General features: G+C 36.9%; 3 protein-coding genes, 2 long non-coding RNA genes, 1 other non-coding gene and 1 pseudogene across 20 annotated transcripts; 3 read left to right on the plus strand and 4 right to left on the minus strand.

The window, feature by feature from the left end:
• Nucleotides 1-14740: 14740 nt before the first annotated feature.
• LOC116667788 lies at nt 14741-233676 on the minus strand. Its single transcript, XR_004324864.1, has 6 exons — nt 233473-233676; nt 174401-174521; nt 173119-173188; nt 167629-167738; nt 52837-52918; nt 14741-15115 (listed from the first exon to the last, which is right to left on the minus strand). It is a non-coding gene; the product is annotated as an uncharacterized LOC116667788 (long non-coding RNA).
• Nucleotides 233677-361155: 127479 nt separating this feature from the next.
• Nucleotides 361156-842694, minus strand: TMTC2 (transmembrane O-mannosyltransferase targeting cadherins 2). Of its 3 annotated transcripts, none has more exons than XM_032493821.1 (12): nt 842672-842694; nt 569285-569855; nt 531827-532655; nt 512722-512836; nt 485062-485147; nt 484419-484603; nt 483244-483322; nt 468732-468853; nt 432799-432880; nt 419420-419534; nt 408052-408115; nt 361156-363760 (listed from the first exon to the last, which is right to left on the minus strand). In XM_032493821.1, the coding sequence occupies exons 2-12, from the start codon at nt 569573-569575 to the stop codon at nt 363581-363583; spliced, it is 2148 nt and encodes a 715-aa protein (XP_032349712.1). In that variant the 5' UTR covers nt 569576-569855; nt 842672-842694; the 3' UTR covers nt 361156-363580. The 3 variants fall into 3 exon arrangements, with proteins under 3 accessions (XP_032349712.1, XP_032349711.1, XP_006189339.1); XM_032493820.1 differs by lacking the exon at nt 842672-842694 and adding an exon at nt 829455-829562; XM_006189277.3 differs by lacking the exon at nt 842672-842694 and adding an exon at nt 717454-717680.
• On the minus strand, nt 440400-440504 carry LOC116667870. Its single transcript, XR_004324923.1, has one exon. It is a non-coding gene; the product is annotated as a U6 spliceosomal RNA (small nuclear RNA).
• METTL25 (methyltransferase like 25) lies at nt 569790-918638 on the minus strand. 8 transcript variants are annotated; one of them, XR_004324858.1, is made up of 16 exons: nt 918329-918608; nt 901549-901713; nt 900966-901072; nt 893754-894353; nt 891368-891515; nt 878449-878543; nt 876644-876673; nt 873163-873236; nt 871305-871398; nt 863364-863438; nt 862730-862801; nt 861118-861226; nt 721427-721451; nt 720609-720677; nt 718383-718475; nt 717963-717981 (listed from the first exon to the last, which is right to left on the minus strand). XR_004324858.1 is itself a non-coding variant. In XM_032493825.1 (14 exons), exons 1-12 carry the CDS (start codon nt 918606-918608, stop codon nt 861134-861136), a joined length of 1833 nt encoding a protein of 610 aa, XP_032349716.1. In that variant the 3' UTR covers nt 719523-720677; nt 721427-721451; nt 861118-861133. The 8 variants fall into 8 exon arrangements, 6 of the variants coding, with proteins under 6 accessions (XP_032349719.1, XP_032349716.1, XP_032349717.1 ...); XR_004324859.1 differs by lacking the exon at nt 721427-721451; XM_032493825.1 differs by lacking the exons at nt 717963-717981; nt 718383-718475 and having other exon boundaries at nt 719523-720677.
• Nucleotides 761173-771091, plus strand: LOC102508950 (annotated as a pseudogene).
• On the plus strand, nt 784642-805452 carry LOC116667787. Of its 2 annotated transcripts, none has more exons than XR_004324862.1 (5): nt 784642-784830; nt 785182-785282; nt 786767-787246; nt 800271-800373; nt 803409-805452. It is a non-coding gene; the product is annotated as an uncharacterized LOC116667787 (long non-coding RNA). The 2 variants fall into 2 exon arrangements; XR_004324863.1 differs by having other exon boundaries at nt 786767-786955.
• Nucleotides 918371-959384, plus strand: CCDC59 (coiled-coil domain containing 59). 5 transcript variants are annotated; one of them, XM_032493829.1, is made up of 5 exons: nt 918371-918495; nt 918771-918926; nt 919899-920235; nt 921234-921333; nt 942481-942861. In XM_032493829.1, exons 2-5 carry the CDS (start codon nt 918773-918775, stop codon nt 942694-942696), a joined length of 807 nt encoding a protein of 268 aa, XP_032349720.1. In that variant the 5' UTR covers nt 918371-918495; nt 918771-918772; the 3' UTR covers nt 942697-942861. The 5 variants fall into 5 exon arrangements, 3 of the variants coding, with proteins under 3 accessions (XP_032349720.1, XP_032349721.1, XP_032349722.1); XR_004324861.1 differs by lacking the exons at nt 918371-918495; nt 942481-942861 and adding exons at nt 957730-957911; nt 959002-959384 and having other exon boundaries at nt 918627-918926; XR_004324860.1 differs by lacking the exons at nt 918371-918495; nt 942481-942861 and adding exons at nt 957730-957836; nt 959002-959384 and having other exon boundaries at nt 918627-918926.
• The last annotated feature ends 5508 nt before the right edge of the window (nt 959385-964892 follow it).

The raw sequence follows: 964892 nt of genomic DNA on the forward strand, positions 1-964892 counted from the left end.
CCTAATTGGATTGTGGATCAGACTTTGAGCCATGCCTGCCCTATAGCTACAAACAAAACAAAACAAAAAACTTATTTGAGGTCACAGTGGAAATGTGCTCTCATTCTCTGATTTTTTGAGATGAAAGTTTAAAAGTCTGAGCTTCTTAGTCTTTTTTAAAGGTCTTCATGATTGTTAGAAGCAGCCAGCAAATATTTGGCATCTCAAAGCTTTCCCTTAAATTGGCATTTCATCTTACATAACTTAGTTGATACTGTGTGATAATACAGATAATCCCAGTGCATCTGCAAGCCATAGATAGCAGCATCACTTTTTCCTTTAGCAAAAAACTCTCCTGTGATCAGGCTCCAAGAGAAGAGCAATCCAATCCCAGAATCCCATGTTGAGAGTCTCTTTTGGAGAAACATTCTTGGTGCTTAGCCTCTAATAATAGTAAGGGTCTAATTAGCAAAAGAGCCCACCCTAATAGTCCAACAGAGTGAATTAATTACAAAGGGATAGAAGTTCTGGAAAGCCAAACAAAGGATGGTGAGGAAACCAGAAATTACTAACAGCAGAAGGCCATCATCACCTCTGGATGTGGAGAGAGCAAAGAGGAAGATGGTGTGACCAGAGTCAGGTCCAGTCAGCTGAACTTGGAACTGTGGTAGAGGCTGACTGACCAGAGCTGGGAAAATAGAGTCAAAGCAGAAAGTGCTGGTCATTTCCCTTCCTCAGATCCTCTAAACTCCTTATTTTGTTTTTACTGGCTGACCCAACTAGAATCCTCTTGACGAATGATCCTTGGAAAGACAATTTGAAGGATTCAGTGCCTATCAATGCAAATTAGATTGCGAGAAATTCAGGAAATGGATTGAGGGCAAATAGGGGGAAATGTGACAAGCACACTCATGGTCACTTTTCAAAGATTACAGGGTGGTGAGGTATTTGAGTTTGTAAGAGTGTCAAAATCTTTTATAATTTAATTTTTTAAAAATCATCTCATTCTGGAAGAAAGACTGCCTCACAACTTTCCTTGGTAATTAGTTACATAGTCTAATCTTGGCTCCTTGAATCAGGAGGTTCTTTCTTTCATTTCTGATCTCTGACCCTTTGAAACCAGTATCTATTACTTTTGTCAGTTAAGAAAAATGATTATGAAACACAACCATGTTCATTCTTTTTTTTTAATTTTTATCTTAATGTAGGTGCAGTAGTATTTTGCATGCTTATCTGATGTATGTGCCATATCTTAAAATAATCAACAAATATTCCGGAGGCTCTTATTTCCTAATGCTTTTCCTGTACTATTTCTGATTTCCTATTCTGATTCTAAATTACATTATCTGCCTTTATGAAAGAGACATCACAGGCGTGAAATTGTTCAAATGGTAGTTCCGGCTGGTTTGGCAACTTTGAAGCACAGCACAGCAGATTGACTAGAGCTCAACGTAAGCATACCCCACGACCAGCAATCCCACTCCTTGACAATGCTCATTAAAAGACTTGAGAAAGTTTATAACAGCGTGATCCGTAGTAGCTCAAAATTAGAAACTATCCAGATGCCCGTTAGTGATAAAATGGATTAGCAAGTTGACTTATCAACACAATTTATTATTGTACAACAGTCTGAATGGATTACCTGCAACGACACAGGTCATTACGGGTGAAGCTAGCTGAAAGAAGCTGAACATGAAAGGGCACATGATACAGCATCCCATTACTATAAAATACACGCGGAAAGTGTTGAATCTGTGTAAAAAGAAATCAGCACAGCTTTGCCTTGGTGGTACAGAGGTAGTGGCCAGAAGGGAACCCAAGAGGGGCTTCTGTGGTGCTGGCAATTGTGTGTGTGTGTGGAAATGCTACCAAACACACACGTTTTTAATGGGCTGAATAACGTCCTCTGTAAATTTATATTGTCGAAGCCCTATCCCCCCGTGCCTCAGAATGTGAGCGTATGTGGAGATAAGGCCTTTAAAGAGGTAGTGAAGTTAAAATGAGGCCTTAGGGTGGGCCCTGATCCAATCTGATGGCGGTTATTATAAGAGGAGATTAGGTCACGGACACCAGGGTGAACGTGCACAGATGAAAGGCCACGTCAGGGCACACTGAGAAGGTGGCCGCCTGCAAGCCAAGGACAGGTCTCAGGACGAACCAAGCCAGCCAGCACTTCGGTCTTGGCCTTCTAGCCTCCAGAGCTGCGTGAAACTGAGGTTGTTTAAGTCACCTAGTCCAGTGTTTTGTTATGACAACCCTAGCAAACTCACATGCATGTGTTACTCTTTACGTGCATTGTATATTTGTCAAACTTACTATGACATGTATACCACTTGCTACATGATACCCAGCAAAGTCTAGAGCAATCCTCTTTAACCACGTTAGCATATCTATGGCAAACCATATGGATGTTCACACTAAGTGGGCTAAATACAAATTATAATTTGCCTCATTTCCCTTTGTATCAGATTTAGCTGCTCAATGAGTCTTGGAATCAAAGTAACAATTTTTTTTTAATTAAAAAAAATTTCAAACCTTTTTAAAACTAAAAATCCTTTTTAAAACTAAAGGACTTTTAGTTATAAAAAGGTTTGTCAGTTTGGAAATGTGTATAAGTCATTGTGGATCCGGTCTATAGTAATTTTAAAATAAATGTGCAATAACGTCTATTTCTAACTGCCGTTCTCCACTGTAGTTCCGTCAGTTGCCTTCTCAGATAATCTCAGAAATTTTACATTGCCATTTGAACCACAGGAGTCTTAAAATGTTTTAGGCGCCTTGAATTAGAGCACAGTAAAGATAAATACGAAGCATTTGTGAAAAGACTAAGGATCTACTGTGAACCTCACAGTATAGTACAGCCAATATATTTAAAAGGCCAATAAAATAAGGCTGAAAGAATAAAATAACTTATGAAGTACCATGAAATATGCCCCTGGAAATTATACTCCTCTGAGTCCAAATTCAATTTCTAGTAAAACTATGGCATTAACATGGAATAGTATTGGGACTATTAAATAGGTTTAAAAATACCATGAGTAAAACTTGATAGTCTTTTACTAGAATTATAAAATGAAGCTGATAGAAAAATAACACTTTTATACTTTTTAGAAAGTCACTTGATGCTGTTTTAGGGCAAAGCCCTGATCTCATTTCAGGCCAAAGGAGGCATGCACCCTCCTAAGCACCAAGAATTCATAAACCTTCTGCTGGTTTTATTTTCATCTTAGCATGGTCAAAGTCATGTGATACTGGGAACAACTTTTACTTCTATTTGCTGGACTGTGTGGTTCCTGAATAGATAAAAATATTCCACAAATTAAATCGGCATTTAAATAAATTACCAAGTATCAGTGTGTGTCACTTACAAACTGTAGTTTGCTTTTCTTCTGGGAGGTGAGAAGGTGCTGAAAATACCTGTGAAGACTCCTCTAAAATAGAAGTTGTGTTTAGTATGGGAGGAGAATACTAGAAATCTAAGTTAAAGTTTCCAGAGAGCAAATGAAGGAAGAGAGAGATTATGACAGCTTGTCTCACTTCCTTCTGTTCTCTTCAATTCATGTTTGAGGCCACCATTTTTTTTTCAAACAGGCATCTTTTAATGGCAAAATCAGAGAGTATGTTCATAGCAACAAATCTGTGACTTCAAAAGTTCAGCTCCAGATGTAACACTAAAAATATTGGAAGAGTACATGATTTGGCAGAATCAGACCGCCCATTCTCCTCATATCTCTCAGTTTGGAATGGTGAAAACCTGGCAGGAACTGCCTTTAACACCCTAATTGATTGCAAATGACTGAGTTGCGAAGGCAAAGAGCATCCTCCACCTCACACTGTTGTGGGAGAGCAGACTCCATATCTATAATTGATCTAGTCACTCCTGTCTGATGTGTACTGTGAATTGTGGTGAACATTTATACAGTGTCTTTAATTTATAAAGCAGTGGAGGCTTAGAACACTTAAGCATCTTGCCCACATTTTCCTAGCATGCAACTGACAAATCTGGACTGTCAGCCTGGCTACTCTGTCTTTAAAACTCATGATAAGAATATATATGAGAGGAGAGGGGATATTTAAAAATGAACAGCAGTTTATGGGAGTTTGGAAAAGATGACTGTGGAGTCGATTCTAACAAAGAGAGCAAGAAGGAAAATTCAAGTTTAGAAAACTGAATGTCAGGGACACTTACTAACAGAAATCTTTTATCTTTAAGAATAAGTTGACTTTGAAAAATAAAGAGATAATTGGGATATTCTTGAGGGTAAGAATCATGTTTTGCTCTACTTTTTCTGATACCCTTTGGATGTTTCATGTGCTTGTGGAATGAATCGCCGGGCTGTGGGTATTTGCTTGGAATATTAGGCATTTATATATAAAGCTCTGTTTGGAGAAGCTGGATACTGGAAAGGGAATTTTAATATTTCTCTTCCTTGGGATAAAATATACTCTTAGTATTGTTAGAACATGTTCTTTAGTGGTTTGGTCCTGTGAGAAACATCGCAAACCCCCAGTTTCTATTTAAGCTTCTAATACCATTTATCTTAGCCTACTCTGTTAAGTGCCTTTTTCTTCTATGTTATACTTTTGTTATCAACTTGTTTATATTTACAATATCTAGAGAATACCTGCCATGTAGCAAATACTAAAAATGTCCAGAATATGTCTTCTGCTTTTTAAACTATGCTCCAATTTTTCTAGATGATAATATGCAGGGAGGGATTAACGAGCATCAATCTCTGATTTGAGATGCAAACATAGCTAGAAGAGGAAATGAATGAATTTGCTGGAGCCCTCACTTAGAAGGCTCTGACACAAAGAAGTACAAAACAGGAAGGGAAATTCTGATAGTGCTGCCAAGAGTGGGAACCCCACGTAGAGCCACAGAGAAGGTGGCATTGAGAATTATAAGATCACAGCACACGGCTTACTTCACAAATGAAGCAACCAGAGTTTAGAAAGTTGAAGTGTCTAGCTCAAGGTTGTTAATTAAAGAAAAGGTTCTCTTAAGCCCACATGGAACATTCTCCTGGAGAGATTATATGTTAGACCACAAAACAAGTCAATAAATTTAAGAAGATTGAAATTATATCCAGCATCTTTTCCGAACACATTGTTTTACATTCTTGCAAATATCTTGAATGTTCAGTTTAATAGAAAATGAAAGGAACTTCTTTCATATCTGCTTTCTCCATCCCTTGCAATATCACACATCATGTAGTCTCTAGAAAACTCCATGATACATTCATAGAAAATCAAAGATAAAAGAGCAAATGATATCTTAGTATTTTTGTGAAACGAGTTTTGCTTTTATAAAGGCTCTAAGGAAATCAGACTTCACTTTGATCTACTTCTGAAGCAGATATTTTAAATAATTTTCTGGCACTTTTCATTGCTTTTGGAGAAGGCTGTGGTCAGAATATTTTTTTTCTTTCTTTACCTCAGTCTTTTTACATATCTAAATGCTTGTAAGATTGTTTCTTTGTGCTTCAGTTCTAGTAACTTCACCAAGATATGCCTTGCTCTTTTTTGTTCTTCATCAGTTTATCGTTGGACTAAGCTCTGATCTTTAGACAACAATTGAAGGTCCTCTTTCATGCACGACAACTATTCCTTTAATTGAATGTATTATTCCGGTTCTGTTTGTACTTTTTTAGGAACACAATTATGTTTATGTCAGACCTTCTGTATATTTAATAGCTATTTAATCAAGAATTTCTGTTCATCTTTTACATTTTCTGTTGTGATATTTTCCCCAAGTCTGTAATCCAGAATTGACTTTGCAGGCAACCCATTTCTCTCTGCTTCTGGTGTGTACTCATTTTGGTAATGACAATGCCGTAATCTACAGTTTGATGAGCACTGCTCTCTGTTCTCACTTTTGATGTCATTGTGTTATCCTATTAACTCTTCTCTGAGCAATATTTTATGGAATCAAGGGATATCTTGTTCTCAGTAATTTTAAGAATTTAGAGTATTATTTGATTTTAAAATATCTTCTTTTCCTGGAACAACTTTTTTTTTTTTATTTACAATCTACCTTCTTTTACTATTAGTATATAGAAATAGATATCATGTTGAATCCTTGTGCTTATTACTCATATCAAATGGGAAAGGTTTTTAAACCACTTAATTGAGGTATGATTGACAGGTAAAAAGCTATTTATATTTAACATACAGAACTCAGTGAGTTTGGGTGTGAGGATACACCCATGAAACCATCACCAACAATAAGGCCATAAAACATTGATCACCTGCCAAAAGTTTGTCCTACTGCCTTTATTATCATCATCACCTTATTGTTTCTGTGTGGTAAGAACACAGGCTAAGATTTATCCTCTTAGAATGTTTTAAGCGTATGAAACATTATTACTAGCTGTAGGTGCAGTGCTTTACAGTAGCTCTCCAGAACCTATTTATCTTGCATACTGAAACTGTGTACCCTTTGATCATCACCTCACCATATCTCCCTCCCCTCAGCCTCTGGCAGAGGTCATTCTATTCTCTGCTTCTAGGAACTTGATTATTTTAGAGTCTACATGTAAGTAAGATGACAGTACCTTTCTTTATCTGATCATTTCACTTAGCATAATGTCCTCCAGGTTCATCCATGCTGTTGTAAATGGCAGGGTCCCCTTTCTTTTTAAGGTTGAATAATATTTCATCTTCCCTTTCTTTCTTTCTTCCTCTCCTCCTCATTATTATTACTATTATTATTATTATTATATTTCATTGTATTATGTACATCAACATAAAAAGGGCTATATATACAATAAGCCCACAGCTAGCACCGTCGTCAACAGTGAAAACCTAAAAGCTTTTCCTCCAAGACGAGGAACAAGACAAGGATACCCAGTCTGGCCACTTCGATTCAATGATTTAGTGTTTATATTGCTCTAATCAGCTGACTTGAATCAGCAGGTGGGAGGCTGACTACAAGTTCCTTTCTGTTCTGCACCTTTTTACCTTCAGCCTGCTTCTCATGAATAATAATTTGAAGAAGGAAAACAAATAGTGTATCTATAGCAGTCCCAGTTCCCCACTTGGAGGCAGTGATTTTAGCTGTTTCTCCGGTTACTTTTCTCCCATTTCTCTACTCCTTATATCTAAATTAAAAGGTGTCTTTAGATCTTTCAGAACTTAGTTTTATAAAAATTTCTAGCCTGCTAGAGATCAAAGTGAGTATATTATTTTTACATTGATGACATTAAATACATCGCATTTTGTGTTTGCAAAAACCACCTAACAGTACTGCATATGTCTTGAGGTTAGGAATTGTGGCTACAGACACTTGAAGTCTTCGAATACTACATTTATTACAGCAGTATTGTGTATAATGTGTTACCTAAGTTCGTTAACAGTGAGAAAACGAGCTATCGACAACAGGGATTAGAAAACTACAGCTCGTGGGCCAAATCCTGATCACGCCTTGTTTCTAGCTAAAAAAGGTTTTATTGGCACACAGAAGCATATTTATTTACATATTGTCTCGGGCTGCTTTTCTTTTTTTTTAGTTTTATTTATTTAATTTATTGAAGGACAGTCAATTACAATGTCAATTTCTGGTTTACAGCACAATGTCCCAGTTATATATATGCATACATATATTTGTCTTTTATAATATAAATATATAAATATAAATATATAAATATAAATTTATAATAGCCGAAATTAGTAATTGTGATAGACCCTATGGCCAGCAAAGCCTATAGTATCCATTATTTCGCCCTTGACAGAAAAAAAAAAAAAAGCTAACTCCTGATCTACAAGAAAAAGGTAAAATGAAAAGTGATTTAAATTGCACAAAGACTCTTCTAGTGGTCTATTGATCTCTAAAAAGGTGTATTTCTAAGAAAGAGGAGAGCCCTAGATTTCAGTAAAACTTTATTAAAAAAGGAAAAACTAATGGGTCTTTATAGGCGAAGACTGTAAGACTGCTGGGTAGAGATACATGTACATCGGTGCTAAATTTGAAAGAATTGTGCAAACATAACAGTATATGTAAAAATAACTGAAGTTTGCAAATGTATATAAGGTCAAAATGAATTCATGAGCTCTAAAACATTAATCACAAAATAATTCTCTGTATAAATAAAATGCACATCTCACAAATATGATGATGTATTAGAGACTTTCCTTAAACTGCTGGTATCTTTTTAACAAGAGCAAATCCTATTTCAGATAGAATATATTATTTTCCTGAAACAAATAATAGAATTATTTATAACCAAGAAGGAATTCAGTGGAAATGACAAAATAAGCTTACTGTTTAAGGAAGCAGAACATTTATTTCTGCTCTCTTTAGAGACTAAGTTTATGATTTATATTTTCTGCATGTAAAAAGAAGAAAGAAAAGAAGTAAAATTCCAGAACACTTAGAACTAGCAAGTCATGCACTATAAGCATAGTTTACTAAGAACAAAAAAAAATATATTCTTTAAAATCCCAATATGTGGGTATCAGAATTAAGCTTCTAACACTGAAAACAGAAGGTAACTTCAAGTTCATTGGAGAGCTTTTAAATGGCTGAGAACAAACTCTGAAAAGCTTAAACTGTAAATGTAGATTTGAGCATATTTAGCATAATTAACAATGCTATTATCACAAGTTGCAATTACAGAAAACTATTCCAATTGAATATACAATAATAACCATTTGTCTATGTGTTAGTCAGGATACATTGTTCTATTGTAAGTTACAGAAATCTGACTCAAACTGTTTTGAGCACATACACACGCAAGTTAATTCACTGACATGTAAATAAATAATCTGGGATACTGCTCGAAGTAATATGAAGTACTAGAATTTAGGTGATGTCATCAGAATTTAGATTTTGTGCAAACATGCCTCCTTTTTTCTCTGTGTTAGATTTATTTTACCTCCCATTGGAGACTCTGGCTACTACAGGCTTATACAACCTCCTAGCTCCGCAGCTTCCTTATAAAAGAGAACGTCTCGTTCTCAGGAGTTCCAGATGAGGTCCTTGCATTACTATAATTCTATCAAATTCCTGAAGTTTAAACAATTAAAGTTCTCACTACTGGCTAAACCCTGACAAGTTGCATCGTCTACAGGAATGAAAACTAGTAAAACCATTGCAGAGTAATCTGTCAGTTTCTGTTAGGGAGGCAGGATATTATGAGGAACAGGAATAAATTTTTTGAAGTTACATAGCGTCTCTAAACCTAAGACTCTTTGGCCAAAATAACCAATTTCTGGAATATAATGTAAAGAAATAATCAGAATAAAAAAACTTTATCAAAAAGTTAATCAAAAAGCCTTATTTATTATCAGATGAAAGAGCTTCAAGGGTGTTATTCCTGTTTTCCAGAGTCATAAATGGAAAAGGTTATAGCCATCTTGCCACATTGAAGATATGTTTAACTTGATAAAGAATAAATAAAATCCAAAATAAAAATGTTAATATTCTTTAAAGCTCACTTATAATTTCAAAAACTGGAAGCAAATTCAAAAATTGGAAACCAAGTATTCAATGGTATGAAAAGTTTAGAAAGTGGCAATGCTTACAGTAATTATAACACTTAATATTATGTATCCTATTTTTATTTTGCCATTTATCTAGATATAGAGATATAGATATCTTTTTTGTTATCTTTTCATCCAGTTCTGTAGTGTTATTTCCTTTATTATCCCCTTCCCTCTTGTGAATTTCTTCTTCTCTTTTCCTATTCTTTCCATATTCTTTTCTACTATGGAGTTTATCAAATGGTTTCAGAGATATTCTTTTCCTATTTAGCAGTAGCTTATATTTATTTATTTGTATTTTTATTTTATTTTTTTAATTGATGTATAGTCAGTTACAGTATGTCAATTTCTGCTGTACAGAGCAATGCCCCAGTCATGCATATACATGCATATATTTGTTTTCATATTCTTTTTCATTAAAGGTTATTACAAGATATTAAATATAGTTCCCTGTGCTATACAAAGAAAAATTATTTTTTAAATCTACTTTTATGTATAGTGGCTAACATTTGCAAATCTCAAACTCCCAAAGGTACTCCTTCCCACTCCCTTTCCCCTGGAAACCATTAGATTGTTTACTATGTCTGCAAGTCTGTTTCTGTTTTGCAGATGAGTTCATTAGTGTCCTCTTTTATCCTTTTATTAGATTCCACATATGAGTGATATCACATGGTATTTTTCTTTCTCTTTCTGGCTTACTTGACTTAGAATGACGATCTCTAGGTCCATCCTTGTTGCTGCAAATGGCATTATTTAATAGTATTCCATTGTGTAAATATACCACAACTTCTTTATCCAGTCATCTGTCAATGGACATTGAGGTTGTTTCCATGTCTTCGCTATCCTCGCTATGAACACTGGGATGCATGTATCTTTTCAAATTAGTTTCCTCCAGATATATACACAGGAGTGGGATTGCTGGCTCATATGGTAAGTCTACTTTTAGTTTTTTTGAGGAAACTCCCTACATTTTCCGTAATGACTGCACCAAACTACATTCCCACCAGCAGTCATCATCTGTCAAACTAAGAGCACTGGGTATCTTTCTATTCTTTTTCTTTTAATACATTTTTATTGAAGTATGGTCAGTTTACAATATTGTATAAGTTTCTGGTGTACAGCACAATGCTTCATTCATATAAGACCATACATATATTCATTTTCATATTCTTTTTAACCATAAGTTACTACAAGAAATTGAATATAGTTCCCTGTGCCTATATGGTATAAACTTGTTTATCTTTTTTATGTATATTTGCATCTGCAAATCTCAAAGTCCCAATTTATCCCTTCCCACCCACTTTCTCCTCTGGTAACCATAAGTTCCATTGTATAAATATATCAGAGCTTATTTATCCAGCCATCTGCTGATGGACATTTAGGCTGTTTCCATGTCTTGGCTGTTGTAAATAGTACTGCTATGAACATTGGGGTGCATGCATCTTTTTGAATTAAGGTTCCCTCTGGATATATGCCCAGGATTGGGACTGCTAGATTGTATGTTAAGTTTGTTTTTAGTCTTTTGAGGCATCTCCATACTTTTTTCCATAATGGCTGCACCAAACCACATTCCCACCAACAGTGTAGGAGGGTTCCTTTTTCTCCACACCCTTTCTAGCATTTATCGTTTGTGGACTTTTAGTGATGTTCATTCTGATTGATGTGAAGTGATAACCTCACTGTAGTTTTGAATTGCATTTCTGATAATTAGTGATACTGAGCATGTTTTCATGTGCCTATTGGCTATTTGCATGCCTTCATTAGAAAATCGCTTGTTTAGGTCTTCTGTCCAGTTCTGGATTGGGTTGTTTGTTTTTTTGTTATTAAGTTGTATGAACTGTTTATATATTCTGGAAATAAAACCTTTATCAGTTGCATCATTTGGAAATATTTTTTTCCCATTCCGGAGGTTGTCTTTTCGTTTTACTTATGGTTTCCTTTGCTGTGCAAAAGCTTTTAAGTTTGATTAGTTCCCATTTATTTATTTTTGCCTTTATTTTTATTGCGTGGGCAGACTGCCCTAGGAGAACATAACTAAGATTTATGTCAGAGAATGTTTTGCCTATGTTTTCTACCAGAAGGTTTATCATGTCTTGTCTCATATTTGTCTTTAAGACATTTTGAGTTTATTTTTGTGTATGGTGTGAGGGAGTTCTCTAACTTCATTGATTTAGATGCTGCTGTCTAGTTTTCCCAGCACCACTTGCTGAAGAGACTGTCTTTTCTCCATTGTCTATTCTTTCCTTCAAGATTAATTGACTGTAGAGCTGTGGGTTTATTTCTGAGCTTTCTATTCTGTTCCATTGATCCATCTGTCTGTTTGCTGTACCAGTACCATGCTGTTTTGATTACTGTAGCTCTGTAGTATTGTCTGAAGTCTGGGAGAGTTATTTCTCCAGCTTCATTCTTTTTCTTCAGTAATGCTTTGGCAATTCTGGGTCTTTTGTGATTCCATATAAATTTTAGAAATATTTGCTCTAGTTCTGTGAAAAATGTCCTGGGTAATTTGATAGGGGTCACATTAAATCTGTAGATTGCTTTGGGTAGTATGGCCATTTTAACAATAGTGATTCTTCCAATCCAAGAACATGGGCTATCTTTCCATTTCTTTAAGTCATCTTTAATTTCCTTAGTCAGTGTTTTGTAGTTCTCCGTGTATAAGTCTTTCACTTTCTTGGTCAGATTTATTCCTAAGTATTTTATTGCTTTGGATGCAATTTTAAAAAGGATTGTTTATCTACTCTCTTTTTCTGATATTTCATTGTTAGTGTAAAGAAATGCAACTGATTTCTAAATGTTAATCTTGTATCCTGATACCTTGCTGGATTCTTTTATCAGCTCTAGTAGTTTTTGTGTGGAGCTTTTAGGGTTTTCTGTATATAGGATCATGCCATCTGCGTATAGTTACTATTTTACCTCTTATATTCCAATTTGTATCCTTCTTATTTCTTTCTCTTGCCTGATTGTTGTGGCTCGGACTTCCAAGACTGTGATGAATAGAAGTGGTAAAAGCTGGCATCCTTGTCTTGTTCCAGATTTTAGTGGAAAAGCTTTCAGTTTTTCATTGTTGAGTGTTATGCTGGCTGTGAGTTTGTCATAAATAGCTTTTATTACATTGAGGTATGTTCCCTCTATACCCACTTTGGTAAGGGTTTTTTTTTTAATCATAAATGAGTGTTGAATTTTATCAAAAGCTTTTCCTGCGTGTGTTGAGATGATCGTGGTGCGCTATTGGGACAGCACTGTGTAGCGAGCACAGGTCTGCTGGAATCACCGCTCCTACACTCGCCCCCACTGTGCGAACTCCGCTCATTTGTCTTAGAGGCCTGCACTTACGGGCCCCCAGACCTGTAGTGATTGTGTCGTCAAGCTACTGGGTCAGTGCCATCCCCAGCGCCTCGTCTGCATAGGATGCACAGGTCCACTGAAGACGCTGCACTGGCCCTCACCCCCGCTGTGTGCCGGAACACTGCTCCTTGCTCATTTGACTTAGAGGTATGGGTCCACAAAGGTACCCAGGGAGCAAATCAGCCCCTTCTGCCTGGGCCTGTAAACAAATCTCAATCTCACCTATGAATTTGTATACCCCCTGGTATGGATTCAGGTTTCAACCTTACCTCTGTTTGGGAGCCGTCCGCCACTGAATATGGTGGCTATGGGTGAGACTCACCTCTCGTCTCCAGAGAATGATGCACCAGCGATGATGCCATGGTCCTGTGGAGACAGTGGCTACAGACCAGCTATGTTGCACTCCTCCCCTGCAACATGCAGTTGCAGTGTTTTGTTTTGTTTTGTTTTTTCCTTAAGGGGAGACCTAGGCTATTCTGTTCAGTGTACACTCCTAGCCACAGCCTACAGTACACTCTTGGCCCCTGAGGCTGCCTCTGTGCAGTCAGCCCCAGCCCTCCACTCGGCTCAGGGAGCCAGTCCTGGCCCACCCACTGCCAGGTCGCATCTAGGGCTGGGGGTCGCAGGGACACTTTGTGCCTATTCCTCTCAGTTCTGTCAGCCAAGTGGCGGCTGTGCACTCCTCCAAGCTTCCCCTCCATTGGACCTCTCCGTTGGAGATGGGGTGTCCCAGTGTAAGAGCACTATTCCTCTTTTGCTGCTCCCTCCCAGTGGAAAAGGTCCCACACTAATTTCCTTTTCTTTTTTTTTTTTTTCTCTCTCTCCCTACCAAATTTTGTAAGGAGTCTTGTCTTTTGAAGTGGGCGCTGTTCTGTCACAGTTCAGCAGGTGTTCTGAGTGAATGGGTGGGTCCGTGGAGGTCTCTCTTGATGTATTTGTGGGAGAGGGTGAGCTAAGAGCATCCTTCTACTCCACCATCTTGGCACCCCTAGCAGTATCTTATATTTAGAGGATTTTTTTCTTGTTAGTTTACTGAGTGTTTTATCTAACATATTCCTCACACGCATGGCACTTTTTGCTCATGGAGTCTATATTGTTTTGTGTTAATTTTCTCCTTACTCATCATCAGTCAAGACTTGGTGTTTGCCAAAGGAAAGAATGATAACGTTTTTTTCTTGATCTCAGCCTTAATTTGTATGGTGGTCTTTTTACATATCTACAATTGAACTACCTACTGGTCCATCCTGCCCTTTAGCAATTGACAGTTCAAACCAAGAAGTTTGTCTGTTTTTTGTTTTTGTTCTTATTTTTTAATTTGAAGACTCTGCCTGTATGCAGCAGTCATTGCCATGAGCCCTGAAAATAACAGTGTAAAGGGTACATCATCCTCTCCAAACAGTTATTGAGGGGTAGAAAGAAATACTTTGTGTCCCTAAGTCAGAAATTGATTCCCAACCTTGTGCGTTATGTCCAGGTAGTTTCTGTGCATTAATCTGCTTTTGCTGTGAAACAAAACCTCAGGATCTCAGCGACTTACAATAACATTTATCTCACTTACTCCTTCCTCTGTTGGTCAGCTGGGTGGCTCTGCCCCATGTGTCTCCCACTATCCTTGAGGAAGTGTCTTCCTCATGGGGACTGGTAGGAGTACAAGAGAAACATGTAGAAACAATATACTTCTTAAGATGTTGGTTTGGAAGTGGCAAACTGTCACATCTGTCTACATTTCACAGGCCAAGGCATGTTACATAGCCAAGTTCAAAATAAACAGGGCAGGAAAAAAATACTTCGGCCATTCTAGCGTGAGCTACCCACTGCAACATCAAATAGGAAAACGTATCAATCGTATCATAGAGAGGGAGTGTAGAGCTGGGAATGCAGTGGCAACACCTACTGCACTCTGCTTCATGAAACAGACCCGAAGTTTATCTTGTGTTAAAGCAGAAACAGATTTTATTGTTCATAAATTCAGCCTGCTTTATAATGTCTGTCAGTTACTTCCAGAGTCTCTCATTAAATTACCTGTCAATCTGAGCTTTTTTCCTGCAAGTTTTTATCTTATTCTGTGTCCAATGGTATGTTAGTGAGAAAATGAATGAGATCTTATTGGAGCTTGGTAGAAAGTCATGAGATTGAACTGCATGCTCTTCTGTTTTTTAAAACGAGTTGAACTGGACCTCTGTTTATGAAGGATATGAAAACAGTTTTCAAGTTATATGTGGTGAGATGTAACTTCTCCTTATTGATAGCACAAAGCAACTTTGTAAACTGGGATAAGCCTAGATCCTCTCTCAGCTAGTCTTACCTGTAAAGAAAAGAAAAATTAGAGTTATTGAAATCAAGCTTTGTGTAATGGCATAGTCTTCAGTAGTGTAGTATACAAAATATTTTTCTATTTTCCAATCACTTGTTTTAATCATGCACTATCAAACAAATGAACAAACGACACTTTCTTGTCTCTAAATTATATCTTTGAAAAATCTCATTTTCCAGATACTTTAGAATTTTAATTTTAGTGCATTTTAATAACTACTTTTATTTCTGATTTATCTCCTCTGACTGGGAAGGAGCTAGAGGGAACTCTCTGGGGTATGGAAGTATTCTATGTCTTGACAGAGATGTGGGTTACAGAGGTGTATGCATTTGTCAAAAATCAAAAAATGTACATTTAAAATTTGAACATTTCACTAGTATAAATTTTACCATAAAATACTACAAATAATTTTTGGTTAATTAGTAAGTTTGTTTTTCACAATAGCATGGGTTACTGATTCTCAGACTACTTTTTGTGTATTACATAGGTTTGAGCAACTAAGTAGATGCATTAAAAACAAGAGGATCCAGGGAGGACAGTGTTGAAGAATTCCTCAGCTTTGTCCACCAAGAGGGTAAAGCAATGACATACCAGAAGCAATGAGCACATTCCGAAGCCAGATCTTGGTTTCTAACAGCCATTTTCCAATAAAGAGAAACGGGGCTCTTGGGGGAAAAAAGACTAAATCTAAGTATAGAAAAAGTGAATCTTCCTCAGAACATCTTGTTAGGCCACAAATGAAGAAAGCATTCAAATAATGCTGGAAACACAGAAAAGTATATAAATGCCAGCTTGAAGGCACTCAAACTGTTCAATTTAGGATATTTTAAACACCAAAAGTAAGTAAGAATAACAATAAGGAATTAAGATCCATTGAATAGAGCAGGGATCCATGAAGGCAAGCAGATAGGAAGGAGGGAAGGGTTGTTCCTTGCAGTAGACTATCAACAAATATTAACAGAAGTGATGTAATTAGAAAATAATCAGTGAATGTTAAAATCAAACTTAGGTTCTCAATCATAAGAACACAGTTTCAAAGTATCTCTCCAGAAAGTATTTAATAATTATGAAGGGAAATATAGTGACTTCATAGTAGATAAACTTTGCAGATAACATTTAACCACATGATCAAATTAATATCGCATGCCTTTTGCATGGCGCCTTCTGTGACAGTCCTGCCAAAAGTGTAATAGCTGACACCAATCCTAAACAGGGGACAAATCCATACTGAGATATTCCACAAGCTACTGATCTATATTATATATACCCATATAAAAATAAAATATATATATAAGAGAGAGAAGAGAGATGTGTCTTTATCATATATGTAAGAAAATATTAAAGAGAAATATTTTGTTGATACAGTTGATGAAAAATTTTAATACAGACTGTGAATTAGATAATGTAAAATGTTAAATGTCCTGATTTTGATAATTACACAATCATTATGTAAGGGGGGTTTCTACTCTTAAGGCATACAGACTGAAGGATTTAGTGGTAAAAGAATGTTTCCAATTTACATGTATACAAATACACACACTTTATTTTGTTCTTCGTCTTAGGCAAGACCCATGGCTTAAGGAATTTGAAGTAAGAGCAGGAATATGATCTATACTTTCGTTCCTCCTTTTCTCTGCAACTGGCAAGGAATGGTCAGAATCGGGGGTGGGTAGTGTTTGGTTAATGGTTGAGTGGGGCAGGGCTCCCTGGACAACCTCTAAACAAATCCTGAAGAGTAGTTATGTCTCCAGTTGTTTGCTGCTCTCTTTAGAAGGTTGCTGTTTTCAGCTGGGGCCCTATCTGTTTATTAAGAAGGAACAAGAAATATCCTGTTATTCTGTGATATCAGCTTATGTCTCTAACATTCACAGTCTAGATGAAGTAATTACATCCCCACACAGTGTGGGTAAAGTACAGAATCTTTACAAGCTTGAACTCACTATATACCCTGACTATAATCTAAACATCATTCCACATTCCTGTATGTGGATGATCAAACTGTTATCCTTGGAACTCGAAATGTTTCATGACATCTAAGTTATTACAAGTATAAAACCAGTAAATCACATTAAAATTATTTAACTCTCCCTCTGTGTGTGTGTGTGTGTGTGTGTGTGTATATATGCTTTATTCTCTCTCTCCATCATATACTAGGCTTTATTTTTTAAATATACAACCCAGGTCTGAGAACTCTGAGTCAATTAACTTTGCTACTAGAAATCTTTATTCAGAAGGGTAGAAAGCAAAGTTTGTGCTGCTCCATAGACCAGCTGTTAAATTTCCCAGATACCCTCATGGTCCTTGGAGAGCCACTAGCAAAAAGTTTTACCAAGTAAGAAGACAGCTAAAGAAGTCACTGAAGCGTGGTGTCAGAGAGCTGTAGATAAACAAAGAAAACAAAGATTTATCAAGTAACTATGGAAAGAGAATACATGGGTGTGAAGAATGAAATTGCCTCCGGAGGTTTCACTGCAAATATATTGCCAACCGTTCTTCTGGAGAGGAAGTACAAAATTGCCTGATGACATTAAAATGAATGCAGACTGAAAGCAGCAAACATGTAGGAGACCAAAATGACCCCAAAATAAAACTTCACCCCCTACATAATATTTATATTTACAGAACTGCGAACCAGCAATCCACTTGCCAACTGTGTCTTCCTTTTGTAACCAGATGATGTATGTCATATAGATGTCAAATTGCACCCAGAATAAGGATATGTGACTTTACAATCAGACACTTAATATTTGGAGCAGAAGAGGTTATGTTTGTCTTATGTACAAAGAAATCTAAAGCAACGTTTCTCAGTAACAGTCAGGCTATGATTCAGTGTATAACATACAATGGCTGCTATGAAGAGAAATATACTAAACAAATAACCGTTCAACCAAGCAAAGTAATTGCTTTGGACTCAATCATTCAGAATTCCAAGATCATAGACAAATAACTTTTTGTGTCTCAGTATACTTACTTGTAAAGTAAGACAATGACAATTTTTTTGGTTATTTCTAACAATTGTCAAATTCTGATTCCAAATACTTCTAGAAAAATATCTTTTAGAGCCTCTTACTTTAGAGAGAAAATTAGTTTTAAATTCTGTATAATTGTGGACCAAATAGAGCTTTCTTTTCTAAGCCTACTGCAACAAAGAAACTGATTTGTTCAAAACTAACAATTAAATGCAAAGTCCTCAAGTAAGGCAGGAACCTTGAAAGATGATGCTTGGCATTCTCACAACCTTCCCTTTCCTCATTGTTTCTAGAATAACTAGGGCCAGGTCTCAGCATGGCCTCACTAAGGTAATACCGTGCCTAGGGAAGGGGGTGCATAATGTTTGTTTGCTTGTTTTTAACTTGCTCAGTCTGTTGAGAAGGTCTATAAACAATTATATACTAATAACGATGAGAACACCTAGAAGTCAAATGTTTTTTTCTAAATACAATTCCTTATAGAAAAACACTGATTTTTAGGAGTGAGGAAGGGAAGGCCCACATGAGACTAGAGCATTTTGTTATGCTAGAAAATAAAATGTTCTAAGAATGATGGAACAGGTCAAAAGACACAAGGATTATGTTGAGGGGCTCACACTGGTCACCTTAGGTACATCCAATAAATAATGATCACAGTAGATTTTAACTCATTGAAGAAACAATGGTCGGTAAGTCCATACTGATTTATATGCATGCATGGGTGTGTTTTTTATTGAAGTTCAGTGTCAAATAAAAAGTATAGAAAAAGCTGATGCTGTGAGAAAATCATCAGTGGGTATTTAAATAAGAGTAAAAGTTAAATGAAGAACAGGATAGTGGCATAAAATAAAAGTATCTCCCACACATTACTTAAGAACAAAGGGAAGAAAATGGAATTTTTATAGTGGAGAAACTGCCACAGGCAAACACCACATTAATCACATGATCAAATTGACCATTACCAATACTGGGGCAAAATGGTATCATGCATTTCCTGATAAAATGTCATGAGAAAGATTCCACCTCTCTTCTATCATATCCCTGCCCAAAACACATCTTCTAAGCCTAATCATGAGGAAACAGAAAAATCCAAACTGAAGGATATTCTACAAAATAATTGCCCTCCACTTTTCACAAAAGTCAAATTCAAAAAGACAAAGCCTGTGAAACTTTTTCAGATTAATGGAGACCAAGGAGAAAGGATACCTAAATGCAGTGTGTGTTCTTGAACTAGATCCTGGACTGGGAAATGGAACAGCTATGAAAAACACGATTAACCACATTATGGAGGTGAAATCTGAATGTGGTCTCTGGATTAAATAGCAAAATTATATTACTGTCCATTTTTATTTTGGTAGTTGTGCTATGGTTACTAAGAGAATGTCCTTGTTCCTAAGAAATAAACACTTAACATACCCTCTTTAACATATTTTATCTGCAGCTTACTCTCAAATAATTCAGAAGAAATATTCCCAGAGAGACAATAAAAATGCAGTTAGAACAAAATATAAATAATTGCTGAATCTGAGTAAGGGGTAAACAAGAGAGCCTTGTATTATCCTTGCAACTTTTTCTGAATTTTTGAAAGTATGTTGAAATTAAAAAAATAAAAATCAGGAATGTGGAAGCAGAGGGAGAATTTAGTTCACTACAGTGGAAATTAATGACACCCTCCCCTTGTCTTTACAGTTGTCTCAGTTCTCAATCTCAGAGCCAATCAATTACAGGGGTAGCTGGGTTCTCATGAGGAAGAACCCTACAACACCCTGCAAGTCTGTGCAGCGCTCCTTCACATTTCCCCAGAGTAACCGTCTCTATGGAAAGGAGAACAATCGGTTCATTCAGTGGTTACTGCTTACAAGAGTCTATAAGCTGACAGCAATTGTATATGTGTGTGCATAAATATATATAAATTTTTTAAAGGAAGAGAATGGGTAGTGGTGTACTGGTAGGCCAGCTCTCTGGGGGAAAAAATCCTGATTTATAGTGTTTGCTGATTTCTGTGGTGTAAATTCACCCAACACAGTCAATTTCAAGTTCTCAACAGTTTAACAACTGGTTCATAAATTCTTTTAAAATTTTTCTAATTTTTCATTTTCATTGAGATATTGACATAAACCATTATCTCAGTTTCAGGTGTCCAACATGATGAATCAGTATTTGTATATATTGCAAAATGATCCCCACGATAACTCTAGTTAACATCTGACCCCATACATGGTTACAATTTTTTGTGTGTGAAGAGGTCTTAGCAACTTTCATATATACAATACAGTATTATTAACTACAGTTGACCCCTGAACAACACAGGTTTGAACTGTGCACGTCCACTTATCCATAGGGTTTTTTCAACAGTAAATACCACAATACTGCACCATCCATGGTTGGCTGAATTCAAGGATGGGGAGCTGTGAATACAGGGAGCCACCAACATGAAGAGCTAGGTTACGTGTGGATTTTCATCTTCGTGGAGCTTCAGCACTCCTAACCGCATGTTGTTCAAGGATCATTTGTATAGTCACCATGCTATAACATAAAGATATATTTAAATATAAGTGGAAGTTTGTACCATTTGATTCCCTTTACCCATTTTGCCCAACCCCATGTCTCCAACTCTCTATATATGAGCTTTTTAAAAAATTCCTTATGTACATGAAATCAAATGGTATTTTTCTTTGACTTCACTTAGCATCACACTCTCAAGGTCTATCCATGTTGTCACAAATGGCAGGATAGCCTCTTTTATGTGACTGAATAGTATTCCATTATATATATACATTCCACATCTTTAATAATTCATCCATTGACGGACACTTAGATTATTTTTGTATCTTGGCTATTGAAAATAATGCTGCAATGAGTGGGGGTGGATACATCATTTTTAGTTTTTTGTTGTTGTTGTTTTGTTTTTTCAATTTTCTTTGGATAAATATCCAGAAGTGTAATTGCTGGGTTACTTGGTAGTTCTAGTTTTATCTTTTTTTGAAGAACTTCCATACTGTTTTCCACAGGGTCTGTACCAATTTAAATTCCCACCAACAGTGCACAAAGGTCCCCTTTTCTCCATATCATCACCACTACCTTTTATTTCTTGTCTTTTTGGTAACAGCCATCCTAACAAGTGTGAGGTAATATCTTCAGGTGGTTGTGATTTGAATTTTTCTGAGGATTAGTGATGCTGAGCATCTTTTTACATAACTGTTGGCCATCTGTATTTCTTCTTTGAAAAAATTATTCAAATTTTCTGCTTATTTTTTAATCAGAATGTTACTGTTGCTCTTGAGTTGTCTTGAGTTCTTCGGATGTTAACTCCTTATCAGATCTATGATTTGTGAATATTTTCTCCCAGTCAGTACGTTGCCTTTTCATTTGGCTGACAATTTCCTTTAGTGATATCATACTCCAGGTGTAGTGGAAGAGATTAGTGATGCTTTACACAGTGATAAAACTAAAGTATGCATGGGTGCTTGTCCCTATCACAATCCTTTTAATTTACTAGTGTAAACCCTGCAAAAGCCAGGGACAATGGTGGCAAAGGTGAATGTGTTAGATATTGACTGCTGCAAGACAAATCACTACAGAACATAGTGAATGAAAACAATACACATTTATTGTCCAAGGGTTCTGTAAGTGAGAAGTCTGAGCACAGTTTAGGTCTTCTGCCTTAGGGTCTCAAGAGACTATAAGCCACAGTAGGCTAGAGCTGCGGTTTCGTCAGAGGGTCAACTATGGAAACACCTGCTTCAGAGCTCCTTCAGTTTGTTGGCAATATTCCAGTGTTTGCAGGGCTGAGTTTCATGTTCCTACTGGAGATTGCTCTTGTACAAAGAGGCTACCCACTGTTCTTTGACACATGGGGTTTCTAGCATGGCTCTTGCTTCATGGCAGCTTGCTTCTTTAAGCCAACAAGGGGCATTTCTACCACACTGGCTTTAAGATGGAGTTTGCATATATCATAATTACAGTAGTGATATCCTGATACCTTTGCCATATTCCACTGATTAGAAGCAAGTAAAGGGAACAGAAGGGATAAAATTGGGAGTCTGAGATTTGCAGATACTATTATATATAAAATAGATAAATTTATATTGTATAGCACGGGGAACTATATTCAATATCTTGTAACCTATAATGAAAAAGAATATGAAAACAAACATATGTATGTATATGTATGACTGAACTATTATGCTGTACACCAGAAATTGACACAACATTGTAAACTGACTATATTTCAAATTAAAAAAATATTTTAAAAAAGATCATGTAGAGCAGTAGGCAGGAGTCATTGGGAGTTAGTTTAGTGTCTGTTCACTAGAGTGCACTTCTGTAAACTTTCTTAATCATAGCTGCTGTCTTACTAGATGTAGTATATTGATCTGAACAGAGGGATATTTCATAATGATAAAGGAATTCTCTCAGGAGGATATTATAATGCTAAATCTTTATGTACCTATAGCATAACTTAAAATTGAAGCCTATCAAAATGTCTATAAACAGAATGGGTTAAAAAAAAAACCAACTATGGCATAGTCACACAATGGAATATTACAATGCAATGAGATTGAACAAACTCCAATTGGTTTTTAGAAACATTTTGAGGTATAACTCATCTAAAATAGTTATGCATGTGTATTTTTACAGAAATGAGAGGACAAAAACACTGACTTCATATAATAAAACAAATCTAAACAAAAATTAAATGTAGCTTATTTTTATTGCCAAAAATATGAACTGTCATGAATATTATCTTTTGTGACACCAAACAGCTTTAAAACAACATCTGGAAGTGCACACAAAATAAGGCCAATTTAAATTGAGTAATTCTTAAACTTTGGGTTTAACAAATAAGAAAAAAAGATTTCTTCAAACTAACTTTAAAAGTGATTAATCCATCACCTTGGCAACATTAGATTATTCTGACTTGTACTATATATTTACCTTTACCATTCAGATTTATACTTTCATGTTTTTTAAACATTTTTTATTGAGTTATAGTCATTTTACAAGGTTGTGTCAAATTCCAGTGTAGAGCACAATTTTTCAGTTATACATGAACATACATACATTCATTGTCACATTCTCTTTCACTGTGAGCCACCACAAGATCCTGTATATATTTCCCTGTGCTACACAGTAAATTTTATCTATTCTACATTTTGAAATCCCAGTCCCTTCTCACTCCTCGTTCCCCTGGCAACCGCAAGTTTGTATTCTATGAGTCTATTTCTGTTTTGTATTTGTTTTTGTTTTAAGATTCCACATATAAGCGATCTCATATGGTATTTTTCTTTCTCTTTCTGGCTTACTTCACTTAGAATGACATTCTCCAGTTACATCCATGTTGCTGCAAATGGAGTTGTATTGTCGGTTTTTATGGCTGAAGAGTATTCCATTGTATAAATATACCACATCTTCTTTATCCAGTCATCTGTTGATGGACATTTAGGCTGTTTCCATGTCTTGGCTATTGTAAATAGTGCTGCTATGAACATTGGGGTGCAGGTATCTTTTTGAATGAGAGTTGCCTCCAGGTATATACCCAGGAGTAGGATTCCTGGGTCATACAGTAAGTCTATTCCTAGTCTTTTGAGGAATCTCCATACTGTTTTCCACAGTGGCTGTACCACACTGCATTCCCACCAGCAGTGTAGGAGGGTTCCCTTTTCTCCACAGCCTCTCCAGCATTTGTCATTTGTGGACTTTTGAATGATGGCCATTCTGACTGGTGCGAGGTGACACCTCATCATAGTTTTGATTTGCATTTCTCTAATAATTAGTGATATTGATCATTTTTTCACTTGCCTATTGATCATTTGTATTTCTTCCTTGGAGAATTGCTTGTTTAGGTCTTTTGCCCATTTTTGGATTGGGTTGTTTGTTTTTTACTTAAGTTGTATGAGCTGCTTATATATTCTGGAGATCAAGCCTTTATCGGTTTCATCTGCAAAAATTTTCTCCCATTCTGTAGGTTATCGTTTTGTTTTACTCATGGTTTGCTTTGCTGTGCAGAAGCTTGTAAGTTTCATTAGGTCCCATTTGTTTATTCTTGCTTTTATTTCTATTGCTTGGGTAGACTGCCCTTGGAGAACATTTTTGAGATGTATGTCGGATAATGTTTTGCCTATATTTTCTTCTAGGAGATTTATTGTATCTTGTCTTATGTTTAAGTCTTTGATCCATTTTGAGTTTATTTTTGTGTATGGTGTAAGAGAGTGTTCTAGTGTTCTAGCTTTACTGCTTTACATGCTGCTGTCCTGTTTTCCCAACACCATTTGCTGAAGAGACTGTCTTTTCTCCATTGTATATTCTTGCCTCCTTTGTTGAAGATTAGTTGACCAAAAGTTTGTGGGTTCATTTCTGGGCTCTCTCTTGGTTCCATTGGTCCATATGTCTGTTTTTGTACCAGTACCATGCTGTCTTGATGACTGTAGCTCTGTAGTATTGTCTGAAGTCTGGGAGAGTTATTTCTCCAGCTTCTTTCTTTTTCTTCAGTAATGCTTTGGCAATTCTAGGTCTTTGGGGTTCCATATAAATTTTATTATGATTTGTTCTAGTTCTGTGAACTCTCTCCTGGGTAATTTGATAGGGATTGCATTATATCTGTAGATTCCCTTGGGCAGTATGACCATTTTAACAATATTGATTCTTCCAATCCAGGAGCATAGGATATCTTTCCATTTTTTAAAGTCTTCTTTAATTTCCTTCATCAGTGTTTTATAGTTTTCTGTGTATAATTCTTTCACCTCCTTGGTTAGATTTATTCCCAGATATTTTATTACTTTGGGTGCTATTTTAAAGGGGATTGTTTCTTTACTTTCTTTTTCTGTTGATTCATCATTAGTGTAAAGAAATGCACCTGATTTTTGAATGTTAATCTTGTAACCTGCTATCTTGCTGAATTCTTCAATTAGTTCTAGTAGTTTTTGTATGGACCTCTTAGGATTTTCTATATATAGTATCATGTCATCTGTATAGAGTGACACTTTTACCTCTTCTTTTCCGATTTGGATCCCTTTTATTTCTCTCTCTTGCCTGATTGCTGTGGCTAGGACTTCTAAGACGATGTTGAATAGGAGTGGTGATACTGGGCAGACTTGTTCCAGATTTTAGCGGGAAGCTTTTGAGTTTTTCACTGTGAGTACTATGCTGGCTGTATGTTTGTCATATATACCTTTTATTATGTTGAGATATGTTCCCTCTATACCCACTTTGGTGAGAGTTTTTATCATAAATGGGTGTTGAATTTTATCAAAAGCTTTTTCTGCATCTATTGAGATGATCATGTGGTTTTTGTCCTTTCTCTTCTTGATGGGATGTATTACATTGATTGATTTGCATATGTTGAACCACCCTTGTGTCCCTGGGATGAACCCCACTTGATCATGATGTATAATCTTTTTTATGTGCTGTTGGATTCTATTTGCTAGTATTTTGGTAAGGATTTTGGCATCTATGTTCATCAGCGATATTGGTCTGTAATTCCAGTTTTTGGTGGTGTCTTTGCCTGGTTTTGGCATTGGGGTAATGGTGGCTTCATAGAATGAGTTTGGGAGTATTCCCTCTCTTTCAATCTTCTGGAAGAGTTTGTGGAGGACTGGTATGAGTTCTTTGTATGTTTGGTAGAATTCTCCGGTGAAGCCGTTCAGTCCTGGACTTTTATTTATAGGGAGGTTTTTTATTGCTAATTCGATTTCATTTCTAGTGATCAGTTTGTTCAAGTGGTCAGTTTCTTCTTGATTCAGTCTTGGTGGACTGTATGTTTCCAGAAACTTGTCCATCTCCTTTAGGTTATCCATTTTGGTTCCATATAGTTTTTCATAATATTCTCATATGATATTCTGTATTTCTATGTTATTTGTTGTAATTTCTCCATTTTCCTTTCTTATTTTGCTTATTTGTGCTCTTTTTTCTTCTTTGTGAGTCTGAACAGACACTTGTCGATTTTATTTACTCTTTCAAAAAACCAGCTTTTGGTTTGATGGATTTTTTTCCTATTGTTTTTTTAATCTCTATTTTATTTATTTGCTCCCTGATCTTTATTATTTCCTTCCTTCTGCTGACTTTTGGGTGTCTTTGCTCTTCTTTTTCTAGTTCTATGAGCTGGTGGGTTAGATTGTTTATTTGAGATTGTTCTTCTTTTTTGAGGAAGGCCTATATCACTATAAACTTCCCTCTTAGCACTGCCTTTGCTGCGTCCCATAAGTTTTGTGTGGTTGTGTTTTCATTTTCATTTGTCTCAAGTTATTTTTTAATTTCAGCTTTGATTTCATGATTGACCCATTGGTTTTTTAATAGCATGTTGTTTAATCTCCATGCTTTCCTTTTTTTCTCCTTTGTTTCTCTGTAGTTGATTTCTAGTTTCATGGCATTGTGGTCAGTAAAGATGCTTGACATAATTTCTATCTTCTTAAAATTGTTGAGGCTTCTTTTGTGCCCAAGTACATAATCAATCCTAGAAAATGTTCCATGTGCTCTTGAAAAGAACGTATATCTTTTCTTTGGGTGTAATGCTCCCAAATTTCACTTGGTGAAAATATCCACCAAGTCTAATTTTTCTATTGTATTATTTAATTTCTCGGTTGCCTTATTTATTTTCTGTCTGGAAGATCTGTCTAGTGATGTTAATGCAGTGTTAAAATCTCTGACAATGATTGTATTCCCATCAATTTCCCCCTTTACCTCTGTTAGTAGTTGTTTTAAGTACTTAGATGCTCCTATGTTGAGTGCATATATATTAACAATTGTAATATCCTCATCTTGTATCATTCCTTTAATCATTATAAAATGTCCTTTTTCTTTATGGCCCTTGTTTTAAAGTCTATTTTGTCTGAAATCAGTACTGCAACACCTGCTTTTTTGGCTTTTCCATTTGCATGGAATATCCTTTTCCATCCTTTCACTCTCAATCTATATGTGTCCTTCTCCCTAAAGTGGATCTCTTGTATGCAGCATATTGAAGGTTCTTGCTTTATTATCCAGTCTGCCACTCTATGTCTTTTGACTGGAGCATTTAGTCCATTAACATTTACAGTAATTAATGATAGATGTGTGTTTATTGCCATTTTGAACTTATTTTTGCAGTTGATTTGGTATTTCCTCTTTGTTCCTTTTTTCTTCCTTTTGTGGTTTGGTAATTTTCCTTTGTATTATCTTGGATTTTATTTAGTTTTTGTGACTCACTTGTTATACCTTCGTATGTTTTTATGTTACTAATTGGTGCTCTTTTGTTTCAGCTTAAAACAGTCCCCTTTAACATTTCTTGCAAAACCAGTCTAGTGGTAGTGAACTCCTTTACTTTTTGCCTATCTAGAAAACTCTTTACCTCTCCTTCAATTCCAGTGGACAGCCTTGCTGGGTATATTAATTCTTTGTTGTTTTGTTGTTGTTGTTGTTGTTGTTGTTGTTGTTGTTTTCTTTCAGCATTTTGAGTATATTGTACCACTCCCTTCTGGCATGCAAAGTTTCTGCTGAAAATTCTGCTGATAGTCTTATGGGGTCCCTTTGTACATACAAGTTGTTTTGCCCTTGTTGCTTTAATATTATGTGTGTCAGTGTGGGCCCCTTTGTGTCTCCCAGATCTGGATGCATGTTTCCTTGTTCTGGTTAGTGGATTTTACAATTGTAACATTTTCAGGATTCTACCTTTTTGATTGAAGTATAACTGACTATATTAGTTTCAAGCGTGCAACATAATGATTTGATACTCATATATATATTGTGAAATGATCACCACAATAAATCTAGTTAATGTCTGTCACCATAGTTACCGAAAATATATTTTTTTCTTGCAATGAGGACTTTTAAGATCTATTCTCTAAGGTTTCAAATATGTGATACAGTATTATTTACTATAGTCACCATGCTTTCTATTACATCCTCATAACTTATTTATTTTGTGACTGGAAGTTTGTACCTTTTTGACTACCTTCATACATTTTTTCCACTCCTCACCCCCCACCTCTGGCAACCACTAATCAGTTCTCTGTATCTATGAGCATGGTTTTGTTTGTTGTAGATACCACATTTAAGATCATACAGTATTTGTCTCCCTCTGTCTGACTTATTTCACTTAGCATAATGCCCTCAAGTACATCCATATTGCTGCAAATGGCAAAATTTTGTTCTTTTTAATGGCTGAGTAGTACTCCAGTGTGTGTCTGTATGTGTGCGCGCACGCGTGTGTGCATGTACCACATCTCCTTTATGCAGTTTTCTGTTGATGGACACTTAGGTTGCTTCCATATCTTGGCAATTGTAAATACTGCTGCAATGAACATTGGGGTGCACGTATCTTTTCAAATTGTTTGTATTTTCTTCAGAGAAATACCCAGAAATGGAATTGCTAGACCAGTATGGTAGTTTTTTTTTTTTTTTTTGAGGAAACTTACTGCTGTTTTTCATAGTGACTGCACCATTTATATCATCATCAACATTGCACAAGGGTTCCCTTTTTCTCCACATCCTTGTCAACATTTATTATTCGTGTTCTTTCTGATAGTAGCCATTCTGACAGGTTTGAGATGATATCTCATTGTGGTTTTGATTTGCATTTCCCTGATGATTTAGTGATGAGTGTTTTTTCATGTGCCTGTTGGCTATATGTCTTCTTTGGGAAAATGTATATTCAGCTCTTCTGCAAATTTTGTAGTTGGATTTTTATTGCTATTGAGTTATGAGAATTTTTAAAATTATATTTTAGATTTTAACCCCTTATCTGATAATTTGCAAAAATTGTCTCCCATTCAATTGGTTGCTTTTTCATTTTGTTAATAGTTTCCTTCAGTGTGTAAAAGGTACTCAGTTTGATGTAATCCCACTTATTTATTTTTGCTTTTGTTGCCTTTGCTTTTTGGAGTCAGATCAAAAACTAACTTGCTAAGACCAGTGTCAAGGTGCTTACCACCTATTTTTCTTTTAGGAGTTTTATGGTTTCAGGTCTTTACATTCAAGTCTTTAATCCATTTTGAGTTAAGTTTTGTGTATAATGGAAGGCAGTAGTCTAGTTTCATTTTTTTGCATGTGATTGTCCAGTTTTCCAAATATCACTTATTGGAAAGGCTGTCCTTTCCCCACTGTATATTCTTCACACTCTTTTGTTGTAAATTAATTGACTGTATATTTTGGACTCTATTCTGTTCCATTGATCTGTGTTTTTATGGCAGTCCAATACTGTTTGATTATTATAGCTCTATTGTGTGAAATCAGGGAGCATGGATTCTACTTTGTTTTCATCATAAGGTGTTTTCAAAATGCTCATTTTGAAATTCTCTTCTTCCATTGAAAGCAGAGTTTCCCTTTTGTCGTAATTTGTGTCTAAAAAATGTTGCTCATATCAAAAGTTCCCTACAGTGGCCATTATAATTCTGCATTATCTTTGGTGAGATCATCCCATTTAGAAAGTTAAGTACATGAATTTGGGATATATTAGAAATACTTGTAAGAAGCAGGAGTCCTTCCTGTAGGAAGAAGCATGAATTTAACTTTTGATTGACACAAATCCATGAGTGTTTAAGAACATTTGATCTTTTGACTGCCAATAGCTTGGCTCTTATATTAGCCATTGAGCTTTCTATTTTTAATTGGCTCCTCTATATAGTTTCAATTTCCTTTTCCAAGTATTCTCTGTCTCCATTCATATTCTCATTTCCTTCAGTGCTTTTATCATTCCCTTTCTGAAGTCATGATCTAGGAGACTGTTGGTCTATCTCATTGTTCATTCTTTTAGGGGACTTCTTTTGTTTGTTTAATTGGGAGTGCTTCCTCTGCTGCTTTTTATTTCTCTGGCTCTATGAGTTTAGGAGTATCAGTTATCTACTGTGGTCTTGAAGGGCTGTTGTTTTTTATGTTTGTTTGTTTTATTTAGTCCTGTGTAGACTATGTGCATCTAACAGTTTTGTTGCGATGGCTGTTCTTACTATGAATGGTTGCCACATCTTTCTTCCATGTGTGTTGGCTGTTATCCCTTTGACTGGGGGTGTGGTTGGTGGGGTGGTGATCAGAGCCTGCCCTGGTTGTTGTTGTTGAGAAGGGCCTCTTTTTTTTTTTTTTTTTCCTCCTGTGGTTGCCACGGCCTTGATAGGAGCCAAGTCTGCTCCTCTATTGCTGGAATAGAGGCTTCTGGACCACTTTCTGAGCTGTGGTGTGTGTAGGCAGGGCTGGAGCGTTTCAGCTGGGAAGAATCACGGAGTGGACCTCCACAGGAGCTGTCAACTGGGAGGTGCTGTCTGTCATTTGTCGTGCTGGGTTACAAAGTGCTCTTTGATACTGCCTTTGTCTCTGCCTTAGCTACAGGAATGTCAGCCACCAGCTCTAGTGTCCCCCAGGTTCTGGGTCCTAGGAACCACCAGTGCAGATCTGCCAATGTGAAACATTAGGACCCACCATGGGGAGCATACAGTCACACACCTGAATCTGTGGTGCACCACAGGGTCAGTGCAGACCCTAGCTCTGCCTCTGCGTATGGTATGGAAGGCAGCCTGTTGTAAATACCCTTACATGCCCCCACCATGTGCCAAAACTCCGCTCACTGCCTGTTCGTCCACAAGGCACAGGTCCATCAAGGATCCAGAGATAGCAAATACATCCTTTCTGCCTAGGGTTGTAAACAAATCTCAGTCCCGCCTGTGAAGTTTCAGGGCTGCTGGGTATGGATTCAGCTTTCAGCCCCCCCTCCATGCAGCAGTGATGGCTATGACCCAGCCCCACCTCTCTTCTCAGGAGAACACACCAACAATGGAGCCAAGGGGAGAAGGCAGCTATGGCGCAGCTGCATTGCGCCCCTCCCCGCCACGCACACCAGTAGTGGTGCTTTTATGGGGGGTCCCGGCTGTTCTGTTCTGCACACACCCTAAGTCAGAACTCACACTGCCCTCCAGTCCCCTGAGGCTGCCTCTGCCCGGTTCCTCACCGATCTCCAGCAGCCAGTCCCGGCTTGTCCCTGCTGGCTAGCGTCTAGGGCCAGGGATCACAGGGACCCTCCATGTCAGCTTCCCTTAGTTCTGTCTACCAAGCAGTTGCCACTTTCTCCTCCAAACATTGGAAGCTCCGCTTCTGTCCCCGCTGGCCTCCCGGTTGGACTGGGGGCATCCAGCATGAGGGTGCCTTCTCCCTGTGCTGCTCCCTCCCTGCAGGACGGGTCCTGCACCGATTTTTTGTTTTTTCGAGAATCCTCCTGTATTTCAAAGTGAGAGATACTCTGCCATAGTTCAGCAGGTGTTCTGTGCAATTCAGTGGGTTTGTAGATGTAATTCTGAGTGGATTTGTGGGAGAGGACAAGCTATGGTTCTCTCTCTACTCCACTATCTTGGCCAGTCTCCACAGCTGTAATTTTTAAAATGAGTTTTCTGCCCCATTCTCTCTCTCATCTCTCTAGGACCCCTATAATGCAAATGTTACTCCATTTGATGTTAGCTCATAAGTCCCTTAAGTTACCTTCTCTCTTTTTCCTTTTTGTTGCTCTGACTAGTATGTCCTGCTGCCCTATCCTCCAGTACATGATCCTTTTTTCTGCTTCATCTGCTCTGCTATTGAGCCCCTCTATAGTTATTCTTTAGCTCTGTGACTTTTATTGGAACTTATATCTTATATTTTCTGTTAAAAATTTAACATCATTCATTCTGCTGCAGAAGTTGGTTAGCATCTTTATGACCATTATGTTGAACTCTTTATAAGGTAAATCACTTATTTCTGTTTCATTAAGGTTTTTTTCTAAAAATTTTATTTTGTTCTATTCTGTGTGACTTTTTTGCATTAGATAAAAGAGCCATCTCTCCCAGTCATTAAGGAATAGTCTCATGTAGGATATGAACCTTATCACTCAGTACTGTCCTAGCTCTTGGTTGTCTCTCAGGCTTCTTGGAAAATTACAAGGTTTATTTTGTTTATAGTGACTCACAGAAGATGAGGGTGTGCCAAGACCTGTCAGTGTTGCAAAGGGAAGGATTCTCTTTATATGTTTTCAAACTCCTCATTATAAAACAAATACTAATTTCATTTTTAAAGTATTCTTTTAAGTATTTAGTCTTTTAAAAATATTCTTCCCATACACCATATAAACCATCCATCTGTTTTTCACATACATTTTCTGCAATATTAATCTCAGACTGCAAACAGTTATCCCTGTTTAACAGAGGTAATTTATTGACTCAAATACAGGCCTATTATAAATGACTAAAACAGCACCTAACTTCTTTAAGTAACATAATTTTTTATTAGAGCAAAATCAACAACAAAAAAGAATTAGGTCATACCAGAAACCCTTAAAAAAGATCTGATACTGTGTTACACAAATGAAAACATTTCACAGTAAGCATCACAAAACAAGTCTTTTTGACTTGAAATGAAAAGGGTGCATTTTAGCAGGTAATTTATAGAATAACTTATTCATACAGTTAATATTTCCTGCTCAAGATACATCGGTATCTTCAATTATTCTTTAAGTACTCATAATAAAAGTCCTTATCTATTTTATTTATTTGTTTGGTTACTATACTCACTGAGGAATTGCCCACAGAATGCCTTTTAAGTATTTAGCTAACAAGAAGAAAATCAGGGTAAGCCTCAAAATTTCACTCCTGATACAAAATTGTCAAGTCAGCAGGAGTAAATTTATGTCAACTAGAATGTGCTTTTATGCTTCTTCAGAGTAAGCTATGTGAAAGAGAAGAGAATGCTATTAGTGTTCCCTCTGACACACTGAGTGGTTGATTAGAGAGAAAAGGTCTGAGATCTCTAGCTGCATAAAAACTAAATGAATTAGTCAGGATGTTCTCTTGTTTCTAACACTACACACCCAAAGGTCTGACACAAACAGTATTTTAGTTAAATCAACTGCAAAAACTTTAATGGAAAAATCTGTAGCCTCTGTACTTTAAGGAAATATTACTTATTCTGGAGTAGATCAGATATGCTAGTCAAAGTAATAGTATTTATTATAGTAATATTTGAATGCCTACTATCTATCAGGCATAACTGTAAGTCTTACTATCTATTACCTGTTTAATAGAAGAGGAGGAGTAGGGGAAGAAATCAAGGTACGGGCACAGAGGTGTCATAGAACTTGCCCAAGGTCACACAGCTTCAAACCTGAGCAGATTGACTTCAGAGCTGAGACTGAAAATGGAAATCCTATAAGGAGACTTGGGTGTAGAATAATATGTTGATCTTTTATGCTTTTTTCTTCAATTATATGGATTTTTATATAGGGAAGTTGACATGACAGGGATAAAAGTTGGTTCCAACATATGGAAGATAATAGAGACCATGGAGGGCTTTCCAGCAGAGAAATAGCAAAATCAAAGTGGTGTCAGGGGAAGGTATAGGTCAGTGGTAGAGTGTATGCTACAGGTCCTGGGTTCAATCATGTGATGCCAAGGTTATACTTAACAGCAATTCAAAATTTAAATAAAGGCACCACTTAAGATATGGGAGCAGTGAGTTTGCTTTTGAGAGACAGCATTACTCCATGGCTCCACTCACAGACTTATGGTAATGGGTCACTTTTTGGCATCTGTTATGTGTTTCATGAATCTGGGACTGTATAAGTACTTGGATAGACTTCTTAGATAACAGATATAATGTGAATCCAAACTAATGTTAATAATACACTGATTTTTTTAATTTCTTAATTTAAAAAATTAAATATCCTTAAAGTCCCACCATTTTCCATTTCTATTGTGGCCAACCTTAATCAATCTGCTATAACCTCATGTACCAGAACATCAGCTTCCCTAATAGTCTGTTTCAGTCTCCCACCTTCTAATTTACTGTTTTGTCTCTGCAACTAGAATTACATGATTCTCCTCAGCGTTTCTCAGTGACTCTCAATAACTTACCAGCATAATTTCAGACTTCTCAATCTGCCATTTAAGACTTTCCAAAGGGTCCCTCAACCTGTCTATTGAGTGTCTCTCTTATTACTATATGTCATGGCCAGGTGATTCAGCAGGATGATTATCTTGCTTCCTCTCCCTGTGAAGAGACATGAAATGTGGGAATAGACATGCATTTGATTCTCAGTCATTTTGATCTCTTGAGCCACACTTTGCCATTCTGTTAAAATGGGTTTTTCATACTTCACTCATCTAGCTATTATAAGGATTAAAATAAGTCAAAATGAACTAAAATACATGCATTTTCTTCAACAAACATTACTGTGTTCCAGGATTGATACTAGGTACTGTGGCTACAATGACATTATTTTAGAAAACGATATATATTTTTAAAATTTGAGAGAGTTTAGTAAGTATGCCCATTTTCCCCTCCTAAACCAACTCAGTTACAGAAAGAAGCCAAAGTATCGATTCTGTTACTGATATAACTGTGCGAGAAGGTAGTTTAGTCTTAGAGGATGGTAGGACTGGCCTTTGGACTATGTCTGTATAGGAATAAACATCAAATGCCTATCCTATCTGAGGGATATTTTGCTCTGAAAAGGGGACATATTTGCCCAGGAAAGCTGTATTCCATTTATTGTGTGATGGACTTAGCCAGTCCTAGAGGGTACTATATACAATCTACATCTTTAGGCAGGGATATTTCATTAAGTTGTGTTTAAATTCCTGGCAGAATCCAGTAAAAAACATCTACTACCGTTTCTATTTCACTGTTGGACTAAGTAGTAACCTAATTAATTTGGCCTTGTGCTGACCTATTCTTTTGCTCCATCCCTAAACAGTCTGTTTATTTCCTTATCTTTACCCTCTCGTGTGGACCTTAATACAGTTCTATCATTTGCCTTATCTTTGATGGCTTCCATCACACATCTATTGAAATTTCCTGACATGCATCAAAAAATGTGGTGGAGAATAACAGTCACATCTACTATATAAATTGTTCCCAAATGCAGTTCTGAATTGCCGTATCTTTCAGGAGTGTAGACCAAAATTAGATTTAGCAAACAAAGTCCTTTCCCTAAGGACTTTCCCATTTATAAAAATTTCCCATTTCAGTCTCTGGCTGTCATGTAAGTCCTCTATAATTTTGTGATACCATATGACTTGTCTTCCAAAGAAGGACTCTTCTAAAGAGTAAGACATGGTTGTATTATTGGTCACACAATAACAAGACAGTCCCAGACAGGATACCTACTTTACCTAAAATTAACCATACACCTCTAAAGTCTCATGTGTCTTTTGTAATGGACAAACTGAGTCAATATATGATGCAGAAGCAAGACACATCAGTCCTTTTTTCTATATATCTATTTCAATTAGTGATTCTTAGAGTTCTTGGATAACAGGTATAATGTAAATATAATGTAAATGATTATACTATACAGTTTATGGTTCATGGGAACTGACCAACTACCTAAGTGCTGGATCTAGACGTGTATTTCTTTATATGGTATTCATCTAAAATCTCTCCTAACGTCCCAGGATTTAATCACTGTGGATGTACACAAGATGGGCATGGCATGATTCTACCTCTATCAATTTGGTTGTTGTGCAAATCTACAATGATTCTTAATTCAATTAGACTCCTGACAATTACTAGGCTCAGAGGACCTCACAAACCTACCTCCTCCACATTCAGATTTAAATGTACCTCTTTGACAGCCTGAGAATCCAGAACCTCTTCAATCTTTTAACCTTAGAAAGTTAAAAAAAACCCAGTATCAATAGTGAAGTCTCATGGATTTCACTTGTTTACAATCCCCCGAGTATAAGATGGCTACCCCAGGCTTAGTAAAGTGCCAGGACCATAGGTCTGGTCTGCTTTCTTTCTCAGTAGGAGGTTTATGTTATCCCCTTTAACAAGTTTTTAAAAAAAAAAATGTTAATTTTTCCTGAGAGTGAGGTAATTTATACTTACAGTGGACACTCAAACAACATGGGCCCACTGACATGTGGATTTTTTCCAGTACGTACTTACCATGGTACTACAGGATCCCTGGTTGGTTGAATCCACACATGAAAAACTAAATTTATACATGGATTTTCCACTGTGTTGAGGGTCAGTGTCCCTAACCTCCACATTGATGAAGGGTCAGCTGTAGAGCAGGTAATTCTACTGGCAACATTCATAGCTTTAGAATGTCAATAACCCCAGTCATTTACTCACACATAGTGCTCTGCCTTTATCCAAGCACTCACGTGTATCTTCAGTTTCCCAAGGCCTCTGAATTCTATCAACTTTATTCTATTTGTTCCCCCCTCCCCTGGAAGGAGTGCTCATCTTTTGGGTCCCTCTGATCAATATTCCTGCTCTCTATTTAGAAACTTGGACATGTTAGTATTCTTAATTTCTATTTATCAGTCCTTAAATTTATTATTTCAATATATGGCTTTTTTTTTGCCATATAGAGTTGGCAAAAGTAAGTGATTTAAAATTTATGAGTACTAATCATCTGGGAGTATTCATTTTGAGCAACATTAGAAGACTGACAATCCATTTCTGAATTAAGTTACTTTCCACTTGGGCAGACAATCCAAGCAGTGCACATCATACAAATAAAATGTGAGCATAACTCCCCAATGTGACCCCAGGTCCTTACAGAGACTGCGTAAAGTTGAATGGTAAATGTAAGCTGCTCTGAGTAAACAGCCAGATCCGAAGTATGAAGAACACAGAACACAACTACTTACACCGTTAGACTGGGTGATAGACCATTTCACATATAAAGTTTCTTTTGCATCTCATTTCGTGCATTAGGAGGCTAACACTGGGCCTGGCTATGAACTACCCCTTGTAATTCAAAAAGGTCTTACCTTTCCTGGGTAGTTATTCCATCTAGAGGAAATTCGCTCATTCCAAACTCTAATCCAGGACTTATTTCTACTAATTGTGGCCTTGCCTGTTTCCCCTTTAGTTTTACATCATGCTCCTATAACTTCTCTTACATTTCTAATTCCATAAATTTCTTGAACATTTTTCCTCAGGGCACAAGCAACCTCTGCATTTCAATAACTGAGTTACCTCAAAACTCACCCAATAATGCTTTCAGTATTTTAAGTTGTTCAAATGTTATGTATTCAAACAGTGGTTCTTTAATTGGCTTTCTTATGAGTCTTTTATCTGCAACTTGACACAGTAAATGTCAATGTGGGGGGAGTTTAGTGTTATTTGGGTTATTTATTCCAGGCTTCCCATGAGATCTCCTTTTTCTTACCTTATTGGATCTTTTTGAGTTATCACTGACTTCCCTAAATGAACAATTAAAATTTACTTCTTTCTAATGATAGGTCCATTAAGGAGTTAATATAAAAAACTATATAATAAACAGCTTATACAACTCAATATCAAAAAAAGCTGAAAACCCAATTGAAAATGCATAGAAGGCCTAAATAGACATTTTTCCAAAGAAGAAATACAGATGGCCAACAGGCACATGAAAATATGCTCAACATTGCTAATCAGAAAATGCAAATCAAAACCACAATGAGATATCATCAAAAGGACCACAAATAACAAATGTTGCCGAGGATGTAGGAAAAAGGGAACCCTTGTGCACTACTGGTGGGAATGAAAATTGGTGTAGCCACTATGGAAAACAGTACAGAGGGTCCTCAAAAAACTAAAAACAGAACTACCAGATGATCCAAACATTCCATTCCTAGGTATACGTCTGAAGAAAATGAAAACACTAATTTGAAAAGATACATGCACCCCAGTGTTCATAGCAGCATTATTTACAAAGCCAAGAAATGGAAGCAGTCTGTCAACAGATGAATATATGAAGAATATGCAGCATATGTGTATGTATATATATATATATATATACACACACATATATAAAAATAATGCATGGTAATACTGCTTAGTCATAAAAAAGAATGGAATTTTGCCATTTGCAGCACCATGGATGGACCTGGAGGGTATTATAATTAGTGAAATAAGTCAGAGAAAGACAAATACTGCATGTTATCCCTTACATGTGGAATCTGAAAAATGAACATAACAAAAAAAGAAACAGACACACAGATGTTCAGAACAAACTAGAGGTTGCCAGTAGGGAGAAGGAAGGAGGAGGGGGTGAGATATGGTTAGGGATGTAAGAAGTACAAAATACAAAAATACACTATACAGCACAGGAAATATAGCCAATATTTTATAATAGCTTTAAATAGGGTATAATCTATAAAAATTTTGAATCCCTGTATTCTACACCTGAAACTAATATAATATTGTAAATCAACTTTACGTCAAGAAAAAGCACCATAACAAAACAAAACAAAACAAAACAAAGTAGTTTACTACTTTCTAGCATTATTTTTAAAATAACATCTAGGTGTAATTTTTAAAGCATGTATCTTTTATTCTTTTAAACATAGGAGACTTGAAGTTTTAAAGCCAATCCTATTGAAGTTTATTTTTTTCTGTATGCCTCCTAAATGTATTCTTTACTATTTTCATAACAAAAGCTTTTTAAAAAATTACTGTAACCACCATTCTCTCTCATCAAAAGCAGTGGTCCTCAGCCTAGGGAGGTGACTGGAAACGTGGGAGACTCTTTGTGTTGTTACAATGACTGAGGGAATACTTGGCATTTGAGGGGTTGTCACCTATATTATCAGAAATAGGATTAGCCCTCACATTGGAACTCTATCCTGCCTGAAATGCCACAAAGTATGCATCCATGGAAAAACACTCATCTAAAAAAAAAAAATCAGCTTGTTTAATCTAAGTATTTTCATTCTTTGTATGATAGGCTAAATTCCCAAACTGAGGTACAACAGATACAGGCACATTTTACTGACTTGTTTTGCATTTTGGTTTGAGTGATTTATCTCTCTTTCTATCATTTTTCTAATAAGAAAATATTCTCAGTGATATAGGGTTCCAAGGTAGTTGTATCTGTGGTTAATAAAGCCCTGTGTATTTTTGCGGGTAAAGCCACAATCTAGTTTCCAAGTTTCACAACCACTATTTCTAAACAGTTAAGAGTAAAGTTTCAAAGGGAAGAGATAGCCTAGTCTGTAATTTCTATGTTAAAAGTCCATTGGTCTTAAAAGAAGATAATCATTTAATGGAAAAAAACATTTTGTAGTGTAAGAGACATGGGTGAAAAACACAACCACAGGAACCAAATGAGTCTATCAATGAATCTTAAGATACTCAGAAGCTAATTTTAATTGGTAAGACTCTTCTAAGAATGACAAAGTCAAAGAAACATCAGAAGAGGATTCTGGGAAGGTGGCAGAGTAGGTAGTACCAAGAATCTGTCTTCATATCTGGACCATTCCACTAGCAGAATCTATTTAATGTAGTCATTTGAAACTCTGGAGGCTGTTGAAGGCTTGTAACTTCTGGGGGAAGACTTGGGTGGTACTGGAAAAGCTATACATAGCTTGCTAGAGCCAGGATGGGCAAAAAAGGACCCTCTTCTCCTAATATTGGGGATCTTTACTATGATTGCTGCTTCTGATCACAGAGGAGCAGACAAAGAGGTAGACGGTATCTTTGTTGTTGCACTGTTTCCCATTGATGCAATCCCCTCTCCCTCCAGCTAAAGTGACTTCCAGGGGATTTAAAGTTACAGCACCCTTTTTCCCTCTTTTAGGAGGGAGACTAAAAAAAACATGGACATTCAAAAACAATTGCATATACCAAGAAAATTAGAAAGTGATTGTACATGCCCAGAAAAAGAATGATCAAAGACATAATGAGACCTTAAGTTAACATCTCAGGCTGATCCTCAGAGCAGAGACACTCTATAACAATCAAAATAACAAAGCCAATGACAACAACAGAAGTAAAACCTGGGGAAGGTAGAGAATCTGATTTCCAGAGTTACCACAATATTAGATTCAAATGTCCAGTGTCCAACAATAACAAAAAAAATCACAAGACGTGCAAAAATAGCCCAATCAAGGAAAACAAATAAATCACAAAACTACCCATGACAAAGACCTAATGGCAGATATATTAGACAAAGACTTTAAAACAACTACCTTTAAAACACTCAAAAACTAGAGACATGGAGAATATCAAGAAAATGACATGTGAACAAATTAGAAATATCAAAGGGATAGAAAACCTAAAAGGGAAAACCAAAAGTACATTCTGGACCTAAAAAGTACAATAACTAAAATAAGAAATACACTGGAGGGATTCAAAGGCAAATGTGAGCAGGCAGCAGAAAACCTGTAGAACAATGGAAATTATTGAATCTGAGGAACAGAAAGAAAAGTACACAGAACCTAAGGGACCTGCGGGATAGCCTTACGCAGACCACACACTCATCATGAGAGTCCCAGAAGGAGGAGAGAAAAATGGCACGGAGAGAATTTTTGAAAAATAACGGCTGAAAACTTACCAAATGTGACAAAAGATATAAATATCCAAGAAGCTAACAAACTTCAAGATGAAATCAAAGAGAACTATACCAAGGCACATTATAGTCAGATTTTCAAAAGCCAGAGAGAGAATCTTGAAAGCACTGAAGAGAAGCAATCTCATACAAGGGGATCTTCAACAGGATTACCAGCAGATTTCTCATCAGAAAATTTGAGGGTCAGAAGACAGTAAGCCAACAGGTTTTTATTTCTGCACTTTGAATATATCAACCAAGAGTCCTATATACAGCCAAATTGTCCTTCAAAAGTGACAGAAATTGTAACTGTCCCAGATACACAAAAGCTGACGGTGTTGTGACCACTAGACCTGCCCTGCAAGAAATGCTCGAGGGAGTCTTGCAAGGTGAAATGAAAGTATAATCATCTGAAGCCATATAGAAAAACAGGAGTCTCAATACAGGTAAATATGTGGGCAATTATAAAAGATATACTTTTGTAGTGATTGTAAATATGCTTTTCAAGAGACTGCTACACGTAACAGAAAAAACAGCAACTATTAGTGTAAAAGCTAATATTATTATAACTTTTGTTTATAACTCCAAACCTTGTTTTTTACATAAAGGGACTGATGCATTTAAAAGAATTATTAGTGCCTGAGGGCACATAGATAGAGATGCACTTCTGTGACACCAACAACCCAAAGGGGTGGGGAGAGAGCTGTAAAGCAGAATTTTTGTATGTTATTGAAGTTAAACTGGTATAAATTCAAATTAGAGTATTACAATTTTAGGATATTAGTTGTAATCTCCATGGAAAACACAAAAAATAGCTATAGAATATATACAAAAGGGTATGAGAAAGCAGTTTAAACATTTTACTACAAAAAACCAAACAAATGAAGGACAGTAATGCAGGAAATGAGACACTAAAATGCTGTAAATCATATAGAAAATAAGTCGCACAATGACAGATATGTCACTTATTTGAAATGACTTTATAAATAAACTCTCCTAGAATGGACAGAAACATGAGATCCAACTATATATGTTGTCTACCCTGAGATCCACTTAAGATCCACAGACACAAACAGTTTGAAAGTTAAATGATGGAAAAGGATATTATATATCAATAAAAGATTCAATATAGTAAGAATATATAACAACTATAAACTTTTATGAACCTAACAAACCATCATAATATATGAAGCAAAACAGAACTGAAGAGATAAACAGACACTTCTACAATAATAGTTGAGGACTTCAATAATGGCTAGAACAACCAGACAGAAAGTAAATAAGTAAATAAAGGCAAAGGACTTGAATAGAATTTTCTCCAAATAAGATGTATGAATGGCCAATAAGCACATAAAATGATGCTTGATGTCACTATTCATTAGAGAAATGCAAATCAAAACTATAACATACCACCTCACATCCATTAAGATGGCTACTATCATTAAAAAAACAGAACACAAATGTTGGTAGGGATGTGAAGGAAGTGGAAACCCTGTGTCCTTTTAGCAGGGGTGTAAAATAGTACAGCCACTCTGGAAAACAGTATGGTGGTATCTCAAAAAATTAAAAATGGAATGATCACATGATCCAGCAATTCCACTTCTGGGTAGATACCTAAGAGAACTGAAAATAATGTCTTAAAGTGATATGTGAACACCCATGGTTACAGCAGCATTACTCACAATGGCTTAAACAAGGAAGCAACATGAGCAGCCATGGACAGATGAATGGATAAGCAAAATGTGGCATATGCATAAAATAGAATATTATTCAGCCTTTAAAAAGGAAGGAGATTCTGCAAAATATCATGACATGGATGAACCCTAGGAACATTATGCTAAGCAAAATAAGTCACAAAAAGACAAATCATGTATGATTCCACTTATATGAGGTACTTAATTTAAGGTCAAAATCACAGAAAGTACAATGATGGTTATTAGGGGTTTGAGGGAGGAGAGCATTGGGACATTGTTTAATGGATATAGAGTTTCAGAAGAGTCATGGGGATGGGTGGTGGTGATGGTTGCACAATAATGTGAATGTGTTTAAAACTACTGAACTGTGTGCTTTAAAATGGTTAAGATGGTAAATTTTATGTTAAGTGCATTTTATTACTTACAATAAAAATAAAATAGAAAACAGTCTCATGCCAGGAGGATAGCACACCACATATTCTACAGGGACAAAGGTTCTGTGTTCAGGTCCTTTCTAGAACTTGTCTTACATCTCTTCATCTGGCTGTTTTTTTTTTTTATCTTTTAAAGTATCTTTTTATATAATAGTGAGCTAGTAGATAAAAAAATAAAAAATAGTATATCCAAATATACCCATCCATTTAAATTCACCTACTATAGCTCCAAACACAGCATCTATCTCTAGGTGCTATTCGGTCTCTCAGTTTTGTTCCTTGCCTATTTCTCAAATGTTACAGTAATATACCAAAATGTTAGAAATAAGTATTTTTTCAGAACCAACTGGGAGAGAAATATTAAAAATCAGTATTTTTTCTTTTTCACTATTAATTTGTTGGAGAACATGAACAGCATGAGATTAATATGGGTTAACTGGCTCTTGAAACTCTCATCAGTTTTAAGATAGCCACAGGAAATTTTATTTCCGTACAGCAAACACATATTCCGAGTAGCTGCTCACACTAGTCTGAGGTGGAAAGGGAAGTCAGAGACCAACTACATAATGCATGTATGTTTATACAGAGTATCTCCACCTAACTGAAAACTACGTACTGATGCTTGTCATTCCACGCTATGAAAGACACCCCTTCATGAGCGGTTCTGAGTGCTGTTCTGGTGAGGAGACCTTTTGCACAATATCAATGTTATGCTAAGTCTTTCTACCTTAAAAGCTGTAAAAGACCAATGCATATCACAAAATTGTAAGAAAATTGCAAATGATCCATTTTTCTTGAAGGAAAGCATGCCAGGGGAGGTTGTGAACATTTAAGAATTCCAAAGCACCAGCAGAAGTCTATCAGATGGACAGTGGAAGAGTTCTCACTGAGAGAAACTGACATATGCAAAGTATGGAAGCTCAAAAGAGCAGTGTGCATGTGGAGCAAGTAATTTGGCATGTCTGGTGAGTTAAGCACAAAATTAAAGGAAAGATTGGGCAGAAGTGCATTAAGACAGTCAGGAAGAGGCCAGATCATTTAAGGCTTTACATGCCAGCTGAAGAGTTTAAACATTATTACAAAGGCTATGGGGAACAACTGGCTTAAAAATCAGATTTTAATATTAGAAAAGTCATTTTAATTCCATTATGCATAAGGGATGGAAGTTTTGGGGGACTGGAGGTGTAGTAATGAAAGTTAGAAGAGGACCACCGAGGCCCAAAGGAGATGATGAAAGCCCGGACAAAACAGTGCTGATAAGAGTTAAATTCTGAGAGGTGACATAAGACTGGACCACCTGAACAGGGTAAGCAAGAGGAAGGAGTCTGGGCTGACTTCTAGATTTCATTATTTATTACTGATTTGAATGCTAATACCTATGGGCATTATCAGAAGAAATGGGAAAATGTGGGGAAAATACAATGAGTTTATGAATAAAAATGCCGGAAGACATTCAGTGCAGGTTTGAATATATCATTTTGGATCTCAGAAGACAGGACCCAGATTTGAGTTACCAGCATATGGGGTTTATGAAAGACAATGTGAAGGAAACATACAGAATGAAAAGAGAAGGTAAACAAGAAAATGTTATCATTTGAGAATGTGGTTAGAAACAAATAACAGAACACCCAATAGCTAGGAGTCTTTTACAAGGATTATTTTTCTCACTAGAAATGTAGAGGGAATCACTCCAGGGGTTTTGCAACTGTTTTAAGACCACCTTCAAGGAACCGGCTTGTTTCTCTGTTTCTACTATGAATCTGCCATGTGCTGACTTTCATGTTCACACTTGCTACTTGATGGATCTCAGATGGCACTGCCCCCTCTGTCTCATATCCACACTCTACACAGAATGAGCAAAAGAGAAAGAGGCACTTTTAATATAAAGAAAATATTTCTCAAAAAAACCTAAGATACACTGCATTAACCATAATAGTCCTATGTCTTCATCTAACTGAAAGGAAAGCATGTATTTTGATTTCAGCACATAGCTACTCCAAGCCAGTAAACTTCTATTAAGGTAAGGAGTTGGCGGGGGGAGGGTAGAGCTCACTGGCAGAGCACATGCTTAGTATGTACAAGGTCCTGAGTTCAGTCCCCAGTACCTCCATTAAAAATAAATAAACCTAATTGCCTCCTCTCTCCAAAAAAAGCAATACATTTTAAAAAAGGAAAGAAAGGAAGGAGTAGGCAGCACTGAGATAGGCCATTTACAATCTCCCAAAAACGTAGAACTTTGCTCCAGGAATTATCAGGAGAGGCAGTCCTTGTGACGTGTATTGAAAAGGAGTTAGCCCAAAGACCCTGAGATTCTTAGAATGATATAATTCAGATACATAGGAAGTGAGCAGCAGCGTGTATGTGTGGAGTTCATGTACATGAGAACTGATGAAAGCGTATGCTGAAAATGCTCTGAAACCAGTAGCTTCTTGTTGTCTGGATTGCTCTACTTAATTTGCCCGTGAACTGTCCTCCACTTTGAAAAACTGCTCTTTTATCTCTATCTTTTGAAATCCTGCATATTGATCTATCTATGATGATTTTCTTTAATGTGTTAGTGAGCTAGATATATTTAATTATGTGGGTCCCTAGAATTTCTTCTTATAATTTTAAAACATTTTGATAGTTTACTTGTTTCATTTGACCTTGAAAATAATAGCATAGCGGATACTGTACTAAAACACGTGTTCCTCCTGATGCTGAGCCGCTAACAGACCCAGGCAGACATTACCTTTGTCTAAAAAGTGCCTCTTCCACCAAGGGAACCTGCTTTCAGTGCTTGATGGGGGTTAGAAACACCCCCTATGCTGGCCCCAATTCTAGACGGCTCTACAATGCCAACTCAGCCACACAGCTCTTCTTGGAACCACAGACTGACTTCTCCCTTGACCTAATGCTGTTTTCTTCTCTTGGCTCACAGGAGTTTACCCTGAGAGTACTCTCCAATCAACTTCCTCACCATTCATCTCCACCTCAGACTCTGCTTCCTGGGAAACTGCTAAGTATTGAATAGTCTTGATATACTATTCACTGCTTGATTCCTTTCTTCCTTTATTCATGCAATACATACATGTGTGAAGCACTATTGTCTGTCAGGCACAGTTCATTTGTAGTAAAAAAAAAAAAAAAAAAGAATAAAACATGACATCTCTACCTCGTGATGCTTACATTTTAGTAAAGGAATATAGACAGACAGTAAAACTACATTTTATTTACTTATTATCTAGATTGTCAGATAATGAGAAGTGCTTTGGATGCCACTGCATGGATTGATATACCTATTAGATAGACATCCTAGTATAAAAGTTGTATAGGCAGTTAGATTTAAAAAAAATGGAATTCAGGGTGAGATCTTTATTGCAGATATGTATCTGGGAGTCACCCGCATACAAATGGTATTTAAAACCCAAAGAGTAAATACTAATAGAGATCTTAAGATTGAGTCTTGGGCCATTACCATAAACAGAGAACAGGGAGATGAAGAATCAGCAAAGGAGACTCACGAGTGACTAGTAAAATAAAAAAAAAAAAAAAACCAAAAACAAGAAAGGGTCTTGATGCAGAAGGCAATTAAAGATTTACAGGTGAGTGGAATATAAAACAGTATAGTGGAAAAAGAATGAGGAGTAAAATGGATTAAAAAGAATTCCTAAATTCTTATTCTGTGGCAGTAAGCAATTAGAGAAAGGGGAGAGTTAGTGGAAATGGAAAGATATAAGAAACATTGTGAGAAAAAAATTGATGTAGCTTAAATTTGGATTGGATTTTAGATAAAAGAGTGAGGAATAACAGTTATACCTTAATTTTCTTTGTGTCCTCATACTAAACACATTGCTTTGGCCAGCCTGGGTCCATGAATGGATACTTGTTGAAATTCTCTCTTCCAACAGCTCCACCTCTAATTTTCCCATTTTGCTTAATGATTTCTTTGTCACAAAACCCTCATTAAACAAAATGGGAGAACTGGAGGCAGGGCTGCTTGAAGAGAGAAATTCATGAAGTATTCATCATGTACCCAGGATAACCAAAACTATGTGCTAAGCACAAGAACACACAAGGGCAATTAAGGCATAACTTTTATTCTCATGAAGATCATAGCAGGTCAAAGATATGTCCTTACCATAAAATAAAATTGTCAATGCAGGATGGAACAAAACAAATGGCTTCAATAGAGGCATTTAAATTCAAAGACTGTTGAACATGGACAGTTTGTAAATCATTTTACTATGTCCTATGGATACCAAGATGAGTAAAGTACAGTCAACTACTATCAATAAATCCAATCCAGTTAGAAAAGAGGGAACACACTTTTATGATGATGGCCACCTTATGTGTAGTCACAGCCATTTGCTTTACAATGTACACATTTAGCCTCTGCTCTCACACATGGAATACAGAATTTCTGTCCTCACTTAATAGACAAAGAAGCAAGCCTAAAAGTAACTATTCAAGATTCTAAGTAATGATATGAAACTTGGAGCCAAATCTATGTGATCTCAACCCGTGTTTTTTCACTATGCTATATCCCTTTTTAATCAGAGTGTGCATCTGTGCATTTTCAAGAGGAAGAGATGGTGCTCAGATGTACCAGAAAGAAGTCATGAATTAAAGTGTGAGTTTCTGTTAAAAATATTTAAACAACTCATACGCTAAGCTTTAAAGAAACCTTGGAGATAACCTATTTGTGGCTTCTTAAACTTCTGCATTAAGATATTGAAATATCAGAAGAGTATAAGAAGATAAAACCAGGACCTCCCACAAGTATCAAACTTTTTTCAAGTCAATGTTTGGTCTTAAAAAATGCATGTAAGATTTTCATTTTACTCCATAATGCGTCTGTTTCTATAAGGATAGAATTTTGTTCTCAAAAAATACAGATATCTCTAGCAAGATGTATTCTGCCTTACCTTGGTTGTCTCACATGGCTTGCTTGCTCCCTCTTAATCCAAGAGTTACATTTTCCATAGTTAGAAGGAAACCCACTTGGGTTACCTGTCAGAGAGCCTTGCAAAGTTCATGGTGTTAGAATTTGATTACAATTCAAATGTACTTATCTGTCAGTAGCCATGAGTCCATTGTTGTCATCTGAATTGGGGCTGTATTATAATTTTCATTGGGAAGCAAACAAAGGTTCTCAGAAAATTATCCATACAATGTAGATAACGTGAATTATAAAAACTGAGCTGAAGTTTCAATGAAACATTTATCTGTGATATTTTTAGCTCTTTCTGTGTGGGGCAGGAAGCACCGCATACTTGTGTTTTATCCCCTTTTAGGCTCTGTTAAAATAAAAATTATCCTGGATGGGGGAAAGAAAAGATTTCAGCCAAAAGGAGTTTATTTTGTTTCTGTCTGAGTTTTGAGGGATATGTCTAGTTGTGTTTATTGTTTCTAAAATCTTGGCAGGACAAAGAAAAGCATTTTTTGCTTATAAAAACCAAAAACCATAGGGGAAAATTTTAAATTAATATAAAGAGAATAAGAGCAAGTTTAGGCCATTCCTTTGAAGCTGGCTAGGCAATTCAAAGTCACAGGGCAGGGCATCAAAGAACCGCTGCCTAGGAAGGCCTCTCTCCACCAAATCAAGCCTAAATATGCTGGGAATAAATTGTGTATCTAGTCCAACAGGCTTAAAATATTTTATTTCAAATTCTCTGGGATTGGAGTTATTGTCCTTCTCATTACTTCAACATTGTTTCTCTTTGTATCGTTTTCCTCCCTGGTTGATCTTTTCCAAGTCCCTTATATGTAAGTGTATCCTGCCCCAAACATCTTCCCTCTCATGTCTACCACTTCTGCCTTCTGAAATCATCAATGGCAGAAAAATATGTACACACTATCATACAGACAAACCTCCCCCACAAACACATTGATGTTGGTAAATTTGACACAGAGTTCCTATCTAAAAAAAGCAGGCAGAAAACCAACACAGTTTTGAGCTCTAAAAGATAGTGTGTTCAAGAAAACTTAATCTTTAAATCTGTGATCTGGAAGCATTTTATATTAAACAAGTCAATTGGACACTGAAAATTACAACAGAGGAAGGATTTCTCTTGACCTTCATTTCAGGTTCTAAGGCCCTTAATAGAGGGATTTGACATAAAGAGGTCAGAAAAACATTCCTAGAGGAAGTGACATGTGAACTCAAGAGTTGTAGACTGAATAGCAAATATCTAGTTAAGAGCAGAAAAAGGACTGTTCAAACCAAAAGGAGCAATATATATGAACAGGAAGGAGGACAGGAAGAAGGCCGGTGGGACGGGATGAGAAGCAGCAGAGGACGACTGGTACAAGATGAACCTAGGACAGCAGTAGAAGTCTCACGGCTCGGGGTCCTGACGGCCACGGTACGAACTCTACCCTTTATCCTGAAAGTCATACAGTTAATTGAAGGGCATTAAACGTGGGGGACACCATCATAAGGGAAGTGTTTTAGATACAGAAGGTGAGGAAGAATGCTGTGTGCAAGATGACTGCTACATTACTTGCTTTTAATAATAGAAGAATTGCAGTGCAATTCACAAAGATCAGGAAAGTTGAGAAAGGAATAGAACTGAGGGAGAAAATTATGAGTTTTTAAAAAAATATATATATCCTATATTTGAGGTGCTTTTGAGATTGCCAAGAAGGGGTATTAGAGAAAGGGCCTGTTATCTCTCTATAGCTAATAGTAGAAGTCATGAGGGTGAACGAAAATATAAGAGGGGAGAATAGGAGAGATTCTACCTCTAAGCTTAAGCAACTTCAATATGTAATGGCCTTCGGTGATAAGCCTGACAAAGATACAGTGAGGTAGGAAGAAAATTAAAGGGTATGGTTGCAAGGAATTCAAATCATAATGTCACAATCCAAGAAAGTGGAATATAGAGCTGAATGTTACTGAGAAGCAGACTAAGAAAGAAAAAATATTCCTTAGACTTAGAGACAGGAATGGGATTGCTGATCTTACCAAGAACTGTTTTGGTAGAGATGAGGTGTGTCTGATGCCAGGTCAGAATTTGAGGAGAAAAAGACAATAAATGAATGCAGCAATTATAAACATTTCTTTTGAGAAAACTGTGCTGGGATTTTGTTGCAACGACTCCAAAATTCATACTCATACCAAAAACGTGAGTGTTAATCTAGATTCATACTTCTGTTTTACCATTCTGCCCTCAGTTTGCTCTGAGATCTGCAAAGTTTTGTCCGTAAAGGCTTTCAGGGCAAGCAGCATCTTAGACTAGAAAGAAGTAAGCCACTCACAACTGTGAATCCCTGTACCTCTCAGTGACCAGCTGTAAAGCATGAGGAAGCTGCTTAGCCTCTCTAAGCCTGTTACCTCATCATAAATCATCATTAATAAACATCTGTCTTGTAGAACTTCTTAGAAACTAGATTGGTACTGCCATTGTGGAAAACAGTATGGAGATCACAAAAATTTAAAAATAGACTTACCATATGATCCAGCAATCCTACTCCTGGGTATATACCTGGAGGCAACTCTCATTCAAAAAGATACCTGCACCCCAATGTTCATAGCAGCACTATATACAATAGCAAAGACATGGAAACAGCCTAAATGTCCAATGACAGATGATGACTGGATAAAGAAGTTGTGACATATATATGGAATGGAATACATAGCCATAAAAATGAATAAAATAATTCCATTTGCAACAGCATGGATGGACCTAGGGATCATCATTCTAGGTGAAGTAAGCCAGAAAGAGAAAGAAAAATACCAAATGCTATCCCTCATATGTGGAAGCAAAAAAAAAAGAGGACACTAATGAACTTATCTGCAAAACAGAAAAACTCACATAGTAAACAATCTTATGGTTACTAGGGGAAAAAGGGTTGGTAAGGGATAAATTTGGGAGTTTGAGATTTGCAGATGTTAACCACTATATATAAAAAGTAGATTAAAAAAAACAAATTTCCTCTATATAGCACAGGGAACTATATTCAGTATCTTATAACCTTTAATGAAAAAGAAAATGGAAATGAATACATGTATGTATGTGCATGACTGGGACTGTGCTGAACGACAGACACACTGTAACTGACTATACTTCAATAAAAACAAATTAGAGAGATTTCTGTAAAATGCTTTTGAATGAAAGCCATTTTAAATACTAAAATTAGACATCCTTTTATCTTTGTTTCCTTTTCCTTCCCATATATCAATACCTATATTTGGGTTTTACCAACTTTTGCCCAGTTTATTCCAATTTTATCCTAACTAGCCTCTTCAATTCTCTTCCAGATCATTGCCAGGATGAACTTTCTAAAAGGCAAGCATGATCATATTGCAGCCTTGCGTAAAGCCCTTGGAATGTTTCAATTGTTCCCCCTAAGCTTCCAGAGTAAAGTTCAAATTTCTCAGATGATCAGCCAAGGTCCCTCATGACCTGATGCTTGCCCTCAAATCCTAGCTCTGTTTCCTGCCATTTTCACACGTGACCACTTCTAATCAACCCCACAGAACTTGCCATTCTCAGATACATAAACTTAATTCCTCTCCTTCCCAGTGTTCAGAGAGCTCTTCTTCCTGTCTGTTCTCCAAAACTAAACTTAGCCTCCACTGTAAAGATTTTCTTGAATCTGATTGATGTGGATTTTCTCCATGCTCCTATAGCATCCTGTGCATTTTTCTCCCTTGTATAGTGGGTTCAAGCACAGGCACTGCAGTATATATGCTGCCTGGGTTCAAATACTGGCTCTGATATTTATCACTTCTGTTCCTCTAAGCGGATTTACTCTCTCTGGGACTCACATTTCTTACCTGTAGAATGAAGATCACATTAAAGGTCACTTTTTAAATTGTTATAAGGAATTAAAAAGTGTTTACCACTCATATGTTAGATGTTAATATTGAGGACGTGTGACAGCTCTTAGCTGGTAACACAGTGATCACTATCACCTATACTGTCAGCTCCCTGGAATCAAAGGCCTTCCATTATTTGCTTTTATAGCACCAATATGTCACAACTGCTCCAGAGCCTACTGCTGTTCAGTAAATACTGAACAATGAAATAAGTGGATACATTGAATAAATTTCACCACACTGCATCTGGGATCTGAAAGCACCGATATGAAAAAAGGAATAATATGGACACTGAGAAAAATCTCTTGTTGTGTATTAATAAATTAAGGAAAAGTATCTAGGGTGACTGTGTGCTTACATCCCATTAGTTCCCATTTGCTGAAGAAATGAACTGCTGTAATAAGCAGTAATGAACATTCCTTGAAGAGCTATAAATTACATTTTATGGGAATTTTAATATAAATTGAAAATTCACTTATTAAAATTTTCTAGTATGCTTATACAAAATATTCAGGTGTTAACTGAACATATGATGAATAGCCCAAGATATGATGTGTATTGTGATGACTAAAAATATCAGTGTGCTTACTGTATAAGGAATAAATGGACTAAAAAATACGTTGGTTTAGCTTCCTCACTTATCTCGTATATTCTGAATTGGCCTCAGCCGTTCAGAGCACATTCTATAATTTCTAGTAAATCAATTTCAACAGTCTGTCATTTTGCACACTAAGGTCAATTCTTGGGAAGCTTAGAATTATTTGTTCCACAAATTACAAGAATATTTCATAAATGACCATCTTAGAAGATTTTGCTCTCTCCAAACAAATAAACTGGTAAGTGGCCATGAGCTAAGTTTCTGACTCAGTTTACTTCACGGAGTTTGGCACAGAGTGATCAAGCCAACTAACAATAACTTACCTGTGTGAAGCTTACTAAATACTTCAGTTCCTCTTTTATCATCATTGTCTGTCATTTTAGAAAAATTTGCAAAGGAAAAATGCAGTTCCAAAGTTTTAATTTGAGAAAACAGAGAGTAATCAAGCCAACTAATGGTAACTTACCTGTATGAAGCTTAGTAAATACTTCAGGTCCTATTTTATAATCATCTTCTGTCATTTTAGAAAATTTTGCAAAGGAAAAATGCAGTTCCAAAGTTTTAATTTGAGAAAACAGAATCATGATCCACAAAGTCAAAATAGCAACACAATCATTGTAAAAGAATGGTCACTTATAGTAGAGACTCTAAGGCTATCTATAACCTTTTGAAGATTCTTTTCCTCTAAATATTTTTTCTGTTCCCAACCTACCTATAACCTGGTTGCCATGGATCCTTGCTTCAAAATCAGAATCCAGTGGGAATGGTCTTGACCTCTTTGCCTTGAGCATGGCCAAGTCCCAGTGTTTTCCCTTATTCTTCCTTTGAGTCTGTGAACCTTCTGGTCAACTCGATTCCTTAACACTTGCTTCATATACTATCAGTTGCTCTATACTCACCTTTCATATCTTACATTAAACATTACTCCCGTGGTACTGAGCAAAATTCCCAGACTGACTTACCTTGCTCCTTGGGGCTATGCCTGCTGCGAGGAAACGTGGTTCACATTCATCTGGCAGCAAGAGTCCCAGCAGAACTCCAGCCCTAGGAATAAAGGTCAGATAATTTTTAAATAAAGGGAATAGAGAGTTTTGAGTATGCATACATTTCTAGACGCAAAGTATATTAAATTACTTTTCTCCAAGTTTGAAACACAGTGATTTAAGCATTAACTCCGAAAAGTTAAGATTTTAATATTCACCTTAAGTAGCAAAATACATGTTTTAAAAAATAACTTTGCAGGAGTTTGAAAAATTGAGAATAATTCTAATAGATATGATCTAAGACTACACAAATATGAAAAAAGTACTTCGACGTATTTGTTCATTAAATGCAGAACTTGAGCAAAGGCAGTATTAAACCTAACAAATGAGGTACAAAAAAGTTTTTAAAAGAGCATTCTAATCAATGTTTCAGCTGTGCTGAGCTGAGCAAGCTAGACCTAGCCTTTTATGGGTACTTCTTTTCAAATTATATTGCATAATTATCACCAACTACATTTCTGCATAGGGAAAAATGTTCACATGTCATTTCAAATTAAATATTCTTTACTAAGGAATAGAGGCTGTTTAAAGTAAAAGCATGTATGTCAACAGTATAATTCTGCTATAAAATATAAAATTATCCCTATTTTATCATAATAGATATAAGGTACAAAAACTTATCTTGCATTTCATCTTTTATAATAGTAACTTTTCATAACAGCAATGTCTGAAACAACTGTATTAGTAATAAAAACATTACTCACTTCTATCTTATATTTTTCTCCCAAGAAAATGCTACAGCATCTTATTACAGTATTTTGAACTTTACTCAAGCATCTATTGATTTTGGAAAATAGTCTAAATATGCCATGGACACCTACAACTGTGTCTTTGGTCAAAAAATGCTAAGAACTCACAGGAAACTTGGTTTAGGGAATGTGTTATTTCAGCCATTTTTTGAATTTAATAATAATGGATTTTTGTTTGAGTTAATCACATAATTATTACTATGAAGCATGTTCAATTGCTTCTCACTCAAAATCATCTATGAATTAGACAGAATCACCAAAACCTTTTGGTTGTTTTCCTGAATTACCTAAATTCTGACATCAGTAGTAAGCAAGACCACAGCCGCCACAATGGCTTGATGACCTGCTCATTTTTACAGACAGAACCAGATTTCTAGACAGAACCAGATTTCATTTTGGGGACAATGTGTTCTTTAAATTTGGTTACTGGACTGTATCTAAGAACCGGATTGCTTCCATAAAATATTATAGGCCAGTGTACATTTTTAACTTCTGTCAAGAAGCAGCTCTTTCTTTACGCATCTTTATGATGAAAAGAGCGGTGAGACTTCCTTAAGCAGAGACTTAACCACGATTTTCCTTTGTTCTTGAGCCTAATGCTTTAGACTAATTTATAGGCAAAGAAGGGAAGCGCCTGAGGACAAGAAAAGACAGACCAAGGAGAAATATATGTAATCACAGTGACTGAAATTGAAAACCAGTAAATACTGCAGCATAGGAAACGCAGAATAAAGTAACTCACCTCTAACTACAGACATTTTTATATAAAGAATTTAGTTGGAACAATATGGAATGTGCTCTGACTAGAATAAAGGAGGATATGATGAACCTGGTTCTCAGACCAACACAAGGTCTGTTATCAGTGCTGCCTATACTATGTCAGGCAGAGTATTAAATATTAATGAGTTCTAGTTCCTTTCATCTGACCTATAAGCATAAGGTTGCCTGAAGCATATGAGAGAAGATTAATGTGAAACTGCTGAACCTAAACCTGGTGCTAATACGGTACTTCACAATTGTGACGTTTTATCAGCAGTCATCCCTGGCTTACAGACCTTGGGCTTATTTTCATTTATTGCATCCTCTGTGTCAACTTCTTTCATAGCAGATACCACTTATATAGTCACAAGTCCACAAAGTCAGATGTGTCAAATACAACTTTGTTTACAACTGCAATTACTGTTATTGAGATTCCCAATTCCATGGATATCAAAAATGTTTAACTCTGCCAACTCATGGCAATTAAATTACTTCTGTTTTAAAAGTAAGTCTTGCAGAATTCCACCTCCCACACACACCACCATCACCAAGCACACACAAACATACACAGGCGTGGTTCTCCTTAACTTCTCACTGAGTCATCTAAGTCCTAGGGTGGAGTTATATATTATCCTGGCATTAGAAGGGAGACATCTGGTTCTCATGCCAGTTTCTGGCTTCTCTGGTCTGTGAGGAAATGTAGTTCACATTCATCTGGCCCTCACTATTCTATTGCCTTCACTGGCCCAATTCGTGGCTCTATACCACTGTTTCAATTGTCAGGACCATATAATCCACATCCTCTTTGTCCCAGATGTAAGTCCTCTGCTGGTACCTTGATCCTCCCCACAATTCTGAATCTTTGGCAGGGGTTGGTCGCTCAGGAACATTGGTTACACTCCCACACTACTCTGGAGTTTGTGACTGTGTGTGGTTGACTTCTTACCGATCTAAGAATCTCCTTCAGTCAACTGCTGCTCTGATCCTAGGTACCATTTGGATAGTGAGCTTTCTCAGAAGACGTGTGGCTTTCTCGGTTATACTGTGGGAAGCCCAGTGATTAGTCTTTTCTCCTCATATCTAGGGGTTTACTTCATCTCCTCCACTCACTGGGTCTTGGTCCAAAACACAGGAGATGGGCACTTCCCAGAGAACCATTGTTTCTAAGGTCACATTCCTTTGTGATCTCTCTTCCCATATAACAATCAGTCTAAACCTCACTTTCCTCCTCTAAGATATCAATTCTTGGCTCAAATTCCAACAAGCACTAGCTCTTCATATTTCAATGGAAGCTTCTGGCAGTGACAGAAAAATAAACAAACATTTCCTCCTCAAGCACAAATTTCTTGTAATTAAAAGACCAGTCATTTCAAAACATTGCCTCCACCATAAGTTTACAGACATTCAGAGATGAAGAATTTGATTCCTTCTTTTGTTTTTTCCCCTTTTGTTTTATTCTTATCATCTCTGCCCTGAAGACACAGTTCATAGAAACCCCTCCCTGCTGCCTTAGAGGCTGAGCCCATGAAAAAGGAATGGAAAAACATGGTTTAATGTCAAAACTTTGCCCAGTGCACTTGCCACTACCAAAGAGACTTAGACTGGACTCCAGAGCATGGGTGTTTAACAGCCTGTTCACATGGGCTTTTTGCCTCTGTAGTTGTTCACATGTTTCCCTCCTCAAATTCTTCCCTCCAAGTTTGTATATTCAAACCCAGGCTATCCTGAGCTCAGCTCAAATGCTGCCTCTTCCATGAAGCATCTCTATTCAACAGAAAGTCAAGATAAGTCTCTTCTTCACTAGACAATATGACAGTATCATTTCTGTACCACTGTCATGAACTAGGAAAAATTGTCATTTATAGTGGAATGTTTTTTGGTGTGTTTCTTTCTTTGGTAATATTTTAAGTTCCCTAAATGAATTTACTGTGAGTGCTGTATTAATCACCAGTGGTGACTGTATCTGAATGAGATAGTATATCAGTTTACTTCATAAATTGATCAAACCATTTAGCTTTTCCCAGGGCTTATTAAAATATATAATTCTATATTGGTTTCCTAAGGCTGCTACAACAAAATGCCACATACTAGATGTCTTAAAGAACAGAAATGTATTCTCTCAACAGTTCTGGAGACAAGAAGGCCAAAATCACACCAGCAGGGCCATGCTCCCTCTGAAACCTATAAGGGAGAAAGCTTTCTTTGCCTCCTAGTGTATGGTGGTGGCCACTGATCTATAGCACTGCTCCAACCTCTGCCTCTGTTGTCACAAGACTTTTTCCTTGTCTGTTGCTGTCTTCATGTGGCTGTCCTCCTTTCTATGTCTTTCTTTAAATTTCTCTCTTCTTATAAGGACACCAGTCCTATGGCATTAGGGCCCACCCTGATGACATCATCTTAACTTGATTATATCTGCAAAGACTCTGTTTCAAATAAGTCCACATCGATAGGTACCATGGATTTGGACATCAACCTATCTTTCCGGGGAGACTGTCAGTTACTAATGTTTGACACATAGTGTAAGTATTCAAAATGTATTTGAAAAGTGAAAAGAAAAGTTGGTCTACACATGAAGTGTTTTCATAACTTAACAGTACCTACTTTACACAGGCCAGCTTATCAGTGACACGTAGCCGCATGATCCCTGCATTAATCAAATGGTGCGTTTGAATTTAAACAAGTCTCCCTCTATATAACTGCCTAGGAGTCCCTTTCTCCCTAAGACCATCCTTCCTTTTTAATTTTAAAGCTTTTGATCTGAAGCTGACTGCCACTGTGACTTTCCTGTTAAAGGTTCATGTCAAATCCATTTAATCAGTAATGGAATTGGGCCCATTAATCTATTTCATTACACATCACAGAGAAAAATCAAACTGAAAAGAAATAAAAAATGATGCTGTACAATATATTCACTTGCCTCTCTTAACCCAAGCCCTTGGGTCAGCTGTTCAATTTCATTACAAATGATTTAAGATTAATTCATATTTATCAACCTTACATTGTGTCAAGATAGTTGCTGAAGCATCTCTACGGGATATGCCACTGTAGTGACACAGAAATATTAAAAACCTAGCTGTGAAAACTGAACAGCACTGCACCATGTAAATGGTATGTGTGGTTATTGCTAATGATGTAAGAATTCAAGGGTGAGTCATTAATATTGTGGATCAAATGATACCTGATTTGTGATTTCAATGAAAATTGCTTTCAACAAAGATGAATGATTAGAATATTATAACATTCCCACTGCCAAATGCTAAATCCCACAATACTAACTTCCTTCCAATCGCATCACTTATATTTGGCATTACTTTTAAAATACCATCCAAAATGCTTTATAGCCGTGGCAAGAGATCTGTAAAGACATTTACAACATAGCAACGTATGAGAAAGTAACACAGAGATAATGTTTGATATAAATAATTTCAAAAGCATTTCCATCTGCAAGTGTAATAAGTCTTTAAAAAACACAAAGTGTCTTGAAATTTCACATTAATGCTGTACCTTAGTGAGAAAATATATTGCTAAAGAGGGAAAAAAGAAGAATTACACATGAATGCATTTCACCACTATGAATTTTTTCATATCGCAACACAAAATAAATGACTACGTTTCTAACTATCTCATTTCATTTCACAAATTATATATTGTTATTCACCATCATAAGATTTGAAACCCAAACGGTAAAAACAACTGAGGTCTCTTGTTGCGTGAAGAAGCAACCTGCCTTGTTCTTCCTTCTTCGTGATCTTTAGCCCTTGCTTATCCCCTTCTGCCTAATCCATCACCTCTGGCACACTTGCCTCTGGGCTTAGTCTGTATAAATTATCACTTTTCATCAGCACGGCTTTTTGGCATTCTCACCTTATAAAATAAAAACCTCATCTGAAGTCAACCAGAGTATGGTGCGGTTGTGCGTCTGTGTGCGCGCGCGCGTGCATGCGTGTGTGGTTTGTTTCTTTTCCTAAGCAATACACTGCAATACTAATTGCTCAGATGTTTACTAACATTTTGACATCAGACAGTGTATCCTCTCCTGTTTGAGTCCTAAGTTACCTCATGTGTAAAATTAATCATTTGTGCACTCATGTTGAGATACTATAAACCAGTCTACCAAAGACTAGCATATAGCACATAATGAACAAACGACAGTCCCATTCTCAGCTGCATTTAGCTCAAAAAGCATTTCAAAGAAAATTGCCTAATTGTGTTGACTTGACTTCTACTCAAGATAAATTCTCTTCTCAGCCCAAATTGTTCCTGGGCACAGTCTTACTCATCCTTAGTTTGTACCCATTTTCTTTCCCACAATGAGCTTTCAATGTTTTGTCAACTCCCATACATTTTTCAACCCATCCTCAAATGATGTGTTCCTATCCTCTCTAACAAAACGAGGCATGTACATTCTACCTCAAAATTCTATCTATATTTTTGCCCATCGTCAACCTCTTTCCTCAATTATCAGAAGAGCAATTGGCTCTACTAGAATCTCTCTCCTCAGAATACACTGTATCGTAAAATCATAGTTAATCGTCACATCTCATTCAAATCTTTACTCAAATGTCATCTTTTCAAAGAGGTCTACTTGGATTCCCCTATTTAAAATTCAAACTCCTAACTCACAGTCTCCATGATTTTCTCTTAGCATCATACTGTTTTCGTTCCATACCAGGTTATTAGCCACTGGCTAACTAGTTTACTTATTCAATTGGTCTAATGGTAGTTGTTCGAGGAAAAGTGAGCTCCTTCACAGAACGGGAGTTCTTCTGCATTTGTTCAGTAAAGGTACTGGAAACAAGGTATAGATATTTAGCAAACATTCACTGGATAAATGAATGAATGTCTTCCTCTTAATCTACCAGCCAGTCTTTTTTCTAACCCTTGGAAAATGAAACATCTTTAAAATGTTTAGTTTAGAAAGACCTTAAAATAGAGAAAATATATTTTTTTAAAGTATGACAAAACTAATACAAATATATTTATCTTAAAAATGTAAATAAGCTGAATTGAACTCTTTAAAATCAGGAAGGAAAGGGAAGGAGAGAGGGAGATGTGGGTGGGTGGGGAGAGAGCATGACAGATTGAGATTTCAGCTTGGAGATTAAAAATGCAAATTCTAAGCTTATAAAAAGAAGACCTATAAACCTAGGTGATTCCAAGATTAAAAAGAAAATAAGTGCAGTATTTTATGATGTTATTTAAAACAAACAAATCAGGATAGGGAGTTATTAAAATAGTCAAATTCAAGCAAGTGGAGGGCCAGGAGGTTCCAATATTCATCTCCCCAACAAAAACAATTAAAGAAAAAAAAAACTACAAACAACTACAAACTGATGAAAACAGCTCTGGGAAAACTGAACTACAAAGCAGCAGCAACAGTAATCCTGTAAAAATTAACAAGCAAGAATAGCCACATAGAAAAGTAAAGGACATTTTTATGTGTGCTACTTCATTCTCTAGTCCAGAGCAGCTTGGTACCAAGAGGGATCCTCTCCAAGGGAGTTCACTCCGTAGGGAAAGGAGAGCAGGTGAACTCCAGCAAGCCTCACTGCCATGGACATTTGTAGCCTTTGCTACAGAGGAACCCCACAATCTTCAGCAACACTAAACCCAGCTGACAGAGCTTCCCAGACTCCTCAGGGCTGGAGCTGTCTTTTTTGTAGGGAGATCTGCCCACAGCTGCCCTAGCTGCTGCTGTGCCCGGCTCCTGCAAAATCAGGATGCCATAGTGCCTCACCAGCTATGGGACCACGGCTGCTGCTGCCCAGCCCCCAGGTCTCAAGTTGTGATTTCACTATTACCAGGTCTAAGATTCCACTGCTCTGAACCGCTCCCTTGGGTCTTAAGTCAGGGCTTTGACCCACCATCACCAGGCTGCGTTGGTGGAGCTCTTTGCCCCAGGCCCAGGGTTCTAACTGATGTCTACTGCATGCCATTACCAGGGTTGCACTGCTGCTCCTCTGTGCCCTGTCCCCTAGCATCACAGTTGGGACTTGGGCCCAGTATCCTCAGGATATGGGATATACTGCTCTTGAACCCTGCCCACTGGTTCCAAGTCACTGCTGCATGCTGTTATCCTAGAACCCATGATGCTACTGCCTCCTGCCCCTGGGGCCTGAATAACTGCAGCAAGCCCCACAGACCAAGAACCCAGGTCCACAGGAGATCTGCATACTCTCACACCTCTGACACTGAGTGTAGGGCATCTGTGCTCCAGGACCAAGGAACTTCCACGGTTCTACATGTGCCTGATCTCAGGACCCTGGCTCCACTGCTGCTCTGAGTGCTAGCATGCCATATCTACCACCAAGAAGGATCTACTCAGCTAAGATGTCTTCCCACAAGCAAAAAAGGAGAACATGAGGACCCCCCCCCCATAGCACCAGCCACTAATGCCAGCCCCAGACCCTCCCCAGTCTTGACCACAGAAGAGCCCACAGTCTTTGCTGATGTTGACCTCAGTAGAGCGAGCTGCAGAAACTTTACCACTGTGCCCTCCCAGGAATGCTCTGACTGCACTCCTCCCAGCTGGCACCCTCACAGCCACCTTCCCCACTAAAGCCAGGCTGAGAAGACTGAAAGAGGCAACTTCTCCTCAAATGCACAGATATCCAGGCAAAGCCATCAGAAACACGAAAAAGCAAGGAAACATGACACTACAAAGCAACAAAATTTTTCAGTAACTGAGCACCAAAAAACAGAGACCTTGAGTTACTGAAAAAGAATTCAAAATAATTGTGTTAAGGAAGCTCACTGAAATTCAGGAGAACACAGACAATTCAACAAACTCAGAAAAACAATGCATGAACAACATGAGAAGTTCAGCAAAGAGACAGATACCATAAAAAAGGAACAAAACAAATTTAGGACCTCAAGTATACAATGAATAAAATTAAAAATGCAATAGAGAGTTTCAACAGCAGGATCAATCAGACAAAAGAAAGAATCTGCAAAATTGAAGACAGATCTCCGGTCAAAGGAGAGAAAAAGTAATAGAAATGAAAAAGAGTGGTATTCTGATCAAGGCATTGACAGAAGAGGCTCCTGAAATCACCTTCCCCCATGACCACACTGCATGTACAGTTAAATATGCAACAATTACCTGTGAAATCCGAACTAGCTGAGCCTACTCCTACACATCAGGTGAATGAGAAAAAAAAAATCATATTGAAATGGGTAAGAGAGGTTGAGACACAATTGGGAAGGAAACTGTAACTTCCAGTTTCTCCCTGAGGGAAAGGTTTGGACTACAAATCTGACTTCCCAACTTTCAAGATTTCCCCGAGAGATAGGATCCCAAGACATCTAGCTCTGCAGGCCAACAGGGCTTGCATCCATGAGACAACAATGCTATAGTGAGCTAAGAAACAGTTTTTAAAAAGACTTGCAAGGACTCACCACAGTTTTCTCCCCAGGGTTCATTGAGAGGCATCCAACTGAAATGCCCAGTTTTTCTTTTGAAAGAAGCCTATTTACATGTCTTAAAAGCTGCAGCCTGAATAGCAGGCTTATGATTTAATATGTAAAGCTGACTGTACTTACTCTCCAGAGACAGACGCTAGCAGGTACCAACTTCATGCTCTTTCTCTGTCACACTCCAGACAGCCAGATAGAAGTTTGTGCACATGTCTGATGCTCCAGGGTGTGCATCCCTAGATCACCCAGCTCTGCTGACCAGTGGAGATAATACATATCTGAGTCCCATAGGAGTTTAACAAACCGAAACAGTTCCTAATTGGCTATTCCTCCCTCCCCTCGACCAGGTGCACAACACAGAGGCAGCACGCTGAAACGCCAAGACTTTCTGTAAAAGAAGCAGATTTGCAGGTCTTAAAAGCTGCATACTCAGGGCAGGCTTCTAAATTAACACACACCTAGGGGCTGACTGAAATCCTCCCTAGAGACCAAGAAGGCCAGCAGATGCCATCTTTGTGCTCTCCCTCTGCCCGCCCCAGGTTGCAGGTGTCTCTTTGAAAGGAGTCCGTGCATGTGTCTGGCACCCCAGCTTTTCTGGCTTCCACCCAGAGTACACAGACCTTGATTGTCTGGCTCTAGTGGCCAACAGGGCTTGTATTCATGGGTTCACTGGGATCATAGCAAACCAAAAAAACCAGTTCTTAACTGGCTTCCCCCTCAAGGCTCAGTATAAATGGTGCAGGCAGAAAAGCCAAGCTCCCAGTCTTCCCTTGAAAAAGGTACATTTGCATACTATAAAATCTGCTGCCTGAGGGTCTGGGTTCTGATAAGCCTACATCTAAGTGCTGACAGATGTTTCCCCTTGGGATATTGACAGGTCTTGGCACACAGTCAACTATAGGAACCACTAAGAAAAAAGAAGTCTGCTTGGATAATCAAAGGTTTGAGAGACAATCAAGAGCGAGGGCAGAATTCAATAATAAGGTCCATTTCCTACAAGGGCCACTCATTTAAGACTAGGGGAGATGACTATTTTATCTAATTCACAAAAAGTCAAGAAAAATGCAGAACCATAGGAATATGTTCCAAACAAAAGAACAAAATAAAACCCTAGGAAAAGATATTAATAAAAGCAATCTAAGTGATTTACCTGACAAAGAGTTCAAAATAATAGTTGTAAAGATGCTCACTGAGGTCAAGAGAACAATGCATGAAAAAAGTGAGAATTTCAACAGTCAGAAAATTTAAGAAAGTACCAAACAGAAATCACAGAATTGAAGAATAAAATAATTGATCTGAAAAATTCAACAGAGGGGTTCAAGAGTAGACTAAATGAAGTGGTAGAAAAAAAAATCAGTTAACTTGAAGACAGGGCAGTGGAATTCATGCAATAGAGGAGCAAAAAGACAAAGGAGTGAAAAAAAAGGGTGAAGATGGCTTAAAAGATTTAAGGGACAACATCAAGATAACCAATATTCACATTGTAGGGATCCAAGAAGGCAAAGAGAGAAAAGGGACAGAAAACTTCTTAGAGGAAATAATGGATGAAAACTCTCCTAGCCTGGGAGATACCCAGATCCAGGAAGCCCACAGGTTCCAAATAAGATGAATCCAAAGATCCCCAGACAAAGAAACATTATAAATAAAATCTCAAAAGTTGAGGACCAGAAGAGAATATTAAAAGCAGCAAGAGAAAAACAATTTATTAAGTATGAGGGAACCCCCATAAGACTATGAGCAGGTGTTTTCAGCAGAAATTTGCAGGCCAGAAGAGAGTGGCACAATATATTCAACTTGCTAAAAGGGAAAAAAGAAAAACAAAACAAAACAAACAAAAAAAAACTGCCAACCAAGAATACACTACTTGGCCAAGCTGTCATTCAGAATGAAGAAAAGATAATGAGTTTTTCATACAAGCAAAAGCTGAAGTTTTTCACCACTAGACCAGACTTACAAGAAATGTTAAAGGGATTTCTTTAAGCTGAAATGACAGGGTACTATTTAGTAACAGAAAGAAACATATGAAAGTATAAATGTCACTAGAAAAGGTAAATACATAGTTAAATTCAGAAAAATATAATGCTATCAAGGTGGTGGCTAATAATTTAGAAAATCTATTTGAAGGTTAAAAGGCAAAAGTAGTAAAAATAACTATAAATATAGTAGGTTATCAATGAACATACAAGAAGGAGATGCAAATTGTGATATCAAAAACATAAACAAGGGGGGAGTAAAAAGTGTATCTTCAGAATGTGTTTGAATGTAAGTTGTTATCAGCTTAAAATATGTTGTTATCACCTTAAGATGATGGTTTATGTGAGCCTTATGGTAACCACAAGGCAGACAGCTATAGGAGATATACACATTTAAAGAGAAAGGAATCTAAGCCTACCACTAAGGAAATCAATAAATCATTAAGAAAGAGAGTTAAAGAAGGAACAAAGTAATTACAAAACATCTAGGAAACAATTAACAAGATGGCAGTAAGTCTATACCTAACATTAATTAGTTAAAATGTAAATGGACTCAAGTCTCAAATAGGAGACACAGAATGGCTGAATAAACACATGAAAAACAAGATCCAACTATTTCTGCCTTCAAGAGACTCACTTCAAATGTAAGGACACACATAGACTGAAAATGAAGAAATAGAAAATGATAGTCTATGCAAATGGAAAGCAAAAGAAAGCTGGGGTAGTTATATCAGACAAAAGAGACTTAAAGAAAAATACCGTAATAAGAGACAAATAAGGCTATTATATAATGATAAAGGTGTCAATCCAACAAAAGGATATAATATTTGTAAATATTTATGCATCCAACATATAAGCACCTAAATATATAAAGCAAGTATTACAGGCCTTATAGGAGAAACAGACATCAGTACAATAATTGTAGGGGACTTTAATACCCCCACTTAATCAATGTATAATCACCCTGGCAGAAAAACAATAAGAAAACATTAGACTTAGACTACACGTTATACCAGATGGATTTAACAGACATTTACAAAACATTCCATCCAAAAGCAACAGAATACACATTCTTCTTAAGTGCCAATGGAATATTCTCCAGGATAAATCATATTCTGAGCCACAAAAAAGGTCATAAATTTAAGAAGATTGAATTCATATCAGACATCTTTTCCAATCACAGTGATATAAAACTGAAATCAATTATAAGAAGAAAACTGGAAAATTCAAATAGGTGGAGATTAAACAATATGCAACTGAGCAACCAACAGTCAAAGAAAAACAGAAGAGAAATAAAAAATATCTTGCACAAATGAAAATACAACATATCAAAACTTACAGAATGCAGTAAAAGCAGTTCTAAATGGAAACTTACAGCACTAAACACCTACAGTAACAAACAAGAAAGATCTCAAATAAAAAAACCTAGTTTTACATTCAAGGAACTAGAAAATGAAGAATAAACTAGGACCACAATTAGAAGGAGGAAGGAAATAAAAGAGTGGAAATAAGTGAAATAGAGACTGAAGACAATAGAAAAGACCAGTGAAACTAAGCTTTTGGGGGGGGGGGGAGAAACAAATTTGGCAAAACTTTAGCTAGATTCACCAAAAAGAAAGAGGGAGGACTCAATAAAATTAGAGAAGACATTACAACTTATGGCACATAAATACAAAAGAACTCAGTGGCTGCTATGAACAGCTATATGCCAACATTTTGGAACTGGATAAATTCCTAGAAATATACAACCTATGAAACTGAATCATGGGTGGGGGGGGATCTGAACAGATGAATTACTAGCAAGGAGACTGATTATTGAGTCAAAGTCCTCCCAACAAACAAAAACAAAAGTTCAAGACTAGATGGCTTCACTGGTGAATTCTACCAAGCTTTTAAAAAAGAGTATCAATTCATCTCAAATTCTTTCAATAGATAAAACAGGGACACTTCTATACTTATTTTATAAGGCTGCATTACACTGATACTGAAGGCAGATAAAGAAACCACAAGAAAAGAACATGAGAGGCCAGTATCTCTGATGAACACAGATGCAAAAATTGTTAACAAAATACTATTAAATTGAATTCAGGGGCACATTAAAATAATCATACACTATGATCAAGCAGGATATATCCCTTGGATGCAAGGATGGTTCAACACACACAAATCATTAAATGTTATTTACCACATTAACAGAATGATGGACAAAATACATATGATTATTTCAATAGATACAAAAATTGATAAAGTTCAACTTTTTCATAATAAAAACTCTCAACAAGTTAGGCATAGAAGAAAGGTACTTCAATATAATAAAGGTCATAATAAAGACTATAGCTAATATCATATGTAGTGGCGAGTTTTCGAGCCTTTCCTCTGAGATAAGTAGCAAGACAAGAATGCTTGCCCTCAGCATGTCAATAAACATAGTATTGCAATCTAGTTCCAACAATTAGGCAAGAAAAAGAAATAAAGAGCATCCATATAAAAAAGAAAGAAGTAAAATTATCTTTGTATCTGATATATTATATACAGAAAACCTTATAATATTCCATCAAAAACTTTTTAGAACCAATAAAAAATATGATCTAAGAAAAATTAAGAAAACAATCTCATTTACAATCACATTAAAAACAGTAAAACAATTAGGAATAAATTAACCAATGAGTTGAAAGACCTGTACACTGAAAACTGTAAGATATTGATAAAGGAAATTAAGGAAAACACAAATAAATGTAAAGGTATTGTCTGCACTTGAACTGGAAGAATTTAAATTGTTGACATTTCTATACTACCCAAAGTGATCTACAGAGTCAGTACAGTCCCTACCAAAATTCCAATGGCATTTTTCACAGAATCAGAGCAAACAATCCTAAAATTTGTGTGGAACAGCAAAAGACCTTGAATAGCCAAAGCAATCTTGAAAAAGAAGAACAAAGCTTGAGGCACCACACTTCCTGATTTCAAACTGTATTACAGACCTGTAGTATTCAAACAGGACAGTACTGGCCTATAACAGGCATGTAGACAAGTGGAACGGAATAGAGAGCCCAGAATCAAACCCACAAATACACAGTCAGCTAATTTTTGCCAGGGATATCAAGAACACACGACAGGTAAAGGACAGGCTCTTCAATAAATGATACTGGGGAAACCGGTTTTTCACAAGGCTGAGGGGATAGGGAAATTGGGAGATGTAAGTCATAGGGTACAAACGTCCAATTGTAGGAAGAGTAAGTTCTAAGGAGCTAATGTATACTTGAAAGTTGCTGAGAGCTGATCTTCTTAAGTGTTCTTATCATACATAGGAAAAAAGTTAACTGTATAAGGTGATGGATGCATTAATTACTTTGATCTTGATAATCAATCCATTGTGTGTGTGTATAAAATCGTCACACTGTACATTTTAATGATACAATATATTTGCCAGTTGTTTCTCAATAAATTTGGGGAAAACAGTTGACTTAATGTCAAAAAAGCATTATAAAAGGTTAAAAAGGGAATTTATGAGGTTAAAGAGGGTTGTTAGAGTATTTGCGGTCTAAGAATAACAAAGTCAGTATTATAAAAGAAAAACTGTGGAAGAAAAGGAATATTAGAAGATCCGTAGTATGAGGGAACTGAAGTCATTATTTAGTCTAGAAGGTAAGTGGATAAATAATACCAATGGGAATAATAATCAAAAGCAAAGACAGAAGGGCTAATAAACAAAATAAATGTGATAGGTCTCATTGAAACATTCTGAACTCTACATGTGGAAAGATACTCCCTACCTTCTCATAAAACATAAACATGATCAGAATACAAAAAGGCTCCACAGATCCCCAAATACAAATATTGTACCAATATTATTATCTGATTAAAGTAAAAGGAAACTAAAAAAATTTTAAATCAAAATCAGAGAACCAAAATACCCTATCAAATCAAAATTAATATATCTTTCTTTAAACAATCCTTTACCAAAGAAGCAAATAAAATCAAAAGTTTATAAAGTCTAGAAAATATTTAAATGAAGATAGTCTATGTTGAAACCTATATGGTACAACGAACACCATATTAAGATAATTCATAGCTACAAATTTTATGTCAATAAAAATAAATAATTACGACGATCTGATTCAAAACATTAGAAAACAAATTAAGCCAAAGAAAACCATAAGAAGTAATTTTTTTATGATAAAAGCAGAAATTATTTATAAACCTGAAAAGATATAACCAATAAAATTGAAAGCTATTTTTCAAAATAACCCCATCATCAACAAACTACTAACCAACCTAGTCATGAAAAAAGGTTAAAGAACAAATCCCCCAAATTTAAAAATATTGAATTAAAAAAAGAGATAAAAGTAGAAAAACCACAAAAATTCTTTGCTCATTAATAAAATAAATTGGAAATCCTGGATAAAACAAAAATTTTTCTAGAAAAATGGAAACTGACTGCATTTGCAATAAAACCCTAAATGTGGCAATTCTCACAGAAGAAATAATGTTGGTAAAATGAGATCTCCCTCTAAAAGCACTAGGAATAGATGGTTTTACATGAAAATATTATAAAATCCTTAAAAAGTAGACCATTTCAAAGCTAGTTAAACTCTTCACCATAGATTAAAAACGAAACACCCAAATTCTCTTTTTTCAAAGCAAGCCTAACACAGGTACCAAAACTTGCCAAGTACTCCATAACAATACTACAATCTATATCACGTATGAACTATAATGAGACATTCATTATAAAATATTTGTAAACAGAATTCATGAGATTATCATAAGAGTAATATATTGTTTCTAAGAGAATTCTATTCTAAACATAAGGATTGTTCAGAATTATACTAGCTATTAATATAATTTAACATATTAATAACCCTAAGGAGAAATGTCATACTGCCATAGATGTTAATGAAATATAAAAATACTTAATAAAATAGTAATTTATAGATACTTTCTTAAAATGGCAAAATATATTGATCTTAGCTCAAAAGGCTTAATGGAAAACCACTAAAAAATTTTCCTGGCAAAGTAAAGGACAAGATAAGGCTGTCCTCCATCACATTAGTATTTAACATTATACTTAAGCCATTGACCAAAATATTTTGATACAAGAAAAACTGGAGGTGTAAGATTTGAAATAAGGTGACCTTACTAATTTAAAGATGATATGATTGAATACCTGTAAAACAGAAGAGAATCAACAAATATTCTATAAGAAATAAAGTACCTTACAATAATACAGCATAAAATATTAATATGCATAAATAAGTAGCACTCAAATAAAATAGTTCGAACCATGCTGAACAATTGTTTTGCTCGTCAAAATCTGTAAAAATATCAGCAGTTCAATTAACCACTACCAACAGCAACCAGTAAAAAAGATGTAATAATAAAAAGTTATGAGAGAAGAAAAGACCACACTTAACAAGGGTACAAAAAAAGGCACAGTACCTACAAAAAACTTCACTAGAAATGAATACATAAGGTCTTTGACTAGAAACTTTAAAACATCCGTGAAGGAAGAAGACTCAAACAATTTAAAGTGTAATGTGATTGTCAACTAAAACAATTATTTTTTAAGACTAAACAGGTTATTCTTAGTATCAGATGGAAAATTAATATGAATAACCAGGAAAATTCTTTACAAAAAGGTCAATGAGGGCTACTAACCCACTAATATAAAATAAAATATAAAACTTTTATAATTAAAATAAGTACATTAATAGACATTGGAGTAGAAGAAAACACAGAAATACACACACACGCATATACATGATATTTTAATACATGAGAATGCTTGGATCTCCAATTAGGAAAGAAAAAACAGCTCATTCTATAAAAGGTTTTGGGAAAACTGGGTAACTATCAATACCAAAATATATTTGGAACTGTATTCATATCATAGATTAGAAAAAAACTCACAATGAATCAAACACTAAAATGTCAAAGCTTAACAATGGCATCTGGGATAGCTATGACATGAATGACCATAGCTTCTCTTATAAAACCAGAACGACCTAATTAGAGAATCCAATTTCCTAAGTCTTGATCCACTGGACACATCTGAACATTTTACAGCTGTTCATTTCCATTTGAAATCCTCCAGTCTCTGGCTTCAGGGACTTCAGGGTTCAATACAGACTCGGGCCAGGCAGACTGATACTTGTTCATGATGCCAATATAAGAACACCAAAATGTCAATGAGTAAGTGATGAGAAGAAAAATGAATTCCCGAGACATTTCCTAGGTATATTATTGATTAAACTGCTTGAGTCTGAGGGAAATTCTTCCTTGATTCACCTATAAACACTGTTTTATGAAGGTAGATCTTTTTTTTAACTTCAAGGTTTTTGTTTTGCTGAAGGTTACGCAAACTGAGGAATGCCTTTTTCCACCATCTCCCATGCAAGTGTTTAGCCTCTTCTCTGAATAAATGAGAAATAGCCAGTTACAGAGTGATGTTGGAATGGACACCCCAGCTATTGGCTTGTACTGCTGACACTAAATCTTCAGATCTCCCTGGTTCTTTAAAAGCTTCATCCCTGGGGTCTTTCATGTCCTTAAATATTATTGTTTATCCCACTCAGATCCTCCCCTTCAGAGATCTCATCTACTCTGCCAATTCAAAAATAAAATATATAATCTGATAACTCCAAAACCTATAAAAATTATATCTTTAGGCTAGAAAATCTTTGGCTCCAGACCATTATTATCAATTTCCTATAAATTGATGCCTCAAGTCAAGAGACAACCGCAAGAAGGCAGTCTAACCTAGTAGTTAAGAGCATTGGAGCCAGACTGCCTGGGTTCAAATCCCAAGTCAGCCAATTACTAGATACGCGATCCTGCAGAAGTTGCTCAGTATTCACTGTGGTCCCATTTCTCCAGATTGTTAAATTATTTAATATTTGTAAACCATGTAGTACAGGGTATAAGACAGAATAAGAGCTGTTTAAGTGTTAAATGAGTAAAAATAATAATAAATGAGGGAGATTTACAGTGGGGATGTTCCCAATAGGACATCCAGGGAACTTATCCATGTGCTTCATTAGAAAGCCAACATCCATCACTCAGGACTTTGATGACTTTTCAGCCTTAACTGGGAAACTAAGGCAGTTGACATAAAAGACAGTATGCTCACGCAAGCCCAATAAAGACACTCTTATCCCTTTACTCTGCATCTCTTCCTAGAGCAAGTAGAGGCATAAAAGCGTAAGATAGATGGTGGGGAGGTGTCCTAGAAAGACAGAGTATCACTTTCCATTTGACTCCCGGTGATAGTAAGGAAACTAGAGAGCAGACCACACTTCCTTCCCCACTCCAAGTTCTCTGGCCCCAAACCAGGCCTGCACAGTGATGGGAAGAGGATATGAGATTAGAGTTGTAAACTAGACTAGACTTTTTAATAAGTTACAGTAGAGAGAAGTTACAGAATCTGCCTGAGACGTCATTAAGAGATCTGCTACCCAGCAGGGAAGGAAGATCTAACATTGCACAGTTGGGAGCACTGATTAGAGAACGTATAAATCCTTTTCAAGTATGTACCCTACAAAGGTCAGAGTCTCCAGTAAACCAGTTATACTACATATAGCTATAAAGAGCTTTGACATGTGAGAGGCAGGCTGTGGCACTCGAATGGCTCTGGTTGGAAAAACTGCAAAATTTAAAATATTTATATCCAGTCAAAAAAAAATCAGTAACTTCTGACAGAAACCAGGAGTCACTTAAAATGGCTTATACTATAACTGATTTTATTGCCATTATGGTAAAAGTCTAATATTAAAAATGACTCTTTTCTTTCCAATGTAATTTCATTAAACTCAGGAATTTCTACAGACAATATGTCTTAACACACACAGTCATACACATATGTAGGCAAAAATCAGAAATTAAGTCATATTTTTAGCAGAGTAAAAATTATGTTCTGAAATATTCTCTTCGTTTATTGTTTCATATGAATTAGATGCATAAGGAGGATACAAATGAAAGTGATAAACAAGGTAGGCAATAAAGAAAGAGTGGAAAACCATCTCCACGGTGCTGTTTGAAGAATGCCGAAACATCTACAGCTGCAGAAGCATATTTTGCCCATTCCACTTACTGACTAATTAATTGACGTTCTCATCCTTCAATGTTGCTATTACCACCACCCTGGGATTACACTGATAAAGCTGGAGTGAGGGAGGCATTATTTCAAAAAGATAAATTAAATCAGGTTGTCACCATATAAAACACTTAGCACCGTAACAAACATTAGATATAGGTAGCAAACATTCAATATATGTAATTTTTGGGCTATTATTATAACCTCTGGGATGGGAGGAGCTTACACATTTCCATCAAAGTCCATTAGTTTAATAGTTTTGATAGTTGAGACTATTGCTTTCCTGAAGAACTATAAAAGAGAATGAAAACTCTCAATTTTAGATGAATGAAAGAGGAAAGAACAGAGAGCAGACTCGTGGGACAACACAAGGATGTTAACAACTAGATCACAAATGATCACCTGCAAAGATCAAGTCTTTGGGGGATCACAGCCAAAAGGAAAGGAAGATCCAGCTAGTTTTTTCTCCACTTAAGAGATTTTACCAAAGTAGCTTTGCTCTTCAACTTAATTTGATAACAACATCAATAGAAGACACAGAAACAACACAAGAAATGGATGATACAGGGAGAATGGCATGTGATGGCAGGGGCAGAGACTTGGATGATGCAATTGCAAACCAAGAGACGTCAGGGATTGCAGGCAACCTGGAAGTCAGGATCTAGAAGGGGGGGGGAGGAAGCCTCCCTGCAGAGGGCGTGGCCCTGCACCCTCCTTGATTTGGGGCTTCTAGCCTCTAGAACTATGATAAAATAAATTTCTGTTGTATTAGCCACCAACTTCACGGTACTTTATTGGGACAATCCTAGAAAAGTAATACAGATTTGGTTTTCAAGAATCTGCCTATTGTATAAAGGCCTCTAAACATAATGGAGATGGAAGATCTCTGCTTTGTGTGAGGTTTTTAGGTCTTTCTCATGCCCCCAGTACAGTTGACCCTTGACCAACATAAGTTGGAACTGTGTAGGTCCACTTTTGTCACTAAATATGTCACTACAGTTCTGCATATTCCAGGGTTGGTTGAATCAGCAAATGCAGAACCACGGATACAGAGGGCCTTCTGTAAATTTATGCGAGGATTTTTGCCTGCATGTGAGGTGGTGGATCAGCGCCCCTAATGCTCTCATTGTTCAAGGATCAACTGTAATTCTCTCTAAATCTGAATCCATAAATACCATAGAAAATTCAGTGTAAACACTAACTTTTCCAAATCAGTTTCAGCTGGTTCCTTCAGGTATTTCAGGCGTTCTGTATACTTTCACAATCTCTACATACGTCAGCAACCCAAATCCCGTCCCACTTCTCCTTTTCCTCCTCTTTCCTGTTCTCTCTGTGCACTAACTCCATTTTTATCTTTGTCTCTATTTCTCCCTCTTTTGTTATTGCCTCGTCTTTCTCATTCTGCCAACCTTTTAAGTTTGAAATCCTGCTGGAAAGTTCTTGAGGACACCTTCTCTGACAACTGCTCACTTCTCCAGCTAGTATACACAGCTAGGAGGGCCCTGGGTCCCACTCCTTAACCTGTTCTGTAGGAAACTTCCACCCCAGTTTCCCAAGGTCCCTTTGGAAGAAAGTCACAACAAAAGAAGATGGCCATCATGCAGACATTCCATAGGCCCATGGTTCTCAAACTGTGGTCCCCAGACTAGCAGGATCAGTGCTACTTGAGGGCTAGCTAGAAGTGCAAAATTTTTAGCCACACCCCAGACCTGCTAAATTTGAAACTCTGGGGTTGGGGTCCTACAGTCTTTGTTTTAATACGTGATTCTAAATGCACGTTGAAGTTTAAGAATTACCACTGTAGGTGTTGTTCACAAAGTAGCTCTCCACGTGGAAAAGCTGGTTAGTAACCTGAGTCAGAAGACTGAGCCAGAAATAAATCAACATGGTTCATTAAGAGAGAATCAGTGAAAAAGCTAGAGCTGTGTTCTGTAGTCCCTTTCCTAGTATTTCTTCAAATGGCTCACAGAGACAGAAGTAGACATTGTACTTTAGTCAGAATAAGTAAAAGGATCATTATCAACTAGTTATGATGAAAAGATCTACAGTTTAATTTATGGCTTGATTTAGTCATTTATTTATTCAGCAATCATTTCCTGAAACTTTTTTTTCTAAGCAATAAGGATGCTAAAGTCAAGAAGACAGAGATTGTACTTCATAAAGTTAAGTCCTAGTAGGTATAAGGAAAGAAAATCTCCTTGACCCTCTGAGTCTCTGGTGGGCCTAAGAATTTAACTGACGTAAGAAAGATTAACAGGAGAAAAGCATACATGTTTAGTCAAACTTTTACATATACATGGAAGCCTTTGCAAGAGAATGAAGACCTGAGGAAGTGACCAGAGCAAAAAGATTTTATACTTTTTAGGCAAAGAAACAATACATCCATGAAGAATTAACAAGATGAAGGAGTTTAGGCTGGGGCAGTAAATTGTGAAGGGGTGACCAGGACGATAAGGGTTAGTTTAATAAGGCGGATTAGTACAGATTTTTTTGGCTTCAATTCCCTGTCTCTGGTGATAACAATGTCTTCTTTGTGGTATAGTAAGGGTACCTTTCAAGAAGAGGAAGGAAGAGTCAGAGTAGTTTTCTTTGCCTGCTGTTTCTCAAGTGCCTTTAAACTTGAAATAATCAATATCCCAAAGCAGAATATTTTGGGGTGATATGCTCTGAGTTCCTACATAGGGAAGACAGAAAAACAAAAACTAAGTATTATTTAATTTTAGGTAGTGGTAAGATTGATAAGCAAAGGAAAACTTTGTAACAGATTAATAATGGTGGATACTAAATGATGGGTGAGCAAAAAAGATGAATATTTAAACAGAAAAAGAATGAAATTCGGGAAGACGACTTCAATTTGGAGATAATATATTCTGGCAGAGAGAAAAGAAAAATGCAAATACCTGGGGGTGAACTTCACTTGTACATTTCAGAAGAGCAGCAAGGTGGCCAGTGCAGCTGCAGCAGAGTCAGCAAAAGGAGGAAAGCGAAGGAGACTAGAAGCAAAGGGAAGGGCCAAGTCATGTAGGGCTTTGAGGACATCCCCAGGATGTCAGACTTTATTCCAAACTTAATGTGAACTCATTGGAAGTGGGAGCTCAAATTAAATGGGAGAACTGACATGATCTGCTCTACTGCTGTGTGAAGAGGTGTAAGCGGGGCAAGAGTAAGACCATTTAGAAGTCTAGTGTAGAGGTCAGAACACAAGTAGGTGAGAACAACGGATAGGATCAAAGGGATGGTCAGATTATGGATGTCCTTCAAAGGGGCAACTAAGAGCTTATGGATGGATTGGATGCGAAATGTGATAGACCAAGGATACAAAGACGACCTCTAGGTTTGGGGGCTGAAAAAGCACATATCTGAGACTGCCTTTTATTGAGCTAGGAACCGCAGTGGTGGCAGCAGGCTTGGAGGGGGATACAGAGGCCAGTTTGGGCAGGTTAAATTTGTCCATCCAGGAGAGATTTCAAGCAGAGAGCTGGATATATCATGCTGGTACTGAGGGGAAAGGTCAGACTGGTGAGAAAAACCAAGAGGAATTCATGATTTAAGAGAGTGAAGAGTTCTGAAGACAACACAACCCACAGGGGGAAAGGAGGGAAAGAGTTTGCTGGTAATCAGGGAAATACTGAACTGTTTTGGTGCAAGTCAATGCTCACCTAGAAACTAGATGGTAAGATTGGAGGTAGGCACGCAATAAGATATGCTGACGTCTGTTCACACGCATGACTGTTCTGGCTAGTTTGATAAATAACTAGATCAATAGGGCTCTAAATTTTCTTTCCATGATCATCTCTCAATGAGCTACAACAATTAAGAGATTTTTCTACCAGTGAATCAGGATGGGTAACATTAATACAAAGACAAAATAGGGAAGGAAAACGGCCTCAAGAGAAAAAATTGTCAAATTTTAAATGTGGTTTTTATTTTTGTGTAGAAAAGGGCTAGAAGGGACTATTTATAACAAATATACTATTATTCATAACAAAAAGCACTAAAAAACAGATCTACAGCCAAACTTTAATGATTTATTTAATGTATTTTATATTGTCAAGGAGACTTTAATAAATGTGTTCTATTGCCCATTAATGCAGTATGCAGAAACAAAATGATTTGATCTAATATATTTTCTTAAAATGTTTCTATATATCTTTTTGGCCAAGATATTAAAATAACTTGTAACTCTGAATATTTCTTCTGTTATAGCCTAAAGCGACAGAATCTATTTTTATAAACTTATTAATATGTACATATTAAATAACTCTAATATTTCTATTTTGAGAAAATTAATGAATGAATATTTGTCCTAAGTGTTATTTGAACATTATAATTTCAAACAGCTGACTTTTGCATCTAAGGTAGAAAAAATGTACAGTTACCACCCAGAAAACACAAAATAATAGCTGAATAACAAAGAAAAATCCTAATAGTAAGATAGTGAAAAATCTAATTAACATTATAGCTTTTACCACCAGGATTAGTGGAATATGTAAATCTTTTTTTTTTTTTTTTTAGAAACTGAAGAGGAAAAAGTTCTTTTGTAAACAATACGTTTTGGTTACAAATTCACAATAGTAATTTCACAGCAAATGTGTAACACGTGTACCACCAGGAAGACAGCACGTGCTGTAATCAGCCGGCTTTGTGAATTTACTATAACAAAATGATTAGACACTGGATTTAATCATGCCACGTCTGGGATTTGGCATTCTAACAACTGTAGCCCAGCTGCCAGTCCTGCCACAGTGGTAGAAACTTACCAGCCCTTTGTAATAAGCATGTCTAGAGCTATTCCTTTCATTATTTTCAAGACAGAGAGACAAAGAATTACATATATTGTCTTCATGTGCAGAGATGGCATGACTCATACGTGACTGGAGGGTTTTCTTACATGTCTTACTACCCAATAATATCCATATGAGTGATCACTGCCATGAACTCAGGAAATGAGTATTTGGGTAGCTTTCATGATGGTACTAATAAACTGTTCTAATGAATTCTGATGAGCATGAACTAATACAATAATTTCAAAGACTTCGAATTATATTATGCTGGATATAGAGTAGCTTGCTGTGGCCTTAGCTGCCTGCCTTTCCGAGTTCTGAAGTGATATATTGTAGTATAAGTACTATAGTAAGAAATCGGATTTTGATGCCATATCATATCTGCTAAAATTTAACAACTGAATGTATCAGGCATTTATAGAAGAGTTAATTCTCCTATGATCACGTTTTGAAATGACCCTGCTCTCAGTCTCATCCAAATCCCAAACTAGACAGGTTGCATCATATTTTCTTTTTTGACAACTAACTTCTAAAATGATGTTAACAGAAAAACCAGAAACGTTGCAAAGGAGAAATGGTTGGAAGGGAACATTAAGATTCTGTTTTGAGATCTTAGAATTTTAAATGACAGTATATTATACAAAGGAAAACTGGAGAGATAATTTGTGATTATCTTACTGGTATGCCTGAAACAAAGTAAATAATACCAGCTGCTGTAGTCACAAACCTGAAAATTTTAGCAACTTCCTATAGTGAGTGTATCCCTTGATTCAATGTACATATTCCTACTGGCAAGCGCTTCAGGTGATTATTCAGGAGGCAGACACTTCATATCTGGTTGCTCAGACTGTGTCCAGAATCTCCATTCATTTGGTGAATGAAGATTAGGAACGTCAAGTATTGTGTATGAAAGATTTTTGAAAGCTGGGTTTTGAAGTGGCATACATTAATCACCCTTGTCCATATTCCACTGTGTAAAACTCTAAGGATGCTGGAAAATATAGTCTGCTTGTGTGCCTCCGAGTAAAAGGTGATCACACAGAATCTCCACCACATTTTGTTTGGTTGAGAGGTGAGAAACTGTAATGTGAGTCTGAGCAGCAGAACAGAAGTGACCCTGAAAACTTGATTATGGGTATTTTGGAAAAGCGTGTGTACATGAAAAAGCCAAAGGTTAAGCAGCATCTTATAATGCTTTGGTACTTATGGGGAAAGATTACATATAATTTTTATAGTTATATTAGTATTAAGCTGATCTTTGCAAATAAGAGTCATATGAAGTAAGTATTTCTGCCAGTAAGATAAATGAAATCAACCCAATGAATTGGTTAAAGAGATCCAAATTCTTTAGTTTTATCCATTATTTAATGTGACTTCTAGGAAAACATTCAGGTTTTTTTTTTTAAAATTAATTTCTTCCAGCCTGAGTCTCTATGGAGATACAGCCTCATGTCAGACCTGCTCAGAAGGACTATTCATTTTAAATCCTACCTTCCACAATATTAAATACCTTTCCCACACTTTCTTCATAGATAATGTTGTAATTCATTGTGGGATTAAATTAAAATTGTGCAAAATAAGAGATGAGCCATATTGTTTGGCAAGGCACCCAAACAGAATCCATAAATAGATATATTCAGCATTTCAAATTGAATATCAAATATCACATCAAAGTAGCTTTGTCCATACAGTGTGGGGCAATACTCTACACATTTCACGGTATACATGGTTAACTGAGATTTATAGTTGAAATTTACCTCAAAGTCTTTTTTTTTTTTTAAATATCATCTTTTCCAGTAAATGAGTAGGTTTTTTAATTGGCACATTCTAATATCCTCAATGTTCATTTCAATTGTAGACATGTTACGCTGACAGATGTTTCCAAGTGAAATGTTTATTTCACTATTAGCAGAGAAACATCTGCTGTTGGAAGGAGATTGCCATTTTTATTTCTCCAGATCTTATACAGGCCAGTGGCTCATCACCAAAACCCTCTACCATCCATCTTAAACAAATATATTTATATTATTAGAAATGGATGACCATTTCCTTAATATTTCCTGGAACTCCAATTGTGTTCTGCTAAGATACATGAAAATGTTTTGCAACCCTATAATCTTTTTATTTGGCTATATCCATGCAACCCAAAACTAATAAAGCTAAGATAGACTTGTAACTTAGTTAAAAATTATTACAAATAGAGTAATGGAAAGAGAATATCTACAATGTAAAAGGTAATAAGACTTTTTACTCATCCATCTGAAAATAACTTCAGACCTGGAAGAGATTTTTCTCCTAATAAATTAAAGGTTAGAAATACAGCTGGTGTTTTCTTGAGTTCTGTGGTTGTACAGAGTTTTTTCTTGACCTGATTTTTATCTTCTAAAGAGTTTTAAAGAAAATGAAATTGCATAATCCACAGCATACACCTCTCCATTACTACTTTTTAGGAGAAAATCAAACTCGGTAAGCTTTCATTTAGTGAATACCTTATAATTAGCATTTTTAATATGTAAAACCTAATGTTCCAAATGTAAAGACTCTTAAATATGACTGTTAACTCTCTAATGAACCGTGACATAATACTAAGGAGAAAAAGTTTACCTTTATCATTGCTTCCAGCAACAGAATATCTGAACAGAACAGAAATAATAGCTGTATTGATCTGAGTCCATGTGTTTTTGTCTAAGCCAAATAAAAATTAATAACATCATTTTTTGAGGTAAAAATGGGTTTTTCCAAGCAAAGTAAATATGATGATTGTATCTCCTTACACAATGCATTCTTTCCCCTCAGAGTTACAACTAGTCCCCAAAAAGCCTGGAGGATAAAACTTATTTGGAACACTGAGGAAGAAACTAGCAGTTGGTTCAAGGACTTCACCTAGTTCACAGCCATGGCTGCTTTTACACAGGCGAAGCGAAGACCCCAGCAGGGGGGTTCACAGTTAAGAGCATTTGTCCTCCAGTCTATATACCTAAGTTCAAATCCCACCTCAACAGCTGTCTAGCTGTGTGACTTGGACAGATGACTGAACCTCTTTCTCCTTCAACTTTCTTATCTGTAAAATGGAAATAATGATAATACTTAATTTGTGGGGTTTAAGTACTAATTTTGTGAAATTCTTAGAATAGTACCTACCACACTGTAAACTATCATTGTTACTAATTTTCTGTTCAAGTAAGAGAAAAATAGACTATAGGAGAGACAAAAATGCGTAACCTGCTGTCATTCTTCTAGTTTAGGCTAAGGGGATTAAATACAAGACACAGGAATTTACTCATCCATTTAATTATTTTTTGATTTTTTTTTTTCAAATTGAAGTACAGTTGATGGTCAATGTTATATGAGATTTTGATGTACAGCAGAGTGATTCACAGTTTTTAAAGGTTATATTCCATTTATAGTTATTATAAAAATGTTGACTATGTTCTCTGTGTTGTACTGAATATTCTTATACCTTACTTACTATATACATAGTACTCTGTGTCTCTTAATTCCCTACCACTGTCCTGCCATGGTCTGACCTTTCCTCTCATTGGTAACTACTAGTTTGTTCTCAGTATCTGTGAATCAGTTTCTTTTTTATTATGTTCACTAGATTATTTTATTTTTAAGCTTCCACATGTAAGGATGTCATGCAGCATCTGCCTTTCTCTGTCTGCCACTGAGTAATACTGAGTAATATTTTTAAGTCGTCATCTGTATCAGGCTATTTACTAGGAGCTGAGATTGTAGCAACGAACAAGACGGAGGTGGCCTGGCCCTCTGACTGCACAGAGAACTCCACCACTAGACGGTATTATACAGTTGTACGCAATTCAGCAACTCCTTGAAGCAATTGCTCCGTGCTCTGTCTTTATATTTAATAACAATAGTGATACTAAATGTTAATTTTAATCAACAGTAATTTTATATTTGTTATCTCTAACTTCACAACAACCATACGGTACCTATTACATCCATGTGTTAAATAAGGGTCTTGAAATTGCACAGAATTTAATGGTTTCTCCCAGCCCACACAAGGTAGTAAAATGACAGGGCCAGAATTCACATTTCTGCCCTATTCACTCCATTAGCTATTACAAAGCAGAGGTCCCTTCTTAGAAATCCCTACTGTATGCTCTGCACAGTTTTTTGTTTTTTGTTTTCCTAAATGCTTTCTTCCCTCTTAGGGAACAATTCTCCATTTTTACCCAAATCAAAAAGCAAAATTTTAAACCAAGCTATTGGTTCTCAAACCTCCCTACCTATTGAATTAACACTTTTAAAATACTGATGTATTGTTCCTACCACCAGAGTATCATGATTCAACTGGTCTGAGATATTGCCTGGGTATTGAAAATTTAAAGCTCCCCAGGTGATTTTAGCATTTGTGAAGGCTGAGAACCAATGACCTAAAATATAAACCATGGCTTGAGTGATGCTTAAAACAGGAATCAGAGATGTAAATTAAGGGATTAAGTTTATAGGATTTGGAGAACATTGAAAAATAATACAAAAATTACAAATTCAATTTTATAGGACATTATTATGTAGTATTTCTTCTAAAGATTAGAAAGATAATTGATTTTAAAATGTATTATTGAAAGGCTTAACAAGGTATTTTTAAGACAAAAGTCTCCCCATATAACATGTATGTCCTATGATTAGATTTCCCACAAACTAGCTTCTGCCTTCACACATTTCAGACTTCGTGTTTCCTCTACCATACACGTACTTGGGTACTGAGAGCCACAGAATGAGTTTACATTTCGGTACCACCTCTGGCCCTGTCAGGATGCCCTGGTAGATTTGTATCATGAGTAGTAGAAATGTTCCTGAAAGCTATTCATAACTGGCACAGCCAGCAATGACTTGGCTGTACAACAAAGACACCATGAACCAACCATTCAGCTGCATCCTATGAAGCCCAAGGTATGTTTATCCCCAACTCAACTTCCCTTTAACTGGATTCCACTAAGCCTGGGGCTAACCCACAGGCATTATACTAGGGGAAGTGTGATGGAGGGGGAAGTCCTATAGTGAAGAGACAATGGTCTCAACTGACTGTTGTTATTACACTACTTTTGAAAATTTTACCAGAACTTCATGACCCTTAAAGGACCTATCCAAGTAAGGGATGCTGAAGATTAAGGTTTATGATATTCATGGCAAATCCATCTCTAAATATTAGCCATTATTGTTGTCAGTAGCATCTCCATAATTTCAAAAGCGGGTAATAATCTGGTTGGAACATGTAGATAAGTAACTAATATTAGCAAATGCCATTCTGAACATTTCACAGGTATTAATGTATTTAAGCCTCCCTGGAATCTTGTGTAAGTAATATTATGATCACCTTCTCTCAGATGAGGAAGGTGAGACCCACAGAGGCCAATGACCTTAACTTACAAAGCGAGTAAGTGGCAGGTATGATCTGAACACAGGCAGTCTGACTCTACAGGGCACATCAGGGATCTCTGGATCTCTGAGAAGTTCAGAGTCTTAGCTTATTCTTGAAGTTGAAAATGCATAGCCCTTTACCCTAGTATGAGGAATCATCAAATATTTATTTCAAATTAATGGAATAGGGATTGTGGGAGTTGATGAAAACTGTGTTGCTTGAAATGAAAGATAGGTGGGTCTAACCGGCCAGTCTGGGAGTCTGCCACATTCTTTTGAGGCAGCTCACATGATAAAGGGAAACTTTAAGGTGGGCCTGGCAAGTGAAAAGGGAACAACAGAAAGAAATGCCAAGCACAATGAAAATTGAGTCAATTTCCCATCGTGTGTCAAAGCAAAAGCCCCAAGCAAACGTGCATTTAAAGTGTGATTTACAAGCATACAGAGCATCAGCTAGCAAGACCAGCTCCACGTTTGCTAGGAGGATAGATACGTAATAATGTAAAGGGATTATGGGTCCAATCAAAGTGTTTACAAAGGATGGGATGCAGTGTCAATTATGGTTCACTCAATCAGAAATGAAAAAGTGGCGTGTGTTGCGGATAATTGTATCCATTCAACATAACATGCATAGTGATTATATTAACTACGTGGTGTGAGAAGGTAAGAGGTGAACTGGAAATAAACTGAGGATCAGTCTTAACTCTGAGAGAGAAACTCAGCAGACTAATTCCCATTCATCCTAATTCAGTTCAGAAGGCAGGAGACAAAATCAGATGCACCAAACCCTGACACACTGTATATTCTTTCTCTCCCCCCCCCCCCCAGAACTTATCAGAGCAGTTACCAAAATCATTTGTAACTGTTACTTATTTGCCTGTCTCCTCCAAAACATGGTGACCTCATGACGGGCAGGTCTTATCTGTTATTTCTGTGCTCTGGTCTGCTTATACTGGAAGTGTTCGGTAAATGACAGAATGATGAATGAACAAATGAATTGGGCGAGGGAAAAATGTAATGTCTCACATTCTGCTTACCATGCGTCGTGAGGTTTATGTTCAGCACCACTAAACACAGCACCAAGCAGCAGCCAGAAATGTGACTCACGAAGCTTTCCACAAGTATCACACACTCCTAACCTACCCTTTGAGCACTTGGAACACTTTTATTCTCCTGTGGTATTTATCATAGCCATTCATCCAATAAATAAACATATACAGAGAGTACCACTATGTGATAGACACCATTTCAGGCAATAGTGTAAAAGGGTTGAGCAAAATGGCTCTACTTTGTGTTCTATTTATGGAAGTATTGCTCCTGTCCTGTTCCTCTACTCAGTACTATCTCACCAATAATACCTAGCATTTCATCTAAAACAGAGTAAGTCCACATCTTAATTGCTAAGTGAATTTATACTGAATAAAAAGTAAAACCCTGTGTTCAAATCTTGCAAGCTAAATTCACAGTGAATGTATACAGTTAGGCCAGCAAGTGTCGCATGGGAAACTATTTCTTGACTGCAGAATAGCCTTTCCTGAGGAATATATGTGTGTGCATTGCTGCTACTGAATCAGAGCCTGTGATTAAACAAAAGATATGATCTTATAGAAACGCTCCTCTGAGACATCACCTCACAGATGCACAAGGGTCCAGGATCTGCAGATACTGAGGTAGCCAAGCACCAAACAATGGTATACTTTTTGAGCATCCCCTAGTGTGAACAACAGAGTCCTCACTAAATCTGAGAGAATCAGAATACATCATCTCCTGTTATTACTGGAATCTGAAATTCCGATTTTGCCCATCAATTTAAATAATTTATTCCTAGGCTATGAAATAATAGCCTGATTTTACTTTGAAAATCCTTTTTTGTTTCAATAGGTATTTTTTTTAAGAATTCTGAATTTTTTTATTTTAAAACATTACTATGTTTAGAATATGCACTTTCAAGCATTGAAACTCATAATCGATTTACGAGTGCCATCTCAATGTTCCTGTCATTCAAGTTCTGCCAAATGTTCTCTTGCTTGTTCTTTGAAAATGAATGCTATGTTCTCTAACGGTACCAAAACGTTTTCCTTTCATTGCTTTGATTTTACCTCCCCAAATTCATATATAGTTTTATCATTTGTATTTATGGTTTCATTTGTTTTTTGGGGGGAACAATACCTGGAAAAAACAAGGTCAAAAAAAAAAAAACACTAGATTTTAAAATTAAGTGAATATTACTAAGAATTCAGAAGACCTCGAAACATGAACTTTGAAACATTTTAATTCTTACCGTCCCTCTTATTTTGAAGAACCTATAGTACTGTGTGTAATTCTATTCAGAAAACTGTTGTCTCTGTGTGGTAAAACTCTTGACGTTAATTAATTCCTTACATAGCTATAGATAAAACTTCGGGTAACTTTCCTTTCCCGTAAAGGAAGTTAGCAAGTTGAGTCTAGTCTAAAGATAAGATGTTCTACAATACCTTATCTACTTCATATTGCTTATTAATTATTCTTTCTTGGAATATTTGCAAATTATTATTATTTTTAAGAGAAATAAATGGAGATATTTTAATGTTTAATTTTGGGTAAGTTGATTTTTCAAAGTCAAGCAATTAACTCAGTCTCTCATCTTCTCATCTTTCATTCCTACCTATGCTCCTACACATGCCTACAAATTCCACTGAGATTAAGGTGTAACCATTCATATCTGTTTGTCTCCATTAATTTCAGTATCTTTACCTAATAAAAGGACTAACTTAATAGTTTTGATAGTGCTAAAATCATAATTAATTTAGGCCATGGATAACATTGTGGAAATCAGAAGTGTCTGCTTTACTCATTGCCTGAAAAATGATTTAACAGTAGCAAGAGTGAAATTTATTTCTTCAAATATAGAAGAAATTCATATTCTGATGCCTGAATCAAACATGCTAATGGAATTCCTTAAGACGATTCTACAAGAAGACTTTTAGAATCTAGTACGTTATTTAATGTTGTGTGAAAAGAAAGAGCAGGAAAAAAAATAGCCCAAATTCAAGTGACATCCTAAAATGGTACCTTGGCGAAATCACTTGCCCTTTAATTATTTAAAAAGGTCTGTCTCATTCACAGCAAGCAAAAATTAATAACAAACTTCCATGCTGTGCTCAAGAACAGCTCAAAAAGTATTTCAATACAGTATATTACTATGATAAGTCAGTCTGGCATCCAGAGTTAACATGTGCCTTGTTTTCAAGCTAGAAGACACAAAAGCATACATGTAAAATTAAAATATTGTTTTACCGACTGCCTCAGTTAGCAAATTGTTTTGCTCCAAGGGAGAAAATAAAATGTAGGGGGTTTGTGTGTCCTTTCTTTCCAATGTCTTCTTAGTATCACTACTAAAATAATACCAAAATAATACTGCGAAAGTATTATTACTTTAGATTAAGATTTTGGAGTGACCAACCAAGTATATGGTCATTAACACCTTGAAAGCAAATGTAAACCCTCAGGCAGAAAAAAAGCAAGGTAGGGAAAGAGGTGAAAGGAGAAACTGGGGAACACTTATTTAAGGGTCGAACGAAACGACAGACAGAAAACAAGACAGAACTAAGGAGCTTGTGGAGAGGGCCAGAGAGTGGGAAGGTGTAGAGAAAAAAAGAAATCAACTGATGCAGGAATGCCTTGGAGATGGAAAGGAAAAGGTACTGGTCGTGGGAGCCAGAGGATAAATGAAGAAATGAACCAGGACTAGGAAAAATACCTCTGTTTGCACAAGGAACGTTTTAGTATGAATGAATTTGGATGTGGATACTGCCTTGCTAGAATGGCAGTGGAGGAATTCAGGGAAAAAAAACGGTCACATATATTATAATTTTGGTGATGTTTAGATTATTATCTATTTAAAATATTTACAGTACAAAATAAAAAGGGAGCTGTCTAGCAGCATGCAGAGGAATATAAGAGTGTGGAAGACAAGCCAATAAACAGGCTTCACTTGTCAAGCTATTTGAAGCGGAGAAACAGCCTGGAAATAGGAAAGGAGAGATGGGTTGATGTTTGTATTGATTCAGAAATTCAAGGACTTTTCTTTGTTGTTTGTCATCATCATCATTATTTTGTTGGTGGGGCATTTCAGACGGAATATTTAGAGCATGAAGAGATTTAGAATTTGTCAAAAAGGGTAGAGGCACAATTTCAGATACGCAGAATTTTTAAATAGGGTAACTTAGTGCATGACCTTCCACCATCCAGCCACAAGTACCTTGGAAAGAATGAAGATTGCTGTAGCCAAAATGAAAAGGAAAGGGAAAAGTTCATGAAGAGCCTTGCCTTTCAGATTGGCTTGTGAAGCTCATTTCATTGACAGACGTGTAACAGAAAAAAACGTTTCATTTGCAACAGGAGAGACTGTCAAGAAGAACAGAGGAGGATCAGGATCAAAAATCAAGTATCTTGTAGTAACCTATAATGAAAAAGAATATGAAAACGAACACGTGCGTGTGTATGGATGGCTGAAAGATTATGCTGTACACCAGAAATTGACACAACATCGAAAACTGGCAGTACTTCAATTAACAAAGAAGTAAATAAAATTAAAGCGCTGAAGGAATGTAGCATTATTTCATAAATACAGTTTTAAGAAGTAGGTGAAGAGCAATATTATATAGTTCTTATTTGACACTGTTAGTTCTGGCTGGAAGGTCAGGAAACCCCACAAGGCAGAAAAGGGAGGTCCTCCCCAACCTAGGGGGACCATTCTTGTTAGGGAATCCCCACCTCTTCCAAGAGCAAGTACTGTCTACATCACACTGATAAGAGGGAAGCATTGCCTGTGCTGAGGGGCTACTGAAGAAATCCTACACAGTGCAGACAGTGAGGGGAAGGCAGTCTCTAGGGACACCTGCATGACACTTGCCAATCTTCAGCAGGATAAATTCCCACCACCGTTATCCTCATTGGACAATCTGGTCTTTAATGTCCTAAGTCACTCACCTGCTCTCCTAATAGGACAAGGTCCTGGATAACCAGAGAGACACCTGAAGGTAGAAGGAAGGACAAAACTCCATACGCCCCTGAACTTGAATGCGGACAAGCCGAGCGAGTTCCAGGGTCCCCACACCCTCCAAACAGGGGTGGTGTTGAAGTCTATCCCAATTACACTTTAAAAACACAGTTGATGTAAAAAGATCTTAGAGGGACAATGCAATCAAGAGCAAAGAGACATGTAAGTCACACATGAAGAAGTGGGAATACTTCTTCAGAGATGGGACGGAATTAAGCAGAATTAAGATACAGAGAAGCATAGAAGAAAAGTGAGAGAACTGACTAGATTGTAACCATATTCACATAAATATAGGAGACTAGATAATTCATAAGAAGATGCTTCTGGGAGAATGCTGGGTCTGTTTTGGGGTTTGAGAAGTTTGGGGAGTCTTTGAAACAGATTTGTGGGTTATGTGACATTCTGTAAATAGGACATATTACAAAGGTCCAGCTGATACTAGGCAACATAAATTTGTAGTTTAAAATAACAATAAACTACCAAATCATAGCAACATTCACTATGGTTCAATTTATTTTGGTTTAATTTCTTTCCCTAGTAACAGATGTTCATGTTATTTGCTAGTTGCCAAATCACATAAGTCTGTTTTGATAATAATTGTGGAGCTTATTTAAAAATATGATTTGTTTTATTAGACATAAACTGAATATTTAAATGTCATGAAGTAAAATTAAAAAAAAATAAGGCTACCAAATTCCAGTGAAATTATTCACACTTCTCCCATCTGTTATGCAAAAAAAGTCCAGGCTTAAAAAATTTTAGCATGTATAAACACTTGATTTCCAGCATTTGCCTATATACTGTGATTTACTAAATTGTTACTTTAAATGAACAGAAAGAATAAAATGAAAATAGAACCAGCAGGAATAGACAAGTTTTATTAGCCCAGAGAGGCATTATACAGAAATGTCAAACTGACCACCCACGGAAAATGGCTGGAACCCTCACTTATTTCTAATGTCACCAACTGCTCAAAATAAACACTATGGATTGATCTACTAGCGGCCTTAAACGATGTTCTTTTAAAGTTATCCATATTTTATTCACTCTTTTTCCCTCTAAACTTCAAGTGACATTGCATTTCATCTTGGTTTTTCCCCAGCAAGTCATAAAACTCTTTTCCCTCGCAGAACTTCTGCTGAACCAGGCTACTTCAGCACACCCTTCCAATCCTCCCAGACTCACTCCAGCTCAACGTGAAAATGGGACGAGTTCTTAAGTCAGAAAACTCGAGTTTAGAATCTGCCCTTTGCTAGTTATGTGGGTCTTTAACAAGTCTCATTCTCTCTGGGCTACAGTTTCTTCCTCTGGAAAACTGAAGGATTCTAAGAGACCCGTCCTTCAACCTTTACCATACTGTGATTCAAATGCAGAGCCCATTAATACTGAGAAGTTCAAAGAAGCAGCAATAGTAAATTCTACGACCAAATTCAGATCAAAAAGGATGCCAAAGCTGTCATAGCAGGGAAACCTGGGTTCCTACATCAATACTTTCCCACCAAATTTCCCAGATTTCCTATTTGGGGTTCAAATTTTCATGTGAGTGAGACTATCATTGATAATGTCAGAAAGAAAAGATTTAACTTATTTATCTATCTGTATGTGTACATTAAATGTATATATATATTCTAGAAACCATCTTTCATTGACATCAAAAGGCATTCCAAAGTACTCGTTGGCAATGTTAAGATTTGCTTACTTGATAAATTATACCCACCATATGATTGCTAGGAAAAGCATCGTATAAAAACGCCAGATATGTTATTTATATAAAAAATATGCTTTAAAGCACAAGAACAAACTAGTGCCAAGAATTTGTTAAGATTCCCAAATATTTAAAATTATTTTGATGCAAGTGCCTGCTTTTTAGGAAATGACAATAACAGTGCAATGCTTTTTTTCAATAGCTGAAGTAAAACTAAGCTATTTTGTTTAGTATCAAGAGGAAATGTTTACAGTCTTTTTCCAAAATAACTAAGTTCAATGAATTTGCCATTGCAAAAAGTACTATTTATATGCTCATTTACATGTCTACATGTAGGTAAAATGAGGCAACACCATAATATTTTCATCAGACTCTTATAACTTCTTAATAGTTCATAAATGATTTAGTATTTCCATGTCCTGAGAATGTATTTTAGAGCAAAAATTCATAGTTACAGAAAATTTGTTTTAATGTACTGGTTTTGGAGCTTATAAGTGTGTAAAGGCTTTATGCAAGGCCAAAAGGCTAATTTATAAAGATCACTAGGATAAAATTAAGCAGGAGAAATCAAATTAATTTTAAGAATCATGTTGCACTAAGATACTGGCTAAACCACTGTTTCAAATTATAGAAACTTGTTAAATCATCTCTTACCGTATTGACTTCACGGGAGTCAATGTTTTGTGAGATTCTATATATAAAGACAACTTTGCACATTAAAATCACATTAATACAGAATATCTCAATGAAGAGCCATTTACACAAGAATATAGATTTGACCTTTCTCATTATTTTTAGAGTATATACATACCATCTCAAAAACAAGGTTCAATTTTTCCATTATTCAGCAGGTCACATGGTATGTGAATTGCACACCTGTCTTTTTAAATTATTAATATGAGAAAGAATGCTACCCCTCAGTGCAGGCAGTGGGAGGTCCAACTGCTTACGACTTAGTGACCTGTAACAGCTAAGTTAAAATCATCTTCTTCAAAGCTCTTCTGTCTTAGATAGCTTCAGACCTCTAAACACCAATTCCCATCCTTCCAGCTCACTTACTCTAATCATCAGTCCCACTCCAGTAACTCTGCAACTCACTGAGACCACAAAACCATTCTATCACTTTTCATTGGCAACCAGCCCCTCATTTTCTCATTTTTCAAATGTCCAGTTTAGAATTCCCAGTCCGCAACTCTCCTCTATTCTTTGAGTAAAGCTTGAGTTCCTGTACTTACTCCCTCATGTGCACCTACATGAAGAAAAGCAAAAACCCTCCACCGAATTAAGCCCCACTATCTCACCAGACCACGCCTGTCCCCAGGCTGCTCGCCATGACTGTAGGAGCACCCACAGCCACGTGAGCAAGTCCTACTTTACATCTGGGGCCACTGACCTGTATTGGAACTTCAGCAAGCACTGCTCCGTGATTCTAATCCGTACCCCCAGTGAGCTCACTCTCCCAGTCACAAAGATTATTTCACACCACCTTGGATCTCCTCATATTTTCAGCACCCACTTCTCCTTCCCATTCCCTGTTGATAACCACATTATTAGGTCACTGAACCCACTGAAGCAACCAAAATAGAACTTCTCCTCTTCCCATCTCATCTGCCATCATGCTTAGGTCCGTATCCTCAAGTTTCTCTCTGTGACAATGGATGAAAAGTCTCTACATCTACCTAAAGTCACCCCATTCAGTTACATGCATTTCATCCTTGTCTCCAGCTCAGGGACTTTGTTCCTTCAGTTATCACTTCTCTTTCAAATATAAATTACATTTCTTTTTCTGAGTATTGGACTGTTTCTATTTACATACAATCATTCTATAATAGCTTCCACTAAAGAAAAAAAGAAAACTATACCGTGTGTGCCCATTTAGTTGCTGCCCAAATTCTGTTGGCATTTTGGCAAAATTCCTCAAAGGGTTTATGTTTGCTGCCTCCATTTGATCTCTTAGGGCTCTGATCACAACCATTCCAGTGAAATTGTTTTACTCAAGGCTCATGACAGCCTCCATGTTGATAAGCTCTATGGTTGTATGGTCTACATTGAGTTTTAATTTTACTCATCTTCTCAGCATTATTTGACTAGACATCTCCTCATTTTTGAAACATTTTCTTCTCCTTAATTCCAATACACTACATACCCCTACTTTTTATTTTACTATTTCTTTTCAAACTCATTCTCTGCATTTTCTTCCTCTTCCTGACTTAAGGAAGCTTGACCTGGAGCTCAACCTTTGTCTCTCCTGTTTTCTCTATCCACCCCTGCTTCCTTGGTAAAGCCATCCAATCTTAAGGCTTTGGAAACCATCTATATATTTTGATAACTTCTAAGTTTATAACCTCATCTTAAAATGTCCCCCACTGTTTCCTGACTGTTTATCTAACTGCCCAATCTCTTTCCTTACTTGGATCTTTAATAGACATCTCACATTTAATGTTTCTAAAATAGAAACTTAATTATTTCTGTCCCTTCAAACCTGGCACCACCAGCTACTCTGGCCAAAACTTTGGAGTATTCTATTTTTTTTTTTTCTAACATTCAAAATCCAAATCCTAAATCCTAAGCAATTACATTGTGCTCAACCTTTAGAATATATCTGAACCTTACTACTTTTCTTCACCTCTATTTCTAACCCCTTATTCTAAGGTATTAACCTCCACAGTAGCTGGAGTGATTTTAATTTTTCAAAAATTTGATTATGAACATATCATATAAAAACTCTGAATCGTTTCCCCTCTGGTTCACCACAGGAACCTATCATCAAGGTCTCGTAGATTCTCCAAGATCTGTCTTACCTGTCCCTTCAACACCATCTCCTACTGCTCCTCCCCTGTTTTGTGAACTCAACATATTCATATTTATTATTTCCTCTTCCTTAAATTCTTTTCTCTGTGTATTGGGAGAATGTGTTCATTCACTTTATTCAGATCTTCTGTCAAATTTAGCTCCCCAGAGAATTCTTTCATGAACACCCTTTTCATCCTCTACTTTTAATCTGCTTTAGTTTTCTTCATAACACCTATCTCCAAGAAACAGTATAATAGTGTGTATGTGTATATATATATACACACATACATACATATATATACACATACCCACACACACACACACACATATATATATGTGTATCTGCTTATTTACTGACTGTCCCCACCAATAGACTATAAACTCATAAGGACATACTCTGTCCTGCAAATCCCTCTATCCCTAACACAGCAGTTGGCACACAGTGAGAACATAATTGTGTGTTGAATGAACACAAGGTGATAAAACAAATGAATTTAGGTAAGTCAAAGACAAATGTCAATAATTCAAGCTTCTCATTCTGTTGCAGATTCTATCACCTATTCTCATGTGTCATAAATAGTGCATTCTTGGTGGCTTGAGTTAAGTTGAAAATTCTTAAGTATTTTTATTATTAACTATGAATTTCAAATACAGGAGTTGTAGAGAATTTCTTTAGTCTCACTACTTTGGCATGATGTTCAAAGATGAATCCCATTCAAGTATATAATCACATTCATCCTAGGGTCTCACCTGCCTTTGTTCTAGAATAGTATTTCACTGTGGCTTTAAGTTAAACTGCTTGGCTTCCTATCCAGACTTCCCGCATTATTAGTTGTGTGACCTCAAACAGACGATTTAACCTCTCTGTGTCTCTGTTTCTTCATCTGTATAACAGAGGCAATTCCCATAATACAAGTAAGAGACATAATGCGTGTAAGGAACCTACCTATAGTGCCTGGTTTCCAACTTGCACTCAAAAAGTGTCAGGTGTCACTACACGTAAATTTCAGGAAGTCCTGACTGCTTTGGCCCTGACTTAACAAAAGGTAAAATATCTGGGGATGCTGACTTCCTTCTTGTTATTAATTATTTTGTGAACGTATCTGGTAGGCAAAGATTGAAAAAAATCAGGAGTTCTAGGATTAGAACTTGCCAGTGTTACCTGGTTATGATATTAGGTCCTGAATATCTGATCCTCAGAGTCTGAGTTCTGCTTACCTTTCTAGACTTTGGAGATCTTCAGTTTGTCTCCCAGGACTTGCCTACTTTCCTCTGGCTCCTAACTACTTACCTGACAGACATCACTGCCTACCATTTGCCAGATCTTTGTACTTCTTAAATCTAGCACCTTTATCTCTCTGCCACAAACTGTGTAAATTATATTTCTGGCTATGTTTCCTATTACAAGTTTGTGTATTTATTCCGATAGGTTAATATGACATACTTCTTAGCATAAATTTATATTATGCTCTTTGGAAAATTTAGTCAGAGATAGAATATTATCTAAATTCAAATGAATGTCAGCATCTATATTAATTTGTTCCTTCATCTACTTTACCCTTAGTTTTCAGAGGATTTTTTTCCTCCTTTACATGGCTCTGAAACTAAGGCTTTTTATTGAATACAGTGAATAATGTGTATGATTAAATCAAGAGGATTTTGCTATTAAAATGGATTTCATTTGTTTTTTCAAAAAATATTTTATGAGGGCAGTTATTCTCAAGCAACTAACTAGTTCCTCCTAAAATCTAGTATAAACTGTTATGTTGTACTATACTGCTTGATTTAAACTGTAAGCTAGAAGTAAAACAAATAAAATCGTTACAGGTTATTTACTAAATTAAAAATGCAATCTCCCAAAATATATTTCTATTGCCACTCTTAAAGTTCAACAACCCTATCTTATTGGATAGGTTTGAAACATTCAATCAGAACAGGGTAAGAAAGGAGCAATAAATGGGCTGACTTCTTTTTTTTTTCCTGTTTAAGTGAGCATATTACTTAAAAAAACATTTTTTTAAAGACTTTAGCTTCAGTGTATACACTGCCTACTCATGCTTGTCTCTAAATTTTAAATTGTTTACGTATTTATAAACTTGAAAGTGAAAAAAAGTAGCATAAGCTTTAAGAGCAAAAAGCAAGGATAAAAATCACCATATAGTTACGCTAAGATTGAATACCTTCACAGTGCTAAATTACAGTGTGAAAATGCAGGCACTCTGCACTTCAGCTGGGTTAACCAACAAGGTACGAGTAGACACCAGAAGTGAAGCTGAATGAATAGCAAAGACTCAAACAAATAATTAAGAAGAGTGAGGTGTTGTAAGTCTCCCAAAATGAAGCTGAAGCACTGAAGGTCATGCTAACTACATGCTAAATACATATAAGTCAACGGTGTGATTCCGCTATTAAAGCTTATGAGTTACTGAAGTGCTTCTGTAATAAAACAGCAGCGCAGATGGAACGTGAAGCCTTCTAAATTACCCAAGCAAAGAAGCACAAAGGTTAGGAAGGACTCAGGGGGAAGATCTAGAATAAGAGCTTGAAACACTAGGAAGGCGTCACAGTGCATCAGAGAAGAGCTGCCCGCAGCGTAGACTGCAGGTGAACAAGATGGAGGGTTCGGGGGGGCACAAGGTACTTAGTCGCACAGTGAAATATTTTGACAATAAGGATAGTTAAACGTGAGACCAACTTTTAAGGTGTGGAGTCTTTTACCAAGAGAGATTTTGGCCCAGACCAGGTCCTCATAGATGACAAAACTGGAACATAGGTCTTTCAAAAATGCTAAAATGTTGACCAGATTGCTGTGACTATCTCCCAAACATGATTATTAAAAGACAAACCAGACACTTTACTTGGCATTTAATAAAAACTGTTTTGCCTGGTAGCTTTTTTACATTATACTTGGCTGTTCTTAATGAGTTTAGAATATGTTTGTAATTAAAAAAAAACAAAAAAACAAAACTTGGAATTTAGAATCAGAAAGCCTGATTCTGAATTCCAGCTGAACCAGTGTTTTGTTTCACTCACCATGGCCACAGTAAAAAGGTTGTTTGTTAGTGAGAAGAACCCAGACATGCCCACCTATGTTAAGGAGAGAGAGACATGTACACCAGGAAGCCACAGCCATTCCCAATAATTAAAAAGTAAATGTACATAAATGTAAACATTTTTTAAAAAGGCTCCCAGCCTCTGTGACATGCAAATTGACAGGAAGGACACAAAGTCTTCTATATAAACCACAAATAATGTCTCATCATTTTATTAATGTGCTTTCAGTAAACACATAAGAATACTAAAAAATTTAAACACGATTATTAATAATGGATCAAATTCAAAAGCAGATCTCCCAGCTCAGAAAATCATAGTTGTGAGATTCAGAAGAGAAAAAGCAGAATTCAGAAGAGTAATCTCCATCATACCAGAAGAGGGACCAGTCCCTTAGTTCCAAGGGTAATAATTGTAAGTACTTTCCAGGGGAGAGGAAACTAACACTTGATAACAGAAAACGAGGCTAGAGATGCATAGTTGTTTATCATTATGCTTGAGTAGAAAACATGCTTATTTCTCATTCCCTAATGGGTTCAGTCATCGCCAACAAATCTTTTTGTAATCTTCAATAAATCCTAAATCTAAAATGTTAAAAAAACAAACACTCTCCAGGTTTTGCTATCCGAATCTCCATGAGTTAGATTATCTGTTCCCAAATACATCAATTTGAAGTAAAAATAATAACAACAACAACAATAATAATTAAAGGTAAATATTCTTTAAGACCATCTGAAGGAGACAATTTTGTTTGGATGATCCACAAATGACAAAATTAAGATCAGTAGTTCCTATATTTGGTAAGTGTCTGAAGAGTTTAGAAAGCTTAATGTAAAAAATACCTGCTTTCAGTATTTAGTACCAGAAATTAAAAAAACCCAAAATGGGAACAGCACAGTATTTTTTTTCATTTCCATATAGTATTAACTGTAAACCATACACATGACATGACGTTTACACACACATTCTCGGGAATCAGCCAGACCAGAGGTCAGCTTCCAGCACTTCCATTTACTGATCATTTTACCTCTAGTAAGTTAATCTCTACAAGCTGCAGATTCTTCAGGAGAACAATATGGATACTAACACATCATGAGACTGTAGATATTACACATCAATATAATCCGTGTAAATGGCATAGCACGGGACCCAGCACGCAGTGGCAACTGCTGCCAATGTTGTTGAAGTGCTTTTACAAGTATTACCTGAAACTACTCTAACCTCCAGAGGAGGCCGTGCTCGGCGAGACACAGTGCAGTGTTCCCCACAGCGTGGGGCCAGTACCCAGTGGCCGCACACCAGTTGATTTCAGGTGGCCCACAGGCCTGGTCTTAACACTGAGTCACATAGTAAGAAAATCGTCCTTTTTCAAAGCCTCTGATTACATTATAAAAGGTCTTAGTTGATGTCAGTATGTCTTCAGCCTCTTTCGATGACTTACTAATCTCCCTTTATAACAAAGAGCAAACTTTAGGCTCAGATCGTTTGCCAGGTTCTCTCGCTAGAATTTAATAACATTGATTTAGTTTGGGTTTTGTTCCGTGCATGTGCTCTCCAGACACCTCCCACTTACGGCCAGTGTTACTGATTATCCATCTGCAATAACTATATATAATTTTACTTTATACAAATTTATTTAGGTTAAAAAGGAGTCAATTAAAATACATTTAGGATATCATAGAATTCTTGGAACACAGACAAAAACCATGGTAATTTGCAGTGTCATTTGACTGAAGTTTGAGGGGATTAAAAAAAAAAAAACCTGATACAGTTGGGGAGGGGGAAGTGGTGAGGCAAAAACAACTATGTGAAATCTAAAATCTAGATTTTAGATGCAAATCCAAAACTTCTTGAGAGCGCTATTCAGGTAGGCTCAGTGGCTTAGGCAAGAAGATATCTCATCTATTTGAGCATCAGTTTTTTTACTTGTCAAATATGGATAATTCTATCTGAGCTGTTTTTCTCAGAGGGACATTATGAGAATCAAATGAGGCTTAGTCAATGTACTTCTTAGAAGCAAAATATCATACAATAGTACCATCATTACTATTGCCCCATTTTCAGGAAAAGAGACACAGACACTTTAAGTGATTTGCCTAACTTGGTATTTCTAATAGTGGCAGACACATGGACATGATGTCCTGAATGTCTGATGACAGTTGCATTTTGTTCATACCACACCTGCTCTAGTATTAAGTAGTTCCCAAAGTTCGTAAGTTTCTGTTTACAGAAAGCATAGAGAAGTAAGCAGGGCATGTGAGGTCGTACAACGCCAAGTGAAATGATATTTAACTGAGTGATATTCCTGCTCATAGCACACCTAGGAAGAGAAGTTACAAGCCTGTGAGCAGCAGCCGCTTATATATACTTAACAAAGAGGGATTGCCATTCAAGCCTGCGCTGATCATCAATTAGACGCCCTTAGGGGTCCCATCACTGTGATGTCAACTCCTAGGCAGGGGTCATTTTCTAAAATCAAAGCCTGAAGTGAAAGCCAAATGGAGGTAAAAATTACCCTGGAAAAAATTATCACCCACCACTTAACATACGTATTTTCTGTGTGTGCTCTTACAGAGTAATTCTTCTACACTAAAATTTGAGAAAGTCTAAGATAGCATTAAAAAAAGAAGTAGTATAGCAGCTAGAAATTCAAATATGTTTGATTTTTATATATTGGCCAGATTCCTAGTAGCAAATGAATGAGGTGTAAATTGATAACCATGAAATATCCCTGCTTGTTTCACTTTATTTTCAATGTTAAGCTTCTAAAATGTAATATATTCAATTAGTTTGTTATCATTTCATGAATTAGTGTGCTTACATATTGGAGGGTGGAGTGTGAAATGAAATGAATTCACGACAGAGGCTTTGCAATGATGCAGTCACATCACTGAGTTACAAAGACACTTTGGGCGGAATATGGTGATTCCTCCGTCTACAGTTCGCCTGTTACCTAGACTTCTCACCAGATGACTGAAACTTCTCTAGGAAATGCAAATTCTAAGCCTGAAACCACAGTTGTCATTATAGATAAAACAGAATTTTCCTCAAACACCCTCCCAATACATCAATCAGAGAACTTCAGAATCCAGACCCACTGGGAAGCTATGTATAGAATCTGCCCTGGGTTACATTAAAAAAATCTAAATCAAAGATCTAAAAGTCTTCTGAATTCTGAAACCCATCTGAGCCCAAAGATTTCAGGTAAGGAATGATGGACCCTTGCTATTTATTCAACTATACAACTGCATTTTTAAAATAGTGTTAATATTAGATTGATGAAACTACTATCTGTGTAGATCAAAATAGTCCAGCACCAGCACTGGTATATGTTTCAACCTGCTTGTTCCTCATTCCTCATACTTTGAGTTATTGGTGTAACAGGATATAGAATATACGTGGTTCTCTATGTTTCAACGGAAGCTCCGACAATGAGTGTGGCTTACAGTCACCTTACCTCACACACAAAGGGAATTCAGAATAGAAATGCAAGGGAACCTACTCCATGATCCTTGGGACCCCTGATCCAGATCAGAGATATTTATTAAAGAGAAGGGAGCACTGCTGAGAAGTCTTCGGAAATCCCACTTCTAACTTGTGGCATAGTAAGAGAAGATGGGGCTTCAACCCCCTTCTACCTAGGAAAATTATTTTTGAAATATGTTTGCTAATTGTTGGATACAGAGAGGGCTGGTGCTTGATTCAATTCTAAGAAATCTAAACTAATGATAGGACCTGGCTCCCGCCTATGACAGGCGCATTCCGTCTTTGTCTTTGCTTAGATGCTGAAGCCAGGAGAGTGCTCGTGTAGAAGCATCGGCCTGCCCTTCAGAGCGTGGCAGACCACGAGATCCAAAAACAGCATTTCCTGCAGACCTGTGAACGCCGTAACAGGACAAGAGCAGGCAAGGAGCCATCTTGGGTCCTTCCCTATAAGGCTGTTTGGAGGGCCCAAAGGCCTCTGGAGAAAGAGGCCAGAGATATAGCAGCAGACGTGCAGGGGCTGAAGAAATCATCTAAGAGAACTTTGTCAATAGAGATGCTTCCTCCCCAGGAAAGAGGGGCCAGGGACAAACCTGGGAGGAACCCCAAAACATGTCCCATCTTACAGATCACAGTGCCGGACGAAGCCTATCTCCTGACCATACTAACTGAAAGCTGTGCTTGTCCTGGCCCCTGACCAAACCTTCCCTCCCCTTATCGAGGTCAAAACAGCAAATGTTAGAAGAAGGAGAAACCTATCTCACTGTCCATCACTCTTGCCTTTTTCCTGAGAATTTCTAGCCTGAAACAGAACCCTGGAACTGGGGTTGGGGGGCAACGGTAGAAGAAGAAAGGATGTAATATCTGCAAATTCAGTGTTTAATTATAGGCATTTAACATACTAATATTTGAGTAGAGATTATATGCACTTAAGGTCTAAGCAGAAAACTCAGATTTAATGGAGTTTTCATCCAGAAGAAGGGAAGATTAGTGCACTGGAAAAAGACTATGGAAATAGTAGAAGGCAGAAACCATTCATTACATGATGTCTTGATTACATCACAAGGTGTGTTTCTTAAGCATACTAGTTTATATATACTAAACAAGGCATAAAATTAATTATAATAACCCTTTTGTGGACTAATAACATGAATATGTAGATACAATTTGATATTTTTCCTAAATAATATTTTCCTGTGCAGAAGAACCAGAAGGACATACAATGTAATTTCTGTGAATTCAAGAGAAACTCCCAGAAATGCTGCATTAAAATTATTTTAAACATTGTGTTCATTAGGGATAGAAATACATGCAATTAGAAATCTCAATCTCAATTTCATAAACTATCTTCAATATGACATTATCATAAAATATTGGTCATGAATCAAATGCTTTATATATGTCTTCTGGAAGATTTAGTAAGACTTTGTATCATAAAATAAACACAAGGTAATTCAGACTGGAAGCTCCACTTCCTGTTAAGCTATAAACTTCTATGAGAAACATAACCATGTATTTCAAGCCCACAGCTTGAGGATTTCCATCTAATATTTATCTAAACTCAGAGCTACTGTTTATGTATATAATCTTCTCAAATAATGTCTCACATTCATTAATTCACTCTACACATATTCTGAATACCTACTTACATTTCAGACATTACCAATGTATAGGTAAATAATAGTAAACTACACCTAAATGTTCACTGCCCTCAGGAAGCACGGCACAATTAATAACAAATATGACACGTGTCACAAAACGGTAGGAAGCATAAAAGTGCTTCAAGGATTAATGTGTAGTTCTATGGGGGAGTGAGGGAGGGTTAGACATCACTCATTTTTGTGCACAATTAGAAATGTGGTCACTGCAATAGATTTGCTTTGCTTTTAAAATGACAATCAAAACATAATAACTGTGGTACCAATAAAAAATATGTAACACTTATAGGGGACTAAATGAATGACTTCAAGTCTATTTTTGGCCTTATTTTCAAACAACATTTTCAAAGATGGCTCCGCTATATTTCAAAGCAGAAGTTCAGAAGAAATGCAGTGGACCCTCGAAAAACATGGCTTGTAGAACTACACGAGTCCACTCAGAAGTGCATCTTTTTCAATAGTACATACTGCAGTACCACACCACCCACAGCTGGCTGGCTCCATGGCTGCGGAGCCACGGACACGGAACAGCTGAGTGTATGGGGGCCAGCTATACGTTAGACTCGGATTTTCGATTGCGGGGAGAGTCAGAGTCCCTAACACCCAGCTTGTTCAAGGGTCAACTGTATTTGATTTTTCATTCTGTGTGGTGTCACAGGAATTTTACTGGGAGTAATGGACGCCTTTCTCTTACAACAGTTCACCCAGACTGTTATCCTAGTTGCTGAGCCAAATGTCCAGATGCTTCTGTGTGAGTTTTGTTTTGTTTTTTTCTTAAGCCTCCTAAACATATGACTATGATCAGCACAGCTTTTTCTGTCCATCTTAGTGACAGAGTCAGAAGAGAAATAAAGAACTGAACAACCAAATATGCATCCACTGAAAATATCTCAAAGGAGGGCATATTTTTAAAAGGCACCCCAAGGCACATGGGAAGTTAATTTTGGATTTGAAAATACAACTTCAGAAAAGCAATATTGTTTATTTGGAAGAAAAATGGAAGGAAAAAGAACAATGGGTCTAGGTGTAGAGCAAAACAATCTACTATAAAAATAGGCATCAAAGGAAAAAATAAAAATATGCCATGTGGAAATACATATTTCCCCAATGTGTTATGAAAAGCAACAAATTCTACTAAATCAAACTGAGGAAGAGACACTTCGTCATAATGATTTTCTACAGATGTCATCTGTGGCAGGCCACTAATTTATGTTTGGAGAAATAAATAAGAATAGGTTTTAGTTGAAAAATTTTTAGGTTTGGTGCTTAAGCTCTCTTGGAAGGATCACCGGCTCTTCTGTGTGCATAAAGGATACTTGGAAACACATATTCAAAGGAATCTTATTTGTGATATAAAAGCAGTAATGATCTACAAAAAAGGGCTTGCATCACTATCGTAATAAAAACAATCGTCGGTCCCTCTTCTCATCCTCTCTCACAGTCCCCACACCCAGTGGTTATTCATTTTCCTGTTCTGTTAGTGGTGTCACTATTTCCCCGCCTTTCAGCATTGAAAGCGGCTGTTAACATCAGGCTTGGAATTAGACAACCAGCTGATACCCAGCTCTGCCACCAGCTGTTTAACCTTGAGCCAAATACTTAACCCCATTCAGCCCCAGTTCTTTTCTCTACACAATAGGGATCACAGTGTCTTCCTCTCTCTGTTTCTGTAAAGGTCACAAGGATACATGCAGCCCTGAGTCAGCATCCATCACGTGAGCTGGCACCATCAGCACCAGGATCCCACCCACGCTCAGCATCACTCTGTTGTCTTGGTCTTCTTCTTTCTTATCCATCTTCACCGTCCCTGAGCCTGCTGACCCCCACTTCCTAACGTCTCAAACTCCATTTCCTAGCATTCTACGTTCTTGGTTGCAAACCCATGTTCTACTGTCCTCATAAACAAAACCAGAACAAAAAGAACAGTCCTCCTTTGTACACCCACTTTCTGCTCTCCATACCACCTGCCCCACCCCTCCCCTCCGCCTGCCAAGCCTACCCAAACGTGACACCCAGCTGCATGAAATCACAGGCTAATGGGCTCCCCAGCCCTAAATGTTCTCAGATGGGGAAGCCTGGAAATTACTACCCACTCTATCTGGTAAGCAGAGTCTCATTCCTTCTGAACAGGATTACTCTCCTACCTAAGGCATTTAACCTCTCTCAGTACCTTCCATCAGGGGTTCAGCTGACCTTCCCACATGGAAGCATGAGTGCTCACTGTAAAGAAGAGAACTTCAACAAAGAAAGGGTGAATTTCTCTTTCTCCATAGAGATCACAGTCTCAACATACAGGAACCTTCTGGTTCCTACCACAAGAGGTTGTGTTGAGTTTGGGTTTTTTTCCTTTCCCTTCTTCCCCTTTCCCTCCTCTCTGCCTCCTCCTCCTCTTTCCTCCCTCGTGCCCTCCACTCCTCCTCTTACATCTCTACCTTTCTCTTCTTTTTTATTATACCTAAGGGGCTGCTATTTTTTCAGTCCTATGTATGTTTGGGGACATCAAGGTGCATCTGGCCTGAGCGATGCTCAATCACCCAGTGCAGCATCCAGCACCTTCTGTTCCAGAGGGATGATGTAAGATAGAGCTAGGTAGAAATACTCAGCCTGATTGGATCAGTGGGATTTAACTCTTTGTGTTTTATTTCTGCTTTAACTGCCTTACAATGACTAAACCCATTCTAAGAGGAAGAAGGGAAAAGGTATATAGCCAGTCCCTACATCACTTGTCTTAGAATAATATGAAAATATTTCACTCACTTCTGGTGAATATTTGGACATTTAAAGGTTTGACTCCTTGCCCTAGAAAAGAACACTTGTTTTTGACATCTAATAGTTTGGGCTCTAGATTACTAGTTCATTAAAACCTATGATAAAAGACACATTGAGGCTAGGATCCGTGCAGACTGATAAAAAGGATCCTGGGAAACAGTGGAGACAGGAGGACCAGCAGGATGGCTCCTCCGTGGAATTCCAAATTTGTGGGAGCAAAGGGAAGGAATCTTAGAGGTAATTAATATAACCTCTTGGGCAGAGAATAATGCCTACACAGAAAGGCTCCTGAGCTGCAGTGTCACCAGGAGAGGTCCAGGAGGAAGAGTACTGCAGATACAGATGACGTAATATGCCAGGCAGAGCTGCTTCCTCGTGGTTTTCTGTGGCAAAATGTCAGTGTCACTTCTGACTATGATTATGATTGGCTTGAGACACTGCTCATGGTCTACTGGGAATCACGTGGCTCATGCTTGCCACAATACGCTTTCCCATGGGCCATCTCTTCCATTATCCCAAGGTCAAGCCCAGAGAACCAAGGGGACCACTAGATTCTATAAACATTTGAGTACCTGTGACCCGCCATTAAGCAACATTCTACTTCCACATCTTCCTTCGTCCTACCCATCTTCTCTCTCTTTTTAATCATTAATGCTTCTCTCTGTCTGGAATTATTTCCATCTGACAATCATTCTAAAGTATCTCCCTTATCAAAACAAAACAAAAACCTTCCTGTGATGTTCATATTCTCCTTCAGCTGACATCTAGTACCTGTGCTCCTCATTTAGCCAGAAGTATTGAAAACGTTTTTGTCATCTCTGCTCTACTTCTCTCATTCTCTCCTCAATCCACTCTGGCTTTCATCTTTGCTGGCCCACTGCAACAGTTATTGCCAAATCTGGCATGTATCTCCATTGGTGCTGAATGCTGCCGCATTGTTGGGCCATCCTCTTGTCTTAGCAGCAGCATGTGACACAGTTAATCACAGTCTTCTAATAATTCCCTGACTTAGCCCTCTGTGCTGCCACTCCCGCGGGGTTCAACTCTTCCTTCACTGGGAGTCTTCAACAGGTTACTCTGCCGGATTCTCCTTATCTTCTCAAATTCTAAATTTTGGAGTTCTCCTGGGTGTAATTCTTGTCTCATGATTTTTTTTTTTTTTTTTACCGTCTATATCCTGCTAATTCCTAAATTTATATCTACAGTCTAGTATTCCTCTACCACAAATTCATTTAATGAAATGAAGTATTATAAGCCCGTTTAAACTTTAAAAAACAATGTCCATCTAAGTTATTCCATTTCAACTTTGTAACAGCCCTAAAGTGTAGATATTGTTTTTAGTCCTAGGTGAATAAACTGCTCAGAGGAGTGAAATAACTTCACTTCAAAGTGTTTTAAAAGTGCTAAGAAACATAAAGGATTAAAAATTAGAAAACAGCTTTAATGTAATTGCTCATATACACCTAGGTATTACAATTTTTAGTGGCACAAATATAGTCCTACTTTTCAAAGTGACATTACTCTATTCAATATATAATAAATCTATCCTGTAAGAATATGCATTTTCCATAGAACTCACTAGAATAAAACTATATTAACTTTTAAAATGTATGTAACAAACATACATTTTTTTTCTGAAATGATCCTTCAGGGGGGAAAAAAGTGACCCCCAAAGAAACTAATGTTACTAATGAAACAGTGCCAGACCAACCCAGCAAGACAGACTACTCCAGCCATAATATTTAGTTCCCAATTAGTCTTTGGAGAAAACTTCTAGGGAAAATCATTAACTAAAAGAATTGATTTATTAGAACAATCAAGAAAATCGATGCTTTAAAACCTTAAAGTTCAAACAGGAGTTGAATTAATTTTTTATACTTTCAAACAAATATCGCCACGTCACAAAGCGATAGGCACAGCGAGTGCTGCAAGACGTCCTTGCTTTGTGAGTCTAATTTCACAAGGTTGCTCTAAAATATAAAAGCGGGTCAGCAGGGGACACGACTAATAAATGTGGATGAGATGAAAGCGAACTGTACAAACCCAATATTATTTTTGCAACCTAATGATATTTGAAAACTATTTGCTGGGTAATTATGATTAATCCAAAAGAAAATCTGGCATCCTGTGCTTTTAATTCAATTTATGAGTGATTAGGGCACTGAGAAGGTAAGATAATAGCTCCCTTAATGGGGCCGCTTTTAAGCACAAAATTACCTTTTGAATGCTTGAAGGAAAACATTTCAAGATTTAAAGAACCCTGCAGTGATTATTAAAACCTCTGACAAGTATTCTCTATGCTCTAATAATCAAACAAAATAGGAGTTCTTTGCCCGACTTAGCTTTCACCTTTCAATCCAGGTCAGCCAACCCCACCACGTTGTTGCATCCTGGCTCTCATCTTCATGATAAGCTCTGTAATCTCAAACTAATTTTCCCCTTTTGAGCACAACTTCTTGTCTTTCCCTTCTCCCAAAGCTTCAGTGTTGCAGAATCTGATCATTCACCTCAGCACGGTCCCCACTCCCTCTGGTTATTTTTATCATCAACTCTTTATTTCCCATAACTCTTTATTTCTTCAACCTCCCTACCAGAGACATATACTTCACTCATATCCTCACCATACCTCTGTTGAGAATCTACCAGAACTTGCATAGAGAGCATTCAGAGCCTCAAGGACAAGGCCCGAGATAACTGTCAAAAGGTCATTACGATTATAAAATAAGGAGAGATGAGCACAAATAACAGCAGGAAGGTAAAATACTGGGAAAGCAAAGAACCAGGACAACATGACCAAAAAACAGCAGAAGCAGCAGTTTAGCAGGAGAGAGATCTGGGTGAGTATCAGAGCCCTGCGGCATGTGTGGGAAAGCTGGCTACATGCCAACAGCCAGATCCTGTTTCCCACCTGTCCTTGGGTTCACCTGTTGGAAAGCTCTGGCATATGCTGGTGCATTTATCAGGCAGGCTGTGGTCTCTTGTGTTCATTTTTCTAATGCTTATGTCATACCAAACACATTAATGGAGTTACTTACAACTCCAATAGTTATAAATAGTTACTGGATAGTATTAATGGTACAGGATTGGATCTCATTTTATGGTACATGGTTCAGGGAACAATGGCAGTGTAGCCACCCCTGTTTCTTAAAGATATACGTAATACAGTGTTAACATTAGGTATGTTACAATAACAAGACAAAGTCTGACTGATATGGGCTCAAGATATAAACGGGGCCTTTCCTTTCCCCTAAGTGAAAATAACATACTCAACCAGTCAGGGCTGGTTTCAAATGTGTGACCTGGGCAATCATCCAGAGTCCCACGTCCTGAAGGAACCCAGCTTGGTTTAATGCTCTGTTGTTGCCTTCTTCAAATTTCTAATCATTTTATCTCTGAACTTGTGTTTTGTGAGTCAAGACTGAGGGGACAACGGAGCATGCATCTCAGAAAGGATATGTGCGACATGCCTGTCCATCGCCGTCCCTGGTCACCCCAGTAGCATGTAACATTTGCAATACTCCACAAGCACAGGGGTCTGGATATACAATGCGTGGGAGTTCACGAGACTCAAAGTTAGCCCAGGATTTCTGTGTTACATCTACAACTGAGTAAGCGGAGCACACTGGTCCTGAGAGGTCACACTTACCATTAGAACCAGAACTTCCTTCAAATGCAGACAAAAGACAATGGCATTCTACAAACCACGAACAAACCAGAAATCCTACTGTATCCTTTCATGTTTCTGTTACTTCTTGTATTAGCTGAACATTTACACTGAAAATGACAACATAGGAAAAAAAAGGGAAAGAGCAAACTATAGTTCTTTTTCCCTCCCTTACTCATCAGAGAGCTGAAGATAGCACATTGTTAGAATGTGTGAATACCAAAACACAAAGTAAGGACAAATTTTGTGCAGCATTTCCATATATATGAAATATGACTTGTATACTTTTGGTGGTTCTGCATATGAGTTAAATGTTCCTGTATTTGCATTATAAACACATATTGCATAATTTAAATATGAGCAGTAAAATCCATGCTAGTAATTTAAAAATTTAATTTTTCTTACTTATAATGACATTAAATAACCAACACAAAACACAATGGCAAGTCAAGAGAGAGACTGTGGAAGGAAAAGAAAAAGCTTTGTGTTCTACTACTTTTAAAGATATTTTTTCTCCTTTTTGAATATGGGGTCCTGCATTTTAATTTCGCATTGGACTCTACAAATTATATAGCCAGTCCTTCAACCAGTTTACAAACAGAGAGGGCTGATCATATTCAGTCGTGTGTGAAAGAGAAGAAAGGCAAAGAGAATGGCTAGGCTTACTTTGGTGGTAAACCCTACTTACTTACGTAGTATTTGGACATAGGAAGGTATGATGCACACAAAATGCTTATGTAGTTGCAGCATCTTAATATACATGCCCAGAAAGTTTTCAGTTTAGAGATGAAAGCTGTGGGATGAAGCAATAGTTTTCTTCTGTTCCCGTGCAACTTCCCCTCCTCCCACTTTTGAGAGTAAAATGAGTATTTATTATCATTTGTGGACATTTTAAGAGATGGTCAATTGTATTATTGAAAATCTAATCTGTTGTAAAGAAATGTGCTAGTTAACATTATACTCTCATCTGTAGGAGAAACACAATGATAAGGGTAGGTGGGTTACACAAAACAGCAGACAATTCTCTGTATTTCATTCCTTTCCAACTTGACTATTGGCTTGTTTCAGGTTTTCCCAGGCACAATACTTACTGTAATTACTTATCATAAATTGCTGCACCACTTAATAGCTTTCTGTAACAAGCACTCTAATCATATGGAAATTGTCCGAAGTTTAGTCATGTTGTCCAGTTTAGTTATGTTGTCCTTCATTCATCTCATCACCGTCACTCAACATTTAAGCTCGTCTTGATTTATTTGTTTTGACATCTCTTTCCTTTACTCAGCACAGATGGAAATAAGTGCTCTTAGAACCCTGAACAACATTTAATTCCTATTAACTAAGGAAAGAATACAGAGCATTGCCATTTCTATTACATTTAGAAACAGGAATAAACTATTTTAATTTTCAAATTTACTAGTTCCTTAAAGCAAGGATGCAGTACTTTTTTTTTTTCAAAGTAAGGTAATTTATTAGTGGAAATGGTTAACATTTGCACGCACCTTGTCCTCTCAAATTTCTCTTTTTTCTCTCATACATATCAGGTTGGTTCTGTCATTGTGCACCTGTGGAATACTTCAAACACTGCAGTATTTCAATAAGCCCCACCTTCCTTCTGATGATTACACAGAAGCTTTGGCTCAGAGGTCCCCTGCTGAAGGGTTTGCTTCTGAAGTTTTAGGTTCTTCGTATAACCATGTCAGGGTGTTTCTCTTCCCAGTAAAGAAACACTGACTTTGTTAGTAGTTAACATGTAATATCAATACCTTGCTTTCCCTGGAGATCTTCAGCTTTGCTAGTCAGTTTTCTTACAGATAATGGACTCAGACTTAACTTTTATAAGATAATAAACCTTCTTTGAGAAACAAGGCCAGTTTTTCCCTGTCTTTTGTTTCCTAAAAGATATGAGATAAAGTCCCCATCTTTCTATGGTTCTATAAAACACTTACATTTATCATATTTATTTTAAATGTTTCTTATTAAAAAAAATAGTTTGTCCTCCCTCAAAACTGGGAGCTTTGAGCAGAAGCAGGTAGGGTAGGATAAAGAGAAATTATTTCTCGTTCATTCTGCATTCTCAGGACTTACCTAGTTCTTTCATATACTAAGCACTCAATAAATGTTTGCTGAATAAACTAAATGGTTGAATTTTAATCTAGATTTCCCCAGGGAGATCGCATTCAGAGTTATAACCCCAGATGTCACTGGCTGGCTCTACTTACTCGCCTTACTGCAGGAATTCTAGCTTCCTGTCGTGGTGTGTGGTTACTTGTGGTGGGGACTTACCTGGGCTCACGGACAGTGTTGCCGCTGGCTTCTATAGAACAATGTGCGATGAAAGCCGCACACTACTGGAATGCTATGGGCCCCGTTCACAATGACAGTCTTCTTGCCTAGGGCATTAATTTCTCAAAGCTAAACCGTGAAGCTGCCAAGGAGGTACTGGGTTCCCTTCAGTCAGCACTGTTCAGGTGCTACACTGTTTTTCCATGTAAAGATGAGGACTCCTGTTCTCTCCAAATAAATGACAGACACTGTCATCATTAATTCATGTATCCAATTAACAAAGCTGTGCTGAATGTCTTCTATGTGCTAAGCACTGCTCAAGACACTGGAGATCAAACAATGAACAAGAGAGTAAAGAGAAAACAATGAACAAGACAGGAAAGGTACCTATTATTGTGGCATTTAAATACAAGTGAGACGAGAGATGATAAATACTTGACAGATCTATGGTTTCAGAGACGATACAGCACAGCCTGTGCTCCCTATCTCAATGCCCTATTTCTCTCAATCGGAGTCACAAGCTTCCTTCATATTTTATGGCTTCTGAAATCAAGATGTCTATTATACTGATGTGTAAATTTAATGTGGTGCATCCTTTTATGTTGTTTTCTGTGAACACTTGTTATTAATAGTGCTTTTGATGAAGGATGGCTCCCTAGGATGAAGGAAATATGGCAATGCCTTCTGAAGGCATCGTTTTTAAGTTCTGCCTGCTGCACCTCCCACTGAACACTGAAAACCAATTCATGGGGTTTTTGGGGGGGGGCGTCTTTGGTTTTGTTTTTGGTAAGTTGATCATTTTTTTTTTTTTTTTTACCATTTCAGAGACTACCCCTCAAAATCATCTACTCAAAGGAAATGCCGTATGCAACCTAGACCAGCTACTTCTTACACTTTCTCCTGAATTCCTCTCCTCAATATTATATAATTACATCCAAAAACCAGCTCATTCAACTGAGCCGAGAACTGGAGAGCACACTCACCACCGACTGTCTTTCCCCAAGGCCTCATATTCATTCTCCATGAAGACCCCCCCATTCCTCTTAATCAGCTCATGAGATACATTCTTGACGGGCCTGCATGACCTCTTCACTAAATGTATTCAGACTCGCCTCAGACTTAACCATAGGCTCTACTTAGGCTCAAGCTGTACAACAGTTTCATAGCTGAAAATTATCTTGTCCAATCATCTCCTTTTACAGATAAGAAAACCAAAACCTCAGAGGTTACATCAGATGTTCAAAGTCTACTCTAGCGTCAGGATTGGAGCTCCCGTATTCCCAACTTGGAATCCATTTATTTTTCCACAAGACTATGCTACCAACTTACTTTAAATACTTTTAAAATTCTTTCACCTTGCGTCCAGACAGGATTCTTCCTAGATAACACATATGAAATATTCAAAATTAAAATCTGCAAGATCTTGTAAGAAGCTTTGGAAGGTATCATTGGATGCCTCCTCGATAGTGGGGCCACGAGATATTTAAGAATGTGTAAGATGACGTCTCAGCCCTTGAAAAATCACAGTCTCATGGACAATGGAAGGCCAAACATTGCAACTTATGATCATCTTCAAACAATGCTTACTCAAGAAGGACATGTTAGTGTTATACTAACAACTTCTGTTTAATAATTTAAAATGATTGTCAGTTGCTGGTCATGCCTAGGTTGGAGCCTTTTACACACAAAGGACAGTATAAATTATGGGTGACCTATCAGTACAGGCTTCATGTTTCATGACAAAGAGGAAAAATTATATAATAAGGACCGCAGGAGTCTTTATCCCACTCTTTCTCTAAAATTCATCTTCAAGCAGGCAGTGGTAAAGCTAACAAAATTCTCACTTCCTGGAAAGGACAGGAGTCGTATCTCTTTTCTTTTTCCTAACAGGCTACATGCACCAAAGCATCCGTGGGAAATGATGATGGGAAATTTTGCTCAGATAAAAGATGGTTCCTTTTTCTGAGAGGGCTGTGAGAAAAAAAATTCTGTGAAAGACTTTGGACTTTGTGATTTACATGTTAGAGGCACTGGATATGAATAATGCAGTATTTTTATAATAAGTAGACAGATGACAGATACTTCATACTGTGTTTGGGAAGAATGCTTCACTCTTAACCACTTTTTAATCTTGATTTTAGAATCATGTGTTTCATCAAATATCACCCAAGTATTATCACAAGGAATTACACACATCATCAAGCAAATACTTGATAGGGAGCCTTGGAAAAGAAATCTATGCTTCCAGTCCACTTGTGCTGAATTTGGAATTCTGCTTTACACTCCTCCTGAAGACAGTGGTAAGAAGAAATGTGAGGGGAGCAGTAGCTGATGAAATGAGGTTGGGAAGTTCTGGACTTTTTCCTAAGGATTAATAAGCATATGAGAAGATATGTTCCCATACCAGAGCTGCTGTAGCAGAGTACCACGAGCTGGCTGTCTTCAAACAATGGAAACATATTGTCTCACAGTTCTGGGGGCAGAAAGTCTAAGACTGAGGTATCAGCAAGGCAATGACCCCTCTGGAGCTTCAGGGAAGGATCTGGTCCAGGCCTCTCTCCTAGCTTCTGGGAGTTTCTTGGTTTGTGGCAGCCCACCTGCAATCCTCAAAGGTGCCATCCCTGTGTACATGTCAGTGTCCAGATCTTCCCTTTTTTATAAAGACACCAGTCATATGGGATCAGGGGTCCCTCCTACTCCAGGATGACCTTTTTCAATTTTATTAATTACATCCACAATGACCCTGTTTCCAAATAGGTTCATGTTCTGAGGTGCTGGGGGCTAGGATGTCAACAAATACATTTTTAGGGAACACAATTCAACCCATAACAGTGTATTAAAAGAATAACATTTAATTTTGGCTTTATTTAAGAATGCCTTTTCTTCCTCTGTTTTTTGGTTGTTTGTTTGTTTTAGAATAGAACACTTTATTACTATGTTTTTGTCAGCATCTTATGAAACAGTATAAGAAAGAGGCAAAAGGGAAAACTAAGGCTCAAAATGTAAATACCTAAATTTAAGGTGGTGGTGATGTGAATGGGAAATGGAACTTGAAAAGGAAGTTGTGTAGATCATTGCTGAAAAGGTAGAAAGACAGAAGTGTAATGAATATGAAGGGAAGAAGAGACTGCAACACAAAGAAGATATTCAGTTGGTGGACTGCCTATATCAACTGGCTTTTGCTGCATAACAGGTCACCCCAAATCTCCATGGCTTAAAATAGTCAACATGTATTTCTCACTCCTGTGGAATTCAGCAGCTCTGTACTGAACTTGCCTGATCACTGCTCGTTCACTCACATGTCCCTCATTCTCCTCCTGGGATTAGTAGGCATGGCCAGCACATCCTCTTCAGGAAACGGCAGAGGTAAAGAGGGCAAGTGGAAATATCTAAGGCCTCTTGAGGCCTGGGCTTGGAAATGCACAACTTTGCTTCTACTTCATTCTATCGTCCAAAGCAAATTACATAGCTGAGCCCAGAATTAGAGTGAGAGGGCATCTTCACATCTGAAGCCACTTATCCACTGACCATCCCATCTGAGAGCTAAGGGCCAAAGGGAGCTTTCAGCCCTGTCTTGCCACCCAGAGATGCATCAACTGCAGGGTCTTCCCATGTGTAATTTCTCTCTTCAACCTGGAGTTCTTCCTTCCAAGAGCATTTATGGGCCTTGGTGATGCTACCTAAAGCCAGTGCCTAGGGAATCCAAAGGCTGCCCAAGGGAACGTCTGGTGCACGTGTTTGTGTTTAACAGGGACATAAATAAAGTGCATGTTGATGGGTACTGAGCTGCAGGATACGCAGGTACACATATACGTATCATACATACTCGCAAACACACGACACACACATTGGTTCTTTACAATGACAGACTAAAACTTCGGCCTCTTCAATGTAACCTCCCTCTTTATGCCCTGATTCTACCTTCTTAATTTAAGTACAGCCAGTGTCGTTCACCTCTTCCTGTTGGACCATATTTTTTCAATATTCAGTACACTGAGAAACAGTTCAATGACCTGAGATATAAAACCTGAGAATATCACTGGAGAGATATACAACACTTTTGAACACATGGCTAGGTTTGACTACATAAAAGTAGCAAATTTTACATGGGAATGTAAAATTCAATGCATAACGAGTTAGGATACCTATTCATTCACTTTATATATATATACATACAGTACACCTATACATATATACACACAGTACACCTACAGTACATCAAGAATTGTTCTAACTCTGGGGAGAAACTATCACTAAAATCATCTATGTCACAGGACTTTTTATTCTATCACATTAAATCAGCTCTGACATAAAAAATTCAGTACATGATACATTGGATACTCTTTGATTCATTTAATATTTATTGAGTGCCTATTATGTTTCCCCTCACTATTCTAGGCTCCAGAGATACTTTGAACTCAGCTTACATTTCAGCAGTAGTCATATATATTTATATATATAAAACAAATAGATATATAAGTAATGCCAGGTTCCTTAAGTGCTGTGCAGAAAAGCTAAAGCAGAATCAAAGGACAGACTGTGACGGGTAGGTGTTACTTTATATAGGGCTCAGCAGCATGATGTCTTTAACTAGCGGACACCTGAACAAAGTAAAAATTAAACAAGGAGAGAATAAGCCAAGAGAGTATCTGAGAGAGGACTCTACCAGGCAGCGATAAGAGCAGATACAGAAGCCTTGTGGCGGTATTTTGTCATATTCAAGAATAAAACAAAGGCCAGTGTGGCTACCAGAAAAGGAGCCAGCATCCAGATCTGGTGGGGCATCCATCAGAGACCCTGTCAAGATTTGGGACTTCATCCCAAGTGTTAGAAAAAGGCATCGGAGGGTTTTGAATAGGGGGTGTAGGAGGACAGTGAGTCACTATTTTTGTTAATAATGCATGCTTTTTCACTCTGTCCACCCAAGCTCTACAATCTGGAACCAATCAATCTACCTTACAGACTTATCTTACCCACATTATTCCATAAATCCTAAGTCTCTAGGAAGAGATCCTGTCATCATTTCCCATTACTTCTGTCAATGCTTATCAAAATCTACTCATCTTCCAAAACCCCCAAGGTTAAATGCCACCTCCTTTATAAAAGAACATTTCTGATTGGAATAATTTCTCCATCTTCCATCCTTTTGATCTCTCCATGAGGTTCTTATTTCTGTGTTATTTCCTAGAAGCCAAGTTAAGCAACACAACTGTCCAGTAATCAAATCACTGAAGAGGTCTGTAAAATGGGGAACTGTTAACATTCAGATGGTCACATATTTTATATTAAATTAAAAATGTAGTTGCACATTCATGAATATTTTAGTGCAGGGCCAAGACCTCTTCTTTGAGTGCAGATCTGTTGACTGGAGTTCTGCATAATGCTCTCTCCTAAACCACACTCATAATGCTTTGCCCACTGACCTCAATTTTAGTTAATACTGAGCAGCAACTTTAACTTGAATATAAATCTCAAGGTATAATTCCTGAATGTTTATTATTTTCCTGTCTTTTAGTATTTCCTAGAATCTTGCTGATCAAAGTCTAGTTCATGAACCAGAATTCTCATCATTATGCCTTGGAAATTGTTGGAGAGAGAATCTCAGGTTCTATAGCAGAATTAACATAAATCTGCACTTTTAACAAAATCTCCAAGTGATTCTTGCAAACATAAAAGTTGGATAAGTAATGGTCTAGCACTTACCTAATTCAACCGCAATTATTTTTTTAACTGCTTTTATCAAGTCTCTTCAAAATATTGAACTTACTTTTCATAGACACACAACTTTCTCTCTTGATCTCCCTCTCTGCACTCATACTTGATTAGTATGTGAATACGCAGAAAAGACTTAACATAGAAGGCAGGCCTGAGCCTGTTCTCTTTAGAAAGTCCTGCCTGCAAAGTTGGCCCTTGGCTGGTGTTAGGCAACTTGACAGGTAAACAGTTCCCTATGTTGGTATAAAGTTGTCTCTAAATAGTAAAAGCGACTCTCTGTGCCTAAACTGTTTGTGCAAACAAAGTAGTTTATGGTGAACAACTGAGAGTCTGGAATTTTGCTGTGTGTTAGGCAGAGGGTGCTGACGTGACGAGTCTAAAACCCCTGGACTCCTGGGCTCATGTGGGCTTCCCAGGCAGATAACACTTTACAAGGGTTGTCACAGCTACTTGCTAGAGGAATTAAGTGTATCCTGTGTGATTCCATTCCTCTTGAAATGTGTGCCAGGTCTCGTCCTAACTCTGCACCCGTCACCTTTTGTTTGCTGACTCTGCTTTGGAACCTTCCCTGTAATCAATCTTAGCTCTATTCAGAACCACACACAGAATCCTTCTAGCAAATCACCCAAGTGGCAAGCAATTTTAGGGATCCAAAACAATGCAATCCTAAATTAAATTACCATATTACTAAAGCAAATACAGCTGATTTTGGAACACACATAACTGATTTTTAGTAAGCATACAACTGAATTAACGGGAGCAAAAGTGCATGGATATTCAAGAGTCACCCAGGGCAATTAGTACATCCCAGACATAAATCAGCATATTTTCAGAGATGAGGTGCTGGTGGTTAATTCGCCAAGGAAATAAAGCTCTCCTTAAGGCAAGATCTAAGCTTAACAGATCTATTTTTCCCCCAAAAGAACACTGTGTCCTACACATAATAAGCTATCAGGGAATATTTGTAAAAAGAATTTTTTAACCATTTAAACATTCAACTGAATTATATTTTAAGTAAACTAAAAGAGTCATTAGGATATTTTTAAAGAAAGGAAACATAAATGACATGCACAGTAAATCTGTATTTGGCCTATAAATATTTTTAACAAAAGAAAAACATACTATGTTTCCAGTTTTTTATTATCAACTTAACAGGAAAAGATATCAGTAGCTTCTTCTCAACATGCAGCAAAGTATTTATTATGTTTTATTTTAGTAAATTTGGCTGCCTAACTATTTCAGGTTTTATGTTTTTTATTCTGGATCATTGAAGCCCTCTAAGGCAGAGAAAATCACAGGGGTATTCCTGCTCCAGAACAAATCTGACATTCCCCAAAGCCATCATTCTTCTTAACTTGTCAACAGATTCAGTTCAATTTGCCGTATTGCTATAAAAATTGAACTCTGAAAACTAAAGACCCCAGGAAGCTCTGATCCTTCTCTGCTAGTTTGAAGGGCTTTGCCATTTAGACAAGTAAATGACTTCATTTAGAAACTATTATGAAAATCAAGAACAATTGTTAAAATGTTGATTTATTATAATCTAGGTAAATTGCTTCACTTTGCTGCTAACCTGACTTCCCACAGCCTTTGGTCACCCAGAGAGGGTTGAATTTAAAAACATTAACTTGGAATCGTCTCTGATGTACATGTGCTAAAAATCATTTTATTATTTTTTCCCCTGATTTAGAACCCTTTGAATACCTAGACATCTGGTACCAAACAAGTCTATGTGATCATAATTTATCTGAATCCTCAAAATTACTGGTCAACTCCAGCATGTATTGGGATGACATTTGTAACCCTGTGGAATGGAGTACTGCTAGGTACAATTTTCCAACTATTCTGATGCATAATCTTTTGTACTCATTGTATATAAAGAACCGCAAAACAGTATCATGCTAAAGGCTTTTATAATTAATTTTCCTCGTCAATAAATGTTCTAAACTACAGACTCCATTTTTAAACTGACTTAAGCCATTATCTTCCTGTAAGATTTTCTCCTTGCCCTTAACTGTAGATTTCACAAAAATGTTAGCATGCTGAAGCAATTTGAGATTTATTTTTTAAAGGCAAGAAAAATGTTTTCTGTTATCTTAAGGGATAAAGAAAATGGATCTTATATTGAAAATTTTACAATTGCTCATTCGTATGCTAATAAGTTTAGAAAAATTTTTAAATTCCCTAATACCTGCATTTTAAATTTACCCGAGCACCATGCTGATATATATATTTTTATTCAGATGTGTAATCTAACATGCCAGTTCAGAGCCCAGTTGAGTACTTGATGCATAAAGGAACTAAATAAGTATCTTTTGAGTAAAGGGAAAAAATGAGGGCATTAACAAATAAAGGGTTGAATATGTGATTTAGTGAGAGATTTTTAGAGAAATAGATGCTGACCTCTCTGAAACCATAAAATTTACCAGGAGAAAAAGAAGAGGCATCTACAAACGGCACTTTTATGCCTCTAACATAACAGATATTGGGGATGTTGGAGAAAAAAAATCATGTTATTATAGTAATTCTTTGTGATGCATGACTTAGCCCTCACTTCTTAGTATCTAAGTCAAGGAAGAGGCTGCCATACTAACACAGGTGTTTCTAATCATAGGTTTATTTACCAACCTCTACCAATAAAACTAAATATTTGTAGGACAAGTAAGTGTATGCCAGAATTCCCAATTTTTTTAAATGCATTTTTGTAAATCCCTAGAAGGGTCTTAGTTAATCACTAGACTCACTTTTAAGATAGAAAAATTGGAGATGTGGTAATTATACGATTCATAAAAAGGTTTAAGTCAAGGAAGTAGACGATCATGCAATAAAATGATTTTACGCAGTAAAACCATACAATGTGATGCAGTATCTATTTCCATAGCCATCAATGCTAGAGTGAAATAACAGGTATAAAGTAGTTTTATAAATCTTGATTTTGGAATTCAAAAACATTTGGATTTTAATTCTACTGAAAAATTCAAAAGACGACCATCAATGTTAAACCACGCATAAGTTCTTTTGTCAAAGATAAAGCAAAATGTCAGTAGACTGCCTTTGAAAAATACAGTAGAACCCAAGGCCTGAAAATATGCAGATAATGAGTTGTGTTTCACTCTAATTTTCAGAGCCTGAGATCTGCACATAATACATTAGCTTCAATTTATTTCTATTCTTCGACTTCCTCAAGTATCCAGTAGCTAATCCTGATGTTTTCTCCCAAAATTAGCTTTTTGGAAGAAAGCATGTCCTTATATACCTTGTACAGGGGCTATTTCCACTATAATTATGGAATGTCTTTATATACCATATATAGAGGCTATTTCCTTATAATGTCCTTATACAGCTTGTGTAGGAGCTATTTCCACTATAATTGTTTCCTAGTGGAAGAGAACGATGTAATTCAGTCTGTGCCTTGCGATGATCCTTTGTCACTTGTCTTCCATTTTAGTATAAACCATGTTTTAAAATGTCCACTTTGGTGTCTGAACAGAAAATATGAAGCATATATATACATATATGAACTGAATATATGAAAAAAGATTGCAAATCATTTTGATAAAGGGAAGGATCATTCCTCAAACAATGCTGGACAAACAGAATTTGAAACATAAATATATATTTTTTAAATCTTTACTTTTTTAATCTGCATTTTTTTTTAAACTGAAGTGTAGTTGGTTTACAATGTGTCAATTTCTAGTATACAGCATAATGCTTCAGTTATACATATACATACATATATTCATTTTTATTATCTTTGCTAACCATAAGTTACTACAAGATATTGAATATAGTTCCCTGTGCTATACAGTATAAACTCGTTATCTATTTTATATACAGTAGTTAGTATCTGCAAATCTCAAACTCCCAATTTATCCCTTCTCACCCCCTTTCCCCACTGGTAACTATGTTACCAGTGTTTTGTTTGTTTTCTATGTCTGTGAGTCTGATATTCTTTTGTAGGTAAGTTCATTTGTTTTTGGTTTTTTTCCAGATTCCACATATGAATGGTATCATATGGTATTTTTCATTCTTTTTCTGACTTATTTCACTTAGAATGAAAATCTTCAGGACCATCCATTTTGCTGCAAATGACATTATTTTATTCTTTCTTATGGCTGAGTAGTATTCCATTGTATAAATATGATACAGCCTCCTTATCAAGTCATCTTTCAATGGACATTTTGGTGGTTTCCATGTCTTGGCTGTTGTAAGTAGCGCTGCTATGAACACTGGGGTGCGTGCATCTGTTCAAATTAAAGTCCTCTCTGGATATATGCCCAGGAGTGGGATTGCTGGATCATATGGTAAGTCTATTTTTAATTTCCAGAAATGTATAAACAGTAATAATAATAATAATAATAATAATAATAATAATAATAATAATAGCCAATCTAAAAATCAGCAGAAGACCTAAATAAGCAATTCTCCAGTGAGGACATACAAATGGCCAATAGGCATATGAATAAATGTTCAATATTGCTAATCATCAGAGAAATGCAAATCAAAACTACAATGAGGTTATCACCTCACACCAGTCAGAATGGACATCATTCAAAAGTCCACAAACAATAAATGCTGGAGAGGGTGTGGAGAAAAGGGAACCCTCCTGCACTGTTGGTGGGAATGTAGTTTGGTGCAGCCACTACAGAAAACAGTATGGAGATTCCTCAAAATTCCTTTACATGATATATGGCAAAAAAAATTTGTATGTAGTATGTGAATGGCTTGGCTGTGATGTCAGCAATATTGGATTGTTGGCAAGGCAGGAAGCCTAGGACAATTGTGCAGGCCTCACACCCTGGAACCATCAGGGCTGTCTCCTTGATTCTCATCTGTGCATTTCTTTGCATGTTGCCTTAATTCTCTCTTATGCTAAGATAGATCTGCTAGTCAGGGTCATGGCATCAACCTCTGGGCTCAAATTTTCACACCTCAGTGACAGAACTGGAAAAGCTCTTCCTCCATCAAAAGTTGGAAATCTCCCAGGGCAGGGGTTTGACCGGCTGGACCTGGGTTAGTGGATATTTATCAAATCACTGCTGTGACAGGAAGCAAGTGTCACAGACAATATGTCACTTCCCATTTGGACTGCAAGTTAAAACTAAGACGAAGTTACTTTGCTCAACAGAGGGGGAGACTGCAACATAAATGTCCAGGATTATTTACCTTAATTATTAGCCATAAAAATGTAAAATGAAATCCCTACAAACAAAACTAAAATATAGGGCTTAAATATAAATGCTCACACAATATGTGAACATTAGTTATTTTATTTGTCTCCTTTTCTAACTGCAAAATAGGATTCATAATTTTCCCTGAAAAGATTGTTCTGAAATTAAAATACAAAATATCTTTAAGGTAGCATGGGCTTAATTTGACATGAGAATCATGACTCAATTTGCTGCTATTATTCAAACTTTAAATGGTCAAATCTGTATTCACTTTGAAAGAATTCTGCTAATGTTGCTTAAATATTAGTTATAAAACAATATATTTCTGGGTTATTATTTTTGTTAATAATGCCACTAATTATTTTGATATTCTGGATTATATTAGCATATGCATCTGTAGAATATCAGCATAAATGAATACATGTATGGTATACAGATAACTCAAAACAACAGCTCAATAAAAAGAAAACTGTTATCTTTTACTACTGATACTCATTTCTTGCACCCAGGTCTACATTTGGAGTGGCACTTTTAGAAGTAATCGACTTTTGTAGTTTCTCTCCAGAGACTATCACCTAGGAGAAGCAATTGTACTTGAAAGAATTACTCCGTGGCAATATTGTGATTTTCCACATTAGCTGGGTGGAGTGAAGGTGAAGAACTTTGCCTTCCAGCCAATGAAACAAGCAAACCTTTCCACAGTTCAATATTACTGAAAAGGTCTCTGTGCATCTCAATTACCTGAGTACAAAGTTGTGATGTGTTTCAACATCTACAAAACCTAAGTCTGTATTTTCAAATTTTTTCTCTCTGTTTAACACTGCATTTCTTCAGTCTGCCTAACTTTCACCTATAGGATAACTCTTTCCCGAAGTTTAATTTGTTTTTTTTTTTTTTTGTATGTACATAATGACCAACCGTGTACCAATTACTTAACTGTTGTCTCAAGTCACACAAGCCCAAGAATTGACAGAATAATTCATTACCAGTAATAAGCCCCCTTCATTGTTTGCTACATTCACATGCCTAGGTGTAGCCCTCTCGTCTCCTCAAGCTTACTCTCCATGTAGAATTATGGCAAGTGCCCAAGAGGTAGCTGAGGCCATCTCACAAATTTAGGGGCTTTCTACTCATAATTTCTCTGGCTACACTGTAAATCCTACAGGTAGCACTGTTCTCACCAGCTATTATTAACCTGTTCTGCACACCACTATTTCCTTTGTATGCCTTAAAGTCCAGTGATCATCAAAGCCAGCTCTACTGCTGGTTCGTACTACCAACTGTAATAGGGAGGAACAAACGTGACACCATATTAGATCTGTTCCTTTAGCTCTAACCCTGTGCTCTGTTTCCTGTGCTTAGCCATGCTGGTTCTACACCTTTTGTAAAAGAATGTTGCCTATGGCCTGAAACACACAGGATAGCCCATTCTCAAGGCTCTGACCTTTAAGGATATAACACTTTTCCATTCATATAGAGATAAAAAGTTGCAGAACAGAGAATAATATTTGTTTTGTTGGAGGTTTACAGGAACATCATGACCTGACCTACGTGGACACCTGCAAGAACAAAGGATTCTACACCAAGAAATTTACAACAACCAACCATACCCTCTCCCCTTTTTAGTATAAAAGGAACCTGAATTCTGACTTGGGTAACATGGTTCTCTAGGATATTAGCTCCCCATCTTCTCGGTCTGCTGGCTTTCCAAATAAGGTCATTATGTCTTGCCCCAATGCCTCGTCTCCCAATATGGCTTGTCTTGTGGAAAGCAGAATGAGTTTGGACTTGGTAACACAATTACCCTGAGATACAGCTACTGCTTCCCATAGGCATTATCAGACCTATCAGGCACTATCTGTTCTAGGTATTGTGACTGACTGAAAAAAAAAGAGAATGTCCATTTGTGCTACCCTCTGAGGCAAGTTCTAAAGCAATGCTTAATAATAGGTATCACTAACTTAACACTCACAATGTGGTAGGCACTATGCTAAATCATCTCATCCAATGCTCATTACTTAAAAATTAAAATCTGAAGCTAAAATCATTCAGTAAAGTGTTGAAGTTCACTCAGTAGTTCAGCAATGCTGATTTCTACATCTATATTTGACTCCAAAACTCGGATTCTGAACCATGTTTCTAAACATATACAAAGGTTTCATGGAAATTTTCTTCCGGTGTTTACTTAAAGCCTTTCTTTACCGCTAGGATCTAGTGGTAAGACTATGAGCTGCTGAGCTGCTAAAAATCCAAATGAAAAGAACTATGTTCTATGCAAAATCATTCTACCCCAACAACCCTGACATTGCATTACAGAGCCAAGCCTGTTGTATCTGACTTTCTCTTTGGAACAAATTTCTTCCCAAGAAATGCTTAAACATTTTATGTAAATAGGTATCAGTTCTGTACCTGCCTGGAAATATCTTAGCCCAGAAATGGATAAAGCTTGGGCTAAAACTGGTATCCATGTACTCTGTGTCATGTGACCTAGAGCAGAAATTTTCTTTATGGTCTAAGGACTCCTGACACCCTTAAAAATGACCAAAGACCTCAAAGAACTTGGACTTGTGAGTTACGTCCATCTATGTTTACCACGTTAGACATTTTTAGTGCGTAGTACATGAAATACAGCCAAAAACTATTTGCAGTTCCTTCAAACAAGAGGTAGAGTCTATTTCCCAACTTTGAATTTTTGCTAGCTTTGTGATTTGCTTTGACCACAATAATGCAGCAGAAGTGACATTCTATGACTTCCAAGAGTAGGTCTTAAAACACTCTGTAGCTTCGGCTTTTGATGTTTTGGAATTCTAAAACCACCATACCATGAAGAAACCATATCTAGTTTATTGAATTAGAGGTCTTGTGGAGGAAAACTGAGATGCCCCAGCTTACAGGTAGCACCAACAGACTTACGAATTAGGACATCCTGCGCCTTGTAGTCCAGCAGACCCTTAGCTAAATGCAGCCTCATTATTGAACTTAGAGGAAATCAAGAGAGGAAATGCTCATTCATTATAAGTTATATGGAGAAACAGTAAGTTGCCATTGTTTTAAACCACTAAATTTGGAGTAGTTTTTTATGTAGAAATAGGTAACTGCCAAGGAAATCTTACGCAGTTTTATGGTAGTTTGGGGTACCTAAACATTGTAGAGTTTGAAACACACAAAGAAAATTACATTCTAGTTAATGAGAAAAATATAATTTACTTTAAATATAATTCATTTGCTCTTTTGATTTTCTGAAAACAAGTACTAGCTTTATTTACACAATAGTCCTTGGGAGGATTTTTAAAAAATTTCCCAATACTCTTCATATATTCCCCTCAAGCTCAGTGTGTGTGCACATATGCATGTCTGCATATGTATTTAATAATCAAAATTTTGGCAATTTCTACTGATGACTCCAATAGTTGAAACATTTTTAATGGCCCTTTTGTATATGTGGCAAGAGTTAGTATAATGGTGCCCATGATCCTTGATTACTGGATTAATATACTGGTCAAAGTGAAATGCACATATTCTTCGGCACTAAAGTTTCATAAAAATAGGTCTAAATTAAGTGTAGAGTTGAGACAATTATCTGGATAATCAATTACCGAGTCTACTATTAAGAAACAGCAGAGATTTGAGGTTTAACATTTTCAGATGCTGTCTACATTGATTGAGTCATCCAGCTTTCCAATTCATCCTTTTTTGCAAACATGATTCAATTCTGTTTGATTCAGAATAATACCTTTAAGTGCCTCTATATCCACGTAAGTAAATGGAGTGAAGTGGTTATCTGTTTAATTGGTCTGTTATCAGCAATTGTGTATTTATCTTTAAAATATATACAAAATTGCCTCCATTTAGCTTTTTACTTTGAAAAGATACCATTTTAGTGTGCTGTTACATAAATTCAATTTTAAAACAAACATTTGAAGGGGTTAAGGAGTTCCTAAAAATGATGATATAGGAACTAGAAGACACCGAGAATACTCGAAATCATATATTTGAACATGACCTATTTCTAACCTGTGAGTTACCTTCTAAGAAAGGAAAAATAATGGTTATAGCATTGACTTAATTATCTGTTGTTCTATTCTTACAGCACAATATTGGCTTTGCCATTAATTCTTTTGACATTAACTCATTAACTAACTTATTAACTCTCATGATATTCCAGGACGTAGATTTTCTTTTCTCCTAAAAGAGACTGTATAGAATGTGAAAAGTGAGAAAAAAAATCTGACAAATTTCCAATTAGTGTGATTGACACAGAAAGTCAAGCAACAAAAATCAGGAGCCAAATATAGCTTTTCTTATGAATGATTTACAAACTAATTTGATCAGTCTCGTATGTCACCAATGCCCCCATCATTTTCAAAATCCTTGATCACTCTTTGGTCTTCTTGTAACTGGAGCATACTTGTAGCAACTAATTATTAACCCATGTTTTTCCACTGGCTTTTCAATGACAAGTGCTCCATAATTGCTTATTTATTTATTGAAAGACAGGAAGTTTTATCTTGGCATCTCAGTATCATTTATTCCTCTTCAGTCAGAAAGAGAATAGGCCAATAGTGCTGTGATTTTCCTTGACTGCTTCCTTCTTCCTTTTCTCTCAACCAATTACTTAATTCTGTCCATCCCTTCCTTATTTATTTATCTTTAAAGAAAGGCTAGCTGTATCCTTGGCTTTATAACCACTCGCCTCTAACAGAAACAGTACTATTTAGCAAGCAGGGTGAGCTCTTGAGTTGGAGCCAACTTTGCCTGAACTTTCCTTGGTTTCCTCACTTATAAAACAGTAAACTATCCATCTAAGAAGGGAGTGGTAAGAGTACATCATAAAATTGTTCTTTATGAAAATATGAAAATGCATGTATTCTGATTTATATTACAAATAAAAGCTAGCTTAATTTGGGAGGAAAAAAGTATTTTTCCAGGATTAATTTCTGGAAATTAACCAATTTTAAGACTTTTTCAGGAATTCTGATTAAACTGTTAGTTTTACAACAAGCTTTTCAGATTTCTGAGAATTACAGAATATAAGGATTGGAAGGGATCCTAAAAATTAGAAGTGAGGGGGAGAGGGAAGAAAAGATAAAGGAATGGGGAAGGAAGGAAAAAAGGAAGATAAAAAGAGACAAATTAAGTACTATCATACCTAAAAAAAATTGTAGGGATAAACCTCACACTTAAATCCTAATAATTTAATGATAAAAGTTTACAGAATAAAGCCACATTATTTTTTAATATAAAAATGAAAAATAAACTTGAAAAAGGCACATAAGGGTGAATTCTCAAAGACTCATGAAGGATGACAGATACATAATGGCCTCGAGGATCAATCAGTACAGTTCCTTTATTACTTTTGAAATTTTGCATCGTATGTTATGCTTTGAGCATAATAAACTCTCAGAACACGTTTGTAGTCAAATAATACAAAGCCACCTTAGCTTGAGGGAAGGTTAACAATAAAAGAACCAATAGGAAAGTGGACTTCAACATTCTGATAGAGTATTATTTTAATATTATTTATTCAAATGGCCAAAACACATTTCCTTTATTCAGGTTCAACAACAAATAGCTACTGATCTATATAAACTATATATAAGACAATTTATAAAAAATAGTCACTGCTTCCCAAAGCATATAGAGTCACGCTGAGGAGAAAGAACTTTCATGTAGAAAGTTTTTTAAAATAAGGTGGGATTTATGCTTTTGACCAAGAAGTATCGGTGGATGGATTTATCCTTCTGTCTACAACTCCATGAAAAACAAGTAAAATACAGGAAATGGTGTTTTTAGAACATTGGACATCAAGTGACAAAGGACAATGTTGTAACCTCTGAGAGATGAGCAACAGACAAGGTGAGTCCCCGGATTGCACCCGCATACTATCTTTAGAGTCATTCCAGACCATGACACAGAAAGAGTAATCCAGATGGAGCCCAGCAGTCTCCCCTGAATTGAGGAAATGGAGCTGAGAGCCATCAGAACCAAAGTGGCTAGAATTCTCAGGGCAGCCAACTGGTGAGGAGAGAGTTGCAGAGAAAAAATACCCAAGAGATCTCCAGAGGCTCCTGTCTTAAATATTCAGCAGAGTACTGAGCAGTGCATGCACGTGAAGAAATTACTCAAAGCCAGGAAAGAATCACTCAAAAGGATTAGAGGACACAGTACTAAGAGCACACACAGGAACAGCATAATGTGCTTCCCTTAGCCAGAATGAAAACCGGTTAACTCACAGGACATTGGGGAGAATACTCAGAAAGAGCTTGCCTCAGTAGTGGGGAATAAGTAATTAGCCCTAGACTAACTACGGCTCAGGTTCTACCTAATAAGTCTCAGAAGCAAGACCTAGAAGTATCTGTTTTCCAAGTGACTCAACTATATCCCAGAAAAAAGCTCAAGAATACTTTTAGGAATATAAAAAAAATGACACTCAACAATGTGAAATTCGTAACATCTGCAACTAAACAATATACTGAAGAGCACTAGAAACACTACTTAGGTAAATACATATGATGTTTTTCATTTTGTAAATTTACTGAAAAGAAAAAAAAACCTGGATTTCTGCTTCGAGGAAGAGGTAATAGAAGTATTCTTCTTTATAGCTTTGCTAAGCCCAACTAAGAACTCTGAACATAATATAAAACACAAATTTAAAACGACTTTGAAAGGTAGAGAAAAGCCAGACTCACTAGGGAAATTGGGACCCAAGGGGTGACACCTTGATGAGTTCTCTGCATTTTCTCTTTGCCTTCTAATATCACAAACTTGGAGCTGCAGAAGCCAGCAATCCACAGAATAGGTAGAAAGTTACTATATTTGAAAAAGTAAGATGGGATTTATGTCTCTGACCAACATGGAGTATCAGGGACTGGATTTATCCTCCTGCCTGAAACCACAAGAAAAATGGGCAAAATACAGGAAACAGTGATTTTTAAAGACACTGGACATCAAGTGACAAAGATGCTTCAGTGTGCAAACACACACAGAGCTTCAAGGAAAGCCTGTGTGTTCTAATGACAGGACAGAGAAAAGGGGCAGCCTAGTCAGACAAAAAAATTTTAGACAATAACTCTTCTACTCCAGTCAAACATGAAAGAAAAAAACAAAACAAAACTGTGGTCACATATCACTGACTCCAGGAAAGGCTGAGTGCAGATCTAGACTTTTAACCTAGTCAGGATATAATGTCATCCCAGTACCCCATCCCTCCCAGGCTGGTGCCAGAGAAGCCCAGGTTGGAACCCAGGATTTTCATCCTTTTTAATATCTATTAAAAAGCTTCCACCCAAAGTGGTATCAATGAAAACCACCAGAGAAGCAGTAACAAGAAACCCCTGTCTCTCTCTAGCAAGGGTGATACCAATGGGGGCCCAGAGGGGAGCCAGTACTCCCATTTACATGCAACAAGAGCTAGGAAACATTTGTTTGTTCGTTTGTTTCTCAAGAGGCCATGGGGGAACCTTCACTTTGAGGTTCATCTCGCATAACAAAGTATTACCCTCTCCTTGCCTTATCTATAATGGTCCATGTTATGATCAAGGATTATAATTTGCAAGTAAAGAACTGAGACTTAATCTCAGACTGATCATAATTAACAAAATTGAGTAGAATCCATTTCCCAGCCTTATCTTGATGGAGGATCAACTTCTCTTTGTTCTCAGAACTGCTGTAGTAAGAGTGAATTAGCATGATGCAGGGAATCCAAAACCAGAACATTCAAAACAATTTTGCTATACTTTAAATGCCTATCCGCATCTTCTTCCATCCATTCCCAAGGTTCAAAAAGATCTGTAGGTCTTTGTTACAGTATATTCTTTCTTAGATACCACTGGACCTTCTTTTTATAACTGTGGTGTCAGTCATCGAATCGCTTAGTGTTCAAATTATAGTTTCAAAGCTCCCTTAGTAGCCACTAACCCCAAAAATGTTTGTAATATCTGTGATTAGTAGGTCAAGTTCAATTAGTTATGATATATAATTGTTCCTTTTTTATTGATATACATAATACACAATATTATATAAGTTACATGTGTAGAACAGTGATTCTCAAACTTTCTAAAGGTTATATTCCATTTATAGTTATAATAAAATATCGGCTATATTTCCAATGTTATACAATACATCCTTGTAGCTTATTTAGACATAATAGTTTGTACCTCTTAACTCCCTACCCCTATACTGCCCCTCCCCCATTCTCTCTCCCCACTGATGACCACCGTTTTGTTCTCTATGTGAGTCTATTTCCTTTTTGTTACAGTCATTGTTTATTTCCACATGTAAGTGATACCATACAGTATTTGTCTTTCTGTGTCTGACTTACTTCATTTAGCATGATACCCTCCAAGTCCATCCATGTTGTTGCAAATGGCAAAATTTAATTTTTGATGGCTGAGTAGTATTCCATTGTGTGTATATGAAACATCTTTATTCATTCATCATTTGATGGGCACTTAGGTTGCTTCCCTATCTGGGCAAGTATAAATAATGCTGCTACAAACATTGTGGTGGATGTATCTTTTCGAATTAGTTTTTTCTTTTCTTTTTTTCAGATGTATACCCAGGAGTGGGTATACAATTCCAGGAGTGGAATTGCTGAGTCATATGGTAGTTCTATTTTTAGTTTCTTGTGAAACCTCCATAATCTTTTCCACAATGGCTGCACCAGTTTACATTCTTATCTACACTGTATGAGGGTTCCCTTTTCTCCACATCCTCACCAACATTTGTTATTTCGGTCCTTTTTGATGATAGTCATTCTGACAAGTGTGAGGTGGTGTCTCATTGTAGTTTTAATTTACATTTCTCTGATGATTAATGATGTTGAGCATATTTTCCTGTGTCTGTTGGCCATCTGTATGTCTTCTTTGGAAAAATGTCTATTCAGGTCTTCAGCCCATTTGTTAATCAGGTTGTTTGGGGTTTTTTCAATCTTGATTTGTATGAGTTGTTTATGTATGTTGGGTTTTAAACTCTTATTGGTCATATCATCAGCAAATATTTTCTCCCATTCAATAGTTTGTCTTCCCATTTGCTGAGAGTTTCCTTTCCTATGCAAAAGCTTTTAAGTCCAGTTGGGTCCCATTTGTTTATGTTTGCTTTTATTTTTATTTCCTTTGCTTTAGGAGACAGTTCCAGAGAGATATTGCTTGTCAAAGAGTGTCCTGGCTATGTTTTCTTCTAGAAGTTTTATGGTTTCTTGTCATAAATCTAGGTCTTTAATTCATTTTGAGTTTATTTTTGTATATGGTAAGAGAAATTATTCTAATTTCATTCCTTTGCATGTAGCAAAATTAAAATACAGAATCTGTTGCATTTCTATATGCCAACAATGAACTATCAGAAGGAGAAATTAAGTAAACAATCTCATTTACCACTGCATCAAAAGGAATAAAGTACCTAGGAATAAATCTATCTAAGGAGGTAAAAGACATGTACTCAGAAAACTATAAGACACTAATGAAAGAAACTGAAAACGACACAAACAGAAAGATATACCATGTTCATGGACTGGAAGACTTAATATTGTTAAATGACCATACAACACAAGGCAATCTACAGATTTAATGCAATCTCTATCAAAATACCAAGGGTATTTTCCATAGGACTAGAACAAATAACTTAAAAATTTGTATGGAAACACAAATGATCCCCAATAGCCAAAACAATCTTGAGAAAGGAGGACAGAACTGAAGGAATAATGCTCCTAGACTTTAGACTATACTGTAAAGCTACAGTAATCAAGATAGTATGATACTGGTGCAAAAACAGACACATGGATCCATGGAACAGAATAGAGAGCCCAGAAATAAACCTACACACTTATGGTCAAGTAATCTATGACAAAAAAGGCAGGAATATTCAATGGAGAAAAGACATTCTGTTCAGTAAGTGGTGCTGGGAAACTGGTGTATATTTTTTTTAGAGTTGGTTCTCAATAAATACCTATGTATTAGCCATACCTATATCTAGAGACATCTTAAATCTATATATTATGAGGAAGCTAGCACCCATAACAGCTTTGTTGTACTTTTTAAGTATCATATTGAGAATATATTATTAAATAAATAGTAATTCCAAAAATTCATATCTCAAGATTAAGTTAATAAAATTTAGATTAATAAATTGTGAGGCAGCTGTGTTGGTGGTGGTAACGGAAGTTTTTGTTTTCTTGGTTGTCCTCACTAGCCATTGGGCACCTGCTAAAAATCACTTAAGTCCAGCATTCGCTACTGGTTCCCAAGTAAAGAGTTCAAGGCATCTTGAATTCAGGGTATGATGAGTTCATTCACTTTGCCTGAACTGTTTTGCCTGAATCTTTTTCCTGTACCACCGTCGATGGAGGTGTCACTGATAAACTGCAAATTTTCAATATGCATCTTCACCTTCTGGGTTCCAGATAATGCAATATATCCCTAGAGTTCTTCCCAGATTTCCTGGGTTTATTCAACTCTATCCTGTATTCTCTCATGAAAAAGAGAAGACATTTCTCCTGGCTTGGAGTTTCTTGCATAGATTTTCCTTCCACCCTGAATACTTAAGGGAGCTTCTAAAATCAGTTTAAGGTTTTATACAGGAAATACTCTAGGTACAACCTATGATGAGAGAGAATTAGGAAACAATGGCTAGTCTATCTGTTCTGCCTCTCTTGCATTTGTACACAGAATGTAGAAAGAAAAGGTATCCAGTTATTGGATGCCTTCCTGCTGGTGACAGAGTTGAGCCAGCACTTAAAAAATAATGTTGGAATTCAATGTAATCAGAACTGTCTACACTTCTGAACTCTTTCCAAGTCTGGGCATATAAGTGTGGCAGTATCTACCTACTGAATGCTGCTATTATCTGGCAAGGAAATTCCAATTAAATGGTATCATTACCTAGATATGGATAGGTTTCAGAATTTCAGCATAAAGAAAGAGAAAAAAGAAAACAAAATAAAGCCAAAATCTAAGCCTGGAGTTGTCTCTCATATTTTTCAAACATACTGCTATCTGAGACCACCAAATTTCTTCCCTCTCACCATACTGCTTCACTGCCTGGGTCCACAATAACCAGTCAAGGTAGTATACCTCACGTGTGTCCCTAAGCTCTCCGAAGACACGTAACAGTACTGTTGGAACTTATATGCGTTTTGATATATTCTCATCGACACTGGTAGGTTTGGATCTTGGCTAGTGTCATTTCCACATGCCCTTGTAGGGAATATTTTTTACCCTCTCAGCTTGCCTTCAGCTTCTGCCTCTTTCTTTCCTTGATCAGCCTTAATAACTAAAAAAGTTGTGGGGAGAAGGGGAGCAATCATTCTCTAATTACACTAAGATAGAACAATTTACTTGGAAAAGCTTGAGCCTGGAACCAATCCAAAAAACATTTGAACTCATATCCGGATTCCGCAGCCTTTCAGGTTGTAAAGAACTATTCTCGCCCAGCATTCTGGGAAGTTATTAAGAAATTAGCTAGAATTGCCCTCCAGCTCTCTATTCACTAAAATGCCCACCTGAAGGCATTTACACGTTCTGCCACAGTCACTGACTTGTTTGTTTTGATTTGTGTTGGTCTGTCCTGGCATTCAAGCACAGAGTTTTCTAACTCTGATACCTCTGTATCTAGCAACAACTCAGTAAGATACCCTGGGTCACAATTTTACAAGTCCCTGTCCTGATGCTAGGGTAGAACTTCCTGAAAATTCCAGCTTTTGATCACAGTTTCTTCCAGTAAGAGAGGAAATAAGTATCCTGATGCTGAGATACATTCACCAGTTTGACAAAGTGTTTTCTGCTCTCCAAAGACCTGCCTTAAGGCTCTCTCCCTTTTTAAAGGATGCATCGGGAAGAAAACTGACCACTTTTTATTGAATCCCTGACTAGCTTCCAACAAACTCTTTTTCAATAGGCTAGCACACAAGGTAGATAATTAACTGCACAGAAACTACTCCCTTCAGTACAGCCTTCCTAAGTATCCACGTCTAATATGATTTTAATGAAGTTTTCAACATCCCATAGATCCTATTCACAGTTGGTCATTATATCTAACACCAGAAATGTGAGTTTTCATCCCTATGCATTATTCCTACATGAACTTGGTACTAAAGAAGCAAGGGGATGTATTTAATTCTCACTTAGAAGTACTGTTATGCCTGTGAAGCAGTTCAGGTTTCACTCAAGATTTTTCTATATTGAAACGTGGGCAGATGTGTAAATCACCTAAGAAGAAGATGGAAAGAAACACCAAAAGAGACAGGGCTGACCGCTTTTATCTGGCTCATTGCAAGATTATATCTGTGTATGATGGAAGCATCCCTCCCTAAAATTAATGGGATGGTGCCAATTCCTCAAAGATTATATTCAGCTAACTCTGAAGTCAGGAAAAGGCTTTTATTATGTGCCTACATTGCAGGTGGATTTACTTTCTCTCCATGTTTTCTAAATAGTACATAAGGTAGAATGTAGTATCAAATCATCATTGCCCTGGGACAATGGGATCGCACATGCTCTGAGATCCCTGTAGAGTCGGCCCACATGCATCACCCCCTACTCTACCACCTGCATCTTGGTGCTCCTTTGTGACAATGTGATTCTCAAATCATCTTTTCCCAGTTGTTATATGAGAATTTCTAAGTCCATCCTGATTATCAGTTCTCATTCTAGTAGCCCACTGGGACTTACTTGCTTTTGTCAGGTTCCTGCTCTAATGGAAGGAAGTCTGCTTCTGAACCCTGGCCCAGGGCAATAACAATGTCACCTGAAGAAAACCTTCTCAGTTGATCACTATTAGTCTACCTGGATTTTAGGTATCGCCAGCGATATGTAGGTGTGATGGTTAACTGTATGTGTCAGCTGGGCTAGGGGGTGTCCGTATAACTGGTAAAATATTATTTCTGGGTGTTTTCTGTGATGGCGTTTTCAGAAGCAATCAGCATTTGAATTGGTCAACTGAATAAAAAAGATTACCCTTACCAATTTGGGGTGGGCAGAATTCAATTTGTAGAGAGCCTGAATAAAACAAAAAAGCAGAGGAAGGGTGGATTTGCTTCCTACTTGAACTGGGACATCATCATCTCCAGTCCTTGGGTTTGGCACTGCTGGTTCTCAGGCCTTTAGATTTTGACTAGAATTATACCACAGACTTGCACAGGCCTCCAGCTAGGAGAGGGCACAATGTAGAACTTCTCAGCCTCTGTAATCACATCATGGTTTGTGGTATGTATCAATTTCTGTAAATATTCCTACCATGGACATTTTAAAGCTACCAATATGTCATTATTGAATGCAGAGCTGTGCACTAGGGGCTAGCATGAGCAGATAACACTAGCTGCAGCCCACCTATCTAGATTACCCATGATTCTCTTCTTCATATTGGAACCTCTTTGTCAATTATTTTACTTGAACTATAAATGTGAATGGCTTGTAGATTTTGGAGTCCAACCCAATCCACCCCAAACAGAATGTCTGTGTGTAGGTAAATTTCCCTGTTCAAGTAGACCATCCACACACCAATTCTCACCATATGCTCAACCCAACACCCATAACTACAGGTTTAGTGCCAGACCCTAATCCTGAATATTCCACCAGTACATCACTAAAGAACCGTAAAAAATAACAGGACAAAATCAAGAATACTAGAGTATATTCAGAGCCTTTTTATTTTAGGTCAACTAACTTTAAAGTAAGTTGATTACCAAACTACCAATTAATTGTTCCATACTAATAGAGTGAAGACAAATGACTATGTTATTAAACTATCAGAAGTACTCATATGAGAGGTTACAGGGTTTCAAATATTTTGGCTACCACTTGTCATTGCGTAGGCTAGCAGGTGGTCGTATTTCTGAGCTTTGCAGTAAGTAGCCTAATTAAGGGCTCAGCTATTCTAGTGTAATTTGTCACTGACTCTTTCCAAGTATACTGAGTACTGAGTTGCTTTTCTCTGATATTATCTAAATTAAAAGTAAATCAACAAGGACAGAACATGTGAGCTGGCTAGCAAACAGGTTGAGTAGAACATTAAATCAACTAATTAAACAAATGGAATCCATCTGGTAAAACAAAAAGCGTAGTATAGAAAACTGGTTAAGATCTAGACTTGCTGAGCCACATATCTGTGTCTCAATCCTGATGCATCATCTGTACGACATTGAACAAGTTACCGAACATCTGTTGGCAGAGGGTGCCAGCTGATCATCACACCTACTTTTACTTCTCCTTTGTTCCTGGCTAGACCATCTCTCCCAACCTTTCTTGTAGATAATTGTGGCCATCTGACCAGTTCTTGCCAATGGAAAATGAATAGAAAAGCAACAGATGCTATTCTGGGGTTAAGGATTTTAAGAAGCCAGTATTCCTCTTCCATTCTCCTTTTTCAGTACAGATCAAAATACAGATTCAGATGACAATAAAGATGTTCAGGGATGGTGGAACAAACTGGACCAAGACTGGTTCCTGGAATCACCACAAGAAGAAGAGTCTCCTCAAGAGGAAGGCCATCACGCTGACTTTTCCTTGAGGGCACTGTCATTGTCTTTGAACTTCAAGGTATCTATCTGTGACATCAGTTCAGCCTACCCTAATGAATACATCATCTCTTTAAATGACAATACAATACCACTGCCTGACTTAATTAATATTCTCTTGATCAAGAGTGGCCAGACTCCACTGAAACTAGACTAAGCTAAATGAGTATTTTCCATAATGAAGTGGTAGTCCAGGAAAACAGCTGGGTCTCAAGAGGCAATGGACACAACCAGGAAAGCCATTTAAGATCTAAGAAGCCACTTTTTAAATCTCTCTCTTATCTCTGTATATCTTCATTATTCTACCTTCCCCATGTAAATGTCACTCCACAGTTCCTGATTTTACACATCCATGTTCAAGAAAGTACTATCTCTCAACAATTTCAAACTCTAGAGGATCGACTCTATTTGACCCATGTTGGGCCAAGTGTCCACCATCTGGCCACTTGAGACCAAAACAATGAGATCACAAAATAGTAACATCGTTGCCAAAGGCCCACTCCCATGTGCGAGTAAAGAGGGGCATTTCTTAAAGAAGTTTGGGCTAAACAGACATCTCAAAAAGGTGAAGCACACTATTTCATGAATTATCACAAAAATTAAATAAAATGCTCCTGAAATCTTTAGCAAAGTTCCTTACACACAGTAAGAACTCCATGTTACTTCTTACTCTTATAATTATTATTATTAGACACTGTACTAGTTTTCTGTTGCCATAACAAATTACCACAAACATAGCAACTTAAACAGCATCCATTTATCATCTCACGGTTTCCGTGGGTCAGAAGTCTGGGCCCAGTGTGGCTCAGCTGGTTTCTCTTGTCCAGGTCTCAGAAAAACCAAATCAAGATGTTGGCAGAATTGTGTTCCTTTCTAGAGGCAGATTCTTGGAGGCACTTCAAAGTTCTTTTAGTCTGTTGGCAGAATTCAGTTCCCTGCACTCATAGGATAAAGGGCCCTGTTTCCTTGAAGACTGCCAGCTATGGGCTGTCTATCTCCAGAGGCCTCACCCTGGTCCTTGCAGTTGGTCCCTGTGTCTCAGAACCAGCAATGGCGGTGCATTGACTCCTCCTCACTCGCACTCTCTGACTTCCCCTTCTACAGCATCTTTCCCGCCTTCTCTTCCACCCCATCTCTCTGTCTCCAGCCAGAGAAAATTATCTGCTTCTCAGGCTCATGTGATTAAGTTGGGCTCACCCAAATCATCCAGAATAATCTTCTTACTGTAATGTTTATAGTGCTAATTACACCTTAATTAAATTTGCAAAGTCCCTTTAACCTGAAACATAACACTCATAGGCTCCAGTAACTAGGGCATGAACATTTTCTGGGGGCCATTCTACCTACCCCAGAAAGACGTTAAATATTACTACTCTGCACTTCTCAAATTTAGAAACTATGATAAATATATATGACTCAACAACCATTTACTTTTGAATAGTTCCAAAGCATTCTTGAAACAAGTCATGATACAAACATGATTATATTATGCAAGCATACAATGTGTTTGCTTTTGTATAGAAATGAGTTTCTACACATATATTTTAAAATTTGTAATTATTCTCTTTGCTAAGTAACATACACCCTGATTTATATATTCATTTCACAATTTTTTTTTCATGTGTTCACAATCTTAGGTGATGGAGGTATGGTCCTAAACAGCACAGTTTAGAATCCCGTGCCATGGAGGCACCTACATACTAGTACTGAGAGACAGGCAATAAGCAAGTTACACTTCAAATCAAGGTAATTTCAGATGGTGATAAAATAGTTCTGTGATGGAGAGGGCCCAGGCGGCTAGGTAGGCAGAAGGCAGCTCTATTTCAGATTGGCTGGTCAGGGCAGGTCTCCCTGAGGAGGTAGGATTTGAGCCTTCCAGGTAGAAGGTTCAGTAGAAGAATGTATCTGTGGGTATGGGAACCAGTCAGAAGTGCTGCGGCAACGAACTCGGAAAAAAGTGACCAATGGGAGAAAGTTACTATGTGAATTCACAGAAGAGGGCAGAGGCCAGATTACGTGCCTAACACTTTTAAATTCTAATTGTCAATATAGGTACCTAAAAATTGCAATCTGATTTTAAAGCTATAAAATAGCACATAAATAATCAGCTCAAACTGAACTTCACCAGGTTGGTCTGTTTGAGCACAATATTTTAATCAAATATAAAACAGTGAAAAGAAAGTTACGATGGATAATTTCACTCCAACATTCGTTGAGACCACCTAGTCCTATAAAATCATTCTTCTCCTTCGAGTGTGAAGAGAACACACATTCTACACAAAAAGATGTTTATGCCCCGTCTCTAATGAGAGAACTAAGAATCCTTCATTTTCCTCACGACCTTTCCCAGGACCATCAGCTTATGTTTTTTCAAGCCAGTTTGCCCTAATTTATTGCTTCTGCCAAGTATTAATCTCACTTGTATCTGTCTTCTGACTGCTTTTTACTCCCTCTTTATTGAGAAAAAGAACCCATTTTCCTTAATTTTCTTCAAATGGACTCTCAATTCGCACCCCCCCCCCCCAACAATAGTGACATGTAATTGTAACAGACATTATTTCCAGGAAAGAAACAGGAGTAATATTGCAGCTACTTCAAACTTCATAATGGTCATCGCTGTTCCAAATGATATTGGCCATTCCTATCTCGGGGGTAGGGGCATTCATACTGTTCCCTTAACCTTTAACAGTGCTGCAGTCTGATTTCTTCTTTCCTCTTCTATTACCTTAGTCCCTTTCTCAGGATTGTCACAGGAAACGCCAAATCAACTCCCTCATAGCCACCATGTCACAAGAGTACCTCAAGATTTTTCCTTAAATGATATTTGTCTTTAAAGGAAATTCTGCTGTTTGATTAATTTTTTTCTCTTTGCCTTAAAAACTAAGAAGACATTTTTGAAAGATATAGCTAATTTATTTTTCCTTTAGGCACTGATTTTCTTCATTATGCCATACATCTCTCTCTGATACACACACACTGTGAAAACACGCTGTATAGATGCAAAGACAATGATAATCATTATTCATAGTTTCCTGTGATATACCAGAATTCATCTGTAAAATGATCACTGAGATGGAAAGAATGAGAGCTATTTAAAACCTTAGAAGGAAAAGGGATTTAGTTACAATGTGTAAAAGTCTTATTTTATTCAGCAACCCAACTTAAATATGGCATTGTTAAAAAGGCTGTATTCAAATTTTCAGTGAATAGAGATCTAAATTTAATTAATCTGTTGGCTTGAAACTTTTATAACTTTTTATCATTCTTACAGAGTCCTAAAATATGGTCTATAAGCAGACTTTGACTTTTTTGTACATTCAAACCATATGTCTCTTGTTCAGATTCCCACTTTTTTAACATTTAACATTAACATAGTCTAATGCCTTAAATACCTTGAAAAACCTCGGAATTCTGACTCATAAGTCAAATGATAAACACCTCAAGTTGTCAAATGATGGTTCTGTCTGCCAATCAACACAGTAATATAAATGCTGTGACCAGGTTTCAGAGAAATGCATGTTTAAATAATTTATGGAATTCCATCATCATTTTGATAAGGGACAGTATAAAATTAAGGCCCTGCTCTGTCTGGGTATTAATTCCGGTTCTGTCGTTTACTAGTAAGTTACTTCACTTTTTTTGTCCTTCAGTCCCCTCATCTGTTAAATGGTCAATAATTCATACAGTTGTGTAAGAGTTCAATGAATTAATATAGCTAAAGAAATTCTTAGGTCAATGTCTGGCATGCAATGGTATTTAAAAGGATTAGCTATTAAGATGTAAAATTATATTAAAATATAAAATGATTAAACTTCTTAAAAGTGGGGAAATGAAAAAATATTGCTGCTACTGAGAAAACATTAAATCCAATGAATTATCCAAAACTTTGCCCTCAGTCAAGTGCCAGTTTGATTAATCTTCTCAACTGAATGATCAAATTATGAAGGAAAAATGTATAAAGTGTTGAGAAGAGTTTATTGTGTCTAAATTATTTATAATCCTGTTAGCTCGCAGGAGACAGAATCAAACCACCACTCATATTATACAAATCTCTTAGTATCAAATAAAAATAACGTGTTACTTCCTTTCTTCTAATTCAACTGTTTTTCCAAATGCTTATTTAATCATCAGTACATTCTCTAAACCAAAATGGAGACTTTTTTTGCATGTTCAAATCAAAATGCATTAGCAAGATAGTCACGTACTTCACAATTTTTAGGCCATTTAGTTTTCTTTCTTCCTCCAGATAGTCCCAAGTGAACAATGTATTTTTCTTTCTTCCAGAGTAAAATAAATTTCATTATCTTTTTTTTTTTAAGTGACTTTGCCTTTCACAAGTCATAATCTAGAATACAATTCTGTTTTAAAGGTAAGCTATAATTTAAGAAATTCTGATGGTTGATTTGAGTTTAATTCTTAAATGTACACTGGCCTTTTTCTCAAATATCCATGATTGTCAGTAAAGATCTATAGACGTCAAAATCTTTAAAGGATGAGAGCTATCAGTGAGATAAGCAACCACGTCACTAAAGCTATGGAATTGCGTCATGGTAGCACAAATCAACCACACATTCTCCTGCCCACTGCCCACTCCCTGGTAAAGCACGACACAGGAGCGACACAGGAGTGCTAGCGAAGGGAGAGCATGTCGATCACCTCTGGTTCTCTTTTGTACAGGTGAGGGTCCCCCTGCTCGAAGAGACGATGTGCATAGCTCAAGGACACAAATAGTTTAGACTTTTTACAGCTGGAATTCACTTTACAAAACAGGAGGTCTGTTACTACTGTCTCTTGCCACTATAAACTTACACTTAATTTCTCTTACAAAAATCTCATCTGCCTTTATTATCAAAATGTAGTTACAAACCCTAAAGTATCTTTTCATAAGATGGTTCTGATGTCAGCTGTAAGTTCTGTTCTCTGTTTAAAACAAGAAGGAGGGAAGGAAGAGGGGGGGAAAAAAGTTCTGCAAGTTACTCTGAGCCTTGAATTGTGCCTTAATCATCTGTAGCAAATTGGAACAAGCCATCAGGACACTGCGAGTCTCCTCAGAAAGAGAATTAAAGTTTCAGAGATCAGCATGGTATGAATCATCTTGGAATGAGAAAAAGCAGTCTGCTTACATAGGAGGAATTATAAGGAATTCATAGCATCTTTAACTCAACAGTTTGAACAAGAAAAGATCAGAGTGTAATTTCCACCCACAGTATTTGAAACCTTAATTTTGGTTCATCTTTGGAAGGCAAATTTTGAACAAGGAATCTGAAACAGTTCTTCCTTTTATTTTACTACCACCCCTCTTGAAAAAATAGGACTTAACCAGAATCTTTTCTTCTCAGAATCTAAGTCCTTGTTTGTTTGGGTTTTTTTTTTTTTAATGTATAATAATTCATTTAAAATGAAGAAAAATCAGTATTTCAAATACTAGTGTGAGAACATTGTCTGGAATGCTAATTCCTCATTAATATTTGTGAGATTACTATGCAAAAAATTCATTATTGAAAATGTTTTAAGGTCACACGTGTCATGTGCTAGTCAACTCACTGTTTTCCCAAAGAATTCCCCTTTGGTTTTCCTTACTTAACAGACAGGAAAGCTCTTGATTTAATAGCTGGAGACTTCACAAATGGCTGATTTTGCATCACAAATTGTACTGTCTCTTCCAGTAAAAGAGAGCAGAACCTATATAATCCATCGCTGTTCTGACATTTCATGATTTATTACAATTTACTGCATTATTTACATGCATTTGGAATGTTATCAGTGTTTTACAACTTTAATTGTTATATGTAACACTCAGTTTTGTTTGGAATTACCTTACAAATTTCCACACTAACGTTTTAAGGTCCCCATATCAAATTCCGCAAGCCTCCACGACGCTGTTCCCATCGTCCAAATAAAAAACAACATATAACAAATTTGAGAGCTGGCACATTGGTTAAATGTTTCATTGCCAATTATGAAGTTCTAACTAAACAACTTTTCTTTTTTTAAGCCAAGACTTCATCATAATTAAAGATGTTATAGAAATCCGACTCAGCAAGCTTAGAAGCAATTTAGGAAAGCAAAATTAAAAAAAAAAAAACATAAATGAGCAATTTGCATGTTTTTCTCCTCTAGTTCACTGCCACAGTGGTGGGAAAATAGACAGTTTATGGATTATGGTGGTCTCATCATTTCTAGTAAATCAACCGATTGACCAAAGTCTCCAGAAACTTTCATGGTTCATGAAGTTTTAAATTACAAATTACAAATTCTCACATCATCCATCTTTCAATTTATAGCAGCTGGAGCAAAAATCTAGTTCTAAACAATTAGCTCAGAAAGTGCTGGCCCCTTTTTGTTTGATTCCATCAGTATCACTCTTCAATGTGGATCCTAAGTCTCTAAGCCAATTCCCTCGACCACTTCTCAAAAGAGTTGCAAATATTTGATCTCTTGGACTCATTATTCACTGACAGATATTTTGATAGCATTAGCTTACATTGATCACAAATGTTTCATAGCTTTTGTGTTTTTGTTTGTGTGTTGACTTTTTTTTTTTTTTTGAGAGGGAAAACATTACAGTGAATTACACGAGAAAGAAATGAAACATATCACATAATCATCAACTGGCTATGAAACAAATCAAAGCGTATGACTCAAGGGCATACCCTAATTTCCTGCTCATTGGTTTGTATTTTATGACCTGAAGGGTGAATATGAGATAGTTGCTGCTTAGGTATCAAAAACATATATAGATTATTATGTTCTCAGCTTATGTGATGTCTCAAAACTCATCTTAATGACCAATCCTGACTCCCCGAAATACTCCTTTATCTTATTTTCTGTAATATATTTTCTTAATTTTTTTTTTGTTTCTTTTTGGGTGCAGGGGTGGGGGTCTCCTTTATTGGTCATTCCTTCTCTACCATGTTCCATTGCTGAGTTTCTCTGTGTTTGGTGTTGACTCCTCTACCTGGAAGTTGTACCTGTTCCCATAGTTTGAAATATTTTTATGCTGACAACTCCAAAACTACCTCCTACAACTAACAGTTCTCCTTGGATTGCAGGCACTCCTATCCAATTTTCTATACAGTATATATTATATTTACATAGGATGTTTTGCAGCCATCTCAAATGAATTACATCCCAAACCAAATTCTTATCTCCCAGCCTTCTGCAAATTGTTCTCTCCCAGTCTTTTCTAAGCATATGGGAAACCATCACATGCCCAAATTACTGAAAGTGTTATCACACAGGTGATAATGCTAGAAAATTGGGAACAATCCTAAATTCCTTTCTCTTCCTCACCACTCACATTCAATCTGTCAGCATAGCCCATGATTTCTGCCTCAAAAATACATCTTGATAATATCCACTTTTCTTCAGATCATCTCCCACCATTACGGGAGAAGCCCCTTCCAGGGCTACTAAAGTAGCTTCCTTACTGGTGTCTCTGCTTTTCCTGTGGTCTTCTCCCAACCTACTGTTACACAACAGCCAATTAAACATAAACCAGATCAGGTCAGGCCTCTTTGTAAAATCCTTTAACATTTCCCTGTTGCACTTCAAATCAAATGTTCCAATGTCAGCCTACAAGTCTTGAAAAGTATGACTTTTGGTTATGTCTACAATTCTATATACCTTCTTAATTACTAACAGCATCATTTCATCTCCTAGAATATACCACTTCTTCCTACTTAGGGACATAATACATATTTTTCATTATACCTGAAATGCTACTATTCTCCAGGTTCTGAACATGTTGGCTCTGCCACATCCTTCAAGTCTCAATTTAAATGTCACCTCATCAGTGAGAACTTCCCTAAGCACCTTGTCCATGCCTTTACGCTCTCGACGTTCTCTAGTCAGATAAGCTTAAACATGAAGACTATGAACTCCAACCTAGCTCCTATCCCAGCCTTACAACTCTTCCTACCTACCGTAGAACACTGGACAACTCACTTGACCTTTTTGTGCCTCGGTTTCCTCACTTTCAGAGCGCAAATAACAATAGTACCTACCTCATAGGTCACTGAAAACATTAATGAGTCAACACAGAGAACTGATTCTGGCACAGTTCTGCCAATGTTCAATTCATGTCAGTTTCCTTCAGAGAATTTCACAATTTGCAATTGCTCATTTTTTGGTTTGCTTCATTTTGTTTTAGTTTCTAGTCAGTGTGCTCTAGAGGACTAAAAACTCTCTTAAGCAGGATCTATTTATATGTATTCTTTGTTATATCATTGTAAACTCAGTGACAAATATAATATCCAGCACACAGTAGATGTGCAGTAAACTCTTACTGAATCAAGAAATCATTTTTGAATGGGCTAGAAAACTCACATTTAAAGATACATCTGGTTTTGTTTTCCCTTTGACTATGGGGGAAAAATGTGATTGCTTTAACCGTATATTAATCATTCACTGATGATTAACATACATATACATGTAAAGAATTATAGTTTATTATATAACTATTGTTTTTAATACTAAATTCGCTCTTACAAAGTTTAAAGTGTTTTAGCCGTGAGTCACCAGATCCATTTGCACATCGTTTTCTATTTATTCTCTACTTTTGTCTTCAAATAAACCTTATCTTTTAATATCTAGCTTCTCTATTTTCTATAGCTTCAGGAGCTTTCACTATAGGTATTCGGACCACCTCTGATCTTTCAAAGACACCAATATTATGGTTTAAAGGCCTGCAAAACTGAAGCAAAAGTTCCATGTTACCATCGCTGTTACTGCTGAAATTGCAGCACTTTGTCTTGACCTCTGCATACTTGAGCTCTGCCAAACAATGTTTTAGGCTTTAGATCACAGGGTTTTTGTGACTCTTTGTTTTCTTCTATATTTACTTTGAAGTTTGTCTTTGACCATCTCCTATCCTGAGATAGGTCTCAGGGTTTCCCATCTTCAAAAGGACTGAACCCTCAGCCTTATGTTTATTGCGTGACCTGTCTTCCTCTGGGTTTCCTGAAAACACTGACTACACTCACCCCTGCCATGCCCTGAAAAACCTTCGTCAAGCCTCTCACTCACTCATCAAATCTGCTCTGACTGTACCACTGTACTGGTCTATTTTATCTTTAGTTTTCTTTACTTGATAAAGTAATACACCAGGAGGAGTTAGATGTCATGTTCAAAAACAAAAAAAAAAGTAGCCCTGGAAATAACTTACTTCCTTCTTATAATTCCTCTTGCTTCCTTCTTATAACCCCTGTCTCATCTGGATACCAAGATATAATCTTACCCTGGCATGCATAAAATTACCTTCAAGTTAAACAAAACTTAGATATATTTATTTTCAGCACTTCTATTATGTCATTTGTTTTGGTGCAGTTAAAAAAAACTATATATGAAGGGAGATCACAGTAAAGGAAACACACGATAAATAAGGGAAAAAACCTTGCTTGCCTGTAGCCATTATTAAAGAAACACCTATTGAGACAACAATGGGATTCCAATTTTTCACTTATTTGATGGGAAAGGATTATTAAGTTTGATGAAACCTACAATGGACACAAGTGCATCATTGGCTGGAGTATAAATTGAGGTTCTCATTTTGGAGAAAAATTTGGAAATAGCAGGAAAAGTTAAAATGCACATATACGTTTACCCAGCATTTGTACTTCTAATAATTTACCTAGCAAATAGCAAAATGCATAAGTTTACGAAGATATATGCACAAGGAACTAGCAAGAATTTTTTTCCTGTTCTGTTATTTCATTAGCGTTGATACCCCATACTGACAGCAGCATGTGACCCAAAATTGAACCATCAGAGAATCACTTTCCATGAACCCAGCAACTGGTTAAGGGAAATGCTTATGAACCAATCAGACCCAAAGAGAGTAATTCCTACCACTTGTGCTTAAGGTAACAGAAGAGAATATTTCTCTTTTCTGCAGGTTTCCTACAAGGCTCTAAGGCTGGAGCTACTGGCAGCCACTCTGCCATCTTAAAAGGAGAGCCAGCCTAATGAGAGAATCAACCCAGAGGGGAGGCGAGCCAAAAGATGCAGAGAAGCCAGTCACAGACGACATTACTTGAGGCATCACACTCAAAATCGGCTGTACTCCTGATCTTTTTGAGCTGTGATGGGAAACTTCCTTTTTTCTTTAAGCCAGTTTTAACTAGGTTTTTACAACATTTTATTACCAAAAGAAGCCCAATAAAAATATAGTATTTTAGCACACAGAGAATTTTAATGGTGACAATTATGACATACTTATATGGAATACTAAATAGCTATTAAAGAGAATAAGATACAGCTACAGATGTTCCTATAGACAGACATACATCCAGGATATGATAAAGTTCTAGAAACAAAGGTAGATCATAATGCCATTTAAAACATTTAAAAATCTATACATACATATATTTACATTGAAATAGTGAAAAGTGGTTATGATTTCTCATTTAATGGTATACTTTTTATTTTATACTCATCTGTACTGTTTATAAATATTTTACCATGAAGATGTACTTAAATTTATAATAAAGGTTATATTAAAATAATAAAGCATAGAAGCATCAAAACATGAAAGTACTATTTTTTTCTAGCCTCAGTCAAGGTGAAATCAATCTACCACAGAAGAGGGAGAAAGATCTAATACCATTTACTATTCTTTTCTCTGCTCAGAAATTAATAGTGTATTTATCATACAGTTGTAACAAACTGAAACAGAAAATGAAGAAAGATGTCAACGCATCAAGCCAAAATATTTTTATTTTTCTTTCTGTAGTCAATATTGTTGATATGGTGTGGACGACAGACATTAAGGTGGTCTCCATGATTCCATCCCTGGCAGTCTTTCCCTTGAGTATGACTTGCTTCTAACCAATAGAATGTGGCAAATGTGATGGACTGTCACTCCCACGATGAAGCTACCTTCCACAGGAGAAAGTGATGGAATGTCACTTTCATGATTATGTAAGACTCAGTCTTGCTAGTCAGCCCACTCTCAAGTCTCAGGAACTCCGTCTGTCTCAGTCACTGGTTTTGAAAATACAAGCTAACACGAATCCTATAGTCAGAAGGAAACGAATTTTACCAATAACTTAAGGTAATCTGGAAGCAGATCTTTTCTTAGTAGACCTTCCAAATGATAACCAGCTAAGGCATGCTGAAGCTTCTGACCCAGAGAAATTGTGGTAGTGAACATGTGCTGTCTTCAGTCACCACATCTGCAGTAATTGGTTACACAGCATAGAAAGCTAATACAGATAAATTAGACTTGAGTTCCAAATTTCATGAAAAAGTTTGACACTTCCTTATATTTTAAGATAAAAATATTCATTACATACCTGTTGGGAAACGTATCAATGTAATAAAGCTAAATATTTTTAAGTTGTTTATGAACTAAAAGGGGACAAATAGCAAAGAAAAACAGACACCAGGGATAAATTAAATTTTCTTTTCAGAATTTATAAAACCCAACTTTGCTATGCTAGTTTCTGGCATAAAACACCGGTCAACACTATTTTTCAAGCCTAAAACAAAATTTTGGTGCTTTCTACTTAAAAAAGCAAAAAGCAAAAACAAAAACAAAAAACAGAGTACATAACACCCAATTTTAAAAATGGAGTGACGAGGGAGGATAAATAAACACATACACACCAAAGGGAGATGTAGGAACAGTTTGGCTCACATAAAAATTATTTCATACAATTTAGATCCTTGGCTTATAAATAATGCAAATTTAATGAAATATTCTATCCTGAGATGCATAGGTAAAGCTCTCAGTAATTTCAGAGGGAATTGTGCTTGCATACATAAAGCCTAAATTTTCCCTCTAAAAAGCAACAACAAAAATATGCTTATGTTTATAGATACGTTTAGAATATGTTGTTTTCTCTAATAATTTAGTAAATTACATATACTTAAACTCTGATTCTAGAACGTAAAATAAGATCCTTTCTAATTCTGAATGGATTTTAATCAAGTCAGCCCTCATACAAAGTCTCACATAAACACGTATTTTATGCGAAATATTTTTCTCCAGTAGAGTTCACATAAATACAGCCTCTCAGACTTTTTAGGAACTGTGGCAGAAAAAGAAAAAAAAATGTTGATTGGGAATTTATTTTTCTTACAGCTTGTATATGTTTTCTTTTTCTTGGATTGTCTGCCCTGGTAGTTGAGGGATTTGAACAATTCTTTCCACAATGGTTAAAAGAGTCAGAGGTCAAAAGTTTCCAAGCATGGACTAAACCTAAATAGCAAGAAAAATATCAAAATGTATGCAAAAATAAACAGAAATGTTATTGATCTCATAAAAGCAAAACATACCAGAAATTTGCCTTAAGAAAATAAACCTTGCGTTGGTCTAACAAAACCTATGAAGAAGTATGTAATAATCACATAAACTGCCTTAAAAATCTTTTTTGTTTTTTAAGCCATACACATAGAATGAACAGTATCAGGCCCAGAAAAAATTTAATGTCCTGTTCAGAATGATAATAAAATGGAGGAACACAGACAGTACCCAGTCTCATTTAGAGAATGGAACACAACTTAGTGGAAAAACTGACAATTAAAAAAAAAAAAATCAAACCAAGGCTGTGTGTAAAAGTTTCCAGAATGAAGTGGAGAACTGAATTAATTTTCTGGATAATTAAAGCTTAAAAATGTAAATCTTTCTGCCCCATTGTTTAGGAATTTCAGGGAAATTTTTACTTGGAATTTTCACTTTATGTAACTGGGCAGTTATATTCCCTGAATTAGCATTTCTCCACACAGAGGCCGAGTAAAGACTTTACTCAAGGGTTGAGAGTAATTAAAGGGAACTACAACACAGACACAGAAATATCTTAAACTGCATACTTCACAGAACCTCACAGGTCTCTGGAAGCATTATAAGGAATTGAGGCTTGATTCTAAGGCTAAGAGAAGCCATCCATAGAATTATACTTGCGTCTGGGAAATTTTGCTCTGGCTGAAGTATGGAGAATTAGTCAGAACAAAGCTGGAGGGGCAATAATATAGACAGATGCCAAGGTGAGAGAACGAGTGTGCTACCGCTTTCTCTCTTCTGTGCTCCAACTAATTTGCTCTGCTTCCTTTTCTCTTCGTTCATATTTTCAGTTCAAGTGTCATCCTTTCTATGAAACAACTTCATAAAATTCCAGCTTGTTCTGTAAAGTTAACCATTCCTGCTTTTGTGCCCCAGTTAAACTCGGGATATGTTTCTACCCTGGTACACAAACCACTGAAATGCCCTGAGTTGTGTACGCACATTTGTCCTTCTCCTAGTCGATAAATTCTTAATGAAATTTATTTTCTGTTTCCAGGATCTAACACAATGTTTGGACTTGTGCTACTCAAGAAAGTTCTGATTGACACAGGAAACAATTAGTTTGCTACTATTTCCATACCCTCCCTAAAGACTATTCTTAAAAAGACATTTTGAAAATAGCCATTTGGGCAAATATGAATGAGCTATTTCAACAGCACAGTAATTTAAGTTGCTAAAGGAAGGTGTCTTGTGTGTTGTTCACACTGCGTCCGATGGACCTGGAACAATGTCTGGCATATGGTAGGCATTCAATCAATATTTGAAAAATAAATAAAAGAATGATTTTTTAAATTCAAGTACCAGCTTTTCCCTTCCTTTTGAGAGTGTCATCTACCACTTGTATACTTGGAAAACGTAATTCACATCTACTTTTAGGGTCTTCATTTATTTACCAGCTACAATATGGAGCCACTGACTAAGATATCCATCAGTAATTGTGCTTCTGCTTCTGAAGGGGTAGTGTAGAGTAAGACACGTTTTTCTCTCCTGCCACGAAACTACTATGCAGTCTTGAAAATGGAAAAATGGTAGATTACCTTGGTCTGAAGAAAAGGCATTCAAAAATATTAAACAAATGAGATCACTACTAGATTCTGTAACAATAATCAGCAGAAGTTTTAAAGCCATAGAATTAGCTTTTCTGAATTCAAAATGAGGCTAGTATCTTCTTACCCTGAAAGTCTGATGTTATATGCAGGTTATAACATATGTGGAAATTCCATAAGGTTTTCACATGGAGGCCAGTGCAAAACTCCCTGTTTTAATATATAACCCTTCTATCCCTTCTCTCTTAGTGGCTTCCACATAATTTTTAAAAATAGTTGCCCCTCTGTCTCTAACCACTGCCCAAAAGGAATTTTAGTAAAATGCATGGTTTTCCTTGGAAACATCAATTAAAACATGAATGATCAAATCTACAATATCCCTAGCTTCCTGCCCCACAAGCAGTCTGGATAAAATAGCTACTCAACTCACTCTTTTTACCTGTGCTAATTACAACACTGAGTTTCATAAATTTACTTATCAATATGTGAACGAAAAATACTGCAAACCGTAACAGTAAACAAAGAATGTTGAAAGCATCAAGTCACCAGCAGATGTCCCCCACACCCCCGTGAAGACAAGCCTGCAGCCCAGCCTCTGCAGCCACTCACAATGGTGCCCTCTGAGGGGACTCAGAATAAGAAAGGACAGGATACTGGCCCTAGACAGCTAGGTGCTTGTCAAAGGAATGAATTCAATGAGCCCAAATGTTTGCTTCTTCACATATATAGAAAAGCACTAAATTCTTTAACTTGAGATGACAGGTTTTCTTTAGCTAACAAGTAATTTTTTAATGTTCCAACTACCTGGTCTTTGTGTTAAAGTTCCTGTATATCCTAGCTCCTCCCCTACCTCTTTGGAGCAGTCCCTCAGAGCGATCGGAGAGGCTGTCATCCTGGATCGAGTCCTCCCGCCAAATAAAACATAACTCTCAACTTTTAGGCTGCTCATTTATTTCAGTCGACAAATATAAACACATTGTTTCCTCTCATTTCTTCCTAAACATCTTTTTCAAGCTAAATTCAGGTGCCCAGTGTAAAAGGTTATACTTTATAACGTTTATGGGTGGTGTTGATTTCCATCAGGTTATCCTCATCTATCTTCCCTCTTCTCTTTCCTTGATCATGTAAATTATTAATCTTAGACTCTGTGATTGCTTCCCTTAGGCAAAGAAAATGGAAACTCTCATCGTATGTTGGAGGAAATGGGGTCTATTAGAGATGACTGCAGACACCACTTCTCTGTTCCATTTCCATCACTCTCTCCGATGGTGCCACAGTCGCGGTGACCACACTGACTATTCTTATAAGGAAGAGTTCAAATCCCTTTCCAAAGTTATAGAGCTAGTTTGTGGCCTACTCTCTTATAAATGAATACAGAGTTGAGATGCTTTTCCCTTAATCTCACTCATAGGTAAAGTCTTATGAAGCTTGTCTCTATCCAGCCTGCCTCAGGATCTCTTTCTGCAGCTGGACACCCATTAAGAGGGTACTCTGTCGTCCAGAACGTCGGAGATCAGGAGTGTCTGTGGTGTTGCCATCTTCACAGATTAGGTTAAGTCAGTCTGGGCCCAGCAGCATCTGAAGAGGGCTCTGATTTATTCTTATCCTTATCGTGCCTGTTTGTCTTTGTTTTCCATCACTAAGCAAATTCCCTACCCATGACTAACAACCCCTCCCTGTACCCACCTCAATTTCACAGTAATTCACATTCTTAGAAAATAGCCTCTGATGAGGAACTTTGCCAAAATCTAAATGAAGTGTAAATAACACATATTCCCTAGCCTGCACTAATCCGTTACTTTAGTTACCCACTCAAAGATCTTTAATAGTCAAGGATGATTTCCTTTTACAAAAACCAGGTTCACTTCCTACCAGGTCATATTTATTTATAGTTTCAACATTCTTACCTTTTATCACAGATTCTACTGGCTTATTGATTCCAAACTTTACACTAGATAAAACATATCTAGTCCGAGAGAATTATTTACATTTAAAATGTCAACATAGACTTTAAAATTAGATTTATCTATCACTACTTCACATATCACTCACAGAAACCTTACAAAACAATACTTCAAGAAAAAGTAAAATCACCCCAGTTTCCTCAGTCAAAACCAAGGCATGAGAAAACGAAATAAAGAGAATGTTTGTGACAACATAGATTATTCAAAGACGTAATTCAAAGATAAGAGCTATCTCTACCCAGAATAAATTCCTCAAGACTAGAGATATTCAAGTACATAGTGCAGATAAACTCCAAGTGTCTGAGGTGTAGAAACTGGGAAGGAGAGAGAAAAAGAGCAAAAGAGTAGCAGACTATGTCAGATCACCTTTAGAATTCTGAGATTTTGTGATTCCATTCAATTGTCCCCTATTATCTTCACAGTCTCCTGCTTATTTCACAAGTGTAACATTCTCCAAAAAAAACAAAAATCAAAGGGAAGGGGGAACTATGGTTTGTTTGTTTTTTTTTTTTTTACATATTTCATGTAATAAGTACTTAATTCTTTTCTAGAAAACTAGATTTTATTCTGTTTCTTATCTAATAGCTTTGAACATAATGTTAGTACCCTAGGTTGTGTTTAAGAATAATGTTCTATCTATATAAAACATTGCATTTAACATCATCTCAAGAGTTGAAGTTGTTTCATGAGTCACAGCAATTCTTTCTAGGTCAAAACCTGGCAGACAATGGAACAAGTATCTCTTTCCCCTGTCATAATGAAATCTTTTTTGTGTGATTTTTCAATTATACATGCCCCGAAAAAGCCACCTGTAGCTTTTTGATTTGCACAAACACTCTAACATATTACTTTTCCAAACTACTTTGATAATTAACTAGCCAATTGCTCTGCCCAATTAGAATTCAGAAAGTCACATTTGCATTTGCCAATAATTTACCATTTCTTTCCTTCTAACTCTTTTTGCTATTTGAAATTAGCTTTTATTTCTTTGATTTTGGTTTGATGGTTATCACAGTGGCATTGTGGTTATCACATTGGTTTCATATGGCATTTTTTAAAAACACTCAATGTAAAGTGACAATAGAGTGTCTCTAATAACTGCCTGAGAGATTTAAATTCCCTTTCTTTTCCACTTTTATAAAGCCCATGCTAAATTAACGTTATTTTTCTTTCTGTTTCAGTTACCATTTTTCTTTCTGCATAATTATTCTTTTAGTTATACATAAATATAACTCTTATTAAAAAATGAAATGTTACAGAAAAAGCTAAAGTCTCCTTCATATCATTGTCAATTCCACTCCTCAGCTGTAACCACCATGTCTACATAGATACTCTATTGTACTTCTGTGCGTTTACACCAATATATGCACCCATAGAAAATGCAGTCCTGTTATGTAGGGTTATTTTTTTTTAATGCTACAATATCCGAGAGATCTATCACACCACCTCTTTCTTTTCAACTCTTACGTCACAATCCATAGAATGAATATATCATTATTTATCCATTCTCTTATTGGTGGACATTTAATTATTTTCAAAATGTTTATCAATAGTGTTTTAGTGAATATCCTCGTACCTGATTTCTTAAGTACATAGCACTTAATATTCTCCCCCTTTTCTTCTTTACCTGATTCAACTTCTGTCTAAATGTCATTCAAGGTATCTCAAATATTACTAATATCTGGAAATCTATATAATAGTATTTTTTTTTCTCCCTAGAATGAAAATGACTTCTTATTTGGACACAATATAGCCCAGTTTCTTTTATAGTTACTTATCTGGAATATCCCAAGGAGTAGACAATTTTCTTAATTTTTATTCACTAAGCAAATCTTTGCAAGCATGATCTATGTAACAAAGAACTGTTCTAGATACTAGAAATGCAACAAGAAACAAAACACCATAGGCTTTGCCAAAAGGAAAAAGGGCCATCTCGTATATCCTGATTCCCTTTCAGTGCTGAACATGTCATAATTGATATAAATGTTCAATAAATCTTTTGGGAAGGCTGACTTATGCTCATGATGTGATATAAATAAATGAGCCAGGATAACTATATACCTAGTGTGATAGTTAATTTTATATCAACTTATTTGAGCCATGGTGCCCTGCTGTGTGATCAAACATTATTCTGGATGTTTCTGTAATGATGTTTTCTGAAAAGATTAACATTTATATCAGTTGATTTTGAATAAAGCAAACTGTCCTCCATAATATGGGTGGGCCTCATCCAATCAGTTGAAAACCTGAATAGCACAAAAACCGACATCGCCTGAACAAAGACAAGATTCTGTCAGTAGACAGCCTTTGAACTTGAACTGCAACAGGTCCTCTCCTTTAGGTCTTCAGCCTGATGACCTCTGGACTAGAATAGCAGCTTTTAGACAAACCACACGCCAGCCTCCACAATAACATGAACCGACTCCTTAAAATAAAAACACATGCGCACGCACTCGCTTGCAGACACACACACCCTCTATTGGTTCTATTTCTCTGGAGAACCCTGACTAATACACAGAAGGGAGATAGCAAAATAGTTTAGTTCTTACTCAAGGACCATGGGGAGGCTCTGTAGTAACCTGTGTTACTGCTGCCCTTCCCTTTGTGAAGACTGCCAAAATTAGGCTTGGCTATGTACTAATGGGATCCCTGCCCATGGGAGAACTCTCCTTCCCCATTCTGTCAACAAAATAAAGCTTTCCACATGACTTACTTCAGTCAACAAATGAGTGAATGTAACCTATGCCACTTGCAAGTATACACTATTTTCCCTCCATCACACAAACAGCATGTCCTAGAGACTGCTCCCTCCTACTGAACACCAGACGAAAAGGCACAGAGACTACAGCTATGACTAATTTATAAGTGCTGAACATACATGTGAGTAAGAGAGAAACCTTGCTTGTTTTAATCATTTTGCAACTTCCATTACTATAGCAAAAATAGCCTTCTGCAGCTTCCATTGTTACAGCAAAAGTAGTACAGGTAAAGCTTGAACAGTGAAGTGGTTTGGTGCACCATCTCTTTGCATAGTCAAAAACCCACATATACTTTATTGTCAGCCCTTCATACATGTAGTCTCTCCATGTTTGCAGTTCCACATGCATGGATTCAACCAATCATGGACTATGTAGTACTATCGTATTTACTACTGAAGAAAAATATGCCTGTTGGCCACTCACATAACCTCTTTGGAAAAATGTCTACTCAGTTCCTCTGCCCATTTTCTAATTTTTTTATTTTTTGATGTTAAGAGCTATTTATATATTTTGGATATTAATCCTTTATCAATCATATCATTTCCAAATATCTTCTCCCATTCAGCAGACTTTTTATTTTGTCAGTAGTTTCCTTTGCTGTGCAAAAGCTTTTAAGTTTAATTAGGCCCCATTTGTTTATTTTTGCTTTTATTTCTTTTACCTTAGGAAACATATAGAAAAAGATACTGCTGCAATTTATGTCAAAGAGTATTCTGCCTATGTTTTCCTAGGAGTTTTATAGTATTCAGTCTTACATTTAGGTCTTTAATCCATTTTGAGTTTATCTGGGGCCAAAGGAGACTTCTGGGAATTTAAAGGAAATCCTGGAGATCTACATTACTAGGGAACTTTGAAAATCTCCAACAGGACATATTCTGGAGTTCTGAAAGAATGCACACATGTCAAGGAGACACCTAGGACAGAAGAAGGCTCCAATTGCTCACCTATAGTTAACATTAAGGCTTGCACAACCATTGTGAAAAGCTAAGACTGTCCTGTAAAATGTGAAAAGTCTGAGGTAAACCATCTTACACAGATCCCCTTGGCAAAGGGTGGAAAACAGACAAGGCATTTAAGAAAATATGATTGATCACTGACAGACCATTAAATTACACTTAAGCATGTGAGACCTCTAGAAAGCAGGGTTAAAAAAAACAAGCACTTAAAAACAAAAAGCTAGTAGTAGTAGAAATCTCAGTGTCCACATACCACAGGGAATACAGAAGCTACAGAATTAGTCAAAGGTTTCTAAACAATAAGCAGCAACAAGGGAAAAAAAGCAACAATAAATGCTAGAGAGTAGAGAAATTCCATACCAGAGGTGACAGATTTCTAAAATGTCCCATTTCAACCAAGAATTATGGAGAAATGAAAACAAAAAGGAAAGTATGCCACATGTACAAGGAGTGAGGGATTGGGGGAAGCAGCCAACAGAAAATGTCCCAGAGGAAAGCCCAGACATTGGAATTAGCAGGCATTACATTTCCTATAGAAAATGGATAAATTCATTGACATATAATTTTGTTCATAGTAGTCACTTATGATCCTTTTTATCTCTGTGGCATTAGTTGCAATGTCTCCTCTTTTATTTCTGATTGCAAATGTTCTTTTTTCCTTAATTTAGCTAATGGTTTGTCAATTTTGTTTCATTTTGAAAAAAAAAACAGTTTTCCTGATTTTTTTCTATTATTTTTCTATTTTGTTTATTTTGAGCTCATCTTTTTATGTTGTACTTTCATTTTGGTTTGCCTCAGGGTATTTACTAACTTCCTTTTTGATGTCTTCTTTGACCTAATGGCTGTTCAAGAGTGAGTTCTTAAGTTTCCACATATTTGTAAATTTCCCAGTTCCCTTTTGCTATTGATATCTTGTTTCACTCCACTGTCGTCAGAAAAGACACTTGGTATGATTTCAATCTTCTTAAATTAAATCTCCTTAAAATCTTAACTTTGTTAAGATTTGTTTTGTGACCTAATATGTAATCTATCCTGGAGAAAGTTCTGTATGCATTTAAGAATGTGTATTCTGCTACTGTTGGGTGAAATGTTCTGTATATGTCTATTGGGATCAATTTGTCAATTATATTAATGTTTTAAGTATCTTGTTTCCCTATTGATTTGTCTAATGTTCTAGTTTTCTGTTTTAACCAAAGAAAAGAGTATAATGTGCTGAATATTGTGTCTAGTATCTTAGAAAATTGTTTTTGGTAAAAGAAAAGACATTTTTTAAAGGAAAGCATAAAATAGTAAGCATCTTATAGAAGGAAATAAGACGAATTTTGACAGCGATTGGGATATATTCCATATGACTTGGTAAGAATCAGTTTTTGCTACCTTTTAAAAATAAACATATTATGTCCTGAAGAAAGAACACACGAATTTTATTTTTAGAATTTATCAAAAATACCTTGATCATTTTTGTAGCCTCAGAAAACACTTTAGTGATGCTTTAAAAAAAAAAAAAAACTAACCTATCCTGCTTCAGTTTTTGTGGCTGTTTATTTCTAGCTAATTACACATCCCAGAGACAAAGGTCTAGAATAGCTGAGAAGAATTGCTTATACTTGAAAATGCCACTTTTAGCAGTCAGTAATTTTTGTTCCCAAGGACTCTTCCATCGAGAAAAAAAAAATGCTTTTTTAAAAAAAATGACAGGGATGGAGGTGAGAATAAAGAGAAAAGTAAGTAAAAAGAAAGCTGTCCTTATATTCAAGGCCATACACTACTGTGTATCCGAATTCAGAGTATCTCAACAGACCAAAATATCCAATTTGTAAAAATCTTTTCATTTTGAAAAAAATATAAGAACATCCCTTACAGTATATTTGACTTCCGATTTCTCATTTTTGATGGAATCGTGTTTCCTATCCACAGCAGGAGCTCTCTTATAAGGTTCCAGCAAAATGTCAGCACCTCCCATGGAGATAGATGTCAACATTGTATCTTGAGCAGAGATACTGAGAGTGATTGGGTTATTTACTTTACGGCTTCATAATACTGTGAGGTAACATTCATACCACATATCGTACCTTAAGAATGGTTTTATTTATTCATATATTTGAACCTCTCTATAACCCTGTCCTTAGGTTCCTTGTTCTAAATCTCATTGCTGTATCTTTCTGACCTTTTAGTAGTTCATAAGGAATTCACCACATCCTCATTCTATACCATACTTGATACAGTAAATAAGACTGTTTTAATCCTAAAATATACTTTAAGATATACTTTTATTATGAAAAGAATTTCTTCTCTTGTGAAAGTTGGTGCTCTGCACAAAATAAACCACATTACTCACACATTGTCTGTTCATCCCTCTGGAATATGCTTATGTAGAAGAATTTTTCCATCAAAAAAGAGCCACAGATTTTGTTCTGAACTAAGGAATCCATTATACATTTAAGTAAATTTGACTCTGTTTAAATAGTCTCAATGCTTTGTAAAATTAAACTTGGCTGATTGTTTGTTTTCTAGGGTGATCATTAAAGGACAAAGCAGAATGTGAGAGCAAAGCATTATTGGCAAGCGTTACTTGTTTGCTTCTCTCTGTAAATGAGCAGCCAATGTAACTTCTGTGCTTATGACAGTGTTCCAAGCAACCCATTTCTCTCAATCTAACATCCATTTGGCCATGAAAGTCTTATTTATTATCAATTCATCCTCTACTCTTCACGACTATTGCAGCTGCCTTACCTCAGACCCTCATTTTTTTTTCTTTCTCTTAAAGTTAAATGTTTTGTATTTTAAAATAACCTCAAACATACAGAAAAGTAGCCAGAACTCCTATATCCCCTTCAATTTGAATACCCAGTTGTTAACATTTTACCACATTTGCCCCATTGTGTCCTCCTGCATACATACACACACAATGTGACTGTGTATATAATACACACATGTATGTACCTAAGTCCTTTTCAGAACTTTTTGAGAGCAAGCTGCAGATTTAATAACCCCATTTTCCTTAAATACCCCAAACACTCCAGTATGTACTTCTTTAAAACTCTACATCTATATAAACTACCATATAACCCTCCAAATCAGTTATTCAACACTGATACCACCACCTTCTCAGACTTTTTTCCAAATGTATTTGCTGTCCCACCGTGATAGATCAAAGATGGCTGCAATAACTTTGCTATTTGTCTCATCAAGATGTATCATCCAATATTACAGAGTTACAGTCATCAAAACAGCATGGTATTGGCATAAAAACAGACACATGGATCAATGGAACAGAACAGAGAGCCCAAAAATAAACCTGCAGACCTATGGTCAATTACTCTTTGACAAAGGAGGCAAGAATATACAATAGAGAAAAGACAGCCTCTTCAGCAAGTGGTGTTGGGAAAACTAGATAGCAACCAGTAAATTAATGAATTTAGAAAACTCCCTCACTCTATACACAAAAATTAACTCAAAATGGCTTGAAGATTTAAACGTAAGACATGATAAACCTCCTAGAAGAAAACATAGGCAAAACATTCTGACATAAATCTTAGCAATGCTCTCCTAGCGCAGTCTACCCAGGAAATGGAAACAAGTACAAAAATAAACAAATGGGACCTAATTAAACTCATAAGCTTTTGAACAGCAAAGGAAATCATAAGCAAAACAACAACCTACGGAATAGGAGAAAATATTTCCAAATCATGTGACTGACAAAGGCTTAATTTCCAGAATATATAAACAGCTCATACAACTTAACAAAAAAACAAACAACCCAATCCAAAGATGGGCAGAGGACCTAAACAAGCAATTCTCCAAGGAAGACATACAAATGATCAATAGGCACATGCAAAAATGCTCAATATCACTACTTATCAGAGAAATGCAAATCAAATCTGCAATGAGGTATCACCTCACACCAGTCAGAATGGCCATCATTCAAAAGTCCATGAATGATAAATGCTGGAGAAGGTGTGGAGAAAAGGGAACCTCCTGCACTGTTGATGGGAATATAGTTTGGTGCAGCCATTATAGAAAACAATAGGGAGATTCCTCAAAAAAACTAAAAATAGACTTACCATATGATCCAGCAATCCCACTCCTGGGTGTATATCAGGAGGGAACTCTAATTCAAAAAGATACATGCATCCCAATGTTCATAACAGCACTCAATAGCCAAGACATGGAAGCAACCTAAATGTCCATTAACAGATGACGAGATAAAGAAGTTGTGGTATATTTATACAATGGAGTATTACTCAGTCATAAAAAAGAATAAAATAATGCCATTTGTAGCAACATGGATGGACCTAGAAATCATCATTCTAAGTGAAATAAGCCAGAAAGAGAAAGAAAAATACCATAAGATATCACTCGTATGTGGAATCTTAAAAAAAAAAAAAAAAGAACACTATGAACTTATCTACAAAATAGAAACAGACTCGCAGACGTAGTAAACAATCTTATGGTTACTGGGGAAAGGAGGTAGGAAGAGATAAATTTGGGAGTTTGAGATTTACAAATGTTAGCCACTATATATAAAAATATATTTTTAAAAAATGTTTCTTTTGTATAGCACAGGGAACTATGTTTAATATCATGTAATACCATTTAATGAAAAAGAATATGAAAATGAATATATGTATGTATATACATGATGGGGACATTGTGCTGTACACCAGAAATAGACACATTGTGACTGACTACACTTCAATTAAAAAAAAAAAGTGTCATCTAATTCCTCTACCCTTAAATCAGGGCTGACATTAATGACTCTTACCAATACTATTCATGGGCTCCTGAGCTGCCATATAAAATGTTTCATTTCCTGAGACCACTATGCTGCAGTGGCCACAGGTAAGAAGTAACTCTGAAAGTCCCAGCTGAGCCCAGTCTTCCAACCATCCCTGCCAAGACTCTAGAAATGTGATTGAGGCTGTACTGGGCCCTCTATTCCTGCCCATCTGCCAACAGTCAATACCACATTACAAAGAATAATTGTTCAGGTAAGTCTGGCCTAAATTTCTGACCTAAAAAATCATGAGACATAATATAATGCCTATTTCTTTGTGTCACTAAGTTACGGGGAAATCTTTGCCCAGAAATAGATAAAACATCTCACAAAGTCTCATTTTTCTTTCTAGTCTAATACCCTAGAAATATGCTTACACTTGGTTATTGTGTATTACAGACTCCTTCAATCTGGAACTTTTTGAGTCCTTCTCAGTCTTTCATGTTATTATAGTTTTGAAGAGAACAGGTCTTGCAGTCTGTAGGGTGGCTTTCAGCCTGGACCCATCTAAAGAGTCTTCATGACCAGACTCACATTATGCATTTCTGGCAGGAAAACCACAGAAATGATGCTGTGCTCTTTGTGGTGCCTCACATCAGGTAAGGCATACAATGTCACTCTGTCCCAACACTAGTAATATCAGTGTTGATGATCTTGTCTTGGTGGTGATGTCTACTGGCTTTCTTCACCTTAAATTCACAAATTTTCTGTTTATAATTGATTAGTATTTAGTGGAGAGGTGTTCCAAAATTATACTACTACTCTGTTCCTCAAATTCTACCTGCCAGCCTTAGCACCCATGGGCAATTTTCAATGAAATCAACCTTATCCGACGGCTGTCAAAGGATGATTCTCTATTTCCAGCATTTACTGAAACTCTCTGAGGAATAGCTTTCCATTCTCTGCCATTTACCTATTTGCTTACTTATTAATGCATATTAGCATACATTAATAGATTTTATTATATCAATAATTAATTACTAGCAATATTTTGATACTGAAGTCCCCCTCTATTAATCCACTGAAATGCCTTCAAAATTATTATTTTATCATTTTACAACATCTTTATTATTTTTGAGGACTTTTTTTTTTTTTTCCCACAACATGTTTAAAGTCTATCTTGGACCTTCTCTGTCCCAACCTGTAATCAGCCATTTCCCCTTTAAGGGAAGATGATGTTTAGAAAACAAATTCTGGGCATTGGTGGCATTCATGGCTCCTGAGGCATTATTGTTTCTAAGCCCTCTCAGAACTAGGCAACATTTATATTACATCCGTATAATTACATCTATACAATGTTACTTAAGTGATACATATACATACTAGAAATTTGCACTGATGCCTCATATTACCATCTAAGATCAATTCTTTCAAGTCTTCTCCGTATCCCTGATTGTACTGTATCTCCTCCGGGTCTGAGAAACCTGACTCAAAGCTGACGCAAAATGTATCACTTGCTTAATGTACTGTTTGTCTGATGTAACCCGTCTTCCAACACATGAACCATCTCCTCCTGTTGCTGCGTCTGCAGCAGCCCTGCCTGGCCCCATGTCCTCTTTTTCCAGACCCGCCATCTCATGCCTCCATGGAGTTCCTCAACTCTGGACTGATTCTTCTTGCAGCTCCACAACCCTCCCTCCTTGCTCCATGTCTTTGGCTGCCATATTGACTGTGCCAGGAAGGTAGTGGATGACAGTAAAAGAAAAAAAGTGGGGGGGATGGGAAGGAAGGAGGAGCCCTTGTTCTTTCTTGTGACACTGAATACCTTCTTAACTGTTCTCCTTGCCCAGACTTGCCCCGCACCTCATGTCTTTCCAACCCGACATACTAGAGGCAGACTATTCCTAAAATATGTACTACAATATATAGTGATGAAAACAGGAAGCTGAAAATTAACAATCCAATCATGTATTCTTACTCTTTCACTTACTTGTGTTACTATGGACGTTTAGTTTATCTGAGACTCAGTTTCAAATAGGGAAATAATGCTTACTTAGAAGATGCATTGTAAAGATTCAGGGTGAATATATGGAATGCCAAGAACATAATTACAGCTGCTGTGGTAGTTGTTAAAACCCTCATGACAAACTCAAACTTGATTCTGAAACTCCTGCTAAAAATACTTCTACGTGAAATTCAATTTAAAAGTTTAAAACCTTCCACTACACCTCATGACCAACAGTATAAAATGTAAACTACTGTGTTATCTTTAGAGATGTTCTATGAGATGGCCTCAGCTCACATCCCCAGACTGACTTCCCAACTCTCCCCAGTTGTCACTTACACTGCGGCCAACCTAAAGGCCTTGCATTTCCTTCACTTTAGCATGTTGTCCTCTTTCTATGCTTTGCATGTACTGTTGCCCCAACTTAAAGCTGTTCTTTTCCTAAATATCCAACTACTGCTAAACCTTTACTTACCCTTTAAGATTAGGAAGAAGTTGATCTCCTCTGGAAGCCTCCCTTAACCATCTCCACAGCAAGTAGAATTAACTCTTCCATTTACTGGACCTCGACTGTGACTCTCTGGTGCCTTTATTATGTAACACTTGTAACATATGACAGCTATTTATACACACATCACTTGCCTTACCAGACTGTGAGCTCATTGAGGATAAAGACTACACCTTGCTCATTTTGATATTTCCAAGACATGCATTTTCTGGCCAGTTGTGCAGTCTCACCAATAATAAACTCTCAATAAATATTTGTTTAATAAGGAATCCTTAAAATGGTTAGAATAATCAATAATTATCAACCATATATTAACTACTAATTATTCCATACTATCCTAAGCACTGTCAATTTTTCTTATAAAAGAAACAGCATAAAACCCTGTTATGGTCATCCTAGAAGATCTCTATCCTATACATAAGAAAAATAAGGCTCAGAGGAGTCCCTGATTTGTGTAATTTGTAGCATCTAGTAAAACTGACATCAGGGCTTGAGCTATTACTATACCAGTAATGCAGAAAATACGCAGCATATACATGAATACCAAGGTAAATATAAAGAAAAATATCATCCTAAAATAGGCTTGTCACATTTACTATATATGAGTATATTTATTACATACATATATTTCATATATACACATACTATATATATATATATATATATATATATATATATATGAAAGTCTCTTCCCCTTGGCACAATAAATCATTAAACACAATAAAACTAAATATTAATGGCTTGTCTAAACTACTCTATAGTGTTGCTCTCCTGGCTCCATTTTGTGTGGCCAAGTAGCCTGCAGGGACCTTGAATTGACACCAGCCCCTCCCTGGAGCACATGCCCTAGAAAAGAGCCTGCAGAGCCACAAGCAAATGTAAATTCTTCGTAAGACTCCTGCAATGGCCCTTGTGATAAAGTTTCCCCACCTCCCAGGGCCTTCCCTTTTTGTGCTCCTTAGATAAGCTACTCAAGCTTATCAAATTCCTACTCTTTCTGGTTTGAATTTATTCATCTAGACTCAGCCTAGGAACCCCAAAGCACTCCAGCCATGGACCTTGATAAAGGCAAGTGTCCAGGTCCCACCATCTCCCTGCCCACATCTTGCCCTGACCTCCCCGTATGATTTCTTGAGGCATGCTGTGTACCTCCTCCAGGAGGTACTAGACTTCTATGTATCAATTTCCTCGTGGTCTTCAATGAAACAGAGGCTCACTGTCCAAGACCCCAGGGCTCTACTTTAAAAAGTAGATAATTTACCAAGGTTACAAGATAAACCATGTGCAAAGGGAATATGTGAAATATTTTATATGCGTTCAACTCCTTTAATGAGTCACAGATGAAAGACCTCAGGTTCAGAAAACGTGACTGCCACACAGCCACTAAACGGCCGAGTTCAAAATTCTCCATTCTATCTGCTTCAGAGTTTGTTTTGCTCAACCACCTTACAATCCCAGAATTTTCAAAATACAAAACACAGCCATCCTTTGTGTTCAAGACAAAACATATCATAGATTTGGGTGCAAAAAAATTAGACAGGAAATAAAATTTTAAAAGAGGAATAAATAATGAGCTAAGGCAGGGTTTGGCAAACTTCTCCCATAAAAGACCACGATAGTAAATATTTTAGGCTTTGTAGGCCATAAAGTCCCTGTCACAACTATTCAATTCTGTGGTTATAGCAATAAAGCAGCCAAGGAATACAGAAGTGAATGAGTGTGGCTGTTTCAATAAAACTTTATTTACAAAAACAAGTGGTACGCCATAGTTTGTGGACCCCCAGACTAAGGAATTGGATGTTCTTAACCATAAAGTATAATGAAAACTACTGATACTCACATTACACATTATACTTTAAGGCCTGCATGCCAAAGGAACAGTAGGAAGTGGTGTAGGGATAACATGATACAAAACTAGGAAAGAGTGAAAATGCAGTGAACCTCAAGGCAAAGGTGAGACCTGTTGGCTTTCCTGAAAACGCCAAAAAGGAAAACTGCCGTTGGGCAGGTAATGTGTAGGATATTGTATAAAGATATAAGCCTGATGGAAAGAGTCTTAGAAACATATGCTGACTGGTTTACAATCAATTGGAAGTCAGAAGAAACAAACAAAAATATGCTTTCTGTTTCTAGGTATATATCTGGGTAGAATTATTTTATTGTGAAATAATCTTTTAGCATCTAAGACATTTGTGAAAACTATTCTCATATGTAATGTTTCAGGTTAGAACAACTGATCTCAACTATTAGTGGATATTAAAATCACTTGAAATGGGTTTATTAATTATGTTGACTCCAGAGTCCCAACCCCAGAGATGCTGATTCAGTAAGTCTTGGGTAGAGCACCCCAAGTTATTTTCACAAGGATGATCCCAGAACCACACATGAGACATTCTCAATGAAAGCAAGAATTGCATGTATGGCATGTATTGTATCAAGCAGCCAGGAGCTTCTGAGAAGTAGAAGTAGATTCTCCTGCCTACTAGGGATAGTAAACAACCAGGAATAAGACTTAAAAAAAATAACACTGGTTACCTCCTAAGATGGAATTTGGCTCTCAAGAGATGCTTCTGGGAAGCTCCATGTTTAGGAATTGGATATTAAGAAGCTGCCCCCACCCAGTTTCATAGTAAACCAGGGACCTGATCACAGCGTACCACATCTATCTGCCTGCTGGACTTCCTCATGTGTTCATTTCCTACTGCTTCTCTAAAAAATTACAACAAGCTTACCAGCTTAAAATCTAACAACGTATAATCTTGTAGATCAAGAGTTTCAAAGTCTAAAGCAGGTTTCACTGGGCTAAACAACCAATGTCTTGAGAGGGCTGTGTTCCTTCTGGAGGCACTGAAGATAATCTTCTTGCCTTTCTTAGCTTCTATAGGTCACCTACACTTCTGTGGCCCCTTCAGCTAGCTTCAAAGCCAGCAGCAAAACACTTCCACATCTCTGACTCTCAGCTTTCTCTTCTGCCTCTCACTTCTGCTGTAAAGGGATCTTATGACTACATTGATCCCAGCCAAATAATTCATGATAATCTAATTTAAAAATCAACTGATGAACAGCTTTAACTTCATCATGTAATTTAATTCCCTATTGCCATGGAGCATGACATATCCACAGGTTCCTGGGATTAAGACCCAGACATCTTGGGGAGGAGGAAGTACGCATCATTCTTTCTACCACACCCATAGGGAAGCTTGCTCTCCAACCACCAGAAAACAGGGAGTAGAAAAAAGAAAAGAGATTCTATAAGAAATTGGGAGTAGGCTCCTAATAATGTGAAGGGTAGTAAAGGTGCCATCTAAAGCAGCACCTATATGTCTGGAGTGTGAGTTGCAGCCTGGTGCAATTCAGCAGTGGGAAAACCAGAGGGAAGAAAGCAACACACCACACGATGCCGCAGAGGGAAATTAGGTGGTCACAGACATGAAATCAAAGACCTACTATCTGAGAAAGGGAAATAAAAGGATGTTACAGACTCGAGGTTTGTGTCCCCCCTCAGCATTCATGTACTGCAGCTCTAATTCCCAATGTGGCTGTATTTAGAGATGGTACTTCTAAGGAAATACTTAGGTTAAATGAGGTCATAAAGGTGGGGCCCTGATCTAACAGGTTTAGTGTTCTTGCAAGAGACACCGGAGATCTTTTTCTCCATCCCAAAGCAAACAGACCAAGGAAGGGCCATGTGAAGACAGAGAGAAGCTGGTCCCCTGCAAGTCAGGCAGAGAGACTTCACCAGATATCAAATGAGCCAGAATCTTTATCTTCGACGTCTAGCCTCCAAAATTGTGAGAAAAAAAAGTTATCTATTTTTTTCATACCACCCAGTCTATGATATCTTATGACAGCCCGAGTAGACTAATACAGAAATAGAAGGGACAAAGGCAGGAGATAAAGAACTATGAGCTCAAGTTCAGGCCTCACAGATCTGAAAGGCTGGAAGAGGCATTCTCATTATTAAGCCACTAAGCCAAAACTTACACCAGGTCAAAAGTCAATTTATTCTTTTTAAAAAAATTGTTTAGAGATATCCCTTAGGAAACATTGTCTACATTAATAGATTAGTACTTTTTTTTGTTCCTGTAATAAAACTCATCTAGAAAAATACAAGTACTTCTCAAATTGTTTTTGTGTTTGTCTCTATTGGCTACCAATGTATAAAATATGTAAATAGGAATAAATCAATCTACTTAGATGCATTAACGTCACAGGTAATTGGAATGCATTTATTCCATAAGATCAAAAATTACTTTAATTTTCAAATTAAGAATTGAAGACTTACTGAAAAATAAAAAATTCTATTTGTCTTCACAGGTCAATTTTTGTATTCACCAGTCAAATCACTCTCAACTTTCGTTTGTTAAAAACTAAGTTTTTAATATGCATAGCACCTTTGACAATATATGAGGTCAAAGACTCACAGAACGTCAGAATCTGAAAATAATAATATATTGTGTTTTCCAAATCCTTCCATTTATTCCTAAAGAAATAAGCAAAAAGACAAAAATAGTCTTGTGGCCCTATAACCCTCTGTGTTCCTCCTTCCCTAGACTTTTGAAGTGTTTCCCTCTGGTTTTCGCCTTCCCTATAATTTTGTTTCATGCTAGAAATCATGGCAGCTATGTCAAAAACACCTGAATGGCTTGAGTAGGGACTTATTTAGAAAGGGTTTATTGGAAATGGGCTTACTGGAACTTGATATTCATTTAAGTTTAAACTATCTTGTAGGTATCAGTGAATCTAGCTCAAGCTCTAGCTGCACTTGAGCATGTCAGAGTTACGTAAAAGATGCTGCATAAAAGTTAGGTCCGTGGACATTGCCCATGTGTTGGACAGTCTTTTCATACAGTGTCTAGCAACTTATACCAAGAAGTTACCGTTACAGAGAATGAGATAGACTGGGTTCAAGGGACACACTGATTAAAGAAGGAACACTGGCCTACAATAGTGTACTCAGATATTCAAACACATCTGAAACAATGTAAATCCTAAAACCTTTACCTATTTCTATTTAAGGAGATGCAGCATAGTAGACTACCTTATAGATGAGAGGTTCCCTGCTTACGGCTGACTTTAAGAGGAGATTCTAAAAGGCTCAGTTGTGGAGTAAATTTGGCGGTACTATTTTTATCACTATCCTATTCCCTTACAAGACTAACAGCTCTGATTAAGAGTGACACGTGCCCCTTCAGAATATTCAAGATTTGGACAAAATGAGAATCAGGCCAATAATTGAGACTGTTCATACTGGTTAGTGCCAAAATTGGGGGGAGAGAAGAGAGGGGGGAGGGGGGAAGGCAGAGAGAAAGAAGAGCTAACAATTGATTTCCTTACTTCCCTTGGCAAACAAAAGGAAATTCCTAAATGCAGTAGTTCACGTATTCCTGAACATGCTACGTTCAAAGCTACTGAACTTTATACTCTGTGGCTTCATAGTTAGGTTTGACTACCAGGAAAACCTGTACAAACCAACCTTTTCTGAAATTTGCTTCTTTCTTTACCAACTAAATTGACAAGCCAATCAAACTAGTGAAACCATTTGCCAAAGTGGATGCCTCCCTATAAATACAATGAGAGCCCTGCCCGACTCGTGTCTCATTTGCTTCTCCTCTTGTTTCTCATCACACTTTAATAAGGTAAAGGGAGTAATGATCCACACTTAGGCAACCAGCTCATTCTTACCATTCGGAAAAAAAAAAAAATCAATAGAGATGTTTTAGTGAAAACACGAATGAATAATGAATCGATACTAATTTTTTTTTTAAAAGATGCAAAATTGAGAAGGAAAAGCAGAGGAAAGTCATGAGGAAGGCAGTGGTAAGACATCATGCATGGTTCACATATCACCAGCTTGATATCCAGCTATCACAATGATCAAAGCACATCCACACTAACCCCATCTCCTGAGACAATAAAAAGGATGTCGGCACAAGCTATTCTCTTAGTCGTCCTCTATTTCAAAATTACTACAGCACCGACTGAGAACCTTAAATACAAAAGCCCAAAATTTGGGCTCTAATTTTGTGTTTCAACAGAATGCTGAGTCATGGCTGCTTAATTTTCTTAGAATATTAAAAAAAAAATCATTACCAAACATGATTTGTGAAGACACATCAACTACAGTAACAGTTACAGAAGCTCTAACTTGGATAGGCTGCAAAGTTTCCCTCTACTGGGTGCAAAGAATAGAAAAAAAACCATTTAAGATGCTAAATCCTGAAGGACTGCATGAGGATATGGCACAGCTGTGGAGGGAGAGCGTTTAGGAGTTTGGAGAAGCTCAGGAAAAGCTTTACAGGGCTACAGTGTAGAGGATTATGCAGTTGTTTAAAGAAAGAGTAGAAGTTGGGCAAATTAAGGAATGAAATTCAAGCGTGACCCTCATGCAGCAGGAAGGTGGGTGTACAATGATTTAGAAACATGTCTGGTGAAGAACAAACACCCAGCCTCTCTACAGAAGAGAACGGAAGGAAAGAATTAGGTAAAAGGCAAACTAAAGGAGCTTAAATTTTACAGTCAGTATTTACAGGTTTTTTCTTTTTTCTTTTTTACCCATTTCCAAACTTAGTTCCAAAATCAACATGTAAATAATCTCAATTCCTTGCCACTGACGTGAGGGTGGGGGAGACAATCTGAGCATCAACTACAAGACCGAAGAGATAATAAAGGAGTAGGTTCACTCTCGAAAAATACATTATCTTCTTAGCTTATAGATCAAATAGCTAGGAAATACTTCTAAGTTTGGGAGCAACTGCAGGATTTTAAGCATATGACAATTTAAATGATGCATTAAAATTTTAAAACATTCATGTATGTTATTTCGTGTAATCACTCAGGAAAAAAGCGGTAGAAACAAAGCCGTTTAGGCTATTTTTAGGCCTATTACTTTGAACAAAATAAAAGACACTAACAAGATTTTAAAGGAAGAAATCTGCTACACTTGAAAGAAATTAAGACTTTTAAAGTTACCTTGAGATCTGGAGCACAAGCTCAGCAAAACTTAGGAGTGTGGTGGACCTGACGTTGCCTTCCTGAGGGCTGGATAAAGCTCATTCCTCCTGCTTAGCTTTCCACTGGTCCTGAAGATGAAAACATGAAGAAATTTCAAACCATGAGGTTCAGAAGCAGGTCCCTTCAGGTTTGAAGAGGAGAAAGCAGATACAACAGCCAAAGAAGCCAGTGGTTTTCAAGGCTACTCTATCAGCATCACCTGAGAACTGTTAAGCAGTCAGGCCACTGGGCCCGCCCCCTCATTTACTAAATCACTTACTCCTGGGGAAGAGCCCTCGCCTGCTGGTTTGGCAAGCTCTCCAGGTGATTCCAATGTGCGCTCAAGTTTAGAAGCCACTGGTATAGCTAGTGTTCTAGAAGCAACAGAAGCAATTATTTCAGCTCAAGTCCTGAGAGAGTGGCTTCATGATTAAAGAGCCCTGATCAAAAATCCTAGTCTGATAACTCCACGGGTAGCTAAGTATTTCAGTTTGCACATGCCCGAGCAACTCAGTCTTGTTAGAAATGACCCCCTGAAAAGACGTATAGGAAAATAAATCTATTACAAATATCAAAATCAGTAACATTTGTTAATAACACCAAATCCGTTTGATTTTTTCATTTCACTCTTTTTGGGATTACCCATCCCCAACGCTCCTCTCCCTAAACACAAAATCTGCTATGTTAAAATCGAAGAACTTTTATACACAAGGAAAGGAAGATATTAGATTGAGTTTTGTTCCATCATAACATATAGCAATACTTTCCTGCAGATGCATATTCAGCTGAAGAATATCCCTTATACCATTTCACTTAGTAATGTTTTATTATTACTATATTCAGAACTGCCCCTCTCCTGTTTTTGTTTTTTTTTTTTTTTTTAAAGTGCAGGCCAAGCCAATTGTTTCTAAACTACTTTGACAAATACAATCAAAATAAAAATAAAAATTCCATCTCATATTACCCTTGAATCTTTACTATAAGATACTCAATATTATATACCTGACTAAATATACGATTTTATTTTGAAGCACAGAGTGTTCTAGTTTCCCTGTAGAACATCAGTCTTTCCAAAAAAAAAAGAGAGAGAAAAACTAAAGTCATTAAAGCTTTGAACTCTTATTTCACTCAGTTTCAAAGTCAGGCTAGTTATAAAAGCTTTCGACATAGCATAATATGTTTTATTTCTGCACTATTAACTTTATTTTTATATAGAATTTAGGAATCATATCAAAGGAAATATTTTAAATCATTCCAGACTCTAGGTTAGTACGATGCAGCTTGTATTTATTTATGAAATTTCTCTTCCTGTAACTATCCAAGCTTTATTAAACTTGGTGATTTGAAAAAGGGCCAGTGACCAAACATACCCAAACTGTGAAGGTTTATATGAAAAAATGTATCTTTCTGCTCTGATCCACTTGTTTGGTTTATGGGGATCCCAATAAAATCAGTCGAAGAAAACTTGTGCTTCCAAGTAGTATATTCACGAGCTCTTCTGTCAGAAACAGAGATGCTCAGAAACCCCTCCATGAGAATCACCCTCCCCTTAGTAAGAAAATTCCTCCTCTTGTCAGTTCAAAGTCATTTATGCCGTATCTTGAGATTAGATCTTTCACCTTCTACAAAAAAACTGAGAAGCATCAACTATTGCCATTACAATTGTTTCCCCAAGTAGACACAAAAACTTACGAAGAAGAGACTTCAAATTGTGCAGAGATCACTAAAATGATATTAGTGCTTTCCTAATGGGATAGGGTTAGTTGAAATAGTTTTATATACAGACAGTTATAGTCTTTATTGGGTTTAATCATAAGCTTGTTATACACATAAATGATTCAGAACTTCACATTTCCATTGTGCACAGCCATACTGAGTCACCAAGTCTTGCTATTATACAAGTGATGGAGACATCGAAGGAACAGCCATATTTTTATTGAATTTCACACTCATAATTATCAAATTTATCTTTTCTCCCATTCTTATTCTGGAGGGAAAGTTATGAGTCCTAAAAAAGCATTGTTTCCAACATTTAAGAGTTACTATTTTTTGATCCTCCTTCCCTTCCAACAAAAGAAACTGAATTTTTCAAATTAGAAGTGCACACACACACACACACAGGAACAAGGACATATATCAATTTATATGATTTAAGTAAACAAGAATGCCAGATAATATTCAATGACATTGTGTTAAGTAAGAGATAAGTAACAGAAAAATCTCTGAATCATGTATAGCAAGACTCAATATTATCAAATATTTAATTCTCCCCATTATATTTTATAAATCCACCTAATTATAGTGAAAATCCAAAGGCGATTTGTCATGAAACTTAATAAGATGGTGCCAATACATATTTGTACCAGATACTGTGGGACAAAACCCCAGATATAAGAAGAGATAACAACTACATTTAAAAATTGGGAAAATTAAATAGAGAGGCTATTGGCAGAAAAAGAAATACACCAAAATCAGTATGTTTGAAGATACTCAAGACTTGCCAATGATCAGAGAACTGCAAATTGAAACATAAATGGAGTATCATTTTTCCATCCAACTGGTTCAAAAAAAAAAGACAATACCCAGTGCTGATCCTGGTAGGAGTACGGCGAAATAGGCTTAGGGTAACATTTCAAAGTAGCTGTCAAAATTTTAAATATTTACAACTTTTGACATAGCAAAATCATAACTAAGCATCTATCCTTCAGAAATATTTAAACAGAAAGAAAAATATAAAAGTAAATTTAATGCAGCATTACTTACAGCAAAGCATCAGAACTGTAAACCTCCAGGTTTGATACAGGATGAGAATGTGTCCATGACATATAACCTGTTTGTATTTTTATACTTCCAAAAAGAACTACTACATGCATATACATAAAGATATGCGTGCTATTAAAAATTTTATAAATGCATAGGGAACAATCTGAAAGGATGATAACACACTATAAATAGAATGATAAAAATAACTAATATTGAGTAATCACTGTATGCCAGGTACCGGGTATGTATTTCTTATAGATTATCTGTGAATCCTCCCATCAACCTTGTGACTAGGTGGGACTACTTAACAAATATGGAACCTGAAGATAAACATCAAAACTCTCACAATATTACACTGTGGATGAGGGTGAATACCCAAGTGAAGGTAGATTTAAAGTTTTCACTATTGTCTTGCTGGAGTTTTTAAGAAAGAGCACGCATATGGTAGTTTTCTAATTAAAAATAAAGAATCACTACCTAGCCACAGTCTCTTACCTCTCAGACTTCTCAGTAATACCAAAACAGCTATACTACAACACAGAACATGGTAAGTACTTTAGAGAGAGAAATTCTGACTAAGAAGATCATTTATAATGGAGGTAACATTTGAAATAGGCCCTGAAAAATGGGGAGGGCTTCAAAAGGTAGAGATGGGAGGGAAGGACTTAACAGAGCCGCATAAGTAATGACAAAAGGGTGAAAAAGTAAGTAGAAGATGAATCCAGGAAAGGCAAAGAACTGCTGAACGGGATCTGAAGTTGTATTTAGCAGAACAGTAAGAGAGAGGAGAGTTGAGCTGTAGGAGGGCTTAAGTGATTTTGATATATCCAAGAAATGACAAGGTAGAGTAGGAGATAAGGTTGAAGAAGCAAGAGGGCTTGAAGCACCATGATTTATTTAACGAATGACTAGAAAGTCAGCCCTTTGGATTAAACTATAATACCGATTCTTCAAAGAGGTGATTCCCAAACTATAGGCCATGCATCCTTGTAACTGGGCAAGTTTTTCCAAGAAGCTCACAAATCCATATACACAATTAAAAAAAAAATTAGTCTACAGTCTAAACATCTTAAATTTTTAAACTGGGCCTGCTTTCAGGCTGGATCCCACAATGGAAGAAACGATGTGGTCGATTTCTTATTTTCCATCGGAGGCTCTCATTTCTGCTTCCCCACTCCATGGGCTGTAGCTAAGTTTTTCAGGATTGAAATGGGAAAAAGAGGTGAAAGACAAGAAAGCTTCCCTTGACTGGCACAGATATAATTTGGTGTTGGTTTCCACTAGGCTTGCCAATGCAAAAAAATTTTTCTATTTACAGGAGCTTATTTATGAGTTCTTCAGCACACTTCCCTTGCTCTCACTAGCAGTAGCTTTAGCCAAGGCTCTTCATCCTGTGCGTGATTACCTTTTGTTTAGGAAACTCTATAAAGAAGGTTTTATTTTGGGGTCACATCATTCTGCTTGAACAAAAGCTTACATTTTTCCCCCTTGGGAAACAGGATCATCCTTGGCCTGGAATAACTCTGGGCTTACAAAGTATTCCCAAAGCTACTATGTCTTGCTGTTCTATTATGAGAGCCACTACCCAGTCACAAGTCTCTCACCTTTTGGAGTTCTCAGATATAGATATGAAACTATATTCTTTCAGCCAACAATTATTGGAGACATGGGCGAAGTTCTTGTTTGTCTCCTTGAAGCCCCTCTAAGCTTATGTAAGGAGGAAATAGCCTTTTCAAGGTGGAGGAAGGGGTCAACAACATTCTAGCAACTATTTCCATACAAATCCCACCCCCATGTTTGGACACTTCTATGCCAACTGTTTAATACACTTGATGTAGGTGAGGAGCTGAGGATTTTAAAACATATCTTGGATCACCCCTCCTTCCTCCTTTTCAAGTCCTGTGGAGATTCCACCCTTGCTTGGGGATGGGGAAATATTTGGCCAAAAATTGTCTTGGGTCTTCTACAAACAAATATTGAGCCCTAATTTAATATCCAGTTACAGAGCTAACTAAACCAGAAATCTCAAATGAAACCTAAAGAGGGCCCTCAGTAAGGTTTGAGGATGGACACAATATAACACAAAATTACATGACTGACTAGATGGGAAAAATATTCTTTAGAGTCAGTTGAAGATATAGCTACAAGAAAACAAGGAAAATCTGTAAGAGACAGTGACTCACATGTGTTCACTGTGATTGCTAACACATGAAATAGTTCTTCATTTCACAGTAAAGTTTCAACTGTCCTTAAATAATCTTTTTATACCCCTTTCTAAAAATCCAGAATTAAAGAGCTCCTGGAGTCATGTCAGCAACATAGATGAATAAAGCATCCTTCATTTTACTGCCAACAATAATTTGGCATCCATCCACAGATAAAAGTATCTTTGTGGGAGCTATGGGATTCAGCATCATATGCCAAGGGACCCAGGAGGACTCTTGCCCATCCATGCATTGGGTAACAGGCATACAGACCTCAGTCCTAGCTGTGGACCCTGCAGTGGCTTGTAAACTGTCACCAGCCCCTCTCAACCACAGCCCAGGAGCCCTTGGCAAACACTGCCTTAGACAGTCACCTACAGACAAAAGAGCCTTCGTGGAAGTATAACTCTCCACTGGAGAATTTCCAGAGGACTACTGCAGAAAAAAAAAAAATGCAAGTTTGGACACATTAGAGAGGGTGAGAGGAACAGTTTGACTTTACCTGATTACTCCCTCCCCTAACGTGGCACTTGCTCAATGCCAAGAAAGATCTTCTCACTCTGGGATTTCTCCTGCAGGGGAAAGTAAAAGTGTGTGAGTGAGCACCTGGCTTCCCCAGCTGTAGAGGATTCTGCCATAGAGGCCCATTTCTCTCTCACCCTATCCATGAGTTATATGACTGGAGAGTGAGAAGAGGCTGAGAGAGCAGCAGATAGCACCTTTGGAAGGTGTTAAAGCAGCGTGGATCCTCTTAATTACACTGAAACTCTATCAAGAACCCTGCCCATGAGCCACTGGGGATGCCCTGTTCATGGATCCCCTCCAATCAGCCAATGGGCACCTGTATTGGTCTACACATCTTATCCACATACACCCCTATCCTGTGGCCATTCCTTTTTTATGCTCCCAACAGCAAAGACAGCAGCTTTGACAAATAGCTAGTGAGTATTTGCAGAAAGCCAGACAGAATCTGTAGGCCAGGGAGAGACAACAAACTTGAGTTTTACCTCTGCCTTTTGGAAAGTAAAAAAGAGGCTGTCAGCACCTAGCCTGGTGCATTGCAGGATCAAGAAAAAGTATATAAGCTTAAGAATTCTGTCACAAGAGTGAGTAAGAAACATCAAGCAGGCATATCCACAGAAGGTCTGAGAAAGCCTCAGAAAATGTAGCAGGCTGATGGAAGGTATTTCTTTATTAAAGTGAGTTGATAAAAAAAGAGAGAGAGAGAGAGAGACAACTGCTACTTCAAATGTAAAAACAGCAACACAAGATTTCAAGAAAAGTGAAAAATCAAGGGAAAATTATACCACCAAAAGATCACAATAATATTCCAATTATTGTCCACAAAGACATGGAGATGGGCAGTTTACCCAATAAAGAACTCAAAATACCTGCTTTAAGGAAAGTCAATGAGCTACAAGAAAACATAAAAAGACAATTCAATGAAATCATAAAAACAATGCATGAAAAAAATGAGAAGTTTAATTAAGGGATAGAAATCACAAAAAAAAATCAAACAGAAATTCTGGAGATGAAGAATACAATAAATGAAGTAAGAAAAAAAGTAACAGACACCATTAAAAGTAGGATGAAACAGAAGAAAGAATCTGTGAATTAGAGGACAGAAACTTTGAAGTTATCTAGTCAGATGAGAACAAAGATAAAAGAACTTAAAAAGAATGAAGAAAGCTGACATGATCTATAGGATACCATCAAAAGAAACAATCTTCAAATTATCGCAGTTACAGAAGGAGAAGAGAGGGAGAAGGGGGAAGAGAACTTACTTTAAACAAATAATGGCTGAGAACTTTCCAAATTGCAGAGGGATTTGATATGCATCATCCCTGAAGCCCACAGGTCACCAAATTCAACTTAAGGAGATCTTCTCCAGGACACATTACAAAACTGTCAAAAATCAAAGAAAGTATCTTAAAAGCAGCAAGAGAAAAGTGACTTGTAACTAACAAAGGTAACCGCATAAGACTATAAGCATGTTTCTCAACAGAAACCTTACAGGCCAGGAGAGAGGGGGATGCTATATTTAATGTGTCAAAAGAAAAAAAACTACCAAACTGAATACCAGCAAAGTTCTTCTTCAGAAATGAAGGATAAATACTTTCCTAGATAAATAAAAGCTGATGGAGTTCATTACCATTAGATCTACTTTATAAAACATATTGAATGGAATTCTTCAAGGTGAAATTAATAGACACTAATCAGTAACATAAAACACATGAAAATGTATAACAAACCAGTAAAGATAAATTTATAGTCAAATTTAGAATACTCCAATAATGTAATACAGATATTAAACACATATTCTAGCATAAAAGCTCAAGGACAAAAGTATTAAAAATAACTGTAGTTACAATAATTTGTTAATGAATACACAATATAAAAAGAAGTAAAATGTGACATAAAAATATATAATTGCAGACTAAGTGGATGAACTTCTGCATGCATTCAAAGTTAAGCTGTTATCGGCATAAAAAGACTGTTATAATTATAAAATGTTCTATGTTAGCCTCATGGTAACCACAAAGCAAAAACCTACTGTAGCTACGCAAAGATAAAGGGAAGGGAATCAAAATGTATCACTACAGAAAAATCATCAATTCACAACGGAAAGCAGCAAGAGGAAGAAGGGAACAAAGGAATTACAAAACAGCAAGAACATATTGAGGTGACATTAGTAAGTCCTTACTTTAAAAAATGATTCTAAATGTATACAGATTAAAATTTCCAATCAAAAGGCAAAGTATAGCTATATACAATTTTTTTAAAAAGACCCAGCTATGTGCTGCCTACAAGAAACTCACTTCAGCTTTAAGAATACACATAGGCTCAAAGTGAAGGGATGTAAAAAGACATGCCATGCATGTAAAAACCAAAAGACAGGAGGGGTAGCTATAGTAACATCAGATAAAACAGACTTGAAGCCAAAAATTGTAACAAAAAATGTCACTATATAATAATAAAGGCATCAATTCATCAAGAGAATATAACAACTATAAATATATATACACAAACCATGAGAGTACCTAAAAATATTAAGCAAATACTAACAGATGTTGAAGGGAGAAATAGACAACACAATAACAGCAGGGGACTCTAATACCCCACTTTCACCAATGGGTACATCATACAGACAAAAAATCCGTATGTACTTGAACCACACTACAGACCTAATGAATCTAACAGACATGTACAGACAACATATTCCATCCTATAGCATATTCTTCTCAAGTACACACTGAACATTCTCTAGAGCTTATCATATGATAGGTCACAAAACAAGTCCTAGTAAATTTAAGAAGACTAGGATTATGCCAAATATCTTTTGCAATCACAGTACTATGAAATTGGAAATCATTAACAGGAGGAAACGTGAAAATTCACAGATATGTGGAAATCAAACATACACTTCTGAACAACCACTGAAACAAAGAAGGATGAAAAAGAAAAATTCAAAATATCTTCAGAAAAAATGAAAACATAACATACCAAAACTTACAGGTTGCAGCAACAGCAGTTCTAAGAGGAAAGTTTATAGGGAAAAATATCTACATTAAGACAAATAAAAATTTTAAATAAACAAACTAACTTAACCTGGAGGAACTGAAAAATGAAAAACAAATCAAGCCCAAAGTTAACAGAAGGAAGGAAACTGCAAATATCAGAGCAGAAATAAATGAAAATGAGAACAGAAAAATAATAGGTCAATGATCCTAAGAGCTGTTTCTTCAAAAGATAAACAAATTTGACAAACCTTTACCTAGAAATCTTTATAAATAAATAATAAATAGATACCAAGAGAAAAGGAGAAACAAATCAAATAAAATCAGAAATAAAAGGTATTATGACATACAAAAGAAATACAAAGGATGATAAGAGACTACTATAAACAATTATATGCCAATAAATTTGATAACCTAGAAGAAATAGATAAATTCCTAGAAACATACAACCTACAAAAACTAACCATGAAGAAACAGAAAATCTGAAGACACTATTAACAAGTAAGATTGAATCTGTAATCAAAAATCTCCCAACAAAGAAAAGCCCAGGACCAGATGGTTTGTTTGATGAATTCTATCAAACATTTAAAAATAATTAATGCTAATCCTTCACAAACTCTTACAAAAAACTAAAAAGGAGGGAATACTTCCAAACTCATTTTACAAGGCTAGCATTACCCTGATACCAAAGCCAGAAAAGAACACTATAATAAAAGAACTATGGGCCAAAATCCCTAAAGAATATAGATGTAAAAATTTTCAACAAAGTATCAGCAAAACAAATTCAACAGCACAGTAAAAGGGTTATTGACCATGATCAAGCATGATTTATCCCCTGAATATAAGGATGGTTCAACATACACGAATCAGTAAGTGTGATGCATCATATTAACAGAATGAAAGATTAAAAATCATATGATCAGGATTGAACTTGACAAAATTCAACATCCTTTGTTGATTAAGAATTCTCTACAAATTTGGTACCTCAACATTATAAAAGCCTTATATGGCAAGTCCATACCTAGTATTATACTCAATGGTGAAAAGTTTAAAGCTTTTGCTCTAAGATTAGGAACAAGACAAGAGTGCCCACTCTCACCACTACTATTCAATATAATACCTGGAAGTCTTTGCTGGAGAATTAGGCAAGAAAAAGAAATAAAATGAATATAAATTGGGAGTGAAGAAGTAACATTATTTGTTTGTGTATGATATAATTTTACATATATAAACTCCTAAAGAATCCAGAAAAAAGATGTTAGATTAATCAACAAATTCAGTAAAGTTGCAGGATACCAAATCAACATACAGAAATCATTTTCATTTCTATATACTAAAAACAAAATATTTGAAAAAAAAAACAATCCCATTCACAATAGCATTAAAAACAATAAAATACTTAGAAATAAATTTAACCAAGGAGTAGAAAGCTTTGTACAGTGAAAACTAAAAGATATTGATGAAAGAAACTGAAGCAGATAAAAATAAATGAAGATATCCCATATTCGTATACTAGAAAAATCAATATTGCTAAAATATCCATTCTACCCAAAGCCATCTACAGATTCAGCGTAATCCCTATCAAAATTCCAATGGTATTTTTTTCCCACAGAAATAGAAAAACAATCCTAAAATTTGTATAGAACCGCAAAAGATCCCAAATAGCCAAAGCAATCCTGATAAAGAACAAAGCTGGAGACTTTACAATTCCTAATTTTTTTTATAACTACAAAGTTACAATAATCATAATTGGTATTGGCATAAAAATAGAAATATAGATGATTGGAACCAAATCAACAGCCCAGAAATAAATCCTCCCACATATGGTCAACTTATCTTGACAAGGGAGCTAAGAATGTTCAATAGAGAAGGGATAACTCTCCAATAAATGCTGTTGGGCAAACTGGATAATCAAATGCAGAATAATGAACTGGACACCTACCTTACAGTATACATGAAAATGAACTCAAAATGAATTAAAGACAAACATAAAACCCAGATCCATAACACTCCTAGGAGGAAACAGAAAAAAAGTTTGATACAGATCTTGGTTATAATTTTTTTTAATATGACATCAAAAGTATGAACAACAAAAACAAAAATCAGTAAATGAAACTACCTAAAACTGAAAAGCTTCTGCACAGCAAAAGAAGCAAAAAACAAAATAAAAAAGCAACATACAGAATGGGAGAAAATATTGGCAAATCATGTATCTGATAAGGGGTTAATATCCAAAATATATAAAGAACTCATACACTTCATTAGCGAAAACAAACAAAAAAACCCCCCAAAATCCCACACAATCTGATTAAAAAATGGACATAGAAACTACAGAGACATTTTCCCAAAGAAGACATACAAGTGGTCGTTAACAGGTAAAAGGAAAGATTTCAACATTAATAATCATAAGGGAAATGTAAATCAAAACCACAGTGAGATATTACGTCATACCTGTTGGGGGGTTATTATCAAAAAAAAAGATAAAACGTACTGGAGAGGATATGAAGAAAAGGAAACTTTTGTGCACTATTGGTGCAGATACAAATTAGTATAGTTACTATGAAAAACAGTATGTAGGTTCCTAAAAAAGTTAAAAATAGAACTACCATATGATCCGTCAATCTACTTTTGGATATTTGGCCAAAATAATAGAAATCAGGAACTTGAAGAGATATCTGCACTTCCATGTTTACTGTAGCATTATTCACAGTAGCCAGTAGTTGGACTCTGAAGGCATTATGCAGTGAAATCAGACAGAGAAAAACTAATACTATATGATATCACTTATAAGTGAAATCTAAAACAAACAAACAAACAAAAACTCATATAAACAGAGAGTAGAATACTGGGTGCCAGGGATTAGGGGTAGGGGAATTGAGGAGATGTCAGTCAAAGGGTACAAACTTCCAGTTATAGGAAGAATATGAGTATGTTCTAGGAATCTAATATACAGCAATGGTGACTATACTTAACAATACTGTATCATAAACTTGAAAGTTGCTAAAAGAATAGCTTTTTAATGTTTTTACCAAAAAAAAAAAAAGAAGGAGAGAGAGAGAAAGAAATGGTAATTACATGAGGTGGTGGAGGTGCTAACTAACCCTACTATGGTCATCAAATTATCACATTGTATACTTCAAACCTACACAATGTTATATGTCAATTATAACTCAATAAATTTTGGGAAAAATTAATTAAAAATAATCTCCTAACAAATATACACTATGTATAAAATTTAAAAAACAAAGACTTAATTTATAGCACAGGGAACTGTAACAGTATCTTGTAATAACCTATAATGGAAAGAATCTGAAAAAGAATATATATATATAATTTTATTTTATATATATTCTCTCTCTATATATATATACTAATCACTTTGCTGGACATCTGAAACTAACACAACATTATAAATCAACTACACGTCAACTTTTTAAAAAATCCCCAAAGGTATTTGAGAAGATAATTAACTAAACTAAATACAAAAGTACTAAAATACTATTTTTGTTCAAATTTTGGTATACCATGTAAATATTCCATATCATCAAATATTAATTTTGAGGGATTTAGTTTGGCTTCCAAACTAGCACACGTTAGAGAATGTTATTCTTGGTCAATAGGGCACCGCTGTCATTCTGCAAATTTTGTATGTGCTTAAATAAGAATTTAAAGGCAATAGTTTCTTAACAGAAGGAGAATGCTACATGTTCTCCACCATACTAGTATTCCTGTCTCTTTTTTTTTGACTGCAGTTAAAATTGTACTTCTAAAACAGAGATCTTGAAGGTCATCTTCTCACTCGGTTGTAGTTAGTAACATACAGACCCTCCTAAAGTATCCTTAGGAACGAACCAAACAACCTAGTTCAGGTGGCAGAGAAGCCACCTCTGCAGGGTTGTTCCCTTCTGTGCCATTTTAATTGCTTTCTGACTTTCACAGAAAGCTGACATTTTCAATGAAGACATCAACACCAAGGCAGAGCCAACACTCATGGCTTTATACTGCCTCACATTTCAGGCTCTTACAAATATTTTTAGCTGGATCAAGTCCATAGTGCTGAATATGCTCTATTACGTCCATTCCCATGGAAACAGACACGATGTCACAAACACAGGATTACAAATTTCACTGCCTGATGGGGCAAAAGAAAGAAAAGAAAACCTTCTTTGGCTGAAAGAACATGAGCTTTTATTTGAACAAAAAATCCTGTAGCAGGAGCAAGGAAGACCTAGGACCAAAAAATTACCTTTTCTTTCAAAAAACTGAGTTTTCCCAGAACAGAAAACTGTAGTGTGAAAGCTGGAATGGACCTATTAGGCACACATTTAATGAGAAAATAATTTCTAGTGATGTCAGTTACTTAAGGCTGGAAGTTATTTTCAGGGCTAGTCATTCCATGTTTTTTTCACTGAGCAGCTGCTCGTATGGAAAACATACATAATACAGTAGCCCACGTATGGACTATGACACCAGACTTTTAACTCTACCCCTTTTAACCATGTTGCTCAGAACCCCTAATAAATCTCTTCTTTGGGCAAAATAACATGAAAACTCCTTCATCTGGCCTTCAAGCTTCTCCAGAGTCTGACTCCAAACCCACTTAGTAACCTTAACATTTAAGACCTTACTGTATGCCCACTGCTTGTACATTTCTGCCATCCATATTTTGCTCCTGTGTTTCCCTCTAAAGTAAAAGTTCTGATCTATTATCTCCACATTTTAAAATCTGACCTATCCTTTAAGTTGTGCATCAAATGTGACTTCCATTTGGAAGCCTTCCTTCATTGCCCTAGCCATGAAAAATTTCCCTCCTGTGATTCCTTATTTCTAACCTTCTTATAAACCTAAGACTCACTGCTTTGAATTAGCTTTCTTTCTTAGACATTTTGTTCCTTCATCACTAGACTATAAGACAAAACATTGAATTTGAAAAACACTTATACATAATGAATGCTTAGTAAATATTACTAAAAGTAACCAGTAAATTATGTTGAAATTTTCCATCTACATACAAATTTAATCTGATTGTATCAGGTCCAGGTAGAATTTAAACTGGAAAAAAAGGTACTTGTAAATTTCAGGGCTGTATTGAAGGGACTGGGGTAATAACTAATTTGAATAACATACTTGATTCAGAAGAACATGGTAAGTCATGGTGAGGAGGATTAATGCTTTAGCGTCTTCCTTTCATAAATGAGAAAATGTATATGCGGAGGCTGTATGGTTTACCCAAGTCACAGTGGAAATCAGAGCAAAAAGCTGGGATTAGAGCTGACAACATCCAAGCCGGTGGCTTCACCCACTCAGCCTTATCTCTAAGAAGCCATCTCTAAGCCTCCAACATAGTAGTTCTGAACTCTCTCATGAGAGTGAGTTGCTGTTGTTTTTTAACAACTCACATCTCTCAATATCCCCCCTGAAAATCAGTCCTAGGAAAAGTCAGAGAACACAGAGAACCAGGAAACTAATATTGGCACATGGCTTTATTTACTTATGAAATTAAAATATTTCCTTTGATAGTGGCTGGGAGGCTTATAGAACTCAAATATTCCATCTCACTTCTCTAATAGAGATGCACACTTTACTGGGAGTGAGTAAATACCAAGGAAGGGACACTTTTTTTTTAAATCTCTTTTAGCCAGAATTTTTGCCAGAATTGACTCTAGATCAGAGATGACGGATGGATGCCAGCATTACTTTCCTTCACAGATCAATCATTTATTTTGCTATAATTTGGATGGTCGAACGTGATTAAAAGAACAGGGCCAATTATTAAGATATTTGCCTGGGATCAGTTAAAAAGCCTCTAGGTACCTACAATTAGCCGTTTAAATCTTATACACTACTGAATTAAATAAAATCTATTTTCCAAACCTACTGCCTTCAGTAATTTGATGATTACTTCTCTTCTTATTGTAATTAATCTCTGTTTAACCTATGCAGTGCCTGATAAAAAGGAGATAAATATTTTTACTTGAGAAGGAATCATGTAGCTGAGATTTCAATTCAAGTGTACATAAACTGAGTCTATGAGTGGACATAGCTTCAAAAGTATTTGTCAATCATATGTCAAAGAGCTAAGATCTAGACAAAGTGAATTTAGGGAGTGTGGTGTGCAGTTGCAGGCATGGCTCCCAGTGATCCCTGCCTCTTGATATTCATGCCTTTGGGTAATACCCTCCCTGTGCAAAATTGCTGGACCTGGAGACTTGCTTCTAATAAATAGAATATGACAGAGATGCTGGAATGACACTTCTGTTATTAAGTTGCAAAAATCCTGTGACTTCCCTCTTGCTGTCATTCTTTATTGCCTCTTTGACTTGCAGCTTTGATCAAACAAGCTGTCATGCTGCAGAGGCCCATGTGGTGAGGAGTTGAGAGATGCCTATGGCCAAGAGCTAGTAAGGATCTGAGTCCTCCAGTCTTGCGCAAGGAACTGACTTCTACCAACAACCATACAAGTGAGCTTGGAAGCAGATAGTTTCCCAGCTGAGCTTTCCCAGTTGAGTGGGGAGTGGCAGAGTCCCCACTGATAACTGGATTCCAGCTTGTGAGAGGCCTTGAAACAGAGAACCCAGCTAAGACATGCCCATATTCCTGACTCACAGAGATTGTGAAAATTATAAATGTGGTTGTTTCAAGACACAAAGTTTTGGTATTTTTTTAATACAGCAATAGATCACAAATACGATATAAAGTAAGATTCTCAGGAAGTTGAGTCTATCAACAGAACCAGGGACACAGCTCATGACCCAGGCAAACTAATCAGTGTATTTCATATCTAAATGCACAGTGATTGGCTTAGATTAGACATGTGACCTAATTTGGACATTCATAGTGAATCTTAAGCCACTGCACAGAATGCTGATAGACACGCTCAAGGAATCATGTAGCCCCAGGAGCAGCTGATAGCTGTCTTGGAACCACAAAAGGAGACATCTTACAATGAATTTGAATCCAAGAAAGACAGTAACAGAAAGAAATTTGGTCCTCGATGACATTACTAGACCCTAGATCAAGTCTTACTTGAAGTAACCATGGCTCTGGGTTTTTCAGTTAAGTGAAATATTATTTAACCTAGGATGAAATGAGTTGTCTGATAATTCACAGCATTAAAATTACCCTAAATGTCATAACTCCCATATTCCTCATGTATTTGAATAATTAAAACTAAGAATTTTAAAAGGCATTAAAAAGCACCCAAAACCTTTTCCAATTAAGTGATAAAATATATCTCCCATAACAGTAACAGTCACAAAAAGCATATATTATAACTAAATATTAATATAGAATTGAACTAAAATGAAGTGCAATGAAAGTAGCAGATAAGCAATTCAAGAAAACATCAACACAATTTAATTGTATTTGTTCTGTAATAATTAAACATCAAAGTCAACACATATAAAAGGGTACTTCTGAGGCAGCAGCAGAAGTGTCTCAGAGCCAACTTTCTTTGAAGATAAGCTATGAATTCTATTAAATAGAAAAATAAAATTGCCCCCTGTGTTGAAGATTTGGAAACTGAAGAGAAGCTTAAATAGCTTTTGAACTATATCAACTGTGTGGGGGATTTTCTAGAAACTTCAGAGAGTTTTCAAACAATTCAATATTATACTTTCTCCCACCTAATTCCTCACTTTATTAATAAAAACTTCTATTAGACTTTATTATTTCAAAGAATGAAAAGAAAATTAAATCCTGAAAGTTACAAGAACCAAGAAAGGATATCCAGGCCCTTATTAGTGAGAAAATGGATCAGTTTCCCTTCTGTGGTGGGAAAAGATGTCCATGCAGCCACCAACCCAAGTAGCAGGGCCGTTTCCACAGGTCTGTCTTTTCGAATGGCCAGCTAAATAGATCATAAATAATCTGATCCAAAGTTTCCGCCCTGATTGCACAAACCAGCGAATTTTTGAAAGTTCTAGAAAACCCTCATATTTCCCCTGTGAACTGGCAAATGTCAAGTATTTTTATAGCAATGTAAAGGGTTCTATTGAGACAAATACCAGGCAAATTTGTTTCTTCCTAAAATCTGTTCAGCAAACTCCACTGCCAGGAGGTAAAGGAATGAAAATTTAATGAAAACCTAATATGTTCTAAGTACCATTTTAATATTAGTTATTTGAAAATAATGCCTGCGGCGTTGTACTTCTGTTATTACCTTTACACATTTTTCTACAACTAATGACATAAATGCACTCCCTCTCCCCTCAGCTATTCCCAAAGAAAACAAGGTTTCCTTCTCAGGACAAGTCTATAAATCAACTCATAATAAATCAGGACAGATGTATACCAAGTCGCCTTAAGAATTCTGAATGACTTCCAAGTCAGGAAGGCTATTAACGTATGTAACGCGGTCTGCCTGAATCAGAAGCAGAGTTGGTCAGCTATGGAATCACAGATCAACTAAGAAGCCAAGCGGCACTTCCAAGGACTACTCAGATCAGCATGTTCCCCTACTGGAGCAGGACTCTAACTTGCTGCTAATGGATCCCCAAGTAACTTTAGATTATCTAACTTGCTGATTTTAATTGATCTGGGTTGTGCCTAGGACATTGTAATGTTTTTTAAAGCTCCCCAGAGCTGCAACCTTATCTCCAAAACTATGATCTGACTTGCCCACGTATTGTAAGGATAAACCCATAGGTTATTGGGAGAGGTGAAGAATGCTTTTCCCTCTGTGTTTCATACTATAGAGGTATAGCATAGGATACCAAGTCATGCTGTGTTTCGAAAATGAAAAAATGAACAAGGTCACTGGAAAAGAAATGCTCTGAATCCTCTTAAGATACAAGGTGAAATTCGAAACAACAAATGCCTAAGGCATTTCCTCTACCCTCACCCTTTCTTGTGAATCTAATGGCTACTATGGAAGGAGGAAGAATAGAGAGGAGACTGAAAAAAAATCATGGTAATTTATTAAATGAAACTCTGCTTAAATTCTATATGGTGCCATACAAAACATGGCTATCATCGTCGTCATCATCCAACTTTCTTCCACCCAACTGGTCTTGCTTTCATTTACATTAACTTAAAACTCTAGGAGTCATAGCTACAGGGAGAATAAGTAATAAGACTGATGCATAAAATGGTAAATCATATTTGACAGTATATAAAAAGTTACTTTCTACATACCTAATACAAATAATAAATAAAATTATTCAATTAAAAAAATAAGAATCTAATCTAAAATAGTATCGGACTTGCTTCTTTGCAAATAGGCCAAAGCAATCTGAGCAATGAGGAAATTACATGGTGAGGTATATCAGAGTGTTACTGTCTGAGCATGCTTTGGACAGATCTCAGGCAAGCTACACAGTAAGTTAAATTAATAAGTGAAGCATATTTGTAATGAAAGAAGTCTAAGTCTGGCATAGTTATAAATGTAGTGTGCAACAGGTCTTCATAGAGGAACAGCAGAATATAGTATGCATTTGTTCTTATTTTAAGAAAGGCTGTTTCATGACTCTGCCATCCTCACCACAGATCACAGGCCCAGGGCTGGGGGTCAGACTACAAAGCTAGCAATCTATATAGATTACTCAAAAGCTGACTCAGAAGCTAGCAATTTTATATAGATTGATGTTGGTCAATGAGATCAATGAAATTCTCTTTCTCAGGGAGTTTGAATGTATGACTTAGAGAGAGAGAGCGCACTGGTTTTAGAAAAGACAGAAAGGCAAAAACAAAAATCATATAAAGAAAAAAGGAATAGAATTGTGGATCATGGCCAGCGAGCAATCAATTCACCATTCTGATGCAGGACTGGAGGGAGGGTGGAAGAGCGGAGGTGGTGGGGACAGGAACGCCGACACTTATTACTGAGTGCCAGCCACTGCTCTATGTGCTTAACATGTAGGAACTCATTTGACTAACACAACACTGTGAATCAACTATACTTCAATCAAAAAAAAAAAAAAAAAAAAAGCCTGAAAAAAATGTTAGCAAGATACCATTTTTATCTGCATTTTATAGAAACTGCAGCACCTGCCCAGCATCTTGGAGCTGAGGATGAGTTGAAGACACAAGCTCCGAGATTAACTGCTTAGGTTTGAATAGTGGCTATGTTGTTATGAGGACCAAATGAGTTAATATTTGTAAATGTGCTTAATATATTGCGTGGCACACAGTGATCAGTAAATAAATGTACAGCGATTACAAATATATGAACAAACATGTAAAAATGTGAAGCCAGGCAGTCCAAATCTATATTAGTCAGGGATCTCCAGAGAAACACAACCTATAGGATATACATAGATCTCTATAAGGGGAGATGTATTATAGGAACTGGTTTACATGCTTATGGAGGCTGGGAGGTTCCACAGTCTGTCTGCAAGACGAAGAAACAGGAGAGCTGGTGGTATAATTTAGTTTGAGTCCAAAGCCAGAGAACTAGAGGAGCAGATGGTGTAAATCCCAGAACAAGACTGAAAGCATGAGAACCAGAAAGGCTGCTGGTGCAAGTATCAGAGTCTGACGGCCCAAGAACCAAGAGCTCCGATGTCCAAGGGCTGGAGAAGATGGACACCCCAGCTCAAGAAGAGAGGAAGAGAAGTAACCCTTTCTCCACTTTTTTTGTCCTATTCGGGCCCTCAACAAATTGAATAATGCCCACTCACACTGGTGAGAGCAGATCTGCTTTACTCAGTCTGCTGATTCAAATGTTAATCTCTTTCAGAAACACCCATACGGACACATCCTGAAATAATGTTTTACGAGCAACCTGGGCATCCCTTAGCCCAGTCAAGTTGACACAAAAAATTAATCATCACGGATTCCATATCTATGCTCTCAGTCACAATGGCTACATTGTAGAGTGAGAGGAGAAACTGACAGCTGCAATTTTGACAAGAGACAACCAAGGTGTTAAATAAAATCCAGCCATTTTTATAGTCTTCTGGCTTTTTTAATGAGAGGAAAGGAGAAAGGCAGTTTGGCAATTTCTGTAACCTAATATCTTGGAGTGTTTCCCTAAGCCATCAAATCTGCTTTTGGCTTATTTTGCATCAATCTAATAGGAAGAAAAAAAAACTTCCCAGAATTTATTCCTACAAATGTATTTCTCCTTTACACTGGGTGTGTGGAGGATTCTCCAGGGTACCAGATTCCACTGTTTCATTATGTGGCAAATAATCAGTATTGGTAAATAAAATTTTCTTTTTAAATGCCTTGAAAATTATCAAAAAATTTACGCACATCATATAGGTTTGACAAGTGAAAAACAGAACCAGGATGTATATTACTTAATCAAGAACTATTCTAGAGGAATCATTTTAAGGAAAAAAGGTTTTAAATTAATTTGGGGGCAGGGACACAAATGAACTTATTTACAAAACAGAGACAGACTCACAGACATAGAGAACAAGTTTATGGTTACTTGGGGGAAAGGTGGTAGGGAGGGATAAATTGGGAGTTCAGGATCTGTAGATATTAACTACTATATATGAAAGAGATAAACAAGGTCCTACTGAATGAATAGCACAAGGAACTCAATATTCCAAACATTGTAATGGCCTATAATGAAAAAGACTATGAAAAGAAATATATGTATATATGTATGTATAAGTTAATCACTATCCTGTACACCAGAAATTAACACAACACTGTAAATTGACTATACATCAATAAAAAAATCAGTATATTCATTAAGCATTAATAATCAATAGAAGTACTTAAAAACAGAACTCAATCTTACAGTTTGTATTTAAAATTTTCTCAAGTTGAAATATTTATAAATTACTGAGGAAATATCTAACCATTTCATAATTTTAGTACAGAGATACTGGAAGCAGAAAAATTCTTAGGAACAAAAAGACCTGTTTTGTATATTTCTAAAGACAGTAAGTAGAGAAAACATGCTTAAAATTAATATTTAAAATAATTTCTTAAGTCTTTGTGAATACCAAAAAAAAAAAACCCCAAAAACTACAGGTTGGGTTTAAATACAGAGGTCAGCGTAATAGCCTCATTTTTCTCAATTATGTGAGTAATTAGGTAACAGAAAAGATTGTTATTGAATTGCCCAGACACTTGTGTCAAATTGGCCAAGATTAACAGTATTATGTTCATAGCAATTGGAAGACTTTCGTGACAGTACAGCCAAACTATTTTTCCTTCTATTTAAAAATCCATGTAGGTAGCTATTCATGCGTTCAACTGTAACAGATCTATAAACACAAGTCAGTAAGCCAGTGTGGGCAAAATTCAGCTAGACCCCAGTCTGGAGCTATGGAAAAAAGGAATTATTTCTCTGTTTCCTGACCCTACTAAGATAAGAGAGGGCTCAATTTCAATGACACTTAATTCCCATGTGTTTCTCAAAAGCTTAGAGCAGAATTAGATATTGTTTTATCTAATGCCAAATTTATGTATCCTTTCTTCTATACCAGCTGGTTGCTCAGGTTCAAAAATAAATCATCTTTTATATAATATGAAATTTAAAGAAAGATTATTTCTGTAGTTTCTTTTCTTTCCAATGATTTATTTTAAAACAAAACAAATGAAACGGTGCATACAATCAAGTCTTTGAGAAAACATCTTCAATAAGGAATGTTTTATAAACATCAGGAATTCTCTACAGGAATAGGAACATAATGAGATGTTATTTCTGAACTTAAATTGGAAGAGGACAAATTATAGGACAGTATTGTAAAGCTGCTGCTATCACTTTGCAAACCCTTAATTTTGCTCCCTGCGTGATTTAAATAAACCTGAAAAGTCAAGGCTATATTCGTCTCAAATCACTAAATTTATCTGGACTGAATAAAAATATAATCACCCTCACACAGTCCCATCAGATTTCACAAAAAAGTCCTGAATTAATCTGTAAACAAAAATTGTAAAATTATATGAAGTTTCAGGCTTACAATAATATAATTTAAGACACACTTATGTTTATTCCACCATCACAACAAAAACAAGTTGCCAAATTTTAACCTTCAAAATAACAAAGTCACAATTCCCAGATTTTGTTTGACATGTATTCCTTGAAGGGGCCTTCAGTTGTTATTTATAATCGACGTCAAAATCATTAAATTTTGTGGTAAATTTGGGGGTATGGTATTTATGAGCTGCTTAAAATAATCAGATTTTGGTCCTCAACCATTTTATCAGGTCTATACTGGCATTAACTCTCAAAAGTGAAAAAACAGTCTGCCAGTAGAATTGTTTGCCTAAAAACAAATACAATTGATAGCAACAGGAGGTTCTAAATAATTTGTTACTCAAATCTAGCTAAACTGAACCAGGAAGATAAGTCATTCATTATCATGTATTTCTGTGATGAAACATACGGCGCAGCAGTGTGTTTGGGCTGGCCCACACCAGATCACAATAACTCATAAATTATTTGATTTTCAGGAATTTTGCAAGCTGGTTGTTAAACACAACTATTATTAAAAATTAAATCATATGAATTTACAAGTCAGTAAATTTTATATGCATTAAATGCTCAAACCTCATCACTTCCTTATTGTTTTAGTATAGCTTACTTTTGGTATTATTTACCTTTCTTATTTCTCTACAGCAGAAAAATAAAGTGTGCCACTGCACACCGCTTCCTGATATCATGATCTTTGGTATCATGTCAGGAGCTTGAAGTCAGCTGTCGCAAGAATATTTACACCAGAGTAACTGGCAAACCAAGGCTTGATTGATTGCTTTACTAATTGTCCAGATTTGGGGGATGCAGAAAATGTTACTCTTGCAGAGTAAACTTAAAGTATATCATGGCTGTATCTGTTCTACTGCAAATAGCACACAATATTGAGGAAATAGCCTTCCAGTATTAGAAAACCATTATCCAATTCAGCAAAGAAGTTGGTCATGTTATTGGCAACTGAGTGACGTACCAATGTATATCTTTGTGGTTTCACTTTGTCTTATTCTTAATGCAAATGAAAATATCAACCAACTGTCATCTTGGAGATACAATCTCTACTTGTTGCAACTATAGCTTGTCTGTGGACACAACATATTTGGCAAAAACCAAAAAGAGCATTATGTAAGAATCAATCAAGTTACACGGAACTTACAATAAAGAGTATTATATACTTCACTATTTTTTGTAAACTGTCTGCCACACATCCTTTATATCTATACAATTTATAATAAACTTATACATATGCACTGTTTTGTTTTAGGAAAACCAGTTGTTGATTTTTTACCAGGACACCAGAGATTCTGTGCCACTATCTTGTCCTAACATAGGTGGTGAGTAGTGTTTTAAAGTATGTTCTGGACCTGCGTGGAGAAGCTGAATCTGTTCCAAGTGAGTGGCATCTGGCTTTTCTGTAACTGCCACCAGAAGTCCCTGTTTGCCTGCTAAGGGGAGGAGTCATCTGCTCTGTCATAGCTGTGCCCATGGCTGATTGCACAGGAAAATTTAAAATAAACTGAGGTAAACAAATGGTAGATAAGGCAATCATTCTGGTTGAATCATCTATCTCAATAGAAAGGGTTAAAATTTCAAAGGCTATTAACTGAAAATTGCAATTCACTCAAGTTCTTCCGTCTTTCTCTCCTGCCATTCTCATTATTTTGTTTTTTGTCTTTAAAATGGTTGATGCACCTCCCAGTCATCATCTCCTCACACTGAAATGTGCAACAGAGGAATAACACACACCTTTTCCCTACTTTGCTTTTCAAAGGCAAGAAAAACTCTCACAGCAAACTCCCGACAGACCTTCCCTCACTTGGCGCTGTATCGCTTACACGCTTCTAATTCAACCGCTGACGAGGGGACTGAATGGCCTCAAATGGTTCCCTTTCCGGGTCACACTCCCCTGAAACGCAAAGCATCCCAACACCTAGGCAAAACTGAAGTTAACAGGAGAAAGGGGGGTTTGTCACCAACAGTATCTACTTCAAGAACAGTCAAACTTCAAGAACACTGTTTCTGAGACTTTGCGTGGACGGTAGGGAGGGTTAAGGGGAAAAGAAACTTGAGCTTTGGTAAAAAGAACTCATTTAATAAATTATTTAACATCTGTATCAAATATTTTCTACCTATCATGCTCTTTACCAGATGCTGGGACTGCAAAGATAGAATTCCCTCTGAGAATTCAATCTTTTTTTTATTTAATGGACAAGTAAATTAAAAATTACGATGCATTGTGAGAAGAATTCTAATAGGTCCATCCTCAGCTGGGTCATCCCAACACTGTGAATTGAAACAAAAACAAAACCTGTGACGTCAGCAACCATAGATTTTAAAAATATCTTATGTGAGTACGGGCTTTCTGATGGGTGGGTCCGAAGATGTGAGAACTTCAAACTAGGTTGAGATTCCCAGTTCTTTCCATAACTTCACGTGTAACATTAAGCAAATTCTTCAACCGTTTGATTACTTAGTATCTTCATCTTTAAAAAGTGAATGTGTATTAAATCAAATTTAGAAGCAAGAGGAAAAACATAAATAATATACATGAAGTGATATCTTGTGGGACCACAATAAATGATAGCTATTTTTACAATAATGCAAGGGGTTTTAGCCTCCCCACCAAGAGAAAACATGCATAAATTTTAAAGTACAGGAATACGAAAAGTGTAGAAATATTTTCAGCTAAATTGGAATAGTTGTACTATATTAACTTAAAATTAGGGCTTTTGGTGGGGGTAGGTAGAGCACATGCTTAGCATGCACAAGGTTCTGGGTTCAATCCGTAGTACCTCCATAAATAAACAAATACATAAATAAATAAATTCATTTTTAAAAATAAGTACGTTATTAAAATGCTAATTTAAAAAAAACAGGACTCTTGGAGTAAGAAAAGTGTATATGGAAACTAAAAAGCAAGAATATGAGAGAAAATTTGTCAGGGAATGCTCCATGTTAGCATTAATATACTTTCAGTTTGCTAAGATTTCACTCGTTCAATTGAGAAGTATGTATTGTGTGAGATGCTTTTCAGATTATCTGCTGTCTTCTCTAGTCAAAGATCATGGCCCTGGAGAAAAAGAAAAGGAAATCTCCTAATAGTGTGTAACATGACTGAATGAGTTTAAGAGTGAATGAATGCACTCCTGCCACCTTATGGCTACAAGTCTAAATTACAGGATCAGCTTTTTAACATGAGCCAGACATTTCTTCTTTCTTGTTTGCTTTCTTCCTTTTTCCTTTTATCTACCACGTCTTAATTGCAGGCATCATGTGCAACACTGTGCTAGGTTCTAGGAATGGAAATAATTTTCACCATGTTCCTGTCAAAGAATTACTATCTAGTGAAAGAAAGAAATATACAACCCAATGCAACATACTAAATACTTCAATGGAGGCATGTGCATGATATAGGAGCCCACTGGAAGGCATATATAGTTTTTTAAAAGATATAAGATGACTGTTTGCAATAAATAAAATATTTATAAACTGATTATTTGCCTCTCTTAATTTAGAGAGAAGTAACTGTACTTATTTGAGTATACTATATCTGCTTCAATAAAATCGCTGAAACATAAATTAGAAAAACACCACACTTTCATCTCTTCAAAGGATTCATTATCAAGCATCACTTTCTAAATCATTCAAATCACAACTGTCTATTAAAATTTAGTGATTCCCTAGGGATTAAGAATTCACAACAACTTAACAACCCTCGGAAACCTATGTCAGTGTTTGACCTATCGTACTGGAAAAGACATCTTCTCTATGTGTGAATTCTTCTTTAATAACAAATAAAGTCCATTTTTTTCCTTCAGTCCACACCTGGGAAGATAAAGAACAGGTGAGCAAAAGAATGTCACCTTAAAATTTTTTTTGTATCCAAAGAGTGTTATTCATTCCCTTTTTAAAAATCTTTCTTATTTATCTTTCCAGAAGAAATAATGCCACCTCTTTAGATTATTAGCCTACAGTTTTCCCACCCCTCCAGTGATGTTAAATGCTCTGTAGCTTCTTTTCCCATTTCCTGAAATGAATGATTTTAAGTTGGACACAATATTCAAGTAAAGTTCTCTTTTGAAGATTTTGTTTTAAAAAATGTTGTTTTAGAAGGGAAAGCAGAATTACTATTTTTTGGAAATTAATAAAATAGATATAAATTTGGGGTGTTAAAATAACATTAATTATTTAAAAATCTAAGATGGAAAATCATTTTTTAAAGTATTCCTTTATTGTAAAAAACAAAAACAAAACATCCTAAAATCTCGAAGGCTATATGAGAGGTTATTTTACATTTCCAAGTGTTAATGTGTGGAAAATCACTATCACATACTAGCTTACTGAAAAATATAATTCTAAAAAAAAACCTTCTGTATGATTGGTTATATCAAGTTATAACTCCTTTGTGAGCGAATTTTGAAGTGTTGTACACTTCAGCTTTGATTCGGCAGACAAACTATCCTATCTTACTTTTTTGTTCAGAATTCTAATTGTTGGTCTGTCTCCAGCGAGTTTAATTTTCTGTGATAGACTTACTGGCTAAGAGCACCAAACCTCTGAAAAGTTTATAAAGAAGTTAGAAAGTTTTGACACACAACCTTTATTCATACATTCACTTATGCACAACTTCTACTCACACACATAAATTTGGGACACCTAACACAAGAAAATAAAAATAAAATTAAAGAATCAAAACCAAAGCACTATTAGAAGAGAAAGTCAACACGTAAAAAGAATTGCAGTAAACAAGCCATAGCAAAGTATATAAAATTGAGCTTCATTTTTGGATTTAAGCAACTTGATAATTAAAGTAGAAGGAGAAAAATGCGGTCACTTATGTAACTGTATATTTCAGAAAGGGTTTTTTTGTTGATAGGATAGAATTGTACAGAAGACGCTTTACGTACTGCTTTAAAGCCCACAACTTTTACAAACTGCTTATATGGCAACAACCTCAAACTATTCAAAAAGCAAAGACAGCAACAGAATTTCTTAAGACACCAGCTCTCATTAACACTAGAGCACAGCTCAGTGAATGTGCCCTGTGAATACAAGAGCCTGGCTTTCATACATGGGGCTGGTCACCTTGCATGAACAAGCACACACACAATTAATATTTGAAATGCTTAAATTTCTTAATAAATATAATTTTACTGAATGTCCTCTCACTTCTGACAATCTCTCATTTTTTCCTTAGTATTTTTGCAACTGGAAAAATAGGGATTTCTTTATCCTTTTAGGCTTATAGCAAGAGACCACAGTTTACCTTCGATCTTTTTCTTTATAGGAACACTGAGAAAAACTGCTGGATACCCGCATAACTAAAGATATTTCTTATCTGGGATAAGGTAAGAGACCAAGAGATAAAGCCCTCTGTCACTTTCAGCTTAAACGAGCTTTAAGCAAAAGCCCAGCCACATTAGAGAGCAGATAATACAGGTAGCCCTTATCATATTTTATGTTGCATAAATGCTAATAAAAACTAACACCTCTTACTTTTTGTTTGTTTGTTTGTTTCTAGAAAGTAAGTAATTCAATCAGAATGCTTGAAAGGTAATACACTTCAAAATAAATTAGGCAAGCAAAGAACCTCAGAACCTTTTCAAACCATCAATCCAGGATGACTTTGGTACCACTAGTTACAATGTTATCCAAGAAAATTGCTAATGTGATATCCTAGAAGTGAGTCTACTGATTTTCATTTATTCCAACTAAACTTGAAATATTTCTTTGTGAAGTTCGTTGCAGTGTAGCCTATGCCTTGTATGGACATACAATAAAGGCAGGGATTGTTTAATGCCCAAATGACTTTGCACCTTCATACACCTATATACATACTTTCATTATTGTTATCACTTCTGTCTTCCCATCTCCAAGAGACCCAAAAAATTTGGCATAATTCTACATATTCAGAACCAAAAAGCTTGCTATATTCTGTCTCTTGAATTTATATTCAATGTAATCTTGAATCTATATTCATTGTAAGGACAGATTTCAAAAACAATGAGGTAGGAGAGCTCTGATTTATTATGCACATTTTTTAGTGCTAAGGACTAGATTCCCTGCCCACATTTTAATAATTAAAAGTACCTAGGATCACCCAGAATGACCAACATAATATTAAAGAAGGAGAACAAAGTTGGAGTTCTAGTACCATCTGACTTCAAGACTTACTATAAAGCTACAGTAATCAAGAAAGGGCAGTATTGGCAAAAAAAAAAAAAAAAAAAAAAAAAGATTAATGGAATAAAATAGAGAACTCAAAAGTAGACCCCACAAATACAGTCAGCTAACTTTTAACAAAGGAGCAAAGGCAATATGATGAAGAAAAGATAGTCTTTTCAATATACAGTGCTGGACAACTGGAAAACCATAAGCAGAAAAAAGAAAAGAATGTAAACACAAACCTTACGCCCCCTTCATGAAAATTAATTCAAAATGGGTCATAGATCTAAATGTTAGATGCAAAATTTATAAAATTCCTATAATATAAGAAAATCTAGATGGCCTTGGGTTCAGCAGTGACTTTTAAGATACAACACCAAAGACATGATCCATGAAAGAAAAAGCCAGAAGTCATTAAAATTAAAAATTTCTGCTTTGTAAAAGACACTGAAGAAAATGAAAAGGCAAGCCACAGACTGAGAAAATATTTGCAAAAGACACATCTGTTAAAGGACTGCTATATATAAAGAACTCTTAAAACTCAACAATAAGAAAAAGAAGAACTGGTTTAAAAATGGGCCAAAGACCTCACCAAAGAAGAAGGACAGATTGCAAATAAACCTATGAAAAGATGCTCTGCATCATATGTCATCAGGGAAATGCAAATTAAAACAACAATGAGATATCACTACACACCTATTAGAATAACCAAAATCCAAAACTCTGACAACACTGGATGATGTGGAGCAACTAAAGCTGTCATTCACTGCTGGTTGGAATGCAAAATGGTACTAACACCTTGAAAGATAATTTGGCAGTTTCTTTCAAAACTGAATATACTCTTACCATAGAGTCCATCAAAAGTGCTTATTGGTATTTACCCACAGGAGTTGAAAACTTATGTCTACACAAAAACCTGCACACATATGCTCATAGCAGCTCTATTTGTAATTGCTAAAACTTGGAAGCAACTAAGATGTTCTTCAACAGGTGAACGGATAAACAAACTGTGGTACGTCCAGATAATGAAACATTACTCAGTGCTAAACAAACAAATAAAAAAAACAAACAACTGAGCTATCAAGCCATGAAAAGACACAGAGAAAACTTAAATTCATATTACCTAGGGAAAGAAACCAATCTGAGAAGACTATACACTATGTGATACCAACTATGTGACATTCTGGAAAAGGCAAAACTATGAAGACAATAAAAAAGATCAGAGATGGCCAGAGGTTAAGGAGGAAGGAGGGATGAAGAGAACAGAGGATTCGGGAAACAGGGAAACGAACTCTGGGTGATACTGTAATGATGGATAAATGTCATTACACATTTGTCCAAACCCATAAAAGGTACATTGTACTACTAAGACTGAATCCTAATGTAAACTATGGACTTTGAGTGATAATGATGTCAGTGTAGGTTCATCAGTTTAATATATGTACTATTCTGGTGAGGGATGTGGGGGTAGGTGGTATAGTAGAAATCTCTGTACCTTCTGATCAATTTTGCTGTGAATCTAATTTTGCTCTAAAAATGTATTTTTCAAAAATTACCTCAGATTTATCCCCAAGTAGTCAGGTTTTCTGGGAGGCTAAAGTAACATTATTGAGAAAAACCCTAAGATTGTATGACTGGAAATTTAAAGGAATAATGTGTATCACTTGATTAATAAAGTTTAATTCCATTATAAAAATCAAATTTCAGTTTATTATATATCGTATATGTTCTGATGGCAATGTTCTTGCTATATAATAACAGTGAAATAACTTTAATAATAATATGCTAACATGTTTGGATATTTACTATTTATTTGCCAAAGAGTCAGTGAATGTGAATATTGTACACATTGTTTCATTTAAATATTCACATTCACTGATAAATGTTACATATTAAAAATACCCAGGCAATGGAGTGAGAGGTTTGGGTGGGTTGATTTTAGATAGGATAACCAGGGAAGAACTTACTGAGAAGGCAATTTTTGAGTAAAGACCTTGAGGATGTGAAGGTGTGAGTCCTGGGCAAAGATTATTTCCGGAAGAGGAAACAGCAAGTGTAAAGGCTCAGAGGTAGGCCTTAAACGTCTGGCACATTTAAAGAAGAATGTGATCTTCAAAGATCTGAAAACTAATGAGGCACCGGATGATGTAGCCTTAGACTCCATCATAATACTTTTGTTTTTATTTTGAGTGAGGCAGGAAGGTGTTAAGAAAGGGCTCTTTAAAGAACCTGGATTAAGAGGTTTTTGTTTTTTGTTTTAATTAGGAAGAGATATTGGATCAACTTTAAAATGAAGTATTTTATTAAGAGAATTTGCACAAAAAGCTCAAGCATTTTCTACATCTATCTTAGGGTAAACACAAAAATGGAAGTCAAGTTTAAGTGGATTATTTCACCTAGACAAAGGGCAGTGCACTTTAGGGGAAATAACAGCGTATTCACCTTAAGGATTTATCATTGATTATCTTAACAAACTTACTTACTTATCTTGTTTATTCTCTGCCTTTTCCTCCAGGATCTCCAAGTGCACCTAGCCCATATTAGATGCTTAATAAATATTTCTGAGTAAATTACCTCAACAGAAGCCAATATTCTGCTTTAAAGTGAACAATTAAAAAACAAGAAAATGACACCTATTTTATCACCATGTAATATTGTTCCAGGAGTTCTATATATGCTATAAAACAAACAATGATATACAACAATTACAAAGAAGGTAAATTTGGTTTTTAGATGGTCATGATCATCTTTCTGTACAACCTACAGCTTTGTACAACAGACAAAAGTAGAATGAAAAAACCACTGAAGTTCATTAGGGATTTCAAGAAGATGACCAAGTATATGTAATAATTCATATCTTACTTATATTTGAGAATAAAATAAAAAGCTAGAAAACCAATAGACCTTAACATAACAGCATCCAAGATACAAAATATCTTAAGATAAAATTTAAAATAAATTATATGTCATATGAATAAAACTATGAAAACTTAGAAACAAAAGAAAGCACTAATAAACTGATGAGAAAATTCATTAGTAAGATGTCATTATATGCAAATTAGTTGCATATTAATTTTTGCCAGAGTAAGTTCCAGATCAATTACACCATGAAAAAAGATTAAACCACAAATAACTAGAGAAGATAGGAAAGTGACTGTCTCTCCAACATGAAAATGAAGATAGCTACTCTCAACATGAAAATAAAGGAAGAAACCATAAAGGCAAATTTTAATGTATTTAAACTATATTTTAAAACTTCTATTTAAAAATCATGTTAAGCAAATAGATACAAACAACTAACTAGGAAAAAATATTTGTAACATATGGGAAAACCAAAGGCTCTTATCCTCATAGTGGAAATTGTACTGAGAAAAAAATAAGAAAAATCTGTTAACCTCCTATGTCAAGGAAAACAGACATTCACAGAATAAATTAAAACAACCCTATAATATATAACAGTCCTTTTCCCTTACTAGGAACAAAGACATGTGCATAAAATACTGAGCACAGCTGAACCTACATTACAAAGGGAACATGTGCACTATTTGTGGGACTATAAAGCAAGACTGCTTTGGGGAGACAATCTGGCAAAGTGTTTCAAAACTTTCTAAGTGTTCATATGATCTACCCCATAGATGCACTTTGGAAATTGTGTTCAAGAAAATGATCATAAGAATATAAGAATATTTTTATTATCTTTATCTAGAATTGTGACAAGATGGAAACAACGTGAAACTTTGTATAAATAATGCTGTAAGCTTATATTCTGAAGACTCTGCAAGTGGAAAATTCTCATGATACAAAGTTAAAAGGAAAAGTGGACCTCAACATTGCACTCACTTATGAACTTAGTTTTACATAATGCAAATATGTATTAACTATTAGATGTACATAATATATGAACACCAAATGGAAATCATTATTTTAAATGCTTTGACATGCTATTTTCCTTGATAAGCATAAGCTTACTAATTTATTTTGTTTTTGAAATAGAAGTTTGCAAGTACATTTTACATGAGATGGGGTAGGGACAGATGGGAATAGAGTTGATGGTGTCTTTCCATCCTAAGAAATATGGTGTTAAGTGAAGCAAGTGAGAAGGGTGATTCAAGAGTCAAACTACCGGATTCAAACCCCAATAGCTTATCAGCTATTTGAACTTGGACAATCACTGAGAGTCTTCACCTCAGTTCTTTTACCTGTTAACTGGCGGTAGTAACCATAGTGAGCTCACTGAGTTGTGGAAGAACTGAAGTAGTTAATACATATAAAGCCCTTAAAACCGTCCTGGGACAAAGCAAGCACCACATAAGTGTTAGCTATTATTTCCCTGTTAGCACAACTCTACTGAACTGACTGAACCCTCAGGCAATCGTTCCAATCCCCAATGTCTAGTCTCAGTATTGCGCTTTGAATATTTTTATTTTAAGGAGTGAAAATGTGTTATGAACATTATGCTGCAATGGTGAATGGCAGTGTAAGTCAAGTCAGACCAAACCAGAAAGTAAATTTTATATGCTCTATGAAACCAAATTTGTCTCAGAGGAATAAATTTTTTAACAGATGCTTGAATACAATAGAAGGTGGATGGTGAACTATTATTTACTAGATTTCACAATATGTGGTTCAAAAGCTATGAACTTGCAGATGAAATCAGGATTATTGAAAGGCACGCTCATTTAGAAATATACACGTACTAGAACAGCCTCCACCTTCTCAATTGCCTGCTGAGGTCTCTCTGAATCAGACACAAAACCTCTGGATCGGAAATGACTGAACCAATGCACATTTCCCCCTGTGTGTGTGCCATTTCTTCTTTTGAACGTAGAATTGTAAACCAAACTATGGGTATTGATACAGTAAAAATTATGGATGGAATTTTCAAGCAAGGTGGCAAGGTAATTTATTGAGCTATTAATTTATATTCTGTTCTCACTGAATTTTTCCATCTCCACATTCCCATTAGGTAGTCAGATCTTTTTGCCCCATTATCTCAGAAGAGGCTTGCAGTTACCGGGCTCAAAGCATTAACTGCCTGCAGATTCCCTCTCTCAGTTTTTGTGTTGTGAAAACTAGATTTCAAGAATGAGAGGCTAATGATAGGGTCAAGACAAAGAATATTTTGACAAGGGTAGGGACAAGCAAAATTAAGAGGGAAAATGCTGAGAGTCCTGACAAATAAGGGTGATCGAAGTCACTGGACCCTGAGAATAGTTGGGAACACATGTCCTGTCCCTGGCAGCGCCCCATTATGTGGCAGGATTGCAGGACAGGCAGCATTTGGGGGAGCTGGATCTACCATCTGGAATTAGAGATTTGGAAAAGATGTTCATCCCCACATTTGAGATAAAAGCAACCAAGATGATTACCCCCAAGCTTCAACAAGCAGTGTATCAGCAGCTACGAAGATAGACTGAAGGCTAGATGACCATCTTCTGTTTGCCTGGTTTTTGTACAACACCAGGAAGTCAGGGAGCCTCTAATAATCAAATGACTGAAATTTTACTTCCCATAAATTCTGAGGCTGATTTGATTAAATCTGCTATCTATATATATATGTATGTATCTGTATATGCATGTATGTATGGTATTTCTTGCCCATCTGAATTTATAGACAATGACTCATAAGTTATAAAAATGTAATATAAATATCAATATTGTTGCATATGAGAAGTACATTTGTAACACATACTCAATGTTCCAAACTTCTATCTGTATGATTCCCAACTTGTTGTGAGACTGAATGAGAGTTTATGCTGTGTCTTTGGATCAAAAGTATAAGAGTAACAGTAAAAAAAAAAAAAAAAGTATATATATGTATATATATGACTGCATTCTATTTTCCACTATAAAGAAAATAATAGGTTTCTTTTCCAAGTCACAAGTTAAATTGCCACACTGATTTTTTTTTAAGGGAGCAGAGTTGAAGCTAAATCATACACTACTTGCTTATTTGATGAACTATCTAGTGAAAGGAGTCATAATACTGGAATTTAGCACCACTTTATTATCTAGTGAGAAAGTTAAGCTCTTTACAAAAGACTGCATGATAGCACTGTAGAGTAAGTAACAAATCATTATGATTTCCTCTGCTATCCTTTGAAGGAATGCTAATCATAATTAATGTGCACGTAATGTGTAATTTCTTAGGAGTGAGGCCATAAATTAGCATTAATTGTAAGATTTTCAATTCCTTCATCTATTAAAATGCTCAGCCATTCCCTTTAAGTCCCAGCTTTCAAAGAACCACTTGGTCATTTTCTTACTTTCAAGGTGAATCTAGGGTCTGCTGGGTCTTTCAATCAGTAAGAGATAAAGGGAAATGCAAATCGTTTTTTCCTAATCTCCCTGCTAGTCCTGCATCATATAGAGAAATGTTGCATAGCCTTCTTAATCTGGCACAATTTATTACCCTGCCTGAGGCAGAGAAATTTCTTACTCCAAACGTACGCACTTAATGGCTGGAAAAGAGTAAGGAAAAGACACTTGGTCTTCACGAAGTAACTTCTCCTGTGCTAAAAGCATCTCTTCAGGAGAACATGCCATTTAAAATCCTGACTCTTGAGTTTCCATAGTTAACTATTTTGATGCCTAAAATTTACTGCTGTAGTGTAGACTGACAACTGCGAGTATTACTGAAAATTATTAAGTTTTTTTGGTGAGAGATTTAAGATCGAGTTCAAATATATAAGTTAAGTTTACCTATAGCAGTCATAACACCTTTTTACCTTTGGAACAAGCCGTATCACAGTTCATAGTGATTCAGATGCTTAAGTCAGATTATTTTCTACCGTTGACAGTGTAAGAGCTATGCTTCAAGACAGCTTCTCACGTCCGAAGGCGTGATCTGCTGTGTCAGTAAAGCAGGAGCACTGTCGAAACACATTACAATGTCTGTGATATGTCTTCCTGACATCACAGTCTTTTGATTTACATGGACAGGACCTAAAATAAATGAGTGGAATATTCCCTAAGGCATATAATCAATTGCATCTGTTGCAATCCTGGTATTTCCTTTGCCCTGTTTATACCATTACTGCCTCTACTGAAGCAGTATTATCGTTAAGTGTTTCCATGAATATATCTTGGCATCAGCTCAGAGCACCACTACTACGCTACAAACACTTTCAGCCTCAAAGGACCACGGCGGGACTAGCATTACTCCAATACTGTATTGATTGTGATAAATGTTACAAGGGAAAAGAATATGCATTTCTTACTGCATTGCTTTGTATTTTTGTGTCTAGTGACACAAAAGCAAACGGTTGTGGGGACAAAAACATCTGTTAACAATGGTGAGGTAATCTTGCTGCACTGCAAAATAATGTAAAAATAAATTACTGGGTGTTTCTGAACAACATTCTCTGAAGTCTATAAAAATTGGAGGCATTTGACTGTGTTGTAGGAAGATTAGGAAATATCAGACAGGAAAATGTGCTTTGCATTTGCAACAACATATGGTGGAATCAGACAATATTTGCGCAACACAATGTATTCCTAGAAAATGACTGTATCTACATGTACATAGCTTAATTGATTTACCTTACTGATATGCTCTACTAATTTATATATCCTACATCTAGTTTTGGTATCCAAATAATGAAAAAAGTTAAGCTGAAAACAAGAGGGGTTAATATCAATAAGAAAAAAAAAAGATGAAAGAAAAGCTATTATTCTATAAAACTAAACAATGGAAGTGAAGTCTATTAACTTTCTAACTTTGCCTGGATGTTTGCTCTCATTTAAAAATAGTATCATATACCTTACAATATGTTTTAGTACATGCAATGGCTCATAAAGAAAGAAAGGTTTTCACAAAGAATTTTTTTCCTAATTAAAATAAGCCATTATTCAAACCTACATAAGATTTTCCTTGTAAAAATGAAAAAAACCTGGTAATGAAATGATTCCATTCATTGCAATCTAAGGATCCTCTGTATTAAATTTTATACAGAAATAAGATTTTGCTTTTCATGTTGGAAAATATATATTAAAGTTTTATTGCTCTACAGATTTTAAAATATATCCAGTAGCTTACGTTAGATTTAATATGCCTTTGTAAATGCTTACTAAGAAGTGAAGAAAGGAGTGGTTAGAATATTTTTCAAATAAAAGAAAAAAACTCCAGTCCTAAATGAATGTTTAATTTGTATCCTTAGTTTGAATACCATGGATGTAATGAAATATTTTCTTGAATTTCTGCTTGCATTTAAGGTGAAAAATTCTCTAAATCAATCAGATTGAATTACCTATCATTATAAACACCTTGTGCTAAAAACTTTCAAAAGTGAACCTAATAGTTATTAAATATTTAATATTTTAAAAAATTACACAATGCAACTTAGTGTTTTGTTTTAAAAATAAACCTTAGAGGTTTTTAGTTTTTGTTTTATCTTCTCATTTCCAAATCCCGAATGCATTCAAATATAAGCAAAATAGAAGTTCAAAAATATACACATTTATTAGTGGCAACCTAACAGATCCATTAAAATAAAATTCAAGTGTACAGAAATATATATCTGTCTATAATGCATTAGGGTTATTTATGGAAAGGGAAAATCTCTGATGTATTCATGTCATCAGTTTCACCACTGTCACATGACTTTATCATTATGACATGACTAAAATGATCCTGTAAAGTTTTGTCATTAATCAGCTTTACATTTTACCCAAAGGCACAACAGGATCATGGAAAGCAGAGACTGGGCAAAGAAGCACTGGAGAACCTGCTAATACAGGAGCCCTGACCATCTTATTACACGACTAGCAAGCTTAAGTCAGAGCCGCTCAAAACCCTCCGGTGGGTTTCCCATCCCTCACAATAAATGCCAAAATCCTTACAATAACCTCCAATATCCTAAGTGATCTGACCCCGTTAGTTTCTGACCTTGTACCCTAGACATGCCTCTTGCTTTCCCTACTGCAGTCTCTCTGGAATCCTAGAAGTTCTAAGAACTGGCCAAGTATGCTTCCGCCTCGGGACTGTGCCCTGGCTCTTCCCTCTTTCTGGAATGTTCTTGCCACAGGTATCACTAGAGCTCAGACTCTCACCTTCTTCAAGCCTTTGCTGAAGAGATTTTTTTTTTCATGGAGACCTCCCCTGCCACTAGCATCTCACCTAACAACCTCTGAGCACTCCTCCCCTCCTCTTCTGTTTATTTCTCTCTAACATACTGTACACCTTATAATTCACTACCTAGTTTCCTTAGGTTTTACCTTGTCTCCTCATTTCCCCACTGGAATGTCAGCTCTTTAATAATGGGGATTTAAAGTGGAGGGCATCTGTGTTTTACCCTCTCATACTCCCAGCACATTTGGCACAGAGAAGACACTCATAAAATATCCTGTAGGATGTTGAATTGAGAAGATTATGAAATACCAAATCAAATTTGAGAATCAAAAGGCATTTTATTTTCTTACTGATGGGCACACCAGAGGATGGCTTTTTATGAAGCATATCTGAAGATGCAGTATACTGATTTTCCTTTATTGTTACTTCCTAGATGACCAAATCTTGAGACCAAGTTGCTGTATTTTAAATGATGAAAATACTGTTACAACAAAGCCTGGGCTGTGAAATTCTGTGACTTCAGGTTTTACCCTTTATTCTGTCACTGGCAGAAAGTGGATTATACCTGAGATTATACCTTCCAGCCACTAAAGAATACTTTACCAAAATACTGATTTCTGAAAGCTGTTGTATAGGGATTTTTGTGATATACAAAGGGCTTACAGTCCAAAAGATAACCTACATACATGAGTACTTCCATTCAAGGTTACTGGACCATTCAGACACCAGATCATTGAAATAAATCATAAGTCAAAAGACAGGAGTATGTTATGGTATACACTACCAATTTAAAAGAAAAGGTGAAGTTCATTACACCTTAAGACCTGACTCTAGGATCGAAAAAGATAAGTTCTATAAATACAATCTTGGATGTTGGAAAAAGATCTAAGAGATCACTTGCCCTGATTCCTTCCTTTGATAAATGTCTAGCACATATGAGACAATAAAGAAATCTCTGAGGAATAAAATAAAGGAAATTGAAGCCAATGATGTGATTGGCCTTAATTCATAGTAAATGGCAGAAGCAGGAAAAGAACCAGACCTCCTGGATTTTCACTCATAGCAAACTAGCTCAGTAACTTGAAGTAGAAAGCTGATACGAGAATTGTGAGAATTAGTTAATTCTGAAGTATAGTCTTACTTTAAAAAAAAAAAAAAGACAATTTTGACAAAGAAGAAAACAGACTAGAACAATATTTCCAAAGTTACACAACTTTAAAAAAGTATAAATTCCCTGAAGTCCCATCGTGGACAAGGAAAATATGAAGAGCAACCTAGCTGAGTATTTTTAACATGTACGCCTGGTGATGGAAGGTAAGCTGGTCTGGAAAACAATAAACAATGGCCAGGTAGTTCCATTTCTTTTGGCCCCACAACCAATCAGTAATGATAATTAAAGGCCGCTTTTGCTATCAGATCTGTTATGAAGAGTGAAGAGCCAAAAACTGCAGGGTTTGCTTCTGGATGAATCCTCACCCACTAGTCCTGAGACAAACTGCCTTCTCACTGACATTTGAATATCTTATACTCAAGCCACAGAGGACACGTCTGTTTCTCCCTGCCCCTCAATCTTCCTTTTTCTAAGTTTCTTAGTTCAGAAAAAGTCCTCAGAATCTATAGATAGAAACAAAGTTTAATCTCAAAAAATCTAAGCTATCTGTAGTTAAGCTTGAGAGTATTAGGAATTCACATTTAGGTGCCAAAATTCAAATATGTAATATTTACTTTCTCAAATGTAGCATGCTTTTCAGCAGATGAGTGCTCATTCATAGAGCTATGCTAACTTTAGACTCAAGTTTTAATCTTGTAGAACCTGCATACCTTAATTCAAAGAAAAAAAGATAAAGACCTATTAAAACACAAACGGGTTCTAAACAATTTTTTAAAGTGTTGTCTTATAAACCGTTTCTTATGATGAGTATTTCAAGGTTTATTTATTTCTATTTGAAAGTTTCAAAAGCACTATTGGTTTGTCAAATTGTCATCCTTGATCTTTAGCTCTCCCTTCCTATAGACAAAAACTCCAGAAAAGAAGGGGGGAAAAGTGTCAGGCAAAATTTTACAATCATCAGCAATAGCATTATCACTGTTCAACACATCAGGTAAGGGGTTAGAATTAATTTCCCTTGATGCCAGGATGATCACAGCATAGAAGGACAGCATAGTATAGAAGAGAACATTCAAGAAGAAATTATGAACCAAATAGTAATTTCTTAAAGAAAGGGAGGGACTTTGGAAAAGCTTTTCTGAAAAGCATGCCAGAATGGACCTTCAGGCAAGTGTTGACAAACTTTAGGAAGTAGAGAGGGTTATGGTTTTACCATGGTTATGACTTTCCAACTTTATGGTGGTGCAAAACCGATATGCATTCATTCAGTAGAAACTGCATTTGAATTTCCAATTTCAGTCTTTTTCCAAGCTAGTGACACGTGGTACCATACACCCTCCTGCTGCTGGGTAGAGGCCACAGCTCCCAGACAGCCACGTGATCATGAGAGAAAACCACCGATACCCTTACAACCATTCTGTACGCATACAATTATTCTGTTTTTCACTTTTAGTACAGTATTCAGTGAATTTCATGAGATATTCAAAACCTTATTATAAAATAGGCTTTGCATTAGATCATTTTGCCAACTATAGACTAACGTAAGTGTTCTGAATACATTTAAGGTAGGCTAGGCTAAGCGATGATGTTTGGCAGGTCAGGTGGATTAAATCCATTTTTAAGGTATGATATTTTCAACTTAAGATGGGTTTATCAAGACGTAACCCCATCAGACGTCAAGGAAGATCTGTACAATAAAACCAATGGTCTTTTTCACGTGTGCAGATTCCAGAGTTTGGACTCCACTGATTCTGACTAAACAGATGGGCCATGTAATTCACAAATCTGTATCCTAACAAATACTTCCGTATTTGGACTAAAAGTTTGGACTTTTCCAACTATAATTTAGGCTGTTTAACTCATACGGGATCACTTTTGAAAATCACACAGCAGACTTAAGAAAACAGTGGTGTGCTTGGGTAAGTATATATTCCCAGCTGGGTCCCTCAGTGCCACAAACACTCTTTTCTGCTCAAATTCAGTCCCAAAGATAAATAGAAAATAAAACTATTCACTTTCTGTTCTTGATCCTAATACTAGCAAAATAACATTTGGCCTGGGCTGACACCTCCTCTTACTAAATCAGAAAAGGCAGTCTCAAAGAAAGATTTTTTAGAGTAATATTCTCTCTGGATCATCCAGTTCTGACTCCCAATAAAAATCAGAAAGCTTATCTCTTAAAATGCTGATTTCCATATTAGATGGCTTGTTTGTTGAACAGATTGGACCAAGAAAAAACCACTGTGGTCCAATTTGCTCATTTACAAAGATGCTACAAAAAAAGAATGTATTATGAGTAGCAAGCAAATATGGAGTTATTTTAAGAAAAGGTTTACAAGAAACTCCCTTCAACCTCCTCCTTTGAGGGTAAGCTCATTTCTTCAGTCTGCTCTTTTGCCTATGCTCATGAAACCAGTTAGAGCCATTTCCCTTCCTGAATAAATCCTAGCTCTTAAGATAGGTGTTTTACAAACATCAAGGGAGTTGGAACAAACGCTCCCTTTTAGCATGCCTTTCCTTTTCACAGCTGTGCTTCTCAGAAGAGATCAAGCTTTGCCAAAACTCAGGGGACTCATAAGGACTTTTCTTTTCCCTCAGGTCATACTAGATAGATATAAACCAAAACTGGTAATAAGAATCAAGGATTTCATCAGGTATGGTAAACATACCTTCACCATTCCCATCACAATGTAGACAATGCAACGTTTAAGCGACTGGAAGGAAGCTACTACAGAAACTCGATTTGCCTTTAAAAAGTGTGAATACATGACTTAATCTAATGCAAATAATGAAAAGTTCCAATTAAACCTTAATATGGTACTTATTTAAAATACAAGTAAACTTAAGAATAAGAACGCATCTGTGTTGAAATCTCTAGCCTTCAATTAAACATGAAAAAGAGGTTATGAGGAGAAGCAGGATGTTTTAATAGCCAGGGAACTATTTGTTCAGAATAGGAAGCTTTTACAAAACCACGGTAAAGAGACAGCTTCTAAGTTTTAACTTTTTGACTAACTAGCTTTGGGACCTGGAATCTCACTTACTTTCTTTAGACCTCACATTCCTTAACTTTAGTGACAGTCTATTACTGAAATCTCTAAGTACTTTAAGTTGAAGATCCTCTCCTTCTAGATTAATCAGAGAAGGGTTTTTACTGCCAGTTTCACTGAGCAGTTTATAGAAAGCAAAGCCTATTCTGGTGAGCAAGCAAGGAAAAGAAAATAGCTTATAAGAGACTCCTCAGAATCACTTCAGGGTCTTACTTCCTAAGCCAAGTGACTGGAAATACGTTACATTGGTTTAATTTTGACAAAAAAAAAATACTCTTCAGCAACTAATAGAAAGAAAATTTTAGTTGAAGGGATAAATTGGGAGTTCGAGATTTGCAAATATTAACCAACATATATAAAATAGATAAACAACAAGTTTTTTCTGTAGAGCACTGGGAACTATATTCAATATCTTACAGTAACCTATAATGAAAAATAATATGAAAATGAATATATGTATGTATATATATGACTGCAACTTTATGCTCTACACCAGAAATTGATACATTGAACTGACTATACTTCCATTTTTAAAAAAAATGTATTCAAAGAGCTCAAGAACTTCAAACAGTTCTTATAAATCATTTTACTGATTTTAAGGTACTTGATTCCAGCAGCTGGATTAAATTATATGAGTATAAACAGGTCAAATATTAAGCCAGTAAAGGCTTTAGGAAAAATAACTTAGGTTTTTGCATGCCCTCAGTTGTCTGTAATTGAATTATCTCCAAATGTGGAAAGGTTTTCCTGTCCCTTGTATATATTATGAAACATCAAAATATCAGATTTTTCTGTCCTTCTTCCCTTACTATCATTAAAATATTTAACTGAAAAAAAAAAAAACCCTCCTACAGATGAGAACCAAAAAGTCTCATGAATAATGTTTGACGGCTTTAAGAGTCATTCTAATTACGTAATGTTAGGTGAGTGAACACGTTAGAACCCACGTATCTGCGCTCTTCAATTTACAGACGATAAAAAATGAAGCACACTGAGGTCAAGTGACTTATCCAAAATCAAACAGATATTTAGTGACCAAGCACGGGTAAATTATGGGTCTACTTACAACTACAGCTCTTCTCTTTCTACTACTTGGTCATTTTCAAGGCTTTATAAATTGGGCAGGGAAAAACAGGTCCTAGTATCTGAAAAGTATGGAAAATACTGCATATTTATTCCTCTTCTCAGAAACTGACTAAGCTCTAGCAGAAGAAAAATTTTGCTCATCTGGTTTTGTTCAATTCAATGTCTTCACTCTTCCTCTGTTACACATTGTCACTGTGTCTACGTATATTGCTACTTAATATATTACTACATTTACCATGTGATCCTTAGAGTAGTTTGACTTAGCCTAGAGCCAAATTTTGTCCTAAAATTGATAAGCCAAAAGAGCAACATGATTTTACTAATATTCATCAGTAGACGCTTGGATAAAATATGTGGAAATGGATTTAAAAGATGCTAGACCAGGGAATGAAGAACATAAGTTTAGATTAGGCCAAAGTTATCTATGCAGTTATACCTATCAGGAATTCTAGACTGAATGTGTTAGAGCAACTGAGCATAGTCTGTTATTTGTTCAATTGATTGCATGAAACTTGAATTCAGTGATGGCCTACGCTTAGTAATTATGTTCTAGAACTTCTTTGGTAAAAAGTAGAGAAAAGGATTCAAAGATTTAGGAAGACAGGATTGCTGACACGGATTTCCCATATAAGACCTTGCTGTGTATCCCCTGAATGGCGCAGAACACTTCCCTTGTCAAAGCACTCAGAGATCACTGGGAAAAGAAGCACCAACATGCTTGAAAACTGCAGAGTTCAACGTCCTCTGTAGAACAATACTCTGTGTCATCAGACTCATCTTCCTACCTAGTAATTGAGAGATGGTCCATTCTGTCTGCATGGAGCAATCACAAAACAGACGTAACCGGTACTGATCTTTGGAGATGACTGATTCAACACAGGATTTGTGTCAGACAGACCCCTGGTGTTCATGACTTTGTGTCTTCCCCTTGAGTATGGATGGGGTCTATGACTTACTTTTAACCGATAGAAAATAGCAAAAGTAATGGACGACTCTTTGGTGACTATACATTTTATGGCTAAGTTGATGAGTGTTCACTCCCAAGAAATATACACTGTGTCTTGCTAGAAGATAGGCTACAGACTCTCTATATGGTCTTTGATGAAGAAAATGGTCAGATTGGAAAAGTCCATGAGTCAAAAAACTGCACGATTCCTCTACGAACCAAGGGCAGCCTCCATCTAACAGCCAGAAGAAAAAAAAATCTGAGACCCTCAATAACACACCTACAAGGAAATGAATTCTTCCAACAATTCCAATGAGTCTGGAAGTGCACTCTGCCTCAGGTAACCTCTAGATGAGAGTATAATCTGGCTGATACCTTTAGTGCAGCCCTGTGAGTCCCTGAGCAGCACAAGCAACTAAACCATGCTCCATCCCCAACCAATGGAAACTGTAAGACGATAGATGTGTCTTGTTTTAAATGGCTAAGTTTGTGGTAATCTGTTATGAAATAATGGAAAACTAAAACAGGATTCCTAAGACTGAAATGGATGGGTAGCATCTGAAAGGCAGGGAGGTGGAGAGGGCTGTATGATCTGAAGAAACAAACAGAAAGACAAGAAGTCTAGGTTGAAGAAAATGAGGTCTCATTTGATTTCACACAATGAAGAATCAAAGCCCTTTATATATCCATATATATATATACATATATACATATATATTCATATACACATATATACATAAGCATGTGTGTGTATATATAAAATCTTCAATGGACTCAAATATAGTGTCACCATGGATGAATTCAAAGATGCAGATGATTTGTAGCATATCCTTATTTAACTCACTTGTTTGTCTTGTCAGAGGATGACTGGATCTTTGAGAACTACAATCAATTTTCACAAACTTAACTATTTAGTGACTCCAATTTCAGCTGCTATTATTCCAGGTATAGTTTCTTTACTCAAAACAAAACATCCCTTGAAACCTGGTATGCAGTTACTTAACAGGAAAAAAAAAATTTTTTTTCCTATCTCCATAAACGTAGACGATCAGAATCAGTTTACTTTCACCTGTCAAGGACCACAGGTAACCTCCACCGTCCTGTCTCAGGACTATATCTCTGCTCTCTTAAACTTTGCCATAATTTAGTCCTCAGAGACCATTATCATCTTACTGATCAGCTGCATTGATAGTATCTTGCTCATTGGCTCTAGTGATCAGAAAGTACCCTAGGTATCATGGCAAAGTTGATATATTCCAGGCTTGGGAAAAACTCAAGAGAACATAGCAATTTGTCCTCAGTGAAATAGAAATGTCCCTAAGGATGCATTTGCCTAGCAGGACTGCCATGCTTTTTACCACCATCAATAACGGAGGACTTTATGAACACCTTAATCATCTCCATGGTATTCTATAAAACATTGCATCTGACTTTGCCACTTATTAAACAGCACAAAGTAAACCAACAGTCTGATGCCCTGAAGACTCACAGTGTTAGTATATACCTCAACATCCCAAAGTGGCTGGAATTCAAGGTCTCATTGATGAATCAGGTACAGCAACTGGGAGACAGCACCATGTGTAGCTGGGTGCTTTCCTACATGCTGCAATTTGCTCTGAACCAGTTATCAACTTATGATGAAATTATCGACATAATAAGAATATGTGGAACTTGGAATCAAGAGGTAGAAATAAAGATGTGGTATATTTATACAATGGAATACTACTCAGCCATAAAAACCAACAACATAACGCCATTTGCAGCAACATGGATGCTGCTGGAGAATGTCATTCTAAGTGAAGTAAGCCAGAAAGAGAAAGAAAAATACCATATGAGATCGCTCATATGTGGAATCTAAAAAACAAAAACAAAGCATAAATACAAGACAGAAATAGACTCATAGACATAGCATACAGACTTGTGGTTGCCAGGGGGGAAGAGAGTGGGAAGGGATAGACTGGGATTTCAAAATTGAAGAATAGATAAACAAGATTATACTGTATAGCACAGGGAAATATACACAAAATGTTATGGTACCTCACAGAGAAAAAAAATGTGACAATGAGTGTGTATATGTCCATGTATGACTGAAAAATTGTGCTGAACACTGGAATTTGACACAACATTGTAATGATTAAAAATCAATAAAAAATGTTTAAAAAAAAAAAGAGGTAGAAATAACAATACTACCTCTCACTATTGCACACAATAAGACTGGAAAACAATGTTGCTTCCTGGCCACAGAAAGCTGGTTAATTTTTAGGTTTTAGAACTCTGGCTAACCCCTGAAGACCCAGCAATTATTCCCCCGAACTGGAATCTGAGACTGTCACCTGGTCATGTTTGGATCCAAGCGCCAATGTACCAACAACCAAAAAAAAAAAAAAAAGATGACTGCAGTGTTTGGTGAATTTGACTCAATATCATTGTTGTCACAAATGAGGAGTGAGGGAAGGGCAGTTTATATCTGATGCTTCCTAAATTTGCCATAACAAGTAATTAAATGTTAACAGGAGACTACAGCAAACCAATACAGATGGAAAATCACTCTGATTCATGAGGAATGAAGACATGTGTCCCCACACCAGGAAAATAACCAGACTACCTAAAGTATTAGCTAAGTGATAAATGGTACATGGGATGAGTCATGGAGAAGAAAGTTATAGAACCCAACTATGGCCTCATGACCAGTTATAAAAATGAGGATGGAAGTAATTATCTATGTTTTCATTTATATAAAATGTTCTTCCATGTACATACACATTGTATTAGTTATGTTGATGATAGTTAACTTTAAATTTTACTCCTTTTATTAAGGACCTCAAGTTAAGGCAATAAACAAACCCCAAGGATAATGAACATTACTCACCCAGAGACAGAGTCAATGACTGGTGAGCTCTATAGGAAAGGTAAATGTATCTTCCTTTGTACAAGGGAGAGCTACGTAGTGCCAGCCAAAAGCAGCTGATTATTGCTTTTGCTGTTTGGAAGATTTAGGTCAGATAAAGAGGGGCAGATGGATGAATGCTGTGAAGTCAAAGGAACAGACTGTGCTGGATTTTGTCTGCTGGGCTGTGGTGTTTACCTAGCATACTTCCATTCCCACCACATGTCTTCTATGCTGCAGAAGTGACATTTTCACCTCTTCTTACAGCCTGGGATGCAGAGGTAAATTTGCTTCTGCCAATTAGACGTGCTCGGGGCACACTGAGAAAGCAGAAGTGAGGCAGGAAGCATCACCCTGCTGTGGGTTCTCCAGGAAGAAGGTAGCGGAGACAGCAGCACTCGGAGTGGTTTATGACGGTGCAGCACCAGCATCCTGATCCCTGAGCTGCAGACATTGCAGTGTGTTCTGGAACTCAGTCCCTCCAGAGGTAGCCCACTAAATCCAGTTCCTCCAGTACTTCCAGCAATTTGTAACACACAGTATTACTTAAGTATATTATTATAGTCGTTTCTGTTTAAAATATCTAGATTGTTCCAAGCTTAGGAAAAGAAAAAATTTTCTTAGTAGGGTAAACAACACTTACAAAAAGAAAAGAAAAAAAAAAACACTAAAAGAAACATATGCTCAATGGTGAAACATTGCAAACTTTCCCTTGAGAGTGGGAACTAGTCAAAATGCCAACCAATTTTATTTGCTATTAAACTAAAATTCCTAACCAGTGTAATAAGACAATAAAACAAATAAAAGACATAGGATCAGAAAGAAAGACAAAATGTCATTATTCACAGACAACATGATTCAAAAGAATCTACAGAAATCTGTATTTCAAAAAAGGTATACAGAATTAATAAGTGAATTTATCAAGATGTTTGTATACAAGGTCAAAATACAATACTCAACTATATTTCTATATTCTGACAATACACAAATGGAAAATGGAATTTCCCATGATACCTTTTTACCAGAGCATCGAAAATCAGCAAGAACCTAAGAATATCTAATAATACATGTACAAAACTTTAAAAGAAATTAAAGAAGCTATAAATAAAACCACTGCTCTTTTTTCTCTCCTATACATCTATAAGTTCCTTGAGAATAGAAACGAGTCATTCACACTTGTATTCCCTGAGGATCTGGCACTGTGCTTGGCATAAATTAGATGCTCAAACAGTTGAAACACATTTAAACAAAAAGAATTTTATATTACTTTAACCATTATTTCTCAATCCCTATAGGATGCGATATGTATATTGAAATCTGCCATCTCCTAACTTTTCATAATTTTCATTCAAAAGAACAACATTATGAGGAAAAACACGGAGCTAGTCAAGGAGAAAATAAAAGTGTCTTAAGACAAAGTCAATCCACAGCACCTGGAGAAATGAGATTGCGTTGGGGGAAGAACAAGTATCATCTCCATATCTTAAATTTAAATTTCTCACTGCTCTATGGGAAATAAATTGCACATTAAAAAACACCTTTTTTTTTAATGTAGGTTTTATGTAAATCACATCTATGTTTCCTAATTACTTTAGACTGCTACCTTTGATTAAATACAGTAGGTTTGGGCAATAATAAAACTTCTTGAATTGCTTTTCATCTTCAATTCACTGTCAAAAAGATTGCAAGCAGAACTGACTGACAACTTACGTGCTGAGTTATTATTCTGATCAGATATTTGGAACAAAAAGTTTCACACCTTCTGATGCATGAGTACCTATTGAGATGGTTTTGTGGAAAAAAAAAAGTGTTGGTTTTCTAAAAGTTTTAGATATTGGCACTGCCTAGAAATTGAAGAGCAGAGTTGTTGTGGTCCCCTTGGACAGAGGTACTTTCCTATATCTTCTAACAGCCATGAGGTCTGGTGTTAGCAACTTCTGACATAAATAATACCTTGAGCATATATCGTTGTATTTAATTCTGTGTCGTGTGTGTTAGTGACCCTAGTAAACAGTGTTCCCAATAGGGCTGTTATACAGCCTGGTATCTACGTTATTCTTTTTTGTATCAATGGCATCCAGAAGATAATAAAGTCTAAAATTCTTTTGACAAATGAGTAATGAATGAATGAAGAATGATGCTCTATCTTCATTTTTTAAGTATAAGTGAGAAAGCCAATAATATCCTATGGAATTAATATTTTCTCCAGTATATTACATTTTATATCGATGAAACATCCCAAAAGATATAAAAATCTATTTCTTTTTATCTAAATGTTATCTTAGCTGATAACCTCCCATTTCACCCGGTGTTAGAAAATGTCTTACAAATGCAAAAAACTCAGTCCCATTTGGTTTCAAACTCAGTTTTTCGAAGTTAATTCTCTGTCAGTTTAGGATCTCCCACTGCTTTTTCTTCTTGCATTTTCCCCAGGTGGCATCTAGAGTTACAGTAAGTCTGTGCATAATTTCATGCATCACGGGGGGAGTGCTTCATCATGGAAATCAATAAAGGACTGCCCAAAAAAGAGCAAGCACAGTCTATTTATTCAAGGCTTGCTATAGCAAGGGAGTCAGCCACTATCACTCACATGTGGCAGAGACTCAAAGGCAGACAGGGAACTGGAAAGCTTTACAGCAGGGAAGAGGGAAGCTTCAGGGGTGCTCTGATTGGGCGTTAATGGCATGGGAAAGGTGGAGGTGGGCTAAGTAGTACTGGAGCATCGAATGTGATTGGTGAGGGAAGCACTGGGGTGCAAAAACTGGGGGAGCTGGCAGTTATTAACCCCAGTCTTAATCTTTGGGGCCGACTGCTAGAGGATGTGGTTTGGCTTTCTGGACTGGTCGCCTCAGGGACTGTGGGTCAGAGTTCTATTTTTACATCTGGTTTAGCCACTGTCCATTTGTATATGCACTGACTTTACACTTAGCCCAGGATGGTTTTCCACCTTTTCTGGACTCTTTGTTACCCTATGTGTTGGGCTAAGTCATTTGCCCCAACTGAAAATAATTGTTTGCTGCAGCCCTGTAAGCTCCAGTCATCAGCCCTGTAAGCTCCAGTCATCAGCCCTGTAAGCTCCAGTCATCCTTCCTGGCATCCAGCCCCCCGAGCCATTTCTAGACCCCCCCTCAGGGGCAACAACAGGACAGGGAGTGGGACTCTGGGGTGCTGCTCCCAGACATGACGGATTCTGTCACGACCAGGTCACACCAAGCTTAGCCAGACAACAGCTTATGTGATAAGGAAGGTGGCTCCCCTAACTTCTCTGGTGTTTCCATTAAACTCTGTCATCCTGTTTTTCTCCAGAATTTACCATAGTAAATGGGACACTAGATCTTATCTTAAGCCAGTAAACTTCAGTTACTCGTCCTCTGATTCTTTTACCACTTTTTAATGGAAAAAAGGGGCTTGTAGATCCTTAAAAATTTTTTCCCATTCTACCATTTATGAAGTATGTTCTAAACTCTGGGTTCCTAGGATTTGGTATCGGAAGTTTAAAGCAAGTATTTTGGAATTAAAACCAGGGCAACAACCATATGCCTTAGTTTCCCCATCTGAACTTTAGGACTAATAGAAGTACCTACCTCATAGGTTTATTGTGATGATTAAATAAATGAAAAACATTTCAAGCACTTAGAACAGTGCCTAACACGTAACAGTCCATCATTGTGTCAGTATATTTTAAAATCTGGATTAATGTGCATGCCTTTTTTCCAATCAGAATATATGTTTCTTGAAGGTGGATATTATGTATTGTATGTCTGCGTTCTCCATATCTAACTCATTTCTATTTCTATATTAGCCAGGGAGATGTTTATTAAATTCTACGTTTTAAAATCAACTTTTCTGGCTTTAACATGTAATTGCTGTATCATAGTTAATAATTTGTTATTATATCAACAAACTATTTTCACATATATTATGAAGAAACATCCTGCTCATTCGATAAAATTATATGCTAAAGATTTTGTACCATAAAACATTCTTTTCTGGTATGAGCTAGACAATAACTTTTCCCCCCATTTAAAAAAAAAAGTAATTTCATTTTAAAAAGATTGGTAACACTTGTATGTGTTGAAAAAAGTTCAGAGGATATAAAAGGTCTTACAATGAAACATCAGCTTTCCTCCCATCCTGGTTTTCTATGTCTTAATTTCTTTCTTCTGACTATGCAACCAAAGTTACCTTCTGGAGATAATCCGTGTCTCACAGGAGTATAATGATAGTGACTGCAAGACACAGGCTTTTGCTTCCCTGACACAAACAGTGACCTGTTGACTTGAGAGGATAAACCACGTGTTCACGCATTCCGTTGATGACTCCTCCAAGGAGGAACAGCCAGACAGAGCACTAAGATCCCTTTTATGGTCTCATTCCTAGTGGTTCTGCTGCTCCCACTGACCCAAGCTGATGCAGCTCAGAATGAAACCAGACTTCTGACTAGCTTTAAAATCTGTACTTCAACAGGCCTCTCCATCTATCTTTGATGGATCAGACATTCCTGTGCTCCCTACTATGCCAGATTAAGGCATCTGGGGTCTTGCTCTGCTTTAAACACATGGAAAATTAAAAAACTAAAAATAACAACAAACAAAAACCACTCAACATTAAATTCAGCTGCTTTCTATGTGACCTTTCCAGTTAAATGACAGAGACAAATTTCCATAAGCTCTCAAAGAAGGAACTAAAAAATCTGAGATTTATCCATTTAGAATATTAGTAATTATGCACTGTCATTCAATTGTTTCTGTGCCATATGGTATGTGGATTTTAAAAAATCAGATTATGTCATTCCACTGCTGAAGACTATCGAGAGCAAATATTTGAGAAGAAAAGATAGGCATGAAGTGAGGGTGAAAAAGGACAACCTTGATTTCATGAGGATGAGCAAAGATGAGCCGAACAGCACAAAGGTGAGCTAAGCTGGAGGTGGCAACAGTACCTGTGTCCACACTGACCTCCCGGGCATAAAACAGCTGCTGCTTTACAGCCACCTTCCAAGTCTCAAACGAATTCTTTTGTGGCCAATGGTGGCCCAGAACCATGTAGGGAAAGGAATTCTGGGGGACACAGTTCCAACTTAGGTGACACAACACACCACTACTACAAAAGTATACTGGAAGCCACTGGATAGTCTTAAGCAGTGGAATAACATAATCTGATTTTTAAAAAGCATCATGACCATTGCACTGGTAATTAAACTGGAAAGGGAGTTCAGTCTAGCCAGTGGTAGTCTAGTAAAGGTTTAGCAACCTGCTAGGGGAAGAGGAAAAGAGTATTTGTATGTTTGGCAGTCTCCGTGGTCTAAAACCTCCCACCATGGCTATATGCGAGCTACCAGACGTTTAGCAACCAACTCACCAAATTCCTCAAAATGTAACAATTAGCTCTCACGAGCTGGTACCAGTCAGCTCCAGCACACAACTGAGTCTCATTGCGAGATGAAGACTAGCTGAAAGTAAGTTTCTGGTAGGTGAGACAGCTGATCTTACACTTACTATTGGTTCCTCTCTGTGCCCTGAGCGAGCTTGGGTACTTTGACTTTGTCTTTCTTGAGCATAAGATACCTTCCTGGGAGGTTTCTTCAGATTGTCTGCAAATAGATCCCTCATGTACAATTTCAACTTGCCTTTTAAATATTGTAAATTATACCAGTGTCAACTCAAGCAGGATCTCCCACTAGAGAGACAGATGAAATGAGGCATGGCCTATTATGTTTAGCCATTGCACACTGACTAGAATTTGGAAGGAAAAACGTCTGAATCTCCGTGTAACAGGCACAAATGAGCCTCCTCTCACATCTGGTTACCTACCTAGGTTTTGAACTATGGTTTGCAGTATTTTTCGTTCACAAAGCTAAAGCCCATCCCTTGGTCCAGAGAATCAAAATTGATCATCCATATTCAGGTGCAGCTTTTGAATTAGTAACTTAGGTAATACTGTCCTTGAGGACAGTATTACCTAACTAGGCTTTGCTCATATATCACCATCTTCTTGAAATGCACAGATCTCACAGCAAAGCAAGAAAATGCAGAGTTGTTCTGATCAACAGAGGGCGTCCTTAAGGAAGGAAGAGAAGGTTCCTATTCTACAAAGAGGAGCAAATACAAACCATAAATTACTGCTCAGGACACAGGAAGATGGTACAATAGCGACCGTCTCTTCATGAAATGGCATTCATCACTCTTTATTTTTATTTACTACCTAGAGAAAAATTTTGTGATTTTTACACTGTCACAGAACAAGCAGGAAAATGAGGTATGACTCGTAATTTATACAGTTGATTTAATGTATGGTTCCATCACATTTCTGAGAGTTACAGAAAATGTTTCTTTCACTCTGGGACAACAGGCAACAACCCAACAGGTGGCGTCCTTGGCTCCCCTCGCCCTCCTTCGGCACCGTTATGCTGATGGAGGCTACATTATTTTAGTGAGTTTTGCACAGGAAGAGGCCTATTTGGAGGCTCTCAGAGAAGACACGGCATTACTTTTATAAACTGATTTCTTGTTTGGAGTGAATCCTTGTTCTTTTAACAGAATGCTTCAAAACAAACCTCAAGGTTGGGGAAGTTATTAAAAGGACATTCACCACCCCAATCAAATACTTATCCTACCTCTGTAGTATTGCTACATACCTTTGAATATCTTTAAGGCAGAGCTACAAGCTAAATGCAGGTCTTCTGGTTCCTTACCATTTTTTTTTATTATTATTACAGGTGTCCATCTATGTGTCCTCCACTGCTTAACGGTGTCTTTCTCTCTCGTACATGTACATACATCATACAGATATGATTAACAAAGATATGAGTACAGGGGTGGTATCTTTAAAGCCCTAGGTATGTGGAATCCATCAAGGCTACACTACCTAGCCTTGTCTACTCAAGGTGAACATGCTCGTGGAAGTCAAGTAGTCACATCAAATGAACTGATTTATGAAGAGGTAAGAGTAAAGTAATTAAGATAATGGTCTTGGTAATTAGTCACCCAGCAATCCAGCATTAATAGACAGACAGCTAAGAACAACCGAAGGACTGTGAAGTTGCTGAAATTTCTAAGGTCTTTACTTTTGGATACCTCAGAGGTCAGTCTATTATAGAACTGGTCTATTGGTCTATGAATGGAAACAGGGTTTTTTAGTTACTATGGCTGCAAAACAATCCTCCCCACACTTAGTGGTGTAAATAACCATTGTATTATACGCACAGATTCTGTTGGTCAGGCTTTCAGAAAGAACACAGGCAGGACAGATTTGTTTTTTTTTTCTGGTTACCACCCCCAGCACCAAAATGCCTGGTGCTTTAGCTGGGAAAACTCAAAGGCTAGAGGTAACAAAACGTCTGGGAGCTGAAATCATCTGAAGGCTGATTAACTCATGTATCTGATAGGAAGTGAAAGCAGCCGCCTCCAACCGTGGCTAGGGCAATTTTGTTTGAATCCTAAGCGCATCAATCCCACGAGGACCAGATTTCCTGTCTTTTATAACGTAGACTCTGAAGACACATACGTAACTTCTGTTGTAATCCCAGCTCACCCAAATTCAATGGGAAGAGAACACAGATTCCCCCTACTTCTCACTGGGAGGAGTGTTAAGGACACATTTTAAGAAGAGCATGTGGGAGCGAAATATGTTCAAAACTAATTTTGAGAAATACAATTTCCCACTGTCAGCCTGCTAGCCCCCCCAAATTCATATATTCTCATGGAAAATGTGCTCTTGATTCCCTCTAAAATCCCCAAATCTAATCCAATTATAACATAAGCTTCAAGTTAAATGTCTTACTATCTAAATCAGGTCCAAATACATACTGGGCTCTTTAAATGTGATTACTTGGCTACAGCTCCTTCAGTACCATTTCTGTCAATCAGAAAAACTGAACTAAAGTTATCTGCCCTACACATACCCAAAAAGTGGTGGGATATTCATAGGGTAACGGCTACAGACTCTCCTATTTTAAAGGGATGGAAATAACAGACACGTGGCAAGCATTGTTCTACAGCAATTTTTAAATGCAGTGCATTCCTTGATCAAACTAAGTCCTACTACTTGAGAGCTGTTCTCTACGGCTCTTCGCCCTTCCCTCTAAGCTCCTGATTCTACCTTTTAGGATCTTGGCTTTGCCTTCTGAGTCTTCCTTCTTTTTCTGTAAGAATCGTCCATGTTAGCAGCTGAGAAGTCGTCTCAGCCTGCTTCCTTATACCACAGTGACCGAGTTTCAAGAGTGAGTGTCCCGAGAGGACCAAGTAGAAACTACATTGCCTTTTATAACCGAGTCCTATAAATCACACAGCATCATTTATGTTGTAGTCACAAGCTCTCCAGATTTTAGAACAGAGAATATCACAGACCCTCTATCTCAATAGAAGTTTTAAAGATAAATTTTAAGATGAACTTGTGGAATTATACAAAATGTTTCAGGCATTTTGAGAAAATACAATCAGCCGTTACTGGGGACTCTGTTTTCTGTTTGGCCATTTTAAACCGAAGAGTCTCGATTCAGTCTTCAGACTCCTAATCCAGTTTAGCTACTACTAGTAAGAAATAAAGGTATAGAGACAGTCTTACGTGGAGGCAGAGTGGTCAGTGACTTCCTGCGTGGGATACGAAGCCCTATTCAAAAAAATTAGCCCTTTCCCCTGGTATTAGTAAAGATAGGCTAGAATGAAGGAGGAAAAAACCCTCAAAAATATCTCTAAAAATAATCACCTATCTAAAAAAATAATCACCTACTCCAGGCTTTTTTAACAATTCAAAGTGATCTGGTTGATAGTTAGCTCTGCTCCTTTTTGTCAATCAAGGATCCATGGCTCTCGGATTAGCCTACCATCTTCAAGAGTTGAATTCCAAAGTATTCTTGCAGGGGCACCACCCAACACAGTGAGAAGTAGAAAAGAGAAGTAGAAACCAAAGTGGTTTTATAAGGTTTTTATGGGCCAGATCTGGAAGCAGTCTGAGTTCGCTCAGTTTCCATTGCCAGAACTCTGTAACATGGCACACCTAACTGCAAATCTATATATGCATGCATAGTTTGTGCCCAGGCTGAAGAGGCCATGTATTTTCCTGAAAAGTCACATCCAACTTTCCCCAAATACACTCTGCCAGCTCTTTATTAAAACCACCATCTTCCCACTGTTAGGGTGCAGCACATCTCCAACTTTCAGCATCACTTGTGCAGTTTAGTCTCTCTCTACACCCCCTGGAGATCCACAGTGCATCCTTCTCTGTTCTAGTCTGTGCCCTGACAGACTAATCTTAGGGCTGCATCCCCTAGGCTTGCTTGCCCGCTAGTTTCTGGATGGGTGTGGCCAGTGGGAGATGGAGAGAGAAAATCTAAAGGAGAAGGGAAGAGGTCAAGTGTACTGATTCCCTCCCCCTGGTTATCTAGCAGCAGCTTCATTCTAAGGCTGGAGATCCCAGAGGGTGGCCACTGGACTCCAGTAACACTTGCCCCTCCTGGCCCCTTTAGGTCTGTGGTGTTAACAGCTTCTCACTCAAGCTAATTTCCTAGTGTTTCTCTACTTTTTTGTTGGTTCTCACAGACTTTCCCACCCCTCTCTCTAAGTAGTTCCTTCATTAAATCGTTCTCAGTTAAACTCTCTGAGATGCCATCTGTTTCCCATCTTGCCCCTGACTGATACAAGCATTCTGCAGACCTCATTTGGTTCAACATATAATTATGAGGTGCCTATTTGTGCAAGTCTGGGATACATAAACTAGAAATAAAAGGGGACTGTCTCAGTTTTAGTCATCTATTGTATACAACAAATTATACCAAAATTCGGTGGCTAGAGAGAAAACATTAAGAATTTCTCAGTTTCTTTGGGGAAGGTATCTGGGTGCAACTTAGGTGGGTTCTTTGGCTCAGGGTGTCTCTCACAAGCTACCATCCAGGGGTCAACCAGGGTGCAGTCGTCTTCAGACTCGACTAAGAGAGGCTCTGCTTCCAAGCTCACTTACATGCCAGTCCGAGGCCACCTCAGCTTCACGTCACATGGACCTCTCCAGAGGGCAGCTCACACATAGCAGCTGGCAACAGCCAGAGAGAGCAAATGAGGAGAAAGGACAAGCATGACAGAAGTGGGATCTTCTTGCAGCTCAGTCTCTAAAGTGACATCACATTGTTTTTGCCATATTCTACTCACCAAAAGCAAGTTCTGAGGCCCCGCCCGCCGTCCAGGCGAGGGGATTACACGCGGACAGAAAGTCAGGAGGTAGGCCTCACTGGATGCACCTTAGAAGCTGCCTACTGTGTTCCCTAAGCTGCCCTGTGACCCTGCAGTGTCCCCGCGGCTTGCAAGAAATGCCAGGAGGAACTTTTGATTATAGCCTACAGTCTCTTCTATTTCCCCCTTTCCACAACAGAAGTCAACTTCCCTGCCCTTTTAATACACTCACTACAAAGATATACATACATCAATTAGAACGGCACTGCATCACTCTTAAATAAAAATCATTGCATGAAGAAAGGAAAGAGAATCTGGGTCTCTACAAAAATCTCAGTCAGTAATTTCTTGACATTAATTGCTAAGTAACCAATTCTATTCTACATTCTAATGGACTCTGTAACTGTCTACAGATCCTTGCTGTGTTCTGCGTACCCCGAGTCACAGCGGGCAAAAATGATAAACTCATTTGGGGATGGATTATTCAGTGGTCCCTACAGAGACTTAAACACAGAGTTAGAATAAAGTTACTTTTTTTTTTTCCCTTGTTATATCCTACCTTGGGCACGTCCATTTTCTAAAGCCATGCCATTTTTTCCTTGAAAATAATATTTATACAGTAGAAGGGATTTCTTGAGTAAAATTAGATTTTTCAAAGGGATCAGCAATAGAGGTAGACTTCAAAGTAATGTAATTTACACCGCCGAGCTTCTTTTGACCTGTAATTTACAACACGCCTGCTGTCACTTTCTTGCTCAATCATGGGAGATGCGGAGCATCAGTCCTTGAAAAAAGACAGATGACCTCACAACACACCAGGTCTCCAGAGATCCTCAACAACAGGGTACCAAAAGAAATTACATTTTGCTTTTTTGAAGTACTGGCCAATAAATGACTCTGTCTCTCCAAGTTCTTTTTTAATTCTCTTAAATCTCAAAACCAGCTAAAAGATCAGGACTTTTCCTAAGAAATAGTGTAATACTGAACAGATTATAAATTAACAGCCAGCAAATTTAACTGAGCCCACTTTAACCTGGTGAGCCTAAAGAGATATTTTTAAAGTATAAAGAAAAAAGAAGAAGAGGGGAAAAGTGTGCTCACTAGGCCAGCTTTTCTAACCTGTCTGGATTAAATGTGTCCTTTTAAAATAAGAAGTTTCTATTAGTTATTGCATATCAAATGATTAAAACATCACATTCAAAAGAGCTCATTTTTAGCACTGATTCTTATCTCCTGAGTTCTTAACAGAAAAATGAAACTCAACACACAGCAAACTGTACCCCTCATGTTACCTTAACATCACTGCCTATATTGGTTTCTTCCCTTTTTTTTCCTTAAATTCAAATCTCTCCTCTGTTTAAATATATACATTATTCTGAAAGTCTGACATATTTACTAACTTCCCTCTCACAGCCTTGACACCCTCCTTAAGCCACCATCTTCAATTTTAGCAGCACTTTGATCTAAACCAAATGGACTTTCCAATTTTGCCCCCAATTCCAGATCTCTTCTTTGCATTTGACTAGACTTCACCGTGTCTTACAATGTGTTACTTTCTCTCAGAGAGACCACCCTTCCCTTGAGTCATTTCTTGACCCTCTCTTGTATCAACTGCTGAGCCTTCCTGCATTTCCACACTGCAGTCATCATCATGGTCCAAGGTCCCGTTACTCTGTGTCCAGATTAAGTCAACAACCTCCCTGATGGTGTCCCTACCGTTTGCCCCTCCTGGTTGTGTGCTGGACTCAGTAACAGTTCATGAAAGCAGTTTGTTAAATTTTCAGGAATTGCCAGTTGGTTTTTGACAAAAAATTCACAATTAAAACGTATTAACCTACACAAATAAATTATATTTAAAATAACAGTGATAAATACACACATCTCACCCCTTCCTGCTTGGCTACATTTTACTATTTTCTATGGTCTGGAGTTGATTTACATCTATTACATCTGTAGAGTGGAAATATAATGTAACGAAGGACTATCGTAGATCTCTTTCCGATTCTTCATTAAATGATGTCTGGAATTGACCGTGGTGGGAGTATTTACAACATGGAAACTGGCAAATCCTACAAATCAGGACATTGGTTTTAGAGAGGAAGCTGTTGAACATTTTTCAGCACATTACTGTCATTGCACAGTGACACATCAGCCTCCTCTGCCTCTTCCTTGGTGAGGAGCCTACAGTGGGATATGGGCATTGTATTAGGCTTCTCTAGAGAAATGGAACCAACAGGATTGATCAGCCGATCAATTGATCTATCTATAATCTATCTATCTATAGTATAAATAGGATAGGCTATATAGATGGGATCTATCTATCTATAGATAGGATAACATCTCTAGATAGGATATATCTACATATAGGTCGATATAGAAATACAGATATAAGTATAGACATATAGAGATACACATGTAATATTTATTATAGGAATTGGTTCACACAATAATGGAGTCTGGAAAGTCCCAGGACCTGAAGTCTACAAGCTGCAGAACCAGCAAGCTGGTGATGTCAATTCATTCCACATCCAAGGGTCTGAGAAACAGGAGTGCTGATGTCCAAAGGCAGAAGATGGATGTTCCAGCTCAAGCAGAGGGCAACTTTGCCCTTCTTCTACCTTTTTGTTCTATTTGGGCCCTCAATGGATTAGATGATGCTTATCTGCATTAGGGAGAGCAATCTTTGCTCAGTCTACTGATTCATATGCTAATCTCCTCTGGAAACACCCTCACAGACACACCTAAAAATAAAGTTTTATCAGCTATCTGGGCATCCCTTAGCAGAAGTCAAGTTGACCCAAAAAATTAACCCTCACAGGTGCATCTGGTCGTCAGTCAGTGAAGATCTGCAGGTCCAATACCAGCAGAGAGGATGTAACTGTGGTTTCAGGTAAGACAGAGACACAGAGACAAGGGACGAGATGGAAGAGAACAGAGTATAAGCCTGTGAAGTCTGAGAACAGGGTCCAGTCAAGAAGCCCTGAGACAACTAAGTCGAGCTTTCCTAGTTCGAGTAACAACTCTATCTCTATCTCATCTAAACTGTCCTAAATGACCTCTCCTGCCTCCAAACAGAACAAAAACAAACAAAAAAGTAATAAATGGTCCTAAATGAGAAAAAATGATCTCTGTTTATTGGATAGAAGATAAATCACTGAGAATATCCATGCCCAATGACAGAAAAATCAGAAAACCTGTGCACTTAGCTGCAAAGGAAGTTAAAGATCTTTGCTTTTACTGCACACATTTTTCTAGCTGTTATGAAAAATTCTCCAGTCTTTTTTTCCACCCTCTCCTGTAGTTAACATTAAACAAAATCAAGCAGATAGCTTATAAGCTATGACTATAACTTAAATTAGAAGAAAGACTTTGTGGTTATATCTTCAAGTATAATCAGCAATTATGAACTGGAAAATTCCCATTCAAAAAGTGTGTTTCAATCTCTTTGATGTTTACGGTGTAATTTCTCTGTCTCAAATGCAAGATGGTTAGGACTTTCATCTTTCCTCCTTTCTTATTATTTGTGATTCATAGGTTTTTGGTTGAAAGTATTTTTAGCAGAAATTTTTAGAAAAGCTTTTTATATTGTACCATAATACCAGTTATTTGATAGTTATTTTATTATCCAAAATAATTTCAACAATTCTGAATTGTTATTATATGTTATGCTACACTAAATTTTTATAAATAAAATTGCTTTCCTAAAAACTATACAGATTAAATTCATCATTATTCTATAACTACTTTGAAATATCACTATATCAAAAAGATAACAAGTGGTTTATTAAAAATGTCTCATACATATCATTATTGTAAGCTACTATACGTCTTTCTTCATTTTAGTTTTCAAAATCTAATGAAAGTTACAATATTAACCATATTTCATAGCTGTGTTTTCTAAATGTTTCTATGTTGTCCAAATTTCAAGACTTCTACTCTAAAGTCAATTTTCCTTCTTCTAGCTGACCACACAGAGAAAGAATTTTCTATATATAAAGACAATACAGAAGTGAAAACCATTTGTAAGTAAAGAGTTGGAGCCAACAAAATAAGAAAAACTTCTCATTTCTCTATCTCCCTGACTTACTCAAATTTGTTATAACAAATATGAAAAAAAAAAAAAAAGGAATTGAGGTGACTGCTAAAAACAATAAATTCATTACATAAATAATTCTTTTTATAGTGTATTATTAAAGAATTAACATTAAACTGATGGCCTGATAACAAAACAAATTAGTATGCTATCTCTTTCAGCATGTCTTTCAAAACCTCAGCACCATTTTCTATTTGAGGAATTATAAAAGTCAAATTTTAGTCACCATTTATATGCACTTTAAATTTATTTGTCTTTCATGCTTTCTTTAATGAGAACTTGGTATTAGGAAGTCTAACATGATAGGGTCAATTTCCACTGAAGCTGTTTGCATTTGTGGCGAGAATCCTCCCAAGCTCTTGGGACCCAGTCATCTTACACATACATTTCAAAAATTAAGCACGGGACTCAGCAAGAGAGTGCAAGTGAACAAATCAACATCTACATACCTGTAATCTTGAAAAAAAAAAAAAGACACAAATCATGTGGCCTTTTGATGATGGTTCAGGAGCTGCTTATCATATTATGCAAATACAAAGAACACCATAAGGCAAGTAGGGTGAAAACTAACATTACTGAAGTCAGCAAACCTAGGTGTGCAACTTACATGGACAACTGGCAGCTTTATGTTTTCAAATGAGTGACTCAACTACTCTGCTTCTTGTTTTAAAAGTGCCATGAAGGGATACTGTGTACATTAATTCATAAAACATATAAAAAAAATCCCACCTTAATATTAACCATTAATTCCCACAAACTCTACGAATCTCTCTTACTTCATCCCGCAGAAGTTGTCCACAAGTGCCACCCTCAACGGGAACAAGCCTCTACCTTGATTTCAAGCATTTGTTTGTTTCACTAACAAATATTTTTACATCCTTACCAGTTTCTATCAAGTTAGAAAATAGAAGATGCTTGTCAGATCTTTAAGATAGAGATACCTTTCTCCTGATGAAGGTAATAAGCAGCAGTGGAAAGAACACTAGACTCAACATTCTGAAGACACTAAACCTAGCTGATGGTGACAACACTCTATGAACAGGTTGCATAATGTTTCCATTTCACCAAGTAATTTTCTGCACCCACTAGGGGCTAAGTTGTTCTGGCTGCTGGGGATACAATAATGAACAAGAAAAAATATTTCTGCATTTCTCTCGGCTCAGCATCGAATTTGAATAACAGACAACTAACCAAGTCATTATAGTTACATGTGACATTACAGAAGAAATAGGAGCTATAGTGGGAATGCCTAGCAGGGATGCCCAGAAGATATCAGAGCCGGGGTGCAAGAGAGATTTCATAAAGATTTCCTTCCATCCTCCCCTAGCTCACTGTTCAGCTCCACAGGTCTTTTTTTTAATTCCTTGATCACACAGTTCTTCCTTTATTGAAATGTTCTTATTTCAGTTCTGCAAGTAACTGGCTCCCCACTCATCTCTCAAATCTTCATTGATGTCCACTCCTCAGAGTGAACATTCTGAGTTTGTATCACAAGCAATCACTGACACATCGCCCTGTTTTATTCTCATCATTCCATGTATAGGTGATTAAAACAATCTTCACTTAGAATTGATTTAACCAGATGATATCTATTTCTGGAACTAGGACAGGAGTTCTAGGAAGGCGGAGCCTCTGTTTAATTTTAATCACTGTTGAGTGATCAGTGTTGAAAACACGATGGGTGATTAATAGTTATTTGTTGAATAAATGATGAATCTGCCTTGAGTACCTCACACAATGTTTAGAGAGTCAAATAAATAACAATTAACAACAACAGTGGCAGAAGCTTTGACACTTAAATGCTACTTTTTAGACTGCAGAATAATTTGATATACATCATTTCATTTGAATCACCTGTCCGATCTACGAAGGAAGTCTGGTATGATGGAAGAAGCAAAAGTTTGTGGAGGTCAAGTGATTTCTTTAAGGTCTCAAAGATAGTATATGAGTAATAGCAAAAGTGAAATGAAAATATAGATCCTCAATGAACAAACTGACTCACTGTACCACATGGAAATACAAACATTTTGCATACATAAATGGTAGACGTGCACAGGCAGAATCCTAAATAAACAAATTAGAAACTCATCAGCCACTTCCTAATGCAGTTTAACTAGCAAATAATCCCTAAATATTAATGATAAATCCATGCATTTGGCTCCCTTCCCCCAGGCAATATGTCATTATGTTCTGACAACAGTAGCACATTTTTTACCACAGAAATGTTCTTTAAACTGAATGAAAAGGTAATTATTCATTAGCTATTAGTCTGCACAATTTTGTAGCTGCTTGTTATATGTCAGATGCTGAGATGAGACTTGGCAGAGACACATGGAATTGAACAGAGAACCAAAAATGCAATATTCGTCAAATAACTTTGTGAAGGTAAGTAATGGCTCAGCAGCAAGGTGAACTGATAAAAGATCAACGCAAATGATTCCACGAAGAGAGGGCCCTCATCTCAACAGGTCTCAATCACAAGTAACATTTGGAACAAATTCATTAATAGGCACTCCAAAAATTCCCTAGGAAGACTCAAATTTAAAGCCATTTGGAAATCTAAAAATATAATGTACGTTAACGTTCCAAAAAGTAATGCAAACTTACAACTCCTGAGCTTTTTCCCAAGTAAGTATCTTCCTACTGTGAAGATTAAGAACTGGGGAAGGCAGATGGGGAGGGAGGCGAGCAAGTCCGTCTTTTAATCCATTATTCACTTAGGACAGGGATAAATCCTTAGAGAATATAAAACTTCTTGTAGACAAAAAAAGAAGAAAAGCCCTATCTTACTGTGCTAGATTAGCATTACCAGGGCAAGCATTTTCTCTGAATCACTGAAAGAAAATATTCCTTCTGGAATCATTGAAAAGTCAGACAGCCAGTGTGATTCCAGCAGAAACATGTGCAAAAATAAGTAAAATAAATTAAAAGTGCTTTATATGTATACATTTGGATCCAAGTTTTGAAATGTGCTATTTCTTAATATTTTCCAAGACCAATTTATGGAACTCTCATTATATTTTATGAACATCTCAGTAATCAACCTATACTGGTCATATTAAATATAAACATTTAACACTACTTATCGAATTCCATTGCTTATGACCAGTAACAAGGAGGCAATTACTGAGTAACTTTTGAGAAACTTTGTTTCTAACATGAAAAAATAAAAATTTACCAATAAATATTATGTCAGGATTAATTCAAAAGTAGACAGCTATGTACAAAATAGTTTTCTGATGTCACTATTTTTCAAAATTATTTAACAGTGTATCTTTAATAGAGTTCAACAAGTCTTCATAGAAAACAGACAACATGCCTGCAATTGTCCTTAGGATGCAAAGGATACAAAGATGAAGAGATGCTGATGCTGTTCTCAAACACAAAATTTCAGCCCACCTGTTATAATACATAAATTCCACACCCCCCCCCAAATACAATCCTGATGAAAAAGTTTTACTCGGTGAATTTAAATAAACAGAAAGAGTTCATTATAAAGCAAATGCAATCTTAAAATTCCAAAATTTCCTTGGGAGATTAATTTCCTGGTTAAGGTTGTCCAGAATAATCGTCTTCAAAATTAAATATAATTTTCCTAAACACATGCTGATCTGCCTAAAGCTATGTAGGTAACAGCACAAAGTAAAATCAGTGTTTATATGTCTATAAACACTTCACGTATTTTCTCTAATGCCGTGCACGGTTACCTCTGTTTCATAGTCCTTGAAGTCTTAAAAGTAAATACCTTATTAAAATATAGGCCTTTTCTAGAGGAATAATATTAAATCATTATCATCTCCTGATAAACTAGTGTAGATTAGTTTAGAAAAGGAAGGCACTTAGCAATTTGGCTACTTTCCAATTTCATCATTATTGATGTTCTTATTCAGATGTCTTAAAATTTTGATAAAGTATCAACATTTCACAGACACTGTAACATAAAGATTCCAAACTGGTTTTTTAAGATTTCTACATAAAATTGAATCCTACCTTCCAAAGAATGATTTTTTCTCCTTTTTCAGTTTTATTAGGTAGAATTATTACAGTTTGACTGCACATAAACATTATATTGAATGATTTAAACGCTTAAAATAAAACACACGCACACCCGTGTACAGACATATGCAAAATGCATAACTCTATACACATACACAGCTTTTGAGAACAAGAAATCCCAAATGCTATACACTGAGAAAGATACAAATGATCACTCTCTTGAATTCATTTAATTATCGTGACTGAGACTGAGTTTTGAGTGCACTTCCTTGTTTATTTGCTCATTCCTGAAGGAGAGTATGTATTCTCTAGCGCTCATTATCTTGAAAAAATACTCTCCTGGTATTAACTTCTAAAATGAATTTTGTCTCATGATTCCTTAAACAAATGACACTGAACACCTAATAGACCATGCATACTGACAAGTTTGCAGCATATTCAGGTCTATTCGTGGTTTTGTTTTATGTATTGTTTCTCAAAGAGAACTGAGCATCAAATACAATTCAGTGAAGATTTTACTTCAAGAAGATAGCTAATTAAGGGTTGGTTTATACAGTTCAGGTTTTATTAGCTTGGTAGGGACACAAGATAGACTTCCTATGTTAGATATGGAAACGGTCAGATCTTGGGCCACAGATAATCTGCATGCGTGATTTTTCTGGCCAGCACTTACAATGGAGAGAATTCACATAGCAGTAGTGATTCACAAATGCTCTTGAAACAGAAGATTCTACATCCCTGCATGTCCACCATCAGCTGGAGTTGAGTAAAGACTGCACCCTTTAGATACTACTTGGAGCTGTCCCTTTTTCTGTCACCTGACCCCTTTCACTCATCTTAATTACCTGCCTGGGCTTAATTTTGAGAGAATTAAAAGGCTCACACCTCTTTCAGACTGAAGTCATAGAAAGAAAGAGTGTGAGCTCAACAGCTATCCCCTGTTCAAGATTCATTTGTAGTTCAGAACACACTAGTTTTACACATTTACTTCTCCAGCATTTTGGTTGGAGGTAAATAACTGTTCTTAAATTTTCAGAATTTTTTTTAACTACTGTAAGACATATCATCTCTGAACATGTTGTATACACACATAAGAACAAATCAAAACATGGTGCTAAAATAAAATGGTAATTGCTTGTGAGTGGGCAGAGAAAAAAAAAAATCTCCTTCACAGGACTCCAATTCATGAGATCTTTCTTTGAGTACAATTGAAAAAAGTCCCATTTATTCATTTTTTTGGAAAAGCAATGAATGAGAAAATTCTGTTGATGGGATGGCAAAAATGGAATTGTCACACTTTTCAAAACTTAATGCCTTTAGCATAAATTTTTCTCTGTCGTGTTGAATTGAGCAAATATGTTTCTTTCCACTCTTGCTCGCCAATTTCTTAGAAGTTATTTTTGGGAGAATCAATTCCAGTTTGATTGTTACAAAGCAAAATTTTAGAGATTGTCACAATAGCTTTTAAAGTGCTTATAACGTTTTGGCTATTTTAAAATTACAGCTACATTTTAAGAGAGTTGAAATCTCTCCTGGCTTCTTTAACTGAGCAGAAATTCTAAGAGGGAACTGTGCTACATTTTCCCTTCCTTCTCAGGGTGTTCATATTTTTTTTGTTTCAAGGGTTCACACAGAAGACACTGATTTAAAAAAAAACAAAAACAAAAACCTTTTGTGATTAGCTGAGAAAATATCTTTAAAAAATCAACTTGGGGAAAGTTTTCTGTCCTCCAGCAAATGTCAACACTGAAAACTTGGCAGATGTCTAATTATTATTGCAGTTTTTCAAATAACTTTTTATGACTCACCAAGACTATGAAATCAGTTCCATTTAAAGACTTCTCCTATATTATTATGTCAGAATATCCTGATTTACATGCTATCTTCTGAGACTCACTGTGTTCAGTCTGCCTGTGCTGCAAACGTGGCAGTACATCTTGTTCTCATAACTCGCTCTTGCTCCCCTTCTTCCAGCCCTTCCTCCGTGCACTCATCAGGTCCTCTGAGGCAGTAAGTATCAGTTGTTCCCCTGAAGAGGTAAATAGAATAACCATATATCCAGGAACTCCCAGAACAGCTAATGTCACCACAGTCCATTTGTAATAAATGGATATTCAGCATTTTGATACTATAATGCCAAGTACAATGAGCGACGGAGTCTTTAGTCACTGATATCTGATTAAAATATCCAAAAGTTATCCAACTCTAATGCTCAGTTCAGCAATTTTCCAATGTCTGAGCATTGTTCTCTGAAAGAATATATGCTTTTCGAAATACAACTTATTAATGCAATTTAAATCTGCTTAAAATACACAAACTGTAAGGGTGACCAGTGGATTGTAAAACAGAGCTTGAATTTTCCTTCAAATATGTTATAATCAAGTGGGAAAACAGAAGCGTTTTAAAGTGCTCTGCTTAAGGGAATTTAGCGGAAAAGATAAGAACCATGAATCCAACTACACCATATACTTGGTTATAAACATCAGCGGAAGACTGTTCAGTTAGTTTAGGAAGTATTGAATCCACATGAGATCACTACCACAGAGGATCAGATTGTCAAATCTGACTTAAAGAATCAGAATTTTATCCATCCAAAATAATACCAAAAGGCTAAGAAGCAGCAACAAGAGAGTCAACACATTGAAAGCAGCTCCTTGGGTCCTTTCCTGTATCAGATCGGGTTTTGTTTTTGTCTTTGTTTTTTTTTTTTTTTTGGCCCGGAACATATGTGGTTGATAAGTGAGGTTCTTGGGTTTTTCACACAAGTAGAGGTGTTTCAGTTAGGTTTCAATTATGACACAGCTTCATTTTAGACCCCGGAGAAGTGCATGGCTTACTTGGCATTCTCCAGGGAGCAGTGCCTTCTAGATCCTGGGTTCTATTTCCTACAGGTAATTCTTTGCCAGAGATATCCTGCAAAGGCATTTCAGATACAAGGTTTCTTCTTCCTAGTAAATATTATCCGTCTGTTTACCCAGAGGGCCGGCTGACAAAACAATTAGACTAGGTCACCTGACTCCTTTTTTGTTCCTCTGGAGAAAAGAAGTAAATGTATAGCTGCCCAACTGTCTTAAAGTCCTTCTCCCAGGGATCCAGCCACGTACTACAGAGAGCCCAAATGCCCCAAATTAAATGATTTCTGAACATTCCCATCTCAACCCTGTGAGATTTAACTTCAGACTCACAGGAGCATATGAATTATGATGGTACATCATGTAAAGTTTCAAATGCCCAAATCCACATAGCATATTGTAAACTAAATTAATTCAAAATACAAATATAAGGCATATCCATACTTCCTGTAACAAACATTACTTTCCAAAGATGGTTACTTTCATTATTTAGTTTTGTATTGAACAAGTAAATCTAAGTACAGATTGCCTGAAACTGTATAAAACCTTGAATTTATAACAAAAAAAAATCCAAATGAGTTTCCTACCTTCATTAAGCTTATAATTTAAATGGCATAACTATAAACAAAAAATGTGGGAAAAAAACTGATGAGGGAAGCCTTCAGTGCTGTTGACAACCCACAGCAACAATGCTTAACTCAAATTTAATAACTGAGGGAAACTTTCACAAGGAAAAGTTTACCTAAATAATTTGTAAAAGGAAACTGAAGGTTAGAGAAATCACTGTTCAGTTTCAAGAAAACAAAGGATGAAGAGCCTGGAGTTCATAGAAACATGATGCATTTGAGAAACTGAAAGCACTTCAGTCTGGTACAAGACAAAGCTGGAGAACTGAGCGAGGGATTGATCAGGATGTTCTGTTAATACATTTGAATTTCAGTTTAAGCACAATTGGTTCCCACTGAATAATGCTATGGTATGATGCCTTTTGGAAATTCACAATCCAGAAAACAGGATGGGACAACATTAAAGTTTAAGAAACAAATGTGGATACTGCTGCAGGAATCCAGGTGAGAGACAGTGGTAGCCTGAGTATGAGCTGTAGCTATGAGAAAAAGTTGACTGGGTTGACTGATCTGCGGGAAACTCAAAGCCAAGACACAGAGATTGAATGGAAATGAAGGATGAAAAAGAGGGAAGTCAAGTATAATACTAAAGCTTATGACTGGGGAACTGAGTAAAGGATTTGCCACTGACTGAGGATGAAAGCACAGGGAGAAGAGAGAATTGCAGAGAAAAACGGTAAGTTAATTTTGTTGAATGTTAAATTTGAAAAGTCAAACTAACTACATGTAGTATTCTATAGGAAGTCGGATGACTAGACCTGATGCTAATGAGAAGTATCTCGTTGGAACTATGTATTTGGAAATCACTAGCATGGAGTTGGGAAATTAGAGTCATGAAGTTACATACAATTTTTTCGGGGGGATTTGCCCTCAACAGGGAGAAGAATGGAGCATAACACTGCACTATCAAGTGGAAGAACAGGTAAGGAAACAGGGTAAGAGCAAAGAAGAGAGAAAGAAACAAGTTAGTGTGGTGTCATGGAAGCCCAGAGTATAGAAGAGCTTCTTCAAGGGTATACTCAAGAACATTAAATGATGCCAAAAGGGGACTGAGAAATAGCTGTTGCATTTTCTAAAATGAATGTGGTATCTTTAACAACAGAAATATTCATGGAACACTGATGAACAGAAATTAGATGGCATTAAGAGAGAAATGCATTAGGAAGTTAACAAGCCAAGAAATTAAGTAGAGTAAACCAATAAAGAAATAAATTAAAAAAATAATAAGTAGACAACTCTTTGAAGAAAACTGAACACAAAGAGAATTAGGGAGGTGACAGAAGGTATGCAGTATGTCAAAGAATGTCATTTTATTTTGCTTAGTTTATTCAGTTGTATAATAAGAGAGACGGTCCTACTTACAGACTGATGCAAAGGAAAAAAGAAGCAGAGAAAGGAAAGAAAAAATAGAGTAAGGACTCCACAGAATATGGTTCCTAGGAAAACAAGTGGGTCGATTAGTCTTGGAAAGGAGAAGTGAAAATCAGAGAAGATGAGTGCGTTTGTCATTTAAATGGTGGAACAGAAAATTGCTATTTGATATATATATATCATCATGTTCTCATTAAAACAGGATATTATACAGCCATCGCCAAAATTGAAGAAGGGTTGGGGTTTGAGGAGAATGGAGAAAGTCTGACATCATATTTTGTGTAAATTAAGTAAAAAGACTGCTCACTTGAGAAACAAACAAATTTTGGAGACACTGAAGACGTGAAGTAGCCCACTGGTGGGATTAGGGAATACAGGGATTACTAATTCAAGAACAAGTCACTCCCTGGTGGGGTATTCCTCCCTGAAACCACAAAAAGTTTCATTATTATATTTAAAACCTTACCTTGGAATAGCCCATTTCAATCAATTAGATAGCTCAGGAATTGCAATAATTAAAATAAATGGCAAGCTAGAGTTTGCCAGAAATACTCCTTAGAATTCTCCTGCCACCACAGGACAAGTGATATCCCACCATGATTTCCCACCGTATCGGATAATTCTATCAGAAACGTAGGCAATTCTTTCCCTTCACAAATTCCTAATATTTACCATGACCTTCTACATTTTAATCTGTGCCTCTTATCTGTTTTTCACCCCCCAAATTCGGAAATATGTAAACTCTTAGGTATTAAATGGTATTTACTTTGTTAAAGTTAAATACAGACTTTGACTTCAAAATGCCTGAGTTCAGACCCAAGCTCTGCCCCAACCAGTGGCTGATTTAGGCAAGTTGCTGACCTCCTCAAAATCTTATCCTCTCACTGTCAAATGGGAAGAATAATCTCAGAGGATACTGCAGCATTTAATACATCGAAGGATCTTAAATCGTTGCATAATACACAGTCAACTCTCAGTAAATGTAAATTATTATTACTTGGCTGTATCTGGGGGATAGGACGGGGTTTTGTGTTACAGGCTGGCTTTCATCACTGTGTGCTCTTCTTCAGGGAATCTATTTTGATTTGGGGCACAGTTAGGTCCAGCCAATGTTCCACACTGTAATAAGAAACTGCCTTACCAGTTTAATAGGCTAAGACTTTGCAAAAAGGCTGATTATCAAGAAAACCAACAGTAAAAGTTCTGGAAAGTAGAGAAAGAAAAAAATTAATTTTTTTAATTTCCATCCCATTTTAAAAATTAGATCCACCACCTATCTTTCTCTGGGACCACTGTTTTTGGACCAAAGACTATTTTCATGGGTGGTTTAAATAGCAAGCAGACCTTACTGACTCTAAAGGCTGGCAGACCTGGTAACGACTTTCAGAACGAGGCTGTGGTGCCTACTTGTCTGAATAATTTTAAGGACTTGGCAGATAATTCTCAAGGACTTTTTAATTGTAGTCTTCAGAAAGCCAGAAGACAGGCTAACGACCTTTGAAGCTTTCTTTCATTCTTGACTCTGTAACAGCAAATTCTTAGTTTACCCTAATATGATATATTTTACCTATAACGTGAATATGATTCATTCTAATTGGACATAGCATTACTGCCAAGGATGGCTGTGGACAGCACTCCTTCCTGCCTTCCATTTAAGGCAGTGGCCCTGCCTGTTGTTTAAATTAGCCTTTCATGCAACCACTAACTCAAGTCCAGTGGTGATTCAAGCCAGAAACAGTAATTTTATTTATATGATGTCTTGCATAGAATGGAGGGCAAGCTAGTAAAAGAAAAACAAATCTGGGATGGACAATGAATTAAATCAAAGCTGCTCTGTACTCGGGACGTACTCCGCTGGGTCTATCTACAGAGGTTTATAACGACTCTGCCAATATTAATTATTCATCATGCAGCCTGCAATTTTCAGGGAACACGGGCTAATGCTAGTAAATGTGATTCTCAGGGTAATACCTTCCAGCTGAATGATACAGAGCACAGCAGCTTCAGCTGTCATGTCACTAGTTGAAAAAAAAAAGCATTTTTAAGGCAGTATTTCAGTGGATAGAGTAAGTTCAGACAGTTCAAAAGTTCATAATAAGCGTACCTCACAGCTCTGTTCGAAATGGTGAAGGAAGGCTTAGGGAGGGAAGTACTTAGTCTAATTCCATTGGGATGGCCCAATATACACAGTGGATTAAATACAATTAGCCCCTGTCTACTTTAAGCTTTTTTCTTTTGCCTTATACCTATAAATGATTTCACGGACTGAAACTGCATTTCATATCAGATGTAAAATAGCAGACTTGTTGGCTGGGTTGGCAAAAAAACATGTTGCCACTTATTGACAGGAAACGAAAAGCCTGTTTCTGTGAATGAAGTCATGAGTAATTTTGTTTGCTGGGAAGAAGTCAGTTTGAAAGTCGTATTAAAAAAGACTCAGGGTATTTGATGGATGTTAATAACAGCATGAGAAAAAGGCTCTTCCCAGTCATGTTTTATTTCTTTATTCTATCCTCAGGATCTTGCCTTTCAAAATGTGATACTATTGGTTTGAGCTGTGGAAAGGACTTTTCCCAAAGAGAAATGCCATGACAGCCTTGACTTTGTTCATTCAGTGAAATGCTATTTGGACTGACTGTGTGAATCTATCTTTAGATATAGCATTTCTACAATGGAAATAATAATAATAGTAATAATGCTTTGTTTTCCTAACACACCATTTTTTACAACTAATCATACTCAGGAGAGCTCTAAAGTATAAATAAGATGTTTTTGTTTTTAAATATCTCAAGTGACTGATGCTCTTCACTTAGGGTATTTCTGAAAATTGTTAAATTCTTGACTTTTTACATTATCTTACGATCACTCTCTTTATAGTTCGAGTAGCTGGCTGAAAATGTAAATGAAATTCATGTTATATTTCCTATAGATGGCCTCTCACTCACCTTAACTGGATTAACTTATCATCAGGGAGATTCTACTCTTTGAGTCAAATTTGATTAAAATTTGGGATGTGAGGGATGTTATCCTCAGCCAGGACTAAAAACCTATTTTTGTGTAAAATACATCCTTGCACTTAAAACAGACATAAAGCCTGATTCTCTGGCATTATTATATATTAGAAAGATGTACTACAAAATAAGGTTTTATCTAGAAGCTGGTGGTACGCATTAAGAAACATGAGTTAATAAGCTGAAAGGAATTTTTAAAGTTAATTAGAAATGTGTTCTTCATAATAAGATGGGAAGAAAGGAAACATTTGGGGGAGGAGCTTTAACTGTTTCTGAGTTTATTTCACAGAAAGACATAATTTTATAATCAGAACAGCCTTTAAAACTACTCCAATTAATCACTAAGACCTCTAAGTTAATCACAGAATTTTGGGACTGGAAATTTTCATATTGTCAAAAGATTTTTCAGAATTATTAAAGCTTGTGTTAAAGTAGATGTAGGAAAGGTAGATATGAATTGGCATCTTTTTTTAAAACTTTTTTTAAGATCAGCTTGCCCACTTCATAAGCACTTAAATATGAAGGAAAAAAGACTTCCCTGATAATTACACAGAAAATGTGACAAGAGTTCTTGACTCTACGACCATCCAGACTTTCATATTCTGTAAAATTTAAACATTTTGAAAATTCATATTCTTCATGTGTATGCAGATGGCTAAAAAGTTATGCAGAACAAAATGAAGAAACAGTCCATATTACAGGACTTGTGAAAATCACCGTTTGAGTTAAAGTATTTGACTTTGAATAATTTGAAACCTCCTACACTGACACGCCAGGTCAAAGTTATGATCAGGTAAGTGTTTCTCAATTACCATTGTATTTGACCCCAAATTCATTTTCCTTATCTTGTTTCCTAAGCTAATATGCTGTCACTTACCTAGACATGATGAATATATGCAAGTAAGGCTGATCACTGAAAGCCAACCGAGAAACATTTATCTCCAAGATCCTTCTAAATATGGCAAAGATTAAAAAATACTTGTAATGCAGTTAGAACACTGTCAGTCGCAACCCAGAGAGGCAGACAGGGGAAGAGGGTACTTGGCCAGCAATCATAAGAAGATGCTCCCTCTTCAGCCTCTTCTGACCTCATCCCATTCCTAACCCTTAGCTCCTACCTTATTCAATATGCTGAGGCCTGTTTGCTCTTGTACATAGAGACATGGGTAATGCAAATTGCTCAAGCTGACAGCCCACAAAAGAACAGACTGGTGTCCACTCTCCGTGAGGATCAGTGAGGTTAGCAAGTCATATTGTTCTCAGGTGAACAGTTGTTCTTCATATGTGTTGTGCTGCAAGTCCACTGCCAGAGGGGTATTGACACTGAATGCCGTGGAAATATTTTTTGAGACAAAGGGCTTTAGGTTATCTTTAAACATTGATAGAAAGAGAAAGAAATTTGAAAGTTTGTGTAGTGCTCCCAAAGAATGTCTCAGTCTTTAGTTTACTAACAGCTCAGGGGTATTCACTATAGCAAAAGAGGTGAATTACTGTGATTAACAACTACCTTAGTAATTCACATTTATTGAGTACTTAAAATTCCTTTCAGCTATTTCATACATATTATCCTCTTGCACATCACAGATTATTAACAAATAAGTGTGTACATCAACTAGACGCATAAAACTGTGTTAAATTAAATAGAGAGTGTATCAAAGTAGATCATATAATCTACTCCCAAGGAGCTTCCATCTTCTTAGGGAGACAACAAAATATACCCATGGGGAAAGTTAATTAGCAGTCATATGTTAATACTGATGAGTATAAATGTTATTTCTTGTTCGGTCTACATGTAAACTTAAGATATAACTACTTTGCAGATACTAAGGTAGTTATTAATATTATACCTATGGGAGATTTAACATGCAGAAAGTACTAGGATTTACGTCATTTGTTTCAAACAATTGCCCCAAACTTATTGTAGAAATTAGCAAGTAATTCTATTTTCTAAAAAGGGATATATATTTTTTCTGTCGCTCACTATCAGTGTTCAAGGATAATAATGCTATAATATACTACCTGCATGCATATTTATACCTGAAAAAAGCCATTAGACAATTCAAGGTATTTCTATTAATATAGCAATGCTTATCTCTGGGACTCCCCCATTAAAAAAAAAATACTGATTTCTTTCTTCATTAATTTTCAAGTTAACTCTTTGCAGGATTTTTTTCTTTCCCCCTTACCTCCCAAATAAATAAATCAAATTCTCATTTTTTTTTAATTGAAGCTCCTTCTGGGCTGCAGGCTTAGAGAGTACTATAGCTGATTTACTGGTTCCCAGACCCAACATACAACCTCTATCTGTTTTCTCCAACTACTTTTTCTCCAACTGATGTCTACAGAGCACCTTTCCTGGAACCACATTTTTAACAATCCTGCTCCAGTTCTGAACACCAAACTGCCTTTCTCTGAAAAATGTCTGAGGTCTGTACATGTAAGATAAGATAGTGGAAGATGACATAGTCTGTGCAATTTGTCCACAGAAATCTTTACCAAATGATCAATGACCACCTCTAATGGAAATATGGTTTCAATTCTCCCTTTGACAGATGGTCTAGCCTACATTCCCGAGAGATATGTTTTGTCCGTCAACATTTTTTTTAATGTATATGCTGGTGTTTGGGGCCAGTTAAACAACTATATTACCCTGTTGGTGCTATCCCAAAGTACCACATCTGCTTGTGTTTTTTCCTATAAAGTGATATATAGAGTCCCATACCGGAAAATATTTTCAACTCAGATTTCAATGTGGTAATTTCAAATCTAGAAAGAAAACATTAAAAAAAATTCAACATGCTTTTTTTTTTAACTACTAAGAGCCATTACACATCAACAGTTGTACAGAAAATTTAGTGTAAGTTGGCTTATTGTTTCAAAAGAACATAATGGCCCTATCTTTAACTTTGACGTAATTCAATCAAAAGGGATTTGGAGTCATCCATTATGCTGTCAAAAATCACTTTCCTCCTACTGCCTCTCAGACCACAACACTCAAGTACTCAACCTGACAATCAAACTAGCTAAATTAAGAATCAGATTCTGACTTAAGAGGATTCCAAAAATGCTACTGTCCTAGGATGGAAGGTAACAGTTACAAAGTATCTTCAAGTTATTGTTGCTGCCCTTCTAACTTTATCTTGCTTTATATTTCAGTGAATATAACTCGAAATATAGTCATTGAAATAGCTATGTATCACCTGCTTATCTGTCTGGAATTTTGATTTCTCTCCCAGTTCCCAGCTGTCTAGACTTGGAATCCGCTCTTTGGTCTATTTTTTGGCAGTGACTTTTCTCTTACCTGGGAAAAGTTCAGAACTGGAATTGGATTTTTGGAAATCAAAGTTAGATATGTGGTTTGCACTGTGCTCAATCATTATCAGATACAATGCAATTTCATTTAGGAAGCTAATTTAAAGGAGCAACATGGTAGTTTGTTATAAGTTATTTTGCTTCAGTGGTTCTCTGCATTTTTATTTAAACAGTGGATGGCGAACGGAATGGATGTGAAAAAAATGTGAACAGTTGAAGTAAATACAGTCTGGTGTTGATATAAAAAGAAAAATGAATATTTTTCAGAAAAAAACTTTGATGTAACCAAATGCTCTTTGTTCGATGATATGTAAATCTTCCATAATACACATATGTATTTAAACCAAAACTTGAGCCTACGATTTTCAAATTAACACCTTTTTCTGAGTAAAGCATTTTAAATATTATAAATCTATCTAGAGGAGGAACTTAATAAGCTTAATTTTTGCCTGTCCATGTGACTTTGGACCAGCAATTTATCTAAGCCTATATATACACATGTCTATGTATATCTTGGTTTAGCTTAGATATCAAAATTAAATCTCACAAATTTATTGCAATACTGACCCGATTCTTTAAGCCTGTCTTAACTCTCCTAGGATCAGCTCCTTGTCCTCAATGGTTCCCAGCCATGTAGTGAGAAACATATTAATTAATAAACTATAACAATGGTTTCCCAAGTCTGGCTTTACATAAAAATCACCTGATGGAGGTTCTTAAAAAGTATATTAAATGGTCAGTATCCACACCAAATGAGCTAAATCAGAATTTCTGCAAGGAAAAATCTAGATATCAATACTTTTAAGAGCTCTTTAGGCTTGAGAATCACTGGTCTATTCAATATACAGTTCTCGCAGGAAATATGATCTGCCCTCCAGGGCGTTATTAAATCCCTGAAAAGATAATACAGTTGAAAAAAAAAAAGTCAGTGGCCACTGGGAGACAATTTTGATAAAGCTGGCACTCTGGAGTAAAATAAATATGCATTCAATTTTGGGCTCTGCTGCTCACTAGATACGTGAGCAAGAGCAAGTAGCTGAACATCTCAGAGTCAACTGCTTCATCTGCAAAATGTTGATTTGACATCATAGTACTGCAAAAAGCTGTCATGAGAATTAAATGTCAGAAGGCATTAACCAGCAAATCAGAGACAGTGTAATGTCTATATTGTGAGTCAGCAAATAGTTGTAGTGAAAGGAAGATTTCAGGGAAGACTGTTAGGTGAATGGGGCGCTTAACAGGGATTAGGGAGTATGTGGAGAAATGTTATGTAAATTTAACTGTAGCTGTGCTAACAAAGAATTATGAATCAATAAGATTAACTGTAATGACCAATTAAGTGAAAGTACTTGCTATTTTAACAGAATTTACTCTCCTGGTTCAGGGTTTTATATATTGACTATGAAGCATATTTTTCTATGATTTTAATTGAGATATGTAAGTCTCCTTCTCGTACAAGGATAGAAATTCAGCCAAATGTTACTGAAAGGGTGACCAACCACCCTAAGGACTAAGGAGTTACCTAAGAAATGGGACTTCCAGTGCTAAAACCACAGTTATCCCGGGCAAACTGGGACTGTTACTCCAGATGCTTATAATCACACTACCTAACCTAATCTTACCTAACCCAGTTCTCTCTGTGTATGCAGCCCACTACCAGATCAGCTCTCTCCAGATCCTGGCTGTATATACTACCACTCAGTCACACCTGTTCCCTGCTGACTTCCTCAACTGGGTTTTCTAGACTTTATAGTGATTCTTTTTATGATTCTTTCCTTTCTAAATTAAGTTGAATTTGTTTCTGTTACTTGCAACTAAGAATCTTATTAAAACAGCCAAGGCAACAAGGAGAATTCTGAGACATTATAGTTGTTATGGATTTTCTCATCTTTTCCAGGACTGCAAGTATGTTTTATGCAGCAGTGATGTCCGATGGGGTCCTTGCACATAGTAGATGCTAAAAAAGCAGCTGTTCAATGACTAAGTAAATTCTCTCATTCAGGAAAGTTGATACCCACTAGCGAGTATGGGAACCAGTCTGTGATACAGCTTCATCATGGGGAAAATCAGGAACAGAGATCCTGGAAGCAGCTGGAGAAACTCATTATGTACTTAAATACTAGTTGGGGAAAAAAAAAATCTGAAGATTTAGAAATGGTCATGGAAGAAGGAAACAAAATGGCCCCGTAAGTAAAAAAGCTGTGTGTTTCCAGGTGTTAGAAAGATTACAGGAGTGAGGAATAGCTAAGAAAATCAATGCAGCAAAATTTTCAAGTCATGGTTCTATGATTAGTTAGAACACTCAGTAAATACATCTCTCCACCTCTGCAGAATATTATCTTATGGTCAGTGCCCACTGAAATACATTTAGCCCCAACTCATTATTTTTACCTTGGGGGAATCTTGCCTGGCCCTCCACACTGCTCTATCTTTTTCAAACTTATTTCTTCTCAGCCTATTCGTTTTTGTAATGTTACGGTCCAATGTCTAATCGAGGCTCGCATTTGTCAGGTCACTTTTATTTTTAAGCTCAACCTTTCAAAGTAAGAATGTCAGGGTATTTTCATTTTTAACTTCTTTCAAGGTTCACAAACTACTGGGAGTTTCTGGATTCTTTTCTCCTTGGAGAGTTTATTTTTAATTTACTCATCTTGTTTTAATTAAAAATGCTCATATTTTTTCAAAAAATTGGACAGCGTATCTCTCAGTAGTTAGCCCAATAAAATCAAGAAATCCAAGTATTCATTCCTTTCCCCTTCAAAGACTGAAAAACAGTACAAACAGCAAATGTGGAGTCCAAAGATGCAACTATTGGCATTAGAGAGGAGTGTTAGATTTTAAGGGACAGGCAGCCGAAAGTGTGCATATGGAAACTAAGAACATATTCTGTATGTTACTTTATCAATAAGATATCACAGTATTAATCCAATCCAATCACTGTATTACCCCAATGAATTATCATATATTTACCCTGGATTTAAAGTAATCTATATAGCCACTAGTTTGCTTATTCAAAATTAATAGTCTCCTTTCTTCTCTCCTTCTTTCTTTCCTTCCCTAACAACTCAGACAAAGAGCCATTAGGGAGTCCCGATCAAGGAAGGAGAAAAGCCTGACAGGGGTTGAGGCCATGGGAACTTCCAAGGGGAATACAGTCCACTGGGATTGGGATTGGAGAATTGAACAAATAAATTGAGTTTTCTCACTGAAAGAGAAAGAAGGCCTAAGTACAAAAAGAGGGAGCCCAAATGATACCTAGATGTGTATCACTGGCTCCGGAAAGTGCGAGGGTCTGGGAACAGTGAAACCCGCTAGCAATCAGCACACGTACCCCTAAGACCTGCTAGGGCTCCTTGGATTAAAGAACTAGGGCAAGAGAATTACAAAATAAGCCTGAAAAATGTTGCACCAGAAATTATGAAAATGCACAAAGAGTGATGGAATCAAGTCAGACAGACACAAAAGCTAGCTTGTCCCCATTCGCATAATCTGGGAGAATTTTGTATCAAAAGACCTACTGACAGTAACAAATTATATCCCACTGAATAAAATAAGAATCCATAAGTCCACACAGAAATAAACAGACAGATAGATGGATAGATAGATAGCAAAGTCTTCCACACAGTAAAATGGCATAGAAGAAATGATGAAACTTGAAAAATTACCATTTATCAACCATAATCATAGTAATTAATTTAGGCAAGAATCAATAAAACTAGTGGGTGAAAGCTGAATGAAGAATAGGCTATTTATGTAAAGAATCTCTACACAAAACACATACTAATTATAAAAGAGAAAAGAGTAGCTTTCCAGTGGAGAAATCTGGAAGACATCACCTTATTCAGGAGATCAAGGTTAAGGTCACCAGCGATGGGACAAACCACCCAAAGAGCCACCTGACAGATGGTACTGAAACAGGCACAGAATCACCACTATGACCTGAATCTAATGAAAGGAAACAGGAGACAACGCCAAAGTCTACAAAATACTTGGCCTGCAATCTTCAAATATCTTAAGGCCATGAAGGTCAAGGAAAGAATGAGGAACAGTCCCAGATAAGACAACTACATTCAACACGTGACCCTGGATTGGATCCTTTTGCTATAAAAGACTTTACTGTAACAGTTGGTGAAACTCTTTTATGAATAAGCATTTTATGGGAGTTTTCTTTACTGTTCTTAGAACTTTTTCTAAAAGTGTAAAATTATTGCAAAATACAAAGTCTAACTTCATCATGTTTTATGGACGAGGAAGTAAAGGCAAAATGTCTGCCAATGTCAAAAAGCAAGTTAGCATCCAAGCAGCCACTACAATTCCAAATTACCATTCCAGTATTCTCTTCACTCTTCCCTCCATCCTCAAGTAGAAAAAGAGTATCAACCCATAAGGTCAGGAGCTTCGTCGTCTGCTCTGCTGAATCTAAGTGCCTACAATCGTGGTAGGCTCCTATCTGATCAAAAATATCACTGTAGTTTGGAATACTCTGGACTATAAGCAATGCTTTTAATCCCCATTTCCAAATTGATATTCTGATTATAATCAAGCAATATGGAAAAATGCTCTCTGCTCTTCTCTGCCTATGAACCTCTGAAAACTAAGACATAAAAAAGGAATTTTTCAGGAAGCAGAAGTAGATCATGTAAACAGTAAAATGGCCTATTGAATTTTCTCTATTCTCACTCATACCTCTAAAAGCTGCACCAGTCCATTCAGGCACTCACAATAAATGTCACTCTTTGCCCTTTATAATCTGCTGTGACCTCCAAGAGTGCCTGTAGACAGGTTAGTTTTCTCATTCCTTATAGGAGAATAATATCTAACAACCACACAGTCTTACAAATGCTTTATGCTAACTCTCATACAATTATAAAACTAAAACAAACTCATCAATTAAGCATGCAAAACAGCAAATAACCATTAAAATTAAGTTGATAGTATCATTTAATGTCATAGATCATGTCGTATTCCTGACACGGTATCAGGAATTTTGAATTTTAAAGTAGAAAGGTGTACATATGAGTTGCATTGGTTGCCTGTCAACTTGATTCTTTAATTTGGGGCAAGAGAGACCGTCTATCCAAAATACCAATGCTGCCTAATGAAAATTTTTCTGGTGAGTATTTATGGCTCACGATGGTAATTTACTGCTCCATTCACTCATTTAACAAATATTTATTGAGTGTCAGTCACTCTCTTAATTAATGAAACTGTTGCCCAAAAAAGTACATACAGAAACGGAATGTGATAAGACAATTGCTGAAAAGCTGAGTAGGGCCAGCTCAGGGTCTTTTTGAGTAGGGAGCTTAGAGCATCCACCGCTTTTATCCAACTATTGCAGAAACTTTATTGACACAGTGCTTCTTAGTCAATTAGCTTCTTTTTTATTGGGATTTTTTTTTTGAGCCTACAAACAAAACAAATCCTTGGTTGCCATGACACTCAATTATATTTTAGACTTAATTATGGCATATATACGATATAAAATATAAATGCATCTTATTTATCCTTTAAGTTTTAGCATTTTAACACAGGACATAATATATTATTGATAATAAGCACTTATTGAATTAAATAATGGAATGAATAAATGTTTGTGTCTCCCCTAGAGCTCCAATTTTTTAATTAAAATAGTATATTTAACCAAGCAGAAAGGCTGTCATCATACGGCTGTTTTTGTTAATGCTTGCAAACATAAGTGAAGAATCACACTGCTGTGTGGTCACCACTCTTGTGACTCTGGAAAAGTTTTTAAGGATGCAGGAAATCTTAACGTTTTGCTAATTTATTGTAATTGGAGGAGGATTCCACATTGGATGGGACTGCTAATTTAGAAAGATCCCTTCCATGGTTTATCCAGCTTGTCTTTCCCTAGATGCCAAAAAAGCACAGAAAACAGTCAACTCAGAGGGAGCTGTGTGCCCAGAGTAAAAGGACTCATAAAATCTTGACACAATTTAAACTAAAAGGGAGACAGTAACAGATGATATTTTAAAGTCTAAAATAAATCATTGCCCACAGTATGGAGAAAACACAGTTTCAAATGTAATTATGTATTTTGCATCAATAAGTCAATTATCCATGTTATAGTAGTCATAAGACAAGAAAGAGATTCTTCTCCATCCAGATGACTCACTTCATTAAAAGGAAAACCTCTTTCAGAAGAGGTTAAGGTTTTGAAAAATAAGCGCACTTTAAGGCTTTGTCTGCACTTAGAGTGGAACCAGTAGCTACTCTTCAACGAATACTAATCAGATTTGTGTATAAACCGTGTGCACTCCAATTTCTGGCAGTTGGGTGATCAAACATGTTCCTGTAGATTCTACATTTCTTTGGAGTGTTGGGGTTGGGGCAGGGGAGGGTGGGAAGGGATGAAATGGCCACGGTGGAAAGATAAGGTTGCACTTTATCTACCCCAATGTGTTTTTGTAAGTATCACCTCCCATAATGCCATCCTGTAAGAGCTCAATTTATGTAGACACTGTATTTTGATGATCAAAGCACAGGATTTCTCCCTTCCTCCCCTATGTTGTTACAAGCGGTGAAGTTAGAGTAGGAGAGGAGTCACTTTTCATGGTTTGTTGTATTTGAAATGCCAATACGGACTCGAGTAAAATTTTTAGAAATCAAAGTCATGTTTATCTTTTCTCTTTGTGATATCTAAGTGTTAATCCAAGGATGGCTGTAAGTTAACCTCCTGAGTCACTGAACACTGATTATATATATACGGTAGTTAATTAAAACAGTTTCTTTTACTCACAGGAAGACAGAATAAGAGAATCAGCCCAGGCCTCCGACTTGTCACAGGAGCGTAACTAAACCAGCCAAGGCAGGTGGTTATACGTTTGCTTCCTTCTCGTGTTACCCTGGGCTTTTCCTTCTTTAATGTGAATTTTTACTGTCTTACTCTACTGTTACTCTCTTTTTTTTAGCTTTACTGAGGTATCACTGACAAATAAAATATTCTACTGTATTCTTACTGCAAACATACCCAAACAATTTCTAGAAGCAGATGAAATGTAAAAAATAAAATAAAGAATAGCTTTTAAGCTATCTTTTGGACAGTGCACTTACTTGTTTCTAAAAGTACCTTTATTAAGCTTCTACTTTGTGTCAGATACATTCCTGCATTTCTACTTCCTCTCTCAAAAAACAGGAAATCAGAGATTAAAATCAGTTTTTCATTTCACAAAATTTTGAAAAAAAGTTTAATTGGACTGTAAATTTTAATCAGAAAATTACATAAATATATAATCATGGTTTTTTTTACTACTACAGAGGAGAGTTATACACTACAAGATAGTTTAGTATCATACCAGTTATGTTAAAACTGGACAAGAGAAGAATAAAATGACATCAATATTTCCATTATCAGAATATTTTTGAGCACTGCTCATTCAACCAATGGCCAGACTAGGTAGCTTCTGTATCTTTTACATGTGTGATTTTAAGTCCAACCTCTCATTTACTTCAGTTTAGGTTCTTACCTGGATGAACACAATGGCTAACCTAAATGCCTTCGGACTGTTTCAAACCATTTCTATCGGAGTTACTATCATTAAAAAGCGTTACTTTCATAAAGTACAATTTTGATCATGACATCGAAGAAAAAATGGCAACGAGCTGACAATTTTTGAAGCTGAGTAATATGTAAATGGAAGTTCATTATCACATAATCAAAATTTGCATATATTAGACTTCTCATAAAAAAGAATTGTAAAACCACTTTACCTGATAACTACGGGATGAAACAGAAACAATTCTGTATTACACACAGTGTTTCTCAGATATGTACTGAGGCTAAAAGCTTTGCCTGGAATCAAACAGAACCAGCCATTTTATATCCTAATTTCAATTCCTAACAGCATCCTGATTACTCACATTAGTAAATCAAATTTCAACTTTTCCATAGAGAAAAATTAATCACTGAAGGGAAAACAGAAATAAGGAAGAACAGCAAAAGAAGAAGCCAAACAGAGTTTCTATTTCTCTTTCTATTTCAGTCCATGTGAATGTTGAGATGAATTATTTAAACTTTGAGAATGGTCTCCCCATGAATCAAATTATAGTTATCATTTATTCCAAATACCAGTGAAAATTCTTCCTACAGTGGTGCCATTAGGTAAGTGCAAGTTAAAGTTAAATAAAACAAAAGTGAAACAAGTTGGTAAAAGAAACTGAACAAAATCTTGCCAACTGGCACATGTTCAGAAGATGTCTAAAACATACTAAGAAGAACAAGTCAAAATTTTGATAATATGCTCAAATAGCACCAATCATCTGCCTACAAGAACATAAATATCGCTGACTCTTTGTCTTAACAAACCTTCAATGATCCTTCTTTAGCCTGGTTCTGATGACCTATAAATGACCTTGTAAGATTGCTAAAGATAGTCAACAATAATAATGGACCTTCATTTTTGCCTCCAGTCCCTCTTCTAATAATAACATCTCAAATTTCCTTTAAGAAGCAATCCCTCCTTGACTTTTAGCCCATCAAATTCAGGTGGGACTATTACTACCCTCTTCTTGATGTAAGTCTGACCAATCAGTGAATCCCACCCCACGGGCTCCACCAATCAGCTCAGGGACAACATTTATCACAGGTCATCCCAAGACTTGTGCAGCATCTATTGGGAAAGATAATGTTTCTTTCCATGGAGGTTAATAAGCTATAAGTGTGTGAGTCTGAAGCTACCAGAAGCCACTGTGGGAAAGGTTTGAGAGGTGGGAGTGTTGGGGATAAGCCACAGTGAGAAGGAATCCAACACAGGGACGCAAAGAGAAGAACGTATTATATAAGCTCTTTGAAGAACCTGAACTCAGCTGTCCTAGGTTGCACTCCCCTGAAACCCTCCTACTACATGAGCCTGTAAGTGTGTCAGTGAGTCTGGTTTCTGTACCTTATTAACAGAATCCTGATCACCAAATTGTTCTATGGCTCATTATGCCTTTGTTTTCTTATCTGCAAAATTAGTAAACTACTTCTTTTGAGAGAAGTAAATGAATGAATACATTTAAGGCCTTATTATAGTACTTGTGTACAGTAAGTACTTAATAATACTACATGTAATTATTATAGTTATTATTTTTAAAATATTTATATATTTTAAATATATATATAAATATTTTAAACTATATAAATATTTTAAATACAACAGACTCTAAATATAGATGAACGATGGCTTTGCCTGTTACAGCATCAGCTCTAGTGAGCCCTAAATATGCGTGCAGTGCAATCACTTCATATTTCGAACACACAGAGAAGCAGTCCCATGACTTCACCAAGTTTAAAACTTCGAATAATTGACTCCAGTAGAATTTCTGTTTATTGAGATTGAACAACTGCATTTCACAAAAATTAAAGAAAATCACTTCTGATGACCCTGGAAGTTACTTTTAACTTTATGAGCGACGTCTGTCTGTTCTTTGCCAGACTCCCTGCTATTGCCTTCAAGTGCAGTTCACTCTCTCACACTCCCAATCCCATCCCCATACCCTCTGTTATTTCTCTACCTACTGACGTGTAATAGATCATGTATTTATTTTTACATTAGCTTCCTGAGTGTAGGGATCTTTTCTTTTTTATTCACTCATGTATCTTCATTCCTAGAGTAGGTATACATTAGATAGTAAGCAAATATTCCTGAATAAATGAATTTTCTCCCTGCTGCTTCTCATATCTTCCAAAAGTCTCCTCTCAACACAGCAGCTAGGCAATAACCTCTAAATTTAATTCAGGTCATTAGCGCTCAAAACCTTCTAAGAACTTCTTTCTATAGTTAGACTAAAGTCCAAAATCCATGTGAGGCTCTAGATGACCTGGCCCTTTGCCACCATCTATAATTACCTTTTGCTTTTCCTCTTTCTCATTCCTCACCAGTCACAGGGGCTCCTGGCTGTTTTTTGAGCACACCCAGAATGTTTCACACCCATTCAGGGCCTTTGCACTTTCTCTTCCCTTAGCCCAGAATGCTCTTCCACAAAGATACTCACATGATTTTACTCGAGATTTTGCCCTAAGGTTCTCCTTGAAGAGGACTTGTCAATCCGACTACCTGTAATAGCACAACCTCCTGCCATCTTCTGGTCTTTACGACGGTTGTTTCTACTTGATTTTACTCACAGCACATCACTAATTGACACATGTATTTACATTTATTATGCGGCCTTCCTACCAGAACATAAATTCCTTGAGGGCAGAGACTTTTTCTGGTATTTAACAATAAACAGAGCAAGAAACACATTGAACATTTACTTGTATAGGCACCCTCATAAAGATCAGTCCAGTTGTCTTGGAAATAAAGTCTACCGGTAAGACTTAGACAGATTAGGTAGAATATAGCACCTGAGATATTATTTTTTCCTCTTTTGGTAAATTTTTCCCCATGTTAAGAACTATTAAAGCAAATATTTCAGTCTCTCCCCAAAAATACAACAAAGAGAAAACTTCATCTTTTTGAAACTTTGCTGTACCTTCTATATTAACTGAAGGAAGTAAATCTTAGAGCTATTGTGATAGAAATTAATAATCTTCCTTGTGACTCTAATTACCTAACACAATACAACACACAATTTAATGGCTAATGAGTCTGAATTTATTTCAGATCTCCATGATTTTAAAATATGAAAGGCATACAAGCATTCTTCACTCCCCCTTCCCCATTTTCCACGTAGTGGGGCTTTATCCTTACCCTTTATTCATTTTTCTGCAGGGAGGAGCAATCATTCATTTGGTAGGTTTAGCAGAAGTGGCCCATCGTGTTCTCCTCCCCCACCTTAAATGGAGGCAGTGGAGATTGAACCCAGCACCTCTTGCACACCAAGCATGCACTCTACCACTGAGCTACACCTGCCACCCTACTATGCTTCTTAATCTCTCTCTTCTCTTCCTGAAAGGCAGCTGTCTACAGGAAGCACATAATCACTGCTTTCCCTTCGCCTAAATTTTACACAATCAGGTGTCCAGAGAGGAGGTCAATGGCTTTTTAGCAATGTCTGTAACTTTGTAGGTAGGTTAAACTCACACATGAAATAACAGCGGGATTTCTTTGTTACAGGCCAAGCCACATTTTTCCAAACATGATTTCTAGGTGCAATTCTCATGTCTGTTTCTCAGGTGCTTCCAAATACAAGCAGAGAGGGATGTGTTATGCCTTGACCTACCAAGACACCAACAACCACATCAATCTCCTTTTCAATTTGATAAATGGTATGGCAGTTGAATTAAAAATATTTGCATGTATTTTTTTTTTTAGGAAAGTACTATAACCTTAAGATATTTAATTAATTTTTCCCTAATGTTCTGTTTTTTTTTCTTTTATAAAGGTTCAAAAGCATTTTAATACAATAATGAAAATTAGAATACATTTATATAATGAATCAAAGACAGGCTTTGGTATTGTAGAGTGTAGTCTCTTTAAAGACTGTCTTTCTTTTCTTTTGACTATTATGGGTTGTCAACCTCCATTCAGAAAAGAATAAAAAGCATTGCTCCCTTGAAATTCCCATCTCACCTTGCCTAACCTTGAAGTCTCACATCCCTCATAACCAATCAGTGTGATAAATGACACCCAGCCTAGCTGACTTTTACTAGAATTTCAATTAATCATAGCTTAAATTCTATGATTCTCTCAGTCCCTTCTCACCCCGTCTCCCAGAAAATTTGAGATACCTCGATAATGTTTAAAAGCTGAATTTTTTATGGGTATTTTCACAGTCATCTCAATAAGCCTGTCTACTATTTTCAAAGTAGAAGTGTGTCTGGAATTTACTGCTTATTGAAAGAAGAATCAACTCTATAAGGATTAATTATAAAATAAGTAATATATAACAAACCTTCCCCAAAAGGAGGGAAGGGAGGGGGAGTGGCCTGCAACGAATGACCTTGATAGCAGACTGACAGTAAAAGCTCTCAAGAAATTACAAAGCATCAAATTTCGAACTGTAACCAACTGAGCAGGACCCTCTGGGTCCTTCCTGAGACAGCCCCCTCCCCCATATGCTCTGCTGCAGCTCCTCTCTGATGTGCCCAGATAATAGTATCTCATGTCTATTTCCTGAGTTTTTCAGATGCTAAAAACCACAACCAAAGGGAAAAAATTAACTCCTTGATGATCAAGAGCTTGTGGCCCCCAGACCTTCTGGCCCCTAGGGGTTGATAGCATTGACCACTGTTCCCTCAACAACCAATCAGAGAATTGTGCATGAGCTGATCACACACCCTACCACCCCCTCCCTTAACTGACCTTTAAATATGCTTTGCTGAAACTCTTCTTCCAGGTGGTTTTCTAGGGCACGGGCCTCCCGGTCCTCCTTGCTCGGCCCTGTAATAAACCTTTCTCTGCTCCAAACTCCGATGTTTCAGTTTCTTTGTTCTCACGGTGCATTGGGCACACAAACTTGCATTAGGTAACAAATCCAAAATCTGTAAGAAATGGAACAGAAAACTAAATATACATATATATATATATAATGTCTTTTAGGGACTAGTACATATATGAATGTAATTTTAAAATGTATATTTTTTATGAAAGACTTTACTACTAGATTAAATTGTGAAACGACAGTTTGGTAGTAAGAACCAATAGGTTCTTACAAGAGAGTGGATGTATGGTATATATCTTGAGATTTTGCTCTTCTTACCAGAAAAATATTCAAATTTTGTATTGAGTTTGATTCCCCTCCTAACCCACCACCCATGAAAACCTTGATTTGCCAGAACCCAGGAGAGAATAAGTATTTCAAGATTCAATGTTATCTTAATGACAGTTCACATGTATCAGAATTCATGTGTACAAATGATTTACAAAATGATACAGATGTGAATAGATAAGAACAAAATTTTTTTTACTCAAAAATTTAGCAAAATTAAAACATGTAAAATCTAAAAATTATAGGGCAAACATCCATGCTTAATAAGTAGAAATAATTTTATGCTTGACAAATGAATAAATACTTGGAATACATAGAAACATGGATTGATGAATAAAGTAAATAAACTGCATTTAGTAACAGATTACTAAAAGCTGAAGAATTTTTTTTGTTACAATATTTTGTGCAGGGGGTTGTAGAGAGATAAAGAAATAGATATACAAAGCATATTTGATTATCTCTCTAAATACAAAAAAGTAACTTGAACTGCCCTAATAAAAATGGTACCCACAATTTATATGCCCATCATATATCTTACATATTTATCTACTTTATGAAAACTATCATGGTTTAATAAATTATTTTTTGCATAGTTGAAAGTTTTTCTCTAATGTGCATGATGTTCTACAGAAAAGATTCCAACTTTTAATTTTTAAATGTCTGTTCAAAATGCTGTGACCAGGATATATAGAACTTTCCACCCATATGAATCAGTCTCTCATAGAAATAGAAAAAAAGAATCATGTGTTAGTGCTTGCTTTATACTCACATAGCAACTGGAATAATTTACATTTTTCATATCATACACTGGCTTGCTCTCAAATTATTTTCCTCTCATGAACATATCTCAAAAGAGCATCATAAAAGTTTGTAAGATCTTATCCAAACATTTTCCTAATTTAATATTATAGATGTCATTGATACACTGGGTTATAAAATACAGACTTTCCCAAAGGAGTGAAGTTATTAATAATCAAAGAAAAAATAACCAAAACCAAATTATAAAAGCAGCATTTGAACCCGGGAAGATTATATCCAATAGCAATATTCATCACTATCAACTTAAAAAACTGGCTGCAAATGTTAACCGCAACTTCCACCCTTAAATGGGCGCCAATTTGCTATTTTAACCCTTCTCCTTGGTTTGCAGTGGATTATGAGGCTACAGATAAATTCAATGAATAAAGATGTATTAAACTAATGAAGCTTTAGATTTCTGTTTTACTATATTGAATTATTTCATAAAAGTATAAATTTATGCAAAATATGTAATAAAAAACTCATAGCATAGGTCAGAGGCAACATCTAGTTTTCCTGTCAAGGCCTATGCAGTGTATAAAAATTGCCTTTACCATGACAAACTATAAACTATCTGCCAGTTTCACTTTTTACGCTTGGTAGAGCCACTGTGAGTCTGATAGAAGCAATAAACTACTTTATACTGTTATTTAAAAAACACCTACTTGAAATTTAGTTTTTTCATAACTGCCTCAGACATTAGCTCATCCTGACCTCCCAAGGGCCCTGGAAAGTAAATAAGGTGTATGTTTTTATTCCAACATCAGAGGTTAGGAAACAAACCAACTTATAATAACTGTCTAGATGGGGCCATTTAGTCAAGTGTTCACACAAGGATGATAGCACTCCTCTGTATGTCTACATTCATTCTCAGTTCAAGAATTCCTGCGATTTTGTACTCTAGCTTTAAAAATGTCATACACATCAAGGGTCTGGAGTTAGGTTTAAATGTTTCTAGTCTGTTACTCTTTCTGGTCAGATATGACATATCTAGCCTGAAGTGCTGCTTTCTAATCTGTGTACCTCCTAGTATTTTAGGAAAGGCAGCCTTAAATACAGATATTTGCACGCCAGTATATGTTTTCTCTCAGTGAGTCACTGGGGTTTTGTGACCAAGAGACGAGCCCTGTCCCTCCTGACCCCGTCCTTTTGTCCCTCTTATGCCATGTTTGCATATATATATGACATAATATCTTATATCCTTTTGCCAAGCTGCTTTTTTCATTGAAAGTCAAATGCAACCACAATTTCCTCACTCTTTCCCTGTATATTCTACTTTCCTCCAAAATTACTCCCCTAGTACCCACCCAAATCCACACAGTAATGCATTATTCTTAAATTTCTCAGCCTATACATGGGCATGGGTTAGTAGCAGAGGAGAAAGAGCACTGGACCAAGAATCAGGCCCCCTAGTTCTGCCCCTAATTAGCACTGAGACACTTGCCAAGTGCCTCAGAGTCTCAGTTCCAGAGGGGATTCAGCCAGGTAAGCACTAGCACGTCTAGCGCTAACATTTTGTAATTATTCAAGATAAAAAGAAATTGCTTATAGAATATGTGTTATTTACTTAAAATACATAAAAATAAGATTAAGAAAAAGCAGAGTGCAGGGTGTTGGTAAAAATAAGATTCTCAGATCGAAAGTCTGTTTTTGCCACTCCATTTATCAATCAGAAGTTTCCATCAACATTTTATCAAACCTTAAGTATAATTCGAAACACATATCCTAAGTAGCTTTAAACTGATGGTTCTAACTGGAAAATTTTAACAAAGCAATAACATACACCCATTTGAAATAGATAATATTATCTATTTTAGTAGCTATCTCTACATCCACATCATTAATGAATAAAATTTATGTTTTGATTGTTGTTCTTTTACTTCACTACAACAAAGCTTGGGTAGATCTTCGACCAAGTTGAATTTTCAAAGTCTGAATATAATCTCTTTAGCATATGCAAAATTCTCTTGGGACATCTATGTGAGGCACCCTCAAATGATGGGCAGTCCTTCAGAGCACTTAGGTATGTCAAGGGTAGTACATACAAACTATCAGTCAATATGTACCATTCATACATTTTAAGTCAGAGAAAACAAGACAGTTTTAAATGAGAGAATCAAGTCAAAATTATAAGGGCATGAGACAGGCTGGGACCTGGGATCTGGGACCCTGGGCTGCAATGCCTGCACTGGGACAGAACAACAGAATACAATGAAAAATATAAGGAACTAAAAATAACTATGTGCATGCCAAGTTGGGGCAAGTTATGAACAATAAGATACAAAAAGACCAAACACCCAACTGTCACTTCTGAGGTGTCGGGAGCAAAAGCAGAATACTGGGAGCAGAAGCAGGAGACTGTTGTGCATGATCCCTGCACAGAGCAACACCAAGGGAGTGGGCAGGCCACCTAAGCCACCCCTCCGGCCCAGGCCCTGGACCCACCTTTACCCTCACCCCACGTAAGGGACCGGCTTGCCCTGCCTCAGCGAGAGAGCAAGGGCAAGTGTTACTGGATTTCACTCCCTCTTGCTACAGCATGAGTCTCAGTAAAGTCATGCCTGAGTTTCTCATCTGGCCTCTTATCAACTTCTATTGATTAAGGAGGCCAAGAACCCGGTCGGTCGGTAACAGGCAGACATTTGGAATTGGGAATAACTTGCAATCAAAGTCTTTTTTAAATGGGGAACTCTTGGTACCTGCTTAAAAGTTAATAGCAATAGAATTCTCTACACTCAGTTTATGATTCCCCTAAACAATGAGGAGACAGCTGGTGATCAAAATATTTATTAATTGTCCAGAGATGATATAAAGTTCACGTCTAAACACACGGGCTCTAGTTTATTCACTCACCAAAGAATTTTGCTTCTGGGAATAAAGTGAGACAAATTATGTTACAGAGTAAAATAAGATGCATGAATGCACTTATATTTTTATACAAAACTTTATCAGCTATGAATTTTATATCATACCAGAAACAAATGTGGAAATGAAGCAGATCAATCTGAAGACTTTTTGGTAAAGTAAGAGTATAAGGCACTAGGAATGCAAAACAATATAAACATGTCCCCTCAGGATATTTCATCATCTTGACAATATTGGTTGTGGGTTTAAAACCTGTTTAATCATCCGAACAAAATCTGAACTACACTCAGAAATTGGGTCACCTAAGTCAAAGTCATTTCCGAAATATTCTCAGTAACGACATAAAAACTAACGTTAATGCAAAACAATTACATCAAAAATTACAACTCTTTATTAGTCAGAATCAGCAAGAATAAATCAGATAAGCAGTGACCCAAAATCCCAGTGAGTTACAACAAAGGTCAGTTTTCACCCAAGCTATGTATTTGTCAAGGACTTTCGGCTCAGCTGCATGTTGTCTCTCTCCATGACTCAGGTCTCTATCTGGAATAGTGACGATCTTTGGCAGAGAGAAACAAAACATGGAACACAATGCGCAGGCCCTCAAAGTTTCTGCCTAGAATTTACACAGGTCATTTTCACCCGTATCTGGTTGGCTGGAGAAAGTTGCATGACCACTCCTGTATTCAGAAGGGCTGGAACAGAAAATTCTCCCACAGGAAGTGGACACCACAGAGAGGGAGCTCCACAGGAAGAAAAACTGAAACAGGAACATCCTATTCAATACCAACACATTGTGTTACAATGTTGTGTTGAGTTTTGAATAGGTAAACGTAAGTTTGCTGTTGACCAAAATACACTGTACACTCAATGAAGTTAATCATTCCAAATCAGAAGACCTCCTACAAGAAAAATATGAACTGGAGAGCAATTCATGCACCGTGCCTGGATTTAGTGAACAATATTCCAATCTAGCCCAAAGTTCTAAACATGTGTGCTTCATCTTACTTTTTTGTTTTACATTTTAGATTTACATTTTAAATTTTGTTACATTTTAGAAGTTAAAATGAGGTAATAATTGTATTGGTTAAAAGCACATTAGCTGGAACCAGACTTCAGCACTTCAGATACCTGCTCTGCTGCCTACTAGCTATAAAATCTTGGCCACATAACTTTTCTGTATTTCAGTTTTTCCATCTATCAGACAAGGATAGTAATATTATTTTCCTCATGGTATTGCTATAAAATTTAAATGAGATAGTACACATAAGCGCACTATGCCAGTACCAAACTGTTTTTATTTCAGTGGCTTTCAAGGACAGTTAAGCTGTAATCTAAAGTAAAGCTACCTACATCCATCCTTCTTTTCTGTTTCCTTCTGAATATTCTAGGCCATCTTTACTAAAAATCTCCAATGTTAAACTGAATATTTTTCTAGTTTTAAAAATAAACAAGTAAACAAATACACCTTCATTTTTATAACTGATACTGCATTAAATTAATATTAATTTGGGAGAGAATTGCTTTTTCTATTACATAACTTCTCATCTAAGAATATGTTATTTCTAATTGTTCAATGGTATGTCTCATCCTTCAATTAGATTTTATAGATTTTGTTTCACTTTTGCAAATCGAATATCTAGTATTTCCATTTCTAACTGTCTATTGCCATTAGGAATATATTTTGTTAATAGATATCCATCATCTTTATAATCTTATTAAATATAGCAGTTTTGCTAGAGACTCGGGAATATAGAAGAAGGAAGGATTTACTGAGGAAACTAACCTGAGCTTTGAGAGCATAAATGAAAGAGGATAGGAAGAGAACAAGAGGCAAAAATGAAGCGAGGCCTGCTTCACCTCCCAGGGATACTAATTCTGGTTTATTTTCTCGAGAGAATTGCGTTTCCTGACATGAGTTTAAACAAAGTTACATTGCTGAGTGATCATGCAGTTTATGGTAAAGAGCTAACCACACTTCCAGTTTGAGTAACTAAAGAAAATACTTGCTGGGACCAATTACTATTCTGTTAATGACACTAAGAAAATACAAAACAAAAACCAAAAAACAAAAACCTTCTGTCGTGCACTGCAGAAAATCACGGAAATGAAAATTTCTCCGGTTGGGTGTCAGAGGCTCACAGAACCAATAAAACTTCAGAAATCCATTTTGTATCAGAGCAAGACCCTGTGGGTCCTTCTTGGCACAGACCCTTCCCCCATATGCTCTGTTGCAGCTCTTCTCTGATGTGCCCGGATAATAGTATCTCATGTCTATTTCCTGAGTTTTTCAGATGCTAAAAACCACCACCAAAGGAAAGAAATTAACTACTTGATGACGGAAAGCAAGTAGCTCCCAAACCTTCTGGCGCCCAGGGGTTGACTGTGTTAACCACCTTGTTCCCTCCATATCCACCAGTCAGAGAATTGTGCACAAGCTGATCAAACACCTGCAACCCCTCCTCCCTTACCTGGCCTTTAAATGTGCTTTGCTGAAACCCTTTAGAGAGTTCCGGGTTTTCTTGGGCATGAGCCACCCCATCCTCCTTGCTCGGCCCTGCAATAAACCTTTCTCTGTTCCAAACTCCAGTGTTTCCGTTTGTTTGGCCTCATGGTGCAACAGGCACAAACTTTGCCTTTGGTAACAACCTCTGCTCTGTGATCAATTCATTGTCTATGACTGAGCCCTCGTTTCTGAGTCTAGACAATCCTGACTACCATAAAGAGAGCTGCTAACAACAGATGAGGCAATTTATGTAAAAAGCCCCGAGCATAATACTTAACAAATACAAATTTTCAACATACTGGTTTGCTTTGGGCTTCGTGATAAGTGTTCAAAATAATTTAAATATTCTAAAATTTTATGTTTCCTATAAACCACTTGGGCTATGCTCTATTCTATTTCCTTAGTAAACCAAATCCCGACTGATATGTCTGAGTTTTCTTTGGCATATAAAGTTCATTAATTTTATAGCAAACAGATTTCAGATGACAGTCTTTTAACCTCCAATTTTTTTGGACCAGGAATATATTCTGCTGAGCAAAAATAATAATGCCCCAAACTTGTTTATTCAGCAGTATCACTTCAAGAAACATTAATAGCCTTACCGACGAAAGTAAAAACCTGTTAGATTTTGCTTATGGAATCTGCTATCACAGCCTCTAGTTATTACTCTCTCAAGAGTCTGGGGAAAGGATTGCGCTATGTGATCATGATTTATCTTCCTCAGTGTGAACAGTTAGTGACAAAATAAAAAATACAAGCTTGAAAAAGAAGCTGAATTTTTAGCGGAAAGCTTAGCCTTGTTAAGCATGCAATTGGCATAATTTCAGATAAAGAACAGAACAATTTGTGTCTTTGCATACATAATTTAAGACTCAGTCACTATGGTTGCAGCCACAGTGAATGTAAATTGCTCTTTCTGCAGATTTAAAGTTCTCAGGCATCAATAACAGACTCTTCGACCATACAGATCTCACTTCCAGGCAACAGTTAGGAGATAAAGTTTCCAATTTAAATATCTCTTGTTTATTTCAAAGAATGGTTTTTAAACACTTGCTCTAAATGTTGATACTACAAGATCATTTGTTACATAAAAAGCTAGCATGGCAGCAAATTTACAGGGTCCTAGATGGGTTAATAAAATCAGATTTACATGGCTTCAGTACATCTATTGTCTATGTGGATATTCTTCCTTGATTTTTTTTTTCTGTTTTTATCTTTTCCCTTGAACAAGGAAGAGTGAAAATTAACTTTCTAGAAACCATAAACTTATGGGATAGACCAAGAAGTCAAGGTGAACAAATTCAATGTGAAACCAGTCTGTAAAATTTAATAGTACAAATCTTAAGTGTAGAAGGGAGTGTAATAATTTCCTTGACTTTATGGAGTTTTCCCTTTATCCTTTATATTCCTGTCATTCTGATAGAAAATAAAGTTCTAAGGTTTAAAATCTTTTTGATTCACACATGCGTGCATGTGTGCACAAGCATGCGTGCATGCACACACAAACACACACACCCTCTTGTATCAGATGAAGGATAGTCCTACCATTATCTCCAACCCCACTCCCACCCCCACCAGAGGAGCTCTTTGGCATCTTGTAAAGAGCTAAACTGTGGTACATAGAGTGGCCCTGGTCCCTACCCACTAACAGTATTGCTCCCTCCTTCAGTATGAGAACCAAACAACAATCTGACCAAACCCTCCTCCCCAAGAAGGGAGAGCAGTTATCACACCTGGTAACCAAGTTATTAACTACTGGACCTTGCCTTATGGAACACAGAATGTTAAAAATCTCCTAAATGGCCTTAGCTGTTATAATTGCCACTTTACTGAGTACTTTAAGGACAAGCAAAAGCAAGCATCTGTGGCTCTCAAATACACAAAGAGAAACAGATATTTATCCTCTCCCTGAATGCACCTTTTCAACAATCCCCCCGTTTCTTCTGAGTAGACATGCAGGTAGTTAGATAGTTGGGTCATTCCTTTCTTCTTCTTCCTGTATCTCTTATCCTCCTAATGATTGTCCTGAAGTTAACTCCTTTTGAACTATTTTTAATATTATTCAACAGTTCAGTCACTCAGAAGTGTAAGGAAAATATAACGAAGTCTCACCTACCCACCATTCAGCTTAGGAAATAAAACATTACAAATAAAATTGAAGTCACTATGTCCTCTGCCTCAACCCACTCCTCTGATTTTCCGGGTGGTGCTAACTACTAGCTTACATTTGTTGTCATTCTCATGTATTTTTAAACAGTTCTATTATATCTGTGATCAGTCTGTAAACAATAGCTGTTATTTTTGTACCTTTTTAAACCTAACGTAAATTGTATCATAATATATGTATCCTTTATAACTCCTTTTTCCATTCAGTATTGTTTGGAACATATACTCATGATTATATTCAGCTCTAGCTAATTTATTTTCAATAAATATATATTCTGTTTTTGAATATGTCAGAATACATTTATTTTCTTGATAATGAAACTTAGATGATTTCAACTTAGTCTCTCTATAGAGAGACTAAACTAGTGTCTGTCTGTCTCTCTCTCTCTATATATATTTCTCTCTTTATGCACCAAATTTATATACATATTATATACATATACAGCTCTTTATATATATAATATATATATGGATATAGAGAGAGACAGAGTGAGAGACTATCATAAAAATACAGAAAGACTAAGTAGAAATAAGTAAAGATAATCTAAAATTCATTATCAGAATTAATTACATACATGTGTATATAAATACATAACATGTATATGTTGCATACTGCAATGGCATTCTTAAGCATGTTTTCTTGAGCACACACCAGGCCACATTTAGGTAATATATCTAAAAGTAGAAATGCTTGATTGAAGAGTACATGAATCTTGAGGTATTGTAAGTATTGCCAAATTGCTTACCAGTTGATTTTGCCAATTTATATACTTTCATAAGTAGCGTAATAAGAATTTATGTCACTTTATATCTACAGAAACTCTTCAGACTTTTAAGTTGTTGCCAGTATAATGTGTGTGAAATGAGATGTCTGTTTAGTTTCATTTATAATTCCTAATCTGAAGAGGTCGAGCATCTTTTCAGATATGTGTTGCTCTTTTATGCTTCCTCTCTGGTGAAGTTCTTGTTCACGTATTTGGCAGAGCCTACTAGGTGACACCCAATAGCTGTCTCCTCTAGCAATAAAACTTGCTATTTGTAGTTAGGCACATGGCTACCCAAATTTGGCGTGGTCAAGGGTCAAGGTTCTGGCCAATGAGATGTTGGCAGGAATATGTTATGTAACTTCTAGCAAATGTCCATAAAGAAGGGAGCTTGCTCATCTTTTCTCCTCTTCCTCTTCCTGTGGGTTTAAATGTTGATGTGATTCCTGGCATATGAATGCCCGTCTTGGGCACCAGGAAGTCACACGTGGAGGATGGCAGAGCAATCTGTTAAAGGCACCATGAACTCCTAATGATAGTGGAATTACCAACCAGCTTTTGTATTACTGATAACCTTAACTGGTTACCTTTGCCACAGCTTTATGTAAGAAAAATAAATAAATTTCTGTCTACTATTTCGAGACTGTCTGGCACTTGTAGCCAAAAGTAATTCTCAACAATATAACTTCTGCCTATTTTTCAGGTTGTTTTCAGGTTGCTGTCACTTTCTTTTTTGTAACAGTGTTTTATATGTTCTTCACACAAAACTTTGTTGGCTGTGTATGTGTTCCATGTAACACATACCAGGAGAATAATGGTGGAGGCTGTCTGGCCAAGGCCCATAGAAAGTTGTGGTTTCATGCAGTTGAGTACGTCATGATTTAAGTTTTATAAGCTTCCAGTCTCATCTTTCTACTCTAGAATTCTACATGATAATAATTAAGGATATTTAAAGCATTAAAATCTGGCATATCTGGGTTTGAATCCAAACTCTGAAATCAGCTAGTGAATTCATGTTAAGCAGATTACCTAATTCTCTGAGCCTCAGTGTCCTTATCCGAAAAGTTGGAGTTACTATAACAATTTTATAGTATTTATAAGGACTGAAACAGCTAATAGATGCAAAACGCCTGCACTTAATAACTGGGAGCTTCCATTCTTTTTGGTGCTACTGCTTTTATCTATCTGAGGAAAAGTAAGCAAAGATCATTCTCTTTCATGTACATGGATTTTGATCCCTGGGATAGACCCCATCCCCTAGCTTTTCCATTGGCCGTTAAGAGTTCCCTATTCTAGTCCACATTTTAGGTTTTACAAAAAAGACAGAGAGAGGATGAAAAATTATATGAAAAGAGACCAAAGAAGGAAAATTCATAATCATCCATAACAATTATCAACAATATTCACAACATGACAGACGCTGTCCTTGGAACTTTATAAATACTGTACCCTTTAACCTCTGCAATACTCTGTGAGGTAGTTGCCATTCTACGCAAAGCCAAGACACTTCCTCAGAGTTACAGAGAAAGAAAATAGAAGAGAGAGCACTAAAACTTAGATTTGTTTGGCACCAAAATCCCTGCTCTTATTCAACGTACAACAGTTTGAGAAGACAGGATGGAAGCTCTGGAGCCATTTTCACTCCTTCAATAATGAAAGAACTATTAAAGGGAAAGCGGGCTTCAGTCTTTATATTCCCTAATGCCCATTTCGACCACTGGCTTTGATCCAGCCGCACCACCAGTTCAGTTAGAACAGTAGTCAAATGCAGCGGTAGGCTCCACCAATTACTTTTTATTTACTTTAGCAGATTTGTGGCAGGCAATGTTTGAGCGAAAGTCCTACAAAACATAGCAAACATAATTGTGCTTTTGGATTAGGAACCTTTTCACTGCGCTGGAAATGCGCAGCCTTATCTTAGTCACAAACACAGACATATGCAAAATAAAATAAAAACAGCTGCATGATAAATAGCCAGTCACTCAGCCTTCCTGAATCGGTTTTCTCGTGAGCAAAATGAGGATTTGGTAGGATGGTCTCAAGAGCTAAGATTCAGGGATACAAGAGAAGGAGAAAAAGAAAGCAAAAAACATTTTCAAGTTTTCTTGGAGGCAACCCTCCTAGAGAAGGTGGTAAAAAGCTAACATACTAAAATGCAATATATCTGTCATGTTTTCGGTGAGGCAAAAGGAAACATTTTGGTGAGTAGTGAGTACATATTTCACCTAAAGGACTGGAAATATGGTTTTTTGGGTCTTGTCTCCTATAAACACTCTCCAGGTAGGGCTTATCATTTGTTCAGCTCCCCTGGAGCCGTGGGTACTGCGTGCAAACTGAGTGGAAAAATAAATATCACAATAATAGGAGCTGTCAAACTCCCTTTTTAATTTGTTTCAAGTCAACATCGTTCTCCACTGGTTGACTTTGCCATTTTCAGAATGAAAAACAGAACATCCATTTATATACCCATTAAGAAGTTTATTTTTACCTCTATTTATATACCGCAGATTACAACAGTGAGATTTCCCATAGAACAAAAGAAAAAGCTTTCAGAACCCAGCAGTGACTTCAAAGAATGAACACGTGAGAATACAGCTCTGTACAGAGCCTCCTCCCCCAGGTCTGCATCTTGATCCACGGGTCACTTTCTTCCTTGCATTTTAGTGTCCCTAGATGCCACTAAGGAGTTAATAATCCTATAACTGATCTCCCTCAGGCAAGGTTCGGAGGCTAATCAGAAAGGACTATAAATTAGTGAGTTACTGAAAAGCATGCTTGGGAGATACAGATACTTTTAGAAATAAAGTGCACACAGCCTAGCACACACCCATAGCCCAGCCCGGCACTGTATTAGAGTGCGTGCCCCCCCAGTGATGCGGTACAGCGTCCCTGTGCACAGTAGTCATCAGCCTCCCACACACAGAAGTCTCTGTACTACCTCCAGCTGAATGAGAGCAGAAAGAACAGTTTGATCATTTATTTATTCTACTTTTTGTAAAGTTGTAAATTGCTGACCATAAAATCAAACCGCATAGTATGAAAACCAGGCCACCTGGGCTCATTCTGGCCAGTGGTTTCAACAGAGTTCAATGCAGCTGACATTCCAGCTCCTTGCACGTACACCTACATCCCAAAGGAGACGCACCCTGAACAGGTGAAGCCCTAGAGGGGAGGGCCGGTGACTGAAGGAACAGAGTTCACTCTGTTATTAAAGCACTGTGGTATACAAATAGAGAAAAAGAATAAGCTTCTTAGTAAGTATATAAATGAATGGACAGTCAAGGTCATGTTCCACATATTTACCACAGTGCACTACTTCCTGTGAAAATTCTCCTCTGTCTAAATCTCTCAAATGTCCAAATGATATTGTCCATAACATTTCCTGATCTAAATTTGCTCTTTCATAAATTTAAGGGAAAAATTCATTTAGGCTAAGATTCTTCCCTAAGTTAAAAGTCCCTGCCTATATGAAAAATTTTAAATCATGCTAATTTATACCCAAAAAGCTGGTGGTGTATTTCAGTGTAACTTTCCTTTGAACTGGATTCCTCTGTCTTGGGGGCTGGGCCAACTTTCTATCTCTATGTGCTCCAGCAGAGCTGTTCTGGTGCGTCTCCTCATCTTCTTATCCTTTTTACCGAATTTTTATATTCGCTTGAGATTTCAAGATTTTAAGCCAACAAATTATGACAAAGATTCAGCATGCTTTACTAGAATTCCTTTCAAAATTAGTAAACAAACAAACAAAAAAACTAATGTATGCTAAATTTGAGGAAGGTAGTTTCTATATTCAGAGCATTCATTTTGTCTAAAAACAAAGATTCAGATCTCCAGCTTTAGTGCCTCTTAATAGAACAGATAATAGAAACAAAGTGGGGGAAATGGTATTATCTACTCATGACAGATGTTTTAACATATTTTAACAACCTTGGTTGATACATCCTTTTGTGTTATTTTAAATAAATGAAAACACGACTGAATTACTATACTAAAATGCCTTATACCAACAGTTTTAAAAGGAAAAAGGTATCCTCTGTGGATGAAAGTAATAATTCCATTTAATCCAAAAACAGCTTGAGAGAATGTATCTAACCCTTCAGCACATGACTCCTTGTTTTCTATGTGAATGATGTATGTCTGTATTGCTGTTTTTTCCTCCCTAAGTAAAGTGTCTGTACTCTACCAGGGAACTCTGCTGGAACTGGTTCATCTCCTTAGCTGAGTGCACTGGGGCAAACCAAAAATTGGTGTTAACAACTTCACCATGAAGAAGTTGATGTACCACTGAAATGCCTCCAAGACTGGATATGAGCCTGGTCCCAATCAGAAGTGTTCGCTCTGAACCACCTTCCTTTCCCCAGTACACCCAATACCCTTCTCTCATCAGACTAAATGAAGTTTTTGCTTAGCTGACAAAATAGTTTGGTATCAAATGTTGTTTTATAAATATTTATTGTGTTGAATATAAACACAAGAATGCACTTTGGTTCCCAATTAGTCCCTTTATCAAGTCCTCATTAAATTTATGGGGTATCAATCAAATAATGTTAGGAATATTTTGCTATAATTATGTTACACATGTTTTCATCATGTGTTTTACGAATGTGTCACGCAGGAGAGAACCAGATCCCAGACGTCTGAATAATAGTCCACATGTAAACAACCTTAACTGATTTGTTGAAACAACACATCAGATATCAAGTTAATGATGGGTAACATGGTAAAAATATAATAATATTGGAGGGAAGATACCTTTGGAAAACTTTATCAGCTTTGTTAATTCTCATGAGAACAAGGATTTAAATGGTTTTATTATATGGTATGCTAAGTTATTCTTATCCCAGCTCTGTTATAGAAATTCTAGGAGCATAAATTCCCTATTAAATGGACTCTGGCATGAAACACCTGGAGCAAAACTAATCTGGAGATCATCACTCAAGCCAAGGAATGAGTTGAATGGAAGGGCCATACCATCATAACAAGACACTAGATGCCAGTAACAGATGATACTGTCTGTTTGTTGGTTTTCTCAACTATCTTTCTTTTATTCACTTATTCCTCAGCAGTGAGTGACATTTTTTGGTATTAAGTACTGAGCCTGGCACCAGGGTTTTAATTGTGAATAAATCTTGTGTTTGATCATGATTAGAATCTAGTGAGGAATACAGTCAAGGAAACCACATTTGACGCAGAAGCAATTATAGAGATATTGAAGATATTGGAGAATCTGATAATAATTATAGACTCCCTTCCAAGAAAGCGCATATTCTAATTATACCAAGATTTAGTATGCAGTTTCAGAGGCTTCCAGGACCCTCAAACATTCATCCACAAACCACTAAATACTACCATCGAGTAAGAACATCTGGTTTACAGAGTCTCCCTAATTTGTATTTGTGTCCAACTGTCCAACACAAAAACGTTTTCAGTGAAATGTGAACATTTTCTGTAGGTATAGTTTTCTGTGGATAAAAATATCCTTGCCATCAGCCAGCAGCCTTTGGTACAGAAGGAGTTCTGGAGACTCACCACAGCTAGTCTAAACTTCACCAATGCATGCCCTGTTGTGTTTACACAGTCATCTGTTTATAAAGAGCTGATTCAATGAGCATAAAGATGATTTTTATTTAACTTGTTCCCACACCCGGCCATCTACCAGAAGGATTAATTATAAGGTAAAAAGAAAAGGCCATCAAATAGAATTGGCCTGATAAAATATCTGTTTGTGGTAGAAATACTTCATTGATATTTCTGGTTTCATTCAAAGCTAAACCCAGACCTTTTTTTTTTTTTTTTTCCAGCTTAAATCTCCATGTTCAACCATTTTGAGGTTGCCAATGTAGAAGCTGCTAATTTTAAAAAGTAACTGAAAAATACTAAAATAACTTTTCAGTTGTCAACTGAAACCTCCCATGAATTTAGTTAGAAAAAAAGATTTTTCCCCTTTTTCTACAAATTAATAAAAAATATCCAATTGAAATGCACTTAAGTATAGATCTAGATACTCTGGAAAATTAGCTGAGTTTTTATCTAAAATAACAAGAAATAACTGATACAAGCAAATGTTTCTTTTGGAAGAAAACTGGTTGACTAAATAAAGTAGATGTATTTTTATAGAATGAGAAATTAAAGCTCAGATTCATCAAAGAGGAACCTGGTTCTACAGGGAAAATGACATAATCCTATAGACAACACTTTCCAACTCTTATCAGTATTACTATTTATACTAGCAAACGTTTTCGGTTTTAATTTTATTCAAATTCGATTCTATAGGCATAGACTTAGTCAAAGGAAAAACAACGCAAAACACTCTTCATTCATTTAACACACTATTCATTCATCCACTTAGCATGCATTTATTCATCCTTCCAATCAGTTAACTTAGTAAATATCTACTGAGTAACTTCCACTTGTTGTGGCCAAGGATTGGAAAGGAGACTGGACTGGAGCAGTGAACTAGGGAACTGGTATGAAGATGTGAGGTCAGAGATGTAGGCAGGAGCCCATCCAGAAGGCCTCAGTGGGGCAGAATAGAGTTCAGATTTTCTTACAAATGCAAGATGAACCCATTCAAATGTTTTAAATAAGCACTTGATAACAAACAGACCTATTTTAAATCCATCTACTCTTAAATTTGAACCTTCTGCTCTGGTAAAATTTGCTTTACAAGTTCTACCAAAACACATCTTGCACTTTTTTCCTTAGTGGCTGACTTCTTGCCATTTGGAAACCTGGACTTTTATAACAATTAGCCATTTAATGATATGAAAGTTTGAGGATCTAAAATACATGACCTTTGGAAATTAGGAAAAATATACTTGGAGGCACACTGAAGTCAGGAGATTTTAAGATCCGTCCAAACTGTTAGTTTCCATGACTAAGTGACTGTGAACATGCTGAGTCCACTCTACATTGACTCTAAGAGCCTATTGATTTGTGGCTATCTCTTCAAACTGGCTACAAAGCCATGCTTCTTTATTACATATAGATTGTCTTTCTCACACTTCTCTCAGGGTCACAGTACTGTCTTTCTTTGCCCTGCTGTTCCTTCATATCTCTTGTTACTAATGTCAGCAAATGTATCATGTAACCAAATTGATCAACAAACTTCTTTATACTAAACACTATGAAGGGTATCACAGGGGATACAAAATAGGAAACTCTCTTAAGGAAGAAACAGAAGAAGAAAAAAAATCACAGAATGTATTTTGGGCAAAGGGGCGAACAAGAAGAAAATAAAGGAAGTGAAAATCGTATTTACTGTGTGGCTACCACTGCCAGCAAATTTATAAGGCAAACATGCATTTACTGAACACCAAGTATGTGTTACAGCTATTAACAGCTAACCTCACCATATGATTATTAGGCACCAAGCAATGTGCTAAGCACTATGCATCTATTATCTCATGCAACACTCCCAGCAGCAATGTTAGTCAAATTTACAGGTATTATCATTATCCCACATTATAAAGGAGGAAATCGGGAGAATCTGGCTCCAGAGGTTGGACACTTCATCCAGAGTCTTCTCAAACTTCTGTTCAGGATAAGAATCACTTCTTACAAGGTTAAGAATCACTTGGAGCACTTATTTAGAAGACAGAAACATGAATGGTACCCTTTTTAGCAGGATGAGGCCAAGGAACATCAATTTTTACAAACTCATAAACCACCATCAAGCACTACCACCACCATTACCACCACCACCACTACCACCAAACCATCACCCTAATCCAAATGCAATGAGTCTGATATTGATGGTATTTCAACTACATTTGAAAAAACTTGTGCTATGATACACTACATCCTCCAGCACCATGTTAAATTTCATGTGCACATACTCATCTAGAAATAATGATAAAATTCATACTCTGATTCAGTGACCTAAGGTGGCCCTAAGATCCTGTATTCCTAACAAATTAGAGATGATGCCAGTGTGACCAGTCCGAGAATCACATTTTCAATAGCTAAGACCTAGTACAGTACCAGAAACTTTAATATTAAAGATATAAGAAATGTAATTCTGTTCCATAAGAGAATTTATAGTTTCCATCAACAAAATGAAAAGGCAGCCTACTGAATGGGAGGAAATATTTGCAAATCACGTATCAGACAAGGGATTGATAAAGAACTCATGCAACTATCAACAACAAAAAACAAGCCATATGATCAAAAAATGGGCAGAGGACCTGAATAGACATTTTTCCAAATAAGACACACAGATGGCCAGTAGGTACATGGAAAGATGTTCCACATCACTAATCACCAGGGAAATCAAAATCAAAATCACAATGAGATATTATTTCAGACCTGTTAAAATAGTTATTATAAAAAAGACAAGAAATAACAAATGTTGATGAAGATGTAGAGGAAACAGAATCCTGGTACACTATTGATGGGAATGTAAACTGATGCAGTCACTATAGAAAACAGTACAGAGGTTCCTCAAAAAATTAAAAATAGAACTATCATATGATCCAGTAATTCCACTCCTGAGTATTTATCCAAAGAAAACAAAAAAGGACTAATTAGACAAGAAATACCCACACCAGTGGTTCATTTCACTATTTTCAATAGCCAAATGGAAGCAACATATGTGTCCATCAATAAAGAAAATGGGATACATTTAAATACACACACATACACATACAACAGAATCTTACTCAGCCATAAAAAAAAGAATGAAATCTTGCAATATGCAACAACATGGATGGAGCTGGAGGGTATTATGCTAAGTGACATAAGTCAGAGAGAGAAAGACAGACACTGTATGATCTCATTTATATGTAGAATTTAAAAAAATATCCACTAAGCTCATAGATACAGAGAACAGATTGGTGGTTGCCAGCAGCAGGGGCTGAAAGATGGACAAATTGGCTGAAGGGGGTCAAAAGGTACAATCTTCCAGTTATGAAATAAGTAAGTCATGGGGATGTAATGTACAATATAGTGACTATAATTAATTACACTGTATTGCATATTTGAAAGGTGCTGAGAGAATAAATGTTCTTATGACAAGAAAAATTGTAACATGTACCTTAATATGTAGTGATGGATGCTCACTAGACTTATTATGGTGATCATTTTGCAATAGACACAAATATAGAATCCTTATGTTGTACACCTGAAACTAATATAATGTTATATGTCAATTTTAGCTCAATAAAATCAAGTGTGTATAGCCTAGAGAAGCAGATGGAGATATAACCAGATGCTTTGGGAACATGAGGCATATGAAGTTAGAAAAGCTTACTAGAAAAAGACCCTTAAGCTGAGATTTGAAGGAAACAATCTCAATCAGTTGCATGCTCTCCAGGAAGACAGTTAATATAAGAAGTGTGGCAAATACAAAAACAAATAAGTAATTTAAGACAAGTATTTCTATATACTCCAGTATATACAAATACTGGAGACCTTTAAAAAAAAGAGAGAGATTACTTCTGACTGTCTCCCCTGTAAATATCCCATACATTTACCAATGGTTTTATATCTCTTTACCAAGATGTCTTTCCCAGTAGACAGAGTTCCTGGGGAGCAGAAACCACCAGAATCATAGTGCCATCAGTATCCATCACTTTGGCTCATATACAACACACATTTTATAAATGTATGTTGAATAACCACTGCAGGCCTCAAGCAGAAGATATGTTTAAAATCCTTGTAAACTTTCTGAATATAAAAGTGCTTAAGGGACAATATTCTGAATTGGCAAAACAGTGCAAGATGCCATTACTACTCTGGTTCCAATACTTCTCATTTTGAGCACTTGTCAATATCACAGAATGAGACCATACTCTGTGTTAAGCCTCAGTCATAAAGCACCAAAGACACCACCACCAAATTTTACATAAAGAAAGGCCCAAGAAGATCCTGCCTTCTGTTTATTTGTAGTTCTTGTCAAAGACAACAGTAGCTTCGTTCTTCAGATTGTTCAGATTGCTTCACCCTTAAGGTTGTCAGTTCCATGAGAATCACAAGCGTATGTAAAAAAAAAAAAAAAAAAAAAAAAAAAAATTAACCTACCCAGAAAATCTCAATAAGGCTTGATTACACTGTACTGGACATTTGGAAATCAAGTTGAATGTGACATAGCCTTATCTGCACACAGCATTGAAAGATATACATATTAACAACTCATAATGCAGTGTGATTTGGTGAGTTCTGCTCTAAGGGCATGACTCAAGACTTATCTTTTCACTCCGCATTCAACTCGTCTGTCAAATACCCTTCTGCCAGAAATCCTGAAGCTTTGCTGCACTATGTATACTTCCCTTCTTGGCTATGGTTTTTTCATATCAAAGGCAGAGATCAGACCTAGAGGAGGCTAACCATTGACTAGCAAGCAGAGAGGGACTTTCTCACAAGAATAGGGACTAAGTGAAATAAACACAGAAAGAAGGGAACTGAGTGATGCCATCAGTAAAATGCTAGAATAATTAGTGCTGCTCCCCCAGAGTTACTGCTGTTATTCCCGGAGTTACACTGATTTCTTCCTTTCTTGGGAGTCTGTGACAATTAAACACAAGAATTTTTGAAGCAGACAACCTTGGTTTGAATCTGAGTTCTTTCACTTCCTAGCTGTGTGACAATAAACAAGTCACTACCTCTAAGGGCTAAGCTTCCCCTGTGGCAAATGACATGATACCATTGCAGTCTACCTTAAAGGACTGCTATGAGGGTTGAACGGTAGACAGTCTGTGGGGGACAGACTTCTAAAATGGTACTAAGTGACCATCATCTCCTATATTCACGTCCAGATGTAGTTCCTTCTCTTGCATGTGGACTGAACCTAGTGACTTTCTCCTAACAGAATATCACAAAGATAACAGGATGGTACTTCCTGATTAAGTTACAAAAGATTGTGATTTCTGACTTGCTATCAGACTTTCTTTTGCTGGCTTTGAAGAAGCAAGCTGCCATGCTGGAGAAGTCTGCTTGGCAAATGAACTGAGGGTTCCCTCCAGCCAACACCCAGCAAGAAATGAGGCCCTCAGTCCAACAGCCTTCAAAGCTGTTTATTAGGTGAAAAGTGCAAATCCTGAGCTGACATCTTAATTGCAGCTTTTTGAGAAACAATGAAGTAGAAGACCCAGTTAAGCCGTGCACAGCTTTCTGTTCCCACAGAAGTTGTGGTATAATAAATATGTATTGTTTTCAGCCACTAAATTTGGGGCTCATTTGTTACACAGCCATGGATTACTAATACAAATGTTTAATGTATGGGAAGAACATTTAATCTCTCTTCTCCATGAATCTCTCTCCATTTCATCTAATCTGTGTTTGTGTTACTTAAAAGCAAAATAGCCACAGGTGAGATATGGAGAAGGACAGGATTATTTCTTCCTGAGCACAAAAGCAGGGAAGTTTTTCACAAAGAAGAGGATACCTGTATTGTAATTTATAAGTGAGTAGAATTTTACCAGTCTAAGAAGGAAAGACAGTCACTGCAAGCAGAAGAAACAAAATGATCAAAAGCATAAAAGTAGTGAGCTTTTCAACATCTTATTCCTTGAATTATTATTCAAGAGGTGATGTATGACCCACAGTGGCAAGAATGGGGAAAAAAGCACCAGGAGAATACATTGAAAAGGTCAGGTAGAAATAGGATTTGAACAGCTTTGAGACAGGCTAAATGAGTTCAAGTATGTTTTTTATGGCAGTGAGAAACCGAACTAAAGATTTGGTAATAAGAATGGAAAGAGGAGGAGAGATCAGGAAAAAAAAAAATTCTGAAGTAGAATTAGGAGGGTCTGCTGTTGATTTGATATAGAGAGTTAGTAATGGGTGGAAGTGAAATTAGAAAGCAAAATGAGATGGAGGATGATGTGGAAACCTGGGAAGTACCAACAACCACAAATAAGACTCAAAATAGTATGTGGAAGATGCTGAGAATAAACTAACATGTGAAACAGGAGTAGCAACAGCCTGAGAGAAGTCATTGATATAAGTTCTGTACATGTCAAAAGCATACATTTTGAGAAAAAATCATTAGATGTTGTAACCGGAGCAGAGTTGTTGACCACCGAGAGCAATTTCAACAGAAAGTTCTATTCAGAATACTGTATGCTGAGGAATGACCAAGGGACTGAAGCAGGCAACAGCAATGGTGAATTTAATCTTTTTTAAGAGGTAAGTAGAAGGAAAGCAAACTCGTGAACAAATGGAGGTCCAGGGAATTTTTTTTTCTTTTGTAAAATTTATTTGGTGTGATTTTGTGTTACATGAGCAAGTCAGTGATGGTCAGAATCTGAAATGACAGAGTCAATACGAAGAAAATGGAAGACATTATGGAAAGAGTGGAGTCAACAACAGATCAAAGCCACAGACAAGATGGGAGTGGATGAAAAGACCATATTCTTCAGACTAATAGGAGTAAAAATTGGGAAAGGTGTAGTTTGGAGAAAATTTGAGCAAGCCCATTTTATTCAATCAAGACCAAAAGGTCATCTTTTGACAGTGAAGGCTCAAGGATGGATGGAAGAACTTAAGGAAAATGGTAATGGTTCGTGTCAGAAACAGGAAAGAGAATTGAAGAGGGATAAAGTTGCCAAGCAAAAGTGTCTTTAAAGGCCAAAAGAAGTGAGTAAAAGCATATCACTTTACCAGGTTTAGAAGGAAAGCTTATCTGACTTACAGTTGAAATTAGATTGATCCAAAAGAGCAGATACCTCTGAAATACGAGAATGTCAAAGAATCTTAAAAGCAATGTTTTCTCATTTCCCAAACACCCTCAATTGCAAGGCATATCATCAATTAAATGACAACTTTCAGGGATAAAAACAAAATTAACTGTATCTGGCAATATTCTTTTGTAATCCATGACTCATCCAAGTTCTAGAAATACTAAAATGTATTTGAGGAAACACATTCATCTCTTAAGGAGACAGGTCTTTTCTTTGAATCCCTTTGTATTCCCAGCAGACCCACAACACTCAGAGTAGGATCTCCCTAAGTTTATTTTGCTACCTAAGTTCTTGATGATTTTTAATTTTTCATTCCAAGGAGATAAAGTCTTGGTGGTAACTAACAATGAATAAAATGGAAAAGAAAAACTGTCTTCTCTCCTAATGTAGACTGACAGATGTTTCTAAGGAAGATTCACTTTGAACTCGTAACACAAGATTTGTGATCACGTAATTATAGCATTAAAAGAAGTTGATGTTTTGCAACACGTAGAAAAGGCTTAACTAACCAACAGCCGAAATTCAGTTGCAAGGAAAATATTTTACCTGAGTAGGCAAAAACTATTTTAAAGTATACTAGAAGCAATAAAGAATATGAAAACACATTATGTTCTAATTACAAATCTATGGTATTTATTCTTCAGACCATTCCTAAGGGGTCACTATTGGGCAATAACTTTGATGTCCTAAATTGAGATGCTACAATAAAGACTTACTTAAAAGTAATAAAACTATTTATACTTAGAGTTTTCTGTGATTGTGTATGCTGTTAATTTCAGAGTCTTTTCCCAAGGATTATTCTGCAATAATAATAAGCTCAGTTCTGTCTAGACGGCTCAGTGTTCTGAAAAAACCCCGCCCAGCCCCTGTTCCAGCTCCCCCATCTTATCATCCAACCCAAAGGCTCTCATGTCTGCCTGATAGCTCTGATATAGTCTTGTGACCTCATATCTAGATTCTGCCTTGTCCTTTTGGAATGATGCCTCATTGGACTCCCTGCCTCAAATCTCATTTCCAGATTTGTCCCCTCAAAGCTGCCTTTTAGATTCCACTAAATGTCATAGTCTAGAGTCTCGAAGCCAGCCCTGTGGTTCCGTCCTGCCTGCCTGAAGGCTCAGACAATGTCCCTGGGGCTCACTCAGACTCTGAGCTCCTTGAGAACAAACGCAGTGGTTGATGTATATGAGAAACTCCATTAATAATGAGTTAACAAATGAATCTAGCCCAGGCCCAGCACCCAGAGTATTGCTTCTCCAGGGAAGATGTTCAGACAAGTTCCTCTTTTCTAGACTACCTTACCCCCTGGTACAAAATCAGTGCTGCCTTCTGTATTTGCAAAATTATACAGCAATTAGATTAACACGATTTCCAGCTCATTTAGCCTCCAGAAAACTCTAGAAGAGATCTAAGGGTTTTGATGTCTCATGCTGATGAGCAAAAATGGCTGAATGCCACTTCCAAAGGGCAAGGATCTCAAGAATCCCTGAAAGATTAGAGCAGTTGGGTAGTCCCCCGCCCATGAAATCCGAAAGGTACATTTATGAGACATAAACCCTGTCAGCTTTTAGGTATTCATGTCCTGAATCACCAATTTAAGCCACAAGGGGAGACTTTGAAGCCTTTCCAACAGAAATTCCCTGGAATTTTTCAACGAATTCAGTTTAATTTAAGGCAGAATGTTAGCATCGTCAATGAACTTGAAGAAAAGGAGGAGGTCGTGTAAGTCAGTGCTCAGAAACTGATGAGTACTGTACTTCAAAGAAAATAAATCTCTTCTGATGAGTCTGACAGGAAGCATGATGATGGGAAATCTGTACCTGAAAATGTGGTTAGTGAGCAGAGTTCAACTGTATTTCTTCCCCGAATTGTATTCCTTCTCCATCTGGAGCCTAGAAACCTAAGCTCTTCGTGGAGAATATCTTTCTAAAGAGCACAACAATCAGGGTAAATGTCATCTTCATTAATCATCCCCTCATATAATAGAGTCAACTGTAAAATTGTATGAAGTCTAATTTCCTGGGGAGAAGAGGGGTTACAGCGACACGGAGCAACTATCAGACCTAAATGTTAACTAAAGCAAGCATCTCTCTTCATGTGCCTCCAACTGTTAACAGCTCCTGCAATTTTCTCTTTTTTCCCCCATTCTCCCCTGTCCCCACCACACTCTACGAAAAAAACACCATCAAGGAGAAAACTAAAAATGACCCTTAAATGAAAAGTTCATTTTAGAGAGAAAAGCGCACTCTGGGAATCCTCTATTTTATCAAATGGGACTGACTTTTCCATCTACCCAAAGTACTATAAATATCAAATTTAAAATAATCTGTGACAAATTATCACTGGCATGTTCTTCTCTGATGTTCACAAAAAGGAAATATTCTAAAGCAACCTCGTGGCGTGACATAGCACTTGGAAAGGGCTCTTCAATCCACTGACAGTGTTTTCATGGACAAAAATACAAGTTCTGTTGAAGCTCTTTCTGTCACCTGTGACAGCATCGGGAGTACTATCCTCTACTGGCTTTTAAGTGAAATGACAAGTTACCAGTTGTTTACCTAACTGAAATCAGTTGAAATATTAGCACGGAACAGAATAATGGATTGAAGAATGAACAAAACAAAGGTGTGATTTACTGTCAGAAAGACCAAATAGACACACATACACACACACACACAAACCCAAGAGCAATACCAACAACAAAAATCCTTATTATACTGCAATCAACAGAAATCTGTAACAGATTCAATAAAATGAGTATATACATCAAAGTGTATTTTTGTTTTACAAACTCTTTTTGTAAAAGGCCAAATAGTAAATATTTTGGATTTTATGGGCAATATGCTCTCTCACAACTAGTCAACTCTGCCCTGCAGTGTGAAAGCAGCTGTTGACAAATGCCACCAAAATGGCATGGCTACATTTCAAGATTTACCCACAAAAATAGGTGGCAGGCCACATTTAGCCAGGGGACCACGGTCTGCCTGTCTTTGATTTATACCAGCACATGTAACCTGTTGGGCAAGCAATACACACTGGCAAAATTTGAATGAATAAGTAGGTACACAGTGGATAGGACTTTTGAACACTTATATGCAAATACATCTGTTTTAACAGGAAAGAACTGTTTCACGGGGTCTAACTAAATAATAAAATCTTAATTTAGTACTGGAAGTGACCTTAAAATATCTAAATATCAACTCATTAATTTTATAGATGTCTTTCAAGTTCCTGTTAATATTGATATCTGACCCCTTCCCATGAATCAGGAATGTTCTTAATGGCATCTAGAATACTGAATACTTTCCAAAAGGTTTTCAATTTACTTTGCCAGATTCATCAAAGTCACTATCTGTAATAGCTATAGCCTTGCAAAATGTATTTCTTAAATAAAAAAATTTGAAAGTCAAAATTATTCCTTGGTCCATGGGCTACAATCAAAGGCACGAAAATACCAAGAATCTCATTGTACATTTCCCTCAGAGTTCTTGGGTGACTAGGTGCTTTGTCAATGAGCAGTTAATATTTTGAGGAAAAAAAATCTTTTTTTGTGAGCAGTAGTTCTCAATAACAGGCTTTAAATATTCAGTAAACCATGTTGTAAATAGATGTGCCCTCATCCTAAATGTATTGTTCCATTTAGGGAAAAATTCTTAAGGGTGCTAGGATTTGGGGAATAGCAAATGAGCACTGGCTTAAACTTAAAGTCACCAACTGAATTAGCTAGCCCCTAATAAGAGTCAGTCTGTCCTTTGAAGCCAGGCATTGACTTCTCCTCTGTAGCTATGAAAGTCCTAGATCGTATTTTCTTCCAATAGAAGACTTTTATCTACATTGAAAATCTGTTTTTTGTGCAGCCATCTTCATTAATGATCTTGGCTAGATATTCTGGATAACTTGCTGTTTCACCTTGAGCTTTGATGTTATGGAAACAGCTTCTTTCCTTAAATCTGATGAATCCACTTCTGCCTGCTTCAAACATTTCTACAGCTTCCTCACCTCTCTCAGCCTTCATAGAATTAAAGAGTGAAGACCTCGCTCTGAACTAGGCTTTGCCTTAAAGGAATGTTGTGGCTGTTTTGATTTTCTATTCAGACCACTAAAACTTTCTCCATATTGGCATCAGGCTGTTTAAACTTCTTATCATTCAACTCACTGGAGTAGCACTTTTAATTTCCTTTGAGAACGTTTCCTCTGCGTTCAAAAAACTTGGCTAACTGGCTGGTGCAGGAGGTCTAGCTCTTGGCCTGCCTCGGCTTTCAACGTGCCTTCCTCACTGAGCTGAATCCTTTCTAGCTTTATACTTAAAGTGAGAGACTATGACTCTTCCTTTCACTTGAACACTTAGAAGCCTTTGTAGGGTTATTAACTGGCCTAGTTTCAATATTGTGTCTCAGGGAATAGAGAGTCCTGAAGAGAGGAAGAGAGACTGGGAATGGTCAGTTGGTGAACACACACAACACTTAGCAATTAAGTTCATCATCTTATACGGGGCACAGTTCATGGTCACCCAAAACCGTTATGATAACATCAGAGATCAGTGGTTACAGATCACCATAACAAATATCATAATAATGAAAAAGTATGAAATCCTGCAAGAATCCAGCAACATGAATCGACCTAAAGTTTATCATATTAAGTGAAGAAATTCAGACAGAGAAAGACAGATATCATATAACATCACCTATACATGGAATCTAAAAAGAGACAGAGAGAGAGACAAATGGACATATCTACAAAATAAAAAAGATTCACAAAGAAAGCAAACTTATGGTTACCAAATGGGAAAGGTGGGGGGAGGGATAAATTAGGAGTGTGGGATTAGCAGGCACAAACTACTGTATGTAAAATAGATAAACAACAAAACCCTACAGTATCAGAAGGGGAACTATATTCAATAGCTTGTAATAACCTCAAATGAAAAAGTATTTGAAAAAGATTATGTATATATACTTACTATACTATACACCAGAAACTAACACAACATTGTAAATCAACTATACTTCAATTTAAAAAAATTAAAAATAAGAAATATTTCAAGAATCACCAAAATGTGACAGAGACACAAAGTGAGTAAATGCTATTGGAAAAAATGGTGCTGATAGACTTGCTTGATGCAGTGTTGCCACAAACCTTCAGTTTGTAACAAAACAAAACAAAACCCTAAATTATCTGTGAAGCACAGTAAAGCAAAATGCAATAAAATGAGGCATGCCCATATCTTCAAACCATAGATGGAAACCTATACCTACATAAAGTGGTAAACCCAGATGTTTCATAGCACCGAGGACCCTGAATCCCCAGGTATGTGGTCCCCAGGTCTCCCTGTTTCTGATCTTTGGGCTAAGCCACTCAGTTCCCTAATCCAAAGTCCTTGGATCTCAGTACCAGGATCTATGGCGCTAGAATCCACAGGTACTTCTCTCTTAAGGCTCCACAGCCAAGAGTTCCACAGAGGACAGCATACAGTGGCAGGGAGGCAGATGTTAGAAAGCAGCAGAGATGTGGCAGTAACAGCTAGTATCAAGTGCCTCCCTGTCTGGCACTGTGCCGCCCTTGTCACATGCAGTATTTCATGTCATCTGACAACTGCCCTGTGGAGAAGGTACTTGTACAAATTGGAAAGCTGAGGTTCAACGCAAGCTCAGTACTAGCTAGGCTTATTAATACAATTCAGTCTGATCTGAGCCCTCTGCTCTTTCAGAGTATTCCAGCAACACAAACAGACTTGGGAGGTGGGGAAACAAATCTGAAGAAATGCACGTATATGGCTGCTGTCCAGTGAGAGCAGGAACTGAGTCCCTGTTGCTGTTCCCAGCACCTCCCTAGGGACATGGTAGCCATTTCCTAGACATTGTTAAATACGTAATAGTTTACCAGCATATTCTTATTTCCACTTTCATGTGGTGCCTTTTACATTCATCATGGTCAAAAACCAACAAGTGAAATAAATATAAAAGTATATATGTATATGCAGAGTTCTACATTTATCACAATAAGAAATGCCAACCTTTACAAAAGTAGACCTAAGAAAATATGAGCTTCCATATTTTTAAATGAAAATTAATTGGCCTTGGCTTCAAAATTGTCAGAGAAGGACGATGCATAAATATACAAAGCAGCAAAAAGAATAAAGAGTTATTGCCAATTACCTTGGAAGATTTTATTCTTGGCTAATTTCACCAAAATCATGTACCAGCTGGATTTATCATATAGGTGATCTTTCTGCTTTAGAGAGGAATAACTACTAGAAAAAGGTGCTTATGATTTGCATTCTCTTCAAAAATGAATTTCCCTTATCATGCTGTAATGGGGCAAAGATTAGATTTAAAAATAGAAATTTGCACTACTGAGGTTGAGGATGATTGTCATTTTTCCACTGGGACTCCAAATTTCATTTTCAGAACTGAACAGAACATGTTCCAAGCCCCAATCTTTCTCATTCATGTATGCAGTAATATCGGTCTCTAAGCATAAACAGGAACTGAACAATGGAGAGCAAACAGTGGGTCTCTCCAACCTAAATAAAACACCACACAGCTGAATTATGTGTATGATCTCATTGCCAAGAATGAATAGGCTTAGGAGAAAGGGCGTGTGACAAGTAGAGATAAGTAAGGGGAAGAAAATAACTCCTCCACCCATATATTCAGCTGGGTCGGAGGACAGGAGAAACAGAAGATTCTCAGGCCTCTGTGAAATGACAGGGGTGCTGGCTAGTTCTGTGACATCCTTCTCGCCTCTTTCCCTGTCTTCATCATAGGAACTTTGTTCTGGATTCTGTGCAATATATTTAAGACAAAAACGAAAACCAAAAACCATGGGGTTTAGAGGTAATCAAACCTGGTTAATCCAGGCTCTATCTACCACAAATATAACTTGACCTGAGGAAAGTAATTTCTCCAAAATTCAATTTCTTCACCTCTAGACTGAAGTTAGTACTTGTTTACAGTTTGTTGGGGGGATCTGAAATAATGATGTCAAATGTCCAGCTTTGACATAGAGTAAGTAGATGTTCCTAAATTGAATGAAACTGTTGCTGTTCTTGTTATTAGTATTAAGAATATGGTACCAGTAGCAGCGTTAGTAGTAAACTATTTCGCTGGTAACATTAGAATGTACTATCCCTTTATTATGTAAAAATAAGACTGACAGAGCTGAATTAACCATGTTCCTCTCTTCCGCATTCCTGTATGAGAATTATGCAGTCAGAGCTTAGGGTTCATTCTTCTTAGACAATACCAATCCCTCAGTGTAGCTTGAAACTAACAGCTTAATCACGTAGTTCAAGATCACTTCTCATGACTCTGTTCCAGGTAATGTGGTGCTGAAGCCAGTTTTCTAGGGGCTGACAGATGGGCTACATCATGTTCAAACCCAGCCGGGGCCACGCCCCAGTAGTTCACTCCTCAGCTGATAGAATGATAGTGATTATGAGCAAAAATCTCAAATTCACTTTTAATTCATAGCTTTTCTTAGAGCAAGCCTCAATATTTAAATCTGCAGAAAATCATAGCCAAAAATAAATTTAGGCATTGACTACTGCCTATTAAGTCTCTCAGTCACTGTTACTGCAGCTAAAGACTGAAACATTGGAAAATAATATCTATATTGCATGAAAGAACCCCGTGGGAGGAACGATTTTGATTAGAACTCAACACTCAAGTTCAGAAAGTAACAGAATGAAAGAAAATTCCCAACACACGTTATTGCAAAAGGCAACTTTTTTGTTTTACCAGTTGGACAGCACATCAGGTCATTAAAAGTTTGTTCCTCACAAGACTGTAAGGCTTGTAGACTCTTACTAGCCCTCTGCCTTTGCAAAACTGTGATAGACAGCACTTCCCACTGAATTAGAAACAATCTGAACTGACAGAAACATAGTCTCCTACACAGTCTCCTATGTTTTTCTTTATAATCGTTTCTTTCTGAATTAAACGATCAGTTTGAAGGATCTCAAAAAGGCATCCCTTTACTTTCCAATGTGTGTGATCTTAACTTGAACTTTATGTCACTTGAGGCCATGCAGAGTATAGCCCTGTTCAGATACCAGGAAGATGACAGCCCAGCTTTGCAATCTTCCTACAGCCAGTACTGGCTTTCTGTGAAAGAAGGTGGATAGTTCCCTTGCAATGTCCTCTGTTTCTCATTTGAATGTATTATTTAGTTCTATGTGCTATTTATTTCTCTAGCTGCTTGATTCCTTTAAATGAGTCCTCAAACCAGGATCCCCAAACGTCTCACTTGGGGCTAGCTTTGCTACCCAGGTTTTACTTGACGATGTCTGGAGTTATTTTTGACTGTCACAACTAGGGGGTGCTACTGGCATCTACTGGGTGGAGCTCAGAAAAGCTGCTTAACATCCTACAATGCACAGGACAGTCCTCCACAATAAATAATTATCAGACCACATATACCAATAGTGCCATTATTGAGAAATCCCACAAAAAGGAAGCAATGGATATTTTAAATGTCAGGGAGAAAGAAACATTCCTCCACCTTTTTGAGTTCTTCTGGCTGGTCTATGAACTAATTTGACATGAGACAGATTAACAGGAGAAAAATCAAATAGAAGTTTTACTAATATGTTTACATGAGAGAGACCCAGGAAACCTGAGTAACTCACCAAAATGGCCAAGACCCTCACTTTAAATACCATCTTCTGCTACGGACAAAAGAAGATGTTAGGGGTAGTGGTCTGGAATTTTAAAAAGGAGGAAGGCAATTCACAGGGTGATGGAAAAGCAAGTATTTGGTAAGTATTTGTTTACCAAATATTTGCTGGGCTGTGCAGACACAATGGGACACAGAGTGAACTCTGATCTCTAGGTCCTGTCCGTTTTCCCTACCATCCCTAGCCCATATTCTTTGTAATATCTCTGCTGATAGCTCTATTCTGGGGACAAGGTCCCTTATTAAAATTCTTTTAAGCAGTTAAGGGGGAGGTACCAAGAAAAACTTTCTGAGTCCTCTGTTTCTTAAAAATAATCAGCCTAAATGAATCCTCATATCTAAGAGACAATTTTTAGGGTGACAAATTTTGCTCCCCTATATAAGCTATTTTTAGTAACATTTAAAAATTTAATATGTGCTTATCTAAGATCACAATGCACAAGCTAACCAGAATCTAATTTTTTGTTCAGTTTTCAGTTGAATTCTTAATAAATCAGAGCAATGTTGCTCCTTTCATGCTCATGAGAAGCTCTGATAGGCAGCTGATTTGTATTATTATAATGGGAAATCAGTTGTTAATAAATGCAAACTAGCAATTTTTTTCAATTTTGAAGGTCAATGGAGGAATGAACAGATGAGAGTCATACTGACTACTGATAAAGTCGATAATCACTGACATAGGTCTCAGTATCACAGAATATTTCATCTTACGTGAAAGGTAGTAATAGTTCTTTTGAAAAAAATTGATTTCCACAGTTCTTCTTTTATTCTGTCTTGAATTTCACGATAGTCCACATAGTAACAGTACAACCTGTAGTTTCAGTTTTCATTATTTATCTCCCTGCTCACTTGTTACTAAGTGTATGGGTCTCTGTATGGAACTTTCAAACTTTGAAAGCATGTTCTCAGTTGTAAGTAAGAAAATCATTCTCTTAACCCAACCATTCTACTCTCCCATCTCTCTCTCCCTTTCACTAAACTTTTCAAAGGAAAACTCTTCTCTCTACTCCTGTGGTTTGATTTGAATTCTGATCTAAAAGAACCACCCTGACCTATGTCAACAGCAATATTCCTCTGATGACTTATCAAGTTTACTTCCATCTCCACCTGCCCTGACATGTAAAGTAGGCAAAGAGAAGTGAGAATGGTGAGGACAGCTGAACCATTTTTTAACCCTCACACATGTCCAGCAGCATTATGCTGTTTCCAAGTTAGAATCTGGGCGATATCTTTTCATCCCCACAGCCTATCCTCACCCTATTCCTGCTTAGACTTTGCTAAGTCCCTTTACTTCCTGTGAGCCATGTTTTTGTAAAGTCCTGAAAAACATACTTCTTTTTTGACATCCTGTTCTCTAGACTCTATAAGCTTCTGCTGCCTCTTAGAAGAGCAGAGTGGCCACCCTGCTCTCCAAAGATGCCATTCTAGAAGGCCTGCAATTTGGAGAGGCTCCGAATCAGCAAAGAACAATTTTTCTGAAGAGATGACAAAATTACATCATGATCACTATCAAGAGTGCGGTTCCCAAAATACAAAGACCATGGGTTATAAATTTTCATTAAATTATTTGATCAACTGCACACAGTGTGCCAGGACCCAGGTGAGGTGCTAGTGAAATAGACATGATCCTCCCTCAAAGGGCTTATATTCTGTTAGAGGAAACCTATGGGTAAGCAAATGATTGCTAATACAATGTGACACATGGTGTGCCAGACGTATACAACGAATATTGAAATATAACACATGCAATAGAAGCATAAAGGGACAGTAGTCAACCCTAGAGGAGTAGGAGAGGGGAAAGCTGGGAGAAAGGGAAACTGAAGTTGGGTCTTGAAATACTTCAAGCAGCAGTTTATCAAGCAAAGGGAAGAAGCCTTTCATTTAAGCTTTCTCATTTCAAAAACTAGAAAACATTAAAACTAGAATACTTTTTTTCTCTTTCTTGCTAACAAAAGAGAAAAAGACTATGCTCATAACATCTTCCACCTAAAATTTTCTGTAATCCTACACTATTCCCTCAATCTCTGTGTAAGATACAATTTACTCCCTAAGTAGAAGCTACCAGTGTCTCTGATGTCTCGCTCTCTTTTTCCTTCAGCTTTTTATATCTGTCCCCATTTCCTCAACTGTATTTTCTCTGGACCCTTTCCTGACGACTACTCTTCAATTACCTAGAGACATCTTTCTCCATATCCAGCCATCTAACTGCTACCTCAGTAGCAAAATGCCTGATTGGGTACAACTTGATCTCCAGGGCACTTTTGCCCAGGGCACTTTGTCAGAAGAAATAAATTTAGTTTGAAGAGACTTTTATTCTTTAGGTATTAATTCTACTTTCCTTTTACTACAATTGGGTCCATAGAGAGGCCCAATTTTCCAGCTGGATATTTGGTCTCTGCCTCAATATTTGACATAGGAAATTTTCAGATAGAAGGAAGGCACAAAAACCTTAGTCAAGGCAAATTTTCACTCAGAAAATAAGATTTTATGGGAATAGCCCCGTTTAAACCTTGCTTTTATTTTATAAACATAATCAAAAGTCACTTGAGCTTCCTTTGAAACTTTCTAGAGCTAATCCTTTTTCAGAGTCCCTCTGGTGCTTAAGCAAATGGTTAGCACTAATTGTTTCCCACCTTGGGGAAAACATTTGTTGTGGAAGAATTAACTAAATCTACAAAGCAGCTACATTCTTATTTTGGACTCCTACCATCTCTAATCCCCACAACGTCCTGAGCCCGGTGCCCAGGCAGGTGTGGTATTTTTAGTATCCTTCCCCAAAATATCCTCTGAAAAGCAGTTTGTCTGATTTGGAAATAATGTATTTGTTAAGTCGATTTTAGCAATAATAATAATCTCTTACTTTAAGTATCATGTATTTATACTATACACACACACATAAACACAAATTTAAATTAAATGAGAGAAACATATAATAGCTTGCAAGGAAATTAAGAGAGTAATCTATCCTAGCCATGCTCTCATTTTATAGATAAAGCAACTGATTTCCAGAAACTCAAAAACTACTCAAAGTCATATAAGCTAGCTTGATGGCAGAACTAGATTGAACTGATACCAAGAACTCCTCATTTCTACTCCAAAGCCTTGTCCACATTCTGTATTTTATAATTAACTTGTGGGGTAGACAGAGTTAATTATGTTACCATCATTTTGCAGAGATGACAAAAACAAGTATGTGCTTTGAAGCTCTGGGAGACATCTGCAATGCAGGGATGATTAGATGAGAAAATGCTTATAAAGTACAGTGCCCCGAATACAACGTATTATCAGTAAATGTCAGCTTTTGTAGTTGCTACTCTCATAGCTGTTTTGCTGTTGAGGTAACAGTTTGTAGCGTTTATTGTCACTCACATGTCATAACTACTATAAAGATAGGTGCCAGAATTATTTATGATCAAATTATTTCATCCAGCATCTTGCGAGCCAGGGATTCTTAGCTTGGGGTCAATGAGCCTCAGGGTTTCATAAAATGTTTTAGGAAGTTTATAAATGCCCAGAGATGTGTAGTAAATTTTTTGTGTCTGTATGTTTGGAATTTTTTTTTCCCCTTGGGGAGAGAAGTGATAGTTTTCATCAATTCTCAAGGTTTATCCATATTGTTGAATGTATCAGTGTTTCATTCCTTTTAATTAGTGAATAATATTCCATTACAATTGACCTTTGAACAATGTGGGTTTGCACTACGTGCAATTTCAAGAATAGGCAAACCAGGTAGCCAGCTCCACAGAAGGTTATTACCTGTAAAGAGGGGTGAAGGCACCCACTTGTGTATGCAAAATGATCTATTAGAGTGTCAAAAATATTAGAACCCCTTCTTATTTTTTAATTTAAAAATGAGAAAAAAACAATATTTACTGGAATTTAACTATTAATATGATTTCATGTTGATGTCCTCACTCTGTCTATATCCAGATACATAATTCGGATAATTTCATGTCACATAGGATTGCTATCCCAAAGAAAGAGTAGAAGTTCCGTAACAGTGTGGCATGATGGTCACACTCATGCTTTTGCTTTCAACAGAGAATATCACATTTTAGTGGACAGGTAACCAAGCAGCAGATTTACGTATTACATTATCCAGTTTTAAGTAAATTAATCCTCATTAAAGGAGTACATAACTGTAGAATATTTTTGTAAAAAAATCATGGGCTAATGATATGGGAAGGAGGTAAAACTGAGCAATAGAGAATGGCAGAACTAATTCTCCTAATCTCTAGTACCAGCTCCTCATCAGCTACGTTGAAAGATAAATCATGATTCTAATCAGATCAGACAAGAAGCTGCCAAAAATATTAAAATTATCTAGAAGGCTTTTAAATGTGAATTTATATATTATTTACAATGAACATTTTTACAGAGTATTTGTGACTCTAACAATGAGTGAGAAAGTATTTGGTTTCCAAAACAACTTCATGCTATGAAGAGAACACTGTGGAGAAAAGGTTTTTGGAAATACCTGTCCTTATATGAAGTTACTGCAAAAATATGTGCATATCAATATTTAAAAAGAAAAGCTTATGTCTGTACACTTTCATTCAAAGAAATGGTTTTAGATATTTATGCCATTTGTGCAAAGTCTAGATTTTGTTTACAATTATAAATTTTTGACTCCCAGGGAAGATTAGAATTTGTAAGATGAATTCAGCCTACAAATCTTCGCAGAATGAACGGATGTAGTTTAAAAGTGAGTATCATGTTGCATTAGCTTTAGCGAACGAATTATTTCTTTCATTTTTCACATGTCTTTTTAAATCTTTTTCAAGCTTTGAGATATAATTGGCATACGTTATTGTATAAGCTTAAGGTGTACATCATGATGATTTGATACATAAATTGCAAAATGATTACCACAATAGGGTTAGTTAATACCTCCATCATTCACATAATTACCCTCTTGTGTTCATGTATGCATGTGGTGAAAACATTTAAAATCTACTCTCTTAGAGGCTTCTAAGTATATAATACAGTATTATTTACTACCGTCACTGTACTGTAGTTTAGATCCCTAGAACTTACTCATCTTATCACTGGAAGCTTGTACCCTGTGTTTCTCCCATTGAAAGGTCCTACTTCAGTGACAGCCATTAAAACCAAGAATCGAAATAAACTGAATTCAAAACCTGACTTTTAAATCACTTTGTCAAATGGTACCTAAACCAAGATGTTCAAAAATAAAGCACCTTAAAATATAATATATCTTCTGAAATTTTATTAATAATCTTGGGTAAAAACAAAAAATGAGGTTTGTACTAATAATAAAAATGAATGAAATTATTTTAAAGTGTTTTTACTCTTCACTACTCTTTATTCTTTTAAATCTCTATTGTGAAAATTATATATAGTACTTTAGCAAGTAACTTATCAATAAATAATTTTAGATGTATTAAGAATATTCTCAAAATTTCTCATTAGAGTGTACCACTAAAAAAGTTTGTGAATCACTGTCATAAAGAATGTTGCACAACATACATTTATTACTCTCTGAATGTGCTTTATGGTACACAATCATCTAATAAAGTGGAAATAGCCCAGCACTGAGTGACCTAGATTCTAATCCAATTTAAAAAGTTGTAAAACCCCAGGCAAGTCAACTTACCTCTCTGGGACATTTTTACCCACCTGCAAAATAAAATGGTTGGGCTAGCTGATCTCTAATGACCCATCTAACCCTCAAGTTCTACTTTCAAGATGTTCTTCCTATAAGACTGTGAATTTACAGCTATGTTTTTATTTAATGATAATTAAATGATAATGTATCATAGAACAAGTGACTAATGATGACAAAGGACAAACAAAAAAGCAAAAACTAATTTTTAGAAGATGAATAAAATTCATATTAAATGCCAGATCTCAAGAGTATGATCAATCTGATTGATCAGTTTACAAGCACTATTTCCTGCCAATTGTTAGACATAGTGTTCTGCTTTTGGAGAGACACAAATGATCAACGTAACGCTATCCCTCTCAATTACACTCTACATAATAATTTGTGAAGAAGTAATAGCAGCACTGATAGAAAGCTCCTATCATTGCTTCATTCTCATTTTACAATGGGGATTATGCTTTCTTTTTTTAAAGTAGAGTTACATCCTAATAAGCAAAGGGAAAGAAATAAAGCAACGCATTTAGATGACTCCAACTAAAATGCATTAGAGGGTATTCTTGTTCCCGGGTTAAATGTAAAAGAAGCTTCATATATTATTTATCTACAGTTTATTTCAAAATTTCTGTTAACATATATCACTTCCCAAATCATACCTTTGGTTACAAAGCACTAAATGTACTATTCTTTTGGCTTATTAATTTTTGCAGTCTTCCTACTGAGGGTGGTCAAAATAAGTAGATAGGACTACAGAAGTGTCAATCATAAAACACAATAAGCCTAATTTACTATAGTTCGTATTTATACATACTCTAAAGTAAACATTCACCCCAAAATGCATGTGCTTCTGAGATGGTTTTAGAGAAACAATCTTGTAGATGTGACTGAAAAACAGTTATTCTGATATACAATAATTTCTTGAGGAAAAAAATAACTCCCTCATTCACTGTAACTTCTTTAATCACCCATGAATAACAGATACTACCTAACACCCACTCTACATTGTGCATTGTTGTAAATTTGGGCATTTATTATGAACAAGATAAAACTTCTATTCTCCAAAAGTTTCCATTCTCAAGAGAGAAATAAAGTTATTTAGCAAACAAATAATATAAATAATATAATTCTCAATAGGGAAGCATGCTCTAAGGAAAACTATAGCAAGGTTTTAAGAGTTAGAGTGGCTATAATGTAATGATAAAGGCCAGATTCTGATGAGGTGTTTGGAAGATTTAGTTGTGGAATAGATTAGAGAAGGAAGTGTGGAAATTCAAATGTTGTGGAGTTCCAGATGATATGAAAATCTATGGTCTGATCATGTAATGAAGAATAATATAGAAAAATAGAGCTTCCATGGTTTGGAATGGAATAACAAAGTCTGAAGGCATCAGATGGGCTAGCAACAGGAACAGTGAGCCACGCAAAAGAGGATGAAAAGAGAGATTAAGACAAGTAGCCAAATTCTTCATGTGTACGGCAGAGTAATTTAAGTTAGAAAAGAGCCATGTTTAAAAGTAGGAGTGATGGCTGGACTCCATTAGACCAGAATAAAGAATGGGGTTTTCACAGAGAGAGAGAGAGAGAGAACAACAATAATCTTTCTATGATCACTCAAAAATATTTAAAACATGCTCAGCTGATCTAAAAATACAGTAAATCTAAAAAACATGGGCATGTAGGAGAATGAGCAGCATTTAAATGAGTGTATAGATCAAGTGTCTTCAATGGACAAAGAAAACTAAGTTGAGGAGGAGAAAGGATGTCAGAAGCACTCCGTGAAGAAGTGAAACACAAACTGGAGCAACAAAAAGGGCTGGGTGAAAAGTTAGCACTGGAAGGACAAATCTCGGGTAGAGGAAAGCATAGAGCAGAATAAGGATTAAAGTTCTTGGCAGGATAATTAATCAGAGGGACTTCTACTTCATTGTGTCCATGAGTGACATAAATAATTAAGGAAATACCAAAATATAAAGTCAGTTCAAATTATTAGACACAAGCAAACACACACATATAATATACAATGTGATATACAATGTAATACATATCAGACATACTCAGTGTTACGCATTTTTCTTCATAAGATGTTTAAGGCAGCTTCATTCACTCATTATTTCACGAACTGTACTATTTCAAGCATAATCAGCAATAGTCTGGCAAACATGAACACACAAAACTATCTGATAACCTCAGGTTTCAGGGCAATTGTGCTAAAAACAATGACATAATCTAAGCATACATGTTAAAATAATAAAATAATTTGAGTTACCTCCCTTCTATGATCTGGTTCCCTTTATTGCTTCCTGATTGATTTAGTGGTTGAAGAGGCCTGAGGGTGTGCATTCGTTCACAGAAATCTAACTAATACAACTTTTACTAAGTCCCAAAGTTTGGAGTCTTACACTTGTGGTAGCAGATGCAGGATTGGCATGAGACTTTATACTGTTAACCCTAGCACATTAGTTTTATAATCATTTTCCCATTTTTTTCTATCATCTTCTATGAGTTCACAAGAACCCTTTCTGAGGGTCTAAATGGTATACAAATATAAATAACTACCCCACAGCCCAGATTAGCCATCCTGTGACTAAAATATTTAACATGGTGCCTTCTACTTCCTGAGGCATTTATTATTTAGCAAGAGTCCATTATTAAGAAATTTCCATCTAAGTATTCATAGCTAATGTGTTTTAGTAATAGCAATCCTTTCCCCATCTCTGGTTATTAAGTTAAACCACATGACATGCTAAACCACTAGAGGTGAAAATCAGTTTGGAGCACTCTCAGAGGAACGAATAGATTCTCATCAGCAACCCACTCCACTAAAAATGCCATAAAAATGATCAGGATAAAATCTGACCTATACTGAGTAAGAAAAGAAAACAAAAGAAATGCAAACAAACTGTCAAACAACAGAAGAAATAAAATTGGTCATTTGGTCATTTCAGTCAAACACCACACAGTAAAACTGATAAACAGACTCAATTTGGGGGTAAAGTTTATCTTTCCAGTCACTGTGACTAGTCATTAATAATTTAAACCTGTATTTATGCTAATATTATCTATACAATATTGGTGATTGATATTACAACCACTCCAAAAAGAAATTTCCAGAGGTTTAATATTTCTGGCAGGGGGAGAAATAGACAATTTACCACCACAGATGTTTGCTTTGCACATACCCCAAGTAAATAGCTTAAAACTAGGTTAGTGTAACAAGATAATTTTTTTTCATTCTCTTTTCTACCACTCAGTTTTCACTGAAAAAACTTCACAAGACACTCTTCCAATAAATATCTAAATAGTATACGAGCTCTTCAATTCGACACTATCACGCAGGCCATATAGGCTGTGGGGTTGTAAAGGAAATTTTATATCTTAAAAGAATTCAGTGCTAATTAAATCAACATTGATGCTACACCCAGGAACAAAGATCGCAAAATGGGAGAAAGACATTTCCCAAGATCACTCCCTCCTCTCAAGCAGTTTCCACCACTCTGTTAGAAAATACATCATTCTTTTTGTTAACCACAGATAAATTCCTGGTCTTCCTCCTTGCTTGTTTTTCACCCTTTTATCCTATCTGGAGGGTTTGGTTTGTTTTTCCTGACAGCATTTGAGATTTCTAAGCTACTGTAGCGGTGCCAGCCCATACTGTGCACAGTAAATGAAGAAGAAACAATCTGGCTGTTGTTTTAACACTCTGCAATAGCAACTTGTTTCTTCTGCTTGATTTTTACCCCTGGACATCCAACAGAGCAATAATCAAGCCACCAAATGAAAGACAGTTTTCCCCTTCATCTTCCCCACATGTGAATTTGGCAATTTGAGATGGCTATTTACAATTCAAAGTAAAGTTTTGTTTTTTAATCATGCATTGGCGTTCTTTTACACAGTAAGAAAATGCTACCTTCCTCAGATTATTTTTCTTACTAAATTCTAGTAAGTCATTCCTTGGAATTTACGCCAACTGCAACACCAAAGAACAAGGCTTTTTTGTTTTTTTTTCTTAAAATGGGCCCAAATGATAAGACTCTTGATCAAATTAATCTACAGTGCTAAACTTTACAGCAACTATCAGAGGGTAAGAACATCATCTCATTGTGTGAGTGCAACAAAAATATTTACTAAAAAGAGTAATTATTAAGCTTGTATATGGGAGCAAAATGTACCATCCAAAAAAAATGTTTCTCCTCTGCATGAGAATTAATTTATGCTGATTATTTTTAAAAAAAAAAACAGAAGACTCAGGAAGTTTTTCTTGTTACCTCCCTCTTAACTGCCTAAAAGAATTCAGATAAAGGGCCTGTTCCCAGGACAGAGCTATCAGCAGAGTTATCTGCAAAGAATATGGACTAAGTGTGGTGGGGGCCACTTGGTAGGGCCCAAAGACCAGAGTCCACTCTGTGTCCCATTGTCTCTACATGGTCCAGCAAACATTTGTTTAGCAAACACTTGCTTTTCCACCTCCACATGAATTTCCTTCCTCCCTTGTAAAGTCCCGAGCTACTACCCACAAAATCCTCCTTTGCCTGTACCTGAAGGTAGTCTTTAAGGTGAGGGTTTGGGCCATTTTGGCAAGTTTCTCAGTTTTCCTGGCTCTCTCCCATGTAGGCATGTTATTAAACTTCCTTATTTTCTCCTGTTAATCTGTCTCATGTCAATTTAATTCTTTAATCATCCAGAAGAACTTAAAAACGTGGAGGAAATTTTCTTCCTTGATGACAGTTGGTGTAGTCAGCAGGATTCAACTTTACTGGCTGAACACCATTCGCCCCAAGGCTGCTATAGCTAAGAGATCTTGGGGCAACTGACAAAAGCCACAGAAGGTAAGAATTCTTACTATGTCAGTCAGTATCCTGGATCGCTGCCTGCAGATTCTGTTGGAAAGGAGGGTGATAAGACTCTTCTTTCCTTTTGCTAAAATTAGATCAGCAGGAAAACATAATTGTGGAGTTAGTTCCTCACTTAGCAACTCTGGCAAATTTAATATAGTATTTCATGGCTTTATTGATCATTTCCTCCCAGAGATGGTCACTATTTTCCTTATCTCTGCTGTGTTTTTTGTCTGGCTCTATATTCTGAGAGCTTGACTTCATGACCAGTGAGAATATTCTTTCTGGTCTCTGCCCGGATCTGGAAGGTACATGTACCGCTGTGCATTTGGTGGTCAGTGGAATAGACTGGGATCTGAGCAGCTGTAACCAGTTGATCAGAAGCAGGCAACAAAGTGACTGGTGTCTGTTAGTCTAGCCATGCCAGCTCTCAGGGGAGATTTTCATAGACGGTTTCAGTCCATTAAGGACCTTTGTCAACTCAACCTTTGTTTTTTGTTTGTTTGTTTGTTTTACCTTTGGATAGTCTGCTGAAAATCAGGAATTTAACGTTTTATCAAAATAATTTCCTGGGTTGTTTGCATCAGGTCTTTGATTACTTAACCTAAGCCTATTCAATACTGAGTTAAGGCTTTGTATTAGTATTAAATTTTCTCTTTTTGCCCTTGAAGTCTATGTTTAAACATATAACTAAGTGTTGTTTTTGCAGTGTCCTATGATCTTATTTGATTAAGTGTTTTAAGACCTTTTTGATATTTTTGACAAACTCCCCAAAACTAAATTCTAAATGAAGTCTTACTGACCTGGAAATAAATGAGATTTTCAAGACAGACCCAGAAATATCTCAAAAGATTCATTTTCTCTCCTTATGAAAGAGAGATACTAAATTAATTAAGCTTTTTGGTATGCTAAATTACATAGGAAGCATTGTAAAATGAATGCTGATAACCCTTCTTAGGTTATACTTTATGGCTAAATGTTATAAATATTCTAGAAATTATTTCTAAAATTCAAATAAAGTCCTGGTAAAATGTTATCAGTCATAATTCTACTTATGCTAAAATATTATCTGTCACAGAAATAACCAAATTTCCTTGTCCAATTACATTATAACAAATCAGATCTTAACCATCCCATTCTAAGTCTTTTGGCATTTATAGACAATTATTGTTTTACTTTGACATTTTCACAAACATGCTTCATCTTCAAGAAGATTTACAGAAGGATTTTTGACAAATATAAGTTTCTGATAACTTTCACTTTATATCACTGAACTTGGGGAAAAAATAGAGCACTCTAATGGAAAAACTGATTGCTTCACAAAACTGTTAGTAAGAGATCAAGATCAACAAGAACTAACTACATGGACTGAATGAACTGATGATATAAAATTTTCATGACTTTTTGTCTGAAATATTACTGCTTTTTAATCTCTGTGTTCCATATATAAAGAAACCTCTCCCCTTATGCTAACTATAACTTAACAGCAATTTGGTACATTATACTTTTACAAGCAGAATTAAAACATTTATCTTTTCTTCCCTAGCTTATCCCTCCAGAATTTGGCAACTTTTAGTATTCTTATTTTTGTGATAATATAGTTTTTTTTTTTTAACATAAGTCCACTAAGAATCTGTTCTCCTTATAACAGGACACAATTGGAAACATTGGTTATGTTACCAAAGCTTTGACCAGAATGTCATATTTGAGAATGTGCACTCCATCGCATATGACTAGACAGATTTAAGGAACTAAGGTTGACTTCCTGAAGCCTGGAAGTTTCTTGGTAAAATAGCCTGGTACATTGCTTACAGGGTGTAAGCAGCCTTACCAGGTGATTAAGGAAGGTCATTTCCTGCCAGGTACAGGAACCTCAGGAAATTCGAGGGAAACTCAAGAAAAGAATTCACCCAGATCCATAGGCATTACAGATAAGTCTGCTGTCAAGTGACTGACTCAGCTTCTTACCCTTAGGAGGCATTTAAAAGTCCAATCTGGTGATTCCTTATGAGAAGTTCCAGCCAAGCATTTTTTAAGTATCCTATATACTCAATCACTATTCTTAGTAACTTATGTAAATAATTGGTCCAAGTTAATTAAAACTATACTTGTTTTACAAACAACTTAGCCTTAATTTGGCTATCTTTGGTTAAAAATAAGGGCTATTTTAGAGAGAAAAAATGTGTCTCACTAGAAACTATAATACAAAATTATGGATATTAGATTCTAGTTCTGTAAATCACTTCTGAGGTTTTGTTTTTTCACCCATAACCTGGACTACATCCTGAATTCTCCTAATTTCCTCCAATATTTGGCTACAGCTCTCCAAACTAGTGTTTCCAGTTTTTCTTCCACATTTTACTTGAGTGAGAGTAAAAGCTGTCCTCTTCCTAAAGCCCTGCAAATGGAAGCCAAATAGTTTGATATAAACTTAAGAGATCACCACAGAAGTCCATGTTTAGACAATATTTGAGCCTGCTGCTATGTGAGCCCCTCAGAAAGTTTACCCAAACACTTGATGACATCATCAGAAACATTCAAACTACAAACCAGGAAAACCTATCAGATTGTCCACTGCTTGCCCTACTCCATCTGAAGATGCTTCAACCCTGACATATAGAATCTTCTCAACTGGCAGCTCTCAGGATTCAAACACTGGATTTACAATTTGTTCCAATCACTAACATTGTTTTTCTTTCACCTCCATAGAAATACATCTTATTAAAAACCTGATTGCTTGTATATTATAGGCCTAACTTTGAGAGCTCACCTACATCAACACCTCCTGAAATGAATTTAAGGACTGACCTATTGTCAGGACTAAGTGACTGACTCAATAAAATGCAGCAGTCTACCAACTCAGCTTCTGGACTGTGAAATTTCTTGGAGAAGTTTCAGAGATGGGACTGTAAAGGAGCAAAATTCGTCACCCCAAAATTTGTCTTTTGGGCATGAAGATTAATTTAGGCTGATTATTTTTAAGAAATAGGTAATTGAGGAGAGGTAGAATCAAAATGGCAGAGTAGGGCAGACTTTGAGTTCACGTCCTCACAGATACATCAAAACTACAGCTACATATAGAACAACTAAGAACAACATTTAGACAAGCAGGGCAGCTCTCCTACAACTGAGGATGTAAAGAAAAAACACACCAAGAGGGGGATACCACAAATTTGAAGAATTCCCCCAAGGAGCAAAGTGTTTGAGATCCACACTGGGCAATCCAGGCTTGGGGGTCAGCACCAGGAAAATGAGCACCTAACATCGGAGCACCTAAATATATAAAGCAAATATTAACATAAAGTGAGAAATTGACAGTAATACAATAATAATGGAAGAATTTAATACTCCAGTTAAATTATCCAGATAGAAAATCAATAAAGAAACATTGTCCTTAAATGAAAGATTATAACAGATGAACTTATTAGATATCTACAGAATAGTCCATCCCAAAACAGCAGAATACACATTTTTTTCAAGTGCACATTGAACATTTTCCAGGATAGATCACATACTAAGCCACAAAACAAGTCTCAATAAATTTAAGAAGACTGAAACTGTATCAAGCATCTTCAGCAATCACAGTGGTATGAAGTTAGAAGTCAATTAAAGGAAGAAAATGGAGAAAAACACAAACACATGGAAACTAAGTAACATACTACTAAAAATGAATGACTCAAAGAAATCAAAAAGGAAATTAAAAAATACTTTGAGACAAATGAAAACAAAAACACAACCTTCCAAAATCCACGGGGTGCCGCTAAAACAGTTCTAAGAGGGAAGTTTATGACAATACAGGCCTACTTCAAGAAACATGAAAAATCTCAACTTAACTTTATACCTAAAGGAATTGTAAAAAGAAGAAAAAACAAAGCACAAAGTTAGTAGAAGGAAGGAAATAATAATATAAGAGTGGAAATAAAATTGAGACCCAAAATAATAGAAAAGATCAATAAAACTAAAATCTAGAGTTTTTTTGAAAAGATAAATATTGATAAACCTTTAGTAAGAATCATCAAGAAAAAAAGGACCAAACAGGGAAAAAAATTAGAAATGAAAGAAGAAATTAGAACCACTATCACAGAAATACAATCATAAGAGCATACTATAAACAAATAAGCCAAGAAATTAGACAACCCAGAGTAAGTCGATAAATTCTTAGAAACAAACAACATACCAAGACTGAATCAGAAAAAAAAAAAAAAAAGAACAGAAAATCTGAACAGACTGATTACTGGTAATTAAATTGAATCAGTAATCTAAAACCACAACAAAGAAAAGTTCAAGACCAAATGTTTTCACAGTGGAATTCTACCCAATATTTAAAAAAAGAGTTAATAGCCATCCTTCTCATTTTGGTTTCCTTTTTTGCTTTTTTTTCTTTCTTTTTTTTTTCTTTCAAATAGAGGTACTGGGAATTAAACAAGTACCTTATGCATGCTCAGCATGCACTCTACCAACTGAGCTATACCCCCAACCCCAATAACTATCCTTCTCAAACTATACAAAAAATTAAAGATGAGGAAACAATTTCAAACTTACCCTATAAGGTCAGCATTGCCCCAATACAAAAACCAGACAAAGACACTAACAACAACAACAAAAAAATTCACAGGTCAATATCCCTGATGAACATAGATGCACAAATTCCTCAACACAGTATTAGCAAACCAATTTCAACAACACATTAAAGGGATCATACATCGTGATCAAGGAGGTTTCATTCCCAGGATGTGAGGATGGTTCGTACATGTCAATCAGTCAACATGATATACCCCATTAACAAAATGAAGAATAAATTCACATGTTCATCACAGTTGATGCAGAAAAAGCTTTTAATAAAATAAAACATCCATTCATGATAAAAAAAACTCTTCACAAAGTTGGTATAGAGAAAGTATACTTCCATATAATAAAGGCCATTTATGACAAATCCACAACCTCATATGCAATGAAAGCTTTTCCTTCTAAGACCAGGAACAAGACAAGAATGCTCACTCTCACCACTTTTATTCAAAATAGTATGGCAGTTTTAGCCATAGCAATCAGGTAAGAAGAAATAAAATAAATCCAAACTGGAAAGGGAGAGGTAAAACTGTTAGTTTGCAGATGACATGATACTATCTATAGAAAATCCTAAATATGCCACCAAAATACTACTAGAGCTCATCAATGAATTTGGTAATGTTGCAAGATACAAAATTAATATACAGAAATCTGTTGCATTTTTATACACTAACAATGAACTATCAGAAAGAGAACAAAAATAAACAAATGGGACTACACCAACCTGAAGAGATTTTGCACAGCAGGGGAAACTATTAACAAAATGAAAAGGCCATTTACTGAATGAGAGAAGATATTTGCAAACAATGTATCTGGTAAGGGATTACTATCCAAAATATACAAAGAGCTCATAGAACTCAATATCAGAAAAGCAAACAACCAATACGAAATGCACAGAGGATCTAAATAGACATTTTTCCAAAGAAGACATAGAGATGGCAAACAGGCACATGAAAAGATGCTCATCACCACTAATCATCAGGGAAATATAAATCAAAAACTCAATGAGTTGTCACCTCACACCTGTCAGAATGGCTACCATCAACAAGATAGGAAATAACAAGTGTTGGCAAGGATGTGGAGAAAAAGGAACACTCATGTACTGTTGGTGTATTGGTGGAAAGTAAATTGGTACAGACACTATGGAAAACAGTATAAAGATTTCTCAAAAAATTAGAAATAAAAGTACCAAAAGATTCAGCAATTCCACTTCTGGGTAATTAATGAGAGAAAATGAAAACACCAATTCAAAATGATATATGTACTCGAATATTCATAGCAGCCTTATTTACAAAGGCCAAGATATGGAAGCAACCTAAGTGTCCATGGACAGATGACTGGATACAGATGTTACATATATATAGAAATAGATATAGTTATAGATAGATACAGATATAGACACATAACACACACCTACACAGTGGGTAGGTGGAACACCATTCAGCCATAAAAAAGAATGAAATACCACAATTTGTAATAATATGAATGAGCCTATAGGGTATTATGCTAAGTCAGAGAGAGAAAGACAAATGTATAGACTTTAAATAAGTCACAGATGTAACGTACATCAAAGAGAATACAGTCAATAATATTAAAACTCTGTACGGTGTATAATCAATAAAATTATCAAATCACTATGTTGTACACCTGAAACTAGTATTATTGTAAGTCAACTATACTTCAACTTTAAAAATTTATACAATAAATAAATAAAAGATGAATCAGGAAGTTTTTGTTACATCCTTCTTAATTGCCTCAAAGAATTTAGATAAGGGCCTGTTCTGGAAGAGAGCTATTGCCAGAAATATCTGGAAAGAATATGGGCTAGGTGTGGTGGGACAACTCAGCAGGGCCTAGAATCCAAGTCCACCTGTGTCCCATTGTCTCTGCAGGGCCCAGCAAACAACTGTTTACCAAAAATTTGCTTTTCTATCTCAGTGTGAGGTACCTTTATCCCCTTTGAAGTCCCAAACCACTGCCCCCAATATCCTCTTTAGTCTTTAGCTGAAGATGGTATTTAAGGTGAGGATTTTGGTCATTTTTAGGGGTTACTCAGTTTTCTTGGGTTTCTCCCATGCATACATATTGTTAGATTTTTTTTTCTCCTATTAATATGTCTCATGTAAATTTAATTCTAAAACCAGACAGAAGAACTTAAAAAGAAAAAAAAAAAAAACGCCTTCCTCACCAACACTTAGACATTTATACACAGTAGAAGTTTAATAAGTGCTCAATAGTCTCTCTGATGGAAACTACTGATTTCCCCTGGTATCAGCTCTCTTTAAGTATCTTAGGTTATGGTTCTCAATATTTGGTGTGCAAATTAATCACCCGGTCTTATTTTAAATAGGTATCTTTGCCCAAATCCTGGAGATTTTATTTCAGAAAGTATGTGTAGGAAAAAAAAGCACATATGTAGAAGTCCTGAATGGGCATGGGGCCAGATGAGTTGAACAGAGGTGGCTCAGAAACTGGGTTCGAGGAACACTCCTTATTGGCTTATAGCTCACTATGAGACACAAGGTGTCACGAAAGGAACCGTTTCCCTCCCCTCCAATTTCATATATTGGAGTCCGAGCTCTCAGTATGGCTGTAGTTGGAAACGGAGTATCTAAGAAAGCAATTTAAGTTTAAGTGAGGGTCTTGCTCTGACAAGATTAATGTCTTTATAAGAAGAGCCACAGGAAAGGACCTCTCTCTCCATGCACACACCTAGGAAAGGCTATTTTGGGATATAGCAAGAAGGAGGCTGTCTGTAAGCCAGGAAGGAAGTCCTCAGCAAAAAACAGAATCAGGTGGAACCTTGATCTTGGACTTCCACCCTCCAGAACTGCGAGAAAATACCTTTTTTTTTTTTAAGCCGTCCAGTTTGCGGTGTTTCGTTGTGGCCATCTGAGCAGACTAGTGCACACTGTTCTCGTCAGACGATTATCCTGGACCTCTGAGAACCTCTCCAGCCTCCTTCTCTTAGCTCCTGTAGGCAAATAATCCCCCTCAGACAAGCCTTACTATTCTTCAGTGAACTCATTTATCTACCTATGGTATGTAATACATAGAATACAGTTTTATTTTATTTCACCTATGGTATGTAATACATAGAATACAGTTTTTAATACTTCATTTTATTTCACCTACTGGTATGTAATACATAGAATACAGTTTTTAATACTTCAACTCTGAATAATCAAAAGACACAAAGCTACAGAAATACACAGAAAATCAAGTGGCCGAATCATTCACTCTCATTGTAGTCTACCTTTTTCTAAGACTTTCCAATTTGATTCAATTGGTACTGAATTTTTATCATATATTAAGCAGAGCTTCTTAACCTGGGATCAATGCACAAATTTCAAGGACAGTCAAATATTGTTTGTAAAACATTGGGTATATAGACATTTCTCTGGTGAAAGAATCTCTAGGGCGTCCTCTGACAAGACTTCCCTTAAGACATAAAAATCTACCTACTTGAACTATAGGATGTGTTTCTCCGGATGTTAGAAGCATGAAGAGCAGTTCCCCTTGCCAACTTAACCTAGTAAAATACTCTTCCTACAAAATAAAAAAAGTTACCCATATGTTTGGAAGCTTAGGGCTTAACAAAGAGGGAAAAAAAAATAAGAAGAGTTTAATAGACTACTTCAAGTCCTGCTGCCTCCTCAGGTCTTTCCTGACCTCTCCAATTCGAGCGTTGTCATCCTTTTCTCACGTTCTCCATCATCCTCTGTCTGTGCTGCCCAGGTGACGCTTATGCTCTGTAACCAGCTACTGCCGACTTATCTTGCCTAAGCAGACATTCCCTCACCTTTGTAATACACTACGACATATAGGATGCAGGTTGGAAATCTCGCTAGAACTGTAAACAAAGTAAAAACAATCTTTGAGAGAAAACCTGCACAATGGCCACAGAAGAGGATTTCCTTTTTAACATAAACACTAAAAAGAAGCAACAAGCCCAACTTGGAGTCACTTCTGCTAAAACTCACCTAGACATAACATCTAACCTAAGTGCAGTTTCAGCCTCTCCCAGGAGTGGAATTTTAAATCAATCAGCCTGGAATTTCCGAGTCAGAGCTAGTGAGGTAATCTGGATGATAAGACTCCCCGTGCTTCCCCCTGAGGAAAGGTGACCCAGCCTGAAGCAATTCTTTTTTTCATTTTTGTTTTTGTTTGCTAATAACTTCCTTGTCCTGCCCCATTTCCAGGAGAGCCTTCCATTTTGTAACAGCTCCTCAGAGCACCTGTCTGTTTACTAGGTGGGTTGCTGCAGGATTCATGAATCACTGAATAAAGCCAATCACATCTTCAAATTTACTCTGTTGAATTTTGTTTTTTAACTAATACATGTTCTCTTTTAATTAGACTTAAAGGTACTATTTATAAACTGCAGTGTCTTATCCACACAACAATCTGTACTGTCACAGAGAGAGAGGAGTGAAACAAGGAATATTATCTGTCAAATTTAAAGACAGGAAGAAGTTTTCAGAACGATAATATTTAATAAGCAATATTTACCTTCTATAACCGAGCTGGCAATGTATTGGTGTACATGTCATGAATCTGACAATTTGAGGCTACAATAAGGTAAGCTCTAATCAATTAAATTCATAAAATCAACTGTTCTTAGTAATTGGAAGAAAAGTAAAACATTTAAAGGAAGCAGTATAGAAAAACAATTTTTTAACAGGGAATATCAGCCTGTTCATTTGAAAAGCTGAAAGATAATTTGAGAAAAACAGTTTGAAAAAGAAATTTTAAGTCTGCTTTACATAGTACTGATTACAGTGTTTAGCAAACATTTAGGGTGGAGTTCCCAAAGTCAGTTTCTAAGAACGAAAAAGAAAATTGGGCCTAAAGCAATTTTTTCACATTGAGATTCTTTTAGAAATATTATTGCTGCAGAGTAGGTACTTGTCCTGTTGCAGAAAGAATTCAGAGACAAGACATGGGGGTCAAGAAAGTAAAGTGAGGATTTATTAAGTGGTAGGACGCTCTTAAGGGAAAACTCAGGTGAGAAGCTGCCCTGAGTTTCTTTGGCAAGCTGGTTACATAGGATGCAAAATGAATGTGCAGAATATTCAACGGAGGGGAAGGGTCTGGGGTCATATTCCCAGATTTCTATTCCAGATCCACCCTCCCAAGGGGAGGGGGAATTTCTGTCCTTGTTTAGTCTTGATCAGAAGTACGACGGCATCCGTGCGTGATGGGTACCTCTTATCTGCAAGGCTTATTTTATTGTAATGAGGGCATAATGAGCAAAAGGTTAATTTGGATGCCAGAGATTCCCACCTTTTCTCACATTTCTTTGCCTCCAGGACATTTGTCACCCCAAAATGTGTGATTTCTTATCAGTCTGGAGGCTCCTGCTTTCCGCTATCTTCCCCTAGGACCCCCGTTGTTCACAAGACGTACGATTTCCTGATAATTTGGCTCGTGTCCCCCTTTCTCTGCTCATATCAGCTATCTGTCTGTTCTAACATTATAACAAAAAACAGAAGAGACTTTATCAAGACACTGAATTAATTAAAGCTAATTCCAATCCAAAATCCTAAATCAAGTTCATCTGATTTTGCCTCTTAAGGTTTGCAAAAATTTTCAAAAGTAATTTTAAACCATCTTTTGCAACAGAAATTTGTTTAACACTATATGGGAATATATAGCCCTGATTAATAACCACTGAATGTAAATAAAATCAACCATGCCACAGTAATCATTTTCTGAAGAAAATAAATTTTTACAAGTAATTAAACATTACATTTAAATTAGTTCATTATCTATAACTATGACAACAAAGTCATCTGGACTGAACCATTCATCTTAATTCTTAAGTCTTCAGTCTGTTTTTACTAAAGGGAGCTTTACTTAAATTTTTATTAAAAAGCAACTACTAATACTCTAAGTTCACTATTTGATGTCATTTATATTACTTAGATTTAATTGGAATGTGAGTGATTATGAATTTACAGCTGACCCTTGAACAATGTCGGGGTTACGGATGCTGACCCTCTGAACAATCTCAAATCTCATGTAATTTATGGTCAGCCCTTGGTATCCACAATTTCTAAGTATCTTTGATTCAACCAGCCTTGGGTCAGGCAGTACCACAGTATTTATTATGGGGGAAAAAAATCAGCATATACGTGGACCCATGCAGTTCAAACTCATGCTGTTCAAGGGTCAACTGCATCCTGTGTTATCAAATCAGTTTTTATTCCCTACAGATTAAATGTCCCTGAAGGACATCTTGAAAGAAAAAAATGAGAAAGATGACATAGGACTGATGTAAATGAAAGTTAGATAACACCAGCCTCTTGGAAACAATTCAGATAACTTGGTCTGGGAATCACTTGGATTCTCACATAAAATATAAAATTAAGAGAGACATATATGACTAGGAAGCAGCTGTCTGGCAGCCCTAACATTTCAGATGCTTTCAAGATAAGGAAACCACCCAGTTTCTCATTTTATGTAAGAAATCACAGTGTAGGGCTATCAGTTGGGGCCAGGGTAATCTCTCAAAAAAAAATGAGATTGACTTCCATTTTCAGCAGTATGTCAGAGTGGTTATGCTAAGAAATCCTCCCGGTACAGAATACCTAAGAGTAGTGCACAGAATGCTCATTAAACAAACAAACAAACAACCTTTTAAAAAATTTATTGATGAGCAGGCAGAAAATAAGGGAAATTCCCTGAAACCAGAATTATCAATAAAATAAAACCCATTAATCCCTGAAGCACTAGAACTGGCATTCCCAAGGATCTGATGTTAACTGAACAAAAGCCGCGTTTAGGAGAGCTTTAAAAAAGCTTAGGTCCCTGCAGGTTGGGAAGTCAGAAGGAGAACTCCACATAATGCTGGGCACCTGAAAGTCTTTCCACCTTGCAGGATGTGACCAGAAATGATACTGTAAGTTCATCCTAATCCTTCCTCTTCCTGGACACAAAGGAAGGCTGCACTTCCCAGGCTCCCTTGCAGCTGCAGTTTTTACAGGGGGTGTGTGACAGCATTCTGGCCAGCAGGATGTGGGTGGGAGTGATGTTCTCCATTTCTAGACCCGGCTCTCCTAAGGCCATGTATTCCACATAGTAAAGTTTACAAGTGGCAGGACAGCCCACTCCACATCAGATTTGGCATGAGGGAAATAAACCTTCATTCTCTTAAGCCATCGAAATTTGGGGGTTTATTTTTAACTACGCTTAAGTCTAATAATTTTGATTATTAAAATAATTGAACCGGGGGAAAAAAAACTTGCTCCAGGGAGAGAAATAATGGGAACAACTGCCTCAATAGGATACGGTGCTGAAATTAATACTCTCAGGTACTGTGAAGAAAAAAAAATGTCCAAGGGAAAAATTAGTTTAGAGTGGCCTCAAATTGTTAGACACCCCAGGTACATTGCAGATGAAATGCAAATTTTCCCTCTGCGGATGTTCAATCTAGGATCAAATATTCTCAAAGACAGAATGCCAGGATTATATTACAAATAAAAATAAGACACAGAAGGAGACAAGATACCATGCACAAGCAAGCAGAAGCAATCAACTGCAGAAGTAGAAATGCAAAAGCTACAAATATTAGAATTATCACAAGGATAACAAAGGTTTCTATTAACAAAATACTATATTAAAATTGTAATTAAACAGTAATGACGTTTCTAAATTTACCATGTAGATTTGGGAAGAATCAAATGCAATTTCTAGAAATACAACTGGAGTAACTTAATTTAGAAACTCCAGATTAGACACTAATTAAATTCTGAAGAGAGAATAAATAAATTGAAAGATATGAAAAAATTTTAGAATATTTAGAATGTAGCACAGCAAAATATATAAAATATAAAAGAAAGTTTAAGAAAGTCAGAGTCAGGCGTTCACATAACTGTGAAAGATTCAGAAAATGTCGTGAGGCAGTATAATAAACATTTCACTGGGCTTTCAGAAGAAGAGCTATAGAGAAGAAGGAGAAGGAATATTCAGACATAATACAAGTTTCCAGAATTGATAAAAGACTGCTATTCTAGATTCAGGAAGCAAAATGCAGCCTAAGGGCAATAAAAATAAATAAATCTACAGGCAGATCCATCCAAAGAAACTGAAAAACACCAAATATGAAAAGAAGATACTAAAAACCCAACAGAAAAACAGAACCACTTACAAAGGACTTACATTTAGGCCAACAAGATATTTCTCAACAATGGGGGGCAAGAGAGTCGGATTAAATCTTCGGGAGAAAACAACTTTCAGTGTGCACTCAATTTAACCATATTTCAAGAGCTGAGGTGAATGAAAGACATTTTTATACAAAGATTTACTAAGAGTATTACCACCAACAAATTCTCATTAAAGGAACTTCTAAAGAATGTACTCCAGAGGGAAAGGAATTCACCCCAGAAGAAAAGCTAAGTTGTAAAAATGACTTGTGAGGGATAGAAAATGGTAAACATACAAATAAATCATTAAAAGCTTGATTTTATCAAAGACTAATATCAAAAATGTACAACTGATGGAGTTAAAAACTAATGACAAGGGGGAGCTCTGTTTTAAAACAGGTCAGGACAGGAAAGCACTTCTGCTACAAAACTGGACAAAACCAGATAAATTATAAATATCGCATTTTTAAAGCATCAGAGAACTTTAGAAGCAGCAAGCAATTTTCCAGAAAGAAGAAAAACTCTTTTCTGTAAGGCTTTTTCTTTCTTTTCCCTGTGGGCATTTGCTGGTTCCAGGTGCTGGCGGTGTCTCTGGCTTGATCGGTCTGAGCCTCGGCTACAGAAAGGAGAAACTAGCGGAATCTGAGCGATTCTGCCGGATAAGCGCGACGGGCTGGAAGCTGGGAGGTTCCAGACACACAATGGCTCCTCCTCACAGAACATTTGCTAAGTTTTGGTGCGACACAGGAAGCGGGGGAACTAGGCTAAAGGCTTCCCTGAAAGCAAAGTGAAATCTCCCGAAGTCCTGGGGAAGTGACCTCAGATACACTGGTCTTACCTTCAAGGAATTTGCCGTATTTTGAAGCAATGCAAGCTGGAAGACTGGAGAGCTGGGCTGACATCTCTGAAAGACAGAGGAGAATTTTCTGCAGTCTTCCAAACTGGAGGAGACAGAGATCTACGCGACTTAGAATCAAACCCCACGCAGGCGGGCAGGGAGCACAGCAAACGTGAGCGGGGGGCGACGCAGAAGTAGGTGGGGTTTAAAATAGGCTGGGTTTCTTAAAATAGAAGAAACCCAGCCCCCACTTCAATTAATGTCTGATTGGATTCAGGTGCTTCAACCCTCACTCTGTTTACCAACAAAGATAACATTATGTAGAGCCTCCAGAGTTGTAGCACAATGTCCATTATGCATTAAGAAACTACTAGAAGTGTGGAGAGGGTAAAAATATGACCAACTCTCATGAGAAAAAGAGGAGAAGAGCCAGATACTGGAGTTAGCAAACAAGGACTTTGAAAAACCTGTGCTTAATGTTAAGAACAACGGAGAAAAAAAGAGAGACAAAATAGATCAAAGGATGGAGAATTAAAAAGAGAATTTAAATCTATAAAAGCGAATCAAAGGACATTCTGCAAATGAAAAAAGAAAATATCTGAAGCTAGGAAATTGATAGATGAATTGAGCAGCGGACTGAACGCAGCTGAAAATAATGAACTAGAACTAGGTTTTAGTTTTCTCAGCGAAGTAGAAATTAGGTTTAAAAAACTGAAGCAAAAAAAAAAAAATGAGAAAGCACACACCTATAAAAATGTAAAAGACTGTGGGACATTGTCTCTGTTCAGGGACCCCAGAAAAGCGACTTTGATGAAAAGATTTGCATTTTGGAGATTTATTAGGGAGAGCTCTCCAGAAAAACATGGTTAGGGAGCGAAGCGGGACTGAGCAGAGGGAGAAACTAACCTGAAATGCAATTGCAAGAGAGGCCTTAGTCCACCTGCAGAAGTTCTGGAACTGGGCTAGCTCTTCAGAGAAGCCCCAGGTTAAGGGAAGGAAGCTGGGCATTTTTGCCTCCACCTTTATCTGTCATGGATGCAGTTGCCTCTGGGAAAGAGCCGTAAACTTGGGCAAAGCGGCTCCCTTTGGTCGACGGCCATGCCAAGCAGGGCCTCAGCTGTAAGTTGTTAGCAGTCAACGTTCCTAGCAGCTGGATTCAGCACGGGCTGGCTCACCGCATTCTCCGCAACAGACAGCACTTTGTGTGCTTGAATCTACCTGCTTTTATCTAAGTTCACCCACCTGGAAATAACTCCTCCAGGATTCTGGTTTATCTCTTTTCCTCCGTAAATTTGCAAGAACAAAGTCAGTGGGTGTTTTACAGTCCTCATAATTGCAACAGTTCCTGGAGATAAAATTCATTGTCCCTCTCCCCTGCTGACCATTCCAGGCTGCCCTTGGCTAGCACATACACTGGTTTAGGTGTGGGGTAACAGACGCTCATTCTGGGCATCTGTTCACTAAGTCTTTCTCTGCCAGGGCTGCTGCCCTTATTCATTCACCATCAAAACTGGGCAAAGAAATGACAAAGGACATCCACCTGGGTCATTTGGGGGCTAAATATATTCATTATGTAACAGTAGTTCTAGCTTCTCCTTAGGATCAGAGTCAATTACCCTTGCCAATATAGCAACTCCTTTCCTTGTCTGCTGGTCTCTTGGAACTAGGAGCTCAAAGTAATTTGGTGGCCACCATATAAAATTTCACAGGAGTCTGTGTCCCCTGATAGAAGCATTCCCTCCCTGAGAACCAGGCTGTCTATAAACTTGAGTTGAAGATTCAGTAAATATAAAATCCCCAAGTGGATCATTGAGAGTGATATAGGTGAGAAACCCCTATTTCTAGTTCTAGGTACTGGTCCTTGCAGACCAACTCAGGACAGAGTGCTTTTTCATGGTTGCCAGTTAGGGTGTATGCTGTGTCCTGGAGGATGAGGCCCTCTCCTTACAGAGTACCATCTCTAAGGCAGCACTTAGGTTGCAACTTTAAAATCCATTCCATTGCTCTGTCAGGCCAGAAGTTTCCGGGTGGTTTGGTAGGTGAGAGAACCAGTGCATCTCAAGGCACGTACTCACTGCTACCACTCCTTTGCTTAGAGGGGATCTTGGTATGAGGCATGCTACATCACGTATCTTATCAGTGAGTCAAATAATTATAAACCCTCATAGAGGGATACTGGCTAAGGCTTTCTGCGGGCAAGTCAAACAAACAAATATATGGAATACATGTCAATTCCAGGCAAATCACTGACTTCCACAATGCAAGGAATTTAGTGTACTCACTGTCCTACCAATTAACTCTTTAGTCTCCTTGAAGGATGGGACCATACTGAGGTACAATATTGGTCTGTTCTGTTGGCAGGTAAAACACTCAACAGCGGTACCCTTGGTGAATGGGAGTCCTGACACCATTACTATTGCATGCCTGAGCCCACTGTGCTAGTAACAGAGTGGTGGCTGACAGAGGTTGACTGACATCAACTGACCAAGGCTTTCTATCTGTTTTGCTGTTTAATGTCTACTGTGTCCATTTTCAATTGATTGCCTCTCAGCTCTGAATGTCCCCTTCAATATATGCATTGTTCCAAATAACAGATTCCTTTAAGATTTCTCCTTTAAGGTGAGCTCGATGTTAAACTGTCTCAGTACAAGGTGCTAGAGAAGTCTTAGAGGAAGAAGGGAATTCTTGGAGTATCCAGTGTGGGCTGGGGGTCAGCAGTATGAGTGAAGGACATCCAGGAGAGCCTAGCCAAGTAATGGACCTGGTACATCTTCCCTGCATTGCCTCAAAGCTATTTCAATTGTCACATTCTCTACCTTAATCAGAACACAGGGTACCTAGGGAACTTGTTCACTTTCTCATCCCACAATGGTTCACTATGTTGTGGCCATCACACCAGTTGGATATGCTAAGCAGGCTGTAGCAAATACCTTAGGAGATGATCAGTATCAGAAGGAAATACAGTCTATAAAATTTCTGAAGCCCGGCATCTTAGTGAAGTTTCTAAGGGGGTCAATGGTGTAGAGAATGCTAGAAATCCCTTCAAAGGAAAACTGCTATACTCAGCACCACTTAGCACTGAAGAAGAGTCATAATGCCTAGTGGACAGTTTTGTATTTTGAAGGCCAATGTCATACTTGAGTGTCCTGTTCTGATCCATTAAACAAGGAACCATACGTCTGAGAGTTATGGGGCTTAAAGCAAAAGAAGACTCTACATCATGTCTGACCACAGTGAAATGTGTTTATCAATTAATTCGATTTTATGACCCAGAAAGTCCAATGATATCTAAACTGTCCAAGGCCAGGAGGGCACTATATAGAGCCTTTGGCCAGCCCCAAAAGGAGAATCATATTGCAAACCACCCAAGCAATAGAAGTAAAACCATATCCTCTTCTGCAAATAACTACTCTGCTCGCTGCTGGCCCCCGGAAAAGACTGAATATCTGACCAGAGAGCATCCAAAGACCATGAAACATGTCATGGACTGTTTTTCAACTGATCTACCAAGTTGGAGTCCAGTCACGCAAAGCAGCAATTCACAACCAAGTGGAAATGGTGTCAAAGATGTCAAGCTAAAGCGAGTCTTCAAAAGCACAAGTAAGTTAAATGAACAGACGGCTCAGATGTCTACAGCACCTGGTCCTGCTGCACTGCTCCCTCTGCCTTCACCCACTCTCACAGCCTTAAAAGGGTTCCTCATGATTAGCTGATGACAGAAAGCTCAGGCCAGGTTTACAAGAGGTATTAAGAAGATACTACAAGATATTACAGTAAAATGGTATATGTTCACACAACAGAATACTATTCAAGAATGAAAATGAATGAACAGTAACTATACGTCTAAAATACATTGATCATAAAACTGTAATTAGTGAAATATTTTATTGGATAAGAGTATATGTATTATAACACCATTTATAAAAGGGTCTAAGACCAGAACGCTAAACATAAAACATTTAGAGGCGCGTGATAGCAAAGCAAGGGATGATTGACACACAATGTACGATTTGGTTACTTTTGTGTATTTCAGGTGAGGAGTGGCGTTAATTCTATTAGAGAAACAGAGGCCTTCAAAGGAACTGGCAGTGTTATATTTCTTAAGCTTATGATGGGTATATGAGTGTTAAGCTTATTATCACTCTTTTTGCTAGTCGCTCTCAATCCAGGCTGCACGTTGGACTCATCTAAAGAGCTTAGAAAACCAAGAACAGAAACCAAAAACTGATGCCCTGGTACTGATTTATTTATCCTGAGCTGTCTGGGTTCAAATGTTTTCCAAGTGACTCTGACACAGAACTAGGCTTGCGGAGCACTGCTTTGTATATACTCTTTTGTATGTATTTTTATATATTTCATGATTTTTTTAGAAGCCCAAAGACACCAGAAATGAAGCAATTCTCCATCCAGCCTCGCAGTGATGTATTGACCCATTTTGCTCCGCGCTTCATGTCAACCAGGTCATGTGTGAGTTTATGGGCCTTTAGAGACCAGCCGTATAAATGTTCTCATGAGGTAATGACCATTCCCAGCCGAACTCAGTCAACCCTCTTTGCTCTTTCCCTTCATCACCACCTCCTCTGCAGACGAATTCTACCCTGGCCTAGCAAACTCCCTGCATCTGAACCACAGGCATTCTCCTTTGTGCTGTTTCCTCTCGGATTTTTTCTGTTTCTCTCTTCTCTCTTATTGTTTCACTTTTCTCTGCCTTCCTGCTTTCAGGCCCTGTCACCTTGGCTTTCTTCTTTCCTCCTTGACAATTTCATTGCGTGCTTTTCTTCCCACTGCTTTTCCTTCGTGGAAATGTCTACACGATGACTCAGTGTTTAGACTCTTTCTAAATGAAGGGGATTATTTTTGAACGAAAAAAAGAAATAAAATGCATTAACTAAGGACCTTGTCTCCTCAAGTGGTAAAAGTAAAAAAGAAAAAGAAATTGTCAAATGAGGATATTAATTCTGACAGCTCTCTCAGGTTTTTCTCTACTTTTATAAGTTCCTAAAAGTTATACAGGAGTGGAATCAATAGCCAAGGTTCTCTTTGTTGTTTAGTTTGTTTGTTTACTTTTTTTCTTTTCTTCTTCCCCTCTTAACAGAGGCACTGGGGGTTGAACCCAAGACCTCATGCACACCAAGCATGCATTCTACCACTGAGCAATACCTCCACCCATGCCAAGTTTTTAAATGTCACTTCTTCAGCACAGTACTTTAATATTTCTAAGAAACAGTATATTTTAAATATCCTTGAATCTGAATCAAAGATATCAAATGTGTAGAAATGAAAGTATGATCATTTAGGATGAAAGTCAAGGAACTGAGCCTAATAAAACAAATACTAGCTTTATTTTTATCATGTAAGCAAAGTGTGAAAATTCAAGCTAATAACACATTGGGGAAATTTAAGACATGAAACATTTCAAATTCCATTACCAAATGTGAGCTGTGTAAATGTTAATGGGATGCTGAGAATAATTACAATTTTTCACTAGCAAGTTAGAGAACTGCACTGGGACATTTCAAAGGTTTTTGTTATGCAAGATATTGCAAATGAAATATTTTCCTAACACCTTTGAAGGGCCAATTTGTTATCCTAAATAGTTAATACAAATAGAAAATAGAGTATTTCCTGAAAAAGGTCAAATTTTTCAGATTTTAATTTATTTTTGGACTGGAAGCATCTTGGAAAGAAGGAAAGGTATGAGGTTTATTCAAATGTTTATAACTTTTCCCAAAATATTTTCTCAAAATATTTAATAAAAACGAAGTTTAGCGATTATAGTTTCCCAAACATACTAGCAGAGAGACAGAAAAATACCAGTTGCCAAGAAATGAACATTAGGATTATTACGTAAAAGTAGTTAACCTTCGAGATAAGACTGATTCCTTTAAGTATATTTCAAAAGATTCCTAGCTCCCAGACAGGAAACTTATAGGTCAAAGTAGTCTTTTCAGGAAAGAAACTAAGATTAGGCAATTAACCTTTTAATCCACTTAACAGTTCAAACTCCCTTCATTTCAAAGTTACACAGGCAGCACAGAGATAATTGAGAGAGATTATGGTGTATGTGTGTGTGTACAGAGGAATTTGATCATTAAAGTAAAAAAGACAAAGCTAAGAGAGGACATGTTTATTCTACATAGTTTTTATGGAGGTTGAATTTAAAGTCATTATTTTTAAATCTCAATAATTTAAGGTGGTGATGAGTATTATATCCTGGATTTCAAATATTTACACATAAATAGTATATTTGGATAAACACAAATACCCACTTAACTTACATCGTAGAGTCCAGTAAGATATGTACAAAGATGATGTGGGGCAGAACCAAAACAAATAGCGTACTCGTGGAAGTGGATATGAGACGAAGGTGAATATTTCAAACAGTGTCGACAAAGAAGTGTTAGCATATTTATGCTTCCATCCAATTGGGGATGTTTGTTTTCAGTTTGAGTAGACTTCAAACAGGAAGTTTTTAAACTAGAAGAATTTTTAAATGTCCAACTTTTTCTGATAATACAGAGACTAAAATTAGGCTATTGATTATCTCACATAATATGGTATCCAGAGGAAAAGCAAACTCATTGGTTGATTCAACAGCCTGATTACATTTTTTCAAGAATCAGTTTGGGATTTATTTTTTTCTCAGTCTTTCTGTACTTCCATCCTTCATGCTGGGACTGGTAGTAAGATGGCTGTATAATTTTCAGATGTTTAATCCAGATCCAGCAATATGCCTACAAAGAAGGCTCTTTTAAGAGTAAGAATATTTTCCCTAGAATCCTCCAACACTTCTAATATTTCCTGTGACAGAATGGCCATATTCTTTTTGGAACACATCTCTGGCAAGGAGTAATTTAATGCCATGTGGCTGGACTATTCATTTAGGGTAGAATGGATGTTAGGGAGAAAACTCCAGTATTCATTACACAATATAATTTAGCACATAGGGCATTCATTATTTCACTTATTTAATAAGTACTTCTTATGTGTCTGCCATATGTCACTAGAGATGCAGTAGTAAACAGTGCAGCCATTGGTTTTGAGTTCATGTAGCTGACAGTCTGGCTAGAAAGATAGATAGTCCTTAAAATTTTGGAAATAATCAAGTGACTAAATTTTTAAAAAATATTATTGGATCTAACAAAATATTTACAAGATCTATATGAGAAAAACTATCAAACTACTGAAAAAACTCAAAGAACAAAATAAATGGAGAGATAACTCCATTTTCATGTATAGGAGTATCAAGATGTCAGTTCTTCCCAACTTGGTTATAGATGTGATGCAGTCTCAATCAAAGTATCAGCAAGTTCTTTTGTGAATATCCACAAATCAATTCTGAAGTTTATATGAAGAGGTAAAAAGATGTAAATAGCTGATATAATGTGAAAGAAGAAGAATAAACTTGGAGGACTGATACCACCTGAGATAAGACTTACTATAAACCTAAAGTAATCAAGATAAGATGGTAATAGTGAAAGAACAGACAAATAGGTCAGCAGAATAGAAATCTCAGAAATAGACCCACAGGTAGTCAAGTGATCTCTGACAAAAGAGCAAAGGCGATACAATGGAGCAAAGATAGTATCTCCAACAAATGTGCTAGAACTGGACATCCACATGAAAAAAATGAATTCAGGCACAGAACTTACACTCTGAAAATGGGTCCCTGACTGAATGTAAAGCACTAAACTATAAGACCTACAGAAGATAACATAGGAGAAAATCTAGATGATTCTGGGTATGGCAATGACTTCTAGATACAATACCAAAGGTATGATTGATGAAAGAAATAACTGACAGGCTGGACTTCATTTAAATTAAAAACTTCTGCTCTGCAAAATACTGTCAAGAGAATGAGCAGATAAGCCATAGACTGGGAAAAAAATTTGCAAAAGACATATTTGATAAAGGACTGTTCTACCAAATATATAAAGAATTCTTATACTCAAAAAGAAGAAGTCAAACATCCTATGTAAAAAATGGGCCAAAGACTTTAGCAAAGAAGATACACAGAGGCATATAAGCATTTGAAAAGATGCTCCACATCATATGTCATGAGGGAAATTCAAATTAACACAATTAGATACCACTACATACGTATTAGAATGGCTACAATCCAAAACACTGACAACAGATGAAGATGTGCAGCACTATGAACTGGAATGCAAAATGCAACAGCCACTTTAGAAGAGCGTTTGGCAGTTTCTTACAAAAGCTAAACATCTTACTGCAAAATGTAGCAATCATGCTGTTTGTTATTTAGGCAAATGAATTGACAATTGTCCACACAAAAACTTGCACACAGGCATTTATAGTAGCTTTATTAATAACTGCCAAAACTTGGAAGGAACCAAGATGTCCTTCAGTAGGTGAATAGATAAACAACAGTACATCTGAACAATGGAATATTATTCAGGGCTAAAATGAAATGAGCTATCAAGCCATGAAAAGACATGGAGAAACTTGACATACATATTAAAAAATGAAAGAAGTCAACCTGAAAAAGCTATATATGTTGTACGATTTCAACTATATGACATTCTGGGAAAGGCAAAATATGGAGACAGTAAATAAAAATTAGTAGTTCTAGGGGTTGTGGGAGAGGGAAGGATGAGTAGTCAGAGAACAGAAGATTTTTAAGGCAGTCTAATGACTTATTCTGTATGTTATGATGATGGATACATGTCATTATACATTTGTCAAAACCCATAGAATGTGCAACCCCAAGAGTGAACCCTAATTTAAACTATGAACTTTGGGTGATCATGATGTGTTGACAGGTTCATAGACGGTAACAAATGTACCACTCTGGTTGGAGATGTTGATTGTAGGGGAGGCTGTGTATGCGCTGGGGCAGGGAGTATGTGGGAACTCAGCACTCTCCACTCAATTTTTCTGTGAACTTGAAACTGCCCTAAAAAATTTAGTCTACTGAAAAAATACTATCGTACTCTTAATGAGGTAGTGGTATAGTAGTCAGGGGGTGACTCCTTATGCATGGGGAGTGGGCAGCACTCAGGGAAGGACTGCTTAAGGAAATGACCTCAGAGACATAAAGGTGTTTAAGAATTGCCAAGCAAAGAGGATGGGTGGACATGGGGTGGCAGCAGGAGAGAGAAGGCCAGTGTATCCCCTGGCTAATGCTTATATTGTTTCTCCATATCTATCTTCTGTTTCTTTTCAAATAGTAAGATTATATTTATATCCCAGGTGACAGATTCAGATACAATAACATGGGAAGGAAGAAGAAATGAACTTTAAAGAAAAACAGTTATTTAACCCAAATTTTTAGCTGGATGTATGCATTCAAAATAAAAACTACATTTCCCAGCTTTCCTTGCATCCAGGTGTGGCCGTTTATTTAAATTCTAATAAATGGTATGGATACAGAAATACATATGGCACCTTCTAGGAACATTGAGAGAGAGTACATAGACCCTTTGCCTCTTCTGTTTTGTCCCTTTTTCCATCCTGCTCCTAGGTCAGAGATGACACTATAGACAATGAAGTTGAAACCATACATGGTGGAACACCAAGATAGAAGGATCATGGGTCCCAGCCAACACACCCCTGTTAACTCTATGTGAACTTTTAAAAGAGAAATAAACTCTCTCATTTAAGCCAGGATTATTGGACTTTGTGTCACACAGCAGACCTTAATTCCAACTATCCTGATAAGCAATGACCTTGGGTAAAAGACTATGGCACATAGTAGGAGCTAAAGGGAGACCAACATGGCTGGTGTGGAATAGGCAGGAGACCGTGGAAGTGTTTCAAGGTGATGTAGGTGTCATGTTAAATAGAGCCCTCAAGGCTCTGTTCAAAAATCTGGACGTAATTCTAGGAGCAATGTGAAGAGACTGAAGAGTTTTAAGCACAGAAGGAACATGATAAAAAAAAATTATATTTTAAGTCCACAAACAATAAGTGCTGGAGAGGGTATGGAGAAAAGGGAACCTCCTACATTATCGGGTGGGAATGTAATTTGATGCAGCCATGCAGTATGGAGATTCCTTAAAAAACTACAAATAGACTTTCCCTATGATCTAGCAATCCTACTCTTGGGCAAATATCAGAGGAAATTGTAATTCAAAAAGACACATGCACCCCAATGTTCATAGCAGCACTATTTACAATAGCCAAGACACAGAAGCAACCTAATGTCCATCAGCAGATGACTGGATAAAGAAGATGTGGTATATTTATACAATGAAATACTACTCAGCCATAAAAAGAATAAAATAATGCCATTTGCTGTAACATGGATGGACCTGGAGATTGTCATACTAAGGGAATAAGTCAGAAAGAGAAAGAAAAATACCATATGTGGAACCTAAAAAATCATAATAATTAACTCATGGTTCTTTGAACACTGAACAAATTTACAGATGTAAAAAATTTAGAGCAGTACCTGACACCTAAGTGCTTGATAACTGTCAGCTGTTGTGACTTATTGTTAGTTATTATTATCAACAAAAATGAGAGACTCGTCCTATTATCACTTGAATTATCACTCAAATCTCCAAAGTGTGTTTCTCAGAACTCTCCTTCCAGAGGATAGTAACAGGGATTACATGAAAAAACAAACAAAAAAAACCAAAAAAAAAAAACCAAAAAAACCTCATAATAAAAAGAGATCTATAGATAATTATGTCAAGAAAACATCAGTTAAGCAAAGTTAAACAGATTTTTTTAGCAGAAATGTTACGTCTTTCTTATGTGAAACATATCTGATAAAGACAGGAAGCAAAGAATGCTGCATTTTTCTTATAATTAGTAAACTGAAAGTTGACCCAGGCTGCCTTTGGTTGACTAGGTGAGATAAACTGGCTTGAAATTGTGAAATTAGGGAGAAAGAGCCCTGTTTCTTAGTTTATATCTAAAAATCAGACATTACAATCAAGCTACAAAAAAAAAAAAAAAAAACCAGATTACCTTCATTTTTCCCCCTTATCAGAATTCAGTACTAAAATTCTACGTTTGTGAGAGTCTGAGAAACTACTGTTTAAATCCGAAGAACCTAATCTATCTTTGCTTTATCCTTAAGATCCTAATTTAATAGAAAATTAATATGTGGCTGTATCAAATGATCACCTCACTTTGAATATGAAAATTTATTTAATGAAACCACCACAGAATGGAATCTTGACCTTCCTGCATGTGAAAACCCATATATCTCAGTCAGTGATTTGAGTATATAAGATATTTCAATGAAAATTCTACTGTTTTCAAGAAAAATTTACTTTGTATCTGAACAGGCGTATTGTTGTTTACTGATGGTTTTTAACAATTGCCAGGTGGCCACAAGCTAGTTCAAAAATTTTTACACATACATATAAATATTTCACTTGCTCTGAAATTTCTTAAAAAAATAAAAAATAAAACCTGCCACAAGTTGGCCTTTATTTCACCCCATACTTTTAGAGCTAGAAAGAACCTTAGCCATCATCTAATCCAACTCTCTCTCTCATAATTGATGAAGACAGAAAATTGCATAACTTGTTTGGCCTAGAATGCGGATTCCCAGATGTCAGTCCCATTTTCCACATCGGTAATTTAGACTAATATGTCTTTTTTTTTTTTTTTCCAGTCCCCTGCTATCCACTACTGTGCTTAAGTTATTAAAGAAAGGGAAATAATGGGTGTTTGCTGAAACTTATAAAAGTTTGCAACTTATACATCACTATAAGCTCAGGGTCTTGTCCTCAGTTTTCAGGTTTAAACAGTCAGGGTTTTTGGACCACACAGGGGTCAACTAATCCACGAGAAAGTCCTTTTTCTCCTAATAAAAACCCTAACCCTTCCCTCAATAGCAATACCCACCCCCACGTCCCTCTTTGTCCTTTTCCCCCTACTTGATTTTTTTTCAGAGCATTTATCATGTATAAAATTTATTATTCAGAAGGCTATTTTGAGCATTTTTATGAATGTCTCTTGGTGTACATGTTCACAAGGTTCTCTAGTTAAGAAGCCTTAATATAAAGTATCATAATTATTGTTTTGTACAACATTTGTTTAGATTTCCTCACATGCTTTATCATGTTCTTCTTTCTCCAATCCTCTTTGCATATCAATGTTCCTTCCCAGGTTAGCTTCCTTATTCTTCAAATGCGTTCTATAGACATCCCTTTAGTGAGGATCTCTTATCAACAAAGCTTCTCACTCTGAAAACATCTATATTTCATCTTCCTTCTTCAAAATATATTCACTGGGAATAGAATTCCAGAATGAAAATTTTCTCTTAACATCTGCATGGCTTTCTCGATTCTAATATTGAGAAATTCTTTGTTGTTATTGAGAAATTACCTGTCAGTCTAATTGAAGTTCCCTCATAAGTAATCTCTCTCCCTATTTTTAAGATCTGTTCTTGGTCTCTGGCAGTCTGTATTTTCACTGTGTTAGTTCCAGGTACAGATTTCTTTTTTTTTTTTTTTTTTATCCTACTTGAGATTTGAGGGGGCAGGGTAGTGCTTCTTGAATCTAAGATCAGATATCTTTCATCAATTTGGCAAATTTTTAGCCATTTATCTTTTTAATTACAGCTCCTCTCATTGCTTCTTTTATCGTCTCCTAAAACTTCAATTAGTTTTACGGTGGAACATCTCTCTTCATTAAATTTTTCGGTTGCATCTTCTCAAATTTCTTCAGCTCCATCTCCTGTTTACCATGTCTTCCAGCTTTGTCTAATCAGTGTTTATTACAGCTCCACGTTTTATTTCTAATACAAATAAGTTTTTTTTTTTAATTCTGAAAGTTCTAGTTGGTTCTTTTTCCAATCAGACTTGTCAAACAGGACTATCAGAATTGATCATTTAAATAATGTTTCTTTCCTTCCTAAGCAATAACCATGTAAATTATGTAAACATGTAAACTATATAAATTTTTTAAATTCAGTAATAATTCAGAAAAAGATTATATTTAACAGTAAATATAAGTCTTTCCTTCCTTATAACTTCAAGGTACAATTTCAATGTATAATTTCAATGTAGCTCTGTTTTTCAGGTAGTAAATACTTCAAATTCTATGTGTGCTCTTTTCCCATATTGGCAGGTTTGGTAGTCTGATTCCATAGTTTGTTCCTAATGACTCTTATTGATGGTGTTTGTTTCCTTGTCTGTTTAGTGATTTTTGATGGTGATTTTCATATTCTCTGGAAATTTATCTGTAGAAATTCTTTAAAGAACATCCCTTCAGAGAGTATTTGCTTTTTTTCCACCAGTTTCCTTTACCCACAAGGTAAGACAGGCAAATACCCCTTATGACTACCTGAAAAATATTTAATTTCTCCACTGTGGGTGTCACTCTGAATTTCCTGTCTTTTTACAAGGTTGTCTGTGCCAAGTATCTGTCCTCTTTGCTCTAGGGTTTTTCTCTTGAACTTTGAATAAGTGGTCTTGTAAATCTAGGCTCTACAGGTTCCAGAACATGGGGAAACTCTACAAGATTAACCATCTGGTTTTTCCAACAAATAAATTGCAAGCAAAAGAGACTGAGATAATCCTTGTGGATTATAAAAGATTTATCAATTCAGTCACTGGCAATTTAAATCTTATTTGGGTTCTGATTTAAGTGGAAAAGAATTTAAAAAAGACAGACAAACAAAAAAGCCAAACCACTGGGGAAATTTGAACACTGACTATACATTTGTCGATACTGAGGAATTACGTTCATTTTTCAGGTGTGATAGTGGTAGTATGACTAAGTTGAAATAAAGAATGCTTATCTTTTAGAATAAAAAACTAAGACATTTACAGATCAAATAATATAATGTCTTGGATTTGCTTGCAAACAATCCCATGTAGGGAGGGGCATAGTGGACAGAGATATAAATGAAATCAAATGAGTCATGGGTTGGTAGTTGTTCAGCCTGGATGATGGTTTCACAGGGTTCATTAGACATTTATCTCAACTTTTGTATATGTTTGAATTTTTATTTAAAAGAAAAAAGAAAAAAAGGCCCCTGAAGAATTTCTTGACTTTCAAACCAGATCATCCATATGTTTAACAAAAATTTCTTATGTTGAATCCAGCACTTCAAAGTATGCTTTCCTGGGCAGCATCTCACTCATTAGCTGATCTGCCTTATTTCAGGAAAGAACTGTCTCAAAATACTTCTTGAAGGTGACCCTCTTCAGTTGCTCAACTAGAATCTTGACTCTCTCACCTGCTTCCTTCCATCAATAACTGTTTCCTGCAAATTCTACTTTCTAAATTTTTCACTTGTCTGTGCCCTTGAATCTCTCCATCTGCTCTGTCACTAGTCTGATCCACTGTCTTCTCACTTCTTTCACCCTGCAAGTCAGACTAATCTTATCTCATTCAGTCTTGTCTACTTTAATCCGTACTTTATATAGCAGCTCAATTCATCTTTTGATCCATGCAAGTTATATCGTATCAGTCCCCTGCTTGAACTCTATTATGCTTTATTGTGACCTGATTATAAATTCTAAAATCCTTAAACAACCCCTGAAGCTCTGCACAAACTCACCTCTAGCCAAAAACTCCAGTTTCACACTGGGCTACTTGCCCTATGTTTATTCTTTACGATCCAGTCAAATGAGCCTTGGTTTCATTCTGTGCTAAGCTCCTCCAGGGCTCCGAGCCCATGTGTATACTTTCTTCTGCCTGGAACTTCTTTCCTTTTCCCACAGCAACAAGCCACCACCTTACTCTTTTGGTCACAGCTTAATATCACTTCCTTAAAGGAAGATTTCCAAACACTACACTCTCACATGGGCAGTCCTGTATACATTTCTGCAGCCCTGGAGCCTTGTCTCAAGTAAAATTGCTTGATCAATATTTATCTTCCTCACTAGCCTGTAAGAATCAAGAAGGCAGGAACCACATTTTCTTGTTAACTATTCCATCTCTAGTGGCTAGGAAAATGATGACGTATAACACATGCTCAACGAAGGTTTAGAATGAATAAACGTCAAGCATTATGTTACTTGCTACAAATAGAATGATGACCAATGTAAACACAGTCCCTACTTTCAGGGGGCTTACAGTGGAGAAGATGAATAATAAAATAGGAAGTTAATCTACAATAAATGTGGCAAGCTATATGATAAAGAGAATATAGTGTGCAATGCTTTTTTTTTTCTTTTACTTTGTCATTTTTTCCCTGGGGCCAGTGAGGCAAGTGGTTCGCAGTTTGCATCATTCTATGAATTCACGGTTATGACTATTGTTACCACTGACCCCCAAATGTTTTAAGTGAACACTATTAAATCATTTGTTGCCCTTCCTATTTGAGATTGCTCTCACCTCCACACTCCATGCCAGGTTTTATATATAACATGCCAGCCATGCAACAGACTTACAATTAACCTGTGTCTCCATTGGTGACATCCAGGCAGTAACATTACTGACAGGGATATTACAGAGGCCAGTTATAGGAACTAAGATAAACCTGGGGTTGGTTTCTACATGGAAGATTAACATTCATTCAGTTTCTACTATCATTTTTATATTTTCAATTTGATTGAAAACTTGCTCACCTCACCACAACAGACACATATTAGGGGCCTGACACTTCTGGATACATGGACTGAAACACTATTGGTATCACATTATAAATACCTCCCAAGGCCAAGTGAATCGGAGTCAACGCTCTTCTGTTATTAAGCACTCCATCAATGAATAGTATACTGCCGGCAGAATTTGGCAAGTGCTTAATCCTACACTGTTGGCACAATACTTTGGCTGTGTTCCAGTACTGTGTTCCTCTGGCGAGCTTAAAATCAGTAATAGGAGGGTTAATTCTGGCATCTTCTCAGCCCTTAAACTCAAGGTGTCTGCTCTGTAATAAGAAAAGTCACCTTTGTCTATTTACTTATTTACCTTTCAGGAAACAATGCTCGAGTGTGTGTGTTTTATCTGTATAGTGTCTATAAAATTTACAGCCATCTTTGCACATGAACAACAGTTTCTTGTAGAGAGATTCAATTTTTTTTTTTCTTGTTTGTTTCTACAGAAAATCTGTTCCCCAGGCTCAGGACTTTTTTCTTTTTCCTTCCTTCAGGACATTGTTTAGAATACCGAGGATGTTAGCCACGGTAAGAGGATTCCAACAAGGACTTGTTATAAGCAAATGCATGTAATTTGGTTGAGTATGAGGTTGTGGGTGTGGATTTTGTCCTTGACACAATGTCTCTGCTAAATTACTGACAGTAATTTGCGGCTGTTCTGACTGTTCAGGAATCTCAAGCCCTGATACATATTATACTCTTCTTTTTGATGTCTGGAAGACCCACAGGAGACACAATATATACTTTCTAACTTATTCTTTCCCTTTCAGACTCATTTCTTGTCTCAAGTCATCTCTGTTATTTCCTTACTCATCTCTCTGTTTCTTATTCTCTACCTTAACTGAACTCCCTTTCGCAAAAGGAAAGACATTTATTTTCCCCTTTATGTATTTGGCTTCTGATTCCACAAAGGGCAAGCACTACGAGACACTGTTTTCCAAGAATAACCTGAGGATGATTCCGTGGCTAAACTGATTTGAACCAGGAGCTCCATTCTTCTTGTTTTCTACGTGAGTCCCAATGGAGAGTCTTCTTTCCTCTAGAAATCTCATGTATTTTCCTGACATTTTTCTTGAACTTCTTTGGTGTTAAAATGAAGATGCCTAATAATAATATAAGTAATAATGACAATTCATCTTTCATCTCTAATTTTAACATGAAGTATCCTTTAAAAATTTTTTTAATTGAAGTACAGTCAATTACAACGTATCAATGTCTGGTGTACAGCACAACGTCCCCGTCATTAGCATGAAGTATCTGACTTAAGGAAGTACATGGGCATAGATTTTTTGAAATGTGAAAGACAATTTATATCTTCCTTTGCTTTAATGTTAGGAGTAACTGGCCTTTTGAAAACATTTACAGAGCACTTTCCTAACTTGAGAATTAGTTTTCATATGATCTGCTAGACCAACGTTTATCAAACCTTAACATACCAATGAATCACCTGGGGGTCTTGTTACAGTACAGATTCTGACTCAGTAGGTCTGAGGAGGGCCTGAGATTCTGGATTTTTAACAAGCTTCTAGGGGATGCTGATGCGGTAGTACGCACCGTTCTTTCAATGCAAGTGCTACAGCAATCGCAACAAAGGAGAGAAGACCTTGACTTCGCTGCTCATCACTACACCTGTTTTATCTACTGTCGTGTCTATTACATGCTTGGTTTTCAGTAAATATTTATTAAGAGAAAAATGAACACCCTGAATAGTTCACATGGCACTGAGAGTCATGGCAGACATTATGTTCCAAAAAGAAAGACGTTTTTCCATTTTACAGACATTCCAAAAAGTAAAGTGTCTTGCCTGTAGGTTACACAGTAGCAGAACCACAGCTAGCCTGCTTGTCTAGTTGCTGTTAACGAAGGATAGAAACCACTCCACTTTCCAGTGCCTGCTCACTTATTTTGCCTTTGAAGATGCCAGAGGTTTCCAGTGATTCTGGTGTACATAACTCTGCATTTGACTTCTATGAGTTACAGATGAAGCTGTCTAGGAGGCAGCAAATTTATCTTTGAAGTGATTATATAGCCACTCATGTGGTCGTGTATAAAAGCTCTTGTAAAACTGCATGGATTTTCCCAGAGACCATTTGTGCCTGTTTCTCTTTGAATGGTAAAATTTGGGAATATCGTTTAGGAGGGAGGAAGATTTAAGATTCCAATTAAAAAAAAAAAAAAGGATTATTTAACATCACCATAACCCTCCTCCTAAAAAATTTCACAAAGTACAAAAATTCGAGGATATAATCACCGTGTTAAATTTGGAATTGCAAAAACAATGTGATCAGGAGGGAACATGAAGCCCTCCCGTCAAGACTGTGATTTAGGGGCTACTATTAGTAGCTTCTGAAGTCGTGGGAGTAAATCATTTTCAAATGTTGGAAGCCAATTAACTGTAATGAAATATAGTTGAATAACAATTAGTAATTCTACTTCAAAGTATAGTGATGGATGGAAAATAAACTTTCCAAAGAAGCACATTCATTGTGCAGTTCTTTAAAAAACCACTTTAATTGTCAGGTCTCTTTTGATTCAAGGTGTTCAAAACCACATTTTAGCAGGAATTGTGACAGCTGGGAAAAACCACCTGCTAAGTTACTACCTTTTAATTACCCAAAGAAGAACAAAGTAGAAAGCATGACAAACTTAAATAGAAGAAATGAATTTAAAGTTAAGAAAGATATTATTCATGCACTCTGAGGTTAACTTAGCTCTCCCACAGATGAGAGAAGAAAACCATGTCTCTTACTTACAACTCTTCCTGACTCCTTTCCCTGAACTCTCTCTAAGAAGATGACACCTTAGGGAAACTCCTTTGCCCTGCTGAATAGAGCAGCAGATAAAATAATTTTGGAGGATGCAGGGGAGGCAGGAGGCAGGAAGAGAAATAAACCATTGCTAAATTGTTCCAATAAGAAAAGGAAGTATGACTTATGAGAGGAAGGGTGGGGCAGACTGAAGACTGGAGTTGTGGAAACAGATGTGACAGCCGCCAAAGACGGAGAGCAGAGGTAATTAAAATGGACTTTTAAGGAAGTTTTATATGGTGATAGGTTTTGTAAGGTCCATCGATTCTCGGCCTTTTGGCTAAGATCAAGTGTAGGTTTTGTAAGATCCATAGCCATCCAGTCTAGGGTTTCTCAGCCTGAGCATCAAGACATTTGGGGCTGGATAGCTCCTCATTTGGGAAACATTCTTATGCATTCTGTTAAGTTTCAGAGCATGTGCTACCCACTAGAGACAACAGCACTCTTCCCCTACTTTGACACCCAAAAATGTCTCTAGACATGGCTAAATGTCTCCTGGGGGCAAAATCACCCGCACTTGTGAACCACTGATCTAATCTCAAATCTTCTGATAAAGGTCTACATTATTTATCCCCGCCTGAACGGTTTAGTAGGTGTACATGTGTAACATTTTAATTTATTTTAGTGTTCTCATTTGTTTGCTTTCCTCAATGTGCAGATGGGTCTCAGTGCAGCCACGGGAAAAGCAGTGGTTTCCAAGTGGGTCCAATTACATTCAGATGAACCCTTGAGGCTTTCTGTCTAGAATATTTTGCCCTAAAATGCAAGTACAGCTATAACTCAGCTTGAATTATCAACTTAGAATCAAGGCAAAAGGGCATTGCCATAATGACAGTGAAGGGCAAGTCAGTGGAGATCAAGCCAACAAGAGGTGTGATGACATCCAGTTTAGAGTAAGAGTGTAGAAACCCCCCCTCCTCCATCACTCTTTCAGTTTTTGACAGCTGAGAGAGTTAAGGAAGTATTCAAGAATGGCCATTTCCACTGAAAAGGCTGGTGGACACAATGCTATAAAATTTTATTCTAATAAAATAATCCAAGGGAATCCATGTGAAATTCTAGACTGAAAATGGCCATTTAACCCAAACTCTCCATACATGATATGTCTTAATAAGTCATATTTTCCCAAGGAAAAGAAAATCAAAGAAAGGTCAGGGATGAACAGATGTGTGCTGGCAAATGTTTTACCAAAAGCTATTGGGGAAAAAAAAAAAAAGCATTCACTTGGAACATAAATTTGCCCATGTCTATGGTGTAAATACTCCCACCACGGTCAGTTTTAACATTGATACTGTCATTAACATGATGTCACTGAACAGAGGGATAGAAATAATTGCACACAATTGGCTCTCTTGAACCCACGAGTGCAGGCTCTAACACACTACTAGGTGTGAGGCAGAAACGTTTGCGCTGGTTCAGAGCCTTGGTCTGCTTCACCTGCTCAAAATGATCCCTTGGAAAGAGAAATGCTTGTAGGCTCTGGGGTATATTATAAAGTAGGTTTTAAAAACACTGATTCACCAGCCTCTGTGCCATTTCAAAATCCTTCCCTTTGGTACCTCTTCTCTCATTTTATAGAATAATTTAGTCACCTTTATCACTGAAATCTCTTGAGATGTTATTATCTGGCACAGACTGATGAGAAACACTGGCACTCAGGTAAAAACTTATTTTCGGTATGTAACATGTTTACATTTGGTATGTCATATGGCTAAAGCACTGAAATCTGAAAATACACACATATGTGGGATGTTGCCTTCCAAGTCGTGATTAGAACATGCCTCTGAGTACTGTATTGTACATGAAGCCTCACAAGTACACAAGTAACAGAGATGACCTAGGAGTCTATAGGATTCCAGTACTGTAATGATATGAGAACTCAATGCCCCAAAGCTCTCTGTCTATAGAAGAACATTGCATTTCATTCAGAAGAGCTTAAGAAAAGATGGAGAGATGTGTGGGTTCTTATACTTGTAAGTATATGTAAACAGTAGAGAGAGATTTGCCTGGAATATTTATACAGAGTCAAAAGATTCTGGTAGCAAGGTCTGGAAGGTTATGGGGAGTGCAGTTTAAAGGACTGGAAACGCCTGCAACAAGGTAGCCAACGATGTATCAGCACGTGGGCACAAGGGACTGAAAAAGCTTAGGATTCCCAGAGCTGGTACGCTTTTACAGATTATTGCAACCAAGTTAGAAAGAACAGGGGGGAAAGCAGAAGGTGTTTACCCTGGAAGAATAAATAAGAAAATCATGTGAAGCCCCGAGCTGGTGTAGGTCTGCCTTGGAGAACTTGGAGACCCGAGGTTGGCTTCTTGACCACTAAGGCCCCCAGGAAGGAGGCTCAATTTCCAACTCCAGTCCAAAGGCTCCTGAGAGCCAGGCTGGGCCCTCAAATCTGCATCAAACGTGGTGACATATGATGTAAGCAAGGTCACCATGATCACACGGGCGCTGTTTGCTTAGAACTAGACCACGAGGCTGGCAGGAAAACTTTAAGATCACTCCACTCCTGGGAGATGGAGATCCTCCCAGATGTCACTGTCAGAAAGTAGCTCTGAACATCTGATCCCTTTTGAAGACATAGGTGGCACTAGGAGCTAGAGTGGACAGTTATTACACTCAGACCCGCTGAAGTTCTATCAGTGGACTTTCCTGAGTCCCAGGGTTGATCTGTGCCACAGAACAACATCCCAGGAGGTTTCAGTGATAACGTGGGGAGAGGCTGTCAGAGTAAATAGTGCAACTCAGTGTAAAAAAGATCAGGAAGTTGGGATTTTTTTGTTGCTGTTGTTTTGTTTTGTTTACTAAGAAGAATATGATGGAAAATATTTTGCTATATATCAAAAGTAAGAAATACATATTATAGCAACCTAGTAAACACACACACACAATTGTAGCAAAAGTCTTACAAAACAAAACGTACTTATTTCTGATCTACTATATTTCAATCAAAAACCACTGATCTTACCCTGTACACCGATTTCAGGATTCATTAATGGATAAATATCTATATTTTGGAAATGATGTTTTATAAAACTTCCTGTTTCAAGGTGAGCTGATCCTAAGGCTAAATTTTTCTACATAATAAAAGATCAGAGACACACAAAGAGGGGAAAGATTTTTAGAGGTCAAGGAGTTTGGTGGATCAATGCAAAAAATGGTGACAAAAAAAGCAGGAAAAACTGATTAGAGAGAGAGGAGAGGGGGTGGATGATGTAACATTGACAGGATTAAGAGGCACTTTGAGAAAAGAACACATATGATTACAATGGATTTAAAGAAAGACAAAAAAAAAAAAAATGGTTTCAGCACAAACTAGTTATGTGGCCTTGGCCATAATACCTGAGCTCTCCAGAGCTTGGGTTTTAAAGGATGAATAATAATAATATCTACTAAAAGGGAGTTATAAGAAAATATGCCTGAAGTATTCATAGTAAATTTAGCTATTATTAAAAGTTGTTGAATTTTTTAATGCTATTTTAACACATCTCAAAGCGCATAAAAGTATCTCTATCAAGAGGTCCAGCTGTTTTACCCGATGGGGAAAAAAACGCAAAGATACACATCACAAGAAATTGGTCACAGTGTGGTTCGCATTAACATAGAGTAGAAATAATTCAGGTATTAAAAAACAGGATCACAGTAAGTAAATTAAGATACAACTATAGATAGAATATTTTATAGTTATTAAAAAGTGCTGTGATAATTTTTATGGCACATTAAGTACAAACAACAAAACTTTATATTATGGTATGACCTTAACAAACTAAATACACCTAGAAAAAGACTAAAAGGAAATAGAGTGTGCCAAGATTATTAATAGTTGTTGTCTTTCCCTAAAAGCATAATGAGTGGAATATTTTTCCTATTTTTATGTCTTCCTACTCTCCAATATCTGTACAATGAATATAAATTCCTATAATGTTAAAACATTTTTTAAAAATTCTGTTACTTTCTTTTTCTGGTCTTTATATAAAAAGATACAGATATGCATACAGACATAGGTCTGTCTGTCTGTCTGTCCATCTATCTATCTATCTAATCTTATTTTTAGGAGGAAACTCAGATGTATAGACAAAATTCCAATGAAGGAAATTACACAGACTTCATGCCCTTCCAACATTTGAGACGGTAAGCTCTCCAAAGACAAGCAGTATTGCTTTAAAACCTATTATAACCCACCTAGAACTCAGCTCACTGAAATATACTGAGTGGTTGGTTGACTATATGAACTAAGTATGTGAATATGACTGAATGCATAAATAAATGAATACTTGTAGCATAGATCTGATAAAGTACTCCTGAAAATGATTCTTACTGCTTCATTTTTATTGTAAATTCTTTTGTACTTAGAACTTCATATCATGTGCATGTATTACTTACCCAAAAACGAAATAAACTTTAAATAACTAAAAATATTAGTGATTATCCTATTTTTATAATACAAAATAGAATTCAGATGTGTTTTGATCATTCATATGCCATAAAGCACTGTAAGACTTAACAACAATTTGGAGATATATTTCACTGCAGATCAACAAAATTTTATTAGACATCTATTATATGATGGACTGTTATATACTAAGAACTCTAGAGATGCAGTGGGTATTCAAAGGACTATGAATATTCCAGGAAATGAGAATACCACACAAAAAAGAGACAGTGTTGTATTAACAGAGCCTAAGCAGCATGCTGTATTATCTACTATGGAAAATACTTTATTATAAAATTTGAACTATCCATAGCCATATTTTTTTAAAATTTCATTTGTATCACTCATAAGTTTTTATTAATCTCAAATAGCTATATGAATAAAAGATACTTTATTATTTTTATATCTCCTTTCTCTTTACCAATTACTGATAAACATAAGATTTATCATCATGATGTGATATGTAGATTTTATGTAAAAATAAATAAGATCACAATGTAATAGGCAGGACCAAAACGTAACTAAGTTATTTCACACAAAAATTGATGGCAATTTACCAGCACATTATTGCTGAGGCTTTTATGAGTGAGAAATTAATCAGAAGGAATAACATTATTATTGTTTATGTTGTTAGGAGTACAAGAGTAAAAGTTGCATGGTGTGAAACATTGCTGGGCATTCATTAAGCACGTTACTAATTAAAGCTCTTCCACAACTTGCTGTATGAATAAGTAGCTAAACAGAATTGGACTTCATTCAATTAAGAATTTCTTTTTATGGTTCTTCACAGATGCATTGTTTTAAAGAATGAAGAAAGTGATAAGTTACCGATTGCAAGTTATTATTTTAATCATGCCAATCTTTGCACAATTGGTAACTGTTAAGACACGTCACTGATAAATGACTTTGGTCTCCATTTCCTCAATATTTCAGTATTATTGCAAAACAGGAGGTCATAATAATTGGACTGATTTTTTTTTCAAGTAATATTTATTGAGCTATACAATAAGGACTAGGCTAGATGCTAAGTGAATAAAACTTACAAATTTCTTGCCCGAATAGGGATGTCATTCCAGTGGGCAAGTTAAACATTAAATAAAGGAATAAAAATATAATCAAATTAAGTGTTGTTTTAAGTACTATGAAAAATAAGAGTGGGTGGCAATGAAGCAGAAGTGCAATCTATTTAGCTGGTAAGAGAAGTCCTCTCCCAGATGAGGATCTCTGAATGGAAACCTAGAGCATGAAAACTTGATACAGGATGGCTGAGCTTTATGACCAGGAGGTAAAGGGCCAGGGTGAGACTGGAGATGTAGGGAGAGGCAGATCATGCCAATTCCTAGATTTCGCTGGAGATACAACAGGAAGTCAATGGAGGGGTGACGTGACTGAATCCATATTTTTAATATGTGGCTGCTTTGGGGAGTAATTTGGAATGAGACAAGAATGGAAGTCGGGAGAGCAGTAAGGAGGCTCTTACGACGGTCCTGACAAAGTATGATGGTGGCTTGGACTAGAGTGGTAGCCATGGAAATTGAAAGCTTTGAACATGTTTTGATCTGGGTTTGCTGATGGATTAGATGCAAAGAAAATGAAGAAGAGGCAGTACCATCAGGCAAGATGCCTACATTTCTACTTGAGCAACAGTTGAATGGTGGTGTCACTTACAAAAATTAGGAGTAGGTTTTGAGCGTACAGAGTGGGATCAGTTGTTCAACCTGAGATGTGTAAAGTCTGAAGTGCCGTAAGCCAGGCAAGGGAGGTTAGATACACTAAGCGGAGAAGATTGAGATGTAGACATTATCGCAGGATCATTTATCATATTTATTCCAATAATCTACTGACGTATCTGCCTACCTTGATACAGTGTGAACCACCTGAGGACTTGTACATTTCCAGCTCATCACTGTTCCCCAAATTTCTGATGCTCACTACTGAGTAAAAGAATGTATGAATGAATAAAAGAATGTATGAATGAATGAATACTATGAACTTAATCTCCAAACTGGAACATGTACATTTTTAATTGTACCATATAAGAATTAATAACATTAACAATGTTTAGCCTTTTTTTTTCATGCTGCCAAACAGCTGTGTCAACTCCTAAAATTAAGATTAAGATCTGGAAAATATGTTAAGAATCACCTAATAAAACTCCTCTTTTCACAGGTCAAGAAACTGGAGCTCGGACGAAGAGTTACTCAAGACTATATTTGTTATTTGTTGGTGTCAGAGTTAGAAGTAGACCCCAAGTGTTCTTACTCCATAACTGGTGATCATTTCAGTATTCTGCAGCTTTCTGAGCAAAATCATGTAAAAATGGTTCAACCCATTGGCATGGCACAGATATAACTAAAAGTTTCACACAAGATCACAAACACTGTTTAAATTATAGACTTGCTTATGAAATAGATTCTCCTCAAAAGTAACAAAATGTGGAATACTAACACACCACTTTTTAATTTACTCGCTCAAAGAACTTCATAAATTAAAGAGAAAAACACCCACATACACATTAAATGACTAAATGTTCTTCAGTTTCCAAGGAATTCTCTCACTGGGCCTTACAGCAGAGACATTTATGATGGAAGATGAAGTCACTTTTGAAAAGAAAACATTGGTTCTTTTGACTATATGGAAAAGCAAATGTGTCTCAATATGTTGCTGACTCAAACGGACCACAGGAACCATATGAGAATACTCCACCATGTTCCCAGACTTCTGAATACCTATGACATTTTCCCATGTTAAGACTATGTCTAAATGACAACAACAGTAAAAATTTGTACAACATAAACATGGCCACACTGAAGAGGACACCACAGGTCCTGTATTTCCAGCACAGAGCTGGCGAAACCCGCATCACAGACTATATAAATTGTTCATGAAAAACGGAACTCTTTAGTCTCTCATTGTCATTTATAGAGAGCTTTAAAACACCCGATTCTTCCTTCAGGACTTAAGAACACAACAAATTTGGAAGTCCATGAATACTTATGACACACCGAGAAATAGCTAAGCCTTAGAACACTGTCACCGTATAGGGTTCTTTCAACTCTGTTAGATCTAGTTTAAGAAAACAACACTGGCTCCCCAAAACTGACATACGCTTTCTAATGACTGCAAATTCAGGCATGTGTTGGCACATCTGAAAGGGTAGTCTGTCTGTCGGAAGAAATGAGAAGACTCTTGTGAAAGAATTAATCCAAAGGGAATAGAGTGTAGACACACAAGTGTGATCCAAAGAGATGAATCGAAAATTTCCAACCTCAACTTGGAACTAAAAAGTGACAGAAATTCTATGCTGTTTCCTTATCCCGAATTCATTCCACCCCTCCAAACGACGACTCCAAACTCTGCTCTCCTGAAGCCGCTGCGTCCTAGCCCTCTCCCTTTCTCTCCACAGATGGTTTCACCTCCCCTCTGAGAAGGAATAGAAGCAACCAGGCTGGAAGACCCTCAGTTTACTACCAGAATCAGTAAACTTACTGACAACCCCAGCCACTCTTTTTAATGCTTTGCTGCTATTCAGGAGAAATGACATCCTTCTTCCTAGTCATTTATAAATGACTTCAACAATAAATCACTGTAGAAGGCTTTGAATTCCACCTTCTTTGGGGAAACTCACTCGCTGGTTATCTTCTCTTTTTCCTATATCTGTGGTCTCTCCCTTGTTACTGAACCTTTCCCCACAATTTAAACATATTCAGACTTTCCTCATCTTAAAGACATAAACATACAAAAACAAAAGTTATTCCTTTCACCAGAGCTTTCGAGTCCCCAGTTCTTACCTATGGTAGCCCTTTCCTTCTCAGACAAATGACCCTAACAAGATGTCTCTACCTCTTTCTTAGCTCCATTTCTACTCCTCCACTTACTTTCCAACCCACTCCAGATGGCTTTCAACCCAACGATTCTTCTGAATATATTCACTTTTATATTAACCTCTACAGAGCAAAATGCAACAGATATTTTCATCCCTTCTCTGGCTTAGAGTAGCATCAGCATTCAAAACTGATAGATGCCCCCTTTTTCTAAAAATAATTTGCTTCCTTGGTTCCCTGACTCCATATTCTCCTTCCACCTCTTCTACCCCCGTATTTCTATGGCCTCTTCCTCTCAGCCTCAGTAGACAGTGTGACATCCCTCAGGGTTCAGTCCTCGGCCATCTTTTCTCCTCCTGTGTACTCTATCTAATCAACTCCATCTACTCTTACAAATTTGATGACCTCCCACACAGTATATGCTGGTGATCTTCAAACTTTGTCTCCATCTTGGAATTCTCTATTGACCGTCAGACGTATTTTCCATATATCCCTGACTTCTGTAGTTGGGGAAAGCAACTCAAATTCATTTTTCAAAAACTGGATTTATTACCTCCACCCATTCCCAGAGCTGTCAACACAATCCTCGTTCTCCTCCATCAGTAAAGAGGAGCACCTGTGACCAAGTTACTCACGCCAGGAACTTGAGAGTCACTTGACTCCCTTCTCCTCTTCACACCCTCATAGCCAAACACATAACCCAACACTGCTACCTTCTAAATAGCTCTAGAATCTGTCTACGTTTCTCCCCAAAGTTCCAATAACTGCTCAACTGCACTACTGTAATAGCTTCATCATGATCTACCCGTGTGATTGCATTCTCAAAGTGTAGCCAGACTGAGCTTTAAAAACAGTCTCTACTGTACACCTCCCTGCTTAAAAGCCTTTAGTGATTTTTACATTTTTACTACAGAAATTTGCTTCCATAAATAATAGATAATGTTTATTGATGTATTTAAATGTTTTATACATGAATGATATCCTTGATATTCCTCTGGAATTAGCCTTTTTAACTAAACATTTTATTTTTTATTATCCTCAAAAATTCACAAGCTCCAAGGCACTTTTTTTTTTCAACTGATGAATAGGGTTCCATTCTATGACTAAACCATGGTTTCTTTATTCATCTCTCTACTGAGGGCTATTATGTTAGTCCTACTTTTTCATTGCAACAAACAATGCTGCGATTAAGTTTCTTGAAAACGTCTCTTGTGCATATATGTGAGATCTCTTGAAAATGAATACCTTGAAGACAAATGGCAAGGTCCCAGGGGTCACAGTTTCTGAGCTCCACCCATTGCATAGGGCTGATAAACTCCAACTTCGGGATAGCAGTTATCTGGGAAGAGAGGAAGGGAGGGAGAGGGCAAAAAGGGATTTTAGCTGAAATGAAACAGTTTATTTCTTTAAAACATGTTAGATTCAATGATAACTGTGAGGTGCACAATGTAATATTCCTTTTTACATTATTTTGTACTTTTATAATATTTTGTAATTTAAAGTATTTTTAATCAAGCTTTCAGTGTTTCTCATTATCTTAGAATAAAATTCAAGCCCTTTACTGTGACGTATATGGTCCCCCTTGATCTGGTTTCTGTTGGTCTTTCCAGCCTCACTGAAGAAAGCACACCACTCTTACCTGACCTCTTCAAATGGGGTTTGTGCTCTGAGAGGGCAGGGTCTTCTCACACTTTGCCTCTGTTTGAGGCACCATCGCTTTTCCTCCAGTTTTCCCCACAGCCATTGACTTATTTAATTCCTTCTGTGCTCTCAGATCTCAGCCTAGATGTTACTTGAGGAATCCTTCCCTGACCTCTAAGGTTATTTAATTTTCCTCATTAGACCTTTCCATAGCACTCTTTACTTCCCATTTGCAACAACCCTTACATGTGTCATTATTTCTTCCATATCTATCTTTAAACCATAATTGATTGATTTACTTGTTTGCATCTATCACCTCCATTAGACTCTAAGCCCCCTTAGCTCAGAAATTGTCTGTCTTGTCCAAAAAAATCTATTTCCAGCACCCAACCTGATGCCTAGCACACACGTGTTCAATCAGTAGTCTCTGGAGAATGAAGCTGTTGGAGGAACATTTGTGAACAGTGCTAGGCAGGGTATGTTGGACCTGCCAGATCAGCCCCCAACCCACAACCAAACTACAGAGATCTAAGGCAAGAAGCATGAAACTTAATAATAAAAGGAGAATCACATTGTCAAACATCCGTAAGACACTGAGAGCATAAGCAACAAGACCTTGTGGCCCATAGAAGGCTCAAGTTGATGTTAAGTCAACTTTCCGCTTAGGGTGTGACGGGTGGGGCAGGATAGAACAAGAATGGGCCACACAATGAGCCGCAAGCAAGCCGAGCCAGATCTGGAATCAAACACTAGACTTCTGACGGACAGGAGACATCACTGGGCTAATGGGAGAAGTGACCCAGTGGCAGGATACCATGGCTGAGTCAGGAGTCCCACAGGTATAAGCCCTTGGGAGGAGGTCCCACTTACCACAGAGTGGGTCGGGGCAGAATGGTAGAAACAAAGAACTGTTACTCTTATTGCTGCCCTATTGTGCAAACATTTGAGTATTTTGTCACTGGATCACAAAACGAAGACTAGGTAAGTGAAACCTTTTCATAATTCTACGTGACATGGCAGAGCTGGAAATCATAGGTATATACCATTAGTTTCATTTAAAACACAGAAATAAATGCTTTGTCAGATCTTTAAATAAGGGCCAACCTAAGGCAAAGAGAGTTCAAGTTTGCAAACAATCCATGGCTTTCAATAGAAACATCTGCTTTTAGCATTGTTCATACCTTATCAGTTGCTGTCAATTACCTACATCCTAAGAAAATACTTATTTATGTCACATATATGCACAGAGTGGAATAAAACACCTAGAAGTATCTTTCCCTTCAACAAATTATTTTTTCTAAATGGGCTATTTTGACTCCCTGGTCCTAAATCCCTGAATTGACTAAGTTCCCATATTTTAGCTGGCTGTTTTATTCTGTTAATTATTTCACTGCCAGAATATCATTTCTGTATATAAACCCAGCAGAGATCATGAAAACATACGCAGTCTGAAGAAGCAGCTCTTTAAATCCACCAACTTCCTCGCTTCTCTTGCTCTTATCCTGGTGCTGTTATAAAACATATTACTTTCCTGACCTCCTGAGACATTTCTTGGGGCCAGTATACTAGACCCCATAATTCACTCAAAAGCTAAAGTTATTGTCAAGGCAGCAGTTATATTCCCAAGAGTTGTGATAAATAATTCATCCAATGCATTCATTTCCAGAAGATCCACTAAGCTATGAACTTGGTTCATCTTCAAGAAAGTGCAAATACTGCCTCAAAATTGAAGAGCTGCTTCAGTGTGGACAAAATACCGGGAAAGCTGGGGTAGAAAGACACATTTTAGTACATAAACATTGAAGAAGACTGTAAATTGCTTGCAAATGTATTGCTGTCTTCCAGAGGCATTTGCAACCACAGGGTGGGAGAGGCAAGGGGAGAATCCTCAGACTCTACAGGCAGTTCCCAGCAGTGCCCTAGGGAAGAAGCAAAAACCCCACACGGCTGTGACCTCTAGAGAGACGAGGGAGGTCCAGAATCAGCTTTTCACCCATTTCCTCCTCTTCAGTTGATATGCATTCACGTTTCTCCAGATGGCCTCGCTGAAAGTGAAAATTAACAATCCTCGACGCCTGCCGTTTACACAAGCAGGAACTGTATTCAGTTTAACCCTTGTCATGTGAGGCATAGTGTGTCATTCAGCAAAAGTAATGGTCATTTGTGTGCCCCTACCATTTGGAAGGAAAAGAATTTCCAAGGCATTTTATTTTCTGTGAACTTGGAGCTACATGTAAATACAATTTTTTTTCCTCTTTTTTGATGAGATTCCCTATTATTGAGTAATATTTTTTTAATGTGATCCTGTGCTATGAAAATAGGTTCCCTGGTTGAAGAGCAGACATAGGCAACATTCCAGGGCAGGCAAGTCCAAAAAACATATTATTACTATTATAATTTTATTTAAGTAATGCTAGTTTGAGGCCACTAGTTTCATGGAAAATGTGTGTGGACCTGCACACGTATAGAAACACTGCCAGAAAATTGCAGAAACATTGACCATCCATTCAAGGACCAAAGAGGAAAGCTGCTGGACTCATTAATAACACATCTCTCAGGGTTCCCGCTACTTACCAGACCAACCATTTTAATTTTCTTACATTTCTCAGAAGCTAGGCTGAAGATTTTCTCACTTGCACAGAGGGAGGGACAATAAACAAGTAAGAAACAAAATCTATGTTACTACCAGGAAGAAGACAAACCAGGGATCTGAGGAGACGTGGTAAAAGGAAAATCTGGAAAGTTGGTAGTTTGATAGAATTTGACCATTTTTGCTAAAAGGAAGTCAGGATTTAAGGAAACATGAGGTTGCACTTTGACTTTCAGCACCCCTAGAGTTTCAGTACGCTGAAAAATCTGTTCTCCTAATTTGGATCTTCAAATTAGGAGACTGAAGGAGCCCCCGAGGACTTTGTTTTATGCATCAAGTTATCATCCCCTTTTGTATCAGGTCTGTTGTAAATGTTCATTATAATCACTGCTGCTTCCTTTGGCAGATGGTCGGAACTGAACAGTTCTTCTCAGAGGAATTAAATATGGTTATGTCATCTCCCAAGCTGACTTAAAAGAAGTAATCTGAGATCAAGCAATGTTTCAGCCTCACTATTAGTTCAGAACCATCACCATAGGTGTTTTCTTTCCTCCATTTCTATAATTTTGATTATCTGTGATGAATGTGCATGGACCTCCATTTTTTTTTTTTTTTTTGGCTTGATGTTCTTCAATAAAGAAATAAAGATGAATAAATCATTGTACCCTCATCCCATATTTTGCTACATGCTTCCTCAGGAGCCCCCATAGGGATTTTCCTATTATATTTGCACAGCACTGTTTCTCATCTGTTGTCAGCAAACCCAAGGTGGATAGAAATTATTTCTTACGCCAAACTGCTGGTACGTGTAAATTCCACTTCCCATGAATACCTTGCACTGCTCTCAGGATATCGGTGGTCAAATATAATTAGCACGAAACAGAGAGACTTCATCTAAAAAAATTCTCAGAATCTTCTACCTACTCAGAGTGTCATCTGTTTTTTGTTCAACGGATCTTCAATTGGCCAAGGGCTGTTTTAAGCAGGATGATTTATTTTCAAAGACAAGAATCTGAAAAGGGAGAGATTGTAGCTCCCGATCTGTCTCTAAGTAACAAGGTCCTTCTCCCCACCCCGGGGTCTCTTTCGAAAAGGCAATATTTCTAATCCAAGATTTCGCCATTCATAAAGGCTTATTCTTATGTGTTATTCAACCTTTCTGAACTTCCAATGTCTATGGTCTCTCAGCCTCCAACTCTTCCTGTTGGTTTTCACCTCAGACACCACAGGAAACAAAGGTGCGGGCTGGTATTTAAGGGTATGCATAGATGGCTGATACAGTCAGGGGAGCTCTTTACTATGCCTTGTGTTTTGTGTATAGAAGCTTTCTTCTGAGGAAGTAAAGGATCTTAATTTCAGATAGGAAGTCGGCTTTGCAATTCCCCTGTGAAACCAGCAGATTATACTAAAACAGACAGACATCTTCTAGCAAATGTTGGGACTGTAATAGAAAAGTAGTCAGGAGACCTGGGTTTGTGTTCGTGTCTGCCACCTGCTAGCGCTTTAGATTTCACATTTCTCTGTTTTAGTATCTTCTTCCTAACCACAAATTATGAAGAGGAATATAATAATGGGTATATATAATAATGTGTATCAATAATGGACACACATTATTATATATATTTTTATATCTTTTAATATATACCTATATATGTTACATATTAAATTATGCATATATACAAAGTAATGTATATATAAATAACATACATAAAATAATATGTATACATTCCATATATATGGAAGCTCTCTATGAATGATAAAAATCATGTTTGTATATAAGGTATTTTTAACATTATCATCACCAGGAACCTCTCCTCACTCTGCAGATAAGTTGCAAGAAAGGAGTGGTAAGATGCCGTCCACGGGCATCCTTGTGCCCTGCCTCAGGCTGTTTTCACGACCGCTGCTTCCTTCTCGGCAACCCCTGAAGGAGATAAAGGAACAGATGTACCCTCTGCCCTGTGCTTGGTCAGCTCCATGCTTTGTATCCCAATCATGAAGATGGCAGCTACTGTGCTGGTGATAAATAGCAGTCCAGCCTGGCTGGAATAGGTTTGCAGCTGGCTTCCCGAGAGAAACCGTCTCCCTGCCTGGCAGAGAGGAAACAGCGTACGTTTTATAGTCGGGGACAAACTCATTTTCTAATGATGGCTTATCTGCTTACCTATCACCGGTGGAATCCCAGGCAGTTACCCAATCCTTGTAATTCTTGTAATCTTGGTTCCCTCCTCCTAAATTAGAAAGAACCGGACTCCCCTTTCAGGAAGACTGTAAAGGTTAAGTGAGAAATCAGAAGGAAGCTTCTGGAGAGACGGGCCAAGATGGCGGAGTAGGAGGGCGCTCGTGGCTCACCCTCCCCTACGAGTACACCGAAGGGCCATACACGGACCCACCCGTTTGCTCAGAACACCTGCTGAACTTTGACAGAACACTGCCTTCTTCAAAAGACAAACTACACCACCAGTCTGGTAAGACAAAAGGAAAAAAGAAGGAAGAACAAGGAAAATAGTGCGGGACCAGTGCCGCGGGGAGGCAGCGGCAAAGGAGGGCAAGCGCTCGGTCGGGGGTCTCCCCTCTCCAGCTGGAGAGGCCAGCGGGACCGGAGCGGAGCCTGCGAGGCTCGGATCTGTGCGGCAGCAGCCCTTGGCCGACAGAACTAAGTTAAACGGGCACAGAGGGTCCCTGCGACACCCAGCCCAAGACGCGAACTGGGCCGGGAGAGAGGGGGTCAGGCTGCCTGAGCCCCCCCATAAAATACAAAAAAAAGCGCAAAGCAACACTGCTGGCGTGCCCTGGGGGGAAGGGCACCGTAGCCTTTGTCTCCTCAGACCCTCACGCTATTCATGGTGCTTCTCTGGAGAAGAGAGGCGGAGCGCAGCCACAGCCGCCACATCCTCCCAGGGTCTTCGCAACCTCATAGGCGGGACTGAGATTTGTTTATAGCCCTGCTGCCTCTGTGAACTCTTACCTCTAAGACAAAGGAACAAGGAGCAGAGCTCTGGCACAGAGCAGCGGCCAGGGCTGGTGCGGCCATTTTCTCCAAGCCCGCCTACGGGCCGCCAGGACACGCGTTGGGAGGGGGCGGGAACCGCCCGCCTACCTTGCGTGAGAGCGCGGAGCCTAGAAGCGGTGCTGGGAGGAGGCGAGACCCGCCCGCCTACTGGCATTCGGGGGCGGCACAGACTGCGAGCACGACCTGAGGGCCTCTGGCACCAGTGAGCGGAGTTCCCGCAGCAGGGTGAGGGCAGGAGCGGCGACAACCACGGGACAAAAAGGAGGCCCCACTCAGTAGCCAGGGCAGGCTCTGGTCACCAGAACACCGGCCACACCCCAAACTAAAAAACAGACAAAAGGCAGGGAAGGAAGACTTGGCAACCATCCATACTAAAGAAGGACCTCTCAGCAAAATTAAGGGCAGGCACACAGTCTCCATGAGAACACATTCACTTTTTTTTGTTTCCTTTTTTCTTTCTTTTTAAATGTTTAATTAAAAAAAAAATTTATATTTCTATTTTTAATCCCTTTTATCATTTTCTTTCAAAACATTTTTATGAATTTTTAAAAAATTTGTCTCGATTTGATTTTTTTAAATTTTATTTATGGAAATAACCTAAATGTCCATCAACAGATGACTAGACAAAGAAGTTGTGGTATACTTATACAATGGAATACTACTCAGCCATAAAAATGATAAAATAATGCCACTTGCAGCAACATGGATGGCCCTGGAGAATGTCATTCTAAGTGAAGTAAGCCAGAAAGAGAAAGAAAAATACCATATGGTATCACTCATATGTGGAATCTAAGGAAAACAAGAAAGGACAAGTGAACTTATATATAAAACAGAAACAGACTCAAGGACATTGAATATAGACTTGTGGTTACCAAGGGGAAGGTGGGTGGGAAGGGATAAACTGGGAGTTTGAGATTTGCAGCTACTGACTGGCATATATAAAATAGATAAACAAGTTTATACTGTATAGCACAGGGAAATATATTCAGTATCTTGTAGTAGCTTATGGTATGAAAGAATATGAAAATGAATATATGTATAATCATGCATGGCTGAGAAATTTTGCTGTACATCACAGATTGGCACAGCATTTTAAACTGACTAAACCTCAATTTAAAAATAAATGAAGCTTCTGCCACAGTTTTGATCACTTAGCAGGTCCTAAGACATGGTGTATCCTGTCCTTATACCATCCTCAATTCTTCTTTCTATTCTTTAAGTAGCAGACAAGAAGCTGTCAGGATCATTCACTGCAGACTCCTTCTCTCTAAACACATACTTCTCAGCCCACCCCCTCAAAACCAGTATCTCCCCTAGAAAAAGTCTTCTGTTTTCCTTCCCACAAACATCAGTGACATTCATTAGAAAAGTTATCCTTTTGTCATAATTTTGTGATCCAAAGTAGCTTTCCAATTAATTCTTTATTAGGATTATTACTGTATTCTACAAAACAGAGGATGGGAGAAAGCACGAGAGACCTCTTATGTTCTTTTCCTTTACACCATAGTATTTGGGTTTATAAGTTTTTGTCTCAAACTGAGCTTCATTTGAAACCAAGGCAAAGCTTTCCATCTGCAGCCCATTCTTTTATAAGGATTTGCAAGTTTTTATAGACAAAGTTTTGCTGTCACTTTGCATTTCTTTTACTTGAGTTTCCTAGTGGTTATGCCAGGAATACAATCAGTTGTGTGATTCAGAGGTAAATTCTTCTAGCAAACACTGATAAAAGAGTAATGGTTATTAAAATTTCATATGATAGAGTCAATTCAAAGAATCTGAATTTTGAACTATATGAGACCTTGAAGATCACTTGCTTCAATACTTTATTTTTAAACAGCTACCATTATAGAACATTTTCAAATGTCATGACATGTTCTACTAAATGTACCATGTGTACTGTTTAAATTCCACCTGATCACCATTTAACAGATGAAAAACTGAGGATCTGAAAAGTTGAATAAATTTTTCAAGGTCAAGAGGCAGAGAAAGATCTAGAAATTGCTGATTCTTAACTTTGGCTCTTTTTACTAAGCAATGATGTGTTGCTTTATTTATGTAAGAGGAAACACACATCAAGGGCTCTTAATTGGTTTGAAGAGGGTGACAGAGGTGGAATGAGACATCTCGGCTCCTGAACACCTGATTTAGTCTTCCTTTTGACCATATTACCCATTAAGATATTATTAGATGGGTGTTAAAAAGTCCACAAACAATATATGCTGGAGAAAAGGGAACTCCCCCACACTGTTGGTGGGAATGGAGCTTGGTGCAGCCATTATAGAAAACAATACGGAGTTTTCCTTAAAAAACTAAAAACAGACTTATGCTATGATCCAGTAATCCCACTCCTGGGCATATATCCAGAGGAAACTCTAATTCAAAAAGATACATGTGCCCCTATGTTCATAGCACCATTATTTACAATAGCCAAGACATGGAAGCAACCTAAATGCCCATCGACAGATGACTGGATAAAGTTGTGGTATATATATACAATGGAATACTACTCAGCCATAAAAAAGAATAAAATAACTCCACTTGCAGCAACATGGTTGAAACTGGAGGTCATCATACTAAGTAAGCCAGAAAGAGAAAGGAAAAAACTATATGATATTACTTTTATGTGGAATCTAAAAAACTGACACAAATGAACTTACTTACAAAACAGAAACAGACTCACAGACATAGAAAACAAACTTATGGTTATGAGTGAGGAAAAGGGGTGTGGAGAGAAAAACTGGGAGTTTGGGGTTTGCAGATACTAACTACTATATATAAAAAAGATAAACAATAAAGTCCTTCTGTATAGCACAGGGACCTATATCCAAGATCTTGTAATGGTCTGTAATAAAAAAGAGTATGAAAAAAATATATATATATAACTGAAACACTATGCTGTACACCAGAAATTAATACAATGTTGTAAATCAACCATACTTCAATAAAAAAAGAAAAAAGATATTATGAGATGGGCACCCATCATATTTTCTTGAGGGTTTTCACTTAATATTGAGGAATTAAACACAAACATGGTCCCCAGTCTTTTTACTTTGTCTCAGTTTTCCACTTTTATTCACATTTTCTTTTTCATAATTCTCTACTTCTAATTCCATTGTATTGTTTCTTTTCATTATGTAGGGCCTTTTAAACCTCCTCCATTCTTTATGAGCTAGGTAAGGAATGAATGAATGAAGGTATAAACAGTTCTATAGAGAAATGAAAAATGCACAATCAAATGAAACAGTTTAGGGCTATAAAAAGTGTGATATTTGGAACATCAGGTGGTACTTCTTGCCCTCTCTACCCTGTATTTTATTCTACTCTGTATAGTAAAGTAGCGCAGTCCACTGCATACCTGGAGAAGTACAGCCAGGCTGGGGCCCACAGAAGTAACCAGGAATTCTCCGGGAACTTTTACAGCAAGTGTGTCAGTCACCTTGATTTGCTCCAGCATATTTACCCATAGCTCGGCTGTATCCCAGTTCTGATTTAGAGCTTTAACCCTGGCTTTTGATTCTACCTCCAGGACTGGGACTTGATAGCTGAGCAAGGCTGGCTCTCTGGGCTTGGATTTTCCCGGCTTTCCTAGGCTCTGGCTGAAGCTCACTCTCAGCGCCTTCTGCTCCCTTCTCCTTCAGGATCCATTTGTCTCCTGGTTCCAGGCCTACCCCCCAGGTCTCAAAATTCTGCTCTCTGCCAGATGGAGAACTATTCATGCCAAGACTGCTCTTCCCCCTTCATTAGACCTGTTTCCCCGAGGCAGTGATGATTTTATCCATGTCTCTCCACCATCACATGGTCTCCTCACAGCAGCAAACATTAGCACAAGGAAAAACTCAATTTTTAACAAACTCAGGAGGTCAGAGGGTAAAGAATGTAGCCATACAAGGAAATAAAAGTCTTGATGTGAACAGTAACTTTGACATGGGGACAACAGACATAGCTAACCACTTGATCACACGGCACCAGGGATCATCTTGAATTCATGGGGGAAAAGGAGTGGAAGGACACTGCATCGTTTATCTTACCTCCCCGATGTTCATTCCTGCTACACCGCCGCCTTCTCTCCTAGCCTGCATCCATGGCCTCACGGGGAGTTCCCAATGATCAGCTGCCAGAGAAAGAAAAGACTTGAGCCTGGTTTATAGGTGGTTCTGCACGATATGCAGGCACCTCGCGAAGTGGTGGCACCACTGTCCCTCTCCGGGACATCCTTGAGGGACAGCGGTGAAGGGGACTCCTCCCGTGGGCAGGACTTCAGGCAGTGCACCTGGATGCGCTCTTGGCTTGGAAGGAGAATTGGTCAGATGTGCAGTTATATACTAATTCATGGATTGTGGCCAATGGTTTGGACAGGAAGGGACATGATGAAAAAAATTGATAACAAGGACGTTTGGGGGAGAGGTATGTGGATAGACCTGAGTGGGCCCAAAAAAGTGAAGATTTTTGTGTCCCATGTGAAGCTCAGTAAAGGGTGACTTAGCAAAGGAGCATTTTGATAATTAAGAGGGAAAAATGACCTGTTCTGTTCTGTGGATACCAGTCAACCTCTTTCCCCAGCCACCCCTGTCATCTGTCATCACCCAACAGGCTCCTGAACAAAGTGGCCATGGTGGCAAGAATAATTTTTTATGCACGGGATCAGCAACATGGGCTTCCACTCACCAAAGCCAACCTGGGTAAGGCCCTGCTGAGAGTCCAGTCTGTCAGCAGCAAAGACCAACACTGAGATCCCCCTGATGGCACTGTTCCCCAGGGTGATCAGCCAGCTACCTTGGAGACAGGTTGACCACATGGGATGGCTTGCATCCCAGAAGGGGCAGAGTTTTTTTTCTTACTGGAAAAGACACTTTGGATATGGATTTACCTTCCCTGCAACACTTCTGCCAAAACCACCCTCCATGAACTTACAGAACGCCGTATCTACTATCATGCTTTGCATTTCTTCTTATCAAGGAACTCAGTTCGCAGCTAATAAAGTTTTTCTCCTGCCTTCAGACTCAGACTTGGATTCAGATTGGAACTTACATCTTTCACACTTCTGGTTTTTGGACTTGAACTCAGACTTGGGCTGGAACTAGAGCATCAGCTTTCCTGGGTCTCCAGCAGATCTTGAGACATCTCAGCTTCCATAAGCTTGTGGGCCAATTCTTCTCGTGAGCCAATGTATCCTACCCATTCTAGCTCTGTTTCTCTGGAGAACCCTAATATGCCTGCTCAACACTTAATCACTACTTGTCATTATACAGTTATTTGTGAGATCATTTATGGTCTGACTACATGTCGCCTGAGCATAAGGATAATAGTCATAGCTGTTATTATTATTACAGTGTAATCATTACAAAACTATCCACTACAGCAATAATAATAACATCCAACCCTCGTCTTACACTTAAAAAATGCCGGGCACTGTTTTAAGTACTTTACATGTATTAATTCATTCAATCCCTACAACAAACCTGTGAGTTAGATACTATTATGATCCAATTTACTAATAAGTAAACTGAGGCACAGAGAGTTTAATTAATATACTCAAATACATACCACAGCTAGGACTTGAAACCCAGCAGCCTGGACCTAGATTTTCATCATACAAAGTGTATCTTACATTATTCTGCTCTGGAATTCCTTAATGGAGGGCAGTGGTTTTCTTCATACTGTATTCCCTGCATCTAATACGTCAGAGAAGCAGCTTAAAAGTACAGTAGTAAGTGGAGAAGCAGTATCCTGGAACTAGATCTACTGGGTATGAAGCCCGGTCCTAACACAAAGACTTTTTTTAATTGAAGTATAGTCAGTTACAATGTATCAATTTCTGGTGTGGAGCATAATGTCCCAGTCCTACATTTATATACATATATTCAGTTTCATATTCTTTTTCATTAAAGGTTGTTACAAGGTATTGAATATAGTTCCCTATGCTATACAGAAGAAATTTGTTTTTTTATCTATTTTTGTATATAGTAGCTAATATTTGCAAATCTCAGAACTCCCAGGTTTACCTTTCCCCACAGTAACCGTAAGATTGTTTACTGTGTCTGCAAGTCTGCTTCTGTTTCATAGATGAGTTCATTAGTGTCTTCTTTTCTCTTTTTTGTGATTGGGGGCAAGTAACTTAACCTCTCTGTGCCACAGGTTTTTCACCTAGATTATTGTTAACATTAAATAAATCAGTACTTGTAAAGTACTTAGAACAGGATCTGGCATTTTGTAGCTACTCAATAAATGCTAGCTTTTATAATGATGCTACTTTTATTCATCGCTTTATCCCCATCACCCAGAAAAAGTAAAATAATAGGGACTCAGTGACTATCTGATAATTAAAGAATACATTTGCTGTATTCCACGTTGCGTTCTTTCATCTGACAACTGTGCTGCCTACTTTCCTTCCCTTCATCCCTTCATGACCTACAATGTATGAGGCACTGTGCTAGGATGACAGAGATGCGTAAGTCATGATGTTGTTCATAAGCATTTGGAGCTGAGACATAAGACACATAATATGGTGTCATAAGTGGAATAACATTCTAACCTAAACATTATAGGAGAACAGCGGGTGGAACACCTAACTTGTGGTGAGGGGGGTCTGGAGGGGAGTGGAGTACCACTACCAACAACAATGTAGATGACCTTCTGCTGTGAGCTATTTGTTGTAACAAAGAGAAATAAACTGTTTTCCACCATTTGCCCAAATATCAAAATGATGCAGCTGGAGACACTAGTCTGGCAGGATGAGCAAACTCAAGTATGACTTTACCTGCAGAGAGATGAGACGGCTACCGACTTACTGCTTACTGAACGAATACCAGGAAGGGTTCCCTGGCCCCCACAATTCTTCTTATACGACTGAGACCAAATAGGTTCTTGGCCTAAAGGAAAGAAAGAGGGCACGTCAGTAAGGAAGGCACTGGTGTGCTGGTGACCACATCCCAGGAAGACTGCCCTACAGACAGGGATAATTTTTCTCACATAGTAGGAAGTCTGGCAATAAGCAGGTGTTGGCCTTGGGTCGACATTTTTATCAGGAATTCAAGTCCTTTCCTTTCCTCTTGGGTGTCGGCTTTTACTACGTTTATGTTCATCACTCTATGGTGGCAAGATGGCTGTTCTCACACCCAGATTTGACTTTCATACTCAAGACCTGAAGGGGGAGTTAAGATGCCAGCCTTCTATGAAGAAAGCAAAGCCTTTCCAGAATTCCCCCGGCAGACCTCTGCTTGCATCTCATTGTCACATGGCACAGCCAGCTGGACGGGAGCCTGGAAAAGCAAGAGACAGGACTATCACAATTCGCTTAGATGAGGGGTCGGCAAACTCACTCTGTAACAGGCCAGAGAGTAAATATTTTAGGGTTTGCAGGCCACACAGTCCCTGCTGTAATCGCTCAGCCCTGCCATCCCAGCCGCCATAGACAACACATAAACGACCGAATGCTGCTGTGTTCCAACGGCACTTTATTTATGGACACGGAAATTTGACATAACGCTCACATATTATGAAATACTATTCTTTTGATTTTTTACAACCATTCAAAAATGTACAAAACAATCTGAGCTCACAGGCTGTATAAAAACAGATGGTGGGTCCAATTTGGCCCAGGCGACCATAGTTTGCCGACCTCTGGCTTGGGCCAATGACAATCCATCAACTGGACCTGGGCAGAAAGCTACGACAAAGCTGGCGTGCTGATAGCTGACTCCAAAGGAGAAACAGCTACTGAACAGGCAACTAACAATGCAGCAACAGAGGGCAGGTTTAATCTTCTATATGAACTAGGACGTGCGTAAACTATTTAGTGTATGATGCTTCCTTTCTGTTGTCTCCACTTTAGTGTCGACTTCTTTCTTATTCATAAAGGCCTCCGCTCAGCCCCATTCAAGCAGCTGTTATCCAGACTCTGGTTTTTAAGTAATTAATATCAGGAAAGTTTCTCGGAGGGGTACCTATCTTTCAACCAACATGGGATTGATTACTTCCTATGGCCACACTTTAAGAGAAAGCTAAAGAGCTCTAAAAATTATGAATTAGAAACTCTATGTAAGTTTTATAAATGTTTCACAGTTTTCTTCCTGGCTTCCAGTGGTGAGGAAAATGCAAATAGAACCCAGCCTAGAAAAAGATATTCTGCATTCTGCTTTGGCAATCTCATTATCCATTCCCCATTTATAAGAGAAAAGAAAAAGGAAAGATTTGTAGCAGGCAAAAAATAGCCTCTTTATATATTTAATTACAAAGGCAATTTCCTTTATAGCCTACTTACAGGAATACCTCTTAGCATGTTGCCAACAGTATCACAACTTATTTATTCAAAGGTTATGTGTGAATGAGAGCTTTTTTGATATTAATCAAGTAATTTGCTAGCATTGCTGGGAAAGGGAAAATGTTAGCTTTCTCCTAAAAAATGTAACAGCCCATTAATCAAGTTCACTCTATTGAAGACAATTATGGAGAAAGGGCAAACAGACCCTTTAGATAAGAAATTCCTAAACTGATTAAATCTTTAATATGGTTTGGCATAGACTTCTGCATAGCAAGTGATGATGTAAACTAACTTTATCACCTTACAAATTATACATAGCAGGTATTTACAGATTCAAAAATTATCGTCCATTATTAATTGGAAAAAAAAATCCTAGTCAATGTACCAAATTCAAGAGCAAAATTCTGGTACATGGGCTACTTTGTTGGTGTTCATTTATTATCTCCAGTTAGAGTTAAAAGGTGAAACAGAATATGCATGTTTTTAAACATCTGTCTCATTTTCTGGTTCCCTTAGCAGCACACTCTTGCTAGGTTTGAGACTGGGTCTCCATCAATCAAAATCAAATTCTGCAGTAGAAGGCATTTACAAGTATTTGTATAAATGTAGCCGAATGGATACGGTTGCAAGATAAGGGATATGAAAAATAACTCTGTGCTGAGGCAATATGGTGCATAAGGTGGGGAAGTCTTTTGTCTGATGAACAGCAAAAATCCATTAGTCAAACACCAACAAAGAGTTAAGCTTTATAAGCCAGGGATTATCTGAATTAGCTAATAACATTAAGGCTAGTTGAGAGGAAAGAGAAAAAGTTTTCATAATATTGCCAATTATTCCCCCAATTCATTTGCAAATTTTATTGTTACTAAAATTAAAAATTTAAAAATGGTATTGTTAGGCAGTCAGATAGAAATAAGCACCTGGGCAAGGGGAGAAGAAGGGGGAGGGGGCAACCCCAAAAATAACCGTACGCCTGCACTCAGGATAAGGGGCTCCGGAAACTTTTACTTTCTCTAAATGAGGGCCAGCAAAGAAGCCAGCTAGGATCTAACACTGTGGCTGCACAGTAGAGAGAAGGACCCAGCTTACCTGAGCAATGCTCATTGTAATGAACATTGCAGTTTGAGCCCCTGCCCGCAGGTTTCTCTATGCATGTCATGGGCAAAAAACTTGTGTAAAAGAGATGGGCGTGCCTGAGCACAAGGAACGTGGGCTGTCAGTCAGCCTGAGCACTCAAAGAACGGAAGCCATCAATAATCAATCACGAAAACGCCCCCTAAGCCAGGATATGAGAACAGGAAAAACAAAGGAGAGGTGCCACTTTTCCTCTCTTGCATTCAGCCTGCTTCCGATTCTCAGGGGTGCACTATATTTTACTACCTTTTTACTTCACCAGCAAAATCTTCCTGTTTATATCATGCTCTCGGTCTCCCGTTAAAAATTCATTTTTTTCAGGTGACCAAGAACTGAGGTAACTTTTATTCTCCCCTCCCAGTAACAGTATGATTTTAGCCACCAGGAAAATGCAAATAAATACTACAATGAGCTACCACTTCCCACCCACTAGGATCTCTATAATAAAAAAAGGAAAAGAAAATATCAAGTGTTGGTGAGGATATGGAGAAACTGAAACTCTCATACACCGCTTGTAGAAACGCAAAATAGTGCAGCCACTGTGGAAAACAGTTGGGCCTGTTGCTCAGAAGACTAACTGGAGAATAACCCTCTGACCCCACAATTCTACTCCTGTGTGTCTGTCCAAAAGAACTGAAAACACGTGTTCCCACAAAATCTTAGACACAAATGTTCCCAGTAGCACTGTTCATAACACCCCAAAACTGAAAACAACTCAATTTTTAAAAAATGGTATGATAGAATTTTTAGTCTTAAAAAATTTTTCAAATATTTAAAAAAGTTACAGATAATCATCATCTTTGAACATTTCCAGTACACTTTTATAAGCTCACGTAGTGGAAAAAAAAAAAAAGATTAACGGAAGCTGTCACAGTCCCCCATTAAGGGAGGAACTGCCTTTGATTAGAGCAAGAGTCTTATACTCAAATGCATCTGGAGGTCAGGCAGAAGCTGGAGCGCTGTGGACAGTGACGTGCCTGAGAGTAAAGTCCTATCTGAACGGAGCAGCAGCTGCTGCAGAGATACGGCCCCAGTTACCAGATATTTTGTATTTCAAGGAAAGTCAGAAACCCAAGCCTTTTTTTTTTTTTTAAACTCTAGATTCCTTCTTAAAAAATACATCAATTTTATTTACAAGCCAGAAATAGACTCACGGACATAGAAAACAAACTATGGTTACTAAAGGGGCAAGAGGGGAAGGATAAATTAGGAGTTTGGGATTAACAATTACATACCACTATACATAAAATAGATGAACATCAAGGAACTACTGTGTAGCACAGGAACTATATTCAATTTCTTGTAATAAGCTATAATGGAAAATAATCTGAATATATGTCTGTGTGTGTATATATATAGATATATAGATAGACAGATGTATGTATATGCATAATTGAATCACTTTGCTGAACACCTGAAACTAACATTGTAAATCAACTACAGTTTGATTAAAAAAAAAACTCTCTAGATTCCTATTTGTTCACATTTTGGAAAACATGTATGAGAGGCTAAACTCAGCCTACAGGCTGTCAGTTTTCAAATTCTTTTAGGAAAAACACCTGGATAATCAGCTTTCCTTACAGTAGGACAGGTCTGGAGGCCTTCACAGAAGCAGGTAACAGAGTTTTGAGACTGGACTGAGCACAGGAGAGAGCACAGCCTGAAAGGGGTCTGAAACCAGTGGAGAGGGGGAACCAGGGAGAAAGAAACCCCACCAGTCACGGGCAGCTAGAGAAATAGGGGTCCAAGGATGTACAATATTCCATTTTAAGTTATTCGATTAAAATCACTTTGCCACCAAAACCTTCCAAATTGGCCACACACACAAATGCGAATGGTTTTAGAGGAAATCAGAAAAGAATCTGTTCTGCAACTAGTGAAGGCCGAGCAGCAAGAAGCAGCAGCCAGGAGAGAAAAGCAGAAGCAGGGGCTCGGAGCCTCAGGATGTGAGGGGCAGGTATTTGCAAAAACTAGGCAACCGCATCCAGTGTCTCATAGAAGATGGGGGGGGGGGGGGCGTCAGGCTGAGCTCAGCTGACACCTGAACTGCAGGAGAAAACTTCGTAAGTCCAACATTTTAAATAGAAACAATTAATGCCAAACCCCCAATACTGAGAAGCAGAGAAACAAACAAAGTGGTTGGACAAAAGTGAAATTATTTTTGTGGTCCATGCACCTTACAGTTGAGTGATCCTCTCCTCCTGTTTCTATCCTCCCACCATGGAAGGATGTAGTTCGAATCAGTATCCAGTTTTGAGAGAAAATCTTTCAAATGGAAACACTCCTTCATTGTATCTGATCCTAAGGGGCTAAGGGAATAAGAAAGGAAAGCAGGAACCCCTGGTGTACTGATTGCACCCACACCCATTCATGCCTGCCCAGGACTTAGACTAAAGTCACAGGATAAAGAGAGAGACCTGCTTTTGTACAGAATGTGATCTTGGGCGAGTCGTATGGCCATTTTAAGCTTCTGAATTCTCCTCTGGAGTTTGGATTTGAGAATAATTATGATTCTCCTGTCTACTTTACCAAACTGCTTTCAAGAGCTAAATATCCAAAAAAAAAAAAAAAAGACAAAGAAAAAGAAAAAAGAAGCCTTTTGAAAACTGTGAAATGCTCTGCATGTAAAAAGTATAATTACAACAGGAACACAATCTTGAGAGTGAAGAAATGAAATAATTAACTCTCTTCATTCAGATTTGTATCTATGGGCAGGCCCCCCCTGCCCTGTAATTCCAAGGAGCAAGTTGAATGCTGTGTATGGGATACAACGTCACCTGGGGAGCAAAAGCCAGTAGGGAAAGTGGATACAACTGGGGTGTTCCCGTGGGCACCTCATTTTCAGCAGTGCTCAGAATTACTGAGTGTTGGGTCCTGTACTAGATAATTCGCATTATTTAATTATTTGGTTAATGTCTCCAAGATGAAATACGTTTAAAACTAAGATATTTAAAGGTCACTTTAGTAATTTCTTTATCCTGAAGATGGAGAGCTGCAAATTGATGCTTGTCATATCTTCTTTTTATCTGACTGGTTTTTCTTTTCCAGAACGAGGGCTGGAAAGTGCCCCAGATAAAGGGGTGATTCAGCTTGATCGCTATAGGCATAGAGGCGAGTGTGAAGAGACATGCCAGGCTGTCTACAACAATGTCTTAAGAAATGCCTGCCCTCATCTCCTTTTGACTCTTCCTTGTCTGAATTTAAATCACTTATCTGAGGACAAAAGCTTTGATCTCACTTTATTTCCTCTGCTCATCAAAACATTTCAAATTATGTTTCAGTCCTCATAATGATTTCCATTAGTACAGATGCTTATGTTTGGACTCATAGTTGTAGACTTTCCAGCCCCACAGTGAGTGTGTGTGTGTGTGTGTGTGTGTGTGAGTGTGTGTGTGAGTGTGTGTGTGTATAACAGAGAGAAGGTGGACAAGGTCGGTGAAAAGCAATCACATAGATTGGCCAATGATCATAAAGACTTATAGCAAATGTATTTACTGTTGTTACACTGCAATAGGAAAATGACATGCTATCCATATTTTACAGTTATTCTCTGGCTATAAAAAAGCTTTCATGAAGCTAGTATACTCCAAAAAATTTACAAAGAGCCTCAGGTAAAATAAAGGAAAAAAAGCTGGGCAATTTCATCATGAAGGATCACATCCAGTTTGGTTATGTCTACTGCAGTCTTGCATACTGAACCTGCTGTCATGGGCTCAGGAACTCTGGTTCCATGATGCACCATGGCCAGGGCAGAAGAAAGAACCACACAGTATCATCAGATGACAGGGATGGCTCTTTGGAAATGGTTTCATCTACCCCAATGCTCCTCTGTAATACTGTTACTTAGACCAGCTGTGTTCAGCTAGTCATGGTTCATAAATTTATCCTAAAATGAAGAATTCATGCCTTAAATCAAGGACCCAAACTAAATTAGTGTTACAGGATTTTCAGGAAGTAATGGCTTCCATGTCTGCAATCCATAAAGAAACCCTGATGGAACCTTCTCTGTGAGCTTTGGGTCTACCCTCTACTCCAAAGAAGAGATGTTTCACAAACCCTGGATGGGTGGCATGGGCCATGCAGGATGTAACCTGCAGCTGATAGTCAACATTGTACCTGCTACATTGGATGCACTGTAAACGAGAAAGCTTACCTATGTCATTTGACTGCCCTAAACTACAACATCTTCATTGGAAAGTGCAGAGGTCAAATCTAACGTTCTCTCCTGCTCTCCGATGTTGCTGTTATGATTTCTGTGAATGTCACTTTGGGGCCACTTGAGAAATAGCAGCAGACTAACTCATCTTCAGCATCACTCACAGTGCAAAAATTTTGGAATTAATAAAATTCCAAACAAAATTGAGTTCTTCATCTACAAAACAGAAACAGACTCGCAGACATAATAAACAATCTTATGGTTACCAGGGAAAGGGGGTGGGAAGGGATAAATTTGGGAGTTTGAGATTTACAAATGTTAGCCATTATATATAAAGATAAATTCTAAAAAAAGTTTCCTCTGTATAGCACAGGGAACTATGTTCAGTATCTTGCAATCACCTTTAATGGAAAAAAAAACACATGTATGTATATGCATGACATTGTGCTGTACGCCAGAAATTGACACATTGTAACTGACTGTGCTTCAATAAAAAAATTTTTTTAAATAACCCTTCCCCACAAAAAATGAGCTCTATAAAAGAGAAGTGACAAAAAAACTGATAAAGTTCCTTGACTCACCTTATAGAAAGAGGTTTTGTCGGTATAGTAGCATTTTATAAATATCATCAACAGAGTAACTGGGAGGGTCAGACCTGATGGGATATAATAAAACATAATATTGATGTGCTCTTCTCTATCATACAATGCAAGATTATTAAATTACATTTTAATAGAATAGTATGTTTAACATCTAAATATTTGGTGGTATAGAACAGATTTCTATTTTTTTTTAACTTGTAGCAAATATTACTATCAAACTCAGCATAGAACCTATTTCTAAAAAGACACTTTAAAACATCACAATTCCAGTGAGATTTCCCAAATTGCCATCATTATCAAGTGGAGGCAAAGGCACATTCACAGAATAATAGTCTATTGCAAAGGAAAACACAAACATACAGACATTAAGCATGACATATTTAAAATAACACAAAAGGATTAAAAATGAAAGCCTACTGAGATTATTAATTGGCTTTATGTAATTTAATAAGTTGATGCCTGCAGAATTAAAAAGCTAATTATTACTAGAGTCAATATACCATTTCTTGCTAAATGAGATTAGAAAAAGGGCCCACAGTTAAATGCAAGGTTTCCACTCCTCACACACAAACACCCCCCTCCTCCCTCACCAGTTCTGATTTTCCAGTAATAAATGACCTTTTACACTATACAAGAGGAGTGTCCAGCTGAAAAAAGGCATTTTAATCCCTTCATGACATTTTTAGTATTTTTGGAAGTAAATTGCTTGATTTTTCTCTCCATCATGTTTTTCAAACTTTCACTATAGTCTCTAGCTGCTCAATGATGTTGCCAAGAGAAAGTTCTCAGAGGAGTTATTTCATTTTGAGTCTTCTAGGATGGAAAAGAAAGATACATGGTAGAAAATTATTAGAAAAAGCATTTCTAGGAGTCTTGAGCTATTACTAAAATACAGAACTCTGTTCTCTCTGACAGGAGAATGGCTGATAGCTTTGTCTTGAATGAGGGATATTCCTGTCAGATCCAAAGGAGGCAGGTGAGAAATTAAATTTATTTCAGATCAGAATAGATGGCCAGTTCTAGTTTAGACTTCAAGTTGTTTGGACATTTTTTTCCAGCGTCTCCTTTGGTTATATTATCCACTCTCTTATTTGTTAGAGCTTTTCCCCGCTGCAACACAGTGGCTTAATCTTGGCAGGTTATTAAGCAACCAAAAAGGACACAATCTCAAACTATTCTAACCAAATCCCCCACCTCTACAACAAAAACTTAATGATTACTAATTGCAATTAACCATTAATTCCCCATGAATTTCCCCCTTAACTTTCACCTTTTGGGAATCACTAGAAACTTCCCAAATACCATTTTAGATATTATATTAACTTCGTAGATTCCTATAGGTTTTTTTTTTTAATGACCTCAATCAAGTTGTCTCACATATTTGAAACGTTCTCATTGGATCCATGATTTTCTTGCTAAACAAAAGCTCTTCTCTCCACTCTTTGGAATTATACAACCGAATAACACAATAGCATCAGAGAGCAGTTGTAAGAAGTTAGGAGAATGTTTAGGGAAATGTAAAAGAAAAACTTCACAGAAATGTCATGTTACCAAGAAAGGTCAAATTCCAACAGTACTAGGTCAGGGGTAGGGGGAATACTTCTCAAATCTCTGAAATAACAACAAAAGGCCAATATATGAAGTGGCAGATGGAATGAAAGCCAATTCAAAGCCCACTCTGATTGCATCCTGCAGGAAGACCACCAAAAGGACACAGCAAGAAAGTTAAATGCATTTTAAGGCATGCATTTCTCTGCTGCAAAACTAAATCTAACAGAGTTAGCCCGACGGCACTGCCATTTCAGCGTGTTCTTTCTTTACAGCATGTACCCAGTCCAACGCGTAAGCCCAGTTTTCTAGCAGTACCCCTTCATTCAGCTGAGTTGAGTTTTAAATAGTAGGAAGTGTACCAAAATCTATGGTAGTAAAAATAATATTGAAATTAAGTGAAAAGCACATTCCAAAGGTACATACAAATGAATTGGAATTATTACAATTCTTAAATTATCCACAGAAACCTGTTTTTTCCCTGTAATATCACAAAACACGCCAGACTGGGTAGTTTATAAACCACAGAAATTTATTTCTTACAGCTCTGGAGGCCAGACGGGAGTCTAACATTAGGGTGCCGGCGTGGTCAGGTGAGGGTCTTCTTCCGGGTTGCAGATTTCTGTACCCTCACACGGTGGAAGCGGTGAGAGAGTTCATTAGAGCCCCTTTTGTAAGGGTATTAATCCCATTCATGAGGGCTTTGTCCCCATTACCTAATCACCTCCTAATACCATCACCTTTGGGCATTAGGTTTTCAACAGAGAAATTTTGGTGGGATGTAAATAATCAGACCATAGCAACCTCCTTTCATCTTCGTGATCATTTGCAGTAAGAGAGGTAGAGAATATGATGTATGGAAGATCGAACAGCTAGAGAAACCCCCAAGGGGGTGAGAAACCTCATCTCTGGATGCAAGTTCACCGCCTGAGTGCTCACATGACACAGGACATGGGCGTTCAGGACAGCACGGGAACAGGTCTGCTGGCTGGCTTTGGGCTGTGGGCAGGTTATTTCATACCACTGAGCCCTGGTTTCCTTAGCTGTAAAACTGGAACATAACTTCACAAATCTACAGGGTGTTTAGCATAAAACAAAACGCTTTTAGTTAAATTTTATCCTGTAATAAAGGAATTAGGTGATACATAATAATGTTATTCTGTAACAACAATTTTAACAAGATTATCGAATGCTGCCAGTTTTCACCTTGTCTAGTGTATTTTATGTTCTATTCAACAACCACCTGCGATTTCCTTATAACGGACTCCTGAACGTGTTGTACCTGTGTCTCCCAGCAGAACAGGGATGTGCTCTCCTCCAGGACCAGAGCTAGAGGAACAGCATCTTCTAAATATGGCCATTTTTACCAAACAACCTATGAAGTGGGGAATTGGCCCTGTTTGGGATATTTCCTAACACTTTTCTATAGGTCATCAATAAAACAAAACAGAACGAGAACTATGTCATATTTTTAGAACATGGCAAATCTGATATCAGCAACCCTTATTATTATCATAACTACTACAAATTAACAATCAATGATGATTATTGATGATGTATTAGCTACAGTGTATCTCTAATTTGACTAACAATCTCTACCCTTTTTAAACTTTCTCCCAAGTCTGTTAAAATCCAAGTGTAGGTGTTGTTGCTATCGAGGATTTTAAAAAGGCTTATACAACGCATTTGTTATCAATGCTTTATTGTTGAAAACAAAATCGAAATTCTCTGGCACATAAAACAATTATTTCTACAAAAGGAAAGCCTACAAATCTTGATAATTTATACAAATAACGGTTTCTTAAAAAATAAAATTTTAATTTAGTAAACTTGTCTTGTGCTCTATATTTTTAGCACTGTCTGCAATAATCCACCATAAATCCCTGAGCGGAGACATTTTTTGACCATTTTCTATCGACCCTCCAGCCCTCCCCCCAAGTTGGTCAGTTACTAAGCCCAGCCCTGTAGTGAAAGGTGTCAGGGACATTTAGTTATTAATGATCCATGCATTTTATGACACAGGCCCAATTATTAATGCTACTTGGGAACTGGGTCAACATGAAGTGCCTCTACTGTGCAATTGGCGAACCTATTAAGAACCAAGTGTTTGAAAGGAAGAACAGTAACAACAGAAAGACATAAAATGTTAAGACTAGGAAGTCATCATAGGTCAATAACTATTTAAATAAATAAAAATGTTAGACACTGAATTCATCTCTATATCCTTATATTAAATTCTTTTTTTCCTTTTTTTTTGCAATCTGCCAATGCACTGGAGGATGAAAGATATATTTCAACCCACGCTTTTTGTTTGACCGTGGGTTTGTTGTTGTTAAATGTTAAATATTGTTCTGAAAACACAGTGATTTAGTTATAATTTAACTTTTGGCCCTTCAGTTAAATGTTTACTAAATAATATACATATTAGAAGGGCCTTCTTTTAATGCCATCAACAAATCTCTCTCATTATACTGCCCTTCTCATAAAAACACCAATGCCATAGGAACACTACTTTAAATTCTTTATCCCACTGTATTCAGATATGCAGCAAAACGTATAAAATACAAGGAAAACATAACACGATGTATTTGCAAGTCCAGCTTCCCTTTAACAGGAGTGCTGACCATATATACATGGAGTGTGAAAGGACAGGAGAAAATGCTAATTTCAACTTGTAAAGAACTGGTTTAATGAATCAAGTTTTGTTATTTTGCTATGGAAGAATAATAAATAAATAAATATGTAGGGTATTGTCTAGCTACTTTCTCTAGGAAGAAGTTTGAGAGTAGACTGTTATTTCTACAAAGTTAATTTTTAGTAGCGAAGTTTGACGGCAAGTCAAGAAATGTTTCTCTCTACTTCATTTATAGTCGTTTACTTGTGAAATGATCATTAAAGTGGTTACTGATAGTTAAGGAAATAAAATGCCAAATTTACTAGTGAAAAAATAGTTTTCAACTGTGAAGAGCACTTGGCAGGAGACTTAGAAACACGTGGGTTAATGCTCCAGTCTATTGCAGCTTAAAAGAAGTCATTTTTTAAATGTTTTTTGGGGAGAACAAAATATGGTAAAAATAATTCCCTAAAAACTTATCAGCACTGCTGTTTAGGTACCTTTAAGAAAGTGATTAGTATTTCATACCAACTCTTCTCAAACTATAAAATCATTGGCAACCACTCCTTTGCACAGACTTGATTTTTAAACCTGCAACATCTTGGGAGGCACAAAGCATCTTCCCTTTTGTCTAACAGCTGCTCGTCAGTTATGGGAACCGGAACACTTTTTAAGCTTCTGTTTGATTTACTCCTTATATAAGTGTGAGCATTAACCAGGAATAGCCATTTTAAAAGGCAATATCAAAAGCCTAAGAATGAATACAATGAATTTTTCTAGGCAGTTCTGGGCAGATGGCGGGGCAGGAAGGGTTGGTGACATTAAAGTAAAGTGCCTGCAGGGCACGACTACAGCCTCCCCAGCCTCTCCCATAAGACCAGTGAGAAGCATGGTTCGCTTTCTTCTGCGGATCCTTCTCAGAACACGAAAAGCCAAGGACACCCAAATGACAGTGACATGTAAATCATAAAACATTATGTGCACTAGTCAGGAAACAACTAGATTCTGACAGATCCTAACACGGTATTTAGGAAAAAAAAAAAGTCTTCTACATTTTAGAAATCGACAAGCAGGCTGCCCCAAAGAGGGAAGACAGCAGCGCCAGGACGACCAGCCAGCTCACCAGGATTCACACGCACTACACTTGAATCACGGCCCTGTGAACACTTGACCTTAATAGTTTACCATGGCTGAACAGACACTCTGACTTCCTCTCACAGTGTTTAAGGAACAATTTCTCAATTAGCTTTCAAAGATGAACAAAATTTGAAACTTCGACCTCCCCACCCCCCCTTTAAGAATGCCAAGAGATCCTGTGTTAAGTGCTCTGGTTCACAGTTCTACGGGTAATAGACGCATCCTTAAGGAGGTTTCCCACGTTCCCCTTTTTTGGTGTTAACGGCTGTGCCAACAGCGAAGTGGATGCTCCCAGAGGCGGCAGTGACCTCAGTGACCTCTCCCTGGGTCTTGACATCCAAACTAGCTCTTGTCATAGCACTTCTGGGAGGCTCTGTTCGTTATTGAAGCCAGTTTTAAAATAGGGAGGAGGATGAGGTACCGTCCTCCTGTGTCAGGTCTTGGAAGTCTTTAAGCCTTGCTTTTCCATGATGTTCCAGAGTTTGCGGAGGTTGGACTGCGTGATGACGTCGTCCGGCTTGAGCTGCAGCGCCCGCAGGTAGTTGGCCTCAGCCTTCTGGAGCCGGCCATTGAGGTGCAGGATGGCTCCCAGGTTCATCAGAGCGGCCGGATACTGGAACCAGAGAGAGGAAGGAGAACGATTAAGAGGCCGTTGCAAGCTTTCCTTCGTGGAAGACAAAAATCTTCATCCACTTATGCAAAGGATTCCCTCATGCTTGGGGTTATTTTATGGAAGCAATTTGCAATTTATACAAATAGACAAAGATAATCAGGAAGGAAAAGAAGTTCTCAAACAGCGGCTGTGTACTCTACACTTTAAAGAAGGCAGGCAGCTAAAGAATTTTTTATTTCTTTAATGAGAGAGCATAGGTTACATATGAAGACCTAGTAACTTAGTCAAACAGCACTTTCTTGAGAAAATAGTGAAAAGGGATACAATTGCAGATGGAAAGAACTGAACATTTTTTTCAACTCAACACCAAGAAATCAAAAATTAAGTGGGAAAAGTTGACAAATCTATGTCTATCCATTCTTTGCTTTCTCTCCTTAGCAATATTCCAGGTCAATCACGGTAACATAAAGAAAGACATAAAACATACTGTAAAATTGTGCTGGTGTTTTCAAGAGTAAAAACTCTGAAAAAAAAATTCAAATACAATCACTAAAGTCCTTTCCAAATCTAACCCAAGTAGTTTTGAGAGACAGTCTTTATTTTTAAGTCAAACAGCTTTTAAACTTCTAATGGTCAATGTTAACAATAAATACAGCAAGGTAAAAACACATCAAAATGGATAAAATATGGTACAGAAAAATGTAATCCTTATAAGAAAAGTTTTACATTATTTGTTTAAAAGTAGTTAAATGATTCTCAGAGATAGAATTTTCTGTGTTGTGTGACAATTGCAGTACAAAGTTATCATGTGAAAAGCAAAGTTAAAAGTATGAGTTACTTGGAACTAGTTTAATGCAAGGGTTTCCACCCCCTAGTTCTCAAACATTAGTTAATACCAACAGGCCCTTCCAAAAGGAAAAAACATGTTGCATGTTATCTATGAATATGGGCTGTTCTGTTCTTGTCTTGTCCCTGGAACTTTCTGGCTAACAAAGAGTAGCTAATATTTTGGCAGTTACATAAATGCATATTTCAAACATCAGATAAAACTAAAATTGTTTATGCTAAGATTAGGTTTTCCTTTTACAGATGGTGTCAGCTATTAATTCTCCTGGCAACGCTATGATACAGACTAAAACAATTCACAATAATTTGTACGATTTAGTGTTTTTACAATGCAAGCATTTTTCAGCTGAATTCATGTGACTCCACTCTTTACTGTAAAAACAATTATTTCTGAACCAAAAACAATGCTGGGGGAGGGCCAAAGAGCTCATAGTAAATCAACTGGGAAGAGATGATCAAATTCAGATTTTAAGAGATCTGGATTTGAGTTTTTGGTCAACTGCTGGCTGTGACCCTGGTGAGGTCCCCTAACATATCTGTGCCCCAATTATGAAATACTGAAGTAACATCAACTTTTTTGTGTGTTGTTAGAAAGATAAAAGGAGAAAATAAATGGAGCTTAGTACATGCACATAGTAAACGCTCCACAAATGTCAAGTTCACTTTTTCTTGTCTCATTTGCTTTGCACATGCATGTTTGTGATTTTTAAAGTTGTTATACATACTTTATAATTTTATTTCAGTAGCTACACGTCTCTGGATGTACATCAAAGTTCTCTTAAGTCCTCAACTGCTGGGCATTATCTTCCAACTTTTTCTACATCTTTTTCCCTTTTCCAAAAATAATGTTGCAAATACAAGCTATTCCTGACCTTCAAAAACCTTTTGGTCAGGATGACTCCATACTTATCAAGAAAAATACAGATGGTCAATTTCTAATTTTAAATACCAATCCAAATAAACATAGCTCTAAAATTACATGTGCAGTAAATAGCTCCACGTTGGAAACCTAAAATAACACCACCAACTCTGTCTTCCTCAAAGAACTTTGTTATCCTACCACCCATTATTATCCTGAGTTTCTTGGTGCCAGGCCAGGACAGACTTTTGAACTATATCCCCTCCCAGAGCTTAGTTCAAGGGTCAATAAACAGCTACTAAACTTATGGTGAAGTGTGTTCACAGCCTGACTTACTAGAGATGCTAAGTAGATGAAATGTTCAGACTTCCTGCCATCCTGAGTGGGAAGAGAGGAAATGGGGAGGCAGAACCACAGTTGGACACCATTCCTTACTAACCAGAAATAGAAGAGGCCCAGGGATGGGGCTGAGAGAAACCAGATGGCTCCGTGGGGTAGTGGTTATATTTTGAATCACTTTATTATCAGTGTCTGCACCTAACTATAACTGCGACTCGAGGGGATTATTAAAAACACTCAGAGTTTACAGAGTTGCACTAACTAGGTTGCAATGCTAGCTCTGTTCCAGAGACGTGGGCACTTGGACGAGTGCTCTCTGAGCACTGAGACCTCCATTTCTTGTGCAAATGGGATGGTAATGGTACTTGCTTCGTAGGGTTGCTGATGAGATTTTATGAGGACACACAATTTATTGTCTTTTCCCTCTTCTGCCTCCTCATCATCTCAAACAAACAAAGCAGAATCTTCATGTCGACGTGCCTAAATGACCACTGAGTCCAAACACGGAGGATTTGTGAACTGGCTCTGCCTTTACTAGGTTTGTGGCCTTTCTTAGATTAAACTTGGAAAAGACAACTGTGAAAACAGGAAGTATATATCCCGCCACATAAAAAGACTTTATTCTTGTTATGAAATTGCAGCCTGGGGTCCTATTATCCTTAGAATACTTCAAAGTCAACTCTCTACTAACAAATGATGGAAAGAAAGTTAATATTATGCTAAGAAAACACAATTAGAAAGCTCAATCTGTTATCAAAATAAGTTCTGAGAGCTAATTATAATGGTGTTTTTGGAATAACTTTAATTTTGCATAATCCATGCTAGTGTATTACTGAGACAAAAATAATCACAAATTGACATCATGAAGTTAATGTGGGATAGCTGATCTCATAGAAGCTCACATACATTCATTAACTGTGTTCCTTAAAGAGTAAGAGCCGAAGTACACTAAGAATGTGCATATTTAAGAAATCATTCACTATTTTTAAGCAGCTATGGATTTCTATGTTCAGATGAAACATTTTGGTTTGAATGTGTCTATTTTAATAGAGTTAAAAAGTTTCCTTTTTTAGTTTTAAAGATCAATGAACATACATTATGTAATACTTAAAACATCACTATAGCTTTGCATTTGAGTGAATAGAAACTGATGAAATTTACATACTGATGTGCTCAAACGTGATTAAGTGGGGTATCACTGCCTTAGGTAACAACAGTTATTTTGACATAACAATTTCAAGTGTTTGTTAAAAATTTATGAGTAAAACTGGAGATAGACTATTTTTTTCTTACATGATTGTTTTCTCTCTTCAAAGACAAGGGCTTTATCGTTAAAGCCTGCCAAGTCTCCTCTCCACAGCAGTGGCTAGGGTAGCTTAGTGGATGCCCAGTAGACTGAATGCCTTCAGGTCTCCTAGCCTTGCTACAAAAATTGCAAGGAGTAGCATTAGAATTACCTGGGAGCCTGAAAGAAATGCAGAATTTCAAGTGCCACTTACTGAATTAAAATCTGAATTTTAACAAGATCCCCCAGTGTTACGTATGCACGTTAAAACTTGAGAAGCACTATTATAGAGGTCATTTCCAGATTCTGGATTATGTCATTTTACAGTTTTTGAGATGAACTTTTCTAGAGGAGGAGGAAGCTCCTATAGAACAAAGTACATCAGATCAAACGTCAACCCTTCCCTGAAGTAGAATTCCTCTCTTGGCCGTGCAATTATTTAAGGTAGTAAATGTTCAAATGAAACTATATTAACAGAAGCTGTAAATGACGAAATATTGTTAGAAGGAGAGGGAATAAAAAGCCTTTCCATCACCAAATAAGAGCTTGTAAAGGTCTCTAAACAGACTTGAAGACTACCTAGCTATGTAACTGAAATGTGAGAAGCCCAGGTGACGGGCTGGCTGAGTACATATCAGTGTCACTGCTCTCTGCCAGCTGTGACTCCCAGGCTGGGGAACAGGAACCCAACCACAAATGCTGCTGTCTTCCCTCACACAAATCTGCTCTTATGAAAGACAGCCGATGAAATTCTCAGCATGTTAACAAAGGCAGTCAAGCAGCTTGCAACGCAGTAACATGGGGCTTGTGGCTCCACACAGCAAATGACCCTGCCTCTTACTTCACAGACTAGAAAGGAGAACCAGACCTTTCTGGTTTCCTTGAAGAGGGCAGATGCTTTACATCAAAGGGGTTGTCTAGCCATCATACTGAGGCAACAAATGATGTCTTTTCCAAGTCTCTAGGGAATTAAGCCTTTTTTATTTTTATTCACTTATTTATTTTGCTACTTTACTGTGGTCTTTGGCTTACTTCTCCAACACTGGAAAAAACAAGCAAAATTAAAAATAATAGATGTATATTGGGGTGGGGTAGAGCAAAGGCAAGATTGTGAAGGTCTGATGCTAGTCTAATGCCCTAAAGGTTCCCAAGGAAGCCAGCTGAACTCACAGGTATCCTGACCACAGAGGACTGGAAGGCAAAGTCATTTTCCTGCTCTGTGCCTATTATGCAGTCTTGGAAAGAGATCTATGGAAGAGGAAGAGTGAGATAGTAAGGGGATTTAGGGTTGGGAATTCATGTTTCCACTGGGAATAGGACTAAAATATGGAACACTGAAGAGAGGACTTGGGTGAGGCCCAGAAAGAGGAAAGGAAGGACTTGGTGGAAATGTTCTGGAATTGTAAACCCACACAGGAACTGGCCTCTCTGCATCCTATTAGTCCTTGTTACCACTTCCCTTTTATGAAAATAAATCAACAGGCAAGAGAAGCTATGAAAAAGAGGAAGACAGATAACAGACCTAGAGTTCTGGTTTTATAAATATATCTACTTTCACTCAAAGTGTTGCTGAAATTACCCATATAGTTGTATCTTTACTGTTGTATGAACTAAATAACTTAAGATAGAATGTCAGAAGTTAGCCTTACCCAGTTATCACTCAGTTAATACACTACACATTTGGGGGATTTTTTCAAGATAACCACCTTTAACTTTCCTTTGGAATTTGCAAACTTAAATGAGTCTGCAGAGTCTGAAGTTTTTAATGGAGTCTCACTCTTTTTCTAGTACCAAATAACTTAATGAAGGCTGTGGACTGCCATTCAACTGTATTCAGTCGAAACTGCTTACCCAATTTAATTTACTGGAGTGGTAACGATACTACGATGCTTCAAAACTAATGGTGTAAACTTTTAAGAAACATTTTCATGAAAAAGAGTATTTACACATCAACTCAAGGGATTTCTTTATGTTTATTGTGCCCTGTACATGGCAATTAATTAATAAATAATTACTGAATTAAAGTTTTCAAGATTATCTATCTGGCTTACGGAAAAAAAGTGTTTAACAGGGACTAAGACACAATGAGATACCTTATGCTCTGCAGTCCCAATAGCACTCCTTCTCCTTTGTCTCACTGGCATGCTTAATGGTCCGATGCCAGACTGGAAACCTAAATTAATTATCCTCGATTCCTTGCCTTCCTCCATGCCCACACATATACATTTATCCAGCTGTTAAGTCTTGGCAACTTTACCCCCAAATCTCCCTTAACTCTGTCTTTTAATTATACTCTGTCCCTTTCTCCCAATTTGGTTTAAGCTATAATCATCTTTTCTCAGATTGTTTAAATAAAATTATTTTGACAAAAAAGAATTAATGAATGGGTAGTTGAAACGACTGATGGGTGACAGATTAAATGAATGGACACAGAAGTAAAGCCTTGTGCAGGGTCTTTTATTATAAACATTTTAGGCATACACAAATTTCAGAGAATACAATAAAAAACTGTGCCCTTAATAAAGACAATCAAAGCCCCCTGTCCTGTTCCTGAACTCACCCCCATCTTCCCAAGAAAACCACTACCCTGAAGTTAGCATTTACCATTGCACTGTATGCTTTACATTTTTATTTTTTTGTATGCCTGTAACAAATACATGATCACATACATTGACAAGTTTTAATTTTATAAATTTCTCATTATCCTCATGGGAAGCCATCCTGCCAAGCACCCACCTGGAACTTGAATTTTTTGCTCATCGTTTTGTTTTTCAGATTTATCCACGTTGATATGTGTAAGGTTCGTGGGTTCTTTCCCATGAATTCCACTGAATGACTACTCATTCTCTGAAGGAGGGACACACAGACTCTTTAAAGGAGGCTGCCATCAATATTCTTGTGAACATCTCTACACATACGTATGGGAGAGTTTCTAAGAGCAGAATGGCTGGATCACCGGAGATCTTCAAGTTAGCCAGGGTAGTTTACCAAACTGCTCTTCAGGGTCACTGTATCCAAATGCATTAGCATCAACATGTGACAGGGGTCTCTGTTTCACATCCTTCCTAACACTCAATATTGTCTGGCTTTTTAAACTTTGCAAATTGAAAGTTGTAAAATAGTACCTTATTCTCTGCTTGATTTTTTTCCTGATGGCTAGGGATGTTAATAACATTTTCATAAGTTTACTAGTTTAAAAAAGCTAGTGCATAAAACATTTCCCCATCAGTAACCACCTGTTCTTCAACACCTGGACAGAATAAGTTTTGGAAGGGTTGTCAATGACGCAGTGATATTTGAAAGTTAATTACTCAGAGCTCCCACTACCTCAAAATGGCCCAGAAATAGGACTGTCTGGTCTGGTGTTTCCCTGGTCAGAGTCAGTTTCCCAAGACTGACAACCAGGTAACTGCTGTTTCTAAAGTGAAAAAATTGGTTATACACAAAATGGTAAATCCTTGATATAGGTTCACTTTCCACGTGGTGAGAAAAGACACAAATCTGGGCAGTGAGAGGGACAGCAGGAGCCACACACATGTGTCACAGTACCTCTAGGGCCCTGGACCACTGTGTGTGGGAGGAGGATGGCGGCTCCCAGCTAGCGAGCACACGAAGCCGACTTCTCTTCCTGACCGGCTTCTCTGTCTTTATCCTGCTTTTTTCCTGCTTTCTGCCTTTCTCCTTAGTTCTTTTTCTCGGAGCCAGCAAGAACATTTAAGATGAACAACGTGTTTCACAGTCTCCCTACATTTCTACTGGTACTGCCTGGGTTAGCACTGCATCCGATTCCTCAATTCCGCCAACCTCCTAGTCTCCCCACCTTCCCTTTCTTCCTTACTCCAGTGTCTTCCACCTGACCTTTGCCTTTCTTACACACCATGGGGCTTGAGAGGGTCAACCTGTGCCTACAGAAAAGAATCCAGACTCTTTTGCCCAGTACTAAGAAACCCTTTACAACCTGGCACCCCAGTAAACCCCCCATATACATTCTGCATGAGCCACGTGAAACTTCTCTTTCTGCCATGTGCTACTGTGAGCATTCACTTCTCACCACACTGCTCTCCAGACAAAGCTCTTCTTCCACTTTCTTTTCCACAACCTTCAGCTCACTTTTAAAATGAACTGAACAATCTCTTATTCATAGCTTCCTTCTCTGTGTTCCTAGAGTTCTGTCTCTATACATTAACTGCAATGCTTACCACGATGAAATAGGTCTACTTGTAAGTGTCTGTCTTCACTGGAGGGTAAGACAGAGAATTTAACTGTATTTATAGTGTTAGGAGAGGTGAATTCTAGCCCAACCTCAATATAATTTAACAGACATTTATTAAGCACTTACTATATGTCAAGATTGCAGCCAGATACTCTAGGTAAGTGGTGAAAAAGAACACTATGCCTTTTTTAGTCTCTATGGGACTTCAGCTAACTTTAGTAGTACACTTGGCAAACTCTTAGGAGGTACACATCCTAGTATACCATGTATGCTCCTGAAACCTATGAGTTAGGTGAAACTGACATTCACGCCCTGTTTTGTAAACTACAGGGGACTGCTCAGAAGGATTCATCACCCTCAAGGAGTTTGCAGTCCAGTGCACGAATACAAAGTCTTTTACTCCAGAGAAGAATGAGACATGTCCACAAGGGAGATACAAGGACTGAGCTATGGGGTGAAGGGAGATTATTTCCTTATAGGTGTGAAACTCTTAGACAAGATGAATTATCAGGTTGCTTTAAAGTCTTTCTATTCTTCCAAATTAAGAATAATCTATAAACTTTGGAAATGAGTGGGTCAGATCAAAATCAATTTTTTACTTTTTAAAAGTGTTTTTGGCAAACTGCTGAGAGCGGAGCCAGCAGCGGAGAGAAGCCCTAATAGAGCAGAGTGTGAATTTCAATTAGGCTTGACATTCAGATGTCAGTGGCAACAGCCATGATGCTAACCCTTTTGAGACCAAACCAAAATGAAAAAAAAAAATTTTACTAAAAACCAAAATCTTAATACAACAAACTAAAAGAACTTTCACAAAATTTATGACCAAAAAAAAAAAAAAAAATTTCCCCAAACCACAAGCAATGCAGTGCTCCCAATTCAGAAATGACAGTTCTCTGTAGTCATGTTTTGACTATAGTCATATTTTGAATAAAGCATCTTGGGAAAAAGATTTGCCAAACTGTACCTACAGCAAGGGACTACGACACAGGAAATCTGGTCATGGCGAGGCAAAATCTGACATAACAGAAATGATTCATTCTGATTCTCAGTTTCAGCACAGTATTTGTGTTTCTGCAATAGCTTTGAATAAAACAAAACAGAGGTGACAAGCAGGACACAAAGCTGTATTAAGGGAGCAGTTTCAGTTTGTCAGTGCCACATTTTATCCTGTGTGCTGAAGCCTTCTCTCCTACATCTGTCCCATCCCAGCGGGTGTTACAAGAATGTTCATTTACTTTTATGATGGGCGTGATTGCCACATTGTGGAGTGCTATTCATTTCTGTGGCAACCAGAATGCCAACAGCTGTGGTTTAGGGGACAGCAAACAGTGACTGTAACCGAGTCATTTCAAAGGTGGTGATTTCCAACACATTTTAAAGTGCGTCTACTAAATTAAGAACATGACCTCAGAAATTACTCCTCACTGAAGATGATCTTGTTCCAAAGACAGGTGTTCCTGATGTCTTTAATTTCACAAGAAGTCTCTTATATGATCCAAAAGGAAAACCATGATCTCAGGCCACCTGAATTTCACTCACAGCTTTTTTGTTTTAATTTTCATTGTTTTAATTTTTATTTTTTTTATTGAATGAAAGATTGTTGAAATTCTATGGTGCTTTACAATTTTCAAAAGTTTCATAGACATGATTTCATATAATCTCATAATAACCCGATTTCTCGCTACCCCTCACTCACAGCTTTTATAAAACGCGGTCACTATACTGTTGAACTTGACCTGCAACAAGTACCTAGCTCATCACTTGAAGGAAAACTACTAGATAAAAGTTCTACCTTCGCTAGAAAATATATGATGACATTAAGTGCATGCAGAGTAGAAAAATGAAAATAAGTAGAAGTTATTGAAGGTTAAAAACCTGGAAGGAGAGAAGTTTAGAAAAAGACCTGCACAACAGACAAACATTATCTCCCTCGAACACCCATGAGCTGTCTTCCCTTACTAATCCAGAGAGCTGCTGCAAAACCCCACAGCACCTTGTTCTCTTCTTTAAACCAAATTCCTTGCCTATTTCTAGTCCAAATATGATTTCAGCAACATAATTCACTCTACACTTTTTTCATTTCTTTTTAGCATGAAGGGGCAGGAGAAACATGTGTGGTATGCTTTCTTGATCACAGTCATATTATGCAGAAGGATTTCCAGCTGTACAGGAATCCAAATGTGTGTGTGTGAAACGTGAGTCTGAATATATCTGACACTCATTTCAAAAAGTTCATACATGTCACTGCAATAATCACATTGTTATTAAAATACATTTCAGGGATATGTTGGAAATTGAGATTTGGGCTTATGGTAATTAAGAACTCAGCTGTCATGGAAAACAGAAGTAGAGCTGTTTTTTTTTTTTGGCTGGCCTTTTTTTTTGCTATGCAAATTGATCTGATCAAAAAATACAATACACTAAGAAGTATAGACACACCACATTGACAAAATCAAAGCTGTACTGGAATAAAGACTTGACAGAGGCCAACACAATCAACTTCAGGAAATTATTTTAACCTATGTACATCACTTCTCTAATTGACTTCTATGTTTGCCAATAAATAGCTTTGATCTGAGGGAGGTCAACTGAGAGATACTAGTTTGCATGTTGTGGAAATGAAAAATGTGTTCCTGAATAGGATTAACTGAAAATATTCATTTTTTTATTATGGAAATGAGCATGTCAGAGACCTCAAAACAGGGGATTGAAATAAAATTTAGGTTAGGTGTACACACTTGAAAGATGGGTGAGACTTTTTTTTCCCTCTCATGAAGCAGATGGGGACCCTAGTGTGAATGAGCAGGATTAATGCAAGGGTGGCAATGTCATTCAGAGCAATCACATTTGCAACATGACATGAGAAGACAGCAACTGTCCACCCACAGAATGAATAGGAAAAAACCTCTCCCTGAGAGAATTCACTGCAGGCTTCATGCATGCAGCAAGCGGAAAGCTCTGGGAACGCTCTGAGTTAGGATGACCAGATCAAATGTAACAGGCAGAAGCAGAGCAATTCCTCCAGAAACTATAACTCTTTCCAGGTACTAAAAATAAAATGTAAACACACTGTCTGATGCATGGCATTCTATTTGCACTTTCACAGGGCCAAGACTTTGTTGATACATGCTTGGAAAAATAATGATGCAAGGTCTTCACACATCATTTCAGAAAATACTCCATCAGGACACACCAATCACAGGAAAGCCATGCTTTACTCCAGGCCACTACACTTGCCCAAGTGTCACACCTGCTGAAAATGTAGAAATAAACATGGCTCGTGTGTAGCTAAACTTATGGCAAATCCAGGGAGGGTTAATGTCAGAACTTCTGCCATTCACATGGTCTAAGCTCATGTCTCCCCCTCAAGATTGTTACATTCGATTGTGCACTTTGCCTTTATTTCTAAAATGTTCAGATCTGAAATCATCACATTCAGACTGCACCTCATAAACTTAAAGCCTGTACAGTCAGCACATTACAGGAAGGTTTTAAAGACTGCCTTGATGACACTCCTCTGCATAACAGCTTCCAAAATTGTCTATAAAACAGATTTTGTATTGCCTTGAACTACTCTACCAACTTCTTATCTTTCTGAGCAACTCTGTTTGAAAGTGCTACACGCTTAGTTTTGTGCCTCCCTTCCTTGATTCCTTGATCTACCCTATTAATATAAAACACGCAAGCAAGCAAGCAAGCAAGCAAGCAAATAACAAGCAATCGATAAAGCAATCTCACAGACCAAGAGTCCAAGCAACTGCTAGCCTCAAATGTATTTACTGAGTACTTATTCACCCATGCTCACAAATAACAACCAGAACAAGACCTGAACAGGAAGGCAGAACAAAATAAATGATTCCGAAGATTAATTCTCATATTCCAACTCTGATTTCTTTTAGACTCATCTTCAATACTGAGTTAGGGAACCACAATGATTATGGGATACATGTACGTTTTTACAAGATCATCAAGTAATAAATTTTTACCTACTCAAAAAATGTAATTTTGTATTGATGATGCAACAGCCTTGAATAGAGATCTGATATTTGACTACAGAAAAACTTGGCTACATATCCCCTCTACCACCTAGGATTCATGTCTGAACAAATAAAATGAACTTCTTTAGAAGTACAAGAAAGGCACAATTTCTCAATTCTTGAATGTAAGAAACCAGAGGCAAGACCCTGTTCTGCTATTACACATTAGCTATGCTTGAAACAAAGTATGTTATGAATACTTTGCTAACTATCTAATTAAATTGGAGGCCATTTGTCTCATAAATGCTGAATGTCCATTACATATAATAACTAAATCCAATTTCAGTATCTTGAAATGGCTCATAGAAATTAAGCTACGCTCTAATGCCTGTAATTTAACACTTTTATTTACGTCGGGCAAAGACAAAAGTTTAAGAACTTTGTTAACTACTTGGGTCAAGAGAAGTAGAAATTAAGCAGTAATTAGAAAGGCAATATTCTGAGAAAGCTAAGCCCTGGAGGCTAAGTGAGCATGACCACATCCAGCACCAACTGAAAGGGCAGTGTCCAGCAGAGAAACAGGGGGGCGTGTGGCTGACGTGCAGGTCTACTTAACTCTAGCACCTGGAGAACCACAGGAGGACAGGAATCATGGCCATCCCAACAACAAGAGGATCAATGCATTAAGGCATCTCTTAGGAAATAAATGGGGTTTAGGGAGGATGAAAAGAAAATCTGGAACAATGAAATAATTTCAATTTTAATAACAAAGTCACTGAAGGAGCTTTCTGTAGGCTGCAAGTGGCTGCAACCTTTCTCCTGCAGTTAGTTCTACGACTATAATTTCTAAAATACATCGGAGTTCTTCAGTGATCTCATTCATTGTAGCCAATTTTCTTTCCTTTTTAATGTAAATTTGTTCATTCACTTATTCATTCATCTCATCACTGGGCACCCACACTGGGGATTCGGTAGTACACAAAAAAGTTCAAAATCCCAGGCCTCACAGAATAAAAAATAAGTAAAATATATAGCGTGCTATATTTTGATATATGATAGGATAAAAAAATATAGCAAAGAAAAGGTTTAAGGAATGCACGTAAGGAGAGAGGTCAACAAACTATGGTCTGTTGGTTGTCTAGAGGATACGTTTTTAAATGGTTGAAAACCCTCACATGGAAGACAAATACATCATGATACCTGAAAATTACAGAAAATTCACATTTCAAGGCCTACAAATAAAATTTATTGGCACGTAGCCACATTCACTTATGTATGGATTATCTATAGCTGCCTGCATGCTATGGCATGCAAAGACCTGAGTAGTTGCAACAAAGACATAATAACTGCAAAGCCTAAAATATTTTATCATCTGGTCCACTGCAACCAAAGTTTGCCAAATTCTGGTTTACAATATAAACAGGGAGCTCACAAAAGGTCTCTGGAGAAGATGGCACTAGACTGAAGAACTGAAGGAGGAGGCTTCTCAAGGAGTGGTGTGATCTGACTTATGCTTGGAATGCTGTATTGAAAGGAAACTCGTGAAGAAGGGGTCAAGTTCAGTGAGGATGATGTCTTTGACAAGGATAGCTGCAGTGGAAGTCGGTTGTGCGACCAGAAGAATGAAATGACTTACTACAGTGGAAAAGACCATATGAGAAGAAGGTGTAGGAAGATGATCAAGAGGTCAGTTTGGAACCAGTAGCCTGAGGAGTCCCTGCAAGCGGAGATACTAAGAAGACACTGGATAGATCAGTCTGGAGTGCAAAGAAGAGATATCAGCCTGAGATGTAAGTTAGGAAGTCACCATGGCTTCAAATGCTATTTAAAGCCATGAGAGAAGATGAGATCCCTGTTAGAGGGAGTGTACAGAGAAGAGTCAAGAGGCCCAAGAAAAGACGGGAATTTCAAGGTTAAGCGATTGGATGGTTGGGAAGGAACCAGCCAAGGAGATGACAGATATGAGGGATCTGAGTTAAGAGGCAGCAAACAGAGGGTGTGATGGTAAGACAGTATTTCCAGGAGAAATGAGTAATTATCTATGTCAGAGGAGACTGATAGGACAAGTAAAATTAGAACTGAGAACAAACGGATTTAACGATATTGTGTGTTGTTCCAGTAACTTTGACAAGAGCAGTTTCGGTGACGTCATTGGGGAAAAAGCCTGTTTGGAGTAGGTCCAAATAAAAATGGAAAGTTTTGCTATAAAGGGAAGGAAGGAAATGAAGCGGTAGCTGGAGGCACAAATGGGCTTGAGAGGCTTTTTGTTTTTCAGTTTTGGGAGACATCACATCTTGTGTAAATGCTGATGGGAAAAATCTGGTAGGGAGAAAATGTGTTAATTTAAAAGCGTCAGAGATACAGAAACATAAAAACAGAGGGAGAAGGAGAGACAGAGGAAGAGGATTCACGTTCTTTAGTCGAGAATAGAGGTATCTAGTGAAGAAATGAAGAGGCTGGTTTGAGCTAGAAGCATGGACAGTTTAACCATAACAACGGGAGGAAAGGTAGCATTTAAAGGCACAGATGCTAACAGATGGCTAGATTTGGTGATGGAATCCTCTGGAAGTTCTCTCTGATTGCCTTTAAATTCTCAGTGAAAGAGGAAGCAAGGCCATCAGCTGAGTGTGATGACGGAGGAAGAGCTGTTGGAAATTTTAGGTGAGACAGTAAAATACGAACAGAAAAATGCCTAGAAAAATGTCAGACAGAATAGACTAGAAAATTCTAACATGTTTGCCACCCGGCACTGAGGTCTCACTTTGAAGTTGCAGTACTGAGCTTAAAGTGAGTTTTCCTCTTCTCTAGCTATGTTTAGCTTTAAGATGCAGACCTGGAATAGGCAGGGGTCGATTTAACCAGGTGGTGATGGGGCCCCACAAGTACGATGAGGCAAAAAGAAGCAAAGGGGTTGAGGCTGCCTGCAAGGGCGTGATAATGATTGACCTTGAACTTTAATCCCAGCAAGGAGGAGTGCGAGGTATAATGGTCAAGAATATTGAAGCACTGGTGATTTCCAGGGGGTGGCTGAGGCATTTGGGAAGCTGGTGCCAGGGCTAGAGACTGTAGGCAGGTAGTGCACTGTCTGAAATGAGACCATGGAGGCAGAGAAAACAGCAACAGGGTCAGAGGGCTCTCTTGAGAGACCACAGTTAATAAAATATTTCAAGAGTTGGGGATTGATGGGTGATGTAGATGAAACACATATATCCAGAGGCTTATGGGAATTTGATCCTGGAAATAAGAGATGATCTGTGAGAACTGGGCAGTTCTGGGGGTGACTTCTGTTAACAGGTATAGAAAACATGACTGAGATTAGTCCTGATGGTACCAAATGGAAAAAAAAAATGACATGAGAATTTTACTAACAAATATTAGCAAAAAAGGGGCATGCATTAGGATAATTTTGTTAGTAAAGTTAATTTTTTTAAAGATAATCTCTACTAGTTAACACCTAACTTTAAGCACTAAATGGGCTGTTACTTGAGCCTCTGGAACTTTCATCAAAAAGTAAGCATGGCACCAAAAGTATTCCCTAAGCTGTTTCTAATAACTGATGAATACATTTCTTAATTTTATTATCAGACTGCTCTAGCAGCCTTGTATTTCAAGTTCTTAATCTTAATTTTCCATGTACTTCAGTAGCTGGCTAAAACTGTAATAGGGAAGAACAAATCTGACTCCATATTAGATCCGTTCCTTCGGCTTTATTTCCCATACTTAATCATGCTGGCTCGCACCTTTGGTAAAAGAAGGTTGCCTGTAGCCTGAAATAAACAGGATAGCCCATTCTCAAGGCTCTGACCTTTAAGGGTATTAACACTTTTCCATTCATATGACAAGTTGCAGAATAGAAAATAACATTTGTTTGGTTGGAGGTTTACAGGGACACCATGACCTGACCCACATGGACAGCTGCAAGAACAAAGGATTCCAACACCAAGAAGTTTGCAGTGACTAGCCACAGCCCCTCCCCTTTTCAGTACAGAAGCAGCCTGAACTCTGGCTTGGGGAAGATGGTTCTCCAGGACACAGTCTGCCATCTTCTTGGTCTGCCAGCTTTCCGAATAAAGTCATTATTCCTTGCTCCAATACCTCATCTCCCGATTTACTGACTTGTCATGTGGCGAGTAGGATGAGTTTGGACTCAGTAACAAAATCAGTATTCTCCAGGGAGGATTTGTGTCTGTCTCTGCAACCAGCCAGAGAACGCCACCACCCTAAAAACACCACATTTCTCCTGGAGGGTGTTGACCCCATCACAGGCCCTGCTCCACCATACTGGCACAGCCACAAGGCTCATTAACGGGAAGGCAGGGCTGCTACTGGCCTCCATGCGGAAGAGAGCCCTGCTTCTCCAGGTGACTCACCACTTAGAATCTCAGTTTGAAGATGTTTTCTTTCACCCCTCCCCTACTTTAAAGGGTGGTTCTTATCTCTCTCTTAAAAGCCCAAGAGCATCTCAGAAGGAAAAGATTATTCTATCCTCTACCAGGAGAGAGATTCTCTGTACTCTGCTGGACTGACAAAAGTTGAAGTCTTTGTGATGACAAAAGTCATTGAAATTTCAACTGTTATAAGAATTGGCTTCAAAATTCCCAGGAGATGAAGAGTTAGTCAACAACCCCCAATTCGGAGCCTGCATCTTGTGCAGAAGACCACTGAGACTAAGAGGGGGAGTTAAGAGGAAAGTGGATCTTGTTCTCAAAATGTTTTCAAACTCAAAGGAAGGGAGGAAGTGCCAAATACAGATGAGGAACATAAACAAATAAATGCGTACAGACAGCTCATGAAACACGCTGACATCCTCCTGAAATGTTATCCACTTTTGGCGGTACTCCAGTTTGTTTAGCTTACAATTGAGAACCACTACACAACCCACAGTTTATGTATCAGAAGTATGCAGTGCTTTTCTCACAGAGAACGCTGACTGATTTGCATTTTGACACAGCCCTTTTCTTATATTTCAGTTTGATGTCATGTCAGCAGAGCAATTCTACTTCTGGCCAAGATAGAGTCTAATTTCATCCCCACAAAAATGAGAACAAAGGCATTTGCTTTCCTTCAGCAGTTCTCTCCCTTTATCTTTAAGCAGCAAATGAGATTAGTGACCATATATATTTTGTTCCTTTCTTCACTTATAGAGAGTATAATGTGGTTAACTTTCCATGCTGCCAGGACTGATGTTCACAGGATGGATGGGGACTCAGCGTACTTACTTGCATTGCTGTCTATTCAAAATCAAACTTTTTCTCACATGGTCACAAATGCACCTATAGGAGTATCTGCACCGCAAGGGCCTGAATGTGGCAAAGGTCTACCCAGTTGTAAGGAGCTGATGTCAATGTGTAAGCTGGTTATGTATGCATGACTGTCTTTCAAATTTAGTATTTTGGAATTATCTTTATAATATTAATTTGTTACATGCTTTCTACATGCAGTTTCCCTAGTGAAAACAATGTTAGTCAGTTGTTAACTTGATAAATCATTTTCATTCTCAGTGTAATCATTTGGTCAATATGCATTGTACACAAAGGCCCTAGGTCTTCCTTAGTTTTAGTGTCTTAATGGGTGCAAAAGTCTGGCTTCCGTTGTTTATACTACAAGTATCTTACTCTTTTATGTGTGCTATTTTTAAATCTTTCAAAGCACACATACTTACACGGTCTCACTGGTTCCTTGTAAGTGACCAGAGAGATCTAGATCCTGAAGGATTAAGGTGTTTGCAGTAACACAGCCAGTGATCAGTACTGCTGGGTCCAAAACCCAACTCTCCCCACTCTCTTTCCACTTCTCTTTCCACTCCACTATTTCAATTGATTATGATGTGGCTACGATGATTGTTTTCATTCTGGGAAACACGGACGGTGATTCACAATGTTTGTCACAAGCATTTGGACAGACTGGATTGATAACATCCTGTAACTATAATGTAAGGGCATAAGGCTAAGTGGAAGGACGGAGGGAATGGGAGACAGAGGGATAGACTGATACAGAAAGTCTGTTTGCACCAACATGAATTTCCTATGATTTTTCTGAAACATACTAAAAAGTATTTGAGGTTGATGAAATTATTCGGAATTTAACCTTCCTTTGTTGCTTCAGGTACTCTAAGAATGAAAATAAATCAATGTCTACTTGGAGAAACATAACATTTATATCTTTATAATTGGCCCACTGCTCACAAACTATAGGGTTAAAATTATAATGCTTAGATAGTTAAAAACAAGACACCGCTGTTCAAGATGATTTAATCTCATCAAATATTCTATTGAAGTTTTATCTTTGAAGGCAAAAATCATGTCATAAACAATCATGCTAAATGCCTGTTACTTTAATTTACTTGATTTATAAATTTACTTTTCATTTATCAAGTTCTATTGAATGAAGACTGATTAAAAATGTGATCAATACTGTTTTTAGCTACCTACCAACGTACAGGGAAAACTAAGATGGTAAGACATGAACTGTGAAGCAATTCAGTAATAAAATAATTGTTAATCACTTAGAAGCATCTAGGATGTGCCTGTGGTGCCATGCTCACTTTCTGGAAGAGTCCAGAGGTTTTGTAATACTTACTTCAGTGTTTATTAGGTGGTAGAAGTGGAAAGATGACCTTACCGGCAGCTATTCTTGCTAGTCTATTTGCCAGTGGAAAAGAATATGTTCTAGGTAAGGAAAATACAGAAGAGCCCCACATACATGACCAAGGTTAAGAAGCATTACAACAGGCTTTTTCTCCAATTTGTCTGACCTACACAATTATATTTTGTTCACAGATCGTTCTTACTGAAAATAACAAAAAGATCTCAGATTATAATGGTGTTAAGGTGTTAATAAATTAAATCCTAAATAAGGAGGAACTGTTTTAAGACAAATATACCAAAACAGTATCTATGTCTATGTGTGTGAGCGTATATATATATAAAACGTCAAGTGGGAACAGCTCTGAGTTAACAGCAGGAAGACTTAAACTTTAATTTTTACTTTGAGCTTTCCCTACCTATATGACTTCGGAAAAATTACCCAAAATTGCCGAGTCAGTTTGCTAACTGAAGAAAAGAACTGCAAAAATCGCTGCTGTTTCCATATTAGGTATTATGAGGAACACTAAAGTAGGTATCAGAATAATTTACAAATGTCTAGGATCCCACAGAACTGTTAGATGTTATTTTACAGCATGTTACCAAAAGAAGAGCTGTAACACTTCAGTGGTAACGTGCAAACTTCCAGATGGTACTGCCTTAGCAGAAAGACCTCGACCAAGGGTGACAATACATTATTTGTAAGGGCACGGTGACCCAAACTGGAAGAAAGTCAACACTTTTCTTCTTTCAATTTGTGGGGGAAACATTTGTTTTGTAAATTCTTCACTTGAAGGAAAACAATAATAAACCTTGGAGAATCTCTCAGTCTGGCTTACTCTCAAGAGGCATCTGAGGAGACATAAATATTGGTGCGCAGAACATATACACAAATACATTTCTTTTTCCTTCCTAATGCTGGAGGAATTCGGACTCTGGGAAAAAGGAAAATATATTAATAGTAGCACAAGGAAATTCAGAACCGCATACAGTTAAACTTCAGCTCTAAATCACATGTGTACATTTAAAATCCAAAGTGTGGAAACTGTGTGGATGTTGTGCACAGTAAGAATTTTATTAGAGAAAAAAGTGAAATTGAACTCATCTGTCTGCCTATGGGGTTGTTTCTATGTAGTCTGGAAATTCTCATTACTGTTATAAATCTTGACCATAAATGCTAAGGAATAACACCTATGGTGTAAGAGAAAAAGAACGAAATTAAGCTTTTAATCAAGAAATTAGGAGCTCCCCGGGAAACAGCTGGGGAAGGCGGATATAACACATTTCATTCTTTCGCAAAGTAGGAAACACTGAAAAAAATATTGAACCTTTATAGGAGGATAATGGCATTAAGAAAACCTGATGATTATGGAGAAAAATCACTTTCAGAGATAGAAGTAGATTTCTCTCTCTCTTAGTATAGCATATTCATGAAAAATTCATTAAACAGACATGACATATTCTAATTTATTCTAAATTCCTTACAAGGGTGTAACATACCCTAATCTATCTGATAGGTCATCTCAGTGGACATTTAGGCTCTTTCTACCTTCATGGCTATTAGAAACAATGCTGCAGCACAGATTAGATTATGGCTATTTGATACAGATTTTCAAGGATGAATTCATGGGGCCAGTGAGAAGAACAGGGCTGGACATACAGGCAGAAGACTTCCAAAGAACAAAAGGGTAAATAAAGAGCATGGAACTTCAGAGCATGTTGGGTTCCTGGATGGCAGTGGTGCTGGGGGGGGCGGTGTGAGGAGAGTAAAACGAGGCGACTGGGAATATTACGGTTGCAAGTAGTGGATAGTTTGGGACCCTTGCTATGGTGACCTCATTTTTTACATCTTTGGTTTCTGATGAAAATGCTTAGAAAAATGACTTTGTTGCCGCCCCCCCAACATGTGGGAAAAGATGATCAGCAATGAGAAGTCAAAGGTCATTTATAACAGTCATTTGAAAGAAATGTGTTTTAGAAAGATGCAGCTCTTGTGGCTTGATTGGAGGGTGGATTTGAGGGACCTGAGATATGAGGCAGAGAGAGTAGTTAGAGACCTCTTGAAAATGGCATGCCAGGAGCTATGGAACCCTAAGCCAAGGCAGTGAAAAGAGAGACAAAGAAGTATTTCAGCAAGCCATTCTGGTTGTTATTTGATAGGATTTGGCGATTTCCTGGTGGAGGATGAAGGGAAAAGAAGAGAAAGGTGAAAGTAACTTGGAAATTATTAGCTTGGCCACTTAAGTGGGTAAATGTAATAACTAACATGAAGAAGCCATGAGGAAGAGATGTTCTGGGATGGAAGGACAGAGTTCTTTATTCTGAATATGTCCATTTTTGCCTTGTCTCTACCCAGGACCAAACCGTCACCGCCTACAGCACAGACCGCTGCAATGGCTGGTTAAGGATCTCTCTACTTCCAGCTTGTCCTTACGATTCATTCTCCAAGCAGGAGCCCCAGACATCTCTGTAACACTTACATAAAACTATTTTACTCCCGCTTAAATTAACCAAGAGATTTCCTTCTGTGCTTAAAATAAAACCAGTCATTCCTGCCTACGCCTACTTAATCTCCACCCTCCACTCCTGCCCCTCTCCCCCTCTCGTATGCTCCCTCCACACGGGCTCTCTTCCGGCTCTAAGCTTCTTTCCATCTCATCTTCAGTCCTTTACACAAGCTGCTCCCTTTCTTTGCATGACTAGCTCCTTGGTATTTCAGTCCCAGATTATCTCTCACTTTTTAGAGAAACTAAACAGCGATTATCCCCAACTACAGTATGTGCCCCTCCCCCAATTCTGTATTTTTTCATGGCTTATGCTTTATTTTTTCACAACATGCATCATTCAATAAATAAATGTTTTTACGTCCTTTCCACCACCAGAATAAAAATCCTTTTTGTAAATAGAAGGGACTTTATTTACCACATTTACTGTTCATTCCTAAGGTCTAGAGAGGTGCTACAAATAGATGTTCAATAAATATGTGGTAAATGAAAGAACAGATGCTGGGTCTGAAGTGCCCATCTCTGCATGATACTGACATGCAGAGAGCTGGGAAGTAGTTTTGAGCCCCGGGGAACGAGAAAGCCTGGGGAGACAGCTAGAGGGAGTAGGTCCAGCTGTCCTACAACTGACGTGTACCTTGTAGGCTCCGCCGTGACCTGTGTTTGCATATGTGAGACTGTGTGTGTGTGTGTGTGTGTGTGTGTTTAAAAAGAATGATTTCTCCATAATAACTTCTAGTAAATAACTTCATCATATCCTTTCCAGGACACAGAAGCAAATGACAACTCATCTCTCCCTGATTTCTCTCCGGATGACCAGCAGCCTGAATTGAAACTGCAGCTCCACCACCAGTGAGGTGTGTGACTTCAGGCAGACCACCTACTTTCATATAGTCACCTGGCAACTATTTACTAAGCCCTCACCATGGAAAGACCCCACGGTGGCGTAATGAGTGCGATGCTGAACTAAACCTACACAGAACCGCCCTCATAGAGCCTATACCCTTGTGAGGGAAACGAACAAGCAATCCCACCACTAAATAGAGATCAATTCTGACAGGAACTACAAACATGAAGCAAACTGTAGGGAGCAGATGCCGTTCAGAGCAGGTGTCCCTAGATGATGATTGCCAAGTTGAGGTCAGATGAGTGAGGAGATATCAGAGATGAGGGAAGTGCAGGCAGAAGTTCAAGTTCCTCAGTCGGGACTGAGCAGAGCATGTGGAAGACCCCGCTAGGAAACCAGGCTGACGAGCGCCTGGAGAGCAAAGGAGAGAGAGGTGAGGGACGTGACTGCATAGATCGCTCAAGACCACACGGTGCAGCAGCTGAAGGCCATCTTAGGGACTCAGTGAATGAAGGCCCCCCTCTACGTGCTGCCTTTCCCTGGTAGCTTCTCACACTGACAACACCACGCGCACAAGGCAGAAAGCATACTATTCCAAACGGTGGCTCTAAAACTCATGAACTCTTTCAGATATGCAGAAGGTATATTTGAATAATCTGTGAAATACTTGTAAAGGGAACTGAATAAAAATAACTTGGTTTGTGTTGGTTCAAAGTGATGTACCTGTGACATTTGCAAGGTTTTTCTTCTCTCAATCACACATGTGCTCGTGATGTCAGATTTCTCTAACAGTAAGAAATCATCAGTTCTGATTTCAGATCTAGAGGCTGTCTTCCTCATCTGAGTGTAACTTTCCATTTCTAATATCTAACAAGAAAGAGCTTGTTAAGCAAATTAATATCGTGAAGAGGGTTTCCTGGAGGCATATTTAACCTACTTGCAAGGCCAACTACTTTATAATACATGGCTTACATGCAAATGAGAAGCTACTAAATGTAAATTAGTTTGTTCATTACAATGGTCTAGTAAGGCTCAGAAATACATTATCATTAGTTCAGTCACTGTGATGAAGTTATAAAGCTGCATTTCTATTAAAACTTACTGATTCTCTATTTCTTTCACTCATTCATTCACTCACTCAATAAATGTGCTTCTTGGGGAAGTCTTCCCCATCTCAGGACATGACAACTCCATCCTTCTGAAAGTTGCTCAAGCCCCAAACCAGGGGCTCTTTTTGACTTTTCTCTCTTACACCCTACATCAAATCCATCAGCCAAAACTGTAGACTCGAGATTAAACATACATGAACACGCAGACACAGACACGCATATGTACACCCACAATCATCTCACTTCTTGAAGAACTTCTTCTTAGTCACCTTTGTAAACTTCACTTCTAACTGGCATTAACATGTCAAGTTTGGAAATCACAAAACCTCCTGATACCTTTCCATGGACCCTAGGTTTAAAACATTTATTCTACGTGTTCTCTCTGGGTTTTTTTTAAAAAAAACAAAAACAAAAACAAAAAAACAAAAAACTTCCAAACCTGTATCACTAGCCCTGAACTCTCCTCTAATTTTCAGGCTCATATTCAGTTGCCTGATAGGCATCAAGCACATCCAGCGGTCAAGGTCAACGTATTACCTTGCCTATCAGAATGCTCATCCTTCAAGATTCCTTATTTTAATACCAAGTGGCAGAGTCCACTGGATCACCCAAGCTGCAAACTCCTCCCTCTTCCTTACTTCCTTGCCCCTATTAAGGAATCATCAAACGCTGCCCATTTGATCTCCTAAATACTTCTCAGAAATGCCGCTTGCTCCCTTCCCTACTTACTAGTGCCCTAGTATAAGGGAGCTCAGATGTGTTTTCCTCACTTCCTAGACCTTAATGTATCTCCTCTTCTGTTCATGCAAGAAGGACAGGAGAGGAGGTTCCTCTGTAGAGATTTAGCAGCTATAAGCTTAGCATAAACTCCTCTACTGCAATCCTTGCTAGTTTCTAGACTCTCACAGAAACAAAGCAAACAACAAGCTGATAACTTATTTAATACACAGAAAACAGTCTAAAGGAAGAGCTATAAAAAATATTTTATTGTCTTTTCTTCCCTGTTTCATATGATACATTTGGGAAATAATTCACTGGAGGTCCTGTGTCATTCACTGAACTTGGCATTTTTGACTCTCGGATACAAAGAAAATGGAAAAATCTGGAGATGTCTGGAATGTTGTATTTGCCTTTTTTCTTTTCTTCTTTTTTTTTTTTTTCTTTTCTGGTTAAGTTCAGCCAGGGCAGAATATAAAAATATGTAAAATACCACTTATAGACTTAATTACAAGAAATTTAGCTGTGCATCTTAGTGTTTGCAAGGATTTTCTTCTCTAACATTGCGTTACTCAATATCTTGCTGAGCTATTCCACATGCTTCTCAGGTAAAAGAGACTCTGATAGAGGAATGTGCAGAACACACACACACACACACACACACACACACACACACACACACAGAGTGACGTCTTGAACAGGTAACACAGTTTCTAGTATGCCTCCCAAGAGACAGTGTGGGGATGTCTGAAGCATAACAATACTTCAATACTGAACACATCATATCTTAAAAACGTTCCACGTTACCACCATTACATTTCAAACCAGTGTGTGAATAGCTGTCTACATAACCATAGGGGGAAGAATGTGTTATGCTTGCATTCAACTTTGCCACTTATCTATTTCTCAAGACAAAGGACATCCTAGCTTTGCTTGTCTCTTTACAGTCAATGTATTAAATACCACTGGATACTGTTTGACCAAGGGATGTCTGATAGGGGACCCATGAGAAAAGGTTTATTTTTAAACATGGCGACAGCAAGAACAGAACATGGATGCTATTTTTATTTAACTGAACTATGCAAAACAATCTATTATAAAAAGAAACATGTATTTAGGAAGATAAAAGTGATGAAAACCACATAAATAATACGGTGAAGACTGCTGACTGCTCTCCCAGTACAATCTAGCTTTCCCTTCTTCCTGGGTACAGGGTAGTCAGCTAGGTACAATATTCCCCACTTTCTCTCATGGCTGGGCTTGGCCAATTAATGAAGTTCTCACCAAGGAAATGTAAGCAGAATGGATGTGTGTCACCTGCATAAAAGGCAATCCTGACTCTGAACTTCCTTTCTTTTGTTCTCCAACACAGGCGAGGACAGAGCCACGCCTGGGACTGGTTGTGACCATGCAGGTGAGGCTAACTCTCTCTGAGATGGCAGAACGACAGAAGGGAAAGAGGAGTCCCTTAGACTCTCTTGGAAGCTGGGAGCAGCTGGGACTGCCCTCTGTCTAGGTGAGAATACTGCAAAAGTATACCTTTTGGAGAAAACAAGATGATCTCTAAAACACAGTGACAACCATGGAGACGCAGGCCAGTGAGGGATGCGCCAGGAGGTGAACAAGGCTCTTGAAGAAACAAAGGTGCACTTTTCCAAAAAAGGCTTACAATTTCCATTTCTTCCTTTCCATCCAAACCAATATGTATATGTTGGGACTTGCTCCCTCACACATACCCTTCCATCCCCCTTCCTCTATATAAGCGTAAACTCACATGCCATAGTGGGAAAGACAGACAGCTTGATAAGAAGAAAACCTGGTAGAAAATGAGCAAAAAATATATATTACAGGCAAAAAGATGACTAACAAATGATTAATATATAAAACACATGAAAAGATGTGCTACCACAGTAGTTGTCAGAAAGATGCAGCCTGAAATAACAAGATAGCAATTTTTATTCTCAGGTTGTTGATAGTTAGAGAAGATGGATATTATTCAATCTGGCAGTTGTGCTGGTATAAATGGGAACTGCTGTATCTTTTGGGAAAATAATCTGACAGTATAGCAACTATTAAAATTGAGAATGTTCACTTTCTTTGACTCAGCAATCATACTTCTAGGAATTTATCAGAGAGAAGTAAAAACAAAATGCTTAAGGAAATATGTAAAAGGAACCCTGCAGTACTGTTTATGACAGCATTTAGAGCGAGAGGAAAAAAAAAGCAAATGAAATGCTCATCAATAGGGTAACATTTGCCAAAATGATGATAATACCTTAGTGAAGTTTTACTCTTCTTGAGAATGACCTTTGGTTATCCTCCAGCACCTTAAAATGTTTCAAGCCCAACACTGGTGTCTCCTGTGCAAAAGGCAGTTTAAAAAGGGGATTGCATGCAAAGCATGCTGGGATGAGAGCAGTGACGGGAGGGCAAATAGGATGTTCTGGGCCTTAGAACAACACAGGTTTGGATAGAGACAAAGGAAGCTTGTAGGACTAGGAACCCCCCACCCACAGCCCCAGACACTTCTGTAAAACATGTAGCCATTCTTTGGGGAGAAATCTTGAAATTATATAAAGGGTTAAGTTCAGTTGCTGAAATCTGTGTATTAAAGGAAATGTGACTTTATTTGGCAGTTATGTTGAGGCTTGGAGGTATCTGGGTTATATATGATATGACCGAATGTCTTTGTTGATTTATCAACCTTTCAATGAAGCAGAGCAAAGAGGAGCTCTTGGGAGTGCTGGGTGTCAGAGAAACCTGACGAGTGTGAATTTCATTCCAGAGAGTAATGTGGCGAGATTTAATTTTATTTCTTTATTTCTTTAACTGAAGCGTAGTCCATTTACAATGTTGTGTTGATTTCTGGTGTCCAGCATAATGATTCAGTCATACGTATACATACATACGTATATTCCTTTTCATGCTGTGTTTTCATTCTAGGCTGTACAAGATACTGAATACAGTTCCCTGTGCTACACGGTAGAAACTTGTGGTTTATCTATTACATGGTAGTTAGTATCTGCACAGATTTACATTTCAGAAACACCACTCCGCAGCGACCCCGGACATGGATCTAAGCAGGAGGCAGACAACTCTGGTTGGCTGGATGGTAGGATCGTTGTGAGGGGCTGTGAGTGGGCAGTGTGGACAGAGATGGAAAGGGGGAAGGCGGATTTGAGAAATCAGAGAGGGAACGCCTAGCAAAAGGGCGGACTCGGGGCTGCTGTCTGTCTCTTACTCAGTGCCTGGACAGATGATGACACCATTCATAAACTCTGGAAATTCAGGGTGGAAAAGCTAATCTCAGAAATTCATCTTATCCAAAGAGGTTAACTTTTTGCAGACACCTTTTTGTGATATGTCAGCTGCAGGACTCTTAATGCACAACAATGGAAATGGAACCTTCATATTAAATTACCTCTCAGATGAGTTTTCTCTCTAAAGGGCACGAACGTGACACTCCTAGCAGGATATGATGTTAAAAGAAAGTACTTCAGTGATTATATTTCATTTGATTTCTCCAACTGTAATTGTTTTTTTTTTCTCCTTCACTCAGCACATGGTTTTAAGTAATTTCTTCAAGACACAGACTAAATTTAGGAAAATATATCTACATTTCCCCTTCCCCTTCTAATGCTTCTGAAAATTAGAGATTTTAATGCCACACTTAAAACATCTAAATCATGGTAACAGTCCTATAGTGTATTATGACTGAGCATAGTATTTCCAACCACCCTATTAAGAACTTGGTGTGAAACTGGAGGCATTAAAAAAAACACTAAATATGGGGAGAGGAAGATGCTTTTTCTCTCTCTGTCTTCCATCACAAATTGAATTCGAGTCCATGAGCCCAAGTTGACTATAATCCTAGGGTGTATGCACTGAATTCTGCAAAATGTAGGAAGCAGAGAGAAGAGGCACAGAAGCACTAAAAATAACATAAAAATCTGCCTTTTTGTTTTTACACTATCAAGCCAACCCCCTGTTCTGCCTTTATCAAGTCACAAAGCATCATTGAAAACCCTAAGAGTCAGCACTGCCTATGGAAAGGTTGTGACTTAGACGAGGTCAGTATTTGGAGTTGAAAGGAGCTTCTTTTGCTCACCACCAGGCAATACTTCAAACTGGGATTCTCATGATGAGCCAGTAAAGATTTTCAGAATGTAAAATTTAAGGATTTTATGGCTTATGTTTTTGTTCTTGCACTTCTTACACAGGCATCATGCTGGCTACTGGAAAGCAGGCGACTGCTCTTTGATTTAGTCCCAGAGGGCTTATTGTGTCGAAGTGATTACTTCATTTGGCTAAAAGCACGTAAAAAATACAAAAAAAGTATCTGCTGTACTGTGAATTACTTATCTTCTGAAACACCACAGCTAAGAATAGCAATAGTACTGTAAAGTTAATAGAAAACAGTAATAATTACAGTGACATTTATTGAATGCTTATGAAGTGCCCTTCAATTTTTTCAATTAATTCTCTCACCACTCTACGCAAAAGATAAAGTGAGGAATTCTAGTTAATTTGTTTAAGGCAATACGACATTTAAGTGGCTGACCCAGAACAAAAGCAAAAGTTTCACTCAGTTTTCTAAGGGAGTGAAAGCACAAATGAGCAGATGTTCCAGAAGAGCCCAAGTCAGGAAGCACACAGAACGGAGCAATCCAAAGGGTCACTGTTAACACTTAGATTTTAAAACTGAGATGACAATGCTGATGACAGCTAACCTTTGGTGTGTGCTCATTACATTTCAGGCACTATTTTAAATGCTTAAAATCTGTTAACTCCTTGGGATTCTCAAGATGATTTTACGACTTAAGTACAACGAATGTCCCATCTGACAGAAGAGTAAACTGAAAGACAGAGAAGTTAAGAGACAGACCCAAGGTCACAAAGTAAATGGTTTAGCTGGAACTGGCTGATGGAAGCAAAGCCAATTAAGAACAGAATGCTAGCCTTTAAACTAGGGGTCTTCAATCTTACTGCACATTAGAATCAACTGAGGAGCTTTAAAGACTAGGAATGATGGGCTCTGTCTTTGACCAATTAAAATCAGAGTGTCTGGTGAGACTCAGGACTCAGTATGTTACAAAAGCTCCCCGGGCAATTCTCACGCAGCTAGGGCTGAGAACCACTGTATAACACAAAGTCAAGATGACTATTTCTCTTCTCAGAAAATAACATTTGGGCTCAAAGTCAATGGCAAGCAGTAGATTAAAAATTTAGTAGTAAATAAGAGAGCTATACCACCATTATCTTAGCTGTGGTTGAAAATTTACTAGCATTGATTGTAAACAAGAATATTATAGACAATCTAAAACACAGTTCCAGAGTGAATGTAGAATATTGTGTTTATTTAAAGAGTCTCAAAGCCGACTTTCTCATCAGTTTTAACTGGACAGTAAATTTACCCTATTGTTTTCAGAAACACTTCAGGAATACCATGTTAGCAGAGGCCATGCAGGATCTTTTTTAAATTGAGCTCAAACAGAGGGTTAATTTCTACAGTGTTAATTTCATTCTGTGGTCCTATTTCTCATGGTCCTTTATTTCCAGTATACACAGAGGGCAATATTTTCAAAGCATAAGAAATATTCTCCCTAATTCAAGTGAATACACACCATTAACAACCCAGTGTTTTGTGAACGGAGTTTCAAACAGAATTTCCCAAAGAGAAATCTGAGATGCAAAACTATGTGTAGCATGATGGAAACTGTGTATGGATTGCCATTAAGAAACTAAATAAGTAAAACTCTGCCCTCTCTCTGGGGCAAATAAAAAACTTCCGAGGAAAAGGTAAGGCAGATAAAGGATAATGCTCGGTAAACCTTATCCCTCCCTGTTGAGGGAAGTGAGGACAAATACTGACTCCATCAAGACATTTCCTCAAAGGCATAGTTTAAAAAAATGGAAGCACACTCCTTGGTTTCCACTCCTTATTTTTCTTTTCCTCAACCGATGGAACTCACGGAAGAACTACTAGCAAATGTACATTGTGGAGGGGCTCAAATTGAGTACTCTTTTCCAGTCATGATGATTCAATGACCCCAGTACAAACAGTCAGAACACCACCACCACCACACCATGACATAGGAGTGCAGTCAACATTCCGGTCCTTGCTTCGGCAAGACCCAACAGACTCACTACCAGGCTAGTCAGAGTGATGGCAGGAAAGAGTCTGGGAAAAAGAGAAACTCTCCCTGGAAAGCATGCATGCTAGTTCAGCCAATTTGTTATTTTTATCTTAAAAATTATTTAACCACAATCAGGTTTCTTAAAATGAGGCAGTTTCTTTTCTGGAGACTACGGCCTTCCGGCTCATTCCTCTGGTTGACACAAAACCACGGATGTGCCGGGCTGCGGCTTGTCGTATTAGGTCTCTGGCACGTTCGTCCTCTCAGTATAGGTGCCTCACCAGTTTTGCTTTTTGTGTGTTTGTTTTGGTTTTGTTTTTGTCATTTCCCCTTTCATTGATGTTCTCCTCCTACTGTGGCTCCAAATAACAAAGTAAGTCTTCTACACCCAAAAGCACAGCAGAATAAATCACAAAATCTAGTCTTTTAATTTCCTCATATAACTGACTTATGGGGAGGAAAATGTTTTGGCTTATTATTCTTATCCTAAGTTTTTTTTCACATATCCTTCTTATTTTTAGCCTTGAAATGTTCATCATTGCTTTTTCAGAATGGAAATCTTACATAGGGTAAGTGATCTGTTGAGAGGGAGCTATGCCCTTTCGAGGTTCATTTTTTGAAAATCATTGGCCAGTTTTCAATCAAGTCTGAGTGGTTTTATAAAATCAGCTTCTACCTTTCTATTTAGTTTGTGTTTTCCAGCATAAACGTGACGTCAGTAAAGTAGGGATACCATCAGGTCAAGCAAAGAAGTTCAAGGGTTATACTGCTTTTCTAGGTAAGAATAAATACACTTAAAAATCCAAAATTATACAGTCTCTAGCAGCTGGTCCAAAGGTTTATATCTATTTACTCTGTTCGATTTGTTGTCACTTCAACCATGGGCTGAGTTTCAGAATCTAAATGTATGAACACTTATCAAGAGACCCAACTTTCTGGGGGACTCTGAATTTCCTGAGAGTATGAATTCATTTAAAATTAGATGGAGCTCCCAGTTCACAGTGATCACTGTCTCCTGAGACTCAAGCAGACTGACTAGAGAACAGGACTCAGGGGTGAGGTGCACATCAGGGGTCAGGAGAGATTTCAACATTCTACATTCAGTGAGAGCTAAAAATCAACTTTATTCCTGAAAATTTCTTTTTAAAAAAAAAATCACTGAAATCGCTCTTGAAGTAAACCACAGCACAGCCTCTCAATGTGTTCTTGGCAGCCAGTCCTGTTGCGTTTGGTTTTACTTCCAGCATTGTAAAAGATCACCGTGTTTTGTGCTGAGCAGCCCATGTTGTGGTTGGCTTGCATTTAGAGGCTGAGTTTTATTGGGGGAGAGGACATGTTTAAAACAACATGTTGAAAACACAAGAACCACATTCCGTGCTGCAAGATGTCCACGCTGTGAAAGGACAGGAAGCCAGCACAGACTGAGGGGACAGAAGCTTCCCGGGAGTTCCTTCACAATATTGACTGAGCACCTACTGTCTTCCGGGCACCACTGTACGTGCTGCGGAAAGCCAAGTACAGAAAACAAAGTCCCTGCCATCACAGAGCTCATGTTCTAGAGAGCAGAGGCAGATCATGTAAAGATGTAAGAAAGTAGGTAGACTGCAGATGGTGATCAGATCAAGAAGAAAAAGCCCAGGAGGACAGGATAAAAGAGGTAAAGTATATTACTAGTAGTACAGGGATGTTTGCTATGGGGCAGGACGGGAAGTCTTACTGATATAAGGTGTTATTTGAGCAGATAGTTAAGAAAGCGCCAGAGCTAGCCATGGAGGAGAGCATGGCAGCCGAAGGAGGGAGTGAGCATGATCATAAATGCCTGGAGGAAGGGAGCATGCTTGAGCCTGAGATGGGCAACATCAACTTATTCATTGTTTATGTTACCTGGCAAATGGAATGGACTTCTTTATTTAAAAATTATTCTCTCTAGAAAAGGGAACCCTACTACACTATTGGTGGAAATGGAGTTTGGTGCAGCCACTCTGGAAAACAGTATAGAGATTCCTTAAAAAACTAAAAATAGACTTAGCCTATGATCTAGCCATCCTATTCCTGGGCATTTATCCAGAGGAAACTCTAATTTGAAAACACATGCACCCCAATGTTCATAGCAGCACTGTTTACAATAGCCAAGACATGGAAACAACCTAAATGTCCAACGACTGACTGGATCAAGAAGTTGTAGTATATTTATATGATGGAATACTACTCAGCCATAAAAAGGAATAAAATAATACCATCTGTAGCAACATGGATAGACCCAGAGATCATCATTCTAACTGAAGTAAGCCAGAAAGAGAAAGAAAAATGACATATGATATCATTATTATTTAGATTATATGTGGAATCTAAAAAATTGATACAAATGAACTTATTTACAAAATAGAAACAGACTCACAGACATAGGAAAAAAACTTGGTTACCAGGGGGGAAGGAGGTGGGAAGTGATAAATTGGGAGTTTGAGATTTGCAGATACTAGCTACTATATATAAAATAGATAAACAAGTTTCTACTGTATAGCACAGGGGACTATATCCAGTATCTTGTAGTAACCTATACTGAAAAAAAGTGAAAATGAATATATGTACGCATATGTAAGACTGAAACATTATCCTGTATACCAAAAACTGATACATTGTAAACTGACTATATTTCAAATAAAAATAAAAATAAAAAGTTATTCTGTGTTAAGAATACATAGGCAAATTGCTGCAAAGTAAATAATTTAGGACTGGCTACACACCAAGCAGTATGCTAAGTGCTCTGTCTGTATTGTTTAATGCCCATAACAAACCCTTTGAGGTAGTTTTTATTACCTCCATTTACAGAGTGAGCAAATGAAGCTGAGGGAAGTCCACAACATACTCAAAATTTCAGAGCCAGGTGCAGGTGAAGCCTGGTTTAGTCCACCCATGCCATCTAATTCCAATATCACCCACCAGGGCTGGTGAAAATGGCATGATTCCACTGGGACTTCACTACACAGACTGCTCTTTCAAAACCAGTGACATCACTGAAGGATGTTATTTACAGCAACACCTAGTAAATAGATGAATTCTATGTGCTACACTACACGTGTCTCATTCAGGAAAGCGAAACCCCAAGTTTTTCTTGTGAAATGTCATGCAGGAAGTAGGTATCTTTTTTTTTTTAATTCCTGCCATACCATAAGTGGAATACATCTTAGCCCTAAACATTTAAGAATTTGTGATGCTATTAAGGTATACAAAACATACATTCATGTTTAAGACTTCACTTTTTGACATATAGCATATATAAGCTATAGCATGTGGGGTTGGATGGATATAGGTTCCTGAAAATATATTAAAAGAAAAACTTGATACATATTTGAAGGTGCTACACTATATCAAATTTACACTGTATCAAGGATCATTTAGCATTACACACTGTGATTTTATGAAAACGTTTAGTTCGAAATAGGCTTCCAAAATCTGCAATGATGAATTTCCCCTTGATTGTCAAGCTTTACTGATGGTGCGTATCATGTTTTGTTACCATTCCTGCCTTCACTGGGGATCCTGACTTGTTCTAAGACTACTGCCAACACTCAACTGGCAGAACTTTGGTTATTCCCAGAGCCTAGCACGTTCAAGCACACTTTAAGTGCTATAGCATGCATATATTTGAGGAGGTAATAAATTTCCATTAAAGCAGAGTTGAAAATTCAAACCAAGTTTTAAAAAGAATTGAGTCATATAATATCTTCATGCTATAGTTCCTTTTACATAAACAGCTTTACCATATCCAGTAACTTAGTTTAGCCATATGAGGAAGTGCTTGGAGCAGACTAATATTAAGGACTGAAAGATCAATTCTGAATTACTCAGTAAGACTTTATGCTGTAATAGTCTATTAATAAAGCTTCATTTAACAGATTAACAACCTACAATCAATTTAGCATATTTCCAAGTAGGTTTTATTTTTTTTCAAGGAATTTGTTAAAGGAGAATATTAATATTACTTTATTTATATGTAGAGGAATTTTAGATTTCTGTGTATTTAAACATTTTTGCACTGGACATGAAATCACAATAACCTTAATATACCAACTTTTCCTCAAATAGATCTCTAGACCATAATAAACAGAGTAGAAATAAAATCTGTTGTGATACATCCATTCTACTGTAACTCTCATTTAAAGAACAGAAATTCAGTAACAGCAAAACTTCACAAATAAACTGCCAGATAAGTAAGAACCTATTGTCCAAAGTACCTGGCCTTCCAAATCCTAAACCAACATTGCACTAAGTCATTTTGCTTGCTTCAGCTTATTAAAGGAAATAAAGTATCTTTAGGAGAAAATGAGAAGCATATTTACTGCAGTTGTATGAGTCAGCCCAGGGTAAAGTAACCACTGCCTTTCAAGCAATACAGAATAGTATTCTGTTTGATATGTTCCTTGAAGTCCCTAAATATTCTCTGAAGACTCAACATGGTAAATGATTGAGTTCATGCCTTTTTAGGCATTGTTGTATGAGCTGTGGAAGATGCAAACTTTCAAGACAAATGACATAAACCACTCATGAAAAAAAAATTAAGACACAATTAAATGCTAAGTCTGCATCAGCTCCTTCTCTGAAAGGGCAGGAATCACATCCTTGGTTCTCATTATATCCCTGGTACCCATTTGAGAAACTGACATAAAATAGGCGCTCTGCTTCTTCAGCTTGAAAACCTATGTCATTTCACTTTTTGCCAATCAGGGCCCATAGGCCATGTGGGGTGGGATGGATATAGCTCTAATTTGCTGATAGCTATGTATAATAGCATACTTGTGGTTACAAAGAAGAGCACAACCAGTTGAAACAGATGAAAGCTGTGATTACAAAAATTTAAAAAATAGTATGGCTCTGTGGGAAAAGACAGTTAAACTTTCTTAAGAAAAAGGGAAAACCACCTTTGGTTTCAGGAATGATAGTGGAAAATGCACTGTATATTTAAGAAAAATAATTTGTCTTACAGGAAAACTAAATTAATATTGTATTAAGGATTTTTACTCATTTGTTTCCATAGCTTTTATTAGGATTCCCATATAAACAACCAGTGAAAATTACAAGTGGAGTCAGAAATAAATTGCAGTACAAGTATAGAGTCCATGGGGAAAATCTGGTCATCTTTCATGTGATTAAACAATTAGATAAGGATAGAGTAACTTAGAAAGGAGAATAAGAAAAAAAAAGTGATTGACAGCAGTAGCAGTGTTCTAAATCTATTCATTCTTGAACTTGTTGAGAATGGTCATATCACACTTGCAAAAACACAGCTTCTACATGTAATTTAAGAAATTTTTTTTTTAGTTATAAATTGTTGTAAGTACTATATATATACATTCATATGTATATTTACATATTCATGTATTTATATATTTATAAAAATTTTGGTAAAGCATTCTAACAAATCTTTTCACAATTGCTTCTCTTTAATGCAGCATTTCTAAGCTGAGGAAGTTACTTTTAAAATGAAACCAATTCGATGATGGACCATTTCAAACTCTCATCACAAGGTCTTTAACGGCAGCATGTTTGCGCTCTTTCAGTTACCACTCACTCTTCAAAAGGGCAAATGCGTCATAATACATCATAACACGTCACAATGTCATAAAGCTCTATTTCTGGGAATGACGTCAGTAGAGATCTCACTTGAGAAAGCGACACAACAAAAAATGGAGATGAAAACCGCAAAGGAATAGTGAGAGTTAGTCAAATATAAATGTCCTATTCCTAAGAAATTGAGTTCTCTACTATTTTTTGATGTAACCACAATGCGGGATCAGGATAGCTGATAAAACTCGGAATACTGCACCACACTGGCCATTTGTTGGAACTTGGTATCTAAGGAAGTAACAGCTGATTTTAAGACAAAGAAAAAAATTTTGCAGCATACACGCTTTTTCGCCTCCTTAAAGATGTCATTATTTTCAGCTATTTTCTAGGGTTTGTTAGCAAAGACAATCTTACAGCAATATACTGAAGCAAATTTTTCTTACGTGGATAAAGAGAAACTCTTAATTCTGACATTATCTAGGGACAAGAAGTTTAACACTGTAACAACTCAGTCTGGGGAAACAATGTCCGGGATGACGCAGACTCTCTAAGACTAAAGGAGACAGATGCCCCTGAGCCCCCTCTTTGACTAAGCCTCATCCTTGGGCCTTTTCTTAGGCTCAAGCTGTAGTAAGAAGTCTACTAAGTCAACTGAGTTAGACTTGCCCCATTCCTGGTATCTGATCACACTGGCTGGGGCCTTCGGCTAGACTTCTGTTAAGTTGCTTATCAAGAATCTCCCTGCCCTTGATGTCCCTTAGTAATTCTCAGTCCACTGACCATCCCCAGCTGCCCCTGCCGTATCCCAGGTTGAACCTTGTCTCTCTCCCCTACTTCCACAGTCTTGACACCACAATAGTCCTGAATAAAGTCTTCCTTACTATTTTTATAAGCATCAGAATATATTTTTTTTCCTTTAACAAAGACACAGCACGTTCAAGAATAAAGTCATCTACCAATCTTTGAATTTTTCAGGATCTGCCCAACTTTTACTTGTCTTGAGGGTAAAGTATAAAATAATTTTTATCTGTAGATGTGAGAGTACAGATAGATAACAAGGAATTAGGAGCAGAGGAAACAAAAACAGGAGCGGAATGTTACAGAACAATCCAAAGAGGGAGGGGGTGAAGATTCAGACACAATTTTTGTGTCAGGCAGCATTTTTGTCAATGTTTCCATGCATATTTAGAGAAACACGACCCCATATGGCCAATCAAGGATCAGAAACATAAATGTCTCAAAGGTTAAGGGAAATGGGGGAGGACAGCTGTGGAAATAACCAAAGGGGATTATGAGGAATGTGGTGTTTGGGGGTAGTGGGGAGGTCACATCCTTGTGGTGGTGGCAGCTACTGGTCCACCCAGGTTGATACTCCCAGGTATGAATGTGGGCTAATGTGGTTAGATCAGCTGAGTTAAAACAAAAATAAAAACAAAACAAAACAAAACAAAACAAAACAAAACAAAACAGAAAAACCCCCAAAACTCAGGAATTCAGTGTCTCTGGAGGAGAAGGGACTAAATGAAATTTTAGTGTGTGGTCCCACAATTCAAACAATTATAGCCATAAATCTATGCAAAAGATACCCCCACAAAGAAATGTGAGTAAAAACAAACATGCTTGGATTTAGGGAACATAATTAAGTGGAATTTCCCAAAGGTTTTGATGTTCCTCAACCCCAAAGTACTCAAGCTGATTTACTTTATAGCCAAGAGCCACGAGTTCCTGCCCAGGCCTGACATCCCCCTCACCGCCCCCCCCCCCTTTCTGGTTGTGAATCTAAAATACACACACAACGCATACACACACTTTCAAAAAGTGGTGCTCAGAAATGACTGCATGTGGACTATGATGAATAACAATACACGGAGGATGGGAAAATGTAAAGTCAGCTTCGTTCAGCCCAGATATCTGACCCCAGTCTAGGCGACAACAAGCCCACACCAACAGTCAGTAAACAAGTGGGTTGTACGAACCATCTGTGTCTCCTAAGCCCAAAGAGCTATTATACAAGATGATAAACAAAAGAAAAACAGTAACCACTTCAGAAATACATTTTTTTCCCCTGGTTTATCTAACATTTTGGAAAGAGAAGTGTACTATAAAGCAACGACAACTTAGGCAGGACAGAAAAGAACGCACCAAAAACTCAACTTTGTAACTTGTCAGAAGAAAAGCAACATCTAAATAATTTGGAAATAGGATCTACAGGAGAAAGGGGCTTGAAGGGGTGTGATGGGACTGAAACTGATCTTGGCATAAGTGAAGTTCTCAGGGAAGTGAGCATCTGTTTTGCTGAAATTAGATGAGAAGAATTAGACATTTGATTTCTACTGCTGGGTTCATAAATATACATAATAACAATGAGATGAAGCCTGTTCATGAACTGAAGTAGAATTAGGGTTTGCTGACTTAATCTGGGTATGTGTGAATAAATACTAGTCTATTTCAATGACATCTCTGGCTCCATTTAGTAATAAAAGCAGGTAAAAGGTAGGGGAAGCTGAAGACGATTTCTCCCTCATGGAACCCTATTTATTCTGGGTTTGCCAACTTACTCCATTTTCTGACTGTAAAACAGATAGAAATATTTGAAACTGAAGTGCCTAGTGAGAGTGGGAAATCTATTTGCACTATGAAACACATTTTCCTCATAAAGTCAATCTGATGATTCTGGGATCCGTATATTACTAATGCCTGAAAGTCAAGAGGCACACGGTATGTAATTTTCCCACATCACAGAAGCTTGTGGAAAGTTTTGGAAGAGGCCATATGGTTTTTCCTCCATTTACAAGCAGAAATGTGGTTTAACTGCTTCTCAGACAAATTATTATTAATGCTGTCATTTCCACTCCCCCAACGAAACAGCAGTCTCAGTAATACCCCCTCTGCCCCAAATCCCTTATATGGCCAAATCTGAATCTGTTTAAGTTAATTTCATGCTTTCTTATTCTAATTAGGGTTGAGGAATATCTTTGTCATCAGAAGACAACTATAACTCAGAGTATTTTCTATCTCTTCTATCAGAAGGTAATTCTTAACCTTTTCCCCCAGATCCTAATCTTAGTGGTTATTTCTACAGCAGAGCCATCTCTCCCGATCCCATTCCACTACCATATTTACCATAAAAAAGGGCAGTCCAAATTGAAAGTAGTGTACTATAGAATCCACGTACTAGCTCGTAACACAGTTTCACTCTTACGGTAAGCTCATTTCTTTGAATCTCATATTTCTCATTTGATCTTTTGACATATAATCATTGCTAAAGAGCTCAAATAGCATCAGCTTTGGTTTCATAATAATGCTCTGATATAATTTGTGTCCTAAGTGCCTGGGAGAGGTATAATGCATGCGTGTAATTTTCTATTGTATAATCTGATCCTTGGAACACATTCCCCTTGAATTCATATGTCATGAATGCACATTGGAAAACATTTATGAAATAGTATACATAATAGAGATATAAAAGGTGAAGCCAACATCTAGCATAAAAGTCAGAGAGCTGAATCAAAATTAGAAGTAATCTACTGGTGGTTTGAAATTTCTAACCTCATATTTAAACACACACATACACACACCCTTTAACACCTGTCTTTAGTATTAAATAAATACATACTTAATATCTCTTTGGTATGGCCCTCTTTCATTTCCACTTACTTACAGAAGAAGTTTATACTCTCTGCTTCCCATTCTCTGTTTCCTCAACGCCTTAAAACCTCCTGCCCATGTCATTTGCATGAAACTGAACTCGTGAAGGTGGTCCGTGTCACCTTATCCTCCAAAATCAAATGGCTTTCTCAGCCCTCTTTTTCTTTACTGTTTAGGAGCAATGGAAACTGCTCACCAGTGATGATTTCTATATCCTGCTGTTGCCTTATGTCTTCTGTGCCCCATATTCCAAATGCAGAGATGCTCAGGGGTGTGAAACTGGCTCTCTTCTCTCTTGGACATTCTCTCCTTTGATCATCTTATTCACGGCTTTGAGGCTATCTCCTTCCTGCAAATGAATCTCACTTCTCTGTCCCTAAAGATGGCCTTTCCCCTATCGCCCACTTGATAGGAATGTACCACAGAAAATTAGAACATCCTCCCTCTCACTTAGAATCTGCTTGGTCCAAACTTAACACATTCCTCTTAAAACAAACACAGTCTTTTGTCCTATTTTTGTGCAGGATATTTTCCCCCCAACGCTTAGTGGGCCAATAAATTTTCTTATTCATATCCTACAAATAATCTGCATATTTCCCCTGCATGTTCTTTTCCATTCTGCTGTGTTTCTGTACTTTAGGATCTATTATGCCTTCTGTCTACACTATTATAATGACCTTTTATTTGGTTTTCCCAAAGCTGCATCTCCCATCTCTACTTTCTCAAATGCAATACACATTCTTCATTACATCATATAAATGGCCATCCTAAATTCCCACTTTCAATACATCATCCTGCTTAACTTAATCCTAGATTACAAACTCCTCATTCTTAGCGTGGTAGTCAATGCCTTTTATCTGATTTTCTATTATTTGGCAGTTCTATTGCCCCTACCTTTTCTCTCTGCCTCGACTCCCCTCACTGGCAGTGTTAACCACATACGCTTACTGATTTCTGAGGCCATGTCCTCGTTCAGTCACATGCCTCTACCTGCCAGAATTCTCTCCTTTCTTCTCCTCCTGTTAAGATCTTCACCTATAAACATCCAATCATTTCAAGATTCTCTAAGTTTGCCAACTCTGACTCAACGTCTTCTAGGATCAATCCAGCTGAAAGTAATTTTTTCTCTCCTGTGTCCTTTTCCAACCCCTAGCTTACATCACTCACAGAGTACTTTCGTAGCATCATTTACCACCCGAAGCGTGAGGATTTGGATCTGTGTGTCCTCTCCTCTCCTCTCCTCTCTCCCCACATTAGATAGCACATTTCTCAAGGTCAGGGTTAATTTTTCATACCTTTGAAATCCTACTGCACTTGGCATAGAGCTTTACACAATGTTGGAACTTGATTAAAAAAAAAAAGAAGAAGAAGTTGAATGAATTCAGACCTAAAACAACTATAGGTAGAAAAATACAAATTCTAGAGACCTGATCATTAGGAAATACCCTCTTCCAACTCTAGAGTTTATTAAAAGCCAAGTAGAAGTAAGTGACTTTGTACTATGCAAATTCCCCAACCTTCTCATTTTTAAAAAAAATTAAAAATTCATAAATTAATGCAGAAATTGGTTTACTTCCCACAGGAGGAACAAAACAGTTTCCTTTTAATGTTCCTTCCAGTCCTCAAGAGTCAGCAGTTTTTGATGTGTGTAAGTAGGAGAGAAGACACAGAAAAGTATTGCCTTTTTAAAGTAACTGCCACAGAAAGATCGATTTTATTTATAAAAATGGCAAACTGAAAGTGTGCAAACTTAAAATGGCAATTTTAGGAAAGAGCTTTCCCACTAGAAAAATGTTTTAATATGAGGTTTAATTTTAGAGCAATCACCCTCGACAAACAAATAAAAATTTTTCTGGTGTCATTTCTGTAATAAATATATTTCTCTAAATGTGTACTTCAGTAAATGGCAATGTATTAAATATCCCTGATGAAGAGACAATGTCAGAATCTAAAAGTTAAAATTACATGTGCATGCTAATTTAGATTTGTCATTATTTTAGCATTTGGTCACCAGAATTCTTTGTATATGAAATAATCCAAAAAGTCAATTAATAATTTTAAAGTAAGTTGTACAGAAAAATAAGGCTTTTGTAGAATAGAAAAAATAAAGCAATTCATCATGGGACATATTGAAGAAGTGGAATAGGTATTTTACTAAGAAAGAAATCCATCCTACAGGTAATCAATAATCTTCTTAATATGATGATAATAAGTGCTCATGCACAAGAGTTGCAATCACTAATTGTCCTTTGCATAGTCATGACCTGACATGAGCAAGGCTGAAACATCCACAGAGTCCTCATACAGAGCTGCTGATTATTGTAGTTGAAACTAAACAATAGAAGAAAATGCTCTATGAAAAATAAGGGTAAAATTAGATTATAGTGTAGACAAGGAAAATAGAAAAGCTAGTGAAACTAAAAGAGGGAATAATGGGGGGAGGGTATAGCTCAGTGGTAGAGCAAACGCGTAGCACGCACGAGGTCCTGGGTTTAGTCCTCAGTACCTCCATTAAAAAAAAAGTGGAATAAGTTTGTTTTCTATGTCTGTGAGTCTGTTTCTGTTTTGCAAATGAGTTCATTTGTGTCTTTTTTTTTTTTTTTAGATTCTGCATAAAAGTGATATCATATGGTATTTTTCTTTCTCTTTCTGGCTTACTTCACTTAGAATGATGATCTTTAGGTCCAAGGAGAAAATGGGAGTTCAAGATTTGCAGATACTAATTGCTAAATATAAAATAGATTTTATACAACTTTCTACTGTATAGCACAGGGAACTATACTCACTCTTATTGTGATCTACAATGAAAAAGAATGTGAAAAGGAATACACGTATGTATATGGATGACTGAAACGTTATGCTGTGCACCAGAAATTGACACAACATTGTAAACTGACTATACTTTAATAAAAAAAAGTGGGCAAAAAAAAGGGAATAAGAGTTGAGGTCTGTTTACTATGTTCTCATATAAACAGGTAACTCAAATATATTAAAGTACAGAAATAACATAGAATCTTTTTATGACAAAAGGAATAAACAGCTATAAACAAGATAAATGTCAGATGGATGCTTTAATTTAGATCACATGCTAACTGCTAATAAATCATTACTTGGGGCTGTTGTTTAAATCAATCTCTTCATTTCAGAATAGAAACCTATACTATTGTCAAGGTTTCTATTTTATCAGTGACAACTTGGTGGCATCTTACTTTCCTACATTTTGTACAGACACCCAAACACAATTCATAAAACAGATTAGGGGGAGACCACATCTGTTGCTCCAGCAACTGTAATATCAGTTATCTATTGTTAAATATAAACTTCCTATTCTATCCAAATCTACAAAATATTTAATTCATTCCTGCCAGATAAGGAAAATATTATTTAAATAAATGCATTTTTCCAAAGCAATCTGCAGCATGTTTATAACGAAAGTTTTTTAAGGTTTCAGAAAAAGTGGCTTCAAGTGGGAGATTAAATATTGATTTTATGATTTGGCCAGTCATTTAAAATACATAATCTCATAAGTCAGGCTTACATCTTCTAGTGCTTCATTGTCTTTTTCATTTTGTAGGTAAGGTCAGAGAGTTCAGACAGCCCTTCTCTGGCTAATCCACTACAACTCGCTGAAGAAAACCATCTGATCGATGACTTAACAAAAATAAAAGTGACAGTCAAGCTACTCAACAAATAAAGGTTGAACTTATCATTCAGAGTATGTGTGTGTGTATAAGAAGTATTATATCATTGTATTAATCAATGTGAAGGGAAAACAGAAGGGAAAGGAGGGAGGGCGGGAGAAAGGAAAGAAGGAAGGAAGAAAAAGGAGGAAGGAAAGAAAGACAGTAAGAAAGACAAAAAAACTCTGGGTCCTGTCTTTAATGAATTTATATTAGTAAGTTAAAGGTCTAAAATCCAACCCTTTTCTTAGAAATGCTACATAAAGATGCCCAAACTCGGGGGTTTACAAAGCCGTGCCTCTAGGGTACCTTCCCCTGCCTGTCCTAATTCCCTGTTTCTGCTCCATTTTTCTCCAGCGCACTTACCACAGTAAGACATACTATAGACTTCACTTATCTGCTCTGCTCAGTCTCCTCGCCATTAGATTATAAGATCCTAAGGGGCAGAGACACCTGCCAGTTGTGTTCACTGCTGGGTATCCAGTATCTAGTGTCTGGCACTTAACAGGAGCTCACTAAATATTTTATGAATAAATAAATGAGAGGACCATTATTGTTTCGGTTTCCTAGACTTCTGGCTTACATTTTCTTTCTAAGATATAACTGCATTTTTACCATCAAATTTTCTCTTATGCACACCAGCAGCCTGGGTTACAATGTGATTCTACTTTCTAGCTGTGGTACTGGGTGAGTTGTTAATTTCTCTGAACTTCAGCAGAATGGGGATCACAGAAGTATCTGTGGGTTGTTGGAGAAATGAATGAGAGAAGTCACATGAAGTACTCAGCACAATGTTCAACACATAAGTGTTTAACAAATTTTAGTGGTTATTGTTCTTACTATTATAACTAGTAAATTGTCCTCTTCTGTTGCAAACAGCTTATTGATTCTTAAAGCACTTCATAATTAATGAAAGTGGGGACATTTAGATTCAGGACTAAGGTTTACATGATTGAGTCTCCTGAAAAAAAGTTAACTTCCTATACGGGTTGCTTTCAGGAAAGATTAATCCTTCTCTTGTGCTCCCACAGGACTGTCTATACCTCTGTGTACGAACCGCCACATTGTATTTCAATTAGTTGATTATGTTCAGTCTTCTCTGCTACACTGTGTGGTCTTTTAGGGTATAAAATTTCTGTATCCTATCACAAAGCAGGCATTCTATAGATGTTTGCCCAAAGAATGAGTTACCGTAAAGATGAGACTGATTCTATTATTTGTAGTTGCATCACATGTACACTTTCATTACTGTTTGAAAATCACATTTCTCAACAGACAGTATAGATCTAGAGAGCAGGGCAGAGGTTTTAGAGTCGGAGAGTGATGCAGGGCAGCGTGTGTGAGGATAAAAGCAATGCCCTGGAAATTCAGTGATGGACTGTGAATAAAGAAGGGCTTAGAAGACCCATATAAAACCAGTTCTTATTTTCTCATAAATGGTTACTCTATTTCAATAGTAATGATCTCATTTATATCCATCTTACTTTATGAAAGTGTGACTACCCAGGGAAAAGTTCTAATAAAAACATACTTGATCAAGTTGAAAAGCACAGTTATTAGAAATGAAGACTGGGGAAATGGAAAGAAACCCCCAGCTTCAGGTTTGACTCTATGTAAGAATCAAAAAAAATTTGAAATGTGAGGAAGTCCACAGGTATGTAACATCACAGCAAAAATACTTTCGAAGAACTCATTTTAAAAGTCATCCAGATGCAAAATACTGAATAATGCTAAAATCTGTATTCAAATGTTGAAAATTTACAGTGCTTCACACAGGATAGTAAACAGCAATTTGTACCTCTGGAAAAAGAAAGACACTGGAGATGGGCAGATTTTACCGTTGCATCAGCCATTTAGCGCGTATTCAAAATAAAAGATCAGAGAGAAAAATCCCCAGGATCATAAGGCTTCTATGCCTCAAACTCTCACCTGCTGTGAGTCTATCCCTCTGAGTCATGCTTCTCATTAGGAAGGTACTTACATTAGGCCTCAGCCTGGCCGCCAGATCATAATACTTCTCAGCTGCTTCGTTGAGGCTAGCCTGTCTGTTAAAAAAAAAAAAAAAGGCAATCAAATTATATCATTTATTTTAAAATTACAGATAGGTGAACAGAATCATTATGCAGCAAAATCATATTAACTTTAAAAAATTATAATCATGCCAATCAAATAATATGTTGACTAAGCAGTAAAAGGTCATTAAAAGTTGAATGCACACCTGTACACCAGAAACTAACACAACACTGTCAATCGACGATATTTCAAAAAAAATTTAATGCACACAGTGGTCTTTAAGGCACTGTAAATAGCTCAACATAACCCTATTCAGTAGGTATCATTATTTTAAACTTACATATTAGGAATTAGAAATGCTATTTTCCTTTCCCAAGCTAACCCAGATAATATATTACAGGGTTGGGATTCTCTGACTTCAATACAATGTCCCAGAAAAATCTTAATTTTTAAAAACAAACTCAAGATTATTATTTTGTTGCTTTTGTTTTATGAAAATAGTGACTATTTGCAGGTTAAAAAAAAAAAAGTCCTGTATCTATCTAGACAGCTACTCTTTTTCCAATTCAGGAGGGAAACCTTCCATTGTGTATAGTCTATAGAAGGAAAAAAATTAAAAAAAAAAAGGTCAGTCTCCTCTCTTTGCTCTCTGGCCACCAGGGTAGATGCATGACATTGCCTAAGCTAGTGGAATGTTCTTACTTAGGACTTGCATTCCTGAGTGAGTGACAGGAAAATGAAGGGATGGCTAGAATTTGCTCACGAGGGTGGATGCAACCAGGCTGTGTCCTGGTCAAACTCCTTCCCTCAGGAGCTGCTATTGGATGTCCTGCTTTTTTACAGGAAGAGGCTGGGCGACCTTGTTTCTGGCTGATTCAAGCTGTGTCTTCCAGCCAGCAGTGAATTCTGTAATTCCCACAGCCTTCAAAGAGCTACAGTCAGCTTTTTTAAATTACCAACAAACACCATGAGTAAGTGGCACAGTTGATGTACACAAATAAAATGCACACTGAACCTGACAGATAAGTTTGTGCATTGTCTCTTCTTGTAGTTCACAGTAAACCCCTTGGTTCAGCCAACTGGTTAGCAGAAGAAATCAAAGGTCTGAATCCTGCGTAACCCCAGCCAATTAGCCATCAAAACACAGTATGTTTTTCGATCATGACACACTGCTTCAGAAAACCTTCCAAGATGGTAGGTGGTAAGAGCTAGAAGCTCTTGCAGATTGTGCTGTAGTTTGGTGACCATATTTGTCGGGTAGAGAACACTATAGAAAAAGGACAAATTCAACTTCATGATCATGTAGATAGCTCAACTATGACGTGAACAGTAGTACTTAATGCCTTGGGGTCCTGTCATTAAAATGGAGGGTTCTCTTGAAACTGTGATGTTAAAGAAGCTTTTCAGACAAGATGATGGCAAAGAGATCAGGAATAGAGGAGAAACAAAAATTAATTTTCTCAATTAGAAAACCACATTCAAGTTTTAAAAGAGAAGGCAAACTAGCCATACCTATAAAATTGAATTTGCACTTTGGTCAAGGCAGATAAGAACTATAAAGACATATGCCATGCAACCAAATAAATTACAGGAATAAGTGATGATAACATCTCTCTGGAGAACAGGACAATTTTTTTTTTTAATTTTTAAAGGAAAAATAATTAGAAACACTGTCATTTTTAATGGGGTTATAGAGAAAGTAAAACCCTTGACTTAAGGCTCTAGTGGACTCATGACATGTTACAATGTGCTGTTGCAATTTATATTCTCATAAATGTTGAAGTTCAATTTCAATATGTCAAAAAAAGTACTTTAGTCTGGAATGAAACAGTAAAAATTCTCTCGCTAGGGTATTTAATGATGGTTTCCTCCACCAAGCTATAGAATCACTTTGGTTCAGATTCATTTGGAAATTTGAACCAGAATTTGTTAGGTCATGCCCTGGAAGGGTTTTCTCCAGAGGAAAATAAAAGGCATGGAGGTAGGAAACGAGAGTAACTTAATACTACAAAGAAGTAATTGACTTTGAAGCAGATCAACCAACAGACGTCTAACATAGAAAGCACAGCTACTATTAATATTCATTTTTGTGGACAATCAAACTCAAGGATAGATAAGGATCAAAAGAGAAAACAAGGAATTCACTAGGTAAAATGTCTTTAAAATAATAATCAATGAAATTGAAAAAAGGCTTTTCCCCCTAAAAATGGTATGTTTTTCAAGTCTTCACTGTCTTCAGTCTTCAATTGTCAAAGAAAAATCTCTAGTTTAGAAGATTTAGTTTCTTAAGCCAGAAGTAGAATTGATGATATTCTAATGAAATAAAAATAGAGATAGTAGAACTTACTAGATTTATCATATAACTGAAAATTAATTTTGATTCTAGGACTTGGTTTCTAAAATTAAATGGTTTTTTTATTGACTACTAATCAGTGGGCATTTGTGGCAACACATGGAAAACTGTAGGGAAAAGAGTATGTCCATTTTGTCCATGGAATCTTCATGGATAACCTGGTTTTACGCTCTACAAAGAGAGAAAATGCATGAGGAGCTGTCCGGTGTCTACTTTACGGCGTAAGCTCTACCGCATACTCCCCTCTGCAAGAAGCATCCTGGGAGTGCTTAATAAATTTTAATTGCAAAGTGATTGAGTCATTAATCAACATTTGAAAACTGAGGAAATTAACAATATTCTACCTATTGCTTAGGGCATTCTATTAAATATTGTCTAGACATCAACCACTGGATTGTTAGAGACTGATTGCCAGACTCAGGTTCCCGGGACTATTGGGATCAAACTATTTAAAGAAGCTGATAAAATATATTTTTCCTAAATACCCATATTTTCTCTTTGTTCACTCTGTCCTTTCTGGGACAGTAAATTCTCTGTCTATGTATCACTGAAAAAATTCCATGGATTACTCCATTTTCCAGTTGCATCAATACCATGAATAAACTGCTATTATTAACCACATTTCAAACATGATTAAAATGAGGCTTGGAGATGTTGATTACTCCCCCAAGGTAATACAGCAGGTAAGTGATTGAGCTTGGAATCAAGTACTCTAACGCAAAATAGCTGAACAACAGGATATTTGTAAGAACCAGGATGTAGCAGAAGGACATGTAATACACTGTTCTGTGGCAGATGACTGTAACAATTCCTACATCAAATACTAAGCAAGGAATAAAGCATTCTTTTTGATTATTATTTTTTAAATGGTGATTTAGATGTCAGAAATGAGGTGTGAAAAGGGGCAAACAGGGAGAACACCTGCAATCACAGGTTTCACTTTCTGCCCAACCCCAGCTCCCAAGCTGACAGCCGGGAGCTTCACCTGACCCAGGTGAGCAGAGGACAGTTTTTAGAACAAACAGGGTGAAGTGGACTTCTGAGTTCTGTCCCATGTACTTCGCCCTCTCCCAGAAAGGGGGGGAAAGGGAGGAACTTAAGGGAAAGGCAAAGAAATAGGGAATGAGACAAAGCAAGAACTGTGTTTGGAGACTTACTTTCTTACCCCTATGATCTCCCATGTTTGGTGGGAGGGTGGTCACAGTTAGACAGAGGGAGGAACCATGAGTTTCTGACGAGTCCAAGTAGAAGACTTGGAAGGTGGGGAAAGGGGAAAGCTGTTGGCTCTGCCAAGAGATCCCCTAGGCCATATGGATGCAAGCTTGTGTTCTGGCCACAGCACACTTTACAAAGGCCAGGAATGAAATGGTGAGTAAGAAAAATTACTCTTACCAGCAAACAGCACTGGGTCCAGATGGGGAACTATCCTCATGTAACACGTCACCCTGAGAGTCGACATTACGTCCTGTATCTAGAGAATACAGATGTAATCACTATGCCAACAGTAGACTGATCAACTGGAGACCCATGGAGGCTCCTTGCTCACCATGAACTCCTGCCCACTGTGGACGCGGGGCCCTCTCCCTCTGCCGTGATCTGTGGCTCCTCAGAGCCAGCAAACACACAGAGCTAGTGAAAGCCTAGATAGTGTCTGTAGACTGGACTACGGAGCAAACCTTGAATTCTGAAGAAACTGCTGCATTAGGTTGTTTATATTCATGACGTCTTTAGATTCAGTTTTTCCACCATCAGTGAAAAGGTAGGCTCAGAGCGAAAACAAACAGTAACAAAAGTCACAAACAAATGTCCTCATTCGATTACTACAGAATTCCGTTTTTGCACACGGGACTACAAAACTTACATCTGTTAAAAAATATAGAAATACATTTCACACAGCTAATGCCTCTCTCTGGTATTATTTTATGACAAAAAAAGTATCTTTTGGAACACAGGGTTAGGGCTCAATACCCTTGTAAGAAAAGATGTATAAAAGAAATCTGGGAATCAATTACATTATAAAACAACAACTTAATATACCCTGTAAAATGTTTGAGGAGAATCTGATTAAAAGAATCATTGATGATTACCTACGTTTGTATGTATTCTGTGAGGATTATAAAAATTAAAGGTTGGCAAATTTAAAATCACTTCCTTGAAAAACTAAAAAATAAAAACTCAAGTAGCATTGAGAAGACTCCTTAAATATAATTATTAACAGTTGTCAATTGTCAATCTTGAATTAAAATTATTTAATATGGATAATGACCACTGTTCAACTCATACAAAAGATAATATTTTATTAAATAAAGTCTTGGTGATTATTTTCAAGGATAACTTATGAGCAGCATTTTTTTTTTCAAGAACTAGATCTATTTGTTCCTATATCATGAAAGTAGAGTGAACCAGTAGCAAAGATATCCTGGGTCCCTGCCAACTTGCTAAACTTACACTTAGCTGTAAGTTACTCAAAGCAGAGCTAAATTTTAATTCTAGTTGATAAACTGTACAGTAGCAACAGCAGTAGAACAGAAACAAACAAGAACATAAAAATGTAGAGAAAATCTTAAAATAGCAAAACCAGAGTCACATATATGTAAAAATAATGAAGCAGAAAAGGGCCTTATAATGAAACTCCTAGAATACACCATTTATGATCATCAAGCCTTCTTAAATAAAACTTTGTCAGGACATCATGACCTGTAGGCAACCGTTGCAACACTAAATATAAAGAACAGAGAGGCAGAGGAAACGGAGCAGTAACAGGAAAAGATTGCTGTTGGTTTAGTGTTAGAAAAATATTCCTTGAAGTTAGAAATTGCTTGATGCGCCCGTTAAGAGTTTGAGACCATTCTTTCATGGCCTCAAATCTTTCAGGGCTGCTAAGGACAGGTGAAGCTGATATCTAGAACGATTACTAATGTACTGGATATTGGTAATGTCAACTCTAACATTCCTCTATAGCAAATTACTTATGTTCAAGGTGAAATGCTTGGGTGGGGATAAGGGGTTGAGAGGGATGAGAAGGAAAGGCAAGACGGACCTTGCCTGCAGGGGTGGTCCAAGAACCAACATCATAAGCAACACCTGGGACTTGTTAGATGGGTAAAACCTCAGGCAGGCACCATCCAAACGCAAGAAATCAGAATATGCAGTTTCACAAGATCTCCGGGTGACTGACACATATATTCACGGCAGAGGGGCACTGGGTAGGGAAACGTCTACCTCCAACCTCATCTGCCACGCCCCTTTCCTTTAAAGACCTTATAACCCATGACTACCTAGTTGAAATAAGCCCCTCTTGACCAAAAGTTTGTGATAAACTACAATTTATAAGCAGAAAACCCAGTAATTTTTCAAGTGGTCTCTGGTAATCTGGAAGTGTCAAAGAAGCAAGCAAATGGCTTAAAGGGCCTTGGAAATGCATCTATCTCCAATGTCCAACCTGTATATGTGTGCGTGTGCGTGTGTGTGTGTGTGTGTGTGTGTGTGTTTTCACAATCTGCGCCGAGAAAATAGAATGATTTTGATCCTTTATCGCTTAAAAACTTGAATTTTATGTCACTTTCAGTGAAATTATTTGAGAATGAAAATTGAAAGGTAATTCTTTCTCATATATTCACTCTACTCTCTAGAAGCTAGAGAAACCATGGGAACCAGTTGGTAGAGTGCAATTTTGCTTTCTTTACTTTAGGAAGCAGTGACGATGTGGGCCCTTACACCTGGAAAAAAGGTAACTGCACGCTTATCTCAGCAGTGTGTCCTTCTTCAGACAACATACTATGATGGTATTTCTAAAATCTTAATATCCCTTTGGGAGTACAGACTTAAATTTCTCTCTCCTATGGCTATAAATCTACTTTCTAAAATTAACTATAAAGGGATAATTTAATAACTTTGGAAAGATCTTACTATGTAAGGCTTACACATTTGATGACCTATTATTCTCTATAAATCCTGTTTCCATTAATAAACTGAGGAATCACAGCTTCTAGGTAATCCCCCAGTTACAAAGATATGAGGGAGCCAAAGAGACACAGTGAAAACAGTATTATACTTGGTCAGAATACACTAAGTTTAAATTTCAGCTTTGCCAACTGTGGGAAATAGCAATCTTCTTTGACCTTCAGTCTCTTCTTCATCTGTAAAACGGGACTAGTGGTGTCTATTTCACATATATGCAATTATAACTAAGAGGGTGACATATAAAATAAAAAATATGGTGCCAGGCAGATAGGAGATACTCCAATAAATGCTACTTTTGTTCCTTCATTACCCTGTAAGTGGATTAAAAACAAAAACAAAAACAACTTTCCACCACAGCCCATGAAAACTGTGAATAAGTTAAGTCTGTTTTAGTGCCTCTAGACTTCCTCTCAGGTGTAAAATACCTTCCTGCACTTTCTAGCTTCCCCAGTTCTGGGAGAACATTGAATAAACCCATTCATACTTCTAACAGAATAACTGATTCAGTGATTTCCTTTCCCAACTCTATAGACATACCTCTACTTAGTTTTAGTATTTTAAAATCTTTTGATATTTTCCTTTGATGATAACCAATCTGCTTTTTTTTTTTTTTATGCTCTCATCTGGAAACATTCAGTACTTTTTCCATTTTATTTTAAGTACTAAAAGTGTCAACACGTGTGGTCAACATTCATTATGTGAAGCCATTCAACATCTGTGATCACCCTCCCTGGAAATATATTTGGTAATTGGCCATAATGTGGGTCCTGTCTTCCTGAACCAGGCAGAAACCAGAAATTCCCTCATCTTCCAACTTTCTTTCAGCCAAGGTATCAGCACATGACCCAGATTCCACCAATCACAGGCAACCTCAAAAGACTCAAAGTCAGATGAAAGCATCATGGGGAGACAGCTGCACCCAGAAGAATCATCTTCTAATGAACATGGTGCTTGCTCTACTTGGTTCCTCGTGGGTGGTGGTGGGAGAGCTCCAGACTGGAAAAGCTGCTAAGCCTCAAGGAAAGCCTGGTGGTTAGGCATTATTTCTGGCTGTGTAGAGTGCTCTCGAGCCTGTGGGAGAGTCTGGGGGCTATAGAAGATTCTACAGCAAATCCTGTTTCTGCTTAAACTGCTAAGAGTGGATGCTTTTGTTTGCAAGTAAAAACCGTGACCCATACAAGTAGACAATTTTAGGAGCAGATTTATTTTCATTAATTTTGCTTTCAATATGATGATTAAAGACCTTCATCTTATCTTGGAAATTTTCTCTATTTATTGATGATTGCTTATCTGCTCCATGTTCTCCTTCAGAAATTTTCTATTTACATTAACTTTATACAACTAAACAAATGAAATTATATATGTATATATGCTGTATATAACTACATACCCATATATACAGCTTACAATTATACACATATTTATATATACACAGACAAAAGTATATATCACATATTACATAAACACTACATATATACTATACATGTGTATATATTTAACTGTATATATACAACTATAGTTGTATATACTACATATAATTGTACAAACATACGTATATGAGTATATATACACTATTATCAATCTATCCTCAATCTTTCATCCTTTCAGTTATCATTTTCATGTTTTTAGTATTCTCCATTAAGTTCTAAGAAAATATATATAACCTAAATTATCAACCTAGTAATTTTACATTGCCTTCACTGTACTTATTAACTCAGAAAGTCTATTAATTGCTTAGTAATATTTTGTGTTATATATAGCTCCTCTTTCCAATCTATTTTATTTTCACAGATATACTCTGTATCAGTTAGGTCAGGTTAGGGTACCCTGTGATAATAAACACATCCTAAATCTCAGTGAATTAAGACAAAATTTATTTTGCACTCAGTCAGCCTGTCCAGTGTAGGGGAGAGGGGAGGTTTGTCTCTCTTTGCTTATTTCAGCATCTATTTCCACAATTTCCAAGTCAGAAAAAGGGAAAAGCACTGACTTTTACAGTTTTGGCTCAGAAGTGACATACATCACATTCACACACAATGACCCCAATAAGACCTACGAAGTTCTTCAACTTGGAAGAAGGCAGGAAAGTGCAATCCTATTATGCCTTCCAAAGGTGAAAGGCCAAATATATTTGGTGAATAGCATCAGTATTTCCTTATCACACAGTGTTCTTGACAATCACTGTGACAACAGGAATTAGAAATGTTTTAACTCCAGACAGAAAAGATCTTTATCCATGATTGGGAATTAAATGGGTCTGTTAGAAATTTCTGAAACTTCAAGCCTCTTGAAGGTTCCAATAAGATAAAGATTTTGCTCCTTGATGGCCTCTTCCAAGTAGGATGACTTTTTTTTTTTTTCCGGCATTTGTGATAAAAAGGTTTTTTTCCTCATTAATAGATTCTTTGGGTCATTTCATTGAGAAATAGTCAAGGAAAGAGAAGTTAAATAAGTGTGCTTCAAACCCTATCTTGAACTGTAACATTTTCTAAATCGCTGATTTTGGATGTTAGGTCAATCATGAATCTGGCTAACCAAGACACAACCAGGGAGACATCTGCCCTCTCTCACACCCAACTGATGACCAAACCTTGCCAATACTGTCTCCTCTGAATATCTTAGAAAAGAACACAGCTCTTGAAGAAAATATTAATACCAACTCAGTTTAGAACAATTTGGCATCCCCAGGGTGCCATGTTAGATGTAACATTGAATAAGCAAAATCTTGGCAGCTAACCATTCTGATAAGGCTGTATTCAAGGGAAAAACTAATAACCTTTCTTATTCTTTTCAGCAAAGTCCAAAATGCTCTTGATTAATAAAGAAAGACGCTGGGGTTCAGCTTGCACAGTAAGCATTCAAGAAATACTTGAATTTGTCAGAGATGAAAAAATAAGTAAAAACATTCATAGGGACTGCCACCGAGTTGAACATGATATGGCCAGGCTGCTGTGGTCATACTTGCAATCAATATAGGAAGGCACTGACTGAATGTAAGTTAATGAGGAATGCAGACTGCAGAAAGCTAGAGAAGGTTTTGAAAAAGAAATCCTAAAGATTTCCACATTGCCAACGTATAACAAAAACTTTCCGCTGGTTTCTAGCACTATGGTAACTAAGGTAAAGTTACCAACGATAAATTTAACAAGGACATTTTTTAAAATGTTCTTATAACGTGTTTCCACTGGTAGACCTTGAATTTCAGCTACTGATATACTAGGTAGCAAAACGCCTTGCTGATGAAAGTATCTATTATGATTAAGATGAATTAGCTTGTAGAAACTTGTGCGTTCTCATCCTTGCAAATGTTTTGTTGTGATTAAAAGCACAGTATTTTATTCATGAAGAACACAAAAGTCCTCTTTCCAATAACAGCACCTAACCTTGTCATGTAAAATTACAGTGTCTTTTGAAAATTATCCTCCCATTGAAGGTTCTTGCAAACTGGCTACAGTTTATTTTAAAAATGTATCAACAACAAATTGAACCCTGATTTCTCCTTGTAGATATCTGCACTAATATGGAGTGAGGGTATGCAACTGAAACCTCACAGTACATGCTTTCCACTCAAATAAATTTTGAATTTTTTATTTAAAACTTACTAAAAGCCAAGGAGGAAACCACTAAAATACAGTTATAACAATAATCTCAAATTATAAATCCAAGGTAATCTATAAAACCTGCTTTAACTATTGGTTCCTGGGGAAGATGGGTAGGTAGAAGGCTGTGGTTATAAAAGGACAAGAGGTATGCTTGTGGTGATGGAAATCGTCTGCATTTTGACTGGAGTGATGGATACATAAAACAATACATGTGATAAAAGTGCACACAAGTAAATACACACAGATAGAAAGATACACAGGGGTACAAGTAAAACTGGGGAAACCCAATAAAACCAGTAGGTGGACTGCATCAATGTCAATTTCTTGGTTTTGAGACTGACCATATGGTAGTTTTATAAGATACTACCATTGGGGAAACTGGATAAATGGTTATAGGAACTTTTCTGTGTTATTTCTTAACTGCATGCAAATCTACAATGATCTCAAAAAAAAATTTTTTTTAATGTTCCTCTACTTTTCTCAAAAGTCCATGTTTTAAAACCATCTAAATGTGGACCAACTCCTCTGTTATTTTCCGTCTAATGTAAGAGTAATCTACGTAATTAGAAACTTGTCCCTAGAAACCAGGCTCAGAGCTCATAGTGTGAACATCACCTAATGAAGCATGTAAGTGGAGATTTAACAAAGTGAAATCCAGACGAGAGTGTGTGAAAAGGGGTATATGTATGGCTAATAGAACGAATAATACTTTTTAAACAACTGTTTAAAACATTTGAGTTTCTTAAAACATTCTTCTTTAAACACATTGACTTTCATTTTATAGTCACAAAATAATTGTTGATCTGCCTTTTAATCGTTTTGCCATTACTGTAATTAGCTTTCAAAATAATCTTTCTGAAAACATAAGCACTAATGGTCTAAAAACATATTGTTTCAATATATAGCAGCAGTGCCAATTATAGGGCCATTCTGAGAATTTCATAGGCCTTAAGTATATTTGTATTTTATAATCAGCTCCACTACCAAGCATAATAAAATGTATCCACATGCCCTAGTCAATATAATTAATATAAAATCACATATACTGAGATGCAGTTGACTAACTGACATAATATTTAGCTTTGGAGACACTGAACTAGATAGATACTAATTTCAATTTTGCAATTTTCTTTTTGTGTTTTAAGGCCAATAATTTTTGAAGGAAAGGGGAAAGGGACCCTAATAATTTTCAGAGAGTCCTAAAAGCTCATATATCCCATGTGCTGTGCACATAAACAATAATGAATTAAACAGACCTAATTTTAACACGGTTAAGTAGCATAATTCTCTTAATTCTCTTTCAAAATGTGCAATAAGGTGGTACGGTACAGAAATTAATATAATTAATTTAATTCTATTAGTTTTATATAATTAAAGCTATAGTGTGGGTCTTTTAAGGTACAGTGGCAAAAGCTAACCTGAGCATGTGGGCAGCATTGAAGACCACATCAAACTCTGTGCTGTCCAGTTCAGCTGCTTTTTTTGCCATCTCGGCTGCTTCTATGAGGCGAGCTTCTTCCAGAAGAAACTGACCTGCAAAGTAGGAAGTCAAGTGAGTTTAAACTTGGAATAATAATCCTGTGAAACAATTAAAGCTGCTATAAGCGAAAAGTTTAAGTACAGTGGGAAGGGTGATATAAAGCAAAGATTTATGCGTGCCCGACATCTGTGTGCTTATTATTCAGTCACATTTTATATGCTTTTTCCTTCATTGCAGGACATCCCATTGTACCCAGTGTGGTACATTAACAACATTTTTTTTCCTTACAAATCCTCCATAGACTACTGAGGCAAGAAATAAAATGAACAAATTTAGGGATATATTACAAATATGAACATTTTAAAAATACATACATAAAAAAGACTGCTGGGAAGATTATGTTTTCTGATGGTCAAAGTGTTTGCAGTTGAAGGCACTATATTAGCTCCACTGCTAAATCTACAGCCTGGGTGTAACTTATTTCAATAAGCCACCAATCAACTGGTTTAAACATCATTTGTTGCACCTATAAAGTTGTCACTACAATAATCATATGTTGTACCACTAGTATAAAATTTAATTATTAGCTTTAAGCCTCTGAGATCCTAAGATGATAGATGCTTTGTAGGAAAAAAAAAGATACATTACAAGATACATTTGATTTTAATTACTGGTCCTTTAAAACAGCTTCTGTCTCTGATGCATATGCACAAACAGGGCTATCTCTACTGATTAATGTAACTGATTTAAGTTACATTAAAATTGTTAAAAGAACAAAAAAAGGTTGGTTTAGCATTACCTTAATTAGGTCGACTAATAAACATGGAAGAAATACTGACAAACTCAGATTTTTGAGATTACTTTCACGTTAGTTTTGCAAGGTTAGGATTATTGTGCATAGAATCACATAATTCTTTAAAACTGTACCTCGAGAATTGTTATATGATACTATTCCAGAATCATACTGTAAATTCAAAGAAAACAACATAAAAGTTGGGCCCAATTTTAAGGCTGTAAGTAAACAGAGAGAACAGGCTGCTTTTTTATAGCTGGGGATTTATTAACAGCAAAAGTAATGATGTTAAGCCTTATCTGATACAGATACTAAAATGAAAATCTAATCAACAGATGACAGAGATACACAGAAACCATTCGCACAGCTGACAGGCTTCAGTTATTTTCTAAAAGAGATACTGGGGATTGAACCCAGGACCTCGTGCATGCTAAGGACACACTCTACCACTGAGCTATGCCCTCCCCACTTACAGTTGTTTTCTATTTATTATTTCTTTTTGCTCTGAGATTCCTGTTTGCTTAAAGTTTAAGACTTAAACTGTATGGAAAATAGTTATAAAAATGATTTGCAAATCCCAAGCTACACATGGAAACAGAAAAACTTTAAGACTGGTAAGTCCTCCCGCCCCATGCCTGTTAGAAGAGCCCACTGTTTACGGTTAATCTAATAAATTTACCAATTGTCTTCTGACCTCAAGGACCAGTTCTTGCGATACAAGGGGAAATTTTCCATTTTAAGGATTTACAGTAAACCGCAGCCACTGCTTCTACCTCGGCATTTCTAAACTTCAGTTGGGAAAGAGTGGTAAGTAAAGACAGACCTGGGATTCTCATCCTATTTTTTAAAAGGAAGAGACACAAGTTTTCAGACCTAGGAGTTGGAGATCCTTCAGTTATTTCTATAAAAAGTTTTGTATTACTTTCTTAGTTTGTCACCTAACATTTGGTGCCTTTCTCATCTCCCAAAACAAGCATAATTGTTGGGTCAAAAAATAATTAAGAAAACAGTTGTAAGCAGTTGTGTTTATAAGTAGAAAAATGTATTACTTATGAAATTCATGTAGAGGTTAACTTACAAACATGTTGATATGAAATTCAACTTAAAGTATATGTGGTTTTAAAAAAGTAAAGTAAAAATCAGATATTCTGTGGCATACTGAATAATTAATATCTCCTCATCTATATCTTAGTAAAGGACCCTAGGCTAACCTCATTTTTCAGTTAGTTATGTTTATTAGAGATTAAAAAAATTAAAAGAATATTAATTGCTACCTGTTTTCAAGGCATATATATCTAATTAAATGCATTCATAAATATATTAATTAGTCATGTGATATTTAAACAAAGAATAACAGAGGAATTTATTGTTCTTTTTCATTTTCAGACAGCTATTCATTCTAAAATATATTCTGTATTAATAGTTAGGAAAATGCAACAATGAATGGAATAATTAAGGTTATTTTCTTAAAATTCATTACTCCAGATGGTAGAGGGAAAAGGAGATATATTAGCTCTGGTTAAAAAAAAAAAAAAAGAAAAGAAAAAGAGGAATGATGTCTATACTGTCCATACATAAACAGAGAGGGGCAGTGACAAGAAGTCTATGTGAAGAAGACAGTGATATTCAGTGGCTAACAGGACAGTTTACATGCAAGTTTCAGGGCAGAGCCTTTCAAGTTTTGTTAATGCTGAACACTTCTCTGATGCTCATCAATAAAAATTCATTAGCTAGCTGTGTAAAATCAAATATACAATTTTTAAAGTATTTCCTTATGCCACAGAACATACACTTTGTAGCAGCTTCCAAGATCTCAGAGCTACATTTAAAACAGTAGAATTCATTTAACTGTATTAACACTCAGAAAAAAAAAAAAACAAAAACAGTTACACAACACATTAGTAAGGTATTTGCCTAATTCCCACCATTTTGTTCTCGACGGGGCCACATATCTCAGTAGTCCAGCGTTAGCGTTCTGCTCTGATAAAGGTATAAAACATTATGGAGTGTGAATCATTTGGGATCTTTTTTTCTAACTGAATTTGAAAATCTGAACCAAAGGTGAAAGTAAATGATCATTCTGCTATGTTATACAATAATTGTTTGTTGCAAGAGTCCACGATTGATGGAAAATAGTCACAAGGATTTCAAACACACAGAATCAGCATAAACAAGGAAACAAAGACATACTAGGTTTCTTCTAAATAATTATCTGAAAGAGCCTACACTGGTATGTTATCAGGGGACTAACAGGAAACACAATTTGCCCTTTCTCCTCAAAGACTTCACCTCAGATCACTCCTCTGCCCCCAGCTTCTTCTGTTATTGCTCCCACTGGACCCTGGCTCTAGACTCTGAACTACTTCCACTTACCTTAGTCCCTTAATCTGATGTTTCACAACCTTATTTGTCCTGAACTCTCATTCTCTAAGGTTTCTCTGCCGTGCCCTACCCCAGCCTCCAGTCCGGTCTTGCCTATCTATTGCAATAGGATACCTTTCATTTTTATTCCCTAAAACATGTCCTCCTTGGTGAATCCTTCTTTGACCATTTTCCAAGTGTTAGAACTACTTATGATGTAAGTTCACTGTAACATAACTTACCAGCTAAACTAGAGCACTTAAAAGAGTGAAAGGGAGTGGTATTATTAATTGTGCTGGAACAAGGGGGGATAAACCAGAATTGTCCCAGTATGGCTGCTCCACTTACAGCCTATGTGCTAGGGCTGTGGATCTCGGTCCTCCCATCTTGGTTGCTCCTCTAAAGTGAACTGTTTTACACAATAAGGCACTGATTTATTGTTAGGAGAAATGATCAATACTAGCAAGTGAGACAGAGGTGCTCTCCATCAAAGAACATAAAGTCGTGCCCAACAAGACTGAGCCAGGTCCTGAAGCCAGGTGGGTAGGAGCTGCTATGGGGGTTCCGGGGGTAGGGGGGCAGACTACAAGTTGCAGCCAGGACACCACAGGGACTGAAGGGCGTTAGAAAAGAAAAGCAAGAAAACTTGAGGAGGGCAGGCATTCTGGGGAGTCTACCGGCATTGGTGGTTTCTGTAAAGCCTGAAAGGTTGCCCACTTCAGTGGTTCTCCAGCTTTAGTGCACATAGAATCTCCCGGAGGACTTGATAAATAAAACAGGGAGCAAGGCCCCATGCCCAGAGTTTCAGATGTAGCAGGTCTGGGTCACAGCCTGCAATCTGCACTTTTAACAAGTTCCCAGATGATGCTGATGCTGTCAGTCCAGTGCCCACAGCTGGGGAACCAGGTGTCTTATGGGAACAGGAAAGGTGTTTTGTACCATACTCTGGACTCCATGTCTGGCATTAGCTACCAGTTAGACAGAGTTCTTCTGCTAGTCACCTGCATGTGGCATCCTCTTCCTCATATTATGGGCATAATGACCAGGTTCCACATACATGTGGAGCTAGAAATATACATGTGTATGAATCAGATATCCTCATTACATATACCTTTACCCTTTTAAACTCAAAATAAGGAGATTGCAGAGTTTTATCCCACATTTGTGGAATGACCTCTGAGAAATCATTTCTCTTTTCTACAGTACAGATAAACACATTCTTGGGTTTGATAATTGAGTAGAATTTCAAATAAAGAAACCACAAAAATTTAAGTAAAATACATCTTGTTCTCCTGGGTGCATCGTGTGACCACACAGTATCATTATTTCTTTGGTTTGTAATTTGTCTTACCCAAGTTAATTATCATCATTTAATTTGTCTCCAATCAAAGGGATGAAAAAAAACAAGATGAGAAGTTGTCAAGAACAACAACAATGAAAAGACATTCAAACAGGGAAAAATAGAAAAGGATATAAAAAGAAAAAGCATTCGCTAGAGGGCCAGGTATGAAGAGTATCAATCTCCCCCCAGGGCTAAAATGGGAAAAGAGAAAAAGCCATCAACAGTTCTGGGCTCAACTGTTTTGGCATTAAAAGAGGTCTCCCATTTCCTCTCTGGACAAGTCTCTAACTGAACAATTCAAATCACTTGGTAGATTTTTACCAACATAGCAATATGACAATCCTATGAAGATCAATATTTCATTAATTCCTGGATTTAAATAGCTGTGTGAAAAGTAGAAATCCATAAAATTATAAAGCTGGCCCTAAGCCATAGGCTCAAATTCTGCTTTGGAAAAGTTCTGCATAGAAATTCCCTAGATGAGTTGGGACTATCATTTCTTACTAAAAAAAAAATATGAAACATTGACTGGTATGATCAATGCAACTAAAGTCAGGAGCTAAAACAATCTGCAATCAACGCTGTGATGATCCAATTCTCTTCAGGAAAAATCATTCATACATAGCTTTAAAAAATGTTCGAAGAAAATGAAAAATCTTATTTATAAAATAACAGCTAGAACATAGCATTTGCATGAAAAGAGCTCCCCTTGGGAGACGACATCAGATCATCAAAATGTATCCAGAACCGTCTTTTACTGATACCACCTTATCTCAAGCCATCATACCTCCCCACAACCCCAGATCACAGCAATCACTTCCTAACTGGTCTCCACGCTTCTGCCCTGGTTCTACAGGGTATTCTCAACACAGCAGTCAGAGAGGTTCTGTCAGATCCTGCCCCTCTCCAGTTGGCTCAGGGAAAGTGAAAGTCATTAACACTGGACTACACTGCCCCATAGGACCAGCATAGAGTTCTCCCTTGACCCTCCTACATCAGTCCTCTGACCTCGTCTCGTCTCTGACTGTTCTCCCTCTTGGCCATGTACACAATCTATATTAGCCTCTTCCTGTTCGTCTAACGCATCAGAGGAATAAACACCCCTGCCTCAGAGTCTCTGCCATTCCCTCCGCCTGGAAGGTATCACAGTAGCTCACTCCCTTACTTCCTGGCACACTATGGGGATTTAACAAACACATGTTCAATGACAGGGCTGAGTTAACTTACTACATCTACCTATGTGGCTAATTGCTTCATCTTCCAGAGCAAGCTAGAACCTGGCCAGCATAGATCACCAGGCACTTTTCTATTCATGGCAGAGCTGCAGTGGATCGTCACACATGTTGGGCACTGCGCAATCCCCAAGGACACCATTCACAATGAAGTCTCTGTGACTGTGCCTCTTGGACTTAAGTAACATGGTGGCCCAGGTCTTAGAGGTCTGAATTTCCCTTGGTATACAACAAATAATCCAGATATCAACAATACCTTCAGAGATCTTAATTCCAGAACAGTTCAAACTATGCAAGGTGGCTAAAATGTATTATATTCCTTTGTACTGTGCAATCAATTCAATAGTCTGGGAAAAGAAGAAACTAGTTAATGTATCCAATCCAAGATACATATATATTTTGCCTTGTATACACAAGGTATAGTGATACTCACTATGGGGGATACAAAGATGAATTCAACCTTTATCCTTGAGCAGTTCCTATTTAGCAGAGGAAAGATATCGTGGGGATCATTTAACCAATGGATACAAGCTTGAGAAGGGAGGCGTGCAAAGTATCACAAGCTAAGTGCATCACTTCTGTATGGAGGTGAATTGTCTGGTTTTGTTCAACTTATAATTAAATTTAAATATCCATAGAGTAAAGGGTACAAGTAATTGTTATCACAGTAATGTTTACAAAAACGGCTATGGTCATTTAATGAGAAGCCAGACCAAGAAAAAGGAGTTCACCAGCATCCAGAAGCAATTATCTGTACCTGAGGGCTCTTTCCAAAGATTCAGATGACTGGAACAGGGACAAAGCCCCAGTGGAAGTATTTGGGCTGACTGGTTTTGGTGACATCTAATGGTAACGGGAAAAGTGGGTGAAGTGGAACTGAGGTGAGTCCTTCATAGGCTGTTGCTTTCTTTATTTTAATGGAAGTATAGTCAATTTACAACGTTGTGTCAATTTCTGGTACACAGCATAATGTTTCACTCAGACATATACATACATATGTTCCTTTTCATTCTCTTTTTCATTAAACATTACTATAAGATATTAAATATAGTTCCCTGTGCTACACACTAGAAACTTGTTTATCTGTTTTATATATAGTAGTATCTGCAAATCCCAAACCCCCAATTTATCCCTTCCCACCCTTTTTCCCCCTGGTAACCATAAGTTGATTTTGCATATGAGACTTCTTTTTTATATTATTATTGAACTGTAGTCAGGTTACAGTGTTGTGTCAGCAGTCTGTTTACTATGTTGTGTCCGTCTTCATGGGCTGTTTCTATGGGCTGTGATGCTCCCTGGGAAGACAGGGTGGGCTATACCCAATGGGCAGGATTTAGACTAGCTGTTGGAGAGAGATTCTCCTGTAGAGAGGCTACTTGTTCTTACATGCTTACTACGTCTGCGAGAAATAACGTTATGGAGGGGACTCTGCCCTTTTGCTTCTCTGAAGGGAGGCTTACGGAATGTCTGAGGGGGGTATGTTCTCACGTTTCAAGCCAATCTCTCTCCCGTTCCCTTCTATTAGTTTCGCTGCTTTATGTGTTTGTGTTTTGGCAGCCTGAGTTAAGAAAAGCTCTGGTTTACCGAGACAGACCCAGTGTGATAAATGTGCTGCAGTTACTGGCTAAGAAAACAGGTGGGCCGGGGAAGCAAGGCAAGTACACCCAGGAGGTCAATTAGACCGCCCACTTTGAGGCTGGAAGGCCTGGATCTGTCCTTAAGTGAATATGAGACCAAGAATTTTCCTGAATTGGACAGATGGCACGAAAGGTGTCTAGTGCAAAGGAGATCAGAGGAGCAGCAGGCCAGGGCTCCGCGCTCGGCCAGAAGGGAGGTCGGGAAGACTGGCATTGCTTTATTGCACTGATTTCTCTCCTGACTCTTTTCAGAAGGATCTGAGATGCCAGAAAAACACTGAGAGAGTTAAAAAACTATCAGATGGGGATTGGGAATTGGGGGGGGGGGAGAAGGAGCAGAAGAGGGGAGACTAGGGAGGAGCTGAAGAGAAGACATGGGAGAGAGGGGAGGAGTGGGGGAAGAAGGGTCAGGGAGAGGGCAGGAACCCAATCCCATTATAGGTTTAAGTAATACAGAGAGTCAGTAGGAATCAAGTGTGCTTCGTCACAGATAATCCATTCCTGTGAAGACTTCAATCTGAGTTTCATCACCTGAAGATGAAAGGAAAGACATAACTAGAAGATGGGTACCACCTCACCAAAGGCAGAGGTAAGTAGCCTCATTTTGTTCTAGGATACTGTACAACCTGAGACAAGGGAGCTGGAAGGGAAGAGATGAGGCAGACAGAGGACTCAAACGCAGGTGCTGAAGTCACTAGAAAAGAATCTGCCTCTGAGACTAAGTTATGTGGGTGGTAACGAGAATGGGGAGGGGTGGTCAACGAGCTTACATCCTCCTCCTAAAAAGTGCTCAGAGTCTTCTCATCGTGCTCCCCACCATCTTCATGGACTTTTCAAGCGTCCATGGGGATACAGAGGAGCTAATGGCAGAATACACAAACTTTGGGAACAACTGTTTTAATTACTTCTTCTTATAAGCTGTGATTCCCTTTCTCTCTGGTCTGTCTGCATGTTGATGGGTAAGGCTTTCTTCTTCTTCTTCTTCTCCTTCTCCCTTTTTTTTTTTTTTTTATTTAAATTCCTAGGTTTTTACTGTCTCCTCTTCCCCTAATTTCTGTTTCTTTTTCAGATAGGAGGATATCAGTATGGTTTCCATTATAAAGTTAAAAGAATAAATGGTCATTGTTACAATTTACTGAGCCTTTATTACACACTGGTTACTTTATAAAATCGTAGGTGAACCCTCACAACTTGAGGCAGTAGCAATCATCTCCAGTTTAAGAAACTGAGGAGCAGAGAGGCTAGCGGAAGGTGGAACACACTCAAGGAGATGATAATCAGCTGTGGCTGGGTATGCCTCATTCTAAAATCCAGGATCTACCGTCCAAAATCCAGTGCACTCTCTAATTCCAAACCCAAAATTTAATTCAGTTCTCATCATCTTGTGTTTATGGCTTCTTGAGTCCTATACAAAAACTTGAAAAGAATATATATAAGTTGTGGTTATGGTCTGAATGTCTGTGCCTTCCTCCCATTCATATGTTGAAATGCTAATCCCTAAAGTGATGCTGTTTGGAGGTGGGACTTTTGAGAAATGTCTAGGTCATGAGGGTGGGGCCCTCATAAGTGGGATTAGTGCCCTTATGAGAGAGACCCCAGAGAGCTCCCTTGCTCCTTCTACCACGGAGAACACAGAGAGAAGATGGCTGAAAGTGAGGAGGCAGTCCTCACCAGACACTGAATCTACCTGAGCATGATCTGGGGACGTCTAGCCTCCAGAACTGTGAGAAATAAATTTCTGTTGTTTATAAGCCAGTCTGTGATATTCTGTTATAGCAGCTTGAATAGACAAAGATAGTGAGTCAGACCTGATGTCATTTTGGAATCTCAGAAGCATGGTATTACAAGCATTTCCATGTGGCAGAAGCTTCCTATTGGAGCAAAAAGGAAATTCATGGAGAATCCCTTGAATTACAGGCCCACATGAGACATCCCGGCACCAAAAGCTTACCTTTGACATTTATAAACTAAATTCTATAGCGATTCCACATGACTTGTTTCATATGGACATGGGAATATATTGTAAGCTTGAGGAGCTATGAAGGCAACACTAAACACTGACTGGTAGCTTAGTTTGAAACCTATTGTTATATACTTCTTACAACTTTTCATGAAAGACCAGTGAGAAATTAAGTTTATATTAGCAACAACATGAAGTACAAGTGCTGGAAAGCATTTTGGAAGCCCACACCCATCCTTTTAGTTTACAGATGAGGAACCTTAACCCCAGAGGCTGACACTGAACCAACTTATTTAACCTATTTTATAAACCTCCCTAGCTTCCCTTCTTGCAAGCCAATCTGAAGAAAAAAGGCACCCTCTAATGCAATCCTTTCTCCCAAGACATAAAACTAGTGGATTCAAAATACAAATAACTAACAGTACTTTTAAATGCTGCCTTCTAATTGCCATTGCAGCCAGTATAAATTCCTGTAATTCCCTCTGTCCAGTTCCAACTGGATGGCACATTCCAAGTCACTTGTATCATTAACAAGCAAATCAAGCAAATTAAAAGTATGTAACCACCCAGCAGAGTGAATTTCCAAGAGAATAAAACTCACCAACTCTGACATTTTCAATGGCATTTGCAAAAGCATTAAAAAAAAAGAGAGAGAGACTCAAAACAACATTTAATATTTCATTTATATTACATAAGCATTCATTCAACATTAACATTTCATTTAAATATTTATTTTTAAGCTGAGAAAGTGTTATTATTCATTCCGTCCATGGGTATAAATATCCTATCTATAACCAGTAAATCAGAAAACTTATGTAAGAATTATAGTATGTATCTTCTTGGACAAGAAGTAACAAAAATTCTAACAGAACAAACTTTCAGTCAATTTTGGAAACTACCTCCAATTCTAAAATGGAGAATGTAACTAACTGAGCTCAACATTTATTGCACATCACTGTGACACGGCAATGTGCTAGATACTGACGGTGCAAAAATGGAAAATAAGTCCTCCCTATTCATTATCTTCGCTTTTTCTGAATAAGGTAAATGCATAATTTTAGTATAAATATTTACATTCCCACAACCATTCCCCAGTTCAAGCCACCATCATTTCTTGCCCGTCAGACAGCAGCAGAGTTCCCCATGCTCTACTCTGATCTTTCTCTAATCCTCTTGGCCACATGGTCCCTTCCGCTGCTCTTAAAATAAAATGTGAACTCCTCAGCTTGGTTACAAGGCCTCGGGGGCTCTAGCTCTGCCAGCTCTCCAGTTTCATGTCCTCCCACTTTCCCACCAGGTTCCATAAGCTTCAGTCACATGAGCCTCTTTCTCTGCTGGGAACACGAGCTTGTCTTTGTCTGCAATTTTGAACTTTCTGTTTCTTTTGTCTGCAGTGCTCTTATCTGGCTCTTCAAAGGGTTGGTATAAGCTTCAGATTTCAAATATCACCTCCTCAAAGATGCTTTACCTGACTTTGGTTTCAAGAAGGACCCTACTTCTCACCACATCACCTTCTAAAAATGGCATCGTCCTGTTTATTTCCTACATAGCACTGCTCACTTTCTGCAAGTAGAACAGTGCTTTGCATCCATTAGGCACATCTTATATATATTAAAATTAATAAAAACCCTTCCCTAAGAATTTTAAGCTAAGTCGTGACTTACATGAATTTGACATTCTAAAATTGTGCACAGAAGGCCTGACTAATCAAAAATATCTGTCTGCCTACCCAGACACCTACCTATCTGCCTATCTACCAATGTTGTAAAAAGAAATGGAATATATATTATAGAAGAAAAAGCAATGATCATTATCAAGGGACCCCATATTTAGTTACTACAACCGACTTGGGCAAACCAACTTCATCTCTCTAGGTTTTAATCTGCTTATTTTATACAACAGAGGTTGTATTAGGTAATTTTAACAGAACTTTTCAGTTCTAAATTTTAGTCATTTGAAGCAGATTTCTCCCAAATAAAAATATTAATATTCCTTTAAATGTTTATTTTTTAATAACCTGAGCACACTGAGTAGGAATATCAAGCACTCAGTTACAGGCTTCCTGTCTGTTTATAGATTATTTTACCTTAACTATTCCTTTTTGATGCTGCACCCTGAGTCCATTTCCTACTACAGAGTGGGGAGAAAATATATTGAAACTATCTCATAAAAGTATATTGAATTACGCAGTCGTACCTCCCTTGGAAAATAAACGTACTTCTAATAATGGATGTATGTAAAAAAATTAAAATAATCCAAGAGTACTAAGAAGAATCAGTTTTACACATGTTTACACAGAACATCTACCATCTTTTCCAAATAATGTACACAATAAAGAATTCGGTGCATTTTCTGTTAAATCTAAAACAAAAATTTCTCATAGGAGAAATACTCTCTACTACCACCACTGGAAAACAATTTTTTTTCAAGAATATAATGTAATATACAAATAAATAAATAAAAAGTTAGAACTGGGTAAAGACAGACAAGCCAGTAAAATAAGGAGGCTAACTCTTAAAATTAATAGTAATTTTTTTTTCTAACGGCAATTCAAATGAAGCAATGATGAAGTTTACAGGAGCTGAATGTGAAAAATCTAAAGCATATAATAAAATTATGGGAAACAATCTTAGACGATGCAGTGAGCAGAATTAGTTTGAGGTACAGGAAAAGAAAGCAACAAGATAGGAGAAAAAATTCCTTTTCTGTAAAATGACAAGAGGTCCTTTAGCGCTCAGAGAAAATAATCAGGGAACTGCTTTAGCTCAGTAGGGGTACCCGAAACAGTATGCAAGAGAAAATACTAATTTAAAATACTTCATATAGGAAAGGATGAAAAAATAAAATAAATTCTGCACCAAATTTAAATTAGTTGACTATTGTTTTAACACAGCAATAAAAACTGCACTGTGAGACAAAATCAGGAGTGGTTACGCAGTATGCTGTGTGAAATTACATGCTGCGGGATGCTGGAAAGATAAAGTATCACAACACTAGGTTTATAAACATATACGCACAATATAAATACACAAATGGACCTGTGGTTGGTTAAGAGTATCCTCCATTTTATTATTTCCATTTTCCACACTCGTAGCCTGTCACTGATTTATTTTTACTAGTTGGAAAATGGAAGGAAGAATTTAATATTATATAAGCATATGAGCTTTATTTCCTCGAGACTTTTCATTTCCATCCACCTTTAAGTTTACTACTTGATAATAACTAACACATCAAAGACAAGAATGGTCAAAAAAATTAATTCTATTTTCCAAGGGATCAGCAAAGTAAAGGCTTTTTGGCTCCTTGAAAGCCATTCCAAATGCAAATCTGGTAGAAATCAGCACATTTTACCCATCACTAAACCAGATACACACTTCGTCTCTCTGAACATACAACTTACTCCTAATGATAGCGTGGAGTGTGACAGAGTTGTTACATAAGGCCATTCTGGACTGATTAAGACCAAGGATAAACTAAGTGAGAGAGACGTCCTCTTACAGTTTACAGACAACCCTTTACAGTTTTTATTCTTGACCCCAATCTGAGGCACGTACAACTTTATCTTCCAGTAAGCAAGAATTTGAGGCCAAATGTAAGCCTCTAAAACTTCAAAATGAGGCATTCAATGAACAGTATCACTTAGAATGAAAAGAGAGCTAGTATTTTAATTATATCCCATGCATCAGACAAGGAGTGAGATGATTTCCTGGTAAGACCTCATTTAAACTCCAAACTGAACTTGAAAAAAAAAACAAAACTGTGAAAATGCCTTTCCCCGCTGAAGTCCTATGAAAATTACTAAAGGGAAACATAACGCACAGCCCTTGTTAATGTGACTGCTTTGAACAAGAACGTAAGACTGCAGCACAAGGCTAACTCTGCAACAGCAAAGTCAACACCCTCTCAGAATGTTCTTTGACAACAAAACCTAAATCTCATATCAACATTCATAGGAAATGTGGGGGACATGGAAAAAACTATCAACCACTCACCATAATGCATGTAACAGTTTCCTTTGGTGGGATCCAGCTCAATAGCCTTCAAGAAGAACTTTTCAGCCTCACTCTTACGACCCTTGAAAACAGAGAAAATGGATGATTCAGCAGTGGATCATAAGGGACTCGTCACCTCCTGGGCCCAAATGAAGCAGACTCATGTCTACTTGGTAATCATCTTTTTTTTTTTAAGTGTTTTCTTTTTATCTAAACGAGGATGATCAAGGAGGATATGCTGAGAGAGAAGACCGAGGTCAGAACCCCTGGGAAACATCAAGATTAGAAGAAGAGACAGTGAGAGTGAGTTCATCCAAGAAGGCAAAGAGAAGAGACCAGGAGAGCAAGAGAAAAAAGTGAAAAAAATGGTTTCACAGAAACCAAAAGGATAAGATAGTTTCAAGGAATGGTGGGAAACATATTTTTATTTTCTATTTTATTTACTCCTTTCAATTTGTTTCGTCTTCATTCATTGATTCTTCCTTGCAAAGGATTATCACCATTTTAGCTTCTGAGATGATTCTGTCTTCAGTTTCACACTCTATATATGAAGACACTAAGTCATGATTTATTCAGTCTCAAGCAACTACTGTTTAACCTCGTTGCTGTCATTCAGGACTACAACACTCCTAATCAGGATTTAATCTAAAGCTGCATCTTCTTCCCAGCTATGGTTTTAAGTAAACATTACTATCATCTTCAGAAGAAAATAAGCAAAAAGTAGGGGGAAAGGCTTATATGCAATAAACTCATTTTTCATTAAACAATATCATAATCCAGGCAGATTCTAAAACTATACATTCTTTAGCTTCTTGAACCAAAAAAGAGGTGGCTCAAGGTAGGAGAATAGCCCAAAGAAGAACTTTCCTATAACAGTTCTGTCTTGTCTTACAAGGTTGGAATGAAGATTTATGATGACTGGGCAAAAGCAAGGGACTGGTTGGTGTCCAGAAGCTACAATGTTATCTGCTTATTCTTTCTAATTTATACACCATCTACCACATGAACTTCAGGTGATATCTTTTTTCCCTTCGCATATATTTTTAAAACCACTGTTATGGAGATAAATCTTCCAAATATAGAGGCGTCTAGTTAACCTAACATTCTACATTTCAGGCAACTTTGAGTCATTTCTCCATATGGCCTCTCCTTTTTGTTTATTCATTCATTTAAAACAATTTTTTAAATAAAAATTCCCTGTTGCTGTATCCTTTATTCACCCATGATCCCTGCAGCTATTGATAATCAAATTACCAGTCAATTCCCTTCCTCCTTTCCTCCATTTTGATAGTGCTACTCTAGCCAATAACTCCTCTTAAATTCACAAGTCTTGTCCAACCCCCAACAACTAAAAATTCCCCACAATATTTCTCACAGCACTTCAACTTCAAAGGAAAGCACAGGCAAAATACTTGCCACACATCTCACACTTTGATGAAGTTAGTAAGAATCAGCTAGCATCTTAGCAAGTTAGGATTCTCTACAGGATTAAACAGCTGCGATGAATCGGGCAGCCTCACATATGAGTTAAGAGCAGAGATTCCGATAAACTGAACACTTAGGAAGCTATGTGACCCTTAGAAAATCATTTTATCTCTTGGCTCTAATTTTCTCTATGACAAAAGAGAGGACAGGTGGAGCACAGAGGACTTTTAGGGCAGTGAAACTATTCTGTGCAATACTGTAATGGCAGATACATGTCATTATACATTTGTCAAAACCCGTAGAACACATGACACAGAGAGTGAACCCTAATGTAAACTATGGCCCTTGGTCAATAATAATGTATCAGTATTGGCTCATCAATTGTAACATGTGCAACACGAGCTCAAGTTGGTACAATTAGGGAAACTGTGTAGGATGGTAGGAGTGTGACAATATAGGGCAATTCTGTACATTTTGCTCAATTTTTTTTATAAACCAAAAACTGCTCTAAAAATAGTCTACTATTTTTAATAAGGATAATAAAATCTGTTTTATGAGTACTGAATTCTCTGAAAGGATACACATAAAGCAGTTATTCCAGTACACAGGCCTATTTTAAGTTTATAATAAATGTTAACTGTCATTTTATATGTAGATATATACATCCATATATGTTTATAGTCTGCAACAGAATGTAGAGTTCTGAGTGACACAGAGTATGTTGTGTTATTCACACAGCCTCAAAACACACGGTCAGCCTTTAAATCATCACTGGGAAATAATGTACAAGGAACTTGCAGAAGATAATAAAAGATGCAAAACGAAAACTACCATCAGTGTAGAGACTGCACACATGTTATATGCAAAAGTATAAAAGGGTCTGTGAACTTCCTTTCATTTAAGTTTAAAGGATAGAAGAGAAGAAAGTGGCTCATTTATCAATGTCACAGTAAACAGGGCAGTAAAATTCTTACGTGTAGTCCACTGGCAAAGCTATAGTACGTAGCATTAAAAAATGCATTAGAACTCAAAGGACAGCGGTCTCAGATTACTCAAATGAATCAGGTTATTAAAGGCAATGAGTCCGACTACCTCCTAAATGCAAAACAAATACATTGAAGGCCAGAAGAGTCTTTTGAGGGGGAGTATCAAACCATCATGCAAGAACCGATCTTTCTGCTCTGACCACTATTTATTCAAGTGCCAAATAATGAGGAAAATACAATTCTCATGAGGGAATATAAAATCAAGAGTCAGCCAAATGCATAAGTCAACCAAACATACACAATACTGGGTCTTAGGAAGGGGTGGTTGGGAGGTAACACTGCATTTAATCAACTTTACTCTTCTCACTATTACTATTATAGACGGATGGTAGTTAAGAAAGTGGAGAAAAAAGTCATTCTCAGCAGTTTTCTCTTGGTGTCTTTTAGATCATGTCAGTGTTCGCTACAAACAACCGATACAGATTAGTCACTGGTTGTACAAACTCCTGACACCAAACACCATTACTGGTTTTGTATATTGGTTGGGATGTTTGGGCACATGTGATGGTTCAGAAAACCAAGAAAAAGTGACTGCAGTCAGCTGTGACAAACAAGAGAAGTGGGAGCAGAGAGGCTTGGTTTCCACTGCCAGGTCTGACTTATTTGCTTGTTCATGTGTTTTTGTAGGTTAATTTTTTTTTTAATTTGATGCCTACCATTTGCCTTGCACTGTTCTAAGGACTGGAAATAAAACATACAGCCGTGAACAACACAGAGTGCTTGCTTCCAAGCCCTAGTCACAGGAGGCACAGAGCAAACAAATAACCCAATCAGCAAGGGAATGTCACAGAGCACTGAGACCAAGGACTTTCATCATCAAATAAGGTGGTTGGCAAGTGGAATTTCAAGTTTGCAAAGTTGTAATCCTAGGAAAGTATTTAACAGTTTGCACATGACAATTCAGTATCCAAACACACGGCAGTTAAAATAGCAAAAACTAAGTATGCTGACACAAAGAGTGACCGACGGTGCAAAAGATGAGAGAGTCAAGGATATCAAACAGAGCTATCAAAATACTTGGTAAAAACTTTAATCTTAACATCAGAACTTTGAACAATTTTAGATAAGACATTCTCTGCAGTTAGCATATTAGTGCTGATATGAAGAATTAACCTGTCGTACTTAAAGCAGCACGAATGACTTTGGGATCAAGGGGAAGAGCTAGAAAGGTAAGAAAAGAGGAGAACTGACCAGAACCAGTGCAGAGACATCTTCCTGGCCAAGGGCTGCACCAGTAATTCGAGCTGAGGGATTTGAGATGATCAATATGTTTATATTATTATAATATTTGTAGCACTGTATTGAGTATTAAAAACACACACTCAAGATTAGTATCATTTAAACTCATGAAAAACAGTATCATTAATGAGGACTAGGCTTTGTCAGGTCCTCTTCTGAATGGCAGCAATAAAACATATACATGTAAGATATTCAGGAAAGTTTAGACAGACTGTTTCACAGCATAGGATTCATTTTCAGCTCATTTATTTTGTTTTCTAATTAAACTGGAAGCTGCTACCACAGTTCAGAAATAGGTGCCTACCCCTGAGTGGGTGTACAAGGCAAACAGTATCTCTTCTGATGGCTGATCAATACCTTTCCAACTACAACATACAGAAATATTAAAAAAATATATATACATATATTTATATACACATATCCCCTCCCCCCAAATACTCCTGGAACTCTTACTTGACAAAGCACTCAGGAATATTAAACAAGAGAGAATTATACTATTAACGGTTTCAGATTGAACTGTTGTCTTTTAAAAAGTAAACCATACACCAAATTTCGTACTTATTTTTAGTAATAAATTACTCATTGTATCAACCACCCCTCCCAGTGTGTTTTGATGCCATAGCTCAGAACTGCTATTTTACTGAATGAACCTGAAAACAGCGCAACTTTGCACTGTTACGCTGAATTATGAATATACACACACATACGGTGTAATTACTGAATCCATCTTGTCTTATAAACTAGACTACTCACTCCTGTAAGATACTACTTTTCTCCTAAAGCCATCCGAGCATGCTGTAAATATAATTACCAGTCAACAAGTAAACGAGCTACTGCTGTTTTCTTATATATAACTTAATAGAATAAAGTTACTCCTTAGTTATCTAGTTTGCATGTTTTCAGTAAACTGCAGAGCTGTGAACACAGCAGTAACTTCTCCTTTTTACCTCTGGAAACTGGCACATGAACTAAGGTCTACAGATCTATAAAAAGATCTTGGAAGTAGCCTGATTCTCAACCAAATAGTGACATTGTAACGAGGGACCACCTGGGCCTCCAGCACTGGCAGGGACACCAATGAGACTAATACGAAGAACAAACCACAGCACTGCCCTTAGGTGGCCCCACTCACATTTAGAAGCTGCTTTAAGGTAAATTGTAGAAGAGTCTTCTTCTGTGACTGTGTGTCCAGCAGCCACTTCCATACATTCAGTGTTTACTTTAGAGGACTGTCTGGCAATTGTGAATGTCAGTCAATTTTCACAACCAGTGACAATCACATCTTCAACTATGTAGCCAACAGATAAGAAAGGGAAGCAGTTGATAAAATGGGTCCAAAAACTAATGTGTAGTTTGGTAAATGTGCTGTTTAAACCTGTCTTATAGTCAAATGAGTATAAATGAAAAAGTAGTGAAACAGTCTTGAAAAATTAATTTGTGAACCCCAACATTTACAAATAGAGAAAGCATTATTTGATAGTCTATCTTAACATCAGTCTTTATATGCAATGTGTCTTCAGGATATAAAAGTGTTTCTTCCTCACAAGAAAAATATCATTAAAAAAATCTAACAGTAGAATTAATTCTTACAAACCAAGATGATTTACATCAAAGCATTTAGTTCTAAAGTCCCTCCAAGTCATTATATATAATCAGCCAGAGTTAACCATAATTAGAGGCAAAGTGAAGGGACGGGCAGTGGTAACTTTCATGATGAAATATTGTTATCTCCAAACTACTGAAACATTTTCCATCAAATTATTAGAGACCTAAAATTTGACCATGATACTCATTTTTTTTTTTTTAGGGACAGATAATATTTCTTGCGGAAATCTTTAAAATAAAATGGAATAAGGCTACCAGATACAGAAATAAATGTGGGTAAACCGTGTACTGATAATAGCTTGTGTGTTTCCTCCCTGAATTGTCCAAGTTTCACTTTCTATACATGTCAGGCCTTTTGTTATCTGTTTTCCTAATTGTCACAAAGCAGAAGCTGCCTGAGAGATACCTGAAGGTTATTGTCATAAGCTTAAGCTCAATGAAAATGTGTGTCCAATGACACAGAGGGCAGGTGGTGGCGACAAGGCGTGCCCTCAGTGTGTTCAGGAGCAGCATCCAGAGAAGCTGTTGAGACCTCAACTGGGAGGGATGGCTCTGGAGTGTACCTAGGGCAAGGCTGGATCCCAGAACCAGAACTCCCAACCTGAACAAAGCTTCTCTGAAAAGCATCCCATCCCAGGTCCTACTGCGGAACCATCAGATTTCAAGGTAGAGGTATCAGCTTAGGCCATGATGACCAAGTCAACCTCCTTCATAGCTTTCTGAGCACCATTAAGACTCCCAGATTTAGGTGAACACTTGGAAGGAGAGGAGGTCACAAAACTGGCTGAAATTAAATGGCTGACCAAGTGGGATGAAAAGCTGCAATAGACCAAACTTCAGTCAAAGAAGTTAAAGTGGGTCATCCACATGCAGCTGGGGTCCTGGCTCAAACATCAGACACGCTTCACGAGCAGCGGGCACAAATAAGCAGTTTGCAAATACCGAAAAATAGAGCCCGATATCCCCATTAAAAACATGTTAAACTTAACTCAATATTCAGTTCACCTAAAATGTAAATTAATACATTGAGATGCTATTATTCATCTATCAGTGAAATTGTCCCCAAATGACAGAACTCGATATTCCTGAGGGTTCATAAAAACAGACACTCAGATAATACATGGCTAAAATACAGTAAAAGACAAGACCTTCCTGGGAGCAATCTGATATGGATCAAAGCCTTTAAGTCAAAGATACACTTGGGCCAAACAATTCTATTTCCAGGCATTTGCCCTAAGGAAATATCTATAAATACCAAGAGATGGCTATTTATTTTCATTGCAGTGTTGTTTATACAGATTCAGTGTCCACTAGCACAGGCTTGATTAATCAAATGTAATTTCAATGAAATATTATGTATCTATTAAAACAACTTTGTAGAAATTATTTAAACCACAAGAGATTTTCATTATTCATTGCTAAATGAAGCAAGTAGGTTGTAAATTATAGTTTATACCCTAATGATAATTCTTTCTAAAAAAAAAGCTGAAGGAATACCTGTATCACTGGCTCATCTTACTCTGGGGTTTCAAAGGTGAATGAGCGGGTTGGGCCTTTGGTGTTTAGAGACTGTGACTGAGGGAAGGACACATCTAGAGGGGACTCTTAAAAAATAGTGCTGTGTGAATGTCATCTAGGTGTCTCGAGAACACAGAATAACTGAGTCTCCTGAGAAGGGAAAGGGAATGCTTTAGAGATGTGACATTTCACTCCACAGAAATGTCTTGAGCGCCTGCTATGGAACAGGCTGTGTTCCAGGTCTTGGTAATGATGACAAAGTTCCTGCTGTCCTGCAGTCCACTCTACTGGTGGAGTGATAGTTCACACACCAGCAGGGGACACTCTCAGCCTAAAGCAGTTTGGTTAAAAAAAAAAACAAAAAAAAAACACAGGCTAATAACATAGGAAAGAGTAATACACATTGTGGGTGGGGTGTTTTCTGATAAAGTGGTTAAGAAAGGCCTTTGATGACACCTGAGAAGTGACCTAAGTAAAGGGAGTGAGTGAACCACGCAAAGGTCTGGCATGTCTGGAATGTCAGGGCTTACCAAGAAAACCAATATGGCGGCAGCAGAGTAAATGCCACAAAGAATCACAGGAAATGAGGGTGAGAGTTAGGGACCAGACTGTGTAGGACATACAAGGCACTGGAAGGTATTTGGAATTAATTTTTCTTTTTTGGTAGTAAAATTCACAGTTTCAGGACTAGATGCCACATGTTGCTTTGATTCATAGCATTTCCTCGGTGTTAACCAGCAAAGCATCGAACAGCCTCTGGGAACTGCACAAAATATGGAACAATTCTCGAGTGTGTGGCATCCTTGCATGGAGGCCATGCTAATCCTCTCTGTGTCATTTCAATTTTGGTATATGTGCTGCTGAGACAAGCCCTGGAATTTCTTTTGACTAGGAAGGAACACCGTGGAGGCTTTTAAGTAGAGGTACAATATGATCTCACTTATATTTTTACCAGAATACACTATAGTTGTTGGATGGAAAACTGACTGGAGGGGACACAGAAGAGACAATAGGGAGACCACTTAGGAGGTTATTAATATTCCACGGCTAAGGTTAGGGTGAAAGCAGTGGAAACAGTGAGATGTGGTTAGATTTGGAGTATCTTGCAGATAGGTGACTGATGGATTGGGTAGGGGTATAACCTAAAAACAGGAGTCAAAGATGACCCCACAGCTTTGGCTTGTGGCTCCAGGTGAATGCAGGAATCATTTATTCACATGGGAGAGATGTCATTGAAGTGAGTGTTGGTGGGAAGACTGGTGTGTAGTGGAGTAATCAAGTTCTGTTTGACCAGGATGCTGGGGCATGAGAATATGGAGGCCTAATGAAGAAGGACCGGCTGGGGAGGAGGCCACAGACCAAGCACTGGCAAGAAAGAGGAACACCCGATGTCTGGTACCCTGCCTGAGAAGAAAGTAAAAGACAGCTTGCAAGAATGCAAAGAAGAAAGCAAAAATGGGCAAAAACAAAAACAAAAACCTCTTGTATGTCAATCATGTTTCAATAAAAGGGGAAAAGAAGGATTTTAAATAATTATTTAAACTAAGTAACTTGCCATTCATAAATATTTAAAATATCTGATAAATAAAAAAATTAAATTATATGTTGCTTTCTACACAGCTTTGACATTATGATTTCAAGTTAGATTTCAAGGTGTAAATACAAATAGCAATTTCTAAAATGTGACATAACTGAAGGTGTTCAGCTCATTCAGATTTCCTTTTATATAACAAGTTTTCATCTCCTTTCTACATCTGCTCACTTGTATATTTTCCCTTCAAGATTAAAGAGGTCATCCACACATAGTGTAATAACATTTTAGTGGGAGATAATTAATTTGAAAGGACACAACCACAGCTTAGGCTCCATCTGGGCAAACTGCTTAGGCTGTTACATTGTACTGCTATACTAAACTCTAAGTCAAGTTAAAGCCAACATCTTAGCAAAACACTTCTCCATCCATAATATCAGCTGATGAGAACGATATTCAGATATGTCTGAGGAAGTTGTGGTGAAGTAAGGAGAAACTGTGTTTGAATCAAATTTATAATTAAATTGTAGATAAATACATACTAAAATTTTATCTGAAAATTATGCAAACCATTTTTAAATCAAAATTGGCTATTTTCAGACTTTAGAATAATACATATAATTTACCTTTGACTCACAGACCAACAGAAAAAATATGTCTGCTTGAAATTAAAACAATAAACTTTCAGCAATTCATTAAGTTTATTCATTGATTTCCTTAATTCAACAAATATTTATTGGGCACTGGGTCAAGCACTAGGATGAAAATGGTGAATAAGGACATGACCCTTGCCCTTGTGAAGCATCCAAAATTGTAGCTGTTATGAGGATGACAAAAACAAAGACTGAATTTCACCTCAAATCTAGTTGAAGAAATCAGGAAACGTTTCCAAAGGAATTGCTGCTTGCTCTAGAAATCTGAAAGCTGAGTATGATTAACTAGTGAAGAGGAGACCAAAGTATTCACAGTAGAGACACAGCAAAGGTAAAATCTATGTGGCAAGAACCCCAAAACACTGCATTGAGCCCAGGATGCCGGAGGCAGAGAGGAGGAGTAGAGACAGATCATGTGAAAAGAACAGTCTGGCTAATGGGTTACAGCAAGGACTCTGTCCTGGTCTGTTCTGTAAATATCACTCTGAGGGCAGTGTGACAGAGATTGTGATGGGAATGGAAGGGATGTAGGCAGATTAATCCAGACTTTTAAAAGAGAGTGATGGGGTTGATAATGAAGATGACGATTAGGGGACCAACAGGAGGCATACTTGGGTAATCCAGATAGGGTTACATGATGGATGGGAGAGGGAGGGGGCGTGGGGAGAGAGGCGAAGGTTGCAAAGATGACCTCAGGTTTCTGATTCTGAAACTGAGACAAAGCTGGTAAATAATAGAAAAAGATCAGGTTAAGGAGAGAGCTTATGAGCTCAGTTTTGAGACTTGTAGAGACTGAGGTACATTTGAGACATCTGAGCTAAGTAAACTAAACCAAAGGTGTGGTTTACTAATCAGGCTGAATCAAGACAGCTAAGGTATAGTAAAACAATATTTTCAAGAAGCTATAAGTAGTCAATTATGTCAATTGCTGAAAAACACCCAGTGGATTTAGTGACACAGAGATCACTGGCAGGTTCAGTCAGGTGAATTTCTACGGCCAAATAGGTCCTGAAACCTGAAGGACTGAGGGGAAGTTTGGAGAGAGGAGTGAGGAAATAGATACCCTCAGTCAACACATCTGGCTCTGAAGGAGACGGGGAGTGACCGTGTCAGCAGATGGGGATGAGACAGAGTGAGTGCTTCGAAAAAGAACACAGAAAATCAAAACATAAATCACAACTGGGCATAAAAATTAATGACTTGAGTTTTTTTTTTTTTTCCCTAGTTTAACTGACCATTAAAAGAGAAAATAACCCCCAAAACTCTATTTCTAGAATTCTTCGTTAACTCTCCAATTATGGCCATGGCCAAACTAAAGCAGTCCAGAGTTCTTTACCCTGAGTCAGCTCCTCCTGGTGCTCTAACAGCACTTCATTCCCGCTTTTGTTGTGACACTTCCCATATGCAGGCTAATTACCATTTGTTATCTTCCTGTCTAATAGTAAACCACTTTGGACTTGTTTAGTCAACACTTAGCCAAGGGCCAGATGCATAGTAGGTGGTCATAAATGCATGAAAATGTTAAGTATCTTGGAAAAGCAAACACTCAAAACACTCTTCAGAAATGCATACTTTCACTGGGAAGTCCTGTTGCCTTAATGACAGAGGACATAAGTTTCAGTGGGTAAATCTGACTACATCTGGAGGCCTGAGTGATACCCTGAATGTCAACCCTGTCGTCACTGTCAACAGCTGCTCTATACAAGGGGGAAAAAATAGAAACCACAGTTTTTATCAGCATTCTGTGGTCCATAAGATGGCACCACAAGTTCACAGAAAATAGTTTCCAATAGGGAACTTTGCTTTAGATGGATAAAGTGGTCCCTGGGATCTCCACTTAGGGAATGAGTGCAATTGGAAAGCCCCTGAACCTCAGCTGTTAGCAACGACGCCACCCGTTCGGCTGGGGTGTTTGTGCAGTGGGCGCTTCCGGTTTGCCATGAGAACTCACTGGACCCCTCCGTCGCAAGCGGTTTATCAACGGCAAAGGAAAGCGGCTATGTTGATCGGTCCCCACAGAGCCGGCCTTGGCTCATGGAGCTCAGGGCTGACACGCTGGCTGCAGAAGTTTAAATCCCTTGGGGATGGTCAAGAGAGCTGCGCTGTGAGAGTGGAAAAGCAAGAGCCTCGACAACAGCTGCTTTGCAGCTGGGTCACAAAGGAAGCGAGAAATCCCGACACCGTAAAAGGTAGCGGATGATGGGAAGGCAGTCTCTGCGCCTCCCCGTTTGTCACTGGCAGGGTGCCGCTGGCTCTCAAATCCAAATGCTCTCACAGGAGAATAAAGCCAGATGTAAATAATTCCCTAATTTTAGACTTTTTTCTTTTTGGTAGAAATCTTCTGCAGTAAAGGACAGAGTGTTATTTAACTTATTTAGACACAATTTTTTTTTTAAATGGAGGTGCTGGAGATTGAACACAGGACCTTGTGCATGCTAAGCATGCGCTCTACCACTGAGCAATTTCCCCTCCCCACTAGACACAAAACTCTTTGACGATTTAACCAGGGTACCAAATAAAGCACTGGAATCCATCACAGAAACCAGAGTTCTAATCTGGTTCTGATACCATGGAGGTGAACCACCAAGGAAAGTCACTAATTTGAATAGGTTTCATTTTTCTCAGGTGTCAACCAAAGGACTTGGGTTCGCTGAATTCTACTGGTTATGAGTCTCTGCTTCAAAAATGGAATTCAATTCACGGATATAATCACTGGTTAAAAATTCAGATTAAAGAAAAGTTAAATTCTTAATTCATGGCATCCTCCTTCACTTCCATCACTTTCCAATTCATGACAGGGAGGAGGAATTGGCCCTTCTCCCCCAGATTCAGTCAGCTGACCCTGAGACTGGAAATAGTAGCTGAGACCTAAATTCAACCACAGTTGAATGTACTAACAAATGAAACGGAATGGAGTTGGAATAAATGGTCCATTTAGCATCTTCTGAAAATACTTTTGAGGTAAAGATGTCTATCGAAGGGAGAATATCCTAGAAAGGGCCTCATACCAACCAGACCACATACATATTTAAAGTGTATTCTATGTTTTTGGTTTTGTAAATAATTTTAGTAAGTAATTCTGTTTTCCCTGAAACTCCTCTGTCTACATCCACTGTCCCAGGGTAAAAGTAACAGCTCCCCAGCTGTTACTCTCTTCCTGGTTGGGACAAATATTCTCTAACTACCCTAATTCTTGCTCCCCTCTCACAAGTGTTCATCTAAATCAGACGAGTCAACAGTGGTTTCGTGACACGGCAGTGTCCCAGCAGATGAACCCAGTAGGCTCCACGAGCAGCGTCAGTGAGGTCTTACTGTGACCAGTGTTCTATCCCCCACCACACTCCTAACAAATAAAGCATGAACAAAGACGTCCTTTCACAGCACAGGATGACCATGTGACCTCTGTCAAGCGTAATTAAGTTTCCATTCATCTCTAATAAAGATAGATTTTTTTCTAGAAGTCTGTTGTCCGAGCACCTTGCAATTCTACTTTATCTTTACAGGTTATATGATAAGAACAGAAACATTACAGAGCAGCTGACTGTACCAGGCACCATTCCAAGAACTTTCTGTGTAACATCACAATAAATCCTCAAATTGAGATATTATTATCCACTTTACAAAATAAGAAACTGAGGGACAGAGAGGTTAAGTACCTTGCCCAAGGTGCAAAAGCTTGATTTGGCAAAGTTGAAGTTAAAACAGGTAGAATGTGTGCTTAGCATGTGAGAGGTCCTGGGTTCAATCTTCATACCTCCATCAAAAAAATAAATTAAATAGCAATTACTATGGAGGACAGTATGGAGACTCCTTGTAGAACTAAAAATAGACTTATCATATGATCCAGCAATCCCACTCCTGAGCACTTACCTGGAGAAAACTATAATTCGAAAACATACATACACCCCAATGTTCATAGCAGCACTATTTACAATAGTCAAGACATGGAAGCAACTTAAGTGTCCATCAGTAGATGACTGGATAAAGAAGATGTGGTATATATACATAATGTAATACTACTCAGCCATAAAAAAGAGTGAATAATGCCAATTGCAGCAACATGGATGGACCTAGAAATTATCATACTACATGAAGTAAGGCAGACAGAGAAAGGCAGATATCATATCACTTACATATGGAATCTAAACAAATGACACAAATGAACTTATTTACAAAACAAAAATAGACTCCAGACACAGAAAACAAACTGGGGGTTAACCAAGGGGGAAAGGGCAGGGGAGGGATAAATTAAGAGTTTGGGATTAACAGATATATATTACTATATACAAGATAGATTAAAAAAAAAAAAACAAGGACCTACTGTATAGCACAGGGAATTATCTTCAATTTCTTGTAATAACATATAAAGAAAAAGAATCTGAAGAGAAAAAAATATATATGTATGTATATGTATAACTAAATCACTTTTCTGTGCACCTGAAACTAACACTGTAAATCAACTACACTTCAATACAAAATAAAATTGAAAAAAATTAAAACATTAAGAAAAATATAATGAAGTAAAGATAAGCTTTATGAAGTAGGTCCACACTCATGCACCCACCCATCCACCCATTCCTCAGCATGTATTTAGGGAGTGTCTATCATATGCCTCACATGATGTCAAACACTGGACAGGTGAAGATAAAATGAGATGACTCCCACCTTTATAGACTGAATAGCATCATGGTGACTCTGAAAGTAGGCCCTTTCCAATTGCAAGATCATACTTAAATGAGCACTTGTTAGACATGTGCGTAGGACATAAGGTGAAAACAGAGACCAAGGCATCTCTTCTGCCTGAGTCAGTCAGTGGAGGTCTCTGGAAAGGAGGTGGCATGCTTCAGCTGGCTCACAGATGGAGGAAGAGTTGGCCAAGCATAAAGACAACTAACTGTAAGGCTCTGTCCAAGTGCTTGGTGGCTCAAAAGTTCTCTTTACAAGATCCACGTTAAGAAAATTATTTAGAAATTCAGCTGAATGGAGAAAATTTTCCTTATTTTAGCACCATGAAAAGGACCGGTGGCTTACCAAGGTTAACTTGGACCCACCAACTCAAAACACATCTATCTGAGAAAATGAGTTTTTTGAACAACTGAAGTCACCAAATTTCTACTTTCTGTGAGGCTAACAATTCTTGACCCAATTTTGGGGAACAATAATTTTCTGTGACTTACAAAGAAAGAAAGATCTTTTGAAAATGGCATTGTTTAGTAAGCAACATACACTTTAATTTCTAGAGTGTGAAGTGAGTGTGAAGTGACCAGAGGTAGTATACAGAAGATTACAGGAACCTTTAATCTAGGCAAAAATGGGGAAGACACAGACACATACACACACACACACACACACACACAGGGAAAATGGTCAGAGGCTGGCGCGTTACCAGCAGAACATGTCTGTATGTATAAATTTGTATGACAAGCATATCGTGGAATTGGATCCTTCCCAAGTCCTAGAGGTACAGTGCACTAGGAGAAGTACACACACATGAGCTTTGGCATTATTACAGAATAAGATTCTTTCTCTCTCTCTCTCTCTCTCACAGCAAGAGAAAATGTACAGTATCACAAGAAAATGTGGGTCACTAATAGGAAAAAAAATTGAGTACAGAGGTGACACGGAGACGGAAAATAGGAAGTCGGAGGCAAAGTCTCCTTTGCCTCTAGATAGACAATTTAATAGTAGTGTGGCCGAGGGCTAAATTATCACTGTCAACATCTGAAACCCTCTTGACCTTGAGAGGAAAAATACACCATGAAGGCTGCATAGGACTCATTAAACACCAGCCTCCCAAACGGTCTTCATCACATTCTGCAGTTTCATTGACACCTGCGTTGGCAGCTTCACCTGTGAGATCAAGAGGGGCTGAGCTGACACTCCCAATCACAAGCGCATTTTTACCGAGGCCACGGAGAGGTATGTAGGAGGGTGGTATAATCAACTTGACATCACTTCTTGCAAGACTGCGATAAATACAGAAGGGACTTTGGAAGAAACATAAGGACCTACTCAACATCTCCAAATGGAATCCATGTGCCCATTGGGGGATACGGTATCATGCCATGAAAAACAAACACATAGCTCTTTGAAGACTTGAGGGGAAAGAGAAGCTATTAAATTACTAAGTCATTTAAAGCAATTTTAATTTTAAAATAAGCATAGATATGTTATAAAAAGAGAAGCAATGGCAAAGAGGAAAGAATTCAGGCTTGGGGATCAGATAGATCTGAGTTTCCTCACCTCCTCAAGAACAGTCCCTAAAGAGTTGGGCCACTTGGGCAAGCTGTTTAACGTCTTCAGAAACTCAGTACTTTACAGGGATAAGATGATGCCTCCTGATAAAGTTTGTAACTGAGATAGTACATGTAAAGCTCTCACATGCCTGCACGGTATACAACAAGTGCTCAACAGTCATTCGGTTTTTTTTTTTAAATTTTATTTTTTGGGGGAGGAGGTAATTAGGTGTATTTATTTATTTTTTAATTGAACCCAGGACCTCATGCATGCTAGGCACACACGCTACCACTGAGCTACACCCTCCCTTACCAGGTGCTCAATGAATGTTAGCTGCTAAGATGTTTGTGTCTTATAGGAACAGCAGTTGCTACTGTGCAATATCTTAAAAGGACTAAGTAAAATATATTTTAAAAAGCATACCACAGCAATACGTTGTGAGCAGAGAAAAAGTTAGTTCTATTCCTAACTAGATCTTTTATATTTAAATCCATTTACCAAAGGTAGGTCATGGGTATGCTCTTTAGCACTCAGCTATACCCTACCCCCATTCATGTATTTTAAATACCATTACTGTAACACACCCACATGAAGAGCTTTCTGCTCCAAAATATTCAGCCATCAACCAAGCTGTCTCTTGTTCCAGAATGTCTTAGAATATCATGGACAAAATACACCTTTGAGTTTAGAAGATGTGAAGAAAAGAGAAAACAAGAATACCAAAGCTTGAAACTGAAGTTACAGTAAAAAGTACTCATGAGCACTTTTGATCAAACTGGAAAACCCATATAAATACCAGTGACAGTTTGGAAGAATGTATTTCCCCTTATTCAGACATATGTATTTTCCAAAAGGTCCATTTTCGCTTCAAAATCCTGACATGATTTGGCAAGCTCAGGCCAAAGTAGTTAACAGAGATCAATCTGTGACCAATCTTAGAATAAGAAGAAAGTAGAAACATTAGAACTGACTCCCATTATTGCAATATACTGATACCGGGTATTTCGTGGAAGCAAAACTTTGGTTAATCAAAATACAGTTTGATTCAAATCTGCCATACTTCCCACTTCTTTCTCAAAGTAAATGACTGTATAGATGACCATATTAAGGGAGGAAGGAAATAGCTCAGTGGTAGAACACATGATTAGCATGCACAAGGTCCTGGGTTCGATCCCCAGTACCACCCCCATTAAAAAAAAGGTTACCATGTTAATATTTTATTTTGTTTTTAAAAACATAATAATGAAATAAGGCAATGGAGGGACGATAAAAGGAAGTACAGAAAATGCCGAGAGAGGACATTATTTTTGGCAGATGACTTTTGTACTGAAGGATAAACAAGAAACAGTAGAAAAGACATTTTGAGGATTGCGAGACTTACTAGATTAATGATCCAATGAAGTTAGGAAAGCATGAGGAGACAGAGCTAAGTGCCTAAACAAGGGCCATTTAAAATAAATAGTATTATCTTTTAGAAAGATTTTACACAGAAGAACATATTCATTCTTTCTGGGATAGTGACTATTTTAGATGTGGGCGGCTTACGAGAATACAACTAATCCATCCATTTCACAAATATTTGGATATCTGCAATGTCATTACGAAAAAAGAAAAGTTCCTCAGAGTTCCAAATAAAGATTTCTTAAATGTACAGTACTTATTTTAATATTTGTTTCAAATTGAGTAACATTGTATTAATTCAAAGTTAATACTTTCTATCATCACAAATGAAGTTCAGCAAAACTAGAGCAAAAACCCTGAAAAGAAAAGCTTGTTATTCTGTAACCATCATCAGTGTAAATTCCACCTAATCACTTCCAACAGAAAATATTTCATATTGCTCTCTAGCTCATCAAATTTATACATCAGGCTGACTCTTCAAGCAAAATGTATAGATATTATGATAGTCTCTATAAAAGATATTATTCCTGCCTGCCATACATCATACTTAGTAACAAAAAAAAATGAAGGATTATCTGTATTCCATTACACATGTCAGAACCACAAATTCATTACCATCACTACCACTGTTCATGAATTTCTACAAATTCCCTCTGAAATGAATGATTTATATTACGCACTCTACTGAGAGTACATTCCAAGGCTATCAGAGCAAAACAGATAGTCAAAAGATCATATTCCATTATGTTACCAAACAGAAAAACATTCCATTTTGTGTTTTTTCATTTCTACCTTTCAATAACAATCAGGATTTCTAACTTTGTAGGATTACCATAACATTTTTACTGAGACAGAAAGGAGAGAGAAATTTTCCCAAAATGCTGTTATCCAACTATGTGACCCTTTAAATTCACTCATCAATCCTTTTTTAATGCTAAGGACTTGACATTTTTAACCAACAGAATAAAACAAAAAACTATGTTCTCACATTTTTTACTCGCTCGAACCTACTGTAAACATCAACTATTTTCCTTTCTAGTTACTTGTATACTATACTTCCTCTTTGCCATGTATTCTTTCAAATTTTTATTGTTCTTTTCTCTCACCATCTCCTTTCACCATGCAACACTGAAATAATTTGCCTGTTCAACAAATAGTTACTGCTGTACAAGACACTCCCTTGTCATCTAAAAAATGATTAAGACCAAGCTGATTATCTAGACTAGCTCCCAGGTTAGTGCAGAAGACAAGACATGAAAATAACTAACAATAATAGAAACTGATGGAGTCACGTTCATGGGAAAACAGGTAACAGAAGAGTTAAGTCAGGGGGAAGGGTAGGGATATGTCAGTGCTATATCCCAACAGAAGAACTTCACTGTGAATGGGCCAATCTCTGATTCAAAGCCATTTCATTTATACATATTCAATTAATATTTATTGAATAAATACGTGCTAAGCACCAAGCTAGTAAAGGCAACGAAGAGACAGGGTCTCTACTCTCACTGCCTAGAGAAACAAACGACAGTAATATATTAGTATGCAGCTATCTTAGATATTCACGTGCAAACTCTAAAAGAAAGCACTAAGGCTGCATGGAAGAATCAGTCACTATTTTATGAACCAGAGTATTAAAGATGAGACTGGATGGGTGGGTGGCACTCTGCTAAGTGGAGAGACACAGGCAAAAGACATTCTAGGCCAAGGCAGCAGTATACTTGGAAAAGACAAAGAATGAACAGATTCTGTCTTAACACACTTGAAGAGCCATCAGAAGATCAATACTGTGAGGGACAATGGCTGATGGAGTTTAACAAGAAAGGCTGTGACCAAATAATAAACAATGTTCCATGTCACATAAAGACCTAAAGATCTTACTGAATGAGAATCTTAATATTGTTCTTACTGCTAGTGGTTAACAATTCCTCAGTCCTTACAACATCCATATGAGACAGTGTTCTGGATGCTTTTACACTGAGACTCACTTAACTTCTGGACCCTCTCAAGAGGGAAGTATGTTTGCCCTCATTATAAACACAAGTAGAATGAGACAGAGAGAAGTTAAATAATGTGACCGAGACCACTGAGCCAGTAAGTGGTAGAACAAGCCAGGCAGTCCAGAGCCAGTGTTCACATTGATGATCCCCTCCAAGATGAAAGAGGGCTAATGGAGAAGGGAGGCAAGTTATGTCATCGAATATTTTTTTCTAAATATCTGTTTCTGTACCTTTGAATTACTAAGAAAATAACTACTGAGCACTTACTGCTTACAAAACATTATGCTTTAAGCCAAGGGAAAACTAAAATATATACTGCATCCCATCAATACCTGAAATTCCCAATATATTCAGACACAGATTGAGATAAACAGAGATAGACAAGAGCGGGTCACAGCCAAGATCTGCTAATCTGATGCAGAAGACAATGGAGCCATAAACTGGTAGGCCCAGTGGACTTTTGATGACTTGCTGGAGACTCAGTGTGGACTAGCTTGACATTGAAAATCTCCTGAAGGCCACAGTCTTTGGGGGGCTCCCACTCTTTCACAGTCTTTACTTCCAGGAACTGGACCAAGTTCTCATAGTGAAGAACCAAAAAAAAAAAAAAAAAAGATCCCCTCCTGGTGAGGGCAGGGAAGAGTAATCCTTGTAAAATATACCCAGAGACATCTCCATGACAAAGACCTTACTCTCCCAGGTGAAAGACGTTACTAGAGCCTTTTCCCAGGGCTATTGCCAAAAGGAACTGTCTGACTTCACCCTCCTCTAGCCTTTCTGTCTCACCTCAGGTGGTGAGAGGGGAGCAGCGATACAAGCAGAAAAACTCGTGAAGGTCATGGGACAGATACACAGGCTGAATCAAAGACTGAGATTTAACTGAACCATTACAGAACATTCCCCCTCCACCATACCTCAACACCACTACAACAGGGCTCCGGTATGATAATACCGAAGTACACATGAAACAGCTTCAAGACATAGAGTCTCACTGAGAAAGAGTATTAAGAAAAGCCTAACATCAATAGAGGAGATAAAAACAAGGACACTATAGAAATTTGAAGCCTTTAGCACCAATAGTTACAATAAACACTAAACAATGCTGGACTCCCATCCAGATTAACATAAATCCTCTTATTAGAGGCTTTTTCACTTGAATTCCTATTATGAATTCAATATGTCCAACATTCAACAAAAAATTACAAGGTATGACAAAAGGAAAGAAAAATATAGTCCAAAAAGACAACGCTAGCATCATAATCAGACTGAGACACTGGGATAGGAAACAGATGTTGGAACTGTCAGAAAAGGAACTTAAAATAACCATGATTAATATGTTAAGGATTCTAGGGAAAAAGTAGATGACAGGCAAGAACAGATGTGTAATGTAAGCGAAGAGAAATTCTAAGAAAGAATTAAAAGGAAATGCTAGATATCATAACAGAAATGAATGCATTTGATGGGATTATCAGAAGACTCAGCATGATCAAGGAAAGAATCAATGAGCTTGAAAATTGGTCAATATAAACTTCCCAAACTGAAATGAGAAAAATGAACAAAAGTACAGAACATCTAAGAACTATTGGGAAATGTTCCAAATATGTAACACATGAGTAACTGGACTATCAGAAAGGGAAGAAAGACAAAAATGCAGAAGAAATAATTAAAGTAATAATGATGGAGAACTTTCCAAAATTAACAACAGACAACAAACCATATATTCAGAAAACTCAAGAGAACACTAAGCCAGATAAATTCCCCAAATAATAAGCCTAGGCACAGTATATCCAAACTGTAAAAAACCCAGAGCAAAGAGAGAATCTTGAAGTTAGAGGGGGGAAAACTTAACTGTGGAGGAAAAAGGTTAAGAATTATATTGGACTTTTCATCAGAAACCATCAAGCAAGAAGACAGCAGAGTAAAACATTCAAAATATTGAGAGTATAAAGAACCTGCAAAACTTGAATTTTATATCCAGCAAAATTATCCTTAGAAAATGAAACAGAAACAAAAACTTTCTGGACAAATAAAAACTGAGGGAATTCACATGCTCATCTCAACTAACACGGAAAAAAAAATGACAAAATTCAATATCCTTTCAAGATAAAAGCACTCAAAAACTAGCAATAGAAGGAAATTATGTCAATAATAACAGAGGTCAGGTATGAAAAACCTATAGTTAACATCACATTCAACAGTGAAAAACTGAAAGCTTTGGCCCTAAAATCAGGAACAAGACAAGGATGCCCACTCTCACCACTTTTAGTCAACATAGTACTAAAAGTTCTTGCCAGAGCAATTAGGCAAAAACAATATGTAAAAGGCATCCAACAGAGAGGGGAAAAAAAAATAAAAGTAAGATTATCTGTTCTCCGATGACATGATCTTATATGTAGAAAACCCAAAGACTCCAACAAAAAAAACTGTGAGAACAAATTAATTCAACTAAACTGTAAGACACAAAGTTAACACACAATAATCAGATATTTTTCTATATACTAACACTACATAATCTGAAAATGAAATAAAAATAAATCCCAATTATAATGGCATCAAAAATACTTAGAATACATTTAATCTAGGAGGAGAAGGCCTTGGACATTGAAAACTAAAAAAAAATTGCTGAAAGAAACTGAAGAAGACACAAATGAAAAGACATTCTATGTTCATGGATGGGAAGGCTTAATACTGTTAAAATGTCCATACTACCCTATGCAATCTACAGATCCAATGCAAAATCCAACTGGCATTTTTTTTGCAAAAATAATTTTAAAAACTTCCTAAAATGCATATGAAATCTGAAAGAATCTCAAATAATTGAAAACATTTTGTGGGGAAGAAGAAAAAAAAAAAAAGCTAGAGTCCTCACAGTTCCTGATTTTAAAACATCTTAAAAAGCTATAATAATCAAAAGAGTGTGGTAGTGGCATAAAAAACAGACCTATAGACCAGTGGAACAAACTTGAGAGCTCAGAAGTAAACCCTTATGTGTACTGCTCAGGCTATGCAGTGGGGAAAGGATGGCCTCTTCAACAAATGATGCTGGGAAAATGGAATACCCATGTAAAAAACAATAAAGTTGGACCTTTACACCATATACGAATATTAACTCAAAATGGATTAAAGATCTAAACATACGACCTGAAACGATAAAGTTCCTAGAAGAAAACAAAAGGGAAGAGCTTCATGACAGTAGATTCCACAGTAATTTCTTGGATATGACACCAAAAGAACAAAAGTAAAAGGAGACAAATAGGACTACATCAAACTTAAAAACTCTGTACAACAAAAGAAAGAACTAACCAAGTGAAAAGGCAGTCTATGAGATGGGAGAAAATACTGCTGACCCTTGAACAACTTAGGGGTTAACTGACCAATAATTTACAGTCTTTCCTCTGTAGCCAAGGTTACCCTGAAGCCACAGATTCAACCAACCATGAACCATGTAATGCTGCAGTACGTATTACTGAAAAATACCCATAAATAAGAGGACCTGCACAGTTCAAACCCAAATTGTTCAAGGGTCAACTGTAACTGCAAACCATATTTCACAGGGGTTGGTATCAAGAATATATAAAGAACTATAAGTCATCAACAAAAAATAAATAATCAGATTTTTAAAATAAGCAAATAACTTGAATAGAGATTTCCCCAAAGAGGATGTACAAACATCCAACAAGCACATGAAAAGGTGCTAAACATCACTAACAATTACAGAAATGCAAGTCTGTCACCTCACAATTACCTCACATCGGTTAGGGATGACCACTGTCAAGAAAACAAACAAACAAACAAACAAACACCCCCCGGAGAATAGCAAGTGTTGGTGAGGATATGGAAAAACTGGAACCCTTGTACACTGCAGGTACAAATGTAAAATGGTATAGCTGTGATGGAAAACAGTATGGAAGTTCCTCAAAAAATTAAACATAGAATGACAACATGATCCAGCCATCTCACTTCTGGGTATACATCCAAAACTGAAAACATGATCTTGAAGTGCTATTTGTGCACCTGCATTCACTGCAGTATTATTCACAGTAGCTATGAGGTAGAAGAACTTAAATGTCCATTCATGGATGAACAAATAAGGAAAGTGTGGTAAATACATACGATGGAATACTACTCACCTTTGAAAAAGAAGCAAATTCTATTATACGCTACAACATAGATGAATCCTGGGGACATTATACTAAGTGAAACAAATCAGTCACAAAAGACAAATGCTGTGCGTTTCTGTCGATACGAGGTATCCTAAGTAAATAGTCAAACTCTTAGAAACAGAAACAGAAGGCAGAACAGTGGTTGCCAGGGACTGCAGGGAGGATAGGGGAGCTATATAGCTCACCGGGTATAGTTTCAGTTTTGCAAGATAAAAAAATCCTGGAGATCCGTTGCACAATGTGCCTACAGTTAACACTACTGTGCTGTATATTTAGAAGTGGCTATGATGGTAAATTTTTTTTTTTTTTTAGTACAATAAAAAAATTAGGTGGAAATGTTAAAAAGAGAAGAAAGAAGCCTCTGGCAACAAATAGAAATCAGTTATAAACTTGGCTGACATTACTCAAATACATCAAATAATCACTCTAAATGTAAATCGTCTAAAGGTACCAATTAAAAGAGATTGTCAGAGTGAATAATAATAATAATAAACATTCAAGTATATGTTGTCTACAAGAAAGCCACTTTAAATATAAAGACTCTGACGGTAAAGCAAAGAGGTAAATAAAGATAAACCATTCTAACACTAATTCAAAGAAAGTGATAATATTAATTTCAGACAAAGAAGACTTGGGAGCAAGGAGAATTATTATAAATAAAGAGGGGCATTTAGGAGGTCAGGGGATACCAAAATTAAAGACAGAATGTGACAAAAATCATCATAATATAATACAAATATATAAAACAAGCTCACTGAATGGGGTAAGGGAATGAGGTGCTTATCTGCGTAAGTCTGGAAATAAGTGGAGTCGTAAAACAGAAGGCAAAGTCGTAAAACAGAAGGCAAAAGAAATTAGATATAAGAACAGCCCTCTAGTTGATAAAATTTCTTTCCATGGGGGCACAGGCTAACAATTCTAAAACTATACATGAATACTGGAATTTGAAAACCTAAGAAAATGTGTGGTAGATGGTGGAAGCCAGGTTTCTCTTTGTTGGAATGGAATAAACAAGGAGAGGAGGCTAGAAAGATCCATGTGGTAATGGATTAAAGTTGAAGATATCAGTATGAGCCGATGTTTAGTGAAATATATAGACAGTTACATACAGAATATATATTTTAGATGTGTATATATACATTGGTTAGTACACAGACACATGTCTCCCTGTTCTGTGATCTGGAAGATCCTAGAAGCAACAGCACCCAGTAGCAATCAGTACACACAGGTCTCGGTTTCAAACCATTCTTCAGCAAAGGGAGCCTTGGAAAATGTCTACATCTTGGGCAGGAAATACACAGGATGAGCCTGGAATACGTTATAGTGACAATGAGGGAGGGATGTCAAACAGACTTAGAAGCTTATGAAAGAACTCCTGGGCAACAGAACCAATTTAAGCAATGAAATAAAACAGTATTGTGTTTTAACCTAATGCATAAATGAAATGTCCCTGAGTCCACACTAATATACATATAATTTTGAATAAATAACTCAGGAGAAGAGACAAATCCCCCATAAATTCCAAATTTATGTAGATAATCTGTCCTCAAGGAGAGAGAACATAACTTCCCATCCTTAAGTGTGGATTACATCTACTGACTTCCTTCCAAAGACTACAATATGGAAAGCGAGGGAAAAAGGTTTTACAAAGGAGAAATTTTACAAAAACAAACTCAAGCCGGATTATCAAAGTTAACCAGTGATATGTCATAATGATAGCATGTAACTTTGATGTGATGGAATAAGGACATTTTAGCTCTGTGGTCCTCCCCAGAACACATAACCCTAGTCTAATCATGACAAAGGACTGCCAAATGCCAACTGAGGAATATTCTATAGAATACATGACCAGTACTCCTCAAAACTCTCAAGGTCATCAGAAACAAGGCCGACCTGAGAAATTGTCAAAACCCAGAGGACCCTAAGAAGAAAAGGCAACTCAAAGAAATGTGATGTCTTAGGTGGGATCTGGAAACCACAGAAGGACAACAGAAAAAACTGAAGAAACCCGAATAAAATATGGACTTTACTTAATAATAATAGGTCAATATTGGCTCACTCATCGTGACAAATGTACCATACTAATGTATAACGTGAATAATAGAGGAAACTGGGGGTAGGGCATACTGGAACTCTCTCTACTAACTTTGCAATAATTCTATATCTAAAACCATTTCAAAAGAAAGAGTTTATTAACAAATTAATTTCTTAAAAATCTAATTAAATGCCACAAAATTTTAGCCTTTGTTTTATTTGAGTTTAAATACATGAGTATCTGTCACACTATTGTCTCTTTCTCTATAAGTTTGAAATAGTTTCTAACAACAACAAATTCGTAAGATAATTTTTTTTTTTTAAAAAAAAAACCTTTTGTGACTCAAGCTGCTCAAAGGGAGAGTGAGAGCATTCTAGGCAAAGGAAAAACCTCAAACAACATCATCACTACTTCCTCTGATGGATTGATCACTCATCGGAGGACCTAAGTAGCAGCTTTTACCACATGTAAGTCAGGAAAAGATGTTAAATATTACAATGATCAAATGCTATTTCTATTTCAGGAATTAAAAGCAATTAAAAGATAATTTGCATCTGATCACAAATTAATAAAGTGAAATTCCTCTTTCAAAATTATGGCTGAAATTTAGTGAGCACGAAAACAAAGTTGGTTTGTTCTACCTGTATTCCAGAGACTGTAAACACATCCTCATTCCATTATAACATTATCAACTGTACAGCTCACTTTGGTTTTGGACCATTTCAAACAAACGGCTGTCTTTAGGGTAGCTCTAGTCTTGAGGTAAATAACAACTTTTTTTTCCTTCCAAAATGTTGACTTTGGCGGTATCTCCGTCCTGAGTTCCTGGAACTTTCCTCCTATCCTGTTCACCCACAACAGAGGAAAGCAATGAAGTACATTCAGTTTTATCAAATTCTCAATGTTTAAAACAGAATGATGACTGAAGAAAGAAAGAAATTACTAGATTTGCAATGGCTCAGATGTTCTAGCTCTAACCCATTGGTCTACCAGGTAAAAATCAGTGTCTTCTTCACTCAGGTATATTTCTAGAACGTCTGTGGTGTCCACTGTTTCTCCCAGCTCAGTTTGGTATATTATAAAGTTCCTCAGAGTTCATTCAGCAGAATATTTGTTTTTCTGTATGATAAAAGGTTCAACTTGAAAAAAGGGTTCCATGATAAATCTACTAAGTAGGGTTTTAAATACAAAAAGGCTTTCAGAGTCTTTAACGGGCAATATGTCTATTAACATATTTATTCACATATGCCTATTAGCATATTTCCCTCTCCCACACTATCTGACTACTTAATTTTTTCTAAGGAACATCTAGACATACTAATGTCTGTGGAATACATTTTGGGAATGTGTTCTGTACCTTTGGGAAACACTGCTTTAATAGAAACTATCGAAGCAATAATGGCAGTGGTAAAATCTTGGCACCCTTAAATGTCACCATATTGAAGTTCCTCATTTTACTATCAAGTAAAAGCAATTGCTGTCATGTAACATTACTATTTTTTTAATTAAAATTTTTTTTATTTATTGGGGGGGGTAATTAGGTTTATTTACTAATTTCTTTAATGGAGGTACTAGGGATTGAACCCAGGACCTTGTGCATGCTAAGCACACACTACCACTGAGCTGTTACCCTCCCCAGTAACATTACTATCTGAATCAGCTTTGTTAATATTAAAAGGTATCAAATTTAGTGTCATATATATGCATTAATTTATAAAAGTAAGTTGAGGACTGCTGAAGTAGCAAGGAGGGGAGGATGGAAAACCCCTTTTATACATAAATTGAAACGGAGTGGAGAAGATAATAACCACTTTGGGCAAAGGTGCATCCTGGGTGGAAAAGAGAAAAATAGACATCTTCAGGAAAACTATCTTGAGCCAAAGCAATAGATTTCAACTTACTCCTATACCTCTGCTGAGGTCATCTCTTTGAGATATGCAAAGATATATTAAAACAGAAGACTACTCATCAGGAATTTTTTGCTTAAAGTAAGTAAATTTCTGGGTCAAGAAGACAGAAATTCTCTTCTTCTAGCTATTGTTTCACCCCAAGAAATGAGAAGCAGAACAAACTCTACAGTAGATAGTATCTTCAAGACCCATTTCTCAGGGACAAAATTTTCCCGGATTGACCATATCTACCAACTACACTATTTCTCCATTCTATGGCCTTATACTACATGGCTTTATTCAATGGTCAGTGCCCACCTTAAACTCACTGCCACATGACTAATGTCAAAGGGACCAAAGGGTCCTATTTAACTGGGACTCCTCCTGCATGTTAACATCTTCCACCCAAAGTATTGTCATTACAGTGCACGGTGAATTACAGGGCAGGCTCAAGAACATACCCCACCCTGTCACTTTCGACAAAGAGCCTCAAATATACCTCAGAAGTAAGGGTTCCACAATTTTAAGTCTTTTCAAAGAATTATGCTTTTCACTGTGAGAAGAAATAAATTTGTAGGCAGGTATGTGCTCAGGTGCTCTGGCTCCAATAAAATGTTCTACCAGTTAAAGGTGTACCAGGTAAAAAGGTCAGCAGTTACCTCACTCGGGCCGCTGACCCTGTCCTCCACTTTAGTTTGGAATATCATCATGTTTCCTTCAAGTCTTAAAATATGAGAGGAATTATACACCATACATGCTACACCACATTTAAATGAAAAATTCCACTTTAAATTTCACTATTACTATTTCCTTGCACACTTCACCTATACAGATACCGAAATCCTTTTTTAGAATTACCTATGTTAAAGTTCTCTTTTAATTTAATGATATACGTGGGAATTGTCTTTTTACTTCAGAACTGCATCACAAAAACATCTAAACACTGAATGCAGATTTTCTTTAAAAATGAACTTTCATGCATTTTGAAGTTAGGCATTTGTGCACATGAGGCACCATATATACACATTTTATCATGATAAACAAAAAGTTAGAGAGCAACTTAAATGGTACAGCTTTCAGAAGAATCGAGTATAATGCAGTAGGCTTTGGACATGGGTCTGAACCTCTGTGAACCTCAGCTTCCTCATCTAGAGAGTAGGTACCCAGATCATGGGATCATATGAGGTGGTATTAGAACAGCATATTCACAGTGCCTGCTTCACTGCATGATAAAGAGTATGAGCTAATCCCAGGAAGTCCTGAGATTGATACGATCATTGAAGAGGTGGGGTAAGGGGCCACCCCATAAGTAATATTTAATTCTTTGTTAGGTAGGAAAGCAACGGATGAGGATTTATGTCAAGGGAGAAGGAAATGAATGAGAAGTACAGATGGGCCTAGGAGCTCAAGACTTGGAAAAAAGAAGTTGAATGCAGAATTAACTCTTGTTTGGAAGAAGTATAATTTTAGTGCAAAACTAAGGATAAAATCTACAAGTCTGAGGACTTCATGTTTCAGGCTGCTGAGGCTCGTGGGCCTCAAATGTGGGTAAAGATAAGGGGAAATGACCAAAATGTTATGGGTTTGTGAACATGTTCATGGCTGGGCTGGTTTTCAACCCATTTAGGAGACTGCAAAAATGAAAACTTTCCCATCTCTGAATATATGTGTCTTCCTTTATATACATGCCTGTGTGTGTGTGTGTCTGCCTGCATGTATGAATATATATACCCACATCCAGATGCTACAGTAAGGAAAATAGGCAATCTTTTTTTGCGAAGTGTTAGTCCAGCCACTTAGTAGGAAAGACATTTTGGAGAATGTCTGTTGTTGGTACCACCTTTCTTTAAAGGTAAACACAGGCTTAGACAAGGATGCTGCTTTAATAAGGAAAGATACTCAAATTTTCTACTATTAGAAAAAAAAATGATCAAACTAGGAAAATGTAAACATAAATTAAAAATAGTTTAACTCACATTAAAATGTGTTCATGCTTTATTACATGATGGGAGCATCAACATGTCACAGGAAGAGGAACAAGCTGGAAGTCATGACGTCATGTTGTGTTATCGATGGGGCTTATGTAACAAATTAAAGTACTGTCAAGTGGGAGAATGCCTACTAAGTGGTGTGGAATCCCATGCGTATAATAAAAATTTAAAAGAAAATAACATGAAAGTACCTACATAATTGTCCTTTCTGATACAAAAGCCATTTCCACCAGTCTTAAGCATGGCAGCCCACTGCTGAAGCAGCTACAGATGGGTGCTGTGAATTTCTCCAAAGCAGAAGGCGCTGAGACCTTCTTTAGACCAAAGAAATGCCCAGCTGGTTTTTGTATCACCATTGTTTATTAGAGATCATGACCAAGTTCAGGTTTAGAAAATGTATGTCGAATACAGGTTTTTATAACGCACTGCTTCTTGAGATTCCTGCAGGAAAGGCCAGCTATATTTAAGGGGCACAACCACTCCCCTTCTATATCCCCCCCAACAACATGGGGTATCAGAGTCCTGAGCGACTTTGAGGCCTGAGCCTGCTGGGCTATTTAAATTGCACTAAATGTTAACTATAGACCAAATACACAAACCAAACAAAACAATGAAATGTAAGGTGGTTTCAAAGCAATATAATCTTATTTATTCCTAAATAAAAAAGCTAACATTTCGTTTCAAACATAGCATCATGTATATGTGGACATAAAGCAGCTAGAATTATTTCCTGTGACCTTTAATGTCTGCGAATGTGAGTATTTTGATTTTATCATTCCTGAAACTACCTGACAAAAGGAAATCTCTAACAATGACTTTTAGAAACTAACATATAAAAGCAGAATAAAAGTCGAGGATACTTTGGAGATATTTGGATTCCTGGGTCACTTAGTGGCAACAAGCAGAGAAATTTTACGATTAATTCTACAACTATAACTCAATTTAAAAAAAAAGACTGATTCTAGATATCAAAATGCATATCTTAAAGTGAGGAGGTGATTTCTAAAAAAATGAACTACTAGATTCATTATGCTTGAGAGTAAAAACAATACAATGATAACTATATTACCTCTAGAATGCCAATCAGAAAGTTTAGATACGGCAACTTCATAGAAAATGCTTAGCTGAATACTATATTGAGTTAGCTTTTCTTCTATATCTCTTCCAATATTTCAGTAGCATAATATATGTGATATATGCCTTATCTTTCCGCAGAATAAATTTTGCAACTTCAATGGTATATATCCATAATAATCATTCAGTCAGAGTCACAGGAAAATTTTTTGTTCCCTGCTCCCTCCAATCTAAACATGGCTGTGCAGTGATTATAATAAGACAAACAGACCTAAATGTTAGTCAACATGGAAAATAGGAAGAACTTTGCTTTAAAGGACTAAATGGAAAAATAATCTCAGCTCTAAATAGTAACAATTATTATAAAAGGCCCAAGGAAACACACAGCACTGGACTTTCAGATAGACTACACTGACACCATGTTAGCCTGGGGTATGGAACTTTTCCATGGAACTTCAAGTACTTTCACAACTGGAGTTTTATGTAGCCCAATTAACTTTGGCTAGACACAGAAATCTGGCTCAGGGCTTCCATGCAGTAGCCAAAATAAAGGTTTGCTGTATCAAGAATTACTGTCAGAGTCTCCCATATCCTTCCTTCTCTCACTAACCTAAATCTGGAAAATAAGCTAACAGCCAAGTTGCTTTTACCACAATTTAAGTCAATATTAATTTTACTGGCTCACAAAACTGCAAAGTATCTGGCTTAAATAAATGGAACGAGACAAAAAGAAAGGATCGAAAAAAAAAAAAGTCAAAGTAAAAGATGTGCACGCAACTGGAGAACACACACGGGTTTGGAAACAACTATAAAACCATCTGAAACACCATAATAATGGACGTGTTACTCCTTCCTTTCTCTCTTAATTCATGCCCAATTTTAAATTCATGGTATTAGCCCTAGGTAACAAAGTTCAAACAAGGAATAAATCACAATTTTAAAGAGACCTTCTGCTTAGTATTTTAATTGGACATGACATTGGTATGAAAGTTCCACATATTCTAAAGAGATGCCATCTGGGTCCAACTATATCTAAACATGGAGGCTACCAGTGACCCTAAGGCAGAACTAACTCTTCCCTAGGGTACCCTGGAACATTTGTATTTGCATTGCAATGTAATGTAGGACCTAAAAGTGCCCATAGCCAAAGACAGAAGTCCTAAGTTCATGACCTATAATGCCTAATAATAAAAATGTGTTTAACCATTCAAACTAAGCTAGTATTTAGAGGTAATGACAAAAAAAAAAAGTTATAAAAAATGGAGAGGGAAGAAGCATTAATTTACTTTTAAAATCTCTAATCAGATATAAAAGAGAAGGAAAGATTCTCTAACTGTATAAAAGGGAGGAAAATGCTCGACACTTAAAATTATTTAATATAAAGTGAAAATTAATGATGCTTAATTCAGAAACCCTTGAGGATGTATCCAATTCTACTATTTAGTAGCTTATTTATTCTTGGGGACATTTCTTAAATCTTTAAAGCTCAGTTTCCTCATTTGTTAAAAAGAGGATAGTACTCATTATAAAGCTTCATGAAATAGCTCATGTCAGTCACAGGCACTCGAGAGACAAACATCTCTCTTTGTGACCACCTTCCCTTCCAGGGTCTTGGAAGATTACACTGTGTCCATGTTATAATCATGCCATTCTCATTCATATCATTGGGAATTAGAGTGATGCCTAGCATGGATGAATAAATCTCAATACATGTGTTGGCAAAATGAAAGGACTAATGAGCAAATGAGAATCAGGCTAGGGAAACAAAAGTACTAAAAAGTCATGTGCCCTGTACACCTTACTTACACTTATAGAATGCTATGTGTCAACTATATCTCAATAAAACTGAGGGGAAAAAAGTCATATGCCCAACCCTTACGTAACTTAAAAAGGAACATGCACAAGGAGGGTAAAGGGAGAGTTACCAAGATAGTGAAATGCCACATACAGAAGAGATAAAAAGATAAAGTCTTAGTCCCTGTCCCATGTCTAGGGTCCAAAGACAGAGATCTGTGTCTGCCATTCAATTAGAGAAATGCTGCTACGGAATTCTGAAACCAGTGCCATGAAAGCACAGAGAAAAATAACTGCATGAAAGACTCAGGCAAGACCTCACAGAGGACATAAAACTTGAACAGGCGGAGACAGGAAAGGGACATTTTTGTCAGAGGAATAAAAAGAGAATCTGATCTATGGAACCTGTCAAAGCATTCTGGGAAACTCTAAATCTCTTTGACCTTTTCTAAATACTATAAATACTACAGATCTTTAAAGAAAATTGGTACGAAAGATGTTCAGAGAGAATCATTCCACTGGCTATAATAAAAAGCACCCAAAATCAATTATTTTTTCTAATTTGTCTTATAAAAATATAGTTCTTTATATGAGATCCTGTTCTTTAAGTCTAATTTTGTTGCATGTCAGTGTTACATATTTTGCCTTTGGTCAGTTTTGATGGAATAGTAAAAATACCATTCCATTTCTATTCCTCTTCTCTTGGAAGTAATAGGCAGTCCCATTCTATAATATTTTATATTTAAAGCATTCAGAAGTCAAAATGTTTGGCATTTTCCACCTTGCCAGTTTCATGTTAAGTCAGTGGCATATTACCAGGCCAAGAAACCCAAAATTAGACAAAGGCAATCTACTGGGATCAGAAATTTGCCAAATCTCATAATTCAAAAAGAAACTGTTAAGGATGGCTGTGAGGTTTTTGGCACTGTCAGTTTAAGCCATTCCGTAACAGGGTTTGTATTTCATCTAATCAGCAAGTCAGAAACTATAAAAGTTCTGTTGGTGGGGGGGATTAAAGTTTGGATTGTAATACATGTGTCTTTCCTTCCCTTCCATATGTTTCAGTAAATTAAAACTGCTAAATCTTGTTTTTAAAAATGCATTCTAAAAAATAAAGCAGCCTGTAAAGTCATATTTTGGGAACAGGAAACTTAAAATATTCAGGCTTGAAAAGAAGAAGGAAAAGAAAGGACACGTGGTTTCTATATTCAACGTAGTGTCACAATTGAGGGATACTCAGAATTAAGTACATTTAAGCATTCTTTTTTTTTTTTCTTTTTCTAAAAGACTTAGAGGGGTGGTAAATTAGGCATCTGAAACTTTTCTAGATGATTTTTGAAGGTGGCCATTTATCAGTCTAATCAAAAATGTTTCCATTTGAAATCCATAAGAACATCTCAAAGACAGTAGTTGAGGCAAGAGGATTCTACTCTTTTATGGAGCTGTGTGAATTACTATTTCTATCAGAATAGAAAATGGAGAGTTTTCACGAGGTAAAACGATTTTTTAACTCATTAAGTTAGACATATTATGATCCTATAAATTGTCAAAATAGCATCTCATACCCTTCAATTCTGAGCAATGTCCTTTCCCTTTCTCTGTTCCTTCTCTATTGGGCCCCCACATTGATTTCTTTCATAATTTCTTCTTTCCTGTTTCTTCATCTTTTTACTTGTGTATGAAAACATTTTCTCACCCTTCTTCTCCTATCCTTCAAATCACTTTGCCATCATATTTTTAATTTCAAAAAGCTTTTTCTCATTTTTCCCTTACTAATTTTTTATGGCATCCTGAACTTCACAAAATACTACGTTACCATCTCTAAGGATTTTTTTTTTCTTCTGTTTCCTCCAGTTTCCTTCTGCTAGTCATTTGTTTCAGTTCCAATCTTTAACATTTGAAGTTTTCCTAATAAGGCTGACGACCCTTGGTTACCTGTTGCCATTTAAAAGCTGAGTAAATAAAAGCTGGATGAATTCCTCAGGGATAGGGGTGGTTTCTAGACTGAAAAGATTCACTTTTGTATGTCTGGCTTGGGAGCTAGTCATTTACAGGGATCTCCAAATGTAGGTAGATAGAAATCTTTTCCCTACAGTGATTCACTTTCTCCAGATAAGAATTTAACAATATCTTAGGAGGCGGGGCACGTGTGTGTGTGCTTGTGTGTCTGGGTGAGTGTGTTGCTGAGGGAGTATAAACTCTCTGTCACTGTGTTCTGCACGTGGTAGTGGAGAGGTACTGACAATCTGAGGACACTGCTGGAGGACAATCAATCCTCTTTTCCATCCTCTCTGCACTCCACCTTCGGCTGTGCAAGCCGTTCCTGGGCCATCATAGGAGCACTCTCATCATCAGCTGCTCCACCACCGCGAGCCTCCTTTCCCCTGACTCGGAGGTGAGTGCCTGCTTGCTGGCACTGTGCGCACGGGGAGAGACCTGACCGTCCCATGCATAGGTTATAACTGATGACCCTATTTGATACTCCTCAGCTCACTCTCCTTTATGCCAACTGCCTCCAAGTCGTGAATCTCCCCAGATTTCTTTTCATCGTTATCCCGTTTCCAAAGCCCCTCTAGATGGTGGTTTACTCTGTTCCGACAAATCAGTTGTTAACACTTCTCTCTTCTTTCTGACTTTTCAGAGATCAGCTTAAACCACATCTCCCCTCCCATTCTGACTGTTCCTCTAAGGTTACTCCTCAATATGTTAGTTAGTGAAAGTTTATTCTGATGTTCACACATAATCACCATTTCTTTGTTCACCATTCTCTTTGCACCCTACTCAGCAACTCCTCCTAGATTAGCTGTGTTCTTTTGAAGGACATCTTCAATAATGTCTTCAGCAAGACTTTTTAGTGGACTGACTTTTATTTAATTTCTTGGCCTAGGAATTCCCTGATCATTCCAAAGTAAAGTAAGTTCAAAACCCAAAGCCTGATAAAGGGAGGGCATTAGTGGCAAACTCCTTGCAGGGATTTCAGACTCTGTGCTGAGACAGGCAAACCCTCATGCTGCCCTCTTGCATGTGAACTTTTCTGCATTATTCTTTCACTGAGGGTATGAATTTTCCTGCTTTATTTAGGTATCTAATCCCTGGCCTTCTGTGGGTCCAAAGCTTTGTCTCTTACTCCAAACAGAATGAAAACAAACAAATAATAAGCTCCTTCCCATAGCTGTTACAATGGGTAAACTATCCCAAATCAGCTGCACGATCAGCCTACTGTTGACTGTTTAGTTATTGCTTCACTTCCTCCCTGGGAAATTCTCGTACGACTTTTTGAGCTGAGCTATGCAGTAAGAGCATACGTGTTAATATTTTATTCAGCATATCTAGATTTTTTTAGTGGGATGTTTTCTGGTTACTTAGTCTGTGTATATAATCTCTTTAATAGCATTTTAATGGTATCTTAGAATGGATACATAATACTTTTAAGTGTTTAGCCAATCATCTTCTGCAGGAAGTATTATTTTAAAATAATTATAAGATATCTTTCTATGAAGTCACTTTGGAATCACTTTCCTCATCTTTAATTCTATGTTTTGCTAGTGTTATTTATTTTCATTAATACTGGAGAGAGATTAAGGGATATAACTAAAATAGCATAGATAATGGAGTCAGATTAGGGTTAAAAGCTAGTTCTACCATTTCTTAGCTGGGTGAGCTCAGAAAATTTACTGAAATATTTTGAACAATCCCCTATTTTATAAAAAAAAAAAAGCATTAATTACTTTGAAACCTTATTTTGAAATAAATAAAATTACAATTTTTTGTAAGTCACAGTGGTAGAATATCAACAACTTATTATGCTTCAAACTAATACTGCTTTCACAGAAATGTGGCCAAGACTGCTTGTCACAGGGGTGGCCAAATAATGGCTCCCTCCTCGTACAGAATGATTTCCAATTAGTAGGACTTCTAGGTGACAATGATGGACACACATGCAATATCTTATATAAGCTGGTTACTTGGAAAGAATCAGACTTAATTCCACATTAAAGCCAATCTGGGGTTAACACTGGTTTGGAGAACATAATCTTTATACAAATATTGTTATTATGACAAGTTCATTGTACAATTACATATCTGGGGTTCTCCATTTACACATTTCCATTAAGTTACATCAAGGATACAATGCCACATTTTGTCTATGGGAAACCCTATAGCCAAAGGAGCACATTTTTCCATATTTTCTGTACAGGATACTAACTTAGTATTACCATCGTTACATCCTAACAATTGGAGTTAACTAGCCAGGAACCAGTACCTCAAACCCTATCTACCTCAGTCTGCACAGGCAGAACCAATCTCTAAAGAGAGAGAAAGGCAGTTACTCACGGTGAGAGCAAGCAGTTTCCCATAGGTGAGATGAGCTGGGATGTGGTCCGTCTTAGATCTCAGTGATTCCATATACCAGTGCTCTGCTTCAGGGAGTTTGCTTAATCGCATGTACGCTTCACCTGGCAAGAGAATCGTGACAATCAATCTGAGGATACAGCTTTCCAAGAACATTTGCAGCAGCATCACATCATCATGCTTATATTCCATAAATTTTCAGATTCTGTGGCAAGTGCTCTCATCCATTAGCTCATTCCATTCCCCAAAAGTCATCATTTCCATTTTACAGATGAGAAAATTTGTGCTGGGAGAAATTAAGCAAAATGCCTAAAAGTCAAAAAGGCAGTAAGTGGTAAAGCTTTGATTTTTTTTTTTAACCTAGAAACATCTAACTCCCAAGCATATGGGCTTCGTCATAATTTCTTTTTCTTTTTAAAGTCTGTTTTTTTCCTCATGTATAATCATTTGTTCTTTTTTATTCATATTCATTCAATTCCTACAGAAACTCAAGTATTTACAGAAAAACTACTGATTGGAGAGTACTACGCAGGACCTAGACAAAAGAAGTTAAAGGTCTTCCCGTTAAGGCTTACAACCTCGTTGAGAAAGTAAGACTCAGCGAAGGGGTTAAAAACATTCCGGATTAAGCACTGGTTGGTGCTAGATTTTAGTTTTTTTCAGAATTGATTTGCATTTTATCTTTTAATAAGTAAATTAAAATTGACCAGTTTCATTTGGAAAACCCAGTGAATACATGACAATTATTTAGCATGCCCATCACTATGTGCAAAGCTAGTCTAAGGCCCTTCAGCCGTCAGCAGTTATTTTCAATTTACACAGATCTTTCCTATCAGGGAGCATTTCACTAACAGCCAAGCCAAGAGGAAAAAAGTTGGAAATAAAGCCAAAAGTTTATCAGTTGCCTACTTATTATTATCCCCCTCTCCCTTATATGCCTATGGTATGAAAGATTATTCACCCCGTGTGAAAATTAGATTTTAAGATGATTTGTGCATTTAAGTTAAATATAGTAGTTATAATAAACACTGCAAATGTAGAAGCTACTCGATTTCTGAGACCAGGCAGCAGACTGGTAACCTGCACTATTTTTCAAGCAGACTTTTATAACTTATCTAATCATAATTACAATGGCTTTTTCCATTTAGAGGAATAATCAGGGGCTTTTCCTAAATGTATTATCCACACTGGTTATGTATCTTTGCTTCAAAGGAAGAGCTAGCTTCCTTTTCTTTAAATTAAATTCTCTTTGCATTAGCATAACACTGTTAGTACAAATATGTTTGATGAATTGAATTGATTTGAGTCTCCTGACCTTTTGAGTGCTCTTTGCTTGTCTGGTTAGTAAAAAAAAAAAAAACAAAAAACAAAAACAAACAACAAAAAATATATATATATGACAAATAATATGTAATAGGCACAAAAATGTGTGTACCACTCACACACATCTATGTGTTTCTAGTTCTGAGAACAGTCCTTGAATTAAACTATCATAACAGTCCTTAAACTAAACTATCATAAAAATGATAGCTGAAAAAAAATTTTTTTCCTAAGGCTTAAAACCTGTTTGCATTTAAAGAATTTGGTTAGATTTAATCAAATGCTCAGGGTGAGATGCAGGAAGTATTTAAAGCAAACACCAGAATGAAATACACAAAATAACTATGGTTGTTAGAGTGGTAGGAATAGGCACGGATTTAACTTTTTCCACGTTTCTGTAATAATTGCATTATTTTTTATTATAATATCTCTGTAAGTGAAACACTGTCAAACAATTTTCTTCTTGCCATGTTGAATAAATACATGTTTCCAAATAAAACAAACCGTAAGTTTTCCTAGGGAGAGTGAATCACTTCTTCATATTAAAACAATATTAGGTATGATTTATGTAAGAGAAAGGATGCACAATTCCTAATATTAAAATGTTTGAAAGCAATTATATATATATATATATATATAATATAATCTCTCAAGTTTGATTAAAATCTGAAAATCACAAAAATTCCATAAAGGAAATGGACACAGAGGGAAAAAAAATCAGTAAATTCAGTAAGGAAGGGAATGAAGATCCTTGATCAGGAATAGAGTGGAGGGAGGAGGGTTAAACAGCCACCTTCTCTGGTCCTGTAACTCTTCTTAACTTATAATAACAGACAGAAATGTTTATAGTACCCAGGAGGAAAGAAGCAATGATGACTATTTTTCCTTCCCATCCTACAAAAAAATGACATAATAGAGGCACTTTCCTAAGAATTCAAAGATTTGCTGTGTGATGATGCAGTGATCAGGTTCATCACCCAGATTTATTTCCGATTCACTCACAGACAAAAGGGATTTGGATGACTCCAGGCTGGCTTCAAGCAAATATAAACTAGTTTCAGATGTAGAACAAATAATGTCACTCTTCCTCCCTAAAAAGCCCTGAGTCTAAATAACCCAGGCAAAGGCTAACTCCTTAAAGGAAAGAATGCTGGATTATTGATGATGTAATAGTCCAGATCTCATTGATTCTCGTGTTTCAAGTTACTGGACAGTTCCAGCTTACAGATAAAGAACAGAGCATGCAGTGGGGCCATACGGCCCATACCTGCCAGTGTTACCTTTTGTTTCTCATGCCCTTGCTCAACATAATCTATTTCTATGTTAAGATTTAGTTTAGGTTCCCTATTTTTTTTCTTTTGGTTTTATGTAGATATAAATGACATACAGCATGGTAAAAATTTAAGGTGTACAGTATAATGACTTGACATATATTGTGAAATGATTACCACAATAAGTTTCATTAACATCCATCATGTCATACAGAGACAAAATAATTTTTTCCCTAGGGATGAGATCTTTGAGGATCTACTCTTTAAGCAACATTCAAGTATATCATATAGCAGTGTTAACTACAGTCATCATGTTGTACGTTACACTCCTAGAACTTCTTTATAGATGGACAGTTGTACCTTTTGGCCACATTCATCCAGTTCCTCCAAATTCCCTACTTAAAAAAAATTTTTTTGGACCACCTTTACCAAAAGTAATCACCCCTTACTCAACTCTTACAATAATTATTAAATCTCCTTTTTTCATTCTTAAATACACATCTTGCACATTAGTTTAGGTTAGCCACCATGAATAATACATTTGACACTAAACCTGCTTTCATGGTATTTACAATCTTGGGACAAAGAGATATACTTATCGGCATGTTCCAAAGTTTGATTTTTAGGTGCACATGAAACAAACAACACAGAACCTTCAAAAGCATTTTAGTACTTAAAAATTTCATTCAATCTGGGTTTAAAAATGAAATTTCATACACGTTTTGAATGAAGAAAAATATCAACTAAACAATAAGACAGATGGTAAGTGGCTGTGAGCAAAATCACAGTGGACAGTGGAACATGAGTGAAAAGGTGTGAATGAGACTGAATTGCATGGACCTAGCCACAACTTGAGAAATTATAAAAGTTTTAGAAGTATGTTTGCAAAATTCTGTGATACCAGCCCAATGGGGAGAAAAACTATTTTTGTAAAAGGCCTCACATGAGTTGGAGCATTTTTTTTTTCTGGCCTCTAAAGAATGGAAGCACTCAGAAAATGGCCCCACGTGATTTCTAGCAGGCTTCCTGCTGCTGGTATGGTGAAAGCATCTCATTGTCAATATTGCACATTTTTAGGACACTTTGTCTGAAGGTCAGGCGTCCCATGATAATCTAATTTCTAAGCTTTCCAAGTTTGAGGACTTAGCTGGTCACTAAGGAAATCATTGCATTTTTTGGAAATGCTTATTTTCCATGTAAGACATCAGGTTTATTTGGGTGGTTTTTATACTTAGTGGTTTTCTGTGTTGGTCATTTTTCTTTCTTTCTTTTTTTAATTGAAGTATAGTTGGTTTACGATGTTGTGTTAATTTCTGGTTTACAGCACAGTGATTTAGATACACACACACACACACACACATATTCCTTTTCATATTCTTTTTCATTTTAGGTTACTCCAAGGTATTGAATACAGCTCCTTGTGCTATACTGTGGGAACTTCTTGTTTATTTTACATATAGTAGTTACAAATAGGATCTGCAAATGAGCATTTTACTCATTGTAAAGTTTGTTATGATTATTTTTTATGTTACTTTTAATTCTTTCCTTATGAACTAATTTTGCATACAATTTAAAAATGAAATAAATACATTTTAATTAACTGACTGATTAATTTGGCTTTAGATCAGGACAACACTGCTGCTGACTGCTGTAGCTTCTTCTGATATGTTTAATATCAAGTAGAGCAAGTCTCATCCATTATTCTTCTCTAAAACTTCTCAGCTCTATTTTCCTTTACATCTACCAGATAAACTTTAGAGTCATTTTTGTCAAATTTTTGATAAAATTATTTTTGAGATGGTTTATTGTGACTGAATTATAATCCAGAATCAATTTAAGGGAAATTTTACAAAACTGAGTCTTCCTACACAAGATTAGAACTCAATCCTTCGTTTATTCAAACTTCTACTCCCCCCATCTCTTTAATGTACCAATAGGACCTACCTCGCCAATTGACCTTCAACCAGACTATGAGATGCGCAAAGCTAGGAACAAAACCCTTCATCTCTTTATGTGTCCTCCAAGCCCCTGGCTCCAAAGAGTCTTGATAAATATCTGATAAATAACTGATCACCTGATGCATCAACTTGTATTTAGATGTTACATTTTTACCCAAGCATGTCATTGAAGAGAAATTCCCAAGTAACTCCCTTTTTCCAGAATCTATGGTCCGACAGAACCACAGGACATTGGGAGCCTATTATGTCAAAAGTTTAACTTGCTGTGATTTTAATTCTCACTTTTTACTTCACAGGGTTGGCATTAACATGGAAACATTAGGAAGTCTGGCTTTCTTTCTCTCTTTCTTCATGTTGTAAACTTGCTCTAACTATTGGCTGTTGAATTTTGTGAGTCTTTGCATTTCCATCCTAATCTTTCCCCCAGCCTTATCTTATTCTTATAAAAATAACACAGTCCAGTGGCCTTAGACATATTAGTCCTGATTGGAAATCCTTAAGAGGTAGTGTACAGAGCAGGAAAAGGCAGAGAAAAAATTTAAATGATTCTAGAAATTAGAGAGGCTATTTAGTATCTGACAACAGACTTTAACAAGTATAACTTCCTTCTTTGGGGTGGAGTGATTGAAAGTAAATGAAATAATCCAAGTCTTAAAGTAAGGGTTGTGAAAAGGTTCAGTATATAACTCTTCAGTGAGCTCTACAGCATTAAATTTAAGGGGAAACCCTTGAAGCCAGAAAGGGTAGTTTTAAAGCAGAGATGAAACACAGTGGGGGGTGGGGGATGAATATATTTCATTAAGTAAAAACTAATCACGAAGAAAGAGATTAAACCAGTGAAAGTTAAAAAGGTTCCTAATAGCTAGTGTGAGGTTAGACACCAGAAACATCTGATGTGCCATTGAAATTTAACTTGGAAAATAGCCAGGAGCCTGTGCCAATATCTCTCTTTTTGCAACTGGGGATCCTGAGGTTCTCTAGGTAAATCAACTTCCTCAATGTTTTCAAGGAAATAAATTACTAAAAATAATCAATCAACAAATGTTTCAGCCAATCCCATAAAATGTTCAGAATTTTCCAAAAAAGAGAAAGTGAGAATGTGTGTGTGTCCATGTACATGTTGGAGATGTTGATCCTCTCCCCCAAAATACAGTACAGACCTTCAAGAGAATTACAGTGGAATAAATAAAATGGCTTAATACAACTGAAACATTCAGGAAATCCTAGAAATATATTCAAGGAGGTGCTAAATTGTGCTTAGAAAAAAACAAAGTTTACACCAGAGAAAAGAGAAAAGAATGAGTAAATGTCGTATGAGCTTGGAAAGAATTAATGAAAATAACAGTATTCTGAGAAATACGATGTAAATATTTGCAGGAGAAAATCAGAAGAGTATAATAAAAGCATTTTCAGTTTTATATATGTCTTCTTAGGAACACATTTCACATGTATTCCTGGATCAAGCAATATGTCTCTATAATACATTATGTAGTGAATAATTTATTTTATAGTATAAATTTTTTGTTGATGTTAATTACTAAGATGTATCAGAAATTTTAAAATTCATCCTATATTTAATAGATAATGTAAAAATAAGATTCTCCAACAGCTCACAAAACCCGTGCTCATAATTTACATGTTGGCAAAACAGACTTGCAATCTGGAATCAAATTTTACATGCTCTGGTTTAATGCTTTATTCAATTTGAATATGACAACAGTTTCTATCAGTGTAAATAAATCAAAACTAAGTAACAGTTCACTGAGGAGTTATATGAGATTTTCATGTAGAAAACAGCCTTTCTCTACCTATTAGGAGAAACAGATAAAAACACACACAGAATAAAGTACATACCACTTGCCTATTCTAAGTATGTGCAATGACTTACTGTTTCCTTGACACTGACTTTCAAGATTGTATCCTTCATACAAGATTTTCAACTTCCTCATCATGATTATGTTCATTTTATCTCAATGCCATCAAAACTGGCATGTTTGAAGAATGCCAGAATTTGAAATTTAGTTAGTTTTCCAAGTCTAACATGAAATCACTTTTATTTTCTAAGAAGAACCCAACCCATATTTACTACTGAGTAAAAGATTCACCCCACAGATAGTGCCCAATAAAAGAGTAAAATACACACTTTTTTTCTCATTTATTTCTACTGAACCCTCCGAAAATATATTTTTCAAGTAGAACATATTGAAACTATTTGGGAGTTGGAAAATAAGAATATAATTGGGTATTAATTTGAGTATATTCATTTCCGTATAACTCAATTTAAACATAAAGTTTTTAAGCTTCGATCTTTTCCTTCACCACTAAACTGGCACAAGTAAGAATTAATGTAACAGGTGGGCTTGTGTGGTTTTAATAGCAGTGAAATATAATCAGCTGTCTCATATCATATTTCCAGGAAAGCAAGCGACATCTAGACCCAGGCATGATCCTTAGGCAACCTTAGAATTGGCATGAAAGTATTCAACCTCCCCATAGGGACCATATATCTTCTGGTCCTGAGTTTAATTGAAACTTTAAACAAAATATATTACCTATTTAATGCAGCTAAACTGGAGGCTGGCCTTTGTAGTGTAGAGACTAACGCCTAGCAAATTAACGTTTGTAACCATAGTATATAAGGTAGAATTTATATCAAGCGTGAATGGTCAAAAGAAAAAAAAAAAAAAAACCCTATGCGGTTTTATAACAACAAATGAATTTTTAGGAGCATATTTTGTACATACATTTTATATATTTCTTCTCTGTGACACACAGCCAAAAGCTTGCGATTTCCTTATCTTACTGGCTCCATATCTTATAAAGTGAATTTCTACAATTTCTCAAATGTATGTTTCACTTTTCTGGACTGGTAAACTACACACCTGGCACTGGTCTTCTCCTTCCTCCTGGTCTTGTCCTTTCTGACGATGGAAAAAATAAAAGTGCAGTGAATAGATTTATCTTAAAGATTAGAAGTTAATATTCTTTTGGGGGAAATACAGATCAATGGCTAAGCTAGTTATATGGTCATATCATATGTGAAGAGCTGACTCACTGATTTTCAACAGTGCCAATGGAAGCAATCATAGGAAAATCACCAGAACTCAAAATAGGGGAAGCAGGTGGTATAAAAAGCTTAACACTACTGGAGTGTTAATGCTTCCACACTTGAAAGATGTGAAGTTCAAATCTCACACAGTTAAAAACCATCTCTTTCACAGTCGGCATGCTAAATGCCTTGAGCAATCCACTTAAGAACCAGCAGTCACAGAAGAAAATATTCAGCATGTAAACTGTCCTGTCAAAAATTTACTCTGAATATTTCTATTCTAAATATATTCTGGAACAAAGTGAGGTAAACACACACTCACAAACACACTCACTAGAACTATCCAGCAAAAATAAATGATTCAGCTAAAAACCCAGGAGGCTGAGAGAAAAATAGACTTTTTTAATAGCCCTTCTACTAACTGAACTCAGCATATGGTGTACATCCTTCAAGTAGAGTAAGGATAAATTTACAAGGGGGAATTTTTGCATCTTGTTTTCAGGAGCTGCATTTGACAGCTTGCTTGTCAGTTCTTCGCACCTAAGTAAGAGTACAGAATCTAAAGATCACTGGTAGCCTTTTATGACACAACTTTTTCATTTCACAAGTTTCTTTCTCAAAAATACAGTTCTAAAATTTGGGCAAGTGTTTTACTCCCAAAATTGCTCTAATAAATTCATCGTGTTTCCCATGTATTGGCTCTTTCGCCATTCTTATTCTGACTGGCTCAATGAAATTAGTTCTTCATTTAATTTCATAATTAAAGAGCTGTTTGCACAAAACTGAAAGTTAAAAGATTCTGCCCTTTTGATAGATGACTTAAATTGTCGGGTACCCCTTCACTCCTTTTTCCAGGATGCTCTTTGAGATGGGACAGTTTGATGATGCACAAGACTGAGGTGCAGCTTTTGCCTGGTGGGGGAATGGGGGGCCCCTCTATATAAGGTCTCCTTCTTTGAGGTGAGATGTCACATTGAGGTGATTCCCAAGTCAGGCACATAGACTGGTGTTAAATAAAGTCTGCTGTCCCCCAGTTCTGTTTGGTCGTCGTTTTTAATGAGCTCCTCCCAGGAATGTGTGAGTGTCTACACCTGTGTCAGGAGGAGTCATGTTCTTTATAAATAAAGGTAGGAAAAAAAAAAAAAAAGATTCCTCCCTTCTTAGGAAAGAATGTGAGGAAAAAGCATCTTTTCAATTTTAAACCCATGTAAACAAAAGATTTGTTAGCTGCAGGTTCGTGGAGGAAAATATATATTCTAATACTGACCTGGGATTTCATAAATAACAGGGATGTGTATAAAAAAAAATACAGGAATTACTGGGAATAAGAGAACCAAAACAGTAAGATCAAAATAAAGGCAAATAAGGTAATAAATAGGCAATGATCATTATCATGCAATTCCCCTGGAAGAAGAGTGTAATCTCTCTCTAACATACAAAAGCATGTCATCCAACATAAACACATATTTTTTTAAAGGACAAGAAAATAAGAGTATGTATGCAAATGTTGGCACTAGTGTCATATTAGGGAAAAAAAAAAAGCCGGAGATTTTTCTTTTTGTTTGGTTTTGTTTGGTTTGTTTGGTCCAGTCAACATAGCATACCCTACATAGTTACAAACAAAATATTCTTGAGGCTAGAATAATACAATTATCCATTTTACTCATAGGCATTTACTTATTAAGGAAAGATAGTAAAGAGCTCTAGACCAACTATGAAATCACCTGGAAAGTTCCATGAGAGCAGGAACCATATGGACTACTTCCATTTCATCCACTACCACCTCTATAACCCCCCCACTTAGGAATTGTGACTTAAGTTTTTTTTTTTTTTTTTTTTTGCACACAGAGGTTATTCTAAACATAGTGATTATAGGCTCCAAGGACAAGGCAGTAACTCAGGATTCTGTTCCTCCATGAATGCATCAAGCCCTTTTGTTCTCAAGATATATTACCAAGGTGAAATGGCCTAAACTGCTTATATAATTAAACCCAACAATCACTTTGCATTGAGAAAGCCAATTAATTTTATGTTAAACAGTAAATAGGCTTAAAATGACCTTTGGGATTAGAAGGGCTCAAACTGATAAAATTAAAAGTTACAGCCTAATTTAGTTTGCCATAATCTCTTAGGATTATTCAAAAGCAATGCTTAAGTATACCTAATCAGGGAAATAAATAATTAGAAAAAAAGAGAAAAACTGAGGGTGGTTAAAAATTATTCTACCTCCTAATATCCTGCATATTTCAGGCATCTGCGCTAAAGTCACAATTTCGTAGGTGTTTTATAAGAACTATATCCATGTATCTATTTACCTGTATCCATAGATATAGATATTGCTGGGTTTTAATGGGTAAAGATAAGCTATATTGACATAGTAAAGAATGTGCCAGTTTTGGCAACATAGAAAGGCTAAATGAAAAAAGCATTTGAATTTAAATCAGTAAACTACACTGCTGGTTCTAACCAAACAGTAATCCTAAGCAGATCATCCTAACTCTTCGGGTGTTAATTTCTAGCTTGTAAAATAAAAGACTATGTTAGGAGGATTTTAAAGATACCAATCTTCCATCTCTAACATTCCATGATTCTGTCACTTAGAATTTGAGAACAGAGGAGAAATTGAGATTCAATCAAAGCCTACAATAGGTGTCAGAATAAAGAATAATTTTGACTAAGTCTAGGGGAAAAAACATGTCATGAAAGGAAAAAGAGAAGAAACTCAAAACTGAATATGACAGTTTTAATTTAGAGGGCATACTCTATTAATAGAATTAAGTTAACGGGCCTTAACTGAGTATGCGGTTTCACTTCTGGTAAATGTAGTTACTAACAAAAGGAGAATTTTGACTCTGGTTGTTGAAAAACAAGGGGAAATGGACTTTGAGCAAAAATACAGCAATTCTAGAAAGGACAGAACTAAATAGAATCCCTGTTAAATGTTGGTGACTCCAAGGCCATCACTGTGTCAAAATGTTAGCTACAGAGAAATAATATTTACATTGATAAACACAAAAAGAACTGCCAGAGAATACAGTAAGTTACTTTTAAAGTCCACAGAAAAGATGGTTAAAATGGAAGGTAATATTATGAAACACTTACTAGGTTGGAAATTTGGCCTAGTACACTTTATCTTCACTATCTCAATCCTCAAACTGACACTACCATTACAGGCACCTTATGGATGGGGAATCTGAAGCTTTCATTTAAGTAATCTGCCCAAGGTCACTCAGCTATTAAGTATCAAAGCCGTAATTTGAACCTGGGCTATCTGACTTCACACTGTACTGAGTACCCATTTAATCCAATCCCTTCACTCAAAAGGAAATTGAGGTCCACAGAAATAAAGTCACATAACTGGCTAGGAGCAATTTTAACAGTTATTTTGTGATTTGGTCTGCTAATATTTAATATATTCTTATACCTTGCTAATTGCAACTGCCACCTAGCTGAAGGTTTAATTTTTATTTGTAAAATAATATTTAGTATCTTTTAAAGTATTATTTGTATATGCTTGTAATTCACAATTTTGGATGGGCTGATACTCCTCAGTTACTGTTACTCAATCATCTTGATCCTATAAAATCAGAGAAGAATGAGAATATACTTTTAAATAGCTTTTAAGTGTACTTATAAACTACCACAATAAAAATTAATAGTCTTACGATAAAATACAGAAAAATTTAAGTTGGGACATCAATTAATCACACTTATTATTTGCTATTAATTAATATACAAATGGGAAAAATAGTCTCATTTGATGTTCAGGATAAGCCAACTACTGGTATGCAGCATAGAGTGGTATGTTTTTCATAAAGTGTTCAAGGGAAGAGAAAATGCAAAGGACTGGAGTGGCTTTTTAAAAAGCAGCTTCAATGAACTGAGATATCAGACTAACAATAACATTCAAATTTAACTATTTTTCACACGTATTCCTTTATTTCTCCTAACCTCCAAATAAAAGAAAAAAAGGCTGAAAAAAATTATGTTTGCATATATGCACACAAGGGCTTGGGGGCAGTGGTCTTAAAGGGGTAAACAAATGAGCCATGAGAAAAATGAGTACTTGCAGGCTAAATCTAGCCAGACATTATAATCCATCACTGATCCCTAAAGGGCACCAATAATATGCAAATGTGAGAATTAGAAAACACATTCAAGGCTGTTGATAAACTTGATAGGATAATCAGCACATGCTGACAGGTTAATGAAACTGATGAACTGATAGCGCAGCTTATCTCCGGGGCCATTTTTTTTCCCTTGTCAAATGGAGGCTAATCAAAATGTACTAGGAGTTAAAGCAAACACTCAGAGGATTTCACCTATTTGATTAGGAGGTGAACTCACCCTCAGAGAAAATTATAGTTTTCATGAACAACTGAAATGACAAAACCTGGTCAGCTGACAGACCTTCACATAAAATTAAACAGAAGGCAGTCACCGTAATTATGGGAGAAATCTGGAATTGTAAATTACACTGGGATTCTCCCCTCACAAATTGTCAGAGTGCTTTTCAGAATCTGGGCAAAGCGACTCCCTCCTTCCATAATGGAAAATAAGACAAAGGACTCAGCACTGACCTCAGGGACACATTTAGCTTTTGCCGCCTGCATAGGCTGAGCGTCTGTGTAACCATATGAGACACAGATCCCAAGGCACCAGCTGAATTTTCAATCGAATTTATTTACATAAAATAATTGAATGAATTTTCTGAAATCATTAACTATCATGAATACCACATTTCCTATTAACAATAAAGATGCCATATGCAGTCTGCTGCCAAGGATGAGTCCTTTCCTAATTTAAAAAAAAAAAAGATATTTTATTTGATAATTGTGGAAAATTGAGAAAAAGTCCTTCCCAAGTACTAACATTAAAAATAAAATGTGCCACTGTGCCTCCTTAGACAAAACTTAAGAGAAAACAATTCCTTCAATATTCATTTTGACATGAAAAACCATTAACCCAGAAAAGTTAATTCAATGGATAAATCCACATACTAGAGGCACCCGCTTTATCAACATGTATATTTCACCTGGGTGGACAGATTGATGGTAAAATGTTAGACAGTAAAAGGGGCTGTTTTAATTCATAAGACTTTAAGGGCAAAAGTACATTTAGGAAAGCTAGATTTTACCCTTTAGAAATTATACCAAAGAGAAAAGGAAACAGCAACTAAAAATACTCCAGGGTCCTCTTTAACATAAGCATTAAATCACTTCTCCGCTGCCCAGGCTAACTGGCGGCGGGATTCCCAGCGACAAGCAGTGAATCTATGAACCTCTTCCAGGTTTTTTGGGTTTTTTTCCCCCCTATTTACTGACTGGTTCCTCATTCTTTTTAAACTATTTCTAAATTTTCTCTCATTTAGGAAATAGAGAAAGTGAGTGCACTTGCTAGGCGTATATTTTCCAGTTTGGGAGGATCTGGGATTTTCTGTGTGTACTCAAAAGCTATACAGCTACTATCAAATTTCTCAAATCACTGAACACAGAAGCAGAAAATAATCCTAGAGATCTTGTAGTCACATTTAGTTTATATGCATGAGGGAGGCCTAGAAATATTAAACTTCACCAAGTTTAATGAAAGTGTAAGGAAAATCTGAGTTTGCACTTTGTGTTTTGGTGAAAAAGAAATATTTGAGGACAAAACAACCCTTTCTCTTCTCTCTCTTATCTGGAAACAGCAAAATTAATCATCAGCAGAACAGCTTAAACTTTAGGGATTCTTTTCAAGAGTCACATACTGAATAGGCAGTTTTCAGTGGTGTCATCATCAATTAGCTGTCGTAACAATTTATTAAAAGGCAATCACGGATCAATTGCAGGGGATGGGTAGATTATTCTGCTAGGAATTCTAGTTCTTGACCCCTTGTACCTAGAAAAATCCATACACTACCTTACATATTTTCTGACAAATAAGAGAATTAAGCTAATTTTTCCACATAGAAAAGGGAATAATCATAGTAGAATATGTACATTCTTCACAGTATTATTTTTACTCTAAAATAATACTCTGAAAAAAGCCTCTGGCGATCCAAGTCTTTATCAAGGAAAACCATACAGTTGGCTCAGTTAGTCTCATCTTTAATAAGCATCACAAATCATATATCTCAGAATATCATCTATATATGGAATCTTAAAAAAAGTGATACAAATGAATTTATTTACAAACCAGAAACAGACTTACAGACATAGAAAACAAACTATGGTTACCAAAGGGAAAGGGGCAGCAAGGAGGGATAAATTAGAAGTTTGGGATTAACATACACACACTATTATATATAAAATAGATAAACAAGGAACTACTGTATAGCACGGGGAACTATATTCAGTATCTTGTAATAACATATAATGGAAAAGCAGCTAAAAAGGAAAAGGAATATATTTGTATATGTATAACTGAATCACTTTGCTGTACACCTGAAACTAACACAAAACTGTAAATCAACTATACTTCAATAAAAATAAATTTTAATGCATCTCTACATCATAACATAGCCACTTTTAGGAATATTCTGATTAAGGAAATAGCATAACCAAAAATTATTGTGCATCTGATGAATTCATTAAAATCTATGTCTTTTTTATTCATCATTTTCAATCTCTAGAGTTTAGCTAATACTAAATACCCACATGGGTTTATGAACCCCTCAGCAACAACTCTGGGACCTGGCCAATTTGTTGAGAATCCCTATGTTAACACGTTTATTAGCATCAGAGTAAGTGTGCTTTGTGAAAATTCAAATGTGACACCCAACTGTGAACAGGGTTTTGTTTTTTTTTTAAGTGATGCTTAACAATATGATTTATTAGAATTACATTTAACAGAAGCATTGGTTTTAATTTCTCCACAGGTCCCTGAAATATCATTTAAAATATGACTGCTTTACTTACCCATCATGTTGTACAAGCTTTGGGGGGCAAACTGCCTTGGCATTTTCTGAATTGCTTCCTTGTACACACTCAGAGCATCCTAATTTAAGAAACAGAAAAAGAGTACAGGGATTTTCGCTGGAAATAAAGTAATAACATCCTTGCAAAATTAAACTCTCCCATTGCTCTTTCTCAGTGGTTCATTTAGAGTAAAATAACTGAGCTGTCCTCTGATACCCTATTACCTCAATTTCATGAATAAAAATATTCAACCCGATCAGTGAAGAAGGTCATATAAAATTAGTTTAACAAGGAGTCGAATGCTACCAATGCTCTTTTCCTTTGCTATAAATTTTTCAGTTCACACAGATTATGGAATAAAAATAACTAGAAAAATTCACCCAGAGTCATTTAAATTCATAGTTACTTCGAATCAGGCAATCAAAGAGGATCTAAATAAAATATCAGGTAACCCCTCGTCTAGCTACTGAGACCGACTGAGATTATTAAATGCAATTATTTTTAAAGTAGTATCTTTATCCTTATATTGCAGTCTTGATACATTGTGTAAGAGTAAGAGGGCGTGTGGTCTGAGAGAGGCAGCAGCGGTATGAGAGAAGAAACCCATGAACGTGCAGGCAGACTTAGCGGGAGAGAGGGCGGGCGGGACTGGGCAAACCACCCAACTTCCTGTACATGAGCTTATCCCCATCACTTTTTCTCTCTTCCCAATTAAAAAAAAAAACCACAATAAAATTACTTTTCACTGCAATAGGATTTTAAAAAGAATTAAAGGGGTAGGATTTAACATCAAATCACTTTCTTAATTGAGTACAAAAATGTATTTTTTAACATCAAACAACAGATATAGATAACAGTAAGAATATGTCTTGAAATGTGTCATGAAAAAAAAATCAAGGAGACAGTAAGCCAATAAGCTTGAGAAGCAATGCATGTTATTTCCCTTTCAGAAGGAGTCGCAATTACTCTGATGAATTCATAGTAAAGATCTGTTAAGTTTTGTTTAGCAGAATTCTTCTTCAAAAGAATGGCACCATGAAACTCTTTTAATGAAAACATCGATTAGCTTCTTAAAGGATCATAGTGTCCCTACAATGAGATCATAGGTAGGAAACACTGAGATGGGATCAGAGCAATGGGAAGGAATAGGGCAGAGAGAGAGGTTTCAGCCTGACCTCATAGTGTCCCTGCTCATGGTAGAGCTTCCCCAGGTTGTACAGACAGCTGGTCACCGAGCTCTTATGCGCATGCGGGTCCTTCAGGTTTTCGTCTGGGATCTCAGAACACTTAAGGAACGTGCGTCGGGCTTCTTCTGTCTTTCCTTGGTTCATAAGAATAATTCCGGTGTTTAAATATGCAGCTGAGGGGGAAAAGTGGAAATATTGGTGTAAGAAGATGATGTCCACTGTGGAAACAATAAAGCTCTCTTTACTTCAATTTAGTTTCTATGTATGATTTCTGATTTTAAAAGAAAACCAAGAAATAAATACCTCAGAAACAAATATACAAAAGAACAAGAATATAGTAAGAAGTAGAGGTGCTACTGAAAAATATATGTTTTAGTCTCTGCCTTGAAGGAGCTCAGAATATTATGAGCTTAAAATCTAGATGAACAAGTTGTATTTATTTTAGTATCTTAGAATGCTAAACAGATGTCAAAACATTAAAACTGAGAGAGATGTCGTTGTTAAGGGCTCATAATTTGATCAGCAAGTGTTCAGAAACAGAAATACCATGTTTTTTAATCTGTGAGGCTGTAGGTCACCATTTTTATGGAGAAAGAAAGAGATATTTTAAAACGATTTGACTATTACTTACAAGCCAGGGTAGGCCTGCTCCCGATAGCCAATTTGTAATAATGCAGTGCTTCTGCAAACCTGCTGTTCTCCTGCAGGAGTAACCCTCTGCATGAGGAAAATAGAAATTTGGAGACAGGACTGTATTACTATACATAAAACCACAGATTTTTATTTTATATTTCAAAAATAAAAATGGTTAGCAGGGCCATAAAAATGACCTAGTACTATAAAAATAAATTCTAAATAGAAGGAAATGATTCCTCAGGAGAGAAAATACTGGAGAGGTATCAGTTGCATTTACGTTGCATTAGAAAGTTTTAAAAAGTATTTTCAAAAAGCCCTTTACCCCCCCCACCACTGAACTTTCCCCTTTCCAGAAGTCTTTTCCCTCCCACTAGAATTACACACCACCTGGATTTCTCCTTGGAACACACACAGTTTTTCATCATTTCAGAACGGAAACTTGTCTAAGGCTGTGAGATATACATACATATACATACATACATATATTTTATATATATATATATATATATATATATAAAATTAACATGAGATGCCTCTCTTACTAGCCATATGGCTTGAGAAATACTGGCCCATGACTGCCCAAAAGGCAAAAGGCAATCTGAGTCAGTAAGATAAAGAAAGACAGAATCTAATCAGATGCCATCAGGGAACAAAGACGGAAAATCATCCACATTATTTCCTTATTAGTTGGATTTGGTCAAATAAGCTTTGAATTTCAGAACACTGGGCAAATTTCAGTTCACTGTTTTGAGATATGCTTTTGTCTACGAACCCTCAGACTCCACGGGCCTCTCCAGGAGGTTCCTTTGGCAGTGAGGGACCATGTGGATTATTCCAGCATTTCCAAGCCCTGCCCTCCTGATCTCAATGAGAATTATAATCATATCTATGAAAATGCAGTGTCAAGAAATTGGACTAAATTCCAAAAGCAATCATGGAGGGCTTTCTGGTCTATCACTATTCTCTTACAATCAGCACATGTCTTCCAGACATTTGGCACCTCTCTTGGGCCTGAGGACTGCTGTCATCAACCTCAAATTGCAGATTCCACTTGCCAGCTTCCAAGGCCTTCGAGAGGCTGGTAAAATGCAGGTTTGTGAAATGAGAAGGCTATGGGCAAAAACTTGTCATTTTGTAGAGTATTTTAAAAATACTCAGCTTATTATTTAATGGGCATGATTGAAAAATAATGAAGTAAATCATTTGTAAATTAAAGTTTGCTCACTTGTGTCATTAGCATATATTCACCTCATTATTCCTAATATTTGTTAAAAGAGCCATTTGAACAGATGAAACCATTCCAAAACTCATGAACACTAGCATGTATACAGAAATGTACATGTCTATAAGCATTTCTGAGCAACAATTTGATTAGGAAATTGATATGCTTCACTATTAAATGCACTTTTCAGTTGCTGGGAACAAGGGAGAATGTAGGTTCCTGCAGTATTCAAGAGCATGTGAACTTTTTTTTTTAAATTGCAGTTTACAATGTTGTGTCAATTTCTGGTGTACAGCATAATGTTTCAGTCATACATGTACATACATATATTCATTTCCATATTCTTTTTCATTATAGGTTACTACAAGATATTGAATATAGTTCCCTGTGCTATACAGAAAAATCTTGTTTATCTATTTTATATATAGTAGTTAGTATCTGAAAATCTCAAACTCCCACTTTATCCCTCCCCTCCTATCCCCCCTGGTAACCATAAGTTTGTTTTCTATGCCTGTGAGTCTGTTTCTGTTTTATAAATAAGTTCATTTGTGCCTTTTCTTTCTTTTTTTTTTTTTTAGATTCTACATAGAGTGATAATCACGTGGCATTCTTTTTCTTTCTGGCTACTTCACTCAGAATGATGATCTCCAGGTCCATCTGTGTTGCTGCAAATGGCATTATTTTATTCTTTTTATGGCTGAGTAGTATTCCATCATATAAATATACCACAGCGTCTTTATCCAGTTATCTGTTGATGGACATTTAGGTTGTTTCCATGTCTTGGCTATTGTATATAGTGCTGCTATGAACATTGGGATGCATGTGTCTTTTCGAAATGCAGTTCCCTCTGGAGGGAATTCTAATTCGTAAAGATACAACTGTCTTTAAAAGCAAGTAAAACTGATAAAGAGAATACTCACACACTTTACAAAAAAGGAATAATATGCTTTATAAAAATAATTTGGACAAAAGCTCTCCAGTGACCTAAGCTCATATACATCATCTCATTTCAGAAACTTATCTACAACCTTAATTGTCTTTATCACGTTCCTGCGTACATACGTCCAATGACTCAAATCTCATTTGCCCCTAAATCTAGTTTAGGCTCTTTCTTGGAATTCTGCTGAAATGTTATCATCAAATTTCCTCTAACTATCAAAACCCCCAAATAGTACGAACCACCCAATCAACTGTAGCACTTCTGACTGTTAAACCCATCTTCCTTCCTGAAACTCCATTTCCTCCGCTTCTGGGGAACCAGTCTCCCCTAGTTCTCTATCCCTGGGACCATACTTCAGAGAATGAAGAAAAGTGTGTATATTCCTTTAAAAGAAGCTGGCATCTCACAGGACTTTGTATTTTTCTCCTTTTCTTGGTAAATACTGTCCCCACAGGACAGCATGCATACCTGCTGCTCATATGTTGACTGTTGTCAGTTCTCAAATAGCAATCTCTCTCCCGACACCCAGAACTGTTGAAAATTCAGCAGCTTACCGAGCCCCGTCAATCTAGGGGCTCACTGCCATTTCAGAATCAACCCATTCAAAAATTGAAAACAGTATCTCCCACTGCAATTCTTCTTTTCCCTCAACAGAGGCACTGAGGATAGAACCCAGGACCTCGTGCAGGCCAAGCACGTGCTCTACCACTGAGCTACACCCCACCCTCCTCCCACTCAAAATTAACTAAAGAGATACATGAAATAGATTTTAAAAAGTCTCCTCAGCCATCAGCACTATCATTCACTCCAGTTGTTAAAAATCAGAAACCTGGTGATCACTCTTGACTTCTCACTTATCCTCACCATTCCAGGTTTAAAAAAGTCTTGAAAGCCTACCAGCTCTTATTTTCTAAGGCTCTTTACTCTGCCCCTCAAGGTTCACTTTTATGCCCTTTTTATCTTTTCTGCCGCCTAAATAACAGCAATAGCCCACTAATTAGTCTCGCATAATTACATTTCTAAAGGGCAAATATGCTGCTAGGCCAGGCAGAAAGAACAGGACATGAGCACGAATCTTTGACAGTATGCCTAAAGACCAAAAACCTTGAAAATGATGTATTCAGCCTCACGGGCTCCCCACTGCTGATGTATTACAGTTCCGTCATTCTCCAACTCAAAATATAGCATGGGAGCCACACCTCGACAATCCTGTCCAGCCCGCCCCATTCTTTGGAAGAAACTAGTCACACTGAGGGATGCAGCAGCCAAGTCTCCAGGATTATTTATCAAGTGGCCCTTTGAGTTAGAGACCATCATCTTCTGCCTGTATCATCTGAATAAAGTTAGCAATGCAGTGAGTCCAAGTTAGATGGCTATTGTGACTGATTTCTCATGGCTAAGGGTTTAATTGAGCATCAACTATGCCCTAGTATGCATGCAGCAATAGGAACCAGACAAATGCACTCGCCTGTGGATGCACAATCTATTGAGAAAGACAAATAAGAAAATAAATGGTGCAGAAAATTACTATGACAGAGGACAGAGTAGCAACACCACTCCAGCTCAGAAATGGACGAGGGGAGGTTCAGAGTCCAAGTGACATTGGCAGAGGCTCGAAGGTAAGGAGCAGTTAGCCGGCAGTAAAAAGTGTCATCATCACTCTAAGGTATCAAGAAGAAAGAGTGATCCACAGAGAATTCACCGACTAACTCTAGGTTTTATGGTTAATAAGAGGCAAAGCCAGGACTGGAACACAGTTTCTCTGATCCTAAATCCCACGCTCTTTCTAAAAGGGGGAAAAAAAAAAAAAAGAGAGAGAGAGAAAGAGAAGATAATTCAATTCTAGATACATGTACACTAGGCTACGTTTCCTTTGGTCTCAAACTCTCCAGATTTCATATAACATAAACTTGAACTGATACTCTGAAAAGGAATGAAACGTCATTTTGGCAGTTCAGGATGAACTGGGGTCAATTCTGGTGCTGTAACAATGAAGCTTCTCTTACCACTGTTTTCCACATTTATAGAATTCATTCTTCATTTTACTGAAGATTTGATAGAGGGATAGAAACCCTTCACATCATAATTTATGGTGATGATGATAATGATGATGATGACGGTAGCTAAATGTATTTGACACTTACAATGTTACGTATATTACCTTACACTTACACATACTAACTTAATTTGTACTTATCAATAATCTTATGAAATAGGTGATTATTACTAGTCCCGTTTTAAGGATAATGAACCTGGGGCAAGAAAAAGTTCAGTAACATACCAAAGGGCACACAACTAGCATGAATTGTGCTACAATTCAAGCCCAGAAGTCCAAGTACAAAGGAGGAGCTGTATTTTAATAAAGCCTTCACAGCAAAGCCTTTTCCACAGCTGTTTAAAATTGATGGCATAGTTTGTTTACATGCTGATCGTATCAACAAAATTTCTGGTTTCTATGTATGTTAAAAACAAAAACACATTTTAATATACTCTCAAGCCAGAATCTAATGAGAAAAAAATTGTATTCATATTTCGTGAAGTTGCTTTACAATAAGGAAACTGACCCATAATATACACTGATGTGAAGTTAAAGTGTCTTTTGGGGGAGAAATTTAAAAAAATGCTACTGATCTCTAAATAACAAGCAGCAGGATTACTTTTATACGTCTGTGTGTCCTTGGCTATATGATAGTATTTTTAATAGAAGAAAATATTTTACTTATCATATTTCTCCTTCAGTGATTTATCTTTCAGAAACACAGTCACTGAAATTAAGCAGCCAATCAAGAAGGACATAAATTGGGGAAACAAAGCATAAATACTTGTCATAGTCAAAGGAAGACAACACATATGGATATACAAAGTACTGTTCACTCTAAAACTTAAATTCTAGGAGACCACTTTACTTCAGGAAAGAAACAATAAAATTCTCTCCCTCAAATCCTTTCTGCTTTTTCTTTTCACCTGAGTTTGATCACACGTTCTAGGAACGGCCAGTGAGTGCGCAGAATTTCTTATCCTGTGAGAGTGCTCCCCTAACAACCCTGTCTTTGTCTAAAATGCCATTTAAAAGAATCACCATAATCTAGACACTTGATAAATGGAAACCAGTCAAACCCGTGGTAACAATGGATTGGACAGAATTAGATGCAAACATTAAGTGCAAAAAGGCATACAAATCCCCAGCTGATACTAAATATTTACAGAGACAGAAGAGGAACATTTTTTTAGCCCAGTTGTTTCTCAACCAGGGGCAATTTTGCCCCCAGGGGACACTGGACAACTTTTGAGAACAATTCTGATTGTCACTAGGGAATGGATGCTACTGGGTAGAGACCAGGTACACCACTGAATATGTAAACATGTTAGAAGATAGCTCTCAAATCACAAAATGTCAATAGTGCTGAGGTTAAGAAACCACATTTAACATTTCATATGTACTATGGGCAACACATTTTTTGGGAACATAAGGTCCTCATGTCCCTGACAATCACATACACAAACTATGTAAAGATTAGAAAATGTAAGAAAGCAAACTACAGGGAATAAATTTTTTTTTAATAAAAATCTAATCTATCATTATTACCACTGATTGTTCTCCTTTAAATAGGCAAAAAAAATTTTTTCTAAAAATTAAAAAAAAAGCATGCCCTCCCCCACCTCAGTCAGTACAACCAAACAAAACATCAGCGGCTCTTCATAGAAGACTGCCCTTCATACAGAACTGTCAAAAAAGCTACGTATCTTCGAGTAAAGCTACCCTTCGCCTCAGGTTCTAACAAAGGACTTTAAAAATGATTGAAATCTGACATATTCAAAAGTTGGTATTGATAAAGCACATCAGAAGATTAAAAAGTATACTTTTCAAGAATACATATTGATTGCAGTTACTAAGCCAATGTTTACACAGAACGTGGGTAACAGAGGATGTGGTTTTACATAGAGTCATGTGCCTTTAAAACTAAGGAAATACTATAGGATAGTAGCTTTCTTTCCTTTTCTGATTCCACTAAAGCATAATTTGTGGTACTCCTACAAAATATTACACATTGAGAAAAAAATTACCAAACAATAAATACATAGTTTTTGAATGAACTATCTCATGGTGAAGACGGACAAGTAAACTTTCACAGTATAGTGTAAATTAAGCATCAAATGTTTGGGGAACCCACAAAAGGGATACCTTTCCAAGATGACAGGTCAGGTGAGATTCCTAGAGAAGTCAAGCATGCATGGAGTGGAGTTCCAGGCAGATCAAGCTTCCAAGTGCATGAAAAATCAAAGTTACAGAGGATTGCATTTTGATCTACCAATAGCAACAATGACAGCTTCATGGGAACTAAATGACAATCTACGTAGGAAGCAGTTTGCAAACTGAAAAGCTGAGGCAACTTAAATTATGATTATATTATTGAGAATATTTCAGTAATAAGCAGTTTGGCTACTCCCTGGGCAAAAATTCTTAGTAATCCAAATAAATCAGATAGCTTAATGCTTACAGGCAATGGTACACAAAATAATTTATAATCACCAAGGTCAAATTACTAACAAAAACATCATGTTCATTTTAAATTGAGGCTTTTTTTCTGAATTTCATTTTGTTTGATTATCCTTTAACACATACAGGTACTTAGAAACTAAGATTTCTTTCCTGAGAGATAAAATATTATGTATTTTATTTTTTTATATTATGTATTTTAATGTTCAATTTTTTTCCAAGGTATTTATGTCTTTGGAATTTCCCAACTGAAATTAATTAGCACTGGTTTGGCATCATATTTGAAATTCACATTCATCCAAATTTCCTAATCAAATTTGCTAATTTAGCTAATGACTCTAATAATGAGATTTTATATAATTTAATTGTGAAATGGCATTACAGTTGCATTTCTTCTGTTATTCCAAGATTTATGCTTAGTTTAGGCTAAGTTTATAACAGGGTATTTTTAAAATCTCTATTATCAAACAGAAGTGATAATTAATAGCATGTCACACTCATAACACAAAAATGCCCTCAAATCTTGCTTAATAAAATGGGTATCAGGCAAAAATCTCAAGTGACTATCCCAGTGGTAAATAGAATCAAAGTCCTTTTTTAAAGTGAAAACTGTAAATGAAATAAGTTACTACTGTTGGAATCAACTGCAGTAATTCCAAAGTTCAGAGTAACACAAGAGCTTAGAAAGCAAGTACCTAATATGCACCAGCCATTGAATAGGAACAAAGAATGCTGACCAATCAGGTTGGTGATCTTGGTCATGTGACTAAATTCTGTCCAACGAAATGAAAGCACAGTGGTCCGAGCACCTTCAGGAAAAATCCTTAAAGTGCAAGGAGCATGTTCTCCCTTACTTTTCCTCTGTTCTGACTATAAGGTGGAAGCCCTGTTCTGAGGATGGTGGAGAACAAACTGAATGGAGTCCAGGAAACTGAGCCTTTATAACAACTTTCCTATGATCCCAGGAATGCACACTTCTGGACTTCTTTTTATAAGACAGAGAATGCAACTTTAACTAGTTTAAAGTTCATATTATTTGGGATTTCTCATCACTTACAAACCAACCTCTTCCCTACTGATAAGAAAGCACATGTATTGTTGTTTTGTTTGTTTTTAGCTATATAAATTCATAAAAAATGTAATACCAAGTATGACTCTTACAGAGAATTTTAAGGAAAACTTATTTTAATTATATTTGAATGAATACAAAGTATGAGTTGTCTGGTTTTCAGTGATAACCAGCCCAGGTAATTGCCAAGTGTGAAATTTGCAATTAAAATATTCAATTAAACTTATATAATTTAAGAGCATAATAGGTGCATGAAATTGGAACTCTTATTAAATTAAATGCCTAGACATCAGAGTGGTCAGAGTTATCACTGTTTTCCCAAAAGAGTAATGACATTAGTAGCATTTTTTTTAAATAAAAGCATTTTAATTAATCTTCTCAATCCCCAAATAACTAGAAAAAAGGGAAACTCACAGGAATTATCAAGTGAAATAGAAATAGGTAGGATTTTCATCTCAGAAAAAAGATTCAGTGAGATGTAAGTGATTGAATTTGAGCTCCACAGGAGATACCAGAGAAAAAATTATATAAATTTTCTGGTCTCACCTGGCACTTCTATGGCCTTCAGGTCACCCTAGGATAATAGACTTTGTATTTGAGAACCAAGCAAAAGAATTCTCTCTACTTATATTTTTTTTTTCTCAGATCATAAGCTCATCTGTCCTCTCCTTTCCCTTTTTTTGAACTAGACTATTTCAATTTAATAGGTAAAAATGACATTTTTACAAAGAGGGTTTGGGGCAGAAAAATACTAAGAGAGGAAGGAAATGTATTTTAAATAGTTAACTTTTTACAGAAAACACAATATTTTAATTTATTAGAATAATAATACATGTGCTACAAAAAGTGTAATTTAATTGGATACTTATTTTAAATGACTGCTAAGTCATTATACATAATTATTATACACTGTATGTACTGTGAGCAAAATCAAAAGATGTCACTTCTTGAAAAGGTTAAATTCCACGGGGCAGGGTAACGAGCAAAATTGCTTCCCAGCTCTGTACTTTTATTGCACGAAGAAGAGTGGAAATGGAGATGCAGAAATAGACAACAACCATGTGACATGAACTAGACAGCTGTGCACACGTGATTCTATTACATAGCTCCCCAAAGCTGAAACCTGCTTCACTGGGTGGCACTTTTAAGTGTCACAGAACTGCCAAGTAGGTTACAGAAAATACAGTTAAGCCTCCTCTCTGGTATCTTTCTTTTGACAGAGACCTGTTTATTTATTCTAAATTGAATTTTGTTTAGACTTTGACAGGTGAATAAAGTACAGTAATAACATCCTACTTCATAAAGATGCTTCTTAAAAATTCTAAGCTGTCAAATATGGGGCAGTAGGCATCCAATCAAAAAACTGGTTGTGTATTTCCAATGCATTACTAAAAACTCTATCAATTAATATCAGGGAGGAAATGAACAAGTTGTAGCTTTTATTTACCTTTTTCATTTTAAAATTAGCTTTTGCTTAGGGTCTAAAGAAGAAGTATATTCTCACTATAGTACAATGTCTGAAAAATAGGTGAAGACATAGAGCATTCACTACAAAGGTGCTTCTCCTGAGTTAGAACCTGGACTATGACATCTAAATAAGCCTTTATCCCATATAAGCCCATTTCTACTCTGAAACAGGTCTTGAACAAAAGGCTTCACAACAATTATCTTGTGTAATTCTCTCAATAATACTGTAATGGTATAACTCCCATTTTACAAATAAGGAGTCCCAAAATCAGAATGGTTACTCAAATTCACGTAGCTAATTATTGTTGGATCTAGGAGTCACAGACTACACTGTATATTAATACATGCATAATTCACTTTACAGGTGTCTTCTGAATGTATAATTAAGGCTATATTTTCCTCTACATGTCATACAATAATAATAGGTGTGAATATACCTTCCTAATTAAAAAATTGTACTTAATAGGAAGTAAGACAGAGAATTAATACCGAGTGGTTTTATGATAGTTTTCTACATTATTTCTTTTCACCTTTAAAATTAGCAGTTTAAAATAGTATTACTCTTTTCACTTTAGAGATATGAAAACATCAGAGAGAGAGTTAAACAACTTGCCCATGGTAACAACAAATGGAAAGTCTGAAGATGAGATTCAAATTCAGAGCTGCCAGGCTTCACACCACAGTCTTCCCACGACCCCACACTGATCCATTGGAAACATGTGCCTATTCTTTGTTGAAACTTTAATAATTGCCCCCTCTCTCCTGCTTATAGAGCCAGTGCTGTTTCATTTTTGGTATCAATAAACTTCTTTCTTTCCAGATTCATACAATATATAAACATCTTGGATTTGCTTCAAAGGTGGATAAACTACAGCCTCCAACTGCCTCCAGTTGCCAATCAGCTTCACCAAGAAATGCATCCTAACCAATACACTGAGAGTAATAGCTAATTTTATGCGTCATTTTCACTGGATCCTAGGATGCCCAGATAATCTGGTTACACATTATTTCTGAGTGTGTCTGTGAGGATGCTTCAGGAAGATTAGCACTGTATTCGGCAGACTGAGCAAAGCAGGTTGCCTTTCTCAATGTGGGTGGGCGTCACCCAATCTGCTGAGGGTCTGGAGAGAGTCAAAAAAAAAAAAAAAAAAAAGAGAGAGAGAGAATGGGAAGATTTGCTTTCTCTCTCCCTGGGCTGGAACACTGATCTCTGCCTTCAGATCTCCTGGTTCTCAGGTCAACAGACTCAGCCTGGAATTTACACCAGGTTCGCAGGCCTCTGAACCACATCACCATCCTTCCTGGGTCTCCAGCTTACAGAGGGCAGCTCGTCGGACTCCTCAACCTTCATAATTGCATGAATCAGTGCCTTATAATAAATTTCTTTACTGTATATACATACTATTGGTTCTGTTCCTTGGGGAGTCTGATTAACACATCTCATAAAGGGGTTTTTCTTTGTGTTCAGGGCCTACTTCTCTTAGTGGAAATGTTTACCAGTGAGTGTAGGCAATATCCCCGCGCAGGCATAGCTGTGAGTAGTTAGAATCAGAATAAGATTAACACCTAAAAACTCTCTAGCCTTTATTATACAATTATATCAAGCTTCCAGGCATTTTATTTAATCCTTGCTATAACTCTAGGCAGCATCATAACACAGTCTTGCAGATGAAGTATAAGGATTAAGCAATTTGAACAAGGTCCATCACAGGACCAATAAATGGGAGATTTGAATCCAAGCCTGTTTACTGACAAAATTGATGCTCTTAAATATTTCACAAAGCTGCCTCCGTGTTACAAAGAGTTAAAATTTTTTAAAGACAAAATTTTTTCCCTCTTCCCCACTCTATTCCTCCCCCCATGAAAACAAATACTATTCAGGTAGGTCTATATGTATTTCCTGGGATCATAGTCAAATCTCTTTCAAATATTTCCTCCGCCTCCAGGAGAATTTTGTGATATAAAATAAACAAACTTAAGAACTAAAATGCACCTAACACAAATTAAAGGCATTAACCACCAATGATTGAACTTCAAACCCATACACAGACTTACTATTTATTCTTTGCTATTTACAGGGCTATCCACTATGGACGACTAATTATTATGTAATGTTTTGAAGGATAAATATTTATCAGTTGGATGAGGTACCATCACTGTGGAGGAAATTCACACTGGGATACAGGCTTAGGGCAAAGCCTGACCTGCTCAATGTAAGTCAGTGTAATTAGACTGCTGATTTGTTCATTCATTCATTCAAAACACATTTCGAAAGTACCATTACAGAGATTTAATGACTAGCTGAAAAGAGTGACAATTAAAAAGCAGGAACAAAGTTGTGTACAGGTCATGACACAGTATGATGCACCATAGAAATCTGTAGCAAGAAAACCTAACAAACTAGTTTGTTCAGGCACTTGGGGTGGGGGAGGGGGTGCAGGGGAAGAACATTTGTGACTTCTGCAGGAATCAACATACTAAAAAAAAACTACAAAAAAAAAAGCTTCAGGGTCTGATTCCATCATAGATATGGCTATAATTTGGGTTAGACATGCTCCCATGGGCATATAGTGATTTAGTGCAGTGTACTCACTTTAAACATAAATGTTCAACAAAGTGGGTGTTTTCTTTGTCCCTTAACAGCAGGGCTCTAACAAAAGTCTGCTGTTGAAGCAATAAATTATGAAAGGGGGAAAAGGGATCATGTATCTCACAGACCAGCAGGAATAGGTGTTAGGTCATACCAGCAGTTTCTAACTTAAGAACGAGCAAGAGGAGTTCCAATATGAAAGTGTGTGTCTATCTCTTTTGGCTTGGAATCAATTTTACAACCTAGAAACAATTCACGCAGACATCCGGAAGTACTTGAGGAATTGAAGGAAAACACCATTTCTAACAATGTTCCTGAAATGGCCTTTGCAGGTTTAATTTTGATGCTGAGAAGGGCTGCCCGTTCACCCAGCTCCAGGGTCAAGGAGAGCAAGGATCTTTTTGTGGCAGGAGTCATCATTTACAGGTTCTGGCAGCAGGAGAAGGAGGTGAATTAGTGGCTGGAGACGGGGAAAAAGCTGGAGGGGTGCCAAAAGACGCAAATGGAATGATAGGAGGTTAGAGATTGAGGTGCTCAGTGAAGAGAAAATTGGTGAATGCTTTCAGCAGCACTAGCTTTTCCTTTTCTTATCTTTTCTGTTCACTCCACCCTCATGTTTTATGAAGGTACCGGTCTTGCCCAGAGAAACTTCTCACCCCTGAATGCTTCCCATTAGTTTGTTTTTTTTTTTTCTTTTTTTTAGGACAGAGTCTAGAAATTGGCCAGCTTGTTTCTTTCCTCGATATCAGCTGCTGCTTTTGATTAAAGTTCCATTCTCTTTTCCAACCTTAAGTTTTAGGAGATTGAGCACACGATTTGCATCCCAGGATTGCACCCATCCCTAAATCTGGTCTTTGAAGATTTGGAGATTTTTCTAAAGATACTTACTTCAATAGGCAAAGATAGAGGGGATACACACACACACACACACACACACACACACACACGATAATTAAAACCAACAAACCAAAGGCTAGTCATAGAATATAAATGATGTTAAAAATTGGATTACCTCTAGATTTCAAGACAGCTTAGATTATTCCCCTAATCTGGACTTCCTTTTTTTTTTAAATTGAATTATAGTTGATTTATAATGTTTTGTTAGTTTGTCCTGTATAGCATATTGATTCAGTTATACACACTCACATATATACATATATATATATACTCTTTTTCATATTCTTTATCATTACAGGCTATTAGAAGAAACTGAATGTAGTTCCCTGTGCTATATAGTATGACCTTGTTGTTTATCTATTTTATACACAGTAGTTAGTATCTGAAAATCCCATATTCCTCTTCTCTGAGAAAGTGCCTGCCTATCATTTTTGGAGCTGGTCATCACCAGATGTGGTTCTACTGACCGCTGGACCTAGTTCTTCTTCTCTAGGTGATTGGTGATCATTTCCCCACACTGTCTTCCTTATATCAGAACAAGATAGGATCATTCCTCCCTCCTGCCTCTCATCCAGCCCCTATCTAGTCATTTCCAACAACCAGGGCGCCTGAGGCCAAAGTCAATGTATGGACACTATAACTGAAAGCAATGGAGGAGTAAAGAGAAAAGGCACCCTTAGTACTCTTTGATTCCACAGAGGTCAACAGGCGCAGAGGGAAAAAGAAAAGGCAGGGGGGCAAGTCTCTAAAATAATCCATGATGCACCCGTCACACATGAAGAGTTTAAGGAAAGTGGATGTACCTAAATCATGGACAGCAGGTACATAGATACATCTATCAAATATTTATCAAGCTTTTACTGTGAGCTAAGCACCATGCTAAGCACTTAGGATCTATATAAAAGCCCTGTCTTCTGGGAGCTTAAGTGTTAGAAATATACAACATAAACTGCACATTTGCATTAATTTGAGTATCACTATATATAGAACAGGAAATTATAAATTTCACTAGAAGGTGATAAATGTAATGTGAAAAGAGGAATTAAGTAAAGAAGAACAGGTGAGGGGCAGAGAGCGGTTGCAGCTGAAATAGGGCAGCTGGGGGCCCGCATACAATTCTTGGAGCAAGAATTGAAACAAGTGAGAAACATGAGATATAACTTAGCCCCAGTAATAATTTAATATATATATTATTTATATGAACAACATATAAGAGATAAATAAGCAGCAGATGACAAGATATTAATTTTTAAAATTCATTATCATCTTAATACCCAGATGGCTTCCCTCAAACTTCAATTATACCTTAAGCAACTTCTCCAACATAAGAGCAAAAATCAGATAGGCATTGTATACGAGAAAAAATAAGTTAAATGGAAGACAATGTTACTATATTTCCTAGTGTATCTAGGAAATAATTCTTAAGTCACAGTAATTGGAAATCTGCAGAGAACTGATTGAAACTACACAGATAACAAATTTACATCTGTTCATTTTTCTTCAGGAGCAGAGGGGAAAAAAACACTATTTTCATAAAGCAAAACTTCCTTCTGAGAAAACTGAAATTAATTTACTTGAAATTCTGCTGTATATCAGCCTGCACTTTCCACAGGAACATAATTTTAGGAACAACAACAAAACTGCTTCTGGTCATGACAGCAACTTTCAACCAGTTTTAAAGTTAAACCAAACAAAAGGCATTATGAAAGAATGCAATAATGAACTTCTTTATAAACCCATTTTACGGGCCTTCTAACACAGGGTTTCAAATTTACCTACTAGTGCTCTGGACAGAAATGACTATAAAATTAAAGGTCGTTTTAATGAGATTTCAGAAAAATGCCTTTCATCATTTTTCCATGGAAAATAGTTTAACTCTCTCTGTACAGTTAATTTTGAATGAATATTTCTACATGGAAAAGCATGATCCACACAGTGCCATTTTAAAACTACATTTATAATAGAAAACCTATAATACAAACAAGTGTATGAATGATTTAATATCCTCCTTTTTTTTTTGCCAGTCTCTAAAAAGATTCTCATTTCCCTCAATTTCACTTTGGGTTGCAGTGGGGAGGGCAAGATTTAACAGTTAGTTCCAGCAAGCAATCCTCGACACCGATACTACAATGTGTAGTTTCCATCGCTATAAAAGAAATGAGTGTGAAATTTTATGTGGTTTAATTCAATTCTATCCTCAAACATTTGTGAGTACCAAGGAGGTGTCAAGGACTTTATGTGCTAGAAACAAAGACATCAATAATTTACATCCCCAGCCCCCAAGGAGCTCCTAGTGTGAATTTCAACTCTTTGGCCATTGTGTCCATGCATTTTATAGGATAGAATTACTCTCTAGGATATCCTGTAGCTATGTGATGACAAAATGTTATTCTCTACTACATTGAGGAGAAGTGAATACTATTTCTAAGTTTCTAGACTCATGATTGATGCCACTATTTCCACCCCGCCCCCAAAGGAACATAAAAACCTTATAGAAATACTTAACTTCTCTATAGTACACAATCTTTGGCCATTTCTCCCCTTACTGTCCTAATCATAGCATCAAACATCCAGGCTCCTTTCCTTCCACCTCAACATAACTTTATGCTTCCACTTTCTCTACCAAGCTCCTTCATTATTGGTACTCCCCAAGATTGCATCCATGTTCCTTCTTTCATTTATCCTTATACATATTATACACACATACACACACACATACATATTATGTACAGTCAGTTTCAGTTTTCATACTTTACTCCAAAATCTACATCCTCTATCTCAGAATACTCTCGTAAGTGGTAGAAACACATTTTAGTTGCCTACTGGATGCTCAACAGTCATTGGAAACTTACGTAGTAAAAACTGGACAATTTTTCCTCTAAACAACTTTGTTCTTTTATTTTTCTTGTCTTTTTTTTATTATTAGGTTTTCTTTTGATTCAGGTTGATTTGAATTTGTCTTCTCATAATAATATAATCATCTCCCTTAGAAGAGATGTTACCTTAATACTTAACATTTTTAAAAATTCAAACTTCAAGCTACTCGAGGGCAAAAAATACACTCTCCTGGTCAGCTTACTCTCATCATCTAATACAGTGCCTATCACTCTGAAGCACTAATGTTTGTTGAATGAATTAATGTATCCTTATTTCCAAAACATGAGTTTGTAAATGTGTTCATATCTATAAATGTACTCAGAAAATGTGATTCATGTTAATCAAACTTTATCAATGGTCATTTTATCTCATAAATGTGTGAAAACTGGTGATGTTTGACATAGGTGTTATAAGAATTGGAGATTTTAGAGCGGCAAGAAAACAGATTTCACCTTGAGAACTTAACTGTAAAAATCAACCCACAATGAATCGGAGAACCAGTGTACAAAAATGAACTATGGAAAGAAGGTGGCTCAGAAGCTAGCAGGTATGAAGTGTTAACTTGTCTAACTGTATTAACACAGCTGAGTACGAAATGTGAAAGTCTGCATGAAAGAGCAGTGGTGTAACTTAGAACAAAGTCTATAAGTGAGGATTTACAGAGGTAAATGCCAACAGTACTCATTTCAGCACCTTCCAAGGAAGGAGGAGCTTCAGCCAAGAGGTTTCATAGCATCAGGCTGCCTTAGACTAATATGATTATAAATTAACTCACCCAATACTCTTTGGCCTGATGCTCTTATAAACTGAATGTTTTTAACACATGGATAGATTACATATGTTTATCAAACTTAAGATTCCCACGTAGACTTGACTGGACTGAGTCTTTCTAGTACCTGTGACAATACAGTGGAGGAAATTCCATGAAGACACTAGCAGAGAGGAATTTTCTCTTCCTTCTGTGTCTTTTTGTTATATAAGTACATCTCTCTGGGACTGATCACCCCAGGCAACTAGGCACCTCGGACACCTGAAATGATTGTTTCTTTCCTCAGACCACTTGCAGAAATTTACTGAATACTTTAAAGGCTGCACAATGAGCTTTCATGTTACCCACAATTTGTAACAATTTGTAATTTGAACTATTAATCACATATGATGCTTTACACCATAAAAACTGCAGTAAAAAATCTTTCATCTTGTGCCTTTTTCTGTTTTTAATTGACCTGGATGTATTATAACTGCAGCTTCTCCATTAAATGTCTGACTTCCTCTTTACCATCCTGCAGACGTCCAGGGCATCCTATATTAATTCTCTTGCCTTAATCTATCCTGGCATCTTGACAAGACAGATTTGGCCAAATTTCTTGACTGGCCATATCATGGCCAAAAATCAAGAATGGATAATTTAATGCTAAAATATATTCAAGAATTTACACGCACAAATGCATATAAATGGTTGATGAAGTCATTATGCATGGTTAATTTGCCCTAGTTTCAAATCATTGCTAATTTTTACTTTCAAAAATATTCTCAAAAAAGGCTGCACTTACATCTTTAGTTGATCTACTTGTCCTGTGGAGATGGCTAATGTTACAGTAAGTCTACAAATTCGAACTGAAAATTACTAAAAGCCAAATTTAAATAATGTGTTTCTATAAACAAATATCAGTTGTAGAGCAACTAATACATCTCAAGTAGGATTTCAAAGAGACTACTACTATTTTAAGAATCATGGAACATCTTATTACCACAGTTTTATTAAATCAGAATAGAAGTATACCCTTCGTATTTGCTATTTAATTTTTTTGATTAACAAACTAAAATATTAAAATTTATTGTGTTCAAAGATCCCCTGGAAGGTTATCCAGTTATGTAACATATCCATTGTTTCATCTTACCGATTCTGAAAAACAGCTTGGTTTCAATATGTTTGTAATAAAGAAAATTTTTCGGGTTAGGTGGGAGAAAGGGAAAGAGAACTCAAGTCTTGACACTAGATGATATATTTCAGAATTGTTATGCCACATGAGTATAGAGACAATAACCATGGTCTCTGTGAGAGAATTTCATTACTCTTATGGTTTTTGGACAGTAACTCTTCATAGATATATATAATGGAAAAAGTTGTGGGATAAATCAACATGGAGAGTCAAATATGTCAACATGGCCAGTAATGAGCTGGGAAAGAAGTAGATCAGCAAGATGTAACAGGTAGGACATGGGACAGTTGTCTAGCAAACTTGAACTTAGTTGATTTATTTTCATTCACTAATGTTGTCATTAATCATTTCACTTAACAGTTTATAAATTTGTTTGTTAGCTAATTAATCAACATGTCCATAGTTTAATTCATTCATTAGCTTATTAATCAAAATATACATAATTTAAAGCCCATGTGGTTGGCACTGTGCTTGGTACTAGAAATAGAATGGTACCTAAACATCCCCTGGCCTTAAAGACTGTAATTAAGGGGAACATGGTATCATATGTAAATATGATTCACACTAAAAAGAGCCAAGTGTTAGTTGCTATGGTGGCATCTGGGATGGGTAACTATCTTCCAACTCTGAAAATAGGAAAGGTATCGTCCCAGGAAAGTGTCACTTGAGCTGAAATAGGAAGGATGTACAGGTATCAGGTCAGACAAACGGGATGGGGAGTAGAGGTGTAAAGCGGTCAGAAGAGGAGAAAATAGTAGAGAATGTTGCAGGCAAAACAAATAATATGTGCAAACGTCTCCCAACAGATAAGAATATAACATATTTGGGAAAACTCCAAGAAATAAACTTCAACTAAAAATCAGAAATATGATAGAGCAACAACAACAAAAATTTTGAATCAGGCATATTTAGAAAAACCTAAAATCTAAACAATCAGGAATAACCAGTTAAAAATGTAATGAGGGGGAAAAAAGGGATCTAATTCACATTAGCAAAAATACTCTTGAAATCACTGGAATAAATTAACCTCAAATATATGTGAACCTTTGTGAACTAAAATACACAGTTTTAACGATGGGAAACTTAAAAATTGAAATAAATTTAGAAATACACGTATCTGGAAGAGAAACTTCAAGAGTATAACAGTGTCAGTTTCCCTCACTTTAACATATAGACACTGGAAAACCAACCAAAAACCCAACTGGACTTCTAATGCAACTTTACAAGGCTATGATCAAGTTCGTATTAAAGACAAAACACATAGGGATAATCAAGAAATGCCTGGAAACAAATAACAAGGATGGGAAACTCGACTTTTAAAATACAAAATTTAGTAGATGTTACAGTAAATAAAGCAGTTTGTTCTTGGTGTTGGCTAACAAAAGACCAGAAGAAAGCCCACAACAACGAGCCTATATTTACATACAAACAGTCTAGGTGACATGAATGTAAATTATTACAAAGATATTAGTTTTCATTGTGGAAAAAATATATATATATACACCTTAATACAAAAAATAATATATTCAGGGTGTCTTAAGTATATAAAGAAAAAAACAAAAATAATTCTAAAACTATTTTAAAAACATAATAGCCTTTTTAAAAAAATTAGCTGGTGAATGGTCTTCATAAAGACACAAAATACAAAGGGTTTAAAGGAAAGGACCTGTGGATTTTTCTTTCTATATAGAAATTCAAGTTATGTACAATAAAGATGATCATAAGAAATGTAAAAACACAAGCCAAAACTAGGAGAAAATATTTGTAGAACGATGTTTATATACATACATACATATACATATACATATACATATACATATACATACACACACACACACATACACTTTAAAACCTGCAAATCAACAAGAAAAACTTCGCCCAACAGAAAACTAGGCAAGAAATAGGAACAATTAATTCCCAGGAAAACTACCAAGAACCAATAAACAAAATAAACTCCTGTTTTAATTAGGCGCACAGATTAATTATTAAGGAACATAGTTTTGAAACCATCCCATCGGATATTTATGAATGCTGTCTATGTAATGGCTCCATTAGGAACGATTTAATGTCAGTCAAAGCAGGGACAGTCATGCAAGTCCTGACACATCTGGACACACACACAGAAGAAATCAATGGTGATGCATGTATACAGGGGAAAAGTGAAGTGTGCATGTATGACTTCCATGCTCTAACTACATATATAAATGCTTATTAAAAATGAGAAGATATATACCAGAGGAGAGGAAACACGTGTAATGAGTTTTATGCTTTACTCCATATTCTTCTATACTGCTTCAATATTTTACAAGGTTATATTCGTGTATTAGTCGAGTAGTAAAAATTATCCATTAAAACAAAATGAAATAAGAGGCCTTGCTCTTGCCAAGTGAACAGGAAGACAGGTACCTGTAAACCATCTTACCTTATTCTAGGGATTACTAAAGGGCCAGATGAGTTGTGTGCCCAGAACTCCAGTGATTGCAAGCCAGTGGAATTTCACCAGAATCTCTCAGTCCCATTCACTTTATCTTAGACACAGCAAACACTTCCCGGTGCTCCTGTTTGATAGCCTCTCCTGAATTCTCTATTTTGGGAGATGAGTTTGCTCACCTGATATTTCGTGGATACCTCCCCCCATCTCTCACACACTACTCACATACCCACATCCATGGAACCTGGCAGGAAACCTTATCCTGAACTGTAGCCATTTGGCCAAGGGTTATTTTCCCCTCATTTCTGCCAGTACCCCACTTTCATAGGCTTCTCATGCCTTGTTTTCAATGAGGCTCAAGGAATAGCTTGGCCTCATTAACAGGTAGTGAGACCACTTCCATTCTGTAAACTCTAATCCTTCTAACCTCTCAAGGGTTCTCAAAATCAGGCCCTGAATGTACAAATAGATCTCTCATTAGAACCAAATCTAAGGTGACAATCACCCTACATTTCCCTCACTGCTTTATCCTCCTAAATTACTTCCTCCCAAGACAGAGTTCTTGGCATCATGAGATACATGAACTCGTTGAAATTCTATGCAAAATTAACCTCATAAAGGTGCCTTTTACCCAACCCCCTTCTCCCATTAAAAACCACTGTCTGACTCTCTGCCTCTTAAACGGAAGCTCAATGGGCAGCTGTCACTGAATGAATTACGTCTCTCCAAAAAAAAAAAAAATTGTTGACATCATAACACCCAATACCGTAGACTATGACTGAATTTGGAAATAGGGTCACTACAGATGCAATGTGACAACAGAGGTGGGTCCCTAATCCAACAGGAGTATCCTTATAAGAGGATGTGAAGACAGTTACCCACGGAGATCATCATGTGATGACAAAGGGAGAGATTGGAGTCATGTAGCTGTAAGTAAAGGAATTCCAATGAATTCCACAGGAAGGAGGCCAGGAAGGATCCCCCTACAGGTTTCAGAGGGAGCGTGTCCTGAGGACACCCAGATGTGGAACTGCTGGCCTCCAAAACTGTGATCCAATAAATTGCTATTATTTTAAGCCACCTAATTTGTGGTACTTTGTTATAGCAGCCCCAGGAAATTAACATACAAATCAACCTAACATAAATGTGTTTGTTTCTGAAATGTCAAGAAAACACAGTTCTAAATATCTAATTCAAGAAGGCTCTGACAACCCAGAACTGTTTAGTGACAATGATGAAATTATACTTACACAATTCAAAGAATGTGGTTATTTAACACTGCCTACTAATCTTATCACTTAGGTGATAAATGGAGTTCCCTTGCTCTGACATGGATTTCATAATTCATTTATGTAATCAACAAATACAGGTCTCCTCTAGGTATGGAGAGATATAATGACCAGTAAAAAATTTCCACCACCTCAAGAAGCTGAATATGGATGGTAGTGATCATATTGCTTCAGTATTAAATAGGGTGTTGCTATTAACTTTAGACAGATAATCTTTATGTTGTAGAAGTATTTATTTATTCCTGGTTTATTTATAGGTCTTGTTTTCTGAGGCAGATGTTTATCAAAAGCCTTCTAGCATTTCTAGAGATGATCATAATTTTTTTCCTCTCTTGACTTTTTAAATTGAAGGAGTATAGCAATTGAACTGTTGTACTGAATATTCCACTATAAATTTGAGAATAAATCCCATCTGATAACGGTGTTTTAATCTTGACTATGCTGCTGCACCTACTGTATTAATTTTAAGACATGTCTACATTTATATTCACAAGTCTAATTGGCCTGTTGTGGCTCTGTTATTTATTCCTGCTTGTTTTTTGTTGGTTTTTTGAGTTTGTCATTGTTGTCATTATTCTTTTTGTGTGTGTGTGTAATGTTAAATAGGGTCAAGACCTTTTGCTGTCAGTTTTATCTAGCTTCACAAAATAAGTAAGAACTGTTAACTAGTGCAAAAAATATCATTTGATTAAAGATTTGATAGAACTTATGAAATGTCTTAACTTAGTTTCTTGCGGAGAAAATTCTTTAATATGGTTTTCAAATTTTTCCAAGGTTTTTGAATCAGACTGTCTACTTCTTCTTGGGCTAATGTTAATGATTTATATTTTCCCAGAAAAGTATTCATATTACTAAGATTTTCATATGTATAAAACTAACATTTTGTTACTTTAAGCTTCCATATTCCTGGTTGTAGCCCCTTTCTCATTCTCAATATTATATATTTAAGATTTTCTATTTTGTCCTATAATTTCCCTTGCCAGTTGCCTGTTGATCTGTCAAAGAACAAGCTCTTACATTTATTCATTACTTCCCATTGTTTCCCTAAATTCTACTTCATTAACATTTTCTTTTTGCTTCCTTCAAATTTATTGTTTATTTTATTGCTCCTTTTTTCCTAGTTTCTCAGATTAAATGATTACTTAGATTCTTAAAGAACAAAAATGAAAACTAACTTATAGTGCAAAATCCCTCTTACCCACAGAAATGATCCCCTTTGTTATGTATTGATTTAAATTACATTAAATTTATTATCTGCATTCTGAAATCTAATGCCTAATGAAATATTCAATGTTCTATTGAATTACCAGTTTAAATAGCAGTTGGAATAGACTGACTGGGCCAAATCTATAACAATGAAAGAACACTGAGAATTTTTCACACTAGAAATCAATTATATTTCAAATGGCAGTGAGTGGTGCAGTTAAAAGGTTGAAAGTCGACTATATATTTATAAAATTTGCCAGAGTAAATGACTAAGCAATGGTCCATTGGCTTTGTCCCTGAAAATTTATTATGCTTGAAAAGAGAAACCAACATCATAAGGCAGATCTGTTAAACCTGGTCTTAAAGTTACTTGAGTGAACTACTGAATGTTAATAAATTGGTAATATGAATAAAAGGCTATGTAATAAATACACTACATCTGTTGCCATTAATGGTAGAATTGGTGGGGGGTAGGTGGAATGGGTGAAGGAGGTCAAAAGGTACAAACCTCCAGTTATAAAATAAATAAGTCATGGGGATGTAATATATACTATGATCACTAGTTACTAATACTGTATTGCTTATTTAAAAGTTGCCAAGAGAAATTTGCTAAGTAAAAGTGCTCATCACAAGAAAAAATTTTGTAACAATGTTTGGTAACAGATGATAACTAGACTTCCTATAGTGATCATTTCACAATTTTTACAAAACTGAATCATTATGTTGTACACCTGAAACTAATAAAATCTTATTTGTCAATTATAACCTCATCTCAAAAAAGTAGTACTATTTTACAGTTTTACATTATATGACTATCATCTGTAAGCACAGGTTGAAGTGATAGCAAAACAATGTAATAATGAAAGGATTTAGATAATTCAAAACAATTTCTACAGTACTTTCTTCTTTTTTAAAATTAAAGTTCACCTTTATTTTGAACAAATTGCTCTATCTTCTTTTTTTAATGGAGGTGCTGAGGACTGAATCCAGGACCTTGTGCATGCTAAGCAGGCACTCTGCCACTGAGCTGTACCCTCCCCCCTGTAGTTCTTTCTTCTTGAAAGCAACTCTTGGCTCTGTTATGCAAACCCATGATCTTTCTAAAAAAATCTACAGTGTGAGTTTAGTAAACTCAGTAACTGCCATTAAAAATAACTTATACTTTCAATTAGATGTAATTCCAAGTATTTTTTTTTCTACATGAAAGGTGATTTGACTTAATTTTTTTTCTGAATTTGAAAGCTGTATACTGAGGTTCCACCTCCACCCCCCGCACCCTTGGTTTATTTCTGCCAGCTTGTAGCAGAAAAACTTCTGTTGCATGGATATACACTCAGAACCTCTCAAATTCAAACATGGGATCCTTTACTATTTGTGTGATCTTCCACAAATTCCCTCCGAGTTTCCTTTTCCTCATTCTGTGGGCTTCATTTGAAGATGAACTGTCATAACATGCGAAGGAACTAAGGAGAGTGGTTGTTGGCACATAAAAGTTACTGAAGAAATTGCTATCCTCCCAAATTAAAATTATTTCATTATTTTATAAGTAGAAAACACAACTGTATATATGCACCTCTCATATATAACTTGGTATTATTACTCCTGCAAAAAAAGTCCTTAAATTTAAAATCTTATAATGCATGTTCCCTAAACTTCAGATATAACCACATATCATGTATACTATTGCTTACTTTTTTCCAAATCATCCTTTTTTCTCTATCCTCTCTTAGAACATTATCTAGACATGCTGGTTATATATTTTTAAAATATAAACATAAAAATAAAATTGTAGGGATTAATTTAAAGATTATCTCTGGCCTCTTAGAATCATCTTGTGTCTGGCCAGTGGTGGTATACCTCACTTTAGTAATTATTGTGTTGAAGTTACGTAATGCTGTATGTCTCCAGGTTATATTTCCAAAAAATTTTTTAGCAATAGGATTTTTTTCCACTATTTTACAAAGCAAGTAGATTTATGAACACTGAATTATGTTAAAAAAAAAAAAACCTAGGTTACTGATTAAAAATTAAGTACAGGATATAACAGGAGCTTATGATTCCCAAAAGCTTCTCAAGTTCACTAATAAATACGGGTATTTCATGCCAACTAATATAATAGCTTCATTAATTTCAGGCTTTGGTCATAAAATGTCTTTAAGAGACAGAACTACAACCAATGATATGAAATGTGATTAATGACTGCTGCTACCACAAAGAAATGTTGTTGGGTTAAGTTTACTGATAAAACTGAGCAAAGCAAATATCTTTCCCTTTCAGAGATTTGAAATAGAACTAAGAGGAACTTCTGCATTTCAGAGAAAATTATATAATAAAAATAGCATATAAATCTCAAAAGAAAAATTTGTAATTTGTCATATAGTCTCTAATTGTCCATGAGAAAACCTGGTTCTTTTCCTAACTATGTAAATAAACAGAAAGAAAAGTTTGCTCCAGGGACATATGATACTAGACATATTTATGATATTACAGATTGCAAAAAAATCTATCTTGGTTCATTAGGTTAAGATTTGATTAAAAATCATTGTTAAGAATTCATCTGTTTTGAAACCTAATTATTTCGTATGAGAATTTTGTCCACTACATAAGTTAAAATATTCATTTTCATATTCTTTTTCATTATAGGTTACTACAAGATACTGAATATACTTTCTCTATGCTTTCATAGTTCATATATGCATCCACAGAGGAAGTTATAAGGTACAGCTTTTAAATGACAATGTAACGTGTATCTATCTGTCCAACTGAATAAATCTCTTTTCTCAGCAAAGAATAAGCCTGGATAGACTCATTTCCTTTCTCTTTTAACCCTTGCCCAACAAGTATCACCAGAAGGTAGTTAACTTTTAACCAGTGGCTGTAGATAAGAGAGAGAAAAACGAGTTCCAAGAAGAGATACTGGTTGTTCAGCTTACTTTCTTCCCCAATAGTGTATGAAGAATGGGCACCACAAGAAAACTGGCATCCCATATCACAGGACAGGCGGTCTCTTTGGTAACAGTATTTTCAGATGCAAACAATAACAACCCAAAATATTTGTGTAAATTTATCAAATCGTTAAGGTTCTTTTTCATAAAATGAAAAAACTATTAATCAACAATATAGTAACATCACATTATTTAGATTAAGAGCACAGGGGAAAGCCTTTGTTGGAGTATCTAGATATATTCACTCAAGTAAAGGAAAAGATGCAGTCTCAAATTATTTCAGGGAAAAAAAGATTGTCGTACATATGATGAAGCATGAAACACAGCAGAGAATGAATATCAGAGGTTGTGCAACCTGGAGAGGAAGTGCTCCATCTGAAGGCTTTCCAGGTTAAAGAGAGAAAATTGAACACTGTGCAGGTGAACAAAAAACACATGCTGACCTAATACAGACTATAGGCCATGAGACTGAGATCCCAGGGTTAAAGTTGAGGAGGTTAAAGACAAGGTAAATGTACAAACGGTAAGTTAAACTGAGCTCCTGTCTGCTTCCCCTTAAATATCAAGATATTTTGGTGTTTATTTTCATTTATTTTTAATTTTTTTCTAACATCTGTGCTTTTAGATTTAGCCAGTACAAAAGATTTAGATGTAACCAGAACATAATAAACAAATACTAAAAATAAAGCTGACAAAGTAGTTTGATACTGTCAATATTACATACAAGTCATTAAACACAAGCAGGAAACATCTTATTATGCCTGGTTCCTTCCTGCAGGGAATTGCTCCTTCTCCATTCTATTCCAACTCTGGAAGGCACTGTCAGTAGAGGGCTCTTATAGCCCCATGCCATGGGGAAGAAAGTAAGCTGAACAACTAGCATCTCTTCCTGGAACTCGTTTTTCTCTCTCTTATCTATAGCCACTGGTTAAAAGTTAACTACCTTCTGGTGATACGTGTTGGGCAAGGGTTGGAAGAAAAGGAAATGAGTCTATCCAGGCTTATTCTTTGATGAGAAAAGAAATTTATTCAGTTGGACAGATAAGATACACGTTACTTGTCATTTAAAAGCTGTACCTTATAACTTCCTCTGTGGATGCATATATGAACTATGAAAGCATAGAGAAAGTATATTCAGTATCTTGTAGTAACCTATAATGAGAAAGAATATGAAAATGAATATACGTATGTATATGTATGACTGAAACATTATGCTGTATGCTAGAAATTGACACAACATTGTAAACTGACTACTTTTCAATTTAAAATTAAAAAGCATATAGATAAACCTCTCCAAACACTAAAGAAAGAGGACACATGATCCCATAAAGGTCAGAGACCTTTTTCCAGGATTAATAGAGGCATTAAGACAATTCTTTCAGAGACTGACAAGAGTCTATAAGCATAAAGGTGCAGGAGTCATCTCATTAACACCGAGTCCCACAGAGAATGGAGTGAATCCAGAGGGAACCAAAGACACAGAATGAAGACAAATTCCAAAAACATACTAAAACACCTGGATCTCATTGTGTCTACATCTAGTCAACTCCAGGAATTTTCATGCTATGGGGCTTAATAAATTCTCTTTTGTGTTGAAGCAAGTTTAGACTAAGTTTCTATTACTTATAAACAAAAGAGTGTGATAAATATAAGAGACAACGAAGGCATTTCAGTTTAATTTGCATTTATCCACTTACATCTAAGTATACCCCCTATGGCTTTCCATTCAAAGAACAGATTTCTAGCCCACCCCCACTCCGGGATTTTTCTAATAGACACAGACATTCTAAATTATCCCATTATCTCAACCTAATCATTAGTGCCTTTGTGGGGAAAGTATTACCTTATTTGATAACACACCAGAGCTACTACATGTTCTATATGTACTTTGACACCAGTAGTTCTCTTAAAAAAAAAAAAAGGACAAAATCTATTATAATAATTAAGATATCAATTATATAGAGTATCATACATAACAGCCTTATTTTTTGAACCCAACTAAGTATTAATGAAGCAAACTTTAAAAAAAAAACCAAACTCAAAGCATTTAAATGAACTTCTAGGGTATATGGCATAGTACTTCAAAAAAATTTCAGCCATATCAATGATGTGGCCCAAAACACAGAGATTACAAACACCATCCATTTACTAGTCGTAAGATTCACAAAAATACTATTTCAGAGCACAGCTATCATCATCTCTGTTTCCAGCAGTTAAACCCATAGTCCGTCTCACCACCTTTCAAAGATGAACCCAACCAGAGAAAGCAACGCATACTCACAAATTATAAAGCATGTCGGCCATGTTGCTTCGGTAGTACAAAGCATTTCTATAGGCGCTTTCAGCTTCAGAAATTTTGCTCTGACTCTTCAGAACATTTCCAAGGTTACCCCAGGCTGCCAAAAACAAAAGAAGTATTCAGGCTGAGTGTCATTCCAATTATACATAACATAACATCAGGACATCGGGAAGTACCACAGGGAGAGAGAAAATTCTCGTAAAACATTCTTAAGAAAGAAAATTTGTATCCTTTATACTCTAACATTTCATCAAACCTGTAGATTAAATACAATGAAAGCCTAAAAAATATTATTATGTCTCAAAGCTGATATACACACACAGTTTATCCTAAGGCCAAGAACTACGTTATTTTAAGATCACCTACAAAGACTTCATGCTCTTTCAAATTTTAGTAGGGGTCTTCATACACTCAGATTATTGTATACCTACTGAATCAGAAACTGTAAGAAATCATCTTAAAATTAAAATTTGAAAGATTTCATTCAAATATGAAAACACTGATAAATGTCACAGAACTGGGGATAAAAAGGAAGATAACTAAGTAAGATAAAAAATTTAATTTATAGAGAGTCTTAATAGTCACCAGGACATATCAGTAAAACACTACACTTCTTAAAACAGTTAAGTATATATGTTTTATTCAGATACAATGTTCTTTTATACTCATCCTGCTAATAAATTCATTTGTGGGAAAAATAAGTGACTCAGTATTTTCGTACATAATCATGTTAAAAATCTTTATTTTCTTTTTGTCTTTTATTTTTCACTCCAAATAATCAAGAATTCTCAACATTAAAATGAACAAAATATATCCCATAAACAGCTGTCCATACAGCATCTGTCCCTCAAACTTGGGTACTTCTCTTGCCTTTCCTTCCCATAAGAAGATAGGGTGCTAGGCCTGAACCAGAGTCCCTTCCAGCTAGATGAGGATGAGAAGAAGGCTGACATGTGTCAAGATCTATTTATGTGGGTAATTACCAGTTTTATCTGAAGGATGAAAGGGGTTTTCAGATACCAATTTTTAATGCATAAAAAAGTATAGAATCTTTTAATCCCAGATTTGTCTATGTGCCCTGTAATTTAACACTCTGTGCTTTCATTCACTCATCTGTAAAATGGGGAAAATAGTATCTCCTGGATTTTGTAATGAGGATAAAAGGAGTTAGTATATGTGGGGTATTTAAGACAGCGCCTGCCAGGTGACTAATACTCAATAAATGCTTGTTAATTTCATTAATATCATTGTCATTGATGCCTTTTGCAATTGACAATGCAAAGCATAGCTCTTAGAAACAGCATCAAATATAATGTACTTTCTGTCCTTACTATTATCTACAGTGAATACTAATCTTTCATATTTGGAAAGTCATATATCTCCTTTTGGTTCAGATGGAAAACGGGAAAAGCACTCTACTCACAATTATACAACACCTAATCATGCATATTCACCATATACAAAGGTAAACTCCAGAAAGTTTTAAAAGATGAATGTGAAAAAATGAAGCTCACAGAAGAATATAGAGATTATCTCTGTGGAAGGGAAAGGGACCTCCAAATAGAACTCAAAAAGTAAAAAACTGATGAATTTGAGTATCTCAAAAAGAAGAACTTCTATTTATTGAAGGACATTATGGACAAAGTTAAACATGCATTAATATACCAGAAGATATTTCAAACATCTAAACAAACAAGACACTATACTTAGGAAATAGAACTCCTAACAAAGCAACAAGAAATGATAAGAAATCCAACAAGGGGATAAAAATGGGCAAAGGATATGAACAGGAATCTACAAAAAGGGAAACCATAATAAATACCAGAGTAAATTTTAGAAATTTAATACTCAAATTCCTCAGTAAACACAAATTATAACAATGAGATTTGAGATTGGCAAAAATTAGAAAACTGGATAAAGCCAAGTACTGGTAGGGATATGGGGAAGGAATATTCACTATTGAGAACAGTGTAGCCTGGGGAAGCCATTGTGTTATGCCATCTGCCAATATGCTGTCAAATCAACAAATGTCACTGACTACGTCATGAATAATCCCTGACCAGCAATCCCACTCCCAGAGAAACTCTCATCTAAGAGAACGTGACAGGATGTTTCATGCAAGCCTCTTAGTGTTGGCCAACCACAGGACGTAATCAACCTGCCCATCATGGGAGTATATGTGGGATGACCACACAACAGTGAGGACCAACAAATTCCATGTAAATATTGTGGTATGAATGGACCTTGAAAATTTACAAAAATTCAAAATATCTAAAACATTCTGTCACCAGTTATAAACATTAAAAATTTGTTCCCACTCAAAATATCACTACATACTTCACAAGGGTACATTATAATTCAAAGGATGCAACTCAAGTATGGTAGACCAGATACCTATGGTACAAAGGGAAATTGAAGTTAGGAATAGAGATAAAAGGGAATAAATACGTAAATAAAAGAAAGGAAATTTGTAGGGATCATCCTAAAAATTGCCCACAAACTGAGGAATATAATTAATCCAACTTCTGCAACTGGGTGGTAGGGGAGAAGAAAAAGAAAAAAAGGGAGAAAAGGAAAATTAAGGCCAACAACTCACATTCTTTTAGAATACAGATGAAGTTATCCTATATCCTACTTAAGGAATAAGGAGTATTAACATTCACTAAACTTTTTCTTTTACTATGACAATTTGAAACAGATGTTTGAGATTATCTTCAAATTTTCACTTGGTAATTATACTTTGGGCTAACAAAACTTAAAGAGCTTATATTTTCATTAATATTTAATGTCATTTATATTTTTTGCATTTCTAAGACCGTATATTTTATTGATGCATTCATTTCATGCCATGATCTTTAAAAGTACAGTTTTACTGGAATAAAATCCCTGAAATTCTTCCAAGAAATTGTGATGAAGCCTAAAAATAAGTATCTCGTTTTTGTAAAGTATTTTAGTAGACAGCATGCCCAGATGAATCCAATTCACACATTAAACTCGGGAGATAATACAACACTTATGTGAAGTTCAGAAAAAGGTAATTATTTTACTCTAAAAATCTCAGTGTAGTTTTTACAAGTTTTTCCTGAAAGTGTTTAAAAATATTCAGAGTACTTATTTTATTCCTGTTGTTTGACAAAATGAATAAGAAGTTGCTTTCATGTGAGGGACGACTGTCCCATCTCATAGGCTTAACTTGTAGCACTAGGGGCCTTGGTGGAAAAAAAGAAAAGAGAAAGAGGAGAAAAGGTGAAGGGAGAAGGGGAGGTACAGATGGAATAAAAATAGATGTATATTATGACAATAAAAATAATCATAGTGCTTTCGTTTATTTAAAGTTTACCAGATGCTTGACAGTGTCCAGAATTTATTTAACCTAATAATAACCTCTCAGGTACAACACTAGACCCATTTCACCGATGAAAAAACTGAAGTTCACTCCTTAAACTGCAAAGTTCATTACAAGGGAGAACCCGATCTGTTTCCAGGCATCGGAAACTCACCCTTTCAAGACTGTGTCTGAATATAAAGTAGAATAACATATTATAGCACTCAAAATTTTCATATATTTAATTGAGGGACTAGAATCTAATATGAAAACCAAAAAAGTTATCCAAATGAGTCATCCCCTCAGAATGGCTAAAGGCAAAATACTCCAGAAACAATAAACTAAAGCTATCTGGTACCCATATTTCATAATGTATTTTCCATCCTACAGAAAAATTAATGCAAATAATATATCAAGTGTTTTACATTTCTTTGGGAATGTAATTTTAAATGTTACATTTTCTAGTTAATGCAATGGAAATAGAACACACTTTACTGATGGAAACAGATGGCTTGCTGCTCAAAGATACTGGGGATTCAGGTACATTTATCAGTAAGTGCCCTAAGTGCCCTGAGGATGCCTTATGTGTGACAGAGAGTTAAAAAGCATTGTTTACTATTGTGGTGATCATTTTGCAATATATACAGATGTTGGATCATTATGTTGTACATCTGTAACTAATTTAAGGTTATATGTCAATTATACCTCAATAAAACTAAAAAATTTAAAAATAAATTAAAAAATAAAAGCATTGTTTACCAAGTACATGACTTATTTCTTAGGACTAAGCATATATGATGATTATATTTTTTAAAGAGGCAAACAGATGCTTCTAGAAGGCTTTAGAAAATCTCATCGTGAAGTTATTTTCAAAAAGAAAACAAAAATTTTCTTTAAAAAAATTCAGGAAGCAAAGAAACAAGAATAACTCTTATATCTCAAGAGCCCTACACACTGTTATTTAAGTGCATCTAAAAGGTGTCCGCTTATTAAGAAACTTCACCTTAATTCACAAGGAAAGCTCCTCTCGTACTTTCTGCCACAGTTTATGTTCTTTGAAAGGCAGAAAAACAATTAAATATTCCCATCTTGTGAAAATTTTTCTAAAGATGAAATGTGAGCTCCTTCTGGAAATGTTAAGTGATTTATAGCAATGAATACCTCCAAAATTTTTTCAAAGCCCTCATTCAAATATAGTAGTTCTAAGTTCATAAAATAAATTCAAACTTATTGTAAAGTAACTACTGCAATTTCATAGCTCTTGATGTATTTCATAAAATCAATGCGAAGAGATTTAAGTCATTTTTTCCAAGGATGTTTTTACTCTACACTGGAAGTTTGAAGATACTTATATTCATTTATTATAAAAAAATTTAAATAATTTTCTTACGGTTATGACACACTTTGCTTATTTAAAAATTAGCTAATAAGATGAATGAATCTGTAAATATTAATATTTAAATTTTAGCTACTTAATATTCAGGCAAGCAATCATGCATCAGGGTTAGCACGTCAGCATTTCCATTTCACTGGTACACTGAGAACACAGCTACCAAAATCAGTAAGGACTCTCTCCTATTTTTGACTTCAGCCTTCAGCTGTAATTTATTTTACCTTAGAATTTTGAGATGTCTTCAGTCCCTATGTTAAAATTTTGAGTTCTATGTAAAGATCTGGCAAAATCGAAACATTTAACTGCTTTAAGGTGATAAATCCTAAATTTTGCTTCCTCCAATTCTGAGTTATTTGTTTGAAATCAGAAGCTATCACCAAAAAACGGTTAAACATTGAAATCTTGCCAGTTAGCCAGACCAGCTGCAAAAGAAAATAAATACAGGAGCACAGCCTACCGTATCTGATAAGAATTGTTTCTCTTCCAATGATAGGCCTATTTTTAGGCTCCATTTTACGTCAATATTAACTCTCTTTATTCTCATAATAAAGATTATCATCCAGTTGGTAATGGATGAGGAAACTGCCTCAGAGAAATAAAGTAACACTTAAAAGCTAATACAGCTAAAAGCTGTGTCTGTCTGGTTTCAAAGCTCTTGGTTGTTTTTGTTTTTTTTAATTGAAGTATAGTCAATTTACAATATTGTGTTAATTTCCGGTGTACAGCATAGTGATTCATTTATGCATATACATATATGTGTATGTATATATATATTTTTTCCTTCTCATATTCTTTTTTGTTTTAGGCCATTACAACGTTTTGACTATAGTTTCCTTATACAGTAGGACCTTTTGTTTACCTACCAAAGCTCTTGCTTTTAATCACTATGGGACACGTGGACTTCAGATGTGTTCCAAAAATGATGTTACCAAGGATATAAGTTAAATAAATCTACTTTTAAAATATAAAGGTTAATTATGTTAAACTTCCTACTCTCAATGGAAGGAAAAAAGAAGAAACAAAGTAGAGGGAAGAGGGAAAAGCCATTTAAGTACATGGAACTTAAGATAAATGTGAAAGTGTTTTTGGTTTTTTTTTTTTTTTTTTTTGCCTTTTTAAACAGAAAGCTTTCTCACTCTATTCATTAACAAAGGTTGTAAGGGGGTCAACATCTGTAGTCTGTACTTTTTACCAATTGTATGATAGTCATTTCATATGACTCCAGAGAAATAAGAGTCCTTCTAAGCCTACAAGAACCTATTTTTCCTAAAGTAATTTTACCTTGGATTATTACAAAAAGGAACATAATTTTAAATAGGTCAAAAAATTGTCCAGTTAGAATGTTAAATGGAGAAAGTAGACATAATTTAAAGATTACGATTCATATGATACCAGAATACATATACTATATACTTTAATGTAGTTCTAATTATAGCAAGTTTATAACATGCAATTATTTCTCTTGTTTCCCTACCTTTGGTTATTTCAGATGGACCTGAAAATAAATTTACTCCTAATCAGGGAAAACAGCATTAAAAATGAAAATATAAAAGTTTAGTATTCCAACGATATGTTAACATTGTCTTGACAATTCTGTTAGTCACTATAATATCTATGTGCATACTGCAATATTCACATATACAATTCAGTGCAGGTTTTTTGGTTTTTTTTTTTTTTCAAACATATCTAGGGTTGTTCCTTAGCATTTTACCATCTGCCATTGCTACCATATTCCTAACTAGACTATGAGCCACCTCCACATCAATGGTCCAGTGTCTGCGGTCAGTACCACCCATGGTCCTTGCGACTGGGTCTTACCTGTACCTGCCTTCACTCATTAACTTTCCATCTGTGTTCAGAATTTTTCCCATGGCCTCTCTATCAAAGCAAAACAAAAAATCTGCCTTATGTGCCTTTCTAATAGCAATGTGCTCTCTGCAAAGTTTCTGATTAACGAATCCATAGTACTATATGTGAAGACAGTAAATATAATTGCATCTACAGATATGACTGGACAAGGAGGAAGAATCTGGTAGCACCTGAGCTATGAAGCTCTCCTTGTATTTTACCACGAGGCCTTTTTTTGCCTATTACACTGTTGAAATTAGTCAATAGAACACTTAAATATATAATTGGCATGCCACAAATAGTGACCCTCTTTATATAAAAGACATATCACTTCAGTAAAGGCTCATTAGAAATTCCTCATATCTGGCTGATCTCTTGGCCCATGAAGTTGTTCAATCAGTACCCATAGACTGTAAATTCTGAAGAGTAGTTGAGTTGCTTCTGATTTCCTATTGGGGATAGAACTGTCGCAAAGAATCTCTCACAGTTTGCCTCTATCATTTGACTCTGGGTCAGCTCTAAAAGAGGAAGAAGTTTGAAAAAGGCCAAGAGTTTGGGAATTCTAAACAACTCCAGAGGGGAACAGAGAAGCAACTTAAAAAAAAAAATTCCCTCCTTTGTTCTTTTATAATCTAATCTCATAATCTACTTTATCTCAGCGAATCCAGTCTTCATTTGGATGGGTCCCCGCCATCTAACAGCCCTGGGTTAGTTTCCTACTATATGTCACTAAAAGGAAATTTGACATGGCAATGTAAAACAAAATATCCCAAGCCTATGTTTTTAGTTCTAGTCCTGTCACCAGTGAGATCTGGGTACAGTGAAGTAAATTACTTGACTCTTCTGTTTCTTGTTAGCAATAGTAAAAGCAATAATTTAGTCAGCATGTAATCTGGGCCAAACCCTGGGCGAGGTATGCTGCACAAACCCTGAACCACTCGGTGGTGTTATACTATACTCATTGTACAGATCAGCCACCTGTAAGGGCAACGATGACAGTTATGAGTGTCCAGGTTAGGATCAGTACTGGTATCTACCCTCCTGCAAAGTCTGCACTCTCCCATGCCATTTCTCCTTCAGCATTCTGCCTCTCTCTTTCTCATCTGTAAAACACGAGCAGCAATGCTTGCCCAAGTTAAACTCCAGCATCACTGAGATAACTGAATAAGATAATAGATGTATAATTCTCTGAAAAGTGCATTATTCTGGAAAAAGAATAATATGTCATTATGAGATTATCATCCCTAGAAAGCATAACCAGTTAGATGTGAACTTTTATACTACATCTCCTATATTCAGAATCTAGGGGCATGCTGTGGAGAATTCCATTGCCAGGTAAATCCAGGCCAAAAAAAACAAAACTCAGAGCAACATTAAATACTCTCAAAGCCAGTTTTAAGATAAGAAAAATAATGAAAGTCATAAAGATTACATTTTATCTAAAAAAAGTCTGCTCCTGAGATAAAAATATAGTACATCTCAAATATATCAGGACACCATGTTCTACCCTATATTAACTTCTAGATAATAATTTTTGACAGTCACCTTTAGCTCAGCAGGTAATGTTGAACACGGCAAAAGTTAATACTAAAGAAAAACGGCATTTTAAAAAGAAATCATCAATAAAAATACAATTACAAGAATAAAATATTTACAAGAGGACAAAAATATTTATGCATGCTAATGAGAAGAAAAGAGAAACTAGCTATTAAATAACTAAAAGAAAAGTCTAAGAACTATCAATTCCCTTTGGTAGGTACACAAATCTTGGGCAACTATTATTTTAATGTATTTTCTTCTGTATTTTAAGCTGACTGAACAACAGGAAAAAAGAAGGAGGTTAATTTTCTTTTTTTTTTTTCCTTCTGCCACAGGACATGAAAGGCCATGCAGCAAATACTTGTATGAGACATTTTTGCATCTCTTGAAAAATGATATTGAACCAAAAAATGCTATCACTCATTTAGCAGTCATAAATGCACAGCTCATAAAGATCTACTTTCAAACAGCAAAAGGAAGCAAGTACATAAAAGGCTAAAGTAAACAGGCAAGACCAGAAGTGTCAATGCACAAAATGACATTCCCACACCAGTTCTCTAAGAATGATGACTTCTATGAGTTCTATAGAAAAGAGGACTAGCCCATTCTCCCAAAGCTCTAATCTTAACTGGATTGGATCCCAACAGGGAATCCTCAGAGGCCATGAAAGGATCTTTCACACTGAACACATCCACTGGACACATATTAGTCACTAATGAATATTACCAACTAGAAATTATGACTACATAATGTGGTTTTAGAGGCATAAACCCATATATCCCATCCATGAGTCTGAAATAATGTTGTCATTCAGACGATTTTCATGGTAGGTGGATTAAAACCCACAGAAAAGCTGTATTTTCCTGTGAAATCATCAGGATTGGGGTTCGGATATTCTTCTTTAAGCCTGAACTTTTAACTTAAAACTTCAGAAGTAAATATTACTCCAGGCTTAGTTTGGAAATGAGCTGAGAAACAAAGCCACAACCAAAGCATGGCAGGCCTCTAACCAAAGTACCACTTAGAGCCTCTTGTTTCTAGAATCGCACCACAGAGCCCAAAGGTACAGCACAAAAAGAATTTTAGTGACTGTACTGCTTGCCCCCCAAAAAAACCCTCAAAATCATTGTCCCAGAGTGTAAAAGGGTTTGTACGCTATCATTAATATACTCATGTTTTCTTTATATAAGCCCAGAAAGTTACCTCTACTTTAAAACTGTTCTCAACACTCACATGAATATGGACAACATCACTCAAGTTTAACCACCAGAGAGACTGTGACTTGAAACCATCCTTGGAAAATATTCAGATTATTTGAAAACTGAGTAAGTGGAGAAATGAGGTGTTCTATACCAGTATTGCAAACCATCCAAACCACCAAAGCTTTATTTGTAAAACTCAAAGAGAGTAAGCCACCTGATAAAGTAAAACTAGATAGTATCTCAAGTATCTCAGGCCTGGTCTTTGCTGGTAGTCTCCTAATACAGAACTTGAGAAATTTACTTTCTTTTCCCAAAAAAGAGAAGAGGGGAAAAGAAGAAAAAAATGTTTATCACATTTCTTTAATATACATACTCCCAGTTACAACACACAGGGCCCCAAACATTATAAAACTGTGAGTTTCTCTGCCAACCAGGCAAAGAACTACACTTAAGAAAAAAAGTTGGTTGACACCTCAGTTATCTGCTCTTGTCAAAATCTGACTCTCAGCTATTGTATTGTATATCTAATCTAGTTCCTTCTTCCTAAACTTACAATTTTTAGAGAAAAAGTTCTCCTAATTAAAATGTACGGCTCCACTCCAATGTGAAGAAACCGAATTGTGACTGAATAAATGATCAGAGTGGCAGCTATCATTGTCATTTAGAATCCTAAATATAAGACACAATAAAAGCCTCTAACATAGTTCTGCCCTCAAGAAGAGTTTTTTTGTTTGTCTTTTATTTTTGTGTGTTGCTTTCTATCTACAATTTAATCAAATCAGATTGTGGTTTCTTACTCAGAAAACAATATTATCATTTTTAAATCAAAACTTATAGCATTTGATCCTTATTTAATTTTTTCGTAAGCACACATGCGTTTTTTTTGCTAGATGGTACCCTGGATGGTAAGATTCATATTTTTACATTACACATAAATACTGATAGGCAAAATTAAAAAGATGAGATTTCTAACTTAACACCCATATGTATAAAAATAGGGCTCATACTTTATCTTAGTCATCTTCCCATAGAGCTACATATAAACAGTCCTCTACATCCAAGTCTTTTCCAGGAATTATATGACTTGGAACATCTCAGGTTTTTCCATAATCCCTTGAGACTTAACTGGAATTTTCCTTTATTTCCATGGTCACCAGTAATAGGTGTGCATGTATAATAAGAGTAAAACTAAAAAACATGTGTTTGTCTTCTCAAAAATCTGCTGTTTCTGTGACATTATCTATAACTTTATATCACAGCAGAAAATGAACATCTTTTACCCTTCTATATTTTATAAGGGTCAAAAATACCTGTAATCTGATTCTGCCTGAGACAGTGCTCTAATACACTTTTTTGGCTTACTTTAGCAGTTTGGTTCTCTTTTGCTGAAGGAGAATTTAAAAATTCAAAAATATCAGCTATGTCTTAAACAAACACAACTCTAGTCTCAAATGCAACTTCTAACATAGCTAACTCATTCCTTAATAGAGGCAGATTCAAAGATCTTTCTTAGGTTTCCCTTTTGGGTAGTATTGTGAAACTCAGAGAGGTTCCCTCCTTGTCCAGAAGACATAAAAAGGCTAGATAGAAAATACAATAGTTATTAATGAATGTATTAACTGATGGGAAAGTAAAGTGCATCTTCAAGTCTAGAAACCACTAGAAAGCAGGAGTCCAGAAGGTTAAACTGTCCTGAAAATGGCATTCTGCTTATATCTGCGAAACTATGAGGCACCAGGGCTGGGGATTTAATTGGCTTCAAAAGGGAATTCGGACTGCAGCAGCCACACAAACTCAAGCCCCCTGAAGGGAAGTACTGATCTCATTCAGGAACGTGGGTGAAAAGCAAATTTAGAAGACTATAAATACAATATTATAAGTAATGCATTCCAGGAATGCAAAGTAGGTTCAACCTTAGTAAGTCTATTAATAAGGGAGAGGTATATAGCTCAGTGGTAGAGTGTGTGCTTAGCATGCACAAGGTTCTGGGTTCAATTCCTAGTAGCTCTATTAAAACTGAATATAAAGAAATAAACAAATCTAATTACCTCCCCCAAAAATAAATTTAAAAAAAGAAAGTCTATTAACATAAATCATTAACATAAATTAATAGATTCAGTGGTGGGGGATCCCTACCATGATCAATATTATTTTATCAAAAGAAATCTTAAATTAGAAATAAGAGGAAAACTCTACTGATAAAAGCTCCCTACTGAAAAACTTATAAAATGCATCTAACTCATGGTGAAATATTTAAAACATTCTTCTTTAAACAAGGATGAGACAAAAATCCTACTGTCATCACTTCTGTTTAACATAGTAACGGAAATTCTAGCAGAAAATAAGAGAAAACAAGTAAAAGAAAGAAAACTGTGAAGTAAGGAGAGGAATGTGGAGAGGTAATCAAAGACTCTGGTAATGACTTTCTCTTAATCTGCAAAATGGGTTATCTGTTTTAGTAGTATTCTTTAAATGGTACAAATATGATGTGTGTGTATATTTCTCGGTGACTGACATATTTCATGTATTTAATAAAAGAAAAGCAAAGAAATGTTAGAGCATTTTAAGAATCAAATACAAAAACCATTACAGACATCAGAATAATGTAACTTCATACTTATTTTAATCATATGTGAGTTTCAGTTCCTTTGAAATATAGCCACTGGTAAAGATATTCAACCTAAGGCAACACATTCTAGGTTTGAGGATTTGCAAAAACCCAGAACGATTCCAAGAGTTTCGTTACGGATAATTCCAAAGACAGGGTCAGCAGTATGTCAACTACTTCATCGGTAATATACCATAGGACCATTTTCACAGAGTCTGTTGTGGTCTGGGTTGTCTCTTTTTTTTTTTCCCTACACAACTATACTTGCAGGCATTAGAGCTGGAACCAAGGAAAAGATTTATGTGCCACTCCATTCTTAGAGGCAAGGAAACCATATGCTTTTGAACTTCTGTGACTTAATCCAACCTGAGAAACAACCATAGTTGATTTCCTCAAGACTAAAATGTTTAAAGGAGGCCTGAATTTAATAATTTAGCATATTTAATTTTAAAAATATTTTAGTTGAGCCAATGAGACATTTTCATTTTATTCTTGTTTTATATTATTTCATATATATTTTTTTTTTCACTCAGAAGAGACAACCTGATCAGAAAAAAACAATTTCTTTACCATATGGAAGCCTGGGTCAACTCTGTGTTATTTTTCTCTTAATCAGCCTTTTTGGGGGCTTTTAGCTAGCTATCTCCTCCCACATTTCTGTTAAAAATGAAAATCTATATTTTCCAGCTTTTTAACTCAGGCCAGCCAATCTTAACAAAATATTATACTGGTTTTCCTTCCTGACTTAACTGCTAAATTTTATTTTTTTATAAAAATCTGAACCTCTTTTGAAATTTTTTCATCTTACTTTAGAAGCAACATGACAAATTACCTAAGAAGTATAATAAAATTTATTACACAGTTTCAAAGCGCTGGTTCATTGCAATTTACCACAGTTAAAGAAGACAGTCAATTAGAGGTAATCAAAAACTTAGACCATAAAATCCACAACGAATTAGTCAAGTTTCACATGACTTAGAGGTTTAGATTTCATTTAAACTATGAATTGTTTCCTATGTGAAATGATACTCCTTCAACATACTTATTTCTTAAAATCTGAAACCATGTGAAGTTGACACAGAAATGTCAATTTTACAGAAAGCCAGGGGAATAGAAAATTGTCAAATGTCACATGGCTGAAACAACCATTTTGTCTCTGTTTTTCTATATCTAAATGAGAAATATTTTTCATTTGCATAAGGAGGGGTTGAATATAGGATGTCTGAAGTAATCACCTTGAGTTTCACATATGTGCAACATTCAACATACATCATTTTTTAATCTACCATTTACATGTTTACATTAGAAGCAGGCATTAAGTAAACATTAGCTTGTTAAATTTTCTTTGGATGAACGCTGCTTAATTGTTCCTAATTATTCTAAGAAATTGTTTCCAAACAAAAGTCATAGTCATATGTTCTTAAAGCAATCATTCTATAGAGCTGATTTGATTTTTAATGTAAAATTTGAAAAAATGTAAATGCCTTTTTAGCATACCAGATATGCTGCCTATATGCTATTGTTCTTTTTTATGTATATGTTCCTGTTTATCCATAATTCTGTTAGTCTGTGCCTATGACCTTTATTAATAAGGAAGTCAGCTAGTAGGTGGTTTTAGGGAAGACTGGTGATGATTTTGAGAGGCTGACAAATCACCTAGGTGGAGAAATTCCACACAGATATGAGGTCACGGGGAGACTAACTTAGAAATTCAATGACACATTTATTGACCCCCTACTGTATACCAGGTAGTTTTCTAGATTCTATACATAAAGGGAAAAAAGGCAGTCTTTGAGCAGAATCTTGAAGAATGAATTAGTTTTGGAAGGAGGCAAAACCATACAAGAGAGAGCTGCAGAAAATGAAAGAAAGAGTCAACATCGTGTAGTGCGCCTTGAAAGCCAATGTAGCAGAAATCAGTGGTGCCAAATTCTATAAAAGCCAAAGACACTTGGGAATTTAAATGAGACCAGAGGCAAAAGCAATAGTGATTATACATTTAACCACTTTGTCATGAATTAAGAAATGCTTTTTTCAAGCAAATACTCATCAACATGGTTAATCAAATACAGTATTTTAAACACACCAAAAAAAAAACTTTCAAGTATTATATGGCTTGCTTATTAAAGCAGTCATCAGAGAAAATTTCCTCTTTCCAAAGCACAAAAATGCAAAGAGTCACTGTGAAATCAGCAAACTACAGTAATCAACTATGTCTAGTATTTTCCTGACATTATCAACCACATAATGAGATAGGACTTGTGGTTTACATAGTCCAAATCAGCTATCATTTCTCCACTATCCAGATTTAAACCATAAATTAGCAACACAGTCCCCATGACAGGCTCTACCCATCATCATTTGCATCCAATCAGCTAATGACTGGCAGCTGTCTGCAGGACCCATCACTGAAGGCAGACACTTTCACCTATAATGCTTCATGAGGCTTAAAATCATATTCTGTTAAAGCACATGGTAGACGGAAATACTCCAAGATTTGAAAAGGCTTTCAAAGTAGTAAAAAAAAAAAAAAAAAAAAAACCTAATTCAATGAAATAACTGTAATCTCAGAAAACCTGACGAAAGACTGGCTTTAAAGGGTTTCTGACCATTGGGCAGGCTCAAATAACGTAACAGACTAAGGAAAATCTACCTTAAGGAAGATTACTACCAGTCTCATAATTGCTAAGGAAGTAACTGTAGCCACAGCTATATTATTAGCATGTTATAAATAGAAAAATTAAGGAACCTGGATTTCAAGAGCTTTGCATTTTATCAAAATGGAAGCATATGTCACAGAAGGCAGCCAGGGAATCCAAAGTTAACTCCGCTCCCAATTCTACCCATCTTATATATGGAACATGCCTCAGTACCTGGTCTGTCAATAGCATACTGTATACTTTCATCTCCTTTAATGCATGTACATCTTACCTCTAAACAGGTTATATCAACTCTTTAAGGAGAAGGATTGTGATTGACATTGATTTGTCAGTGTATTCATTACTGAGTCTTCTCTCTCCTGGGCAGTGTCCTACTCACTACATACATTTTACAAATGCACAATTCCTTGACTTCTTATGTCACACATTTTAGTGTATACTGACAGCACATTCAAACAGCAGAGACATAAACATGGAAAACACAGTATGGCAAAAGATAAAAAGCGTTATGAGAAAAACAAAGCACAGAAAGAGGATAAAGAATGCTGGATAAGGCAGCAGAAGAGGAAGAGCTGCAATTTTTTCAAAGGGTGGCCAATTTTACATAAAGTACATTTACTGGGAATGAAACATATGACCGAAGACCTAGAAGAGGTGAGGGGGACAGAGGTGAGACTATCCTGGGAAACACATTCCAAGAAGAAGCAATGACAACTGCAAAAGCCCTGAAGCAAGAACTTGGGGGCCAGGAGGGCTGGAGTGAAGGGAAGGCTGGGAGATGTAGTGTGGAGCCTATGACCGTGTGCTTTGACTTTGGGATAAATGAGTGCCCGTGGTGGGTAGGGGCAGTGAATGTCCTACTCTGGCTTATGTTTCAAAAGAATCATTAGGGCTGTTAATTTATAAAAACAGAAGCAGGAGTTCAGCTCAGACAGGTGAAAAGATTGGAACTCATCACCCCCATTCCTAGAGCAAGAAAAAGCCAAACAAACTGAAAAATCAATGGCTTTTCTTGGAGTCATCATTGAATTTAGGTCATAGGGCAAACCATCACCTTGAAACTTAGAGAGATAGGAAAATCCAGTCCCGCAGAGATGAGATGACTTGGGGCAGAAGCTGATAGGAACAAGTAACTGGCAATTTTGAGAGTTTCTGGAAGCTGAAGGTGGACTTGTGAAGTACGAGTGAGAAACCCCTGGAGGCCACAGTCCTAACGCCTCTACTCTTTTGTGGCTTTTACCTCCAAGCACCCCACCAGGTTCTCAAATGGAAGAGCCAAGAAAGGGGCTCTCCTGGCTCTGTAGGAGGAGAAGAAAAATAAACCTTTTGAAATAAGCCCCAGTCCTCCTCCATAACAAAGGTCTACTTTCTAATGAGAGACCTTCCCACAGCCTTTTCCCAAAGCTGTGGCAGACAGGCACTCCCTCTCACTCCTGACCCCTCTGCCCTTCCTGTCCCAACCAGGAGAGGAAGGGAAAGCAAAGAAACGCTCACAAAGGTTACAGCCCAGAGGCACGAGGATCGAATCATCAAGAGAACACCTCTCCTCCCAACATTTAACCAACACATCTAGGGGGTTCGAGGCTCTGAGTTCTTGGGGAAACCTGAAGACAACAGGGGAGACAAGAACAAGGACCCCAGCAAAATACAATGCCTCTGGCACCTACAGCTACAGCAAATATTAAACCCCTATCCAACTCCCAGCCAGATTAACACTGAAGCTCACATTAAGCTTATCTGCCTAAATTCCTATTACCTGACACATCATGTATGACTTTCACTAAAACATTAGGAAGCCATGCTAAACAGGCAAGAAAACAGAAGCAGGGAGATCAAGTGAGAGGCTTTTAGTAATAATCTGATGCGAGGCGATGGTGGCTTGGGGCCATGATAGGAGGCACGGCGGTGGTAAAACGTGGTGAAGTTCTGGATGTACTTTTGAAGACGGAGCAGAGAGGATTTGCTGATGAAAAGAACGTAGGATACAGGAAAAAAAAAAAAAAAGAGGTATGGATGGATGACTTCTAAGTATTGGTCAGAGCTTGGGGGAAAATGGAATTGCCGTCAACTGGGATGGTAAATGCTGCAGTTGGCTGGGATGCAGGTTGGGAAGGGAGGTTATTTAAGAATTCAATTTTGGGGAAGAGTGTGTGGGTATAGCTCAGTGGTAGAATGCATGTTTAGCATGCATGAGATACTGGGTTCAATCCCCAGTGTCTCCATTTTAAAAAAAAAAGAAAGAAATTTTAAAAACAAATTCACAAGAATTCAACTTTTGATATCTCAAAGGGCTTATACTACTGCTCGGTTGTGTTAGGAGTACCTAAATACTACAGCACCTCTTAGGTAATAGGGAGGAGACATGGAAATATACTGGAAACCAAGGAAATGCTTAATAATTGTTTTACTGAGTGAATGGATACATGAAGAAATAATCAAGCATTTAAACCATGTCACCAGAGTAACCCCAGCAAAGTCAGAATCATAACTGCCAGCGGTATGTCATCTAGGAGTTTACAGAATGCTTTCGCCTTCTCTGGGACAGAGACTGCTGCTTAGACCAGCATCTCAACATTTGCCCTCTTCTTCAAGAGTAATAAAATCTGGCTGGGTACTTGGCTTCCCAGAATAAAGATAATATTTCCCGGCCTCCCATGCACATAGGTGTGGCCAATAGTCTGGGAGCAATTTCTGTGGTATGCTCTTGAACAGAATGGGTACACCCACCACTTGCCCTTTCTCTCCCTCCTCCTGTTAGCTGAAGTGCCGATGTGATAATGAGGTATCCTGGACCATGTGGACAGGGTGACAGTACTGAGATGGCAAGGGAACAAAAGCAAAGGAGCAGGGATCCTGAAAACCCATGGCGCCATCTTATCAGCTCAAGACCGCACACGCTCAGATTGCTACATGAAAGAATAAAGCTTCTATCGTATTTAAGCCACTGTTATCTTGGCTGTTCGTTACAGTAGCTTAACCTGAAACTTAACCAATAAATTTAATAAATCCTGAGAACAACTGTGCTATGAAATTAACATGCTGGAGTTTTTCTTTTAATTCCCTAGCATGGATCTCTTTTAAACAGCAAGAAGATAAACTGGCAACATAGCCTTGTTTTATATACATATATCTACCAGTAAAGAAAACTAGCTGAAAAGCCTTCTGAGAGAACTGATCGCAACAATTTTTACAGCAAGATTTGAGTTCAGGCACTCAATAGACTGTGCAGCACTCACAACCTACAAAAGGCACATGGTAAGGATTTTTCCATAAGAATTCAGGAATTCTATGCTAGGTACTAGTTCAATTTTAATGTTTCTACTCCCAAGAAAATCCCTGCAACCTATTAAGCATTGTAAGTACCAACAATTAGTCCCTTGGCTTAAAGAAATGTATAGTTGCCCACTGAATTCTTGACTTAATTGGTAATCATATAAGGATGCCAAAGTTGTTTCTGGGGTGTCCAAATCTTTGGATATATATCAGCAGGCCACTTCACTCACTTGGAACAGTTTCATACTTTCAATATTTGACTACTGGTACAGAATTGTGTTGGAAAAAAGTAGAAAAAGCCATGTATAAATGCTACGCAAGCAACCGTAATTTAAAGGATAAATCACTGAAAAATGGCTTATGAAGAACAAGATTCCCTGGCACTCTGTACTTTGATACATTTCTGCTCTTAAAATGTACATTTATTTTCATTCAACTGCTCTCTAGCTTCCATCATCATTTCATTGCCTAAACCAGAGAAACCACTGTTAACAGCTTGTTGACTATTCATTTATGCTTTAAAGTCTCCTTTCTACTCTAATGATTTTGAGATTTGCTAAAATAATTTTCTCCATCAAAAACAATAATGAAAAAGATGCTCAATCTTCCCTTGTATAGCGAAAAGTGTATTTCCTTAAGTGACTTTAAGGATTCAAAGCAGAATATGCTAACTGCTTCGCAACACCCAGATTATTGAGCCCCTGCAAAGCTAAGGGTGAATCACTCTTGCACGCGTGCACACTGACGCCTACAGACACGATGCCAAGACTCAAAGGTAGCCTTACCTCCAAATCTCTTAAAGATGTCAGTGTAAGCCTTGTGGTATTTCCTCAGGCGATGTTTGGAAAACGGAAGAGCTAAAGTATACTTACGTAGGATAACCTGACTTCTATTACATGATGAAAAGAGATGTCGTCCATATCAGTATTTTAAACTGTGGCAACCAAGCATTTTTCTAAATTCTTACGATAGTCAGTATTTTTACACAACAGGACTGCTACTCCTCTGGACAAATGTAGTCAGGAACATAGGGAAACACATCCCTGTCCCAAATATGGAATGCTGGATATGCCTCTAAAGCAGCTGTACTGCTCTCTCTTAAAAAAAAAAACAGAAAGATACAAGTATTACATAATCGGACCTCTTCTTCCTTAATGCTGTGTTTTAAGGCAAGAAGTAAAGATATAAAAAGGCAGAAAGAGTAAACTGTCCAGGCAAAAGCATAAAATAAAATATTACCTTTAGCAGGGTTTACTTTTATCCCTGACCTATAGAGCATTTCCTCATTCTGCCAGTCTCCATTCCTGATTGCGGTCTTGAGTCCATAGAAAACAATTAATGTAGCCGTTGCATAAAAAATCAAGGTCTTGAGAAACCGCTTTTGGACTTTGACATAAAGGGCTCTGGCACCCACAGTAATGAGGAGGCAGAAGCCCATACTAGGAATGTACAATACTCGCTCTGCAATTACAAAGCCGACATAGAAAAACAGGTTCGTGGCAGGAACAAAGGGTATTACTAACAAAGATAAAGACAGAACAACAATGTTCTCCGTAGAAGGAAGCTGTGTTCTCTGTGATGCATTATTTTTAATGCCATTTTCTACTTTGGATGCAAAGCTGGGCTTAATCTCTGAGTTCCGGTACTCCACGTCTGAATGGCAGCTATGTCCATTTGCATTCTGCTTGCCGTTTGTTACAAATTTCCCGTTGCATTCTGTTTCTACGCTTGGGCTCTTCAAACAGTAGTAGGCGAGGAGGAGGAGTCCAGTATAGAAGGCCACAGTGTGTAGGTTTCTCCAGTCACAAATTGTTTTGAGCAGAGGCACGGCATCCATCGACCAATCAAAACTGAGGGTGTCTGGGCATAGCAACAGCCAGAGGTTCTTGGTTGGCAAGTAGAAGAAGGTGAGCGTGCGAGCCAGGAGGCTGTCCGAATCAGCGGCTGGGTTGTCAGAGTTGGAAAAGCTTGGTGGTTTGTTTCCCATCCAGTATAAACGGGCACCCAAAAGGAAAGTCCCCCAGAAAGTTAACAAACTAATGCTGAGAAAAAGAGACAAGTTCTTCCTCTGAAACCAAAAGAGAGGGGGAAAAAAATTAAGATCATCATCAGTACAGCATTGGAAGACTTTACTTAACACTTAGAGATGAAAAATATTTTTAAATGAACCTTTAAAACACAGCATTAGGTTTCAAATATGTGACTTCAATTCTATCTCCTTTAAACACGCTTATGGATATTTTGAGTTAAGAAAATGGACTGTGGGATCCTATGCTGTATGTAACTTTTGATGAGTATCTTTTCTTCTTGTTCCTCTCTAAAATACCAATAACCAAACCTTCAATTTCTTGACCTCTATAAAATGGGTTGAATACATTCCCCTTTCCCTCTTGGAATTGGTACCATGTCAAAATGAGACCATGATGCAGAAGTACTTAGCACTCTATATGAGATATAATAGACGTCTAGTAATTGTCTTCCTTCATTTTATAGTTTAAATTCCGGGGAAAACAAAGAACAGACATGCCAAAGAATATGCAGCATATAGGATTCTGCATGGCTCAAAGGAGAAATGGCATTTAGCTACAGGTATCCCCTGCTTTCCAAAAATTCACTTTGTGCCACTTTGCTTTTTATAAAAGCCCTAAAGTAGTACCTGTTTTCGTTAACAGAACAAAACCAAAAAATCCAAGGATTTTCACTATACAGAAAAAGGTGAAGCGTGTAATAGGTTCAGCATTTGTTTTTTCAGGGGGCCATTTATAGAGGCAGTACGTACCCCAAGCACTGAAAGTGACACTGCCAAGTTTCTTCCTTGAGAACCTCACTCAGCATCTCAGCATCAAGCTGTCATAGCTTTGAACTGTGAGCATCTGAGCATCTGCACTTTATCTTGATTTATTTTATGCATCATTTAGCAAGGTGTGTCCAAGTAACTGTTCTTTGCTTTACGCCATTTCAGCTTACAAAAGGTTCCACAGGAACAATCTACTTTCGGATAATGAGGAAAACCTCTATGTCTATGCCAGTCCCCATTTAACTGTCTTGATTCTCCTTGTAGAATTTATAAACTGGATTTCATCTGCTACTCTGGTACTCTCAATGACATCAGTGACATCAAACATTTAATAAGACTCCCTGTGAATCTCAAATTTTTCATGTTGATGATAACTTTTCAAAAATAAAATAAAAAATAAACTTTAAAATAAATAAAATAACTTTAATAATGGACTTAATTATTTTAAGAGAAAGACAAAATTATAAGAGAAAAGCCAAAAGACATCCATGTTAATGAGAATTTTCTGGCAAGCACTTTCAACCTGAGTAACAATTTGGTGACTTCAAACAATCTAAGTCCTGAAGAGGCAGTGGGGGTGGGGGGAAGGACAGACACTATACCCCAATTTTAATGATTCACTGGTAATGCGATCTCTTACTGCACACATTCCGGCACTGTACAGAACCATCTTCCCCAAAAACATTCAGAATGGTGCTTGGAATCTTCCAAAGAATATGCCAAATATTTAGGTAAAAAAAAAAAAAAATCCATAAAAGGCAACAAAAGCAAAAATAAACAGGTGAGACTATACCAAACTCAAAAGCTTCTGCACAGCAAAGGACATGCAACAAAATGAATAGGCAACCTACTAGATGTGAGAAAACGTTGCAAGTCATGTATCTGGTAAAAGGGTTAACATCCAAAATACATAAAAAACTCATACAACTTAATAGAAAAAAAAAGCAACAATCTATAAAAAATAGGCAGAAGATCTGAACAGACATTTTCCCAGGGAAGACATGCAGATGGCCAACAGGTATATGAAAAGGTGCTCAACATCACTAATCCACAGGGAAATGCAATTCACAACCACAATGAACTCTCATGTCACACCTGTAAGAATGGCTATCATCAAAAAGACAAGAAACAGCAAATGTTCACAAGGAGAGAAAGAAAAAGGAACTGGTTTACACTGTTGGTAAGAATGTAAATTGGTACAGCCACTACAGAAAACAGTGTGGAGGTCCCTCAAAAATTTAAAAATAGAATGACCATATGATCCAGCAATTCTAATTCTGAGTATTTAACTGAAGATAACAAAATTGCTTTCTCAAAAAGATATCTGCACCTCCATGTTCACTAGAGCATCATTTACAATAGCCAAGACATAGAAGCATCCTAAGTGAACAGATGAAGGAATCTAAAAGAAAATGTGCTATATATGTATAATGGAATATTACTCAACCATAAAAAAGAAAATCTTGCCAATTGCAACAACACAGATGGCCCTTGAAGGCATTATGCTAAGTGAAATAAGTCAGACAGAGAAGGACACATACTGTATGATCTCACTTATAGGTGGAATATTTTTTTAAAAAACAACTCATAAAGAGAACACATTGGTGGCTGCCAGATGCAGGGGTTGGGGGGTGAGCAAAATGAGTGAACAGATAAAGGTGATCAAAAGGTACAAACTTCCAGTTATAAGATAAGTCCTGGGGATGTAACATATAGCATGGTAACTATAGTAAACAATATTGTATTGCAGTTAAACAATACTGTTATCACAAGAGTAAAACAAATTTTTGTAGCTGCTTGTCTTGATGGATGTTAACTAAACTTACTAAGGTGCTCATTTTACAATATAATCATATGCCAGATCATTATGTAGTATACCTAAAACTGATATACTGTTAAGTGTCAATTATACCTCAAAAAAAGAAAAAAAATCTAGTCCACAAAGCAATCTACCCTGAGCATGTACAACTTCCATTAAAACAGTCTCTGTATTAAACTGCCCCTGGACTCTCCTCTCTCACTCACACTATTTCCAATTGCTGGAAGACACAGAACTCGTCATAAACCATCTGTTCCATCTCTCCTCTGAAGCCAATGGTCTCGGCAAGTTTCATGATTTTAAAAAATTATGAGTAAATACTAATAACACCACCTTAACTTTCCTTACCTGTTGGGCATAGTCATAGATACCTTAGGTACCTCAAACTCAAAATGCCCAAAATGGAAACTGCTCATTAATACAAGATCATGGTAATGCTGAATTCACAGAATTAATTCCCTCAGTGCTGTAGAAACACCTGTGACAGACTTCTGCTCAAAATTAATTTATATGATGCTATGGGGCATTTTTAATGATAGGAGGGGTAATATATTCAGTCATCACTAACCTTTCAATTTGAGGTGTGTCCTGGAAAAATGCAATGGTTTAAAGACTCATCATCTAAGAGTAACTTTTGCAAACTATTCCTTTGCTCCTCTGAAATTCTACCTAGCAAAAGTCCTAAAAGTTCTTGATTTTTAGGGAAAAAACCACACAAAACCATACATTAAATGCTGTAATAACTTGATGGATCAATCACATAATTAAGTATTCTTAGCTTACACAAGAAAATTACACAAATATTCTTAGATTACAAATATCATTTGGCAAAGATAAATGAGGCAAGGTATTAGGTATCATAAAGAAGACAAGTCTTGAAAAACAACTCAATTTTGAATTTGTACCAGAAGTCCATTTAGTAACTAAGTGTTAAGTAAGTATACCAAGTGTGATTAAGGCCATTCTATTACAGTATCTTCTGATGGCATAAGGAGAGAGGAGGAGAGGGAGGGAGAGGGCATTACAAAACAGCTGTAATCAGGCAAGAAAAGCAAATGAGTAGGAGAACCACATGGGGAGGGAAGTGTAATCAGGTTTCTCTGCTAGTCATGAAACTCCAAAAGAACTTAGTCTCAATGATTACATAATTCTAGTTTATTCCTAAAGACAGAACCATCATAAGGCAAAACTATCTTATCCATTCATTTTTAGTAAGTCATCTCTATATTAAGTTATAGTAAAGTTATTGTCAAAATAAAATATTAAGACTGAAGATATGGTAACAATGATTCTAGTATTAATTATGCTGAAAGAATATTTGAACATATTAAACTCCAAAATAAAGATGTGAGTAATGAAAACTATTCAAAATTAAATATTTTATAAGATGACTAAGTGCTGAGAAAGTGATGAAAATGAAAATGCTAGCATTAATTTATGACATGCTTTACACTGTAAAACATTTTCATATAGTCTCCAATTGAAACAATCGACATAATAACTAAGATTAAGAGACACTAAGGTTTTGAAGTGAGATGCTCTTATACATTCATTCTACCTTAATGGTAAAGTCTGCCAGGACTGAAATAACACTATTAAAGGAAAACTGAGCTAACAGGTAAAAGAAAATTGATGTGTTTTTTTGGTGGGGGGGATTATTTTTATTTTTAATGGCGTAGTGGGAAGTGAACCCATGATCTGGTGCATGCTAAGCATGCACTCTACCACTGTGCTATATGCCCCTTCCATGAAAACTGATGCTAAATGTTGAAAGTGGAAGATTTTCTAAGGCCTCATGATTGGCGGCCATCTTTTTAAGTATAAGCCTAAATTGGAAATTGCAACTTTCAAATCTCTTTAATGCCTTCTCATAGAGTTTTGTTTAAAGTTATCACCTATACAAATGGGATTTTGATAAAACTAAATCTCTCTTCTAACCTCACACTCACTATTCTTCTGGAGATGGCATTAAAAATAAGGTAGGAAAAAAAAAGCATAGAAAGGTTTTATTTGTTAATTTCAGTCCCTATGCTCTGATTTTTGCATTAAATCGAACTAAAACTTTCATTGAGCTACAACCAGTAACTAAGTGACTATACAAATAGCCTCAGCATTTCTTCATTTTTGTTGTTGTTCTTGGCTTGGTGCATCAAATGGATTCAACACAGGTATTTCCAAGATAAGGCATGAGAGTTCTGATGAGTTGCCACCATAGACTTTAAAGTCAGAGTGCTTAAAAAAAAAAAAAAAAAAAAAAAAAAAAAAAAGCACATAGAAGATGAGACTCCAAAGTCTGGGAAACTTAAACATAATCTGAGTAGTACCTTTGATTGGGAGCATTAGAAAATGAATGCAATTTAATAGCACAAACAGCATCAGTTCATCCAACACACATATCATTAAGGCTGCCTTATGTGCACTCTTCTACGTGCGGGACACACACCTGTAAGAAGAGATGAGAGACCATGTGCTCTTCAAACTTTGTGTACTCTATTCTTTTATGGTGTGGGTCCAGAAAAACATTTTGGAAGGAGAAGAATCACTGTGCTTTAAATGATACTTTTCAAACCTAAAGGACCATCAATATCAATTGTAAGCTTTTAAAAATACCCATGCCCCAGTCTGAATAAAATCTCTATACGAGATTCTAATGTGGCTGAGGTTGAGAATTACTGCATATCTGCACAAGTCTAATTCTTAGTACTGCCAGTAAAAAAATACTGTTAGACTCTGGCTTTCATTTTACAAAGTCTGAAGCATGTTTTCCTCATTCAAAATGAATAAACCATAATGAAGTATAAATAATGCTTTATCCCAGGCTTTGGGACAAACTGAATTCTTAGCATAATAAATGAGTGTCATGAAGGTCAGGCTACAAAGGAATTGAGATCTTTGTAATAAGTAGAACTTAGGGTTGAAATATTCAAGTCTTGTTGCAAAATATAGAAGGCAGAGGATTTGTTTCCAGAAAAGAAAAAAAGAGCCTTCCAAGTATGAACCACAAAAAGCAAATAATACAATAGAAAATACAGATTTAAAAACACAGATGGAAAATCAGAGAAAAGACAATAAATATTTTAAAGATGCTCAGTCGCATTCATTAATATAAATGAAAGGTAAAGCAAAAGCAATGTATTTGAAATGAATCTGAGTGAAAAAAAAACTGGATATAAAAGTCACTGAAATTGTGTTGAAACAATAACTATCACACACTGGGAAAATATAAATTCTACAGTTTTGGTGGGAAATTTGGAAGTATTTAGGAAAACTAATAATTTGCATCCCCTGCTATTTGGTAATCTGGATTTAGTTACATACTCTCTAACAAAACCTCTTAGATTTAAATACAGCGCCATCTAATGCAGCATTATTTATAAAAGCAAAATAACGAAATAGCTAAAAACTTCAATAGTGCAGTATGAAAATAAATCATGGTATAACCATGTTATCTAATCTATAAGGTAATTAAAAGGAAAACCACATATATAAACTATATGTATAACATATATAAAGAGATACCTATATATATGCATACATATACACCAACATGAAGTAACGCTACATAAACTAAGACAAACAAAATCACTACACAGTAGCATGATTTGTAAGAATCAACTCGCAGAATATGCATATTCTAAAATCATACTGGCCATTCAGAAAAAACACCATGTTTTTCACAAATGCATACATATGTATGCAAAGATTTTTTTTTTCCAAGTCTAGAAATAATTACACTAAACATGACATGATGAACTCCCTGGGGCAGGGCAGAGCAGGGCAGTGCAAGGAGATGGATTGACTGATTGGTTGGTAAGAGACAAAGATGGCTTCAAATTCCTGAGTGGTTGCTATTTATTCATAGCCCCCAAAATTTTATTGTAAAAACAAAAAGGTTTGATAACCTGATATGCCTAAACTTCTATTTCGTGGGTTCAACAATTTTTCTGAAACAAATACACAAATAATGCTAACAAATATAAATTCTACTACAGGCACTTAAGTGTCTGATATGTTAGTTTCCATAGTTTCCTATCTTTAGTATTTACTGTAGCTGTTATTTTATAATTAAGTATCAATTTTAAAAAAAGTTTCCTTGTCCCTATTCAATCTACCTATAATTATTTTGTGATCCTTACCTTAATTTTGCTAGAAAATCTCTTTGTTTCACAATTCAACAGTTAGGATACAAAATTATGATAACATTACCCAAAAGCACTCTTTTATATCTGAGCTATAATAACTGACACGTCTTTGAATCCTCAGAGGTCAATACAGACCCTGACATTTGTAGGTATTCAAATCAATTATTCTTAAACTAACTCTGACCCTCAAACCAGAAGTCTGTTTATACCTGTCATCTCATATATTTTGAATCCTGTTATGATAAATCCTCACTCAGTACCTTACAAAGGCTCACATATTAAACAATGTTGCACAACTCCAAGGCCATTTAAAAAGAACTTAGTTGTCATCATATACAGAAACTTGGCCTTGTCACCTTTACATCATAATATTTTTTGCCTGTCTCCATCAGTCTCCATGAAAAGTATACATAAAAGCAATGACATGCGTTCTGGAGGAAAATTCTCCTGACTACAACTTCAATCCCAAACTGGAATTAGAAATAGGAAAATTACTGCATCCCTAAAAACATTCTTATCCAACATTTTATGCCAATTATTGAATGGACGGGGTTCCTTCATGGAACCACATTTACAGAATGATATTAATCTGCTTTCTAAAAGTCTAGCTCCTCTAAAAGTTCAAATCTATTCATCTTTTTAAAAGTTATTCTTTAAGCTAAGAAGAGAAATCAGCTAAGAATATAAAGTTCAAGACTGACAATTTGACCTCTAGTCTTTGGATGCACTAGTGGAAAACAAGAATGGAGTGCCAGCTTAATAAGCAAATAATGAGAAATGTATCGTAAAATACCAAATCCTTCCCACACGTCACCAGAAACATGAAGGCAAAGCTGGTGAGAAGATCTTGTCATGTTAACTAACCATGATGTCTTTACAGAGAGGCCCTGTAGTGATTTTCTTCTATGGAGAGTCTTTGACTACAGAAGTAACACAAGAGAAAAGCAAAAAGCAACTATAAGAGCTCACCTCTCTACTATTCAAGGAAAACTGCCATTCGTGATGGCATTGTCAATATTGTCTTCTGATGTCAGATCTTGTCAGACATAAAGGAAGCTGAAAAGGATTATTTTAGACTCAATGAAAGAAAAATGTAAACATTCTGCCTTAAGAGTATTAAAAACCATCATGGGACTTACTTTTTGGCAAACTAATGGAAATAAATTACTTAAGCATAAGGCTCATTTAATTCCAAATTAAGCCCTTGGCAATGATAGTAGAGTTGTAATAATAAAGTAGATAAAAATCAGTATCTGAAAGCTATAAGAATAACTGAGAGAAAAGGTTATCCAGACATAACAAAAATTGAGCATCCTCTATTTTGTATCCACCATTCATCACTGACGTCAAAAGCTTTGCTTATATCAATAATATAGGATTTCTCCCAGCTGCCCTCCTTTCTAAAATAGCTCTTGCTGGAGGCTCACCCCAAAACATGAATATAAAAGCATGTTTTTCTGAATATATGACAAGAAGGACTACATGGCTAAAAGTAAAACTAAGTGTTTTTTTCCTAGAATATTTCATGTGATGAATCAAATTTTGCCATAATCAAATTGTTGGGGTAGTTCTAGTCCCCTGCAAGGAAAAAAATGGGTTTCTTTATTAATAAACACCTCCTATGCAACACTAGAAACTTTTATTCCATATCAACAGGCAAGATAAAAGAATTTTAACGTCTGGTATTTCAAAAGCTATAAAGAGGTTCGATGGATGGGCACATCTAGTCTTTGTGAGGAAAGAATTTAAAGATTAAGGGTGTAACAAAGTACGTTAGTGAGATACTTAGCACTTTAGATTATAAGGAATTCTTCCATTCAATCAAGCTGACGCTATAATACACCATAATACTGTCTGTTAAGGTCAGCCATCCAGCAGAAAGTACTTGCACATATCCAGATAAATATTTAGCAGCAAATAAAATCAATTATAGGTTGAAATTCACTGATGAAAATGTATGGATTTTTTAGACTAGATTATAAGTTACCAAACCAGGTTCTCATCAAGGGAGACTAGAGTTATATAAAACTGTACAGTGTCAAAGCATATTTCATGTAGTTGATGTAATGAGGGACACACAATATTTTCCAAAGTTTAAAGTCAAACATATTTGGGTTGATTTGACAGTAAAAGGTCACCAGAGACAACAGGTTTTTTTTTTTCCTTATTTCAATTACAATCACAACTATTAACCTACTTGAAATCCCTCACAGGATCTATTCATATATATGATAATAGCTAACACTGGTAAGAATGAACATTTTATTTAGAACATTTTAAAAATGTAACGTAAAGAGAAGAAACTGAAGATGTCTATCTATTCTTTCATTTAAGCATACCTGAAAGCAACTCTTCTTAATTTTACTTAAACATTTGTGGGTTTGTTTTTTTTTTTTAATTTCTTAAAAGGCATTACCTGGTGTTCACATTTTGATTTCTAATACCATTTTCCAATAAAAAGAATCACAGTTCCTTGGAGAAATGGATTAACTTTGCTATTGGGGCAAGAAGTATACAAGATGAGCCTGGAGCATTCTGTAGTGCTAGGAAGTAGGGAAGGGCACAAAACACACACACACACACAGACGGGATATGTCGAAGTGTCAAGGGGACACAGGAGCCTGCTTCAAGAACTCCCTTGGCCAAGGTTAACCTGCACTGTGGTAAGTCATGTTGATAGCATGCCCCCTTCATCCTTGATATTATGTGATGAAAAGGTCACTTTACCTATGTTCTTCCTCTCAAAACCCATAAACCCAGTCTAATCACGAAAAACCATCAGGCATATTCCAAAGGAGAGCATTTTGCAAAAGATCTGACTAGGAATCCTCGAAACTGTCAAGGTTATCAAAAATAGTTTGAGAAGCCATCACAACCAAGAAGAGCCTAAGGAGATGTGACAAATAAATGTGACATGATATCCCAGGTGGCATTCTGGAACAGGAAAAGAGCATTAGGTAAAAATGGAGGAAATCTCAATACACTATGAATTTTACTTAATGATAACAAATCAGCATTGGTCAATTTGTTGTAACATATATACTATACTAATGTGAAACGTCAATAACAAGCAAAGTGGATGTGAACTATATGGGAACTCTTTTCTACTCAATTTTTCTGTAAACGTAAAGCTGTTCTACGAAAATAAAGTCTACTTTAAAGAATGGCTGTTACTAGAATAAAAGCTGTTAGAAACCAAATGAAATGAAGTAGACGGGTTGGATAGCTATCTGAAAGCTGCACGTAAAGACATATTAATAACTGAAAATTAACAGCAACATAAGTGTCTTAACATTTTAAATGTCTTCAAACTTTAAAGGATAGAACAAAAGAATGAAATTAAATTCAGTTCAAATGACCACAGCTGTTTATATGGATTCGACGAGACATGATATATTGATTTCAAATCCTGTTTGGGTTTTGTCTGACACTCCACAGCTTTTGTAGTTTACTAGAAACCCCCAAATGAGAAGTAAGTATTCAGGGAAAGATGCTTTCTAAACCCATTGCTAGGGTGTTTTTGTTGGCATGGTGACCCATTCTTCTTCATTAAGCTAACGCGGGGAAATCAAGCAGTTAGCAATTTCTTGCGTCCCCATGGCAAGCTGCTTCTAGAACTAACTATTAGAAACACAAGTACCCAAAGAGTTCAATTACTGTAACGGCAAGGGGTGGGCCACAGCCTCTAACCCATTACACTAAAAGCTAGCCCCCCCAGATGTCAGCCTTCAGAGTAATCTTGTTTAGCCAAAAATAAGAGGTTTAACACTTCCCACCAGGCAGTGCGCCATGGTCAAAAACAGCTTAGCTATGAAACAATCCAGCCTTTATGAAGAAAATATGTGATGCAAATATCCTTTGTGACCTAAGAAACAAAAAATGCTTTAAACAAAAGAGGACACCTCTCTTTAGCTATCAAAACACTTTTGGTTTGTATGAAACCTCTTTCCCTAGACTTTGAGAATACTTCCAATGAGGGTGAGATCAAGATAAAAGACCTCAAAATTCACTGAATTGGAAAAGGAACTTTTTTCCATCGATCTCTCCTCAAGTTGGGCAACTGCATTGCACATGGATTTCCTGGGCCAATGGATTAAACTGCAACATTCTTTTAACTCCGTGTGGCTTTAGTGCGACAAACTGGCCATTATGAGACGCGTTCCAGTCTCATTAATGAGTTAAGCATGTGAGCCCAGCATTTTGCAAACATAAAGAGACAAATTATAATGAGACTTCACTCTGTGGGGAGGCCAAGACACGGTCGTCCTCTCTCAAAGATCATATAATAGACAGCTATTTAATGAGTGTGGGAGACTTCCTATGAAGACACAAAAGACACCAAGGAGAAAAAGAAGATTTTATACATATAAATAAAACAACATACATATCTTATGGGTAGATATTCACTAATAAGCATAATTGTAATGCTTAATGTTTTTAAATAGAAATATGTTCCCACTCTATAATTATGCTTGTCTTCTGCTAAACATAAAGAGTAAATTCAATGTCAATATGGACAACTATTTACTCTTTCTCAAAAATAAAATTGTAGCCCTTCCTCTCTTCATTTCTTATGTGGATTTTGTCTTTATTCTCAAAATGCCCACTGATTTATAAAAGAACACTTGTGTTTTTGATTGGGGAAACTGAGGCAGAGTAATTAGAATTTTTGAAAAAAAAACCTTTTCACTTGTGAAAGCATCCATCAATTTTTAAATTCTTCTTTCCATATCTGGTGGCTACAACTATTCAGAAATTCCCAGACAACACTCTGGCACATACTTCGGCATTATAATTATTAGTCCTCAATAAGAACCCCTGAGTAGAACATTCTGGTTTTCCTGAGCAAGCAGACCGGGTCATCACCTATCCTCCCTATCACCCCTGCCTAAAAGAAAACAGAACAAACAACTGCCCATGCCGTGCATCCTATTAGTAAGGGGAGCTATGGTTACTAGAATCTATTACAGAAAAAACACCTCTACTTTCAAATCTTTTGCTGGTAGACTATTTGGTTTGTTCTCTTTAATATAAGAAGAGATGTAAGGAGCAGCAAAGTAGTGACATCAGCAGTAACCTAAGCCTAGTAATTTGAAAATACGTTAAAAACAAAAATATAGTCTAGGGAATGGGTGATGCGGGAAAGGGGGAAAATATAATTCAAATTCTCATCAAGAGGTATCTCTCACATCTATGCACTTATTACTCAGAAAGTGATATTCTTTTGAAAGGTAAATAGTAACCTAGATGGCACTACTTATTATAAATAAATGAGATTACCTTTCGAAGAGCACCAGTTAATACTGAATATGCATTTTTAAATGCACGCCTTTATTAGCTGAAATTAATCATAAAGGGTGACCCTCAAATCCTACTTCCTTTATGAATAATAAACTAGTGGCATCTTTCATGTTATGCAGACAGAGAAATGACTGCTAGAGCAGCCCAGTGGCCACGAGCCAGATGTTTGAGAACAGACAAAAATACTAAAAAGGTTTTCAGTTCAGGTTCTGTGCTGAAGACACGCCAAGAGTGCCTTCCTGCCAGAAGCAACTTGGCAAAATGCAAATTTTGGAGCCTTCTGGTGATGGTGGCTACCAATCTAAACAGATGAAATCTTTGCGTAAATGGCATCTACCTATTTTTTCCTTCTTTTAATGAGATTTGCAATTAAATTTTAATCATATAGTAACTTAAAGATTACATATGGGACATGAGGTATTCAGAAAGTTCATAGGCAACTTCACAGGAAGATTTTGAAACAGAAAGGAACTTGACCACAGTGCAACCCACGTAGCCACTGCAGTGTTTGTCTTCCACTTGAATAAGACTTCAAAACGACCCACAAGTTTGATCTCACTTCATATTAGTTTAAACAAAAGAATTCTGCATTTATTAAATACCTATTTTGAGGGCCACTAAAATTCTCCCTATTAAGCATCCTTTTTAAGCATGTCCAGCCTTTGTAGCTATCATTAAAGTACTACATTTCAAATCATTTCAAACTGTGTAAAAATCTGGTATTTTTCATTAAGATGTAGATCTTTGCTTTTTAGCAGTATCAATAAAAAAATCCTAGAGTTTAGTAAGATTTACGGCAAAAATCTCTCATGAGTCTTCAAAACATATTTGGATAATTCATTCAGCCCGACACAGCTCCAATTAGCACTAATCATTGCCATGCCCTAATTATTTAAAATTAAATAAATTGAATGCACACGTGTAAACATTTTGCAATTCACCCTGCATCCACTTCTCTTTTCAAGTTAACTCATAAGATTAGACAACTTGTTTTAACAGATTATTCTCTTTGGATTCGGTCCAAAAAGCATTCATCTTACGGGAATTCTGTCTGCTTTAACAGTTGTGGTTTAGTGGATGTTCCCTGACTTGAACTGTCAGTCATTTTGACTGGCTCATGGCCCTAAGAACCCTGCTGGGAGACAAGCAAGAGGTTTTTTTCCAGGTGCGTGCCGGGCACTCAGGAAGTTCGGATGACGTACTTACAGGGGAAGTGAGAGGGCTTGGTTAAAAGACCTGACTGGAACGCTCCGGCTGGCTCCCTGCCCCATGCTTAACATGCCCTTGTTCAAATGCATGGGTCGTGCCTGTCCCTGGTACTATGCCCCGTTAGACAGCTTCAATACAGCAATGAACTCCAGCATCACTTTGAAGTCCAGAAAACTCACGCCACCAACCCATGCCATGGTGAAGTCAAACATTAATAAAACCAAAAGATGGAAAATCATAACACTGTGCTATAAATTTTGATAACCAGAAAATAATAAAAATTACAGGATGTGCCTGTGTCTTTATTTAGCCTCTATAACTGAAACATTCCCTTTTAAGTAGTATTATCAGGAAATTCCATTCTTGAACAGGTTCCGTAACAACTCCTAAATGAAACACACCAGAAATTTGACAGTGAGAATAATATTAATAAATCCATTTTTGTTCAATTTTGTACCATATCGCAAATCTTGTTCCTTCAATAATCTTAACAAGTGCAGGTCATCCAAATGATAGGCTAAAGTGAATCTTAATTAAGCTCCATTCTTTTTTTCCATGAGAGACCAGATATTACGAGGAAAGAGAGAATTGTGTATAATTGCCTAATGAATTCAAACACCTGCTAAGTCATTTTATACCTCCCAGATGAGGTCCCAGAATCCAGTGAAGAGAGCAGTGCCTAGAAAACAACATTCTATTCTGTCGTTATACTTCACTATGGAATGCAGGGGAAATCATTTATTAGTAGTAGTAACACTAATTATCAAGGTTTAGCAAACATGTCACAGAATGTTTTTACATAAATTATCTCAAGTAATTCTTTCTGAAACCCTGTTTGTAAACTTTGTGAATTAGTATTTTACAAAAGGGCAGGTGGAACTCAGATGAAAGATGTTGCCCACAATCCCACAGCTAAGGGGGAGAAGAACTAGGACTCCAAGCCACGTCCTTTACAAACCCAGGATGCTCTGCCCTGCCCCACCCTAATCCACCCAGTTCCCACAGTTCAACCACCATCTCCAGTTCCTCACCAACCACATTCCTCAACCTGCCCCCTCACCTCCAACCTTCAGATGAGATCTGACTTAAAAGACCATTAACTTCCACAGGAGAGACTCAAAACCATAGATGAGTAAATGCTAGAAGAGATCCGAGATCCAGAGATCAGAAATCCCTATTTGTAAAATCCCAGAACTTTGGAGATTATCTCGTTTATATTTGCAGTGAAGAAATGAATGTCCAAAGAGTTTAAATGTCTTCCCCAAGGACTCAGAGCAATGGGGTTGAGGCCAGGACCAGAAATGTCATCTGCCTTTGTGTTTGTGGCATGTACTTGATCCCTTTATTTCTATTTTTAATCACTACTCTTCAACAAGAATCTACAGTAATTCTTGAAAACAGGAATAATCAGATTCCAATGTCTTTGATCTAGTATTCAAAGCTGTCCAAAATCTGGCCTATGATTACTATCTCAATTTCAAAACTCCCTAAGTAATATTGGTATCTTTGTTCAAAACTTCAAAACTCCCCCAGAGATATCAATCTCATTATTTCATATATAAAACAAATTTGCATCCATCTACCTAATGCTGCCACTATCTTAAATGTTCTCCCTCATCTCCAGCTTCAATTTTAGTTCTTCCACAAGCCATCCCCAGTTTCTCCAGGCTATATTAATCCCTGCCTTCACAAAGCTCTTCAGTCTTATAATTTGTACCATACATGAAAGATATCATACACTTTAAAGGTCAAGTCTGAAGTTGTTAAGGCCCAAAGTGATACTTAGCCTACATCATCTTTTCAAAAAAAATTTTTTTTTTTTTTTTGCAATGGGAGAAGTAATTAGGTTTATTTATTTCATTTATTTCTTCGTGGAGGTACTGGGGATTGGACCCAGGACTTGTGCATGCTAAGCAGGAATTTTACCACTGAATTATACCCTCCCCACCCTAAGCCTACAATATATTAATGATTATCACATTCTTCAGAAATAAGTCTCATTGCTTCCACAGGAATACAAGCTCCTAGAAGGCAGGGATTTGTCTGCTTTTTTCACTAAAATATACTATCCACAGCAACTAGACTGGCACCCGGCCCAGGCTAGGCATTCAATATAAGACAGATGAAGAACTAAATGGATGGTTGAGCAAATGACTGAATAAGTGAAAAAAAGAACAATGAACCAAGACAACAGTCTAGAAGGGAGCTAGAGGAGAGTATATGAGGGCAGTTTTAGATACACCAGAATCTTGATACAATGATCAAATTGTCCAACCTGATCTCTCTAGTCTATGTACCTATAAGGGACAACACAGAGAGGGGGCTCTTTATCCCAGGATTTTTTGAAGTCTACACGGCTAGGTAGTAAGGTAGCTCCACATTTCCTTAATATACATATTTGATGTCAATGTCTACAGTTTCATTAACAATTTGATCTTTTTTTCCTGGTGGATACTGCATTAATTTAGGAGTTAGCACAATGATAAAGCATTTAAAAGTCCCTGTAGCTAATAAGGCCTGTTCTCTTTATTGCAGGAAAAACTTCAAATGTTTTTTAAATACACTTGAAACATGAAGCTAGGTCAAGTTCTGAATCCTTAGGGCTATTTTTCATTACTGAAGAATAGGACAAAAATACAGTGTCTTAAGAAAGAAAAGAAAAAAGGAGAGGGAGAGACAGAAAGAGGGGGACAAGGAAAAAAGGAATCAGGAAGACAAGACTTTTAAACACTAGACTTGCAAGTTCACCTGAACAAGATCACAGTAGTCAAACTACATGAAAGATCTGGGCATCCTCAGCTCTAAATGAAGAGCCTTAAAACACCCATTTCGCTTCCTGAGAGCTTCAGGAAGTGATCTGAATCGTCAGGAAGGTTTGTAAGCACTATAACACTGGACAAATGGGACACATTACAGATATGAGGGATGGATATTCTTGAAATAGCAATGTCAGTTCCTTCAAAAGGATGCTACTGTGGGATGTGAGATACACCTAGGTAATCACTTATTTTCCAGTACTGGAGACTGTGATACCAGGGAGGAAGCTATTTTTAATCTCATTTCTAAACATCTCTGTTAAAAATGCAGTCACTTCCTAGTTTAGTGTCACAGGTAGTGAATATAATATGTTAACGACTGATAATATAAAAACTGACTAATATCCTTGCAATGTTAGATAACCGTATCAGAGTAGTCACATTTGTTGCAATTCTATGAATTCTAAAAATATATATTAAATAACAGAAACAACCCTACATATGATCTTTATGGCACATTTTGTTTTGTTTTGTTTGTTTGGAACATATTTTTAAATCAGCTAATCTGCAGAGAAAAGTAACCATCTTAAATAAAAATAAAAACAATTCACATTAGTGGAACACTTAGTGTGTGCTGGGCATTCAGAGATTTCTGCATACTAATTCATTTAATTTTCAAAAAACTCTAAATTTAAGATGTACTGAGTTACAAAGAGGTAAAATCAGAATTTCCAGGTCATGCCACTATTAAAGCAACAGGCATTATATTTCCTCAGGCAACCAGCTGCCTCATTAAGAAAGGGAAGAAAATATTACAAATCATTGACAAAAAATTCTTAAATAACTTTGAAAAAGGCCAAAGGTAGAGTTGCACTTAAAAAGAACAATTAAACAGTACTTATGAGAATGTATTCACAGAACATTGAGGACTGGAGATTTTGACTTGATGAGTTTGGAAGAAAGGAAACTATATGTCAAATTCACAGGGATCTTTGCAGATTTAGTTATCTTGGATTTTTAAAATTCTTAACCAATAATTCTAACGATGTTTGACTGCCCTAAGTGATCCTCATTTAGACAGAAGGAAATGGCTAATTATCAAAGAGATTGGATGAGAGATGCAACACAGTAAGTATAACATTGTTAAACTTTCTGCTACCTCACAACAGAAGTACGCCATAACCACCAACGTACTGATCACCAAGATCATTTAAAAAAAAAAATCTCTGCCAAAGCCAATAACGTCATATCCACTCAGGAAATAAACACAATAAGACACCATCACTCCACTACTTCCAGCACCAACTCCAGCCATGAAAAAGTATATTATTAAACTGATACTTACTTCTCAGTGTTTGTCTAGTGACAGCTCTCTTTCAGGGTAAAAGTGATTGGCCTCTGTATTAAGACCAACTAAGAAATATACTCAACATATCTTTCCAAGTAATTTGCCAAAAAAAAAAAAAAATCAAGGAAAATGAAAAAAAAGAAAAATTCAAGTACCCTCATATTACAAACTAAATTTCTACTAAAGATATATTTTTACAGCTGCTATGAACTTCTAAGAGCAGATTATTCTTGGAAACCACCTTCTGCTTACTTGGGCTTCCTTTAGGGGGGAATTGTTACCAAAGTTTACTTTGTGTGATTATTCTGAATGAATTCAGTATCAAGAGAATAGTCACAGTGCTAAAACTGGACTTGAATTTACTTTGAAAATTTAGGGTAAAGGAGAGCCTACTAACACAAAGCAGGACTGGAGGTATCTGTTCAGTGAACTGATTGGTACTCACATAAAATATAGAGCAAGAAAAGAGAATAAAGATCTTGCGTTCTTAGGGCTATCTCAGGCAAATTACACTGTAATAGAAAAGAACAAATCTGACTTCATGTTAGATCTGTTCCTTTGGCTTTAAGCCTGTGCTCTGTTTCCTGCTGGTTCTGCACCTTTTGTAAAAGAATGTTGCCTATAGCCTGACATATACAGGATAGCCTATTCTCAAGGCTCTGACCTTTAAGAGTATTAACATTTTTGCATTCACATAAAGATTAAAAAACTGCAGAATAGAAAATAACATTTGTTGTGTTGGACGTTTAAAGGGACACCAGGACCTGACCCACGTGGACAGCTGCAAGAACAAAGAATTCCAACACCAAGAAGTTTTCAATAGGCACACCTCCTCCCTTTTTTAGTATAAAAGGAGCCTGAATTCTGACTTGGGGAAGATGGTTCTCCAGGACATTAGTCTACCGTCTTCTCCGTCTATTGGCTTTCCGAATAAAGTCGTTATTCCTTGCCCCAACACCTCGTCTCCCGATTTATTGGCCTGTCATGCGGCAAGTAGAACAAGTTTGGACTCGGTAACATCACTCTAGATTTCTTCAACTGTAAAAGAAGACTAATATCCTCTTGACAGAAGTATTAAAGATCCAGATAAAAATAAAAAATGAGTGTGAAAGTCCTTTGTAAAATACATGTGACTTGTATGAAATTGAATGACTGATACTATTATAAAGATATTATCCCAAATTTAGTCTCTCTGGAGAGTCTGTATGACTTAATTCACGTGTATTAGCTAAGTTACCAGATAGAGTCAGCAAACGGGCCAAATCTAGTGCCCGCCTCTTATGTTCAGATAGTTTTGCTAGAACACAGAACATCCACTTGTTTGCAGTAATCCTACAGAGTCGAACAGTTGTAATGGAGCCAATGAAAATATTTACTCTCTCACCCTTCACAATGAATGCTGGCTGACCTCTGGGACAGAAGATACAGTGTGGCGAGTCCTCTGTCCAGACCACTGTTTGACACTTGACAATATTATTTCCTTTAGCTTTTTTTTTTTCTTTTTTAAATTTCCCTATAGAGAATGGCAAATTCAACTTGCTATTTCAGGAAAACATGCTATTTTTCTTGAATGGAAAAAAAGAATCAAAGCCAATTTCTAATTATATGCCTGAAATGATAGCACTGCCCACGTAAAATGACATAAGGAAACAATTGTGAAGATTAGAATAGGGAATTAAACACTAGAAAGTATGATGGACTTCTTAACGAATCCATTTCAGAAAATCAAGTGTTAACTGTATTTAAGTTTAAAAGGTAATGAAAAAGATAAATTCAAATCCTCATGATAAAAGGGAGATATGAAGATATTTTTAACACAAATAGATTCCTCTGAAGATGAAACAAAACATAGAGCCCACTGCAGTTTGCAATAAACACTTAGTCCTCGAAAAACATTATTATAAGTACTTCGGGATCTGATTTCTGTTCTTGGAATGAATGGAGAACTGCATAATAATTACATCTTTCCAATCAGATTGTTTCAAAGACAAAGAAAGTCATGATTTTACCAAAAAAGAAAAAAAAAGATTAGCAACAAAATTATCTTTCAAATTATATTTAAAAATAGTATGATAAAAGTTGGTTCTTGAAGTATCCCCTGAAACTCCCATATTAGGAAAATAACCCCCAGAGAGGTTAAATGACTTGTCCACAATTACACGACTAGGTGGTGGCAGAAACTGTGAGAACCCAAGTCTGATTAGAACTGCAGGATTTGTCATTATGCTGTACGGCCATACTTTTCACAGCATGTTCCCTTTATCTCTGAAATCACAACTTCTCTCAAATGTCTAACATTTTTCAGAGGCTCTCGTGTAATTAACCTAGAAAAAGGCCACCAGCTGGATGCAAAGGTGTAGCTTCAAACAGCCTCTATATAAATCTGATGTAAATCAGCCAATGTCTTAATGGCATATTAAATTTTTATAGAATCGTTCTCCCATAATTAACTTCATGTTATTGCTCTTTTAAAATTGCTCAAAAGTAAATCTGCCTCTAGGAAATAAGCTGAAACCTATTTTTAGAATGGCCATTTCTTTAAAGGGGTAGAGAAATACTCTAAATTCTGTTTCATCTTTAAATATATTTAGTTTGTCTAAAATTATGCTTCCTATTTTTGAAAAGGTCAGGGAATGGAAATTGGGTGTATTCTACATTTGACAAGCACCTTTCCACTTTGATAAACCCCTGGTCACAGCTAAAAACAAACCAACAAAATGTGTTTAAATACAACACAATTACTCTGCATGTGTAAGACATGCGGAATACACACTGAGAGACATATATACATATATATATAGAAAAGACTAAAAAGGACCCAGATTCCTATTTACACGACATGCCACTGTTACTCATTCAAGAACCAAGGGCTGCATGTACCAAACACACAGCCAAGAAAGCAATCAAATACTGACGTCAGATTCTCACTGCAGAAAATTGCATTTTATGTAGGGGCCCACAATTTATCATAGTTTTGAAGAAACAAAATAAGATCCAAGCATTCTGACCCAAACATAACCCCAGGGAAGATACCCTGATTCCCCAAACTCTGTTACCTATTTGCTAAACAGCAAATAAGACAGACAAGCATATTAAAGACACCAGTGAAAACATTCAGGAGTCTCAGAAAGACTTGAACCATGTTTACCAAGCCACATGGATTAAAGTCAGAATTTTTCTCTACTGATTCTGGTAAACTTGAAAAGTTTTTTAAAAAGTAAAAAAAAGAAAACGAAAACAACAATAAACCTACCTCTTCGAAAAACAGTAACTATGGATTCAAACTCCTTTATGCTCAACTTTAAAACACAGAATTAAGATTATGGTGACAGTTGCAAAAATTCGGTGAACACATTCAAAACCAATAATCTAAACTGTACACTTTAAATGGACTGATTTCATGACATGTGAATTATACCTGCATAAAACTGTCACAAAAAAAAAAAAAAATTCAAAAAGGCCTGACCTGAACTGACATGAGGCTATTTACAGTCTTTATTCCATTTATTGTAAACAGTCATGTATTTTCCTTCAGAAATACCAAAAAGTTTCTTACTCTGAAATGCCGCCATGTTAGGGGTATTATATAATACAGAATTTATGCACCCTGTTACCTCTAAATAATTTTTTAAAAACCAGAATTACATCTGGCCTCAAAGGATATGGATACTGAATCAGGAAACCTATAGTCCTTTATTATATGAATAAAGGAAAGCTCTGATTCCAAAAACATTCTTTACAATCCACATCCAACAAGACCTGACATCCTGTGCAGGCAAGGACCCACTAAGACACACAGGCACTCGCTGGCATCACAGCACGGCTAGTTACTCCAAGCTGTTTTATATTTGTAATGAAATTTACAGAGAAAAGTTTATATCTGAATTATAATGCAACCTCTGTAGCACAGACTCATCTTCTCCCTTACAAAGCCATTAGGAATGCATTGCCTCTCAAGGACACGTAAATCAGTTAATATGGTTGACGAGCAATGATGCAGCAACAGGAAATTCAGGGCCAAGCCAAATGTTTCAATGTGAACTGACTCCAGATAATTCTATTTTGCATGCTTGTGAGAAACACCATGCATTTCAGAGGCGGTAGAGGAAGTTGAAAGGAGTTTAAGAAGCAAATCTAACCCAGCACAACCTCAAAGGCTGTATGTACAATGCCTTTCTTAAATCTGTTCGGTGTAGGTCAAGGCCATGGCAGAGATGCTATGCCCTTGCAGGCCAATGTGATGTTGACGATCAAACTCAGAATACTGATTATCTCAATGCCTGAGATATTGTTTCTCTTCTGGGACAGGGAGCTGCAAAAGAAAGAGTATCCCGTCCTTGATCTCAAGGTTTCTAAACTAACCCCACCACCCACTCCACACACACACTCAGTACTACTTATTATATACCTTAAATAATCAGGCTATATTTTACTTGAAGGAACTCAACTGAAAGACAATGATCTGCACTAGAAATGATCACTGGATTTGGAATCAACATTGCCTCTGAAATCCAGTTTCACTGTATGCTAATCGATTAAGGGGAGTTCACTAAACCTCTTGTAAAATGAGTACAAATAAGGACCCGACAGTTAAATTTGAAAACAAATGTAAATTTTAAGACAGCAGATTTGTCTGTTTTCTTCACTACTTCATCCTCCACATCTAGAAGGGTGCTTTATACCTAGAAGACACTCAGCACCTATTTTTCAAAAAAATAAATATTATAAAAAGAGAGCATCTAGCAAATTCCTGGTCACATGACAGGCATTGCAGGGAAAAAAAAGGAAGTTAATATAACTCTGAACCCAAATTAAATGCGGAAGCGTGAAATGGTTCTAAACTCCAAAAAAATAAAAATAAAAACAACAAAATCCTGGATGAACTGAGCTATTTAGATGCTACTACTTTTCTGTCACTCAAGACTCCTTCCTAACCAGGCTAAATTAATTTGTCAGGCATGTGTGCTTCTCCAGTACTTTATATGAAATTCTATTAGCACTTAAAGCACAGAGATATAATTAATGCACCCGTCTTATTTTTCCTGGGGACTGGAATAATGCTACTCATCTTTGTATTTTAGCACTTATAAAACCAGCAATTGCATGTGAAGTATAGATTATTTGTATTGAAAGCTATTGTAGGCAAACAGCATTGGTCCCAAGGTCAATGGATGATTCTTTCATAATTCTATTTAGACCTTCCATTTTAACCAAACTTGCACAAAAACAGTACAATGGAAAGATCAAGAGCTTTGGAGTCAGACCTCTGAAGGGAGACCTCTTCTCCACTGTGTTCTCTCTGTGAATACTTGGGCAAATTATTTCACTCTTATAAACCTCCGTTTCCTTATCTGTAAATGAGTTTAATAATCCCTACTCTCATAGAACTGAACAAAGTAATGCACAAAAGACACTTTGCTAGTACACAGTAAGCCTTGATAAATGGTGGTTGCTATCATTACCACCAGTTCTGTGTATATGCAAATGAAAGCTAATGAATTCAAGTAGGGTATTTCTCTTCCTCTTTAAACAATATGGAAGTCAGCACAGCCGTGGAGATTACACTGCAGAACGGGAGAAAATCCAAGACTACAAATTATCCTGTCCAAGAACCAGAAACTTTAGGCTGCTGCTTTGACAGCTTAAATTCAGCCCTCTTCTCACTCAGCCTGCCCATTTTTCAATGGGCACCTCTGCATTTTTCTCCTTTCTTGTAATTTTACCTCTAAAGTACATTCATTTGTGGAATCATCTGATTTTTTTGACATGAGTTGTCACCCATTCAAATATTCACCCAACAATGAGAAACTCAAGTCATGTTGTATGGTCAGAAGAAAGTTTAAACATCTTTAAGACACCAGTGTTGCCCCACCACATTCCTGGAATTCAGGAAACCAGGTACCAGGCTGAACAGTCATACACCCAGCTGATGAGTCTACTGCTAACACCTAAAACAGTTCTTGCTCCTGAGTTGGTGCAGTGGTGTACTGGAGATCAGGAAGAGGGTGTCAAAGAATAACTACCCCAGCATTTGTTAACTCTTCACCTCTAGACCAATCTCAGGCTCAGTATCTTTCATCAAAGGGAAGATTTCTCTCTCGAGGGGTAACCTATTTCAAACAATAATATACGGCTAGCAAAGAAAATGAACCAAATTAGAAAGAAAAATTTACTGTGATTTTAGGTTCTTTGGGTTAAGCTTCTGGTAACTATAAAAGTAAATAATCCATTCGAATGTGGACTTCAATCAAGCTGGAGCCCTAGGATGGCCATGTGCAAATAGCTGAATCCTCAACTGAAGTTAGTTTGGGGGTGGAGGGCACAGACAGGGAAAAGAGGGGCCTGGGAGGAGGCAAAGAACCACAAAATAAAAACCAACAGCCAAATGTCAAAAGCTGCCCTGGAATTAACAACAGAACAAAAGAGAAAGAACCGAGGGGGAAATAAAGGCAGAGTTGTAATTAATGATGAACTTGAGGGATGGTACATGGAGGTCCACTGCATGGTCTCTAGTCCTAACTGGCAAATAGAAAATTATTTCCATAGTAACAAATTTTTATAAATTTAAGGCAGGAAAGCAATGTACCATGGCAAAAGCATTGCACCTAGAGGAAGAGGTCCAATGTCAATTCTACTCTCAACTAATCCTGTGACTAATTTCCATGGGCCCCAAATTCTGTGAAAAGAGATAGAGTAGCATATAGGTAGACAGGTAAATTCTAATGCCCCTCTCCAGCCATGAAATCTTGTGTTTTGATGAAAATCTTACGTTGAAATATTATATAGGGGATCTAATTCTAAACGTACACACATCACTGAATCCCAAACACAGCTATTCATCAAAATCACAAAGGGAGCTCTTAAAAAGTTGTTTTGAGGGGGGAAGGTATAGCTCAAGTGGTAGAGCCCATGCTTAGTATGCATGAAGTCCTAGGTTCAATCCCCAGTACCTCCTCCAAATATAAATAAATAAACCTAATTACTTCCCTCTCATAAAACAAACAAAAAGCAAAATGTGTAAAAAAAAAAAAAAAGTTGTTTTGAGATACACACTACTCCATATAAAACAGATAAACAACAAGGACCTACTGTATAGCACAGGAAACTATCTTCAATTTCTTATAATAAAATATAATGGAAAATAATCTGAAATATATATGTATATGTATAACTGAATCACTTTGCTGTACATCTAAAACCAACTATACTTCAATAAAAAAATTTTTAAAAAAAAGTTGTTTTGAGGGTGGGGATTAGCTCAGTGGTAGAGTGCATGCTTAGCATGCAAGAGGTCTGGAGTTCATTTCCTAGTACCCCCATTAAAATAAATAAATCAGTTAATTAATTAATTAATTAATTAATTAAAAAGTTGTTTCTTTACTGCTACCGCTCCACCAGCTCCCTCTCTACACCTCAAAAACAAAACAAAAAATAAGCAGAGCAAAATGTTCTTATTCACTGGGTTCTGGTTTTGGGCTACAATCTCTGGTTTAAAATAGTTCCCACATGAGAGGCTGATGATCATCCCAGTTTTAAATATTAAAGAAAACCTATGATGAATCCTAATCTTTAAACAGTCACTACCCTCCTGTTTCACCTCTCAATTAAACCCGATTTTTAAGTATTGGATTTTCTGAAATCAAATCCAATTTTACCTACAGACTCGTCTCAGCAAGTCCAAGCTACTAGGATTTACATTTCTGTAAAAATAATTTGGTCTGAATGTTATTAAGGCATCTAAAATATTTTCTAAAAATTTTGGCAGCCAGCAAATTGTACTGCTTTTAAAATAAAACTTTTTGCCTTCCCTACTCTCCCTAGGAGGTAGAGAAATAAACCAAACTGTGGAACAACAGTAACAGCAAAAAACAGGCTCAATGTTTCCCTGAAAAGGTTTGTTATAAGAGATTCTAGAATCAGCAGCAACAATATTGCCTGCCAGGTCGGGGAAGAATAGGAGGAGGAAAGAGATGCACGTTCACCCTTAGGTGATAATGGTGCTTCCTCTTTCTGCAAAGAATAGACTTGAACTGCAAGCCACTGCAGCTACTGAACTAATCTTCCGTACTCTAAACCTTGCTAAGAGGAAATATACAGGAAACAGGGTGGTGGGGGGAACAGAACAGAAAAAGCTCCTCTCCCCCTCCAGTTTCAGATATATAAGCAACAGCACCATCCTGAGCCCGAAGGGGAAAAAATCAGGCTCTAAAAGTCAGATGATGGCGAGATATCAATGGAGAAAAATTAAGGAGTGACTATGTCTACTTGTCTTCAATCAATTAAACAAAAAGTAAATGATCATATTGTGTTGGTCAGAAGAATTATCCTTGATAAAAGTCCTTTTCTCAATATTTTTTAAATTGTCAGTATTGGTGAACAGGATAGCAAACACACTGATTGACATGTCAACCCATATCTGGTTAGAAAAGCCACAGCTACGCTGAGTGCTCTGTAAAATGAAGGACAAGAAGTTTGCTACTACTGAAATGCTGTGGAAATGCAGTAAATGCTGATGACCATGATGAGATCCACTACAGAAAAGGAACTTGGCTGAAGAGTGTACATTTCCAATAGTCATATCTGACAACAACTTTGCAAGACAAATATTGTATTCCTATCCTACAGACCGTGTGACAGATGTTCAGTATGTTTAGCAGTTTATCCAAAGTCACATAATTTAAATCTAAATCTGCGGGCTCCAGTTTTCTGGTCTTTTCAAATTGGCCTTACTTGCACCTATCCATGAGAATGCTAGCCAATCACCAAATGGTTCTATTCAAAGTGAACAATACTTTTCTTTAATTAATTTTTGTTGTTGTTAATGGAGGTACTGGGGATTAAACACATGACCTTGTGCAAGCTAAGCATGTGCTCTTACTGCTGAGCTATGGCGCCCACCTCCTAGCATTTGTTTTTATAGTATTAGACAAATTTAACTTTTTAATCACACTATGCCATAAGATCTTAAGAAAGAAACTACACTTGATGGAATACGGAAACTGGTAAATTTTTGCCTGAATCTTCAAATTTGGAGAAATAATTCTTTGTAATTTGGAGTGCGTCATTTCATCAAAGTTACGGAAATACCTTAAATCATTCATGTACAACCTTGGTGTAATCTGGCTATTACAGAAGAATGTATTCATGCAGCTTATTCTGATAAACACACGACACAAACACACACAAACATACACACAGAAAACCTTCTAAGGGCGAGGGATTCAGTGTCTTATATATTAAAAACTAAGATAATGTCCTTAAAGGCTGGGTTGGTATGGCTAATGGCTATAACTCAAAACTCACAAAATTAAAATATGAAAGTTTTTTTTTCTTGCTTTTAAATACATAAAATTATGCTTATTTTTTAAACAGCCACAATCAATGTTGCATATAATCTAGGAGTCTATTAAATGTACTTAGTATTAGTCATCTTTAGCAATATATTAACGGAAATTCTAGATATATTTTCCATTTCTTCACATACTAAAAACTAACAGTCGTTTATTTGTTTTTAAATGTCCTTCATTTTTCTTTTGTTGTCCCTGCTGTTTTCTTTGAACCTCACATCAACTATAAGCAAAATGAGAACCACACACCAAAATGCAGGCATTGCAGCTTTGCCAATGAAACCAAAGAGAAGTATTATGATCTTTGAATCTTATTTGATTTCCTGAAATGAAATGAATAAACATGTGAAGAAAGAGAGAAAGTGCCCCTTGGAACGGAAACACCAACTTCACTAATCAAGGCCATAATTACTGAGGAAACACGTATTAAATTCTGAATTCATGCTATTACACTTGATGCAAGAGTTATAATCAGACCAGCAGAGCATACAGGAGCCATCTGGGTGCCGCAGAGTTGTAAAGACAAACCCTAAGAGCAAGGGCATGTTGACCTTCCCAGCACCAAATCATTGCAGACTTTTGTATTAGAAACTGCTGTTCCTCCCTTTTGATTTCTTATTTTCCTTTTTGAAAAAAGGAATATTGCAATCAATAGGTATGACACGGGATGCAAAAAGTAAAAACATCACACCATACAACCGTTAACACAGGGTCATGTATCACATATATTTTAATCGTTAATGAATTTGATTTAATATTCAGTTTTATCTACCCCACCTCCCACCCTGCTCATGCCTTTTAAGGAATCTCTAATGCACTCCTGGAATCTGGCTTTCTCCAGCTTAAATTTCATTTGCAAAATCAACATGAAATTAGCATTTCCATTGTTTCCAGGCATTTAAGACAGGAATCTGACTTCCAGGCAACGACAATGGATTTCAAATTTGTGCAAACCACATCATTTTCTGTGAAATTGACAGTACCGAGTTGAATATGAGTAACCTGATAATCATGAGATCCCTGTCAGTCAGTGTGATTCCTCTGAGGCAGCAGGTTATCGAAAATTGAGCCGAGTGATGTAATACACATCCCAGACAGTGTTATGAGAACAGCATAGTTGATTTCAATGAGACTCATTATTTATTCATCACAAGGTCCAATTTGCGTGTCATTTTCACTGACGGTATACTGAGTTAACTGGTTGAAATTCAGTGCTGATAGAGTATTTTATTCTGTATTGTAAAAAGGACCCTTTAAATTTTTTCCCTGTCTTCCTGTGTGAAAGAGTACAAAACAAAGAGGGATTTTGTATTTGTGGCCATTCACGGTAACATGTGAACACCGTTCAGCAGTGCTGGAAGAAGGGACATAGGAGAAAGCCCTTAGGGACTTCCTGTTTTTCTCATTAGGAGTGTATAATAATACACCAAATATTACAGAGTAAAAAGTAAAATAATATTAGTTTTCAGAAAATAACTGCTTTTCTTTTAAATGCTAAAGAATGAGATAAACACAGATAGGAGACACACACACTGAACGAGATATAACCTCCACTCTGGAATCTGATCCTTAGTCTCATCACCGAAAGGACCCTCTCTCACGTTTAGGGGGAAAATAGAAAAGAAAGTTCCCCAAGAGGCAAGATGGAGGTGGCCTGGACATTCTTGGGCTTCTCTGCATGGATCAGTCCAAATGCTAACACATTTGAAAACCATCCATCATCTCCCAACACTGTTGGGGTCACAACATCATTAGACACAGTAACTGTCTCAGTCTTCCTTTCCTGATTCATTTTCCTCATAGGCTCATGTGCTCTATGTATCTGCACAAAGAAGCGGTCCTCAGTCACTTCCTTGAGCTTCCCTCTGTGCAATGCTCAAGCCTGACCCTCCAATTTTCCTTGCCTCTCCAACAATAAATGCCTGTATCCAAAGACTCCTTTGGGGCCCTGATCAAACATCTCTGCTCCAGAAGATGCTTCCTCATCTCCTCAGCCGAAAGTAACCTCCCCCTCCTCTAAAATACCCAGTGCCTCCCTTACAGCCCTCACCTCTCTCCAGCTCCAATTTCAGTTCTACACTTACATGCACTGTTCTCAACTTCTTACGGCTCTCAAATGTCTTTAAGGGAGAATCTTGCCCATCCATCTCTGAATCCCCACATCGCCTAATACAGTGCTTTGCACAAAGATGAATCTTTAAAAAATAATAATAATTTGTGAATAGATCACTGTTCCAGGTACCAACACTCTAACACAAGCGGTGCAGAAATTTGCAAGGGTACAGTCAGCTTCCCAAATTTAAATGACTCAACTTGAACCTCAACTGCATATGGAATACAGAATCATCTTAAAGAAGCTGAGTGAAGAAGCCAACCTGTAGGACTAAAATACCTTATTAATCTTCAACTTTTTGAATTGTAAAAGATTTCTGAACCTCGACTTTGTTTGTGGTATTATCTGGTTAGTGGTGTTGGCAGCTGTTCAAAGTTCTAAAGCACTACAGGTCATGAATATTAAATGCTACAATAAGCCTACTGGGCGGAAATCCAAATTCATTTGTAAGTGCATGACAGTCAGCCTGCCCTCCGGTTTCAACAATGCTAGGAAATACTGAGATCAGAATCGGAGCATCTTTCTCTATCTGGATTCTCACAAAGTCAAATGTAAGACAAATGAAGGGAAAACACAACCCTCAGAAAGCAGGAACGCTACTTAAAGGAGAGTGGCCCAGATGTTGACTGAAGACAATCAGAAACAGGAAAGGTATCACATTTCATTTGGCGCAATCAATATGAGGGTCACATCTTGAGTAAAACTGTAACCTTGTCTAGAAAGCAAAGGGACAAAGCCACCAATGATAATAGATTCCACCAATGACATCCCGAGCTGCTAATCAACTAAAAAAGCACATGTGGATTCAATGCCTAAGTACCTGCAGGCTATACGCTCTCTATTCTGTACATGGGGAGTCACACAAAATAGTCTGATGTACAGAAGCACCGTGTTGAATGACTTCAGTGTTCCAGCAGTGGCAAACCCAAAAACTTCAACAGAACATAAGCCCCCACCCTGAGAAACCATTCTCAAGATAAACCCTGTAAATGGTTTGGAAATATAGGACTGTTTGTTAGTGTGGGTCTGATCACTATGTCCTGTTGTAGAATCCAGCTTGCATAATACCCAAGATAAAGGTACACTTTGCTCACCATATGCAACCTCCATCCATCACATCCTGCTTAGCATTAAAATAAAGTTTCTGGACAGAGATGACTTATTTTCCACACGCAGCAATGCCTCCCTTTTCCCTCTCTAATACTATAGACTCTCTATCTTGTTTATATGAAATAGAGCCACAAAATTTGAAGAAAAGGAGGCTATCCAGATAATGCATATCTTGGAAACAACGACAGCAAAATAAATGTAGTCATCTTAAGAGAAAGTTTTAAAAGATCAAATTAAAAGGGCTTCATTTTTCCAAATTATCTTGGGCTATTATTAGAATTGTTACACTGGTTTTCAGATTTCCTTTAAAAAAAAAATTTTTTTCACCTGTAACTGAATAAGTGATTACGGGGCTAATAAAGGGGAAAAAAAGATGTTTCCACATTAAAACAGTTAACAGAAGTTAAATAAGCACAGAAAATGGCCACTGGGCAAACAATGACTGATGTTGGGTAAGTAGAAAAATGTTGCCTTTACTGATTTTATTACCCATGTACCTCCTGGGGTCAAGGGGGACTTGTAAAAAATTTTGTGGGCAGATGAAAGTCTAGCATTTATTTGCAAAGTTAGTTTCATTGTGTTTCAAAGGTTTCTCCTCCACACCCCACCAACCATTCTTTGACAACATAAAACGAAGAAAGTCAAAGTCATCCAAGAAAGGTGAAAATAATCATTTGGTGAGAGGCCAAGAAAACTTCTTTTTCAACATTTTTCTGACATGCATTTCCTCCAGTCTCACCTTCCAGACCCCACTAAACAGGAATGAAATTCTCATTGTAGAAACGAGAGAGGACAGGATTTCACTTTATAATTGTAGGCGGATATTTTAATCTGCAACAAGTGTGAAATCAGGAATTTCCTAAATACCTACTATGTGCCAAATGGTGCATGAGCCGCCAAGAATAATGCAGGAAACACATTAAATAGACATTGAAGTGAAGAACTAGGACATTTTAAAATTTTATAAAAAATAGTTCAGAACCCTTTGTTCAAACATACGTCTGCAGATTTTATATTTAGTGTTTTCTTACAAATTTTCCTTCTGAAAACTGTATTATTTTATGTCATATTATTTCATACCAAACCACATTATTTCATAAGTCCTACTATTCTCTTGATAAGCACTTATTAAGTACGTTAAATGTGTTCATCTTTTTGGCATATTCACAACAGTGACTAGCAGATATAAACACTATACATGGTTATTAAATACCCAGTAAAATACGATATTCTGGGTACTGTTTTTCACATACTTCATCAAAGAAAAAGAAAACTTTCATATTTCCTCTGCAGAACTACAAAATTTGTATACATAATACTGACATGGGCACCATTTGCAGGGACTCTCAGAAGTCAAAAAATGGCAGGCAAGAATTCTGCCAAACTGAGCCATCCCAAGGATTTCATCTGGCTCAAATGGAAATATCTGTTTTTAAATTACTAACCAATATTAAATAACAGAGATGTTATAGAAAATCCAGATGCCTGTCTATCTTAGAAAAATCTTAACCTCTACTGAACTGAAACCTGTACTTTCTTTTTTTGAATTCTTATGTTTTATTGAAGTGTAGTGTATTTACAATGTTAGCTTCAGGTCTACAGCAAAGAGATTCAGTTATATATATATATAGATTACATATATTTTTTAGATTTTTTCCATTATATGTTATTACAGGAAATTGAATATAGTTCCCTGTGCTATAAGGCAGGTTCTTGTTGTTTTTCTCTTTTATACATAGTAATGTGTAGCTGTTAATCCCAAACTCCTAATTTATCCCTCCCCCCCATTCCCCCTTTGGTAACCACAGTTTGTTTCTTACGTCCATTAAACCCATTAGACTATTTCTGGTTTGTAAATAAATTCACTTGTATCATTTTTAGATTCCACATACAAGCAACATCACATGATATTTGTCTTTCTCTGTTTGACTTCACTTAATATGATAATCTCTAGGTCCATCAATGTTGTTATAAATGACACTATTTCATTCTTTTTTATGGCTGAGTACTAGTCCATTGTATGTGTGTATATACACACACACCACATCTTCTTTATCCAGTCATCTGTTGATGGACATTTAGGTTATTTCCATGCCTTGATTATTGTAAATGCTGCTGCTATGAACACTGGGGTGCATGTATCTTTTCAAATTAAGAGTTTTCTCCAGATATATGCCCAGGAGTCAGATTGCTGGATCATAGAGTAAAGCCTTTTTTCAATTTTTTAAAGGAACTTCCATACTGTCCTCCACAGTGGCTGCACCAATTAAAATTCCCACCAACAGTGTAGGAGGGTTCCCTTTTCTCCACACCTTCCCCAATATTTATTATTTGTAGACTTCTTAATGATGGCCATTCTGACTGGTGTGAGGTGATACCTCATTGTAGTTTTGATTTGCATTTCTCTAACAATTAATGATGTTGAGCATCTTTTCATGTGCCTGTTGGCCATCTGGATGTCTTCTTTGGAGAAATGTCTATTTAAACCTGCACTTTCTTATTGTTGTCATGGGATGGAGAGAAGTACTGAGGGAGGGCATAGCCTCTAGTTCCGCCCAGCTCTGGTACCAGATTTGAGTTTGGGGCCAAGATTTGATAAGAGGTAGAGAACTGAAAGCTCTGACATTTCTGAAGAAATGTGAAGAAAGAAGCTGAGTGTGAACTACTATGAGAGAAACATTACTGATAACACTATAAAAATGGAGAGCCCTGCACTCTGGTTTTAATAATTTCCAGCTTAAGGAGGACCACCATTTTTAGATTTTAAACATTTGGCTAGTTCTCTAGTTTGCACAATAGAGTTAAACATTTGTGCACTGGAGTTTTCTGTTTCTGTATAAGTTATATTTTAACAGGGCAGGGGACTTTACTTCATCTGGCAAACTATGATAACTATGATGCAGAGTCAATTGGTAAGATATTTAAGATGATTATTCTTTTAAGGTTGAAAAGGATCTTCTAAATCCACTTCTTTCAATTTCTCCTAACTCACCCCAGGCATAAAAAAATCTATATATTTTAAAGACAGAATATGGAATTTTTCTGTAACTTCCATATGTAATCTATGCCAGTGTTTACAAGCCCCATGGTCATGAAATTCTAAATGAAAGTTTTTGCTTAAATATTCATGTTTCAGCTTTAGTGGATTCCTAATTCATATGCTTTCAAACCACTGCATGTTTAAAGACTACTAGGACTTTATCTCTTAGCCTTCTCTTTCTTAACATAAAGAATTACAGTTTCCATTGATACTTCTTCTCTCCTTTCAACTAATGTGCAGTAAGTGCCTTCCAAATACTGGGCACCCAGTTCACAATGAACACCCCACAACTTCACGTAATCTTCACAACATCTCTAGGAAAGAACACTAACTATGCTTCCACATGAAGGAACAGGTCACTGAACTCAGCCAGTGCAGGTTAAGGTTCAATTCCTTTTATTTTCTTCTCATCTGACTACTTCTTTATTCATCTTCACACTTTCACAGTGTAGTAAAAAGATCACCACAGTCACAAATATGTGTTCTAGCTCTAGTGATTCCACCATTTTCTAGATGACCTTCACATCTCTGGTTCTCTACAGCTCAGCTGGAAATAAGGGACGGGCATAGATGGTCTCCAGGTTCCTTACAAATCTATACAGTCTCTTATCCCAGTGTCCTCATTTAGCTCACTGGCCCAAAACCTAAGAGTGAAAGAAAGAGCTAAGTTGAGAGAACAATTATCAGATGAAGGATTTTGCTGCCATGACTATGTCCCATGCCTGCAAGCAGCAGTTGCCAGACAGTCTGGGCAAGTTTCCATTTGAAAACTTCTCAAGACACAGAACAGTCAAAGTATTAAGACCTTTCCCAAAGTGTGGGGTCCTTCACACTCTCTAAGTCTTAGGAATTCCTTTGCCAATGATGGAGTTCCGGGCAGGCTGCTCCAGAAGGTGCCACTTTGGCAGGTGGATTACTTGGACCAGGAGACAATTAAAGCCCAACAGATTCAAGAAGAGCTTTCTACCTCCGCCTTAAGTGCCTAAAAGAATTTAGATAGGAAGCCTGTACCAGGTAGAGAGCTATTATCAAAGATAACATTTTTACATAAGGAATACTCTTTGGCTTGGCATGGAAAACATTTGTTTACTATTTGCTCTTCCCAAACCCTGTGAATTGTCTTCCTCTCCTCTGAAGTCCCAAACCCTACCCCTGCTCCTTAGCACAGGATGGCACAGAAGCCTCAGTTGCCTGACTGCTGGGGAGCTTCTCCTGTCTTTGTGGGGCTCCTTTATATACATAACTAAATTCATCTATCTACTGTTAATCTGTCTTAACGGTAACTTAATTATTAGGCCCCCCAAAGAACTCAGATGGGAAGAAAGGAAAAGTCTTCCTCCTGTGCACTCATAGCACTTCTCATTTTCTTAAGCAGCAGTTACATGAGTAAGGTTGCCAGATAAAATATGAGATGCCCAGTTATATTTTAATTTCACATCAACAAAGAATACGTTTCTATTGTAAGTATGTCCCAAATACTGCCTGGGCCATATTTATAGTAAGGAGCTCTCTCAGCAACTTTATCCTTGAAAGTCTGCTTAGAGAACTGAAAATTTCTCAGAAGTGAACTTCAAAGGTCTTCAAAGCAAGTCCTGAATTGACAAATCAAAATAATTTCTTAATTCATGAGATAGTCAAATGAAGACTCTGGAGAAGAAACCACAATGTTTCACAGGCTATCAAATGTAAGGTCTTGAAACCCCCAGTCTGCATCCTCAAATAGTTCTCACCCTACACAGGACAAGGACCATGATTTATACTTATTCAATTTGTATTTCCAGTAATACAAGAAAACTTGCTATGGTTGATGACAGGGTTTTAAAAGAAAAGAAAATGATCATTCTCTCTAAATTTCCTGAAAGAATAATTAAAATTGATTTGAAATTAAGAGCTTGACTTTCAAACCATATGTTGTTTTCAAAGCTTCAACCTCTCACCCGAGTTTTCTTTAAAAGTTTCAGCATTTCACTGAAATTACAAAAGAACCTCATTAAGCGCTTGATACTTGGTTTCTAACTGAAAAGGTTATGCTTCCCTGCAGAGCCAAAGCACAGCAGCGATTACTCGCCTACCAAGTTAAAAAAAAAAAAAAACTAAAACTAAATAATTTTTAGTTCTCAATTTTTTTTCTTTATTTCAATTTCTTCCCGACTTGGTTTTAAGTAAAGTTAAGAATTGAGAGGGGAAAATGTGGTCAAAAACCAAAAAACTTCACAGCTTTCTCAAGGGAAGTATCCAAAACTATTAGGTAGTTGGATAAGTGGGGGCACCGGGCAGACAGATGGAGGAGAGGGAGGATGGTCCAGAAGATGGCCTTGTGCCCACCTCCAGCAGGCACAGTAAAGGGACTTTTCTAAACAAGCGCCAGCAAGAAACCGGTTAGAACCCGACAGCCATGACTGCATGGTAGCACAAAGGACTTAACCAGACATGACCCAATGTTCATTGTATTATAATTAACATTGTGGTTTAGCTCCCCCCACCACGGGTTTTTCTGTGTACACCACGAGTAAGGACATGCGCGAAGGGGCCAAACATGACTAAGCATTCCGGGGACAAGAGCCGTCCATCGATCGAGACCATCTCTAAGGGAGGTTATAGAGAAAGGCCAGACAAAAACCACTGCTTTTTCCCCTTGGCTCAGCCCATCTCCCATTCTTGGAGGTGTACTTTTCTTTTCCTAAATAAATCCTTTAAAATCTCTCATTACACAACGCACCATCTCCCGACTATAACCTTAACTTTTGGGTATGACAAGAATTGGGGTCTTTTTCTTTTTCCTTTTGAGATAACAAAATCATAATCCCTTGCTTAAGAGTGTCCAAAAGGATGGAAGACAGGTTGAGGTTTGCAAACAATGACCAAGTTCAGTCCTTACACTTACAGTCAAAGCAAGGGTCAGTTTATTGTGAGGGAGGGAGGATGGGGCAATGAGAAGAGGTTTTTCAAGATGCTTTTGTCCACCCAATGCCTCCTCTTAATTCACTAGCAGAAAACTACTCAGTTCTCTTTAAATATATGGAATCTGAATGTGCTTACGTGACCTTCAAACAACATTGCACTGGAAAGCACTAAGGGAATACAGACGAACAAATATTAAGCCCAGAGGCAAAGGTCTTAATTGGCCTCAGGGCAGGACTTATAATAGCCATTTTCTGTTTTGACTCTTCTGTTCTTACACATGACAACAATAAAGAAAAGGTGAATGTGATTCATTGTTCAAAAATGTGAGTTCCTAGTGCACTTCAGAGGGGGTTGTTTTCTAAAGTCAGCTCAGGAAAAGTAATATGAACAAATGGCAGAGGACTTCCTCTTCATAGAGTCTAGCATCTAACTCTATTATCAGCTGTGTTATTTTTTCAAACACATATTACAGGCAATTTATTGGATTACTGGGAATTGGGGCTGAAATAAAGAATGAATAAAAATAAATCAATGATAAAGAGGAATATTCTTTACAAGGCAGAATTGTCCTTGTACCCTGCTTGGCAATCATGAAAATAAGTTAAGAAACCCAAGAAATAAAATCGTCAGTGACTGAAACCCAGGTTAGTTGGGAAAGGTCAGAGAGGACACTTCCACCTACTAGAGATCAAAAAGTAACTTATTTTAAATTCTCTTTGAAGAGGAACACATTTGCTTTTTAAAAGGTGCCAAGGGGCCAAGCAAGGGGATGATTTAGTAATCCAATGCCCAAGCCCCGACAATCACTTACTTTGTAAATGGTGGGTAGGATCTGGTTCATTTTCAGCCGGTGGAAGACAAAGACATCATAAACCGCTGAGACGGCAAGGACAGTCACTCCCTGTTCCTTCCACAACATGCTGCATCCGGCGCACAGTCCTGTCCCCAGGAACCAGCCCCAGGTCCTGGCTGAGTAGCCTCTTGTTGAACAGTGTTTCACGTAGCAGAGCAAGGAGAGGAGGAAGAAGAGACTGGCCCCAACGTCAGCCCGTCCGACGATACCGGCCACGGCCTCCGTGTGAATGGGATGAGAGGCGAACATCACGCCAGCCAGGACAGTCCAGTATCCGTCCCCCAGGAGTATCTTGGAGAAGCTGGTGAAGAGACCAGTGACCGCCGCGTGCAGTAGGACGTTGACCAGATGGTAGCTCCAGGGATTCAGCCCTCCGATGGCATGGTTCAGGCGAAAAGAGAGAGTACAGAGGGGCCGGTAGGACTTGTGGCTGCCGCTGTGGGTTAGGAGAGTCCCCCAAAAATCATTGTAGAAAATGTGGGTCCATGGAGTTTCTGGGAGGAGGTCCTGATTAGTCTTGATAGCGCGGCTAAAAGACAAAATGTTAAAAAAGAGATCAAATGTAAAATGCAGAAAGGAAAAAAATAAGGAGGAAAATACATCGCTAAAATAGACTGCTAAAATACTGCCTTCTTTTGTAGTGCTGTCGGCATATGGGTTTATGATGGGATTCTGGGCATATGTGATGAATGTTGGTGAGGCTCAGAGAAGGCATTACATAGACACTGAATTCAGCTCCTTAATGCTCACTAGCATCACAATTAAAGTTGTATTTCTTTTCCTCAAAAGCTTTCTTCTTTGAATGCAAATACCTCTGAAGAATAAATGCAAAGTTTCTATCAGTGGTTAAAGCCTCATAAAGCAGTGGCCACACAACTGCCCTCATATAGCATGTTGGCTAAAAATGCAGATTTCAGGCCCCAGGTTGACAGGAGGCCTGGGAATATGCATTTTTAAGAAGCAAAGTCCCAGGTGACACTGGTGCAGGTGACACATTTAGAGCAAGGACTAGCTCCCCTACTGGAAATAAATTCTAGATAGAGTATCAGTGCCCAGAGCAATGCTTCCTATACATGCAAACCACCTGGGGATCTGGTTAACTAGCAGGTAGGTAAAGGTTCTAATTCAGCAGGCCTGGGGAGGAGCCCAAGATTCCATGTTTCTGACACCTGGAATTGTTCATTTACCTTCTATGTAGAAAAGCAAAGAACATGGCTTTGCAGGTACAAGAGTGTTCTGATGACCTAGTGCAAAGGACATCTTGGCCCAGTTAGCTGTTGCTGTTATTAATCTACAAAGACTGAGGTGTAACCTACAAAAAGTCCCTTATTAAATTCAGCTTGACCCACAATCTCTGAAATTAGATCCATCTGGGGACTGAAATTAACACAGATATCAACATGCATTAATAGTAGTAGATTGCCTACTCTGCGAAACACTATGCACTGTATGTCCTTTCACATATATTATCTACTTATGAGAAGTAGCTGATTTTTTTTTAAGATGCACAGTAAAAAGGCAGAGGTCTGTTAAAAGTCACATCTCACAAAATATTGAATGTAACAGACAGTTCTCCAACGTCTATATTTTCCTTTCCCCATACACATAGATCTTCAGTTTTTAGCTGAGTACATGGTCACCTGGAAAACAATTTTCATTTCCTATCTATCCTTGTGCCAAATATATGGTCGTGCAACTAATATTTGGCCAGTGAAACATAAGCAGAGTGCTATGTACTACTTCTAAAATGTATTCTTAAAAAGAAAAATCTTAGCATTCTTCCTTCCTCCACCCTTATGCCTTGTCTTGCTGGAGCACAGATGTAATAGCTGGAGTCCAGGCAGCCACTTTGGCCCATAAAGTGTCCTTAGGAACAGCAGTCATGCCAGCAGAGCAACGAGACTGGAGGAAATTGAGTCCCTGTCACAGGAGACCATACCAGCCCTGGGCTAACTATGTAAGTATAAGAAATGAACTTGTTTAAGCTGCAGTATTTTTGGGTGTCAGCTAGTGGCAGCTGAACCTACTCATCAATGAAATCCTTTGTTAACAGAAGACCTACTATATCACAGTGCTTTGATTTTCCAGTTTGATTTTGATTTTTACAAGTCTCCGTGTATTGACTGTGTATTAAATGAATTTCCATATAAATTGGCTTTTAAAATATTAGAAACAGATGTTATTCTGGATCCATTAAATTAAAATACCCTGTTATGACATTCATCAAGAGTCTAACCCAGAAGTAATTGCTAAAGACTTGATGGGTTATAATTAAAATTTTAAAGAAATATGAAAAACTGCCAAACAGTGTTGTCAGAGAGAGCTGGTTTCAAGCCATTGAGAATGAAAAGCCAACTGGCCTCTACTAAGCACCAACCTAGATAGTGATGTGAATTTCTGTAATATCAATGCAGAAACACTCGTGCTATCAGTCAGGGCAGCAGAAAGCTCAACAGCAAAGCATTGTGGGAGGCGGCTTTGCTAATTTCACAAGGAAAGCTGGGAAGCATGTTTTGTTTAGGACAGTATTTCACCCTTTCAGTGGCAGATCCATTTGGAAGGAGAAGCATGTCCCTAAACCAAGTTTTCTACATGCTATTAGTTCAGCTCCATAACCAATTCTATAGACTTTTTGAGGGAAAGGAAAAAAAAAAAAAAAACCATACACTCTTTTAAAAATCTGTTCAAAGCCGCCAGAGTTTCTTATATTCATAGTAATAAATCTAGTAATCTACAGCAGCCAACAAGACGTACTATAAGCCTAACTCTCACAAAACAAGGATTTCAACACAAAGAACAAAACTAACACATCTCATCGTTTCCCTGGGAGAAAAAACTTTGATGAGGCACAGCCCTAAATTTACACTGTAGAAGAAAAAAATTTCAAGGCAAACAGCATTAATAAAACAAAAGTAGAAAAGCAAAAGTAAACATCTCACCCGTGCTGAAAACATATTCCAGTAAGGGAGACTTTGGTCTGATAAAATGCTGTGACAGGTGTTATCTGATTAGGCAGGTTTTTGTGTATCCCATGAACGTTACGGCAGAACATGAAATAAATCGTACTGGGCTTTAGTACGTAAGTCATGTCACACGTGCAAGTCCGTGAAAAGAGATGCACTATGTATCCTTTACATATTAAAGATACGGATGCAAAGGGATTTAATGGAATCTTAATAATCTGAATAACCCAGCAAAAGAAGAAGTAAAGGTAGTCGTTCAACACTAAACATAACAGATTTTCATCCGTTTGCATTTCCTTACACAAATCCAAAATGGAAAGAGTGAACCCTCTTCAGCTATCTCTCAGCTAATGAAAACGCTCAACTCAAAACAAAATTTCACGCTGACAGAATTTCTGAGGTAATTTCTGTGAAGACACTAAGGAGTTAGGAAACGTTCCACTCCAGGAAAGGCGAGCAAGTAAATGCAGCAGACGCGAAAAAGAAACAATCAGAGGCAGAATTCTCCTGACAACACACGACCCACCAAGAGACTGTCTTTTGAAGCAAAAAGATCCAGTCTCTCAAGTCTTCAGGGAGGTCTTAACCTGTTTTCAGTTTCATTCATTTGTGGCTCTTTCTTTTCGCTGCCGTGTGATTTTTCCTTTAAAAAAACATTGACAAAGGCCAGCACTATTGTAAAACTGACGAATGATCTGACACTGCCCCCTCACCAGCCTTGTGCGTGTTCCTCTCACTGCAACTTCTTCTGCCCGTTGACCTTTTCAGTCACAGCACCCACATAAATGATGACCCTGAGTCCTTCAGGGCAGGAATGATGCTTCAATTCTCCAGACATCAAATGACACTCACTCCCCAAGGGCTTACAATTGTTCTACTGAAGAGTGTCAGCCGAGGGGGGGCTGGAGAAGGATTCGAGAAGGTGAGCTGCCCAACTGGAAAAATGCGCGAGGAGCCGAAGTGGAGCGAAACAGCACTTTATTCTAGTACAAGATGGCGCGCGCAGGCGGCGCTCAGGTGTACACACTTGTCCTTTTCTGCTAATGGCGCATGCGTAGTGTTCATAATGCCGACTTACGCTGCTGGCGCATGAGTGGTGTTCATAATGGGGGACGCACTGCTGGCGCATGCGTACATTTACCCCTTACCAGGTGCAAGCTATTGTGAACTTTGGCCTGGGCCCCACAGCCTACTCATTTAAGGCTGCTGACAGTAAGTAAAAGCCAATGTTTATATTATAAAAAGCAACAAAATTCCTTCTTTTTTTTTTTAATACAGAGGTACTGGGAATTGAACCCAGGACCTTGTGCATACTAAGCAGACATTCTGCCATTGAGGTATGCCCTCCCCCAACCCCCCAAAATTTTTTTTAAGTGATGGGTTGAAATTTGTTCTGTAGGAGAAAAAAGAGAGAATGGTCTTTGTTAACGTATCCTGTTTCAGTGCTACCCAAGCACGCCTACCTATGCCGAGGAAGGGCAACGAAATGCAGCGGTTGAGAAAACTGATTCTGGAACCAAATGGACCAGTCCAGTCTGAGACGGTGGACAGAGTGACTCCACCTCTCCATACCTCAGTTTTCTCATCTGCAAAATAAGGATGAGAACTGTGCTTGCTTTACAGGATCATTTTGAGGAGTAAATGGGTTAGTAAGCAAAAAGCACATTGTTATATATAATATGTGTATATGTTATATTTGTAACATGTTAGCTGCTATCATTGTTACTACCATCAACACCAAACACCCAGTGCTGGCCATCAATGCAAACACTGTGCTCTTTCATCACCTTCACAGCCTTCAAAGTCTAGGTATCGTGGTCATGAATATTCCACTTAAAATTCCTTTAAGCTTTATTGACACTCTCAGCACAAAGTAATACACATTTAGGAAAGTCTTACCTTTGTTCTTTAACACATTACTCTTTCCGTTCCCCTTCTATCTTTTTGACTACCTCTTCCCAACTCTCCTTGGCTGGCATCTCCTTCAGAGGTTTCTCCCAAATGTGGATGTTTCACTCCTGGGCCTGTCTCCTGACCTCTCTACACTTTCCAGCTCTGTGGTCATCATCTCTGACACCTGCAACTCAAGAGCTGCTTTCTCCTTCACTGCCTCCAGCATGGGTGTTGCTCATAAGCCTACAGTTCTATTTCCCCAGGTGATATCCATACCTGAATGATGAAATCCTGGCTCCACAACTAACAGCAGTGTATTACTTTTGGCCAGTTAGTCTCTCTAAAGCGCAGCTACCTACCTATGGTTAGTAGACAGTAATAATGCTTCTCACAAGCTGTTGTGTTGAAGATCAAATGAGGAAATGTCAGCTTGAATGTTTGAAAATTACAGAGCCTGATGTCATAGACTTTTTTTCAGCCCTCTTCTTCTAGTTAACAGTGTCCTGTTTTTCCTTTTGAGAACAGGCCACATCCACCCTCAGTCCATGTGAAAAGAATGAGGCTATTGTCCTCGCCTCCTGATGAAAGGTCATCATATGATTTGGCCAATGAGGGTACTGTATCGCCCCATCCTCATTCCCGGCCACAACAACTGACTTACCAAGCCAGCTCAAAGTCAACACAGCTCCAATAATCTACTGGGAAAGGACATCTTCATTTGAGAATAAGATGAAATCCTAGAGCTGCTAAAGGATTCTCTGAAGACAGAGCCTAAGAATGCAGCCAACACACACACACACAAAATCCAGATCAAGGAGACAAAGAGGCAGCTCTGAGTGCAGCTGGATCCCATCACGCCTGAATCTATCACTGTTAAATAAGCCAATAAATGCCCTTTACTCATATTAGTTCGAACTGTTATTCTGACATCTGCAACCAAAAGTGCTCAATAAAATAGCACTCTGTCATCATCAAGTAAGACTGTTAGTTGTCCTTTCAGTATCCTCAGTTTAGTAAGAATGAATCCAAATAATTTTCCTCACAAACCATCTCCTTTTCATCCAAGCCCCTCATTAAGTGCCATCGTTTTCCCACAACTGACATCCAGGTTGTACATGAGGGGTCCTCCTCTTTTTGCTCCTACATCTACTTTCAAGCTAGGTAAGGATACTTAAGTGCTGTTCAGGACCTCAGAGAAAAATCCAACTCACAAGTCTCCCTTGAATCTGCCTCTAACTTCTCTTTCCTCCTACCCTCATTCAGACTTCCATTATTTCCTACCTCTACTGCTTAGTATGCTTCCTAAAAGTGCCTGTTTATTTTTCTCTTTCCTTCATTAGGCTCTAAGTCCCCTCTTGGAAGGAGTTTGTTTTCTCCTGGTGCCCCACACGTCTGAGGCACAATAAATATTTGTTAAACTGAACTACATGGTCCTCCCTGCTGGCTTTTATTCCTCCTTTGATCCATTACACATGCTGTGGATAGAGAAACTTCCTGAAATAGAACTCCTGAAATATACCTGTAGCACCATCACTCTGCGTCACACAAATCCTTCATCATGCCCTATGTCTTACCATAATAAATGCCCTGCCCAGCCCGGCATTCACAACCATCTCTGCTATGATTTCTCGGCCAGTCTCCCATTATTTCTCCATTCGTATCTTCTTAACGTCAACCAAACTTCCCAGCTTCTCGGTCTTGGCTCAAATCATTTTTTCCCTTCCTCTGCCTGGATTGCTGTCCTTCAACCAGGTGCATCTATCCAAATATGCTCCAATCACCAATGCTTCTTTGTGATGCCAAAGTCTTCCCAAATGTCTTTCCTAGTTATTTTTGCAGACAGGCTGGATTTTGACAATGAGCACTGACACATTGTAACACTGACTTCTTCTGACAATCATCACGGATCTTAAATGAGATGATACACGGAAGACATTTCAGGAGGATGAGGAAATGTTACGCATTGAAATGGGGGCACAAGTGATTCCTTTTCTAGCCCCTATTGAAAAATCACAGTCCAATAAAATGGACTGATTCTGCCTTAAGAAAATTATTCACTCATTCATTCATTCAGTGATGGGCGAGACACTATAAAGAGCCCTGCAGATAGAATGGTGAGCAAAACAGATTCACTGACTTTGAGAAACAGCCTAGGACAGGAGGCAAAGATGTGTACGAGGCAATTTCACTGCAGGATGATAAATACTCTAACATGAAATTCTGATTGCTGTGGGCGAACAGGACAGACTTCCAACAGTCTTTGTGAGTCAAGAGCTTCTTGGAAGAAAGCACATCTCCATACATGCGAGTTAAACAAAGTAGTAAAGGAGTTAGGATGTTGCCAGACATGTTGCCAGTCAATTTTTTTCAAAGACCATGAGGCAGGAGAGAAGTGGTGAGCTTGGGATCCGAAAAAGTACAATAGGCTGGTTTGGCTGGAGTGAAGTTTGAGTGATGCAGTGGCAGGAATCACTGGCATTACTCTGTCTTGTACCATGTCCTTCATGCGACAGAGGGAAATTTGAAGGGACATTAATCTCCCCAACGGTGTTCAGGTCTGACTTGGCTACCATCTTGTTACAATCTGCTTTATCTCCCCAGTGCACTGTTAACTTCTAAGAAATAGAAAAGCATCTCATTTATCTTTTGGATCCTTGCACATGTAGGCCTTCAAAATATATTATTTTGGGTTTTTCTTCTTTTTTGTAGTTAATGTTTTTTTTTTTTTTCTGGGACTTTTTTTTATTGAAGTATGGTTGAAATAAAAGTATGATGAAAGAGAAGTATGTTGAAAATAGATAAACAACAAGGTCCTATTGTATGGCAGAGGGAATGACGTTCAACACCTTGTAGTAGCTTATAATGAGAGAGAATGTAAAAAAAATACATAAATATATATATATAAAACAATCACTATGCTGTACACCAGAAATTAACACAACATTGTAAACTGACTATACTTCTATATTTGATGAACTGAATTCTAATTAGAAATGATTGGTATTGATAAGCTGCACTCACCTTTCAGAAAAAAATTACATTAAGTATATAGGGAATTATCACTTTCATCTGAAAGTAGTTCATTCACTGTGGGCACTAACCTCTGCTCGCCCAATGAAAATTAACTGAGAAAAACCATCAGGTTAATTGGCTTACCCAAACGTCTTTGGCACTCACTTGCCACTTAACCTATAAACCCTTCATTAGAGTCCCTCTTTAGGGATAAGCCATTATATTTAGAAAGCTCCAGTTAATATGCAAATACTTAGCTACCAGGGTAGGGAAATGAGAAATACTGTAACATCTTAGTTAGGGGGGTAAGCAACTGCGTTTCAAATTCCTAGAGAAACTCTGGGCAGGGCAAGTTCATTTCAGTGTAGGGCGCTACGCTGGTTGGGGCGGTGTGAGCTTTCTATGCCCTGCGGAAACTGAAGGCTTTATGCTTTAGGCTTGAATTTATCATTACACATGTAACACATTCCTCAACTTGCCTGTTTCCATCGTGATCTCCTCCTACTAAATTGTAAACCCTTCCATGGCAGAGATGCTGGCTTTCTAAGCAACTAGCACTTTTTAAAAATTGTTAAATTGTCACTGTCTAGATGTGGAATGAAAAGAGGCCGGAGAAGTAACAAAGAGCCTTTGTCAGACATCCAACGGACAGGGCCGTCCAGTAACTGCTTGCTTTGTGAAAAGGTAAGTCTGAGAATGCTCAGCCTTGTAACTAAAATGAATATTCTTAGTGGCCCCCTCTTCCATCCCTTTAGGAGATTTTCCTATAAGCAATAAAGGAGTTTTACGAGCTACATCTGACACAGCAAGCCTCTCCAGCTCCCCCAAGAAACAAGAAAAGTAAGCTTCTGATTAAACATGGCCCCAGCTGCAGCCAAACTAAGCCCCAGAGCTGTTAGAGATTCTGATGCACTCTCATAGAGCCGCCCAAGTCTAGAGTTTCCCCAGACACTCTCTTGTCTTAATAGGAGAAAATGAAAAGGATGAACCTTGGCTAAATAAGTACCCTTAGTTTCCCAAATCAATCAACGCTGCCACTTTCAGAGTTTCGACAGGAAACAGTCAAGAAAAAAACTTTAAGTAACCCAGAAAACTAGTTAATAATCCATATAAAAGAAAGCTGATGATTTAAAATTAAAAATTCAGTCACCCTAAAATGTTTTAAAAGTATTAATATGAAAAGCATTTTGCAAGATTAAAGCAAACACTAACAGCATGAGATGATCATGAAAACCATACTCCAGGTATTTAATTTCAGATTAAAATAATCCTCTACCTTACTATTAGCTTCTTAAGAACTTGAAATATTTTTCAGTGCCTTGCAATTTGCATGATAAAAATATTAATATTTTCCAATTATTTGTTCACTATATCCATTTCATGCCACCCTAATAAAAAGTATTGTAGTACAACTCACCTCCTTCACACTGCACTAAATTGACTTCAATCAGTCTCAACTTAAAAGCTTAATGAACATACCTTTATTCCTAGTTTTCCACACCTGAAATTAGTAACCACTAGCAGAGGTACGATGAAGCTTTTTATTCCCCAGAGTTAACTCCAAGTATATGAATCACTTTAATACACTACTTTGTATAATTTATGAATTTCAGTCAGTTTCTTGGGTTTTCATAAATTCACAAATTCATGTTCTATAAAAAGGTGATTAACTTTTTGTTGTTTACATTTCATACTGTTTCCCTTATAATACTGTTTTCCTCTTGAGCATTTGTGGTATGTTTTAAAGTATGACTGGTTCCTTATAATTTTTCTATTTTAAAAAGTTTACAAATGTTTGACTGCTTTTAAGACAAGAATTAGTATCAGATTATAGTTTTTTTTAATATAGTTCAAAGCTTTCAAAAATGATTGGCTTCTACTGAACACCAGAGTCTAAGAAAGAGAACACAAGCGTAACCACGAGATCCCAAGAACACCTGTTTTGTGCATGGTCTTGATCTTTGTGCTTTCATAGAATAAAAGGTGGTATATCTTTGTGCTTAAGGATTTGATTATCCAAATGCATTTGAAACTGGCAGGCATGGCACGCTGAGAATACACCTCCAGTTAAAATACTTGCCTTCGAATATAAATGTGCTGTACAGATTTCAGAATAGAAATCCTAAAGTACATGGAGGCTTTTCCAACTAGTCATGTACTAACTCAAAAAAAAAAAAAAAAAATCACATCCTTGAGGAGGGCTCATAAAACCTTCACTTAAGGGAAACAGGAAGTGTCTTCCGGCAATGACCACTGCCTGGGAACCCACTAAGAGCTCTCACTCCTAGACCACGGAAGACAGGGGAAATTTTTTTAAATCTAAGAAACTTGCGGGGTAGGAAAATATTCATGCTACATCACCCAGATGTTTGGCTTATCTGCAAGCCTACCTCCTGTCTTTTCTGAATTAAGTCTTAACCAAATCACCTTTCTTTATCCACACCTCTCCCTCAGCCAACGAGACTAGCCAAGAAGCTTCTTTTAGCCAAATGTTTGCAACGATCTTTTGTCTTTCCTACTTAAAAATTTCCACATGATGCCAACGTACCCCACCCCAGGTCTTCATGTTATAATAGCAACTTGTATTTGTTTCACGCTTTTATATTTTACAAAATGTGCTCACGTTCAGGACTGTCTTGAATCCTTGTCACCACCCTCTGACTAAGAAGATGTGAATGCGAGAAGTTGAGAGTCCTGCCTGAGGCAAGTGCATCAGTCAAGACCAGAGCCGTCCATGCTGGAATCCAAACCTCAGTTCCTCATCTACGTCTGCTCTTGCTAAGTTATGGGCTGAATGGTGGCCCCCTAAAATTCATCTGTTGAATCCCTAAGTAGTTCAGAAAGTGACTGGATTTGGAGAGCAGACCTTTACAGAGGTGATTAAGTTAAAATGGGGCCTTCAGGCTAGGCCGTAATGCAATCTAACTGGTGTAAGAAGAGAAATTTGGACAGAGAGACAGTGGAGCACAAGTGAACAGAAAAAAAGACTATGTGAGCCCAATGAGCAGGTGGCCATCTGTAAGCCATGATGAGGCCTCAGGGGAAACCAAACCTTCTGACACCTTGATCTGGGGCTTTTACCCTCCAGAACTGTGAGAAAATAAATTTCTTTCTTTCTTTTTTTTTTAATGGAGTTACTGGGGATTGAACCCAGGACCTCGTGCATGCTAGCCTGTGCTCTACCACTGAACTACACCCTCCCCTGAAGAAAGTGCATTTCTGTTGTTTAAGCCACCTAGTCTGCGGTATTTTGTCCAGGCTGTCCTAACAAACAAATACACCTACTAGACCACAAAGACTGCCGTATATAATCATATACACTAGGCCGTTTATCCTTCAGAGTTTCAGGGAAACGCGATTTCACACGAAAGTTTTATTGTCTGATACTGTGTCTGGGGCTCTGTTTTTGATGACAGAGGTTGAACTGCTTTGTAAATATAAAAAGGATTTTAAGAAGTATCTTATTCTTAGTTCTGCCAGGATTTGTCTACATTCTTTACTAGACAGGGAAAAAAAAAATTCCTAATCACGCCAATGGGGCATTAACTCCAACTAAATACACGTAATAAAGCTCTAGCGCTACTTCACGTTTACAGTGAGACTGCAGCGCTCACACTGCACACACACGTTATCTCATTTCACCCCAGCACTGCCGTCCAACAGGAGACTGAAGCCGGATGGGATAAGACAGTTAAAGAAGAGCACATACTTAACAGGAGGTAGAGAAAGACCCTGAACATTGTTCTCTAACTATTCCGTTTAACCTTCAAAGCAGCTCTGTTCCTCCACATGGACAATAAATCTCCCAAAAGAAGTGTTTGTAAGACGATTTGAAAGTAAAATCCTAGTCTATTATTGCATTTTGTCTGGAATCCATATATCTGCCCTCAAGATGCAATAAAGCTATAAAAAACGCTTTTGTGCCATATTCTTTTAATTTCTGCATTTCAAAAAGAAAGTCTTCTTTTAACACTAAGGAGTCTTGGAAAACGTGAGTCAAAGGAAGGTGTTAGTTGTCTTCCAGTGACGGGTGAAAAAGGCAGCTTTATGAAAGCCAAACACTAACCTATAATTTCATATTACAAAATATAATAGAAAACATATTCTGGCAGGAATTTTGCTGCCTGCATCCCTTCTCAGCTATAAAATAGTTACACACACACACACACACACACACACACACACACACATCTGAGAAAGATCAGACTTGAAACACATTGCAGCAGCATACACGTACAACATGGGAAGTTTCACCAGGGTTGCCTGTGATGACAGGATACACACACGTCCCTACAATAAAATCAGACTCACAGCTAAATCAGAGAGTCTTTTTGGACACAATAATATATGAGCCCTGATGAAAAACAGATAGGCAAAGGGGAAAACACTCTAATTTAAAACTAACACAGTATCCAAACATTTGGTCCACAAAGCACCAGCAAGTCGCTAATTTGTCATTGAAGGCAAGAGATACTTCACCCAAGAATGAGGAGAGAAAGAGGTAGTAACTCCACCATTAAAATTTATCAACATTCCAATATATATTACTATCTGTCATTTATTGACTAATCAAGAAATAAATTAAACTTCAGGAAGCCCTGACACTTTTTGCGCCATAGTCCTTTAAATAAATCACATGGTAGGCACTCAAAATACACAGGCGGGATGTTAAACGCAAACTATCAGCTCTCTCAGATCTCGTGTTATAAAAAGACAAATTATGAAGCCCAAACGTGTCCCTTTAAGACTCTCAAGCATGGTCTATTTCACCCTTTTGCTGACCCCCGAATCCTGAGACTTGGAACAGTTGGGTATGAGAAGGGTCTTCTTCAGCTCTCCGTAGCCGCAACTGCTAAATCCTCCACAAGACTGGAAATCCCCCCATCAGACCACAAGATCTTTTTTATTCAATCTTGACCCTCACTGCCTTCACTAAACATCATTCCTGTCACTAATAATTTTTTTTAAACATACAAGTAACCAGGCTAATTCAATAAATTCTCAAGTCAAGAAATGAACAAGTAGAACCTAAGTGTAAGAATGGAAGACAGTATTTAGTCAAAGGAATCTAAGCACAAGAGATCTAATTTTTCACTCCAATCTTTAAAAAAAAGAAATAAAAAACATATCTTCTGGGGAGAAGGTATAGCTCAGTGACAGAACACATGCTTAGCATACACACAAGGTCTTGGGTTCAATCCCCCGTACCACCATTAACAAAAAGTTACCAAAAAGCCCACATTTTATCTGAAGCGATTCCTAAAATGCACATTAACTGTAAAGCGCACACACTCACACACTTTAGAGCTAGCCACATCTCAATTCAAATTCTTCCTCTTGAACATACTAACTATAGGATTCAGTTTTCTCATCTATAAATGGCTGTTCCTGGTGAAGATAAAATAAGATAACAATTAAATAAAATATGGAGGTTAACTCCTAGCTCATAGTAGGTCATAGAACAGAAAGAAAAAAATGTCACAGGACTTATGCCATGGGGTACAGCCTAATTAGGACATTCTGGGAAGCAGCCTTACCAGAAGGATGACAGTTGCATATCATCAAAATAGCTAGACTTGGGTATTTCTATTTGACAAAAGATCATCAATTCTAATAAAATCATAATGTGATCTGCACACTATTTTTTTTAAGCTTCTCAAGGCCTGTTTTTTCTTGCACAAAGTAGGAAAAGAATTACCCTAGGCATTTCCAATCTCTCTCTCTCTCTCTCTCTCTCACACACACACACTATTATGTTTTCAAAGACAGCAAGTTTTTTTTTTAATGGAGGGATTGAACCCAGGACCTCCTGCACGCTAAGCACTCACTCTTCCACTGAGCTATACCTACCCCCAAAGATAGCAACTTCTAAAAAGTGGGATAATATATATTAAGCCTTTCATATCTTTGTTAACAAAAAATAAAAGTCAACATGCTGTTTGAAAATGTCCTCTTTATATTCCTCATATAAGCCAACCCTATGCAGGTGGGCAGTAAACTGGCTATAATTTGTGATGGTCTGGAATACAATCTAGAAAAGTTTGAAATCAGAAATGTGGTCACCTGATGAAAGAAAGGTAATGTCACACACTCAGTCATGATCAGTCCACTCAGAGCAGACGGATTTTCACACTAAAACACTCACATTAAAAGTTGCCTTGGGGAGGATAATGGAGCAGGCAGCCCCCAAAGTATATGGGTCCTGCTTTCTAATGATTTCTTTTCTGCAGGCATCCTGGAGAGAAGTTCAAGCTTTCTAATGGGGATATAACTGTACTACACTCTCCAAGGGCATTTACCACTTTCAAAAGGAACTCCAAACTCTGCTGTCTTTAAAAAGCAGCAGGTCATTGGGAAAAGTCATTTTTCAAAGCTCCAGTGAACTGGCACTCTGCTTTTAGCCAGCCACAGAGATAAGGTGTGCAATCTCAGGGACAGAATCACCTTTCTTTACTTTTGAATACTTGTCCATTTGAGGGCTCTCAAGAGGAATCAATGACTTACTCAGGTCATCGTAAATGGCTTGGACTGTGTGGATGCATGAGTTTTGACGAAGCAGAGAGGAAAATCATCCTCAACTACACATTTTAGATGACCCTTTCATACAGGTAATAAGAATCCAAGATAAAGGCATTTTCCTATCCACTCCTGCCAAAAAAAAAATAATAATAAAATCATCATCATCACCATCATCATCATCACCATCATCTCATCATGGCCACTCCTACAGAATTTAAGCGAAAATAAAGCTCCAAGAAGGAAAGGCATGTGTTTTTTATTTCCCATTCTGAAAGTGCACACAGGTATCTGCAGTTCAAATGGCAGTGAATTCGTCTGGAATGGGAGAGACCACGGGGTTCACACATATAAAGATCAACAGTTGTTTTAGAAATTAACTACACCACATCTTAAACTTCTACATAAGTTCTAAACTGATCCAGGTGTTATCATCAGGGTAGAAACAGATGCAGTGTTAGCACATTTAACTGTGAATCCGGCTCCAACTTTGCTTAATGGACTCCGCATGCTGAAAACGATCATCGTAGTAGGAAGTGTACTCAACCAAATGCCTGACTTTCAAACAAAACAAGAGTTTCATTATCTCCATTACGCTCACCAACAACTACTCTGGGACACATTGTTTTTACACTGATTACGGTGCATTAGTAGCTTTGAGGGCGGGAAATGATATTAGTAATGCAACTTATAGAAAAACAAAGCCACGGTTGTCACAGGGGTGCTGACATTGTGACCCCAATGCTGTCACCACAATAAAGTCAACACTGATTGCACCAGCCTGTCATAGCCTGTGTTCTCTCTGGATCCCCAAAGTGGCTAAAGTTGGTGAGAGGAATAATGGGGAAGTTTCTGTAAGAACCACCATTATTTGCTGCATGTAGAGAACTTTTTAGTTTTCAAGTATTTTCATATCCACCATGTGATGGCACAAACACTTTCTCTATCTTTTTAGTGGAAATAAAAGACTCTCATCCAAGATCACATAGTGAGTAAAGAATAAGGCAAAATCATCAGATCTTTGCACTGGTGTTCTAGTGTTACTTCTGCTACTCTGATGTCTCCAGTCATGAAATTTCTGCACTGGAGAGGTCCTGGCTCCCATTTCATTTACAATTAAAAAAAAAACCCCACAAAAAAACCAAGCAATCCAAATAACAACAATAACAAAAAAAACCCACCTTGGCTTATTCTAGAAGAATAATAACGTACAATAAAGCCATATGACTGTGTTTCAGTCATTTCCCTTTGGCCCACACCATTTCTTTTGCAACTAACAGCACTGACTAAAAGATCGAACTGATGCTAAATTAGTGCAACAAACTGGACAGCTGTCTGGAACAGAAAGGATTTCACCATGGAGTGTTCTGTGTTTATTGACTTATCTATTGACCAAAAGCCTTCCAGTCTTTAAATAAGAACTTCAAAAACAGACTGTTAAAATAATGCCAAACTATTTCTTTGGTTTTCCACTTCCAGAGTTCAACTGATGAAAATTAAAGGAATTTTTAAACTCTACTGAGAAGTCACCATTGTATATTTCTTGAACCAAGTCATTTAATTTTTAAATCCATCCTATTTCCTGAGCTTGAGCCTGAGTACTTATTTTGCATCAAGCAGACTTCAGTAGATGGTTTACCCTGAGGCAAGCCAGCTTCCAAGTATAACTCACATTAAGAATAAAAGCTGTTGTTATGATAAGTAGACAACATACGTCCAAATCACTTCTCAAGGGTTGGGGCTTCAAGAACAGGTATCAGAGTTTTTGTCCAAAAATACTTCTGAAAACTGAACTTCTGATTTTAACTTTTAATCTAACATTAACTTATTTTTTGCCCTTTTGACTAATGCATATATTATATAGATGAGAAACTAAGTAAATCAGAGGATGGAAAGAGGAGAAAAATGATGGCAGAGTAGTAGAAAAAAATTTTGAGCAGATTTGGGAGAGAGAACACCAACCACACAAAATCCCAAGCCGTCCCATCTCAACAATGATAAAGGAATTGAGCCAAGTCAAAGGGTTTTGCTTCTTCTGTCCTCTGGCCTGTGCTTCTCAGTAGAAGTACTGAAGCTAGATAATCTTAATTACTGGCCAAAAAGACAAATTACAACCCCAAACATAGATATTGCTGTCTGTATTATCTTCCTATTGTTATGTAATGAATTACTACACACTTAGCTGCAAAAAAACCCCCACAGATTTAACATCTTCCAGTTCTAGAGGCCGTAAGTCCAAAAGGTCAAGTTGAAATGAGCTCAAATCAAGGTATCAGAAGGATTGTGCCCCTTCTGGAGACTAAAGAGGAGAATCTGGTTCCTTTTCCAGCCGAGAGAGGCCATTCCTTGATTCATAGGCTCTTTCTCCACCTTCCAACTCAAAATTTAATGACATCATACAATCTCTCCTCTGACTCTGACTCTTTTGCCTCCCTCTTTCCATTGTAAGAATCCCTGTGATTGCACCAGGCCCACCCAATCACACGGGATAATCTCCTATCTTAAAATCCTTAAAGTCTCTTTTGCCATGTAAGACAGCATAGTCACAGCTTGTGAGGATTAGGACGTGGCTATATTTGGGAGGCTGTTATTCTGCCTACCTCAGTGTCCTACTTAGTTAGGCTTCACCAAGCACATTAGCAAGCTTATCAAAATCATTTCCCAACTAAAATATACAAGGTAACTCCATCTCCATCGGTAAACAGAAGCAGGCGTCCACAGTTTATACGTGCAGATAAACCAAGAAAAATTACCAGCATTCCTTTTTTTTGCTATACTAACCAAAAGAAAACATGATACAAAGGGCTGGAGCAACACATGGGTAAGACAAAGTGGAGAGTAAGTTTACATGTAGAACAAACAAAGACTCGACACTTTTTCTGATTTGAAGGAGAGGAACAATTTTCATAGCAAAGCTCCACTCAGCTTTCATCACTCAAATGCCCTCTAAAATCACTCTTGGACCTCAAATGCAATTTAGAGAATCTGACCTTGTCATTAAGGTAAGTCGTTAGTTAATATTCAAAATGTTAACAACTAATGGAGAATGGGCAATCCTGGAACAGGGTTTTATACGGCCTCTGCTATGTTCAGAAGTAATCGTTAAGTAGTTGGACCTTGGGGAGTTCCAGGTGGTCTCAGCTGAGGGCACAGGATGGTCAAGGAAGAGAACAGCCCCAGCAGGGTAGCAGGCAGTAGCAATTTACCAACTGCAATTGCCATACCAGTGAGAACCAGCTAAACGTTAATGTCCCAACAGAACTGAGGTAGTTGGCCAATGATTGCCACAGTGATTATGCATTATATTCCTAATCAGGGAAATAAAGTTAACTGGAAAAAAAAAAATCTAATTAAAAAAAAAAGTTGATACCATTTTAGGCAGGGAGAATGATTAGATTAACAGAGCGGAGTATCCAAACAGATCCTGATAAAATGGAATGACCAACTGAAGTAAACAAAGTTAAGTTTAAAAAGACTTAGATCCTAAGAACTAAAATTGGGCCCAGAGCCAGCAGCTGCAGGATGGGAAGATGTGAGTCAGCTACATATGCATGGAAAAATACTAGGAGATTTCAGAAAAATACTTGGAGATTTTAAAAAAAAAAAAGGCCAACTCAGTGAGTCAGTGTGATGTGGCCACCAAAGAAAAAAAATCAAATGCAAACTCACTGCAATGAAAACAAATACAACGCATAATCAAAAAGCTATAGTATCTACAACAAGGATAAAATAAACTCAAAACATGTTCTCACTATTATTATGTATTATAATTAGCTATTACCATTATTCTTATTGATTGTTGTTGTTATACACACTAACAATAAAATAATAGCGATGATACATATTTATTACTTAGTTTTGAAACAGACTCTATGTAACAGAAAAATTAAAATTCACCATCTACTTTGTAGAATGCTCTAAGATTTAAATTAATATCCTCATTTTCAGAATGATTAAGGAAATCATCCAAGGTCATCCAACTTTAGGGAACCATTCTGGAAGATAACCTTAAAAACCAGAAAGCATTCAAAGAAACATACAAAATGACTTGGGGATCTTGAAACCACGTCACTTTGGGAAGATATAAAGAAAACAGGCTTATTTATCCAAGTAAAAAGTAACTGAGAAGAGAGAGTAAATTTCTTCAAATTATCATCACACCAAAGAAGAATTTAGACTTGATCTATGCATAGCATAAAGTCAGAGATCACAGAATTACTATCTGATAGATGTTGAGCTACATGTGGAAGAACTTGAACTGTTACATATATCCAGTGATGGAACACTCCACCTTGGGTTTTAGTGAACTCTCCATCACCACAAGTCCAAACACAGAGGCTAAATGATCATGACAGACTCGTATTACATGAGGGCCACAGTAGACATACTTCGAGAGCATTCCACATTTTGGGATTCAGTGATTCAATATCCCTGGATACCACTTCTTCTAAAACACATTCTCATGACCCAGTGTTTCTTACTCACTAAGTCATTTATACAGAACTTTCATGATTTCTGCCATCCGTATGTACTAACTGTATTACTAATTTACTTAGTATCTTCCTTTAAACTGCCTCACTCCTGTTTTCCTTATTATATTTTGCCTTGTTCTTAGCACTATAACCATGGACTGTCTGACATGCTAATCATTTTTAATAAAACCCCACAAAATAAATATCGAAATCAAATGTTTAGGTGAATACCTATTAAAATCAGACACATGTACCACACTTTAAGCACACTGTTGTAACATCTCAGTTACAAAAGTGCATACGTTTTTCTAATTAGGTATTTTTTCCACAAATTTTCTAAGCCTTGCAAATCACCTTTAAGAGACCTGGTGGGGAATTATCATACTTTGGTACAGTTGTGGTACTGTTGCTGTGTTTACTCTGTTTGTAAGAGGACAGTGGGAAAACATTCCCCAGGCTTCCTACTTACTTGGCTGTACGCACCTCATGCTTTGGAAACCAATTATTTGTATAATGGACAACAGCCTTAAGTGTCAAGACAGACTCCTGATCACCATTAACTTTTCTTAAAGTTGAGCTCAAAAATCTTGAATACATTATTGAATTTGTCCACATTCCAATTAGCTAACAGATTAACAGCTGTATGTTTGGCATATTTGTTTGAGATTTCCATTTTTCTTGCAGACTTATTTGGCAACATACCAGACATTTCATGAGACTGAAACAACTGAATGAATAAAGCAGTATTTTGAGGAAAAGAAACAAGATGTATCTAACTGCTTTTCCTCCACAGCAACCTTGAGAAAGGCTCTCCACAAAGAGCAGAGACTTCTCAGAACCTCAACAACGTACATTCCCAAATGTAGAAGCTTTTAGTAGACTTACTTTTCATTTCATTGACACGGCTTTGTGACCTCACCAGTAATTTTGAAAATATCTGCCATAAACTGAAACAAGGCTCGTAAGAAATGATCAAGGTTCAGATGGGGATTCTCACCCAGCTTTAGCACCTACTTTAGTTGATAAATGTTTGTCCAGCTGGTTTTATTGGTTTATTATGCTGTGGCGAAACAAAATGCTTTCCACCTTGCTACCTTAAAAAACAAACAACATTCTCATTAAAAAACACTTTAGAAAACATGGCAGCATTCTATGTTCCACTCCATAAAGTTTATTGACATTTTGGAAAAGAAGACAAAAAGGAAAGAGGAAACCTTTCACTAAGAGAAAGCAGCTGCGTCTAACGACAGTCAGACTGAGTTTTGTGCTAGATTGATGCCATCTTGGGTAGTCCTTGGACACTACTGAATCTCTTGGATAATGACTTCCTTGACCATGACTCAAACTTTACATTCAATGGGCGGAAGCAGTAGGGAACTGGGAATGCAAATCTGAAACTAGAACATTTGCTTCCTAAGTCAGACCTATGGCATCTCCTCTGTCCTCTATCCCTCTTTCCTCCTTTAAAGAAGTTGTTTCATTTCTTTGGGTGACAAATTCAGTTAAAGCTAAAATTCAGAGAATTTTAAAACTTTCTGCTAGGATTCAAAAGCTGCTTTGAATTAGGAGCTGCCAGTGGCATGCAATTTATTTGTAGTTATTGGGGTTTTGTTTGTTTGTTTGTTTGTTTGTTTGTTTGGTGAAGCCTTATGAATTAACCAGAGTTTAATAAAACTTTGCCACTGCTTTGCAAAAGAAATATTGGGGTTACAGAAGATATAACCCAGGCAATAAAGTAGGACAAATTATCACTCAGGACAAAACATAGAGGTATTTTAAGCCACTTACTAAGATAACATTTGTGATTAAAAAAAAAAAAAAAAAAAACTGTTGAAATAGTCCCCAGTAGTAAATTATTTATTCAGCCTGAAAATTTGTAGTACAAGTTCCACTTATAAAAGAACTGCACACATAATTAAAAACAGCAACTGTATCTCAAATAAAATGTACATCAAGTCTGACTATAGCGAAAAAGGGGGGAAGGCTGAAGCAAGTTTAGCAAGGAACTCTGCTATGTAACAACACAACTTGCAAAGTTATATTTCAGGATTCTTTTCCTTTTTAACTTCACATTCAAAAAGAATTTGGCCACATGGCCAGTGCAAAAAAATAAAGACACCAAGTACGTTCGAGTCCATGAAAAAAAGTAGTAATTAACCTGGTTACCCAGTCTGAGAAGCTCACCAGATCTTTAGGTCATTTCAAAATGGTAATGGTTGAGTATTTCACAGATGAAATATTCTATATACTCCACTTCCTATCAATTATAAAGGCAACTCTGAGCTCTGAGTCCAATTTTCATCAAGTGATGACACAATAATATTAAGGAATGCAAGGAGGACATCTATACATCTCAAAGACTTTTCTTAACAGTTTTCAGCCTCACCAAGAGTCCTAGTACAATCCTTTAGAAGAGTCACAGTCCCAACGACATTCTTTGAGTTTGCACAGAGTCAGAAAGAAAGAGAGAGTACACAATGGAGCAGAAATCCAGGGCCAGGGGTTCCAGCATCAGTACGACCACAACGTGTTTGAACATCTACCTCCTCATCTGGGAAAAAAAAAATTAAGAGTCTGAGACCAATCTTTCCCATCCTTTTGGGGTCATTAAAAAAAAACAACAACTATGAAAATTCCTATACTAAGCATTTCAGTAAAAGTACATCATCAATAAAAACTCTGGCCTGAAAAGAGAGAGCACACACAAACCCAAAGCTCACAGAGTGACTGTGACAATCCCATTGCCTCTTACTAAAGACACATGCATTCAACAAGTATTTATTAAGTACCTGTGATCTACCAGGCCCTGTATTATAAGAGGACCAGGCCTAGGCTCTGGTCAGTGAGACACAATAAACTCTTCTGGGAAGTATCTTCTCATTGGTAAGAGAGAAAAGCACTCCTCATCCCTTCCCCAATCAGTGACTTTCTATGAGAATGTGATGGAACTGCAGCTACCGTACAAAGGGGAGAGACTCTGCTGACAAGGATGGACAGACCATGAGTCCTTTATACCATGGTTAAGTCATCAAACCAACACTGAGACCACCTTCCTCCAGACTTCTTAATAAAGAAGAAATAACTGTATTATAGTTCTAGCCACTTTTAATCAGCTGTTATTTGCCCCCAAAGTTAAAGCAACTGACAGTACCTTTCTTTACCTATTTATTTGATATTTCATATATATCATTTGCCATTCAGAACTAACAAATACTCAATGTTTGTATTACTTATTTCAACTAAGCTTTTCTTTTAGAAACAAAAGATATAATTACAGTCTCCTTATCTCTATTCTATTCCTCACCTTTCCTTTCAGAAGTTACTACCACCTTGAAGTTGGTATGATTCTTTACCCTGTGTTTTCATATTTTATCACTTAAATAGGTTTCCATGTAACATATATAGTATTGTTCTGTGTATATTTAAAACCTACTGAAATATACTTCATTTTACAACTTATATTTTTACCCAACAAGTTTCTGAGGGTTACCCATATTTACACAACTTTTTCATTGTAACTACTATAGAGTATTCTGAAGAATGAAGATTCTACCATCCAGGAATACTGATGAACATTTAGATTCTTTTTTTTTTTTTTTTTTTGCTGGACATTTATTTCTAAACACATAAAACTCAAAGCTACTGCATAGCTTTCCAATTATGCACTAAATGGGGGGGAAAATAAACCTGAAGACACATAGTACACATCCCACGAGACTATTAGGATCTGTTGAGGTGGCATTGTAAGAAAAAAAGGCTTCTGGACATAACTGTTCTTTAGGAAAGCACCACTGTTATCCAATATTCTGCTAACATCATCTCCAGCTATTTATAAATTAGTATCAGTATCACCAAAAAATGATTCTCAGCACTGAAGGACAAGATATAATGTGCATCAATGGGGCCCTAAAAAGCTAGTTCACCTAAACTGCAGACATTTATATTGGCTAAGGGAAGACTAGATTGATAAACACTTTAAGGCCACTGTGCTGGCAAAGACACAAAGGTACAATTATAAAAACACAACAGAATTCAATTTGAGACGATACAGTTTAGTTTGTGAAAATGCTGTTTCAAACCTTCCAATCTTGCACTCAACATTTGGAAACCAAACAGATTCCCCTTAGAGAAAAAAGAAAAAGAAAAGCTATCAGGTTTTGCAGCAAATCTGCAAACCTCATTTGTAACTCCATTCTTTAAAATATTTTTAAGTGCATCTCATTGCTCTTGGGACAAGAAAACCTTTACCACTGTCTACAGAGTTCAGGGTTACATGACCTCTGCCCACCTTTTTACCTACATCTGAGGCCAGTTTTCCCTGAATATCAAACCTTCAGTCACATCAGACTTTCATCCCTTCTCTTACGGAGTTCTGAATGCCCTCAGTATCTTTAGACCTTCTAAAGCTTTTCCTCCCATCTTAACCCCATCCACCTTTACCTTGCTAACTCCCTCTCATCCTTCAATGTTCAGCATCCAAGTTGACCTCAGAAACCCTCCTAACATTTCTGAGTAGATGAGGTCTCCTTGTTTTACCTTTATAACACCCATCACAGTGAGAATTACTAAGCAAGTAATTACTTGCTTAGTAATTCTCACCTCCATTAAGCCAAAAGGGCTGTAAGGGCAAAGATGATGCTTTGTTTTTCTCTCAGTGTATTCCTACATCTTGGAACAGTGCCTGAAACATACTCGGGACTCAAATAACTTCTCAAAACCAATAAAAATGCTGTAAGGGAAATTGTCATAGGTTTTGACACAGTAGACGCTCTGTAAATGCTGGTGGAATAAAATCTCAAATAATACCAACTGCCAAACAGGAGCCAATTTTAAGTCAAATGTAGGCTTAGCACCTCCACAAAGTACAAATACTACAGGTTACATTCTGGTCTTTTCTTCCTCAGAAACATAAACATAACACTGTGATAATCATTATCATTAAATAAAATGACTCTTACAAATGCTCTCATTCATGGACCTGAACGCTCTATAATTATTCTGTCCTGATTTGTGCACCATCTCTATTTCCACTGACATTTAATTTTATTCTATTTTCAAATAACATAAGTTGAATTTAAATAAATTAAGGCAGATTTATGAAGGTTAAGGGTAACCATGTACATTGTAAAAAAAAATCAACCACCTAATATTTTTAAATTGTATTTTTCAGTTTGGTAATTCAGAATATTGAGATTTAATTTTTTTCCCTCCTATCTCCTTTCTCTAAAGAACTAGAAAGTACAGATATCACATATCACTATCTATTATATAGTTAATATTTATTTATGTATTTATTTAGAGGTATAATTGGTATATAACATCATATTAGTTTCAGTTGTACAACATGACTCAATATTTGTATATATTGCAAAATGATCATCACAATAAGTCTAGTTAACATCCAGAACTATTTATTTAACAAAGACTTCTATAGCCCTTGGTACGTGCCAGGCACTGCTCTACTTTTACAAATATGAACTTGTGTAATCTTCTTAGGGTTTAAGAGGTTGGATACCAAATCATAATAATTATATATAAACAGCACTAAGTCGTCTATGTATAATGCTTTCTGAACTAGCATGGATCAATTAGGGGTGATATTTTCCAAAATTAGCTAATGGCATGTTTATTAGTACTAATTTCTATCACTGAGCTAGGACTGCTTTGATGCCTCTTTTCTTAAAGTCAACGATCTCTTCACTTGTAAAATATTTTTTAAAACATTCACAAAACCCCAAAACTTGAAGGGCACAGATTCCCTTTTAAATGAAAACAAAAAGTCACTCATTAAACAAAATTCAAACAAACAAAACCTTAGCAGATAATCCCTGATTTGCTACTCGCATCCTATGTAGGAAAAGGCCTTTTCTTTTCTTTGCACAAATGAGGAATCAAAACAACTGATTTTGAGTCTCCTTCGAATTCCAGCACTGTCTCTCTGCAATATTACCATGAAAATAACAAACACTAGGAAGCAGGTTTGGTTCTGACTGTGGAGTTATGCGACGATCCTGAAAAGCTATCTGAATCATGTCTCTGGTTCCTCAATTGGAAATAAAACAAAACAAAAGAAAATTTTAAAATGTTGATGAAACCGTAGTGCAGTCAGGAGATTAAGCATTTAAGATGTACTGCTTTAGATGGATAATCCTGAGACCACCTAAAAAACATCATTGTCAGAATAACGTAATCCCTGGTCTGCACAATAAAGACTTTATTCATCAAAATACTCACGTTATTATTATAACCTGGTTCTGTAACAAGGTCTGATTACTTTTCCCATTCTTGTTTTCCTCAAGATTATTGAGAACAATGCTGCTTTTCAGTAAATAATACTTCTGCATGTATTTTAATCACTAGACTAAGCAGTACATAACTTCCCAAATTATTGCCCCTGAAAATAGCAACTTAACTCCATTTCAGTCTCTGATTGTTTTACTTAATGTCTAGTTCTCTTTTTTCTTAAATTGAGACACCTGTCATCATGATGGGCATTAGCTAATTTTGCAATTGTTTGGGTGCTGTGTATATGGTCTGAGGATTTTATGGGTGTTAATAGTGTACTACAATTAAATTGCAAATATTTCAAAATCCTTTATTATGTTTCTTTCTCAAAACAACCTAGTAAAGTCTGTCGCTCATAGTAAATGCTTAAATATTTGTCTATTTTGCAAAGAATATTTCTCCCTAGACTGTATCAGGACTGTAAAAAGTTAAAAGCATTTAAGATGGTCATCCTTGCTCTATATCAAGCAAGGACATAGTTATTTGCAGACTCTGCCCCCATAGGAAACCTCCTTATCTTCTCATAACACTCTAGATTGCTGATCTGTTCCCCTATAATACAACAGGATAAAATTTAACCAAAGTTTTTTAAGCTAAATCATGTCTTCAAGCTTCACAGAAGTTGCAAACATATTTCCCTCTTATATTTAATGGCACTATCATTTCATGCAAAGATCAATAAAAGTTTTTAATGCCAGCAAGCATGAGACGTGTCCCAACTTGGTCCCTTAGTGAGTGAATTTGAGCCATTTCCTTAACTCCTTGAGCCCCACTTTCCTCAAATGCTTGACAAGGGATAGGTGCTGAGTTAATGACTTACCTTCTTCTTGTCTCCTCCCTTCATAAGAAAGTTTTAACTTCTTTACCAAACAAACCACCTATAAAAGTTTTAACTCTTTACCAAACAAACCAGCTTAATACAGTTCCTTAATTAAGATATAGTGGCTAGCCAACTTCCAATGTCTTTGAAGTTTTATGTCTTACTCCTAATATTCCTTTCAAGCATTCATATTAGTAGCCCCACTTATCATTTCATCACACAGTAAAATTATAGAGTGCTGAATTCACAGTTATGGACAGGGCTTCAGACATCAGGCTTGAAAGCTCCTTACAGGTTTGGTCACCACAAAGCTACTCCAATCCCCAGTAAACCAGAGTGCATGTCATATGGCCACGTGAAAGAGTTTCAAATAGCTCATCAGAAAGGCCACGGATATTCAAAGAGAGGGGAAAAAAATCAGTCCATCCAGTAATTAAGAAATACTCTCTACTCCCAGCAAAGATGTGCAATGATTTGAAGCAAATGTTGCTGCATAATTACATGTGAACATAATTGAGGCACTCCATCTCTGCAAGTCCTTTTATGTGAGTAAATGATTTGAAATGGAATGCAAAATTAAAAGTATCTTTTTTTAAGCAGACCATTAAAATTATACTTTGGGTTCTAAAACTTGGCCTGAGACAAGAAAAATCTTAAAAAGATGTGGAGTAAAAAAAATCAAAAAGAAGCACAAACAGCAGAAGATTACATATTTAGTAAAGCCATTATGGGGACAGCATCAGCATGGTGCTCTTGGGATCTAGCGTAGGAAAACAGAAAGCATGTCGGTGCACTCCCACAGAGGCCTCCATCATAATGACCCTTTTAATCTACAATCTTCATAAGAAGGAAGGAGACACCAGGATGAGCATAAGATACACAGTGCTGTAATCAAAGCTCAAACCACAACAAAGCATGTATTCATTTCAGTTTCCTTTACTGGATGAAAAGACATTCAAATGATATTTCAGGATAGATGAATGAATCTACTAAAACATTCTGTTTTGAAAATGAAGTTTGGAAATCAACCTGATATGTGTAAATGTACCCCAGACCAGAATCCCCTGCTGTTTCCTCCCAACTTACTACAACTATCACTCTGAAGTGAGTTTTTAACCTATGGTAAAATTGTCAATTAGTTACTATTTATTTATGTATACTCTCTCACTAGTATTGAAGAAATTCAGTTATGTCCAGCAACCTGGTAGGGTTTTTTGTTTTGTTTCGTTTTGTTTGTATTACAGAGTGAACAAGTTGGGAAGACATATTAAGGCAAGTTAAATATAAAATCTCAGAATAAACAAAATTTATTAGAGGGAAATTTCCATTTCTTAAAGTTAAGTCTTCCCCGGAGTATCCTATTTGATTATCTGAGTAATTATGTTCATATTGCATTTGTAAATACACACACTTATTTGGGAGAGTTCTCTTGTCACTGTGGTTGTTTTAAAAATACATAATAGGGTTTTTCTTCATCCTACCGGGTTGGGGAGATAGTAGACAGACTGTCGGAAGAGAAGGGTCCAAAAAGGCGGCAATTATCTATAAAATGCATGACAAGCAGAAAAGGGAGCCCCAGGAACAAGAGAAAGTACCAGTCAAGAACTGAAAACGCTTAGTTGAACTGAGAAATTGAAATTACTTTAAACACAGCAGCATTGTTCCCTTACATGCCCTGGTTATCTACAATGATTTGCAAATCTGTACCCTCATGGCTGTGTGAATCTGGGAGTCCTGCCTGCCCTTCCCACTCAGATTCAGCAGGAAAATAATAAAAGAGGACACTCCACCTCACATTTCCAACTGTTTTTTTTCCCATTTTGAATACCTTCTGTTTCCAGTGCTATTAAGAGATCAAAACTTTTTCACATAAAATTACTTCAGATACCAACTTTCAGTCAACTTAAGAAAAGAAGATTTCTTAGTTTCCTACCTAGTCTGTCCAAGGAAGCTCCAAATCATAATGAAACATATATAGTAGCTCCTAAACTACTCATATATCTATTTTTAATAGATGATGTCCAGAAAATACTCTCATCAATAATTAGTTTCCCATTTACTTAACTAGGAAATTTGAAATTCAAGTACCAATTTCAATGATCACAAATCATAGAATCTTTAATAGTCATTTCTAACATCCTAGTGAACAGTGATTTCTCAGGCCATTTAATATTACTATATTTCTACAGGTATGAAATTCCTATTAATTTCTTTCAAATCCATTCTGTATCTTTTCATTATATAAAATACTAGTAGAAATAGTCTCATGGACATAGAAAACAAACTGTGGTTACCAGGGGGAAAGGGGGCAGGGAGGGATAGATTAGGAGTCTGGGATTAAAAGATACATACTACTATATAGAAATAGATAAACAAGGACCTACTGTATAGCACAGGGAACTATATTCAATTTCTTGTAATGAGCTGTAATGGAAAAGAAACTGAAAATATATGTATGTATGTATATGTGTAACTCAACTGCTTTGCTGTACACGTAAAACTAAGCATTTTATGGTTCCTGTACAGTAAACTACACATTTCAGATGTACAATTTGATGAATTTTGATAGATGTATACACCAATGAAACCACCAACACAATCAAGATAGCTAACATTTCCATTACTCTCCAAGAGGTAAAAATTTCAAATTCTGTTTATCCCTTCTTATCCCCTTTACTCTCTGGTTACCATAAATTTGTTCTCAGTGTCTGTGAGTCTGTTTCTGTTTTGTAGATAAGTTTATTTGTGATCTTTTCTTTTTTAGATTCCACATATAAATGATATCATATGGTATTTAAGGTGTTAAAAAATAAAAATTAAATGTTATTTTAAAATGAACATTGTAAATCAACTACACTTCAATAAAAATGAGAATTTAATTTTTTAAATAAAAATAAAATAAAATACTGGCAGCACGCCTTTTCTGTACACACTTATATATCTGATATAAGTTTATTTTCATCCACTTAACTAGCATTTCGGGTCTATTTATTCACACATTATTTACCGAGTGCTTGCTATGTGCCAGACACTTTGATTTAACAGGCGAGTTACAGAACAATCTTGAACCAAATTATTATAATTAATAATGTACATTTTAAGTTTTAAAATTTATTTTATTTATTTTTAATTGAAGTATAGTCAGCTTACAATATTGTGTCAACTTTTGGTGTATAGCATAGTTCAGTCATACATATATATACATTCATTTTCATATTCTTTTTCATTATAATATAATATACATTTTTAGTGTATCAAGGTTACATTCTGACTAGTTTGGGCACCGAACTTCACTAGCAAAAAGTCCTGGGCTCAGCTAATGGTCTCAGCGTGTTACATAGATTATGTTTTCTCTCTTTAAAGGTCAAGTCTCTGCAATATAAATTATAAGACCGAGACAGAGTATCAGCTATTTAGGAGATGGAATAATAACCAGGACCTAGACCAGGACTTAATGTTTATACATTAATCTCTCTGAATCTCTCTTTTTTTTTTTTTTTAGGGGAAGGACAATATTGAAGATTATTTTTTAAAATACTGAAATCAGACTAGGGGTGCATTTGAGTATTAGTTTGGTATTTCATACATCCTTCATGATCTTTGTAGACTCTCCCCCCGACAAAAGGGAGAAGTACAGGGTATATAAGCATACTTTTAAAAATAGAACTACTTTTTAAGAGTAGTTTCAAGTTCCCAGCAAAACTAAGCAGAAAGCAGAGTTCCCGTATACCTACTGTCTCCCCAACACATAACCTTCCCCACCATCAGCCTCCTGCCCTAGGGTGGTACATGTGCTACAATCAATGAACCTACATGGACACATTATCACCTCAAGCCCACAGTTCACATCAAGGTTCACTCTTGGTGTTGTACATTCTCTGGATTTTGACAAATGTAATATGACACATATCCACCGTTACAAGATACAGAATAGTTTTATGACTCTCAAAATCCCTTGGACTCTGCTTATTCCTTCTATCCTCCCCTCAACCCCTGACAACAACTGATCTTTCTACTGTCTCCATACTTTCGCCTTTCCCAGAATGTCATATTCTTGGAATCACACAGCCTTTTCAGATTAAATTCTTCCAGTTAGTAATAGGCATTTAAGGTTTTCCCGTATCTTATCATGACTCGACAGCTCATCTCTTTTTAGCACTGAATAATACTCCATTGTATTAGAGTACTTCCGGTGAAAATTTTATAGCACCTTGCCAGAGGTCCAAGGCAGAGGCCACATCTATGTTTTTAAAACATCACTGTTCCTATCACAGAGGAGGTATCCAGGAAATGACTTGTTGAATGAATATATTATTGATTAAATGAACGTGCAAATGAAGTTATTTAATCTTTCTAAGACTCATTTTCATAACATGTAAAGTGAGGCTAAAACCTTCCCTCACAACACTATATGAAAACTAGAAAATCTTTAAAAGAGAGTTATTTTCAGTAGTAACTATTCCCATGAATGAATTTAATTGAAACCACATTTTCAGTTAGGGGTCATGAATCTTTTATCTCCAAGAAAATAAAATGGTAAAGAAAGGAGGAAACCAGGGCCAGGACTACAGAGAGAGAGACACCTGAGGCACAGAGTTGAAGGCGGCACTCACTCTCCTGTCTGCTGTGTCAAGATTCAAGACATTTTCAGCAGACCAGTAAAAAGGACTAGAACAAACAAAATGACATTTAATGTTCTTGAACATAAAAACATAGAATCCAGACACACAAGTCAAATGCCTCAGAAAAGGGCAAGAGAGCTCTGGCTTAATAGCAGAAAACATAAATGTTTTAATTATTCACAAAGTTATTAAGAATCTATAATATAATTTGTTTGCAAAAAATAATACAAACATAAGGTGAATTAATAACAATATATAATTTTCTTAGTAAGTGATATGAGGTAGGCAGCAGTCTCTAATTCTACATACTACATTTCAAAAGGAACCAGGATAAATGGAGATTGTTGAACTATCAAATCACTATGGTATATACCAGGAGCTAACACAGTGTTGTAGGTCAATTATATCCAAAAACAAACTCATAGAAAAAGAGACCAGAGCCGGGGGGTGGGGGGAATAGGGAGAATGAGATGAAGCTGCTCAAAAGGTACAAACTTTCAGGTATGAGATAAATAAGTACTCAGGATGTAATGGACAATGTGATAAATGTAGTTCACATTGCTATATGTTACATATGAAAGATGTTAAGTAAGAAAATCCTGAGTTCTCATCTATCAAAAAAAATCTTCCGTTTCTTTAATTTTGTATCTATAAGAGATGATGGACATTCACTAAACTTATGCTAATCACTTTATGCCTCATGTAAGTCAAATCATTACGCAGTACACCTTAAACTTACACAGTGCTGTACGTCAACTGTGTCTCAATAAAACTGGAAGAAAAAAGAAATGAGAGAAAACTGATTGAGACAATTGTTAAACGAAAATATGACCTATTAAAGGGAGTTAATAGGGTTAATTGAAGGGTGCTAAACAGGGTAAATCTCATTTTTTACAGCCTCTGCTAAATTAAGTTAGGAAACCAGAGTCAAAGGAGTAAATAAAACTAGCTAAATTTTAGTCACCATAAGAATAGTATAGCAAATGAATGCTTAAAAAGGACAAATTCAAATACAAAAGAGAAAAAACTAAAAGTACGTTAAAAACCAATAATGTTAGTAAAAGGACAAAAAAAAAGGTTACTAAAAAAATTTACTTTAAAAAAAAGGATAGAAAAAAGAACTGAGGTTACTCAGTGTTTTTTACATCCCCAGATATAGTATAAGTTAAATATAAGTAAATGAATAAGTAAGCACACATACACACTCATATGCCTATTTTTAAACAGTTCATTTAATAAATATTTTTAAAATGGAACCATAATAAATGAAAGGTTATCTAAAAGAATACCAGAAGAAAGAAGGGTCTAGGAACCATGCTATCCAAATGGTTAAAAAATGAGAGTGTGATAAAAAAAAAAAAAGTCACTATGTTATATGAGAAATTAATGTTGAAAGTAATAAGGAAGAAAATTCAATCTGAATTGAAATTAAAATGTTTAAAGTTAGAGTTGTTCAAGAATGGCATCTTCCTTTCAAAGAAAAATCTTCCTTTCAAAGAAAGCATTCAAACAGGGACTAGGTGACCATTTCTAAGCAATATCACAGATACTATAATTCTAGCATATTCCTCACATTTAGAATGAAATATAAATCATCCTAAAAACCATGTGAAATACTGCTTAAACACTATAGGATGCCCATGAGACTAATTCCTAGGAATTGTTTAGAAAAGGTTAGATCTTAATTTTATGTTTCCTGTGAATTTGGTCCATAAGTTTACCTTTCTACAGCACAATAAAAAATAATAAAAGTTCACAATAGCGGTAAGAAAGCTTATCCACTGCAACTATTTCTGATTTGAGGTGGTCTATAGCTGTGCATTTTGCCATTCAGTGATCTACTTTTTATTCTTATATTAAATTAAGTAATTAGTGGCTGTTCATGCAGCTTGAAACAGATACATTTTTCAGGACAAGCCCCTGTCATCATAAAATTCTAATAAGGGGAACATGAGTAAATAAATGATGGTTAAAAATGCAAGAACACTATTTAACATCACAGAACATTCATTAAGCAGCTAGTAGTGAACACTGCCATATTAAGTATTACAGGGATTCTAAGAACCCTAATTATGTTGAAACGCAAACCAGGGGATGCTTTTCTCTTGATACATTTACACATGAAATAAACACAAATACTTCACCTACATCCATGCTCACTGCCACCAATAACATAGAGAACCCTACAATTAACCCTCTATTGGATCACGGTCTAAGGCATGTGGCCAAGCGCCTGGGAAGAGTTAGTCCAAATTTTGTTACATGTTTGAGAAGAATAAAAGCATTAAAGTTAAGCCATCCATCATTTTTTTAGACCTCCCATAAATAAGAAACAGTTTCAATTTTACAAAGATTTACTATGGAAAACTTACATTGAGAAGAAAAGACCACAACAAGAACAAGGACAAAAGAAATTACTTTTTATAATATACATCATCTGGAAGTATTTGGAGTTCTACTTTCCTTCACTGATTAACTTAAAAAAAAAAAAAAAAAAAAGCCAGTCAACAGTTCTATAGCAATTACTAGAATAAAGTAAAAAATTAAAACTTAGGCCTGGGAAGTCCAAAAGTTAAGACTTTATGTCTGAGAAATGCTTAATTATTTTCAGAAGAAAATAGAGGATGAGATACAAGTCCCGAATGATGAGACACGAGGAAAAAATTAGCCATTTTACTTCCATCTTAAAAATCACAGCTCCAGTTCATTTCTTCCTTTAAGGGGTCAATGTAAGTAAAATATGCTGCCCCATACAATACAGAAAATGCCATCAAGACAGAGATGATAGAAAATAGAGTCCTAAAATTTTCCACTATCACAAAGGTCAACTACACACCCAGGAATGACTGGCATGTGCCACCAAGCTCGAGCCTGCCAGGAAAGAGAAGGCGGCTCCGACACTTGAGTTCCTCTGTACTATGCACTTCCCCACTACCTAATGAGCCTGAATTAATGAACTGACCCTGGGAGTGTCGGTTTTTAAACTTCAGAACCAGTTGCTTTTCGCCTCTCAGCATTTTCTCACTGGCAGACTGAAGCTTGATGGCATACTCCAGTGGTTTGGGGATGTATACCTTGACCTTGGTGATCATGGAAAATTTTAGACTCTAATTTCTATCTTCTCTACTGCAGAGAGGCAAAAGGCAACTAACTAACTGCTCAGGAGTTTAAAAAGTTAACAGTTATCAGGGTCATCTAATCAACTTGGAACTAAAGGAGTACTTATTCTGGAGCAACTTTAGTGCCAATTTCTTGTTTTATGGTCTCACTCTGCACACTCTCTCTGAGGAATGAGACAAAGTTTAATAATTAAAGATACAAATGACCTAATGAATTGGATTCAAACAAGTCATTGGTAGTAAACAGTCACACACATATACGGTCACACACACACGCACACACACAAAGTAATTCTTTTTTCCTTTGCCAAGGGCAATAGATTTTAACAGCACAAATGGCCTTGGCATTCCACTTACAGAGATTCACATTCAAGAATTATTACATGACATAAGCCAAATGGTATTATATAGAGTCATTGAACTACAGGCTCAATTCCCAAAAGAATATTATATAACAGAGAAATAAACACCAGACGGTTTTAGGGAAAGGAAAAAACTTCTCAGACTCCAGGTTAAAACATACAAAATTGACCTTCATAGAAAAAAAATTCTTGGTTCTCCTAACTTGTGTTCCTATGTTCATATACTGTGCTTGATTTCAACAAGGCAACCTCAACTACTTTCAGGGTATGGACTAGAATAAGCAGAAGAACAGTTGTATTTGCCTAAAACAAATCGTATCTAATGTTTCTTCCAAGAACAGACTCCAACTAGAATCGTCTCTAATTTTTCCTATCTCTACTAAAGGTTTCCAGTGCTTGGAAATTTACTAACTTCCAAGCCTGCTCTACCCACTCTTAGAAACAACGAAAGGTCAGAACAGTCCTCTTATCTGTAGAAATAAATTTCCAGACCCAAGATAGAGCTGCTCCTACATAGGCGCCAGGTCAGCAAACCCAGATTTAGATAACTTGGTGTTTCTGTAAGCGGTTTGCTTGACCAGCGATCCAGTCTATCCAGTCAGCCAATCCCCAAATGCCAGGCCAACTCTCGGCCTTCACCCCAAACTAGGTTGACTATGTGACCACAACCAATCAGATTTTCTATGTTTCTCTTCCTGTTTTTTATTCTTGATCCCATTTTTTGCCCTATTTTGCATTCTTATGAAAGGAGACTGTCCACTTCCTGAAGTGTTAAACAAAGTTTGTATTCCCTAAATTGTCTTCTTCAAACATTTTTGAATCTGTCTTAACCTCACCCTATTATTATTTGAAGTAAAAACAGTGAATTTTTGGTGGTCCTGAGCTAATAGAGCCATACCCCTCCCGCCCGGAAAATAATGGAAGTCTATTGTTCTGGACACACATAATGGCTCATTACAAACTCATACTAGGTCTCAGAGGCCACATTTTAAAGCTATCATCAAGGCACCATCTAATCAAGATTCTTTTGTCTTGATTTCCTGGTTGCCTCTTAAATACTCTGTGGCCCTCAAGGAATTAACAAGTATTAAAGTAGCCCCTGATTCTAAGGTGATGCAAATAGAATAAGTGGACTGCATACCTGCATCAAATACAGGCCTTTCCATTGTAAATAAAGTCTTCACAAGTAAAGCTTACTTTCACTAAAAGAATTTGAGCTATTGCTATCATCGGTCATTTTGAAAAGATTCAAATTTCCTTAAGGTCCTAAGGTTTATACATTTTATAGCAACTAAAAAGTTCTCTAAGTGGAAGATGTCCACATTTATTTCTAAAATGAAGAACTAGAAAAAAGGATAACTAGCACATTCAACTCAACAGTTTTTATTTTAATGAGCAAACTTCCTTTTAGACAAAATTTGTTCATCCACGCATTTATATGCAATTATTTAATACATACCTACTGTATCAAGTATTATGCTCTGTTATAAAAATGCCAAGATGAGCACCATCCACTTATAGAGGGGAGAGAGATAGGCTAATATGGGTCTATTAGAATCCTTAGGTGGGGGAGGGTATACCTTAGTGGTAGAGTGCATGCTTAGCATGCAGGAGGTCCTGGGTTCAATCCCCAGTACCTCCATTTAAAAAAATCAATCAATCTAATTACCTCTCCCCCAAACAAACAAACAAACAAACAAAAAGAATTTGATAGACTCTTTAGGAAGTAGAAGGAGGAAATGACATGCTCAAATTAAACCATTTTCACTCCAACCTCAACCCATGCACCTAAGAAGAATCATCCTGTATAATGTAAGTTAATGGAGCCCATGATTCTCTCCTGGGAATGGGCAGTATTATCTTTCACTGATTCAACATGTCCACCTGAAAGGCACTGGGCTCTTCAAATTTGCTGGGTCACACCTTCATTGTGCAGTTAATTAAGTATTTTAGCCTCCAAACTTTCCTGCTTCTTTCTGAGACAGAGTAAGCAACAATGTATTTGTCTTCAGCAGAACAGTTGCCAACATCAATAAAACTTGAAGGAGAGATTTCCCACAATGAGGATTGACTGTTATGATCCCTTTAAGGGAGGAATAATAGAGAATTCAATTCCTGACCTCAAACGTCAGAAGAGCTACACTTTCCCCTCCAATGTTAAATGTAAGGGCAGATCCAGCCTCAAGGGAATTCTTATTTGTTTCTTTAAAATCTGTAAACGTAAAAACATAGTATTTAAAAGAGGATTGTTTTAAACATTTTCAAAGACAACAATCTTAACCACTAATCAGTATAAATTTGATGGACTGCCAAAGGCATGTTAGGCCATGGATTTTTAAGACTCTGAAGACCACACAGGAAATCCCAAAGAAATCATTATCAAGTAATATAAATCAAGCTACATTTTGCCACAGGGATAGACTACAATGCTTTACAGCAACCTCAGTGAAATCAGTAGATGCAGCCTAGCGATAGGGAAGCATACGTAGGGTTGCTGGCTGCAAGATGCTAACTAGAAAAAAGACATTTGGAATATGGACTCAGAAGAGATGGTAGACATATATATTACAAAAGTTAAGAGTTCAGAGAAATAACCATGAAGCATTTAAGCCAAGTGATGAAAGGAATGAAAATAAGGCAAGGATCTGGTTGTTAAATTTCAAGTAAAATCTGAAACTTTGGCAAAGATAATGGAATTAGCATCTGGTCTTTGTAATGAAGTGTTTGAGGTTGACCCAGTCATGGAATGAAGCGTAAAAATCAGGAAATGCATAAATGAAGCGCTTAAACTAAAATGACATACGAGGTCCATAAGAAAATGGCCAAGCTGTTATCTGGCACATATCACCTTCAGAAAATCCCACTGGTAATCTCAAGGTTACAAGAAGCACCTGCAAGGTCCCCTCCCTCCTTCGTGCCCTCATACACTATGCTTCACACCTACCTCTTTACATCTAAAGGTGGTTTACATGTATTTTAAAAAAAAAGATAAAAGAAACAAACAAGCAGGCCCAAAATGGCGTCACTTGTGCTGAGCTCCAGGTCAGCAAACTAAGACAGTATCTAATCAAATCGTAGTTTCAGCCTCTCCCAGTTATGTGACCTTTAACCAGCCATTCTGGAATTAAGTGATCAGCACTAGTGAGGTAGTCTGCATGACAGACCCCAGCCCTTCCCTCAAAAGAAAGTGACCTTGACTGAAACAATCCACTTTTTGTTAGAAATTTGTCTGTTTCCTTCTATCTTCTGTCTATAAGAGCCTTCCATTTTGTACAGCTCCTAGGAACACCTTTCTACTTGCTAGATGGGATGCTGCCCAGCTCATGAATTGCTGAATAAAGCCAGTTAGATCACTAAATTTATTCAGTTGTTTTTTTTAAACAGCAGCTCCTCTTTTATCTTTTCTTCCATATCGCTGATTCTCAAACTGCCTATTGGATCTTTCCATCTGGATTTCTCAGCAGTACTTTAGACTTAACATTTTTAAAGGTCAATTACTCCTCATCTTCTTAAAAAAAAAAAAAAGTTCCTCAACCACATCTGACTATTTCTGTGAGAAGCATCTTCATTTTCACTTCTTGCTTACTCCAATATTCATTTGGTTTCAAAATCAAATAATTCAAACAATGCCCTGTCTTTTGTATCTTTACGTTCTGCTCCTTTCAGTAATAATGGTATTCTGGCTCTCATTACCTCTTACGTTTGCCAGCTCAAAATTGGCACTTGCCATCTGCCTCTACAAGGATTAGGTCATTAGCCACTGCAGCCACTGACCTTCAACACACCTTCAAAGGAGTTCAGGGTCAAGATCAGGAAAGGAACAAGGCACTCTGTGCTCTGGGAAAAACTGGCGGAACAACTCTTCAGATAGGCATTTTCAGTTGAAGATTTTATGAGCACAAATTCTTGTGTATCATCATATCTAGAAAAGCACTAAAATCATTTATGGTGACATCTGCTCCTTGGGACTAGCAGCAAGCCTCTGCCAAAATGTATTTGACTGCACATACCCACCTTCACTAAAATATGTAAAACTGTCCTTCCCCCCAACCTCTTTGGAGTAGTTTCTCAGAGCTGTCCGTGATACTGTCTCCTGGGCTATAGTCCTCATTTTGCTCCAAACAAACCTTTGCTCACACCTCTTACATTGTGCATTTTTGTTGTCAACAGGTTGATTGCTGAAATGGCCCCTAATTTGTTTCCCATCTGATTGTTTTCTATATGCTTCCTTTGTAATCCTCCCAAAATACTACATCAAGATTACATTTCTAAGGCGTGAAATGTATGGAAGATCCTTGTTTAAACACCACCCACAATTTCCTATTCCTTACCAACAAAATACACTTGTTTTGGCTTAATGTGTAGGGTCCTCAACAATCTGTTTCTAGTCTCTTTTTTCTATCTCACATTCCTCAACATGCCTATGGTATGTCACATTATAGCCAAACTAGACAAAAAGGATTTCCCCCTAATGCTTTGTACACTTCCATGACAGTTCCCTCTACCTGGTGATAGTTTCTAGGCTAGAAACATCTCCCTCAAAAGCTTATTACCTCAAAGAAGCCTTTGTCATTCATGTTGAAGAGCAAAGTCTTTCCCTTACTTAAACTGCTAAGACAGAAACAAGGAGTTATAGAAGAGTAGTTAAGACAATGGACTTTGCAAGCCAACCATCGGGATTCTAAAGTTAGCTCTGCTAACCATTTAGCTGATCATCAAGTTACTTTACAGACCACATTTATTCATCTGCAAAACAGGAATAATAATAATAACAACAACAACAATAACAACAACAATATTTTAAGGATTGTTATGAGAACTAAACATACCAGCACCTGATAAGCACCTGCCAGCCATCACCATCATCATCATTCCCCATTCCTTCTGATGGTATAATCAAAATACTGTGACACCAGAGGAAATACGGTTGGTACTACATCTTAATCATCACGAACAACCAGCATTACTAGAATATATGGCACATAGGAGCTCAATAAATATTTGCTGGAATTATCCATAAATGAATGATTCTACAAACATGAAATTAGTAAGAGATTAAAGCTAAGTCTTAAAATTACGGTAAAAAAAAAATGAGTGCATATAGAAAAGGTAACAGAAAAAAATAGAGCTTAAAAGAGTAGGAAGCGTAGGGAAAAAAATTAACAAGCCCAGTACTGTAAACTTGCTGCCAGAAAAGCTTACGGAACTGCAGAAACATCATTGATAGATCAAGGAAGGTAGCAGTTTCATACTAGTGCTCATTAGTCTATGGCTACATATTGAATGTGCTAAAGATTAAATGGAATATGTCAAGAGTAAGGTGACCAGAATGGTTAAGGACTGAAAAATAAAGCCAAATAAGAAATTTCTGAAAAAAGCAAATGGAATATTTAAACTACAAGAGAAAAGCTAAAGAGGAGATAGGACCATTGCCTTAAAATACCTGAATGGTTCTCTCTTGGTAAAGGGAATAGCTGGCTTCTGCGTGGCTTCACAGTGAAAGGCTTAATAAGGGAAAGTGTAATGGAAAGAATGTTTTGACTCAATAATAATAAAACTATGAAAGTTGTGGGTATTCAAACAATAAGTGATGAAGAGCATGTGGAGAAAAGGGAACCCTCCTACACTGCTGGTGGGAATGTAGTTAGGTGCAGCCAGTATGGAAAACAGTATGGAGATTCCTTTAAAAAAAAAAAACAAACTGAAAATAGACTTACACTATGATCCATCAATCCCACTCCTGGGCATATATCTGGAAGGAACTCTAATTCAAAAAGATACATGCACCTCAATATTCATCATATCAGCACTATTTACAATAGCCAAGACCTAAATGTCCATCACAGATGACTAGATAAAGATGATGTGGTATATTTATATGATGGTATACTACTCAGCCATTAAAAAGGATAAAATGCCATTTGCAGCAACATGGATGGACCTGGAGATTGTCATTCTAAGTGAAGTAAGCCAGAAACAGAAACAAAAATACCATATGATATCACTTATATGTGGAATCTAAAAAAAAAAGGGACACAAATGAACTCATTTACAAAACAGAGACAGGCTCACAGACATAAAAAACAAACTTATGTTTACCAGAGGGGAATGGGTATGGGAAGAGATAAACTGGGAGTTCAAGATCTGTAGATATAACTACTGTATATAAAATAAACAAGGACCGACTCTATAGCACAGGGAACTATAGTCAACACCTTGTAATGCTATAATGAAAGAGAATATGAAAAGGAATGAATATACATATATAAAACTGAATCACTATGCTGTATACCAGAAATTAACACAACATTGTAAAGTAACCATACCTCAATTTAAAAAAAAAAAAAAAGGATGTGGGCATATGTGAGACTAGATCAGCCTATTATTACACTGTAGTGAGTCCTCCAGAAACACAAGCATTCAAGCAGAAACTAGATAGCATCTGTCAGAAATGCTAGAAAATGTTTAAATATACATATTGCCCTAAGTACTATGTAATGAGTTCTTACACACTGAAAGGAAAAGATAATAGTAAACATTAGTACAGCGAGGCTAAGGAATAAATGAATGTACTAATCTGATATGTTTGTTAAAATCTGAGTTTCCACAGATTTTAATAAATTGGGTACACAATATGATTTCAATCAAGGAAACTATATATATCAGTTAAATATAATAATCAAAAATAAAAACTGTTATTCTAGGGACAGAAGTTATAAGTGATTTTAGTGTTTCTTTACTTTTTTTTCTTGTATATATATATATATATTTTACTGAGGTATAGTAAGTTTACAATGTTTTGTCAATTTCTGGTGCACAGGATAATGCTTCAGTCATACATGAACATACACATATTCATTTTCTTATTCTTTTTCACTATAAGTTACTACAAGATATTGAATATAGTTCCCTGTGCTATATAGTATGAACCTGCTGTTTTATCTATTTTATATATATTAGTTCATATCTGAAAATCTCGAACTCCCAATTTATCCCTTCCCACCTCCTTGTCCACCAGTAACCTTAAGTTTGTTTTCTATGTCTGAGAGTCTGTTTCTGTTTTGTAGATGAGTTCACTAATGTCCTCTTTTAATCTTTTTTTAGATTCCACATATGAGTAATATATATGGTATTTTTGTTTCTGTTTCTGGCTTACTTCACTTAGAATGACAATCTCCAGGTCCATCCATGTTGCTGCAAATGGCATTATTTTATTCTTTTTTATGGCTGAGTAATATTTCATTGTATAACACAACTTATTTATCCAGTTACCTGTCGATAGACATTTAGGTTGTTTCCATGTCTTGGCTAATGTAAATATTGCTGTTATGAACACTGGGGTACATACATCCTTTTGAATTAAGGTTCCCTCTGGATATATGCCCAGGAGTGGGATTACTGGATCATATGGTAAGTCTATTTTAGTCTTCTGAGGACTCTCCAAACTATTTTCCATACTGACTACACCAAACAACATTCCCATCAGCAGTGTAGGAGGATTCCCTTTTCTCGACAACCTCTCCAGCATTCATCATTTGTGGACTTTTGAATGTAGGCCATCCTGACTGGTGTGAGGTGATACCTCATTGTAGTTTCGATTTGCATGTCTCTGATAATTAGTGATATTGAGCATTTATTCATATGCCTATTGGCCATTTGTATGTCTTCTTTGGAGAATTGCTTATTTAGGTTTCCCGCCCATTTTTGGATTTTTTTTTTTTTATTAAGCTGTATGAGCTGTTTATATATTCCGAAAATTAAGCCCTTGTCAGTCTCATCTTTTGTAGACATTTTCTGTTTCTTAAAATTTGTCTTTAATCATTATAAAATCATGCTTTAGGGAAGTCACATTTCTTGCATAAAAGAAAATCTAATTCTCAATATTTTTCTATAGTCTTACAAGATATTTATAAAAGAAATAAGAATAAAAGAAAGTAAAAAGGGAAGAAGGGAGACAGATCAAGCCAGTTGAGGATTTACAATCTAATGTGCTCATTGATTTCAATAATCCTTGAGACACCTTTTATCACATATAAAAGACAGCCTCCAAAATTCCATCTTAACTGTCTTTGACAAAACTATTCCACATGATACAGAAAAATATCCAATAGATTAAGTTACTAAAACTCCACTTGATCTTAGTTCTATCCACATTTCAAATCGATCTGATGTCACTTTAAATGCCCCTTCCATACAAAAGAGTTAGTTAAGTCTCCTGACGGTTTTCATTAGATGGACAAGTTGTCATACAAGCAGATTTCCAGTTGACCATTATTTTAAAGCAATTCCTTGCCTCTTATTGGGTCTTTTTTTAATTCCCCAGAAACCTGGAGATTTGTGAATCAATTTTCTTCATATAATCACTATCAGAGAGATACAGTTGAAATAACATCTGAGGACAGCTAGTGTAAGACAACTGCAATAACTGATTTTATTTCTAGCAGTATTTCAGTCAGATAGATGAAGTAGCCACTGAGAATGACAAATTAAGGCATGAATATTCTCCTAAAATTTCAGGTACTTTAAAATAACTTAGGAAGCAGAGCATGCTATATATGGAAAAATTCAAATAAACCTCAAAAAAACACAGTAATTTTACCAATAGCAAGGACTTAATATCAAATAATATTTTTCATGTTATAAATGATTCCTTTATTCAGAAAAATGTACATGAAGTCTTACCATTGCAATTTAAAAAATTGTATTTTGAGTATCTAAAATAATTTGCAAATATATGGAACTTTAGACTTGTCCTATATTTGAAAATAACAGTTTACACAATTTTCCCCAGAGTATTCCTTATACTCATTTACACTGATGATTCCTATTTGTACTTTTTCTAACACTGATTATGATTTATGCATAATATTAGGTTAAGAAATGTGTATGGTAAGTAGTCAAATTATCATTTGTGAAATCATTCTTGTAAAATTTCGTTCTTGTGAAATACACCATTCTTGTGCAACACATGTATGTAAGAAATTTACCAAAGCCTCATTAATTCATTAGAGTACAGTTTTTATGAGAGCAGATTTTTCTGGATCCCAATGTCTAAAAGACCTTAGTACTCAGTAAGTGCTCAATAAATATTTCCTCCATAAAGTGAATGAAAACCACTTGATGTGTTTTAGAAAAATGTGGTTGGAAAATATAAAATTTCCCACGCTTTAAGGAGGATTTTATAGGACCAATTTTGGGATCAATATTCTGTGTGTGAAATGCTTGTTTTGTATTCTAATAGTTCTGCTATTAGTGTAAATTATAGCTAATTTCTATGTTGTTTAAAACAGCTTGCAATGTGGAACTGATATAAACATGGCATCCTTGCTTTTTACATGAAAGATAAAATTTATTCACTATACTTGAAGAAAACCCAACATCTTCCAACATTTGACAATAATCATCATAAGCTTTCTTTGACCAAAGCGGAGGGAAAACACATCCACTTTTACTTTTTTAAAGAAAGTGGTGTGTAAGAACAACTGATTATACTTCGCTTCTCTCTCATTAAGCGTGTATAGACTGATTATGAGCAGCATTTTCTCTTCATACACAAAACAAAAGTAAATTATCATTACACATAAGCAAAGCATTCCAGGTTTCTTCAGAAAAGGCTCTGCAGCATATAAATTCTCAGTTTCAGTTCCTCCAAAATGGAAGGAGATTAAGGTGAAATATATCGAAAGGACTGCCCTATTTTAGATAATGTTCAATTTATTTAAACCTATACCACAAGTATTTCTATCTAATACAAAAAATAGCTGTGGAAATACTGTACATCCCAAGCCTGGAGCTCCTATGTTTCTTCTCAAAGTTACCAATCCAGGGAAAATTTGTAAAAAAGGATTATTTGTTGTATATTACCCACCCCTGATATGAATCCCCAACTCACTCTCATATTCCAGTCCCAAAACCACTAGGCGCCAGACAAGTGGCAAGGACTGATTACATGTACAGAATCTATTCCTGCCTCCAATCCCTATCTATGCCCAGGGACCGTAAGTTTAAAAAATAAGAAAAAATGCAACTAAGTATTTGCAAGAAGCAATCAAATTTATTTTTTATTTTCTAGTTCCATTTATATCCTGTATCTTTACACTACTTCTGTGCTTTTGTTCCTTCTGTGGCACCATCTCAAGATGCCCATTTCCCCTACAGAAATCTTCTCCTTCAAAATGAGTTTCAATGCAACTTTCTCCTTAAACCCAACACTGTACCAAGAGGATTTAAGCATTCCTTCTTCTGTGCAGTCAAAAAGTGTGTTACACTTATTTTACTCCCCTCTGTAGTGTCAGCTCTGTGATGTACTACCAGTCTCTTCCTCCCCAGGTTACAATGACATTAAAAGCAAGATCTGAGGGTTTTTCTTTTTATTTATCTTATAAAGTACCTAGTATGATACTGAGTAGACATTCAAGAAAAAATTGTTGAACTGGATTTGGAATTTTCTTCCAGTGTATATTACTTATGCCAATGTAAATGACTAGTGATTAGCTGTAATATGTTTTATTTCTCACCATGGATGCTTTCATTTACTATTTCTAAATGCTGGCAGATTTATAAATAAATAATTTCAGAGTCAATCATTTTCTCTTACGCAGGATAGAAAGTCAATTGAGATATCTTCCTCTTCTCATTAAAATAAATCAGTAAGTAACGGATTAAAGAGAGTCAAGAAATCTTTTTTTTTAAATACGCATAGAGAGAAAGAAACCTTGCAAGCAGTGGCTAATACCAAATGGAGAGCAAGATTATATAAAAGTTTTAAGTGTTATTTGATATAGTAATGGACAAAACTTCTAGCTTATACAAATTTACACTTAAAAAAGTTAATTACAGAAAACCTATACACAAAAATGTTAACAGAGAAGAAAAATGTATTATAAAGTGAGTTAAAACTGACTAGAAACTCTGCATAGTAAGAAGGCTTGTTATAACTTCTGAACTAAATAGACAACAAGGGATGACTAAAATTATAATTTTGAACTGCACTTGAGATGTAACAAGTGGCAGCAGAAAGAAACAGTGGACTAGAAAAGACTCAGCCATGTGACCAAGTAGTCCCACTTCTGAGTGTATATCCAGAGAAAACTATAACTCAAAAAGACACCTGCACCCCAATGTTCACAGCAACACTACTTACAATAGCCAAGACGTGGAAACAACCGAAGTGTACACCGACTGATGACTGGATGAAGAAGATGCAGCATAAATATACAATAGAATATTACTCTGCCATAAGAATGAATGAAATAATGCCATTGCAGTAACACGGATGGACCTAGAGATCATCATATTAAGTGTAGTTAAGTTAGACAAATACCTTATGGTATCACTTATATGTGGAATCTAAAAAAAATGACACAAATAAACTTACTTTTAAAACAGAAACAGACTCACAGACATAGAAAACAAACATGGTTATCAAAGAAGGAAGGGGGTGGGAGGGATAATTAGGAGTTTGGGATTAACAGATACACATCACTCTATATAAAATAGATAAACAACAAGGACCTACTGTTTAGCACACAGAATTATGTTAAATATCTTATAATAACCTATAATGGAAAAGAATCTGAAAAAGAACATATATATATGTATGTGTATATGTGCAGTTGAATCACTTTGCTGTAAACCCAAAAATTAACACAACATTGTAAATCAACTATACTTCAATTAAAAAAAAAAACAACAAACTCAGTACAAGTTTTGCCTCCAGTACCTACAGAGGGCCTCCTGGCATGCAGAGGGTGATCTGTAAGTATCTGAACAGTAAATAAATGAAAGAAGTGAGAATGGGTAATGCTTGATGATTAATGCATTTGATCTTCCAGTCCAGCTTCCATACCTACAAACCAACAGCAATAATTCTTTTCTAATTTAGGAATTTTAGAGATTAAGTAAGATTATAAATATAATAGGGCTTTTAAAACTACAAAGCAATGTACAAATAAAAATCATTTTATTATAATTAACTTATCATTTACATATAGGAATAAAATTATATTGGCAATTTTTTTCAAGTATAATATCAAAAATTCTGGAAAAAAAATTTTTAAAGATAGACGTACACTAATTATATTACCATCCCCCTGCTTTTGTTTTCCTGAAGCATATCAAAAAGTTCAGGATGTTTTAGGTAATTTAGTTAATAATCTCCGAGGTATCTGGAATTTTAATAAAATTTTAGTTCAATTTATATTCATATAAATTCATATTCATTGCTTTTAAATCCCCAGAGAAGAAGCCACAACCATTTTTTAAAGACTGCCTCTAGGGATGTCAACTTCTACATCCAATTGAAATAATGAGTCTTTATAAAACAACATCAAATAAGACTTGAAATTTCTTAGAGCCCATTTTAAGTTAATAATGGGCTACTCACTTTCAGATAGCTACAAATATAAATTGGACAATTCTGCTTTAATCATCCATCTGTATTTTAAATAGTTTTACTTTATTTTACTTACATATTCACATAAATTCAGACAATTCCTTTCTAGCCTAAATCTCAATTTAAATATATGGATTAGGGTGACTCCAACACTCATCATACCAATATTCTGTTGTCAGTGCATTTATGATGTCCTAGAATAAATTAGTCTGGATATTTTGTGCTTGTTAGTTATTCCAGTGAGGTGAGTTTTGCCTCTTCAGATGCTGTTCCACATACCCTCACTCAATTTGGCCACACATTCAGAGGTCCTATGTAATTTATCTAAGGTCCAAGAACAGATGGACCTTTATGGAATATTATTTACAGAAATATGCACTGCCTCTCAGATTACCCTTCTGGTGCATCTAAGTCTACCTTTTGTGCGTATGTCACACATGAAACTTGGACTGCATCATCCACTTTATCTCACAGAGGCAGCGCTCAGACATGACAAGGAGAGAAAATGGTATTTTCCCAACGATCGATGTTGAGCCAAGGGGAACTAGCTAGCCTCCCTTTTTGCTCCTCAGGAACAATACAATTTAGAGGTTTGTTCCTAACAGTCTGTTTTCAGCTTCTCTGCCCCTCCAGTCTTCTGTCAGAGAGTTAATGGTCTGGAAACTAACACTCAAATGCACTGGGTGAGATATCTAATTAAAGAAACCCTGGGTGAATCCTTTTATAAAGAAAAATCATTCGGCAATGAACACAATTACCTCCCTATATGATATTTCATGGGTTTAAAAACTGTATACTTGAGTGAGATAGCCCATTTGCTTTCTAGAATATTTCTGTTAATTATTTAGAATTTAAAGATTTACCTTCCCATTCCTGAGTGCTTCAAACAGCCTCTCAGTCATATGGATGAAGGGACTGTTGATGTACATAATTCATGTACTGAAGAATGGTGTGTATTTTGGCAGATACAAACTACTCTGTACAGAATAAACAAAGTCCTACTGTATGGCACAGGGAACTATATTCAATAGCTTGTAATAATCTATAGTGAAAAAGAATTTATATATATATATAACTGAATCACTATGCTGTACACCAGAAACTAATACAACATTGTAAATCAATTATACTTATTTTTTTTAAATGAGGGGGAAATGGTGTGTATATATGTATCTACATTCTATATTTCTTCTCCCCCAGGGAAATAAAATAAATAGAAATGCCAAATACTGTCATTTGAATATTTATTTGATCCTGGTGGGCAAGCTGAAAAGGAACTGAACTGTAGGTATCAAGGAAAATAACAGCCCAAACTCCTAACTACTTGACTCAAGTAATTTTAATTTTACTTACTTGTGTGACTAATTGAGCCATTTCTTCTTTTCTTTAAAAAAAAAACAAAACTGCTGTTGATGGAAATAATCAAGGAAACAATTTTCTGAATCCTTTATCATTTGTCAACCACTTAGGTTGCTGCTCTCTGACACTGTTTAACTCAACTGCACAAAATAAAAGTCTCAACTTTCCTGGACCTTCCCTCCCCCGTCCTGTCCCCAGAGCACTCTGTCCACATCCTATGATGGTTGAATTGTCCTGTACCTGTTTCCTTTGCTGTCTCTCTCAGTAGACTGAATATGTCTCAAAGAGCCCTTGCTTTGTAAAAAGCTCTTTGACATTCATGAAGAGGTGAGGCAGGGCAAAAGGCAAATATTTGTTTAAGCACCTATTATGTCCCAGACAAAGATTGCCCTTTGTTATTAAATCCCAAATTTAATCATCACTGCTTTATAAATTTCCCAGGGGTAAAGAACTCACCTTCTTTAATTATAAACTTCAAGGTTTGTCTTTCAGAAACAGCTTTCAAGTAACAAAAATAATACATCAAGACTTTTTCAAACAAGGAAATCCTATAAAATTTTAGGGAAAAAAAAAGTCAATATAAGCAGTTTTCACTTTTTTTTTTCTTTTTTAACATTTATAAACTCCTTAACTTCATATACTTTGATTTGGATCCCCTTCCTCTTGGCCAAAACCGTTTTCTGAAAGGTGGCCAACCTCCCTAATCCCACTAAAACTCTCTCCTCTACTATTCCATAAATCTGTACTCCTCTTTCTGTTCTCAGAAGTTCATTTTCTCTTTTCTTCTGTTTCCACTTCCCACTTGAAACCAGAAAACTTTTAACTGTATTGTTTTCTTCAAATTACCACCCAAAAGAATTCAACTGTCTTGTCTTATCTTGTCAATGTCCAATATTTGTTCCACCAAAAAAATCTCTTTCCTATTTTCAATTGTTCTGCTCAGTGTATCCATCTGGAAGTCATGATGTCATGTGGGTCACTCAACTCAACATATCCAAAATTTAACATCTGTTTAACTGTATTTCTTACATTTGCTAATGGTACCCAGTCTTCCCAGACACCCTGGACCAAAACATTGGGGCCATCTTTGATTTCCTCTGATATTCTAACCTGCATCAAGTCCTGTTGATAAATAATACTTTTACAGTACTTCACACTTCTTGTCATTCTCCGTACATTCCAGCTTCTATTAACATTCAGGCTCTCATGGCTACAAACCAGGAATACTACAGAAGCTCCTTAAAGGCTCTCCCCATCCATCACCAGACCCTCTTCTCTAAGTATCCTACTTGTCAGACTAGCCTTCCTACTGTAGAGCTTGCTTAAAGGGGTTGCTCCTTATCACAGGGTATAAACCCCTTAGCTACCAATTCTATCCTTCCACAATCCATTCTCATTCTGCCCTTCCCAACATTACCTCTAAACTTTATTCATCAACCCAGGCAATTCACTTTTGCGTATGTCATGCCTTTTACTCAGAATTCCCTCCTTTTCATCCTATTTTCTTTGTCAAAATCAGTTTCATCCTTCAAGGAGAAAAGCTTTAAAAGTTTCTTTGAATTCCCCAACTGGGAATCAGCCCTTCTCCTTCAAGTGCCTTCAGCCTACTGCCTTATGTTCCTTATTACACTGGAAGCTGTCCTCATCCCCACCATGCACAGAGAGCCTTGCACATAAGAGATTTTTTTAAATGATGGTCAAATATTTTGAAAGCTGTCAAAACCCTTGCCTCCTCTTTAAAAGGTTTAAAAATAAATACAGTTGATTAAAAAAAATGAAATTTACAAAAAAATATAGCCTGGTACCCAGCACTTCCATGAATATGCCTTCTAAGCGTGCCAATGTGTGTTTCTCATTTAACCCCCTCTTTGTTGTTTAAAAATGATCTACAACCAACAGGGACAGCTCTAAGCCACACGCAAACACTTTCCATATTTCCCAGTAAATGCTAACAGGAAAAATGTGTTTGTGTAGGATTCGACTCTACCAATTCAAAGATCAACAAGGACAAACCCTGTTTTCTCCCTACCCCTGCAAAGAGCGCGGCCATGACATTTTTATGATTTCATCAATGAGAATAAATCATACATTTCCAAGTTCTCAAGTGTGGGAAGACTAAATTTACTAAAATTTGGAGGGGGGGCAGTTGTTAACTAGCATTGATTATTTTAGGAGCTTAAGTCAACTCTGACATTTGTACCTTTTCCCACTTTTCCTCTAATAATCAACTTCAATGACAAAAATAGGAGCTCTGAAAACACAACAAATTAAATGACCTGAAAGAAGGAAGCCTGATGTCCAGCTGGGTGCCGAGTGCTGAGATCAAGTGCCCAGATGCACAGCTGAACAGAGCAGCAACCACGGCCGAGCCGGACTAGTAGGCGACACAGGTGAGCAGCCCTGGGAGGTGAAGAACCAGAAGTTTCCTCACAGTCTGGGAAATGCCGGCTTCCCAACACCCTCCGGCTGCATGTCTCTGTCTGCCTTCTTAGTAACACTCCTTTAGTGTGCTCACCCTGCCGGCCAGGCATTATACCTAGAGTTTTAATTAAGAGTATTGCCTGGTTTAATCCGCAAACCATTTTTCAGGAGGAAGATACTGTCACTACCTTGGGTTTACAGAGGAAGAAATTAAGGCTAGAGAGGTTAACATCCTGCCCAAGGTCACACACAGCTAGTAGCTGCCAGGGTTTGAAACCATGTTCAATTCTTTTTTTTTACTCTTTTAAACATTGTACTAAGTGTATTAGTTTACCATTTTTAAAAAAATTACTGTCAGTCACAATGTGTCAATTTCTGGTGTACAGCATAATGTTTCAGTCATATATATATATGTATATATATATACATACACACACACACACACATACATACATACATATACTCATTTTCAAATTCTTTTTCATGATAGGTTACTACAAGAAATTGAATATAGTTCCCTGTGGAAACCACACTAAATTCTTCTCTGCTTCATATCTACAAACACTGATGATACTGGTTTTTATTCACTTCTATGTATTTATAACTGATCATTATTATTTCACTACTTAGTCCTATGTGTGTCTCAATAAAGGCCAGAGGACTTGATTTGGCCTGGGACTCTCCACAGCAAAACAAGCCTGACTGCAGGCACGTGTGCTGGTTAAAGCTTCGCCATGATGCTTCTCCCCCTGCTCCTCGGGGCCCCAACAGCCCAGGAAACAAGTCTAAGGGGTTCGCCAACAAGACCCTGCAATGGGTTGAGTTGTGTGCTCCCACGAAAGATAAGCTGGAGTTCAAGCCCTCAGTGCCTCAGAATGTGACCTATCTGAAGGGAGGGTCTTTACAGAGGTCATCAAGTTCAAACTAGGTCATTAGGGTGGTCCTCGTCCAGTACGAGCGGTGTCCCTATGCAAAAGGAGAATCTGGACACACACACACAAAATGCCATGAGAAGATGAAGACAGTGATCAGAATGGTGTTTCCACAAGCCAAGGAAGGCCACACATTACCAGCAAATCCCCAGAAGCCAGGGGAGAGGCCTGGAACAGATCCTCTCCTCACAGCCCTCAGACGAAACCAACACTGCTGACACCTTGAGTTCAGACTTCTAGCTCCAGAACTGGGAGACAATAAATGTCTTTTTTTCTGTATCACCCAGCTTGTGGTACTGCGCAATGGCAGCCCTAAGAAACGAATGCATCACCCCTTCCAAAAATTTAACAGACATGTGGCCACAGTAGCAATAACAGATCATATTTCTATTCCACCTCTGCATGGATTCCCTAGGAAATGACTCTTAGTATATTAAGCTCACTTTTCACCTCTGGAAGCAGCAGGGCACAAGCTCTCTTTCTGCAGCAGCCAGATTGGAAGCAAGAGGGTCACATGACCCCCGTCAAGGCAGCTTTGCACCATTAGTCTACACCCAGCTGATCTCTTATTTGTGGGACTGAATTCATTCTTCATCACTGAGTGTATTTCTCATCAGTGTTGTCAAGAGTGTGATAAGTCTAGGTAAGTTTTACATTTATAGAAAGCTGCTACAGATAATTTAATTCTCTGGTAATAATTCTCCCAAGGAAATATATAAGCTGGAATAGCAGCCAGACTGATGCACAGGCTGGCAGAAGGGAGTGACAGTAAGTTGCATAGGGGAGGAATGATATATTTTGCTGAAGTTACAAATGCAACATAGGCTTTTCTGAGTTCATCAACCAGAGATCATTGCTCTCTTTTTTTATTTTTTATTTTTTAATTGAAGTAGAGTCGATTTACAATGTTGTGTTAATTTCTGGTGTACAGCATAATGATTCATTTATACATAAATATATATATATATATTCTTTTTCATTTTTTTTATTATAGGCCATTACAAGGTATTAAATATAGTTCCCTGTGCTATATAGTAGGACCTTGTTGTTTATCAATTTTATATATAGTAGCTAGTAGCTACAAATTCCAAACTCCCAATTTATCCCTCCCACCCTCTTTTCCCCCTGGTACTCACGGGCATAGAAAACAAACTTATGGTTACCAGAGATCATTGCTCTTGAAAGCAAAAATTTTCCTGCAAATATCATCACTGCCTGGATGTGTTTCTAAGGTATATTTTCCTTACCTCTAGCTGTCCATTAGTCACCATTTCTCTAAGGAGCAAACCTACCGCGTCCTAGCTCAGAAAGCAGATTGACTATGCAATTCACAGAAGTGGAAAATAAGAGGGACTGAGGCATGTTTTTACATCAGTTATTGATATGACTTTTTCTTTTTTTGTCTACCTAGACCTTATTTCACACAGCACCCGTTTTTATTATGGTACCTGAAGAAAAGAGTTAGTGATACCTAAAAGACCGCATGTCAGGATATCACACGGTCACTTCTGTGAGAAGCTTGGCCGGCCAATTCACTTTAACAACAAGGAGGCCTATTTCTGGGAAGCACACAGGGGTGATGGTCTCATTCACTACACTACAGAAGTATAAGGGCTGCCTTCATGAGTAAAACAACAAAGGAGAGGACAGCCTCCACCCTTTTTATCAAAATTATAATCAGTAGCACATAACCTCGCAGGAGAACCCAGGTTTTATAAGAAATAGTATTTCATCAAATTATTTTCCAATGAGATAAATAAAAACTCCACAGTCACTCGCAGAACATCCATAATGTTACCAAAAAATGGCAATCAATATTGCAGAAAACAAGGTAGGAAAGACAATAAACAACATAACATATGAACAGTATAGCGTAAATAGTGAGTTTGAAAGGCAACCAAAAACAATGGTTTCAGATACTCTGTTGATATAAATCAAAGTGTGAACCAACATTCAACCTTTTATTACACAGATAAGCCTTAAATAATAATTTGTATTATTATAGCTTTTATTTTGATCTGATTATATCTAACCATATGATGATTTAAACAGAATTTCACAGACTTGTGGGGTGGGAACTGTTAGATCCCCACTTTACAGGTAAGGAAACTGAGGCTTAGAGGAGTTGAGTGACCTGCCCAAGGTCATAACCAGTAGCTGACAAGTTACAGAACCTGCACTGACATCCCAGACTCCCAGGATAAGTTGGTCTGGATTTTTAGGCCACACGGCTTCTCAACAGAACTGGCCTGGAAAGAAAGGGGCCTATTTTACAAATAAGACTGCATTATTCAAATATACCACATTAACATGTTCCTATGAGAGAAAGAATAAAGAATGAAAGCTAAGTCATGTGTTTAATACATAGTCATCATTAAACATAAATAGATTTGTCACTTTTCCCTCACAAAACTATCTGCCTTATCAACTAAAATTCTTTGCCATCTTTTTTACTGTCTACCCTCCAGTGGTTGCATAGATTACAAATATCACTTCTTAAAATACTATTTTTAAGATATCTATAATTATGCCTAACTTCAGAAAAACACATTAAATTTAAGTTCTCTGTCACTTAGTGTAACTTTATTAAATGTGCTATGCAGAATACATTTTTTTTCCTAAACTAACCACCCCAACAGAATTATTCTTAGACCAACTACTTAAATTGCTGGAATAGAATAAAGTTATTTTTTAATTTTTGTTTTCACCAAAAGATAAAGGAGGCTATTTAGCATGTTAAAATATATGCAACGGACCAGAAATAATTGGTCATTACATGTCTTAAAATAAATTCCATTAGATTTCCCTGAATTTTTTTCACTAGTAAAACCAGAAGCCAAAGAGTTGAATTTACCACCAGCACCTTCAGCTGGTATCAGTCTATCACAAAGCTTCTTGTTTTTAAAATAGTAAATAAAATCATTCTTCAGCCTTGTTTCAAGATACCTTAGTAACCAGCTCTATTTAGTGACCATCATCCCTCTGTAGTGCTCAAATTCACTGAAATACTGGCAAGAGAATCTGGCAAGGTCACCTTGGCTACAAACACCCTCTCTTCTCAACAAACCACCCTCGCTGCTCTGTCTTATTAAAACCCAACAACTCAAGAGGCTCCTAGGAGGGAGGCCTCTAAAACTTATTTCAGATCCACTCCCTGGGTGTCTTCTAGGTGGCTGGCACTGTCTTAAGTTTCTGGTGTACGGAACACATCTGATATTCTAATTCATCCTACTACCTCTGAAAGGCCAAAATCACTGATAACACATAAACTTGTATCTGTTTTATTTTATCAGGCTCTCCAACTGTAAACTGGCAAAAACCAACACTGGTGTCAGACAACCCAATCTCAACTCCTCAGATGCAAACACTAGGCTGAAGACACGACCAGGGTTATCAAGGTGTAGGTGAGTTTTCTAGAGTAGAGAGAATTTATGGAATGAACAGGCTGCCTTATCATATAATTTCCCCAACTTCTTCCAGCCCAAGAGATTGATGAATGAACTATTCCATGTTGCCTTACATTTCTTAGGATCCTAGGCTCTTTTTCTTTATTTTTCCAGAAGATTTCTATGGGCATCACTGGTACCTTTTCTGAAATGCTCCCTACAAGGCAGAGACTGTTACCAGTAACTTTATGTTGGAGAAACTAAAACTCAGAGTAGTTAAGTAGCCTGTCTAAAGTCAACTAGTCTATAGCTAAGGCAAGTCTGTCTGTCTTCCGGCTCTAATCTCTTAAAAAATATGTCAAGAGGTGGTTAAATTCACCTTCTCAAATATATTAGAGTAATTGGAGTATCATTTTCAGATGTTTATAATAGAAGCCTTCATAAAAAGTAGGACTATACGTAACTCGTTGGACCGAACACAAACTAAAACTGGAGATGCTTTTATTTAAAATGTAAAACAGCTAAATGCACAGGAGGTACAGTCCTCCATTTGTCTGTGGAATCAACATCCTCTAGGTAAGCAAATGTCACTAACAATATAGCTCAATTTATTTCCCCCAACAGAAACCCTTTCTGTGTGTGAGTGGGGAGATGTCGTGGAAGAGGGGAGACGTGCATCACTTATACCTTTCAAGAACAAAAGGGGAACGAAAGCTCAATGACAGGCAGTCAAAAGAGAGGGGACAAAGGCTAAAGGAAGGAGTCAGAAGGAAGGCGTGCGCCCCAGGAGTCAGCACTAGCTGAACAAATTGCAGGGCTGTGCCCGTCCCACACGCTGGCCGAGGGCAGAGAACAGCCCCACGACCAAGTCACATGTGCCCTCTTCTCACGCATCAACAGACCAGGAGCAAGTAAGTGAATAGCTGCAAGTGAGAGACTACGGCACCCTGGGGGCATCGAATTGTAAAGAAGGTTTTCTATCAGGAAGCTGAAAATCAAATTCGTAAGGTTGACATTGTGGGTACAAAGCAGCTGATGCTGAAACACTTCCCTAGAGATCAAGGAAGCATAAAAGTTAAGTCATTTTCCCAAGTCCCATATACAGTAGATAAGCCTATTAAGAACATTGTAAGCTATGCTAATTGGTTCAGAGGTTATATATCTCTTTTGTTTGTTCCCACTGAGCCTTCACACACTGCAGTGAATTGGGGGGAAAGACAGTGTAATAAATCTATCTGAAACAAAACAGCATTAGGGTTTGAAAGATGCTAATGAGCTGCAGTGTTCCAACTTGCAAACCTCCCATCCCCACCCCCACCCCTACACGATATTACTGCTCCAAAGTCCTTTCATTTCTAACAGGCCCAGGAAGAAGGCGTGTAAAAAGTCAAATCCTCATGCTGTTAATTCCTTATTAAAATGAATAGTTTTAAAGTGAAATCAAGTGTCATTTAAGATGGTGACACTAATTTAGTCATTTAAAATGAAAGCATGTTCCTCTGCATTTAAAATATTAAGGAGAAATTGAATTTGTATCATTTCATTGGAAAACTCCATTAACCTTAATTAAATAATGCTTTTTAGAAGTTATTATTTTCAAAGTAAATCTGTGCCTAAATGTAGAATTGGAGATCTGTTTTAATTAAAAAGAAAAAAAAAAAAAAAGACTGAGTCACTTTATTATCCTGGGATAGAGGCTGAGGAGACATGTAAATGAAAGAACTACACAAGATAACAAGTCCTTTATCATATGTTAAATATTATTCTGGGAGCTTAACAACCCAAGACCTAAAAGGTGAAAGAGAGGGGGAGGGGTTCCTAAAAAAGAAAATAATGTTTTATCCTTTGCACACCAATAACAGGTTTGTGTAAATACCAGGTAGTGAGGACACATATATTCTTGAATAGGCTTCCCTCCTTAGGGCAGAAGCAAAACACACCAAAATGACTTGTTTGTTGGGCAGGATTTACAGAGTGCCCTCAGAGAGAAGCATCTATCTGGTCCTCTAATACAGCAGCCCAGAGGTGATGCCTTCCCCCACCCACTTCATTCGAGTGCTATAGATGAGCTCATTTACCCAGATCTCCTGAACAGGGGCTAAGAGTCACTACCACACTCCAGCAATTATTAATATTTGTTCTAAATTATCAAGAAAGAAGGAAGAAAGGCAGGGAGGGAAGAAAAAGAGGGAATGTATTCTAATACACTGTATCTGCTCCAGTAATTTAATTCTCCCCAGCTAAGTCAGCATCCCCTTCGAAAAAGAATTCACAAGATGAAAAAAAAATGTTGCCAAATGACAATACCAAACCAAAGCTGAACCAACCACTGATGTTAGAGAAATTTCAAATCTTGAGTCTGTCAAACAGGAAAAGGAAACTACAGCCAAAGAGAAAACCAACTCCTACCAGCTTGACCCATTCCTTCCACAACTATGACAAAACTCCAGGCTCTCCATCATAAAGCAAGGGAATCTGGCCATGACAGCATGACCTTGGGTAATTCACTCATTTTTCCAAGCAGTTTCCTTCTCTGCAAAATGAATGATAATATCAATAACACTCGCCTTGCCTACTCCTCAGGTGAAATGTGAAAAGCAAATACAATACAACACAGAAAGCAAACTGATAGCATAATTTGTCACAAATGCTTATTTTATGTATTCCTATCATGATCTCACAAAAGAATCAAGCTAACGCTCAAAGAAGGGAAGATGAATCAAATGCCCATCAGCCAGAATTCTTTCTACAGTATTAACAGCACAAATTTCTTTAGATCCCCTGGCTTCTTTCATCACTGCTGTTTCTCCAGAGGTGATTAAGAGCCAGAATTGTTTGCATATCTTAGCAGAGAGCCTGACTCAGTCAGTATTTCTACATAATTTTAAATCAGGCATGGGATTTCACTTCAAGTCAATACTATTCATCCTAGATGGAAAGACAATAATAAATCCATCCATTGCTCATGTTGCTAATGCCATTAATATACTATATTTATATTTATCTACAGAGTTCATATGTCCACATGTCAGTTTATTTCATATTTCAAATGCTTCTTGAACATTATAGTATACTTAAACCTACTGGATCTTCCCTCTTTACTAACAACTTCTGGAATTCAGCATATGCCTAATTAGAGCCTATGGGATGCAATTCTTTTCCCCACGCTGTTTTGGATGCTCTTAATTGCTTGGCAAAGCCCCATTTCTTACACCTGCCATTAAGAAGATTAAAAAAAAACTGTTTAACTTTGTTAATCCCACGTTTCAGTGACTGGTTTCAAAAAGACAAAAGGAATGAATTTAGAGACTTTAAGAAGCCATTCGGCACAAGGAAATGCTTTATCACCTACAGGGAGCATCCCTCAGTGAGTAAGGAACCTCTGGCGACAAACAGAAATAGAAAACAGGCTTCTTCTAAAACTCCATTCAGAGCCCCCTGGTTCTGAAAGTGAAGAAAGGGAGAAGCTACAGGGATTTACAACTTCAGAACTCTAGAAGGGGACAAACAACAGGCCAAGAACCTAAGAGCAGGTAAGTGCTTACAGTGAAGTCAATGGGAGATTTTAAGGACATAATTATAACATCCATTTTCCGGAGTCACTGAGGTGCCAGTTGGAAAAGATGGGGACATCAGTTCTTAAACATGACAAGGGTCTGGGAGAGCTGTGAGAGAGAGAAAGGAAAGCCAACGAAGCTTTCTCATCACACTAGGAAGACTACAACTGAACACAATGTAGATAGGGAAAGAGACACATGTAAAATACAAACGAGCATGTAAGCAGGGGAGCTGCTGGTGGGAGGGGAAGGGGAGGGCTGCACAGGGGAAAACGAGCATATTGACAGTCCCAGCACTGCCCACCCCCCCACCCAAGCAACTCTGCTATGTATGTACATCACTACTGTTTTTAGCCTATCAAATATTGTTATTAAAAAGAAAAAAAAATCATGTAGCCACAAGAATTGAGCCCTCAACAAATATGTCACTTAATCTCAATTTTGCCAATAGCTACAGGTACCTGCAATGATGTAAGAATTTTGAATATTTCCACTGAATTTGAGGAAAAATCTTATTTTCCTTATTCTAAATATCTATGTAAGAAGTCAGAAGAAGTCCTGTCATGTCCTCTCTGTACCTGAGTAATACTGCTATAATAAACTCTTTCCCAAAATAAAAAGCACTTTATCAAAAAAGGTATTTCCAAAATGTTACATAATAATACAATAAAAGAAGCTGTTATCAAGTCACATTTAAAATACAGAAACAGATCTGATTTTTTTTTTAAGGAAACCCATGACAGACTTTTTGTAAAGAAATCATTCAAATATTATTGAGACACTGGAAAGTCTATTCCTAACTCACACTAAAACACCATTTTGGAAAAGTACATTCTACTCTCTTAAAATAGGACACAAACTTTATCAGAATGGAGTAAGGAAAGAAAAGTTTAGCCCACTGTTGCTCCAAGGACATTTAACATTCAATACCTGTCTTTAATCAGCTAAGGGAATTATATACACACAGACCTGTGCTGATATGATAAAATAAATTTTACTTAGGTCAAAGATAACTGTGAAAGATAAAGACTTGAAGAAGCAAATCTTAGCAAGCAACAATCTGGGAAGATTTAGCAAACACCAATACTACAGGGGAAAATATGAATTCATTTCCATATAGATGGGTTCTGTACTATTCGAACCCTTTAAAAATCTAAACATCATTATAAACAATTCCTTAGTAGTAGCTCCTTTCCATTTCAGAAACACTTAAAATAGCAAACAAGCTATTACACATAAAGTGAAAGTTCAGTTCAGAAAATAAGTACGATGACATTTCATAAATAATACCCCTTAGCCATCCCATCCTACTCAGACCATCTAAAATTAACCCTAAAATTAAACTTCAGTGGAAAAACCACGGAACTATAGAAAACGATAAAAACCGCTTCGCCGAGTAGATAGCGAAAATATAAATATGAAAAAGATTTTACCAGTTTATATCGGGTATACTCATCAAAATGTACAACCCTACCACCCAACCAAAACACAACGTGTCAGACAGAAACAGCCTGATAAAGATCACTAAGCAAACAAAACACGTCAGGGCCAGACACAAACTGCACTGCCACCCAGACTTCCACAGCACGATGAAGACAAAGCAAATGAAGCATTTTTCACTTTCTCCAGTTTATAATAAAACAGGTATGCATGGGGAATTCTTTTTGAAATGCTATAGATAGAAATCAACTACAGCATAACTGAAGAGTAAAAATATTCTTAGAAAGAAGAAAACATCTAAGATCCCTTGGGGCGAGGGTTCCTCCCACCACAAGGTCCCTGCAGAGACTGGGGAAACTCCAGGAAGAGCTCTAGGGGGCTTGAGACATTATGTGGGTGTGTGTATTTCAGTAACACTTTATTTGTAAACACTGAAACTTGAATTAAAAATGATTTTTCTTAATATAATATCTTTCTTAAGATTTTTTTTATTATTATCAAAGTACAGTCAGTTTATAATGTGTCAATTTCTGGTGTACAGCCTAATAGTTCAGTCATGCATATACATACATATATTCATTTTCATATTCTTTTTCATTATAGGTTACTATTGAATATAGTTCCCTGTGCTATACAGTATAAACTTGTTCTTTATTTTATATACAGTAGTTAGTATCTACAAATCTCGAACTCCCAATTTGTCCCTTCCCACTCTTTACCCCTCCTGGTAACCGTAAGTCTATTTCAAAGATGCCAGGCTCAGTCACTGCTGCAGACAAAAGGAAGAGACAGAGCAAGCAATATTCCAATAAAGGAATCCCCAATTAATGAGTCTGCAAAGTCCACATTTCAACACTCATCATTGATGTTACTTCGAAATACTGGTTGAGGCTCATTTTTCCAGAGAACACTTAACCAAAAAATCTACTTCCCTCTCAGAAATACCTGCTGGTAAAAATAACTCTCAAAGTACAAATGGGAGGAAATTAATTCAGTATTACCGATCTCAGTGTTGACATGACTGAAATGACGGCCACAGAAGAAATAAAATCATCCCACTTCTGAATTGTGAGAGACTACAACTTACTGGGTGATACATAATGGCCTACCACCTTGTGCCATCTTTCCATTATTGCCTAATACTGTAATTAAAACGGGGTGGGGGAGATAGTCTCCAGGTGTGTATGGTACTTTTTCAACTAGATTGCAATTCCTTTGAAGAAGGAAGGTAGAAGTTTAGGTGTGTACCTGTCTTTTTTCCTAACACTTTGCACACATGGAGATAGATACCCTTAGATACCCTTAGAACAATCTGATCTGTTGCTTCTTAATGGAAAGAAAACCTCAGCAAACAGAACACAAGGAAATCAGAAAAAGGATATCAGCAAAGCAACAAACAGGTTAACTTTCTATGTTGTTCTACAGGCAAGAAAAAGTAAAAACACCTTAAAGACAGTAGTCACTGCAATGACCAAAACTTGAGAAGAAATCTAAAAATCAGAGAGGATACAATACAAAGCAATCTTGCTTTCTCTCATTATTTTAATATTTACCTGAATCGAAACAGAGATATTAACTCTGACTCAGGGCCTTCCGCCTATTACATGGAGAACAAATATCTGCAGAAATGAACCATACCCTCCAAGGGTCAAGGGTCAGCTCTGAGTCCTGGTCTCTAGAATCCTGAAGACTAGAGAATTCTAAAGTAACAAAGAGAAACCAAGCTTAGGCTGACAACTCAGGTTTGACAATGGGAGATTATAATTTTTTTCTTCAATGTCACTATTTTCTTTAGGGTATTTGAATGAATGTGGTAATAAACATTTCTTCTGTTGCTGCCCTATCTTATGAAGTCTGCTTAAATTATGCAGTCCAGTAATAAATAGTTATAGGTATGCATGTAGCACACACACATATATATACATACACACGTGTGTGTGTGTGTATGCACAAGTATATATGTAGAATTTAAGTTTAGAAAAACTTAAAATTCTGCATCTGAGAACCAACTCCTTCCATCTGAAAAAAGAGAGGGGGGTGGGAGAGGCAGAGGACCAATCTTTATGGAATTCCACCCATCAAGAAAATTACAAGCTTTCTACAGTTTTAAATTCATTGGAAAAATTAATAAGTGGTTTAAAAATTTCATCAATGGACAAATCATGTAGGAAATTATAACAAGAAGGACAAAAACAACAGATTTTCTTAATAAAGGAACTAATAAAAGTAACATTTCAAAATATTGGGAAAAATTCCTTTAATTCACAGTATCTCTCGTATAATCCAATCATGTGGGTAAAAAAAAGAAAAACTTTCAGTCATATAGTCTTTTATTTGTAAAACCTATTTTCCCATTTGAAAACAAAGAGCTTAACTGCCAGTAACTTGGTAAACCAACTAACAGTCACATGATACAAAGAAAAGAAAAGGTTAAATTCTCCTATCCCAGTGCAGAAGAACATGGTCCGAGTTTTGTTTTGGTTTTCTGGTTTTAGATTAAAAATGGAAACAGCTGATACCAAGCGAAAGTATAGGCTCAGGATGAAGCAAAGGACAGGGAAATTCCTATTCCAACAGCATTTCCCAATTGGGACAAAAATCAAAGCAAAGTGGAGTTTGCTCCCTACATCTTTCCTATCTAAAGTTCTGGCGCCCAAGAAATTCCCCAGCAACCTCAGGCTCTAAGGAGAGCTTGCCAAGTAAAACTGAGTCCTTTCCCACTGACCATATCTTGATGACTCCTCTATCACTGTACCTTTAAGAGAAACAAAAACCGTAAGGCAGGCAGGAAAAATGCCTTCCCTCTGTGCCAGGAAACATCCTTTAATTATTCACTCATATCATTCCCAAATGGAAACTGAAAATAAAGAAGACACAGTAGTTATAACCTACATTATTTTTTTTTTGAAAAATCTAATGTGACTGGAATGAAAAGCACTCTCACACACACACACATACAAGATAAATTGATGACATTCAGAAAGCTCCAGGGCAACTCCTGAGCATATATCTGGAGGAAGCTCTAATTCAAAAAGATACATGCACCCCAATGTTCATAGCAGCACTATTTACAATAGTCAAGATACGGAAACAACCTCAATGTCCATCGACAGATGACTGGATAAAGAAGTTGTGGTATATTTATATAATGGAATACTATTCAGCCATAAAAAATAAAATAATGCCATTTGCAGCAACATGGATGGACCTGGAGATTGTCATTCTAAGTGAAGTAAGCCAGAAAGAGAAAGAAAAATACCATATGACATCACTTATATGTGGAATCTAAAAAAAATAAAAAGACAAATAGACTTATTTATAAAACAGAAACAGATTCACAGACATAGAAAACAAACTTATGGTTACTGGGGGGAAGGGCGTAGGGTAGAGGGATAAACTGGGAGTTCAAGATTTGCAAATACTAACTACTATATATAAAACAGATAACAAGGTCCTACTGCACAGCACAGGGAACTATATTCAGTAGCTTGTAATAGCTTATAATGAAAAAGAATATGAAAAGGAATATGGATATATATGCATATATATGCATATATATATATATATATATATACACACACACACACACACACACATATGTATGTGTATATATATATATTGATCTCCACCTCAGGGATATACTTCTCAGTAACATACCGTGTCAGTCTCGTACCATTTCCACTTTCTAAATATGTAGGTCCTCCTACAACACAGCCCACCTTCCCCAGGATGCAATGCCCTATATATATAACTAAATCACTATACTGTATACCAGAAATTAACACAATATTGTAGACTGACTATACTTCAATTAAAAAAATATAAAAAGAAAGCTTCAGGGCAGAATTCTGTAATAAAGCTGATATTCTCCACTAAGGAAAATAATTAGCTGTTAATTCCAGCTGAGTATTTGCTGCGAAAATTAAAGACCAAAAACCAGAAAATAAAGCCTGGAATTTGCCTGACAAAATGCTAACCCCACACTTTCTAACCCCTTTTGAACTTTCAGATAGAAGCCAAAAGGAGGTCAGCCTTGGCCTACAGCCGGAGGGAGAAAGTGGTGAGGTGGCCTTAAGGCACCGGGGTAAAAGAAAGGTGAGAATGTAGCTTCCTTTTAATGTCTACACATTCAACCGGGTGACTGGCAGTGAGGGAGGACACCACGGCACATGATTAATTTGTGACCCTCTATTAATTTTCAACAGGCAAGTAGGAAACAGGAATTTTATCAAGCCATAGGAGCAGAGCAATTACATAGACCTAACACCCATCTCCACCTCAGGGATATACTTCTCAGTAACATACCATGTCAACATCGTACCATTTCCACTTTCTAAATACGCAGGTCCTCCTACAACACAGCCCACCTTCCCCAGGATACAATGCCCTAACCAATGCCTTTAAAGGGGGTTTTCAAGCTCCCAAGGAGGGAAGTTGGTCTGAGATAATTAACTGGGATATGGGAGAAATCTACTGAAGCTTCTATTTGTATCTCTTTATTTGGCTTTTTCCATATTTGTCAGCTTCTCATATATGAGACATTTTACTACAGTATATTTTCCAAATATTTAGTGCACATGTGTTTCCAAATTTTTTTGGAAAGACAGAGCAAACTGGTCAGAACAAGAGAAGAAAACCTACCAGCTCACAGGCAGGCCGGCCCTACACTTTGCTGTCTGCTGAGGGGAATTCTCATCAAACACAGCTGTCACGGGATTTCTCATCATCCTGGGTGTCCCATTCTAAAGCTGGCAAAGTACAGTGATAAACATTATCTCAGCATGACTCCTCGCCACCCTGGGACATAGCAGGTGGATGGGGGCGCAATGCCTGCTGAGAAAACCAAGAATGAGGAGGAACCATCTGAGGGTGATTCCGTCCTCTTCCTCTCAGCCTGCTGCTCCACTCCCGCACCGGGGTTGTGTTACCCTGGACAAAAATCACCCCCTTGAAGATCCTTCAAGTTCTGGGAAACAAACGGTAAGATGTAATCTTCCTGACATGACAACTTGGTACAAGCCCTTTGCTCCCAGGTTTTCATAACAGCATAATCATTCTTCCAGCCAGATGGGAAAAAAAAAATCATGACTGTCAGGCCCTCACTGAGAAGAAAATGAATTTAGGTAGAGAGGAAAACTCAGAGCCCTCGTAAAGAAAATGCACCATCAAGGCGGTAGGATATTGCTCAGTGGTAGAGTGTGTGCTTAGCATGCACAAGATCCAGGATTCAATCCCCAGTATCTCCATGAAAATAAATAAATAAACCTAATTACCTACCCCCCACCAAAAAAAAAAAAAAAAAAAAAAACCAAAACAAACAAAAAATAATAAAGAAAATGCCCAGAGTTCCACAGACAGGACATACTTCTACTCACTGGGCTACACATATTGTAGTGTCAGGTCAATGCCACCAAAAAAAAAGGTCTGTCTCCATCCGCCAGCTTCACGTTAGTATTTAAGAGGAAGACAACGTTGAGGGACAAGAGCAAGGGAGGATCTTTAAATTGGCCTTAAGACCACTGAGAGTGTCTGCCTGGCCCTCCCTCCCTCCCTCTCTTTCTCTGTTTCCCTCTCTTTCTCTCTCATACAGTCGTACATCCATCTTTTGGTACAAAGAGCTACCAAAAAAATTACTTAAACGCCAAAAGCCTGCCCAACAACCAAAAAATAGGCATACCTTCTCATGCCATGAATTGTCTAGGTAAGGACTTTGTCTTTAAATGACCTGCCTTCCTTAATTTTAGTACCTATTAATTTTCCCCCAAATCCAGAAAGTTATTCAAACCTATTTGGCATCCAGTCTCCTCTGCCCTTAATTGAAGCAATTCTAATCAAAAATTCTAAATGTATCCAATTTTCATTGTAAAAGAAACTGCAGAAACAAGTTTATCAAGCCAAGTACCCTGTCAACATAAGATTTACTGTGCCCACAAAAGAATACACAGAAGCATCCTTCCCCCCATAAACTCCACATACTCTTTCTATACAAAAAGGAAGAGTCAATAATTTTTGTTAATTTCATTGCACTCAATATGTCACATTCTCAAAATTAGGAATAAAGAGGATCCTCAGAAGTAACTCAAAGGTATCGTGTATCACACAAGCCTTGAATTCTAACTCTTTAAACAGCCATCATCCTTTCATCTAGGAAGGATAAAGAATATCAATGATCACAGGACGAGATTTCTTTCCATTGCCCTCTTTCCAGAGACAGTGTGCTTCAGTGACTATGCCAGATGCGGATCTCAGAGGTTCTGTCTCAACGTGGCTTTGTAACCAGCTCTCCAAAGGGACCGAGGGTGAGGTCTTGGACGTGCACTGGCTTCGGTTAACACTTCCGTAAGACAAGAATGGCAGAAGGCAGTATTGGTCAAAGAGGTCTGTAATGCATTCCTGAGCCTTCCATTCCATTCGTCAAGCACCAGGAGGGCCTGCAGGACTCTCAGCTAAAATGCAGATTCAATGCCTATCAAATAAAGCCAGTAACAAATGCTGGACCTTTCTTTACCAAGGTCAAACACACGCCAACCATTAGGTCCTCAGAATTTTTCCTTTGTGTCCAATCAGTTGTATCAGACTGTAGATAACCATATTGTAAATATTTCCTAAACCTGAGGCCATGTAACCCGCCCTCTCTTTTTCAGCACTCTTACCATACCTTTACCCACGATCACAGATCACAACGTTAACGTGGGGGCCGAGATCATCTATTTTTTTCAGATCCCGGAGTCAAGGATCAAAGCAGCTTCCTAAGGAGCGTCTGTCCATCATTAAGAAGCACAAAGGCCAGAGAGTCAGTTCTTTCCTATTTGTTTATTTATGTTAATGATGTGATTGCTACATATTTCTAAATAAATAGAAATGTTAAGAGGCTTTTCTCCAGGGGTAGGGGGTCTTCAATCCTGCTAGTTCAGTTTAAGACCACCAATGTGGTCTTTGGAGAGGGTCCTGCTTTCTAAAGCACACAGTTGTTGTAAACAGCAACTGGTTGAAGCTCTAATTAGCATTAAACAGGCTCCACGAATGAACAGCAAGATGACAAGGGTCACTAAACTAAAGAAGAGGTCAAGCTACCCCAGTCCCACAGGACAATGCCCGAGGTACCCATGCAAATTAGGGAAGCAGCCCAGGCATGTCTGGGATGAGCAGCAGGACTAAAACCTCCAATCCGCCTTTTACTTTGCCTCCTACAAAAAAAAAAAAAAAAAAAAAAAGGAAGAAAAAGAAGAAGGAAAACAAGGGAAAAGAAAGAGAACAAAAGAAAAGAAAACCAAATGGCCTACTTCTTGGGAACAGCGTGATACGTAATTAGTAATCACTTCTGCCTCATAGAAACAACAAATAAAAGGCAGCTAAGAACATCGCAATAGCAACCAAGAAAGAATCAGAGAATACAGTTAGCATCTGTGTTAAGATGGGCAGAGGTTTTCTCCCACAACATCCCAGTATTTCCACCACAAAGAGGAAATCTGTACGACCAACTGCCAACTTGTTGATTTTTTTTTCTGTTGAAAAAAATAATAAAGAACAAACTCCACACACACACTCTGTTCAAATGTGACAAAGAACCCCTTTTTCAAAATGTACTACAGGGCTGTTGGTTTTTTTCATCCCCCCAGCAGTAAAAACCCTTCTTCAAACTACTGCAAGATAACTGCAGAAATTCGATTTGGAAAAGTTTGAGAGAGAGATTTTCAGAAAAGCGTTTGGAACCCTATTAAATACTTTGATCTGGTCATCACCTATAAAACCCTGCCCTGTTTTGATTTTTTTTTTAATCCCACTTTTGTTCATATCCAACTTGGGAGAAGTGTTAGCTACTCTGAATGAGAACAGACTTCATATCAGCAAGCAAGTTAGTTAAGGTCAGAAAATATTTGTAATTACGAAGGCAAAACTTTTGCAAGACAATTCAAAAAAAAAAACACCAAAGTTCAGAAAACATAAAATGTAACATTCATTCTTCATTCATTATTCTAGCCCTATTTTCTAAAATAGAAAGTTGTTTTTGTAGCAGAAACAAATGAGAGACATAACCCTATTAAGAGACTCTTCCTCCAATCAGTGACTTAAGAACCAGTGTTTGCAGCCAGAAAGCCTATTAAATCTACTTAAAAAAAAAAAAAACTTCTGATATGTTGAAAAATCAATAATAAAAAAGGAAGATAAGATAGAACATTTTTATTTAAATATCTAAGTACATTTTGTATCCTTTGCATTAAGATTTACCTCTGAGAACACAAATATGTTTTTACCAAGAAACTGAAAAGTGTTAGTTCAAATTTCTCATGGGCAAAATACTTTTTTTATTTCTATATCTAAAAGAATTTAAAAAAATTTTTTTGTGGGGGAGAGGTAATTAGGTTCCTTTCGTTCTCCTCCTATGGAGGTACTGGGGATTGAGCTCAGGACCTCATGCATGCCAAGCACAACTCTCTACCACTGAGATACACCCTCCCCACTTCTAAGAGACTTTTTTTTTAAAGCATATTTCTGAACTGTTCTTGGTCATTCCATTTGACTACCAAAGAATATGCAAACTAACTTCATGAACTCCTCTTATATGATGTTACTTATGCTTTTTACTTATTCATGTCATAGAGTATCAGTACAATACATAGAATTTATCATGTATTCAATAATATCTGTATAATATAAACATTCAATAAAAGAGGCTGCTATCCAAAAGCAGCACTGAGTCTATTATTTTAGGGAACCTATCACAAAGCCATGTACTTTATATTTCTTAAAAAAGGGGAAAATGAAATAAAGTTATTTTATTGCTCTTTAAAGCTAGAGAAAACTATCTTTCCTAGATGTTAGAATTATCAGTTAAACTCGTTTGATTAATGAGAATGAGAAAGATATTCTCGTTCACTTTAAGATTATCCAAGGCAGACAAGTAAGCAGCAATTTTGCATTAAACACTGAAAATAGAGGTTTTAAAAGCAGGTATCAGCAAACACTCATGCTGTGCTTCGTTCAGTTTATTAATGACCTTACAGTGGGTGTGGATGTGCTAAAAGGAAAACAGAAAAGAGTGAGTAGGAAATTAGTAGGAAAAAATCTTTCCTGTAATTAAGTATTTACAAATAAATGGAACAGAAAGCAACTTACAAAACATCCATCTTTGAAGGAACAACCCCTATCCTGGAAGTAGAAATCTAATCAATGAGACTCCATTAATGCTAGAACTATGACAAGTAACATCCTTATAATGCGGCTATTTTGTTTAATTGCTATGCTAAGTGAAACTGCTAAAAGATCCTTACTATTCTTGATCCCAGTACAACCCATACTTGCAAATATACACTTTCTGAACAACAGAGATACTAATCATAAGCTTATCCTGGCAGGTGTTACAACGTACAGCTGTGCCCTGAATATTAGGTTTCTAAATTACACTAAATGTGAGTTATATCTGAAAGGCTTATCATATGAAATACTCTTATTTGCTGTCTTCTATGTATAAATGCATGAGAATATTCTATTTAGTAGATCCCATTTGATACTGGACATTTCCCGTCTAAATCCTTCCGTATCTCCCCATCGGCAAGGTTACCTAATAAGCCCATCAGCATCTGGTTCTGGCCAACCTTTCCCACCTCAGCTCCCACCACTACCAACACCATCTCCAACACTGAAACCATTTCCAACTTCCTACACTTTCTACCTTTGCCTTTGCCCACTTTATGCCCTCTGTCTGGAATGTCCTTTTCAGCCACGTTGTTTGCCCGGAGAGCCACTGAGCCTTGCAGTGTCAGGCTGTGCAAGAATTCTTAATTGACGACAATCACAATAAAAGGAACTCTCCAATTTAATACTTAGCAGGCCTAACTTCAAAATTCTTCAGAAGGATGAAGGTAAAGAAGAAAAAAAGACTTTGGATGGACCTAGAATGCTCAGTATTTAATATGCCCATCACAGCTCTCTGGGCATGACTGGGGGATAATGACACATTACAGTCTCACTGCTCTTAAACTATGTAGAATATCGTCAGGGTGGTAATACTATTAAACATAAATTAGCAGACACTAATGAACTTGACCAAAAAAAGAGACTGGAATAAAAATGATAAAGACTTACAGAGCATTTTACAGTTTATACTGTAATTTTCCTCTATTACCAAATTTAATCCTTGTATCTGGGTGAAGAAAAGTTTTATACTATACCCAACTTACTGAAAAGAAAATTGAGTCACAAGTTTATACAGCGCTTTTTAAGATAGGTCTAAGATAGGTCTGGAACATGCTTCTAGGACATTACTGTAACTTACTATCACTACTTTCTCAACATGGTACAACCCCATTGAGAAAGCTGACAGAGGAAAGAGACCTTTTAAGCTTTGAAGAACACGAAGGATCTGACAGGGAGAAGGGAAGAAAATAGCTAAGATTTTCACTAGAAAACAACGACAATAGTATGAACATCAACAATTGTGGAGATGGTGAAGAGAGAAATCTGCAAGAGTGTAGCATTCAGCTGGGGAGCCAGCACATAGAGATGCAAAGCCAAGAAAAGGCATTTGGAATGAGATCGTACACAAGTCTGCAATGAAGAGTCTGCAAACAAGGCAACATCAGAGTTAAAGAATTTAAGAAAGACTTTTTAAAATAATAGTCTCCAGAATGTTTTATTGGGAAAAACCTCACCAGGATTCAATATAAATTTAACAGTTTAACTGCTGGAGGAACTTGGACGTAGACAAATAAAAGAGTGGAACATTGTGACTCCCTTGGAAAGACAGCCACAAAACAGAAAATAAATGCATCCTCTAATGAGTTCTTTCAGAAATTACACAGTACGGAAAGAGGAAATCATTCTTGGTATGTTTCACTTTGATTCCTTTGTTTCACTGCCATATTATATCAACAGAAATGTTTTAAACAGAAAAACATATTTCACCTATCTTAATAATCAACCAAGTGGTATACTGAGTGTTACAATAGGAGAACTACAAGTGCCCCTTTTCCTAAGAAAATCTGAGTTTGTGCGTGTTGTTCTGGCGTCATTATTAGGTATGTACCCTTTCACTCTCAAAACCTAGCTTAGACAATAGATGATAAAGTCATTCTATCTATAACACACTACAATGAACAGAGCAATCTCAAGGTTGTGACCAGAGACATCAACATTACATAACCTGAAGCATCGCCATTCCCACTGAGATCTATGAACCTGGCAACACCAGAGCTGTGTGACACAGAGGAAGAGGGGCCATGAGATCAAAGTATGTTGGCCGGCTCCCACCCTCAGAACAGTTTAACATACACTTTTTAAAGCTTATTTAACATGACACACGTTTATCTGGCAGATTTTAATATTCCAAACTCAATCCCCAGCAGGAAAGGAACAGAAATAAAATGTGCAGGTGACCCCAAACCCAGCACACACCCAAAGTGGAAACAGGATGCTGTGCAAGCACTCCCTGGGGACTAGTGTCAGTACCACACCATCAGGTGACGCCCAGGCACCATCAGGAAGACCCACATTGGCCCTTTCCTCTCTGCTCTACATTGCATTATGTTTAGCGTGCGTTATGTTAAAATATATATATATATACACACACAAAAAGCAGGCACTATAGGAAATGATAACATGAATAAGTCAAGACATTCCTAACATATATTAGCTCATATTGATATTTACATATGTATCCCTGGAAACTCAATATTTCAATTCAATGGGATACTCTATACAGATACATACTTTTCTTGATAAAACCAGACATGGGGTTTTATGCACATACATACAGACAACCCATTTCCAGTTTTTTTTCCCCCCTAAATTATGTTTCTTCTTAGGAGGAAAGAACACGATTCTCTCAATGAAAAATCTGCCAAGCCCCCAACTAGAGGCTAAAGAAACTGGAAGATTATAATAAATGTGTCAGAGAAACATCAAATCAAGCATAAAGGGAAAATTGGCTGAGTTTTGTCTCCTTCCACAAGATACGACTTGGTACATTTACATTCCCTACCACAGTGCTCTTGAAAAAGGCAGAAATATGAGCATCATTATATATCACTGGCTTTTATGGCTACTAGAGACTAAGGCTGGGCTCCAGCAGAACATTTTTATTCTCCAGGAAAAATATTTTTCTTTTCGAGATGGGTGAAAAAGTTCAGTGACCGTTCTTAATTACCTAGACCTCCATGTGCTTCATGGAGCCTCGCATCAGCTCTAATTACTTTCCACAACCTCAACTTTCCCTTCTTTTTCACCTTTCCCATGGTTTGCTCTGAGGCCAGCACCCATGGCTCCTGAGTATGGGATTCCTGTTTTATCTCCTTATTTCATGCAGTCCCTAAAAAATAGGCAGCCTGGCTTTCATTTTCCCCTTATGGTTAAATTAATACTATTAGTGGCAAAATCAACCTGAAAATAAAATCCTATTTACTAACAGCATTTTGGTGTCAATTTTAACCAATGGCAATCTTCACGATGTATTTGAAAGCTGATGGAAATCAAGTGGTTGGTTTGTGGCAGAAGCAACACGCTGTTCCTGACGTACTTCTCCCCTTATTTCTGTGGAGTAGAACCCCCAGTTGGGCGGAGGACAGGAATGCTCAAAATACTCCCTGGTAGCTAGCTGTGCGCACGTGATTAAACTCTAGCAGATGGGGCCCAGCAGAGGGGAGAAGGACGATCTCCAGGTTCTGCCTTTGGAGGAAAGTCGCCCCACTCACTCCCTCCTCCCCAGGACTGCCTGGAATAGAGACACAGTGCTGGAAGGCACCACAGCCGTCTAAGACATGAGATGGGAGCCCAGTCCTGAGGATGGATTGAAGGATCTCTCAGCCCTAGTCGGGAATTTTTATGTGTGAGAGAAACAAACTTCTGTCACACTGAGGTCACTGTTATTTTGGCTTTTTTTAAAAAAAAAAAAAACAGCAGTATCAACCTATAAATTGATGACTAAATCAGTTCTTCATGTCTCTTCACTGTTCTTCCTTTCGAGGTAAAATAATAGAGGGAAAAGGTAAAGAAATTCCGGATGAATGAGAGATTCTTCCTAATCACCGGCAGGACAGTATCAATTATGAAAAATGTCCAGTTCTCACAATTAAAAAATACATTTACATAGTCAGACCACATCAAGGGATTATGCTCTTCATTCTGACACAGAAAAATCTTCCCTAAAATTCTCATCTCTGAACCTGCCGGCGCGGGGGGGGGGGGGGGGTAACATCTGCTTTAAGAAAATGGAAAAAGGAAAACAAAACAAAAAACAAAAAGGGGCCACCTCAGGGCTCGAACATTAACATCCTGGGTAAAGATATACCCCTCCTCATTTTGCTGTGGATAAATCACATGCTAGAAAAGTTTTCTTTAGTCTTCAGCACATAAACTCCTACCTAGGATAATTCCAACAGTCCGAACAATATTAATTATTTATCGCAAATCAACAGATATTTTACCACAAACTGCAATACAATCAAAAGAATGTTAGGTTGAGCGGTAACAAATCACCATCAAGCTCTTGACTGTATATAATCTGAAACAAGGCTCTAAAACTGCCAGAAAGACACAGAAGCTGGTAGTCCCTGGTGACAAGCACAATAACTAACTGAGGAATAACTGTGAGGAGAAGAGTGTGGGAGAAAGTTTAGAAACAGCAAAGCGACATATAACATTTTGACTTGGGCTCAATTTTCCCATCAAAAAAAGAAAAAAAAAAAAAACACTCCAATATGGCATATAAATTATAGGAAGAAAAACTCTAAACTACATATACATCAAAATACCAGACCACATTTAAAATGAAACAAAAACAACACCTTCTTTCAAACTTTTGTCAAGAAAGAAATATAAGAACAATTTTTTTAAAGTAATGAGTAATTATCCTGCCTCTTTCTTGCACACGTGGGAAAGATAGCCTCTCCTATGCCAGCGTCACTTTCAACAGCTGAATAATCCCATGGATCATTTATGAAAACAAGGACCCAGTATAGAATTTGAATACTTATAAAATCCCAGAATTTCTTGGGAAATTAGCATTATCTGGCTTAGCTTTTGAGTCCAGAGGAAAAAGAATTTAATTTATTTGAGGGTGGGGAGGGTGGGGACAGGATATACTTGAAATTAACTACTCACTGTTCACCTGAACAGAAGTCAATATTTTCTACCTCCTGCAATGATGTAAACTACTTCCTGTGTCTACCAGCAGGAGACAGTAGACTTGTCAGGAGAACTTTCCTGCAATAATGGAAATGTCTTGCAGTATATAAGCCACTAGTCAAGAGAGTTTGCTGACCTCTAGAAATGTGGCTAGTGCAAGTGAGGACTGAATTTCTTATTTTACTTTGATTAATTTTAATTGGCACGTTTGGCTAGTGGCTACCACACTGGAAATACAGGTCTAAACGGTACTCCACTTCCATCACCTTTCAAGCCTCCACTCAAATGCTATCACCTCTAAGAGATATTTAAAGATACAGCCTAGAAGTTAGAACTTTCCTCTGGTATGCCACAACAATTAAAAAACACATGAAGAAGTTGCATAGAGGTTAGGTCAGCATATAAAGCAAAAATTTTGTTTAATCAGAATGACTCAAGAATCTCTTATAAAGAACACCAGTAATTCCTAAGTCAAGTCTAGCCAAGTTTTCTTCCAAGTTAGAAACATATTCCTGATTGTTCAGTCAAACAACAAACGCAGTAGCAGGTTTACATTTAAGGGCCGACGATATACGAAAAATTCACATCTAAATATCCAATTGGACAGCAGCAGAGTCGGAGGCACACAATATAAACAAGACTAATGGTGGGAATCATACTTACTTTTTTTTTTTTTTTGATTGAAATATAGTCAGTTTACAATGTTGTGTCAATTTCTGGTGTACAGCACAATGCTTCAGTCATATATATAAATATATTGGTTTTCATATTCTTCTTCATTATAGGTTACTACAAGATACTGAATATAGTTCCCTGTGCTATACAGTAGAAACTTTTTATCTATTTTATATACAGTAGTAAAGATCTGCAAATCTTGAACTCCCAATTTATCCCTTTCCACTCCCTTCCCCGCAGTAACCGTAAGTGTGTTGTCTATGTCTGTGAGTCTGGTAGGAACCACACTTACTCTGCTGCAAACATGAAGGCAGCACAGGGGAACTCATGCAATAGCACCTCTTCCTCTTTCCTCATCTACTGCTACGCCACCTGCCTCGCTTACCTACCTTTCTTTCTTAACTACTTACTTCTTTTCCAGCCTCACTCTTCTGCATCCATCTGAGATATTTCAATTCATGTAAATGGAACGATGGAATTCTACCAAAATAGTCCTTATCATTTTCTACTGTTCATTATTTATGTATAACCTCTCTCTCCTACTCAACTATTTATCTTTGTCTTACCCATGCCAGTATAATTTGTATTGTCATCAAATGCAAAAGCATTGCATGTAAGCCACACCATTTTTTGTTTTTATTTATAATAAAAGTAAGGGCTGATTTACAAGCAAGGGTACTGAACTCCTAAGCCTTCAATGGCCAAGCAGGTTTAAGGAAAAAGAAAGGTGCTCTGTCTAACATGTGACAGTCATTACCCAGTCCTGCTGGTGATGCCATGTGGTGATGCAAGGCCAGGGTTGCCAGCTCTTTCAAGTTTTCAAGGGAAGCCAGAAACTCAGGTGTTTATTTGAAACCCAATTTATAAAGGCTTAACTTATTTAATGAAAAGGGGAAAAAACAAAATAAAACAAAAAGGTACTGACTGCATCAAACAAATGTCTTCTGGAAAGATCCTGCAGGCCATCATATCTGATCTCTGCCCTAAGGAGAAGCTCTAGGCAAATTTCCTCTTGCATTTAAACTCGTTACTGTACATCCAGCAAAAAATACTTTGGTGAACAAGACATTTAAGTTATTTGTTCTGGAACACTTGGGTTTTGAGAGTAGACAGGTAATAAACAAGAAAACAAATTAATAAGGCAATGTTAGATCATCATAAAGGCTATACCTGCAGTAGGGCAGAGAGATTAGATTAGAGAGGGATGGGCTCATGTAGATTAAGTACTTAGGAGCAAATCAAATCAATCCCCCCTTGGCTTTTCTTGTACAAATGAAAAAATTATCTCATGGGAAGGCTCAGGGGTGGCTATTCTAAAGGTCAGTGGTTGTGTTTATTTACCTTGCTTTGAGGATTAACACATCCTCTCTTTTGTAGGCTATCCTCAATGGAAGAAAGTCATTGAATTCTCAGCAGAAAAATCCTGCTGAACTAGTAAGAGGACTCAGTTCTTCCAACATCGTGTAATACAGTAAAACTCTATCTGAAAATCTGAAACCCTAAATCTTTCAGATGCCCTTATAAACAGTGGGCCAAGAGCTACTAGAAGCAAATCAATTCATCAAACACATGTTTAAGAAATGTAATTGCCTAACCATTTACTCCAATCATAATGTATTAAATGGGATACTAAATTTCACAGACTGGAGGGCTTATGACTTCCTAGGCAAACCCAGGTAAAAGTCACAGTCTGCCTTGCAGTTACGCATTTTATTAAGGGTATAGCAATATATTATTCAAGGATACTTCGATTCGAATGGGATTTCATATCCACACAATTAATCTCTACTAGTAGAATTTTATACTTAGGGTAATGTATCTAATTTTCAATAAAAAGTCAGAATGCAGGCATCTTGGTTTTTCAGATTTTTGAGAGGACTATATTAAAAGAAAACAAAACTCAGCTAGTCCATGAAAAGTAAGTATTCTGACATCGCTTTTCACGTTTATGCTTCAGAAACACCCAGGGAAGATGATGGCTTGAACGTGTGCAACTTTGAGGCCATCATCATAAGTGTTTGGTGGTTGCACTTAACCTCTTCAGCTGATGCTGCGAAGACAGGAGGGAAGGGGGCAGGGCAAAGCCACTCAAGGAAGGACAGCAACCAAAATGATGGAAGATTCACCTCCTAGTTGGCCTTGAGGATTAAGAGGTTTAACTTCTAGCAGACCTTAAGCTTCATTATATGCTCATTGTAACAGCGTGATCAAATAACTTGCCCACAGGTGCCATGAGAGCCCCAAGGATAAAACCGCAAAAGGCCAAAGAATGGGCGGTGGCCCAATTCCTGGGAATCTCAGCCCCTTCCCCAGGGCAGTTGGATTGATCCCACCTGTAGGCACTTGAAGCTACTGAGACCATAAAAAGTGACAACACCAACCTAGGGGCCCTTTTTGCTCTCTCCCCTTTGGAGACAGCCCACACTCTGTCTGTGGAGTGTGTACGTACTTTTACTTTAACCTGAGCACCCAATTCCCACACCTCTTTCCTTGCCTTTCTTTTGCCTTACACTCTATGCAGTGTGTATCTCTCTAAATAAATCTACCTTTACTCAACGGTGGCTCACACTGGAATTTTTCCTGCACAAAGCCAAAGACTCACACTTGGCAGGGCACGTCCCAGAGGCTCAGCCGAGACCTGGGACCGGCCCTCCTCAGGCCCCATATCCGTTTTCCTGCATCACTGCTATTAGATTGATATTGCCAGGCCCTCGTGGTCCCTCAACTGGTCTCCAGAGGAAAGGAGGAACTCAAGAGGCTGGGCAAGCTGGGGACAGAGCTGGCTCTGCCCCTCCCTTGCACACTTCGGAGTCCACCTGCCTATAGACACTGTGTATTCTGGTACGTGCTCCTGGCCACAGAGCAGCTAGGCAGATTCTGTCCTTGGAAGAGAAAGTCTCTGTCCAATGTGTTCATAGCCGGGTGCAGAAGAAGCCTTGTTATGGTAAAGTATTAATACTTCCAAGTATCACAATCTCTGCCACATTCAAAACAGCTTTATGGGGGGAACGGGTGTGAGAGCGGTAGGTAACAGCTCAGTGGTACAGTGTGTACTTAGCGTGCATGAGGTCCTGGGTTCAATTCCCAGTACATCCATAAAAAATTAAAATAAAATAAAAATTAAAAGTACTTTAAAATTTTTTAAAAATCAGCTTTATTAGTCATTGAGCAGAGTGTGATCTCCATCTGATTCCTGTATTCTCTCTCAATTGATTCTGATAGTAGACAAAAAAAAAAATTTAAGCTCACAAGCTCAACCATAATAACCAGTAAGTATACAAACGCCAGAAAACTGTATCATAACACTATAATCTATGGAAGCAGCGATACCAAGATGCCAATAACTTTGAGGGGTTTCTCCTGAATAAACTGCACATGGAACCTAATTAACAAGACATTAAAGGCCAAAAAAAACCTGGCCACACCACCACAAAATACCCCGTGTTGTAGGAAGTAAACAAAGCGTGTCTGGCAGAGTTCCCCTAACGCACCTTAACTTGCAGGGTTGGGAGCTGGAAGTGTGGCTAGGCCATGGGAGATGGGGCGCACACTATGTAGCATAGCCCAGAGCAGCTGTGCCCACTATTCACATGGCCTCTACAGCATGCAACAAACGAGTGTTGTGGGGCCTTCTCCTTCTGTCAAGAGCGGCAGTACCAGAAAGGGACTTAGACACAGCCATAGTCCAAACCTGGCCCTGAGGTCACAGCAAAAACACATACTGATAGACGAAACATCAGAGGGAAAGACAGCAGATGCAACACTCCTCTGCTGGACTCTGTAGAGCTCCATCTTCCTCTCTGCCCCTCCTTTAACTTCTAGAACCTTCAGTCTGTAGTGTTGATTTTTATCTACCAGCTCCCCAGCACAAGTTCTCAGAGAAGAAGCCTGGTACAAATCCTGCAGGACAGGGAGATAAACTCTGGTTCTGAACAGACCTCTCTGTTTGCAAAGATAATGCCACAGGAGAAAGAATAGAATGAGACTTTGTAAAGACCTGGCTGAGAAAGGAGCAGGATTTAAAGGTAGCTGGGTTCCTTTAAGCAAACAGTTTACTGAAAGTGAAAATTCGAGAGCAGAATTTAAACCCTTACAAGATGAAATAAACAGTAGAATCTTTCAGTAGAAAACAAACTTCCTTCCTCCCAAGGAAACGGCGAGGAAAAACCACATGAAGGAGGAGGGAAACTGGGGTACGGTGTATAAACAACAGGAACCAAACTACAAGTAACCTCAGAAGGGACAGACAGAAGAAAAGGAGGCAAATATCAAAACTTTGTGAGGAATAAACTTTCGCAGGCTAACACAAAGCTGATAGACTCAGGACAAGTGATGATCAACACCAGCAAAATTAATGAAAACTGATCAAAGTCTAGCTATATCTTAGTTCATCTTTGAGGTATAAGAATTTTTAAATAATCCTAAAAGCATCAAGACAGAAGAATTTTTAAACTACAAAGGAGAAAAAGATCAGACTGGCTTCAAACTTTCCCAGAAGCTAAGGAAGCAATACAGTAACTCAAGATGAATGTACACAAGTTGTTTGTTCTATTGAAAACAGAAAATAGTAACAGATAGGCAAGGGTCCTTGTATATTTGTATATAAAGATGGTATTCACACACAGCTAGAGCCAACAGAAAGAGGAAATAAATAGCTATTGCAAAGGCAAGAGGAAAGAGAATGCAAAAGACACAAAAAAATACCTAAAGAAAAAACACAAATACATGAAAATACAAAAAGAATAATAATATGCCAAAAATAAACAGAAGAGTGGTAAGAGGAAGTAAATTCGAGTAAATATTGCCCGTCTTAAAAGAGAGTATCAATGCATCTTATAATAATAATGAAGAGAGAAATATATGTTCACCTTCTTTAAAAACTTAAGGTAGATATTATTGGAACTAAAAAATAACTTAAATAACTTAAAACACAATCCATCAAGAGCATCAAACTACACAAGAGAAAAAGATACAAATATTTCAGTCAAGCCAGTATATGTAACTTATACTCCTACATTTAAAGATAGTTTCTTAGGAGGAAAAGATAAAATACAAGTGAAGATAAACACATACACAGAGAGAAATAAACAGGGGTGTGTGTGTGTGTGTGTGTAGACAGGGAAGATGGGAAGGAGAAAGGAGACATATACATATATGTAGTCAATTCTGTGGAACAAATGTAAGGACTCCTGACATCTACATTGGACATTTGACCATTACTAAAATCTGTGCAGTAGGCATCATCCCTAAATTGTAAGTGAAAAATCTGCAAATTAGAGGGGTTTCATGTAGTGAAAAATAAACTAATAAAAATATATAAGAAAAGAAAACAAATGCAGAAATATAACAGGCTAGGAAATATTAATGTCTCATTCTTTTTCCATTTAAACAGGCAAAGGAAATGGATACACAGAGAATCTGAATATTACAATTGATAAGGTTGCTTTAACAAATATGTATTAAGTTCTATGCTCTACAAAAGGTACATCTTTCATTGTTACAAAGTACTTTTAAAACTAATCCTGTATTATCACAGAAAAAAATTTCAGCTCATTTTAAAAAGGAAGTCTTTCATTTATCACAAATTAAAATGTATAAATGACTAAATTAAGTATTACTTTATTAGCTAATAAAAGTAAATCAAAACCAAAAATAGAATTAGAAAAGAATGAGAATATCAACACCTACACGTTATTGCCAAGTAGTAATGAGAGGCAATTTTATAAAAAGCTTTCATTTGTAAGCACTATAACGTAGAAAAAGTTAAATAACCATTTTTTACTATAGAAGTTAGAAAAAAAAAAAACTAACAAAGCTATAAAAATTGAGTCACAAGTATATGAAAAAGACAACCCTGTTGATCAGTAGCTCTCCTAACGGCACTGCACTTATAAATTACTTGGGGAAAATTACTTAAAATATACAGACTCACCTGCAGGAGACAGTGTCCGGGAACAGCCAGTCTCAACCAGCCCCCCAGTGTAATGGGGAAGAACAAGTCTGACTCCATACTGGATTTGTTTCTTTTACTTTAACCTTCTTTTTCTATTGCTTTTGCTACAAGTTAATCACTAAAGGGATGTTGCTTACAGCTTAAAGTATACATAATGGTCCATCTCTGGGCAGAACTCTGCCTCTCAAGCCTAAGTGTTAAGCTAAAATACATTTGTTTAAAGTCATAGGAAACATTCTGACCAGGCTCGCCTGTGAACGGCTGCAGGAAAGGAGAAATTTAACACATTCCCTCCAGAGTCTGGCCAGAACCAGGAAATATTTGCAACAACTTATTGCCATTTTTACTTTACCCCCTCACCTCTTTCTCTTTTTTCCATAAAAGAAATTAGTATCCAAACCCTGGCAAGATGGTTCTTTGGGACACTAGCCCACTATCTTCCCAGTCTGCTGGCTTGCTCAATAAAGTTGCTATTCCTTGCCCCAACACCTCCTCTCTCAACTGACTGGCTTGTTGTGCAGTAAGCAATATGAACTTAAGACTCGGTAACACCAATGGTTCTGATGCCTGTGGTCTGAGGACAAGCCTTTGAGACTCTGAGAATATGTTTTATACCCAGCTCATGTCTCTTAAAATAAATTTTAAAAAATAAAATTAATAATAATAAGGGGACATAAACAAAAATACGACAAGGATGTTTCAAATTATAAGAAAACATTAATCAGCATTTTATCCTAATAAACTTTAAATCCTCAAAGGCATAAATTACTCTCCAGGAAAATAAAATGAATGATTAAAGAAGAAAAATAACATTGAACAGACTAACAGCCACAGAAGCAAAAAAAAAAAGTTGTCAATGAAATATCTTCTAAAGAGAACCAAGAAGGTTATGTAGATAAATTCATACAAACTCAAGGGACACATACCTGTCATATAAAACATTTCTGAGAACATAAAAACTTCCCAAATGATTTACAAATACAGCTTAAAAAAGGAAAACCACAATCCAATCTCACTCATGAAAACAACTACAAAAATAAACCACCTGAAAATGGACTCTAGCAATATATTCATATATTACCCTGTGCTTACATTGGTCTTTGTCTCAGGTGCAGTATTCATTTAGTTATAGGAAAATTATTAGTGTAATTCTTTACATCAATCTGTGAAGGTAGAAAAATAGATGGGGGTGTGCGTGTTTAATGGAGGGTGTCTGTTAAAGACAATAAAGTGAAAACACTTATTTACCTTTGCTCTCTCAAAAAACTCCAGGGAAACATCAGTAAAGGGGCATAAAAGCTCAAGGGTACTTGCTGAAAGGCCACACTTTGCCATGTACTCGTTGCACCTTTCTATCACAGCATTTTTCATTCATTCAATAGATGTGTCTTAAAATTTCGTCTGCATCAGACAGTGTGTCAGGTGTTCTTAATGTCTCTCCTCCCCCCGGGTAGATTATTAGCTTCCCTAAAACAGGTACCTTGTCATCACAGTCACTATTTCTCACCTTGGTCATATCACTGGGACTCAAAAAGTATAAAAAGAAAAAAAAAAAAAAGAAGAAGAAAGAAGAAAGAAAGGAGAAAATGAAAGAAAACTTAGAATCTATTTATTAAAAGAAAGTGCTCAAAGAGATTATCAAGAAATTACAAAACTCCAATGGAAAACCTGATGACTTCATCCAAATCAGCAGGAATTAATTACATGGGACTGAAAGAACTGATAAATATTATTTATAATTTTATGATTTTTTTCCTGAAATACTCTGGCCTTGAATCTTTGAAAGATTTCCAGAAAACTGTTCCTCTTACTCTAACATTAACCTAGAGTATGTTGATAAAGTATACCTTTGTAATCAAAGATGAAGCCTTTATCTTTTTCCCCTTTACCTGATCCCCCTATCATTTGGCTTCTCCAGTGGGCTCCCCTGTGGACTTGATGGCTTATTGTGACAAAAATACAATTTGTTATACTAATAAAAATTTTTTTAATAATTTTTTAAAATTTCTTAAAGATTATCAAACAAGATTTTTAACTGAAAACACTGAAAAATGTTCAAGAACTCAGTGGATCTCAACATCATTTAACTCTCACCGGACAAGGACTCTCTGGGATGAGACCTAGGATGCAAACCTGCACAGGAAGCCAGGCTGCAAGACCTCCAGGTCCCAGCCCAGGCTCTGCTGGCCTAGAACGCCATGACAGCTTTAGAGTTAAAAGCCTCGTACTGCTTTGGATCATGAAGGCTTAGAAGTTTCTCTGTGTCTGGGCTTTCAGTGCTGATTCAGAAAAGTTCAAGCCTTCCACCTATTTCCAGTATCACAGGGCTCAAGATGCTTCAGACATCAGCTGGCCCTCGCCTTCTCCCCTCCTTCTACCTTAGGGCTGCACACTTCACACTGTAGGCTTCCTGGAACATCCTCACAGATGTGCACTCTTATCTGTGACTACACACTTCCATTGCAAGGAAGAACCCCAACCAAGTCACCATGTCTCCCCTTGCTTCCTGTTTTTCAACAAATAAATACTCCAAAGGAAAAAACATGCTGTTGACTCAGTGCTTCCTTCTTTGATGACTCTGCCTTAAGCCTGAAAGAGTGGACAAACATCTGCCCGGTGAATGATCACTGGTTATATTGTTTTGACTTAGTTCCTCCACTTCATTTCCTCCTTAGAGGAACCACAATTAACAGTGAATGGGTTTTGCTGCTATCAGCCCTTCCATAGCTGCATTTTTAGCCTACTTCTTATAAAGGTAAGTATGTATTCTAAATCTAGGTTGATGGAAATACCATATTTGGCAGAGTTCCTGAATAGTCCAGATTACTGTCCCCTATATCACCCTGTTGGTGTCCTTTACCAGTTATCCATTTGCCTTGCACACAACCCTCCTCCTCTAGTCTCCCAGTGTAGAAATTCTGGACTCATTGTTGATTCTTTCTTCTTTATCCCCTATATTCAATAATATCTCAAGTCTTATCAAAGGAAATAAAGAGGTTAAATGGCCACAGCATTCCTCTCAGGAAGGTAAGTTTGTTGGGAGTAAGGCTGGTGTTATGTAGGTAATGAAAACCAGCATGCTTCGGGACAAAACATTTAAACAGCTCTGTAGTAGAACTGCACAGGCATTTGGAAGAATGAGGATGAGTGAGGTACACAGGACAGAGAAGATGGCCAGCAACGTGGCAGAAGGCTGGTCCCTAAGTAGAAAGTTAAAAAGAAACAATCAGTGAACATTTCCTAGAGCAATGATGGCTGAGGGGCTTTTTTTCTTTGTTAAAGTATAGTCAGTTTACAATGTTGTGTCAATTTCTGGTGTACAGCACAATGTTTCAGTCATCCATATACATATACATATTCATTTTCATATTCTTTTTCATTATAGGATACTACAAGATATTGAATATAGTTTCCTGTGCTAGACAGTAGAAACTTGTTGTTTATCTGTTTTGTATATATCAATTAGTATCTGCAAATCTCGAACTCCAATTTATCCTTCCATACTCCCCTTCCCCTCTGGTAACCATAAGTTTGTTTTCTAAGACTGTAAGTCTGTTTCTGTTTTGTAAATAAGTTCATTTGTGTCATTTTTAGCTTCGACATATAAGTGACATCATATGGTATTTTTCTTCCTTTTTCTGGCTTACTTCACTCACTATGACCATCTCCAGGTCCATCTATGTTGATGAAAAGGCATTATTTTATTCTTTTTTATGGCCGAGTAGTATTCCATTGTATAAATATAACACATTTTCTTTTTCCAGTCATCTGTCACTGGACATGTAGGTTGCTTCCATGTCTTGGCTGTTGTAAATAGTGCTGCTGTGAACATTGGGGCACACGTGTCTCATCAAATTAGATTCCCTCTGGAGATATGGGAGTGGGGTTGCTAGATCATATGTAAGTCTATTTTTAGTTTTTTAAGAAATTGCCATACATGTTTTCCATAATGGCTGCACCAGACTACAGTGTGAGGGGCTTCTAAAGACGGAAATTTCTAAGGGTCTATTTTAAGTTGTTGCTGTGTTACATCATAAACCCCTCACATCAAACCTTCAAGTCTGCGTACACAATACTAACATCAGCAGGAATCTGGGAAATAAAGAGATCGTTTCAGCTAAGCAGGGTCCCAGGGGGTGGAAAACAGACACTATAAGCAGGAGATACAATGTGTAAAGAGATGCAGACCTCAGCGAAAGCAGAAACTTTAGAGTTGGCAGCGACTAGGGAAATGTGAGCCCTCTATGAACGCCTACAGATAGTAAGGTCACAGGGAATTCCATCACATGCGGACGGGAATTCAAGCTAATACTTACATGAATCTCTGAGGATGGATTTGGCCAAGGCTTGAACGACGTGTGTCTTCCCTGTCGAGCCATCTCCATTTCAACCAACACCACACTCTTCCCAACTCTCCCTGCTCTGCGATTTCTCCTGCCTGATCTGGTGCATCTCATGGTAACAACAAACCATTAACCATTACCAAGCATCATGACATGACAACCGGACAGGTTAGGACTTTCTATTAGCATCTCCTGTACCATTAGGTACAGTGAGAAATACAGTCCATTCAGTCAGAGGTAAGAAAATGGAGACTCAGAGAAGTTACCAAATTTGATCAAGACCACACTGCTGCTGAGTGGCAAGGATAAAAACTGAACTCATCTTCCTGAGACAGAACCCTACATTCCTTACTGTTCCTGTCCTGTATCCTCATGCTAAGCTGTCTCTTTCTATAGGTGAATGCTGAGCTTCTAACTGCCAATTTGCCATTGACAGCTCTCCAAAGGAACTTTGGGCACAGTGCAAGCTAAAGCCTCATAAGGAATAATTTTAGTAGATGAATTAATACTCTTCTAGTCATTGAGTGAACATCTGAGAATATTTATGCATATGTGTGGTTTTTCACACTGGTTGTACAAGGAAAGATACTGCCAAACAACTGTTAGAAATCTTTCTAGGAAGATACTATAAAGTATCTGTGTAGAGATTTACCTGAGAACTCCTCAGAAATGCTTACAACACATTTTAAAATGAAAATTGAGAAAATCCTGTTGTTTTCTGCTATAAATTCATTACTTCTCAAATTTACTTGGTTAATTTGTTTTTTTCTAATCCTGAGATTTGGCTTTGGACAGAAGTAACAGAATAAGTTGAATACTGCAGAAATTAGAGTAAGGAAAGGAGAAAACACGGGAAACAACCCAGTGGCATCATCATTCACCAGGTAGTTATTTTAGATATACTTCTCTAAAAATCAGGTTATTAAGGTAACTTGAAATCTGTAAAATACTATTGTTTGCATTTAGCTCAGAGGAACACCAAATGTTTAAACACCCTCACATTTACCTAAATCACTTTATACATTAACTCCCAGGTTTCTAACCCACAGGCATTAATTCATCCAAGCATTAACTGGAGTTGATATTTACAAGTTATTTATAGTTTATAAATGAGCTTTTCGGCTGTCATTTATAAAAGGGCATGGCTTCTCTTTGTTACCGGTGCTTGGAAAACCAATTTTTTTTTAAAACTTCTTACATTTCGAACTTTTCACACAGCAAGATTTTAAAATTATTATTAACAAAGTTTATAATATGTCAATCAAGTACTGGAATTTTGTCAGTACTTGAAAGAGAACTCAGTGCTTATATATTAATCACATCAGATAGTTACTAACACAAAGTATCAAGACTTCAATGTCACAGTGCAGTCTCACCATATAAAAGTGCTTTGTATCGTTCTCAGGGATTTTTCCATCCAGAGCAAAGGAAGTATTCAAAATTTACAATTGGAATCTTATCTCTTCTAAGATAAGTCTTAGACAAGCCATCTGAAGGAGAAAAAGTTACTTTAAATTCTTAGGACAGCTTCTTGCTCATTTTATGTAAGAAAATAAAAGCAAGATTAATTATTAAGCAGGGCTCAAGACATTCTTTAAATCAATCTGTTTCAATACACACCAGGCCACTGAGATGTACTCTAAAGGTTGAAAAGGTGTGATCTGAATTCACTTCCTAAAGCAGAGTTCTTCAAGCAACAATGATGGCAACAGGAATAGTAAACACTCAGTTTATACAGCACTTTATCACTAAATTTTCCCATATTCTATTTTACTTAATTGATATACAGCCACGAAAGCAAGTCTAGTATCATCTCCCCTATTTTATCAATGATGAAACTGATGTTCTGAGGTTAAGATCAGATGAGGCTTGAGAGGGAGAGTATGTGTACAGATCCCAAGTCTTGACACCTAATCCAGGATTCTTCACTTTACAGCTACACTGCCTCCTACAGTGACATCTTATACAGTGATCTGCATTTCTCAAATCGAGCTCATGCTAAATGTTCAACAGATTGGAAGCTCTACTGGATATATATTTACATCAAATCATTCTAAACTAACCAAAATGACTTTATGATATATTCAGCATTTTGATTGTTAAAATTTATTCTTATTATAAGGGATAATACACTTTGAATTTAAATTGCTGTCTGAAAAGATAATAATTATTCCTCAGCTTTACCTTCATATTAGGAGTATTAGTTATACGTCACACACAAAACCTTCTATACTACATTTATAAAATGAACACCATCATAAAAATTTTTATAAAATTCAAATTTATCATTCCAGATCTGGGATCCCTAGCTAGGAATGAAACTCCACACAGTTTTATAAGTTACTGTCTAACTATTTTTCAAAGCTATATACTAATTTACACTCACACCCATAATATATAAGAATTTCCACAAATCGATATTAACTCTTGGTATCCATATCAACTCTTGGTATTGTCAGTAATATTGGAGAATATTACATACACCATTATGAATCAATAAGATAGTGCTACGAATCACAACAAAGATGAATTTTTAAAACATTGTACTGAGTTTTTAAAAAGCGAATGGCAAAAGGCTTTACAGAGCTCAGTACCATTTTTACAAAGTTCAAAACCAGACAAATGTAGAGAGGTATATACATATATGATAAAACTATTTAAAAAAAAACAGCAGAATAATAAACACAAAATTCTGGATGGTGTTTTTCCCCAGTGAAAGTAGATGTATGGGATTTGGGAGAAATACTTAAATATTTATATTTTACTCTTTTGTAAGCATAAATTAATGTAAAATTTGTATTTTTTTAATTGAAACATAGTTGATTTACAATCTTGTGTTAGTTTCAGGTGCACAGCACAGTGACTCAGTATTTTTGCAGATAATACTCCATTATGGGTTATTACATGCTAATTGGTATAATTCCTTGTGCTGCACAGTATATCCTTGGTGCTTAGCTATTAAAATTTGTATTTGTTAAGGTGGCAACAGCACCATACAAATCTTACTACACATCACAGTAAAATCTTAAAAAACACTATTTCTGCCAAAATAGTCTAGAGTTTCTAGAGACTCTCGACTAATCCTTTGATATTTCAATCATACTCTTTTGAAGGGCCTCTCTGGTCATTATCCATGGTGATAACTGCCTGATCCCTCCCTGTCATTGCCCCATTTGTCTATGGGTTTATGTGTTAACTCAGATCTTACTGAGCCACTTCCACTGACTTCATGGAATGTTGCTTCCTTTGCAAGATATCCAATTTAAGTGTGCATTTTGCATAGCATTTGCATATGATTTTGAGATGTTCACAGAAGATAGCAAAAGACTTATCAACTTGCTACCAAAGAGCAGAGATGCTAGAAGGCTTAAGTAGAGAGAGACAAGCAATAAGGAGAGATCATTAATAAGTATTTTCTTGGTTTTGAGAGCAAATCTCATACCTGCAGGAACTATGATAACAAGCACTGTACAAGTTGGATTTCTGAGCATTAAGTACATTTCCTAACCCATATAGAGCCTCAAATTGCTCTTCAATGAACTGACTGATGAAAACATTACCAAACCGCTGGCCCCTCAACGTCACTATAAAGAAGGGAAGGCAATTTACATGGAAAACTCTGTAAACATTCAAGCTCATTTAATCAAATGTTAATATTTTAAAGAGATTTTTATTCATGAGCAAATTGCCAGAGAAGGCAATTATTCAAATGAGGCAACGTTTATTTCGACTGAGAACCAAAATGAACAAAGCACATCACAACAAATAACAGAGGAATACCATCAGCCCTCCATATCCCTGGGTTCCACATCTGTGAATTCAACCAACTGCAGATTGAAAATACATATATTTTTTAATTCCAGAAAATCCCAAAAAGCAAAAATTGATTTTGCCTCGCACTAGCAACTACTGACATAACATTCATATCATATTAGGTATTTTAAGTAATCTAGAGATGACTGAAAGCATAATAACAGGGGAAGATGTGTGTATATGCAAATACTACATTATACTACATTAGATCTGAGACCCTAACCCCAGCTGATACCAGGGACCATTTCTGCTAAGTGTGTCCCAAAGATCACTAGAGGAGGCTCTCATTTGTTTCCTAATAGATTCTCAGTAAAATTACTGAAACTGCAAGCTCTTCAACTATGTTGAAAATGGGATCAACTTATTTTCAACTTTGAAGGAACATACCTCTATTAAAGTTAAGGCCAGCTACATACTGTAAGCTATGCCCAAACTGATAGTATGTGGGGTTTGTCATGCATTTTCTTTTTATCCCTGGAAATCAGGATTTTGTTGTAGGAAGAGAACCTGAACTGAAAAACACAAGGGGTGTTAAGTAAAATAAAGCTTCTAAAATAGCAATATTTTCATTCTCACAGCTAACACAACGATTCACATTTTCTTCGCAGGAAAAAAAGGCCCTTGAGGCAAAGGGCCCCGTTAGAGCCACGTGCACGAATCCTCCTGTAACAGTGTGATATTTGGATTGGAAGTTGCCCATCTGTGTGTACAAGCAGTAGGGCCATCACTTCCACTATGTGGCAGATTCCCTTCAAAAAAAGTAAATGCTGTTAGGCCAAAGGAAAATGCTGTCAAAATCCAAAAAAAAAAAAATGTCTCCGCAGTCAACAGAGCTGGTGAGTATTGCTAAATGACTCCCGAAAGCCAGATCTCTCCTGGTCTTCTATCTGCTTGCTTTGTTTATATCCGATCACTGTTCAGGATACTACTCTGACGCTAATTATTCAAAGGTGGGAAGGAGGTCTATGTATTCCTTTGTCTCTTGCTGGGACCAAATCTGGACACAGTAATACCTGCCAAGACAGAGAGGCCGCAGCGGTAAGGTGAAATCCTCATGGAGCTTTACCCGCAGGAGGATTGCTCCTAAGCATTCCCAACCTCTTCTTTTCTTTGAAAAAGAAAAAATGCGTGCTTTCTTTAACTCTTTGACAGACTAATAACCCAGCTACTCTGCTAATCAAGGCTTGATCTGTCCTTGGAAGGGTTTCACAGATCTCAAAGTCCTGACAGTCCTATATGGGAAAATGGTAAAGCATCAGAGATGGGAAGGACATTGAGGGGCTAGGGTTGTTAATTTTTTTTTCAATCTTACATACTTTTATTAGTAAATAAAGAAAATGTACTAAGCATTCACCTTAAGAAGTTAGAAAAATAAGACAGAAAAAACCCAGAGAACATATAAGGAAATGATAAAGCTATGACTAGGGAGTTTTAGAGATAATTTTACCACATATTCAAAGAACAGGTCATTCTTTTGCTACACAGCTGACTATGTATGAGCTACCGTAACCCTGCCTCCCAAACAAGACAAGGGCCCTCTATGTCACTTATGAGCAGGGACGTAAGAGTTGTTTCTTCTATTATGTCATTTTCCTGTGGTAGTTGTTTACTTTCTGCATCATAATAAACAAAAAACACACTTTTTTTTTTTACGAAAAATTAAATTACTAACCAAAAAAAAAGTAATGGTACTAGAGACAAAAAATGTTGCTGGCCACTTCAGTAAAGAAAGAATGTTACCTGCCATTCTAGTAAACCAGGAATGTGGTCGCCACCAAGCCATCAGCCACTGCAGCTGCCCACAAAGGTTTGCCCTGAGGGGGGTTTAAAATGGAGAAAAACAGGATCATGGCCCTACAGAGTTAAGATGCAGATCTAAGGAATAATTTCAATGAGCCTAGACTCTTGCATCTTCTCACATACAGGAAACACTAAAATCATGAGCTTGAGATGTCCGTATTTGCGATTAGCAGTCATCTTTTGATGTTCAGCTACATGTTGTTTTGTTTTGTTTTTCAACAAAAACTCATATATCCTCGTTCCTCCCTTACCTCTTCAGAACTGTTCCTCTGAGCTATCTGAGAGGCTGTCTCCTGGACTACATAGTCCCCAGTAGGGTCCCCAAATAAAATTTGACTTGAAATTTTTAGGTTGTACGTGTTTCTTCAGTCGACAGTACATAACACTAAGTTAGTTCTGAGGATAAAGGCAGATCCAATATTAAATAAGAACGTATCAATTAGGTCTATTTCAGTTACAAGTGACAGAAATCCAACTTCAACTGGTTTACAAAAAAAGAGGAATTCATTGGTTCTTGTAACTGATGAGACATTCAGACTGGACTGTCAGGATTCTTTGTTTCCAGCTCAAGCTTTGACTTCCCCTCCTCCCCCAGGAATGATGGGAGCTCCCACCAACACCAGGCTATCTTACTACAACATGCTAAGAAATTTCAGAGGAAAGAAGTTAAAAGTCTCCTTTCCAATAATTCCAACCAAAATGCCAAGAATTGAGTCTTACTTGATCAATATCAGTTACTTAGCCATCAGTTCATCCCTGTGAGCAAGAGATGGGTCCCTGGTCCATTAAAGCAAGGGGAGCGTGCGGGCAGCCCCTCCTGATCTACACAGACCGAGGATATAGGAGGAGAGTTTTCCCAAATGAAACTGCAGACACTATAAGGACAAGAAAAGGGAAATTGATGCTGGAGAAACACAAACAATAGATGCCCATCACAATCAACTACTGCTCCATACATTAAAAGAACAAAGGGAAAATCGATGTACTGAGCAGCTCAACTTACCTGCCAGCGCCTACTGTGTAATACAGTTCCCAATAATCAGAATTGAAACCGCATTTCAACACTGATGGAGCTGAAGAATTTTCCACTCAAAGTGACTGCAAGTTGGAATGTTGGCAGGCATTCCAAATACAATAGTATACAGATGAATTTTGATTTTTGATTCATAACCTCTATTTCATAGAAGCTTTGATTTGTGCAAGCTGCTCACAGATAGCACTTGGAAAATGATTATGCCTCGCATGACACTTTTATCTGAGATTCCTTCTATAGCTCATTTAACCCATCCTCAAACGTTCCTGCTCATGAGATGAGGGCAATTGTACCATACTTTGAGCAAATCAAACAGAAGAAAACTCAATTTCCAGGCCATGTAAATTCGGGAGTGCTTTTTCACATTCCAAAATGATACAGCCCAGGGGGTTAGGCATAGCTCAATGGTAGAGCACACACTTAGCATGCATGAGGTCCTGGGTTCAATTCCCAGTACCTCCACTAAAAAAAATAAATAAATAAAAATAAATAAATAAATAAGGGGGGAGAGTATAGCTCAGTGATAGAGTGATTAGCATGTACAAGGTCCTGAGTTCAATTCCTAATACCTTCATTAAAAATGAATAAAATAAGTAAGTAAATATGCCTAATTACCTCCCCCCAAAACAAACAAAAACCAAGATGATACAGCCCTGCATGAACTGACTCAGATGAAGTACTTCTGAAAAGTACTTCTAGTACAATCCAAATACTTAATTTACAAAGTTTTATTCTACAAACAAATTAGCAAAGCCCACCTATTACTTTAACCGAGGGCCGTCCACTTCTCATAAAACAAAGTCGCTAAGCCTGATACCCCACGGGTTTTGGTTTTGGTTTTGTAACAGCTTTCTTAACTCAGTGAATTAAACGATTAGTGAGAAAAATCATTAACAAATTATTTGTTTCTGGGAGCCACCAAGAAAGGAGTGCATTTAAAACAATGCAATCAGTCTTTATTATTATTATCTAAGAAAAGCCTTAATTTCTCAATTTTCTCTCAAGTTAATTCTAATAAACAAAAGGCAGAATAATGGAAATATGAGCAGATAGCATTCCCGTGGGGTATCTCCTGGAAAAACAGGTGGACTCCCAGGCATAAATTTCAATCTCCCAATTCTGGTGACATCTCCATTTGTCCCTTTCACAGATGTAACTGTAGGATTTCAGAATGTCCCAATGCCGAGAGAACCTGCTCAATGATGGCTCTAACTCCATCAATCTTTTCTATTTAATGTAGTGCAATTTATTTTCACCTTATTCTCCTAGGAGGGCCAACCACTTTCATTGACAATACACATGCTGTCTTTTGAAATCAATTAACTTCTGCATCAAAAAACTAGAAATGCATTTTGGAAGACCTCTGAAAATTTAAACAGCTTTACACATTAATCAATTGGGTCTTCCAGAGAATTTATTATGCCTTTGGCTCTCTCACATGAGAGACCTACATTTCAGAAGTTATATGTAAAGTTTCCAAACCTCTTTTAAAAGAAATGAGCTTTAGACATTTTCTTTTTTACAGCTTCTTCTCAATTCAGCAAACAGAAATGAACAATTATTTTCCTAAGTCTGTTCTCTCCGATTAAAATGACTAAGCCAATCAATATATAAAACACTGACCAATATATAAAATTAGTTATAAACACTTGTTATAATAACTTTAAAAATTCAACTTTTAAAATTCAACCCTCCTCTCTGTAAAGCCACATATGAGGAAATCATTTAAAGAATGTTTACACGTGGTCAGTCTTTTTGCTTTTACAAAACTTTTTCCAGTATTTAAAAAAAAAAAATCCCATTTTGTTTTCAGTGAGCAAACTCGCCTGACAATATCAAGACTGCAGCAATAAGTGATTTCCTCTTTGTACATTTTATATTAAAAAATAAACTTTACTACAAATATCATATGATATCACTTATATGTGGAATCTGAAAAAAAAAATACAAATTCAATTTACAGACCAAAAACAGACTCACGGACACAGGAGATAAACTATGGTTACCAAAGGAAAAAGGGCGGGGAGGGATAAATTCGAGGTTGGGGATTAACAGATACACATTACAATATATAAAATAGATAAACAACAAGGACCTTCTGTATAGCACAGGAAACTATATTCAATTTGTTATAATAATATATAATGAAAAAGAATCTGAAAAGAAAATACATATATGCACGTATATGTATAACTGAATCACTCTGCTGTACACCAGAAACTACCGTTGTAAATTGATAACATTTAATAAATTTTTTTTTAAATAAAAATAAATAAATAAATAAACCTTACACAGTTAATCTTTGGAGTTACTTGGCTCCTGAGGGTAGGAGAGGAAAAGTGATGAGTAAAAAAGACAGCCTACAGGACGAACTGTGTATCTGGTCTGTGCCCCAGTGCTTCTAAACTGGAATAGAAAAACCAGGGGACCAACAACATATATGTCCCCCACCTTGCTGGCTTAACAGAGCAGTGCTCATTCCAAAAGGTGTGGAAAAGACCTGGACAGAAAAACCCTCACTATCACAGGCCTCAAGGACAGCAGGAACAAAAGATCCAGGTGCCTGGAACTTGGGCGTCTAAGGACAAGACAGTAACATCTGACATGGGACATGTCAGAGCAAGCTGCCCCACCGCACAGCACAGCAACGAGCAGGGATAAAGAGAAGACAGAGGGGACGCACCTTCATATATTGTTAAACCTATCCCCGCAAAGTCTTAGGTTATTTTTTATGAAGTTCGTTGCTCCTATGTAAAACAAAAGCCCTATTACAGTGCTTATTTTCTTTGAGGTTACATACTAGATGTTTACTCACATCGACTAAGGTATACGAGATGTTATGGAGATGTATATATCTCTTATTCAAAATCAATTTGCTGGAAGTAGTGGCTGGTCCTTTTAAGTTCTTTAAATTAAAAATATGCCAAGAGTGGCTAGCTACTCCCTAGTTTATGCTCCAAAAAAATATAAATAGCTCACCTATTAGTAACTTGGGATAACCTCATACACGTGATTCTTGTAACCAACTAGAGTGAAAAAAAATCAGAAACTCCCAATAAATGAAAAAATTGAGAGTCTATGGGGGAGTCTGTATCTAGTTAATAACCATTTGGAAAATTGTTTAACTTTACCAAAACTACAGACTGCAAGTTAAAATGGAATGCCATTTTTCTCCTGTAAAAATTGTACTAATCTTGAAAACTAATAGCCAATAATACCAATTACAACAAAGTGTATGATCTGGAGGCCGTGGAAATTGGCACAATCTTTTCTGAAATACTTTGGAATTCTGCCCATCCCTTTAACACTAAACTGTTTAGTTGGAAACACCCAAAATATGTAAGTATCAAAAACACATTTCACACTCCATACAATGTACATGTTCATAATTCCAGACATTTTTTCTAAAAGGGAAAAAAAATTTAGGAAATAGTAATGGTAGGAGCTAAAAAAAAATCAATAAATTTTGAAAATCTACAATTTTAAACATGTATACTTTATGAAATAGTAAACACTGGCAAATTTGCTAAAACTATGCTTTCAATTTTTCCTTCTTTAAATGGACTAAAAACATTATCGTTATAGAATCTTAATATATTCATATATATTCACATACATATTAATATAGTCTTGTGCATTCATATTCCCATAAACAAGCAATACTCACATTATTCATGATTTTTTCAAGATTTGCCCTTTTCAATCCATTGCTTTTTCTTTAAGAGATGATTTACAATAATTTCAAAATGACTTTTTAAACAGTTTTAAAAATAACTTTATACAACTTTTATTTTAGAAATCTAGGATTATATTTTGTTCTGCCTCAGAAATTAATATTATCCCAGAAATTTGTTAGTACAAAAATAACCCCCATAAATGCAAATCAAAATTACAATGAGGTATCAACTCACACCAGTCAGAATGGCCATCACTTAAAAAGTCCACAAATGATCAATGCTGGAGAGGGTGTGGAGAAAAAGGAATCCTCCTACACTATTGGTGGGAATGTAGTTTGGTGCAGCCACTATGGAAAACAGTATGGAGGTTTCTTAAAAAACTGAAAATAGACTTACCCTATGATCCAGCACTCCCATTCCTGGGCATCTATCTGGACAAGACTCTAATTTGAAAAGATACATGCACCCCAATGTCCATAGCAGCACTATTTACAACAGCCAAGACATGGAAGCAACCTAAGTGTCCATCAACAAATGACTGGATAAAGACAATATGATATATTTATACAATGGGATACTACTCAGCCACAAAAAGAATGCAATACCATTTGCAGCAACATGGATGAACCTGCAGATTGTCATACTAAGTGAAGTAAGCCACAGAGAGAAAGAAAAACACCATATGATATCACTTACCTTAAAAAAAGACACAAATGAACTTATTTACAAAACAGAAATAGACTCACAGACATAGAAAAAGAACTCATGGTTACAAGTGGGGGGAGGAGGGTGGGAAGAGATAAAATGGGAATTTGAGATTTGCAGATACTAACTACTATATATAAAAAAGATAAACAAGTTCCTATGGTATAGCACAGGTAACTATATTCAATATCTTGTAACAGCCTATAATGAAAAAGAATAAGAAAAAGAATATATACATGTATGTATATAACTGAATCACTATGCTGTACACCAGAAACTAACGCAACATTGTAAATTGACTTTACACCAATTTAATTTTTTTTTTTAATTTTTAAAAGTATCTCTCATAGCACATAGGTAAAGATTCCAGGCTCTGAAGTCATACTTGCCTGGGTACAAATCTCAGCTCCATCACTTGATCTTGAGCAAGTTATTTAACTTCTCTTTGTTTAACAGTTTCTTCATCCAAAAACTAAAAATGTGTTCACACAGTAACTCTCTACTAAATATCTAACAGGCACCAGGCACGATCACATCCACTGTCCTAGGATTTAGCCCAGAGAAGAAAACTAACAGTCACTGACCTCCCAGAGCTTATATATTGGTGGGATAACTCAGAAGGCTGCAGGGAGCAACTCAAAACATATTACATACATAAAGCACTTTGCGTGGTGTTGGAAACGAACATATGCTCAAAAGAGGAAAGCTATAAAGTCACAGGATTGATAATAGTTATTATTATCTCATGCGACTGATGATGGCTCTAATTATCTCACAGGATTGTTGTGAAAATTAAATGAGCTAATTCATACAAAGCACTTGGCCTTAGGTTTAAAAAAATTCTATACATATCAGCTATTATTATAAAATAATAAACGTCAAGATTATTTCCGATGGAATCTCTATTCACTGGGGGTGGGGGTGGGGGGAAGGGAGTGAGGGATACTAGGAAGGTTTTACACGTCCTGCAAGAAATGGCAAACCCCATGATGTGTCAGGTCACCTCTCAAAACATGAGGAAAGATGGCAAGGGCCATCTCATCCTCCATCTCAATCATGCTTGCTGGTCTCTGACAGAAGCCTCCTGACTGGGTCGGCATTACAGGAAATAGTTAACATCAATCATTCCCTATTTTTATTTATTTATTTATTTATTTATTTATTTATTTATTTATTTATTTATTTATTGTTATAGTCAGCTTACAACGTTGTGTCAATTTCTGGTGTACAGCACAATTTTTCAGTCATACATGAATATACATATATTCATTTTCATATTCCTTTTCACCATGAGCTACTACAAGATCTTGAATATATTGCCCTGTGCTATACAGCATAAACTTGTTTATCTATTCTATATATACCTGTCAGTATCTACAAATCTCGACCTCCCAGTTTGTCCCTTCCCACCCCCACCCCCGATCCTGGCAACCACAAGTTTGTATTCTATGTCTGTGAGTCAGTTTCTGTTTTACATTTAGGTTAATTTGTCTTTTTTTTTTTTTTAAGATTCTGCATATGAGTGATATCACATGGTATTTTTCTTTCTCTTTCTGGCTTACTTCACTTAGAATGACATTCTCCAGGGACATTCATGTTGCTGCAAATGGCATTATGTTGTCATTAGAGCTGAATAGTATTCCACTGTATAAATGTACCACAACTTCTTTAGTCAGTCATCTGTCGATAGACATTTAGATTTTTTCCATGTCTTGGCTATTGTAAATAGTGCTGCTATGAACACTGGGGTGCAGGTGTCTTTTTGAATTAGGGCTCCTTTTGGATATATGCCCAGGAGTGGGATTGCTGGAATCAATCCTTATTTTAAAAATTGTTTTACAACAGATTTCTACTGTATAGAACACGGAACTATATTCAGTATCTTGTAGTGACCTATAATGAAAAAGAATATGAAAATGAATATATGTATGTATATGGATGACTGAAACAAACATTATCCTGTACACCAGAAATTGACACAACATTGTAAACTGACTACACTTTGATTAAAAAAAGCAAAAAAAAAATGGTTTTAACCTTTAGAGCTCAATGATATAAAACTTAGGGGGTGTTTCATAACTTGAACCAAATATGATTAAAGGGAAGGAAAATAAAACTACAAATAGTATGGCGCGACATCACACAGACATTTGGAATTAGCCAAAAGGAACAACAGAGACACTGAGTTCTCTGTGCTGAGGCTGGGTTTCAAAATCAGGAATTAAGGTGCTGCACAAAACAAGCACCACATGTATAAGGTGGAGCTGTGCTCACATTTTTAGACTTAAGTGAGAAAGGCTGAGAAGGTAGACTACGATAAAAAATGGTTTTTCCTCTATCTTTCTCACGAGGATGTACGTTGAGGACAGCAAAGATTTTGTTTTCTCACTAGGTCATACAAATGAATGAATATTAGTGTCTAAAGTGGAAGCAAGTCCAAGTTGAAAGAGTCTGACAGATCTTAATTGTTCTCAGCCAGAAGAAATGTTAATTATGTAACACAATAGAGGTGTTAGCTAACCTACTATGGTAATCATATTGTACCATAAATACAGTCAAATCAGTATGTTGTACATCTTAAATGTACACAATGTAACATGTTAAATATATCTCAATTTTTTTTTTAAAAAGTGGGGATTGGCACACTCAGGAGAAACCAAGTGATTCCACGATAACATAGGTCCTCTGGAAAAGAGGGAAACCATGGTTATGAAAATAGAAAAACGCGCACTCTCCCTCCTATAGGGAGCAGATATACTCCAGGTCATCAGCAAAGAGTCTCTGCACAGATTTAGTACAAATTGGTAAAGAATGGAATTCACAGGGGAAATTCTATTTCTTGGGTTCAAATAAAACAAGAAGCTACTTGCATTCACCAAACCTGGACACAGAATTTAACTACCACTAAAAATAACATTTTGAAAAACAAACTATGCTTAAGCACAAACTATGTATGAAGTTTATATGTAAGAGAGATTTATACAACTAGTATCATCTAAGCCGATCATTTCATTCATCTATTGAGTAACTCCTAGGTGACAGGTTTAAAGTTAACGCTATTAGTCTCCATTTTACACACGACAAAATCAGGGTCTGCAGAGGTTAACTCACTCAGGATCCTACAACTAGAAAGTTGTCAAGATTCGACTCTCTCCAAAGCACATGTTCTGTTTAACTACTTACTCCAGTCATGCCAACATTGTTCCAAATGACTTCTAAACTTTTTTTTTAATTTAAGAAACAAATAGAAAAGTTCATCTGAATACATGGTAGCAGTATTTTCTTTTTATATCACCAGACCAATTTTGTTACATACTCCCCAGATTGATTTTTATTATATTATTTGGATTGATTACCAAATCTGATTTGTCATATCAGAACCACCCAAAAGCTATTTGGAAACAAGTATCAAATGAACCCTCAAGGGTAAAATACTGCTATCACTGTGGATGCTTAAAATAAAGTGCTAAAATCAAAACTACAATGAGGTATCACCTCACACCAGTCAGAAAGACCATCATCAAAAAGTGTACAGATAATAAATGCTGAAGAGGGTGGAGGGGGGAAAGGGAGCAGGACAAAAGAAACAAATTATTCTGTCACAGTTCCTAATTCAGAAGGCTGGACCATTTTGCGATATTTCTTGAATTTAAAAGGTGATGGGTGGGGTGAGGTTACAAAATGTGCACCATATTTCTAGATCCTCTGAATAAGCTACAGAATTAATATCAATTCAAATAATTTATTCTTGAGCAGCTATGTGCCTGTTTTGCATCTTCATAAAAACAAAGTGGATTTTTTCCCAAAGCATAAATAATCCTGTCGTTTTGCAGGCTGATGTGACATCTGCATAAAGATAATTAATTCCCATCTTCCGCTATTATCTATTTGTCCATTACCAAAGGGTAAATGGTGTTTTCTCTAGGCTCTTGTGCGCTAATGCACGATATTTACTGGTAATAAGTATTTTGAGCTATTGAAGAGCAGCTTCAAAAGGACATGAAATTAGCTAAACATACATCACAACACTGTGGTATTTACAACAGACTCCCATGGATAATGAAACTTCACTTAGGACACTGGATTTCTGTTCAGTCAACACATATCAAATACTACTAAAGGGATTGCTACCTGCAAAGGACCTCAGCTGATGGAATTTAAACTTTATCTTGTAACACAGGGGAGTTTAGAGCATTCTTTGTGACAATCATCTTTTCAGATACTACAAAAGGTTTTCTGCAACAACTGTTATCTGCCCATCTCCAGAACAGCCAGATAAAATTTAATCATTGTGTGCCACACGGCTTGAACTGCTTTAATTTGGGGTTGCCTCAGCTCTGCTTGAGGAATGAAAAAATTAAAGGGCACGCACAGGAACAGAAGGACAAATAAATCCCTGTTGTGTTTTTCAAGATGCTCAGTAATGCTTTATTTTTTTTTCCCTTCCAGCAATAAAATCGGGTTTCTCTTCTGAGTACTTCTCCAATCCAAACCCAAGATTGCAGTATCTTTTTTTAGACCATCTTTTAACCATAAACCGAAATCCAACAAGCATCAGAGCCCCCCTGAAAAAAGTATAAAGGTCCCTTCAGAAAGTTAAATTAGTAGTTTCCTTAGCCTGAGAAGTTATTTTTTCTGAGAGATCTCCAGTAGAGGGTACTTCCAAAGTGGGGCTTCAGTTGGGAAGATCACTATTTAAGCTGTTGCTTAATATGTGGATGGGATACTGCCGGTGTCTGCCCCAAGCCTCATCTGCCCCCTCACCACCTTCCAGACAGAGATCACCATGAGGCACTACACCACGCAAGAAAAAGTAGAGGTTTGCAGGCACAAGTTCTACAAATGTTTCTGTTGCTTCTATAAATAAGAAAATGTTTAAAGACCTGGGAGATGTGCACCTTCCCCCATTTTACTTTCTCTGCTTGTCTCTGCCCAGAACATGGACCTGGTGCTTAGAAGGATAATGACGACCATGCAAGAATGGAGTGCTGTGGTGAGACTCAAGGCAACACACCAAGGATGGTGGAAGAGAAAGGAAAGCTCTGGTCTGCCATGTGGAGCAGCCCAGGTCGCTGGCCTCTGAACTTCTTGTTCTTTGAGAAAAAGAAACCCTTAATTATTTAAAGTCTCCAGAGACAGGTTTCCTGTTATTTGCAAACAAAAGCATCTCAAACTGAAAAAGTAGTTGACTCATTCCCTTTGATGAGAGTACTAAAAGTTCCAGTTTCAGAAGGTTGTCATAATATTTGCTGATATTCCTCTCAAACACACAAATACTAAGTACTTTTTTTTATTGAAGTGTAGTTGATTTCCAATGTTGTGTTAGTTTCTGGTGTATATCATAGGGATTCAGTTTTATATATATATATATATATATTCCCTTTCATATTTTTTTTCACTGTAGGTTACTGCAAGTTACTGAATATAGTTCCCAGTGCTATACAGTATGACCTTGTTGTTTACTTATTCTGTACATGGGAGTTAGTATCTACCTATCCCAAACTCCTAATTTATCCCTCCACCCTGACCCTGTAACCCTAAGTTTGTTTTCTGTCTGCCTCTGTTTTGTAAATAAGTTCATTTGTGCCACTTTTTAAGATTCTGTATATAAGTGATATCATATGATATTTGTCTTTTTCTGTCTTCCTTCACTTGGTATGATAATCTCTAGGTCCATCCATGTTGCTGCAAATGGCATTATTTCATTCCTTTTTATGGCTGAGTAATGCTAGCTACTTTTGATAGATACTGCCACTAGAAGGTTATAGAAGTCTAATACATGCAATTTACTACTTATTGCTGGTCAACAGTAGTCAAATTTCTGTATTATGGAATAATTGGTTACAAAGCACTTAACATATGCTTAATTATTTAAAAAAGGAGGAAAAGAGAACAAAACTTTTCTCTCCAGGAGCATAGTTGAAGCAGCTAAGGAAAACACAGGAAAATAATGGAAAACAATGAGAAAAAATACAAAATATATACTTGAAATGCATAAGTCACAATGCCTTGTGACTAAGGAGTCATATTTTCTACACTGTTAAAGCAATTAAAAGGGCAGATTCGTGGGAAATATAACTATCAGCAAAGCATTGGTAAAATAAATAAGAATTATGACAAATTCTGAAGGTCAAAAATGGACATGGAATGTTTAAGAGATTATCACCACCACTCTGGTGAAAGGAAAGACTTGTGGCTGGGAAACAATGAAAAAGAATAATAAGAACTACCATTTATTGAGTGGCTGATAGTCCTTATCTGGCATAATGCCAAAGGCTATCTGCTCTTGCATTTAACTCTCACAATAATTGTATGAAACACCTTTTATAGTCCTTGTTTACCAATGGGTAAATCAAAGCTCAAAAAATAAGTTACCAGCCAAATGCTACACACTACTACCAGAGCTGCAAGACAAAGTGTGTAACAAAGATGGTGAAAAGGTGTAGACACAGCCAAAACTGTTACAGGAAAGTACCTGTCTACACATGAAGCAACCATGATGCATTAGAGGGAGCAAATACTAGAGGCAAGGGGGTCACACGGTCTGGGTACAGATGATGAAGGGGGGGTCATAAAAAAGGACTGGATCTAGGGAATGAAGAATGCACAAGACAGAGTGGAACATCACCTTCTTTAGAAGACAGCTATTTCTAAACTCATTTCTTTTCGTTTGGACTATCTGGTTACTTCCTGTTCTAGTCTACCATATAGTGATGGTATATAATGTAAATATTACAGATATCACAATAGTTTTGAAAGACATCCTTGCCTCACTTAGGCTTAGCCTTGTCTCATTTAGGCTTAGCCATGAGACTGAAGACACAAAGGAAGATGATGTGACATAAGAGAAGTCTCCAAAAGGAAAAAAAATGAAAACCTATTTCTGTCTACCTTGAACGATTTTGGTCACAAGGATGCAGAGCACAGAAGAGTTCATGAAAGTCAAGTACAGGAGTCCTGCATCCAAGGGACAGGGAGGTGCTTTGGGAGTAGCCTCCAAAACATCTGTGGGAATGAGAATCTTCTTTGGCCTACAGATGTTCATGATGACCTCCACATGGTACACAGTGGACCCAGAATTTTATGTGACCTGGGAAGGAAAATGCAAATGCTAAGAAACATACATAGACTGGAAGAACTGTCCTGGGAATCAAACAAAGGGGTTTGTCCAGATTCTCTCAATAGAAAGACAGAACTACTTACATGTTAGCAATCACTTTTTCTGATCACAGGAACAGATGAGAATTCCAAGGGCTCCCTACAGACCTAAGGACCTCATCTCCCCCTCGACCCAGTGTCCGACTTTCTTCTCCATACACCTGCATGACTTCTTGAAGGGAAGCAGACAGACAGGAAGGCAAACCCTAGAGCCTCCCATTTTACCTAAAGATTTGCTTTAATTGTGTGGGACTAAGTTTCTTCTACCTGACTAAGCAGTGATTTCCTTCCCTACTATCCAGGAAGCAAGGAAGGCCAGCTCCATTAACAGAGTAATGAAAAAGCTCTCATTTTCTCTGCACATCTGGGCTGAGACTGAATAATTTAACCATGCACAGAAATTAAAAAAAAATCAATATTACCCCTAGGAAAGCCCTCTTGAGAGAGAATACAAATAAACAACTTTTATATTGGAAAAGTATGTGTAACTGGATATTAAAATAAGAGCTGTGGTTGAGGCCTCAGAGGATAAATATCAGATACACAGGGAGATGCAAACTGAAATGCAAACTTCAAAGTAGGCTTCACAGAAGTATTGGACCCCGTGCTGACTTAGTGGGCCCCAACTGTCAGCGATGGAGATGGAGGGAAACAGGGGTGATAGTGTGAGCTCCTTCACTTCAAGAAAGAGGAACTCAAGGGCACGTTGAAAGCTTGTTATGTCGTCCCAGAGTGGAAGGCAGCACTTACTGGTGTTCCTAGCCTGAGGAGTATCAGATGGCCTGGGGTAGCATGACAGTGCTGCACTGGAAAGCACCTGATGGTTTCCCTTTCCAAGAGTTGGTCAAAGATAGGCAACTGTTCCCTGTGGATTAGCAGCGGGTCTGGCAGGAGGAAGGGCCAGCTTGGAGCCACCTTGAATTCTTTCAAAGATGGCCACATGGCAGGGTCACCAATAAAGGCTATGACACAGACCATCAAAAAACGGCGGCAGAGGAGAAAGTGTCAACCAGAGGGAAAAACCAAACACTCCAGGGGAGCTGTGGTCAGCGGCTCCCAGCAGGGAAGGCTCTGATGGATTCAGAGACACACCCACAAGAAAACGAGTCAGCTCTGAGTATCTGCCGGGTCTCGAGTAGGCAAAGCCAGTGCGAATCCACACTACACACAGAAAGAACTTTCCTGTGGACCCTTTACACCAGTCTGTATTTCAGAAGAGTCTCTGACAGAAGACAGGAGAAGCAGCAGAAAGGAAGAAGCATGCGCCAAGAAGCAGCAGCCCCCTCTGCTTTGTCACTTACCGTATCCCCCAGCCCAGAACTAGTAGGTGTTCAATGAGTCACACTGCCCGTTCCAGAACGCAGACTCCCTTCTACAGCAAAGTCCACCAGAGGCAGAAGATTTATTTCCCAAATAAGACTATAACTGCAATTTAAAGGGATTATAAGGCTTTCTAGTACCAGAAAAGTCAGAATTTTGATTAATACCAGGGGATAAACTTCCCCCTTCGAGGACATTTTAAATGGATAGTAGTAAGCACAATTTCAACTTGTATTATGATTTTATCCCGTGAGTCACACATGGTCAATGTACTAATTACTCAGGCTATGGTTTACAAAGCAACTTACCATACATGTTCCATTTCATCTTTATATCAATCAATGACACTTTCATAGTTTAAGGAATTAGGACTCAATGAATAGTGAGCCCCAATATTGGTTCTATGATACACGTTTTGTAAAGCCAACTCTACTGCTCTTTGCAGTACACCTCCTGGTTTTCCCTTAGGTTCTCCTGAGTAAGTCTTCCTGGATTCCTAGCTAGCAATTCCTACCTACAAAAAGATGGATAACCCTGGACTCTTGCTTTCATTACACCCCAGCTATTCCCAACAGACAGTCCTTTCATCCACTGTTCGATTCACTTAGCCTACCTGCCTTCCTGACCAATGATTAAAAAATCTGTCTCATCAGATTTAACACAGGATTAAGTCCAGCAAAAATAAACAGAAATTCCAAAATAAGAGTGATACAAACAAGATGGGATCTTATTCCATCTACATAAATATATAGTCCAGTACTAGAAATGGCAGGTCCCTAACAATAAGGGACCCAGACATAACCCTATCTTGTTGCTCTGCTATGTTCAACTCATAATTATCTGACTTTTGGTCCATCCTGGCCCTACCATCACACCTACATTCAAGCCAGCAGGAAATAGGGAAGGAAATCCTGTCTATTAAGGTACACACATCTCTTCTGCTTACATCCCAGTGGCCAGAACTAAATGAAATAGCCATGCTTACCCACAAAGAGGCTGGGAAATCTGAGCCCTTAAAGGGCAGACGTGTGTCTTATTCAAGTGTTCAACATGGACTAAACACTGTTTAAAACATTGGCCACTATGATTCTTATAGTCACCGCTATATTCATTCACACAATACACATTTATCAAACAACTTTCTAGGTATCATTTTTAATCAACCAAAGAGAAGACGTACTAAGGATCATTTTACTAATTTTTTTTCATCACCTACAAAAACAGCTACCACTGATATTTAAATAACTAACAACAATAGCTGGTTCTACTTGGCCAAAACAGCCTCAAAGTGTTTAAACATTTGGTGGTAAATGATCTGGAAATCTCACTCCATGTGAAAGAGAGCATATTCAACTCTCACGTTTTCATACTAGGTCAACAGACAATTCATTCCAAGTGTCAGAGGAAAATGTTCCCAAGTCTGAAATAAAACTCATCACACAGCATTAAAATTTGAAAAATGTTATGAAACTAAAATGAACACAAGAGCCAACTCGTTGTTTATATCTATTTAAGAGAGGAAATAAGTATTAATAATTCTTAATGCATTCATTTGGAATGCAAAACTCTCCGCCACTCAGTAAGTGATCACAAAAGTTAACAGGCAACAGATCACTCTTCTTAATCAAAATCACAGGAAATACCCTCATAAACTAACTGGAAGGTAGGAAGTCTGATAAAGCAGCTAAAACCACAGGGTAAAAGTCAATTCCTCCTTGATATTCCACTCCAATTACTCACCACGGGGAAGATGTAGTTTTATGAATAATGAAGATGCTCTGATTTATTCACTAGAGATAATATAGGTTTGTCCCTGGCATACTAATTTAGGGGAACAAAATCATTTCTGCCATTTGTCCTTTGCAAACTTGCAGATGGATAGAAAAGGAAAAAAAATAATTATAGTAGATCAAATGACTTACACTATTTTATTTAACTTGGAACTATTAGGAATTTCTAAGAGAAGCAAAAGGAAAAACACCAAAGTAATTCAATGCCTCCTGTAAATTACCATTGGGAAAGTTGAGAACACAAAGCTAGCTTCCTATACCAATGGGCTTTCCTCCCTTCTCCCAACATATATTTATTATTCCATATCACTGCCTAAAATGCTTTCTTTTGAATGTGATCCTCTGAAGGACATCAGGGAACTGTCTCCCTTGGGGGCTCTGATATTTCTTCTTTCAAATGCATTTAAAAAAGCTCAGTAGGGTGATGGTGGCTTCCTATCAGGAATTTTGAGCATCATAGATTTAAATCTCTCTACAAACAATCAAATTTGTAGTTGGAAACTTCTGTGTTGTTTTAATCTTTAACTTCTATTTATCCATTTTTATTTCCCAGACTATTTGTAATATGTATATAAGCAAAACCAAGAGGCAAGCCTATCATGTTGCTTACAGTGGCATGTACTTCCTGCTCCTTTCCTGGGGTAGGGAGAGCTGCCTGCCATCTTAAATAAATATATTAATCATGTGGCTGTTTTTCAAAGTTTCCCACAGAGCGGTTGCTTCAGAGCAGTAAACAGAACTGTCCAGTCTCCCAGGGTGGATGCTCTGTGTGTACGTTCAAACTCATTTCTAAACAGAGCTACACATAACAATTTTAATTATTAACATGACTATCCCTGTAGTGTCATTTCAGACATGACATTTAAAAAAAAAAACATGTTACAGATTATTCAGTTGAACATAATATAGGAAAAAATTATTTGGCCAAATCAGTGTTACATTTACCATTATTTAACTTTATCATTACATCAATGTAAATTAAGTTTCTTCAAAGGGTGGGGATTAAACAATACCATAATTTTACAATTCTATACAAAATTTTATTAAGGAAAAGACTCATGGCATTGGCCACTCAACACTTACAGCTATTCAGCACAATTTCTTAATGGAAGTACTATCCTCTCAGTTCGATAAATATTACCTCCCCTTGGACATTTTATTTTAATGGTCATAAATTCTAACTCATCTTTAGTTGCTTATATTTCGTATGATTTAAGAACATCTCAAATCATGGATATATTAATGTATAAAAGTGGAGCACTTGTTGTTTTGTAAGGTAAAAGGAAGATTAATAAGTTTGCCTACTCTATGTATCTTAAAAGCTATATAACTGGGACATTCATTAAAGACTTCACGTCAGCTTCGATTAATTAGAAGCAACCAAGATTTTCCTTTTCCAATTATCTATTCTTAGGTAAAGTCTATTGTTTGGGATACACATCAAATAGCAAGTGGCAATCTTGGTTTGTACTTCTCAGAAACATTAACATGCTAGCAATAATATAGCAATCATAGGACGAAATATCCATCATTGGAATAATGTCAAGACCATAGAAAATGTTAGCCTTTCCTTAGCCTTTTCAGACAAGACTGTGGAAGGAAAACACAATGGAGGGAGGAAAGATTTGAAATAAAAAAGTCATTCTGATATTATGTGGCAGTTGCCCTCACCATTTACATTACTGGAAAGCATGCATAATAGAACACAATAGCTAAAAAGAACAACGATTATAAAGCCACTGAAATCAAAGAGGAATTAAACAAAAAAGTCAAAACTGGAGGACTTGATTACATGAACACTCTAATGGTACTTTATTGATGCTGGAAGATGTTTAAAGCAACTCTAAGACAAAAAGAAATTCTGTTCTTTATACATAGGAAATGTTTGTCAAAAATAAGTTAATCACTTTGACAAGTTGATAATTATTTTAATAAATGAGGAAATGAAAGAACTATTGAGAAGAATGGCTGGATGCTAACCTAAAATAACACTTAAATGTAGTCAAAACAGTATTCAAAGTGAAGTTTAGCTTTGAATTTTCGGTACCATTTATTTCCATTTATGTTCTATTGCTCCCTTCCAAGGTACCTCAATGGAAAAGAAAAGCCCTACACCAGGTGTGCAGGGCCTGGGCTACGGTTAGGTGAGAAAGGCTTTTATCTCAGGTGCAAAATTTAAAACTCAGTAATCAAGATCAAGAAATTAATATAATATTGTAAAAAATAAAGTTAATGTAAAAAAAAAAAACAACATTTAAATAAACACAAGATCAGTATTATAATTGAGCAGGATCTTATAGGGTCTTCCCGGGACAGACCTCCCATATCCTCTGCCTGCTTCTTGTTTATAGAAAAGCTGTCATCTCCTAGGCCTCTCTGGAGTTACAAAAGCCTGGCTCAGGAATTAATGATTGAAAGGATTTGAACAGGTAGTAACAAAAGTAGCAGCTGGACCAGGAGAACTGGTAACAATTCAAACAGTAAATCAGCCATATGACAGTCACAGAATCTTTAGTTCCTGCCTGAAGTACATAGATAACAGTATCTGATGCATGTTTTACACATACTACAACCTCCACCAAATGGAAGAAGTTACCTACATGATGACTATGAGTGTGTAGCCCCTAGACCAGCTGGAGCCTGAGAACTGATAATCTTAAATCCTGTGACACCACCATAAGCCAATCACAGAACTGTGCACAAGCTGATCTTATACCTTGTGACCCTCCTCCTTCACCTGGTCTTTAAAATCACTTCCCTGACACCCATCAAGGAGCACAGGCCTTCTGAGCATCAGCTGTCTGGCGCCTTACAATAAACACTGCACTTTGCTCCACCACAACCCTGTGTCAGTAGATGCATTAGCTTTCCTGTGAGCCGGTGAGCGGACCTGTTTGGTTTGGTAATGGTGTTACTGACTTTTTCTTTTGCCTCAAACCAAAATGTGGCTCACTCAGCACAACTGATTACTGATCCTTCCTTTAACGTGATATTTGGTTTGTTATGGAATTTTTGCATTGACTTCACTGATGACTACATTAGCATACAATGTATCTTATTATTGAGTTTTGGGCACTATCCCCTCCCTCTAAAATTTTGTGCTCAGGGCAAGTATCTCCACTTCCTCCTAGTCTCAGCCTGCAGTTTAGGATTCAATAAATATCTGTTGAATGAGGGACAGAAGGTGCAAATTAACCTATGTTAATATTTCCTTGCCACCTGCAACAAATCCCAGGCTCTTTCAATATACTCCCTTGATAGCTCCATTTACGAGCACCCTTCTTTGTCATGTACTTTATTTATATTACCTCTAATTCTCCTAAGAACACTTCCAGGTAAATATAACTCCTATTTTATGACTGAGGAAATGACTTTCTGACAGTGGCTTGCTCACAACACAGGCCCTCAGTAAATAGTGGTTGGATAATAATGACAAAGCCAATAAGCAGAGACCTAAACTTTACCCCAAGTACATGTCCCTCCAGCTCACCAATCGTCAACCCCATGCAGCCATTTTAAACTTCTCTAGTTGGATTTTGGTGTTCCTCTTCTATTTCCAGTAACAGATATGGGAGACAGAATACTAGTATGACCCTCACGACCTCTGCCCCTTGGTGTCATTGCTGTGATCAGGGCAAAGGACTGATGATACAGGTTGGACTAATCTAATCAATGAACCCTTCAAAGGCAAAGAGTTGTCTATGGTTGGTGACAGAAGGGGATGTCAGAGAGATCCCAAACACGAGGACTTGACACACCACTGCTGGCTTTGCAGAGCACTGCCCTCAGCAAGGAGACGGGAACTTCAGACCTACAACCACAAGGACTGGACTCAGCCAACAACCTATCTTTCCCAGAACCTCCAGATAAAAGCCCAGCTGATTCCTTGACTTCATCCTTGTTGGACTCTCCGCAGAGAACACAGCCAGGCCTGCTCAGACTTATAGTAATTATGCAGCAACATAAAACGTACATATCAACTCCAGCATAACTACCTCATAATATTACCAAGCATGACGATTACCCGTTCACCTGAGCTCCTTAGTATTAAGGCCTCGGGATGTGCCCACACACCCTGGTGTGACTTGCCCAAGGTCAGATACATTATGGGGGCACAATTGCTGCTGAAAAGATAAATAAATTCACACACTGGTTCTTCAATAAAATTTTAAGGTTTTGACAGTAAAGATGAGAAGGAAGCAACTTATGTCTAACTTACCTCAATTAGCATCTGTGGGCTAAACTTTGCCACTTCATATCCTGGTATGCAATTGAAGGAACACAGATTTCATAGACCAGTTCCACTACGATGTAAACTTGGGCTATTTACTTGGTTAAACCTCAGCTTCATTTTATAGTCTGTAAAAAACTATGCAAGTTTAGATATATGCACAGTGCCCCCCACAAAGAAGACACATAAAATATCCCTAATGTCACCACGTTCTTATTTTTCTTCACTCCAATTGCCCTGCCTTCCAGCTTCTTCATGGCCATCAGGCTAACACCCAATATCATAATCTCTGAAAAACCTTCCCTCATAACTGCTTCTACCTTCCCCTCATGCACTGTTGGTGAGAGTGTAAATTGGTACAGCCACTGTAAAAACAGAACCACCATATAATCCAGCAATCCCACTTCTGGGTATTTACCTGAAAAAAATAAAAACACTAATTCAAAAAGATACATGCACTCCTATGTTCACTGCAGCGCTATTTACAATAGCCAACCTAAGCATCCATTGACAGATGAATGAATAAAGAAGATGCCTTACACAAACACACACAGGAATATTATTTAGCCATGAAAAAGAATGAAATCTTGCCATTTTTGACAACATGGATGGAACCAAAGGGTATTGTGCTAAGTGAAATAGGCTAGCTAGAGAAAGACAAATACTATATGATCTTACTTATACATATAATATAAAAAAAACCCAAAAAAACCAAACAAACAAAACAGTAAAATTCAGATACAGAGGGAAACGGGTGGTTACCAGAGGGGAGAGGAGGGTGTGGGAGGCAAAACAGGTGAAGGGGATTAAGAGGTATAAACATTCAGTTATAAAATACATAAGTCATGGGGATGTGAGATACCACACAAGGAATATGGTCAAGAATATTGTAATAACTTTGTATGGAGACAGATGGTTACTGGACTTGTGGTGATCATTTTGTAATGTATTTAAATGTTGAATCAGTATGTTGTACAGCTGAAATTAATTTAATATTCTAAATGAACTTCAATTAAAAGGATTAAAAAAAAAGATAGACAAGGTCCTACTGTATAGCACAGGGAACTATATTCAATACCTTGTAAAAGCTTATAATGAAAAAAAGGGAAAAGGAATATATATATATATATATATATATATATATATATATATATATATATATATATATAAAATTGAATCACTTTGCTATACACCAGAAACTAACACATTTTAAACTGACTATACCTCAATTAAAAAAAATATTTTTAACTTCTATTTCCTAAGAGAGGTATATTCAAAGGCATGTCACAAAAAGAAAAACATAAGAAGGAAAACTAATCACTTAGACTGACTGCCCATAATTAGTTCTTAGAATGTAAATCCACACAACAAAGAAAGGAAAACTCAAACCACTGAATTAGCTGCTTAATGTTGACTTCCATCCATAACCCTAAATTCTGTACAAAGAGGGAGCTGGCACACACACTGTGTATTTAGTCACCTTTTAATCTCAAACACTTATAGTGACACCTTGTAATGTAACAGGTACTCAGTACATGTTTTATTTTAAATGTGTGTAATCTCATTTTTATATAATATTTAAAGATTACATTTATTTAAAAAGTCTTACTATATTACAGTTATTAAAAAAAGATTGGCTATATTCCCTGTGTTGTACAATACATCCTTGCAGCCCACTTTACATCCAATAGTTTGTACCTCCCACCCCCCACCTCTATGTTCCCACTCCCCTTCACTGGTAACTACTAGTTTGTTCTTTTATCTGTGAGTCTGCTTCTTTTTGGTTACACTCACTAGTTTTTTTTTATTTCTTGGATTCCACATATCAGTCATATCATTTAGTATTTGTCTTTCTGTCTGACTCATTTCACTCAGCACAATGACCTCCAGGTTCATCCATGTTGCTGCAAATGGCATTATTTCATTCTTTCTGATGGTTGAGTAGTATACACACATACACACACACACACACACACACACACACTGCATCTTCTTTATCCACTCATCTGTTGATGGATATTTACATTACTTCCATATCTTGGCAATTATAAATAATGCCGTCATAAACATTGGGGTGCATGTATCTTTCTGAATTAGTGTTTTTTTTTCAGATACATAGGAGCAGAATTGCTATTAATATGTTTATTGAATTGAAATAGCACTAAAATCTGTGAAGACCTTTGGTATCCTTAAACACATAGCTACCCTCATAGCAATGAATTCACTATTTATAATTGTGCAGGCTTAAAATAAATGATATTTTCTAATATTCACTCTTTCTCAACTGTCTTTCTGTTATTCACCTTGCTTTCTTAATTGCATTTATGTATACATAATGAGTAGGAAAAGTGCTTCACCAACAGAAAGTATCTTGAAGAAAATAAAAAGATGCTCTGTAAGGAAAGTTAAAACTATAAAATTTTTGAAAGATTTCTTATATATTAGTCAAAGCCTTTAATTGCTATAATTATGTAAATACAGCCCACTAACATCTCACAATGATGCTGGTATTAGTATTCATGCTTTGAAAATTCCTTTACAAGGTCCTCTTAGGGCAATTAACCCAATTTGGACAGCACCCAAGAGGAATCTGTTTTATCATACCCTAAGCTCCAGCTTAGAGGTAGGTGTTGGCATATTTCAAATCAGAACTATAAAATTACTTAATTGTGAGATCTACAGAAATACAGACAAACCATGCTTCCACACAGCTAGAAACCTAAATTAGCCTCATCTGTCTGTGTATAACTACCATGTTCAATTGTTCACTGAGTCTTTAAGATCATGAGAAGCAAAATGCAAAGAGGTGAGGACTGTCCTTCAATGAAATAGAAGCCAGAATAAAATTTTTTTAAAGCTCCACTGAGATATCTACTCTGAAAAAATCTGTATACAAATCGATCATAAAGCATGATACAGAATTTTAAACTTCCAGAACCAGCATTACACAGCCGGAGTCAACTTGAAATTGCCTTTGGTAAAGAAGTCTGAATAATTTTTCAACTACATTAAAAAAAATCCTGAAATTTAACACCAGCAAAACACTGTAGCAATTTTTCACTTCCAAAACTACCAACCACAATGGCCACCAACTGAATTTCCATCACTCTTCCACCTCAACCTTTTCTAAGCATTACCTTCCAGTTGACACAAAAGTGAGAGGGAAAGGGGACGAGGCACTGAACAAGGAGAAAGAGAAGCTCTCGTGCCTTACAAATTAGGTAAACTTCCTATTAATCAGGAAGAATTGGCTCTGTGTTGTTTTTGCATACATTAGCATGATCCAAGAACTAAAGCTGAGTCATTTCTAACACACACTATTCCTTATAAAATAGAACCTTGCCAGCTAAACACTGGGTTTACTAGTTCCTGAATACACAGCAGTCTGATTGCAGTATGCACACATAACCTAAACTGTACGGCCAAGACATCACTTTTGCTAAATCCCCCATTTGTTCTTTTTCTTGACTTTGCCAAAAATAAAGCCTATTATCGTCAAAGCTTGAGACTTTCAACAAATTGATAAGTAAACACGTTAACATCCATATCAAGTATTTAAATAGAGGCTTCCGAGGCCTACAGCTTTGTTAAGAGCAAACAGCTCTAAATTTTTAGCCAAAACTCCCCACTGTTCTAAAATGTGTCTATGGCCTACTAAACACTTCTCACAAATTATGTCCTGACAGCATGTTATTTCTCCTTACTGAAAATATTGCTGTGCTCACTAACATATAATTTTCCCTCTTTAAAAGATGAGGGAAAAAACCCCATACTCTTACATGCCAAGTCTCACCACCACACGGCCAGACACTCTGGAGCCCCACGTTGGCAACCTCCAAAGTCACATTCACTCTGTTCGGCGATAAGCCCGTGAGGTTGCCCGACACAATCTTCTGGGCTCCATGTTACACAGCAGATTTAAGCAGTGACAATTATCAAGTACTGTGCTTTTCAAACGCTGAAACAATGCACATTTGTAAAGGTAGCAGCCAATATTCAATAGGTGTTTTTCATTTGTTGAATATATAAAACCTGGTAACACTGCAACTTGATTCTCAATTCGCCAACTGTAATTACAAACACGTGTGCACCTTTCAGAGCTACAGATGCACTTAAAATAATTACCTCATTGAGGATATCTGCTTCTCCACAAGGTACTAGAAATAGTTGCATCGCCACTCGGAATGCAATAGTTTTCCATGCGCAAACATATTAATCAGAACAATTTATATGCTAGGAAAGGCAATATAGGTATCTGTATGCCACACTTCATTTTACTTCCCTAGAAAATTTTATCCCACAGTTTCCAAGTAGATCTTGTTTTGCAAGTGTGTCCAGTGGGATGCTAAAGGAGAAGATGGCTATAATAATGTAAAGGGCACTGATGGATGGTGAGAGCTTCCTTTTCAGGATAGCTTCATTAAGTTTATCTTCTCATTCCGTTGACTCTGATTCGGAGACACTTAACCAAGCTCCCTCTTAATGCCTTCACTGGAGAATACTTATGTAATACACAACTGTACAAAACAATATGCTAAGGCTGTTCATCTCCACAGTGGACATGAGTTGGAAAGAACGGGCAAGAGTTAAGAGCATTAATGGGAGACCCGAAGATCTATCAACACTGTGTAAAACGGACAGAGCTGTGGACTGGGTACCTACCACCGCTTCTTTCCGAGAGCACACCACTGATAAGTGGCCCTGGGGCCACCCTCCTGTAATCCCAATACACAGATACTTATCCAGGAGAAGACTCAGAGATGAAAGTGGTTGTCTGGGGGAAACACAAGTCTAAGACAGGGAGTGGGGTGAGGCAGCGTCTGTTTTTCATTAAAAGTCTGACAGTCTCTTTGACTTTGCAAACAAGAAGGATTACTTTACTACAAATAAACTTCTTATAAAAATTAAGAAAGTTAAACAATCTCAAAACCAGTTTTAAGTAATAATGTTCCTACTTGATAACAGACTCTGGGGGTACACAAAGTAAAAAAATAGACCAGGCCCTTCGTCTCTATTACCTAAGTTCTCACAGCCAGAGGGCCAGAACAGAACCAGGCACTCGGGCCAGGTAAGTGATACCAGGGGCCGGGAGGGGACGACAGGGCCTGGTATTTCCAGCTACTCCCACGTGTGTCCAGATGCTGGGGACACACTACCAGGAGTCAACAGGAAAACAGATCCTTAATTGTGGCTTTGCCACTATGTGAGGTATTTTATTTACCTCCTTGATTTAGGTTCTCAGAACTCTGCCTCAAGGGTAAAAAGGAGACACCGAAATAAAAGACATCAAAGTGCTTAACAGCTATTCAGCAATTTAATATTCTGCCATTTTGTTTTCTTTCGTCTTTTCCTTTTCTTCCCCCCTACTCGTGTGCTTTAAAGCGGAGCTGTGTTGTGGAATAACCTTCCCCCCCACCCCTCAGGTTTCTGAGTAAAGGCTTGAATTAAAAAAAATAAAGTTATATATCCTGTGTGTCGGGCATCTCTGGAGAAGATTCATTCACACCAATCAATGAGAATCAGACTGAACATCTAAGGCCCAACAAGCAGAACCATGCAAATGGTTTTGAATAATTAGTATAGTTTAATCTCAGTAGAAGAAATAAATCAATACATACAAGGAAAAGGATTAGAAGAAAATACAACAAAAGGTTTACACTGATTATAAGCTTGAGGTGGTAGAATTACAGTTTAATTCATCTTTTTTTCTATTTTTTATCATGAGCACTATGATTGGGGGGAAATAAACATTACCAGTTATTTTTTAAATTATTTTAAGAAAGCCAATACAAAAGATCAAAATTAGAAGGCAAACAATAAAACGCCAGAGTTCCCTTATTTAACAAGTCACAACTGTGTATCAGTGAAGAAAAGGGGCTTTCCTAAGGATATAGAGCAATTGAAAGGCAGAGTGATACTGGTTAAAAGTATACTATTTGAGCTCAAATCCTGCCTTTGCCACTTTCTAGCTATGTGACTTTGGGAAAATTGTATTACACCTGCGGGCTTCAGTTTCCTTATCAATCGGTAAGATACAGGTAACAACAGGACCCTCCTGCCAGGGTCATTAGGAAGCCTACGCAGAGTGCCCAGGGAATGCCTGGCTCATACGAAAAACTCAGAGAATATTTTCTTCGCTAGGAAAAAGAATCATCAGTGTCTTCATCATCATCTGGTAGGTATATCCTCACACCTACTGTTTGGTCATCTTGGTTTTCCCTGTATTTTGAATCTCAGTCTGTGAGCATTATTAACAGTTGGGAACCACTTTCAGGCAAGAGTAACAATTTTTCTTGATATAACATCTAAGTATTAATGGGAAAAAAAAGTGTGAACTACTCATCACCAAAATACAATCCATAAATCATAAATTCTGCACTCCAGAAATTAACACAACATTGTAAGTAGACTATACTTCAATTTTAAAAATTTTAATCATAAATCATAATTTCAATTTCCTAAAGCAATCTGTTCAAAGGAAAATTAATATTCAGAACAAATAAATTCGCACTTAACAAAAACACCTCCAGGTATTAGGAAGCTGACAGAAAATAAAAAAGGCTAGAAAAGTGACTGTAACAAAGAAAACTGACTTTGAATACACAGATTAGCAAGATCTTTTGGAAAAATAATCTCCTCTCACCCCACTTTCAAATCTGGATGTATTCCAAAAAATATTTTCTACTGATGGTTTAAAAAAGAGAGACATTTTATTAATTTTTTTTTTTTAAGGAAAGGGCCTCTAGGTCTAAATCTAGTTTATAATTTCTCCTCCTGCTCTCCCTCTATGACTAGAAAAGAACATTCTGAAATTTTGGATAATTAACAGGAAGGGCTCTCAAAAGTTTCAGGCAATTAGCTTATAAGTACCTTTGCCTTTCCAGATGCTCTATGGTTTACACGTAACATCTCCTCAACGCTAAGAGCAGAGAGGTGTTTATTGTACAAGCATGAACTTCGTTAAAATTAAAGGTCATGAAGTCACTCAATATTTGTCCTAGGGAAGTATAAATGGATACTGCGATCTACAAGAAACAAAATAGGAGGCAATAATGTCTCTCAATACTGGCCATTCTCAGAGAGTCAAACCAGTCTATTGCTCTAAGACTTATGATAGAATATAAGTCTGACAATTGATTATCAGTCTCTTTCCAAGTCTCCATCCAACAATTTTATTTCCTTCAAATCTAACAAGTAGGATAATTATGTCCCTCCTCCTTAAGACTGACCGATGAGAGGCTTTGACTCAATAGGCAATCTCCCTTCATTCCTCATCAAGGTCATGACAGATTCTTAATGCACATCATGGCACTTTCATCTAAGCCTCCAAAACTAATAAATTTTTATTTCTGAATTTCTGGTCTGGCATGTACATCTCAATGCCCTGTGTTCAAAGCTGAGCATGTCAGAAGGAAACTGGACAAGAGTTTCCTTCCCTGGGGCCATTAATCTATATCACCACTAATTCTTACAACAAATTGTGAGAATAATTCTTATAAAAAATCCAGAAGTTCCTTTGTTTTACTGATGAGGAAATCAGACCTCAGAAAATTAAGTGACATACCCAGCGCTACATGTGATAAGGGCTGGCACGCAAGTGGTTACTTAGCAAGAAAGCCTACTCTGCTTTTCAGCACGCTGAGCAGGCTAGGTGTGTTCTCAGAAGTCCAAGCATGCTTTGTAATGTACTCTAGGCTAAGCTTTGGTTTGGTAATGCAGAAAAGGACGGATTAGATCTCATCTCCCAGAAGGCCTTGCACAAACACAGCTAAGAGGGAGCAGAAAACTGCAGGAGGGGCAGTTCCAACTGAAACAAATGGAAACTTCCAGCCTCTGGTTTTCCCCTCACAAGCAGAATCCCTGCTTCTGAGTAGATTAACTGTACCAGCTACTCTCAGCCTCAAACCCCTTCCTGCATCAAATTGTAAGACTTGAGGTCTAATAATTAGTATAGTTACAAACTTCTCTTCAGTTCTATGGCTGTGTTCCTCTTTCACATCAAATGATGAACAACTGAATCCTAATTCATTCATTCAGTATGTACGTAATGAGTGCCTATTATGTGTCAGATTCTGTGTTAGATTCTATGAAGATGCAATGAACAAACTCTAGCAATGAAAAACGTACAGCCTTACAGATGAGTTAAAAGCATGCTTCAATTTAAATGATTAGAACCAGAAGCAGAAAGTGAAGGTTGCTTGTCAAAATCTGTTTTGTTTCTTAGGATGGATTTTATTTATAAAATGAGGCTATCAAGAACTTCTGGACTTGTTATAAGAATTAATTATTCTCAAAATTTATTATAAGAATTAGTGGGCACTCAATGAAATCAGGAGCGAGAAAGCACTAGAAGAGAATTTTTTTTAATGCCACTGAAGTTAATTTTCCTGGAAATTATCTCTACCCCACAGCTTGGTAAATCACACATTTCTGAAGCGGCAACATTATAGGAGGTCTCACACTAGTATTTAAATCATTCTTTTATAAACAATCTTTAGGGGAAGAAAAAAAGCATGTAAGAAGTTTGTTTCCATGTGAGAATACTACTTAAATCCAGGTCCTTTGATTTTTCTTTTTAAGTCAAATACTGATGCATAATTCATTAGGAGAGTTTTTACAATGGCAGGAGTGAGAGACCTAGTGAACAATCTGCAAAATATATAAAAGAAAAAAAACCTCACAGTTCTTCCAGCAGCAATCCAGCCAAAGGGAAAACAGCCACAAAATGTCTGAGAAAAAGCCCTGATGACATCAGAGGACCCAGATGCTAATCCTCGCTCTCTCAATAATCAGATAACAAATCTGGGGAGGTCATTACCATCTGGAGACTTCAACTTCTTCATCTCCCAAGTGAGGATAGAACTGCGTGTCCTTTTTATAACCAGTTCTCCTGAGGAGTCAAACACAATACTGGATGGGAAAGCACTTTGAAAAAATATTATATCCTACTAAAATGGTCACACATGTCATCACAGTAAGCTTAGAAATTTAGTCAGAGCAAGGCATTGACTCTTCCATAAATGTTTAAATAGCTCGCATATTTTAATCTCTATTTCTGTCTTCTCTCACCAAAATTAACTTGGAATTTTTTTCAAGGAGTTTGTTAAAATCAATCAGTTGTCCTCTTCACTATTTTTAAAAATTACCTCATAGTCAATTGCTGGATGCAAAGAGTCTTTTTTAGACAATGGGGTCATTTCATAATTGTAGACATAGTCCCTGCTCGATAGAAAACTATAATGAAGAAGTCTTATTTCTTTGGGGTTTTTTTTAAATGTTAATACTGAAAGTACACAAAACAGAATTTGTGTAATTCAGAAAAGAAAAAAAATTTTTAAATACAATATAAGCTATTATGAGAGCAAAAGCAAGTAGAAATCTTATTTTTCCCCCTACTTTCCCTGTTCCTTTGTCAAAATACCCATGTTCTCTGGCCCAGATGGAAAACTGAACAAGCATGAGTTTCTCCCATCACTGAGTGGCAGACACCAGTGAATCTACCACAGATGCCACTCCCAGAAAGCCTACGAAACAAGGAAGTAAAACGCTCTTCTGATGAGTAACTTTTATTTACCAGAAATTGAAGGGGGGAGGAGGGATTTTAGCTATTTTACTGGAAGGTACACAGATTAAACCCAATGATTTGCGTGTCCTTTCAAATTAACTCCATTTAGAAAACCTCTCATTAAATGTAATCTAATTTAAATGCGTATCGGAACCACTTATATTTGTAACTCCTCTCTTGATGAGCAATTAGTTCTATTCTTGCTTTCTTTCCTGATCTACTTACAGCGAAAAGACAGCTGAGGTGAGAAACATTTATTAAATTAACTATTCTGAAAGCTGAGCTTTCAAGATCCAAATAAATCTTTCTCCTCCTCCAACCCCTACTTAGCCATTAGGAGTTGGACAAGACAAATAAGACAAAAATTAGGTTTTTGCTCTATTCACAAGTCATAATTGAATGACAAAGAGACACATGAAAAAGATGCTCAATAGCACTAGTCATCAAGAAAATGTAAGTCAAAACCACACGATAACCATTTCACAACCCCCAGGATGACAAGAATGAAACAGACAGATAGTAACAAGTGTTGATGAGGGTGTGGGGAAAATGGAACACTCATAGACTGCTAGTGGGAATGTAAAATAGTGCGGCCACTTAGGAAAACAATATGGCAGTTCCTCAACTGGTTAAACATAGAATTAGTGTTTTACCAGCCACTCCACTCCTGGGAATACACCCAAAAGAACTGAAAATAGATATTCAAACAATAACCTATAAAGGATTGTATACAGCAGCACTATCTCTGATAAACAAAGGGTGGAAACAATCCAAATGTCCATCAATTGATGGATGGTTAAACACATCTGGTATATCCTTACAACGGAATTCATAGTGTGAAATATTAGTTGGCCATAAAAAGAATGAAGTACCAGTGCATACTACAACATGGGAAACCTTGAAAACATTCTGCTAAGTGAAAGAAGTCAGTCACAAAAGATAACATATTATATAACTTCCATTTATATGACTAGTCCAGAACTGGAAAATCTATGCAGAAAAGAAGATTAATGGATGCACACAACAGGGGGGATGAGGGTATGTATAGGGGGTGACAGCTAAAGGATGTGGAGTTCCTCTTTGAAGTTGTTAAGATGTTCTAATCATCTTAACAGATCTGTGACACCTACACAGATCTGTGAACATATTAAAAACCCACTTCTGGGTATATACCCAAGGAAAATAAAAGTACGATCTCAAAGAGATATCTGCACTCCCATGCTCATTGTAGAATTATCCACAGAGGCCAAGATATGGAGACAACCCAACTGGCCTTCAAGATGAATCAATAAATACATATATGTATGTGTATGTACATATATATAATGAAATAATATTCAGCCATGAAAAAGAAGGAAATCTTGCCTTTGTGACAGCATGGATGGACTTTGAGAATACCATGTTAAGTGAAATAAGCTAGATGGAGAATGACAAATACTGTATGATCTTGCTTTTATACAGAATCTGAAAATAAGAACTTGAACCATAGAAACAGACATTAGAACAATGGCCACCAGGGACTGAGGGAGTGGGGAAAATGAGGAGATGTTGGTCCAAGGGTACAAAGTTGCAGTTACATAAATAAGTATAGATATCAAACGCACAAGCATGATGACTATGCTTAAAGCTCAACACTGGAAAAATGCTAAGAGAATATATTTCAAATGCACTCATCACACACAACAAAATGGTAACTATGTGAGGAGACATGTTAATGAACTTGACTATAGAGATCACTGTACTATGTATATGTATATCAAATCATCATCTTGTACCTTAAATATATACAATTTTTACTAAAAACGTATAAATGAAATTACTGAATTGTATTATTTAAATGGGTGAATTGTATGGTATGTGAATTATATTTCAATAAAGCTATTAAGTCTCTCCCCCCCAAAAAAAAGAAAAAAGGACAAAAAAAAGTAGAAAGTCTGCAATTTTAGAGATTTGAGAAACTAATCATTGTACATCAAAACTGGAATCACTTTAATTGTAAATATTTCACTATAAAAGTCTTTTCAACAACAAAAACAGTAATAAAAACTACCATTTATCTAGCAGGTGCTATTTGCCAGAAACTTTACACTCCTCATCTCAAACTTTCTTAACATTTGGACGTTATTATTTCCATTATGCAGTTAAATGAGTCTCAGAAAAGCATAACTTGTTGTGGTCACACAGTTGGGAAACCAGTGGCACCAGAACATGTACCCAAGGTTACCTGACACCAGAGCTGTGCTTTCTCCTCCATGATGACATCATGGTTAAAGAAGATAGAACCATCTTTTCTCTATCAGGCCCAAAGGAAACGACTACATGAGTAATTTAGGTATGAAGAAGGAAAACACATTCGCCCAGTGTTGTACCTGTATTACCCGATGTTTTCACACATTATTTACAGATATTTCCTGAGATTCTAATATCTGCAAACTTGGGAGGTGATTATTAAATCTTTTTGAGTACTTTATTCATTGTCAGTCTTCACTTATGGATTTTGTTACTATATTTCATGATTCAGGCTTATTTTAAATATCATCTTTAAAAAGCCACAGCAATGTAGTTAAGATCCATATCCTAGCACTCAGTAATACGAGTGTATGTGCTAACATAGCAAAGCGCTGCTTCCTATTTGCAACAACAGGATTAAGCCCTCCAGAATCCAGAAGGGATATGAATGTGCTATTTGCAGGTGTAAATCCTGGGTCTCTGCTTATTTGGATCCACAACTTCTATTTGGGTCTTAATACTTGCCCTGAACTTCCTATTTCCATCTTCCTATGAAAGGTTACATCTCTAAAAACATAAAGTAAAACATGTCAAAAATAATGGTAAATAGATGGTACCCACTGAGCCACATGAAATTGCTGATCTGTGACCATTCTTGACAGACAAAAGGACACTTCCCTATGATTCACCCTACACTTAAGAATTACACATTTCCTGAATTCAGTCTTAATATTCAGACTGTTGGCCAACTCTTGACCTCCATGGTGTTCCAAGAGCTCCAGCACCAGAGTCCAAGGGACCAGGGTTCTAATCCAACATGGTCACTTAGGAGACTTGTGACCACGAATAAATGTCTCCCTGAGCCCCCATAGCTTCCTTTTCTGAAACCCAGGAATTAAAACTGCCTGGATTTATAGGTTGATTAATGGGATATACTGATCAAGTTCAGACTTCGCAGATTTAAAGCATTCCTACATGGCAGGAATATTAGTTTCCCTCCTGCTTTGCTTTGCAACCTCCACAATACTCTGCAACATGGAAGAGTAGAAGGTGCTTTTTTGGTTTTTAATTGGATTAGATGAAGTTTGAAGTCTAACTCCACAACAACCAGCTTTGGGTCCTTGGGGATGCTGCCTAACAGTGTTCCTTAAACTGTCTCATCTATAAAACTGGTAATGAGGGGGCAGCCACTCTTTAGCTCCTGCTAATTGGTTCCATGCAGGAATATAGGCTCACTGTTGTCAAATTCTTTTTTTTTTTTTTTAATTAAGAAAGCTGTAAATACGAACCAGGCAGTAAAGTGTCCTAATTTTTAAATGTTGGCTACTAACTTTTTTGTTTTGTTCTGTTTTCCCTTGCTTTTTACTTTCTTGTAACACAATTCTGAATAAATAAAAACTAGGCTGCCAATTCACAACTTCAAAAATTTACAGAATGCCTGATATACTGTCAGTGCTAAACACCTTACTGAATCAATGCCCCCTGGATAGTTAATAGAAGTCCCCTGACAATTTCAAAGTATTTTGTGTAGTTCATTTCCTGTTTTATTTTCCAATTGTTTCCACCTTTTTAAAGAACTGATTTTTATTTGTTCAATTTAGGTGACTAAAATATACCTCTTAAAGTACACAATATAAAAATTACCCTTTATCTATTACTCTTACAAGTAAAATCAGCAGATAATAAATTTGTCTTGGCAGCAGGTTCACAACGTGGTGAAGAATTTTATCACTGAATTGCTTGAAGGACCTCAACTTCCAGGCATGCCAGGGTAGAGGTGATAAATTCCTCATGGATACAAACACCCCAGCATTCTAAATCACCTTCTCATCTTCCACCCTGTGATTCGTGATGCTTTAAATATGAAGATGTTTATTTCTGTTTTGCAAGACCAGGTAAATATTATCTGCTCTATACACATGTTTCCTTCCCTGTCTTTCAGTAAATTTTGTAAAGAGCAAAGCTTGTATCTGAGAAGCAGAAAAGGCTCATGGGCATTTCCATAACTAAGTCTTGGTTTTATGTGTCAACTTCATCATTTTCTCTTTAATGAATGATACAGTACTGTTGTGCACAGCCTTAAAACACTCTACTTAGATTTGGGGATAAGTCCAGGGACCTGACATATGTCTGTCCGCACATTTATTTGGCACTTGCAGAAGTAATTTAGCAAATATTCCAAAGCATTCAAATATGAATGCACCAATAACACTTGACAAGTGTCCACTAATTCTGATAACAGCACCATTACCATTGCTAATTCTACCACCAGCAATTTGTGCTACTCTCTGATGGCACAAACAAGAAGAGATGATTGGAAGTAAAAGCTTGCTCCTTAGAACACAATATTGGTATTTCATATAATAAAATTTAATAAAAACTTGACATCTTGCCCAAAGATGTGCCAGATTTGCCAAAGATTTACCAGAAAAGTCTACTGCATTCAAAATTGGATTCACTTGACAAAAAAAAAAAAAAAAGAAAAACAAAAAAAATTGATTTAAACACCAAGTTTTCCAAACTAGATAAAGGAAAAGAACTGAAACACCCATTATCCCTTTTCTGTTAAATTTTATATAATATTGGATAATTTAATTTTCACTATTTCAAAATGACAAAAATAAAACTAAGTGATGAGAATGTGACAGGATTTGGGAGGGTGGAGAAGGGGAGGAGGAGGAGCTTTTGTTGTCATCATTTGGCTTTTAGAGGTATCAGAGCTAATCCAGTTTCAGGGAACCCTTTTCATTGACAGCAATAAAATGTGAACTTTCTACACAGGGTTGTGCCCTACTTATGTTCAAGTTCCATGAACCAAGAAACAACTCAAGACCAAGAAACACAGAAGCAATCCTGTAAAGATCCTCCCAGGACTCTGTGAGGGGTGATTTAGAGTCCCACTGAGTCCCTTTTAATATCTAATTTTTAGAATGCTAATTATGAGAATGTTTTAATTATCTTCTTTTTTAAAAACTTCCTCGTCCCTAACACAATTCCTGAATATAGAAGGAACAAAGCAAGCAAAGGAGACTCTAAGGGAGGCAGAAGTCAGCTTAGCCACCTCATACCTTATCCCAAAGGAGACCAGAAACAAGCAAGTTACAAGAGGCAACAAGAAAATGCTTCACAGATAGTAATCAAGCATCAGCTGAAAGATTGGCATAAAAAAAAAGACAAGAAAACCTTTTTTTTTTTTTTAAGTACAGGTACAGTTTTCAGGGCACCATTTCTGTGTACTCTGACAAGATACCTTTAAGAGTGCTTTTCTATTATGGTCCAGTGAAAACTACAGCTAAAACAAAATTTTCATAATGATCCCATCTTCAAACAGTTTTCTTTTTTTTTTTTTTACAACTTTACTAAGTTTTATTTTATACCGTAAAATTCACCCATTTCAAGTATATCATTCAATGATTTTTTAGTAAATTTACTGAGTGGTGCAGCCATCACTATAAATCAGTTTTAGAGTATTTTCAGAATCTTAATAAGATCCCTAATGCTTACTTGCACTAATCACATTCCCACTCCCAGGAAAACACTCTTCTGCTTTCTCTTTTCTATAGAAGTAATCCTTTTCTGGGCATCTCATATAAATGGAATCATACGATATTCTACCACTCTCTAGACGAGCATATGATATTTAAGTCATTTAACTTGGCTCTGCCTCATTTTCCTCACAATAATCACACCTACACCTCATAGAGCTATTATAAAGAAGAAATGAGATAATCCATGTAAAATGCTTAGAAACCCTAGCTGGCACATGCCAAGCACAATATGGTCTGCTTGTAACTCTACCACAGCTTCCATGTCAGCAGAGCCTCAGTTTCAACATGTCCCAATGTGAACTCTACATCTCTACCTTCAAAACTGCTTCCCTCCTAAGTCCCTTCATAGAGAATACTCTAAGCATCCGGACAGTTATCAGAAAGTTCCAGAAATTTTAAACCCTTTCTTACTCATTCTCACATCCAGTCAGTAAGTTCTAGAGTCCTCTTTACTCCCCTGAATTTGCCTCTTTCTCTTCATTCCCTCAGCTTTAGTTACAGCTACAATGTTTTTTTTCCCCCAATTTAGTGCAAAAGCTTCCTACCTGTTCTCTCTACCTTCAACTGGGTTTTCCTCCTATCCTACTTCTGTCAGAGGAGTCTCTCTTAATATACAAGCCTACTTCTTTCTCCTTCAAGGCTCCCCTAGCCTTCAGTTTAGCTCTTAAGCTTTCACCCGTCACAAACTGGTTTCTACCTGCTTGTGTATTTCCACCTCTGGCCAGTCTCCCGAACACACCCTTGCTATTGGTCATTCTGCACAATGTGCCGTTTTCTCAATGTATGAACCAGCCTTAGGGCCTTCGGCAAACTAGATGACTCACAGCACTTGGGAGACTGCCATCCGTCTTTCCCAAATCTTAGCTCCAGTACCACTTTGTCTATCAGATTCCCCGGCATGAATCATCATGATTTGGAGGTGCCTTTTCTATCCAGAGTTGAATGAGGTAATATATAAAAAGAAGCTCTCACAGTACCATCAACCCAATAAAGTGGCTCTTCTTAAGCCCAAGTTCAGCATCACTTGACCTCAGGGAAGGATGGGGGTGAGGAAAGTATGGAGGAGACAGGGAGGTGTTGGGACAGGGAGAAGCAGAGAGGAAATGGGTAGAGGAGAAGAGAGGGCAAATGAAAGGACAGGAAGGAAAAGAGGAAAAATGGAAGTTGGTAAAAGAAAAGGACACTCCCTGAGGACAAAGGATGATGGAGGAGAAAGAGGAAGAAGGGGTAGGACACATATCCCTCAAGGCAGGCTTTTCTTTTGCGCATGAGCCTTTAATAACAATGTGAACCCCTTCTTTTCCTCCTACCTGTGATGATAATCATACAATTTTTCTTTCCACTTTTCCGATCCTGAAACACTCCCACTCACAGTGATTCTAGCTCTAAAGCGGAGGGGAAATTTACACACTTTCATCTGCTGGAGACAACATTTCATTTCCTTTCTAAAGCATTCTCCACATTTACTGTCAATCAACCAAGAGTTACTTTTCAGGTTCTCCATCTGTTTTCATTTTTTTCTCCTCTTTCATCAGAATCCATGGAAAATTAGACTTATTTCAATACGCCATAAATATCGAGGATATTTGGGTGAAAGAATCAAAGTTAAAAGAGGTATTAGAGATTATCCAACTCAGTGGTTTCCAGTATTTTTTACCCAGACCCCTTTAAGTATATCCACCCACACACAATCCAAGGCCTGGCTTTCAAATAGTTTCTATGCCTAACTTTGTATTTTTCACAATGTATTTCCCAATTTTACTAATCAAAAGTCAAGGCTAATGATCAGATTTTCTGACCAATATAAGCTACTTAGTGCTAAGGCCCCTGAATTTTTATAATTATTGATCAAAACCCAAGACATAACAAAATCTCAACATTTTGTTAGCCTATATGATCCTGTATTGGATAACTATAGGCTTTGGGGTTTTAATGGAAGTCAATGGTGAATTCTGATTATGAATTTCCATGTCCCTTCCCATGCTTTGAGCTACTGACTGCAGCCAAACTCCTCAAGATTAGAGAGGTCAAAGCCCAAGAAATCTTCAAGCTCTCTATACACGTGATGATCCTTACTTTCTGCAATATTTCTTCACAGCACCTTCAGAAATGTCTTCTTGTCCTACCAGGGGTCCTTATCTTGGAATGCACAGAGAAAATTTAAAGAGTCGATGAACTTGGATGGGAAAAAAAAGTGCACCTTAGTTGTCACCACTCCTACAGAAACTTAGCATTGCTTTTAATTATGAATAAAGGCAACAAACCACAGCAGTGACTTCCTCACCAGCAGGAATCACAGATGCTTTTCTATCACAGTAAGTTGTTGCAAATTTCTCAAAAAATCATTTACACTCATCACTACTTCCATATTATGACAGTTAATGGATCTTCCACTTGGATTTTTTATTAAATAGATTAATAAAGAAGGATATATTTAACTACACAATAACTTGGTGTTTCGTATTTTGATAAATATATTTCAATTTCTTTGGCTTCTAGATGTTTTGTTTTATGTAGTTAATACAGTTTTTCAGGAAGAAGTCCATAGTATTCACCGATGGACAAAGGGATCCATAATACACACAGACACACACAAACTGCTTGGAAAGCAAAATTCACTCAAATTCATCTCTGTGCACCCTGCAATACCAAGATGGGGTAATAAAAAGCAGATACTTCTGTGAGTAAATTGTGCAATCTCACACAGTTAGTAGGAAAAAAAAGAAGATTCAATTTCAGATCTCCTGAACCCTCTGTATTCCAGTGCTTTCAGAGAGGGGGTTCAGGAGCCTGACCTTCAGACACAGATGTGTGTGGGTTCAAATCTGATAAATCATTTAAGGGCCAATGACTTTAGGTAAGTTACTTAACTTCACAGAGCCTGTTTTCATGTTCATAACTGCTTTATTGGGTTGAGAGGATTAATTAAATAAAATATGTAGAGAACTTATTATGACAGTTTACACATAATTTAATAATTAAAGAGATACAATCATCTACTTCATGTCTAAATATCTTTATGGAGTTTTCCCTAATACTCCTTATGTTCCGCATAGCTGTATCATTCTCTAAAACTTCACCGCTGTCAGTGTGATGCCACGCTCCATGTAACTCTCAAAATCAGAGCCTACTTTCTTCTCAAAAGAACTCGTGGCCCCAGAAGATCTGAAGGCTGTCAGAGCCAGAGCACCATCTCCCTGATCCTTGTTTCCATCTTCACACGACTCCCTTAGAAACATCTCTAGGACCCCACACATCTTGGGACTCCACAACACTAAGCCACACCACCTCCTCCTGCCCCCATGATCTGTAAGGCCAAGGATCATCATCACGGCCAGCTTGCTTTTTTTCATCTACCATTATCCACACTGAGGACACACACAAAACTTCAGTCACAGATTTGAGGTTTCTATCATTCTAATGACTTCACATTTTCTCCATGAATCCATATGATTCACCATTGGCCTGCCATTCCACTAACATAGTGCCTGACAGATGTGATGGAAAATTAAAGGGTACGATGCTGAATTGGATTTCATGTTCCTAACACCTCTATGAGATCAGAGGTTACTGTCCTCTTCACAGATGATCAGCCCAGGTTCAGACAAGTCACTGACCTGCCCAGTGCAATACTGCCAGAAAGTCAAAAATTGAAGAATAAATTGAAGGACTCCCATGAGTCAATGATCCGTCACACTTGATTTTTATTCTCTTTATTAACAAGAAATATTAAGCCTATTTTCTCAATTTCTTATTCCCTTAGAGAATTTACAATTTCTAAATACTTATTTTTAATGTATTATTCATATATTATGTTCCTAATGATGATGATTCATTCAAATCTTGATTTAAGTACCAAAAAGGTGAGCTGGAAATGACTTGAGATGGAAATACGGGGCTGCCTAGAAAAGAAAGAAGCATCACTGCAAGGACCCCAGACAAAGACACGCACTATGACAGTCAGATCGAAAGAAGAGGAACTAAGAGAGACTGTGATGTACTTTGAACTTCGCAGGGGAAAACAGGGCATCCAGGTTGGAAGGCACGTTCTCCTTGACGATGGCTCAAAACGATCAATGTGATCAGAGCAGAGCCAATAAGGTGTCTAGCTTCAGATGTGAGCCCCTGCCAGAGGAGAACTGTGTCTCCATTGATCACACAGTGCCAAGCAAAACCTTTAAATCTGCAGTGTGAGCTGGGAGGGTAACTTCAATATAAACACTGATTTTATGGACATGATTTCAACAGCACAGATTTTCCTATCACTCCCATAAAGTCTTTCACTGATAGCAAAATACCTCCAAGCCTTACATAATGTAAGTGCTGCCTGGACACGTTCACATATCACCATATCTTTGGCTCAGAGCAACATCAGCAATTCACTACTTGAAAAGTGAAAAAAACTACAGAATTACAACAGGCCTAGCACTGCTGCCAACAAATTTACTGCCTCTGTGTTATTTGTAAATTGATTGTTTCTTCTTTGGCTTATGGCAAGTAGAGAATTGCACATACGTGCGTTTATATTATATATCAACTCATAAAGTTTAACATTAGAATTGAACACTCCCCACTCTTAGAATATTATGCTACCCTTTAAACAAGTATTACAATATATGTTCGATTTCATGTGTCTCTTCTAGCCTAATTTTTTTTTGTTAACTGTTTTCACTAGCTCCAGGTCAAAACCCTTCTACCTAACTGTCTTTAACAGAAACCGTTTAACTCTCTGGCTTACGAATTAAGAATTTTCAATAGGCCCTTTTTGAACATCAAATTAACAGGTTTTTTTTGGTGGTGTTCTTAAGTAGAACAAGAAGCTGGTGGCTAAAATGTTATTCCATTTATTTACTAGGCCTCACAAGTTCATTTCATATGCAGGCATAAGGAGTTATTCTTCAAATTCACTATTGAAAATATTATCAAAGGCAGCATTTTTCACTCAATAAGGATTAATCTAGCTATCATTTTAAATCTGCAAACCAATCTTTGAGGCACAAATTTTGCAAAGCCAGGTAAGACTGTTTTTGTAAAACTTACACTTCTAGCAGCGCAAGTTAACAACACTCCTGAAAAGCGGAATAGGATATAATCCTGCAGTAGGCAGTTCTGGGCCTGACACCGATTTTTCTACCTGAGGACGACTGCACCCAAACTGCAACCATCTGACAACTGGAGGCTCTGGAAGAGTGTGCAAGATGACAATCCAGGTCAAAGCAGAAACATCCGGCCTTTTTCCTTGCCAATAAGAAAACCCTCCTATCACTGCTGTGCATTAGTGAACACATTTTATCAAGGGTGCCCCCTGGGGCACCCAAAGAACAAAAAAGCATCAAGGCTGTCAACAACCAAGCAGCGATACAGAGTCACTTTGCAGGTGTCAAAAACCTCAATCGCAGAAAATTAGGACCAGCCGGCCAACCACAGGAGAAAATGGATACCAGAAGAATACCAAACAGCTGCTTAGGGCCGAGCTAAAGCCAGTCTAGCACCCAGGAGGAGGTCAAGCAAAACACTGGCAGAGCACAGGGAGCCTGAAACAATGTAACAAAGCAGCAGACAGCTGGACAACAACTGGTGGGAAACCCAGGCTTGAGGAGACAGAGGCGGGGGGGGGGGGGGGGGGCCAGGTTCACAACCCCCTCCTCAAGCATCCCGGCGGCAGCCACTCTGAGATGCAGCAGCAGGCGTTTCCTGCGTGCCCAACGGGACTGCCGGGCCGCGCGGCAGGGGCTGGCGGCACCTGCACACAAAGAGGTACTGTTGCTGGAAAATCCACTGCTCAGCAACCGCACTCAGGACCCAGGTACGAGTTAGGACACTGCCCGTCAACGATCAGACAGGTGTGGTGTCTACACCATCTAGTCACTTACCCTGGTCCAAACAGGCCACACACTTGCCAAGCTCTACCAAACATCACTGGGGAGGGACTCACTGCAGTGCCGTCTCAGAGAAAGGAAGTCAGTACAATTTTACATCTGTCAGTCTGACCCAGAGTTTTAACTCCTAACAATTGTTATCTTCCATGTGTCTTCCCCAGCGAATGTCAGGGTACCCCCAGGAGTGTCCCGATGTGTTCTCAGGGACCAGTAAGATCATCACTGGAAGAGTTTTAAAAGGATGTGTTTCCGTTTAGATCAGGGGGTGGCAAACTTTTCAGTGAGAGGTCAGATAGCAAAGATTTCAGGCTTTGCGAGCCCTAAGGTCCCTGGTGGAACTACCCAACTCTGCCATTGTAGAGAGAAAGTAGCCCCAGACAAAACTACACAAATCTGTGTGATTGCTCAAAAAACAGGCTACAGGGTGCATCTGGCCCACAAGGATATAGTGCCCACTCCCAATGTAAATGATAATCCAAAATCCAAAATACACACAAACACACACACACACGAATGAATGTTCTACACCTTGTATGTGTGATCACCTCATAACTAAGGCCACATGACTTCTAAGATGGCATTTATGATCAAGCTGGCACCAAAGGGTACTACTCAAATGGTCAAGGGTATGACTAGACAGGAAGTGGACATCATGGGTTCCATGGACATGTGTGGTCTCCCCCTCTTCTCAGAATACCTTCCTCTTCCTTCTAACAGAGGCTCTGTTTCCTGTAATGCATATGGCACAGGCTAGGCAAACCTACATCCTCTCCACTCTGATGTCAGACCAGAGGTACAGGCACATGGCCTGACTGAAGTAGCCCATCACTCTCCTGGTCAGCAACTGCGTTTCATGGATGAGCTTGTGATCTAAGTCAGGATAACTAAGGTCCCCCCAGAGCTATTCTGGGAGAGCTAGGGAAGAGACCTGAGGTTGTCACTGTCACAGTGACCGAGATGGCCAGACCAAGAGATGGAGAGGGAAACAAAGTCCTAGTGGCTTCATTCGGGCTCTTGGGTTCAGACAAGCAACAGCCTCTACCTTTCCTGAACTGCGGCTCTGAGCATTTAAAACCAAAAGTATTTATCATGAAAATAAATAATATGCTAGCCAAAGTAAAGGGCCAATGACAATGTTTCAGCAGCAATTCAAAGCAGCAATACAGGCAAGCCTAACTCCAAAGCACCCCCACCACGTCCATGGTGTGACATCTCACTGCTCCTCTTACCCCCAGAGGAAAGTAGACACATCCCTCTGTCTCCTTTCACCCCAATCTGATCTACCTGTGTGCTTCCTTTTTTACCCGCTTGCTCAAGACAGAAACCTGGGAAGAGTCTCTCTCCTCCAACTGTCCACATTCAGCTTATCACATGGGATCAACTTTTCTTCACCTCTCCCCATTCTAATACCCCCAAATTTCTTTTTCACCTCCGTTCCTACCTTGTATTAGTCCTTGTCACCACCAAACAAATCCTCCAACATAATCCTATAATGGGGAATTTTCCGATTGCTCGGCTTTGGATTTCACGCTACTTCAGACAATTCTCCAAATTTTATCACAGAACCCAACACCTTCAGTGATCCGGTCCCCACCTACCTGGTCAATTCATCTTTTTCCCCTCTGCTTCCTTCCCTCTGCTCCAGCTTTATGCCCTTTTCTTTGGACACCATGCCTTTCTCTTCCCACACATTTTTTCCTCCAAATAATCTTCCCTCTCTCTCATCTTTAGTAAGCTACTTATTTCTTCTTCAGGAATCAGTTCTCACAAGTGCCTCTCTCATCCTTCCCTCCCAGTTTGGGTCAAATGTCCCTCATAAATGTACTCACTCACAATCATGTCTCCCTGTTGGAGAAATTATCTGTTGACATGGTCTCCCCCTAGACTCTAAAATCCTTGAGATTATGGACTACATCTTCTTCTGGGTCAGTGCCCCCAATATGAAACATGGTTACTGACACAGCTCAGCATTTACAAATGCTTGCAAAAGGAGTACAGAATGACATGAGCCAGAGCATCCAGCACTGATGCTTTCTTGGGAGATAGCACACTTCTAGATAAGAATGACTGAACACTTTTAAATCAAAGGTCAATGTCTATTTGATCAGATTTCCTGAATTTAAAATCAACCACATTCAAATCTTTCTCCCAAACTTTGAATAGAATTATCCTATTTTTCTACTACAATTGGCAGAAATCAGGCTACTTAAATGGTAAACATACCCTTTCTTTTTCTTTCTTTCCATCACTTCCAGTAACAACAGTCATTCTCTGACCTCTGAGGGAAGTGCTCAGAATATCCAAAACAATTTACAGTGTTATTCCTAAATATCCTTAAATCTTTTGGTTGGCATGTGTATAAGGACAATTACCTCTGTGTAATTTTTGTTTCTTTCTTAATTTCTACTCATCTCCTTTTTCTAATACCAATGCTGATACAAAATAGAGGTTGCCAGCAACTGATGTGATTTTCTTGCGGAAAAAAAATCCTTAAAATACAAATAATCTTCTTTAAGTGAATGAAAACCAGTAATATTTCACAAAAGAAACCATTCATTAGTTTCCATTTACTCAAGACTGTGTGAGAGAATACCATTCCAGTTTTCAATAAAATTACAGCTACAGTGTTACTCTGGCCTATTTCTACCAATTTCAGTCTATTCTGGTAATCTCTTTCTGAACACGCAAATAGGTTGCAGACGTACACAAAAGATTTTCTTCAAATGCAGTAGGTAAGCCTCATCCAAAGCATTCACTCTATTTTTATATTGTTTCTCAAAGATGTTTAAAGAAAAAATATTCAGGCTAACTTCTAGTTTGTGTGGTTTTTTTTTCAGGTTTAGAGAAAAAGCTTAAAGGAAATGATGTTCTTGTCATACCATGTATTTTACAGGAACTCTCTGAACTTCATTTCCAACCAGTTTTCATAATTAATGATGACACAAAAAGAAATAAAAATGAAAATTCAAACTTAAGATTATTCTTAGTATTAAAAACTATTTTCAGTACCATTTATGGTCTACCTTGAATCTGTAAGGTTTGTGGTGGATGAATAAACTGTCCAATTTAATGTTAAATTTACTAATCCCTTTGGGCTTTAGTTTGAAAAATAAACCGAACCCCCTCCCCAAAATAATATATTCTCAGATTTCAAATTCTAAATACACAAGATGAACAGGGGGAGGGTATAGCTCAGTGGTAGAATGCCTGTCTAGCATGCATGAGATGCTGGGTTCAATCCCCAGTACCTTCATTAAAACGATAAAGAAAACCTAATTAACAACCCCCCCAATCTTAAAAAAAAAAAAGGCAAGAAAAAAATGATGAACATATGGGTATTTATTATAATCACTTCCCTTAAAAAAAATACAAACAAGCTGCTATTTTATAACACACATCCAAAATTCAGCATGCAATCAAAATGTATCACAGAATTTTTTTAAACACCAAAGACCTACTTCTCACAAATACAGCTGAATTCAGAGGACTTCCATTCTAACACCATGTCTTGATTTCATCGCAGGAAGCTGACAGTCATTTGCTGCCCTGGTTCCAACTCAGAAAGGTACTAATAAGAGCAACCCATCTTCCATCACAGTGTCTCTGTTTTCCCCCCAGCAAAGAAAGTTCATCCCAATTTCTCCATAACGACCCCTCCTCTATACCACAGAAGGAAAGCACTGCCTCATAAGCAAGAAGGGGGTAAAGTCCTCTTCAAGTCAATTTCTCTCAATTTCACCAAAGTTCATTTACAGGGCTGTCATATTCAACCTTCTCCTCCATAGCAGATAACCCCTCCTTCCCATCCAACCCCTCACCCTGCAGAAATCCAGCTGCTAGTCTTTTCTTTAGTCCTAAAAATCACCTGCTGAGGGCACGTTTAATAAGGTCCTGAATCACTGCTTTCTCATACTAATTTAAATTAATCCCAGAGAGTTGAGAGCCATCCTGCAAAAACCATTTGTTGGTTCCCTTTAATAAATTAAAACAGTATGGCTGATTTTTTTTTAACCCGTCAGTAACAGAATCTGGTTTATTAAAACACTTGGTGAATTTTCACCTGAATATTCTAAAAATGTTCCAAGGAACAGATGTGCGCTAGAGAAAACCAGGCTGCTATCCAACAAGAAGCAAAAGTGTTCTCCTTTTTAGGAGTTTGCCACTTGCTGTTAGAATTGAGTATCAATAGGAACAGAGTAAACAGTCCAACTGAGAAGAAGGTAACAAACACATAAGAAATAAAATGATGATTATGGCTGAGGTAAAAACATCTTTGGTGCATACAGTTTGTTGTATTAATGTGCCTCCTTTTCTACTGTATGTGTAGCCAAATGACCAATGTTTTACTTAAAACAGTATTAAATTGCTCCCAAATGGCCAACTTCAAATACATTTCTTAGGCAAATGAATGCAACTGCTGAGAACCCCAGAAAGGAACCTGGAAATCATCAGGGCCACACCCTGACCCTGAAGAGAAAACTGTGCCATCAACACGGTGAAACTTCAACATACTAAGCTTACTTGCATTTTGAGAAAGTATTTCGTCCTCTGGAGTTGCAGGGGCAAGGGAAGCAAGAAATGTTAGTATTAAATGTTAAGTAAACGTGTGAAAGACCTGTTTTAATTAAGAGAGTGAACAATATTCTTTTTTGGAGGGGGTAATTAAGTTACTTCTTTATTTGCTTATTTTTAATGGGGGTACTGAGGATTGAACTCATACATGCTAAGCATGCACTCTACCACTGAGCTATACCCTCCCCACCCTGGGATCAATATTCTTGAATGCAGAACTACCTGTAAATGAATTAATGCAAGTTGTAGGCCTTGGTTACAGAGCAAGTTAGTGACAAGTTTCCCAGAAAAGACTTCAAAGAACAAACAGAGCCTTTATATCCAATTTTACTCACTGCAGGCAAAAGATATATACAAATATTCCTAGGATTTGAGCTAACTCTTAATTTAACATAACTGAAAACAACTCTGTATTTTTATTATAATTTTTTCCTTATTAATAAGGAATATCTTAATTTTAAGATATTTCCTTAAACAATGATTTTCCTTAAAAACCTAAGCTACACATCATCAAATGAAACAATTCTTATAAGATGCTAAGAAATCATAAGTTTGCGTATACTCCTATACAGTATCACCTAATCTGAAGAAGAAAGTTATAATGGTGAAGAAAATGGAAGACACCTGAGTTCTGTTTTTTCAGCTGTATACATTTATACTGCAAACATTTTATTGGCAAAATTTGTTTGTATGTGCGTGAATGCATGTGTGTAATGGTTAAATTTCAACATTATTTCTCCAAACTTGTAAGCCAAGATGAAAATTGAATTTTACAATTAGTAGTTATTTAATATAGTTCACCGGACTGTTTCAGTGACACTAAATCTATATGAAATACTAAGTTAACCATTACCAGAAATAAGTTTAATTTTGAATATTGGCTTTAAAGAAAAATCCCTAAATGTTCTGTAATATTTTCAGATGTTATTATACAGTGATTTTAAACTATCAGCTATAGAGTTAACGAATAGTTTATTAAGAGAAATTCTTAGTAAGTATTCTAGACACCAATGTACCAGGCACTGTATAAAACTCATCTCATTAAATTCTCCCCAAAACTCTATAAACTAGGTGTTACTATCATCATCATTCTATAGAACAGGGAACAGAGGCTAAAAGAGTTTCGGTAACACAATCAAAATTACACAATTAGCAAGTAATAGTTCTGGGATTAGACCCCTACACTATCTGATTCCAAAATTCTTGTGGTCTTTTTACTTTTTTGCCACCCTATTGCTTAGAAAGGTCTCAAAGAAAGAAATATTTTCTAATTAGTTACAAAAATGTATCACCAGGTTTATATATCAGATGTCACCACCCGGTGTATGTTCTAAGCATACTCTGCAAATTCTCAGTACGCCACTGATTAACACAAACACTTCACTGAAGAAAAACTTCAGCTTATCTGACATATATCTTTCCTAATCACTAGGCTGCCAGAACTGCTCTGAATCTGAATGTACTCCAAAAAGAAAAAGGGTTTAATTGAAGAGAGAGACCATGAGTACCCAGTAACAATACGCCCTGCCAAGCAGAACCGAAGTACCAAAGATTACTTACACCCAATGCACTGTAACTGGTCCTTTTACCCCAGAGAAGGAAGTAAGTGCTCAGACGGGCCAAAATGTCTATTCAAAATCAGCCTTCATGCCCAGAGACCAGAAACACAGGGAAAGCAACAGAAAAGCAGCAGAGGAGAGCAACACCTGCTTCTGTGTTCAGTCTAGGGACAGCTGACCAAAAGGGTGGACAGAGATTAGAAGCAGAGACAGGGTGTGGGGGTGGCAACAGAAGCTGGGGCGGCAGGAGCTCAACCACTGAGTCCAAGCGGAAAAGTGAGCGACAACGTGGCGCAGAGCACAGCTCTGTCCTCTCGGGAGGGAGAGTAAGAGCCAAGTCATTCACCCTCAGGTCCAACACCCTCTTCGTCTAATTGTATAATCATACACCTTCCTAAGACACACAGAAAACATTCATCAGACTATTTCATTTGCTCCTCACTCTGTGGTCAGCAGTTGTTATCATCTTCACTTCCTGACCAACTATAAGATCAAGTTTTAGAGGCTCAGTAGCTCAAGTACGAGTTAATAATGTGTTAATTGCAAGACTAAAACTCTTCTATTGTAACCAATGTTCTCTCACAATACTGTCTGTAGAACACAGTACGGTATTTTAAAAAGAAAGAAATAATTATAACTTCCTTATAAGTTCCTTAAAAGACTTTTGAGAAGTAGGAAAGAAAAACTTCAGATATATAAGGTATTCACCTACTCAGAAGTCCCCCAAAGTGCCTAAAGACCAAGATTTAGTGCACTAGGCTAAAAAAAAATCACAGGGACACAAGCATCTCTAATCCCACTTGGATATACCGTTACCCAGTAGCATCACCCAGTGCCTGAATATCGTTAATATATCTTTCCTACTCTCAGCTGCCTAAACACCTGTATTTTGCTGCCTGCCTAACGTCTATAGACTTCGTGCAATGTATGCCAAGTTTCGTTACAAAGAATTGTTCAACAAAAGTACAAACCCATAAAGGCACTCACTGTAGGCTCAGTTTAGGTACCAGTACCTATTCAAGTCATAGGCCTAAAGCAACCACCTATCAGTTTATCTGTCAAAATCAGAATCCAGCATCTGTCTCCACAGTAAGGTTATAAAGAAAACGATATTGTAACACAAGACGGTGACAGATATTTCAATAGAGATCATCTCCTGGATTTTAACAGGCTCTCTACCTTTTCAAAATATACACCATATCTCAAACTCTTATGATCAATTTAAAGATGTCATGATTGAACAAATACAGAAACAAAACAGAAAGAGATTAAATAAAATAGCTAAACTCCTATGCTTCTGAGATAAAAAAGATTATCCTCAATCTTTCTTAATCCAGGAATGTAGGCAGTCTTTCCCAAATGTCTGTAAAACACACTGAGCTAATGTGTACATTACATGAGCCAGCAGCCTCTACTGCACCTGGAAATGATAGAAATGTAGCTCCTAGGCCCACTCCAGGCAGAATCTGCATTTTAACAAGCTCAGGTGACATGCAATTAGATTGAAGTTTGGGGAGCACTGATGGAAAGAGATCCAACAAGAGGCCCAGCTCAAAAATGTCCCTTTATGAGAGATACAAAGAGACCCACCTGGTTCAAAGAAACGGAGGATTTAAACTCCATTTTAAAAGACTTTTTTTTAAAGGTAATCATTCATATCAAAGGATGAAAGGGGGACGGGGATTGAGGAGCGAGCTATGAGAGAGGACCAGGCCTACAGCTCTTGCTGCCACAGGCATCCTTAATATCACATCAAGCCTGAATTTAAAAGTAGCTACTCAATACTCTCTCTGAGAAGTGGTTTACTTTATGTTGATGACATACAAGAGGTATTAAAAAAGTGAAATTTCTTTTTCTATTCAACATGAAACAAAAGAAAAAAACCCCACTGTTTTTAAAAGAAAAATCAAAAAGATTTAAAAATTATACAGATAGAGGAAGAAGCAAACCTAAAGAGATCATTTTTAATGGAACATTTCAAACAGAAGACTAAGTATCTATTGCAAACTACAGTTGGTTGTTTCAGGCTGCACACTAGTGTCTTTTTAACAGATTTTTGTTCAAATCTCATTCATTTTCTTTGGTTAAGTCAGTACATATCCCTCTAAGAGTGGTTAAAGGGTAAAGCCTTATTTCTTTCGTATGAATTCAGTGACACAACTCAGCACCATTTTTTTTTTCATTTCAATAGAATAACAAGAATAACCTTCCTATTTTAAATGAGGTTTACCGAATGAATTCAGGTATACCAGTTTTTCACATCAGCTATAAATAATTGCCTCCCTCTAAAGGGCCTATTTTTGCAAATAAAAATGTCTTTTTGCCTGATTAAACTTCTTCATCATCGGAGAACTTTTCTTCTGCAAATTTGTAGCTGGAAAATTCGTCATTAGAAGCTTGTTTTGTCAAAATGAGCTCTTTTCTATTGCTTTGGGTGAGCAGTCTTGTAGTTAATTATTCAGAGGAGGAGAGGAACATCCTATTTTAAAAGAAGTACACTTGACAAAATATTTGGACCCAAGTATTCTACCTTAAGACATCTTTTACATTCCAAGGCAGCAGGGCTCAGTACTTATAATACCTTTAAAAACCTGAAGATAGGAGGGCAGAAGTAGACAAAAGACAGTTTATAAAACAATGAGAGTGGACCCCAGGGGAACATCACAGCTGCCGGCCCTACCTCAAGAACCCCTTTTCCCAAATGGTTCTGGAATGACAAGTGTCCTTTCCAAATGGAGAAAAGTAGCCAAGCCTATGAATACAATCTCTATGGCCACGCTACCACCGCAGGCACCCCCTGTGGAGGACACACTTTGCAGGAATGTTGCTTCAATATGCACTGAGATTGTAAAGAGTCAGACTATTGACTCTCATTTTTAATCCAAGAGATATCCCTAAGAGACAAGAAAGCAGGGTAGATGTGAAACAAATTGGAAATTAACAAAAACAAGATGTTTCCTTTTCCCAAAGTGTTTTCTGCCACTCACTCAGAGACTAGTTTTATACTCTTGGTTTTATAACAGATGCCCAATAACAATAGGCTTTATAATAATATCCTAAATACAGACATGTAACCCAGAGAGAGATGAAAGCAAAAACAAGGAACAAGGCTATGGTCTGCACCCTTTCAGTCTCTTTATAGGATACTTACAAGCAACTGAAAAAAGAACACAAAAGTTCATTAGACTCAGCTGTAAAAATTGTATTAGCCATATTCATCTTTCTTAAAAAAATGAAAAAAAAATTATTTTATAAAAAGCAAACTTGTGAACTGCATTTAAAATTAATACCCCAAGAATTCCAAGTATGCAGAGTTGTATGGATTGCCATGCTTCCCACTAGATTTTTAAACAATGTTTAAACAGGGCTGTTTGAAATACTCCAGTGGCATCATTTAACCCTGTTCAAAATGTCAAGAGTCATACTGTGCCCCAGTGGCCACTCTTCAGCAAATAACACATCCTTTGAAGTTAAAATCCTCCTAAATGATGCCAATTGAGAATTTCTAGGCTAGGAGAGTTTTTCTACTTTGAAAGAAATCAATAATCTTTGTAATGACAATTAGGAAAAAAGCCCTTTCATCATCAAACTTGTGAATTTTGCAGTTTCAAATGTCAGTAAATTCCTTTACCCCAGGGCAATATTTGTAAACATTCTTTCCTAATTAAGCCATAATCATAAACCTAGACTGAACTTGCTTCTTTTTTTTAAAAAAAACTTGATGCTCTTGAGGAATAATTATATTTATTATAATAAATTCCACAGAAATAAAGGGTAATTATCAAAGACAAAGGGATCTGACAGAAATATTTTATTTGGCCACAACATCTACCACATAGCTGCTATTCCAAGGGCACTGATGTGTGTTTCACTTGATAAATCACGTAATTTACTCAGTCTCCTTGACTATAACTACATGCTGTGCCATGCTTCGAACCCTGCCTCCCTCTGATAGCACAAAATCCCCAGCAAAGACATCAAGAAACAAAAGCTTTCATCAAATTATCATAAGCAAATAGTATCTCCTCTGCCAATTACTACGGTACTTTTAAAACAGATACAGTAGCACTGCTCTCAAGCACTGTGTACAGCCTTAGAATAAGTAAAAGTACATATAACTTCATTATAAATGGAATCTAAAGGCAGAGTTTGAATTTTCAATTCTAATCTCTTTCTCATATTCAAGTTTTAGATATGAGCAAGTCAAAAATCTCTCTCCATCTTCAAAACAATCATTTCTAAGTTGTTCAAACTAACTGCATCTTATGAAATGCCCTTAAATAAAATAATGCCTTTAAATAAAATTAATTACTCTAAAAACATGATAGCAACTTTTAATGTAAAATCTTGAGACTAAATCTTCAAAATTCTCCTGAGTAGATAGAATTACTCAATTCTTCCCCATATACTTGTAAAGAAAAAAGGTCATAGGTGAACCCAAAATTGTAATTCCAGAAAGTTTCTAAAAGACTGAAATGAAGATCCAGACCTTTTATTCTAAGAAATCTTGAGCACCAGAGAAACGGACAAATGTAACTGCAAAGCTAAAATGTCAGAGATGAGGACAAGAGGTTCATTGAAATTTGATAGTGTTGCAATTTATTGGAATTAACTGCCTTGAAAATACAGCCAAAATAATCTCTGAGGCAAGTGTCTTCAACTCCTATGACCAGTCAAGGCAAATCTAGTTAAAGAGCCCAGCCTCGGCAGTCCTCCAAGGAAAATAACTGGCCTGGACAGTTAGGAAGAAGATATTTGGGAATGGTAGTCTAAAGCTTCCACATGTAAGAATAAAGTGCCAACGAGCACCAGATCAAGGATAAACTCAGTTCAAACCATCCAAATTCAGTTCAAACCATCTACTATGGATCCTCAGCAGAGATGTTCCAGAAGAAAAGCCAAGAGAATCCCAGTAAAAGTTTCAAAATTTGAGTACCACTCAAAATAAACATGGGTAAATACAAGCGAAGTTCTGGTAACGGACAAGCTATCAGCCTTTTTTAAGTTCCTCGTCACATTCGCAGATTCAAACATTGCACAGTACCTGGTAAAGTACAGGCAGGAAAGGTCAGACAGGTAGGGATGCTTACGGACCAGAGTGAACAGCTGCTGTGGGTATTATGTACCATTTATACGGGAAGCCCGCGTATAGTGATATTCACAATTAGTGAATTAAGGAAGGTAGTCATTTATTCCTCAAAGGCACATACAAATCAAATCTTCCAAGAAACCATCCAGCACTGTGCATAATTACACCTGTAATTATTCAAAATATTATGCCTTTTTCATCCTATGAAGAACAGAAGGTATGTAGCCCCTAGCAAAAGGCCTCTCCCCCTTTTTTTTCCAACTAGGCTGTTAATGAGGATGGCTATTCATTGAAGGCAGGTGGTTACATTCAGTAAATCACTTGTCCTTTCCATCAAAGCTGCAACACTCGTCACTTTTGCGAGGCCATTAAAGTAAGTACCCAAAGCTCATACAAGGCCGTTTCCAAGAGAGAATCAAAAAATTTGAAAGATGAATGTTACTAGGTTAAAAGCAGGTTGGGGGTGAATAATGAAGTTATAAGAAAGTAGGTTTGTCAGCCACAGATTTATCAGAGCGCCTTAAGGGTAAACTCTGTCCTTTCCTCTTATTAGGAAGGTGCCGGTTTTAGAGAAAGCATACCACTTGCCTGTGATAAACAGCTGCACCATCGAGGGTATTTTAAACAAGTGCTTTTAGTGCACTGAACAGCCACAAAGAGATTAGGAAGACAAACTGCTCCTCATTCACGTTGGAATCCGAAAGGTTGTAGCTGTTTTAGAATTACAGCAGCAGGGAATTCAGTGTTACCGTAGGGGCACATTAGCACTGAAAAACTAAGTGCAGATGACGAGATGACGTAAGTGAATGATATGCAATGATACAGCCCCCCAAAATATAGTATATTTATACACAAAAACAACTAAGAGACGGATGGCTGGCAAGCGATTTTCCCTGTGGCATTTCGACTTGTCCGTTCAGTGCTTGTATTTGGGTCATTTGCTAGGATAAACCCCATGTGACAGGCTCAGTGGAGGTAAGGCAAAGTGGTCCATAAGCGCTTCGCCTAATTTTAATTTTAATTTACTGTTAAGAGATGTACTTGTTCAACTAGCAAAAAGAACCTTTTCTACATAGATTTGATTATATAGTCAAAACGGAGCTAAAAAATAAAATGTCATATAAAATAGTTCATAAGCTATAAATTGCACCTGCTGGCCTTTTTTTCAGTATATGATCAACTGGGAAGGAGATGAGAATAAAATAAACTCTTGTACACACTGGCTTCTTTCAATAAAGACCTAAAGAGACGACCTTTGATACAAAGCAAACGTCTCCCTTATTTACTTTGATTTTATAATAATTCTTTCTAAACATGCTTTTACTAAATACCAGACATACCTTCAATGGTTGAACATACTAGAATTTTAAGATAAGAATTCCTGGATTGGTCCAAGGTGAGTCTATTAGACCTTTTTAGAGAGAAGTTAGAGGGACTGAGCATTTCACAAGGGATTCTTATACCAGGTCAAAAACCCAAACTGACAATAACACTAAAAGACCAAGTAGAAGGTCTAGTTGAGTATCTTTAGGGGAACACACACACACACACACACACACACACACACACACACACACACTCACAGGTTTGTTTTTTTTTAAACTTGTCAGTATACCTTAAATCCTCCCTCCATTCCTTCATTTTAAATACTGTTAATCAAAATCTTTATGACTTTAAGGAAAGAAATCTTAACAAAGGTTTCTGTAAAAGCTGAGATTTACATTTATATCTGAACAAGTAACTGAACTAGAAATGTGCTACTGAGAGTTTGGGGTAGTTTTGATTCAAGAGCAGAAATTCCTGCTGTGGAGTTGGTTCTCCAAGTTTCACACAATTACTGCATCTCAATAACTAAGAAATCTAAAGGTAATGTTAATGGTCATGGTTGGATTTAACAACTGCAGAATGGGCAATAAGGAAAAAACTTTCCAAAGCAGCCACAAACCCATTTCCCACTTTCAAAAACTCAAATTGTCTTTTTTTTTTTTTAATAACCAATGCATTATTTTACTCACATGAGAATAAAAAGATGTATTCATTGCATTATCTTCTTATTCACTTGTTATCTATCGTAAGTGGCATGCCGTCAATTAGATGACATGTTCAAAATGAAATCAGACTAGAAAACAGTATTTACAGTTTACTTTTGTTGGTTTAAAGTAAACTGACTCCTCTTTCGGTATTATCTCTGTGCAAAACATAACAGGACTTTTAAAGAGGATGAAGGGAAAAGGATGCAATGGCTATCCTCAACAAATATGTAAGAGAGCAGAGAATTCAGGGTCAGCAAATTTTTTCCACTGACCTCAACATCAAATTTCTCCAGAAAATGAAAGGGTCCTTCAAGAAGTCACAGGCAACATGACTTAAAATTTGGCAAAGACAGCTTATTTATAATTTCAATTCTACTCCAACCACAATTTAAGATTCAATACAGTCATTACCAGATTGAAGGCAGGGGATGAAGCTGAAACCGTATATGCTTTTTCATTAGATATGGTGAATTCGACTCTTTTACCGTTTGTTTCATCACATCATAGCCATATTCTTAAGTTTAGCACAGGAACACTTGTAAAATAGTAAATTTTACTGTAGGGAAATTGATTTTGCTCTAAGAGTTTCAGATTACCCCTTAATCTCAACCAAGCTACATACAGCAAACGCTGAAAGTAATTATACATATAGTTCATAAAGTAAACTTGATCACTGTATTTAAAAGAAATGATAACTTTGAGAAGTACCACAGCAATAATGTTTAAGCTGAAGCAATAGAAAGCCCTCCTACAGTAAATGCCAGATTCTTCAGGGAAAATGCAGTCTTGACTTAGTTAAGCAAGTCAAGCGTAAGAGCCATCTCCCTCCTCGAGCTGCTGCCCTTTCCCTTCTAGCACTGCCCTCTCCCTCCAGACCCACATTTCACAAAAGGTTTGTTTTTTTTGGGGGGAGGGGTGCGGCGGGGAGCAGAATCCACATCCGCAGCTTAAAATTTTACTCTTGGGTCTTTGTCGTCTGAAATGGAGTGGTGGAAATAAACAGGTTATCATCCTCCTAAAGTTTCCACTTGACTCCCCAGCTCTTTCCCCCTTTCTCCCACCAGTGAGATAGAACATCTGTCTCGAAAGACACCACTTACAGTGCACCTTGGCACTGAATCACCTGAACATGCTATGCAGACCCCAAACAAGCTCCATGCTCCCATTAGTACACATTTCATAATTTCTAGGATACATAAAAAACAAGTTTGGTACCTGTAAGATTTCATACTCTTCAGAGTGGGTGACTACAGATGCAGTTCTGCTACTAAGAAAATTCGAGTCAAATACACTCTTCAAATTGTGGCTAAGTATAATTTATATTTACAGGCCTTCAACATCACATCGGTGTACAATGTCTATGTATCATATACTGAATATGCCAGCCATTAGATGATATGGTCAAATCGTCACATTAAATTCATCTACGTAGGTAGGTGTAAGTCAGAAATTTGGCACTCCATTCAATCTATATAGCAGGTAAAGAACTTATGACAATTGCCCACCCCCACCCCCGCAGCATTCAAAGCACAACTGACTTACCCTCACACTCACACCATTCTGCCCAAGTTACAAAGTCCCAACACTTCTGATAATAAAAGAACACAGAGTAAGCATTAAGTCTATAGAGAAAATGTACATGCAAATTTAGTTTAGTTCCAGCCTTAATCTGAATAGCTTTTTCTGACATGTATTTTTTTAAAGAAGGGACAACAATAAAGAAAAGCTATACCAGGAATGCTTGATTTAGCACCATGTTCTACAATAGTTACAGTATTACAGTAAATTCCTTTTTCTTATAAGCTCTAAATTACTGGTTTAAATTCTTACTTTTCAAACTGTCTCCAGCAGAACCAGTAACTGCCCAGACTCTTCCCTGAGCTCACTTTAGTGAAAAGTCATCCGTCTTTGGAAGCATGAGCTTTTCCTGCCAATGCTCAAGAAATAGCAGGTGCACAGTAACACAAAATTGGAGGGAACAGAAGCAGCTTACCTCACCCTTACACACACACCATTTATTTCTCAGAACATGCAGCACAGCTGCTGAAATCTGCATACTGCTTACAAGTTGAGAAAAAGTTTATGTCTAACAGTGACTTCCTATCAACTAGTCTCTGATAGACACTACATAAAATGCATTAAGAAGGGTTTTCTGGATGTTTTTGTATCTATGATCGGGGGATTTCATAAGAGACAAGACATGGGGTTGTGAACCAAGATTCGCTGACTTAAGGCATACATGCATGAACATGCTTTTAGCCGGACAGTGTGCTCATCAGAGAATACAGAATATGGCTAATTACCCCCGGGAACAGATTCTGCCTTCATCTCACCTCACAATCAACCACTTTGCTTAAGTTCACTCACTGCCTTGCCCTGACCCTGGGGAACCATTCACTTTCCAGAGTCCAGAGAGGCTGCTGAAAAGCTGTCAAAGTAAATCTGTGCTCACTTTTTGGATGGTTTAATTTCAATGGAGCATGAAACATCCCAGGACGGTTAATAAGTTAAGCCAGGCGTGCTGGTCTCCCTAATCTATTTTAATTATGCATCTGTTTTAATTGTACTCAGATTAAGTCACCGGAAAAGCACAAATTGTAATTTTCCCTAATGGCTATTGGAGCTTTTCATCAGTTTCTAAACATTAACAACGTTTAAAAAATAGGTGGAGAGACACGAGTACAACTGTGCCATTTTCCAGAAATCGATGCAGTTTCTTTGACAACACAGTTCAGGTCTCATTAGCCACCCAAACTAACCCAAGTGCAAAGACAGCTTCAGTCTCTAGGGGCATCTTCTTCCCCAATTAGCACAAGAGAATCGCTAACGTCTAGTATAAAACTCCCAAACAGAAAGGGAAGCTCAGGCTTTTACAGAGTGCCACTCCATCGACTGGTGAAGGAGGCGGGGGAGCGGGAGAGAGGAGCAGCACCGATCTCCTGGCTCAAAGTAAAGTGCACCAAACGTCAAAAGGGAAAGTTGAAGCAGAGTGCGATGTCTCCACTATTTTGGCAACTGTCAAACGTGTTTTAACCTCGGGAAATAAAAGTGTCCCATCAATAAAAGGAAACGCTACGGGGAAGATCTATTAGGGGGCGGGGAGCGGCTTCCTTCCAGTCCAGACGTAAAATCGCTCAATGTGCTTTTGTTGTACCAAGGAATACCTAAGACTTTTTAAAAATAAGCTCATTAAACAGTTTCCCAAATTGCTGTGATTTCCGCTAAGAAACTTAAGCGTCTGCCAAGAGCCGAGAAGGAAGGGGAAGGAACCTGCCGCAAACTAGGAACACAAACTCCCTCAGTCCTCCTAGTGCGTCCGCGTCCCCGGTATTTGCTTCAGGTGTTGATGTTTACGCGTCTCCTAAACCTTCAGGTGCTAGACTAGTTCCTCCAAGACACACTTCGAGGCTTAAAGCGGGAAGCTTCAGAGCCACCGCGGAGTCCCCAAGCAGCCCGTGACCCCTTCCTCTCACCCCCTTACCTGTCATCATAGCAGAAATCCGCACTCAGGGTGTTGAGATACAAGGCGAGCCCCAGAGCGCTGCTCACCAACTCTGCAATCATCTCTCCACCTCCTTTCCTCCGGCTTGGCTCTCAGAGCAAGGGCAGCAGCGGCAACAAAAAACAGAAGCATCAATCCCCACCTTCCGTCGCCTTCTCCTCCCAGCTTCACTTTTCCCTCGCTTCTCTACCCTCCCTTCCTTTCTCAGGTCCTTCCAATCCACTACTCTCCTCTTCCTCCTCGTGCCCGTCTCCGCAGCTCCTGCGTCCTTCCCGGGTGCGGGCTCACACGGCGCTCCCCATGCCCAGCACCGAAGAGCGGCGAGCGGCGTTCGGGCTCCGCGCCCCCCGGCGGATCTGTGCACAGGGCTGGTCCTTCGCGCAGCTCGTGCCGCCACCCTAACCCATGGCAGTGAGGGGCACCCTAGGTGAGGAGTGGGACTCAGAGGAGGTGGAAGAGTGCCGGATGGGGGCAGAGGGACCGGACCGAGCCGGGCTCTGGGACCAGCTGGAGGAAGAGAAAGAAGGGCGGGTGGGAGGGACGAAGCGAGCCGCCTTGCCTCGCCGCCTCCCGGGCGCACGGCTCCCGTGACGCTCGGGCGGACTCCGGCCGCCACAGCAGCTGCAGCGCATCCACTCTTTATTAGCTCCCTCCCGGCCCCAGCCCCTTCTCCAGTGAAGTGAGAAGCGGTGGCTGGAGACTCTAGAAGCTCCCGCGTGGGGTTCTCGGCGCTGCCCCCGCGCCTGCGTAGCCAACCCTCCATCCCGGGTTCGCCCAGCCCCTTTCTCCACCCAGGCCCGCCCCTACGGTTCCTCCCACAATACCCCCTGGGTTGGAGGCTCCTCCCACCCTCCACAGGGCTGGAGGCTCCTCCCAACCACTTCCCGCCCTCCCCTTGTTTCTTTCACCTTCGATTTCACTCTGGGAAGCCCCTGGGACCCAAGGGCGACGGCTGGAAGGCAGCCCAAAGGGGTAGCTGGAATGCGCCCTGGGCGGGGGAGCTGCAGGAGAAACGAGACCGAGGAGGATGCGGTCGCTCTCCCCGCTTCTGCCGGGCGGCGTCTGGCACCGGCTGGATCTCAACCCCGGCACTATGTGTGCCAGGCGCTGCCAGGCGTAAGTCCGGTCAGCTGGAGAGACTTATGGGGACCGGGAGGGGAAGAACAGGTTTGACGAGTGCTACAGTCTTGGTTGCCACAAATATACATGCGACCTGTCATACACCCTCGTGCGTGAGTCGAAATGCAGTGGGAGTAGGGGAATTGGAGAGCTTGAGGGGCATCTTAGGAGGCAGAGATTTCAGCTCTGAGCCTACCGTTGCCCCAAATGTCAATGGAAAGACGTGGGGCGGGCGGCGGATGTTCCCGCAATTAGGTTAAAAAGAAAGGATACCAAAAGAGGAAACAAAGATTCGCGCGCACATACATAAACACGCCGCAGGGGCGGGGGCTTTTCGTAGTTTCAAGGGGACTGTCAAACTGACCCCGAGAACACAGAGAAGAGAATACCGGTGCAACCCAGTACAGGCTATCCTTAAACCTAGGAAGGCGGGTAGCTAATGCCCTTTCCTTTACGCCTGGATGCAGGACTGGATGGAAGGCGCCCAACATGATGAAATACGGTGTAGAGGAATGGTCTGTGTAGAACGAGCCCTGGGTACTAAAGTTGCAAAACCAAAGAGGACTGTGGGCTGCCTGCCACACCTCCTCCTGGCTTGGCCCGCTTTCTGGCTGGGTAAGTGGCTCCCTAGGACCACGATGAACACTACTGCAGCGCCCTCTGCTGCATGGCAGCCACAATGCATCAAAAACAGACTTGTAGAGCGTTGACGACCCTCAACACCTCTCTGCCACCACACTCCAAAGGCAGCACCTAACCAGCAAGCTCTCCAAAACAGAGGCAAGAAATTGAGCCCCTTGGATGTCTGGCAGTGGTCTGAACAGCAAATACCATGGTTTGGGTGTCTGCAAAACAAAGTTCCATCTTTTCCTGAATTCACAAGGAAATCTATGTAGACATAAATGAAATGATGAATATTTATTATACCTATTATGCCACCACGATGGACCCATTTATGGGACCTGGGGAAAAACATAAATGCACATAAAAGAGTACTGTATCTTTAAAGGCAGGGACTGATCTTTTATCTTTTTTTTTTAACCCATAATCTCTGCTCACTGTCAAAATGTTTTTAAAATCGTATCAATTGGCCCATCAAGGTCCTCTGTCTCTGTCCCTCCATTGTACTTAAATGTTGATACTACATCCTAGAACACTGGAGGAAAGGCACCCTCTCTAGAATCTGATGCCTGAGTTGGTGTCCCTGCTCTGCAGCTATGAGACCTTTGGCCAATCATTTTACCTCTCTGTGCCTCAGTGTTCTCATCTATAAAACAGTGACGATAATACCTATCTATGGGTACTATTATTATGCAGATAAAAGTAGTTAACATGTTGGAAGCATCTCAAAGGATCCTAAATGCAATAGAGGTGTTAGTTGCTATTATTAACATTATTATTGTTGTTGTTGTTAGTATTATTATTCTCTCCAACTTCCTCCTATCCTTTTAGTTGTTGACTAAAAATATAGATGTTTACTTCCAAAACATACACCATTACATCCACACTGCTCCAGTCCTAGTCCGAGCTACCCATGTTTCCTGCATGGATGAACGCAGAAGACTTCTAAGTTGTCTCCTTCCTTCTCCTCCTGCAATCCCCACCCCCTCTCACCCACAGTCATAATTTCAGGTATTAGACAGAAGATTCTTTGGAAATCCTACAATCTCTCTGCCAAAAAATGTTCAATGACTTCCTGTCGCACATAGACTAAAACTCGAATTCTTAACCATGGCCAGCCAGACCTTCATCTGACCCTGACTGCCTCTCTCCTGAGTCAGTGTGCTCCAGCAAAACACATCCTTCTCCCCTGGAATTTACACTTTTCCTCCTCTCTTATGCAGTGCTTCTCCCCAGCCCTTCTCCAGTTTGTTCCCAACGTTCAAGTCTTAGTTCGAATGTCATTGCCTCAGGAGGGCTTTCCCAGATTTTATCATGTAGCCCCTCCCTCGTGGATCTCTGTCCCATCAGCTGCATCATTTTCTTCGTAGTATGCTTCCAGTATCTGCACTCACCAGAATGGCAGCTCCAAGAGGGCAGGGGCCTCCTCAGTCTTGTTTTCTGTGTGATACCTACGTAAACATCTGGGCAGGGAGAAGGGGAAAAGTTGACAATAAATAAAGAAATGTGCTTCGCAGAAACTGTAAAATAACTGAAAATCCACCCATTTTTATCATGAGAGAATAGGGTAAACTGATTTGTGGTCGACAGTGAAGTATTAACAAAGGAGGAGAGGGAGGAAGTAGGTTAAAAATTCTTAAGATTGCATCAGCTTTGCAGGAAAGTGATGGTGGGAAGTCCAGACAGCTCTCTTCAATAATGAAGAGGACTGAGAGGCATAAAAGTGTGAGAGGGGTTTGACTTCAGCCTGCTAAAAGCTTGTAAGCACTTTCCAGAGCTGTCTCCATTTTCAAGGCTCCAACAGTTCTAAAGAAATCTTGCTAGCCTCCTCCCCCACCTCCTCCTTGTCTCCTCTCCCCACCCCCAAATCCTCTGAATTAGAAGCACAGGGGACTGTGAGAAATGCCACAAAGTGGCATATCTTGCCATCCCTGATGAATGGAAGGCTGAAAATCCAGCTGTGTTTGAGAAATCCAGTTGCTTTTAACAAATTTTCCTACTATAATTTAACGTGGGTCTCACTATTCTTCCAGTGCATTAAGCCTTGGTCTCTTTCAGACTGTTCTCCAAGCAGCCAATGCCTGCATTTTCTCCCTGCCTGGAACAACTTTGGTGTGGGAAAATCAGATTAAAGATGTAAATGTCATCACTATCCTGGGAGATCAATTCAAACCTGAGGGCACTGCTTTTTAATTTATTAAGGTGTACTTACCCATCGGGAGATTGCTGCATGGGTTCTGAAAAAAATATATATATATATATTTCCCTCACTATTTAAAGCTACTGTTGCTCTGCACAGATGAAGGAAATCAGGCTGGCTGGCTTGAGTTTTCTACCTCAGACACAAGACTGGCCAAAAAAGTGCTAAGCCCTTATTTTCCCCAAGTAGGTTCCACACATCTGCTACCTCACCACTTCCTCAATGAATTATTTTTTTATAGTCGCCCCGACCTACCCGGCATTTGTTCTGCATTCCCAGCCCTTTATTGTATAATTCATACCTTTGCAGTGCCAGTCCCTTGGGGTAAAGGTTTCCTTATTTGCCTAAGACATTTTTAGTTTATTGTGCAATACCATCTTCCCTTTGGGTGTTGCATAAATATTAACTAAAACTCCACATATGGTCTTGGTCATCATTTCTATTTGTCCTAATGTAACTTCTCTTTGAACAGTTCGTTGGGAAAATGTGCCAAGGGTGAGATGTGGCACATAAATTCTCCTGCTGCCTAGAATGCCTTTTAAAATGCCCACAGATTTGGTTATTTATTAACAGAAGATTTGCACCTCTTCCTTGCTCTCTCAATTCTAAAATTGTCCCAGGCCAAAGTAATTACGATCGCCCATATGTTTGGTGAAAAGGTATCCAGAAATCTCCTGCTAAAATCTTAACAGATTGACTAGGAAGCAGAAGCATACTAGCCCAGCAGGTGGAACTGCGTGTTTAGGGAGGTCAGAACAGAGCTCTCTGCTGCGGAACTCATAAGCTCTGGGCTTTACTCAGGAAATAACCCTGTGGGAGAAAAACGGCAGAGCATGGATGAAATGTGGGTCAGGGAGCTGACAGAGGCACCCGGGCTGCTTGGTTAACTAGTGACAGTAAAGGCATCGGCTACACATGTTACCTTTAGATGGTTCCCAGCATCCCTTAAAATGCTGCCCTGTGGACATTACATATGTAACATCGCTTTATCCCCAAACTTGTGATCCATTAGGAATATAATTAGGACAATGCAGCCACAGAAAGAGATCCTGTCACCTGTCACAAACCCAGGGCTATTAAGAACCAACTACTACTACAACGATGATCATTTTAAGAATCTCGGAAGCTCCCAGCTTCCAATTCAGAGGATGAAGAGATGCAGGAGGGGGAGGAGTGTAGAAATAACATGTTAATAACTAGATATGGATAATTGCAGAGATGTTGAGGCTAATGATAGAATTCAGAAACTCAATCAAGAAAAGCAAAGACAGCCTCCTTCCTAGAATCCCTCTGAATGCATTCCCATGTACTGATATAAACAGTGATCAAAAATATTTGAACAGCTTGAAGAATTGCATTGAATCTTGGGTAACACAGTTGTGATAAATCTCAGATTCTGGAAAATTAATGATAAAGAGTAGAAAGATGATTAGTTTCGATGTGGACATTAGGTAAATTAACCAATTTTTCATGAATGTTGCCTTGATGTTCAGACCAACATGGACCCTTTAAAGCCAGCATTGTCCAGTAGAAATTTCTGCAAAGGTGATTTTATATCTGTCCTCCCCAGTGTATTAGCCATCAGCTACACATCACTATTGAGCACTTAAAATACAGCTAGTGGGACTGAAGAACTGAATTTTAAATTGCGTTTAATTTTAATTAATTTTAATTTCAATAGCGACATTGGTTAGTGGCTACCACATTGGACAACGCAATGAGTTCACGTCAAAACCAGTTGTCTACTCCTCGCAGTGGTCAAAGCTTTAGTCCCGAACCTCATGCTCTGATCAGCTCCATACCCACGTGCCACCTGTTTTTATTTAAGAAACAGCTACTAGCTGTTGAACACTTTGTAGGCATTAGGCATTTGATTGAGCAAAATCTATATTCATGATTGCATCTAACCCTCACAATCGCCCTGGGAGATAAGAGATAGGTACCATTACGACCATATTTTACAAATAAGGAAATGGAGGCTCAGGAAATTGTCCGTGGTCTTACAGCCTCTAAGTAGTGGACCTAACATTTGAATGTATGTCTTTTAACTTCAAAATTCTACCTTTAACCACTACTCAGTATAGCCTAGTTGCTCCTTCTCCCATTCAAAAGTCCACGTCTGCATTAGGATCTATTTCAGGAAAGAGAATTCCTGGCTGCAGCCAAGGTGCCTTGATTAAATTCACATTCTTCCTCCTCCACTGTCCCTCAGATGATTCAGGATAAAATACTGTGGAAGTCTTTCTTGGTCTACCATTTTTGCCTAATTTTTCCCAAATATGGCACAGACACCTGCAAAGACTGCACTCTAATCTGCAGTAAAAATTCTCCCTCATAAAATACACACATATACCATATATTTTTAAGAATAAATGTATTCAAAGCAGACATAGACTTTTTCCTAAGGTAATCCACACCATCTATAAGAAAAATAACTGGGATAAGCGTAATGAAAACTCCAACACAATAATGAAAGTATCAATGCAAATTAAAATTTGGAAAACTAAATAAAGCATTTATAAAAGTGACTTAATATTATGTTTAAAACCCCACTACAAATTTGCACCTCGTAAAGCCTATTTAATCCAGTTATTATTCCTATTCAATGATTAGAAAGTCTATTTGCAGTTTGGCCTAGTCATCCAATAATAACTGACCAAAAGTCAATTCGTTTAGAACTTTTGCAATAGATTTAATTTGCCCATTTGAATGAATGAATATCTTAAAATTTGTGATACTTTATTTAATAATTACAAATGAATGACCTATTTATGGCCTTACATATAGACTTCCACCATCCTATAGTTTTCTTCCCAAATGCTCTTTATCTTCTTCATCTTTTTTTCTGTCCTTTTCAATCTGATCTTTCATTTTTTTCATATTTTGCTCCTACCAAAAGATTTAAATCTTGGTGCACAAAACAACAAAGTTACTCTCCCACATGTGAAGATCTTGCCCTGAGATACACAAACTAGTAAGAAAACAGGTTGTCTGCAGTGGTAGATTTGAAGGAAAGACATTTATTTTCTTGGCAGTCAGTTCCAGAGAGTAGGTCCTTGGATTCAAGTCGACAAATGATGAAGACATTGAATTCAGCAATTCCAAGCTGAGCACCAACGTGAACCTGGGGCAGGAACTTCTTGTTCCTCTAAACCTCTTCCCTGGAGTTAATCACATGCCAGCGCTAGGCTAGAAGGTTATGATCCATTACCTCGGGTAATTTTGGCCAAGTGTCTCCCCTGATTTATATTGCAAACACGTGACGCCGGCAACTACTGATCTGCTTTCTGTCAAATAGATGGGTAGATATGCATTTCCTAGAATTTTACATAAATGGAAATAATACTACATACTTTTCAGGGGTAAGAGTTACCTTCTTTCACTAAGTGTAATTATTTTGAAATTCTTTCACTTTTTGTGTGTATTAATAGTTCATTTTTTTTATCTTTGAGTCATATTCTATTTGTATGGCTATACCACAATTTTTTTATCCACAGATCTGTTGATGAGCATTTGAATTGTTTCCAGCTTTTGGCTACTATAGACAAAGCTGCTGTGATCGATATAACATTTCTCATTTTTCCCTGGTTCCTGTTCTATCGTCAGTTTTACTTTTGGGAGGTTTCAGAACAAGACAACATCTTTGGAAACATCTTACAGTGTTTAAACTTCTGCTGTAAATCACTGGTTCTCAGCAAACAGCATATACCCTGTTCTGTAGTCAGTTTTAACCTTTCAGCTAACAGGAACTACAGACCTGTCTCCGGGCTATTGCACCAGGCCACCTGCTTACAGAAGCAGGCCACAAAAATACCCAGTGGAGATGAGTTGATAATGACCAAAGGGATTTTTGAGTTGCAAGTCAAGGTATCGATCATCTTTACATCTTGTCAGAAAGGAATCAAATATGCACTATATTTCCAATTTATTTCAGTTGTGGTTTTTGTATCCCTAATGGATCAAGCACTAGACAACTGCCTGGTTGACCCATTTTTTTTAACCTGGCTCTGGGGACAGGAGCCAATTCCTTTGCCCAAAGAGCACAACTAAATGCCAAGCGTACAGATGTCCACATGTATGCCTTTACCCTGTTGAATACGCTGTTTTCTTCTAATCCTTCCTCCCTGTCTCCCTTACTGTCTCTCTTACCCACTGCCAAATTATATAGGGTTTCTGATGTAGGGACAGAGAGAAAAAGGCATTTGTATTCACTGAGCCTCTACTATGTAGCAGCACTATGCTAAGTATTTAAAATACACTATGCAACTTAGTTCTCACAGGAGTCTGACCAGATGGGTTTTATTACTGTCTTTTCACAAATGACAAAACTGAGGGTCAAAGATGTTAAGAAACTTGTGCTAAATGGCACAACTAGTAAGTGACAACCCAGGATTCTACATCACGTCTGTTTTGTTCCATTTTAAATTTTATACAATGTCCATCTCATTAACAATATTGAGAGCCATCTTCAAAATAAAGTGACTTTTTTCAGATTCTGACTTCTTTAAACCCTTTGTAAGATGATGAAGAACAGCTTTGGGGAGGACTTCAAAGTGTCATCTTTGCTCTGCTGATATTTTTATAAAATCATGGAATCAAAGGCATGAGCCATACAAATGCAGCCATGTTTAGGTTTTATATAAACAAAAAAGGAGTCAAGTCCAAATGGCTACTGAAATTTGGCAGAATATGCAGAATTTGGAATATAAAAAATAGAAATACTAGTGTCAGTGAATTTCTGCAGAGAACACCAAGAAGCTCACATGTCTGCTTGCAAATGACATACCCAATAAGGGGCTAATATCCAAAATATACAAAGAACTCATACAACTCAACATCAAAAAAACCAAATGACCTAATTAAAACATGGGCAGAGGCTCTGAATAGACATTTTTTCAAAGAAGATATACAGATGGGCAACAGGCACATAAAAAGGTGCTCAGCATCACTAATCATCAAGGAAATGCAAATGGAAACCATGGTGAGATGTCACCTCATGCCTGTCAGAATGGCTGTCATCAAGAAAACAACAAATAACAGATATTGGCCAGGATGCCCTCTGCACTGTTGGTGGGAATGCAAATTGGTGCCTACGTGATGAGAAATAGTAAGAACATTCCTCAAAAAATTAAAAATATAACTACCATGCTATCTAGCAATTCCTAGGTATTTATTCAAAGAAAACAAACATACTAATTAGAAAAGATATACGCACCCCCATTATCACTGCAGCATTATTTACAATAACCAAGATATGGAAGCAACCTAAGTGCCATCAACAGATGAATGAAGAAAGTGTGGTGTGTGTGAGTATACACACACACAATAGAATATTACTTAGCCATAAAAAAGAATGAAATCTTGCCATTTGGAACAACATGGGTGGACACAGAGGGCATTACACTAAGTGAAATAAGTTGGACTGATAAAGACAAATACAGTATGATTTCACTTATATGTGAAATCTAAAAAAAATGAAACAAATGAACAAACATAACAAAACAGAAACAGAATCATAGATTCAGAAACAAACAGTTGGTTTCTAGAGGAGAGGGACCCGGGGGAGGAGAGAAAGAGGCGAGGGAGATTAAGAAGTACACATTTCCAGTTGCAAACCAAATGAGTCACGGATATGAAATGCATACTGTGGGAAATATAGTCAATAATTATATAGTATCTTTGTGTGGTGAAAGATGATAACTAGACTTATTGTGGTGATCATTTTGAAACATACAGAAATACCAAACTACTAAGTCATGTAATGGGAACTAACATAGTATTGTAGATCAATTATACTTCACAAACAAACAAACTCATAGAAAGAGATCAGATTTATGGTTACCGGAGACAGAGGGTGGAGGGAGGGGGATCTGGGTGAAGGCAGTCGAAAGATACAAACTTCCAGATACAAGATAAATAAGTACTAGGGATGTAATGCTGAACATGATAAATATAATTAACACTGTATGTTATATATGACAGTTGTTAAGAGAGTCAATCGTAAGAATTCTCATCACAAGGAAAATTGTTTTTGTATTTAATTTTGTATCTATATAGATGATGAATGTTCAGTAAACTTACTGTAATAATCATCTCATGATATATATAAGACAAATCATTATGTTGTATACCTTAAACATACACAATGCTGTATGTCATTTATATCTGAAAAAAAATAGAAGAAAAAAATTTTAAAGAAAAAGAAGCCAAGATTCAGGCAAATAATGGACTAACTCTTACTGCTGAAAGTTTTATCTCCCAATCTAGTATTGAGAGCCAAGGGGGAGATGCCGCTCTGCACAGACAGACATCAAGAAGTACTTTTTAAAACTATTTTATAGATAGAGAAAAATTAGCCTTTTACCTTGAGGCCAGATGCAGAGATTACAGAGTATAATGTATACACAAAGATGTCCTAATTACATTTCCTATCTCTTCATCTTACTAAAATTAACCCTTAAAATTATTTTTATAACAGAAACCCCAGATAACAAAGAAGTCAAAACTGGCCATTCATTCTTGGAAAGCGTTTAAAAGTTCTGGAAACAATTATTCAGTAAAAGCAACTCAAAATTTAAAAAAAATCCTTAATAATATGTATAGATACTTTTGAAAAACTCTGGAACTGTATAATATTAAATAAAAGTGATTCATTCATCAAACTTGATGCTGTGAGTGGTCCTGGGGGATGGGAGGAGGGGGAGATGGGGAGTTCCTATTCACCAGATACAGGGTTTCAGTCATGCAAGGTGAAAACATCTTAGAGATCTGCTGTCCTATAATGTACACGTAATTAACAATACTATATGTACCCTTAAAAATTGTTAAGAGAGTAAATTTCATGTTACATGTTTTTTTACTACGGTTAGAAAGAAAGTGATGCTGGAAATCAACTTTCAGTGATAATTAATGAACACTTGCAGTGTACCTCTTGTAATGCCATTTCACATTATCAGATATTAATGGAATTAAGTTACTATTCATCTATGTATGTTTTTTAAAGTTACCCTACAAAATGCACTTTTAAAATACACATTATGGCATATTTCTGTAGTATTAATGCTTATTTCAATAATGACTGTTGGTAGAATAATTTCAGCAAAATACATCATGTATGTAAAGGAAGACTGATTTGTTGTTTGTATTATAGGAAATAAATTGAAACTAGAGTTAAAGTCAAAGTGTTTGCCTGAATATCAGCAAAATAAAGCTTCCACCAAAGCAGTTTCCTAGGAGAGGTCATTCCCTATCTCAGACCAGTCAGAGGAGCTAAAATGTTATTTAAGATAGGAACTTTTTGGGAAAAGCATCAATAAAAATAGTTTCTACTTCCTATGATTCACTAATTGCCACTTACTATTAAAGTGCAGAGTCCCCAAATCTAAGTGGCTCCTGTGTCATAGAAAGAAAAAGGCTTTGGAATGTGAAAGTCAGTAAGAACAGGCAAATATTCCACTATCCTCACCAGTCCCTTGAAATCCAAGCTCCAAATCCAAAGCTCTTTTCTTTGAAATCTCGTATAGCATCAGTATTACTGACAGCATTGAAAGCCATCTTTAGAATGTGAAGTAATCTAGAATTACTTTCCGGGATTTGAAAGAATATGCCTTGGCTTTCTTTGAAAATCTTGTGTTCAGAAATTTTGTGACCCATGGGTCAGCTTAGTTTCGTAATAGACATAAGTTTTTATACTTAATACTAAAAGGCAGTACCCAGTTTTAGTTATTCAACATTGTTGTAAAAACTATTCATATTAAGATAATTGCAGTCATAGGGCCCTGGATTGACTTATAGGGAACAGCAGTTTCAAGAGTCTTAAGATGTATATTAAATATTTTACAAAATTGATTTTATGATATACATCCACCTAAAACAAATTAATGAAAATTTACATAATGTTTTAATTCAAAATTTACCCATAAAAATCAGCTCAAAATGTCATCATAGTTAAATTAAACTTCACCAATATATTGGACCTCTAGATTAAAACCATAATAAATAATTTCCCCAACAATGCCACATATGCACTTTAAAAAAATATGGCATGCCATGGCACTATTTTAAAATTATTCCGCCCATGTCTTCTTGAGCTCCATTCAATGCTAATCACAAATGCCCTTTCCATTCAGATTCAACCTCAACCAAAATCAGAAACAGTTCTCACTATGGCAGAAAATACAACTGCATCATCAGCAAGTGGAAGGGACCCGGGGTCCACATGCTTCCTGAGTCACCCTCACTGTTCGCCTACTGAATCAATGCTTTCCCCCTCACCCTGGTTGTGTGGGTTGAATCTATGTATATATACAGACATCTGTTTTGGTTTTCTCTCATCATTTCAAAACCCATCTGGATGGAGAGTTTTTCCCTGCACCTAAGCCCACTTGGCTGGAGCTCTGACATCCTGCCTAGCTTTGACAGGCTTGTCAATGGAGGCTGAGCTCTGTTACCTGGACCCTCCCGCTACTCAAGGAGGTTCTGCTATGTATCATTTGAAACCACAGTTCCATCCATCTCTTGACTTCTAGTGTAGCCTGATGCCTACGGACTCCTTTGGATGTGTTCCCACTGAGCAGATTGAGTCTCCTCCAATAGCCATACCTGCTGGAATCAAGCCCCAGTCCATCCAACATCTTTGGACTCTGTATGTTGGATAAGAGAGTCCCCTCATGAAGTCACCCAACAGCAGGGCGAGTTTTTTGTTTCACAGTAACTGCTTTTTCATCACCCTCAATCTTGTTGCGTTGTTTAGGTCCCAGTGTGCCTTGCTTGCTTACATATTGCCACTCATGATTCTGTCCGTTCTCACAAATTACTGTGATAGTCTCAACTGTTGCACATAGCAGCTGGACTATTATGAAACATTGAACAATTCATTTCTTTTAAATTTATTTTTGTAGGTCTAGTAATAAAATGTGGTACTGATTCTTTACACTGGCAACTACATGGACCTTAAATGGTAGGATTACTAACTGATTTATTTTTATAAAATTCTTTCATGAGATTTATTTAAAGAATTTTAATTTCAAGCATTTATATTTACTAATTATACTTTGTATTTTCCCTATGAATATTTTAGAAGAAATATAATTTATTTCAAAACCAACATAATTTATCTTTATATTTTTTACATAAATTTGTTTTTTTGATGAAAATATATTCATATTTTTTATACTTTGAATATAATTACATATTTAGTTCCTTAGATCATTACTGTTATCAGAAAACAAATTATGCAAAAATCTTGATTTCAGAGACATAATTAATGAGTTTGCTGAGACGAAACATGGATGGGAGAAAATAAATTGTATAGAAAACATAAAATAATGTATATATTATGGTTGTTTATTCTATGACTTATCAAGACATCACTGGCCTATCAACTGAATGCCCAACATGAATAACAATAATTAAATTCATTCAGCTCTGGCAATTTGCCAAATTTCAGTCATAAGAAAAAACAGGTTTTCACATATTTTCCAATTCTGTTGCTAAGAAAGTACATTTGTCACAGGAGAAGAACTGTTTGCTTGATTTAAAAGGTAGATGATATGTGTTTATACTCCATTTATACTCTTGCCTAGGGCTTCGCAAATGTTAGGGGCAGCCCTAAGTTCCATTTTATGTCACAAGAACTGGAAAATAATATGTATTTAAAATAGAGTAACAGAACTTTGCCCCTAACTTCTCTGAGCTGTGGTTGTTGCTGTTATTTGTTTTTGTTAGTGGAGGCAAAAGTGGTATTCTACATCCTAGAGTAGGGCTTATGTGAACCTCTGATTACTGATGTTAAGAGGTATTTTGAACAGCTTCCTAAAGAATGTCACAGAAATACTCATTTGTTTTGCCTGATTCTTCTACAGAATACACTATTTCATGTGAGAAGATGATTTCACTTCATGGGTAGGTCTCCTGTACTTAAATCAAAGACACACTGCAACTTGTGAGGACGTGATGCAGGTGGAGGGGTTATATGTGTGTCATAGTCTGTGTCTCTTCATTTCTTGGCAGCTTCTTTGTCCTGTAGAGGGGAAACTTAAGGAATAGCTGAAATCTGTTTCTTATCATCATATTTTCCAGAGAATGGAGCAAGTTCTCTTGTCAACTGTTGGCTCCGTATCCACCTCTGCCGTTCGTGCTATAAGATTTCCCCTGAGGTAAAAACACTGAAAGACAGCTTTATTCCTTTCGCGTTCCAGTCCTTTGCATAGCACCTGCTCCATAAATGCCCATCACTTGAGTAGGGTTGTAAGTGGTCCAGTTATCAACTAGTCTGTTTTAAAATTTTAATTTGTAAAACAAAAATACTCTATTTATTCTTTTCACCATACTATAACCCGACAATTTTATCTGTCCTGTTGTTTAGCTTTCCCTGTGTATTCTGCATACATCTGGTTTTATAAGCTATGAAAATGGCTGTATGCAAAACATACATTTTCAGGAGATGGCGTTCCTATATCGTGCAAGGCACTTTTGAACAACTGAAAAATCCTAAACCATGGCGAGTCAGTATGAGAGACAGTACTTGAGGTGATGGTGACATGGTGCAGGGACATGTCTCTTTCTCTAAAAAGAAGTGTTACCTGCAATACTCTGGCCACATTCCCAGATCAATGGTATGCTGCCTGTCTAAATTCTGCAGTTTCAACTACATTCACTGTCCTAACGTACGTCCTGTCAGGAATGGTTGTGTTGATGTGCCCGCTGAAACAACTGTTGCATCTGATGTGTGAGACGCTGTGATCAGGAGAGGAAAGGGATTCTCCCATACAATGCCAGCACAGAAGTCAGAGATTTGCCAAATAAATAAATAAATAAATAAAAAATAATAATTCTTTTGAGGTATTCCCGACTGTTCTTCATATATTTAAATATATTCCTTCATGCTACCACAACTCGTTTATTAATTTTCAAAAGACATCCTGGTTATACTTATTTTGAACTTTCAAGATTTCCCAGACATTTCCATTAGAATAGTCAGACTGACTCCTTGTGGTGATTCCACTGACGACGGGTGGCTTTTGTCAGTTGTGTTGTGTATATAAAAACGGCACCACAAAAAACCATCAGTTGACCCCTTTTTGTTAGCATGGTGCTATTTTACCTAATATATGGTTCCTGCCTTTAGGAATACCAAAAATGGTGTTTCCAAATGGGTATTTTGATCACAAAATCATCTTTATGGTTTTTCTTTAAATAATAAAATGGATTTGTCTATTTTTCCACTTCCAGGCAGAGAAGAAATAAGAACCAGGCTCTGAACACAGTTAAGTATGCAGATTGTTTGACCTTTTCCTCTACTTCTATGCTGAGCATAAAGATTTTTAAAAAATTCAAACAGCCTGAGAATATCCAAGTAGATTGAAAAAAAGAAACACAGAAATTTGCTTCTCTTACTATGGTTAAAGGCAAATTCCCAAAGTTGTGCTGGCACCCAGTGGTTGCATAGTAAGTGCTTGCTGGACTGAAGTGCTGTACCCTTTCCCTGCGTTTATCTCTATGAGAGGCAGTTTAAAATAAAGTATCAATTTAAGAATTGATTTTTTGTTGTTGTTAAAAAAAGAAGTGGCTTCTATGATAAAATTCAACTAAACAGCATATGTTAAATCATTAACTCTATTAGAAAGTGATGAGCACAAACACTGGAAAGAAATATGCTATAGTTATTTATATTTAATAACTTACTTATACACAGTCTCTCTATTTTTTTTTTTTTTGAGTTACTAAAATGAAACCATAAACCATGGGGCAACTCATTCCTTTTCTCTACCACCAGATGCACATAAAAGAACTATTGCTTGCGAAGAGGATGCTTGTTATTCTCGACATGATCATCAAGAAACAGATGGAGAGTGATTATAAGGTCTATGTGCTGCTGATTGTTTTAAAGCAAGTAAACGTTAATCTGTATTCTCTGAGTTTGGGTTCGTAAACAGTGATCACTTGGAATGAGGAAGATACAACTTCAGAAAATTATCACAGATATAAAATCATATCTGGAGGTTAGGCCTATTTAGCTCAGTTACACAAATCTCGGTGGAAGTGGACCGTTGTTGAAGTATCTGTAGGAAAGGTCTCAAAGTTCTTGTATAACGTAGAATTCATTTGCTAATTCAACCCACCGTGTGGTTAGGGATGTTTTGAGTACATTCTATTTACATGATGCTGGCGATGTAAAGATGAGTATGACATAGCACAGTTCCCACCATCATGCAAAAACATGCAAAACCGAGGGGCTACCATTACCCTTCTGACGGTCTGCCATGGGTGGCACCCTTAAGCCAAGCGTCTAAGAACACAGGAACTTGGTCAGTAGCTGTCCGATAGGTGACTACTCTGCAGAAGTTATGGTGATGCCCCCTCAGGAGGGTTCAAAGGACTGATGGAAATTCATTATTTTGGCCCTTTGACATTTAAACCCCTCAGTCCTCTTACTCTTCAGTCATATTTTGGCATTCTCTCCTTCCCTCAGGTGCAGACTTCTCTCCTCTTACAATGGTCCATCACACTTGGCATAAATCTCTCTCCCTTCTTCTCTCTCCCTCTAATGCTATTTTAGTAGAATAAGAATCTTAGTTCCCCCAAGCAAGGTGTGTAGGGAACATCAGGTTGTTAAATTAATTTAAATAAAAAAGAAACTTAACTGGAGTCCTATCACACCGGGTTGTTTGGAGATTAAACTGCAATCATTTGATGGGTAACTGCTCTCTCCCCTGGATGCTCTGGAGTGGCCCGTGGCTCAGGTGTCTGACTGAAATGGAAGGGGAGCCCTTTGTATTCAACCTGACATGGTTGCTGCAGGCAAGTCTCATCGCCTAAACCCATGGGAGCCCTTGAAGTTCGCCAGCCTTTCTGCTATGCTTGGGGCCTAAGAATCTCTTTGGCACCAACATTTCAGAACCAAATATTCAGACTTCCAGGATCAACAATGCTTTCTTTTTAAGATCTTGTCACTTCCTTTAGGTACTGCAAGGGAGTGGGTTCAAAATGTCAGAGTCCCCACTCATCCCCTAAGACTTTAATCTTAGATAACAAATATTTTAATTTATGAGTTTAGACAGGAAGTGGGAATTCTCTTCAGATACTTTTGTATTTGCTGAGCCCCATGGATCCTCTTATGACAAGGGAGTCTAAAGGCCCTGGTTAACTTCTTAGATCTGGGAAAGGGATAGAAAATTATAAAGAACAAAACATGATATCTCATAGTCATTATGATTCTCTCTCTCTCTTTCTCTGAGGACTTAATTGTCTGCTTCTTCTGGTTTCTTTTTCTTTCTTTTAATGTAATGATCAAATGCTTGCTACAGGCCAACCTCACAGAAATCTTTAGAGATCAATATTATTAATTCCATCTGAGAGTTGAAGAAACTGCATGACAGAAAAGATAAATAAAATAGCAGAGCTGAAATCTGAAATTGTGTCTGTTTACTAATTTAAGAGGAAGCATATTTAAATGGAAAGAAATTTCTAATATTGGACTAGACCCCCCTCATTGCTGCCCAAGCTCTTACAAAGTGGGTGATCCTGACAAAGCTCCTTAACCTCTTAGATCCCTAGTTTGCTATCTAGAAATTGATGTACTTGCTCACAGACTTTATTTGGTTGTTAACTGAGATCATGGACGATAAACTACTTTACGAAGGTGGAAGCACTGTACAAATGTCAGACACTTGGATCGTTCTACAATGTTATGGCTCCACAAGCTACACATCCCAGGTGATCAGTTAGCCAATGAGCTGACTGAGATCTCCCCAGGAAACCAGCAAAAGAGAATCTGTGCATAGAATAACAGGAAACTGATTCTAAGAGGCGAGGAGATTAGAAAGATTCTCCAGAGCATTGGAAAGTTTGACCCAGAAGAAAGTAACAGGTTTACCTGGAAGATTGAAGTTATGTTAATTCTTTAGGCAGAGTAAGAAAAGCATTAAAAATCATATTCAGTGATCTCAGACTACTAAAGATACAAGAAATAGTCTCTAAGCATAGACAACCATCAATTAAGAAATAAACAGAAACCAAGTGGAGAACCATCTGTGAAGCATTTATGTACATTAAATTCAAATTTAAAAATCTAAGCATTCTGAAAGAACAAGTTATAGATTACAAGTGAGACTAGAACGGCCGTATGTGTTGTGACTAAAGACAAAACAAGACACAAACAAAAAATTTAGGCCCCAAATTGAGGGTAAAAACTGGAAAATATGTAATATTTTCTATTTTTATCACATCTAGCATGGACCAGGCACAGTACAAGGTGAACCTGAAAGTCAGTGTTAGACGACCATTGATATAACTGTTCCTTTTGCATTCAGTCCATTTGAGACATTGTAGACAGAGTCAGAGAACAACAAGACCTTTTTACTAGTAATAATAATTGTTCATTTTTACTGAGCATTTACTAAGTGCTTTACAGGGATTAATTAAGCTAATCTTCTAACAGTGCTTTGAGGAAATCTCTGTATTTATTCCCATTTCACAGATGGGAAAATAGAAGGGATTGATTTTGCAAAGGAATGAAACATGACTACACAGTAAGTGGCAGACCAGTACTGGAACCCAAAAATCTGATTTCAGGTCATGGCGCTTAACCAGTATGTCATGAAGCTGGACTGGAGAAGTTAACTTAGCCGTGAAGCCAGCAGAGGCCTCTTAATATAACAGCCCAGATACATATCTCTGGACCCACAGTTTGTAAATTTGGACTTCCAGAGAGAACGTCAGGGGGAATTATTACCTGCCTCAAATCCTATCAAGCAGAGAGCAGCCGAAAGGCCAAAAACCTGAGAAACTACTAGATTTTCACCCAAATCTCTGAGGTAGGCTGTACTGGACCAAGACTTCTAAGAAGGGGTTTTGTCCCTCCTCTCTATCTTTCCCTTTCTTCCAGTGGGATGCAGAAAACTACAAGGCTGGGGGACAGTAGAACTACAGCTGAAAGAATCCTCAGCCTCTGAATCACAATGTGTTGGAGAGCTCCTCCCTGCCCCCACCATGTCCAATCCCTGCCAACCAGGAACACCTGCCTTGGACTGTTTATAGGAGGAGAAATAAACCTTTATTGTCACTGACCCATAACACACATTATGGGACTATTTGTTACTGCAGCTAGCCTTACCCTAACCAAAACAGAGAAGCAGAGAGAGAAAGGCCATACATGTATTTACCAGGCTTTAACACAGACCCTCTTCATTTCACCAGTTGTTTAAGCTGCTTCTTGTCCTGTAGGGACAAGCTAGTGAGAAAGGTGAAAGGAAGAGCAGAAAGCTTTAATCCAAAGTCTTTAAGAGGGAGAAGTTTCTATTTTGAGGCAGCAGTGTGAGGAGAGGGAGAAAATTGTTTCCTGTTCTGTTGGTATTATTGTCCTTGTTTGAGGGATGGGAAAATTGTGGTACAAAGAGGTTAAGTAACTTGTCTACATTTGCTTCTCTTTATACTTTTATTTGTAATTTGATTACGTGACAGCAAAACAAAAGGTCTAAAAGCAAAATATGTCAAATGTGAACATAATTATGGAGATTTGAACATGCATTCACTTACTAAAGACCCAAATTAGGGAAAAGCCTTTTTACACAAAATGCTTTTGACAATAAAAGGATAAATCAAAATACAATAGATTTGCCTGTTATACTTCCCTACTATAAACATGAATCCGCGTGAAGCGCTTAACTATGAACTGCTTTTCTTGCAAAAAGAACATCTGGAGACATAATGAGAAAATGAAGGCTTGCCTCCTTGGTACTGAGGAAGAAAGTCATGTTACAGAGCAGTCCAGGTTTTCCAAAAACTCAGAATCTCTACCTCAGATTGGGTCTTCACTGCCAAGCGATCATTAACGCATACTGCCTTGATTCCCTAGAACTTCACCTAATGCTTATTCCCAGCCATCTCCATCTTCCTCAGGGTTTGGGTCTCTCCAGAATCTCTAGAGAGTGGGATCTTGCTTTCAGCTCCACTGGAGACTGGAAGTTGGGATGTGAAAATAAGGAAGTATTATGGGAGCTGAGAGTGGGCTCTAAAGGAGGGAACGTTTGGCTAGATGTGACCCTCTGAAAGTGACAAAGGCCCTGAGACTCTCTCCTGGGGGATTCGGAGAGACTAACGCACCATATCCTAAAATACACAAAAGTAAGATAGCAGCCGAGTGCCAATTTACTAATTCAAATTATAAAATATAACTGTCGGCACATTGTCTCCTCAAGTGTACCCCACATGAGAACCTACATCATTCTCAGGAACGATATTTGAATTTATTTTGTGAAAGGGCTGGCACAGGAATGGGGACACTTGACATCTCCAGGACTAGTGTATTCTCTCCCTGTAGCCAACTCACCCTGAATGTGAAGGCTGCTTAGAAGGCAGGAACCAGGGAGAGCGGGGTTGGAATAAATGTTGAATGTTCTCCGGTTTTGCTCCTTGGCCCTCTTATCTATATCCATTCTCCAGGCTATCTCACCTACACACATAACTTACATCATGGAATGGAGACAGGTGACTCACAAACTGGTATCTCCCAGTCTCAACCTCTTCTGAGTTCCAACCCATCTGTCTACTTGACATTTCCACTTGAATGTCTCAAAGGCATCTCAAAATAAACACATCCCCGAAACCAACTCATAAAGTTCCCCCTCAAAACCATCTCTCCCAGTGTTCTGTCTTAGTGAATGGCACTACATTCATCCATCTGCACAAGGTAGAATCCCAGAGTCATCCTTGATAAGATCCTCTCCCTTACCACCCTCATAACTGACTCTTTTCCAAGTCCTGTTGTTTCTAGCTTCTAAAAAAATCTCACCAACCTTTATACTTCAATCCATCACCATCAACAAAATTGTGTTTAAATTACCCTCACGTTTCCCCTGGCCAGCTGATCTCCACGCTTCTATTCTCCAATTCATTCTTAATATTACGACTATAACGGTTTATTTAAACTATTTATCATTACCCATGCCCCTATCGGCAATGATTTCCTACTGTTATTGGGATAAATAACAAATCTTCTAAATGCCATTTGAGGTTCTGGCTGGTCTCAGTGCCTCTCTCCAACTTCATTTCCTCTGCATGCCTCCACCCGCAACAGCCCTGAACATCCTGGTGATTCAGGAACTTGTATTTGCTTTACTTCCCTGAGTCCCAGCAATGCGGCTCGTACTGTCTCACGCTTGTGCTCCTGTCCCTTCTTCATGGAGTCACTGTTACACGTCTTTGTCTATCTTGGCTTAAACAGCACATCCATAAGCAATGTTTCGCTGGCCTCACTGACTTCAACAAATTGCTCTGGTTTAGCCCCATTTACCTCCTTCATGGTGTTTGTCACCATTGCCATTTTATATCTGGACACTCCATGATGGAAATAATTGTATCTGTTTTTACTTATGATTTTGTATCCCGATGCTTTGCACAGTTTAGCCCATAAGAGGTATTCAATAGTATTTACCAAATTGGTAAATAGAAAAGGATGAGTAGAAACAGAACTACCATATGACTCAGCAATTCCACTCCTGGGTATCTAGTCACAAAAAAACAAAAACACTAATCCAAAAAGATACATGTACCCCAATGTTTATAGCAGCACTATTTACAATTGCCAAGATATGAAAGCAACCTAAGTGTCCATCAATAGATGAATAGATAAAGAAAAAAAATATACACACACACACACACACACACAATGGAATATTCCTCAGCCATAAAGAAAGAATGAAATGTTGTCATTTGCAGCAACATGGATGGACTTAGAGGGCATTATGCTAAGTGAAAGAAGTCAGACAGAGTAAGACAAAATGTATGATATCACTTATATGTGGAATCTAAAACATACAACAAACTAGTGAATAAAACAAAAAAGCAGCAGACTCATGGATATAGAGAACAAACTAGTGGTTACCAGCTGGAAGAGGGAAGCAGGGAGGAACAGTATAGGGGAAGGGGAAAAAAGATTTATTATGGGATCATATGAAATCATTTGTGTGAAACTTTTAAAACTTATAAAGCACTACGGAATTTTAAAAATTAAAAACATAATAAAGTTGGCAAAACTAGGGGAAAAATGTGATGAGTGGCATATCTACTGGTGGCACCAGGATGAGACTGCCTGATGAATCTCTCTCACCCTAACCACAGGCACACATTAAGAACAAAACACTTGACATCAGATATCTTTGTTCCTTGTCCCAGAGGCCCTGCGACTATCTGCACTGGCCCTGGAGCCAGGCTATCTGGATTAGAACTCACTCTCCACCATTTAGTTGTTGGCCAGGCTAAGTTATTTAACTGCACTAAGTCTCCGTCTTCTCATCCATAAAATAGGAATAAATTTGGTACTTAAATAACTGGATAACTATGAGAATTAAATGGTACTATGGTTGCACACATTCAGTTCTCAGCACATGTTAGCTATTATTTAATAATATACATTTCTCTCTTTTTCTGCGCTGCTTTTTTTTTTCTCTTTTGCTGTACTTCTAAGTCTGATCAGTGGCTTCACAGTCTGACTGACTTAGTCTTTGTGTAGTTACATTAGTATTTAAAGTCAGTATTCCCTGTCCTTTGAGAGGTGGAGGCTGGTATCTGGTATAACATAAAAGGATAAAAACCCCACCCCCACCCACCCAACAGTCAGAACCCTGCTTCTCACATACAGGACAACATACTTGTGATCTGTGTAACTTTCAACCCAGTCTTCTTAGTACTTCTTCTCTGAAGGGACAGTCCTCCTGAAGAGGGGTGCGAAGACTTTCCAAATCTTCTCTTCTCCAATAGAGCAGCCCACCCCCAGTTATTATCCATATAACATTCTTTCTAAAACCTTCATAGCCATGTTCACATCCTGATTCAATTACAATCCCTCTCACGACTGATGGACCCCAAACAGAGTACAATGCATGAAATGTAGTCTAATGATATGCCTTGCTCACCACCGGCCAGTAATAAATAACTTGTGAGTATGTTTGTGGATCCAGCTCCATATATATATATACACACACGCGCGCACACACACACACACACACACACACAAATGCAGCCTATTTTAAATTAAGAGTCAGGGAAGGTGTACTGGATTGAATAGTTCCACCCACCCCCCAAATTGATGTCCCTCCCAGAACTCAGAATGTGACCTTTGTTGGAAGCAGGGTCACTGCAGATATAATTAGTGAATATAAGGTCGTGCTGGGGTAGACTGGACCCTAAAGGGTAGACTGGACCCTAAAGGGTAGACTGGTACCCTTATGAAAGAGAAGAGACAGACAGAGAGAGAGATAGGAGAATGCCATATGACGACACAGATGCACCAAAGAAAGATGGCCCTACAACGACAGAAGGAGACACTGGAATTGTGCAGGAATTCCAAGGACTGCTAATGACTACCCCAAGCTGGAAGGCAGCACAGACAGACGTTCCTTTCAGCCCCTCTAAAGAAACTAATCCTGCTAACACCCTGACTTGACACTTGTAGGCTTCAGAATGGTGAGAAAATTTCTGTTGTTCTAAGGTTCAAAAAAAGAAACTGTAAAATTGAACAAAAAATAAAGTCAGTATTTCCTGTAGGTCTCTCCCCCCACACCCCCACAACTCCACATGGACCTTGAAGCAGTAGACGGCTTCTGGTGACTTTGCTTATCTCTGCTTGGACCTACTCTGTGTTGGGATCAAAACACCTCAGCACTCAAATTCTTGGGACCACCTTGCCACAGCCCTCAGAACTAACCACAAAGGAAAATGTGGCTGGATCTGTACTTGATTCTTGCCACAGGCATTTGCAATACTACTGCATTTGCCTTGAAGAATTGAAAGGCTTTTCAAAAAAAAGAAACAACTTTGTTTATGCTCCTCTTCTATTATTCCCAAAACATATATGTAAGAAAAATTGAAAATGGGAACAGATTTGACAGTCTCCTACCTGTCTTTCCTTAGATGGGAAAATTAAACTTTGACATGTTCTTTGCATGTGGCCAAAAGCACGACATTCAGCTTCCTGTGCTTTCTCTTAGGTCCTGGAATCTCTTATCTCCACTGCGGTCCTCGTGAGCTCTCTGCTTGCCAACTCTGATCGCTCCCTCCCTCCTTTTTGCACAGGTTGAGCCTGGGAAATCTAGTGGTCTTCATTTTCACTCCAAATACAAGGCTATTTCTCTAAGGAAACGTTTTTTACCAAGTATGCTAGCCTTATCAATCTGATGCTTCTCAGAGTGCAAGGGCTTGCCGTGGGCCAGGTGTAGGTCATGGTAATAGAATTCTCCTTTACTTGGGGGCCTTGGACCACTGGCCCCTGAATGAAGCATTTCTGACTACATGCATATCTTGAAAAATCTACATCTATAGTAACACTGCAGCCAAAGAACCAACATACGATTTATTGCTATAAAATGGGATGCCCAAAACTAAAACCCACAACAAAAACCAGTGGCTTTGTGGTCTCAGTAAGGGCACTGTCAGAAGGAAGAACTGTTGCTATTAAAAAATTATAGGAAAAGCAGAGACATTAATTTTGCATGTCTTTTATGACTGTGTTTACAATCTGTTATGTTTTAGATAAAGGTCTAGAAAAGATTTCTCTTCATTTGTGCGCAGCTTAGTTTCAGTGTGCTCCTCCAGGGAAAAAGAATAAGGAAAAATCAAACAAATATGTTTGTGCATAAGGAACAAATAATTTGGTTGCCAAAGGGAAATTTCATTAGGTTGAAAGTTATTCTCTAGAAATAGTTTTTGTGAAATCAGGGTTTGCTTTTTCTCTCCTTCAAAATTTCTTTGATCTTCTACTTTGTCATTTGTGGAAAAGCTCAATGTCATGAAAAGTATCAAAATATATAATCATTAAAAGCCTTGAGTTCTGAAACAAAACATATGTAAAATATCAGGAATTCAAGTTCTTAAAAAAATACCTAATGTATCCAAAAATCAAAGCAGTCTGTTATATCATTAAAATAAAGGCAAAAAGAGCAAAACATTAATTTTATGTTCCTTTGGAGCAGGAGGATTTAATCTTTCATCTCTAAGGAAACTATGGTTGGATGATGGACTTCAGGGGGTCCCTGAGCCTCATGAATTTGATTACAAAATTTTAAATGTGGGCATATTCACTTTTTTCTGAGACAAGAGTCTACCATTTCGTCAGATTTTCAAAGGTCCATGACATTTCAAAATTAAGATCCACTACAAAGGAAACTCCAAAGCTTTAAAATAAAATGTTGGACTATGGAACTATTATGGAAGTAATAATTAAATATTAGAAAATAGAAATATTTCTTTTCTTTGGATTATGAGAAAAAATTAAGATTTTTGATTAGTTTTCTTTCAACCAAGTAAGGAAGAGAAAAAGAGAAGTAGAATATTTTCTTTCTAGAAAAGGGTAGTATAGCTACAACTTAGATTGGAGGGCAGAGAGTCAAGGAATCCTAAAACCTCCTGTAAATTTTCCTGAAGTACATGACATATTTCATCCAACACCTCCTGATTAAACACAATGCCGCCTTCCGCCAAACTCTAAACTTCTTGAAAATCATCTTCAATTCTCATTCCATTCTCTCCCGTCCTCACTCAGAATGTTCACCACTATCTGCTAATGATCTCTGTATTTCTCAAGTTAGATCTCTCTTCAAAGAGACAGGAACTTTGTGCATCTCTACTTTGTGAGTCAACTAGTTGGGTGTCTAATATAAAAGTCATATCATTATTTTGCATGTGGCTGTCCAGTTTCCCCAACACCATCTGTTGAAGAGACTATCCTTTCCCCATTGTGTATTCTTGACCCTCTTCTTGAAGGTCAGTTAACTGTAAATACACAGGTTTATTTTTGGGCTCTCTATTCTGTTCCATGAGTCTGTATAACTGTTTTTATGTCAGTAATATACCATTTTTGATTATTGCAGTTTTATAACATATCTTGAAGTCAGGATGTGTGATACTTCTAGTTTTGTTCTTTCTCACGGTTACTTTGGCTATTAATTTTTTTTTTGTGGTTCCATATGAATTTCAGGATTTTTTTTCTTTTTCTGCACAACATAGTTGTATAGTCAACAATATTGTACACTTGAAAAACATTGTACACTTAAAAATTTCAAAATGTAGAATAGATAAACAAGATTATACTGTATAGCACAGGGAAATAGATATAAGATCTTATGGTAGCTCACAGAGAAAAAAATGTGACAATGAATATATATATGTTCATGTATAACTGAAAAATTGTGCTCTACACTGGAATTTGACACAACATTGTAAAATGATTATAAATAATAAAAAAAAGTTAAAAAAAATTTACTAAAAGGGTAGACATCATTTTAAGTGTTTTTACCACATAGAAAAAATTAAATTAAATTAAATTAAAAGTCATACCAAAGGAGCATGTCCTAAACTAAACACATGCTGTTCCTCCCCCTAAACTTGGACTTCCTCCCGTGGTCCTTATCTCATTAAAAGTCTCATCCAATTGCACAAACTAGAAATTGAGGACCCATTCTTGATACCTCCCTCTCCCCTATCCTCATATTCTATTTTTCACAAATTCCTGCCAGTTTTAAACATCTCTCACATCTTTCTCCTTTCCTCTATCTCTGCTATCTCCATCCTGATTCAGGCTACCAACATCACTTGTCTGGATGAAGAATACTCCATTCTGCTAGCTTCACACTTTGTTGCTTTCTTACAAACCATTCTTTCTGTGGCAGCCAGAATTATTATTCTGAAACATAAATCAATAGCCTCCAATAGCTCTTAAGACAATGGCCAAGATGTTTAATGTGAATGCAAAATCCTGGCCAATGTTGTCCCTAACTTGTTCCCCATATTGTCTTCTACCATTCTCCTTGTTCAATAAAACCCAGTTTCACTGGTTTCTAGATTTTGCAAAACTGTGAAGTTCTATGTCTTCTCAAGCCTTTGCACATTTTGTGTTTTGCTTGGAACTTTCATACAACCACATTCTGTGCTTTCCCCATTCCCACTTGTTCTCTGAGTTACCATTGTCTTCCTTCAAACCTCAGCACATGTATCACTTCATGAGGAAATTTGCATTGGCTCCTTCCAAGGTTAGTTAGCACTTCTACTTCTATGCTCATAGTTTCCTCTAGTTTTTTTCTTTTATAATAGGTGAGACAGTTTGTAATTTTATGTTTGTGTGATTATTTGAGAACTGTCTCCCTCCATGTCCCCCTACTTAGCTATAAGCTCCGACACTGTTTGTTTCACATATCAGTGCAATAAAAACAGTTTTATTACAAATAAATATTGAATAATGAATGAATGAATGGGTAGTTCTGATCTCTGTAAGGAAACTATACAATATGAGGGTGTGAGCTAAAATGCATAAGGAGAGAGGGTATAGAAAACCCTACTGGCTATCACCTTTCCTTTGTTCATGGCCATTTTCATACATCAACAAAGCAGAACTTTCAGCTCCTTTGAGCTGCAGATCTATTTGTTTTATCATTAACAAAAGATAAAAATGCCCTTTTGAAAATTTCCCTGAGGATATTGTAGCAGTGTTCCAGCAGGAAACAAAATTCATTTCAAACGAAGAGACTTGTTGAAAAACTTTTCATAGAAGTACATATGGGAAAATGAAGGAAACAAACAAGGGATGGCGATGCTCCAGAGACCCTTGATACCAAGGGGAAAAGAGGAAAAAAGATGGACCAGCAGCTTCCCAGTGATCTAGGAGGAACATGGAATCAGCAAATTTAGTAATTTTAAGTAAATTTAGCTCTGAAGCAGGAGGGTGCAGGGGAAAAATACTCTAAGCTCCATCTCTTCCCACCTTTATCTCCAATTAGTTGAATCCATTTAGAAGCCAGATGTAAGCAAGTCTGGAATTTGTGGTCCACAGGGGCCAGCCTCTTGTGTAAACAATGCATTACAGACAAGAGTGGAGAGTGGATCTGGGGCAGAGTGTGGACACAGGCACATATTTTCTACTTATGCCATAAGGGGAAAAGTGTCTCCTTTAGGAACAGAGCCTTTTATTTTACTACAAGAAAGAGGTGCTTAAAATGTCAAAAGTTCTGAAAGCCTGGAGAAATGTGGTTGACAGTATCTGTGTACTCAACAAATCTAGATCACAAAGGTGGGTTAGCCACATAGCAAGACTATAATAAAAATTCAAATTCTTTTAAAACAAAGAATTTTCCACCAAAGCCGAGAGATTTCTTTAGCTAAAAGAAATGGAAGAATGAATTGAATCAGCAATGAAGAGCTACAGGATGAGTAGCAAAGATATAAATATAGTCATGGAATGAATCTAAATACCGGCAGTGCCAACTTGACATTTGTAAGCCTCAGTTTCTGTGGTAGGTAGAGTAATGGCCCCCAAAAGATGTCCCAGCCCCAATCCTTGGAATCTGAGAAGATGTTGGGTTACATGGCAAATGGGAATTAAGTTTGAAAGTAGAATTAAATTTGTTAATCAGCTGACTTTAAAATATGGAGATTATCCTGGATTATCAAGCCCAATGTAATCACCCAGTTCCATAAAAGTGGGAGAGAGAGATAGGAAAGAAGTCAGACAGATGCTGTATAAGCAGGACTTCAAAGCTACTATTATTGGCTTTGAAAATGGAGGAAGAGATCAACAAGACAAGGAATATGGGCAGCCTCCAGAAAACTGGAAAGGAAAGGAAATGGATCCTCTCCTGTAGCATTTAGAAAGGAATGGAGGCCTGCAGACAGCTTGATTTAGACCAATGAAACCCATGTCAGATGTATGACCTATAGAACTGTAAGATCATATATTTCTGCTATTTTAAGTCACTAAGTTTGTGGCCATTTTTTTCCAGCCTCAGCAGAAAACTAATGCAGTGTCCTCATTTCTGAGACAGAGGCCTTTTTCCATCCCCTTTCTTAAATAGGCTCTTGAGAATAAACTTAAAATATGACTGAACTTCCTCTAAAAAATATATTGTAGGGCTAAGAACTGAGGCTTATGAAATGATGGGCTGTTTCATAAAGATGTGTCTTCATTTCTAGTGCAGAAGATGTCTCTAAAAGCCTAGCTGGCTGAATTACAGACAAGTCTGTTAAAAAGATTTTTTCCCTACTTGTGGAGCACAACTGCTCTAAATCAATCAGTCAGCTAGACACAATTCTATTTCCTTTCATTAATTATGTATCATTACTTACACTGCTAGTGACAAGAAAAAAAACTGCATATGTTAATAAAATTAATTACAAAATACAAACTAAAATCTCTATGTGTTAGGGTAGCTTAGTTAGGGTAACTTAGCATATAGTACCAAATAGACTTTGAAATCTCGCATTATAGTCCAGGACAGCTACCCAAGTAGCCAGAGTAACCCTCCTCTGGGCTCTGTCCTTCTCTGCTCCCCCTTCCCCTATGCTTTATCACTGTGTCCATCCAGCCAGTGGAAGAGGAAAGAGCTTGGAGCAGCACATGGAGGAGGTTTGTGGGCAGGGTCTAGAAGATGCCCGTATCACTTACCATGGATTAAAACTCAATCACTTAGCTACATTTCACAACAAGAATACTTGGAAATGTAGTCTAGCTGCATGTGAATCCACAAAGAAGAGAGACCCAATTTGGTGAACAGCTAGCAGTCTTCACCTCACACACAATGTAACAAAAGCTAAAAACCTGTCACCATCTATACATAAAAAATATGTCTTATTGGTTCAGCTCTGAGACTTCAACAACAATTAGCTTTAGTTGTAGTAGGAAAGCCATTGTTTGATGATCAATTGCCAGCAGAAACAGGTTATTTTCTATTTTTACTCTAAGTCCCAGTTCATAGTTGTTTGAAGATTAAAGTGATTATATACACTTCAATTATCATAAAATTTGGCACACAGTAAGGATTTCATTAAAGTTAGATCTAATATATTGTTGAAATTATTGCCACAGTTAAAATTGTCATTAATTTGTGATAGAAAAAAGAATAAAACTGATAAATTAAGATAAAAAATAATAACACAATAGTATGGGACTTTAACAGCCCACTTACATTAATGGACAGATCACCCAGACAGAGTGACAAAAAATCAATAAGGAATCACTGGCCTTATATGACACATTACACCAAATGGACTTAATAAATATATATAGAACATTCCATACAAAAGCCACAGAATATGCATTCTTTCCAAGTGCACATATGTCTCAGTAAATTTAAGGAGACAGAAATTCTATCAAGTATCTTTTCTAACCACAATGCTATGGGACTAGAAATCAACAAGAAAAAAAAAATGCAAAAAACACAAACATGTGGAGGCTAAATGATATCCTACTAAACAACCAATGGATCATTGAAGAAACCAAAGAAGAAATGGAGAGATACCTGGAGACGAATGAAATTGAAAACACATGATCAAAAACTATGGGCTACAACAAAAGCAATTCTAAGAGGAAGACTTTCAGTGATATAAGCCTACCTCAGGAAATAAGAAAAATTTCAAATAAACAACCTAACCTTACAGCTAAAGGAACTAGAGAAAGAAGAACAAGCAAAACCCAAAGTCAGCAGAAGGAAAGAAACCGTAAAAATCAGAGCAGAAGTAAATAAAAGAGAGATTTTCAAAAAAATACTAGAAAAGATTAATGAAACTAAGAGCTGGTTCCTTTAAAAGGTAAATGAAATTGATAAACTGTTAGCCAGACTCATCAAGAAAAAGAGAGGACCCAAATCAATAAAATCAGAAATGAAAAAGAAGTTGCAACTGACACCACAGAAATACAAAGGATCATAAGAGACTACTATGAACAATTATACACCAATAAAATGGACAACCTAGAAGAAATGGACAAATTCCTAGAATTGTATAATCTCCCAAGACTGAGCCAAGAAGAAGTAGAAAATATGAACAGACCTATCATCAGTAATAAAACAACTCTCAAAAAACAAAATTCTAGGACCAGATGACTTCACAGGTAAATTCTGACAAACATTTAGAGAAAAGAGAATACCTGTCTTTCTCAAACTATTACAAAAAATTGCAGAGGAAGGAATACTTCTGAACTCATTCTACAAGGAAAAGATCATCCTGATAACAAAACCAGATAAAAATATCACACAAAAAAAAGATAATTGCAGGCCAATATCATTGATGAACATAGATGCAAAAATCCTCAACAAAATATTAGCAAACAGAATTCATACATTTAAAGAATCATATATGATCATCAAGTGGGATTTATTCTGGGGATGGAACCATGGAAGAATGGTTCAGTATCCACAAATAAATGTGATACACCACATTAACAAAATGAGAGATAAAAATCATATGATCATCTCAATAGATACAGAAAATCTTTTGACAACATTCAACGTCTATTCATGATAAAAACTCTCAACAAAGTGAATATAAAGAAACATACCTCAACACACTAAAGGTCATATAGGACAAGTTCATAGCTAACATCATACTCAACACTGAAAAGATGAAAGCATTTTTTCTAAGATCAGGAATAAGACAAGGATGCCCACTCTTGTCACATTGTATTGGAAGTCCTAGTCACAGCAATCAGACAAGAAGAAGAAATAAAAGGAATCCAAACTGGAAAGGAAGAAGTAAAACTATCACTGTTTGCAGATGACATGATACTATACACAGAAAATCCTCAAGATGCCACCAAAAAACTTCTGGAGTTCATCAATGAATTTGGTGAAGTTGAAGGATATAAAATTAATATACAGAGTATGTTGTATATCTATGCACTAACAATGAACTATCAGAAAGAGGAAGAAAACAATCCCATTTATAATCATATCAAAAAGAATAAAATATATAGGAATAAATCTAACTAAGAAGGTAAAAGACCTGTAGTCAGAAAATTGTCAGACAATGATGAAAGAAATTGAAGATGACACAGGTAGAAAGACATACTGTGTTCGTGTACTGGAAGAATGAATATTGTTTAAATGGCCATATTCCTTAAGGCAATCTAGATTCAATGCAATCCCTATTAAAACACCAACGGCATTTTTCACATAATTAGAACAAATAATTCTAAAATGTGTATGGAAACACAAAAGACCCTGAAGAACCAAAACAATCCTGAGAAAAAAAGACAAACCTGAAGAAATTATGCTCCCTACTTTCACAGTGTACTACAAAGCTACATTAATCAAAACAACACGACACTGCCAAAAAAAAAAAAAAAAAAAAAGACATAAAAATCAATGGAACAAAATAGCCCAGAAATAAATACACATGGGCAATTAATCTATGACAAAGTAGGCAAGAATAAACAATAGGGAAAAGACAGTCTCTTTAATAGATGGTGTTGGGAAACCAGACAGCTACATGCAAAAGAACCAAATTGAACTGCTCTCTCACATTATGCACAAAAAAAAAATTCAAAATGGACTTAAGACTTAAGTATAAAACCTGACACCATAAAACTTCTAGATGAAAACATAGGAAGTAAGTTCTTTGACATCTGTATTAGTAATATTTCTTTGGATATGTCATCTCAGTCAAGAGCAACAAAAGCAAAAATAAACAAATAGGACTATATCAAACTAAAAGACTTTTGTACAGTGAAGAAAATATCAACAAAACAAAAGGCCACATACTGAATAGGGGAAGATATTTGCAAATGCTATATTTAATAAAAGGTTAATTTCCAAAATATACAAAGAACTCATACAACTCAACATCAAAAATTTTTTTTAAATGGGCAGAAGATCTGAAGACATTTTCCCAAAGACATATAGATGGCTAAAAGGCACATGAAAAGATGCTCAACATTGCTAATCATCAAGGAAAGGCAAATCAAAACCATAATGAGGTATCACCTCACTCTTGTTAGAATGGCTATTATCAAAAAGACAACAAATAACAAGTGTCGGCAAAGGTGTGGAGAAAAAAGGGAAACCTCGTGCACAGTTGGTGGGCATGCAACTTCATGTAGCCAGTACGGAAAACATGGAAATTCCTCAAAAAATTAATAATAGAACTACATATGTTCCAGCAATTTTACTCCTGGGTATTCATCTGAAGAAAATAAAAGGACTAATTAGAAAAGATATATGTATCCCCATGTTTACTGCAGCATTATTTACCATAGGCAAGATATGGAAGCAACTGAAACATCCATCAATAGATGAATGGATAAAGAAGATGTTTAAATATATATATATAGTATTATATGAGAAGTATAATATTTTATATGAGAAGTATAATATTTTGTATTATATGAGAAGATGGATGTTCACTAAACTCATTGTGATCACTTCATGATGTATATAAGTCAAATCATTATGCTGTATCCTTTATGGTGCTTATGTCAATTATATCTCAATAAAGCCAGAAGAAACATAAATAAAGTTGCTTTGTGTTTTGTAAAAAAGTAATATTAAAAAAAAAACGTATAAGGATAAAAAGGAACTTCCCCATAACATCTGATTAGTAACAAAGCTGGGAATGAGGAACTAACCCAGCCTGAGCCAGAGAATTCTCTCCCAAGGTTTTCTAAATGGATCTTATGGAGAAAGTTTCTTTTCTTCTCTGGTCATGAAACCTTAAGGATGTGACATCAAAGTTACTGCAACCATCCCCTGTCTCTAGGGAGAAAGCCCGAAAGAACAAGGCCAACATCTAGAAAAAAGCAAAAAATAAAATACAATAAAATAGAGAGATGCTACAATTTCAGTTTCCAGTGACCCTGGAAGCTATCCTGTTTATTTTAGTTATTTTCATTTTGGGAGCTATTTCAGTATCTTTCCAATAAATCAACCTTTGCACCTTATCTAGCTCAAGTTTAGTTTTGTTACTTGCAACTAAGGAGTCCAAACTAATACAATACAGATGCAAGTTTTTTGAGGTCTTGGTTTTAAAGTTTAAGAGAAATACTAAAAACCTTCGCTACCCAAGAAGGAAGATGTACTCTCCTGAAAGAAGGGTAAATGCCAGATAAATACTAAGTAAGTAAGTATTATCTACAGAGAAAAGAATTACTTACAAAGAAAGGAACCAGAAAATTGAAAATTGCCTCAGGACAATTCCAAACTACCAGCTGTTTTATCAGCACTCAGAGAGCTGTTGATTCCACACGCTGGTGAGCTGGAGAGAGTGCAGAGAAAAACTTCGTTTTAGCTATCAGTTTCTGTTTTAACTTTATAAGAATTCCTAAGAAGCAGCAGAATTGATTTCATTTTTTTCCCCACTGTCACTGGTTCTTTGAGAGTATTCATCAATGACTGACCTGAGAAAGAATACAAAGCCAAAAAGAAAAAGAAAAAGAAAAAGCACAGGCAAACCTGGAAACTTCATCCCAGGTCACTGAATGATGACTTGAAAATGGAGAGAGGGAATTATTTAGTTCTCAGAAGGTAGTAGTCTGGAGGAAAAATAGGAAACGCAGATGTTGAGACTAACATTTTGGGCATAATCAGGTGTAGGGAAGGAAAAAATTTCCTTGACCTTCTTGGGGTATGAAAATGAAACTGACAGAGACAGATTAACAGGAGGAAAGGATAAAAAATTATGTTTTATGTGACACAGGAGACATCATAGGAAGTGAGGACCCACAGAAAAATTTAGACCTGAGGTTTACGTTGGTTTGATGACGAGAGGGCAGTCATGGAGGAATAGGGTAGCTTAAAGAGTAAGAGGGAAGTACAGTGAACTGGTGATACTCATCAAGGCCTGTTTGCTTAGATTCTTCTGAGTCCTTTGTTTTTGGAGATAAGGATGCTTCTTCCCTCTGGAGATATGAAAAGCACCTTTTACCTGAGAGTTTTATGACCAGTTTCAGGTGAGAAGGAGTGGGGAATGTCACACTGACCTTCTTGCTTCTGCTGTTTTCTCAGACGTTTTCATTCTAAAATCTTCAGTGAAATGCCAGGGTGCCATGTTTTGGCCTAGCATGTCCAGTACCCCAGCTCAGCTAGTAGAACATGTACATGCTTAAAATAACAATGACGAACATTCTGGAACATTCTAAAATTACGATGCTGGTCGTCTCCATCAGTTAAAATGGTACCTCATTTTAAAATGTGACCCACTAATAGAGATCACCACCATGATCATTTGTTGCCAGTCTTTTTGAAGTTGACTTCAGAATAAAGCTTCTTCCATCACTGTTTATAAATATATCATGACTGAGGAGGTTGCAGCATGCTGTGCTGGTCTTCTATCTGAAATATAGATCTGCAGGCCCAAAGACAGAATTGTACCAGTGAGTGCAGTAGTCAGTACATGTGCTCAGATCTTGCATAATTTCCAGGTCAGGCGACTCACATCACGTTAGGTGCATTTGTTCACCTATCTTTTCTCATGCGATAATATTCACTCGTGTAAATTACAATGAATCCCCCACCACGCTTTTCTATGTATCAGAAATATTTTCCAGTGTTCATTTTAGGTTTTGGCTGTTTCAAGGGAAGGAAGCAATTGGTAATTATAGCTAGTTGTTAGAGTCTGAAATAAATAGTTTATGGATATTAAATTCTGAAGTAAAATGACTGGCTGAAATAGGACTTTAAGATTTTTTTTAAAAACCGTTAGTGAGATTAGGGAAAAAAACCAGGAAAATGACGTTACACATTTCTGTCTTCTTAATTTTAAACACTTGTATTTACCTTTGAGGTAGATCACCCATTTATTTTGGGGGGAAAAACACACACACACTACAATGGGCTTTTTAGTGATGAAATTGCAAAACTCAATCCCTCAGAGTACCCTGACGACAGGGAAATTACCTGAATGCAGATGTTTCAGGTCAAAGTCATTTGTTCTGTTTAGAAATGTAAATTGAGTACCTTTTAGCAGAACCTGGCCTCTGTGGATTCGGTTGTCTCTGGGAGAAGTGCTCATTTTAAAAAAATTCCCAGTGCTATAGATTATTGCTTAGTCTCAGAGTTGTGGGTGTTCTCCTTCTGGCAACTGTTTACAGGAAATCTGCAACGGAGGTCACAGGGAGTGCTGGAAACCGCAGCCGGCAGAAAGCTTACTCCGGAGGACACCTGGACAGAAGAACTTGATTCTACATTTGAATAACTTGGCCCAGGACAGTGGACCCTATTGTTCTTTTGAGTCATAGGACCACACCCTTGTGGATGAGTTTCCTTAAAAGTTCCTTAATCAATGTTCCCACTGTCCTTCACACAGAGAAAGGTTAGCATGAGGACAGGAAGTGAAGCAAGCCTTAGTGTGAAATGGGGTCTGAGAAAAGCATTTCTCTCCCGGGTATATTGGCAGTTTTGTCTAGATTCCTGAAGTGTGGAATGAAGTCTGATTGCTTAAGAGTTCAAAACAAAACTGTGGAGTCCAAGGAATCTTGATCTGCTACTTAAGAACACATGGCTGAACTGTGCTGCTCTGAGATCTGTACACCAGGTCTGGTCCAAGAAGTGTGTGCTATCAGCTACTGCCTGAGAAAGTACAGGAATGTAGAATCAGAAACGTTCAGAGCAGGTTGATAGAGAAATTTTATGTTAAATAAATTGGGGGTTGTAATTTTATGGCTTTTTTTGTTTCATGTTTACTTCTATCACATTTTATAAAGGTTTGGTCAATGACAGACTAGAAATAAAAATAAAATGGTTCTTTACCACAGATAGTTTGAGAGCACTTGCATTAAACTCTATTGAATTTTCTTATCAGAGAAATAGCATAGAATTATTGATTTATTGTAAATAAGGAGAGAATGTTTGGAAAGCGCTGAGCCTGACACCTAGTAGCCATTCAACAGACTAGTTGTAACATACACAGTTTATTGCTCTTTAAGTTGGGTCTTAAAGAATGAGGAGGAACTCAACAGGTGAAGGAGTTAAAGGCAAAGGCTAATGAGCAGCACCAGGAAATTGAAAAATATGGATTTATGAATTTGTGAAAGGGTATTATTAACCTGGCTGAAAATTTAAATGTGCAGGTAAAACCCCTAAAAACTAAAATATAGTTGACTTGAACAACAGGGGCTTAAACTGCACAAACCCATTGATATGTGGATATTTTTCCATGGTAAATACCATGGTGTTACACAATTCATGGAATGTTTAATCCTCAGACACAGAGGAACCTTGGATACAAAGGGCCAACTGTCAGTTATACTTAGACTTTCGAGTGTATGGAGGGCCAACACCCCTAACTGCTTTGTGTCCATTACATACAAGTCCTGGGGTTTGATAAATAGTCTCAATTAATAGTCAGGCCTATTCTCCTTTAAAATTATTTTCAAGGTCCTCAAAATTCCAATATATATGACTTTAATATTTGTCCTAATTTTAGTTCTGGAAGTATGACCATGCAATATAATTGGCAGTATTTGACATTCTCACACTGGTGAGATTCAAATGTATAAGATATGAGCATTAGAGTTTACTTTTGTAAGATGCTCCATGTATCTACATGCAAAACCAAATTTGTTTAAAGATTATAAAGGAACTATTGTAGGCATTTAAAAGATTAAATTTTTATAAGCACTCTATGATACTTTTCATGTAATCAATACTTTTCATTACAAACACTCATAAACTGTGGACCTCTTTTTAACCTCTGCATGGAAGAATGTTGTTGTTCATTACATTAAGTGAGAAGGTGCCCTTGAAGGTAAAAAATCTGTCTTTATAGATATCTATTAATCAGTGTTCCTTCATAGAACCATTCAGAATTATGGAGGTGTAAATGCAGGTGCTCTCATGTTTTAGGAAGGGGCTCAATAACATTTTACTTTTCATTATTCATATGTCACAACACACCCATGATGTAGGAAATACGCTACAATTCTCTGCATTCATAATACTGTTGAATGACAAGTACAGACCATAATGAGTTAATAGCAGAAACTGCATTAAAACATTGAATTCTTCATTCTTTCCTATTTTCCCTTTTCCTGCTGAGACAGCTTGCCTACAATTTTTGTAGGCAGGTTTGTGCTGTTATTTGCACTCTCCACCCCGCTACCTTTTACTTTAGACTTTCATTCCTCTGAAACACATTCTCATCTCATTTTTAACTAAAAACAAATGAGTCTCTCATTCTTGTTAATGAGTTATGGTCTTTGACTTTAATGTTAGAAAGTGATCTTTTTTAAGAAAAATTCTAACAGCAGCACAAAGGACCTATTAGCAGTGGTTGGGAGTATGGTCCCCTTCCATGACTGTCACGGTTGTGTTATTTGATGGTGTGGAATTGGCATTGTTTTCCTGACAAAATGCGTGTTGCAGATGGTGGACAGCCAAATGTTGTTGAAATGGGCAATTGTAAGATGGGCCGAGTCCTGAAAAGCCCTCAGCCAGTGCAGAGAAGTGGTTATATTATTTTACTGGGGAGGAGAAAAAAAGGTTGTGATTTGGGCCCTGAATGACTTGAATGATAAATCAGAAGCTCCTTCTCATCTGTTAACTACAATTTGTCAGGGAGATTTTGCTGGACACAGAACTGCAAATTGTCTGCTGAATTAAAGGGTATGAAAATTAAAGTGGCCAATTAAATGCAAATCATCCTGTTCTCAGGACAGGTACTGACTGACCTAATAGGTAAGCTGTGCTTTGATGATTACAGCAGTCATTGCTCTTTTAATTCAGAATGGAATTCAAACAGACATCATAAACAATGACTTGTGCGGTGAACCAGCCAGCTCCCTGCTGACCCTTATATTTGCTGTTCCCCTGCTTGAAAATAAGCTTCTTTTGTAGTTTTGCCTGGCCAGCTCCTTCTCAACATTCTAGCTTCAGCCCAAATATCTCCTCTCTGAGAGGGCCTTTCCTCTCCACCTTCTCTAAAATAGCATTCCCTGCCCACCACTCAAAAAAAAAAAAAAAAAAAGTTTTATTTTAGTCATAGCTCCTACCACCATATGATAGTATCTCATTTATAAAACTGATTCCTCACTATTGTCTGTTTCTATAGAACAAACACTTCTGAGAGTAGGGGTCATATTTGCATGTTCACTGTTTCCAGTCCATGCTTCTGTAAGTGCTCAATACGTTTGCATGACCAAGTGAAATAAAATTTTTTTAATGGGGTGTGTACGAAATCTCTTTAAAACAAAAATGACCCCCATGGCATTTTTAACCAGGCCCCAAAAGCCATTGATTTATTATAAAGCTTTATCGTAGAACCGTAAGTGTTCTAAAACCATGCCCTCTTCCTACCAGTTGATATGAAAAAAAATATATATATATATATAATGTATACATATACATATTTGGAACTTGGTTTAAAAGGATTGTTATCAGAAAAAAAAAAGAGCTTTCTATAAATAGGCACACAGAAAGAAATCCATTGACCATAATGCGTAACTATATAGTTGTTTTCCATTTGTTGTTTTTCTCTAGTTGGGAATTTAAGCAAGAATAATATCATTAATACAAAGCTGTGAGGGGATTTGGGGATACCATTTCATATCATACAACTCTCTATATAGTATTCCTTTTCTCAGTAGCTAGTGTTTGTTCTCACTCAAACCCCGTTATTCAATCTCTTTAGCCTACATTTAATCCTTATTGCTCCTTCTTTCATAAAAAGAGAAAAATCAATTTTCTATTACGTTTGTTAAATAGGTAGAGTAAGACTGCAGTGGGTACGGCAAGAAAAGCAATTGATAATTATTTGCTGAGTTGTTCAGCTTAATATGTTAAAGGGAAACTATGAATACGATAATAAATTGCCACTTGGTCTCCATTAGTACTTCTGTTTATCCCGAACACCCCAAAACACATGTGTTGATTTGAATGTTAAAAATTTTAAAGCAATTTTTTAGAGGAAGCAGACATATTTAAATATGTTTACAAATTACGTTTTGAATTTTCATGTGTCCCCTGTACACGAGTTGGAAAACAAAATGAGTATAGGCACCAAAACAGATTAAATTAGCCCAAGGAATCTGGCATTTGAAGCTGAGGTTATCTCTGCCCACCATTCACATATAGCACTCCCAAGGCACCTATGTTCAAGGATCTGTCATTCTCGTGCTTTGGCTTATTCAGAAACTGAATTATTTAATTTTAATGTTCAAGGATTTATACTGTTCATTTCTCCTAAGTTCTGGAAAACAACACAATGCAGGATCTATTACGTCATCTTGCCATTCTATAACCACACTTTTCTTTTTCTAACAGAGAAAAACTGCCCATCTACAAGAGGAAACTAGGCAGGGGACATTTGTATGCATTTATTTTATGCACCTGTTAAACATTCATTATGGGCAGATTACTGGATAGTCACTCGAATACAAAGAGTTATGAAAAACAGATCGCTATGTTTAGAGCTTAAAGGCAAAGGAGATGATGACCTATCTGTGAACCCACTGACAACATATGTGATGCTGAGGGAAAGGGCCCAAAAGTTTTTCTCACAGGAAACTTTGTAAGACTGTGGCGTTTCCATAAGTGACCCATACTCGCATGTAAGTGTCTTTCCAGGATTAAGTAAGTAGGACGAGGTAAGAGCATGCACATGGGACTCATTTGAAGGGCACGATGAAACTTCTTTATAATGATAGCCTGCCTATTATTAAAACTTGGGCAGCATTAAACACACTTATAAAACGTGGCTACAACTGAAAGAGGCTAGAGTTATCGTCACTGTGCTCAGCCTGTTAAATAAGATATACTGTGTCTTCTCAGCATCTTTATCCACACGACTAGGGGGAATGAAGGCAAAGAGAGCCAGTAAAATTTGTACAGTGTCCTGAAATTCAAGACTGTAAAAAAATTAATAAACAGAAACTCAAATCAAATACAGTTGGGAGACCAAACAGGGGAGCTCTCACATCCTGTGAGGACAGCAGAGCCCAACAGGAAGAAGAAAGACTCTTCTTTCCTGGCCAGGAGTCAGCCAGTGAAAAGCCATGGACTCTTTGTTTGCCATATCCCTCCTAACTTTTGTTCCATTCTATAAAAGCATTCTCTTTTTCTTGTCATAGAAGATGGGGGAGGTGGGGTGGGACTTGCATTGCAGGTGGTTCCCCATGGTTGTAGACCCCAAATTGCAATTTTGATCTTGAATAAACCCATCTTTGCTAGAGAACTATCTAGCAGTCTATTTATTTCAGGTCAAGATCAAGCTTTGCTGGGGCAAGGTTAGAAAACAAACTTCTGGTGTCTTGCTTAGCACTGGCCCTACCATAAAGCATACCTAGGAGACCGACCTGGTTATTTCCAACTCTGGTGCCTCTAGCAGCCAGAGACAGACTGTCACCAGAAAGCAAGCTGGTAGGGGGGAAAAACAGGAAGAATCTATTGTCTTCAGTCAATCCCCAAATCATACTTATGACCAGTGCTCCCTACCCTGGTTGTATACTGGAAATAGCTAGAAAACTAGTTAAAAATACTGATGCCTGAGCTCCATCCCAAAGATTCTGAATTTAATTGCTTTGAGGTAGGGCCTGGGACGTTGGTTGGCGCTGGCTTCCCCAAGGGATTCTAATATGCAGGTAAGATGGTTAATCACTGTTCTAGGCAAAGAAGTGAGAGTGACATTCCCAAGTAAAGGCATTAGGCCAAGACTTGCCCTTTTGAAAATCCTTTCAAACTATTATTTCATGACTTTCCTCAAGGAATACTACCCTTGATATTTATTTAAATCTGATTTTGTATAAGTAAAAGTGCTCAAGGCTTTGGGAGTAGAGGTAGCGGGGAATAATTGTGTCATACACACTGGACTTCACAACCAAATGGTAAATGCGCTTTTGACCAAAGTTCCCAACTTGGAACAAATCAGGCTGTTAGCTATTTAAGGTTGGAAAGTGATAAAGGACATGGAACTAAATGTATTGCAGGAACTGCACATTTTCATGTTTATGAAATAAATGAATAACCAGCAAAAAATCTTGGTGTGTGCATTTATTTTGGTCTGTCAGAGAAAAAGAATGTCTTCATTATCAAACAGGCCTTGGTGTTAAGTGTCTTGGAGCCTCTGGGACTGTTCTAGATATTAGAAGTCTTCAGTAAAATCATAAATGAAAAACACATTGTATCACACAGAGTCTGGACGTTCCAAGCACATATGTCAATAATCTTGACCAAATCCTTAGAAAAGAAAAACTGCAACTAGATTTTCAAGATGCCTAGATCTAGGGGTCTGGAAAGAATTAGTAGACAGTGAGGTGAACAAGAGTAGTTGTGTGTAGTAACAGCCAGAGCTCACTCTTGGCCACCATAGGTCAGCTCGACCGCTGCACGTTGGGTTGTCACTTTTGATTCTTTATTTGCAAAGGTGGACAAGCCAGGTACACATATTCCAAATTTTGAGAATTATCAGAAAGTCCCAACCCCAAGTCTCCACATTTGCCTTGTTGTAGTGCCGAAAATCCCCAACAATGTACAACCGAAGGATTGGCAATCAGGTTTTGTTTCAGGATCTGCTGCAAACCAGCTGAAGAAAATTGGGCAAGTTGTTTAAACTCTTGAGTGTCAGTTTCCTCAAATGTAAGATGACATTACTTTTTTAAAAGCCCTGCCACACCTAACTCCCAAGTTTATGATAAGAAAGATTATAATTTGTTTGGAAGAAATTTAGTGTGCAACTTTGCAAAGTACTGTGTGATGGGGGAATACTAGCATTTTTAAAATATCAGCTTTATAAACTTGCCTTTGAAGAACTACCATGAAAATAGTAACTAAGTCACCAGTTATCTAATGTTGCATAACAAATTATCCCCAAACTTTATTATACTCATAAAATCTCAGGATTAGGAATTTGGGAAGGGCTCAGCCAGGTACTTCTTATTTATGATTTCTCATGGTTACAATTAGACTTCTTTTGAAGCTTAGTCAGTCATCTGAAGACGTGACTGGGCCTGGAGAATTTACTCAAGGTGATTCATCCCAGGGCTGGCAAGCTGGCACTGGCTGTTGGCCTCAGCCCCTCTCCATATGGGCCACTGGGCTGCTTGAGTGTCCTGACACAATGACAGTTGGCATCCACATAGCAAGCAATCCAAGAAACCATGGTGAAGTTGCATTACTACTTATGGCCTAATCTTGGAAGTGACACACAATCACTTCCACTTTGAACTCTGATTCAAAGCAGATGGTACTACACAGAAGTGTAAATCCCAGTAGATGAAAATCAGTGAGGGCACTCTAGGAGGCTTACTACCAACACTTAGCTATTTATATTTCTCTAGTGGGTAGATTATCAGGTGTTCTCAAATGGAGTTTGGTAGGGAAAGGAGAAAGAAAACTCAAACTATGAAATCTACCCAAAGTAAGACTTGTAGGTGCTGTCACAGCACATAACACAAGTCAAGAGGATTCCTAGAAGAGAGGGCATACCAAAGTGTGGAAAACCATGAATAAGAAGATGGAGGACTAGTAGAAATAGCCTACACTATAATACATGATTTTTTGAGGCTAGTCCAGCTCAAAAACAGCTAAAAAGTGGTCCATGTTCAACGATCTTATAATCATATTGGGCCTCTAATCAAAGAGAAAATATTCACTAACTAAACAATTAGCTATCTTTTTAAAATAGCATATGCAGTAAATATTTGATTAAGCAGGCTGTGCTAATGATTTGACTATTCTCAAAACAATTATCCACCCTTCCTTTGCTTTGCTCTGAATTGCAGGCAACTGAACTCTGCCAATCATATTTCTCAGACTCCCTTGCCAATGACTTCTGACTGCTTTCTACCAGTGGGAGGTGTTGGCTGGAGACTGGAGTGTGGGACAAAGAAGCCAGGGTATTTTTTCCCATTTCTCTCTACTCCAGGTAGCACCTCCGGCAATAACTGCATCTTTTCCATATTTCCAACTCTCACCGGACAGCCACTCCCTCTATGGTAATAGTTCCTGTTGCACAGGCTCTGTCAAGGTGCAGTTCTCATAAGGTAACATTAACTCTTTGTCATTTGTACAGCCATGGCCAAGATTAAGGCTTGACTTTCACGGCAAGAAGGAGGAGGAGCTGCTGAAACAACTGGAGGACCTGAAGGTGGAGCTTTCCCAGCTGCGCGTCGCTGAAGTGACAGGCGGCGCGGCTCCCAAGCTCTCCAAGATCCGAGTTGTTTATAAATCCATTGCTCATGTTCTCACCATCATTAACCAGACTCAGAAGGAGAACCTCAGGCAATTCTACAAGGGCAAGAAGTACAAGACCCTGGATCTGCGGCCCAAGAAAATGCATGCCATGCACCGCCGGCTCAACAAGCACGAAGAGAACCCGAAGACCAAGAAGCAGCAACGGAACGAGTGGCTTGTACCCACTGCGGAAGCACAGGGTCAAGACCGGAGCATCTGGACATCAACAAAACAAACAAACTGGCCAAAAAAAAAAAAATTCAAGAGCACAAAAACATGAGAAATTTACTTTTTACAATGGAACGTCCAGTTTGGCTAGAATACTAGAAGAAAAAGCTACAATAGTAGGCTGGGTGCAAAGAACAAAAGAATGTTAAGTAATACTTTTGAGTCCCAGGTCCTACTTTTCATACAACCATGACTTATAACTAGTGTAGCAGTGACACTTCTGATTTATGTGAGAAAACAGTAGGGCCTTTGTTTTGTTTCCTACCCAATCTGACATGCCTAGTAATGTTCTTGGCATAGTAGGTACTCAGTAAATGTCCGTCAAATAAATTAATGAGGCACAGTCTTCGTATCACAGTTCACAGGAAGGATAAAACTATTTACTCATTCATATAAGATCAGGCACATCCTAAGAGAAGGGCATTATTTAAACGTCTTCTACAAACATTTCACAAGAACAAAGCACAGCATTAGAAAAACACTTTAACTACATTATCAAGATAACTGCCAACACCTCTCAAAATGTGAGCTTCGAAGCATATGAGTCTGCAAGATCGGGGAGATTATTTACTGCAGTTCTTTTTTAGCACAGTCTGGGCTTGGGTTCAACAGGATTCAACACTTATTTATCCCTTAAAAAATGTTCATACTAAAATGTGGCCCTAAGCAGGGGTTAATGGATCTTCAAACTGGAATGTCCTTCCAAACTTACACAGCTGCTCTGAGTAAAAACACCAGACTCCCAGATGCCAGGCTTGTGTGACAGCACTCTGGCACCAGCTGAGTTTGCTATTCATTATTCCATTGTCTCACAACACACCCAGAAAACAAAGCCCTATAGATGGTTAGTTGTTCTCCTGGCTTATGAAAGAGCACAGGCCCAAAGGGCAGCGCCTGGAAGAAATCCACCTGTGGGTAGGGACTTTTAATTGAAACTTCAAATACACTTCCAAGCTCTGGAACGCCACTTCTTGGAGCTATTGCTACTCTTCCACGCTGGGCACATCCTTACCCTAATTTGCGTAAGGATACGCGGCAGCCTGGTAAGTGCGGCAACAGGGAGACAGTAACAAATCCTGCCTTTGGAAAAAGCACTTCTGACCACGGACATTTGCTCTGAGCCCATCCATTTCAGTTAGTGAGATTTCATTTCCTACTATGTCTGTTTTTAACAAGCAGCTAAAAACCTAACAATGAACCTGAGGAAAGCTGGCATTCTTTGTAGTGGGAATGTCCCTTCATCAAACGTTATTTCAAATTAGTGTGTGTGTGTGTGTGTGTGTGTGTGTGTGTGTGTGTGTGTTTTAACAGAACTTTTCATCATAAGGGAATCTGATCTTTAGAGTGCCCTTGACACTCTGGAAAGAGACAGATAGACAGACGGAGACAGAAAAAAGGTTACACTGGTAAAGTGTGAAAAAGGGAGAAAGAACAGTTTGTATGATGATTGCTTACTAACCTGTTGCCAGAGTTCTACATTGCAGCACTTGGAAAATGAAGTTTGGTTATTTTGTTTCCTATGAATGAGTGGAGACCATAGACATGATAATAGAAAAATAGTAACACGCTAAGGATAGAGCTGAGAAGATATTTTTACTTCCTACTCTTCCTTAAGAGCAAAGGATTTTATTTGTCAATGGTAATGTTTGGTTCAGCAGTGAAGAAAACACTCAGATGTCATGCTGAGAATGGGTCCTGGTGGGATTGGGACTAGAGCCCTCAGCTAGGATTCTGGAAATCCAGAACGTTATAGAAACCATGACCATGGCCACGAGGACCAAGTGACCATCAGTTATCACATATGATCCTAATTAAAACTTTAAGTATCTGAGATTCATCTGAGGAGTACTTTTGTGTTATGTAATCCCTAGAGCTATTTCTGTTCAACTTCTTTCCGTAATATATGAAGATAAGTAGAATCTCAAAAATGATTCCCTGTTCAACAACAGACACTCCCAAGCACAGTGGGTAGAATATGTCTAATTATCAACATGAGCCCTCTCAAAGCATGGGCGAGATTTGATTTATAAATAGAAGAAAGAAGGTGTACTTTGTCAAACTTAAAAATTTTTAAATCCATGGCAACACTGTGTGTGTGATTATCTTAGATCTTGGTAAATTGTTTCAGTGTATGTAGTTTGCTCAAAGCACCTTTAGTATTGATTTCTGTAAGGAAACTAACATGGGATACAAATATTGGGAATAGTTTACAGCAATCTTAAAAAGTTTCTAGTTGTAATGTTCATCAGCAAAAAAATACGGTTTAATTCTGATTTAAAATCTATCGCTGATTCTTTTTTTATTTATCCTCCTTTGTCCCATTGTGCTACCAATACTATATTTGTTTATTATTCTTGTTTTATTATGACCTCATTTTTTGGTAAAAACTGTGTTTGCTCATCATTTTTGAAAACTTGAAGCAATACGGACAAGTCCCACTAAAGTTTTTTAAAATCCCATTACCTAGAAATAATCATTGTGAATATTGAAATGGGCTTAATTTTACCATCTCTCCTGTGTGGTAAAGAAAGACAAATATATCAATTTATTATTTCTAAATTAATTAGAAGTGTTCAAAGCTGAATTTCCCAGATGCTAAGATAGAATATAGGGAGCAACATATTTCTGAGGGATCACCACACATGAAGGGAAGCAGCAGAGGGAGCAGTCAAGCTGTGATGGAGGTCCAGGAAGGTCCCTTGCCAATCCAGCAGGGAACCCCGGGCATGTGGGGCCTGTGGAGGGTCCTGCATGGAGCCGCATGAGCCCACTTGGTCAGAGGATGCCCACTGGCCCCCGAGAGACTGTGACACAGGCACAAGATTTCCATGCCACTGTGGCTCCCCTCGAAGGAGCAGGGGGCCTCAGTCAGTCACTGGGCAGTGAGTCCTTCCTTGGAGGAGGATCTGGGCAGAACACCTCCATGCCCACTGCAGCAGGAGTCTATTCCGGTCTACATTTACAGAAACATGGCCAAAGACCCAACTCCTCTGGTGCTGATATCAAGTCCAAGAATTGAAACATCTTCAACAGGTAACTTACATAACATGAAACAAAGTACATTTAGATTTGCTCTCACATCATCCTTCTAGCCGAACAATTGCTTTAGTAACCTGATTGCCTTGTAGTTTTAGAAATGAATCTGTCATTGTGCCATACGGAAGTTTCTTTATTAATTATCTGCTAATTCCTATTTGTAAGTATTGCTTATGCTACATAAAAATATAGATTCAAGGTCGGGAGGGTATAGCTCAATGGTAGAGCATGTGCTTAGCATGCATGAGGTCCTGGGTTAAGTCCCAGTACTTTCACTAACAAAGCAAACAAAGCATAGATTCAGAATTGGAAAAGACTCGAGAACTCATCTTGTCTAATTTCTGCATTTTACATCTGTGAACACTGGCTCATAGAGGTAAAGTCTCTCATCCTGGGTTACCTGGTGGTAGAACCAGGGCAAGAACTTGTCCCTTAACTCCTGATATAATTGCTATTTTATAAATGATAAAAGCAGGGTTTAAAAAGCCCCATTAAAAATTAGGATAAATGATGAAAATGTATATCAAATCTAATTTCATAAAATTTACCCTACCAATTTTTCAGAGTTTATCATGATAGTTTTCATTATAAAAACTCCTATTTGAATAGGTGATTACCAAAGAACTAAATCATCTCAGATGTGATCTATGTGAAAGAGATGAGCTGTAAGTTTGCTCTAAGAAATTTAGCAACATCTATACCCTATAAAAACTCAGAATTCTCACAAATGGTATTTAATATTTAGTTTGTGGTATCATTGTTTAGAAATTTTAGAAAATTGGGAATAAATTTGAACCTATCTTTTGGTCTTTTCAATAAGCGTCTATAGCGACTTACGTGAAATTTAAAATCTTGGAAAAGAAAAAAACCTAAAAGCCTAGCCTTAATAATTATGCATTAGGTCTTTTCAGGGTTACAACGTGGAGGGAAAAAACCCTGGAGACAATGTGGGGTAGTCTAAAGGGCTGAAGGGGTACCGAAATTTGACACCCAGCACTAAGTATTTGTAAAGACACACGATCAGATTTGTCTACCATCTCTTTACAATAATGCTCACCCTTCTGAGTCCTTAAGCAACATAGAGAAGCCAAGACCAGTGTATCTCAGAATCTCAGGAGGTTCTAGCAATGCCATGATGTTCAGAGGACTCTCAGGGCTGTCTGATATCTCCTACCCAGTTCACGTTTTAAAGAAAAATATTTCCAAATCCTTACTATCTGCATCCTTCTATCACTATGACAACCAAGAGTATTGTCAGAGAAGTCAGCAAATCACTAATATCTCCTCAGCAAATCCTGAGACATGGAATTTCAGCAACCTTACCTTTTCTCATGAGTTTTTGGAATCTTGTGACAGTTGACACTAACCTATAAGCATCCACATTTTGGTGCCAACGTAGTTAGTCAAGATTTTGGTTCCATATGTCAAAAATCCAACCTAAATCAGGTTAGGGCCAAAAAAAGAAAAAAAGGGAATTTGTTGCCTCATGTGACTGGCAATTCTAAGCAATGATGAATTTAGGCGTTGGTAAATCCGAGTTCAAAGGTGACTTCATTAAACTACTCCCTTTTCTCCATCACTAATTTCTGTTTTTCATTGTAATGGTCTCAATCTCATATAGGCATTGAGTGCCCTCAAAATATCCACTGTCAGATTTAGATTTACATATATACAACCACCAATCCCAGAGAACAGGGTAATCCTTTCTTTAGCTAAAGTCACAGGGAAATCTCTCATTGGATTGGTTTGAGTCATGGGCCCCACACACCAGGAGCTTTGGGTAGAATTAGCACCACGCCAAACAACTGGGCTAAGAATGAAGGAAGATGATTGCACAAAGAGACACTGGGCATTAATAAAATGTTCACTGAACAGCCTGTGGTTTGGGTTGTTTCTCATAAATAGCATAGCATTGAAACAAACAATGTACAAATTTTACAAATAACCGGAGGAAGGAAGAGACCTTCTAATCCAAAAGTGATCAGGCTGAAAGACAGAGGGCTGAACACCTGACAATCCTAAATAATCATAGAAACACAGTATTATCTGGAGTGACGGTGACTCTATACATTCCCTGAAAAACACACGATTGTTTACTAGGATTACACTGTATTTTAATTTTGATTAGTCAAATCACTTTCTATTTCAAGTCAAACAAACCTTTTAAAACTTGACTGAACAAAAGAAGGAAATTACTAGCTCCTGTAACAGAAAAAAACAGGTCTTGGTTTCAGGTAGGTCTAGGGCTCAAATGCTGTCACTTGGATTTTGTTTCTTTCTGTATCTCAGCTCTGCTTTCTCTATATTGGCTTCAGAAAAGTTGAGAGGCAGCCACGCATCATCTCTGATTGGCACAGCTTAAGTCATGGACCAGCTTTGAACCAATCACTGGACCAGAGAGATGTGGTACTTTGGCCAGACTCGAGTTAGGGGCTTATCTCAGAAGCCAGGAGCTAAGGCCAGTTTTGTTCAAACCGCACTGACAGGGGTTGGGGATTATGCAAAGAAAAGTTAGGATGCAGTATCAACAAGAGGAAAGGAAGATATTCCCTGTAGCTTAGGCAGCCTCTTCATATTCTACCAACATACAGGTTGTAGCATCCTGGAGATAACAGAAGAGGATGAGGTCGAGTGTTTAGATAGATTCTGTAAGACTTAAGTAACACTTAAGCCACATAAGGACAGGAACTTTCAAAAATCTATAAGGGTGAAAGGGTGAAGAAACAACCTCTGGGTCACCAATGACTGAAAAAAAAAAAAAGAGGCTTTCAGCACAATTTACAATTTACACTTGTATTCTTTGATCCCTGTAGCTGCTTTGACTAAATCTATTTCCATCCTTGATTTTTAATGTCTTTCCACTTGGCTATAAACTCAGCTACTGCAGCTCTGTTCTCATTCCATGACTTCCATTTTGGTGCCTCTCCTGGTCTCTTGGATCTTAACGGACTGGATCCTGTGATTCACCCCTGTTTCAAGGTACCCTGTCATCCACACCTGTCCCTCCAGGTGCACTCCTTTGAGATCACAACCCTCTCTAATAATAGAGAGTATTATTCCCAATACTCTCTATCATCTCTCTCGCCTCCATCTGCTCATGGGATGCAGGAATGATTCCTCCTCCTAGAAGAATGATTATGTTATGTTATTTTCTCTTTAAAGTCCAAAAGGACTTAAAGTTTTAGGATTTTAGCAGGGGTAACCTTAGGAAAGAAAGGAGGTACTTATTTTTCATGCACAAAAGATGCAGAGGTAATACAATGATAGAAATGTTGAGGTGGAGAGGAGGGAAGTTGGAAGCGCTCGTGCTATCGTCTCCATTTTCTCAGACATGTAGTAGAGAAACAGATGCTCAGAGGGATGGAGGAACAGCCTGCAGAAACAGCTGTGGAGAAGTGGGAGGTAATCCTTCAGATGACTGAAAATATTTCTGAGCCACTGTGAGATCCCAGCTGAGGTCACATAGCATGAAAGTATGTTGCAGGAGGAAATACATTGCATTTGCCTTCTCTTGGTATTTGAAGATAATTTTTAATATTTGTCTGTGCATACATTCCAGTAATATTTATATCGGTTGAATGGCATCATCATGCCTCCTAGGTTGGTAAAATCACCAATGAGTCAATGATAAATTGAGTCTAAAAATAAGTTTGTGATCTTCAAATATCTTTGATTAAAAAGTTGTGTAGAAAAACCAGACCATTAACAGTTATTTTTTTTTTGGTTTGTTTTAATTTTTTAAATGTATAGCTTATAAGCTTATAATCCTTTACCAATGATTCTTCAAACTTTGTGTTCAGAAGAGAGATTCTGATTCAGTAGGTCAGTGTCAGAGATTCTAAATGTACCTTATTAAAAGCACCCTATGAATCTCTGAGAGCTGATCCCTTGATGAGGCTTTAAAAGCACTAATCTACGTGGAAGAACAGGCATCGTATCTGTCCGTCTATAGAGCCTCTGTGCTGCAATTACCCCATCAAGTCATCTTCCCCACCAGTTTTATCCTGATGCCAAAGGGTCAAATTTACCCTTCTTCCATTTCAGTGAAGTACGGATATTTCACCAGCTTGCAGAAATGGAACATGGTCCCCAGTAACTAGCAAAGCAGTTCAAATGGCAAACTGTATTTACAAAGGAATCAAAAGATGATAATGAGCAAAGCAAAAAGGCTTCAGGCATCACATTTTAATGGTTGGATGACAGCGGCCTCTGCTAATTGACTGCCTTTTGTAGCCACAGTCTAATAAGGAAATTCATCTTGAAGGATTGCCCAAATTCCTACATGTGAATTTCTTAGAAGTGAGAAAGTAATAGTAGAGATAATGGCATATTTTACAGACAGGAGCTTATTATGATAAACGTGACTCTTATAATATGAAGCTGGGGCCTCTGAGCTATGATTTAACAATCTAAGAAGGGGGAAAGCTGCAACTGTGATGAAACATTTGTTATGAACTTAGAACAGTAACTCAAATCACCTGTCTAACATCTCTTGCTGAAAGAAATGTAGCCTGGATCCGGGAAAACTCTGATATCTTAGTTTGGGGAGCACAGAACCACCAGTGGAAAGCTGCGCCTGCTCCCTGCAGTGAGGAAGTAATGGAAGTTAGATTTCAGGGAGGAGGAAAGGGAAGAGACAGGGATCTGGCTCATTTTTTAAGGAAACGGACAATTTTCATTTTACTTCATCATTTTTGAGTGCACGCATGCTGCTCTGACGGGTTCCTCTTTGATATATCTGAAATTCAACGTGAGGACAGAATGAGGCAGAGGAGAGCTTTTTTAATCTCTTTATTTCCTCTCTGATCTTTATTATTTCTTTAGCTTGTTTGTTCTTCCTTTTCTAATTCTTTTAGGTTTTCTTTGTTCTTCTTTTTCTAATTCTTTTAGGTGGTAGGTTAGGTTGTTTATTTGAGATTTTTCTTGTTTTTTGAGGAAGGCCTATGAACTTCCCTCTTAGGACTGCTTTTGCTACATCCCATAGATTTTGTGTGGTTGTGTTTTCATAGACATTTGTCTCAAGCTATTTTTTAATTTCCTCTTTGATTTCATCCTTGACCCCACTGGCTTTTTAGTAGCATGTTGTTTAGTCTCCATGCAATCTTTTTTTTTCCCCTCATTTCTCTTTCTGTGGTTGATTTTTAATTTCACACCATTGTGCTCAGAAAAAATGTGTGAAATAATTCTATCCTCTTAAATTTTTTGACTGTATGCATGATACAGGTTTCCTTAATCTTATGAGAAATGCTATGCAGATGCACCATCATGATTCATTTCACCGCTTTCTCTAACTAGATGGCCAACCCTAAGACTCAGAAATATCACATAAGTAAAAATTTTAGAGCTGCCCTCCCAGGATTAAGAGGCTCTAGAGATTCTTCCTGCTCTTTCTTCTATTACCTTTCCTTGGACACCAGGCAGAACTTAGTGTCCCATGGGTACATTTTTGTATGGGTATGCATCCTGCCCCCAAACTGTAGTTGAGAAAGAACAAACTAAATCTGACTCTCAGCCTCTATGTTACTAGAATGGTAGAAAGTACAATGTAAGTCACTATATTTTTGAGAGAAAGTGGGGCTTGTCATTCCTCAGAACCCCAAAAAATTCAAGAAACTTCTGTAATGCCTCAGAAGTGAAAGGGTCCACTTCAGTTCATGATGCTCTCCACTGATTTTATTCATTTATTCAACAAGTACTGAGAACCTACTAATGGACAGGCATTGCTGTAGGCACTAAGAGCACATCAGTAAGCCAGACATCACCATCCAGCCCACTTGCCCCTTGCAGGCAGGCAGCTCTGTGGCTCCCTCCAATGTCGAAGCGTTTGCAGATGCTGCATGGCCTAAGCCCAAGGTCCAGCTCCTGTAAAAGTCTGCTTCTCACCCATTCCCCACTGCGGTCTTGCCTGCTCCAGCATCACTGCCACTCTCTGTCTTGCTGTATTGCCTGTCTTTCCTCTCTTTCTTCCCTTCACTCTATACAAAATGCACTCTGCCTTTCTTTCTTCCTTCAATGTGTTTCTAAAGCCCAGAAAGCAGATTTTCTGTAAGCAACATTTGCTTTTTTGTCCTCTCCAGACCAACCTCCTTTCTGGCAACCTGACACAAAGGTCTGGTGTGGGAGAAACGGCATAGGACAAAGGGCATGGGAGGAGAAAGAAATGTAAGTTTATGTGACCATAACAAATCTTGAAGGAAGTGGGGTGAGGTCTTAGACAGTCCTTGCTTTCCCAAGGCCAATTCACCCTTGGCTTCCTGGGGAATTTTTTACAAGCTCAGTCTGATCTTTAGTGAAATTGAGATTATTTTTGCAATAAGTGAAAGGATTTAAGGTCAGAACTCGTGAGTTTTATGTAGGTTCTAGTATTTGTGTGATTCTAGGTTTTATTTCTATAATCTGATCCAAAGAAAAATAGATGAACCAGAAATACTCTGGGCCTTTTAAAGTCTATTTTTATTATTAAAGCTTCCTATATTCTTTATTCTTTACTAATTCTCTATAACCTGAACATATTTAATGTAATTATTAGGGATCAAAGCAATTGAATGTAAGAGAATAACACTTATAGTTACTCCTGCAAAAAAAAAAAAATTCCTACTTCATTTATATCTCAGGTAGGAAAAGGATATTCAGTCACTTAGCTAAAGGGAAATCAAACAAATCAGAGGGAATTTTAAGAATGTATGATATTCAAGGCAGTCTGTGATCATTTAGCTCTTTGAGAATCAAAAGCTAAACTGGGGTTTTGAAGCCAGCACTTATCTGAAAGTCTAGACGTCAATGAGCTGATGTGAGAAGGAATATAATTTGGTCTTGGGATGGAATACAAATAGCACTGTGAATAAATGATGGGTACAAACGCTACAATTTGCCCAATTTTCTAAATCATCTTCACAGCTAGTTTCATGGAACATAGCATTTAACTTTGACTTTGGACAGCTTTGGCATTTCTGAACTTGAGAGTGACTGTTGATTACTTAAATCCTAAATTATAGATATTCTTTATTCTCTTTCTCTTTTTGGCCTGTTTGGGGTTCAGAAGAAAGCCTTGTGAATGGGGCAGATACCCCTTTCTGGTCAACAGTGTGTTTTTGCCCTTTTTCCCGTCCCTGCTATCCTCACCCCAAACATTTCCTTGTCTTGCCTCCTGTATGAGCCCCACACAATCCGCTTCCCTATACTCTTTGGCAGGAATCCATATTTTATTTCAAGAACTAGACATTGTGAGAGTAATACATGAAAACAACACAAAAATGCCTTTAATGCATGCTGGCTAAGAGATTTGGTCAGTTCAAAGATTTATTACCCTCAAGGCAAATGTTTAAGAGACCTCTTTTCAAGTAAAATCTCTATGGAAACTGTGTATTTGCCTAGGAGTTATTTGTATACTAGTCATTTACATCCAGCTGGATGTGTGTATAAGAAGAAAATCCACAACTCCATCTCTGCCATGGTAGCACGTAGGAAAAGGTGGGCTGGAACCACTGATTTGGTCCTCTATAAATTTAGCAGTGAAATGGGTGTTCCAGATCAGTAGTAGTGGTAACTTTACAACCGGGGAAGTGTTTTTGAGAGTCAATTTTTGTTGTCCTTCTGACTTACTTAAGTTTAAGGAATATTATTTGAAATTTTTTATACTTCCGAAAAATTTAACAATATTTACTGCTTCCCCAGATCCTTTGTAGAAAGGAAGAAAGAAGAAAGTAGGGGATGAGAGGAAAAGAAGAGGAATAAATGTGATTAAACGTATATCCCACAATTAACTCTTCTCACTATTTTCACAAAGCATCAATGCATAGATCTAGACAATTTGGGGTTAAGTTTATTATATTATGCATATTTTTGGAAACTTATTTAGACTTTGAGAGCCTACAATTTCACACAAGAGCCTGAAATATTAATTTACACACATTAAGTAAGCACATTAATCAGCCTCATTGTCAAAATGACCGAAAGTGACTGAATGCAATGAAGCTGAAATGGATCAGACTTTCCTTTTCAAAAGCATTCTTAATAATTAAAAACACTTCTCAGAGCAAAAAAAAAAAACCAAAAAACTAATTCTTTATAAAATTTCAAAAGCATGCCATTAAGCTTCACATCTAAAACATAAAAAGCAAGGTTCTCTCTTTTTTTATTAAAATCATAAGAGCATGTATTGAGTTCTAACTATGTACAAGTATTTGTGCTAAGGTCTGCACCAATCTTCCTTCACTGTCACAACCTGAGATAGACACGGTTCCCTTCACTTTATAAGGTGGAGTCAGAAATATCCAAGGTCTCAAGGCTGTTATGTAGTAGTCTAGGAGACCAGCCTATGACTGCCCAACTTTGTCCATGCTCTTCCTTTAGGTATCTTACAGCTTTGATATGACCATAGCATTGAGACCAGAAATGAAAGAACGATGCTCAGAAGAGAAAGCATCTAGAGCCTCGTGCCTGTGTCAGTGAAGCTGAACTGATCACAGATCAAGTTCAGACTGAGGGAGCACTCAGGATCTGGTCAATTCTCCAAGCCCAGACAAAACCTCTGACATAGAGTAAGTGTTTAAGTGAAAGCAGTGAGGGTAAGTAACTTCAGGAGATGAGACATTTCTATCTGACTTGTAAGCAGGTCAGGAACATAAGAAGGTCAAATTATTTCCAAAACATGTATTGAGTGTATCCTATGTGCCAGGGCAAGAAGCTGGTACCAGGGATACAGAGATGAGTCTTACTGGGAAAAGCAGACAGTGTCTCTGTTAGGACTCCTTTGGTTATAATTGATGGACACCTGACCCAAACTGGCTCAAGCAAAAAGAGACAATATTGAGATCTTAATTGAGATCATTGAGATATTCAAGGGGCCATCTGGTTTCAGGCATGGCTTCATTTAGGGCTCCAACAATGTCACCAGATGTTTCATCACTCCCAGTGATTTCAGGTTTATGTTTGCCTTTACTTTGTCCTACAGGTGGAGACGGTTGACAGACACAAAATAACTTTATAGGAGGACAGGAGTTCTGGAATTGAAACTATCAGCTCTGATTTGCCTGGCTTGGATATATTCACCCACCCAGCAGTCACTATGGTGAAGGGGATGGAATGAATGAACCCATTGGCTTAGCCAGGTGCTGGAGTTAACACAGGAGGTAGAGGCTATACAAAGCAAAATCAGGATCTTAATGTCACAAGAAAAAAAATTGGACCCTAGGTGGCAAAACAAACGTTTTCCACCTGTATGCAAATAATTATTTCAATGTGATGAGTCATCTAATAGAATTATAAGGGAGTAAAATCAGGGAGTAGAAAGTTTCTAACTTGATTAAACACAGTACTTATGCCAAGTCTTGAAGATAAACAAAAGTATCTCAGGCAAATGGGGGAAAAGGAGAAGTTACAGCAGTGGTTAAAATGAAAAATCAATGTAGATCAATGTAGTTTTTTTAGAATGATAAGGACTGTGTGACTGGAGAACTGGGTGTTGAGACTGTGAGAGGCAGAGGGAAGGAGGAGGGAGGGTTGAGTAATAAGCAGGTTTATGGTTACTTCATCATGGCTTTGGACTTTATTTACAGAGGGATGTGGTTCACTGAAGGTTTTCAGTGCTCTAAGACAACAGTTTGCAAACTTTTTTTGTAGACAATCAGTTAGTAAATGTATCAGGTTTTGCCGACCATACTGTCTCCACTCCTCATCTCTGCCATTCTAGTAAGATAGCAGCCGAAGGCAATATATAAAATAAATGAGCATGGCTGTGTTCCAAGAAAATTGTATTTATGGACACTGAAATTTGAATTTCATATAATTTTTACATCCCAGAAAATACTATTCTTTAATTTTTTTTCAATCACTGAGAAGTGTAAAAATAAATTCTTAGCTTAGGATGGTTAAGAAAATTTAAAAAGAAGAGTTAGGCCAGGTTAGACCTGCGCACCTGGTCATAGTTTTATTGACCCCTGTTCTAAAATGATCAGTTCTATGTCTCCAGATTACCTAGAGCAAATACGAAAGAAGCAATAGAATAAAAAGAGAGGAGAGCTATTAGGAGACCACTGCACTAATCCAGGTTGAAGCTGGTTCACTGTAGATGAGAAACTGAAAGTCTTGAGACTTAAGACTTTAAGTCTTTAGAAAGGAGAACTGTGAGCTAAGTGACAAGGTAGCCTTTGTTATTGAGTTAGGCCTATCAAAGAGTTAACCTGGAGTGATTAGACAGAGGATAGGATGGAGGTTGGTGATTCAAGCCAGGAAGGAGGGAGTGACACAATCCTAGAGGGTAGAATGTATTTCCTGAGACTTGAAGGATGAAGCAGAGATGGTAGGTCAATTCTGTTGTGGAAATACCAGAGGTGCTTGGACCTCAGGGTGGAGGGAGATTGTGGACAGCTCTGTAGATGTTAGAGTCAGTGGTTGAGCTTGGCACCCAAGAAATGGATGCTATTAGGGGAGAAGATGGTTTTGAATTGCTCTCCAGTGGACTGGAAAAGACTCTCAGTGGTGACCATTATGGACTGAATAGCCAAAGTCTTCCCTCTTCTCCTAGATTTTATAAATCCTCATCTTCTTTAATGACTTTAAGAGAGGAGGAAGTATCTTTTGGAAACAGACTAAGTTGAGCTTTCCATTATCTGGGGTGGTAAAGCCTGAACCAGATAAAATTTGAGGAAATGTGATATTTTCTGAGTTCTAGTGTTGTGGGCAAATTCATACCAACGACCAATAGCACATCTGAATTTTTGCCAAAAATCTTTTAACTGGGAGGTTGCATCTCCAGGTGATTCTGATCTACACTCAGGGTTGAAAACCACTGGTCTAAGGAAAATAATACAAGCCAACAGACTTATAAAACATTCTGATTTCTGCTTATCGATTTTAGTAAGTTGGAATATAGTATGGGATAAGAAGATTTCATTCTTAACTACGTAAAACATTCCAGCTATATATAGCAGCAAAGAAATATTCCTGCCATCTTGAAAATTTAGTGTATAAAGTGAGAAAGTGAAGATCACTTGATATAAACAAGATCCATCTTGGAAAAAGAAACTCCAAGCGTGGGTCCTTCACCCTCTGAATTCATACAGAATCCACCCATGAGAAGTATAGTCTGTGACTGAAGCATTCAGCTATGAAGTATAGCATAGTGCTACAATGAATACAGACTTTCTTTGTCAGAGAATTTATCAAGTAGAAAAGAATTTACAGACATAATGTAAGAGAATGCTTGCTGTAGTACTGGAACTTTTATTCAAGTTGTAGTGTTCATTATATGAAGGTTAAATTCAGTAGGCTTTATATGAATAAATTCTTTCTGAGATTTTTTTTTCAAAGGGCTTATTCAATGAAGTATTGCTAATAGCCACTGAATCATCCAACTAAGGCACGGATATAGTGCTGTGGAAAGTACAAGGGTTTGCTCAAGGCTACTCTATTCATGCAAGGACTGGAAAGCAAATGGAAATATTGAAATTCCTAACTTAGCTCTCATCTTTACCATTATTGTTGTTATCCTTCTTTTTTTCTCCCACAATTTATACTAATATATGCACCTTTATTATCCTGGGTAATTTCTGATGAGGAAGAGAAAAAAAATTATTTTGCTTAGTGTATTTATTTTCCCTGTACTTGTAATTTTTTCATTCCTTCATTCTTTTGTTTGAAAATAGTTAATGAGTACCTGTTCAATAACAGACATTGGACTAGATGTTTGGGAAACAAACAAATAAGCCAAAATCATAGTCCAAAGCAGGGGTATTCATAATATGGCCACAGATAAGCATCATTACTCTGGAACTTGTTAGAAATGCAAAATCAGGCTTCCAACTTTATCCAACAATTTGTGTTTTAGCAACACCTCCAGGTGATTCTGACCTACACTCAGGTTTGAGAACCACTGGTCTAAGGAAAATAGTACAAGCAAAAATATTTTGATAAGGTGAATGAGAGTTATGTGTAAGTTCCCTATTGGAGCAGAGAGGAGAAAGCTTCTAATCTCTTCTACATTTGGTTTAGAAAATACACACTGTCTAAAATTCACAGATGTCCTCAGCATCCCTCCTTTGCATAAAACATTTCACTGCTCCCTATTGCCTTCAAGATAAAATTCAAGATTTCTACATACCATTTGAGGGGTTCCAGGATTTCTTCTTTCCAATCTCATCTCTTGCTCCTCCATCAACATTGTACAACTTGCAGTACACACACACCATGCTGTTCTCACTTCCCCTGTGCCCAGAATATCTTTCCCTCATGCCGCTCCACAACATTGGACAACACTGGGACTCCGCTGGAGAGAAATTTCCTCAGGGAAATCTTCCCTAACTTCCCTATGGCCTTCACATCTCCCTCTGTGTATAACTCTATCACTGAATGTATCACATTACAGTGTTTCTCAGATTATATGTCCATCTCTGCCACATAACCGTTAGTTACTGCAAACAAGAATATTTAGTACTCATGTTAGTGCTTGTAATGCCAATGCAGTGCCTGGGACCAAATGGAAGGACAAAAAGGGTTCAACAAATGCATTTTAAGAAAGGAGTATATTTCTTTTATAGAAGGTCTCTACTATATGGCTAAACATTCAGATGTATTTTTGTCCTTCAACTCTGGGATTATTATGAAGTCTACAGATTGGAAAGTTCCTAAGATTTTCAAATGTTTTGAATCAAAAAAGTTGGAAAATTACTAGAAAGCATTTTAAAATAAGAATTTCAGACATTCTCATTGACATCAATGGCAAGAATGTTTATAACTTTCTTTGGAAACCTCTCTGTTGATACCTGACATTAAGTGACTCCCTCCCCATCTCAACATTTTTTACCAACTTCAGGATTCTGTGCAAGTTAATGCTTTGTCTCTGCCATTTTTACATACTGTTACTCAAAGATTTAATGGATCCCTATTATGTGCTACGTGCTAGAGGTAGAAAGTAGAGTTCTATAAAATAAATATCACATACTGGGAAATTATGTTCCCAATATAGAAGACAGGCATTGAGAATGCTTTATACATTATATGGATTTAATACTACCTGTAATCCATGAGGTAGGGGCCACAATATCCTTGTTAAAAGAGAGATTAAATAATTTGCTAAAGGTCACATGCCTGGTAAGTGACAGAGCCCCAGACGAGAGCTCAGGTTGCTCTGAGAATATTATCCTCTATTAACTGTTTCTTGCTTTTCTTGGCCCCCTTCTAAGTTTCTTGGAACTATTGGTTAGATATGTTTAACTCCATTCTCATAGATGCCTCTGTCATGTACAAAATTTTGTAATGTCTAGCTATTAGATTGCATTTTAGAATGGAAACCTCTAGAGGTGGACAACATTTATTCCTAAGTCCCTTGTACAAAGAATCTATATTACTTTGCTCTGTCATATTCACAGTGACTATAAAAGATTATGTGGAGGATTATATACCACAAATTACTTCAACTCAATTTCCATATGATTAATTCATTCCACAGCTGTTGATTAAGCACCTATTATGTACAAGGTATGTCTATGCACTGGAGCTATACAGAGAAGGAGATAAGGTGTCTCTCTTTGGAGAGATTATATCAAATGGACAAAGACAGACAAACAGGTAATTACTATACAGAGTGTCCTGGGAGCAATTAGCACAGAGTGCTGTGGCAACACGATGGATACACGAGGGAAGGACACATGACCTAGACTTGGGGCTGGAAGAAGAGTTACAAATGAATTTCTAGAAAACTAATACAGCTGATACCTGCCACTGAAGGACTAGTGGAAGCTATGCAAAGGGAGGAGAGTATTTCTGTGTAATTAGAATTGCATGGACAAAAGTCTGGAGGTCAAAATTCACATTCATAGTGCATATGGGAAAAGGTAAGGTAGGAGGGTGTGCTGGAGGTCTTTTATTTTACAATGAGATTAGATCCTGTCCTAACAAACATGGGAAACAACAGAAGAATGACAGATTTGTGTTTTATAAAGTTCCTTTGGTTACTGTGTGGAAAATCAAAGGGATAAAGTAAATATTGAGAGCAAGGAGATCCTAATCCAGGAGCACATGATGGTAGCCTAGAGCACAGGTATTGGGATTAAGAGAAGTCAGTCGACTGAGAAGATCTCTAAGAGTTAAAGTTGACAAGAGTTGGTAGAGGATGGTAGGTGGTAGAAGAATTAAGGGCTGAATCAGGGATAATGTTTAGGTTTCTGACTTGGACAGCTTTTACTAGGTTAGGGAACTCAGACGATGGCTGCTTTTAGAGAGGATGATAATGAGTCCCGTTTCTGATAGATTGAATCTGTGAAGCTGGTAGAATACCTTATAGTGGATTTGGACCCTGCTGGTCACAAAGAAATGTACAGATGACTTAAAGAAGGTAAGTATCAGGAAATGTCTATAACATGTCAAATGGTTTCTTAAAGCTTATTATCATTATCAAAGGTTACCTCCTTTGAATTTAATGTAAGCCTGAATTCCAAAATTTTCTTATAACCCTTGAAAATATTAAATGTGTACCTTGACATAATGCTCAGTACCCACTTAAACTTAATTTTGATTAGCATGATTCCAGTAACTAAGAGTATCTAAATAAAAATAGATACCCTCACTTGTCTTCAACGTATCAGCCATTCCTTGGGCACCACTTAACAGGTATTTTCTTAATATTTCAGAATTCCTGAGTTCAAATTTTAAATTTTCATTAAAGATAAGATTACTGAATTGAACCCTAGAATGGCTTAAATTCAAGAAGAATATTTTGAAGGTATTTTCATTAATTGAAACATAGGAATTTATTGAGGAAAGAATAATACATATGCTCACAACAATTTGGAAGCTAGTGTTTGTTTTTTTTTTCCCCTCACTTTCACAAAGCCTTAATCTCAGTGGAAATCCATCCTCCTTATTTTATTTACCTTAATAAAAGTGAAGAAACAGCTCATCACCAGGTAATGGGAAAATGTCACTGAATCATCAGTATCTAACAAGTCATATGGCAATTTGCTTTAGTGAACTCTAATATATTACAGTTTGTTTTTTTATTCTGTTAACTGACTGATGATAAATGCTGCTTTTAAATGTTGAAGTTGACTCTTCACTTTGTACCATTTTGAATACATGAGTGCTCTGTCCTTGGCATGTGAAAAGCCTTCACCAGCTCATAGGGTGAATCAGCACAACCAACTGTGCCCCCAGAGAAGTCTGCTACAGTTAGAGTGTTAACTCAGGTTTCTATGGCCCCATACAGTAGCCCTCCTAAAGAACACATCAGCATGCGTGGTATCAAATAATGAAACATGAACAAACTCAACTAATGTTGGCCATAAACACAATAGGTCTGATGAAAATGATTTGACTCAAATCTGAACAAAGACTGTGTCACTATTAAATTCAGTTGAAGCATATGCTTTGCAGGTCTCAAATAAAATTTCATTTACTCCACAGTAAAAAAAAAAAAAAAGAACACTTGAAGGATTTTCATGTTCATCTGGCAGTCATTTAAATTACAGCAACCAACAGTGAAAAGTATAGCACCTAGCAAATGCCGTTAAATTTGCAATCTTCCTAGGTTACAACAGAATCTTTTAAAGTCCCTTTTCAGTGCTGTATCAACCTGATACTTAAAAATGCAGCAGAGAAAAGAAACATAATCAGACAGAGTATTGTAAGGTCTATTAACAAAGCAGCTCAGTCACATCAGCTGAAGGGAAACAGCTGTGGATGCTGAAACCCTTAATAAATTAACCCTCCTGTTGCTATTTACAAAAACTCTGTTATCATGCCTGTTGTGTCTGTCATTTGCACCTGGTATGAGGGTTCTTTGGAGCAATCACATATCATGCACTCAAGAGCCACTGCATTGTAGAATCATTATTTCTAAATTCTGACTCTTTTGAATTCAAAGAAAAGACTTGGGTACATTTTAAAATAGCTAACACACTCCACTTAAGTTCATTAACTGGAAGATATGCATAACCTTAACATTGTTTGAGTTCCTATTCTTTTTTTGACTGATGATGCTTAATTAATCCTAGTCATTGTCATGTCTAACTGTGATTTAGAATGCCACTTAAATGTATGCCTCTGCTCAGAATGAAACTGTCACTCAAAAATATATATATATATATATGCTTTTTCCATTTGTTTCCCTTTCTTACTTTTCTCCATGATGATCTTAGTTTTCTTAGAAAAAGTAAATTTCTTTGTTCTTTTTTTCCACACCTCCTTTAGCAGGCAATTACCTGGTTGAAGATTTGCAAAGTTCTTTGGACAATGTGGATCTTTCAACTCAACTACAAATAATTATCAAGAAATAGACACTGATCAAACGTATATAAAGTTCTGATGCTACATCCCTCAAACACAAATCTCTTTGATTTGAAATCCTTCTGAATGATCATTTCTGTGGAGGGGAGCAACACGAATGTATATTGTAGGTAACGCCACGTTAGTCAGTAAATGTGGCCAAGATGCTTATGCCAACAAAAGCCAAATAAATGGCTTTCAGTGACATGCTTTATGTTCTCTTTTCTTGAGTTTTTGTTTATCATTGACAAAGACTGTAGTTACTTGGAATGTATGATTAGTTCCCAGAAGAGCCTTGAGTTCTACCCTGCTCCCAATTTTGGATTTGACATACTCAAAGCTCAGCCAAATACCAAGGGAGAAAGACAACTGGTAAAGTCACTAAACCCGTATCACAGAAGGAGAATTTCACTTTCCGCCTACTGCCTCCACTCATGTGGGTGAGGGTAGATCTTCTTTACTCAGTCTATTGATTCCAGTGCTAATCTCTTCCAGAAACATTCTTACAGATGCACCCAGAGGTAAAGCTTCCCAGATATCTGGGCATCCCTTAGCCCAGTCAAGTTGACACATAAAATTAACCATTTCATAAGGCAGTGGTGGAAGCTATGGATTAACTCAGAATAATTTCCAACCCCTGAGAACATGCAGACACACACATGTTTTTTAGACAACCTTGCAGGTGGGGCTTCTCATGTGACTTGAGTTTCACCAACAAAATATTCTCATTCAACTCTGAGTCAGAATTGAAACCTCTCAGAAAAGAAGCACAGTGTGAGATCGCCAATTAGCAGGCATGGATCAAGGCAGAGGTGGCTGGTTCTGGACCCAACAGCCTTGGGGACAACTTCCCAGTTTAGCAGACAATGTGCTACTTTAGCAGTGCTACCAAGTGAAGGCAGCTTCCCTGAGTATAGCAGGAGAACAGTTCTGCAGATGGGGGAACCTGCTCTGGGTGCCCAGCATGGAGACGGGTCCTTCAGTCCAGCTAAAGATTTTATAAGCACCCAATTCCCTGAAATCAATTCCCTTCTGTTTATAGCAGGTTAAGGGATTCTATTTTCTGTGATTGAAACCTGACGTAAAGAAGAGCCAGGAGAAAAAGAGATTAAACAGAAGTGCCATTAGTATTTGCTGACTACTCATTTCCCATTTACTGTTCTAATTTAATTTCAATTTCGAGGACAATACTTTGGAGTAGGTATTATAATTTTATAGAAAAGGAAATTAATTCACAGAGAGGTGAAGAAAGAGGTCACATAGTGTCTAAGCAACGAAGCCATGATTTGAAGCCAGGTCTGTCTCATATTAAGTCTCATGATCACCATCACTATGCTTTAAGCCTCTCCAGCAAAAAGGAAAACTGAGTCACTCTCAGTAACTTGGTAGGTTGTGATTGAGGGCAATTTGGTCAAGATTAAGAAATAACAATTTATTGTGTTCTTGAATACAACCTCAGATTATTACTTGTCAGTATTTGTGCTTCTTAAATATTACACATCTCTTTATTCATCTGTAGGAAGCAACTGGTGACTCTGGGTGAATATCTATGATTTTACACAGTGATGGCTCATGGTTAAGTGCTAGGTTAATGTATCATCTCAGTGTTCTGCTGGGACATCTGTGTTCAGCATATGGCTTTGCTCCCCAGCAAGTAAAACTTTAGTCTGCCCAGAAATTAAGGCTCAGTTTCTACTTAGGGGGCCAACCATTCCAATTTACCCAGGACTGTCCTAGTGTTAAAACCGAAAAAGTTTCACATCCTGGGAAGTCCTTGAGTCTCAAGCAAATGAGGATGTTTGGTTACCTTATTTGTCCCCTCCTTTCTTGGTCTGTTCTCACTTCCCTCCACTCACAGTTTTTATGCCCTGTAAATCCACTACAGCTAAGTTTTTCTATCGATAGTCTTTTCAGAGAGCAAACACCTGTCACCTTTGTCTCCTAATGAGCCCAGTTCCTCGGGGCAGTGATCTGTTCGTTTCTTCTTTTCCCAATACCAAACCAGCCCCATCCAGCCTTGACTGCCTGGTCCTTCCTTGAGGCACAAATGGCACAGAATAGCCTCCAAACTAGAAAAAAACTAAAGACCGGCGTAGAGCTTACTTTTGGTAGCATGGCAACCACTGCGGGCTGCTTTTGAAGCTGCTTGTTAGTGTGAAAGTTATTTTGCATAAACTTATTTGTTAACTGGGCTAGAAACATCCAGCTCTCTGCAAGTCTTGCTTTCTTACAGATTATCTCCCCTCTCAGGAATCTTTCTGATCCAAGAGATGTGAAGAGATCACACTAATAAACTATCTGCCAACACCCTTCCAAATGGTTGATAGTATCCCTGCATCCTCAGCCTTAATTACTGGAGGTTATTTCTTATTCTTTTGACTACCAAATGATGGAGAACAAAACTGCACTCAAATATTCTTTCCCTTCTATTCAAAATGATAGCTTGCTTTCCATCTCATTCAGCCAGGTATATGCATCACAAGGCAAACTGAAAATTATTAGAGGAATTGTTTGGTGATTACCCACCCACTCTCACCTCCAACAAAGAAAAAAAATGACTCGTCTTAGTAATTTGAAGTCTACTGTTAATTCATTTACCCAGGTTTATTTCCCATTACTTTCTAATTCCTTTTACATTTTAACTAGGTGACCTCATTGATCGAAAAATAAACACGTACGGCTATTTCTGTCCATCCTGTTGCCACCATTAGAGTATCCTCTCCTCTACTCTTTGCTGATACTCACACTTCAGCCCGAGTAATTATTGTTATGACTATTGTTAATACCGCTGCCGCCAGTGCTGCTGCCACCACCACCACTACTGCTAAGACTGGGACCATGACAGCAGCCACTCCTGCAACAGCATTCATCATTAATTACCTCACCAGCATTAAGCATCTTGGATGGGCCTGACTCTATCGTGAGCACTTTGCAGTAACTGTCTTACTTGAATCTTTGCCACAACTCAATGAGTGACTATTATTTCTGTTTAATGGGTGAGGAAATTGAGACATAAGCTATTAAATAACTTTGTTCAAAGTCACAAAGAAAACAGGCAGTGGGAACTGTTGTGAATGCAGGTCTCTTTGACTTTGAAATTCATGTGCTCAGAAACTCTCCACTGTTGCTCTGCCCGGGGAAATCGTCCTTCATAATTTCAGTCTTACTACTTCGATATTCTTTCCTCTATGGCCCTTAGTTTCTATAGCGTTCATATAAGAAATGATGGTATGTTGCTTAATGTTTTTCACGAACTGGCATGCACATATATTTTCATTCGTTAAAACAGTAAGAGGTTTGTTTCCCCACTTCTGAGCCAATAAATGATAAGCCCATAGTTAAAGCTTAGTAAATGTCTTAAATTGATTTAACTGTTGAATCTCTATGGTTACCTTAGCAAAGGAACTAAAAAATTTCTAACAATACCCTTTGAATTAAAAAGATACAGGAAGTGTTTTTAAATAAATGGAAAGACAACAACCTGCCATAAATAATATATAACATTTTGTGGGCTTAACGACACACTTATAATTGGTATAACACAATTATGGGGTTAAACATCAGTATTTTATAAATAGTATAAATTTCAAAGCATGTGGCAATAAAATGTTAGGGATATAAGACCCCCCTGAGAGATGATAATTATAATCATCAGCCTGTTGGCCAACTCCATTGGGATTATCTCTCCTTTTTTTGAAGTTCTCTAGAAAAATATTCAGTGTAACCCTCCTTTTGAATTTGTAAGCTTGATTTGGGGGCATGATGTCCAAGCCACTGCCTCTCTAACAGCCCTCCCTATTACCGCATTATGACTTAATCAGCCCTTTCCTCAGTGCCAGTCCTTCCTCCAATTACCAGCCCCTAGTTAATCCTCGGTGAATTGTCCTTAGCAAGTGGCTCAGTTCTAGGTTCTTGACCCTTCTATTGCCACACTTCAGTTTGACTCTGTTAAACATTTCCTGGGCACCTCTCTGAGTAAGTATTTTACTATTTAACTTTTGACATTCTAGAAAGGGAGCCATCATGAAAAACATGATGTGATGAGGGCAGTTGTGTTGTTTTACTTAATACTCACTGTGGGAACAGAACAAAGAGATATTATGCTTTTTTAAAGGGACTATGAAACATCATGGTGATTGAAAAAAAAAAAAAAACAAAAAAACACTGGCACCAAAATATGAAAAGACAACTGCAAAACTTAAGTACCGAAATATGTACTTAAATATCTATGGAACACACCATCATGTCACGATAGTTAAGTGATAAGTTCATGGTGTTTTGAACAATACTGCCCTAGGCTAAAATTTTGGTTCTGTTATTTACTAGTTATGTGACTCCTGGCAAGTTACTTACGTAAAGGATGGCTGTGACAATGGAACAGGCATAAAGTGTGCCTGTGCCTGTCAGTAAGTGCGTGCTCCAAAAAGGTAACTATTTTTAAATCATGTCAGCTTTGCAGGATGTGGATGTGTTTTAATGTTTGCTGTAGGGCAGAGTGGGATCACCAAATGTATGATTGCCCAGGACCCTGATGGTCTTAGAATGTTCTGAGGCAACTGTAGAGGTCTGTACGTCTTGGGGAGGAAGAAGCTGGGATATGGGTTCTACGTGGAGAGGTCAGTGAGGGACTGAAAGGGAAGGGAAAGTTGGAGATGAGTCTTAGTCTTCCATCATTTGCCTCTTTGATGCTGGTGTGATTCCTTATCCCCAGGTCAGGAAAATGAAACTGAGGATACAGCACTGTATGAACTATTGCTTTTCTCATTTTTCCAATGGGATAAATTTGCCTTTCCTTCATGTTTTTGGACCTGGACCTGACAATTTCTTTTTTAACTTTTTCCCAGGCTTTTTGTTTTCCTTAGGCCTCTGCTGTGGTTTGTCCTCTTGGGTTCTCTCCGAGAATATAGGTTAATAGCAATATTTTTCCTTCTTTTTAAAAAAACTAATTTCTTTAACTTTCATAAATAGCTCAAATATGCTTGTTTTTGCTTAAACAGTTTGGTAAAATAAATTGGAAAACTTCTTGCAGAATGAGAACTTCTTGTAGAAGGGCAGACAAGCTTATAATGTAGCTAGAGATAGCTATAGTTGCCATTACAATTCAATTTACTTTCTTTCTATGGTGGGAAAAGCTCAAAGGCATACTGTGACATGAATTCTTCAGTGATTCTTAACACATGAAGGCATTTTCAGAAAAGTATCTTGCATTCAGTGCCTCTTGTTAATGGCAATGTGAAATCTTGACAGCTAGAAATGAGCTGTATAAACTAGCATTTGAGTTGTCTGGAAATATTAAGAATTTTGGAGATGTCATTTATGTTCTCAGGCTCTTTGCTGAAGACTGAAAACGTCTCCCTATCTGCTTTACTGGCATGGGATTTTTATTTTTAGAACCTGAAAATAATTACATAGCAGATCAAGCCCAGACTCCTGAATATGGAAACAACCCCATGCAATGGGAGTTCCAGCTTTGTCAAAAGCTTATCTGATATTGCAATTTGAGGAGAGTGAAAGTAAAAGATACTTTCCTTTGAAATGAATTCATTTGGGAATTTTTTTAATAGGGAAAGTTCATACTAATACAGTTTAATGTTCCTATATGAGATATAATAAAGTTTTGGAATCAAACGATATTAATTTCAGTTCAAAGTTTTATCTCCTATTAAGTTTTCCAGTATCTCCTGGGATATGTTTCCTATTTGTAAAATGAAGTTGATAATACACAATTTTATTTTAAGAATTGAAGGAGAAAATTTGTGAAACACGTAATATCATTCTTGAAACATATAAGGCCAAGAAAATATTTATGTCTTTCCTCCTTTCTTTCTAAAGGATAATTTTGAATTTATTCCCTTAATTTAGAAATTCTGACCAGTCATTGATTATCAAATGTCTGTAATTTATTTTAAAGTTGGTGATAGAGAAAGAGGCGAGAAGAGTCCAGGACCCTGAAGAGCCCATCTTATCCTTCCACAAGTCACTGTTTCCTGGAGGTCTCCAAGAAGACAAGGCCATGCTGTGCATGTCCCCTATCACTCCGAGGCTTTGGTTCTAAAGCCCAGGCCAGTGTCCCAGGGCTCAGCTAAACTGAGCCACGCAGGTGACTGCTTTCCACAGTCCAGGGGCAGAGCAGTGCCCCCACTGCTTATTCTCTCCTAAACCCCACATGAATCTTGCCTTCCTTCTGACACTCATCAAACAGTGGAGAAAAGTCTTGAATTAGGATAATTGCTAGAAAGGACTGCTTCTTCCCCACTTGAAGAAAGTACCACCAGCAGAAATTTTCTGTTTCTCTCTATTGCCCTCCCTCGGCTCCAACTCCCTCTTTATGAGTTTGCCATAAAGGACGGAGCATGTGCAGCTCACAGCTTGTCAAAGGAAGAAAAACAAGGTTTGACATGTGAACTATTCTGCTACCTATAAACATAGAAAATTAGATATAGTTATTCATTTCTCATTAATCCCTGGTCAAAATAAAAGTTCCCATTCATCAACAATATAAGCTCATATAACTCAAAAAAAAAAAAAAAAATCCAAAAATGGGCAGAAGACCTAAACAAGCAAATTCTCCAGTGAAGACATACAGATGGCCAATAGGCACATGAAAAAAATGCTCAATATTGCTAATTATCAGAGACAGGCAAATCAAAACTACAATGAGATATGACCTCACACCAGTCAGAGTGGCTGTCATTAAAAAGTACACGAACAATAATTGCTGGAGAGGCTGTGGAGAAAAGGGAACCCTCCTAAATTGTTGGTGGGAATATAGTTTGGCACAGTATGGAGATTCCTAAAAAGACTAAAAATAGATTTACCATATAATCCAGCAATCCCACTCCTGGGCATATATCCAAAGGGAACTTTAATTCAAAAAGATACATCCACCCCAGTGTTTATAGTAGCACTATTTACAATAGCCAAGGCATGGAAACAATCTAAATGTCCATTGACACATGACCAGATAAAGCTGTGGTATATTTACACAATGGAATACTATTCAGCCATAAAAAATAATAAAGTAATGCCATTTGCAGCAACATGGATGGACCTAGAATTGTCATGCTAAGTGAAGCAAGTCAGAAAGAGAAAGAAAAATACCATATGATATCACTTATATGTGGAATCTAAAAAAAAAAGACAATGAACTTATTCACAAAACAGAAATAGACTCAGACATAGAAAATAAACTTATGGTTACCAGTGGGGGAAGGGGGAGAGAAGGGATAAACTGATAAACTGGGAGTTCAAGATTTGCAGATACTACCAACTATATATAAAATAGATTAACAACAATTTTATACTGTATAGCACAGGGAACTATATTCAGTATCTTGTAGTAACTTATAATGAAAAAGAATATGAAAACAAATATACGTATGCAAATGTATGACTGAACTATTATGCTGGACACTAGAAATTGACACAAATATTGTAAACTGACTTCAATTTTTAAAAACAAAATATATTTCATAAAGCAGGATATATATTTATGAATATAGTAATTATTATTTTTCTTTTATTGATAGCATTTAGGTAGAAAATAATATAACAGAACTCCTCTTTGTAGACCACAGCTCTGTAGCAGTATGATGAATACTAAATACATCAGTGTATGAATTATTTGGTGGGTCCTATCAATCATAAAAAATTTAATCAACCTAAGAACAGGCTGAATTGTCTTCCTATCTTCCTACAGTTTCTACAGAAAATTTTGTGGAAGTATCATTATTGTAAGAAGAGGCAATCAAAAAGTATGCAACTAAAAATATAGGAGAAAAATTTTACCATGATGTTTTAAACAATTAATAACATATTCATTTTCTAAATTTGGTGACTTTTATCAGATTTTAAAAGTTTATGACTTACTGTGATTTTTTTTCTCATTCTCAATGACTATGTATTTTTCTTATCTAATTTTGTATTCAAAATTTTGTGTCTTTTTTCTTAAAAGGGAGACACCAAAATTATATAAAGCTTCAAACCTATAAAACATGATTTTTGCCACGGGTTGGTGGGCTAACTCCTTGCTGTCAAACTTTTGTTTACAGATCCTTAAGTCCAGATTGGCTTTGAAGTTGAAGATATGTTATCTGACTATGCCTTTAGATTTTGTAAATACAAAGTGTTAATTCACAGATGGAGATAAAGTAACTGAGAATCTTGTGCCTTGAATATTCCAGTTCTAGCAATTAGTTTTGTTCGGGAAACCAAAGAGAAACCAGAGTAGTTTGAAAAATATCCTGCAGTCTCATTATCAGAAAAGGAGCAGCAGGTAAGAACAAAGAATTAAGTTAGAGGGAGAATTCCTCCTTCCTTAGAAGGAAATTAAAATTTTAGAGGCAGACCAGAGAGATACAAATGGAAAAATGATTAAGAAGGCTGGGACAGAGAGAGATAAAAGTGCACAGGAGACAGATCTAGTTCTAACCTTTCTGAAAATGTGATTCAGAAATGGAGCACATAATTGACTAAATGATACTTGTGCTGGGTTCTGACAGAATCTAGTGGAGAAAGAGAGAGAAGTTCTCAGAAAACTTCCTGGGAAAACCCAGAAGGGATAGAGATCCAGAAAAATTCAGAACAGAAGGAAACCCTGTTAAAATCATAATTAGCATCTATGGTAAGAGTTATCTGGAAATGACCCCTTAAAGATGGTCACAGCTGTTCGAAGTGGTTAAAATGAAGTGGACTGGTCTGCCAAAGGAAGACCAGAAGACCATCATAAAATATTCAAAGGATTACGGAAGACCAAAGAGAAATGAAGCTCTTACTGTGTGTGGGGAGGCAACAGCTATTGCCTGTGTCCTGGGGGAACCTGATTAATAAATTTAAGTCATTGAGGTTCCAAAAGAAAGTGCATTAACTTTATTCAAGGGAAGCCAAACTGGAGAATAGATCAAGGTCAGGGTTTGGACAGATGTTGGTCTGATGGGAGAATTCCTCCTGGGTGAGAATATCCAATTCACAGACATGGAGGTGGCCAAGATTTATTTGAAAAATAGTTGCTTTGGCAGGACCAGCGCTCACTCATTTCCTATTTCTTATTATAAAAGATCCTCCCTAAACTAAATTTATGAAACATTGTTAGACAAATAAATGTCTGTCCAGAAAGCAGAGTAACAGTGAAAAAACCAAGATCTTGAAGTTCTGTAAACAGTACTAATTTTATATTGGTTGGAAGAAAAGGATCCATTTAAGAAGCAGATTCAACTTTCTGAAAATAATTGAGATGATTGAGGCAGAAAAAGATAAAATAATGAGAGAAACACTGTTCATGTTCAACACATTAAAGATGTGAGAAATTTCCATGTCTTAGGAGCACACAGCAGGAATATCAGTCTATCTTAGACCCCAGAGGTACATACTAAAGACTCAAGAGAAACTTCAGTATTTGAATAGGTTGAGGATGATTTCTGCTGAAATGAATGTGGAGATGAAGGAGGAATCTTTCTAGGAGGCAGGTGCCTTTGACTTAAAGAATTTCACAGCAAGATGCACTGTCAAAAGCTTCTGCAGCAGGACTGAAAATACTGGATGTATTATAGACTCTGTCAGTGGGTATAACTTACATTCATTTCAGCCTTGGAGGACCAGAAACACCAGGACCAATGAGCAAATGGAAATTAATAAGTATTAAGTATGCAGAAAAGATACCTCTGTTTAAAACCTGGTAACTGGGGCTACCACCACAAGACATTTTCAAGCTTTGCAAAATGCAGTGCTGTCAAAAATGTCCCTCTCTGTGAGAGAAAATCATAAGCATAGGTGAACTTCCTGCCAGTATAATCATACAGCCGAAATGAATCTCTAAATGGGAAATTTCCCGCGACTAAGTTTAAGGAACCTAGGCATAGACCCTGGATACTGACCATGGGTTGATTCCCACCTGTGAGGTTGAAATACACAGGATGTTCCTGGTGTCTCCTTCTTTGCTCCTGAGTGCTTGAGTTTCTACTTTGGTTTTTGATAACACTAAATCCTGGGTTTGGGAAACTGCATCAAGTCTGTGGATTGGCTTGTTTTCTAAATTTTTTGGATCCAGAACTGTTGGAATATTCTGTGTCCTATTAACCTTTGGACTCTGAAGTCCTGGACTCTATTTGAATTTTAATTCATTGGAACAAGTACATTTGATTTTAAGTTTTAATTCTCTTAAGACTTTAACTTATAGGTTTTGTACTTTCATTTCTTTGGCAATTTACCTCACTGGTGAGACAATTTGATTTCTGAATTTATCTCTTTAGATTCTGTAATTTTAAATGAGATTTAATCTTTTAAATTTAATTTTTCCCCAAGAAATGCATAACAAGAGAGGTTTACATTGAAATTCTGGTCATCTCTATGTTGTTAGCAATTTTATTTCAGGCTGTCTCTATCTCACTTTAGAAACCTTGAAAAGTTGATTGGAAAGCAAAGTTTGACATTATTTGGGACAGACTATTGAATAGAGAATGACTTTAGAGTTATTACATTGATTTATCGTTCTGACAAATTTCAGAACATCAAAGGGCCAAATAAACACTGGTCATCAGCATTCCAGGTGGCCGCCTAAAAAAGAAAAAGTGGTGCTGTGGGGACAATGGCCCCTTGAGGTTGGGAGTAAGACTTTCTGATAAATTCCTCCCCTGAGGGGAAAGCCACACTCCTGGTCAGGGATAGGCTCAAGCCAAACAGATTAAGGAAACAGAATTCTGAGCAGTATTTCAAGGGAAACTTTTCTTGCTCCCTGCCTCACGTATCTGTCTTAAAGGAAGGACATCCAGCAGTGTAACCAGAACAGCAACTCTCCACTTTGTTGCCCTCTTCCACAGTGGAGGTGGAATGACTTGGAAAATTGGATGATTTGGGATAAGGGTCTGTATCTCACCCTCTTCCTTCTCCTTTTAGGAGTTAGCTACTCTTCTGCTTGTTCCTATACACTTTAGGTTTCCCAGAGGCAACTCCCAACCACCACCACAATCCCCCTAGAAGTGGTCTGCAGTGTTCTAGGACTTCCAGTGACAGGGCGATTAGTCTGCCTAAGTCAGGTGCTCCACGTAAGGAAGGCTGTTTCTAACACCTAACACCTAGGCTGTGTTCTCCAATGTCATCTTTATCAGTAAGAAAAACTGGGTAGGTATTCAGCAGGAACACATGAATAGGATTGTAAAAATGGTTAAAAAATCAAAATACTACTGTACATGTTTTATAAATACTATAGTGGTAACTGCAAATGGTTGTGGTGTTAATTAATAATTAAACTATAAATGAAATAGTTCAAGGTAATGAGCCATCGTAATATTTAAAAATCTTTTACATCCAGTTCAGCCCAAATCAGGGAAGGCAGGCAGCTATGCTGCAAAATCTTTGCCAAGTACTCTGCACTAGTTTATCATGATCTATGCATTAGCTGCTATTATTTGTAAATAGTCTAATTTTGACTTTGGCTTTAAGTTAGTGTGTTGCAACTCATATAAGCAGAAAGTGTGTAGCACTTTGATATACTGAAATTCAAGAATTTACAACAAAATAATTTAAGTGAACTTCTAAATTTAAGAGATCCCAATGTTTGAATAAACTTCTTAACGAGAATTTCAGATTGTGTAGAATCCTCTGATACTGTAGGGTAACGAAGAAGAAATGATACTAACATTAAACCATAGCCTGAAACTATAACACGCAGAACAACCTGGAATGACGGGTGATATTTAAGGAGCAGTCCAAACTTAAGTGAACAAGGCGTATATATGAACAAAAAAATTTTAACTTTGACTTTTTTAGTGGCATTAATGTTGATGCAAATGGTGCCAAAGGTTGCATTATTCTAGTTAAAAGAGTTCCACAATATATTTCTTGAGAGTCACATCACATTTAAGTTTGGTTAAAGCTCATGATTCAAATAAAGAGAATGTACTTTGGTTGTTCTTGGACTCCATTTTTTTCCCCTTCAGGATAGAAAATGGGGGCAAGGAATATTTGGGTTCTAAATCTCAAATCTTCTGATCCCTGTTCCTAACCTTAAACAGACCTAGAAATTTTTAGTGGGAAGTGCTTATAAATTTTACTTTTGAAGACTCTCAGGTGTGAAAAAGGTAACTGTTAAAGTTTCTCTATATACAACACAATGTAACCTTGTTCACAAGGCTGTAGTCTATGAAAGGTAGATACTAAAATTTTACCCATTGAGGAGAACTCAATCATTCCCACTGTGAAGTTTAGTCACCTCACCTAATCAGTCAATTCAGATTGTGTTTCTCATCCCCTTCTCTTTCTCCTGTTGTCTATAGAGGGAATACGCATTCCCTGGGGCTTACTCATGGGGGCAAGTTGCTACCTCTGATCCAGCTACCATCTTCTGTTGTTCCTGGCCTCTCTGGGGGCAGTTCAGTGTGTCTGGAAACTGGCAGATGGTCTTTGTAGCATTCCCTGCTGGAGTTTCCAGTGCTGCAATAGCCTCTGGTTAATTCGAATGTGGACCCTGCATCCTTTTCCCCTGCTATTAGGTTTCTCCCAGTCCACTGGTCTCAGCATCTCCTCTCTTCTCCTTGGGAGTCAGGGGAGCTATGAAGCTGCCCTTAGACCCAGGCATTGGTACACCCTCTCCCGCATTCTGCTTTACTGCTCAGGGACCATGCTGGAAACCCTGCAGAAACCCGTGTCTTTTATATTCTGGGAGACGTATTCTCAAGTATGTTTTGGGTTTCCATCATCGTTTCCATCATGCCACTGCCCACCCAGCCCCATTCCAGAAATGTGGAAAAACCCATGAGCACCCTGCAGGGATTCACAATCTAAGGTCTAGGCATGTCCTTAATAATTCTCCCTTATTACCCATTACCCTAATTTCCCTCTCTTTGAGACAGAAAATTACTTTTACATTGTCACAGATTCCCCTTCATTCTCTGATTTATACATAAACATTGTGCTCTGAGAATTCCACGAATTTCAGGCTTCAGAGATCATCAAAATGTTTTATCACTCAAAGAAGCCTAGCTTCTACATTAGAAAGGCTTGCTTTCAAGACTGTAGCTTATACCATGGACTTTTTAAAAAGCCTAATTTGAAACTGGAAGATGAGCAATGCCTTCTTCTCAGTTATACTCTCAATGGCCCTGAGGGCATTCACAAGCAAAGCTATTGTGGCTGCCTGGATGGCAAGAGAATAATTGGTATGAGAAACCATGAGGAAAAGAAGCAGAAATTAGTTTATATCAAAATATTAACCACAATACTTTACACAAGGCATCAGCAAAAAGGAAGCACTGTTCAAGTCTTTTAAAATATATTTTCCTATTTCTCCTATCTTTAAAATTGTAGTGAGAGCCAATTTTTAGTAAAACAGCTACCCGTGGTACACATGGCCAAAATGGAATGTGAGTTAGCTTATGTATAAGAGAGAAAGATTTATTATAAAGGCACAGATCTAACTTAAGTAAATCAAGGACAAAAATGGGATTGCTGGGCTTATAAAACAACTGAAACCAGGCACACATACCATCAGGACCACAGGTATACCAGAACCAGCCCGACCAGCTCATCAGAGTCAGTGATTAAATTTAGGAATTTTGTAAGCTGTTTGTAAAACACAATCATCATTAAAAATAAAGCAAGCTTACAGCTAAGTAAATTATATTATGCACTAAATAATCAGGCCTCATCTTTCCCTAATTTTTTTTTACTATTATTGATTTCAATATTATCTATTTGATATCTTACTATTATCTATGCTCTTGAAATTATTTAGATTTATTGTATCTGTATGTTGGACATATTATATAATGCGGTGTTCCTGGAAATCTCTTTCCAACTCACATTTGGTGATATTCCATTAGTAGTATTTTGAAATCAGCCATGCTAGAAAAATTCTTCCCATTGTCAAGGCAAGTTAAAGAGTTCTTTCTGCCAGATTCAAATGGCTAGACTGGTCTCTTTCTCTGAAAGTGAGACTTTGACACAAGTTTAACTGCAGAAGTCGTCTTTCAAGCTGCCGATGGAAGGCCAAAAAAACAGAAAGATTCTTTGTGAAAACAAGTTAAACTCTCACTAACCCCAGGAAGTTCAGAGGACTTATTTTCCCAAACTCTCATAATTCTAGTTAATTTGTCAAAAAATGTATTCTGCAAAATATAAAGGGTTCGTTTTCAAAATTACTTCAAAAGCTAGGGACTCTCCTGAGCTTTCTTCCTAGCCAAGATGATAGAAAAATGCTTACTGTACAGAACGATGCAATTCAAGTCCCTCTACAGATGTGACATATTACTCCAATTGTTAGACAGTAGACAAGTGGGAGCACTGGGTAGACAGGCGGAGGAGAGGGAGGTTAGTCCAGAAGATGGTGATATGCCCGCTTTCAGCATAAGGGGCTCTACTTCCTCTAAATGAGTGCCAGTAAGAAACTGGTAGGGACCCAATGGCCAAGACTGCACAGTATCAACAAGGACCTAACTGGACATGACCAGATGCTCACTGCCATATAATTAGCATTGCAGTTTAAGCCCTCCTCCCCTGGGCTTTTCTGTGTGCAAGCACATGTGCAGATGGGGACAAGCATGACTAAGTACATCAGGGGCAAGAGCCACCAATCAATCAGGAGACTACACGTATGCGAGGGTATAAAACGGGACTGAGAAAGACCAGGCCATCATCTCCTGGATCAGCCTGCCTCCTGCTCTTGAAGGTATACTTTCACTTTGTTAAGAAAATCTTTAATATCTTTTGCTACACAACGCTTTTGTCTCCCATCTGAACTCTTCTCTTTCAGGCAAGACAAGAACTGAGCCCTTTTCCCCTTTGGAGGGTAACACAGTTATGTGACAAATCTGCCTATAATCTCATTGCTTGACATGAAGAAAGCAACCACTTCAGGAATAAAATTTTAGCGGTTCTATTATTCTTCTTTTTAAAATTTGAAGAATCAGCTGACTCTCCTAGAAATCCACTTTTGACTAATGACAAAATATTTATTGTTCTTCTGGATGACTTTCATCCCTAAACTGTCCGCAATAGCTTAAAAAAATCTGCAAATGAAATAACTGCAAGTCAATTCAAAACAGTTCATGTTTAAATGCTAAAGATTTTCTGATTTTTCTTTTAATTCCAGTAATTCTATATAAACTTGACTTTCAAAGAAACCATGAACAAATTGAGAATAAACCATGTTATGATGCAATACAAAAAGGTGCGTTTTAATTTTCAAAATTAAAACTCTTTAACATTCTAATTAATATGGCCCTGGATCATGTCTAATATCTACTTTACGAGCTGTAAGATATTTAGATAACTAGGTCAGAGCTCCTTTCATTTCTCTTGTGAATGAAAAATATTGCCAGCCATATCAGCAAAGGATGCTGTGGACATTAAGTCATCAGCCACAACCGCCACCCTTGACAGTGAGCAGAGGGAACGCAGGGTGGAGACAAGCGGGCAGCCCGGGATCTGCTGCCACCCTCAATGGTGAACCCTGAGGGAACTCAGGATATTGGTCCTAGATAGCTAGGTGCTTATCAAAGGAATGAGTTCAATGAGCCCAAACCTTTCCATATACTGAGATATCTGGTTTTCTTTAATTAACAGTAATATTTTGATGTTCCAACTACCTAGTCTTTGTTGCCAAAACTCCTATACATCCTGGCTTCTCCCTTGCCTGGGCAGAACAGTCTCTTAGAGCAATCTGAGAGGCTGCCTCTTGGGCTCGAGCCGTCAGAAAGTCCGCCAAATAAAACATAACTCTCAACTTTTAGGTTGTGGATTTTATTTCAGTTGACACACTCTTCTAAATATCTCTGCCTAGTTAACTTATCTCAAAGAATGGAATCCTAGATTTTGTGGGAACTGTGATCAAATCCAAGACAGGGATACTAATGTGTATTTCTGATTAAATAGTAATTAATGCAGTGGTTGTCACTGTTTCTAGGCGTTTTCAATATAAAAAGGTATGTAATAAGGTGTTATACTTTGTTATTTTTAGCAAGATAAAAAAAATAAGCTGAACTGATATTTCAGTAAAGACATTACATGACTTTTACTTAATATTTTGAATTTGTATTTTTTATTTTACAAACCTTGGTTCCTAAAGATATTATCATAATTGTTTATTTCTTCTATTCTGCACTGGGTAATTAGAAATTTAAAATATTACATAATGATATTCAATTTTTTTATGACTTTGTTTTTAGAATAAATTCTGCTAGGAATGTACAGTCAAATTACTATGTTTTAAAGTCACTTGAATTAATTCTTCTCAATATTCATTCATCTCACAATGAATCACCAATTTTTGATCACCAATATCGCAAATGCCTAATTTGTAAGGTGGAAATGTGAGTGTCTCTAGCTTTTCTTTCATCTCTTCAAATCTTTATCTTAGCTTAACTTCTAACATTTATACTTTTCACTTTTATATATTCAAGGTTATTAGCATATATAATTGTCTCTACAGTCAGTTATTGGAATTTGCTGTTTGATTTGGTTTGGGTTTCTGGAATTTCTAATTGCCTTCTTTTTCTTGAACAATTTGATCTTATCATATCTTAAACAGACAACTTTTTATGAGTATCTTTCAGAGAAAGGCCTCCATTTTTCTGCTCTAATATGCATTTTTTGCTCTCCAGCAAGGCAGTCTTGCTCCCTAGCTGTCATTCTTCCTTTCATTGACCCTCAGTTTTGTTTCTCCATTTCCTGCCTCTCACATTTATTCCCTCGTTTTGCTAGGCTAAAGTAAACTCCTGAAAAAGGTGTTTGGAAGGTGCACTGGGCTTAGTGTAAGTACTCCTGCAGATCCATGCAGCCACTCTGCTCTCCCTGTGTGCCTCAGTCATCCCTTTGGCCTCTTGCCCAGAGCACATCTACAATGGCTCAATCCATCCCCGCAGTCGCAGAGCCAGGCCTCTGCTGCAGTCGCTGCTACAACTATAGCATGAAGAGGCCCAATCACAGTGCAATGTTGGCAAGAAGACCCAGACTAAGTAGCTTTTCTGGGCCTGTAGGGGTTCCAGAACTGGCCCAGAGAGGTAGGTAACACAGTCTTGACATGGTGCTGTGACATGGCGTGGCCTTGAACAATGGGAGACCTAAAAAGAAGCTAACAGAACACTTCTCTCCTCTTCCCTGACTATGGACTGTGCTGGGACATAGTAACTCATATGGCCTCTCTGAAGATCTCTCTGAAACCAAGAAATCTGCTGCCTAAGTTAAAAAGGTTCAACCAGCTCAGAGATGCACTACTTTAATTTTCTACTCATTCTTCCCTACTTCACTTCTCTCTTTCCCTCATTCTTGCTTTCATGGAACTGAACCACCTCGTAAAGTACTGGTACCTCACCTTTATTACTATGAGTTTATTTCCATTCTTGTTTTCTTGTACTATTTTTCTGTAATTTTACTTCAGTGATGTAAAATTACAAGACTCCAGAGGGACAGTAGGCAAACTTTTGTAACTAGTTTGCCATTCTGAACAGCATGCCAATGCCGCTATTTTAGGAGTTATGAGTATCACACTGGGAAAGTTCATGCATTTGGGCCAAGGCAAGAGTAACTTTGGTTCATTCAGTTATTCAATGAATATTCATTTGTGATAAACCTATGCTAGATGCATGGGGATTCAGAAATAAGAGATATGTTCTCATCCTCAAACTGATTATTTCTAATGGAAATAGACATATTTTCTGAAGAAATACTCTGGTAATTTCTCAGTCATAATACACATTTCTTGCAGTTTAATTTTTGTCAAATCTCTTCCCAGAGCCTCTGTTCTGTCCTTATTTCTAGGAGCTACTAACCTGAAGGCTGGCCTTTACAGTCTCAATCACCTTTTCTTTAGCTGTTTTGTGTTTTTTTTTTTAAACTTCTTTCTGCCATCGCTGAGAAATGACTGTTCATAACAAAGGGTGGAAATGATGCCAAAGGGAAAGTAACATTTTTCTCTTGATCTTTTTTTCTCAATTTACTAAGCTATTGCATCCATTTTCTCATGTGTTTCTCACAACTCAGAAGGTTAACAGAGCGGGTGTTGTTTCTTCATTGTATAGAAGAGGAAATTAAGGCCCTGCAAGATGAACTATCTGGCTCAGGGGTAATAAATGCAAAATCAGGCAAGAATTCCAGTCACATCTCTTGGACCATTTTTCTCCAGTGACATTTTAATAGAGCTCCAAGGCCCAGGTGAGAGATGGAAAGACAGTACAGGAATCTCTCTGCCTTTTGTTCTTAGCACCCTCTATGGACTCAGCTACCTGTGATCTCAGCTGCAGAGATCAATTTCAGAATTTCCAGGATCAAAGGAAGAGTGAAAGAATCAGGCTCAGGAGTAAGAATACGGTGGCTCTAGGCGTCAGAGTAGCTCAGTTGTCCTGTAGATCCTGTTCTGACTGCTCCTTTCCCAAATCAATTAGCCCTTGCTTTGGGTCCCCCTATCTTTGCATCAGGCTGTCCAGCTCGCCTGCTGAGTCCCTGACATGTGTTGTGGGATCTCTTTACTTCCATTCAGTTGGATGCCCACTTGTTATCTCATCCCTGACAGACAGGTTAGATATTTAATAAAAAATGTATTAAATCAGTACATGAATGAATACAAGTACATCCTAATCTGAAATTCTGCTTCAGTCTTACTTGTAAAACTTCAGTTCTGTCATTGCTTTCCCTTTCCCCTATTTCTTTAATTTCTCCTCTCATGTCCTGCCATGTTTGTTTTCATAGAAGAGCAGTAATTTGAGTGTTTTTGGTTGTAAGCAAAAGAAATGGATTTTGCTAGACTAAGCAAAAACTTTAAAAAACATAATAAAAAATAAATACATGTAAGTAACAGGGGGAAATTCAAAAAATAGAAGGAAAAGTGAAAGAACCAGGCTCACTAGGAGCAAAAAATGAGATGGCTCCAGGGATCCAAGTAGCTGAATTGGACAGACAGGCTTGTCAGCTTGCCACTGCCACAATGATTCAGCTTCCTCAGTTTTCTTGTCCTAGAATAAGTGTGTCAGGAGCCAAAGTCCCAGAGAGTGAGCCTGACCTGTCTAGCATTGGGTCATATACTAAAGCCCTAGCTGGGGGACAACTTGACCAAACCGTCCCCTAAGATGGTAGACAATGGCAAGAATGAATTTCCCCAAAAGAGCTGAAAGTATTATGACAAAAATAAGGGGAAACAGATGGTAATCATCCAATTTGCAGAGTATACTGGCAAGAGCAAGGAGCAGGAATTAGAAAAACTGGGTTCAGTCATACATATACATACCTATATTCGTTTTCATATTCTTTTTCATACAGGTTACTACAAGACATTAAATATAGTTCCCTGTGCTGTAACAGAAGGAACTTGACACAACATTGTAAACTGATATACTTCAATTTAAAAAATAATAATAAAAGAAAAAGGAAAGAAAAACTGGGTTCACATTTTAGCATTTCTATTACTCAGCACGCTGTTTCATTTCCTGCAGCTCCATTTCCTCATCTACAAAATATGAAGCTTGGGTAGATGATAACTAATATTCCTTTTTTTGGCTGGAAACTGTTTTTCCAACTTCACAGAGTTCTCCCCAGGTAAGTAAACAAGTTTATACCCTACTGGTTTTATCGACCTAAAGCATTTTCTCTGCTTCTATTCAGAAGTATCATTAATACATACCTCATGTCACACACCTTTGAAGTCTTCTTCCTTCTCACCCATGCTCACCATTCTGTGCTGACCCCAATATATCTCCTAAGTCCTGGCCTTCTCTTGTACACCTCATTCTCTTCTGATACATGATATTTTGTCCCTTTAATATTGTCTATTCTTAATTTCTTTTCCTACCAACAACATAGAATACAGAAGCTACTGGTTTCTTTCTTCATTTTTTTCAAAGGACTTTGTCAAACTGACAGTAACATTTTCAATACTATTTTTCTCACCTAGATTAATTTAACCCTTATTTTTTAAAACAGTTCTATTTTCTCTGTTTTATTCACAACAGACATTGAATTCGTCCTAAATAAAAAGTTGAGACATCTAGTTTCCCCACCTTCTTCATACTTTGTTAATGTGAATTTCAGCAGTCATTTATTTTTTAATTCTTTCAACAATTATGTGGATTGGAGCTGAACTGATTCTATGTGTTGCCACTGAGCTAAATAAATTATTTCTTACTTCTCATGTACTATTCATTTTGTATTAGCCACTAAATTAAGTTCTGTTACAAATGCAAAAGATATACATGGAATAGTCACTACCTTGTAGGATCTTAAATTCTAAGATTTTCAAGGGGAGATGAAATGTAACAGCTCCCTAAAATACAAAACTGAATATAATGAATATCCTAAGGCAGTAGCCACACAATGTAAAGAAGAGAGACATTATCTCCATTCAGGTGAGCAGAGGAGGCTTCATGGGACAAGGAAATACTTGCCCTAGAATCCAGATAAAGACAGAACTAGTCTCCTACCCTCACCTCTCGCTCCCCAACAATCTACTCCCAAAGAGGAACAATGACTAACAAGTTAATTGATTCCTGACTGTTCTGTGTCCGACCTTCCAATGACTTGTCATTGTGCTGGGGATAAATCTCCACCTCTTGCTGTGGCTCACAGACCCTCCATGATCTGGTCTTTTCTCCTACTATTCTGACACTCACCTACCATTTTCCTGCTGTTCCGGCCTTCTTTCTACATCTTGGATACAGCAAAGGACATTTGCTTTAGGACACTTATTCTTGCTGGTTGTTAGCCCAGAACTCTCTGCCCCCATATCTTGATAGGACTATTGTTTTCTGGTCATTTAGATCTCACCACAACATCACAGTGTCAGTGAGGGCTTCCACGAACCCAGTCCAGATCAGTGTGTCTCTATGATTCTATTGCATTCTACTTTGTTTCTGTCAAGCTACCTGAAATTTTCATGCTCATTCATTTGCTTATTTTTCAAATTTCTGCTTTCCCTTGACTAGAATTTTATCAGTAGTTTTTATTGTGTGATGGGCCTTTATGTGGGACAGCACTGTTCACTGATATTTGGCTTTATTAGTATGTAGTTTACTAACCTTACAATTATAGTAAATAATCAGTTTTTTTTAATTTCTATAAATACTACTTATAGAAATTAATGAAACAAAATGTATGAATTTAACAAAGTAAATTTCTCCAAACTTTTAAATATTGTTTATCAAAAAAAATCTTCCAAACATTTTATATTTTGGGTTACTTTCAATGTCTTAAACACTTTCAAAGATAGACAACCCATTACTACAATAATTACAAAATTAATAAACACATTCATATTAAACCAGGAATAAATTTAAATATATTATATATGACATTATTATATATATGCTATATATAATATTATTTTTGTCTTTATTATTTCGTATCTTATCTTCCTAGGTTTCCACAAAAATCTATGCATGGGGTTTTGATAATCTTTCCAGATCTTTAAGAAAATGGTATCATTTTAGCCTAATCAGGTTTTGAAATGAGTTATGAAGAGTTTAATTCTTGGTGGGACATAGCCCTGGCTGAGCCATCTAAGGTGATTTCTAGGTTGCTAATCAGTAGTAAATCCCTTTTTTATAGTAAAATTCTAACCATTACCCGGTGACATTTTTCATTTTTTTCTGTTTTGTTTATAAAGTTTAAATTTTTTGAGACTTGGTACCTTTCAAAGAAGTAAGGAATTCTTCTAAGTTTTACTCACCCATTGTGCTGTCATGTTGATATATTAGTGTGGTTTGTCACTACTATTAAAATCTTATATATTTATTAGCAGTATTTTATTTTAATTAGTTGGACCATCAAGAATTGTCAGCTCCTAGGAGATGAGGGATTGTGTCTGCAAAGTCAGCTTTACTCTTTTGTACATTTGGTTAATTTATCATTTTAGAACACAGTGTTGAATCCTCCTTTTACTTTATTATTGTATATAACCAGTGAAGCTGATTAGCTGTGGCCACCCTTTGAATGTGATTAATTATATGTGCTGATCAGGCTTTCCTCTTCTTGCTACTGAATCTACTTTTACTGGGATAGCTTGGCTTTCTTATGTACAATTTTGATCACAAGAGGAAATCAATAAACGCAATAAACGCCTTAAGAGAAATAGAGAGTAAAAGATAAAAAATAAAGAAAAGAAGTAAGATGTTAAAAAGTATTTGAGAGACAGTGACGGTTATCAATGGCAGAAAAGGAAGACCAAACACACACATAAAAAGGAGATCCTGAGGACAAAAACTAAAGCAGTGGAAGAGAACAAATATTAGAAAACATACATCAAGGGAACTTTTCTTGAAACCAAAGATGGCTAGAAACTACCCATTGGAAGAGCAGCTGAATTCATTCCTGCTTATGAAACAGCTAATTATATTCTGAGCTTGTGTGTTTCTTGTGATACTTCACCAAATGCAGTCAATGGAACTAACATTTGCTCCTAACATTTCGTCTTTCAACTTCTTCACTAAGGCTTCAATTACAATACTAATTCCTGGTACTAAGACTGTATTAGCCAGGATAGACCAGATGATGCTGTGTTTACTAACAATCCCCAAATCTCAGTGGCTTAAACAATAAGGCTTTTTTTTTTTTTTTCTCATGTTGTGTCTCTCTTGCAGGTCAACTGGAGGCTCTGCCTCATGGTTTTCTTATTCTAGAATCCAGATGAAGATCTGGACCACTGCCAGCAGCCAAGACAAAGGATGAGAGTTCCCAAGGACCTTGGATCAATAATTAAATGGACAATTTGGGAGGGATTCGTGTCTTACTCATCCTTAATTTACAAAAATTAATAACATGGCCCCATGTAAACATGACATGGTCAGGAAATATATTCGTATCCTGGAAGAGGGGTGAAACAGTATTTACCAAACAACACTCATGATCTTCAATGTAATTGGACACAAATGCTATTTTATACTTTGTTTTTATCACATAACAGTATTTTAGAATTCTTCCTATCAGCAAAACTTTGTATCATTTTTCATAGCCTCATTAGTAACCCATTATACACATAATAATCATTGATTTAGCCTTTCTGTTGCTGGTGAACATTTAGTAGGTTTTGCTATAAATATCATTATATCGAACACCTCTGTACATAAATCTCTTTGTATAAGTCAAAGTGTATCTTTAAGATATAAGAAAGAAAAAGGCAGCCCCTGACATCACCGACAGATAGGCTTCAGTGTTGTTTGAAGCTAGCAAGGCACTCACAGCTGGACCATATTGTTCTTGTGCTGGAAATAAACAATCTCACAGAACACCGACATCAAACAAGTTCACTCTGAAACCATCCTAAAATTAGTCTAAATAAGACCACTTCATAATTTTCTCTAAGCACAGACAAAAACAAGGTCACTGCACAAACACCACAAAATACCAGTCTCTCTTCTGCTTAATGAGACTGGTTACTGTTTCTTTACTGATTACAGCTTTTGCCTCATTCTAGTCTACCTTTCCTCTAGGTAAGATTGAGATAATCATAGACTGGTCCTGACTTTCTGACAGCACCCAATCCAGAGCAAAGTCTCACTTCTTGGATTCTCCCCCAAAGCATCCAAAGATGAAATCTTGTAACAGGGAGTTAGAAATGAACCCTCTCACTGAGGCATCTCACCACTTCCTGTAGTACACATTCTGTTTTGCTGTAACAAGTCATAAATCCAACTAGTTCAACACCAGGCATGTTCCTGGTACTCTTTGACTGAAAGACATTGGCAGGTACGATCCTTGAAGATAAATTACACAGCAGTAAGGTAGTACAATTTTGAGCAAAACTGGCAATTGCCCTTTAAAAAGATTGCACCCATCAAAGATGTGTGAAAAGGTCTATTTCCTTACAGCTTTGTATAAAACCAACATTAAAAAAATTTTTGCTAATCTAATATATGAAAAGTAATGTCTGCTTTTGATTTATATTTCTTTAATTATAACTGAAGTTAAGCATCTTTTCATATTTTAAGCCATTTTTTCCTCTTAATAACTTACACTCAGTTTCCTATTGGGTTTGTCTCTCCTTTTGATTTGTAAGTGTTCTTTCAGCATTAAGGATATTTTTTTCCGTGTGTGTCATATGAGTTATAACTGTTACCAGTTAGTTACTTGCCTTATTGTTAATAAAATTGTTTTACTGTAGACATGTAGTTTTACGCAAAATTTTTTTCTCCTTTATGGCTTCTGATTTTGTATGTTAACTAATTCTCACTTTAAAATTATAAAAATAAAAAGTATCCCATGTTCTCTTCTAGTACTTTTAGAGCAGATATTTTCTGTTCTTATACTTCCCCCCGACAGCAAATGCCTTTGATCCTCATGCTTTCCACATGGACAATTTCACAATTATTGGTGCTATCTTTTCTTAGTTTGTTCCTACTAATTTGGTGTTTTACTTTCAGTTTCTTTAAAAGCTTCCCCCGGTCTGATGCGTAACTATTGTTTATGATTCTGTTTTTTTACCTTTCTCTACAGCAGTAATCCCTAAAGAAAATAGTGAGAAACTACTCTGCCATTCTCAGCTATGTATTATTGGGTAAGTCTGCTCCAGAGAAGCCCTCGAAACTCTCAATGGCTTAAGTCGAATAGTGATTGCATCTCCTGGCCATTATGGTCCAAAATAGGACGAAGGGCCTCACTGGAGATAGTTACATACAAGGGACACTTTTTCGCCCTTTTTAGAAGGAGGAATTTACTCTCTCTTCTGCAGGAGCTAAAGAACCCTTCTTCTCTTAGTAGGTATGGTGTGAAGATGTGAAGCTTGGAACAAGGCAGCTACTTTTCAACTCTGATGGACAAGCTTGAATTTACTGAGGTTTCCATGTGAACCCTGAAGGGTAAGGCAGACACACCTTGGAAGGCTGAGGGAAGGACTAGAGAGAAACAATGCTGACATTGTTGGAATTGCTAGATCCAGCCCTGCCTGAATCTAGTCTTACATCTGGATTTTTCACTTAGGTGAGATAATAAATATGTCCCCCTTTAAAAAGCCAATGGGAGTTGCATTTTATGTCATTTGTAACCAAAGAACTCCTGATACATTTTTTTTTTCTTTCTGTCTATTATCTGTTAATGTTTCTAAAAGTTCTGCCTTCTAATTTCATTTCACTCTAAGTCAGAGCTGCCCCTGGTGGGCTATGTTCTGATTCTGGCTTATAGCTACATACACACACACACACACACACACACACACACACACACACACTACTGCCTTACACTGGGCACATGTCCCTTTGTTTACTCACCTGTCTGGTTTCCCTGGGTTTTTGGGTTTGTGATCCTGATCTACAGCATGGTAGATAAGAGGTATGAAGAAGAGGAGGGAGTTCAGGCTTGTTTCCATGTAGAATAAGAAAATAATGACCCCTATAGGATATCTTCACTACTTTAGAGTAATCTCTATTTGTCTTTCTCAAAGTATTCAGTGAATTGCCAGCCCTACAGGGAGTCCTTAATAAAAAGATTAATTAAAAAATTAAAAATTCCTTTTCCAAAGTCTGTGAAATGCAAAGCTAGTTAAAATAAGAAGTCTTAAAGTTATTTTCTCTCTGCTTAATTTGATACATTATATATGCATAAAAACCCATCTCATAATTGAATGATACTTTAATGAACGTGCTAATGGTGGCATAAAGCTTTTTAAATTCAAAAAGATCTAAAAATATCTCTCCATTCTTATCTCTAACACATTCTACTTTATATAAATCCAGCTTGACTGAGTCTAAATGACACTCAGTGGCACACTTTAGTTCTTTACAAAAGGCTGCACTAACAAGCAAATGTAATCGCAAGATGCTATCAGCCCTTCCAAGCAGGAGAAAGAAATCAGTCCTAGGCTGGAGACATGTCTGGGAGGATTGCTTGCCCTAAGTCAAAGAGGACAGGGATATTTTCTAAGCGAGTCTGATTTCTGTCCTGGTAAATGACCAGGCACCCTGACCCTTGGTGGATTACAACTGGCAGTTATAAAAAGCAGCATTATACAGATAAGAGCTTTTATTTCTAAAATAAAAATCCATCATACTGAAAATAGGGGTATTTGAATAATATATTTATCTAGAAAGTATCTTTAATATATACACTCTACATTATGTGTGAAAGTGTACTTTCATAAGTATTTCTATAAATATTTTATAAACATTATTCATGTATCATGTTCTTATAAGAAAGATATGTTTATTTCTTTGTGTTAAGATTCAAGGTCAAGATTAAGGTTAAGGACATATAAATTCTGTTCAGTGTTCAAAATCTAATCATTTCATTGATCAGTTTGAATATGGAGTTGGACATGAGAAAGGGGAAAAGTGAAGTCAAAGGCTGCTGAATCCTAATAATAGCTGCCATCACTGAGTACTTACTGTATGGCAGCAGGGTATCGAAAATGCTCTATTTCTTATGGAGCCCTTCCAAAACACCCTTATCCTTTCCTTGCCCAAGGACTCTAGAAGAGTTTTAATTGTTGATTTATGGGCATGTGGTCTTTGTCAGGAATCCTGCCCCAGAGATCAAGAGGAAGATATTCATGAGGAGAATGCAAGTAGGAGATGTTGTTATGCACTAGCCTGTGCAGTCGCATGCTCCTTTCTCTAGTGTTTCCATGTAGTTAAGTCTAACGCAAACACTGCAGGCCAGGTGAGCCTCACTAATTTATATGCTGCCTTTGTGCAAATTAGGAAAAGGACTCCTCTCTGGGCAGGCAGGCCAGGCAGGGCTGGCCACAGGAACATGAGTTGTATTTCCACCAACACTAACTCACTTTGTCAGGCACCCTTGTGCAGAACACAACCTAGCATACCATTTCCTGTGTCTCGGCTGAGGAAAAATACAGGGAAAATGAGGATAATCCAACAAAGCTGAAGCAGGGGCCCCTGAGGTCATGATGGTAGTGGCACAATGAGTCATCGTGACCTTCGAGAGAAGCTGAATCACAAGGTCAGTCTACGGATCTGTGACCCCTGTTCATGTAGAGATTGTTTTTCATTTGAGAGACTTGGGAAGCCCAAATTTACTTTTATCAACGAAGTTATAGGGGTCGTTTAGTTACAGAGACTGTCTTTTAGAAGAAAAGGATCTCAAATAGATTAGAAGTAAACTACAGGGATATGAAAAAGCAAAGAGACTGTCAACTGGTTAACTACAAACTATGGAAGTTTGCACCATGATCTACTTGGAACGCTTCCTAGAGAAGAGGTGATTCAAAGAGTCAAAGAAGCAGAAATAGTAAGATCAGTGTGAGGAAATTTTGACCAGGTACATTGAAGACAACTGGAAATAGTACAGTGGACAAGGATATTCAGACAAAAGAGATTAAGTGATATGGGAGCACTGAATACAAACAACTTGAAATAAATTTATGCTAATGATGTCTATCCATCAAGTCCCATCTTGATTACGTGCTGTTTGGTTTTTACCAAATAATTTGCCCTCTCTGAGCTTTTGTTTATTGACCTATAAAAGAATACTGAGGATTAAAAGAAACATAAGAACAACATCCACCCACTTCTGATGATTAAATCAAACGAGGTGTATTGAAGTGCTTTGTAACCTGTGATGCACTATGTCAAGTGGTATATCTTTTTATAATTTATCATTTATTTAAACAGCCTCTGCCCATAAGGCAATATGTCAGATCCTGAAGGATGTCAACTGCCAACTCTCTCAAAAAACCTAGGTAACCACCTGGATAACAAAGCAACATTGAGTCATTATGATATTATTATACTACTATTGTTATTGTATTATTACATTATACTATAGTAATATACTGCTAGTATATCACCTCGATGAAGTCTTAATAGGAACTCTGAAGGAAGAGGTCAGAGACAGATATTTATGGGGGTTAAAGTCTGGGCCCCTTGGTTTAATCCTGGTCTTTCAAGGCAGGGATCTGCTTGGGATTGGGAAAATTTCATGATACAAATAGTTTAAGATTGGTGGTCATAGACAGGTGAGGATATTGAAGTGATTTTTGATGAGTAAAAGATTATTTCATCAGCAAGCCGCTGGCCAGATGAGCAATCTCTTGTCCTAAGAAGGCAACTGGTGGAATAGTTTATTTTTCTGAATGAATTTTCTTTAAGTTCCTGAAGTAAGCTGGAGAGTAGCAGAATGTATGTCTACCAAAATATGCCTCTTTAGTATAATGATTATTTTGCACTGATCATTTTTAAGAAACTGCAGACACTGGAGAAGCCCTGAAAACAGAGTAGCAATTACCCTGCTCTGTAAGGAAAATCTCCATTTATAAAGGAAATTTATGTGAGAAGGGGGTCTATACCTGGAAAAGAGCTATTACCAGAGAGAATCTTTTTTACCTGACTTACCTGGAAAGCAGAATAACCTTTATTTATCTAACATTTGCTCCCTCCACCTTTCCGTGAATAGCCCTGCCCCCTTTGAAGCCTCAGTCCGCTACTTGCTGTCCCTTTCCTTTGCTCTAGAAGCCTCTGTTGCCTGCCTACGTTTTAAGTCTCGTATCTTTGTGGAGCTCCCTTATGTGTGTACATAATTAAAAAAATTGTTTTTTCTCTTGTTAATCTGACTTTTATTACAAGGGGATTCTCAGCCAAGAACTGTGAAGGATAGAAGGAAAATTAATTTTCCTCCTCTACAAAGCAATGAAGTAATCTGGTTTATAGCCTTATCTTCCCAGAAAAAAAAAAAAAAAAAAACAAAAAACCAGTAAAGTCATATTGACATAGGCAGTCTTAGTTCTGTTGCAATAAACCATCCAGGCCCAAGATGGAGCTGCTCCTGCCAAAGTGCCATGTCAGCAAATCAGAATTTATAAAACTTTTGGGGGGAGGGTAATAGCTCAGTGGTAAAGTGCATGCTTAGTATGCATGAGGTCCTGGGTTCAATTCCCAGCACCTCCCTTTAAAAACATTTTTTTTAAGTGGTTTAAAAAAATTTTTAGGTAACTTTTATGTTCTTGTAAATGTTCCACATGACCAGAAACACAGTCAGCCTGAAACTGAGCCCCTTAAAACTGAGTTGTCCTGCTAAGTTTGTGATTAATCTCTCCATCCAAAACTTTATTCCCTTTCTTGTCCTGCCCCTGTTCTCCTCAGGATTGAGGGGTATCAAAGAAAATGGGGCACTGAAACCGATCAGGACCTTGTGGGGCCTTCCCAGCTACAAAAACCCATCTGTGTCACCCCACTCCTCCATTTGTTTGTAGGAAGAGAAAAGGCCTCAGTCTCCTAAGCCTTCCCTGAGATGCAAAGAGCAGGCTCGAGCAGTTATGATTAGAAAAATAGAAGCCACAGGACTCCTAGTTCCCCCTGAAGGGATAAAGATAACAATCTGACACATTTTTGAGTGACTCTGCAGAAACTAAGACCCCCCCAGCCCCTGTCTGCAAGGGAGGATGATGACTATAAGCTAACCACAAGCGTCCTGGACTTTTTTGTTACCTTACCACCAACCAATCAAAAAAGGTCCACGAGCTGATCACACATCTGAAGACCCTCTCCCCTAGCACTGTCTTTAAAAACCCTTGCCTAACAGCCATTAGAAAGTTTGAGACTTGAGCATGAGCTGCCAGTTCTCCTTGGTTGTCACCTCGCAATCAACACTATACTTTCCTTCACCAGGACCCAGTGTCAGGAGACTGGCTTTGCTGCAAATCTGGAAAGTGGACCCAAGTTAAGTTCGGCATGAAACAAAATTCGTATTTTATGGCAAGACAAGAAAAAATTTAAACATAAAAAAGTCTTCTCTGTCCTTTGGCCTCCTCTCTCCCTGCATAGTGCATTGTGTATCTGCATCATGCATTGAGCAAATCTCCCATCAGCAGCCATACTGGCTCAACCATAAGGAGCAACATTCACCCAGCAGCAACAAGACAACTCCTTAAAAGATAACATTCCTTCTTGATCTTCTAAAGGTTCACATGACCCGCCAGGATGGCTTAGAGCTGAATCATGTAAACTGTCAATAATACGTCATTTGACTGATGTACAGCCTTCTGTCTCAAAAACCGTATATAACTGTGCCTTGATTTCTGACCAGCAGAACAGTTCTCTGAGCTTTCTTAGATGTTCTTCCTGGATTATAATCCTCAAATTTGGCTCCAATAAAATTTTCCATTTCTTTCTTAGATCAACTGATTAATGTTTCATTGACATAGGTAACAAGCCAATACCCAAATGCCAAGCTAACTGTGGGCTCTTTACTGATATCCTTGTTTCTTACGCATTTTTCCCCTCTTGCTTGTTCCTTATTCTTTCCTCTTTAAAAGCTTACTGCTTTCTCTCCTGCCTCCCTGTTTTCCTAGTGGAGACTGTCCATTCATGAAGTATTAAATAAAGTTTGTTTGTATCACCTAAATTGTCTTCTTTAATTATTTTTAATAGTTTTTAGTCTTAGGAGTAGTAGTCTTATTTTCAGGGATATATAAAGATATTTGGAAAGAAAGCCTGGTGCTGTGGAATAGGCTAGGATGTTGGACCTATTGATTTCTAGGTGTAGTTCTTGGAAAATTATTAAATTTCCTCATTTTTGAAAATTGAGACTAACTGTGTTAGTATGACAACTATTTCAGGTAATTCTTGTCCAGGAAGGTAAGAATGTACACTAACATATAATTTCACTTTTTGTTTTAGGAAAATCTTGCAAATTAGTTTTTCTGGGCACAGTTTGCTCATTCTGGCCAACAGTTCTTCTAACAGAACAACAGATTATTCATCTGAGCAAACAACTTACTTAATAGAAAACTTTACTATCAAGACTCCTTTAAAACCTTCATCATGCTGTGTCCTCTAATTTTGAACTATTGTGTCACAAACTGTGCCCAGTCCCAATAAATTTCCTCATAGGAAAGATCACATTCAACCACTTAATCTCAGATTCCATATCCTGTACATACCCTTCCCTGCTCTTTCAAGATGGTACCAAGACTTGTCAGAGTGGTGTGCCCCTTCCTGCAGTAAGGCTACTAAACTTAGCTTCACCTAATCAACAGAATTTTATAATGGTCTCTCTTGGGTTCCATAATTGACATCTTAAAAAAGGGAATGCTAACAAACACCTTCCAGGTAGGTTATAAGGATTAGAATACGTAGGTATGAAAGTCCTGAGTACAGTGTCTGGCATACGACAGGGGCTTCTTCAATGCTGGTCATTATTATTATAAGTTTCAGAAAGATTCCAACAAAGGTGCCCTTTCCCAAATATAAGGGTTGTATTTCTGAAAATCCCTTTGGTAGAATTAACAGATTTAAGAATATAAGAAGTTAGGAAAAGGAAGATAGGGTCTTGAGAGATTACATATGAACTTACGAAGTTCCCTAAAAATGTTTTACATTTCCCAAAATAAAACAATGATAATATATAATATGCACACTTAATTATGAGAATAATACTCATATTTGCATATTTTAAATACAATTAATTTCCAATTACCATTCCCAGTTGCCTAAAAGAAAACCAGATTTCCTTTCTCAGTTTCAAGGAGGTAACATTCATTTTACTTGGTTGAATACAATATGCCATTCAGAATTAGCCAAACTCAAGGTGAAGAACACAATCTTCCAGATTGCCAAGTCAGTCCAAAACTTGATACCAATGGCAAGTTTGGGGATTTCCCAAAACTATCATCAGCTTCCATAATTCACTAGAACGACTCACAGAATTTAGGGAAAGGCTATACTTGCAATTACAGTTTTATTATAGCCAAAGGATACAAATCAAAACTAGCCAAAGAAAGAGATGCACAGAGCTGAATCTGGGATTGGGAGGGCACTGAATGCAGAGCTTCTGTGTCCTCAGGGACACCTTACCCTTCCTGCACCAAGATGTGGTAATCCGTGCATGAAGTATTGCCAACCCAGGAAGCTCACTGGAGCCTCAGTTTCCAGATTTTTTTACTGACATTTTATTATGTAGGTATGATTGAAGTATTGCCCATGTGGTTATACTCAATATCTACTCCTTTCCCCTCCCCTGAGTTCAGGCTGATAACCATGACTCAAAGCCTCAATCCTCCTATCACATGGTTGGTGTCTGCATGTGGCCAGCCTCCATCCTGAGTCATCTTACTAGCAAACAATCTATCTAGGGGCCCTCCCAGAGTCATCTCATTACCTCATCACCATAAACTATCAGGTGTGGTCTGAGGCATCCACCATGAATAACAAAGATGCCTCTACTGCATGGGGAAACTCAGGGTTTAGAGTTTAGCTCCCAGGAGCAGGGACAAAAGCCACACTGTTCTCTGAGTAAAGTCAACTCTTCAATTACTTTAGACATTATTTCTAATTCTCAGTAGAATTACTGTGATAAAGTCACATTTTGATGGTTAAGAAACTGAATGCTTTACCTGATGTGAGACTGTAATTTAGCGTGTAGCTACAGCTACTTAGCTCTAACTAGAACCCTGACCTGTCCAGCTTCAAAAGATCGCACCCTTCCTACTACGTCTAGCTTCATTTCACTGTCCACAAATATAAACAGGCACCATACATGCCACTACAATCCCCACTCCAACACCTCCTATGACTGCTCATCCATCTAAATAGTCAATACTTTTCAGCTTTTTTTTCTTTTTAGGTAAAAATACCTAAGTTACACTCCTTAGATAAGAACTTGGAGTGATAGCAATACACTCTGTACGTTTTTATAGGTAAGGAAAGGTGGACATGTGGTAAAATTAAAGGAATTCATCTTTCAGTGTTCTTTGGTTGTAAGGAACAGAAAATACTTCTGGATAAGTTGCAAAAGGAAATTTCTTGGAAAGATTTGAAGTAATTCATAGAATTAAAGGAGAAGCCAAGGAACCAAGTATTACAGTTCCCTGGGCAGAGGGGCAACTGGCCTAGTTTGAGTTATGTTTCTTGTATCCTGACAGCCATAAGCAGCCGTCATGAAAAGGAAGAGGGGTAATACCCTGTAGAAAAATCAAAGTGCTGCTATTGTGAGGAGGACGAACGTATGCTTAAGAGATGGGGCGGGGAGAAAGAGATTCTCACACCAAGGGGAATTAGTCATGATGGAAATACATGCACACATATAAGTATAAGAGGGACATTAATTACAATCTCTACGAAAAGATTGAAGGACAAAAACAAGCCCTCGCTTATGTACACAGAAAAAATTAAAGACGAGACTCACAATATTAGGTTAGTGGTAGTGAAGAAATTTGCTTTAGATAAATCAAGTTCTGAATGACTAAAATATACCAAAAACTTGAACTGGTTTATCTGATTTTTTCCACTGTGCTTTACAGTGTAACATAGTGTCAGCAGTGATAGTGCCAAAAATAAGATGGCATCTAATCTACCTTGATAAAAACACAACCTACACAAAAGCAGGGTGCTTGCTGTGGGAACCACAGCTCTTGAGCTATAACCCCCTCAGTTTCCACTTCTACCAGGGTTGTTGTCCTATGCAATGGATTTACTGCAAAAATGTCTCAATTTCTACCCCTCTTTATGCCCTGCCAGTTTTTTTAAACCATTCTTTTAAATTGAAGTATAGTTAATTTACAATGTTCTGTTAGTTTCAGGTGTACAGCAAAGTGATTCAGTTATACATATATAGATTCTTTTTCAGATTCTTTTCCCTTATAGGTTATTACAAGATATTGAATATAGCTCCCTGTGCTATACAGTAGGACCTTGTTTATCTATTTTTATATACAGTAGTGTGTTTACATTAATCTCAAACTCCTAATTTATCCTTCTCCCCACCCCCTGCTTTCCCCTTTGGTAACCAGGTTTGTTTTCTATGTCTGTGAGTCTATTTCTGTTTTGTAAATAAGTTCATTTGCATCACTTTTTTTGATAACAAATATAAGTGATATCATTTACTTGTCTTTCTCTATCTGACTTACTTCACTTAATATGATAATCTCTAGGTCCATCCATGTAGCAAATGGCATTATTTCATTCATTTTAATAGCTGAATAATACTCCATTTTATATAGATATAAATCTATATACCACATTTCCTGTATCCATTCATCTGTCAGTGGGCATTTAGGTTGCTTCCATGTTTTGGCTATTCTAAGTTGTTCTGCTACGAACATTGGGGGTACATGTATCTTTTCAAATTAGAGTTTTCTCATGATATATGTCCAAGAGTGAGATTGATGGATCATATGGTAACTCTATTTTTAGTTTTTTAAAGAAACTCCATATTGTTCTGTATAGTGGCTGCACCAATTTACATTTCCACCAACAGTGTAGGAGGGTTCCTTTTTCTTCACACCTTCTGCAGCATTTATTATTCATGGACTGTTTAATGATGGCCATTCTGAATGGTGTGAGGTGATACCTCACTGTAGTTTTGATTTGCATTTCTCTAGTAATTAGTGATAAGGAACATCTTTTCATGTGCCTGTTGGCCATCTGTATGTCTTCTTTGGAGAACTGTCTAGGTCTTCTGTCCATTTTTCTTTAATTCTTTTTTTACTTTAAAAACATTTTTTATGTTGAGCAGTATGAGCTGTTTGTACATTCTGGAAGTTAAGCCTTTGTCAGTCATATCATTTGCAAATATTTTCTCCTAGTCTATAGGTTGTCTTTTTGTTTTGTTTACTGTGCAAAAGCTTTTAATTTTAATTAGGTCCCATTTGTTTATTTTAGTTTTTATTTCCATTACCCTAGGAGATGGATTCAAAAAAAATAGCTGGGACTTCTGCCTATGGTTTCTTCTAGGAGTTTTATCGTATCCGGTCTTATGTTTAGGTCTTTAATCCATTTTAAGTTTACTTTTGTATATAGTGTTAGAGAATGTTTTAATTTCATTCTTGTACATGTGGCTGTCCAGTTCTCCCATAACCACTTGTTGAAGAGACTGTCTTTTCTACAGATTCAATTCAATCTCTATCAAATTACCAGTGGCATTTTTCACAGAACTTGAATAAAACACTTTTAAAATGTGTATGGAAACACAAAAGACCCTGAATAGCCAAAACAATCTTGAGAAAGAAGAAAGCAGCTGGAGGAATCACACTCCCTGACTTCAGACTATACTACACAGCTACAATAATCAAAACAATGTAGTACTGGCACAAAAACAGACACATAGATCAATGGAACAGGATAGGAAGCCCAGAAATAAAACTACACACTTATGGTCAACTAATCTATGACAAAGGAGGCAAAAACATGTCCACCCAGTTTGAGATGCGACTTTCTAGTTCCTTCCATGAAGACCTGGAGTCTGTCTCCCAGACTTAGCTTTGGGCTAGCCTTGTGACTTGCTTTGTTTATAAGAACACTGGCATAAGCCAAGTAATTTGAGTTCTGAGCCTAGGCCTCAAGGGGCCTTGCATGCTTCTGCTTGCTCTCTTGGATTCATGCCACCATGGTGAGAACAAGCCCTGTAAGCCTGCTAAAGGGAAGCGAGAACACCTTGGAGGTGAGCAGAGCTACTCCTGCTGAGGCCATTCTAGAACAGCCAGCCCTTAGCTGGCTGCAGACACAAAAACCAGACCAGTCCAAAGAGGGAGGGTATAGTGCAAGTGGTAGATTGCATGCTTAGCATGCATGAGGTCCTGGGTTCAATCCCCAGTACTCCAGTTAAACATAAATAAATAAATAAACCTAATTACCCCCCCCAATAATAAAAATGAGTAAATAAAATTAAAAAAAAATACAGTTCAGGTTAGCTGAGCCCAGCCCAGCAGTATACCAGCCAAGCAGTTTCCTCCTAGGAAAAAATAAGTGTTTATTGTCATGTGTTTTTCCAAAGTGCTGTGTTCATTTTTAATGCAGCAGTATAGTGGCACTGGGTAACTGACGTACCCTCCTGCCGTCTCACGGCCACTGAGAAAAAGGAATCAGAGGCCAGTTCTGGTTTCTCCATGTCTCTTCTCACCAATACTCACAGATAAATCCAAAATGGAAATTGAATTATACTATTTAACCATCATGTTTTCATAAAACATTAAGAGGAACACAGGGAAACCAGAGCAACTAAAGTTATACATAACCACTGGCTAAATTTACTTGATCACTGTCAACTTTCCTTTACACTGTGTGGCTTCCTAGTTCCCGGCGCAGAGTCTACTTAAAATAAAATACCCATTAGTAACCATCTTAAAAACATACAGCTATAAGCACATTTTAAGAAAGCGGTTTTCGTTAAAAATTATTTGCTTATATGGTAAGTATAAAAACTCTCCCTTTCCAACCCAGACAACAAGCCAAAAGTATCTCCTCAAGCTTGGAAATTACTTTTCCTGAAATCAAAAAAACCATATGAAGTATATAGCTTGAAATCAGAGCTGAGAACTAGCACTTTAAGTTTTCCAAGTGATATTTATTAATATATAATGCACAGCGATGGGACATTCTGAACTCTATACACCTATATACTTCTGCCTTATGTGTATAGTTCTTGGATTCAGCTTCTTTTTTTAGGTTCCTTCTGAAGCAGAAGGTGTTCAGCACCTGTATTTATGGCAGAATCAAATTGCATCCTCACTGCTAAATCTTTGCTGTTTTTATTTGCCACAACTAAAGGTCTCAACAGAGATTTCTGAGCCTCTTCCATTCCCAGATCTCTCCCTCCTTTCTCCTATTTTACTTAAAATAAGTCAAGATAATTTTAAAAGCAAATGAATAACCACTCCTAAAGGAAGCAATCAGAGTGGACAGTTTCCCAGTGCTTTTTCCCTGAGGACTCCGTGGATGCTAGCTTTTCTCTTTACTCCACGTTATAGCAACTTCTTATAACAAGTTAATAAACAATCATCTGAAAGCAGATTATGTTCTGGATAGGCTAAAATGAAAGGAGTCAATTCCCTGAATATAAATAGATGACATTTTTCTCTTTGAATACTCTAATCACAAACTTTCTAATGATGGACTTTTCACTGTAGCTTAGCTCCCTTATCAAATAATTATTTTCCACCCATTACATGCAACAGCATTCCCAAAGGACTGCATGGGTTAATCCATGCTTAATAGACAGCTATTTTGTTTTGCTCACTTCCGTGTTTCAAAGAAGGTACAAGGATGCAAAATACATCCTGTACCCCAAAGTAAGGATGAAAAAGACTGGCTACTCCAGGTGGGGAGTGAGGGCAAAAGGTCAGGGTCTGAAATACTACAGACAGACAGGTGTTTCAAAGAGAAAACAATGGAGAAGTCCAAGGACAAATTGATAACTTGTTTTTTCAAGATGAAAATATGCCTCATGAACACCTGACGGGGGTTTGGGAGGATGGTAATGAAAAGGAGATATGCAGATTTTGTGTTGAAAAGGTGCTCTTGGCTGGAGGAGATCTTGCCTTGAGACAGTTGATACCCAAGGGTCTAGAATTGTGAAGTGGTAAAGGATATTTTCAAACAAGGCCTAAAAGAAGAAGAGAACAAAAAGAAGAAAATATCTAAGGTCAGTCAAAAAAAATCAACATCTTGGGAACAGCTGGAGAGCTGGACCTAAAAATACAGATTGAAAAGAAGAGACAAAAAAAGAAATACTGTCACCTGGGTCTGGCCTAGGTGGACGGCAAACATGGTCAAGTGTGTGAGTGAGTTAGAATGGTAGAGAAGCCAGCTGAAAAGAGACCTGTGGCCTTGTCTGAGTAGGATCAAGTGCGTATAGAAACCCAAAGGAAGGCTAATAAATCACGATCTGGACCCAGAACAAGGAATTAGAAGTTGAATGGGCTGTTTGAAATCCCAGAACTGCCTCTGCAGAGTAAAAGGGAGCAGATACAGAGCATATGAAATGATTTAATTGTGTGTCAAGAGACATGGCCTTAAGCAGCCTCGTGGCCTCGCATAATCACCCTTGGGTGTAGTCACTTCCCTTATACAATGAAAAGGTTGCATAAACTCATCCCTTAGATGTCAACTCTCATGCTCAAGGAATCTGACGCTTGTAAAACCCTGGTTGCATTTAGTCTGTAGACCTGTGTTTCCAAATGGGGGAGGGGGAATTTGGCCGTGTCTGGAGACATTTTTGGCTGTCACGACTTGGGGGGAATGCTACTGGCATATACTAGGTACAGGGCAGGGAGTCTGCTAAATATTCTATAGCAAACAGGACAGCCCCCACCTCCCCGCTCCCTCAACAAAGAATTATCTAACCCACAATGTCCATCGTGCTGAGGTTGAGAATCTCTGCTAAAGGCCGAAATTCCTTTGCATTCAATTCTTGTTTACTGATCAGTTAGTTCTTCAACTTCTCTAACTGGGGTAGAAAATATTGTTGTAAGCATTCCATTAGAGAGAAAAGGCATAAGCTGGGATCAGAGATTTCTGAAGGAAGAAAGCTTCCCCTTGAAAATACCCACTGATACGGCAAGAATGTTGTGACCACGTTTATCATAGAACAACAATGAAAAAATTTATGTGTGTCCATCATTCTCTACCGAGGCCTATTCAGCATTGTGAACAGATTTTGGGAGCCAGAAGAGGTGGATTCCAATGTATTTGGTCTAGTTCTGTCATTAGTTATCATTAGAGCAAGTCACTCAGTCACTGAGATGTAGTAATACAAAATTAATATCTGTTTTACCTTTCATCAGGGTTGCTATGAAAATCAAATGAAAGGAGATCTGAAAGTGATTTGAAAAAAGTGCTATAACTATATAAAAAGTGATTTATGCTTGTGTTTGACATTATTTAAAGCATATTCTCTAGGTAAATCTTGTAAAATATTAAATTGAGCTCAACAAAAATTTGAATTCCAATTTGAAGGGCATGGTAATAGATATTATCTATACTACAAACAGAAAATCAAGACAAGTAACTTTCTGTCCATTAAGTGTTCCAAGTCTATTTGGGAAAGGTTTCAGTTATCTATTAGCACAACAAACAATGACAAAAACCTAAACATCATACAGCATTAAATAGTCATTGCTCATGTGTCTAGGATCAGCTGAGGTCTAGCAGGGTGGCTCTGTCTTGGCTCATCTCACTCATGTGTATCTGAAGCTTGGGTAGCTGTCAGCTAACCTAGGGTACCTTGACTGGGGCAATGAGCTCTGTTCATGCGTCTCTCATCCTTATGTAGATTACTCTTGAGCATCTTCTCAAGTTCATAGTACAAGGCAAGCTTCTGCTTCCTTGTCTGCTCCCATCTCACTGGTCAAAGCATGTCATGTGGCTGAGCTCAGAGTCAAAGGGTGGGTGCAACATTTCATCCACTGTGAGTGGATACTGTAAAGTCACATGGCAAGGGATGTAGACAGAAGGAGTGGTCAAGATTTGGGCCAATGATGGAATCTACTGTAGGAAACAAATATACACAATGGACGATGAAGAGTCACATCTATACCCAATGGAGAGGGTTATACATCTCTGAGATTTTCTGCACTTTGAGTTGGATTAATTTACTGAATGTAACTCTGAGCTGACTTCCTTGAAGAGGTAATGATTTGTTTAACGTATAAGAAGAAGGGTCTACACAAATGTTTAGTGGTCAGAGGGATGGATGGTGGAAAAGACAGCTAACTGTGCATCAAAGCTGGTGCTTCCCTTTCTCTCTAGATCTATATGGAATCATATGACTCATTCTCACCAATGGAATATGAGCAGAAGTAACTGTGTCATCTCCAGGATAAGATAGTTAAGCATTCCCTATTCTTTCTTTCCCCTTCTCCTGCCTGGAGGCGAAGTATTTCAAGGCTCCAGGAGATGATGAAGTCACAAAATGGACAGAAGCTGAATCCTTGAATCTCCATATAGAGGAAAGTACACCACAAGCCATCAATAAACATTGGACCAGTATGTGAGTTTGAAAGAAATGGTTATGTTTAAGCCACTAACATTTTTAGACTTATTTGTCACATCAGCTAGCATTATCCTAATATCATACAATTTTAATATAACACTATTACCAATTTAAAATGTTTTTAAAATAATTTAAATTGGCCTTTTTTAGAAGTTTATTACAGCTTCTCACCCAAATCTGAGAAATTAAATCTCTAACACATTCTCACCAAGTGAATATCCACTTGAGTAATCCAGCAACAGTAAGCTTACTAACTTCTGAAGCAGCCATTTTTCTGTAAGAAAATTCTGTCTATAAGGAAAATTTTTCTGAGTTTGAGTTGCATACCCCTAATATATCATATCTACCCATTTGTTCATTCTAGAATTCCTAAGCTTAACTTTATTCTCTCTTCTAAAGGGCTGAGCTTTTATTATTTCAAGATATCTACACATTCTGCCTCCAAGCCATAGTGTCTTTTCTTCACAAATTAATCACGCCTTAAAGAAGATAAACTTGAAACTATTTTTGGGAAACCCAGCAGCAGTAATTACATATAAAGTTTCAATATTCTTTGTAAACTGTGATAGTCACTGGTTACACTAACTCTACGACAGGGTAAATTTTACTGTTAGTTGAGAAAACACATTAAAAAAAAATCTTATGTACAGAATGAAAGTCACAGTATATGCTGGGCAAAAACATTTGAGATTTTAAGTGTTCCAAACACAGTGGTAGACAGATACCACAAAGACATTTTACAAATATATGGATTTTAGCATGCTATGATTTGATAACTGTTTGACGTTTTTGTCCCAACATTTTGACATAAAGAAGGATTTGTATTAACTAAGTCAAGTGGAAGAATTTTTAATGTAATTTCTAAGAAATTCTGTTTTTTTGAAGTTCTATAACACCAACATCTTGTATCCATTATTTTTATTTATACTTTTTTCTCCAACTTGAATATTGATTCAATTATGCAAAGCTTCCAAGAGGAAAGCTTCGTACTGAAAACTTCTGACCCCTTTGTGCATTTTTACTAACAAATCAAACGTTCAGGAGTTTCTTCCTCCCCTTAAAATGCTAGAAAGTGGTAGATGGCGCCCTCTGCTGGTTCTCAGATGATGTAGCCAAAGTCACTTGGACAAATTCAGCAACCAGCAGATGTTCTTTATGATGCGTAGGGAAAATTACTAGCATGAATTGAAAAGTAAACGTTTAAGAAAAATAACAACTCTGCTGGCTTTAATGCAGCTTCAAATTCTATATTCAATCATTTCTTTAGTTCAAGCAATATGTTTTGGATTTTTACCTCCACCTCCCATCTGTGTTTTACTTATACTTGAGAATAAAAGCAGAGTTGCTATAAAGAGTCAGTACAACACATATTTCCAACTTCAAAAACAATTCTTGATAGATTTATACTTATTACAAAAGGAAGACAAGCTTGGTGTTAAAAAAAAAAATTACTGATACCAGTAAAAAAGTGAAGGCCTCTTCATCAGCACTTTCACTCCCTAGTCCTACTTCACAGGATTCAGAGTAATTTACTATGGAAAAAAAAAATAGTGTTGGTGTGTGAATTACTTGGTTGAGAATTTTAGGCTTAGTTTATGTAGATTATATTTTCAATGTACGTTGGCTTTTAGAGTAACAGGGGAAAAAATACTCTCTTTCCCTGGCCTTTAAGACTTTAATACTCAAGAAGACTGCTCCTTACAAACACAAGACAATGCCAAAAAACAAGCAATCTTAGTAGTTTCTTGGAGTTCATGATTAGATTTAACCTGTAAAAGAGCTTTCTTATTCAGGATGGAAAAAGGAAAGCAAGAATGAAGAGTATTCTGTGCATGTAAGTTACAAGTTTCCTAGTGTTTCAAGATAAGGTAACAATTTTGCTAGAAATTATTCAAAGAGGAGTAAAATCCTAGCCATATCATGTCCTTGAAACTGGAAATTACAAAAAAACTGTATTCTAAGGAATTTATTGAATGGGGACAGAATAAAACACCATTCCCCTATAAATGTAAACACTCATTAGAAGATTTAATCACTTTGCCCTAAATTACAGGAGTTTGCTTTCTAGTTAGATGTTGGAAGTTTTTGAATTAAGTTTTAATGGTTGCTTAGGGTAGAAAACTAGCTCAACAAAGTGACTCAAGCTAGTGGTTTTCAATTGTGGGTCTGCAGACCAGCTCTGGTTTGCCGCAATATTTTCCCTGGTCCATGATGACATTAGAACGCTAAGATAAACCAAGATGATTTTTCATGAAGCAAAGCACATTAAATTTAAAGAAATGCACTTGAAACTTTGTGTTTGTGCTATCAAGTATCCACTTTATGAAAAAATGATAATGAATAAAATAAAAATTAATAAAAATAAAATTAAAACTGAGCAGATTTGGCAAAAAAAAAAAAAAAAAAAAGGTTGACAATGCTCTGGTTCTCCCCACCCCATGCTTTGAAATTATTTTTTTCTCATCTTTAAAATACCAAAGACTGTAATCACTGCCTTGTCAGTCCTTGAATGTTTTCAAAACAGTCATCATACCCTAACATCTGAACTTGGGATGTAACTTCTGAACTAAGTTTGCTCTGGTCAGAGTTGGTACAGCACTCACAAAATCCCCTACTTAACAGTAAGAACATGGCTAAAATAACCTGTGACTTTCCATAAATCCAAAATCTTATAGAACTTTGCATTTTGTGAAAAGAATTTTTTTCTTGTCTTACGGTTTTTGAGAAACACTTGTGAAATCCACATGTTTATCAGTGGGATTTATCTTTCAGAATTGGGAGGATATGTTTTGCCAGTCATAAATGAAGTGTAATCCCTGTAGACTCAAGTTTAATTCAAAAACACTCTCTCCAGAGCTGCTAAATTTGGCAGTCCACCGTCTCTCCTCCATATGCTGTCCTTAGGGGATTTTACATACATTGTCCATAATGGTTTCTACTTAGGATGTCTGGAAAAGTAGATATTATGGTCACAGAAGGGCCATTAAAGGGAATTTGAAAACAGATCCATTAAGTTGAAGTATTCAATTGTAAGAGTCTTCAAGTTGGATGGACTATGCTAATTGATATTCAAGGAATAACTCCATCCACTCACTGCTTATAATGGCATCTAACTACTCATACTTGTATCGCTAACCAACCTGGTTTGGTTGTCTCCCTGGAGAGAGGAGTATTAGCAGAACACAGCGTGCATAAAAAGAAGAGCAGATAAACAATGAATTGTCCCGGAATGTGGGCCTCATTTCCATTCCACTCTGTTGTTCGGTGCCTTTACTGTTTCAAATGGCCATCTTTTTTTCATTAATTACATCAGCTCTGCTTTTGTTATGTCTTGTTGGAAAAGAGGAAACTAAGTTTCCATTATTTCTCTTCTAGACTGTGGAATGCAACAGCTGTTGTGTTTTGCAAACATCCAGTCATATCCTAGAATCTCTGGTCAGTTTTTGAGTGGATTTAAAAATACTTTTCTGCACTGTTACACTCACCCTCCCCAAACGTGTGAGTTTGGGCTTCTTTTGTCTCTCTGCTCGTCTGTTGTGGCCTCACTCTGGTTTCCTCCACCTGGCTCTCATTTTCAAGCCTTGTAATAGTTCTCAAGAGTAACGAAAGTATCCCAAAGGTTTCTCAGCATGGCCGTGTCTCAGGCATGCAACACTATTTTTGAGGTTTTGGTTTCGTTTTGTTTTAATTATATTTCCTTTCCTTCTGTTTACATGATTTTCCGGACACAATCTCTTCTGCCCTGCACGCTGGACAGCATCTCTGTGATCCTCGGCATGTGACACTGGGCAGACAATAAACCTGCAGGTTTACCTATAGCAGCTGCCTTCACGGGATGGGAATCACAGTTGTGATGATTTCCCAAATGTGGACAGTACTTGGTGAGTTTTCAAATTTGTTCCCATCCATTGTCTCATTTGAACCCACAAGGATCCTGTAAAGCAACTAGGATAGATGCCATTCTTTCCATTTGGTAGATGAGGAGAAATACGGCCCTAAAGAGCTGTGGAATTGGATCAGCCAACCCAGAGTACTAGTAAGAGCTGGGATAGGAACAAGAAGCCTGGTCTTTTGTCTTCAGTGTTTTCTCCCAGGGCATTTTCTTGGGCTTCTTTCTTCACCTGTAAAATGCGAAAACTCCTACCTTGGTGTTATGAGGAAAGAATGCAAGAATCTAGGCAAGTGCACAAAGTGCGTGCTCAATAAATGTTGACTGTGATCCTTTGTCATATAGATACAACAGCTAAATTGGCTGAATAGCACATACATGCAGCTCTCCCTGGCTGCAAGCATCAGAATGTATTGGTCCACAAAGGAGAGCTTTTGAGTAGCCAATGACTGAAATACGATGATTGGCAATTTATGTTGGGTTCCAACTGCTCAGCAGCAACAACCCTCGTCCCCCTGCTCCCATAAGGAAAATTATACTTAGGCTGATTGGTCTCTATAACAAAACCAGCTGACCCACACAGGATGGTGCATGTGTGGATAACAGATTCCGGATTTATATCCAGTCTCACCGTTTACAAGCTGTATGATCATGGTCTGGACAAATGATTTAATCTCTCTGGGCCTCAGTTTTTCCTACCCATAAAATGTGGAAATTGAGGCTTAGATGGGTTTGTTGAGGCGACTGAGGAAAATACAGAGGTTCAACTGAAATTTTTGACCAGGGCACCAAGGTATGGTAGCTATCAGATATGAGACCTTCAAAAGATGAAAACTATTAAGAAAATACTTGAGTCCATTAAGATTATGAGCCCTTTCCTTGTGGGTCCTTTACTTAGAGCACCAAAATGGAAAAGCCAGAAGGGCGGGCTGGGATTTGGAGAGGATTTGGCAGGAGACTTTTTTAGGTGAGAGCTGCATTCTCATTCGCCTCCCTGGAGAGGGGTGCAGTGGTTCGGCCTCCCAAAGCCAGGCCTGGTGGGAGGGGCTTCCATGGAGCCTCTCAGAGAATGTGCTGGGTGTTCCTGAGCCCCATGGACCCCCTTAGGCTTGAGAAAGTGAGAACAGCTGAGGACAACAGAGCAGCGAGCTTCCCCGGGGAAGTAACGGCACCTACCCCCGGCAAGTTAAAGAGGTGGACCCTGGAGACAAGCTGTGGAGACTATGGCTGTGATGTCGGCCTGCGGCTGTTGTACAAGGGATCCCACTGGAGTACACGGTCTGCCTGGGAGAGGAGACGGCGGGTACATAGGACTACCTTGCTGGGGCAGGGCTGAAGACCAGGCTGGAGGCGCCCAGCCCAAGATACGTGAGTTGCAGCGGAGGGAGACTGAAAGGGTCCCGTGAGAGTACATGTCAGCGCCAGCCCGCACCCCCACAACCTCCAGAGGACATGCAGTACCTTACAAAGTACCTGATGGGGAAAACGTTTCCTCAGCCCCTAATTTCTCCTTCCATGAGCCTTCTTGCTCTCCAAGTAGCCAACCAAAGGCAGATGGACCCATGTGGATGTGGAGGCAGGAGAGTTTTCACTTTAAATCAAGTTTAAACTTTTGATTATAACACAATGATGGATGTTTTAAATTATAAGCTAGGTTGTGTTTGTGACTTGAAGTGACTGTAGGACTCTTAACTAAATGTAACTTGTAAAGTCATAGGCTGGCTCAAGATGGCATCCAAACAGGGAAGGGGGCAGCCCCACTCAGCAGGACTAAAAGGAGGGAAAGGGACAAAAGCAGGTTATTCTGTAATTACATCTGTGGGGTTTGATTACAATCAGTTAGGTAAAGAACCTTAAATATAGTATGTTCACCAAACGACTAGTATTTTTTTTTGTTGCTCTGAAAACTGGTTTTATCTGAAAAGTTAACATTTTGAATTCAAAAGATTAAGAAGAAAAGTTTAAATATTTGAAATCTCTCACCCAATAGCATAATAGGAGAGTCATCATGACTTCCAGGATTAAGGAGCTCACCACCCAGTTAAACTGCCAATTAGAAACCTACAGACGTTAGAAAGTTTGTTCTTACAACAAAACAAAATCCATAGTCGTGTAATTTCTATCCGTTTGTTCATGTGTTATCCACTTAAGGAATACAGATCATGTTTAGCTGAAATTTTGTAGTTTCAAGGTTTTTTTCTCTCTTCCACATATTGGAAGACAGTTACATCTTCCCTTATTCTTTATTTTCAGCCTGAATGTTACTGTTTTCTTCAACTCTTTTGCATACAACGTAGCATCCTTGTCTTGATCTCCCTCCTCTGCAGGTTTTCCTGTTGGTCAGTTTCCCTCCTCCTGCCTTGAAGACTGGTCCTGGATGTAACCTAATGGCAGAGTTACTTCTGCCATCATATAACATGCATATTAGGTTCGTGGGCAACTCAAACTTCTCCAGGTATTTGCATAGGAAATATCCCGACAAGTCAGGTCCTCTTTATTCTGTACTCATACGGTTGGTTATTAAAAAGTGAAGGGGAAAAAAAGTGCCCTTGTTATACTCCATTCTATCGATTTTACCCTAGTTTTCTAGGCTTCTGCAAATATCTGGAATCTCTTTTCTGATTCAGACTGGTTTTTTAGAAATTATTTTTTCTCTCTCCCAGCTTTGGCCATGTGATAGGTTATAAGCATCCTATAAATCTGCACTTAAGACACTGATTTTAAAAAATTGAGAAGGATAATTATTTTCCAATGAACATACCTGGGTGGTAAAATGTAACCATTTTCATTTTTAGTAGATGTTGATAAAATGCACATTTTTAAGATAATTTAAATACTACTGGGTTACAATTAACTTTATATAAGGGAGTCGCTGTTCATGAAGTCACTGTTTTGACTATGTTGTATAACAGGCTATAAGTACACTAGAAATTAACAATATTGTAAATCGACTATACTTCAATTAAAAAACAAAAAAACAAGCCATGAAACGCATGTGGCAAAGACACCCAGTGTGCAGGGCTGAGCCAGCCAACTGCACGATCCAATTCCCATGCAGGCAGCAGTGGTGATCTCATCGCACTGGCTTGTAGCAGGATTTTGGCTCAATTCTGACCTTGTTTCTGCCCACATTCTAAGCCTGGTTTTCTGGCTTTACAGTGCTTCTATGAGCTAAACTTTACTCATTTAACAAACTCCATTTCTGCTTAAATGTCAGGCCTGAACTATTTACTGTTGCTTACAGCTACGAGAATATCGCCAACTCTTTCCCCATTACTACTTAAATGCTTATTTCCGTTTCTTTCCCCAACAATTTCAGAGCAAGATTTAACACCTCTGTGAATACACACATTCATACATATTTAGGCACTCCTGCAAACGGAACAACTGCTATCCCAAATGAGATTCAATTTTGTTTTGTTTTGTTTTTTTCTGAATGTCCAGGCTGCTTCTTCAGCTAGGAAATTCAGCAGAAAGGGGCCTCACAGCCTTCGCACACTCTGTATTCTTTCCTCTTTCTTACTCGGCTGTCGGTTTCGTTTAGATTTTGTTCCCATGTTTATTTCTCACGCAGGCAACAAAACAAAACCCAGAAATAAAGAAATATGATATCAGTGGCAGTTAAAATGAGCAAATTTAGCAGTGATCAATACTTGGAGGAGAAAGTTGCAGGTGGATGTTATAAAAATACACAGTAGTTCTTATCCTATTGGAAGTGAGCATTTTCAGCCCCACATATACATGTTGTCACACAAATAAAATAAAAAGAATGCATTGCATGCTTGCTGTCCTGCTGGACTTAAGCTCCATCCTGGCTCCTTTAGTTTGCTTTGCATATTTATGCTCTAATCCATTGACTGTGTAGCTTGTAATTTGTTTCTCAAAGGACAAATTTATTTCTTTCACTTGATAGTTTTTAGGGAAAGGAATGTCATTTTTGGTACATAGCTACATCTTAGGAGTATTTGACACAAATATTCAAAAGTAGCTGAGCTGGGAGTCCCTAAAACTCCTAGTCACCAGTGCTAATGTGTGTGCACAGGTGTTTCCACACTACCAACAAGCAATTCTCCAACATCAGCTGCGAGTCCTACAGTTCAACTCAGTTCTGACACTCCCTAGAGAATAGCACCAGAGCGCACAGATTAAGGGCTCAATCTCACAAGATGCTCTTCCCACAGCAGATGCCAATCACAAGCCCCCGTTGTTACCTGTGCTTCTGAGCAACCAGCTATAGATTGGAGGTTCCAACAACACCCCCTGGCTGGGTTCAATTAATTTGCTAGAGCAACTCACAGAACTCAGGGAAACAATTTACTCGTTAGATTACCTGTTTATTATAAAGGGTATAATTCAGGAACAGTCAGATAGAAGAGAGTGGAGGGCAAGGTGCAGGGAAGCGTCGTAGAGCTTCCGTGCCCTCTCCCAGTGCACCACTTTCCCCAAACCTCCAAGTGTTCACCAACCTGGAAGTTCTCTGAATCCCGTCCTTTTCGGTTTTTATGACGGCTTTATTATAGTTGCATGATTAATTGAATCATTGGCCACTGGTGATTGATTCAACCTCCAACCCAGCTCCTCTCTCTAGAGGTGGGGTAGGATTAAAAATTCGAACCCTCTAATCACAGAGCTGGTTCCCCTGGCAACAAGCACCATTTAAGTGCTGACAAAAGTTCCCTTACTAACGTAAACTCAGGTGTGGTTGAAAGGTGGCTGTTAGGAATGTTAAGACACACATCACTCTTATCACTAGGAAATTCAAGATTTTTAGGGGCTCTGTGCCAGAAACGGGGAGGAGACCGAATACATATTTAATCACATGTCACATTTTTGTTAGTTTCCAGTAACTTGCACCTGAAAAATCTGAATCTCAGAACTAAGTTACAAAACGAAAAAGAAAAGCATCTCAGACTGGAGTCCCTGGGTCCCTGCAACCTTGGTAGACTTCTGAACAAAGCGCCTAATCAGAACCTCTGAGGGTAAGCCTCTAGCATCTCACTCTTACACTGTTCCCAAGTCACTTCAATACACAGCCTCTGGGGGTTAGTGGTCTAGGAGAAGGTCAATAACACCATGACGGACTTACTGGCATTGCTGGCCTGGTATCCCTCTCTCTCCCGGTGCAGCCATCTTGATTTCCTTCTGGGGAACCATGCTCCTCCACTGACAGCCAATAGCTCAGAAGGGGCTGACCCCAGGCAGCCTGCTCTAGGGGGAGATAAGTAACCCAGGCTTAGTCAATTCATGGTGATTGGTTCAGGGATAGGTAACCAACCCAAACTAGCTCAATAAGGCTGAACTGCAACTCTTGTTAGAACTGTGGGTGAAAAGATGCATTCTTTCCCTGGGATTTCACTAGGCTCAGCCACTAGAATCACTAGGTTAGCCTGGGGAGCAGGGGCACCTACAGGATGCTGAGCTGAGTGTGAAGTCAATTCAGAGGAAAGTAGAACAAGAGTGGGTGAAAGGGACAGAGTGAGTGAGAGAGTAAGAGCGCTAGAGCGAGGATCGTGTGGCATTACTTGAGACCCTGAATCCACCTGTGTCTGAACTGGATTGGCCCTAGGACTTTTCAGAGCCACAGTGTGTCTTAGTCTGCTGGAGCTGCCATAACAAAATACCATACACTGGGGGCCTTAAGCAATATAAACTTATTTCTTATAGTTATGGAGGCTGGGAAGTCCAAGAACTAGATACAAGCAAAGTAGATTTTACTCGAAGACCTCTTCTCTTGGTTTACAGGCAGCCTCTATGCTCTTGTGTGTGTGAGAGAGAGAGGAAGAGAGAGGAGGAGAAAAAAAAAGTGAAGGAAGAGAAGAAGAGTGGGGGAGATGGGAAGGAGAGAAAGATATATGGTGTCTAATTCAAAGGTCACTAATCCTACCACATCAGAGCTCTACCTCTTTGACCTTAATTCTCTCATTATAAGCTCTCTTTGCAAATATGGTCACCGGGGGGGGGGGGGGTCAGGGCTTCAACATACGGGCTTTGGGGAGGAGACAACATTCAGTCCACAGCATGATACAATGAATTCCCTCTCTTGTTTTCCCTGAAGGCACTGGGTTGGATTTTCAGTCATTTAAAATGACGAGTTCCAAGCGCTACACAGTCACTGCTGTTGAGTCCAGCACTCAGCTCATTCCATGTCTGTCCTCATGAGTGTGTCCACCTTGCTAAGCAGACTAGGGTGGAGGGCAGCAAAGCCTTTGGGATAGAACAGACCATCCAGTGGGGTGCTTCAGTGCATGCCCTCTGGAGTCTGACCCCTTAGCTTTGAATTCTAGCTCTGTCATTCACTTAACCTCCCTCTGGGTGAGTGAACTCACCTGTGAATAGTACAAAGTCCCTACCTCTGAGTTATTATGAGGATTTGATGCATTTATCAACTGCCTAAAACAGTGCCTGGTGCTGTGCTACACAAATGTTTGTTAAATACCTACACAGACCTGCCTTAAATCTCTGCTTGTGCATTTATTAGTGTGTGGCTTTCACTTTGAACTTGAGTATATATTTAACTTGGAACTACTTCATAGATTTATCCAATTCATCTATTTTTCTCTCTTTACTTCAGAAAGCATCAGCTATCTAATGCTCAAATGTAATTATATGGAAATGACAGTTGTGCCCAAATGAGACAGAGTAATTTAGACGAGCATTTGGTAACAGTGCGCTTCACAATTCTTAAGAAATCTGCTGCTGAAAAAAATACCAAGGTAAAGTGGAAGTCTACCAGGAGTTGTGTAAGTAGCAATTACTTAGACAGATTACTTTTCTAAGAAACTTTCTGTAATGGAACAAACCTTAGGCCGCCTGTTAAAATTATACTCTGTATTAAAAATAAAGACCAGAAAGTAGAATGGATTGCCTCCTTCAGACTTGTTTAGTCGAAGCAGGGGTTTGTTCAAAGTCAAGGTTCTACCTGACTTTAGATGAGATTTGTATCATGGAATTTCACATCAAAGATTCTCCTGAACTGTTGGCTTGAGTTAGGAAACGAAGGTGATAATTGTGGGATTTCACAGCCAGATTCACATTAAAAATTAAATTTTTCCATTTTGCCCAAGTTGGTGAGTCTCAGAAGCAGATTTCTCCTTACCAGAGAAATGGATTCCCATCCCAAATAACCAGACTATGAAAGATATTACAGTTTTTGTTTCCAATATGCATTCAAAATTTTTTTCTATTTTAAAATTATTCCTATAAAGTTAAACAATAAAGATATGTTTAAAGGAAAATTTAAATAATCTTTCATTCACCACTTCCCCCTCTAGTCTTTTATCTGCCTGAGGTAACTAATATCATCAGTGTACTTGAATTTTTAGTGAAAGTGGAATGATATTGTACACATTAGTCTTTGCCTTGCCCTGCCCCTTTTCTTCCTTCCTTCCTTCCTTCCTTCCCTTCTTTCATTCTTCCTTTCTTTCCTTTCTTCCTTCCTTCCTTTATTACTGGTGTGATTAACATCCCTCCTCCAGGACAGTACATGTAGCTCAAACACGTTCTTTACATAGTGGCGTAAAATTTTAAGTAAGCTACACCAGATTTTATTCACCAGACCATTTAAGGTTTTTTTTTTGGACTATATTTTTGTCACCAACAAGAACATGTCAATACATTTTTGCATGTTCTTACATTGACAAAAACATGAAATGAGATTTCTCTAATGTGCAGTTATTTTAGGGTAATTCCAAGATGATATCACATCCCTCCGAAACAGTAAAAGGAGATAATGACCTTTGTGGACATGGGATTTTGAAAATCAACATGTAAGGAATAAATTTAAACAATTTAGGTCATGACTTATCCCATTCACTTTTGCAATGAGGTGCTTGTTGCAGTCAACCTTTAGAGGTCATTTCTAGATCTGTACAGAAGATCCTGAGTCTCAGTCCTCACTGGAAGGCCTTGGGTAGTTTCTCAAATGTGGTCCTAGAGCCTGACCAGTGGGGATTACACACATGTTCACAGTAAAGATTCCATTGCTCACTGCCCAGAGAGTTTCATTAGTGGGTTTGGAATGGGACCCAGGTAGCTTCCTAGTTCAACAAAAAATTCCCAGGTGGAATTCCTGGGTGAAAGGACTTGGGACTAGATCAGGGGTCAGCCAAATTCAGCCTTCCACCTGTTTTTTACGGCCCATGAGCTAAGACTGGTTTTTACATTTTTAAATGGTTGAAGAACAATCAAAAGAATAATAATATTTCATGATTTGTGAAAATTTAATGCAATTTAAAATTTCAGTGTCCATAAATGCAGTGTTACTGGAACACGGCCACACCCATTCACCCCACACCTGGGGTGCCGCAACAGCAGAGCTGAGTAGTTGCCACAGAAACCATATGGCCACAAAGCCAAAATATTTACAGTCTGGCCCTCTACAGAAAGAGTCTGCCAACTCCTGCACTAGATGATCTCTCAGGTTCCTGTCATTTCTGAGTGTGTTTTATTCACTGTATCATTTACTGAGTTCAACATGCAAATACACTGCCAAACTCTAGAGCCTGTGCAACCCCAAAGAGGTAGGTATGGGTGCAGGCCAGACACCATGTCAGCTGAGGGGGGCTGAAGGGGGATTCGAAGAGGTGAGCTGCCCAAACTGAAAAATGCGCAAGGAGCTGACATGTTGGGAAACAGACAGCGCAAGGAGCCGACATGGAGAGAAACAGCACTTTATTGCAGCACAAACGGGTGGCGCGCAAGCGGCGGGTGGCGGCGGTGCCGGCGCTCAGCACTTTCTTCTAGTTCAACAAGATGGTGCCGCCCGCATGGCACACTTGTCCTGCTTTTATTTATTTTGCTCGCACATGTGCATTGTTCATTTCTTTGTTCATACTGCTTACATAATGCTACTAGCGCATGCGCGTACCTTTACTGCTTTGTTCATAAGGCTTACATAACTGGCGCATGCCTACATTTACTCCTTACCAGGTGCAAGCTATTGTGAACTTTGGCCCGGGCCCCATGCCTATTCACTTAAGGCTGGACCCCATGGCCTACTTACCTAAGGCTGCTGACACACCAGGATGAGTTATAATCCAGGAGGTGATGGGAGCCACACAGACTAAATTATAAATCAGCACCATCAGAAAGTGAATCATTACTGCAACAGCTAATCCTTCTGTGGTACCTTACAAGCACCAGGCCCTGTTTCCAGTGCGTCCCATATACTGACTCATGGAATCCCTACGACAACTCTGTGATCTAAGATAGGTATCATCTTTATCCTCCTGTTACAATTGAGGAAACTGAGGCCTGGAGAAAGTAAGTAACTTGCTTAAGGACACATTATTATAAGGAGTAGAGTGGAAATGTGAACCCAGGCATTCTACCTGCAGGATCCAGGCTTAAAAGCACTGAGCCATTACTGCAAGAGATAAGGTAAAAGTAATTTAAAAGTAAAAATCACTATGTTTGGATTCGGATCTCAATTCCAATTTGAAAGTCAGTTGAGTGGGACATTACCCTCTGATGAACATTACCTCACCTTTTTACCCAGGGTCACAAGGTCAAATATCCTCAGGGCCAGGTGGGAACATCACTGAATGAGGAACGCTGCCTTCTCAAACCAAGTTCCTTTTCTTCCTAGGAAGAGCCTGGTGGAAACAGCCTTTTCATCCCAGAGAAACAGCTGTGTAAGGCGAGATGGTAACTAGTATTTGCAGGGTAAGGAAGCAGTCATGTACGGGGGACACTGGATACAGCCAGAGAGGGCGTGCCCCATTCACAAAGGACCCGCCCATCATCTCTAGATTACTCTGATGTGTAGAAATGAGAGCAGTTAAGATTTTGGTTGTGCAATCTTCCAGTAGTTCAGAGTTCAGCAATTAATTCAAATACTAAATAAACAAACCAACACAGAAAACACGCCGTCTGGGCCAAACAAAATAAGACTTCAAGCCACCAGTGAGGGACCCATGCTTTAGTAATCTTCTCTTTAGGCTAAATCATCTTAATTCCAAACCTTTCCAAATGGATCTCTAGGCCCAGACCTTTCATCAGAATTATGGCCGCCCCCTTGAACGGATGCCAAGCTTTGCAGTCATCTGTATTTGGTGGGAGCTACATAGTTCCTTCCAGAAGTCGGAGTCCCACCTGGCAGTTGGTTATGCGGTGATCAATCCTAATGCCCTCCTCGTGTATAAGAAATGTCTGCTTTATATTAGAGTAGACGCTCTTTACCAGGACTGGCAGCATTGATAAGTGCTTTTCCTTAATGGAAAAGCATATTTTCATAGCTTTTCCAGGAATATCTTGCTGCTTTTAATGGAAGCAGGATCCATTCCCTTAGTTAATCTTCAATCACACAATGCTTATTTCATTGAAGGTAACAGCTCACGCATACTCACTCATGGCCCACAAATAAAAGACCTTTTTAAAAAATTGAAAGAGCTTCAGAGTAGCGTAGACAACAAGGAAAACAAACAGAAAAATGCCGGCTGTTCAGCTCAAGTGAAAACAATGATGTTCGAACTGTAAACTTGAGTGATAAACCACTGTAATAAAATGATTAAAAAACATTCATCATTCTGACAATCTGAAATCGTATTTAAATCACTCATTTTACTAAAAATCTACCTAAAGTACTTTCAGATCCCGTAGGAAAGAAATTTTTATGAAACAATATTTTAAAATATTTTTCCATGAGAATCTGTTCAGAAAAATAGTGCCTTAAATGGAATTCCAAAATCAATAAAAATTTATTGCTCAATTTTGACGTTTATGTGTTCATGGACTTTGCACAAAGTAAGCATTATTTTGAATATTTTCAGTTACTTTAATATAAAGTATCATAAATAAGGGACAAGTTGTCTTCAGAGGCCTGCTTAGGAGTTTGGAGTGTGAAAAACATGGCACTATGGCACTGGAAAACAATTCTCAAATGAATACTAAATGATTAGATAGAAGCACAAACAGGACACTGAATTAAGAAATGTGAAACTTTGCAAAACATCAAACAGAAAAATCACAAAACAATGTAGTATTCTGGATTAGATCATGAAACAAAAAAGACACTAGTGTGAAACGACGGAAATCGGAATAAAGTCTAGAGTTAATACTAATGTACCAATGTTGGTCCTTTTAGTTTTTACAAATGCATGGTATGAATGTCAGATGTTAACATTAGAGGAAACTGGATGAGATGTATATAGGAACTCTATGTTTGCAACTTTTTTGTAAACCTAAAATTATTCCAAAATAAAAAGCTTATTTGAAAAATCACAAAACAACTGGTAAGTGTATCAATCTGTGCCCTTAAAGCATGTAACAGTATAGGGTAAGATGATAACATTTACGTGCGGCAGTTAGTGCCATCTGTGTACGTACATGTGGGTGGTGTGTGTCAGTACATTGCTGGGGATGTGCGGACACAGCTAACCCACTTCCATCTTCTCCTCAGTTGACAGCCTGCTACTCAAAGTGTAAAAGGACAGAAATGAGGGTGGAGAGTGGGTTTCTGAACATTCTACTAATAAAAATAAATATTAAAATATATTAATAAAATACATTAATTATATTTATATAAATTTAGGAATCCCTGTGTTAAAAAACATAGGTCATCATAACTGGACAATTTTAAACTTTGGCTTTTTTGGGTGTTTTTGTTTTTTTTAAAAAAACTGTTTTATGTCTCTTTGTGGTATCTTTAAATATGTACCAATGAAAAGGCTTATAGTTTGTTTCCAGATTCTATAAAGCACACTTTACACTCATTTCTATCCCTTCACCAAAGAGGCTACATTGCCACAGGTCTCCCTTTTGCTGTACAGAACAGAGGCATTAATGAGGGGGAGTAGACATGGATCAGTATGTTAAAATAACTTAATAGGTCTGCTTTTGGCCAGGATGTAGTAGGTCATGGCAAGCCAACACTTTTGCTGCAACCACCAAAAAAGGGGCAAATAACTACCAAAAAAGGCGCATATTTTAAAATATATCAGAAAATAAGGAAATAGTGTAAACAAAAATTCCAGGGGGAGGAGACCCACTGTCTGAAATAAGCTGACAGTTGTTGGCCATCATTTTCCTTAGGGTCTGAGGATTGATCTTGTCCGAGGCAGAGAGCTTCTGCTGCGGGAAAGGGAGCCCAGCCAGTTTTTTAGCCTTCTTCTGCGGCTAGAGGGATCAAAAGGAAACGTGAAGGGTCTCAGTGATAGATGGTGACAGTGGAGCATCAGAAATTCAAGTAGAAAGTCGACTTGTGCCAAAAGACATTTTGATATGGTTGAGATCTCAAGAATCAGGATTAGGACACAGTGGTCCACCTGACACAGAGTCTACACAGAAATGAAGAGTGGAGCCGGTGAGCAGATGGGACACAGCCCAGTCCTCCTACCTCATCACCTCTCACAACTCCAGCGGCTGGTTCTGCTCCTCTTCTACCTCTGCACTAGCACCAATTCCTGCATCAAAGGTCCGAGCAGACGGAAACCGTCAGAGGAGCACCGGGTTCAGGGCTGACGGGTTATGTAAGTGAACCAGAGCCAAGCTCCTTCCTGGAGAGCAAAGGAACCTTGGACGGAAGCATAGGATGAGCTCATCTACAGGTTTACCTTCGGGTGCTTCAAAGCTCCATGGTCCAGGAGGAAAATCTATGAGTCTATCCCCGATGTATTAAGACCTGATGACTGTGCCTGGCCTTCCACCCTCTGAGTCAAGTAGGTATGACTTCTTTTTTCTCTCAGGAAAGATGAACTGAGGACATTTTCCTTGAAGGGGCCAGAATCTTTCATTCTTACCAAGAGCTGCATTACAGAATCACAGCAGCAGCTCTGGGCTGCCAGCTGTGCAGAAGTGACAGAAAGCAACGCTGTAGCTAGTGATTCACAAGTGGAATCTTTCTGTGATAGATTCGATCACAATTAAAAATTTTGTTTTTAAACTCCACTATTCTTGGCATTATTCCAGCATGTATTGCTCTAAGAAGCTGTAAAAAAGAATGTCAAATTCCAGTTTCCTGGTGCACTTCATCTGTCACCATAAAAATACAGTTTAAACCAGAGTCAGCAGAAGGACTGGTTTCTGGGTCTGTTAACTTTAGTGAAATTGAAGAATTGAAACTCTATGTCAGGACCCTCGGAAATATTTTATCCCCTTTATTTCATCCTCATCTTGATGTATAATCAGCCGTATGTAACAGGTTAGGGTTTATTTATTGAAACAAAGCAGATATATGGTGCATGAATTAACCTGTAAACAATTTCAGTTTGGTCTACTTGTCATTCAAGGTGTGTACTCAATTTAGAATGGTTTCTGCTCACTCAAGTCTCCCTCTCACATGCTTAGTGATTAAATATTTAGATTTACATCAAGCACCTGACACCACCATAAAAAAGGCCACACTGAAAGGAACTACAAAGTGCAATTAAATACAATCTTGAGAAACACTGCCAATATATGAGAAGACAGGATAGCATATATTTTTATTTTGTTTTATTTTGCCAATTATGTATATTGAGTTCACATAAATAAAAAGAAGCCACGTAAAATCTTGATGGATTCTAAAAAATACTAGAAAGTGTTCTAAAAAAAATCTGTCAAAGCCTAGCTTAATGTGTATGACATTGTTTTGCTTAATAATGGCCTCAATTTGAATTTTGATATAAAGAATTCATAGGAAATTAGGGCCATTTTAGGAGTTAATCTGTGGTAAGTTTTTCTGGTTATAAGGAAACATTAAATTTATATGTTTTTATTCTTATAAAAATTCTAGTAGAGGAAAATAAAACACCAAATATCAATGTCATTAGCAAATATAACTTTTATCATTAGATGTACTACTAGTTTACATACATAAAACAGATAGTGTAAGAATGTTTTATCTTTGAATGTAAATCCATTTAGAAATATCTAGATTTATTCATTTTTACACTGCTGTTTGCACATGGGTCAGCTGGAAAGTCTAAACAGTTGCCATGTATTAAAAATATAATACTAGTTGCAGATAATTTTTAGAACTCAATCTTTTATACCAGTTTAGATTCCCCTGTTACTTCCTTTCATAACACCCTTTTTATTTCCTTCATTTCATTTGTTAAATTATAATATGTGATTGAATTAAGTGTGTAATTTTTGGTATAGTGACTTCCTGTATGTTCTGGATTCCATGAGAGCTGGGACTATGTTTTCCTGCTCACTATGCTATACTTAACATTTAGTCCAGTGCTTAAAACATAGACGTGTTCAAAAAAGATGCTCTTAATGAATAAAGAACTGAATGATCTGCACCAGGGGTGGGAAAGCTATGGCTCAACTCCAGCCTGCTGCCTGCTTTATATAGCCCATGACTTAGGAATGTTTTTTCCATTTTTAAACAGATCTATTTTTCAAATGGTTGTATAAGTACCTCTGTAGTAACCTCAATTTTGCCTGTTGGCCCATAAATTCTAAAATCTTTACTATCCAGCACTACGAGGAAAAAAGTTTTCTGACCCTGATCTAGACCAGCACCATTCAATAGAACCACTGTGATGATGAGAGAGTTGTAGGTTTGTGCCATCCAGCAGGACAGCCACGGACCACCTATGGCCAGTGAGCACGTGAAATTTGTCCTGTGTGCGTGAGGGACTGAATTTTTTATTTAGTTTTAACTAATTAAAATAATCCCACATGGCTAGCAGCTAGTGTGTTAGAAAGCAGCAGACCTAGAGATCAAAAAGAATAAATCTCATGTAAATACAGCAGTTATCTGGAGATCAAGAATATCTATGGAAAAAAATTAAAATATGAGCTAATTTAGCAGTTAGTTAGTCTTTCTGGTAAAAAAAAAAAAAGAATACAAAAATAAGCTAAATTATCTACCACCAGTTCATTAAAATAACTAATGTTATGACAATACTTTGAAAAGGCCCAAAGGTAAAAATTAATTCATTTAATTTGATAGTTACACAGAGACTCATTTAAAATAAGTAGTGGTCCTTCCTTCTATGAACTGTGGATGAGAAAAGAACTCTTTTGGATAAGGTAGATAATGTTAATGCTCTATTAAATAAACGAAGAGTTTTGCTTTTATGAGCATTTTAAAGCTTTTCTTTGCCTTATTGAAGGACACATCACTTATTTACAAAGAAATTCTTGAAATACATAGAATCCTATTAAAGCAGAATGTTCTACAGCACAGTAGGAGAATATCAGATTAGCAAAAGCAGTGATATAATCTGATGATATCCCCAAATAGTTAGCATTAAAGTAGGTATTAAAGTGGTTTGAGAAGTGAAGATCCAAACTGCAACGTGAAGTTTATTAACACCCACATTCACATAAGATTTCAAGTCTTTAAGTTGAAGATGCTCTTAGTAGGAAATTTGAATTATGTGCTATTTAGGATTGAAATTGCTTGCTGCTGTTATTTATAACACTTGAAATAAGTTTAAAAAATTAAAAATTGAAGCAATCTCCTTTTCTTGCTTATGCTGTTTCTGACATGTCTATGTATGAAATAGTATCTCCCTGAGTAAAACTACTTTGGCTGCCCTCTTTTGTTTCAAATGATTTTATCATTAGGGAAAAATCTGAAATCACAGTGGACAAATAATCCCTTAATGCTTTTTCTGGCTAGCAAGTAATTTGTCAAAACAATCCAATTTCCAAATAACAAGCACACTCAATAAGACACTGAGCCAATACATCTGTTCCTCTCTGTATTCAGAGTATGGACAAATGCCTTTCATTTTGGGTTGAATTCTCTAACTTGACAATTCAGCTCTAGCAACTAAATATCCTTTATAATTTCTCTTCGATAAAACTAGAATTTTATAGAAGTCAGGTTTTATTGAGATATAACTCACATGCAGTAATATTCACCTTTTTAAAGTGTATAGTTTAATAAATTTTGCCAAACATTGTCTGTTCACCACTCAAATTAACATGTGGGACATTTTCATCACCCTAGAAAGTTCCCTATGCCCCTTTGTAGACAATCTCTCCCTTTACCTGTAGCCCACTGGTAACCAGTGATCAATCTGTTTCTACCATTTTGACTTTTCTAGAATGTCATATAAACACAGCATGTAGTCTATTGTGTCTAGCTTATTTCACTTAGCCATTTACTATAATGCTTTGGAAATTCATCCATGTTGTTGCTGATGTCAGTAGTTCATTGCTAGGTGCTGCTGAGAAGTATGCTGTTGTATGAATATACCACAGTATCTTTATCTGTTTTTCTATTGATGGACTTTTGGCTGCTAAGAATAAAGCAACTATTAACATTTGCTGTACAAACCTATGTTTTCATTTCTCTTAGGTAAATATCTATGAGTAGAACTGTTGGGTCATATAGTAAGTAGGTTTAACTTTATAAAAATCTGTCAAGTCATTTTCCAAAATAGCTATCATTTGCATTTCCATCAGCCTTCTTTAGAGCTCCAGTTGGTCTACGTTGTCTCCAACAGCCAGTATCATCAATCCTTCTAATTTTAGCCATTCTAAAGGATGTGTATTGGTTCTCTCCTTTTAATTCATATTTTCCTGATGATTAATGATATTGAATATTTTTGTATTTGTTCATTGCTGTTTGTATCTCTTCTTTGGTGAAAAGTGTGTGTAAATTTCTTGCCTCTCTTTTTACTGAGTCTGACTATTTATACTCTACCTACAAGCTTTTTATCAGGTATGTGCTCTGCAAATATTTCTTACCAATCTGTGTTCTGCTTTTCATTTTCTTAACAGTGTCTTTTGAAGAGCAGACATTTTAAATTTGATGAAGACCAATTTGTCAAATTTTTTGCTTAAGGTGTATGTTTTTTATGTCCTAAGGAACATTTCCTTAACCAAAGGTCATAAATATTTTCTCCTACATTTTATTTTGATTTTTCTTTTTAATTTTCACTCACATATTTAGGCCTAAAATCCATTTCAAGTAACTTTTTGTATGTGATATGTGGTAAAGGTTGAAATTCTTTTTTTTTTTCTTTCATTTTGATACCTAATTGTTTAATTGTTAGCACCACTAGTTAAAAAGAGTATTTTTCCCCATTAAATAGCTTTGACACCTTTGTCAAAAATCAACTGACTAAATATGTATGGGTCTGTTTCCGAACTCATTAGTTTGTTCCATTCATCTGTGTAGCTATCTGTAAATAGATACCATATTGTCTTGATCTATAGTTTTATAGTAAGTCTTCATTTTATTTTTTAAATTTTTGGGTGTTTTGTCTGTTTGTTTTGGAGGAGGGATAATTAGGTTTATTTGTTTGTTTGTTTATTTTTATGGAGGTGCTGGATTGAACCCAGGACCCCCTGCATGCTAAGCATGCACTCTACCACTGAGCTGTATCTTCTCCCCTATAGTAAGTCTTTAAAGTGAATACTGATATCCTCCAAAAATCTAAGTACTCCTGAAACAGTTGTCTATTATATAGTGTAGGTAGAAGTTTGCACTGATGTGAGAAGATATCATTCCTCCAAAGACGGAGGAATGGCTATTCTTACTAGTTATCTTAGGCGGTCTGCTTTCCTGTGTTCCACAGACAGGGGGTTTACTGAACCCAGGGGGATTCACAGATAGAATTCAGGGCATCCATAATCTTGGATCCTGGAGAAAACTTACTTCTTTCTCATCTTTGATTGAAATTCAGTGTTTCCTTTAGTTATAAATGCGGACAACAAACCTCAGTAGTACTGACAGTACCTGAAAAAATCTTGCCAATAGAAGGCACAGATCTTTTCCTGTCACATTACAGTTGTGGCTGATATCTTCAAATACTGCTTACACTGATTGTTACCTCAAAATTATAGTAGTTTTTAGAACTGCTACTTGACCTTGTTATTTAATGTGTAATAAAGAAACACACATATTATCAAATTACAATCTTAAAAACTCTTTTGGTAACTACCTCAGTAGGATTGGTTTCCTTTGTCATATAATGTATTTTACTACATAGTAAAAAAATTGTTTGAGAAGGGGCCCAAAGGCATTTCAGACTGGCAAAGGGGTCCCTGGCACAGACACGGTTTAGCTCTACCTTCTGTGTTCCGATTCCACAGACCTACTGTGCAGGTTGTCCCTCTACCCTAGGAGGTCCATTCAAAATGTCTTTAATGCTTCAGTTTAGAATATTGCAAATATTACCAGCTTTGTGTTATTTCATCTTCTGTCACATATAAAATAATCACAATATATAATATATAATGTATTATATTATTTTATCTTATTCATAAATGTGAGATTGAACAATGCTCCACATCAGAAGATTGAAGGGTGTTTCTCATGATTCCTGCCTTTGAGGAAGGAGGCCTGACACACGACACACACTGCTCATGTGCTCCCATGAGGACACACAGAAGTGACCTAGATGATGTCCTTACCCCTCACTTGGGTGGTGCTGGAGGTGTGGGCAGAGTATCAGCCAATGCCTCCCACAGGAAATGACACGTACGAGGAAACCTAGAGAACGAGGAAGCGTTAAACAGAATGAGAAGAGACTTCAACACAGAAAAATGTGTGAGCGTGAAACCTGACTCTGCCTGCAGTCCCGGGGCAGAGGAACGGCCCAGAGAGGAAATGCACACTGCCGGCCTCTCAACACCCCCACCCCCATGTGTCCAGAAAGGCAATCTTTCTCGCAATGCAGAGGGCAAGCGGCCTCCCAGTCTGGATGAGAATACTCAGCTAGCATTTACCATTCTATGCTGGCAGGCGGAGTTTTTTCTCTCAGCCTCTCTTCCCCACCTTCCACCCCCAGAAGCTGCTAGGAGTGCAGAGCCCTTGGCTGACAGAGCCCTTCCGGAAGGGCCGGTCTCCATGTCCTGCGCCATCTTCAGTGCATCCTCCACCCAAGAGCTCTCCAGTGCGCCTCCATGGCTTTTACAAGCTCCTCCAGTCCCAGACTAGTGAGGGGCGCAGGGTCGTGTGCTTAGATGCCATGGTGCAAACGGTCGGGACACGTGGGGACAGACTCACAGTCCCAACTTCCCCGTCAGCCCAGTCTAGAGGGGTGGGGGGTCTCCTCCCACCTGGACTACATGAGTCATTTATTACATCCTAAACAGAGATTATTAGCAAGAGACATTCCTATTTAAACCGTCCTTGAGCATTTCCTCCAGCCAGGCAGCAGCAGGGGCTGCTCAGCTAATTAGGGACTGACTGACTTCTCAGCACCGTTAGCAGCTGTGCCCAAGCCTTGCCCACCTGCATCTGCCACAGCACTGGGACCACTCCTTTGTGATGGGCTCTGTTTTCACTTTGTGTATCAAGATCTCAATGGAGCAACTGCCAGCCGCATATCTAGCTAGGACAGGGGTGTACATGAAAAATCTTTACATTTTTGAGGGTTGCTGTTTAGTTCAGGGAATTGTTTCACCTTATTCAATTATCCTGATGGGAAACAGGCTGCCTGTCCTCGGGGGGGGGGGGGGGGGCTCCTGCTTCCAGCTGCTGAGGTGACATAACACTTTCTGAGGAAGAGGATGGTGCCCTTTTTTGCACCATCCTCTGTAGGTTTTGTGTTTGGTTTTGTTTTTTGAGGACATTTTAAATAATGATCATCAGCTTCATGACTTCACTTACGGGGCATTATTCTTTTCTCTCAGAGGACAGCCTAGTTTTCTTTTTCTTTTTTTTCTCCCCTGGAGGATCAGTGTATTCATTTCCTCCCTTTCCTCTCCAACATGTTCTGAATGCTTTCACTGCTAGGCACAGGATAAACAGTAAAAATGATAGATCTCCTGCCCCTCTAGGTCGAATAAAGGAACACAAACATTTTAAAATTAAGTGCAATAAAGTGGTATTGATGCTGTCATAGTCATCTGGGCAGAGTATAGTTGGGATGTAATAAAAGGATGGTGATTTAAGTGTGGGGCAGGCTCGTAAATACTGAAGGACAACAGAACGAAGTGTTGACAGGAAGAGAAAGGGATGTTAGCCTTCCTGGAAGAGGGATCGGTGAGAGCAAAGTCCAGATGGAGACAACACTTGAGATGTTGTGGGAGTCACAGAAAGTCTGGATAATTTGAAACTTGGGTTAGATGGAGTGCAGAGAAAGATTAAATGGATGAAGTAGGCAGAGAAAGCATCATAGAGGATTTGGACACCACGCTAAAGAGTTTTGATTTTCTTATAAGAAAACGGGAAAGCTATGGAAGAGCTATAAGCAGGGGTTAGAGACTGACGCCAAGGAAACCAAAAGGGCAGTTATGAGGCTCTGTACTTAGACAGTAGCAGTGGGACGGGAGAGGGGAGGCAGTGAAGAGAAGCTTTACACCTTGATAGGAAATGATTCTCTTCAGCACGGCATTCAAGGCTTCCATCTCTAGGACCCTGTCAACCTGTCTGGTCTTATTTCCATACTCACCATTTACATTAATCTACTTTAAGCCCCTAAAGGAGTCATGCTGTCTCATGTTTCTGCAATAAGTGTTGCTAGTCCTTATTGAAAGGTTATTATACATACAAGGATCACTATTACATGATCTATTCCTTCTCACAACTGCATGTGGTCAGTTATTGTTTTTCCCTCAGTTGACAGATGGAGAAACTGAAGCACAAATAAGTTAAGTAACCTAACTAAGGTCACACAGCTAGTGAGGGACACAAATGAGATTTGACCTCCATCAGCCTCTTTCTAGAATCCATTCTTTTAACCACTATTTATAGCACTATCACACTGCCCCTTCTCTTAAAAGAAAGACCTCTCTTTCTTCACTTAGCTTACCTAATACTCCACCACCACTTAATTCAGCTTCTGCTTCCATCAACATTTTGAAAAATCGCTCACCAAAAATATCAATAATAGACTCCAGTGGGAACTTTTTCATTTTCTTCTACTTGAGTTTTCAAATGCTTTCAACCACTGGACTACTCAATAAGCCCTGAAATATCCTCTTCCTTGATTCATATGATGATCTGCTGTTAGTCTTTCTACTTTATCTCTGGATGTGCTTTCTCAGCCCCTTCTGTTAATCATCCTTCTCTACAGAAACTTCATATTGGAGTTTCAAAGATTCAGTCGTAACCCACACACCCAGTCAATTAATCTTCAACAAAGGAGGCGAGAATACACAATGGATAAAAGTCAGTCTCTTTGGCAAGTGGTGTTGGGAAAGCTGGACAGCCGCATGTAAATCAGTGAAGTTAGAACACTCCCTCACACCAAACACAAAAATAAACTCAAAATGGCTAAAAGACTTAAACATAAAACAGGATACCATAAATCTCCTAGGAAAAAACATGGGCAAAACATTCCCTGACATAAATCACAGCAATGTTCTTCTAGGTCAGTCTACCAAGGCAATAGAAATAAAAGCAAAAATAAATAAATGAGACCTAGTTAAACTTATAAGCTTTGAACAGCAAAGGATACCATAAACAAAACAAAAAGACAACCTACAGAATGGGGGAAAACATTTGCAAATGATGTGACTGACAAGGGCTTAATTTCCAAAATATACAAACAGCTCATACAACTCAATAACAACAAAAACAAACAACCCAATTCAAAAATGAGCAGACCTAAAAAGACATTTCTCCAATAAAAACATACAGATGGCCAATAGGTACATGAAAAAATGCTCAATATTGCTAATTACCAGAGAAATGCAAACCAAAAATACAATGAGGTATTACCTTACACTGGTCAGAATGGCCACAAACGATAAATGCTGGAGAGAGTGTGGAGAAAAGAGAATCCTTTTACATCGTTTGTGGGAATGTAATTTGATATAGCCGCTACGTAAAACAGTATGGAGATTCCTTTAAAAAGTGAAAACAGACTTATATAATCCAGTAATCTCACTTCTGGGCATTCATTTGGAGAAAATGCTACTTTGAAAAGATACATGCACCCCAACGTTTATAGCAGCACTATTTACAATAGCCAGGACATAAAAGCAACCTGAATGTTCATCAACAGATGATTGGGTAAAGAAGATGTGGTGGATATAGATATAGATATAGATATAGATATAGATATAGATATAGATATAGATATAGATAATGGAATACTACTCAGTCATAAAAAAGAATGAAATAATGCCATTTGCAGCACTATGAATGGATCTAGATTATCATACTAAGTAAAATCAGAGGAAGACAACTACCATACAATATCACTTATATGTGGAATCTAAAAAAATAAAATGGCGTAAATGAACTTATTTACAAAATAGAAAGAGACTCAATATAGAAAACAAATTTACGGTTACCAGGGGGAAAAGGTGGGGAGGGGAGGGATAAATTCGGAGTCTGGGATTTGCAGATACTAACTACTATATTAAAAAAAAAAAAAACAGATAAACAACAAGGTCCTACTATTTAACATGGGGAACTACAGTCAGTATCTTGTAGTAACTTATAATGATAAAGAATATGAAAAAGAATTTATTATCTGTATAAATGAATCAATATTTTGTACACCAGAAGCTACCACAACTATACTTCAATTAAAAAAAAATTAGAATTTGAAGAACTTCGGACAAAAAAAAGAAAAAAACCGAACATAAAGAAGAAACAAAAACAGCAGAAAAGATTCAGTCCTAGTTTTCCCATTCTTTTCTCTCTATGCTTTTGCACTGAGTGATCTCATCTATGTTCCAGCTTCAATTTCCATCTATATGTTGATAACATCTCAATTTGTATCCAGGCTTCCCCTTTGTTCTACAGACCCTTATAGACCAGTGCTTCTTTAACACTGCTTGAATTGCTCAACAGCACCTCCACTCAACATATCCAAGTGGAATTTTCAGTGCTCTCCCCAATATTGCTCTTCTGTGTACTTCAGCAAACACCTTTCACCTAGTCAAACAATCTAGAAACTTTTAGAGTACATCAACCAAAGAGCACTAAGAACAAAACTGTAGTCTGAATTAGATTTATTTTGCTTACAGTGGCCAGGAGCAATACACTCCAGAGGAATTATGGATCATCTCAGTAAGAGAGTTTTTAGGAGCTTCTTACAGGCTTTGGATTGTAGTGAATGGTTGTAGGGAGGATTTAAAAATGTGAGGTCCAGTTTTGATTGGGAGGTTGTCGGTTGTCAAAAAAGCTAGGGAAATTGAATAACTGGTCTTACTTTTTTTTAAATTTTAATAGAAGGAAGGAGGATTAAAGTGGGCTGAAAGTAGTCACTGCTACAAAATAGCAATTACATGTTAGCCAGAAGAGAGCACGTTGAGAATAGCTTTGTCTGTCTTGTTCCAGACATGTCACTGAGTGGCCTTCTCTGAATATTGTCTGTAACTTATTTACTTTGAGTTTTAGCACCTCCCAGTTTTAGTTAAATTATTTTGGGAAAAGTGACTTGAACTCTCAGCTTTAATTTTTCAATATAAAACATAAAGCAAGTATCTATTATTATTTTAGGCAGAATATTCAAAATCACTTTACTTATGACTTTAGTTGTACACATATTTTCCTTCATTTTAACAAGGAAACTTTTTTTAGGTTTCTGTCTAAGGAAAAACCAAATATTATTCTAGCCATATGCAAAAACAGATCCATGTGATTGATAGATAATGAGATCTACATTTTAGAGGCAGGACAACCAAGGAATCATCAATTGCTTGAGGTCTGCAGAGTTTTGAATCTACAAATATCTTGATTTTCTCGAGAGGAAATTAAAAAAAAGACACAGAAGACCCTCAAATAATCAAGAAGACAGTATCTGTAGTGGTTAAGCAGTCAGAAGCCAGAATGCCTGGATATGAACTTTGACTTTACCACTTCATAGTTCTTCCCTGCCTTCTCCTACTTGGAGCAAGTCTCCTACTTGACCTCTCTGTATTTCAATTTTCCCTTCAGTAAAGCAGCAGAAATAATATAGCCCCTTCCTCTTAGGACTGTTGTAAGGATTAAATAAGTTAATAAATATAAAGTGCTTAGAATAGCACCTCCAGCACAAAGTAGGCACTCAATAAATATTTAGTTGGTATTATTATTATAATCCATCATGTCATTTGGAGTTTAAAAAACGTTTTAAAATTTGAGGAGTTGCCAAGGACCCTGTGTATAAATGGTATGTATGTGTATAAGAAAAAGAGAAAGCTGGAGTCACCTCCAAAATTTTTTAAACAGATCTAGCCATTCAAGAAGACTTCTTCAGAGAGAGCTCTCAGATACCAGCACACTGGAGAGTAGTGAATCTAGAATTATGTTAACGTACTGGAAGCTTCAATGGAGACTGGAATGGTGAAAGAGCAATCTGGAGAGTAGACTTTCAAAACTGTCAAAGAAACTGATGATGTATCCCTGCTCGCCAGGAAGGGGCTTATGCAACACCGCTGGACTGCATATAAGAGGAACTTCTAGGGGGATTTCATGAAATCTATAACTGAAGTGGCTCCTTCTTCTCTTCCTGTCAAGCTGGCCATTTTGACATCTATTAACTAATACATGTAAGTGGGGTAAATTTGTTTTGATTATGACATCTGTTTAAATTGGCTTTCTCTGTTCATAATTTCAGTTAAACTATATGCTTTTAGCATTTACTAGATTGGAGGTGGTTTCTTTGGGGCAGAGAAAAACAGTTTGCAACAAAGATTAAATTGTAGTTTTGTTTTTCTTTTTTTTTTAATAATCATTTGGGGCACACAGAAGAGTTCTTTGTATTTATTCTTATATTTGGTGACTGGTCATTTGTGCATTTTTGGAGGGTGTATTTAAATTTAATTTACTGGCACATTTATGTAGAAGACTTCAGTTATCTGAACTGATCGCTCTCTAGTCATGAGCAGACTGCTTGCCTAAGTTTCGTTGTATTTTATATACACATATCTCCGCAGGAGACCATTCAAGGTTTGCAGTTCACTGTCATGAAGCTGTCTATGGATCCTTTGTTTAACCACCAATGATTCCACAAGCTGGAAGCTTTTATGAGAAAAAATTAGATCCAAATATCCTATATATTTGTTTAAAAATGGCAAATTTGGCCCTGGCTTGAAAAAAAGCAGAGTTCCTAAATAGTTAATGTATACAATGTATTTAATAGACATCATTAACCCTTAAATAGCAATCCTACTTCTGGGAATATACCCACAGAGAGTAAATAATTGAAGAAAAGAATAATGCCATATGCTCAAAGGTGTTTGTAGCAGTCTTAGGTACAATACCAGGAAGTCAGAAACAACCTGAAGGTCTAACAATAAAATAATGGATAAACAGAGTGTATCTCATTAGGATGGACTCTTAAGTCATTAAAAATGATCACTGCAATGGAGAATCAAGGGAAAATGTTAATTACATGTTAAGTAAAAACAGCAGAATATAAGATGGTATATTGATTGTTAAGGCAAATATAAACAATGCACGCATTTGGATCAACTGAAAGTAACTACTTGGTTGTGGGAATATGAGTAATTTTAATATATTTCTTCATTTTTTTTTAAACAAGAAGAGAGAAAATAAAGAGTATTAAATGGTATGACTACATTATTTGGGAGCCAAATGCCTTATTCATTTTTCAAAGATTTGTAAAAATGACAGCTTTTATGTTAAGGCAATTTGAGCTTTAGCCCAGGAACCTGATTCATTTGCCTTAATAGATTCACTGTATCTTGATTCTCTTAATAAATTCTGTGCAAATTCCAATGCCAATAGGTTTGCTATCTTTATTAATATGAAAAGATCCCATGGGTGAAAGATAACATAATCAGAGACTTAAAAAAGCACAACATATGATGTGGAGAGTCCACCAAAAGATATGAAGGCCTTTTGAAGAGCTGCTCCTAATTTCTGTATATATTTTTCAAAAGTTAAGAGTTTTCTGGTAGATATATAGATAATATAGAATCTTTTCACACTGTGAAATTTAACTTTCAAATTAAATCTTTTACATTATAATCAAAAAACATGGTCATAGTCAGTTGTGAGAAATGGCTGCAAAAATCACCATAATTCAACCCCCCAAATTTATTAACAAGTCCCCTTGGAGTAATGCCTGTTAAAGAATGTCAGCTGAAGGCAGGAGGGATTTGTGAAATTCTTGTCTCCTTTGTATTTATTCTTTGGCAGTGACCGAAGAGGAAGAGAGGGAGCAGGAGCCAAGACGTGGTCCATTTAGGGCAAGGTTGTGAGTTCCCTTGAGATCTGTATGCTCCCCAGCCTTGGAATACAGCAGACACTATGGGGCCTGGCAGGGTCTTCTGTGTTCTTGGGCATAAAACTACCTCAGAGGAGCCTTAAAGGGGCTGTCTTCTTCAACGGTAAGCACTCGGAGATCTCCTTAAAATACCCATTCTGACTGAGTAGGTTTGGGGTAGGGATTGAGATTCTGCCTTTTTAACAGGTTCCCAGGTGATGCTGATGCTGTTGGTCCGTGGAGAGCATTTCTGAGTAATAAGACTCTAAGCTCAGCTAACTGGAGGAAAAAAAGTGATTCAGGGAATTTCCTGTTTTAATCTTTGCTTCCCATATTATTTCTATGACTGGAAACTCATCTTTGGACAAGGAAGTATGCCACCGGTGTGGACTTAAATGTAAAAAGAAGTGTTAGTATATACTGGAATACTTTCTTATAATTTTTATTTATCACTCTGGTGTCCAGAAAGATCTGTATTGGTAACTAAGAAATACATTCTGTAAATCATACGTTGAAGTTTTAAGCATTGCTAAATGCCCACCAGCTTTTTTGGAATGTTACTGCCCTAATATTATGCTGTGTGGTCATCTGTTTGGGTAGCTGTTTTTGAAATTTTGCCTCGGAATTTTCAAATTTTATTTACAGACCTCTTCATAAAACCTCCTCTCTGATTTTTTTGTTGGCCCTTGTATATATGATATGTAAAATGTCAAAGTATTTGGTATTTAATAATTAGCAATTATCCTTGGGTTTATTTTTAGCAAGTATCTTAAGATTTATTTTAAAATTAAAATTAAAGTTAATATCATGGGCAGGAAGCTTCTTGATTTTCACTGATCTTCCTAAGTAAGTTACAATTAACCACTATTTATGGTGTTCAATTCCTTGAAAAGTGACCTTGGGCTGCAACTTTTTACTTTAAATTGCCAACTTCTGATTTTAACTTAGCATATACCTATAAGACAATAAAAGCTAAGTATGAATCTATTACCCAAAGTAGTAAACACAAGATACATTATTTGGAATGTCAATAGGATTCTTAATATTGAATTTTTTTCTCAAACCTATGAACAGTGAGCTGAAAGATCTCTTAGATTTGTTTCCAATGAGAACACATTGCTATGGAAAATAAATTTACATGGTTGTTTAGTTTTGAATACAGTACTTTACACTTTAAATCGTTGGCTCACCAAATTTGGGTACCACAGAGCTAGACAAAAGGGAAAAACAAAAAGGAAGTCTGTAAGTAGATACTGAGCATTGAAATCATTATGCTTTCAAGATAACAATTAAATCCTTACAGTGAATGAAGAATGGGTGAACTATTCTAAAGAATTACTGCTTGCTCCTTGGGTTTACACTACTGTTCTGATACTAAGGATTTATATTCCTAATGTATATTATTGAATTAGTTTGTTGTTCTGAGGATTGAGGTTTATTGTGAAAACACCCAGTTCATAGATGTTTAATTCAAAATGATACATGCACCCCAATGTTCATAAAGCACTATTTAGAATAGCCTAGACATGGAAACAACATAAATGTCCATCAACAGATGACTGGATAAAGAAATTGTGGTATATTTACACAATGGAATATTAGTCAGCCATAAAAAATAATAAAATAATGCCATTTGCAGCAACATGGATGGACCTGGAGAATGTAATTCTAAGTGAAGTAAGCCAAGAAAGAGAAGGAAAAATACCATATGATACCACTTACATGTAGAATCTAAAAAAAAAAAATTTACAAAACAGACTCACAGACATAGAAAATAAACTTATGTTAAACAGGGGGAAGGGGGAGAAAAGGGATAAATTGGAAGGTCGAGATTTGCAGATACTAACTACTATATATATAAAATAGATAAATAAGTTTATACTGTATAGCACAGGGAACTATATTCAGTATCTTGTAGTAACTTATGGTTAAAAAGAATATGAAAATGAATATATGTATGTTCCTATATGACTGAAGTATTGTGCTATACACCAGAAATTGACACAACATTGTAAACTGACTATACTTTAATAAAAATAGTTTTTAAAAAGTTTCATTGGACTTTATATGTCTCACTTGATCAGAAGTACGTATACCCTGCTCTTCAAAAAGTTAGAGAGATTTAGTCTTCTGCTTAGTCTAACTTTCCAAGATAGCATTTCTATTCTGGCCCCAACAAACAGCTATCCTATACTTCTTATGCATTTGTATCTTAGAGAAAGGTTAGAATCTAAAAATCAGGACATAAATTAAATGTGTATTTGATGTGACTCCAGTAGGCTACTATGACCTTCAGAAGCTCTATAACATAGCTTTACTTATTTAACTAAACAAAATTCCAAGGGATATAAAGTTTTAATTTTCATAATAACAGAACACTAAGGAGATCTTGGTTGAATTTAGTATTGTTTCATTAATCTTAAAGGTAGGAGGTATGCTATTAATAGCAGTAATTTTAATGAAATCCTTTCTTCTCTAAGCATCTGCAACCAATTTATGAGAATGAAAACACATTACCAATAACCTCATTAACAAAAGTGGGTATTAAAACTGTGCTAGAGATCTGAAATATGAAGTATATTTTAAAAGAATTTCAAATCTGTTTATTTTCAAGATAAAGAACAGTACTTGCTATTCTTAAGAGAAAAGTAATCCAAGAAAATCATTTATCTTGCAAGAGCTTTCAGTTCTTATACTGTAAATGCTGACCCTCAAAACTACTAAATATCATTTCTCAATACAGTATAACCTGTTGTTAAGAGGTAGCTTCCTGAATATAGTATAAGCTGGTAATGTAAATGTGGACACTTGAAAGGCATTGTCTGCACACACAGAATGATGGTCAATATACTGAAAACTAAAAGTGAATCCTCCTTTGCCTTCAGTTTTATTTTTACTTCTGTCCTTTTGAGTTAAGGAGAAATAGAGCACTAACATTATTTTTTCTGTATGATTTAAAATCTGTCCCTTATGCCTTTATTCACAGAGGTTTACCTGCACAGTTATACTGTCTACTAAAATTGGAAATAGTCTGAAGTCACCAGAGCACCAGAGATGTCTACTGTTATAATCAAATGGATCTGGAATTGTTTTATCTTTCCCAAGAAACACATTATTTGAGTATACTTTACTTGATGGAAAACCACCAAGAGTTCTTTTTCTTAGAAGTGTCGGAACAGTATTAGAAGACTGGATTCTTTCCTGAGAGGGCAGCTAACTCAGAATACATGTGCATTTAGTTCAACATCATTAGCTGATGCACACCAAATCCTATGTTGACCAAGTGGAAAGCAACATGTTGAATTTCAGGTTGGAATTTGCATACATTCTCTGTTTTTCTAAAATTAGGCTTTTCCTCCCATGAGATTTAAATACATTCCCCTTTGTTCTGTGCTGAAATGTGTTAACTCTCTTATTCTACATTGTGCATTGGAAAATTCTAATAAAGGTAGTACACTTTTTTAAAAAAAGGTCTTCCATTGATAGAATATCTGCAAACTTAATGAGGCAATCCACTGAGGTAAACACATCAGTTAATAAATTTCCACACGTGTAGCCGTAACATCATTGGCCAAGTACAAATCATTTGGGGAGGTTTGGAGCCTTTGAGTTTCTTTGGTCACAGGTGAACCAGAGCACATACTTCACATAGCAGATTATTTCTTAAACAGTCCTCCTCCATGAAAACAAGCCGTTCTACTGACCACATTTAAAAACAACCTAAAGGAAACTGTAATTAAGAGGAAGAATGGGACAGAAGTGAACAGTCTAGGACACAGTTCATGGTAAAGGATTGTGTGTCTATGTAGACACTTTCTTCTCCTAAATGTCATTATCTAAATCTTACCTCTACCATACTCCTCTCGTATGTGTTTCAATGATTAGAGTATGAACTCCTGAAGATTAGGAACTATCAAAAGTTTCTAAATCCTTCTCTCCAACCTTTAGTGTCTAGCACCGTCATAGTCACCTAGTTGTGTACTAACAAGATACTGGGGTGGCTGAATTATATTTAGCACCCACAACATACTTTTATTGAGATATAGGGAATTAATAAAGGATTAATTGCAGATTCAATTTAATAGTTATATAATTATTCATGTTTTATTTTTCTTCTTGAGGCAGCTTTGGCATATTGTGTTTCTTGGAGAAAATTCTCCATTGTATACAAATGTTTAAATTTCAAAAAATATTATAAAGTTGTACATAATATTCATATTACCTTTAGAATTTTGGCAGGCTCCACAGTGATGCTGTCTTTTATATTCCTGATATTGGTTATTTGAATACTCTTATTTTTTTTTAAATGATTACTCTTGCCAGAGTTACGTCAATTTTATTAGTTATCTAAGAACCAACTTAAGAGGTGTTAATTATTCCTCTGCATATTTTTCTTCCACTAACCAGTTATCTTTTAATCTTCGGTCTTTTTCTTTTCTAATATGTGTTTAAAGCTATTGTTTCCTTATATCATGGTTTTAGCTCATCTCAAAAGTTTTGATGTGTAATTTGCAATGAAAATTACAATGTGTAACAAAAATTTTATAATTTTTTCATTATAATTCAATTCAATTATTTTCATTATTATTCAAAATATTTTCTGATTTCCACTGTGATTTCTTCTTTGACTCAAAAGTTATTTAGATGCATAATTCTTATATTTAAAGCCTATGGGACCCTATCAAAACTCCAGTGGCATTTTTCATAGAAAGAGAACAAATAATTCTAAAATTTGTATTAAAACACAAAAGTCCTTGAATAACCAAAACAATTTTGAGAAAGAGCAAGATTGGAATATCATGCTCCCTGATTTCAAATACTACAGAGCTATGGTAATCAAAACAGTACGGTATTGGTACAAAAACAGACACACAAATCAATGGAACAGAACAGAGAGCCCAGAAATGAACCCACACTAATGGGCAATTAATCTACGACAAAGGATGCAAGAATATACTATGGGGAAAAGACAGCCTCTTCAATAAATGGTGCTGGGCAAACTGGACAGCTACATGCAAAAGAATCAACCTGGACTACCCTCTCATACCGTGCATAAAAATAAATTCAAAATGGATTAAAATTTAAATGTAAAACCTGAAACCATAAAAATTCTGGAGGAAAACATAGGAAATTAAGCTCTCTGACATCGGTCTCAGTAATATTTTTTTGGATATGTCTCCTCAGGCAAAGGAAACAAAAGCAAAAATAAACACATGGGACTACATCAAACTAAAAGGCTTTGCACAGCATAGGAAACTATCAACAAAATGAAAAGATCACCTACTGAATGGGAGAAGATATTTGCAAACAATATATCCAATAAAAAGTTAATATCCAAAATTTAGGAAGAACTCATACAATTCAACATCAAACACACACACACAACCCCATAAACAACCCAATCAAAAATGGGCAGAGCATCTGAAGAGACATTTTTCCAAAGAGGACATTTTCATGGCCAAAAGATGCTCAACACCACCAGTCATCAGGGAAATGCAAATCAAGACCACAGTGAGGTATCATCTCACACTGTCAGAGTGGCTATCATCAAAAAGAACACAAATGACAAATATATGGTGAGGATGTGGAAAAAAGAGAGCCCTTGTGCATTGCTGGTAGGAACATAAATTGATGCAGCCACTATGGAAAACAGAGATCCCTTAAAAAATTAAAAATAGAACTACCATATGATCCAGTAATTCCACTCTTCAGTATATGAAGGAACTAAAAACACTAATTCAAAAATATATATGCACTCCTATGTTCACTGCAGCATTATTTACAAAAACCAAGATATGGAAGCAATCTATGTGCCTTTTGAGAGATAAATGAATAAGAAGATGTGATATGTATATATATATGTAATATATATAATAGAATATTATTCAGCCATAAAAAAGAATGAAACCTTGCCATTTGTGACAATGTGGATGGACCTTGAGAGATTTGTGCTAAGTGAAATAAGTCAGATAGAGAAAGACAAACATCATATGATTTTACTTACATGCGGAATCTAAAAAGCAAGACCAATGAACAAACATAACTAAAGAGATACAAATTCATAGACACAGACAACAAACAGATGATTGTCAGAGGGGAGGAAAGAAACAGGTGAAGAGACTAAGAGTTACAAAATTCTGATTGCAAAATAAATGAGTTATGGGTATGAAATATACAGTGTGGGGACTACAGTCAATAACTATGTAATATCTTTGTATCATAACAGATCTAACTAGAGTTACTAGTGTTATCATGGTGATCATCTTGAAATGGATAGAAATATGAAATCACTGTGCTGCGAAACAGGAACTAACATAGTGTTGTAAGTGAATTATACTTCAAAAACAAACAAACTCATAGAAAAAGAGATCAGATTTGTGGTGTCCCTGAGGGGGGGGATTTAGGGAGAGGAAACTGGACGAAGGCAGTCAAAAGGTACAAACTTTTAGTTATAAGATAAATAAGCACTAAGGATATAATGTAAAACACTGATAAAAAATAACTAACACTGCTGTATGTTACATATGAAAGTTTTTAAAAGAGTAAGTCTTAAAAGTCTTTATCACAGGGAAAAATACATTTTTTCTATTTCTTTAATTTTGTATATATATGAGTTGATGGATGTTCATTAAACTTATTATCCCAATCATTCCATGATGTAAGTCAGATCATTATGCCATAAACTGTAAATGTGTACAGTGCTGTATGTCAATTACATTTCAATAAAACTAGAAGGAAAAAAATAAAGCATATGGGAATTTTCTATGTATTTATATATGTACTTTATATATATATATATACACACACACAATGAAATACTGTTCAGCCATAAAAAAGAATGAAATTTTTCCACTTGAAACAGCATGGATAGATTTGGAAGGTATTATGCTTAGTGGATAGGTCAGACAGAGAAAGAGAAAAACTGTATGTTATCACTTATATATGGAATCTAAAAAATAAAACAAATCAATGAATATAACAAAAAAGAAATGTATTCAGAGATTTAGAGAACAAGCTAGTGGATACCAGTGGGGAGAGGAAAAGAAAGAGGGATAGTGGTAGGGGATTAAGAATACAAACTACTATGTATAAAGCAAATAAGCTATAAGGATATACAGTATAGGAAATATAGCCAATATTTTATAATAATATAAATGGAGTGTCACCTTTAAAAATTGTGAATCACTACTTTGTACACTTGAAAGATAATATGTAAATCAACTATACCTCAATAAAAAAAATCAAACATATGTATAAAAATAAAGCAGTCAATTTAGCTCATAGCCATCCGGGGCTGGGGTCGGGGGGGGGATGACTCATGCCTTATGACAAAGACTGGAATAACCGTGCATGTTAAAGAGGGCAATAACAATAAGTATACTATTAATACTACTACTAATTATTATGCACAGTAAATAGAAACACGGATTAAAGAACAATGTTCAGATGCAGGTAGTATGGAGGTTTTTTTGTATAAATCTCTACATTTATATCTACTGGTACAGAATAATCATTGTCAGAAATTATCCTAGAATAAATATTAATCTTAAAATAATAGATTATGTCAGCAAGTAAAATTACTGTGAACTTATCCACTGAACATAAAGTAATGTTCTTTATCCAATAATCAAACCTACTTTTAAACACAGACAATTCCTCAGATTTTGAATGGGGACACTAACAATTCATTCATAAGTTGTCTGGTTAGAACTTAGAATACATTTTGTATTTTTCCTATAAAATCAATGTTATAAACATGGTTAAGTTCCCATTTCTCTCCCTCTAGGGCACTTAAAAACACAAATATTGCTTTTATATTACGCATTATGTGCCAGGAATTACGTCCTTTACATTGAGAATGACAACCATCTACATCAATATAAAAGAGCTATGAGGTCTAAGAACTGAGACCACCTGTGTTAACATGATTTATTTGTTACACGAAAACTTTGCCCAAAGAAGATAAGACTGTAAACCAATAAATAACTTCATTGTTTCAGGAAGTTCCAATATATTAATTTATCTCAGGCAATCTGTTCACCTTGCCAAAGGGTTCTCTTATCAAGCAATAGTTTACTTATCAAGACTTGCTTCAAGACCCTCACTTCACTGTAGATACTAACCATAAAGCTTATGTCACAAACTTTTCCAACTCCCAGTCTGTCCTTCATCTTTAAAAAGTGAACTTAAACTAGAGCCCAGACTTTCAAATCCTATAAATATACTCCACTGACTTCCCCCTTCAGAGACTGTCAGAACTGTCAAGGGGAAGTCCTCTATTACTGCAGAGAATTCCAATAAACTTAGTTTTGCTTTATTAACAGGGTGCCTGGAGATATTTTGGGGGAATTCAACAACATATATTTATTCCTTTAATCTTCATAACAACCGTATGAGTTAACTCTGTTCTTACGTTATTTTTACAGTGAGAAAACTGAGGCACACTGAACAGTTAAGTGACAGACAAGGACACAAAACAACTCATGTGAATCTAAACTATGGTACTAATACTACTGAGTTCTTCTTCCCCCAAGTCTGTTAATTTGAAGATACCTTACAGAATCCTGCGCCCTGACCCTCCCAGCCCTGTAGAGTAGTTACAGTACTGACTAGTGTAATTAGTAATTTTACTGACTTCCTCGCTGGACTGTGAACTCTGAGGCAGGGACATATCTCTTGTTTGTCTCCATAGTGCCAGTGCCTATCTAGCATAATCTCTGACACATGGTAGGCAGTCAATAAATGTTTATAAAATAAATATCAAATAAAACCCTACTTTACAAATGAGGTGCTGAGGTATTAAGTGTCTTGCTTTAACTCACCCAGAAAGTAACTGTCAGAAATGGTGCCCCTGCCAATGCACCACATTCTTCAGCTCAACTGTAAATGAGTTATCACAGAGCAGTTTTTATGAGATGAGAGTCTACAAACATTGCAATGGGGATTCATCTACCAAAATATTACATTTCTTTGCCTCTTGCTAAGATGTTATCATCTCAGTGTGATCATACAGGTCATTTCATGTTGATTAGATGCTGGGATCTCACATTTTTCTCTGATTAATAAAAACTGGAAAGCTGTTAATTGGTAAACGCAATTTCTGACAGTGTTTTAAAACATTCGGAAGTGACTATAAAATAGTCTCCTTGGTTAAAACAGTTGTAATGCACTTCCTTACATTAAACAGAGCTTTACACATATAAGGTTCTTTTCTTTCTTTATTATAATGGGAAAAGAATGTTATACAACTATTTGGGCTTCAGAAAAAAACGTGTAAAATTTTATATAGAAATTGAAATGATAAAAGGAAAGAAAGTAGGCTGGAAAGGTTTTCTGTTCCTTCTGAGATAGCTACTCATATAGCAAACAATATGAGGAAATAAAAGAGAGTAAAATAAGCAACCTAAAGAGACACATCAAACAAATGAAAATGGGTGAACCCTGTTTTCATTCTGAATTGAACAAACTGATATAAAAGAAATTTCGAGCCAATCACGGAAATGTGAATGAGGACAAGTAACAGATTATTACGGAAAAAAATCCATAACTTAGAAATATATACTAAAGTATATGAAATATGTGAAATAACAAACTGCCTGAGACTTGCTTTAGAATTCTCTGGGGAAGATGGGTGTGGTGGCAAGGGTGTGTGTGTGCGCCTGCTTGTGTATGCACAGATGAAACAACACGGGTAAATGCTGATCATTAGTGAAGTTGGTGATGTGTACGTGGGGATTCATTATATTCTATGCTCCATTTCTGGACAAGTCTGAAAATTTCAGAATAAAAAGCTTTGTACTAGCTCTTCAAAGCAGCTGATCATTCACTTGTATACTGGCTGCAAACTCAGTATCACAACCTAAAGCAAAGAACTATTCTCATCTGTGGATAGACTCTGAAATTTAAGAAAGAGTTACTTTTTCTTCTGGAAGAATTTTACACAGTCTCTGAGCATCAAGGAAGCTTTTTTCCCAGCTGTCCATCTCTTCCATGTGTATTAGAAACCTCAAGTTTTTTAATAATGAAAGGAACATTTACCACACTGGGCAGAGGCTGGCCTTGTCTTATTCACTCTTGCTTTTCTTAGACTGGCCTTTTAAAGAACAAAAAGCAATTCCAGTAAGTGCCAACCCATCCTTCATTTTAGTAAGATAAATAGCCTCAAGAATCTTTAAAGTGAATATCTCACCTTCAAGGTGCATATTCCTTTAAGGACATGGAATATTTCCTCGCGTTAATTTAGACTAAAAGGCAGTATAAAATATGCTTTATATTAGGCCCTTTTTATGTCTATCCTGGCTCCTGGGCATTTATTTAAGCGTGAATTTTTCCCTCTGATAACATGGTAAATCCTTCCAAAAGGTGGAAGAAAATGTAAATGATCTTCAGACCCAACTGGTTCTACTATACATACACCTATACCTTTTATCTGTTTTTAAGTCAGTAAAACAGTTAGCAAATATCATGGGTCTCAGATATTGAACAGGAAGCAAGACGCAGATTACCATGGATGTACTAACTTAGGAATGTAGGTCAGTCCTTTTACAATATTTTCATGAGTTCTTATTTCATTAATATATGCTTTGACAATGGAAAAATGGATTAAGGCATTCTGTTGTTAGCTGTTATTTTATCGTCTATTTAAAATACTTAGAAATGTTTTTCAAATACTTATGTAACATGGCATTAATGTTTAAAAAAGCAAAATTAGCAATAGGTTCCACAAACAGATACATCTATTACCTTGCTTCAACTGAAATCACTGCTGCTTCTTCAGCGCAATAATAGCATAACACCTGGGAGATTTCACAGGATCAAACAACTTCACAAGCGCAGACCATGCAATATCATCCTGCAAAGAGATAACTGATTTAAATAGACAACTATTTGTTGAGGGTAAAAACGAAAGATGTCAGACCATATACTGGAATACAAAAACCATGTAAAAACACAAATTATATAAAAAAAATTTTTTTCTGTTGAATAAAATTAACATTTAGAATTTCACCTTTGGGAATTTAAGCTGAAGAAATAAAGACTTACATGGAGAGTGAACCACAAGGCCACTCTTTGCTGCAACTGTGAAAAATGGAAAGTGGCTAGTAACAACTGGGTATTACTTAAGTAAATTATTGTATGATGAAATGTTATTCAGCTTCTGTAGTACATTTAATGAGTTGGAAAAATTCTATATAAAACAAATAAATTAGATGCAACACTGCACCTAATTAAAGTAGAAATAAATGCTCAAACATATACATGCAACATACATACATTAGAAGCGCTAGAAAACACAACTAATAGCTAATGCTGAAGGGTGAGATTATCATTACTTTTAGTTTTCTTTTTTCATATTCTTCATTCAAATTTTCTAACATAAATGTTACTTTTATAATAGTAAAATGCTATTTAAACTATTAAGAAAATTAAAAATTATATGATCTCTATCACTTCATTATCAATCTTTTAATCTTGGTGCACACCATTTTGCCTATTTTACTGAGGTCACTGGCAATTGTTTTGAAAAGGGAAATGAGGAGTAAAATAGGCCTGATTCTGTCAACCACCAACTTGGGAACCAAAACTTTCCAGTGATTTTGAGTTAGTAGCTTAGGAAAGTACATCAGTATCTAAATATTTAAAAATTGCCTTTCTCCACAAAAACACCATTTATTAAAAATCCACTTGTTTCAAGTAGCCTGTTGAAAAGAAGCTCCCCATATGATAAAACAGAATTATTAAAATAAAGAGTTTATAGTGGAAACATAAAGCTGAATCCACAAATGCACTTTTTTTAAACAGTTCAAAAACTTTATTTTGACCACAGCTTAGAGTAGAATCTGAAAAACTCATTTTCCCCAAAGATAATCAAAAGTCCAATTTTTTTGGTCATTCAACATAGATGTAACAAATAAGACTGCAAAAAAAGAAGCAATTTTCATTGATCAGAAAGAAATTTCTATACTGCAGAGTGCATATGTCCCAAAATTCAAAAGTGAATTAAAAGGTAATTTTTACAAAATAAAATATATGAATGACAACTTTTATGTATGGCCTTATTAATTTTAGCTATACAATATGTCACAAATGATGGTTTGAGTTCAGTACCTACTATACAGTAATTACCATACAATTAAAAGAATGTAAACTTTATTATAGCAGCTTTGCTGAAAACATCTGTTGTACATATGTTTTTGTTTCAAGAGATGGAAAGAATGTTTAAACTTGGAAAATATAATGAGAAAAATTACCTTACTAGTTCTACGTGAAATTAAGTTATCCTAGTTATAAGTGGATCCATATTACTGGATCTAATAAAGATATTTGTGATGCATTTAAAATTAACATAATTTACCTGCTCTTTCAGGTAGCAAAGTCGATCCAGAAGAATCAATGTCTCTATACAAGGAGCAAGAACAACTTTCAACTAAAAGAAAGAATAAAATAGGATGGTGGTACTTCAAAACAAACAAAAATACTAGCATAACACTTATGTTTAAGAAAATGTACCTACAGAAACTTGAGTAAGGTCAAATCTCCAATACCCAATGTACATCTTCAGAAAATGAATACTTCAGAGATCAAAAGTTGTTCTTTAATAGTAATAGGAAACTAATGTCCTTTGAGTGACTTTGGGGTAGACTCCAAAAGCAATCATACATATGTGATAGAAAGCTTTTAAAGGGGTACTAAGAATGAAATTCATTAAAAGGAATGCTTGTGAATTAACTGAGACCAATATGTGTTCAAAGAACTCTAAAACTTATTTCCGTAAATTTATAATAACACTTTAAGAGAAATCTACCATGTGTTCTCTTTATTACATTATTGACACCTAATATAGTTCTGAAATAGGAAATGATCCAAAACGGTTTTTCTACATTGAGAGAAAAACAACATAGATTGGTTGGTCCTGTTATAAAATTTAATAGGATCCTATTCAAGTCTAGCAACATATTTAGTTTAATATGTTTAATTCTGAGATTTACCATATTAAAAGCCTCCAGCTCATTCATTCTAGGCTTATACTTCTCGTAGTAGTCCATTATAGTTTTTTCTGGCAGCTTTAAGATAAAACAACAATAATAAATAAACTTATTTAACAACAGTGAAAAAATCTTTCTTTATCAAACATACTCTAAAGTAAAATAAACATAATAATTTAAAACAATCTTAGGTGTCTGAAGAGCTCTAAGGATATTCAGGAAGGAGTCAATATAACTAAATTCTTTCATTTAAATTTTCTGCATCTATATAGATTACTCAGCATATCATAAATAAAATCACCAATAACATTCTATTAATTTTGTTTGATTTCAACAAGAGGTGATGAAATATTTACTTTTTCACTTGTTTCTTTGTTTGGGGTACATAGTAGGAGCTCAATAAACATCTTGAGTAAAATTAAAGTTTAAAACAATAAATCTAAAACTATATATCCTAGAGAATAATTCAAAGGCAACAGGAACACAATAAGGACACATAGTCATAGTTAATTTCCTCTAACATCCACTTAAATCCATCAACAAGCACCGCTTTTTTTTTTTTTTTCTCTAAAACACAATACCCATAATACGCTGAACTCTTGTGGTTAGAAGGCCACTTTCTAGATCACTTACATGATTCTGTTCCCACCAGTTGAGATTTATTCTTACTGAGTTGATCGTATTTGCTCCTCAGGACATGCTACTTTAGAGAACTATATTCTGCTGGTTTTGTCAGTGATCTATATATAACCCTGGGCAATTTCTCCTGGCATCTTTCTGCATCCCTCGTTTCCTTCACTGTACTTCATAATACACATGGTTTGAGATTTAACATGCATTCTGATTTTGTCAAAGAAGGAGTTTGTGTTTCTGTTTTTCATTCTATTTGTTGCTTTAGTGTGACTTTGAAGAAAAAAAGGTGAGAAAGTCATCTTCACTTTCCTATTTGAAAAAATGGAAGTCCTTTTCTTCACTTTGAACCAAAGCTGGATACTGTAGACTACTCATTATAGGTACGTTTGATGAAAAGTTAAGGTAGTTTACTCAAATGGTAAAACTATATACAAAGCTGTGTACAAAACCAAAACAAAACAAATGGCCTTGTTCTTATACCAAAAGTTCAGTGGATAAAATTATATTAATATGTTTCTAAGTGAAAAACTCAGTATTTAAGGTATGATTTCATGCTTTAATCAACATTTTCAATCAAATGCTCAACTACCAGTCTCATAAGATTACATGAGAGATTCTATGGAAATTTTATGAAGACACGATCTTACTTAATTTCAACATCACTCTGTAACACATATATTCATGGTCTCATTTTATAGATGACATTATTGAGTGTCAAATCCAGTAAAAGCCTAGAAAGGGCAAACACCTGATGAAGGCATCAGAACTGAGGTGCTACTGGGGTAGAACATACTTAGGCAATGACAAACAGGCAAAATTACAAACTGAAGTACGCACTGAATAGCAGCTGGGAGTATAAGTCATGAATTCCATTGCTCCCTGCTGCCCATCTCCTAGACTGCAGAAAAAGGGATTAATATTAGTTACTCTGTGTAATTGGGCCCTAGCTCAGTGGGCTATGGTTTAGGTTCAGGGAGACACCCAGTTCTAAAGAGAACCTGGGTAAGACACAGTATATGAACAGTCATGTTAAGGTGCTTTAGATTTCATTCCCCCTACTTTCCTTACAATTGTTTTGACTGATTTTAACTCCAGTATAGCCTATGTGTTAGACAGTATATGTCCTACAACTCAACACATTTCAAATGCTTGACCAACTTCATCCTGTCTGCAAGTTTCAAGAGTCACAGTTCAGGGGATAAGCATTTCTTTAACGCTTCAGTGAGATTCATCATTCCTTGAATTTCTTCTGCCTTTATTTCAAACCTCAATTTTCCAATCTGTTTGAGAAGTGCATTTATTTTATCTGGTGGCAAGTGCAGATTTTTCTCTTTAGTCTTCCTTGTTGGCCTATTTGACGACTGCTAGTTCTAGAAAAACGCTGAACAAGCATTCTTCTTGTGCTCAATGTCTGTTATTAAGTTATACAAATATGATAAAAAGGAGCATGGAATCTAGAGTAAGACAGACTGCACTGGAATCCTCCCTCCCCAATTTCCCAGACTTTGGCTTTAAGAAATCTACTTATTCGACTTCTTTACCTATAAGTTGAGGATAACAGTACTCATTTCATAAAGTCATCCTTAGTATTCAGTGAGTTAATATAATCAAAAATTTTAGCACAATGTTTGCCACAAAGCAAAGTTAAATAAATATTAGCTTTTCTCATATTATTTTTAAAAATAAACATCTCAGAACAGTTTTAGATTTACAGAAATTTTGAAGATAATAGTTTAGATATTCCCTACAGCCAGTTTCTCTTATAATAGTTATCTGTTATAGTGAATCAATCCTGATATACTAGTATTAGTCAAAGTCTACATTTCATTCAGCTCTCCATAGTTTTTATCCAATGTCCTTTTTCAGCTCCAGGATCCCATCCAGGATACCACATTGCATTTAGTCCTATTGGTTGTGACAGTTTCTCAGACTTGCCCTGTTGTTGATGGTCTTGGCGGTTTTGAGGGGTACTGGTCAGGCATTTAGTAGAATGTTCCTTCACTAGTGTTTCCCAGATGTTTTCCTCATCATTAGACTCGGGCTATGGGTTTTGAGAGGAAGATTACAAAAGCACAGTGCCATGCTCCTCATGAGATAGGGTTTGTCAGGTTTCTTCACTGTAAATTTCCTCTTTTTCCCCCTTTCCACACTACACGCTTTGGAAGAAAGTCACGATGTGCAGCCCACACTTGACTGGGGAGTTATACTCCATCATCTTGAGGGTGCAGTATCTAAACAGAATATTTGGAATTCTTTTTCATGAAAGATTTGTCTCTTCTCCTCTGTTTATTTATTAAAATTGTCTTTTTATAGATCTATATAAGGGGGTCCAGATAAGGAAGGGTGGACCACACTTCGTGGGGAATGCGTTGGATAAATGGATGAAAGACACACAGTTGTTCAGAGATCCTCCTCACATCCTACCTGATCATAAGATAGGTTAGCAATTGATCATATTTTCACCACTAGATGTTGGGACTGAGGCTGTTATACACCCTTTGGCTAGAACTCAAGGTAGGGGGATGTGATGCCAAATTGTGAGTGCAAGGGAAAAATTCTTGAAGGAAATTAAAAGTGCTACTCCAGTGAACACACAAATGATACAAAAATGAAACAGCCCTATTGCCGATATGGAGAAGATTTTAGTGGTCTGTATAGAAGATCAAACCAGCCACAAAATTCCCTTAAGTCAAAGCCTAATCCAAATCAGGGATCTAACTTTCTTCAATTCTACGAAGTTTGAGAGAGGTGAAGAAGCTGCAGAAGAGAAGTCTGAATCTAGCAGAGGTGGGTTCATGAGGTTTAGGGAAAGAAACAATTGCTATAATATAAAAGTGCAAGGTGAACAGCAAGTGCTGACATACAATCTACAGCAAGTTCTCCAGAAGATCTAGTTAAGATCATTAATGAAGGAGGCTCCACTTAAACAACAGACTTTCAACGTACACCAAAATGCCTTATAATGGAAAAAGATGCCATTTAGGACTTTCATAACTAGAGAGGAGAAGTCAATGCCTGGCTTCAAAGCTTCAAAAGATAGGCTAATTTTCTCATCAGTTAGCGGCTAATACAGCTCATGACTTTAGGTTGAAGCCAGCCTCATTTACCATTCCCCAAATCCTAGGGCCCTCAAGAATTACACTAAATCTGCTCTGCCTGTGCTCTACAAATGGAACAACAAAGCCTGGATGACAGCATATCTGTTTACAACATGGTTTACTGAGTATTTTAAGCCCACTGTTAAGACCTATGGCTCAGAAAAAAAAAGATTCTTTTTGAAGTATTATTGCTCATTGACAATGCACCTGGTCACTCAAGCGCTCAGGAGATATACAACAAGATTTGTGTTGTTTTCATGCTGCTAATACAACACCCATTCTGCAGCCCATGGGACAAGCAGCAATTTCGACTTTTAGGTCTTATTATTAAAAAAAAATATATAAAGCTATAGTTGCCATAGATAGTAATTCTCTGATGGATCTGGGCAAAGTAAACTGAGAACATTCTTGAAAAGATTTACTATTCTAGATGTCATTAAGAATGTTCATGATTCATGGGAAGAGGTCAAAATAACCTTAACAAGAGTTTGGAAGAAGCTGATTCCAGGCCTCACAGATACTTTGAGGGGTTCAAGACTTCAGTAGAGGAAGTAACTGCAGACGTGGTGGAAATAGCAAGAAAACTAGAACAAGAAGCGGAGTATAAAGATGTGACGCAATTGCTGCGATCTCATGATAAAAGCTTTCACAGATGTGGAGCTGCTTCTTATGGATGAGCAAAGAAAGTGATTTCTTGAGATCTACTCCTGGTGAAGATGCTGTGAAGACTCTTGAAATGAAAACAAAGGATTTAGAATATTACATAAATTCCATTGATGGAGCAGCAGTATGGTTTGACAGGATTGACTCCGATTTTGAAAGTTCTGTGGGTGAAATCTTCACAGGCAGAGTGAGTCACTCCTTTCCCTATGCCTCTATTGTACTTTATATATGTGTCTACTGTTGTAAGTTCATGTTACAATTACTTTTCTTCTTTTTTCATGGGTTATGTCTTAATTATCTTTGTAGCTTCAGAGTTTACTGCTATTGGCACACGGGAGATACTTCAGATTAAATATTTGCTGATAACTAAACGCTTTTACTCTCAAAGGTCTTGCTTTTGCTGGCCTGTTTTGGAGAAATATCTAAGGATTTTTTTGGAATTATCCTTTATCAACTTTCACTAAGGTTCTAATTTAGTGATTTTCAACTTTACCCATCCAACAGCACCCCCTTTCCATCAAATCACCAGTTTTATTGTTTTTATTTCATTTATAATAGCTTAAATAAACTTTTTCATTCATTTGAATAAATGCTGCAGGCCATGAAGAAAACATGAAATTTTAAAGACAATTTTGGAGGTTTTCTGAAATTTGGTGAGATACCAAAGTTTGGGACAGAAGGTAAAGGTTGAAAATGACAAATGCTCAAAGACAGTGACTTTCAGCTGGGGGTGATTTTGCCCCCTTCCCTGTCAGGGCATTTTTGACAATGTCTGGAGACTTTTAAAATATGATAAAATGTAATTTTTAAATGTAATTAAATGCAATCATTTTGATTGTTCACTAGGGTGCTACTGCTGACACCTAGTGGGTAGAGGCCAAGGATGCGGCTAACATCCTACAACGCACAGGACGGCCCCCACAACAATTAGCTAAATGCTAGTGCTGAGTTTGAGAAATTCTGCTCTAAGAGGAAATGTCCAATGCTGTCCTTCACAACTGACTACAGGAATTACGGACTAATATTTTAAGCTGTGTCTGAGCCACATATATCTAGCACACACAGTTCTTGTCTCCTTTGGAATGATGACTTGTCTGGGAATGTTCTTGGGTTTTCCACATGTTTAACAGGATTTCTTGTGACTAAGAATGTGTCAGGGCATGTTTGGAGATGTTCTAGGCACTTCACTTGCTTGCATAGTTTTGAATGTGAAGAGATGTACTTTAAGAGATCAGAAATACATCAATGTGTACACCACACTTTCAATTATATATAAAAGTTTGTTAATAAATGATTATGAGTTTAGTCAAAGATCTTTTAAATATTTTGGTATATTTAATATTTTAAATTTAAGTGGTTTTGATACTTTTTAATAATTAGAATTTCGTGAAAATTAATTCCATTTTATAAATAAAACTATTCATAGATCTCTTTTTACTGTGCTTGTGGTCAAAACTTTCATTTTAGCCCTGCTACTTCGTGATATGGGAGAAAAGTAATAGGATTCTGTTATTAGATCAGAAGTATGTCTGTGGTTTTAATAACTTATCCTATTTCCGGCCACTCTGGCCTGACAGACACAACTCTCTAAATTCCTCTCACTTAACATTAAAATAAACAAAAAAACCCAAACCATGTACTCACCTATCTGCTTCCTCTCGCCCCACTACCTCTTAAATGCCTTATTATGTCCTATACCTTCCTCCCTTGCCAGCTTGGGCTTCTTGTTCCTTTTCCTCATCTATTTTATTTGACATATGTTTTTAATGAGTGTAAATAGTATTAAGAGAAAAATCAGTGGGGCACTGTTATTGCCCTTACTAGCTAGTAAAAGTAGCTTAAAAATCATTTAAGACTGATTTTTCATGGTGATACTTATCTATATTAGCCTTTTTTCCTTTTGTTTTTAATTTCACATTTCCATGTAGTGGTGGTTAACATTTGAGGTTCTGATGAAAGCTGAGTCTGTGTTCAAGTTCCAGCTCTACCAGCTGCATGCTCTCTGACCCTGGGAAAATGACTTGCCTTTTTCTGAGCCCCTCTTTCTAGATCATTACACTAGGAATAACGATAGTATTTACCACAGGTGTTTTTGTGAAGAGTAAATGAGATAATGTTATGATGTTCTTAGCATAAGAACTATATCACATAGTAAGTGCTTAGTAAATATTAGCTATTATTAATATTTGAATCAGTAATATAATAAGCATATTAAGAAACATTTATTATGATTATTATTAGAAACAAACCTGGAAAAAGAAAGCCAGCAGGAAAAATAAGTAACATTCTTTCTGGATTTTTACTATTTGGTTTTTGGCAAAGGATAATATATTATTAGTTTTTGGCAAAGGATGAACACATCATTAGTTTAAGTAAAAACTTAGCTCTCTAATTGTAAAAATTATGCTTAGGTTTGTGATCTTGATATTAAATGTAAGACACAGAATTGAGACACAAAATAAATATATGTACTCATTAAGACTAATTGGCAAGGAAAACAAATCTGATTAAAAATATTTTTAAAAGACAAATAAAATAACTAGGATAACAGTGTCTATTTGTATTTATTTATGCAAGACTAGAAGGATCTTCGTTTTGGTGACTAAATAAAAATATTTACAGGAGTCATATCAATTGCATTATTATAAGTAGTACATATACAAATATCAGAATAATAAAAACTAGCATATTTAGTTAGCACTTACTGTGTACAAACATTGTTTTTAGAATTTTATGTATATTACCTCATTTAATCGTTCTTAAATCATATGAATTAGGAATGCTTTTTAATAGCCATTTTATAGGGGAAGAAACTGATTAGTACCAGTCTAATTGCTTTAAGTAATAAAACAACTGGGGACTAAATGGGTAATTGGTACAATATAACTTAAGCATATCTGTGTAACTTTTCTCTTTCAAGAAATATATTTCATTCCTTTAACCACCTATTTTATTCTTTATTTCAATTTATAATCAATTCAAAATACCAAAGTGATCTAGGTTCAACTTAATATTTTAGCTAACAACTCATCTGAATCATGTCGAGAGTTGCTTTTCTTCTGTGTTAGAATATTTATTACCACTAGTCCATCAGTTTACCTTTTTGTCTTCAACAACATGTTCTCAATTATTAGCTTGGGCCTCCTATTATGTTATCACTTCCCAGGATTTTCCCATTCAAAGGCTTTTTGAATTGAAGATTTTTCATTTTAATTAGTTATACAATCTTTAAATAAATGCAGTTTAAAACCTTATCTCCTGTTCTACTTAAAATTCCCATTTGTTCTGTTATCTTGTTTTTTCAAGTCTATTGTGACTTAAGAATTGGCACAATTTTTACCTGAAAAACCTAAAATAGGAATCACTCTGGAGGTAAATGACAGCAAACCATCCATACTGACAGGAAAGGTGAATTGGAATAAAGGTGACTGAAGTTCGGTTTCACAAATAAGAGAAAAGTGCAAGGCAAATAATTTTTGTATTATCTCAATTCAAAATCCCACAGAAGTCTTCTTGTTTCTTATAAAGCAATGGGTAATCATATACCAACCTTGGACTCATCTAATCCAAGCTTCTTTAGAGACTTTTTGACATAATCCAGAAAGGAAGAGGATTTGGCGTAAATTTTACCAACATGCCGATCACTGAAAAACAAAATTGAATCACTTTTTAGTTTTTCCAATTTAAATTATAGATCATTTAAAATTCAATCATAAAATGTTTTTAAATACCTTCTATGTACATGACACAAGCTCCACATGTGAGAAAAATGTAGTAATATTTTTGTGAACAGTTTTAACTTATATATTATAAAAATATTCAAGATCTGCTTTTGAGAATTCCTTTAACATACAATAGTGGAAGACAATACTATGAGAGAGAAGTTGTAAACTTATAATATTAAAAAAGCTGCATTTTTAAAGGGAACTCTAGGTCTTTCAAAAGTTTCCACTGTGCTACAAAACACATTTTAATTTTACTGAAAGAAAGAGGAAATGTAAAGAGACAGCAGCTGAGTATAAAACACTAGATAATGTCAAGATATGCCAAAGGGATGAGTAAGAAGAAAAACACTTCAAAAAGGCAGATGAGTGTTCAGAGTAGGAAAAAGAAACTTAAGAGAAATGCAGCTTAATGGAAGACAATGAGGAAGAGAGTTTGGGAAAAAAACAATGATCAACATGGTCAAATGTGGCTGAAAGGTCAATGAGGCTCTGGAATGAAGTAAGTTTTATCATAAATAATATCTACTGAGTAATACAGGCAGACAAGAATGTGGAGGGTTGGAGAGATCTGAAAAGAAAGGTTCAGAGAAGACTGTATGTAGATGATTTTAAATGGTCATTAAGAGAACAACAAACATATTAATGAAAAGATTCCAGGTCTTAAAGGAATACTTGAGGGGATATGAATTTGCACAATTTTGTGACTTTTTTCCAGCAAGGTTACCATCTTGGGGTGACCTCAGAAAAGGAAGATAGTTTTTGGGAAACTATGAGAAATTCACTTTAAGACATTGTGAAGATTAATATATAAATATATTAGTATCTAAAGAGAATGCAGACTGGGATACAAATTTGGGAGTTATCTACATAGAAATGACAACTGAAACCACCTCTATATACAGAGATATTTGTATGTCATAATTTCTTTCATTAAAAAATGGATTATTTTTTCTTACAAAGAAATTATACCTTATCTGAAAATAGCTCCTATCTCTGTTAAGTGTGGATTCGTTTTTGAGAATTTGAAAATTGCCCTATTTTAATTTGAAGAGTAATCCTATTACAACCAAATGGCTATCAGAATCCTAAAATTACAATCAGTAAGAAGACATTCATGAAACTTGAAGGGATTTTCAATGGATGATTGAGTACAGGAGCTGCTGAACCAATATTATGAAAAATTCTGCCACCCCTTGCCTCTCTGTATAAGAAGTCACTATCTGGGTAAAACAGAAACAAAACAAAACATATGCAGGGCTACTATTCCACCAGTAGAGACATGAATGGCCACAATGGCTGTTTAGGATTGATACCTGATCTAATTAGCTAAGTGGTTATGAAATATTTTAAATATAACTCCTGCTTATATTAAAATATTATATTCACTGAGTTACTTATATATATATATTTCAGTACTTCTCAAATTCTAAAGTACATTTTATATATATCACTTTATCATCACAATAACCTTTCAGGACAAAAGGGAATCATTAGAGCCTTCACTTTAATAACGATTAACCTAAGGTACAGTTGCTGCATATTTCTTTGTTATTTCCTGATGATGCTCAAATTCAAAGCTGCTTCTACCAGTAACAGTGACCCTGAACAAAGTCACCTGAAAACTAAAAGACTTTTCACTTACAATGCAGGATTGTTATTCTTATTGAAATAAAATTCTTATACCATTTGGTGATGCCGTAGCAGTCTTTAATGATATCCTGCAGGACAGCACGATAGAAAAGGGACTCAGTAGGCAGCTGAAAAAAAACGTAGAGATACGTGAGCACAAGAAGCAAACAAAAACAGAAATCAGATCAATCCCTGAGAGTCAAGACCATAAGTGAATGTTACAATGCTGACTTTGTTGCTAAACACAGGAGATAATTTTATAATTTTTCTAAATTAAAATGTACTGAGGCTAATTCTCATTGAGAAAGTAATTCTGCAAGAAAATAGAAGAAACTAGAAAAAAAGTAGTAGTGAATGAGGAAGAAAAGGCATAATTAAAGAAAAATTAGCTAATGTCCCAAATGCAGATAAAACATAAAAACATAGAAATAAATTTTCACAACTAGCCAAGTCGGCTCTATACATGAGAACAGATAGGTAGGATATGTGCAAACAAGAAGAGAATGTGGGTCTGCCCTAATGGTGATGGATTAGAGACAGTATTACCTGGGATTCACACCAGAGAGAAAAGGTACTACCCCAAGTAAGGACATACTGAAAAGATGTCTGAGGCCTAACACAGCATTGCCTACTACAGAGTTGAAAAGAAGGGCTTTGGAGAGGACATGAGCTCAGAGACTGAAGTCTAGGCAAGGCTCCACTTCCTGGGAAAAAAAGAGGTGGGAAATGTCCATGAAGGTGCAGAAGTTTTTGAAAGGAAAGAAGGAATGGCTGAAGAGAAGGACTCTAATGAAGCATAATAGTTTCAAAGAAGTAGAAGGTGAAAAAAGGACTATACAGAAAAGAGAGCTTCATTGTAGCAAATACAACTCCTTGACTTGAAATAAAATCTCTGACTTCTAAATTTTCGTTTCGTGAAGATGTCTCCAAAACATTTCATTCAGAATTTCCCCTCTCGGGATATATTTTTCATTTGACTTTTTTTTATCTTAAGTAATTCTTTTCCATAATATCCCAAATCTCTATTTTACCATCTGTCCCCCACGTCCCCCGAAATCCTATCAGTTCTCTCACAAAAATGCTGAAATCTCTTTTCATATATTAACACTTACTTCTATATTGTTCTATTGAAATTCAAGGTATTTTGGGAAATATATTATTACATGAAGTGCAATATTAATATTATAAATGGCTTACAAAGTTCTTAACTTATTATTTGATTAGTTATAATAGATATGAACTTTAATTTTATGGGAAATGCATGTGAAACTCCTAAAAATAGTCGAGTTGTTATTTGAACTGAGGAAGCCTGGCTCTGATGTCCCAGTAGCAAACCATGATGTTATTTTGCCTCTCTGACACTTTGGCAGGGAAGGGGTGTCGTTAATCTTTTTATTACATACTTTCATTTAGGAAAGAAGAGAAAAAACTTCTAAAAATAAAGCTCTCCTTTTCCATGTCTTTGAGAAAAAAATACATAAAATAAGTTTAGAAATAAATGTGTATTTATATTGTACTAATTGTAGAGAGACCACAAAAAAAAAGACCAAGAAATGTGTTTTAAGCAAGAGAACATACAAAAATGGAATGCAGAGAGGAATACAAACACAACAGAATAAAGCATCATTCCCAAGTTACCCTGAGTAAATAAGAGCTTTACAGCTGTTTCCTAAGACAAAGGAAAGAGAGCTATGAAGTGCTGTCGAATGCACACTCCTGGAATAATCAGGACTATCCATCCTGGTAAATACAGATGGAGATAAGTGGGAAAGAAGTCAGCATCTCTCAAGCAGCCTGTGCCTGACTACTCCAGGAATAAACGAGACGTAACTCCAAGAGTTTACTTTCTTTCCTTCACAAGTGATAGATCAATTTAACATTTTAATGCATTTTAAATGGGAGGGAGTAGAAAGAGTACAGCCTTAAAGTATATCTATTAGACATGCATTTTACAGGTCTAGTGAAGACAGCACTAAGCTGGAAGTCAGAACTCTGCAACAAATTAACTGAGCTAGAACTCACTGTTAAACTGTGTATCATATTCTTATGTAAGTTTAGGGAATATCCAACTCATAAGATAGGCATAACCATAAGCTAACACTTGGGAAATTGAAAAACAGATCACAAATGCATTGGGGCATTATTATGATAACAGCTCTTTCCTCTTCCAGACCCCTAAGGAACCATTAAGTTGATCTGCACTATGGTAGCTAAAAGCTTGGGCTACAGAGTCAGAGATTCAAATCCCAGCGTTCACTACTTAATTTCCTCATGTGTATCATGGGATATACTTCCTATCGCATAGGCTATGTTTGTGGTACTTTAACTGATGAAGAAAACTTTGAACAGTACTTTGGTAAGCACTGTGGTAAATTAGATATTATTTTCATGATCATAATTATTAACCACATATAACAGCAATAACAGTTGACATTTATTGAGCACTTACTATGTGACAGATACTGTTTTAAGCATTTTACATCTTTCAGTCACTGAATCCTTGCAAAACTCTATGAGGAAAGTATTATTGTTACTTTTATTACTATTGCCATTATTTGTATTTTATAGATAAAGAAAGTAAGCTATGGAGAAATCATGACATGCGTCCAAGGTCACTAAACCAGTAACTAATGAAGACAGGATACAATCCAGCAGTTTGAGACTAAAGCCTATACACTTAAACAATATGCTCCAAAGCCTTTAAAAAATCAATTTTTATTAATTTTTAGGTCAGAACAATGGATACTTAAATATACACACACACACAAAGTTCTAAACATGATGTCTGGCCCGAGTAAGCACTCTGTAAATGATACTTGTTGCTACTATTTTTAAAAATTCAAACTGACATACTAATGCTCTCTGAAAAGAAGCAAAAGAGAGATTTCTAAAATTTAGGTCCAACAAGAAAACTCTAATAAAAAATTTTTTTAAATCTCTCAAAAAACTTCATTAAACCTCTATTTAAAAAACTCTAAAATTCCTAATATGTTTCATGAATCATAAAGTAGAGGACACGGCAATTACATGAATACCTGGGGGATATATTTAACATGTTTATATGTGGAAACCCATTTGGCTGTTGCAACTAATGACTAATGAAGTCAATAAAGAAAAAAGTTAAAAAACAACCAACTGAAATGTCTGTTCTGGACTATAGTTAAAAAATAAATTGAAGGCTATACCTTGTTTATCTTTTTTTGAACTAAGCCCATAAAAGCCTACAGTCAGTGACCGCATTCTTTAGAAATATTTATAGACTATTTAATGTAATATGAAGAAATGAGACAGCAGTACAAGAGTATACTGTGGAAGTTTTTCTAAAAGTTCAATATACTTTTCCTGAAAGCTCACTTCCCTTTTAAAAGTAAACTTACAGAAAATGTATAAATTTGAATATGAAGAAGTGACAAGAAGAGGTGATATTTATTAAAATACATCAGGTTTTAAGTTCATCAGCAGGTCAAGTATGAAGAGTACTTTGGGAAAAACTATCACATTCATCAACTGGATTAGAGTAAACACTCTTACTTACCCCTTGGCCAACTGCAACGCGTTCCAATGCCTTTAAGGAGGAAAAAAATAAGACAAAGACTGCTGATATATTTAGTCTTATCTTATAAGACTTATAAACACACTATATAAGGGCTTATAAAAGTGACATTTAAAAAGATAAATTAAGTGACAACATATAAGTTTATATACTTAAAAGTGTTAATATCATTAAGGAATGTTAACTGGTCCACTTGTATAATTTAGGACTGATGTATGGGTATATGTCATATACACACCCCAACTCTACACACTCCTTGAGTTTTAGAAGGAATTAGAAAGTAAGAAAGAAACAAAATGATACATTCTTGGCTCACTTTTATTGTAGCTAAAATAATCAAATAAATCCAAAGTTATTAGTGTGTATATATACACATATAAATGTATTTATATACTATTTTTAACCTATTTTCTTCCAATTTTTAATAAATATAATTTCATCTTTTATTAAACAAGATTACATTGAACACATTATAGTTGAAAGTTTAGAAAAGTACTTATATTTTTGGTCTGTATGGTCTGCATTTTTGTTTTGTGGATATAGTATGCCTTTATTTCTAAGGATTTTATTTATTTTATTTTATTTTATCTTATCTTATTTTATTTTATTTTATTTTGGAGAGTACCCATTTCCTCCAAGTTGCTTCTTTTCTATTTGTTTATCTGATCTCTATTCTTCCATGTTAGACTTCCTTAGACAACTAGTGGTTCTTGGCTGTCTGCTGACAATTAAAATGTGGGTATCATAAATGCAACTGGAAACATTGTGCTTATGAGTGAAGACTATTAATTAATTGTGGGCCTCACCACAAAAGTCCTGTTTCATTGTGAAATCCCTCACGCCAATATCTTTAGTCTTTTCTCTTAGGTTAGTCAGATTCCCTACAAAAGACTATTTCTATTTCTTGCCTAGGGTTTATAAACTGCCAGCAATCTAAGAACAAAGTCATTCCAAGAATGACCTGCCATTCTAACAAGATCCTAAACGAGTATCATTTACAAATAAATAAAAGAACAAGGCAAATTCCCAGAAAAGCATTTAAGAGGACTTACAAAAGGGAATCATTGTTTGTGCATAAGTAGATTTTTAAGTTAATTCTCAGATACATGACCGAGAATACTGGCACACTATTTTTTATATTGCTGTGTTACTGGCATAGAAATGATGGACCCATAATTAATCTTGGTGTTGGACATTAAAGACACCATTTTAAAAACTATATTTTAAATTAATGATGACAAAAGTCCATTCACCTCCTTTCACTTGAACCTGCTCCTTTTTAAACCAACGGAAAAGACCATGGGCTAAACTGTTCTAGATCTAAGGAGACTAACTTAATCAGGCACTTTAAATAAAGGTGCACTAAATAGCTAATTCATATCCCAGGTAGCTTAATAATATTTTTCCTATTTTATAAAAAAACAGGAAACCAAATGATCTGCTAAAAAAACACACACAAACATACCATAGAGCTGTGGATAAAGCACTGAAGTAATTCTTTGTTTAAGATGTGGTTGTTGGTACATTTTATATGATAATTAAAGTAATTATATGTAAGAAGTTAAGTAGTATAATGTAGAATTATAGTATGACTATAAATTGTTACCACAGTGCATATAGAGTGAATGATGTTGGAAGGGCAAGTCATTTTTGCCTCATACTTTGCACAAAAGCATTAATGGTGCTCTAAAAAATTTGGCATTTAATACAGCCAAAAAATAAATAAATAAATTCTGCAACATCTGGATAAAACTCTCAGTCTAGAAGAAAAATAGTAATAATCGTACCAAACATGCTGACATTCTGGCATTACGACCACAGAACCATCTTTCTTCCTTTAAATAGTGGCACATTGGAAATCCCCACTTTTCTTGGGTATATTCTGCAGATGGGGAAAAAACATGGATTATTTAAATAAAATTCTTCCTTTTTTAGATAAAGTAAATAATATATTGAGAAAGCAAATCAGTCACTGAGAAAGTCAAACAGTAGTTAAACATGGAAGTGGTAATGTTTAATAGTTCATTCTCATATGCTAATTGAAAGCATATTAATATTATGAAAATGGCATTTTCTCAAAAACAGCTGCTTTGTATTTAAGCTCCAGGTGTGACAGCAACCAACTTGCCAAAATTATTTCTCAAAGACTTAGCAAAAAGCAATTTAAAATGGAAATACTTTTCATATTCAGTGTAACTACAGCAGGTAAGTAATGAGATAACTGGTCATTTACTGCTGACCTGATTTTCTAATAAAATGATTTATTAAATGTGACATTTGGCAGTTTATAATAGAACAATATTAATTTCATTCCTAACAACGTTGAAGCATCAATTTTTTTCCCACGATGTTCACTTTTCAGAAAAAGAACAGCTGTGTGGGCTTTTCTTTCTTCATTATATTAACAGGCTGTAATATTTTCAACTGTGATTCAATTTGGCTCAAATGCATTTATGGCTCAAGTATCAATAACAAACAAAAGCAACATTCATTGCTTAATCATGCATACCTGCTGCTCAACTCACTTATAGATTTACACATGTAATTTGCTGATTTTTAACCCCTTAAGTACAACTATTAATTTACACAGGGTTTTTGAAAAGGGAAAAAAAATTCTAATTTTCTATTATAAAATTATGATTTAATTTTATTAATTAATTTTAATATACAATTAAAATTTAATATAGAATTACTAAAATTAGAAAATTCTGTTCTAATTTTAAATTAAAGCCTGGAAAATAAGAGCTTAAGTTTAATCAAAAATCTGACAATTAAATATAAATATAAATTTTCTATTTGGTTAAAAAGTAAAGCAGAACTCAAAAACAAGAAAATGCTTTAAAAGAAAATATTGTTGAGGTAGATTCCACTAAATAAACTTCTGTGCTATGAAAGATCAGATGACTTGATTAAAATAGAGAAAATTTAAATTTTGTGCAGATATAAGCCTGTGATAGTGATTTCTTTCAGGTATTAAATTAAGATTTATAACATCTTACTGATAATCAGATGGAAGATATGGACCTTGTCCCAGGTATATAAATAATAATAATGCTAGTATTTATACAGCACTTAATATTTTAGGCACTATTATAAATGCCTTAAATATATTAACTAGCTTTAAATGTTAACAGCTTTAAATTCATTAACTAGTCCCCACAGCAATAGTATACCTATTGTATACTATTATTCTCATGTTTCAGATAGAGAAACTGAGCACAGGGAAGTTAAGAAAACTGCCTAAGTTGCAAATCCCTCACATGGCTGAGCTGGAATTTAAGCCCAGGCAGTCTGACTCCAGAGGCCATGTTCTTAACCACCAGGCTACATAAACAACTTCACCTAAAACTGCACGGGAATCAGGGAGCCTGCAGTCCTGGTAAACTGCTATTGCCTCCGACTGTTCTTATCTAAAGTATGTTAGCTTTTGGACTTTTATAACTGCTTCCTAACTAGTCTCTCTGTCTCTGATCAAGCTCCATGCCAACCTATCTTCTATTATGCCAAAAATACTACTTTTCAGAAATGTAAGTGAAATGTATGCAACTCTTTTGCATTAAACACTCAAAAATATTTTTCATGGAACAAAGTATACTTTGTCTTCCACTAAATAATACTCAGGTCTCAGTACAGCACTCATGGCTGTCATAATCCAGTCCTAATTTGTTTCTTTAGTCATGCTTTCTTATTTTTAAGAAAAGTTTATTATTTTTTTTATTGTTCATTTTTCATATTTTCACCCTCATGCCCAACTTAGTCTCTGCCATATATCCATGTGGACTTGCCTTACTCAGAACAAACACAGTTTCTGCCTCTTTGCCTCTTGTCCACAAAGTTTTCAAAGTGTCCTTCCCTAACTCATTTATCTTTTTGAATGAGGATCAAATGTCTTCTTTTTCAGAAAGCTTTCCTTTATCCCTCAGTTATGAAAAATTAGTCTCTCTTTTAGTCTTAATAGCATTTGGTTTATACATCCATCACTCATTGCTTCTTTCATACTTTTTTTCAATAATTCATATTCATGGTTGGTTAAGATCTATAGGTCATGAATATATCATTCTCAGACATGCATGGAAGTTCTGTGTAACTGCTTCTGAATTCCTCACTAGATCATGAGCTCCCTAAGGGGACAGAGAGTACCTCACTTATCTTACATCCTCAGTGCCTACTATAGAACTATGTCGAATTGAATCAACATGTCCTCATTCTATTTTGAAAATATACGCTTTAAAAATTTATTTAGCCATAAATGAAACCTGATATATAATTTTATCTAGGAAAAATAAACAGGTATTATGCCATAGAGACACAAATTTTTATCACCTGAGTTAATAATCTCAACTTATATTACACCTTCATATATAGAGGGTTTTAGAATATTTTATTTAAAACCACAATGACCGTTATTGAAAGACAGGCAAAAAAGATAGGAAAATATATACATAAAGTAAGTGATTTTTGAAAAGTTTTATTTTTATCTCCACATTCCTCCCCTGTTCAGTTTTTCTCCTGCTTATAACCTGATGTTATATATCTATTTATTTACTTTTTTATTACTTGATGCCTTCTTATCAGAATGTAAGTCTAGTGAGGACAGGGGCTTTGTTTTGGTCAATCATGTATCCCTGTGCCCTAGAATAGCGACTAGCATGTGTCAGGTACCCAATTAATACTTCTTATATGAAGGGGAAAAAAAATCCCAAAATTACGAGGAATAAATCAAACTAAAACTGGGCAAGATTAACATAAATACCTCAAACAACAACCAAATAAATAAAGAGATAATTTATGTTACAAAGAGGAAAAACATATCATAAAGACATAATTTCTTGCCATAATGATGTTTAAGTTTAATGTATGTCAATTAAAATCCCAACAGGTTTTTTTAACGGATTTTAAAAATCTGATTCTAAAACCCATCTGACACACAAATCATCAAAATCAGCTTTTACTGAATTTGGTCAACAATGTTTATTATGATCCAAACATTATTAAGAAAATGAGATAATTTAAAAATCATTCTTCTTAAGTATAAAACATTTTGCAATTTTCATATGAATTTGCATTGTAACGTACACTTTAATCCCAAAAGAAAGAGTCAAACTTTTCTACCTAAATTTATTAAATGGTTGATGTGATCAGCATTTCAATTCTCCTCTTCCAGATCTCTTGATAAATAAAATATTCCATCTTCAAATTTTAAAATGGTTCTAAATTGTTAATATTAAATAAGCACTTTAATATTAATTATCTCCTTTCCTGAAAGATGGCCTGTGCCTTCCACAGTAGACACATGATAAAGAGCTCTAGCAAAATATGAAACAGAAGCCTTATTGCTTGACTTTCCCATCTGGCACTGTTCACCGTGTAGTACTGTTCACACTAAATGTCCTGGCTTCCATTCCATCAGCAGAAATACTTGCTCAACCATAAAGAGCAACATTTTCCTAGCATCAACAAGATAACTCCTTAAAAGATAACATTCTTTTTTGATCTTGTAAGGGGCCAGATTACCCGTAGATCTGGATTGTGTAAACTGCCCATAATATGTCATTTAATGTACAGCCCCATCTCAAAAAAGTTATATTACTGTGCTTTGACTTCCAATGGGAGGAAGAGTTGTTGGAGCTCTCTGAGATGCTCTTCCTGGGTTATAATTAATCTGGCTTGAATAAAATTTTCCATTTCTTTCTTGGATAGACTGATTGATTTTTCATTGACACTCTTCAGCAGTAATAATGAATATAAATAAACTAAAGAATATAATAAACTGAAGAATTCAAAACAGTACAACGAGAAGAGGAATAAGTAGATAATTTAAAAGTAGGCCAATTCTAAAAATTGATCTACTCTCTTAAAATGATTGGAATAAATATGGGTATAAAAATGTGGTAATTTAAAAATATAAAATTTATGTGTAGTTCTCAATAAAGATTCAAGTTGTAAAGCAGGTACAGAGAGATCCTAGAATTCAAGACTTTTAAAGAAAATCACAGCAGGATAATCACATATTCACATAAATTAACTGATTCTATAATATGAGGGAACATACTGGTGGTCCTCTCTGCCTTCACCAGAAAGTTCACATAAATTAACTGATTCTATAATATGAGGGAACATACTGGTCCTCTCTGCCTTCACCAGAAAGTATCCTCAATTAAAGTCACTGAGATATATATCCCATGCATGGTCTTTTGCTTCAGAGAATACTCTAAAGGAGCATAGCTGGTTAGCCAAAGGTAAAAGAGTAACTTATTATTTCTCATTTGTTTCTCTCTAGACAACACCAGGCATAGCCCTATTTATATCATTTTTTTTCTGCTTCTCATCTCTACTTGTGGCTCCATTATGTAACCAATGTACTAATATTTCACTTACCCTTTGGTTAAAAGTGCAGCTGGAAGTATAATCTCAAGGGAATATATAAACTACAGTATATATACAAAAGAAAATAAACACCCATTTACAAATGCATATATTGCTTTAATAGAATCGTACCTACATTCAAACACTGTTTCTGAATGAATCAGTCTGGATACTACTGTCTTGGTATTTTTATGCATGACTATAAGAATGGCAAGTTCAGGTACTGAGAGAAAAACACTGCGTTGGTCTGGCAAACACTGTGACAGCAGCTCCCCAATGGTGCTCCTCACTGTGCATGGCAAATTTCCTCTGCTGCTCTCGATCCACCCTTTATAGTCAAGACTGGAGTCTTGATAAAAGAGTTTACAACTGAGACACATGGAATATCTGAAACATTAAGTCAATGAGACAATCTTTACACTACTATTATAAAGCATGTTGCAACTTCATTCCTATGAAAATTTTGCTCCTTTTGCCAGACTGATGGTGAAGATAACTTAGATAATTTGCTTATAATGTATTTACCATGGGGAAAAAGAAATGTGAGAATACAATATTTATAGCAACATAATTTTCAAGATAATTTGCTGTACAGTATACAAATCCAAATTTGTATACAAAACTAGTAAAATGTAAACTAGTTTTTTTTTAAAGCCTGTTTGATTGTAAACTTTCCAATAAAATTTTCTATCAGCTTTGATTTCATATAACTTTATATTTGGAGCATATACTATTTCTCTTTACTACTTCTTTTAAGTGGATATATTAATTTTTTAATTTTAGGTTTAATTACATTCATGACTTCCTTATTTAACATGAACACAGGGAGAATTTGTTTTACGCTGAGTATAATCTACATGAGCTTCTAAAATCACTTTCTATTAGTCATGAAAACCATTAAAGAAAGGGGAAATGTATTAAAACTCCATGTCTAACTACTTCTAGGCAGCAAGCAGATGCCCTATGGCAAAAGTAAAACTCAGTGCCAATACTCTAGAAAATGCACAACTGACTGAAGACCAGACACAGCTGTCTGTGTGAGGTAACTGCACAGACTGCCAAGTACATCTAGAAATCTCTGCATTCACTCCATATTAATTGGCAAGAATTTTCCTGAGACATAAGCCCAAATGAACAGTGAGAAATAATGTGATATTGTAACAAAAGCTTCTAAACAGCTGAATCTACAAGGTTGACAGTAGAGTCTACTTGTCTGCTCTAGGATTACAAGAACAGTATCTATATCAAGCTGAGGTAGCTCCAGATAATTACTGATTGAATTTCTGAACAAGCTAATAAAGTTACTATTGATAGTTAAGAAAACAAAAATTTAAATATGCATTTAACTAGGAATTATTGTTAGATAATTTTACTTAACATAAAACTGTGAAAAGCAACACTTATGGCCATTATTACACTGACATATATTTAAAAGTATAATCTTCAAAAATACCATTTTATCAGTCAAATGCAGAATCATAGCAGGAAAGCAGAGTATTTGTTTATGCAAACCCAATATTATTAAGAAAAAAAGGTAAATTAAACCTAAATGTTGTGATAAAAAAGGTGAGGCTCAGTTTAAATAAAAGGCATGTTTTGGAAAGTTACATTCAAGTCATAGAAGTATATTATTGGAGTCATAAGAGACCTCCAAGATCATTTAATTGAACACTTCTCTTTTTACTAATTGGCAAATGATCCACAAAGGCTAACTGATTTATCTGAGTCCACAGCACTGCAGGGATAGAAGTAAAACTTCAGTCAGTCAAAGCATCTCCTCCTTTACAGGGTACTTGTGGACTTCCTTGGGCATTTATATCTCACTGTCTGTGTATCCAATATAACATACATAACTCTAATATAGAACGTATCACACTGTATTCCAACTGTCTTTTGTTATCTGTCTTCCCGTTGGGTTGTAAATTTCTTTATATTGTCTTCCTAGAAATCCCTGGTCTCTTGCAAAGTGGACAGTTGGTGGGTACACAGTTCCTTGAGTGTCTCCTATATCTCAGCACATTCAATGCTGAGTAAGTGTTCATTGATATTCTCAAAGCTCAAAATTGTTGTTACTAAATCAGCTGCTCCTTAAGACAAAATGTAATCCCTTCCACATGAGCTGGGACACTCAGAGACACCTCACCCTGACCACATTCCAGAGAAGGAAAGCAGCACCAGGTCACTTTATTTGATTGTGAACAAGTTAGAGGACAAAACTGAAGAGAGGGAGGCAGGGATTAGGAAACTGTCTTAAACCAGTGTTAGCAAGGACAGACTTACCAGTTCCCAAACTGTCTCTGTCAAATCAATGTCCCCTACTCAGTTCCTAAACTCAAAGTAACCAAGCTTTTTTCATATTTAAGGAGCACTATTCTTAAAAACAGATGAGGGCTAGAACTAGTGTTCAGTTCTGCATTTGGCCTCTACTCTATACTCAGGAAGAACTAGTATTTGTGTACTCCCCTGAGGGGCAGCTTCCCCTGCTCACCCATTTTGTTCCCACATACTCTGCCTGTGCTTGTGTCTTAGGTTCTGGTTTAGATTCTAGTCCTCTAATAAAATCAGTACCCATTCCAGAACACTAACACATTGGGTTGTAGCCTTGATGGTTTAAAATTTAAACAGAATCTCCCCAGGAGGCCAAATCCTATTCCTCTATGCCAGCCTCTGAGTTTTAACAGTGTGACTCTAGAGCCAGAATGACTAGGCTAAATAATTCCTCCACTTATTAACTGTGTGATCTTAGGCAAGTTACTTAACCTCTGGGATTCAGTTTTCTCATCTAAAAATGAACACAATGATAACAGTACAGTTGGCCCTCCATATTCAGGGGTTCTACATTTACAGGATTCAACCAACCATGGATCAAAATTTTTGGAAAGAAAAAATTCAGAAAGTTCTAAAAGCAAAACTTGAATTTGCTGTGTACCAGGCAACTATCTACATATTATTTTCATTGTATTAGGTATTATAAGTAATCTAGAGATAAACTACACAGGAGGATGTGAGTAGCTTAATACAAATACTATGCCATTTTACATAAGGAACTTGAGCATCCCTGAATTTTGGTATCCACAAGGATCCTGAAATCAACCTCTGGTGGATACTGAGGAATGACTGTATTACCTTACAAGGGTATCATGGGGAACAAAGGAATTAATAAAAGTAAAGTATTTGAAATAGTGCTTCACTTACAGTAAATGCTCATTAAAAATTAGCATTTATTAAGCAACATGGGTAGTTTTGCACCTAATCAGAAACTCTTGCTGCATGTGCTCAAATTTTCCAATAAGACCCTTTGATAACAGATGCCAACTCACATAAACTTACAGGAAAAGTAAACTACCTTTCACCCCTCAGCCTGGGCCTGAGTGACTCAGTTACAGCACTAATACCATTTTCTGACAGAATACATAGCAGGCAGCTACATTAGGGTGAACCAAAACCTAGAGATGACCACGGCCAGAGGCAGCAAAAAAAAAAAAAAAAAAAAAAAGGCACAATGCTTCTGTCTTGTGTTAAAAAAAAAAAATTCCTAGGGAACCCCCTAGAAGATACGTTCCTCATGCCTCACTGGTTAAGAAATGTGTCTCACGGTTATTCCTAAACAAATGGAATTACCAAAACTAATTTAGATTGAGCATCAAAAATTTCTAAGGCTATAGCAGGGCTCAATCTCCCTAATAACTGAAGCTTGAAGAAAATCATAGCTCAATTAGCAAGGAAAAGGAGATGTGTGGATCTGGGTAAGTAATGGATAGGTAACTTTAGCATCTTTCTACCTTTATGGGAAAAGTGACCAAAAGAAGTTCTGTCTCCAAATTCTAGGTGAAGAAATAATAACAGTATTTCAAATTAATTATGATAATAATAATCAATATTGAGACAAAACACCAAAACAAGTCAAGATTGAGAAAACAAGCTTTATATTCTATAAAGCACAGCAGTAAAACTGTTTCTGGTATTTCTCATTCTCCTAGGAACTACTGGCTCCTGATGTATAAATATTTAAAAGCAGTTTTTAAAACATATGGTAGGACTTTGGTATTCATAACTGCTCAGAGAGTTCTGAGGTATTTTTGAAAACCGACGTTCATGACAGACCACCTCTATGGTCTACCACAGTGTACTAGGCAAACACATTCATGTATAACACATATTGTTTACATAGTACATATGATCACAAAAAGAAGCAGTGTACGTACCAGACTCTCCTATACTTTGTTGGACTATTAATAACTCAAATTTATATCCCAAAGGGCAACGCTGCCCTCAATTCAAACTACAAAACAGCTGTGCAAACAAACTAAGGGTTAGGGGGAGGCGTGTAAGATATGAAGGGAGAGACACATGACATACTTGATTATTCAGAGATACAACTTCACGGAATCAAGTCCTAGATATATGACTGGAAATACGCTAGCCCTGTGCATGTAAACCCCTTGCCCTAGAAGTTAGTTACTGTAATGTAATGATTCAACTGTAGAGTGGTGGATTTCTATTTTAGTAAGGAATACTAGGACTATAATAGTATATGTTGTATGTATAAAACAAGACCACATCTCTACTCTTCCAAACAGTCACTGCTCAACAGCCGAAACCAAACTGTGCACTGTTGTTTGCCTTCACAGACACACACACACACACACACACGCACCTGCTCATCAGTAAAATTAAGCTATCAAAATTTTAGTGGTACTCATAATTATTTTGGACTTTCTTTGCCTAGATTTTTTTCCCTTGATTTTTTCTAATTTCTAACCCTTAACTTTATTGTGCATTTATGACCCAGTTTGCCCTGTATGTTTGATTTCCCAGGTTTTCACTCTGAGCTCTATACTTCAAGGACTTTTTTTGGTGGGGGTGGGGGGGCGTGGTTAATGACTCTGTCTACACTCTGAACTGTGATATACCCTTCTGGACCCTTTTGGGTTCAGCCTCTGGTTTGGATCTGCAAGCTGGCATGTGAGTAGAGTCCACCTAAGTCTCTGCGTGGGAGAAGTTAGAATAACTACAAGTAACATTGAATATATTTCTAAAAAACATCTAGAATGCTGTACATCTTTTTTAGGAGCCATAATAAGTCCTTGTTTTCAATGATGCTGTTCATTAGAATTACCTATAGAGCTTCTTAAAAATATTTATATTCAAGTCCCATTCTTAGAGACTGTAATCCAGAAGGTCAGAAGCAGGTCCCAGTTATCTAGATACTGAAAGTGTCATATTTGATCCAGTTGGGCAGCCAGTGTTGAGAAACACTGCTATAAAAATTGCAGGAGATGGTCCGTATCTTCTTTCTTTCACTATAGCCAAGATAAGGCAAGAAAAATGAAGATAGGAGTGTGGGAAAGAGAGAAGTGACCACTGCCACCCAGTTTTTGAGATGAGAAAATGCAGAGTCCAAAGCTAGGCAAAACTGCAACGTGAACCAATGTTGCTTTTGTTATTCCTATCACTTATTTTTCTACATTTTCCTCCTCTCTTTTGACTTTCCAACTCTTTCCCTGACTTCCAAAGCACTGGAAGGTGCTCATGTTACATACATCTCCATCTATGTCACCATATCACTCAGTCCTGCTTATTCTTTGCTTTCCTAACAAGCAAAGCTCCCAGCTCTCTGTTCTTTTCAGGCATTTATGAGGAAATCAAATAACACTAAGTTATTACTATTAGCTTTCCCCACTTAAGTCTAGTATTGTTTACCAGATAATCTCAATGATTCTCAATGGTTAAGATATTTTTTACAGGAAGGACTTTCCATGAATTTAGAAGCAAAATGAGAGTCTGTAGCTGCCAGTCACTGTGGTAACAAACCTTTCCAACACTATTTGTCTGAGTCCTGGGGCCAAAAACGTCCTATCAATGTGGTGAACAAAGGTAACTGCTACTCAATTATCTACTCAACAAACCCTGTACAAACAACGATCTACATGAACCGTGTTTGATGCAATGTGCTTAGTTCTGAAGATACAAAAGTGAATAAAAACGAGTGTCTATATTTTAAATACTTATAAATCTATCAAATCTTTCCATGGCAGAAACAAAGTGGAAGAGGCTGAAGATGTGGATGCACTAATTTTCCTTCTTCCTTCAGATTCTGTAAAGGCCTCTCTAGTGAACATACCTTAGTCAAAGGAATTTCTTGTTTCAGTTTGAATACATGGTCAGTAAAAGTTGTAAACAGTTTAATACAATAATCTGTTAAAACAGGTACCTAAAGACTGATATAAAATGGATTGACAAAGGAGCAGATGGTCACTCTCTTAAATTTTTCATACCCTGGTAAGCAGCTTCTGCTAACCCCTTTGAGTACAAAACTGAAGAATCAGACATTAGATAAAAAATGTACCAATGACATTTCTGGTTGCAAAAAATTATTGATGGCCCCTTAAATCTGAATTTATTTACATATTCAACAAAAGCCAGACAAAGAATAAAAAAATTATTCATAAGCCACACTTTACATTACAAATCTTTATTTAAATGTAAGTTAGGAAATAAACATCCCAAAGCAGCAGAACCAGCTCAGGGGATCACTCCAGAGGGAGAGGCAGGTGTGGAAAAATGTGTGTGATGGAGAACAAAGTATACTGCTAAAAGAGAGGATCCCACTCATGGTGAGAAATGCAGAGAGCAGGTCTGAGACCTGATGATACAGAGCAATGGCTGCAATGGTCCCGCAGAACCATAGATGGCAGTCTTAAGAAGGTACCACCTAAGGAGGAGGGGGAGCCTCTTAGGAAAGGAAGGCATTTGGTTGGGGGATGATGATAAAGTGAAAGAAGGAAGCAGGCAGCTGAAATGAAAGCTCTTACACTGTAAGACAGTACCTCTGAATTGAAAGACACACCAAGTGACTATACCTACCCCGAACTGAGCCAACTATTAAAAAAAACCCCATTCCATTGTACCCACAGAACAGGAAACTCTTGAACTAAGAATGAAAAGTCCCCTATGTAGAATTTTGTGCTATTGCTGATTCAGGAAAATACTTTGCATTTAATATTTTAAAAGCTGTAAAACTGTGATTGTATTAAAGTGTCTTTTTCCCCCATTTCTTTCAGGAAAAATGCACAAAAGGCTGTGTAAATATTGGGTATATACTTTAGAATAAATAAATTTTTAAGTTCACTTTTCCCACTAAATTTCTACCTTGAAAATTTTTGTACTCAGAGAAAAGCTGGAAATAATGGCATGACAAACATATATTCTCCATTTAAATTAAACAATTGTTAACTTTTTGCCAATTTGTTTTCTTTCTCTCCTTCTGTGTATCTATATAAATTCACAATTTTACTTCTGCATGCCTTTCCCAGAAGACAGTTTTTAAAACCCTGACATAAAAAAATTCAAATTCAGTTAACTCTTTTTCACAAAAACCTTTGCCAGTTTTAAGGATGATCTCTGTTTCACCCAGCTGAATTTCAGTGGAATTATACAATCATAATTTTCACCTCTTGGACATGACTAAATTAAAAGTAATCAAAATTTCATATTCATCTAGGTTTTAAAACTGAGAAAAAGCTAACAATACCAACCATATTCACACAACATTCTGACCTAAAAATTGTTAGCAAGGGACACTGGATGTGGATAGAGACTTCATTAAACTAACAGAAAAGATAACTACTAATATTAATAGAATAAATACATCTACTCTGAATCAGTGGTTTTGAAACCATGTCTAACAGAGAGATATAAGAGAGAAAATGGGTCAAACAGAGGAATGTCAGGAGCTGCTCTGGATGAAGGGTATGGGCATCTTAACATCAACGTCCTCAGTACTTTGCTCCTCAGGTGCCTTCTCAGCCCAGGGAGCACAATCTGAATACTATTATTTTAATGCAACTGCACAGTTTTCTAGCTTTTTAAAATCATAGTATTTTGACTTGTTGAAATACAGTAAGAAACTTTTAGGGAGTGCAGAGAAGTATCAATATTTCTTACAAAACACAGAAGGCTTTGGAAATGAAAGCAAATCTTGCCGAAACTAAATTTATGACAAAATAGCTTAGCTTTACTACCTGAGTAAATGTATATCTTACAAATATTTTTAAACAAAAGTTCTCTAAAGCATAGAGTACACAGAGTTTTCACATATTTGCATTTTCAACATTCATTAAGACCATACTATGACCAAAGAAACTATAAAAAAACACAAGTGATAGTGCATCAAATTTTATTTGATGTACCATTTCTAAAATTATAAGAATATCAGATATTATCTCAAATATTAATTCAAAGTGACAATGATGTCAACAACAAAAAAAAAAGAGGGAGAGATACAAAGCAGCCATTACGCTTAAATAGATACAATTATGAGAATGAAGAATTTTGTACCTTTTTGTGGGTTTTCAAACTCTTCAGATAAGAGGTGGTAGCAACAACCCACGCTGCAAACTCCCTTGATTTCAGACTTGGAAGTGAATATTCGCAGAGTATTTGGAGCAAGATCACCACAAGTATGTAGACCTACCATCAAACAATCCTTAAAACATGAGAAGGAAAAATAAATTTTGGAAATTAAATGGAAGGTTAAACAATATTTCAGGTGAAGATTTTAAATGTTCATTAGAATACACAGAGCTTTTAAAATGATGAAGTTCTACCTACAAAGTGTTGTTTGCTTTCTGTTTTCATAACAAATAGTTATTTCCTTTAAAATAAGCAAAATGATTGTGATCTTTTATCAAAATGACATACTTTTGAATTGATTTTCTAGTGTTTTTGGTTCCTTATCCATTTGAATTTTCTCTAGTCTTTTTTACAACTAGAATTTGCTTAACAACTACTCAAAATAAAGGTTGGACTAATCCAATACAGCATGCATTACTAGGACAAACATTAATATCTTACTAGTCAAATTTTAAAATTCACTTCACAAATTACCCATCGAAACTTATAAAAAACATTATCATAAAAAACTAACTGTTGCAAAGTTGGCATTTCTACTCCAACATCAAAAAAGATTATTCATGCACTGTATCAAATATGGCAATATTAAATTCAATTAAAATTTTTTGTTCCAAATTTTATAACATGAATTTTATGTAAAAATTCTATGAATGTTACTCCTAATTACCCAAAGCCTAACCTAAATGGATGCATATACAGACTGGGTACCCAGGCATATACTCCCAGAATCTTGATCAATACACCAAGTTTGTTTTAACTCTTCAGTTCCTTAATTTCCTCATCAGTAAAATGAGGCTAATAATAATATCTCACTTCAATGGATTGTTGCAAGACTTTAATAAGTCAATACTAGTAAAGGACTTGGTATAACCTGTGGCATTCAATAAAGGTCGGTAAATGTTTTCTATTTTTATCATCATCATGTTATTATAAATTCAAAATAACAGACATTAAGTTGTGAATCAAGTATATTTTTATAACCATCTTTAGAACAGATACAATTGTTTCATTTCAGTTAGTTTATCAACAAGTTATTTTAGCCCATATAATTTAGTCAGCAGGCAGGGCTGAAGTTGAACCTTTCTAAAGAAAAAACTGTACCTGTAAGTTACTTTGACCTGACAGAACATGCAGTTGCTTCAACCACCATTCTCTTCAAAGCAGTTTCTGGAGTGTTGTACAACTGTTTTGCTTTTCTCAATGGTTAGACAGTTTGGGTAGGTTTTATTTAGATGTTAGGATGTTATAAATGAAATGGAATTCAGACAGGAAGGGTTCATTGCTAATTAAGGGTAAATGACAGAGGTATGACTCTCTGTCTTTAAGCTTTGCTTAATTCTCCCCAAAGATAACACAAGAATTTAATCTCATTCTTTAGTGTATTCATTACACAAGATTAGTTAATAATATCAGTAGGTGGCAAACAAAAATACGCAATCAGTATATCATCCTAACAGTAAAATATTTAAGTACTGCATGTGCGCTGCAGGGTTGTAGCAAGGGAGGGCATGGGGAATATTGGTTAATTCTGGTTGTTAAAATTGCTAATTCACTAAAGACCCATGCAACAATCTTCCAGCATATCTTTTATTAGTCAAGTTCTTATAGAAGTTTGGATATAGTTTTGATTATATACTTTCCAGAAGACTTTGAAAAATAAATATATGATAATAAGCACTAAAAACATGTACTTTTTGAAGTCAGGTTAAAGTAATTGGGGTTGTTTAATCCTAACAAAGTTAAGCTATAACTTACTGATTTCATATACAGGAAAAACTGATGAAGATTACAAAGTTTCCCATAATTAGTGAAATCCAAAAATATCTGGGAAAAAGGAAAATTCTCCATTCTAAAATGACCAAATAACAAAACACTGGTTAGTTACGAAACAAGGATTTAAATTTATAAAGAATTCTGGTATTTTTTGCTTACTCGTTCTTTAGGGAAGAATTTTTGAAAAATTTAACAAGAGTAGACTATTTTAACTTCAAAGGCTACCAATCACATAAATTGCATAATGAAAACTTAGCTGACTAGCCTTTGTATTAGTACATCTGTTTGATTTAGGCTTAAAAATGAGTGGAGGGCACTCCATTCTGGAAAACCATAATTGTCAAACTGTCTGATTTTGTACTCTTGTCATATTTTGATAGCTGTGGAAATCATAAAAGCCTGAATCTAGCTTTGTCTTCTTGGTCCTTTTCATTAATGTAATCAAATAAGATATGCAGGTTAAGTAAACTATTAAAATTTAATTCTATGTCTTAGAACTTTATATAAATCAAATTAAGGAATTCAAAACTAAAATCACCTCCAGATCTTTAATAATATCATGTAGTTCTGAATCAGCAGTGATAAAAGATGTTAAAGGTGAATATATATTTGATTCATTTGACTTTGATATCATTTTTCTTCTCTTTTTATTTGCTTCAGGCATTTTTCTCTTGGGTATTTGGCATGAAGAAGCAGGTTCTATGGCATTAATAGGCAAAAGGTCTCTGAGAGAAAAAGTATTTTCAAAACACAAATTTTCTTCTTGATGTGAATAAACGTGTAGGTTTTCCATTTGTTTCCTGATGTTAGAAATTACAGAGCCTGAAAAATCTGGCAAAAAATCTGAGGTAGACAGCTTTTCTTGATTTGTAGTACTGTTGTTACATACTCCTTCAATATCTGCTTTGCATTTAATTTCATCTTGCACTTTCCTTTCTTCTGCCATTTGTAATCCCATTTCATTGACATCTAAATTTGACCTCCTATGATAGACTTTCCAATGTTTCTTCAACTTCTTGTTTCTCTCCTCAGCTCCATGAGTATTGGTATTTGAGGAATCGATTCCATAAACATTTAAGTTATATTTCAAGGACAAAAAGGAGCTCAGGTAGCCTTTTCCAGAACCGAGGTCAATTATCTAAAGAAAACCAGAATGAATTAAAAAAATTTTAGTCAGATGGCAATAGCATTCTCAGTTTTTTTTAAAACAAGTAAACAAAGGGTTGCATAATTTTTGCAAACTGTTGTGCTTTCTAAAAATTTTTTGATTCCTACTAAAACCCAACAACTCTCATAATTTTTATTCACTATTTTAAAGAAATTCTAAGCAGTGTAATAATAAGTTGAGGAAAAGACATAAAATACATAAATATGGGAAATAAACTGCCTTTCTTCGTAGACAGCTTGACTGTATCTGCAGAAAATTCTGAGAATTTACAAAAAAGTTAACAGAACTAGTAAGTGAACATAGCAATGTGCCAAGATACAGAATCATTAGCAATTAATAAAGAACCATCAGAACATATACAATATGGTAAAGAACCAATAGAAAATAAAATTTAAAACCAACTGAATTAAAATAGCATTAAATAGAAACCTAGGAATAAATTTAACAAAGATTATGCAAGACCTATAAACTGAAAACTATAAAACACTGCACAGAAAAAATTTGAAAGAACTAAATAAAATATAGTATGCTCATGAAACAGCAGACTCAATATTAAGACGGCAATTCTCCCAAATTGACATACAGATTCAATGCAAACCTAATCAAAACCCCAGCAGGGCTTTTTAAAGAAACTGACAAGCAGATATTACAATTTATATGAGAAGGCAAAGTACCTAGAATAACCAAAATCATTTTGAAAAGAAAAAGTTTGAAGATTTACACTTATTCAATAACCAATATAAAACTACAGTAATCAAACACCATAAAGATGGTATAAAAATAGACACAAAAATCAGTGGAATAAACAGAGTCCAGAAACAGAATATATAAAGAACTCTAACAACTCAATAATAAGACAAGCAAGCAACTAAAAAATGGGCAAAACACTGGAACACACACTTCACAAAACAAGATATACAAATGGCCAATAAGAAAATATGCCCAACATCATTATGCTTCAGGGAATCGCAAACTAAAATCAAAATGAGATATACACAAATATAAAGTGGTACAGTCACTTTGGAAAATATCAGCAGTTTACCACAGAGTTAAAACATATACTTACACTAGATGATCTACAAATCCCACTTTGGGTTATTTACCCAAGAAAAATGAAAACGTGTCTACACAGTCTTCTATGTGAATATTCACAGCAGCCAAAAGAAATGGTAACAACTCAAATGTCCATCAACTAATGAATGGAGAAACAAATTGTGGTATATCCTTTCTATAGCATACTACCCCCAAAAACATGGAACAAGGAGTAAATGCACACAACATTGATGACTCTCAAAAGCTATGTGCTAAAGTCAAGTCAAACACAAAAATGTACATACTATTTGATTCCATTTTTACAATTTTCTAGAAAAGTCAAAACCACAAGCAGAGAGCAGTGGTTCCCTAAGAATGGAGGAGGAAATATCTTGCAAAAGGGTATGAGGAAACTTTTTATGGTGACAAATATTTTTTATTACAGTGGTTAAACAACTGCATACAAGTACCAAGTTCATCAAAGTGTACACCTAGAACTGGTGAATATGTAAATTATACCTCAATAAAACTAAGAATGATACAAGAAATATAAAATTACCAAGACTGTTACTGTATTACCATGTCATTTCATAAGAAATAAATGGACAATTACAGAAATCCTATCATAAGAAACCACTATCTAATCTCATTATACCTATCTTTAATTCCTAAAATCAATTAAACCCTAACATAAGTATGAGTCGCTCCAGGAAAATTTCCTATATTTGAAATAATGCATATTATCAAATCCTCAAAAATTTCAAAACTGCAATTAAAGTAGTTCATAGGTAAGACTCCAGTAAATGATGTCTCCTAAATAAGTGTCTAGTTTACAAATAATTTCCTGTGCCCCCTCCTTTTTTTTTTTAATGTCTAATACGTAGGCTAGGTATTATGGGAAATACAGAAAAATTATACATCTTGATTTTAAGGAACTACAATCTAACGAAAGTTACCACACCCATACTCAAGAATATAAGGACTATACAGCAGAAACTCTGTTAATCAATTTCCTCATATCTGAATCTCCAGAGAAAGCAAAGCTCTCTATCCCTTTTCTTCTACAAAACACATTCACTGATGCCAACGACAGGCTTAATGCTGGCGACCAGCGGGATGCTTGTAAGCACCAGCACATTTGTTCCCACCAATACAGATGTCTTCTTATCAAGAGGTAATTGATTTGTTCCCAGATCTGTTTGTAAAAATTCCACTTGTTAATCAGGAAAATTCTGGCTGCAAGTAACGGAACATCAAGTTTCAAACAATGAAGAAAATTCATCTCACTTAAGAAATCTGGCAGTAGACTGGCTGAATCATTCAGAGGCTCAACCACATATGGCCACTGGACCAGCTTATTTATAAATCCTCTGGTAGCAAGATGGCTGTGAAAACTCTAAGAATCATGTCTTCACAATATAGTATCTAAAAACCTTTCCGGTAATAGGCACATTTTCTTAGAAAATCTATCAGTTGACTTATATCTTATTGACCCAAATTGATTTTTATCCCTTTCCAAATTGACCTTTTAGTAACATATACAGTTTTAGCTATAGAATGAGAAACTGCAATTAAAGGTTATATAATCATACACATTTTTTACCTTCAAACTATCTGATCTGAATGGTAAAATCTCCACTATCCTGATCTCTTACCCCTTGCTCACAACAGTCTTCTTTCCTGGATCAAAGATAAAGGAGCCTCCAGTCTAATACCTGGTGGGAGGTATCTTCTAGTCTCCTAATTCCACTGAGAAGACTTTCTCAGAAACAATGCTACAGATAGTGGTTATATTCCTTAATAATATTAGTGTGGTACTGTATTTTAGATAGAAGAGCTGTATTTTGTAGACTGACCTAGAGATCTAAGTACCCCTTGAGGCTAATCACTTTCAAGTTTGTAACTCCAGTATGGAATTCTAATATGAGCTTCATACTCATATATGCAACAGTGTACCTAATATTCCCACTTGAATATCTAATAAGGATCTCATTTAACATGTTCAAAACTAAGTTCTTGATAGTCTCTGTAAGACCTGCCCCTCCCATAATCTTTTCCATCATAGTTAATAATATTTCCATCATTCCAGGTGGAGAAGAGGGCTATTTTCTTTCTCTCATACCCTCCATCTGATTTGCAAACAAATCCATGGTCTTACCCAAGGATATGTCATACCAACTGCAGTCTAAGCCTGGGCTATTGCAACAGCCTCCTCAGTGATCTCCTTGCTCCCACCTTTTCCACCTTGAGTCTGTTCTCAGGAGAGCAAAAAAAGTCTGATCATACCACCCCTCTTAGTAAAATCTCATCACTTCCCTAATCTCATCTCCCGATACTGACCTCCTTTGTTATTGAGATTTTTGCCTCAACTCTGAAAGCACATGCTCAGGTAGGAGCTAATTTCTAAAAAGAACCAGCCTGAATGTCTACAAAGACTATGGTGAAGAGTGCAATATAATGGAAATATTTGCTTCACAACACTCCTCAACACAGTTGTCAGGGTGATCCAGTGGTTCCAACGGCGCCCCATTCTCACTCAGGGTAAAAGCCCAAATCATCACAATGGTTTCTGTACCTTCATGACTTGCTTCTACCAGCCCAACCTCAGCTCCTACTACTGTGCCCTTGCTGTCACCGCCGGAGTTAATTGGCTTCTTGGCTGTTTCAAGAATACACCAAGTGTATTCCCGCTTTAGGGCCACTGAACCTGTTATTCCCTCTATGTAAAAAGCTTTTTCATCCAGATTGTCTCATAGATAATCCCCTTATGTCTTAACTCAAATGTTACCTTTACAATGAGGTATTACTTGCCCCTCCCTTCCTAACTGAAAGCTTTAATCTTACATCCCTGATTTAGCTACTTCCTTTTCACTTATTTTTTTCTCTTTAAAGTGTATCAACGTATACAATAAAATATACTCATAATGGTTTTATTATCTCTCTCTCCTTATTAGAATATAAGTGCCATGAGCACAGAGATAGGCTTTGCTTTATTCACTCCTGTATCCTCAGCATCTGTAACAGCACCTGACACATGGCAGGAGCTTAAAAAGTACTTTATAAGTGAATGCATGCACGCAGGTATGAAGGAAGGAGCATGTTTAAGAAATAAAAATTAAGAAGTAAGAAGACTTGGTAATGTGACTAACAGAGGCAAAGTTTTTGCCATGTAGGGAGCAATATGGTTGAGGCTAAAATGATTTTTTTTTTTCCTTCTCTAGTTGTCTATGGTCACTTGTAAAGTTAAGACTGCAGAGTCTGGGTTTCCAACTATCTCCATGAAATCTGTATTTACTAAATTTGAATTTTTAAATTAAACATAGTAATATATAGGGGGGCGGGAAGGGACAGACTGGGATTTCAAAATGTAGATTAGATAAACAAGATTATACTGTATAGCACAGGGAAATATATACAAGATCTTGTGGTAGCTCACAGCAAAAAAAAAATGTGACAATGAATATATGTATGTTCGTGTACAACTGAAAAATTGTGCTCTACACTGGAATTTGACACAACATTGTAAAATGACTATAACTCAATAAAAAAAGTTAAAAAAAAAAGTAATATATAATACATTTTAAACTTAACTATTTTGAGAATCAAATATTGCTATTAAGTAATTTCAAGAGAAAGACCCTGTAAGTCTTAATTTCAGGTTATTTCACTCTCTAGGAACAATCTCCATTACTATGAAAAAAGTTCCTTTAGAGCAGGTCTAATATGAACATTATGCTACTATAAATTTTTTTTCTCTGCATTTTAGAAATAAAATAAATCTGCCTTATTAATTTAAGGCTATTGATGATATAATATTTCATATAAATAAAAGAATAAATGTAGTCAAAATGTAAAGTTATGAAGCATAACAATAAACACCCCTTTCAGATTTGAACATAAGTGATTTATCTGGGAGTGAAAAAAACACCTGATAGGAAAATAGAGAAGAGAAGGAAGACAAAGAAATAAAAGCCCCAATAAAAGGTGTGTTCTGAAGCAAAATACCACTTTAGGACAACCTGGGTTTAATTGCACTGGGAAACTCTAAGAGCTAGTGCAGAACGTATACCTCAGAATCATTCCACCTGGAAAGTCCGGGAGTTGATGTATTTATCAGCTTGTATCAGTCATTGATTCAAGGACGCTCACAGGGAGGAACTAATCCCCAGAACCTGTATGCAGGCAGTGCCTTGCTTCAGCAGCCAGAGAAAACCCACAGGGAAAGAAATGTAGGAAGTGCCAGGTAGAAAGCAGGCTGGCACACCGTGAAATGGTAAAGCCTGAGTGTGTTTGGGTAAAGCATCCAGGAGCATCTGCTGTACCCATGAACCTACCAGCCGTCCTAAGAACTAGAATGTTAGTATTTCCACTGCATATAACAATGCTTTTTTCCACATCCCATCCCCCTGTTTCTCCTACCAGAGGTAAGAACTATTCTCAAATTATTATTTATGATTTCCTTGCTTATTTAGTAGTTTTTTGCATATTTTTTTGCATTAAGAACATATCATTATTTTGCTTAAGAGCTTTTTTTTTTAAAAAAGGTACCATAAACTATGTAGTCTTCTGTAAATTGCTTATTCTTCCCATTCAGTTTTATGTTTCTAATATTCATCCATGTGTTATGTACGGCAACAGTTTGTTAAGTTTTACTATGTACTCGCCCCTTCTACTCCAGCTGAGAGTCACTGCCGTGGTGAGCCTGTTGCTGATTCTGATGGGTGCTACCTACGTGTGATGTACTGGAGAAAAGGTTGAAAACCACTGCCTTAGCTCTTGTCTCTGGTCTCTGCCCTACAGAGCTGTGTTGCCATAAGTGGCTCTGCATGCCTGGCCCAGGCTGTGATAGTTTTCTAATCACCCTCAAACTCTCCACAGGTCTGGAAGAATCGATGGAAAAGATTCTAACACCTAATAAAAACTGAAGAAGGGAAAATCCCCTATTACCCCCATAGATGTTCTTGTAGGCATAAGAAAAATAACTTACTATTTTTATAGGCTAATGTAGGCAATCACTGATTTTACTTTAACATCTGTTTTTAGACATTACTACCTTTCACAAAAGCTATTTTTCACAACAGGAATGCATTATAATTCTGACACTGTGAAAGAATCCAAGCTCTAAAACACAGTTTCTTTGTGTTACTATGATGAGGCAGGTGCCCCAGATTACAGCTTGGTAACCCAGGTCCTTGAGAACACCTAGTAGCAAATAATTTTGCAGAATGTCATATTCATAATGCTGGCTCGAGTTGGAGTTACAACATATCAAAGAGAATTACCATTAACTTCTATCCAATCTGAAAAGAGTGAAATTTATGGCAAAACATTGATAGTCATATCTTACTTTTAGTATGTATTTGTTATAACTACAGTGTATTGGGAAATGAGAGTGTACATTTAAAGAATCAGATATGATGTGACCTATCTCACATCAGCTATTACTTAATGGCATTTAAAGGCTAGACAGTGACAGTAGAAAAGGAAATTTAATGATACCAAAAAATAGCAATAATTTTAGCACCTAAAAACACAGGGCAATACTCTTACCTGCTTTATTCCGCAGTAATCAGCAATACTGCTGATGAGCTCTGACATTGCCTGAACTTCATGAGATTTTTTCAAATTCATAAACTCATCTGGCTTCATATTTTCATCTGAACAAAAATAAAACAAAATACTGCCATTAAAGAAACAAAATTTAGCAAGAATCATCAGCTGATGTTCATGTTTTCTATAATTAAATATGAAAATAATATAGACCTCCTACTGTGGTGTCTCTATGATAGATCTCTATAGTTCAGCTGTTATGAATCAAATTTGCATTGATAAAATAAGATGACCCACAGAACATTATTAAAAATGTCCCTTGACACAGAAAACAATTAACTATAAAGAAGAAGACTGATAACTAGACTACAATGTAGGAAAAACGTGGAGATCTATGACTAAGTTGTCCTGTTTAACATGATGCATGAGAAAATCTACTTGTTTAGCACAAGTAGTCTACCAGGGCTCACGATACAAGGTCTAACAGCAAACTAAGGCCATGTTGGAAATACATACATATATGACCAATATATTGCTTCTAAATGCCTAAAAAACATACATACACACACACAAACACACTTACCGGTTTTCTGTTTTTGATTTCCTTGAAGGGCTACAAGCAACTGTTCAAAAGGAGTACATATTCCCAAGTTTTGTATAGAATAATATTTTGCAGCCAGAGCAAAGGCTTCCACATTCACCAGCTTCTGGGAAGTTTCACAAAATATTTTTGGAAAATCAGTAATACCTAAAAAAATCAGGATAAAAAAAGAAATATTAGCAGTAATTGAATAATTAATAGTTAATCTGAGATTTAAAAAACAAGAAATGAAAAACACCAATCTTTATAACAAATTATAATATTTTCATTTTGGTGTGAATTTTGGCAATATCATTAATGGTTCCATTATATTTGTTATTTAAACTATTAGCTATCTGTAGCTCTTAGTTTTCCCTTAATGCACTAGACAATTACACACTTAGATTCCAAATTAAAATTTGGCCTTGTTCTTGTTGTTGTTTCAAGCCAAAAGAAAAGAAAAAAGTTTAAAATGTTTTAAACTGTAATGTGGTCATTAAATTTATGAATGGCCCTACCTGATGGACAACTGTGAATTTAAAGGAGTTCAGTCCATGCAATACTCTTACTCCCTGTCCACACTTCATGTAGGACAATGGCAATATCCCCAATGAAATAAATGTTATTGTATATATGTGTTCAGGCACTGCCAATATGAATTCTAAAACAAATCAGGTCATGATTAGGTGAAAACAGTTCATTTTCTTCCCATGGTCAGTTTTAAACCATTGTCTAAGTTTCACGTAGAAACTATCAACAGTGGCCGAACGCTCACTCATTTAGAAGAGTATGGTGAACTGTCACACTGTCCATAACAGCCAGTGTTCCTCTCTGGACACATCCTGTTGAAAGCAGATGGGACTACATCTCACCAAGGTGAACTATGCCATTTTCAGGCAGAAGTTTTAAGAGTATCAGAAGATTCATTACACTTTTTTTCCCCAGAACTATTATCGTTGAAGCATGTTTTAGGACGGAAACTGCCTCAGCCCGATTCCCCACGTGACGACAACAAAGACATCACTGCTGTCAAATTACAATGACCAGCAACATACATGACAAGGTAACTTCATTGTTCTTAGTCGCTGAGTTTTTAGGCTTATTACTCCAGCATAATCTTGCCTATTCTAATACACAACAGTATAGTTTTGCTTTTTATTTGTTCAATTTCATTTTACTATAGCCATTTTTAATGCATGTTAATTCATGAAGGTCAAAAAAAGGCATTCCAATTTGTATGTAAGGGTTCAAAGGAACTTTGGATGAAGAAGTCCAATTGAGTCCACTTACTGAAAATTATGTTTAATAATTAAAAGCCCCTATATATTCAATGGCTAAATAAAGTACTTAAAATGTACCCCTTACAAAAGCATGGTGCCAATCAGGAAACAACTTTCGTTCTGCCAGAAAAACAATACCATATGCTATGAAGTCTATTCTTGCAGAGCTGATCCTCCAAAGAAACTTATGAAATTATAAAAACCTACTTAAACACACATGTATCTTTTTAAAGCTAGTATCTATTAAGTTGATGGTACTAATATTCACAAATTAATTAATGAGAATAAAAAAAGAGATGCATAACTTCCATTCCTGAATCAATTAAACAGAAATTTAAACTACAAGAATACTACAGTGAATTCATTTAAGATACATATTTTCTATTATAGAGAGTTCTTTGGACACTTTGCAAACTGAATTTACTAATGCAGCCAAAAGTAATAAAATCCACATCAAAATATTTAGGCATGATACAGAGGGGGAAACTCAGTCAACTATTAAGTGAGACTCTCAAGTTTAAGGGCAGTCTCAACATCCCCAAGTTCCAGGGCAGCAATTTCTTAGAGTGTGATAGAATAAGAGTATTAAATCTCAAAGTGCAGAGGGACTATTATAATAGTCAGTTATTGGACAATGTTGCCAACAGAAAGAAATGTGATGTTTCTGTTGGAAAAGCAAAGGTTCAAATCAATTTAAGTATCCTACTGAAAATACTTGAAAAAATTCCAATCCAAGCTGAATTAAATGTTGTTAATTTGTTTTTAATTACAGGCCTTCTAGTAATTTCAGAAAGAGTCTAAATTGCAAAGATATTATCTTTTGAACAACGCCCACTTTTATAAAATGGATAGTGTTCTGATTCAGTCCATTAGTTTATGCCATTTAGGGCTATGCCAGTCTATTCAGTTAGTCTAGAACTCTGTGAAAAAAATCTTTCTGAATTATGAAAATATAGCTTCTGTACTTTCTTTGTTTTCAAATGATCCAGCCTGTAACTGTCATTACTTGCAATTTTTAGAGATTCAGAGAGACAGAGAGAGGTGTCAACGATTTTTGTCTTTACTTCTACCCCTGAAACAGTATGTGAGAAAAGCTACCTGGCAATGGTAATGGTGCATATAGTCCTCCAAACGCATCCCTAGGTACTTGCATATCGAGTTTGGGTTTGGCAAATAGCAAAACAGAAACCACAGCATCACCCAACTTATCATTTAGTTAATTCTTAGTTAGTTAGATTTTTTTTACACAGGGAAGGCTTTGTTTTTAAATTTGATGCCCATTTCACCTGTATATTATGTGACTTGATTATTTTGCCAACAACTCCCTCTACTGGAAGTACCAGTGCTGCTTTCTTACATGTTTTGTCTTTATTTACTCTAAGTTTTTGTACACCCTACACTACTCCATAGATGTTTCTTATAAGACAGATTATTTGAGCATGAGGGAGTGAGGAGAGCAAAGAGGCAAGAGAGAAGTTATTTCTATAGATATGAGATCAGGATATTCCTGAGTATTCTTTTTTTCCTACAGCAGAGATCAACGTACAAGGGAAGACAGAAAAGTTATATATACACATTGAATTATAAAAATCCCAAACTAGAGAAATGAATAATAATGCTTCAAAGCTAAAGTAGAAACAATCAATGAATATATAATATTTACAGTAAATAAAAATACAATTTTAAAACTAAATGTCTGGTATTTTACTTGAATATTATCTAGCACTTTAAGGAACACAAAGTACGGCAAGGATTCCCACTATCTCATCACTATTTCGGCTAACATTTATTGTACATATACTATGTGCCACGCAATGTGCTAAACAGTTTCCACTGAATGGAACAGACCGATAAGCTAGTTACATAGTGCTCCTATCCCCATTTACTGAGGAAGAAACAAGACTCAGAGAGGCTGCAATTTAGCCAAGCTCCCACAAACACTAAGTAGCAAAGCGTGTGAACCAAGGCTGTATTCAGACCTTGCTCTGAATTCCCACATTTTGATCACCACGCCACAGCAGTGAGTTCAGAGGGCAACAAATGAAATCAGGAAAGACAGCAATTAAAAAAGTGCGAGGCAGATCTGCCTGCCAGACGCTGGTCTAGCAAGAACTCCCTCTGGCAGAGATCAATACATGGCAGTATCTTAAGATAGTTCAGAGTCACTTTATCTTCTTAATTCTTTCACTTTCCTCACTCCCCTCAATACCTCCCTCTTTACCAGAAATGATTCTAAGAGTTTAAGAAATTAAAAGAGTAATTTCTTCATACAAAACTGGTAAGTCTCTGAAAAGGAAATTAAGGGTTTTACGATAAGATGTAGTTGTAGTTATCTATTTCCACGAAGAAAGCAACCCTACTGCTTCATGCCCAGTTGTAAAGCAATAATACTTTGAATGTATCAGGCATTCAGTAAGTAAGGAATGAATGAATGAATGAAAGCAATTCCTCAATACATTTACTACTGTACCATCACAAGGTACACTGGGAGAAACAAATTCTAAGATTCTTTGGTAGCAGTGATCATGGAGGTCACTTAGGAGTTCAACAATACTGCTGGCCCTATCACTGAGAAGAGCATAAAGCCTCATCTCAACCCTAATGTTTACAATCACAAGGCGAAACAAAAGTGATTTAAGATATTTAGAATGTGATACAAGATAAAATGCAATTATGTGCTATAATTTGAGGTTTAACTGTGTTACAGGGATGAGGGCAAAGGTCACTGCTCTTATTGTCACACAGCCTAGAAACGTTCTATGGTCCAGAAGTTCAAGAAGAAATCAACAGTGCCCTCTTAATAACAATCTTCACAAGGACATAGAAATGTTGCGTACTCATTTCTACATGAATGTCCTAAAGATGTCTCCAATGTAGAAGGCCCAAAACTGGTCTGAATGTTCTCATGCTCGCCAAACCTTTCCCTTCTACTTCCTATCCTGTTTAATAGTGTCATCAGTCTCCCAGTACTGAAAAGTCTTCACATTATCTTAAATGCCCCTTGTACCCTCAATCCACATACCCAGTCACCCAATAATTCTAATGTAAAAATGCGTTTCATTTGGGACCCCCCACACTCCCCATCACTATTGTGGTTCAAGTTCTATTAAGTATTATCAGTGTTACTACAATAGCGTTTATAGGTGATTTTTTCCGTATCAATAAAACTCCCATAGCACAGTGCTCAATAAGTGTTGGACAAACTGAATTGAACATGGTGTCTAAAATGGAAATGTACTTATATTCAATGGAAGTTTAATTACATATTTTAAGGTTCTGGCTTCCACAACCATTGACTTTAGGCTTCAATCTTTCACACTTGTTTAGTAGACTTCAGTCAAAAATTAAAGCTGTCTTGCTGAACTATGAAAATTATAGATGGGATGTATTAAATTTTATGAATGTTTGAAAATATCCACAACCCTATAATCTATGTAAGGAAGAAAACAATATTTACCGTTGCTTTTTAAAATAAATCAATTTATATCACTCAATTATGTGCTAGGAAACTTTTTGCCGAAGCTCCAGCATAATTTATGGTTGCATATGAAATGAAAAAAAATGTTATTTCAACACATAAACCATGCTCTTAGAAAGGAGATATAATTAAGAAAGAATTGACATTCGTGTCCTTACTGCGCCAATAGTCACATCACATTGGATGCATATAGTATACGTAACCTGAATTTCAAAAGCACTTCCACATTTAACTAAGTTATTTATAAAAATGAAATTAAATATAAAAATAGGAAAATCTAACCAGAGTATTACTACTCTAACAGACCCTTTCCATAGTTTAATTTGAAGGAAAATAAAAATATCATACAAAGAAATAGCCTATTTAGAAAATTGATTTGGTATATAAAAGTTAAACTTGTTAAAAAAAAAAAAATTCTGGAATGCCTACTACACGCAAGGTAATAACTGAACCCGATAAAGTTAATTTGTTACAATTTTTGATTCATCTAAGGAATATGGTGTCTTACCACTTACAAAGCGTATGGAGAACAAATGTTCAGTGTGGATTCTAGAAGGCTCAGCAATTCCCAGTTACAATTCTTTTGAGATGCCACACGTGCTGTGCTTACTCAGGCCTTTGCACTTGCTTTTCCCTCTGTCTGATACCATCTTCTCTCAAACATTTCCATGGTTCTCTCTCTCACTTCCTTCAGGTCTTTGCTCAAATGTTACCCTGTCAGTGGAAACTTCTCTGTCAATCCTATTTAAAACTGTTAACCCCACTCAACTCTCATTCCTCATTGATCCTTTATCAATTTTTTTTATACATTCATCACCATCTGACATAGTAAGGTGCAAGAGGACACAGATTTTTGTTCACTGCTGTATCCCGAGTAATGATACAGTAACCCAGATGCTGTAACCCAGAATAATGCCTGTCAGAGAAGGTACTCAATGAATGAATGAGTCAATGAATGAGCAAGAACTAGGTTTGAATTCTGGTTCTCAGACTGTCCATCCCTCTGTGGCCATGAGCAATCTATTTATCTACTCTTAGGACTTGATTTCTTTATCTATAAAATGGAGAGGGGGATATCTATTTTACAGTGTTTTAAGGAATATACATATATATGCACATACACATATATGTAAATTTGTACACACACATACATATTTACATGTATTAATTATATACACCCTAAACATCCTAAAACAGAGTCTAGAACATGGTAGGCAACTCCCAAATCACAAAGTCCAAACTAAGTAACTGAGTGTCCTAACACCACACTTGGGACTTTGTTGGATTATAAATACTCAGTTTCTAAATGCAGGGCCCTGCTGGAAGAAAGGAAGTTTGGGCTCTGAGAGATGGATGCAAAACCTCCATTATTAGAATGAAAGCACGACTGGGGACAGGTCAGCTGTAACTTGAGACACAATGTGGAAGTCCAATAGCCAACACGGGTACTACAATCTAAGTAGGTTGAAAGCAAGAATTTTTCAGTGCTTGGGAGCTCAGCGGTTAGCAGTGGACACCATGTCCTACAATCAGCTTTATCGCTCAAGAGAGAATTTTATTACCAATGATTATTTCTTACTGAATTTGATAAGAAATTTTTGGCAGACGGGTTACAATCCTGACTATGCTTTAAAGACCTAATATAGAGTTTCAAGTTTGCTTTAATAGAACATTTTATTTTCCTATATTAGAAGTCTCTACTTTCAGAAAATAACCAAAACCATGAGATAGATTACTAGAAATTCAACAACTTCAAACTCCATTTAAAATTAGAAGCACTGAAGAATAAATATTTATAAATATTTTCTGAAAAATAAATTCAACTTAATAAATCAAATATGATTTTGTTAGCAAAATGCAAAGTAAATTCTAGATCATAAAACTTTAAAAACTGACTTATAATTGTAAAGAATATTTTAAAAATGAACTTATTTCAGTGCAGTAAGTGCTCTGAAATCAATCTCTTGTTCTTCTCTTGTTGCTCCCACAGGCGTCTCATTTCCTACTCTGGCTGTCATTTTCTGCCCCACAGTGCTTCAAGGATGGCAGTATCTTAGTAACTGACACTGCCATTGATCTCTTACTGAGAAGGCCAATATTTTCTTTGTATACATACACAGACTTGGGCCAAGTCTTCCAGGCATTCAAGAATTGAAGAAAAAAAAAAAAAAAGACTTTTCAGTTTGTTTATTATTAAGGCAGGAAAAAACAAAGGACTTTTTGTCCCAGGTAAACAGTAATTGTAAGGATAATTAAATTACTAATAATGGATTTTCAGAGAGTAAAATTAAATCATACCTCTCTCTTAAAACTACTTTTTTCATCACGCATTTCATTAACTTGCGTTTAATTTCATCAGCTATTCTTACTCTAAACTCCATTACTTACATTTCAACAGTAACACAAAATAGATGTGTGTCTATTCTACTGTATCTTAACTGAATTCAGTTATAATCATTGGCCAAGTAAAAGGAACGTGCATAAGGAATCTGCATTAATATACACCTTCTCTATCTAGCACCTACTGTACCTCCGGCAGATCTTGCTCTTTACTGGCTGAATTTTTGTAACGATGTATACAATTCATAAAAACCAGATCAATTTTATTCTTTTGGGGCCATTGTTCAAGGTGGCTGCTGTATAGGGAATAAACAAATAAGATGCCCACCTAAACTTAACATTTACATTTGCTATTTTGACTTAATGATCAAATTAAGAGGGAAAAAATCAGTTTCAGTAACTGTCTCTGGTGTTGCTAAAGATACTGGTCTGAGACTCTGGCTATATCTGAAATGCAGTTTCCTTCACAAAGAGAGAGATGGTTTTCAGTACTTAATAAAGATTAGTTAAATAAATGCTTGAAAATATATAAATATATCATAATAAGGAACAAAATGTGACAAGGGAAAAATGAAGAATGAACACAAGTGTTAGTCTAGATCAAGATGAATTCAAAGAGCTTTGTGAGACTAATAATGCTTTCAGGTGGTTCTTATCCTGAGGTCTAAGAGCTAAAGAAGCTTATGAAGCTTTAGGTGTAAACTTACCTATACAGCTAAAAGTCTGCTGCAAGACACACAGCTAATCAGAGTCAGAGATGAATTAGAACCACGTCTTCTGACTCAGCCTATCCACCTCTATTTCAGAGGAGCAGAATATGGAAAGGATGGCTAATATTGACTAAATGCCTACTCATTTATGTGCTAGGTTTTAACATGTATCTCGTTTACTTCAATACAACTCTTTCAGGCAGGAATTATGATTCCCATTTTTCAAATGAGGAATCTGAGGCTCAAATGCTTAATTTACACAAGATTACACACCACTAAAGTATCAGAGCCAGGATTCAAAGCTGTATCTGACAACCACAAAACCCATATTCTTTCCATGCTGTCTCCTATTTGCTTATATCAACAGCCGAGGTTCCAGCTGGACAGGAGATAGATAACACTGCAAGGTGAAGAACTTTATTTTGTAGGAAATGGAGACCAACTGATGGCTTCTGAGTAGAGGAATGACAACACTAGAACCAAGATTCTGGAAGATAACTGGAAAGTGGCTTGAATGGAGAAGCAACTGAAATATAGAGTCTGAAAACAACAACACCTTGGAAATTATTGCTAAAATTCTGTTGTAAGATTAAAAAAGGAGACAGCTGAACTATTTGCTATGAAAGTGGGAAGCCACAGATGCAAGAGAAATGGAGGAAGGTGAGTTGGCAGATTATGAGCCTAAGTAACAGGAAGAATGTTAATACAATTTACAGGGGACCTTTTTAACCACTGAAGTGATGAGGAGAAAAGACAAAATAGGGAGACCCTAGTAACCATGAAACCATGGAGGCAAGTTTTTTTTTTTTTTAATTCACAGAAAGAATTTAAATCATGATAAAACCATGAATATAGGTTACCATGACAGCAAATTTCTAGTGAAAGGTTAATAATTTGACATACTTTAAACAACAACAACAAAACATAAAATGAGTATCTAAAACAAACAGAAGACACTCAAATTTATTCTGATTGGCTAAATATAAATAAAATTTTAGTAGAATGAGGGGGAAAACGCCTCAGATGAGAAGAATCTCCATGAACTTTGTCTTACTGAACTTCTTAGTGAAATGATATGTGGGAAATCAGAAGTTGGAGGGGTAACCATTAAAAACTAGAATGTAAATTCGAGTTCTAAATGGTCTCATCTAAAAGCAATAAATGGAAAGCACTTTCTACGTATCAAGTAAATAAAATATGATGGCAAATTATCCTGGGCTCCCACAGATTTGTTTACATTTCTGTTCAACCTTACCTATAATTACAGTAGCAACCCAGGAACTGGGCTGACACTTGCCACTATCTTTTTGTAGTGTGAAATTATTTCCACACTTGAAGTCTCCTAAGAAGACCCAGAATATTTTTAACAGGGAAAACAGAGTTCAGGAAAATACATATGGAAAGTGAAAGAAAAAAGTTAAATACCACAGAGTAAAACAGACGACACTAATTATTTCTCTGTTGTTCTCACTTTCTATTTCCAGCATGCTTTCTGGCTTCATGTGTTTCAAATTAAATGTTAGCACAATTTCAATGCACCATAATCACCAGCATCACCACCACCAACAACAAAATACTCGGAATGGCCAAGAAGAAATTTAATCTAATGGGATGCAATAAAAAATAATTTAAGAGAAACCTCAACGAAATAATCTATCACAGGCATAAACTTTCTGTGTTGTTCAATTAAAATTATAGTAAATTAATTACACAGATGTTCACCAAAAGGAACCAATTTAAAACATTTATTCAGCACCGAGTCCTGGTAAGGATCATTTGAGTGACAACAAGAAGAAACAGGAGAAGCAGTACAGGGCCTCAGGAAGCTGAAAGAAGGGAGTCAAGAGGCCCTGGAGGCTCAAGCGGAGCCTTAGAGCAGCCCTGGGCTTTGGCAAAGTCACAGAGGATGGCTCTGCAGGCACAGAAACTGGACTTCCTGAGAGCTGAACAGGTTTTCCACAACTGATTCTAAGCAAAGTTATAAGAAATTGACTTTAAAATATAAATTCATTACTTTACATGGGGAAATACATTTAGAGTAATAAACCACATCATTAATTTAATAGGTATAGTCTCCTAATTTTAGAATTACAACTAGAACAAATAAAGCCAGATATTCTTAAAGAACATTTTAATCAAGCCAGGTAGCTAGTTGAGTTTCCTCTGCAGTCTTGAACTATTTCGGTTTCACAAAATATTTTGGTTATCCCAAATAAGAATATTTCTTCTGTTTTGCCTTTTGGAAGATTTTTCTAGACTTATGAAGACCAATTAATTTCTGAAGACCAGATAATTCACTGAAGAATGTTACAGATTTATACATGTACTCATTACTTCCTAAGGATACAGCCTTTTTCCCTTGAAGAGAGTTAACAAAATCTTAATCTCTGAGATGAGATCTAGGAAACTTGTTTGTCTTATCAGCAAAGTATTTAGAAGCTATCCTACTGGCTTTTTTGTGTGTAGATGGTTAATCTCATTTATGTAGGTAATAAACTTTCAGAAATTTTTTACCTCAAATGATGCCTGAATTGATTTTATCTCCAGATTCTCAGGGTATCTTATTATAATCGTCAATGTACTGAATGAAGTACTGCATTTTCACAGAGGGAAAGAATATTACTGATTTCTGTCTCCTCAAATTAAGTTTAAAAAACCTATTAGTTGGATCAAATCACACAAAAACAATAATAAATATAACATGGACAGCGATCACACCAGAAATAACAGATATATCTATTCAGTACCAAATTTCAATGGGTACCTTCAATAACATTCTTTATAGATCTATGCATCACTTTATTCTTTAAGAATAATTGATCTTACTCATCTATATTCCAGAAACTGTTTGATGTGCTAAGAACACAATGAAGCACTGTACTTCTGTTTTTAGCGAGTTTCTAATGTAGTTGCAGAGACAAACCAGTGGACAATGACGAAAGTATGACGTGTTAATATGAGAGAGAATCGAGTTGTTATACAGGAGCATATACATTTCCAAGAGTTCTTGACAATTTGTCTCTTCCAAGGAAAAACCTAATTACACCAACACCACCACAATCATGATTACCACAATTCTCATCACTTACTAACTACAATTTATTGAACCCATGCTATATGTTAGGAGCTACATCACACCATCTTTAATCTCCACTACAGCTCTGTGAAAAACAACAACAATCAGCTGTGACAGACAGACAGCTGCTCACAGCTGGGCCACACAGAGCACACTCTTTCCTACTAATTATGAAAACTTCTACGGTACACCAGTATCAGACAAAGTCTGTGACCATGACAACTCTACAATCATATCTAAACACAGACAGAAACAGGAGCACATGCAAACACAACAGCCTCCATGGAAGGCCCCACGGAGAGGCCCAAGTGTGAGAAACCAAGGTCTCGGGCCAACAGGCAGCACCAGCCAGCCTCTCATGTGACTGAGATGCTGTGGGGGTGAGCTCTCCAGCCTCAATCAAGCCTTCAGGAACAGCAGTCCTCGGCAGTCCTCGGCATTCCCCGCCAACACCTGGACTGTGAAATCATGAGACCCTAAGCCAGATCCATGAGTTAATCTGCTCCTAAATTCCTGACCCACAGAAACTGTGAGAGATCGTGTTTTTCAGCAATAGATAATGTGTAACATTAATGTGTAAATTAATATAATTGTATGTCAATGAGTGTGTACTCTTCCAGTTAGAAGAATTATAAAGGAGGTCGTGCAATTAAACATTCATTAATACTGTGCTTTTAATTCTTAGACTATTTTCTTTTTTGAACATATTTATAACAGCCACTTAAATCCAACATCTGAGCCCAATCAGGATCAGCTCCAATTAATCATTTTCCTCCCCCTCGGGTCACACCTTCCTTTAATTCTATGAACACAGCTACTTAACTCCAGGATCAGAGCTCACATGGAATCAGTTTCCTGAGTATGAATCACAATTTCCTGTTTCTCTGCACATCTAGCAGTTTTTGGTTAAAAGCAGAATTGTGAATAATTTATTGTAGTGGATCTGTTTTGTTTTCCTAGGGATTTTATTGTTGTTGCTCCACGAAGAAGTTAGCCTGCTTGGGCTGGAGCTGTGAAATCTACCTCCCCTTCAGAGCGCAGCAGCTGGTGCCTCTGCTCAGCTGCTGGTTTACTAGCCTGCCCCTGAGGGTATCCCTGGGCCTACGTAGATTAGAAACCAGATAAAAATTTGGGTAGGTTTGATGTCAGATTGGGAGGCTCACCCTCTCTGTAGTTACCTTTGTTTCCAAGGCTCCCCAGCCTAAATTACCAGTTGCTCTCCCAGCCCAGAATTCTGCCCTTAGATATAGGAATTTAATCGGGCTTCCAATTTTTACCACCCAAGCTGTGCACACTTTGGGGGATACACTCCATCAAAGATGCAGCCAATCTGCATAACTTGCCAGAAGCTCTGTCTTTCAAGGGTTCACCATCCTCCTGGTTTTGCCAGCGTTTTTGCTGGACTCTCTGGGTCTCCTGTGGGTGTGTGAGCGTGTAGTCTAGAGGTCAGCCAGGGTTTTAGCCAGAGTTTTAGCTCAGATCTTAGATTCCAGCCCTTCTGTGGCTCTCCTTCCAGAATGTATTCCTTAAATTTCCATCTGCTCTGCTCTCTGAACTTTGTTGTGTCCTCCATGAGCTGGAAGAATGTCGTTTTCCACTGCCAGATCTAGGGGGCTTTGGAGCACCTCCAGCAAGAAAGTCATTAATCCTCAGTTCTTAGCCAACCACAGTAGTCATTCAGCAGCAAACTCTTCTCATGTTTCTGCCTACCTTTGGTCATCTTCTAGAACGTTCCATTAGTTGTTTTTAATAATCTGGCCAGTGTTTGTCATCGTTATCTGCTGGAGGAACTGCCTGACCTCTTTGACCGGCCATTACTTGGAGTACCCGGGATTATTTTAACAGCCTTTCATCCTGTCTTCCTGCATCCACCTTCACCCTCAATTTCCCAGACAGAAGCTAGTGTCACCCCTGGGACATGAAATACACCCATCATAACCCCTCACAAAGTCCTTGCAGAGATTTCCACTTCACTCAGAGCAAAAGCCAAGCCCTCAGTATGGTCTGCAAGTCCTATACGAAGCTGCCCGAAGCCGCCTCTCAAACCTTGTCTCCCCTCAGCCTCATCCGGACGGCTCTGCTGTGCTTCCAACACCCCCAGCATGTTCCGCTGGGCACTTGCTGTCCACTCGGCCTGACTCTCTTCCCTCAGATACCTGCAACAACTGGCTCCCTCACTTTTTTCAAGTCTCTGTTCAAATTCTGTTCTGTTAGGGAAGACTTCCCTGATCATCCCATACAAAACAGCATCTCTCCACACCATCTTTTTCACTTACCCTCCCCAGAACATGTGTATAAACACACACCCAGGTTTCTCTGTATCTGTCTTCACAAAAACACGGGCTGCATGCAGGCAAGGACTTTGCTGTGTTCGGTGTCATAACTGAAGGGTCTGGAACAGGGCCTGGGAGGTGGGAGGTGCTTAGTAAACAACAGCCAAACGAGTGAATGGGTTAAGTGCTTCGCTCTGTTAGGCATTATTGTCAACCCTTATGTATTCACTCGTGCAATGTTCACAGCACCTCATCGGGCCGGAAATGTGATTAACCCCACCTTGCGATGAGGGACTGAGGCACAGGGAGTGGATGCCCAAGCTAACCAAGCGGGTAAGCGGTGAGGCCAGGGCTTGAACCAGGCAGTCTGTCTGCAGGGCCCCATCACATTAGGCTGCTCAAGGTGCCATAACAAAATACCACCGGCTGGGTGGCTTAAGCAACAGAAATTTATTTGTACAGTTCTGGAAGCTGAAGTCCAAGATCAAAGTGCTGGCAGTGCTGGTTCCGTGGTGAAGCCTCTCCCCTTGGCCTGCAGATGGCTGCCTTCTCACTGTGTCCTCAGTAGTTTTTCTTTGGGTGCACTCGCCTAGTGTCTCCTCTTCTTCCTAGTGGACTAGGACTCCACCTTTTTGACCTTGTTTAACCATAATTACTTCCTTAAAGACATTATCTCCAGATATCACACTGGAGGTTAGGGATTCAAATTATGAATTTTGGGAGGACACAATAATCATAATTTATGCCCTTCAAACATCAACACCAAATGATTATGCCAAACATCTGCTAGTGGACGTCCACACACTGTGCACTAATTTAGTGCAGCTCTGGGAACCATGTCCTTTGTAACCCCTCACACGGAGCCGGCAGAAAACCCTACTTCTGGTGAGTCCCTAATGGAAATCTGCTCCGGTCTCTTTGCCGCTCCTTGAACACACTGTGCCTGCTCCCACCGCAGGGCCTCCACACTCCCTGATCTCACAATCTGGAATGCTCTCCTTCCAGACAGCTCCATGACTCATTTTTCTCTTTATTTAGATTTTTTCCCCCAGAGTTATCTCCATTAAATTTTGCTGGAACAACCTACTTACAACTGCAAGCATACCTTCCCCTAGCATGTCCCCCTACTTCTCCCTTTGCTACTTAAGTCTTCTCTGAGGCACTTTAAAAAAATTATCTTTTTCCTCTAGAACATAAGCAAGATGAAGGTAGGATTTTTATTTACTTTATTTACTGCTATTTCCCCAATTCCTAGAGAAGTTCTGGCACATAGCAGACACTAAGTAAATGTTCGCTGAATGAACAAATGAATGAATGAATGAATTTCCCCAAGGTCACAGAGCTGGTAGAACTGAAATTTGAACCCTATCTGACTAAACAATCTAAAAACTTAACTGCCAAATTATACTGTATAGAGCACCTAACAACTCTTTAGTAAGGTACAAATCTGGTCAAATGGCAAAAAATGCTCTTCTTTGACACAAACAGTAAATTTCATACAGTGACGGGAAAATGCCCATCTTTACATAATCTCTACATAAACAAAATTAATATTCCTTACAAGAATAAATTATAAAAATTCATTCTTTTTAATACTGGAGGCAGGTGACCATTTATACAATTGAACATTTTGTATAAAAAATTTGGCAAGGTCAGAGACACTTCAAAGGTGAATAATCTAGTCCAGATTCCATTATTGTTGAATAGACACAAAATTGGTTATAAGGGTTTCCCCGAAAATGTTATTTTATTCCAAGGTAAGAGAACAAATAAGTGACATTCATTTATTTATTTATTTGTCAAATATTTAGCAACCACCTCTGACCAGGTACTGTTCTAGGCACTAAAGATACAACAGTGAACAATTCTTACATTCCTGAAGGGGAAACAATGATTAAAAAAAATATTAATAAGGAATGTATTCATGTCTTAAAAATATTAGTTTTGATAATAAATGGCCTTTATAAGTCATTCTGAAATAATTTAAAAAAACTTCCAACACAGCAGTAAAGTTTCATACTCTGTGGAGTCAGATGGCCCAGGTTTGAATCTCCATTGCAAGCTGTGTCCCTGGCAAATTATCTCCTCAATTTGCAATTTCACAAATGGGTAAAACAGAGCCCTGCAAGGCTGATGTAAAGATTAAAAGAGAAAATATCCAAACAAACAACACACTGCATGGAAAATTATAAATATCAAAGAATCTTATTATTATTATTATTATCATCATCATCATTAGGCTATATAAACAAATCTATTTCTTCCATTGTATGCCAACTAGGCTGAACCCATATGAAAAGTCTTGGGCTTCATATTTATTCAGTATCTTTTCTTTTTTTGGAAGCCTGGATGAGTCATTAATTAATTCACACAACAAATTTTCACCTGGCATTTAATAATGCATGAGAGGTGTTTTACTAGGTGCTGGGTATACAACAGGACAGGCAAAATCTCTGCTCTTTTGGAGTTTAAGCTGCCAAGTTACCATAGGTATTAGGTATTATAAGAGTAAACTAAAGAAGTGCCTAACTTTTCAACAATAAACAATGACTTTAAAGAAATCAATATTTACCTAGACCTATTATAGGAGGCCCCTCGAGTGATGCTCTAAAGTTCATGAGCAAGTGCAAGATTGGGAACACCTGGAAGGAAATGAGGAGAAATCCTAGGACTCTACTTCCAAAAGGTACTTGCCTTAGTAGAATCTACTTAATTTCATGGCACACAGTAGTACTTTATAAACAGTTTTCAAATGAACTGGTAAATTACAGGTCTTCACTGCCATCCTAGCCCAGGATCCCATCACCTTTCCTGTACTACTGAAACGGTCTTCTAACTGGCCCCTCAGATTTGCCCTGCTAGTCTGTTCTTCAAATAACTATCAGAGTTACTTTTTCAAATATGTTATATTAAGTCACTACGTTGACTAAATGGCTCCAAAGGTTTCCCACCACACTTCAAACCCTATACCCTCGAAGGCCCAGAGAGCCCTGGGCGATCCGGCCCCTGACTACATCCCCGACCGCCCCTGCCTTTGCCCAGCACTTGGCTCTAGCCACTCAGGCTTCCTTTTGAACCTCTACCAGCCCCGCTCTTTCGTGTTTCAGGGCCTCTGAGATCTATGGGTCTGAAAACCCTTCCTTTGGCTCACAGCGCTTTCTCACGCTCCTTGCTCAGGACCAGCTAAGTTAAAGCTGGCCTCCTCACACAATCGCTATCACATTTGACTGGTTTCATTTTCTTCTTGGTCATTATCATCATGTGAAATGATCTTGACGGTTTACTACTGATTTATCTTCTGCTGTGTTTCCTCGTGTTATTTATAAGCATTGTGAGAGCCCTGTTCTCCTTGTTTCCCTCCAGCCAAAAAAAATTATTGCTGAGTTACTAAATGAAAGAAGCTCTTAGCTCTGTTTCCTGTTCTCTTTAAATTGCGGAAATAACAAACACCCAGGGACAAAAGGGAGATCCTGGCAGGGCTCAGCTTCATCCCACGGAGTGCCTCCGGAGCCCCCTCGGCCGGCCCGGCCGCGCACCCGTTTCCGCTCGACTTCCACTAGGGGGCACGCTTCACTGGGCCGGCCTTCTCTCCGCCTCCCCGCCCGCCCCGTCCACCAGCCATTCACCTGAGCCCCTCTCGGCTTCCACCAGGGGGCGCGCCTCTGAGGGTTGGGCCTCAGCGGCGGTCGCCGCCGCCGCCGCCGCCGCCGCCGGCCTCCTCAGCGCCGCCAGCACCGTCTCCGGGGGCAAGTCGACCAGTTTCTCCCACACAGACTCCGTGTAGAAGTCCACCGTATGTGCACTGGAAATGGATAGGGCTTCCCTCAGGAACCGCAGGAGCTCCTGCAACTTGGCACACAATGTGGGCAGGCCTTGGGTCACCGGGAGCGGGCGAGAAGCCGCCATGGCGCACACCCTCCCGGGCTGTAGGTGGCGCAAACGTGGCCGCAAAGCGAGAGCTCGGTAGCACAGGCCCGATAAGTAGAACTCCGATCTGGACTCTGGCTGGGCGGTTGATTGCTTCTGCCTGATGACGTATTTTGACTGCGTCCGTTGTGGTTTTTCTAGCCATGGCGCCGGTAAGGCCGGCTGCAAGGTGGCGAAGAGAGAGTTTTGGGACGCATGGTGAAGGAGTTTCATCGGTTGGATTCAGAAATAAGAATGTGAAACACAGGACGTGGCGACCTAACCATGCGCAGGCCTTCGTGGGGAGCGTTCGCGAAGGTACGTAAGAGGGCGGCCTTTTACAAGTCGTCAGGCCTGCGAAATTTTAGGATACACGATCCACCGAAGCAGGGAAGGGTTTAGGAACCAGACCGGAACCCTTCGTGGGGCAGAGGAATCTTTTCTTAAATGTTCTGATGCTGTGGGCTTCTCAGAGCTCTGGATGGGAAGACGAGGCAGTGTTGCTAACATCTGCCCTGACTTTAAATTTCATTCTTCTTCAGAACGCTTTTTCTCTGCATTTCCCCTTGAAACTATAAATAGAGAGCACCTACGGGTTAATTTGTGCGTGTAGTACAGTACAGGATAGAAAGACGGGGCCAGGTATGTACTGCCTCATACCCTTGCTAATTACAAATTACCCCACAGCCCTCCAGTCTTCTCTTACTGTCTTTACTTCTCTTTAATTCGTGTTTTTCATTTTGCCTTGCTGTCTTTCAGTACCCTTAAATTCCATTTGGAGTGTCTTTCAGTACCCTTAAATCTTAAATAAGTTTAGTCTTCTGATAATTGCCAGACGTTCAGAAAGTTATACAGCATCCTCCCTCTTGTGTTGAATTACTTTAGAAAATCAGTTGTATGGTCTTTTCTCTAAGGTAAAATAATAGGGTTTTTTTTTTTTTTATCTTAGATATTTATTGAAGACCTAGATTAAATATTTTAGATGAATTAAGGAATTTGTTTGATTTGTGGGTACAATAAGTTGGAGTTGTGCAACACTCTAGTTATTTTCCCCTCTTTGAAGTTCTTGAGTTCTGCACAACTACTGTTGGTCTGGACTTTTTGCAAAGGACCAACGTACTAGTCATTCCATTAGCTTAAACTTGTTTTCTTGAAATAAGATTTTAAAGCAAAATAATGTAACTCTTGTATCTGAATGTGATGATGTAAAAAGTATTTTAAATTAACAGGTACACTTTTCATGCAACTTATTTTCTGAGAAAGTAATTTATGACCAATATTCTTCAATAGGACAAGGCTTTGCATTTCGAAGAAAACTAAAGATCCAGCAAAGTTACAAGAAATTGCTATGGAGAGAAAAGAAGGCTCAAACCTCACAGGAATCCCAATTCACAGACCGATACCCTGATCATCTGAAACATCTCTATTTAGCTGAAGACGAAAGACTTAGGAAGCAAGTTAGAAAAGTTAAGCAGCCTTTGTTAGAACAAGTTGACCAGCCTCTGTCAGAAGAACAAGTTACTCAGCCTTTGCGGGAAGAGCAGTGTAGCACTGACCAAGCTTTGTCTGAAGAACATTGTAGCATTGAGCAGCCTCAGCCAGGACAACGGTGTAGCGTAAGAGTGAAGTATGTGTTACCTTCTTTTGAAATTCTTCACTGTAGATATAAGTAGTGTTTTATGAAAGAGATTACAGGACAGTTTCTGTAGGAATGGTAATTTTTCTCAAAGCATTTTAGAAGTCAAGGTAATTATGTGAAAATATTTTCATGGAGGCTTTCTTGTTAGCTTAAATGTCTGTTAGGCCAGTTTAGCTTAATAGAAGAAGTAATGGAGTGGGAATTAAGAGATTTGGGTTCTGGATTTAAGTCTCTCAAGGCCATTTAACTTATTTGGACATTGATGGACTCCTGTTATTGATGTACTTTTTTTAAAAAAGTAATTTTTAATAAGTGTGTAATTTAGAGCTGCTATATTGTACAAACCTGGAACGGATTATTTGCACAGACTGTGGTATCCCTAACCTATCTCATGATGTTGTGAAGACTAAATGAGTTCATTTAGTTCATACATGGTACTTAAAAAGGCATATGATACATGGGATGTGCTACTTCAGTGTTAACTGATACTACTATTATTAAACTGGATTTTTTGTTGTTGTTGCAAACATAGACTAGGTTGCAATTAAAAAAACAAATGAGATGGAACAGAGACAAGTTGGTCAAAGAGCTTTGGGATTAAAGTTCATGTACACCCAAAACATCCTTCATAACATCCTTTAATGCCTTTTTCAGTCTCTCATTTCTGCCAGTCATATGCTGGTTTTCTATTTTTAAATATTTGAGGGTCTTTGAGAGCTTTCTGTATTTTCCCTGGTTGAAATATTTCTCTCAAACTTTCCGTTTGCCACTTTTTCTATCTTGAAAGCTGTAACTATATTTTTTTAATATGTTATTTGGACAATTTACCAATAAAATTAATGTCCCCTTTCTTTCAACCTGTCTTCCCCTCTTAAGTTGCTACTGAGATTTGACTATACAAGTACTATATTTGACAATTTTGTCATAATTTTGGCTGTATTATTTTTAATCGTTGTGACTTACTTGTCTTCATTTATCTCACAAAGCTCCATTACTATTCCAAAGAAGAATAAAAAGAAAACATCAAATCAAAAAGCACAGGAAGAATATGAGCGGATACAAGCTAAGCGTGCTGCTAAGAAACAAGTAAGATCTCCTTTTAAAATATTTAGATTCATTTTTCTTTATCTTAAGTGTATATGCAAGCTTCTCTTCTTAATATAGGGCACATAATATGCCCTCTATAAATATTTGTATAAACGAATGAGCTGAGCAAAGCGGGAGAATTTTAACATGTTTAAATTCCTTGGTTGTTTGTATTACCCTTGGGAGGTGATACTGGTAGTTCAACAATAGGCTTTTAAAGGTACTGCTTGTAGGTTAATAGTATGAACGTCTGGGACAATGTTTCTCAAGAGTATGGTTCAGGTAGTTGCATTTTAACAAGTGCCTCAAGAGATTCTTACGTGTGATAAAATTTGAGAACTATTAATCTAAGAAAAAGTAGATGATTTTCATAAATTTGCATCAAAGTAAGTTAAAAGTCAGAGGGAGGCATTAGAATAAAATATCTTTTTACTCAGAAGAGTTGGTTTTGCTTATTAAAAACCCTACTAGGTTAATTTAGCAGAAAGTTACCACTCTTTCTTATCATTCAGAAACCCAAAATTATAATAGCATTTTTTAAATGAGTAAAAACACAATTATGTACAACTTCAACAAAATAAAAATCTGTGGTTAATTTGTATTTCTTGTATTGAAGCTATATTAATCTATTACTTTAAAAAGGATTGCACATCAATCAGAAATACTCCAAAGATGGCACTGACATAATTCTTTTTATGTCTTAGCTTTACAGTTTGTGTAATTAAGAAATCTGGAAGTTTAACATCTAAAATTCTTACAATTATTCTTAAACCGATGGCAGACTAGGATGAAGGAGGAACATTTCTCCATGGCAAAACTGGACCTTTGTTGTATTATGCTTTTTTATAACCAACCATATGATATCAGTCAACTTTGGAAATAGTATACCAGATGAAATAAGGACCATTATACTGTAAAACAATATTCTTTAAAAATTTCCTTTATGTATGTATAAATGCTTTGTATTTGTGAAAATTGAGCATCAGCTTCTCATCTGTAAGAGGAAGATGAATTCTAGCATAAAAAGTTTTGAAAGAATGGAATATGCTATGATGTATATGAAAGCACTTTGTTAATTATATCACCATACAAATGTAAGGCTGTGTTATTTGGGGGCTATGTGTGTTACAGAGGAAATTGAAAAATAGTCCACATATTGCATAAAGAACTTTTAAAACTTTCACATTTAATTAAAGAGTATTGCATTTCAAGCAGTGCTTTTCAGGTGTGTATATAACTGAATTATTTTTCCTTAAACTCAAATGAATTTGAGTCTTTATCTTAGGAAATCAAATGAGCATAGTAATTCTTAAAAGATCAAATCATAATACCTAGCACATAGATGCAGTATATAGCTAATAAGTGCTTCTTGAATTAAATCTGTCAGATTGCAAATTAGAAAGAACACCAGATATTCTGGAAATGAAGATTTTAGTGTTATATGGACTAGATAACCTCTAAAACCCTTTTAACTCTTCAGTGGATCTGATTAAATGATGAAATCATTAGATAAATATGCCTTCTCTCTTCTGTGCTCTAATTTTATTTGTATACAAATGATTAAAACTGTTCAATAACTTTACATTATTCTATGTTATAGCACGTATTGTAGTATGAAAGCACACATGGTATACTGCTGCACTTACAACACTTTATATTTTGTAAAATATAAGACAAACCTTAAGTGTTTGCATGGTGGTAACTATTTCAACAGAATTATTGAACAGTATCTGCTGTTTTACATATGTTAATAATTTCAGGAATTTGAGAGGAGAAAGCAAGAGAGAGAAGAAGCTCAAAGGCTCTATAAAAAGAAGAAAATGGAAACGTTCAAAATACTGAGTAAAAAGACTAAAAAGGGCCAACCAAACTTGAATTTACAGATGGAGTATCTTCTGAAAAAAATACAAGAAAAAAATTAAATCAGACGTGTTGTCTGATTAAACAAGAGTTAAAATGTCCTCCAGCTCTTGAGTCCCTTTGTGTGTGTACTGTCCCTCCAAACAGTTAATTAAATTTGTCAGCAGAGACTGGATTGCTAAGCTATACTAAACATAAAATGTCCAAATATTTTTTTTTCTGTAAAAGAACATTTTCTATATATGCTCTACATGATATGATTTGTTTTTTATTTATTTGCTTCATGAAGAAGTGACAGAACCTGCTGTTTGAGTTACAGGTTCAATGTAATACTTTTGTACTGTAGGACATTCAGATGAAATAAAGTGTTTTGAAAATAAGGGAGCAGAATTTTTAATCGTAATATTTAAAAGAGAGTTTTGTGATTTTGTTTCTCAAAAATCTGAAATGTATTTCTGGGTTAGTGTTTATGGACAGATGCTGAAGGGCAGAAAATACAAGTGCGCTGAAGGGAAGATGGGGTCAGGTACTCCTGAGGCAAATACTGAAGGATGCAACCCTGTCTCAGCTTCTCCATTCCCTTTGTTAGTCACTTACCTGTATGTCTTCACTCACCTGTGTGTGTTAAGAGGGTGATGGAAATGGTAGGAGATTTGGAAAGTGATTGTATAAGCTTTTAAACTCACTCTGAAAGCCGTCTGTCTCGATCAGATTTAACCTAGCCTATTGCTTGGTGCCTGTTTCTTGAGAAGTATGCTGAGGCCAATAAACTCTCCCCAGAATCTTTTGACCAAAAAATAAAATAAGGGAGCAGAGCTTTCAACAAATCATTTCAATGAAATGTTTAAATTTAGTAATCAGTTTTAAAATTCATTTTACGGTTTTAAAATTCATTTTAATGATGAAGTCCCCTTGGACTTTTCAATTTATGTATTTTAATTTAGGTGCATGTCACAGGGGATGGTCTTTCCAGAAATCTGAGAGCAGGCTACTGGGTGCTGAAACTACTCTCTTCCCCCACCATTCTGCAATGTGGTCTTTATCAAGCAGAGTTGGATGTAAGAATTTGCATAGTCTGATATTTATAAATATTTCCTTGAATGGATGTATATAGCTTGCTAGTTAGTATAAGATCTTTTGAATGATGATAGCAAACCAACAGTGTCACAGCAGGAATTAAGCATTCCGGATCCTGTGGGACTTTGTCATATAAGCACACTGTCACTGGGCCTTACCAGTGTTGTCTCAGTTGGTACCTTTGTCATCCAAGGGAAAGCACTGGAATACTGGTTCTCCTCTTGCCTCCTTGCAATCACTGCAAAATGAGAAGGGCTTGGCTATCATCATTATAAACAAAAGGACGGTACAATAATATTCATAAAACATTGCATAGTAAAGTTTTATAAGTGGTAGCAGGTGCAGCCAAATATTGGAAGCCCTCCAACCCTACTGATGGCTCTGTATTTAAAAGAGCAACAGAAGGGGGTAGGTATAGCTCAGTGGTAGAGTGCATGCTTAGCGTGCACGAGGTCCTGGGTTCAATCCCCAGTACCTCCATTTAAAAACAAAACCAAACTCCCAAAAGTGCAATAGGAGATGCTAAGGAAACAGCTTACTAAACAGAATTCTTTATTGCATAGAAAAACGGTGCTTAGAAATTTGCAGTACATTATATTGCATTTAAAATGAGCAACGTGGCCTAAATTTGGCTATATTGCAAAGCAGAGTAAAATATTTTAATTGCTTTATAATGATTTCACATGTATTTTTCATTTACTTCTAGACATTTTATCAGGGTAGGACAAAACAGGAAGAGATCTGGTCTTTTTGAGAGATGAGTGAAATTAGTTAAGTTCATTTTAACAACTTTTTGTTGAACAGCTGTTATATATGCAGGGTCCATGTTAAGGAGTTATTCTTGAAGAAAAGGAACATACAAGGCAGTAAATGCCAAAGAACAACATCATAGAACAAAAAGCAATCAGTGGCCATTCGGTACAAAAGGTTCAGACTTTAACGCACCAGAGAAGCACCCACAGAATTTCTTAAAATGCTTATTCAAGGGCCCTACCCAAGACTTGCATAACTGATTGGCTCAGTGATTGATGTTTTAACAAGCAACCCCATGATTCTGTTGTGGTTGGTCCTCAGACCACATTTTGCAAAGCATGGGACCAGGGCCTCCTGAGAGGTGTCATTATGTCTTCAGGCTCAAGGGAATTTTCATGGATGAGATGGCACATGAGAAAAGACTTTCAGGTTGAGAAGAGAATTAAAGGTGAAGAAGCATGAGGAAAATTACAAGGAGAAGAAAACTTGGGATGTATTTAAGAGCTTATCTACTACAGTCTTAAAAATAGTTACAAGATAGATACGTGTATGTCATCATTACTGATGGGGGCTAACACTTCTAACCATTACTGATGTTTCCTTCTACGTGAAGGGGGTACCCTCAGCCTAACACTCATGGTCTCTTTACTCTTCTTACTTGTTCTGCCCAGGGAGGTAGCGAGTTATATAAATGATAAGTTTGGGAGAGGACCTGGCCTGCCTGCACAGTGCACATACTCTTAATTACTATTCTCATACTGAAAACTGTAAAGAATGGGCTGTGTTGATGAAGGCAGAAAGGGGACAGAGGCAGAGCAGGGGAGAGGCCTGTGTTTGGGAGCGTGTAATATCTAAAACTCCCAATTTCTGCTGCGTGGGTCAGTACCTTGAGGGACAAAACAGGAATGAAATTTGAGGGAACACGATACACAAGTGGAGAAACTTTGGATGGCCAGAACTTGTGGTTTCAGACTTCAATGTGTGTTCAGGGAGTTTTGATCTTGGCAGTTTGTAGAGGCTTATATTGGACCATTAATTTGACTTTTATAAATGTGCAATAGGCTTTTTATTGCTATGGTTTTGGCAAGAGGCTTTAAGCCTGAGAGGCACTTGGGATTTTTGAGCTGAAGTTTAGGGTAGCTTTGTCCACAGAAAACTGGTTATTTCTACAGAGGTGGCGTACAATTTTGGACCTTAAATAGAAGTGTGTAGGCTTCAACAAAGAAGCAGGGAGGGGAGTGGAAGTGATGGAGACAGGTTTCAATAAAGGCACAGAATGTGGCCGTGTGGTGCCTACCCATATGCTGGCCTCCCGGATGGCCTCAGCTGTATCAGCCAAAATGAAGTTTATCGAGCTATTCTGGCTGTGGTGGCGTTAACAAAGGCATTGGCATGTGCAGGCAGCCTCAGGGTACAGGCTGCTGCAGTTTAACCTTGAACTACATTTAAATTCATGTATGAGCATCAGGGGCCTCATCAGAGGCTGCAGAGACACCAGAATGCAAGTTCATTTGAGGCAAGAATTTAATGATGGAAAAATATTTATAGATATGCTAAACATTAATGACTATATCAGTATTTGCTATTTTTGAACATCAAGGCAGAGGACTTGTAGGCAATACAGAGCTCTAGCAAAGTTCATGGTTTACACTGTCCATGCCAGTCATAAAATGCAGTGTAAAAGAGCAAATTTTGAATATAAAGAGATTTTGATTATACTAGATGGGAAAGATCAGGACCACAAATGAGACCTGGTGACTGGGACTGCACCACTGCAAATCTGTACTTTGCAAGATAGCATCGGTGTCTCAACTGCCACTCTGAGGGAAGGTACAGTGTGCCAGGCAAAATGCATGCTGATAAATTTAACTTCTTGCTGAAAAATTTCTTCCAATTTAGTCTAAGTGTGCAGGGCATAGACCCCTGACAATGGGCATGAACTGATTGGCATTCTGATGAGGCTCAAGCCATCCCCAGTTATCCCCATTCCTACAGACCCATGAGTTTCTACTGTAGAGTTTCAGTAACATGTTGTCTTTGACAAAAATAGCTACTGGGTCTGGGAACATAATTTTGTCCAGGTGTGAAGCAAGTGTTATGATAGCCTTGAGTATTCCATTACTTCTTTAGACCTTTTAAAAATTGAGACACCCCATAGACTTGATGCTGAATTAATTTAACTTTTGAGGAGCTGAAGGAGCTACATCCATTTCCAAGAAAGACACACAGGCTGCAGCTGCTGTCGGAATCTATGTAGTCACTAACATTTCTTGCTGTGAGTTGAACAAAGTAAGAAACTGGGAGGTACTTTAATTTCATTAGACTTCTACCACATAAGGGCAAGAACACTAGATTCTGGATTGTGATTTTATTGCCTTTGCACATTAACTTGAAAGGTAATTTAATAGATTTTTTTTTTCTCCCTAGGAGTTTGAGAGGGGGAATATATAAAATACGGGACATCACATTTTGCTGGCAGTTTAACATGGGGCTCTCTTTAAGTATTTGGGTAATTGCCACTGAGAACATCTGATTGAATTATCCATGGCACTGAGAGAGCTCCACCCCAAAGGTCACATTTCATGGGCCTAGTGACCTCGGGGTCTCACAAATAGTAGATTTCTTAAGGTATAATCAATTGAACGTATTTAAAATGTATAATTTGGTGAGTTTGGGGACATGTATACACTCATGAAACCATCGCCACAATCACAAATTTGTCATCATTATCTCCAAAAGTTTCCTCATGGCCCTGAAATCTATGATCTTGCTAGTCTTGCAGCTTTTATTGATTTTAATTGTGTGTCTCTGTTCCAGCAAACTTAACTGAGACTTGCTCTATAATAGCATTATGAAATTAAATGTTTGCCAGGTGGCACCACATCAGAGCAACCCAAATTGTGGCAGTTCCTTCACGGTACTGTCCTCTCCTAGTGCAATGTTCGATCAGATTCCTTGTACCCTTTGGGCTAAAGACTCTACTGATATGAGTAGAATATTTGAAACTGGCCTACTAAGATTCAAATGAATCATAACCGCCCCCACCACCGCCACACACACACACTGAGGTCATCCCAATATCCATTCAAACCTGAAGAAATCTCAGGAATAAAATACATTACTAATCTTAGAATAAGGATGGCCACATCGTAGTCCTTGCAATACTCCCACAAAGCCAGTTAAGAAGCCTATCAGAAAAGGCTACCCCATTTGTTCAAGATCTCAAGGTGAGGAATAGAATGTCATTCCTAGTTTCCTGGTAATTCCCAACACACATATGTCCTGTCCTCCTGTTAGAGCAGGCAGATAGCTAGATATGAGCAGAGAAAGGGGGACACAGACCAAATGGCAGGAATTGGGCAGAAAGGAGGGTCACAGGCCAAATGCAGGAAAACATACTGTAAGCACCAGGGGTCCCTGGGCAGAGAAAGAAAAGCAGGAATCTTTGGGCTGATAAAGGGCTACACCTTTTGGCCTGGAGACCAACAAAGAAAAGTCAGAAAAGGCAGGAATTTCCAGTGTCCAAACGTAACCTTTTGCTCATTATGCCCTCATTTCAATAAAATTAGCCTTGCAGATCAGAAGTACCCGTTATGCACCGATGCCATGACACTTCTGATCCAGACTAAATAAGGACAAAAATCCCTCCTCCCTTTGGGAAGGTGGAGTTGGGATGATAATCAGGAAATATAACCCCAAGCCCTTCCCTCCTCAATGAATACTCTGCCCATTCATTTTTACACCCTATGTAACTAACTTGCCAAAGAAACTCAGGACAGCCTCTCACCTGTGTCTGCCTGCTCTCCCCTTGAAAGTGTACTACCCCTCCTTTAATAAATTCTCACTTTACTTTTTTTTAACCTCTAAGTCCTGTCTCTGAATTCTTTCTGGGACGGGACAAGAACCTGGAACACCAGTTGGATCCACTGGCAACACTCAATCCCCTGAAAAAGTAAATATCTCACAGTAGTCAATTTATATGCAGCTTTCCTTAGTATACACATAGATAAAGACAGTTACTCTTTGCTATTTTTGTGGAATATTAACAGTATGTCTAGCTGGTTATACCTCAAGGATTTACAGAATTCTCATATTTTCTTCAATCTAAACAAATCAGTCAAAACGAAAGGATTTAATTTTTCTTTTTCTTTCCATCCTTGTACAATTTGTAGATTACTGTGCCCTCTTAATGTAAGTCGTCCCCAGGAAGACCTCATACAGCTCTTTTCAAGATTAGCTGAAAAGCTTTACAAACCATGCAGAGAAAAGCCATAATTTTGTTAAGAAATTATACAAATTATTTGAGTCACAATCTGTCAGCCCTAGATGTTTTCTGTCCTCCACCAGAACAGAGATGATTCCATTTTACCAAAGTTCTAAACTAGAAAGGAATGAAAAGATTTTTGAGGATTGACTGGTTATTGTAAGCAATAAATGCCCAATTTTTAAAAAATGGGTCAGTCCTCTCATGAGCTCATTAAGGCAACAACTCCTGAGTCTCTTCTGCGGAAAGCACAAAGAAAAACAGCCTTCTCCTCTTTTACCTTTTATTTTCACCAGTCTCCTACTTTGGGAACCCCTAACCTTGACAAACCCTTCTCTCTTGTTTAATAAAGACAAGATGATGCGTTAAGAGTGTCAACTCACCAGAGCCTGCCGACTGCCTCTCTTAGCATGTTCCCTGGTTTAAGAATGGAGGCACAATTTCTATGCTTTCAAGAGGTGGCTGCAGCTGCCAAACTGGTTGAAACTTCCACCAGTATGTTATTTGCGTCTCACTGACTCTGTGGTTTGCACCTGCTGAAGCAATCCTTTTAGGCAACACTCACAATTTCTCTACCAGCAACTTTTCCATTTATGAGGCTCTCACATCATCTCTTTTACATATCACTATTTAACATAATTCAAACCTTGCTCTTGCAACTTGATTCCCTTTTCAGGATGAAGGGGAAACACGTGACTATAGCAGTAATAAATAAGGAAAGCATGCCCAGGGTTGATCTTCCAGAACCCCTTTTAGTTAATCTTGACTTAATACACTTTTTAGATTTTATTTTGGAAATTATAAAGGCATCCTCTTTTGTTGTGGGTACTGAAAAATGCAGCCATTAAGTGGCTCCATTACATAATATTCAGTCTTCCCAGGTGGCAGATTAAATAGCTCTGACTGAAACCTTTATTGTAGCAAAAGACAAAAGATATGTTTTTATAATTGTTCATGATTTTGAGATGTCTTGAAACCTAGAGGATTTGTGACCTCTTCAGATAGTCTAACTACGGGAAAGATATCAATGATTTAGTGGAAGCTATTCAAAACTCACAAGGAAACGGTGGTTGTTAACATAGAAGCACGTTGGCAGACGGAAAGCCAACAGCAATGCCCTTGCAGTGCTGTGTGCTAAATGAGTAGCCTTTACCACACCAGCTGTATGAGATGCTTCTCTCCTGACCAAGCTGATGTCCCTTCCCATCAAACCTTCAGACGGATAATTGTCTCAATTTAGGCCAGCTATGGTTGACTCACAGCAATCACATCAACCTTCTGAAAGACAGAATTGGCCATCAAACGGATAGAGGCTAGAAGTCTGAAGTCAAGGTGTTGGAAGGACCATGCTCTCTGAGAAGGCACCAGGGAAAGATCTCTGCTCCAGGTCTCTCCCAGCCCTGGTCCCTTGGCATGTGGCAGCCAAGGGAGTCTTCACCTGTGGTGCTCCCTGTGTGCATGTCTTTTTTTCCCCAAATTTCCCTTATGATAAAGACACCACTTATATTGAATTAGGACTCACCCTAATTACCTTATTTCCACATGATTACTCTGCAAAGATCAAACCACCAAATAAGGTCACATTCCGTGGTCCTGGTGGTTAGGACTCCAGTGTATCTTTTTTTAGAGTCCATAATTCAACCCATAACACATATCAACATGGAAATGCTTTTCAGCATCACTGAACACCATATCTATTCCTGTAACTATGGGCTCATGTGTCACAGTGCAAACAAACTACCAACCCAAATCAGTAGATTTCCACTCACATGAGAACTTAAACTGAGGCCACTTCAAAAAAGTCTCCAGAAGCAGAGAATTTCAAGCAATCACTTTTCCCAAGAACTCTGAACCAAGGGGATGACAGTGAATATACAGCTAATGCCTGGTAGACAAAAGAAGACACAGCTGAATGAATTTCTTTAAAACAATCATTCTCTTTCTGTAATATTGTCCTGTTCTCTTCATATATTCTTGGTCATTTAACCCAAATATCACAAAATCATTGTTTTCTCTCGGCACATTTGAGTTTAACTGTATTCAGTTTTTTTTTTTTAACATTTTTTATTGAGTTATAGTCATTTTACAATGTTGTGTCAAATTCCAGTAGAGCACAACTTTTCAGTTATACATGAACAAACATATATTCATTGTCATATTTTTTTTTGCTGTGAGCTACCACATGTATTCAGTTCTTGGTATATTCAAAATACATAGTTACAGTTAGCCTGTGCATTTGCAATTGCATTTAGTGCAAAAAATGGTTGGGTATATGAGAACTTCTTATTTATATACACAAGATATCTCCATGCTACCAGTATTTTGTGATTCCAGTTATTATGCAGGCATTTGTGATTGCTCTAGTCCTCAGTGACTATGGTCCACATGAGGTTTGGGAAACCTTTCCGGTGTTTCTCTGGAAGCCCAGTTTACCTGATCAAAAACCACACAGCTCATGGGGTCTAAGTGGGGATAGCTTTTGTTATGTCTCAATTTTGGAGGCTAAAAAAAATAATAGATAATGACCAACATAAACATGTCACTTTCAACAATGTTCAAGAGATAAAAAAAAGTACAAAAATGATAGTAAGATATAATACCAAGAGTCATTAGTGCAAGTTTCCCAAGGATTGATTTTGAGTAACTTCTTCCCTATAATGGGTTAGTGAAACTAGGGCTTATTGCATGTATTACCTGTTAACTGATATAGGCTTAGAAATTTAGCCTACCTTATGTCAGATTTGCAGATTGTACAGAATACATTAGTGAAGGCAAAGCAATATTCCAACCACCAAAAACAGTTCATCACTGGCTGGAAGGATTGGTTGGTTCAAGGAAAATTTCTACTTGTGTTTGTGTTTTATGACAATACAACACAGCTGGATAGGTTTCAGAAAATTGGCATCTTAATGAATCAGCTCTATTGCTGAACCTCCGATATACAGTGACACTCAAATGACGATTCTATGCTAGAATAGATGGAATTCCTTTTGGTCAAACTTTCTCCTTTAGGGTAGAGGGGTAATCACAAGAAGGGACTGATGAACTCAGACCTCTTGGGTACACTACATACAAAGCAGAGGCAGCCAAATTCCATAATCCCAAATTAGGGGAATTACATATAAAGCAGAGGTGCTTTGATGGTATAAGCCTAAAATAAGCACCTAGCCCAGGGCTTATTTAACCCACAAATCCAGGTATAGCCCTCCAATGGACATCTCTGAGAGACCCAGTTTTTGTAATAAGGAACAAAGATGATTCGTGGTTATAGAAGACCTAACTCCATTTCTTCTCCCCTCGAATTTTTCCTATGAGAGCCTCCTTATATTTGGTCTCTTATTATGTATAAACATACTAAAAATTATTTTATCATATACTATTTTATTATACATAATATATATATAATACTAATATAGCAGAAATAGAGAAACTGGTGGAAGGATCTGACTTGGGTTGAAAACTGTTGAGTTTCTTTGATTTACATCTAAATAGGCCACTAATAGTTCACAGAAGTTGAAAAAGTCAAGTCATCTTTAATACCATCCACTCCCTTTTGCCATCCTTAGGAGAAAGTCTTAAAAATTGTCTTGAGTTAATTACCATAGCAGTAGGTGACTTTTTGTGCTTTTTAAATGTAGATGAAAATCTGAATTTGTTTAAAAAACATTAGCATATTTCTGTGGCCTGCATTTTATGCTTGCTTATAGAGAAGTTTGGACTTCTTTTTTCCCAATCTGCATATAATTTGGTGTGGCATCAATGTATCATCTTCAATTGTAAACATTCACAATAACTGTTTCCTTTATTAAAAAGTGATAAACTATTGCTAAATTCATCTATTACATAAATCTTACCCCCAGTCTGCTTTTCCAAGCAAATTTATTTGTGATGTACTTTATTAACAAATTAATAAAACAGATAAATCTAAGTTTTGAATCAGAGAAGAGAGGCTTACAGTTTACGGCAACCCATGCCTGGCCCTTTAAAATTATTTTTTGAGATGTATTCTGCAATACGAATTAACACAATTTATAATTCTGGACATTTCTATATGCTTCACAGGGTGTATATTCTATCATCAACTCTAAAAGCTTATCCATATTCTTTGATTTAATAGGAATGTTTTTGCATTAGAGGCCTCATCCGTGAGCTATCCACAGGAGTCATGATGACTTTTTTGTGTACATAAGAGGTTTTAGCAGTAACGGAATATGTATTCTTGAAATTAGAAACCACTAAACTAGTGAGAAAGGAGAGAATAGCTCTTTGCTTTTGATTAAAATAGTTCAAGAGTTTGCAGTATTCTACTGTCCCCAAAATGGCTGAAGCTGGGAAACATTAGTAATTTATGTGAAGTGTGATAGAAATAAATATGTTTGAATTATCAATGTACATGTTTTCAATTTGACTGAAAGGATAGAATCTATGTTTAGAGTTGTGATTACAAAATTATCATTGTTTTGCTACTTTTATAAAAGCTATTAAAGAATTGGAGAACTGGCTTAAGTATTCTCTTGGGACACGCTGCAGATGACAATTCCGAGTTTGGCTTCTGATACTGTGAGAATGGGGCAAACTGCTCCAGGCAGTTTGTGGGACAAACACATTGAAATAGTAAAAAATGCTTCTCAAAATGGCTCAATTGGTACTTATGTCCATTTATTTCACTGAGATTTCAGAGAAACAGAATTCTAAATACAATTTAGAATTTAGAAATGGGAATATATGAAGTAAAATGCTGCTTAATTATTTACTCAAGGTCACACAACAATGTGGTTTCCAAGCTAGAAACAGAAACTCAGTTTCTTAACAGCTACCCCAAGATGCTCTATGGATAACTCTAGAAAAATCCATCTGTGAAATTTTAATCAAGACAGATATTTAAGCCCTTTGAAAACTGTGCTTGCTCTGTAATTTCACACTTCAGACTGCTTATTATATGGTAATCCACAGTGAGTTTTTTGGGGTTTTTTTGGACAGTATATGCTGCCACAGAATTTTGCACCCCTTTAGAGTAACCATGACATGTACATATTCAAATAAATTAATGTCCTAGTCTCAACTGACTCTCCTGGGTTGACCAGTACAATGTCCTCTCTAGAATACAAAATGACTTCTTAGCTAGTTTTTTTTTCTTTTAAAAATGACACACATCTATGGATGTCCATCCAACATTCCATGTCTGAGACTCTGGAGTCAGTAGAAAAGGAAAGAATGATGAGAAAACACTTAAAAACATATGAAATGTTTATATGAAATAAATCACATTTCTACTTACAAGCTATGTGATATTGCAAAATAATTTACTGCTTCTGTGCCCCAGTTTACCTATTTGTAAAATGAGCATGATAATATAGGTTCATAACTTATTTTCCAAAACCCTTGGGTCCAAGGGTCTTTCAAATTCAGAATGTTTTGCATTTTAGATAGGTAATGCAGTGCAAATACTGTATATTTATGTAATAGTCCCAGTGGTGTCTCAAGCAGTATATTAAAATATTAAAGTTGCAGCAAAATGAATAAGTACTCAAACTAAGAGATAATTCAGGAATATAAACAGCCTCTTATCAATTCAGGTCAGATTTCTGCCTGTGTGGAAAAAAGAACACAGTTTTCAGAGACTTTTGCCTTTCAAAATTGTAGGTAAAGGATCACAGACCTGAAATAATATGTAAATCATATGATAATTTAAGTGGGTGAACAAGTTATTTCATGTAAAGCACTTAGACTGGTAACTGATAGTAAGTGACCTAATTATTATTTTAATTATTTTAATACTGAATATCTCATTTTTTTCTTTGACATATTACATATTGATTCAGCCATCTTTCTAATAAAATATGGTCAGCTGTTCAACACTTACCAAGATCTTTATATACATTATCTCATTTAATCCCCTTAAGAATCCTCTGATAAACACTATTATTATTTCCATTTTCCATTGAGGAAATTAACATTCTTTGTAATATAACCCCTTAATCAAATGCAATAAATTAATTGATATGCAAGTCAAGCTTCATATATTTCATACAAAGAATAGTAGTCACCCAAATTAAATTCCTCAAAATCATTTTTGTGAAAAAAAATTCCCAACACTGAACTTCAGTTGATTCAAGCACCTTGTTTCCAAATAGGAATGATATTCATTACTTATTTGATGAAAGTTTCTTTTAAACCAGGGATTAATTTTACAATTACAGAAATGAAGAAAAGATATTCAAAAGTTATCAAACTCACATATAATATGTTTCAAAAAAATTTAAAGAATAGCAAATAATATTTGCCTTTTCTTATTTTCCAGTATCAAATATATATACAAAAGGGTTCTCTTAGCTATCTGGTGGGCAAAAAAATTTTGCACAGTATTAATTCTGCTAAAGAATAAGCTGAGTAGCAGTACACTTTAAAATGCATAGGTAAATGAATATTATATTTTTCCTAAATATTAGACTCAGATGAAATAATATTTTTTATAAAGGAAAATTGTGTAAAATTATGAACTACTAATGCATTGGTACACATCTTCCCAGTATATATATTCTGCTTACTATATTACAGATATTTTTATATCATTAAATAGTTTAATAAATCAATATATTAATGATTTATAGTTGAACAATATTTAATATAGTGTTGAGCCATAATCTTCTAATTAATTGTAAATTATTGCCTTTTAGATTATGACAATCTTAAAGAACAATGTAACAAAATTTATGTATATAAATTTTAAAATTTTTTGAATAAAATTTTCTTTACAGATCTGTATCCTATATACAATATCTATATAAAACTTCATATCACATTTCATGTAAACTAAGTATTTTGGAAGTTTTAGCATTTTAACTATCACTGTAAATATATATCTGGTGGATATTGCAAAGCACTCCCTTTTAAGTTTTTAAAAAACTCTTTTAGAGTTTTATATTCAATTTTAGTGGAAAGAAAAACATAGAAAAATAGTATTATATATCTTCCAGATCTGAAAGTGAAAAGATATGATTATTTTTCCAACCTTTACATAGGTTTATCGAAAGATGAAAGTTTCTAATTACATTATCATAAAGCTATAATAATTACTACCATTTTTAAGAAAGGATATTTTATTTTAATTAATTTGAAATGGTAGTTCAAATGGGAGATAGAAAAAAAAATCACTCATGCAATTGACTGCAAAAAACATGGAAAAATAGCTCCAAAAACATGATGCAAAATAATTTCTATATTCATTTTCAGTAATATCCTGATATATTGTAGTATGCTTTTAGAAACTCTCAGTTCTGTAGGAGATTCCATCTTATTCAGATCTTCCAGAAAAGGAAATATGCTTTCAGTAAAAAAAAAAAAAAAAAAAAAATTTGTTTGGCTTAAGCAATTAACATTAGGGCTCAAAATGATATTTTGGAATTTGAAGTGCCTTAAATCTTAAAAAAAAAAAAAAAAGAAAAGAAAAGCCAAATTGAGGAACCTAAGAATGTGGGTTTGATGGCCAGAGATATAGGGAGACTAGGGGCCTGGACTCTATTTCTTAAGTCCAATTTTTCCCCATCCTGTGCATATAAAGAACCATTAACAATGCAATGATTAATTTCAGAATAACAGGAAAGTCCAGCTGTCATCCTGAGATTTGATGTGTCCTTTTCTTGGGACATATATTCTTTCTTTCTAATAGATATCTCCTCTGAACCAAAGCTACACAACTGGTAAAAGCTGTCTGGCCTGAAGAATCTCTTATGTAATAAGTAAGATCCATGAATTTAGCTCATATTTAATTTGCAAGTACTATAGCAATCCACAGTTTATATTAACAAATGTTCCCACAGCACAGGTAGACGACCAATTGTTATACTTTACCCTCTCGTTTTATAGTTAATATAGGTACAGATTATATTATACTATTTATTGTTAATACAAAATAAATAGGCAATATAGTCTAGGAAGAAAGAAACATGGACATGTTTCAATCCTGAGACTTTATAGTTAATAAATGGTACTGTAGTTGAGATAGGGAGCCGGTTAAATAGGTCGGCCCTCTCCATCTCATGTACTACAGCTTAATATTTCCCCAGTAATACTGATCAAAATAAAGAACCAAGCCTATATGTCCTTTGAATTGTGTTAAAGTTTCTAATTTCCAGGTTATAATATAGAATAGGCTTTAATATAATTCATTTTGTTTCCTAAGAGGAGATGAGAACATAAAATTTGCATTATCTAAAGTCACAGCATGAGGCTGCTTAAACTCTGCAGCTGGATGTTTATAGCTGCTTTTTCTCCTGATTCTCTTTGTAGTGCTATAATGGGATGTGCTACATAATAAAATTCACGTCTTTTGTGCTGATGTTGTATTAATGCATTTTCTCAAGTTGAGTGTTCAACAGCAACAGCACAATAATATAAAAATATACAGGACTCTGCTATCCCCATTTTTTTCCTTTTGCTATAAATGAAATAAAACGAACTTCTCATCATGGCAATGAACTTCTCCATGACCTAGTTCTTTCTCATTTCTTTAACGTCTTAGCCTGCAGCTCCTGTATATGCAACTTATGTTATACTAAAATTCTAATGATTTTGTAAGAACTGGACCAAGATGCCACTAGGTAGGAACAATGTTGTTGAGAAGAGAAGATATTTTAGATGTATATTTAAGACTTGGTATTTAATTAATTGAAAGTGGGATATAATAGAAAAGGAATAATCTTGGATGACTTCCAAATTGGTATTTTGTGTGACACAGTGAAATGAAGTCCTAAGGGTAGGATTGGAGGGGTAAGAACTTGGAAATGATATCATATCATATCCTGTGATTTCCCTACACCTTCCCTATACCCGTGTAAATAATTTCCTTATGAACCTCTTCTCAAGTTTAAGTCACGTGTTTCCTTCCAGGACCTTGACTAGTGCAATAACTGGTGCCCAAAGTAGCCTCAGGAAGCAGAGGCTACAAATTCGGGAACCGGACTGCTCACATATTTGAGGAGCGCTGGGGAGAAATGAACATGGGTAATCCCCGACATGCGGTGACATTATGATTACTCAAATGATCACTGATGTTAGCATGTGAGGAAGTAAGTATACACGCAGCCTACAGCACTGGGAATTCAAGTGAACTTAAAACTCAGTTGCTGTGGCAAAAACTGATTATAAAGTTTGTGGTGTCACCTGGTTCCTTCTGATGGCCCTGAGAGAGTGTGTACAAGGAAAATGAGCAATTGAAAACAAAAAATATCTGGCATGGATAATTAAAAAGCTTAAAAGGAAGTCTTGAAGGAGTCCCTCATTTCCTATGGCCAGAGGGAAGATACGGGTGAGAACCAAGTCCAGGGTCCAATTCTGAGGGTTTCAAGAGTTCTAACTCAAACAATTCTCAAGCCCACTAGGTCTCTTACACTGATAGAAAAGTATTAGTGGCAAAGGGGTAGAGTTGTAAATCATGAGAAAAGGACATTTAAGCAGCATGGATGAAGCTGAGAACTCATGTTCACCCCACTCCTACCATCAATTCACTCAATTATAAGACAAATAGAAAAAATTATTCTGTATGTAAGCCTTTTAATGACTGCACTTGCCTCACAAATTCCCCTCACAAGACACCCATCACTGCTTCTGGACCGAGCACAGATGAAAAGTACAATGATTGCTGTAAGAGGAGATGGCCCACACACCCAAAGGGTGTCAGATCTCTCCAACCTGTATGTGCAAGAAATTATAGAGACTGTGTGTGGGAGGGAGTGGATTTTAAGGCGTTAGACCACGGAGGATAAAATACAAGGCATAACTGGCTTGAATTCTTTGTCATGGATGCATTCACCCAGAATATGAAATTTAATATATTGGCTTAAGCATGTGAAAAGTCATTAATAACCTGATAAGTGGGCTAGCTGAAGCCTGGACTCATCAATAACTTACATTTTATAGTGTGGAAATGCCTGGATTTTGCGGATATACTCTAAAGGAAGAAGCACAAAGACTAAAAAAGGTAGAAACACTAGAATGAATCTGCTTAGCCCCTTTCTACCATATTATGGGGGAGAGGGTATAGCTCAGAAGTAGAGCATATGCTTAGTAGGCATGAGGTCCTGGGTTCAATCTCTAGTACCTTCATTACAATAAATAATTAAACAAACCTAATTACCTACCATACTCCAACGAGGGATACTTGAGCTTTCCTTCATCAAAGCTCTAAGAAATATATTATAGAAGAGGCTGTCAGCCTTGTAGGGGTGGAATTTTGTTAACTGTTTGCTAAAGACAGCCATCATTAAAAATTAAGTTAATTACCCCTATAATAAGGCTATTAAACTGTTTGCTAAACACAGTCATCATTAAAAATTAAATTAATTATCCCTATAAAAAGGCTATTGAAATAATTCTTCTTTCTCCAACTTCAATATTCCAATATGAGATTGAAAGGATATACTGCTCTCTCATCATTTTATTTCCAAATTTTAGATAATTTTTCTTAAGAGTTGCTCTTTTATGATCATAAGTAATCTCCAAAGATTACGGCTAACCACAAAAATGGCTGGTCTTACTGTGTTTTAATCTCATTATTTACATGCGCTCACTGGGAAGTGCTAATTAACACCAGCCTCGTAGAGAATACAGAGTTGAGTATATTAAGGCTAAAAACTAATTTTTGTCTAGAAATTTCATAAGGAATATAGGATTGGATTTTTAAAACCTTCTTTATTTGCTCTTTTATTTCAAATCTAGAAAAGCAAGCACAAAAGTCTCTTTATACAAGATTTCTTGCACTGTCTATGAATTTGGGTGAATTCTCTCTTTGAAATCACCAAAATAGTCTGAGAGCCCTGGCCTACAGGAAGTGACTTTTCTTATCAGTTGTCAGACTGGGATCTTGTAATTTGTATTATAGACACCAGTTCAGCTTGCTATGAGGGTTTTGTGTATATTGGTTCCATATGTGAGATCCTGAGACTTACTATCAAGTATAATACTCTATTAGAACCTTGGCTGCACTATCAATTTGTCAAATATGTTCTGGTAAAAGGAAGGATGGATTTTTATTGAATCTATGAAATAAATGAATTTCATGAATAGTAAGATTCAATAAAAGCATTTACTTCTGAACTCTAGAGATCAATGAAAATCAGATGTTTTATAAAGGTTTCATTTCATTTTACGAAACCATAGTCTACTAAATTGAGGGCTAGAAATAGATTAATAAGAAAGGGGAAAAAATGAAATGTATCCTCATGAATCCATCAGAAAACAGATCTCTAGAAATGTTAAGAGTATGCCAAAAGAAATAACCACAAGTAAATATGCCTCATTAGTGTATCTGATTATATGTAATTAAATCCTGTTTTTCTGAATCTGTTTCTTGAAAATTTTGCTTCTGAATGAAAATGACTCCTGGAAATCATAATCCAGTTCTCCAGGCTCCCTGAAAATTGTCAGAGCAATGTCTACTTAAACACCAAAGGCTTGTAATCATGAGCCTGTTTCTAGAAAGATTACCTGGTATAGTTCTTTCAACGAGTCTCTGAGACTGACTCCATTTTTTTTTTTATGCAGTGTATATCAGAGCTCTCAAGAAAATATGAAAGGAAAGAAGAAATTATCAGTTGATGATAAAACTGATGAATGGAAGTAGTTAATTTATAGAACAATGAAAAATATCAGCATGCGGAGAGATTACCAAATAAACCATGAAACTAGATTCCCACTTTTTGATGCTGCAAATGACGAAGAATAGGCATAAGGATGTATGGAATAGCATAGGGCCCAGAAATAGACTCACGTACAAATGATTACTTTTCTGTTTTTGTTTTTGCGATGACAAGATAATTCAATGGGGAAAGGATTATTTTTTCAGTAAGTGGTGCTGGACCAATAGGACAACCATAAACTTGAAATGGTTCATAGGCCTAAAAAGCTAAAACTATAAAACTTCTAGAGGAAAACAGAATCTCTGTGATCTTGGCTTAGGCAAAGATTACTCAGGCACAACAACAAAAGCGTGATCAAATAAAGAAAACATCGATAAATTCAACTTCATCAAAATTAAAAATTTTGTTCTTTGGAAGGCATCATTAAGAAAACAAAAATACAAGCCACAGACTGGGAGAAAGTATTTGTAGATCACATACCTGATAAAAGACTCATGTCCAGAATACATAGAGAACACCCACAACTTAATAATAATAATCAACCCAATTAAAAACGGGGTAAGGATTGGAACAGACACACCACCAGAGAAGACATTTGAATGGCAATAGGCACATAAAAAGATGCCCAGTTTAGTCTTCAGGAAAATTCAAATTAAAATTACACCTATTAGAATGGCTAAAATCCAAAAGGGAAAATGCCAAGGGTTGAGGATGTGGAGAAACTGGAACCCTCTGTCAAAAACTGTGAAAGGTCTGAGATTCTACCCAACTTAAAAGCTAACAAATTATTTTGTAAGCATTTTGTAGATGCTGGCAGAAGACACAAGACCCCTAACTCTGAGACAAAGGACAACTTATTACTTAATAGCAGTAGCCAGAGTATTATTTTACTGCACTGGGTCCCTGAGCCCTAATTACCACAGGGTGAGGGACAGGTGGATGCTGCGTGTGCAGTGGGTTTTATCACAGCTGAGGCGCCCTAAGCTTAGGGAATCTGAATCTTCTGAAACTGAATCTTCAAATGTGCTGACCTTTGCCCCAGAGGGAGACATTCTCTTTATTAAACTAGATAATAAAAGCGAACATGCTCTTGGCTTTTTCAAGGCTGTTCACTATACAAAGATACTTAAGAAGAGATAGCCTGAAACAAAAGATCAGTTAATTCCTCTGCTTGCAAAATGTGCAGAAACCTGAAATGCTCATGAAAATTATCTCCTGGTACCCTATAACATTACCGGTGAGAATGTAAAATGGTCCAGATATTTCAGAAACATTTGGCAGTTTTTTTAAAGTTAAAGATACATTTACCATTGAATTTGGTGAGCCTATTCCAAGGTATCTACTTAAAAAGTAAAGAAAATATATGCTTATCCAAAGACTTGGATATAAATGTTTATAGAAGCATTATTACTCAGAAGAGCCTCCAAATTATAACTCAATAAAACTGTTTTTTTTTTTAAATCATGGAAACTAAAAAACATACAGTAGTGTGTCTAGAGTTCCAGGTTTTAAATGTTCTTCTAGCTGGCAGCATAACCATCTTCTCATCTCCTTCAGGCTGCTGGGCTGAGGCGTGCTGCGGGTTCCACCAAAAGCATCAGTACCAGGTTTAAGGCACCTACCCTGTTCATGGTTCTCAGCCTTCCCTCTGCGTCAGGATCATCTAGAGAGCTTTCAAAACATACTAGCAGAGATGAAGCAATCCTCTATTCCAAGATTTGGATTCAACTAACTCGATCACACTATTCTTTTGTTTGTTTGTTTCCCAGTTGATGCTAATGTGCAGCCAAAGTAGAGGAAAAAGTACTGTACTATTTTTCTAGAATAATTTTGAAGCTATTTTGAGAGTCAGTATTGCTGGCACCTGTGATCACAGCCAGCCCCCAGTGAAACTGCAAAGCAATTGAGGAGAAGGTTTTCTCTACCTGATCAGTAAAGCTGTAGTTCACAGCACGAGGCAGGGGTGGGAAGGGGAGGGGTCATTCCTTGGGGAGTTTCCCTAATTACTTCTCGATCTCCTCTCTTATTGAGGGAGATTTTTCCCATCTAGAGAAATGATATTTTCCAAAACGTTATTCTAGTGTTTGTATGGATTTAGAATTTTATATTTAAAGTTTTAAAATTTTGCCTGGTATTTACCTTTTGTATACAGAGTTTGAGGTAGATAACATTGTCTAAGTCCTCATTCCCCATTTGATTAAATTGTCATGTCTGTCATTTATTAAATTCCTAATACACTCTTTTGGAGGCTCTCTCTCTATACTTTTTGTCTTTTCTTGTGCCTGCCTCAAACTGTTTTGATTACCATGATCTTATGATAATATTCTTTCAATACTCACTTCTTATGACATTGTACTGTAATTTTTTAAATCTGAAAGAGGATCAAGATGCTTATTTTTACTTGAGTTATTATTATACTTGAAGTCATTATGTAACATTTAAAGTGTTTCTGGTTTTCTAGGCTAGATTACTGTACAAATATATATGCATCTTTTAAAAGTTAAACAACTCCTTCAGGCCAGCAGAGGGAGCACAAGGTACCGTTTTACTAGTGAAGACTTAAAAATCATTTAAACATGTTCTTGTGCTGATTTAGGGAATAAATTTAAGAATTCAAAATACTTTTTCCATAAAATACCTTGATTAATAGAAGTCTGCACCTACATAATCAAAACTTGCCTAAATATTTCTAGGCCCTCCATAAGTCACATAATTTAGAGAAGAACCTAAATTTTCTTTTGAATGAGGATAATTTGGGGCATAAACTTACATATATAATGCAGATAAGATAAATTGAAATAATGTATGCAGTATAAGAAATGTAATTCAAACTTATTTTTGAAAATCAAACTCAGGAAAAATTCAGAGAGAATGACTAGAAAATAGTTAATAAACATTTGTTATTTTGTCACTTATTTTTGATCACATGAACACAGTTTTCTAATACTAGAATGCGCAGGTAAACACATGAAAGTCTTGAGTGACGAATGCTTCTAAACATTTCTGATGTGCTCATTTCTTTGAAGTGCAAGAAATTAGAAAACACTGCAAGTACAATAATATAAAAGGGGGTGGCCAATGTAGTAGGAACTTATAAACGGGCCAGTTTATATTGGATATTTTGAAAAAGCTGTGTTATTTCAATGGAAGTTTTTGTCTGCAGGCTGCTGCCCTTTGATATTTATAAATATCAGAATGATGGAGACTACTATGAAGTAAAAATGCTTCACTGAACCTCTCAGTGGCAGTAATTCAATCAAGCAAAGGTTGCAAAAGCCCTGTGGGCCACTTGTTATGTGATAGCAGAATAGACCTGATTCTGTTGTATCAAATATTTTTTAAGCCAGGAAGCTTAGTGTTAAATTTAATGCTCTATCAGAGTAACTGTATTACTCTGGGCTTGGTATATCCATTTCATTTTTGTTCCACATTTTGATGTGTTGTCAGTATATATTATGTGCTGCGTAAATATATATAAAACACATATAAACATAGTATGTACACAGAATACACATGTACACATAATACATATATCACACATATATGTATATACACGTGTACACATAAATATATATATTGTACACAAAACAATAAATTTAAAATGAAATTAAATATTTTTAAAAGTACAATATGTTAGAATAATTTAAAGATTTATTTTAAAATAAATATTTCTCAAATATATGTGCTGGTTTTACAGCCATAATTAAATTTTGAAATAAAGATTTAGGATGGTATATTTTAACTATTATCATTGCTGAATTTTTCACACCTTTTTCAAAATTTGCCAGATATGAGTTTTGAGTTTTGAATTTTGCAAGAAACAAATTTAACTACCTTTAAGTTTCTAGTCATCTTATGAAAAATGAAAGTTATATTATTATAAAATATATTCAGATGAAAATACTTTTATAAAACAACTAGAAAAAAATACTTGATTATTCATCTTTTCCTGGGGATCAGAAATAATTGAGCATTACCTCAAAGTGAATCATAAAGAAAAAGATGAATATATTTTACTATGAACTGAAAAATATGTATGCATGTCAAAATAAACATAATCAAACTTAAAAGGCAAGTTTCAAATAGGAAAAGACATTTGGAACATATATTAAAAATTATAGATCACAGAATAACCTTTCCCAATTCAATATTTTAAAAAGGATAAATTTCATGCTGGAGAGGCTGTGGAGAAAAGGGAACCCTCCTACACTGTTGGTAGGAATGTAGTTTGGTGCAGCTGTTATGGAAAACAGTATGGAGATTTCTCAGAAGACTAAAAACAGACTTACCATATGATCCAGCAATCCCACTCCTGGGCATATATCCAGAGGGAACCTTAATTCAAAAGGATACATGCACCCCAATTTCCATAGCAGTACTATTTACAATAGCCAAGACATGGAAACAACCTAAATGTCCATCAACAGATGACTGGATAAAGAAGTTGTGAGATTATATGGTATAGCACAGGGAAATATAAACAAGATCTTGTGGTCACTCACAGCAAAAAAAAAAAAAAAAAAATGACAATCTATATATGTATGTTCATGTATAACTGAAAAATTGTGCTCTACACTGGAATTTGACACAACATTGTAAAATGACTCTAACTCAATTAAAAAAATGTTTAAAAAAAGAAGTTGTGATATATTCATATAGTGGAATACTACTCAGCCATAAAAAAAGAATAAAATAATGCCATTTGCAGCAACATGGATGGACCCGGAGATCGTCATTCTAAGTGGAGTAAGCCAGTAAGAGAAAGAAAAATACCATATGATATCATTTATATGTGGAGTCTGAAAAAAAAACCTTATTTACAAAACTGAAACAGACTCAGACATAGAAAACAAACTTATGGTTACCAGGGAGGAAGGGGTGTGAAGGGATAAGTTGGAAGTCCATGATTTGCAGATACTAACCACTATATACGAAATAGATAAACAAGTTTCTACTGTATAGCACAGGGAACTATATTCAATACCTTGTAGTAACTTATGGTGAAAAAGAATATGAAGATGAATATATGTGTGTTCATGTATGACTGAAGCATTATACTGTATACCAGAAATTGACACATTGTAAACTGACTGTACTTCAATAAATACATATATATATACAAAAAGTAAAATAAAATAAAAAAGGATACATTTCAAAGTATAGGCATTTCTTTAAAAAAAAAATAAAATGTTACTAGATACATGAAAAAATACATTCTCACCAGAAAATTCAAATTTGAACAATGAAGATTTGTTTGTTTTTGTCTTTCAACTTGGCAATTAAAAACAATAATATAAAGTGTTGAAATTTAGAGAAGTCATTACCTGTCTGCATTTGCAGTGGGTGTATAATTTGATGCAATCTTTTAGGCAGATGATATTTATCAAGAGGTTAAAAAAAAAATCCACGCACTTTGATTTGGTGATTCCATTGCTAGTAATTTATCCTAAAGATATATTCAGAACTTGGCTTTCTACATCGACTTTTCCTTTTGCCTGGAACTCCTGGGATAACTGGCTAACTCCCTTACTGCCTTCTCATCCATCTTAACTGTTCAATGAGACCTTCCCTAACCAACTTATTTAAACTGGAAATTCTACCCTTCCATACAAAATTTCTATATTTTGCTCTTTTTAAATTTTCTTTGTACATATAACATCTTCCAACGTCCTCTATAATGTATGTATTTAATCTGTGTGTTGTTCATTGGAAGCTCAATGTTCCTGATGTCCTGTTCCTCCAATTATCTGGAAGAGTATTTGACATAGGGAAAGTGTTTAATAAATATTTGTCAAATGAATAAATGAATGTCAAGGATGCTCATTCCAGGTTTATTTATGGTAACTAAGGGAAAAAATGGGAATAATTCCTCTCTGTCTGGGAATGATTAAGTAAATCATGGTCTAGCTACATGTGTATCAGTTTCCTAGGGCTGTCGTAACAACTTACCACCAACTGGGTGGTTTAAAACGATACAAATATATTTTCTCACAGTTTTGGAGGCCAAGAGTCTGAAATCAAGGTGTTGGCAAGAATGGTTCCTTTTGGAGACCTTAGGGAGAATCCGTTCTGTTCTTCCTAACTTGTGGTGGCTGCTGGCAATCCTTGCTGCACTGCTGTGCCTCAATTTCACATTACCTGGGTCTCCTCCCCTTCTATTCTCTCATAAAGACACTTGTCATTGAATTTAGGGCTCATCCTAATGCAGGATGATCTCATCTTGAAATCCTTAAATGCAGCTTCAAAGAACATTTTCCCAAATAAGGTCACATTTATAGAGCTGGGTGGACCTATCTTTTGGGGTGGGGAACCCTTCAACCCACTACAATATATCACATTGCTACAGTTCTATTAAAAATCTTAGTTTGGTTACTATTTAAAATCTTGAGTAATGTTCATGATGTAATGTTTAATTAAGACATGTGTATATATTTGTATATAGATACATAGCTACACATACACACACATACTAAGTAAATAATCCTAATTTTAATTAAATTTGTGAATTTAAAATATCCAGGAGGAAATATACCAAGATGTTAAAGAGTTTAATGCTGGGATTCTGGCTGATAGGAAAACAAGTGGTCCATTTTTCTCTTCAGTTTCCAGATTTTTCCAAAATTTCTACCAAGAAAATGGATTTTAATTTTTATATTTATAATTATCTTATTAGGATAAAAATAGAAACAGCCCTTATAAATGATTTATTGAGAAAGTAAGAAAAACTAAGTTTCAAAATGACACCATAATTAATCACCAATTTTATATCTAATGCCATTAGGTTTATTCCCATGAATTTTTTATGTCAATCTGCTCAGGAGGATGTGGAGTTATCTGTCCCCAAAGATTTTCTACAAAAGATGAGAGACCACTCTGTTGGAAAGCTTAGAAATTCACCTTTCTGAGAACAAGGGAGTAGGGCTAATGAACTGTAGACTCCCTTGCAATCTGTCTAAACCGTCATGATTTTGCCAGTTTGAGCATATTGTACATTTTATGATTCATCAAACGCATATTAAATAGGAAATTCTCATCATCTTTTCTTGACTCTTCTTGTTTTGTTTGTTTTTAAAATTTGACACAATCATGCTCACTTTTTTAGATTCTGCCACTTACCCTTATTGTTCATTTATTAATTAAACTGGTGTTCATTGAGTGCTCCTACAGTGCCAAGCTGTACACAGGGTGAGTTAGAATTTGGGAGATTATCAGTCCTGAGTCTGGGGACAGGTGCTCATGCAGGGGGCTTGTGTTTGGGGCTTTCCCCTAGGAACCAGCTGCACAGCACACATACAGGGCCACATCCTCTGAGCACAGCAGGCTTCACAAGAGGGTCTGACCCAGGCCAGGACAGCACAGGAGCCTTGGAGGAAATTGTTGAGAACAGAATTGTTATAGAGATTCCTGGGTCTTGTCCTCATTTACGTGCATCTCAATTGACTGGTGTTGATTTGTAACCTCAGGAGCTTCCCAGATGAAATCACAGGCAAGGAGAGATCCAAGAAAGAGATCATCCCCAATTGGTAGGAGAGCAGCTTCTTTTTTTTTTAAATTTACTTTTTATTGAAGTAACACTAGTTTAAACATTGTATGAGTTTCATGTGTACAACATTGTATTTCTACTTTTGTATACACTACAACGTACTCACTACCAAAAATTTAGTTTCCATCCGTCACCATACCTATTTCACCCTTCCCACCCTCCCCCCACCCACTGCCCTTCCCCATCTGGTAACCACTACTCTGGTCTCTGCATCCACGTGTTTGCTTTGGTTTGGTTTGTTCACTGATTTTGTTTGTTTGTTTTTTAGGTTTCACAATGACTGAAATAATATGGTATCTGTCTTACCATATGTGACTTACATAACTTAGTAAAGTACCCTCCAGTTCCATCCATATTGTTACAAATGGCAAGATTTCATCTTTTTTTTTAAACATTTTTATTGAGTTATAGTCATCTTACAATGTTGTGTCAAATTCCAGTGTAGAGCACAATTTTTCATTTATACATGAATGATTTCATCTTTTTTTAAGTGGCTAAATAGTGCTCTATTTTGTGTGTGTGTGTGTGTGTGTGTGTGTGTGTGTGTGTGTGTGTATTACATCTTTTCCATTCATCTATTAGTGAGAACTGAGGTTGGCAGGCAGCAATTTTAATAAGCAAGGAAATTTACATATCAGGCTTGTCTTGAGTGTCTGCAAGTTGAGTAGATCTCCACACCCACTCACCAGAATCTTAAAAATTTGTACAGAGGCTTTAACTGGGGTTGGTCACATACATGGTCCACCACATTGCCCTCTCAAGGCTTCACCCTTGAACACTGTTCCCTCTGTGGGAATGGTGGGTAGAATGTACATTTCAAAAACAAGGGAGCAGGTAGAGAGCCTACAGCTGTCTGGGGCCACGTAGGAGTCAACCAGTGGTCACATCCTCTCAATAACCTCCTCCAACAACTAGGGTCCTATGTGCAAAAAAACCAAAAAACTGTAGAAGCATATTCTCCAAAGTAACTGGCCATATCCATTAGATAATTCTGAGAAGAGGATAAAGACAGAGAAGTTTTTAAAAAATTAGTGAGTTATTCCCTTTTTAGTATCTTAATTCTAATGGTTAAATGATGTTTCATGCAATTTGTAATATTTTGACAAGGGATATATTTGTAAGAGATTTTCCTGAGATGGAGAGTACAATAAAGTCAAATATACTTTTAAAAGTGTGCTTTCATGTTTATTAATAAAGATGAATTCATTGAAGCAAGGAAGATTTGATTTGCAAATCTTACCTACATTATTGGAGGCATAAATGAAAGCATTTAAAAAATTTGCCAATTGTTCGGTCCTGCTGTGGACATAAGCCAGTATTAGGCCTTTTAGCACCGACGTGAGCACTTTCATTTTGAATCTTACTCAAAAGATGATACCTCCAGGAATTTAGCAACCCTTTTTGTCACTTTGAAAATCTACTAGTGAACCTCTAGGGAAATCTACTGGATTGCATCTTAATTAGCTTTCTAAGTCCATTTCTCCAAAAGCCATTTAGCACTTCAATGATCCTGGAGAAGCTGCTTGTATCAAATCACTTTTCAGCTGGTAAGATGAACCACTTCCCTTGTCCTGCCCAGGACGCTGAGCACAACTCTGCTGATGACCCCCGGGGCTGTGGGGAGCCCAAACCTCTGTCCTCCAGTTTGAGTAGGTCAGTCATGTGTGAGGAAAATAAGGATGTCTCTGCTCATGCTCGCTCTCGAGCTCACTCTCTGGTTCTTCCGTTTATCTTAGATAATATTTGTAAATTTTAAAAGAGAAGGCTAAATTTTAAGATAGAAAATCTGCATTTGTTGCGGGTAATTTCTGATGGCTTCTGAAAGGGAGACATTCATCTACCAGAAGGAAGAATGACTAAGACCAAGCCTCTGATTTATTTCCAGGCTCATCTGTTTTCCACAGGTTAGGTTTTTTTTCCCTAGGTTAATTTTAGAAGAAGCATGATTGCTTCCACCCAGGAATGAAGAACAGTGAACCATGTCCTGGAAAAAACACTCAAGTCAGGGCCATGCCATATTCGTTGTCATAATATCCATCGTGTGCCTGACATATCAAAGAATTTCAATAAAATTTTCTTCAGTGCACTTACGTCTGTGTTACATAGCCCTGGGCCAGCCCGCTAAGGTCCCTGAGGCTCATTTCCTCCATTTTGTAAAAAGGATATAAAAAAGCTGCTGTTGATCCATTTTGAGGAAAAACCAAGCTAATGTTAATATATTTTTAAGCTATGGTTTTGTGTGGAGAAAGAGTTATTACTGTGTACACATAACAAAATTATTTATAAATAAACACTGTAATATTGAGGTTATGAGATGAAATTAAAAGAGATTGTTGGAATATCCGATTTATCCAGGGACATCAGTGCATTATATTTCTGCCATTTTATGTGATTTAACTTTTCTTCATAGTACTTATGTCACATATTTTTGTTTGTTTTAAAATATCTTTCTAACTAGTTATTAACATTTACTAAAGTAAAGACCTTGCCTGTCATCTTCCCAGCTGAATCCCAAGCATTTAAAACAATGTCTGGCACCGAGCAGACACTCAACTATTTTTAAAAAAAATCAATACCACCATGTTGCAGATAGCAACTTACCTCTGGGTCTCTGTCTGCTAATGTTTATGGCTGGACAGTGTTTGTCCTAGCTGAGACTAGAGATTATGAATGATAAGAAAATCACAATCATTATAACCTATGTAAATAGAAAAGAAAAATATTGTAAAATACTGTGTGTGGACAAGTATATTTTGCTCCTGAGAATTAGAGGGATTTTACATGAATATATAATGATTAAATCACAATCTTATTATAGGCAATATGTGTTCAGGTTACCAAACTTAACCTTTGTGAGAAAAATATCATACTCTTATTTATATTGTATTTTCTAATAAATAGATTCCAGTATTTGATATTTAAAAAGCATTACTGGTTATCCTACTAAAAGAAAACATTTCTGAATGAAATTTTATAAATATATCATAAAACCTTATCTTTAATCAGTATATCCAAATATTATTTTGTGTTTATTCAAGCATGCACTAAAGTAGTTGGCATATTTTTGGCAGTTCTGGTCAAATTACTTCATCTTTTCAGAAATGTTTAAACCAAACTGACAGTTTGGGCAACCTGACAGCCTTTATTCATGATTGTCTAATTTTTTCACAGTATGAATCAAATTATTTTCTTGATTACGAAGTTGACCAAAGAAGGGCTGTGTCCCATAATTGTTACTTTGCAACTTGAGAATGTATGGAAATATGACAATTGCACTCAAGGTCATATATAGCTGATATGAAATATTCCTGGAAGAATCATGTTAAGAACTTTAGAAACTTTCTCTTTCATAGTCTACTTTTTCTGGTAGAAGTAATTTACATTTCGTTCTGAATTTGAACATTTTGTTTTTGTTTGCTTGATTTGAACAATCTTTAAAGTTTTGTCTTCCATTTCTGTCTGAATATCATTATACATTCTAATAATTTGCTCTCTGAACAACTATGAATTTTATTTTAAAAATATGAATTTTATTTTAATATTTTACATTTTATCTAAGAGTTAATTGATTGTTGAAAATCTCATAGATTTTTGTTTGCTTGCTTCTGTTTCAGAAAAAACTTTAAAATTTACAATTTATTTTCACTGAAGTCCACTTAGATTAATGGGATTCAACTTTTTAACTTTGAGAAAAACATCCAAATTCTTTATACTGTTATCTTCCTTTCTCTAATATTGTGATAGTAATTCTAAATTCAAAATAATTTTCTGTAACAGTATGTTGTATCCACACATTATAAACTGACTACACTTCAATAAAATATATATACAAAACAAACAAACAAACACCAGTATGTTGAATCCCAGGAAAACAAAGTAAGGCTCACTAATGTGAGAAACTACTTCAGAATATTGTGTTAGGCTCTATATTGTATTTTATTTGATAGAGAAGTATTAAAGTATTACTTAGTATTTTGCCTTAATTAATATTCTGTTGATTGCAAACAGAAATCAATTTGAAAGAATTTAGGAAAAATAACAACTTTAAATGTTAGATATTGGGTTATCCAATGGAACTCAAGGGCACCTAGGGCTCTCAAATCACTAGAGAGAGGATCAGGAAAGCCACCAGGGCTACAATCTACAATCTGTCTCTTTTCTCTGTTTTGCTCTAAACATCTGCCTCACTTTTTTTTTTTTTTTTCTCTTTGTAGACTGGCTTCTTCTACTTCTCCATAACCATAGTGGAAAAATGGTTACTCACAGATACCAAGTTTATATCAACATTGTTTCATCTATCCTAATTGGCTGTCTTCGACCTTCAGTTCCAAACTCTTGATAAAAATGTCCTTTATTAATTTGGCTTTGACACTGTGGTAGATATTCATGCTATTTCCCAAGTGTTCATAGCTTTCTTTCCACCTTGCAAGCATGTGATAGGATTGCACGTCTTAGCTCCACTGTAGTTGGGTGAGACCATGTGATGTATCCTGGTCAATGAGGTGAGAGCAGTAGTGATGTGTGTCATTTAAATACCAATTAAGAGACTCTAGAGTGTGCTTTTACTCTGCCTTTATGATCTGCTGAATTACAGTTAATGGCTACTTCATCGGCTGTAGTTCCTGAATGAAGATACGCCAGATAAGGGTCCCCATACATCCCTCAGTGGAGCAAGAAATAAACCCCTATGGTTTTAAATCACTGAGATGTTGAGGTTATTTCTTACCTCACCATAGGTAAGCCTGTCTTGACCAAAATACAAGTATACCTGGAATTGTATTAGACTTGCAATATTTTCATCTGGATTTGATCTGTTATTTAAAACTCCTCTCTAAGCCCTTGCTTTGTTTCTGTTTGCCCTGCATTCAAACTATTTTCCTGTCCCTAGCGCTCAGTACCCATTTTCTTCTGTCATGCTGTGTGGCTGCTACAAGAATTCTCAGGGGATGTATAGACAGGGCATTAAAGTGGACTGGAATAAACAATGGTTTAGGAATTACAAAACTTACATTCTTTTACCTTATTATCCAGCTATGAACATGTGGAAATTTATAATTTTGAGACTCAGTTTCTTCATATGAAAATGCATACATTACACTCTACTTACCTCAATTAAAACGTATAAAGAGGAAAGTACTATATTATAGAAATATAAGTTATTGCCATCTATTCATTTATATACCAATCAGTCATCTATCTGTCATCTTTATATACATTGCTGAGGTGTGTTTTCCCAAGGTATAGCGGGCATTATTTTAACTAGTTCAGTTACACCAATGAATATGCAAATTCATAAAACTTGATAATGACATGTAACAAATGAGTCATGATTCCTTTTAAATAACTGCTTCTAAACCTTTGTTTCCTCAGTATTTCTTAAATTGTGTTTCAACACAAGCCAAATGATAATACTAGTTACATACTTCAAAACAGTATGGATTGCGTCCAGGTAGTGATTGAACTATGCTGTCCATTGGATGCCAGTGGCAGCACTAAGCTATACCCATGTAGCCATGTTTCTGGTGGCACTGAGGGAATCTCTCAAGCTCGTGCCCTGGTGTGAGACTTGGGAGGGAGAAGCAATGTTCTTGTCTTCTTTGACTGTTATTCTGTGAGAAACAGTCATGAAGATGTGAGGTCTTTCTGCTGCTGCTTCTCAGGCTTCACTCTCCAACTTCTGGTATTGAAAGGTACATATATGGAAGCAACAATGGTGGCTTCTGAATCTCAGCATCCTGAAGCCTCTGCAGCTACACCATATGTTCTTGACATTTGTTGTTCGCGTAGTGGACCGAGAGGTGATAATTCCCTAGTGGGTCAATTCTATCCTGTTCTTCATTTCTGGAGGCCCAGCTCAGAGCTTGCTCCTGTGGTCTTCTCAATGATTCTGTAAGCCCCTAACCCTTATTTAATTTATTCTTATGTGAAATATCTCCAGCGGTGGTTCTTAAACTTTAGTGTGCCTCAGAGTGACCTGGTGGACTTGTTAAAACACAGATCACCTGGCTGCACTCCCAGAACTTCTGATTTATTAGGCATAGGGGTAGGATCCAAGAATATCAATGTATAAGAAGTTCTCCAATTGTCAAACCAGAGACCACACTTTGACATCTAGAGTATTTTCTGTTTCCTACTCAGATCTGTAATGAAATAGACCTTGTCCCTGAGTGTATCAAATAATCCAGGCCAGTCACAACTGCTTCTCAAAAGTTCAATAACTGGGCTCATTAAGTGTTGCCTCCCAAATGGAGAATATTAATTGGAATTACAACAAAATGTATATTAAGTAGTGTTAGTACAGATTTGATCACTAGAATGGCTTCTGTTATGTGGAGCATGTAGTTTCATTTTTATGCTTTGGAATAAAGCCTACCTGGGTGATGTTACACAGTAACATTATTTTATAATAACATACCCTTTTTTTCACCCCTGTCTGAATATAAGTTCAGCACAGCTAATACTTTTGTTATTATGGAGCTTTTCTATAATTCTGTTCTGAAAATAGAAACTTAAAAAGAACTACCATTTACATTTAATTATGATCCTTTTATACTGCATATGTTAGAGAATCCTCTTATTTTTAATTTTAGCTTAATCATCTATTTAACTTAGTTCAGCTCAATACTTTTTTCATAAAAGATTTTGAGGCCTAAAGATATAAGCATTTAGAGAAAGAGCTGAAGCTAGACTCTAAATCTTTAATACTTAGTCCAGTTTTCTTTTCACTACTGCTATCAACTCTGTGGAGTGTGGGCTTCATTGTTACCAATTTTATATGTGTTCAAATCACAGAACAATGGAGACTTTTACCCATATTTTAAACAAAAATTTAAAAAATATATTAGTATGAATTACTTGCCAAACCCATGCTAATATTTAATATTTAACTATTAACCAGAGATCACTAGCTGCTATCAAGTTTCAAGTTGTTATCTGAATGCTGTTTAAAATATCATTTTATGCTATTTTGAATTCTTCTTTAATTCTTAGAAATAAGTAATATATTTGGATATTTTCCAATATCTCCTTATGAATTAAGTTCCCTCACTCTATAATCATGTTATTTAATCAAAAATTAACTTCCTGACAGAGTGGCTTGTTAAGGATTTGCTAATTCTGACTTTCTTCTCTGAAATTTAATTGAACTCAGCAGTCAATAGCTCCTCTCCCCAGGTCTCAGATAACAAAATACATTTTGTTTCTTTCTTTTTTTCCTCCAGATTTATCATTTCTCAAACTTTGAACATTCTTCTTTAAAAATTACCTTCTTTTTTTTTTTTTAACAAAGAAGCAATTAAAAAAATAAACAAATAATTATTATTTGATTATTCTTGAGGCTTTGCTGTTTTTCAATTTTGGGTCATTTTCAATCTCTTTTAATATGCTTTTGCATCTGTTTAAATATATATCAGCCTAGAATTTTCTAATGCAGTCCAGTGTCTTGGGCAACTCAAAGACATTTGGTTTGTTCTCATCTCTGTTGTCAGTTCTGTCCATGGAAAGTATCCTTCCAAATTGATGTAGGCTACTTCATATGTTGCAGAAAAACAGTGAAAGAATCTCATGGAGTTGTGAAATGCTTTAAAAACTTCAGTTGCATGTTTAAGATCTAATCTCATTTAATGAAGTTTGAAGAGATAAAAACACATCTCTGCAAAATAACTTCTGATTTAGGTTTGATTAGGTGATTGATGATTGTCAAAGCTGGGTGATGGTACAAAGGGTTTACTATACCAATATCTCTACATTTACATGATTGTAATTTTCTGAAATAAAAAGCTTTTGAAAACAAGATGAACAAGATGTGAAATGATACTTATAAGGATTGTGTGGTAATAGTGCCTAGAGAGGTGTTTAGTGTGTAACACAGATAAATATTTAAGATAAAAGTGAAAAACAAAACAAATACATTGCTATTGGTATTTATTATGTGCAGCTAGACCACAAGAAAATGGGTTAAAAAAGAAATTTATATGTTAGAGTAGGGATAAATTACTTTTTGGTGTTGTCTTTATTTTATACTATTATTTACATCACAAAAACAGATGTTAAGTGGACTTAATTTTTTTTTGTTATGTAGATCTCTTTTTCATAAAATTCAGTGAAATAAAATTCAAGAAATTAAATTTAGTTCTCATTCTTATTTCCAAGCAACAATTAGTAATGAAGGTCATGTTTTTGCATTTAAAAATGATTACAGAGTTTTGTAGGACAAATGAGAGCAAACACTGCAAAGTCTGAAAAAATGATGCTATAACTTGTGATGGAGAAGTAATTTTAACTTTTTGAGTTTAAGATCATGAACCTCTCCCCCAGAAAAACTGGCATAAATGTAACTCAAATATCACAATATTAGAGTTTATGGAGCAAGCCCATAGGGCTCCAGGTTAAGATCACTTTTCAAACAGAATTTCCATTCTAGTCCTCTAAAACAGGTTACAGATCTATGACTATTAGAAACACCGAGTGTTAAAGGTAAAACTCACCGTGAAAAATCATGACAAGAACGTATGTAGGCTTAATATCTTTAAAATTAAAAGAGAAAAAAATTATAAGATAAACACTCCACTAGGTAAGTGAGTGATGACTCTGACCTTGTAATTTTTGGAGGAGGTCATGGAGAGGGTGTGACCATAGCTTGACCCACAAGCTGGACCCAGGTAACTGGAGGCACCCACAGCTCCCCCCGTCCTTGGAATGTACATTCTCCCCACCACCCCCACAGTGGGAGCCAGTTTCAAGAATGCAGCCTTGAGAGCGGCGTGTTGTTGAGACCATGTGGACCTTGTGCCTGACTGAACTGCATTAAGTCCTCTGTATAAACTTTTAAGATTCTGGCAGGTGGAGTGGAGCTGAGATCTGCTTGTGGCACCCTATGTAAGTTTCCCTGCTTACTAAACCCGCCACCCACCAATCTGGAGTGGCTGCCTCTTTCTTCCATCTCTCCTTGTTCTTTCTGTACCAGGGACCCTTTAGGATCTCACCCGGGAAGCTCCTGAGGGGGTGAACCACAGTAATAAGTAATTGAAAAAACAGTAAATTAAAGAAATGTGTTTATCCTTTGTACCAAGGCTGGTCTTAGGGTGAAGTAAGAAAGATGCCTAGGAAGCAAAATATACAGAAGTACTCCTTCTCTGGGTCACACAAGTGCAGCGACTGCCCCTGAGAATGGAGCCTCCTTACATTTTACCCTATACACGCCTCACTTGTTTTGCTTTTGTCCCAGTCTTGCTTTACATTAATCAAAGAAATTCAAATTACAGCTATGATTGGCTGTCTCCTGGATGGTTCCCTGGGACCCCCTGCTCCTGATGTTCATGCCTTTGTGTGTGGCATTCTGCGTGACCAACAGATTATGTCTGAAGCGATGGTACGTGACAATGTGGCTTCTGCTTTGCTGTCTCTTCTGGGGGAAACTCACTCTGGAGATGCCAGCTGCCATTTGGTAAGGCTAACCAACCTGCTAGATGCTGAAATCCCAGTGATAGGAAGCTGATACCTTCTACTAACAGCTATGAAAATGAGCCATTTTGGAAGCAGGTTTTTCAGCCCCAGCCGAGTCTTCAGGTGACTGCAGCCTCACTAAGACTTTAATTGCTACCTCATAAGAAACCCTGAGTCAGGACCAATCAGCCCAACTGCTCCTGAATTCCTGACTCACAGAAACTTTGAGATAATAAACACTTATTTATCACTGCATTTGTGATGCAACAATAGGTAACTAACACAACAGCAGACTTGACACATTTTATTATTTCTACCTAAAGAAAAAGGAATTCTGCCTGGTAATATAGTCTTATCATAGTGGTTAAGAATACAGACTCTGGAGCCAAACTAGGTTTGAATTCTAGATCAGTCACTGATTAGGTGTGTGGCCTTGAAAAAATTACTTCACCTATTTGTGTTTTAGTTCTTCATTCATAAAGAGGGAAAATAATAGCACCTATAATACAGGGTTGATGAAAGAATTAAGAAAGTGAATATATGTAAAGTGTCCATTAAGTAATAAGTATTATAAAAGTGTTTGATATTACTATTTCTAACTATTTTTGCCCATGCTTATTTCTCACATAGATACATGTATTATTGTTAACAGTGAGTGAAGTGCATCTTTTTTATGTGCAAATATATTTGACTAATGCTTTACACAGTAATGCCTGGTAATAAATGTGCATGGCTTCCAAAAAAGATGTTTTGTATCTCCAGAGGAGAAGAAATGAGATTTCTCCCACCTTAGTTTTAGGTGGGGAAAACCAATTTCTGAATTACGTAGCCAGGAAAAAAAAAAACCCTATTACTCACACTTTATTTGAGTATTTCTTTCTTGCCATATTAGTGGTGCTCCCAGCTTCAGTAGCTGGGGTTAAATTATTGCGTGTCTCCTATAATAAAAGACTTAGAAAGGTTTTATTGTCAAATGTTGCATGCCTACAACGTGCAGCTTGTGCTGCCCCATAAATGAATCTCTTGCATCGTATTTGCGTGTGTGTGCGCGTGTGTGTGTTTGACCTACATGCATTCTTCTCTCTTTAAAGGAATGTTCTTACTGCTCTGCAGACAACATCCAGCCTGAGCTGGAGGTTACCATGGTGATGTGGCCATACAGGATGGCTTCAAGACTACATCTTGCTGAGTTGTTTTCAGGGAGAATTGAGGATTGTTGTCTTTTGCTGATAGATTCTACTTAAACATGACCCTCCCTGTCATCTCTTTTCTAAGAATAATTAAAGAATTTTGTTGTTGGTGGATGCCCAGGCTGGCTGTTTTCAAAAGTATAAAAGTAGGTAACATTCATCTTTACATTTTCCTTTTCTGTGACCTTTTCCCCAGTAACAGCATTCTTCTTTTTCTCTAGGCATTTGATGACCTTATATTACCTCAGGCCTTCCTAAAAAACAATAAATGAACCTGATAAGCTTATCCATGCTCTGATTTTTTTTAAAAAATCATATCACTTTTTTGATTTGCATTATGTAGACTCACCTCAAAAGTCATGACTGTAGAGATACTTATTTCAGAAGAAAAAAATACTTATTTTTGGAAACACACGTATGTGTTAGAAATCTCTGCAGTTAGAAATACGCAATTAGCTCTATATTTTAAAATTACCAGTATGAAATGCAGTTAGCTTTCAAATAATTCCCCAAATACATATACAAGGCAGAACAACCAAATGTGTCTATTTGTGCCCAAAACAGCAAAGGTTTTCTTCCCCCTCTGTCCAAACACTTAATCCTCCTAAAATGACTTCAATTTTTGTTATTATTTTTCCTAAATTAGCTGAAATAGCTTTTTTTAGAGTTTCTCAAAATTTTGTTACCAGATGACATATTCAGTTGGGCATCAAAATCTTTTTTAAAAATGCAATTATGTTTTAACAATGAAGAAAACAAAAAAATAACAATTCTTGCCTATTATCCTGTGAAGTAAATGCATTTGAGCTGTGAACAGTAAATACTGCAAACCATATCAGTAAACAAAGAATGCTGAAACCATCAAGTCATCAGCGGCTGTCCCCTGCCCCACCTCCATGAAGACAAGCCTGCAGCCCAGCCTCTGCAACCATTCACAATGGTGCACTCTGAGGGGACTCAGATTAAGAAAGGACAGGATACTGGCCCTAGATAGCTAGGTGCTTGTCAAAGGAATGAATTCAATGAGCCCAAATGTTTGCTTCCTCCCATACAAAGAAAAGCGCTAAATACTTTAACTTGAGATGTCTGGTTTTCTTCAGTTAACAAGTAATCTTTTAATGTTCCCACTACCTGGTCTTTGTTGTAAAGCTCCTATATATCCTAGCTCCTCTCCTATCTCTTCAGAGCAGTCCCTCAGAGAGATCTGAGAGGCTGTCATCCCGGGCGAAGGGGTTCGAGTCCTCAGAAATGTCCGCCAAATAAAACTTAACTCTCAACTTTTAGGCTGTGCGTTTATTTCAGTCAACAAGTCTTACACTATTTCTGTCATTCTTTAGCATTTAATATTTGCTGCCTGGTATTAAACTTTTTATGTGTACAGTTGTACTCCTCATCTAAATTAAAAATGTCTTGATATTAGAGATCATGCCCAATGTTTTGTTGTTTATTCCCAGATAGCACTTAATTAGCAATTTAACAAACATTAATTTATTGACAGATTTCCTTAGAAGCAATTGCAGAATGTATGCAAAGTTTCAGGGAAAGTGATTACTTGTCTTTTAATTTTTTCCCCCCAGAACTATTTTATACTAGCTATTCTTCAAGTTTTAGTGTATTTTTTCTGTCATAAAGAGAGATAATATGTTTGTTTATGCATTTAACAAATTCTTATTGAATACTAGGCTCTGTTCTTTGAGATGCGAATGAAGGTTAGACGTTCCCTACTTTATTATAGAGCTTACACTAACTAGTGGGAGGAAATAAACAGATTAGCAATTAGGAAAATAATGTCTAAGTCCAATGAATAAAAACAGGCTCATACCACAGAGACTGTGTGGCTACTTTAGAATCAGGCTGTCTGAGCAGGTGACAATCTGTGAAAATTTAGGAGTACATTGGATTTCAAAGTACAAAGAAGGCCAGTGTAGCTGAAGTGTAAAGGACCAGTGAAGGGGATGATTAAATAATGTCAAAGAGAAAGAAAAGAACCAGGCGATGGTGTGTTCTTTGTAAACCAGGGTAAAGGATTTGAATTTTCCTTTTAAGTAGAAGGGGACCCCACTGGAAAGTTTGTAAATATCTAATTTAAAAAGTTGTTAATTCTACGTTATGAAATGGAGAGGATTTGGACAGGGTGTAGTTGGGGTGGAATTAGGAAGCTAGATCAGGAGTTTTGATTTTTCCTGTTTAAATCTGAAATATTTGTTTGACATCCCTATAAAGATATCAGGTACAAAGTAGATGACTGGGGCTCCAGAGAGAAGTCAGTGTTGAAGATAGGGTTTTTAGAGCCATGGGGATTTAGATGGTATTTAAAGCCACTGGCTGTATGAGATGAACTAGAAATAGTAATTTATAAGAATATTGAGATGGTGATTTGAAACAGAGCCTTAAAGCACCCTAATACTTAGAGGTTCAATAGAGGAGAAGGGATCATAAAAAAGGCAGAGTCACCAGTGTGGGGAGAGGACAGAGGAAAGAATAAAGTAAGAGGTAAGAGGACAGAAGTGTCGACTGAACTAAATGTGCAGCCTAAAAATTAATAAGAGTTGTTTTATCTGGCGGGAGGAATTGAGCCGCGATGACAGCCTCTCAGATCACTCTGAGGGACTGCTTCGAAGAGGTAGGGGAGGAACTAGGATATATAGGAGCTTTACAACAAAGACCAGGTAGTTGGAACAATAAAAGATTACTTGTTAGCTAAAGAAAACCAGGCACGTCAAGTTAAAGAATTTAGTGCTTTTCTATGTATGGGAGGAAGCAAACATTTGGGCTCACTGAATTCATTCCTTTGACAAGCACCTAGGGCCAGTATCCTGTCCTTTCTTATTCTGAGTCCCCTCAGAGGGCACCATTGTGAATGGTTGCAGAGGCTGGGCTGCAGGCCTGTTCTCACCGGGTGGTGGCAGCAGCCGCTGATGACTTGATGGTTTCAGCATTCTTTGTTTACTGATATGGTTGCATTATTTTCATTCACAGAAGAGTAAAGTAAATATGGTAAGAGGACAGAAGCATAGGTACGATAAGATCAGAAAAGTGCACACTGGATTTGGTGTTATGTAAGACATGGGTAACTTTGATATAAATATCACTGGTGAGGGTGAGAAGGGATAAATTGGGATTTTGAGATTTGCAGATACTAACTACTATATGTAAAATAGATAAGTTTATATTGTATAGCACAGGGAACTATATTCAATATCTTGTAGTAACTTATGGTGAAAGAAAATATGAAAACGAATATATGTGTATTCCTATATGACTTAAGCATTGTGCTGTACACCAGAAATTGACACAACATTGTAAACTGATTATACTTCAATAAAATATATATATATGTGTATATAAAAACAACAACATAGGTGGAATGGTGGAGACAAAGGCTGGCTAGGGTGAGTTTACCTATGAAAACCATGAAAAGAATTATCAAATTATAACGTGTCTCATAATATATATAGTGCGTGGTAACAACAATAATAGAATGAAAACACCTACCACTTAATGGGTGTTGGCTTTATGTATGGCATTTGATAAGCACTTTTCATACATTATTTCACTAAATGCTTTTAACAACACTTTGAAATCTGTATTATTAGCTTCATTTTAGAGACAGGGAATTTGAGATTGAACATTTAAGTGACTTGCTAAGATCATGTTGCTTTATTGCAAGCAAAAGATTAGTAGCATCAGCCTTAACCTAAATAATTAAGCGGGCAAAATAATTATTATGTGTATTTATTTTCTATACATCTTTTCAGTCTGAAACGATGTTTAAGTGGTTGTCTCTATTTAATTTAACTTTGTCAGCAAAAAAAAAATACTAATAATAACTAATGTTGGCAGAAGTGTGAGGAAATAGACAGTTTTAAACACAGGTGAGACAGGAAGGAGGCAGGGCACAGTCATTCAAAGAACACTACAGCAATTAACAAATGGTGAAAGATTCAACCCCCAGTAGGCCTCGAGGCTCAAATGATGAGACATTTAACTTCTAGCAGAACTTAAGCTTCATTATACGCCCAATGTAATATATTAACATGCTGAATAACATGCCCACAGGCGCCATGGCAGTCTCAAGGCTAACCACAAAAGGTCAAAGAGTGGGAAATGGCCAACTTCCTGGGAATCCCAGCGCCTTCCCCAGGCTATTTGGACTGGTCTTTCCACTTAGCATATGAAGCCACCAAGTCCATAAAAACCAGCAACACGGTGCCTTGTGGCCGCCCCTCTCTCCCTCTTCGGAAACATCCCACATTCTGTCTATGGACTGTGTACCTACTTTTAATCTGAGCACCCAACCCCCACACCTCGTGGCCTTTCTCTTGCCTTTCAACGTATCTCTTTGAGTAAATCTACCTTCACTCAACTGTGGCTCGCTCTTGAATTCTTTCCTGCGCGAAGCCAAGGACCCACACCTGGCGGGGCACGTCCCAGGGGCTCGACCGCGACCTGGGACACGGCCCTCAAGCCCCACGTCCGTCTGCATCACGGGTAGGAGTCATAAACATTTGTTATGGGGGAATTTTCAGGAGAATCTCTAAAATGTCAGTTGTGTAAATTTTTTTCTTTTAATAGGATTGGAGAGAAACAATACTATAGACATTGTTTATAAGTGAAGTTTTCCAGTAGTTACCAAACTCTTCTCTAAGGTAGAGGTTCTCACTCAGGCTACACATGAGAAATTCCTGGGTAACTTTTAGAAAATATCCCCAACCAATCATATGAAAAATCTCTGGGAATGGGGCCTAGACATTGCTAATTAAAAAAATTGTTCCCCGTGGAACCTAATATATACCAGATGGAGATCCCTTCTATAAGTACTTAAGTGAAAACAAATAGTATCTTCACTTTTCCTAATAGGAAGAGAAAATAACAAATCTAAAGTCCATTCTTGAGTCTCTATCTTTCAGGAAAATCACCAACCTACCTTACTTAATGGAGAGAAAAGGATTTATCTCATAGCTAAGCTTGTTTAATGAGATTTTGCTTGAGCAGAAGCCTAAAGGGAATAAGGCTGGGGATGCTGGCTAGATTTCCTCAGCAGCATCAGTCTCCGTCCAGGAAAAATAATAATGGATCAGAGCACCTCTTCTCCTTTTTTCTTATTTGCCTTCTAATGTCTCTGGAGCTCAGGAAACTTCAGAGGAGTGGTCTCCTACCTTCATTCAGAAATCTGAAATCAGAGTGGTCATGTTCAAATTTAGGTACATTATGCTTAATTTGGGCTAAAGGACAGGTCGAAGACATTTGATTTAGCTTTGTTTTTCTATGACTTGAAATCTCCTTTTCATTGCTCTGTAAGAATCAAAGTACGATCCATCCAGGAGAGGGAGGATGATTGAATTATGGCAGACTCCAAAACAATATTTTTACAGCTTGTTTGTAGACAGTTTGGTGATATTGATTTTAAAAACGTTGGTATCTTTTATGCCAGCATTTCCATATACTGGAGTGTATGGTATATGGTTTCCAAATATAGCTGTCTATACTTTCTCCCTTCTGTGTACACATATAGACTCCAAGAAATGGGGGTTATTTTCTCTCTCCTTGAATGTGGGCTGGACTGTGACTTACTTAGACCAACAGAATGCAGTGGAAGTGACATTCTAGGATTTTCACCTTAAATCTTGAGAGATACTGCAGCTTCCATTTCCTGTTCTTGTATCTCAGCAGACATGATGTAAAGAAGTTCAGGCTAGATCATCCTTTCCTTTCAGAACTTACCTCCTAAAGAAGATAAATCAAGATAATTTCAGACTGTGATAAATGCTAAAGAGGAATTAAATGTATTG

Source organism: Camelus ferus, chromosome 12 (genome assembly GCF_009834535.1).
Source record: "Camelus ferus isolate YT-003-E chromosome 12, BCGSAC_Cfer_1.0, whole genome shotgun sequence".
Taxonomy (NCBI): Eukaryota; Metazoa; Chordata; class Mammalia; order Artiodactyla; family Camelidae; genus Camelus; species Camelus ferus.

Excerpts from the sequence above, each read along its gene's own strand:
- TMTC2 (XM_006189277.3), bottom strand. The coding sequence starts at position 717,536 with ATGATTGCAGAGTTGGTGAGCAGCGCTCTGGGGCTCGCCTTGTATCTC. Across the intron at positions 532,656-569,284 it reads TCCTACCCACCATTTACAAA|AGGAAGAACTTGTCTCTTTT; the intron begins GTAAGTGATTGT and ends TTTTGGTTTCAG. Across the intron at positions 468,854-483,243 it reads AAGCTTGTACAACATGATGG|GTGAAGCGTACATGCGATTA; the intron begins GTAAGTAAAGCA and ends TTCTCTTGCCAG.
- METTL25 (XM_032493828.1), bottom strand. The coding sequence starts at position 918,608 with ATGGCGGCTTCTCGCCCGCTCCCGGTGACCCAAGGCCTGCCCACATTG. Across the intron at positions 876,674-878,448 it reads CCAGAATGTCAGCATGTTTG|GCATTGGAACGCGTTGCAGT; the intron begins GTACGATTATTA and ends TCCTCCTTAAAG. Across the intron at positions 873,237-876,643 it reads GCGTTGCAGTTGGCCAAGGG|CTGCCTACTGAGTCCCTTTT; the intron begins GTAAGTAAGAGT and ends GTTTTTTTTCAG.
- CCDC59 (XM_032493829.1), top strand. The coding sequence starts at position 918,773 with ATGGCGCCGGTAAGGCCGGCTGCAAGGTGGCGAAGAGAGAGTTTTGGG. Across the intron at positions 920,236-921,233 it reads CGGTGTAGCGTAAGAGTGAA|CTCCATTACTATTCCAAAGA; the intron begins GTATGTGTTACC and ends TATCTCACAAAG. Across the intron at positions 921,334-942,480 it reads AGCGTGCTGCTAAGAAACAA|GCTGCTGGGCTGAGGCGTGC; the intron begins GTAAGATCTCCT and ends CATCTCCTTCAG.